Here is a 1,153,433-nt window from a genome sequence, read left to right on the forward strand (position 1 = left end):
TATTTGACTTCTCTGGGCTTGTGAACTATAGGCTTAATGACCTTGGTTTATGGCTAAATCCCACAAATGAGTGGGTACATGCCATATTCATCTTTATGGGTCTGGGTTATCTCATTCAGGATAGTGTTTTTTATTGCCATCCATTTGCATGCAAAATTCAAGATGTCATTGTTTTTTACCGCTGAGTAGTACTCTAATGTGTATATATATTTCACACTTTCTTTATCCATTCTTCCATTGAGGGGCATCTAGGTTGTTTCCAGGTTCTGACTATTAAGATTATCATTACATCATTCTCCCTCTTCACTTTACTTCCTTCAAACTTACCCATGCACCTATTTTCTCTCTTTCATATTCATAGGTCTTTTTCCTTCCATTTCTGTCACACACACACATACAACACACACATGCACACACACACACACACACCTCATATTCCTAAGTACTATAATACAATCTCTCCCTATAAAGTTATTTGTATGTGTGTGTGTGTGTGTGTGTGTGTGTGTGTGTGTGTGTGTGTATGTGTGTGTTTAGGGTCATCATCTGACTATATTTGGAAATGTGTAAACTGAAGCTACTTGAGACTTTAGATGATTTAGGAGGGAAAATGATCAGTCCACAGGTTCTGAACTATGATGAAGCAAAGCTCTCCCAGGACTTAAAACGAAACTCCTCACCCTTGAAGGGCCTTATTTCACCCGAGTCTTGACTTACTGTCGCAGGAATTAGGCTGTGTGTTGCAGTAGAACGCGACACATAGTGCACCCTAATTACAGACATAGCTTGTATCACAAAGCCTCATGGAAACGGAATTTAGGACAATGTATTTTAGGGCTAATATAATCTTGAGAGCACAATTCTTCCCCAAAACACAATATAACTCTACGAGCAGTAGCTTTCTATGCCTATTGATGACTTCAGGAATATTTACTAGGTGTCTCAAGTTTACAGGAAGTTTGCAAAGCACTGAAACTGTTTAGTGCGGTGTCGTCTCAGAAGCAATAGAAACAGAAGAAAAAGGAAATGCTTCAACCACATTCATTAAGGAGTTTATTGAGCTGTTCATTTCAACAGCAGGATATAAAAAGAGAAAACAGCCCCTGGAAATAAATATTAAAAGCTCATCTCCGTAGACCTTATCAAGAAAGCAAACCGAGAGCTAACAACCTTTGATACAGCTGGGGAGATGACTCCTCGGCTGGAAACATCCCAAAGAAAACCTCTGCAAGAAAGAAAGCTTTCTCTGAGAAAGAAAAGGAATTTTTTCTCAAAACCTATTAAAAGACTCAGTGTGAAATAATAGAAAAAAATTAAAGGATGCATCATAAAATGATACAGCCTGAGAAACCAGCAGGTTATCACAGAAATGGAAAAAATACTACTCCAGTCACGTTAATAAAATGGGAAGTAAAATTAAACACTATAAATAAGATTTCTTACAGTCTTTAAAAAGAAAATGGTTCTGATAGAATAGTTTTCCGAGGCTTAACTGTTTCAGATAACTCTTCTGTAAATCACATAAGGTCGTTCCAAGTCTCAGGGTAGTTTGGGATCTTGACTTCTGGGTGCTGAGCTGTGTCATGGAGAAGAGCCTGCTTTATACAAAACCTAATCAGGTCCAAAACCTGGTCCTGTTTCCTGTAATGGGCTGCTGTGTAATCCCCATCCTCTTCAGTGTGTGTCTCTTGGCTTGGTCAATGTCTGTGAGCTAGTAGCTGATTACATTGTTCAAGAATTGGTAAGAAAAGATTCGTAATTTACCATTTAAAACCTACAGGCCAGTCAGTCCCTTCTTATAGTTGCACTGAGTTTCTTCTAATTTGGCGGAAGGGTATTGATAAGTACCTCTAACAATTATCAGAGTCAAATAAATGTCTGGGAGACATGCGGCTCAGCATTAAGTTATCAGGGCCACACTGGTATGGAGAGACAAACAATCTTGTTTCACCTTGCTTGAAGCACATGGAATGTATCTAGTATCAGGTAAGTCATAATTAAATTCTCAGGAACTAGTGTATACCAAAATATAATGTAATTACTGTTGAAGATCTGCCATTGCTGTAGTGAATGTTGTATGCTGCTGTTGAGTTGACATTTGCTGAAAATGTGAACAGATGCACACACACACACACACACACACACCATCTCGCAGTTGCATGTTGAGATGGTCTGCTTCTTTCTTGTGTTTGTTGACTTGGTTTGTAGGCACAGCAACATAGTGGCACTGGGATATACTATAGCTTCATCACCCCACATCTCATGCTACATATGGTGCATTCTAGAATTTTCCAAAAGACATTGGTTTCCACACGTGAGTTCTCATTTGGTATACAGCAAACCTCCCCCAGGAAGAAATCGGGGGGAGTTACATAGAAGTCGCATCTGTTCTCTCTCGTTGGTGATGACTCTGGATTCTTATTGACCTAAGATGGTCTTCAGGGTGGCCTGCATTTGCAATCTTAACAAAAGTGGGTCTCTGGCACTTGATGGCCAGCGAGGCTAGCCTACCTGTTGAGTTCGAGACCAGAGAGACACTGTCTCAAAATTAAAAAGTAAATTAAAATAAGAATTGACTATATTACCTAAGAATCAATATCTAAGGTGTCATCTAGACTCCATTCACTGGCTCATTAAACCCTCTCCCCAACACAACACAATGGTAACTATATGTTTTTAAATCAAAAATCTAAACAGAAAAAAAGATCAAAGTGTGGTTAGCTTGGATATTCATTTAACCAAAAGTCAGGGTGTGGTTTGAGGGTGATGGGCTGGTAGGAGGAGAAGGACATTTCCTTCCCTGGGAAGGTGTAACGGAAACATGGCTTCAAGGAACAGAAGGTTGGAAGGCAGGGTGCTTCCATCTCCTCCCTCCATTTCCCTGTTCTTCTTATTAACTTCGTTCTTTTCATCTTAAGTCAGTTTGTAAAACTCCTGTCTCAGACACCCTGCTTCCCTTCCTGTCTCAGGCTCAGTGGATTAGTAGAACCGGAGGTCAGATCTGGGCCACCAGCAGCCACAGGTGGCTCTTGCTTGTAAACAGAAAGCTGAGGTGGTTTTACTGTTTATGTGGAAGTTGGTGAGAAGAGCGAAGGGTGGATTAACGTGAAACCTCTTCTTCCTGGGAAAGATTGGACCCAATCAAGTGGGGCGAACTCTCTACATGCTGTTTCCCACTGCCTGAGAAAAGCACACAGGCCTTCTTTCGCCCCCAGGAGACAGGCCATAAGTCTGTTTTATTAAAGGTAATTAATAAACATGTCACGACGATTGCCTCTCTGATGTTTTTAAAATGGAAACACTGGCGGGTGGGACACACTGGAGGGAGAAAATATCTCTGGTTTTACAAACATATGTAAAAGGGAACGTTGCCTAAGGAGGTGGTGATGGTCTTGAACAAATGGTCCCTTCTAAAACACAAGCAACGTTTTGCGGTTTCCTCTGAAATCCATTTTCTGAATATAAAGCTTCCTGAAAGTGGAGATGACAGGAATCAGGTAAGGGAAGTTAAACGGGGCCTGTCTTTCTGAACTCTGCAGCAGTCTCATTGCCTGAGATCTTCCTAGAAGGAAGGTGCACTCCATGAACTCGACTCAGGGCGTATTGGAGGTTGGTGCTAGGGTGCAGGAGTGCTCACACATCTATTGCTTCCAGCAGTGGGTGGCACATTTCTAGTCAGTTTTCTGCAAATGGAAGGTCACTTTATAAACAGGACACACCTCTCTGAACTTGTTCCTAGTAACGGTATCACAGAAGATGACTCCAAGCACTTACTTCATCTGATTTCTCAGTGCACAGGGAGGTGCAAATCAGCAAGAAAAGAGGGTGCTTCAGGTTCCTCTGTTCCCTGAAGATCACTCTTCACAGAAGATGAAAGAGAAATAGAAGAACGTTCAAACTCCTCTGCTTCCTGAAAGAATTCTGATTCTCCCCATCCAGTGTCGAGACACAGAATTAACTTCAAAAACCTATTCGCGCCCATGAGCCTAGATCCCATGAACTGTGTAGTTGTCCAATACATGTATGAGATGGTGAGTGCACACTGCTGACAGTCATGTTAATGGTAACCCCAGACATTTCTTCATATTGACTATATAAGTAAAGAGAAACTGCCTTAGCATCGGTGAGCACTGGGGAGCATAATACATGTTGAAGTACTAATAGAACGCCGAGCATTTATGTTAGTGAATTAAAAGAAAATAAGAGAAAAACGCAATTATAAATGAATGAATCTGATATATATGAGAAAGCCTGTGGAAACAGAAGAGCCATGATCTCTCAGCCATGATCCCCACATTTGGTGGAAGGTGTGAACTTCAAGGAGGATGTACAAGACTACCCCAGACAGCCTGTCTTAGGATGGCAAGACACTGACAACCAAGCCTGCTGAGATCAAACGACACCCAGGGTGCCAATAAGAAGACCCTTTGTCCAGGTCTGACTTCCTGTGGACAGCAAGTATAAACATCGTTCACTGCCCTCACAAAAGCCCCACTGTCAGTCGGGTCTTTGAGGGCCCTAGGCATGTAGAGAGCCCTGAAAATGAGATGCCCCGGGGGCATTTCATCAAAACATCACACTGATAGCCCCTTCACTCACTTTTCAGTCACAGCGGACTGATTTTATATGTAAACTTATTTCCATGTGAAAAAATGTCATGTGTGGGAGAATGCAGAAGGGAGACAAAGTCCAGCTCTTACAGCAGGGTGTATGGAAACTTTCTTCTCAGATCTGCCACCACCAGTCTCTGTCTCTGGGTCCTCAGGTTACAAAATTCAGTTTTTAAAGAGGACTTGCCTTCAAGGTCTCACACTTCTCACGTTATAGGCAAGACAGGGCTGTCCCTACATCTGCAGTCATTTCAAGGGAGCCAGTAGATAATTACTCAATCAGTAGCTGAGTTCTTAGGCCTCTGTCTTCTCAAAAGGAGACCAGTCCAAGGTCTGGGATCTTTCTCCTTCTCTCAAAGCTAACCTGACCTTTGTGCTCTGCTAATTACTTCTGTCTATTGCTAAATCACTTAGTATATTGACACCTTGGAAACTATCTGGCTTTACTCCCCAGATTTGCTGAAAAAAGTATTCTAGGCCTTCTCAACTCAGCAATCATCATCTCCAAGTTCAACATATTAATAAAAATGACCATTCCTAGGGCAGCAGAGATGGCTCCACAGTTCAAACCATGTTCCACTCTTTGACAGGATCCTGATTTAGTTCCCAGTACCCATGTTGGGGATCTGGTGTGGGAGAATGGTTTGTATCCTGTTAATTATATTTTAAATAAACACGAATTGGCCAGTAGCCAGGCAGGAAGTATAGGGAGGACAACAAGACAGGAAGTAGAGGTGGGTCAATGAGAACTGGAGAATTCTGGGAAAAAGGAAGCCCATTCCTCTGCAGTCCTATTCCTGCCACAGAAGAAGCAAGATGTGACTGCCTCGCTGAAAAAGGTACTGAGCCATGTGGCTAACATAGACAAGCATAACGGGCTAATATAAGTTAGAAGAGTTAATAAGAAGCCTGAGCTAATGGGCCAATCAGTTTATAACTAATGTAGACCTCTGTGTGATTTCTTTGAGAATTAACAATTGTGGGAACTGGGCAGGACAGAAACTGGGAACCAGGAAGGATAGAAACTCAGACAACAGGGATGTCATAATTAAGTCTAGCACCAGGTTATCTGTTCCCTCCTCAGGCCTCAGGCATTGCACTCATGTTCACATCACACACACACACACACACACACACACACACACACACACACACACACACACATTTTTTGGAGAAGCAATAAGTGAAATCAGGTACCCAAATTCTTAGATGTTCGGGAAGTCAGATGAAAGACAGCAAAAGAACACAAGTAAGTTAGGAAATGCTGTTTGAGGGTAAATTGTATGCTTTCATTTGTAGTAGTGGGACACCAACTTCCCTGAATTGATACTTCTATAAATTCCAGATGAGATCTATAAGCTAGATTTGAGCTTCTCCCTCCTGCAGCCAGCTTTAATTGGATTCTTCGAGCACTCTATAAAAGTATTCATGGGTCATTATCAAGAAGTGGGACAGTCATCATATCTAGTCCTTTTAAATTCTCTGTCTTCTCCCCTCTACACAAGGGATGTCTCCTGTGTTCCACCGGGTAGACAAAGTAAGAAAGAACCTCCCTGCAAAGTCTGTGCACCTGTCTGGGTCTCACAACAGTGTTCCTCAGAATTTGATGATGATTTAAATATTCATTGCTGCACATTTGACTTAGCCTAAATCTTTATGCATTGTATTGATCTGAATGACTATAAATAATGATGAGGATTGATTGTATCACAAAGGTCAGCTGTGAACTTTCTGATTTAGTAACTTAAATAATGTTCTTAATTCTTGAACATTTAATTTATATAAGAGGATTTATTATAGTGGCTGACTTAAATATCTTCTTTTTTTACAATACATTGACTAAAGTCATAACATTTAGGATACAAAGTACACTGAAGAAATATTTTCTTGACTCATATGTGTGACTCCAGATAGTTTTTTTCTTCTGCTACATTCTAAGAATCGAAACCCTATTTTGGCAGTTAGTAGAGGCATTCCTATTGTTTGTCCTCACTTTTCCAATACCCCACATGAACTAAATTCTGGACTTTCTCTTATTCTTTTTCTGAGAACAGGTTAACAAATCATGAAGAGCAAACGTAATTTTGGATGCTACTTGCTCATGTGCTTATAGGAAGATGTCTGACATCTCGCCAAAGATTGTCTGCATTTAGAAAAACAGGCATATTACAAGGCCAAAGTAGTTGTTTTAGAAATAGTACAATGTCAGAAAAGCCAGGGCAGTGGGAAATATAAAATTATACCACAAGCACTTGCAGTCTTTCTTGCTTAGGACCCCTTCCACGTGGAACTGAGAACACAGTAATTTCTGCATGAAAATGTGTTCTCGCATCACCTACACATGTATTTGAAATCATCTGTCGCTCAAGAGTTACTCAACCTTTTACATCTCTCAACCATAATATTTTCCATTCCTGTTTTAAAATATTTTGTCATCAAGGGAGCATGAAAAGATGTATGCCGGGATGAATTAGAGTTGAAGTCAACAGTGTAAGCTCAGAGTTAGCGTAATACAGATTCAGTCTGCCATGATTACTTCCCCTAAAAAGTGAGGCAAAATTCCCCATATCATAGCCGTCTCTTGCTTGTGGTGACTTCCTCCCAGAATACATCACGGGATGGGCTGAAAAGAGAACAAATCTGTAATCAATGACGCAGACAAATGTCTTGAGCGAGTGATGGAGGACAAAACCAGCTCACAAATCATGTGGTTATCATGTGCTCTACAAACACATAGCCTCAGTCTAATCAGGGAAAAACTAATTACAAGACTTTCTTTCATGTATAGACCATTGCTGAATGAAAACAAAAGGGAGAGAAAGTCATCTCGTGTCTGATGGGAGAAGTTAAAGAAAGTCTGGTCAAGCACTTGAGGAGAAGGCCTGGGGGAGCCTCTTGGATCCCAGAATACATCAAAGGACATCAGGTAAAAGCTGAAACAGTCTGTATAAACCACAGACTTCAAGTTAAAAAATGATAATTGTTCACTGTAGGAAGTCGACTGTATCAATAGTGCATATTAATAACTGGGAAAAATTAGGAGTGGGATTTAAGATAGCCCCACATCTCGCCTGCTATTTCTTTGTAAATCTTACTTTTCTTCTAAGTGACAGGTACTTAGAATGTTATAACAATAGCCTTGAAAGTGCTGTAATGTTAACATAGCATTCTACTATATTCTAAGTCATTAACAGAATCCTGAAGGAAAAACCAAAGCTTACCTTTACTCATAGTTTTAATCTTAGAAGTTTAGAAGAGAATTTTAAATATTATTTATTTTGTGTTGTAAGGAGGCTGCTTGTTGGTTCCCAGCTGCTCAGCCTCGAAATAATCACACAGAAACTCTATTATTTAAAACACTGCTTGGCCCATTAGTTCTAGCTTCTTATTGGCTAACACATCTTAATTTAAACGATTTCTAGTAATTTGTGTATCGCCGTGTGGCTGTGGCTTACTGAGTAAAGTTCCCAGAGTCTGTCTCTGTAGCGGGGACTACATAGCTTCTCCCTAATTCCTCCTTCTTTCTCCCAGCTTTCAGTTTAGTTTTCCCTGCCTACCTCTATTCCCTGCACAGGCCCAAGACAGTTTCTTTATTAACCAACGGTATTCACAGCATACAGAGGGGAATCCCATATCAACTTTGTATCTACTTATTTAATATAATAATGTAATGTAATGTTCTGGGTAGGGATGAAAAAGACTACCCCTCTACTTGATAATTGCATCTCATTTTCAATTATGTGTTTGGAATCATATTTTTTTCATTTGTCCTTCATCTTTGGTTCCTTGATTATTTTTTCCCCAAACCTTTAAAGCTACAATCTCAAATTTTCGATGGCAATACAAAATGATTTTAGCGTCAACAGTCAGACGTGGATTATAATTTTGTTTTATACACAGAAAGACAATTTAGTGATCTGAATTACATCAGCTAGCTTTTCAGGTTGGGCATGATCATCTCCGTGGGACTGAGGTATAACTGAGTGATGGAAAGTTTCTTCCTAGATTACACTACTTCACCAACACTCATGTGCACTGACAATGTAAATGTTGCTTTCCATAGAGACAAATAAAATGTTTTTAATAAACTGGAATCATTATGAACACATTTCAGGATCCTATTCCCTAGTTCACATTTTTATATTATAAATGTATTTACAGAATTGTTTTAGTTTAGATGAAAGAGAACATGTAAGAGCCTATTTAAAGACAATATAAATTCAAGTTGTCCATATCAAGCTAAAGTATTTAGATTCTTTCCTTGGTGTTATTTTTCACACACATACTTATACTTGCTGATGATTCTTAGGTGCCAAAATCTGGTGGCAGCTTCAGATTCAATTGCCCAAAGGCACATTTGTAGACAACTATTTATGACCGTTGCCCTGGAATTTCCACAGAAGAGCACATTCCTTCACCTTTCTACTGAGAACAGCCCATTTTCATTTCACTGTTCCTGATTCCTTTCTGTCATTTTAGAGGTCCTAAGTCCTCGCCAATTTGATGACATCATCTTTTGTCTTGCTTGTCTTTTGAAAGTTCACCCTGTATCAGTTACTTTCCCTATTGTGTTACAAAATGCCTTACAAGAAGCTACTTAAGGATAGAAGGGATTATTCCAGTTCGTAGCTCTAGGGTACGGTTATTGTGGTGGAGCAGTGAAGGCAGGAGGAAGCCGAGGCAGCTGGTCACATTGAGTCAGGAGGCAGAAATGTGTGAAAGCTGTGTTGACTTCTTGTTATTCAATTTCATACCATGCTCTATGGACTATTCCTGTCCACTTCCCATCTCACAGACAGGCCCAGGGGTTTTTCTTCTAAATTACTCTAGGTCTAATCAGGTTGATAAGATTAGCAGTCAGAATCTCCATTTTGTTTTCTGTTACTATAGTGATATTTCATTTGTATTTTAATAAATAAAGCTTACCTGAAGTTTAAAGAGTAAAACAGCCACATTGATCATCCTTACAGACCAGGCAGTGGTTGTACACACCTTTAATCCCAGTAGCCACGCTAGTTTGCTATAGAAACTGGGTGGTAGTGGTGCACGCCTTTAGTCCCAGCACTAGAAAGAATTAAAAACAGGAGGAGACAATTCTCACAGTCTCATTCTGAGATTCTGGAGGCAGGATCACCATTTTAGGCTGAGGTGGACTGAGTGGCTGACTGTCTTGCTTTTCAGAGGGTTTTTATTAATCGTGCTCCATGTTCCTCTTTGCAGTCTCAGGCCACATTAACTGGAAACCTAATTGCAATAGTATTGAGGTAGGGCAGGACATGAATGGCGCTATGTGCTTAGATACTGATGAATCATGTACCAAGTGCTAATTCCCTGGATATCCTTTGTAAGGTGAGCCAGGTAGTGAATCTGTGGCGTATGAATAAACCCTCAGTGTTTAAATTGTTCCCTCATCTATAGATAAGTCAACGAAACATGGTAAAAATGGGTCAAGTACCCAAGAGGTTAAATTTACAGTAAATGATGACAAAAGTTTGGCAAGCTAGATTTATTGGTATTGTCTTCTCAAGGAAGACCCTGATGTGTGTTAAGTTTTATGTCGCCACCTTGGTATTTGTAGATTCACAGCCTGGCGGACAGTAGGGTGACTGACAGACAAATCAGCGGTTATGTAATTGGCAGCAGGTGTAAGAAAAATGCTGATATCACAACTGCTTCAACTCAGGGGTGAACGTAGGTGCAGGGAGACGGGAAGAAGGGGAGGAAGGTGCACACCAAAGAAGTAGAGGTAAAAGAGACCATGAAACAAGTTCACATACAGAACGAAAGAGAGCTCATTGGGAGCTGAATTTTAAATGTCTTTCATGGATTTCTGAATTTGATCCTGAGCCCTAGCTAGTAGAGTTGATTTGGAAGATTTTGAAAACTTCCAGGTCAGTGCTTGACTATCGAAACTGGGTCACAGGAGACCAGTCCTGAGTGTCCACTTATGGATTTGATTTACGATCTCTGATTCCTGATCCACCAATATGTGGAACAGGCTATGCCCCAAGTCCCTGTGCCATAGACAAAGTACTAGTCTGGCCTCATCCCTTTCCTGGCCTGTGCACTGATATCCTGACACCTTGGGCATAAATGTCACACTGCCCCCAGGCTCCTTCTGCTAGGTAATTTGTGTTAGCAATGAGAAACGTGATGAGTCAGGTATATACATCAAAGATAGGTGCTACTGCGTAGATCGGTCACAGAATCTACGTGACTCATGCAATAGAACTTAATTCTCACTATTTCCTGGCCAGCATGGCTTCAGACTCATGGGGAGGACTCTGTTCTTTGCCAGCCCCCGAGGAACTGAGCCGATCGGGAGCTTCCACCTTTAACCTATGCTGGGGATTATTATTTTCAGGTGTTTGACTTTTGTTTATGCTGGATTTGTTTAACTCTGTTAAGCTGTGATACTGTGCCTGTCTAAAACACCTGATGGTCCTAATAAAGAGATGAACAGCCAATAGCCAGGCAAGAGCAAGGATAGGTGAGGCTGGCAGGCAGGCAGAGAGAGAGAGAACTAGAAGGAGAACTCTGAGAGGAGGAGAAGGAGGAACCTAAGAACATGGAGAGGGGAATATCCGGGGCCAGTCACCCAGCTACACAGCAAGCCAGGGAGAAAGAAGATAAGGAAAATACAAAGAAGTTAGAAAGATAAAAACCCAGAGGGAAGTGGGGCAGTGGTGGTGCACACCTTTAATCTCAGCACTTCTGAGGCAGAGGCAGGTGGATCTCTGTGAGTTCAAGGTCAGCCTGGTCTACAAGAGCTAGTTCCAGGACAGACTCCAAAGCTACAGATAAACCCTGTCTTAAAAACCAATAAATAAATGAATAAATATAAATAAATAAAATATAAATAAATAAGAAAGAAAAACCCAGAGGTCAAAAGAAAATGGGATATTTAAGAAAAGTTGGCAAGTAAGCCAAGCTAAGGTCAAGCATTCATAACTAAGAATAAGCCTCTGCGTATGATTTATTTGGGAGCTGGGTGGTAGGCCCCTCAAAAAGGAAGCCAAAAGAGTGAAATATCACACAACAAATTTATTAGATTCCAGAGAAGATTCCATCCAAAGAACCAAACACTGTGGATGGGCCTAACTGACTCCATTAGCGGAGTCAGGCTGAGAAAGCCACACACACGCGTCTGTCCTCATTTCTTTAAATACCTCGCAGTGTTCTAGCCACTGAAAATGATGGCATCTATGACCTGCTTCTCCTCCCAGGAGGAATGAAGGAAGGAGATCAGATGCGGCCACAGTCAGCGTGTTTTTACCCTCCAGATGCAGCAAGTTACAAACAAAAATTTGGCTAATGTAAGTTTGTTTTTTCCTTTCCTTTTAAAACCATTTGCAGCCATCTGGATGATGAATAGTTAAAGGACTGATGACTCAGGATGTGGGCCCTGCTGTTGTCATCAGATGCTCCACGGCACACTCCGTCAACTGGAAGCTCATTCTCAACTCCATCTGACTAAAATAACCACCTATAAAAAGATCTCGGAATTCCCACAAGTGTAGATACTTCAGAACCTTTATTTAGTCTCTGTAGAGTGGAAAACTGTTTGGAAGATCCTGAAACCTGATGGATCCAACCCTCTGCATAGAAAGTGCAATTAAAACAAACAAATGAGAAAAATAACCTCGAGAAAGGAACCAACAACAAGCCCTCATAAAAATAGACTCTGGGAAATTCAGATGACCACGCAACATTTCATGACCTCATTATCATAGATGAGACACAGCTCCCAAGGATGAGCAATCTCTTGTATTAACCACACAGGCCTGAGGACAGGAGTCAGTCCTCAGCCACTATGAGCCTTAACTTCTTAGTGACCCCAGTGCTTGACTTCCTCTGCCACTTTTTCTCCCTACTTGGCCCTTAAGCATTGAACACTCTTCTTCCAAACATTTGAATCCATCAATCCTTCTTCTTTTTACCCAGCTGTATCCTCACGGAGGTTTCCCTGTTCCTTTTTTTATGAGTTGTCATCTCAGACCTCTGGCCAACACTTGAAACTAAACATGTTCAATCTCAGGGCATCATTTAGCCGTCAGTAAGCATTTTCTTTATCAATACAGCTATGCCGTGATTGCCTGCAAGGGGCACTTGTGCACTCCCAGCTCTCAGACTCTGAGATGTTATGATGCTTTCTTTCCTATAATTGATCACCAGATAAGTTCAGATATAGATAATTTCATTTCTGTCATAACTCTCATGTTTACTTTTACTATTTTGTTATCTGCCTTATCATTTTCTATCGGGACAAGTGTTATTGTGTCTTGAATGAAACACTTACCTTTACATTTAATTCCTGTCTATAGTTTATATTTAAAACAGTAACTTGAATTATAGATGTGATAGTATTACCTCATTCAAAGTTACTCAAAAGTAGCTTCATTATTCTAATGGTATAAAAATGAAATTATCTTAATATAGCATTAACATACTATTAAAATTTTGTCTGACAGGCTTTATCTTACTTGATAATTTTTATATTTCCCTGTCTAATTCTTAAATTATAGGGCTTTTGAAGTCTATTAAGTTCCTTGATTATGGTGTGTATTTCTATTTAGAGAACACATATCTGAAATGAATACACAATTTATAGGAACAAGCATAAATTGTGTATATAGTTCTTCATAGTTCAAATTCATAGCTATTTTCAGTCCTTCATGTTCCTCTTATTTTTATGTAGTGAATTCAGTATTATTCCAGTCTAATTTCTTTTTTTATTCTTATGATTGCTCTTCAATTCTGGTCATGTTATAGTAATACTGAAAGAAGGTGCAATCTGGTCTTGTTTGTTGGAACACTGCTGTCCCTGGATATACCATTAGAGGTCCCTTTGTTTTCTCTGGTCCTTTGACCATTGTCTGAGGCTCCATAAAACCATATGAAATAAAGAAGTGGCCATATTGTCATCCGAATCACCTATCCCTATTTATTGCAAGCCTGTGGCTTCGCTGTGCTAATAAGGTGTTTTTCCTGAGGATGTGAAAGCATGGTATGCTCTTCAGGCACCCTGTAGGGAACCTGTGCACTCTATAGGGTCATCTTAGACTACAGGTGTCTTTACACCACGCAGTACTCTAGACGGCATGTCTTGTTTCCCAGAGAGTTCTGCAAGATTGTTACTTTTCTCTTTCCATGTTCTAGTGGATGATGGGATAGTTATTTTCTATTTCATACTCATAGCCTCATTTGGACTTTCACATCTTAACTCTTGACACACTTTTCTAGAAAAATGATGTCGGAAGCGGAAAGAGAAGTGGACGGTAAGACTCAACAGCTACTCTCAGTATCAGTTTCGTGCTGTTCTATTTCCTAACCTGAGTGAGTACCTGGCTCTTTCTCAGCTCAGAGAAGTTATGTTGACTTATTTCATCTTATCCAGTGTAGACTAAATCACAAACACATCCCTGGATGGCCTAAACAACAAAGGTTCATTTCTCACAGTTCCAGAAGTTCAAAACCAAGATGCCGGGATGAACAACTTCTGGTGAAGTCACTCCTGATTTTCGGTATCCTCACACAGGAGGAACAGGGAAACAGGTCTTTGTTGTCTCCTTCTCTCATACGGCCACCATCCACCATCTCATCCTAGGGCTTCACCCTCTGAATCTCATGTATACCATGACTCATGGGACACCAGGAATCTATTTTTGAATGTTTCCATGTGAGTTTGGAAAGTAAAATCATTTAGTCTATAGTAGATATTCTTTTCTAACTAAGCCAGAAATCCATTCTTAGATCCTGATTTTGAAGTTTCATTTCAAACTCTTCTGGAGATGCAGTTTTGTAGATGTTAGGGAAAATGAAGTGATGGATCAGAAGACAGAGCCAATGTTGTAAGCAATAAAAACAAGATCAATCTTTGGGGGCTGGAGAAATGGTTTAGCTGTATATTGCTTATTATTCTTGCAGAGGACCCAGGTTTGGTCTCAAGTATCCGTGTGGTGACTCACAACCAGCTGTGACTACAATCTTAGCGGATGTGATGGCCTCTTCTGTCTTCCTCAGGCGCTTGAATGCATAAGCTCAGACAGGCATAAACACACACACGCACACACACACACACACACACACACACACACAATTAATGGGTCTTTATTTTTTTATACATTAGCATTACTAAATCATCATCTAAGGAAGGGCAGAATATCCCCCATGCTAATATGTAGATGTAGACATGTGGTCTCTAATGCCCTCTTAGAAATAGAATTAAGCATCTAGAAATTTGCACAATAAAGTGATCTGAGAAAAACATACCTTTCTATAGACTGGTATTTCTCACCATGTGAGATATAGGAATAATAAAAGCTAAGGCGATTTAGGACTAGCTCAGGATTCTATTTTTATTTGATAAATAAAGAAGTCACTAAAATATTATGTCTTAAACATGGGTAGGCATTTGTCATTTAGTTTCATTCACATACAAATGTTCACAACCTATCAGAAGGTGCTGAAATCTTTATCGTTTGGGTATAAAATGAAAGCTTTCAAAGAGTTATTTTTCTCAGCACCAGATATTAAAGTCTTAAGTGGCCAATTCTAAAAATACTTGAACATGGCTTACTGTTTTACAAATACTTTATATAACATGTAGAAAATGACATTTATTTGCTCCCTGGTTATTTTTCCTTATCACTCTGAAGAGTGTAGCCCAGGAAGGGAAGTAAAGGATTGTACTTGAAACATAAAAGGGCTACAAATAATTAACTGGGGGAAAAATATCCAACCAACAACAAGCAGAATTGAAGAAATAAAAGTGAAATTGAACTGTGATAGAGTGGGTGAACTGAGTGCATCATAAAAGTGAGATTCATGTTTCCTCGTTGAGTGGGTGTCTTAACAATCTAACAATACCATTTCAAAATTAATTAGAAAAATAAAGGAGGTTTGTAATCTTGGAAGAGATTGAAAATTTTGTTTTCCATTCTTATTGTTGTCAGGAAGAGAGATCCATTAAAGCTCTGGAAAAAAACGGGTGGCTCAATAAAAAACATGGCTTCCCAGGCCCTTTCTACTCATTTATAGGTTGTATATATATTATCAATTATAATCATTTTTCAGTTGTAAGTGCTAGGCCAACTTAGAACTATATAGCTGAAGAATCATAGCATTAGAAACTAGAAGGCATGAATGTGAAGTCAAATCTCTATTTTTTAAGCAACATGAGCCTTATTAATTTGCTAAATTCTGCCATCCTTTCATCTTTTCACTTACAAAAGGAGATTGTAATGACGAAATCTCAAAGGTATTTTCCTTTTCATTTCAAAAATTGTAAGTCCTGTCTGAGAATCCTTCGAGTGAAAGGGAACCATGTAGCTCATGTGATGTGAATTATCTAACTCAGGTTTTACCAGGCCACCCACTATGTTCATTGAGGTCTTTTTCATCTGCTCTATTTCTGAAGTCTTGTATGCCATATGATATCTATCTGCACAGAGGTGAACTGCACTCACGAAATTATTTCTCTGTAGATCTCAGAGACAGCTTGATAGCGTGTGAGTCAGGTATTACTGTAAGGCTTTGTGACTCAAAAGAGAAGAAGGCTGCTCATTATGTCAATTACATTTATGGGAAGCAAGGGAACCCAGTTTCCCATCCCTCTTGTGAATTCTTTCAGTGAATTAAATTATGAGCAGGCAGACCTGTTTAATTAATGGAGTGCATTGCAACTGGGAACCATGTGCTCCGTGTGCTGCAAAATCATCTCATCGTGCCACAGAGGTGTTTGTAACCGGGTTTGTTGTGAAGGACTGTACGTGGCATTCGGTTCTGAAGACAAGAGAATTTCATGGCTATCATTCCCATACAACACATCAACAATCTCTGTACCTATCATTGTAGATTATGATCAGAGAAGCTCAAAAAATAGGTCTGAGTAGAAGAAAATAGTCTATGAAATTATAGTGCATGGTAAATGCACACATTATTTTCCTAGTAATTCTGACTAACAAGTAGCTGTAGTGAATATAAAAATATGTCAGACATAAAAGTAGTTTTTGCCTTCTTGGCATAGCTGTGTTATATGATAGAGGGTGATTAGATCAACCAACATAATCTGTATCTCTGAAATATCCCTGTTGCTAAGTGTCCAAAAATTCAATTTAGCAAATGCTTATGGAGTTTATGTTTTATGCAAAACACGTTTTCAGGCATCTTAGTGTACAAAGCTGAGAAGACAACTTTGGCAACTCACAGTTAACTGTGATAGAGTGAGACATCATAAATTCCTGCAAATCTACACAATCAGTATCTTAACAGGGATTTTTATTTTGTAATATTCTGTGAAAATATGGCTGTAGAAGCAATTATTTCTATCAAAATGCTGACTCATGAAAACAAGGGCCAGGAAAAACTGTACAGTATATAAATAAATATACTTACATTGAAACTTGGAGTTAGAAAATCAGAATCTCATTTCTAGGAAAAAGTGAGCAACCCACTTTAGGTGGTGATTGGAGATGGAGCCATGAAGAGACAATAGGACATGGGTTAAAAAAATCACGTGTTTGTGCTGAATACCTACTGAGATGTTTTAAGGAAGTGTGGCAAGAGCACACCTCTTTTGTAAAGTCAGCTGTCTTATGTGATCATACTGTAGCAGGAATACACCTTTTATTAAAAGATAGTAAATATACAAGGACATTGGTGTGGAATGTGCAGCAGGGGAAGACGGAAATATTGATGTTTACAGTTGCCATGGAGAAGGCAGAACAATCATTGATGTTGTTTGATCAGTTTAATCATGTCCTTGTTGATAGAGCTAGTCCTCTTGTTTGTTTGAGGAGTAACTAGCTCTCTGTGGTCAGCTGTGTCATACAATGGCACTATTTCTGGCTGTTTTACAGATGAGAGAAGCAGAGATGAAGAACCAGCAATTTGTATATTTCAATGAGCATTAGGTCTCAAGAAATGGTGGTCAATATACACCATCAGAATGAAGCTTAGAATATCTAAGAATGGAGACAGCATGAATGGCTGGTTTGCAAGGATAAAGACATGACCAGATTCAGAAAGCAGAAAGACTGATATAAAAGGGTACCCTAGTTAAGAGAATATGAGTGTCAAGAAACCGCATAAGAATTTTGATCTTTTACATTGTGGTAGTTGGTTCCATTGATTATGAAAGATATTCATTGAAGAGATTTTTATAATCTAAGAGATGATAAGACAGAAACTTAAGGGAGAAATCCCTTGAACAGCACTTCTTAGAACATATTGGATGTAAGTGGTAGATGGGTAGGATTCTTACCTTCTAATTTATTATGTGCTCCTTTATGTTTTTTAAAAAATTATATTATAAAATTAAAAATACATTTATTAAAAATAAATGATTTTCTTTGGTCAGTTAAAGAAAGATAGCAGTGAAAAGAAGTGACTTGTTTGAATACTAAGTAGGTAATAAGAGGAAGGAGAATGTAGGCATGTATGGAAAAATCTACATGCATGGAAGATGAGATAGTGATAAAGCATAAAGAAATTAATATTCAAGCTGAGATCAGTTCCTCAGGGATGGTTCCACTGTACTTGGAGCTTGTTTTCATCTTGGAAAAATTGGTCTTTGAGCAAAGAACTGCCCCTGCCTCAACCACTGACAAAATGCACTGTCTAAACTGGACAAGCAAGATGCAAGAAAAGAATTGTCAAACATTTCCAAGACAGGGTAGAACAATTTTTCAAATTTTCCTGCCTCTGAAAATTGTCTGTCAGATATTCTTGTCTTAACCAAAGTTCGTTGCCCCAACATTGCAAATCAGACATTGGGTGATTGCCCAAGTGGCCAGTTGTCTCTTGCACTTTTCGGATGTTGCCTAATTGTACTTCCTATTTACTCAGGTAATATTATTTCTCTTCTCAGGTCTTTTATGGGGTTGAAGACTAATAGTCATAGATACTCATGACCTAGTCAAGCCATTTTTAATATAAGACTGAGATTCCTTAGGATAGGATAACTATTGAAACTTTTAGCATATGTTTCCTATTTAATGTTGTTCATGCTGGTTGTAATTCTAATTTTTATGTATGTTTTTGTCTCTTCTTTTTACTGGAAACAGTTGATATGTGTCCTTATTGTATATAATTTTGCATTAGGCTTAAAACTCTCTTATTTAGACAAAGCGAAGGTGTTGGAACTCGTTCAACCAATAGCGTTTAAGATAGTGGCCCACTTGGGTCGTGGTCGCCTGTACTGTAAGTGCAGACAAAGAGTGTGCATGGCCCTCTTTTCTGCTGGATTTGGTTCCAGTTCCCATTGTACACAGAGGATTGCAGATTGCTACCCTTACTGTGAGTTTATCCTCGAATAAATAAATCATTGTTATACTCCATTTCAGGCTATTGTGGAACTCTTTGGTATGACTACACATGATTCTGACGAGTCTCAATATTTTAGTTATCTTTTGAAGACTGGATAGGATTTTAACATTAGTAGGTGGAATGAGGAAGAGAAAGTGAAATGGGATACTGGTTGTATTTGCTTGCGGATGACTTCATCCCATTCTGTAAACCTCCTGCGGTCGTCTGTGGTTCACATTGTTGTTGAGTCCTCCCTGTGTCACTCTGCAGACTTGTGCAGCTTCCTCGTTCTCCCTTCGTGTATCATGTGTTGATCTGTGGTGAATAATCTCAAATGTCTGTCTTCATCTCAGAAGCAATTTTGTAACTGACACTGATCTTGAAGTAATTCTGGTCTCATGATTTCCATCTAAAGAATAATAGAACATTTTCTACGATCATGGTCATTGCAACGTTTTTTACAGCAGGAAAAATGTGAGCAAAATCCTTGCATGGAAACAAGAGGAGATGGATTGTGGTGATGATGGCAGAGTGATACGGTGGATTTCTACCAGTCAGTGACACTTACCAAGGAGCAGCATGGATATATATAATATTTAAGATTGATCCTTGGAGATCAGATACATATCCAACTGTACATTTATCTCCATAGTATGTCTCCATAGATACAAATGACATTTTTTTTAACTTTTGAAAATTGTTTTTATTGCGCTATATAAAAAGTATAAAATATTTCTACATAAAACACTACATCTATTTTTTAAAATCTTGAAATATATAAAAGATAAGATGTTTTATTGTTTCTGAAAGGATAACTTATCCTGCCTATCCTTTCTGTTTGATAATTTATCTTTTCTAATTGTCCTCGAATGGGCATAGAAAATCTTTGTGAAGATGCTAGAAACATTTATCAAAGTCGTTTTGAGTAAACACATTTCCAGGCAACGGTGCCATCTCTTCTGTCTGTGAGGCACTCTGTGGGGTCTGTGGGGGGAATATTATCAATTGTTTCATTCCTTTGGATGCATAGTACTTTACATTGGCTTTCTGATTAAATCTACTTTACATGAGAAGGAAGAGAGAGGCGCGCACATACACACACACACGCACACACACACACACATACACACACACACGCGCACACACACACACACACGCACACACACACACACACACATGGGGGGGAGGATGGGGAAGGAAAGAGGGGCAGTGGAAAAGGAGGAAGGAAGCAGGAAGCAATCGTTTGCTCTTCTGCCTACAATCCATGGTGGACTCAGAGAGCCTAACCCAACTCATTCCAAGCAAATGTTCTTTGAAACTCAGCATATATAAGGAAAAATTTCACATTCACTCTACCAAAATTCATAGCATCCATGGTACAGAGGGAGTGTTGCAATATTCTATGTCCTGCAGTGATGTGCAGGCCTGGTTTTCTATGTGTAGGATATCAATGTAGGTTTGACTCGATTATCATTGCAAAGTCGAGTCTTCGGATATACCTATGTAGGCTATCTGTTGAATCGCTGAACATCCAAATGTGTAGTTATTACTGCTTATGTTGGCTCAGTTAATTTCTTTTGTTATAATTAATAATCTTGCCCAGTAAAGTGTTGACCCTGTAGGACAGGCATTCTAGACTTCTGTATTTAAATCTCCTAGAAAAATTTTTATGTGAATGCTGAGTTTTGTTAACACATAAGATCAGGATGGTTTTGAAATTAACATCATTATATGGAAGTGTGTGTGTGTGTGTGTGTGTGTGTGTGTGTTTGTGCACATGCGTGCGTGTGTGTATGCATCCTGTTGCTCTTGACAGTGTTCAGGGTTGCATTAATTTGCTCTAAAAGATATGTTGCTACAATCTTGAACTATTGATGTGGGTGTATGCTGTGATTACCATTAATGAATAAAGAAAGTTTGCTTGAGCCTATAGCAGGGCAGAACAGAGGTAGGCAGGAAAAAAATAAGCTGAATGCTGGGAAGAAGAAGGTGGAGTTGGGAGAAGCCATGTAGCCCTGCCAGATTAATGGATATGGGTTAATTTAAGATATGAGTTAGCTATAAATACACTTAAGCTATTGGCCAAGCAGTATTACAAATAATATGTTTTCTGTGTGATTATTTCAGGGCTGAGCAGCCGGAAACAAACAAGTGGGCTCTTAGAACAAGCTATAAATGTCTTATAAGATGAAATGTAAATCAATAATATATTTAAATTGATCCGACCTAAAATCATTTTATGGATTAAATGATATTTATTTATTTTTTATTGAAAAGAGATTGCTCACTCATATAATACATCCCAGCTACAGTTTCCACTCCCTCTACTCCATTCGTCCCCTAATACACTCTCTTCTGTTTCTCTTCCAAAGGACCAAGCCTCTAAGTACAAGAGCCAAATAGGATAAAACAAAAGAGGATACAAAAAGACATGGCAAAAGCCTTCATATTGAGATTGGACAAGGTAATACAGTAGGAGGAAAAGAATCCTAAGAGATGGATATTTTTTAAAATACTGTTGTTCTAAAATCATTATTCTTGGTCTTGATAATTTTACTATAAGTTAAAGATCATTTTTAAAAGTTAGCAGTCTCTTTATATGTCTTTGAAACTTTTCCACTTGAGACTCTCAGCGGCTTCATGTGGACACCTGAATTGAGTTATTTATTGTAATTTTCTCATTCAGCACTGGGTGCATGCCCATAAAGAATGGCACCTGCTTCTTTGCTAATTACACTAATATCTGAAAGAGTGCAAGATATTTTTATGTCATTTAATTGGTACAAAAGCTGATGAGAAATAAAATTTTACTCTAACACTGTAATTTCCATTATTATAACAACAATATTTGTAGTAGTTTTATGATAGTAACTTTCTTTCTTTCTTTTTTTCTTTCTTTCTTTCAAATTTCCACCTCCTCCCCGCCTCCCTTTTCCTTTCCCCTCCCACCTCCCCCTCCCTTTCTAGTTCTAAGAGCAGTCAGGGTTCCCTGCCCTGTGGGAAGTCCAAGGTCCTCCCCCCTCCATCCAGGTCTATAAAGGTGAGCATCCAAACAAACCAGGCCCCCACAAAGTCAGTCCATGCAGTAGAATCAAAACCCAGTGCCATTGTCCTTGGCTTCTCAGTCAGCTTTCATTGCCAGCCACATTCAGAGTGTCCAGTTTGATCTCATGCTCCATCAGTTCCAGTCCAGCTGGCTTTGGTGAGCTCCCATTAGATCAGTCCCATCGTCTCAGTGGGTGGACGCACCCCTCGTGGTTCTGACTTCCTTGCTCATGTTCTTGCTCCTTCTGCTCCTCATATGGACCTTGGGAGCTCAATCCAGTGCTCCAATGTGGATCTCTGTCTCTATCTCCATCCATTGCCAGATGAAGGTTCTATGGTGATATGCAAGATATTCATTAGTGTGGCTATGGGACAAGGCCAGTTCAGGCACCCTCTCCTTTGCTGCCCAAGGAACAATCTGGGGACCTCTCCTTTCATTAAAATACCTATTACATAATTTCACTTCCTGTTTAACTTTTTATACAAATGTGCATTTATCACCTTGATCACCTTGTGACAGGGATGATGATCTCACTGGATGGTTTTAATCAAAGCTGAATAAATATTTTATTATTATTATTATTACTAAGAGAATAAGACTTAATTGACCTTTAGAGTTGATGTGTCAACCAAAATTGTCAACTTAACAGTATAATTAAAAATTTGACTTTTTAACGTTAGGATTATAAGTTGACCCTGGGAGTTGGGGAGATGGCTCAGTATAACAGGACCCTGGTTAAATTCCTGCACACACATCCTGGAAATCTGAACCCCTTTTCTGGATTCTGTAAGCTCATGCTTCAGATATACACATAAAATAAATGAAAAGGTTTGACTGTAGCAGAGACTGACCAATTGGAGCAGTTCTCATGTGTTCTCAAACCCCAGGAAGCCTGGAGTCCCATTGCTGCTAGAACTTGCATTAGTTACTCCCCCATCTTAATGTATGGACAGTATATGAACTCTTAGGTCTAGAACGGGAATTCAAGACTTAAGGGACAAGGAGGGTCTCTGCGTGGTGCTCACAGCAGAGTGGTGAACAGGGGCTGAATGAATATTTCTAAGACTAAAAGAATCATAGCAGAACTTGGGGGTGAAATCAGAATAAAACATACACCTAAAAAGATTTTTTGAGGATAATTATTTAACTAAATTCTGTCATTCACCTAGCAACAACCATAGCTTTCATTCTCTCATGGTGTGTAATGGTTAATGTTGCTTGTCAGTTTGATTAAAATGAATGAACGCTTAACTAAGGGCCATGCCTATTGTTAAATCTGTGATAGTACACCCTGGAAGTATAATGAGTTTAGGAATTCCCATCCAAGACTGGGCTCTCTCTTCTGATAGCAGCCCAGATATAAAATGGTCCGAGGAGAGAGCTATGCTCGTTTTTCCTGCCAGTCCTTCTCTTTGCTCATGTGTGCATACACCCTCATGTTGCCACTGCTGTGTCTATCTTTTGCTGGCATAGCAAATCAGATTTGTTGAACTGCTAATGTGTCCTGAAGCCCTGTAACTCTCAGGATTTTTTGTTGTTGTTGTTCATTCCCCCCCCCCCCCCGCACTGGATTGGAATGACTGTGGTATCCATCTTTGTTAACAGATCAGTTACAGGAGTCTAAACAGTTCCAGCATGCAATTGGTTACTGTTGGGCTACCCAGTCTGTTGTAGAAGCTGATTTCTTAAGAACCTTTTGGAGTTTATATTCATTGTCCAGGGCTAGTCACCTAAGGAAGCCTGACTAATGATCTAGTATTCCACATTAGACTGAAGTAATCCTAATACAAGTAGCACCAAAAACCTGTGACCTTAAAGAAATTAATTCATGACTGAATTGCTCAGATCCATTCTTTGCAAAGGTTCTGTGGACTGCAGAAGTCAATAGAGCAGAATGAAGGGGAAAGTTTGCTTTTAAACTGTCATGCATACCATCGTTTCATGGAAGGGTTTCTTTGTTTCCCTCTTTAAAGGATAAAGTTTGAAAATAGACTTTGAAGTTGGTATAAATACCTTAGAAATTGAAAAGCAAATTAGATTAAGCTAAATTGCAAAGAAATTGAACATTTCCCATGTTTTATATATAAGGAACGAAAAGCTTAGAATGAAAATAAAGGGTGACAGGGCCGTAGGGCAATAAAATCAAACCACAGTACCAGGCTTCGGGAAGGATGGTATTTCAGGCAGATGGATCATTCGGTCTGCTCAGTCCCCTTTCAATTAGAGTTCATTACTCTTCATGATGCATTTGATTGCTCTCAAATGCTAAGCAAATGTACCATGAAAAGAGCAGATCTCTTACTTTGGCCAGTCACTAAAGCCTCTAAGGAGTGACTTCTTTGAGACACTTTAGTCTCTCAGAGGGACAGTGAAGGCTTGAAAGAGGCGAGGACTCAGAAGCTGCTGACCTCGACAGAGCCATAAATGTAACTTCTCAGCCTCAACACAAGTCATGGAGTGAACCCCAAATACATAAACACACATGCCGTACTCCCTGACTCTATAAAACCCCAGAACTTCAGCTGGTGGATGCCAAGTTCCTGTCCTGTTTTACCTTAGAGGTCCAATCTCTGTGTGCTCCCTATAGGGAACATGAGCACATATATCCTCCCTTGGAAATATTCTCTCAGCTGCAAAGAACTGTTGTTTTCTTTCCAGATTCTAGGTAGTTCTAGCCTAACCACCCTGTTATTCACTTCCCATTGCTACAATCCACAGAGGTTAGCGAGTCATGGTAGAGGGTGTTCTTGTAGAAGCAATTGACTGAGAGGTGCTGATAAAAAGGGAGGGAAATCCTTGTGTTATCTCTTCAGCTTCTAATAGCTGGTCTTTGCAACTCTCCAGAAATGATAAGGCAGCAGTATGGTTACCACCAACTTTTCTCATCAAATATGTTCATGTGGGACCAGGATTGAATTCATATTTTTAAGACACATTATCAAGGAGTTGGGAATGTCACTAAGTTGGTAGAATGTCTGCCTAGCATACAGGAAGTGTTGGGTTCTGTGTCAAGAACTGCATGAATGCTCTTGCTTGAAATCACTGTACTCAGAGGGTGGAAGCAGATGGGTCAGATGGTCAAGGTTCCCTTCATCTACATAAGGAATTTTATGCCAGCTGTCCCTACCTTATCTCAAAAAGTAAATACAATATAATATAGTATAATGATCAATCCATTTACCCTATATTTAAGCAGTTATGGATTTTATAATATGCAGAGTGGATATAATTAAGTAAATCATATACATTCATGTTCCTAACACACAGGTAATTGATATACTATATACTGATTCTCTCTCTCTCTCCCTGTCTCTCTCTCTCTCTGTGTGTGTGTGTTTGTGTGTATGCTTCTGTGTGTGTGTGTATAATAAAAACTCTGTGCCTATTCCTGTAGCTTTTATTAATGATGGAACAGCTCATATCCTTCAGACTACCTATGCTGAATTCAGCACAGAATATATGCAAAACTAGTTAAATTTTTACTCCTATGAGAAGGTTCACAGTGATAATTATCTACCCCTATCAAAGTAATTACTGCACCCTACCATGGCTCTAGGATAAGTTTTCTGTCCTTATGAAATTGCAAATTCAGGGAAGTTTTCATTTCCGGAGAGACTTGAGCAATCTACGGAAAGGTCTTTTCTGCTTCTGCTTTCTACTGTCAGATGTTCAACCTGAAGTTTGCTCTCACAGCCGGCTGCATTAGCTTTATCTTCTGTTGCTGTGATAGATTGCTGTGACCAAGAGCAACTTAAGGACAAATAGTCCCAGAAGGACCGAGTTCATGATGGTGGGGAGGCACGGCAGCAGGAGCAGGAAACTGGCTGATCACATTTTTATCTACATAATGGGGAGAAGAGGGGCGCAGCTATGTTCCCACAAAGGCCTCTCACAGTGATGTACCTCCTCCAGCCATCCTGCACTCTCTAGAGGTTCTATAACTTTCCCTAGTTGTGCCAGTGACTGGGGACCATTGGTTCAAATACATGAGCACATGGGGTTATCAATCAGAGTACCAAGCTAAGCAGAACTTTAGGGTAAGCTTAGACCCCACAAATGTGAGATGTCTCCGTATACCAAGGGTGACTTGCAGGGGATGGTTCTTCCTCACATCCTATGAACTCTGAACTTCCTTGCAGCTGCAAATCTCCCTGGAAGGAACCTTGTGTCTTTTTATATATTTATGTTTTTTAATTTGACCTCCTTCCCCATGAATGAGGCCCTTCCCCATGCCTTTGCCTAACAATCCGGTGTATTATCCATTTTACCTTTTTCTCTTGTTTTTAAATGGGCTTGACTAACTTGAAGGTTTCTGTCGGCACTTTTGAAAGCGACTTCCAGGGCTTGCATCTCTTGCCCCCTTTTGTACACTCTAGCCTTCGAGCATCCAGTCCGTGCACTCTACTGTCCAGTCTTCATCGCTAGTTATCACTGGTCACGAATCTTTCTTTCAGGATGTATATCCAACTTCACAGAACAACTTTAAGCCTCCTTCTCTACTCTGAGGCTAACCCCGCCCCCTATCCACCCACCCCACTGTGCTGTTGGCAAGATACCATGTTTTTGCCTTTTTTTTGTTTGTTTATTAACACATCCTACAGTTGCACAGTTGCATAAACTTTCTTCTCATTAATCACAGTCTTGTTGTTCAGTTAAGTTCTGGTTGCAGTATGAATCACGACAGTCTGAGGAGAGAGCTGAGTGTGCTCTGTGCTGTCTGTCACATCCTTGTTTAGCTCCTCATTTCTCTGTAAGACAGCATCCTGAAAGTTGCTGACACGATTATATTCAATCACAGCAGAGAAAGTGGACACGGCTGGCCCCAGGATGAAGACATTGTTGTTTGCTGTAGCCATGAATAAAGCTACTCATGAAGCTGATGCAAACTCTAGCATCTTCCTGACTTTATATGTAGGGGAAAACAAGCATGCCAGTACATTTGTTTCAAAAGGTTTAGTAGCCATATGGCATCCTACAGTGTATAACCAAACAAAAACCACCTGCCTCTGCCCAGTACAACAGTGGAATAAGGATTCTTAAGCATAAAATGAAAGGATGTTTTAATAAAATATAAACAGGAATCTAATAATAGTAATAGAACTAGGAGTATAATCATATTCAGAGGACAGGAGCAATCATGAAAAGCTGTATAAAAAAGCAGGAAATAAGACTGATTCCCTTTCACAAATTCTCATAGGATCTGGTAGACGTATATTTTTGGTTGGTACATTATTTGTTACTTGCTTTTCATTATTTTTTCAGAGTTTCATGCATGAAGACTGTATTTTCAAGTGATACTCTGCCTCTTTCCTCCATACCCCTCTACTCTCTTGAGTTTGTGACCTTTTCTGTAATTATTGCTGTCACACACACACACACACACACACACACACACACACACACACACGCACACACGCACATGTGCACGTGTACATACAAACATTATAAATACAATCTGATGACTCCAATACACCCCACATTAGTCAGTCCACACAGTTTCACTGTAATGGCCCTAAGATATTTGGCTGTTATGTTTTCGCAAAGTCTGACGTTAAAGAAACTGGAGAAAGTAGGAATATCTAGAGTAATCGACCTTGGAATTCTCTCCCTTAAGAAATGGTTATTGACCTACCTCTGCCTTTGGTTTCTTCCGATAAACATTATCTATATTCTTAGAGAAGTTGTTATGATCTTGATTTAGCCATAACCCTAAATAGTCTATATTTTTCATGTGGTCCTGTAATCAGCATTGAGAACAAATGTACTAGTTAATTGTAATGTTGGGGGGCTTCCATGGGCTTCCTGTGGATTCAAATTTCTAACCATCAGGTGTGGGTTTTTTTTTTATCATGGTTTGTAATGGTCTTCATTGGTAACCCAGTCTTCAAGCCTGGCAGATAGTCTTTTCGTCATTGTTGTCTTGAAGTGTCTATGCTCACACAGTTCATGGTAGTCCATCCCATCGTTAACACTGTTCCGTATTCAAGGGTGACTGTGACATTTCTGAATGTTTTGTAGAAGATATCTGCAACCCCATCCATACATGATGGGTTAAAGTAACTATTGCAGAATAGGACATGCTTGGACTCTTTTCTTTTTTCAGTATTTAAGAATGATTTATTTAGACAGATAGAACATCCTGAACTTTGAAATCTAAAATCATAAATGTAGTGGCATTTCAGTTGTATTTTGATAAATTAAGACTGCCTGAAGATCTGAGAGTAGAATAATCCCTTTGGTCAGTAATGTGTGCAGGGATGGGTGTGCATCCATACCAGTGTGTACATATGGAGTTCAGAGAGCAGCTGGAGAGTCATTTCTCTCCCTCTACCCTGTCGATCTGGGGAATGGACTCAGTCATAAGTCTTGCCAGCAAGTGCCTCTACCTACTGAGCCATAGAAAAACATTTTTTTGAAAGTTGACATTTGTACAAGTAATCTACTGTCTCAAAATAAAATGGTATTTGTTTAAAAAATCAGAGAAGGTAAGATCTCATACAGCTTGTTTAAACCAAATTTTGAAGGGCTAAAAGGATGTTAGAACAGCTGTAATTTTGTTGATACAGAAAATATTAGATTGATGATTGTTCTGTTGCATAAACCCAGTCATAAACACTCCCATACTCAGACCTGATGTTACTATTCTCTCGGGAGATGGTTCTCAAAGCGATCTCCCACAGACCTCACTTAAGCTTGGGTTTAAGTAAGATTTGTTTGTTGAACAGTGAACATTTTGATGGGTTTTAAAAGCCTTAATTTCCTCTTCAGATTTGCAGCAGCAATTTGGAGAAATAACACAATCTTTTATAATTATATTTTTATCTCTGTATTTCCTAAAGGAATTTATTGTATTTCCTTTATGGGGGATTATTTTTCGTTAAAAATATTTCAAACAATAGGTTAAAAGCTAGGAACAACTGAAATGCCATCTTTGGTGTAATTCCCTATGACAATGCTTAATTTTTCACAAGTGTTTTATTATGTGTACTAAGAATGCTTTAAGCAAAATGGAGCCTGGCTTTTGAGGGCATCTTCATTATTGTCTTACATTATAATTAAGGATAATTGATTTTACAATTGACCACCCTGAAATGAAGTTCCTTCTGAATATAAAATTTTTAGAAAATAAATTTGAAATAGAGTTTACAAAATATTACTTTTTCACTAATATAAAATCAAATATTTTTCAAAGATGCTTCTAAATTTGACTCATTTTAAAAATTGTAAGATTTATTCTAGTTTAGTGCAGTGGGTAATTAGGACCCTGATGCACCTTTACATGTAATACATTCACAAATGCTTTAGAGAGCACAGAGGCAATTGATAAACTTGGAAATGTGCATGCCTTTCCCCTTTCAAATCTACCTTAGACACTCATCTTGCTGAAACCTGAACACGGTGACAAAAAATAAGGGCAGTATTGAAATAGTTCAACAGCAAAATTCAGAAGCAGACTGTTTACCAGCAATAGGATTAAATAAATGGGTAATGGGACACAGGGCAGGGATTTACAAAACTGATGAAAACCATAAGAAGGGAGTTCAAGGAAACAAAGTGTCCAAAGCATTGGGAAGGGCTATGTGTTCACCAGTTTCACGCAGAGCCAAATTCTTTAGGTTAGATAGGAGTAGGGTAGGTGACCCTTGTTCTCCAAGCTGCTTTGTGGGAGAAGTAAGGCCTAGGTAAATAGAGCAAAAATCCCTAATGTCCCCTAAAATGTCACTATGTAGGAACAGTACTTCTTTTCACCAGACATTTAGATTATTTTCTATGTAAGCTTCTACATAGATTTAGATTATTTTGGCTTAGATGCCATTACATATACTTATGTGTATGATATTTTTATTTTATTGATTATTTATTATAATAATACTAGATGAGCAAAATACATGCTTTATTACATTGACTGGATCACTATTGCGGTCTAGACACCGAACAACATGTTTTGAGAGAATTTGAAGAGAGTCCAATGGAATGACATTGTAATCTTTCCGTACTAGGTCTGCTAATACTTTAGTGGTTGTACCCTTAATTATTATCTATATTTAGTGAGCTAAAAAAAAAAAAACCCAATAGGTTCATTCTGAAGAGTTCCATGGTCCACATGGATGAGGCAGTTATACACACAACTGCCTTTAGCGTGTTTGTGACTTGCCCAGCTTTCTCTAACACGTTAGTAAGCATGACAAGATGCAGAGCTACATTTGTAAGCGTCCTTTAGCAGTTCACACTTTTAACGTTTATTTCTTCTCCGTCACAATTTCAACTTCCCTGGTTGCTGATGCTGAGAAGCAAGTGACATATTCAAAGTCCTTTTATTTTTGAAATTTTCCTGTTTACTCTATTTGCAAAATCTGAACAATTGTCTTCACCATTGCAGGCTTGCCTCCATTAGAGACTCCCACTCCGGCAGTTGTTTCCTTAATACAAGAGGAGGCACAAGAAGTGTCTCTGAGCCATTTATCTATCCCTCCAGTAAAACTTCTAACCAATTTTTCTCTTTTTAATTTTATTTTTAAATATAAAGAAATAATTTTATTTCACATCTCGGCTACAATTTCCTCTTTCCATTTTAATATGTTTTAATATGTCAGTTACTAAATATATAAGCCCAGGTGGGACTATTAATAATACACATAGAAACACAGAGGTTCACTGGGGTCTGAGATTTACTGATCCAGAGAAAGAGACTGTGAGTCATTTGAAAACAATAAAAGTAATGACAGCATGCATCAAGTGTTATATAGTAGACATAATTTGAAGCAATTTGTCTTATTAACTTGTTTAATCATTCCAGCAATTGTATATTGTCACTTTTTGTCATTTTATACATTCTGGGAAGTAAAATAAAGATAAGATTATGGAAAACAATGACATAAAGACAAACATAAAACCTAAATATACATAAAAGATTCAGAAAAGATAGGTTCAGGTAGGCAAATAGAGTCAGAGAAAGGCCTAAGAGTGATAGGCTATATTGTCCAGTGTGTGCTGTTCTCTTCCAATGTCATCTGAGAGAAAAGTTGCTCAGGTGTTTGGTTGGGGGTCATTATTAGCGAAAGAAAAGTCTATAGATCTCCAATGTGTTTGACGTGAGTTAGGAGCTTATGTGTCTGGAGAAGAACAAGACATCCTGTAAAGAAAGGACAGACTAAGTGGAAGTGAGCAGCATTGATGAGGAAGGCTCAAGTCATCAAACAGCCAGCAATTCTGCTCTGAATGAGCAAACCCCTGAGCGTTTGCATAAGAGAGAGACTCAGCCCAACTCACACTGTTAACTTGTCCTGTTTCACACTGTAATGGTGGACATGTCAGGACTGCTTCCAAATTTTAGACTGGACAGTCCAGACTCCAATGTGGGGCAGGGATTTGGAGGGACACTGATGTGTCAGTGATTATGTCAAATGAACTGCACAGTCTTGTGTGCTGACACAGAGACTGTGCTGCTAGAGAAGGGAACATGTGGTGACTCCATGCTCTCCAGACGATTTTCCAACAAGCATAAAACTGATTGAAAAGTCAAGTTGATTTGAAGGGTCAAAGAAAAACCCAAGATAACCATCACTTTCCAAAGAGTGAATCATTAAGAAAAGTAGAAAAATAAGAAAGACAAAGACCATAATGTCCAGGTGTGAGAAGGTGGTGCCTCCATAGGACAAAAGTCTTTCTTCTCTGTGCCTGGCACAGGATCCAGGTGTGAAAATGTGGTACCTTTCATATGTCAGTAGACATACTTCTCTTTGTATGGCATGCTATTCAAGTGTGAAAAGTGGTATCTTTCATAGGACAACAGACATTCTTCTCTGTCCAAAGGAGGTTCTGGCTCTACTTGGAAGATGAAACTGGTGATGTATATGTTGTAGTAAGGAGACTGAACAAGTTGTAGAAGACAGTTTTTGGTAGCAGAAATCACTCAGATTTTTAGCCTGAAAATCTTAAAAACTTGGGGTAGCAATTGGCTAGATGGGGAGTTTAGAGGAAGATGGGGCTTAGGATGGAGACCGAGTATGTCAACTAGAAAGCCCTGATGGATGGTACACAGGGAAAGATAAAGAGATGACCCAGCACTCACATTGGTGTTTAGTTAAACAGCACTATGGTTATATATGCAAGGCTTATGTCTAACAATCTCCCAGCAGCACCGAATGCAATGTTTTATAAATAATAGACAAATAAATGCTTTCTGGCTGTAAGGAAAAGCCAGTTACCATGTTGGTTTCACTCACTGGTCTCCTAGCACTTAACAGAATGTCTGCCCTATATTTGCCGAAGTAAAAATGATGGACAGGAATAGAAAAAAAAAACATCCTGAGTGAGGTAACCCAGACCCAGAAAGACACAGATAATATGTACTCACTCACAAGTAAAATAATAGATATAAAGCAAAGGACAAGCAGCCTCCAGGCCACAACCCCAGAGAACCTAGGTAACAAAGAAGAGGACCCTCGGAGAGACATGCATGGGTCTGTCTAGGAAGGGGATAAAAAGAAAAGATCTCCTGAGTAAATTGGGAGCATGGAGGGCAGGGTGGAGGGTAGAAGTGGAAGGTAGAAGGTGGAAGGAGAGCGGGGAAAATGTATAGCACATTCCTACCCAAACAATTAAAATGAGAAGGATTTATAAAAAAAAAAGTCACAAATCACTAGATACATGTAAAAACCCAAAACTCGGGGAGTATATTTAAAAAGAATAATATGAAGGGAGATTCTTTATCACATGGGTTTTCTAGAACCTGAAATAGAATTCTCCAATGAATGAGAAGGTTGATCACGATGCTAAAGACAGAGAGTAAATTTTCCTTCATGTTAGAGACCCTAGCTGTTTGTTGTTTCGCATGATGAAGTTAGAAATCTGGGACTGTTTCTTACTAAAAGGAACTCAAACTTTACTCATGAACAAACTGAATCCATTCATACATATTTTATCAGTAATTACAAATGTGGTAAGCTGTAACATTTCACATTTTGCCAGAGAAAAAGCAAAATGTTTACAGGGATGAAAAAAAATACATGCAATTGAATCTAAACAACCTGATTATGGCAAAGTGTCTTCAACAATAATAGTTCACTCGTTTTAGTATAGAAAGAGCAGGCACTGACAGATACATATAAAGAATTTCTTTAGGACAAAACAAGTCACTACCAAATGCTTTGCCTTCCTGAATAGTTAGGGTGATCCCACCCAAAGTGGCTTCCCAGGTAAGCTCCAATGGCATACGTGCATAATAACACCCATAGTTGAGGCACCAAGGTTCACCAGATATAGTTCCAGATCTTTTTGGTCAGTCAGACATAAGCCAGGAGACAGATCCAGGAATGAGAAGAAACCGCACAAGTGACTTGAGGGGACTCTCAAACAGATCCTTCTCCACATAGGCCTCATAACAGGGGTTTAGCTCATTGCTTTGTGCAAAATGAGTGCAATTGAAAGTCAGGAAAGTATGAGTCTTCTGTCCAAAAGCTTAGTTTCATTAACAGTCCAAGAAAGAAATGAATGAGAAGATTTAGTCATTCAACACATGCTCTTTGAACATTTGACAGCTGTGAATGAAAATGGTACAAATCTTTGCCTAAAGAAAATTAATAAAATAAATAAAAGTGTTAAATGTTAATAATAGATGCCACCCAGAAATGATAAGGACCCTTGTGGAAGACAGGTACAGCAGTGTTAGGTGCTGTAACACAGGCTTCAGTAGGGGGCTTATGAACAAAGACCTCAAACTGAATATTAACATGTGCAGCCCACGAACAATGGAACGAATCCCGAGCTTTGATTCTGTGTGAGGACCAAATATCAATGGGCAATATGGTAGTGTTTCTTGGTTTGCCAGCTATGGCCTCAGAGACTGCTCCTTATGAATATTAAGAGATACGGTGAGGAACAACATGTCCATAGTGATCCATAGGCAGATAGAACTAATGATGAGTTTCTATGATTTTTCTTAGAGAAACACTGCCTTTTAGTGAGTGATAGTTAAATATGAACAGATGCATCTGTCTGTGCAAAGGTAAGATATGGTTGCCAAGTGAAGATGCTCCCAAGTATAGTCGGAGTTCTGCCTGCAATTACAAAGCACTACAAGTGTCTGGAAGTTTGGGACATCCTCTGTGATGCTGTATTTCAAGGTGAACGCTACATGAGAAAACTGGATTTTCTCCATTGCTCTACTTTGCCATACTTGGTGCTCAATCTTTGTCAAGTTTTGTAACATCAAAGGGACATTTGATCCTGGTGTGCTGACTAGTTATATGCTGACTGATTATATGCTGACTAGTTATATGTTGACTAGTTATATGGCGACTTGACACAATCTGTAGTTCTTTGGGAAGACTGCGGGAGAATTGTCTGTATTCTGTCAATCATATTTTAAATAAATGCTGATTGTCCAGGTAGGAAGTATAGGTGGGAAAACCAGACAGGAAGTAGATTTGGGGCAAAGAGAACAGGAGTATTCTGGGAAGCAGAAAGCTCCCTCTGCCACTCCTGTCAAGACCACTGAAGAAGCAACATGTGAGCTGACAGCTGGAAAAGGTACTGAGCCACATGGCTAACACAGACAAGAATTATGGGTTACCATAAGATGTAAGAATTAGTTAATAAGAAGACTGAGCTAATGGGCCAATCAGTTTATAATCTTATGGAGTCCTGTGTGTGATTTTCTTTGGGGCTTGCCAGCTGTGGGGTACTGGGTGGGACAGAAACCCCAACAAGCAGGCCCCTCATGTTACAGAAGACAATACCTCAATTGAGAAAATTATCCTAACAAACTGTTCTGTTCATGAGCCAATGGGTCATTTCCTTGATTGGCATTTGATAGGAGAAGACCTAGCTAACTCTGCACAGGTGGACCTGGGATTCTATAAGAAAGCAAGCTGGGCAAACCTGGAGGAGCACAGCCAGTAGCCAGCATTCCACTATGGCCTTTTCATCAGCTCCTGCATCTAGGTTTCTGTACTGAGTTTCTGCCTTGACTTTCCTGAATGAAGAACTACAAGCAGTAAGATAAAAGAAAATCTTTCCTTATGTGGGATTCCCCTCTGCATGCTGTGAATAACATTGGTTAATAAAGAAACTGTCTTGGGCCCGTGCAGGGAATAGAGGTAGGTGAGGAATACTGAACTGAATGCTGGGTGAAATGAGGTGAAGTCAGGGAGAAGTCATGAGCTCCACAGGTGACAGATGCTGGAACTTTGCTGGTAAGCCACTGTCTCGTGGCAATACGCAGATTAATAGAAATGGGTTAAATTAATATGTAAGAGCTAGCCAATAAGAAGCTAGATCTAATGGGTCAAGTAGTAATTTAATTAATACAGTTTCTTTGTGTTTATTTCGCGGATAAGGAACCAACACCTCCTTGCAACATTTTCTCTCCAAATTCCATTTGATCATGGTGTTTTATAGCAGTTATAGAAAACCGAACTAAGATACCAGGCATGTCTTATCACATGCTATTACCCTTATTTGATCATTCTGGGAGTTTACCAGAAGATGGATATACATTGAGTCACAAATGTCTTTGAAGCAAGCTGAATGGAAACCCTGGACTTGCTAGAAAGCGTCTCCATTCTAGAGAAGGGAGCTAGCCAGGCCAGCTGGAGAGGAAGGAAGGGATATGAACCTACCAGGCTCATACCATTGACACGCATACCATTACTCCAGCAGCTGCCGCCTTTACACTCAATTATCATGTAGATTTTTATTCAGGAGAAAATGATGTCTCAATAGCAATGAATGGGAGTGTTCAATGCTGGAGTCAGTGTTCAATAATCAAATTTCTATTTTGCAAGAGGACTGTTGAGAAAAATGCGTGGGGGGGCAGTTTCTGTGTTTACAGTCAGTGCAGCATGCCACTGTTTTTGTGCTTCTCAGCCAACACCTATTTCTCTAGTTTTTGAACATAGGAAACACAGTCAGAAGGCAGTCCGATGCATCCGAGCTCAGTACTGAAAATACAAAAGAAGGTTCTATGCCTTCTTCCAACCTCTCTTCAGTGACAACCTTCCAGGCAGCCGCTCACCACTACAAGCGTAGTGTGACAGCCAAATGAAGAATTAGGTGAAAGACTTACAGTGACATAGTTTATCCCACACTCTTAAAATAATAACCACCTGACATATGTGGCCATTTGTATTTAAATAATCAAAGTGAAATATAAATTGAAGTTCAGTTCTCCAATGTCACTAGTCACATTCCTGAGTCCAAGAGCCCCACATGGCTGGTGGCTGCTGTTTGAGACAGCACCCTTTTAGAAGAGATGTATTTTTGCAGAGATACCTACAAAACAGCACAGGGGTTATCTGTCTCTCTCTTCAGAATCAGGGGCTCTCCAAGAAGCCGTTGAGTAGACCAACCTTTGTGTTACCTCTACCATGAATGAGTCTCATGCTAATCAAGGACCAATATCCTGTGTAGTATATCGGGAGCATTGTTGTGCTCAGTGCTCTCCTGAGGGTGTAAGGGGATAGTATGAATCCCCTCAGCTTTTAGGCAGTGTGGTGTGACTATATTCAGTAAAGCTTTCTTATTGTGAACAGACAAGAAAACTGTTTGGCTTCTCATAGTGTGTGTGGTATGTAGACCACAATTTTAATTCATGAATTTGAAATCAACAGTTGTAATCCTTTGCCTTGTAGTTTAGAATCATTAAGGCACTTTCTCCTCTTAATTCTAATTTATACACATTTTATCAGAGTTATGAAATATAGTCTTTAAACAAAAGACAGTGTAGTTACACATGATATCTGGAAAGTGTTTTCCAAAATGACATTACAAGAACAAATATTTAAAAAGATTTTAATTTTTTTATACACAGTCCTCCTAAGTAATGGATACGAACCCTTTAAAATATTAAGTTACTCTTACAGGGAAGTATGTTGGTGGCATCAAGTGGCACAGCCTATTACTGACAAGTACATGCAAGAATGTAAAAATGATGGTTCCTGGTCTCGAGTAGTTGGCATTTGGTAGAGTTGGGAGAACTGGCCCATATCTATGTCCACAGCAGTGCAGAGATGCGTCCGCTTCACACCAGCCCCGTACTCCAGAGCTAACAAACATCCCAACTTTCCCACAGGAGATGTGGATATTGAGACAGTCCTATTAAAGCATGTACTCCCATGTCCTTGGCTGTTCTAGCCCTCCCTCTTTGCTTTGTTACCAGAGGACCATGCTTTTCTTGTGTGTGGAGAAACTGCACAAGTCTGAGGCAAACACAGCTTCAATTTATTCACTAAAAGTACTGACAGAGCCACAGAGAAAGGACACAGGAACCAGGGCAGGAGGAGGGAAGTGGTGCGCTCGCATGTGCTTAGTGACTCTCGTAGCCAGAGAAACCATGTGCTTCTTGAAGGTTTCCAAAAACGGGTTTAAAAGAGAGTGAAGCATGTCTATGTCACAAACTGCAAGTCACGGCAGAAGAGAACTCTGCTCACCCCTTCCATCGAGCAGGATATGTAGCTCATATTACTCTCCCAGAATATTTATAGATTTCCTGAGAGTGAGGAATTGTTCTCCAATGTGATATTTTTAGTTGCCTTGACTGCATCACAGTGCTGAGAAACGTTGAGTCTGGAAAAACATGGTCCTGTGGGTACGGCTGTGGGTGAACTCCCATCTGCTGGTCTTGGTTTCATTAACAGAAAATATATGTATCCCTCAAAGAAACTGTTTAGAAAGACGTACATTCAGCTTCATGCCAACTGATAGCTTTAAAAGTTATCCATCACAGGTTATTTTATTTTTCAAGGAAGAAAAAAAAAGTTAAAAAAAAAAACCCCGAAGCGATATTCTAAAACCCTTGCAGGATATTATATGTATGAAAAGGACTCTAAGAAAATAGACTTGCGGACTGAAGCTAATGAATTATCTATGGCTCCCGGTTCAGACTTCCGAGGTTTACTTAAGAAGACGAATATGTTCAAAGAAGTAAATGCCATTACGATTTCTTTGTCTAGCAGCAAATGCTATTATCAGTAGATTTTATTTTATAAGATGTACCCATAGCTTTACCTAAGGTAACGGAGAAGGTTTTAACGGTTAGAAATGATGCACATTCCAGTTGTATATTGAGGAAATGCATCGAGGCTGTCAGTCTTCTTTATTACACCATGTCGCCCAGTCTAGACGGAAGAATAGTGCGTTCCTTGGTGAGGCGTGCGTTCAGAGATCATCGGATCTGCTCCAATGTCGATCCCTCTGGCCCATTTATGAATTTTTTTTACAGTTGAATTTACATTCCTATAGAGAAAAAATATAACAGTCCTCTTCATCCTAATTCATTGAGAACTTTGTTTTAAAAAAACTCAAAGTGACCTCTAAATTGACCATTGAGCTGTGTCTTCATTTTTTTTCCCCCTGCTCTTGCTGTTTCTCATATTCCAACTTATAAGGCAAGTGTTAACAATTTAAACATTTCCTTTCTGAGAACATAACAGGGGCCAAGCAGCTTGTGTCACTATAAAAAAAATCATCTTCAAATACTAATGCATTGCAGACCCAAGTTTGACTATGACTATGATCAGTACATCTGACACTAATGCTTTATTGCTGATCAGCTTAAATCCAACTAGATTTCTTTAATGTAAAATCTATAGTGAAAAATCATATGTTTAAGGTAAAAGAGATCTAATAGTTAAAAATCAGTAAGGACCAATTGACAGAGAATGAGGAAACTATTAAATCTTCAAAGTTATAATTTTCTACAGTTTGAGGTCTTTTTTCTAAGCATCCCTAAATACTCTATATTAATATGCATTAGTTCCTATTGTGTGTTTCCCCTGTATACCCTTCTAAGTTGCCGCACAGTGTGAAGACAATCATTGCCATCCCGGAAACTGAGTCAGGACATACCATAATGCACACTGCCACACAAGAACAGTCTCTGTGCTGAAATTATGCACTCACTGTCTGATCCCTTTAATGTGTTTGCTTTCCTCATGCCTTATCATTGTTCTTGTCGACAGAAAATTGACTTTTACCTGATAGCCATCCCTTTATAGAAAGCTGCTTTATGCAAACGTTTTATCTCTCTGCTGATGGTTTTATTTTCCTAGTGGTCTATTGCACTGTCCTGCTGTTCTGTACAATAAGGAAGCACCCTGACTTACAGAGGAAAATGTATTACAAGGAGGGTGGCTGTCCAACTTAGATGATATTCTATATTATGTTTACTCTCTCAGGAAAAAGACAGTGGGTTCACACTATTTTAAAATATGCTTGTTAAACCATACAGTCTGAGCATTAGCTCCCCTGGAGAGGAACTTTGTGTTTGGGTGTACCTTATCCTGCAAGACAGCCAGACAATGAGAACTTCATCTCCATTACTTAAATAACTTTTGCCTTTGGGGCAGAAAAAATTAATTCCTATGTCTTCACTTTCTTTGTCCGTAAAATGGAGACAGAAATATCCCTTCCTTTATAATACTACTGTGAGCATTCAGTGAGCACTTAAGGTGAAGCTTTTAGTATAATCTCCTGCACCTAGAGTCCTCTCGGTTCACTCTCATGATTGCCATGATAATGTTATCTCAATGGCATCTCAGAGATAATCTTGCCTTCTTTGTCTGTGTGATCCCTTCATTGAATTAACTATTATTCGGGTAGAATAGACAGAACATTGTTATAGCAGCTGGGTGACACTCAAGTCTGGCCACTGTTATTCAATAATATTGAAGAATCTTGCCATCATTCATATCCATTTAACCTGGAAAGTATAAATCACCCTGTCATATCCAGGGTAGCTTTCTGGGTCAAGCATGTAGTACAGTGCATTTGTTATAGTTGTGGATGAGGCCAAGATCTCTCACCTAGGAAGTTAACTGAAAACGTGAGAATGTGAAAAATCTGCTTTAACTGTGTATGGATACATCTTGAAGGGTTTCTGATAAACAAGAAGTGCCATATTTATCTTAGTAGGTATAGATGCTAATGAAATAGTTCATTATGACTACAGGATATGTTGAGAGATAAAAGTGAGTGTCCAAACAGCCAGTCTACATCAGGAACAGAGAACTGCAGTTGAATCTTTTGACTTGCGGTCTGACCCACTCTTGTTCATTCAGTCCCATTGACTCCATATATTCTGATCATCTCAGAAATCAATGGCTCCTTCAAGAATGAGCTACTATCCCCTTAATTTCAGATAATGGCAACTGTCTCCCTGTTGATGTTCAACATTCTTAATAAAAGCTATAGTCAGTGAAACCCTTTAAAACTGTAATTGTAACACAACCCTAAGTCCTTAAGCAATGAATGGTCCCCCTGCTTCCCACTCAATGACGCCACCATTCTCCATTTAAATGTGAGATCAGCATCACATGATGCCGCCTCACCCAGGATCTATCTCTTCTTGCTGTGTTCTCCAAAGACTTGGGGTATGGCTCTCTGTCCGTGTCATTGACTGTAACTTTGCCTGCCCTCCATATTTTAGCATCCATACCATTCCTTACTGAAGGCTATTTCTTTGCTCACCAGTGGCAGCTTTCACAGCACCCTACTGTGTGTAACCACACTGATCTGCAACAGCTTCTCCGTCTGTGGCAATTTCCCCACCTGTAAGAATTTCCCTATGTTCTCTTTAGACTACAAACTCAGCAGAGAACCTGGGATTGCCTTGTAGATGATGCCAGCCCCCAGCTGAGCAGATTGTCTGACATATAGTTTTAATGCTTACTTAATGCATATCTAAATAAATTTAGAGCATGACCACCTAATTTCTTAAAATCCAATTACGGTATTTAAAATTTCTTACAGAATTTTAAATTTGGACCTGATTAAAGATAGTGCCACAGTTAAGTCTTCCAAGCCATTTGAGAGCTGGAGGGAAGCTGAAGAGAAGATGCGGAGTTGGTAACCATCACTGTCACATTGCTGGGATGCTACATGCAGACCCCACCTGAGTGACTTAGACACGTCCCTGGGCTGATCAGTTAATTCTTGCTGCTGTTTTGCTTTCCTTGTGCGTCAGAAAGGTGCGAAGGTTAAATAAGTGATAATATTTAAACGGCTTAAGAGAATACTTCATGGGAAGCCCAGTAAATTAGACACAGCAGTTAAAAGGAAACAGTAGACATGAGCTAGATGCTCATCTAGACTTTCCATTTAAACCTAAAGTACCATGAATTAGAGCCATCCAAAAGTGCACAGTGTATAAAGAGTAGATGGGGGTGGGGGGAGGCAGATAGAGACACACACAGAAATCCCTATTAGTAGTTTGCTGATGAGAGTTGCCTTTCTGATGCTGAGGACCTGTGACAAGTGTATTAGTCATTTTTCCTAGTGCTATGACAAGGTACCTAACAAAGGCAAATTAAAGGAGAAAGGGTTTGTTGTGGATCACAGTTCATCATTCTCAGGTAGGTATGAAGAAGGAGCTGAAGTCAGCTGGACATACTGTGTTGGCAGTCAGCAAGCCCAGAGTGAAAAATACGACGGTCCACCTGTCTTTCTACTTCTTATTCATTCTAAGGCCCCAGCCCATGAGATGGTATCAGCTGTATTTAAGGTAGGCCTTTTCATCATAATGAACCTGTTTTAGAAGCTCATTTACACACACACCTGAATATTAATTTCTTAGGCGACTCTAGATCTTTTAAGTAGACAATTAACATTGTCGTCATGACCCCCACAGGTCACATGGGCTCTTACAGTGACAGCATGAGTGTATGATGCTGTTGATAGTCATATTTGCCAACAATGGGCATCTCTCACCTCTGTTGACTGCATGTGCTTAGCAGGGAGTCTCTAGGATACATCCACATTGTGTTTGGTATTTCCAATCAGGACATTTGTGGGCACCCTTTAGATGGGAGAAGCCAATGTTTTTCTCTGGAATTTTCATGAGGTACCATTAGTGAAGCAGATGTCTTCCCTTTAGTACTAACAAAAACCGTCTGTATGCATATATTTTTGTGTATTTTATGTCGTAATTTTCTATTTTACACATTATGGCTTAAAATACCCTTTTTTTTCTTGGAAAGGAAACAGGAGATTAACAAAATTCTCATTAAGGTAAGTTTCTTAGTTTTTCTAAAGAACAGAGATCCATTGAGTACTTAAAGTGGTTTCTTTAAAAAATAATTTGGATTTAATCATGAATTTCCCTCTATTTCACCTACCAAGACTACTTTATGAGGGGACTAATCCACTTGTCTGCTCCTACAGGAGGACGTATGTTCCAAAGTAAATTTGCTTTTGAGAAATAATCAAGTTGCTTTGCATAAATGTGAAGTCTCTTTTATTTTAAAGAATTATTTCAAAGTACAAAATTATAATTAGCTATTTCTGTCAGACTGTAAAAAGACCCTGTCCCCATCAGTAATTAATTTTAGATATATAACTGTCTAAAAAATATTCAACTCCCACGTTAACTGCATATTAGCACACTTGGTCAGTGAGTTTATTTTTCTCTTCATTCACAAAGATGCATGAAGGGAGAGAGAAAAGCTTTGAAGCAGACTTAATTAACAACCCGAAATTACATGATTTATTTACATGGAATGTTATCATGGCAGAAATCCTCCCCATGCTCTATTTTCAATACATTAAAAATGTTTTCTGCATTAAGATGTTCTGTAAAATGACTCCCAACATCTCCAGAGAAAATAGCTATTGCATCCTTAGGGTGATGAAATGGTTTTCGTTTCTGTGAGAGTTTAAATTTGTTGAGGAGATGTATCCATAGTAGAAAATGAGAGTGGAGCCATTTCCCTTAATTTTCTTTTGTGTTTCTAATTAGGTATTATAAAATGCAAAGGAGATCAGACAGAGGAAGTAATAAATGCAAAATGTCATATATCTTCACTGTGTTTCAAATGTATATTGACCCATTTTTGCCTTCGGAATAAATGAGCTTGGAAAATCATTGCATCTATACTTATTAGATCCATAAATATAAATGTACCTCTAGGATTGCTATAGTGGAGGCTGATAAGGGAGGCTCTACCTCTCTGAATTCCTACCATACACATTTTAAAGCCCAAGGAGATTTGCTGTGATAACATTTTAAAACAGAAACACTTTCGGGAATGACTTGGGAGAGAAAAGCAGCTCAGAGATTCAGCTATTACCATGGTAACCAGAGTTCAGAAGTCCTCACTTGGAGGTAATCATTGGTACTCTTGAGAAGAGCGCAGCTCACTTAGTCCCACTTTTGTAAGAAAGGTTAAATGGATTCTATTAATAAATTGGAAAATGGAAAGACTCAGGTATAGTGTGCCAATAAGTCCAATGTCAAAGTAGACAGACATTGTTAGTAGTTTGCCTGTCAGAGTCACCCTTGGATGGTTCTGCCTGTTTCTAACAAGTTAGGAAACAAACACATCCAACTTTCTTGGATGGTATTATAAGAATCTATCCAAATGGTGAATATTAATTGGTTTATTCATCAAACTTTTTGAAAGATTTTTTCTTATAACATTGACAAAAAAGAAAATAAAGTCACAGACCCATAGTATCCCTATATCAGGAATATATATCAGGAACTAGAGAGAAACAAAAGTGGATCCATTTACTTGAGTTAAGTTGGGAGTAGAGAAACCAAATCAAAACAAAGGAAAAAAAAACCCAAGATGCTTTGAGATTTTCCAAGTATTCTTTTATTTTGTAACCTATGGTTATCATATAAATTGCCCATTTTAACATAATTTGCACACATTGCTTTAGGGCAATAAAATCAAGTCTCAGAATCATTCCCTATTTTGTACAATGAGGCTTAAATTTCCTCTAACAACACTTGTGGACAACTCAGAAACCTCAACGATGATGCCTACAGCTGATGTTGAAAGATGCAGTAGCTTTATGAAGAAAATAGGTTCTCTCCTTCCCTTCCCCTTCATCCTCTTCATCTAATTTCAGATTGGCCCTATGGAGAAATAGGCTATGAATAATCCTTTTCCTTGTGTCAAGCATGGCTATGGGATACGAGCACAGCCTTGCCCTAGGGTCCTAATTTTTGTGAGATACATGCTAGATCTTCTGTGTGTCTATGTGACTCAATGAATCAGCATATGTTCTGAGTATGTTTATAGAGAACACAATTAGTAATAATGGTGACAAACATTTCTCCATTGGATCTGTTGGAGACTGGGAAGAAAACTGAGAATTCAGGTATTGAGTTCTCACCTTGGTGTTCAAGAGGTTTTGTGTGTGTGTGGTTTTCGAGATAGGCTTTCTTTGTGGCTTTGGGGCCTGTCTTAGTTAGCTCTTGTAGTTTGATTCCCAGCACCATGTCAGCTGTTTCAAAAGCACATGCAATTCCAGCGTTCAGGGAGCCAATACCCTAGTATACATGTTCACACACACACACACACACACACACACACACACACACACACACACACGTGAGCACACACATGCACACATACTCTTGGATTCATAAAAAGTTTCATTTAGAGTGAAGAGTATAATTAGTTTATGTATCCAGGAAAAGACATATTCTATAAAATTTCTTTCTTCATCTCATAAAATATAACTATAGAAATACTAGTTTAAAATCTAGCAAGTTTCTAATTATCCCCTGTCATTTTATCATGCCAGGTTTCTAAAAAGCAGTGAAACTTATTTTCTTCCCTGGGGTCCTTTAGTTTTTCTTCTTATGTGGCCCCAATGAGAAGAAGAGGAGCCCTTTATGACCTTCTGCAAAGTACAATGAATGTCTGGGGACCTAAGTTTGTCTTTGCTCCTCATACTATGAATTTTGAATAACCCTAGGTACACTGTCACTTTTAGTTTTAGAAAGCAATTTTGCAATCATTTCCTCATTAAATGCCATGCTAGTTTTCTACTCTCTGGATAGCAAATTGCTGTGTCTTAGTGATTTAAAACATAATTCACTTAACCCTTCAGTTTCTGTGACTCAGGAGTATAGGTCAGACTTGTGGTCCCCTATTCAGCTGAGCTGTGTTCTCAACTGTGGAAAGATTTGCTTCTGCTATGGTATGAGCACTGTATATCCACCAACGTTTCATGGGCTATCTTTGACCCCAAGATTCGTGGCATTTGGAAGTGGGGGACCTTGAAGAGGTTCTTGTGTGAAACCTTGGTGGTCCTTACAGGGTTGGGTAGATCTGTGTCTCTACCATTTTTGCTCTCTTCCTGGACATGAGATCTCTTTCCTCTGTGCATCATCTTGCTCCTGTTAGGGTATGGACCATGAGATGCTCACTAGAGGCCATGGATATGACAGCAAGAATCTCAGTCTTCAGGACAGTAGTGAATGTGTGTGAATGTGTGTGTTTGTGTGTGTGTGTGTGTGTGTGTGTGTGTGTGTGTGTGTGTGTGTGCTTTGTGTTCCACAGGCACATATGTTGTTGGTTCTGTTGAAGGGTATGACCTCAAGTCATATTGAATGCTTTGTTTACTAAGATAAATAAGAGATTGAGTCTGAGAAGAAGGAAGTAAGAAGAGCAAAGAAAGGGGAAAAAGTATTCTTTAGTGAGTGAAAGATGCAGTTATGGGTGGGGCCATGAGACAGAGCCAAAGGCATGCATATTTCTCTACAAAAATCATCAGAGTTGTTATTCTTTGTAGCCTGTTTACTTGTTCTAGTCTATTGAGGGTGGATTTGGCCAGCTTCTCTGCCACAGGACACGCATGGGAGAGATCTGTGTGATGGATGACCTCTTAGCATATGTGGGAACAATGGAATTAAGACAAGGCAGAGGACATGGGATATGGGACACATGGAAGAAATTTGAAAGTCGTGCCCTAGGGGGACTCAGCGGCAGCGAGGTCATACCAACCCTCACAACTTCTGCTCCCCTTATCCCCTACATGAGCACTGGGTAGGAATATGCAGAACAGAAATGACTGTCTATAGGATAAAGGACATTTTAAAGACTTACTCAGATGACAGTGATAGTAAACACTGAGAGGGTACTAGGCTTCAAATGAAATTGAAAAAGTCCCAGAACCAATACAAGTTGTCTTCAAAATAATAGAAGCCTATGCAGATTCCTTTTGCTTCTATCAGGTCATTACCAAACTCATCACTCTGCTCACCAATCATTTCTCACTCACAGGATGCTCTAACCAGGCCATACTGCATGCTAGAAAAATTCCTACTCAGGAGAAACATGTGTACACCCCTGAGGTCATAGCTTGGCTCTAGACAAAACTGTCTCATCTGTGATGAAGAGTCCAAGATACCGAGAGTAGTGGGAGGGTGCTTGTTGGTTCCCAGCTAATCTTAGACCCAAACTAATCACAAACTGTATTAATTAAATCATTGTTTGGCCCATTACCTCTAGATTCTTATTGAATAACTCTTACATTAATTTAACCCATTTCTATTAATCTGTATATCACCATAAAGTTGTGGCCTACCAGCAAAGTTTCAGCATGTCTATCTCCTGTGGAAACTCCATGGCATCTCTCTGACTTTGCCCTTCTTATTCCCAGCATTCAGCCTAGTTTTCCCTGTCTACCTAAGTTTTGCCTTGCTATAGGTCCAAAGCAGTTTCTTTATTCATTAATGGTAATCACAGTACCCAGAGTGGACTCCCACATCAACCAAGGGGAAAATAGAGGTCTCAGAGTCAGAGTACCTAACTGATAGATGAATTTACAATGAGAACAAAGTCTGTGTAAATGGAGAAGTAGTGCCTGATGTGTGCTTGTAGCAAGCCTTTCTCTGTACCACCAGCTCACATATAATGACACAAAAACTTTCTATTAAGTATGAAAGCTCAGCCTTAGTTTAGGCTTGTTTCTAGCTAGCTCTTATAATTTAAATTAACCCATTTCTATTAATTTATGTTCTGTCACATGGCTCATGGCATTTACCTCTCCTCCTGCAAGTCCTATTTCCTCTGTGTCTAGATGGTGACTGCCCCGTTCTTCTTTCCAGAGTTTTATCTGGAATTTTCACCTATATCTCCTGCCTAGCTATGGGCCATTTAAATTTTTATTAAACCACGATGACATATCTTTACATAGTATAATCTTGCAATAGGGAATCTAGAATGCAATAGAACAATTGAAGTAAAGACATAAATTGAAAACATCAATATGATTGTCATCATATTATCAGCCCTTTCAAGGCCCAGGGAAATCACAGAAAAAGAGAGAAAGACTTCAAGAGCCAGAGAATTAGGAGGAGTTCTATGAAGCACTCTCTTGTTGATAGGGCATTGCTGCTACAACCATGAACGCTCAGCAGCTATGGTTACACACACACACACACACACACACACACACACACACACACATGCTTACATACTCCACACACAAATACAAAACTCCACATACAAATACACACATGCAAAACTCCTACTCACCATACCAAGCCACACACACACATACACACAAATACACCTCCACTCATCCATACCACACTACACACACACACCTCCACACCCTCACCCATACCACACCCCCACACCCCACACATCCATACCACACATGCATACTCACATGCATACACACATGCATACACACATGCACACACACACCACACAAGCACACATGCACACCTCCCCATACACCTAACACATCACATACATACACACGCACACACACACACATACAGAAAACAAAAATATAAATGTAGGAGTTAGAGTTGTGAAAATTAAGAGGAGCTATACAAATAAAAGTGGATAAGATAGTAAGGAATTCTCAACCTGTGGGTCCCAATCCTTTTGGGGAGTTTGAACAACCCTTTTACAAGAGTCTCCTAAGACTATTGGAAAACACAGGTATTTGCATTATGGTTTATAAAAGTAGCAAAGTTAGAGTTATGAAGTAGCAATGAAAAAGGCTTTCTGCTTTTGGAGTCACTAAAACAGATGGAACTGTATTAAAGGGTCACAACTTTAAGAAGGTTGAGAGCCACTGAATTAAGAGAAGACAATAAGTGTTCATATGATCACAACACATTGCAAATATCTGTGTGTGTGCTTGTGTGTGAGGCTGTCAAAAATAAGAAGGGAAATATTAATACCTGTAAGTATGAGTGTGAATGCTTATAGAACCAAGATGGGGTCCAAAGTATGAACCTGGGTTGTCTTAGCCATATAGGACTCAGCACAAACACAGGTGGGAAAATTGAGAAAAACTTCCCAGGAAGGTATTAGAAGCAAGAACATGGAACAGCATTATCAGAGGATTTAAGGGTAGGATAATTTGAAGGAAAGTAAGAGAGTATGACTTCTCCTTCACTCTGCTCCTTCCCAACTCTTCATCCTCCTTAAAGACACTGCTCAGTGCCTAATATGCTGGTAGCACAGAACAGTGAGCTATGAGCACCCAGTACTGGTTGTCAGAAATGTATGGGGTTTGAATGTGTTCCTAGTAATAGATTTTTAATCAGAATGTATGTAAGTGAGAAGCAGGGTGAAAATGAAGGACATGGAGCCGTTTTGAGGAGAAAGAGCAGTTGAAGAGGGAAATTGGGGTAAGAGTTACTGGCTTCAGATGAAAGAAACAACAGCATATCTTTGCTCTGATGGGCTTGATTTATCGGTGAAGGAAAATGTGCTCAGGCAGTAGAGAGAGAACAATTGTTTCAATGACGTCTGTGAGTGACCAGACAACACAGCACTGCTCACTGTGGGGGCTGAGCAGAGAGACAAGTGCAGCCAGGCTTCAAGGGAAGAAGACAGGGTGGACCCCGAAGACTCGTGTTTCTTCAGCTGCAGAGTCTGTGGGAGTCCTGAGTAATGATTCTGTGTTCTTGTGGAAACAAAAGTCAGGAAGCCAGTACAGGGTGAGAATGGAGGAGGAAGAGATGGAATGTTGACGAGAGTATGAGCTGGAGAAAGAAACATAACAGTGTAGGATAATGAGAGCCCATGAAAATGAACTTTGGTAAAGATCACAGGAAGCGTCAATAGCCCTAGCAGTCAGTAATCCCGAACTTAAATTGTGACCTGCTGGTATAGGGCTGTGCTTTTCCCTTAGTCAGGCTAATTCCATTTGTGGGTACACAAGCACTGGTGAGGAGAGATGTGTGCTCATCTTACCCACACTATAATACACTATTTCTAAGTAGATATGGAGCGGAAGTTAATACTGAGCATGCATACAAGTAGTAGTTGTGGTTATTTCCCTGGAAACACAAGAACGGTGGAAGAGTTGAATTATGGATGGCTGGGGGCTGAAAATCTAGATTCGTCATGGGGGAAGTGGGCTAGAAAGGTGGTGAAGGGAGAGCAGGACGCTCCATCCTTGGTCATGAGTGACTCTGAGAAGTGAGCAAAGGCAGCATGGCAGAGTGGAAGGACCACATGCTTACCGAAGTGGGGATCCCTAGAAACTAAGAGGACAGGCTCCAGACTGAGAGGATCATCTACTTGTACTTAATGACAACATGAGTGAAAGGGTCCTGTCAGAGGGTAGATGTCCCGCCCAATCTGCCAAACCCACTCTCCGATATGGGTGGGCGCTTCCTGAACCGAACCGCGAGACTGGATCAATATCCTACCTAGGAGATGAACAGACACACACAGAGAGACCAGGCTCATTCACCCAAAGGGTAAATGACAACTTTATTTAGCACATGTTGGCTTATATACTTGGAGGCAAAAGGACGAGAGCCCCCTCCCATCTGGAAGTGAGATCATAGTGTTGACCGCTTGGCGCCAGAGGCAGGAGCCTCCATGTAGGGGGTATCGAGCTGGGAACCCTGACAGACAGATGGGAGGAGATTTAGGGCGCCTGTGAGGACCTTCCTTAGCAGGTGAAATTATCATAGCAATGACAGAAACAAGGCATTGAACTAATTCCCTCCAGCTGGCAGAATGAGCAGGGAAAGCTAAGCTGGTTAGCGTAAACAATTCTTGCATCCTGTGCTTTGGCCTTGAGGAACAGGGAAGACAGGGCCCTACAGGTAGATGCTCCCCAAAAGAGGGGAGAAGGGTCTAGGATGTGGCTCAAAGCTGGGTTTTCAGGGACTAAAGATAGGCCTAAAATGGGAATGAGTAAATGAGAATTCAGTATTAGTATTTTGTATTCGGAAAGCACAGACTATCTTCAGGTTCATCAGCATAGCTGTGGAAACAGAGCAGAAGAAGGGATGGACTGCATACATATATAATATGTATAATAATATGTATATGTATAATAATTAATATGTTATATATATATATATATATATATATATATATATATATAAACACACACACACACACAAACACATGCCACCACAGTTCCTTAAAGTGAGTTGTTCTTGGGAATGAGTCTGAAATTAGGATAAATATTTGTTGATCTTGCATGAGTCCAACGAATCAAGGTGGGATCTTTGATATGTGTTTGATGTTCAGAGTCATTGTACTGAAACAGATATTCCCATTTAAGCTGGGCCTTTATGCTCAAGCACTCAACCTAAGTCTTTCAGGTTTCCAGAGACATGTCATACTCGGTTGTGCTGAGGGTACTGAGGTGAATGGTCAGGGGTGTAGGATTATACTTGAAACTTGACATCTTGGTTCCCCAAGAACTTATGTTTTGATGGTATATATTATCATTAGGAGTCTCAGAAGGCAAGGAAGTTGTTGTCTACTTCTGTGACATGTGGCCAACTTGTCACAGTTGACTTGACAAGTCTCTCTTGACAGGAGAGACTTGGGGTCTCTCCTTGGTAGTTATGGTAAGAGTTGAAGTGGTAGAGGATTATAGTATCACGGTACGATGTCATCCAAAGTAGAGATCATTTCTAAAATGATCTCTTCTGCCATATTAGCTAATGCAAGATTCTGATCAGGAAGAAAAACAAAGCTAAACTTTCAGTTGGGAAGCAGTAGGCATAATCCCCACTGATGTGGGTTTTCCTTCTGTGTGTGTGTGTTGCTTTTATTGGTTGATTAATAAAACTGTTTCAGCCGATGACTTAGTAGAGTAAAGACAGGGAGGGAATCCAAACACAGAGAGAAAGAGTAGGCACAGTCTGAGAGACACCATGTAGCTGTACATGTACACTAACTAGCTAAGACTTGTGACAAAGGTGGAGGTTTACTTAGTATGTCTCTACTGACAAGAATGATAACTAGGAGGCCAAGAGTTTGTGTCCATGGTGATGATTCAAAAGTAGATACAACGAAAGTGCGTTGGTTTGGTGCTCTGAACCCAGCCTGGTTCTTCTTTTTCTCAGTACAGGGTATATTGACTGTTGAGTTCCAGGAAATTTCTAGGAAAAATATTAGTCAGGACTCTGTATCTGCCCACATTGCAGACACCTCACCCCTTGGTCTTAACTGTAGAGCAACAGTATACCTAAGTGAGAACACACCCTGATTGGAGACTGAACACACCCTGAGTGCTCAGCAACCTCTAAAACCAGATAAGCCCTTTATTTATCTATTTATTTATTTAAGAGTTTACTTGTAAAAACAATTTAGATCCACATATAGTGTGAATCTCCTGCTGCACTAGCAGATTTGGGACATTTTACAGGCAACCTTTGATGGTTGATTCAACTGTTGAAAGAAAGAGCCGTATGGGCTCTGTAAGTTACATTCATGGCTCGAACAACTAAATCCTCCGTGGTGGTAATAGCAGAGGATGGTGTCACAGCTCTTTCTCTTTCATGGATGACGGTGACTAAACCTTTGTTTTCTTCGGAGTCCCTGACAAGATTGGTGAAATAATTTATCTTTTATCAATCATTTATCTTTTTATCAATGTTATTGCATTACCAGTTCCACCGTTTTCATTGGCTATCTCACTTTCATCGATATAGTTACCAATGGCTTATCCGGTACCTCACTTTTATCAATATGGTTACCAATGGCTTATCCGGTTTGTAAACAAGTACTTTGTGTTCAGAATGCATGTTCTTCGTGGAAATGTGAGACCATGTGCACAATATTTATGATTTCTTCTTTTTCATTAACTGTATCAATTGTTCCTGGGAGAATGGAAGCAGTTCTGCTTAATAAAACAAAAACTCACAAGCATTTCTTAATGAAAAACTGCATGGTCACACGTTTGTTTAAAAAAAATGTAAGAAATTAGTCACCTCCATAGTTTTATCTACTGGCTAATAATACCTTATTTTGCAGCTTTATTTATATGGTTCCATGCCTTTTGTTCGTCTAAACAAATGAAGATTCAGACACCAATGTATGGGTAATCAAAATGACAAACAATAAAGTTCTCCTTTAAGTTTGTACTTCCATTCTTAGAGAGAACGTCATGGTGCTTAATCATAGTAGAAGTAAAGAATGACAAATTATATCATGATATTTTATTGACTGGTTTTAAAAACCACGACAAAAAGAGAGAGAAAATTTTATCTATCCTCTTTGTCTGCCAATTCAATACAAAAGGTCAAAGAAGTACTCAAAACCCTGAAGATAATCTACTGTGGGACTCTGTTGGGAGAGTTCCTAAATGGCTCCTATAAATATGTAGACCTAAGCATCTGTGACATAAGACTAAGTCTACCAGTCATTATAGATAGAAGTTGATCCCAGGTCAGCTAATAAATAGATGCAGATTTGTCAAGAATTTCAAGTTCCTAGGTCATGACATGTTTTCATCACGCTTGAAAAGAGGACAAAATGCCCGCGCCTCTTCTCAGCTGCCCACGTACCTTGCTCAAATGAGTGTTTTAGAAGACGAAAACAAAGTCATGCTGATGAAATATTCTTCTCCAGACAGTGCCAACATTGTATGATTTCTTTTAAATGTTCATTTATTTGGCAAAAGGTGCTGAATTCATAGTTGCCAATTCACCCCCCCCTTCCACCCAGGAAGAATGAGAAGATAAAGCTATTCTTTAGTTTTCTCACTTGCAAATGACATACCTTGGGTCTTTTGCAAGTCACTGAAGTGATTTTCAAAGTCACCTGTCATTATTATTATTATTATTATTGCCGTTGTCATTCAAGGGAAATAAGCTTCAAAGTTAGAAATATTCTTATCCAAAAAACTAGGCTGGTGCATATCCCAATTAGAGTATAGAGAGCCATTGCAGAGAACAATGATGCAGTGAAAGCATGGTGTCTTCCACATGGTACTCAGTCAGAAATGAAGGCAGTAACACACCCATCAGAGAAAGCTCCCCCAAAGATATCAAGAAGAAACAGAGACAGTACAGCCAACATTATTTGTAAGATATGTTAGATCTGGGAATAAAGACCAGTATTCCCTGAATGGTTATAAATCAACAATGTCTGTGCTACAATTATCAAAATTTTACATTTGTATGAGTTTCACCAGAGCTGGCTCAGTATCAGAGTTCTTGCAAGTGGGATGAGGTCTTGTGTTCGATCTTGAGCACTGCAGTAAAGCAGGGAAAAGTGTTCCTGCACTGCTAAAAATAAACACAGGTAGAATCGAGTGGAACCCTTCAATCCTCCTTCAGGAAATGTTTAGCAGAGAGAAGACAGGGGCAGACAGAGAGAAAAGGGTAGATACTTATATTTATTCTGTTTTGGGCTCGAGTACTCATTAGGAATTGCATCATAGAAATCCTAAAGGCAAAGAAAAGAATAATTTGAAAATAAGGCGGGATGAAATGCCCTGCAGTTATATAGGCAGAGGAAAACAGCAGCCTATTGCCCCCTGCTAGGCTGGGAAGCCTTGAAGCTCATGTTATACTGGATGGACTACTTAGGAAGAATTTACCTCTATGGCTATAATCGATTATCTCTGGATAAAGTCTTATTCCAGATTCCTCCTAACAAACTAAGAGGCCTGGCCCAGAATGTTTAATGTGTCCCCAGTGAAATTAACTTAATTTGAACATAAGGGTCTGGCAGACATGAGATTTTGAAATGGCCAAGATTCACTCTTGGGTATTTTTATAATGTATGACTTCTTGAAATACATGAAAGTCATGGAGAAAAATAGATAAATGTAAGCCATAATAAAATATATCAACTGAAAAAAATGAAAATTGACAGATTTTAAAAGTAATATTTAAGATAAACTGTGACAATTGTTCCAAACTGCAGCATGGGTTATTGAAGCAGAGATACAGAAGGTGAAGGAAAGCTCACATCTACCCTTAAACTGGTAGAAATGGGAACTACAGCGACTCAGTTGAGAATTTATTTGGAAGGAATAATAAAAGAAAATATTCAGTTGGAAGGAAAGGAAAACCAAAATTAAAGGTAGCAATAAAAACCATCCAGCATGAATCTACTTAAAAAGAAGACAGAGTAGCAATGAGTAAAGATAAATTCTCACTGGCATTCACCATAGTGATGAGAAGGAAGTGTAGAACACATGCAAAGAATCTGAAAAAATAGTGATCAAAGTGTTTCCAAATACAATGAACCTGACAGTCGAGAGTTTCAAAAACCTCATTGAAAAAGCAATTAAAGAAAACAGAAATATATTCAATGGATAAAAGAAAAAAATCTGAATATAAAGCTAAGGATAAGTTTGGAATATATGTTACATTGAGAGGCAGAGCTAAAATTGGCTGTAGATTTATCACTGAATATTAAGTAAGTGAATGGAGAGTCATGCAGACTCTTGAATGTATACAGGAAAGCAATTGCCAGTCTAGGTTCCTGTATTAGGCAAAATTTACTTTTAAAAATGTAAATGAAATAAATCGCTATCTTCATACACAGAGCAATTGAAGCAATTAACCGAAAGCAGACATACCCATGGAGAAATGTTTTATCAAAGCCCACCAGGTGGAACAAAAAAGAAATGGAAATAATTTAAAGTTGGGATTTATACAAAAAATTAAGAAAATTAGAAAAGATAAACCCATAGCCCCTCTCACCCAAAGTTTTAGAGATAACACGAAAAGTTAATTATCACACGTTCTGTCCTTGTACTTGAATACTGCGAGATGATCTGGCAAAAATCTCTGATTGTTTATGAAGGTCAAAGGACCAAGTGAAATCACATAATACTTTTATCTAAGTCAATATAAAAGATAAATGAATTCATAAATAATATACTTTTAATTGAAAAGAAGTCACAAGATAATGGTTAAAAATAGGAGAAATAGAGAATATGCACAGTAGAGTTGAACAAAGCTGTGTTATTAACACCATTAACTGTAGGTGGTGTGGACAGTCCAGTCACTAATAAAGGATTATTACAGTGAGCAGAAACACAAAACTCCGAACTCAGGTACCTGCAGACCATAAAATACACCTTCACAAACAGTCAAAAGAGAATAAAATGAAATTGTGGAGACCATACCACATCTGCATTAGTAAAATATGATGTAGTCTGTAATATTTATATCAGAATGAAATAATGCTTTGAGGACAAAATGTACTTAATGGATAGGGAAGTTTGTTTTATATGATGAAAATGTTGAGATCATCAAATGAACATGTTCTTTAAATGCATATGCAGCTCATGGCAGAACTTTAAGATACATTAACTCTGGTGGAAACATCATCACTGGGATAGAAAGGGACTCCACAGACTCTCCTAACTTCTAAGTGACTCTGAATTAACTGCGACTTGTGTGCTAGTATACCACTGAGCACTCTTAAGAACAGGTGACAAACTACCAAATTCAGGCCCTTGTAAACCAGAGACAATATTCCAGTTAAATGGATGGGGTATTGTATTTGCTTAATTTGTTCACAAAGCATACAATCAATGAGAGGAAATCACTCAATCTGGGATTTCTTCCCTAGAATACAAACAAATCAGTGTGCTGTGTATCCAACGTTCTCTGCAGGGGCTCAAGAAATCCTTCCCTCACTGGCTTGATCAGGAACACAGTGCTGGTGCCAGATTTATAAATAAACAATGTTGGGAGGTTATGAATAAGCAATGCTAGTGCTGCTGTTTCCCCCACATCACCAACTCTGTTTGGATGATTAAGTTTCCAAGGGCTGGAGATGTAGCTCAATGGTTGTGCTCTTTCCAAGTGATTAATGACTTATGTTTAGACCTTTTCAACAGACTTTCAAGATGTTGAGGATAGGCAAACAGAATACTGGAACCGTGTATTCGTGGCAGGTACCAGGAGTAGCAGATCAGATAGCCTTTCTGAAGTTCAAAAGTCAACAAGTATCTCTGCACAGGTCTACCTCTGAACAAATTCAACAGATAAAGAGTGACAGATTTATTTTTTTTCTTAAAGCACTCAATCTCCTACAAGAACTAATGAGATAAGAAGAGAGAGAAAAACAAACCCAGACAAAATACATAAAATGCTTCAGAGATCAATATTAACCCCCATTCTCAATTATGAGATACTGAACATACTTTTTTAAGATCAAGATCAAAGAAATGACATCACTTTTAGAACTTCTGTTCAATGTAATATTGGAACTACTGGCCAAAGTAATAAGACAGAGAAAAGAAATATGAAGCATTTCAATTTCAAAAGAGGAAAACTTCTATTTGCAAATACCAGTATCTTGATTTCTGTTATTTAGAGAATATCTCATTAGTTTCTATAGTCAAATGTAGATAGATAAGACATCCATATTTAATATTATTCATGTTACCTGTAATCACATAAAAACTAAGTTTAATGGCTCTAGGCCAATGGCGACTGTTGGTTTCTCTGCAATGCCATCTCAACGTGGAGCAGTAGGATGCTCTTTCTAAAGTTTACAGCACAGAGAGAGTTTCCCAACATTCCAAACTGACAATTTTATTTCTGTGAATCAAGACCAATACTAATGGTGCCATAAATATCAACAGCAAAACAGCTTTTCCAAGTCCTGCAGTGTGAACAAAATCGTAGAGACATCCGGCATACACTGCAGTAAAGGAGGCAAAAGGTTCCATAAAACAGCAGAATTCAATTATTGTTGTAGTATCTGAGTTATGTTTTAAATAGTATTCTTAATCATCATCAAAGGAAGACCTCTCTAGAAGTACATCATCAGGACAGCACAGAAAAAGAGTTGACATTGTTGTGTAGTATGATATGTGGGAAGCTACTTCATGCTAACGGGTGTGGGATAGAATGACTTTGCCGTTTTTGACTCTAGAAGATGCAATTCTAAAGGTATTATTTGAGAACTAGCATGACTTCTCCAAAGTACGGTATTCCACAGCCCTGAAAAGAAATGCATTTTCTTAAAAAAATATTTTGTTTCATTAACTGAACAGTTTTAGGTACTCGTTTTCAAGAACATAAATTAAAAGCTGTTATTATAAAAACAGGAAACAGGAAACCTCAGAAATAAACTGCCACAGCTAACAGCATATATAAAAATGGAACATTTCACAATAATTGGATTCATTTGAAAGTTACTATCATGACTTTATAAGCAGAAAACCTAAAAGGACTTCACACACTTGTAAAGACACACAGACATATGTATGTGTGCAGACACACACAATTACTAGAACTGTATAAATGTTCATAAAGCTCAATCAAGTTTCTGTACCCAATGCACATTTTAAAAAAAATAACAAGAAAATACTATTTACAATAGCACCAAAATAATAAAATATTTAAATATGAAAACAAAATACTTTACCCCACAATATAGTTTTGAGAGAATAAAAGATGCCAATAAATGAGGGCCTCTTGCACTCATCAGTTGAAAGGTTTAGCATTCTTCAGATGTCCATATACCCCCCAAAATTGTCAATTCAATGCAATCATTGTTATTATGCCAGAAAGGTAGAAAACTGCACCCCAAAATTTACATGGAACCTCAAGGTTCTTATCTACCCAAAACAATTTTGATAAAGGAATAAAAAGGTAGAAGGAATCATACTTCTGATTTCATCACAAATTATAAAATATAATACTGAAAGCATTGTATGCAGTTATAAGAGACAATTAGATCCTTGAGAGAGATTAGGAGTCTACAATTCTGACATGTCAAGTAACACCTGGTAAGGACATCAGCATCATAGATTAAGAAAGGTCAATGTCAAATGATACAAGTTTTACAAAAACGGGAATTTCCTTTGCCCTGTGACCTACGAGCAATGCTTTGGGGTGTGTATATATACAAAGCTATTAAAGGCCAAAGCTCAGCATGGTGAGTGCACGGTCAGGCTCCAAGCATCTACTATGTAAATTTCCTAAAAGGTTCAGGAATATTGAAGTTTACTGAGGCTGAATGGGTAAATATGAAGTATGGAAAAGAATCCCGAGGACATTATGATAAGTGAATAAATATTAAACATAGATAACATAAACACATCAAATTCATGGAAACAGAAAGTTGAGCGGTTTTTCCTCATTGGTAGGTGAGGTGGCGCCATGAAGAGGGACTGAAATACAATGGTTAATCTTATAGAATTGAGAAGCAAACAGTAGTTCAGAAAGTGTTTCTCTGAGGGCCTTTCTAGAGATGATTGATTTATAGAGGAGAGCCGCTCCAAATGTGGGTAGCCCCATTGATCAGGTTGATTGGATTAAACCAACAAGGCGTGCTTGCTCTTTGCTTCTTCCTTAATGAGGGCTGGATACCTGTTTGTCATATGCACTTGTTCACACCCTGGAGCCTCAAGACAGCCTAGGAACAATGGAGATAGGTGACCCAGGACCCAAATTTCTCCCACTCTGAATCAAAATTAATGCTTCCTATTTTTTTTTATTTCTTATTCTCAGGTATTTTGGTAGAGCAATAGAAAACTAACTAATATATTAGTTTTGAGAGCTTCCAATGTTCAAGATAAAATATCTTATATATCTTTGGGGATATATGTGACGGATGGACTTTGAAAACTAATTAAAATAGGACGATTTAATGCTATATGGATTTTGTCATGATAAAAGCAAATAATCTATTAATTAAATATTAACAGCACTAGAAATAAGAAGAGATTTAAAGTATATTTTTGAACTTTTTATTTTCTTCTTCAATAATTGACAAAAACTTAAAATCTAGCTTCATAAACAATTATGACTCAAAAATATCATTTTGCCACACAGTTTGATAAAAGATGATGGTAAATGTTTTAACATAGGTGTCATTGGAGGATTTGTTATTAATGCCATGTAACTGCCACTTAAGAATAGACTCAACATTTTAAAGATCTGTATGTGCTCTCATTCCTTAGTATTAAGTATCTAACTGTGTGCATTTGTTCTGAGAGGAGGTATGTGAACACATTATATTTCCAAAAATAAGTCTTAACAATAAGTCATGCTGTCATAGAATGAAATACATGTCAAAAGGTAACTACAATTAGTTATTTCAAATGCTTAAATCAAGTGGTGTTTGTAAAAATATGTAACCAGGGTATGGGTACATTGCATGTATTAATAACTAAAAAAATATAAATAAAAGTGAGATATCTTAGAAAAATGATGGATCCAGTTTCACAGAAACTTTAAAGAAACAAAATCTTCATCTCTCCCTATCTCTCTCTCTGTTTCTTCCTCTTTTCCTGTCTCCTCTCACTCCTCTCTCTCCTTCTCCTTCTTTCTCTCTCTCTCTCTCTCTCTCTCTCTCTCTCTCTCTCTCTCTCTCTCTCTCTCTCTATCCCTGCCTCCCTCCTTCACTGTGTTTCAATTATCTATGGCTGCAGCTTTGTGTGTAGGAGGCCAGAAGCATTTGGAAGAAATGAAATCTTCCTGAGCTGATGAGTTTGTGGGCTGAAGGTCACTCTACAAGTAAGAATTCTTTGAATTATACTTAGATGAAGCAGAGTACATAGCTGGAAAGAAAATAGTACAAGAGTTTGAAATGTGATCCCAAAGTTTTTCTCTCTAAATATTATTGATTTCACCAAGTAACCTTTTTTATTAGGATAGAACTCTTTACAGTACAAGAAAGAAATACTGACATATATCAAAAAGAAGAAGTTTAAAAGTTAATTAATTTGAAAAAAAATATATCCTTGTATGTATGTTTTTAAAAGAAAGGAATGTTAAAAATATATAAACATCACATAAAGGTTACACTCTTGTCTCCTTGTGCTCCACCCCCACCACTTTCTTCATTGAGTGGAGTCCCTAGTTTCCACCTTGCTGACACGGCTCAAATTCTAATTATAACTCTGCATTTTAGGAGAAGTTCTCATTATTCTGGGAGCTTGACTCAGAAATTTCATTTGTGTGGAAGGTTGTATTTTTTACTAGCAATTATTAATATTTGTTGTTTAGTGCACTGTACTGTCCTGGGCCCTTGAACAGAAATGCTGAGATATGGAATACTGTGTTCCCACCAAAGGAGAGAGGAAGATACAAATGGGATGAGGGGCACCACAGACCTACAACTCTCAGAAGTATATAGTGCAGAGGAAATAGACAAAGGTACTGAGCAAATAAAGGGCTCATTGTACAGTTTGGCAATGTTGCTATTGCAAGTTGCTTAGCAGTTTCCAAGAAGCCCTTTCTAGACTCTGCATGATCTACTACCATGAAAAGAAGTACTGGAGAGGTGGTTTGTGCATTGGATTTTTAGAACCCTTTCAGGGTGACTTGATTTCTGCAAAAGTCAGCCTAGGATAATTAAGGAACACACATGCTCAATGAATCTTCTTTGAATAGTTCAAAAAGGAGCTATGGCACAGAATCAAGCATGTAGTTGAATCAATATCCACTCATAGGCACAGTCCAAAGATGCAGGTCTGAAGAGATTGACTGACAGAAGAACCAAGTGAACTTTCCTCAAAACATCTTCTCATACTCTGTCTGAATTGGAGAAAACAAAAAAGATGCTTCAAGCCTTATTCCCTCTCTGGTTGGCTCCTTCCATCATGTTCTATGGAGTTTAATTCCCCTGTGTTCTTGAAGTCGTTTTACTAGCCATCAGTTTGGAAATGTTTTCTTTAGACACATGTGCACAGCCCAAGGGTATTGAATAAAGCAAAGGAGATGTGTGTAGCATTCCTCTCACGTTCTCTGTCACCTTCACCAGAGTGGATCTGGTGTGCTTGAGTACTATAATGTGAGTTTTATTTACAGGCACCCAATCATTGGACCGCAGAGACCACCTTCTCCACATGGCACTTCTGTGTTCTTGCCAACTTGCTAGTGTCCTTTCTATGACCTCTACCTCCCTATCCATGGCAGTGAAGCTTGCCATATTCTAAGCAAATGCTCCAGAATCTCTGGGGCCTCTGCTCACTCCGATGCCTCAAGCAGTAAGCTGTCACCTCTTTCTTCTCTTTGGCTCACGTCTACTCATATTCAAATCACATATAATTAGAATCTGCAGATCTGGAGGACTTCTCTCCCTTAATGAAATCTGATTGGCCTGTGTGTTCTCTTTTCCCAGTGTGCCTACCCCTCAAAGTGGTATATGTTCCCCCATCAAACTCAAAGTGATATTCCTTATATTGCCATCTGTGCTTGGCCCACAGAACACACTCAACAAGTATTTATTGGATTGAAGTAAAATAAACAATGTCTTAGATAATCAAGCACAAAACCAACTTTACTGAAACTTAAATAATTCAGTATGTTTATCTGCATCCTAGACTGTCAAAAAGATTCGTGCTGAAAGAAAGTGACTGATTATTAACAGCTAACCTTAGATAAGATGTCAAGTATTCTAAAAATGCAATTTTGTAAAACTTCTTCTGATTCATCAGAGAGAACAATTTTGTTTCAAAGACACAAATGGACAATAATTTACTTTCACACATGAGGAAAATGCTTTCTTAAATACAGAGTGCTGAATTGTGTATAGACAAATGAGACAACCATTATGAGGCAGTGTGGACCAGTGTCGGTGTGCTTGCCTCTGACTGAACACTTCTCATGACCTATCTAGCATATTTAAATCTCAGGCTCTGCCACTCCCAAGGCACAGGAATTAGTACATTAAATAAGAGCCGTCGAATGGAAGAAATGAAATGATGTATGTATCATAATTAGCATAGCACTTATGCAATTAAACACTCCAGTTTTTTTGAACGGGGGTGATCTATGCAATCTTACAATGCCCATTTTCACATCAGTAATAACCTGAATATTATTTGTGATGTAAACAAATCCAAGGACAACAGGACATCCAACTGGCGTCAATTGTAAGTCATAAATACGTGCGGTCTCTATTGAAATACACAAATTTACCCTTAATGCGAAGAGTTATTCCTCCTTTCCATTTTATCCCAAAGAGTGACTGTAGCACACATATAGGAGGTAGGTGAAAAAAATATGCATTCACATATTAAAGCCCTTACATGATGATCACGTGAGTGCTTGACGTCATCTCTCTTTGTAACTTTATCACTTATGTAACTCTATGATAACACAATATGAAACTGAGCTTGCTCTCATCAGCAGGGAGATTTGTGTGTCAGTTCTGGAAGGGGGGGCTCCTCCAGGGCTTCAGCATGTATCCCTGCAGACGCGACAGAGTGCTTAGGAAGAACACACTCGAGTCCTTACCTCTCAGTGTTACAATCTGACTGCTGTAAAGTAATTATAATTTTCATTGCAGGATCTATTAAAAAAGCTTTTACCGGACAGTAATTTTTCTTGTACTTACAGGTCGTTATTAGAATGAAGGGAAGAAAGGAGGGCGTGAAGGGGAAACCCGGATGTTTACGAAGCATACCTACACAAAGGAGACAAGAGGAAGTGCTGTGCTCTTCAATGCCTAAAGAGCATAAATCATACAGAGGCAGAAGAATTCTCCATAGCTTCTAAATGCTTTGCTCCAAGGGTGAGCACCAAATGTGAGCTGACTTCACATTAGCGGTTCTTTTTCAAATAATTTATCTTAAATCTAATGTTAGTACTTAACACTCTATGGTATGTAACTGTTTTCTACTTTATCATTTAGCATCTAGAAGGGAGATTTACATTCTTTTCAACTTTCTTATTTATATAACCAATGAAGTACCCCTAAACGCTGGACACTATGCAAGGCTCTCAATTCTTTTGTCATTAATAAATATTCCCATCACAAATGGTTGAAAATATATATTCAAGTATATGAATATGTAAAATATACAAATACATATATTTGTGTATACGTATATATGCATACATAAATATACTCATATATTTCCCATTTCTACAGAGAAAGATTTGAAAGTGCGTTAAATATTTGGTGTTCAGGCGATTCTGATGAAGGAAATAAAGGTAAATAGAAGATCTGTCTTTCTCCAAAATCAATGTTTTCCTGTCTCACATGCCCCTGCACATTCCCAGACAGGCATAACGTTTCCCGACATTTCTTAAACAAGTGACATAGCTTAAGTTCACCTCAAAAGGACTTCCAGTCTGAAGAGTCAGCACAGACCAGATGACAAGCACGATGGTTTATTTTTTGTGTCTGCATTAGTCTTAGAAGACTCTTCAAACCACTTAAGAGATGCAGTCTACAATGGTGGGAATAGCGTGAATGGTGGTGAGACATACTGAGTCGGAAGAGAGGCCGACAAGACTGAATATCAGTGATTGACTTGTAAGGCATAAGGCAAGAAGATGACCTTCCCACAATGTCTCTGGACCTTTATTGTTGTGTCCAGTTGGAGGCTTTGGTCCTTCATAGTTGGAGTATGAATTATACTTAAGGAAACACTACATGAACTGCAGAATTTGCTAGCATTAGAAGATTGCTGTAATTTCTAAAATTATGTCAAGCATCACTTTAACTAACAAGGTCATCCTCCTTCCATGTATTTATCCTAAAGGGAATTCACTGCACAAATTAAATATAGAACAACTTTATGTGCAGTCATTAAAGTTTGATAGGCAGATACTGTAGTGCATGAATAATCTAAGAAACCATCTTAGCCATTTGTTTGATTTTCCTCTCATTTGTGACTTTTTGAAAACAGGTCTTCCTAGAATTAGGAAACCTAATTACTACCTGTCTCTCACCACTCTGCAGGCATTAACCCTGACATAACTAACATTAGAACAGCACACGAGGGAGGGCCAATGCCATGCAGACAGGGTGACTGACTGACTGGGTGAGCTGACTCTTGATCGTCTACACTTTTAGATGGAGTCCCTTGTCTACTTTAGTTATAATATTTGTACCAAAAAAATCCTTTTCTGCTTAGAACATTGGATGTAATTTGTGGAGTCATTTTTAAGGATTCTAGAATTTTAGTCTTTTGAAGTGGCTCAATAATAAACAGGAAGCCAGGGTAAACCACAACATGCAAATCTGGAAGACAGCTCCAATTTATGTTTTCTTCGTATGACTTACTTTAATGAGGAAAGAAAATTGTAAAATCATAAAAATTGGCTTTTATCTAATAGTCTGAATGTTGGTTGTGACAAGTGTTGCTGAAGACAAAGGAACATTACTTCATGCTGGTGTCTCAGAGCCTTAAGGGAATGGGAAACTCCCAGAGCTGGGCAGCTGGTAACCGAAAACCACCCTGTCAATGTCAACCACGGGCCATCTCCCTCATTTGCCAGAGAAAACATAGCCACACTTTGCTTATAGCGTCTGGTGTCAGAATGACCAAACTCTTGGCTCCCCTTCATTTAGGACTGGGGCAAGAGGGCCAAGGCATACAACCAGCATGCCCACCCTGGCAGCTGCAGGCCAGAAGGAAGAAAAGAATGCTGCAAATTGTGAGTCATTGCTTTGAAGTATTCAGAGGCCAAAATAGGACAAAGGATTTTTTTAATTATTAAGAGAAGAAGCAGCAGCAATTACCCCTCCTTGTATTTCAGTTCTGAGTGTGTGGAGATCTGAAGGCAAAGCTTGTCGTACCTTGTAAACGTTGGAGAAAGAGACATAAGACCCCTTCCCTTTTAAGTTATCTTCGGCACTAATTTACTCAAAAAAGTAAGCAACTCAAGATACCATATAAACAAACTGCTAATAAATGGTGGTGTAAACAGCATTGCATGAGTGCAAAGATAAAGGGATGAGAATATCAAAGAAGTAAATGAGAGTTTTACAGAGCTCCACTACGTACAGAGGCACATCAGACGGGGTTCAATGCAAACTTAACACAGCAGAAGAAAAGCTTCATACTTAGAAACACCACTGGGGATTAAAAATCAATGCAGAAAAATCTTGTCACCTACAAAAACTCATAGTTCACGAAAGTGCTTAAACTAGAGGGGCTCATCTCTCTATGACACTCTTCCTCCAAATACATATCCTGATGCAATCACAAGCAAACACTGGTCAATGCAAAATTGACATATAACCTAGAAAAATGCCTGGTGAGTTCTTTTAAAAGTGTCAGCAGCATGCGAAATGCTGGTCAAGGAACTGCCACAGGTCACTGGAGGAAGTCAAGAAGACATGGAGATTAGTTGTCCATATGACACAGCCACAAGCACAGGAACTGCCGACACCAGAGGAAGAAAGTCTGTTTGTTTAGAGTTGGTGCTTATCTCTTAGTTGTAATGAATGAAGAATCATGGTGTGAGCTGAGAGCAGCAGAAAAAAAATCAATGGAAAGGTGTGTGAGATGCTGGCTTACATTTGGGGAAATGCTTCCGAGGGTCTAATAATTCAGTTTAAAATCTGAAAAAAGTTATCCAGAAATATCTGCTTCTGGAAGACAATGGAGGCATGCCTTCAAAATTATTTAGGGAAAGTGAAGTTCAGCTTACCCTCTCTGGATCTGTCAAATATAAGGATCAAAGGATCATTGTTTCATAGTATTGAAAAAATCCTGAAAATTCAACTTTCAGCAGCATTTTCTTAGACACTTGTTTCATTATCTAGTCTAGACACTGAAAGACCAAACCAAGAAAAACAGGGACATGGAAAAGTAAGTAGAAACAGATTGAGAAGCTTAAAGGTTCTATAATAATGATAACAACAATAATTATGATAGTAATAATATGGTAATAATACATTTGTGTTTGAAGCAAATTTAAGATAATTCATTTTGCTGGAGTAAGAGATGCATAGTGTCAGATGCCCCTGTCATTAATGCAAGCATATAAAAACGTACTCGATTGAACAGATATGTGAAGGACTGATGCCTTGAGATGTCATCTTGTGAAGAGCAGAGGGAAACCAGAAGGGAGAAGCAGTGAGAGGGAAGAAGAAGAGGGTGAAGGGAGGAAGCACAAAAACTAAGAGCAAGGGAAGGTTCCAACTCAATCATAGGTCTCTACAAAATGAAAATGACGCGGAGCACGAATTCCTTTTCTGCTCTGTCCAAACAGTCTCTTCTTTACATACAGAAACCACAGCCACAGAACTGGTTTTCAAAGCAAAGTAAGATTTGCCCAGGGTCAGTGCCGCAGTAAGACAGCTAAGAATGAACAATGTCCTTCCCTATGCCACCCCGGGAAAAGAAGCAGCATGCTCCAGAACACTGGGTTCAATGACAATCAGCACCTGGGAAAACTCAGGGATGAAATGGAACATGCAGAAATCATAAAGTCGAGGTAGATGGGATGAAGGGGTCAGAAAGGGACTGTGTTGGGAAGACATAGTTTTGGAGATAAGGGACATTTTTAAAATTGATAATGTATATTTTAAATGTCTGTTCTATTTCTAAGACAGATAACAAAGTTCTTTGTACTATAAAATGATAATCTCTAAAATAACAATTTTGAATGGCTTTTGACAAATGATTAGCGTTAAGTAAAAAGCAGGCATAGATGCATTCAGTTCCCATGTTAAGAACTAGTTTGGCCAGATTAAAGAAGGACCAGTCGGAAAATTCATGGACACCAATGTTCATGGGGACAAACAAGGGAGTGATTTTATGGTTATTTGAACTTGGAAAAGCAAAGGAGCAATAAAAACACATCTAGTTTGTGAGTTGAGCCACTTTCTAGAAAGAAGTTCCTATCACCTAAAGCAAAGACTTATAAGTGTTTGCATTGTGGTGACTGAAGAAGGAGCTAACTGCATTATGCATTTCTGGGATTGCAGTTAGACATTTGCAAATAGGACTTCAAGATCCTATTAATGACATGGCTGTAAACATTTTTGGATAGCATCATACAGGAAGTTATAGCTTTGAGCATTGTGACCCCAATTAGGGTTGTAACTTTGTGTGGTTGTCAGACTCCTTTCTCTTCCTTTAAGAGACTGACTAAGGCAATCAATACTTCAAACTTTTCATGAAGTACCTTTAGCTATAAAAGTCCTTTCCCTTACCATTCACAGATCATCCAGTAGATGTCTGCTGAGAGTGACCAGAGATGCACAACTAATCATAAAGATGACCCCCATTTAAAGAAAACCCCGACTCCCTCCCCATGTAGGGATACATTGTTCTTTTGGGGCCATGGAGAAACAGTAATGTAAATCTAGGCAGAAATATTCAAATGGGTTGTCATTTATACTAATGCAGCATGGACAACTCTAAACTATGTCCCCTTTCCAGTGTTGATGTTTTGGCCGATGAATTAACTCTTCTCATACTGAGGCTTCATTTAACCAACCAGCATACATCTTTGAATATAAGTATACTTAGGATTTCAACAGAAAATACTATACTCCTCAGGAGAGCTGGCTTATTAGCTCATGTTCTGCTTGTTTTTGCCTGAGTAGGGTTCTGTTGAGAGAAGATAGGAACCAGAAAGCCTGGAGAAAGAGTTTGACAGGGTGGGAACTGGGAGACAGCAGACTGTGTAGTACATTTGCTTATCTGTGTTTGGATGACAAACACTTCAGGCACTGTTCCTTCACATATTATTTTTTAGAACTATTCCTAAGCACCTTATTTTTTAGAACCATGGATATTTTTGACTTTATCATATCTAATCTTCCTTACTGTTATTATTCTGAGGTTATGTCAGTATCATATGATATTTGTTGAGTAACTACATGCCTGGATATTGCAGACTAAGTTAGCTAGTTAGTGAGGCTCAGGGAGGTCCAGCCTTTATCTTTTGTGTTGAGGAATTGCAGGGAAGCCTTGAGTAGAGGTTTTAGGATAGGAGGTAGATGCTTTCAGGATGAGAATGGGGGCAGAGAAACAAGATAGAGTATCAACGAATGGACTGGAGTCAGCAGTTGCAGAGGTAATTCTGGGGAGATGCAGAGTTGCTGCTTCATAAATGGGGTGAAGTTCCAAGTGTCACATGTGAAGATAATAAGGCAAAAGCACTGACATCTCCTGGAGTGCATACAAGCCCAGTAAAACTTCAATAATACTCTGGATTTTCTATCTGTTTCATAAAAGGGCTGCAGAGATTTTGAATACAAAATGATTAAACGCAGATGAAGGGCTGATTCTCTTCCTCACAGGAAGCAATGAAGAGGCTTCTAAAAATGCAAGCTTTGAGTTGTTAGGACTTAAATTAAGGCTCTGGTAATAAATCATAATTATATAGAAGAATAGAAAATTACTTCATAGACGAAGAAAGTTGGGTTCACTTTTTTTCTGCAAGCAGCACACACATAAAGACATATCACTAATAAAGCTACCATTCAGTTTGTTTTAAATGTAACAATTTTGCTCACATTTAACTGAAGCTACAACAATGAAGACAATTTTGAATCAAGCAAGCCATGATCTGTATGGGAGTCATTGGGCTGCAGAAGGCATTCCCAAGGGGTGGAGAAAAAGGGGATTGCAAAGTCCTGGGAGCATTGTAGGTGTCAAAATCACCTAAGGACTGCTAGTTGCATGACAGAGTAAAACGGCTTAATTTAACATTTTTTTTTTAAAGAGCAAGCGTAGAAAGTTTAGGATTGAGGTGATGAAAACAAGCGGCTAAAATGTGATGGCACCAACGTGCATAGCAAATACGGTGATGGGAGATGCTGGACAGAAAGGAGTGATTTTAAAGGGAACCCACAATTTGGGGAGAGATGAGTTCAGGTTTGTACACACTCAGTCCATAGCGACAATTGATCACCCAGAAAAATCATTGCTTGGACAATCAGCTAAATAGTCTGGGGGAAATAGAACATATAAAATAAATAAGACACAGGCTCATTCATTGAGTAAACTGGCACAGATAAAGAGAAATGTAAGTATTCCCATAAATGGGGAATAAAAAGACTAAATAAGTACAATAAGAAAAAAGAATTTTAAAAAGTAAGTTGAACGGGGGACTTTGTGGTCTACTGAGGATGAAGAATGTGGAAGGTGGAGAACATGACTCTCATGTAACTGTAGCAGCCTCCCCAGAAGAGAAGGATGAGCCTAGATGACTTGTAACACCCTGAAAGTAATTAAAAGGCATTGTGAATTATGACACAGAAATGCCAGATGCTGTTGAGGATGGGACAACAGGTAAGGATGAGCCTTTGTGAGGAATGCATAAAAAGCTTCAGTCTCTCCATTTTAGTCTCATAATCTTTGAGAACACAGTGAAAAAGGTGGATTAGTGAATGATGTAATTTATATCTTTGCCAAAAACCATTTAGTTTAAGAAGGCAAATTCAAGAACAATATTTAGGACAAGAATAATGTGGTGTGAGATGTTTATCAAGTTCCTGTATATTTAAAAGGTTACTCTGTCTTTGGATACTTTTCTTTTATTCTTTGCTATAATCGGAACTTCTTTGGACTGCCAGCTACCAAATAATAAACTAACATTTCTTATTAAGTATGAAAGCTTGGTCTTAGCTTAGGCTTGTCCCAACTATCTCTTAAAACTTAAATTAACCCATTTTCATTAGTCTAAATTCTGACACATGGCTCATTATCTCTGCTCAGGACCGTGCATCCCACTTTACCCATGTCTGGCTGGTGAATTTTACCTCTCAGTTCTTCCAGACTTCCTATCTCTGCCCAGAAGTCTCACCTATCCTCTCCTGCTTGTCTATTGGCCATTGAGCTTTTTATTAAACCAATCAGAATGTGACTTGACAGAGACACATCTTCACAGCGTACAAAACACTGTACAAAATCCCACAACACTTTGTCTTCAGTAACTGTTGTCCTCAACCTTAGAGCTAAAATAGTATTAGCAGGATAATATCAGTAATACTGAACATCGTGGGTGGTATCACTAGGAAAGAGGATAGAGTTCAATTTAAAACACTGTTCTCATTTGCTCTAGGTCTTGGGAGGAAAAAAGGATAGAGAGAAATGAGGTTGATACATATCATCTTTAAAAGTAGAAAAAAAAACCCTTAGTGATTTTCAAGTTATTTAGTTCATCAATGATATTTTATAACACTTTAGCAAATATAATAGGGATAGAAAATTGCATTCCAAACTTTATATCACAGGTACTCTAGGTTACTTCTCTGCCAAGGCAGAATGATGCCCAAGAGCAAGTTCAGAATAACACTGGGTGAGGGGCTGGCCTCTGGGATGTGTAAAGAATCCACCCTCCAGTTTCCTTATGCCCTGCCCTTGCTGCCCTCTTGCTACTATCCTTCCCAAACTCCTGATATCCCGCCCTCTTTGGGAAGCCTATAAGATTTTCTAGACTCAAGCCATTTAGACAAAAGTGGTGTTCATCATCTGTGCCTTCCATCCACTCATGACTCCGTCTTACTGATTACAAGACATGGTTTGAAAGAGAGTGGCCTCCATAAGCTAATACATTTAAATGTTTGATTTCCAGTTGGTGGAATCATTTAGGAGGTATTAGGAGCTGCTGTTCATTGGAGAAGGTGTGTCATTAGGGATATACTTCCAAGTTTCAAAAGCTCACACCAAGCCCAGTCTAGTTCTGTCTCTTGCCTGTGGATTGGCATGTAAGCACTCAGCTCCTGCTCCAGTGACATGCCTGCTTGCTTATGTGCCTGCTGCCATGCCCCCTACCATGATGATCATAGAATCACCTGTAAACTGTAAGCAAACCCCTGACTGAATGCTTTCTTTTCTAAGATGCCTTTGTCATGGCGGCTCTTCACAGCCACAGAACAGTTACTAAGATACAATAAAGGGATTACTTCAGAAGTGAAGAAGAATACCCCAGAACAGAGAGGTAAGTCATTCAGAAAAGACTACCTGCAAACTCATTTCTAATCAGACTCAGTTGAAATCGTCCACTTAAAATGCATCAATATTTATTCAAACACAATGCTGGTATTATTTTCCACTGGATAAGTTTTAAACCACAAACAATTTTTCATCACATGTATCTCTAAAAGAAACTCTTACATGATTTAAAAGGTCATCATAAATTTCTTGTTGGAAAACAAACTGCTTGTTTCTAAGATCTGTGAATGTCATTTGTGATGTTATTTCTTCCATAGGGTTACATGATTTTCTGTTGTCTTGGAAGCATTTTTTTCCAAACGAGATACATGGTTATTTGAATACTGTATAAAAATAAGTGCAAATATACAGGCTCAAAAAGTTGAGCAACTTACAGTCCCCTCTTTACCTGGCAACCAATAAGCTGAGAAGGAAAGTGATCCCAGGATCCTTAGAGACTAAAACACTTCACTGAGGGTCTTCTATGTGTCACAGCAGCACATTGCCCAGGCTTCATTAGTTATTTTTCTCCCTAGGGTGCAGTGCTGAGGTTGGCCCAGGTCTATCTAGTATTGCAGGAGTGCTCATTCCTATTAGGTTATCATACCATATGTGCCTACATTATGTAAGTCCGTACACACACGTATAGGGACCTGCATCGTTTGCATTCGTAATTTTTCATCCAGTTGCCTCAGAAAAGATTAAAATAGAAGATTATACCCCATTCAGAACTGCACAATGCCTCAGTAATAAATCTTTCTCATCATTGGCAGAGTGATATTTCAGAACTATGGGATAGGACAAAAGCTGATTTGAGATTCATACCGTTGTATACCTACTCACGAGAAAAAAAAAATCCCAGAAGCAATTTCCACATCTGCAAATCTAGGAAATGGTTGAGGAAATTTGCATGATTTGGGCACATGAGGCCATTTTAGCACTCAGACTCCTTCCTTTCATCTCTGAAGGGTGTGGAAAGGATATAAACATGTTTTTTGCAGATGATGTGAATTATTGAGTGGCATAAATAGCAACTCACACTAAATGCCTCAGAAATGTGGCTTTTATTGAGTGAAGATGGCATTCAGAAGAAAATATGTAGGAAAAAAATCCTATTTCATGAGAGTGGAAGATACAGAGTTAGCTGTAGTATGTGTATACATGTTTGCATGTGAATGCATGAGTGTGCATATCTGTGTGTACACATGCACATGTGTGTTTGTTTTGTATTTGACTACATTTCTAGGAGGATCTTTGTTATGCAGTTAATGTCTATATTATGGGTTGATACTTTTGTATTCAAAGATGATAAAATCATGAGAAAGATAAGTAAGAAAACCCCTAAACCACCCACTATAGCATCATTATCTATATTAAATGGGGTGAACAAAATCCAAATATGGACATTTTGTCAAATAAGGAAAAGGACTCTATACACATAGAGCTTTTACAATGATTTTAAAATGTATTCTAGAAATCAGCCAACTGGCTGTTCTTTTGAAGGACATCGTCACCTGTTTTTTCTGCAGAGACATTTGTTTTCCTTTGCAGCACAATTAAAACAACGCAAGAGCTGTCAGTGATGTGCTCAGGTTGGAAGCACACAAGTTAGAACAATGTTTCCTTCACTTTTAGGTAGAATCTGAGTCCCTGAGGCCCTCACAGTCCCCACAGGGAGTCAGAGATTGGTCTCTATTAGTAAACCAACAACAGCAGCAACAAAAAGCAAACCATCAGTGCAGGTGGGGAAACTGACGGGAGAAGATTTCAGTGGTGGAGTGGGGCAGGATAAGAGTAGATAGGATGGCTTAAAATATCCCAAACTCAGTATATAAATGTGTGAAATTGTCAGGAAATAATAAAAAAATATATTCATGTTTGACAAGCTGAACAAAAGTTCCGACTCCTCACTGCCATTGCTCTGACCTCCATCTCCCGTCTCTCTGCAAACATGGGTGAGGACACTATTCAAATTGTCTAGGAAAACTTTGGATGTTTTTTAATCTGCAGTATCTAGATTCTTGAACACCAGAAGCCTTTACTCCAGGTAGAGTTATAGATCCTGAAAGATGAAGCTTGGTTTCAGTGGCGGGATATTAAGTCAGTATTATTTCATTGGGGACACCTCTGTTGGTTAAAACTAATTTGAATGAAAGGAGATTTAGAAATGTTAGATGTTTGTGTTTTTTTTTTCCCTTTTGGCTGCATTGAATTACAGTATCTGATTGCATGCTTATTATAGTAATAAAAGAGGTCTAAGATATTTTAACATCCTATCACTGTGGCTCACGGAGTGTGTCCTGCACAATAAATTACCCCTCTATTTGTACATCTCCTATATGTATGTGAAATACACAAAAATATGTGTAATGCTTATTCCATATTATGCACATATATTCATGTATATATGCACAACCTACCTATGCAAGCATGGCCACATTCATGCACAAATTATAAATGTGGGACTGAACATATCTGTAAATATCTGAGTGGATGGAATGCAGATCTTTATTTGAGGATTGGTTAAGTCCTACAGATGGGTTACACACTTATCTAAAGCCCTGGAATGAAGTAAAAATATATGAAGTGTGTTTCAAGATCTCCAAACCAGTAATTTTCCTCTAATACTCCGAGAGAGTAGATGTGTATGAACATGTACACAAAGCAGATACACCATATTCATGACAGCATGATTCGAAACAAATGGGAAACAACTCAATAAAAGGGTGGTATGGGGGTGTGTCCCTCTAAGAGGAATCCTATGCAGTAGCCATGAGGAATAAAGTCTGATTATACCTAATAATGTGGATGCCACTTGAACCATCCTGAGTATGTGAGCACATAAATGGAAGGATTATTGAGGACACATTTGTTATTGAAACACAAGCCAACTATTTGATGAGGGTAGAACTCAGGTAAGAGGTACATAGATCTGTGAAACTGAGGTAATTCAGGAGAGACTCTTGCAGATAGTTGATGGTGTTTATTTTATTATTTAAATTTTTTTCAAGATTATAAAATAATTGCATCATTTTCCTTTGTGTTTTCCTCTCTCCAACACTTCCCATATATACCTCCTCTTGCCTTGATTCAACCTCAAGGCTTCCTTTTCTTTAATTGATGATAATGTTTCAATTATTGATCTACTGTAGAGTCAAAGGCAAGACAGTCTTCCTGGCTTGAAAATGTTCTGAACAGATTGTTGGTTCTATGTGTAAAAACACTGTTTAGATTGTTCACTTCATGCTTGTGTGACTTTGGAGAAGATACTTTTGCATTTGATGACTCAATTTTCTTCTCTGATTAAAAAATGACAAAGGTATTGAGAGCATCTTAGAGTCTGAAAAATTAGACCAATGGGAAGAATATATATATATGTATATGCACACACACACATATATATGTGTGTGTGTGCATATACATATATATGGTTGCTGCTGTACTTGTATGTACAGTAGATGCATAAGCTTCTATTCAGTATTTGATTGCAGGCAACAGGAAACTGTTGGGACATCTGTCAATTACCTACTAGTCTTTCTAGGCCCTCCTGCAGGTAGTGGATAAAGATTTTCACCAATTCATCTCTGTGTAGCCTAAAGGACCAATGAAAAAAATATCTGATTAGCTACCAGTAATGGAGTAAATCTTTCCTTTCTCCCTCCCTCCCTTCCTTCTTACTCACTCCTTTCCTCTCTTCTGCCCTCCTCCTCCTTTTCTTCTTTTCCCTTCTGTGCCTTCTCTTTTTGTAATTAGTCTTAAGTTTTAAGTTTCCTCATAACATTAAATGTTTTATATGTATAATATGACACATACACACACACTTTTTTGGGTTTGGGTGGGTACCATTCCCCTGCAGACATTGATAGAAAATAAAGACACGAGGCATAGTGATGTCAGGGTTTGGCCAAGGGGCTCTTTCTTAACTGCATCATGGATAACTCTGGGTTGAGTGATAGCATCTGTCAATGACCACAGGTCAGTAGGCTGTTTTTTTTTTTTTTCAGTTTCTTGCTTCTGGGCATCTTTTTTGAGGTGGTCATTTCTTTTCATTGCTGCCAGTCCTGCTCTTTTCAACCATGGCACTCTGATAGTCCTCAGTCCCTGCTGTTTGTAGGTGGTCTTGGCACCAAGCTCTGGATAAGCTTAAGAACAGCGGCAGTGAGTCAGCTGTCATTCATCATGTCTCCACCTGATCCTTTGTAGTAGCACTTGCAAAGCCGGGAATGCAGATGGAACTCTGGGAAGCGGTGATCATTAAGTACCAGCTCAGAGAAATGGGTAGCAGGGAGGTCGTGGTGATAAAATAAAATAAAAGGTCAGAAAAGGGTCCATCGTAGTTGAAAGGCCATGGGAGGTTTCTTCCCCAGAGATATTTTGGTGATGCACTGACAGCATAAGTTAGACAATTCAGAGTAGAGCTGTAGGTGGTGAAGTGAGAAGGAGAAATTGATAAGTCTGATGACAGGAGGAAGAGTGAGTTCAGAATTTATTTAAAAGCAAATGTGGAGTTAATCAATTTATATCATCAAATTCTTTATACGAAAGTTAGCTATGCTGTGTCTCCTGTGGTCACGACAGAATAGAAAACATACCATCAAAAGGCTTTATAGATGTCAATGCAAGAAACATCATCAGCACCTTAGGGAATAGATTTTTATTAGTCTGGTAAAAAGCAGAATCAAATGTCTAGTCTTGACTTTTAATCTAAGCAAAGATAAAAAGGGAAAAATTTGCAGATGATGAAGAAGGCACAGATAAATCTAAGTGAGAACAGAGGATAGGATGATGGTCACCCTGGGCTACCAGAATAAAGAAAATGCAAATACTTCTATGTTTTTATGTTGCATCTTGATAATGATGGATGAGTTATAATGCCATTGCCTTTAAAGCATCTAATGCATTTCATTCATCATTATACAGTACCAATCTTATGCATTTTCTAATGATCACTAGAACAAACTATTGGAGCAACAAATTAAGATTGGCAAATGTGTATGTAAATGGAACTACTTAATTAAATACTTTATGATAAAAAGGGGAAATTGCTATCTGTTATTTAGGAAGCTTAGAGCAATACTATATTCAGAGAAATAAATGTCCACTATTTTGATGAGTTGCTCCTCTTTCATAATAAAAAGTTTGAGATCACATGAAGACTTTTTCTAGTTGTTTTTTTCCCTAAAACTTATCCAAGAGAATTGCAAAAATAACATGATCTAAGAGAATTACTAATTCCCTGTTGCTTAGTCACTAATAGTGCCAGAAATGCCCCATTCCAGGCTCTGTGAGGAGGGAAATATTCATCTCTACTATGGTCTAAACCCTTCAAGGGCTGGCTTAGTGAAATGATAGTTATGAATACTTGTTTGGAAGATATATGATCTATCCTTTCTACCTATCCCTAAAGAATTCTTGGGTGAATTAAGACCACCAGAAACCACACATCTAGACACAATTCAGCATGCTTTCTCTTCTTTCGTTTTTGAAAAGAAAGGAAGGAAGGAAGGAAGGAAGGAAGGAAGGAAGGAAGGAAGGAAGGAAGGAAGAAAGGAAGAAAGGAAGAAAGGAAGAAAGGAAGAAACGAAGGAACGAAGGAAGGAAAGAAGATCAGAAACAAAATCAACAGACATAGCTCCTTTTCTTGGACTTCAGGGTGATGTCATTACTGTATTTTGAAACATATGTTCAAAAATCATCAAAAGAAGACATTCTCATGAGTGAGAGTCATTTATGGCACCTTATCTACTCTAGCTCTGTAAATTATTTTCTTCATTTACAGCAAGCCTCTTTCATTCCTGTCAGCTGGTCAGCTTTTTATGGACTCTGGGGTTTGTTTACTGTGTTTCCTGGGCCTTCTCCGGAGCTTAGATGTTTACATGCTGGACTTGAAGTTCCTTGTTAGAGAAGGAAATGACTTCATGCACAAATTTTATGGATTAACTGTGCTCTGGCTTCTGCTTAAAAATAATTTTCACTTGTCTCATCTTTATAATTTTGGGGGCAATTTTCATCTTACTTCCTTGTCTGTAAAGCAAACTTCATATTTTTTAAACCCTTTCTTAATTTAAAGTCATAGAGAAATTGAGGTAAGTACAAAAGTATATTGATATAAGCAAACCAGGGTGGCTTTGCTCTGTCCCCAGAACTGGCTGTGTTTTGATTCCTATCTGCCTCTTCCATGATTACTTCCAGTCAGTCTGAAATACAGCCACAGCTAAGGTTGCATTTGTGAAGTAGAGTGCTGACACTTTACCTAATTTAATTTCATCCATCAAATGAGTTAATTTGGATAATTCAGCCTGCTTATTTGCCCCCATTTGCATTGTTAAAATGAAGTGACAAACAGCCAAGTACCTCCCTACTATGTTTTTCTCTAACTTTTGAGAATTAAAAAGAAGAGAATAAAAAGAAATTAAAAGGAAGGGAGAAGGAAGAGACCTGTACTTGTATTTACTTTCAGATACTGTTGAAGATCTTGCAAACCAGAATTCCAATTTTGTTGTTGTTGTTGTTGGTTTACACTGTTGATGACGCAATGTAAGACACTGGCAAAAATGCCACCACAACGTGTTACAGTAGAGGAGAGTGAACAGTAGAGACCCCACTTTCAGTCTGTGGTTTGTGGGGGCGGTGGTAGTGGTTACAGGAACCATTGATTTTATCTATCTAATCTTTAACTAGGAAACAAATCTAAAGTTACGTGACAGGAATACTGTTAGCAAGCTTGAAAGACAGTGGAGTCAATCTTAATTAGGCCTGATAGGTTGTCTATGGTGGACTCAGAGTTCAGACATCCTACCCAAGATGCTCGGAAGCTACATATACAAGTAAAGTCATTACTCCCAAAGAAATCACAGTACATGAAAGATTCTGGAAACTGGAAAAAAGGACGGCAAAATCTCTAAAATTGTGAGGATTTCAGGTCCTTTTTCTTTGTCATTTTTTAATTACTTCCTACTCCTTAAACTGCAAAAACTGGTAGTGATTAAGTGGACACCTTCTTATGATAATGCAAGTAATCTTCAGCTTATGAAAAAGGCACCAGTTACCTGCAAGGGGAAAGCCAAGGCTGCTGTTTGCAAATGCATTCTGGAGCCCCTGCAAATCTGTGTACGTGTTGCTTGGCATTTTAAAATGAACTTAGAGCTGGTTGCAGCACTAAGTAAGTCTGTACTTAGAGAAGTAAATAAAATATTTGGGACATGTGCATTTGATCGCCTCTACATATTATCTTTTTAAGACATTGGTTCTCTTAGTCCTAAATGAATGATACATCTTGGTGATTCTCTTTGCATGATTATCTTAAACAGGATGTTCAGGGTCATTTAGTCACATTGAAATAGAGATTTATTTCAGCCATACTTTTCTAAGAATATCCAGTGTCCCATTGTGAAGAACCAATGAATGCAGTTCTCTGATGGAATGTGATTTATGTGTATGTTATACAGTTATGCCTTCACAATATATTCAGTGAGTCAATGACAATATTGAAAATTTATTTTGGAAATTCAGTTTTGCTTCAATGATACTAAGGAAACTTTAATGAAAATTTCAGAATCCAGGCCTTATAGTGTAGGTCTGTAAGTCCAGGTGTTTTGGAAGTCAAGGCATAAAGTCTGCAAGTTCAATGCCTGCTTAAGCTACAGAGTGATTTTAATACCAGTTTCAGAAAGTTAGTGAGAGTCTGTCTCAAAATACATTTTTAACTAAAAAGAGGCTAGAGATAGGGGCTAGGAGTAGAACACTTTGAGGCATACATCTCACTCTGGTTGCCTCGGTAGCTTATTCCTCTAACACACACACACACACACACACACACACACACACACACACACACCATCATGGAAAACAAAATGAAGTCTAATGATTAGTAGTTTATGAGTCTTGACAGTATCCAACAGCAAGAGACAGTCTAGGTGGGGGTACTTAGGTCTCTGAAAGTGTAATCTCCATGAAACAATTATGGTTTTATTTTTCAACCTCAAATGGCAAGGTCTACATTTTAGCCTCAGATATGTAGGACTGAGATGATAAGAATATAAGGATGGAAGAATTTATCTACAGTTATCCCCAGAATCCATATTCAAACTAATAAAAGACACAGGCATATGAATTATTCTCTTACTTGATACTCCATTCCACAGAGCCATCTGTAAGTCAGACAAGGATTGGGCAGTCATTCTTTTCTTGGTCTATTTAGCTTTTTATTTGTTCTTGTAGCATCAATAGGCAATCACGATGCTGTCCATCCAGTCAGATTCTTGATTTTAATTGAGTTTAAAAAAGAAACATTCAAATAATTAAACAAGCTTCCAAATCTCACAGTATTATAAATGACAACATTCTGCAAGATATTTTCATCACTAACCAAACACCGTCATTACAAACTAAATGCATCACTTCCTTAACCATTATTTAAACAGATTACAGAAAATTCCATAAATAACTGAATTTCAAAATATAGCACAGTGAAATACATTCTGTAATGAGAAAGTCTTATTCCAACAGAATTCCTTTATCAATGGATGGAGCTTTAAATGTATGTTCTATGTTGTATAGTTGAATGATATTAATTGATCCTTTATCAATGGATGGAGCTTGAAATGAATGTTCTATGTTGTATAGTTGAATGATATTAATTGGATCAGTGAAGAATCAGGCTTTGCAGTGTTCCTCTCGATGGGTTTGTGCCTCTGAATCTTGTTGTGTCAGGGTTTCTCTTTACTGTAAGCATATATGAGCAGGAAGAGGATTATTTCTTTAGAATTACACTGATACACTTTTAGAAGGTTTACAGGGTCTTCAGGAGAGCAGAACGGGGTTGGGAAAGCAAACACAAACAGAGTCAGTAAGTGCTGTCCACGTTACACCAGTCACTAAGAGAGCAGTAGGCTCACACTTCAGTGTGAAAACAGAACCTTTCCCGTCAATGCCAAGTGTCTCTGTTGGTCTGTATCCTCCTTTCCATCTTCTGCATCGACAAAGACCTCATTGCAAAGGGTCTCTCTCTCTCTCTCTCTCTCTCTCTCTCTCTCTCTCTCTCTCTCTCTCTCTTGTTCTTTGTTTCAAAACCTGAGGATACCACATTCAGCCTCCATTCTGTAAACAGCATGAGCTCTGGGAAGCTTTGTTGTGTGTAAAACAAACAACGCTCATCTTATAAGAACATTTGAATTGGTGTTTACTTTGCTTCATAATATTCAGGTAGTGAGAAGCACAGTTCTCGCTTTTCAAGGAAAAGGAGAGACTTTGAATGTTCATCTTCTTTTTGGTGGTTTGGGAGGTATGTGTCAGGTCATGTGTAAAAAGTGCAAGTGCACATGCTTATATGTGATGGCCAGAAGTCAACATGAGCGTCTTTCTTAGTTGTTCTATACTAATTGGTTTATATAGTTACTCATTCAATAGGTTTTATTTTTTTAATCTTGTGTTTGTTATGGTGTGTGTGTGCGTGTGTGTATGTGGTACAGACACCTATATGCTGATGTGTATATCTCCTCATGTGTGGGACCAGTGCTTATCTATCTCCGGATTCTTCATGGAGGCTCCAGCTCACTTGTACAAACAATACAGAGCAAGCAAACAGAAGATTATTTATGTAAAACACAATTAAATGTAAGCAGTAGAATCCACTTCACTTGGCCTTCATTGTCTAAAATCAGGACACTCATTTTAGGACAAAGCTTTGTCATTTCTAAAAATAGTTTAAGCTACATCTTACCTTCCCAGGATTTTTTTTTGTTTTGAATTACTGAATAAAAAAAAAATGAAGTGCTTTCCTTTCCCCTTCTTTCCTTTCTTCTTTCCTTCCTTCCTTCCTTCCTTCCTTTCTTTCTTCCTTCACTTTTCCTTTACTTTCTCAGATGTCATCTTACAGAATTAGAGTGCAAATGTTGTGGCCGGTTTGAACATAAACAACAGACGGTTTCAGGTATCTGTGATGCCGTTTACCACATTTTATGAACTGGGGTTGCCCTGAAGACATCCCTGTCAGAGGCTTAGTCTGGGCAGTTGTTTCAACCATGCACACATTCATGGTGGTTAGAAAGTCATCTTCATTCTGACTTTCCCTAAGTTGATCCATACTCCACTCCACAAAACAGCAGAAACTCAGGGCATCCCTCTCCTGTCATCATCTCTTCATTTCCTAAAGCTTGCTGTACTATCCCAAGTTTTCACTTCCGTATTTTTTCTCACGTGATGTTGCCCAGACTCTGTGCCTGACTAGCCACCACTGTCTGCTTCTTTTGATTTTTGTCCATATCTTTTCTCATAGTTTCTATGCACAGACTCTTTCATTTAAAGCATGCTCAGCCCAGCACATACTAAAGCCAACATGCCTTCTGATACAGACTTTGCAATGATCTCAGCTTTGCAAAATGAGATTCCTTCATTGCTTGTTCAAAGCATACTCCTAGCTGCTGAAGGCAAGCTTCTCTAATTCAGTATTTTAAATTGATTTTTGAATTCAAATGGAAAGCCTTGAAATCAAATACTTTAACAGCCAAAAGGGAGCCTTGAAATCACATGGAAATTAGGATTAAGTTCCAGTTCCACTGCTGAAGGTACCATGCGTCTTCAAACAAACGGCTGAACTCCCGGGGCAGATCTGTAATCTGGGAGAAGTAGTGTTTCTTCCTCCTTCACAGGACTCTTGTGAGCACTGAGAAATAATACAAACACAGCTTTCGAGAATGATACAAACACAAGATGTCACAGGCTTCTGCAAGCTTCTCTGTTCCACTCCTCCTATCTCACTTCTGCTTGAGAAAGCCAATTGACTTAAGCCATTTGCATGCTTGCGCTTCCAGCGCCAAGTAGTCATCTGACTCTGACAGTTCACTGCATTCCAACTAACAGTCCAGACTCAGAGGAACCCACAATACAAGGACTCAACCTACAAGGTGGCTTCCACTTCAGAAGCCAGACACAAAAGGGGCACCCAGGCTACTTACACTCCAAAAGTAGGTTTGCCCAACACACTCTACACTTCAAGTCTGATCATTTGCCAGAAAAAAATCAGAAATACACTTACTTAGTGATTATGAAATTATAAAGGACACAAATAGAAGAGATGAAGGGACTGTGTGTGAGGAAGGGTGACAGAACATCCCAGCTCTTGGGGAACACCAGCTTCTTCGTGCATAGTTCCATACACACACACCTTTCCTGCACACAGTCCTAGAATTCTTCCCCTGACACGCCTTCATTGCATACCTTTCTGGAAGTTTTCCCTACATACACCTTCCCGCACACCAAACGTGTAACAACTTCATCAACACACACAAAAAACTTAATCCTTTGTCATGGAGTTTGTACACCATGGTCTCTAGCTCCATTTTCTTCTCCCTAGATGTCGGGAGGTGTGTGTAACTTAAAATCTTCAGACATTACTCAGTAATTTGACCTCTTGACCAACACTGTCAAAAGACTGTCCAGGAGTCTTACTTAGGTCATCTCACCACTATGAATGTGAACATGGGAGACGACCTGGCTATCAATGAATAGGAGACTCTCACCATGCAGAAAATCTCAGGGTTTCAGGAGCTCTGTACCAGAAAATGTGAAAAAGGTGGTACCATAGCTATTACTATAGCCAGAAATCACCACAGGCTGCCATCCTTATCATCGACTCAATTTGCATGGCTCTCCATCCTTTCTCTAACCTAACTCCACACCTCCCCAGAGAGTTCTACTGAGACTTTCCTTGCCTCAACACAGTCAGTCTTTCAGGACCCTCAGGTGGAAATCCATGTCCACCTTTATCTTAGAGCTTCCATTCCTGGGAGCTGATAATACAACAATGCTGCTTTTCCTTCTAAGGTTCTGTCAACCCTTCCTTGTCCTATTGGAAGCACACCAAGGAGAGAGAAGCTTTCCTTAATGGGAACGAGACCTACAGGGAAATTTATTCTCTGCTGTGCACATGTATTATTACTGCAATAAAAAGCTTTTTTCTTTTGTGTTTGAAATTTAAGTTACATCAACTGCAGAATTTTAAATAAACAGGTCAAAACATACCACAGATTTACACACCTATATAAGCAGACAAGCATGAAGAGATTTTCCAGAGTTAAGCCCAGTATTTTACAGACAGGATACCCAGTAATTTCATTTTCCTATTTCTTGAAAGTTTCTCTGATCACTATGAAATTGATCTCTAAAGATAATTCTTCACTACAAAATGACCAATCTCTTGAAGTGTGAGCTGGGTGTCTACTGGGGTGCCGCTGGCTCAGAGCTATTCGTGTGGAGATCCTGGAGTTCACTCTCTGCTTCTCATCTATGCATCATTAAGATTTACTAAGATGAGAAGGTAAGTTTTCATAAGCTATTAGGGGTCTGTGGTATGAAAGAAAAATACCCATGTCTTTTGCTTTTGTAAAAGGAGAAAACTGAGATCTGTAAATCCCCCTAGATTTTATCTGTACTTCTTGTATCAGGTGGATTGCCTCAATAAGCTAAGGTGCATGATATATAAGAAACAAGCTTTGTTACCACTTGGGAGTCTGAGGGAGCTTATGAGTCAAATGTCTGAGCACTTTTCCTAGGAAGATTTGGCTCCACACATAAAACTAAGCTTGTTCTCCCATAGTGTATAAGTGAGAATAATTTTTAAATATTACTACAGGCTAGGTTCTGTGTGCATAATCAAGTTTCCACGTGTGTCCTGCTTCAAAGGAAAGCGTTCTCGGTGAGTGTGTACACATAGCTACATGGTAGTTTTGAAAACAGGGGACTCGGTAAGACTTTTGGCTCCTCAGGAGTCAGTACATATCAGGTAATTATTTTGAAGATAGTGTCTAACTGATTTGACCATCCTGGCTCTGGACTCTTGTTTGAACAATCTTGCTGCCCCAGTCTCCTGAGTAACTGAAACAACCTATCAGTTTCCCTGTGTCAGACTTTATATATGCTTTGAAAAATGTTTTACTTCTTCTTTGGAAGTACGGATTGCAAAATTTAGCATGAGCTGGATTTCCCAAGAAAGAGTAGTAGTTTTATTATATCTCTTTTAGGTCATGAGATGAACAATATTCAAAAGAGTCATAACAGAGGTTCACTTTTGGTCCTTTCGTGTGCTGGGGAGCCTGGTTCAGTGCACTGAGAACTAATTGATTAAGCATCAGGCACATGTCTGTATACCTAGTACACACTGGAGACATCTGCAGCTAGAATTGTTAGGGCAGACATTTTTATGCTGCCATGAGCCGGCCTTGTTTGTTGACCCCTCCTCTCTGGAGGGAGCTCATAGCAGTGTCTTTTGGTAAAGTAAGTATGAGAAGCCACTGTTTGTTCGTGACACAGGCTGAGTGCCGGTGGGAAATGCTCTGTAATGACGAACCAGCATCATCAGGGGCAGAAGAAAGGACTGTCTATGCGACTGTTCTACGCATCTCTGATTGTCAAAATAAAATTTCCTAGCTGTTGAAAGAGCTAAGGGTATTGACCCTCTAAGTTTACTCTGGCATATTCTAATGACATTTTGATTAATTAATTAAGGTCATTGTTTTTCGGGTACTCTTGCTCCAATCTAGAATAAATACACCAACCTCCTCTGACAACTCTTGAGACTCTTACTTGCTAGTATTCTGTGCTCCATAGAAGAAAATGAACAACAGGATTGCAAGTATTTTACACATAAAGCTACATCTTGTGTAATTCACAAAGGTTTGTTCTTTCATCAGAAAGAATGAGAGATGCTAAAAGTAACGAGGTTGTTTGATCTAACATTTCTTAACTTGCTCCAACACCCAGAAAAGAGCTTTGTGGCAAGCTTTGTTAAATCAGAAGAGACGTTCAATCAGTACTGAGGTTGGAATAGCAAAATATTATCGTATTAGTCTGCCTGGCTGCCGTAAGAGAGAACACCACAGGCTGGGAGGACTGGGCAGTGAAGGCATGTTCCCCAGTGCTGGAGGCTGGGATCCAGGATAAGAGGCAAGTGGAGCTCCTATTAGCTTCAGTTCTTTCTCCAGATAGTAGACAGGCCCTTCTCAATTTCTCCCCAGAGTGTGCTGTTTCTCTGGGCCCACTCCTAGCTGTGCCCTGTTATTGCAGAGCACGCTAGTCACATTGGACTCCAGCGCCACAATCATGACCCGTTAAACGTGTTTCCTGAAGGGACAACCCCCACATGCACAGCAGTCCTGGGGCTGTTGTACGGTACAATTATTTTCTGTGAGTGTGAAAGTCTTTCCTCAATGCTATAATATTTTATGAACAGTCAAGGTCTTGTTCAATCTCAGGAGTCCCTCCCTATATTGCATAATTTCAGAACTATTTTTATTAAAAGTTTTAAGCACTATATTGTGTTCCCTGATATTTATATATTAGCATCTTGGGCACTGATTTTTGAGTTAAAAACCCCAACCCTCTGATTCACTGCTACTCTGAGGGCATAAACCAAGCCCTGTTTCTGGCTTATATACACAGTCGTTTCTGTCTCTGCTTCTCCCTTCTGTCTTCAGTATCTTCATGAACAAAAGCAGCTCTCATTTCTGGGCTCAGGGAATAATGATTCCTCATGCTTTTCCATTTTGAAGGGTTATTTTCCTAATATGCAATTTTCCCACACTCAGTTTGATACTCAGTTGACCCACGCAACCTTCCTTCTTCGTCTCATTTCCCACTGCCATTCCTGCCCCTTGACTCAAAATCTACTGCAGTCTTATACTGTTTTGTTAGAGAAGTTTTACTTTTGCCTTTGTATAGTAAACTTTAGGAGGTCACATCCTTTGCTAGCTCCTGTGATTATGCTCACTGCTGACTGTCTTGTTGGCACAGTTGAATGATGATTAGGGATGAGAAAGAAAGAACGGCTGCTGTGTGACGTTTCTGAAGTCTATAGCTTCCTCCATACTAGATATTCATTCTAAATTTGATGTGCATGTGTTGTGATTTTATTTAACTCTACTGCAAATTGACTCAACAATTGGAGTTTGCCTCATATCACATTAAACCACAGGTAGACAAGGATCAGCTATTCAGCTTAGAGGAAAATGGACTTCCCAGATGAAGTCTCCACTGTGAGAACCAGATGCTTGTTAGCAGGTTCTCGAAATATCTTTTCACTGTTATCTGCAAAATACACTACGGATTAAATATCATGATTCATAGGGCCACTGAGATAGCTTGGCGCATCGAGATACTTGCTGATAAGCCTGGTAACCCGAGCCCACCCCTGCAACACACACCTAGAAACAGAACTGATTGCTCCAAGTTGTACTTTGACCAGCATGTGTGCACCATGGTAATCCAGAATACATACAATAAAGAACCAAATACACAAAAGAAAAAGGCACTGTCCCATTAATTGTAAGGTCCTCTGCGAACTGTCACACTGACACACTGAGATAATTGTGTTATCCTGATGAAGTCCTTCAGGATTCTTATTAGAGTTTCTATCTGGGACTTGGGGTATCAGTCTGACCTTCATGGTTATGACAAAATACCAGAAAAATCACCTAAAATGGAAGGCTTTACTGAGTCTCACTATTTCAAAAAGTTTTCAGCTGAAGAAAGGGCAACAGCGCGACAAAATGGAATTGGAAGAGCGTGGCTGTTTGCTTGCTTAATGGCAACCATGAAGGAGAATGAGACAGGGAGAAAGCCAATACAATACACAACATACAAAGGGAAAGTCCCTATGGGCCTACTTTATTCCATCATGCTGCCCGTTCCTCAAATGCCAACATATTATAAAACTATCAAGAAGATATGAAGCCAACAAATGATTGGGTGAATGTGCTAATGATCTAATCAGCTCTCATGTCTGCCAATTAAGTCTGCAATACTTGAGTTTTGGTAGACACCACAAATTTAAAACTCAAACACTAGTATGTTATTCCTTTCAGTCTGTGGATGATTAAGATTAGATGAGAAAGGCCTCTATGGACTTCACAGTCAACAACCTTACTGCTCAAAAGGATGACATTCAACTGCTTAATCTGCTGGTAGCAGAAAATGCTACCACAGTAGGGTAAAGTAAGTTTATCGTCTGCTACAAGAGGCTGAAGGGTAGGCAGTTGGGAACAATAACAAAGAAGATTCTCTGTAATTTTCTGCCTCAGCTTGAGGGTTTTCAGCAGGAAGGACAAAAACAGAAAAGGTACAGATATACCTTGGCTTGGAAGTACTGTGGTTCCGAAGCAGCCATTCCTCACGAAAAGGGAAGCAGGAGAAGAAACTCTTAGCTTCCACGGCTACTTATTGTGGACAACAGTTCCTGGTACAGCAGTACAGCTGGCTAAAGGTAATGTCTTAGAGAGGTGTGTCGACAACTTCACCTCCTGGACCACCCAGCTCTTATTTTTTCTTTCCTAGTGACTAACATGCCATTCCAGAGTCATGTGGAAAATTCTCGGAGAAGAACGTTCTTTCCTCTTAGAGAGAGTATGAACTTCAGAAGGGTGGAGGAGCCTAACCGAGCACAAATACAAATCAGAGGCGACCTGATGTGAAGGAGGCATGATTAGAGAAAGCACGTGCTTTTCATATTTGGATGACACATGCACATCTGCATTAAGTTTTTGAACCTTGAAATAAGAATTTGAAAAGAAAGGGAAAATTATTTCCTTTCATAAGGCTTCCGAGAAAGAAGTCTTTTCTCATTTGTTAACATTAAAAGGAGCTAATAAGCTGCAATAAGAACACATTGCCCCTTTCATTGGCCAGAACTGCCTGTTGAAAAAGCAGGAGACAGTAATTTTATGTTTTTAAATCTCCATTCTCCTCCCTCCTGACACACACTCTTTCTTCATTATTTGTAATTGTTTGAAGAAATTTATTTGAGAGTTAGAGAATATAGGAGTGTAATGCTAACCTAAAAATTGGTATACAATGAGAAGTTAAGAAAATATCGCTATTTTGTAGCATAGGTGATAGATAACATGATGTGAAAAATAACAAGGAAAATTAGACATGCAAGCAGAAAGTAAAAATTATACAATTTCAGCTTCCGGTTACCTTTCTTTAAAAAGCATATGCATTCATTTTATAGATTTTCCTACTTCATTTTAAAAGTTACGTGTGATTTATTTTTATTTTAATACATTTTAAATTAAAATATAGTAATATAACTTTACCCCTTCTCCTTCCTGTCTCCAGCCCTCACAAGTTCCTTTCCTCCGACTTTTTCCGTGACCCTCTCTCTAATGATGATAGCCTCCTCTTCCCTGATTAGTTCTGCTTTACACATACACACATACAAATACATATATACACTACTATGTAATTACAACCTGCTGAGTCTTTTTGTTATTTGTGTGTATGTGGCTTCAGGACTGACCACTTCGTGTTGGGTAATGAGTGAGGTGGTTTTTCTCCGAGACAGGCTCATTCTCTTTCCCTCAGGAATCATCAGCTGCCCACAGTTTCCTGTCCAGGGTGTGACGGCTTGAGATTTTCTTTTCCCCTTCTGCATTAGCATGCCTGTTGACATTGCCATGGTTCCGATTTTGTTTATGCAGCCATATCTATGAGACTGTTTCACAGCAGAATGCATGGTGTTCTGGGTCTTACAGTCATTTCTTCCCCTCTTCTTTGATATTCCCTGAACTATAAACAGAGGGTTGTGATGTACATGTACCCATCGGGACTGGACTCACTCCCTATGATGCTTTGGTCTTTGTATTATATCTAACTGTGAGTTTTTGTGATGGTCTCTGATCGTTATAAAGAGATCTTTCTTTGAAGGAGGTGATAGCTACAAGTATCTGTGTATATAAAGATGAGATGTATAATGCAGTTAGAAATTATGCTGATCTAGCAAAGTGATCATAGAATCATAGAAGATTCTCTTCTAAGATACTTGACTTAACTATCCCAAGAAAGTTGTCTTAAGTTTTAAGTACCAGACATGGTTTCTCTTCTCTTGGGTGCTCCTTAAATCCAACTAGACCGCTGTTTATTTCCACTAATATATTAATTCTCCTCTGTATCCTGTGAATACCATTGGTTAATAAAGAAGCTGCTTTAGGCCTGTGATAGGGTAGAGAAGAGCTGGGTGGAGAAAACTAAACTGAATGCTGAAAAGGATGTGGAATCAGGGAGAAGCCATGGAGCCACTACTGGAGACAGATGCTGGAACTTTTCTCGATAAGTCACAACCTTGTGATGATGAAACACAGATTAATGGAAATGGGTTAAATCTAGATGTAAGAGTTGGCCAATAAGAAACTAGAGCTAATGGGCCAAGTGGCAATTCAATTAATACAGTTTCTGTGTGGTTATTTTGAGTATGGGCAGCTGGGAATGAACCAATGGCCTTCTACATCAGAGGTTTCTTGGGGCAGGGGAACTAACCAATTACTTTATCAATTAGTTACTGTAATTTTTGTTTCTCAAAGTAAAGGAGATTAGTGCCTATTATATACAGAATTACAATCTATCTTCTTTGGGAAGTTATCTATTCCAATCTTCTCAGGTATAATTCTATTATTTTATTTTAGTGAGTTTTAAAAAAGTCTTTGTGTATTTTATATGCTAGTCATTTATTAGATGTGTTTTACAAATATTTTCTTCCAGACAGTAGCTTTAATTTTTTTTCCTGGAAATGCAATTCAGAAAAGATTGACTTTTAGTTTATTACATTTGTGTGAGTATGTGTGTGCGCGCGTGTGTGCAATAATAAACAGATTGTAAACAAGATGGGAAAACAGTGCTTAAGCTCATATGGATCTAAGTAAGGTTTTGGTTAATGATTATACTGGGGAGTAAAGATAAACCTCTCAAGCAGATAAATTCTCCATACTTCACATCACTGTATTGCTTCCCAGGGCTGGACTATGTCTCTCCTCCAGTCATGAGTGGTAGAATGCTCAGAAGGATAACCTCATTTAGAGGAGAGCAATAACGAAGCAGAAACATGTGGGTGGTTGAACTTAATAGTAAAAAAATGTGATAGTGTGCCCTGGAGCAGACAGCCCTTGCTGACATTGATATTTCTCATTAATTCATAGCACGAACTCTGGGTAGGCTGTGAGCAGAGCGGTACTATGACCCAACAGCATTCTCCCAGACCCCTAAACCAGCCTAATCCTAGAAAAAAGATTAGACAGCATTCTCAGAAAAAGAGCACCAAATGCCTGAAGCCAAAATACCTGTCACCAATACTCTTCAATGTACACGTGGTAGCTGGGGGACAAATTTCAGGACTGGGTTCCATTCTTCTACAATGTGGGTACCAAGGATTAAAATCACGTAGACTTGACAGCAAGCACCTTTACCAATAGAGCCATCACTTGGACACTTAAATTTACATTTTAACGTTGTTGCATTTAAATTTTACCCCCAAACCAGATTAACATGACTTTCTGTTACTTGTCCCTATGATTTGTAGTTTTCATTTTACACATTCATGATCAATTTTTAGTTAATTTTCATGAAGAGTGAGTCTTTGCTTGTTTTGAATATAGATGTCTGATTAATGTAGTATCACCCATTGAAAAGACTGTCTTTTCTATTCTGAATTATTTCTGCCTAATGCTAAACATTTGTTAAATGTTTTTGTCTATCAAATATCTTAGTTCACTGTTTTGTCCCACTTATTTTGTATATTCGTTAACTAAAACTATGCTGTCTTGATTCCATCAAATTTATAATAAACATTGAAATCATCAGTGTCTGTCAGTTCTCAGACTTTGGTAGTAGCATATTGCTTTCTGAGATCTTTGTTGCATGTATGAAATCTACAACCACGTTGCCTATAGCTACAAAACAACTTGCCATCATATTGAGTCTACGTATCAGCTTGGAAAAATGGGTGTCTTAACAACAGCAAGTCTTCTATGCACGAAAATAAGTTATCTTTCCATTAATTTATATCTTTGATTTCTTTCACCATTGCCTCACAGATTTGTGCATATACATTACATCTCTATTCTGTTAGATTCATATTAAAGCATTTCACTTAATCAGAAATAGCAAGTTTTATTTAATTTAGGTTCCAAATGTTTGTCTCCTGATGATAGGATGCTATGGACTTTTACCAAGCACTTCACAGCTGTGTCTGTGGAATTAGGTGGTCCAGACCCAATCTTCAAACTCTGTTTTCTGAGATACCCATTAGTTTTACCCTGTTCATGTTTTTCTTGCTGTGAGAAAATATGAACTCTTTGCTTTTATACACCAGAGAATGTGACTGGAGACCCTCATGCTGTCGCTTGTAATGTCATATTCTTGTGTTTCCATAGACATGTGTGTCTTAGCAGTGTTATCCTTGAGTTACCCCTATGCAGTGTTCCATCCACAGAGAAACATGATTAATGAGCACATGCCACAATTATCACAATTATTGAAGTTATAAATAAATTATATACACATGCATACATATTCAACAAGACTGAGATCCACAATTCAAGTTTCCCTTTAAATGATTTTATGCATTTTCTCATTTAGCTTTTATTTACTTTTTCCACATTTTACAAGGATCTTCAGTAAAATGATTTTTGACACCAGAAAAGTACTTCCTGGCACTCTCCGAATTATTCCTGCCCTTTGATTGGAAACACAACACATCAGGGTGTGGACAGAATTCATTTAAGAAAAAAAAAGTCAATTGCTGTCCACATCGAGCTGAGGAAACTCATGCACGCACATGCACACACTAAAGCAATTAGCACTTTTGGGGATCTCAAATGAAGAAAAAGCACAGCAAAGAAAAGAATTTACAGTGGGAGTCACTACCTGTCACATGTCCTGTTAGATGCTAAGATACTTCTAAGAAGAGGCCTGTAACGAGTCTTTCTCTCAAAGACTCCCACATAATGCATGACATGGGGACTTTTTTTATTCATAATGAAAGCAGTCCACCTAGATCAGACACTTGAGCATGAGATCTTTAATCTTAGGGCTGTAGCTTTGAGCTCTCATGTATGGTACCTTGTGTAGCAAGTCTTTCTTTGTCCCATCAGCCAGATCCAAATTAAGGACACAGAGAATTCTTATTAACTATGAAAACTTGGCCTTAGCTTAGGCTTATTTCTAACTATTTCTTATAACTTAAACTAACTTATTTCTGTTAATCTACATGCTGTCACAGGTTTATGGCTTTTACCTCTCCTCCTGCATGTCCTGCTTGCTCTTTGTCTGACTGGTGACTTCCCCTTTCTTCTTCCCAGAGCCCTCTTTGTCCAGATGTACCATCTATACCTCCTGCCTAGTTATTGGCTATTTAGCTTTTTATTAAACCTATCACAGTGACTTATCATTACACAGCGTAAACAAATGTCTCACAACAAGGCCCAGTGTTAGATTCGCAAAAGCTGTGAACTATGCACTGCCCTTGCCAGGAGGTCTCACTAAAACTGAGTTTCTGTTTATGATGATGTTTTTGCTTACATTTCTGGACTTTAGAGAGATGCATCATTAGTGTATCTGTATGTGGTATAAGTATGAGGGTCTTGGACTTTTTATGTCAGATCCATCATAGATATATCTAGCAGGCACAATAAAAAAGTATGATGCCAGCCATGATACTGATGTGTATCTGATAGACCTTATTGCACTGGTGGCCTCTCTGACCTCTCTACAAATGAGTCACCCAAGATAGACAGGGCACACACAATCTACAGTGCTTTCATGATCTAGTGCCAAAATCACAAGTCTGTATAAATACACAAGTTAACAGAAATAAGTCATTACCGTTTGGTCACACTGTAGGGCAGGAGAATGACCTCAGCATCTGAAATGGGAGGTGATAATGTGTAGAACTAATTTCATACCACTGTAGAATGGCAGTAGCTGTGTGACTTTGAATCATTTAATCTGAGCATCAGTTTCCCCCACAAGTTAAGGTAACAACATCTACCTTAAAGAATTCTTGAGATTTATTCCCTGGAAGCTAGGTATTTGTCCAAGTACATTCTTTTAGAGAAGGAAACACAAAATCTTCAACTGCAGAGGGTGTGAACTTCAGAGATTTAGCTGTAAACACAGAGAGTGATAATCTCCAACAAAAATGTTTAATTGCCAATGGATGGTAGCGAATTACAGTTTTCAGTGACCTGATCCAAAGTATAGATTTCATTTGTGTTTTATTCTTTGTCTTTCTTACTTTGTCACCATATGTCAGGAAGCTGGGGATGGGAAGCTAGTGTGAGGCTCAGGCATTCCCTGCAGATTTGTGAGCTGACAGGGGCTGCATTTCTTGGCTCCACAGAGCTCTCCTCCCTGTTTTCTTTCCTGCCTTGCTGTCTCCACTTGCAGCATGGAGCCACACCCCAGGCAGACAGGAGGCAAAGGACACAAAGTGTCTGCTGACTGTGCTCTGTTTTGTACAAAATCTTTTCATTTTAATATAATTTTAGACTTATGGAGAAGTTATAGAAGTAGTAATGATTTCCCATAAACTCCACTCTTCCTTTAGAATCATTTAATTCTAACATCGTCTGTAATTCCAGTATATTCATTGAAATCAGAAAAACAAGCCCTTACATTACTTCTTTCCCTATCCGCTCCATCACTATAACTAAAAATCAGAACTAGCAGCAATGATTATTTTAATAATATCCTTAATAATATAGTACACATAAAAAAATAACACTATATCATAATTATAACGTGCAATCATGTAAGATATCAATAATATTACCTTTGCTCTTTGTTTTTATTAGTCATACTAACTCATGTGTGCTTAAACTTTCTATTTCTCCATATATTTCTTCTTTTTATTCTGACTGTAGGATCAATTGTCTACCAGTTCCTCACTCTTTCCTTACCTCTTGTGACTCTGAAATACTTGAATATTTCTAGTCTGTTTCTGTGGAAAATGTGCCTCCAAGTGGGTATGCTGATGGCTAGATTTAAGTCACACAATATTGCCCAAATGGTCCTAAGCTGACACTGTGAATTTCTCATTATATTACATCATGGATCCAAGAGGGAAAAATGATTATTTGGACTTGACAATTTTGACCATTTTTGACCATGTCTTTTAAGAGAGAATCTTTCATTGTGCAGTTTCCAAGTTCCTTTGGGGCACTCTGATTTACACTGTGCATTTGTCCACCAATTTTAGTACAATAACTGCCCTTAAACTCTGGCTGCTTCTACATTGTTTGTTTAAGTTGATAGTTTTTATAGAAATCGATACAGTAAGCACAAAGATAGATTCATGGCTTATTATTGAAAGGTATCTGTGTGGTCAAATATTTTTAAGGTAGATGGAGTTATTTGGTTTGATCCATGAGAACAAGGATCGTGTGAGCTATTTAGATATCTGGTCGTAAAGGTGGCATTCTTGATTTTGGTGTTCTTTGATTGCAAAATCAGCTGAATGTATTTGCCACAGGAAAAATCTACACATAGGCGGAGAACTCAAAGAGCAGAGCAAAGCACTTTGCTAAATTCTCTTTGCAGACACAGAACATCTCTCTACGAAAGACAGAGTTGCCCCAGACAGTTTTAAAACCACAGAGAGATAAATGAACATTTATCATGACTTTGCCACTGAACACGCTGAAGCTTGTTCCTGGGAAGAAAATCTGATTCAATTTTCCTTGATATTGTCACATTCTTTAAAAACTCAGGTTAAGAATGTTTCCATCGCTCACTAGAAGATGTATTTAGAAAGAGGCAGTGGTGTGCGAACTGACACCCTGTGGCAGCTGTCCAACAAAGTCAGTTAGCACTTCAGGGACTCCAAGACAACTGAGAGCATTGGATGTCTGCATGGTTTGCCAGCTTGCGAAGGAAATAACTAAGCGGCACCAACAAAGAGTATTTAAACAAACCAATCCAGTTGTCAAAAGGTTATGCACAGGGGAGAGCTGGTGGCGTTAATTCTTCATGGCTTAACACCACAGTCATTTCCTAAAATAGACAAAACCTGAACTAGGGTTGCGCCTTTATTGTCTACACTCCAGATCAGACATTTAGCTCTGTCTTTGAACTAGTTAAGTGCTTTTCATTAAGGTGCTGGCGAGATTGAATCATTAGAGGGTGAGTCGCTCACAGAGCCATGCTCTGTTTTAGACCTTAGGAGGGAAGCGTATGGACCTGCACCCATACTGCAGGAGAGGGTGGGGCATTGACTCTAAACCTACTATGAGCAATATTCCTGAAACCCACCAATAATAGATCTGAGTACTTCTGAAGTCTAAGGACCATGGCCACAACCAGCCTTTGTCCTCTTCTACAAAATGTTCCTTGTGTTTTGTTCAGTGAATCAGGGTGTTACAAAAAGACATGTTATCTCCCCTGGCTTATTGAGGTCAGAACATGCAACCCCATGATGAAATATCTGTATCTAGGAACCAAGACTATCACCTCTTATATGGACCCATATATAGGGCTTGCCATGAGGTGTGGCAAGGCCCAGGACAGGCAAAACAGAGAACTGGATGCCGCTGTGTGCTTGACTTTCCTAGTCCACTGAATTTGGCATGGAATACTGAGAAATCCACCAAGCTGAAATTAAATTTTACTAGGAAGGCTAATTAATAGCCATAATTATTAGCATATTTAAGTAGAGTATAACTGATTTATTTTCTAGATTTTATAAATACTATATTTTAATAAGATAAAACATGCATAAAATATACACAAATAAGCTTAGAATTTTGCTATTGTATTGTTTTAAATACATAACTCAGTCATATTAATTATTCTTATAATATTGTACAACTATCACCTCAATCTATTTCTAGAACTCTTTCATAATTCCAAATAAAATCTCTGTTCCTATATAAAACAGTGCCTCCCCATCCTTCCTTACCCCAGCTATTGGCAAGAAGTATTCAATTTTATATCCTTGTGAATGTGTCTCTTCTATGACAGACACCTCATATAAATGGCATTAAGCGGCATTTTTCCCTTGATATCTGGTTTATTTCATGGAAAGTGTTCATTTTTAAGGTTCATCTGTGCTGTCGCTTATAACTTCATCTATTTTCACACTTGAAAACATTCCTTCTGACATACATTCCTCTCCTCGATTCATCAACTGGTGGACATTTGGGCTGCGTCCACATTTTAGCTATTGTGAATAATATTGCTATGAATCCTGGCGCTCACTATGTGAATTTGTTTCAATAGGGCATGTGCTTAAGACTGGAGCTGATGGATTAGGGGGAAATGATATGTTTAACTTTTCAAGAACCTGTCAAGCTGCTGTTCCTTGGATTTAGCTGATATTTACATGTGTAATGTGGGAGCTTCTACTGTATCCATGGTGCTTGGCCGTGTTAAGGGTTAGGCAGGATGGCAACTTTTAAGGTCTAGAGATAGAGAATGATTGTATTCCTTAGAAATGTTATCACTTTCTTTTTCATAGTTTACTATGTTTTATCAATGAGAAATATGTGCAAAACTTTGTAAACATTTGTGGTATCCAAAATTGAGAGAGAGAGAGAGAGAGAGAGAGAGAGAGAGAAATTGACTTAAAATCATGGTGTTTTGTGGTTAAAGAAAAAACCTGGCTGGGATCAGGTAGTTGGTAGTTGTCTGTATGGCATTAACAGTGCTTGCACAAAATTTATGTCTTTAAAACTTTTAAAGTTCATGTATGTATTTTATCTATCTTATTGGTTTTTAGCATACTCTTTGGACATCAAAGATCTCAATTACTCTCCACGGCTTATTGAAATTGTCCTAAATAACGTATCTAAAATGAGACCTTTAAGACAAGATCTCTTGAGTAAATTGGGAGCCTGGGAACCTTTGGAGAGTCTTGAAGGGGAGGGGAGAGGCAGGGGGGAGCTGAGACAAATTTAGGGCTCAATAAAAAATCAATTAAAAATTGAGATCTTGAAAACCATGCATGAAGAAGAAAAGTAGAAATTAAATGAAGGAATAAGAGATTCACAAGTAGCAAGACCCAGTTCCCACTGTTTGGGGACAGCCTGGGCTTTCAATTCCTTTGAAGCACACATAATCTTCTGATCCCTAACAACCCATATTCTTAAAAATTTAAGCCAGAATCTAGCATGAGCATAGTGACATTGCATTTGAGTTTGAGAACAGAAAAAAATCTCTAACTTCCTGGAGGGAAAATTTTAATCAGAATGTCTCTTCATTCTGGCTTCTGACCTTTCCCAATATTCATTTTTTTTCCCACACAGGTATTAAAAGAGCCTGTGGCTATAAGGATGGAGATCTTCAGTATTGCTTAGTGTGGTTTATGTCAAGATTCTGCCCTTGTTAAAGTACCTGAGTATGTTGGTGACAGCCAGAAAGGGATGAAGGTTCGAAAGTAGTTTCAGCTTTTGTTACATTTTTTGTTCCTCCAAACCAAATGGAACTTCCCCCACTACTATGAAAACATAATTGATTAAAGTTATACTTTACATATTAAATAATTTCTACAGGTAGTTCCCATCTTTAATTTTTTGATGCCTTGTATTTTACACTCCCTGTGTTAACCTTTTGGGTCTATGAAACTCTGTCTCTACTATCTAAAATTTAAGCAACCTAATTTCCTTAGTTTACTTTCTTGTGTTTGCAGGTCTTCAAATAGCTCCCAGATCCACCTCATCAGTATACTGGACCTCTTGTGTGAACTCTGTAGGTAAAGGATTGAAGACTAGAAGATACCAAGTGACTTTCTCTTACCTATATCAGAAGTATTAAAGAGGATCATTTCAGTTCATAGGTTCTTATGTGCTTTCTTAGGAAACATTAGAACCTTCTTGTGTGGAGAGCACAACACAGGGATTCTACATGGTGCTTGGGCTTCTGAGTGTCTCGTAGAGGTCATATCAAGTTTGGGGAACTTCTGAAAGGTTTGTGTGGTGATATTTTGTTTATGAGCTAACAAATAAAGCTTGCCTGAAGATCAGAAAGCCAAGGTAGACACTCTAGTCAGCCATACATCCCAGGCAGTGGTGGCACATACCTTTAATCCCAGCAGCCATGCTAGTTGGCCATAGAGATCAGACAGTGGTGGTGCATGCCTTTAATACTAGCATTTGAGAGGAATATAAGGTGGGATGAGACAGGAACTCGCTCTCTTTTCAGTCTGAAAAGAGAAGGTTTTGTAGCAGTAAGAGCTCTTTAGTGGCTTGGCTGCTTTGCTTTTTAATCTTCAGCTTTAACCCCAATATCGGTTTCTGGGTTTTTATTATTCATATTACAGTTTGAATTCAACAAGTAACATTTATGATGATGATGATAATGATAGTCTTCACAAAGTTAAAACCTATGAAGCACCAATTAAAAAGGTTTTGAAGAACAGTGGAAGGACCATCTTGTTAGTGCTGTAAAGACTGTTAGTGTTTTGTTTTCATTGTTCCCCATTCTTACTGTGGGTTTGCAAAATACTCAGAAGTCACAGATAAAGGAACAAGAGTCTCATGTTTCTGAAAATACTATATAATATTTCTCCAGTGTTTAATGGATTGCAAGAACTTGTTACACTCTTGGTAAGGAGCTGTGGTGCCTTAAAAATTTTGGAAGAGCAGTCTGAGGTCAGTATTACACTCAGATGAACTCCTCTCAGTCCTGCTGCTACCTCATCGGCAGCCTTCACCAGCATCCAGTGGCGGTTTGATGTGGGTGTGTGAATGCTACTAGCTCATCACCAGCCTTCACCAGGGTACAGTGGAGGTTAGATGTGAGCGTGTGCATACTGCTTCAATACTTTATTCTTTCTCTATTGTAAGGAACTTAAGGGTAAAGAATAATAAATATAAATTGTTAAGCTGACTTTGATTCTGACATCAATCTGTATCTTGGCATTAGTAATAGTTAATATTTCAATAGTATGAGAAGAGATCCAAACATAGGAATTTATAATGAAAAGAGTCTTTCAATTTAGCTTGCAGTCTGGAGACTGAAAGTCCAAAAATCTTATCTTTGGTAAAGGTTTTGTGGAATAACTTAATTATTTCATAGTGGATGGCATTTTAATGTCAGGAATGTATTCAACAGAAGGCAATCACCTAAGATCTGAAGCTATAATGGTGGGGGGCAGTCTTGCAAACTGCCCTAGAGGGTAAATGTCCCCCACCCCAGCACCAGGACACTGGGGAGCATTTTTCACCCATGGGTTCTGGAAGAACACACTATTTACCAATCATTCACTGTGCTTTTATGGACAGGCAGCATAGCAACTGATTTCATAGAAAAGGGAGACTCCAGTTTTAGCTAGCTATCAACGGTTAACGAGGAAAGTTTGATGTTGGACTTAACACTTGTCTTTCTATTGGATTTATTTTTAGAACATTTATTGAGAGAAAGCCAAACCTTAATAATTATACCAAGAAACTGAAAGCTGTCTTTATTAGAAGTGTGATGACAAAGGCATTAGCAGAACTAAGGAATACGACTTCAGAGATACACTTACGTGAAAGTGGAAACTACATCTTAAATGTTGCACGTGGAAATCAGTTCGTAACTTGCAGATATAGGACTAATAAATTTGAAATCTCTGACATCACAGGAGATATTTATTATATTTTCTCTCTCACTTAGCATACATTTTAAAGAAACTTCACCTTAGACTCTCCCTTTATTTCCTATATATCTTTTATATCAGCTACATCAATATCATATGTGTAAATTATATAAATATATACTGCCTTGTACTTAAACATACATGACCAAGTCTGAAAAATCTAAATTTCTAACATCTCCATTTAAGTGACAACACTGGAGGGAACTAAACTAACAAAACGATCACTTGAGTGATGTACTGGAAGCTGTGACTCCAATCTAGTGGAAGAAGACATAGCCCTTATCTAATTTGCAATTATTTTTTCTTTTGCCCATATAGGGTTCCATACCAGAGAAGCATTAAGAATCACAAAACCATGAAAGCATAAGTCATATACTTTATACTGTGTTGATACTTCAATCCTTTCACAGTGCAATAGCGTTACTCAACTTTGCTATGTCCCCCTGTCCTTCTGTGTCCCCCCAAAGCATCCTCATTCCTGCCACAGAGGTTCCTTGTTCTACTTTACATGACTCTCCCTTACTGCTTTGGACATATTCATTGGTAGGTTTTGAAGTCAAAATTTTTGTACATATCGTCTTTCTCCTTAAACCTTTTCTCTTAGTTTTTTTGAAACAAGCACAGACATTCTAATGGTATGGGAAGTCAACCTGTTGATTGCTTTCACTTTTCCCACCTGGTATGATTCATAGTCAGTGTTTACAGTGAGGAGAGGATGAGGGGTTGTTCAAAACATTCTCAATGCTGTACCAATTGATTAAAAAAGAAAAGAATGCAATACCAAGATTACAGGATTTCCTAAATAAGACTCATGCCATTATATTTACTTATTGAGAGGTTTCTCAGACTTTCTTAGACTTTCTAACTATGGACCTATCTATCAAATAGTTATATATCTACTAATTATACCTATCTATTGCCTATCTGCTAATCTATATTATTTACTTAATGTCAAATTGCTTATTTATGATCTACAATCTCCCTATATATTAGTTTATTATGCCTATCAACTATCCAGCTGTTATATATCTACATATCTATTACCTGTCATTTATTTTGTTATCATCTATAAATTTACATTTGTCTGCCTATGTTATATTGCCTGTATCGACCACTTGTTTATTTAGCTATATCTATCAAAGTTTATTAACTATCATATACTTACTTACCTATTGCTTCCACATCTTTATCTACAATCAATAACTTCTCTGTCAACTATCAATTTATTTATTCTCTATCTATATATCAACTAACTCTCAATATTATATGAACCTCACTGATTTTTCAACTGATTGTAAAGAAGATGGTTGAAAGACCAATAGCAAGGTTCCAGTCAGCTGCCGAAACATGCTGTTAGAGTCAAAGACTCATCAGAGGAAAGCCACAGCTAAGAACCATAATTATGTGAAACTCCAAGTCTGTCAACTGTGTAAGCTGCATAGATCCTGAGATGTGTGTCCCTCCCTCCAAATGCCTTTCTCTCTTGGAGGGTAATGTCTTCACAGTGGAGGCTTTAAAGTGGTTCTTTTGTGAACATTCTTGAACAAGATGAGATTTTCTAACAAGTAGAAAACCAGCTCTTAGAGTTTTTGCTATGTAAACCTAAATATAAAACCTCATAATTTGGATACTTTACCATTTTATAATGTTTGTCATGATCTTTTTGAGTAGTTCTTAAAGTAAATTTTATTGGGCAATACCACAAATCAGACCACACACACTGTGATAAACTTTACATCACAACTTTGCAACATCTGGGTAAGCAGAACTATACTCACATGCATAATTGTGTATACACTTTGTCTAAAAGGAAGTTCCACAAACTGATAAAGTTATGCAAAACAAACACTAATATTTTGTGGTTTTCATTATTATAGCACAAGTTAAAATATGAAAATGAACCTGAATATGCTAAGATCTCTCACTCTCCCTCTCTTTCCCTCCCTCTCCCTCTCTCCCTCCTCTTTGTGTCCGTGTGTGTGCATACAGAGGTCATAGGACAGCTTTGATTGCCCTTCCTTGAATGGTGTTCACATTGTCTTTTGAAATAGATTCTCTCATTAGCCTGGAACAATAGCTCACGCTGGAATGCAAGGGCATTACTGGCTGACCATCATCCTAATATTAAGATGTTTATGAAGCACACAGAGAACATTTTGGTTACTAGAAGGGTCTAGGGAAAGAAGAAACCATTGCTCACTTTTTTGCCCAAAGAACATGAATTTAGGCACAGATATATCACAATGATTCATTTTATATTTCTTTAGTGATTGGTGAACAAAAATTCAGGGCAATTAAATTTTCTAATTGTAATATAGGGTATTTTGCTTTATTTAAATTTATATTATAAATATAGTTGGCATTGGCTGTTTTTCAGATAATTTGCATGCTCAAGGACCGTCTGTTATAGAAAGTACTCCCTCTAATAAGACATTTATCATTGTCTTATCTTCTCTCTATTTATCCTTGCTTTTTAACTAATGTAATAATCATAAAATTTTAACTCTCCTAGTTTACTTTCTTCCTGCTGGAAATTTGGGGAAATCATATTTTTAAATATGTATGCTAACCACACAGCTGAAGTTGGTAAGGGTGATTTTAGAAAGAAATTTTCTAATTTCTTCAGGCAATACACTCTGCTTTTCTGAATACACTGTTTCAGATGAGAATGAGCCAGTAGACAGCACCCACTTGCCTGTCTGCTTTAGCTCAGTTGATCAAGGTAGATGCTATTAGCGGTGATGGGAAATGCACATTGAACAGAGGAACTAAATGCAGGAGAGGGATTCCAGAGTCAGTAGAGTGACCCCTCCACAATTCCCTTCACTCTTGTTTCTTTATGTATTGTTTCCAGAGTTTAGTCTAGACTGAGAAAATAGCAACTAGATGAATTGTTTTCTTAGGTTTGAAGATTTCAGTAAGCCCTCACTCTAACCAAAAATAGTATTAAAATGGTTGTACACGGGCTAGGATTTTTGCTGTAGTTACTCATATTATTGCACGATTTAGAAAGAAAACAGAATCTGTGAGAAAACAATATACAAATCTAACTTTTGTATTTGTATTTATACAACACTTCTTAGAGTGTTTCGTTTTAGTAGGTATACAGGGAAAACCACTGAAGTACTACAGTCTTCACGTTAAGTCGCTCATGTCTCATGGTGTACTTGAACAGACTTTACAGAACACATGATATCTGTTTAGACAGTGACTTGCCATAGAGTAACCACCACATGTATCATATTGATTACAGTTGCCCGAAATATCCTTACAGTTTAGTTGGCTTGGGCTGAACACGAGGAGGATGCTGGCACTGGTAATCTTGCTTCCCAGCACTCTTTGACTGAGTTTGGTTAGAAACACTTAGCTAGAGCCTGGGGTTGTGGGTGAAACATGTTTTACTCTTGAAACCACAGGGAAGTGTTGTGCTATAATTATTAATGCGGAGTTATTGTCTGAGTAGATTTAACCCTTCTAGCGCCCCTTCCTCTGTCCGTTCCCTTTGAGAAAACTCATTTCTCCAGTTTGGTTTCGAAGGAGTCAGTGTAAAACACAGCTACCATGGACATATTGAGTTCCGAGCAAGGATACTGCTTTCTGTTTCCAGGCGTATCCCTTCATTTCCAGTCATCAGCTCCTTTGCCAAGATTTAGATCTTTCTCTTCCATTTTTAGACTTAGTAAGATGTCTGATGATCAAAACACAAAGGGTTGTCGTTGTACCGTGATGCAGTATGGAGCTTCATCTATGGAATGTGCCACATAGAATATTTTATTTCCAGCTGACTATAATTATTTCTTAGAGTAAAAAGGAAGAAATAGGGAAGCAGTGGTACAAATAGGCAGCAGTGAATTCAGAATTCACAGCAGAATGTTCAAATTAAAGCCGATGTTTCCATGCCCAATTACCTAATTTGTAATTGCAACTATACACTACACTTGATTATTCCCTTCAATGCTCTCCTTCCACTCCCCGACTCCTTTCTAGGTTTTGTATAAGAGCATCATGATAAATGCAGAAGGGCCGGCTGTTTCTTTCCTAGTATTCTCTGCTTCCAGGTCCTATCAAGGGCACAGGAAACAATGAATGAAGTCTGTGATTGGCATGGGGAGCGCTTGTATTTTCAAATTGTTCTTCAAGGTGTGTCATGGGCACCACTATGTCAAACCTAAGTAAAGCCATAAATACTGTACTCAGAGATAAGTTAAAGGCAAATAACACACACACACACACACACACACACACACACACACACACACAGAGAGAGAGAGAGAGAGAGAGAGAGAGAGAGAGAGAGAGAGAGAACATGCTTTCTCTGACATTTAAAAAATGTTGATGTTTCAGGAGAGACCTAAAAAAATAAAGAGTGGTATTATAGTAAGTAGAAATTAGAGATCCCGAGGAATCCTTGCCCAGATATTTTCGCTTAAACATTAAAAGTGTCAATATTCATGAATTGGATGATGGAAGTAATCTGATATTTAAGCTTTTAGCCCAAGGTGTACCATCCCTAGGTACCTGAAGTGACAGCCTGTTTTTCCAAGGAATTCTCAGTGTGGTTCATGAACTGACTTGATGAGGGTCAGTTGAAATGGTGGATAAAAACACAAAATTAGAGCAAGCTAGCATCTTTTTATTTTTTCTTTTCTTTTTGTTGCAGTAATGTATACAACAAATTCTGTTATCAGAACGATTTATGGGTCCTTGAGTGATAATAAACACATCAATATTTTGTACTAATTATCTAGATCCATAGCTACTTCATCCGGAAAAATTCGAACTTATTATCATTAAAACAAGCACTGTGTTCTACTCTTCAGTCTCAAAACAATTCTACCTTCTTCTACTGACTGTACTACCATCAGTGTCTTGTACAGACAAAATCAGACCATATTTCCTTTCCATAACTGATTCAGTGCACTTGACATAAGTTCCTGAATTTTATCCATCTTGTAATATATTTCAAAAGTGGTCTGACTCTAGGGATAAATGATATTTTACTGAATATCTAAAATATCACATGTACTCATATTCACATTTTACTTTTCATTCATGTACAAATGGATAATGATAGAGATCTATTTTATTATATTCAGGAATATAACTCTCTGTCATTTAATCTTTCTGTTATCTATCTATCTATCTATCTATCTATCTATCTATCTATCTATCTATCATCTATCTATCATCTCTCTGCCATCTATCTATGTATATATCAATCTATCAATCCTCTATCTACTTGTATATATGGATGCTGAACACATCAAATGGGGGGAAATGTAAATCAATTAATCCCAAGATAACGCCAAAGAGAGTATTCTAAGGTTTTTCTTTATTAAAAGGAAAAACTCAAGGAACAGGAAAGGGGTCCTGCATTAAGGTTGTGGAATGCAGGAAGAAGAGGCTGAGGCGAATGTGACCATGGCTTTTTTGTACCCCAAGTCATGCCCCAACTAGTTACAGTCTCTTAAACGCCATTGGCTGAAGGAGGTTCCTCATCAATATATTATCCATATCACTGGGTCAATTCATTCATGTATAGCTCCAGAAATAGAATTAATTTAATTATTTGATCCTTTGTTTCTGGAGTTGATCAGGAAACTTCTATACTTCTCTCTGATGTGACTGTACTAATCTACTTTCCTCTCCTTAGGGGACAGGGTTACCCAGTTGATTACTTAATTTATGCTTTATTTATTTACTCTCTGTGTGTGTGTGTGTGTGTGTATGTGTGTGCATACATGTGTCTCCTTATATGTAGCACATCTCCACGCCCAGGAGTTCAGCTCTTTTCCTTTCTTCTATGTTGTGAGTTGCTGGTTTTTGAGTATCTCTCTTAATGTTCAACTTTAAGAAGACAAGTTCAAAACATTCATTTTGTTTAATTTTTCTTCTAGTTCTTTATGCCTGCAGTTTCATAAAGAATTTGCTCAGTGATATTTTTTTAAAAAAATCTAATATATACAGTTTGTTTTTTCTTTTATTGAAAAATAGCTTTCTCACATAATATATTTTTATTTGGAGGTTCCCCTATCTCTATTCCTCCCTTTTCCTCCCTACATTCCTCTCTTCCTGGATCCACTCCCTTTCTGTCTCTCAGAAAAGCAAAAACAGACTTCTAAGGGATAATAATGTAACATCATTAATAACAACTAAAATAATATGAAAATTAAACAAAAACAATCACATCAGAATTGAACAAAACAAACAGAAGGATATGAGTCAATAAGAAGGCAACAGAATCGGGGCACACCCATCCTCACACTCAGGAATCCCCCCCCCCCAAAACCAATAAACTGGAAGGTGTAATGTATACACAGAGAACCTGGTGCACCATGTATGTGTGTGCCGCCTTAGGCTCTGCGAGTTTCTATGAGCTTTGTTCACATTGATCCTGAAGACTTTGTTTTCCTGGTGTCCTCAAACCCTTCTGTTTAACACTATTTTTGCTTCCTCTTCTTCAAGGTTCCCTAAGCCACAAAGAGGAAGAATTGATGGAGACCTTCCTTTTAGGCTAAGTGTCCCATGGTCTTTCATCCAGAGCATAATGTCTGGCTGTGGATCTCTGTATTTGTTCCCATCTTCTGCAGGAGGAAATTTCTCTGATGATGACTGAGTGAGGCACTGATCTATGAGTGTAACAGAATATTATTTGGGATAACTTTGTTGCTATATTTATTTATTTATTCACTTACTTCCTTACTTATTCATTTACTTATTTTTAGAACAGTCATATTTGGTTTTACCCTAGGTCTGTGGGTTACCTAGTCTCAGGGATTGGTCACCCGAGCCATATTGGGTATGGGTTCCATCTTGTAGAGCAGACCTTATGTCAGCTCAGATATTGACTAAACCTTCATAGTTTTAGACTTTACTTTTAGTTGTTTAATTCATTTTAACTTCATTTCTTTATATCTTATTAGGTGATAATCCAATAGCATCGTGTTTTCTCAGCAATATTTGTTGCAATTGCTGACTTCTCAGAACTGAATATTTCTAACCCACATGTCAAAATAACGTGCATCTCCATGAGGAGATTGTTCTGGTTACACATTGCAATCCGCTGGGCTGTTTGCTTTAATGTTGGTACCACACTGTTGGATTATCATAGATTTGCCGTGAATTCTGAAATTAGTCAGTGTGATTGCTCCAAATTAGTCTTTTTAAGTGTTGTTTTGGCTGTGAAGGATTTCCTGAGATTTTAAGAAATTTAGGATGTTTCTCTCTCTCTTAAAGTCGTTGAGATTTTCACAGGAATTTCATTAAATTGGGGGATGAGTTTGGATAATGCCTTCCCATATTTTACGTTGATCGAACAAAATGTGTGAGCCCAGGTCACTGAGATTTATGTGAGTGACTGTGGTGTAGGAAGAACCATCAGTATGGTGCCAGCATTTGACGGGGTGGGATCTTCTCCTGAATCAGAATAGAAGAAGAAGTAAAAAAGGAATCAGCCTGGGATCCCATTTATAATCAAGTCTCTAGTAAACACTAAACTGACTCCCTTAGTTGAGATATATTCTTCCCTGATCCCATATCTATCCTTCCTCCCTCCCCCCCCCAGTCCCCTGAGCATTCCCCATTCCTCCCCTGCTCCTTTCTCTCTAACCCTCTCCCCTTCCAACAACCCTCCTACCCACCCATGCGCTCGAGGTTACCTGGGACTCTTGTCTATTTCCAATCTCAGGAGGAAAACTACCTGAATTTTCTTCAGGTTCACCCTCCTATCCAGCTTCTCTAGGCTCAAAGACCTTTAATTATGGCTAGAATCCATTTATGAGTGAATACATACCATATTCCTCTTTTTGGGTCTGGCTTACCTGACTCAGTAAAGCGTTTTCTTTTCTTTTTTTTTATTAATTTGTTTTAGTTTTTAATTTGATTTTTACTGGGAACCCCTCCAGAATCAAGTCTCTTGCAAACCCTAAAATGGCTCCCTTAGCTGAGATATAAACCTCCCTGCTCCCCCAACCATCCTTCCTCCCTCCCCCCCTCCCATTCCCCCAAGCCTTCCCCAATCCCCCCCCTCTCCCCTCTCCCTGACCATCTTCCCTTACTTCCACCCCCCGACCTCCCATGCACCCGAGTTTGCCTGGCAGTCTTGCCTAGTTCCACTATCCAGGAGGATAATTATATGATTTTCTTCAGGTTCACCTTCTTATTTAGCTTAAGGAGAGATCCCCAGATTGTTCTCTGGACAGAGGATAGGGTGCCTGAACTGGCCTTGGCCCATAACCATACTGATGAATATTTTGCTTATCACCATAGATCCTTCATCTGGCGATGGATGGAGGTGGAGACAGAGACCCACATTGGAACACTGGACTTAACTCCCTAGGTCCAAACGAGATGCAGAAGGAAAGAGAACGTGAGCAAGAAAGGCAAGATCAGAGGAAACCTTCATCCGAAGATGGATGGCAATACAGACGGAGACCCACTTTGGAGCACCGGAGTCCCCCAAGGTTCAAATGAGGAGCAGAAGGAGGAAGAACATGAAAAAGGAAATCAGGACCGCGAGGGGTGCAATCACCCACTGATACAAGGGGACTGATCTAATGAGAGTTCACCAAGGCCAGTTGACTGGGACTGAGCGAGCACGTGATCCAGCCAGATTCTCTGAATGAGGCCGGAGTCTCTGGAAGTGGCTGGCCAGGAGTCTTTCTGAAAAGCCATTGACAATGACACTGGGACTTGTTTCCTCTGCATATACTGGATTTCTGGGATCCAGTCTGTTTGGATGCTCACCTTCCTGGACCTGGAGGGAGGGGGGGAGGAGTCAGGGTGGGAGACCCTGACTGCTCTTGGGGATGGAGAGGAAGGAGGAGAGGGAGTGAGGGGAGTGGGAGGGGGTTAGGAGGAGGGGCGGAAATGGAGACTTTTGTACTTTAATAAACTTTGAGAAAAAAAAAAAAAGGAACCAGCCACTTGCAGAAGGTACCAGACCTGTGTTTTTGAGAAACCTTCTTTTGAGTGGAGTGTCATACCCCACGATCTGCCCACTCACCACTGGGTTCTTCCCGTTCCTTAAGATTTGCGGGAATAACCCAGGTTTTGAATCACTGCAGGTAACTTGTGCTTCTTAATATGATCAATTCTCCCACTTGGCAAGTGTGTGATGTCTTTTCTCACACTGCTTCACAATCAATGTCTTTTTTTAATTTGGTAGTAAATGTTCGGATTTCTGTCCCAACAATCTTTCACGCACTTCCTGTTTTGTTTCATGATGCTATGATATGTAAAACTGTCCTTGAACCTTGAATTTCCCCATGTGAAGCTCTTATTGTTAGTGAAATATATGCAAACTCAACTGAGTTTTTTGTGTTGATTTCTATCTGATCACTTTGCTGAATTTGGTTAATTTTTTTTCATATGGAATCTAATATTTTCTACACATATGATCATCTGTGAAAACTGATTAAGTTTTCTGATTCTGAGAAAGACTCTTCTTCTTGCTCACTGTCTGGCTAGGCACTCCAGACTTATGCCAAGAAGCCACCAAAATGAACATCTCTGGCCCACTCTTGTTCTTACAGGAAACCTTCCCTTCTCTCTCCATTGTGCATGATACTTGTTGCGTGTCACCATCTGGGATTTGTTATGGTGAAGTAATTTCCTTCATTAGTACTTCCATTGAGTGCTCCTATCAGGAAAGCATATTAAATTTTGCCAAATGATTTTTCTGCATCAATAAAGATGATTGTGTATTGTTTTCCCCTCATTCTGTTAATGTGGTATATTATATAAATTTTGGTTTTTGTATTGAAACGTATTTGCTTTCCAGAAATAAATTGTACTTGATCATGGTGTATAATTCTTTTAATATGTTAGTGATTTGAGTTTGGTAGTATTTTGTTGAGGATCTTAAAAATAAATGCTATTAATTAACTTTTTATAAAATTGCGTTATTTTTTTATGACTTTCCTGTTTCAATTCCAGAAATCTCTGCTCTTTCCTTTATGGTTCATTGCTTCTGTTAAGTGTGTGTTTTATTTATTGTTCTTTGTTCCATTCATAAAGCTATGAAGTTAGATGGTTGACATCAAGCCTTTCATTTTTGTATTTTTTTGTGATAAAAATATATACTATATGCACACACACAGACACACACAGAGACACGCAGACACACACAGAGACGCAGACACAGACACACACAGACACACAGACACACACACACACACACACACACATATATATATATATATCACGTGTATTCATACCACATATATCTTTGTACCTGTGTAACCATGCATATGCCTGCATATTCCTGGGACCATGCCAAGAACAAGAAAGACATTGCTTTATCACCTAGGCTGTTCTCACCAAGACCCCCAGGTCTGGTTGTCTCTGGTTCTCCAATGCCAGAGTTACAGAAAACCATGCCTTACTAGGCGTTTTTTCTTTTGTACGTTCTGAGGATTTAACTTCACACCCTCTATAAGTGAAATCCACACTAAGTTAAATCCACAAATCTTCTTTCTTGTTTGACAATGTATAACATTTTTCTGTTAGAAATGCATTTGTTGTATCTAAAACATTTTTATTACACAATTTATTAACACTGATATTTTCATATAGTATATTTGGATCATTTTAACCACTGCTTTTCCCTTTATTGCCTCCCAGAACCAAGCCTCTTTCCTCTCATACCAACTTGGTGTCCTCTTGTTTCTTCCAAGTGAGTTTTGATATTATATACTTTTTTATTTTTTATGTTTCCTTTATTTTGTGATTTAATATTGAATCGGTCATTTGCTAAAACAACATGATTTAATTTCTACAAATTTGTAAGTTTTCTACTTTCTCTGTTTCCCTTTATTTTGACTTTATCCTGCTGGAGAAGATATGTTGCTTTACATTTAACTTTTTAAAACCATTAAACCTCAGTTTGTGGTCTGACTATGTTATTTCATGAACAATGTGTCTTATGAACACTTGCTTAGAGAGTTATTTGTATATCCCTTGTATCTTCTTGGTTTATTGTGTTAATCCTGTTTTCTCTCTGCCAAGCTGATATCCATTGTCCATGATAATGGTGTTCTCACCTGCAGTGGTGGACTGTGATTGCTGATTTTCTGTGTGTGTGTGTGTGTGTGTGTGTGTGTATTTTTTATAATTCTGTGCCTTCATAATATCTACACTAGATATTTTACTAATATGCAATTGTCATCATAATTCAATATCTTATTCTTTAAAGTTGATTTTGTTTGATATTTGGGATAACCCCTCCTGTTCTTGTTTGGATGTGAGATCCCTAAATTCTCTTTACCTCCAAATTTCTTTTTCAAATTATTGTTTAGTGTCTTTTCTTCTGAAATCAGTCTACTTTTTTGTAAATAGAGTATTTAAAATAACTTATAATCCAGGCAGCTGAACTCCTAATTTTGATTGTCAGCACTGGTCTATCTATGTATTCTTAAATTGAAAAACTGTAAGTCAGTTGCAGAGCTGTTCTGTGTTCATCACATTTTCTTCCTCTTTCCCTGCATTTCCCCTTCTTTCATGTTCAATTCATTTATTAAAAAATATTTTTATGTGATGTGGGTGAATGTCTTGCCTTCATGTATGTCTATATATACAGACATACCTGATATCCACAGAACTCAGTAGAGGCCATTCAGTCCCCTGGTACTAGAGTTACGTATGGTTGTGAGCCACCATGTAGGTGCTGGGGATTGAAACTAAGTCTTCTGGAAGAGTAACCAGTGTTCTTAATTACTAAGCCATCTCTTCAGTTGCATAATTGTTTGTTAAAATGAAATCTTTAAACTCCCATCTTGTTTCCTTTCCTGTATATTCTTTTTGTTTTCTCTTTTCAGGGTTTCCGTGATAATTATATTTTAATATGATTTGGTTGCAAGGTATAGTTTAATTGAAATGAATGCCAGCGAGACTATCCTACTATAAAGAAAACTTGTATCTTTTTTCCTTTAAAAGCTTCATTCCTATCTTTTTCAGTTGCCCATGCTATAAAATTGTGTCTATGTATATTTTATGTCCCAAAATAATAACTGATAGTTCTTGCACATCTATGTAGAAATGATGTAGAAAACAGAATGTGATATGACAATCCATCTTTGTACTAACAAATCAGTTTTAACATTTTAATCATATGTTATATACAATAAAGAAGACAAAGCTATCTAAAGCTACAGTAATACTATCCTTTAGACAATTCATAGCTTTTCCTTCATCTGAACCTCATGTTCTTTATATAGCTTTGAGCTACAATCTAACACACATTTCAACAAGGACTCACTTTTGTATTTCTTATGGGGAAATCAGATAGTAACGATCCTCCATTTTGATTATATGTCAATGTCTTCTTTTTCTGACTTTGAAGGACCATTATGCAAGATATAGTGTTTTTGTTTGACAACATTTTTCAGCACATTGTGTATCTTTTAGACTGATGTGAATCCTGAAATTCTGGGTCTAATCATGTGACTGTTGGAGTCAGCCTCACCCCTTTTTCTGTAGTTTGTGACCATGTCTCCACGTTTTGCCTTTTGGGTGTAGACCATCTTGGTGTCCAATAATAGTTTTAGCCTCATGGGTGATACTGATTTTTCCAATTTTTCTGAGCTTACATCTCCCTATTAGATGTTTGGGTGACTTTCTTACTTTTCCTTTGTAAGCTGCTGCCCTTCAACTGTTTTGCTTTCAGCATCTGTCTTCAAGGAGATAAATTGAAAAAGAAAATATGAAAAGGGGAGAAAAAGTACACATTTTGAATGCTCTAGAAATCCTCTCAGCCTTTGAATGTCCTGAAAATCCTCTCAGCCAACAGTTAGGGCACTGTATCAGTGAGGAAGATATGATGGCATATGGTTCCTCTGTGTCTGTGGTCAGAAGCTTCAGTTAGCAAAGGAAGACAAGGATACTTTCAATGGTTAAGGACCAAGGTGTTTTCCTCTATCTTTGCTTCTGTGTTCTGTGTTGTATTTCCTTCAGTGGTTATGAGAGAAGACATAGGGTAGCTCCCATTTTGTTTTTTTATTTCTTGATTAGATCTCATGTTGACCAAAATCATGTCAAATCTATGATTCAAGTCTGCTGAAATTTATGGTTGGAAATATTTCACAGAAACTTTCCATTTGTAGACTCCAGAGTTGCTCAAGAGTTATACCTGGGAGGTTATAACACTGATTATCTGAGTGTGAAAGCAGGTTCTTATTGCTATCAATTGTACCATTTTCCCAGAAAATTATTTCAAAATTTTATATGTTTATATGGAAATGTAATAAAATGATCCCTATCTCACATATATCTCTATGCAACTCTTTGTCTGCTCTAAGTTTCTAAGCTACAGTGAACCGTCTCTGTCTTTGTCAAACACGGAAGCACTGAGAATACATATGCCTCAGAGTGTAGCTCTGATGTGATTCATCTTCCAAGAGAACACAAGTGAGAACGAAGGATTGTACTTAAGCTCTGGTAAGAGATGTGAATGGGTGTACTTGAGACTGCTTTGGAAGGAGCTATTAGAAAAAAAGTGTGGTTTTGTGTTAAGGGTTACTACCAATATGATTGTGCCATGTTTATGCATCACAGTGACATTTACAAAGGTTGAGTATTCACAACAATCTAAAGGTATTTATTTCCAAAGAATATGGCATATATCATACATCTTCAGATGTACTAAAAGTGCATTATGTGAATTATGATTTTTGTGTACACACACACACACACACACACACACACACACACACACACACACTTCCAAGTCATCTTCCCCAATCGATTAGTAGAATCTCTTAGCAAGGATGAAATACTTTTTCCCGTCAAGATTTATCAGTCTTCTTCTCTGAATCCGTGGTCTTCTTGCTTTAGACCATCTTACATGGGGTTGATCTCTTCCTTGTGTTAGCATCAATATTATTATTTTCAGAAACTCTAGATTTTTCCATTGGCAAGTGCTCAAATAAAACTTTATAAAAAATTCTTTATAGTGCTGTTGTCAATTTAGCTTCTTTCCATACAGTGTAATTGCTATAGGGCAATTGTACAGCGGGATGCATGTCCATGTGTATGTGAAAAATGACATTTTAAATGCTTTGTGGGGAAGAGTAACCATTTTGGATTGAATTGAATACTAAGTTGGCTTTCTGCTTGGAAAAAAATTTACATGCTAGAGTAGGTCTTGTATAAGAACATTAAACAACTCATCCTAAATTATGCACCTCGGGGGATGTTATGATAGCTGTAATTGTTTATGGGGGAAATATTCACTCGTAGAAAACTTAGGTACTGACGAGAACTTGGAAAGTATAGCAATAAATATCCAGCTGTGTCTCAGCAGGGAGATACAGTTATGTTATTGGGTCATTGGACTCTTGTTGTGACTGGAATCATTCAAATGATTTAGAATAATAGATAGTAAGCATGATAAGCATTACGAAGTCAGCTTACAAAATACAAATATGTCTGATATCAAATAAATCCTGGGGCTACTAAACTTGACCTTAGCTAATGTTTGACATACCATTTTTTGCTGCAGCTAATGGAAACAACCACTGGAGAATTCTTAATCCAATTTTCTCTCTCTAGATCTACCTATATATAAATCTCTGATGGATGTATCTCTTCTACTGCCTTCCTGAAGTCCTAAAATTATACTTTTGGAGCTTCTGGAGGCTCCATATAGCAGATCTGTGTTCTACATATTGATACTCAGCAAATTGCAAAGTTTGTCTTACCCCAAATAGGTGATTTCCTATAAAGATCAGGGAACAATTTTTAAGAATTAGTTTTCTCTTTCCACTATGTTAGCTTCAGAAACAGAATTCATGTAGGTGGACTTGGTGGCAAGGAAACATTACCCACTGACCAACCTCACTTGTCCCAACCACTCTTTATAGAAAATTTGGCATTTGTTTTAAGAATATGTAAGACAAAATGCAATTTTAGTAATATCTTTGAACTCAGATGTAGAAAAAATTTTTCTAAGAATTCAATGTCAGTAAAGGTTCAAGAATATGAATATATCTATTTCTTTCTAATGAGAAGAGATAATGAGGCACAAACAAGGGGCCCAACATAGATGCTGATCTAAGCTGAATTCCTCCAAACCACACAGGCTATACAAACTCAAAATTGCAGAAGCAATTCTTAATCATTCTCATATGTCCTGAATGCACTCAAATAGACCTTCCTATCTCATTTATGTGATGCTTAACTTACAAGTTTGTGTGTAGAAATGGCAAATTTATTGTTTAATGTTTCATAATTATTTTTCCCAATTGTATCATATGTCCTTGTTGACGTTGAAATGGTGTTTTAAAGCAGAAGCGAGGCAAATGGTATTAATTTAGAACATCGCTAACCCTGAATATCAGGGAAATGTAGATATTAAAACCTAATGATATCCAGGTATTGTTTTCTGTATCAGTTTTGTGTGTTTTCTGATCAGGCCAGTTCTTATGGGCTTGATTCATTTTAACACAGAAGTTATGTGAAGTGGTGACCATAGAAGGCAAAAATTCATTTTCTTTTGAAATGCCTGCTTTCTCATTAAGAATGGAAATAAGACAGTGTGGTGAGTGAGGGCAAATCCTTCTTCAAAGAGATAATCTTTGATGGCTCAACATCTTGAAGAAGTTATTATCATGCTGATCTTGACAATAAATTTGCAACTTTTGACATCATTAGTGTTGAGAAGATGTCATTTTCTTTGCTGCTGGCCTCTAGAATTGTAACCCAGATTCTTTTGGAAGATCTTGCAAATAAATAGACAAGCATCATGTGCTGTAAAATTAACAGGTGACAAAGTGACTTCCCATTGTAGCATTGCATGTGTGCTTGGCTGATGTGACAGCCATCTTGGATAATGTCCATGTTCAGTAGAAACTTACCCTAAATTTCCTTTGAATTGGTGTGAGATTGAAGAGATTTTAGTAGGACCAAACTTGGAGATAGTGTCTGTGAGTATATCAGTAGATATTCCCTTAAATCCAGTCTTAACTGTTTAGCCCTAGCAGTCTGTGAAGAAAGCGCATCAACCCTCATATTGCAATTAGTGTTTTTCAATGTTTGTGCCTTGATGAGCAAAATCAGTCTGTGTGAGGGAAGATGGAGCACATGTTGATCTCCTTGTTTTTCACATTTGTGTTTGAGCAGTGGGAGTGACAAACTTTCAGTTATATTTATAGGGTGGAAACCACATAAAATCAAGAAAGAGGCCAAGCAGTGGTGACGCACGTCTTTAATCCCAGCACTCGGGAGGCAGAGGCAGATGGATCTTTGTGAGTTTGAGGTCAGTCTGGTCTACAAGATCTAGTTCCAGGACAGACTCCAAAGCTACAGAGAAACCCTCTCTCAGAAAAAAAAAATTAAAAAGAATCATAGGATCTAAATCCAAAGGAATAAATCGATGTCCCATATAAGTCAGCAACAACTGCAAGATAGTACGTGAGAGAGAGAATAGAAGAAATGATATTGATTAACCAACAAGAATCCCATATAGGCTTATGATGTAGTACTTGTTAAATATTATTCAAATATACAGAACAAATCCATTTTATTTTTAAATATCATGACGATATTTATAATTAAAAATAAAGTGGTTGGCTAACAGACTTAATTTACAGCAGTGGTTAAAATTTCCCCTGTACCATTGTGTGAGTTATGAAATGGACATTGCTATTGTCTATATATTAAATCATCTTTATAGGAGTCATTGTAATAGGAATGATGCTGATAACACTCTTATCAAAGAGATCTTCAACCCAGGCTAAATTTTATAGTCAATATTCATTTCAGTTAGGAGACAATTGGAATTTTTTTTTCTGTTTGAAATCAGTGTTCATGTGCTTTTAAACAGCGAGCAGTTCCAGCCAGAAAACAAGATTAGACCGTCTATCATTTTAAGTACGCTGCTATTTTGTCATCTCTTTATAGATATGGTTTTGAATTTCAAACAGGAACTCATGCAACCAAGACTGGACACAGACTCACTAGATTACCAAGAATGTACTTGAGCCTGGGTCCTCTTCCCTCCAGCTTCTGAATGGTGGGATTGCAGTCATGCACAACAGTGTTTGGTTTTCTCATGTACTGGGTATCAACCCAGGGCTATATGAATTCTAGGAAAGCACTGTACCAACTTACTTAAACCCCCATCCGGGGATATATATTTTAACCCAAATTATATATATTCATGTGTCTAGATATACATAAAGGCACATTTAGGAGGAAGAATTCACCTTGACGGTCTGAAGAAATACATATCTCAGACATACAAGTTGAATTAAAATGATCAGACCTTGTAAGATTGCCAAATTGTTAGGTATACTTCAGTTTCTGGGCAGGCCATATCCTCTACCATTGTTCAAGTTTTGTACAGGTTGTTTTATTCTTCTAACTAACTGGTAATGAGCCTAAAAATACTGCTGATAAAAGAAGTTACTTATCTTGGCCTGGGAGACAGCTTAAGTGATAATATCTGTCAAAATAGCATACAAAAAGAGCAATGCAACTATGATGAGGTCACTATGGTCATTATGGTCCTACACAGGACCAGCATTATCCCAGGTGCCCTGTGTAGAACCTGGTAACAAAGAGCCTCTACTCAAGGCTGGAGACCCCTAGGTAGAATGTGTGAAGGTGACTACCACGTCATTGGTCTGTGTCTCCAAGGAGAAGGAACAAGGTTGAAGGGAAATTTAATAAAGTAACGTTCCAGATAAAATAACTTTGGCAGAATAAATAAGAGGACTCTAAAAGTTTTATATGGAGACTACTTGTTGATTCCCAACTGCTCAACCCCAAAATAATCACACAGAAACTCTATTATTTAAATCGCTGCTTGACCCATTAGCTCTAGCTTCTTATTGGCTAACTCTTATGTATTAATTTAACCCATCTCTGTTAATCTGTATATCACCATGAGGCTATGGCTTACCAGGTAAAGTTCCAGTGTTTGCCTCCAGTGTGGCTCCATGGCTTCTCCCTGACTCTGCCTCCTTTCTCCCAGCATTCAGTTTAGTTTTCTTCACCTACTTCTGTTCTGCCCTGCCCTGCTATAGGCTCAAAGCAGTTCTTTATTAATCAATGGTAATCACAGCATACAGAGGGGCATCCCTAGTATCTTCAGTGCCCTTAAAAAGGGGGAATAATCAGTCTTAGTTTCCTACAGACAACAGCAAATTGCCTTAATATTAGTGGCTAAATCATCAAATATTTGTAAGTGCAAAGTAGAAGATTAGGACAGTTAAAGATCAACATGTCATCATGTTAGGCTGGTTGTCTTGTGAACCTCTGGGTAGGTGAACCACTTTTTTTTTCTGCTTCTAGACTCTAGATTCTAGATGTTCCTGTACTTGTTTGTTCTGGTTTCTCCTACTTCTTAAAACGATCATCAGCATTGCACTCTCTTCCATATTTCTGCCTCCCTCAAGGAAGGATGCATGATTACATTCTCAGCCTTAAACATCATAAAAGTCATCTCCTGTTTGGGAACTAGAACTTTTACGTGTTTGAGAGAACCAGGTAGTAACTTGTCCCACGCTACCGTCTCGCCAGCAAGAACCACGCGGAACACTAGGATCGTTCTGCAGGAATGGCTTTAATCCTCTTGGGAGCTAGAGCATAAGCCAACATGGCCGGGGACCCAGATAAGATGGAACCCATCCCTTATAAAGGAAACAGACCCTGCTCTGGACGTGTCATTTCTGGATTGGTCAACTGCTCCCAGTCCCAGGTGAAACCTTGGGAGTAGTGGAAAAATACCAACACGTGTGAGCTTTCTAGCTCACCTGGCGGTGCAGCGCCATCTATGGTGGAGAGTGTGGTTGCGGCCCTCTACATCTCCCCCTAATTTTACTTCTTTGCAGAAAGGCAACTCCCTAGGAAGGTAAAGATAGAGGTCGCACTTCCCAAAATGAAAACATTAAAATGGGCTTACACAGAATCTGTCCCTAGGCTCATGACACCTGGAACCTATCCGGCCTGCCCTCTGCCAATTTTCTGGGAAAGGGAATATACGGCAGGAAACCCTTAAGCAGAGCGACTTATCTCTCAGAGAGGGTCATTCTTTGTGCGATGCTCTTAAGCTCGACAACCTTCAGGGCTAGCTAAGCCAAGCACTCCACCCTGTGCAATGGACCACAGTCCTAGGGGTGCAGGAGCTGGTTGGCTTAAACCTTACTGCTTTAACATAGATAACCACACATCAGTAGAGGCCCCCTGTTCCAGGGCAGCCAGCGCTTGTGCAATAACCACTTTGTCCCTACGACTTTGGGATTTGAGTCAGCAGACCATCCAGAGGAAAAACACTAATCCATAACATAGGACTGTTCCAAAACATTTCCACCCCCACCCATTCTTTGAAGTAGGGGAATGAGGGATACGGCCCAGGACTGGAGTCCTACGGCCAAGCTTATAAATCATCTCTAGGATGGTAGGGAGGGGGCCCAGAGTCTTATTGGTTGTAAAAAATCGGGGAGACACCGCCATCCTATGGTTGACTGGTAACAACTTCAGGAAGGCTGAGAGTGTCCTCCATCGGTGCTCTGTCATCCATCCGCAAAATGGCAGGAGGAACAGCAGCCAGGTCCTCAGGCGAATCTGTGTGTTGTGGATCACTCTTCACTGTTCGGGTCAATCGCTCTGGCAGCCAGAATGGGCTTTCTTGATCCTGTGGGAAGACACAAACAGCTCCCCTGGATCTCAATAAGATGGAATCCGGGCCTTTCCATTCATTAGAAAGCACATCTTTCCACTTAACCAAATCTTTGGGCCGCTGCGGATCCGAACAATGTCGTGTTGCAGCATTTTGGCCATTATCATCCAGATTTAAAAAATTTATGGTGAACAGAGCCATGGCGATGGCCACCCTTGGTGTCGTGGGCAGCTCTGTCAACATTCCCCCTTTCTGTGGCACCTAGGAAAAACCCAGGCCCTGTTTGCTGATATTAGGTTTAGGATTTATTGGTTCCCGTATTCCCTGCTGGGAGCAACCCAAGCCCCTTCCTGGCCTATGACCCATTCTGATCATTATATCTTGGGCCTGAGATGAATATGCATTAGATAGGGTCAATCCCATGCCCTTCATCACGTCTCTTCCCCATAAGTTGACCGGCAGAGGGAGGACATATGGTGTAAAATATCCTGACTGCCCTTCATCTGTTTCCCAGGTTAATCTGGTGGAGCTAATGGTGGGGTTTGCACTGTAGCCCAAGCCCTGTAGGGCATGAGACAACTCAGTAACTGGCCAGGACTGTGGCCACCAGCGCGATGAGATAATACTTTTGTCCGCGCCGGTGTCCAAAATGCCTTCAAAGCATTTACCATTGACCCAAAGGGGCAGTTTGGGTCGATCTTGAAGGCTAACAACCAAGTAGGCTGAATCCTGTCCTGTTGACCCCATTAATCTATTCTCCGGCCTCTGGTGGATGTCTGCCGGGAGAAACAGTAACTGAGCTATCCTGTCTCCTTTACTGATGGAAAAAACTCCACTAGGGCAAGAGCATAGGGCTTGTATCTCAGCAGTGTGCTGACTATCAACAAGACCTGGGTGGACGATTAATCCCTGTAGGGTAAGCGAGCCACGTCCTAAAAGCAGGCCCACGCTTCCAGGGGGTAGGGGCTCAGGCAGCTGCACAGGGACGGGCTGTACCCCCATTTGAGGCATTAATAAGAAGTCGGTGGAGGCACACAAGTCCACTCTTGTTCTGCCTCCGAGGGTCCCTCGGTCGTTGCCCTGACGAACTTGTTCCCATATTTTTGGGGGCCCTGGGACCGAGGGCCCGCCATCCCGTTTTTTGGATCATCAATCTGTGGGTTTCCTAATGGTGGGAGGATTTTACCATGGGCGTCCCTGACGGAGTGGCAGAGTTCTGCCCTATGATAACCTTTACCACAGCGTGAGCAAAGCATAGGGGGCGCTCTCTCCTTTTCTGATGACCTACAGTCCCTTTTTAAGTGTCCTGGCTTCCCGCATTTAAAGCAAACTCTTCTGTCTGGCCCTTTAAAAGGGTGTTTTTGTGACTGCATGATGGCTGCAGCCAAACCTGCATTCGTCAGGGGTCCTCCTAGTTCTCTACAGACCCTGAGCCAGTCCTGTAGCCCTTTATTTTTCCTAGGTGCTATGGCGGCATGGCCATACCACCTACCAGAAAGCTTTTGGCCTTGTGGGCCAATGTTCTCCCCCATTTTTACTTCCTTAGAATTCCTGGAGGGTCCTTTTTCCTTAATTTTTTTTCTCACGCGCGCGTCTAACCTCCCACTGCATTCAGTTTCTGATATTCTGTCCTGAATTTCCTCCGCCTTTGCAACAACCGCTTGGCAAGATTCATCTTTTAAGCAATTTCTGACGGAAAATAAGAGAATTGCTAAGATAAGCATCAAGGCCTGTATGAAACCTTCCCAATGCGGAGACAAGTCAAGCTCAAAACCGAAAAATCCAGGAACAGACATTACCTCACTGATTATGCAGACCCGCAGTTCTGAATCCTTCCTGAATCCAAGGTGAATCCAAGAGATCCCCGTCGGTGCGGTGGTCAGGATTCCTCGGCGTCCCGAGGGCTTCGGCACCAGTTGTCCCACGCTACCGTCTCGCCAGCAAGAACCACGCGGAACACTAGGATCCTTCTGCAGGAATGGCTTTAATCCTCTTGGGAGCTAGAGCATAAGCCAACATGGCCGGGGACCCAGATAAGATGGAACCCATCCCTTATAAAGGAAACAGACCCTGCTCTGGACGTGTCATTCCTGGATTGGTCAACTGCTCCCAGTCCCAGGTGAAACCTTGGGAGTAGTGGAAAAATACCAACACGTGTGAGCTTTCTAGCTCACCTGGCGGTGCAACGCCATCTATGGTGGAGAGTGTGGTTGCGGCCCTCTACAGTAACTGATGACAATGATCAGTCTGCCACAAAAACCATGAAAAGAACATGGCAGCTTAAACAATAATATTTGCTTCAATAAATAGGTGGCTCTAAGAAATATGAAGTAACAATATAAAAATTGAAGGATCATAAAATGCTTTATAGATTGTTTCCAGACTAGAAACAATCAGAAAACATTTACCTATAGGTAGCAGTGAACTACACATACACATGTACATGCACACACACCCCCGAAGTCACACATATACTACATACATACACAACCACACAGATACAACATATGCACACACACACACAAACACACACACAGTGTTTAAAAAGAGCAGTTCAGATACATGATGGGCAGATTTAGTGGCTCCAACATCTCCCAGTGAAGTTCACAATAAAGGAGAATAAAGAGGATAAAGGAGAATCGGTAGTTGAAAGGCGGGAAACGTTCTGTAGTTGAGGGAAAGAATGAGGTCCAGATTGAATGAGATTTTTAGTTCTGAGAAACATGAATGAGAATTAACTCAGACAAAGCCACAACGTAATACAATTACAGAAACATCAAAAATCCACATTCTTTTGCACTTAGGCAGGAGGCAAAGCTCAGGAGATCGACTTCACAGCCTAGTGACAATAGGCAACAGCTATGTGTTCTCTGCTGGGAAAATGCTCAGAGCAGGTCTTAACTGTTCCCATTACAATCATGTTAAGCCTGTAATCTAATACATACGCTATTTTACTCTAGCAACCATTTCACAATAAATAGATATTTCAACCCATGCACGTGGCGACACATACAAGTTTGTCAAGTCAGTATTTCTGATCCCTAAAAATCAGTGTGTATTTTTAATTTGGAAGACCTAAAGGAAAAAGCATTTTTTGTAAAAAAAAAAGATTAATCCTCATTGACTGCAGAATTATTTTTAAAAAGACAATAGAGAAAATACATAAGAAGTTTAGACAAAATAAAAACAAAGGAATAATTTGTTTTTTAAAAAAGCTGTAAACTTAGAAATCAGTGGTCTGATGCATCAATCAAGATAGAGCATATAAAGATCGCTATGTTTCTTTCCCCAGCCTTCCCATGTGTACTTTTTATGTAATCATATATCATTATTAAGTATTTCTTCCAGTAGTCTTCTACTGTAGCATGCCTGATAATATGTCTGATAATACCCATACCTACCTACACACACACACACACATACACACACACATACAAACACACATATGATATATCACTTCTATAATGACTGAGTTGATATCAAATAGCAAAGCAAATGTTAGTACTGTATTTAAGAATGATTGATCAAGCCATAAGAAGAGGTCCCTCCCTTCCCACTGAGTACTTGAATTTATATTTATATTTGCTGCCAAGAGAACTCTATATGATGACATTGAAGTACCATGAATTGAGTGAACAATGCACCATCAAACAACCATAGTATAGAAAATTTCTACTTTACTAAAAGGAGTATATCATGGAGCTGTGTGGGTGTTTAAAAGATAATTTTCATGTAAGTTGATTGTTTTAAGATTAATTACTATTGTGCTCTTCATTTAATTTTATCTGTTCTAGAGAAAATGGAATAAAATTTTGTTTTAGATCTGGTACACAGATCTTAATATGTCCCATTGACAATCTGCATATTAAATATATCATCAGTGCTGCAAATAATATGAATGGCACTTATATCAAATAGGTTTTCATGCAGAAACCAACTGCAATCACTCATAGGTAAGAACTTTGAGTCTTTATTTGGAAATAATTTTTATATGGAAACTCATATCAGAGTCTCATATATTTTACAATTATTTATTAATGACCTACCTCATTTACCAGGAATGAGAGTGATAGCCACAGGAATGTGGTGAATGTGTGCTTAAGGCAGTGGTCATCAGATGTATAATTAAAAGTAGGTTGGGAGGGGAAATTCTAAACAATAGCATTTTCTGTTTCTCTTAGAAATTAAGCCATGCATAGCTGATGCACCTGTTAAATTCTATGGCTCTCCAGTAATTGTGAATTGGTTCTAGTAGCTGCTTGTCTCCAGTTAGTGTGAATTGGTCCAAGCAGTCTGTTTGACTGGTGACTGAATGCTAAAATTCAGTTTCTTCAGCAAATATCTGGTCACCCAAAGGTTTGTAAAGTATGGGTAAACAAAGGTTTGAGTTTAGAATGTAAAGCATTTAGAAGAGTTTATAAAAGTCATAATGGAGCTGTCTATGCTTTGGATATCAGGATTATATGACTGTTTGAAGAAATGGCCGAATTGAGCCCTAGAGAGGCTAAAGGTTGAGTTCATAACCTTAGTGTTCAGAGAGTTTGGGTTTTTGTTCATTTAGAAGGAATGTTTTTTATCTTCTAAGCATCCAGTCATGTCAAATCAAGATAAACATACTCTTAAATATTCACCTTTTATAGCTGTGTTGGTTTCTTTTCTTATTGCTGTGATAAACTATTCTGGCAAGAGTGCCTGATTTATTGAAGAGGGGTCTAAGATGGTTCACTGTTTGAGAGCATAGTCCATCATGGTAGGGGAGTCAAGCAACAGAGGTTGAAGGAGCTGTCCAGGTGTGATCTGCAGCCAGGAGGCGGTGCTCTGAATGCCTGCCTCTCCCTAGTTACGTGCCTGCTAACACAATCTGTATCAGAGGTTGGTGTCTTGATAGTTGGGTTTTTCCATGTCCAGAAGTTCCATCTTCCAGCTGGTTCTATAGTCTGTATTCTAGTTGGCAGTACTAGCATTCAATCACCCAGTACTTACACATTGCTTCAAAAGTTATTTTGGAAAATAAGTAATCCTACTCCTGTTTTTTGAAACAAATAAAACTGTTTTAGGTTATCAACTCAACCAAGTTTTGCATCTCCAGTCTGGATAATCTTTTCTGTAAAGGAGGTTAAGGCACTAAGGATAAAAAAACAAATGTCTTGGGTCTCTTGCCAACCCTAAAATGGCTCCCTTAGTGTAGATATCTTCTTCCCTGCTCCTATATCCACCCTTCCTCCATCTCCACACTCCCACTACCCTAAACTCTCCCCAGTCTTTCTCTTCTCCCTCCTCTCTCCCCGCTCCCCTTCCCTCATCCCCAACCCCACTCCTACCCTCACTCCCATGCTCCCAACTTTTGCTTGGCGATCTTGTTTGCTTCCAATTTCCAGGAAGATCTATATATGTTTTTCTTTGGGTTCACCTTGTTATTTGGCTTCTCTAGGCTTGTGAACTACAGACTCAATATCCTTTGTTTATGGCTAGAGTCTACTAGTGAGTGAGTACATACCATATTCATCTTCTTAGGTCTGGGTTATCTCACTCACCAGGTGTCCATGGGGATGTCCCCAGCTAGGTCCTTAGGCAGCAGAGGAGAGGGTACCTGAACTGGCCTTGCCCCACTATCACACTGATGATTATCTCAAATATCACCATAGAATCTTTGTCCGGTGACCGAAGGAGATAGAGACAGAGATCCTCATCAGAGCAAGGGACTGAGCTCCCAAGATCCAGTTGAAGAGTACAAGGAGGAAGAAGATGAGCAAGGAAGTCAGGACCGTGAGGGGTTGGTCCACCCAATGAGACAACATGCCTGATCTAATGGGAGCTCAACAAATCCAGCTGAACCAGGACTGAACGAGCCTATGATCAAACCGGACTCTCTGATTGTGACTACCAATGGGGGCGGACTGAGAAGCCATCCATAATGGCATTGGGACCTGTTTCTACTGCACGTGCTGACTTTTTGGTACCCTAGTTCATTTGGATGCACATCTTTCCAGGCCTGGATGGAGTGGGGAGGGCCTTGGACTTCCCACAGGGCAGGGTACCCTGCCCTCTCTTAAGGAGGGAGGGGAAGGAAGGAAAGTGAGTGGGGAATGGGAGGAGGTGTAAATTTTTGAATGGAAAAATTTAAAAAAAAGTTTCCTGGGGAAAAATATCTCTGGGCAAATAATTCGGAAGAGCTCAAAGCTAATGGATAGTAAGAATTCTTTTTTTTTCTAAGACATTATAAATGTGACTGAATGAAATGTAGAGGTCAATAAATATCAATAAAAATGATAAGAAAAGAGAAAACAAAACAAACAAAGAAAGAAAGAAAACAAAGTCCATGAGCTCCCAGGAGCTCTTTGTGTGGTTTTGGTATCAGGGTAAATGTAGCATTAAAAAAAAGAGCTTTGCAATGTTCTTCTGTTTCTTTTGTGTTGAACAATTTAAGGAGTATATCTTTTTAGCTCTTCTTTGAAATTCTTGTAGAATTCTGCACTGACACCATCTGGCTCTGTAAAGTTTTTATTTTTTTGGCTGGGAGACTTTTGATGACTGCTATTTCCTTTGGGGTAATGGGTATATTTAAATTATTTATCTGGTCTTGTTTTAATTTTGGTTTGGGTTACCTATCAAGAAAATTGTCCATTTCTTTTAGATTTCCCAATTTTATGGAGTAGAGATTTTGATGTATGACCAGATTATTCTGTGAATTTCCTCGGTGTTTGTTGTTATGTCCCCCTTTTCATTTCTGATTTTGTTAATTTGGATATTCTCTCTTTGCCTTTTGTTTACACTGGATAAGGGTTAGTCTATCTTGTTGATTTTCTCAAAGAAACATGTCTTTCTTTTATTGATTCTTTGTATTATTCTCTTTGTGTTTATTTTATTGATTTCAGCCCTCAATTTGATTATTTATTATTGTCTACTCTTTCAGGACGAGTTTGTTTCTTTTTATACTATAGTTTTCAGGTGTGCCATTAAGTCTCTAGTGCAAGATTTCTCTAAGTTCTTTATGTAGGCTCTTTTGAACTCTCCTCTTAGCACTGCTCGTACTGTGTCCCTTAAGTTTGGTTATGTCGTGCATTTTTTAAATTGAGTTCTAGGAAGTCTTTAATTTATTTTTTCATTCTTGGACCTCATGATAATTCAGTTGAGATTTGTTCAGTATTCATGAGTTTGTTGGCTTTTTTTTTTAGTTTGTGTTTTTGAATTCTAACTTTATCTCATGATGATTTGATAAGATACATGGGGTAATTCCAATTCTTTAGACTCTTTTGAGATTTGCTTTGTGATCAGGCATATGTCAATTTTAGAGATGGTTCCATGAGGTGCTGAGAAGCTGTATCTTGTTTTTTTCTGTTTGGGTGAAATGTTCTGTAGATACCTCTTTAAACTATTTGAATTATAATGTCCATTATTTCCCTTATTTCCATATTTCTGTATGCCAGAACTTTCCATTGGTGAGATTGGGGTGCTGAAGTCTCCTATTATTAATGTGTGGGGTTTGATATGTGACTTAAGCTTTAGTGATATTTCTTTTATAAACATTGGTGCCCTTGTATTTGGGGCATAAATGTTCAGAATTGAGATTTCATTTTGATTAGTTTTTCATGTGATAAATATGAAATTTCTTAATCTTTTTTGAATAATTTTAGTTTGAAGTCTATTTTGTTAGATATTAGGAGAGCTACACAAGCTTGCTTCTCATGTCCATTTGATTGGAAAATCTTTTTCTAACTTTTACTCTGAGGTAATGTTTGTATTTGAATTTGAAGTTTGTTTCTTTCATGCAGAAGAAGGGTGGATCCCATTTTCCTATCTTTTCTGTTAGCCTGTGTCTTTTTACAGGCAAATTGAGTCCATTGATATTAAAAAGATATTAATGGCCAGTGATTGTTAATTCCTGTTATTTTTCTGGTTTGGATGATGGTAGTGGTACTGTGCCTATGTTTCCCTTATTTGGGTTCTGCTGGTGAGATTTTTTTATTGCCAATGTTGTCATGGGTGCAGGTAACTTACTTGGGTTTGCGTTTTCCTTTTAGAATTTTCTGTAGGCCTGGATATGTGGTTAGGTATTGTTTTAATCCGGTTTTTTTGTTGTAGAATATTATTTTAAGATTTGTATCTTTTGTTTATGCTTTGTTTGTTTAACTCTGTGAAGCTGTGATTCTTTGCCTTTCTAAAACACCTGATGGCCTAATAAAGAGCTAATAATAGTGAGTCAAGAGAAAGGATAGTCAGGGTTGGCAGGCAGAGACTATATCTAGAAGGAGAAATCTAGATGGAAAAATAGAGAAGCAAGAGAGGACAAGGTGATGAGGACATTATAGGCCTGCCACCCAATCAGGCATGGAATAAGAAGAAAAGTAAGATATACAGGAGAGAAAGATAAAATCCTAGAGGCAAAAGTAGATGAGATAATTTAAGAAAATTTGGGAAGAAAAAAGCCAAGTTAAGCCTGGGCTTTCATAAGTAAGAATTAAGCCTCCATGTGTTATATTTGGGTGCTAGGTAATGTTCCCCCTGCCACACACACACACACACACACACACACACACACACACACACACACACAAAAAGCCCAAAGAGCAAAGAGTAAAATACCAACAACAGTAGGTTTTATCATGGACTATCTTGTTTTCTCCTTCTATGGTGATTGAAAGTTTTGCCGAGTATAGTAGTCTGGCTTACCATCTGTGGTCTCTTAGTGTTTGCAAAATGTCTGTCTAGGACCTTCTGGCTTTTAGAGTCTCTGTTGAGAAGTCTAGTATAATTCTGATAGGTCTATCTTTAATTGTTACTTGGCCTTTTTCCTTTGAAGCTCTTAATACTTTCCTTATTCTATATGTTTAGTGATTTGATTATTATGTGATCAGGGTACCTTTGGGAAGTTTCAGTCTATTTGATTCTCTGTAAGCTTCTTGTACCTTCATAAGCATGCACTTACTTAAGTTGGGAAAGATTTCTTCTATGATTTTGTTGAATATATTTTCTGTGCCTTTGAGCTGGAATTCTTCTCCTTCTAACCATATTATTCTTGGGTTTAATATTTTCATGATGTCCTAGATTTCTTGGATGGTTTTCTGTTTGTGCGTTAATATTATTTTAGATTTATCATTTTCTTTGACTGATGATCCTACTTCCGCTATCACATCTTCAGTGCCTGAGATTCTCTCTTCCCCCTCTTGTATTCTGCTGCTGATACGTGAGTCTGTAGTTTTCTGTTTGCTTAGCCTGATTTCCATTTCTAGAATTCACAAGCTTTGTGTTTACTTGATTTCCTCTATTTCAACTGTGAAGTCTTTCACTGTTTCTTTCACCTGTTTGATAGTTTTTTTATGGTTTTCTTTAAGGGATTTATTGATTTCTTTTAATTTTTTGTTTCTTTTCCTCAATTTCTTTAAGAGATTTTTTCATTTCCCCTTTAATGATTTCTATCATCATCACAGCATTATTTTAAAGCTCATTTTTTTTTCCTGCTTCATCTGTGTTGGGATGTTCAGGTCTTGCTTTTGTAGGGTCCCAGTGTTCTGGTGGTGCCATATTGCCCTTTAAGCTGTTGCATGTATTCTTATACTGTCATTTACCCTTCTATATTTGGAATAGTTATAGGTACAGGTGTTGATTTTGTGATATTTTTAATGATGGTCTTTTACTCATTTTTTGTCATTTGACTTGAATGGGCAAGAGTTTTGGTGGTTGGCTGGTCCTCAGGTCTAGTAGGGTTGTCTCAGCTGAGAGTTGTGGGGTTTGAGTGTCTAAATGCACCCACATCCTCCAATTCATCTGACTAGTGTGGACTTTACTTGTGCTTATTGAGTCTGTTCTTCCTATTGATGTAGGTGGTATTTGGTCTAGAGGGACTGCTGTTCTTCCAACTAAAATAGGTGGTGCTTATATAGGGGCTGATAAAGTTACAGGCTGGCCAAGGAGAAAATGATGGGGTTGTGGGTTTGGCCTGTGGAGTGTGTTGTAGAAGTCACAGAGCACAATGGGTGTCAGGAGATTTGTTACTGCCTGCCTGCACGTCTCACCTGTTGGCAGATTGTTGGGGACAGCTTCAGAGCAGTGGAGATATAACAGAGTGGTGGGCAGGACCCATCTAGAGATGAGATGTGATGGGGAGGGACACAGACTGTGCTCTGGAGCTTGGGACCTGGGAATTGGGGCAATTAACTGGGGACCAGTCATTCACCTGTCTTCTAACTGGTGTAGGGAGTGCTTGTGTGTGTAGGGACTGCTGATGTTGTGGTGGATAGTTGGCCAAGGGGAGGATGATTGGGTCAGTGGGTTTGGCTGGTACATTGGATTATAGAGGTACAGAGTCCAATAGGTGTTGGAAGTGTTGGTATAGTCTGCCTGCAGGTCTCTTACCTACTGGCTGGCTTCTGAGCACTGCTTAACAGTGTTGTTACTATCATATCACTTTAGTATCTACATTCATAAAATGTCACCAAATATATGCTAGAAATGCCTTTTATTATAAAACATCTCAAATTAGCTTGCAAAATTGCTTTCATTTTAATAAACATATTAAATAAAATAATTAATTTTCCTTATGGCTTATTATCTGTAAATGTTTTCTTTTTATAGCTATTTTATTTACCTTTAAACCCAGGGTCATATAAAATGTTTTTTGATAAGAAGGATTCTTGGATAAAAAAGGTGAAGAAACCATGTCTTAAGGTGTATAGAGAGGGACATTGGATAATTGAGTTGTCGTCAAATACACCTACGATGAGGTGATTCAAAGAACTCAAGATGTTTCAGTTTTGTTTTGCCCATCACTAGGTCATGGCTCATCTTAAACACACGAGAGATGTTAAACATTCACACATTTATCTAGATAATATGAGACCAAAACATTAGTGAATAGTAGTAACATCATTGTGTTCTATTTTCTAAGATATAACATAGAGATTTATCCAGAGAAAACATTTAAAAAACAGGAAGAAGATCTAAGAAATACTACAGATCCCATGAGAGTGAAGCAAACCTTTCCTTACTAGTCCCTTCTGATTGACAGTATAGAGGTGCCATAGACGGTGTCTCAAAGGAGCATTTGTGCCACGGTCTAGCGGGCTTGAGTGAATGTCTGGGTGCAGATGCCACTGGCTCCCGGGTGTCTCTTTTTCCTTGGTGGTCAACAGCCAGACTCTCTTCACTACATCTCATGGTGGATAAAGCTCTCTAGGTTTCTAAGCCCAGGACTCTCATTTGGGAAGAAGGCTCTATCCTCACACCCATGTCACTTCCTGGATTCTTCTCCTCCTGCTGCCACCAAATTCTAGGCTGAGGATGGTATTGGTATTCAATTCGTTGAAATTTCAGGATAAACCCACTTCTTCTAAAGCTAGCATCAGTAACATATGTTGCTTTCCATGCAAGGTTTAGATTTATATCTTGAAAAATAGCAAAAGAAATACTGTATTGAATGCATCTACATCCACAACGCACATTTTCATGTATTTGTGTACATATGCATGCATGCATGCATGTGGGCAGTGCAAATTATGTGCAATAAACTAGTACTGGCAGATAATATTCATGTCGGCGCTTACTGATTATAGTTTTCTCTTTCAGGCTGAAGTCATTTTACTAAGAAACTGTTAACATTGTATATTTTATAGTGGTACTAAGTTCTTCTAGTTTTTCTTCCTGCAAATAAAGGGTAGAAAGATTTTTCCTGTTGACAATTGTGCCCTCAAGTGTTAACAATATTCACACATGTTTAAGGGAATAATTAGGCACATTCCATTCTATCCTGCTTAAGTTGCAATTATAAAGTGACCTTTGTTCTATTTATACATACAAGTAGTACACTCTGATGGGATTTTTTTTTCAGATAATAACCCAATTCCCTAACAGAATTATAACTCCTAACTGACCTAACCTTGGAAAAAATTAAATGAAAGACACCTGCACCAAAGATTAACTTCCTGATGTTCTGTCTAAATTCTCTGTGCCAAACTAGCCAAGGACACCTTTCTTGTCCATATGATGGAAATGATTTCCATGTGTTTGTTGATTCATGCCTATTCTGCCTTAGACAATATAGGAACTTCAAACCCTTCAGCTCAGCTATTGACAAGCTTTCTATGCTTATAAAATTTTCTCTAATATTTGTTAAGAGTCTTCAATATCTTAAATAAGAAGTGGAAAATACATTTCAGGCTAGAATGGAAGCCCCTGCATTCGAATTATTCTGCATTTTGATATAATTTACAAATATATGACATCAAACATTAGAGGATTTATCCCATTTCTGTATCAGAGGGAGTTCTAATATGTTGTGACAACCTTAACTCTGATTTTCCTTCTTTTGTCAGTTTAACCTAAATCTTTGCTATGCTGTTTTGAACACTGCCACGCTTTTAACTCTCAAACAAGAAACGGGTGGTTAAACACTCACACATGGCCATATTCTTTGTGTGTGATAATCTATATTAACTAAATATTATCTTTTCCCATTGTCAATATGCACATCTTATCATCTTATTTTTGCTTTAACTTTTCCACTAAGACTACACTAATAAGCAATTAACTAAATCAATATTAACAAGACTTCAATTCCCTGATCTGTTGTCTTGATGGAAGAGCACATTCAGTTCTCTTATTGCTTCTGTATCACTCTATAGCTGGGGAGACCAAGCAGGTGCTTGCAGCATGCTTTGAGAATCATTGTTCCTGGACACACTGAAGTTAGTCCTGAGATCATGAATGCACATTCAGGAATTAGGGTCCTGAAAGATCTTCTCAATATTGGGGTTCTAAAGCCATCTAGTATGGTCGGCATTAACTCTTTGCAAGCTCAAGGATACTGACTGGCTTTTCACTTATCCCTAAGACTGATGTAGCTGGCTGTCTGGGAATGGTTCGTGGCTTACAAAGACCAACTGCTCAGTGTGTCCCCCACATCACAGGCTCTCCGAGTTCAGGTCATTCGCAATTGCAGCACTTGTAGTTAGAACGTAAACGATTTTCAAAAGAAAACCAGCCTTCATGGCAGGGTGGTAATTTGAAGACCCAGAGGAGGCCACAGCATGAATATCCTCCCTTCTCCAGATGTACAGTTGATATTTGTGTCCTGATTAGAGCTTGGGAGAGTGCGTGTAAAGCCCACAACATTAGTGAAGGGCAAGTGTCTGTATCTTTGGTCTTGTCTGATCCTCCTCTGCACCTGTATAAATGAGTAGCCTTTCTAGATTGTTCAAATAGAAACAGCAGAAAAGGACACAGGGAACTTTATGTGAGTGAGTCAGGATCAATGAAGTTGGAATGGAGGGGCAGAGAGCCAAGATGAAAGAGGCCAAGAGGGATTGGGAGCAGAAGGGTCGAGCTCTGTATGGATTGTCTCCTGCTGGACTTAACATCAGAACACATACATCTCTTTGACTCCGAGAAAACACAGATGGACATCAATCCATCAGCTTTGTTGCTGATACTGGAGAGTCAGGTGACTGCTGTGATGTACTAGTAGGCACCTGTTCCCTTTTCCCTTAGAATTAAACGTGCGGTTACATTTGCAGCCTGTTTCATTTCTTCATGGCTGCGAATCACTGTTTTTTTTTTTTGTTTTGTTTTGTTTTTTGTTTTTTGTTTTTTGCTTTTCGAGACAGGGTTTCTTTGTAGCTTTGGAGCCTGTCCTGGAACCGAATCACTGTTTTTTGAAAGCTTATTAAAGAAAGAACGTGAGCTTCTGTCCATGAGAAGGCTCAAAATGCAGCCAAGCCAAGTTAAGCTTGGTTTTAAATAGAGCAAGATAACTAGCAGGGTAGGGGTTTGGGAGTGGAATTCCAGAATCTATTGTTTCCTGAACAGGAGACTCACTACCGCTTTAAGAAAATACAAGATTTTCTGATTGGATTCCCTAAACTTTGAAGGGAAGGGCTTGATAGACGTTTCCGTTTAGGCTTGAGGGCTCCAAGGTCTTTCACATATTGTCTCTCTGTGGTTTGTGATGTATTGTATGAGAGAAGACTATTTGCAGTCAAATAGAAAAAAAATCACATTTAAAAATTTTACATCTATGAAAATTTGCACTAATTTGTTTACAGTACCTAATATATAAAATATATTGTGGGTCTCTGTGTTAATTCTCATCTACTGCAAGAAACATCTTTTAGTGATGGGGTTTGAGCAATGCTGGATCTATGGGTATAGAAATATGTCATTAGGAATCATTTTGGTGCTTTGATCCTTGAGCACACTAATAGTAGTAGATTTTCCTGCAGAGTCCACAACCTATCTAGTCTCAGACACTTAATCAGTATCATGGGTGGGTTCCACGTAATGTAGGGAACCTGAAGCCCAATTCCAAATGTGGCTGGTTATTCCCATAACACTTGTGCCATTATTGTACTCGTATACTTTGCAGGCAGGATACTGCTGTAGAAGCAGGGTTTGTAGCCTAGTAATATCGATAATTACCTTTGTAAGGAAACAGCATCTTCCAGATACAACATGATTGATACACATAACAACTCATAGACACTGGGTTAGCACACACAAAATCTGTACAAGTCCAAAACAGGCAGAACCCCAGCACTGAGAAAGGTAAGTTTACACAAAGCTATGCCCCCAACTGAGAAGCTATTTGCAACCGATACCTGCAGGGAAAATAAAAATCAGTTTTCTTCAATGGAATAACACTGGGTTTATAATCACACTCTAGGGAAGGCCCATAGCCAACAGAAAATGGAATTTATGTCTTGTATTGTATGCAGTTTTTGTTTTGATATTCTTTTTGTCTTATTGTTTTGTTTTTCTTTGTCTATTGGTCTTGATATTTGTTTTTTTGGTTTTGTCTCCTTTTAAGAGAGAGAGAGAGAGAGAGAGAGAGAGAGAGAGAGAGCATATAAAGTTATGTGGATAGGTGTATGGGGAGGGTCTGAAAATAGTTATGGGAAGGGAGAATATGATCAAAATACATTACATGAGAAACCTTATTTATTTAAATGTTAAATTGGGCAAGGTATATGTCAGGCTCCTATTGTTCATTATCATTTGGCTCATTCACAAGCATTCCTAAGACTCCTTAGTGATTGGTATATTTTTGACATTGAGAAGTCATTAAGTATTGTTTATTTTGAACTTAAATATCCTCTGATACCGAGGCTCAGGTGCTAGGTTCTCACTGTCTATTTTCAGAGGCCCTATTAAAAGTTCTATTTTAAGTGATTCGGGTGCAACCTTCAAGTTCCATCCTTGTGTTTCTCAGTTTCTTTATTTTTCAACACCATTCCTTTTTTTGTTTACCTTCATCTTTTCTTTATAAATATCAAAATTTACAACATTCACTATTTACTTAAAATCTTTGGAAGTATTTTAGGTAGTATTAGGTAATATTGATATCAAGTCTAATATACCATTGTACTCAGCAAACATATTCCAAATTCTTTCAATGCTTTGGCATTTATCAGGACTTATTTTATGAGTAAGAGTGATCTACATGGATTAGTGTCCTGTGTATCACTACATACATAGTTACATATATGTGTGTGTGTGTGTGTGTGTGTGTGTGTGTGTGTGTGTAATAGTGAATGTTCTACCATTGCTGGATATTTTATAGGACATGTAGGTATCAGATTAATATGTCCAATACTATTCAAAGTGTCCAAAGCCCCATCAAGTTTTTAGTTTCTAAATGCATTTTGAATTCCCAATAAAGAGCACATGTAATGTCTGACCATTATCAAAACTTACTCTGTAATTCCTCTCCTTTTGAATTGTTAATATGTGGAGGCATCTGCTGACATAACCTGGAAATATTCTCTAACAATGATAGACTTGTATAATTTCACAATCATTCATTTTTTTCTCTTCAATATTTCTAAAGTAACTTCTTAAAAAAATTTCAAGCAAAACTACTATTTAAGTTACTAATTGATATAATTTAGTTCCATTTGGACATTTGGTCAGGGAGAGCAGTGACTTCAGTATGACATGTCATTGTCTACTATGTCCATGTGAATTCAATAAATGGTACAACTCATAGCATATGGTCAGTCTGGAGCTGGAGTTGTAGAAACATGAGAGCATGTGATCGCCTTACAGTGACTCCTTGCCAATAACACCACATTTTGGATACTTATAGCGAATGAAAAATAGTAATTATGATTCTAGGCTTCTAGAGGTCAGGAGCCAGTATGAGGCTCTCTATCAATCTCTGTGTTCAAGCCGTACAGCTACAACTTGTCTTAAAGAGAGGTGTGACTAATGTTGGAAAAGAAGCAGGAAGAGGAGTGGAAAGCAGGTGTGGTCGTTCTGCTTACACCAGTGTTCTCTCCCACTTTCGGTAGAGAGATACTTAGGAAAGCAAACTGACTTCATTTCCTGCTTGCCTTTGCCCTTGGATTTGACGTAGCCTTGGTGTTAGGGAATTCTTCCCTCAATGCACCAATCGCTCACACTCAAATTTAAACACACTTCCTCTTCTGTAATCAGTGAGGGAAACAGCTGGTCACCATCTTCTGTGCACTTCATGTTAGAGCTGCTGCTTCAGAGTAAATGATCCTGCTTCACAGAATCTTGAAATGAGAAGGGACCTTGATGTCATCCTGGGCTTCCTCTGCCGTTAGAGAAGGTGACCCTTTAACCATCCTGAACAGATGAGCAAATCCCGTCTATTTTTAAGTGATCAAGAGAAAAGGTAATCAAATGCCTCTAACAACCACGCTTTCCTCTGATGGGAGACCCTTGCTCTCAGGAAATCATCTCCATTATCATCAAATAGCATTTACTAAACACCCACATGTGCAAAACGTGTTTGTGTTTTCAGAACTTAAAGTGAGCCCCGGGGAGAGGAAAACTGCAAAGTGGCATTAGCTCTGCTTGGTTTCTGGGCAGGGCACGGAGAGCCTAGCCTACACCATGTTCAGGTCTGTAGTGAGCTGATGGAAAGCAAATTATTTTCAAAGACCGTCCAGAAAGTCTAGGGGATTTATTTTCTGTTCTTTTCTTATTTTAGAAAAATGGCCTTGTAATTAAAGGTTATCGTCATTTTGCTTTCTTCCACTTAGACTTTAAGATTTAGTCAATCTCATTTAATGCCCAAAGACTGAAGAAAAGGAAAATATGCTAATCACAGAACAAATCTGGGATCAAGACTACACTTGTTATTCAATTTTAATTTGGGCTTCTAATACCCAACAGTCAATGCCCAACACTGTTACCATATTCTCTGCTATTCCCTTTACAATGGCTAGAAGATCCTAATCAGCAAGACACTACCATAAATGTAGTGTGGATGAAGCATAGTATTGCTACAGTTGTTTGATCTTGTTTCTAAACCCCCTCTCTGTGTGTGTTTGTGTGTGTTCTGTTTTCTAAGTTTATAATTGTATTTCAAGGCAAGGATACTTATTCTCACTATTTTCCTGGTAATGAAGCTAAGCTTCAGAGAGGAATTCTCTCCCATTAACTGAATTCAAATGAAGGATTATCTGATCTCAACATGCATATATACATAATTAAATAATTCATTTGATGTAATGAATAGCAATAAAAAATAAGTGCTACATTTCTAGAAGTTATCAGACAATCCTAATGACCACTCTCTATGGCTTGTTTGGTTTACCTGTACTAAGACACGGAGTAGAAAATAATTTTCTGTATGCAGTGGGCTGTGATGAACGTAGAGACTCATAATTGGTTGATCTACAAAGTAAAGTTGGCTGAGTGTTCAATTGTGAGTTATGAGACTAAGACTCAGGAAACTTCATAGAAACAGAAACAGAGAACTGGTAAGAACTGGTAGAAGGGCAAGAGGGAACAGATCACAGAGGTCCCACCCTTATAGAAGGATATACTGTCAGCTGATGGCTGTTGAGGGAAGGAGAATCATTCTTCTTTGGGACTTGGCCACTGGTACTGATACACTGCTCATGACCCAGTGGATAGTCACTACACACACACACACACACACACACACACACACACACACACACACAGAGTACTAATTTAGATTTGGGGAATATTAAAAAGTTAAAAAGAACATGAAACTGAAAGGGGGTTGGAGTCTGGAAACAGGAACTAAAGTAAACAGCATGGAGGAAAGATGTTTGCTGGCTTGATTCCCCTGGCTTACCCAGCTACTTATACAGCACAGGTCCACCTGCCCAGAAATGGCACCACCCGTAATGGGCTGGGTCTCCCTATAGTATTAACAATTAATAAATCCTTACAGACAGGCCCATAGGATGGACTGACAGAGGGAATTCTTCAGAGCCTCCTTCTTCCCAAGTGACTCTGGGATTTGTCAAGTTGACAGCTCAAAGTAATTATGACAAATGTACATTGCATAAACATATGAAATTTCCAAAGAATAAAACATTTTAAGAAAGAAGTTACATATAGCTGTTTCAACTTAAAATAAGGATAAAATTATCATGAAGCCCACATTTTACCATGTTCTTTGACAACAGCCCACCTGCCATTGGAAGAACATAATTTATAACCTGTGGCCTTTGAATGATTCTCATGGTTTATCTGTTCTATGTCTCTACTTTATGAACCTTCTGTGATCAAGGCAGTAGTATTCGAATAGTTGCATGAGGACTGATGCTTTCTTCTTCCTTCTGTGCCAAAACTTAGCTGTGAGTGCTGTCCTTTGCTCGCAGGGTCTCACGAATACCAAAGCATAAACACCTCTTCTACTCTTTGAATAGAGCCATGCTCATGGATCTTACTAGCACCCAGCCTCAGCACGCTACAACTGACTCTGCTAGCCAGGTTTATAAAAACGGTGGCAAAATATCTAGTGATTTTGTTTGGCTCATGTTTTCAGAGATATTTTATGTTCCATTGGGTCTGTGATATTCAAATGTATCAAAATGGAGATATGTGGAGCAAGAGCAACAAAAGAAAAAGATACCTGAGGTCATATTTCCAGAGGTTTTGTGAGGTTCTCACTTTTCCACATCATAAACAGTGCGATGAAGATGGAGAGACTGGGTCCTCTTTGGGGATTAATTAATTGACATTTAACATATGCCAACCTAGACAACAGACAGAGGTTTTGTTCTCTTTTTGATCCTCTTTTTTTTTGTTTGCAGAAACTGCAAATCTATAAAAAATAAAATAAAACAACCTATTTTTACCTACTTGATATACAAAAGAATACTGAAGAGGTGGATCAGTAGGAAAAGGTTCTTCTACCAAACTAATGACTGAGTTCAATATCTAAACCTACAGGGTAAGAAGAAGGACAACCTTCCCCACAACCCAACCTCTCCTTCACATGTATGTTCAATCATGTGCATACACATTCACACATGCACAAGTACACACACACACACACACACACACATACAAAGTCACAGAACAATAAGTGTACATGATTCTATGGATAACAATTATTTAAAAGCATGTCAATATAAAACATTTGGAAGGAATAGTTACTCTTCTTTGTATTACTAATACATTTTTCATAACTTATTTTAAACATTTGACCTTAAGCAGTGGAATTTATCTTTAGAAGAAAAAATATATGGCATTGTGGACAGTTCAGACCCAGTGAATCTTTTCCAAGGGCTATATATGGTGAAGTAATAGAATTCTACAACAGTAGCGTTGAATTTTTGTCTTCAATATTTTTTTTATTAATTTTTAGATTCTTATAGTTAGTATTTGGATACATTTTAATTCCTTATCCTGACATATATTGGACAATTCAGAGTCCATAGTTTTTAATTTGACTCAGTACAGCTATAAATTCATGACTAGATGAACTGAGAAAGTCATCTACACCTTCTAGAACTTCCATCTATAATTCTAGAGATTTAGCCAATTAATTGCTAAGTATCCATAAGTATAAATAAATGTGCTCTGTAGTTGATGGAAATAAAGTTCCTAACTAAAAATGTCTTACTGTAGTCCGAGATTTGTGTAAATTCAGTTCTTATATTGGGAAATCATAATCTCTTGCTATGGTTTTCTTTCTTTACCTTTTGCTACATACTCAAGGGCCTCCATTGAGTGAACAATGGGTTAGGAGCTGTTCTTGAAATGCATTGGATGTGTGGATACATTGGTAAATAATTCTAAAAACTGAACCCTCTAATCTCTTTAGACACTTCTAAAACATGTGTGATAATCTGGCATAAGTAACACAGACGCAAGTAACAAGGCAATAACTTCTTCTCTCACAGGAGGTGAATAGGAATCAAGCACTGAGACCAAACAAAGTGCAGGAACATCTGGAATTTCACCTAGGAGAGCTCAGGTAGGTTTCATAGCATCCAGTGATGTGCTTAGACCATGTATTTAATGTTTCAGCCATGACCTTAAAATCACCTTTGAAAGGATTTACCATTACTTCGTGTAAACATCTGATTGGAGCAAGATCCATCTCATTAATCAATTCCAGGAATGCTCAGGGTGCTGCTTCTGTCAGAAGAGAAAGGAAAGAATGATTTCATAAGCAGATGAAAAGTATGGGCTTGCTTCTGTTTCTCCAAGCAGCCTTCAGTGCGTGTTTAATCTTAAAACTCCCAGTTTTGAAAAGCGTGCCAAGACAGCACTCAGAAGTGTCATGAACATAAGGCAGTGAAGATGCATCAACCATTGTTCAGATTTTGACATTTGTGTTCCTACCTACCTAGCCTTCAAAATACGGTGAACTAAAACTCATTGAAGAAGAATTAGAAAAGCACCGATTAAAACCCTTGAGGATTTCAAAAATCAATGACCCGACAGAGGAGAATAGGCCATTTATCATTGCTGTCTCTTTGATGTCAAGGAAATAAAAAGAGAGAAAGAAAGACTCCAGAAATCCTTGTCCTTCATATCCAAGCTGAAGTGCTTGCTTAGGATCCTAAGAAGTATTTTTCTATCAGCCCATTATGTCAATTAGCTGTCATAATATCATTATGGAACTGATATTCACACCACATGCTATAATCACTCCATGTGAAAGCCGAGAGAGTCGGGGTCAGAACATTTATGTCATTTTCATCCGAGCGGTAATGCTACCGAGAGTCAGCCCTAGATTCTCCAAAAAACGGAGAAGAAAATCCCTTTTAGTCATTCTGTAATGTGCATTTTATCGACAGAACTTCCAAATGTAAATTGAAGAATAGTCTACATTTAAAGTGCTGCAATAGGAAGGTAGGAAAATATCCCTGAAGTCACACATAAATAATACTTTGGTTAAATGGAGGAATAATATAGAGTTTTGTTTCTTCACTTGAACCGAGAATAAATTCACTGAGTCCAAACTTTTTCTTTGCTCCTGTGAAAACAAAACTATTCCAGATTAGTGAATACCAGGTGAAACTACTGATATAAAAAAATATTTTTAGGTTTCTTCATCTTTGTACCATTGGCTTTGGGTACTTTTTTCATTATTTTAGGAGGATATGACGTGTGTTGTAGGCTGTCAGGGGTTGATTTCTCTTCATACTATGTATCAGTAGCATGCCCATTGCAAGAAACCTTTAATATCTTCAGACAGCACCACAATACATTTGACTGAGAGTCATTTAATTTAATAGCTGGCAGAAGTGGTATCTTTACAATGATCAGTCTAAGATACTATAAATTAACAGACGTAATTGCTATGAATAAGACTGTGGTGGATCATTCACAAGCTGTGTAGTTTTCAAACATTTTTGCATATACTCAGTCAATTAAAATAGTTACTATTTTCATCATCCTTCCCCTTTCATCTACCTGTTCTTTCCTAGGGTAAAGTCTTTCTCTATTTTGTTTTGTTACAGGCATTTCTCTCTAGGGAGAAAATAGATCCCTTATATTTTTGTGCAATTTACATCAGAAGGCCTGCTATTGGAGTCTGTCTTTGGCAGAGTACTTATGCAGCAAAGAGCACTAGAAATCAGAAATCACACCCCTGGTGGAACAACACAGAGATGTCCTATTGCCTTCATGGAAGGGTAAGGTTATCTGGTCTCTGGGATTTTTTCTGGAATGCAGACCACATGAATGCTGGTTTTATCTGATGCTGTTTGCCATGTAGGAAATAGAGTTTAAGAAACTTGATCTCTGACCCAGAAGGCTAGTTATTTTCTCCCAGAATTGGTAAATCTATGTCAGGACAAATTTTTAATTTTTAGGAGACCAAATTTTCCACTTCTTCACATTTTTTTTTTTTAAAATTTCAGTCTCTGGCATGGATAGAACATTAATAATATTTATTCTTCAATGTGCTAACTTCTACTCATTTCATTTTATTGTTGTTGGAAAAGAATTCTTAAAGATGTTATCCACTGTATCACGTACCTTCTCTGTGTATATAAAAATATCAACATTATAAAGGAAAAGCTATTCTCCAAATCAGAAATAGCTTTCCTTCATTACAGCACAAACTTATGATTTGCTGTACGTGCAGCCTTTCTTTGTTTTTAGGAAATGAAGACTTCCTTTTCTTAGGGCATTTCCAGCAGCTGTGCAGCATCATTCAGTAATAATGCTTGGTGTTAACTCTACCACTGATTTATTGTTTTTCTACTTTTAAATAATTGGACATCTTGGGAAACAGGATCTATGAAAAAATACTACAACTTCTTAAAAGGTTCACCTAACTAGTCACCTTTGAACACATTTTTATTATTATTGTGCCAGGGAACTCACAGGAGCAATGTTCCCTATATAACACCCAAGACCATGAAGATCCAAAAGATCCAAAGATCTTTTTCTCCCGTCTATGTGTGCATCGTGTTAGTGTGTGAATGTGCGCGCGCGCGCGCGCGTGTGTGTGTGTGTGTGTGTGTGTGTGTATGTGTGTGTGTGTGTTGGAGTTAGGGTCTTAGAAACCAGAGAGCTTTTGAGAAGAAAGTGTTGAGATTCCAAGGCAAAGTATGGAAAGTATTAGAAACACATCTAGCAAAAATAGAGTCAGAGTGTGTCTGACCCCAGGAGTACAAGTACTCCCGAGGTACATTGCAAGGGTAGAACTTGATTCCAGGTTTCACCACAGTTTCTGGGGATCCTAGGGAAAGATGCCACTGGATGGTAGCTGTCTCTCCCTTTGGGGAGGCCCAAGCACTTCCCAATACAAAAGCTAGCTTTCATCATGGGGAATTGCTTATGTCTTTGGATGTGAATTTGAAGACTTTTAATCACTGAATTAAAGTATAGGACAATTTTTGTTCTATGGGGCTGGTATGGAGTAGTCAAACATCATCTATTGGGTGGACAATATGTATGAAAGACTCATGGGCAGTATAGGAAGTACATACTGCAGCGGGAAAAGGTCACATTCTACTCTCTTAAGAAAGACTTGGGTTCTTGGGTAGTGTGGGTTTGGCTGACCGAGTTGCTTGAGTCAAATGAAAGCAAATAGGAATGACATGAGCTAAGGGGGACAGACTGGCTGAGAAAACAGTGAAATCCCACAAACCAGTTACTGCTCAGTGACTTTTACATTTCTCTCCTCTCATCGATCTGTTCTGTTTGCTTATTTCTATATTTTTTCCCCAGCGCTGAGGCTTTAACCCAAGAACTTATACCTGCTCAGCAGGAATTATCGAACTGAGCTTCGTTCCTAGCCCCCCTTTCTGCATCTTCCTGTTAGTTTTTAAAAATACTCAAGATCCTGTAATTGATATTTATGTTTATAATATACATCTCTGTTTTGCTATTTTATACAGATGTGCCATTTTGTTTTAATAGACTGAAATTGTATACAGTTTGTATTTTTTAATTTGTAAACATAATTACATTTATTGATACTATATTTCTGAGATTATAATACAATCCCATTTCTCCCTTCACTTTCTTCCCTCACTCACCTTCCAATACATGGACTCCTTTTAAGTAAATATGACTGAGCAAACATTAGTGGAACAAAGATGACACCAATGGCTGTGCCAAACTGCACTGGGAAACGCCCATGAGGCTTCAGTTCCACACATAGACTTATAGGCAACAAATGAAATTGGGGAGTAGGGAAGAACCTACCTCTGCCAAATGGTCAGCGCTGGAAAAGCATACGTACTAGTAGCATGATACTGTTTTTATGTGTACGTTTATGTGTGTATGTGACTTCAGCCACTTTATGAATATACAGTATCTTAATTTTAACTGGGGATGATGAAATGAGACATCTCAACAAAGAAAATAGGGCTAACAATGCTTACTGTTCGCAAAATAGGCTCTTCTCTGAGAAGTACACTCATGGACCATGAGCTCAGAGTTGGGCAGTAGTTTTAAATATATTATAGAAAACTAGTCAATATTTCCAGTTATTAATGAATCCCAGTAAAGTAAAATACCCAGATAACATAAAGAATGAAAAATGAGCCCACTTAATTGGTACTTCTGGGAAATCCAGGTATATGTCTGAGGTCACTGAAGGACCTGTGCCAATTGCTAGATGGTCTCGTCTATGTCTTTTTCATTTCTGTAAGCCTGAAATATATAGTATTTTTAATGCTCTCTTTGTGTATTACATTAAATCAGGAGGCAGTGCCTTGGCTTACTATATGAGAGAATGAGCAACGAGCATTCTGCTTTGAGGGCTTTGCTGCTGGAGCTGGTAAAGTGAGGATTCATGGTTTTCTGACACAATCTGGAGAATACACAGGAAGGAGAAGGCCCATTTCAATGGATGCAGCTTTGTTTTGAGAAACTTTTGTTTGATCTTTGATTTTTCACTGATAATTTATTGTTCATATTTATTTTATGAGACCTCAACTGATAACTACTATTGGTAAGGGATTTCCAGCAACAATGAACAACTTATACTAAGAATAAACAACCTTTGCTAATCAACTTGTATAATTCTCACAAACAAACAAACAACAAACCAAAAAAGATAAACTAAATTAAAGAAGGCCTAAGTGTTTGGCTCCAACCCAAAATAACCATTAAAATTGTAAATTACCCCCATTAACTTGATAACAATATGAGCCACTTTTTATATTGATGGAAATGTCAACATAATTCTAAGGAATAACATCCTTTCTAAATGGCCTTTACTATCTTGATTTCAGCTTTTATGTGCCTGAGTCTATTTTTTATTTTGAGCAATGTTTTGAAAGATGGTGCTGAACTGACAGATGATCCAAGTCTCAAGGATTCTTCCCCACTGTCAGTGGCTAAATCAGTCTCCTTACTCAGCATAGTTGCTCCTGTGAAATAATAGATGCTCACAACAGATGCACAGTTTAAATCAGTCATTATTGTTTCGATACAGTAATAAATACATGACTTCCTTTTCTTGCATTTTTTGACCATTCAAAGATAGTGACATTCAACATATTACTGAGAGGAGTTGGGGTGAACCTTTTGCTTGGTATCAGTTGACTCTTCTAAGTTAACCTCTTTATCCTAAGAGCTGCTCATGTCAGTACTGTTAATAACATCTATATACTCATTGGAAGTTCCATTATCCACGTGGGGTCGGGAAGCTGCAGTATGGAAAGGTACTGTGTTTCTGAAGGCTCCACTCTAACCCTAAATCCAATTTTTCCCATAGCATGTGCTCACTGTATCTATCACGCTCTGATACAGAATACTTCTGGTGAAGTATTTGCCACCTTGTTCACTGTGACTCTTCTTCATAAATATGTGAAAATGTTGGGCCTCAAAGATATCCAATCAGAAAAAAATATCAGGCTTGATTCCGTTTATCTTTCCCTTTGAATATATCATCATTTGTTTCCCTCAGTTTATTATAAAATAAAAAAGACAGTTGCATATCATGCCCATCATTTTGGTTTTAAAAAATTTCAAATATGTTGATGAGTTGAAACATACATTGAACCCATCATAGAAATTCATCAACTGTGAGTTTAGCATATTTAATTTTCTTTCTTGCTGCATCTCTGTAGATTTATTTCTTTTACCAGTCCATCCTCTATTTTGGATATGTATCAGTGTATCTCTCTCTGCATTATACAAACAGGCACAACATACAGAGTTGTTTTATCTTGTGTAGGTCTTACTCTTTTGCCTGGTTTTGGAGACTCTTCTCCTATTGCATAGCCTTATCCAGCCTCAGTATGAGTACCTTTGTTTAGTCTTATTCTATCTTGTTTTGTCATGTTTGGATTTTGTCTCTTGGAAGTCTGCTATTTTCTGAAACTAAATATGGGGAAGAGTAGAGGTTGGTGGGTCTTGTGGGGAGGAACTGGTAAAAATGGGGGGATGGGGGAAACTGTGGTTTGTGATGTATTGTATGAGAGAAGACTATTTGCAGTCAAATAGAAAAACATCACATTTAAAAATTTTGCATCTATGAAAATTTGCACTAATTTGTTTACAGTACCTAATATCTAAAATATTCCAATGTATTTTCCAATAGTCTTTGTGTGTGTGTGTGTGTGTGTGTGTGTGTGTTTTAGCACTTGTCAATGGGGAATGATCTTGTTTGTTTATATGGTGGAATAGTTTGGTTTAGTTTTCACCTAATACTGAAGTTTTGAACAACTCAGAGTGCCTTCATTCTTCATTCCTTCACTATGACCTTGTGTTTAGAGGAAAATAGAAATTGTTTTTGGAAAAAATGACACATATGCTATACTATATGTTATTTAAGTCAGTTCATTAGGGATAGTTGAGTTCATCCTTTTCCACAAATGACAATGATAATGTTACCTTTGTTGGTTTGGGTATAGCTGACTGCCACATGTGCCCATAATAAAGACATGCAATTTAATGTGATATAGCATATATAAATGCATGCTCATTTGTGTGTGCATCTAAGTGTTTTGTACATATTTGGAGAGTTATTGACTTATGGCAATATGAACACACTATTTTTGAAGACTTTTCACAAAAACATTTTCTAATTAGTCTTTGTGAAAATCGGCTGTCATCAAGAGTTGCCAAATGGCAGTATGTCCTCCATTTCTTATTTATAAGCTTTTTTCTTCTGAAATGTATACTTTTCATTTATTTTTATTAATTTATTTATTTATTGAGAATTTCATACAGTGTATTTGACCTTATTTTGCCCCCCATCTTCCTGACCCAGGACCTGAATTCTCACCTCTTCCACCTTTCTAATGTGTATGCCATATATTGTGATATTATAAGTAGTCTAAGAACTACAGTTTTAGGCATATAAAAATTTTAGGTATATAAATTGTTAGAAACACCTAATCATGTGTTGGTACAAATCAAAGATATATTATGTGGAAACATTACACTTGTTTCAGCTTAAAGAATATAATTTTTTGTTTCATTTCAAAGCAACATTTGTTAAAACTATATACAAATAACCTCAACTTGCCTTGTTTTCCAAGCTGTTGTTTAATGTGATGTGTACCTGCAAAAATGGGTCACTCACTCCCTTGGTGTCGTTGTTGTGAGGGCTACTTTTATGAAGGCACTCTTTGACCTCTGAAAAATGTCTTCAACCCTTCATGGAAAAGAAAACAACAAACGCACATACACACAAAACAAAACCCTTCATCCACACACATATACAAAAACTCCTACTTTTCCTAAGCAATAATGTGGGGTGAAGGACAAACATGAAATTCTCCTGTCTGCAGGTGATCTTGTTACTTTAGTTCATTACAATACATTCTTGACAGTTGTGTAGCTTGGTCTCTTTGTAAGGCTCCTAGCAGGGAGATCAGGTCCTGTCCCTGACACTTAACTGGCTTTTGGGAACCTGTTCCCCATGTTGGATTAACTTGCACAAGCTTGAAGCAAGGGGGTGAGCTTGATCCTGGCTCAACTTGATGTGACAGACTTTGTTCAAGCCCATGGGAGGCCTGCTTCTTTCTGAATGAAGATGAGGAGTGAATAGGAATCAGGGTGGGGAAGACATGAGTGGGAAGAGAGGAGGAAGGGGAAAGCCTATGATTGGTATGTAAAATAGATGAAAAAACGTTGTTTAAATAAAATAAAATAAAAATTTAAGGAAAGAATACATTCTAGTTTATGGAACTTAAATTGTAATGCTAGGGGCACCCATGGAGACCTAGGTGAGTTAAGTTGGTACATAAACACATGTATAAAAATTCAAGTCTAGTGGCAGCCTTTTTGAGTTACTTTTTACTGAATGAATGTTTTTAGCTCTATCCATCTACCCAAGAGTTTCAGATTTTTTAGCACCAAGTTGGATAAACACTTCCATTGTTCATTACACTTTCAGTAAATTTTTTTCTTTTATTGAAAATAGATATTTGTCAGACAATATATGCTGATGACAATTTCCTTTCTTTCAGGGCCCCCAGTTTACACACAACCTTGTTTCTTTGATTTTTCTATCTAAACAGAGTTACTTAGGCAAGAGGTGCTATTGATTCCAGAAAACCTATAGCCAACAAGTTAAATGACATTTAAATTTGACTAAACAGAAGCGGTAAACTCCCACATCTAAGTTAGCAATTTTTCCAGAAAATATAAACATTTGCTGTGAAAATCATGAATGAAAACTTCCAAGCCAGGTTTTCTCTCAGTTGGTCGTGGAAAGTTTCCAAGAAAGGTGGTCAACCAACTTCTACCAGTGTGGCAGTTCTCTTGAGTTGCTCAAAACTTCTCTTTATATACAACTGACATCTCTCTTTCAATCAAAAGTAAAATCAATATTCATGGAGTTTTTCTTTTGGGTCTGACTAAATAATATTAGAAGTGAATCTTTTCATTTCTTCCCCAAGTTGAACCCTTAAATTCTCTTGAGCTCCACTGATGCAGTATACCAATGACTTCTTTCATTTCACAGTTCTATTGTAATACTTTACTTTCTGTTTCCTGTTTTAAAGTACTGCTACAAAAAAAGTGAGTAAAGAAAATGTTGTTTTTCAACTTAAACTCCATAATGTAGGGTAAGACATGTTTATCAGAAACGGGAGATGGCTGCTGGTCATACTTCATCTGCACTCAGACAGCAGTAGAGGGAAAGCAGGAAGTAAAGCCAGGCTATAAACCCTCACAACCATCACAAAGTGATGTACTTGCCTCAGTAAATCTCCACCTCATAAAGGTTCCAAATCTCCAGTTGGGGACCAACTGTTCAAATACAAGATTGTATACATGAGACATTTCTCTTTCAAACAACTGTGCATCTAAACCTCTACCTGTGTGTCCAAACTTTGGTTTATTTGGAACACTTGGAAATTCTGATATTAAAGTCATCAAGGTGGCCATAGATTCATAACTTTTAATATTTAGAGACCACTTTTTTTCCAAACTTTGCCGCATTCTTATCAGGATAACAACAGAATATTTTATTTTTTTTTCCATTAAATGTTTTTGTTATTATGTTTGCAGCTATGATTAAATTGGCATCGGAAGACACCCTTTTCTTAGTTACTTTTTTTTTAATTTTTTTATACTGCACCAATAATCCTGGCTGGCATTACAAGCTCGTGTTTTTGAACACATTCATCTATCATAGAGTGACTCACTTTGCTGTTTTTGTTTCCACTTGATTCTGAAAGGCACTGGCAGAAACATTACAAGAATGCAGGGTTGCAGCAAATAAATTCTCAGACCAGGCCTGTTCTGTGTTTCCACAGCCAATCTATCCCACACACCATCATCTTTGAACAATACAGAGTCATAGCTAGAGATAAAAGAATGAGTTTAGATAAAGCACAACTTTCCATCGTTCCAAATATCCAGTGCACATTTAATCTGAAGCCAAATATTCTAACAGAAATTTATTGAAAGACTTTACTCAGGTTCCACAATGGGGAAGTCTAAAAACCTGGTACTTTGGTCTTTGTTTGTTTGCTTTTCCTACTTCCTTTATTTAAATTCTAAGCCTCTGGGTATTTTGTTTATCAAAAGGATTTTTTTACTTTCTGTTTTTTTTTATGTTTTCTTAACCATTTGTGGTTTTACATGGAGAACAGATTTTTTTTTTTTAAAAAAACAAGCTTGCAAGAAAAGCAGCTTTCTGGGTAGACCTCTATAAAACTATCACAAAATGAGCACTCACTGTTGATACATTTGAAACAGATTGACCCCCCGATACTCACTCATTTGACACACTTTAGAAACTGAGCCCATAGCAAACAGAACACTTACACAAGTGGGGACAGAAGGCTTTACTTTCTGAGCAGAGGGTGTCTTCAGGGGAAACTGGATGTCCTTAGTCTTAGAGGACCTTCATAATGTCTTCCAGGCCCAGGTTCACTTGAACCCTAACATATAAACAGCACACACAAAGAGGAAGCTTTTCCATTGAAAGTGTGAAAAGAAGAAATTTGGGTGGCAGGTTGTCTCACATGCGGCTCCCTTCAGATGCAAGTTCCCACAGCCAATCCGCTAACATTATCCAGAAATTCAGTCTCAAAACTCTTCTACCAGAATAAAGACACATGCAGGAAAATGGTTTTTCCATTCTTGTCTCTATTTCTTGCCAAGAGTCTGTTCCTTCAGTCTTCAGAACTGTATCTTGGACATTTAGTGACCACACAGCTGGGTGAGAGATGGCAAGAATCAAGTACAGACTTGAATTGAGTTTTTCTGGAGTTCTCAGCTCCTATTTCAGGTTGGAAGCAAGAGTTGTCTCCTTTTTTTTTTCATTATATTTTTAAAAAGGTGTCAGTGAACAAGTCTAGATTCCTTCTCAGTCCACTTAGTTTTCCATACTTTATGGATAATCAAAACTTAAGAAAAACACTGGCAAGTCTTCCTTCAAAATTGTTGACTTTTTCCTAGGAAAGTGAGTTGAAGTGAGAATATGTATTTAAATTCTACATGTAGACTTTATTGATCCAGTGGGAATAATGTAGTTTATTCTATTTCTCATTCTTTATGTGCTTGCATAAGGACCATTTAAAATTTCCTTCACATGATCTGAAATAACAGAAGTGCAGATTGCTTGTTGAAATTTATAGGCATAATATATTCTCAAAAGAGTGACATAATTTTTATTTCTGTGGAATAACACAAAGGAGATCATAAAACTTTGAGCTATTTAATAGTGAACCACATGAGAGAAGACAAATTGAGTTTCTCATCACTGAAAATATGTAATGAGCCAGTAGACATGGACCACTGATGTGTGTGCCTGTGTGAGTAATGAACCAATAGACACAAATCAATGATACAAAATATAGATTTGTATGTGTGTGTGTACATGTGTGCATGTGTAGACCATTTGCTTATTTAAAGAATGCAAAGTAATAGATACTATCTTTACTTTTGAGTATATACTCAGAATGTTTTGCAGTTTTTAAAAAGTTATGTTTTGAGAACTTCATAGATGCATGTAACATTTTTTGATGAAATACATCCTCATTAACTTGGCCTCCGACACACACACTTCAGATACTCACATACTTACTGGGTCCACTTAGAGCTTCCAGTGAATGCATGGGTGTAGGTCCATCTACTGCAGTATGGGCAGAGTGTCCAAGGTGGCACTATTTTATTGTCAGTTTAATGTGTGAACCCTGGTCAATGCACTTGGCAAATTAAGCTCATTTATTTCATGGCCCTGCATGAAATAAACACTGTGGAACTTCCATCTGTATTAAAAAGCTGTAAAAAGCAAAATGCCAGCTTCAATGATTTCATATACAATTGCAGCAATTTAGAATAATCATTATGGCTCATTTCTGAGTTTTGTCACACAGGAAGAATAAAACAAACATTTAAAAAATAACCCAAAACTTCCTTCAATAGCTTTTTAGGGAAAATAAGTCTCATTTTGTAAAAATATAAGCTAATTGAATTTCACATATTTCTGTGTGCATTTCATGTTCATTGTGTAAGCATGATGCTGATATAACGGTCATTGGATTATTCTTCATGTAAATGTGGTGGGTGTACCTACTCACTAACAGGATGAGTGCACCCCTTGTCTTGATAGCTCTCACAGTTTTGGTCAGCTTTGACTTTTTATGCCACTTGAAGACCATTTAGTTACTGATACCTAAGCTTGTCCCAAAGCCAAGTGATTTTCCATGACAAATATTTATAACGGAAAACCAGAAATGTCACTTAATATAGAATTATTTATGTTTTCAAACAAATAAATTAGCAGAGAACTTTTCAAAGCCCTTGAAGTATTTTCGGTTTTCTGATTTGGTTGCAATGAAAATTTCAGTATTATTTCCAAAAGAATTTTAATCAGTATCAGATATTTGTTTCCTCAAAAACTGGGCTAACATATGCAGAAGTCCATTTAGGAAAACATATTTTAACTGGAATTGCAATTAGTCATAAGGGGACCAGCACTTTGGTGGAAAATATAATCCAACAAAGCTAAACATTAAGTGCTGAAGTTGTTTTTACCCTTTGTAAATTCTTACTGCATGATCTCACCCTCCATATATTTTTGAATGCATATTTCTAGGGAAATTATTTTGTGCTTGATATAAAATTCTAGGTAATTAGATGCAAAAACAGCATAAAGAAACATTAAAGTTGCCAGTGTAAACACAGGAAGGAGAACTAGTAAGGGAGTGAGTGCTCTGAAAAGCTGTATTAAGTAGCACACATGGCTAATGCCTGCTAGGCACACTGGCAAGCACCCATTCACTCCCAGTGAGGAGCCGGGAATTGAGTCTGGAACATGGCAAATATTAACCTTGCGGTGAAATAATGTGATTCTAAGATACAGTTCTAGACGTTCATAATGGAAAAAGGTTTGCCAAAATTATGAGAAAGATCAATGTACTCAGATCGTCCTCTAGGATGTGAATATCATGGAGCTGATCCAAGGTGTGTTTCAGGCACTCAGATTATTCAGAACTGAACATTGAAAGTTGCAATTTCCATGTCTATGGAAGTTTTAATTTTATATTCCTTATTACAAACATACAAGTTGATAATAAAAGGAATTTACCTCTCCAAAAATAATGGATAAAATACCAACTCTGCTGCACACTTTTTCTTCTTTTGACTACTTGCACATGCCGTACCTTGGAACCTAGAAGGATGTGAAACAGAAATTTGCATGACTGGTTATCTTCCTGTAATATCTGATTTTCTTTCACCCTCAGATTCTAAGTTGTTCTTTAGATGTGCACGCTGAGCTGAAATCCTCACAGCTGGATGCCGTTGTGCGAGAGTCTCAGGTGCCAAGTCTTTCTTCCAGAGGCTGTAGTGAAGGTAATAGGTAAGCACAAGTTGTTTCATATAAGGCGAGATAGGATAATTCTGAAACAGAGGCATTACCGATATTAGTTTTATTAGACAATAATTTTCTAGAGAATTTTGAAATTGAAATTGTAAAACATTTTGAGAGTTTCAAGGATGAATACTATATCTACATCATTTTCACTCTTGCTTATTCCCTGTCACTTCTGTGGGTTTCCCTACTCCCTTTCAAAGTTAAAGCCTCTTTCTCCATAATCATTATTGTCACTCATGTATTCACACACTAACCCATTAAATCCATTCAGTGTTGCTCATATTAACACCTGAGATTGGCCTTTTGGGACTGGATGACAGCTGGTGCCACATCCCTGATGACAAGTGATTCTCCCCCTCTTAGCAACCATCGATTGTCTGTAGTTCTTCAACCAGGGAGGGACTTTGAAAAATGCCCCCATCTGCATCGGCATGTTGGCTGGTGTGGTCTTCTGTAGGTCTTTTTTATGTACACAATCATATTGTTAAGTTCTTGTGGGTAGAGCTTCCCTGTTATTTCTAGAAGATATTATCTCATAGCTGATATCCTGGTCTTCTGGTTCTTATCACATTTCCCAATTTCCACAATGCATCTTGAGATATAGACTAGGATTGGGAATCCCAGGGTTCCTTGTTATCTTCATTTTTATCATCAGTTGTAGGTCTCCATGGTAGCCTCCATTTGCTGAAGGAGGCAAATTCACATATGTTTGGATATCAGCCCTCTGTCAGATGTTGGGTTGGTGAAGATCTTTCTCATTCTGTAGACCACTGTTTTGTCTTATGGACAATGTCCTTTGCGTTACAGAGGCATTTCCATTTCATGAAGTCCCATTCATTAATTGTCACTCTCAGTGATTATGCTACTGCTGTCATATTCATTCTGAGCTAACACATTCAAGACGACTTCCCACTTTCTCTTCTATCAGGTTCAGGATGTCTGGGTTTATTTTGAATTTTTTGATCGACTTGTACTTGAGTTTTGTGCACAGTGATAAGTTTTGCTAGCACCATTTATTGAAGATTCTTTCTTTTTTTTCATTGTAAAGTTTTGACTTTTTGTCAAAAATCAGGTATTCATAGATGTGTGAATATACGTCAGTTTCTCCAGCTGGATTCTATCGATTCACTTGTCTGTTTTTAAGTCAATACCATGCAGTTTTTATTACTATAGCTCTATAGTAGAACTTGAAGTAAGAAATGCTGATATTTCCAGAAGTCCCTTTATTATACAGGATTGTTTTAGCTATTCTTGGTTTTTTGTTTTTCCATGTGAAGTTGACTATTGTTTTTTTTTTTTTGAAGTATTCTGTTGGTATTTTGATGGGGTTTCCATTGAATTTGTTGATTGCTTTTAGAAGATTAAGGCAATTTCTTTTATGATAATTTTATGATAACTATATTTACCTGTGAGTATAAGGATAAATATTTAGACTACCTTTAGGAATTGTACTGGTGTAGAAAAATGACAGTAGTCAGTTTCTTGTCCTTCTTGTGGGCCAGGGAAAAGGATTCTAAAGCATACTTATTGAGATCAGCTTCTTCATGGCCAACTGTAAGGAAATAAAAGTGGAGAAAACAAATGTCATCACTTTTCTAGTGGTGTTTGGGAAGGGTGTCAGTTCTCCAGATATTAGTCTTTATTTACAATACTTATATATGGTAATTCTGTATTTGCAAGATGATATAGGAACATTTTCGTCGCTTTTTTGTTAATCACATTATGGTTTTCAACTTCAAAAATTTTATTTTTTTATTTTTATTTTTTTACTTTTCTGTGTTTTAATTACTATTTGTAGGTCATTGTCTGGAAAAATAATTCAATGGAGGCTTTGAGAATCAACCAGTCCTTCAGTTTTAAATTACATGTGATAAAGTCTTACGGGATCATGTTACATTAGACTCAGGGTGTGAGTTATCCCTTTCTCCATCATACCAACGTGTGTAGACTACTATACCACTTCTCATTTACAATCTATCTTACATATTGGCTTAGCTGTTGCTAGCCCAGTGACCATGACCCCTCTTGATTCAAAACTAATTACAATTGTTAGAGCTATGATACTGGCAAGCTTATTAAAACATAGTGCTTTAGTTGATCCATTTAATTGTCTGATTCCTTAATGACCTTCTCCACCTGAAACTTAAACATTAAGCTTCAGAGACACTGAAAGTGTCAGTCATAACGGGTTTAATACTGCTCTATTCTTCATAGTTAGTGTGGTTCTTCAAAAACTTCCTCCATGAATAAGTTTCTATATAAATCAAAGATGTGGGAGTTTTTGACTAGCTAATGTAGTAGATACAATAAAAATAAGAAAGACTCCAAATTTTATAATAAATGCATACAATTTTGCATCTCTAAAAGACTTCAAACGGCTGAACTATATACTTATAACCATTGGCCTAAGAAATTAACTGTTCCTCATACTAGGCATTCCTGGATTTCTTTCCTTAGCACACATAACTGGTTGTGTTGGACTGACTTACACAGAGCCTTGTGCTACGAGTACAAACTGCTTCAGTTTCTTCTCACCCAGCAATCCTGTTTTTATTTATTTATATATTCAGAAGTATTCGTGCAATAAAATATGAAGGATATTCCACTTTAAATAGTTTAAGGTAGAATGGTAGGAAGGAATCATGAGACTAGAATTGAAGGAAAATTGAAGATAGAAATTGTCTGGAGGTTAGTTTCCAGCTCAGAAAAAAATGAATTTTTATACTGAGTGATTTATCAGACTAAAGGATAGAAGTTATTGCCTAAAGCCTTCTGAATTGAGTAACATAATAGAATACTTTATCTAAGTTAAGCTGCAATGTAGGAATTTCCCATTCAAGTAAGTTGAACTGAAAAAAAAAGTAGGAATTTTTCAGCTCAAATGCTCATGGCCTTGCGGAATTCAACTCGTCTTTCAATCATTGACCTTCTATGGAAGATGATCTCTGTTTGATAATATGCCTCACCCATATGTAACAGAAGCAACATCCGTCACTTGCTCAAGAAAAGGGCAACTTCATCATAGGTTTAGTTTTCAAGCATGAGATGCAGCATGTGTTGCGACCTAAGCAGGTGCAGGTAGTCAATTCCTGTATGGCTACTCTATGAGCAGAAATCTAGAAAATAATGCAACAACTTAATGAACAGGAGAATCCACAGTCTAGGAACAACCTACTGTGTTTTGGGGAAGAGGAATCTCATGCAAATTAATAAGAAACTACACATAGAATGATCTGAGATATAGGGAACAAATAGAAAAGAATTCTACTAATAAGATTCAAGTATTGAATTCTAAAGGTAAGCCCATGAAAGCAGTGGTAGCTGACAATGAATGAAGAGAGATGTAGTGAGTCAGAGGAAGTCAAAAAAAATTCCATATAATACAGAATATGAGGTAATTGTTATGGAGGAAAGAGCGTATTATTGTGGTATATATTGAATCAGTTCTTATTGTTTCAACGTGGGAAAAAGTACAACCAGAGAACTGAAAACTTATCAGAAAAGTTGAAATTAAAATGATAAATATTATAATCAATTATTTGTATTGAGAAATCATATAAGCCTAAATAGAATATACTAGTATCTTCATTCACCAAATTGCTATAATTATGAGCTGAGGGCTCTACCCAAAATGGTAATTTATTTTCAGTTATTAGAATAAACTGCAAACTATTCAAGAGATAAAATTAATTTGCTATAAACAGGTATCAATAATAATTTTCATGGGGCAAATAAAAACTCACAAAAATATAGTTAAATTATCTTCCACTTGAGTATCTAATTGAAATGAATGCTATGAACAAGAGAAAATATAATTTTTATGCCACCATATTATCAGAATGACACTAATTAATTTTATTTTATGTTGACATTTTTTTTTTGAGACAGGGTTTCACGGTGTAACCAAGGCTGTCCTGGAACTCACTCTGTAGATCAACTTAGCCTTCAGCTCACAGAGATCTGCCTTTCCCTCCTCTGGAGTGCTGAGTTTAAAGTGTGCCACCACTGCCTAGAAGACACTATTTTCGATGTATAAATTATGTATAGGTGATGTAACTTTTAATAGAGAATATTAACATAACTCCCAATGAATCCTTAACATATTTTGCTGTGTTATTTTCAAAAAGAGAAGTTAGGCCAGGAGACCATCAAAAGAAGGCAATGCAATGAGCAGGCAGGAAATTTCAGACAACATGAGTTGAAGTTTCCAATTTCAAGATGAAATCCAGAAGCTGGGTGGTGGTGGCACACACCTTTAATCCCATCACTCAGGAGGCAGAGGCAGGTGGATATCTGTGAGTTTGAAGCCTGCTTTGTCTACAGAGTGAGTTCTAGGACTGGCTCCATAACCACTGAGAAACCCTATCTCTAAAAACAGAAAAAAAGAAAGAAAGAAATAAGGAAGGAAGGAAGGAAGGAAGGGAGGAAGGAAGGAAGGAAGGAAGGAAGGAAGGAAGGAAGAAAATCAGGAAAGGACCAAGGAGTTTTGCAAACCCAGAAGCCACTCATCATCTGAAGTTCAGTGGGTACTTAGTCTCTAATTGGAAAGAGGGTCTTCACTATTAACTGGGCTCCATCTGATCAATCCAAACATCAACTAGTTGAGGCAATATATCCTGAATGTTATTTATAGAAAACATATAGTATAGTTTATAAAAATAACCGTAATGGGTGTGTGTGCTGCAAAATTGACCCTAGATCCTTCTGAGAGATCTACCATTATTAGACATTTATGGTAAAGAAAATTCTAAGAAATTCTGGAGATTATCTTTCAGTAAATTTTAGTGAAGTTGACACACAAAAATTTATTATGGATACGTACTATTTTGTAAACTATCTCTGTCTATCATCCATCTGTCATATAAAACAGTTTATTTGAATTATTGTAGTTACCCTACAAAGGAAATAAAGCTCTTCTGAGAAGCCATAGTTTACCAAAAAGACTGTGGCTTACCTCCTTTCTAGTTGTTGGCCAAAGATATCTAGGAAACCCCCTAAATAGTACCTGTGGTTACTTTTGATCTTGGTTACCCCAAAGAACTTATTGGCAAGACTAAGTTGCTGAGGTACCAGATAAATTAATCACGGAACACAAAGAAATCAAGTTAATAATGACTAGCAAGCTACTCTTTTACTAGTTTGTTCTTATAGTGCTGGAAGGTGCTATGCAGGCCTCTAGGGTGAGGGAGTCTGCAGCAGTCTTATCCAACGGTGACCCCTATGACCAGCAGCAATTGACTGACAGAGCAATATATGCAATGAATACAGTCATGGCATAAGTATTATGTGAGTAACCAGCGGCTTTTTGATTGACGTAAGGACTTCTACACAGGAGGAAACACATGGCTGGTTCTACAAATGTTTGGTAGCTCAAGACTCTGAGGGCTAACCCTCTTACTATTATTGTGCTAAATGGTCATAGTATCAAAGTGTCCTCAACAGTCCTGTCTCTCTACCAGTAAAGTATTGCAGCTCTCAAACCTATCAGAGAAGTTTCTTCGAGCAGTGGGTGATAGCTAATTCTGAAAAAATCACAACTTGTCAAAGTGCACAGAGTAATTGACTGGTGAGTGTCCCAAATGGGGCATTTATACCACATCCACTTTACAGGACTCAAGGACCATTGAGGAAGAATGAGAATAATCATAATATCTACTTGTCTTGGAAGATCTGAACAAAAACAAATCTTTCTGGATACAATAGGACCTCTGCGCTTAGAAACTAACAGCAGCTGTGGTTACCTACATAAAACCTGTACAATATCAAGCCAGTCAACATCTTGGCAAGGCTGGAGCTGAGGTTCGTGAACTCCTCCCAACTCCTAACTGATGTTAGAGAGATTGGGGTACATATGGTAGGAGTTAAGGAAGGTATTGAGTACATAAAGCTGCTTGCTGCTAAGCCCGATGAGCAGAGTTCAGTCTCTGGAAGCTACAAGCTAGAAGGAGAGAAACCACACCTGCACTCTCTCCTTCCACCTCCACAACTATCGTACGTGTTCCAGCACATTCTCACACACATGTGCAAGTGCAGGAATATAAGTAGGTGAATGTAATTAAATAACAATAAAATAGGAATCAGAAGACTATAGAAGGAGCAAGTAGTAAATATAAGACTAAAGTTTCATGAAATTACAAACATAACTTGTATTCAAAAGGACCAATTAAACCAAGAATTGTCTCCTTGAAAAGACTCTGAATTGGCACAAGAAGGATGAGTTAGAACAAAGAGAAAGAGAGGCACAAATATTTGGAAGTAGAAAACTCAGTACTTAAATGTTGTGTACTCAAGAAAGAAAATAAAGATTTCTATAAACCTTATGCCAATGAACTTGAAACTTTAGATTAAGCTGATGAATTCCTAAATATATGTTACTTAAAACATATTGGAAAACTAGAGTCTCATGCCAATTCAAAAGCTTACATAAGTAGTCAAAATCTTCTCTGGGTAAAATCATCCCTGCATGCCTTCTGTGAAGGCTTCTTGCCGACATCGTATCTTGCATATGCATATATGCAGATATACTAAGCATCTATGTATATGTTATGCACATAATTTGTTTTGCATACATGCTAATGACTACAGAACTTTGCAGAGTTTTGATGTCTGGCACAATCTTATGCGTGGTTTTTAAAGATCTGTTTAATTTGTAGGGGTGTTTGTCTTGCTTGTGTGTATGGATACCACAAGGAGGTCAGAAGAGGATATGAGACCACTTTGACCTGAACATACAGAACGTGGTGAGTCACCATGTGTGCACTGGAAATTGAACCCAGGTCTTCTTCAAGAACAGCAAATACTCTTAATGTCTGAGCCACTGCTTCAGACTCTATAGGTCAATTATTATAAAGATAGTAAAAGAAACGAAAACTGTTATCAATATTAGCTTTTCTAGGGATGCAAGTGAGTAAATCCTAACCTAATAAATAAAATCACCTGTGCATTATTAACAGGATGAGAACATTGGCAAATTCACTTATGCTAAGCATTATAATAGACAATAGATATGACAAGATGAGAAAAAAGAAATGCACAAAGTTTAAGAAGAAGAAATGTCATTTTCTCTGTTTATGAAGTTCAAGATTATTTCAGTAGAAAATGCAAATAAATTTATATTACACTATGAGGGAAAAGAAAGACTGTACGGGTCAGAAGGTGGGGAGGACTTCTACAGAGAAACCCCGTTTCCTGGACATGGTGGGGTTCTTGCTTTCATGGACAGAAAACAATAACATTTGTATGCATATGACTTGTCAAAGGTCAAGCCAGTTAACTTTCACCTTGCATGAGGGGGTGATCATGCGATCCTACCCATACCTGAGGAGCTATTGGCAGTGCTGAGAGGATGAAATCAAGGAGTAAACAGGGAGAAGCAAGGAAATGTTGGATGGGTGAAGGGCAGAGATGATCAAAATATACTGAATACTAGTATGAAATTTTGAATAATGTTATATAAGTAATATATAAATAATGCTATATTAATATGTTATATTTTAAAGACTGTATCTTTAAATAATGTTGAGAAACTGAATAAGGAAAACATTTCCAGTTACATTCTGGAAAATGGAGAATCCTATTAGAGAAATGACCTCAATCATCTTCAAGTCTATTAATAACCAAGAAATACAGACATAAAATCTAAATTAGTCCTTGAGAACAGAGTGATGTGGAATTTCCCTCTGTATTCTACGAATTTGTTTTTATTACCATTGGTTTATAAACAACTGTTTGATCCTATACAGGGCAGAATATAGCTAGGCTGGAAGGGACAGAGAGAGCAAGAGAGGGACAGAGAAAGAGAGAGAGAGAAGATGGAGCCAAGAGATGCCATGTAGTTGCCAAAAGAGAAAGAAGCTCAGAACCTTTAATGGTAATCCACAGTTTTGTGGAAATACACAGATTAATACAAATGGGTTAATTCATGATGTAAGAACTAGCTAGAAATATGGCCAAGTCATTGGCCAAGTAGTGTTCTAATTAATATAGTTTCTGTGTGATTATTCAGGTCTGGGTGGCCAGGAATAAATGAGAAGCCTCCATCTACAATGAAATAATTTATTAATAGCTAATTGAGACATTGAAAAATTAGAAAATTATTGTTCAAGAAATCATAAAAGAAGTATTGCATAGGCTATGAAAAATAAAATATAATTTAAACCCTATCTCATGCTTTCTAAATAATATAATCTTTAATTATCAAATATCAATATTAACAATTATACAAGAGGAATATTTGTTACATAATAATATAATAGCAAATATATAATATGAATAATATAATACATAATAATATAATAACATATAATATAATGTAATTATATATTATATAAAATAATAATATAATAACTAATTATATAACATATAATGTAATATTTAATATATTATATATAATATTATAATATAATAACAAGTATACAAGAGGAATGCACTCTGGCTTTTTATCTTATTGATAGTGATAAGTGATAATTATATAATACAAAATAAAATATAAGTGATAATTATATAATACAAAATAAAATATAAAAAATGACATTATTTTACTATATGAAATATTGATCATTTTTCAGTGAGGAAAATAATTTTATTTCATTGGAAAAATTTAATTATAAGATGTCAAGCAGGAACTGCACATCCTCAATTTAAAAGCAGCTCCAAGTACCAAGAATACATCTAAGAATCAGATAGTGAAACAAATGACTGTGTGAATTGGGAGACTGGGACTAGGGGAAGGTGACTGGATGACAAAGGGAGTGTCCTTCATGCTACTGGAGCCCTTAGAAGAGTTGAAGATAGCAGAGTTCTCCCCTTCCACCCTGTGAGTTTGAAGTTTACAAGATGGACTTTCTCCAATCTTGAAATCTACCAACCCCTTAAGTTTTAGACTCTGCTGCTTCTGAAACAAGAATGAAAATTACATATTTATAAACTCTCTAGTTCATATATTTACTGACCATAGGCTACAGCTAAAAACGGTGCCTCATCTGTGGAAGCTACTTGGTATTTTATCTCATTTTCTTAGCTTTTATTTTAGTATATTTTGTATGTGAGCATTTTGTTTACATGGATGCATTTGCATCATGTATGTGCTCAGTTCTTGTAGGCCAGAGAAGGACATCAGCCACTGTGGCTAGAGTTCCAGGAGGCTGAGAGTTGCAGTAAGGTGCTGAGAACCAATGCCGGGTCTTCCACAAGAGCAGTAAGTGATTGCAAACCTGGATGCTCAGGTTGGTAATTTTCTGAATGAGTGGATGAATGCATAAAAAGGATTACTATGCATATTGTCTTTGGAGGTTTTGGTTATGCTGTGGGGTAATGAACTCACTGAGGAATTATTTTTTTGTGGCTGGACAGAATTGTACCTGCTAGGGCAGCATCTTCCGGGTCATTGGAATTTGACAGATACTAAGTTTGTTTTATGAAAATTCCTGAAATGAAAAGAAATCTTTTTTTTTTGTTGCTTATGCAAACCATTGTAAGCTTCTGTCTCAAATTCTAGAATGTACAACTGTCTTGGAATGTGTATTTATAGACTGGAACTCCAAGACAGATGAAATAGTTGAGCTTTTTGAACAGGTCTTATTGTTGAAGTTTTCAATGATTTCTTTTTTCTGTAAAGGTGTAACTATATGACATTACCTTCAAGCTTCAAAGCAGCAATTGCATGTCATAGAGCCAAAAGCAACCCCAAGTGCCAAGAATACAGCTAATATACATGGGAAACGTTCCAAGAGTCCCATATGGCAATATGAGTTGAACATCTTTTACAGCAGCGATTCCTTTCTAACCCAAGTTCTTTCCTTTAAATAGCACCTCTTTTATTTCCTGTAGTCGAACTGGCTACACAGGCCTGGGGCTTGCCAAGCCCGTGTCTGGGATGTGAATCTCCAGGAACCAAAGTGCTAAACCTTGCTTTTCCCTCGCCTGCTCTGCCAAAATCCATCTCACCACACCTTAAATTACATGAGATCAAAGGCTGAAAATTATATGCCATCAAAAGTGGAGAGATAAAATGTTTATCTACCGCATTAGAGGTGCAGGGTGTTTTGCAAGCACTTGGTGTTAGAGTGAAGCTCGTCTGACTGCTCTTGCCGTGGCCCTGCCTGCTTCCTCATCCCACTGGATAGATTCGCTGGAAGAGGCTGGTGGCAAATTGGAAGTGGTGTAGTCATTATGCGTTGAAGACCTTGTGTTGTGTTCTGTCTAATTAGAAATTAGATTTCCATAGTGAGAACAGCCAAGAAGAATGGAGCCATACTATAAAACTGCGTCTTGCTGCTGGCATGCCACTTCTTTTAATGGATTTCTGCATATTTGGAAAGCGTTCTAATTTCTCCTTTAAAAAATAAACCCCTTAATGTCAGGGAAAATATGTTTATTTTTTTCTTCTTGATGTGCTTTCTGAGCCAAGATGACTTTGCAGAAGTATCTGTAGGTGGGCTCTGGAAAAAGACAGAGCAATTGAAGGAATTTTTTTGAAGTTTCTCTTTTAAGACATATTTAAAATTCAATATAAGCAAGTCACCATGTACCTAGGTTTCAAATTTATTAACAGCTGATGCTGTCCTCAAATATGTACTCTATGTTGGTGAAAGTCACTGAGATGTGATATCCTAAGTCTTCCCTCAGTTATAGGTTGTATGTGGACACCCCATCCCCGCTCCCCCAATAGGCTCAGGTACTTGGACACTTAGTCCCCAGCTTGGAGACTGTTTGAGGGGTCGTGGAACTCGGAACAGGTAGAACTGATAAACACAGGTCACTGGAGAGAGAGGGAGCTCTGATGGGACTAACTTGCTTGTCTGCTTCCTCTTGCACTACTGTGAACAGCCTCCTCCTCATCCTACTACCTCTGCTCCCGTGGCCATGTCTTCCTCAACACAAGAGACTGTGATCTCTTGAAACTGTGAGTAGAAATTAAGCCTTTTCTCCCTTTAGTGTGAGAAAGGTATCTTGTCAAAGACACAATCAAAGGATTACTACATACTAAATTGAAATTTAAGTATGTGACATTGCCAAAATAAAAATTGATAACATGAATTAACAGGGTTAGTATTTTAGACTTTATTCTTCTTGATTATTTTGTATACTAAGAAATTATAGAATATTTTGCTTGTCTTACTTTAAAAAGTACACTTTAAGCCTCATATTGCAGAAAATGCTTTTAATCCCCGGACTTGTGAAGCAGAAATAGCAGGATTTCTATGAATTTGAATCTAGTCTACAAAGCAAGCTCCAGACCAGCCAGGGATGTATAGTAAAACCTTGTCTTCAAAGGGAACAAAGGTATACTTTAAGAATAATCATAGAGCATATTCTATATCCTGGTTGTATATAAATAAATAAATAAAGTTACAATCATTGTTTAGTGCAATATTAATTTTCAAGAAGCAGGGGCTAATTCGAATACAAACAACTTTGAAAGTACATTTACAATAATCTTCACTGACTTAAGATGTGCATAGAGAAAAATCCAATGTTTGTTTCAATCTTTGTTTCTAAAATTATTCATTCATTTACCTAATGTTTTTAGGAAGAAATGCATCATCAGAGTTTTCTGGAAACACATATTTAATTGGAAAATCAACTTTTCATAATCATTTTAAATTTAATTTCTTTCTTCAGTATGTATTTTGTCTTATTTTTTAAAGTTAACATACGGTTATGGCGTTCATTGTGACATTTATATACATAGCTGTCCTCAGATTTTGTTCTAATTGATCTCCCCAATTCCTGCTGTATCTACTGTACTGGTTGTACACTGTTTCTGGTTCCCTTCCAGTCATCAGTCTCCACAGCTCCTGCTTAAAAATCTGCTAAAGGCAACAGAACTCTCTCATACCAAAAAGAAATCTGTCCTTTTTCTACTAACTTTGACTGTCCCAACCCCCCACCCCAAGCTCAGAAGTCATATCTAATTTCTTTTGTAGGCATATGTATTACAAGTAGAAAATCATGAAACCCTGCCCCTGCTCTGTAGCTCCATATTAATCCTTAAGCCTTCTCTCTCCTGAAATATGAGTCCAATTATCATTGCCTAAATATCACATTCTGCCAACCTCAGATCAGCTTCTTTTCCTTGACTCTTGCTAGTACATTACTAAAAATGAGTGGCAAGACCTACGTGTGTTGTCATCCTTGAACCATGTAGGTATTCCTCATGTCACTGAGGCTATATTTGTTGAATATCATTGATGAGTTAAAGATTTTTCAATGAAAGGAAGAAGTGGATATCTGGGAAGGAGTGTCCTTAGTCAAAATGTGGTAGATTATTCTGATAGAACTAAGTGAAATTCCAATGGAACAGTTCCTCTGAAAAAATAATTAGATAATGATGTTTTCAATAAAAAAGCATGAAGAATTCTTAGATATGGAAGATAAAAAGCTGGGAGCTTATTATACCTCTGATTTTGCTTGAAGAAACTTGGATAAAAAATAAAAAAGTTTTAGGTGTGCCTTTCACTATATTCAAATTAGATTATTGATTTAATGTAAATAATTTACCTCAGAGATAGTCTTATAATCTTTGGTAACTTTCCTGTACTTTTATTCATGAAAGTGTTAATTCATGTTTGGATGAAGAGTAATGGTTTTTGTTGACTGAGTGGATAATATATTGAACAGATAAAAAAACAAAAACATACCATCAGAAACTACTGGATGAGGTGGGAGGTGGCCAAGTTGGTTCTCAGGCTACCACTGGACAAAAGAACAATGACTATCTAAAAGCCTTATTCCAATGTGGCCTAGTGGGGTACTAACAGTCACACTAGCACAATAACTGAAGGCTGGAATCCAATCCCAAAGGGAGATGACAGAAATACAGTGAACTGCATGGGCGGATTGCCCTGGCCCTGCAGCTATCATAAAACTATCATTGATGTGGAGATGGGTGGGAGCTGGTGTCTTTCTATGCCATGAGCTCTACCTAATTAGCCTGCTTGTTCCTTCCCATGGTCTGGAGAGTCAGCCTTGCTTTGTCCTGCCTTGCCAAGGGTGTGATCAAAACTGGGGAGAGATAATAGGAGATGGGTGGTGCTTTGAATTGCCTATATAGTTAACCTACTGAAAATTCGCTCTTGATATTTTGACCACAGTAATTTGAAGGAGCTCGATGCTTTGTTTTATAACTGGTGGCTGCAGACTCATCCTCACCAGGGAACTATGTGCTGGGCTTTTTCTGAGAAAGTAACCATTACAGAGTCATGGACAATCTTTTCTTTGTGCTTGACGTTACTTCTGAGCCTTTGCTTTCAGCGGTGCTTGTGTTTTCTTTTCCATTCCCTTTGTTTGTGGTTTGTAGTAAGAGATATTACAACATTCCAGTTCTTGTATGATCTTACCCTACTTTTATTTCTTTTCTGAACTCTTACTACAATTTTGAGTGCCTCTGGGTTTGAGAACTAGTTCCTTGAAAATGCCTTATCTGTAATAACAATCCACATAAAAACAGAAGAGAGTGTGTCTAATGAGGACAGATTTCCTTAAGCTCCAAAAATCAAGTTGTCTTCTTTGACTTTCTGTTGAAAATTAGTTTAATACAAGCTTAAGGTCTCCACTAACAGCCTGGTGTGAATTGATTCAGAACCAGCCTATGTACTGCAGGGCTGCCTGAGAGATATATTCCCTCTAAAGATTTCATACAGAGAGGGAGCTACAATTCTGTTCTTTTCTAGTGTTAAAGAACTGGTCCTTAGACTCACTCTATGATTTCAAGTATCAGTCTCCCAAGGTTACTGCTTTGGAAACACTGCCAATTTCTTCTCTCTGAAATTCTCCAATATATTTCATAATAGTTCTTCTTCCAATTCCAGCATTAGCAGACTCTATTGGTATTTGGACACCACAGTATCTGCTGTTTCTTCCAGGATATTATCTTGACATATGACCAGCTTATCTGAAGTCCAACTCATGGAATTGACACACATTTTCTCAAATGTTGTGTGTTTGTATCAGAGAGGAAAAAAGACCCTTCTGTGAAGTAGTAGCATTTGAGTCTTCTTCTCTGTGGGTTAAAGAATTATCTACAACTATTCTACTATCTTCCATTTATAATTAGTAGCTTTAAGCAAAAGCCTTGCAACATTTCTTTCTTCATAGACCAGGAGAGAGCAAGACTGACTTGTGTGACTGTTCAGGTACATGAACATTTTTAGAGCTCACTCTACATTATACAGGAGAGAGAAGACTGACCTAGAAGATCCATGAGGATTTCAGTTATGTTTTAGCCAGAGGCAAGGATGTTGGCAGACTTGGATAGAAGATCAGGGACATATTTACATAAACATGGTCTCTCAAGAATGGAAGTTGTGAGTTAGTGTCTCTTTATGCCTATACTAAGGACCCAGGATAAGGGTGAACAAATACAATCCAGGCAGAATTCCTTATGCTTGAAAAGTCACAAAGCAACTTCCAGTGCTAACCATTAAACAAAAAAATTGGGCTAGTCAAGAATCTATGCTTTCCCTGATCTTAAACACATGGGTAATTGGTTTTATTATTTCCCCTAAACTCAGTTTTAAATCTGAGATTAAAATAGTAAATGTCAACCTCACAAAGTTGTTATGGCGATTAAATAAACTTCAAAAAATGACTTGTTTAATTGTTGTTTATATGCCTTACTAATTTGTTCACATTGAAATTAATTCATTTTTTGGCCCCATTTTAAATTATTCATTATTCTGAATTTGGATCCTATTCTCAAATTGTCAGCACTTCAGTCTTAAAAAATACTTCTCCTATACCTCAGTTTTATTTTTAAAGTGATATCTTATTAATTATATGATAATTTTATACAACATATTTTGATTATATTCAATCTTCCCTTTCTCAACTCTTAGATTCACCTCATCTCCATACCCACCCAACTCTAGCCGGAGGCTGCTTGTTTGTTCTGGGCTATTGTGGAACTCTGTCACTACTACACCCAGCTTCATGTTTTCATCTTCTCTGGGTTTTTAGTTGTTGTTAAAGCCCATTTTTCCAATCTGTGCTTCACAAACACGTTTGTGTGTGGGATAATTTCTTGGAGTTTCATTGATTTTTTTTCACAGATAGCACATTTAAAAAAATTAACTCTCCTAGCAAATACCAATTACTCATAGCTCTCCAGTTTGGGGTGAGGTTTTGTACCCACCTCCTCTCTTCACGATGGTATTTGTCTGGCTTGCACTTAAACAGACCGTATGCACGCCATACAAATAACTATGAGTTCATAATGCAGAAAGGATTAACTATTTTAAAGATGTTTGTCGGTAGGATTTCATAGACACTCAAGTGGAAAGCTATTGCCATTGTTCATGGTTTCTCCCCAGAACTTCATGGTTATATACACTTAGTAAATGGGCCATATACTTGTATTATGGTAGTGATCTTAAAAGCCTCTTTCCCACTGGCTAGTTTTCATGGTTCTGGGAACCTCTGTGCACACTGCTGTAGGAGAAAAGGAACCGTTACATCAGTCTTACCAAGCCATGACCACTGCAAACTATAACAATGACCTGCTTGGGAAAATATCCCCACTGCTGCAAGAGTAGTAAGAGTGTTATGGAAGTAACTACCTGTTTTATGCATCAATTTAAAGCACTTTCCACAACATGAACCTCATACTATGAGCCATTATCAGGCTAGGGGCGAGACATCTCATAGGGCCTAACGAACAGCCTACAACTATTATTATGCTAGTTGAACTTAATATTAAACCAATTCCTAATGACATATTACTAAACCCACATACTATTACTTCTCTCAGCACTCACCAGAGAAGGTTTTCTTGTAGTAGATGGCATTTTTTACAGATACCCAGAAGTTTTAGGAGACCTTGCTGATCAGAGGTTGTAGTCCACCATGGCCTGACATTTCTCTTTGAGCTTTGCCCAACATGGAGTGTTGGAGGAGAGTGTTGGTTCTTGGCTACTCAGCCCCAAAATAATCGCACAGAAACCATAATATTTAAATCACTGCTTGGCCCATTAGCTCTAGCTTCTTATTTGCAAACTCTTACATCTTGATTTGATAGGGGAGTTCAGCCAATCACATTCTGTTTTGGGGGCGTGCCGCCCTCAGGCTAAAGCCTGCCTATAAACCTAGCAAGCACTCTCCACTAGCTCTCTTTTCTCCTGGCTCCTGCGTCAGGACGGATCGTTTGGATTCTGGTGTAAGCTGTTGTAAGTCTTACTTCTGTTTATTAAAGCTGTATATTCTGGGGACTTTTCATTACCAATCGCCCTGCGGCTTCATTGATTTAACCCATTATCCATTAATCTGTGCATCAGCATGACGTTGTGGCCTACCAGCAAAGTTTCCTCATGTCTGTCTCCAGCAGCAGCTCCATGGCTTCTCTAAATCCCACCTTCCTTCTCCCAGTATTAAGTTTAGTCTTCCCCGCCTACCTCTATTCTCTGTGCAAAAGCCCAAGACAGTTTCTTTATTAACCAATGATATTCACAGCATACAGAGGGTAATCCCACATTAGTGAAGAACCACCCCCCCCAATTGGAAGACTTACCCATATTGGAGGCCTCCTCTTCTCTACCTGATCTTATTTGGAGAACACACACACACACCCTATTTAGTCCAATAGTGTTGTTCACATATGTTTGTGCATGTGTATTAGTCTAAATAGGGTGTGTGTGTTCATACATACACACACATATACATACATAAGCATACACACACACATACACACAAATAGTAATTATAGAAGAAGTCATGAATTTGAAAAGAGGTGTTTTGGGGAATATCAAATAAGTTGGAGGAAGAAGGCAGAAAGTGAAGTAAGTATGGTGTATTAATGTATGGAATTCTCAAAAAATAAAAAAAAATGTAAATCAGATTTTTGAAAAAGTTATCACTTTAATCAAAGAGGTCTTCCTCCAGTCCTCCATCCCATCAAGGATGCTGCATGGAATCACATGCTCTGTCCTCTAATCCTTTCTTTTCTTCAAGAATGGATTAGCACCTGGAATAACACTGTAACAAGGGTGTATTTGTTTAAGGTGTGTCTTTACTAAGAGAACAGAAACTTCTTCATGACAGTGATAATGGAGTGGATCCAGATATTGAGTAGGTGTTTAATGTGCGAAATAAATAGACAACTGAAATTAAAAGGCATAAGGATTCAATTAATTTGCTGCAAAATTATCTGTTTATTGCAATTAGTGTGCACTGGCTGCTTAGAAAACTTAATGTCACTGAATTTAATGAATCTCTAACAAACTTTTTTTCTATGAAGGAAAGTGAAGTACAGACTATAATGAAGATGACATTACCTCTTCTTTCTTCTCTAATTTTGGTTCTAAATTACTGCTCCATCCTACTGCTCCAATGCTTAGAATGAGGTGTGCTGTAAAATGTTCCCTAGAAGTGACAAATTTTGTGGCTGTTGGGCTGATGTGGGACATAGTGTCAATAGACTCCTGGGTGCAGAAGGGAATTTTTGCATGTGCCTCATGATGGTTTTCAATGCAGCTCCACCTCTAGGTGATTTGGCAGAGTCCAACTCTCAAGTATCCCTGATTGGGTTTGACAAGCAGTGTGCATGTAGAACTGTCGTTCTGGTCTAGTGCAAAATCCAGTAGGTGTGCTTGTGGACTGAGTGGAGAAACTTTGATGAGTTTCTCCACCTTAAAGTAGGATTGAATCTTCTACTAGAATGCAGAATAAATGAATGGATGGAGCAAATAGGGTAACTTTAATAGAGTTATAAGTATATGTAGTTAGTTTCTTTTAATAACAGATGTTTCAAATATTCACCTCTTTTCATTTTAGAAGGTTTGTTTTGCTAGAGAGAGACTCTTAGCCATCAAGTAGAAGGAAGATACTTGTCACTCATTCCTCACGATGGGGAGGGCCGTGAGAGGTTCTCCATGCCGCCATCTGAGGATCTGATGTTCTAGATGTGCATAGGCAAATCAACTGCTGATTTTAGAACTTTTATTTATTTTTTTTATTTCTTTGGAAAAGCGAGCAGCAAAATATTAAAGCAGAAGCCTAAAAAAGCATGTGATTGCAAATCTTGGTGAAACAGCCAATAACTGATATTTGTTTCCTTAGTGCTTTTGATCTGTAGCTCCTACCAAGGCTGTGTGGGAGCTCTTGACTGAGTGGTTGCATCAAGCAGAGGATGAAAGGAGACAATCCTCACATTCACCTGGGTATTGATTGTCCTGTAAATAGAAAGGGACCCAGTTAAGCTGGCCCATTGCCCTACAGAGGAGAGTCTTATTAAAAATAAACAGCACAAGTATTCATTGCAATGAGTCATTGTTCTGTTTCAAGGCCCCTGGCTTCTGCTGGGCCCTCACTGGGACTCCTCTTGGATATCCTGTTGTTGCTCAGTGTCATGGAATTCCTACTGCTGGGATCTGCAGGGCAGGCCCCTTCTTGTGCTCCAGCAGATCATAGATGGTATTGTGGTTTGAACAAAATGACTCCCAAAGGGAGTGGCACTATTAGGAGAAGAGGTATAGTTTTGCTGGAGTAGATGTGGCCTTTTTGGAGGATGCCGGCTCTACTGCATTGCCCCCAGGAGACGTAGTGGCCACTCTCCAGAGTGCTGCAGCTGGCAAGCAGCAGGTCCAATTCTCCCCTTCTCCTGCACCTTAGGCCAGCTCTCCTACTGCCGCAGGTGGTAAAGGGTGAGTTGGGGGAGTGGGTACACTGTGTGATTTTCTGTGTCACACTATGAGAATTTTTATTTCCTATTAAGTTATATTTTATTATTTTTAGGGGGTGCAAGGGCAGAGGGTAGATATGAAGGGACAGGGAGATGAATGCGATTGGGAGACATAATATGAAATCCACAAAGAATAAGTGCATGGTGAATCAGCACAGTGTGGGATTTCTGCGGAGATACCCACAACTGACTCAAATAGTTCACTAAAACATGCAAGAGGACTCGCTCAGGGTTAGGGGTAAAATATTATCATGGAAACTAAGGCCTACTAGAGCTTTCTTGATGATCATTTAGAGGATTGTGTTTGAGACTATTTAATGTGATAATGCGAATTTATGACCCCCATATTACTTTTGACACACATGGAAGATGCTGTTTTGTTTTGACACTTGAAAGAGATGTTCTTTTTTATTAAAAACCATTAAACAGTAATGTGATTTGAGGAAACTGTCTTGGTGGGTCTCTACAACAGACAGAAACAGGATTCTGACGGCTCACAGCTCCCTGAGATAAGTAACCGTAGGCCTGTGCAGTGTGTCCAGATGTGGTCAATGATTCCTCCCCGCCCCCGTGTTTGCTTAATGGAAGCTGGGTTGAGTAGTTCTTGTCTGGACACCATCTACTCAGAACTGCAAAGATGAAGCTCAGAACAATGCCCCACAAGGAGGGACTGAAGACTACGACACCAGCTCTGTCTTCTCAGCTAAAGCTGGTGGATGCTATTGCACTCCAGAACAGGCCAGTATTCCTCCAGTATGGCTAGAGTATGCCATAGCGACGCATGTAGATGGATTCAGAAGGACATGTGAAGAACATGGGGAATCCAGAAGGCAAGCCTGCTCAGAGGAATTGTCAGAAGCTGTCACTATACCCAATACCAGAAAATATATTCTAGGAGCAAAATAAAATCATTTTTCAGAATGACCAGAAAGGCTCTCTTCATCTTTCATTTCAGCACGTTTTCCTTCATATTTAATTACAATTGTTTCATTTCAGTACCTATGCAGCCTCATCGAATTTTATATCAATTGTGTGGGGTTCTTCTCGTTGTTGTTGTCATATGTAAAACTGGAGAAAAAAATACCACCCACACCTCTGGACTATGAGAACTGAACTAATATGGTTAGAAGAAGAGAGGATTAGCAAACATGTTTTATGTTTACTTGAAAAATTAGAAAGCCGGCACACTTCTCCAAGGTCATAAAGATCTCAATCAGTGTCAGAGAAAGATAAAAAAATAAAATTCTTTTTCATGAGCTACTGCTCCATTCTGCCCAGATATTGTACCAGAATGCCACACAGGTCTCCATCTTGCAACTTGCCTGATGAAAACTTACTTTTCTCACAGTTCTGGAATCCAGAATTCCAAGATCAAAGTGGCCTTGAGGTCACTCATGGTGAGAACTATTGCTGGAGCAGACAGTGAGCTTCTTCTTTAGGTCTCTCTCTGCCTTTCCTGAGCTGGTTTCTCTTCTTCCCCATCTCCTGAGGTGAGCAATTTTCACATACTGGCTCCACCCATATGACCCCAATTAACCTTCAATATTGCTTCAAGGACTCTGAATCCAAAAAAAGTTCTACTGATGGTAGAGCTTCTGTATATGAAGGGGGAAGGGGCACAGTTTTATCTACACTTGCAATAATTTAAGAAATACAAAACCTAGCACCTACCTCTGACCTTTATTTATTGTTAACAGTTTCCATTGCCTATGAAAAGACGGAAAATGCCTTCATTTCTATTGAAATTGGAATTATGGTAGAATGAGTGGGTCCAGGATGAGTCTTCCAACAATTTTTCTTTGATTGATAGTGTGTTGGCATTAGACAGAAATCTTTAATGACTTTTCTAGAAATTGGTGTGTAGTTTTTTTTTTATTTTTATTTATTTTTTTTTTAGTAAATTTTATTAAATTATAAAAGTTTCCATTTCCGCCCCTCCTCCCAACACCCTCCCACTCCCCCCACTCCCCCCCTCCTTCCCCTCCGTCCCCCCAGGGCAGTCAGGGTTTCCTGCCCTGTGGGAATCTCCAGCTCCCTCCCCCTCCCTCCAGGTCCAGGAAGGCGAGCGTCCAAACAGACTGGATCCCCAAAATCCAGCATATGCAGAGGAAATAGGTCCCAGTGTCATAGTCAATGGCTTTTCAGAAAGACCCCGGGCCAGCCACAGTCAGAGAATCCGGCCAAATTCCGAGAATCTGGCTAGATCACATCCTCGTTCAGTCCCAGTCCAACTGGCCCTGGTAAACTCTCATCAGATCCGTTCCCTTGTATCAGTGGGTGATAGCATCCCTCGCAGTACTGATTTCGTCTTTCATGTTCCTCCTCCTTCCTCTCCCCCTCCGGACCTCGGGGGGCTCAATCCGGTGCTCCAATGTGGGCCTCCGACTGCATAGCCGTCCTTCGCCAGACGAAGGATCTATGGTGATAAGCAAAATATACATCAGTATGGTCATGGGCCACGGCCGATTCAGGCACCCTCTCCTCTGTCCAGAGAGCAATCTGGGGGATTTCTCCTTGGACCTGGGATCCCATATATAATCAAGTCTCCTGTAAACCCTAAAATGGCTCCCTTAGTTGAAATATATTGTTCCCTGATCCCATATTCATCCTACCTCCCTCCCCCCCCATCCCCGGCCACCAAGCTTTCCCCGTTCCTCCTCTACTCCCTTCTCTCTAGCCCTCTCCCCCTCCATCGACCCTCCCACCCCCCCATGCACCCGAGGTTACCTGGGACTCATGTCTATTTCCTACCTCCTGGTGGATAGCTAAATAATCTTCATCAGGTTCATCTTCTTATTTAGCTTCTCTAGGATCACGAATAATAGGCTCAAAGAGCTTTATTTTCTCATTCATGTCAACTTTGGTCAAATTTTGTGCTTATCTGGTAACATACAGGTTATTCTTTAAAAGAAACAGATGCATAGACAAGAATTCAATAAGACCTTTCCTAGCAGCAGCAATAGAGGGTTTCTGAAATGTCATCCAAATGTAAATGCGATGTTTTGGTCTATTAACTAAGAAATATTACACATTATCTGCTCAATGTTTCCTTGCTGGTGTATGTTGAGTTAGAGCTACAATGAGATTTTAGGAGGATTCCTGGGAATATTAGACTTTCCAGTGAGAAGACTGGATTCTCCTAAGAGACATGTGAGCTTCAGACATACAAAAATCTTCCCTGGAAATATGGTATTGGGAGCAAAAACATGGATAACATTGCTATCATAGACATCACTTACGAGATGAGAAAAAGTCCACCTACACATAGGGCCCTTAAAGTCATTTGTAAGATACCCAAGCCCCTTAAATGCCCATAATAATGACATTTCTAAGCTGAGAAATTTTGATTTATTTCTTAATTGAATAAAATAAAAATTTCAATGGTAGTGTCTACTAAAATTATACTAAATAAGCAAAAAGTAAAGTTAAAACTGTTTGCAATGAATTTAAATATTAATATATTAATAGTTTTAGAATACCACGTCACGGCAAAGGTAGAAGTTCTTAACAGTCACTACAGTTTCAATGTAACCCTGGTTTGATATAGCATGGATAGTCTTGAAAGGTCTAGAGAGAAATAAACTCTTACTCAAGTATTGAGAAAGGACCTGAAAGGCAAACAGAATTTAATTTCCTAAGCACCAGTCTTGACTCTTTTTCAGCAGATAACTGGGATCCAGAAAGGCAACAGGGGGGTGGTCTCTCTGCTCTGAGAGTGCTATTTTCCTATTATACCTCAATTACATTTATAAACTTTTTCCTTTCATGCCAGCCTAAATGGTTGTCGAAGTTATTAATTTTAATGTTTAATAAACCGGTTGCCATAGCAACAATCATATCACAGATGTTTCGTTAAAGACTCTCCAAAGCATACACCTTTGTCAATATGTTATTTTGAACATTTCAAAGAACAAATACGGGGGGGTGAGGCAGCACAGCTCTCAGGTTGGAATCTCACAATTTGCATGACTAATTAGGCATGCAAAAGAATTTTAAGCACACTAGTACAGAGAAAGGTGATGAGTTAATATCAGAAGTATAATGCAGAGAAAGGTCAGAATGAAACACCTCCCTTGCAAAGAAAACATAAGGTTAACATGAGACTGGAGTAGGAATGATCAAATGCATATAGCACTCTTAATGAGAACAATGTTTAGCCAAAATGATAAAAATATTAGGCAACATCTTTAAGGCTATAATGCATTTTCCTCCAGTGGGTGACACCAATTTTAACTCCACTACTGGCCGGAAGGTCCAGGTATGTACAAAGCTCTAACATGAATATTTGTGTTTTTAATTTGCTGTTTCTATCTGTTGCCACACTTCCTTATCGTAAAGACTTTCAAACGATTGCATAGTCTTTTGTGTTTTTTTCCTAATTAAAATTGCCTTATTTCATATCTACATATCTTGATAGTTGAATTTGTCCTTGGTTAGTTTTTCAATGTAATTTCTTAAAGTTAATTTTTCAATACATGAACTGACATTTACTAAGAGCCACTGCAGAAACAACAGATCCAACCGATGGGAAGCGGTTTCATTGTTGTTATTTCATTAATGTTATTCTGTGCTCCCTTGATCTTTTCTTCAATAAAACTTGCCTCTTTGGAAAAGCGAATGTGAGAGGTGGTAATGACAAATACACCAAGCACATGTGTAACTTCCCAGTAACGCATGCCGTCACTAGGAGCCACACACTGGGTGTGTCTGCCTCAGCTCTCCCCTTAGCTGTCTCAGGTGCTAAGTTGATAACAACTTTTTTGGGTGTGTACAAGATTAGTGTATGAACAAGAAACTAAAGGACCCCTTTCTGGAAGACTGCAATTTTCCCTTTGTGGGACAAATACATTCCAAGACTACAATCACAGTTAAGTGAGGTTTCTTTGAGTTCTTGTACTTAGGAACATAGGGATAAGTGAGTTATAGCAACCTCTTTCTTTACCACTGTGACACAGCGCTGGACAAGTTACTTCTTATGCCTCCCAAGGGCTGGAACCTTTGGCTCCTTCTAAATACCAGTCTGGCCTATGCTAACACCAGATGAATAATTTTCCAAAACAGAAACTCAAAATCCATCTGTGTAAGGATGCATGACAAATTTCACTTAAAGTAATGGTTTAAGGATCTTATTCAAATGTGAAGGAAGAGTGAGCACAAGGCTTTCATTTGTTCTTTAATGGGAAAAAATCCCTCTTAGTGAACTTAAATCATGAGTCACGTTTGGGAAGGAAAATGTATTGCAGTTTGGCCATCCTATGGTCTCTTTGGGACAGTGTAAAGTGAACCTTTATGTTCTCCCTGAAAGACTACACACCTATTTATTCATCTGAAATCTGAATCTTTTGAATTTGGATAATAGAAATAAATAAATTCAAAATAAAAGTTGATAAAAAAGAGTGCCCAGTACCTGGAAAAGTCACAATTTATGTTCAAGAACCATAAATGAAGTCTAGCATGCTTTATTTGGAAGGATATAATGGTCTATTAGATGAACCTCTCTAGAGAAACAGAAGCAGTAGTTTGGGGGTTGGCCAATATTTCAATAAACTCAAAAAAAACCAAAATGGGAAAAGTTTTGTCTCTTCTATTAGACTCAATAGTGGGACTGCTATTACAAATCACCAACTGGGGATAAGATGTGCTGTCACCCAAGACATTAGGTACGGGTATCAGTTTGTGGTACCATGGAAAGGTAACCAGACTGTGATAGTATTAACCTTGTGGTACCATGGAAAGGTAACCAGATTGTCACAGTATTAACCTTGTGAGTGTGTTTTATGACTGATGATTTCAAAGAATAATGAGTTTGGTTAAAAGAAGAATGTCACATTTTGTTTGTCTTTCAAGGGTATCTTGCCCCAGGCTAGCCCTTCTACTTTCCTTCTCTATCCATCTTCTTCCTGGCCACCTGATGTTACCTGCCTAGAGGCAGCACACACCTTCTGCCATGATGCTTTTCTCTCACAAATGCCCCCATACAACAATGCTAAGTGACAAAGGACTGGAGCCCAAGAAACTGTGGGTACAAGTAAGCCTTTTCTCTTTAATTTGCTTCCTTTATTCATTTTGTCACAGTGATATGAATCCAAAAAAGGACGTGAACAGAGGCGTCTCCACCAGGGTTGGTGAGGATTTGCACATCTGCTACGTCAACTATGATCTTCCTCAAGGTTTTGCATGGAGTTGAATACATGTGTTTGCACCAAGAAAGGACTTATGGTTGGCAATAATGGAGAAGAGTTAATCTAATTGACTAATTATGTATTTATTTGTGTATTCAGATAAACATGTAGGTAGATATTGCATTTCCTATATTGTCCAAAATTAGATGCATCTAGTCATTCATTTATTATTTATTTGTGTGTGTGTGTGTGTGTGTGTGTGTGTGTGTGTATTCTATCTTTTCCAAGGGGCAACATTATAAATTTAATTTAAATAATCTGGAGTCAAAATCATTCATGTTAGGATCATTTAAGAAAATTCACTTTTCCTCTAAAAAACAGATTCAGAAAGACTATCTTTTTCACCTACTGTAGAAATAAGAGGTTTCTCAAAAATAAGGAAAACCTTCATTTTCACTTTTGTAAATATTACTGATATTGTTGAATATCAACTGTCCGCTTCTGTCCTTTTCTTCTTCATCAAATGCGCAGAGTATTCTGACAACAGAGCCTCTCTCCCTCTCCCCCACGTCTCCTTTTACTGTTTAGCTGGCATCATGGTGAGAACTGGATAATTATCTCCTTCAAAATGTTTGTTTAAGCAACAAATTTCTGCATCTTTGAAAATATAATAAAAGGGCTTGTTACAACTCTAAACTCAAAATAGACAAGTATGTCTTGCTAAGTTGTGGTTTAAAGCCAAACTATGAATTACTGACATATACTCAGGAAAACATCTATCAATATTTCATCCATGATCAAGGGCTGCTTCATGTTACCTCTGAAACTATCAAAGAGCTGGGATGGCTGAATAGACAAGAGACTGTGCTGAACCTTGGGATGAAGATGCTTCTTATGACACCTGGGATCCAAGTGTGGGAGATGTATCTTGTATCTTTCATGTGTTTTAGTGACATTTCAGACTGATTTTACCTTAAATTTGTGGTTTTCAGTTTCTACCCCTCCCAGCATCTCTAGGTTTCTTAGAAGTCTTATTGAAGTTGTTAAAATTCTTATCTTTTAGACCTCATGGCCAAGTCACTTCATCCTTAAGTGACAGCCTTCGATGTGAACTCGTCTTACCATACTATCACAACTTTGCTTAAGGCCCTGGCTAGGACCCAAAATCTTTTCTCATAGTATAATTCATTGTCATATGAGTTTTACAGTCTGTTTTCTTTCCTTTTTCCTTATCGAGCATAGATTAGGATGCTTCTTGGCCTCAATATTGATCCTAGCAGTCTCACTCTTCCTTTATTTGCATTGGCTCATTCTACATTCTTCATCAGAGTCTTTTACATTAATATCTCCCTATCATTTTTATATGGAAAAAGGAAGACAAGTTGACAATTCATGTAAGCCAGAGATTTGCTCCATTAGCATTACTTATTATGTGTGTTATGAGATTAAACTTGTTTCCAACACTTTCAGCTTGATATATAAACTGTTGCGAGCATAGAGTCAATCCCAAACTGTGATATAGAATTAATTGCCCCATCTGAAATGGTGAGTAGGCTTCAGACATTAGTGTTTCATCTCTTGAGTGTAGCGGCACCAAGTAAACAGGGTGATTGGGTAAATCCTTGATCTCTACACTGTAGTATATTGATAACTACATATCACATGTCTTTCTAGCTTTAATGAGACACACAACTGCAAGCTGATAAATAAGCACAGGAGCATGGGACCACACCTTTAGAATCTCTACTCTGTTGAGTATTGCTCCCTAAAGATGCAATGCTTTGTATTAAAAATCTGTGTGGTAAAGCCCTCTGAGCTAGAATTTATCCAGAACCTTGTGGTTAATTGCTTTTTGAGGATATGTTTTATTGCAGGCTACATTTGAATGGGTCCCATTATTAAAACCCCAGTGTTTGACTGAAAAGAAGCAGATATTTACTTAGTTAATTAATGTACACTCTTTCTGCCCACTACTGCACTACTGTTTGTTCAGTCTTTCTTTTTTGTTTGTTTTTATTGTTTTCAGGTAACAAGGGAAAATGCATTTGTATAAATGGCTATCGCAGTTTCCAAAGTAGAAAAGAAATAATAGCCTGAGGTCTGGAAGTGTTACAAATAGAGGATGTAGTGACAGTTTCACCTCACAACACACCACAATATTCACGGAATTATCTCACTTCTATTTCAGTCTGCTGTTACTCTACTTAAAAGAAAAATAATCAAATAATCAGGAGAAATCAGCAGATGGGTAATAACGAATGTGTTTTAAGGTCTCTGACCAGCTTAGCACTCACAATCACAGGATGAATTAGAGGAGCCGGGAGAGCTGATTTTCTGACTTCTTCCATGGAAGCACTGATCAATAGCAATTACAAAGCTTGTCTGACCAAGAATCCTAGATGCTTTCATTTACAATGAGAGAAACCACAGCTGAAGCATCTTAAGCAAACTGATAATAAAGAAATAGAAATTCTTTATTGTTATTTTCGGCTTATGAGTGACAGTTCATTGGAATAACTTTTTTAATTTCAGAGTTTTATCTTATTTTTTAATATGTGTGTGTGTGTGTGTGTGTGTGTGTTTATAGGTGTCCAAATGGGGGTGGGGCAGAAAAGGGTGTTGAATCCCCAGGAGTTTGAGTCACAGGTCATTGTGGCCTGCCTGATGTGGGAATTTGAAACAGAACTCAACTCTGGTTCTTTGCAAAAATAAGTGTTTTTAACTGCTAAGCCATCTCCAGCTCCATGGAGTAGAAATCCTTAAAACTGACTTACGAAAACAAACAAACAAAAACAAACACATGAAAAAAATCAAAAAATAGTCATAGCCAGAATGTGGTTTTCCTCTTTTTTCACCCACTGATAAAGATTCTCCTGAACAGGTGTTTATGTTCTAGGCCCTAATTATGGAGAGGGATCCTTGCCAGGTAGAGTTTGCTGATATCTGAGAAACAAGTCTTAGCTGCCTATGTATTTTAATTGTGAAACTGTTCACCTTAGAAGTGCTCCTGATGGTCAGAGACATGAATAGTGTTGATTCTTATCGTATCCCCAGAATCTGTGACAATTGAGTCTTTCCCTTCACAGACCAGTGCTCTGGCCTGGGGATGAGGAAGAGGTAGGTGGATGAGGGAGCAGGTTTCTATGAGCATTGTAGAGGACTTCTTCTGCCATGGGAGGGACCCTGCTGGAGATAGCAAAGTATCAGCCTTTGTCAGAGGTTATAATTAGATCAATATACTCCTATTTCTGCTCTGTTGACCCCAGCCAGCTGTCAGTTCATAAATGTTAATACAATAACAGGGTTTTGAACAATGGACACGAGTTGGACCCTATGTTGAATTATTAAGAGATTTTTTAAATGTTGTTTGTCATAGCCATTGTGGTAATTACTGCTTTTATAACTGAAAAGAAATTGAAACACGCACTCACACATATACACACTGACACTCACACACACCCTCCACACACAAACACACACACGCACTCACACATATACACACCAACTCTCACACACACACATACACACATTCACATACACAATTTAACTGCTTGTATAAATGTTTCAGTGATTAACATACTTGCAGTGCAGGTCTGAAGACCTGAGCTAGAGTCTTCAGGACCCCTTTTAATCTGGACATAGTAATAAATGCACGTCTAAACCAGAGTTGCGACAGAAAGCAGGAAGCAGAGATAGAAGAAGAGCTCACTGACCATCTACTCTGGCACACAATGTGATGAAACACAAGAAACTTCCTCAAAGTGCAAGGCAGGGACTAACACCAGGGTAGTCATCTGAGTTCCACTTTACTGCTGTGAACATCCACACACACATATATAGCGTACCCACACCTCCACACAGAAACACACACACACACACACACACACACACACACACACACATGCAATTACACATCACTCTCAAAGACAAAGTTAATTAACCTGGCACAATCCTATAGGTGGTAAAAGCAAAAACAGGAAGTTAGACCTTACTCCAGCTGACTCTAGAACCTGTAACTGTATTTATGAAAACCGACTAGATCATTCCTGTCGTTAGACAGGTTCAATCCTGTCCTGCTACTTAATGGCTGTGACTGTACTTCATCCGAGGTATCTTCTTAAGTCTGAGACATCCTCTCATTTACCTAGTCCTTAAATATTTAAAGTTTTATCCCCTAGTGGGCAAAACACCTTTAAAACTTCATTTCAATTGCAAGCTCATCCATACTAATTGCTTTAAGAACTTTTAGTCAATTTCCGTCTGTGTTTTGAGGCAAAGTCTACCTATGTAACCCGACTGAAATTCACAGAGATCACCTGCCTCTCTCTACTGAATGCTGGGATTAAAGCTGTGCACCACCACGCCTGACCCTGTTCTAAGTAGTTTAATTGAGTCTCTAGTCTTCTCCAGGTGATTTTTAACTCTCCTTTGTCAGTTCAGCTTGGACCATCAGCCTCTAATGAGGAGGCGTTTGATGCTGTGTCTTTAGAGTGTTTCACACACTGTTTGCTGCTCCTACAGTTTGAGCTGATTTCCTACTGAATTTATCCCTGGGTCAGGTTGAGTTTCACAGTTCTAGCAGCGTGGTCAAATAGAGAAATCCACACAAAACCAATTTCTATAAACCCAGAGCTCTCTTAAAGACAAGATGTGAGTGAATGTCTGCCCTTTATTTGTTTGTCGGTTAATGCCAGTGAGAGGGATGAGACAGAGCCTGGGAATATATGCTACAACATGATGAGAGAGGCTCAGCCTTGGGTAGACATTGGCTCATACTATGTCCTTTGTGTGCAGGTGCAAGTGTTCCCAGATTTCATTTCTTCTTGAAGGGTGGAGCCAAGTAAAATATTCCAACCAGTTCAGATTGCTAATTACCCAATTGACACATTGTTAGGATGTTGTTAGGATGACGAAAAAGAAATCCCAAGCTGGTGGCAGATGAATTTTCTTCGTGAAAACATTGCACTCTAATTTGATTTTGTGAGGCTTCTCTTATTCTTATAGTCTAAGGTGTTCTTTCTTGTGGTAACCATTCTTGAAGAAGTGTATCTTTTATCAATGTAATATTTCCTCTCTGACAGTTGGATAAAGGACAGTCAACAGAAATACACTGTTGTGACTAAGTGTTGGATGAATATGTGCAAGGGTGGTAGACACAGGTAAACAACACTGGGTGTAGCAGTTGTGGCCGATTTGATGAACACCAAATTGCTGAGAATTTCTATCTATGAAATGACTAAGAGATTGCTGAAACAGTGGAAGACAGGATCAAAGAACCTCGTCCTTCATGTTATTGATTGAATCATATTCAATTGCTATGCCACAGTGATTTTTAAATAGCAACACACTCTTAGTGACCCATGAACAGTATTTCAAAGTCCGTCAACTCTTCATAATGGAACAAAGATGGGGTCAGTGCTACAACTGGCTAGCAACTATGGCAATAATCTCGCAATAGGGAATGGTACAGCATGAATTCCAAGTATATTGTGAAAGTCGGGATTTGGTATTGAACTTGATAAAGAGAGTGTTCTTTCTTGTTAGTTTGCATGACTTATTGACAGGACAATTAGTTCCTAAGTAATATTAATTTGAGATACATGTTATGCCTGTTAATAGTCTCACAATTTGACTTTCTGTTTATTCTATACTTGAATTGAGGAAATCCAAGTGTTTGCATGCTCACATTTTTCTCTTATTTGAACTTTTAAATGAGGAATTTATTAGTAAATCTTCAGTTGTTTTACCCAGAATGTGGGAATATTCTTGTATTACTTCAAAGATGTAACTAGGGGCCAAGCCCTAAGCAGAGTTCCACATAGAGGTAAGATGCCTTGAGCTTTTAAATAGTATCAATCAATTTTTATTCTTTGTTAATCTTATGGTTCTTAATGCCATGGAGTAAAATTTCAACTAGTTAATATATTAAACATTAGTCTTATTTAAAGGAATGAAAAGATACATTTATAAATATTTAAGTCAAATATATTTTCCTTTCTTCTTACTAATTACATAGTTACCTGATAAGATCAATACTAATCTTTCCTTTCCATCACTGTAAATGAGAGATAAAGAATTATGATACCTTTTTGTTTTTTGTTCTGTGAAAGTTCATTCATGTAGCTCACAATTAGTTGAAAATGCATTTTCTTCTTTATTCTTCCGGCTATTCATACTCTTTGTTTCTATCTACATTTGGGTCAGAAAAAGTAATAAAGATTTTATTTTGAAGTAATTAAGTTAGGCTTTATGTTTTAGGAAAGACAAATCAGGATGCATTTCTCTGCAGGTTTCTACCTACATTCTCTTATCGACCAACTCATTCCCAATTTCCTGTTGTATAAATTCAATGTGATCAGCACAAACATACAAGCTGGCAAGATCCGGGCAGTTGAAGCTCTTTGCTTTACAATGTCTTTGTTTAAAATATTTCATAATTCATTCTCAGAAATGGTCCTCTTGGTAATTAGTTACCTTTAATGTCTCCATTTTCATTTAAATGTTCAATGATCGGGATAATTAGAATTAATTTGGCATTGTCATCTTATGGTAATGAAGCTTCTGCCACTTATCAGGGGTATCCTGCAAGCACAGTGCTGGAGGAAATGCTACTCCTCACACTTCCACACTGGCTATGGTCTTTGGTTAAAGTGGTAACGGTGAGACCTGGCCCAATTCTAGGTTAAATTTATGTACTTAGGTTGGATCATGATCAGGAACAGTCAAGCTGGTGGTCTTACCCTGTTCTTAATCAGCACAGTTAACAATTCTGTCTCCATTCCTCTGGATCTTACCATTCAACAGCAATTATACCATAAAAAGAGAATCTTATTGAATTAAGCTTAAACAAATAAAAGCTGACCAAAACTCCTTTGAAGACTACATGAAATCTAGAAAAACAAAAGTTCAGGAAACTCTGAACCAAAACAACTTATGATAAAGAAATTGTGTCCACAAATTTTCAAACTGAAGCATTTCTTGCATTACCTGGTTTTGGTTCTTGAGTTATAAGCAAGATATATTTTTTATTCCCTTTATTCAAAACCATACCTTCACCTCAGCAGCAGTATTGGCTGGTCCTTAATCATCTCTGTCATCTTCCTTACTCCTAGAAAGCATGAGGATAAGTAGAGGGCTTAACTGACTGCAAATCTGAAAGAATAACCCCTAAAGATGCCTAGACTTGCTAAATGGAACAATATATAAGGCTGCCTCCAGAACATACACCAATGTCTAAGTCAGTATCTGGGTCTTACAGGAAAGTAGATCTTTCTCCACTAGACTGTATGCTTTGTTTTGGATGTGTCTTCTCAAGGAGTAATGTCATATTATTCACATGTATATTTTCGTCGTTGATAAAGTCCAGTTATTCATGAAGAGAAATGTCTACTTTCAGTCACTGTAATTATAATGACTTTGATCAAATGAGAATACTGTACTAAACTTGTTAGTTCATGAAACACTTCCTTTTTCTAATGACTTTTGGGGTCATAGAGTTGGAAAGGGCAGAGCTTGGCATTTCCCTCTGTATTTATTCTGAAAACTAACAGGATAAAATGTTCACATTGTCTATTGCCTGGGAGTTCAGCTGGGGATTGCTTGTGTCACCACTACCTGCCTGTATAGTGTGACCATATCACAGAAGTAGAACCTTGGCCAATGGATGACCCTTGAAGAGTGTCCTAAGAGATGCTAAGGCAGATGTGTCTCCCAGTGTGAAAAGTTTTTGAAGTTATAGGATGTGGTTTATCTTCTCCTTTCTATTAAGAGGGTGATGTGGAAGGTTTCCTGTGCTTCTAGTGGATGGGATATCAATGTTACCTATTCCTGGGGATGAGGGAGGGAGGGAAGGAGGAAGGGAGGGGAAGAAGGAAAGAGGGAGGGAGGCCCAACCCTTTGCAAACCTTTGAAAATCACCAGAGTGAGCAAAAGCTGAGAGGTTCTGTACTCATCAAAAATAGAAAAAATACCTTAAAGTTCCCCATGTATTATACAAGAGAGATGGCTTGGATGTGTCTTGGTGAAAGGCAGTGAGAAATCCCTTTGATTGTGGTCATTTGTGCTCTAAAGTCTGTTCTGAAAAGCACACATGAACAAGTAACCCATAATGTCTCAGTCCCTAATCTGAATGCAGTGGTATCACATTGATATGTTGAAGATGACCACAGATGGGTATTTACACTATAGAAATTCAAAGAAGTTAAAGAAAGGAAGGGCTCCTTTCTCCAGAGATCCATCTGCTGAAAGACTAGCAGCACAGTATTAGCAGGGTGGCAATCTAGAAAGTCTCTAAAGAGCCCTGGATGTGACCAATACTGGCTGTTGTAGGATAGACGTGTTTAGAAAGGGACCCATTTCAGAAAAGATCGTGAAAGGAGTACTACCAATCACGGAACACCACAGCAGTCTCTAGACCTTTAAAGAATTCAAAACTGAGACTCTGAATCAAATTTGCACATATCTCTAAGGGGTCATGATGCCATTCTGGATACGTGCTTTTGCACAAATTCTCATTAATTTGTTCCCTTTTCACACTTGCATACATGCATAAATCTCACATAGATCATTATTAGCATGGGAAATGCTTAAACATTCTGTACAATAAAGAGAAATCATGTAGTTTTAATGATCTTTAGAGACCACATTTCTAGAAAGTAGCTGAAAATAGCTTTCAGTAGTGTTATTATGATGGCATTGTGTAGACAGGAAAGGTAAGGGTAATAAAATATGGCAGAAGGTCAATACCAACCACGACTTTAAGGGACCTTGGCCAGATTTGGAACACCAAGTCTATATTTGTGAGAGCTGGAGAGAAAGTGACGATAAATCCACAGGGAAAGGGACTCAGTTCAGTGTGGGAGAAGAGGGTGAGCAAAGACTTTGTAGCAAAGACTGATGCATGGTTGGCTCCCACCTCCACCCTTCTGCTTCTTTGGATCTAATTCACTCTGAGGGAAAATAGTGAAAGATAGCACAGTGACTTTTCCAATGAGTCAAAATGTACAAATTTTGTAAATTTATAATAATATTAAGGCTTGTTAATTTTTGAGAATATAACATAATCACATTTCTCCATCCCCTTTCCTCCTCTTTAAAGCTTCCCATTTGCCCCTCGTCACTCTCCTTCAAATCTGTTGCCATGTTTTTAATTAATTGCTATTGAGGGTATATATTTATATACATACTTTTTTCTTAATAAAACATGTTCAGTCTGTAATTCAGAATGTACAAAATTTGACAATATGTTATAAAATAGTTCATTTATTGATTTGGAATTAGTGGATTATGTTAGTTGCCATGTGTGGGGTAGAATAAATAGAATAAAACATTGAATGTTTTAATTTATTTAAACTGTAGACAGCCATAATTCCAGTCCTTTTTGTTTGTTTGTTTTTGTTTTTCAGGACAGGTATTCTCTGTATAGCAGTTCTGGGGTTTTATCTGTGTAGCAACTCTGGCTGTCCTGGAACTCACTTTGTAGTCCAGGTTGGACTTGAACTCACTGAGATCCTCCTGCCTCTGACTCTCAAATGCTGAGACTAAAGGTCTGATCCACCACGTCCTGCTAGATACCCACTCTTATCCTGCTTAACTTTGGGTCTTACTTGGAATTCCTATGAAGTGAAGATTTAGTACAAGTTTATACCTATTGCTATATTATTTAAATACTTTATTCCTTATTTCTTGTGTTGATGAAGACTGCATATATATGCATGGCAGGTAAAACTGTCATTGAGTCACCTTTTTATTATTCATTATAAAATAGCCACCTCTGCCTTTCCCACAATCTTTAATTATGATGAAAGCCTTCTATATGTTATCAGACAGCGAAACAGAGCCTCCTAATCAGCAACAACTGTCAGCCAACTTATTTAAAATTGCAAGAGAAACAATAAACCAAGTTTAAGAATCCAGACAGGTTGGAAGGATGCTAAATGTACCACACATTCATTACCATTAAACAGCAGTGGCCAATATAACATGGATAATAGATAGGTGAATCAAAGAAAAAAGAAAGAAAAACATCTGTAAAATTGCTAGATTGTAGTCATAAAAAGATGAAATTTTACCAAGAATGAAAATTATGGTCAGGATGTGCTAATAATTGCATGTGTATGGTTCTGTGCCCTATCTGCTGAATACAAAATACATATGTGTCTTAAACAATCTGACATAGCTATGAGCTATTATCCTGATACACTCATGTTACACAGTTTGTAGTCATCACTTCCAATGAATTTCAGTCCAACTGAAATGTTGCTATAATTAGTTTAGTTAGTTTTCTCCAGTATATTAAATTAGGCACTGATTTCAAGAATGTATCTGATGAAATTATCTTGCAGTACAAATAGTGAACATGGCCAGCACAGTCTACAAGATCAATTAGCAATTGTGGTTTTCCTGAGTGAAGAGCATTTAAAACAAGTAAAGGAATTTAACACAGTACTGTTGTGCCCTTACCTATATGTTTGCTGCCAAGATATTTTATTTATTATCCTGCATGTCCCCATAAATATTAGAATGTAAAACAATCATCATCCGTCTAAAACATTGATGCATTGATCATTACATAAACCATTAGATCATTAATATAAACCATAGTATCTATTACATCAAAGTACTAGACTATATTTATTATCTTTATTGATATTGTTATAACTTTCAAAGCATATCACTCTAGGCATGGTGATGTAAACCTCCATTCCCAGCATTAGGGAGACAGAAGGAGGTAGATCTCTGTAATAGGAAGGTCGCTTGTACATGCCCAGCCACTTAGACCTGAAATAATCAAACAGAAATCGTATTAATTAAATCACTGCTTGGCCTATTTAGCTTATACATATTTCTAGCTCACTCTTACATCCTAAATTAACCCATCTCCATTAATTTGTGTATGGCCATGTGTCTGTGGCTTACTGGCAAGATTCTGGCGGGGCTCCATGGCTTCTTCCTGACTCTGCCTTCTTTCTTCCAACATTTAGTTTAGTTTTCCCTGCCTCTCCTATTTTGTGCTGAGAAGGCCTAAGACAATTTCTTTATTAACCAATGGTATTCACAGTATAAAGAGGGGAATCCCATATCAGATCTCTATGAGTTTGATTGACAACCAAGGCTACATAGTAAGACCCTGTCTCTTAAAAGTCAAAGTTAAAAAAAAAAATCTAACCAAGGTGTTTCTCAAAGTGTTTTTGTAAGTCAATGTTCAGAGCTGGTATGAATACAGATGTTACTCATTCCCTGCTAGCCAACTGATGTTTGTCTCACAACTGAAAGTCCTGTATTTGTTTTCTCATCAAAATCCCACTGCTTAGATTTTGTGGAATAGTTGGGGATGCACCTCTAATTTTTGTGCCATTCATAGATTGTATGGCCATCAAATCTCAGTGGAAAGGAAAATCGTGCCTGTGACATTTAACATGTGCTTAGTTCTGAGTAGCCAAAGCTCAATAACCAATTGCTTCGACATTGGATGTTATTTTTATATAACTGATGGCTTCAGGTTGGGCTCTTTTCAAAGCTCATTGTTATGACACCCAAGCAGGATATGTAAGATCATATATTATATTTATATTCACTTTCAACATTGACTCCGACTTCAGGCTGGTATATAGGAAATTGCTGCTATTTAAAGCAACAGATTCGGAACAGCCATGAAGGAGGAAGTGTAGCAGCTTTGATGGATGAAAGGTGGCTACAAATGCGGTTTCCTCCCACCCTCTGGCTTCCCTCCTTCAGATATGTTTTCTGCGGTGGCATCCGTTATAATTAAACTCCCCCAACATCCCCTGGATATGTCATCTCCCTCTAGTGCTCTGGCCCTGCAGTTTGATTTCTCTGACATTCATTTTGTTCTAGGCCCCCACAAGCCACATGTGTCAAAATAACTCCATTAATAAGGCACTAAAATGTTATTTGGTGTTCATCCATTATTGCATGGATTGATGATTTTTGGTGTTTATTTTCTGGCATATTATTTTGAATTTGGCCACCAGTCTTAAGCTGTGTCTTTTTTTTTTGCTCTCTTGAACTATCTATTGTTCTTGGGTTTCTTCCAAGCTTAAAATACATCTACTTATTCATTCTCTGAACATCGCATAAATGTTGGTTTTTCCTGAGATTTATCACGATCCTTTATTATTTCCTGTTCTTCAAAAATCTCATTTGCTCTGATAATGAGCCACAGTTTGAATAATGAAAACTACTGTATGTCTATGTCCTGTGGACATATCTTTCTTCCATTCAGAAGCATCTGTAAAATGGCTTACTATGACCTCAACCTGGTCATACTGGTGTTTCAACTTCAGCCAGCCCCAGTTAGGACAGATATTTTCCTTTGAAATTTCCTTGGTTTTGGGAGCTTAAGGTGTGGCTCAGCAGTTAGTAGTATGAATGTACTGCCCTTGCAGAAGACCTGAATTTTGTTCCCAGTGGTTTTCCAGCACCCACATCACATGGCTCACAACTATCTGAAATTCCAGCTCCTAGGGACCCCAACACCCCCTTCTGGCATCCATGGACACCTACACTACATGCACACATGTACACATGCACACACACACATAATAAAAAACTGTTCTGCTATTCTTCTGCTTTCTCAACCTCACTTATGCATATTGATCAATAACGCCATTCCCCATCCTTAGAATGCTCTTTGCCCACACCTATGCCTCTCCCTGGTGACTACTTCTGTGTGCTTCTTGTGCACCCTTGTTTACATTCTGGTGAAGCTAGACTGCTGTGGTGTGCTTGGGTGTCCGGATTTCAGAAGATTATTTAGATCATTTATGAACCACCCGTGTTATTACACTAACGCTTTACAAGTGACAGCTTTGCTCTCTTTAAATGCTGAATTTGATATTTTCTTGCTTTGCTCAATACATTGCATTTAATATGTTGTCACTGCAAAACCTTGTTTTAAAGAAGTTTTAAATATGATTTATTTTTACTATGCCCTCCTGTTGTAAGAATATAACACCCAAGTCCATATCTTGAAATCCTGACATCCCAATCAATGGTATCAGCATGTGGAGCCTTTGACAAAGGCAGTGGCTCTTATATAATTGCATAATGTCTTTTCCTAGGGAGTCCAAAAAGGCATGCCACTTATTTTAATACATTAAGACAGTGTGAGAAAATGCTGTTGACCAATAAGACAGACACGCATCAAAGTCCCAATGCCAGCAACCTATTCCTTGCTATCCCATCATTCGCAACTATTGTAAATAGTTTGATTTTATTTATCTATGTCTTTCATCATAAACTATTTTTATGACAATATATGTGCATTCAGTTATAAATATGAAAAGGAAATGTGAGAATACTGTTGTAACTAGCATCTAAAGTAAAGAGGTACCTTTGTATCTGAGTTATTAAAAACTGGAAGAATCTTGAGGTAAAAAGTATAAATCATCCTGTTGTCCTAAGAGAAGCCATAGTAGTGTCCTTTAGGAAATTTTTGGTGAGGACTAATAAATGAGACATTTGTAGAGAACACTTTACTCTGTCGCACACACACACAGGAGTGACTGCTAACTGAGCTGTGTTGTGAGTCTTAGGCAAAATAAAGAACAGAGCTTTCTTCTTCTTTTTTTCAATTAAAAGTAGAATTTTTTATATAATATATTCTGATTCCCATTTTTCTCTTCCAACTCCTCCCACATCTTTCTGTCTTTCCACTTACCCATATCCACACCCCTCTTTCTCTCTCTCTCTTTTCCACTAGAAAGCAAACAAGCATCTAAGAAAAGAAAGAAGATAACAAAAATGAAAAAGAAAGAATAAAGTAACATAAAATAAAATTGAAAAAAATGAATAGGATAAAAACAGATGAGCCGAAAGAAAAGAGACCCCACTGCGAATTCACAAGAAACATGTAGACTCAGAGATGCACACATTCATGCACACAGAAATCTCATAAAGACATAAAATAAGAAACCATAAAATATAAGCATAAAACATGTAGGAAAAAATGTATGGACAAGTCATTATGAGACAAAAACATTCCAAAAATATCCCTGAGTTCATTTTATGTTAGTCATCTGTTGCTGGGCATGGACCTGCTATTTTTACCCAGTAAGACTCCTTTAGAGAAACTAAATTTTCCTTTGCTAGTGGTTCTCAATTGGCGGTAGCTTCTGGGTTAGAATGGCGTTGTATGTTTACTTCCACACACAGCACTGTGACTCCATCTGTCTTAGTCCTCTCCAGGCCCTGTGTATGATGGCATGTTTCCTGTAAGTTCATATGTACATCCATCCTGTTGTGCCTAGAAAGTTTGTTCTGTTTTGTTTTCTTCTTAGTGTCTTCCACCCCCATTAGATCCCACAATCTTTTTGATGTCTCCACCACACAGTTCTCTGAGTCAAAGGGGAGAGATTAAATGGAAACAGCATATTTAAGACTGAACGTTCCAGAGTCTTTGATTATCTGAACTTTGTCCAGATGTGGGTCTCTGTAGATATCCCCATCTAGAACAGGAGGAAGCTTCGCTGATGATGGTTGAGAGAGACACTAATATATGAGTAGGACTGAATGTCCCTAGGAGTAATTTATCTCTATATTCCTTAATCAGAACAGAAGTATTTGGTTTTCTCTAAGATCCATGACTTATCTAGTCTCAAGTGCTTGGACACCTGAACAGTGTCAGGCATGGCTTTCATCTCATGGACTGGGTTTTAAATCCAATCATATAGTGATTGGGTACTTCCACAACTTTTTGCCATTGTTGCACCAGCATTATCATGTACACTGGTCACCATTGTTGACCAAAGGTCTTGCAGCTGGGTTGGTGTTTAGCTTTCTCTTCTGGTAGTATACAGAGCACTTGCCGGTACCGTGAGCACTGGTCAGTAGGGATGAACAGTTTATTGAATGCACTTGAAAAGCTCTCACATGAATCTCACTTTCACTTGCTATCAAGTCTCACAGGTTTGCCCGGTATTGTTTTTTGTTTTTTTGTTTTTTTGTGAAAATCAGTAAGATCGAATCGATAAGCCCTTAGCTGGATTAACTAAAAGGTAGAGAGAGAAGTTCCAAAGATCACAATTAATAAAATTAGAGGTGAATAGGAAGACCTAACAATAGGCACTGAGGAAATCCAGAGAATCATAAAAACGTACTTTAAAAACAAAACAAAGCAAAGTGAAACAATCAATCAAATAAAAAACTGTAGTCCTCCAAACTGGAAAACTTAAAGTAAAGGGATAATTTTTTTATATACTCTACCTACCAAAATTAAATATAGATCAGATAAGCAAATTAAACAAGTCAATAACCTCCGGTGAAACAGAAGCAGTAATTAAAAGCTCCCCCACCCCCACTAATAAAAGCTCAGGGCCAGATGAATTCAGTGGAGAATTATGTTCCTATATGAACATAAATGAAAAAAATCCTCAATGAAATACTTGAAAACCAAATCAAGAACACTTGAAAAAAAAAGATCATCCACCACGACCAAATAGACTTTTTCCCAGGGATGCAGGGATGGCTCAACAAATGTAAATCCACAGCTACAGTTCAAGTTATAAACAGACTGAATGCCAAATCCACATGATCATCTCATTAGATGCATATAAGTCCTTTGAAAAATAACCAAACACTCCTTCATAATAAAAGTACTGTACAGACTAGGGATACAACAAACATAGCTTCGGATAATTTAGCCAGTTTACAGGAAGCTTACAGCCACCATCAACCTACATGGAGAGAAACTCAAAGGATTTCCACTAAAATCAGGAACAGACAAAGTTGTCCACTTTCTCCATACTTATTCAGTATAGTACTTGAATTCTTACCTAGAGGAAAAAAAAAGACAACTGAAGAAGATCAAGGGGATAAAAGTAGAAATGGAAGTATTCTTTTTTCCCCAGAGGAACTTGTGGTTGGGCAAGGGGAATTCATGCCTTCTAAACTGTGGATAAAAGTAGAAGGATCCTGTATTTAGCCCAATATTAGGCAGAACTTCGAGTGGTTAAACTGAGTATTTTACTGAGGTAATTTTTATGTAAAGTTCTGCAAAAGCAGCCTTGTTCCATTTATATATTTAAGGTAAAATATTTAAAAAGCGAAGTGATTTTTTAAATTAAATCATTATCCACAAGAGAAGCAGAACTTGCATATTAGCAAAATTCTGAAATTAATTTTTATTACAAATTATACTTTTAAGTAAAATTGGAACAGATATCTAAAGAAGTAGTTTCACCAATGGAGAGCATACTAAAGATGTGGCCAAGTGACTATCTGAGAAGAAATAATTCAACTGTCTTTGTCAGGGAACAACATACACCAACTGGCTATCCGATACCAAATGACTACCCCTGAAACCATTCATACAAATAACATTACAAAGAGTGAGCAATTTGTATTTAGGCATGTGTTTATATATACACATATGCATGGATGGAAGAAAGGGGAGGGAGAATATTGTAATTATATTATAATCTCAGAAAGTAAAACATCTATTTATTACCATACAGAGCTAATAAAGTGCATAAGAGTTTCCACATTCAATACATCCACAAGACAATTATGATTTAAAACATGAAAGTCTTTGTTTAAGGAGAGTTTATTAGAGAAGTAATAATAACAAAGCCATTCCTCCAGTTCTGACACTGGTGTGGATGCCATCTTGAACTTTTGGGTGGATTCTAGGTTGGTAAGTTACTTTAAAAGTATGATATCCTGTAAGTAAATAAATAAGTACTAACTATAGCAAATTAAAATGCAAAACCATTCACTGTGAGATGGCCAGTCTTGGGCTACCCATGATTTCATTTGCGAATGGAGAAAAAATGCTAAAAGACAAGTTTGTGTTCTGAATTAGAAAATGTTGGTTTGTAGAATGTATGAAAGCAGTTATTTTTCCACAAATAATTTTAGTGGAATTTCTTTGACTTTTTTTCTATTTAATTTGTTGTTGGCTATAGGCTTTCTGTCACTTGCCTTTATTATGTCTAAGTACGTCCCTTGTACCCTATCTCTCCAGAACTTTCATCATGAAGGGGTGTTGGATTTTGTCAAAGGCCTTTGATGTATATTTTGATATGGTCATATTATTTTCTTTAAATTTGTTTATATGGTGGATTAAATTTACTGATTTTCATATATCAAATCATCCCTGCTTCTATGGGATGAAGCCAGGATAGCTAAAACAATCCTAAGAAATAAAAGAACTGCTGGAGACATCACTATTCTTGATTACCAGTTTAGCTACAGAGCTATAGTAATGAGAAAAAAAAAACAGTATGGTCTTGGCATAAAGTCAGACATATTGATCCAAGGAATCAAATTAAAGATTCAGACATGAATCCAAATACATATGGATTCTTGTTTTTTTTTATATATAGAAACCAACCAGAGATATACACTGGAAAAAGACAGCATCTTCAATAAATGGTACTGGTCTAACTGACTGTTGGCATATAGAAGAATACAAATAAATCCATGTGTTTCACCTGAACAAAATTCAAGTTCAAATAGATAAAAAACCTCAACATAAAATGAGATACACTTAACCTGATATAAAAGAAAATGGGGATAACCTTTAACAAATTGGCAAAAGGAGACAATTTTCTGATCAGAATATGTTTAGCGCAGAGACTAATCAACAGTCAATAAACGGGACCTCAGAAAGCTGAAACAGTTCTGTAATGCAAAAGATACCATTTATTGGACAAAATGACAACCTACAGAATGGGAAAAATATTTTTTAACCAATTATGCATCTTCTAGAGGACTGGTATCCAAAGTATATAAAGAACTCAAGAAACTAGATATTAAAAAACTAAATAATGAATTTAAAGTGGAGTACAGACATAAACAGAAAATCCTGAATAGAGAAATCATAGATGTTTCAGAAATGCTTATAGGTATGTTCAATATCTTTACCTGTCTAGGAAAATCAAATCAAAACTTCTTTGAGATTCCATCTTGTACCTATCAGAACAGCTAAAATCAATAAAACAAGTGACAGCTCGTGCTGGCGAGAATTTAGAACAAGAGGAACACTACTCTGTTGCTGGCAGAGGTACAAACATGTACAGTCATTTTGGAAATAAGTATGGCAGTTTTCTCAGAAAATTAGGAGTTGATATTCCTCAAGACCCATTGTTGACTGAGGTTGTGGCAGAGGTTTCTGTCCCACCTGTTCCCGCAGTCATTCAGACCCAATGAAACACATAGAGGTCTACATTAGCTATAAACTTCTTGGCCTAGTAACTCAGGCTTCTTATTAACTCTTATAACATATTACTTCATAATTCTTGTCTGTGTTAGCAACGTGGTTTGGTACCTTTTACGGCGAGGCAGTCACATCTTGCTTGCTCTGTGTCTGGCTTCCTCTCTTTCTGGGTGATGACTTTAGATTGAAACTTTCTTCTTTCCAGAATTCTTCTTGCCCCACCTCTACTTTCTGCCTGGTCACCCCACTTATACTTCCTGCCTGGCTATTGGCCAATCAGTGTTTATTTAAAATACGAGTGACAGGGTACAGACAGTTGTCCCAAAGCAACCCAGTTATAGCATCTTTGGGCATATACCCACAGAATGCTCCCTCTTATCACAAGGACATTTGCTCAACCTCATTCACTGCAGCTTTATTCACAATAGCCAGAAACTGTATCAACCTAGATGTCCCTTAACAGAAGAATAGATAAAGAAAACATGGCATATTTACACAGTGGAGTGCTACTCAACTGTCAAAAACAAATGTCACCATGAAATTTTCAAGCAAATGGATGGACCTAGAAAAAAAAATCGTCTTGAGTGAGGTAGCTTAGGCCTAGAAAGACAAATTTGCTATGAATTCATGTAAGTTGATTATCATTAAAAAAATGGTAGCCAAGCTACAATCTTTAGACACAGGGAGGTTAAATAAAATGAGGTGTCTGGGGAGGGGGCAAGGGTATCCTGAGGAAAGGGATCCAGAAGAGATTTTATGAATGGCCTGGAGGTGGATGGAGATGAGAATGGAAAGTATGGGGGCATGAGGTGGAAGGAGAGAGTGTGGGGACGAACTGCTGGAATCGTGGATCATTTAAGGGAAGGTGTGGAAATCTGGTGTGGTTGAAACTTCCTGGAACCTGTGAAAGTGATCCTAATGAGTTCTTAGTAATGAAAGATACAGAGTCTCAACAGGCCATCTCCAGTAACCAAGAAAGGCTTCTAGTAGAGGGACTGAGTTGCATTCAGTTGATTTTCTGGCCAAGGTATGCCCATGGAAAACCCCCGAATAACCCAGGCTGTTGCTAAGACAAAGGGTGGCTCTCCACAAACTGACAACAGGACCATATTGCCAAGGACAACATCCACACAATTGAATGCATGGAGAATTAGTGCTGCTGCATGCATATTAGTGTCTTTGGCGTTGGAAGGTACTCTGCAGATGACTGAAAGAGAAATGTGCACACCAACCCTTCCACAAAGCTTTGGACCTATAATCTGTCGTGCCTGCAAAATATGCTATGGCAATTGTGGTATAGAATGTGTGGAGTAGCCAATGAGTGTCTGATGTGATGTAAGGCCCACTACATGAAGAGGAACCCATGTCCTACACTGCTTGGGTACCAAGAACCAAAGACAAGAGAGACTTCAGATCTAGGGTGAAATTAAACAGTAAGGGTATAAAAAATCAATAAAATAATTCCTAATGATATTCTTCCAAAATCATAGATGAGTGCCTTATCTAGTTATCATCAAACAGGTTTTCCCCAGCACCTGGTACAGAGACCCAAAGCCATATATTGAGTCTACAGAGACACACTGCCAGAAAGTCTACATTGGAGCTCAGCATTAAATCCCTCCCCTTAGAGCTCAAAGAATCCTGCAGAAGAGTAGGCAGAAAGATTCTAAGAGTCTGAACATATGGAGGACACCAGAAGAACAAGGTCCTCCGAATCAACTAAGCTAGGTACATATGAGCTCACAGAGACTGAAGGAGCAAACACAGGTTCTATCTACATTGGTCTGTACCAGGTGCTCTGAATATATATTATAACTATTAGCATAGTATTTTTATGGAATTTCTGGCTTCGAGAATAAGTGGCTCTCTGACTCTTTTGCCTGCTCTTGAGACACTTTTCCTTCTGTAGGGTTGCTGTGTCCAACTTCCATATGAAAATTTTGATTCATCCTATTATATTTCATTTTGTTGTGTTTGGTTGCTATGTCTTAAAAGTCCAATATTTTGTGATGATAGACAGAAAGGGAGTGGTTCTATAAGGGAGACAAATTGAGGAGAAATCAGAGGTATATCGGGAGGGAAAACTGTAATCAAGATATATTGTATGAGAAAATAATCTATTTTAAAAAATAAAGAACAGTAACTTTTATTGAGAGAATATTTTGTACATGAAGACAGTATCTTATTAAATGGAAACATTTTGTATTTATTGTTCCTAATTTCAACAGTCAAGAATCAGTCACAGAAACGACTTCTCTGATTGGAACACCCCACATCTACTTCTCACAATAAGTACTGATGTTGATATGCATCACCACAAAGGTGGCTCTAAACTTGTTTATCACTGAGCTTGTCAATTGACTACAGGTGTTATCTTGGGTTTTGCAAAATTGGAAATTTTTAATTCTACATTTTTGCTACTTTGTTTTACTAATTTATGTTTCTTTGGTTTGAGTGTGAAGACCACAGGAGGAGCAGAAAAGATTATTTATAACCGAGCATGAGTATGCACCATCAGAGTGGTAATGTGGAAATCAGTCTGACTTTTCTCCCAGAAAATGTTTTCTCTGACATAATGATTGACATATTGCTGAATTCTTATTTATAACCTTTCGCCTTCACAGCGATCTTCATTATTTCATGGTTGTTTTGTGTCTCTCAAATTTGTCTTCATAGCCTGGAAGAAAAAAAATGGGAGAAATCAATTGCACAGACTGTTAAGATTCCTAAAATTGTTTGCTAATGTATTCAGAACACAACATAACTCCATATGTCAGAGTGTTCAGGATCTATACCAAAAAGCATCAAGAAAGCATCAACACCTCCTTCAGAAAGGTGAGGGGTAGAATCCCGTGGAGACGTGAAGGAGATGAATCTTAGATGATGCATCTAATACTTAACGATTTCTGTGATTTAACTTACTTTGAGGAGGGAAACACTTTGAATTTCAGTCTCCAATGTCACCCTTGCAGTTAGAAGACTCCAGATGATTTCAGAGGGATTTTAATAGTGGTGTCCATGTTAGCCTTCTGGTAAATGCAGGTTTGGAATCTTCTCTAACTGGTCTCTGCTGTGGAATGTGATAAGAGTCACAAGATACTTTCTTCGCAGAGGTGAAGATGAAAGAATTCAGGAGTCATTAATTGTGCTAATCAGTTAACTATCAACCAAAGCAACGATAGATTTTTCTGGGTGATACTGGGTAATTGAATGAGTTTTGAAAGCAGTCAGAATTTATAGGTATGCAACTCTCTGAAAGTAGCAGAGACCCTCAGACAGTAGTTCAAAACAGGCCACTGTTCTTGGTTATATCTTCCTTGTTGCAAGAAAATGTCTAACGAAAACAACTTAAGAAAGGGAAGGTTCACTTTTGACTCACAGTTGGAATGTATCACACATCAGTATGGAGAAGCCATGTCAGCAGGAATTTAAGGTAGCTGATTGTACCTGCCAGCAGGAAGCAAAAGGCTATGAATGTTGGTGTTCAGCTTTCTCTCTTTGTTTTATTTAATCTGGACCCAGAGCACATGGAATACTACCATTTAGGGTAGATTTTGTCGCCCCAGTGGACACAATTGGGAATCTTCCTCACAAACATGCCCACGGGAAGACAATAAAAGATCATGCAATTTAAAAAGGAGTATTTTTTTCTCGTCTAAAAATTATGAAGAACGCTTAACTAAAAAAAAAAAAAAAAAAGTGTGTTATTCAACCGACCGTGACAGTTATGTCCTAGTTGCAATAATAGTTTTAAGATGTTATTGCTGTTCAGGCATAGCAGGACACACTTGTTTCTCCAGATTTGGGTCTGAGAATGTCAGATGAAGTCAAGACCAGGCTGGGCTGCACAGTGACACCCGGTAAACAGTAAGTTTTTAGGTTCGGTCTATACTACTCAGTTATTATGGCACTGTGAAAAAAATGCCTGAGATAAATCGGTTTTGAAGGGGGAACGATTTATTTTGACTCAGTTTCATGAGTTTCACTTTATATTTACTTATTCAAATGCTTGGGGCTATGGTGACATAATCATCATGATGGAACTGTATGGTATAGAGAGTCTTCTTATTTCAAGTGCCTGCATTCCCAATACCCCTGTCTCACTCATTTCTATAATGGTCTAACTGTTTTCCATGAACTCTGCCTTCAAAAGGTTCTTCCATACCCCACTGGTGTCCAAAGGTAGAGCCCAATTCTGACATGAGCGCTTTTGGAAGACATTCCAAGTCCAAGCTACGCCTTACTTTTCTTCAATGCCCAGCTAAAATAGCAATTATTTACATTTCTGCAAATCTAGTTAAAGAGAGAAAAGCTATAAGTATTTTGCTTCTCAGAATTGTGTCATCCTAAATCAGCAGCTATTTATTTATTCTTTTCTTATTAAAATACATGCCAATTTATTAGTGTTTAGAATTATAAATATGAATGATTATGTTTAATAAAAATGTAAAGATGCAACAGGGTATATTTAAAGATATAAATGTTCTATGATAGGAAGACCAAGTAACTATTGAGGGTGCTAAAATGCCCTTCACGTGAAACCAAATGTATTTTGTATCTTAAAGTGCAAAAGATTGGAAACATGAGAACTTTCTGAAACAATCAGCCTCTAGAAAAGGAAATAATTTCCTCTTTTTAAAAGATATGCTCTACAGACATTATTTTTATGTTACTTGATTTATAATAGATTCATAATTTAGCACATATTTATCATTTAATTTGCCCTCAGGTTTAGGGACATCATTTAGGGGTTGGTTATAATTGATATAGGGATGAGGGGATGGGGGAGGTATTTTATAGGCTCAGGGCTGTTTATTATTATTTTTGTAAAAAAAAAAAGGGGGGGGGATTGATTGGTGATGGGATAATAATATATTGGTATTTGTAAGTTATTGTTTTTAGAAAATTGTATTGGTGTTGATTCTTGTATATTGATATATTGAATATTGTATGTGAGTATGCTTCTACCTTTATATGTATTGATATATATATACATATATTTACATTTCTACTTCTGATTAAGATATTTATATATTGCTTATGTAATGATATACATTGTTTACATTTGGAGGTCATTGTCCTCATTCATTGCACAGTTGTTTATTCTCTTAGTCTTCAAGTTAGATAGTTATCGAGAATTATAAATCAATAGTCATATATATTTGTCATACTTATATTTAGGCTAATCAAGTTCCTTAGATACATAGAGATTACATTTAGTATAGATAGTATAATCTTCAACCTCTTCAAAGAGCTGTGAAAGAATGGCCTTTAATTTAACTTAGAATTTTGTGCTAAAGAGGCACATCACTCCTGGCATCACCGCTCTACTCCCGAGAGAACGTTGAGCACCAAAGACACTCCACTTGGAGATTGTCTTCTTCCTGGCAGAACTGGCCTTTGGGCAAAGAAAAAGCCCATACCTCGGCCACTGACAAAATTATAGAATATCCGTAAATGGATAAAAACAGGATTGTCTTATCTTGCCAAGACAGGGTAAAAGAGTTCTAAAAGGTTCCTTGCCTTTGAAAAATGACATGTCAGTAACATCAGGCCTTAGCCAAAGTTGGTTGACTCAACATTACAAACGAGACTTTGGGTGATTGCCCAGGTATTCAGTTGTGTCTTCCATTTGTTACACATTTCAGAAGTTTCCCGCTTGTACTTCCTGGCTGCTTGAGTAAAATTATTTCCCTTCTCAGATCTTTGATGGAGTTGAAGATGACATAGTTGTAGTTACCCTCTACATTATTTAGACTCCTTGAAATAAAATTTTTAATAGAAGTTTTGTTATATGTTTCTTGCTTTATACTGTTTGTTGTTTGTAATTTTTTATATTTAATATCTGTTCCTACTATATCTAGTTGTATTTGGTTTAGTTCAATCTTGTTTAGACAAAGGGGGAGATGATGGGGAATCTCAGCCAATCACATTCTGCTTAAGGTGTGGTGATTCAGGCTATAAAAGATCAAAGTGCCTTGCCCCCTGCCCCTTCGGTTTTCCGGCTCCATTGGTGTTCGTAGGATATCGGGTCTTATAAGTTTTCCCCTTTTGGTTAAAGGCTAAATCTTTTATATAATATTGGTCTGTTTATTCTATCGACCGACCACATCCGCTACAACTATCTTTGAAAGCTATGCTTTTCATATATTATTTTTGTTATTCAACTTCTAATATGCAAGAATGCTAGTCATATATTTATCTTTAATATTTTATTATCTTTTAAAATAAATTATTAAAATTAAGTAAGATTTTAATTTATTTTGAAATCTTGTATTAAGGAAGAATTGAGTACTTTTAGTTAGTTCCTCTGTATGCCAATACTACATTGAAATTCAAAATAATTGTTGAGGAACCTATTAGTGGGCAGTTTGGTTAAACTCAAGTTTAATGTCACATTTCTCTGTCTGTATTGCATTGATCAACCAAATTTAACTTCAGTTTTAGGCAGAATTTTGAGTTAACGAGAGATGTTTTTAATAGAGATTTTAAGCATGATGTTCAAGAGCTAGAAAGAGGCACACAAGAAAATATTTAGGCACATCATAGTGCATAGGTATGGGAGTCTCTGAATGTCACCTCAATTTCTGTTTACACATTTAAACACCCTTTTTCTCCTTTTGATACTATTTTATTGAACTCTTCTATTAATCTGCCTTTGACCTTTGATTGCATTGCTCATTCATAATGTGTATCTTTGAGATGAATAGCTAGCTAGTCCAATTTAGTATTCCTGAGTCTAACTTTTAAGGTCAGTATACAGTCATTGTGAATGTGTGTCAAGGTTTCTCAAGGCAAAATGGTGACAATAAACAGGAAAATCCAATCTTGATTCAGCTTAAATTACATGGCGGTTTGGATAATTTTACAATGAAGACCCACCCAGAAATCTTGCTAAGTAAATTGGAGGGAGATGATATCACAGAAAGAGAGAATGTAACAGAGGAAATAAGCTTGAATCTGGTAGCGGATAGAATGGTTTAAAGAAGTAACATGAAGCCCAAGTTTTGAAAAGAAAATTACAGAATTAAAATATTGCAAAAAGGAACCAAAAACTTCATTGATGTTTAAAATGATTTATTTTTTAATCAAAAATCCATTCCTATTTGTCCACCATTCAATATTGTGTTTCAAGCATTAACATCAGTATCTTGAATGCAGAAGCAAACAAACAATACAGCTCTCCCTTTATGATGGCACAGGACATGGGGAAAATCACTTCAGCAAATCATCTTTTGGTCACTTCTGGATTCTTCCCCACCAGCTCCTGTCTCCATTTTCATTCTATCTTGACACGTCATTTAAAATTATAATCACAGTTGCAAATATTTTAGATCATAAACATGGTCTGAAAATTAACCTGAAACATTTAATTGGTATGGAGATGCAATTCTCTTTCGTGATTTGTACATTTGGTATTAGTTATAGCTTATTGGAGACATTGAGTGCTATTGTAAAATTTATGTGCCACTAATGGAGAAAATTACTTCATGACTATTCAATTCTATCTGGATACTTGCTATATTTTATTCTGTCACTCTTGTTTTGGAACCTATAATTTTCTGTGAATCTCATAAAAGAATTTTAAAGGATTAAAAGAGATAAAATGAATACAGTAGGAAAAATAATGGAAGCCTAGTCAACTATCTAGGGTGAGTGAAGTCATGGAGCTTTCAGGAGAACCTCCAACCACGCCGTTCCTAAATCAGCATAATCACTAACTACTTTGTTAAAATTGTGCTCATACTCAGAGTAGTTCTCATTGTGTCTCTGTCTTTAAGACAGGCAAAGACCCTTACATAAAAACCACAAACAAACGAAAGACAGAGTTATGAAGCTCCATTCCAGCATATACATCTACAGCATAACTCCCATTCATAAGACTTGGGATCACTGAAGAAGAAATGTTCGGAAAGATTGTACGAGTCTGAGGAACAGGGAGTTTGCTATGAGACTGACTCATCTAGGAATTCAGAAATCTGCAAAGTCTCACTAAGATGAGCGCTTGGATATAAGTTAAGAAAAAGCAATAACAGTACACATGTTAACATAGACAATGGAAAGTCAAAGATAAGTCTCATGAATAAAATAAATAAGTCTCAACCCTACACAAACAACTACAGACAACCAAAGAATGCCAAGAGTGGGAGAAATATTCTTTCCTCAGGAAGAGCACACCAGTTAGTTGTCTAAGACCAAAGTGTTTAGCCCTGAGTACAGACAAGCAGGCAACATTATACAGACTAAATAGATTGTTCTTATGTAATTAAGAATCTCTATCTACTGATTATCTATGTATTTATATATAATATGTATGTATATAACAATTATTAATTAAAAGAGATCATGAACTTGAACAAAAGCGAGGATCAATATACTACAAGATTTGAAAGGAGGGAATGTGAGAAAAGATGCAATTTATATTTTAATCTCAAATAATAAGAGAAATGAATTTTTAAAAAAGAAAAATCACTCAACAAAAAGAATAAACAATCATAGTCACTGAGTGACAGGAAACATATAAATTTAAAGATATTTATGAAATGCTTTTGGCAATTAACTATTAAGTCCAATCCTTTCCTCCTTCCTCTCTTTCTTCCTTTCTTATTTTTCATACAATATATTTTTCTCATGTTATTTCCACTTCACAACTCCTAAGTCTTCCCCAGCTCCTCCATATCTCCACAGTTCCTACCATCCCAACTTCATACTTCATCTATCCATGCATCCATGCATCCATCCATGCATCCATCCACCCATCCATGTAGGTATGTATATATGCATGTATATATGTATGTATGTAGCTAGCTAGCTAGCTAACTAACTTTGTCATTTTTCTCTCTAACAAAAACATCCAAATAAGAACAACAAAAATTTGGAAAACTAAAAAAAATCAAAAATAAAAAAAACAAAAGCGCACAAATAACTATGGAGTCCAATTTGTGTTAGTAAATTATGGTTGGACATCATTTTTGCCCTAGTATATGGATGATATACCAAGTGATAATCATTGGAGAAAATGGAGTTCCCTTTTACTGGCAGGTACCAATTGCAAACAGATTTTTTGTTAGGAATGGAACTTGTGTTCACTTCTCCTTCTCTGTCCTGGGATTTTTGTCTGGCTTGAACCTTGCACGTCTTGTCTGTGCTGCCACAGTCTCTTAGTTTATATTTGCATCAGTTTTGTGTGGGGAAGACACAGTGTCCTTGGAGTTATGCACTGCTTAAAAACTCTTAAAATTTTTTCTTCCTCCTCTTCTGCAGAGATTCCCAAGCCTTGGGGCAGGGGTTTTGCCATAGACATCCTGCATAGGGCTGAGTTCTCCAATGTCTCTCACTCTGCACAATTGTCTAGTTGTGGATATCTGTGTTAATTTTAATCTGCAGCAAGAAGGAGATTTTTTTCGTGAGGGATCAGTGATACTTTAATATATGAGTCTAAACATATACTGTTAAAAGTAACTTAATTGCTATATTCTTTATTAGAATAATAGTACTAAGTTTTCGCCTAAGGCCCATGACCTATCTAGTCTCAAGTTTTGGCCATTTTAATACTATCAGGTGTGAGTTTTTCACATGTAATATCCTTATATTAAAAAGTGGCTGCTCCCATAACTTTAGTGCCACGATTGCACCAGTATATCATGAAAGCAGGTTTCTGTTGCAGGTTACAGAGTTGTAGCTAGGGAATATTAATGATTATTTTTTGACTCAGGAGGCATGCAAAGTCCAATCCAGAACTATGAATGTTAGGCAGTAGATATGAAGCTTCTATTTGGACACCTGATTGATTTCTCTATGTTCTATGGCACAAATAAGTTGTGTATTGGGCAACAGAGCCTTTATCATTGGTTACAGAGAAGTATTGGTAGTTTTTGTGTTGCAGGGAGAGTTCATCCCAGCCACCCAGAACCAAAATAATCACACAGAAATTACAAAGTATTACACACATAAATAATCACATAGAAATCATACACATATCATTTGTAATACTGTTTGGCTAATAGTTTAAGTGTATTTCTGACTAATTCATATCCTAAACTCTATTATAACCATTTCTATTAATCTGTGTATCACCACGTGCCAATGAGTTACCAGGTAAAGTTCCAGCATCTGTCTCTAGTGGAGCTACATGGCTCCTCTCTGACTCTGCCTTCTTTCTCCCAGCATTCAGTTTAGTTATTCCCTGCCTACCTAAGTTCTGCCCTATCAAAAGCCAAGGCAGTTCTTTATTTACTAATGGTATTCCCAGCATATAGAGGGGAATCCCACATAACCTCCCCTTTTTCTGTTTAAATAAATAAGGAAGGTTTTTAACTTTAACATAGTAAAATTGCATATAACAAAATAGGTATCAAGCAATAATTACAGTTTCAACATTTATATCTACTTTATCTTTTATCATAATTAATGAAAACTATAACTATAAATATAAATTCTTCAACTCCATCAAAGACTGCAAAAGGATAGAATATTACCTTAGTAAACAGGAAGTGCATTGTAAGCAACTTCTAAAACTCTTGAATTGACAGAGACATCTCTCTGCCTAGACAGTCATCTAAAGTTTTCTGAAATGTTGGGACATCCATCTTCAGTCCATAGGCCTATAATATCCAGCAGACTTTTCCCTGAAGCAAAAAATTTCAAAGACAGTTCTGCCTATATTGACATTTTGTCACTCACCTTCTTATATGTCTTGCAGAAAGTCTGGCAGACTCTTTCATGAAGCAGGAACCCTGAAGGACTGTCTCACCTTTAGGCAAGTTCAGCAGTCATTTTCCTGTGGGTCCTGCATATCCAGTTCATCAAGCCGTCCAGGCAAGAGCAGTTTCTTGTCCAAGTGGCTAGCCAACTCCATAAGGAGGCTCTTTGATGCCCCTCATCCTCTTGAAGTAGCTTGGTATTGCTAAGAGCAGATGTGTCTCATTGTCATGAAAAGTCTTAAGCTCTTAAGACATTTTAAATGCCATATTCTGAAGGTCTCTGAAAAATTTAAAGAATAGTTATCTAAATAAAATATATCTCTATATATCTAGCAGACCTAACATGACTACAAGCTTGACTTTCTATTCTATTCTATTATATCGCTTCTCTATTAATCTGTTTATCGCCACATGGCTGTGGCTTACCAGGTAAAGTTCTGTGTCTGTCTCTGGTGGGGCTACATGGCTTCTCTCTGACTCTGCCTCCTTTCTCCCATCGTTCAGCTTAGTTTTCCCTGCCTACCTCTATTCCTTACACAGGCCCAAGACAGTTTCTTTATTCACCAATGATATTCACAGCATACAGAGGGGAATCCCACTTCGGCTAACCAAGGTCTGGTCTGTCCTGGAGAGGGTAGCTGTGAAAGAAGGTGACACAGCTTCTCTGTCCTGGCTCCCCAGGGTCTGGTCTGTCTGAGAGAGGCAAGCTGTGGAGTTGGGGATGCAACTTTCCCATCCTGGCTCACCAGACCCTGTTTGACTCTGCAGAGGCATCTGTCTCTGGTAGGGCTACATGGCTTCTCTCTGCCTCTGCTTCTGCCTCTGCCTCTTTTCACCCAGCATTAAGTTCTGCCCTATCAACAGGCTAAGGCAGTTTCTTTATTCACCAGTGGTATTCACAGCCTACAGAGGGGAATCCCATATCACTTTGGCAGCATTCTGCAATGTTAGGGCTCCTGTAGGACCTCTTTGACCAATAATTAAATAATAAATTTAATACTTTTAGAGTATAACATTTAGTTCTTTTTTCTATGTGGAGATAAAGTGCATTTTATAATGACAAATGAAGAGTGAAATGTTATTGAATATTTCAGGAATTACACCTTGTTCTTTATTTCAGAGTTGCAAGGTAACTACCCATCCCTATATTTTAGTACTGATAACATTCAACATCATCCAGAAAGATCAAGTCCTTGTTTCTCTATTACTTTCTAATTCTGCTCCCCAAGGTTAGCAAAAGTTCACTTGCCTTGTCAGTTAAGTTTCTAAATCAGATGAATTATGTTTTCTATAATTGAGCTCACCATAGTTAATTACCTAATAGACTATGCCTACAGTAACTGAAAAAAAGAAGAATTAATTGCTTGGAAAAGAATGTATTCTATTTTTTCAATCCCATCTATACAATATTGTTACAAAAACTTACAGATAAAGGCACTTCTTTACCAGGACCTATGTCCACTGCAGAATTAGGCTTGAATTGAATTAGGCATGTGCCAAAATTTTGTATCTTTCTATGGGTATATGGGAGTCTGAAAATAAGAAATATGACTGATTAAATGAAATTATTTAGGAATCTGAATTCATTATACTATTTTTTCATTTTGCTACACAGAAAATAATGGTAAATCCTTGGCAAAATTTAGATGCAGTTAAAAAGGTGGCATTTAACCCTGTTGTCATGGTAGATGTCTAAGACTAGATGCATTGAAATTCTCGAAGTCTTTCCTGAAAGCATGAGATGCATGAGAAAGAAGGTTATGTTTATTACAGCCATTTGCAGGAGAGTACATGCTGCTTCCTTATCTGAGCCGTGGTAGCCATGCTAATGCCTCCCAGTTCCATCTATTAACATATAAGTAGAATCCCGAAGAGAAAGGCTAGAAGAATTAAACATGTCTCTTGCTGCTACACTAGAAGAATTAAACATGTCTCTTGCTGCTACACTGTGATGTATTTGTTTCCATAATTGGAGAGTTGAAAAGCAATCTAGTCAACCTTAGAAAATTCATCTAGTTAAAATTACTCAAGTCAGACTCAGAAAGTCTTTAACTCACTGTATTCGAAAAGAAATGAATCTTGTAGTATTTAAAAGCCATTTCATCTGTTGAAACATTTAAGAAAATATTTTGTTAAAGCTTACACCTCTAAATGGTGTAATTCAAAACAATGCTATAGCAAAGGCTGGGGAAAGCCAAGTTTATCATTAAGAGAACTTTTGAGATATGTGATAAGACCAGGGAGCACAGTAAACCCATTCAGGAATAAGAACCTACTCATAATTCTAATAGGGAGAAGGAAGTCTGGTCAGAAGGCTGAGTAACATTAGAAAATAACTAAGAATGAGACTTATTTGTCACTTTCCATTCTTCTAACGCCATACTCCCAATGTTCACACAAAAACACAGGTGTGGAGATACCCTCCTGTAACACTAGTGCTGTGGGTTGGAGACAAGCAAATCCTGAAGCCAAAATAGACAAATTACTGAGCTTCAAGTTTAGGGAGATATAATACTTAAAAAAATAAAGGGGAGAATAATAGAGGTATTGTTTATAAATATATAAATCTTTTCATTTTACGCATATCCAAATGCTCCCAAATGCCTGTGGCACACACATATTCATTGACATGTAAAAAAATCATAGGTATATACATGCATGCACCAACCACACACACACACACACACACACACAGAGAGAGAGAGAGAGAGAGAGAGAGAGAGAGAGAGAGAGAGAGAGAGAGAATATGCAGTAGGAATTGTAGCAATATCTGGTGTTATTAATTAAACAGATTCCAAAGAAATATCCTAAAACTTGTTTATGTATTGCAATAATTTCCTGTATCCCTCTGTTTAGTTAAGTCTACACAGTTAAGGATTAGCAGTAGTTCAAAATTTAAGTGCTTTTAACATGGTTGATTCCCTGAGCTTGTCTAGGAAGATGGAATGCCAGTGACTAATTCTTCCAAGAGTAATTGTGTCTGCTGTGTCTCAAGAGAACATAGATGTCCCCATGTTACTTGAAACAAGATGAAGCAAAAATAAAATGGTGGTGTGGAGGAGCCAGAGACTTGTAATCCCTTCACTCCAGAGAGAGAAACACAGGAATTCATGAAGCCAGTCTTAATTTGTTCTCTTATCTCAGAAGGTTGCTTAGCACACTATGGATGCTCAATAAATATTGATTAGATACAGGAAATTTGAAAGTGAATATGGAAGCTTTTTTACTGAACTGTGTTCTTTGAAAAGATTAAGAATAAAGAAAAGATTAAGAAAGAACTGATAATTTAAAGGACAAACTGTCATTAAACATAAAAATGAAGAACTTTTTGTTATAGTTCAGTCCTTGATAACAGTTCTGTTATCAAGAAAGCAGAAAATTGGGTACTTAGTGAAAAAGTAAATTTATTCTAAGCCCCTTGATATGACTTAAGCGTTCTCTAATTCTGAGACTGCTTGATTTATACTCAAAGGGTATATCAATCTGCACAGGGTATCATGCCTCAAATTTAGGAAACTCTAGATCAGTTATGTCCAATCTGTGGCTCACGGGCTAACTGTCCCATGATGTTAGAACGTACTACAGACCACAATGTCAGAATGCCGTGTTCTACAGTATTGTAGGACATCCTTGTCTGTAGGCTGACTACAATGATGACAGTAAACTCTCCATTCTTCTTTTTCTAGCATTCATCTTCTGTCCTTCATTTATAGCCTCTGTGGAGTGTGTTCCACATGCATTGATTTCTGAGACCATTACTCTTTAGTTTCTTCTGATTCTTCTCAATTCAATCTATGGATGAGTCTCACCTGATTTCAAAATGCCAAAATTCTGTGAGCAAAACATTCTTTTCCCACACTGTACAACCACACGCTTACTCCTCCCTCTCTGATCTATTTTCAGGTCAAGCATTTCTCACGTTGGAAACCCTTGATATTCTCACCCTATTTAAGATTTAATTGTGATTTCAGGGATTCTGTGTTACTTTTTATGGTAAAAATACATTTTATTACAAAGGGAGGTTCACATAGTTTTTGTTTTAAATCATGTTGAAACAAAAGAGCAACACACACACACACACACACACACACACACACACACACATTGAACTTATCATATACTCACAAGTTGATAAGCCAAATGGCTGATTTTATTGATGAAACACTATCATCCAAATTAACAAAGCTACACTTACAGAGTTGGAATTAAATTATACATTATCTTTGAGCAGTTCCTGAGGCTGATGTGTTACCTTCTGGGCTGAAGGAGTAACAACATCTGAACACATCCTTGTTTGACTGTGTCCCTTCATAGCTTGTGTGCTTGGTTCCTCTTTCTTACCAGGAAGAAGCTACACTGGGAATCCTCCCCAGATGGAAAAAAATGGGAGAAATGCAAAGATGATTTAGTAAAAATGTGGTGTGTAAAGGAAAGATTTATATAAAAATGTGTGATTAAATACATTTGAGTGGGTATAAACAAAATGAATATATATGACAGATTCAGAAAGGCATAGCATTGTCTGAGAGACCAGTAGAAGTATTTAAAACTCACTTTGGAAGAAGATCTTACAGAAAACTTTGATTGCTATATGAAGCTAGAATAATTCAAGGTATTGCGTAGTTATACTCAAATTCATCCTTGGGTACATAGTCAGCATCTTTCCCTCCCCAACAACACAGGAAGATGGAATCACATACAGGGAACATCCAGACTACTTTAAAGACCGTGGTATTTGCTAGCATCAAATATTATGAATTTAGGGTTTCACTGGTAATCCAAAAACCACATTTTTTGTAAAGAATTTGTGAAACTTATTTGGTAACAGTAATGTGCTTTCCTCATTCCCTCTCATGTTGTCTGATATGTTTCCCATACTCTCTTGCCAGCTTATCAGTTAGAGAGTGTTTGTTCCTCTTTTATCTCTTTCACATCTGTTGCCTTCGTGTGAAGCTATCGTATAGAAGAAAGATACACATCTAGTATTGCTATCTCCATAGTCTTTGATGACCAGTATATAGTAGAATTGCTCAGGATTTCTGAGTTCAATATACTGTTCTCTCCAAATACCACATTATTCATATGTACTATGTCTCTTAAGGTTTCATTTTGGGCCATGGGGCTCAGTGGTAAAACGTCTCTCAGATTCTGGACCTAATCCCAAATAAATATTTATACTAACCTGTTCTCAGTGCTGACATTAATGTACTAACTAATTAGAACCTACCCAATGCAGCTACTTTATATTGGTTCCCCATGATCGATCATTGCTTGTTCTTTCACATCTCCCCTTCATAGGGAACACTTTTAAAGTCTCCGTGGTTATCTCTGTACATATTTTATGCAGATTACTTTTATATTTATGGAAGGGGATCACTTCTTCCCCCAGGTGGCTGTAAAATTGCAATTTCACTTTGACATGATACAAATTGGTTTAGAGAAAACAAATTATTCTAAAGTCTTTAGAAGCTGAAAGATGTAGTTTGAGCATAGTAACAACATAAATAAATCTAGAAGATGGTGGCTTTTATCTCGTCCTGGATCATGCTTCTGAATTTAGTTTACCGATTTTTTTTTTCATCCAGGAATGATTTGAGGCTTGTGTGAAGAAATGGAAACCAACAACCAGCATAAAATGTGAATAAGTTTACAATCTCTTGAAATGCGTATTTATACAGACCATGAAATACAAACATTTTGTTCAAGAACAAATGTTGTCTTTCAAATGCTGTTCTGAACACAAGACCAAAAGTGAAAGTTTTTAGGAAGGAAGTAAATAATCTTATTTACTTTCTGCTACTAACAACTCCACAAGCAGGGAATGTTGGAGCATGGAAGAAAACTGAGTTAGGGCCATGGTAAACTAAAGTAAATCATAATTCAGCAGTTGAATCAATTTTAATAGATAATAACCTTGTTACTAGCCTCCCAGTAAAAATGAGACAGTAGCAACTCCAAAGGCCCTCATGACCCACTGTAAAGTTGTTGCAATTCTGTCTGTTATGGTTGTGTCTATTCTCTTAGCAATAGTTCTTTTATTAAATATTTATTTATAGTGCTATTGTTTTATGTGATGTGTGTGTATCATGTGTATTTGCATGTGTGTGTATGGGTACCCACGATACAGAAGAGGGTGGTTGAAGAAGTTGGGGTTTTACACATTTGTGTGGTTGTGATCTATCTGATGTGGGTTGTAGAAAGTAAGTTTCAGTCTTTTGCAGATGCAGTGATTATTTATTATTATTATTAATTAGATTTATTCATGATTTTAAAATCCTGACTACAGTTTCCCCTCCTTCCTCTCCTCCCATTTCCTACTCCCACCTCCCCTTATCCACCCTCAATCCACTTTTCTGTTTCTGTTCAGAAAGGGTCAGGCCTCCCATGGGTGCCAACAATGTGATTGAAAATTACCTTGATGTAGGACTAAGCTCCTCCCTTTGTATTAAGACTGGGCAGGGCAACCCAGTATGAAGATTAGGTTCCTGGAAACCAGACAGAGTCTTTGGAACAGGTACTGTTCCCACCACTCAGAGTGCTACAAAGTAAATCAAGTTACACAACTATCAGTCGTATGTAGAGGGCCTTGGGCAGTCCCATGAAGGATCCCTAGCTGTCAGTCCAGAGTCTAAGCTCCTATGAGCCACGTTTAGTTGTTTCTGTGAGTTCCCTTACAATGACTTAGAGCTGCTTGGCTCTTACAATCCTTCCTGCCTCTCTTCAACAGAATTCCCCAACCTTGCTCAGTGTTTGACTGCGGACCTCTGCATCAATTTCCATCAGTCCCTGGATAAAGGCTCTTTGATGACAATTGAGAGTTAGAATAGTTACTAATCTGATTACAGAATATGGCCAGTTCAGGCAACCTACCCACTATTGCTTGAAGTCTTACCTGAGATCACCCTTGTAGATTTGTGGGAGTTTCCCTTGCACCAAGTTTCTACCTGACCACAAAATGCTCTCACCATCAAGATATCTCTCTCATTATTTTCCCCTCTATTCACTCCAACCCTCCCCTCATGTTCTCTCTATTGCTCTGGTGCAGCCTCACCATTAGGCAGGCAGGTTAGTGATCTGCCTGTAGGCAGGATCTCTGCCACCCACTGGGTTCTGCACCCCCAAGACCCACTCCAACACCCAACCCCATCCACCTCATCATCCTCTCCAACGGATAGTCCTGCCCTACAACTCCAGTGGATTCCATAGGCAGAGAAGTACAACACACATCAGTCTGAAGAACAATGACTGCTCTCAACTGCAAGCCATCCCTCCAGTCCCCTGAAGACAGCTTTGAGTGTGTGTAACATCAGTATCATTTTAGAGGAGTTTTCCTGAGAAGCTTTAGGCTCCCAATTATCAATCATTAACCAGGAGGCATCATCATAGACTCAAGGGATATTAAGCACTTGAGGCTGTCTTAACACAAACACATCTTTCATGATTGTTGACAGGAACCTTGTACTACTGCTAATACCTAAGTCTAAAGACTAGATCCAATTTTAATAGCATCTGTGCAAATAATTCCATGATCTTTCTCCTACACTAATTTGGTTCATAGTTTTGCTTAGCGAGAGAAAAGCCTAAATCCCACCAAAATCTGCTCAAAATTAATGAAACAATAAAATATGGAGAGATAGGTAATTTTAAAGATCAAGGAAGAGGGAACCTTGGTTAAAAATTACAAGCTTTTAGAGAGCTTTATATATCAACATATTGAAAAATTAATTCCATCAGTTCAGGAATAATAATTATTTTTAACAATTAAGCTCTTTTATTCTCTATAATTGTGTCCCACAGTTTAAAATGTTTAATGAGTTCTTGCTAGGAAGTGACTATTTCAGGAGAATATAATGGCCTCTAATCACTTCACTGGAGCTATTAGCGAGAGAAGTTGTCAGGAAATGTTTTTACTTTTATTATAAAATTAATTGAACTTCTCATTCAATGAAACAAGACATTTGCCAATATATAAGTCATGAAGTCTCACTTTGTCTTCTTTTTCCTGCATTGCCCCTAATCTAACCATATGGGCTATCAATTTATTTAAACAGTTTCTCATCTTTCTCCTAGTGGAAATCATCTAAGAAATAAAGGTAAGTAGATGCCAAGGGAGAAACTGCTGAGTCTCTGTACCTTATGTAATACCATGCTTTGCTTTGTGGAATACAGCTCCTCAGAAGTCTGTTACCAGGTGTTTCGAGTTAGTGCTCCCCAGATTAAAGTTATACAAAGTAAGGTAGTTATAATGCCCAGGTAAAATAATTCCAAAGACCATGCTAGTACTTGCAATCCAACTGAACAAAATGTTTATCGGGCCATCACTATATTAATATTACCCTATTGAAACCACCTACAGATTGAGGAAGGCAACTATTTTGCTGATTTTATAATTGTGGAAAACAGAATGCTTTGCTCCACCCCAAACTGGCATAGCTTTCAAAATGAGATTAAAAACAGAGACATATGACTCTAAAGCTTTTCAAGAATATGTGTCTGTAAAGAACTGAAGACTGAGAATTAGTATTAGACACAATGTGTGGGCTGACAGACTGATGTCAATTCCGTAACAGAATGACAGTTAATGTTGCAGAAATGTGAGTAGCAAATTGCCATACAATTTGGTGTCTTTGCTTATCCTGATGAGGGAGTTGGTGTGGAAAGTTCAGTTCATGTGGATCTCTGTCTGTGGAACTGCACTGGTTGGATCTCCATCATCTGTAAGATTGTTGGGAAAGTAAAAACAAAGTTCCACCCTGAATCTGCATGTCTGAGCATAGTGCCAAGAAAGCTATGTTTGAGAAAGCTACTGGTTTGTGTGTGTGTGTGTGTGTGTGTGTGTGTGTGTGTGTGTTTGTGTGTGTATGGCATATTTGAAAAACACACACATATCTATATCTATCTATCTATCTATATCTATCTATTTATATCTATATATATCTATATATATATATACAGAGAGAGAGAGAGAGAGAGAGAGAGAGAGAGAAATTTGTACTAAAATGTGTATAAGATGTACAACATGGACCACAATCTGAAATCTAGTTTAAGATATTGAGTATAACAGTCCATTTCTCTGGTGTTTGGCTTCTTCATAAAAATGTAATAATTCATGAAACTTGTACCGCAGGTTTGCTTTGAGGACCTTGTAATACTCAGGTAATTCTAGCTTTACAAAGCAAACTGTAGGACCAGGCTACTTATAAAAACTATTCCTGATAGCACATCTTAAATTCACTATAAAAAGCATTCACTATATTCACCAGCCTTTTAATGGTGAGCTCTAATCTTTAATTGAAAAGAAATAAACATTCTTTCTCAACTTGCTTTAGTATTTAGAGATATAGAGAACAGAAACGGAAAGGTGATGAAGCACTCACATAAACACTGCATCGTAAATCACACGCTGTGTGGAGATGATTTCGTGCAGAATTCCAAGGCGATGCCATTAGTGCTCCAAGTCAGAAATCGCAAATGAGGATTTAGCAAACACATGATTTGAGAAACACATCAGAGAGAGGGAAAAAAAAAATACCTCCGTGAATCTGAATCTCTAAATGCAGATGCAATCTTGTGATGAGCAATTCCAGAAGAAAACACGAGCTGCTCCTGATCATTTTTAGTCACAGGAAGAGACTGAGAAAAGTTACCCTGAGTTAAAATTATCAATGGAGACAATTAATGGAATCCACTCCAGAAACTTAAGGGTATGGATATAGCATCCAAGTCGAGTGTGCTGTTACATTCAGTATTGATGCAAATGAGGTCCTTCCCACACCGTCGCACCTGTGAGTGAGCAATCACACCATTTGCGATGGCAAACTGGTGACAGGGGGTGATAAACCGAGATGTGAACGACCACAGATGGGGTGTCCATACCGAAGCCAGAGCCACACACTTTGAGGCATGTTTTAGTGTTTTCATATTTATGGAATGGAGTTAAGGCCTCAGCTGAAAAATACTTTTGGTTTTCTTAGCCCGTACACACCAGTTAAACACACGTCATTAAGCAGTAACTGTGTTTGTTGAAGCATGCTGCATAGAGAGATGGAGAGGGAAATATAACCCCCACACATTTTTATTTCGTTTTATCCGTTTAAAAGGAAATACTGAAACAATAAAATGGCAATCCGAGTTTTACCAGCATGCTGGAATACAGAAGTGCCTTTCCATATGCTTGCTCAGACTATTCTCCTAATGCATCGTCAGCTGGACTTTGGTATTTTCTTATTTCATTTAAAAATTTACTTAAAATAATTGTGAGTGTATGTCGATGGTATGTGTGTGTATGTCTGCCTGTGTGTGTGTGTGTGTGTGTGTGTGTGTGTGTGTGTGTAAGAGGACATATGCATGGAGTCAGTTCTTGCCTTTCATCTTCACATGGGTTTCAGTGATTAATCTAAGATTGCCAGACTTTCATAGAAAATAGCTGTATTTGCTTAATGTATCACCAACATCCATATTGTCACATTTCCTGCATGACACATAATGTGATTATTTGAGTAATGGGGTATGAATAAGAAAGACATGAAGCAAAACTGATAGAAATTGTAACTCTCCTCAGTTTTTGTTCTAAGGCCATATCCTTGGTTACCATTTTGTTGTGTTTCCTTTGGAATGTGTGTCCTAATCTTATGAAACCCTAAAGACTCCCAGAATCAGGGTAAGCAACATACATGCAACTTCATAATCGCATTATTAAATTGAAAGTCATTGAATCAATATCATTCAAAGAAGAAAACGTTAAGCTACTTTTCCAATCCTCAACCTTACAAACATATCTGTGTAGTCTCAAAATCTGGAAAAAGCTAATTCTTTTTTAATGATCACTAAAGGTTTAAAACTCCTTATCAAAATGAAGGAGGAGTACAAATGTGACCCCACAAAAGAACGAGGTATATTTGAAGAAGCCTGTCACCAAACCTGCAGTTTAAGAGACCATTCAGTTATAGCGATCTCAAGCCTCAAGTTGAGTGACAGCTTGCATTTTAGAAGTCTGACTAAACAGTAGCAAAACTACAAATATCTTGATATCTGGCTCTGTGTGTGGCCTTCAAGACTATACTCTTATTTCCGTGTGCCTGTGGTTTTAAATCCTAACATGCTGGCCAGATGTTATCATTGAGATTATAAAACAATTACGTTGTTAGATATTTTTCTCCCTTGGAGTGATCTGTGCAGTAAGTTTACCTCTTTATTTTGATTTTTTTGAAAGGAACTCTCACAAGGTAGCCCCTGTCGATTGGAACTCATTATAGAGATCATATTCGCCTCAAACTGGTAGAGATCGTTTTGCTTCTGCCTCCTGGGTGTTGGGATGAGATACATGATCCATCATGCCTGGCTTGATGGGGACTTACTATCAGTTAATAGCAATTTACCTCTGCAGTGAGGAACAGGTATTTATTGCCTCTTTTCTTCTAGTGCCCTTGGACCTGCATTCTTCTTCTTAGTTACTGGCAATTTGCATAGTCTCTAAACTCTTACACTAGTGGTAGGTGGAGCCACTGGGAAGTCCCTAAATTTAGATGAAGTCATGAAGGTGAAAGTGACAGAGAAGGAACCATCTATCATCAGTATAAGAATAATGCAAGAAAGAGGTCATCTGAAAGCCAGGAAGTGAACCCTCACCAACCTCCCTATCTAGGGTTCCTTTGATTTTGAACTTCCTGGCCTCAAGATCTGTGGGAAATAAATTTCTGTTGTCTAAGGCTCTTAGTCTGTGCTATTTTTACAGTAGCAACATGAAGAGATTGAGGCATTCAGGCAAAATATAACAACCGGATGTTCTTTTGTTAATAAGTTCACTATCAATGTGGCTTCTCTGGCATCATTAGAAAAGTTTGCGTGTGTAGTTGAATACCTGGAGAGAGGTTGTTAAAGATAATGAGAAAAAAGGGGTTGAGACAAGGTGTAGGATAAATTAGATCTTCAAGTTGAAAGATGATGATTTGATCTATTTATATAAATGTGCTCTGTTCAACTCTTCTCCTGTGGAATTATTGATCTTGTCTAGAGAGATACCCCTGCAGAGTACAATGTGTCTGTGATTCTACTGTGAGGCACCCCTCCAGGCAGACAAGAGGAGGAAGTTCTCCCTGACCTCAGGCAGCAGGGTCACAACCATCATCACTGTCCATTTTGTATTATAAGATTTATTTTTTATGTTTGCTAGGGTCTGCTTTGGTGCAATTATGTGCACCATGAATATATAATGCTGGAGAAAGCTATAAGGTACCCTGAAACTATAGTTGCAGGTACTATGTGGGTGCTGGAAACTAAACATGGTACCTTTGGAAGAGCAGTGAGTTCTCTTAACCCTTGAACCATCTCTCTAGTATCCACACATCCACCATTCCTTGTATTTATATCAAAACTTAGGTCAATAATCTTATCTGCTTCATAGTTAGAAGTTAGATATTTCAACCTAAGGATTTTCAACTCATGTATTTATGTATAATAAATTTTGTCATTAACTTTACTTTCATATGGTTTCAATTTTTATATCAACAGCCTTAAATTATTAAAATGAATATTGCCAAAGAGTACATGAGTGTTATTTGATCACAAAATTTGGTTATTCTTTATTCTGATGCCAAGTCAATCCAGAGTTTTTCTCTGATTAGTAGCCAGTTAATTCTATTGATTGTGAGGAATCTATTAGAAATTTAAAGAAACTTTAATTGGTTTTAACTAAATAACATATACAGTATTTTCAAAGCATTACATGGAGTTGAAAATGGTTGTTATCAAGTTTGTACAGATGCTATAAGCAGAAAATTCTAAATAATATTAGGAGAACTTTTGAAATACCTAGTAGAAATGTGTTATTAAAATATAAGCACAGAGTTGGTATGATGGTTGCTATGGACAAAAGTGATTACCACCAGGCCTTACAAGTTGAGGTTAAGTCTCAGGACTCACATGATGGAAGAAAATTTATTTTAGCAAGTTATCTTTTGACTTCTACACATATTATATGGCTCATACACTCCCATACAATACAATGAATAAATAACAAATAAAAAAGTAAACTATTAGTTCAATGAAATAACAAGGTTGAAGCCAATTTGCTCAGTGTATTAGTAGTTATAAACATACAAGACTGGTTTAGTGATGTGATGTGGTCTCATCTCAGTTCTCACAGCCTCATGTAAGGTCAGTACTTTTATCGTACTTAATTTGAAAATGAGGGAAATTAATCTTAAATAAGTCTAGTATTGTCAGCATCTAAGTACAAAGGCACTATAATCCTACCACCCCTGTTCCTACCTTCTGCCCTTCTATACTCATCAACCCTGAAGGCTAAGAACCCTACAAACAGGTGATTGCTTAATCATTCTGAAGTGTGTCTTCTGAGTTTCAAGGAGAGTTCGCTTTTCTGTGTGTGACAGGAACATTGTTAAGTTTCTGTTCACGCTCTTTGTGGTTGTGGTCTTGATGAGTAGCTTGTGTCAGGCAGGCCAAGTAAATAAAAACACAGAGGCTTTTTCCAAGACCTTGGTCATGAAAGGCAGACACTGTAGTTTCCATGATTTTCTTATGTTTATAACTAAGGGAAAGGAAAGAGGATGTATGTAAGACATATCTCCCTGGGCTGGAGAGATGGCTCAGAGGTTAAGAGCATTGCCTGCTCTTCCAAAGGTCCTGAGTTCAATTCCCAGCAACCACATGGTGGTTCACAACAATCTGTAATGGGGTCTGGTGCCCTCTCCTGGCCTGCAGCATACACACAGACAGAATATTGTATACATAATAAATACATAAATATTAAAAAAGATATATTTCCCTGAAAACAAAACAAAGATGGAAAGCATGTACACATCTCTTGCTCATTTTAAGCAACTCAAGTCATCCTGATGTTTTCGCTTTCTGTGTAACCATAGGCATACCTTGTCCACACTGACAGAGCAAAGCTTCACCTTCTCCATAGTCCCAATTCTGTCACTGGTGTCAGAAGACCCACAGGTTGTCATAAAAACTGTAACACTCCACTGCTTTTCTCCTCTTGTTTGTCATTTTGTTGTGAGATATTTGTCTCTGATAATTTATTACATATTATATTGGTAAATTATCACACATCCCTACTCCTCTAGAAAGGCTCACTCTCTTTGCTCCTCTGTTCTCCACTGTCTCCCTCACCTCCTACTGCCCCACCATCAGTCTGTATTTAGTGTCAACAGTGTGTCAGGTCACAGACCCAAAGAGAGCCATACTCCAGTTCAATTCTGATGTAGGTACAGCGGTTACCTGCCATCTTCATGCTTCTTTCTTCAGAACTTTCCAGTTCTTGCACTCACTCTTTCCTACATTTTTGTGACCTGACTTTAAACCTTGTTAAAATCTGGACCGTCCACATTTTGAAGCCTGAAATCTTTACACAGTATCATTTCTCAGTCAAGGTTTCATTTTAATGACCCAGTGTCTTTTATTCGACTCCAAATTTATTTTTTTCTACATTCTTTTTACATAGTTATACAAGGTGAACTTCAGAATATCTCTATTCACAGTTTTTCGTTTCTTTGCTCACCTTCTGTGTGTAAGTGTACGATCATAATATCACATAGTCTTAGTGTCCCTAGATCCAAGCTGTAAAGAAGGAATGAATGACAATATAACTGCAGGGTTTGACAAACCTTTCAGCAGTCACTAGACATGCAGATAAACGGTCTCCTCCTGTGTCATCTTTAAATATGAATAAACCCAAGATTTCCTTAGCAGTACTTCAATTTTCATTCTCCTAGACTCTTATGCTATAATCTTTTTCATGCAATTAATTTCTAGCCAGATTCAATAGATTTTCATTTTTTAGGAAAAATGCTTTTTTTTCTAGAAATTTTGCACATAATTCCCGTCTTCACCTTTTTAACAGCCAAATAATATTTTCTTTTTTTTTCAAATGCTCAATTTAACATTATCACAGATTGAAACAGAACAGCTTCCTCTAGAATATAATTATTTAATATCCGCATTCAAGTTTAAAAACATGTGTTTGTTATGCAAGAATTTCTAAGGGTATTGTATTAAGCTTAGAAATTTGGGGAGCAAACATGCAGCAATTATTGAGTAATATGTAGACAGAATAGCTGTCAAAGAATAAACATTCCCTGCACTAATGTGCCTAGTTTCAAGGAATGTGAATTCAAGTGCCCAGTGTAAGTATGAATTCAACATGCCTGACTGAGCTAACACATTGAGCATATATAAATAAAAGGACAAATTACCATGAACTCTCAAGCTACAGAACCAAAGGAAGAAGGAGCAGAGTACCAGTCTGAGGAAGGTCTAGAGAGCTTTCCAAGGTTCAGAACAGGAATTACTGGTGGACACAGGACTGCTGCAGTCTGTCAGCCTGCTCCAAATGTAGACCGGCCTCACCTCATTTTCCTCATTCACAATGAGTAAGTAAATTTTACTAATATTGTTAGCCTTCTGTTTGTAAGGACATGGGAGGAATAAAGGTCTCTTTCCCCGAAGGCCCGGACATAATTCTGCTGGACATGCAGTCATGTACTATGAAGCAGGGACAGAATCAATTGTACTGAGCTTAATGAAGTCCTGGCTCTCTGCCTTTTATATCCTCTAATTGCACATGGCATAACATATTTATTCGAACCAGAGGACAAAATAGTCTAAGGACAGAAGTCAGCTAAATGTATGGCCAGATAATTGTACTGAAATTATCGAGTCAGCGTTTGGCTCCAAAGCTATTTCAGAATTGAGCGTTGGGCCTCATCACAAAGAATCCAGGCTTGTAAGCATTCTATCCATTATGTTGAATGCTCTCAAGGGGATAGGCCCAAATGCACTAGTTTTGACAATTCTGGGGTCTTAAGCATTAATGTTTTCTTGTTTAAAATAATTTCAGTTTTAATTGTTATGCTGTTTAAGCTGCGTATATGGTTTCATCGGAGACAAATATAGGTGACCCTTCCTGTCAGTTCATTTGTGAACTGGGGTTGCAAACTCCCTGTTAGCCTTCTGATTGTGTATGTTCCTGATGAGAACATAGTCATATTAGAGAAGATCTCAAGACCCATGTTAGACTAAAGTTCCAACATACCAATAACGGGGACACTTATGAGGACCCATTTCCTCCAATTCAGTTCTTTACCCTATTGGTTACACTTCTTTACTGCAGTACTACAGGTGTGCTATCAAGTCTGGCAATGTTTTTGAGTGACAATTCAGATCCATACTGTATGAACAAGCAACAGTTTTTAAAAATTCATTAAATAATCTTTGCTGTGCATTTGTGGTCAGAGGACAATTATGATTCTGTTCTGTCCTTGAGATAGGTGAGTCTCAGAGACCAGATTCAGGTCTTCTAGGTATGGCACCAGACACTTTATTTCACTGACCATTCTCACCAACCTGAAGTTACCATTTTCTTGAGCTATTGGAACCAAAAGTGGCAGAACAGCATCCTCTTGCCTGTCAATCATTGTCAGTGTTTGTTTGCTTGTATTTGGTATGAAATAAAATAGGAGCTGCTGTTTCTTCAATAATTTGGAAGAGAAAATGCAATCTTTTAGCTCACAGACTCTGGGTATTTGATTTCATTTCAATTTAGGTTCTTTAATGGTTTTAAGAAAGGATATGAACATCTGGAGAGATGGTTCTGCAGTTCATAGCCTGTGCAACATCCTATTTCTCCTCAGAGAACCAGAGTTTGATTCCCAGCACCCATGTGTGATGGCCTACAGCTTCCTATTACCTTAGCTCTGAGAAATTTGATTCCTTCTTCTGAAGTCTATCAGATTCTGTACACATGTGCACACACACACACACACACACACACACGTAAAACCTTCAAACAGAGTGTAAGGAGGGCTAATCTTATTATAGAGCTGCTGACATTCTTTCATATTACACATATCAAACTCAAGTGGGACCCACTGACATGAGATTCTGTTTTAGCAATTTTAAACTCTAGACTGCAGAATAGTTGTGCCTGTCAATACTTTAGGAGAAAATGTTTTCTAGGCAAAATCTAAAAGCTCTTTCCCTCCACTACCACCAATTTTTTTGTAAAATAAAAATAAGAGATAAGAACTTTAGATTCACAAGAAATAATTATGCCACAGCTTAATATAAGTGTTTTTGGAATTAAATTTCAGAGGATATAGTTTATTGAAATAGGATCAAAATGAACAACAGAAGAAGTGAATGTTTCAGAACCTAAGAATCATTGTTTCAAATCAAGCAGAAGATGTACGTTTTCATCTTTAGCTGGTTTAAAAAGTCATTTGTTTCTGAGGTGATAGATTGAGGTGAATGTGTGAAGTAAGTCATGTAACAAGTAGTGTGACATAGAGGGCAATCATGTCACTTTGATTATGATCAAAGCTTTAGTAACTTAGTTTGGGTGAAGAAAGGCATGTCAGTGATGCTTCTGTTTGTATCCAAATTTACTTTTACTCTTCACCCCAGTGCAGTTGCAAGTGCTATGTATTGTGTTCTCAACTAACACTTTAGAAAGTTTTATGAAGCTTTTGCAGACAATGGGGGTATATAGATATACATTTATTCATTATTGAAACACACACATCACTTGCCCTGAAATGAGAGGATACAGAATCTTATCAAAAAATAGCACACACAATTTAAATTTGTACAAGTTTACAAATGAGTGAATTAAGACAAAAATATTGCACCCATTCTTGAAACTGTGAACTTCGGTTAAAGCATTCTAGCGCTCATACATCTTATAACTTTGTTGACTTTACTGCAAGTCTTGATTTACTGGTGCAATGCTAAGTTCAGTGGTGTCATGCAATACTATTCCTGGAGACACTTGAACAAGTTCCTACTCACTGTAACAAAAGAAGCAAGGACCAATCAACGTAGCATTCCTTTGACTTCCAGCTTGGTAAACCAATGAGGTTTATTGGGCTTATTATATTGCTGAGGGCTTACACCCAGGGATAGAAAGGACTCAAAGATAGCTCCATCTCAAGAAGGTCACCTGAGTGTAGGTGACATCTCATGAGAACAGGACACAAAGGGTCCAGTGTGAAGCATGCATACAGCTCCACAAGTTGGAGAGTGTCCTTTCTAGGTAGCTTAGTTGGCCTCTGCTTCCTCTAGGCAGTTTCTATAAGTCTTTGTCTCTTCCAAGCACCTCAGATAAGCTCTATCACTTTCAGGTGGCTTGGCTGGTCTGAGCCTCTTTAAGGGAGTTTAACTTGTTAGGTCAGAGTATTTCTCTCAGCAGTGCTTATATAAGCCTGAAGAGAGAAGGGTATTGGTAATCTGTTCAGTTTCAGGAATATCATGATGCTTTTGAGTTCTTGAGTTTTAAAGTGTTCCTTCCCCATTTTTAAAGAGTTTCCCTACAGGATGGGCTATTTCACCGGATGTTATAGCATCCTGTTCTGGATGAGCTTCCCTCCCTGATGGAACGTTTCATCTCAGAGGGAACTAGTACACAGCAAAGGGGCACCTAAAATAAAAAGATTTCCACCTGGTAAACATGCAGAAAACATGGCTTGACCCAGGCAATAATGTAGTATTTTAAAAGTTAAGCCAATGTTTTGCTAAGTTACAACCACCCTTAAAGGATTCCAGAAACAGACAGTGACAAGATTAGACAAACATAATGTGAAGATAATTAACATTTTCACTGATGGACAGGTGAGTAATATTCCTGAGGACCTAAACACATCTGAGGGTTCACAGCTTGAACCCAGTCCTTAGGAAGCATCACACAAGCCAAGTGAGAGACGTTTTATTGTTAAATTTTCTTCATCTAGGCAACTACTATAAGACACAAAGTATAATGACCTAGTTCAGTTTAGAAAAAACTTATGGAATATTCCAACAAAATACAAGATAAGGCAGAATTCATGGTATTGAAGGCATTGCTGGGTCAATTACAAAACTGGTATAATATATTAGATATGTAGTCTATTAGTGGTGCACCCCCCAAATTGGAAATTGTTCTGTGATGAAGAAAGAGAATATCAGAATATCTTGGTTTTTAGGATATGCACACTGAAGTGCTGAGGGAGAAGTCAGAGAACAGCCTCAGCTTGCTTTCAGAGGGTGTGCGTGGGGTGCACATTCACACAAAGAAATGTGGTAGTGTTGCATCCGTCAACACAGCTGGGAAAAGAGCTTGCAGGGGGTGCACGTACTATTCTTGTGATTTTTCTGTAAGCTTATAATTGCATTCAAATAGGATGTTAGAAATACTACCCCTGAAAAGAATGATGTAATATTAGTGTAGGTTAACACTTTGATGGCTTTGTTTTGAGAGCTACAAGAGTGCCATGATTTCGTATGTGAGGCTCATTATCTCTGCCTTCATTATAGACTTGGGAGGTGTAAATGTTAGCTGGACTAGGTCTTCATGATTTTTTAAAAATCAGTGTGTGTGTGTGTATGCGTTTGTGTGTGTGTTTGCGTGTGTCCCTGTGCATGCATGCATGTGGGTGTGAGTGTGGGCTGATGTGCATGTGTATGGAAGGCAGGGGAAGATGCCAGGTGTCTTGCTCCATTACTCTCAGCCTTACTCTCCTGAGATCATCTCTCACAGCTTTGACAACGCTGGACTTCCAACAGGCTGCTATGGTCTGCCAGTCTCGCTCCCCTTGAAATGGAGTTAACGAAGGTGTCACAATGTTTACATATGGGCAGTGGGGTCTGAACTCAGGCCTCGTGCTTGTAGAGCAAGGTTCTTACCCACGAGGCCACATCAGCAACCTAGCTGCGGAGATCCTGATGAACAAAGTCACCAGTAGCCTGCGGTCTCCTGTTAAAATGAAATGCGTATGATCAAGTCACACTCACATGGGACAGCTTGACCATTTCTTCTGAGAACTGAAACAAAAGGCTGTTTGAGTTCATAGCCCTTTATACGAAAGATGTTACAAAGATTTGTGACATATAGGATGTCTATTTTGTCACACTAATTACTTGATTCGAACAAATGTTGATGAGGATGTCAGGAAGTGACATAGTGAATGATATAGTACAACTTTTGGAAATAAATGTAGGGAGGATTGAGACCAGCAACATACCAGGGGCGTGGGACTTGTACAGAAATACCTCTCAGCTGTACATTGAGACACTTCTCCTTAGCAGAACTGAAGGCGTTTAGAGTGACAGTCCTTTTACTGGCAGCACACAGACTCCTCTTCTCCTTCCCTAGTTATTCTCCAGGCTTCAATATTAATAGAAAACTATAATGCGTCTTCACTCCACACAGTGTGTGCAACCAGCTGTGGCTTTATTTTTGATGCTGCCCCATGGGGGGGGGAGTTGTTTTTTCTTTGCTATAGGTGTTAATTGGTATCTTTGTATCTTGCTAATTACATTCTAGCAACACCTTTTCCCTCTTTCTCGTTTGCATTTAATGAGCTCCTTGTTGTATTAATTTATTAGATAATAAGATAAAACAAAAAGTTCAGTTCCTTTAGGCGTGGTTTGGAACATGTACATTAGATATGCAAGCATATATGTAAACTTACATGTTACACAGTAAAGGGTCAGTTCAGAAGAAAAAAATATCATTTGTGTTATTCTACCCTGATAGTTTAGATAGTGTGATCGTTGATAGAAACACAGAAAGGCAGAGTTGGTTAATCTGCGGCAGTAGCAGTTATTGGGAATAAGCAAATCGGGATCCCATATGGCCCAACAAGATGTGCATATCAGGAACCTCTGCAGTATTTAAACATAACAAACAAATTATGAGTTCAGCAATGTGCCCTTTAAACTCTAATTATCATTTTTATTTGCATGTTCATTTTCTTTCTCCAGTTCTTTTGAAGCCATGGAGCAGGCTCTAAGTTCTATATAATTAACTAAGATCCAAAAATTCATTTGACAAGAGGAACGGAAAAATAATCAGTGTCCAGAGAGACTTGCAATTGATTAATAGAATAAAGTCCTTCATCCTTCAGCAGGTAAGAAATTCTGGGAATTATTTTGAGTGAAGACTTCCAGATGTTACTGAGTGCACTCTACTGTTCCAATTCAAGCTAGTGCCAGTTATCAGTTTTCTACGTTGTTGTCTGATATTTTTAGGGCAGCCCGTGATGCTCTTATTTTTATATGTTTGATTCTGCTTCAGCAATGGGTTCCATTAATCCAGCATATTCTCCCCACCTTTTGGAAATATCCAAAGTCAAAACTACACCCTTTGAAATAAGTGCCAATTCTTAACTTGAAGTAAACACTTCCACACTTCGAAATCCCAAGCTGTAAGTATTTTTTTGCTAAGTAAGCAGACACATTTGCAATCAGTGCTAACACTATATGGTGCAAATAACAAGGAAAAAAAAGTTAATGCTGAAAGTTCCAACAGTGCAAATTGTGGCTGTGCTTTGATACATACAATAGCAGAAATGACTGCGTTTTCTACTGTAGTTTTTGTGATGTTGACCTTCTCAATTGGGATTTACACATTTTAATAAGATACTTTAGAAAGTGTAATGAGCACTTTCCCATGAGATAGTACTATCAATGCTCCCTACAGAAAGAATATGGCTATCACCAGGCTGTCCACAATATATCAATACTTTAGGATAGAAACATGCAGCAGTTGCGAGCTCAGAAGTTTTATCAGTTTATCTCCACTTGAGATGTCTTTTTTGTGAGATGTGTTGGAGCAAAAGCTTTTTCCATTGTCTTTTTTAGCTCATGAATCAGAAAGGAGAGTTTTTCCCCACTGCATCTGAGAAGAGTCTGAGGCAGGTAATCGACACAGCAATTTGAATCTTGCACAGCTCGTGGATTTGCTCTCCCCTGAATGCTAATTTTAATCCCTTATGATGGTTAAAAGCAAGTGTAAAAGTGAAGACAATTTCCAGAGAGGCCATTGAAGAGAAAGACAGTATAGCTTTGAGAAGATTGTTTGCAGAATATAGTTTTCCCATGTGTGGACTTGGCCTTTGAAGCAAAGAATTATAACAGGAAATTAGTGATAGGCTGGCACAGCCTCATAAACAAGTACAAAATTGTGTCAGCACACCAAAATATTTCACTAGACTGCTATTCCACTAGGAGGCTCACAGGTGGTGTAATAAATGGGATCGGCTGTCCTTTTACATGACAAAGTTATATGGTTATTTTGGTTCAGCTGACCATTAGTTATTGGCAACCCAAGGCATAAATGCAGACACTATTTGGTTATTTATATGCAGTTCCAGAATCTACCTTCATTAATTTGTCTACATATGGGGAATAGGGCTGCTAGGGGGGAGTAGAAAATATTACTTGGGGAGCCGTTGATGTAATGTATTAAATATGAATGTGCTCCTGGTGTGGGGGGTCCTGGAACTATTGCTAGGTGTTGGGTCCCTGCTGAGCCTTTATCATTTTCTCCTTTCCCACACTGAATATAAAACCGAAAAGCTACCTTTAGCAGCTTCACAAATGGTGACACTGCCAGAGTCATCTTAAGAAATTTGCTAAGTTTTCTTCCAGATGTAAGAATTTTTATAACCGTAGTTGTGGAGAATCTGTCCTCAGAGCCCAGCTCAACCTGATCCTGACATCTGTAGCCTGTGTAGAAGAATTACACCGAGACTCCTTTGTTTCACGTTGCACAGTAACATTAACGAGTTCCTGAATTTATGCTCTCCCTACAGCTCTTGTTATTGTTCTTTTAACAGAAGAGAATATCCAAAGAGCAAACACACATAAAGTGTGATTCGGAGTAGATTGTCTATACCCAACATTTTCTAGATTATAGACATGGAATGTCTGCCTGGAAAATGGTCTCTATGTCAAATATTCAACCTTGTAAGAGAAAACTACCTCCACGTATTTCATTGTAATTGTAAACTGTCTTCTATTACTGGGACCAAAGTCTATAGATATTGGTCTCCACTGCATACAGAGTGATCATAGATTAATGGGCTTTGGAAGAGTTTCCTCAAAGTGGAGAGAGAATCTTCCTACTATTTCTTTTCATTCTGTATTTTTTTTGTAAATTCATAATGCTAAAATAAGTTTTTGCTACTGGGGTTTGAGAAATTTTCTTTTTTGTTTGTGTGAGACAGGTTTTCTCTGTGTAACAGCTCTGACTGTCCTGGCACTTGCTCTGTAGACCAGGCTGGCCTTGAACTCACAGAGATCCACCTGCATCTGCCTCTTGAGTGCTGGGATTAAAGGCGTGTGCCACCAGCTAGAGATAGTTTGTAACTATTAAACTTTTTTTGACCAAAATTAATGTAATAGTTATATTATGTACTCTCTTAGGTTTGTCTAGAAAACAAATTAAAAATTTATAAATAATTTATGTTTTTAGTTTAAGAAATGAGTGTATTGGAGTATGGCTGAGTGTGGAGTGATATATTGACTTGGGATACAAGGTCCTGTGGTCTGATTGAAGGGGAAGGAGAAGGGAGAGAAAAGAGGGAGGTGAGAGGAGGAGAAATGAAGGAAAAAAAATGAGATCATTTGCCTAAATACCTTATTAAAGAATAAACTTGTAATTAAAAAATATGATACCTCACCAAACTATCAGCAATGATCAGTTCTACCAGTTTGTCAACAGAAGTATTCCCAAATCACATGGAGACTTATGATACAGTATATTTTCCTTACCTCTCCCTAGACCTTATATTATTATTATTATTATTATTATTACTATTATTATTATTTGAGTGTGTGCGTGTGTGTTTTCCAAAGAAAGCTTTGGAATCCAGAGAACACAAGTTACAGACAATTGTGAGCTGCCTCAATGTGGATGCTGAGACTAGAACTCTGATCTATTGGGAGAGTAGGGGAAAAATCTCTTTTAAAAGAATGTTTTTAATTGAATAGAATATTGGCAATCACCCTATCTTTTCTCTCTTCAGTCCATTTCTGTCATCCTTACTTTAGCCCCTCTAGTATATCCACTCTCAAATTGATAGTCTCATATCCTTTGATTATTATTGTCTCACACACACACACACAAAAAAAAAAAAACACCACAAATATATGTTAATAGCTGAGACATCTCTCCAGTCACAAATAGTAATTTCTAAAATAACATTGTTGCATTTTCATAAAGTTAATATAATATTTTGATTTGGAAAAGCTGACCGTATTCAGATGAAATCATTTGTCTAAAATCAAATGGACTCAGGGTAGAGAGGGATCTGCTTCCTGTGGTCCCAATCCAGTGTTTTATGAGATTTGTTCATAAAAGTCGCTAGGAGCTAAGATGCTTGTTATTTTCCTGCAAATTACTAGTCAAATACTTTATTTTCTTTAGTTACAGACTGTTTAGAAACCTTAGAAGGGAGCTGGGAAAATGGCTCTGTGGGTAATGTGCCTGTTGCATAAACCAGACAGTCTCCTTAGTTAGGATCCTCTGAACCTTCATAAAGTCCAGACACAGCCGATTGCCATCTTAGAAAGCTCTTTCCTGAAGACAGAGGGAAAAACAGTAAATGGACAAAAGCTCCTAGGCCAGCTAGCCAGGAACACGGAGTAAAAGCCAAGAGGTACTCTGTCTCAATATGGAAGACAATGACCAAGCAATGCCCAAGACAGTCTTCTATGTACCATGTATGTGTGTGCTGCCAAGTGTCATACACACACACACACACACACACATACACACATACACACACACAAATTATCACACACATATTAACACTTACAGACACACAGAATATCTTAGGAATATTTACATTATTTATTGTATTTCTATTTCCATAAAACTATTGCTAGTGGTGATGACAAGTGTGTGTTTATCTAACCAGGATTTTTTATATATTATTTTATACTCGTGACAAGAGATTTTAATATTATATGTTTAATTAACAAGATAAATAATTAGGTTTTAAGTTATTAGACTAGACTGAGGCATGGTGGAGTAAAAGTTGTTAGGATTTTATTTTCTGGGCTATATTAATGGATTAACGAAATGACCTTCAATGTGTTCATGAAAGAAAGAAGCATAGACTCTGTTAAAAGGAAACCTAGGCTTGACCAAATTCTCAGGCTGGATGCAATATGAGTAAGTCAGAGTTCCAGCTGAAGCAGTCTTCTGTGACTGTCCCTCGGGTATTAACACTAAGCTCTTCCAGAGGAAGCATAACCATGTGTTAGACTTGAAAATACGAGATACCAGAGTTTACCGTATGGTTGCAGCTCACTGAAACTCTCATATAAGGGCAATATAATCTTTGGTGGACTTAATTTTCCTAGTAATTTGTGTGATGATTTTTATGTCTGCTTGACAAAAATCTAGAGTCATTTTGGAAGACAAAACTTCAATTGTAAACATGTCCCCAGTGGCTAGCAGGAAAGTGTTGGGGACGTTGTATATAGGGAAACAGGCTGAGGAGGTTCTAAGGAGCAAGAAAGCCCATAAGAAGGGCTACCTCCAAGGCCTCTGATTCAGCTCTTGCTTCCAGGTTTCTCACCTGAGTTTCTGTCCTGACTTTCCTCAGTGGGGGAGTATGACCTCAAAGTTGTAAGCTAAAATATACCCTTTCCTCCCCAAGTTTATTTTAGCCATTAAGGTTTTTTTTTTTTCAGAAATGCAAACCCAAGACAAAACCATCTAATTGCCTGCAAATTTCCCGATGTCCTTGTTTTTAACAGCTGAATAATATGTCACTATCTAAATGTACTACATTTTCTTTATCCATTCTTCAGTTGATCTAGATTATTTCCTGTTTTGGGCTATTGCACATAAAGCTGCTATGAACACAGTTGATCAACTGTCCCTGATGTATGGTAGAGCATCTTTTGGTATATGCCTGGAGTGGTATATCTAGCTGGGTCTTGAGGTGTATCTATTCCCAATTTTCTGAAGATGCTTATTTCCATATTGACTGTCAAGTTTGTTTTTTCACTATCAATGGAAGAATGTTCCCCTTGTTCCACATCCTCTTGAGCATGAACCATCACTTGTGTTTTTGATCTTAGCCATTCAGACAGATGTAAGATGGAATCTCAGCATCATTTTGATTTGCATTTCCCTGATGTCTAAGAATGCTGAATGTTTCTTTAAGTATTTCTTAGCCATTTGAGATTTTTCTCAAGAATTCTCTGTTTAGATTTGTACCCCATTTTTAAATTAGGCTATTTGTTTGTTTTTTTTTCTGATTTCTAGATTTTTTTTTGTTCTTTGCATATTTTAGAAATCAGCTCTCTGTCAGATGTTGGGTTGGTGAATATCTTTCACCATTCTACATGCCACTGTTTTTGTCCTATTGATAGTGTCCTTTGCCTTACGGAAGATTTTAGCTTCATGAGGTCCCATTTATTAATTGTCAAACTTAGTGTCTGTACCATTGGTGTTCTATTTAGGAAGTTATCTCCTGTGCCAATGCATTCAAAGCTATGCCCCACTTTCTCTTCTATCAGATTCAGTGTATCTGGTTTCATGTTGAGGTCTTTTAACCACTTGGACTTGAGCTTTGTGCAGGGTGATAGATATGGATCTACTGTAATGATGCTAATGATATTCTGTTGTACTCATAGATTGGTGCCTAGCCCAATTGTCATCAAGAAGGCTTCATCCAAAAATCAATAGAAACAAATGTAGAGCACCCCAGACAAGCTCAGGGGATTAGGCTCAGTTCAAGGAATATTTCTGAAGAGAGGGAGGAAGAACTGTAGGAGTCAGAGAAATCAAGGACTCAAGAAAACTCACAGAATCAGCTAAGCTTGGCTCATAGGACCTCACAGTCAGGGAGACTGCATGATACTGACCTAGGCACACTGCATGTATGAGACAGTTGTGTAGCTTGGTCTTTTAGTGGAACTTCTAACAGTGGGATCAGGGATGGTCTCTAATAATTTTGCGGGTTTTTGGAACCATATTTATCATACTGGATTTCCTTGTCTATCTTTAATACAAGGGGAGGTGCTTAGTCTCATTGGAACTTGACTTATCCTCCTTTGTTAATGTCCATCTGAGGTCTACCCTTTTCTGAACAGAAACTGAGGAGGAGTGGATTGGGGGATAGCAGAGAGGAGGAGGGAGGAAAAATGTGGTTGGAATGTAAAATAAATGAGCACATTTAAAATGTTACAAAACAAAAACTAAACTTAAGACAAAAATTGCCATCAAGCCATGGGATATTGCTGTGACAGACCTGAGCATGTGATTTTGGTGAGGACTGTGCTGAAATTTGACTTCAGATTGGGAAATTAGTTGAGTGCTCAGAGTATTATAGACTATTCTTTCTGAGACTGAAAAATATAGAATATTAAGAGCAATGAAGTGGAGGCATGGCTCACATCAAAGGGAAGGTACAGAGAAACATTTGTGAGTCTCTCCAAGACTCTATCAGGGCCATTTATGTGATTTTTTGAGTTAGTAGTCCATCATTCTGATCAGCTGGGCCTGAATAATCAGCTATGATTTCGAAAATACCATCACTGAGGTGGTGTTTCCTCAGGGTATGCACACTAAAGCTTCTGTACAGAGGAGTCCAAGGGTGTACTAATGTCATATTGGTAGTCACGTTTGGTAAATGTGTAAAAGTCTCCCAAGCATTCCTATTTATGAACACATGAAGGGACCATGGATCAGCCATGGTGAGAGGCTAGAAGGGGCCTTAGGCGAGAGTGTAGTCTCAGTTGCTGTAGAAGCCCCAGGAAGGAAGGAAGGGGTCATGGAGACAAGTTGAGACCTGGCATGATGTAACAGGTCAGGGTCCCTGATGAGGGCATAGGAGAAGTCATTGGTCAGTGCACTATCTCCATTATAGTGCAGACTTCAACATATTGGAAATGTCCTTAATATGGGTCAGCAAAGTCCTCAGCAGTTGCTAAGTGGAGCTTCCCTGAGCCTACATGATGAACTGAGTGTGTTGTGGATGACAGCTTCATAAACCATTTGGAAAGCAGAAGATCACCAGGTTATTTACACTGTTGGAGTTTGCTTTTATTTTTATTTAATTGTGACTCTGTCTAGGTTCTTTCCTCTTGGAGTAGAATGTAACTTAGTTTTCACTTTGCTAGAGTACACATATAAGAGATTTTGGAAAGTTTTAGAGATTTTTTTATATTTGTGGAAGACTTTTGGTATTTTATAGAAAATTTAGTATTTCAGAGACTGGGTATTTTAGAGAAACTGAACTTTGAATAAGGCTTTTGATGATTTAAAAAGATTGAACTTGTAAAGTCTTTGAATTTTTTCAAGTTTATTAGTATACTTTCTTTTTTCTTTCTTTGTTAAGTAAATTTACTCATTAATTATACATCCATAATGAACTTTACCCTCCCTCCCCTTCTCCCACTTCTCCCATTCTCTCTGCCCACATCCCTCCAATGCCTGAAAAACCACTCTTATTTTTGTTCAGAAAGGAGCAAGTCTCTCTTGGGTACCAACAAAGCATGGCATATCAAGATGCTGTAGTCCTCAGCTCCTCCCTTTGTATTAAGGCTGGGCAAGGTAGCCCATTCTGAGGAATAGGTTCCCAAAAGCCAGCCAAAGCATTAGGAATAGCCCCTGGGAGCTAATGTGCCAATCATTGATACAGGTGACAACTTCCTGAAGAGAACACCAATAGCAACAATCACTATGAGCAACAATTAATAAATGGGACCTCATGAAGCTGAGAAGTTTCAGTAAGACAAAGGATACCATAAAAAGGATAAAATGGCAGCCTACAGAATGGCAAAAGATTTTCACCAACCCAACATCTTATAGAGGGCTGATTTTAAAATATATAAAGACCTCAATAAACTAGTTATCAACAATCTAAACAATCCAATTAAAATGGAGGTGCAGCTCTAAGCAAAAAATTCTCAGCAGAAGATTCTCATTTATTTGAGAAACACTTGAGATATTCAACATCTTTAGCCATCAGGGAAATACAAATCAAAACAACTCTGAGATTCCATCTTACACTAGTTAGAATGGCTAAGATCAAAACAACAAGTGATAGCTCATGCTAAAGTGGGTGTGAAGCAAGGGGAACACTTATCCATTTCTGGAGGGGGTACAAATTTGTATAGCCCCTTTGGATGTCAGGGTGGTGGTTCCTTAGAAAACTGGGAATCAATATACCACAAGACCCAGCTATACCAGTCTTGGGCATATAGCCAAAAGATGCTCAAGCATGCAACAAGGACACTTGCTGAACTACATTAGTAACAGCTTTATTTGTAATAGCCAAAATTTGGAAAGAAGCTAGATGTCCTTCTACTGAGGAATGGCTAAAGAAAATATGATATATTTACACAATGGAGTATTACTCAACTGTTAAACACAAGGACACCAGGAAATTTGAAGGCAAATGGCTGGAACTAGAAAAAAATCATCCTGGGTAAGGTAACCCAGACTGATAACGGAAAGCATGGTATGTACTCATTCATAAGTGGATATTAGATGTAAAATAAAGGATAACTATGCTACAATTTAGAAACTAGGTAGCAAGGAGAGTTTTGGGGGGGACTCCCAAATTATTCTGGAATGGAGAAAGAATTTCATGAGTGCACTGAGGGCAGGTGGGAATGGGAACATGAGCAATCAGATTTGGGGAGCACAGAGGGAGAGTGCTGAGGGGGACTTCTGGGGGCATTTTAGAAGCCTGACACAGGGGACTCTACCAGGAGTCTATGGGGATAACCCTAACTTAGACTCCTAGCAATAGTGGGTAAGTAGCCTGAACTGGCTATCACCTATTACCAGATTGGTGCCTGACCAATTCTCATAGAGAAGCATCATCCAGCAGCTGATGGAGCACTCACAGAGACCCACAGCCAAACACTGGGCCCCTACTGAAGGGAAACCACTGAAGCGAGAAAGGAAGGGCTGTATGAGTCAGGCTAGTCAGCGACATCACAAGGGAATCTACAGAAAAATCTAACCTGGGCTCATAGGTTTGCACAGTCTGAACCGACAGCCAGGAACCTGCGTGGGACTAACCTAGGCCTTATATATATGTGTAGTAGTTGTATAGCAAAGTCTTTACATTTTAAATGAATGTAGGGCTTTTAAATTTGGAATACTTTACATTGTAATATTGATAAAAATGTATGTTCCCATCTTGGGAACAAATGAAAAAGGAAAGGTTCTATTTAAATAGTGATGGGTTTATATATCAAGTTGTCAAAGTATAAATCTGCTTGGCTTGCTTTATGTCAGCTTTATACAAGCTAGAGAAGTTTGGGAAAAAGGCAACCTCAATTCAGAAAATGTCACTAAGAGGACGGCCTGTGGGAAGACCTTTGGGACATTTTTTTTGATTGATGATTGATGTGAGAAGGTCCACTTCATGGTGAGCAGGGCCACCCTTGGGCAGGTGGTCTTGAGTGTTATAAAAAAAAATGCTTGTGCAGTCAAGAGAAAGAAGCTCACCCACAACCCTCTTCTGTGGTTTCTTCTTCAGTTCCTACTTTCAGGTTCCTGCATTGAGTTCTTTACCTAAGTTTTCTCTATGACGGACTATGATCATACCTTAGAAACTAAAATAAATCCTTTCCTCTCTAAGTTGTTCTGTTACTGGTATTTTACTATAGCAGCAGACACCTTACTAAGAGACATCTGTAATGTTCTTGGTTACAAATATCAGAAGCCTTAGTCAACTGTTGTCCAAAGAAACCAGGGCTTTTTTTCTTCTTGAAAGAATGATTCCATCCGTAGACAGCCAGTCCTGATTCTTTCAGTATCTCTTCATATTCCTTATCTTCCACCTCCTTATGCTCCTGTTTTCAAGAGTTGGAAGGAGAAGTAACTAAATTCTGAGGCCCTTGTCTTTTAGGAACAATAACAATATTACATAATTGTGTGTGTAGGATGAAATGTATGTGTATGAGAAATGATATTGTTCATAAACAAAACAAGTATATGAAATGGGAGACATCACTGAAAACAATATGTGCCTAGGATGGTGTTAATGCTAGATAAATGGCTCAGTAGCTAATAACCCTGGGTTGTCTTGTGGAGAACCTAGGTTCAGGTCCCAGCACTAATATTATGGCTCACAATTACCTGTATTTCCAGTTTTATGGGAGTTCACATCTTCTTCTGACCCATGTGGAACAAAACACGCACAAAATTCATGCATTAATACAATCATTGATATTTATACAATAAAAGTAAATAAGAATTTTAAAATAATAATGCAATAAAATCAAAATTAGATGCTGGCACAGTGAACCAAGTTACTTTAAGTCAGAGGCAATTTTAAGGAAGTAACTCTTACTGTTTTATGTAATCTAGCAATAAAGAAGTATAGAGCTCAATTGAAAATATAAACAAGAGATCTCATTTCTAAATCGTCCTTTTCTCGAATATCTCCACAGTAATGCAGATCCATGATCCACCTAAACTCTCATAGTTTAGAACAATGATAATTTATCCTCAACTACTCCATTCTAGGGTTAGATGACTTCAGGTTCCTCTTATTGGGCTCAATTGCAGGGTAAATTTCCTTCTTGCAGCCACTGTAAAGATCTGCTTAGATCCAGACACTGCCTGAAGTGTGAGGCATAAATGCTATGGGATAATGCTTTTGTACATTGTAAAGATTCATCACTCATATTGGTTTAATGTAATGCTGAATGCCCTTATAGGAAGGGCAATTAGACTAGGAAAATTCTGGGAAGAGGAAAGGCAGAGACTCAGTCACCAGCCAGATGCAGACGAAACAAGATGAGAATGCCTTACTGAGAAAATGTTCCAAGTCACATGGCTAAACATATATAAGAATTATGGGTTAATTTAAATTGTAAAAGCTAGTTAGTAACAAGACTGAGCAATAGGCCACACAGTTTATAATTAATATAACTTCTGTGTGTTTATTTGGGACTGAACAGCTTCTGGACCAGGTGGGAAAGAAGCTCCTGTCTACACACATGCTCATTGCATGCAGCTTGGGTATTTGTGACAAGTCCTACTGAGTGATTATACTTGGTAACATAGAAAGATGAAGCTAGCATACCAACCACCCTGAAAGCGTGCTGAAAAACCTGGTATATAGTATCAATGGGGTAGAGTAATAGAAGTGATTGCTCTACCCTACATGCATGGGAAGCTATAAATTATTTATAGGGAATTATTAAATATCAGGGAGTACTTAAAGAAAGAGGGTGTAACAATCGTCTATCCAAAAAGCTATTTCCTTTGTAATACATATGAATTGTTTTGAGGGAAAGGATGTTATAATTGAAAAGAAAATTATTCTTGTGATGGGGAAAATGTTTTTTGGGATAAAAGGAAACACAGAAGCCGCTGTCACAAACCAGATGGACAGGGCAGGAAACACTTTGCTAACAAATAGTTGCAGGCATTTTGAATGGAGGGGGAATCCTTGGTTCTGGTTACTCTTACTGACTCCTTGTGACAAAGAACTTGTAAACACAAATCCAAATGTTCAGAATCAATTATGATTGACATGTAAATGTCCTTTGCTGATTTTTCTTTATGCTTGTTTGTTTGTTTCTGTCTTGTTTTGTGATTGTGGCACTCTGCCTTTATTTCAAGGCTGTTTGGACAGTTTTTAATCAATACTTTAGAGGATTGGTTTTTCTTAGATAGAGCAAGTTATCAATATTTAATGATGAAAATTTTGGTTAGTTTACTTAGGAGAATATGCAGAATTTGAGTTAACATATGATTTAGTTACTTTAAGGTATTACACTTATTTCATATTTCCACAGACACTAAACTTACAGAAGACATTTTCTGGCATTATTCTTGTTCTCTAATTGGCTTCTAAACAGATCACTTACAAGTGGCACTGGAGAAGGCTTAGTGTCTCTCAGACAAGCCGGAACCAATCATTAATACTATGGGTACAAAAAATTATAAAATTTTTAGACTAATACTTATTGCTGAACAAGATTATGATAAATTTTTATAATATTTTGTAAAGATGTCGTGTGTGTGTGTGTGTGTGTGTGTGTGTGTGTGTGTGTGTATGTGTGTTGCAGAGGATTGAATCCAGGACTTTGTACTTAGTGAGCACGTACTTCACCACTGAACTAAACTACCAACCTGACACGATTCTTAAGGACTAGATTTCCACAATGAAAATTGGTGGATTTAAACCACATGGAAATATACACAATTGTACTTTTTTCTTAATGTCAGTTTCATACCCACTGAGGATATTTTTTTTTACTTTTTAGTGATTTGCATTTTCCTATTTTATTTCCCACTTATGTGATAGTTTTTAAATGCTGGATTATGGCATCCAGTTACGTGTCAGGGAAACTGAACCTGTATTTATACATTGTAGATACTCCAACAACTGGGCAACAATATTAAGGCAGCCACATAATCACATCAGCTATGAGATTAAATTGGAAGTTCAAGTTTCTGAAAAATTAGGTCATGTAATTTACCCAACATGGTTTATAACCCTGTGGAGAAGAATTTTGGGTGGAGAAATGCCTTTTTAAGTGAATTTGATGCAACCTCTCATTGAAATCAGGACTCCCCTCATAAGCATCCTTGAATGGCCTGAAATCACTATTCCCAGTGACAGTCTTAGGAAGGATGAAGCTCTGGGAGGAGCAAAATGACCCCAATATTGCTTATAAAAGGAAAAAGCAAAATTAAACCCCAAAGAAGGAGAGCTCTGCAAAACACAATCAGAAATGAATGAGAAAAGTTAGAAGTCCAAACTTCTTAGCGCTATCTTGTTCTTTTTGCTTTTTGTTTGTGTTTTATCTGTATCAGAGAATCTGATATATCAGAAACACCTCAGCTAACACATTTATCCCACATAAAATTCATTGGCAAAATTATCTAAGAGACTAACTATGCTTTAATCTTTTCCCTACAAACTAACTGCCAAAGTGAAAGGCCTTTTATTTGCTTTCCTATCCTCCATCATGGATAATTACTTCTTGAAACTCTAGTATGAGCTAAAAAAATATACACTTTAAATAATTTGTAGGATGTTGTTCCTACTAAGCACTTAGTATCTGTAGTAACATTTGGAGGATGAATGAAGATCATCGTTGAAGATAGTGGGATACAGTCTTCAAAGAAGGATGACTCTCAGTTTTTAACACAATAAATGCAGCAGCAAGTGCTGCTTAATCTGAACATGAAGGAAAAACAGAGACAGTAGTCTATAGAATGAAATCTCTAAGGATATTTGTTTACCAGACTAAAAGTTGGCAATTTGTTTCATCATGAATGGAGTAATCATGAAATCACAAGGGCATATTCTTGATAGGGTATGGGGTATTACCTGGGAACAGTATGACCTCTTGTGGGGTAGTAAGAATGGTATTTCTATAGGTTAGGCTAGTAATGAAATCTAAAGTAAAGAGGAATAAGTGGTTTTGGAGAAGTGGAAGTGTGTGTGTGGTCTTTAATGGGGCTGTTGGACTGTGGAAACAATTAACTTTAGAACTTGAATGGAGGAAGACAATGATGTAAAAGAGGAGAACTTGCATGGTTTTCAAAATTCTTCCTTGATGTGAACTAGAATCTGCCGTTGTACAAGAAGGAATATATGATGCTTGAAGTGTGAGATATTGGAACATTTGGATGGTGGGGTCTAACATGCTAGGTAATCCCTTTATGTGTGGCTCTGTGGAAGCCTATGGTGAAGTGTCTGCTCTAGGTTCACCAGAAAATGTTATAGAAAAAACAGTGTGAAAGATCAACCAGAGAAAGCAGTATGTGTGAGAAGTAAGCAAAGAGAATATGTATGCGTAAGAAATAGTGTTTACAGATGGAATTAATGATATGGAGATATTATAAGAACCAGAGAAAGACAGTAAGGTAGATTGGATTTTCTTTTAACAGAACAGTGACTATGAATTATAGTAACCAGACCCTACTATGAGTAGCATTAGACTTGCCAGAAGCATCCCTGGCCAGGCTGCCATTGTAGAGAGAACATCCATGTTTGGAGACACTCCAAAAGAGATGCTCTTCAATAATGGCTTTATCTTTTTCAAGAATGAATTGTGAATACTTAAATCATACAATATTGCAAGAGGGATTTCTTGACGATACCCAAGTTTTATACTCTTTTTAGATGGAAATTTGAGGTGCAAAAGATTTCAGGATTGATCCTCAAGGTTGTTAGGTTCCTGGAAAGAGTATTAACTCTAAGATTCTACTGCAGTTAACATACTCTAGCTCTAGAACCCTTAATGATTACCATCTAAACAAAAGCTATACTTTTTGTTTTCATTTTATACCGCATATCAACTTTCATGTCAATCAAGTCCTCCACTCCTGTGACCCCTCGACTCAAATGACCTATCAGTTTTTAGACAACCTTCACTTTTGTTCCCAGCCTAGACTATAAATGCCAGTCATTTCTTTCTTACCAATACAACAGTTGTCATCAACTTTGCTTCTTCACTTCCACACAACACAACCTTGAACCTATGATGCCAGCCTCAATCCCATGATGTCTCATTTTGTTCTCCATATATTCCATAATGAATCTTATTCTACATTTTGCCATCTGACCCATTCCTAAGACATCAGCTCTGGGAATAACATATCTTTCTATTTTGGGCTAGCACTTCAAAAGCTTTCTCCAACTTTAAATAGTATATCTTACCTGCTACCTAGGCAGAATTGAAATGTCTATTCCTACTTCCTACAAGCAAGTCTATAATTACAATAGCTTACATCTTCTTCCTTAAATTTTGTTCCATTCTATGGTCTGTTGTCAATCAATTTCCAAATGCTTAGGAGTCATTTTATGTTCTCTTGTGTCTATAAAGACCTGACCCTCTACCAGGCTGTTCTTTTTCGTTTCTTCTATCTTTCCCCACAAAAATGCCTTTAATAAATCTCTTTACATTATTTCTTGCTTTCATTGACAAACAATTGTCACTTGCATTACTGAATCATGGTCAACATATGTGCAGAATTACTAAATTGATAGTCATTTCTGTTAGTGGTTCTCAGATATTGCATTGACTCAAGTGAAGTCAATCTAGTGGGGATTCCGAGCTTAGCACCTTGAGATTACCTAGGTAGTAAATTTATGATCATAGCCAATAAGACCAATTGAATATTTATCACTTTTGCTGAAATCCAGGAATAAAATTTTGGAGGAATCTCAGATAATTATAATATACAATAAATTTGGCCTAAATATTGACATAGGGTAGATTGGGAAGAAAGATATAACCACTCCTATGACAATGGTTATATCAGGATACATAGAGAGAGAAGACATGGGCAAGTAGAGAGGGCATATAGTTTCTACATGACTATGTACTACTAATAGATTATGGAAGCAGGAAATAAATATAAAGGTGATTTTTTTTCATTTCAAAAATGAAAATAATCTCTAGAAAAAAAGGGGCAAACAAGGCATTTAGAAAACAAGCCATATTCAGCCAAGGGAGAATGGAAAAAAAAAAAAGACTTTTAAAGTTTCAAGATGTGAAGCAATTACATGACAATGGATGTATTGGACTGTAATGGAAGCAAGGTCACCCAAGAGAAGGCCTTCTGGAGGGTAGATAAGTAAGTAGACATGCTATCATTTGGTTCCTGTATTTCTAGTTTCTGAGATGGTTATTTATATTAGAATATAAATGCTATTATATGTAAGAAATATAAAGATATTTAAAATCTCTCCTCCAGAGAAGTGGTGATTGTAGTATCTCTAAACTAAGAACAAAGAAACTTGACCTTTGCAGCCAGTGATGAACCAGACATAAGCTGGGAGTAGATTAGAAAGAACCAAATGACATTCTAGTACTGGCCTCGTGGAATACAAAAGAGGCTGAGGAGAGGAGACATGAGTTAGAAAGTCATAAAAGGTCTCTGAATTGTGTATAGTAAGTATATGTATTGTACTTTCTAGGAAATGCAGGAGGGAGAGAAAAATTCACAAGGAAATCAAAACTCACTGGACGTTATAGTTTTAATCTGAATGAGTACCAAAGACCTATGCCCTTAAACCTTAAAGGAAAGATAATGCTTAGAGTAACAGAATAGTAAAAGCAAGAATATCTGGGGTTATTTTGACAGGTAATTGGCATATCTAGCAATTTCTGATTTCTCTGAAGTCCCAGGACCTATCTCCTTTTAAGTTAGTAATTAAAATAATGCATGAGTTAAAATAATACTCTATTTGTTTTCTTTAAGCTGTAACCTACTCTTTAAGAGGCCGATAAGAAGATTTTATTAATTATTCTCAAATTAAGAAGACTATCTTCTCATTTTTAGTATTTGAAAGGATACTCATGCATAGCTTCCCAGCTTGTGTGAATATCTTATGGCATTTTTTAACACTTATTACATCACATCTATAATTTGATTGCTTCACATAACTGAGACTCAGTTTTGAAATGCATAGTTTATATGCTCATAAAGGAAAAAGTTTTATAAATTTTGTAATTATCAATGATCATGGTGAGTGATTTCTCCATGCTCCTTCATAGTGGATAGAATCTTCATCTAGAATTTTGAAATGAAGCCAAAAAGAGCTGTTAGTAACTGAGGTTGCTAAGGAGACATCTCTTTATGAAGTAATATAAATTTTAACATCTCTTACAAAGTAAATTGTATCTACTTTTCAGTGGTGTGAAAATTTTCTTCCTATGTCTGGTTTCTCAACTAGGATGCTTTAGATAGTTCTATGACTTCCTTTTTTTCCTGCTCTTTGCTCACCAAGTGACACCCTGTTTTAACAATTGCTGTGCTTATACGTTATTCAAGAGCTAATTTTTTTGAAAATTGCATAATTTGTTTATGTTCTAATATTTGTCAAAATAAATTGATTTTTTACTAATTTCATGTCCTTAGTCTGCTTCCAGTGTGTTTTTCACTCTAGTCAAAAATTGGACATGTTCACATGACTAAAGAAAAGAAGAAAACACAATACATTCACATGTGGTTTCTATTAAGGACCCGAACAGAACAATTTTAGTATCTTTATCATGTAGAGTCTCTAACAGAATAAATACATTAAATTTCCACCTTGGAAGTATTAAGGCACTCTTAACTTCATTGGCAGATTCTAAATCAAATTCAGTGCATAAATATAATTAATTATTTCTTGCTCATGTCAGGAGGTCAGAAATCTTTGCACAGCTGAGGATTGATCATGTCATCTATAACAATTCTGCATAATGATAAGTATTAGGAGTCAGTTTAATTTGATGTCCATTTATCAAGGTAGAAGCAGTAGGCTCCCCTACTAAGGCCTATGACCAGTCTAGTCACAAGCTTTTGGCCTTTTGATTTTAAAACAAACAAACAAACAAAGATTCGAGCCCTCCTGCTTTTTCATTAACCTGCACTTCCTCATGGATTTCTATTCTGATTGTAATGCCATGGAACCTCTGCACCAAGAAGCCCGGCGACTTGTTCTCTCTCTCCTCTAACTCCTGTTCGTTAAACCATCACTACTCGTTTGTAAAAGCCCCCAGATTTTCCTTGAATCTGTTAACTCACGTTCCCACCACTGTCATTTTCAGGACTGCAGAACAGGGTTGTAATTAGGTCATTCCTCATCTTGTCTACTCAGGAATCAATTTATCCTCAGTTGTCCCACTTCCCATTAATACATTATCTGAAATAATCTTTCTGATGTTAAAGATACATCCCAGTGATCAGCCTTCCCTTGGCTTGTCACACAGCGGCAGGCTACGCAGGCCCTTCCATGCCACCTGTATTTCTCAAGACTTCAAATCTGTCACTCCTTTCACTTCCTACTTGATGTCAAGCAGGTGGTTCACACTTAAGAATCAGAACCTTCCTCTTCACAAAGCTACAAAGGATCTCTTCATCCTCCTTTCTTTCTTTTGTTAGAGTCTTCTTTTGCCCTCCAGGTTTCTGTTGTTTCGGTTGTTGTTTTACTTTTAATTTTTTTTATAGAAAATTGCATTGGAATGATCTGCTTCACAGCCAGTCCCAACTTTAAGCCACAAATGCCTGCTGGCTCTATCCCGTGGATGCAATTCCCTTGATATCTCTCAAATGCAGTTACTCTTCTCTCTTGTGACTACCCTATGATTTCAGGCCACTGCAGTTATTGTACTAAAACATTAATATAATGAGCATGTTTTAATATTTTCCATCTGTTTCTATCCATTCTGGAGATTTCCTTTTACTTCAATGAAGCTGAAGTTAAAAAAAGAATTAGATCCTCTTTTTAAATAATTCATCGCATTGCCACAACTCCATGGACAAAGTCTCAGCTTTTCACCATCATTTACAAGATGTTTTTGGATGAGGGTCTGCATAGCCTACAGAGCAGGTGCCTTGCACTGTCCCATATAGAACCCCTCTCCCCTGTTTTTGGCACTCACTGTGTGAGGATCCACCCACATTCATGGTTATTGCTTCCTCCTGTGATCTATCCATATGACTTTTCATCTGAGTGACAGCTAGAAGATTCCTCTTCTGAACCCACCTCTTTGTCAACTTGCGGTGCGTCATTATCTGCATCCAAATGGTCAGTGTCTCCCCCAGCCATGTCTGTGAAATTATTAAGAGCTGTCATTTAATGCCATTTCCACGGATGATGGCTCTTACAGTATGTCCTGTGCTCCTGTCTCGTCCACTCCCACGTCTGTACACACTGCCAGCATTTTCTCATTCCTAAACAAGATACGCAGTGTGTGCTTTGAACATTATGTTTTCTCTGGGTGTAAACCTCTCATATTAGTGGATTTCCTAGAGAATTTTCACCTTTCATAACACAAGACTTCTGCATGTCTGAGTAAGAACTTGAAGAGCCCCTGCAGGGTTTGGCTACCACAATTTTCCATTTTGCCAGAGAACCACATGTTTCAAATAGAAAATGCACGTTCGATCTGGATGCCGGAGAAAAAAGACACAAGAAGGGAAACTCCAGCCAACCCACAGCTGCAAGGTCACGAGAGTGAGAAATGCATTATTGTCACGTTCCACTGAGAGTTGGGGGCTATTCAACTGCACAGAAAATCCCAGGAAAAGTTGACACAAACAGGTAATCATATTTGCAGACTCAAATGCAGTTTCCAACGGTTCATTCAGCCCCCTTCCAATCCTTACCAATAGATAAGATTGGCTTCTTCCCACAGAAAATACAAAGAACGGGAGGAAGGGACAGAGAGAAGGACAGAAGGAGAGAGGAAGGGAGGGGGACAAATGGAGAAGAAAGTGCCCCTGCCTCTATTATGTGTCAAATAAATTCCAAGCCTGAATTTCTTTACTGCAGATTCTGATCAGTTTCAATAAAAACACTGTTAAGAAAATAATAAAAGTTAAAAGACCGCCCTAAATCCTACTCAGTGTGTGAGCTATGTCTCTGTTGTCTACCAACTGTTTTTAATGAACTTCACAAAGTATTCTCATTTTCATTTTCACTTCTTTAGCCTCGTTGACCCTGAAACCTCTTTGTTTTTGCATTTCTTTCTTTTTATTAAAACTTTTAATTAAAATATAATTGGATAATTTCTCCCCCTTCCATTCCTCTGTACAATCCCTCCCATGTCCTTGCCTTGCAATCTCTCTCCTGTGACTGCTACCTCCTTCAAATTGATGGCCTCTTTTTCTTTGATTATTATTTTAATATATCTAAATGAATACATATATTCAAAAATCTGCAACATTTACTTAATGTGGCTGGATTGCATGTGAATGCATCCAAGGCTCAGTTCTTCTTTGTGTTGTGATCTCACCTGAACACCCTTTTCATGCGGTTATTGATGTACCTGTCTGTGTAGGCAGCATCCATTGTTTCCGTCCCCACACTACTGCAGGACCTGTGGAGAGGTAGCCTCCACATTTAAAACTTATGGCCATGTTTTAGCATCAATGACTATTTATACATCTTCTCTTGCTCATTCCAGATCCCTATGATTGAATATTGCTTCTCCACAAATCAGTATGTAAATAATTGAATATTTAACACATTCACTTGCAAATCTCAAGTGTAACATCCCTAAGGCAAATATCAGAAATTTCCTCCCCACAAGTGAAAAAAAAAAATGTGTCACTGTGCACCAGTTCTTAACTATGGAACTTCAAAAAGGCGGAAGAGGGATCTGTGTCTTTGTGCCTGGTGTCTGTCATCCAGCATAATATTCTTGATGTTCATCTACATTGAATCTGTGGTTTGACTTTCTAAATTGATGAGCTTAAATTGATTCATTGCTTAGATAAGTCAAATGTTGACTGTGCTATCTAAAGTCCTATCAAATTCTCATACAGTTTTGTGGATTTACGCTTTCATGACCCTGGTATAAATGCTCAGCAGTAGGATTTCTTCATGAACTATGTCTAAATTCAATTACAGTGGAAAAGGTAAAATCTTCTCAAAGCAGTTGCCAGCGTCTGGGATTTTAGCCTACTTAGAAGCTAATAAATTTGTCTAATAATGTTTTATGCTTGTAGGAAGAAGGCATGTGATTCCTGATGTAAGGAAAACGGATTTTATCGTTCAGGAGAGGAAGCAGCATGGCCACTATGTGTATGTTGTTTTATGGTGTAGCTGGAGTCCCAAATGGAACACAGAGGCCTAGGGAACGCTGAACATTACAAATGGTACCTGGTCCTGGGGATCCTAATTTAGGGTAAGTGGAAGGCAAGCTTGAAGAGAAAGTATTTTCTCCCACCTCAGGGATGCTAATCAGAAATATCACACTGGGAAATGGTCCAGGCGAAGGCGGTCATGAGACCTGCACACATGGAGAAGCCAGAAAGCATGTAGAGGCAGGAAGCACCCAGGGAAGACAAATTTCCACAGTTCATAACTTTGCACTTCCCTTATGAGTGTGGGAAAAACCTTTAACTGCAGCCATTCTCAAATGTGCACCTTACCTTTGAAATTCCTGATGAATAAGAACAAAAGCTTTTTTCTTGTTGGCCAATCTGTTTCCTTTGCTTTGTTTTACAATGTGCATATTTAAGAATTATTTTTTGTCTTTGAGATTATAATTTAATTACATGTCTTCCTTTTCCTTTTTCCCCCCAAACTCCCCCACGTATCCCTCCCTGCCCTCATTCATTTATGGCTTCTTTTTCCCCCTAATTGTGATTGCACAATTAGATGCCTAAATATAATCTATTGAGTCCAAATAATTATTGCATGTATGTTTTTAGGATTTATTGAATATCCACATTTGTCTTTCTACATTTTAAATTCCAGTGTCATTTACATATTATAGATATAATTAGTCAGCCACATATATTGTAAATATTTTCCAGGCCATGACATATTTTTCATTGGCATAATTTGAAAATAAAACAGGAACTTAATATGAATTTTTTTTGGTGTTTGGTGTTTTTGTGCTCTAAGAAATCTTGTGTATTAAAAGATTTTTTGTATGTATTATTTAAGCATATTATTTGACTATTTAATAAGTAGCTTCTTATGATTATTTTCTCCTTCTACTCCTTCTTAACTCTTTTCACTATTATCAGTTTCCTCCCGTGTAACCCTCTTTAAGAACTATATCTCTTTGTCTCATTTTGTGGCCCACTGTGTTTAGCCAGAGCTATCTCTGCTGTCATTGGCTTGAGTTAGTCACCAGAGTCTAGTCGGCTCCCTGGTGGTAGACAATGGAAGACAGTGACTCCCTGCCTCTAGTACCCATCAAGAGTCAATAATGGCTCAATTCTTCTATATGCATGACCACTAACTTACTTTTTTCTAAAGGATTTTTCTCTTTCTGTTTTTTCCTTCTTACGCTAGAGTTACCTTTTTGCCTTTTAAATTAATTTAAACTAATAATCAAATAGTCATATATCCTATCCCATCTTTTAAAAATACGAATATTTTAATTAGGTATCATTTGGTAGATCGACGTTATTTATTCTTACTATACTAATACTATAGCAATTATATATCATTTAATAATATATTATAATTATATTATTCATTATTGTCATGGATTACTATTGTTATATGTTATTTTATAATAACTATTTATAACAGGAAGGTTAGTTTTAGAGGTGCTGCCTTTCTGGAACTAACAATGCTCTCTATTTAATAACAATTTGATAAACTGTTTTATTTTACTCAATTGAATATTGACATTTTGTTATGCTTGCCACTGAAGTCTTTTATCTAAATTCTGTCACTGGAATTAAGTGAGATCTTGTCTCATAGCTTATTGGGTAAATGGTGTTTTGGGATAAAAACCATTTGAATCTTTACAGTGTCTTCGTTGCTTTCTTGGGGGTGCTTTTTAATCATCCCCAAGATTCTATTAATAAAACCCAGTAACCCCAACACAAGGTACTGCCCTGTGTTGTAAAGAACACAGGGAACTCCCTGGATTAGCAAATTCTAGCTGTCAGTGTAAGATGCTAGCCATATGAACTTCAGGAGCTCATCTGTCAGAAAGGAAAAAGGATGGCTTCTAAGATATCACGTGAAATGGCAGGATTCATGGATTCATCCAGCTTTGCTAATGAGCAGAAGCATTACTATTAGAAATTGTCAAGGAGAAGTTGTCCCCACATGGCAGCATCTAGAGTCAGCAGTCAGGGCCTCTTCTCACCAGGGCTTACCACAGTGACACACTGGTCCCACTGGCACCTGTATTTCAATTCAGGAATTTCCATTTAGCATCCACCAAAAACTCTGCACTATTGTTACAGCTATCATACAAACTTGTCATCTCCAAACTCAGAGGAAAGTTTATTAAAAGTCTTCTTGTTACTGCTGACTAAAACCTGAATTGGCAGTACACAGAATGAGCTTCCTTGTGATGTAGTATCTCTCTATCTATCTCTCTATCTCTCTATCTATCTATAATCTATCTATTTATTTATCATCTATCTAAATATATGTATATATAAACAACTATAATATATATAAAATTAACACTGATACTGGATGAGAAAAGAGAAAGTTATATTCCACATAAAAGTGTCAAGTAAATGACCTCTCCTTGTTCTCATGTATAGATCACCTTGAATATATGGAAAACTAGATTTTGTTGAGCCCCAGGAACTTGTGCCTGATAGTTTTGTAAGCAAAGAAAAATCCTTTTGTAGTTTTACAAAAGAAATTATTTAGACACTAATGAATTATTTATTAAACAGGTGAGTTTCAGTGGTTTTTAATTCTAGCATGAAAAGGTCCATAAGCCAGTCAAATAATCAAACGCCTTGTGTGCTAGTTAGCTTTATGTATTTATTCTAAGTGTCAACTTGATACTGACTGGAGCCATCTGAGAGAAAAGGCTCAATTGAGGAATTACCAGCTCAGACTGGCCTATTGACATGTGGCAGGATTGTCTTTATTACAGATTGATCATTTCTGGAGGGAGCAATGCATTGTGGGGATTGTCATCACTAGCTACATGGCCCTAACTGTATATAAGACAACTAGCCAATCATGATCCTTCCATTGAGCCAGAAGCAGCATCCTTCCACAGTTGTTTCCTTGCATTCTTGCTTGAGTTCCTTCCTGCCTTGACTTCCCTCAAGGATGGACTGTAATTAGTAAACTGAGGCAAACCCTTTCCTTCTGAAGTTCTTTTTAGTTAGAGTCTTTTATCACAGCAAAGGAATGAAACTAGAACACTCCCCAACTTCCCAAGAGGCATTAATTTGACGACAAAACAAGCCATTGCCCATATAGTTCAAAAGTGCTCTTGCATCATAAAGAGTCATCCTATTAGTCTTCAGGGATTCACTAAAAGCACAATTGAACCAAAGGTTCTTATGGAAGAAATAAAAAAGAGGAGGGACGACAATTTTGCATGAATCAAAGGCACATTTGCTGCTCATGGCCTTATCTAATCAGTCTCATTTAGAGACACACATCTAGTGGACTGCATTTGCAAATCTCATGTTTCCCCCTTTAGAATAATATAGCATGGAAATGCTTTCCTCTGCAGGAACGCTTTTGATTCATTTTGCTGAGTTTTAGGAAATGTGGCTACCTTGCATAGAAACACCAAGCTATAGCATGCACAAATTTAGCACCGAATTTGCAGGTATAGCAATTTTGATACTGCCACCTACAATTCCTATTTCCTTTATCCACACAGTTATTCCCGTGTCACCGATGCTCCACACTTAGAGCAGCCTGGCCGCTTACAACAGACACCACACAGTCTGCATTATCCCCCACTGGCTTCCTGAGTTGCTTAGGAAAAGGACCTATTCTAGGGTCTACTGGCATGCACAGAGAGAGGGGGAGAGAAAATAAAAGTTCTGCCATTTCAGTTACTACTTTTTCCTCTCCAGTTTCTCTGGCACTTCTGCTGATTATCACCTAGTACAAAACATCCACACTCCCCCAAGACAGAAAAGAGAGTCAGTCAAATGTTAATACCCTTTCAGCTCATTTCAGAGCATGATAATTAGTCTTGATCCAGTCTAAGAGCTGAAAGCCACAGAACTTCAGGAAAATACTGTACATAAAATCCGTCTTGCTCAGAACCAGTGGGCAAGTTACACTTCCTGTCTCACATGGCTGTCTCTCTGGCCAGGAGTTTATTACAGTGAAGAATATTGAGTACCCGTGGGGTTCTAGACATGTTGGACTCTTTAGTTTGTGAGTTTGAGTTTTCTGTCAGAGAGGAGTTCTCAAAACCTGAACTCAACTTCAGGAATTTGTGAAAAATGGTAGAAGATGCCCGCTGATGCTTTCAGTATGTGTCAATATCAATATGTGTCAGATGAATGTCACTAGGTTTGAGCATATATGGCTTAGTATAAGAAGACAGGAAAGGAAGAGGGAAGGTAAAGGGGAAGGAAGAAAGAAAGGAAGGCTTTGACTATGCCAAGAGAAGATTATAAAAGAAAATTGATGAATATATATATGTGAATATATATATATGTATATATATATGTTTTTATTGCTCTAACAATAACAGGAAAAATGGAGAGAAAAGAAAAATATAACCTATGTAACCAAGTCTGACTGCATGAAAGTTAAAGAGTAGGAATAAGAAGAAAGTATTATTTAAAGCATGAGAGGGTCATAGCACAACACATCACAACATAGTAAATACAGGAAATATAAAGCAGGAATTCTACATCCAAAACTAGATAATGACCCTTAGCCAATAACTTATGGCTTATAGATTTGGAAGAGAATACTTAAGATTGAGGATGATGATGATTCAAAGGAGATAAACTCAGAGACGGGTTGTGGACCGTTTATTTGAATAGCTTTGGCTACTTAATCTCTGCATATGTGGGGAGGGTATGGGGAACAGACTCTAGGAAAACAAGTGATGGACACTTTGTGAAACAGAATCATAGATTTATTCCAACATCCTCAGTGAGATAAAAACAGTGTCTGATAACTTCTTGGAGGTAGACCAATTGTAGGATGCCCAGAAAGTAGAAGGGGATGGTGATCAACAGGCTAAAGGGATAGAAGGGGAAGTATGCTAGGCATATGGTTACAGAAGAGAGCTATGGTTTCCAAACCAATGCTGAACAGAATCCAGACACCAGGCATTTGCAGTGATGCCATGCCTTGGTAATGTTTCGGTGGCAAATACATGTTTAAAATCAAACACATTTTCCTAAATACCTTTATTAATGTATTAGTAAGTCACTTCAGCAACTAGGTCTGTATTTTTGATTCCACGTTGCTTTTGATTTGATTTTTGTTGTAGCCATCATTTTTCTTTCTCAAATTTTCTACCCCCCAAAACTTTATTCCACAATTCTAGCTGAATGGTTTGAGTTCCATCACAATATATATTACGGAGAAATATGACATCTGTAAAGACAAGTTTTGTGGCCTAGACACTAGCATAGAATAAATTAACTGGTCCAGATAAAGATTCTCCAGTTGCATTCATCAAGCAAAAACCAAGATTAGCTGCAGATATTCTTCAACCTCCATGAACATGTAACAAACATGACAGTACGAAAGACCAAGCTTAGGGAACTTTCTGAAGGAGAAGAAAAAAATGCTACATCACAGTGAAAACAGATCTGCTCTGTTCTGCAAGGCTAGTCACTGGGACCTCCAACGAATAAGCTCCATGGAATCAGAACCATATTGAATCAAAAATACCTGTATGAAATGCAAAGATGACATTCTCATTCATAGCATATCACACAAGGAACTGTTAACGTTCACATAATGGAAACACGCATTCAGGAATCAGGGGTTGCACAGTGTGCTTCCTACATGAATGTGTGGCAGATTATGTTCACTACAGAGCTATCTCTGTGACAACATGCTCACACTGGTTATTCAGGATACCAACAGAATATTTAAAAGGGGTACATAAATACATGTTTCCTAAATATGTGTTAAAGTATAAGATCACAATTTGAAAAAAAAAAGTACTACAGCATTGAAACAACTGATTTTATAACAAAAATTAAAAAATTAGCAGGTCCAAAGCATTGAATAGACAAAGTCTACCTTTTTAAACCCTTTTCTCAATAAGAGTTCAGTAAATGTACATGAATTTAGATCCTCATAACGCCACATAATTTCCTTCTTAGGCAATACTCATAAAACAGCAATATAATCTACCTTTCCACAGTGTGAAATGAAGATAATGAAGGAAAGGGGGATGAGAGAGCTCAATGTCTTAGAAAATATAATTTGTATATTATTAATGCAATGACAATAAAGGAAATTTGAACTGGGGAGATGGCTCTTTTATAGAGAGCACTTATTGATCTTCCAGAGGATCTGAGTTTTGTTTCCAGCACCCGCTGGTGATAAACAACCACCTGTAACTACAGCCTCAAGAGATCTGATGCTGTCTGCTGCTGCCTTGGGGCACCTGGAACAGATGATACACTTACTTACAGGCAAACACAACTATAAATGATTTAAAATAAAAATAAATTATAAGTCAAAGAAGTATCAACTGAAAGCTAAATTAAGAAAGAAACTTAGAGAACAATGTAGAATTCCAAACACAGTTTACTGAGAGGATATTATTTAAGAATGATGAATTTCAAATCGGTTTGCAGATACTATGAGTACAGAAAAAAGACACATCATCTCAGGTCCCGCAAAAGGGGAGGTCTTTCAGAAGCATTTCCAGAGTGCAGGAACCATTCAAATGCCAAATCTTAATATAATTAGGAGCCGAAAGTAAAACAAGCCTATCATTTCAGGTAACACTGGCAAATTATTGATAGACATAACACTGTTGCAAAGTAAACCCAAGGACTCGCATGCACATGTAAATCTCCCTCCAGCCTTCTAAGAAAGAAGAATGTATAAAAAGGCCAAGTTTGTTTTCACTGCCCTTATCTGATATAGTAGTTTTTTCCTGTGTTCTGTGACATAATTAAATGACAAAATAAATTTATAAGAGATAGGATTAACTCTAGTTCACAGTTAAGGAGGCACAGCCCATCAGAGTCAGGTAGGCATGCTATGAAAAGCCACTGATATCTTCCAGGTATGGCAACAGTACGAGGCTTCTTCCTCAGGTAAAGTCAGTGACAGTCTTGTAACAGGGCTGGACATAATCTTTCATGATCATCACACAAAGAAATCCTTCTATTTAGGCAATGCTGTGTCCCTTGCAGGCACGACTAACCTGTAGCCTGTAGGCTGAATGCAGCAGGGAACCGCTGTGAACAGGGTAGAAGATACAATCACAAACTTCCTTTAAAATCATGACTTTGCTTTTAAGTTTTTTTTTTTTATTACTTCATTGCATAGTTCTAAAGTATGGACTTCACAGTTGTGAGTGTCAAAGATTAGAATCACTGCTTCGATAAGCTTTTACAACCTCTGACAACATTGCCACCAGCAAATGACCAAGAAATGTGAGCCTGCATAAGGTCTAACACATTAAAATCTTAATGCCTGAGAAAATGCATAAATCTATAACAGACCAAAAACCAAAGCAGAGTTTAAAGATAACTTAATGTGGAAAAATACTCTGAATCCTCTTAGGGGCATTTTTACAATCATTAAACAAATAAAAGTACCCCTCTAGAGAATCTTACAAGAAAAATTGACATTGCAAAGTATAAAAAGAGGAAACAATTAGATGAGGCTACAAAATAAAATAATCAAAAATAAAAATATTTAGAGAATCAGATATAATTCAACTCAGAGAAAAATCATATATGTAATATTACATATTATCATATATATATGTTTAATGAGGAAAACATTAATAATGTGATCATGCAAAACATGAATAACATATTGATGATAATAAACATGTTGACACCACAAATACCTCAAGAAAAACTCTTGATTTAAAAGAATGAATAAAATTTGATTCAATTGTGTGAAACTGAACTTGAAAACCTTATGAAATATAGCACTGAGCAAATTATCTGGAATTGTGTACAAACAGGGAAATGGAAAGTTTACGGGGAATCTGCACATATAAAGGAAATGGGGAACAATGAACAAAGTCATCATCTTTGTTGGGGTTTCTATTGCTGTGAACAGACACCCTGACCACACGACCATGGCAATTCTTATCAAGGAAAAGCTATGAATTGAGCTGATGATTATAGTTTCAGATGTTTAGTTCATTATCGTCTTGGCAAGGAACATGATGGCCTACAGGAAGACCTTGTGCTGGAGAAGGATTTGAGGATCCTATGTCTTATCACAGAGGCAACAGAAAGTATACTGTCTTACTGGGTATGGTTTGAGCACATGTGAGACTTCACACCCCACCTCCATGGTGACACACTTGTTCCTACAAGACCACACCCACTCCAAAAAGGCCACACCTCTTAACACCACCATTCCCTTTGGGGGCCATTTTCTTTCAAATACCACAGTCATCCAAATTACATAAAACACATGGGACATAATTTTTATCCGTTTTCTTCAAATATTTTTGGGAATTTAAAGATGATGACTATGTCATTTTCATGTAAACTAAGCCTGGACAAACGCAAATTTGTAGGCTAGATATATAGAGAGGAATGTTGACAGTATATTATTAAGGATCAGAAAGAGAGGAGATACTAGGAGATCTCGTGTGTGTGTGTGTGTGTGTGTAAACAATGAGTTAGTGGGAATCCCCTTCATCAGTGCTGAACCTTTGGTATAATGATGCTGGTATCCATGATAAAAGTGTAGATATGGAAAACACAAAACATGGGTCCTGGAGGCTGGAACAAGCAGATATAAATCTAGGAGATTGCTATACTAAATACCTTGTTTTCATTCTTTTTATGTTTACTAAGAAAATTACTTGGGAATATTTTATGTTTCAGTTTTGACCAGGTAAATAACAATAGTATTAACACTTTTTCCTTGTGTTTCATTTTCCCGAAATGCCTGCATTTTTTTCATCACTTCTTTTTCTTTAAATTCAGGGTGGTGATAAGAATTCAAATGGATCTCTGGCTGCATGGGCAGAACAGAGGTCCTCCTCCACCCCCTACCTCCACCCACAAGGCATGAGCCAGGTGGAGAGCTTAGAAGGGGTCCTGAGGTCATAAGAGTAGGAGAACTGGTTCTGCCCCTCATCCTCTGCAGCACAGGTAAGAGTAACTTCTACACCATGCTGGGCAACACAGTAGAGCAGACCCTTTATGAGTAGCTGTGGGAGAACCAGCTCTGGGAATGTGAGAGTGGGAGACTTGACCCCGTTGCTCAGTCCTTGCTGCAAGGGGTGAATTAGCCAGGGCAATTGTGGAGAGCTCACCCTCTCCCTTGTGGTGAGACCAGGGAGACATGGTGGGCTGACCAATCCTAAAACAGTTAGCCCACTTCAACATCCACCCCATTTTAAAGATTCTCTGGTCCTCAGTGCTTGCTCATTCTCTCTCTCTCTCTCTCTCTCTCTCTCTCTCTCTCTCTCTCTCTCTCTCTCTCCTTCTCTCTCTTCCTTCTTCTTTTGGATGAAAGCCCTCAGCTGTTCCTGCCTCCATGCCTTCCTTCCCTCATCATGGACACTAACTTTCTGAAACCCAAAATCTAATTAAAAGCTTTCCCATATGATGCTGTAGGTGTCTAGCTAATAGCTAATAGTGACCTTCCCAGGAATACAGCTATTTGTGTTTCCCTTCCCTTGTTGTTGTTTTCCTGGTTAACCTCTTCTTATGGACTCAGAGAAATCTGCACTTTCTATATAAATTTTAGGTTCTTTAACCATATCATAAGTACATGACATTGGTGATCTCTAATTTTAGCTGAATTTTAACATAACATTGCTTATCTGTATTTACATGGTTTTCATTTTTGGGTGGTACGGGAGAATTTTCTATATTCTGTCAATCATGTTTTAAATAAACGTTGATTGACCAGGCAGGAAGTATAGGTGGGTTAACCAGACAGGACATAGAGGCAGGGCCATGAGAACAGGAGAATTCTAGGGAGCAGGAGGCCCATTCCTCCCAGTCCTGCCAGGATCACCAAAGAAGCAGGAAGTGACCTACCCCGCTGAAAAAGGTACTGAGCCAAGTGGCTAACATAGATAAAAAATAATGGGTTAATATAAGCTACAAGAGCTAATAAGAAGCTTGAGCTAATAGGCCAATCAGTTTATAATCTTATGGAGACCTCTGTATGATTTTCTTTGGGACTAACAGGCTGTGGGAACTGGGCAGGACATAAACCCCAACAAGCCGGCCCTCATGTTACATTTGGGTGTTACTGAAAGGAGTTAGTTAGGCTGTGTGGAGGGGCTGGAAGCTGCATTTTTTCTGTCTGGGCTGCTCAAGTTGTTCTGAGAGGAATTTGTTGCCTTCTCCCTCTTGCTCTGCAAATTTACATTTCTTTACACCCACTCTTTTCATCCTTCAAATATTTGGAGCCAATTGGATTGATCAGTGTCTATAATTGCCAAGCAGCCTATTCTTTAGGCTTGGCCTAAGGAATATACATTTCTACATTGATACCTTCAGCCTATGGTACGCAAAATCCACTTCATTTTGGTAGTTTTCTTTGTGTTTTCTGTAAATTCCATCATCTATAGTTTATAGAAAGAATGGCATTGATGTTGTCATGGAAGAATATTAATAAATTCTGAAAAGGTTGGTGGTGTTTAAGCAACATCTTGTGAATGTCTGAGGGACTGATGATAATAATTTCTGAACCAAGGAATGTAGATGCATGTAGAATTTTAAGATGCCCTTTAAGAGATCTTCAGACATATAGGTTGTCTGAGGCCTTTCTTGTTTCCAGTGGGCTGGGAAGGAGTTTATTTCATGTGACTGGCTGAATAGAGTTGGTTTTGTTTTGATAAAGAATGATATTTGCATGAATCATTTTTCCTGATGGTGATATTTTGCTTCGGCAATTTTTTTTGTCCATTACCATTACCACAATACCACATCCCTGTTCATGGATGAGTTCGCTGGGAAAATGTCTTTGTTAATGTTCTGTTGCTATTTAGAGATACCATGACCAAGGAAAATCTTATAAAAGATAGCACTTAATCAGCTGCTTGCTTACATTTTTAGACTGTTAGTCTATGATCTTCATGGTGGGGAGTAGACAGGCATGGTACTGTAAAAGCAGTTGAGAACTTCACACCCTGCATCCTGATCCACAGGTAAAAGACACTCACTTACACACAGACACACACGCACACACGAGAGAGAGAGAGAGACAGAGAGAGAGAGAGAGAGAGAGAGAGAGAGAGAGAGAGAGAGAGAGAGAGAGAGAGATTGGGATACTGGGTATGATGGCATGGCATGGACTTTTGAAACTGCAAAACCACCCCCAGTGACACAACCCCTGCAAGAAGGTCACATCTACCCTAACAAGGTCATACCTCTCAATCCTTAAACAGTTCTTCTAACTGGGCACTAAGCACTCACACATATGACCCTATGGGGGCCATTCTCATCCCAACTAACACAGATGTCAAAAGTGGGCACCAGTGGTGTGGCCACTCTCTCACAATTATAGGCTGAAGTGAGACATCAAGGCTTCATAGGGTGGGTTTTGTAGAAACCGTAGAGCACCATTTCCTCATTTCTGGGTCCTTGGTGAATTGACTTGTAATTCCTCAATTAGATCTGAATTCTATCTTCCTACGGACTTTCTCCTGCATTCGAAGTCTATCTATTGCTACAATGATACTAATCAAATAAACCCAGCCAAAGTGAACAAGACCTTATCTCAATTGATATAGAAAACTTTTCTTTCTTTCTTTCTTTCTTTCTTTCTTTCTTTCTTTCTTTCTTTCTTTCTTCCTTCCTTCCTTCCTTCCTTCCTTCCTCCCTCCCTCCCCCCCCCCCCTCTCTCTCTCTCTCTCTCTTTCTCTCTCTCTTTCTTTCTTTTGCTTTTTTTTTTTTTTTTTTGAGACAGGGCTTCTCTGTGTAACAGCCCTGACTGTCCTTGAACTTCCTTTATAGACCAGGCTGAAATCGAACTCACAAAGATACACCTGCCTCTACCTCCTGAGTACTGGGATTAAGGGCGTGTGCCACCACTCCTGGCAAAAGCCCCTATTTTGAAACAAGGTCACATGTACAGAAATTTAGAAAATTAACCCATGGGGTAATAAGTGAGTTGCACAACTTAACATATAAAAGTAAGATGATGTACATACTATTCCCTATGATACCTTTTCAGTTCTTCCCATAGAGGAAAGACATAGAGGGGTGCCACAGGAAGCCAGTTCACTACAGGCTGCTTGCTCACATGGGGAAAAGCCTGAAGAGACTTTAAAACAGACATCGGTGTTTGCATATTTTTTGGTATGCGGCTGACCATAATGTGTGCATCAGAGTGATAAACTCAATATGTGATTGTGTGTCTCCACAGCATCTTTTGTTGCCGGAATGTGAAGTGGTGCATTCAGGTGTGGAACTGACAGTAAAATCGTCCCCGTCAGAGACTGGTCTTCATAGGTCATGGAGGGACTTCTTTTCTGATTGCATCTTAACTCACTTTACCAGTAACATAAATAGAAAACGGTTGAATCAGAAATCAAAGGAATGTATGAAAGAGGTTCTGATGCTAAGAGAGAAGTGGATGACAGGTTGGAGTTTCGAATATCAATTTATTAAATTAAAAGCCTTCTAACCTTCCTATATAGTAATTCATTGAAAAGAGTGAGGTCTAAGCAAAAATACCTGAGTTACAAGTGCTTTAACTGGCTGAACACTCTGTGAGGTGGAGGTGGGGAGAGACAGGAAGTGAGGGAATGAAAGGCCAGGGCGTCTCACTAGGTATGTCAAATCCTATTAGACCAGGTAATTTCCTTGGCTGGAAACAGGACAGGGCTTCTATTGTCTTGTCTCCCTTTGCAGAAATATCTCATTCATCCTCCATAGTTGTTTTGTTCTCAGGATATTCTACCCCCTTTCTACATTTGCCTATTCTCTTTGTCCTTGCTTTACTCTTAAGCTCTTATAAGGAACATAATAAATATACTTTTTAAAATTATTGTCAGGTTTTCTCTTTGAGTACAGAAAGTGATGTTCTGACCTATCTTAAGGATAGTTAGTTATAGTTACTGCTATGAGTATCTTACTAAAATCCTTAAATGTGTTCTTCCCACTACAGATGAATGCATTCTTTTGAAATCTGATTGCCAACAAAGCTTGTCAGGAAGTTTATTCTCCTTGTGTAATAAACCATTTAATCTGGAATGCGTATACATCCACCTGAAGCTTGAAGAAAATAAGCCGTCTTTGGCTTAGGTTCAGACACTCTGGATTTCTATTAAAATATGGACAGGTTAAAGATATAGTTCCATTGTTAATCATTTATTATTTACTGTATGACACTTGGGATGTCTACAGTTCATGAGAGAATTCATCCCAAATGTCTCATACTTAACAAATATAATGCTAGGATGCTGGCTTTACTAAAAAATGTAAGAACAATTGCATCAGGTATAGAAAGAGAACACCATCCTGACTGTAGGATTTGCTTCAATTCCTCCACCTTCCTGGATGCCAATGCTAAATTGTTACCCCTAAGAGCATTCAAATTGGTTATGGGCAAGGGAGACACTTAGCGTCTTTGTAGATATGGTCGCTGACCATATTTCTGAGAAGGTTAGGCTTGTTTATCCTCCTTGTATTTCTAGGAGCTTTCTGATGTCTAAGAAAGGATATGGTCCCTATGTCTTGTTCAAAGACTCCCCACTTATTTGCCATTTTTTTATTTCTTATTTTATTTTTATTTTCTTATTTGTCTTTTCCTTTCAAAAGTCCTTGAATCACACCATAACCATCTGGATTACTGTTATAATTATGAGTGTCTCCAGAAAATGAATGCTAACTTGGTTGGTGGAAAAATCTTGATAAAACCTAACTGTCTAGTAACTAAGAAAAGTAAAGGACACAGTGTAAAAGGACAGGGGCAGCAGAAGGAGTAAATAGAATATGTTCTGAGTCTACCAGAAATATAAAAGACAAGAAATAACATTCTTTCTAAAGACTTAGAAAATAATGGAAAGCATAGCCTTTAACATGAGAATTCTTGGGGGTTAGATATAAAGATCACAACTTCAAGGCCGCTGAAGGTCATCTTTCAGGATATAGGAAGTTCTAGGTGAAACCTAGGCTAGGATACTCCGTGTTAATGGGGGAGGGGAAAAGGAAAAGAAATTAAAACACACCCAAAATCGTATCATGAAACAGACATGAAATCAGTAGCATAGAAAATTAAAAGTGTGATGATTCTGTTCTTTTGGCACCAGACTGAATATCTGAGAAATCATTGCATTTTACTTAGTCCTCAGAAGAGCAGAACATTCACTGGCCTTTAAAGATTTTATTCCAATGAAATTCTGGCTGTGATGCCAACCCATGGACAGTTCAAAGGCCGTGTAAGGACACAGTTGATTCAGTATTGAAGGAATTGTTCCTCAAGACTACGACTAACTTTGAATTAACTTTAGATGTATAGAGATTTTATGAATCGGTAGTCTGTTTAACTTTCAAGAGCGTTAGATATGAGATCTGGGATGGCTAATATATATTTTTAGTTTTAACCTTGGAATGGTATGAGGCTTTCTAAGCAACTTCATTTTGATGAGGCTGCTGTTAAAATCCTATTTTATTTTTTTCCCATTCCCTCTGCAAAACAACAAAGTGTTATGCTTGGATTTTCATCTCTTGAAAAGAGAAAGGTAAAGTCTCATTGATGCTTAATTTCCTTTTAATTCCAGAAACCTTTAATCCTTAATTCTGCATTAATTTAATTTATTTAAATATTTCTATGAAGAATGTTCTCCAGTTAATATCTGTTCCACTGATTCTAAAATCTTAAAAAGCATGATTATCAAGGAAGGGTGATTTTACTTTTTCACACAATAATCACAAAATAGAACAAGGAACAATTTAAAAATCTCAGTACTCTATGGCAACAAGGAAAGGCAAAAAAGAAAAAAAAAATCACGCATGTTCCCACCAAAGCAAGTGTAGTGATATTTTTTTAAAAAAAATTCTCCACTGGATTTTCTGTCAGGAAAAGTTCTTTCACAGGCAATGTGGCCAGAGCTATTCAATTTTCTAACTTATTAAGCAATCTAAGAGTGAACTGAGAGTCTCAATTCCAGATTGTGGCTATCATTACCAACTTAAAAACCCCTGTTGACATTCATTAAGTTGTTATACTATTTAGTTGAGACTACAGGATATCTACACGGAGAGTAGTGCCTTATATAATTGTAAGTATACATGAAGGAATATTGAGGGTACTTTAGCATTGGGACAAAATTGCATTTTTGATTTAAGCTCTGACTTCAGTCTCCGCAGTGAATAAATACACAACTCTGTGTTTATCAAAAGTTTATCAGTGAGTGAGCACATTATGCTGAATAAATACGCTATAAAGTGAGAAGGAGAAAGTACTTCAGACTGTAGCACCAGTGGATAAATCTGATGTGAATTGTTAACAAATAACACTGTTTGTATTTCTGTCAGCTGTATAGGATTGAGTAGACAGTGTCTAAAAGCAGGCAGCGAAAGACTCCAGCTTACTGGACTGACATCCTCTTTCATCTGTGGTAGCAGTGCTGGGATCAAGACAAAAAATATCTGGGTGGCCTTTGCCCAAGACCTCTACTCCTACAACTTGGCTTCTGAGAGAGTGCTCATCTCCCTGACCACTGGGGAAACTTATAACTGAGGAACTTCAAAGGGACAGGGCCTTTCTTTGTCAGTCTCTTTGAAGGTTACCACCATCCAGGTTAGCTTTTAAGGGAAGTCCAAGATATTAGGAGCATGAAAATAAAGAAAAGTTTGCACGTTGAAATTTCGCTTGCTTGTAGTTTAGTCCTGGAAAAGGAAAATCTGAAATTCTAGAAAGAAATTGGTCTTGTGCTGCTAGGATTGAACCCTCACTGCCCCTACATGTTAACATGGTTTATGTGTGGGAAACTTGAAATAGTGAAGCAGAGACAAAATGTGCCCTCTGGAATTTAAAATTGTAAGCGAAATTAGCATGATAGTTTAGAAGGTTTCTTACACTTTGTATTTGAAAAATGCTTTTCAGTAGCTTAATAAGCATCTCAACTCTACCACTTAAATCAACAATCTTGGTTGTTTTAGGTCATTGTTGTCGTCTTCTAGGGGTTTAAATGATAAAAGTTCCCGATGGTCTTGGACATTCGAATGTTTAAATTTCAGTTGACAGCACTTCTTTAGATGGGTTCAGTAGGTGTGGCCTTGAGGGAGTAAGCCTCTCACTGTGGCAAAAATTTACACCTTTCTAGTTTGTTCTTTGTGCTTCATGATTTCACCTCAAGATGCCAGCCCTCTACATCATGCGGCAGCCTTCATATTGGCCCCTTCTCCACTATGATGGCCTCCTCTCCCTATAGACCCATGCGACCAAATCGACTCATCCTTCCAGAAGTTGCCTTGGTTATGATGCTGTATCTCAAGCTCTGTGGTAAACAACCTTTCTTATAATAACAAATATAAGTAAGTGCTTGGCTATTACTATCAGATTTCATTCACCAATTAAATGTAGAGCACAATGTAGGTACTTTAGCTCTTTAGCCAGTGGATTACAGTTGAAGGAAAAACAAATAAATTGACATGAGAGACAGAAATTTAAGTCTTTCCCAAACAGGAGAGATTTGTAATGGGGGGAGGGGATTAACGTGGGGAAACAAATAAAAATTTAGGGTTTAATTAGTTTCTGGGGTTATGTCATTCACTAGAAAGTATTATTGCAGGTATAACTGCAAAATTTACGTATAACTGCAAAATTTACATGATTTGCAAATAATCCTAACTAATGTTTAATACCCAATTAATACATGCCAAATATTCTGTAAAACACAGCATATGAGCAGGGACCAGTCTGGAGAGCATGCAGAAGTTCCCTTCTTCCCACAGTGTGTCAGGAAATGCTTTCACTAGAATTGTGCAACGATTTCTGTACTGCAAAATGCAAAAGACGTCACCTCCAGTACAAATTGTTGAGGAAAAAGTGTAATTCTGTTCTTAACACATTCTTCATTTCAAACAGTCAGATAAATGATCATGCGGCAATTTTAGTAGGAAATTTTTTTTTAATTTTTATTTTTTTTATTATTAAATTATAAAAGTTTCCATTTCAGCCCCTCCTCCCACCACCCTCCCACTCCTCCCACTCCTTCTCCCTCTCCCTCTTCATCCCCCAGAGCAGTCAGGGTTTCCTGCCCTGTGGGAAGCCCGAGTTCCTCCCCCCTCCCTCCAGGTCCAGGGAAGGTGAGAGTCCAAACAGACTGGAGTGCCAAAATCCAGTACATGCAGAGATTTTATTGAAAGAGTATAATGGAGTTCAGTAAGTTTGAGGAAGCTCACAAAGACAGGTTACAGAATTAGAACAAATATCAGTATATAGAGAGAGGAAGTAAGTCCAACCCCTACATAAGGAGCTATTTGCAATTGTTAGCTGCTAGGAAATGGGGGCAAAGTTTTCTTTGAGTGTTGCAGCTGTCAAGCTGACCATTCTCCAGTGGAAGACCACAGATCTGAGAATATCTGGGCAGCACAAATTGGTTCTTGTTTTGGATAGTTTTATGTCAAATTGATAGAAGGTAGACACACCTGAAGAGATGGATCCTCAATTGATATCGCCTCCATCTTGTCTGAAGGTAAACCTGTAAGACATTTTCTTAATTAGTGATTAATGAAAATCCCATCCCATAGTGGGAGGTACCACTTCTGGGCTCATAGTCTTTGGTGCTCTAAGAAAGCAGACTGAGCAAGTCACGAGGAGCAAGTCAGTTAATAGTGCTCCTCTATGGCCTCTGCCTAGGCTCCTGCCTCCAAGTTTCTTCCCAGTTTGAGTTCCTGCCTTGACATCGTGCAATGAACTCTGATTCAGGATGTAAAAGCCAAACAACAAACCCTCTTCCCCAACCCCCAGCTCTTCCGCACCACACCTCACCCCCATCTTCCTGCCACCAAATGTATACAGCAGTAAAAACCCTCCTAAGGTAGTCCAAAATACTTCTAAAAAGACACAAAGTTGCGTAGGTAGGAAACTGTAGATTTGGGAGGAGTCAGTGAAGGGGATGAATATGATGAAAACAGATTGTATGAAACTAAAGAATGAGGAGGAGGAGAACGAGACAAGGAGAAGTAGAAAGGAGAAGAAAAAAAGGAGAAGGAATGAAGAAGGAGCAAGAGGAGCAGGAGCAGAAAAGGGAGAAGGAAAGAAAGAATGACCAGGAAACAGCCAAACTGGAGAAAGGTAAAAGCCGTTGCTTCTAGACTGTGACCGACCACACTGGTGCAACCTCTGTGTTTCCCTTCTTGCACTGCCTTGACTAGGGCAATTGAATGACAGCTTGAGGCACACCCATGCTCCTGAGGGTGCGTGGGCACCTGTGGGCAGGCAGCATGCTGTGATGGTGGGGACTACTCTCTTCATACTCTTTCTGTCAGTGGAATGGTAAAGGGGCGATTTTGGATTTACTTAATTGACACAACAAATGTGCACATGGCTTCCAGTGAAATCCAGAAATGTCACAGCTGAATGTAGGGAAAGCCCTTTAATCCCCATGCAGAGGAGACGAGTTCTCAGGAAAGGAAGTGGCTAAAAGTCTTTCCTGTGGCCCTGGCACTCAGGCTGCAGCTTATTTACAGCTAGTTTTCAACAGGCTGTCTCCTTTGCTGCCTCTCATGCGGTGCTCAGGTATCTCGTGAGATTGTTCACACATCTATCCAGGGTGTTTCGCGGCATCTCCAGAAGCATATATCTTCTAAGAACCATCGCTGAAATTTAGTTTTTTCATGGTCTTTGAGTATGGCTTTAGTGAAGTAAACTAGATCAAGGCAGGGATTTTATTGCTCATTATAATTGGGAGGGGAACACGTAACATGAGAGTCTCTTTCACCTTGAGAAGCAGATTGCGATGTCTATGTGCCATGTGACCCAACAGATCCCTAGGACTATTTGTCTTCCCTAGATGACCCTTTGTACCTGTGGAACAGCAAGCCCCCCCATTTTATTCATATCCCAAGGCCAGCAACAGTAACAACAGACTCCAAGGACAATGAATGAAGTAAGTTTAAAACAGGACAATACATATGAACCCATATATGTAGGGTTCTGAAAGCAACTAAGCTTATAGAAAAGATGATTATTTGGGGGAAAGATAGTCTTTCAAAATTTGGGGGAATCTTTGCTTTAATTGATAAAAACTATGCACCTAAAACCTCTTTAACATGGTGTATTGAAGGTATGGTGTGTGTGCGTGAATGTGAATGTGTATGTATATATAAATGAGTTCTGGACTGCAGCTATATAAACATTTCATTAAGATGTCCTAAAGAAAAGAAAGAAAAGGGAGATTTAAGGGGAAGAGTGGAAACACTCTTGGCCACAATTTCTCCACTTCAAAGGATGTATTAGCATGAAAAATTCACTACAAGTTATAAAAGCATTTTATATGTGGCGACAGAAAGTGATCAGGTGGTCCAGCTAACTATTGTAAAATAGACTCTTGCCATTACCTTCTAATTCATTTAGAAATTCACTGGATTTGTTCACTGTATCTTTTTAATAAAATATATAATGTAGTTTATATTTTCACATTTTAAACAGGAAAAAAATGCTCTTTGTACTACTTTTAATGCAAGGTACCAGGGGTCAGGGGCTAGGTAATACCACCTATGACTGACCTGATAATGAAGAATTTTTGTTAAGGTTAGACATTAAGCACATAAAACCTGAGTCCCAAAGATATGGATTCAGAGTTATGAATTACAATCTTGATTTGCATTTTGGAATGGTTCTTTAGATGCAGAATAATCCTTGTAGTATATATTTAGTAACAAGACGAAAACCGATTTACGTCGCACACTGATTGCATTCATTTGGAATATAAATACTATAAACAAAATAAGAATGGCAATTATTTATTTTGTGCTCACTAATTTTCAAGCTTTATATAGTCATATTTTTCCCTTTATACTAGTCCAATGAATTACTCATGGAAGATAGGTTTTCTTTCATTTATTTATTTATTTATTTTTTAAAGTAAATTTTATTAAATTATAAAAGTTTCCATTTCTGCCCCTCTTCCCAACACCCTCCCACTCCCCCCACTCCCTCTCCTCCTCCCTCTTCGTCCCTTAGGGCAGTCAGGGTTTCCTGCCCTGTGGGAAGTTCAAGTTCCTCCCCCCTCCCTCCAGGTCCAGGAAGGTGAGTATCCAAACAGACTGGATCCCCAAAATCCAGTATATGCAGAGGAAACAAGTCCCAGTATCATAGTCAATGGCTTTTCAGAAAGACTTCGGGCCAGCCACATTCAGAGAATCCGGCCAAATTCCGAGAATCTGGTTGGATCACGTCCTCGTTCAGTCCCAGTCCAACTGGCCTTGGTAAACTCTCATTAGATCCGTTCCCTTGAATCAGTGGGTGATAGCATCCCTGAGGTGACTGAGAACTCAACAAATCATTAAATTTATTTCAGGACATACTGCTGATAGTAGAAAAAAAACACTATCAGATCTGGAATGTTTCAGATCAAGAATTCTGTTCATGTCCAAGACTGCTATTGCACTTTGAACCCTGGAGCTTCATGTGGGAATTTATTATGACTGCACAAATCCTCTTCTTCAGAGGTTTGGTAGCAAATACAAGGATGTACACCACGTACTCTCATTCTCATTGTCCCCATTTCTGCCATTCTAAAGGACGGCACACTTCTTCCTCTGTGCTCCCTTTATGACATAACCTGGTGACGTTACTTGCTGGAAGGCGACCTCAGGTCTGGAACTATTTAAAAAAAAAAAACACAAGTATTGGGATGATTGAACTTCCATTTTGAGGCACACTGAATTTCAACTCATGCCAATGAGCATGGGATAAATAGATCCAACATACTAATCACCTTCCTAGACATGGTGTCTATAAAAACACTCAGCCCAGGGGTTCTCACACTTCTCCTTACTGTGGAGATAAGACTGTGACAAGGTCTGGAAGAATGCTTCCTGTGTGGATTGCAGAACATACTGATCAATGTTATTTATCAACTTAATTGCATAAATATACCAGTGGCATCAATGAAACACACTTTGGATGTATTAGTGAGGGCCTGCCCGTGAAGAATTCACTGAGTGGTGAAGAGTTGCTCTGATTGGGTGCCACTGTGTCTGGTGGACTTGAGTTCTAGAGTGAACACACAGGAAATGGGAAAAGATGTAGTTCAGTGTTGGATATCCTCCCCCTCTCTGCTTCCTGCTCTGCCCAACTGGTCCTGCTGTGATGTGTGACTGTATCACCAGACGCATTAGTCAGCATAAAATGTTTCTACCTTTGCTTGCATCTTATCAATTTTGTTTGGTAGTATCCATGATCAAAGCTTAATTAGTGTTGAGGTGGTGTTGGAAAAATAGGATGGGTATCTTTGGAGAGCTGTAGCCTTATAGGCAGCTGTATTCCAGGCCTGAACTGAGGCTCCTAGGTGAGCATCACCTGCATGCCAGTGAGAATGCAATTTCAACAACCACAGGGCTACATCAGTGTTCACATGGCTGCTCCCTTTCTGAGAGAACCCTATGTACACCAAGGGTTGGACACTGTGTTTTGTGTTTGCCATCCTTACAGATTTGCTCTTGGCGCACATTATATGGCAAATTCTCAAGAGAATCTAGTAGGCAAACATGTTTGAGAGACAAAAGGAAACACACCGATCGATGTCTTTAACTCATCCATACACATTTTGCCTTGGTTTGAGAGAAGCTAAGTCTGAGGTTCAGTAACTAAGGTGCCCCTCCCTGGAACTGTTCATCCTTTGGCAAGGCTTGTTTGAAGCATCACTGAGACCACATTGTTAGTCAGACTTTTCAGATACAGAAATAAGGATACAATGTAGAAGTTACTAGGGAAGCAATCCCAAGAGTGAGGGAACTAGGTGCACAGCCTAGATCCTATATGCACTTCCAAGTGTTTATGTTGTTTGTTACATTTAAAATCTATGTTCCACATCCACTGGTCTAATCCCATTTCTCTACAAAACAAGAAATTAATAGTAGTTATGTCTATCAGAGATTTCTCAGTGGAAAACAGGATAAATATTAGAAATGGATAAATGAAAAAAATCAAAAGCCCAATCCATGTTTTTATTTTTTCAAAAATATTTCAAATTAAAGTTTTCCTTATAAAAATCTTGTTTTAAGGCAATCATATCCAAAAGTTGTTTTTATTCTTTATTCTTTAAGGTACATATATTTTCAGGTAGATTATCTCACCTGTTTCTTCTAATCATTATAAATTACCTAAAAATCATAGATTTCATTGTAATTTGGTACCACCTTTGAAAGCCATTTATGTGTTTTAAAACATGTTTAACAACTATTGCTAGAAGTCCAGTTTCTCATTTGAACCAAATTAAAGAGGTTAATTAGAAGAGTAACCTGGTCATCATTAGAAAGTAGATGTTACTTCAAATACATTCCACTTAGTCGTCTCAGCAAGAGAGACTACTTCACACATCAAGTCAGTCATACTCAGACAAAGACGGTGCAATGATTGGTCTATAAAGGAGGTCCAGTGGTGACCCTGCCCCAATGAGAGACAGGCACGAAGAACATGGAGCTTGGAAGAGGTGGGTGCCAATCTCTTTCCAGTGGATATCTGGTAAGCCTTGATCAGATCAACAAATCTTACTGAAATTTTGTCTGTGTTTAATAATTTAGGAAAACGGTGCATTTTGAAGTAAGTAGTAGATTGGATTTGCAAGATTACTTGTAAAGAGCCTGGTTTTCCTGTACTGATCTAGGTTTTTATGGTTGTGATGGTTACCTTTGTCACCTTGACATAATCACTTATGAAAACAGGCTTGATAAAGGATTGTGTACCTTGGGCTGATGTTGAACATGATGGTTGTGAAATGTTCAAATTAAGTTAATTGATGTGGAAAAACCCAGTCCAGTGTCCGGAGAACCGTCCTCAAGGAAGATTCTAAACCATACAAGAGGGAAGAAACCAGGCTGAACACAAGCAAACAAGCAAGTGAGGAAAGGAAAGGGTGGGGAAAAAACAAGAAGAAGGGAGGAGTGACGAGGATGAGGAGGGGTGGAAGAGCATGAGGGAGGGAGGGATGGGTGAGAGTATGGGGAAGGGAGATGTGGGGAAAGATCATGAGAAGCAGAGGACTCAGAGACTAGGGGACGATGAATCCAGAGGACAAACATTCGGCTCATGAAATAAATATAGTGGAAACTCATTAACACTGTACTTATAAGTATTTATAACCTTTAGATTTATTACTTATGAAAATTCTCTAAAGGGTTATTGAACTTTTCCTTCTAATGCACTGTATTCCTGCAGGGCCATGGTGCTGTTCAGTTCAGCAGAGAGTAAACACTGTGTTCACAGGCAGCTAGATTCAATCTCCTCTGTCCTTTGTTGTGAGGGGAGACATTTCAATTTGTGAAGGGAGAACACATTTGAAATAATCAGGGGCTATCCACAGTGGCTGGTAGCCATGACTTCTAGGGTACCTTCCATTCTAGAGTCCATTGGAATCATTAAGAGCATTCTAAGCCTCTTCCACAGAGATTCCAACTCTGGAGAATTGGACTGTCCCCGAAAGTCCCCTTCTTCTGGTTCCCATGATCAGCTGTCTCTGCTGATCAGGGCTATAATCTGAACATTGCTTTTCTCCTGCTCATATGCAGTAACAGATTCCATTGAACCAGGGTTATTTTAAGCAAAGTTTTGCTACATCATACCTGGGTTATGTAGAAGAAGGTAGATGACTGCTCTGTGGCCCATTTGCTCTGTACAGTGGAAAAAAAAAGACAACATCCACCATGCAATTTCCAGTCAGTAACTGTTCCTCTTGTTGAAGGAACATCGGAGCTAATTCATACTTAAGGTAGTTCTTCAAGCTTCATCATATTTAAGCAGCAGTTTCTCTTTCCACATGGATATTCTATTTCCCTTTTATGAGACAAAGGAGCCATGTTTTTCTACTACAGCATGTTTGGGTCTTTCTTAGGTATGGGTAGGGGGAACTGAGTACTAAGGCAACTAATAAATTAAAACCAGTTGAATGTTTTCTAATTGGAAATTTTATTTCTATTTCAGAGTCGTACATAGACATATATATTCCCAGCTAATATTATTTATTTTGACCGTCACATTTGTACCAGAGATTTGTTTTTAGATTTAAAGTCGTCTTAATGTTTTCACAAACTCACAGAGATTAAAGTCATCAAAAATCATTTCTCTTGATTTTATCCTTTGTAAGTAAACCTAAAAAATACAGCTAGTTGCATTAATTGTCTAGTGTAATTGTGAAACGCTGGATTGAAAACCATTACTATATATAAACAGAATGTATTTACTCTCTACGTTTTTCATCATTCACTTAATTTTTAATCATCCTTCGTTCATGCAGCAGATATATGGACACTATTTTTGTACTTTTTCTCTGTCCTCCATTTGCCCTAAACCACTTTAAACCAAACAAAACCCAGGGCAACGACATTATTTTTTTCCCTGGAAAACTTGAGACGTTTGATTGGTTCCACTTACTTTCACTCAATTGAATTTTGGTTTCTTCTCCTGCAGCCTAGGATGTAAACTCTCCTTTAAAGCCACCACTGTTGAAAATCCACCTAAGCAAGTCAAATCCAATGGTTTCCTTACCGACAAAAACCCCGAGGGAAGAATTAGTGGCAAGGACTCCACGGTGCGTCTGCTACCAGTTTTGTATGCTTGGTTGCTTGTCACTGGGCAGGAATCAATAGGTCCACAGAAGAGCAGAGGAGACAGGCAAACGGGAGCTATCGCTGCACAGACTGTGGGCTAAACACCAGTGCTGTCGCTCCGGTGTGTGCCCTCCGAGTAACACTTGGCTCAGATTTACAAAGGACCGCATTTAGCAAAGCTTTAATTTAAAATAGACACAGGTGACAGCTCTATTATTTCTGTACGTTCAGTTGCATCCACAGCTGTTTTTATTTATCTCAGCTGCATGTGCGCACATTTGTTGTAATTATTAGTTTCTGATGCCATTAAAGATAAATATTTCCAATGCCTACAGAGACTAAATTAAATTAAGGAAATCACACTTTCAACCTCACCCGCTTCGGCCCTGTTTCCTGCAGGAAATTGCCACGACTTACACGTTTGAGCCTCATTTCTTAGCATCAGAAGTATGTTGCCAAAAGGTCATAGCTTCTAGTATTATTGCTTCCAAATACGCTACCAATAGGGTCCACTCTACTTAACACACCAAGAGTGAGTTTAAAGTTTTTCATATATGCACAGAATACATATAAACCATTTTTGATTACTGGAAGAATTTCTGAAGCATATGGCAAAGACTTGTGGCATGGAACATTTAAAGTATTGTTTCTGAGTGACTGATTTTGAGCTTAGGTGTTTGTTTGTTTGTTTAGGTATTGTCTTTTAAACTGTGTTTGACAGATGGAAAGCAAAGGAGCAATGGCTTTACTACTAATCATGGGGGATAAGGAACAGCCTAGTCAACTTTCTCTCTCTTTCTCTCTCCTCTTTCCTTTCTCTCTCTTTCTTTCCTTCCTCCCTTTCCTTTCTCTCCCTCTCTCTCTTTCTTTTCCCCCTCTCTCTCCCTCTCTCTCTTTCTTTCTTTTTGACTCTTGTTTATTTGGTAGGTAGAAGTTTGTAATTTGTAGTATCATGGTTTATTTTTCCAAGAGTCTAGTTAAAGTTTCTCTGGGGAAAAAAAGTGTAGTTGCAGAGGTATGGAAGAGTTGCTTTAGAAGGAAAAATCAAGGGTTTTTTTTTTTTTTAGGTTTGAAATAAGATGCAGTATGTTTTACAGGAGGACAGTAGACTACTTGTCAGCCATAAGAGTGTTTTTTTGTAAACATTAGCTTATCTTGGGATATTTGTAGCTTCATGAATTTCAAGAATTTCATAAAAAAAAGTTTATAGAATGCTGTCCAACAATGTGTGAGGAAGTCCACTAACTGCTAAGGAATGTAAGAGACAGAAATGTAATTCAACAAGTCATAAAATCTAAGAATGGAAATGGACATTTATTTCTCTAGCAACCATAAAAGACAAGTATTTGAATTTTAATAAAAACAAATCATGTAATTTTTATAGTTATTTTGAGTATAGAGACAATCTCTTACTCTTATATATCAAGTCCTGTTTTTTTTTTATAGTTTGGTTTTGGTTTTGAGACAGGGTTTCCCACTGCTGTGGATCCAGTCCTGGAACTTGTTCTGTAGTCCAGTTTGGCCTTAAGCTCAAAGAGATCTACCTGTCTCTGCCTCCCGAGTGCGGGAATTAAAGGAGTGCACATTTTAGTTTATTATTCAATTCTGAATTTTAGTTTATGATCACTGGTGTGCTTCATTGGAATAGAAATACTAAAATCTATAAATATTTCTGGAAGGAGCTTCAAGTGGTGGCATCAGGTTTGCACTAGTGACTTTGGTCACTGCTGTGTTTTTATCTTTCTTGCTTTTTCTTTTCTTCCACTTACTGGAAGGGATTCTGAGAAAAGATATTTTCTTGTTCTTGATATGGTGATATTTTTTAACCGGACATATTCCAACTCTCAAAAAATAATATTTAACTGCATCCACAATATTTCTTTAAATAAGGAAATCGGTGACTTTGATGAACTCTTGAAGGGTTTATGTCCCTAGATGGGAACACGGAAACAAGGGTGGCATTAGCTCTCCCACCTAGTTACTGCCATCACTTCATTAGGTAAACATTCAGGGTTTTAATTCTTTAGTTTGTACATTTTGGGTTGAGGCTTGTGACAGGTGATAATAGAGGTTATTAGCTGTATTGCTTATAGAAACTCTTGAATATATATGTTAACACATTTTAACAATGGTGGAGGGTACCCTCAAATAACAGCAAATCTTTTAAATGGAATTCGAAGCTAGATCTTTGAAATCACATGGAAGCCAAGACAAAGTATAAGCTTTTGCAAAAGTTGCGTTGTGATTCGAAAGACATACTTTTTATTTCAATTCAAAATAAATATTTTAAGAGGTAATGAACTCTGTTTCTCTATCTTGTGATTGATACTTTAATTAACAATTATGAAAAACAAGTTTCTTTGGTGCTATTATCATGTACCTTTCTTCCTTTTATAGTACCAACCTCAGTTGAAATGTCATGGGAAAGGACTCACTGGTTATATAGTCTCCCACTGACTTCACATTATAATAGATTAGCAAATACCTTGATGTTAGAAGCTGTCCAGTTTTCCTGCTCTTAAGATATTCTACTCAATTAATTTATCTTCTGTTACTATAACAACAAAGCAGAAGTTGCTACTTTGTGTATTAAATGGAGTTATTAACTTCAGAGCTCTGAAGGTTTAGGTACATGGAACTGAAAGTGACCGTATTACATGTTCTATGACGGAGAATGATCAGAAGGCACCAGTGGATGTGGGCATGGAGACAGACACCAGGCTCAGCAGTGGCACCAGAATTAACACTAATCCCTTCTCAAGATATTGGCCCAATGACTCTCTGCTTAGTAGACTTCATCTTGTAAAAGTCTCATAGTGCCTTTCATATCATCATTAAGAGACCTAAGTTTCAACATGTGAAGTCAAGAGAAACCCGAAACTATATCAATACAATGGTACCACCATGCATTATCAATGATCATTCAGATTAGAGCAGGTGAATCACATAGTCACTTCCTCTTTCTTACTGTGACCTTGGGGTTCATATTGAATTAGATTTCAATCTCAATTTTGAGTCATCATGTAGATTAAGTCGATTTGATGCTTTGTACTCAACTTGGCTCTGTTTAAGCAAGTGTATGTAAGCATGAATTTGACCACATATTGATGCTAAATATGAGATCTGATAGGAACCTGCCTCCTTTGAAAGGTTTAAAGATTCCAGATAGACACCCATAAAATAAAAAATAGACACATGCTGCACCATGGAACAGCAAAAGGGACACTTTATGGAAATGAACACACGAGATAATAATTTGAATTTGACAAGGTGATAATTAAAGTCCCCAGATAGATCCCTTCCACATCTGTATGCCTTTCGGTAAAGTTGGTTAGCATATTAACTACTGCTTGAGAAGACTAAAAGATATTCATGGGATGTAAAACTGCAAATTATTATTCACTTCAATTTGTATAATAAGTGTAACAAAATGCAGTGCGTACAGGCTTACACAGGAGATTGGAAGCTCTATTATACACCCTTTCAAAACCCAGGTGAGATTTGAAGATAACAACTTTTATGTTGCAATAGTCGATATAAGCATGATTGATTTGCTTCTCTTCACAGCTCAAAAGCTATTTCATGTCTTTAGTGTTCTGTAGGGGAGGATAAGTTCTCTCTCTGTATATCCACATTAAGTGTTTTCTGTTATGTGTTAGGATTATTCACATATAAACATGTAGTCTTACTAATAAATCTCAGTATAATCTATAGATATATATTTCTGCTATATTTTTCTAGCAGAATAATTAGAATTCCATGACCAGAGAGAAGACAACGGAAACAGAGAAAGAAGCTCTTTCTCTTCCTCACTTAAGGACTCACACGCACACAAATCACAAATCACACAATCATATTATACATACACACAATGAGCACAAATTTCAATTTCAGATTTTGCAGTGATTCAGCATAATTTCCTCTTCATGATTATGCTTGGTTTATATATGTATTCTAATTTTGACATTTATATGAGAAAAGATTTGAAATATAATGATGAAAAGAAACTGTGAAATTTTTGTTGAGAACTGTGGAAGTGTGCCTACACATTGTGGGTGATGGATGGCATACTCCAGCATGTTCTTAGACCTGCTGATCTGTGTGGAGAATATTTTCTATAATGTGGAAGATTCATTGAAGAGATGGAAGAATCCTTAGGCATAAAAATGTGTTGTAACACACGCATACAAAAACACACACAGAGTTGACTAATGAATCTTGAATAAGAACTTAGATGTATGTTTTTTATATATTGCTAAAATTATACCATTTATTTTTATTAAAAACTCCAGTCATATTTATGTCTTGCACTATCATGTCCCGCGCTACCGTCTCGCCAGCAAGAACCACGCGGTACACATAGGATCCTTCTGCAGAAAAGGTTTATGTCTCTTGGGAGCTAGAGCATAAGCCACATGGCGGAGACCCAGATAAGATGGAACCCATCCCTTATAAAGGAAACAGATCCTGCTCTGGACGTGTCTTTTCTTGGATTGGTTAACTGCTCCCAGTCCCAGGTGAAACCTCGGGAGTAGGCAGGGACGCAGCGGTAGAGAGTTACAAAGCATGTGCGCTGGGATTAAAGGCGTGTGCCGCCACACCTTGGGGTCACAGAGGTCAATCTCTACCTTTGTTCCTAGAAGCAATGGAGAATGTGGTCCGGCCCTCCACATATCCCCCTTTTTTTACTTCTTTGCAGAAAGGCAACTCCCTAGGAAGGTAAAGATAGAGGTCGCACTTCCCAAAATGAAAACATAAAAATTGGCTTACACGGAATCTGTCCCTAGGCTCATGACACCTGGAACCTATCCGGCCTGCCCTCTGCCATTTTTCTGGGAAAGGGAATATACAGCAGGAAACCCTTAAGCAGAGCGACTTATCTCTCAGAGAGGGCCATTCTCTGTGCGATGCTCTTCAGCTCGACAACCTTCAGGGCTAGCTAAGCCAAACACTCCACCCTGTGCAATGGACCACAGTCCTAGGGGTGCAGGAGCTGGTTGGCTTAAACCTTACTGCTTCAACATAGATAACCACACATCAGTAGAGGCCCCCTGTTCCAGGGCAGCCAGCGCTTGTGCAATAACCACTTTGTCCCTACGATTTTGGGATTTGAGTCAGCAGACCATCCAGAGGAGAAACACTATTCCATAGCATAGGACTGTTTCAAAACATTTCCACCCCCACCCACTCTTTGAAGTAGGGGATGAAGGACACGATCCAGGACTGGAATTCTTTGGTCAGGCTTATGTCCACTCGCGTGGAGTTGATTGTCACGTGATGGACCATCTCAAGGAGGACAGCAAATCATCAAAATTCTCCTGCAAGATACAAAGACAATTCTCGGGACAAGTTAGCCACTTTTATAAAGTTCTCATATGGTACACTGGTCACACATAAGGCTGGAGTTTTCCAATTTACAGCCCAATTGGGCAAGCTATCATAAGATATCCACCTGTTCTTGTATTAGGTCAATTATTTGATTAAGAACCATTATTCCACCTCTAATAGATGTATCTATGGTAACCTGCTGATCCAGGGCTGTAGCCATTATGGTAGATAACTGATTGAGGGTCTTTGTTTTTTATGATATAGGCCGTGCTGCCCCAGTGGCACCTAGGAAAAACCCAGACCCTGTTTGTTGATATTAGATTTAAGATTTATTGGCTCCTGTATTCCTTGTTGGTACGGTGGCCTTGGGTTCCAGAGCCCGCCCACCATCCAAGGGCTGTGTGCGTTGTGTGCGGCCCTGGGCCTGCTCGCTGCTCCCTGTGTCCAGGCCAGGAAGTGGCCAGGAAGTGGCGGCTCCACCCCCAGGCGCCCCTGCCTTCCCCGCGGGGCTAGCCTAGTTCTAACCAACGCGAGGCTGTGTTGGTGGCAGAGTGTGGCGGGAGCCGACACTCAGACCGAGGCGGCACAGGCGGCAACATCTCAAGGTCCGCGCCAGAGCCGTTGCTCCGGGGCCGATGGGAGAGGCGGCGAACAGGGCCGCTTCCCTACTAGCCAACTATCAACACCTGTGCCACAGCAAAAGCAGCTGTAAACAAACTCTCACAGACCCAGCCAACGACCCAATCACCTTAAAAATCTAAGGGCTTTTTGCATCTATCTCCCTGTGGATCCTGAAACATTAGATTTAAAACCAAATAGTTGTAAGCTGCCATGTGGTCACTGGGGAATTGAACTCACGACCCTTGGAAGAGCAGGCAGCATTCTTAACCCCTATGCTATCTCTTCAGTTCCTTATTCAGATGGAAAATCTCTCAGGTTAGTAGCCAGCATTATTCGCCCCGCCCGTTGCCCCAGGCTGTTACCTAGGATCAGCACAGCTTAGCTCAGCCAAGCGGAACAGAAGCCACTCCAGCCTCAGAGCCCTTCACAGTTTCAGGCACATTGCAAGCCTTCTGACCTGGCAGCTTGTGGCACCGTTCTCATTCTCGGTACTGCTGTGATACCCTCCAGGCCAGGCACCAACTGAGCCTGCGCAATATGCCTCCCACCATAGCCACAGAGCAAAGCTCCGTTCCAGCCGCCCTCCAGCCCCAGCTGCACCCACTCCGAGCCCAAACCGGTGCACGGAGCAAAGCTGAACTCAGAGAAGCAGGCTTGAAAGGACCTCATTTAATCTTTAAGGGAATTTGGGCGTCGTTTAGTCTCTTTGGCTGCTTCCTGCTGTTATTGGGCCGCTGCATTTTAGGGGTATACACTATAACATTTCAGGAGGTCTCGGTGATTCAAACCACGTAAATCCCAAGTACACCCTTAGGCTCTCCCCCTCCGTGGAGACGAAAACAGAACCTCCCTCCCAAAACATCACACTCTCAAGCCCATGCCTTAAATCTAAACTACCTTTTTTAGCAGCTCCCAAATTCAAATATCCCTCTCCTGTCCAGTACACAAAAAACAACACGAACAACACAACACAAAGCCTTCGACCCTGCAAATCAGCCTTCTCCCCCATCTCCACTCTCCCAAAATCACCGGGAGGTCCTTTTTAACTTATTTTTTTTTTGTCTCCCCCATTCTTTACCGGAGGGTCCTTTTTAACTTATTTTCTTTTCTGTCTCCCCCATTCTTTACCGGGGGGTCCTTTTTAACTTATCTGGGTGCGCGCACAACCTCCCACTGCTGCTCAGTTTCTGTTATGCTCTCTGGACTTTAGAACGTACCTCTCTAAGCTTGCATGCCTGCAGTTCTGAATCCTCCTTGTGTCCAAGGGGTCTCCGGCGGTGCAAAGTTCTTCTTTTTCCCGGGTATCAGCACCAGATGTCCCGCGCTACCGTCTCGCCAGCAAGAACCACGCGGTACACATAGGATCCTTCTGCAGAAAAGGTTTATGTCTCTTGGGAGCTAGAGCATAAGCCACATGGCGGAGACCCAGATAAGATGGAACCCATCCCTTATAAAGGAAACAGATCCTGCTCTGGACGTGTCTTTTCTTGGATTGGTTAACTGCTCCCAGTCCCAGGTGAAACCTCGGGAGTAGGCAGGGACGCAGCGGTAGAGAGTTACAAAGCATGTGCGCTGGGATTAAAGGCGTGTGCCGCCACACCTTGGGGTCACAGAGGTCAATCTCTACCTTTGTTCCTAGAAGCAATGGAGAATGTGGTCCGGCCCTCCACACTATCATTGTGGTGTTGAAGGAGTCTTTGATTCACAGTCAAAAATCCTGAATGTTAAAGGCAAGGATACGTCCTGTGCTTCTATTCTTTGAGGGTATGGAACATTCTGAAGAGGACCCTATTTAGAAGTTAAGCCATACAGAGGCTTCTTTAAAAGTGATATTTGGACCTTGAATCTCCCCTTTCTCTCTTTTTTCTTCCTAGCACTATCTCAGAGAGCAGTTTCCTCTGCCACACTTCTTTAATGACATGCAGCCACACCTCAGCCGCAAAGGCAATGGGGCTAAATGGTCTGAGATTTCTGCAAGTAGGAGTCAGATAAACCTTTTCTACTTAAGACCTGACAAGGTGACCTACCGTATGTATGAGGAAAGGTGATTGAGACAGATGTTCACCCAGGAAAAGTTATGGTCTCTATAGAAAAAGTGACGAGAGTCAAGGCAGCAGAATCATGGTTACATAAAAGGTAGATGTCCTGGAAGGCAACTCAATGTGAATTATGTGTTTACGGATGGATATGGATGGAAAATAACTCCCCATAAGTCTATGCAAGAGAGCATAATTCATACTTGTGTGAGGGAGGAAAGGGGGAGAGAGGGAAAGGCAGGAGAGAGAGAAGGGGGAATTAGACAGTCACAGGCAGTTGCACAGAGAGAGAAATACTGATGACCAATGAATGCATAGCATTCTGCAAAACCAGGACAGAAAGCCATTCAAAACCTAAACTAGGAATCAGAATTTCCTGGAGGTTGTATGAGATGAGAGCTCGTGCAATTCTCAGCCCTGAGAATGGCATACACACATGCATGTGAAAGTAGCTATCACGAGTATTGGTGCTGCCTCTGGAAAAGGAAGACCTCTACGGTCACTAGGAAAGTCTGCTCAGTCTTCCATACTCTGGGTTGAGGACGCTGCCTTTTGTAAAGACTCTTCAAGTGTCTCCCTGGGGGAATTCATGAAAAACAAAAAAACAAAAACAGCCTTGTGAATTCTCTAATTTATAATTCTTGCTTTGTGTGTTTTTCTATTTTTTAAGGACTTATTTTATATGAACATGTGTGTGGTGAGTTTATGGAAGTGTGTATACAGGAGTCTTCAAAAGCCCAAAGAGGGTGTCAGCTGCTTTGGAGCTGAGGTTGAAGAAGTTTCTGAACGTCCATGTGGATGATGAGACCCTAAACTCCAGTCCTCTGCAAGAGCAGGAAGTGCTCTTAGACATTAAAGCATCTCTCCAGCCCACATCTTTTGTTTATTTATGCAATTTTTTTCTCACTTGACAAGGATCAATTAATTGCCTATTGATTTCCAACAAATGCTATTGTCATCAGCTGGGCAGTTACTTGAACCAGTAGCTGTACCCGTACTTCTCCCAACCTTGAGTATGTACCTACTAACAGCATACTCTCTGTTCTTATGTATCTGTCTCTTTAGCAAGCATGACAAGATCCCACTGTTATAGCCAAAGAGGAAATCTGGTATATTATATAACTGGATTCTAGTTTTGAAGAACATATGTCGATGGAGAAAATAGAACAAAAAAAATAGGATTTTTCTCTGACTTTATGACTCCCGGTTTATCTCAAATTATCTCTTTTTAACCTTATTTTAAGATATCATTTTCCTTTTACTTTATTTTTCCTCTTGCTGCAGTCTGGGCTGTCTTTGCAAAATAAAAGTGCATGCTATTTATCCCCTTATTTCCTGTTCGTACTACTGCACACAGAGACCTTGTGGTCAGCTTTGCCCCTCCTGGGCAGCTCTCAGCTTCCTCAACACAGGCAGGCTTTTAGAAACTTAAAAACCAGCAGACCTGAACCACTCCACAAAAGGAGGGGATCTTCTGACCAAGATCCTTACAAATACTCTGTTTCGGAGTCAGAAGTACTGATTTTCTTTATTTTTTAAGAGATAAGGCAGATTAAGAAGAAAATGATTCATATTTCACTTACTGTGAATGATTGTAGGATTTTTTGATCTGCTCTTCCTTTTTGTCTTGTGAGAAAACAAATACATGTGTGTGGGATAAAAATTATTTGTTAAGTTATTTAAAATTATGTTCATCAAAATAGTGTAGAATAAAATACTAAAATTTAATATTACATTTTTCTAGTTCAACTGTTTTTAATAAAAATAGTAATTTATTGATATTATTCACCCTGATTTTCTTTTAGACTATATACTCATATATATTAATATATATGTTTGTATATGTATATACATGTGTATATGAACGCACACACATGTTTATATATCAACCATCAAAAAACTTTCTACTTTTATGTAGCAAAATGTAACTAATTTCCTATAATTTAGTATAGCTGAATTTTTAATATCTTTAAAAATTTTATTTCTTCTACATAGTTTATTGTGTTATATCTATTGCTTCCCCTTACACTGACTATGTGAGTCAGGACTCAGTTACTAACTCCTCCCTGCAATGACCACATGAACAATGTTATACCACTTACAGGGAAGGAGACAACCTCTATAGATGTGGTTTACCTTTGAATCTAGAGATGTTTTCGTCACTACTTGGTGCTCCTGAGCCTACTCTTAGGAAACAAACCTACTTCAAACTCCCCGTATTTTTTTAAAGCAAACCTTTTCCTCACCCCTCATCAGCTTCTTTCAGAGAGTTAACTTCCCTACTGAGATTCTTCTTCCCTGCACTTCTGCTTCTGTTGAACGTTTCTGTGCAGGAAACCCTTCCACAAGTCTCTGTATGCTATGGATGGGCTCCTTCTCCAGGGATCCAGAACAGCAAATTGCCACCTAGATCCAAGAGCAGACTGCAGCCATGGTGCAGGGCCTAGACTCAAGCACAGATGCAGCCATGGTACAGGACTTAGATCCAAGCAAGATGCAGCCATGGTACAGGACTTAGACCCAAGCACAGATGCAGCCATGGTACAGGACTTAGACCCAAGCACAGATGCAGCCATGGTGCAGGGCCTAGACCCAAGCACAGATGTAGCCATGGTACAGGACATAGATCCAAGCACAGATGCAGCCATGGTACAGGACTTAGATCCAAGCACAGATGCAGTCACGGCACAGGACTTAGACCCAAGCACAGATGCAGCCATGGTACAGGACTTAGACCCAAGCACAGATGCAGCCATGGTACAGGACATAGATCCAAGCACAGATGCAGTCACGGCACAGGGCCTAAACCCAAGCACAGACTGTAGCTGTGGTACAGGACTAGGTTCTCACATTGACTGAACTCCGATAGTTTATAGGTTTATGAGTCTTTTGAAAGTTATTAAACACTTTTGTATGTTTCTTTTTTGAAACAGTTTGTGAGAGTAGAGCTTTACTGAGGCTAGCCCTTACAGATGTCTGTAGGCATAGAAGGACTGAGACTGACCATCAGTGACATTATCTCTTTCCTTGGAGGCCGCTTGAGTTTAGCAGTAAGAAATTACTGTCCCTTTACTTTTGTAGATGGGAGTACATAGTTGAAGATGTGTGTGTGTGTGTTTATTATTAATATTGATTTTTAGTACAATATAATATATATGAAAGAGGGGTGAGGGAGAGAGAATTGTCTAGGCTTTCAGGAAACTAGCAGTTTTACAATTTTAGGAATGAACATCTATCCTGATTTGTTGATATTACCAAATGATTTCTCCATTGTTAACAGTCCATATTTTAAGACTGTTGCTTTCAGAAGGTCGTTTACGGTCCTCTACCGTTATAATTTCTGTTGAGAAATATATCAATGGTACTTCTGAAAAACATCTTTTCCTCATAATATGCAGAAGCCCCACGTATCAGGAGAGTTGATCATTCTTGAATGTCCTTTAGAAGGCTCTGCGTATGCACACGGACAGGATGGTGCAGCCTTCCCTATTATAACGCCAGCCTAGTGAGCATCCTCTGGTCCCTGGCTCACTGACAGGATGTGAATAGACAGGGCTTGGGCTCCTGTGCTTCTGCTACATATCAAGAAATAAACACAGCAGGCCATTGCAGTACTCAGCATCAGGAGGCGAATCAGCTTGCTTATACCTAACCGGCAACCTGGAGTCACACTAGACAATCCCAACAGACTCCTGGCTTGGTACCAGCTGACCTAGAAGGGAATTTGGGGATTGTTTACGCCTGTGAGGCTGAGTTTTTGGCTGTTTATAAAACCACACATTTTATTAAAAACTTTACAAACACAATGCTTTTAGCAAGTACTTCTAATCTATGCTCTACAAACATCTAATTGGGGCATGCCTAGCAAGATCCCAATTTCAACTGAGTTTAAAGGGGACTACGAAGCAGGTTTGTTTCAGAAGGATACAGCAGTCCTCCAAAGAGCCAGGACAAGGGAAACAAAGGCTAGATGTAGAAAAGAACTACAGGCTCGTGCATCCAGTTGCCTCTCTGGATAGCAGGCAAAGGCTGTGGCATACAAAGCTGCGGTATTATAAGCATTTTTTTCAGGACTTCTCAGAAATACTTGAAGAGAGAAACCCCATAAAAGACTAGATTTTCTGCCATAACAAACAAAGAGACCCAAGCTATTGGTATTTAGGCATTAAAGGGAAGCATGACCCACCCCCGAAGGCTGAATAAGTGTGAGACACCTGGTTTACATTTCTGTAAATCTTTACACAGGACAGCCCAACCTTCTAAGCACAATGGAAAGTAGCATAACAAATCTATTAAGCATAGTGCCTCTTAACTCATAATACGTAGCGTACAGCGGTCTCCCGTCGCAGCCGCTAGTATTTATTCAGATCTTTGTATGGGCCAGTCTTGCTCAAAAAACAGTTTTTGAGGTTTTAGCTGATCTAAAACCTTGTCAGATTAAGTCGCCTTGCTATTACTATTTAATAATGAAGTCAATTGCAACTCAGAAAAACTTGATAGATGCACCAAAATATAACAGCAAAGATGACTCTGTGGTTTATTTCATACATAATATGCCTTTGAGTTTCCTTTTATCCTTGCTTTCTACATCTGTGAAGCATGTTGTGTCCTTTAGAACCAAGATGTGTATTTGTCTGTCTAAATGAAATACTATATAGGCAGATATTAAATAGATCTTCATTCCAAAAAAATGTGGTCAATACTAGAAATAAATAACAAAAAATGGATCACCACATTCAAGAAGTGAGGAATATAATTAATTAATAGGTTTACTAGTTTATTGATAATATTTTTGAATATTTAGTCCATTTTGAGAATGTCTAGCTATGTGAATCAGAGATAAAATAGTCTGCTCTTTCTGAAAATTTGAAATATTAATCAAAATAAAAATTGTTTTCTAGTTAGGAATGATGGGTTTTTTGGGAGGAGTCTTAGATGGAAAACATTATGATAAAACTATTTCTCAGATATAAAATTCCCTATAATTGAAGCTCTTCTACAGTAAATAGTTTGATAATGCTTTGGTGTCTCCTCGTTTCCTACAAGTGCTGCCACCGACCGGTGGTCCGCACAGAAGGCTCACATAGACAGTTTCCTCCTCTACCCAGCTGGCAATGCCTTACTAGCCGGTTGTCACTGTTCCTTAGGTATCCTTGTAACTAGAAACACAGAAGTAGACAGTGGTTTGCCTCCTTTAAGTTTAAATATGTTCAAATTAAACACAAAACTTTTGTAGGAAATTAATTTGCATATTTCAAATTATTTATAAAAATGAAAAGATTAGGTAAGATGTACATTCTGAAATAATTAGAATGAGATAATTATAACTCGTTTCTCAGAAGCAATCAAAAAGTGATACCCTAAGGTTTAAGTTTAAAAAAGCACAGATATCTTTTTTAATAAAAATATGTATTGTTGCCGGGCAGCAGTGACACTCGCCTTCAATCTCAGCACTCAAAAGGCAGAGGCAGGCAGATCTCTGTGAACTCAAGGCCAACTTGGTCTACAGCCCCCAAAGCTACAGAAAAACCCTGTCTCAAAAAAACCAAAAAAATTCTATTGTTAATAACTAAAATGTTCTCAAACCTCAAAAGTAATTATTACATTCGGATTAATTTAAATATATTATCTTAATGTTAGTAAAATATGCTGCATTACTTATTTTGGGAATTATTCCATTAAAAACCATTTTAATTAAAATAAAAATTTTATTTTATGTAAATAGAACCTCCAGAATTTATATAAAAGGTCTAATATTTTAATATATGAATTAATATGAATTTTAAACATTATCAATCTTGACAGGGCTCGATGTCCATCTATATTTTTGAATTATATGAATTTATACACACAAATACCAATACAAACATTGACATCTTCAAATAAAATATACATACACATTTTAAAAGCTAGAAATCCTATACATACTAATATTCCCACTGCTTATAAATATATACATTCTGACGGCAAAGAATTCTAATTTGAGAAAGATATTAAGATTTAACTATATTAAGATAGGTTCTGTTGCTACTTATGGACATAGAAATTTCTTACTTTTCTCTATACATTAGTTTTTGTTTGTTTTTTTGTTCATTTACTATTTTTGTCTGATTAAAAGGTTTTACAATTTAGAACTTAATAATGATCATTATTACTATTTCAGTTTTAGGGAAATATTCTCAGGAGGGGAAGAAATAAAATCATCTGATGAAACTAGAAGGAACAATCGAAAATAGATACCCTTATATATATCAGAAATTTAGTCAACCGTCACAATAATCCATATATATCACCATTTGTTACCCAGTGAGAAAAGTGCTAACTAAGAAAGGGAAGTTTTATTAAGTCCTATCTTTGAGATATACCTATTTAAACTGAATGTCTTGATTTGGTCGTCTGGTTTCAATGCCAAAAGCAAGTAAGAAACATAAAATAAAACCTAATAGCCAAAGCCTTTACAACACACTGCTCTGTATTTTATTGGGATGGCCATTTAATGATCTGCTTTAGTGTGAAGAGGAAAGATTCTGTCTAGACCGATGGTGACACACAGCTGTTGAGGGTTGAGAGGCAGAGAGCCTTGCTCTGAGCATGTGTTATGTTTATACCTCAAGGTGGTTTCTGTGATCTGTAGGCAGACCATAAGTTAGCCACAATCACATGTAGAATGTAAGAGATTTATAGCCGTCCTTCGCCAGACGAAGGATCTATGGTGATAAGCAAAATATACATCAGTATGGTCATGGGCCACGGCCGATTCAGGCACCCTCTCCTCTGTCCAGAGAGCAATCTGGGGGATTTCTCCTTGGACCTGGGATCCCATATATAATCAAGTCTCCTGTAAACCCTAAAATGGCTCCCTTAGTTGAAATATATTGTTCCCTGATCCCATATTCATCCTACCTCCCTCCCCCATCCATCCCCGGCCACCAAGCTTTCCCCATTCCTCCCCTACTCCCTTCTCTCTAGCCCTCTCCCCCTCCATCGACCCTCCCACCCCCCCATGCACCCGAGGTTACCTGGGACTCTTGTCTATTTCCTACCTCCTGGTGGATAGCTAAATAATCTTCATCAGGTTCATCTTCTTATTTAGCTTCTCTAGGATCACGAACAATAGGCTCAAAGACCTTTAATTATGGTTAGAATCCACTTATGAGTGAATACATACCGTGTTCCTCTTTTTGGGTCTGGCTTACCTCACTCACTCAGTAAAGCGTTTTCTATTTCCATCCATTTGCATGCAAAATTCAAGATGTCATTGTTTTTAACCGCCGAGTAAAACTCTGAAGGACGGCTATGCAGTCGGAGGCCCACATTGGAGCAACGGATTGAGCCCCCCGAGGTCCGGAGGGGGAGAGGAAGGAGGAGGAACATGAAAGACGAAATCAGTACTGCGAGGGATGCTATCACCCACTGATACAAGGGAACGGATCTGATGAGAGTTTACCAGGGCCAGTTGGACTGGGACTGAACGAGGACGTGATCTAGCCAGATTCTCGGAATTTGGCCGGATTCTCTGACTGTGGCTGGCCCGGGGTCTTTCTGAAAAGCCATTGACTATGACACTGGGACCTGTTTCCTCTGCATATGCTGGATTTTGGGGATCCAGTCTGTTTGGACGCTCGCCTTCCTGGACCTGGAGGGAGGGGGAGGGAGCTGGAGCTTCTCACAGGGCAGGAAACCCTGACTGCCCTGGGGGACGGAGGGGAAGGAGGGGGGGAGTGGGGGGAGTGGGAGGGTGTTGGGAGGGGGGGCGGAAATGGAAACTTTTATAATTTAATAAAATTTACAAAAAAAAAAAAAAAAAGAATGTAAGAGATTTAGAACTCGAACCTGGAACTGGTTTTCAAAGACTCAACTCTTGACCATTGTCTCCAGTGTGCTGAGTTGGAAGTAATCAGCATGTGGATTTATTCTTATTCTTTTACATAACACACAAGAGGCCTGTATCACGTGAATCTCAGACATATCTACATAAAAATGTGTGTTCTTGTTTGCAGCACGGTTCTCAGAGCACTCAGAGTTCTCTACGCTAAGCTGGTTCACACTGGAACAGAAGACATGACAATAATATGATAATAATATAAACCCTTCTTTGCTCTGGTTTCTCTAGCAGAAAATTTTACCAAAAATCACTCCAAGTTGAAGGAACTTGACCAAAGAGAAACAGGAGAGCCACCTCTATTCTTTGGTTGGGAAATCAATTATTTAGAACATGTGGCCCACTGACCACACAAGCATACACACACACACACACACACACACACACACACACACACACACACACACACTCCCAGTAATGCAAGGCAGAAGGGCACATAGAAACCATGTTTTATGGCTCAGTGTGGTTGCTATGCGGGGAAAAGTAACTGTCAATGGGCCTAGACCTGAATTTGGTCTCTGTACTTCACATGGTGGAAAGAGATCGGACAGGATGACGCTGTTTTCTTGTTCAAACATCACCTGTATCTTGATTTCTGTGCACAATAACCTACTCATCCCCCATATAAATGTACACTAAATAATTAGATAAATACTAAAACATGCTGTGATCTTACATTTGGAACATAAATTCCCTCCTTTAAAGCAAATAAACTTTTTAAATTAAGTAATTAATTTATTTGATATCACAAGCACAGTTTACCTTCCCACCTCTCCTCCTATTCCCTCTCCCACTACTCCCCAAATCCACTCCTCCTCTGTTTCTGTTCAGAAAGGAGCAGGCCTCCCATGGGTATCAGCAAAGCATGGCATATCAAGTTGCCATAAGACTAAACACCTCCCCTTGTATTTCAGCTGGGCAAGGCAATCCACTATGAGAAATAGGTTCCCAAGAGCCAGCCAAAGCATTAAGGATAGATCTTGCTCCCACTGTTAGGAGTCTCTCAAATAGACCAAGCGCCACTACTGTCACATATACGTAGAGGGCTTAGGTCAATTCCATGCAGGAAATAAGATTAATTAATTAATTAAAAAGTATAAAAAACAAAATACAAACAAAAACAAAAAAACAAGGAAACAAATTAAAAATAGCATTTTCCCCATAGTAACTAGAAATTGTAAAAGTAGGAAAGATTCAATCCGTAGTCTTAATGAAAACGAATTGTTAGGGGTAGCAGATTAGCGATTTAAGACAAGAACAGGGTGAATTTCAGTCCTGTTTAAGACAAATTAACACATTGCATCTTTCTCCATAGCACTTCATTTTAATTTAAAATTCTGGCACGGAGTTGCATTTCCATCATTCTGTTATCTGAAAACTCCCTGGTTCACAGCCATTCTCATCTCTTTGACTGTGTTTAACTCTAAGGTCAGGATGCCAATGAAACCACAGTACATCTTCGTGTTTTCTGGTTGGATCTGGTCAGGTCAATGACTGTTGCCAGAATGACGCCAGGCAACCTCTGATCTCATTGTAATCCCACCTGTATGCCAAATACAGTGACATACAGTCATACAACTGTGACAGTTGACAGTTGGCACGGTGACAACTCAGGGAAAAAAAAGAAAGAAAGAAAGAATAGGTGCCCAAATTCCCAGAAAAATCTCTGCTCATTCTCAGAAAAGACTTGAATATTCATCACCTTTCTTTTTAGCCTAGCCACTGATTTTATTTCTTTAACTCTATATTTATAACCTCCCAACCTATAGGGGTTGAGAATTTGATTTAGGACCTGATCTCCCACCTCTATTCTCAGTCAAGTTGGAAGTGTTCTTCACTGCTCAGTGGATGTCCAGCCAGGCTATTGGTTCCATAGTTCCTAGAGGGCAAAATGCTATACCAGTTTCTTTCCACATTCAATCAAAATACATCCATGAACTATAACCATGACAAGGGGAGAATTTAATGATACATTGATTTCAAGTCCAATATCAGGTTTTTCTTAAACCTGTGCCTCAAATACCGCACTCTCAAAATCTTTGCAAAGTCTTTCAATATCCATTCAAGCCTGTGACTGTACCACATTCTCTTGAGATATGACTGGGAATAATCTGCCTCTAGAGACTGTTCTGTTTTGGCAGAGTTCAGTTCTTTATGGCTGCAAAATGGGCCTATTTGCTGTCTCTTATTACACATCCTCGTAAGTTCCTGTAGTATCCTCCAGCAACTAAACTCAACACAGTTCTTTACCATGGTGGCTCTTCCAACATTACTGGTAGTGACACCAATCTTTCTATGAAATTTTACCATAGTGGGACAAATCTTGCCTAATGTAACCCACCAAACAAGCCAGATCACTTGTGTTTAGGGGAAAGGCATTATTCAAAGACATTATTTTCACGAGTATGATTTGTTGGTTTGTGTTTGAGTCTGCCACCACTGTATATGTGGATGTAGCCATGCAGAAATCTAAAATGCTTTGATGGTGTAAGTGAATTTTGAAATCCATTTCTGAAGAAGGCAAAACAATGCCTCACTTTGATACATTGGCAGATGACATTTGCTGGAATGCCTACTGGGTTCTGTGACCCATTTCTTAATGTGTAATAGCCTGGTATATCTCAGAACATATGGACAAAGAGTTAGGATTTTTGCAATTGAATCATCAGAAATAGCAACTACCCACACATTCGGTGTTTACCATAATGTGCTTAACACTAATCACCATGAATTTTTGAAATGGAAACAAATTTTAGGTCTCACCACAACCAGGTAAATCTAGCTAAACTTGCCATAAGTCAAAACTAGATCTAATGAACAAAGCAAAGACGTATAGCAATGTTAGAGATTATCTCGGAATTGAAGACACTTATCCACAATTTCTACAATTGTCTAATTGCATTAGACAAGTCTATCTTGTTTGAAAGTGTAAATACTGGTATATTCCTGTGGCATTCGTACTATAAAACCCATCTTAGCTGTCCTGGAGAAAAGCCGTTTTGAAAAAGTTATTGTTATTCAACATTAACCCCTAAAATGCTCCATAAACCAACTCTAAGCAGACTGTGATTATAGGTCATTTGAAAGAAGAAAATGTAAACATAAAAGTTCATTTCTCAGTTGCTGAAATGAGAACTTTAGAGGTAAGGGAATTTTGCATGTAATAGAAACATTGGAACAGGATTTAGAATCTATATTGAATTACTTATTATATTATGTACTATACATATACATATATGTATACACACACATACACCTGTATAAACATGCTCAGAGATTACAATTCAACATCTTCCCTAGGTCCCCAAATAGTGGCTCCAGTTTGTAGGTCCTGCTCATGCTCCTGGGCTCAGTCACTCTGGGCAGCAGTGTGAACTGTCACAAAGATTAGCTTGGTAGACAGCTAGATCAGTGGAGCATAACAGTTTGTTAAGTGTCTCATTACCTAGTAAATGATGTTGTGTATCTTGCGAAGGAGAAAATTAATACTGATGCCTTCTCAACCCCCACAAAGATCGGATAAAACACGTTGAGAGAATGTAGCTTCTCAGTGTGAGAGAGGTCCACCATGAATTTCAAACACCTCTGTGTCATCAGGCCCTGTACTGAAGATGCTTACCCGACAATATTCTAATATTGTGTCCTCCCTTCCTATCCTCTTCTTTCAAAAAGATAGATGCTACAATTAAAAATTTAAAGGTAGATACATATAATGAAATAAATGCATTAAATGTATTCCGCCCTCTGGTAAAAATAAACAGGACAATGCTGTGGTTCTTGAACTGTCGCCACAGCAAAAACAAATTTATTCCACAAAACTTTGGGTTAGAACTCTCTATGCAGAAATACAGTGGTATAATACTTCGAAATAATTGTGAGCCAAAACAGGTAATCATATTTTCAAACTCTTTGAAATGTACATGTAAACTGTTATGTGCCTCAGGTTCAATATGATGATAAATAATTCCAGCCATCACTCAGCAATATGACAATTACAAACCGTATCGTGTGTGTGCCTGTTAGCAAATAAGAAAACGGTTAGATATAAGGCCATGATGATAATTCGATTTGCTTCATTTGTCTTTTTGAGTTATCTTTTCATAAGATTAGATACTGTGTTACTTCTCTCTACCAAGAGGAATGCTTTATGTAAGGAGGCTCTTTTGTGTTAATCAATGCTGATGAGAATATTTTACCAGAGGAAAAGAAAGGGAAAAGGAGCAGGTAGACGCATTGGGGGCTGGGGAAGCGGCAGATGAGGAAGAGCAGATTGAAATTATTAGTTGCCTGAAAACGTAGCTTTTGGCTTTTTACATTTCCAGAAGTACCTCTATTAGCTCTCAGGATTCAGCTGTTTACAGCAGTTGATAAGCCCCGGCTTTTAAGCTTATTCGCGTCCATTAGTTCTCCCCTTTTCCCTCTGTTAAAAATCTAAAGCTGTCAGGCTGAAGTAGCATGATCAGCTAATGTTCCTGCCAGACTCAAAGCATGTCCCCAGGGGTGGCTACAGCATTCTGAGTCCCTTGGCGTGCATGGTTCCTCAGTGATGTCATGGGACACCAACCATAGCATTTACTTCACTGGCCGTGTTAAAATAGGTATCAGGCAATTATACAAACTGTGTTTAACGTGTGTAATAGGCCTTTAGTGGTTGATTTCCTATAAATACTTCATTATTGAGACCTAACTAAAAGAGCTATTTGAAATTCATCGTTTTATTTGACTTTAAAAAAAATTGGAACATAGTTATAGTTTTTTAAATTGGTGAAGCTAGTTTCTAGTTTCCACCTCAAGTCTACTGGTGATTATGCTCTTCCTGCCCTCTACTTGTTAATTTTTGTCTTGCCAATTGTCACACTTTTCTCCTTCTCCTGCATGGTGTTTTGAGCCTTTGACTCTTCACTTTTGGGCATGTTTTGTAGGAAAGAAGGGCGGCAATGTTAAGAAGAAGAAATAATTTCTGAAATATAAATTCTTAAACACTGAATAATAAATATGATCTTCAGCACCGTGTCTTATAGGGACTTATCTTAGAGGCTGTTTTTAAAAATACATGAGAGAGAGAAGGCATTTCAGTTAATGGAGAGTTCTCCATTCATGTCATGAGTGCAATCCCAAACCCACATATAAATGCAAAGTGTGGTGGCACAGGCTTATTATCCAGCTGCTGAGGAAATGCACAGGTATGTTTCTGGGGCTTGATGGCCAGTCGGAATAGCAAATTCAGCTAGTCACAGGTTCCAGTGAAAGACTTGTCTTTCAGAAATGAATTGGGTGTCTCATGAACAATAACACTCCAGGGTGACTTCTGGCCTCCACACATGTGAACATACACATGACCAACGCTTGTATACACACCTGTACATATGCACACATGGTTAGTGAATGGATGAACAAAGGGGATAAATTACCTTATCTCAATTATCAAGATATTATTATTATATAAATTATATCATTTTGAAAGGCCTTTGCAAAAAATAACAAAGATAAGAGGAGAGAGTTAAAAGGGAATATACATCTGAAAAGCAGAAGCCAGCCTTCTCCTTAGTGGGAGACCTGGCATTTTCAAAACCAGCTGGTGTAATTGCATCATTATCTACCTTCTATAGGGTATTTCAGTTTTTTTTTTTACTTCATTTATCTGTGCCTGTTGTCTTCTGTCCCCAATTCCTGTTACCCACATCAAGTAATCTGTGTTCTTGTTAGTTTGAGGGCTTGAGCAATTTAGTCCATCCTTGAAACCTTGCTGCAGATTGGAAGGTAGCTCTGAAATGCAGCAGGGAGAACATTCCATGTGGAGCAGATTTATGCAGAGTTGATACTGGGAGTGATGAAACTTAAAAGATCAACACGTATGTGGATTCTGCATCCAAAGCATCCTTTGTATTGCATCTTGCTTGTAGGCATACTAAACAATGAGTGTTTGTCTTGCGTGTGTTTTTTGCATGCCTCACCAAACTCATAATCTTTAACTGGACGTAGTGGCGTCAAAGCTTTTAATCCTGGCACTCAAGAGGCATAGGCAGGTAGATCACTCTGTGTTTGATGTCCACAAAATCCATATAGGGAGTTGTAGGCCAACTAGAGCTTCTAGTAAGAGATTGTTATGATCTTGATTAAAAATAATAAATTGTTGAAGTTGTGCGTCTGTGAAATTAAGTATCAATAATTTATAAGCTTGACAATCAAATAAAGAACTTTTGTTCATTAAAAGTCACCATTAAGAGAACTGAACTGTAAGCCTGAGGTCAGAATGTAAGTCAAAAAAATATTTGCTAAAGGTCTACCTAATGCAGCGTCTCTATCCAGAACTTAGTAAAATCTCTCAGAACACAAAGTAAGAAAACAATCAATTCTGTAAATTATAGATTAAAATTATAGCAGACATGTGGCAAATGTCTAATTGGATAAAAAATATTCATATGAAAAGTTTCCCCATACCATCAGCCATTAAAGAAATCTATATAACAACACATCACTGCATATCAATTGTGTGGTTAGCCTATAAACTATAAAGGTTCACCCTAGCTCTGTTGCGATGGGGGAGGCACTCATATCTGATCGGAGTGAAAAATGATCCAGTCACTTTGTAATGCAATACATACTCCCAAAGATAAGCATGTATCTACCAGTTTGATCTAGACATATGATCTAGGCTTTCACCCACCAATGAGAGTGAAGGCCTATGTCTGTTAAAAGACTTGTATTCAGACCCAGGTGTGGGGCACAGAATCCCAGACCTGGTGAGGCAGGAAGATCATAAATATGATTAGCTTGAGCTACAAAAGAAGAAGAAGAAGAAGAGGAAGAAGAAGAAGAGGAGGAGGAGGAGGAGGAGGAGGAAGAAGAAGAAGAGGAAGAAGAAGAAGAAGAAGAAGAAGAAGAAGAAGAAGAAGAAGAAGAAGAAGAAGAAGAAGAAGAAGAAGAAGAAGAAGAAACAAGCAAGTAAAGACATGAATAGAAATGTTCTCAAAGCTTATGCAACAGCAGCTGAGATCTAGGGGAGAATAATCATGGTTCATGGGTAGGTGGGTTGATGAGACTTTGTTATGAAAGGGAAGATGGCTGACTAAAGGACTGTCCACAGGAGATTTTTGAGTAAGATCTTCTTGCTCTAATAAACACTAAAATAATAAAAGTGAATCCTAATGAATGAGGACTGATGCCTAAAGACAGGAAGTAGTTGATCTGAGAACCTACAGGAGCTTTCCTTGAGGGAGACAGACCCAATGGATAAAGAATGCTGAAAAGAAACAAGGGGAAATTTCTAAGACTGGCAATGGGCTCAGCTGCTGTGACTGCGGTAACACTTTCAGGGTTAAATCACATGTCAGTGTGGATAAAGTTCTATACATTTGTGTAATCACTTTGCTACATAAATTATATATCAAAAAAGCTGGTGAAAGTCTCTTATCTCTTATCTAGAAGCTTACAATTTTATGTTGAACTTTTACATTTTATCACTCAAGTTGGAGGAGAAAAACAGAAGCTGGGAAAAAAAAGCACAAGAATGAATCCCAGGAGTTTGAGAGATGCTGTGGGCCAGCATCAAGGATCAGAGAGCCCAGGAACCTGGGAGATGCTGTAAGTCAGCTTTGAGGCTCCAACTACCCTTTCTGATGCTGCTCAGAAATGAAGGTCAGAACATTCCCAGGGAACACTGCTAACTTAGTTGAATGATCTACATATGAGGAAATAAGGATTGTCTGAAGAATCATGTACAGTTAGCAAATGTAGTCATTTTATAGCGCTTTCTTTTAAAGAAGATATACATAAAACAGAGGGGAGAGAGAGATTGAGAAGTAAAATGTTAGAGATGACCATATTTAAATATTGAGGAGAGAGGTCCAAAAGAAGGAAAAATGTCAATAGTCTGTTTTCTTTTTTAAATTCACAGAATAGCCACATTGATTTGGTGAAGGAATTATTTTTTTCAAAGATGAAAGATCTCTCTATATGTTAGATCATAGATAAAGTATCGAGGGGAATTTATCTTCTGTTTTTCTCTTTCATTGAATAAAAACAGATAAATGTCTATTGAGATTTAAAGTTTTAGAGAGACCTGTGCACCATACCTAAATGCCAACAAAAAGCATAATATAATGGTGAGCCAATTTTTGATCCCTGTCTAGTGGAGCCAGACCCAGGAGTATTCCTGGGTTTTGTTGTCCAGCCTACCCTGTATCACACCAATGGAAGAACTTATTTCAAATAGGTGAACAGTGTTCCTGAAACTGGCAACCTACCTTATCTTTTAGCATTTCACATACAGCACACACACACACACACACTCACACACACAGACACACACACACACACTCACACACACAGACACATATGTTCACACACACACACTCACACACACACACACACACACACAAAGAATAATGCCTCCAAATGAGAAACATTTATACACAGTTTACCCAGTCTTTGTCAGGAGTCTCAACAGTCTAGTCAAGTGCTGTTTCCAAATCGATGTGGTGACTTTTAGAAGTCAACACAGCTCTTCCATGGCCATGTACCTGTCTCAAAAATTATGCGTTTCTGGGATGGAATGATTGCTTAATGGGCAAAGTGCTTACTGTGCACTCATGAAGGTCTCAGTTTGAAACGTCAGCACTTCTGTGAAAGGCCTGGCTTAGTGACGCACTTCTGCAATCTCAAAGCTGGGGATGGGATGGAGACAGGAGGAGTCTTTTACTTGCCTGCCTGCTGGACTAGCCAGTCTGTGGGCTCCAGTTTCAGTGAGCAGCACCATGTCTAAGAACAAGTTAGAGAGCATAAAGACCTCTTCACACACACACAAAAGACAATTTTATGTCCTATTTATCATTAACATATTTATTGATTAAACCTTTCAGCCCAGTGTATTATTTTTTAGCTTTCTCATTGCCAAATTTATGAAATATTTTAGTTTATGTTTGCTTTTATGGGTGTGATTGGCTTTTCCATATGTTTAGATTTTACACTCCAAATATTCTAGAAATGCAACCTTACAAGAAATTGCTAATTAACCTTTGCTTGGGAAGGTTCAGTTTAGTGAGAAAATGGAAAATCTCTTTTGTGGAGTATCTCCAAGCAAAGGTGTCACTTCATGCCCAGGTCTGGAGATGGTTGGATGCTAATGTTGGAGGGATGAGCTCTTAGGGTAAAAGACTGTTTATATGAAAAAGAACATCAGAGCTGCAGCTGTAGGATACAGAGAGAAGTGAGGGAAGGAAGAACATTGGAGGCAGCATACACAGGTACTCATTTATTTTGTAGGGAACCACAGTGTTTCTCAACATCTTCCTGGTGGTGTCACTAAATGTGTGGAGCTATAGCTAAGAAGAAGTTGACTGTGATGTTGTTCTGACATGTTGACAGAAGTCTCTGGCACTTGGAGAGTCCGAGGGCAGCAGGGTGGGACTCTGCAAGAGAACCTGATGCCTGCAAAACGCAGACAAGTGTGGCTGAAACTGTGACCAGGTCCAAATGTTTTAGGGGTGCCATGTAATACAACTCAACAAAATGTCTTGTGTGTCAGGAAACTCAATAATTGGGGCTGACCAAAGGTTTTGTACTGTATCCTCGGCTGTGGGCAGACTTAGAATAAGATAAAAGGCTTCAGTCTGCTTTTTTTGTGGCCACTTCTTTTTCATCCACATATCAGTCACCAAGAAAGTGAATTAGTCCTGTAGACCCCTCTGTTTCATACCTCATATGTAACTTAAAATAAATATTTAAAACAAAAACTGGTGTTTAGGAGGGCTAAGTAAATTTTTTCCCATGGAGGAAAGCTATTAATTATTTTTCTTTCTCTAAAAATATCTCTGAGTGAAGTTATGGATATTGCTGGGATCATTTAGTAAGCTAATACCTGTATCCTATAAAACTCTGAACTGAGCTTATTTGATAATTCACAATGGACAGAAATGGCTTAGAACTCTCACTGTTGTTATTGGTGAAAATGGGACAAAATGTGTCCGCAAGAATGGGATGGAAGAGTAAGTGTCCCTGCTCCTATATTCCAAGGCTGATTTGTACACAGGGACACGTTTTGATAAGTCAAAATTTCAGATAAAGATCTCTCTGTTCGTTGCTGGTTTCTCTAAAGGGAAAGCTAAAATATCATTATGAGATCCTGGAATTAACAAGTTGTACCAATAAAGAAAATTATTTACAGTATTATAGTCATAAAGAAGAGTCCCACCAACAGTGGTTTAATTATACACTTTATGAAATGGACCGATTAAAAGGGTCTATGTGCAATTTTCTTTATGATTGGGCACAAAAATAAATGTAAATAATCGAAGCCATTATTATGTACATTGTTCACTTTCTCTGACGTAAATAAAAAGCCAGCAATCTACCACCTGACAAAACACAATAGATTTCATGTACACACTGAGTTTCCTAAGTACAAAATGATTGCATTTCAATGTCTTGTGAAATTCCGTATTTTCAGCCTAAATCACTGCCCCTAAACTTCTCATCCAATTCATCCCTTATTTTCACTTCACACAAATACAGCCCTCAGCATAGCTATTATACAATCTGAGACATCTTTATTCCTCCATAGCCCAGCCTTCCAAGAATGAAAATTCCCTCTCTGATTCTTCAGCGTAGCTGGCGGTTTCTTAAGGTGAATTTCTTCTGATTTTCTAAATTTGTTTGAAGGACTTTATAAGAAATACGTCCTTTGACAAGGAGACTGTTTTACCACCGTCATTACAAAAGAGTCTGTGTTCGTGAGGGGAACTTCTTCCCCTGAATTAAACTTAACCTCTTTCTATTCCCATTTAGCCACCTGATAAATCCACTTGAGCTATCTTTTGGGGAGAGCGAGGTCCACGGGAACAATAAAACTTCCTTTTTGAATGGTTTAATAAAGCTTTGTGAGATTTCAAGATGAGAGATAAGCGTGTAACGCTGATAGCGCCCTCCAATGCTTTCATTCATGGATCCAATTACAGGTTCCATCCTGGTAAAAGCCACCCTGGGCCTATTAAATGGGAGCGTGGTTTAGGGACTAAGGCGTAGCGTCTGAATATCTGGTTTCTAAAGTTGACTTAGCTTCTGGTTTCTTATCTAACCTGGGGCAGCTGTGAAAGTTCTTTCTCAGTGTCTCCTTCCATAAACTACCGAGTAAATGTCTACAGAATTGCTTTTAAAATGACAGTGTGAACCACAGCTTAGACCTCTGAATAACACTGAACAAATGAGGTGAGCATTAGGAAAAGGAAGTGTGGTCTTCTGGCTAATGTTAGACGTATCGCAAAGACTTTCCTTAACAGTTGAAAAGCACAGAGATTTCTGACTGAGACCAGCATTTTCCAATTCTGAAGGACACTGGTGATGTTTCCTCCACTCTGTTCTCCCTCACTTGCACCAAAGTTTTGCCCACGACTTTTCTCCAGTTTCTTTACCTCTCACCTCCTAATTACACGTGGAAAAGCATAAATTGCGATCTCTACTTGCCTGAATCTGTCCTCTATTATGAAGTAGTCTCTTTAAGTTTATGCAGGCCAGATTGTGTTTCTTCAGTATTCCTTTCCGATCGGCATACACAATCACCCCCTTTTAGACATTAGTCCTGATGATCCACCTAATCATGGGATTGTTTATAATAACATAGAACATTATGTAACAATTTTTGAATTGAAGCTGCCACAACCCTTATCACTTACGGTCGCCTTTCGATGACCTTAAAGCAGCAAACACTGATCAATTTCTAAGAGAGCATGTCACGTCAACAAATAAGTATCCGTGCATTCAAGAATCCACGGGTATCCCATTGTTTCTTTTAATAAGCAGTGCTGTGAGGTTGAATAGCTGACAGGTGCCCAGCGAGCTAAGACGATGTCTCTGTTTCTGTGGCTGCATGGTTCAGGAGGCTTCAGAAGGACTCTTGTGTGGCATCTATTATAGACTCACTGTTCTCTTCTCAGCCAACCACAGTCCCAGGAAATGAATGCAGCTGTTAAGATTATCATATAACGTTCTGAAATGTAATCTTTTGGTTATCCTGGACATACATCCAGGTAGAACAATAAAATAGATGTTTTTATATGCTAGTGTGTGTAGAACCGTGGCATTTGGATGGTATTCTTCAGCCTGTCATGTCTTTAGCAGAGAACTTCACAGGTTTCTACCTCAGTGGGTTCTTGCCAAATTGCTTGTTCCAAAGGGAATTTTGTTAAGAAATCTGAAGAGTTTAGCTTCATTTTAGTGATAAGAAAATTTACTAAAGCAGTGTTCCCATAGCCCAAAGATTAGGCAGTTCTGATTAGAACTAGATTGAAAATGAGTAGAAATCACCTCTTAGGGAACTTGTCTAAATTTAACTTCATTTCAGACCAATAAACTATAGCCTTTCCTGTGCCATAGACAGATTATAGCTCATCAGCATGACTAGAAATCACGGTGGAATTACTCCATAACAGTCGTGTTGCTATGCCTCTAAATATAATTCCACCGAGTGACTTTGCGTTTTTCTGACAGCTTCGTTCCATTTTTCTGTGACAAACCAGAGGGCCTCCATCAGGAATACTGTAAGTGACACTTTGAAGTACACTCATAAAAAAACATGAACAGTCCACATTGAGTTACTCTGGTTAAAAAAAAATAACAGAATATTGAATTTCATCAAGAACCTTAAACCACATTTTTTTTCTGTGCATTTTAACTGAATATGTTTGGTGTATAAGTATAAAAAGGTAATTTAAATCTCATTTATGATCTGCACTTAGCCTATAGGAAATAAAAGTCCTCAGTTAGATTAACTGAGCAAATGAATAATTAAACATCTGCAGTGATGAAACAAGACAGAGTTAGAATTAAGTATGGCATATGGGTACAGATTGAAAATTAGATAAAGCACAGGATTAAGACTAATTTAGGATATGAGTTTAAGAGATTTACAGTGGACGTAGATACACATTCGCCACAGAGTGGGCGGTGCCATTCTTAACACTACCCCCTCCATGTGCTTTTTCTTTCTTTCTGTGTAGTTACTTGTTGCAGACTGTGGTCCACCACTATGATATTCTAAGATCCTAAACGGAGAGGAGTGGAATAAATGTAATTTACATTTTTAATTGGGTTTTGGTCTGGCCCTGTGAAAATATAATGGTTTTAAGAAACAGCTATGGAAATTAAGCTCAAGAACAGCTACCAGAATATGATGAAAAAAATAGAAATGGGACATGAAACATTTTTTAAGCTTTAAATTAGGTTTTATGTTCTAGAGATATGAAGAATTCTGTGAGAAAAATAAAAATTAGCGCTGAATTTAATATTTGAAGAATGTATAGAAGGAGGTGTTTAGAGGTGGCTCAAAGGGTCGGAGCATTTCTATCCCCAACACCCATGGAGTAGGTCACATTGCTCATAACTCCAGTTTCAGGGCATCCACAGCTCTCCTGTGACACCCACAGGCCCCTAAAAACTAGTACTATACATAGAAACACACAAGCATACAAACGCTTGCACATGAACTGAATCAGTATTTTAAAGGTATCTAGAAATTGTACTGGAGTTGGGGAATATGATTTAAAGTTAAATGATCTATGCTAATATGACAAATGAAACTGCCATAATCTCTGAGCACTTGAGCCTTTCCTGGTCCCTCCCTCTACCTCCCCAACAATCCTTCCTCCCTCCTTCTCTTCTTCCAATCCCTCCTATCTTACATCTTCTGCTCTTCTTTCCTTCCTCTCCATCTCTTTGTGCAATATGAATCTGTGCTTCTCCCTATACTATACCCATAAATATGCCTACCAATGTAAGGATCGGGTGGCAATTATACTTAATTTTATTTAATTTACTTAATTTTAGAGGGTTTTTTATTTACATTAAATTTAATAAATCTAGATTCCTTTGTATGAACGTTGAGCTCCTTATTTACATTAGATACACATCTCTAGATTCCAAGAGCACAAACTAATTGTGGTTCTTCATCTTTGCATCCAGATGGTACACCTTTATAAAGCCCCACCTTGTCATTGTAAGCCTGAAGTCCCTTCAGGAGCACTGGGGCTCTGTGTACCTCAGAGAGCTTAGTTTAGGTTAAAAATCTTCTTTAGTTCTGATGAGCAAAAGAACCTGAGAATGTCTCTGAATGTCGCAGATTTGTAGAAAGCTTTACCGTGGGTTCTGAAGATGTCAGACACCTCCACCCAGCTCAACCTGGCAATAGTTCACAGTTCACCATCTTCAGATGATTTATATTGTTGTTGATGGTCACCTCGCAATGTTAGCATGGTGTCTTCCATCAAAACACAATGTGATTGTAAAACCACGAAAACACAGTTGCTCCTTTTTGAGTAGGCTTCTGCATGATTGACATTATCTTCTCATACAATTTTAACACCCCGCTTCCTGACTATTTAAGGTACCAAGGATAGTTCTATATGTGTGTACTTTAAATATACATGAGTTTTCAATTAACCATTGTTAATAATGGCATAACCTCGCATCCAGCCCATCAATTAACAAAAAAGTCTTTAAAATGTGGAGCCCATTGACTTTTCTATTTCATTAAAGTGTAATCATTTTCTGAAACTTGTCTTGAGGACATCATACTCTCAGTGTGTTTCTTCACGCCCAATCTCTCCTGATATTTGCTTTGCCCTAGAACTGCCAGTAGTTCCAATGAATGCTTCATTTCTTACAGTGTTTTCATCCTTGTTCTTGGTAAACTCAAAATTCATCTGACACACATTTGATTTGACTTGTATGTTCCATGCAGTTATGCTCAGTCATTTACCAAATGACTTTTATAATGGAAGCAAACAGGGATGAATTTGTATATACTTTATATACACTCATAGCCTTCCTTTACCCATTCTACTTTTACCAGCATAGCTGCTATAAGTCACAGATATCTAATAAGTGGTAGAATGTATTGGTACATGTTTCATTTGATATTTTGTTCAAAAATTATAAATAAGAAAAATGAAGAAGCATGGCATCAAAAATGTTTAAACTAAAACCATTGTGGAGAAAAGATAAACCAAGAAAGTGACCCACATGCTTGCCTTTTCACTGAAGGACAAGTGAACTTCCTAGGAAGCCAGTCAGCAACCTGGACAACCTACTGGGTTTTAAAGTTTTATACGGTAATCCTCAAGGGATTGCTTTTCATCTTGATGGTTGCTCTGGCCATAGACATGAGGATATAAGTTCACCACCATCTGCCAATAAGAAAAAAATTAGCAAAAGGTGAATTCAGTAGAGAAAAATTTCAAGCCTAGAGACAAGAAGATAATCATGTTATCGGAAGGCAGAAAAAAAACACGTTAAAAAAACTGACTTTAAATTTATTTACAGAGCAATTGAATTGCAAGAATATTTTCACGTAAGAGAAAAATAAAAATGGACCTCAAAAATGGATAAAGGAGATGTAGAGAAAGTCTATTTTTCTTCAGTATAAATTAAAATATATATTTGTCAGAAGATAAATTATTGCTTCTGAATATTTAGAGGTAAGATGAAAATAAGCTAATTCTAAAAAATTAAATCATTGATTCTCCATACAGCACAAACCTACTTAATTCTGCATATTTTCTTTTCAAATTTTGTGCTTTCTTTTAAGGAGCTGGGGCAAGGAAAGAATGAATGTTACCAAAAGAGTTCAATTCAATCTACTGTAATTACTTCTGAGTAAGGAACCATAATTGGAAAGCAATTTCCAACCTTGAGTATGTACTCTTATAAGAATGGTGGTGGCAGAAAAAAACATTATTTTGTTGCCTCTTCTAAACTCTTTATTGCAGAAAATATCTATCCTCTAATGCATCTATAATAAATGTTTAAAATTTTTACCATAGGGATACTAGGATTTTTTATTCATTCATTTATTGTTTGTCAGTTTGGTGAATGAATGCATGCAAGAAATTATAAGCTACTAAGGACTGGATAATGTGATTTTCTTTTTATTTATTTTCCATACTGAAAAATAAGGCCTTAATAAAATATGACAGCACAGAATCAAAGCTGGGAGAAACAGCTCTCTGAAGGGGAGAGAAAGCAGACATGAGCAACAGCGTGTATCATAAGGGATAAGACTGAGCAGATGGAGATAAGGGAATAAGAATCTCCAGTACTCTTACTGCTGCACCACCACACAGTATAATACTCAGACAAGAAGTCTCTCAATGTAGTCGTTTTACCTATTTCTACATGCATGCATGCACGTGTGCTGAATCGTATTGACACCCCATGTTTCCCTATTTGTACAGATGTTTTTAATGTCAGGCTTTGTCTGACAAAAATATGTGTTGGAGACTATTCTACTCTCTTTGCTTTTATATTCATGCATCTGCACAGCCATCAGGATGAACATGAGAAATAAAATCTGGTATAAGATCTCTCTTCTTTGAATGTCTGGTTTCATTCCATTTATCCACAATTCTATTTACATTATCTATCATAATGCCACAAACTAGAGACAAATGTCTGAAGGGATCAACATGCCAAGGAATGGCCATTGTTAGACGTGAATAAAACTATTTGCACATAGTTTTAGTTTTGTTTGAAAGCAAATATCACAATATAAATACCTCCTGCATATATATAAGCTATAGGGTTGAGTGGAAATTTTATTTTATTTTATTTTACTTATTTTGGTTTTTTGAGACGGAGTCTCTCGTAGCTTTGAAGTCTGTCCTAGAAGTAGTTCTTGCAGACCAGGCTGGCCTCAAACTCACAAAGATACGCCTGCCTCTGCCTCTCAAGTGCTGGGATTAAAGGGGTGTGCCACCACCACCCGGAGAAATTTTATTTTTTATTAATAAAGGTTATCCTTTAAATTGTTCTTCGTGTGCACAATGCATTGCTGTTATTCTCTCTCAACCCTCCGTGCTTCCTGTTTCTTTTCTTGGCAGTCCCAGCTCTTTTCAAGAAATCTCTTTCCCATATTCATGACTTTCTGTTTTGTTTTGTGCTCCACAGTGTTGACTATGGCCTTCTCTGTGATCACGGGTTTGTCACTATCCGTGAAGTTCTGATGGATTCTCCAGTGGGTACACAACTGAATTTGATACATTCCTTACTTCTAGCTACTGATAGTTCCCAAATAGTTCAACAGTAAGTGATAAGACTCCATGAGAATCCTCCATGTTCATAGGCTACAATTGAGTAGGACCACGTTGTGGAGGTCCAAAGGCAGAAGAAGATGAAGTCATTAAGAGTTCACAAATACCAAGTGGCATTTCACAGCCCTTCTCCTTATCTCTGGCTCTTCTATTTCCTTCTTTCCCTCTTCTGCAATATGCTCTGAGCCCTTAGAAAATAGGATAAATATATTCTTTAGGTCTGGACTCTCATTATTTTATGTTCACTGCAAAAACAGGTTTTGCTGAGTAAGGCTGAGAGCAATCTCTGTGAGTGTATGTATCCAGAGATGGTGACAGGATTCTTTACCTCTTTCCAGAGAAGTATCTACTTCTTTAATAATCATTGAAAAAGTCTTATTTCTACTTTACAGGTTTGTATTTTGTAACTGTGTTTGCAAGTAAAGATTAACGGCTCAGAAACTAATAGCTATGTTGTATTTGAATTCCAATATCCTTAAATAAATTGAAATTCTTCCTGTTTTGAAAATACAATGCACAGCTTTATCTTGGTTCATTCCGACTTCTTAGAAGAGTTTAAGTAAGACCCAAGATAAAAGTATCATATCTACAGAATTGACAAGTATTCATATTTTTTTCTCAGTTGTAACTTTGTAAATCTATGAAGAATCCCTACCAAAGTTACATCAGAAAGTGAAAGCAAAGGTAATATGTTTAGGGTTCAGCCTCATAGCTGCCCTGCACAAAGCTACCAATAGATTGATATATGCATTAGCAGCAGAATAGTTAATATTCATCAGGTTTACCCCATGCTAGATTTTTATTTCATTAACAATTCAGCTGCAGATAGATCAAAGTTTCCCACTTTTACAACGGAAGAAATTGAGGCTCACATGTTTCTGTCTATAACCTCCAGAGCCACACACCTGGGAAGCAGTCAACAAGCAATTGCATTTCAGATGTAACTGGCTCCAGAGGCTTTGCCTTTTAACATTGTCAGTATAAATCCTTAAGTGTTAACTGAAATAAGCACTAATATCATTGTGTGTTGAGGGAAGCTGTTTATTCATTTCCTGGCCACCCAGACTCCCAAAATAATCACACAGAAACTATATTATTTGTAATACTGATTGGCCAATAGCTTAAGTGCATTTCTGGCTAACTGTTACATCTTAAATTAACCTATTTCTATTGTTTTATATTTTACTATGAGGCTTGTGGCATACTGGCAAGGTTCTAGCTGGCAGCTCACATTCCCCCCACCCTCTGCTGGCAGCCACTTGGTGTCTTTGATTCTGCATTCTTTCTCCCAGCATTCAGTTTAATTTTCCCCGCCTAGCTCTGTTCTGCCATGCCATAGGCCCATGGCGTTTCTTTATTCATAACCAATAAAAACAACACACATATAGAAGGACTTTCCATACCAATTGTGTCTGTACAACATTAAATAAAACTTCATAGACAAATGGAACATTCACAAGGGTCTCTCAGTGGTAGATGTGCTGGTGATGGACAATACTTTTTCCTAGTTTCTTTCTGTGACTGTGAAAAAGTATCACAACCAAAAGTAAGTTGAAGAGGAAGGGGTTTCATTGTCTTATGTGTCCTGATGAATGTCAACCATCTTGGAAAGCCAAGGTAAGTACTCAAGCAGGGCAGGACACTGAAGAGGAGCTGAAGCAGAGGACTTGGGGAAATGATATCAACTTCCTGCCTGTGACTTGCTTAGCCTGCTTTCTTATGCCATCCTGGAGCAAGTGCCCAAGCACAGCAGCACCAGCAGAGGCTGGGCCCTCCCACATCATTGATTAACCAATAAATACCTTGCAGGCTTGTTTACAGGCCAATGTGATGGTAGCATTTTCTTAATTGAGTTTCCCTTTTCCTAGAAGACCTGAGGTTGTGCCAGGTTGACAAGAAAATTTAGAAGCACAAACCTCTGCATAGAAACAATCTGTTTCCTCTCAATGTCCATTTGATGAGAATATCTTATTTCAGCCACAGGAAAACAAACTAAAATACTTCATTTCTTGTTTTTGTCATCTGTCATACTGCATTAGGGACCAATGTAACCAATGTGTTCCATTAACTGTTTTTCACTATATACGTGTATTCTAAGGACATACAAACACACATGCATACGTTCACACAAGTACACACACACACACACACACACACACACACACACATACATGCACGTCCACACACAAGACACACATGACTTACTTTCATTTCCCAGGAAATTTTAAGAAATGTAAATATAACCATTGAAAACCAACTTTGAGTGTTGGTGTGGTGTAACATGAGGGTCCTGCTTGTTGGGGTTTCTGTCCTGCCCTGTACCCCACAACCGGCAAGTCCCAAAGAAAATCACAGAGTCTAAATTAGGTTATAAACTGATTGGCCCATTAGCTCAGTATTTGTATTAACTAATTTTTACATCTTACGGTAACCCATAATTCTTGTCTGTGTTAGCCATGTGGCTCAGTACCTTTTCCAGCTGTCAGCTCACATATTGCTTCTTTGGTGATCTGTGCAGGAGTGTCAGAGGAAGCTTCCTGCTTCCCAGAATACTCCTGTTCTCTTTGTTCCACCTCTACTTCCTGTCTGGTTTTCTCACCTGTACTTCCTGCCTGGCCAACCAGCATTTATTTAAAATATGATTGACAGAATACAGATAATTCTCCCACACCAGTGTGGAATGTTCTTTTGTGTATGTGTTGCTTTTATTGGTTAATGAATAAAGAAGCTTCTTTGGTCTGTAATAGGGAAGATTAGAGCGAGGTAGGGAAAACTAGACTGAATGCTTAGAGAAAGAAGGTAGAGTCAGGGAGAAGCCATGGAGCTGCCACCAGGGACAGACACACCAGAACCTTGTCGTTAAGCTGCAGCCATGTGACAATACACAGATTAGTAGAAATGGGTTAACCAAAGATGTAAGAGCTAACTAGCAATATGCTTAGTGATTGGCCAAGCAGTGATTTAAATACTGTGGTTTCTGAGTGGTTATTTCAGGGCCTGGGTGACTGAGAAATGAACAAGCACACCCCCAGCAACAGAGTGTTATCTAATAAGTATTTGAATGGTACAATAGTAAATAATTTGTTGTTTTTTAATGTAAATGACTTAGTTTGTCTCTGTGTATGTGTGCTTATAGGGGTATTTTGGGAGACTGCTTGTTTGTTTCCTGGCTGCCCAGACTACTGAAATAATCCAACAGGAACTATATTATTTGCAATAATGTTTGACCAATAGCTTAAGCATATTTCTGGCTAACTCTTACATATTAAATTAACTTATTTCTATTATTTTATATTTTGCCATGAGGATTGTGGTGTACTGTCAAGGTTCTAGCTGGAAGCTCACGTTTTTCCCTCTGGCAGTTACTTGACATCTCTCTGACTCTGCATTCTTTCTCCCAACATTCAGTTTAGTTTTCCCCACCCACCTATATTCTGCGCTGCACAGGTCTAAGACAAATTCTTTATTAACCAATAGTATTCACAGCATACAGAGGGGAATCCCACTTCACTTCACCTTTTCTGTTTAAATGAAAAGAAATGTTTTAACTTTAAAATAGCAAAATTGCATATAGCAAAACAGGTATCAAGCAAGAATTACAGTTAAAATATTTATATCTACTTTATCTTTATTACAACTAAGGAAAACTATAACTATATATTCTTTAACTCCATCAAAGACTCCAGAAAGATATAATATTATGTAAGTAAACAGAAGGTGCATTGTAAATGACTGCTAAAACTCTAGAATTGACAGAGACATCTCACTGCCTGGGTTGTAACCCGAAGTTCTTCTGTACTGTTGGAACATCCAATCTTCAGCCCACAGGCCAAAAATAGAATCTGGAGGAAATTTCAAATGCAGGTCCACATATATCAGTCACTTTCTTCTGTGTTCAGCCGAATGTCTGGCAGGCTCTTTCATGAAGCAAGAACCTCAAAGGACCATCTCAACTTTAGGCAAGTTCAACAGTCATTTCTCTGTAGGTTCTGCATGTCCGTTTCATACAGCAAAGCACCAAGCAGTCCAGGCAAGAACAGTTTCTTGCCCAAATGGCTAACAAACTCTATGAGGAACCTCTTCAGAGCCTATCTTCCTCTTGAAGTAATTGTTGCTGCCAGGAGTAGATGTGTCTCAGTGCCATAGGTTCTGACTATGACAAATAATGCTGCTTTGAATATAGTTGAACACATGTCCTTGTAGTACAATTGAGCATCCTTTGGATATATACCCAAAAGTGGTATTGCTGGGTCTTGAGGAAGGTTGTTTCCTAATTTTCTGAGAAATAACGATACAGATATCCAAAGGGGCTGTGCCAGCTTGCACTCACTCCCACCAGCAATGCAGTAATCCTTAGCCAGCTACTATACTAGGTAACAGGGTGGCCTTTTTGAATACATTGCAATGTCACAGAATTTGTACAAAGTTGAGAGGCATGTGTCCATTTCCAGAAAAGTGAATTCAAACTCATGTATGTATTGCCAAGACTGGCATACTTAAATATCACAAAAGTAAAGATAGAGCAAATAATAATGGCATAGTACAGCTCCCTTGACCTCAGTTCATTAGGCTATGAGAAACAATTATGAATCAGTAAATATGATTAGTGTTATTTTGATTTTCTAATGAATGCTGGTTGGAAGAGGAACGAAATAGCAAAGAAACAATCCAGAGATGGTTAAACTAATTTTGTAATAGTTTTGGAGAGACAAAATTGCATACATCTCTATGAGAACTGTAAATTTAAAAAAGTATCAATGAAGATAAGGAATAGTAGAGATGACAGTAATTATTGAAACTGCCGGTCCCAAATCTGAGAGTTTTTGGGATGCTATCACTTAAAGCCATAAAGTGAAGTAAATATTAGGGAAAATAAAGAAGGTTCATTTTAGATAGTTTAGCTCCCCACTTGTGGATACAAACACTTACTTTCCTAAGAGTACGGAGACAAGTAAGAACAAAAGGAAAATATGATCTCATGCCAGGAAATGAGACGCAAACAATTCCTCAAGTCCAGTGTAATTTTAAACTCTCCACATTATTCAACTCTCACAGCCAGACACACAAGTACTGTAATTTCTAAACTGGATACACTTTCTTAATACAGTTAAAGGTTAAGAAAATAGGCAACATGAAAGATTTTCTATCATTTGAATAATTTTTCAAATTTACAACATGAAAACTAGAGATTTGAATGAAAGTCATTTGATATCAAAGTCCACTCACATAGTAAGCATGACTAAATGTATTCATATATTAGTTAGGTCTCCGTCTGGGAGTCGGGCCATACTTTTGAAATTATAGTATCATTGTTTACAAAGAAATGGGAAACTGTTAACCAACATTATTAAATAAAGCACATATAAACATATATGACAGAAACAAGACAAATGTTAGTGTTAACACATGTTGAGTATGTGTGCATATACAAAATATACTCTTGGGCTGTATTAGAAAGAGTTTCTATGCCAGGGGATAATTTTTATAAACCCCTTGGCTACAGGCTGCCTGTTTATTGTGTTATACGAATATACACAAAGCCACTTCCACTGGGAGTGGGCTAAAGTAAAACTAAAGCATATATTCTGCACATACAGTTTTTCTTGCTGCTGTTTCTAGGTTGATGGTAAATCATGAAATGTAGGCATTTCAGAAATAAATGTGGTAGAAACAGTCCATTATCTGTCTCTGAAATACAAACTTCTATTTATATGTTTACAGAAAGAAGTCCACCTGTGGTCAGAAAGTCAATATTTTCTGCTCAAAACTGACCTAATTCTAAGTCGTGTATTATTTTCTGAAGTGTTTTGGGAAGGGAAAATACTTTGGAATTTTGTTTGAATTTATTATTAAGGCGTTTTTTTTTTCTGTTTTAAGATGTTTCCATAATCGATGGGAACGTTTAGGCCACCTATCCTGACAAACACCGCCCTTTCCTTTTAAAATACTTGATTTGTCCCAATGCTAGGGTGCCGAGCAAGGCAAAGAAGATCGTCTTGGTGTGAGGTCTTGCGCTCTCTGGTAATGGAGCCATGCAGGAACTGGGCTGGAAAGCTGATGAGCCCAGACATGAAGAGGTGCGGATGACAGCGATGTATAATTGGGAAACACTGCCCTGGGGGAGAAGAGAGCTGGGGTTGGTGAGGCTAGCACCCCCACCTCCTCCTCAGGTGATACTTATTCCCGAGAGAGAGCACGAGGGGCATGCAGTCGCAGAACCAACCTGGTGCAGGAGAAACCAACACACACTGCAGGCCAAAACTTGTTTTCCGTACGGGTCCAGGGAAGAAAAATGTGTGCCTCTTAAAGAAAGTCCCAAACTGTCACTATGAGAAGTAACCCAATATTTCTACTTCAAACTGAAGGCTGTTTTTAAAAGGAGGTAATTATCCCAGCAGAAAATGAGCAGGAATATCAGTAGCAAAAATAACCATATAAAAAGACAAGGTTAAAATTGAAAGAAAATTAAAAGTACTTATCTGTAGTGTTTGATTTTTAAGTCCATTGGCATTTCTTCTTGAGGAAAGAACAAGAAATATTAAACAGTATAGGAAAAAGCAAGAGAAACAAGTGAAATATTAAATGCTCTGATTGGAACTCTTTAAAACACAAGATCCTTCTTATTATTATCAAATTGAAAATTTTTATTTTTAGTTTAGAGATGTTTCTTGTAAGTCTTACAAACACACAAGAAGAAATGATATTTTATTTGTGTAAGTTTGTATTCTCTCACCTTAAAGGTATTTTTATGTCTAATTACAATCTAAAGCTGTCACCATCAAATTGAGTCACTCTTCCTCAGAACACACTTCCTGGAGGTTGACTTCCCACCTATGGGGTGTTCTCTGGTAAGCTGTGCTTCATCAACTGTTTCTTTCTGTTGCCTTCACTTTTTTAATCTCTTACTCATGGTTGAGATGGATCTTTAAAATAAAGATGAAATACCTTAGTAAGTAAAAACATATCTTCATTCTCTCAAAATAGTGCAATGCACTGGGTTAAATGTTTGTGTTGTATCATGAACTAAATAAATATATTTTTGTGTTTATATAGAATATATTTACACATACTTATGTATTTATTCATTTTCACGCTTGTGTATTATTTACACTAATCACTCCCAAAAGTTAATTAGCTTAAAATATATTTTATTTTATTCCTCATTAAAAATAATGCAAGCTGTTTTATTCTTTGAGAACAATAAATATACAAAATATCATAATCATATTTATCCTCAACCTCTTCCCTCAGCTTCTCCCAGATCTGCCTTCTCCTGCCCTACCCCTTCATAGCATACTCTATTTCTCCTTTTTTAAATTTTTAATGTTATTATTATATTACAATGTGCCTCCTTTCCTTTTTCTCCCTCCACACCTTCCCGTATATTCCTTCATGTTCTCCTTCAAATCAATGGTCTCTTTTCTCATTAATTGTCATTACATGCATTACATACATTTATGTACATGTATATTTTTAAATTTACCCTGCTATGTCTGTGCAATGTTATTTGTACGCATGTTTTCAGAGATGACAATGTGACACTATACAGCAACGGTGTTCTTTGCTCTGGAGAACACTATCCCTCCCACTCCCCGCTTTCTTGCATTAACCTAAGTTCTCTGTATATTTGCCAGATAGCTCAGTATGAAGTTGGCATCACGATCTCCCTTTATGTGGTGCTGGGAACTGAAACCAAGGCCTTGCTCATAATAAGAAAACACTTTATGATTTGAGCTACATCCGAAGCTTGAGTTACATTGTAAATCTACATTTTATCCTTATGTAAGCAATTCCTCATTGAGTCCATTTACCTCCAAGTTTGGTCCCTTTCCAGGTGTAATTCACAGTCTGTCGTCCTGAAAATTGTATACCTTGACTTTGCTCTAATGTGTTACTCTGTTAAACTATACCCTTAACACTGTTGCATAGATACATGGTAGCTAAATGTTTGGAAACAAATTGTATCTGTACATTGAATATCTAAAATGAAAAGCAAACTCAAAGGAAACTTAATGCTAGCTAAGGATTTATGGAAAAAATTTCATATGCTATTTCTCCAAATCTTGCCTAAGGGGACTGAAATATAAATCTAGGCTTAAAGACCTCATGAATTTGGGAGCTGTGGAAAAGAGATTAGCTCTGAAAGATTTTTAGGAATGTCTGAAATATACTTTGAGCAGACACATGGTCTGTCCAATGTAGTGGCAAAATGAGGTTTCCCTAATGACATCTTGGCCCCATTGGACTGACCCACTGGGGTTGGTCTTTGTAAGAAGTAAGTATTCCTGTAGATGCAAGGCTTTTCCGTCTTACCTTTTCCCACTGGACTGGTTTCTCTCCACCGACTGGGTCCTGCTTGCTGGTTCCCTCAACCTTTTATAAATAACCACTATGAATCTTATTATCAATTATAATTGTTTGGCCAAGATGTTAGGCTTCGTACTGGCTAACTCTATTAACCCATTTCTAATAATTTATTTATTGCCAGAGGCTGTGGCTTACCAGTGTAACATGGTCTTTCCCTCAGATGGGCAGTGGGGAAATTAAAAGAGCATAACAAAGAATATTTTGGAAAGCATTTAACCAAAGAATGCTGACTTTTAAATAATCAGATATAAGTTATGACATGTTGTCAGTAAATTAAGTCTCACACAGTGGTAAGTATAGGCAAGGTGAAATTTTTCTGCAGTGCCACATTTTAAGTTCTGCAGGACTATATAACGTTCTAAGAGTTCATTGTGTGAATATCTCTGTCCCCTGTAGTTGATTTTATTTTTATTTTATTTGATTACCTTTTAGGGACCTCTCACTCTGCACCCAAATACATACATAGAGACTTATTCTTACTTATGCATGTCAGACTTAGTCTGGCTTGTTTCATGCTAGATTTCTAAATTAAGGTATTCTGTTTCTCTCTAACTATATTTTGCCTCTCAGATTTTTGCCTTTCTTTGTTCTTGATATCTTTCTTTCCTTCCTACTTCTTCTTACTCAGTGACTATGTGGATGGGTAGCTAGCCCCTGGTGCCGTACTCCGCCTCTTCTTCTCCTGAGCCTAGATTTTTTTCCTATTTATTCTCCCTTCATGCCAGTCTCACCTATCCTTTCTCCTGCCAACCTACTGCTCACTCAGCCCTTTATTAGACCAAATCAGGTGTTATAGGCAGGAAAAGTGACAGCTTTACAGTTAAACAAATTTAACATAAAAGAACACAACACACATTTGCATCATTAAACAAATATTCCACAGCATAAGTGAATGTAACACATCTTAAACTAATATTCCACAACAGTGCCCTATATTGATATTAACAGAATTTGTTCATTACGAAAAACTTAATAGTTAAAATTCCCTGTGAGTGAACTATACTGCAGTAATGCTCCTAAGAAACCCAAGAATGTTCCTCACATAGTTTATCCTGATAAAAGTAAGTAATCAATACATGTTAGAATGCCTGTGTCTGAGCCATTTTATCTCAGTTGCCCATATCATTTCACGTTTCACATTTCTTCTTCTTCTTCTTCTTCTTCTTCTTCTTCTTCTTCTTCTTCTTCTTCTTCTTCTTCTTCTTCTTCTTCTTCTTCTTCTTCTTCTTTCTCTTTCTCCCTCTCCGCCTCCCTCCCCTGCCCCCTCCCCCTCCCCTCCCTCTCTCTCTCCTCCTCCTCCTCCTCCTTCTTTTTCATCTTCTTCTTTCTATTCCTCCTCTTCCTCTTCTTCTTTTTTTATGAAAAGAGAGGGGTCTCTCTTTTGATTAAATCAGGACTTGGTAATACTGTCAATATTTCCATTTCATAGATCAGGAGAAAACTGATTGTCTTGTTCACGGCAGCCGCCTATAGAGCACTTAGTTTTAATGTAGGTGAGAACCTTTACCATCTCCCCCGTTGTGAATGCACAGACATACACATTTTCAAATATGAAGTAAAAAGGCATTTCAAAGTTTGCATAGAATCCCTCATAGTTAAAAGTAAACCCCAAAGAAATACTTTGAAACTTCATTGAGAATTAAACAAATGTCAGGGTTTTTATTTTCTGGTCCATTTAAACAAGTCTTCAATTCCGCTGGGAATTTCAAACTTCAGTTATTTGAAAGGAAACCAGCAAGTCAAATGTAACTTACAAAGGCTCTGCAGAAATCCTCACTGATCTTTCCCTTTTTAAGCTTAATTCCCCTAAACCTAAAATCATAATAAATTTGAAAATTTGTTTATAGAGTTTAAGTAACATCAGCACCAAAATTATTAATTAAAAATAGTAGCCTTTTAAAACTCTCCATAGCATATTATAGTTTAAACATTTAACGCCTAGATTGAGAAAATATGTTGAAAGCTGTTTAAGAAGTAGGTCAAGTCATGTAAAAAGTTGAGACTATAATAATAGCTGATCATTATATTAACCTTTAAAGTTAAGAGGGCTTGAAAAGGTGTATTCTAAGTCATGAAACATCACAAATATCAGTCCATAGTATTATACTAAGAAAACCTGTCTAATTGAAAGATAATTAAAACCTTTCCATAATAAAAATGTGCTAAAGGAATTTATTATTCCCACGTCAGCATTAGCTAGCACAGGGTTTAGATTCAAGAGAAGTGCACCTTTGAGATCAAGAAGCTAGATAAATAGTGTCAAGGTAGTTAACTGACAATGTCTCAAAAATGTCACAAAATCTAGAGAGTGGCAGGAATTTAGACACATCTTCCATAATAACCCTGAATATTAATGGCTTTGATTCTTCAAATAAAAAGATACAGTCTGATACATTGGATTGGAAAAAGTTCAAAATTTTGATGCCTTCAGGAAACATACTTCATCATGAATGATGAAATCCTTCTTAGTTTAAAATGTTATAAAAATTTCTCTGTGCAAATGGAACAAGCAAACAATCAGACATAGCTATTTTAATATCTGATGAAACAAACTTCAGTGATAAACTAATAGTAAGTGATAGAGACTATCTTATCACACTGAAAAATAAAATAATCCATCAGGAATATGTGTGTGTGTCTATGTGTGTGTGCACACATGTGTGTGCGTGTGTGCATGTGTGCACAACAAAGCAGTATAGAATATCACATCACACTCATAAACTAATCCATCAAGAGGATATGCGACAAGAATGGGTACATATATAGTAATAAATATAATAAATAAATATTACTAGATGTTACACCCATAGATCAATCCCAACACAGTGATACTGGGTAACTTCAATACCCCCCCACCAATGTAGAGGTATTCAGACAAACTAAAAGAACATTGATGTTATCACTAATTCAAGTAACATAAAGAGAGCTACAGAACATCCCATCAATAACTAAAGAATGTATAATATTTTCTTAAGCACATGGAACTTTCTCCAATATTGATTACAAATTAGAACATAAAGAAAAATTCAGCCAATACAAAAAATAAAATGATAGCCTGTATTCTATCTGACCACCACAGAATAAAGCTAGATATCAACACTAAAAAAATTACAGGAAACACACAGAGACTTAGGTTTTTAGAAACACAATATTAAATGAAGAATGGATATTAGAACAAATTAAGAAAAAATAAATAATGCTTAGAATTCAATGAAAATAAGAACATAACATACAAACATCGATGAGACACAAGGAAGTTGGTTCTTGAGGAAAGTTCATAATGTTAAAGGCTTGTTCTGTGAGAATTATTTTAGCACTAAAGAAAGAAAAAAATGAAAAGAAGATAAACAGAGACAACTCAAATAATTATGCACCTTAGTGATTTGGAAAACAAGAACAAATCAAAGACAAAAACTATGGTGAGGAATTTTAATAAAAATTGGCACATATAAACTAAGTAGAAACCAAAAAATAATTACCAAAATTCAGTTAAAGGAATAGTTGATTCTTTAAAAGTTGAAATTTGAATTAAAATTGAAAAAGTTGAAAATATAAACAAATTGACAAACCCTTGGTCAAATTTTCATAAAGAAAGAAAAAGATTATACAAATAAATAATATTAGCTGACATTTAACAAATAACAATGGGATTCAGAAAATAATAAAAAAATATTATCTTCAGTTGTTTTCTGTGATTGCCTCCCTGTGCTTTGAATAGAGTCTTCTTTGTTGAGGGATGGTAGCTCCCCTTAACTGTTGGTATGAAATAAGATTTGGGAAGTGATATCAGTAGATTCTATCCTAAGGTCTGTGTTCTTCCTAGTTCTCCAAAACCATGAACAATTTTCTACCTGTTAAACGCCTTTTGATTCCAATTATATAGTTGTTAGTTACCAATATCATCTAAATGCCACTTAATTGCACCTGTATGGATATCTTTCTAGACTGGGTACTTTGGTAGTTCATAGTGACGAAGTTTGGAAGAATCATTTAATTGCTTCTCTTCCTTGGAAGCTTTCATGATAAGCTCTGGAATCATGAAAAGAAGGCATATGTCCTAAGTGTGTAGGGTCTTCAGCAATCAGGGTGTATTCTCAGCCCTTGAGTGGGAACCAAGGGCTAGATTAACAGCCTACCTTATACAAACAAATTCAAAAGGAAGTTTTCTGTGCCTGCTATTGTGGCTTCTGGTAGTCTGTTGTTCTTGTGGAGGATATTGTCATTCCTAGCGACTTAACTTCTTTTAATATATAATATAAAAGAAAATATAATATATATGCAGTCAATTATATTTATTCTATATAATCATATTCTATGTGTATAATTTAGGTAAATATAAAATAGTATGATTCTTTGAGGCTTTATGAAACAACCTTGGTGATAGTTGTCCCTTGCCCTTCCTTCTTTATTGACCTCCTTGCTTTCCAGTTGGAGCTCCAGCTACTCTGTTTTTCTGTTTACCACTTTACATCATACATCATGTCTGCAATTCCTCTCCCTCTGCAAGACCAGCTATGGTATCTTTATACTTTCTTGGCTTGTGTGGTTTCTTCATGTTATTCGTGAACATTTCAGGATTTGTAGCAAGAAACCAAAGAAAAGATCAATAGATTTAGAGTGTCACAGTCCCCAAAGCTAAATCATAGCTCTTCTACTTATGATTATGATTATTATGAGAACATCATATAAAAGAGGTGAGAAAGGTTGTAAGAGTCATAATATCTCAAAATCCACTGTAAAATTGTCTCTTCTGAAAATGACTTCATGAACAAAACAGGAACAATGGAAATATCAATGAACATTGTAACATAGAAGAGGGATACTTTCCCTGAGTCCCACACCTAGACTAATAGCTATGTAGGCAGTAACTAGTGCTGGGTAAGGAGACCTGGCCTCTCTCAAAGATGAATCCCCTTATTATTTGTTCAATGAAAAGTGATCTGCCCTGGAATAATATGTACACCAATAGGTAAAGTGAACTTAGCAGGGTGTACTGATACATATTTGTGCCTGCGTGTGCACCCATCTATATTAACATTAATCAAAGACAAAGAAGATGTAAATTTGGGGGTGAGGGGTATGAGAGGGATGGAGGGAAGAACGGCAGGGAAAGGTTGTGTAATGCAATTTCAATTGAAAACATTTTCTAAAAATTATGCAAAAAGTTCTATTACAATGCAATGGAGAAGTCTAAAAGAGAGAGATAAATTTCTAGATGCACAAGCTGAAATATATAGCTTAAAAACTGAAGAAGTAAAATTTCTCCCAGCTTAGAAAAAAAATCAAGACCAGATAGATTCAGTGCAGAATTATAAAAAAAATTCAAAGAAGATTTAATAAAAATACTCACATATTCCATAAAGTAGGTGAAGAAGAAAGACACCAAAACTCATTTTATGATGTCACTATTGCCTTGATACTAAAAGAAGTTAGAGACAACAGTGAAAGGTTGTTACTGACTGATTTCTTCCATGAACATAGATGCAAAAAATTCTTAATTATGTTTGCGATAGAAATTAAAAATCGTATCTGAAAGAACATTAATCATGACCAGCTTGGCTTAATTTCGCTAATATAAGAATGGTTCAGCAAACACAGAGAAGCTATAGTCTCAAAGACAGAAATCACATGATCATTGCAATAAAGGTGGAAAAGACCTTCCAGAAAACCTAGTATTTCATGATAAAAGTAACAGAGAATATATGAACAGGAAGTTAACCTCAATATAATAAAGGCAACACAGACAAATTCTTGGCCAAATGTTTAGCTAAACAAATAAGAAAAGGGAACTCAGTAGATAGTATGCAAAGGAGTCAAAATTTCCATACTTGATGATATGGTTCTTTAGTTATGAGACCCTAAAAACTGCCTAAAATTCATTTAGCTAACAAACACTTATTTTAATTGAAAACTAATATATGCAAGTTTGTATCTTTTGTATCTCGATATGAAAATCGAAATGTAAAACATTGGGGAAACAATCCCATAAACAATAGTCCCAAACTTACACATTCTGGAAACAAAGCAAAACAGGGAAACAAAATTCTTCTTTGATGAAAACTTTAAGGCACTGAAGAAAGAAATTGAGGAAGATTCTAGATTTCTCATGTTAATGAATCCAAAGAATTAATTTTATAAGCATGGCCATTCTAACTAAAACAAAATAATTAAGGATTCATATATAAGTCCATAAAGCTACAGTTTCCTGGTCTTTGACAAAGATGCCAAAAAATGTACAATATATAAAAGAATATTAAACAAATAGTACTGAAGAAAACTTTTAATGTGCAGAAAAAGTAAATCCAATCCTTGTCTCTCACTTTTTACAAAACTAAACTCTAAATGGACAAAGATCTTTCCGATGGAACCTGATATCCTGAGACACCAGAGGAATATTAGGAAGAGTATTTTTCTACTCATAGGCTCATGTAAGGATTTTCTGAATATAACATCAGTAGAGTAAGAAATAAGGCAATCAACAAATTTGATCCCATGAAACTATAATGCTTCAGTGTACCAAAGGGAACTGTCAATCAATTGAAGACTCAGATTATAAAGAGGCAAAGCTAAACATTTAACAGAAGATTAATGTCTGGGATGTACAAAGAAAAACAACAGCAAGCAAAACAAAACAAAAACAAAAACCTAAATATCAAGAAAACATAAAATCCAATTAATTAATAAATACTGTGAAAGTGTACAGAAATTTCTGAAAATAAGAAATACAAATGAATGGTAAGTGATTAAAAACTGCAGAGCATCCTTAACCATTATTTAAATGCAGATGAGAACCATTTAAAAATCCATCTCACCCCTGGTCATCATCAGGAAGAGAAGCAACAACAAATGCTGGAATGAGTACGGCAAAGGGAGAACTCTGAAATCCCTTTTGTGATAGTGTGCATTAGTGAAAACCACTTTGTACATCCTCCTGAAGGTGTTTTTAAGAAACCAGGAAGAGAACGGCGATATGGCCTTTCTCTACCAGTGCTTAGTATGTATGCATCCAGTGGACTTTATTCCCTACTAGAGACTCTTGGGTATCCCTCTAGGATGTGACTGTATTCATAACATCTCATTGTACATTGAAAAATAAATGTGGTAGTTTTAAATGTGATTGTGATATAACCTGAGCTGGGGAGAGAGTCTCAATTAAAAAAAAAAATGTATAGATCTGATTGAAGCCATGGGCAGACTGTGGGAGACTGTCTTTTCTAAGGTAATTGATATGGTCCAGACCTCGCTCATTGTGGGTGAGCATCACTCCCTGAGCTTGGGGAGCTTGTTTATATAAATGGGGAGGAAGGGTGAACAAATAAATCTGCTAGTATTTCTTTCACTCGGCTATTGACAGTGGACATGAAAAGCTGCTTCTAGTTCTTGCCTTGGCTTCTCCAAACCAGTGGGCTGTAATCTAGAACTGTGAGATAAACTAAACACTTTCTCTCCCAAGATGTTTTCTTTTCCTTCTTCTTTTCTGTCATAGCAACAGAAATGGAACTAGAACTGTACGACTGAAAGCATCAATTTGAAAGATCGTGACTCCACTCAAATATAAAATTGCTGTAAGTGAAAGCAGTCTCAATCAATGTCAGGGGCCAGAACTATGTTCACGGAAGCCTTTCTAAATAACTCTGAAGCAGCTTCAAGGAATTCAGAAGAAGACGTGGCATTCTGAGCCTGAGCTATTCGTGTCACGTTTACTCTTTGACCAACAAAAGCTTGGGAGAGCCTGGAAGAAGAGAACCCCTGTGCTAGGAGCCTTTGTCTAGGGTCTTGACCATGCAAGCAGCCTGGAATTCATTCAGAGTGAGGAAGCCATGAACGGGAATCTCTATGGAGTCCTGGTGAGAAGATTTACATTTGCCACTTGAAGCTGTCTGGTAACAGTCTGGACAGATGACAGAATGAGCTCTGAGGGAATGCAAGGAAGCAAAGACAGAGGCCCATTTCAGAAGTCCACGGAAGAGATTTTAAGGCATGATCAGGGTGACGAGCAAAAGTGCCTTACTTGTCATGTTGACAAGGATTGTAGAGCAGTCATCCTACTCAAAGCAGGGACAACCACCTACAGACTCTGGCAACATGCTGCTGGTCTGGGGCTTCTTATCTCGGCACGGTGAGGAGATTTATAAACATGGCTTCTAATCTACACAGGCAGAAAAAATGATTTAGAGAACTTTCTTCTTAGGGTGTTCTATGGTGAGATTTTAGAAACACAGAGCACCCCGCACCTGGATGGGGTCTACTTTTCATGACATTGCTCTTTCTTCTGCTCCATTTTCTCTCCATGCAAAAAACTCAAGGGGTGTTCTTCCTTTCTTAGTAGGCAAAGCCTGGCAAAAATCTATTAAAGATCCAAAATGATAATCACAACCAAAGTCAGAAAATACCATATGAATAGCTGAGTTAAAACCCAGAAAGCCACTGTCTCATCATTAGATGGCTGACTAGTTATCGTAACTCAGATAGGGCTGTAACCTAGAGGACCATCGCTCTCAAAAAGGCTACCTTCCGACTGGCAGAAGATCTTCACCAACCCCTCATCAGACAAAGATATGATCTCCAAAATATACAAAGAACTCAAGAAACCAGGCACTAAAACTCTTATTAACCCAATTAAAAAAAATGGGGTACTGAACTGAACAGAGAATTCACAACAGATGAACTTCGAATGGCCAAAAGGCACTTAAGGTGTTGCTCATCTTCCTTAGCGATCAGGGAAATCAAATCAAAACCACTTTGAGATACCATCTTACACCTGTCAGAATAGCCAAACTCAAAAACACCAATGATAGCCTATGCTGGAGAGGATGTGGAGTGAGGGGAACACTCATCCATTGTTGGTGGAAATGAAAACTTGTGCAGCCACTGTGGAAATCAGTGTGGCGGTTTCTCAGGAAACTGGGAGTCAACCTCCCACAGGACCCAGCAATTCTACTTTTGGGAATATACCCAAGAGAAACTCTATCATACTACAAAAGTATTTGTTCAACTATGTTCATAGCAGCACTATTTGTAATAGCCCGAACATGGAAACACCCTAGGTGCCCCTCAATAGAAAAATGGTTAAAAAGGGTGTGGAACATATATACATTAGAGTTTTACTCAGCGGTAAAAAACAATGACATCTTGAATTTTGCATGCAAATGGATGGAAATAGAAAATGCTTTACTGAGTGAGGTAACCCAGACCCAAAAAGAGGAATATGGTATGTACTCACTCATAAGTGGATTCTAGCCATAGTTAAAGGTCTTTGAGCCTATAATTCGTGATCCTAGAGAAGCAAAATAAGAAGGTGAACATGAAGAAAATCTTAGAGTTATCCTCTTGGATATTGGAAGTAGACAAGATTGCCAGGCAAACTTGGTGCAGGGGTGGTGCTGTGGGGAGGGTGGAAGTAAGGGGAGATGGTTAGAGAGAAGGTAGGGGGGAGGATTGGGGATGGCTTGGGGGAATGGGATGGGGGGAGGAAGGATGGAGATGGGACTAGGGAAGTATATATCTCAACTAAGAGAGCCAATTTAGGGTTTGCAAGATTCTTGATTCTGGAGGGATTCCCATGCCCAAGGAGAGGTCCCCAGATTGTTCCCTGGGCATCAGAGAAGAGCATACCTGAACTGGCCTTGGCCCATAACCATACTGATGAATATTTTGTATATCACCATGGAACCTTCATCTGGCGATGGATGGAAATAGAGACAGAGACACACATTGGAACACTGGACTTAACTCCCTAGGTCCAAATGAGAAGCAGAAGGAGGGAGAACATGAGCAAGAAAGGCAGGACTAGAGGGAACCTTCATTTGATGATAGATGGAGATAGAGAGGGAGACCCACATTGGAGCACTGAACTGAGCCCCCCAAGGTCCAAATGAGGAGCAGAAGGAGAGAGAACATGAACAAGGAAGTCAGGACTGCGAGGGGTGCGTTCACCCTCTGATACAAGGGGATTGATCGAATGAGAGCTCACCAAGGCTAGCTGGACTGGGACTGAACGAGCATGTGATCAAACTGGAGTCTTTAAATGTGACTGACTGACTGAGGGCTGACTAAATGGGGGCTGACTGAGAAGCCATTGACAATGGCACTGGGTCTTGTTTTGTCTGCATGTACTGGCTTTCTGGGATCCTAGTCTGTTTGGATGCTCACCTTCCTAGACCTGGAGGGAGAGGGGAAAAACTTGAACTTCCCACAGGGCAGGAAACCCTGACTGCTCTTAGGACTGGAGAGGGAGGAGGAGAGGGAGTGGGGGGGAGGAGAAGAGGAAGTGGGGGGAATGCGAGGGTATGGGGAGGAGGGTGAGGAAGTGGAAATTTTTATAAACAAATAAATAAATTAATAATAAAAATAAGGAATGAAATAAAATTAGTAATATTTGAATGAGATACATACAATAGTTTATCCCAGGTAACGCTAAAATGTGAGAAACAGACAATAATCAGGCAATCAGGTCATTTTCTTAAGAGTTATTTAAAATATTTCTGGCCACACCCACCTGTTAGGATGACGAATATGTGCAGGCAGGGGGAGGTCAAGAAAATGCATGTAACCCCACAGTATTGAATGCAATGATTGCTAATAATACGATTTTCCTGTCTTCCAACATAGACAAATATGTACAAATTCAAAAGATCTGTGTCAGGGTCAGGACTGACATGGCAAAGGTGCTCTTTCGAGGATGAAATTGCTCTCTGGTGACCTTGTTGAAAACTAATCCCCCATTACGAGCTGTCAAGAAGGAGGACCAAGGGACTTTTAAGACGTGGTTAGGGTTCTCCCCTAATTAATGAATTAATTCCATCATGCAACTAATGGATTAATGGGTTAATGGGTTATCGCAAGAGTGCCCATAGAATAAAAAGCCACTGTGGATAGACCTCTCCTATGCCTCATCGCCATTTCTTGTCATATGATACCCCATGCCAACTTGGAACTATGCCAATTTAGCTATCACCAGATGGGTCCCCTCAGTTTTATACTAGAACTCTAAAATAAAATAAATCTTTTTTGTGTGTGTATAACATACCCAGTTGATAGCATTATTTCATAGCAACAAAGCATTGAAATAAATAGAATGCTATTCATGGAAAAATAAATAGAATATCAAAATGTTGGCTTGCTAGTAATGTATGATACATCTGTAAGAGTGTGAAGAGGTAGTGATTATGAATTGGTTGTTGATATTTCAGTAAATTAACACATACTGTCAAGAAAGCATAGACCATCAGGTATAAAAGGGGAATGCCTTGGCATAGATTATTCAGCTATCTGAAGACCAAGGATATGGATATTTAAGTTGAAATTTGGACATTAAGAGGCAAAAGTAAATTGAAAGTTGTACTCCCTGTCCTGTGTGGAAGAAGAAAGGGTAATGGAAAAGTTACAGCACCACCTGGGACTGCCTCACTTGAATTGATAGATGCTGAAAAGACAAAGATTCCCTAACCCTGGAGCTAATTCCTTCGAATCATTGGGCAAACAATTTTCAAGGAACACATGTTGTGAATTTACAAAAGAGAGATGAATATTTATAACTATCTGATACTTTTCATGGCGTATTTATTAATAAAAACTATTTTAGATGATCTATTGACAAAAGTATTTTTAAATAAATGGTTGTGTATTTTCTTCACACAGACTGTTAACAGTGCACAATGATGTGCTATAAGGCAGTCCCAAGGATTAAATGGTAACCTGGGGGTCCAGCCTTTAATACCCAACTGTGCTGATTTTCACAAAAGAGCTCTTAAAGCCCAGCAGCATTTTAAGGGCACTTGCCCATCAGCCAAGATCAAATGCAAAAGTCTGTTTGGTGAACATGCAAAAGGAACTTCTACACAATTCTAGAAAGCAGTATAGAGGGGTCTTCAGTGAAGACAGGGGCCCCTTGTCACTCAGTGTGTGACACAGGCCCACTTGGTTTCACCTCAGAAGTGACTAGTTAAAGTGCTATTTTCTAAGGTATTTTTTTTGTAGTGATCTGAATACAATGTCTAATGTGATGGAATCAATCACAAATCCTATTGGTTTTGTAATAGTAAAAGCTCCACATAGTAAGCATAAGAATGGAGATACCTGACCACTCTGCTCCACATGTTTGGTCATGCATTTCCCCATCTAGGAAAGAAGAGATTCAAGTGCAAAATTCTGACTCAATGACTCGGTGTTCTGGGAAGCACGAATGGCTGTTGTTCCAAAGTGACAACAGCCGATGATTCTGAAGCTTTAATTTTTAGAAGTACATACCCCAGTGCTGAAAAGAATGCCAAATTCATCCTTCAGTTCATAAAGAGAATCATGTTGGTTGCTGTTATGTGCATTTGTTTTCCCTGCCTTGCTTGTGGTACCTTGAGGGCGGGACACTTGCTCATGTGTTTTCTGTTTAGGTAGAATAGAGGCCGAAAGACTTCCTAGAATCTAGAACCTCGGCCATTCCAGTTCCCTATAAAGGAGTACAGTGACTGTACTGAGTGTACATAAAGCACAGGACTGAAGCTTGGGGCATAGCCCTTGCTTCAGTCTTTGGTACCACCAGAAACAAATAGCAAACAAACAAATATAAATAGATAAATAAATGAACAAGTGGTATAGCAACATTACTCTGTGATCATTTCTTATATTTAAAATTGGGCCCTTTGTTGGCTTAAAAAAAGAAAACAAATGATTTTCCGGAGGCTAAGATCATCATGGGCTATACAATAAGACAAAACTAACAAAATCAATGAGCCCCTTTTTTTGAGTGCTGCTAGGGCTAAGGGTGTAGTTCAGTGGTAGAGTGCTTGCCTAAGATGTACAAAGTTCTTTTTCTGATCTCAAGAATGGAAGTAAGGATAAAAAGAAGGTAGGAAAGAGGGTGGAGAGGGGAGAGAGAGAAAAGAAAAGGAGAGGGAGAGGGGGAGGGAGGGAGGGAGGAAGGGAGGGAGGGAGAGAGAGAGAGAGAGAGAGAGAGAGAGAGAGAGAGAGAGAGAGAGAGAGAGACTGTTAAACCAGTTTACCCAGTTGAGCAAAGATCATAATCACAGGTACTGGGAGGCTAAGACAGGAGAAACAAATTTTCAAGGCCGGAAACTGAATGAGACCTTTTGTCAAAAAATAAAAGGAAGGATGGACATTCAGTTCAGTAGTAGAGGGCTTGACAGGCACAATGTCCTAGGTTCAATTTCCAGTTATATACAGATATTACTAAAATTTTCTACTTGTCTATATTTTGGGGTTTCTTGCTGTTAGAGCTGGGTGAATCAGCAGTGATCCTGGCACAATACATCATTTATTATTTTCCAATTAGCTTTCTTCTTTCTCATCATTCTTTCCAAAATACATCCATCATGACAGAGGAGATGAAAGTCTATTTTTGTGTTTCTTTCTTTTCGTTCTCTTCTTCTTATGTTTTTCTTTCTCCTTTTTCTCAAATAGTCTCAGCGTTTCACCCAAGTGTAACTTCAGATTCTCGGTTTACCCATCTGTCTTGAGACATTCTATCCAAGAACTGACATTTTCTCATTCTAAGGGTTCTGGGCATACTGTAAAACTCTCTTGAAGACAGGCAACTCCTTTGCTATCTTCTTCATTGCTTATCCATTTTGTCAAATTCAAGTAGAAATATTCAAAACCATCTTTAGAAATTAGCATCAGATGATAATTTTTTAAAGAAGGTTGTTAAAATGCATCCCTGTGACTGGTTATTTTTCCTTCTTCTACCTATGCAGCAGTCATCACTCTCGGTATTGTATTTCTCCTCAATAATTGATATGTCACATTAAAGGAACACAAAATGGTCTTAATTATGCAGTAATGATCAATGCAGTGTTTCCTGAGAACTAATGGTTGCTGAGAGGACTTGGTGGCTGGAGACCCAGCTGGCTGTGAAGTCACAGGAAATGCTGAGGGCCAAGATTCGTGTTATATCTCTCAGATGAAGATGAACCAAAAGAAAAAAAAAGCAAAATGGATTCTTTTCCCCTCTAATGGGTAAAATGACCTCATTTTGGATGCAGAAGATGGTTTGTGTAGGAGGGATGCTTTCCCTAATAGCCAAGTCCCAATGGCCCAATGGTCAGGGTGTGCATTTTGTCTTTAATGTGGTATAGACCAAAGATATTCTATTATTGATTTGAAGTTTTGATGCAACCAGAAATACCTCACCGCTTTTGAGTCTGTCCACTCTTATATACACTGGGGGATATTGTGGGTAGTGTTTTCTCTGATAGCTTTTTGTGAGCAAGCAATAGATTACACTTGTGCTTAAGACCAGAAAAAGTTACTTTAAAGACATTTAGTGACAGTGATCAATTGTAAAAGCCACCAAAGCACTCAGGGGCTTTCTCTTCTTTTATTCTGGAGTCACTTCAGTAAAATATTGGGAAAAGAGGTCATACCTTGGTTTCCTTAGGTCTCTCTCCTTTATGTCACAGTGCATAATTAGACAGAAGTCACATGACCCTCAACAGAAAATTAGTCCATTCAAACAGTGTACTAGATCACTCCTCTGCCTCTGATGTGTGGTGAACCCACACCATAACTAGTGTGTGTCATAAGTACCAGCACTCTAAAATGTGATGTAGCCTCTTTATCAGATGTTCCAAGTACAGAAGGGCATTGTACTAATTTGGCAAGGCATGTGAAAGGGCACAGTGGGCCTCTGGGTGCCTAATGACCAAAGCTGAAATAATTTGATTAGAAAAGCCATGCAGGAGTGTAGGATTATAAGCCAATACAAAGCAGATATTCAGGGCCATAATGACATGAGCAAGGGAGAGAGTGCATACATGTACGAAGAGAACAAGTTCTCCTGTGCAAGGATTTTATGAATGTGTTTCCCTGTCATAGAGAAGGTGTACAAATTCCCTGTTGATGTTGTTTTTTCAGTGTGAACTGCATATAGTAGTTTTCTTCCCATAAAGTGCAATATGGGAAGGAGAAGGCAGTTTATAAGTACAGAACGGAGATCCAGTCGACATGACTCAGGCCTTGACATATCCATCATTAGTGTTTAGACAGTTTTTATATTCAATGTAGAATCTTGCTTAATTGTGTTAGGCTTTGTGAAGACAACAGGTGTCCTTAATAGCGAAAGTTAAAAAGTCACAGGTTTTGAAAAAAATCCCCTTCTCTGTGCCTTTTTTTTTTGTAAAAAAAAAAAAGCCCACTTAAAACAGTATGAAATAGATATATGGCCACCCAATTTAGCATTTTCTTTTATTGCCAAGAGATACGTTTGTAGGAAACATAGCACACCTTACTGATGATGTAGAGAAAAAAATCATTAAAACAAAGCCTACAGTATGAAATGTTAATGCACATGTGAGTTAGAAAGTAAACATTCATGTAAAATACAAATTAAATTTTCCCAGGGAAGGAGGCATATGTCTCTTTTATGTCTCTCTTTCCTTGGAGAATTTAGGACTCTCACTATTACACAGCAGACCTTCCTTCATTCTAGTTGAATATGGCTAACACATATTATATTTTAAGAAATTTTGTAAATATGATTTAAATGCTAAATGTTTCCCCCTTTATTATTGAATGCAAAAGGATATGTGCGAGGGAGTATTTTCAACCATGATTGACTCACTTACGAATTCAATGTTGTCTTGGCTTTAGGAGTAGGAGCACAACATGCTTTTAAAAGGAGTCACGAATTTTTGGATGAAGAAGCAGTGGACTAGTGAGGTTAATGAGACTGAGGGAGTAGCATCTAATTTCAAACCCTGGGGCCTCCATCTGTCAAGCAGAAATAACACGACTAACTTCTGAGACAATTTAGAAGGCTATATTAATATATTTTAAACACTTAGAAACCTTGTGTCGAACCCCCCCAAAAAGCCTTAGATAATCCTTAATATCATGGAATTCTCTTATAAACATAGCAGAATATGTTAACTTTAATGTTTAGTATTTAAATAAAAAAACTGTTGGATATGTTTTCAGAAAGTGCATGACACAGAGAAATTATTTATATTATACTGTTTTGGCTGTGACATCAACAGGTAAGCCTGGAAAACTCACAGCCCGACCAACATATTCAAGACCAACATACAAAATATCTCTCTCTCTCTCTCTCTCTCTCTCTCTCTCTCTCTCTCTCGCATATTTGTGACACATACATGCATATATCTGAGTATATGTAGGTACCTACTGTGTGGCATGGGGTGCTTGTACATGTGTGTATGGCTGCATGAGTTTGGCATCAAGTGTCTTCCTTGGTCACTTTTCACATTATCTGTTGAGGTAGAGCTCTCACCAGACCCAAAGTTTTTCATGCAACTAGTGTAGCTCTACATCTTGCTTCAGGGAATGTCTGTCATCGCTTCCTGCACACTGGTTGTATATCTAGGCTACTATATCCACTCAGTTTTCAGCCAGTTTCTAGGGATACAAAATTAAGACCTCTCACTTGTAGAATAAGCACTTTATACACTAAAACATCTACCCAAATCCTTCATATCTAGAAACTTGATGGAAATTTAAGATAAAATAGAGCTGGGAACTGTGGCGCTTGCCTGTAATTCTAGAACTTAGGAAGTGAAGGCAGATAGACTCACAGTTCAAGGAGGAATGCAGAGCTCAGACACATAAGAATCATTAAAAATAAGAAAGACAAAATGAACAAGAAACAAAACACGTGAAATAACCAAAAAATTCATTTAGGATCAGTATGAAGAATAACTGACTAAATTAGAAAATATAGATGTTCGGTAATCAATAAACAAATTTTTAAAGGTATTTTAAAATTATTAACTAATTAGTATGATGATAACAATGTGATGGTTTGTTCTTTTTTTGTCCATTATAAAGATTGATGCTTATATTTGTCCCACAAGACAAGCACATGACCATTAAATCAAAAGCAGATCCTTGGATATTTTAAATTCTTCCGTTAATTTTTTGTCAAAAGGACTTTAAACCCTTATATTGAGATAAACTCAAAGAAGAACTCAGTGCACAGATTGTTGTATACCAGACTATAAAACTAGGATCTTCTGAAGAACGGCATCAAGTGTGACTCATTCTGCCGTTCTGGAAGATATTTTGTCTCTCAACCTTGAGAGAATACAAAACTATTATAATATATATTATTAAACACATGACGAAAGTGAGAAATGAAAATTAATATCCATCTCATCATTTATATTTCTTCTTTTGCTATAATTCATGATGAATATAAATATTATTAGGCTTGAAAATTTCTATTCAAAGAAAGACATTAACATTTGGTGCTATGTTGGTATTTTGCTAGACCAGTGCTAGTTGTGAGACCACTTTCTTGTTTTGAGGGGTGAGATTTGAGTGGTAAGAGTCAAATCTTTTCTTGCATGAAAACCACTTTGTTTTCACTTGCTGTCGTCATGTGGGCAGACTCGCTTGAGAGGCATTTCTCGGGCATGGGTCCCTCAAGTGTCAGCTTCTAGCTGCTTACTTTATCTTGGTAAGAACCATTAAAGCTGTGCATGGAACTTAACTACTGTTTTCTTTCTTTTCAGATATTTATTTAATAAATGGGAAGTCTTTGTCTTGCCTTATGAACTCACTACAAACGATTTCTTCTTTACGTGAAATAAATACAAGAGGGAATGCATAAAATACGGCTCTGGCTACAACTTTTGATTATTAGCTTTTTATCTCAATTAAAATATGTCTCCATTTTTTTCTCATTCATTTAATTTGGTCAGATATTTCAAAACTGTGTATCGAAGCTCATAATGTATATATGAGATGCTGGTTGCAGATTGGTGTGGCAGTTAACGCAATTGGAAGACTCCCACTCTAATATTTCTTTGCAAATGCTGATGAATCACCTGCCATGGAGAAGGACAGAAAGTAAACAAAGTCAGCCCTTCTGGGTTTCATGCAGTTGGTGACTTTGCACATCACATTAGAATAAGAATTAAGTACAGGTCATGGGCAAAATCTTATGAATGCCATTATTCCATATTTTAAAGTCAGAATGATCAACTCTGTTTTCAACAATGTAGAGTGAGAAGAACTTGCCTTTGAATATTTTATAAGTAGCCAAGATCTGAGCAGTTGAAGAGCTTTGAAGGGTGCTGCATTGAATGATGGATTAACTAATATATACAGTAGCACAGACCTCCTGAAGACAGGAAGAGTTTTTACATTACTCAAGGGAATGGAACCTAGTTTGAATACTGTAGCAAATTTAGCACAGATGCTCTCACCTGCCTTGGCATGTGCTTCGTACACAATGACCAGGTGGAGTACTGAAGCTCGACAATGGTTCTCACATAAAGAAAATCTAAGCACGATGGGAGCAGCTACATAAATGTATTTTAAGGAAGCTTTGGATGTCCACTGTGGTCGAGTCATTTTGTGATATTCTAGAAAAATTCAGCCAGTTAGTAAGTTATTGGGTCTTCAAGCATCCTCCATAATATGCCTCCCGCATTGTATATTTTAAACCTCACCCAAAAGTCACTTCTATTTCAGCACGAAATGCTGTAGATCATATCATTTTCCTCCAAACTTCAGAGAATAGTTTTCATTAAGGAAATAGAAATTTTGAGAGTGGCTGGTGAGAGGAAGTTATTTGGCACAGAAGTATGCTTTGTGGGATATGAGAACAGAAAGCAGAGGAGAGCCAAGAGCAGGAACAGAGGGGGAGGTAGAAGGGGATGTGGAGAACTTAACGAAAGATGCTTCTATAGGAAGGGGGTGCAAGAAGCAGGCCACAGACACTTTCAATCTCACCAACTGTTGGCTCTGTTTTCTGTACTTTAAAAAAATGAATCAATTTAAAATATTTTGATCTCCATCCAGGGAGAGTGCTATCTGCTTGCAATAGAAACACTCAGGAGTTAGGGGTAAGAGGATTGAGTGAGATTGCATTCTGGGGAACTAAGTAATGAGATTCCTGCTCTCTCTTTCTCACTCCCTATTGACAGAAATAAAAAACAAGTTCATTCTAATGTTTCCCTGCTTGATATCTTTCTTAGTCACATGACTATATTAGGTCAAGGTCTATTGCATCATGTACTCCTATTTAAGTTCACAATAAAAGAGCTATTTAAAGAATACTGAGGTTCAGATCATGAAATGGAAGTGGTATTAGAGAAACTACATCTTATAGGTGACAAGGCTTACCACACATTTAAAGCATTTTCAGAGCCTATCAAGACATAAAAGTAAGACAAAATATATTTATATTTGATAGTCTATGCATTTGTGATCTGCTCACTTATTTCTTCCCAGATTGCTAAGATTTATGTAAAAAGAAAAGGATTTCCTTATTCACTGTCTTTCCAAAATGCAAACCAAACTATGTACACACCTTTCACACAAAAAACAAATAATATTTATGTGAATAATGTAAGGTCTCCATCAGCTCAGACTAGCCTAATTCTCATTATTTAACTGAGAAACATCTTGACGTTCTGATCCTCCTGCCTGTGTCTCTGGGATGCAGAAACTACAAATAGAACCCCAGCTCATCCAGACCATGAGGCACTGGAAATCTGCCCTGGGCCTCTCACATGTGGGTCACCCACTCCACCAACAGAGTTAAGGCCCTCACCAGGCCTCTTTTTTAAAAATGGAACAATATTTAGGTGCAATTCTTCTCATGAGTGTGGTAGGCTATTAAAAAATTGCAAACTATCTAGTTCGTTATGCTTCTTTTCCCCTAAAAGGTAATATTTGAATAAGAACAACACAGCTTTCTTTTCTATCCCTAAGCATCCTTTAAGACTAGTGTGCCAACAGCAATGTGCGGAGTTGAGTTCACATAGAAGCAGACTGGAGAAAGACTTCATTTTTTCTCTTGTTTCTGTGTCATTCTGTCATCAATTAGGGAGCTGTGAAAATCAAGTTTTTCAATAAACATGCATGTATGCTTCATTGCTTCTGGCCCCGTATATGACTGCTTTCAGATTATTTGAGAGTTGTTTGCACAATCGTAACTTTATATTATTGTGACCATATAATTTACTGCTTCTGCTACAGGGTCAAGAAGCAATACTCATATACATACAGCCCCTGTAGAAGTGGCTTGGTTTGTAGAAGGGTGGTGTTGATGCAGTTTATATATCTGTGAGCACACCACAAGATCATACTTGTTCATCACTGTAGGTTAAGAGATGTATCTTTAAAATGCAAAGGCTTTTATGTTGCTATGGCTGACTTGTCCAACAGTGTTTCTGCATGAGAATTCCTTTAAGCAAACCTTGTCCCTCTCTGAATTATGGTATAAAATAAAAATTAAGATTTTATTTTTTTTGTTCATCCATTTAATAAAATAGATGGACCCCCAAAAAGACAGCTGTAGGAAACTGAAAATAAAACTTAAAGGTTACTTTTAAATGGTTAATGGATTTTTTTTAAAAAAAAACAGTAGTAGATGCCATTCTAGTAAAATACAATCTCTTATTAGAAGTATTAATTTTGAAAAAAGAGACATTGTGAAGTATTACACTAATTCCCAAATTACTGTTATTATTCAAAAATTGGCAAATGTCCTGGTGCTGATGTTTAGCCTCTAGATAATGTCCTATTTAGACTGAAGGTTAAGATATTGCCTTTTAAATTTGTGATAAGAGAATAAAATCTGGTTACTATTGTCAAGGTCTTGAAAATTGTATATATCTCATTTTGTAAAGATAATTATTATTCATATGATTCTATCTTTTTATTATGGGTACAGATTTGGAAAGGACTTTGCTTGGTGGATATTCCAAATAATAGGGCATTGTGAAAAAAATTAGCATAAGCCAAATGGCATGCCTTGAAAGATAAAGTTAGAGTTGATTTTTTTTGTCAGTTTTCAAAACCATAGTTAGCTGAATGAAAGAAGGATAAGAGAAAGCCTAGGGGGCATTCACGCAAAATCTGACTCATTCAACATGAGAGGAAGTTCAATGAGTCTATCTCATACTGACTGAAATATATCACACTTAGCTAATAATTAAAATAAATGTGAGGCATCTTTGATTTCCTGATTAAAAAAAACTTCAGCATTTGTTTATTGGGAGATTTTAACAATCAACATCTTTAACAATAAAAAAAAGTGCAGTTATCCTTATGTGGGAAGTGGAAGAACTCTAATACAGAAAATCTGAGCTGATCCACACTTCACTTAACTCTGTTTCCCTCTCTTCCTCTGTCCCATGTAATTTGCAAACAATAAACTGTATATAGGATAGGGTGATTTAAAAAGCATTTTGATTTATACATTTTAGAAAAACTGTCACCATATCCACTGGTTTTCTTTTTGTCCATTTAACGGAGCTATCATGATTAGGAAATGAGTCCTACGGCTTGTCTGGAGTTCCCACCAATGGCTGAATGGCAGCCTCTACGTCGACAGAGACAAGGAGAGCGAAAGTGAACTCTGGAGTCTACTACTTTCTAACTGAATTCTGTGATCTTACCCAATCTACTTTTCAGCAGTAGAAGAAGATAAGCATACTTCCCAATCATCTCTGGAACATCAAATGATAGGAGATAAAGAATATTAGAGTCAGGCATGGCTGTGATCTCATCCATCAGGGAAGCTAAGACAAAAGGTTAACGACTTTAAGATCAGGCTTGGGTACCCAGCAAGACTGGACTTTGAAACCAAATGTGAATGAAATGAAACAAGTAGTGTAGAGTCCATTAAGATCATGGAATCCTTGGACTAGCATAGCAGAATTCTTAATAATAAATAGTATTTTGTTTGATAACAGGACCAGTATTTTGTTAAACCTGTACAAAAAAAATGCCAGAGTGCTTTGTGGTTGGTTGTTCTCAGCACATGTAAATATATAAAGATATCACACAACAGAGATATTAATAAGAACCTCCTACTGTGATGGGGAAAGGCAGGTGTGGCACGTTAGATTCTCTCTTCGTACCATTCAGTTTGCATGTGGGTAATGCTGAGATATTTTCTGTAGTGACTCCAGGAGTCTTATATGGTGAATCTCTTCTCTTAGACGGTGGTTAGTGAATAGTCACTCAAGGGACAGACTAACAATTTTGACACGTTAGATTCTCTCTTCGTACCATTCAGTTTGCATGTGGGTAATGCTGAGATATTTTCTGTAGTGACTCCAGGAGTCTTATATGGTGAATCTCTTCTCTTAGACGGTGGTTAGAGAATAGTCACTCAAGGGACAGACTAACAATTTTGGCACGTTAGATTCTCTCTTCGTACCATTCAGTTTGCATGTGGGTAATGCTGAGATATTTTCTGTAGTGACTCCAGGAGTCTTATATGGTGAATCTCTTCTCTTAGACGGTGGTTAGTGAATAGTCACTCAAGGGACAGACTAACAATTTTAAGAGAAGGGAAGCAAACAATCAAGTGTTGAGTTACATAAAGCAGGACAATGAAGGCTTTCTCCCCTAAGAAATTAGTGAAAGAACCAATCTACGGTCTTAAAACTGCACAAACGCAGCATTTGACCGAAAGAGAGCTTCCACCCCGGCATACTGCAGCTCAGACACCCTCCTCTTGTCTAGTTCTATTCAGCCAACCAGAGGTCTTCTTGTCAAGAACCATGCTGTCTAGGTCCACGTCTCATAGTTGCTACATTGCTTCTCATGTTCACTATATTATCTGGAGTTGTTATCTGTTGATCTCACCCAGGCATTTTCCCTAACGTGGTTGTAAACTTCCTTAGTGGTGGTGTTTAAAATGTTTCTGAAACTAAATCCCACTTCAGCAGTATTTCTATAGGAATGGTTCAGTCAAAAGTGTTGATGGAAAATTTGGGTGAAATAAATATTAAAGTACTATGACATTTATTACTTAAACATTCCTTCGTTTTTTTATTATTTCTTTCCCACAGTCCTATGAGGGCCTAGGCCATAATATAACCCAAAATTCACAACCATCTCCACCAAGTATGTTCATAGCTCAGCTGATGGTGCATTAAGTCTTGTTCTAAACCTCTGACTCAAAACATGACATTGCTCTGATGAGTCTAATCATGGCCAAGGTGTTAGGTTATCATCAAGTACACTTTCTAGGAAGGATCTTTCTTTCTGTTTCTTCACTAACATCACAATATAGCATAAATCACAGTGTGATATCTCTAGACTCGCATGCACACACACAATGTAGTTCTCATAACCTGTAGTATAAACATACAAATGTGTGATACACACAAGCACAAACCCTTGTCATGATACAATTTATTCCTGTGTTTCTTTTCTACTACGCTTATTATTGGTATCTAGAATTTCCAGGGCTGTTTTATTTGTATTTTTTCAAGATAAAGCTGATCTAAACAGGAAGGATATTATGGGTTACAAAAATAAACTTCTCATAATATTTCAAACTGTGATTTCCTGTATTTGAAGTATTCCCTAGTGAAATATGAAAGTTAAAAAAAATGTTAACTATATAGGAATGGAAACATGCTCATAAATTTCAAAACTGTGACATATACATATTAACAGCCATTTTTGCACAGGATTCATTTGGGTTTTTAAAACCAGTCACTTATCATAGATCTTGAGTGTGTGACCTGAGGAAGCTCACACAGAGTGAGTTGGAATTAAGGTTGCTCACTTGTCAGTCCCTTTGCTTTTCCCAAACTCTTTTCTGTCACACCACAAAGATGTTTGAGCTTTTCACTTTCCAATATCTTTGGGTGTACTTATTTTTCTCTTATAAAGTTTTACCCAAGTTCATCCATTACTTTAAAAAAATCAAAAGTTCTTATCATGGTATTTTAGTAACAAGTTTCTGAACTATTTTTTCCTATTTCTGAGCCCTCTTCTTTCTGAAAATAAAAACTATAAAAATCAATAGAATTTCAGCTCTCTGTCAGGTGTGTTTTAGATACTGTGGACCTTTAACCTCACAGCCTGACTTCTAACCCATCGGCTTAAGGAGATATAGCTGCAAAACCTCCAATACATGGAAACATACAGAAAAGCAGATTAGCTAATGTCACAATGAAGCCAAACTGCTTATCTCCTATTAAGTGTGAGCATGAGATATGTCCTTACATTATCTACAGAGAAAAATCAGGTTTTGGTTAATTAATTTATTTTATCTCAAATCATTTTAGCACAAACAATATTATTTAGTCCTGTGTTGACTAAAGTTTCTGTCCTTTTCAGTTCCTGCAGTCATTAAGTCCCAAAGAAATCACACAGAGGCCTACATTAATTATAAATTGATTTGCCTAGTATCTTAGGTTTCTTATTATCTTTTATAACTTATATTAGCCCATAAGTCTTGTCTGTATTAGCCACATGGTTTGGTCCCTTTTTCCACAAGGCAGTCACATCTTACATCCACTGTGACTGGTCATGACTGAAGACTACAATTTTCCTCTTCCCAGGATTCTTATTGCACTGCCTCTACTTCCTGCCTGGTTGCCCTGACTATACTTACTGCCTGGCTACTGGCCAATCAACGTTTAGGTAAAATACAAGTGACAGGGTACAGACCATTGCCCCACAGCACTTCTGTGTACACAATACACTAGCAACTTATATCAAATCCTGACTAGCCTCATCCCACGAAATAAGCATACTAAGTCCTGATCACTTGGCAATGTTATATGTCTTCACATACTCTAAACTTTAAGTTTTAATTTCCAGATGCACTTCATCGCTATTCTGTGACAGTTCATGATTTGGAGTTGGTTCATGAGACACACTTGAACAGGTGGAAGATAAAATTATTTAGTGACAAGTTTACTGGGGAGAATTAAATTAATAACAGAATCTCAGCTTGTTGAGCATTTCTATCACAATTTCCAATTATGTGCTAATGTGTTCAAATAATAGAATTTCATGTTATTTGGCAAGTTCTTTCTTCCTTTCCCCTTGGTATCTAGAACAGAGTAGAGAAGAGATCGCCTAAATCAGAGCATTTTAGTAGGATCTATCTGCTCTGATATTAAAATTGAATGGGAAAGAAAAGTATCTTCTGGACATAGGGTGAAAAAGTACTAATGCAGATGTTCTCAACTTCAAAGTGTTTGACAGCACATGACAACACCACATTAAATCAAGATCTTTTGTGATGAAGGCTTCAAGAAGTAGCCATGCTTGTGGGTTAACAGATAGAAATTACCTCCCAGAAGTGTGGAAATAATCTTCATATCTAGATAGTGAGTGCACTTCAAATAAACCAAACACGGCTCAAGAGAAGTTGGCTAGATCTTGAGATGTCGTAAGTAAATGACAAGGAGGATGCTTTCTTTGTAGTGTCAACCCATCAGAGATTGTGATAGAACCAAACCACATCAATTCCACCATGGAACACACACACACACACACACACACACACACACACACACGACATTTGTCCAGTTTTTCATGAGCACCTCCAACATCATTCACTTTCCTTTTCCCAGTAACAGATACCTTGACCAGGTCTAGTGCACCATGTCTAAAACCCAGGCTAGGAAATATGTGTCCATGGACCTGTGGGAGTCTTTCTCTGTGCTTGAAACTATTTTTGTAGCAACTTCTTATTCATTTGTAGAATCCCCATCCCCAATGTGTTAGTGATGTGGGATTCCCCTCTGTATGTTATGGATATATTTTATTGCCATTGGTTGATAAAGAATCTGTTTTTGGGCAATGACTTATCAGCATAAAGTCAGGTAGAAAATCTGAACAAAGATATAGAGAAAGAGTAGGCAGAGTCAGGGAGATGCCTTGTAGCTACTGACGGAGACAAACATCTGGGAACCTTACTGATAAACCACGAGTCTTGTGGTAAAATACAAAATAATAGGAATGGGTTAATTTAAAATGTAAGAGTTAGCTAGAAATATGCATAAGCTAATAAGACAAGCAGTGTTGTAATTAATATAATTTCTGTGTGATTATTTCAGGTCTGGGCAGCCTCCATCTACATGCTGGTATAAACTGGTAGACTTTTTGGTAATGAGATTGTCATTACAAAGATATTTTATGTGAGAGTAAAATGACACACTGATCAATGAGAAGAAATTATTTCACCCTGTCTACCCAGTAGTAAGACATCATGAAGATGCTTATCTATCATTGTCTCATCTTTTTTTTCTATTTTTTTCCATTCAAAAATTTACACTTCCTCATTTTGTGTCCTTGTCTGTTCTTGAGCTCATTGTGTAGATTTGACTTGCCTAGAACTCAAAAAAGGTTCACTATCCTCTCCCTCCTGGGTGTTCACAATAAAGGCATGTGCCACTATAGCTGACCAGCTAAGGTTCTTGCCCTTCATATCAATTGCTTACTGTGACACATGCAAAAGAAATTGACCATAATATATCTGAACATCAACCATTTGTATGCAGATAAAACATAAATAGCCTAGATATGAGGGAAATGTTATTTATAAGATAAGATTTACATAAATCTTATATAAAAGGTATGGTTCTGATTTTGAGGCTCTGGCTTTCCTGCAGCTTTTATTTTTCATTTGAAGAGACTCTTATTGTGAAGCAAGCTGGCTTACCCTATTAATAGATTTATGTGATGCTAGTTGGGTTGATTGTATATGTGTGCACATGTAAGTTGTAATTTGTTGTATCCATCTAAGTTGACAAGATTTTAAATCTTGTTCATGAGTTGCCAGACAGACATCAGTGTTAAAGACCTGAATGAAGCTTGCAATCTACACTTCAGAGAAAAAAAAATTCCTCCTCCATCTGTATCAACCGGGACTAACTGTTTATAGTTACCAGTGGGTGAAGGCTGGGCCTCCTGCAGCCTCCCTTAAAGGTTCAGCAATGATATATGGGTGCTAAATAAAGGCTTATCGGCTTACTGTACATCAGAGCCCTGATAAAGCTTCCCCAGGAAAGGAGAAAATGGAACAAGGACCTATTCAGAAATGTTAGTCTTCAGATATACCAGTACAATGGGACTCCTCTAAATGACAGCCGGGCTTAAGTGTGGAATTTTCACTCCCAGTTCAGGAAATTCTAAGGCGGCAACCAGAGTCTGTCTTAACTCTGGAGAGGGGGGCCAGGATCCAGACTGCTTTTCTACTGTGTTCTGGCTTTCTGAGACATGTGAACGTTGGAAGATAAGAACAGAATAGCATATTAGCTGTAACATGTGACACTTGTCAGATGAACAAAAGGAGTGGGAAGCCTCAGCTGAGTCTCCATTCTCCCTGGTGCCGTTTCTGGGTAGGAAGAGCATAATATTCATGTTTTAAATCCTGATGTAAAAAAGGCAAAAGAAGTCAAAGATGTGCAGATCACAGAAACAGAAGCTAATTTCCTTCGTGTTTTAAAGAGATAGAATCTAAAGATATGTTCCTTGTGGATCACAGATATTGTTGGTGTTTAGTTTTGCTTTCCCTTTTATCTAAAACATTAAAAGGAAGAATGGTAGTTATATCTAGTACCAATATTTTCGATGGCAGGGCTCCTTTAAGGTGTATCCGGCCACTCTATGGAAATAGGGAGGCACAGTTTTGTAAAAATAAACACCAAGAATGAAACCTCTTTAGTTAATTGCACCTTTCTGACTCACTCCCATCAAGCCAGGGGTGCCACTACTTACCTGATCTTTAGATGACTAGTTTATGCACACAGGACGTCTTCTTTGTTATCTAATCTCAGCCTCTCTTGCTGTAACTCCTCCTTGTTTTCTTGTTGATAAAGGAAACATAGTGGAGCTCTGTATTTGAAAGAACAAACATAAGAGACATGGAAATTGGTTGGTGTTTTCTTAATCATTTTTGTAACTGAATTATATTTTTTCTCTTTTCTCTCTCTGTGTGTGGTGGGGGAGTGATCATGACATTCTCTGTATGTGAATGTTAAGAAAATCATAGGGTCTATGGGTAGTAACAATATATTTCTTTAAGGGTCAGGCAGAGGCCATTTCATGATATCTTGATGAGTTCATCCATCATTTTTAACAAAGAAGCAATGTCTAAAAAGCTCAGAAATTTGGAGGACAGACACTGATGAAGAAGTTTATTAAATGGTAACTTTGTGTCCTCTTGGTTTTGTAGGTGTTGCAAATATCACTTATCACTACCCTTATACTGAAACTCTGAATAGACAGTCAGGATTTGGACAAACAAACCTACCTTTAACCATATTCTTGAAAATTCTCCCAGTAGAAATAGTCACGGAGGCAAAACAGAGTGATAGGAAACGAATCAATCTAATCTTAGCTGCTCTAGTCAGGAAGAAAGAGGGCCATGGATGACATTGCCCTCTGTGCCACTTCTTTCAACAACCGCTTGTTCATTATTGATGGGTCTCATCAGGCGAGAGATTCAGCTGGGTGCTGGAATAGAGGACACGAGGAGGTGAAGGGCACCAAGTCAAGACGGTGACTGCAAATTCCTGGGAGCCAGCTTCACTGCTCAGAGCACAGCTTCATTCTCTGTGGCTGAAGTGGGTGCTTTAGATTTGGACAAAGCTGTAAGAATATTGTAAGACTATTGTACACTTATCCTTTTAAGAAAGTGCATTCAATTTTTATGAAATATTCTAATAAATGGGGTATGCAAGAATCGTAATGCATGGTTTCTGTTTTCAAGAAGTTCAGCTTGTTTTGATGAGGCAGTATTGATAGGGAAATCACTGGTTAGCAAGTGTTTGAGAATAAATATAAATTTAAAGGTTAGCTCAATTCAGAGTCAGGAAGGGGTGAGGATGCTTCAAGAAAACTCAGAGAGGGGGAAAAAGAAAAAAATAAGCACAAGGGACCCATCTGATAAGACTGGGAATGGCTCAACCTTTGTACTGGTAAGATGGTTTCTTTAGAGAGAATTGTGCAAGGATACAGAATGCCATGGACACAGGGGTAGCATGGTTGGGTATAAAAACTGAAAACTTAAGTCACAAATTCTATCTTAGTACATATATATAAAAGAAAGCAGGAGTGAAATATTTACTTAATATCCTGTAACAAGGTGGTATGTAGTAGGGCAGCCGTCATTTCTTAATATAGCATAATCCATAGAACATTTGATCAAAAAATAATCAAATTCGAAATCTAAAACTTAAATGATTCGTGCTTTTAAAAAATAAGGTTACAGGGCTAAAGAGATGTATTGGTGGTTCAAGGACAGTTGTTGTATTTGTAAAGAATCCAAGTTTTGTTCACAGCCCCTCAAGAAGTAACTCACTACTTGTGATTCCAGCTCCAAGAGGATCTGAAGCCTGTTTTGCTTCAAGCACCTGCCTGTATGTATTCAGACAGTCACATACAAGGACATGAAAGTAAAACTAAAATAAATTTTCAAATGTAGACTTGAAGTCTCTGGAGATGGCACAGCAGGTAGAATCCAGGCTACATTTTCTGGGGCTGTTCTGCTCTGCTCTCTTGAGGGCTGGCATCCGTTGGGTGTCATGATCGAATCTGCCCTGCTAGACAACCCCTTTCAGTGCCCGAGGAGTCCTTGAGACTGAGGCATGAGAGCAATTTCTGAGTAGAGTCGGTCTCCCTCTTATACAGGAAGAGAAAGATGATATTTGAATTTCGTTTTGAAAGCCCAACTGATAAACCGGTGACAGAGTGAATTTTTACAGAGTTTGAGGGGGAGGAATTAACTGACACATGAGGATGTATAAAAGTATTTAGTGTCCTCAATGACAATATTACTTTAGAAAATTCATATAAAACAGACTCTTAACTATATAATTCCATCACAAGAAATAGGATAGATTAAAACAGTTGAACTTGTTCATAGACTTTTTGTAGCTCACTCAAAGTTTCAGACAGATTGACTAGGAATGAAAACAAATGCTAAGATGAAGAACATTGACCTATACCATACTTGCATTGTTTTTGAGCACACAGATTTCCTGTCTAGCGCATTACAAAGAATTTCAAAATACGATATATGTTCTTAATAACCTGTTTTGAGAAATTTCAAGTGACAGACAAATTATTATAATCTATGCAATGTGGGCTGTTCAAGTGCCCCCTTTAGATAAAGTAGATTGCAATTTTCGTGCTAGCTTTGCTAAATTGAAAATAAATATGCCTGGTGAAAAGAGTCTGAGTGAAAATTTTTAAGTCAAATAACATTTCTCAAGACTAGTGTTCTAGTCTGGTCTCTGTCGCTAAAATCAAAACCATGACTGTAAAACCATTTGGACAGAAAAGCGTTTGTTTGCCTTACAAGTTATAACCCATCATTCTGGATTGCCAGAGCTGGGCTCAAGGCAGAACCTGGAGGCATGAACTTAAGCAGAGACCATGGAGGATCACTGCTTATTGACTGCTCTCTATTCATACATCAACCATCAAGCATTTTTACCTAACCCAGGGGGATCTGCCCAGGGATGGCATGGCCTGCAGTGGCTTAGCTTCTGCTGCATCAATTAAACTAATGAAGAAAATGTACCACAGATATGTTCAAAGGCTATTGTTTTGGAGAATAATCCCTACTTGTGACTACATGTAACAACTCTGGGCTTTGTACAGCTGACAGCTGAAGCTAACTAGAAGAATGAGGGGTTAGCTCTACATGAGGGACAGCAATTTTGAGCATGACAATCCAGTAATTTCATCTCACTCTTTTTCAGTTTAATTTAAAATAACATTATATTTGTGATTCGTGTGCAAATGTGTGCACATGTGTGTGTGTGTGTGTGATAGCATACCATGTTTTTCAACTTCAGAATACAACTTGTATAACAATGGGGGTAATGATACTCTCTCTTCACCAAGTAAGTTCTGTGGATGGAACTTAAGTTGTCAGATCACCATGTTTAGAAGCAAATACCTTAACTGGTGGAGCCAGAGCGGTTAAATTTAACCTGGAAGAGTAATGGTGCTACTGTGCTTTGAGTATGAAATTCCCCTCTCAAAGTCAAGATTTGTACTTAGTCCTGAGCTGGCTAAGCATTTTAAGATGCCAATGAAGTGCTAAGAACTGTGCCCTAGTGGGACAAAGTGGGTTTCTTGGCATAGGGTTCAGGTTTATATTTAGCATGGTTGAGTAACCTAATTCCAGATGGCTGGTTGAGATAAGCCTTGCACACCCACACTTGGTCCTGAGATAACAATCACGCCTATCCGTCCCAAACCATGCCTTCTCTCCCATGATGCACTGGCTCCTTTAAAACCCTGAACCCTCATCCATCTTGTCTCTCTGAAGTCACTTACTTTTGCTTTCTCTTGCATAACCAACAAGGAAAGTAACTTCTATAATTTCCAGTGATACAGAGCTGTACTGTGTGACTCAGGTTCCTTCAAATCATAGGCTAGCTGTGAAGTCAGAGCTATTGAGATAAAGCATACGCTGTGTAACTGAAATGAATCCAGGAGACTCTGAAATCAGAACGATGTTCACTATCTGATGTGTGAACTAATATTCTTAATCTAAATCATACTACATAGTAACCTTTTGTTGTTGTTGTGATTTTTTCGTATTACCCCAAATAATGAACAATTTCATTTACATTTTTAAATGTTAAAGAAATTTAATATTTACATTTTTTCCTTATTTGCTTTTTAACTATAATTTCAAAAGTATTTGGAATATGAAGGTAATTTGAAAACTAGAACAGAATTCTGAAACTGACTGAATTTTCTCCGACTGATTCTTAAAATGATTGAAATAGAATAAAAGAGATTGAAATAGGGAAAGCTGGGATGAAAATCACATCAGTTCTTACTCTGCACTAAATCTTGCATTTCTGAGCAAGTTTTTACAGGCAAAGCAAACACAGCATGCAATCCCAAGCCCTCCAGGAGCATCAGGCTACAGCTTATTTTTGGAGTTGTCATGGATGCTCTCCCTCCGGCAATATTTTTCCTAACTCGTGTATCATGTCTTCTTTCAACTCTTCGGACAGCATGTCAAGCATTGGTCCTGCAATCATCTGTTCACACAGTGGGAGAGAGAGGCTAGCCAAATACACACTGACTCGGGAGCAAGGAGACCCCAATCTTTGATACTTTTTCTCCCTACTAAAGAGGAAATCTTCTAAGCACATGGAATCAAGTTCCTGGATCGATAGGGAAAACTTTTAAATATATAGCTATCCAGTGAAAATTTATATCTTGACTAAGGATATGTTATGATAATATAAGTGATATCCTCATAAAGTTTTTGGAGTGACACATGAGGAATGAATGGGATAATAATATAAAAAGCACATGCTGCCGCCTCACTGCCAGTGGAGCCATCTTTCTGCCTTGCAAAGACATTGACTTCCATTCTGCCTTCATCTTTTAGAGTAGCTGAGTTGTGTAGAACTAGAGAATTGCACACAATAAAACACAGCTAAAATTAGTATAATGAGCTTGGGTTAGAAGAAGCAAGATGTCCTGGATCCTGTGTACACATGCTCGATTAGGCTAATTTGTCAAGAAATATTCACAGGGAATATCGCTTTCCTTCCCAACATATGTTGGGACCTTTGTTTGTTTGATTTTTTTTTTCTGATTCCAGAACCTTTCAGATAGACTGACTTGGAAAAGGAATTCTGCTAGACTTATGTTTTTAATATACTGCCTTAAACACTAACATTTCATTCAGCTATTTATCTGCAAGACTGCTTTTTGACCTATTTGTTATGGGAGAAGTTTCAGAAGAGATATTCAAGTTCCCTCTCTGTTTTCTGGTCTTAAAAACAGGAAAAATGGTTTCTGAATTATCGACTATTCCACTGGGAGCTCAGCAGGTGATTCCAAATTAAATTCACAACCTTCTAGGATGACATTTTCTGTAGAAAGTCCCAGGATATAGTTTTACCAACTGGATTCAAACCAAGTCTCTTTGTGACAATATATAAATCACTGAACTGCAGGATGGAGCATAGCTCTCTCGAAGTCCAAGGGTTAAGAATAAGGAGATGGATTTTTTTAAAGTAATCTGTGGCACTTTTGGGAAGGGATCAAGTGGCATAATTTAGCTTTTATACTATTATCTATATATCTATCATCTTTCCATGTACCTAGCTATGATCTATCTCTCTATCTATATCCTTCATCCATCTATCTATCTATCTATCTATCTATCTATCTATCTATCTATCTATCTATCTATCATCTATCTTCTGTCTAGCATGTATCAAAAATCTATCTTTATTATATATATATATATATATATATATATATATATAAATAATCTATCATCAATCAATCACAATACAAAACAATGAAGAAGACATCAAGTTGAGAGGGATAGGGTTGGAACATGGAAAAGATTGGAAGGAGGCAATATGGGAAGAGGAAATGGAACAAAAGGAGATCATATAGTTAAAATACATTTGAATTTAAAAAGATATTTTTAAAAGAAAACAAAAATTGAATGTGAAACTGGTGGACATTCCTGACACTTGCAATTTCTTTCATATCAAAAATTTGATCTTATTATAGCATTTGACAAGTCTTGACTCATGAAAAAATGAATTTATATTAAATTTTTATCTTGCTTGGTTTTTAAAAATCATTTTCCTTTGTATTTATCTTTCAAATTACATGTACATATATGTATATATAAAATTTCCTACTCAGTGCAATATGCTAAATCAAAATTTAATTTCTTCCTATTTCTTCCTCATATTTTTTGACTCTAGGTCTGACTATGTATCCCCAGGTGGCCTGGATCTTACTATGTAGACCACGCTAGCTTCCAGTGCCTTGCCTCAGCTTCCCAAGTGCTGGATGACTGGTCTCCACAAATGCACCTAGCTTAAAGCTTAATTTCTTCCTGAAATGTTTAGATTTGAATGAACTAAGGCAGTTCTTGAAAAAAGAAACAATTAATAAAATTTACAATAAATATCCTTTAAAGAATTTTGTTTCTCATACATATAACCAAATGAGGTCAAACTCTGTTTATTAAGATATTTGTATCCATTCCCTAAAACTAGAAACATATACTAATGCTTTTAATCGCACGTATAAAAATGTGTATGTGATCATAATTCATTCACCACACTGAAAATAAATATCTAGATACAGTGAAGTCATATAGCAAGTATGAATGAGCTATTATTGCTGTTTTGCTATTAGATGGTAACTACTTGTCTTTGATATTTTTTGAATCAGCATACTCATGAACAAATGAAAATACGTGTTGTCATGATTTCTGGCTAATTGAAGTAATCTGATTGCTCTGGTACTCTTAAAAATTTTGATGATATCAAAAAGAACTACCTTAATGTATAATTACCTATACTTTCAAATAACATAGTAATCTTTACCATTTTATATGCAAACCTAGGGGAAATTCCAGTTATCTTGAACAAGTCCATTTTTACAATATTCTTGACACCCTACAAAGCATGTTGCTTACACACATTTTGGTACTGGCAGCATAAATGGGACTCGGGGTATGACCCATAGGGTGTTATGGTTGTGTATCATATATGTAATTTTTTAACAATAGATTGTTTAAACATAAATTCTTTTTACTATTTATGTATGAAAATATTATTTGATGATATGTAACATGTCATTTAAATTCCTTTTTTATCAGCATATTTCATTGATAAAGTGGCAAGCACTTTCTTCATTCTCTCATGGGCTATCATAAACTGTATTATAAAAATCAGTCAGGGTTGAATAGTAAGACAGTATGACATTTTTCATTGTGTTTTTATCAATTATGCCATTTTGGCAATGAAATCTCTTAACCATTTTAAATGCATTGTATCTGAGTTTTTGCATGGTTTAAGTTACCTTGAATTTCTGTGAATCTCACTTCAGTATGACATACTGAACATGAGTTGTCAGAATGTAAGTTTTCTCTTTTATTTGACTAACACTGCAAATTATGTTGCTCCAAATTTTATGTTAAAAACTCTGCGTACTTCCTAAAGTCCCCTGTGTTTTGCTGGAGAATGAATGGTGAATCTATGCATTGTACTATCAATCACACAAACCTTCCATGTAGCCACTGACAGTAATTGTATTTAAGGAACCAGCTTATACTGATTTAAAAGACAAATGTACACTCATATATTATTTCATCAAAAGGTATATTAAGTAATATATACTAAAAATCAAGGCAATTAGATAAAATAATTTAAAACAAACATTCTTTTCTGCACATTTCCTTAATAGATATCATTTCGCATTTATATTTTCATTGAATTTCTTCTTTCCCCAAAACAACCAATTATTTTTATTTTCCTTCATTTTAGAACAAACCTAACTTCTTATAGTTTCAGTAATGTCTGACTATTGAGATTAAGTATATTAAGTTGAAGCTCAGGAATTGAGTCATGAGTGGAGTAGAAATGAGATGATTCAGAAATATCACTAGCAACTTATGCACAACTTTCTCCATGATAATAAGAAGTCTAGGGTAGCTGCTAAAATGCCTGGGTCAGTATATGCCTTTTATTTCAATTTGAAAATGCAGAGCCATCACTAATATTCAGACACACTGAACTTTTTCCTGCCATTCCTTTAGTGGAGCTCAACACTAGAAGGATGCTAGTACAGGTGCCACTCAAAGTGACCAACATTGCAAGAAGTGCACCCTGTTAGTTATTTAGATTTTTTTTCACCATGGATATAGGGATGAGACAGTGATTTCCTCCTGGTATGGTAATTCATGATGCTGTGGTACAGTAGCATCTTCATCTTCATCAACCCATCTGCTATATTCCAGTTGCTGAGATGTGACCCTTTCTGGAAAATAGCCTTAACATTCATAACCATCCGTCAATGTTGACAGGGCACAAAAATAGAAGTAATCATGTCTCTAAGATAAGATTGGCTATGTGTTTTGAGCCCTACAGTCTTTATGAACTGCAAAACATTTTAATCCTAGTCCTGCAGTTGTCAAGTCTACTTGTGAACAAAAAAGAACTAGAAAGACCAATGAGTCTCATATATACTTAATATCGACTTTTGGGCAAAAAGTAACCTATTTGATAGCACAGTTAGAGCTTGATGAAAAGCAAAATTGATTCGTTTTGCAACTTTTGTTTAGGACAATTAGTGAAACAAGGGATAAATTCATTGGACACAAAAATCTCAGCTGTATTTAGTGCTTCACTTTAACACAAGACACCGGTTAGCTTGGAGCATGCCCAGTTATGACAGAATCTAGATGTTCTGAGCAAGTGTCACTATTCTTTTATATGTCAGGGTCCATGATAATTTTCCTTGACTTCAAAGAGCTGCCTTCATCAATCTGAAGAGAACAAATGCATGCATCTTGATATTTATCTCATCAGTGCAGAATGAACACTCACTTTTCTTCATTTTTGCAATTTTCCATCAAAATCAAGATTATGTTCTGTATCTTATATATTTAACAGTATGGGAAAATAGTTATTGAAAATCCATATAATTTATAATTATCTCTTTTAGTAGTTTTTAAAATTTTCTTAAAGGAAGGAAATGCATGTACATTTTTACATATATTAATAAATATATGATTCTTCAGATAGAAGTTAATGGACATATATATTCTGCTAAGATACACATAGAAGCAATATATTATGTGAATTATCAAAATAGATTACTCATTACATATATATTAAAGAACACAGATTGCTTTCATTTTAGGCCATATAAACTATATTATTTATGATTTATGTTTTACATATACCATGTAAAGATAGATAAAAGATAAGAAGTATCTTACTCAGTCAAGTAGTTTTGACACCTCCATTTAAGAATAAATGACTATTACATAAAATGGCACAAAACTCTGAATCAACATATCAAACTAAAAATACTCTGATAGTGAAGATTGATAACTTGCCTAACCCTCATTTCAGACATCATATCTGAGATAAAAGGTTGACACCTTGCATGACCCTTCTCTTAGACTTATATTGTACTGGAGAACTCCATTTCAGGTATTGTGCACCTATGACCAATTTATTTCAGGGTGTGTCTGTGAAGCTTAAACTATAACACAAAGCTCATTTTAAAATAATTAGCTCCCAATAAGTATCTTATATAGCTAAAGATAGGATCCTTCAACACTAACAGTAAAAATGAAGATGCTATAGGGCTTTCATTTTTTCATTTCTTTATTATCTTTCTTTAAAAGAAAACAAACTACCTTTTTCATTTTACATATCAATCCCATTCCCCACTCTCTCCCCTCCTCCCATTTCCTTTACCTATCCCCCACCCCACTGATGCCCAATCCTCAGAGAGGGAAAGGCACATTGCTTTGGGGAAGGTCCAAGGCCCTCCATACTATATCTAGGCTGAGCAAGGTATCCATTCAAAGAAAATAGGTCCCACAAGAGACAATACAAGCAGTAGGGATAAATCCTGGTGCCACTGCCAATGATCCCAAAATCTGCCCCAGCCAATACAACTGTCACCCACATTCAGAGGGATTAGTTTGGAACGATGCTGGTTCCTTCCCTGTCCGGCTAGAGTTGGTGAGCTCCCATTAGCTGACGTAAGCTGTTTCGGGAGGTATCCCCATATGGTCTTGACCTCTTTGCTCATATTCCTACTACTCCCACTCTTCAACTGGACTTTTGGAGCTCAGTCCAGGGCTGTGATGCAGGTCTCTGCCTCTGTTTCCACCAGTTGCTGGATGAAGTTTCTATGGTGATATTTAAGATATTCATCAGTCTGACTACAGGGCATGGCCAGTTCAGGTACCATCTCCTCTATTGCTTAGGGTCTTAACTGGGGTCATCCTTGTGGATTCCTGGGAATTTCTCATTGCCATGTTTCTTGCTAGCCCCATAATGGCTTCCTCAATCAAGATATTTCTTTCTCATTTGTTCAACTGGTTCCTAGCAGCATTATTTGTAATATCCAGAACCTGGAAACATACATCAGTACCAGACAAGTTCAGCAACCTGTTATTTTCACTTAAAGTAAGTATTATTCAATAATTTGGAGTATAAATATTCTTCCTAATTGTTCCTTCCCATTCTTCACAGTTCTTGCTAATATATTACATTGAAACACCACTATGTATATATATATATATATATGATATGTGTATGTATGTATGTATATATATATAGTGGCATTTCATTATATTTTAATAAACAAAGTTTGACTGAAGAACAGAAAAGTAAAGCAGTCATTGGCCAGCTTTACAGACGAGCCAGCAATGCCAGCAATGCCACACACCTTTAATCCCAGTAGCCACACTAGTTTACAATAGGACCCTGTGGTAGTGGTGCATGTCCTTAATCCCAGAACTAGAGAGAATTATAAAATGGGAGGAGACTTCTTTCAGGCTCATTCTCATTCTGAGGTTTCCTGGAGACAGGATCACCATTTTTGGACTCAGGTCTAGGGACAGGTATATTTTAACAAAATCTATTAGCTTTTAATTTATGATACAGGTCTTTTCACTTATTTTCATATATATATATATATATGTACACATACACACGCACAACACACACACACACACACACACATATAGTTTCCATTTGGTAGATTACATATATTCTACCTCAGCAAGAATATTGCAAGTATGGCACGACAAATATTTTGATATCTGACAGAAATTAACTAAAGAGCAGATTTCACTTAAGTACAGAGCCCAGGCCCAAGTGGCTGTTTAAAAGCAAACTGACCAGTCAGCACGGGTAGCTTTTCTTCTTTGAAGAATTCCCGTTGACACCAATCATATTTTCCTACTTGTGCAGATTGCATCTTCTCTGTAGTTTTGTTGCCATATTCGTGATGACGCTTATATCTTCCTTGTCCACTTACAGTCGCGCGTTTGTGTGGAAAACTGCGAGCCTCACTTTGTGTATTTCTCAGAAAACTCTGTCAGTATTGATGGCTTGGGGAACAAGTGGCTGCTGTCTTCAAAAGATCAAGTGTGAAGAGTGAGATGTCAGTGTAGAGTGAATTAATATTTTCTCTGCATTTAAAATACACAGATTTCAAGGAGGTAGGATGAAAAATATTTAATTATCACTTTATATCCAGCCCTAAACAATCCACTTACTGTGACCTTTTTTTATCAAATACTATCTTATTATTAATTTGCTCCTGTATTAATTAGAGGTCAGTGAATGATCCCAAAGTATGCTTATATTTCGTGTGTTATATCCAGTATACTATAACTTTAGCCATTGTTTTCTTGGTCACTAAATAACTGTTTGCTTTATTCTTTTTAAAATTCTTTAAATAAAAATACTCTATTTGAAGGGTCACATAGTTATTAAATGAAAATCTGTCACCATGTTGCTCCTGTAGAAGTCAAGGAGTTTGGGATACATGGAATTTTTCTCATTCTCTTTAATTTTTTCAAAATTTACATTATACATAATCATATGCACAATTTAGACTTGCAGCCATTTTTAGAAACTGTAATTTTTGATTCAAAAGAAAACTGCAATCTTGCAAAAATAATACTCGGTTTAACAGTGTGTTTCCAAAGAAACTGTAGCTGCTTCTCCTCTCAGACAAGAGCTTCCTGATGGAATCTCTTAATATTCCATGCACAAAAAGGGGGGAAGAAAGCAGAATACTCCATAGGCACACATAGTGCTGCCGTGCAGAACACAATACCTGAAAAGGGGAAGTAATCAGGTCTCATTCTTTCATGCCACCAGCTAGCTCACTCCAGTGTGTACAAGCCTCCGATGGGTGATGGCCCCTGGAAAAATGATTTTTTGGTAATGATTTTTGTTACTTTTAAGTTTTTATTACAAGTATTTTAGGATTCAAAGATTAAAAATAAAACTCAATATAAATACACCCACTTTGCCTTTTAACCAAGCACTTTCAGACATCGGGAGTTCTGAAATACCACAGTTATTAGCGGAAGATGAATAAACTGGTGTTGCTTTAACATATATTCCTTTGTGAGCTCTAGCTACTAACCCTTACAGAATGACAGCCTATTATTTTTCAGGCACACCATCTTTAGCTACAAAGCTGGAAGGACAGCTAATTATATCCCTCCTACAAAGGAATACAGCAGAGAGATTTTGCTCAACATTTTTTAAGACTGTTGAGTGGGCCCATTGAAGGACTTAAGGTTTTTTCAACATTTGTGTGAGTAATGGTTTGTGTGCGTTAGTGTTCAGCCCCCAGTGTTGCATAAATTGTAATATGGGGTTACGATTGTGTACTAGTGTTACATTATTGAATTCCTATTTTCTGTGGATCTTTCATGAAAGTCTACATTTTTATTCTGATAGAAAAAATAGTTACTTCTTTTAATATGTGCCCCAACATTGCTGGGAAAGACATAAAAGGAAATAATTAAGTGAAGGTCTATGAAAATAAACATATTAACAAAGAAAAATGATTTATTATGCAATCTCATTATGCTCTTTGTAGAACATTGTAACAGTCATAAATAATTCTATCAAGTGTAGACACTAAAATTTTGTAGGGTTGTGATACAAAATGCATTTAGTGGCGTTAATCATCAAGAGAAGCATTGCAATCGGGGCTCTCCTTGTAGTATAATGCTTGCTGCTCTCAGATGGGAGGCAGAGGTAATGATCACAACAAAGTATTGGCATAGGACAGTATGACTTTGGTGCTCATGAGGTGAAAAGTGTGATAATGGAACATCAGAGATCAGAAGCAAGACATCTTTCTCTGTCGTGTTCCTAACAACTCGCTGTCTTGTTTACTCTCTTCCTGTCTTCTTCCTTAAGACCTGTGTCATTGGACTGCATCTACCTTGACTGAAACAAGGCATTCAAACTTTGTGCAAACAGAAATGTAGCTTTTAATGAATGAGATTTTCTAGTAGGACAAATGTCCATGGTATGTTTCAGGTGACTCTTAAGTCATCTGTGTCCTTCTATGAGCTCTGACTAGTCACAGAAAAGAAGCAGTGAGAATCGCAAGCAGGTATATGTAATGTAGGTATATTACAGACATAAAACAATTGATATTTGTTGAAATTTTAAGTGAAGGTTGTAATTTACTGTAATAGCACATTGCTAAGGAAATTGATAGCACTATAATTATAATTTCTTGTCTTTATTTTGGGGATTTTAGTACCCCTTGCATTGCTGCATGCAACTGCTTCTCTTGATTTGGGTGTATATCAATGTTTTTTTAAGTATCATTTCTAAACTTTCTTGTAAAGAGTTACAGCTTGCTAGAAGGATAATCTAGTGTTGTTGACTACAACAGACACCTGTTATATTTGACATTTAAGTCATGATTCTTGGTTATTACATTTTATTAGGAATTCACTTCCCACTGAGATGTAAAGGACCCTGGGTGCTAATGTCACTGTACTGCTCAGGAGCACTTCCATGCTTAGGCTGATTCATTACCACATCTTATGGAGGAGTCTAGAGGTTTTCATTCTACTTCATTCATCTTCTTAATATTTTCTATAGAGATAAGATTCAGTATTTAATTTGGAATAGAGTAGGAGAAAGAGATGCATGGAATAGAGCAGGTTTGTCATAAAGTGTGAAAGACAACATATTTTTACAATAGTAAATATTTATTAGCATATACACTCTGAACATGGCAATGTGTTTATATGGATATTTTAATGCAAACTTATAGTGTAATCTCAGAATTCCACCCCATAAGCCAGTTTATAATCAATTTCTTCTCGCTCATATCCTTCCACTCAACCCCTTTGACTAGTTAGCTTCTGTTCACTGTTCACTCTTTATTCAGGCATATGATTTTATGGCTCTATGTAAGTTCTTGGATACAGTGATGTGAGACCACATGTGATGCTTGTCTTTATAGGAGTTTCATAGTTTGCCTGATTTGACTTTGGTAATTTCCATTTTCCTGGGATTGATTTAACTTCATTCTTTACGACTGAAAGTTTCCATTGGGAAAATAACAGCTATGCATCTGACAGAGGTTTAATATCTCAAGTATATGAAGAAGTCAAAAAAAAAACTTGAACAGCATGAAGTCAAGCAAGCCAATAGGTAAGTTGGGAGACAAAATGAGAAGAGTTCACATAAGATGCAATATAAATGGCCAGTGTATACAGGATGATCTTTTAAATGAAAACAGTAATTTGGCATTTGAAAGCTCTCAAAGTTAGAACTCTTATGAAACACTAACATAAAAACTGAAAATTTTATTATGTAAAATTCAAACATGCATTGACCAGTCACTGTGTGACTAAGCATGTACATTAAACATTAGTAACATTACTAAAATAAACATCATTTATAAAAAATAAACATCATTTATAAAAATAAATGACATATACTATTTAAATTTCTAGTTCAAAAATTTATGCAGGTAAAGTTTAAAAAATACATTTTTAAAAATTGATGAAGGGTTTTTAAAATCACTAGCATGGCTTATCTGTTCCATCAGCCATTTTGGCAGCCTTTTGGTACTGAGTTATCAAAACAACTACACAAACTTAAAAGTAATGAGCAGCTCATTTGGAGACAGAAAATTGGCTCCTAAAAAGTAAACGAGACCATAAAATAGTTAGTAGGAAAAAAATGTAAATTTTATCACAGCGCTATTGGTACAGAATGATTTTCATTTTCCTGAACCTAAAGGAAATATATATGTGCATGGATGAAAACCTCACAGAGCTATTCAAAGCATGGCACCAAGGTCTGTACTTCCTGACTCAGAATATCAAAGCCTATGCTTTCTTAATTTTCTTTAAAATTATATTAACTTTTCAATCCATTGTATCTCTCTATATCTATCTATATAGCTGGATAGGTAATCATACCTTCTTGAAATGATGTACACTGTGTGCAGTGATTTGTTATTAAAATAACTTAGATCTGAGGTTGCCTACATTTTATTAATCATTAGATCAAATTCTAATATAGATATTATATACATCATAATAAGATATATATAAACTCAGATGGTCTCATGATTTTTTATTAACTAATTTATAACTTTTTGTTACAATTATTTCACATTTTTATTATCAAAACTGCTGACTTAAACAAGAGTTCATTTCACGGTTTTTTACTCTAAGTTGGGTTGCTACTCAAGGGACGGAATGACACTAGGTTCATGGTTTCCTGTAAAATGTGTCAGGAACAAATGAGGGGATATGCTGGATGCCTGTGAAGGATTCAACGGACGTATAAAACAGGGAGATTTGCTCTTAGTTGTAATTAAATGTTCATACCTTTGACAACTGTATTTTTTTAAAAAATTGTTTTATTTGACAATCACATGCAGGTGAAATTCTAAGTTTTCCATATATCCTACCATATACTATAATAACATAAGAAAAAGAAATATGAAGGTATTCATATATTTCTAGAGGATATGAGTCACTGAGGTAAGTTTAAATTTTATAAAGAATTTTTGAAAATATTTTAAAACGAATAATTTTATTATTGGACGTAGTTTTGGGAAGAGATGATGTCACATCAGAAGTAATCTGTCAACATTAGGGCAAACATGCCAATGAAAGAGAATTCTTACTCTCTCTCTCTCTCTCTCTTTTTTCGTCCTCCTCTTCTTCTTCTCCTCCTCCTCCTATGCTCTGTCCACATCCAAACCTAAAACCATTGCAACATGGCCTAATTTGACATCGTGGCCTTAGGTAGTGCGTAATGGTATACATACATGTGACAGATGTATGTATACCTACAATCAATTCTCAGTTCTTAACAAGCTTCACTTCTGTCATGGTATGGAGGGTAATGTGTGCTTATGTCTTTGGGGGTCAGTCCCATGAGACAGTAACTGATCTCTAGCTTTAGCGTCTATGGGCTGCGGTGATAATGGCACCCTCATGACTTCACCATCTTCAGGCTAGTCCTACATCTGTCACTTGATATCTTATTATCTCTCCATTGTGAGTTTCACAAATAACAACCAGAGAGTGAGACCAAGGAGGACACTAATCATATGAACCAAATGGAATACTCGCAGACCAGGCTGAAATAACCCAAACGTGCCAAGCTTAGCATGGAAGAAAAATTCCCTTATCACATTCTACTACCAAATCTATCTTTTTAGTATCACTACTTTGTGAGGTGTGTATTTTCTACTCCTTAAAACCTATGGATACCCGATTGCTAAAAGCACATGCAAGAGCCTCAGAAATCATTTTCAGTCCCAGTTTTAACAGAGTTCAATTCAATGAGAGTCTCTTCCTCCTTTGACACAATATTGTGATCCATCATGTTACTCCCCCCAGGCCTGCACTTGCTCTTTCCAGTTCTAGTCTTGAATTCTGCCTTCTGGTCTGCAAGATCCATGCAATAAGCTGCGATACTAGCTTGTCACAGCACTGTGAGGAATAGCTGAAGCTTTTACTTTAACAGTAGAATTCATTTATTATACATCATGGTCCAAATCGCTCTCCTTAATTAATTTTTCCTTTAGTAAAAAATGTAGTAGTGGTCAGGATCCCCCAGATTAGACATGAGAACCTAGGGTCAGCCCTTAGCCTGTAATAGTTCACTGCCTAAAGTGGTTTTCAAGTACCCATGGATTATCTTTATCCGCCTGAATGTTTTCTGCCTAGAAAATTAACAGCTGACTGCATTTTGAGTAAAATACTAAAGGAAATGGCTGATAAAAATATCAGTGTTGTATATCTGCTGAAGGCGATACATATCTGTTCTTTCTCAAAGCTCTGTTAAGCTGTCATCCTCACCCTTATCACAGGAATGATTATCTCACAGCACCTTATCGCCAGACTCTTTCCTGACCAGACAGAAAGAATCCCTGGACAGAGTCATGTGTCTCATTTGTCTTAAGGGGGTTGTTCTCTTGTGACAAATCACTTATCCTTGCCGTTAATAGTCAACACACAGTGAGCGCACTGACCGCGGAGGGGTCAGGCTCTGTGCGAAGCAGTATGGGATTTCAAATTACTCTAGTCAAATAAACCAAATGACAAGAAATTGATGGTAAATGTCCACCTGATTGCCTGCTTACTCCTGGATTTCTGAATCTGCTAGATGATACACCATGACTAATGCAATCCTTTGAAATTACTTCATTGTGCCAGAACATAGTGTCTGTCTCAGTAGTCAGGGTGGTAAGAGGGCAAGGCTTGGTGACAGATCAGGGAAGAAGGTGCTAAGTGACCGGAGCTGAAAAGGGAGTCCCAAGAAGGACTGCAAAAAGCAACTGAAATGGTTCAGTGGGACTAGTGCTTAGAGCACAGTTGTGCAAACCTGGATCCAAAGTGCTGGCACGCAAGCACTTAGTTGAGATGTCGAGGGTGTAGCTTCCCCATCATGACAAGGAGATACTATCTAGCAGTAGGTGTCCATGTCCTTTGGATCTTACAATCTTTCTGCCTCTTCAGTGATATTGTCTAAGTCTTAGATATCAAGGTGTCATTGAAGATACAGTAATTTGAACTTCACAGTCCATGGTCACAGATACTTGTCTTCTGTATTTTGATCATTTGTGGATCTCTGAAAGCAAGCATAGTGTCAGTATCAGTTGACAGGCATTGTACATGGGAAAATTTCACATGGTCCTACCCTAGATGAAGAGACATAGGCAATCATTGGCTGAAGAGAGGATAGGCTTCTAGATAGGTTACCCAGTTCCAAGTGATCATCCCTAAATGCATCGACTTCTAAATAGACTCTGTAGGATGTATGTGTATGAGTATGTGTGTGTGTGGGGGGTCTTGTGGAAGGGAGAGGGATGGAAGGGATACAAATTTCATTGCAATGTACTTTTTAGAAAAAATACTAATTTTTTTATAAAGCCTGACACATGAGATGCAACCGTAGTCCCACCTGGGGAGACAGACACAGGAAGATCTGTGGGACATACTAGCAGATCATCCTAACATATGTTATAACATATGTTATAACATCCTAACATATAAGTTTCAGACTTGTGAGAGATATGGTCCCCCAAATAAATAACAAATTAATTAATTAATTAAAAATAAGAAAGAGCATGACAGAACAATGTATGTGCTGCTCACCTCTGGCCTCCACATACACTGACACCCATATGCACACAGAGATATACACACACCTGCATACACATGTGCACAGCAGTGCACACTCAAGCAGTTGTGAGATAAGTCAGTAAACATCAAGAAAAATAAGAGGAAAAATGAAATGAATAAAATATCATAAATATAATTTGACACTTAACTTATGTGAACTACAAATTTCTTACATTTCTATTTCTAGATTTATGGAATGACTTTTTGCATCATTTCTGATTGCTCAATTTTAAGACCATTTCTGGAAATCAAATGAATACTTAAATTTATGGTGAGACCCAGGGAGTTTTCATTATCTTGCTAATTTATTTTTCTATTACATATACCACTATTGAATCATATTTCTTGCTAAGTGAAAAATGAGATTTAAAATGAGCAATTATAAATAAAGTGACTTATTTCATATTTATACATCAACTGTAGGAAGAATAGGTATTTATGGATCTTGTACAGAGTATCATCACCTCTCTTAATAAGACTAAAATTATTTTGTGTCATAGACGACAGTGAAGATTAATCAAAGATCCAGAGCAGCCCCTGAGAATCTGCTTGATTTTTATTTTACAAAATGTGAATTATCTAGCTCTTTTATTTAATATAATTTTTGTTTCCTTTCCCCATATTTCATGAAATATCTAGCATCTCGTGAATTTTCATTAATAAAGCAATGATTTAATATCATCTAACATAGAAGAAGAGAGGCTGCTGATAGATAAATGATACAATCAGAAAGCCAACCTAAATGCTGGCTCTCAACGGCTCGGAGGCTAAAACACATATCATGTGAGCTCCATAACCTGGGCTCCATCCCTTGAAGTCATGCATAGACAGAAGGAGAGAATAAATTCCATAGATAAATAAATTCTCTTTCCTCCATACACATGTAATGATAATGCTATCTATGGACACATACTATGCAGACATAGTAAGAATCAAATTTATTGAAAAAAATGAGGAAAAATCAACCTCAGATCTGCATGCATGAGAATGTCTTCACCTATAAGTATAACCTAGTTCTGCACATCACTCCATAAGAAGGGCATTCCTGTTTATATACTATTGAAACCACTGTCTTCACTACCTGGAAGATGGCACTAAGAAAGTGAAGTCTGAATCCAGCAGTGATGGGCTTATGCTTGCTCTTAAAATAGTTAAAATACAGTCTCCGTATTTTGCTGGGGGACTCATCTGGGCTCTGCTTTGTCCTACCTCTCCTATCTAGGGTTCCCCACAGTGCTGGCCATGATTTATCCAAAAGCGCCCAAGGAACATACGTTTTCTCAGCTTGAGAGCCTGTGAAGGCTGGAATTTATCTTTCTGCCAGATACAAAAGAGGCTGAGAATTCCCAAGCCCTGCATCATTGTTGAGAAGCAAATGAACTGATTTCTGTGTCAGTTATTCCATTTGCTCCCGGGAGCAATCGTTCTTTCCAGAATCAAGTCCTGTTGACTCTCTTCCAAACCTCATAGTAATTCTTGCCAAGCCATTTTGGAGAGGCGGTTCCTGGAGAACACACAGCCATATGGAATGGAGCTCGTGCTTCAGGCCAGCCCACACGATAGGATTTGCATAATGCAAACCACTGTCCACCATATCTTCACAAGGTTTTGGAAAATATTCATCTTTGGGGACTCCATGCTAAGGTCTAGCAAATTTTCTTTACAAACAACCTCAGAGAAAGGCTCGGTAATCAATTCCATCGATATTCTATACGATTAATTTCAAAAGGATGAAGGTATGAAGCGATAGTACACTGTCCCCACTTGTGCTCACTCTACCAATACATTGTTCAGTCCCTCAGAATGGCAACCTTTCTGTTTTCTGCTCATCATTATCATCTTCAGCTGAACATACCGCCTGTCAATCATGATATCCTGAGGAAATGCATTGCAACCAACACTTCCCAACACTTCTCCCCATGTTCCTTCAAATCCAGGAAAGAATCCCACAAACAAAGACACAACGAAACCTGTGTTTTAAAGGTATCAGAGCTAAAAAGTTATTTGCAATTGCAAGCTGCTGGGAAACGAAAATCAGTTTTCTGCAGTGTCTGCTATATCACAGGGATGGCCCCACGCTCAAAAGGAGTCGTATAACAGCCATAATTTTGGAAATCTTTTAAAGGGAGAACATGAAGTTCAGTAGGTAGGGAGGAAAGAGATTATCTTGGAGGAATTCAAGGAGGGGAATAAATATAATCAATGTAAATATATAGTGTGAAATTATGAAAGAAAAAATAACTTTTTTTTCTAAATGTCAAGTTTCAAATTTAGAGGAAGATCATCTTGATCACGTTTATAATTACATTTGCTTTTGGAAATACTAATGTTTAGACATTCTATATTATAGTACTCAAAAATAAATTTATAAATTATCTATAAATAACAGACCAATTATCAAAGTGCATAAAATCTATCTTATAAAAATTATTTAATGAGAATTATGAACAAAATTAAGGTCTGGAAAATATTTAGCAGAAGATCTAAATTGATAAGAATGTCTTAACCAAAAGATGTAAGTTACGGGGCAAAAAAATATTTGTTAGAATAATGGACTTAATTTGTTCTAAAACTTCAAATAACAAATCACTTAAACACAAATAAACAGCCACAATTATAATGTATTTTATTATCTGCATTATCATAAAACTTATTGCAAAATCTTTGTCTGACAGCTGAGTGCAAAAAAATGTCCTCCATGAATCACAGATCAGAAATAATCGCCTTGTAGACGATTCTGTTCTAATGTATGGATTAAGGGGAGACACTGGGAGTCGACAGAATTTTATATTGTTGTGTGATTCTGGTTCTTTGTTGGAATTCAAAAGCGATGTGTGCTCCAGTTGAGATTGTGCATCTACAGCATTGTCCACGTTGGTCCTGCAGGGAACACAACAGAATGTACAGGATTTGTCTATTTAATTTGGCCTTAAAATACCATTGTGTCTGGAAATTTCAGGCATAAAAAGTCTCATTTCCTTTATGAAAGGAAATATTTGGTATGTGGAGAGCAGAACACTGAATAGTATGTTGGGTCATACACTGTAATGGAAACTGTTTAGATCAGAATCCACAGACCATGGCTTAAATTTCAGAATATACAGTTATTAATGATGCCAGATACAGCATAATATCATAACGATTCAAGCCTGAATCCTTCATTGGAGAATAAGAAAAACAAATCTTTCTGCTCAAAATTGCGATGCCAAAATATTTAAAATATGTAAGCATCAACAGGCATGTTGGAGAGTAGAGACCTGTCATTGAAATTCATGTATATATGAGGGCATATGACGATCATTCAATCTCACCATGATGAAAATGGGGAAAAGATGTGCGCATGCATCCTTGTCATCTGTAGTTATATGCTTTTCTTCTGCAGTGGCTAGGGTTGATCCACAGATTCTTAGTCCTTTCTCATTCTTTCCTGTGTTCTTGTGTAGCGTCCTACTTGGCTTTAACCCTAACTTGACACACTCTAGAACTCACCTGGGAGGAGAAACTGAGTTGAGGAATTCCCTATGAAATTGGTCTGTCGGCGTGCCAGTCGGAGGTTATCTTGATGGTTAATTGAAACAAGAGAGTCCAGCCCATCATAGTACCCATTCTCTAGATTAGCTGATCAGGAACCTGAAGGAACCATAGAGCAACATCCTCTATCATCCCCGCTGTCCTTTTGTTTTCAGTTCCTTGGTCAGAGATGATATTGTGGGAGAGCAACTAGGCTTAACTTCAGGTGCCTTCTTGATTGTTTTCTCCCAACTTACCTCAATAATTGGTTGTAGCTTTTACTCAGAAAAAAAAACTTTTCCTCACTTAACTCTCTTTTAGTCAGAATATTTATCACAGCAGCATAAAAGAAATAAGAATAGGCAGTGATGCACCTCTCTGAATCTAGGTGTTCAGATTTTCAAACTAGATGGTTCTCACAATAAGATAAACTAATAACATAAAATGCATAATAATTTTTCAGTGCTAAAACATTACAGCTTCCCAGAATCATGAAGATTTTCGCTGTTGAGTATTCTACTAGATATGAACCTGGTGCAATAAAACTCACCCCCCCTTTTGAATTTGCTTCTTTCTCTGGAGTCCACGCCATGACATCAACCTTTCTTCACATATCCCTGAATTGGAGATATACTTCTTTTAAAACAAAGAAGGGTATTTGCATGTTAAATGTACATGTATTGAACATACGCACTATATTTAGGATGACCATATGTCCCAGCTACCTTTGTACCATTCCCAACTTACAGCAGATGCACCATATGGTTAAGCACATGTTCTTGGCAGCAGTGTTACAATTTGGATTACTTATGTATCCACCCCAACCATTATTTGCTCTTGTTAACTGGAGAAAACATTCATGCATTGTCTGTGTTCTCTGTGTTCTCAATGGATAAATTTAAAGACGTCAATACTTGTGTATGAATTTCAATCACAAAATCAAAAGGTCATTTGCTATCTTCAGCAAACAGAACAGCATGTAAACACACACACACACACACACACACACACACACGGACCACCACCACTACCACCACCACCACCACTACCACTGTATTATAATTTTTCTATTTATTTCCAGGTCTATGAGTTTTAGGTGCTCTTTTCTCTCAGTTTCCTATCAATCCCGTCTTTGTAATTCATCATCCTTCCATTAATTTATTAACTTAGCATTATCATTTAAACACATCCAATTAAATATATATATATATGCTTCTAAATGTATATACATATATGTCTATTGTGTATACACAGATGTTCATATGTGGAAAAACATGATAATTCATGTAAAATAGAGGTTGCTTATTTCTTGATTGAAAGTATAAACTAGATTTCATGTTTCACATCCTGCAACATCTTGTGTATATACCCTGTGTTTTCAGGACACATTTCAATAATATTCAACAATTTTTATATCTGAAGGTTCTTGTGGGTATTTTATAAATATTTCAGTATAGAAAATAAATTATCCTATTTTATATTTGAGTTAAGAGTCTTGGTCATATCATATGTCATACAGTACACAGAATGCTATTCTTTAATTACCTGAATTACCTGCTCTGTGATCTTGCAACAAATCCTCTGATGTTTCACAAGGATATACGGAAATAGCATGGAGACATGAAAAGGAGCCCAATGTTTTAACACTTTGGGGGATATATCCTTTGTTTAGTAGCTGTAATAAAGAGAATTCTGTGATTGTAGAGCTGACTCTATATACAGATAGAACTAGAGGAGGCAAATGTCATTGGAAACTATACCAATTGAATGTTCAATATTCATATTACGTCAAGAGCATGCTTCTTAGCACATGCAACTGGTCACTTTACTTAATGACCTGACATCACAGAGAAATGATTGAAACGAAATCTTACCATAGAGGCTTCTGTATAGAGGACAGAGATCAGTGAATGTGATTATATATTCACTTATAGATTTCCACCAATGGTGTGTCTGGGGAGGCAGGTGTTTGGAAAAAATATACCGGAAGCAAAGTTTCTAACAAGAAAATCGGTGTAAAAGGTATCTGAACAAATCTTGCTCAACTGGAAATTTAATGAAAATATTTTTGTTGTTTATGGATAATCATCTAACTTAAATCTCACAAAAGATTTTCATAATTAAGTAGGTGACATAACACATTGTATAGGTAGCAGTATGCCTGTTATTTTCCAATCACTACTATCATTGCCTATTGGGATCCTAGATGGAATTGGGCATACTGTTGTGAATGGAGGCTCTGCATAGATTTTACCCATATAGTCGGCCTGAATATTATTCCCATTGAGAGTCCAGTATACCTCTTCTAGAGCCAGAAGCCTGATTCTCTAGAGATCATCTGGTCTCTAGATGATCAAGCACATATCTGCCTGCACGGTGATTCCATCAGACAGCTCCCTTCACATGGAGAATTCCTTGTGTTCTAACTGGACCTTGTGTTCTCTGGACAAGGCTGCTGCACTGCCCAAGATTGACTCTGAGAATGCTGCACACTCCATCCTGCTCACACACAGCAGCCTCTAATCAGGTAGCTTGCTGCATAGCAACAGAAGTGCAGCAGTGATTCAAAGTCTCCACAGGTATCATCTTGTCTCTTGATTTCCTAAAAAAATGCTCACTTGATAAGCTCACAGGAAAGGATTTTCTGCACTCAGTTCCTGGGTTAAACTACTGGCCCTGCTTTGCAGGGATGTTACAACGTTCTCCAGATGATATATCCTCTGAATAAATGCTCAATATGCAGTGTCAATTAATTTTTTTCTAGCACATCTTTACATACGTATTGCCAGTAGACAACAGCTAAATTTGATAGTTCAATTTTGTTCAATTAACTAAATACTTGTTTTTAATTTTAGTTTCAAAATGTTATTTATTACAAAACAGCATATACGAACTGTACATTCTAATGCTTCTAAATCAACGAAGATGTTAAACATATGGCTATGGTTGGCAGAGAAAAATAAATAAAAATCACTTTGCATGACAAATTCCAGAAATTATAATCCTGTCCATAGTTCTCTTCCTTTAGAATTGATCCTTTTGGTATTCAAATACTGCTACAGTGGAAAATGTTCAAATGGAATGAGCATTTGAAAAGATTTTATACAATGACAGAATTAAAACTATTCAGGTTTTGATTCTGCACCTTTGCAATGATGGCAGTATAACTATTTATTTCACATTGACTCCTCCATATCAGAAGCACAGTCCATCCAGAGGTGTGTATGCAGGGTTTGCATTGAAAGCAAGCATAGGTGAGCAAAAATCTATAGAAAACTTTTTGAAATAAATGAGGTCAGCTGAGTCGTGCCAGGGTCCCTTACAAAGCTGTGTGATCTCCAATTTAATAACCATAAGAATACAAACATTGCTAGATGACAAGTAACCAAAGCAAACTCATTAAGTTTTATTTGTTATTATCAAATTTTATTTTTATTTGTTATTATCAAGCTTCAAGAGAATAAACTTGTTAGGAACTCAGTTGATATGGTATTTGGGGAGAGAACTTCCTAATCATGAAGCAAAGTATGCATGGGTACTCTATGGCCTAGAACTGTGGTATCTTCATTTACCTCTGTACTTCTGTCTTAAGTCCTCTGGGAGTGTGTGTGTACGTATCTACGTGTGCATATGTTACTGTGGGGGACAGATAGGTTTACATGTATGTGCACAAAAAGGAAAGACTGAAATCAATCCTGGAAGACATTTCTCAGGTACTATCCACATTGTTTCATGAGACAAGTTTTCCTTGTGGCTCACAGTTCATGCATTAGACAATTTTGGCCGGTCAATGAGTCCCAGAAAATAACCTAACTCCACTTCCTCGTTACCTGGATTAGACACATGTGTGACTATGTATGGTGTGTTATCTCCTGGGTTCCCAAAAATTGCTGCATTTATGTCGTTTTATTCAATATGAAATGAAAAAATACTCCCTTAATATTAAGTATTTTATAATTTATATACCTAAATACAACAGATGTCTTATCATAGAAATTTATAAAACATCATTAGTAATTATATCATTCTGATACCTTATAATTTCATAGATCTTGCCACTTTGTTACTGGAAGGGTAATTATTGCTTCCTAGTCTAAATAAATTCTTGATACTTGTTCATAAATATCTTAGAAAGTAATTTTCAAATTTTCTTCTCCATGAACGCAATTACTTTGAATTTTAAGTGAATTTATTATGACTATTTTATTGTAAATGTAGTCATTTTTCTATGTCATCTATTTGCATAGAAAATTATATGCTTCACAAATATTTTACTTTGGCTACAACTTACCTAGCTTGAAAACTTTTTAAAACTTGCTAATGGTCTCGTATCTAGCCCAAATATAATGAAAAAGATTTTTAAAAGGCATGTGCAAAGCATTACTATTTGAATTGAACGTATCCCCACATTATTTTTACATATATCTATGACTGATATTGACCAAAGACATTATGGTCTTAAAAGAGAATGAGATGTGGATGTCTGTCTTCTGTGATATAACCATGTCTACAATGATAATTCTGTTAATTCAGAGTTGAACCAAACGAAGTGGTAAGTCAAAAGGTACATTCTTTGTAAGGGAATTTATTTCTAGTGTAAAAATTTACAAATTCCCACACCCCACCCCGCAAAAAAAAAAAGAAAAAGCCCCAAATCTATGTGGTTTGCCCTCAGATGCCTGGCCTGGTATATCATGCAGTATCTATCCAGACACAATAACCAACATAAAGAAGTGAGTAGGGTTTCAGCTTTGCTTGGTCTCTGATCCAGATAGTAATGATCCCAAGTAGAAGAGATTCCACCATATGCAAAGCATGAGCCACTTAAAATAGGCATATACAAAGCATATTTAATTACTTAAAGTTTTAAAAACATTTCATTTGATCATTTCACTTAAAATTTTCTATGTTCCTGAAAAATTCTGGGATCATTGGTATGTCTCATACTATTCCTTCATTGAGATCATTTGCATAAAATGAATAAGATGATTATGATTTATAAAATTATGCTCTATCTTTGTTACTATACAACCATTTTAAACTTATTATTGCTAACTTTTTTATTATGGCTTGAATGTCTAAAGTTGTCACTGAAAGATGAATATCTAAATTATACTGCTTTTATAGACTCATTTTGATTTATGTTACCACATGATGAATAACCAATATCTTATATATATTGAAATACACTTATACAAGACTTACTTACTTCCATGCCAGAGGCTAAGACAAGAAGGTTATGAATTTGAATTTGAGACCAGACTAGGTTACATATGAAGACCTTGTAAATCAATATATTCATACTATTTATATACTATATATATATATATACAGAAAAATACTCATGTATTTATTTGTATATGAATATATGATGAATGCTGAATTAAAATTCTTATTTTGCCTTTATGAATGATTCCAGCTTTGTTTATGACCCACAAATGTTAGTATTAACTTAGTAATATGGAAAAGGATGATTTATTTTTTTCTGATATATTTTATCTTACTTTTACTTTATTGGTCCTGAGTAATTCAAGTATTTTTCTGTCAGAAGTCAGCTATATCAATGTAAATATGTATATCGTGAGAATAGACATGTTTATATTCATTTCTTCAAACTCATGATTAAGGAAGTCACTTTCACAACTTATTTCAATCATATACCTTCGAGCTGCTAAACTAATTTCTCAAACTTGAAAAATTACAAGAGTGAATAACTTAACATATAAATAACTTAAATACATATTCTTAGACTACAAATTAACTGAGCTTGCTCAAAAATCTAGGTTGTTTTGGATATGCAACATGAGATTTTTGCTCATTTTCTAATGTGAATTTTCTTCTTTCTTATATTACCATATAGTTGATGATTTTTAACCTCAATCTCAAATTGAGTGGGAAACTTCCTGCCTGCTCCTTAACTTTCACAGTACTGGGAGCTGCAGTGCAGAATGTCAGGAAAGTGAGAACATCTATGGTTATACTCAGTAGTGGACACTGCAGGCTCCAGTATCAACCTGACATGCAAGATGTGCCCACTGGTACAAATGTGGCCTGACTTCCTTTAGGATAACTGACTGCTTCACCCTTGTTCCACAGAAGGAAATCTCTACCTGGTACTTTAAATTTGGTCAATGCCCATAAAGAGTTCATAAGCCCTAGGGTGAAAACCAATATTGCTATTCTGCTAAATGGTAACGCCTTAAAACCTTAATGAAGGAGGAGCATTCATTAGATAGATGTCAAATAGAAGTGGACCTTTTAAGATGTTGTTCCCATAAAATGAGAAGGAATAATAAATTATAGTGATAATAACTATCATGTGCTATTATTTAAAAATAAAACTATTCTAAAGCTTGAATTTTGGGAATATCTTTGTAGAAAAGATGATCATTTTTCTTTATTGAAAAAAAGTCAATTAAACTTCAATTTCTCTAAGCTCAGTGTTTTCAGTGACCTCTATAACCATGACAATGATGTTAACTTTGAACCTCCCTAGTGGATGAAACAATGCTGGACACACTATAAGGAAAGAAAAAAAAAGGTGTATTAGATTGTGGATGGGGCTACTTCAGGATTCTGGATATAGCTCATAACATCAACTTCTGAGGGAACGTTGATGCTAAAAATATCTGGTATGGAAACAGGAGGAAACTTAAATTTCTGTTAGTATTTTATCTAGTATTTTGTAGATTTGTGTGCATTTAGAGGGCTTCTCAAATAGTTGTATGAGGTTAGACTCACATTAAATATTTCATCGTCTAAGAAGCTCTTTAGAGACAGAGAAAATAATCAGACAGAGATGTGAAACACGATCTATATAATTACAAAATGTCACAGTAAGTTTATTAGGTGAATAGCATGAATCCACGTGGGATCAGGCATGAATTTATGGAAGACTGCAGGAAAGACCTCTAGGCCATCTTCAGGAACAAAGAAGGCCTGCTTGAGTGTGCAGAACGGAAGTGTGCTTGCTTTAAGGGAAATGTGAAACCTGACAAAGGGGATCTGTCATCCTCACAATTCATTAGTGGCATTTGTCATCTCTTTCTAAGCGAGATTTACAGAGAAATAGATCCAGAGAAGTAGGGGAAAGAAAGCCTTAGAGTTAAAAGCCTAGGATGATTCCCAGGAAGCCACAAGGGGACTTGTTTTACAAATGTAAACTCGGTAACCTTTGGGATATAAGGATGGCTTGTGAAGAATTATTTCCAGCACCTCCCACTACTATTACCCAAAATTTCTAAATGATTATTTAGCTTTGAAAAGGTTTTAATTTTCTTTAGAAAGGGCATCTCATCCTGTGGTCCAGACTGGCTTCAAACTCTCATCAACTATCCTCTCGTTTCAACCTTCCAAGGACTCGGATTACAGCGATTAGATTCCACACCAGACAATGCTTGAAGGCAAAATGCAAAGAGCTATAAATGTCAAGAGAGATGCCGTTTTAGAATTATGTTATCTACCAAGAAGTAAAAAAAGGCCTTATTTATTTGTTTATTTATTTATTGTTTATTTTTGACAAGCTACAACATGATGCTTTCTAAACTACTACGCCTGTCTAGACTAGGTGACTTGTTCGAATGTGCCTGAAAAGGGGAATGAGGATTGAGAAAGAAAGAGACAAAAGACAGAAAATAGAATCAGGAGGGCTTCCAATGAGTACTATAACAGCCTCAAGTTCATTCCTTATAACTCTTATATACCCAAAGGAAAAGGGAAGGGCAAAAGACTTCCTTACCAATGATATAAGGAATAAATAAGTGTAATTATCTCCTTAATCCTCAAAATATCTAGTAACCAGGCCCTTAGTCAAGCATCCTGTAATTTGGCGTTGAAAAGCAAAGCATCTAGTGACCATGCCTTTGGCCAGACATTCTGTTATTTGGTCTTCACAAGTTTGACCTCTCTGACCTTGAGTCAAGATGGAACTAGAATCACTGTGGGCTCCTATACATGACAATCCATCCTGATGGAGAATCTGTTATTTCAATAACTTTCTATTATGCCTTGGCACAATAGACATAGTGCTGTGGGTTGATTAATGCAAATATGAGAAGTCAAAACTTTGCTTAATACAGATAACATATACTTCGCATGCTTTATAGCATTGGGGTTTTCAACCTTGAGGAACCGGAGAATTTCACACAATAGACACAGTAATGAAGGTGCTTAAATGAGCACAGCTGCTTAAGGAGAAAAGCCAAGGGAGAAAACAGAGTGAAAAGCAGAGTCTTAACATAGACCTTTATCCAGTTTATCAGATACAGTATTTTATCAGCAGGTATTTGCCCCATGAATGAATGTTTGAGTGAAGTACGACCCACTCTGCTGTACTCTAACATACCATTGAAGTTCCCAGTGGACAATCCAGATTCAGGAAAGTGGTAGTTACTGCCTAGGGCTTCAATATTTTCAGAGACAGTCCCAAGTTATTTTTAATGATTTACCTGGGACTTTGTCACTGGGAAATGTCACCAAACCAATGGAGAGGACACTGAGTTTTTATCTTGCATTAAATCAGACTCCCTGTGGGAGGCAGCTGGGTTACAATAGAAGGGGAAGTCTAGCTGTTTGGGGTGTGTGGGTATTGCCATTTTATAATTGCAATGACGTGCTGGCTTGGCACAGATTCAGATACCCTTTTTGAACCCATCTGATCACTTCCAGAATGGAGAGGTTCTATTTGGTTACGGTTCATGGGCAGTCATTTCAAAAAGGGCATGCATTTCAGGGTTATAATGCCTGGAGTGGGCATTTTCCCCACATCTTCCTCTAAACATAAGCAATGCTGAAAGCAAGTTTTAATAGCTAATAAGGTCAAGAAGAATAACTGGGAAATTTGGGCTAGGAGTCACTTTTGAAGTGACTTGAGAGAGGATCAGAGACTTAGAGAAAGACCGAAATGTGATCCGTCTATGCTTCTAATCCTTAATTTTTTTCCCACAGTAGATTCATGCTCAAGTGTCAATTTTTTTTCCCTTTCTTCCTGTCAGTATTTATGTATCACCCTATTTTTAATCTGACAATTCTGCCTGGTCATATATAATGCTGCTGTTAAAATCGCTTGACTTATAATGTCCTCCGTCATGAAAATTCTTATTTTTAATCTTTCTTGCTGAAAGATAAATATATTCGATTGTAGAGCATTTGACAGTCAGGCATTAAGGGAAACTGGTACAGTATCTATTCTTCACACACTGACACTGAGATTGAAAAGAACATTAATGTGTGTCCATCAAGTACTCATTGGCACAAAAAAAGTGCAGAAATGTGGTGAGGGGGTTAAGCAACATCACTTGTCTGGAGTTCTTGCAACATTCTTGTATCATTTTACTTCCAATTCAAGGGGCTGCTAGACTTAGAGACAACACACTACTCATTGCTTCGTTCTCTTTATTTACTTTACTTATATTTACACTGAGAAACTACAGAAGACAGTAGTCCAGAGTGATATGCACGAGGCACAATGTTTTCATTTCCTCATGTGAAAAGAAATAGAGATGTAGAGGAAGCAGAGCTACATGACATCTTTGTGATACAGATACCAGTAAGCCTACCAGTAGCGATTAATGTCTGATTCTTACATCAGCAGCGTGAGTTCTTCCCATCCAGATATGTCGACTGTGTTGTAGGAAAGATCAGTGTCAAAGACTTAGGAATCCAAGGACAAAGGTACCCAGAGATACCTATGTAGATAAGCCACAGTGCAGTCTGGTTAACTGCATGGCATTCTGGTAAAGTGATTTCATCCAAACTAGGTGTCTATTCGAAAGAAATACATTGTTGTGGGACAATGATCTTGTACCCTGTTAAGATTTATCCATTGTATTGCTTTTAATAAAACACCGATTGGCCAGTAGCTATTCAAATAGTATAGGTGGGGTGACCAGGCAGTAAGTAGAGGTGGCGTGACCAGGCAGTAAGTAGAGGTGGGGTGAGGAGAACAGGGGACTTTTGGGAAAAGGAAAGATATAGTCTGTAGTCATCATTCCATGCCATGTGGCTCACACAGACAAGAATTATGGGCTAATATAAGCTAAAAGAGTTAATAAGAATTCTAAGCTAATAGGCCAACCAGTTTATAATTAATGTCGGCCTCTGTGTGATTCTTTTTGACTGAACGGCTGCAGGACCAGGTGAGACCGAAACTTCTGTCAACAAATGGCGCCTCTAACCAACACATATGTTTGAGTTGTCATTGACTAGAAACTGGAATTTGTGCCACAGACCTTCAAGAAGAAACTATATTGCTTGTTACAGGAACTGTAGAGAACGGATGAATAGTATTTAGGTAACTCAGAAACGTGAGAGAAAACCCAAGTTTTAAGAGGCTAACTGAAACCCTAGCTCGTGAAAAGGCATTGCCGATCATTGTGTCTACTTCTCTCTTTCTTTTGCCGAGTGCATGTTGATTTGCTTTATTTAGATTTTATCAGTAAACAGTGCTTTGCATTGTGGATCCACTTATTTCTAGCCTACATATAAATATTTCCTGATAGTGAAAGCTGCTACTCTACAGGGGTTTTTAAAAGCCTATCACATCGTATGACATGTGTGTATTCTTGGGAGCTTAAAGAAATGCACAATAGAAACCGTCAGTGTTTCTTGTGTTAACTGTGGAGAAACAGGCGAGTCTCTGCTTGTCTTTCAATATTTTAGACAGATGTACTGTTTTAAAGGAAATAAATTTAAAACCACACCCATCCAAATACTTTCAACAGATATATAAGCTAGCATAGCAACATTGCACAGAAATACACTACTTCTTCACTCTCATTCTCATTGTCTTTAAAATCCTTGATGCTTGATAGACAAAGATAATAACTGATTAATAAATTGCTAATTATTTGTGTATCTGAAATTGATATAAAATGTCTAAATAAGAAAACTGATGATTTGTTCTCCCTTAAAAATTTTGATTTTTCTTGTTACTTTACTCAATTCTGCAATCCATCTTCTTTTTCATGTAACAAATTCTAAGCCTTCCAAACCTCTAAATCTAGATTATCAATATACATATTTATATATGTATACATATTTATATATATGCATACAATATATGCTTGAATTATCTTCTCCATACCAACTCATGGGGTAAACTGTGGTTCGGTAAAAGACTGAAGAAGTTAAGAAGGGAGGTGATTTAAAGTTCTGTCACTAGATTCACCTGCAATCACCTACCTGGATTATGATGTCCATTCTTAATGATGGGATGAAAATCAGGGACCCAAATAATGCAACAGAATCAAATTTAATGTCACTGGTGTCCTTTCTCAGTCCTTATAGAATATTTAACTCTAGGATCATATTTTCCAATTCAAAGGGTTAGAATCACACTACCTGGGTTTTGTCTCATTTCTGTTCATGTGGCTTGTCTCTGGACTAGAGAAAACTCAATACATAAGAAAATGTCTTTGGAAAATAAAACTGTGCCTATCTGATGACACTGGCCTGCTCATCCATGTCTCTTCAGTTACCCAAACACTCCCATTTATTCCAGGCTATTGTGGACACAGACATCCCACAAAATTTACCACATGCAAGAAAGCAGACTTACTCCTCCCTGGCTAGAGACCTCCTACTGAGTGGAGCTAGCTAAGAGCACATGACTGTCCCATCTACCAAGCTCTCGTCCATATAGAAAATGGTGGCTTGTCTCTGCAAGAGGAAGAATAATATCCTTTCCAGTGGGACACCTGGGTAAAACATTATACATCCTCCAGATATAGTGTTTACAAGTTAAACTAAGAACAAATATTTACTATACAATATTATACAGATTTCATAATACAGTTGGCAAAATGGATCTTTAATTAAAGCTAGTACATGTTTCTCGAACAATGTGTTTGATTCAGTCATCAGTTCAATTTTATTTGAAATACAACTAAAGGAACAATACCAGTATAAGTCATATGTAGCTTCGGTATGCTGAGGTATATTATATTTCCTACATATAAATTTTCTTTTTCTATTCATCCTTTGATGGGCACTAAAGCTGATTCTGCATCTTGACTGTGGTGACTCATACTGAAAGGAACATGGAAGGAGTGATGTATCTTCCATATACTGATGTTTTTCCCATCTTTGGATACATACTCAGTAGTGGCATTACTGTGTCATAAGGCAATTCTATTTCTAGCTTCATGAGGAATATCCACAATATTTTCTGTAGTGACTAGGATAATCTCTGTCCCTGCGCAAAATATGCAGGAATTCTCTTTTCTTGTGTACGCTAATTTTTTTTACACTTTTTCATAATATCTAATTCAGGCTAATAGATAAGAAGTGACATCTCAAAGCATTTTGTTGATAATTAGGCATGTTGAGTGTTGATTCATACAGTTCTTGAACATCTATAGACTTCTATTGAAAACGCTTATCCTCAATCTTTTACTGATAGTAAATGAGGTTTTGCCTTTTCTTTCCATTGAGTTGTGATGATTACTTGATGGAGAAGTTTCGAGTATTGGGTGATGTGTGATTTGTAAACATGATTTTCTGTTCTACAAGCTCCGTGTTAATGGTTTCATTTGGCATGTATTAAGCTGTTAGTCTTCATACAACTTGAACTATTTGTTTTTCAGTTATGTTGATTGTAATTTCAAATAATCCCCCAATTATTCTATAACCCAATGTCATGAAGTTTTATACAGGTTTATAGTTTTTCATGGCACATGTATTTTTACTCAGTGTTGAACTGATATTTTGAAAACAGCATGTGACCATAGTCATTTCTACTCTTCTGTGTCTAAATATGCAGTCCACCTATATTTATTTTTTGATGAGACTCTTATTTTTCTCAACATGTTTTTGGAACTGAAAACTCAGCTGGGTATAAATATGTGGAACTCTTTCTGGGTTCTGTATTTCTTTCTAATGATTGATTCAGCTGGTTTTATGCAGTACAGGTTTGTGTTGATTGATTGCATTTTGTAATATAGTTAGAAGTCAGAAAGGTGGGTAACTCCCTCTTTGCTTTTCTTTTTGAAGATTATTTTGGTTAATGCAGTGGTTTTGTGTGTTGATTTATTTTTTAGACTTAAAATACAATTTCTTAAAAATGTTACTTAGTAATAGGTATTACATTGAAGCTGAAGAGTATTTGGGATAATATACACATCTTTAAAATAATGATTTTTCTAATCTATGGACATGTGTGTTTCATCTGTTTCTATCTTTTTCAATTTCTTTCATCAGCATCAGTGTGTTATAGTTCACAAGGAAAGATAGTTCATTTTGTTTTATTGACTGTGCTCATAAGTGTTAAGTTTCACAGTGTAAATTATCGTTTTATTTCTTTGATAATACACTTTAGTGCATAGGAATGTTAATGTATTTTGTATGCTGATTTTATATAGATATCATTTGACAGACTTTTAGCAGATTCTTTCAGAGTTTCAACTTATAAAATGATATAATCTGTATTCAGGTCTTTGGGCTCACACGTGTAAACTCAGAATTTGTGATGCAGAGGCAAAAGAATTGTTTCAAATTCAAGGCTACCGTGGGCTACATACTGAGTTCTGCATCAGCCTGAGAGACTCAATTAGATCTTTTCTCAAAGATACAAACAACTGGAAGTTGGCAAACACAAGTAAAGGAAGGACGTTTGGCAGAAACAACTGAAGAAAATGTTGTTTGAAAATACTATAATGACACCTATTTGTATGCTAATGGAAAATTTTTAAAAAATTAAAATAAATAATAAAGTAAATGATTAGGATTTATAATGCTTAAAAACAAAACAATGATGTCACATGTATGACTCAAGTCTGTCCACTAGGGTCTCCTTCTCTGGCTTGTTTTTTATGATTTGAATTTCTGTTCTAATCAGAACTTCAGAGAATGGTTGCTCTTTATATATAAGTTTGGCTCCTTACATCTTAGCTTGCTTGCCTTTCAAAAAAAAAAATACTGTCTTCTGCAATTTTGAGAAACTTTTTAGTAGTAAGGGTAAGAGGCCCGCTGAGTAGACCCTGAGATGTGTGTTCCCCAGTGAGGCCCTGGTGAAGGTTTACATGCCTGAACAGTGTTGAAAATCTTGAAACAAAGTTGTACTTCACTGGAGACTCTGGCACGTGCATCTTTAACACATTCTCATGAAGTCATGTAGCAAGTTAAAAGATTTACTTCAGAAAACCAAGATTCAGGAAGAAAAAATAGAAGAGGGATTACATACTGAAAACAGCTGATGACAGATTGCCTTCTATGTAACCTAACCTCTTGATTGAGAGCCAGAAACTAGAGTTGACTGTGTCTGCATATTAAAAGTTTTAAAACCAGAAAATGCTAATCTACATGGTGAAAAATGAAATAAATATCTTGGTTGCAAAGTTCATTGCTGTGATACAATCTAAATAACCTTTAGGTGATCATGCTACACATTAATACAGAATTACAGAATTACATTAATACAGCTTACAGAAATAACATGTGTGTCCTTACTTGCCCAAGCACAATTTACTGCAGACATAATTTTTGTATGATGCAATGTTAGCATGAAAATTAAAGACCAATATCTTAATTCCTCAGCATTGTAAACAGATTTGACACCAATGCTTTGTGTGTCCTTACTTTGTTAGAAAACTGAGTTTATTATCTATGAAGCCAATAGAATATCTTTCTGTCATGGGAATAGAAAGAATGGCAGATTTCATTCCTCTAACTTTGTGTGTGATCTTTACAGGGGAAACCAATTTTAATAAGTTCCTGTGATGCTAGCTTATCATGAGAATTCCTCACATTGCTTTCCCAAAGGTGAATGGGGCTGAAATTGGACCCTTTCTAATCTTAACTCTGTCTTGTCTGCTCCAACTTCTATTTGTTACCCTTTGCTTTCTTTTCTTATCCCTGGTCTAGACCCTGGTTAACTAATACATTTAGATTAATGGAATGTCTCCCTTGTAATGCTCCAACTTCTGGCTTCCAGCCTTGCCGACTTTTAGCTAATCCTACTCTTATGTGTGATCCAATCCAGGAGGGCTAAGGGATCACAAAAGAGTCTATTTTATTCCTTGAGACTTCCCATCACTTGACTCCTAAGACATCCATGTTCCTGCCTTATTTCTGACTCAAATAACCCACTTTAAAGAAGCCAGTTCACTCATTACTCATCCTTAACTCATGATCCCATTTTATGGCCCTCACACAGAGATTCCTTCTTAGAGCCCATGGCAGAGACATACCCCTCTCCCATAACATACATAGACCCTCAAGGATTTCTTACTTAGAATTCATTTAGCAGTCTTTGAAGATTTCAAGTGACTTCCTTTACAACAAATATTGATCTGCTGTCTTCTTCTTACAGATCCTGTCTGCATAGCTTTTACTGCCTGCATAGCTGTCTTATATAACTTGCAAAAGCCACATGGCCATCATTTATTCTCTTTGCAAAAGAGTATCTCTTCAAGGATCCTGGCTATACACATAGGATCACAAGGTAGGGAGAATAAACCTTTTTATCCCCAGTGGCACTTTTTCTATATTTCTTAGCCTGAGAAACTAATTCATTATTTTAAACCCTAATTTCTTACAGCAAGGTGTTTCTAATAAAGCTCCTATCTCATCATTTTCCTTAAATGTAAATTAGAATAATCAGTGCTCAATCACTTTGTATTGCTTGGTATATTTTGAGTTCTTAATACTATATGAATCTTATTTTTTAAAGATTAGCATTTGTTGCTTAAAATGTGTAGTACCGCTCTAAGAAAGTGAGATTGCAGTTTAAAAGATTTAAGCCAGGTTCCTTTTGTTCTAATGATATAGAGAAGCATACTTGGAATAAATAACCAAATTGATTTGTCAAATGAAAAGGTTTGTTAAGTGAAACACAAAAATTGTGTAAGAAGGGATTGAGTTATTATAGAAAAATGTTTCTTAAACTTATGAACATATAAGTTTACATACTGAACATACTGGGTATTACATATAAAATGATGCAGTCATCAGTAGCATTATAGAGATGGAATAAATACTTTTTAAGTGCAGTATTTTTAAGCAAAATTTGTATTTTGGTAGAAAAGAATAAAAACTGACACAAGTAATTAATGTAAGGGAAGGAAAGTAAATATTTGAGAATAGTTTATTGACTTCTTGAAGAAATGGAATTCAAGGTTCTTTTATGTTTTATTTTTTGTTTCATTTGTATTTTGTTCATTTTTTGTTTTGTTCTTTAGTGATAAGTAGATAAATGATGTGAAATCATAGCATTTCAGTGAAACTACATAGATTAATTTATATATTTGTGATCCTGAGTCATTGTTAGGTGGCTTGTTACTTTTTAATTCATGTATAAGAAAATTAAGAGATTCTTCTCTTCTGTTCTAATTATGCAGAAATCCAAACAGTGCATTTGTCAGGTTGTGCTATAAAGTGAAATAGAATTAGATTTTCTCCAATAGCATTTTTGAGTTTTATGGATCCTATTGTTTCTAAACCCATACAAAAGGTACTTAATATCCTTCAAATTAATTTTAAATATGCATTTGTCCATACTTAATGGACCTGATGATACATGTGCATGATGATATCTTCCTCAATCACTCTCTACATTATTGTTTTGAGACAAGGTTTGTTCTGAGACTGGAGCCCACTAGTTTCCCTAGACTGACTTGTTTGCATATTCCAAGAGTCCTCCAGCCAATTCCCATGTGCTGATATTACAGAAATAATTCTCCTCAGGAGCTTTTCATGAGGGTATAGGACATTTGAACTCAAGACCTTCTCAGATTGGTAATGATACTTATGTTCATCCAAATGTACTCATGAATAACTTGACTTTGATCTAGAGAATACACAGAAATTATAACAAAATTACTTTAGTAAGCAAATATAGCCACTCATAGCAATGTATAATTATTTGTTTCAGAGAGTCTAAAAAGTATTTTGTCTTAATATATCTATATATGTAGTTCCTTTTCCCCGAGATTATGGGAATAAACACATACACACACACACATAGATAATATAGATATTCACTCATATATATACATGAAAATTATAATCAAATTAAAAACCAAAACCAAGGAAACTATGATTAGCACTGGATTTAAATTTTTATTACTATTTCTTTTTGTCATGTGGGAAAACTTCACTCTCTTTAGTAAATAGGCATTTGGATAGACAGTGTTATCATTTATAGACAGTAAGAATGATGTCTTTTGGTAAATAGTATTTACCAAATACATCTTTAATCAGAACTTCTGGAAATTGTGCATGAAGTACATATCCTTACAATTTTCAAGCAATCAAATATAGAAACTGCTTTGTTTCCTATTGTTAAGATGAAGAAATTTATGAACAAAGACATTAAATAAGAAATTGACAAAGTCTGTTCCCTAAATTTAGTTAAATAACGAACATTTGTAAAGAATCATCCACACTAAATGTCATAGATTTTTATATTGAATTAGTATTGTACTTGTGAATGGATTTTTAAACAAAGACTTTTAGAGAAGTGTTCACTTAATGTCCATTTATTAGTCTGCAAGGAAATAAAGTCCCTATACAAACTCAAATGTTGGATGCCAAAGATTGTTTGGCATCAGGAGCATAGGAAAAGGAAAAGAATGAAGACATCAGACTCAAATTATATTATTTAACCCATACTGTTTATGCATAAGTATATAAATTTATGCAAGTAAAGTGTGCACTAGTATAAAATAGAAGACACCGAAATGACACATAGCTCATGTCTTGCTGGAGGATACATGGACAGAAAGGTGAAACTGTAGGTTTGTGTGTGGCTCGAGTACTGTTGGAAGGGGCAATCATAGCTAAATAAATAAATAAACAAATAAATAAATAAATAAATTCCTTCAGGTGACCATAGACATTGATAATTTATAGCTAGAGCCTTCTATAAAGTGTATTTGTAGTTCTATAATTTTTCAAAACAAAATAAATACTATGATAAATTTGTATCTGGAGATATCCAAAACAGTGAAAAGTTCTGTGTGGTGGGCACACATGTTTATGCTTTAGTAGAATATGCATGGATATGAGCACATTTTGGTTTTGAATTTGAATCTTTCATTCCAGCTATGGCGTTTGTCTCTCAGAGGAATACTCAGATTCAAACTTTAAATTATAAGAGTCAGCTCCTCATGGTCTCCTCTTTCTGGGCAATAATTCTTGTGGACATATGGAAAATGATTTTTTGAGTCGTATAAGTCAATATCTGATAAAATGACTTTAGCAGAAACTTTCCAAATATTCACCTTTTGGCTGAAGTCAAGCCTGGAGAGTTTAAAGCCCAGAAGGGAATCTTTGAGAAAGTTATGAATGAATGGGTTCTAGTTTATTATGGAAATTCAATTGTAACCAAGTACTACAGTGTGTCTAGACTGACAAGGCTTGCTTGCCAATGATGCAGGGCTCGAGTTTCACAAGAACTCTGTCTGGAAAGTATGCAAGATGTTGGATGGTGAGAACCTACCAAGGGACCATGTGTGCTCTGGGCACTGTTGGGAAGGCACTCCCATACCTCTTTCTAGAAGGGTGAGCAAGAGAATGAGGAATACTGTCTAGTAGACACAGCATAAGACTGGGAGAGAAAAGTACTGGAACGGCATGATGATTTTAAGAGTTTAAAGATATAATCTTTAATTTGTTTTGTTTTAATTCTTTTCTTTTTTTAATCACTAGTGTTTTGTTTAGGGTCTTTTGACCAAACTTATTTCTCTAGGACGATTTTAGAAGAAGATTATGTGTGATAAAATTGACAGACTCACCAAAGACTGCGTTGAAATACTTTAGATTCTAAGAGGCTTCAGGGGGATCAAAATGGAAATCAGAGCCAGCTCTGTCATAAAGGGATTCCTTAAGAGAGAGAAAAGAAACATATTTCAAGGACCCCATTTCTAATGGAAAAACAAACACAAAATTTAATTCTCTTACTGGAGACTATTATCTGTCTCACTTAGGGAACACCCATAAGATCATAATTTGAAGTAACCTGACTTTCTAGCAACTCAGTGAGAGTGCAGTTCATTAAAGATCGTTGCATGTGTGCGTGCATATCTGTAGGCATGTGTGCAGAATCTTCAAAAGTCCAGCCATCTTCCACGTACTTATTTCAAAAATGACTTTATAAATCCTGAAAGGAGAATTACTCAGCAGCCCTTTGAGAACCACTTCCAGTCGTGTGTCTCCAGAGTCAAATAGAGCTGTCTTCATCGCTTTTACATATAGACTTCCTCACACACTAAAAAGAATGATAATCGCCTAATTATAAATTCACTGTTAATATAGCCTTCGAGCAGAGAACATTTCACTCCAGTAGTTAATTTAGTCTGTGGTAAATTCTCGCCGTTATTTAATGTCATTTATCACCTGCTGTTTTGTCTTACTGAGAACATCCTGCCTGCCCTGTGCTGTCTACAGTACATGGACCTTCTGTGACTTTAATGTACTCTGAACAAAGGCTCCAAAGTGTTGCTATCGGGAGGATTTTGGCAACTTGCCTCCGATATGTTCAAGCCATTTTACTGCCTGTCACTCAGTGCTGTACAAATTGAACTCGGAGGAGAGGTAAAAAGGGTCTATCAGGCACTTTTTTTTTCTCTGGGAAAAAATATGCTAATAAAGCGCCCTCAGCAGGAAGCAGGCCGTGTCTGAAAGAGTTTTGTCAACTCTGAATTAATTTTGTGTGTTAAGAAACACGGGGGTGCTTCTAGAGCCGTCCTGTGGTAATTAATCCTTCCTGCTTCTGGAAGAACAGAACTGTAATAAATGCAGCCCAGATTTAACAGATGTGTGCACACAATGTCTGCTTTATGAGGAGTAAAACAAAATGATGGGCACAGAACAAAAAAATGTTGATTTGAAAAAAAAAGGAAAAGAAAAGAAATTCAAACAGTATGGAAAGCACGAAGCATGGAATTCCCAGAGTTTATGCAAATATATTATTCCTTTAAATGTTCACAGACAACGTGGTTTTGAAAACATCTGTCCCTGGGATTGAATACTGTGAAGAGACTGGAAAAGACAGATGTTTCGTATTCCTTAGAAAATTAAGTAAAAAAAAAAAATGGCATGCAGACACTGGGAATGGCATGGCGCTTGCTCTCTGGAGGTGAGGTTGATATTTGACTCTAGTAATTAAATGGCAACTTAATACTGGAATACATTTCTCATTATCTTACTTATTATAATTTTTTTCCTTCCAAACCTCATTGTGGAGGGCAAAGTCAAAGTATTTCATCTATAAACACAAAAGCATGACATGTGTGATGATTGCATCCTGTCACTCTGTGCAGACGCGTTTGGCTGTCAAAGCAAAGCATGTAAATTGTGCTACCAACTTAGACATTTGATACATTCAGATTCCAGTTCCACATAAAAGTGAATGGGGGAGTTCTTCATGCAATTCATTAAAGCAGATATCTCTCAGAAAAAAGTGATTTCAGTTTTAGGAATAACAAAGTAGTCTAACCAATTATACAATTTCCCTTTCTTCTTTTTTAGTTTTAACTTTTTTTTTTATCTTACTAAGCTAATACTGTCCGCATAACTGGGAGTCAGGAGTGTCAGGAGTTGCATATATATATATATATATATATATATATATATATATATGTGTGTGTGTGTGTGTGTGTGTGTGTGTGTGTGTGTGTGTGTATGTATATGTATATGTATATAATGAATTGGAATAATAGTAAAACTGTCCAAACAATGGCAATCATAGCAATTATTCTTGATAGGGCATGTTTTCAACAGATGTGTGTATACCCTCTTACTTATAAAGAAGATATCTGAATTTATATGTAAACACAAAAATCAAATCTCTTGGGTCTTATGTGAACACCTTGTGCTAAACCTATTCTTCACCATTGTTCAAATAGCTTGTGATATAGAACAAGAGAAAAAAAAAACAATTTAACTGTTCCCAACAAAATGTGTTCCTTGTTTCATACTAAATAGTAGGGTTTTGGGGTCTCCCAACACCATCTTCCCAAAACCTGCTTCAGAAAGTTCCATGCCACTTTTGTAAGAGAATTGAGAGTTTTTCTTATCATACTGCATTTTGTGATTATTTCATGAGTTATAGAGGAAACTGCTGTGGGATAATACTCTTATACACTGTAAAGTTTTTCACTCATATTGGTTTAATAAAACAATGATTAACCAGTAACTGGGTAGGAAGTATAGGTGGGATGACCAGACTAGGATAATTCTAGTAAGAGGAAAGTCAGAGTTAAACACAGTGGAAGCAAGATGAGAATGCCTTACTGAGTAAAGGTATCAAATCCTGTAACAAAACATAGATAAGAATTATGGGTGCACTTAAATCATAAAAACTAGTTAGTAATAAGCCTGAGAAATAGGACAAAAGTTTGTAATTATTATAAGCATCTGTGTGTTTATTTGGGACTAAATCCCTGTGGGACAGAAACTTTTGTAAACAAATGGCACCCAACGTTTGACAACTATATCCATATAAAACCTGAAGAAACTTGGGAAGCAATTACAGACACTAAGAACAAAGTTAAGTACTTTCTTCGTAACAACATTTTCTAGGGTGGGTGCTATTTGTTAGTGACAAGCACAGGTGCAGATCCTGTAGGAGAGGCTTCCTGACTCAGCATTAGTAGCCAAAACCTCACAGTTCTTTTAAGAGGCCCTGGCACCAAACCCTTAAAAGATATTTATGCGCAGTTGCCAGCAAGCTTCTTGGTGGTGACATGTACCTAGAAACTCTGCAGAGTTGTGGCAATAAACGTGGCTCATCCCTGTACCTCAACCATGAAGCAAGACTCTCAGGAAGGTAAGGAATGGGGCGGAGTCAGGAGCTGAAGCCATGGCTTTCATCCCAGCCCTGCTGTTTAACAGATCAAAGACTCATGTGCTCAGAAAAAGATAGATATATACTGTGTTTAAAAATATATGTAGACTTGGGAGAGAAAAGAAAGAGAATAGAGAAAGTCCTTTAACAAAGAAATAGAGTGGCCAGACATAGTGGCACATGCCTTTAATCCCAGCACAAGGGAGGCAGAGGCAGGTGGAATTCTGTGATTGAGGTCAGATTGTTTTACAGAGTGAGATCCAGGACAACCAAAGATACACAGAGAAACCCTGTGTTGACAAAGCAATAATTAAAAAAATAAAAACAAAAGGAATAGAGAAAAAACATGTAAAGATGGAAAATACACAGAGAATCTGAATATTGTATGTTGTTGTATTGTTTTTGAATTGTTTGACTGCTGAGGAAGGAGCAACAGCTGCTAAAAGACATTTGATTATAAGCGTTGATGGATTAATCCCATCGATATATTTTGAAAATGTTTTGATTTCAAAATTTAAGTCAGAAGATATGTTACTTTGGAGAAGAGGTTTTGCTTTTGTTTCCACAGAAAATGAGAAGCTATGGATTTATTCTTGGTTAAGAAAAATAAGTTTTGATCGAAGAAGACCCCCTGAAAAACCTTCAGTGGGAGCAGATGACCCAGAGGAGCCAACATTTCAGAGGACCTCTTTTGTCATGTCTTCTGAGTTTTGCATACAGAACAGCTTCAAGGCTCCTGGCTCAAATGATCCGGGCTCACAGAATATTCCAGTCAGGACTTGACCATAATCCTAAATTTTCTTTGGGTCCCCATAAGATTATCAGCACCCCAATCATCTGGAAGTATCCTAGAAAATTGTGCCCATATTCTCCAAAAAAATGGAATATGGTTGTTTGTCCTTTTTTTCATGCTTGTTACACGTTTTTATAGATAAACAATAGAAAAAAAGTTAAATAAAGGAGATTAGAGTCAGGGTTCTTGTTTTGAAAGTAAGGGAGAAGTAAATCTTGTGGAATAATGCTCTTGTACACTGTAAATGTTTGTTACTCATATTGGTTTAATAAAAACATGGATTGACCAGTAGCCAGGCAGGAAGTATGGGTGGGGCAACCAGAATAGGAGAATTTTGAGATGAGGAAAGGCAGAGACACAGTCATCAGCCAGACACAGAGGAAACAAGATGAGAATGCCTTACTGATAAAAGGTATCAAACCCCATGACTAAATATAGACAAGAATTATGGGAGATTTTATTTCATAAGAGCTAGTTAGTAATAATCCTGAAAAATAGGCTAAGTAGTTTATAACTAATATAAGACTTTGCGTGCTTATTTGAATAGCTTCAGACCAGGCAAAACAAAAAATTCTGTCTACAGGAAAGTTCCCATTAACAGTTTCACATTGCTGGAGCTATACATCAAAGGCAACCACTTAACTCTCTGTGTAAAGTTTTTGAAGAATTTCAGTGATTGAAGACTTGACTATGTGATATTTGCAAAAATGATTTTGAATAAATCTAAATTATTAAATAAAATGTTTTCATTAAAGCAAGGATCATACTTTGACATAATCTGAATAACTTGTTCATTCTCAAATTTTTAAATTAATAAGTAACCGTGTTTAAAAATATTAACTCCTGATTAGAAAAACAATTTGTGAAACACAAGTGATCCAGTACCTTTTTCTGGTCTATTTTGTCACCAAGCATACATGCAGAGTACATAAATACTGAGGAAACATGCTTGCATATTAAATGAAAATAAGTAAGTCTTTAAAAAGAAATGAATAAAATTATTGCTACCATTGAATTCACAGGCTACTTTGGCTTTGAGTGGATAACCAGGTGAAATATCTACCCTACATGTGAATAAATGGAGCACTGTTTGACCTCAGAGAAAAAATAAATTTTATAATTTCTGAAAACATGGGTGAACTTGGAGAAAATTATGTGTGTAACAATCCATACACAGAAAGAAAAACACCCTGTGTTCTCCTGAATTGAATCTAATAACAACAATTTCACAGACATTAAGTTGCTAATTACCACAATGGCTAAGTAGTGAATGCTAACCTTCATGAGAGTCCCACTGTATCTCAGTTTATTTCTCTCTCTTAGACTGCAACAGCAGGAACAGAGCACAGTCTAAAGGCAGCATTAGAAGGAAAATTACGAAGATCAAGTACTGCACAGGTCAGAGACACACACTGTCATTCCTATCCCTGAGAATCTGTGGAGATTTTTTGTTCAGTGAAAGGTAATTGTTGACTAAAACCATCACTGTCTTCTCAAAGACTAACATTACCACCTGGAACTATACTTCTAAAGTACAAAACGAAACCACACAGCAACCTTGCTTTTTTTATTGTAGCAGCTTCTCCTTGGTAGTCTGTACTGTAATTCTGTAAATGACATCAAAATCTTCTTTTGAGGTTAAGCTAAGTCAAGTTATCTCCACCCAACTATGACCTACTAAACAAAATCATTTTTATGTAAACCTGAGAACAGTCATGAGGTGCGTTCCAAAGTGCTTGTGTCTTTACACCCATCCTAACAGATCTGGAATAGCATGGAATATATAAAACAGAAATATCTATATGTTTAAGAAATACCATACAAATATAGTAAGGGTTATGGAAGTGTTCAGATCAAGAATTGTTCAAAATTTCATTCCATTTACCAAGGAATTTCCCATTCTACCATCTGCCCGTCACTGTTTCTCAAGTCCCCCTCTCCTCAGCAATTCAGAATAAATATGTTTGTCAGAACAATTGAGCACCTATGTGGTTGAACGTGCCTTACAATTAAGGTTTATAACTCAGCTGGTTTTGTACCTTGGCTTTTAACCTTCTGTTGGTTGGGAGAGCCATCCTTAAAACATCTGGGTGCCTGACTAAAACAATAGCATGGTTTCAGCAGTAATCTTGTATAATTTCTGGTGAATAGTAGGGTACATTTAAACAGTTCTAATGGAGTGAACAATACTGTTTTAAAGGGCTCTGATCATTACTTATCTTCCAGTTGATTATAGGAATCTTGTTGGAAGCATTCAAAGGATTTTTAATTTTGAGTCTCTTTATGTCTTCAACCTAGTGATGACACTAATTTCCCTATTGCCTGTGAAAGGAAGCAGAGTTTTGTCCTTAGACTTTTTTGTTCCCTGTGTCATGTCTTTTGTGTCTGCAGATGGAGCTGATTAATTCTAAGGCCCTTGCAACATTAAGAAATAATTTAAATAAGGAGACATGGTTAAGACAAGTAAGTGTTTCTGTTTAATCAAAAAACTACCAACAACAAATACACAAGCAGAGAAATATTTAATTTTTATTTCTATTGCTTTAAATGAAGCTACCATTTCCCTTATGGAAAAATGACATTTATTTAACAGCCACTAAGACAATATTCCCCTAACAGATTTGGAATAAGTAAAGCACTATAAAAACAGACAGGCCACACTCTACCCCAGGGTCCAGCCCTTGCACAACAAGATAATTGTTTGTGATGTGGGGAAAGTCTCAAAAGAAAACACAGCACTTGTGTATTCTGTAATTGTTACCAAAAACATAATGAATCTCATTCAATGTCTTACATATGACAGTTTTGTTTAACAAAACTACATCTTGTAACATTTAGGCAGGTGTCTGTAATTGAGACTTCTTTTGCTTAAACAGTGTGTCTCCTGTAGTATTTGTTTAATGACAATCATGTTCTAACTGTGTGTCTTAACAGACTATTTGATCACCTGTGTTTGGGAGACATGCTGTTTGATGGAGACACAAACTCACCCACTTTTGTCAGTAACATAGCATTGTGGGAAAGGTCCAATGACACAAAGTCTAAACAAAGCATCTCCTAGCAGCTCTGGTGCAATATTCAAAATGGGGTTATTTTTGCTTGTGATCTGACTTGAGGATGGAGACATAAACCACGGTACTCAGATATTCCTTTCTAAAACTCTATCCACTGAGTTGTTACAATCAGCATGAAGCATCACAAGACATTTTATAGACACTATGATGACAGTAGTTACCTATGGATCACTGTTAACCCTCACCTGGGCTTCCCGCTCACCTAATCCTCATTAAACTTATATTCACATGGTCCAATATCTCTGAGGTTTCTTTGGTTTCATGACATCTGTCCAAAGATCACAGTCATGTTCAGAGATAAGTATATTAAGCTTTTTGCTTTTTTATTTCTAAACCTATTATCTATGATTTATATAATTTATTAGAAATGCCATGTCAAATGGCCTTTTTTATAGTCTTATTTTGTATTGACTAATCATTTTATAAGTGAATTTTGAAATTATTTATGGTATAGGATAGAAAAATAGTAAAATGGGACATAATAAAAACATTGTATTTATAAATAAAATCCTTCAGACTTGATAGTGTTATCATTTAATACAGCAGTGTCAAAAGTTAATAAAGAAAGGAAGGAAGGAAAGTAGCATTCGGTTAAGGCATGGGAACTATGATGACACATCCTGTCTGTCTTTGCTTCAAGTAGTGTGTCCCACAGACTTTCAGGAGTAGCAACCATCTTGGAGATTGTTATGGTCACAAAAAGTAGAGTCCTATACCAAGCTTGGGAAATTCATGTGTGACTTACTCAGGATGTCCACCCTATCCTTACATGTACTCAAATTATCATGGTGAGTGGATCATGTACCACAAAGAAGGGTGTGTTCTGTATCTTCTGACAATGTTGTATGACTAAAATTCAAGTCCCATGTCAGCATGTGAGGAAACACAGACAAGCAAACAAATAAACAAACAGTGTAATAGACTCATAATAATATGTGTGTGTAGCAATCATGTATGGAAAAAGAGGTCATGAATTTGAAAGCCAACAAAGAAGGATGTAAGAGAAGGGAAATGATATATTTATGTTATAATTTCTATCAATAAAAAATCTGACGTAAAATATTGACATCATAGTTTACAGTTGAATTTTCTTAGTGACCAAGCTGTGTTTCAGATTCCTTAGTATCTACTTTCTGTATCATCTATTGAAAAAAATTAAATCTATTGTCCTCCTTCCCCTAACTGAGCCCCCAATGCTATCACAATACCACCATCCAGTTCCCTGCCTTCCACTGTTCTCCAATTTAAAGAGAAGTTTCTAAAGATTCAAAGCTAGGACAGGCTTATGAAAGAGAATATACACAACTTGCTTTTTTGGGTCTGGGTAGACTTATTCAGAATGATCTGAATATTTCATTTTTCTTTAGAGTGGCTATGACTGTACACACAAGACTAGAACAAGTTGAAGTCAGTCGAGATTCAGTACTTATCAGGGCTAGGATTGGAATCTATAACTTCATCCACAGTGAGACTTTTTTTGTTTGTTTGTTTGTTTGGTTGGTTGGTTGGGTTCTAGTCTGTTCTCTTTTGTTTTGACAGCTGATGTCTGTTAAGAGAAGCAGAGTTTTCTTCAGGAATGTGTAGACTGCCAGTGCCCCAGCGGATGGCTCTGTCATGTGTACTCAGTGAGTTAAGAATAGAGAACCTCAGGAACGGCATCCCTGAAGAAGGAAAGCAGAAGTGCTAGGAGGGTCATTGAGGGAACTAAAGGCTGTGGATATGGGTTGTAAGGGTGAATTTTCTCAAGTACAGTGTATACATATATGAAACTCTCAAACAATGAAAAATAAAACAAATAAATACAAAAAAAAATGTTTATCTGCATAGCATAAAATATCACACAGTCTTAAATAAGGAGGTTGAGAATTTCCCTAGCTGTCGAATCAATAATTTCTTTCAAACTATCATCCATTATTCCCTTTCTATTGATCATGCCCTCAGGCCAACTTTTGAAACTAGAGAGAATTACCTAAAAATACCTCTTACCACTTATTGTGCTTTCAGAGGTCAGGTGTCAATCAATCAAAAATGACCCCAGGAAATTGGTGGATATTTTTATCCTTGACAAAGAAAAACAAAATAAAACAAAAAAGGAAAATCCTGTAGATTTGCCTCTTATATTCCGTGTGTGTGTGTGTGTGTGTGTGTGTGTGTGTGTGTGGTGTGTATGTGTGTGTGTGTGTGTGTGTGTGTGTTAGAAGGTGGGTAACATGAAAAGAGCTTATTTGGACTCACATGAATTAAATATAATGTTTTACTGTGATAATGTTAAAATTTAAAATCTAGAAAGAAGTTATATGTATGGAATGAACATTTAAAAATAAAAATAACAAACCATCAAGCAAGCAAGCAAGGAAAAGGGTTTTTATTTGAGGGTGAATGGAGGAACTGCCTTCAGTACACCCCTCTGCTTGTTTTCCATTGCTGCAGAATATTCATTTTTCGAGTTTGAAAGGAGTGTTAGGAGGTCATTGAGTCTGCCCATTCTGATTATTTAAACCTGTCCATCATTTTGGGATTTTTTAAACCCATACACTTTTAAAAAAGTACCTTTTAATTCCTATGTCCCTGCCATGTGATTCCATTGTCCCATCAACGTGAATTATGTTGGATGGTTGTGCAAATTTTGAAATGGAATGAATCCTGACTTTTTATTTGAATATTTTTACACCGAGAATATTGTTATAACTAATACTGAGTACAAGAAAGAGTCCCTTGGATAACTCAAAGGATTCTAAGGACCCACACCCATGTTTTGGCTCTTTGCTGACCTCTGTGCTACCAGAGCTTCACATAGTTAGCTACCTCACAAGCTGGTACACTCATTATAGGGGGTCAGGTTTCTAAATCACAACCTGCTTCTCTAAATGCTGGTCTATCTCTTTGACATTGATACCACCTGTACTCTATTAATGTAGAACTTAAAAAAGATAGGTATTGCAATAAAATATTCATCCTCTCATTTCTAAAATTAAATTAGAGATTTGTACTTTTATTGTTTTTGAGTTAATTATCATTTACTGATTTCATTTTTTTAAATAAAATAGTAATGTTGCAAATAAAGTTACCTGTATTTAGTGTTATATGGTATCTACTGGCCATGGGTGTGAGGTTTTTTTTTCATCCATTTTGAAAAATTATAAAAATAAAAATTTCTGACAGAAGAAATTGACCCACAAACACACAGTATCATGTTGGGCCCTTGACTTCTTCCCCCGAAATTCCTCTGTATATGATAGCACACAGTCTTCCTTGCTGTAGATGCTGCATGCCCCTGCTGCTCACAACCTCAGGGTAGGACTCTGATCATATCAGATTCACACAAACACATTGAGGACATCTCTTAAAGTCATTCTTCTAGCCCACACTTCTCTTTTGCATCATTTAGCACAGATATAATTTCAGATATATCTGGCAGGTGAGGCAAGATCAGTCTTTGCACTGGAGCCTATTCTTCATAAGAACAGAAAAGTATTCGTAACTCAAAATAGATTTTATGAACTGAGGAATCCATGAGATTTACTATGCATTTGTTGACAAAATTTATGAGTGACTGATATCATCTTCATGAATTTCTCTTGCCTGCCTGAAAATGTTGTGCTATTTATGTTATCCACTTGATTTGTGAGCAAGCAATTCTGAGGAGGGTTAAAGTGGTCCTTGATAATGTACTTTAAGATCATCAATTATCAAAAGAGAGACTCATTATTTCTATAAATGGCCATAATTGTATATAGAAAGATGCCAGCCAAAGTACTTACTCTGCAAACATTATATATATATATATATATATATTACTAAAATAGTTATTATTTAATATAAAGTTTGCCAAATATTTTATACAAAGAGCAAAGGGAAAATTATTTAGAATTTATGGGTACTGTCTGTGCAGGTTATTTCTGCTATGACTCACGTAGAATTATCTAAGAGGCATACTTCTAGAGAGTGTCAGGAGAGGTTTGAATAAAAACACAAGACTTTCTCAATGTAGGCAGTACCACTGCATGATCTAAACTCCCAAGCTGAATAAAATGGGGAAAGGAGAAATTGAACTGTGTAGCAACATTCAGCTTTCTCTGATTCCTATGGATGTGACATAACTATCTAGACCATGGTGATCAGCTTCTCTACATTTCTGATGCCTTGCCATCCACCATGAATAAGTTCCCTTCCTTCCTTCCTTCCTTCCTTCCTTCCTTCCTTCCTTCCTTCCTTCCTTCCTTCCTTCGTTTATTTCAAGTTCCTTCTGTTGGGTATATTGTCACACCAGTTGGAAAAGTTATCAACACATCCTCTTTGATGAGAAGATTTTATACCTTTGTTGTTACAGGTCAACATATGCCATGATAGTGTTAAAGAGGTATGGCTGTTTCCAACTACTTTTCTTCTTGACTAGGTGGTAGCCTGGGGTTAATCGTAGGCTCTGGTTTATGAAACTCTGGCTCAATATACTGCAGACACTCTTCAGAAGCATACTTTGTCTTCTCTGGAACTTTTCTGAAAAGTTAACATGACATCAGACTCTTTTTGTGATTTTATACTTATATTCACCTTCTGTCAGTTACTATGAATAGTCTCTTTAAAATTCAGTCATGATTCTTGCATGACTGTTGATTTTAAAAGTAGATCTTAGTCATTTCTTACTTCATGGTACATGTTACAGCACCATTGCCACGTTGGAAGTTTTTCTTAGCTTTATTAAACTGAAGGAAACATCATGAACTCTTAATCTGAGGCAACCACATTACAAGGATTTTTGTATAGTATTATTGTTCTGGTATGTTTTAGTTTTTCCACTCTGCTGCTGTGCTCATTGAAGAAAGTCATAACAAGAACTCAAGCAGGAACCTGAAGCAGAAACCATGGGGAAATACTGCTTTCTGGCTTGTTTAGCCACCCATATTTAACTATCTTTCATATAAAGCTCGGTACCACATTCTTGGAGATAATGCTTCGTAGCATGGGCTTTGCCCTCCTATGTTAGTCAACAAACAATCCACCACTGACAGAGTAGTATGATCTTTCCTCAATTGATACTTCCTCTCAGGTAACCATAGCCTGTGTTAAGTTGATTCTTAATGCTAGTTGGAATTTTCTTGACCCCCCCCCACACACCTGGCTCCCATAATCCTTCACTGCCCCTCTTCCACAGGATTCCCAGAGGTCACTGGGCATGTTTGGCTTTGAGTCTCTGTGTCTGTTTTCATCAGTTGCTGGGTAAAGTCTCTGTGATGACAGTTGGTCTAGGCAATGATCTGTAAGTATAAAAAAATATCATTATGAATCCTTTCATTGCCTTTATTTTCTTTTTTGACAGTTATGTTTGCTTCTCTTCTAGGTATCTTTACTGTCCAGCCTCTGGTTCCTAGACCTCCAGGCAGTGTCAGGGGTAGGTTCTCTCTCACAATATGAGTCTCAAACTAGACTAGTCAGTGGTTGGCCATTCTCACCATTTCTCTGCCACCTTTGTTCCAACACATCTTGTAGGCAGAGTAACTTGTAGATCAGAAGTTTTGTGGTTGGATTGGAGTTTCAATCCCTTCATTGGAAGTCTTGCCAGATTACAGGAAATGTCCATTTCAGGCCCCACATATCCCATTGCTAGAAGTCTTATCTAGGGTCACCCTCATAGATTTCTGTGGGTTTCTATTGCATTAAGCTTCAAGTTCATTCCAGAGATTACTCTGATTTCAGTTGCCTTTCCCAATACTCTCTCCCTACATCATCTCCTCACCTGATCCTTTGTCTTTCCAAACTCAATACCTGCCAAGCCCTCCCACCATCCAACTGCACCGTCTATTTGTCCTTCATGATGAGATTCATGTGTCCCTCCTTGAGCCTTCCATGTTACTTACCTTCTTTGGGTCTATAGATTGTGACACGTTTCTCCTTTACTAAAGAGCTAATATTCACTTATAAGTGAGTACATACCATTTTTGGTTTTCTGGGTTCTGCACAACCTCACTTAAGATGGTCTCTTCTAGTTCATTCCATTTGTTGGCAAATTTCATGATGTGATTGTTTTAAACAGATGAATAATACTCCTTTGTGTACCACGTTTTTTTTCATTCATTCTCTGGTTGAGGGGCATCTAAGCTGTTTCCAGTATTGTGAGACTCCTAACAGAGGAAGCAGGGCTGTCTCTTACTCTGTTACTTGCTTTGGCATCCTGTTACTCTTACTGTGTTGTCTAGTCTAGCCTGAGTAGGAGTGGAGTGACCCAGTCTGATGCAACATGATATGACATGACTGACTGATGAATGTGAAGGCCTGCACTTGTTTGAAGAGGAAGGAAGAATGAAAGTGGGTGAGAGGGAAGGCTGGATGGAGGGCCTGAGAGGAGAGAACGGAGGTAGAGAGGAGAAACTGGGATTGAACTCAGAAATTAACTAGTCAATGAATTTTTTTAAAAAAATCTAGCTAAGATATCAGAGATCTACGAGGATTTCATCTTCTTGCAGATTATTCTCACGTCATTGACTGTGTTTGAGCCCAGTGGCTACACAGAAGCTTGAGCAACTCTTCTTTACCAATGGTTTGTGGGTAACATCTTTTAACAGGAAAGAGATTACTTAGTCGTACCTGCCTAGGACAAAACTAGACACTGATAGAAAAATTGGTGAAGACTGAGTCAGTTACGCAATGGCCACTTACAGTCTGGTAAGCATTTTCACACAGCCCTATATTGATTATGGCTGTTTTAGTTTTTGATAAGCAACTTGAACTGTCTCGAACTGAAGTACGTGGCATGCTGGACATGCTCTTTCATGGTAATCAACAAAGGAATATGTAACATTATATCACTCATCTGTGAATAGAATGGATAAGCATAAAAGAGATTATGATACAAAAGAGTCCATAATGTCACATTTAATCCAGCTTTATAATAGGATGTAGGATTATGAATATGAGATATATTTTGAGCCTTAATAGATTTATATCCTTCAAGTCCTGTGTACCAAGTATTTTTACAGCGTATTTATATAGTTAGTAAGAAATTAACCTAAATGGTTTATGGGGATTGTAAAAATATTTGTGTCATTGATAAAATATATACAGCATGGTCAGTATGATAGCTTGATAGCTAAGTATTCCCTGAATCTCGTATTTTGAATTCTTAATCTCCAACTGATATTGACTTGAGGACATGCTAAAATATTTAAGAGTGAGAACCCAGTTGGAGGAAGTAGGCAATAGAGTTTGTGTCCTTGCCTATTTTGTTTTTGCTTTCTGGCTAGCATGAGTTAAGAAGCTTTCCTGCACCACGCACTTCTGTTATGAGATTCTGGGTCACTACAACTTCCCAAGCAACCAGACCAAGAGAAGTAAAGCCTCTCAAAAACAAACCAATAAGCATTTCTTCCTACGATGTTATTTTTCTCAGACATTTTGACACAGACAGTGCTGACGAGCAAAGCCATCCACTCAGGAAGATGCTATAGAGCTACCTCTGGGCTCAGACATGCCGAATCTTTGCCAGTAAGCCACTGCCATGTGGCAATATATAAACAGGTAGATAATGCCCTGGAATATAATCTGAGAGCTTACATCTTGATCTACAAGTAGGAGATAGGCACAGCTTACTGGGAATGACATGGGATTTTAGAACATCAAAGCCTGCCTGTAGTGACACCTCCTTTCACAAAGCCACAAATCCAAATCTTTCCCAAATACTTCACCAATTGAGGACTAAGTACTTGAGTAGAGGAGTTGAGGGCAGTGGCTCTCTACCTCCCTAATGTTGTGATCTTTTAATACAGTTCCCCATGTTGATAGGATATACAGAGTACTATATTGCATGCTCGTGTTGTGGTCACCCCAACCATAGAATTATTTTCATTGCTACTTCATAATTGTAATATTGCCACTGATATGAGTTGTAATGTAAATATCTGCATTTTTCAATGGTCTTAGAGGACCCCAGTGAAAGGGTCATTAGACCCTCCCGAAATGGTTTGTGAGCCAAAGGTTAAAAACACTTGTCTAGGAGAACATGCTCATGCAAATCAGCAGAGTGCCAGACTCAGGAAGTATTTTCCTTCCACAGTTAGTCCAAGTATGAATATCTGCTGAGACACACCCAGAACTTTGCCTTCTAGAATGCCAAATCCTCTCAATCAGATATGAACTTGAGGTACCAAATAATATAATAAAATAGCTAAGCATTTAATAGGCTGATTTAGTCTTGCTTTTTTATGAACACCTTAAAAATCATAAAATACATCTTCAAGAGTGTAATGCATTCTAGTGTTTCAGATAATTATAGAACATTTCATGGATAGACATGATTAATTCATTGAAGACAAACATTAACTAGCATTGTCTTATAATATTAAATTATAGTTCATGATGTTGACAAAATTAATTTCTGAAGAGCAATTCATATTCTGATCAAATCATTTTATTATTTGAAAGATAATTTTTAGCTGGAGTATACAGCTATACCCTATGTCTTATGGATACTTTCATTTTTACCCTAATATATTAAGTAATAAAAGCATTCTATATTCTTTAGAAAATGGTAAATATTTTTATGTCATTCATTTCCCTTCTTCTGTTTTTAGAATGTTTATCTTTCATTGTATTTACAGATAAGTAAACTATTATTTGAAAATAAGTATAAAATGTTTTAACTGTTTAACAAAATGAAGTTTGTTTAATAAATGATCTTCATTACATTTGTAGTTATTCTCTCTCTGTTTGTGTGTGTGTGTGTGTGTGTGTGTGTGTGTGTGTGTGTGTCTGTGGGTGTGTGTGCATGTACCCATGCACTTTTGAAGCTACAGGTAAAATTTTGATGTTATTCCTCAAATTCCATCTACCTTGTGCTTTGGAATATGGTCTTCCACTTGGTTGGGAACTCATATACTAAGCTAGGTGTACTGGTCAGAAAGCTGGATAGGTCCATCTGTCTTTGCCTCCCCAGCACTGGGTTCACAGCAATCCTAACACATCCAGATTATGAGGGTGGGACCTGTGGTTCTAGTTCAGGCCCTTGTGCTTGTTCTGCAAGCACTTTCTAGACTGAGCTACCATCCCAGCTTCATGATATTCTTTTTATATGTTTGAGAACTGTCATGGTATATTTATTTTTCTAGTATCACTTCCTAAGTTTTATGTGCTCATAGTAACATTAAAACCATCTTAATGATAAACGGAATACTATTTTGCAGAAAACTATGCAATTGTTCATTTCAGAATTCACTTGAAATACTCCACTATCAACATCTCCTATTTGCCTTCAAGTGATTACTCTTGCAGACAATTCTTATTGCAAAAATTAATTGCTATATAGTGTATCATGAATGCAAAAATGCAAACAGAATTCTGTAGTATTTCATATGAAATCTAATTGCTGTCTTTACCAGTACAAACATTCCATATGTGAATGCTTCCTGAATACATATCTCTAGTTCTGAACTCTGCTCTGAAGGTGTAATTCACAAATAATCCCACACCAGTTTGGAATTATGATTGATAGAATGGTTATTTATTTAAAGGGGAAAAACTTACAGATCACTGTCCCAGACAACAGCCCTCTGCACTATCAGGAAAGGAGACTAGTAGCCAGAAACGGAGCCAGAAGCAAGAGAGTGAGTGGAGGGCTGCCGCTGCTTTTTTAAAGAGAGAGACCATGCCTCAGTGGGCTGAAACCACATAAAACTACTTTTCTTAAGTAGTTGTATCTAAACATGTACTTGGAATAATGATTTTTCTGGATTGTCAGTGTCACCATTTTGAGTGCTACAGTGTAGATTAGCACACACATTCTCTCTCCCCTCTGGATATGTAACCTTATGCTTTCTATTTTAACTCATCTTAGAGACATTATGTACCAAACAATAATCCCTTGACATCCTCTTTGATTTCCAGCAGACATGTACACACAACGCTGTCAGCAGACAAATGGGGAACAAGGAAGGGAGAGCTCTGTCCTCTGGGAACTAGAGATAATCTAGGGGCACTGTTCATCTGTGGAGTGCTTTATTTTTTAAATATTGTTTTTATTTAAAAAACAATAAAGCTGTCTAAAACCCGATCCATCCCTTAGCGTGGCTTGGCCAAGCAATTCTAAACAGTGGCAAAATTACTCACTGTGCTGTTGTGAATAATGTTGGTCCAGGATCTAAAGAGTAGAGTGACTGGGGTTGAGTTTTTCCTAATACATGTGTGTATTTTAATTTTCAAAAACAATAGAACTAATATATTATTTTTCTTCATCATTAAATATTGTTCTCTAAAAGGCGGGTGTGTTCCCTGGCAGGCTCGCAGAGCAGCCGCTAGTCCGACATTGATGGCTGTGGGTCCCTGCAAGATCTCCAGGGTGGCAGGCTGATCCCACCATGCGGCCGGACGAGTCAGGTGGGTGGGTACGGTTGATAAACGGCTCACAGGACATAGTAAATAAACATAAGGGTAAACATTTATTACTTAAAAAGAAACAGAGAGACCAAGAGACAGAGAGAGACAAACATAAAGACATAAAAACATAGAGACAGAGAGAAACACATATGCACACGCCGAGAGAGAAAGACCAAAGAGAAAGAGTTAAGATGACGGCAAGGGATGTCAGAAGTGGCTGGGAGTGGGCGTGGTTAGCCCTTAAAGGGATTAGACCCAAAGGAATAACAATCATAATTTTCCTTATCCAAGTGTGTGTGTGTGTGTGTGTGTGTGTGTGTGTGTGTGTGTGAGTGAGTGTAGGCAAGTGCATGTGTGTGGTATATACACACTGTGATTGTATGGCAGTGGAGACCAAAGGAGGAAGTAAACTTTCCTGTTCTATCACTCTATGTCTTTGTGAAAGAATGTCTCACTGAACCTGGAGCTAGCTAGGAGGCCAGCAAGTTCAAAAAATTTCTCTGCCTCAGCCTCTCCCACAAACCACAACCTCAGTGCTGAAGTTGCAGGAATGTACAGACATCTGTGACTATCTCAGAGGAGTAGAGAAACTGATAGCAGGTCCTCATGTTTGCACAGCCAGTGCCCTGACCCTCTGAGCCATTTCCTTAGCCTAATAATAATGGGTGGTAATTGAAAATTATTTCTGATTGCTTACTACACCATAATTGGCTTCTGCCACAGCTATGGGTTTGTTAATTTTCAGATAAGTGAACAGTGCTTTGAAGGTCCTTGCGGTTTATGTGTCTAAATCATATTGAATAGTCTTGCGTATAAATAGTATGTATAATAAGCAGTATTGAGAGTGAGGCCATAAAGTCTGAGAAAATGGGTTTGACTAGATCCAATTCTTTTATGTGACCAATTGAGATTTAATTATGTTTAAAACTAAATGTAGTGAGGCACATTGAATGCCACAAGTGGCCACATTTTTGCTTGCAAACTGAACTTTCATTTCATACATGAAGTATTCTCATTAAGCTGATTATGATAAAGTGAACACGTGTGGGTTCAGAGAAGGCTCAGATAATCACAGCAACTGCTGTATAGGCATGAGCATCTAAGTTCAAATTTTTAGGAAACACATAAAAGCAAGTAGTGAATTTAGGTATACCTGTAACTTAAGTATGATGCAGGGCAAAGACAGGGGTGTCACTGGAGCTTCCTAACATCTATGTACCAACCAGCTCATCAAAAACCCTGTCATAGGATAAAGTGGAAAGACATAGACTAAGACATCTGATATCCTCTGACATTTGTTCATTCGTGGATGTGTGCAGCCCATCTCACACACTTATGCATATAGTACCCACCAAATGAACATACACACACAGGAAGAAAAATATCACAATACAGACTCACAAAGAAAAGTCCCAAATTTAACATGTTGTTTTTCTTTTTAATTTGTTATTTAATTTTGAAGCAAAGGTGCAATTGATACAATGACATATTTCATCTGTGGTGTGATTTGATAATTGCCTAAACTCTATGTTTTCTTAATATTAACGTTGATTCACCATTGTGGAGGCTATGTGCACGAAAGGAGGAAAGAATCATAAATATTAATTTGTGTATAATAAAATAGTTTTATCTCTCAGAGATGATTGAAAAATTTAATCTTTCAAATAAAATCATCATAAAATATAACCAGTAGATAACAGATGGATTTTTAATAAAATAAATATGCTGATTTAATCAGAGATGTGGCTTCTGATATCAGACCATGACCACCCAGAGAGCCTTAGGATCAGTAAGGACAGCTGTAGGAAAGGAAGTGACAAGCTCAATGATAAATGCTCTCCAGTGGACAGCTTCACACTTAGCTCCTCAGATTCACAGGACTGGCTCTGGTTAAAGCCAGTAAGTCACAAAGTAAAACAACTTGGAAGTGGAATGGGCATTCAGTGGGTGAGCAGAGGGTTGTTGATAGAGGTGTTGGGAAGCTGGGGTTGACTTGCTTAGGAGAGGGAAGGGCGATGATGGGTGTGATGAGAATGTATTACAGGGTGGTATGAAATTGTCAGAGAATAAACTAAATACAAATAACTATTACTATTATTATGTACATTAAGTATTCAGTTTGGGAACACAATAAGGGTGTTGAGTATACCAGTATGGTCTTTGTCTGGATTCTTACTGACTTTGAGAAGTTCTTACTTCTCCAGTCCCTAGTCGAGTTCCTGAGAGTTGTATTGTTAGTCATGGTCACTTTGTAGTTGAAGTAGTGGTATTATTTTATACAATGAAACACCCACCTTACTTTTCAGTACAAACAGAAGGGAATAATAAATGATAAGACTCCATACACATTCCAAGAGTCAGTGAAAATGACATTTCTTCAACTTGTCCCTGACTGCTGAAGAAGACGCTGTAACTTAAGTAGGAAAGTTTGCCTTGGGAAGGGCCATTGAGAGTTCAGGACGAATGTGTCATTTAGGCTCTGTTTGCCCACCCTGAACCATCAATCTATCTCTAGGTAAATAAGGCCTATGGGAGGTCAGGAAATCAGACTACTAGTTGTAGACTTTAAGCTTTCTGAAAAAATGCATTCACCATAAACTTCAAAAAAAAAAAAGGCCTGAAATCAAGCAAAGGGCAGTTGAACGTTCCCACTCCACAATTTTCATAATGTTATCTTTTTTTTTTTTTCTGAGACAGTGTCGGCTACGTAGTCTTACTAACCTTGAAGTCATTACAATTCTGAACCTCGCTACAAAGTCACAGTGTTCTTACCACAGCCTCCAAAGTGAAGGCACTCCAGGCCTGGGACACCATACCTACACTCTCTACTTCGCTCCTTAAACGTGTCTTAAATATTCTCTAATCTGGTAAACTAGTTGGCATATGAAGCCCAATTTAAATCCCACCTCTGAAAAACCCTTCTCAGAAAAACACAAATTTTGTAGAGGAGCCTCATATGCCACTTTTATCATGAAATTTATTCCACTTGAGACTTAGGATTTAGCTCACGGGTAGAATCCTGTGCTGACATAAGATCAAATGGCTATAAAATATAAACTGGTATTCAATGTTCTTGCTTCCCTATTTATATTGCGATTTCTTCAAGGTTAAAGATCATATCTTTTATATCTTTGTGTGGCCACACTACCTAACGAACGTCTGTACACAGCCACTTCATCATTTATTTACAAAACTAAATGTGTGCTACCTCACAATAACACTCCATAATGGGCCTGGGGATCAATACATGTGCATCTAATTGAATCAAATCTTGTTAGCAAGATCGAGAAAGCCATTATCATGTGAGGAATACATAGGAATAGACAGTACAAAGACCAGTCTGTGCTCCACTACAAACACAGGCATTCAAGATCATTCCCTACTGTAATGGAAGAGACACCAGTACAGTGTGACTAGAAAAAAGTCTCTAATGCAAGAAGAGAATACCTACCTTAGCTCAGGAGGAGAAGCTGAAACATTTTGATACCCAATGCCTACAGAAATAAGGCTTACAAAATAACTCCATTGACTCTATTATTGGGCATATGAGAAAATGTATCTAATCTCAGATCATGCATTATTAAATATTAAAGCAGCAATTCCAATGCAACAAGACCACGGTCATCTACTGATTTGTTTGGACTTTTATTTCCATTCCAAGCCTAGCCTGTTTCCCAGATTGAGCACAGCAATAAATGCAGAGGTTTGTGAACGCTAGGATTAACAACACATTCTTTTTTCAGTCCATTAGGGTGATGAATGCCCTGTAGGTAGATGACAAGGAACTCCCTGGATTGCTGCCTGATCTTCTTGCTTTGCTGGGGATTCCACTTAGCCCCCTGCCACAACACTCCACAGGCAGGTTGGCTGCCTTCATCTGCAAATGTTTCCTGTGGATGGCTGCACAGCAAGCATTGGTACCAGAACTGTGAAGACCTATGGTGTTTACATTGGTATTGGCTAGCTAAGGATCCAAGCCTGGCTGTTGTTTTTTATTAACAAACAACTGAAATTTTAATACAATATTCAGGAAAATTATGAGCCAAAAGTAAAAATTGTGAGTACTCCCATTGTTTATAGAGCATAGTTTTAATGCAAACTAAAAACAACTAAGTTTATATCTTGGAAAACTAAAATATTCATTAGAAGTCTTTACTTATATCAATTGAAATTTTACTATAAGAATGAAACATATTGACCTGAAGTATCAATGTGATTGAATTTTGACTCAAAACAGAAATTCCTATGTTGACCTAAAAATAGCATATTCTCCCATCCACAAACATCTTTCTCCATCTAAATCTAAGCTCTTGACTGTTAGATTTTCCAAGTTGCAACTGAATCTACACAACCAGGTTTATGACTTTCCCAAGTCATGTGGTCATAAGGACAGTGGGATAACACATCCTTACTCAGAGCTATCGTTTGCAGTCCTTTGGAGCCCAGTAGATCACTGAGGCAATTCCAGAATCCTTTTCTCCGTTTCTTCAGGACAATAGTATTTCTCAAACATCATTCAACCTAGTCGCCCAATCAGCTTAGTGAAGTTGAATAAATCTTCCCACTGGTCACTTAAGGACAGTTGTCATGAATATATTATATGTGTGGATAGTCACCATCTGTAAACCTTTCCGTGGCCGACTATTATTCAGTTTTAAGAAGTCACAAGACACAGATGCAGAGCTGACACCACACTGTGTCTCATCCCGCTAACTGAAATTAATTCTCTAGAAATTCCTCAAATGTACAGATACTCATTTCTGTAGAGGGGTTTCATTGTTTTTATTTGCAATTTTTATAAAAGTTACTCATTCACTTGTATGAATATTTTAGTTTTATGTATGTATGATCTTGTACCAAATGCATACCTAATGCCAATGACACTTGAAAGAGAACATCAGGTACTGAAGTTACAAATGGTTGTGAGATGCCATATGAATGCTGGGGGCTAAACCTGGGTCTTTGTAAGAGCAACAACTGCTTGTAACTTCTAAGTCACTTTTATAGTCCCTTATTTAGTACTTTTAAAAAATGTTATTTGGATAATGAATTGATTGCTGATTGTACTGGAGCCTGTTCTGTAAGACAGAATTCTTATCCAGTCCTGTAGACCTACTGAAGGACCCATGATGCAGAAGGTCATAGATACTACAAGACAGTTACTTCTGTGATAGGGGAGTTCATCCAATCACATTCTGTTTTGGGGGCATGCTGCCCTCGGACTAAAGCCTGCCTATAAACCTAGCAAGCACGCTCTGCTAACTCTTATCGCCTGGCTCCTGCGTCAGGACGGATCGTTTGGATTCTGGTGTAAGCTGTTGTAAGTCTTACTTCTGTTTATTAAAGCTGTATATTTTTGTATCAAGATAGTCTGGGGACTTTTCATTACCAATCGCCCTTCGGCTTCACTTCTGTTTTGCTAAAAGTAGACGTTGTCAAACTGTCTCTGAAATAATAGTGTCTGTTGCATTAGACTAGTGAAGTCCTCACCTTAATCAAAGATGCTTCTCTTTGAAACAAATTGGCTAATAAAGAGATCATGGTTAGTCAAAATGTTGAGAAAATGTGATTGTTTACTGTTCAGTATAAAAAAGCACCTATATCAGTCCCCCACATATTAGAAAACTAGGAAAAGAGAGACAGAATGAATGCAAGAGCAGAGCAGTAGGCAGAAGGGCCATGGCACACTTTGGTATGAGCATGCCGTGGCCTTGGCATTCAAGACCTCACAACAACTGTACCACCTGAATGAGCACCACACCAGACTGAGTCAATAAACACTCAGCCAATCGATGGAGAGGACTTCAGGAGGAGAGGCAGCCAGTGTCTTGAGTGATGTAGTTGCTAATGAATTAGTCATATTTCAGTGGGTGGACGAGTGGTACTGATTACAATGAGTCACAGAGGAAAATAAACATGGAAGAGAGATGTGGTCTCAGTGAGAGAAACATAGGGATCCGGCAGAGGTAGGATTAAAACACGGGAGTGTGAAGCGAACAGTGTAAACAGCATTTTAGATGCACGCTTAAAATATTTAAAACATAAAATACAAAATTAACATTGGTTCCGTTTATTATTTGTGTGTGTGTGTGTGTGTAGTAGAGTTTGTGTGTTTCTCTTCTTTGAGTTGTGGTTGTGAAGGGTCGCTAGATGTCTGGGTTATTGTAGGCAGTGATGGCAATGTTGGATTCCTTGGGTTGCGATTTTCCTTCTATTACATTCTGTAAGGATGGATTTGGGGCTACGAATTGTTTAAATTTATTTTTATCCTGGAATATTTTGTTTTCTCCGTTGATAGTGAATGATAGCTTGGCTGGGTATAGTAGTCTGGGTTTGCATCCATGGTCTCTTAGTTTCTGCAGTACCTCTATCCAGGACCTTCTGGCTTTCATGGTTTCCATAGAGAAGTCTGGAGTAAGCCTGATAGGTTTACCTTTATAAGTCACTTGACCTTTTTCCTTTGCAGCTCTTAATATTCTTTCTTTAATCTGGATGTTTTGTGTTTTGATTATTATATGGCGAGGGGACGTTTTTTTTTGATCCAGTCTATTCAGCGTTCTGTATGCTTCTTGAACCTTCATAGGAATATCGTTCTTTAGATTGGGAAAGTTTTCTTCTATAATTTTGTTAAATATATTTTCTGGGCCTTTGATCTGCAGTTCTTCTCCTTCTTCAATCCCTATTATTCTTAGATTTGGTTTTTTTATTGTGTCCCAGATTTCCTGAATGATTTGTGAAGAGAATTTGTTGAATTTGCTGTTTTCTTTGACCAGAGCATTTATTTTCTCTATGGTATCTTCAGAATCTGAGATTCGTTCTTCTATCTCTTGTATTCTATTGGTTATGCTTGATTCTGTAGCATTCGCTCGTTTACCTAGGTTTTCCATATCCAGCCGGTTCTCGTTTTGTGTTTTCTTCATTGCCTCCATTTCAGTTTTCAATTCTTGGACTGTTTCCTTTACTTGTTTGATTGTTTTTTCTTGGTTTCTCAGGGTATCATTCACGGATTTACTTATTTCTTCAAACTTTTTGTTATATTTCTCATCCATTTCTATACTCATTTCTTCAAACTTTTTGTTATACTTCTCGACCAGTTCCTTAAGGGAGTTATTCATATCCTGTTTAAGGGACTCTATTGCTTTCATAATGGCACTTTTTTCCACTTCATCTGGGTTAGAGTGTTCAAATCCTTCTGTTGTAGGGTCGTTGGGATCTGGTGTTTTCATGTTGTTTTTCAGATTGTTGGAGGAGGTCTTGCCTTGGCATCTGCCCATCTCTTCGTTCAAATGCTCTCTATTGGAAATTCTGGTAGCGGGCCAGGTTCCCTTGTTGGGCAGGGAGTTCACTGATAGAATGCCTACCTTTCCTCAGGCAGGCTGTTGAAGCACAGGCACTCCCTCTTTCCGGAATGGCCTACAGAGCAGGCCCAGCATGCAAGGCAGCTGAGCTGGGGAAATTTTATGGTCCCAGTGGGAGGGGAGAAATATAGAAATTTGTACCTGGATAGAAGCTGGGATTGTTGGCGGAGGCGCTAGCAGGGTGGAGCCAGCAGAGCAGGCTGACCTGGGAGTCTATGGGGTCGGGGAAAGTCCTAGCTCCTCCTCGCTGGGCCCCTGCCATGGGCCCAAAGCACACTCACCCCTACGATGGCCCTCTGGATGGCAGCTGGGATGGCTGGCGGAGGCCCAAAATTAACATTGGGATGGAAGTAGAACGTCACATGTGATTTTCTACAAACCCGACATCCTCTGGACAGAATGCATCTCTTAGACCCTTTCCTTTACTCAATGACAATAGCAAAGAGTCTGTTTATGACAGAAAAACTTATGTCTACAAATAAGCAGAAGGTACATAATATTATTTAATCACTAAATTAGCTACATTTATCAAGAATCTTGTGTCTGATAAAGCAAGCTATTTTCTGTATAGATGAGACACTGAAATGTCAGTGAGACTTGACTGTGGAAGTCTCCATCCCAAATATACCACACAACAGTCTACATGGGAGTCTCCTCATCCTTGCCTTTCTCTTTGCCTTAGCTTTGCCTCTCACACTGGCTCAGTTACCCTTTCTGGTTGAGAATCTGGCTGTTTGCCACAACTTTCAAAATTAGTCTTCAGCTGGATTTTAGTCTTCTACACTGGGTTACCAGGTTCCATGGAATCCAATTCTCTTGGTATTTGTTTCATTGAAAAATTAATAACATAAAAGGCTTTTTCCACAAAAGGAAGAGGATTTATAACTAATAGTATAGTAATGAAGGAAAAATGTGCTATATCCTAAGATTTGAAATTAATGAAGATTAAATTAAAATTAAAAAAAAAAACTTTTGCTCAGGGTGTTATTCACCTGCCTTTGAAAAAATAAATCTAAAAACAAACCTAGGATTTTTTTTTTATTCCAGAGCCTTGTCTATTAGTTTGTAGCCCATTTAACCATATATACACAATGATTTCACTTTAACATTTTTGTGTATTTATTCTATGTAAGGTCAGAGAGATAGAAATTGAGATGTAATGATAGCTCTGAAATGTTTCATTGTACAGAGGTACTATATCACATACAAGATCTTAGGATTCGGGGAATCAGTTATATTGATTAAGAAACATCTGTGAACCTTTCAAAATTAGAGAATTGGCTCTTGAATCACAAGTGACACTCAAATTACAGTCCACAAGTATCAAGAATGAATGAGTACCACAGTGCCTAGGCCACACCTAAAAGCAGATCAGCAATGTCTAGTAAGATTACCATCAGAGTGCAGAAAATGACAGACCATGGCACAATGTCTCCACTGTCCTCTCGGCAAAGTTAAGTGCATCTAAACTATTCTTAAGTGTACAGTTGAGACACAAAACCAATGGACTGTCCATTGGTAAATTACCTTGATTTAGTGTGATTCATTTAGTATTGTGAGTTCTTTTATATTCTGTCTTTTATGAATATCATGACTGTGAATGATTCACAAGGAAGTCCTCAGAATGAGATTGTGCAGGGACATTAGGGAGCTGTGTGAAACTTAAAATCAGGAAATTCTCTAGGGGTATTGGATATCTCCATCTGAATCATCCTGTAGTTACTGGTTCTTTCCTGCGTTCTCTGTTTTGCTATAATTCTGGGTTTCTCTGAGGATATCTTCCATTTCGATCTCCATGAGTGATGGTGCCCCCTGTTTTCTGTCGCACATGTGATTATTTTCCTGTTGTCTCCACCTCACTGTTAAATGTATGACTTCAGTGCTGAAGTCAGTATCTGTGTCCCCGACATCAATCAAATGCATTCTGGATACAGCCGGTAAAGAGGCATCATTACTAACACCCACCTACGATGGATGCTGCATTTACAGCAGTGCCCAATGCCGGCTGAGTGTTTCTCTTCTCAGGTTTCCACATCGAGACTTCCCTACAGCATGAAGGCAGTGCCGTCAAAGTCACAGGCTCAGTGTCCTGCTGTCTAAGGCACTTTTAGCACAAATGCAGACATTATTTGACTTTCCCGGGGTGTCGTTGTTAGTGCTTCTCTTTTCTTTCTTTTCTTTCTTTTTTTCTCACACCTCCACTAATCCCTCTTTTTACTCATCCTACATCGCACAAAGGGTTCTGATCCCTTGAGACTACGAATAGCTACTTCTTTGGAGAAAAGGATTTCGTTTGTCTGATTAAGAATCTAGAAACATGAACATGACCCCCAGAGATTAAGGAAGACTAAATAGATCACACATGTAAGGAATTTGCTGATAGACTGATCATGGACCTCCAGCCAATAGAACTTTGAGAAATAGATGTTTGGTGTCCTAGTGTCCACGTCATGTACCATATCAGCAGATGTAAGACACGTGGTTCCCTGATTCTAACTGTGCAGGGGCAGTGGTATATTTAGATGTAAACTTCCACTCTTGAGGATTTGGTTTTTGTTGTTGCATCTGTTTAGAAGTCAGATTCGTTGGTCAGTTTATGAGAAAAATGGGTCCTTGAGAATCCTCTGCTACCTGAGAACATTGTGAACTTAGAAGTAGGTGACTCGAATAAAGTGACTTTGTGAAAATTCTTGCGAGGAATTGCTGAATGTATTTATGCTTTGTTGAACATAAAACACACACAAAAATGATGTGTTGTAGTCCCCACCATTCAGTAGAGTGGTGTCACTATTAAGAAACATAGTTCATTGTGTATTTTCTGGGTCATAAACAGGTTTTGGGAATTTTGAACATTGATGTTCCTATCATCAATGTATGTATAATATGACTCACATCTATAATCTGGATAATATGCCCAGGACATCTACATCTGTTACCAAAGAGCTGTTTTAACTTTATTACGAGGAGCTTCTGGGTACATGCTTATCAACAGGAAGCTTCTGAGTTTCCCAAGGAAGATGCCCCTGAATTTTATTGTGTTGAACTTTGACTTAGGTGAAAGGCGACATTCCCTCAGAAGCAGGACCCAGTATTTTCAGACCATGGTTCACCCTGTTAGGCAGCAGGCTTGTCTAGAATAATGTATCAAAATGTTCAAATGAAACGTCGAATGACTTCCTTTGTATAATCAGTTTGTTCTATGCTGACTACAGTAAAGCGAACCCTCCCTGGGATATTCATGAAGAAACTTGCAATTTCCTCCTTTTCCCCAGGGAGCCCTTCGTTTTGCAATAGTTGGACCCACAATTCACTTAAATATATGAGCGGTGTAGTCAGAGAACTGAAACCCTGATAAAAATCAGAAGTGGTGAACGTCCAGTTTAATTTCCTATCATGTACATGAAAGACGAGTCTTCCTATGGGTGCCCAGCTTCAAAATCTAACATTTTGTGATGAAAAGGGAGAATGGATTCTCTTTAAAATACTTTCATTAAATCAGTGAAAGCTGTGCAAAACCTTAAAGTGGGAGGCAGGTTCCCGCCGTCAGAGACTTCACAGCACGAGGAGGCGGCCAGTCATTCTCTGCCGTGGTCGCATCTGTGAAAATGAAGGAAATGTTTGACATTTCTTCTGCAAAGGAGACACCAGTCTCCCCCTGTACTATTTACCGCTACACAAGACCATGTGTCGAGTGTTCGCTAATCATGAAATATATGAGCATAGTTATAAGTTTCAAGATCCTAAAGGTGTCATTTAGGAAAAAAAACTCTGATTTAACAGTTAGGAATATATTTTAGTAAGAAAAATTAATTCAAAGACAAGAACTAGAAGTTGTTCTTCGAGTAAGAACAAATGACATTTTGGAGAACAAACAAGATATTTGATAAAAATAAAATTTTTCTCTTCATTGATTCTCACATGAACATTTTGGAGAGTGTCTCAACTTCTACTCTGATCAATCACTATGATACTAAATATTTACTGAACATCTCCTGTATCTCAGATGCTAAACAGATGTTTGCCACAGGGATATTAAAATGTAGAAGATGAAGGACTTGTCTTCTTTTCCATCCACAGGAGACACCTTAACGACATGGAAGAATTATGACTCCACACAATGGATAATGGCGGCAGAGGGGGAAACTGTTGAAAAAGAATATAGCTACGCTCGGACGGCCAGGGGAAAGATGTTCCCACAGGGAGGAAACATTCCAGGTGAATCTTGAAAACTGCTCATGTGAAAACGGAGTAGATGAGGATAGCAGAACTCTCGTGTCTGAGGATACCAGAGGAAGATGAGTTAGAGCCGGTAGTGGGTGTGTATATCAGATACATGCAGGATGAAAATAGGATACTGACGATCCCAGGCAGGGCCAGCTGAAGAAACTTGTTGCATGTGGCACAAAATGCATGCTCTACTTTGATGGAAGAGTGTGTGTAAAGATACAGGCATTAGCATGTCATGAAAAGTTGAAAGTCAGAAATACCCAATGAAGAATACAAGAACTTGACAACTTTTCAAACACTTTGATGCCCATGTCTGTGTTCCCCAAGCTGATACAGCGGGACTTTCCTTTTATGGTGATTACATGATTTAATGTACATAAATTACCAAATGTTTTCAATGTGCCTATGTCATCTCACAGACTCTCCTTGTTTTTGTTCTAGGACACTCATCTTCAGTTTGATCTTCATTTTTCTATCAAAACCCAACTTTGTTTCCTTTTTCTATGCCTCTGGTTGAACATTAGCGATTATTTAAGAAACATTGAACCAACACTTTTAGTGTTTGAATATTTGTTATATTTATTATATATGTATAGTATATATATATATATGTGTGTGTGTGTGTGTGTGTGTGTGTGTATGTGTGAATAAAAGTATACTGTTAAGACAGTTGAGTAACAGAAGCAAAAGCAAAATTTGTTTAAAAGTCTTTAAAATGAAGGAAGCAATATGTGTATATCAATAAATACTCAGATAAAATTAGTGAAACTTGAGTCACATGAGAATTTTTCATTACTTGTAAAGACATTTTAGTTTTTATTTGTTTTATTTTATGGGTTGCCTTTTGATCAAAATTGGCTTTTTTTCATACAATATATTCTGATTACAATTTTCCTATCTTCAGTCCTTCCAGATTCTTCCCCACTCCTCCATCCATGCCCTTTTTTGTATCTCTCATTAGAATAAAAATATATCTAAAAGTAATAGAAAATATTGTTATTAATAATAAATAATGATATAAAATCTGAGAAAAATTATAAAGAAGCAGAATAAGGCAAAAAAAGAATAAAAAAACTCAAAGAAAAGGCACAAGAAATACTTTTAGACACAGAGAAACACACGTTTTCACACATGTGAAATCCTATAAAAACACCAGACTGAAACCCGTATTATATAATGCCAGTGCAATAGTGGCATAGCGTTTGTCAGAACAACCAGCCTCTATGTAATTGGAATTACGGCCTTAAGACAGAACCCGTGCCTAACACAGGTAGTCAGGATTCAGAGACCAGATAGGCCAGGTAACTAGGAATGATGCGAAATTCAAAGGTATGTGTCATGCTCAGCCAAGAGTAGAGAAGCTTTCCCCTATAGTAGATGGGAGCAAATGGAAAAAAACAAAAACATTATTTTCTAAAGTGATAAAATACAGCATAGTTCGTTCTTTACCAGAATTGTCATGGAAATTCACTTGGGCATGACGCCAACACTTGACATTTCAACCCATCTGTTCATTTTTGGTTTTTACTTCCTCCCCAAAAAAGAAGACAGAAGTCATTGGCTGTCACCCATCTAGTTACTACCATAGGGTGGCAAACCCTGTTATATTGTGGGCAAAATGTGAACTCAGCAGTTGAAGAAATGGTTCAGTGTTGAAGATCATGTAATGATCCGACAGAGCGTCCGAGTGTGGTTCCCAACATTGAAATTTGGTTGGTAGATAGATGCCTCTAAGTCTAGCTCTGGCATATGGCTCACACATATGACACACACAGTCAGTTTTGCTCACCTGTACGCATCTTCTATACATGCATGCACAGAAAAATAAAATCAAAAAGTATAAAGTATAGGACCCAGTCATGATAAGCTTAATAGAGGCCTGAGTTTCAGTAGTTTTCCTTAAGGCAATGCCTGGTTGCAAGCAAGACCATAACTGAGGAAACCCAGGCACCACCCAGGAACAGACCAGGCAGGAAATTCTTAATGTTCCAACTTTTGTAAATAGAATCACCCGCCAGCACACACCCATCGCTTTATACCAGGACAACCCTAGACAAATATCAGCCAGTCAGGTTTGAGCCTGTCACCCCAAACCATGCTATGTAACTTCTCTGGCTTTTGCCTTTAAATAGTGCTCTCTATAAGGGTGGGGTACCTCCTCCTGCTGCTGCACTGATGAGATCCCTGCCAACTTGTACTCATGGATGATAATAAACCTTGCATTTGCATTTTGGAGAGTCAGTCTCCGTTGTGGTCTTTTGGGGTCCCCACGGACTGGACATAAAATCACCTATATTCGGAGGGTCTAGTTTGGTCCTGTACAAGCTTCACCACTGTCAGTTCAGAGTCAGTGAACTCCACTAGCTGAGGTCAGTTGTTTCTGTGTGTACCCCATTATGATCTTTACTCCTTAGCTCATATTTTTGCTCCTCCATTTCTTCCACTGGTTTCCAGAAGTTAGGCCCAGGTGGGGTAATGTGGGAGGAACGGGAAGAGGGGAGGAAGTGGGAACTGGGCTAGTTATGTATAATGAGAAAGAAATTGGTTTAAAAAAATAATTAATTGGTTTAAAAAAATAATTAATTAATTAAAACAAAAAAACAAAAAGGAAAATATTATAAAAACTTCAAAAAAAGAAATTACCATTAAAATGCATTATTTTCTAACTAGAAAGATGTTCTTGCTTACTGTAAATTGTTTTTTATAAATAAATACAAAATGGTCTGATTAGGATGATTCTTTTCACTTACTGACCAATTCATGTCTCTTCAGGTACTCTTTGTGTTCAAATCAAGGGCGCATACATCATCAACATTTTGGCATAAACCTTCTTTGCCAGAATTTAGTGGATGATTTTAAATTTAATAAGGAGAAACTTCAGTCAAATTAAATTGAATCATTTATCTGACAGTATTCTGGTTTACTGGACATAGTTAATATTCTTCCTCTGTACTCTGATTCTGAAGTGTTTATAGACTTTAATGAGATCATTACTAGTCAATATGAAGGATTCCGTCTATCCAAATATAAATAGTTGAAACAGGATTTAAGGATAACTTTTTGTGTGCTAATAGAATTTGTACATCAAGAGGTAATGTTTGCACTGGGATTCAGTACCCAGGATTCTGGACTGACTGGTATATTGATAATACATATCCCAATATCTAAAAAGGAAAGAATATTCGTATAATATCTTTATTTCAATTTCCCCACTTTATACACAGGACTAGTGTGTCCATGCTGTCAGTTCTGATAGCTTCATTGCACTGTATTGCAGGACATGTGGGCAATGACAGGCAGTCGCCAGCCTCCTAGGAATGAGGTTTTGGAATAGAAAGATAATTACTTTCCTTGGTGAGTGATACTCTTCACACACATTAATTCATTTGTTCATTGAGCATTTCCATATTTCTTTGATCAGGTGGGACACATAATTTGTCGCCAAATATTCCTCACAGATTTTCTGAGCCCAAGGCTTTCAGATGATCTTAACATTTGTAAAGATAGAAAATGAAGGAGGCCATTTTGTACCATAAAACAAGTTGAGCTGGAGGCAAGTAGACTGGAGAGAGAGTGAATCATCACACAGAGGGAAAGAAATGAAAGAATTGAGCAATGTGGGCACAGGTAGGGATCTATAGGAAAGATAACGTGTGGACAATGAAACTGGAGAGAAAATCACAAAATTATGAGGTCTCAAATATGAGGAAGAAATAGAAAAATCTATAAGATGGAAAGTAAATGTAGAATTCAGGACAGTAGCTGTTCTTGTTATGATTCTATAAACAGATAACCAAAGAATATTGTATTAAATTTGACATTTGTGTCCATTCTCTACTAATACTTTGAATTTGGAACCTCACAATATAGTGATACTACAAGGCAAAACTTTGAGGAAGGAAAGCAAGGATTGGTACCCCACTTGAAAGATTTGGAAGCTTGTTGTACATCTCTGCTCTTTATCTGGAGAGGAAACACTAAAGAAACAACTTTGTGCAAAACCAGGAAGAAGATGCCTGCAAGATATCGGACACCTGTGCTTCCACTTCCAACCTCTTCAAAACTGGGAGAATTAAATATCAGTCTATTAAGGCACATAATGAATTGAGACCTTTTAAAGTAGCCTGAGGTAATAGTAACTGGGACAACATTACTATATTACTATTCCCTAGATTATGGTCCGAACACACGCACACACACCCACACATCCACACGATACAGAGAGAGAGAGAGAGAGAGAGAGAGAGAGAGAGAGAGAGAGAGATTGAGAGATTTCAGAGGACTCTGTAATCAAGAATATTATTAACTTCAAAATTAAATTGATACCATAGAATCCACAGAAATGGAATATTATCACACATCTGCAATTTGGGAGTGAAATCCACATCCTTCACATTGCATTTTAATGCACTAGGTCTTCAGAGGTGGTGAATGAGAGCCGTTTAGCTATCATCTATCAGCGTTTTGAGTATCCAGAGCAAGGCTTTAATTTTAGAGTAGTTGCATAACCTACCATTGAATTCTGATCTCTTTAAAAGGTGGTAGGGTAGGAATTTTATATTTAAAAAAATGTAATTTAGTAGTTAAGAGAACTATACTATAATTCCATGATGTATTCAAATAGAAGCATCCATGTTTTGGGAATTAATTGCTTTCATTCCTGTTAAAGTCAGTTAATTGCAGACTGCTTGTTTTGAGTTGAGTCCCACCAAGCAAATAATTTCCATTTCTCACAGAGTTTCACCTCTAAACCAAATAATAATGACTACCTCAATCTGGAAAATAAGCTAGCAGAATAATGTTTTTCTTCTCTCATCTTTGTATCAGTCTGAAATTGTATGAAGAAAAAGAGAGAAAGAGATCATAAAACCACTAATCTCTAAATGAAGGAAAATGAAGCTACAGCTTGATTATATGGTCATATGTTCAAGGTTAAAATTTTCAAACCCAAAAGAGTATAAGGAGGTGCCAAGGAGCCCTAAATGCTGTCAGGAGAGAAAGAAACCATGCTGGAAGCCAAGCAGAGGTCCTGGTTGTCCAATCTTAGCTCCTCCTGAAAACATTGTCTAAACTCATTTTAGGTGCCATGCTCAATATTTCAAAGGCATGTTATAAGAGACTGACTAATACGGTAGCATGGAGTTCATTGAGTGATGTACATACAGTATATACAAAAGGCATTTATAATAAGAAATGGAATGAACATGTAAGAATGCTTGGGTTGCCTCGCCCAGCCTTAATACAAAGGGAGGAGCTTCGTCCTAATTCGACTTGATATGCCATTCTGAACAGAAACAGAAGAGGTGTAAATTGCGGGAAATGGCTGAGGGAAGAGAGAGACCAGAGGCAAGGGGGTAGGGTGATGAGGGGGAGGTACAGTTGGAGAGGAAGGATGGGAAACAGTGGTTGGGATATAGAACAATTAAAATTTTTTTAAATTAATTTCAAAAAGAATGCTTACATTTAAAGCTAAATTAGAATTGTGTCTAGAAAAGAAAGAGTAGTGGATGGCCTGGTTCTCATAAATGATCCTAAAATGAGCAAGAATTTTCAAGGTAAGGAAATAAAAGGGACAGAGAATCACAATGACCCTGGGAACAAATAATAGTTAGCCTCCCAGAAAGAGGAAGGGCTTTTAAGTGTGCTCCCAAAGGACCCCTGTTTTCAGCTGGCCACAAACACATGCTTATTTTCAGCAGAGATAAACGAATCCTTCCCTTTATCTGTCAAGGACAGATGTCGAGGCACCAACAGTACCAAATAACCATGGCTTATCTGGATCAAACCTCCTGGGGGAAGAAGAAAGTTATTATCAATGAAAATCACAGGATGGAGAAATGAGGATACATGGGCTACACTGGTACTTTTCTCTAAGAATATTTGCAGTGGTCAGCTTTGATTGTCAATCTGACACAACTGGAGTAACCTGGAAGGAGAGGGTCAACCATGAGGGTTTGTCAACAATGAGTTGACCTGTGGGCACGGCTTTAGATGGTATAAAAATGCCCTGTTCACTGAAGGCAGAACCATTTCATAGGCAAGCGGTCTTAAACTGTGAAAGAGTGGAGGTGTATTATAGAGGCATTTCTCTCTGTTCTTGACTGGGATATGAAGTTACTATCTACTATTGTACCTCCTGCCTTAACTTTTTCACTTGATGAACTGTAACCTGGAATTGTTAGTTAAAATTAAGCACTTTCTCTCCTGTATTCAATTTTTTTAGGGGGGTGGTCAGGGTATTTTATCACAGTAACAGAAATGAAACTGAGACATTACCCTAGGAGAATCCTTCAAAGAGGACGAAGCCACGGCTGGCACACAGGGATTTGCCTAGAACACAAGCAGATTCCAATGCTTCTTGATTTACTTCTGGCCTTAGTAAGACTGTTGTAATGTAAGCTGTCAAAAACAAAAGAAACAAGCAGACTTCGCAGGGTTAGGTGGTTTCCTTTGCAGGAAATGGCAATATTCCCAGGGTTAAATGACATCTTCTGTACCTACCTGGGAACTTAGCAACAAGCTGAGGTAGAGCAACCATCCTGTCTCCGTTCCAAACTCAAGTACCCTATAACAGAAGCTTCTCTTCTGTCTTTATTTCTTTTTATTCTGCCTCCAAACATCAAATAAAGCTAATGTTTTGCCTACAGTCTGATAGAATTCATCTCTAAGAATTCTGGAATCAATTAGACTCTATTGTCTATTATTAGACAGGAAGATCCTGAAAATTATGATTAATGGAAAAAGTGAACATCCTACATAAACAATTGCGTCTAGGCGAAGACTACTTTTCACCGATTTTACAGCTTCGCTTGTGCGTGCACACACACATACACACACACACACACACACACACACACACACACACACACACACAGAGTGCCCATACACTTTTATTTTATTTCTCTTCAGCTTGATTTTATCAGTTAAGCTTCTGATGTCATTAGCACTTAGTGCGTTTGTTTTGAGAGGGCGACCCTGCTTCTGCTAAAACTCTGCAGCTGTTCAAGGAGGAAAGACCCTCCACACTCAAGCAACTGCTATTTAGAGAAAAGTCCTCTACGCAAGAATTTCCAATTAGTTGTAGGCCACCTTTTAGATGCTGATAAAGGCCTGATTTCATCTCTTTCCAAAACAGCATTAACAGGTCCTGAATCCCTTCATCTTAAGTCCTGGCACCCAGATAGGAAGAGCATGGATTAAGGAGACCAGGTATCACAGTTGAAAATCAGAACACTTTGATCCTAAGTAGATGGATTAAGGTTTAGTGAGTGATTTAACTCATTAAAGGGATGTCTAATATTTCCCATGCGCTTTAGAAAAATGCTGTCTGTTTTCCTAATCTCCCTAGATGGAGTAGTGCTAAGTATAGAAATTCTTATAAAAAGCAACAAATGTATATTTGACTTCTTGCTCACTCGCAATTATCACTTAAAGTTTAAATTATGCAATTGAAAGTTCTGTCAATATAAAATAAGTCAAACCTTGTTATATTTTTTTTAAAAATCTCTGTAAGCTAAATACTTCAGGATTATTATATTGCATTTTTATGTTGTCAGAAAATAAGAATTAGAAGTCATCTCTCTTACCACATTTTTTGTTGAGAAAATATAAGGAAAACATGATTTAAATGAATTCTGGAATGTAGATGAGTTATTTCCTTTCAAGATAGAGTTGTATGTATGTGCTAAGTGCTAATAACATGGCCTCTTACCCAATGATCATTGTAATGAGAACCAAAACAATCTAGCAAATGAAAATTGTCTATTTATGTATATATCAATTTTACATGAGCATGAGAGTATGTGTCCAATTATATTTATTTAAAGAACATAGTATAAAAAGGTGCTATATGTCCATCTTTTGCTTTATTGTTTTTAAACTTTGTCAAGAACTCATTTGTATGTACTTCTAGATCTTCCAATTCTCGCAGATATTCACATTGTAATTTTGCTTTTCAGGAAGAGATGCAATCTGGCATGACTAAAAATGCCGCGGTGATGGCAAAGTGCGACTGTTAGGTGACATTGATCCAATGGAGAGAATTCATAGTGAACAGTGACATCTACCTCCCTCTCTCCATCCGTCATCTGCAGCCTCAAAACATCCTATAGATACCCAGCTTCCTCTCGGGTGACTATCTTCTGTACTTATTCCATCGTATCACATAGATTTCATGACCGTCGGCTCTCTTGGCAAGGAGCTAAATTCAGGAGGGAGCACCACAGCCTTTCTTTCTTACTTTCCTAATCCCAGCTTTGTTCTTGCTTCTCACTGTCTTCAGTTTGAGAAGATGCGATGATTCCATCCAAACATCCTACTCTTTTCGATGACTGTGTCTTTTGCTCTCGACTGTGAATTACTGCTACACACTGGGAATAATGGCACAGAAGCACCCTGTTTGTTTAATAGGTATCACACAGTTAGAGCTAGAGAGCTAAGAATTGTTTTTCCCAAATTGATTTGCATGTGTCTTGTGAGAGTCATCAGCCAGCACTCAGGGAAGTAGCTGCCATGGTCTGCTGTGTTTACACTCTCCACTTGAGTTCACTTAAGTGCATTATTAATAGTTTATGTGACTCCTTGATGTTTGATATGAGTGCTTTCTTACAATGAAGAATTCTAAAGTGATGTCATTTTACTAGGAGGTTTAATTGCTAATTGCTAAAATGAAAATACACTCTTCCCTTTGGATTGAATGCCCTTGTGGCTTACGCTGTTATTGGTCATATATGGACTGGGTCAGAATAACCCCATTTTGTTCGATATTTTGTCCTCTATACTTCCATATTTTGTTTACATGCAAAGGGAGATGCATTTTGGCTTGTTTATAAGATGGTCATTATTTTACATATTTATCTTTAGCACATATTTCTACATAAGAATTTTTTTCAGTATGGAATCATGCTGATTTAAGACCATTTAGTTTTGACCTAGGTTAACTCTCTGTTCTTAAGTAGTAGGAAAAGTGAGATAAAGAGAATGTATCTCATTGACATAATACATAGTCAATTTATTATATCATTCCTTAGAAAGTCTATGGCCTGTAAGATTTTAGACAATTCTGAAGCCATTTCTGACAATTCCAAACCCTCTCAGCCTCTGTGCCTCAGTGCTTCCCCTCCTCCCCTGGGAACCAAGGACCTAACAGCTACACATGCACGTACTCAGTTCCTGAACAATTACCCATACACGTATGTTTTGACTCAGTCCCCTGGGAAACGAGGTCAAAATGACCTCTTACCTCATCTGATCTGACAATAGTTCTCCAGCCAATTATTGGTATTAGCCCTTTTCGAACAAGCCAATCATAATGGTCAAGGAAAAACCCCTCTTGTTTCTATGGGGCCTTCTCCTTTAAAAGTAGACTGTACCAGCTATTTGGGGTCTCTCGGCTTCCCAAATGCTGGGGGACCCTGTCATGACAGAATTAATAAAATCCTCATGCTTTTGCATCGGCTGTGGTATATGAGGTGGTCTCCGGGGGTGACTCCTTCTCGGTTTGGACACTAGAGTCCAACAGGCCTAGTGTTCTAAATAGATTTTTGAGTATAGAAATTTGTGTTGTAACCAGAGTATATTGTTATTGATATTGCTAATTTATAAACTCATAAAAAACCAAATAACCTTTGCTTCAGTTGATAGCAAACTACAAGCAGTCTTTCTTAAGTATGAATTTTGAATGTTCTGCTCCTTGAATATATAATACTTATAACCTACAGCTGCATGAAATTGCATAATCCTTTAATACTACAAGGTTTGCACACTACTGAGGTCAAGTGAAAATGGTCTTAGGACAATGAAAGAGCAGAGCCAAGATGCACGTTGTAAAGTGGCATAGATGGCTCAGAAGCTCTGAAGAAAACTATGCCCATATTCCCAAATATTGTCTATAAATGTTTGTTTACATTTAAAGGGGGATATGATATAAATATAAATATTTTGCATTGATGTGGATCTTGGTTTATTGATACAAATTTAAGGTCAATTTTGTTACATGTATATGTATTTATGATCTTGATTAAGGTATTGTGTTTGCTTAGCTCGTTTAAAAATTAATGCATAATTAGGAAATATAAGTTACTAGATACTCATCTATGAGAGTCAATCTTGTAGTCATGATAGTTAGATTTTCTATATGTATAGAGATATATTTCAGTTAGATAGGTATTCTTTAAATCTTTCAGAGACTTTCAGAATATGGCATTTAAAATGTTTTAATAACTTAGGACTTTTCATGACAATGAGACACATCTGCTCCTGGAAGCACAAGCTACTTCAACGAGTAGATGGGCATCAAAGATTCTCCCTATGGAGTTTGATAGCCATTTGGGCAAGAGGCTGCTCTTGCCTGGACTGTTGTATAAACTGAACATGCACGACACATAGAGAAATGGTTGCCTAAAGGTGAGCTGATCCTTCGGGGTTCTTGCTTCATGAAAGAGTCTGCCAGACATTCTGCAGAACACAGAAGAAAACGACTGAAAAACTGCCAATATAGGCAGAACTGTCTTTGGACTTTCCTGCTTCATGGAAAAGTTTACTGGATACTATGGGCCTGTAGGCTGAAGATTGGATGCCCCAACGGTACAGAAATCTGTGGGTGACCCTCCAGGCAGAGAAATGCCTCTGTCAATTCCAGAGTTTTGGAATTTGCTTACAATGTACTTCCTGTTTACCTAAGTAATATATTTTTCTGGAGTCTTTGATGGAGTTGAAGAACAGATAGTTATAATTATAGTTTTCCTTAGTTATGATAAAAGATAAAGTAGATGTAAATATTGTAACTGTAATTCTTGTTTGATTCCTGTTTTGTTATATGTAATTTTACTATGTTAAAGTTAAAACCTTCCTTTTTATTTAAACAGAAAAGGGGAGGTGATGAGGGAGGCCACTCTGTATGCTGTGATTAACATTAATGAATAAAGAAACTGCTTTGGAACCAAAGCAAGGCAGAACTTAGGTAGGCAGGGAAAGCTAGGCTGAATACTGCGAAAAGAAGGACAGAGTCAGGGAAACGTCATGGGGCCATCACCAGAGTCAGACATCCGAAACTTTGCCAGTAAGCCACTGTCATGTGACAATACATAGATTAATGGAGATGGGTTAAATTAATATGTAAGAGTTAGCCAATAAGAAGCTAGAGCTAATGGGCCAAGCAGTGATTTAATTAATACAGTTTCTGTGTGATTATTTTGGGTCTAAGCTAATCTGGTGGCTAGGAATCAACAAGTGACCCTCCTCCAACATCCAACGTTCGTTTACCACAAGACCAATGTCACAGTGTTTTCAATTTCTCAGTCCCTTATAACTAAAATTTCAAACTACTGCTTCTAACAATTTGATAATATCCAATAGTATAATTCAACATTTTTAACTGAAGTTAAAACATTGCTGTGATAGCTATAAACAGTTTATAGATTGATGAGGCTCTGGATGGTTCCCACCTGGTGAACTGTTCTTATTACCCACTTAAGTAAGCATTTTGTGGGTGGGAACTTCAGTTATTTAGTTTATTGAACTTCAGAATTCTTGGTGGTATTTTGCTTCTGTTTTTTTTTTCCCCCACCCCTCTCTTTCCTTCTGGAAAGTAGCCAAGTAGCCAGTGAATTTCAACTTGAATTTATAAAACAATTTAGTCTTTTCTGTAAGGTATTTTCTGAAATTTTAAAATGTAAAATTTCAATAGTTGGCCATGTCTTATCTAAAGAATACACATAAAGATGTAAACATAAAACCATTGTTTTCATAGTTAATATCTGAAGATATCCCTTCATTTTACTGCATTTCAGGGGAATATAAGAAAATGTTCTCAAGGATGAGAGTTATGACATTGCATAAATACCAATGCCTTTCACCAATATTTATAAATAGTTACTGAAATTATCAGTATTTTGTGAATGCTTCTGTTCAGATTTTCCCCAGGCCCCACCCCATATTTTCCAATATGATAACACTGGCTAGTCTTCCATTTTTTGCTTTATTTTCAAATTTTAAATCTTCTCATTTTTGAGAAGGGCATGATGGGTTTTGCCTATAATTTCAACACTCAGAAGACTGAATTAAAAATCATTATTAGTTCAAGAGCAGCCTAAACTAATGATATGGCTTCTCAAAAACATCCCCAAATAAACAAAAACAGAACATATTTTAACCTTTTTTGTGTGTTTTTCTAAAATTGGGGGACTATTTATTGATTTGCATTAGATAAATTATCATTGTTAATTATTTTTATTGACTTGCTTCATAGTTTTGAATGCAAATTATCTAGGAAGTTTTAAATGTAAGTGTAGAGCCAAGATATCCAATAACAGCTCAAAACAGTTTACCTGTATACAGAATGGAAGTATGATTCATTCTGATCTTGATCTCATCACAGTCCCTCATCTTGTTCCATCATGATGAGACTTAGCAGCATGCCCGCTTCCTCAGAAGTGTGCACTGCTAAGGTCATGTGACACACAGATGTATGCCAACTGTGTTTGAAGTTAATTAGCCTAAGGCACACGTGCTGTAGCAAGGTGTTCACATGCCCCTTTCAGGTTTATGACATATGTATTGCTAAACTGTAAAAACAGACCGCTGCAGACTCCCCTTCCCATTCTAGTAAATCACATATGTGTATGCTTTTAGGAAGTTTGCACTGGTGCGACGCAAAGAGCTACATTTTGAAGTACACATAAAGATCAATTAGTCTGGCAACATAAAGTGAGACCTAGTTGGTGGTCTTCAACATCTAAATGGGGGCGTTATTTTTGTAATTTTAAAATGGATAAAATCCTCATGGAAATCTGACTTTTCTTTCAATCCAATGCTTATGAAACTCTAACCATTCCTGCAAACACATGTGTGATCATCCCATTGGTTTGTTGGTGGGTTACAGGATACAAACTTGGTTAAAATTATGGACAAGGGGAAATTGCCTAAAAAAACTCAGAGGATTAAAAATATTATGAGAATAGTTGCAATGTTTGTCTCCAGTCCAGTCCTTACTCTTTATCTGTTTGCATTCCTCAAGAACCAAAAGGCATTTTTTTTTTCCTTCACTGTGGTAAGAATCTGCGAGCGTGAGACTGCTTCCTGACATTCACTGCAACCTTTAATAAAGAGAGAACATTGTGGGCCTAGTGTGTGTGCCCACTGCTAACCATTTCTGCTGGCGTGATCTGAAAATGAAGATTGAGCAGACTGTAAAACATATGAACTGTCTGCCAGACAGCAATTTCTGTACTAGCCAAGTATTTAAATTAAATCTGGGTATCTGTCTCTCTGTGTGCTTAGCACATACATATTTTCTTTAGGCCATGAACTTCTAGTTTCTGATAAGTAGAAACAGTCTCCTTTGTTGCAAGATAAGAAACATTACATATCCATTAGATATTCCATCTTTATTATTGAGTGTTAAAATGTAAAAACCATAATAATAATTGTATAAAAAGGATGAAGAGAGTGGCATTTAGTGCAGAGTATGGCTACATAATTACATAATTATAACTACATTTATAAACTCGTTGCTAATGCTTCATCAAAGCAAAGCGAACATTCTTCTATTTCAATTGACGGTTCCTACCTTTTAAATATTTATCTAAAAATTCTCATTAAGTTGATGGGGAAACTGGTAAACTCCCTTAATTATCACACATTTATATCTTGTTCTCCTCATGTAATTGGGTCCTTAAAGGTGTTTGAATAACAAAGTACACCACTTGGATGCAATCCTGAAGCTAATTTGATTATGAGTGAAAGGACTCCAGGGAGTGACTTGAGGGAGTGAGCTGCAGATGTCTATGAAGGAATGTGGAGATGTCAAAGCGGGGTGTGTATATGGAAGGGAGCTACAGCTTGGCTTTTGATGATTGACATGATTAAGTTGAGGTGTTCGTGGAGAGATGTTGAAGAGAAGATGGCTGCGGAACAAGTCCAAATTACATTGAAGAAAACTAACGTGTGTGGGAAAAGGTAACAAATATTGTATTTAAATGTTAAGGAAGTTTTCCTCCTACAGACAACACAATGAAGTCCATGTTATACATGGAAAATATAATGATAGACAAACAGCCTATTGGTTCAAATAGAAACAAGGATTCCCAATGTGATGAGATAAACTTTGTGTTAAAAGATAACTATTTGAGTATGAATGACATTCAATGTGCCAGCCTCCTGAACACTAAAGGCGTCATGTGACTTCAGATTTCAGGGAAAAAAAAAGGTTTACCTTGTATAATATGAAGACACAATATGACAGTTTATTGAACTGTAAGAAAGTACAGGTAGTTTGTAGTTAGCAAGTATCGATCATTAGTTTACTTTACAATTTTTCTTATTGCATAAAAGTTGTCTTATGGCCAGTTGTGAAACCTACTAACAACAAAAGTGTATTAACTCTTTCATGAGTTCTAGGCTAAAAAGCAAGCAAACAAATGTGCAATGTGTTAGCATCCAGGCACACCTTGGCAATGCCCCTTGGGAACCTGGCACAGTGTGTCACCCCTCTGCGCATGACAAACAGTGCCCTACCTCTGTACATAGATGCAGAGGTCCATTTGTAGAACGGTGACAAGTAGACCCTACTCCTGCTCTTTGTTTTCTGACATTTCTCTGAGGAGGTAGATTGCTGTCTCTCTATCTCTCTGTCTCTCTGTCTCTCTGTCTCTCTGTCTCTCTCTCTGTGTCTCTCTGTCTCTCTCTCTCTGTCTCTGTCTCTCTCTCTCTCTCTCTCTCTCTCTCTCTCTCTCTCTCTCTCTCTCTTTTCCCTCCACTTTACTCTTCTAGCAATAAATGCCATACTCAAGCTCTGTCTCTGTGGTGTATTTGTCTCCTCCCCGCCATGAGGCCTCTGGCTCTCACTTACCAAGATCTCTCTCACACTGTTTTAAAACATAATAGAAAAAAAAATCTACTCTGTACAAAGTTGAGGCCATCAATGTTCACACGTAATGGCTCCAGATCTATGTGTGTATACACCAACCTACACAGAGTCCTTTCTTACATAAAAAATATAGAATTTGAATATAGAGTTTGAATACCCATTAATGTGTTTTAAATTAGCTTTTAAACACACATGCAGAGACCAGAAGAATCTATCAGGTCTCTTCCCCTGTAACACTCCACCTTCATTTTGGAGGTGAGGCAGATCTCTTGCTCGACCCAAAGCTCACCATTTCATCTAGGTTGTCTGTCTTATCTGGGTGCTTCCAGTCTTGACCCACCGCTAGGCTTACACAAAACTAAGCACAACACTTACCCATGCTGGGGTTTTAACTCAGGTAATTTGTTTTCACGACAAGTGTGTTAACCCCTGACCATCTTCCTAGCTATATTCCTAGCTACAGCAACTATTTTGAAAGATTCATTCTGATCAGAAGATGGTTTAATCTGTGGATGTGAAGTCTTTAAATAGCATAGGGTTAGATGCACAAGTTAAGTTTCAGCTACCTTTTATTTTAAACTATAAGATTCTGATAATCCTGTAAGGCAGATGTAATTATTGAAAAGAATAAGAGGCAGCACAGGGATCATGCTATGGATGAGGAAAAGAATCAATATGAGAGCTGAAAATACAGGCTTTAGAAACTCTATTAATATTGCCACTACCATTAAATGTTTCCGTTCCACATCATGGCTTATATAGTATTTCACATGAATACCAGGGGAAGAAAGCACAGTAGATTAGATCTCTTTTATCATGAATATTTAGAATTTGATTGTAGGAATTTTCTTCTTTCTTTTTACTTGTTTCCTCATTTATATATAAAGTTAGCTTCAGTAATTCTCACTTCATGGGATATAACTGGTTCAAAACAGTGTTGGTCTTTTACATGAGCAATAAAATCTATTGTTCCAAATTTGAACATTTTTACTAGCTAAATGCTATTAAAACTTTTAAAAGACAAAACATACACAAGAAAGAGAAGTTTATCAGTAGGAAGGAGGATTGAAACATTGGGCACATTCTTCTTTGTCCCAGTCAGGCTATACTGAGATGAAACAATCTCTAATTTAGTCAACCTCACTTTGATAGAGAAGGCTAATTATCATTGTCTTCTATTGCTGACATGTTATTACCATGACCTCATTAAAAAGAGGCAGATCTAATTAATAAGTTATTTACATTACAATAAGCCATAACTCATGTTGGATATTCCCAACTAACACTGAACTGTCTAATTTCATTAAACCAATAAATATTGCCAGAGGGCTATGTGTGCAATTACCATTCTGATTTTACCAATTTCCCCACAACAACCTGTGTCTTTTAAAGGTCCATGTCAAGAAATGCATTATTTTCCCCATTTAGAGGTTTCATTTAGCTGCTCGATGAAAATTAATTTCCTAATTATTTTTCTAGTATGACAATTTATTTCTTCTCCCTTAAGGGCATTTATAGAAAAATCTTTATTACTGTAACTTTATTAAAAATCAGCATCCATTATTGTTGTTGCTTTATTTGTACAAACTAAGGTAGTTAAATCTTTACAATCAAGCACCATCTTATAAGATCTACAAGGATAACACCTGAAAATCATTTAAACCAAACAATGCAGTTTCTATTGTGTTCATCCCAAATAAATCAAATAGATTTGGAAGTCTTAGTCTTTGTGCTCCAAATCTACCAGACTGTCATGAAAGTAACACTTGCTTTTCACACACTGTGAATATTACTATCTCTTTTCTTATGGTAGCCCAAGAAGGATATCTCTTACTTCATGGACAGAACTATGTACTTTCAGAAGAGTAGAACCTGCCTGCAGACCAGAATGGTTCACTGAGCTCCTCAGGGTTTTTTTTTTGATGTCTCTGAAATCAGCATGCTGCTTCATTTTGATGACCAGGCCACACTCTTTGAAAGTGATGCCCTGTTTTGTAAGACATCTTTTTGGTTGAACTGACAACTTATGTATGGTATGGTCAGAGTAGATTCTATTTGTAAGTAAAAAGACTGCCAAGGCAAATCAACCTCAGGAAATTGAGTAACAAAAACAGAGATAAGACCTCAGCAGTAGCAATGTTTTCCTAGCACAAGCAGAGGAAGTAATGAAGTCTTGTTGATCCTAAGCTAGAGGGACGCTTTAAGGGAACAGCTGCCTAATTCTCTGATAGATTAATCCATAACTTGGATCTCCAGGGGCAGCAGACATATTACTGCATTTCTATACTCAGTGGTAATAAAATATGTTATTCATATGACCCGAGGTATACAATTTCATATTGTGGAAAGAAATGGTTATTTCCTTAGCTTCGCATGAGCCTTCTTCATGGTCAATTAGGTATGTTGTCTTTCCTTCTCAGTGAGTTTCTTGGTTGGGCATCACAGTAACATTCTCAGATCTGAAGCACCATTTAGATTGCAGGAAAAGCTTCAAATACGTGTGTGTGTGTGTGTGTGTGTGTGTGTGTGTGTGTGTGTGAGAGAGAGAGAGAGAGAGAGAGAGGACAGACTGTGTTCTGTATGGATATGTGTGTGTGTGTGTGTGTGTGTGAGAGAGAGAGAGAGGACAGACTGTGTTCTGTATGTATATGTGTGCGTGTGTGTGTGTGTGAGAGAGAGAGAGACTGTGTTCTGTATGTATATGTGTGTGTGTGTGTGTGAGAGAGAGAGAGAGAGAGAGAGAGGGCAGACTGTGTTCTGTATGTATATGTGTGTGCGTGTGTGTGTGTGTGTGAGAGAGAGAGAGAGACTGTGTTCTGTATGTATATGTGTGTGCGTGTGTGTGTGTGTGAGAGAGAGAGAGAGACTGTGTTCTGTATGTATATGTGTGTGTGTGTGTGTGTATGTGAGAGAGAGAGAGAGAGAGACTGTGTTCTGTATGTATATGTGTGTGCGTGTGTGTGTGTGAGAGAGAGAGAGAGAGAGAGAGACTGTGTTCTGTATGTATATGTGTGTGCGTGTGTGTGTGTGTGAGAGAGAGAGAGACTGTGTTCTGTATGGATATGTGTGTGCGTGTGTGTGTGAGAGAGAGAGAGAGAGACTGTGTTCTGTATGGATATGTGTGTGCGTGTGTGTGTGTGAGAGAGAGAGAGACTGTGTTCTGTATGTATATGTGTGCGTGTGTGTGTGAGAGAGAGAGAGAGACTGTGTTCTGTATGTATATGTGTTCTGTATGTATATGTGTTCTGTATGTATGTGTGTTGCCTTTTCTTCTTCTGAAAAGTTTCTTGATAAATAGCATATTAAGGGAACAAATTTGAGGAAAATAATTACTTCATACACCTCAGCCGTGACATTTTGAAAATATTGAAAGAGTAACAAACAAGAGAGGGCTCATAACCTCATCATTTGAGAGGTTCAAGAAAAACAATCCTTTGGGTTAAGATGGCTGAGTTTCACAATTCTCAAGTGGATCTGAAATATATGAATCATCTGAGTTTCACTCAGACATAATACCTATTTTAATATTGTTAAATATCTATTAATGTCAGTTTATTTCCCCTTATAAAAAAACTATCAATTATCTGCTGACTATTCTTAATACTAGATTACTCCCAATTTAATACCATACCAGAACGACTTTATTATAAATCCTATTCTCTCACTTGATTGAGAACAAACCATAATAAGAAAAATAAAATACTAATCCTCCTGGAATCTTTTGAATTTTGTTCACCAAAAATTTATACACATTTGCATGTTTTTTGTTTGTTTATTTTACTTCAAATTTTTCCAGTTACACACATTGTCAATTAAATGGGTGACTGTAATATCTGCATCATTTAGTATTGTTGTTATTTCTTTTTCCCTAAAAATGAAGAATTAAAAAACACAAATCCTTCACTTCATTTCGGTATTCTTCAACAACTTTACAAATACCTGGTAAGGGTGGAAGTCTTAAGGAATCAACTTGTGTTTATTCTTCTGACCTGTTTCATCCAAATGAATATTATTATCTTCATTATTCAGTAGTTCATATTATGCAGTAATTCAGGAAGATTGAATTGAATATGTTCTTTCTGTTGAGCATTGCTCTATGGCAAGTGTGGTGGAGAGAAAGTTCCCCACTCTCAGGGAGCTTATATGCATGTGGAAAGAACTAATATCCTGTGAATAGATGTGAAAACCCACAAAAGTCTGCCACTGAAGAAACCAACTCACTACTCCAGTTCACAAAGCAAAGGATAAAGTATTGTCCTTACTTCTTCCAGAACTAGAATTCAGTGAGTCTTTGATAGCTTATAAGGAGTAAGCCAACGTATTTGTAATAGAACAGTTGCCTATAAAAAGATTATAACTTCAGGAATAAGGACCCCTTTGTCTGTCATACATCCAGTAACAGTGACTAAGACCTGGGCCTGTGTTTACTCACAAACTAAAGGTGGTTGAAAGAGGAAATCAAGTGTTAACAACCTCGAGAATCTTTTACACCAGAGATTCTGGCACCAACCAACAACCTCTCAACATTCCCTCCTGTACCTTTGTGTGAAAAAAAAAAAAGACAATGAGGCAATAGCTAGGCTGTCACACACAAATGGACATAATAGGTTTGAGGGCACACTCTTGATTTGAATTAATACTGTACCAGAAGTTCCTTCCCCACCTCAACCTGATCTTTGTATTACTGCAATAAGAGGGCAGTTGAAATGCATTTGCATGATTTCTAGCCCTTGGAAAGACATATGGTTTCCTACTCTCTTATTTTGTTAAAATATCCACATAATCATTTAGTACTCAGGTTGACAAGCTCAGCTCTTCTTGGCTTTGGTCTAAAGAGCAGAATAAAAACCAATCCAATTTTGAGAACTATGTGTAGTTTCATTTCAGATTCCCTGTGCACAAAGTCAAAAGATTTAGGAAAGAATTATAATTGTCCCATACTTAAAATATTATTGAAATTGCAATAGACTGAGATCAAAATGCTCTTGGAGGTTCAGTATACTGATTTTAGTAAAAAAGCCAAGTTCATTTGCAAAGTTATGATGAATTCTTTTCCTAGGTTTTACTTGGTTAAAGTAATATAAAGGTCTATATTAGGTTACCAAGGGTGAATCAGTATTTCTTTTATTTTTGATTATATTAAAGTGTACTGTAAAACTTATAAAAACTGGTAAAGACGGTCTGGAAAAAAAGTTCAGTCAGTAAAGTGCCCATTGTGCAATAATAAGGACCCTTTTTGATAATTTTTTCTCACATAAAAATACCTGGTATAAAATCCTGCACATATAAAGTCAGCACTGGGAAGTCAAAGACAGCTGAACCCTGGAACTCTGTGGCCATCCAGCCTAATGTACTTAGTCAACTAGAGATCTTTCCTCCAAAAATTAATTAATAAATAAAATAGTTAGAGTTGTCCTGAGGAATGACACCTGAGGTTAACCTCCAGCATGTGCCTGCCAGTGTACCTGCAAGCATAAATATTTATATCATCTATGTTAGGGTGGCTATTGCTGTGATGAGACACTATAGCCAAAGCAACTCAGAGAGAAAAAAGTTTATTTGGCCTACACTTCCACATCACTGTTCATATCAAGAATTCAAGCCAGGAACCCAACCATGGCAGGAGGCTGAAGGCAATGGCAAATTCAGAGGCCATGGAGGGGGACTGTTTACTGATTTGCTCATCATGACTTGCTCAGAACCAGGACTACCAGCCCAGGGATGATACCACCATCATGGGACTAGGCCCTCCCCCATCAATCATTAATTAAGAAAATGCCTTGCAACTGGATTTTATGGAAGCATTTTTCCCAATAGCAGTTCGTGTCTTTCAGATGACTCTAGCTCATGCCAATTTGACCTAAAACTAGCCAGCACAGAACAGGTGAAAGCAGACATGGATATACAGAGATGCTGCAACCTGTACTCTTGGAAAGTTACTAACTATGTACCCATGTCTTATAACGCTGTATTTTTATCTCATATACAAATTGTATCTATTATTTGTGTTGGTTACGTGAAATCCATTTCAGGTTATTGGAACGATGCCCCCAAAGCCCAAGCTGGCAAATGACAAGAGATTCTGTTTTCCCAAGATGTCAATAGTATTTTGTTTTCTATTCTTTCTTATTACTAAGGTTTGTTTTATAAATTTTTTCTAAAGGCACACTTTCATTTGTCAAATATGTTTGTGTACTCATTTCATATGGAGAGATTTTATTTCCGATATTTATTTGTTTACTGACCAAATATTTTAACTTGTTGACTCCAGCTACATTATCCGTGTCTCTTCAGATTTGGTGACCATTATTATATAGATTGTGTGATTCTTGTCACTGCATTTTGGATTGATTTTTTTTAATTTCGTAAGTTTGCATATGGCATGGCCTCAGAGCAGAAGACAAAAGAACACTCTGAAAGCCAGCCCGATCCAGTGTTTTCACCTCTCAAAGAATCTCTTTGAATTTTTGTTCTTTATTTTTCCAAAATCATACTCATTACTTAGCTGCCTGAAGGATTAGGTGTGTTTGGTTTGCAATGGAAAGAAGATCAAAACATGGCTAGAATTATGGTATTGGGATCCATAGGTGTCATAGAGAACAACAAAATAACATTCCATAGAGTACATTAACTCCTAGGAGGGAAAGGCATAAAAGACTCCGAGAGGTCGCATTCTGTAGAGTAACCTTGAAAATATTTGTCATCATTTGGTAACACAAAAAATGCATAGATGAAATCATAATTTAACTTCTCTCTTTGTCAAGTTTAGTGGATGAATTCATTGTGCCAAAGTCCTTGGTCTGAAGCCAATATCAGTAGATCAGTTCTTGTTCATAAACCCGGAAGTCATAAGCTGGGAGTAGACAGTTGTGAGTGCCATCACATGAGTTCTCTGGGGAGGCTGTGAACTGGGGAGCAGGCTGCACCATCGAAACTCAGCACCTTTGTAAAGTTCATAGAAGCTAAGAAGGATGATGAGAAGCAAAAATACGTTCTAGACTAGACTTTTACAAAACTTGAGATTTTAAATGTAAGAGGCTCTTGTTATAGCTTAAGCATTTCTGAGAAAGACTTCTAAGGTGACTACATAATTATGTCAATAGGCACAACTAAGTTGACAGACTATGCCTGAAAACATGGAAACACTTGAGGGCCTCTTACGAGCACTCTCCCTAAAGTGATTTTCTTCAATACCAGTATAGCCAGTATTAAAAATGTTAGATTTCAGAAGGTATGAGTCCCTGGCTTGAGTATTGGGCAGCCAAACAACTAAAATAATGTGAAACAGTTAATGCATATCTGCCTTACAAAGATTCATGAATTCACTGATGTTCCTGCTCCAACTTACTTTTCAATGTGTGTGTGTGTGCGCGTATCTTGTTTGAAGTTTGTAATCTTGTCATGTCACTTTGCATCATATACAGTATATATAATTTCTATATATGAGAGTAGTATGTGATATTTGTGATATATAAATAATATGTGTGATATATGGTATATGTCATATTTATTAAATGCATATTAATGTATATATGCACAAACGTGTTTAGATACAAATATATATGTATGCATTACAGGTCTCTGATTTACTTTCTTGAAGCAGTATTAGAGGTCATTACATATCCTTGAGAACACAACCTTGATCAGATATCTCAAAATTCCTCAGTGTGTCAAAGGATTCAGCAGAGAAACATTCAGTTCTCCTACACATTTCTTCAGCTGGGCCAGCCTGGAGGTGGAAAACTTCACAGCTACACATAATAATCAAAGGTCTTGATGGACCAGGCAGTGAATGTGGTTTACTAGTTTAGCTGTTCATTACAATACCTGTATATGTCCCAAATCAAGGCCCCTTGAGCTCCTCTTGTGTTTTCTTGTTACCAAGTGGGTGTCTCCAGGAAGTAAAGCAGACAGAGAAGTATTGATTTCCAGGAGTAGACCTATGAATGTCACAGTGTATACATTCACATCTACTTGCATCATTACACTAAGATTCAGGGAGAAGGGACCTTTGAAATAACACATAATAGGAACATAAATCTAACTTTGCTATAAGATCACAGGAGAAAATATTTTGAGGTATTTTTCTGTTAAACACGTACAATGCCACAGTTTAAATTCTGGCCAAAATCCTCCATTCCTATCTCCTATGCAATTTACACCATCACTCTTCCCTAAGATTCACACAGCTCCATGTATTAATTTTCAAAGACTGATATAAGTACGACCACAGTGTGCATACCGTAAGCAATACAGACATATATTTTTGTGGGTGAAGTCTGAACTTCCAAATATAGCCAAATTGTGAGGAACTGGGCTGTGAGAATCTCAGTGTGTGCATTTTGGGAAAACTGAATCTTGTCTGTAATGCGATAGCAGCTTGCAGTCTAGGAAACTGCCACCCAGGCCATCTTCAGATACATAAGATTCTGCATGGATGCAGGTGCTCAATGCTGCATCTTCAGCATGTGTTTTCTACCTTAAAATCTTGGAACTAAGAGAAATAAAACCTGCTCACTCCTCCTTGATATGTAATGACAATTAAATCATAGAACAGATTTTTAACATTCCTGTTCCAAGATTCAAAGCAGAAGAGGAATAAAATCCCTCTTCTTCATTACTACTCTGCTACCCTGCGGGAAGTCTTTCTATTACAAGATAAATTAAAGCTCCCTACAAAGAAGAGCCTGTTTACATTTTTATAGAAGAGATTTACATCCTTAAAATCTTTGCTTATATGAAGGCTCTATCTTGGATACTACACCTAAAAGGACGTTGCAATATACCTCATATACATACACCTGTTATGATGTGATTCTGTTTTGCTTTTACTGAAAGATGATTAAATAGATCGATAGATAGATAGATAGATAGATAGATAGATAGATAGATAGATAGATAGAACGTGTATGTATGTGTGTGAACATACATAACAGTGCGTCTGTATGTATATATATATATAAATTTTAAACTTGGGTAGATCTTACAAGCAGCTCCACATAAGAAAAAAAGGTTGAAGTGACCCAAAGTGAATTCCAGAGCTAGGTAACACAATGTTATATGATTCTGATGTTGTCTCAGGACATTCATTTTTGGAGCCCTGTCAATGATCTATGAGAAAGACAAACAAACTTAGAGAAGCCTTATGTAAATACTCTAACTGCTGCCCACAGTGGGTGTCTCAGGCAACAGCCAGCATCAATCATCAGCTCAGAATGAACAACCCAGTTTTGATTGATGTGCAGATTCAAGAGAAGGCTAACATTCCACCTACTTCAGCTAAGCCATCTGCGAAAAACCAAAAGGTCTCTCCAGTCTGCCTTTTATGGTTTATAAATTAGCAAAAAGAGAGAAACTGGTGGCTTGATCACTAGTGTATCTCTATCCAGTGCTGGAAAACGCTCTAGAGTGAGATATTTGAAAAAAAAAATCTAGGTGCTATCCTGTAGCTCTGAGACACTTCCTCTCAAGCACAATGACCTCAGAAAACTAAGACACCTTACTCAGGGCAGAGTAGTGCCTTGCGTGGAGTAAAGATTGCATCTTATATTTCTAATTGTGGAAGACACTCTTTTTATAATCTATTGATTAAAATCAAATCAAAAGCTCTCCAAGGAGAGAATACCTGGAGGAGTGTCAAGGACACTTGTACGAGAACACATGCCAAAAACCAAATGCCACCACTGTCTTTGGAAACACATTCTCTGTCATCAATCACACTAGCAACTTAAAATCTAATTGGCTCCCACAAGGCCCATTTGTTTTCATTTCGGCTGGCTTTGTCCCAGTTTCTCAATTGCAACGATGCTTTCCATCATCTGAGATTTTAAGCAAATCCTTCTAATGGGGGAATTTGTGTTGTCACAGAGGGAATGAAAGCAGCCATGAACAGTGTTTTAGATCTTTTGACCTTCACTAAGTTATGAAACTGAGGTCTTCTGAGAGGACAAAGTAGGTAGTCAAGAAGAAAATTTAAGCGAAAACAGGAAGTAAATACTAAGACATTGTATAACTTTTTAAAGAAAACCTGTCTTCCCCTTGATGCCACATTAGATGTGGATGTCCATTTTATACATACATCTCTTGGTTTTTAAAACACCTTTGTTGTTCCATTTGCTTCTTCACCTTGGTTACACTATAGCTTTTCTCTTACAACTGTATAACTTCCTGTGTCCAAGAATTAGATTTCAGATGCAGCTGAACTCAAGTTACTTGAGCAAGGTTCCTGTTTATGTAGTGGTTTTATTGTTGCCTAAGAATTCTGTGAAGGCACTGCTAAACTCAAGAATTATGAACGTTATTACCAAAGCAGCTATAATAACTCCACCCATTGTACATTCCTTTAACCTCTGTACTAAAAACAACCAGCATTAAAAGGGTTGTGTTTTCTTTAAGATCAATTCTCCCTTTAACTTTTCTTTTCTCTAGTTGGTACCATCTTCCATGTGAAATCTATATTTGAATGGCAAAGGCAAGTGTTCTAACTACTGACCTGACTTTATTCCCAGACATCTTTAGATATTTCCAGTCATATCTCATATTTCCCTATGCTTGAGATACCCATAGTCCTCTGGTCACTACTGCCCTGCTTCCTGCCGATTCTTAGCTTCCCAGACTCACAGGTCATCACTGTCTTAACTTACAGGTCATTTTCAAAGAACTAATATGAAAACCTTAAATTTCTAGTGTCCATAGTACTGGAAGGTGCTAGGTGGGAGAGAAAAGTCAGCAGTAATCTTATCTAGCTGTGAACCCATCAAGCTACAGAATGATAATCCTGACAATCCATGCCCATGGGTTCAATGACGACACGAATGCTATGGGTTTACCAACTACTGTGTGACTGGGTTTAAAGCAGGAAAGGTACACCTGGCACTCTAAATTTGCCCTACAATCCATATCGTGGGAGCCATAGGCTCTCAGGGTTGCTACTATTATTATTTTATCAAATGAGCTTAGTATTAAATGAGTCCTGTAAGTGATATCTTTGTACCCATAAATGAGGGCATTTCTCAGTCCTCATCAGAGAAGCTCCCTTGCATATTTCAGAAATGGTCAAAGTGCAGAGAATTATCTGAGGACCTCTCAGGTACAAATGGGACATCTATTTCACACCCCTTTGACCAAAGTTTCAGGTAATAACACAGAAGAGGGTGTGCAGAGATTGTAAGAGTCTCAGGTTGGGGACCAGTGTAAACACTGCCATCACAGTAAAACAAGGCCTTCTGAATATGAGGTGTTTGCTGCATTCACAGACTTGGGTAGCTGTGCTGTGGCTGCCTGCAGGAGAGGTGCACATAGGTCAGAATACAATTCCAGCATGGGAGGGGGAGTGACTTCCAAGTCCTGACCTCCAGCTGGGGAGCTATGGACAGCTGCTGGCTGCCGGAGAAGAAAGAATCTGTCTACTTTAATAATGTGGACCCTGACTCAACATGATGTTTTCTAGATCCATTCATTTGCCTGCAAATTTAAGATGTCATTTTTTTTCTGCTATGTAGTACTCTACTGTGTGAATGTACTACTTATTCCTTATCCATTCTTTGGTTGAAGGACAGTTAGGTTGTTTCCAGGTTCTGGCTATTACAAACAGTGCTGGTATGAACACAGCTGAGAACATGTCCTTGTGGTACGATTGAGCATCCTTTGGATATATACCCCAAAATGGTATTGTTGGGTCTTGAGGTAGGTTGTTTCCTAATTTTCTGAGAAATCACCAAACTGATATCCAAGGGCCTGTACCGGTTTGCACTTCCACCAGCAATGCAGGAGTGTTCCCTTTTCCCCACAACCTCTCCAGCGTAAGTTGTCAACAGTGGTTTTGGTCTTGGCCATTCTTACAAGTGTAAGATGAAATCTCAGAGTTGTTTTGATTTACATTTCTCTGATACCTAAGGATGTCAAGCATTTCCTTAAGTGTCTTTCAGCCATTTTAGATTCGTCTGTTGAGAGTTCTCTGTTTAGGTTTGTACCCCATTTTTTAAAGGATTATGTGTTCTTTTGATGACTAATTTCTTAAGTTCCTTGTATATTTTGGAGATCAGTCTTCTGTCCGATGTGGGGGTTGGTGAAGATCTTTTCTCATTCTCCAGGCTGTCTTTTTGTCTTGTTGACTATATCCTTTGCATGACAGAAGATTTTCAGTTTCGAGAGGTTTCATTTATTAATTAATTGTTTCTCTCGGTGTCTGAGTGAGATAACCCAGACGCAGAAAGACAAATATATGTGCCCAGTCATAAGTGACTTTTAGACATAAAGCAAGGAAAACTAGCCCAAAATTCACAATCCCAGAGAAACTAGACAACAACGAGGACCCTAAGACAGACATACATGGATCTAATCTACATGGGAAGTAGAAAAACATCTTCTGAGTAGATTGGGAACATGGGGACCATGAGAGATGATAGAAGGGGAGCAGAGAAAAATGTAGAGCTCAATACAATCAATTAAAAAAATCTGGACCCCATAAGCTTACCGTATTCAAGTAGGCAGTCCCACATCCATGGATATATGAATAACACAAATTGGAATTGGTGGATTATGAAAAGAATAAATAAGTAAATAGATATAAAATTTTAACAGTGAAGTAATGGAGTTAGGGACAGGATTGAAGCTGAATTTGAGGGGAAGCAGTGTGTGTGTTTGTGTGTGTGTGTGTGTGTGTGTGTGTGTATGTGTGTGTGATAATTAAAAGAAAAATTAATAAAATGGATGGTTTTGTTAAAATGTTGCTTAAAACTATCTAAGCCAACATTAATCTGACCACTTTGAACCAGATAGAAGAGAAAGTGGGAAGTAGTCTACAAGACATAGGCACAGGAGACCACTTCCTACGTAGAACCCCAGTAGCACAGACAATAAGAGAATCAATGAATAAATGGGACCTCCTGAAACTGAGAAGCTTCTGTAAAGCAAAGGACACTGTCAGTAAGACAAAAAGGCTACCTTCTGACTGGGAGAAGATCTTCACAAACCCCTCATCAGACAAAGGTCTGATCTCCAAAATATACAAAGAACTCAAGAAACTTGACACTAAAACTCTAATTAACCCAATTAAAAAATGGGGTGCTGATCTGAACAGAGAATTCTCAACAGAAGAACTTCGAATGGCCAAAAGACACTTAAGGTCATGCTCAACATCCTTAGCGATCAGGGAAATGCAAATCAAAACAACTATGAGATACCATTTTACACCGGTCAGATTAGCTAAAGTTAAAAACACCAATGATAGCCTATGCTGGAGAGGATGTGGAGAGAGGGGAACTCTCATCCATTGTTGGTGGGAATGCAAACTTGTGCAGCCACTGTGGAAATCAGTGTGGGCGGTTTCTCACAACCCCCCTCAAGACCCAGCAATTCCACTCTTGGGAATATACCCAAGAGATGCCCTATCTTACCACAAATGCATTTGTTCAACTATGTTCATAGCAGCACTATTTGTAATAGCCAGAACCTGGAAACAACCTAGGTGCCCCTCAATAGAAGAATGGTTAAAAAAAGGTGTGAACCATATATACATTAGAGTTTTACTCAGCGGTAAAAAACAATGACATCTTGAATTTTGCATGCAAATGGACGGACATAGAAAATGCTTTACTGAGTGAGGTAAGCCAGACCCAAAAAGAGGAACACGGTATGTATTCACTCGTAAGTATATTCTAGCCATAATTAAAGGTCTTTGAGCCTATTATTCATGATCCTAGAGAAGTTACATAAGAAGGTGATCCTGAAGAAAATCATGTAGTTATCCTCCTGGAGATTGGAAGTAGACAAGAGTGCCAGGCAACCTCAGGTGGATGGGGGCTTGGGAAGTTGTTGGAAGGGAAGAGGGTTAGAAAGAAGGAAGTAGGGGAGGAATGGGGAAAGCTCAGGGGATTGGGATGGGGGGAGGGAGGAAGAATGGATATGGATCAGGGAAGTATATATCTCAACTAAGGGAGTCCTTTTAGGGTTTACAAGAGACTTGATTAAAAAGGGGATCCCAGGTCCAAGGAGAGATCACCAGATTGTTCTCTGGACAGAGGAGAAGGTGCCTGAACCGGCCTTGGCCGTAACCATACTGATGACTATTTTGCATATCACCATAGAACCTTCATCTGGCGATGGATGGAGATAGAGACAGAGACCCACATTGGAACACTGGACTTAACTCCCTAGGTCCAAACGAGAAGCAGAAGGAAAGAGAACGTGAGCAAAGAAGGCAAGACCAGAGGGAACCTTCCCCCGTTGATGGATGGAGATTGAGACAGAGACCCACATTGGAACACTGGACTGAGCCCCCAAGGTGTAAATGAGGAGCAGAATGAGGTAGAACATGAACAAGAAAGGCAGGACCGTGAGGAGTGCGTTCACCCACTGATACAAGGGGACTGATCTAAGGAGAGTTCACCAAGGCCAGTTGGAGTGGGACTGAACGAGGAAGTGATCCAACCAGATTCTCTGAGTGTGGTCGGATTCTCTGAATGTGGCTGGCACAGGGTCTTTCTGAAAAGCCATTGACAATGACACTGGGACTTGTTTCCTCTGCATATAGGATTTTGGGGATCCAGTCTGTTTGGATACTCACCTTCCTGGACCTGGAGGGAGGGGGGAGGAACTTGAACTTCCCACAGGACAGGAAACCCTGACTGCCCTTAGAGATGGAGAGGGAGGAGGAGAGGGAGTAGGGGGAGTGGGAGGGTGTTGGGAGGAGGGGCGGAAATGGAAACTTTTATAATTTAATAAACTTTTATAAATAAAAAAGAACACTCTAAGCAATTCTTCTGATTTCCAAATTATTGCCTGTATTGCTATAGCAAATTTGGGCCACATTTCTCAACATCTCCCCTCCTGGTAATGACCTCAACTGATCAGAATGCCCACCTTGCCTTTCTGTTGCCTCACTGTCATCCCTTCCACCCCTAGATTTGGAATTAATTCCTACAAAATAAGATATGATTTTTTTTCTTCCTCTTCCTCTACCAGAGATATTATTTTCAGCGTTCTACTCTAATTATTCTGGGACATATACTTATTAAAAGTGTTTGTCATGTTTAACTTGTATTATTAATTTGGCTGTTGTCCCTCCTCATATAAAAGACAGGTATTCCCATCTAACTCCAGTGTAGATTTCACTGTTGCTGAACAAGGAATTAATTACTTTTGAATGAGTAATTTCCTTGATAGAGATTTTAGTTTCAATGCCTTTGTGTTCTATCATAGCAGAAGGGTTTCACTAAATTTTCATTCCTTAAAACATACACTTTAAATTTTTATCAAAGTGTCTATCTTTCAAATGTGTCCTTTGTTAATGATTTTTATAGGTGACATACAATACAGATATATAACTTATGACCTGTGTCTATTTAAAGAGACATTCAAGAAATTATTTGTGTAATTTGAATATCCTCTACATTTACAAAGTATTTTCCCTTGCTTCATTGTGTAGCGTTTTTATGCTTTCTTTGTTTTCACATGAACAGTTTATGTATTTTCTTTTTATAGGTGTTACCACATCAATCATTTTCATTAGTTAAAGTTGGGATTCAAACTATAATTTTTAAACATATCTAAAATTCCCTTTAGATATAACTGCAGCATATTAGCATATTGTTCAGAGTATCTTTCTTATGTATAATTTTGCATGGCATGGAACTACGGATTTTTGTATACAATTGTTTTCTTTGTTTTCAATATATTATCTTTCATCCTTCTGATGTCTGTTAGTAATGACACCATGGTTTTCTTCTTCCTTAATGAGTAAGGTACTTTGATTCTATTCGCCTTTCAGTATTTGCTGTTTGTCTTTGCTATCTGGAAGGCTGAAAGAAATTACATCTAGGAGTTGTATCTTTGTTGTATTTTTTTAAACTATGCTACGTGTGTTCTGCGTCATTGAGTTTCTTTTATGACTTTCAGTGATCCAGTGAATCTTGGAGCTTATCATTTTGGTATTATAACTGCTGTATCATTACAAATATGCATGACCTTTGATCCCCCACCCACAGTTCCAAGTTAGTATCTCTAGTTTTTTTCATTGCATTTTGAGAAAATTTCATTTTATTTATTTAAATATTATATATATATGTATATATTCAAAATAAAATTGATAAAATAATAGAAAACAAAAATATCACATTAAAGTTGGGCAAGGAAAACCCACAGAAGGAAAAAAACCTAAGTAAGGGCATGAGAATCAGAGAGTCACTTGTTTACATGCTCGGGAGCCCCATAAAAACACTAACTGAAAGCCATAATGTATGTGCAAAGCAGTATTACTTTTCTTTAGGTTCATTGATACTTTTGATGGTTGTTCCAATCTCCTGCTCAAAGGCAATCTTCACTTCCCCGACACAGTGTTTTTCTTCATTTCCAATACTTTAATTTATCTTTAGAGCTTTCATCTGTTTACCTGCCTACCAGTTTATGTTTATTTACTGCCAACTGTTTCTAGGTTCATATTTTAATCAAAATTTTTTTTGTTTTGTTTTGCTTTTAATTCCCTGACCAGTAATTCCTGCATATGTCTTATCTGCTGTATCTTTAAGGTTTCTCTATCTCTGTAAGAAGTGTTTTGTTTTCCCTTGTTCTTTCTGTTTCTGTTGAAAGCAAGAAGGGTAGTATCTGCAGGAAATGAGCTTCAGATCTTTGGTTTGAAGACTTACCTTATTCTTGCTGGACACTGGGTTGTATTTCACGTTTGGTACAGATTAAGATGCCCAGGTCTCCCAGTTTTTCCTGGGTCTTTGGTGGTCTTACGTTCAAAGTACTGCTCCAAAATAGTTCGCATTTTGCATGCCAAATACCCTCTTGGTGTGCTGGTGACCTTAGAGACAGATAGTGCTTTGCACACTCATTTTACACTGTTAATGGGTTTTTGTCACCAATCTGAGGCTGTTCCCAATTTCTCTCTTAAGGTAGCCATCCAGGCATATGCCCTCCCCACAACTGAACCCAGCTCAGGAAATACCTTTTCTCCTGATGTTGGCATTTACTTTTGAGAATGTTTCAGACTATGCCCACCATTCTTTTCTCTTACCAAAGTACAAATCTCCATCTCTGTGATCTCTGGAAGTTTCCCACTGATACCCTTGTTCATCAAAACAGCCAGGTAAACCATAACATTTTTTTCTGCCTGATTATATCTATAGTACCTACTGTTCAATAAGCCCAGCTCTCCTGCCAATTTTGACTTTTTTTTCCAGACCAGTGTGAAATGATTTGCTCTATAAACTTGACTTTCTAATAGGCCCAAGGACAGATATTTGTATTTCATTGTATAGCTTTATCTTATTATTTAAGTTATAGTGATGATTTCCAAGTTCTTACTTAGCCTGACAGTCCATTCAACGCTAATTATTTCAATCAGTTATAATGTATTGGACAGCACTGCATATCAACTTCTACATTAGATTTATAAATAATTTGGTTTTCGGATTTGTTTGAGTTATGACTGAGTGCTCTTTCCCTCTCATTTCCTCAACTAACGGAAATTGGGTGTTTGTTCTTGGTAAAAGGTTTTTTCACTTTACCACCTTTGTATATCTTAAACCCTCCCGTCTTGGTCAGTATTGTGTATGTCAGTGTGTGTTTGTCTGTGTGTGCTTCTGTGTCTGTGCAGGAGTGTAAGCACATATATGTATACAAAAAAAGAGGCCAGAGTTTGACTTCCAGTATCTTCCTCAATAGCTCTTCACCTTGGTTTTGAACACAGAGTCCCTCAGTGAAGCCAAATTCACTATACTGCCTGCTAATGGATTCCTAGAGAATCCAGCTGTCTCCTGTTCCCCAGCATTAGCATCACAGCAGCAGGTGACTGACTCTGGCTTTTAACATAATTGTTAGGATACAAATTCAGATTCTGATGCTTGCATCGCAAATGTTTACCCAGTTCTGATAGTGCCAACCCATACCAAGTCTTTGAGCTATAAACACAAGCTGCATTTTACACAGAGTAAAACATATCTGAGAGCAATAGATCTCCTGGGTTTACAAGCTGGAAGAGACTGAAAATTTGTTTTTCCTTTGATTTTGGATCCAATTTTACATGATGTTAAAATCCAATGAAAGTTTGGACAGGAAGATAAAATAAATAGCACATATTTAAGTGAAAGGTCCATGACAATTGTGTTTGCATGATTTTCTCTTTTCCTGTGTTCTCTAAATGATGGAGGTGGAGATCACATCTACTTCTAGCTTGTTCAGTTACTCTTGCTAAAACAGTAGCTTCCTCCATTTTCAGTTTCTCAAAGGTAGGCAGTTGGACCTCCTGACACAATGTGGATGTTTGGGAGACATATCAAGCATTCCCCTCATTTACAAAGGCAGAGTCAAGTGAGAGTACATGGCTTTATTAGACTGTCAGAATGAATATCATTCAATTAATGCAAATTATGCTGTTATTCTTTTCTTAAGAGTCTGACTTTCAAAAATACACAAATCTCCAGGCACAGGACTGAAGGGCAACTTTTACCTTGGAGGACTTGACAACGCATATACATCCTGGGGAGCAGGAGTAATGATATTAATAAATAGCTTATAATTTTGGAATCTTTACTTATTAATCCCCACAGGTACCTTATCCTACTGTATTTTATAATAATTATAAATTTTTTTCCTATAGGAGAAATTATTTTTATTCAAAAGCAAGAATTTAGTTATAGTTGGTTCTGTTTGAGGCATAATACCACAGTTCAACATAACCCCTGACGTCCCCAGGTGAGCCTGCCTGCGTTGAGGCCCTCTCTCTTCTTAGTGTTAACAACTCCTTTTTTGTGTTATCTACACTTCACAGTTTAAAAATGGGAAACACATAAAATAAAAGTTATTTTCTCAATCTGTTAGACCAACTCTCATGAGTCACTAAGGCAAAGGGATTTAAATGTGTCTTTCGGGATGTTCGGAGTTTATCCGAGCACAGGACAGTTCGCAATCCATACCTGTCAGTGTTCCATAAACATCAATTAGCTGACATAACAACCTGGGAACTTTGGTCCTATCGCATTTGCTTCATAGATAAAATGATTGCAACATGTAATCAAGCTATGCAGGGTGAGATACGGAATGCTTTCCCATAAGCAGGGAGACGGAGTCACAGGCTTGAACTGAACAAAATTAAAAGAAGCCTGATTGGCAGTTATTCTCATTTGTAATCTTCATATTCAGTAAATATTAATTTGGATTTTGCTATTTGAGAAGCCTAAATCCTGCTTGGTTCTTACACAAAGTTACTCTTGATTCAACCTTTTTAACCCCTTTCCAGGTACTTGCCACCCAGCGGGATCAATAGCATCTTTTTAGTATGGATTCAGAAACAGCTGCTGCTGGCCTAGGTTGTTTCACTTCTCTTCACGGCAGGCATCTATCTCCATTCAGGTGTGCATACTTGTGATCAGAATATATACTTATTTTCCTGTGTTTGAAGTCATCCTATTCCGCCTGTCTCCCGATGTGGGTGGCTCCTGTACTGACATGTTGTCTGAAACCTCATATGTCTACACTTCTATACATTTTTCCTTTCTACTCTTTTCTTTTAAACATCACCTGCCCTCATCCACATGTCTTCCTCTTACCTCATGCTGTCAAAAGTCAAATACCTTGACAAAAGCTCTAATATCCATCACGGAGCATTCATTTATGACAAATTTTTTTCTACAACTTGGCAAAGTCCTTTGATTCTATTATATCAGTTTCTCAAGAGTCTTCACCCAGGACTCCCTTGTCTCTGTATCTTTAAAAAGCTAAATGACTTTTAGAATCATGTAAATCATTTTAAAAATCTTCTGACTGATATTATTGTTCAAATCTTTGAGTTCTCATCTTCTGAACGTTCCCTGGATCTTCTTGACTACATACTACTTCTCCATAACATTTGTAATTCCATTTGCTGTTAATAGCTGCCTCATCTTTGAGAAGAAAGAAATCCCATCTTGCTGTTCTTACTAATTGAAGTTGTTTATCTGCATTAGTACTCATTGATAAATAAGATAGCTGCAAATTTCTTTTTTTTTTTCTAATCTACTTTACACTCTGTCCACAATTTCCCCTCTCTCCTCACCTCCCGGTTCCCTTCCACTTCTGCCCTCACCTCAATCCACTCCTCTTCTATTTCTGTTCAGGAAGGGGCAGGACTCCCATGGGTATCAACAAGCATGACTTATCAAGTTGCAGTAAAACAAAGCTCCTCCCCCGGGCAAGGCTATCTAGTAGAAGGAGAAAGTGTCTAAGAAACAGCCAAAGAATTAGGCATAGTTCCTTCTCCCAGTGTTAGGAGGCATACAAGAAGACCAAGCTAAATGGATCCCACATATATGTAGAGGGCCGAGGTAGGTCAGAAAATATTAGCATTGCAAATTTCTTATTGCACATGGATGTAGTAATAAGAAAATATGTCTGCATTTGCAGTAACAAGAAATATAGATGTGACACCTTTATATTTTCATTAAAGTAGATTTGATTCACATTTTGAGAAATAACTCAATCAACTCTAGTTAGTGTGAATTCTGATGCACAGCAACCACAGTCTTCCGGCTTAAGGTAGTAGATAATGCCTTATGCTATCAGGCCCTCATATGAAGCCACGTTGGACAGTAGCTTTGGTTGTGAGAAAAAGACACTTTTAAATCCTTGACAAAAGTAGGTACCTATTTATTTGTATTCTGGCTACAGTAGGACGCAGTACTATCAAAATACTTTTTGTGTGTGTTTCTTAGGATCTCATTTTAGTTTTGAGGATTGATATCCCCTTCTTATCTCTTTTACCCCAAGATCCAAACTCTGCCTCACATGCTGGAATGTGCCCTATTTGGCTTAATAAAATTCCAAGTTTTACTCAGATTTGCTTTTCTAAGTTGGAAGACCTACTCTCCAGCCACTATGGAAGGTCCACGACCCAGCTGCTTTCCTTGTGAAAGTTCTGCCATGAATTGAAATATAACCCCAACAAAAGGTTTTGATTTTCAAAGACAAAATCAGAACACACTTAAACTCTTGTTCTGCTTTTTACCTTATTTGAACAAATCGACCTAGTTTTGCCAGCGGGTACAGGATAGAAGAGAGGTAGCAGATCTCATCTGAGAAAAGGTGGAGCCACATGTATGAAAATAAGGCGGGATTCTCTGTCATTATCTACTTTCACGGGGTCTTGGTTTTGATTTAGGTAGAGAAGAACCAAGTTATTCATGGAAGGCTGTCACTTTCACATACGAAACAGACTCTCTTAGGTTCTTGTTCTCACATTCGGTTACTACCACAATCACCATAACTAAGGCAGCACCAGGGGCTTGGGGTGACAATATGTCCTTGACAGAAGTTAGGGCAGGAACTCAAACAGGAACTTGAAACAGGTATCATGATGAATAATGCTTCCTGGTTCACTTATAGGCTCATGCTTAACCATTCCGGGGAATGGTACCCTCAGGGGGGCTGGATTGTTTCTCTTCATATAACCATCAAGGCAAACCCCTCCCCCCACATTTGCAGAGGACAATCTGTTCTGGGAACTGTCTTAATTGAGACCTCTTTCTCAGAAGATCTGAACTATGTCAGAATCAGGCACAAAGCACAGCAGGAGAGCACTTTTTTGTCACTGTTACTCTACTACCTAACAGAAGGGTACACAGACTCACTTTCCTTCATGGTTTCAAAGTCTTCATCTCATCATGTAGAAGACATATCAGGAAAGCTCAGCTCATGGCTTGGGGAATGTATGGCAGAAGGTGTGTGTGTGTGTGTGTGTGTGTGTGTGTGTGTGTGTGTGTGTGTCCAGCCAGAAAACAAATAACAAAGCCAGAAGAAAAGGCTGAGTATAGCCTTAAAGTAACATCCCCAGGGACTGATGATTGACTTTTATCGGCTGAGATTATCTCCTTGGGATTCCTTATCCACCCAAAATGTCAGCGCCAAATGTCAGTAACCATTAAGAATACAAGACTGGTTAGAACATTTCAGATTTAAACCACAGCATTACACTTTGGACAGTAAAGACTCCGGTCATCTCTTAAGGCAAAACTATTGAATCTAAACTCAAAGTCTTAACAGTTCTAATGATTATTACTGGAAGTTTTGCTAATCAGTATAAATTCTTATCATAAGTATCTATGAAATAAGACAGAAACTTTCAGACTTTCAACATATAATGTGATGCAAAGCATTCTCAACATAAGGGGTATGGTGGCTGGAGAATAGAAGGGAGTAATAGGGTCAAAGTAAGACTAAAACCCAGGAGAGTGAATATTAAACCATGTAGCTCTGTGCTCAGCATCCATACCAGATGATGCTATCATTAGTCTATTGATCTCAAACCAACTAGGTTCCATTTCCCAAAGTTTCCCTGTTCCTGAATAGTGCCAACTGCTGGTCAGCAAAGTTTCAAATCATGAGGCCATGGAAGAAATAACAGATTCAACCATAGCATAAATATTGTGGTATCTTTCCCATGCTCATGCATCTTAATTTTGTCACTTAACCCTTGGAGACATCAGAAAAACAATCAACTAATATTTCAAATCCAGGACATCGTGTTTACACACTACTGTGTCCCTAGACTACAGCAGATGGGAGTTTTCAGAGGTGATGACTTATGATAGCCAAAGTGATTCTCGGTCATAACGTCCATCCCATTTGTCATCACAGGTGTATGTGTTAGCAAGAGTTCCTCGATATTCTTTGCTTCTGTCTTAAGTAACAGGCATTTCTAATTCTTTAATATGAAGTTGTAAGAGTTCACTGAGTAGAAAACTTAATGCAGAGACTGGCACACAGCAAATACCAATAAGTGTTAATCATTATTGTGTGGAAACACTGGCTCTTAATAGAGCATTTGACACATGTTAAGCATTGAGAGTCTTTGAAATGTCACCACGTCAATAATTTGAACAACAAAACAAATCAGACTTTACTGAAGACTCTTCGTTAGTAAATTCAATTCTGTGCATTTTAAACACATTTTTGTACATCAGTAATAAAATTAATATTTATTTCAGTTTTTTAGCAATTAAAGAGTGTGTGTAAATTTGATGACTAATTTAGTTTATGTAACTTTATTATAAACAGCCAGTTCCTTAAGGAAGTGAATTTTTGTCTGAATTCTGCACCTACCAGGTTCTTATTCTGCTTCACTTGTCTAGACTTATATCTTCATCTGGACGTTTTCCTGAAACTGGTCTCGCAGAGAGTCTTCAGTGGATGCTCTTGTCTGTCCTTAATTACTCAAGGATTCTCTCTTTCTCTATGGTTTTGGCTCTATGGTTGTCCTGGCCTACTTTTTTGGGGGACTAAGTTTTCACAGAGCATTTTCCCTGGAGTGAATGATTATGAAGCTTCTTCCTGGACCACGCTTACCAACATCCTTTGGTAGACGCTATGTGGAGAAGGCAGAGTTGCTGTGGGAAATGTCTAAATACACTGGAATGTGACTAAGTAACTCTGAGCAATGGTTATCAACATCCAGACTCTAGTGAGTCCTATGAAGTAAAATTGGTTCTTCTGATTACTATGCTTCTCAGAGATTCCACTTCCTTGTACTCTTGCAGGCAGTAGGGCAGAAAAAGAAAGAGTATTTAAAATTGGAAGTTAACAGTGTGGTAACCGCTTTTTTTTGTTTGTTTGTATTGTTTTGTTTTGTTTTGTTAAAGTAAGCACAGTGTTAAGTCAACACAAAAACTCCTTTTATCTCCAGATGGTCCTTGCTTGCTTTCTGCTCGTCTCTATGCAGATTCTTTTTCTGGTCCCTGACTAACTGAGCAGATCTGATCTCAATATCATGAAGAACTCTATGATTTACAGAGTCTGGGTCATAGGAAGTTTTCATTTTCAAAACAAAACAAAACAAAAAAAAAAAACAAAAAAGATGCTAATGGTTCTGTCTCAACTCCAGTTTGACATATGGATAACTTGTCTGTGATTTGTCTGATAGAGAACCTGAGAGATTCATTCCCTGGTCAACTTATGCTCTTTTCTGGTCTGGCCCAGATCCACATTCAACTATTTCATTTTTCAATTACTGTGAATCTAAGCCCAGCAACAGTTCCCTGTAACACTTCCCAGATATCTGACCCTTAGTAACTTCTGACTTATACATTATGAATCCATTTTCATACTGTGGGGCTCTTCTCTTCCTTTTTGAACAACAGGAAGGAGCACTGATTTTTCTATATGACTTGTAAGCTTAACATACTAATAGGGCTGTGTTGTGAATTGAAAGAAAACATGCAAATCTTCAATTATGTTCCATAAAATACAATGCATTCTCAATATTTAATTTCTTATTAGTTTATCTCAAGTTTCATTTGTTGACATTTATAAATATTCTTCAGTTATAAATCATGTGTTGTCTTTTATTAGTAGAAGTTGATAAACACTGTAAGATTTTTTTTTAATTTATTTATTTACTAAAAATTTCCACCTCTTCCCCACCTCTCTTTTCCCTCCCTCTTTTTCCTCACCCCCTCCCTTTCCAGTCCTAAGAGCAGTCAGGGTTTCTTGCCCTGTGGGAAGTCCAAGGTCCTCCCCCCTCCATCTATATGCAAATAAAGTAAAATAACTTTTTGTGATTTTTTTTATAGTTCTCATTTTACTTCCTTCCTAGACAATGGTATTCATCTTGTTATCATTATGGATTATTTTTCCCCATACGTGTATTATTTTCTTTCTGCCCTTGAATGTTTTTTACCAATACTAGGAAAAAATGAAAATAGAATTTTATAAATATTAACCCATGGAGAAAATTAGAAAAATAAATTTTGAAGATCAAGAAAGATCAAAATCTGTCTGAATTTCCAGTGACTTTGAAATGAATGATCCATGAAGTCTTTCCTTCTATCCTTTCATGGACACATTCCTGCACCAAAAGAGCAGAGGTTCTTTATATCCACAAGATATGTATGTATCTGTTCTTCATAGTTTTGATTAGCAAAAGCTATCAGTTCACTCTATGTTTGATTTGTAAAATTAATGTTTATTTTGTAGGGAGTATTGGGACAAATATTATAATTACCAAAATATACCATATATGTACCCCATAACAACAGACGCTCTCTAACACTTAGTCTTTTAGATATAATATTGTACACTACTATGAGCCTAGTGTTCAAACCCACATGTTCCTTACATTAACACTCTAACCACTCGCATGGTTGTATATGAGACTTCGAACAATCAGATCAAGCTACAGCCCGGTGGGCATGGCCAGTATACTTTTAAAGAGAACCCAGAATTCTGTTACCCACTTTCCGTCTCCCATAAGCCAAAAAAAAAAGGGCCTTTGACAACACCCATTCTGACTGTTCCTTGATCTTGGACTTTCAGAATAATAAGGATAAAGAATAAGTGTGTGTTATTTGAACCTCTCATATCTAGTGTTTTTGTTATTATAGCGACAATGTAGTAACGGTTTTCATGTATTAGACTCATAGATACAAAAACCCACAACAGGGTTTCATTCAGTGGCAGTCTTTCTCACTATGGTCTGTACTTTGTTTTGTGGTTTTTGGTTCATATTTCTAGTACAACACTTGCACAAAAATGACTTCACATTTCCCATCCTGATCCTCTGTTGTTGTGAAGATGAAAACAACAAAATAAGTCTCAGAAAAATCCACTGTTGAGAAAGAAATATTGTTGAGGCTTGGGTGCCTTGCTCCCTACGTTTCAATACCAACCATACCTAATGCATTGTCAAGGTGACATTAGATAAATCAGTAATATTATTAGTGCTTTTGCCATCACAAGAATTATCTTAGTAGTCAGGTGATCTAACTTATCAACTTAGCAATCATGATTACAATAAGAAAAGCTTGAGTTAATAATTTAAAATTATATTTGCAAACAGATTTAATGAAGTATAAATCTTTAAGAGTTTGTATACTATGTAAAAGTACAATAGTATTTTTTCACATTTTGAAAATTAGGATAGAATTGATTTTCTACAAAATATAAATAACTCACAACAAAAATAAAGAAGAGAGAAATCCTTCCATTTAATGAAAACAGTTATGACACTTGAGTTCAGATGAGCAAAACAAAATAACAAAATGCCCCAAAATTATTCCCTATAGATATGGTACTACGTTCCTTTAACATCTCCCTTAAAAAGCTTTTTGGCATTTCTTCCATTTTGCATTTGCATTGATTAAAATTTCATATATAGGTATAAAACAAAATGATTTGTAGACAGTTGCAAATTAAATTCTAGTTACCTTTCCTGCTATGATAATAAAACATCCTGTTTTATTATAAAAATAAAAGCAATTTGGGGATAGAAGGATTTATTTCCTTTATTAGATTTATGTTTTTCTCATTTTTAAATTTTCTTTTTTCTTTTTTATTGAAAATAGATTGTGTTCTCATAAAATGAATTTCAACCACAGTTTCTCTGCCTTCCACTCCTCCAAGATCTCCTGTACTTCCCCTTTCCACCTGATTCACCCTCCACTCCCTTTTCCTCTTCAGAGATCAGGCCTATAAGAGAAGTAGCCAAAAAGGTACAATAAGACAAGGCAAAAGACCTCATACTAAGGCTGGACAAGGCAACCTAGAAGGAGGAAATGAGTCTCAAGAGTAGGGAAAAGAATCAGAGATACACCTGTTCCCATTGTTAGGACTCCCACAAAAACACCAAACTAACAGCCACAACCTATATGCAAGGTCCTGTTCCAGACTCTTGCAGCACCATGTTTTCTGCTGCTACTTTCTATGAGCCCATAGTGCCCATGCTAATGGGGACGTGATATCAAAGGTTTTATTTTTCATCTCTGATGTTACATTCATTGATCATTGACAGCAAAAGCAGAACAGGAGCTCAAGGCAGTATCTAGAGACTCAAGTAAAGTAGAGACTATGGAGGATTGCTGTTTACTTGATTGTGCCAGGGCTCATTACAACTACCATTCTTACTGATTGGCTCAGAGCTGATACCACAGTGATTGGCCCCTCCTCCAGCAATTAGCAATCAAGAAAAAAATGCCCCCACAGAAATGCCCACAGGCTATCTGATGCAGTTAATACTTCATCTGAGCTTTCCTCTTCCCAAGTGTATCAAGTTGAAAGCTGAGATTAGCCCTCCCAAATATGAAAGGAATAACTCTTCAGCAATTGGAAAATACACAAGAATGTAGTCATTTCCATCTCCATTGATCAGGATTCCAGGAAAAGAAAAATTACTTTGTTTATCAAGGCAAGACCATGATGTACTTGCTTGCAGGCCATTTTCATTTATTTCACATTTTAAGTTATCTAAATGAACCTTATTTTCTAATTAAAGATTTCTTTCATGGTCAGCAAATTGCTTTCAAGTTTGGCCTGTAAGTCTGCAGAGTGCCCCCATCATATTCTGACTCAAACATAATAAAGCAAATTTTTATATTCATAAGAAGAATGTTTTCTGTCCAGAATTGCTTTTGATTAGTGTGAGGCTACATTACTGGGAAAGGACTCTGAGTGTATTTTATGAAAGTGCAGTAATTGTACTAGAAATAAGATGGCAATGGCTTTCGTTTGCTTTGACTCTAATGGCTATAAAAGCCATGGGGAAATAGACTTTGTGCTACTTTTGCACAAAATAATGACTGTCCATTGCATGGCACTGTTATGCTCTTGATTTGCGTAAGAGAGAACGCAGGGTAAACACTCAGAGTTTTCCTATTCTAGTGTATATGGCACAGTCAACGAAATTGGCCTTGGCCTTTAGTCTGCACATATACTGAAGAAAACGGAAAGAAGCAGATTTAGAGAAAAATGGGGGAAAAATTGATGAAGGCATTAGAGGATCAGGAAGTACACGTAGGATACAGTGTATTCGAGAAGTTCAAATGCTTTGTTTCCCAATATTTAATGAAGCATAATAAAATGGACTTTAGGTGCCTGACAAGGAACTGTGGAGATGACCATGTTGAGGGCTTCTTTTTGGTAGACGACATGGGCAGCCTAGTGCTGTCTCAGGGAAGTTTCCAATTTAGCTATGATTAACTCATTGCTCAAACATAAATAGCAATGTTTGCATTTTAATCCAGAAAGAGTTCACTGAAGGTGTTATTTTTAAAATATTAAAATAATATAAAAATTAAATTGCAAGTCATCCTATGATATTAGAAAAATCCAACTATTAAACACCCCAATGTGCTTTTTTGGATTATCTTTATTTAATACCAGAATTATCTCAGATAAAAAGATATTTTACAATTAATTTCATGCAAATGAATAGATTTGTAGAAGTCCATGAGAGGATTGGGTTTTACAATATGGATTAGATCTTCAGGGTTAGGCTGCAGTGATCTATTTTCATTTTGCAAGGAATTATATACTGTAATTTTGTTGCTCGCTCTATTTTTAAAAAGATTTTCGTTTTTATTTCATGTCTTTGAGTTTTTACCCACATGTGTTTGTGTGCACTGTGTGTGTTTCTGTGCATGCACACACATTTGCATGCTTAAAGAGACCTGAAGAGTACATCAGTTTCCCTAGAAAAGGAGATACAAATAGTTGTGAGCTGCCTAGTGGGCACGGCAATGCTCCTGACTGGTGAACTATATCTCTAGCCCGTGTAGCTCATTCTCTTGAAAAGACATCTATTCTGTTGCTATAATATAACATGAATGACCCAAAATATTTTCCTTTGTTCTGTGACTGCACAAGCACTCCCTTAATGCCTGGACCTCAAAAGATTATGTGATATGATAGGACCAATGGGAGGTCTTTACATCAGTAAACTGTGGGCTAGCATGGGATTTGGAGAGCATAGGTATTCAGTCTTTTCCTGTATTCTTGATTGTTTTATAAGTAGTTTGCTCTGCTACAAGCTCTCCTCATGGAGATCTATTTTCTTCAGAAGCACAAGCTCATGAACCTAAAGAACTAGAGATAGCTAACACTTCTCATCATGAGTTAATTGAATCCAGTATTTTCTTATAATATGAAGTTAATAATGCTTTTAAAGAGAAAAAGGCAAATTAAATATATACATGGTTTGCAACTGCAAATACTAAAATAAGGTAAAGTACATCATTCTCACTTTTCTTTTTAAACACATGTTTATTGAAATTAAATTTAGTTCTTTGTTTCTCATTTAATCTCAGAGTGAGATCAGTGTTGGGAATTCTTCCTACCTGCATATATTTCAAAATAACGGGTTGCACAATTTAAGAAGCAGTGACCAGCACAATCTGCACACTGCCTTGAAAGTTGATGTGTTGATTATAGGCAAATGAAAGAGAGATTTTAACACCTAAGGTGCAGCCCTTTTTCTTTCCCTATTTGAATACCAGTGATTTATTGAATATCAATGCACAATGATTTTCGAACCTAGCTAAAATTTTGTTTTTAAAGAAGCCCAATTTTAAAAATTATATCAGATGAATAAAGCAAATTGTTGTATTGAAAACAATACTACTGGCTAGTACTTATTAGCTGCCAACTCTGAACTGTTCAATTTTACATACAAATATAAGTATCGGTCAACAGAGTTTGTATAGATAAGTACTCAGTGGCTTGGGTCTAAGTCACCTGCCAAATAGAGAGAAAAATGAAGGCACAGTTTAAATCTTGTAACCATAGCAGCGAATCTCAGTTATGTTATTACTATGGACACAGTTTCACATAGGATAGCTTGTCTCAATCAGCTCCATAAACATTTAAATGTTCAAAAATAGAATCCTAAATATTTCTCTAACTGTATTTAAAGATTGTTATATTTTATGCTTGTACAATCTCTTAAGCTTCAAGGTGTGTGTGTGTGTGTGTGTGTGTGTGTGTGTGTGTGTGTATGTGTGTCTTTGTGAAAACTACAACTTATTAGATAAAGTGCTTTCTGAGAGTAATAAGATAGTTAAAACAGAGAGCCTAAGGTATTCAAATACCTTAACCCCTACTGTGTGCTGGCTCAAAAACATAGTGCCTTCCTATACTAATGTGTTTACTTGTCTAGCTCAAATGTAGACCACATCAAACAGATGGATACTTTATCTTCTTCATCAGCACCTTACCAAATAGAAAACTCAGGAACAAAGAAAAAGGAAGTTGTGTAAAGTCATATAAACAGGAGCTTCTAAGCAAACTCAAGATTTCCATATGGATAGTATAAAATCTAAACCACTTGGCCCGAGTACTTTTTTAAAATGACATTTCTTGTAATAAAGTTAACTTGATTAAGGAGAATTTAATAGCCTATTTCCACCTACAGCAATATTACATTAAGCTTCAAAGAAAGACATGTTTGCTAAATCACCTAATTCTAAGATCTAGTTGGGTGAATCTGTGATTTTCGTTGAGTGATATTTCTACTTAGTTTTTATCAGAGAGTTGCCTGCCATTGGAGTACATTAATGATTTATTAATTGACATGTAGACACCACAATTATTTTGCTATTACTTTATTTGTTTAAAAATAAATTCTGTCAATTATTTTTAGCAATGGTTACTCTAGTAGGAATTCTGAAATAAATATTAATGATATAAACACAATAATCCTGGAATACAAAGATCATGTACTAAAACTTAGTTTGAAGAAAAGGAAGGGATGGAAAAAAGCTAAACGATTATTGAAAAGAACATCTATGACCTTCAGTGCCCTTACAGTTACAAATGTCCTTACCCTAGGCAGGAGTTTCAAGTGGCCGAGAGGTTTGGGGGGATAATAAAGAGCCGAAGATACTATAGGATGAGGAAATTCATGAGAAGGATTTGCAGGAAAATAATTAAAAGCTTGTAGTCAAAAGGGATAGAAGACAAATAAAAAAAGGTGTGGGGTTAAACCCCAGAGTGAACAGGTCCAGTGAAGATAAAGGGTAGCAGGAAAGAACTTGGGAAAAGTGGCATGATGTGTCAGGCATAAATAAATAAGAGTCATCAATTGAGTCTGGCAGGGGTGCCAAACACCTTTAATCCCAGGATTTGGGAGGCAGAGGAAGGTGGATCTCAATGAGTTTGAGGCCAGCCTGGTCTAAAGAGTGAGTTTCATGACAGCCAGGACTACACAGAAAATCCTGTCTCAAAAAACAAAATCAGAAAACAAACCATAATACTCACAGTTGAAAACAGAGCACAAGAGGTTAAGAAGAAAAGTTATATGATCTTGAGTGTGGAAGTACTAGAAAATTAATTGGAGGGTGTCCCCTAGTATGATATATAAGATATAGACATGAAAGATGCAACAGTTTAATTAGACATGAATGCAAAAGAGTGCTGAAATAGATGAGTTGTGAGCAACAAGAATATAATTAAACCCACCGTAACACCTTCAGTCAGTTGTTTGGGCAAATTGTGTGTGATTTGTGTGTGTGTGTGTGTGTGTATATATATACATATATATATATATATATATGTGTGTGTGTGTGTGTGTGTGTGTGTGTGTGCTGGTGTGTATGTGTATGCATGGTACTTACAGATGATGAATTAAAAGTTCAATATTGAATGCTTACATCACTAACTATAAAATTAATTACACATTTGCATTTAACATATTTGCTGTATTATGATAAGCAAATACTTATAAAAACACATGCTCCGATGTGAACCAAGGAAGGTGGCCTTAAAATGACAGAGGCATACCTCATCCATTCTTTATCTACTTAAAGTAATTTTTCATAATTTACCGGTCTTCCACTATAAGGGCTGCCCAGTTACCATATTCACAAAATACAATTAAGAAGGAGAAAGAACACTTGTCTCTGTATCCTTTAATTGCCAATTACTAAGGATTTTTCACTGCATGAATTACCCTTATTGTCCCTCAATAAGGTTAACAAAGCCAAATAATGTCCAGGGAATCATCTCCACAAATAGTGAGTGCTTAGAGGTAGCTTCCATCGACAGCCTTATGGCCATTTATAGAAGAATGCACGTTTTGTTCAAAGATTCTATTAAGCACTTGGGGTTAAACCTCTGACCTAGGGTTTCAAAGTGACATCTTTGCCAGTTTCTAATGATAGAGACATCAACATGTGTCCTTGACCTAGAAAGCACAATTTGTCATGAATCATGATTATGGTCCACATGTACAAAGAGGCAACACTGGGGACGTTTCTGTCATCTTTCATCTGTGAACAGAAGGGATTAAAGCAGAATTATTAAGCTGAGACACCTAGAAAGAGTGTGGAGCTCATGGTTTCGTCTGCATATCCTAGCTAATCTGTCAGCTAACTACAGGGGAACAACCTTACACAGTAACTACTTCTATTACATGTTTCTTAATATTGACATGGCCATGCTTTCTTTTGAGGAACCATCAAGAGTTAAGAAAAATACTTTGTGTATTCTTTACTCAATAGGGCTGTGGAGTGCACACCCTTTGTACTGGAAAATAGTGTGAATAGAAAGAGATTACGAGAAGTTCTCACATCTGATTGCCCTTTTCACCTTCTATGTGGACTTGTCTTATACCCAGCACAATAGATCTGACCAACATCGGTTAAATTTGTCAAAAATCTGAAGTTGATCAAAGCTCTGTTGCAGAGTTAATCAGTCTGTGATCATCGATGTAGAAACAAGGACATGTTGCATATTGTGATGCCCAGTGCATATACATATATTCATATATGTGTATTATTATTATTGTTGCAAAGTAAACACATATACATTTGTTGGAAAGCAAAATTAAAAACAAAATATCAATGACAATTGATTCAAACTCTACAAGCAATCCAGGGAGCAATGCCATGTCAATTTCAGACTTATTCCCCAAACTGAATCTCATCTCACGTTGAAACTCTGAGTGCCAGCAAGTCTTAGAACTGAAACTTCTGTGGCTAAGCTATAAACAGGCTACTGTTTCTTAAAGGCAGTATGCTCCAGAGTTTCTCTGTCAAAGACCAGTAGATGTATGCCCTTCCTCTTTAGCAATAGCAAAGAAGGAAAATAAAGAAGGCTTCTTGAGAAGTGGGTCTCCAGGCACTTTACATATTGCATATGTCACATGGTTGACCAAGCACAGATGAAAGGAGCTGCCCACACCAGGGTTCAGCACAGGGGACATGTTTGAAAGGGTTATGGAGTAATGTAGCCTGAACTGCAGACTCTAGTTCCATGGAGCATGACCTCTTGATTTGTTCTACTGGTATCCCATCAGAAATGAATGCATATTAGGACATGAGGCCTGTGATTTATTAATGAGCTGGAACCTAGAATTGTAAGAGGAAAAAAATGATTTGTATGAGCCATAAAGAAGTCTGACTTATTTAAACAGTGAGAAAGCACCAGCATTGGAATGGGTATTAAAATGTTCATGATTGAATCCTGGTTCTCCACACTATGAGAATTGAACTTCACACCTGATCTGGAATCACTGTATTCGCTGAATAGGTGTCATGGCCCACAGATGTGAATCCAGTGTACCTTGACTAAAGGTTAGAGTGTTTGTGCTTATTCTTGCTTTCTCAAAGTTGTTGACAACAGATGAGGCTACAAACAAGAGATCCTCAGCTAGGGTGTGGTTAATTAGTATTTTGAGTGTAGAGCTGGATCTACTACTCCACCTTGACTGAAGGCTGGAGCGTTCAAGTCTATTCCTGTTCCTTCAAAGGCAGTTAGCAGGAGGTTCATGGAGTGGCTGCCTGCAGGAAACTTGGTCTAAGGGTGTTGTCATTACATGTCCTGTCTAAACAACAGAGTGCTTGCACTTTACTGATGATGCTCTGCTTATTCCTTATATCATGAAAATGAAGTCTGTTTCCTCTCCTTTCCCCTTTTGGAGTGAGTTATATAAGCATATAGAAAATAAACGCGGGCAATTTCAGTATTCACTGAACTTCCCTCTGGTGCTGTTTGTGTCTTTGTCTGTCTTTTATTTCTCTCATATCTCTGTTCCCTTTGCTTAATAATTCTAATCCTCATTCTACTACCCTGGAACATATTAACCTATCGAGGCTGGACCCAGACAAATAGACTTAAAGAATTATGGGATGAAGCACAGCTGAAGTGCTGGTGATTGCTGTCAATAAACCCCTTTGACAACAAACTTTCCCCTCACAAAGTGCAGATATGTTCTGCTGGGAAGGAGTGGCGGCCCAGTGTGGGGCAAAATTTTCCACATAAAACATGAGAAAGCTTTTAAAAAGTGATGTGGGATACCCTCTGTACACTGTGAATATGTTCTATTACCATTGGATAACAAAGAAGCTGATTTGACCAATAGCCAGGCAGAAAAGAGCCAGTCAGGAAATCCAAGAAAAGACTAAGGGAAAAAGAAGGTGGAAGCTGGGAGATGCCTGCAACCACCAGAGAAGCATGATGTGAGGTAGCAAGTCATGAGCCTTGAGGTAATATGTAGAATAATAGAAATGGGTTAATTTAAGTTGTAAGAGCTACTTAAAAATAAGCCTAAGCTAATAGGCCAAACAGTTTGTAATGAATATTAAGTCTCAGAGTGGTTATTAAGGAACTGGCAGGTGGGAGAGGAACCTCCAGTTATAGAGGAGACATCCCAGTCACTGGGAGCTGTCCTGACTCTGAAGAAATTATGTGTCGTAAGACGATGTACATGAAAAGCAGTGCCCCATGCCTAGTGACTTGGGCACATGGTCTTGTTTATTTGGTGAGATTGGGAATGGTTCTTCCCAGACATTTGAACCTTTAAAGGGACTTCCTGTGACTGCTGCTGCAACTAATATGTGTGTCAGTCATTCTTTACCCTCGCTGCATTGCTGTGCTGAAGGTGGATCCTGGGCTTGCTGTAGCAGAGCAGGCCGTCCTGAAGTTGCCTCTAACTGAATGCTTACAGAGTCATTAGTGAACTGCAAGGTTTCCTCACCTTGCAATTGTTCCATCCAGTTACTTTCCCACACTTTTTAAAACATGTAGCTGAATGGCCTGAGTAATAATTTTAATGTCATAAAATAAATTTAATGCCATTTTAACACCCCTGCCATGTCCTAATTGAAATCATTTTCAAAACAAATTGAGTCTTCCATGATCAATTCACATGACAGTGTAAACTGTCACTGTTATTTTGAAATGGTATTGTTGTTTGACAATGGATTTTAATCAGGACTTGTCAAATATTTGTTTGTCCTTAACATCATGTTGAATTAATTGTATATGTTAGTTCATGGGGGAAATAGAACAATTAAGCAGCCAATAGCAGACTGGTATTTATCAAACTATTTTCCCTGTGAGTTTAAGTGACAACTGCAGAGTAATCCAATTTGTGTTTCCACCAGCTTGTGGATGCATCAAGGTGCCTGCCGTGCTTGTGAATGGGCTGCCAGTGTGAGGTGCCAATTCTAAAAGGCATTATGCTTAGATATCAATTTTATAAACTTTCCCGGATCAACTCAAACTATTAAGGAATACAGCTTCTCTAGAATTAGCTGCAAAAAGCATTAAGCAAAGCACAGCCTCCACACCACTAGAAAGATGACCAAAAGAGCTTTGTTTAAAGGCATCCTACTCAATTGGGGAATGCACACTCAGAGTATCCTGTGAATCTCTTTGTAACACCCTGTTATAGGAACCAAGAGTCTGGGGAGGTAAGGGTGAAATCACAGAAACAACCAGCACCATCATACTCATAATACTGTCCAGTCTTTTAAGACTTTCCTCTGCTTGAGCCCTCGGCCTCTGAAATTTCATATCCTTTTTGTTTTGTTTTACTTTGTTCATTTGTTATTTTTTTATTATTGAAAATAGATTCTTTTCTCAAACACTATATCCTGATTATAGTTTCCATCTCCTATTCCCAGTCCTTCCCCACTGACTCTCTTCTCTAGATCTACCTCTGTGCCATCTCTCAAAGAAAAAGAACATACTTCTAAGAGATGACAACCAAACATGAGCCAATAAAATATAATAAGATGAAGCAAAATTTTTTATATTGAACTTATGCATGGACACCCAAGAAGAGGAAAAGAGTACCAAGAGTAGTCAATAGAGACCCATTCAGGAGTTTCATCAAATATTAAATGAATAGATGTACTATATAGGCAGAGGGCCTGGTGTAGATCCACGAAGACCTTGTGATTGATGTGTCAGTCTCTGTGAGTTCATATGCCCTTGCTTATATGATTCATAGGGCCTTGTCCTCCTGATGTCCTCTACAATCTTTCCACCTCCACTTCCACAGGATGCCCTAAGCTCTGAGGGGAGGGATTAGATGGAGATCTTTAGTTTAGACTCTTTTTCTACATAATGTCTGGCTGTGGGTCTCAGCATCTGTTCTCTTCTGCTGCCGGAGGAAGCCTCTCTAAAGATCACTAGATAAAGTGCTGATCTATGAGTATAGCAGACTATCATTAAGAATCATTTTGTTGAACATAGTTGAGCACATGTCCCTGTTGTATGATTGAGCATCCTTTGGGTACATACCCAAAAGTGGTATTGCTGAAACTTGAGGTAGGCTGTTTCCTAATTTTCTGAGAAACCACCATACTAATTTCCAAATGGGCTGTTAACATTTTGTGCTCCCACCAACAATGGAGGAGTATTTCCTTTATCCCACATCCTCTCCAACATAAGCTGTCATCAGTGTTTTTGATCTTGGCCATTCTGACAGGTGTAAGATGTAATCTCAGAGATGTTTTGATTTGCATTTCTCTGATGACTAAGGATGTGGAACATTTCCTTAAGTGTCTTTCAGCAATTTTAGATCCATCTGTTGAGAGTGCTCTGTTTAAGTCTGCACCCTGTTTTTTAATTGGATGTTTTGTTCTTCTGATGACCAGTTTCTTGAGTTCTTTATATATTGTGGAGATCAGCCCTCTGTCCGATGTGGGGTTGGTGAAGATCTTTCCCATTTTGTAGGCTGTCATTTTTTCTTGTTGACCATGTCCTTTGCTAATACCCATCTACCAAAGGATAGACAAAGAAAATGTGGTACATTTGAACATTGAGTACTATACAGTGGAAAAGAAAAGTAATGGTATCTTGAAATTTGTAGGGAAATGGATGGAACTAGAAAATTACATATTGCATGAGGTAACCCAGACCTAGAAAGGAAAATATAATATTTACTCACTTATAAGTGGCTTTTAGACATTAAGCAAAGACAAAGCAGCCTACAATTCACAAGCCCAGAGATCCTAAACAACAAAGTGGACCCTAAGGGGGACATACGTAAATCTAATCTACATGGGAAGTAGAAAAAGACAAGATCTCCTAAGTAAAATGGGAGTGTGGAGAACAGGGAAGAGGGTAGAAAAGAGGTGGAGGGAGAGAAGGGAGTGGAGAAAAATATATAGCTCAATAAAAAAATTATAAATAAGAGGTGGACGATGGTGGTATATGCCTTTAGTCCCAGCAGTCAGGAGGCAGAGGCAGGCAGATCTCTGTGAGTTCAAGACCAGCCTGATCTAAAAGAGCTAGTTCCGGTACAGGCACCAAAATCACACAGAGAAACCATGTCTTGAAAAGCAAATAAATAAATAAATAAATAAGATAAAAATAATAAAATTTTAAAAAGAATCATTTTTTGACTTTTTATAGCTGTAGGGCTCTCCCTCGGTCTCTGGGCTATGGCATTCTCTGGTTTTTAGTTATCCAAGCACTTTCTTCCTCTACCCATCTCCCACACACCTGATCCCTCTCACCTCATCTGCCCCTCCTGACCCGAATGGCCCCCAGTCTATTCTAATTTACCCTCTAAGAGATATTCTTATGTCCTCCCTAGAGCCCTCCAATTTCCTTACCTCTCTGTGTCTTCACATTGTAGCATGGTTGTCATTTACTTAACAGCTAATATCCAATTATAAGTTAATATACCATATTTGTCTTTCTGAGTATGGATTGCCTCACTTGGGATTAATTTTTCCTAGTTCCTTCCATTTGTCTGCAAATTTCAAGGTACCTTTTTTTTTAAAACAGCTAAGTTATACTCCATTGTGTATATGTACCACATTTTCATTATCCATTTTTCTGTTGAGGGACATCCATATTGCTTTCAGTTTCTGGCTATTATGACTAAAGCCACAATGAACATAATTGAGCAAGTGTTCTTATAGTATGATTGGTCATCTTTTGGGTACTAAAAAGAGTACAGCTAGGTCTTGAGATGGATCATTTTCCAATTTTCTGAAGACCCATCACATTGATTTCCATAGAGGCTCTATAAGTTTGTACTCCACTAGCAATGGTGGAGTGTTCCCCTTGCTTTATATACTCCCCTAGCATGAGCTTCCTCTTATCTTAGCCATTCAGATATGTATAAGATGGAATATCAAGGTAGCTTTGATTTGCATTTACCTGATGCCTAAGAATATTGAACATTTAAGTGCTTCTCAGTCATCTGAGATAATTCCTCTATTAAGAATTCTGTTTAGTTCTTTATTCTATTTTTAATTGGATTTTTTGTTGGTATCTAAATTCTCGAGTTTTTTAAATATATTTTAGATATTAACTTTCTACCAAATGTGAAGTAATGGAAAATATTTTCTCATTCTGTAGGTTGCTTTTCAGTTTCATGAGGTCTCTTTTATTGTTGACCACAGTACCTGTGCTATCATTGTTCTGTTTAGGAGTTTGTCTCTTGTGCTGACAAATTCAAAGCTATTCCTTACTTTATCTTCTATCAGATTTAGTGTGTTTGGTTTTATATTGAGACCTTTGGTCCACTTGGAGTTTACTTTTGTTACAGGTGATTAATATGATCTATTTGCATTCTTCTGCATTCAGACAAGTTCGAGCAACACCGTTTGCTTTTGTCTTTTTTCCAATGTGCATTTCTGCCTTCTTTATGAAAACTCAGGTGTAATTAGTTTCCATTAATCAACATGTCTGTTTTTGAGGCAATAAAGTTTTTATTACTACAGCTCTGGAGTATAATTTGAAATCCGGGATGGTGATACCTCCAGCAGTTCATTTATTATTCAGGATTGTCTTAGTTGTCCTGCTTTGTTGCTGCGTTTCCATAGGAAGTTGAGAGTTGTCCTTTCAAGGATTGTAAACAATTCTTGGTATTTTTGATGGGGATTGAATTGACTGTGGATTGATTTTGGTAGGATGGCCACTGTTACTAACTTAATTCTACCAATCTATGAGCATGAGAGATCTTTTCATCTTCTGATTTCTTCTTCAGTTTTTTTTTCTTCAAAGACTTGAAGGTTTTATCATCCAAATCTTCCACTTGCTTCGTTAGTGTTACCCCAAAATATTTTTCATAATTTGAGACTATTGTGAAAGGTGTGGTTTCTTTGATTTCTTTGCCAGTCAATTCAAATGTTAATTCATATAAGAAGGCTACTGATTTTTTTTTTGAGTTAATATTCTATCAGGTCACTTTGCTGAAGATATTTATCAGCTGTAGGAGTTCCCGGGTAGTCTTTTTCTAAGTATACTAATGTAAACTATCATATCATCTGCAAATAGTGATACTTTGACTTTTTCCTTTTAATCTGTATGCCCTTGATGTCTTTCAGTTGTGTTATTGCTCTAGCTAAATCTCCAATTGCTATAATGAAAAGATAAGGAGAGAGTGGATAACATTGTCTTGTTCCTGGTTTTAGTAAAATTGCTTTGAGTTTCTCTCCATTTAATTTGATGTTGCTATAGGCTTGCTGTGAACTGTGTTTATTATGTTTAGATATGTTCCTTATATACCTAATCTCTCCAGGACTTTTAACATGAATCGGTGTTAGATTTTGTCAAAGTTTTTTACTGCATTTAATGAGGTGACCATATGGTTTTTTTTATTTAATTTTACATTGTTAACAAAATACCAGAAATATGCTTAAATGCAGTATTAAATATTGCACTGAAAATAGATATTGATGTTATATAAAGATTCTCTGCTTTAAAACCATGATTATTTCTCAATTCCTGTATGTAACAAATAAAACTGAAATAAAGCTCCTTACTCAGCTTCCATGTTAAACATTCTAACATTTTCTTAAATTAGAGTTGTTTAGAGAAGCTTCTGCATTGCTTGAATGACTTTGAAAGTTTTCCTGCTTGATCAAGGAACTATTCTGTTCTGATTTTAAAATTAGCATACCAATATTGAATTTATATATTGTATCTGCCTCACCTAATACCAATATCATGGGAAGAGATACAGTTTTCTTTGGAAAGCAAATTTAGAGTTAGAAGATGGACAACCAAAGGTCTTAATGTTTAAATAGCATGATTTTTTCATATTATGAATATATCTTATAAATAAATAAAAGTTTCATTTGATGTATTAATAATAGTCTATAAAGCCTGGTGGTGGTGGTGCATGCCTTTAATCCCAGGACTCGGGAGGGAGAGGCAGAAGGATATCTGTGAGTTTGAGGCCAGCCTGGTCTCCAAGAGCTGGTTTCAGGACAGGCTTTAAAGCTACAGAGAAACCCTGTCTTGGAAAAAAACAAAAACAACAACAACAAAAAACCTGAAGAGTCTATGTTTTACGAACTATCTAGTTTGTAGAACTGGAAAGGGATATCATTATTATTATTAATTATTATTATTATTAAATTTAAATAAATTTGGGAAGTTCAAAAATGTGTTCTTTTCCCCCCTTGATTCATTCAGCACATGTCTAGCAGATTAGGAAAATTTGAAAGGAAACATAAAAGCTAAATTTAAGAAAAATCAAGCCTTTCAAACGTTGAAGAGGTTTTAGTGGGGTCATCACATCCTAAACTGTCATTACTATTTTACAACAGATTTTTTTTAAGTTTATACATCAATGACTTTTTATTTGTTAAATTCTAACACCCCAGAATGCTAGATGTAACAGACCATGAATATAGTTTTGTCCACATTAAAAGTTTGAAACCAATTAAGTCTCTGAATCTCTTATATTATTTTGACTTAACTAAATTACCTGGCTTCAAGTCAACAGAAATTTCATAGATAGGTAAACTTCTGATTATGTTAATAATCACATACTACTGATGATGTAATTTGCTTGTACATGACACTAAACAAAATGTTCTTGGTACATTAAATAAAAGATGCTTTTTTTGACTTATCTGATGATTTTTAAATACTTTTAATTATTCTTGGAAATTTTCAAGGATTTGTTCAATGTATTCATGTGTATCTGCATGTCCCTCCTTCTAACCTAATACCCCAACTGCATCCCCTTCCTAACATAATGACCTCTCCACTTATTATTAACCCCCTGAAATCTAATTAGTCTTGACCACATTCGCTTAAGTCATATTAAAATGATCTATCTGAGATCAGATCTGATCTAGGCAGTGTAGACAGTGCAGTAAATTTGGGGTGACAAAAATGAGAGAAGATAAATTAAAGGCAGATATGTAAATGATAGATGATAATAATAAACCCACAGACTATATAACTTAAATAAACAAAACTTTACCTTTTTCTCTTTTCGTAAAGTGTTTCTTGAATTTACTAATAGTAGAAAACAAAATGTAGTATATATCATTTGTATTTAAATAAATAAAATTTGCTGAAGATCAGAGAGTAAAACTGTCCCACTGGCCAGTCTTATAGACTAGGCAGTAGTAACACACACCTTTAGTCTTAATAGCCACGATGACACACACCTTTAATCCCAGTAACTACACTAAATTTCCATAGAAGCCAGATGGTAGTAGTACATGCCCTTAAATCTCAGAACGAGAGAGAATCATAAAACAGGAGGAGACAGTTCTCAATCTCAGTCTCATTCTGAGATTCCTGGAGGCGGGATCTCCATTTTCGAACTGAGGTCTAGGTAAGAGTCAGTGACTGTTTTGCTTTTCTGGTCTTCAGGTTGAACCCCAGTATCTGTCTCTGAGTTTGTATTAATCCTGCTTCCATCAAATTATCGGTAAAATCTAGTCTTAGATGGCCTGTGACAATTGATTATTCCTTCTTCCCATTTCTGTGTTTGGGGTAGAAGTTGGAGGGAGTTGTACACTCTTCAGGGTCTGTTCACATTCAGGTCACTGTTGACGGGCTCATATTCTAACTGAGGATTAACTTCTGTGGCAGTCAAAAGATATGTAACGTATCTGTTTCCTAGCGATAATCACTCAGTTAAAGCATTCAATTAATTTACTTAGCTAAAACTGATTAGCCCTTTGTAAGGGAAATGCAGGACCTTGGCAAATTTCGTCTATCTTCCTATGCAACATAATTACCCTAATATCCTTTCCAACATATTTTTAGAGGGAACATATGATGCATGAGATGTCATTATAGTCTCCAGTCACTCAGTTTGCGGAGATCTAGAAGCCCCAATGTCATCCTCTTTGTACGAGTGTGTGCCTTTGAGGACGCCCTTGTGGTCACAACCTAATTAAAGATTGAAGCGATTTCTATGCAGTTATTTCCACACTTCCACATTGGCTGTCCTTCCCTGACTACAGATGTTAGGGAATTCAGAGGGAAGTTTTTTGTCTTTTGAGATTTTGCTAAGACATACCTAAGATTATAACTTTGTATTATATTTCCCATAAAGTTTTGACGCTACCAGAAAGCAAGGTAGAGCTCCTCTTAACTTTGATTGGCATCAACAATGAACTTTATTGTTGTTCACTGGTATGTATTTCTGGCTATTTTTCTCACTGATCCTATTTTTAAGGAGATTCTGATGGGTGGTCAGAGGAGGGTATAGGGTTCTGGGGAAAACAAAATTGTTTCTCATGTATATGTTCCCCAGTATCTGTTTTGTATAGCTGCTCAGTGCACTGTGTCATTCTTGCTGACACTGGAAACATATATGTTTGAACTGATAAGTATCTCATCACTAATTGTTACCTACAGCAGATAAAAATTTGATTTAAAATGAAAGAAATTCCAGTTATTTAGTTTTTTTCTATCACTCTAGGTTATTTATTTAGCATAAAGCAACAAGCATATAGAGAATATGAATGATGAGATTAAAAAATTAACAAAAATGATAAAAACAATAAATCAAAATTTTCTTTCTTACCCAAATAGAACCCCACGACACTGACTTAACTTTAATCACTTCATGTTAAAATAAGGTCATACAAGCCTAGGCACACATACAATGGGTATAAAAACAGACACTTAAGCAAATATTCTATGTGGCGTTTCATAGAAATTCTCTTCACATTTATCAATTTGCTGATATGATTCACGATTTAACAGATTAATAAAGACCTATGTATGCATATAAACATATATATGTGTGCTCACAGACACATATATAAAGAACTATTATTCAGCTATAAATATAAAATATCAGTACATGCTACATTATGGTTAAATCTTGATTTTAAGTTAAAATTTTAAGGGTCGGGGCCCAATATTATATGATTTCATGCATAGAACCATCCAGAAGAAACAGCTCGGATGCACAGTTGTTGGGATGGAAAGGTGTAGGGATGAGGACTGAGATTTATGAGAATTTTCTACTTGAAGTGATGAAAGTGATTTTGAGTCGGAGGGAAGACAATCTAATCGCATTATGTAAACAATATACCACTGAGTTAACAGCACACTATAAAGCTGCTAAAATAAGAAAGCTGTGCTTTAAAAGTTTCATCCTAATGAATATGAATACACATTTCTTTGAAAACTTTTAGGTGACAAATGTCACATAGGTTGTTGAGAACACCATCTCTCTTCTAGGATTTTAATTGTAGAATGCTTCAATTTCCTTTCCTTTGTCTTGAAACTGTGCTTCCAACCCATGACAGTGCCTTTCTCCAGTTCTATGTCCACCTTGGCAGGGGGTGGGAACTTTTCTCCTCTGAAATCTAGGAACTAATTAGAAGTGTGCTAAAGAAAAATACTTCATGGTAGAATATGTTGTTTATTCCAGGAACCTGGGTCTTGCTTCTCTGACCTGTGGAAGGAGAGTGATCTCTTCTTAGATTGCAAGGCTGGCCATGCTCCGGCATATAGAACATGGGAGTTCACCATTTCTACGACTTCATGTGACATTCAACAGGACTACAAGACCTTCATATCTGAGTGGTATCTTTTGCTACATTAAAAGCTGAAATTTTTTTTAAAAAAAGGCTGCATAGACTGACATAAAACAGGCGACCTCTCGAGACCGTCCTGCAGGTGTTTCCTGCACCTTGGCTATGAGTACAAAAACAGCATTAACAAAATGGCAGCTACAGAGGAGTCTATATTGTCATACAAAGAATCCAGAATAAGAAAATGCTCCATATTTTATTAGGAAAAAAACATAATCAAGTTAAAATTGCAAAATCGGTGTGCAGTAAAGCAGATATAAAATCTGAAGAAGAAACTAAAAACAACACAGGCGAGGAAGCCCTGACCCGTTAGGAATATTAGTGAAATAGCGTCACAAAGGAGGAACTTAATGCCTGGCTTTCTGTGAAGGAATGGTTCAAGTCAGAATAAACAGCCCCTGGGGTGGGAAAATGAGTAGCTGGACTGAAAGACACGGCAGAGAGCATAATTAGAACCGGAGATACAATGAGGATGGCGTTGACTTCAGACAGGGACTTGTTTGAAATTTGCTAGAGAACCTAACACGCTGACACCAAGTCTGGCATGCACCAAGAATGTGCATGCCTCATCATTCCTCAGCGTTTCAATTACAAGGGACCGAGAATACCCCTGTGAGCCGTCACTCTGGGATATGGCAGGTTCTCGGGAGGACTTGAGGATTCTTTATTAGTGACATGGAGAGACACGGGGATTTTTAATGCAAGAGTCTCAAAACATGACCATGGGGATGATTGCAATTGCCTTGAGAATGAAGACGAAGGTGGGAGGTTACTGTGCTTGTAAATACTAAAATGATATTACATAAATATAATGGGTTAGGAGGCGGGGGGAGGGGCTGAAGGTTTTTTCCTAGAACTTCTGGTAAACCCTAAGAAAGATCATCTTTGAGATGTTCCTTCCTGTGATGCCCACCTGCCATCCTTACTGCTGAATCTAGACACTACTTTTGTATTTTTGCAATGTGAAATTAATAAAAAAAGAAAAAAATACAAAGGTACCTTCTTTTGCCATATAAAAAAAATCATTCTTTTTATGTTGCCCCTCCCAATATTATTCCATGTTTCTTTAAAAAGTGTAAAAACATGCTAACTTTAATTTTTGTACTATAAGAAGTGCGGTATAAATATCATTATCTGCCTACTTTAAAAAAGTTAATTATTCAATTTTAGAGCTTATACAAGGAAAGAAAGACATTCTAATGGCCATTTAATACTTTTATCTTATATTAAATAAATTAGGTTCAGCAGGAACGTTTAGAAGGTCACTGAAGTTAAGAGTTGCTGTTTCCCATAGGACTTAAACCATTGGAGTTTGGGGCAGCATTTATCACTAGGAGCCAGAATTTTACTGAAGAGGAATAAACACGTTTACAATGTGTCTAAATAACGTCTGAGGCCAATTTTCATTTGCATGCTAGTGACCCCTCCACTCCTTCTTACAACTTTCCCTTCAACTGCATGATGTTTATTGGTTCATTATTTGTAAAATAGTAAAACCTCAGCTTTAAAAAAAAAAGTGCATTGTGTCTTTAATTTAAAAATCGCCTAAGGGCCCTATGGGGTATATTAAATCTGTCTCTTTGCCGTATATCTTGATGTACATTTTACTTGAAACCAGGTGTTTTGTATATTGAACTTTTTAACACTGCAGGGAAGTAAGTATTCACAGCTGGAGTTTTATGCTTCGCACATTTTCATGTTTGAGAACAAGAAGGAACCCCTAGGAAAATCCCCTCCAGCCTGAAGAGAGGCCAGACAAAGCGCTTCTGTATCTAGTGGCAGGACACGGATATGATGGAGTCACTGATAACAACCCTGAATGCAAAATAGATGCCAGGGAAACCATTGCGAAAAGTGTCATGGAATCCAAACGCATAGGTTCTCAGATCCCTCGTGCGCGCGGGTGAGGAGGCTGTCACCGTGGAGAGCCTCTGAAAGGCAGCATCAAAGGCTTAGGGAGAGGGGAGAGCAGAGCTTTGGCCATGCAGGCCTTTGTCTTCTCAACCAACCCTGGAAGCCAGCCCCTGTGGACTGAAAAGCCCAGTTAAGCTATTGCTAGCGACCATTGTCCCTCTGTGTGTAGTTAACCCTAGATCCTTAAAGAAAAATAATTAGGTTGGCATGACCCAAAATAGTAGCGATTTTCCTGTGGGGGTACATTTCTATGTACTGAATTATTTTTTGCATATGTTTTTTTTGTGTGTGTGTGTGTGTGTGTGTGAAGGAGAGTAAGGAGGTGCCTCACCCTGCAAAACAAATGTGCACAGCCCACCGCTTCTTAGCCCCAACAATGGACTTGGTGTTTGCAGGTCAAGGCTTGAAAGGGTTGATTAAAATTCAAGACATTGCACTAGTAACCCATTCTCTTTTAGATTCAGTTTCTTCTCTGAAGTCTTCTTTACAGTCCTACAACATGAAAATGTTTTGCCACTGTTTGGTTAGCCATCCCAGAGAAATTTGTCATGGTGCTGTATGAGGATTTCTTTATTTGTGGTGGGTGGGAAGAAGTTGTGGGATTTTTTTTTCTGGGGGTGAGGGAGGATTAGAGAGAGGCAGGCAAGGCTACAAAGTCTTTATGACTTTTTAGCATGAAATTCTAATATTGGCCAGCGCCTCTCCCCCCCCCCCAAACCTGTTCATTTTAGCTAAGAATAACCATTGATTATTGATGACTCCTCAAATGTATCTGTCATTCCATATCCAGAAGCACACTTCTTATCTGAGATCATCATCATGAGAGAGCTGTCAGGCACCATGCAAACTGCGTCATCTTTGTTGCTAGATAAAGGAATAACACTCACTTTGTCCTAAGATCTCAAAGACCACACTCTTATTTAGATGTTGGTATAAGGATGTACAGAGAGTTTGGGTATTAGATTCTGTGAGGCTCCTACAGTGTGCACAATAAGGTTTCAAGCCAAAAGAGAAAAAAGAATAATAAGCATTCAAAATTGAAAAAAAAATAATCCATCAAGATTACCAAGTGAAAAGAGAAAATGCCTTAATGTCACCAATAGGTACCAAGGCAATAGTAACCCACACAAGACAGAAGTATAGAAAACTGAAAGGGGGGTTGAAGTAGATCAATGTATTCTTCAAATTTAAACCTAAACCTACTAGGTTTTGCTGATAATTCTCCAAATATACTTTTAAATACTTTTATACAACAAAATCACTTTTATTGTTCATCAGTTCATGTTGGGAGCTTGAGACATTGTTATAAAATATGGAGAACAAAATAATCTCTTCAATTTCCTAGCTTTTTAGGGCACAACACTGCTTTATAGAAAGGACTGAAGGCCTGACTGCTGAGCAAGTAACTTGAAGAATTAACTGCAGGACTCAGAGACACTGTAGATGATCCAGATGGAGCAGTAGCCCAAATAGAAGGACATGGCTAGCACGGTGGTAATGTAGAAGCTCATTGGTAACCTCACATATGATACTGAAGGTTGCTGAGAGTCTTTATTACCCATGTGTCTTTTTCTTTTTCTTATACACATGCATACACTTAGACACATAAATATATGCATATTTATGCACGTGTATAATTCTGTTCACAGCTGTATGTATTTTTTAACTTACCCTTCTGGTAATTATTTGAGTCTATTTTTATTAACATCTCTCTAGAGGCCAAATTATTTAGGTCAGAAATAAAATAACCAATTTTTAATAGTTAGAATGGACCCAGAGATTTAAAGTTATAAGTTTGCTAATTCCACATGAACCAGAATTGGAAATTTAAGAATTTATAAGATCTTGAAAAATTCAAGAGTATTTTTTAGTTCTTAACTTTCTTTCCAAAGAAGATCCACCAATTTAACTGTGGAAATGGAAATATGATGTATATAGACCAAAATAAATGAGCAAACTTGTTCCCAAAACATATTATGAAATACTTCAAATATTATTAAATATTTCAAACAAACAAATGTAGTGATTACTGACTATCAGTCATGGGTATACACCAATGATTTTATAATAAAGATGGACTTATAATCTTTATACAACATGTTGACAGAATCACATTTCAAGCATAATTTTGACAGCTTAATTCTCTTTTGTCTTTTTCATTTTTCTCTGTTGTCATGGATATTTGCATTAAAGAACTTAGGAATTATAGTTTTGGGTTATATTATATTTTTAAACAACTGTAAAAAATGCTTATTGGCTGCAGACTGTAACCAGTGAGTATGTATTAATCTAAAAAAAATTAAAATAAATAAATAAATAAAATAAGACCAGATCTACTTACAAGGATCTCAAAGACCAGTGGATAAACCTTAGATAGACTTTACCCATCACTGAGTCTGTGACATCCTTATTGTAAAAAAAAAAAAATCCGACAAGAAGCATGCTGCACAGAAATTTCTTACAATGTATTTTATTTTGCCCTATTATATAAAAAGGTTATTAGTATCAATAAATGTCTGGAGACACACACAAGTCACATCATGATGTGTGTGATTAAATGATTCCATTCAAAGACTGATGCATTACTCAGATCATTTTTAACCATCAACTGTATACTGGGGCTTTGCTAGCAATTATGTTTAGAAATCCATCTTAGATGCTCTTCCATTTCCTTGCTTCTCGATCAACCCTCAGGAAAAAGAAAGCAGATAAGACATATAACTTGCATGCATGCAATGCTACAGTTTTTAGAAGTAAAAGTTTATATTTTTAAAGATATTTAATGAAACTTGCATAAACTGTTATCTAAATAAGGGATGCATCAAGTAAGAGAGCACTTAGTGTCAATGGAGTTTGCTTTCCCCCACCACTCTGGCCCCCACCTTAGTTTTTCTTTTCTGTCTACATTGTGAAGTAAAAGCTTTTTTAGGGAAACATCTAAACAACAGTCAGAGATATTACATGAAGTGCCAATTTTCTGATCATGGAGCTGACATGAAAGATACAGAGAGGACCAAGGTACTGAAGCACTAAAATGACATCTTTAGAAGGTGCCAACCCCTGGAGTGAGCAAGGGCAAGTTGCTCTGGTAGAGGCAACAGCAGTCACCCCCAGATTCTAACTCCAGCAAGTAAAGCTCAGTCTTGCACCTGAGATGCATGATGTACCACCACTGATGGGCCCGTTAGCTCTGACATAGCTGGTAGACGCTTCTACTGAGTGCTGGACAGAAGTGAGAGGCCCACTTGAGATCTCAGTCCATCGAGGTTGATTTAGGATTGTCACTAGCACTGGGTCAATTCCCTTCCTTTTGTTACCACTGTGACAAGTTGATAAAAGCCAAGCAAGGGAGCTCTGTTTTCATTCACACTTTCAGAAAGTACACCAACTCAGAGGAGAGAGCGTAAGGCAGACTTTATGGGAGAGGAGTCTTGAGGCTTGCCTTTCTTTCATCATAGATAGGAAAGAGCAACTCAGATGCCTTACTTAGGGTTTCCGTTGTTGTGGTACCCAACATGGCCAAAAAGAACTTGGGGAAGAAAGGGTTTATCTTGCCTAATCATAGCCCATCATGAATGGATGTCAGAGCAGAAGCTCAAGGCACGAATTTGGAGGCACATGAACCTGCTATGGAGGAATGATGATGTCACTGGCCTGCTCTTCAAAGCATGTCATCCTACTTTATTTCTTATGCACTCGGGAACCACTTGTCCCTGGGTGGCACCTCTTACAGTGGAACAGGTCCTCTCACATTAGTCACTAATTAAAAGAAAGGCCTCACAGGCTTACCCCCAGGCCAATCTGGTAGGGGAGTTTTCTCAAGTGAGGTCCTCCTCCCGAATGACTCTAGCTTGTCAAGCATATCTTCTGCAAACACTGTCAATTAATACCCTTATGACCTGCCTCAGAGACTGCTGTGAACCAACTATGACTCACTTTCTAATGATAACCTCCCCCAAAGAGCACTACATTCTTGGGACTAAGTAGGAGTGTTTCATCCATAAACATTAACAGGCAGTGTCCAAGCAAGAGGATTTCTAGGAAGCATGATTTTGAGGACTCCGCTTTAGAAAGCTCAGTTGCATCTTTCATTATGGATTCCTCTGTGCTAACGGGATGATGTATATTCACATATAAATCCCATCGTCGCATCAGCACAAGCTTGGAGAAAAAAAAACCAAAATGTGTTTTCTTTCCTCCCTCCTTGCCCTGTTAACTTGCAAGATTCTCCATGCTAAAAATCTAGATTTAAAACCTTCATTCCTACTTGTGAAAAGTTATCCATAAATGTAAGTTAGTAAGGGAAAGAGGGTATGATGATTTGTCTTAAAATCTGTATCCATATATGACAATTGTTTATTGCCTGTTTTACTTTGAGAAGTAAGGTTCATTTGCTATCTCAATATATCACAAAAATTGCTGTTTGAACATGCTGAATGTTTCAAAAATTAAGTAGCTTTAGTTATATACCTATTTAATTAAAAATAATTCATTTAATACAAAGAAGGAATTTCAACCACTTTAGAAATTTAAACTATGTAAAGTAACTCAGTCCTTTACTAATCAAAAATAATTGTTTTAGCAGAAGTCAAGGCATATTTTATTAAGAATAATCTTAATTTTGTTATGTTCCAAATATTTATATTCCAGATTTTATGTTTTAGTATCCTTTGCAAAATCAGACACTCCAATACAATGTGTCTTGAATATTCCTTTTTTCTGCCAACCTTTACTTACAAACAAATGAGAAAGGAGGTGTTTGAAGAACTGACTCTAACGTTTGAATATCTGTATTTCATATTTGTTTCTGATTGGTAAACCATCAGAAAGATGTACACATAACAAAATCTGTAACCCATTACTTGACCACTCTGTAAAGAGAGTTAAGGCTTGTCTACTGAGTATTTAATCCAGCATAAAGGGAGCTATTTTGTCAGCAATCAAAAAAAAATCTTGGATCCTCACAGAAGTCAAATCTAAACTAAACAAGATGCATCATGTATCAGTAGCCCTGGATTGTGACGTCAAAGATAGGAAAGATCTATACAAATGGCATTTACCCTTGCTCAAAAGTCTACCTTGTGAAACTCACTACACACAATTCCTGCCGCCAATTACCCCTGGTGAACAGGTAGTTTTGCTGAGCTGATATATTTATTCAACTCTTTCTCTACACTCTAGTTCTAATAGATTATGAAACACTATGTCTATTAAAATCACTTGAAAATGAATGGTTTATTTTAAAAATTTACTCTTATGTAGTTCATAGAAATGTTATATATCATGATGTATTTTTATGTACCACATTACATGCCCATATATATCTCTACACAAATTCATTTTGATGCTCATCCATACTATTTTATTAAGTAGGAACTAATGTGTTTGTCATAATTCCTAATCTTTTGCTGTGGTTTACATCATATTTTGTGAGTTTGAGTTTCCTCTGCCTACTTTCTATCCTCTTTGAAGACTTTTTAATTTGAAATAATTCTAGAAAAAAGTTTCATTTTCCTTCCTGTACATGATTTCAGGTTTGAGTCTCCATCAGTTTTCTGCAGTGAGCAATGAGCATGCCTAACAGTGACCTTTGAAGTCTCCAAATGGCGGATGGGGACCCATGATAATTCCAATGATAACACTACCAAGCTGAAAAACACCACCTAAAGATTGGCTTTGGGCTACAAACTGTTCAGAACAATTTCCAGATGACTGAGATGATCCAACCTCACAGATCACTCTAGTTAGAACTTGAAAAAAAGCCCCGCACTTTCCCATTACTTAGAGACTGAACAACATGATACAGCTACCTCTCCCAGGACTAGACAGTTAACTCAATTTTTTCTTTTTAGGATACCCTAAAGATACCATTGCCCCCAGACAGCTGAAAGTAAATTTGAGAATAGGACACCCATATTTATACTAGGTGTGGTGGGTGGGTTTTGGTCGTTCAATGGATTATGGATGTTTGTCATTGTTTAGGGGGATTGGTTACAAGTTATTATTGGTAAAGTTCAGGAAAAAGCTTAACAAATGATACTAAATTCAAGGTTCTTGTTTTGAAAAGAAAAAGAGGGATACACAGATATGATAAGATATAAAGGTAGATTATTGAATCTACTTTTTAAAAAGCAACTATTAGTATTAAATGTTTTACTTTGGATTGGACTTTGTATATTGATACAAATTTGAAATCAATTTTGTCAAAACAGACTGTACATATATTTCTAAACTTGTTCAAGGTATTGTACCGACAAAGCTCATTTTACAACATAATACAAATTATAGATTTCCCAGTTTATCAGATGCAGAAAACATTATGATAGAATGTATATTAGGTACAAGATTCTGGACTCACAAGATAGGATAGATATAAAGCATTGTTTTTGAATTTTTCAAATTAAATGGACTAGACATTGTTGATGTATTTATTGTCTGTATATATTGTATATATCTTTTGTACTTATTGTCTATAGTTTTTCTTATATTAGTTATGGCCTTCTTTTTTATTTTAGACAAAAGCAGAAATATTGTAATACTTTATTTTTGTTTTAATAAATAAAGCTTGCCTGAAGATCAGAGAGGAAAACTAAGCCATTAGAGGCCAGGCAGTGGTGTCACACCTTTAATCCCAGGTTTTGGGAGATAGAGACATATGGATTTCTGTGAGTTCAAGGCTGCCCTGGATTACACAAGATCAATACAGAACAGATACAGGTGGGGGAGGCTCATATTTTTAATCTCAGTACTAGGGAGTCACTCACCTTTAATCCCAGCACTAAAAGGAAATATAAGACAGGAGGAGACAGAGGCTCAGGCTCATTATGCTGTTGACCAGCCTTGGTAGAGGTAAAGTTTCTCTAGTGGCTTAGTTGTTTTGCTTTTCTGATCTTCGGCTTGAACCCTAATACCTGTCTCAGGGTTTTTATTATTCGGGTAGGAACTAATATGTTTGTCACAATTCCTAATCTTTTGCTGTGGTTTTAATTACATTTTGTGAGTCTAAGTTTCCTCAGCTCACTTCATATCCCCACTGAAGAGTTTTTATTTCATGAAGAATGTCTGACAGCCCAAAGCTCACTGAGTTCATTGGAATTTAAGATTTCCATTTTTGAATAAGGCCTGTATCACCTCTGGTGAAATCATTACAAATGAATGCCAATAATATCCAAGAAGACAGAATCTTAATATAAACCAAATGGTATCCCTTGAGGGAGAAAAAAGAGCTTACCAAGGGCTTAGATGTACATGTGTTCACAATGATGATTACCCAGCATGGGGATCTCAGAACAAGGCTGCTTGTTTACAGTGGATGTAATGAAGTTTCTGTGCCGGAGTTCAACTCCTTTAGAATTCTGAACAAAGAAAGGGTGCATTGGAAGAGCTCTTCAACTTACACCATAAATTGGACTTGCTGCCAAAATCAGGAGGAATCTAAGGCCTTGACTGGGGTAAGTGGTTCTTAGCAGAGTTCATGACGAAATAATGAAAGCCGGGGGTGTTTTTTACAGAGACCATATGCTAGGCACTGGGGTCCTTTTATACTTGCAGAGGCCCACATTTATTTTTAGCCTTGTGTATGCAAACACACGTAATGACTAGGAAAGATGCAACACTTGATACATTGTTTGGTAATTTATTTGCCTCTTCAAAGGACTCAAGGGTATCATCAGCTAAATGGACCTAAAGCAGCGAAATGATAAACGTTGCCCAGGAAGTGGGATGAAATGTCACAGAAATAGTAAACTTCTAGAAATAAATATAAACATGTTCTCATTTCATCATTTTAAACATCTTCGAAAATTCAAATGCAGAATAAAATCTCTATGGCAGACACTCTATGTCTGGGGTAGGAAATACAGCATGTGTTGAGTGACAGTTATAGAATGAATATATGAACATAAATTGTAATTCAGATAATTGAGAGAGGGAAGTTTATGCTTATCTCGGAGTGACTAATAGAGTTGGCCAGTGTGTTGTTACATTTAATAGATTCAGAAATAAATTGTTTCCTTTTTTTTTCCAAAGCAAAAAGAAGCAGAGAAGCCCAAATCAATGCCCCACAGAAATGGATTTTTCATTAGATGAAAGCATCCAAATTAGAACCTTGTAAGTGCCACGTGTGGTCAACAGTCTCGGAATGGTCTTCACACACACAGCTGCTGGGGTCAAATGCTCTGTTGATTTTCTGCTAAGCAGCAAAACAGAAAGTACCAGAGGGTAAAGAGAGGTTGACATTTGTGTAATGATTGGATCGTGAATCTCATCACTTTTGCAGCTAATGTTTCTTAAATCTCTCTTACTGCTGGCTTTGAGAAAGAAAGCAGACGTGTTCTAGACTCAATTTAATAAATTTCTGTTGTGGTATGATAGGAGATGAAGGAGGCCTCCAGTCAAAAGCCAGCCAGAAAAAGGGTGCAGACTTAGAAAGGCAAAGCTATGAATCTATTCACCATCTCAGTGGGTTGAGAGGATTCTTCATTCTTGGTGATGCAGTGGGCAAGTCCAAAATCGTAGACAGCATTTTACTGAAGATTGTCTAATTACACTGGTCCAACATTCTTCCCCCACAGACATGGGGAACTGATTAAAGTTTGTTTCTTTTGGTTCCCATGTTTTTGGTAATATTTTCATGTCATAGTTGCAAAACTGACACATATGGAATGATTTGCAATGGTTCTATTTTGTATTCTTTAAAGTTTTACTTTCTTCGTAGTTTTGGGGTTTTTTTTGTTTTTTTTTTTTTTTTTTTTTTTTTTTTTTAGACCTGGGTAACACTATGAATAGGTGTCTGCATGCCATTGTAGATACAGGAAAGCCATAGGGCAGCTTGCTGGAGTCAGACCTCTCCTCTGGCATGCTATTCTGGGTATCAGACACAGGTCATCAGACTTGGTGTAAGATATGTAAATACTGAGCAGTTCTTTGATCCTACTTAGTAACTGCTTTTGTTCATTTGTTTGATTTTGTTCTTCAAGACAGCATCTATCTGTGTAGCTCTAACTGTCCTAGAACTCTCTCTATAGACAAGGCTGACCTTGAACTCACAGAGATCCTCCTGCCTCCATCTACTGAGTGCTGGGATTAAAGGCCTGCTCTACCTACTTAGTAACTTTTAATGGACTTTGTCAATTTTATTATTATTATATGTCCTCCTGGTGGCCTAAGTCAAGTAATCATTCCTATATCAGTGAGCCTTTACTTAGTGTGTTATTCAAAGACTGCATGAGCTCAGTGTGATATTCATGCTGCAGGAAGATTTATCACCCGTCTACTGGGGCATGGCCTCATACACTATTTACCCGGATCTGGCCTTTCTCTCCTCCCCTCTTGTTCCCATTTGCTCATTCGGACTGCTTGGATCCCATCTCCATCCACCGTTCAAGCAGAGAATCCTGATTTGTAAGTTTTCCCCCTAAATAAATATCTATCTCTCAGTTCTAAGATAGTGTGGGATTTCTTTTAAGCATCTGTTCTCCCAACCATCATATTTAGATAGTGAATTCAACTTTATTTAATAGTTGCAGACAGTGTTAAGGCCTATGACTATTCTTTTGGGTATGGGCAGGCAATTTTTCCTGCAGTTTTTCCTATAAGATCTTTTTTTTTTTTTTTGGCATTCCGTGTTTCAGGCTTGGACGCTTCTGCTTGTGTGGATTTAACCAAGGGTGTGAGGGCTGTTTGGACACACTGTACTCCATTTCACTGGTCTACATACATGCCTTCATGCAGATGTCACAGGCTTAGCTGTGAAGCACTCTAGAAAGTCAGGAGGTCAGAAAATGAGTAAAGCATGTCTTAATCTTTTAAGGTTGGTTTAGACTTTTGAAGTTTTAGAAAAGAAACTATATCTTAGAATAAGACCTTTATTTCTACAAACCACCTTATTAGGATTTTCAACTGGGAAAGGTTAAATATAAAAATTTCTTGGAGTAATATTGCCATTAATAATATTATATCTTCTAATATATCTTCTAACAATAATATCTTCTAATATAGAATATATAACAGTTACCTCTCTTGTTTATTGGTTTAAAAGAACCATTTACCAATATAGAATAATCTTTTATAATATTGGTTTTACATAAAAATTTATATTCAAAAGTATTTATTATATTAACAAATATTTAAATAAGGAGACAATGACGTATTGTGTTTTTCTTCAGATTTTACTTAAAACAGAGCTGATTTCTGATCAAAATACTTGACACGGAATCTGGGCTTATTCATAAGATCATTGCTACAAAATTTATAATCATCACTTGTTCACAAAGTTACTCACTATATATCGAAAAGGAACTTAGTGCATGAAATTCTAAAACAGACTTACAACCCAGTCAAGTTTCTGCTTTGGCAATGCTAACATATGACTACTACCCTTAGCACTAGATTGTGTGTGTGTTTGTGTGTGTGTGTGTGTTTGTGTGTGTTTGTGTGTGTGTGTGTGAAGACTGTGCTACTTGCAGCTTAACTTGAAAATCTGACAGTCTTGTATTCGTTTTAAGTCAGGTCTGAATCAAGTAATTCACACACACGCATGTGCATCACTTATTTCTGTAGACATATGGCTACGTATAGATACACATAATGTATACAACTATATATTTTTGTGAATAAATATGGACAAAATTTATTTATTAAGACCCAAAAAATGTATGTCTTTGATAGGCATTTATTCAAATGGTTGGGTGTATTTCTTGGTATAGGGATGTGATTGTATATATATATATATATATATATATATATATATATATATATATATATATTTACGCATTCCAAATTCAAAATTCTCTTTGTCATGGAGCACACTTTCAGACTTTCTTTGACAATCTCTGTGACATTCCTTTTCACAATTATGTATGTTCAAGTTATATTTTAAGATAATGACTGTTGGAGAAGATGCCGCTTGTTTGTTTCCTGGCCGCCCAGAAATAATCACACAGAAACTATATTATTTAAAACACTGTTTGACCCATTAGCTTTAGCTTCTTATTGGCTAACTCTTACATCTTAATTTAACCCATCTCCATTAATCTGTGCATCATCAGGAGGTCGTGGCCTATTAGCAAAATTTTAGCACGTCTGTCTCTGGCAGCGGCTCCATGGCTTCTCCCTGACTCTGTCTCCTGTCTCCCAGCATTCAGTTTAGTAATCTCTACCTAGCTCTGCCTTAGGCCAAAAGCAGTTCCTTTATTAATCAGTGATATTCACAGCAAACAGAGGGAACTCCCACATCAAATGACTATTATTTTCATAGACTACCTAGGTTTTAGTAAACTCAGAGAACAGTTTACATCACTTCAAAAACAAAATCAGAACCATAAAATGATCGAATATAAATGCCAACAGAAGACAATAACAAGCTTTGTGCCCATCAGTTTCTCCTGTGTTGGTGTATTGCCAGCCACAGTAGAGAGAGGGTCTTGATGAAGCAGTGATGCTGTCCAGAGCTGGGTCACTGCAGCTCTACTCTCTGCTTCACTGATGGAGCCAGGGCGCAGGGCAGCACATGTTGGCTGAGGTTTTCTATTTGTCTAGAAATCTGGAGGACAAAGGCCTGCTATGTTCTAAATACAGTTTTGTAGTCTGTTGAATATATCACTAAATCTTGAATTTTCACATCAATATATTGACAAGATTCTCATTGTTGGCAGGTGTTCAGAGCATCACAACAATGCAATCCAATTCCTATGTCTTTGAAAAATAGAGACGCAGCATTAGTATTGATAACTATTTCAGAAAGTTCTAGTTTCTATTTTATATCACTTCATGTGAGCTACCTACTGCAACTTGATATTAAGTTTAAGAAAGATTTACAATTAGCCATCTTCATATTAGCCCTCCAAATTAACAAAATATAAAACAAAAATTAAGAACTTTATCTAAGAGAAGACATTTTTTTTGTACAGCCATCTTTAAAATACTAAAGGAATGTACAAAATGACTAGTTAGTGAAAACATAAGCAACAGAAGTGTTTAATATAAATAAAATAAACAAAGAAAATTCAGGGAGAAAGGACATGGTTATCAGAGGACAACAGAGTATCTTATTGTGGCAAGAGAATGGTTAAAGAACAGTGAGTTTAGAAGTCAAAACTTTTGCACATACTTGGAACCCTGAACACTTGACAGAAGTAAGGGAGGATGGTTCCTTTTATGACACAGATTCTTTTTTTTTTTCAAGTATGTGAAAAAGTTACCAGGATAGCAGAAAAAAGACTGAAAATAAGAAAATAGGAAACCTACCTATGTGTATGTGTGTGTTTGTGCGTATGTGTCAGGGAGAGAGGGAGAGAGGGAAGTAGAGAAGGGGTGAGAGACAGAGACAGAGAGAGAGAGAGACAGAGAGAGAGAGACAGAGAGAGACAGAGACAGAGACAGAGAGACAGAGAGAGACAGAGAGCAAGCGAGCGAGAGAGAGGTCATGAATGTGAGTGGAAGTGGTTGTGCACTGGAGAATTTGGCACTGGGAATGAAAGCAAAGAAAATTATACACATACCATACTGTTGTGTGACACTCTAAAGATAAAAGTTACATGGATATACATACAATCAACATTTTTCTATAAACTCTTCAACCTTTTGTTCTATTTTATAGACACATAAAAGACCTGAACATACTGACCAGTAGTAATTTTGTGAGCTTCCTTACCTTTGGCTCACTGTCTGCAGAGCCTATCTGATTTGCCTCTGTGACCACTCTGACTCTTGAATGTAGAGGGACTGGGGATATGTTTCCTTACCTGTAATGACCTCTTTGTATCAACCCAGGCAAGGAACATGGGCCATTCTTCATGCCTTGCCTCTATTCACTGTCTCAGAAACTCTGTTTTGTGTAAATGTCATCACTTATATTTTATTGGAGGGTCATAGTTCTCACGAAACTCACTGCTTGGGGAACCGACATACCTGCCCAGAGTGTACTAACACTGAGATATATCTCTCAAAGAGTATGAACAAGTCATCATTCCTAGCTTTCCTGATTTCTCTTTTGCGTTTATTTTGAGATTTTTCTCATACCTGTTTCTTATTTTTTGTGATACATGCATGTCTATTTCTAATGCATATTTCCTATACCTCTGAATACTGGAATTCATACTTATTTTTTTATTTTCAGGTACCACTTCCTTATTAAATGTTAATTCTGCCTGTCTGTTTTCCCCAGATTATGTGCATGAGTAGTCATAAGCAGCCGTTTTTTTCCCCTTTGGCTTTTCGAGGCAGATTTTTTTTTTGTTTGTTTGTTTGTTTGTTTTTGTAGCTCTTGCCATTCTGGAACTCACTTTATAGACCGTGCTGACCTGGAATTCACAGAAAGCCACCCGCCTCTGCCTCCTGGTTGCTGGAATTAAAGTCTTCCACCATCACTGCCTGGTACATGGGGCGATCTTGATGCACTCAATCTTTCATCTTTCCTGAGCCTGACACAGGACCACTGACATAGCACCTCAGACAGGGAGGTTCTCTGGCTATCAGTTCCTTTGCCTACTTGAGATAAATGTATTAGAGTCTATGGTTACTTTTTTTTTTTTTTGAAACAAATGATGTACCAACCACTAAAATGTCAATCTCTCAGAGGTTTAGCTCTGTTAACAGACTTACTGAAAGTAATTTCTCTTTCTGTGTGAAATAAATGTACAGTTTTCAGCCCTCATTCAACATTCACAGGTTGCAATCATACAGCAGGGTTGATCCACTGGAACTGGCACCTTTAATGCAGACAGACATCAATAAGCTGTAGGTACACATCCGAAAGCAGCTCCTCTCAAATGGAGCTTTATGGTTCTTGGGATTTTGATAATGAGAGAAGATGCTAAAGAGCAGGGGAAACATCTCTGGGGAAGGCTAATGGTCAGTGAAAGGCACCTGATGATCACTTTTCAAAGCATGGCTTTCCAAATCTCAACAAACACCTTTTGTGTCAACAGAAAACCAGACAATACTCTACAGAAAAGGTCCCTGTCAGCCTCTCACCATGATAAGTGGTAACTTGACATGCTAATTAGAGTTTTAAAGAAATTACCTGAAACTATAGCTGAAAGGGAAAAATCCCCATAAGATGCCTATTTGAATGCCACAGGGCACAGTCTCATAGATAAAAGTTCGAGCCAAGAGTGGTCCCCTATCAGCCCTTCCTTCACTTTTTGGGAGCACCCAGAAATGTTTTTTCTCTCTTTAGCACTAAGGAGTTTGCTCTTTAATTTAATTTCCTCTTCAATGTTACTTGAAGCCGTATTAGCTATCAGCCATGTTTGGGCAGCCCTCATGTTCTTCCATGCCTCTCTTCCATTGTCAGACTTTCCTTTCGAACAGGTAGATTGGTTTCTATAACTATAATGTATTACATGCATGTGAGCAGCCTTATATTAGTAGATGGAGATTTGATCTGAAAATTAGTAGTACCTGTAAGTTTAAGAACTATAGTGTTCATGAAGAATAAATAATCATGGTATACAGGGCAGTATTTTTATATCTTGACTTCTCCTTATTCTAAGCTATATTTGGTCTATGGAGTAATAATAAATATTACATTTGAAGACATATTACTGGCTATTTATTCTTCATTAAATTCTAGGTTTCTTCATTAAATTGTATTCCAGTGGGTAGGTGCCTTTGAGGAATTCAAGTTAATAGCTTCCATATTGTTTTGTCTAACACTAAAATATCAGATGTCAAACATTAAGTCATATAATTATATTTGTAAAACTGTTCAGAATTTGATTCCTTAACAAATTATAAAATCCTAGATAAAATCAAAACTCATTTCTGCATGTGAATGGTACTTGTCTTTAGCAGGAGACATTTGAATCTTAGTTAAATTTCCTATAAAATTACTGGGGAAAGAGTTATGATTTCTAGGTTAGAAATCTATAATAAAATAGATTTTGATAAAAGATCTTAGTAACATTATTTTTCATAAACTGGCTTCTGCTACAGTAAAACGTTGTATGACAACCACTAACTCAATTTATAAATAAATATCTACTATCTGTGGAAACTATAGGTAAGAGAGATTTTTAAGTCTGCCTATGTGCTGACAGAATTAAGCTACACTATGACAAAACTCACAAGGCTCTACATTTTATGTATCAGTCTGATGGGTTTAGGCTAGGTCTCACAGCTTGTTCCTTGTGCTAAAATCTGAGAATAGAATATTTGAAAGAAAAGCCACAATTCCAACCCCCAAGGCCTTTACCCCATAGTACCAGAACCCTACAAGGGGATGAACAAACAGCAGCGACCTGTGGGCAGAACACCCTTAGGCTAGGGTGCTGACAAGGCCAAGTTCGTAGAACTTGACAAGGCAAGTTCGTACTGCATGGGCTCCTTTGCTTTATGCTGCTTGATGAATTTCAACTGCTCCCTAACCCCGACTAGCTAGAGTGCCAACCGTCATTAAACATAAGGATACCAGGATGAAAGCCTGTGGGCTGAGGAGTGACGCTCCTGCCCCTCTCCTGGGAGAGAGAACTCAGCATATGCCTCTCTGTCAAGGCCCAGTGACTTTATCTACACGACGAAGAACATCACCACTTGGAAACACACCAAATGAGGTCTCTTCTACTCATGCATGGAATGCTATTCAGTTAAGTCAGCTTCATCTGCTCCAGTACCAGGCATCCTCTGCTCGCCGCAGCAAAGCAGCATATGGCTTTAATTAACAGTATGAACCCTAAATACCAGGTAGCTACAGCAGTTTCCATGAGTAATACTTCATAAATCATGGGCTGGTCATAGTATAACTTTGGTGATCCACTCTCACAGCAAAACCAGTGAACCTGTGTGGGCGATGCCTTCCACGGAGACAGATGCTCGTGGAAAATGTGGTTATTAATAAGGAATGAAATCTTTGATGCTGGATGATGATATTAAGATTAATAAATTTCCTTTGAAAAATAAATACGATTATCATGTATGATAAATGGGACTGGATGGTTTCCTTGTGGATGAGGTCCTTAGATAACTAGTTAATTTTAACTTGCTAAAATACAAACAACAGATGTGCTTGGCTTACATGTCAGTATAGACCCAGAATACTTGTTAGAAATTGCAACGTTTTCTAGGTTTCTAAGACAGTTCTCATTTTTTTCTAACAGTTTTATAAGGTTTATTTTGTTTTTGAATATGTATATCTGTGTGTGGCCATGTGTAGGCAGGTACCCGAAGAAGCCAGGGAAACCCCTGGAGATGAAGTTACAGGAGCTTCTGAGCCACTTGATGTGGTTGTTCAAACGTGTTATTAACAGCTGAGCCATCTGTCTAACCCTCTACTCTTTCCATGTTAAACCATTTTCACAGAGAGTTTACATTTTTTAAAATGGGGCTTGAGACAAGTGGAGAAGACAAGTGGGGACAAAAATAAGCAATGTCTAAGCTCTTGGTGGTGAGGGGTGATGACCCCTGCTATCTAATTTTTTGCTTGTAGAGATGGCCCATGTTTGGTAACTCCAACTCAGACTGCACCTAGAGAATGCTGAAATTCAAGGAGCCAGATACGAACAAAGGGTTTTAGTAAAGGAACACAGACTGCGTTTCATACTTTGGACCAATAAACTTAAATTGAAAATTAAATAATGCTAATCCATTATGTCTAAGCACTATAACCACATCTATTCACATACAGTTAAATTGATTTATCTTCTTACTTTTTTTTTTTGTAACAGATTTCTCTTAGGTATCTTCACCTGTTCCGGTACTCATTATATATCCCAGGTTGACCTTAAGCACACAGAAATCCTCCTGCTTCAGTCTCTAGAGCTATATATCACCATGTCTTAAAATTATTTTAGCTTGTGTAAAAAAAAATAAATGCCATGTATGTATTTCTGAGTGTACATCCATATGCTCTCTCTCTCTCTCTCTCTCTCTCTCTTTCTCTCTCTCTACACACAAACACACACACACACACACACACACACACACACACACGGAACAACAATTAAAGAAAAGTAAACCGTGGGATTGAAAATGCTCAGGGGCATATGTGGGAGGGTTTTCAGGGAGGAAATAGAAAGTGGAAATTATATAATTATGAGTGATTATAATTTCAAAAAATAATTATTTTAACAGTACCAAGTCAGCGATCCCAGACACATTTGAGTTGCCTTTGTATGAAGTGAGTGAAACAGAATACAATTAGGGGAAATAAACAAGTCCCGATTCTCTCTCTTTCAGTCCATAATCATCTACTATATCTTGCATGTGGTCTGTGTCCCTACGTCCCGCCTTCCTTGAAATCATAGGCAATGTGGTCTTTACATTGATCCCTGAGAAAATAACAGCTGCGGAAGCAGCACTCCATGACGACTAAGCAGCCCGGCTTTACAGCCTCCAATGTGAGGACAGTGGCGTTCTATGGAGTTCTACTCTTTGAGGTGCACTCATTTGCTGTCATCTCTTTAGAATCAAGAACAGTCTAAGCCACTAGATTGTCACGTGACCTCTGCATGCCAATAGGTCTCTTCAGTTTAAATTTCTTTCCCTTATTGACTCATTCCACCCACATTTGCCCTTTTTAAATGAGTGCGGTGATAACTTCAAACTGCAAATCTGATTAGAGTAAAATCATTTCTGAAACTGCTTATAGCTCTTTTGCTAAAATTTTTTAAAGTCAGAGTTTCAGAGACCAGACTGCCTCATATACTATTCTTTGGTCTCAAAATTTTCAGGCCCAGGATAACATATCATAATGCGCGCGCGCGCGTGTGTGTGTGTGTGTGTGTGTGTGTGTGTGTGTGTGTGTGTGTGAGAGAGAGAGAGAGAGAGAGAGAGAGAGAGAGAGAGAGAGAGGCTGTGCTATAGGAAGTTATACAGCAACACCAGTCTGGATACTGCCTGTCCTGGTCAAGGAATCAGTCAGGCTGACCTCACTCTTCTTCCCATCCTCCGATTCTAAATTCCTAGTTCTATCCAAAATTTAATAGCTCAAGATACAGCGCCTGTAGTGTTCTGTATTCCTTCTCTTCGTTTATTCTCCAGGATTCCACAGACCCTTATGGCAGATTCAAGTTTTCTTCCTGCTGTTGAACCTCTCAACCCCTCACCAATCTTACCCTTCTAATCCATGCCCATTCCTTCATGTCAGCTCCTAATGTCTTAAGACACGTTCTACCCAGTGGCCTCACTTGAAAGGGACTCAAAAGCACTCCCTCCAACACATAACCACCACACTCTCCTAAGATCCAGAGGGGGTAATATAAATCAAAGAATGAAACACACATCCAACAATGATAAGACCAGATAACAATACTTATAATTTAAACCACCCGAAACCCAGATACATAGATAACAGCATAAAAACACAACAGCCAGGACAATACGTCTCTATTAGAGTTCAGCAACTTATTATGGTAGGCACTGAAAAATGCCATGTAGGTGAAGCACAAGTCAAGAACTACAAAATAGCTGTTATGAATACAATCAAGGACTGAATAAATCCATAACGAAGTCACCGAAAACACGAACAGTGAATTGAAATGGAAAAAAGCTATTCAAGACATGAAAGGAAATATAAAATATATAAGTAAAACTAAAACTTAGGGAGAAGTGAAATGAAAAATTTAGAAATTCAAACAGAAATCTCAAAGAAAGCCTCACCAACAGAATAAAAGAGATGGCAAAAAAAGAATCTTGGGAATTGAAGACAAAATAAAAGAAAAGGAAATATTATGTAGAAAAAAATTATTAAGTCTAAAACACCTAGGCAAAAAATATCCAAGAAATCTGGGACACTATGTAAGGATCAGCTATATGGAGAATAGAAATATAGAAAGATGAAGAAACCCATGTCAAAGGCACTGAATATATTTTCAACAAAACTATAGATGAAAATTTCTCTAAACTAAAGAAGGAGATGCCCATAAAAGTACAAGAAGCATACAGAACACCAAATAGATTGTACCAGAGAAGAAATTAACAATGACACATGAAAATAAAAACATCAAACATACAAAACAAAGAAGAATATTAAAAGTTGCAATGGAAAAAGACCAATTAATATATAAAGGCAGAACTCTATTAGGATAACACCTGTCTTCTAAATGCCAGATCGGCTTTAACAGATAATCTACAAACTCTGAGAGACCACAGATGCCCAGCACAGACTACTATTCCCAGCAAACATTTCAATCAAAATAGATGAAGAAAGACAGTTCACGATGAAACCAAATTTAGGAAGTATCCATCAACTGTGAGTCTGTAGTCATTGATACCACAACAAATGTAGCTTCCTATTCAGTCAATAGGAACATGCATCATCGACTTCCAAATGGCTTTCGGTGACAGCCTGGGCCACTGACATCCACATGGTCTCTGGCATCAGCAAGTAACACTGACCTCATCATGGTCTCCAGTGGTAGAACAGACTGTGGACATCTACACAGTCCTCTGCTGCAGCACAAGCCACCAGCATCATAATGGTGCAGGCCTTGGACATCGACATGGTCTCTGAGGCCAACCACTATGGTCATCTGATCCAGTTTGAGTCATGGACGTCAACATGACTTAGGTGGCAGCACACAGACCAGAGACATCCATATGACCTTCATCTCTAACAGGGGCCACAGACATCAACAGGGACCTTAGCCACACCATGGACCCAGACATGGCCCTCGGAGGCAGCACTTCCCATGGACATCAGCATACAGTGACAAAGACAAAAGGGGATATATGAGCTTCTATGACAACCCTTTTCCCCACCCAACACCTTCCAAAAATTAACAGTCTTGACAGAAAGTCATTGAGGAGAACTCCTGAAAATTGTGACAAGGATGCTGAGGTGTAGCTCTGTACAGTTGGTGGCTTCTTGCAGGGGTGTACGTGGGTAAAGGACTCAGTTTTCTTTAAAGGTCTGGCTACAGGGAGTTTGACCATGCTACAGTGATTATATAAGCAACACAATTTGTGTGGCAGGAATTTCTCCTGCCAGTAGCCTTTACCTTGCCCACCCACTTGGGTGTGGCATCTTATACCACTTATGCTGATGTAAAGAGCTCCTCAGGGCTACTTTTTGGATGTGGGATTTGGTTGCTGTTTTCTGCTTCAACAGAGGATTGTGATTTGTTAGTCTACCCCTAAATAAATAATCCTCTATTATTTTTAATTTTGAACTAGTGTGGGATTTTTTTAAAGCATCCTTCTTCTCCTGGCACCGCACGTGGATTCGGACTCCACACTTACCAGGTGGACGGCCTGAGAGCCTAACTGGTCCACAGCTGAAAAAGTCTCCCAACCCTGCCCACTTGGCTTGTTTATACCTAAGTGCTTTTTTGTAGAACCAATTTCTTGGGGGAAGGGTCGCTTGTTTATCCAGGCTGCCCAGCCATGAAATAATCACTCAGAAAATCATGTTATTTACAATAGTGTTTGTCCAATAGCTTATGTATATTTTTGGCTAAACTCATATCCTAAACTAACCCACCTCTATTATTTTATATATTGCCATGTGGCTGTGGCTTACCAGCTAAAGTTTTCAGATTCTGTCTCAGGCAATGGATCCATGGCTCTTCCTAACTTTGCCTTCCTCCTCTCATGCTATTGGCCAAGTCAGTTTTCTTTATTTATTAACCAATAAAATCAACATATAGACAGGACCTACCACATCAAAATCGGACTTGTCATTTTGTTTGTTTGTTTGTTTTTCTTCTTTTTTTTCCCTGGGAGGTCATAAGTTTGTAGAGGGCAGACCTAGGAAGATTGGAAAGCAAGTGTGATTTGCATGCATGATGAAAAATTCCCAAATAATCAATAAAAATAGTACGTTAAAAATAAAAGGTTATATTTACAAATCTAGCTCTATAAAAGATGCTAGAGAGAAAATTTCTTCTCGAAGAGAATAGCCAAAGCCAGGAAAACACAAAGAATTAATAATTCATATGGGCAACTCCAAAATATGAATAAACTGAAACTACCACAGCAAAATAACAGGAATCAGCAAATACTGTTCAATTCTGCAATACAAAGACAGAGAATAACACTGTATTTTTAAAAGGATCCATCCTTCTGTTGCATCAAAGAAATACACCTTAATATCAAGGATAGATATCTTCTCTGAACACAAGGATGGAAAAGCATTATTTCAAGTAATGAACCCAAGAAGCTGGCATGAGCATCCATTTTAATATGAAATATATATTTCAAAAGAAAACTAAGGAAAACACATAGTAAAGGACACCACATTCTCATCAAAGGAAAAATCTACCATGGCGACATTGCAATTCCTAACATCTATATGACAAACACAACATCACCTTTTCCTTATACAAACAAACAAACAAAAACACTACAACAGCAACCATCACATTTTGACCCTCACACAGTGACAGTGGAAAACTTCAACACCCCACACTCTCCAACAGGAAAAGAAATAATGCATTGCTGGAGCTAATCGACACAATAAAGCGACAGAAAGTAGCAGATATTACAGAACCAAAACATCAAGGATATACCTTCTTCTCAGCACCCATGAATTTTCACCAGTTAACCACAATACACAAAACAAGTCTCATCAGATACATGGAAACAGAAAAAACACTCTGCATCCCATTTGACTACTATGAATTAAGCCTGGTTACCATCAACAGCAGAAACAGCAGGAAGCATACAAACTCATGGAAACTGAACAACTCACTGTGGAACGAAAGCTGTGTCAAGTCATAAGTTAAAGAGGTTTAAACTTTTGAGAAAACAAAAACACATCTTCCCCCAAACTTATAGTGCACAATAAAAATTTAGAGGCAAGTTCAGAGCTTAAGTGCTGGATTAAAATAAAAGACTGGAGAGATCGCCTTTTCGTATCTTGATAGCACAGCTGAAACCTTCATAATAGAAAGAAGAAATAAAGCCCAAAAGGAGTAGATGGCAAAGCTTCATCAAAGTAAGGCCTTAAACAAATAAAATAGAGATAAAAAAATACAAAAAAAATTAGCGAAACAAAAATGTTTCTTTGAGAAAAATAAATAACATCAACAAAGTCTTAGACAAATTAACTAAAATGTAGAGGGGGACGATCCAAGTCAATAAAATAGATAAGAAATGGAGGTATAGCAACAGATGGTGAGGACATCAAGAGAGTCATGGGACATGCTTTATAAACCTGTAGTCCACCAAAATAGAAAATCTAAAAGAAATGGATAAATTTTTTGTTGTATACCACCTACCAAAGTTAAACCAAGATCAGATAAACATTTTAAACACAGCTGTAACATCTAGTGAAATAAAAGTAGTAATAAAAGTCTACAAATAAACAAAAAATAGCCCAAGGCAAGATTTTAGTAAAGTTAGTGCAGAATTATAGCAACCTTTTAAAGAAAAGTTAACATCAATAATCCCCAGTTTATTCCACAAATTAGACACAGGATAAATATTGTCTAATTCTTTTTATGAAGTCATAGTTGCCCTGATATCTAAACCACATAAAGACCCAATGAATGAAGAGAGATACAAATCATTTTTTCTGGTGAACATAGATGCAACTTTCTCAGTAAAATCCTTGCAAAGTGAATGCAAGGATGAGAGGTACTAATGGGGACTGGTAGAGATAAGGACTGTGAGGGAGGGAATATGGGGAAGGACAGATCAAATTAAGGGCCATTTGAAGTGCTGCATGGAAAACGAATACAGTAGAAGCTTCTTAGAATACATAAAAAAAATAAAGTGATCAAAACTGAATGACCAAATAACAGGGGAAATGAAGCCCCAACTGGAAATCTCTTGTCACCAAATGAGGCTTCTAGCTCCAGGAATGGATGGCATCTATTCAAATTCCTGGCCAAAGGGATCACATGGACACTCCAAACAACTCAGGATGTTGCCAAGGCTGTTGGTTGTTTGCTGTCTAGAAACTGATGATAAGGCCCTATTGCTGAAGACAGCACCTCCTCAAATCATTGAAATACAGACACTGAGATGGCTTCTAACTAGTGCCTTCACCCCCACAGACCAATGTTCATGCAAATGGAAGGTATTCTATAAAAGGCCAAAGGAGAAACGTAAACACCAACCCACCTGCAAACTTTTTGATTTAGAATGATAATCCTCCTGCAATATGTCCTAATGCAATAGTCGCACAAACTTATGGGCGTAATCAATCACTATCTGATTTGAGATAAATCCATTCTATGGGGTAGAACCCATCTTTGACATTGCTTGGGTGACAAGGAGCTGAAACTAGATAAGACCAGAACTTAGGTAATATATAAAACTTATTTTTTAAAAAAAACAACCTAAGAATTATGCAACAAATTTTTACAAACATTCCTCATGAAAAAAATAATAACTTCTGCGTGTATGTGTGTGTGCATGTGCATTCAAACATTTTAAATTGGTAAAATTAAAGAATATTGTGATTTTAACCACATATAAACTTGTTTATCTAAAACAAAATCCTAAGAAGATGTAAGAATTATAGGTTCCTCTTTCCAAACATTTAATGCTTCATAGTAGATATGTGTATACACGGAAAATGAAAAAGAACTTTAGTTTGATAATTCCTTTAGTTTGATTTAATGTGAGAGCAAATATTTTTAGGATAGAAATTTAAAAAATTCTAATATTGTCATCAGCAATGCAGAAAAATCTAGTACAGATCAGGAACAATTTAGAAATGTAAACTTAAAATATATTTTACTCCCTTCACTTATACTACACATTAAAAAAGATAACTCTAAACAGGAAGAATACAGAAGTCTTCTTTTTCACACCTTAGTCCTAATTCAGTAAAAGGGAGCACTGGGGGTCCAAACGAGTGGATTATCATAATTTATACAAGAAGAAAGGGATAATGTAAAACAGGGAAGGTTGGAAGACAAGGGAGGTCATATATTGGTTGCTATTTCTTTAAACATCTCCAGTCCATATTTTTGTATCTTTGGAACCAATGTTAGAGGGAAAATGTTAGGGGAAAAAAATGTTATTTTTGCAAAGACAGATGCTGATTTCTTGATTCTTGAAGATTACAAATGATTCAAGGAGTGTTCATTGGTGATTTCAATCTCAGCAAGCTTGATTTTAACATCTGACTTCTGAGTCTAATTTCAATGTAAAATGTAATGAAAAAAAAAAGTGTGTGCTTGGTATAATGAGCAGCAAGCAATGATACCCAGATAGTCTGGGACTTGGTTCTGGCATTCCAGATGTTTGTCTTGTGTAATGCCCTCCTCATTTTACAAACCTGCTTCATGCTGCTGTGAGGATTAAACCCATTTTATGTATTTATGTGTGAAACCCCTGCATATTATTTAAAACTTACTAAAATATAGAATAGAAAGCTATTTATACTTCAGTAGGATCTCTTTAAGTAACTAGGTTGATGTCTGCCTGGAGCAACGGAAATTCAAACTTTTCTGTGATTCTCTCTCCTTAGCACTTCAGATCTAATATTTTGGTTTGTCATATGGTTTTTATTTTATGACCTATGATTTCTACAGCATCATCACCCACACGACACTTTGCTCATTCCCTTGTATATAATATTTCTAGCATTTCCTTTTGAAAAGGCTCTGGAGTTCATTTACTGGGACAGTGGAGAGAGCAAAAAAATAATTGTCTTGAAGAATGTAATTAGTCTGTTTAAATTATAATTAGGAGATTCAGTTGTTCCGGAAATATAAATTAAAATGCACCATACATATCTATCTCCTTTTTGTAATTATATTACAATTCTTCGTATTGACCAAAAGAACTACTTAGCAATTGCTCAAATATTGTTCTGTGTTGATATCCTATCATCCTAAGGGCTATTTGGGACATTTTAAAAATGGATTTTTCCAATTACATAACACATCAGCAATCTTTTCATGGAAGGTTGCAATGCCCTTGCCACCCATGGAGATTAATCCTGATTGGTAACTGGAGACAAATTCTATATAGTTGCATTAATAGCTCACATTACACCTGTCAGGAGTGTAGCCCTAAGTATTATGGCTAAGAAATTCATCCGATGCTAAACCTAATGTCATTTATCTCAAGCAATGCATAGTTATGAAGATCGATGGCTGTCCTTTGCTCAGATAATTTAAGATCATTTGAGGTACTTCTCCATTCATTAGTATTTTAAGCTCCTAAAATATTGTTAGTGAAAAGAAATTAAAAAGTCTGAACTATGGTCCTGTGGCCAACGAGTCATAAATGCTTGCACCTCAGTTGTTTGAGTTTACAGAAGAAATTATTCACAGCGCTGATGAACTGAAATCAATTGTTACATTCATCCGTTCATTTCCAAAGGCAGAGTTTGTTCACAGTTTACAAAGCAGAAGAAGTGCAATCAACCAACAGATAAAATCCCAGCATGGTTTGTAGGTGGGGCTCCTGAAGTCCCATTGTGTCCACCTGAGGAACACAATTGATAGCTGGTGGGGAGGTACAGTCACTTCTAATCAGCAATGCTGCCTCCTAGAAGCTCCCCTTGTTTTCTTTCGTGGTCCCACAGCCATGCACAAGCAACACTAAGCAGATGTAGATGCTACTGGAGACCACCACAGCACATAAGCTTTCTCAGAGATCAAAGTAATCACTTTGATGGCATGTTCTGCCTCCCTTTAACAATTCTTCTATATTAGATTTGTGAATCCCAACTGGATTGTTTGTGGTGTCAGGGTTTGTTCTATTGTGAGCTGTGGAAAATCCTTCTGCTAAGACCTGTAATAGCTATCCAGTATTGTTAAACATGTCTTTGTGGCCAAAATCCATCCCATTTGTTTCATCAAATATCAAACTGTCTCAGATGCCTTCCCTGCAATCGTTTTGCCCCCGACCACTGTATCTATTCGTTTTTTTTTCCTAGAAACTATTGTTTTTCATGTTCTTCTATAGCTACTTTACTCTCTGAATTTCTAGGGGTTATGATGATCATTTTGTTAATTTCCATAGTCTTGGTAGAGACTGCTGACTCATTTAGCAGTCGCTCTGCTCGTCATCCTTTAGTTGGCTTAATCCAAATTCCACAGCCGATCATTAGAGTGGAATATTTCCATCTTAAAGTTGAAAGAAAAGCGGACAAAACAAGAGTAAAACTCTGTGTAGGAATGCAACCAGCACTAGTTTTTATCTATTCTCTATTCTGCATAGTGACCCATATTTGGTTCTGTGCTGCTTTGATGGGGATGTTTCAATTCCTTCTCACCCTACTTCAGTCTGCAGACCTGTATAGGGTTATTTCTGTGGTAATTGGGACTTTCAGCAACTGTAATAATTTGAGTTTCAGTCATTTACAGGCTGCTCAGACTCCTGATTCACAATAGGAGCAGCCCTGACAATGGAGCACGATGACAGAATTGAATTGGTCCTTTCAATTCTGATTTGACTTGATTGCCCAGGGTAGAGAAAGAAAGGTAATTATAGGACCCAGAAAAGTATATCATGACAATGACACTTAATAGCTTGCTCCGAGATATGATTTTCTTTCTGTGATATCTACACGAAGCTCAGAGATTAAAAACCCTCAAGAGTAAAATTATCTTGGCAAATATAATATTTTCTCCCTTTGTTCATTAAAGCACTTTAGGCATTTATTATGTAATTCTTTGTAGTTCTATCTGAATCCTAATTTATTCATTCTATAATGTACAATCTAGGTGGAAAGGTAACACAGGTATTCTTTTTTTTCTCTTATCATTTGGATGTAGTAATGTATTTGCTTCCTAAGAAAACTTAATCAGTATAAATGCAAGTATTACGGCCTATTCCTACCTGTTTTGTTATATCTGTGAAAATAAAATAACCAGTTGCCAAAGCTTCAAAAATGTTCATAATTCCATAAAAACGATTTAAACTATTGTAATAGATAGCCAGTATTGTTAAAAGCATCTTCAGACATTATGTCTATATGTTATCCATGTGTCTACAATAGCTCCATTCTGGATTCAAAGGGAGGTGTAACATTTCTGGTGCTTCTTATGTCAAGTTCGTATGAAAACAACTTCCTCTGTGTGCAAAGTAATCTAATTATTTTATTTTATTGTTTATTTTTCTGTGTTGGGAAGGTGAACGTTGGGCTCCACACTTGCTAGGCCAGTCCTCTACCATGTTAGTCTTCTCTTCAGCCTTGCTTGATATTTTCAACAATATGTTAGTTAATTCAAGATAAATCTACCAAGTGATACCAAGAGGGAAATTTAGGACTAACAATTTTAAAAAAACTTATCAAAAATGACTTTCTGAAAAAAAAGAAACACAATACATATTTTCTAGAAAACAGCAAGTCTAGTATAAGATTGTATTTAAAATTAATATTGATGTATTCTATTCAATGTTTATAGTATGTAAACTTAAGTCAATTTCATTACATTTTTATGTACATCAGAACATTCCCTAATAACTTTAGCTATTTATTTTGGATAAAATCCTCAGTCCTGATCATTCTCTATAGGGTAGTTAATGTATTTATGTTTATATTTTGCCATGATTCAGGGAGATAGTCCCTACGGCCAGTCTGTCGGCTTATAAGAAATGATATTGTTTGAAAGTAATCTTCTTCACACCACCCACAAAAGTCAACATTCAGGAATGAAAAACTATGACTAACAAATTCACCAACTTTATTTTTGCATACTTTTTCAGTGAACAAATGTACAACATTGTGTTTTGCAATGCATGAATGCACAAAGGTTAAAGATCATAATATAAAAAGAAATCGGAGGCAGTCATTAAGCAGGGATTAGCTAAGGATGCATATGCATGGAAACACTGTGTCAAATACTAATAAATTCTTTTAACTCTTTCTATGCCTGTCACATCTCTGTGCTGCGGTTCCTGTGGCTGAACCACTTATATTAAACATGATTATTGATTCAAACCTATGTCTCCCTTTCTTGGTAGCTGCTTTGTATGCGTTCCTCATCCCACACTCTTTATTGGGACATTCCTGCTTTTAAACAAGAGCCTCTGAAATGAAACCATAAACTTCCTCTCCAGCAGCTTATTTTTACCATTTTCTTTACAAAATTTATTTTATGGCCTTGAAGTTACAGTTTTCATCTCTAAGTACTCTTTGTGAAAATGCACATCATGGCACACAGCTTCACACATAGTATCAGCCATTTACAACATCCCTTCCCACAAGCTTTCTGCATCCCCCATAGAAACAAAACATCTTAAATAAAAATTTATTTTAAAGAAGAGTTACATTTAAAATAGAATAGAATAGAATAAAAGTTTGTGCCTTGGCTTATTTATTTGTTTGGGTCAGCTGTACAGAAAGTTCTATGGGATCTCTGGGCGCTGAATTTTTTCAGGTCATTGTGACCCATGGAAATTTTGATTTTCTTTCTTTTATTTTTTAACTTTGAAGCTTCACGTTCAGTTTGTTTTCAACATCTATATTGACTTTTTGGTAATCTTTCTTAAATATATTTTTAAATACTTTACTCCATTGGCCTCTTAACTTGTATACTGCTGACAAAAGCCTGTTTTTTCTTGTCCTTAGTACTCCTAGGTTATGTATCTTTTTTTTAAATCTTTGTTTCATAATCTGGCTACTTGAATATTTTTCTGCATTATCATGAGTCACTTAAGATTTTGTCTCATTTTGCTTTAATGTTGTAGTTATTTAGCAGGGTAGTCTCTGTCATTAATTGGTTTCTTGTATGATGCCAGTTAGTAATTGGTGAAATTCTTGGCCATCCCTGGTATAAATTTCATCCAACACAGTCATAAGTATGGCAGTATTTCAAGGTCATTCTTGTGCGTACATCATTTTTAGCAGCTATGACAAACCCTGGAGACAATCAGTGTACAAACAGAAATGTTTGACAGTGGGTCTTAATTTTTGAGAATTCTATGCCATGGCTGGTGGGATTTGATCTTAGGAGTTCAGGGTGGGACTTAAGAGAGGAGCAAAGCTTTTCAAAATGTGAAGGTGTAGCTGGAGAAACCCACATACACACAGATGGAGAGAGAGACAGAGGCAGAGAAAATACACTTGGAGTCAAGTTGGAAGAGAGGGGACAGGAAGAAGAGAGGAAGGAAGTGTTTGAAGATGAAAGGAGAATAGGACAAGGATGAGGAGGAAGAGCAAGAGGAGGTAGGACATTGTTGTCAAGCCCTTATCTGCTCTAAAGATATGACCTCTGTGACCTTAAGACTTATCGCTCAGCCCTCCATCTTAAAAGATTCAGAACTTCCCAGCAGTGACTTCATAGCGACTGAACCCTCAACACATAGACCTTTTGCTCACACTGCACTGGAGTACCCTGTTTTCCCCTAATCTGTCTTTGCTGTGCTCCTGGGCATTGTCTCCGGAGCTTTTCCTCTGTTCTCCATTGTTACCTTCCTAGTACTTCTCAATAGAGTGATGGAGGATGAAATCTCACAGATCTGTCTGAGGTTCTGCAGATGCTTCTGTCTGTGGCTGATACCATATGATGGAATCCAAGGATGTGTCCTACTCAAGTAGTCTTTCTAACATAGTAAACACAATATACTGAGCAGCATAGTAGATATAGGTACCTAAAGATTAGTGGATGCCAAATCTTACACTCTAAATCCAGGAATTAAACTAGACAATCCTAAAAAATCTGTGTTACTCTTATTCATGATCTGCCTCTCTTATTTCTCTTTGTATCCACCAATTGAAATTGATGATTAATATTCAACCACCAGGCCACAGATAGAACTACTATCATCCATCTATCATCTATCTAAGATATATATATTACACACATACACATATATTTATATATGTATGTATGTATATGTTTCAATTTTCTATTATAATGTCATATTTAGAAATAATCATCATTTTTGTCAGAATATTTTTACTTTCCCAGAGCAAGTAGAAAGTGTGACTATGTGACCATGATTGAGCAACATGTCACCTCTCGGCAAGCCACTTGTTACCCAAATCATAATCTGTCTAATTATTTGCTTCTGGGTAGCTTTCACAGTTCCCATTCTTAGCATTATCCTCTGTATTTGTTTCAATGAATTTATTTGTCACTCCTTTTTTCCTTATTTTAAATCTTAAACTCTTTTATAATGCTGAATTGCTGTCCATGATCTAGCTCAGAAGCTTAAAACTTCACTCTGTGTATTTGTTTTAATGGGTTGATTTTAAATATAGCAAAGAATGAAGGACGATAAATATGTTAAATATGTATGAGTCATTTGTAGTTTAAAAAATATTTCAACATATAAAGATACATTAGCAAACTATTTTAAAAATGCATAGGAAAAAAGAAAAATAGAACGGTATAGGAAACTTTCTTATTGGTGAATAAGTCACAAAGCAGATATTGTCTTCATACTTATGTTAACAGTAGTCAGGTTTCTGTCTTCTGTTAATAGCATTCTTGACACATGTGAAAGCCAATTCCAATGTAATCCTGTACACAGCATAGAGTAGCACTGGGAATTATGGGGAACAGCTTAGGGGTCAGCAACTTCTGTTCTTGTTCTTCAAATCCCACGAGCAGCCTCCCTAAGGTCAATCAAATAATCCTTCTGAGCTCTGTTTTCTTTTTCTGTAAAACGAAAGATTTAGTCACAGTATCTTTTAAGTCTGAGAAAATCTATATCTATCATTTTAAGTGAATGATAGGGCAGACAGTATTGGGGGCTGAATGCCAACCTAAGGATAACGAGTTTGATCCCTTCATCAATGGAAAGTTATCAGTGATGCCTGTCTTAGCAAGAGGTTAATGGAAACATTGATGGTAGGGACTATACTGGAAGAACGGTTAGACTGGGTGACCACTGCAATGGGTTGTAAATGCCTGAATTACAGACTAACAGGTAACAATGGAAAAGGCGATCTAGAACCCTCTAGATGCCCCTAGTCCTTAATTACTTTAGAGCAAATTCGAGAAGGCATGACATGCATTGACTTGGAAGAAGGCTTAGAGTGTGTTTGAAATTGAAGGCTGTGATTTCAGTGTACCTGTGGTGGCTGTCCATTTATGTTTATGGACCGTCCATAACGGCTTTATCTACCTGACTATTCAATCATGAGAAACACGTAATCATAGATTTCATCAATAGAATGGCTCCTTCAGTGTTTCTGAGACATTCCCTGGATGGGGATACTTCTGGATTTAATTGCTTTAAGTATTTTCTTGTAGTCTGAAAGTTGTTCATATGACTTCACAATTGCCACACTTGTTCTGAGAATTTGTGCATAAATTGAATTACATGCCAAAAAGTATTGTTTCAGATGGACTTATGGATTCTTTCAAGTGACTATGAGCTGGGGCGATTATTCTGGAAGAGGAAGTGTAGCTCACATGAGTATTTTCAAGAGAGCATGGTTAGAGAGAGTCTTCTCAGTGATGTGGGATGAAAGGAATTCCTGATAATGTTGACAATCTTGCAAGGAAGGGCATGACACAAAGAATATTCTGGAAACTGGAAAAGTATAAAGCTAATAAATATCATTTTCCACAGAGCCTGTATCAAGGAATATGCTCTGTTGACACCTTCAGTTAGGCCCAGTGGAAACATCTTAAACTTCAGAAGTCATGAACCATATGATAATGCATTCTTAACAATTGAAAACCAAGAGGTTTTGATGATTTTTGCACTATCAATATGAAGCAAAAACAAGAGCCAAATAAAATAGCCTGAATTATTAAAGAACATTAGTGCTACTACCAAAGTTGTTTTTATATGCATTTATATATTCACATATATAAATGCTTTTTGCTTTTGTTCTTTGCAACAAAAGTATCAAAATTTTATGGCTAGCTTTAATGATAATTTGCAATCTTAATTTATTATTGTTGATGAATATATGAAGGGTTAGTCTTATTCTGAGCCATGGCTCCTATAATATTTTGTTATTACTGTAAAGATACTCTGTACAGATGAAAGATAAGGGAAAATAAAGCATAGTATTATTCTAGCTGATTTTACATAGACAGTTTCTACATTATAAGAATTATAAATCTCAGTTTTATTTAATAAACTCAGTTGGAATTGGATATAGCTGTAGGAAAAAAGTTGTGTAAATGTTTGCTACAACCTAAGTTTTGATTCCATAATGAAGTTTAAAGTATAGGGTAGGAGTTGGCTCCATGAAGCTGTCCTATGACATTAATATGTGTACTATGGCATTTACATGATCCCTCAATACCTGCACATTATATACAGAAAATAATAGCAGTATGTAGAAATTCTTTTAGCTATTAATTATGTTCAAAATAATGACATCACATATTACAATTATAATATTTTCGTGTATTGAGTTTTTCAAATGTATTAAATAAATAAAAATAATTCTATGTAAGTTCAGGAAATTTTCTATATATTTACAATGTCTAGTATTTTTAAAGGTTGTGACATATTACATATGATATTCCGCATACAGAGTAGCTTAAGAGAAGTTGTTCAGTAAAGCAAATTTATGTTTTCCTTCTGCCCTCACTGCAGTTCTAATTAAACCCTAGAGGTAAAATAATAAACTGTGTCTGATTAATTTAACCAGCAGCTATGGCTGAAGTCATCTTTTCTGACCCCTAATTTAACATATTGACCCTTTCTATAAGTAAAACCAGAGGAAGCTAGAATTAGAAAGAATTTATTACTTCACTCTTTTTTCTTCATTTTCTCGTTTTAATATGTCATATATGAGACATTATAGAGACCATAGCACTGGCTTCAGATAATTTATACTGGATAATATCAATGGACGAGGAAAAATTAGCAAGGCATAAATACTGAATGGAAATAAAACTCAAAGCTTGTGAGGAAAGAGTTTTCCTTGTTATTTTCTCGGGCTCTTTTCTTTACTTATTATTCCTTACTCATTCAAAAGCACAAGTATGCACAAGAAAGTCATATGACTATATTCAGTCATGGACCTTTCAAGGCACTACACAGACATATGTTTTGTTTTTAAGTGTGTAATGCTAAAAAAGTAATTATCATTGTAATTATCATACAGACGAGACAATTGTTGAACCCAACTTCCTTTTTTGGTAGAGATTTTAGTTTTGTTTTATATGTATTAATGTTTGGCTATATGTATATGTGTGCGTACTGTGTACATGAATGTACTCTTGAAAACCATAGAAAGGTATTAGATTCTCTGGAACTGGTGTTACCTATTGTTGTGATCCGCCATATCTGTGCTGAGAACTGATTGATGGTCCTCTACAGGTTCTTAACTAATGAACTCTCTCTCCAATCTCTCAGATTTACTTTTCTAAGGTAAGATTACATAAATTCTAGCATATATCATTTAACCACCGAATTTGATCTTGGAGACATTTAAGGCACTAGTACAAGGTATATGGATTTCAAATTAACTTTTTCATGTACCATAAAAACTCACCTTATATGAAATTTAAATGTAATTATGAACATTCTTTCAAGCCCATATCTCTGTTTGTATGTGTTACATTAATATGTAGGTGTGTACTTTTCTGTATGTTAATAAACAAACAAAATTTATAATTGAAGGTCATGAATATTTCTCTTTTTTAATTATGCAAGTTACCAATCATTCATTCATTTAAATACAGAACATGGTAACATTTCTTTGCATGTTATAGGAGCTCACTGGTCTTCTACACAGTGATCTAGGCCACCGTACTAAACTTGTGCCTATGTTACTACTTCGAGGGTTTGCATCCTATAGTAAGTCCAAACTTCTCTTAAATTCCTCCCTCCATAAAAAAGCCTTGACTATTGTTTATTATTTGGAAAGTCTTTGTGTCATCCTCCTTCTCCTTCATTCTAATATTTAAATGTATACAAGACTTTAAAGAATCCACATCTATCTGTCTCTTACATGGTTCAGGAACATTCCTCGATTATTGGAGAATGCTGGAATAAAGAGGGAAGCGTGCCTACCTGTGTCTATTGGGTACCTGAAAGCTAAAACTACAAAGTCTTCAGATTTTAACATTGTCCTTAAACTACTAGTTCATATAAACAGCATGTCCAATAATCAATTTCTAACATCCCTCAGATCCTTAAACGTAAGGTAACTCACCAATTTATTATTCTATTCCAACCAGGTTTGTCTGCATGACTGCTTGTCAACCAAGACCTTCTTGTTTTTCAGGGAAAATTTGGGATGGTTTGGAGACAATTATTTTCCTATCCCACCCGGGAGTTGAGACTGAACTGTCGTGTAGAGATCAAAAGTCGCAATGTTACTATTTATTCTAAAACTTATATCCAACCTGCAACAACAAAGTGATACTCAGTCTAAAATGCAAAGCTAGGGAATTTGACAAAACTAACTACATTTGCATTGCAGCAAACCCATTCAAGATACTTTGTTTAACTTTAGCAAATAACACACTGAAAAAGTATTTTCTAATGAAATTATTATACCATTCAATCCCCGTTGCCTTGCTATACATAAAACCATGTTCTCGGAAGCAATTATGTCAGTTTGGGCAGTCGTATTGATTACTTTCAAACTTAAAATTAGTTGAATCACTTTTATGTCTGAATAGTTAGTTGTTTGTTTGGGTTTTTTGGTGTTGTTGTTGCTGTTTGTTTAACATCCAACCCAAAACTCTGGGGTAGCTTATTGGGACTTTATTCTATTCCATTATGTTCACAAGGACACAGAACGTTCCTTGGAGTTCAACCACATTGCTGAGTGACTTTCACTCAGTCTTCCCTGAAAAGTCACTGAGGAACCCACATATTGAACAATTTTGCCTTTTCACATTGGGTATGGTACTTTTTAAATGTATAAATGGAGTCTGGTTACACAGCGCCATAATGAAGTTGATATTACTTCTTTGTGATAATTTCTTTTGATGTTTAAAGTAACTCGCCAACAGTGTATTAATTAAAAGGAAACTCAGGGAAGTAGTCCTTCATCAGTCTGTGAGGCAGTCTTTGACTTTCTCGTGCTTGCCTTTGTAATGTGTCATTGTTGTTTTCCTGACCGGCGTTACCATCTGAAAGCATTTCACGGCACTATTTCATGTGTGTAATGTAATACAGTTTGAAGGAGACTGAAATATTATATGCTTCCACAGTCAGGAAAATGAGAGGTGGGATCCCGGGCTGCGTCGTTTTGTCTAGATCATTCTGTCGTAGGTGTTAATTTGTCAAGGTATTTCTCAATTACTTCCCAGAACCTAAGCATTGTACTCTCTTATTGGATAAGTATTTACGAAAAGACTTAAAGAAAATACATCCCTGGCAAGTGTTTACTCCCTGTTTCATGTTTGATCTTTTTTCTACAATCTCCTCAGAAAAGCTGGGATCTATTTTCAATGACGACATATGAATGCAGAGCACGTTCTGCGGCCTAACAGATGCCATCTGTAAAAGCATTTACTTTAAATTAGTGGGATAAGTAATCAAAAGGGCTTTGTACTTAATGCAAAACTTTTGGTGACTATTAAATGCTCATTAGAGGGTGTTTTTGCTGTATGACTGTCAAAATCAGCAGGACGTTTATGTTACGTTTCCTGAGTGGGTCAAGATTGAATATGATTTTACAACCTAAATAACATAAATGGATGCAGGTTATTTCAGCATCTCCAGATGTTTTTTAAACTCGTTACCCCTAAACCCACAACTTAGTGCCATTTCAAATTCTACAATGGCATTTTTAGTGAAGATTAAGAAAAAAATATGTATTTGTTATCATTAGATACATAGATTGTACCTCCATGCCCTCAATATTTGAAAATGAATGAACTGATACCATCAACAATGCTAAGTGTATTACAACCCATATTTTATGGAAATATATGCCCCTGGGAACCCAATAATATTAAATCAACTTAACTATGCACTTATTACAATAGCTAATTATTTAAAATTTTTAATTATCGTATGATGGCTTATTTGGTAGATTGTGTATGTATTACAATTTGATTGAATCTCTGGAAATACGTCCTTATTATCATTTGTTTTTAATTAAACATTCAATTGCAGTCTTGTTTAATCTTGAGAGATGCATCCATTAGTCTCAGCATTGTTATTTTTGTGGCACCATTCACAGGACTAATACTGCAAGATAAACACTATTCTTTAAGTTAAATAATCATCTTTATACTTAGAAAATTATGTCTAATTCATTTTGGTGAATGTCAGTATGGGATGTTTCTCAAAAAGATTGTTTTGAAGATCCTTGCTGTGCTGTAGAAGTGGTAAGAGATGTCCTAGGGGTTGGGAAAGCATCCATGATGACAGGAAGAAATGAAGGTAGACCAGTTAAATCATGATGGTAAATGCAGGTGATAAAGCATCACTAACCTGAAGTGGAAACAATGGGTTTGAACAAGACTGTAATATGTCAAAAGCATTTCCTTCCCTTTTTTTAAACTGAGAAATATATATATATATGTATATATATACACACATATATATGCAATATTCATATATATATATATATATATATATATATATATATATATGCAGAGAAACCTGCTTCTCTGTTTTCACCGAAAAATCTTTTCCAAGGAATTTAGTTGTACTACTTCCCATATTGTGAAGAATGAGCCCTATTTCTCTGATTTATGAAGCTGCAATTGTTCATCCCTTGGTCTGTACTTGCTCAAATACACAACAATCTCAAGAGTGTGAGGGCACCTTGACTCACTGTGTTCCTCCTCTAATAGTAACTACTATCCTTTAGTTCAACCCAAATAGACCTTTTGATGTCCAGGATCGCTCTAACAGCACTTTGCTTCAGGAACAAACATATCTGCTTTCTCATTTGAACTGTGCCCACGTACGAGGAGTTTATAAAATGACAGGACATTTTCTTGAAGGTTCTGGGAACTGCACACAAGGGCTCAAGGTTTTGTGTTTGCAGTGACTTCTTAGACAACCTGATAGCGCCCCTGTCAGTAACAGAACAATGGGATGGAAAACTTCTTTTCAGTCACTTCTCCAGGCTGAAAAGGAAATTAAATATCATTGAATCATTCAACTAACCATACATATTAAATATTTATAAATATTTCAAGTGTCTCTTCAATTGACTTTATTTTAAAAAATAAATGTAGTCTTCAATATGAACCCCTTATAACCTGCTGATAAAGATATCCATGCTGTGGTCAAATCAACTGAACATCCTGAATCAGATGAGAAGAGAGTCCAGACAAGTGAGGTGCTCGTGAAAGTCGAAGGAGAAATCTCTAGGATGGGGGCTGGGAGGCGCAGGTCTTCGAAGGGTGACTGGAGTCAGTGTTCTAGGGAGCAGATGAAGGATAGTTCTTTCCCAAAGACTCACAAAGAACTTGATATGGAGACGTGAAAGGTAGACGTTCTGCTCATAAGAAACCAACTCATTCCCGATCATGTTCTGTAATGAAAAAGTTGAACATAAACCCACCAAGCTGATTGAAATTATCTTAATCTCTGAGGCGATTTGTAGGACAGAAACGTAACTTACCTTCCCACTGCACGTGGTGGGATGTGCAGGGAACTCTCTCGACAATGCTTTCCCAGTAGGTTTCTGTGTGAGTGACAAACCCAGAAAAGAGCCCACATATCCTTGTGCCTTAGATCATGTACTGTCAATAACATCCAACATTTCCCTGTGAGCAACAAACTCACAGGGGAAATGAGAAGTATTTTAGATTTAAGTAATTTATGTTGTAAAATTGTGATGAAGCTATCTTTTAGGGCTCATTACTCAAAGAATGATGGCTGTGATGATAAAAAAATAAGTATTAACTTTTGGTAAACATATAAAAACACAGTAAATAAAGTTATAGTAAGTTAATTTATGCAACAGACAAAAATCAAGGCTTAGCAATTCTGCCACCATACATTTACAGATTATAGGTAACATTCTCATGTTTCATTTCTTTTTTTATTTTTGAGATTATGATATAATGATATCATTTCCCTCCCCCCTTTTCTCCCTCTAAACCCTTCTATATACTCCTTGTCTATTTCAGATTTCTAGCCAACTCCTCAGGGCTGATGAAGTCATGGATCTTAGAGGATGACCTACAACCACTGCACATTCTAATCACATTGTAAACATTAGTACTTATACTCACAGACAGCAGCATTTTTAAGAGTCATGCTGACTTTTTTACTTGCTGGGAGAAGGGAATCCTTTGACCCTAGATACTGTGTCAGATACTGGTAGGAAAGCAGGTATGATTGCCACTGTGTAAAACAAGTTATAGAGTTTAGTAGCATTTGAAGTTCTAGACTCTGAATGTGACGCCATGCCCATCCATTCCCTTAGTTAGTGACCCTTTTGTTCCCTTCACCAAATCACTAAAAGGCAAATATTTTAACACGGCAAGAAAGACGAACCAAAGCTATGTCAGCATTATCCTTCAGCTTTTTCCCACCAGAGGAAACCTTAGTTAACTGGTGTTGTTGGCTGTGTGGTAATAGGTTTCTTTAACTTCCAAACATCTCACAAGGTGACATAGTCATAACTCTGTCAGTGTCTCTGTCCTACACTGAGATAAGTCTCTTCAGAGCTGCTGCTTGTCCACAACACTCTGAGACAAATCCTATGCCCAGTAGCCTCTTGCTTCTGTGGGCAAACATTCTGAAAGTGGAACTTGGGACTGTTGGTTCCATCAAAGAGATGTTAGCTTGCAAGAAGTTCAGAGGCCTCAGTCTTGACATGTAAACATTTGTGTTCTATCCCATGTCTTTAAATTCTTACCTGGAACTGCCTCTGTGCTGACTTCCGTTCTTCTGTTAGTTTGAGAGCACTTGCTCTTTGTTTGACCCTCCTCTTTCCATCTATAATTTTTGTGAGATGCTTTCCTAAGAACTTTATCATTTTTTCCCCAAACAATGGTCACAGTTGAGCATTATTAAAGACCCTTCTTTTCTCTCCCACTCATTTATATCCCTCAGTAAATACACCTCAGCGGCCTCCATTTCTACACCACTACCCCACTGTGAACCAAAGACTAAGGCAGATGTATGATACACATGTGTCACGTGAAGATAAATGTTAACCTTCTCGAACCCTTGGCTGAACGGCCTCATGAAGTCAGTACCTGTAGGCATGGAAACAGCAAGTTCATGCCTGAGGAGTTAATAATGCGAGACTGACTCTTCTTCTCAGTTATTCCATAAAACATGTGCTCTGTGAAATTTCAAAGCTCACACAACAGTCCGGTAGTTTGGAAGGAGTTTTCTCCCAATGTTAGGTATTTCCCAAGTCAGAAAACTGCATTGCAAGTCAAGGTTGCCTCTCCCTAAATTGTTTTCTCTGCTTTTGTTTCCTGTCATCTCAGAAGCAATGAAAAAATTAGCATTATTACACAAGACACTTGAATACATGTTCAAACATTAGTCTCTGTAACAGGGTAGAAGATACACTAAAGGAACTTGTGCTCCATCCCTAGCGACAGTGACTTTCTTGCATGACACCCATGCTTGAGCTGCTGTGTGATACACACCTTTCATCCTGGAGTTCTGTGTTTGCTGGACGATGGACATGACATACACACTCTGGTCATTCACCTCCAATGTGTGTCGGAAAATTTCTTTTGTTTTCTCTTTGTTTCTTTCCTTTTCTTTCTTTCCTCTTTCATTTTTGGTTTTTTTTTTTCTTTTATAAGCTGCTTTGTCATATTGTCTTTTTTTATTTTATTTTTAGTAAATTTTATTAAATTATAAAAGTTTCCATTTCCGCCCCCCCTCCCAACACCCTCCCACTCCTCCCCTCCTTCCCCTCCATCCCCCAGGGCAGTCAGGGTTTCCTGCCCTGTGGGAAGCTCCAGCTCCCTCCCCCTCCCTCCAGGTCCAGGAAGGCGAGCTTCCAAACAGACTGGATCCCCAAAATCCAGCATATGCAGAGGAAACAGGTCCCAGTGTCATAGTCAATGGCTTTTCAGAAAGACCCCGGGCCAGCCACAGTCAGAGAATCCGGCCAAATTCCGAGAATCTGGCTAGATCACGTCCTCGTTCAGTCCCAGTCTGACTGGCCCTGGTAAACTCTCATCAGATCCGTTCCCTTGTATCAGTGGGTGATAGCATCCCTCGCAGTACTGATTTCGTTTTTCATGTTCCTCCTCCTTCCGCTCCCCCTCCGGACCTCGGGGGGCTCAATCCGGTGCTCCAATGTGGGCAAATCAAAACCACTTTGAGATACCATCTTACACCTGTCAGAATAGCTAAAGTCAAAAACACCAACGATAGCCTATGCTGGAGAGGATGTGGGGTGAGGGGAACACTCATCCATTGTTGGTGGGAATGCAAACTCGTGCAGCCACTGTGGAAATCAGTGTGGCGGTTTCTCAGGAAACTGGGAGTCAACCTCCCTCAGGACCCAGCAATACCACTCTTGGGAATATACCCTAAAGATTCCCTAACATACTACAAAAGCATTTGTTCAACTATGTTCATAGCTGCACTATTTGTAATAGCCAGATCATGGAAACAACCTAGGTGCCCCTCAATAGAAGAATGGTTAAAAAAGGTGTGGAACATATATACATTAGAGTTTTACTCGGCGGTAAAAAACAATGACATCTTGAATTTTGCATGCAAATGGATGGACATAGAAAACGCTTTACTGAGTGAGGTAAGCCAGACCCAAAAAGAGGAACACGGTATGTATTCACTCATAAGTGGATTCTAACCATAATTAAAGGTCTTTGAGCCTATTATTCGTGATCCTAGAGAAGCTAAATAAGAAGATGAACCTGATGAAGATTATTTAGCTATCCACCAGGAGATCCTTCCTCTGGCGAAGGACGGCTATGCACTCATTTTTGGCTTTTTGAGACAGGGTTTCTCTGTGTCACAGCCCTAGCTGTCCTGGAAGTAGCTCTATAGACCAGGCTGGTCTCAAATTCACAGAGATCCACCTGTCTCTGCTTCCTGAGTGCTGGAATTAAAGGTGTGCGCCCCCACTGCTCGGCAGAAATTTTAAGTTACATGAGGTGAGACTGTCTCTTCCACTATGTCCACTGAAGCTAATGACTGTCAATTATAAAACTATGGAAATGAAAGGTAAAGTAAAATAAAATTGAAATTAAAAATTTTAAATTTCAAAGTTTTGGCTCAGATGCCAAGTACCTCACACTTTCCAAATGTCTCTGTGAGATTATTGATACTACTACATAAGGTTTAAAAAGCTACAGAGATGAGTCAATATTTGGAAAGTTACTACAACTATGTAAATCGTTGATTTCTAAACAATCAATGCATAATACGTATTGAAATTGAAAATTTAACTCATATGTCAAGTAATTAACACTTTCCAAACCACAAAAAATTTCTCCCCCAGATTATTGACACTAAGTCATAAGATTAAAGTAACCTAGAAATGAGTCAATATTTGGAATGTTACTGCAACTAAGTGAAACATGGCTTTCTAAACAGTGAATGCACAATGCTGTATAGAGGGTCCATTTGAAATGCAAACTGGGCTTAATAGGCCAATGGATTAAACAGAACAATTGTTTAATAAAGTAGAACAAAGTTTACTATAAAGGTTCAGATTTTACATTGCAATTAACCTTAAGACAGTTCCACTTAATGAGCTTGGGTATAGCATCAAAGAAGAATGTTCACAATTATCTAAAATGGCTATTAAATAAATATTCCTCTCTTCCCACTTTGTATCTGTGTGAGGCCATATTTCCTTAATATACTTCACCCAGAACAACATATTGAAGCAGATTGAAAGCAGGAGTCGATAGAGACCCCATATGGCTTCTATTAAGGCAGACATTAAGGAGATTTGAAAAAGAAAAAAAAGTAAGACAATACCACTCTTCTAACTTGATTCTTATTGTTTGGAAAAATACATTTATGTTAAAATGTCATTCATATGTAATGTGTAGACTATCACTTTAAAGGAATTAGTGTTTTAAAAATTTTATCTGATTTAATCCACTAAGTAATACATAAGTCTAGTCCGTTAAAACAAACACTCTTTACAGGGCTTTGATAATTGCTAAGAATCAAAAGGGTTCTAATATACAACTTCAAGGCTCTCTGACTATTGATTCTCTTGGACAGCCGTAGCGAAGTCATACATAACAAAATTATAGGATGAACTGGGTGGTTGAAAGCCACAGAAGCCTGTACTGTCATGTTGTTTAGAAAAGAAAACCCAAATCAAGGTGTTAGATCCCCTGCCCTCTGTGGAGTCTGTTTCGGGAAATGTGCCCCATGTGTTTCTTCTGCTTCTGCTGTGGCTTACACCACTCTTCCTTTTATAATTGCTTCAATGCCCTATCATCCTCACACCCTTGGCTTCTCCTCACATAGTGTTCTCTCTGTATTTCTGCATCTTTCACTTATCTTACGGAAAAAAATCACTCTCACAACATTGACAACCCGCCCTTCCTCTTGAAACTTCATCATAGTTTAGTACACAGCAACTGATACAAAATTTGTACTCAGAAGATCATTTATGACTGAATGAGCTGTGGTCAGTTAATTAACGTATTTGTAAGAGCCTTGAATATCTCCTGTTTTATTTAAGTCCTGGAAACTCCAAGGACAGTCTAGTAAAGATTTTCTGTTTTCAAATTTGCTTGCTCAGGGCTTTGAAACATGTTTAGGTGATGACTGGGGAGAAGTTTTGGCACCATATATTTCATGTGCATAATAGGACATTTGAAGATTTCTTTGTCACTGAAAGAACTTCAAGATCCCCCGTCAGTTTGTCATGGCTACGACTTCTCAGGAAATCCTCTAAACTGTCTTTTGGTAGGGATGAGGTTCTACATACGTTAGAGTTTTAAGCTTTTTTACATGGCTATGTATTTACCAACTATCTTACGCTGATTAATCTCTGGGCAACTTTAGTACACGTACTCACAGAAGAACAGCAACTTGAAATTCACATTGATTTCATTGATTTGATACAGCATCCCATGAAGTTTTGTTCAACTATAAAACAATGTTTGAGGATAAAGTTTGTGGAACTCATACAATGTACTGTGATTGAGTTCTTTCTCTTCCACTCAGCTCTCCTCAGATCCACTTCTCCCTCCACACACAATTACAAACATTCATTCCTTCTTTCTGTTCTCTTCCTTCCCATTGCCCCTCCTCTCCCTTCATCTTTCTCTCTCTACTTGTCTCTCGCCATCTCCTACAGCTTGTCTTGCTCGAATATTCTCAGGAGCTGGTTCTGCCCTAGAGTGTGGTCAACTTACCAGAAGTTACACTCATGAAGAAAGCTGACTTTCTTTTCCAGAAGCTGTCAAATGCCAACAGTAACTCAGTTGAGGATGGTGTGGTCTTTCCTCCCTTTAGACTGGGATTCTGTCTGACTTGAGATAGGTCAGGCTGTTGTCACAACCACAGTGGGTTAACAACTGCAATTTTCTGTTGTCTCCAGAAAACACTTTTTCTTGAATTCATCTGTTCTTACAATCATTCTGGTCATGTGATTGATCAGTTCCAAAGCAGTGAGATGAATACTGAAGCTACACATACCTTTAAATTATCTGATAAAATCACATTTTAAGAGGAGAGAGATTCTGAACACTATGACCATGTTCTTTATTCATTTCTTACAGACAAGCCTGTCTGGTGCTCTTAAATAAAATGGGGAAACTTGGTACATTTTTCTATCTAGTAGGATATTTGAAATGTTTGTGCAAGTTGTAATCAGATTTTAAAAGCAGTATGAGCCCCGAGAGGAGAAGTGCCACTTACATTTTCAATCACAACTGGAGGAGCAACAGTTACTGAGTATAAGAAAATACCTTCTTGAGCTTACCAGCTACAGAAAATCAGCCGGCATGCAACTGTCCAACTGCCAGCTCTCTTTTGCATTGCTTGAAAGAGCTCTGCAAACACACTTATTTGTTGGATGTACCCATAGCATACTAGTTCATGTGTACATTTATGAGGGCAGTGAAATCAAGGGCTATGCAATTGTCTCTTGGGAATTTCTTTGAGAACCTAGGGCTCAACGAAGGGGTAAATGCATATAATTCAGCTGGTACATTTTTACTTTGTTTTTCTAGGGTTATCATGCAATAAAATTACAAAGAAAGAATATCTAATTTCAATTGAAATAGTAAAGAAAATAAAAGCATGGGTACCACATTCTTCTGCAAGGCAAATTGCAGTGGAATTTCACTTAGGATGGGCTCTATGTTGGAGGCCTTTTTTAAAAGCCAGAATCATAAAATGAATGCACAGTTAAATTTAAACTGGATAAAAATACTCATCAGAATAGTAGCTCACATTTTAAAGTGAGTGCTCTCTCTCTGGACATGTCTGTGTTTAGGACGTGTGCATGTGTCCATCCTCATCAGGTCTGTATATGTCTGTGTTTAGGGCGTGCACATATATGTGTGCATGTGTGCATTCTCATCAGGTCTTCATCTTTTCAATTATTATTATTTTTTCATTTTGAGAAAGGATCTCTCACTGAATTTGGAATTTACAAATTAAGTTAGTTAGCTATCTTGGGAGCTCTAGTAATCTACCCCTGCTCACCTCCCCATAGTTGGGATTACAGATTTTTGCTATTGCACCTTGGTTTTTTGTTTTTTGTTTTTGTTTTTGTTTTTTTTTTTGAATGGTGGTGTGGTGATTTGAATTAAAATGGCTCCATAGGTTTCTGTATCTTAGTGCCTTCTCTCCTGTTGGTTGAACTGATTGGGAAAGATTAGGAGGCGTGGACTTATAGCAGGAGGTGTGTCGCTGGAATGGGCCTGGAGGTTTCAAAAGCTCACTTCATCTCCAGCATACTTGTTCTTTCTGGCCTTGTGCTTGTGAAACAGATGTGAGCTCTCACCTACAGCTCTTGGGATATACATGCATCCATGCATGTTGTCATTCTCCTTGCAATGACAGCCATAGAATCTTGCCATCTTAAATCTTAACCCTAAATAAATGGTTTATTTTATAAGTTGACTTGATCATGATATCTTTTAATAGCAATAGAACCATTGAGACAGGTTGTAAACATTGGAACTGAGAAATCTTTCTGAGAAAAACAATTTTTCATCTGAGCCACGTCTCCTGGTTCTTATAGCATCTTCTGTACAAGAAATTGTTCAGATAATTCAATTATTTCAATATATATTCTTTGTTTTGTTAAGACACAACCCTTTGCTAGGGGCTAAGAGAGAAACAAATCATTTTGCCTGGAAGGAATTGATTCATGTGAAATTTATTGTTTTTTACAGAACTGGATGAAGATCAGAAGGCAGAGATGTAAAAATGTACCTATTTGAGAATGTAAGGACACTAATTTCTTATTCCCCTAGAGAGCACATCAAGTAAGGTACCTAATTGTGCAAAATAATTGTGAAATAGAGAGATTTTTAAGAATGATGATCTCAACTGTCAACACGCTTGGGGCTAGTAATCTTGGGAAACAGGTCCTTGGCAAACCTGTGAGACACTATGTTTATTAGCTTCAATGAAATGGAAAGAACCCCACACCATCCATTCCCTGTATTGCATCTTAATCTGAATAAAAGGGACAAAGAGAGAGATGAATGCAAGTGTTTCAACATTCTCTGCTTCTTGACTGGGGAATCCCTGTTGGCATTGTCTCCCAGGACTGTTATTTTCCAGCTTTATAGACTGTAACCCCAGAATAGAACACTAAACACTCTCCTTGTCAGCTGTTTTATCACCTCAGCAGCAACAGAATCAAACAGATAAAGATGCTGAGGAGTCTGGTTACAAGGCACATCGAGTAATTACTTCTGATCCTCCTTGCTTGTGCATTTTGAGTATCAGCGGAGGAATAGTGTAGTAAGAAATGATAGTGAACAGTGTCTCATCATCTGTTTTTCATGGTAGAACAATCCCAGAAAGGACACAAGTAACAAATAAAGAAAAATATTTCTCTGAAGTCTGGTTTGGTGAACCGGTGAATTAACTGGGGTTTTTGCAGGATGGTAGGTGAAGGATTGCTTACAAGCATGTGTGACTCACACAGCTACATCATGGAAGTCCTTTGCAGATGAAGAGCTGACTCTTGAATGCTACACTGCTCAAGCACCCTCAACAGTGTGTGCTGTGTAGAGTTCCACTGAAGAGTTTCTTCCTCTGCTGTTAATTGTTGATATACCCCAGGGAGGGGACTTGTGATTCTTTTACCTTCATTGTGTGTTCTCTAACTTTCTTGTGGGTTTTGAGAGTCTTCCTTCTTTAAAGGAATTCTAAAATCTGGAGGAAATAACTGCACAGCACAACTGGCCTTGGGTTTAGTGCAAAAATGGTATATTCCTCAAATAAATTATATTTAGAAATTCATTGGAAAATTATGTTATAAAACCTTAAAGGGGAATAATTTAGGCAAAATTATGAAAGGCTGGTGTGATATGGTCAGTGAAACCCAAAAACATGGATATGAAAGAAATTGTAAAAATTTGCATTAATTGTTCTGCAAACAAATAGATGTGAGAAGAAAAAATAGTAGAATAAAAGCTAATACTGAATGATTAAGCATAGTTGAAACAGAACTTGATGCAATTACACTGGGTGGAAGGAAGAAAGAGCAGAGAGCAAGGTCAATGATGACTCTGCTAGGAGTGCAGAGACGGGGATTCTTAAGGTATGCATAGCAGGCTGCTGGGGCTTAGAAAATAGTCCATGCTAGAGGTAAAACGTGTGCATTTTCTGATGACAACTGCGATCTGATGTCATGAGATTAAAGAGAAGTCACTGGGGTTTCAGGAGGGATTAAAGCAAGGCCTTTAGAACTCCAATGTTGGGAGAAAGAAATGACCTATAAAGCAAAGAAGACCTAAGAAATGTCAGGGACAGGGTTTGAATGTGAAATGTTTCCAGAGACTGACTTGGTCCTTATCTGGTATTGTGTGGTAATGATCCATGCAATCTTCTGATCACAGGGCTTTGTTAGTAGACATAGGACTGATCAATAGGGTTTGAGGATGATAGTTCTGTTCTGCTTCCAGCTGGACCTGGGACATGACAAGCCACTATGAGGTTCTGTTGCCAGGCATGAATCCAACCATGGAACTTTGCATCTCTTTAAATTTTGAACAAAATAAGTCCTTAACCTTTACATTTTTGTCGGCTTAAATTTAATTTCAGCTATAAGAAAGTCATTTGTATGTCATGGAAAGAGAAGCTCATGGGGCATTGGGGTCACAGATTATAGCATGCTGATGTCTCTTTCAGAATATGTATAATTTAATTATGAAACGACCATTTTTTTATTTTAAGTCTTTCAACTTATATAGTCATTCAAGATGTTCTCATTAATTCTCAGACATTTTCATTTAAAATATTTTATCCATGCTAAATATTGATACTTAGAAGTATTTTCACAAATGCTGTACACTGATTAATTTTTGTTCTCCTACCTTTAAAGAAATATGATTTCTATAAAATTCTGATTTGAGTATGTGATTAAATAGATGCAATGAGGTCTAACATCTTGCAAGACTTTGAACAACTGTACCACAACAGGATCATCAATACTAGCTGCCTGGGGAAATGGCTACAGGAATGAGGATGATGTGTGCTTCTTTTCTATTCAGAGAAACACAGAAGCCTCTATGAAAAAAAGCATTTAATTCCAACCCAAAAATCATGCACCAAACCCTTGTGATCTTCCAAATCTTAAGCTAATCAAGCATATCTACATAGAGAATCACACAGACTCACTGTAGAATTAGTTTCATTTAACTCTCAGTATAGTTTTCTACCACTGTACCTGTATACACAGAAGAGTGAAAATTAAGTCAGGGAAATAATGTGTTGAATGTTACTTCCAGCTTTAGGTCAGATGCACTCTGTTCTTGTCTATACAACTGTAGTAGGAGGGGCTGCTTCTTGGTTCCCAGCTGCTCAGAGCCCTGAAATAATCACACAGAAACCATATTAATTAAACCACTGCTTGGCCCATTAGCTCTAGCTTCTTATTGGCTAACTCTTACATATTAATTTAACCCATCTCCATTAATCTGTGTATCACCACGTGGCAGTGGCTTTCCAGAAAAGTTCCGTCCGGCATCTGTCTCTGGCAGGGGCTACATGTCTTCTCTCTGCAGTCAAAAAAATTCAAAGAAAACTCAGTAATATACTCAATAAGCTAGACTCTCTGTGAATTTTCCATCTTTACATGGCTTATTTTCTTTATTTGTTTAATCTATGGCTGTCTGTACTCTGTCTCTTTAAAGACTTTAAACCATTTACTTCTTTTTATAACCCTCTACACTCCTTTTCTGTTTTCTGATTTGGGCCAAGCACAGTTGCTGCATTTTAACACCATGACTTTAGTAATTATTTGGATATGTGTGTGTGTGTATTTATATGTGCGTATATATAAATATAAATATACTTTGTTTATGTTTAAAACATTGACTCTTCTAAAATTATTTTGATTTATGTGTAAGCATGTGCATCTGTGTTGGGCATGGACAGTTGCTTGCTTGTGGTGCAGAGATCTGAAGAGAACATGATATTCTCTGAAACTGGAGTTACGGCAGTGTTAGATACAGGGCTGGGACAAACACAGGTGCTCTGAGTAATTAGTAAGTTCTCTTAACCACTGTGTTAACTCTCTGGCCTCTTCCTTACATCATATATTAGTTTATTTATGTTTTTAAAGGATATTTTATTTCATTTATCAATTTTATGTCTGAGTGCTTTGACTACATGTTTGTGTGTATGTATGTATGTATGTATGTATGTATGTGTGTGTGTATCTATGTGTATAACCCCTGAATGTTTGGGCGATGAATGGTTGGTTGGAATCTCCTGGAACTGGAGATACAGATGTTTGTAAGATGCCATGTGGGAGCTGGGAATCAACCTGAGTCCTTTATAAGAGCAACAAGTGCTCTTAACCTCTGAGGCATTCTCTAGTCCTGTTAGCTTACTTAATTTCTAAGATACTGAAAATAAACCTATTTATTACTCTATTTTTTCAGAAAAAAATATAATAATGTATTTCTTAACCTAATGTAATTTACTTCTTCCTTAAAATTTAGATTGTAAAATATTCCTGTTTTCTGAAAAATGAGATAGCAAATCAGAATCCATGATGTAGTGAAGTTGTGTGGCCTTTGTTTCTGGTATCTGAGACTGGTTTCCAAGGCTCATTTTCTTTCTAGTGACCTTTCTTTGTGAAATAGGTTACCTAGTTATTCTGAGTATCAGTTGCCTCTCCTTGACTCTTTCTTCATGGTGTGGAATTGAATTCCTTCTCCATTGAGAATGGACAATAAAGGGTTTATTCAGCCCCTGAAGATGGTGTCAATTGAAATGGAGAAAGGAAGCACTTTTTTCTCTTTAATTAGCCATGAGGGGAGAAATGCACTGGTTTTCCCTGACTTCTCGTGGCCTAAAAGGAACAGCCCTGAAATTGAACTCCCTCCCCTACCTACCTAGGTCTAACTCAACTTCGCTTTGCAGATAAAATGAAGCCTCTGAGCTTGGAAATTTGAACTTCAGGATGTCTTGGATTGTTTATAATTCAGTTCCCAGGAAGGAAAAGCACAATATTCTTTGTCCTGACAGCACAACATCCACATCTCTGCCTTACTACACCAGCTAAAACTAGCAAACCAGGAAAGTGAGTGCATGCCCTCTATCCAGCTAAACACAGGCTTCAGATTTTTATGCTAAGAACTCTGTTCTTTTATGGCAAACAAGCCCCAGGTGGTGAATTTGCATTAGGTAGGAACCTTTGCTTGTTTTATTTTCCAATAGGTGAAGCTAATTTCCTAACAAGCCAATGGGTCTTTTACTTAGGTATTCCAATCCCTGGGAGTACGCTAAAAATGTTAAGAAATTCATCAAGAAATTCATGAAGACCAGTGCTAGCAGAAAGCTACTGGCAATCTTCTGCTGGGGAAGGGAGACTCAGATTCTTTTCAGGGATGCGTCCACTTCCGTGCCAGTAAATGTCCATGCATCCATGTACATACTGTACCACAAAGTGGACTCAGAAGGGGGAAAATGCCCTTGAAGTTGAGAGGGAAAAGTGATGGGGTTCATGGACGGGTACGAAGTTGGTGATTGGAGTTGATCAAAACACACTGTGCATTGTTATAAAACACTCAATAAAATATTTATTTACAAACAACAAATTGCTTAGATTCATTCTCTCCCATTTTTACTCTCTTTCTTTCTTCTATCTGTCTTTCATTTGTGTTTTTATTTTGTTTTATTTAATTCAGCTTCCATTTTTCTTTTGCTCAGTTCAGAGACATTGAAAGGAAACCACCACCTCATCTCACCTCCTGTCCTTTCTCTCTGCTGAGCTTCTCTCCAGGCCTTATGCAGGTGTCCAGCCCCCACTCTTAGTTTTGCAATAACAGGATCAGGTTAAAGTTCTGCATTTCATGCTCTCGCATTGATCAGGACATTCATCTCCTTACAATTTTGCAGTTGCCAGGGCCTGCAGAATCAAGGTTTACATGTTAGGGTTTTAACATTATTATTTTATTTTAACCTTAAACTGTACTATGTGCTCAAAAACAATTTTTTTAGAGTTATAGCATAAATACTCAAACAAAACAAACAGAACAAGACAGAAAATGATGACTGGTTATATGCTCTCTGAGTTTCTCATACTTTTTATTCTTTTAAAAATATATTTGTCTTTGAATGACTGAGACATCATATTTCTTTAAGTACTGCTGTAGGAAGGCTTGCAGATTGTGGTTACTCTCCTACTGGGGCGTGGCCTCTCATACTATATCTGCAGACGCAGAGCCTGCGTCTGCCCCCTTTTTCCTTTGCCCTGGTAGCTCATTCAGATTGTTGGATTGCTGGATTCTATCTCTGTCCACGGTTCAAGCAGAGAATTCTGATTTGTTGTAGTGAGGAGCTGCGGGCAGGCCTGCTTTTCATCCTGCCCGGCTCCCGCACGGCTAGCTTAGCCCCGAAAATAACAAAACACAAATTGTATTCATTTAAGCACTGCCTGGCCCATTATCTCTAGAGAGTTAGTTACTGACTAACTCTCATATCTTGATATTAACCCATTTCTAATAATCTGTATCACACCACGAGTTGTGGCTTACCGGGAAAGATTCAGCATGTCTGACCTGGTGGCTGGCTCCATGGCATCTGCCTCATAACCCTCTTCCCAGCATTCTGTTCTGTTTACTCCGCCTACCTAATTTTCTGTCCTATCAAGGGGCCAAGGCAGTCTCTTTATTGACCAATGAAAATAACACAATAGAGAGATAACCCTCCTCCATCATTTCCCCTTTTTCTGTTTAAACAAAAAAGAAAGGCTTTCATTTTAACATAGTAAAATTACACATAACAAAACAGTTATCAAGCAAAAATTACAGTTACAATATTTATAACTAAATCTTTATCATAATAATGGAAAACTATAACTACGACTATCCATTCTTTAACTCCATCAAAGACTCCAGAAGGATATATTACCTAAGTAAACAAGAAGTAAGCAACTTCCAAAACTCCAGAAATGACAGAGACATCTCGCTGCCTGGACAGTCACCCAAAGTTCCTCTGTATCGTTGGGGCACCCATCTTCAGCCTTCAGGCCCATAATATCCAGAGACATTTTCATGAAGCAGGAAATTTCAAAGTCAATTCAGTCACTATCTGCTGTGTCCTGCAGAATGTCTCGCAGACTCTTTCATGAATCAGGAACCCCGAAATATCATCTCACCTTTAGGCAAGTTCAGCAGTCCTCTCTCTGCAGGTTCTCTGTGTCCAGTTTATATAACAATCCAGGCAAGAGCAGTTTCTTGCCCAAATGGCTAACCAACTCCATAAGGAGCCTCTTCGATGCCCATCTTCCTCTTGAAGTAGATTGGTGCTGCCAGGAGCAGACATGTCTCATTGTCCTAAGTTATTAAAACATTAAATGCTATGTTCTGTAGTCTTTGAAAGATATGAAGAATGTCTCTCTGAAATATATCTATGCACATCTACAAAATCAAACTAACATTACTACAAGCTTGACTATTATCGATGATTATCCATTAACAACCTATATTTTTATGTTTACCCCTCAGTTTACCCCTAAATAAATACGATCTATTTCTCATTTCTGAGTTAGTGTGGGATTTCTTTTAAGCATCTGCTCATCACTTGTTCATCAAAGTACCCCAGTTGAGAATTATGGAATAAGAAGTTTGAAGAACTTGGCATCTGTAGATTTTGGATGTTACCAGTGAGGTCACATGTGCTAGAGTCAGAAGTAGAGTGTTGTTGAAATATTAGGTAAAAGTTTTATGGAAAAATGCAGCTCGAATTCTAATTGGTCTTAATAATAAAAATCTGGGGTAAGGAAGACATGGGGCAAATGATGAAAGATCAGAGAAGTAAAGGAGGCAGTCACTAGAGAGACCTCTTATGTCTACTGAATCCTCAGATTACAGTAGCAGGATCCTGTTTTCATGAATCTTCAGACTGAATGTGGTGAGCACCTGCCTTCTCCCACCTTACATTTTTCTTTCTGCCCAGCCATATACCTTCCTGTCTCCATTTCCAAAATACTCCGTTTAATGGTATGAGCTACCACCACCTAGCTCTGTTTCTCTTTCAGACTGGATCAATCTCACGTAGCCCAGGGTAATTTTGAACTCACAGAGATCCATCTTCCTCTGTCTCCTGATTGCTGGGATTAAAGATGTGTGCCACTGCTGTAGGAATTCCTACCACCAGTATCCTTAAAGTTACCCACCCACTTCGGTGTGGCCTCTTATACTATATCTGCATAATTAAAGCACACATCCAGCCTGTTTTTATGCTGCAGGATTTGGTTGCTGTTCCCTTTTCCAGCAGAAGATTGTGATCAGTGAGTCTACCCCTAAATAAATAACCCCCTCTTATACTCAATTCTGAGCTAGGATGGGATTTCTTTTAAGTGTCCTTCTGCATGTGAAACCCACATGGATCCGGATTTTTCTTTACAGGAAAATACACATCTTCAAAAATTCAAGAGACCCTAGATATATGGATGCTGACAGAAGGAAAAATATCTAATAAGAATCATCAACAAAATGAATATAACTTGTAAGGCTGGATGATCAAAGCATACATATTTAAATATATAGAGTTGACTTTGGAGTTAGACAGTGGCTCTGTCCTTGTCTAAATCCAAGCATGTTGTAAAAAGAAAAATTCAGAATTTCTGTCTCATGTCAAGAGCCATCAGGTATGGGACAGAAAGAAAAAAGAATTTAGAAAGAAATTTTACTTTTCTTCATACCTATTTTTGTCTCTATCATAACTTTTATTGAATATATATGTCTATATATGTCTAAATGAATAGTGTGTAAGTTTTCCGCAATGAACAACACATTTTCCTACAGTAATCTTTGAAGTTTCCAGGAAGAAGATGGAGCCCTACAACTACGACTCCACCTGATTGATATGACATCATGGTGCTGATAGCGCTATTATTAGACCTGTTTGGAGTACCAGCTGCTCAAGGTGGTTCCAACTTGGTTAGCTGAAATGGTGTACTTTTTTTTTTAACAATGTTCTGACCAGAATTCAAAATAGGAACCTCAGGAAAATCCTACCAAATATTCAGAGACTATTTGCTATTATACAGGATAGTAATCTTGAAACTTAACCATCATTTTACTTTCACAGGATCCCATAGAAAGAACACCTCCTCCATGACAGCTGGAAGTAATTCTAGAAGACAATGTCCCTTCTCCCAACAAAGTTTGTCCTCAGGGTTAGGGACATCATTTAGGGGTTGATTATAATTGATATAGGGTTTGGAGCTGGAGTGAAAATTATGTAGGACTAGGGATCTATTTGAAATAAGACGAGAGGTAATTGGAAGGGATAATAGATTAGTGTGAGCTTACTCACACTAATAATAGTAGTGAGTAATGGAGTGAATACTTGTGAGTTATTATTTATAAGCAATTTACATTGGTATATATTCTTATATATTGATACAAACTTAAATTATATTGAATATGTTCCTCTTTCCATCTACAATATTTGTATACCTAGGCAAAATTATTTTGTCATATTGTATACATGCATGCTCCTACCTCTGCTTAAGACATTTTGTATACTGATACAATTTTAGGATATATTGATCATATTGCAATATAAATTTTTACCTCTGATCAAGATATTTATGCAATGTTTACATTTTGAAATCATTGTCCTCATTTGTTGCACAGTTGTTTAAAGATTGTTTATTATTTTAATATGAAGTCTTTGTCTTTAAGTTATATAGGTATTAAGATATTATAAGGTGTACTATCCATATCCCTACATTTCTGCATTAAGCATGGCCGAAAATAGACCTTGAGTGCTTTGACCTAAGACTTAATCAATTCCTTGATATATATATATGAGTAAAATTGCACTATGAAGATGATGAAATGTTAAGAAGTGAGACCTAAGTTGAGGAAGTAAGGCACTGAATGCGGGTGGCCGTGTATTACCCAGGCATTTTCCTGTTTGCACACTACTCTCTGTTTCCTGACATCGTGGCAATGTTCTCTTGTGGCATACAAGCACATTGCCGAACCACCCATGGCCTGATATCTCTAAGAGCATTAATCAAAGTGCCACCCTCTTCCTTAATTGTTCCCCTGGTATTTAGTCACAACAACATGAAATACTGAAAAGGTAATAAAATATTACCTGGAGTAAAGTCTTTATTCATAACTGCAGACTATTGGTAAGAATTTATGTGGGGAACTGTAGAAGGTCCAGATGCTGTGAAAAATTTAGTTGAACTCACTGAAGACAGACACCAACTTCTTCACAGCTCCGATGGAGCTTGGTTGTTCAAATGATGAGGTGCAAGGGACATACAGAGTATCATCCTCAATAGGTTTTGCTTAGACTTTATCCTGATCCATCTATGACCAAAGGGAAAGCCATTATTACCTTTCAATAGCAGTTTGGTAAGTTCTTCTCCTAGCAATATAGATCGTCTTAAGTTTCACCCTGTGCATTTAATTAAAACTAAAAAATTAGAATGATTGGAGCATTATCAGTCTTTTACTTATTCTACCACTAATTCTCCAACTGTGGTTGATTATGCAGCCTGTGTTAGTTATTTTAGTGAATGTGAATTGGAGACCAGGGATATTAACTTCAAGAAGTTTGGGGACTTCTAAAAAACAAATAAGTGCTGCACATAAAATTATATAATTTTTAGTGATCATTATAAGAACAGATTTTATAAATCCTAAGTAAATGATACAAAGTCAAATTCTTTATACAACCTGAACAATTATTTACTGTACTGGTGCTTTTCTTCCTTCCTTCCTTACGTTTTTTTTTTTAATGGTTTCCAAGCAAGTGGTTTCTATCATATATTCATTTGTTTCCAGGAACCCTTAGATTCAAACCTAGTGATAAGCAGGGAATTCCATATTTGGATACATTGATGTGGAAACCCTGCTCTGAGAAGTTGATGCTGTCATGTTTGCCCTGATTCATGAGCATAGAGGTGCAATCAACTCTGGAAACAGATTTTCCCTGTTTCTGGTCTCTCTGTGTCTCCTGCTGAATCAATGTAGGTCCTAAGGATGAACAGAGTAACCAATAGAAAAAAGTCCAAGATATAGTTATAAATTTCTTTTCAAAAATGAATAATCTTATTTAAATATGAAAGAAAAGAATAATTCTCAGGGCATATGTAAAATAGACTGGGGAAATGTGACAAGACTGGCTGTCACAATAATCAAGTAACAGATATTAATCAAATTAGAGATAATTGATTTTACCTTTCAAATTGGCCATAAAAATTATAATTTGCACAGGTAGTGGATTACTCAGTGATCTCTATGAAGAGGATGCTGGGAGATCCAAGGTGTATAAAGGCTGGAGATGATTTTATTGCAGAGTTCACAGAGTTGAGGAGAGCTTATTGAAAAACAATTCCTACAGCAGGGCTTATAAAAGAAGGGCCTCCAAACCAAATGCTTCAGAACTGCTCTGAAGACAGCATCACTGACTCAAAGATCAAAAGCTGGCCATGATCCTTCTAAATTTCTTTGTTTTTAATTAAAGATATATTCTTTTCCCAAATAATATATCCTGATTATTTCCCCTTCTCTTTCCAGTCTACCCACAGTCTTCTCTGCCCTCCAGATACACTTCCTTTCAGTCTCTTACTATTAAAGAACAGACTTCTGAGAGATAAAATCTAAACATGACTCAATAAAGTTTAATAATATAAAGCAAAATCTTTCATATTGAAGTTGGACACAGCAACCCAACAGGAACAAAGGAATCCCAAGAGTAGGCATAAAGTCAGAGACTCACTGATTCTCACAGTCAGGAGTCCCATAAAAATATTAAACTAATAGAATGAAAAGGAAAAGAGATAAGGGAAACCCTGGACAACCCCCACCTTGGTATCCAGATGGGTCTCCAGCTAGGAATGCAGGAAGAGATAAGGGAAACCCTGGACAACCCCCACCTTGGTATCCAGGTGGGTCTCCAGCTAGGAAGGCAGGAAGAGATAAGGGAAACAGGAAGCCCAACCCCCTCCTTGGTATCCAGGTGGGTCTCCAGCCAGGACAGGAAGCCCCTGGACAACCCCCTCCTTGGTATTTAGGTGAAAGGTCAAGAATGTGCCACTCAGCTTAGCCTTATTTGAATTGACCAATGAAATGAATCCCCGTAACCACGCTTTTTTGCTTCTGTACCCGCGCTTTTGCTCTCCTATAAGAACCCCTCACCCCCAACCTATGGGTGTGCAAGTCTCCCAAGAGACCTTGTCGCCCCAGGTACCTGTGTATTCGAATAAACCTCTTGCAGTTTGCATCCTTAAGTGTGGCTTCGTCGGGTTCGTGGGTTCGGGGCCTCTCTCGCGAGGAAGACATCCCTCGGGGGTCTTTCACTATAATATATGCTCAGAAGACCTTCTGTAGACCCATGTGGGCTCTGTGCTGCTATGTCAGCCTCTGTGAGCTCATATGTACCTTGCTTAGTTGATTCAGAGGGCCTTATTTTCCTGGTGTCCTTTTGTTCGGTCTGGATCTTACAATCTTTCTGCCTCCTCTTCTGAGTGGTTCCCTGAGGAACCACTCTGAGCCCTGAGAGTGAGAATCTGATGGAGACCTCTAATTTCAACTCTTCTCCAGCTGACTTCTGGCTCTGGGCCTCTGTATCTGTCCTCGTCTGCTTCTGGAGGAAGCTTCTCTGATGATGACTGGATGATGATGTATTCTCTTGAGACAGTGTCTCCCCCCCTCCCCCCAAAAAAATCCTACATCTAGGTTGGCAGTCGGCAATCCCAAGAGATCCTGCTGCCTCTATTCACTACAGCTTGAGGTTACATATGGCTTTATGTGGCTCCAAGAAGCTTCTCATGTGGGTTCTAGGTCTTTAACCCAGTTCATCAGTCTTGTACAACAAGAACAATTATCCACAAAACCATTTCCATAGCCCACTCAAATCCCAAGATATTAAACAAAAACAGATTAAACTTTTTCAAAATATATTATTATGAAAGATAGATAACTAAATCATCTTTTAGGAAATATGTTTGTAGCTTATTTAACAAAGGGTTTATATAAAAACCTACTAAGAGTTATAATAAAATAACCATTAAGAGGAAAATAACACAACAAAAGTTAAATATTGACTTCTGAAGTAACTCAACAATTCTTCTTTTCTGTATAAACCCCAAAGCACTGAAAATAGTACATAAGACTGTCCATTTTGTTACTGCTGAGCATCATCTCAAGTCAGAAAGTTCCTAATGTTCATCTGGTGGGAGCAGTTAACCCCCAGATCCTGAGTTTCTTGTAAACAACTTGTTTTCCTCTGCTCCAAGACAGCTTGCAGCTGCTCTGAGCACAAGACTCTTGGGAGTTCCTGATGTCAGAGAGTTCCTGATGCCAGGGAAGTGATTTCTGGTGGGTTTGGCTGGGACGTGGCTATCCCTATATAAGCTGTCCCTGAACACAATAAAGTGGGCATTCTTGGAACATTCCTGTTTCAAGGATGACCCGTGTCTCTGTCTGTGTGTCTCTGTGTGTTGAAATCTCCAGATCCTTGCCTGGCTCAAGAGTGGTCTTTTAGGGCAGGCGCCGCAATACAGCAGTTGTACTGTACTGTCATGTACTAGGGTACACAGGCCGGCAGTACATTCATCAATTAATGAATGGATGGACAGATTATGATAGACTCATGAGAAAGACAGTGGAATATTTAAACATAAAGGGGAATGTGGTCGTGTGGAGAGCCTCACCTTGAAAATGGCACTGGCTTCCGCCCCTCCCCCCATCCCGAAGGCGAGCGCTCTCCGGGGTAAACAACCCCATATTTGGAGATGGTCAGGCTCTTGCGTTTCTCGTGTGTGTGTGTGTGTGTGTGTGTGTGTGTGTGTGTGTGTGTACCTATGGACAGTGCCTACGTGGCAATCCAGGGTTGGCGGCCCAGGCCTACTTAAGGGCTGGGAGAGGCTTGCCCTGGGAGAGAAGCGAGAAGAAGCACGGGAAGCGTTATGTAAAAAAGGTCCTGAATAAAAACTGCATGCAAGAAGAGCTCCGGAGTCAGTTTCGTCCTTGCTGGTCGAGGTGGCAACGACATGGTCATGCCATGTTTTAGTGTGGATAAAACTTGAAAACATTTGATAAGAAATCAGGCATGAAATCGCACATTCTGTAATTCTACTTTTATTGGCAATCAGAATAGACAGGTAACACAGAGACAGAAGGAAGAGGGGTGTTTACAGAGGCTGGGGGAAGTAGGGCACTGCAAGAAAGACTAGTGGGAAATGGGCTTACATATACTTTGGAACCGATGAGGGCCAGTGGTCACACAGTAAGGTGGACATAATAAATAATGCTGAGTTGTTGACTGAAATACAGTTCTACGCGGTGCAAGCTTTACCAAAAATATTCACCAAAATAGATAGTCAAAAGTTCTGGAAAATTCTTTAGAATTAGTGAAATGTTTTTGACCAATTGAACAAAAACATCACTATTTTTCCATTTCACTTCCATGGGATGTCTGAAATAATAAACCCTTTCCAAACTTGGGTAGATTAGATATAATGGCCACTTTAATGTTTTGATAGTGAGAATGTCAAATTGCTTAAGAACCTTGACTTATTCAGGAAATGTAGATACTGAATTCATAAGAATTTTAAAGATAATTAATCTATATGCTCATTTACAGAAGAATGGATGAAACAGAGTGGTTGAAATAGGTTATGGAGTATCAAAACGAACTAGCTAAATGAAAGAACACTATGAACGAATCCAAAAGCACACATACGGTTACAGACAACCAGACACAACACGAACTGTAGAGGGATTCCATTTGTGTTCTGTCCGTGAATGGTCAGAATGTTCTGCCTTTCTCGGTGTCATAATTTCACAGTCATAAAATCCTTGCCCAAACCATGCTACTCGGGCCTTGCCCAAATTCCTGCTGTGCTGGTTCATACCCATCATCTCATCTCTCAGGAGATAGGAAAGAAGAGTTCTGATGTCAGCCTAGGCTAGGTAGTAAGTTTCAGACCAGTCGAGGCCAGAAAACAAACCTTGTTTTAAGAAATGTAAGCAAACAAATAAATAAGTAAATAAGTAACCCCAACAATATCATTAGTCTGTTCTTCTGTTAAATAAACCCTGGAACTTCTCATTTTGTCAATGTGGTCTTTTTATATACTTAGAGCATATGTAACATTTTTTTCTGACATACATTGTCATGGATAATAGAGTATCTTATTTGTTACTTATTCTGTTAACTGTTTTTTATTACAGTTTGAACAAGCTTTCCTTCTTTTTTTTTCTTTTATAATTAGTGTCTTATTTATCACACTATCACACCTCTGTCCAAACTCATTGGCAAGCTCACAACAGTTTGCCTGCTGATGCATCAACTTACGACATGACTCCCTCCAGCACCACCTGTTTACAACACACTGTACAGATCCCCTTTACGAAACTTTATGAATATTAAAGTGAATGTCCCTGCCTTCTCGGCTGCACTTGGTTTTCTGTTTTCTTCCCCATGCATAACCCAGGTGTTGATTTAAAATTCAGTGACATCAATGATTATCATTCTAAATTATCTCCTATTCTTTCAGTCCTTGATGTACGTAAGACAGAAGCCTGGGGAACACATTCTTTCTCATTGACCATATAGCATGCTCTCAGCGAAGACTGAAGCCTCATCGTTCAAATTTTAATCTAAACAAAGATTTGCAGGAAGCCTCCCAGCAGCTGCCTTGTCAGGTTTGGGAAAGGGAAAAAATTAAATCTACTATATTTATTCCAAGTCTCCTACGTAATAGGTCTCATATGAGAGCTTAATTTTATTTTCTGTTTATCAAAAATAAGGCCTACTGGAGACCGGATGTGGAAGCAATTATGTGAAGCCATCCTACAGATGGTGGGCAGTAATAAGGAATTGTTGATGAGAATCTGTTCCTTTAACAAGCCAAGAGAAATGACATTTGACTCTCCTCTTTATAAATGGTAATACCTAGTGCTTTTTAAATCGGATGACTCCTCCACTTTATCAGAACAGGAGATCTGAAAAAAATAATAAATGAATGGGAAGGAAGCAATTCACAGTCTTTATTCTATCAGTGTAGGCAGGGACATTAGGGAGATAGGCAAATGGAGAGATGGGTAGGTAGGTGTTACTTTAAAATGTCTTAAAAAAGGAAGCCAGAATTTTAATGAAGCTTTTTATGGATGGCAGATAGTCTTTATTACTAATTTTTAATGCTCTCTCAAGAGAATCAAAGTGCGGTATTTTTATTGTTTACATTTATCCTTCCACAAATCATTTCTGTTAAAATACTAAACACATAAAATAATTGTTTAAATGTTCTTTCACATATTTGTATAGGGATATTTTGTAATGAGTCTAACATTTCCAGGTACTGTGAGAACAGTAAGTTTTGAATGAAAATCTATTGTCTACATCACACATTGTGAGTAGCCTGGAACATACAAGACACTTTTTCTATTCTATGGAGCTGAAATGATATTAAATTCATCAAGCAATTTTCTTTGTTGTGAAAGAGTCTCACTCTGCAAGCAAAGCTGGTCTGGAACTCACTGCAGAATATTCTGGCCACAAACATCTGACAATACTCATGCTCCTACATTATGTAGGAAGATATAACAGGAATAAGTACCAAGCTTGACTTTTTGTTCATCATATAATCCTAGTATTATTTAGATAATTATTATCTCATAGTCTGCCAGGGAAAGGTCTAAAATGGGAAAAGCTTCACCCAACTTTACACAGAGAATTACTCTGACATTCTTAAGTCACTTGAGATTTGCACTCATTAATGATATTACTACATTTTCACTGTTATACCCAATATAAGCTACAACATTAATGTTAGTTACAATCTCAAATGTAAATTTTATTGTCCTCATTATCATAATTATTAGTATAGCATCTTAAGGATTATGTCTTATTCCCTCAGTATATAGCTATCCTTGAACTCCCTTGCATTTTGAAATAATACTTACTGCTCAAAAAACCTGGATATGAGTAAGGTATTTTGCCACAATTTCTTGTTTCGTCGCTTAGAATGGACACTGTTAATAGGAAACAAAAAGAAAATTATTAGATTTATTATCAAGGATATATATATATATATATATATATATATATATTATCAAATGAGAGTGGACAAAAAGTTTTCTGTAAATATAAAGTATTAGCATTTAATTTGTATTATTAGTAAGTTCACATTCTTTTAAGAGATGTTTTTACTTTTATCTTATTTTAGATTTAACATCAGTTTTGGTAATGTCACATATGCACTATGCTGTCATCATGTCCACCTCACTTCACCCTCCACAGATAATCTCCTCTTCACTTTCCTTATCCTGCTGTTCACTCTACTTGTTTTCCTCCTTCTGTTGGGAGTTTTTATGGATCTAGGAACTAGAAAAGTGGCTTAGGAATTAAGAATTTGGACGATTCTTCCAACACAAATTGGGTTTCAGCACCCTAATGGGGTGTCTTATAGCTACCTGTACCTCCAGCTCTATGGAATACAATTTTTATTGTTCTTTTTCCCCCCCACATACTCCATGGGCATTCACACTTCCATGTTCACATGATCCACAACACACAAACATAATAAGAAATAAAATAAACCTCTTTTTTTTTTTTTAAAAAAAAAGCCTTCTCTGTGAAGGATATTGATTCATTTGTGGGGGAAAGGAAAGAAGGGCACTAAGTCAGTTGAGGGCAAGGATTGGGAGTTGTTGTTTTAGAACTATGTGGAGTATGCTGTCCCAGTGATGGTATTCCTTGGTATTTTAAGTCAGATTATTATTGTTGAATGGGTTGTCTTGTGCTTAATAATAAGTTAGCTGAAGCCCTGACTGCTGCCTGGTGAAAACATGTAGTAAATGTAAATGTCCCACATAATGGAAATGGTACATCCAGGTGGATCTTTAGCCCCCTGCTGTGATTGCAGAAGGAAAGATTTATGCTCTCCCTCACTAAGAGAACAAGGTGTCTTTGAGAGAAGACTCACTAACTTGGTAGGGTCTATGTTTCAACAACACTAGAGACAAATAAAATTTTAATGATTTAGAGGGGTCTGAGGCCATTTGTATGGTATTTAACAAAAGGAAACAGAAATATCTCATCATGTAAAAATAGGGACTGATTATTCAAAAGACAGGTGAGTACTTCTGTAATTTAGTAACAATATCAATTACTGTTTGTGATCTTTGTTTATTTCAACATCTGCTTAAATGTACAGCTTGTGGATTACAACAAGGAAGAGAGGTTAGCAGATACTAATTTTGACTAACTATGCAACTATATTTTTATGTTTTTTAAAAGATGAGAAACATGTATACTAATTAGGATATCACAACTTTCCTCAATTATCCAAACAGCAATTATCCAAAAGACTAACCTTAATGAAACACCTGGTATCTTTAAGAGAGTGAAATAATTTACCCAGAATTTTATCAATAATTTCAACTAATTTTAAGTGCTGAAATTTTCTAACTTGTTAAGATTTATTTATGTTAAATATGACTTTCACTTAAAATATTTTAAGAAATGTGAAATGATCCATGAGCTCCCATGAGTTTGGGTCAGCTGTCTCTATGGATTTCTCCCATAGTGATTTTGACACCCCCCTTGCTCATACAATCCCTTCTCTCTCTTTTACTGAACTCCTGGCACTCGGTCCAGTGGTTGGCTGTGGATCTCTGCATCTGCTTCTACCCATTATAGGAAAATAATGTATAGCCTAGGCTGGCCTCGAACTTATGGTCCTTCTGTTCTCACCTCCTTTAGCAAATCCTACCAACCAATGCCACCCCAATTGGCATCCACAGATATAGCTGACCTGAGTTACTGGAAACTCAGGAACTCTGGACCTACAGCTGGGGAGCCTGCATGGAACTGAACTAGGCCCTCTGGATGTGTGTGACAGTTGTGTAGCTTGGTCTGTCTGTGGGACCCCTTGCAGTGAGACCAAAATGTATCCCTGGTGCATGAGGTGATGCTGTGAGACAATGCTCTTGTACCCTGTAAAGATTTGTCAGTTGTGTTGGTATAACAAAAATGCTGGTTGGCCAATATAGCCAGGCAGGAAGAAGAGGTGAGGCAACCAGAACAGGAGAATTCTGGGAAGAGGAAAGACTCAGTCTGCAGTTGTCACCCAGACACAGAGGAATCAAGATGAGAAAGCCTCACTGATAAAAAGGTACCAAGCTACATGGCTAACATAGACAAGAATTATGAGTTCATATGTAAGAGTTAGTTAATAATAAGCCTATTCTGATAGACCAACCAGTTTACAATTAATGTAGGCCTCTGTGTGTTTGTTTGGGACTAAACGACTATGGAACAGAGTGGGATAGGAAACCTCTGTCATCAAATGGCACCAACATGGACAAGTACATCCACATAAAACCCGAGAGAGCTTGGGAAGTTATTCTAGACACAAAAGAACAGGTTAAGCATGGCTTCTTGGTGGTAGCATTTTCTCAGGTGTGCTTGCACTGTTTGCTAGAAGCAAGTGTATCTCATTTAAGAGAGGCTTACTGACTCAGCTTTAGCTGCAAAAGCCTTGCAGCTTCTATAACAGGCATTACCACCATTTCAAGACTTAAATGGTGTTTATGAATAGCCCACAAAAGGAACCTTGAAACTCCAAAGGGTGGTGGCAATAAACACGACTCCAAACAGTACCTCTGCCTTGTGGCTAAAATCTCAGAAAACTAAGGAATGGGGTGGATCCATCAGTCAAAGCCAAAGCTTTAATCCTAGCCATATATCTTAGCAAATTAAAGACTCATGAGGTCAAAAAAAGAGAGAGATACAGTAAAGATAGATTCAGATGAAGAACTTCTAAACCACATTATGTTTAAAAATATACGTATGCTTGGGAGAGAAAGTAAAAGGATAAACCCCTATTAAAGAAAGGAAGGAAGGAAGGAAGGAAGGAAGGAAGGGAGGAAGGAAGGAAGGAAGGAAGGATAAAAGGAAGAAAAAGAGTAGGCAGGTTTGGCGGCACACAGCTTTAATCCCAGCACTTGGGAGGCAGAAGTAGGCAGATCTCTGTGAGTTCAAGGGCAGACTTGTCTACACAGTGAATTCTGGGACAGCCAAAGATACAAAGAGAAACCCTGTTTCAATAATCCAAAAATTAAAAATACAAATAAAAGAAATAGAGTTTAAAATAAAGACATGTAAAGATGGAAACTGCACAGAGAATCTGAATACTGTATGTTATCGTGCTGTTGTTTAATTGTTTGATGAATGAAGAAGGAGCAACAGCTGCCATTTGATTAAAAATGCTGCCGGATTAATACAACTATATATTTTGAAAATGCCTTGACTTGAAAACTTAAGTCAAAAGATATGTTACTTTGGAGAAGAGATTTGCTTTTGTTTCTACAGGAAATGGGAGGCTGTGGATTCATTCTGGGTTAAGAAAAGTCAGATTTTATCAAGGAAGACTCCTTGAGAAATCTTTGTTAGGAACGAATGGCTCAGATGATCTAACATTTCAGAGAACCTCTGTTGGAGTTTCCTCTGAGTTCTGTATCCAGAACAGTCTCAAGACTGCTTGATGTGATGATCAAGACTCATAGAATATTCTAGTCAGGACTTGACCATAATCCTAATTTTTCTTTAGTTCCTCATAAGATTATCAATGCCACCAATAGCATGAAGTAGCCTAGAAAACTATGCCCACATTACCCCCCTCCCCAAAAATGAATTATGGATGATTGTCTTTGTTTAGAGTGCTGGTTACAAATTGTTATGGATGATGTTCAGGAAAAAAAAAACTAAAGAAAGGAGATTAGATTTAGAGTACTTGTTTTAAAAAAAAAAAAGAAGGAAAAAGTGCTATGGGACAATGATCTTGTACCCTTGTTGGACTAGGAGTCCAAACATCAGGGAGGAGTTGCTCTAGACACCACTCACATAACCTCAATTGATGCAAAAGCCAGAGGAATTTTATTCTGTCATGACAGGGCCCTTCAGGTTCAGGATATGAAGGACATCCAATAGCTGTTACAGTTCATCTTTTAAAGCAAAAAACCACAGAAACAAGGGGGGAACTTGTAGGTTGTTTTCCAACTCACTGGATTGGTTTATTTAAAAGGTTACTATCAGTGATTGGTCTATTCCAGGGCAGGGGAATAGCTGCATGGTCAGGTTAGATAAGGGGGAGCATCTATGGTACATCCTGACCTTGTTCTAGTGACTAAATCAATACATCAGGAACTAAGTCAACATCTGTGAGTTGTATTTGCCCAGAATGGAGTTGTGTTTGAAGATTATTCACAGGGACACAGGAGGATGAGCAGTCCAGCATGTGTGTGTGGGCTACTGTCCCGTTTCCAAATGCTAAGAGGCTTCAGAAAATGTCTTTAGAGTTGAGAGGCCTCAGAAATGCATTTAGAGTCTTTCACCCTGTAAAGATTTGTCACTTGTGTTGATTTAGCTAAATGCTTATTATCCAGTAGCCATGCAGGAAGTACAGGCGGGGTGATCAGAACAGGAGAATTCTGGAGAGATGAAAGGCTCAGTCTGCAGTCATCACCCAGACATAGAGTAACCAAGATGAGAAAACCTCACTGATAAAAGGCACCAAGCTACATGGTTAAAACAGACCAACCAGTTTATAATTAATGCAAGCCTCTGTGTGTTTCTTTGGGACTGAACGACTATGGGACTAGGTGGGACAGGAACCCTCTGTCAAGAAGCTGACTTTTTTGGAGCCCATTTCCTATGGTGGGATGCCTTGCTCAGCCTTTATGCTGTGAGGAGGGAATTTGTTCTGCCTCAACATGGTATGCCAGGCTTTGTTGACTCCTTTTCTGTGGCATTGACAGAGCTGAGGTTGGAGTGGAAATTGTGGTTAATATGCAAAACAAATAAATATTTAAATAAAAGATGAAAAACAGAAAAAAATCTGTAATAGTATAATTAAATAATATTTTCTACACAATAAAAAAGAAAATCTGAAGTTAAAATCTGAACTAAAAAAAAAAGAAATGCAGAAGGGAGATGTAGAAATATTACCAAGTGGCTAATTTTTGTTATTTTCAAATATATTTTATTTATTGATTGACAATTTCATATATGTTCATAATGTATGTTTTCCAATTCACCCCCATTCTTTTACCTGCTTCCCACTACATCCTAAGTCCTCTTCTCAATAAGTACCCCACGTGTAATCATGTCACTGGTTTTTTTTATATATATATATAACCCACTGAGTCTATTTAGGTACTCTTCCAATGAGTTTATTTAGGTACTCTTACAGTGAGTTTATTTAGGTACTCTGTCATGTGAGTATAGAAGTGAGATTATTTACTGCATCATGAGCAGCTTGCTCATGGCTACATTCCTGCAGTGGATTCTTAGTTCGGCATGGAGACTCTTATACCCTTTCTTCATCCACATGAGTGTTGAAGGTTCTAGCTTGCCTAGGTCTTACATATAGCCTCAGGGAAGAATTCACATTTAAAATAATTAAACACAATTATATTTTCATCAGTATTTTTAAGGCAAAGAATTTCCAAAAATCAAAATTATTTTTAAGTTTGTTAAGTTAAACTTCCTTAACTTTCTACTGCAAAAAAATAAATAAATAAATAAATAAATAAATAAAGGAATTTATTCGCAAAAGTGTTCTTTCACTTTTTCTTGGTAGACTACTGGCCAAGGTTTACACATGTTAGTATCAAGAACATACAGCAGGTAACAAGACTCAGACTGGAGCTAGATGCACTCCTCCTGTGAGTGAAACATATTATACTTTGGCCCCAAATCCACCCTACCCCTAAAATAAAGACTAAATTTAATTTGGAAAGTTTTGTTCTTCCCTGGTCTAACCATTGCCTTTCAACCAAGAGAATCCCCAATATCCTCTTAAGAATATCAAAAAGAAAAAGAAAACCTGAAAGATTTTACAGAGAAAAAGGGAGCTTCCACTATTTAAATTGCATTGGGGAATATCAGACTGTATTAAGGGGAAAAGAATTTCAAAGAGAAAATGATTTGATCTCTCTTCAGAGGAGTGCTAAGCTGATAATCTATGGTTAAAATCATTAATGATCCAAGTTATGTAGAGAATTTGGATGTCACATTTTCAAACATTGAGTCCTAAGCATATGGAACGCATTGAGCAAAATGACCATCAAAGCAAATAAATAAATGAACTTAAGAAACAGATGTTTGTACATGAGAGAAAGGATTAAAGGAACACAGACCAGTCAACGTGAGGAATTATGATAACACTGGGCAGCCTCTTGGAGCCATATGCTGTTTTCAGTCCATCCATCTAAACCATAAATTGATACGTTTAATTAAATCTACCTCCCAAAGCCATCCCCTATGCTTAACATACTTAGAAGCAAGCAGGGCTCGGTGTAGGGCACAACTGACTTAGGTGTTCTCATCATCTGCTCATTAATGAAAAACACATATGCAATAACGCAACGGAAATGAGGAATACTTCCTATAACTCCTGCCGTTCCTATAACTCGGTGTCTTATTGATGAAGCTGATGGATTAGCTGACCATTGCCTAACTATGCAGATGTCTAAGGGGAGTCAGTACCTATGATGATTTACCCACCCCACTTAGTGCTTTGAGAGATGCTCTCTTCTGAGAATTTGATTTAGGGCAGAGCAGTGTGGGTTCTTCGTTGCTTTCATTGTGTTTTTCTTAGTTATGACCCAATAAAGCAGCTGCATGCAATGATTTTCTTTGCTTTTTAACCCTTTGTTAGTTAAAAAATTCTCTTGCTCCTGCTTCCTCATCAAGCTTATGTACTGAATCTGAAAAGGACACTCTGCTTTTGATTTCTCATCAGGCAACACTAATTCTAGGAAATTAATATAAAGTAGACACTACTGAGTGTGTTCTCACACACTGGTACATTTATCTTCATGAAAATACATAACAGACTGTGTCTTTGACTTTTGCCTGCACATAGGGATGGATGTGTTGTAGTGACCTTGGCTGTTTCAGAGACTGTGCTAACACATTGTGTAATTTAATTCATTTATCCTTAACAGAAGTCTGAAAGATTATGTTCAATATCATTACTAAAGTTTGAACTGTGCCCTCTCTCACAGTTTTTTTATTGAAGTCCTAACCTGCAGTCTTTCAAAATGTGACCATGTTTAGGAATAGGTTAATTGCAGATGTAATTAGTTAATGAGGTGAAATTGAACTAGGGTAGATCCTTAATTGTGTATGACTGGTGTCCTTACAAAAAGGACAGAGTCAAAGGCAGTGCAAATGACTCTTGGAGGTAAAGGCATAGCCAAAAAGATGAAGCTGTTCTTTATCAGGTCCCAAATGACACAGGAATACCGTGAGAAACATCAGAGAGGCATGGATTGAACAGGGCTTCTCTGGTGTAACTCTTACTAGAAAACACATGTCAAATTTTTGGTCTCAGACTTCTAGCCTGAAACATCGCAAGACAATATCTAAACAAACAAGCAAAAAGCAAAAACAAACAAACATACAAACAAGCAACAACAACAAAATCCAAAGGGAAGCCTGGGTACCAATTCTAGAGAAGGCTAGGACTAGCTGTGTGGCACAGTTCCTCCTAAGATGAGGATACTGTTGACCATTCTTGGTGCTAGGATTGCATGTATTTAGCCCAATGTCAGCACATGTTTGTATAGGTGAGTCACACAGCTTAGGGTGCCTTACTGTGTTGGTTATAGTTAAAGGAATGATATCATTTACTTTTTTTGAGGAAGAAAGGGGGCTTTAATTATCCTGGTTAGAGTGATGGGGGTCAGGTAGGAAAGTGGAAGAATGCATTCACAGCTTATCATAGTTCAAGATACACGTCTTTATTAACAAAGGAAGTACTTAAATCATACAGTTCAAAAAAAGTAGTTTTACATTTCTTAAGATAGGATTTTTAATTTATCAAAATTATATTTTGAATTTAGGCTTTCTATTCTCTGATAAGACACCATTACCATGGCAACTCTTACAAAGGAAAACATTTTCTTGGGGTTGGCTTACAGTTCAGAAGTTTAGTTCATCATGATCATGGCAGGAAGTTTGGTAGCAGGCAGACAAGAAGCTAAGAGTTGTACATCAGGATTAGTAGGCAGCAGGAAGAGAGAGTGATACTGGGCCTGATTTAGAATTTGAAACATCAAAGCTCACTCCCAGAAACACACTTCCTCCAACAAGGCTACACCTAATAATAGTGCCACTTCTGTGGGCATATAGGTACTATTTTAATACAAACCACCACAATATCATTACAAACACAATAAAATAGAGAAACAAGATTAATTAAATTCTTGAAGACTTAAGAGATAATTTGGAATCACCTTAATCTGGTAAATATTTTCATATTAAAATTTCATGAAAAATTATGCGCAAAATAAGGAAACACTCATCAAAAAAGACTCATATTTACTGTCAGTGACAGTTAATGAAGGGCCAGTGAGTCCATGATTTCATCGATTAGTTTGCTAATCTATGGTTTGCTGTCATTAAGAGAACAAAGGGATAGTAGTTGGAAGTGCCATAAATGGAAAAAATGTTTAAAGTCAAAAAGAGAAAAATAACTGAATGTGAGGATGACCAGGTGAGCATTATTCATTTGTTAAACCTTTCTTACAGTTTAAGTTATATTCATGTCCTCTTTAAGAAGTCATTAAATTTCAGATATTTGTGGGACATCTACGATATTTTAAATAGGGACTGAGTAGTATTTAAAACAGATTATCGAACTCTGACTCCTCAAACATGTATCATTTATTTATATACATTTACTATCTCAAACTCTTCTCCTTCAACTGTTTGAGATGTTTTTTACAGTGTTGCTTTCTACCTCACCATCTTTGGTAGAGCATATACAGAACTTCTTCCCTGCTGGCCTATGTCTCATTCACCTGCTCTTCTCAAGGTTGGTTCTCTCTTTTCTAAAGTTCTGGTAAATGGTAACTACTCAGAGACCCTTTCCTACCTGTATCTGTCTCTCAGAAACCCTGCCTACCTGTTTACCCAGTCACCATCAACTCTAACAGGAGGCTCATCTATGAATTTGCTATCCAATATAAGTTAGTCAGATACACACCAACAAGAATGAGCTCAGTAGAGTGTATTAATATATGGGTATGCAGCACTAATAATCAAACCAAAGAGTTCATCAATTAGCTAGGGTGTTGCTGGTGAGAAATTTGGAGGAAAGGGTGTAGAGGTGCTTGGAGGGAGGAAAGGGAAAGAGAGTAGTGATGCAATCATCACTATAATATAAAGAGGCTTTGTACAAAAACTGAAATAAAGTGACAGCCTAAGTTAACCTAATTGCAATTAGCAGGGAAACATTACTGCAGACACCAAAGAAATACAGACACCAAAGAAATCATAGAATATTTTTGAAAACCTGTACCCCATTAAATGAGAACATAAAAGGGTAAATTTTTTGATTCTTCCTTCCACCAACTTCAGCAGACTTACATAGATGAGGAGAATGAAATAATAATAAAAAAGCCTCCAACTTAAGAAAGTCCTGGTTGAGACAGATTCTCACAAGAATTCAACCAGACTTTCAAAGCATGGCAACCAAATATCCTTAAAGTCTTCACAGGAGTAGAAACAGAATTATGACTCCCAAATGCAACCTATGGAGTCTGTATTAATCTAATATTTAAAACATAAAACACACACACACACACACACAATTTCTCATAAAACTAAGGACCAATATCACTGAAGTAGAAGATGCAAAAATATTCAATATTTTTTTATTATTTATATATAATAATTATATATATTATAATAATTATATAATAAATTATAATGATTATATAATAATATAATTATAATAAAATTATAATAATTTATAATAATAAAAAATATTTTTTATTATTAGCAGCAAACCAAATACAGGAACATAACTCCATGAAATTAGGTTTACTTTATCCTGAAAATGCAGGATTCCTTTTAACATTTACAAGTCATTAAGTAGAGTTAATCATACGAACAGATTTAAAGATAAAAATCACCTGATCTACACAATAGATGCAAAAAAAAGCCTTTGACAAATTCCAACTTGCTAACATGATAAAAATCCTAGGGGAGACTTTTGTCTTTGTTTTCTTAAGTGTGAAGAGAAAGTAATGAAGACTGTACATGAGAAATCCACAGCTAATTTTATCATGAATGGAGAAAAACTTAAACCAATCTCATTTAAATCAGGATTAAGATAAGGTTATTCATTATTTCTACTACATTTTCATATAGTTCCAAAGCCTTAGATGGAATGATAAAACAAGATAAAATAAATTAAAGGAATACAAATAAGAAAAGAAAACGTGAAAGTATCCCTATTTATAGATAATATAATATAGAGAAAATATCTCAAAACTTGCACCAGAGAACTTTGACAGGTTCAGAATAACTAATAAAAACTAGAATCCATTCTATACAACAAAAACAGACTCTGAGAGAGGTCATGGATATACTTGCATTTACAGTAACATTAGCAACAATGATGTATATTGAAATAAACTTAACCAAGTAGGTGAAAGTTGTCTACAATGAAAATTTCATATATCTGAAGAAAGAGATGAAGGAAGAAACTAGAAAATGGAAAGGCATTCTGTGTTCATAGATTGTATTAATACTGCAGAACTGTTCACCTTCCCAAGAGAAATTACAGAAATAGTTTAATCCCAATCAAAATACCCAAAACATTCTTCATAGGGTAGAAAAGAAATTCTGAAATATATATGGAACCAAAGAAGACTCCCCCAAAGAGTCAAGGAAACCCCAAGCAAGAAAAGATTATTGAAGAGATTCCAAGATATCAAGATAAATTACAGACACATAGTAATGAAAGTATATGGTACTTGCACAAAAATACTTATGTAGACTCTCTTACAGTTTGCATTGCTTTGAAGAGACATCATGACCATGGAAAGTTGAGTAAAGGATTACATTTAAGTATGGTGGTAGCTTAGAGTTTCTGAGGTTAAGTTTATTATAATCAGGGTGGGGAGCATGACAGTGTGCAGGAAGGCATGGTTCTGGCTCTATCTTGATCAAAAGACAACAGAAAGTGACCTGTGACACTGGGCAGTGTCTTGAGCATAGGAAACTTCAAAGCTTGACCACACAGTGACACACTTCCTCCAAGGCCAAAGCTACTCCTGAAAAGCCACACTTACTAACAGTGCCACTCACTATGAGCTTATGGGAGGCAATTACATTCAAACTACCACATTGACCATTGGACCAAAACAAATGTCCCAAACATTTGTTTCCATAACTACAGCCATCTGGTATTTGACAAGGAAACAAAAACTATCAACTGGAGAAAAGTCATCATTTTCCATAAAGGGTTCTGCGAAAACTAGATGTTGTATAGTGATAAGTTCTTTCTTTTATATCTAGAGCGTTGTGAGGAATGGATTCTGTTTTAAGCCCTGTTCATTGTACCAAGTATTGACTATAGATGTTGGTTGTAGGGTTAATGCAATCCCTGAGTTGTACTTGGGAACCCTTTTGGTGGCAGATAAAAAATGACTATATGTTAAGGGAAGGAAGAAAGTTGGGGAAGAAGGACAAACTGTTCACAAAAGGAGTTGATCAGGCCTGGATAGATAGATATAGAAGGTAGGGTCAGATGTCTTATTTGTACAGTCCTAATATGAATTCGCATGCTAGTCATTTTTATGTGAAACATGGATTCTAAGGGTCTGATTTTCTTGTTTGTTTAATGGGGTAGAGACTGGCAATTATTTACGTAACTATTATCAGAAATCATTAACATACATACAAAATAATCACTCTAGTGCTTCATAGAATGTAATTATAATATTGTGTTTTCTTTTTATGAAGAAAGATCATTGACTATCATTTATCCATTTATTGTCCTCATTCCAGTAAAATTATTACACATTTTCAGCTATTTTGATCATAGAAGTATGTTGGTATGTTGGCCTTTTTTTCCTCCTTTTACCTTTTATTCTTTTGGGGGCTTCAACATCCAACACCCAAGCAAATCACACACAGAGAGACATATTATTATTACTTAGAAACACTTGACCTTAGCTTGGCTTTCTTCTTGTCATCTTTTCTTAACTTAAATTATACCAACTATCTTTTGTCTCTGAGCTGTTTCCTTTTCTTACTTTTGAATATCTTATTTTCACTCTTACTCTGTGGATGGCTGGGTGGCCTGCACCTTGAATTCTCTTCTTTTTGTTCTTTCTGGCTCCCTTTTCTCTCCCAATTTTTGCCTTTTATTTCTATTCCTGTAAGCCCTGCCTATCCTTTCTCTTGCCTTGCTATTGGCCATTTAGCACTTTATTAAATCATCAGGTGTTTTAGACAGGCAAAAAAGATCACAGCTTCACAGAGTTAATCAAATGCAGCGCAAACAAAAAGCAACACACCTTTACATCATTAAACAACTGTTCTGCAGCATAAACAAAAGAAATACAGTGTAAAATAATATTCTACAACAAGAGTAGGTCGGCTTTACTTGACCTACTTTCACAGCAGTGTTTTATATTTTGTTTGTTGGAAGTTCTCATTGTCATGATGACTCATTCACTTTGAAAGAAAACCTTTAATTTTGACAAACTGCTTTAGCAAATGTGACAATAAATGGTGTTTCATTTTATTTTATTTTATTTTTTGAGGGATAATGGGTTATTCCGTGCTCAGGACAACTCAGAAAGGGGTTGAAAAGGAAATGGAAGAGCTGCCCAACTGAACTTAATTTCAAGGTCATTATATTAACGGTGGGGTGGTCAAAGACACTGAGAGTTGAAACTGCCAGGAACTGGAAAGTGTCTCCCTAAGAGACACCAAAGAATTGATTTGCCTTTGTTTATTTGGATATTTCCCAAGTATACTGAGGCAAGTTATTCTCTAATCCTTGAAACAGTGGCTAATACCATTTGTCAAGAGCTTCCAGATGTATGAATTGCTGACTGAACTCTGTACCTGCAATTAATTTGCTGTTTCTTCTTGAACTCTTGAGTTTTCATGGGAAGTCATTCAGGTATGCTAGCTCTTCTGATTAAGAAGCCAGGTACTCTCCCAGCATCAGTTCATGAGTTTTCTTGGGAATCTCTTCCATCTTTAGCTTATCGAACTGAACATTAAGAGCTCAAAATATCCCCTCATTTTTAAATGCATTTATTCTCTTTGCAACAGATGGAAATCATTAGAGAAAACCATAACCAGTTGCAATGCAAAGTTGTGAAGTCCAGTCACAACGGATACTTCAACAAAATTCTCCTACTCAAAAGGTTCAGGAAACATTGTAGAAGCAGGGTTAAAAAGACTGTAAGAGGCAAAGAATCAGGGAGTTTGCTTTGAGACTGTATCTCCTTGTAGTATCAGAAGATTTACCCAAAATTTTCACCAACAAGATTGCCAAAATGTGACGTGACCTAGGATGACACCAATGAACATGCCAAATATGATGGGAAAAGCTCATGAAAGCACAACCCTACACAAAGAACTATGGATAACCAAGGAAAAATGGGAGTGAGAGAGACGTTTCTTCTCAGGGAACAGCAGAGTGGTTTGTTGTCCAGTGCCAAATGGTCAGCCCCGAGACTCTATGTATAAGTAACATACAGACTAAACAGCTCATATATAGGGATATATATATGCATGTAATTAAAATTTGTACGAAAAGGAAATCATGCATTTGAAAGAGAGAGAGAAGGGTGATTTGGGAGGATTTGAAGGGCAGAAAGGTTCGGGAGAAGGGTTGTATTTAAATTATCATCTTAAGAATTAAAAAGAAAAAAATGATACCCATCATACTGTTAGAGTAAAAATGTATTTATTCCTTGAGAATTCCATACAAGTATAAAACATATTTTTGAGTCATATATCTCCCCTTCTCACCCAGCCTCCTAAATCCCCAACCGTGTTCCTCCTCCAATATCAGTTTGCTGGAGTTCTAATTAGTGCTGGCAATGTATGCAAAGATATCCACGGTGCCTGTGCAATCTACCAGAAAATATATCCCTTAATAAAATTAATGTATATTCAAATACCAGCCACTAATTGTCATTAATTTCAGTGTTACGGTAGGGTTTTGTCTCTCCTCCCCCCATCCATGCTGGAATTTTGACTTGGTCTATCTTGAGCTAGTGCTGTGCATGCAGCCCCAGCTGCTTGCGTTCAAAGTCCAATAGCCATGTCCTGTCTAGAGGACACACTGTAGTGGCAATCATCCCAGTGTCTGGATCTCAAAGACTTTTTGTCACCTTCCCTATGATTATCTCTGAGTCCTGTGTGTGTGTGTGTGTGTGTGTGTGTGTGTGTGTGTGTGGTGCATGCACACACACATGTGTGCTATGGATATCTCAACTAAGGGTGAAAATTCATCACATTACATAGTCTTTTCACTTTGACCTGTCATGTGTTTTATGTCATATGTCATATGTCTCTATTTTACCATCACCCATAGCAACATGATTCTTTACTGATAAGAGATGAGAGATGCACTAACCCATGGGCATAACGATAAGTATCTCTAAGGCAGTTTAATAGGATAATCACTTGGTAAAATAGGAGGAACATGTTGCATACCTCGTGCTTACAGAATCCGCAGTCCTGAATTCTCTTTCCTAGTTAGAGCACCAGGCCTAAGATCTGGGTAGAGTCAGTCTTAAAGCCAATGAGAAAACATGTGGTTATCCTTTCAACGTTTGCGTCATTATTGCTCTGGTGAGTGTATCTTGCCAGACTGATCACTATTGCAGCCTGAAGGATTCACAGCTGCTCATGACTTTTCTCCTCCAGCAGTTTGCCTGGCACATCCTTTCCTTTTTAACCCTGCCAGTTCAGTTTATCATCAGATTTCTCTAATTTTCATTTATATTTGTTAGGATAACATCTACCTTTGATGTCTTAAGCACTTTGAGGCCCATTTAAAGTCATTTGATCTCCCAGAAACCCTTCTATATTTGAGATATAATTCATTCCAATCCACGATCAAATGCAAAATAGATGCCCTTTGCAAGTTTGAATATTCATAAATTTACATGGGCATGAACGTATACATGACATGAATCAAATCAAAACTCCTAAGTGACATTCTTAGAGTTCACTCGCCAATTTCCCCAATCTCAGCTGCTTCTTTAGCATGAACTTCTTTGTCTTAAATATTTCTTTTTCATATAGAACATCGCTGAATAAAAATATATCACATTGAATAGATGATAGTCAGAATTTCTTCATTTTATTGAAAAATTAATGATTCAATGTGTTTAAATATTTTCTCTAAGAATATTAAGTCATGAAATTTTGATATTTACTAAAGTTTTCATGTTTAAACTTTAAGAAACAGACTTCAATTATTACAAGGACATTGGGATCACAGTCCTCATCATTCAACAAAATCAAAGGATGGAGAGAAGAATTACAGTGATGGTTAAGAATTTAAACTCTGAATAGCTATTAGGCATACATTTTAATTATGAAGAGAAATGTGATAATTCTAATTTTCCCATTATATAACAAATACATCCATAAAATATAATAGCTGTCCCCAATTAGAATAATACTATTTACAATGTGTAAATTGATCTTAACTGGGAAACTGAGGGATATTACGTATGTATTATAAACTTCTGTCTTTATATATGATAGCCCTTTAAAATAAAATAATGGTTTAAATTAGTATTGTATCTAAGGCTATTTATAAGTATTTTTAAAATATTTTCAATAAAATTTGAATTAGTTTATTAGCTCCCTAGCTTAAGATAAGAGAATTCTTTTGGGTATATTTTTGAGTATTTAATATTTTTATTTAAAATTATGATTAAAAGGTTAGTTTAAAATGTTAATCTGGAAGTAAAGGTGGGAAGCCCATCATTCTTTCCCTTGACTGAGTTAAGCCTTTACCAAGCTAATGCAACAACAAAGAGTAACAAAGCCATGGAGTGTGTGCAAATAAAAATGAATCAGCCTTGACTAGCAAGGGGAAGAAGTGTACAGCAAGGTGCTAACTGCTCAGAAACCACCTTAGGAAAAAAAAGTAGGAAGAGAGGGCAGCATGGGAATGGAAGAAGGGAAAACAGGAAGAAAAAGTTAATATATGTGTTATATTAGTGGACATACATAATTTTAATCTCCACGATAACAGAAGGATTTAAAATATTGTTGGTAGTATATTTCATCTGTAGCACATTAAAATTATGGATACTTATTTTAAAGTTTGTGAAGCAGATTTAGTTGAATCCTTTATAGAGAATTACTCGCTGCAGCAAACCAGATTATTTTGACTCTTGTCTGAACATAAAATATATATCCATGACATTTTATACAAGATACTGCAAACATGAATTTCAATCAATTAAACATAAAAAGTAATATTTTAAACTGTAAAGTTATTGTTAAACCAAAAATCCTTAGGCAGTTCTTTTAAGACCAATAGTTTATTATGTCTCAACTGATTATCTTCAGCTTTGAACCCAAATACATTTAGCATAAGGCATGTAGATTGGTTTTATTATCCTTTATTTAAAAGAATAATTTACCTTCTTTATAGGGATGTGATAGGAGTCAGTTTATAAAATATTTTTCAATTTATTTAAGTTAGTCATGTATGTGCAGGGTTCATGGAGGCGAGAAGTGGACATCATATTCTCTGGAACTGGTTTTGTAGGTAGTTGTGAGTCACCATGAATGTGCTGAGGATCTAAGCTCAGTAAGAAATTGCTCTTACACACTGCGCCATCTCTCTGCCTCAGAATGATCACTTAAGGTGCTAGTTTTCAGCCCAGCCTGGGAAAAAAGTAGGTCCGTTAACTAAAACAAATCAATCTCATCCAAACTAGACAAACAAACACGCAAACAAACAGAACAGCAAAACCATCAATCTGTATATATGGTTGATATTTAATCCATAGTAAATTTTAAAAGTTATTTTTTCTTTTAAGTTGTAAGATTGTCCTTTAATGATCCATATATGTGCACTTTGGATGCTGGCTTTTAAAGAGTTACCATCTGTTTGAGTTTGAGTGTAAGTACACAGGTATGTGAATGTGTTTGGAGAGAGAAAGAGGAGATGGGAGACCTGTATATGTAAGTGAAATGATCTATATAGAACAAAAGATGCAAAAAATCAAATACAATTATTTCATGTTCCAGAATCAAACATGCTGATGAGGATAACTCTACTCTTTAGGTAACTCTAGAAAATTTTAGTCAAACGACTAAATATTATTTCTAATGAATTCAAGTTTCCCTTTGTGCTTACATATTTTTCAGTGGCCCATGGATAACATGATTATTCCAGTATGATCCAGTCTTATGACTTACCCTTGCCTTACCCTTAGGGGATGTCTACAGCATGATTAATGATCAATATATACAACTCTGCTGTGTACCAGGACAGCACTGTCTGTGCTAGTTTTTGATTTAATATTATATGGCCTAAAAGCATAGAGGCATAGTTTCAATAGGCTTAGAAATCCAGTCAGAATGGATTTCATGAGAACCAACAGGATCCTCCACCAGGAAACCCTATTCTCCATCTTTAAAAGATTAACATGGACTCACCATTGTAAGTAAGAATGAAGACTACTATACTAATGCTAATTCAAGCCTTTCTTTAGGAAAGTGTCTGAAAATAGATTCCCCACTGTCTAGTTAGTGGAGAATTTAGTTTGGAGAGAGCACTGAGTCTGCTGAAAAACCAAGCCCATGACTGTATCTGAGTTACAATCTAGTGATACTTCTATGGCTATGAACATGAACAGTAGCAAGCCCATGACTATATTCGAGTTACAGTCTAAGGCCATGAACATGAACACTGACTTTCCTCTATATCATATATTATGATGGAGAGTTTTAAAGTATGTGATAAAAATGTACACATCATACTACCACCCAAACTGCCTACCAATTTACTCATGAAAAATTTTCACCCATATGCCTATCACTACAATGAATGGCCTCATTCCCCCTACTGGTCAGTTTATTTACTGCTTTCTATCTTTAGTCATTTAATCCTCTCCAATGGATCCCATTCCATATAGTTAAATTCCAATGGTGTTTTCTTTTGTAATTATCCAATTTCTCTTTGGCGTACCAATTTTCTCCCAGTCTATCAGAATGTCCATGTCAGTGCAAACAAATGACCCAATACTCTATTTAAATGTGGAGTATCCTTCATTATCCATCAAATTCTTATGACTTACTACTACGCCACAGCACCAGGAAGCTGCTGTCCATAACACTTGTCAGTGGCTATTCCACCAGAAACTTTCTTGGCCATATCACTTCTATGAAATGCATCTATCAGTCTTCCTAAAGGTGTCAACCTTGATCAGATTATCAGCTTTTTTTTGAAGATATTTTAGCAGCAGCCTCCTACATCCAAGATCGATTACCTGTGCCATTTCCAGTGTTGTCAGTAGAAGCAGCGATCACAGAACACTCTCTCTCCGTGTTTGTTCTCTCACTTGCTCCTGAACCGTACCACCCCCAGGTTGGAAGTACTCAGATGAAAGGAAACAGAATTATTGGCTGTCTTTTGAAAACATTCCCCACTGATATCACTTTAATTTCCTAAATTGCTACCTCATCTGAGGCTTTTCTGTAACTTGCTTGGATGTTTTGTTGTCTCCCTTTGATTGTTCTAGTTGCTTTGTTGTTGTAAGGAAGAATTTTATTGAATTATCCTGATTTACTGGGACCCCTTTCAAGCCGAGGCTGACCAGGGGCTACCAGTCTTTCACGCTGAGTAGGAAATATGGATGTTCAAGACCACATTTATATTTGCCTGTCTTATTAAATGACTCTCATATCAAAATTTCTACCATAGTTCTGACCACTTTTGTGTTCTCCTTTTCAGTGGTAGTTGAACTATGGGAATTACATATAATACATCTTGACACTCTCTGTTTACAAACCTATTGGTGTCTAATAAAGGCTCATATAACCACTTCCGGTGTGGAACATTTTTATTACTGACAGCCTAAATCTGTGAGTCTTGGCTGGTCATTCATAATTGGTTCAGAATAAATTATTACATCACATAAATAAATAAATGAATTTAATGAAAAATTAAAGGAGAGAGGATCAGTAAAATGACTCAGCAGGTAAAAATGTTTGCAACAAGCCTAAGGACCATTCTGAGATTCATCCCCAGAATATCTATGTGGACAGAGAGGCAACCTATTCCTTCAGGGTATCTTCTTACTTCTACATGTGTACTGTGGCCTGAAAAAAAAAACACTCATTTTCTCTTTCCTTCTTTCTCTGTCTCCCCCCACCACAGACACAGAGAAAGCAATAAAATTTAAAATGAAGTGACAAGAATATGAAATAAAGTAATAAAATTTTAAGAAAATAACACAGAACCTATTTTAATAAGGTAAGAGTTGTATTTTTCTATTTACATATACCAGATATAATTCTAAGCCCTTTACGTATAATCTTCAGGATGCTTATGAAACCAACAGATTCCCTGAATCACAAAAACCTATCAACATTCACTATGAACATGAAACATAATTTTCAATTAGATTGTTAAGTCAGCGCTCTACATGTTTTAGAAGGGAAATGGGCCCTAAATGGTAAAATCATTTATCTTTTGTTCGTGATTTTCACGAGTGTGGTCATTAACAATGAAGGTGCTGACTCCTAGCACTGGCTGCGGCTGAGTCAAGGGGGCATAATTCCTAGCTTCCCGCCTCCTCTCATGGCCCAAGTTGCTTCTTGTCTGTGTTCACAGCTTTAATGGTCTTGTGTGAGTTCTCTACCTCTGAAGCATAAGCTCTGCAATCAGGAATCCTGACTTATTCAACTTGACATCATCACTTTACCCTGTACTCAGTACCCTGTACCCTTTACCCTGTACTCAGTCGGTAGTGTGCTCAGGAAGTACTGGATGAAGGACCAAACTAAGTGTGGTGGTGTGGCATATGCTCCACTGAAGACCAAAAGCAAATGAGCTGTGCTCACTATGTATAGCGACTTTCCTCCGAACGAAAGAAACTATATGTTTTTATTTTTAAATAGCTTAAACAAATTTAAACAAACTAAATAAAAACCCACTTCTTAAGAATCAAGCATTGCTATGTAACATAATATATTAACATACCCATTTTCTTTGTAATTCTATAAGATGCGATAGAACATCAATTGTATATTTGCATAATCTGAGGCATAACTTTACACACTTTCCCAGTAACATAGCTGACAAGCAGGAGAGATAAGAGACAAAGCCAGGAAGTTCAGCTTCATGCCGATCTCTTACCCAGGGTGGGTCAGGGGAGTCTGAGCCACTTCTTTATATCATGAGGTCTACAAACTCAGAAGCAAAAAACCTTCAGAAATTACATGAGCAGAAATCTAACCAGAATGTCACATGCACTATCACCGAAAATGTTTGGCTATGTACAAGCATACTATTGAAACAGTATGGGCTTTTATTTTTCTACCATTATATTCAGGAAAAAAATGCACTGCCAGTAAGAATAAAAAGTCTTCAAAGCTATAAGATGTTATAGTTATACGATATTTTTTAGCTATTTCCAAGGAAATAGACTAAGGTAGATCATAAAAGACAAAATGCACAATGACATAGTCATGTTAGTTTCATGCAGACTCCAAGATAGAGCTATTTAAAACACGTCAAAGGGAAAACTACCCTCAAGGAATAAATTTTGCATGGTATCCCCAGGAAAGGATTGTACAGTACATGTATCTCACTTCCTCAGTGCTAATCCTATTGGACTCAAGTTCTGATCTCAGCTTGTGCTGTTCTAAGTTCATTCTCAAGCTTAGAGTACTTTCTTAGATCAAATCACATTCAACCTGTGTTTTTATGCGCAACAAAAATATGTATGCATTTAACAAGTATCTCAAGATATCTTTTTGTTGTTCAAAACTAAACAGAAAGAAATTAGTTTATAAAATTTCTTTACAGGAATTTAGCATGTTCTTATTTATGCCAATTAGTGTTAGAATCTGTAGAATGCTCCCACACAACAGAGCTTCCTTAATACTTTGTTGGTTAAGATTATTCTTAAGTATATTATATAAGTACATCATTAAAATTATATTGAAATTATAAAAATATGTTTCTCCACTGAAATAAATAATAGAATATTCAGTCAGGGTAGATAAATGGGGACTAAACAATTTAATTCTATACTAACAAAGATATGGCAGCTTTCTATTTCATGCAGTACTCATTATACAATCCATACAATCATCGTTAATTATATATAAGCTATATATGTTTATAATTTACATATGATACTATGTGTGTATAAATTATAAAGCATAACCTATATTTATGTAGTAGATAGATGTATCAATTATCATTTATTTGTCCAAAGTCAAATTTACCTCAACCTAAGAACCAGAATTCAAAGCTAGGGTGTTGTAATGACACAAGATTAAATGTGAAAATTAAATTCACATACTGCACTGGACTCCAGATATCAGCCAGTCTGTATACTCAGTGTGATTTTTTTTATCCAAGTCTTCCACACCGTAGAGATTTCATCCAAGTTATATGGAATACCATGCATGTGGCAATCTCCAGTTGAAACTATTACTAGAAATTCAGTCTTTGTCCACAAATTAAGAAGGTAATTGTCATCTTATTTGTCCTGTGAATGTATATCCACTTATCCATCCTATAGGTAAAATACTTCCCATTTTATTGTATAAGACATCAGAATAGCATTTTTTTTTCTGAGGTGTAATACTGGCAACTGTGAGGTGATTTCCACATGATAGAAGGGTAGGATCTCGGTCCTATGCTTGTAGAATAATACTCTTGTACACAGTAAAGATTTGTCACTCATATTGGTTTAATAAAATGCTGATTGGCCAGTAGTCAGGCAATTGAATCAACTAGACTGGAGAATTCTGGGAAGAGGAAAAGCAGAGACACAGTCACCAACAAGACTCAGAGGAAGTAGGATGAGAATGCCTCACTGAGAAAGGTACCAAGCCACATGGCTAAGCACAGATAAGAATTATGGGTTAATTTAAATTTTAAGAGCTAGTTAATAATAAGGCTGAACTAAAAGGCCAAATAGTTTATAATTAATATAAGCCTTTATGTATTTATTTGAGATTGACTTACTATGGGATCAGATGGGGCAGAAACTTCTGTCTACAGTCCTATAATCAAGTTCTCTATTTTCTACCATTGGCTTGGGTTTAGATGAGGTAGCTCTTATAAGTTTTCTCAGCTGAATTGATTGGGGTTGGTCCAGGCCACACATCTTCTCCAATAGCACTTAATGGTTCAAAGTAAAACCATAAAAATGTCCTAAAATAGGAAGTACTTTGGGAGATATTAAGCACAAGGTGACTTTCATCCCAAGATGTAATTAGGAGAAAATGTCACTCTATATTTAGCAATGTAGAAATAGAAAACAAAGATCTTCAGGGGATACCTGGAAAAGCAACTGATCCTGCTGTGATGATTTTTTTGCTTGTTTGTTTATTTGTTTGTTTTTGCCAGTGTGCTTTGAGTTATCTATACAGGGTGTGCACTGCCCCTGCCTCATCTCCGTTACAAAGTGAAGCCAGGGAGTTAGAGGGGGGACACAGTGCACACTGACCTAAGGCATCCCTTACCCTTAAGGAGCCTATAGCCCAGTTTATAGCATTACCACACAGCACATAGCCACCTAACTATTTGAGTCAGTGCACATTTACAGAAAAGTGCAGCAAAAATTAACAGGGTTCTGTTTTACTTTTTTTTCTGGAGTGTTCTAACTGAGGTCTTAGGGTCAGGACAGTGGACTGGGCTCATGACTCATGGCTAATGAGGCTGCTGTGTGCTAGATCTCTCGTTACACAAGAGATGTTGAATATGTTACATAACATCCCCATTCCTAGTTCACTCTACCTTAAAACCAACAATTGTAGAAGTGATGAGTATGTGTATGGGAGAGGACTATGTAAGCACATATCGTTTGCATAATAAAATACGTTTAAGTGCACCTTGTGAAAATCAGGCATTTCTGTCCCAATTGTTTCATGGTGCACAGAACGGCAATATTCAAGTAGTTTGTTCTTAATGACTCTAGTTTTAAAAGTAAAGGTTTGTCCCACTTTGAGGACAAGAACTAAGGTGATGATTCTGTAAGTTTTTACAAGTCAACATCTGTACAGTAAAAAACCAAGAGACTTAAGCTCAGAAATAACTTATTAACTCAGAAAAAAACTCACTACTCACAAACTTACCAATTAGATCATGAACTTGCAACTACATGGACTAAGAAACAACGTCAGATAAACAAGACTATAGAGATGAACAAGCACACAACTAACTAATGGTGCATTCTGGGTAATATGAAAGCAGGGGTTCCAGACATAGGGTAAAGCCGAACCTGCTGATGTGTCTTCACACTTGCTGTGGAACAATGGTCTTTTATCCTGTCACTTGTATTATTTTAATAAAACACTGATTGGCCAGTAGCCATGCAGGAAGTATAGACGAGGTGGCCTGTAACACGAGGGCTGACTTGTTGGGGTATCTGTCCCGCCCAGTACCCCACAACCCGCAAGCCACAGGAAAATCAATCACACAGAGATCTCTATAAGTTATAAAGTTGATTGGCCCATTAGGTCAGGCTACTTATTAGTTCTTATGACTTATCTTAACCCATTATTCTGATCTATGTTAGTCATATGGCTTGGTACCTTTTTCAGCTGGACCAGTTACATGCTGCCTCTTCGGTGGTCTGCGCAGGAGTGGAAGCTTCCTGTTTTCCCAGAATACTCCCAGTCTCTTTGCTCCACCTCTACTTCCTGTCTGGCTTTCCCGTCTATACTGCCTGCCTGGCCAATCAGCATTTTATTAAAATATGATTGACAGAATACAGACAATTCTCCCACCATTTCCCTCTTTTTTTTTTTTTAAACAAAGGAAAATACCCATAGTCCATTTGTTGGAAATGTGGGCATAGTATTCCAGGCTACTTCCTGCTGGTTGGGGGCACTGATGATCTTATGGGGACCTAAAGAAAATTTAGAGTTAAAATCAAGTCCTGACTGGAGTATCCTGTGAGTCTTGATCATCTCAGGCAGCAGTCTTGAATCTGTTCTGGATGTAGAACTCAGACATCCAGGTCATTTGTTCCTATCGGATATTTCTCAGGAGGTCTTCCTTTTTCGAACCTGATTTTTCTTAACTCAGAATGAATCCACAGCCTCTCATTTTCTGTGGAAACAAAAGCAAAATCTCTTCTCCAAAGTAACATACCTTTTGACTTCAATTTTGAAGCCAAGGTATTTTCAAAATACCTATCTTGGGTTAGTTCAGCAGTATTTATAAACAAAAGTCCTTTAGCAGCTGTTACTCCTTCCTCAGCATTCAAACAATTCAAATAGAGCATAATAGCATACAGTATCAAGATCCTCTGTATATTATCTATCTTTATTTTAACCTCTATTTCTTTTATTTTTACTTTTACTTGTGGCTTTTTGAGACAGGTTCTCTGTATATATCTTTGTCCTGGAATAACTCTGTAGACCAGGCTGTCCTTGAACTCACAGAGATCCACTGTCTCTGCTTCCCAGTGCTGGGATTAAAGGTGTGTGTTAAAATATGATTGACAGAATACAGACAATTCTCCCACACCAGTGGCCTGGCAGGAAGTAGAGGCAGGTCAACCAGAAAAGGAGATTTTGGAAAGAGGAAAGCTCAGTCTGCAGTTGTCACCCGGATGCAGAGGAAACAATATTAGAATGCCTCACTGATAAAGGTACCAAGTCACATGGCTAACATAGACAAGAATAATGGGCTAATTTAAGATGTAAGAATTAATTAATAAGAAGCCTGAGCTAATAGGTCAACCAGTTTATAATTAATGTAGACCTCTGTGTATTTCTTTGGGATTGTATGGCTGTGGGATCAGGCAGGACAAAAACCTCAGTCAACACACACTACTTGGTACATGTGCTATGAAATAATCGGTACACACTTCCCAACTGTCAAAAGACTCAAATTATCAAGGCTCTCATCAGACCAGGCCCATCTAGAGCCACATGTTATAAAGCTCTGTTCTATGATCACAGCCTCTTGCTTTAACACCTTTTCTTCAGACAGCTCTGTAACTAGGTTGAGAGTCAACATTTTGATTCTTTAAACCTTTCCTAGATTGATCTGTACTTACCAGGCAAAATATACTGTGTGAGTATTTAACTCTAAATCATACATACTGTATAGTGAGGGGGCTGGAATATATATATACATACTGTATAGTGAGGAAGGATGGAACATCCGTTAAGAGCACTGGTTCTCTCCAGAGACTTGGTTCAGATTCCCAGAACCTAAACAACAGTTTATAACTGGCTGTAACTGCAGCTCCAGGAGACCTAAAACCTTATATTGGCCTCTGTGGTCACCATTCATGTACCATGCATGCACATTTAAAATGATTATAGAATAATAATGAACCCTTGCCTGACAGTGGTCATGAACAGCAAGTGAAATCAAGAAAGATTCATGACCTGAGATGGGTAAAATTGGCACCTCACATGCATTTGTCTTACTCAATAATTTCTGACATTATCATTGAAGGATACAAATACATCATCTATTTTTCTGGGATAGCTCACCCATGGCACTCTAATTTTAATATGAATTGTTCATATTCTTAGCGGTAATCACACATATGAGAAAGAGGACAATGCTTTTATGTTGTGCAATGTTTTCTTGGTAAATCAATGTCATATGGACAGCTAACCTGAACAGAAGACACAAATACTGTCCTTTCACAGCCTCTCAAGGGCAAGCAAAGCCCTCCATTATTGCCACACACAATAGTGAGCATTCAAACATGTACTGACACAAAAATTTTATTCAAGGTCACAGTGTTCATGGGGCTCAGTCCCAGTCTCGTGTACTCCATCATCTCCACAAGAAGTACAATGATGTACCCATCAAGAGCACTATTGTGCTTTCACTGCCTTGACTCCCCTGTTCTCCAGTGGTTCATCTGTTCTTTCAATATATTTTCCTTTTTCTGGAGGCCATGTCCTTCACATCATATAGTGTATAACCATTCAAAATTGAGAAATTTCATTGGTAATAAGGATTTAAGAATCTTCAGTATTTTTCATGGTTTAACAGTTTACTTACAGTTTTATTATCTGCATTTATCAGTTTATCATCAGCTTTAGTCTATTGAAGTTACATGAATTACATTTCCATTGTCAAGTACAAGTTATCTGACATAGAGGGCTCATAGAAGAAAGAATTATCTTGACTTACGGTATTAAAAGGTTCAATCTCTCATGGTAAGAAAAGCATGGCCACCAAGATCATTTTATATCAGTACAGAACAGAAGGAGGCTTCTATTGTTATTTTTTTCCCATCCGACAGGATACTGCCTCCCACGTTCCGAGTGAGCATTCCCTCTTTAATTCTTTCTGGAGATCATCTAATAGAGACATTCTAAGAAGTGACTGAGTCTCATTGATTTTAAATCCAATCAAGTCAACAATGAAGATCAATGACCTGTAAACAGCATGACCATTTCCAAATTTTGATAACAATAAAAATTATTATAAAAACTGATATCTAAGTTATTGTGTAAGGATAAATCTTCAGTTGCTTTGAGGATCACTAGGAGGCTCAACTTTTGAGTTTAACTGAGAACTCGTAAATGTAATGATGAATATCTGTGTAATGTTATCTGGGGAAATTGTAACTCTATATATTTTATTTCGCAGGTTAAAATTTTTATTAAAGAAAGGGAGTTAAGTGCACGTATATGAGTGTGTCTGTTTTGCTTGGGTTGTCTGATCTCTCAGCACAATTTGTTGAAGCCACCGTCTCTCCGCTGTCTCTGTTCTTTTCTCATTGGTGTGCCTTTCCAGGCTCTCTCTTCCACTGTGCTGATTTGTATTTTCTCCTCACAGTACCGTACTCTTCACAGGAAACTTAAGTAGTAGGAAAAATCAGAACTCTAACTTTGTTCTTCACATAATTCTACTGCCATTCAGTATCGAGGAATACTATTTAATGGTGACTGACATTTGCTACTGTAAAGAGAGAGGAAAAAGGAAACAGAAAATAAAAGCTGTCACAGCTGATGATGGGATCCAACCTCAAGAATTTAAATCAGGAAATTATTGAAATGTAAGGATCTTAAAAAAAAAGTGTTCTGAAGACTAGGAGCTAAGGAAAAAGGATTTTTAGCGATGCCACTGAGGACAAAGTAATATAAAATAATAAACCTTGACCTTTTCTTTACCTTCATTGTTCTTGTTTTTATTTCATCCCCAATCTTTCTTCTCTTTCTTCTTTTCCACTTCCTTCTTTCCCTCCTGCTTCTCCTCTTCATATTGGTTCATTCAAAGCAGCTAACTGTTAAGAGATAGTGAGAGATAAAACTCAGGCCTAAGGAAGACAGAAGGAATGTGGGGGACAGTATGCTGTTGAGAACAGAGGAAGAAAAGCAGAAGAGCCACTGACATTGTCTTAGGAGATGGAGAACAGCTGCTTCCTCTTCAGCATTCTTGGTATGTGAAGTGTGCATTATAATTCATCAGATGAGTTACTACTGACTCACTTTGTCCGGTTCCAGAATCCTTCTCCAGCTTTTCACTCAATAGAGACAATGGCTGTTGTCTCATGGAAGCCACTGGAGGGGTTTTGCTATCTGTCAGTCCTTTCGCCACCTCAACACAACCTCAGACTCCCAAGAGTCCCTAACTTTTTCAATGTGCTATGTGAGGAAGACCGACAAGTGCACTTAGACTCTGTGAGTCTTTCTGGAACATTCTCCCCGTTTCCAGCAAATGCGGATGTCTGTGGAAAAGAACCACCTAAGGAGTATTTTTTGAATTCATGAGCTGCTAATAGGTCAGTAAACAAGATTTATTAAACACAGCTGCACTTAAGGCCAAGAAGAATTGTGGTCTACGCGAAATTGCAGAACTCATTGAAATCTTAAAAGAAAGAAAGATTAAGAGAGATTCAATTAAACTTTGCTAAGTAGGAAAAACTCAATTAGATGGAAGTAGTATATCTGTTCTCATAGAAATGGTTAGGTAGAATTTAAGTGAAGATTTGGGCTGGGATCTGGCTAGTGTTCATTGTTCTCATGAAGACACAGAAGTAGAAAAAAGATCAAGTGTGTGTGTGTGTGTGTGTGTGTGTGTGTGTGTGTGTGTGTGTGTAAGAGCTCTTTAGAGATACATGTGCCACTGAGAATCTGTCAAGGTCAGAGGATAACCAAAGCAATCTGTTCTCTCCTTCTACCATGTGGAAGCCAGAAACCAAAATTAAGTTCTCATATTTGACAGCAAGTTCTGAGTCACCTAGCTGTTCCTGATTAATATTATTAAAGGGTTAGAAATTTTTTATTTTTTTATTTTCCTGTTTGCATGGTCTTTATGAGTTGGATGCATGTATGTCTGATTACATGTGTGTGTGTATGTGTGTTTCTAGTGTGTGTGGGGGGTGGTATCCTGCAAGTGTCTGTGCATGGAATTGGAGGCCAAGAGGTTGAAGTCAAGCACCTTCTTTGTTATCTCCACATTGTATTTTGAAGTCAGGGCTCTTGTTTGAAACCAGAGCACACTGGATGTGACCAGAACAGTTAGCCATCTTGTTCCTGGAATCTCTTGTCTCTGCCTCCTCGGTGCTGAGATGTCAGGGGCTCCCACACCCACCTGACAATTACACGCGTGTCATTGCTCAAGTTTACATGCCTGATGCTTTAACCTCTGAGCCATCTTCCCAGCTCGTAGAGTATTATTCTTCTGGTAATATAACTGTTCAGTTCAATGAGTATTATTAGTATTAGCCTTCTCAGATTTTCTGCCTGTGATTTCCTAGCGTTACCCTCACTCACACCTAATTAAAGCAAAGCATTGCATATTGAACTACCATCCTCAAATTAATATTTTTTCTGTCACTTTCATAGGAAAGGAATCCCTCAATGGCTCTCCATCTTGTGGCATGCTATCATAGATCCCTTTCCCCTTTCAGCTCTTTTCATTCATCGCATGATATTTGTCTGTTTTTATCTCTTGAGCTCTCAGTTTGTGAAATTACTCACATCTATTCATTCGGACAACACAGCTTCACTTTATGCTCCATCCTCAGCATATATAGAGCCCTGTGCTTACACTCTTCTCTACTTAATTATGTAAAATCCAATTTAAAATTCTCATTCCCTTAGCTCAGCTTCCTTCACTGTCAGAGTTAAACACATTCATGTGTATGGTATCACCATCTTTTAGATAAATATGCACCAGCCCATGTTTGTTTCTTCTCTATTTCTCTTCATTAGTTCATTGCCTATGATCTTACAGCACTAGGGATGCTAAAAATACATGGATAATGTATAATCCCATTATATTCACCAGGGAGATCTTGAAACAATATGACTTATTAATGAGGACTGTAAAAATACTGTCACTTCAGTAAGTAAATGTACAAACAAGTGCTTGAAGTCTATTTAAAGTAGACTGTGGCCTTCATGAATTTGATAATGTCTTGCAAACGTTGAGACTGTACATGTGTTAGTAGAGAACGAGTGCTACCTCACATATATGATGATAGGTTTGTATTTTCAACTGAAGAATCTATGGGGCACTGGTTGCTTTGGTGATGTAAGATTTTATTATAATTCTAAATAGATTAGAAAATTATCGACAAAAATAATTTCACAGTGCAGAACGTAGAATTCGAGAAGGCATAAGAAACTACTGACAGGTTTCACTGGAATGGTTGATTCCAAGACATTAACAAATATACATACATCAATTTGGAGAGAGTTCAAATTATGAGATTAAGGATAAACCATTCAGTGAGACTAGTTATTTGCCATAAATGAGTCTAGGATATAAATTTTTTTGAGAAATGAAGCAAAATTACTCAAGTTGTCCTGAACTTTTTTCCTGTGAAGAAAGAAGATAGCCATGATTATGAAGCAGTTGGCAAAAATATTAAAACAAGAACTCATCTGTAATGGATTTTATTCAGAGCTTCATTTCTTAAAATGTTGCCATAATTCAGGCGATCTTGAGGCAGGAGACAGCTGGAATTGATAATAGGGCTGCTCAAGCCTGTCATTAGTTCTGCAATATTAGCTTAAAATTAGTATGGGGGAGAATGCAAAGTTCATGCAGATTTTTGGTTCAATTCCTTGCAGCACATAAAAGATGAAACAACATCTTTTATAAATTACAGGAACTTGTTTTCTTCAGAACACAGCAGTCTCCATTTTTAAAATATACTGCTCAAAAGTATATTTTACTAAGCATATAGAAATATGTTAGTCATATTTTAATCTAATTATAGAACAAATTAATTCCACAAAATAAAAATTTTCTCTAAAATAAATATGCTTTCACTGAATTATTTAATAAGGATTCACTCCAGAAGGGTTTATGCACCCATTAGAAAAAGATGCATCTTCCTGGCTTAGATTCCTTTCTGGTTGCTAAGATAAAAAGTCCTCACAGAAGCAATTTAAGAGGAAAGGGGTGTATTTTAGATTATAATTTCACCCTTCAGGAAAAATCAAGTTTCACACCAGGGAAGTCAAGTCCAGAAGAACATTACTAGCGTAACCAGAGACCGTGAGCAAAGACTGTATGTTAATTCTTAGATGCTGCTTTACACTTCACAGAGGTCAGGGTCCTCTGCCTAGGTATAGTCTTTCCCACACCAACTAGAATAATCAAAGCTGTCTGCCACAGACATACCCAGCAACCCATTTCCCGGGCAACTCTGGGTTTGGTTAAATTGAAAATGAACTATAATTATCAAGCTATCTTTTGTATAAATAAGATAAATTTACTGTGTGTAGCCAAGTTGGATTTCCAACCAATTAATGTCCCCCATTAGATACCAGCAGTTAGAACCAGGTTAAGCATCCATTAGGACAGTGCCATTCCTTCAAAGATCAAGTACTCAGATTGAATGTTTGCATGACAAATATCAAACCAACATAGACAAGCAGACTACAGAGCCTCAACAAAGGGCATCAATCTCCTCGAGCCACACAACGTTTCTTGTATTTCAGGAGCAGAATAGGAAATATTAGATGTTTAATAAAATGAAATCAACAGATACGAATATTTACGTTTGCATTTTGTGTTGACACAAACTAATACCAATATATAAATTGTATTGAATTTCAAAGAAAGACTGTTAAATTATCCACAGATGATTAAAATCACATAAGCTATATAACTTTAAAATATTTACACTTACATAAACATTCAGAATGAACTATATTTATTTGCCCAATCATATTTATCTTATAATTTTTTTCTGTCTGCATTCCTTTTTTATTAGATTTTTTTAAAAAAATATAACAATCCAAATTCCCACTCCCTCCCCTTCTCCCATTCCCTCCACATACCCTTCCACCCACCCCCTCCAATCTGAGAGAAGATAAAGCCCTTTGCCTGGTGGATGTTCCAAGTCCCTCCCCATTACATCCAGGCTGAGCAAGGCTTATATTCAAAGAGACTAGGATCCCCAAAAGCCAGTACATGCAGTAGAGATATATCTATCCCAGGACCACTGCCAGTGGCCTCTCAGTCTGTCCCAGTCATATAACTATCAACCACATTCAGAGAAACTGTTTTGGTCTTATGCTCCCTCCCTCCCTGTCCAGCTGAAGTCGGTGAGCTCCCATTAGCTCAGGTAAACTGTTTCAGTGGATGAACCCTTCATGGTCTTGACCTCTTTGCCCATATTCTCATTGTCTCCATTGTTCAACTGGACTTTGGGAGCTCAGTCAAGTGCTTTGATGTGGGTCTCTGCCTCTGCTTCCATCTGTGGTTGGATGAAGGTTCTATGGTGATATTTAAGATAATTATCAGTCTGACTACAGGGCAAGGCCTGTTCAGGAACCCTCTTTTCTATTGCTTAGGATCTTATCTGGGGTCATCCTTGTGGATTCCTGGGAATTTTTCAAGAGCCAGGTTTCTTGCTAACCTTATAATGGTTCCTTCAGTCAAGATATCTCCTTCCTTCCTTTAATATCTGTCTTTCTTCCATCTTGACTATCCCATTCCCTCAAGTTCTCTCCTTATCTCCTCCTCTTCCGCTTCCTTCTATACCCCCCATCCCATGCTCCCCAATTTTGTCAGGTGATCATGTCTTTTTCCAATTTCAAGGGAGTCTATATATGTTTACCTTATTATGTACCTTCTCAAGGATCGTGAATTATAGACTCAATGTCCTTTGTTTATAGCTACTATCCACTTATAAGTGAGTATATACCATATTCATTTTGGGGGAGGTCTGGGTTATCTCACTTAGAATAATGTTTTCTAATTCCATCCATTTGCATGCAAGGTTCAAGATGTCATTTTTGTTAACTCCTGAGTAGTACTGTAATGTGTATATTGCCACACTTTATGTATTCTTCAGTTGAGGGGTATCTATGTTGTTCCCAGGTTTTGGCCATTACAAATAATACTGCTATGAACATAGTTGAACAAATGCTTTTGTAGTATTACTGAGAATCTTTTGAGTATATATCCAAGAGTGGTGTTGCTGGATCCTGAGGTAGGTTTATTCTAAATTTTCTCAGAAACTGCCATACTGATTTTCAAAGTGGTTGTACAAGTTTGCACTCCCACCAGCAGTGGATGAGTGTTCCGCTTACTCCACAGGACAGAAACTCTGACAACAAATGGCAACAGAATGGTGCCCAAGTTGTGGACAACTGCATCCACATAAAACCTGAGAGAGCTTGTGAAGTAATTCTAGACATAAAATAATAGAGTCAAGCACAGTTTGCTGATATCAGCACTTTCTTTGGTGGGTTCTACTTGCTAGAGACAAGCACTCTCATTTAAGAGAGGCTTCCTGATTCAGTTTTAGCTGTAAAAGCTTGCAGCTCTTTTAAGAGGTCCTGCCATGAAACACTTAAATGATGATGAAAAGCTGACCGCATGCTTTTAGGATTTTAGTCATAGCAGGAAAAAAAGACATGCCATTTTAAAATGCCGGCTTTTTGGGACATCCTGCCAGCACAAATTCTGATTCTTTCAGACAGGAGGTCTGGCTACAGAGAATTTGAGTGTGATTTTTGAGTAGACTGCTGCAGCATGCTTGCTGGCAGGAAATTTGAAATGCCATAGAGTTGTGGCAATAAACATGATCCCAGCTGGTATCTCTGCCATGAGCCTGGAATCTCAGAAAGCTAAAGAATGGGCTGAATCCAGCCATCAAAGCCACAGCTTTAATTCTAGCCATATTGCTTAGCAAATTAAAGACTCCTGTGGTCAGAAAAAGAGAGCTATACAGTAAGGAGAGATTCAAAGACAAAGAAGACTTCTAAATTTTCTACAGTGTGTTACAAATAAATGCAGGCTTGGGACAGAAAAGAAAATGAATAAAGTCCTTAAAATAAAAAAAAGAGATTAGTTGGGTGTGGTGACACACACCTTTAATACCAATACTTGGAAGATAGAGGCTGGCAGATCCCTCTTAGTTCAAGGCATGTTGGCACACGCCTTTAATCCAAGCACTTGGGAGACAGAGGCAGGCAGATCTCTGTGACTTCAAGGACAGCCTAGTACACAGAGGGAGTTCTAGGACAGCCAAAGATACACAGAGAACCTGTCTTGAAAAGCCAAAAATTAAAAGTAAAAAAAAAAGAAGAAATAATAGAGGTTAAAATAATGCCTTGTAAAGAGAATCTGGATACTATATGTTATTATGCTCTCTTTGAATTGTTTGAATGCTGAAGTAGAAGAAACATCTGCTAAAAGACATTTAAATATAAATGCTGCTGGAATAATAAAACATAAATATTTTGTAAATGCCTTGACTTCAAAATTGAAGTAAAAAGATATGTTACTTTGGAGAAGAGGTTTTGCTTTTGTTTTCACAGAAAATGAGAGGTTATGGATTCATTCTAAAAAAAATCAGGTTTGATCAAGGAAGAGCACCTGAGAAATTTCCAGTAAAAACAGATGGCCCAGATGTCTGAGTACTACATCCAGAATAGATTCAAGACTGCTGCCTGAGATGATCAAGCCTCACAGGATACTCCAGTCAGTCAGAATTGATCATAATTCTCAATTTTCTTTAGGTCTCCATAAAATTATCAGTGCCCCCAAACAGCAGAAAGTAGCCTGGAAAATTACAACCATATTCCCCATAAACGGAGCATGGATATTTTTCTTTCCTTAGAATGTTGGTTATAAGTTATTATGACTAATGGTGAGGAGAAAAGCTAAACAAAAGATATTAGATTCAGAGTTCTTGTTGTTTTTTTTTTTTAAAGGGGGAAGTGCTGTGAGACAATGGTCTGTATCCTGTCAATTATATTTTAAATAAATGCTGATTGGCCAGTAACCAAGCAGGAAGTATAGGTGGGACAACGAGGTAGGAAGTGGAGGCAGGGTGACAAGAATGGAGAATTCTGGGAAGAGGAAAGCTTGATCTGCAATCCTGATCCAGCCACAGAACAAGCAAGATGTGACTGCCTCCCTGAAAAAGGTACTAAGCCACATTGTTAACTTAGACAAGAATAATGGGCTAAATAAGTTATAGGAGTTAATAAGAAGCCTGAGCTAATGGGCCAATCAATTTATAGTTAATGTAGACCTCTGTGTGATTTCTTTGAGACTTTAGGACTGCGGGAACCGGGCAGGACAGAAACCCCGACAACAAATGGCAACAATGTATTATATATTTTTCATGTGTAAAATATATTTAATGTATTTGTTACTTAACTTTTAAATATTCAAATTAAAACAGAATGAAAATTTAACACTCTAGAATTGAAAGGAAACAGAAAAGTAGAAAATTCAATAAAAATAAAGCATAAAAAATATTGATAATACATGAAGATAGGTTGGGCCCATCTGTCATACACACTAGCCATAAGTAATATTGAAAATGGAAAAAGATAAAATGTGAAAATACAATGGCTAAAAATACTAAATGATTCATTGAGTACATAAATGAAAGTAAAGAAAAAGAAAATAAGGCAAAACAAAAGTAACCAAACTCTCTCAACCATGCATATATAAGCAATGAGTTTAATTTATAAAAATCTGGATGAGATATAGTGATCAGGACAGTGATTGTTTGAGCCTGGTAGATGAGAAACAACACCAGAGTCAACTGTAATGTGTCTGCTCTTTATGATTAGTCTCCTGGGCATGACAACAGTTGCATAAGCTTTGTTAAGTTAAAATATTATACACAGAGATTTGGTGTGTGTTATATTTTATATTTCCATACCTCATTTGGAATTCAAAGCTGTGTCTATAGATACTAGCAAAGAATCTGCTTATAACCATATCTTCTATTTGTTTGAAAGGCACTAATGTATCTAATATTTTATTTCCTGAAATTATATAAAAATTATTTTGAAATTTCAAAGTTTATGAAAAACGTTGTCTTCTTAGTACATTTTTACAGAGATGCCCTGACATGGAACCAAGTGAATCAGGTGGACCAAGTTACATTATGTTCATTAATGATATTAATTAGATATCATCTGGTGTTCCTCTTAGGTCTAAAGTCTAATCTCAGCATCACTGTGAATCATTGTACCCACAAATAGAAGCAATGTTGAGGGAGTTATATTAGTTTAATGCATATATATTCATAGAAATCTAGCTAAAATGCTTTTGAAAACTGATTTTGCTGTTTTTCCATTCAAAAAAATTAAATATGTCTGTGGCAAATTCTGAAAAAAATGTTGATAATTGCTATAAATATGTGAAGCCTCAAGGTAAAAATTAATTAAGTATCCAGATAGACTTTCAAAACTTGAAAGGAGGCGATATTAAGGGTTCTAGACTTAATAAATCCTCCCGCTGAATATTAAGACATTAATGCACTGACCTGATGTGGCTAATTCACAATTTGTGCATGAACTGGATCCGGGCAATTTCCTTACTCCCTATAGAAGTCAGTATGAAAAATTGAAAAATGGATGCTTTCTTACCGTAAAAAAAATTTCTTTCATATGCAGGTGATTTCCTGTGCACTTAAACACCAATAGCAATATGAATTGAAAAAAAACTTAACTTTTTAGAGAAATGATTGGTAAAACACATCAGATTTTCTAATATTTCTACATGAACGTCAAGGAAAATATGTGATTCTTCTTGACTCAATTTTTGAAATTCAGTAAAATAATTTATAGCTATTGAAATATTAAGGAAGCACTAGGCATGATACCTTAGCAATCTCTAGGCAAAGTGCAAAGGAGCAGCTGACTTACATATTAAATTGATTATCTTCCTCCAGATACGGATTTTGACAGAGCTCTGACTTTTCTGAGAACCATGTTATTACCTTGCCTAGCGTAACTGTCAAATCTGTGTAAAATCATGAGATAATTCAGTTTTTTTCCAAATCATATTTCACATTACCTTATACTTTTAAATTGAATAATTTCTTGTTCATTTTCCAAAAAACAAAAATAAAACCAAAATATTTCTTCTGGGAAAATGTTTGTTTTAATTTAATTGTTACATATCTGTGATTCTGCTGTTTGTTAGGTAGACATATTTGACAAGTTACATTTACAGAAGGAAACATGAAACGTATTCATTAGTCCTTTGGAATAAAACACCCAATCTGCTGAGAAATCGAGAGGACATTTTAACTTGTCAATTTAGTGTTTTATCTTTTCTTTAGCTCTGGCCCCCTCATGCTGCTCTATTGTGTTTTGTACTGAATAGTTTTCCTAAAGAGAAACACTTTTATGGTTAGTGATAAAATTGTCGAATCAGCAATGCACATACACAGTCCATTTGTCTTTCATCCTGAGAGCTGTGCAATATGAAGGAAATCTGTCACAGTCCTCTAAAGACTAGAAAATATTTCACATGGACAGAACATTTAGTACATGGCTGTAGATGAATAGACAACTGTTTTTCAGAGCTCACACTTTTTAATTTTTATTTATTTATTTTTTAAAATTTCACCTTTTTGTCCAACCACAGTTCTTCCTTCTCCTGCCCTCCCCTTTCCTCCCTTCCAGGCTACCTTCCTTCCACCTCTTCCAACAGGTAAGGGTTTCCATAGGAAGTCAACAATGTCTGGCATTGTTGGAGCAGAAAGAAGTCCCTCCCTGCCTGCTTTAATGCTGAGCAAGGCATCCCACCACATGGAATGGGCTCTCCCATGAGGTAGCTCATGAACCAGGGATAGATGCTGGTCCTGCTGCCAGGGGCCCCTCAGATAGTCCAACTTTCACCACTTTCTCCCTTGTACGATGGGCCTAGTTCTGTCCCATGGAGACTCCACAGCTGTCATTCAAGAGCTCATGCGTTTCCACGAACTTGGTTCAACTGTGTCTGTAGAGTTCCCGATCGTGATCTTGACCTCTGTTTCTCATATGTTCTCTCCTCCCTCTCTTCACTTAATGAAGAGGTCCCCATTCTGATAAAATGTCACAGACACTATTACATACTCTTTCGTCATCTTTGCCGGCACTCCAGTTGCCTATCTTTTGTGTTATCCGTATCATTATGTGGTGTAGTTGCTTGTGCTTCTGCGGGTGTTCTCTTGTGTTTATGTAGGTTGTGCGTGCAAGTACAAGTGCAAATGTATATGAGCTTGTTTGGGGATTCATCCTGCTGATACCAGCTGTCTTCTTTGAGGATTTGTACCCCGTGTGTTCAGGCAGCTACTCTTTACCCCAGGGCTCCCTGATCTGTTTAGTATAGCTATCCATTTTATTCTAGGAACCCCTGTCTCTGTCTCTAGCACACTGGGATTACAGATGGACAGCCCGGTCAGTCCGGCCCTTACATTGGTTGATAGGATCCAAACTCCATTCTTCACACTTGACTAGTGAGGTTTTTTACCTTCCTGGGCTGCCTTTTCCAGATCCTCCAAATTGATTTTTCTTCAAAGAACATTTGAATATATCATTTTTGTTATTTATGTCAATGTTTAGTATTTTATGTTTTTAAATACAGCTAAAGGAATGGATAGGAACTCCCTTTGAAGTACCTTCCATATTGTTCCTGGTTATAGTAGCAGTGTTGAATATGTAAGAGATCATTTGCAGCTGTTCATGGCAATAAGTGCCTTAATTCTAACCCTGGGGAAACTGAGGCAGAAGGATCACTAATTCAAAGCAAGATTGAGTGAGTTAGTTACACTGAGTGTGCTAGACTGCTTTGAGGTGTGTGTTGAAATAAACAATAAAATAAAGCAATCATGCATTTTTACTGCAGTTGAGGACATCGCTTTTTGTGTCTTGTTCCTACTCTAGTATATCTTTCTATCAGTTGATGACCACTTTCCATTAATATATTTCTGTTACGGTGGAGGATTCTTTGTGTTTGCCATGATTATTAATTTATTTAATTTTCTTTGGTATTATGCTCTTAAATTTGTGTATTTGAAGATGAAAAGGTTTATATTGAAGTAAATTGGAGAGAAACTGAGCAGGTTATACTATCATAAACTTATAATGCTACTCCACAGAAGGAAAAAAGCCTCAAAAATTTATAATACATAAGAAAAGCACAAATCAATAAAATAATGGCTTAAAACAGGACACTTAAACTTATGGATTCTTTTTCAAGTGAATAATTTATTACCCTTTATTTTTATTTCCTATATTAACTTACTAAATAATGGACCTCGTTATGATATCATCATGCATTTATGTAATATAGCTTGTTATATTTGTCCCCACTCATCTTTTTTCTTTTCTCAAAGTCATTTTACTTTTGATTATTCATGTGTGAATATATGAGTGAGAGGTGTGTTTGCCTGCCTTAATGTTTGTAGAGTGCAGGGACATCGGATCCTCCTGAAGCAGGGGCTACAGGTGGTTGTGTTCTGCCCAACATGAGTGTTGAGAACCTAATTGAGGTCTTTTGCTACAGCTACCATATCTCATACCCATTGAAGGCATATCTCAAGCTCTCCAAGGTTTATATTAACTCATAAGTTATTCAAATGAGCAAAATGTTAGTATTCTAGAACCATACTTAAAATGAATAAATACACGATTATACATTCACATTAATATATGCAACGTTACTGGTATAACTAAATATGTATCTATATAGACATAAACTTAGAGTGTTCCATGTGTTGACAATCATGTTTAACAGACAATTTACATATGGGGAAAAATTTAAAAATAAATTTTATAAATAAATAATAAAAATTTCATTGTGATTGCTTAAGGAATATGCTAAGTTTATGTCTATATAAACATAATTTTCTTTGTACTACTTTAAATAGGAAATAAATGTTCTTTTGTATGACATTGAGTTCATACCTTGAATATTTTGTATTCTGTGATTTTTAATTTCTAATAATGACATGCATTGCCTTATTTTGTAACTAGGATATTTCATCATTATACTGTTAATAACATATTCGTTAAAAATTTTGGGTGACAATCATTTTGTTTCCATAAAACTGTGGACCTTAAAATTGGGAAGGGGAAGATTTCTTTCAAATCTATGCACTTACATTGCATGAGGGGGACTGTTTGGCAAAAGATTAGGAATGAATCAAATATAGGAACAGAATTTTCATAATTTATTATCTATCACTGTTAGAAAATGGTTTCTGAATACAAAACACAATTACTTTAATGTTTGGCTCTTTGCAAAGCTTCACATTGTGCTATCCAAATGATTTTATAAACAAAGATTAATGAGCCTCTACTGCCATGGGGTATTCTAGAAGGGATCAGAGAATGGAGTGGAGAACAGTGATAAATTCCTGTTTCTGTTGTTATCCTAGGACAGACTGCTTTTTACATTAAATTATGGGAAATATGAATAGTTCTTTGAGACATAATTTTGTGCTGATGTGGAATGGCACTGCTTGGATGGGACGCAGCCTTCTTGCCTGAGTCCTCCAGGTCAGCAATGCTCATCAGTCATTGGCGGTCATCTTGCTTCAGCATCTCATGTTGCTTGCTGCTTTGAAAAACAACCATAGATTGTTACTTAGATTCCTTTACTATGTGGCTCTCAACATCTGGGTAACAACCAAAGACAAGGGGATGCTAGGGAGGTCTTTACTGGAGGAGAATGGAAAATGAAGGAAGTAAATTATGCAACTACATCTTACAAAGGATTAAAAAGATTAAATTGAAATATATTTTGCTTATATCTAATTTCTGGCCAAAAATGCACACTTCTAGCAATTTATATACTATGACATAATCAGTTTAAAATTAAAAAGTACCTTATAGTTATTCATCTCAAAAACATCAATGTTATTTTCACATTGTTTGTTGTTTTGTGAATATCAATAGTTGACCGATGTTGTTTGAATGTGTTTAATGTAGAACATTACAATCTATTATTATACAAACTTCTTAATCTGCAAATGACTTTCAGTTATGTACCTACTTATCACAAAGCACTGAAAGGCATTTCTGAGTCTATCTTTATAAATTATATAAAGATGGGATGGTTCATGCTCATATAGCAGTCAAAGGGGAAAAATGTCAAAAATGTTCTTGCTGCATTACCTACAGACATGTATTTTTAAAAACAAATTTAACGATCCAAAGATGTGTGTGTGTGTGTGTGTGTGCATGTGTGTGTGTGTGTCTGTTTCTTACCACTCTCTGGATTATGGTCTTCACTTTAAAAGGCATAGCATCATGCCTAAGTGTTTTTTCCATGAAAATGTCATTGTTATAGGTTACTGACAGCTATTTCCTGCCATAGACCTGCATATCAATTTTTAAAGAAAGTGTATTTTACATTCCAGTCCCAGTTTTCTCTCTCTCTCTCCAGTTCTCTTGCTTCCATTTCCCACCCCACCCTCCATCAACTCCTCAGAAAGGGTAAACCCTACCATGGAGAGTCAACAAAGTCTGTCACATCACTTGAAGCAGGACCAAGGTCACACCCTCCCCTGTGTCTAGGCTTAGCAAGATATCCCTCCTTAGGAAATGGGTTCCAAAGAGTCAGTTCATAGCATATCATTGTTTAATGGAACTATGTTAGCTAGAGTTCATCCTAACAGTGAGGCACATGAGCAACACTTTCACTATCAAAATGTCAGTAAGGGTTTTCTTATGTCTCTATCCCTTTAAACACTTGTAATTATAACTAATTGACTAATGTAATTATTTTTAAAAGTATATGTTTGTGTGTCAGTCTGTCAGTGCATGTGCATCACATGCATTCAGGACTCTGGGAAAGACAAAAATACAGTGTTTGATGCTCTGGAAATGGGTTTATAGATGACTATAGTAATGTGGGTTCTGGCACCTGAAACTGGGTCCTCTACAAGAACAATAAATACTCTTTACTGAGCCTGTCCCTCTATGCCTTTCTTTACATTTATTAAACACACCACACACATATACATAAACATACTCATACATATCATTTTCCAAAGAGATATAAGTAATGATAGATAAATAAAAGAAATTATATGACCCATACTCATTTATTTTTTATTATCTTGAAGAAATGTTTATCTTTCAGAAACCATGTATAATAGAAAATAGATATACAGTAAATACGTTTATTAACATTGCTATAAATTATTTTAAAATATAATTAAGAAATATTTTTACATTTCCAAACTTGTTGATCATTTAAAAGAAGATATGGATAAAATAATGATGGTAAAAATGTACTCACAGATATGAGGAAACAAACTAATAAAATGTCTAAAATCATCCCAATGTAAGTCAGAAAACTTTTGTTTCTCCTCTTATTATAGAACTTGATATTAACGTTTGTCTTGAATTATGTCATGAGTTAGGTTTTAGATTTTATATGATAATGCCAAAAAATGTTAAAACCTGAACTGGAGTTGACATTTAGACCAGCATAAAAAGTTTTAGCATGAAAAAATATTATTAGATTTATCTTAATATTTCCACAAATTTATGATGGCTGATTTTGCACATACAGGCACCTAATTGACATTTAATCAAGCATGCAGGAGTGTATGTTAAATATGAATTAATTACTGTGTGCTAAAATACTGCAATTTTATGGTGTACAAACATGTAAGAACATTTCAGTTCCCATTTAATTACTGATTTCATAGACTATAAATGTATGTTTACCTAACTAACAATTCATTACCTTACTATGGATGGCAGATTTTTTTGTGTGTTTGTTAAGTATAATGTAAAGTCAATTAGTGTCATTTTACAATAATATTTAAAGAGTTTCACCTGATTGAGCCATCTATGTCTCTTTTGATTTGTCATTTTATCAGTAATAATTGTGGGGAATATATCTAAGTAACTGCTACTGTGAATTCATACTTACATGATTGCAATTTGAATACCATTCAATAAAACAACACGTGCATGGAAAATATTTTAAAATTTGGCATTAATATAGAAATAGTGTCTGGATATAAGATTATTTTTTTAATTTTTTTAATTTATTAGATATTTTAAAAAATACCAATCCAAATTTCCAGCCCCTCCCCTCCTCCCATTCCCTCCACACACCCTTCCACCCTACCCCTATCTAATCCTAAGAGAGGGTAAGTCACTTTTCTTTGTGGAAGGTTCAAGGCCCTCTGTACTACATCTAGGCTGAGTAAGGCATCCATCCAAAGAGAATAAAATCCCCAAAAGCCAGTACAAGCAGTAGAGTAGTGGTCCCAGTGCCACTGCCTGTGGCCCATCAGTCTGCCCCAGCTATACAACTGTCAACCACATTCAGAGGGACTAGTTTGGTCCTATGCTTGTTCCTTCCCAGTCCAGCTGAAGTTGGTGAGTTTTGATAACTAAACGTGGTTAAATGGCTTATGGAATATGCTTGTAAGGTGCACAACTCTGCAAATATGTGGTCATATTTATTAACATAAAATAGGGCATCTTAACTTCTCTGGTAGAGTTAGCTTCCAGGAAACTTGAGAGAAGTCAGATTCCTTCTAGCACCTCTTGAATAGGGAAAAGAAAGCCTCTGTGTCTCCTGAAGTTCTCAAATGGCTGTTTCGATTTTCCATATCAAATTGTTGTATGTTTCCAAGTATAAGAGTATAAGATTTTGGCCTCAATATTCATAATGTATGCACACTGCCTAAGATATTCAATTTGCCCAAATTCTACTTTTAACCAATGCTCAGACATTACATACCAAGACTGTTTTTATTAGACAGCTTACTATCAGACCATTTCAAAGTTACTGAAATGAAATTAGTTCCAATACCTTCAATAGAAATTCTGGAATCTTAGCCTCATGACTGCAGTTTATCAATATATGATGTGAGATTCCCCTCTGTATGCTGTGATTACCATTGATTAATAAAGAAACTGCTTTTTGTGCCTATAGCAGGGCGGAAGAGAGCTAGGTGAGGGAAACCAAATTTGTTGCACAAGGTGAGTGGGTTCTTTGTTTGTCCCTGTGGCCCGGCTAGCTTACACCCAAAATGATCACACAGAAACTGCATTCATTTAAACATTGCCTGGCCCATTAGCTCTAACTTCTTATTGGCTAATTCTTACATCTTAATTTAACACATATCTGTTAATCTGTGTATCACCACATGATTGTGGCTTACTGGCAAGATTCTAACCAGCGTCCATCTCAGGCAGGAGACCCATGGTGTCTGCTACTCTGCCCTTCTTTCCAGCATTCAGTTTGGTCTACTCCACCTACCTAAGTTCTGCCCTATGAAATGGCCAAGGAAGTTTCTTTATTCAACCAATGAAAACAACACATAGGCAGAAGTACCTCCTACACCATAAACTAAACGCTGAGAGAAGGAAGGCAGAGTCAAAGGAATGCCAGGGAGCCACCAGAGGAGAAAGATGCAAGCCTCCAGCTGGAACCTTGTCAGTAAGCTAAGAGCCTCATGGTAGAATATAAAGTAATAGAAACGGGTTAATTTAATATGTAAGAGCTTGTAAGGAATACGCTACAGTCATTGGCCAAGCAGTGTTTCAAATAATATAGTTTCTTTGTGATTATTTCAGGAGTCTGGGCTGCCGGGAAATGAACAAGCAGCCTCCTACAACAAATATTAATATATATCCACCAAGGGTTGGTTACCACAGAATACTGCATTTGAATAGTCAAATAAATGATAATTTATCAGATCTGCAATATTACAAGAATCATGACTCTTATGGTAAAGAAGTGAATTTTAATTTCTGTATGCAGCTTACAAATACAAGAGTAGAATAAACTATACTATGCATATTTGTGATGATATTCAGCAGTTTAAAGAACAAAAAGTTGTTTATTTACACATTTGCAATGTACTCTGCCACTGGCACTTTCTTACTTACAATTAAAGGTCAAATGCTGTTTCAGTATTCCATCTGAATAAAACAATTTTGAATGTATAGCATCTTCAAAGGAAGAATACACCACGATCTCTCCCCTCTGAGTTGAAAATAACACAACTTTGGAAATAAGAACTGTAATGCACTAAGATACAAGGGAAATTAAATTTCCATAGTGAGCAATGAAATTCCACATTTAATTAAATGGCAAGTTACCTGATAGAAAATAAGCAGAAAAATTCACAAAAGGAGAAATTAGTATTTAGAAAGCCTTCATAGAGAAGTAACCATGGGAATCATGAAAGATTTGCACAGCTAATTTCAAATTTTAAGAGACACAGATACCTCCTCTTCTTCCTAATTCAGAAGGTACTTGGAGGAAGTCTGGCTTTTCTCAAGTTCCTGGACCTTAACTCTACAATGGCAGGAAGGGAGTAAATTTAACCTTGTGTTTATTTATCTCCACCAAGGCCTTTATAAAAAGACAATATCTGCTGTCAAAATTATGGCTAATTTTCAAAGTGTTCATATTCCAAAGCAAGTCCCCAAGGCCTCCAAAGAGCTTTGTTCTTACAAATTATACCTACAAGATGTACACTATCAGAAATGAAATAAGATAAACATTAAAATTATTGTTTATTGCATGAATAATGCATAATGTACCACCTGATAGTTCGCAATTATGATGATCCTTAGGGTCTGTCCCTTCTTCTTTCATGTTTACCTTAGAAGCCATGATGAGAATTAACCTGACTCACAGTTCAGGCACTTGAACTTCCTCCAGATATGGTGACTTCCTGGGATGCTCCTTCCTCAGATCAGCCACAACCACAGGTACCATAAACACGTACTTCAGTTCAAGACTTAATTAGGAAAACAAACTTGAAGGAATTTGGTTCTTTCTGATGAGAGGTAGTTTTTTTCTGTCCCTGAAGTGTGAATTGCTTGTGACAGGTGGTGGCAGTGCCATTCCCTCTTTGGCTTCCTGTTTCAGGGATAGATGTAAATGTCCACACAGGGACACAGGGTAATAATGAGAAAGTATTTGTCATGAATTTGATTTCTTATTTCAGAATCCCTGAATGTTATTTGGTGATTCCCCCAGAATTCTTAATCTTCCACTGAGAAAAGAAACATGGACAAGAATTTCTATATGTATTTTGGAGTCCTTTTGACAGTTCTGCTTTCCCTAAATTTCTATCTGCTTTCAGTTATTTATACATCTCTGCTGGAATATGAAGGAAAATATCAGTGTTTCTCATTGAGGACAACACTGATATTCAAAATAATATTTCCCCACTTCGATCCATTTGTAAGTCAGTACTGTCCATTATCACGTTTCTTTGTTCATTTGCTTTCATGTGTGTGTATGTGTGTGTGTGTGTGTGTGTGTGTGTGTGTGTATGCGTGTGTGTGTGTGTGTGTTTGTGTTGCAGGTATCTGCTTATTTACTTATTTGATTCCTTATTTTATATTTTTGTAAACAGAGCTTCACTATGCAGCCCTACCATGCTTCAAACTCAGGAACGTCCCGAGGAGCCTCATGAGTATGAGGATTGTGACCTGCAACAATGTGCCAACTCTGACCTTGAGGTTTGTATAAAATATGTTGATAGAATGACTGGAACATATTGTGTGATGTTATGTTCTTTTGTTTTTTTGGGGGGTGGCATCACCCAGCTCCCAAATAAATCAAAAACAGAGGCATAACTTAAGTTATGAATGCCCAGGCTTATCAAGGCTTGCTTCTTTTTATTATTTTATTTATTTATTTATTTATTTATTTATTTATTTTTTAACTAGCTCTTGTAGACCAGGTTGGCCTTGAACTCACAAAAATCTGCCTGCCTCTGCCACCCGAGTGCTGGGATAAAAGGCGTGTGCCACCACCTCCCAGCTTGCATAGCTTGTTTCTCAACAGTTTTTCTTAACATATATTAACCTGACTACCTTTTGCCTCTGGGTTTTTTTTCTCTTTTGCTGTTTGTGTATGCCTTTCTTTCCTTTTTTTCTCTGTGACTTGCTATGTAGCTGGATGTCTGACTCCTGATGTCCTCTTCTCCTTGTTCTCTCCTTTGTTTTTTGCTCTACTCATTCTTGGTTCTCCTTCTATTTATCCTCTCTGCCTACAGCCCCACCTATCTGTGCTCCTGCCTCGCTATTGGCCTTTCATCTCTTTATTAGGACCATCAGGTAATCTGACAGGCACAGTAACACAGCTTCACAGAGTTAAACAAATCAACATAAACAAAAGTCACACACCTGAAAATAATATTCCCCAACTGAAACACAATAATGTATTAAATAGTTTGAAACCACAAATGCAATGACCTTATGTGCAATGTGACTCTATCACCTGCTTAGAAGATTTGTGGCTTTCTGCCATTGGATAGGTAGCTCAGGGGTTAAGAATGCTTGCTACTCTTGCAGAGGACCTGGTTTTGGTTCCCAGTACCCACAGATATGTGCAGAAATGTTAGTAATTCCTCTTCCAGGGGATCTTCTGCCCTCTTTTCACTATAGGAACCAGACATATATGTGATGGATATACATGAATTCAACCAAACTCTCATATACATAACAAAATAAAATAAAATTCAAGAGATAAACTTTTAGATAAACCTAAGCTGTTCATAGAAGCAACATTATACATATTAACTGGGCAGGTTACATTTAGGAGTATGTATGTGTGTTGTCTCTGTGTGTGTGTGTGTGTGTGTGTGTGTGTGTGTGTGTGTGTGTGTGTTGTTTGCATGCATGCTTGTAACAACTAATGAAAAAAGAGACTGAGTTTTAAGGAGAGCAGGGAGGGGTGTATAAGAGGGTATGAAGGGTGGAAAGGGAAGCAGGAATGATATAATTATATTATAATCTTAAAAAATAAAATAAAAGAATAAAGAAAAACGATGTAGGAAATCCTAATAAAATGATAACACAAAGCTCAGAAATAATGATGTGGATGTGTCTATCACGCCTTCTCCTCTGATGTTTTTCTTTGCTCCACTCAACATATTGACCAACACATAGAAGGAATGAAATATGTAAATGATGAGAATTGCCCCCAGCAACCAACACTGGTGATCTACAAGTAGAGTTGCAAATATCAATAGTACACATCATGATAATCCAAACATTAACTGTGAAAATACTACTATGATCAAATTGGAAATTATATTTATTTTAATGTCATTTGTCCATGTGATTAATATAGATATGAATACTTTGCAGTGGTGTGGCTATTGGTTTATTGATACAAGTTTTAGGACAATTTGGTTATATGTATATTTATGCTTTTGATTAAGGTATTGTGCTTCTGCAGTTCATTTAAATTGTAATGTATAATTAAGAAATATAGGTTAATAGTCATCTATAATACTCAAGCTTGTAGTCATGTTAGTTAGGTTTTCTAGATATATAGAGATATATTTCAGTTATCCAATAAGAAACTAGAGCTAATGGACCAAGCAGTGATTTAATTGATATAGTTTCTGTGTGGTTATTTTGGGACTGATCAACTGGAAACAAACAAGTAGCCTCCTGCTACATGTGATAATTTGTGTGTATGCAAAACTAGGACTGACTCATAACAATCTTAAGAGTCCAATACAGCATTTTTGACAACAGCTGTATGTTAAAGTAGCAATAAGAAACAAGTGATGAGTGCATTTGGCTCCAAATTCTTCAAGTGTTGTTCTTATATCCTCTTTGTCATGCAAGGTTGGAAAATTCTTAGACTCTGGCAAAATGTGCCTTTTCCCCCTTCTTTTAGCAACTGAAATAATAGCCCATTATATGATAAAGTTCATGAACAGGGCTTTATTTTTGCTGTCAACTATTCTTAGGCATTACTAGACACACAGAGAACAAAGAGCCCTAAATATATTTTAACAGTAAGTAATCTGAAAACAATAATCAGTGGACAAGATTTCACATCCCAAGCATTTTATTATCAATGTTAAGCAAGCAGAACTTCATCTTTGAAATATTTTATGTGAAAGTTGCTATGACATTTTCAATATTACAGAAGCACAAAATAATTATTTATATATGGGCTTCCTTTGAAAGGTGAGGTATTCAAATATTTGCTGTGTGCATGAATGAATGTATTCTTCAAATTCATGAATATCAGTGATCCAGTGACTAGCAAAATTAGTTCTTTGATGTATGGCTAATTTTTAAACTCTCTTGCTTTTCTAGACCACATGTAATTATCAATCTATCAAATCTTTTAAAAGAAAGGAAGCACGAAAGTGAATTGTACTTATGAGAGTGAGTGTTGGACAGCTGTTTCCAGAAGAATGGTAGGATGCAGTTATAGCTAAAATAAATAAATAGAAGATATTAAATGGTAGGCAATTATTTGGCTTTATTTTAGAGCTCAATGTTTTTATATGATAACACTTTTACCTATCTTTGGGAACATTTGTTCCCCAAAGTGTTATATATCATATGCTTGCTTTTCTTGAGATGTTTTCTCAGAATTTCTTTGCATTTAGACATATAATTTAGGAAGATATCATTTATTTCAATTATTTATTTCATGTATGAATATTAAGTTATTTATTTTTCAACTTGATTTTGACTTGTTTGATGAAAATTCCATTTTTGACCTGTATTAAAGAAATCATGAAGTATGATAAACTGTTTGAATTTCCTGGTGTTGGTTGGTTTTATCTATTTGACACGAACTTACATGTATTTTTTTAAGCTGTAATCTTAATTGAAAAAAATGCTTTCATAAGATTGGCCAGTAATAAAGTCTATGGGATATTCTTTTGATTATTGATTAATGTGGAAGCAACCATCACACCACCATTTGGGCTATTGCAGGGCAGTTAGGACTGGGTTAGACATGACAAACTGAGCAACCTATGAGGATCAAGTCAGGAAGCAGCATCCTCCGTGTTCTCTGTTTCAGTTTATGCTTCCAGGTCCCTGCTCAGGCTCCTCCACTTGCTTCCCTCGGTGATGGGGTATGAGCTGAAAGGAGTAAACTGAACTAAATCTTTTAACGCTGTAATAGCACATCAATAGAAAGTAAACTAAGATGCCCTCAATGTTTTTAATTTGGATTCATTGATTAAACCTATTATTTATTTATATTTACTTTGGAACATAATTAAAAATAAGAAAGCATTTATATTTCAAGGCATTATATATTTCTAACAACATTTTTGAACCATGTATATTATTTTCTCTCAATAAAAATTGTAAGTTTAAAGATTTTAAATTCCATTTGAAGTTTGGGATTTTTCTTTAAGGATTTGTTGTCTTATATTGTTCATTGAACAATCAAAATTATTATTGTTTTTCAGCGTTAATAATCAAGTCCAAGTTCTTGAATGTAAATACTAACTGAACTATAGTGGAACATCTTCATCTCTAGTTCTGCCTTATACACACACACATAAACGCACACACACATACACACACACACACACGGAACACTTGCTATAATTAAAATGCTGTGGTAGGAAAATTGTAGAGAACAATAGCCAAATGAATATCATATGTTCCTTATTGTTAAAATGCTCATTTGATAATTACCTAGTATTTAATCATAAATAATTTAAATGCCACCAAATTTCAGATTAAAAAATGTTTATATCAGGAAATATTCATTCAAAGGAAACACTTAATGTAAACCCTAAAATAGGCTAGAAAAGCAGTAATTTAATAAAAGAGGAAGTGTAAATGAAGTTTGTATTGTAAAAGACCAAGGACCAAGGAGGGAGGAAATTGCCAGGTAAAGGGATAGAATTTAAAAAGAAAAATAAAAAACTGGAAAGCATGAATCTATATTGAGTCCATCCTCAGAGGGATCAAAAAGAGTGGGGGCTTATAAACATGTCACAGAATATGCCTTGAGTCTTGTGATGAATGCCAGATTTACTTCAAAATTAATTAATTAGAGAATGGGAAATCATGAAAGGCTTTTGACAAGGATGTTGATATCATCAGATTATTAATTAAGACCAATGACAATTATGCAGCAAATTTCAAGGTCTGTATAGACCCCCAGGAAATCTACGGAGGCATACATCTTTTGTCATAACATTTTCAAATCTTCGTGTCATCTACCATCCACCCTAGTGCATGCAGAAAATATGTCTCTGATTCTAATTCAAGCATATGTGAAAACCACAGCTCATCAATGAAGAAGATATGAAAATTGGTTTGCCAATACTTCCAGATATTTGATTATAATTTATTAGTTCATACATGTCAGTTGTCAATTTTAAAAATACTTCCAAAATGATAAAATTATAGTGTTGTATTTTAGGATTAAAAATGTACATATATCAATAAGAGGCATATGATAATAATTGCAAGTAACTTAATGATGCCAATCATTTACCTAACTGTAGCTCACATAATGGCTAATAAAAAGCAACATAAATTTCTACACCAAGGCAATATTAATCCAAAATACTATTGAACAATTTCACTACAATGCATATAATAGGATTTTATTCTGATATATGTATCTTTAATATATATTCCATATAATATTTTTAAATAAAACTTTATTTATATCTTAAATAAAATATATGGTAACAAGGAGTATTATAGTTAGTTCATAGACTGCATGCAATTAAATGTATTAACTTAATTTTGTGTTATACCTCATAGTAATACAATATAATGATAGGTTTCCAGTATTAACATGATTAAGTACTAGAAATAGTCTACTAATGACTTATCATTCAAGGAATGTATGCACAAGTTATTTAGAAACACCACATCACTTTATCAATAAAGTCTCAGGCATCTGATTTTTATTTTCCAGAGAGAATTCCCCACAGGATTCAGAGAGCTTCATGTTCTGAAGTCTGGACTTCACTGCTCAGCAGGAAAGGCATGGTTAGTTATTTATAATATGATGGTGTAATAATTGAGTTGCTATCAGAATTGAGTCAGCAGATATATAGTTTTTTTCTTATACCTTATGTTGAAATAGAAGCAACAGGAATATGTGGGAAATTTCTGAGAACAAACCTCCCCATGCAAAGTGAAGTCCAAAAGTTCAACATGCTGGTCAGACAATTTTGTAGAATCTGATGGCACACACAACAGGAATGGAAATAGAGCTTAGAACTTAGAATAAGCAGAGAGAAGCACAGAGGATCTCGTAAAGTAAACACACATTGCAAAGGAAAGGCCGCAGACATTGCTGTTTCTGATTGTTGCTTTCAGATGTAAAATTAAGGCAAGGAAGATGGGTGATGTTTATATGGGAAAACAGAAGCTAAGATTTCCCACCAGCCAGACATTTAACTGGGTGTTTGCTGCTTGACAACATGTGAGGTTCCATCCTTGTCTTAATTTCCCTTGTCGGTTGCAGTTGTCCAGCACTCCAGTCTCTAGGTCGGTGGGGTGATTGATGTAGCAGGAAAGCAGGTGACCTTGCAACCTGATGGAAGTTCAACAAGGGAAGATAACATGGAGAAGAAAAGGCTGAGAAAGGGGACTTGGAAATAGAGAGAGCTAAGAAAACTGATCCTAGATTGTTTGTAGGACAGAGCTAGACCATGGTAACTTACTGCAGGTGGAATATATGGGGATGCTAACTAGCTCAGTCACACATTTTTAATACTAATGCTGGAAGTATAATTATGGGAAGATGACGGATGTAAATTAACGTGTGTGTGTGTGTGTGTGTGTGTGTGTGTGTGTGTGTGCATGCATGAGCTTGTGCAAGTGTGTATATTTGTCCGTGCACATGTGCACACCTTGGGTTCATGTGTGTGAAGGCAGAGACCATAAGTTGACATCAGATATTACCTTGTATCACTTTCCACCATATTTATTTTCAAACACAGTCTCTTCATTGTACTTACAGCTCATTGATTCTGTTATGACGGTTGACCATTGAGTTCCAGGAGTTTGTCTCTTCCATTCTAGACCTGTGAGGTTACTGCTGCATCCCACACACATGCATTATTTAAAGTTATGGTCTCTACCTTTCAGGAATACCTCCAATAGATTAAGATAAAAGTTGGGAGAATCTGAAGGTGTTAGAGCTGGATTCTAATGTATAACAAGGGACTGTTGATGACAAGAGATCCTGAAAGCAATATGACCATGTGAGAATGACTCAGGATAGAGTAAGACCATTTGAATTATATGAAGATAACTGAACTGAACAGAAAGATAGTACCGTTAGAGTCCTCAGTGATGAAGTTGAGACTATCAGGAGTGGAAGGAGTTGGTTTCCATCACTGCCTTTCCCAAGGGAAGTGGGAAAAATGTGAGTATGACTACATTCATGTGTGGAGCTCAAAGAAGAATTGTTGGAGTCTCTTCTAACTTTGTACCCTGTGGGTCCAAGGGACTAAACTCAGGTTGTCAAATGCCTTGAGCACCATTTTGTATGAAGTGTTTGTGTTTTTACATGGAGAAACATCTTGATTTATGCATGCATGATGGTTTTGTGTTTTGCTTGTTGACACGGAACACAGCTAACCTCCATTGGTATTATCTTCAAGATGTCCAGTAAATGTGTTAAATTTTGTCATGTACACAGGAATGATACAGTTAACCTCCATTAGTATCATCTTCAAGATTTCCAGTGAACATGTGGAATTTGGTGAGTGTGAAACTGGTACTAGATCCAGTGCTAAGTGAGGGAGTTTGAGAAAGTTCTCTAGTGTCTGACCTTGACAGGACTCACACAGGGCACAGGAGCTTGAACAGGAATATCAAAAAGAGAATATTTCAGGTAATATCTTCAAAGCAGGTCCCTCTCCTTTTCTTCCTCTTACCATCTTCTTACTTCCCCTCTCCCTTTCCCCTTCCTCCTCCTTCCATCCTTTTTTGGGGTTAGACGCAAAGACCCTTCTTTGGGAGAATCCAAGCTATGAAGACGGACACAGGTCATGTAGAAACAAAAATGGTATAGTGTCCTTCATGTTGGATATGTGCGATGATCAAGCCCAAAATGAAGTTGGTGAACATCTCCTTTCAGTTGTTTCTACATCAGTGCACAGTCCTGTTTAAAGAATGTCCATACAATGCTTCCTTTGTTTTCACTTTATTAAATGCTATCGGAGCTTTGAAGTCAAGGAATCCATGTCTAACTTCAGGAAAATACTTTCTAATATTTATGTATGCCTAATTAACCACATAGTTTATTGTGTAGGAAGCTAAGATGCAGAAATTGATGCTTACTGAAAAGCAAGCTAGATAAGCATATGAAATTCTCCAGAGTTTCATTTATCAGATCTTTGCTACCTGAGCAAGGTGTTTTCCATAGTTTTGATCAGCACCTAGCCTATCTGTCCTATTTTACTAAGATACTAATATGGAATTAAGACACACTATTAACAGAACTTACATGTTAATTTTGATTTAAATATAAGAGTCGTATAATAATACAATGAAGCTTATCAATGAGAGGTCTGATAGACCTGAGTACAACACTAATCTCAATCCATGATTTCTTGCTAAGGTTTCTTCCCTTCTACCACAAATCCCTTGCACACACGTCATCATGCCTCATAGAAAGCAATTCTATTTTTTTTTGCGCATGCTTCCCCTTAACGGCAGTCATTAATTTACTGATACCCTGTCTATCAGCCCACATCATCTTGATTAGAGCTGTTATCCTAATCAAAAGGCTGATAATTAAGACTATCCATCTGTAGAGTTCTAAGTGCTAAGATGAGTTGAAGATCCTAATTAAGATTATTTAGGTGTTACTTAAATGCCATCATTTGACTCAGCTAATCATACCAGCAGGTACATTAGATTTGCATTAATGTTCTGCTGAAGCCAGCAGCTATTTAGGCAGATCAAAAATGTAGATTGCAGATACTATTTCAAACATCTTTATTTGAAAGTGATATTGAGACAATGCATTAAGATAAGCAGGGTGTTAGAACAGGTTAGGTAATTTCCACATTGCTTAATTTACTTTATGGTAATAAGTGGAGTATTTGGAATAAACAGTCTATTTACTGAATTTGCTGTGTATCATTCATCATTCTCCAGTCTCTCCACACATAGATGCACTCCCCGACACTGACACATTTTTTTTTCCGGCATCTATCCCTGTGTGTTATACTGAGAGCAGCGTAGAACAACCTCTTCAAAATGATACTGCTAAGCATAAGTGTGTGGGAGTATATAGACCATATTGTAACCCCCAAAAGATCATGGTCCTCTCAGATGGAGAATAAAGTAGCCTTTTAATCACTGTTCAGTTGAAGTCTAGCATAAATGATCAAGAACAGTGTCACAGAAAAGTATAGTCCATTTATGTTTCTTTTTACTATTTTATCTTTGATGAGTAAAATACAAACTCTATTCTCTACTAACTTTATGTACTTAAAATAGAATTAAATGGGTTTATAGAGTCAGTTGATAGGGCCTGCTTCTGACACTTTTCCGCTGCTATGGACCCTTTAGATGATTACAGGGTTAGTTCTCTAAAGTATGCCAAATATTTTATAGTCAACCTGTAACTTATGCTGTCAATATATATCTATACAAACTGTGTAAGAGAGGAGGTCATATGTGGACTAACAATTCCAGAGTGCACAGACCATCCATCACCCAGGTAAGGCACTGAATCTGGACAGACCCATTCAGAGGCTGGAGCTTATAGTGTGATATTGTGAATGTCTAGAACAGAAGTTCTCAACCTTCTTAATACCATGACCCTTCGATACAGTTTCTCATGTTGTGGTGACCCCAAACCATAAAAATTTTCCCATTGATACACCATAACTAATTTTGCTACCAATAGGATTGTAATGTAAATATGTAGGTTTTCCAATGATTTTACCGACTCCTATGAAAGGATCATTGGACTCCCAAAAAGGTCACAATACATAGGTTGAGAACAACTGATCTAGAATGATCAGGAATCAGAAAGCAGGAAGAGAGGTGGGACTGGCTGACACCTGTAAGACCCATCCTTATTGGCCTGCATCTGTAAGATAGACCCCATGCTCAACTGTTCTACAACCCCCTAAAACAGTAGCTCCATCTGGGAACCAAATGTTGGAACGTGAACCTCTGGGAAGAACTGTCATATTCAAACTAAAAAAAAAATAATTGTGCTGTAGCCCACATAAGCTTATTAATGTCTCATAATGCAAAATCCCTTAAACTTTCAGAGGTTCAATCCATTATCCTTATGGAGGGGAGCATGGGAGTCTGCAGGTAGACATGGTGCTGGAGCTGAGAAAGTTCATTCATACAGGCAACAGAAAGTCAGCTGATACAATGGACTGTATCTTGAGCATATGAAACCTCAAATCCCACTTCTACAGTCATACACCTACTGATAGTGCCGCTCCCTCTGGGGCCATTTTCTTTAAAACCACCACATCTCCTTACAGTCTTGACCTTCACAACACATGTGACATCTCTCTTGTTCCCTCTCACTCAATGACTGGTGTTTCTTCAGGAGATGACTCACTTTTTTTTTTTTGCATCTCCAACATCCTTAACATCTTAATGAAATTTAGCTATCACCTACTTCCTTTACGGATCAATGCACAAACATTTCATGGGTCTCCATGAAGGAAATATAACCCTGCTACACATTGCCTGGCTGATAAACTTTTCTCCTGAACCTTAGATGAGCCTGTGTTCTTGTATCTTACAGCTTTGGGCTTCCACAATGTCTTAGTATGTAAACACCACAGCAGGGATGTGCTTCCTTACCCCTTGTTTAGACTTGGAGATTGTATCTTATAAGACATCTCTTCTTCAAAGAAAGCTTTTTGTTATTAGTAGATATTCATACTTTGGAGCATTCATTAGGTCTAGGCTGGCTTAGAGGACGTTTTTCTATCACTCTAGTGCAAAGGGAAAGGCTCTGGCTTTTTGACAACTCCAGCTACAATTTCAACTCCTATTTTGCTCTCTACTCTAAAATCTACTCATGCTGTTTTCTTTACTCAACTGTACATTATCCTACCTTCTGCTCTGACTTTTGCTTTGAATCCTTACTACATATTTGAGGAGTGGTAGCCAGGGATGACCCAGAAACAGTCTGAACATTATGCTGTCTTGAACTTAACACGAACAATATCATTTACTCACTACTTCTGTTTCGGTCTCATTGATAATTTTAGGATACAGAATACAATCAGTTTGTTTGTTAGACTATAACAACAATGATCCTCAGCTCAATTCTCTTCTCTGAAACCTCACTTTGAGCCATTCTTGCTGCCATAATTCCTTCAAAATTGGCATTAAAAAATGGTTGAATTTAACACTCTGGGGATGTGCCGTCTTTTTTGTTGTTGTTTATTTTTTCATACTGTATTTTAATTACAAAGAATTTTCCTTTCCTTCCCTCTTTCCAAACCATTCTGTCTACCCTCACCCTCAATTTCAAATGTGTGGCCTCATTTTTCAATTGCCATAGCATGTATGTATGTATTTGTATATGCATACATATTCCGACATGCCACCTACTAAATTCCCATAATCTTACTTGCATGTGTGTTTTTAGAGCTGGTCATTTGACACTGGATAAGAAACTGGTATACCTTTCCTGAGGAGGGTTAAATCTCTTGCTCTCAACTTTCTTCAGTTTCCTCCTATTATACTTTGTGTAGGGTTGAAGCCTCTTGTATTTTATCCCCAGGCCATTTTGGTGGTATCCCCCTTCTTTAGCTCACACTTTGACTGTCAGTTTGGGGAGACTTTGTGGGTGTATCTTTTGATGTTGCTAGGAGAAACAATCTCACAGCAAAATCCCTTATCCCTCGATTCTCACAATGTTTATTCACCCTCTTCTGTAATGTTACCTGAGCTTGAAGTGTGGAGCTTTTACAGATGTATCCATTGGGACTGGGCTCTACAACTACTTATAATTGATTATGGTTTTGTGTTGTGGTCTCTGTCTGTTACAAAGAGAAGACTCCTTGATGAGAAGTATAGTCTTCAACTCTCTATGGACATAAGAACAAAAGTTTATATGTTGTTGTTAGTAATTATATTTACTTAATAAATTAGTGGTTGTAGATTCTCCTCCAATATCTATGATGCTTCTAGTATTGTTTAGTTAGCTAGGTTTCCAGTACGAGGCATAGTATCCTTGTTGAAAAGATCTTAAGCTTAATTAGAGAGCTATTTGTTTTCACCCATGTATGTGATCTACTTCTGAACCTGTTAGGTTATCATACCATGCTAATCGCTGATATAGTTCATAAGCATCATTTGTTGGTGGGATTGTTTGTTGCCTCTGCCCTTTGGAAAGTCACATACAGGGACAGGGCATTAAGGTAATTCCAGCAAAGGTGCCTCTGAGGCCTGTTTCTGAAATACTTGGTGTATTCAGCAATATGGACTTACCTTCTATCTCTGATGAGGTACTCAAGGGCAAAGATAAGAAGCTATATGTTTTGGGAGACATTTAGAGTCTTAGACAGCTCTGGACAAGAACTCAAAACAGGGCTTCTCATTTTTGCTGATAGAAATCTTGTTTAGTGGTCATTGGCTCTTGGAGGTAGCATCATCAAACCAAATGAGAAAGGTTCAATGTGTGTGTGTGTGTGTGTGTGTGTGTGTGTGTGTGTGTGTGTTTATACTCTGAATTACATATATGACAGGTTTTTGTGAGAAAGAGTTAATAGTATGATTTCTTGTAGTTTTTCAGCCAACTACTTGTTATTTTACCTACATCTCTCCTCTTAGATAAAATATCCTACAGATATTTCTTATACCCATTTATTTGCATTTGTTGTATCTATTTGTTCAATGGTGAAGAATAACACTGAAAAATATTTTAATGTCTTTACTTTTAAAAATGAAATCATTAGATACCATTATTAAATTTTGAATAAAAATATATTCTGTGGTTCAACTTCTCTCTCCCTCCTTCTATCCCCTACACCTATTTCCTCCATGTAGCTTCCCCAATGATTATACCTGTTTCTATACACCATGTGTCCTTTTGCCCACCTGATGAAGCTTCCTCATCACCTAGTATTATTCTCCTTTGGTATCCTCTCTAGAGCTTCCAACTTTTCCTGTTTACAAGTATCCACATGTATATTTAGGTTAGTAATATAGTGTGTGAGAGAACACGTGATTTTTGTCTTTCCAGTTGACACAACTCCCTTACTAATATGATTGGCAGACAGATTGATTTTACAGCACATTTCTTTATTTAATTTTTCATTAAGAAAAACAATATTCCATTGTATAAACGCACATCATTTTCATTATCTCTTCATCTGTTGATGAACATACAGGCTGTTTCATATCCTTACTGTTATGATTATGGTAGTTCTGACATTGATATGTGGCAGGATATGAAGACTCTTGTCCGGGAGTGGGATACCTGTGTATTTTAAATTTTTTAAGGAACCCTTATACTAACTCACATAATGGCTGTGTTAATCTACATTTTCACTGTCAGTGAATATAGGTTTCATGTTGCCTACCTCCGCTCAGACATTTGTTGTCAGGTTATATGATAATATCCTTCCTTGCCAGGATGAAGTGGTGTCTCAAAGTATTGAATTAGGATTTCTCTGGTGATTGGGAAGGTTGAACACTCTTAAAAACACCTACTGAACAGTTGTATTTTCTCTTTTGGGTCTGTCTGTTCATTTCATTAGTCCATTTGTTGACTGGCTAACATTTGGTGTTTAATTTTGCAGGTCTATGTAAATTTTGTATATTAGCCCCTGTTCTGAAGAACAGTTAATAAAGTTTCTCTAAGTTCTTGAACTGTCTTTGTCTTGTTGATACCTTCTTTTGCTCTACCAACACTTTAATTTCATGTGGTTCTGTCTTTTGATACTTAGGGCTAGTTTCCATGCTTTTGGAGTTCAGAAAGTTCTTGCCTATACTAATATTTTTTCTTTAAGGAGTCTCAGCATTTGGATTTCTAAATCAGGGTCTTTGATCTACTCTTGAGTCATTTTTTTTTTGCACAGAGTGAAGATAAAGTTGGATTTTATTCTTCAGCAGATGGGTATCCAATTTCATGATCATGATTTGTTGAATAGACTTTCTTTCATTTGTTTATTGTATGACATTTCTTGTTGCTGTTGGTTTTGATCTTGATATATCTATTGGTGAATGTGAGGTGTGGAAGTCACCAACTACACTTGTGTATGGCTCTGTCTTCTGTTATTTTCAGTAGTACTAACTTTCAGTGGCTGAGTAGGTACAGTAGTGTTAAGTGCATATGCTCTTCTGGTCATATATTTTTAAATTGATTCCCTTTATTGTATGTGGCAGCATTTTATATCTTAGGCATCATTTTGTTTTTTAATCATTTTTTATCCAATATGAGGCTGGCCAATCCTGTTTCCTTTTTATTTTGTTTATTGAAATATCGTTTCCAGTTCTCTGACTTTTTTTTCTAGTTTCATTGTCATTGTGCTGAGTTCACTGCAGATCGAAACATTGCATTTTGTTTTCTTTTTATTTCAGTTACGTATGTCTGCATTTATTAAAAGCACAGTGTTTGAGGGAATTGGGCTCACATGCTACAGTGTGGGTATGGAGGTCATATGAGAACTTATTGGAGTTGGCTCTCTTGTGCAATAAATCCTGGGTGTTCATCTCAGTGCATAAGCTTAAAAAGAAAAAAAAGACCTTTACCTACTGAGACTCCCTATCATCTTTTGATTTTATTGTTCAATCAATCTTCTCTTTTGTTCACAAAAAAAATCAAAGAAATCATGACCATTTGCATGCATGGGCTTTTCAGCCTATCTTACTCAGTATTCCCTTTTCCCTGAGAGCCACAGCTTGATCTGTGGAGTGTCTTCTACTCCTCCAAGCACCAGTTTTTTCTTTCTCTAATTCTATGTCCATCTTGTTACTTTTACCCTCTCTCTTAGTTACCAGTTTCTTCTTTTTTCTCTGCATAACCTAGAGACTTTGCTTCTGTGATACTTTTGCACAGTCATCTACCTGGAATTCATCTCCCCTCTTACCCCAGAAGTATATTCTCTATTTCTGTAATTAGGTTTGAAGTGATAAATGGTAAAGCTTGCAGTTACATTTCATATAATTTACTTGAGTCTAAACATTTGTTGTTTTGTTTTTCTTTTGTCTTCTACTTCTGAGAGAAACATCATTGCTGGTTTGATAGTGACTATACCACTTGCTGGTTCGATAGTGACTATACTGAATCTTTAGACTGCTGTGGGTAGAGTGAATATTTCACGATAGCTACTCTTCCTCTCTGTGAATACAGAGGATCTTCTCTGTACTATTTAGTAAATTCAGAAATACTTTACATTTCTTGTTTATGTATGTGTTTCTCTTTGAAAAATCTTTTCTCTGAATTGTTTTTTATGTTTTATAAATGAAATGTACTTTTTAATGTTTTTCAGATAGTTTGTGTATGAAAAAGCTATTGAAATATCTGTTTATTATCTAGTTTGCTATTTTACTGAATTATCCCATAGTTTTCAATTGTAGACTCTTTACGAATTTCCATTCATGAACTTCTATCATCTACAAACAGGCAAATCATCCGTTCTCTTTTAACTTAGATGCATCTCTTTTATTCTTTTTTTCTATTTCATCTGGGCAGAGCTTCATTGAAGAGGAAATAAAAAGGCATCATGGGCTGAAAAAGATGATTCAATGACTAATGGAGTCTGCTACCATGCCTGAAGTCCTGTGTTTGATCCCAGTAATAAAAATAGAAGTGACTCTCGCAACACAAGTTGTCCTCTGATTTTCTCATGCTTAAATTGGCATGTTTATCCACACACATATTCATAATAAAAACCCACAATGTAATGAAATATGGAAGAGTGGGTACCATTGAATTTCTTCTGATATAGAAAATGTTTTACACATTCCTCAATTAAGTATGATGTTGTTGATAACTTTTCATTCATTATTATTTTAAGTACAATCCTTATGTGCCTAGTTTGTTGGCTGGTTGCTTTTAACAAAGACTTGGACTTCTTTATATGTTTTGGTTTTTTCTGGATGTATTAAGGTAATAAAGGGCCTCAGAAATGACTCAGGAGTTAAGAGAGCTTCTGGCTCTCCTAGAGGAATAGAGTTCTTTTCCAGAACCCATGTCTGGCAGCTCACAACTGCCTGTTACTCTAGCTTCATGAGCTCTGATGGTTCCTTCTCGTCTCTGTGTCACCCATATATACATACATATGTGAATATATATCTATATACTCAGGGAGATAAATAAAAATACTATAAGAAGAGCATATTTGTCTTTTATTTTATTGATGAAATGAACCTTATTTGTTGATCTGCCAGTGATAAGCTATCCATGCACCACATGGGAAAAAAAATCACATTTGATCATAATGTATGATTTTTCTAGTGTGAACTTCATTTATATCTATTGCTATCCTCTATGTGTTTATGCATGTGTAAGTCACATGCATCTGCATGCATGATTTACTTATGTGAGTGCAGGAAGGCATGTACCGTTTATGTGTATGACAGTCAAAGAATAATCCAGGAGACTGGTACTTAACTTTCATCATGTTAGAGATGGGTTCTTTGTTGTTCATTGCTGCGGACACCAGGGTAGTTGGACTGCAAATTTCTAGTACTTTCTATACTTATATCTCATCCTTCTGTTAGAGTACTGGGACAACAGACATGAACAAAATGCTCAGGTACTATGTGAGTTTTGGGGGTTAGTTTACTAAGCCAGCTGTAATTTTGACTTCAAGTTTACTGGCCTGGGTATTTATAATTTCTCTTACGTCAGTGTGTATCAATGCTATTCTCACTGTTAGCATCCTGATCCTGGATCAGGGGCCCAGTTGCTATTAAAATAATTCCATAGCTATCCAAAAATTGTGTCCTTTAAGAAATGGAAGCCTAAGAGTTCCCAGAAAATGACTTCAGCATAATTAATGTAATGAAGCAGGGAAAAACAGTGGTGAGAGACACCCTCCACACAGACATTGGATATTAAGAGACAGACCATAGCATATCAAATTATAACTTCAAACTATAACTGACTTCTCTATCCGTTATTTGCAAAGTAGTCCTTAAAAATCCACGGTATTCCTAATTTCCAACCTCTTCCCTTCCTAGATATTGACACATCAGTTATTTGTCTGATGCCATGACATAATTTTCTTCTGCCGTCATATAGGAAAGCTCTGAGTTATTAAACATAGAGGAAGTGTTCGAATTCCAGATGAATACAAAGAGTACGGAGGTTCTGAGTACCCTGAACTTTGACTACGCTGGCACTGAATAATTTAGAAGCAAATATGATGACACACATTAAGAAGCCTCAGCTGACAGCACCCAGTAATTCCACTTTCCTGGATGGTGGCCAAAAGTCCCTTAGTTATGGCTTCTTTATTTTAATGTGACCGATTCATATTTTACCTTAATGATTTTTGTAAAACTAATTTAATTTTATTGCAAAGTGTACTTTTATCTAAAGTTGTTTGCATTTCATAGAAGATTGTAATCATTTTAACTTACCTATCATTTTTCTTGCTAAATGGTAACCTCAATCATTTTGTTGTAAGCTTTTTCTGTGTCAGAAAATTTAACTGATATTAAACCATGTGATTAAAAAGGAAGCTTACTTATAGGTACATATTAATATGCAAAGCATTATGCAAATTCTACATGTAACATTCCTTATTTAATGTTCACTCTGTGGTAGACAGAGAACTTCTAGTTTTACTTTTATATCCCAGCTCCTTATAAACAAGCTCAATCAGTCTTGATGGCAACACTAAGATGTTTAAGGCATCCCGGGTAAGTCAGTGCTTGGGCACCTAGGGAGATATGCATACTCACCTGCTACAGAAAAGTAGGATTTTTTTTTTTCTGATTTACAAGGGTGTTGTACAGATTGAGACAATTTTTCTCTATTTTCTTCTCACAAAAGTTTATCTCGCAATCATTTTCCTCTCTGTAAATGGCAATGCCTTTTTTTTATTTTTTTACATTAAAAACCCTCAGAGCCAATGCCAATGGTCATTTTCTCCATTTTTTTCCACGATCCCTACAGACAGTCTTAGTCTATGCGTTCATGGTACAGATAAAATTTTTCCACTCAGTATATATTATTGCTATCTAGTCAGAGGTCAAAGTTGTACTGGAATTCTTATTGTATAGATTAAGTTAATGGGAAAAGGGATAGGTTTTCATAATGTGTATAAAACAACTTAAAAAGGAAGACAGCTTAAACAGTTGTATTCTACAACACAGACAGACAGACAGACACAGAAAATGAGGTTGATTAAATTATAACACTTGGATATGGATCTAGCTAAGAAATGTTCATTAGTAATACCTCAAGAAACACTTCCATGAAAGCATGCATGGGAGGAATTTCTAAATAGTCAACTTAAGGACTGAAAATGTGGGTTGGACCTTATATAGACATAGGTGGTAAATGTTCCGCGTGGGGTACATAGCCACAAGCTCTGCCTTTAGATCTGCTCGGTGATGATAATTGCTCACATTACTGTATGTTTATATTTCTATGAGCTTTGCTAATAATTTTATTGATTCTGTGAGTTTCTTAGTATTCCTTAAAATGTCCCATCTTGATAAATTATCTGCAGTGAATTTTGTGTCTTGAAGTCATGGACTCTGAATGAAATAAAACATTAATCTTCTCTGTGGAGACAAAAGATCAAAATTTATAAATGAATGCCTCGGTGGAGTAAAAAAAACATATTCTCACATACAATTTCAAAATGGAGAAAAAATTGTTACTGATAATTGATAAGTCAGTTTTAAATCTCAATCCTTTGCAACATTAGGATTCTATTGTGAACCCACATATATCAATGATGAATTTTAAATACCCAGAGCCTAAGAATGTTATTTTATTCATAGAAAGAATATTTAAAGAGATAATTAGGTGAACTTTTCAGAGGAGTAAATTTAGACACAGATACACTGTAGATTTGTAGAGACATGGAGAGGGTTGCTTTGTTAGAAATCTTCCTGACACCTACAGATTAAGCATTCAGGTTATTAAATTTATCCCCCAGATAACAAACTTCTGTAGTTGAAGCTTACTCCCATAAACTTCTCGATTATGCTAGTTCAATTCACTAATGCAGAGATAATAATGTTGACAGGTATTTAAGTTCATAGGAATCCTGAGAGAGGGAGACCAGGGGTAACAATAGAATACCTCTGGGCAGTTCAGATTCAGGAGTAGTAAGACGAAACCACAATTTGCCCTTAGTCAAGGAGACCTGAACTATAATGCATTTATGTCCTCTCATCTCAGAAAGTGAGGTGACTTTGTACAAAATACAAAGTGAAAGTTGCTAAGCATAGACTATTGAGAATGTTAATGATATCTGTGTTGTACAAGGAAGTCGCAAATCAAGACCTCACAGAGTTTTTTTTTTATTCTTGGCATTCCTTTATTATAAAAGAATAAATTCAATTGTATTTTATTAGCATAATATCTTAGAAATACTATATTAACATAATTTTAAAAATAACATCATTGTGTAGCCTTATTGATACTGTATACATGCAATTCTAGGTGTTAACTTACATTTCAGAGTATAATGTCTGTTGGTTATTTGAACATGCTGTAATCATGCATTTTAGTTGAAGTGGGGATTAGACTAGTTTTACATGGTAATGTGTATAAAAATAAGCATTTAGTAATCAGGAATTTACAAAATCTCAAGTTATTACTTGATAAATAATAGTCCTTGATAAATAAGGACTGTAACAGTGCATGTGCTTTTTTTTTAACATATGCTGAGCCCTATTCCAAATTAAGTCACATAGACAATGAAAATCATATTGTATCAAATAAAAAGACCTTTCTCACACAAAGTTTGTTGATTATTCAAATTGGTTCCTGAGCATAGGAACTCTTGCTTTTACAAAGCACTTACAAAAACTGGCGTCTATATTAGCTAAAATAAAAAAACTAAGGTTTTCTTCTCTTGACCTTAGAAGCTCATCCTTCTGGAATATGTCTTTGCATCTTGTCGAAGTGTTTACCTTCCTAATCACCTCCTGGTGTTTTAGTGAAGTTCCCTTTTGCTGGTCTAAAGAGTTCTTCTGGCCCTTGGTATTTGCACACAGAATCTAAATATTTGTAAGAGTACTTGCTCCTGCTCTTTCCTCCTCAGTTAGCAAAGGCAAACATCAGTTAGCCTCAGACTGCCACCAGCATGGAGGGAAGAGCGGTTAGTCTCCTGACATCTGTACTTTAGCAAGCCAGACTGTTTATTCACTCAGTCATCAGTCATTGACAGGCACTCACATCCAATAGGTACCATATTTCCTCTGGGAAATTTAAGAGTTTTACTCAAGTTCAGAAGCAGATGTCAGTAAACACAGGTGATTCCACATGCTGTGCCCGTCCCCCCTCCCCCCCCGCCACATGTAAGGCATATTAGTGAATGCTGCATCAACCTGACCAGGAGTTTAGGATACCACCGTAGACAGAAGAGAGGTGGAGAAAAGAGTAATGATGTTGCCAGAAATTCTGGAACTCTTAGTTTTTCTCTTTGTTTTAGAAAAATGAGATGACTCTAACAAACAATAAACTCAACATATGAAAATGTAGAATGTGAAACATGTTTGTATGTATACATTATTGGAACCATTGACTCCAAGTAAAACTGTGATCCATAATCTCTAAGATATTTCTTAGGCTGCTAGTTAAAAATTCAGTCTTATTGTCTTTCCCAGGAATAACCTCTTTTTCTTCCATGAAATGCTGGTCTGGTCAATTGCTAGAGATTAATTTGAAACTTCTAGAAAATTCTATACTGAAATTAGACTACAAGGCCTTTTTTTTTATGAGGAGAGAAGGCAGACCCATGTATTTCACTTAGATAAAATCCTTTGAGATACACCCATTTCTTAGATGTTATTTCCTTCTTTTCCTTTGCATTTACCTTATTCTATCACCATATTGATATTTTCCAGAAAGCTACTTCAATATATGCAATGATATGCACAGTTTTAGCCAACATTATATGAAGACAACAATTGACATTGACATCTATATAGATAATCAGTTTTGCATCTTTGAATGACAAACATGGCTTTATTCTACATCCCATTTACTAGATGTCTGTGGGGAATTCAAAGATTTTATTTTTGAAGACTTTAAATGCATCAGTTTTAACAAAAACCATACAACGTCCCTGACATTGCCATGCTTTCCTTCTGGACGATTTGCTGCTACATTTGGAGCCATGATCCACTTTGAGTTATGAAAGTTGCTTTTTCTCTGTTGTTTTATTTTGTCTTACCTACACATACACTTAATCATTCAAGCACCGTTGACTCATTCATTCAATTGGAGGAAGAATCTCATGTGTCCTAGGTTGCCCTGGCACTCCCAATGTTTCCAAGGATTGATTGAATTTCTCATCTTCCTGTGATTACCTGCTGAGATTACAGGCATGCACTCTAATGCCTTCTTTGTGTGATCTTGTACTGAAGCAAAGGCTCCAAACATGCTATGTACACGTTCTACACACTGAACTACTGCCCTGGCCCATTCACTTATTGTATTTGAGTTCATTGCTTCCCCACTTTCATCTTTATTGAAAATCAGTTCATGTACACATAGGTCTACATTTAAAAAATCCCATTTCTTTGATCTAGGTAGTTTTGTGATTAACTTATAACTACACTGACTAGATCATTATCATTTCATTTTATTATCACTTCATAATAGGTTTATAAATAAGTCTGCCTTTGTTCTCCAATACACATTTTATTCAATTATCTGACCTATTCTACAAACTTTGCATCTCTTCACATTTTAGAGTGAGCTCAACAAGTTTCTATAAAAGACACGTCAGGAGTTTAATTTAATATGCATTGAATTTCTATATCAATTTGGTTCTCATATTTTATCTGTTTTTTATGTCTCTCAAATGTCTCTGAGAATCAGAAAATGTACTTTTGCTAAGAATATTTCACTCTGATGAAGTCTCTGAAATTGAGGTTATCGAGGAAAATTAAGCCTTAAATCAGCTGGTAAGTTAGATTTTAGCAGCTGAAGGGCAAAATGAAGCAAAAAATAAAGGTGAAAATGTTTATCTATAGGCAGAATCAAAGACATTACATTATTACCTGTTATTCTGATATTTTATTGAGTTCTTATTTTAATGACAATAATTTATTAACAGTAATAATGTTTTATTCTGAGTTTGAGTCTCCTGGCTTTATTCCTTGAAGCTGATTGTTAGTGCACATAAAATTATCGTCAGTATTCAATTTTTTTTTCAGCTGTAGCACAGGACATCAATGCAGTCTAAAGCAAAGGATTTGGTGCAAATAATGTTATAAAAAACTTAGACTGTGTTAATTATATGAAAACGCTCCTTCTAACATTGCAGATGTTAGGGATTATGATGATTTTCTTTCTGTCAGGTTACATGGATGATGGGACAGTAGAGCTAGCATCAAGACTGCAGTGAAGGTTGTCTTTCAGAGCCAAGGCTGAGACTAGAAAGAAGGTGTGGTGCACAGTTAGGCACATCCTATTCCCAGTGTTTGTTGCCGATCTTAGTAATTTTTCTAACTTTTCCTTTCAATAGTTATTAATGTTGATTTTCAGCTTGCAGAGGTACAACATCAACTAGGGGAGGCACCTGTAGCCCTGCTTGTGAGGAATAGTCCAGATTAGATAAATTTAAGCCAGGAGACTTGCTTTGCCTCTGGTGGCAGCAACATTTTGTGGGTTGCAATACAAGACTGAATAAAAAAGTACTCGTGAACTGAGCACAAGGGTTGACTGCTGATGTAATGTGTCCGGTCACCTCCTCAAGCTTGTGCTACTGTGACTTCCCTGTCATGAAGGAAAGTGTCGTGCTATGATGAGGCAAAATAATGCCCTAGGGTGTTGCTTTTGCTGTACATTTTGTTACAACAATGATAGAAGTAGTTAAGACACCCCCCTTTCCTATCCTTTGCCAGGCTAACAAGGCTGCTGTTAATATTTCCTCTTTCATAAGACCAGGTAATTTGGCATGTTGTGCTCTGGTTCTCTTTGCATAAGTGTTTATCAGTGGAGTCTAATGAGGAGCTTGGATCTGTAATTTCTATCTACCTAACCATCCATCTATCAATCTCTTAGTGACCATGTATCTTCTTTCATCTACCATCTCTATTCATCAATCATCTAACTAATCTTTCTCTTTCGTTTAGGTTTGTCCTTTTCTGCTTAATTTTACAAACTTCAATATAAAAAAACTATACTTTTCATGAAAAAAAAATCTCCTGTCAAAAATAACCAGACCCAAAGTCTATACATTTCAGTGAACATCTATAAAGTAAGAATAGCCATTTAGAATGGACATTTTGTAGCCTTACATTGCACTTTACATTTCATTATGGAATATATTTTATGTACTTATATATCACTAAAAACAAAAATTCCATAGCAGGATTAAAAATAGATTTATATCAACTTTCATAACTTATATTTATACATGTGTTCTGTATTGCATATCCCCTAATATGTAATATGTGTAGCCCTACTTGTTCTTTATTCTCCATGTAAGAATATACCAACATGTACATTTATTTGTATGTGAACATATGTTACCACATAGAAGGGTGAGCATGCAGTTCTCTTCTGTCTAAAATTGCGTCATCTTACTTGATATTATGTATCTTAAATGTATTAATGTTCTTACAATGATTGTGATCACATTTTGTTTCAATCTAAATCGTGTTTAGATTTTCATTATCCATTCATATGTTGAAGGACATCTAGGTTAATTCCAATTTTCTGCTATCATGAACAAATCAGTAATAAACATGGGAGGTAAAAATATTTCTATGGTAGTTTATATAATCTCTGGGTATAAATTTTTAATGATCTTTTAATCCTGCAAATATTAAATTTTTATTCAAAATTTAGTGTTTCCAATGTTATTCAGAACCAATTTTTCTGTCCATATTATAGTTCTCTTGTTTATATTATCTGGTGATTAGTTGTTTTTCTTGAAGGCTTATTTGTATTTTCATCTTTCTCCTGTCTTAACGTGGTGCCTTGCCCCTTTAGTTCCTTTAAGAAGAACAATGTGATAGTAAAACATGTTTTCTTCCTTTGTTATTAATTCTACGATTTGCATTGTTTCTTCTTGGTTTATGTAATATGCAACTGTACGGATTGATAAGTATTGCTTAAGTTTGTCTTCTTATTCATACATATGTCATTTATTTGCTTGGAAATTTTTGACACTAGTAATTCTATGAGTAGTTTTTTGAGTTCTTTTGTAAAATACAAATTTTCCTATGGACATGTTTGCTACTTTCAGTTGCTCAAATGTTGGGAACTGCTTGCTGTAATTCCGACATGTGGCTCTCCCCTCTTTGGATACAAAGCTACTTGAACCACTTCTTTCAGATGTTCTGATTTTCTGGGCTTTATCTTTGCAACTGTCTCTTCTCTAAAGGCTGTTTTCTGCTAGCATGTCTACCAGGGAACTCTGCACCCATACTCCAAGTCTCCAACACTGGAAAAGATAGGATAGTGGGTCCTATCTTCATTTTCACCTTTAACTGTTTCACTAGGAAAGTATCTAGGGAGAAAGTTGTGTGCATCTAAGGCCTTAATCTTTCATTTCTGTTGTACCAAGGATCATTGCTTTCTGTCAGATATTTATATTATTTTTCATGCATTGAGAGCTTTTGCATTGCAAGTCAAGGCTCTCATTTATTTACAAAGGCAGATTGTTCTACTGTTGAGACACTGTCGGCCCCCTAACTACTTGATAAAAACAGATTTACACACACAAACAGAGACACACATTGTTTATGTTGCTATTTGTGTATTCATTAGTGGGAAGATACATCTTGGCCAAGCGCAGATTTCTTGATTACTTTCTTCGTCTTACACACACAATGCGACAAAAGCAAGTTTGACAATCCTTGAGACATTCTGAAACTTATTTGATTGCACTTTAATGATCCATACATATGTAGTCAAAGAGATTACTTAACAAAAGTAAGTTCACACATATTATTTATAAATGCATTAGACATATTTTCCAGTCACTACTATGCAACCAATATTGAGTAGCAAAAGTTTCTTACCACAAACACTACTGGGCCCACTATGTTTTCATTTCAATGATCTTCACCACTGTCGTCCTGCTATTCTTGTAATCTTTTAACTGTTTTTTCTTTGTTTGCTTGTTTTTGTTTTGTTTTTTGCTGCTTTGAGACAGGGTTTTCCTGTGTAGCTTTGAAGCCTATCCTGGAACTTGATCTGTAGTCCAGTCTGGCCTTGAACTCACACAGATCAGCCTGCCTCTGCCTCTGGAGTGCTGGGATTAAAGGTGTGTGCCACCACGGCCCAGCAATCTTTTACTGTTAATTCATCATATCCCTGGTATCCTGATATGCATGCCCTTTCTCTTTCTCTCTCCTTTCTTGTCATCCTTCAACTGTTGATTCATCTTTTTGCTGGCACCCTGATATTCTTATTCTTGCCCTCTCCCTCTCTCCGTCTGTCCCTTCTTCCCTTTTCTCTCAGTCTCCCTTCTTTAGAAATATCTTCTTTTTTTTCTAGGAAATTGAACCAGCATTGAACATTGAAAGCTTCATGAAAAACATTTCTTCCAAGGAATGTAGATTTAACAGGGCAAAGGTCATATCTCGGACTCCAGCAAAGAGGCTTTAAATCAAGGTTGAAATACTCCAGAGATATATTCCTGCTGGGTCTCACTGCTATTCAGACCTCACCTCCCTCTTATATTCTTCTCCCCACCACAAGTTCCTCTCCACACATTCTCACTGACTGACTCAGAAGTCTCTTTCTTCACTAGGAAATGTTATAGGAAGTGGTTTGGAATGAGCTGGTCAAACGTATAGCTCATTAACTTCCCATAAAGAGCTTTCTGTGAGTGCTGGTGTGGACACTTCTCTGTTCATACTTGAAACAGTGAGATCCTGGAATATCTGCTTCTCCCTTTCTAGCAGTCAGTCATCAAGGAAATATAAAGTACTTTTGTTTATTTGTTCATTGTCATGCAAAGATACGGTTCTTTTCTGAAATCATGGCGTATAAAACAATAGAAAGGCGACATGAGTCCATAATTCTATAGTGTCAGATCTATATCTTAACAAAAGACTTATTCTCATATATATATTCAAATCACAGGATGGAATATAATGAAATACGAGAAAATTCGTCTCATGTGGGGAGATTTCAGAGACTTGGCAGTCATTTTCTCTCACCTAAACATTACGATTTAAGACATCTTACCTTTTGTGTGGTATAAATCAAATATGTCAAAAGTCAAGCAGGTGTTGAGTAACAAGTGAAATGGCATAAATATGATGATTTTTTTAAAAAAATAATTTAAGTTAGAATAGGCAACTTGCTGCATTCTTGTTTAAAGACTGATAGGAAAAGCAAAGCAAAGCATTTCTGAACAGAGAAAGAAAAAGTTTCTAAAGAAGAAAGCTAATGTATCTAAACAACCTAAAGCAAAGGAAAATGGTGGACTGAGGTAAACTGATATTAACTCTCTGTCCTCATTAAGTACTAAGACCGTTCACTGTAAGAGAACAGCAGGAGGCCCGTAGGCCCACAGGAGGAAGTTACTCCAGAGGAATGAGCTCACCCTCACATGCTCTCCTACGTGGTACTCCTGAACCTTACCTCTTATGTGCTGGTTCTCCAGAGGAATGAGCTCACCCTCACATGCTCTCCTATGTGGTACTCCTGAACCTTACCTCTTATGTGCTGGTTCTCCAGAGGAATGAGCTCACCCTCACATGCTCTCCTACGTGGTATTCCTGAACCTTACCTCTTGTGTGCTGGTTCTCCAGAGGAATGAGCTCACCCTCACATGCTCTCCTACGTGGTACTCCTGAACCTTACCTCTTGTGTGCTGGTTCTCCAGAGGAATGAGCTCACCCTCACATGCTCTCCTACGTGGTATTCCTGAACCTTACCTCTCGTGTGCTGGTTCTCCAGAGGAATGAGCTCACCCTCACATGCTCTCCTACGTGGTACTCCTGAACCTCACCTCTCGTGTGCTGGTTCTCCAGAGGAATGAGCTCCCCCTCACATGCTCTCCTACGTGGTATTCCTGAACCTTACCTCTTGTGTGCTGGTTCTCCAGAGGAATGAGCTCACCCTCACATGCTCTCCTACGTGGTACTCCTGAACCTCACCTCTCGTGTGCTGGTTCTCCAGAGGAATGAGCTCCCCCTCACATGCTCTCCTACGTGGTATTCCTGAACCTTACCTCTTGTGTGCTGGTTCTCCAGAGGAATGAGCTCACCCTCACATGCTCTCCTACGTGGTACTCCTGAACCTCACCTCTCGTGTGCTGGTTCTCCAGAAACCCATGATGATTTTCCCACCCTATCAGAAACTCTAAATACTTCCTGTTGCTCATTCTTTCCTTCTGCTCTGTGTAAGTGCATGGAGACTTTGGCAAAAAGCCAAGAATGTTTTGTATTCCCTTTGATAAGCAAACAATTAAAGAAAAAAAGCAAACAGGCTTTCTCTGTGAATATACGTTGGGGAGTTTGAGTGAAACCGCAACACATTTTTATGAATCCTCTATGGATTCAACTTTGCTTCTTGCTGTGAGGTATCCTGGCGTTTCGATATTTGTGCTTAATTACCTAAACAGATGGTGCTGAGACACACCAACACTCATTATGATACTGTAAAAATGTATATCACCTGTGTTTCCTTTAGTTTCCTTACACTGGAGTTCTGTCATTTTGTGACTTCATTCATTTCAGCTAACACTGGCAAGAAGATATTTTCATAGAACAAATATGTAAGGAATGCATATCAGGAACTACACAGACCTTGACTTTGTGGGTAACCATATCTTGTTAGTCTCTTGATGTGTAGAATACTTGATATGCCTGGGGTCATGTCATATTTAAACCCATGTGAAACATTTGTGCCGGCTAACACAGCCATAAAGGACAATCATTTTTATGTGCATTGTAAAGTAATTTAAGGTTCAAATGAGAATATTTATTGCACAGAAGTAAAGCATTTTCATTGTTCTTTAACTCACTAACATTTTATATTTCATCGAACATTCTTAGTAGAAATTTACATTAAATTTAAAATTAGAAGTGTATGTGTGTTTGGGACTTTTCCATGCAAAAAATAGGGCCACATATTGGCCACTTAGATGTGTAATTAAGAAAGCCTTTAACCTTGTTGTCTGGATAACTAAAGAAACAGAGTGTTGTCTTATGTCAAAAAGTCTGTTTTTAAAACTGATGAAAACCCTTCCTTAACTCTGGATCAGGTTTTCTAAGTCTTGTTGCTCCAGAGAGCTTGGCCATGTTGATTGCCTCCTTACTGTGTGCTGGTCAGACTTCTTAATGAGACCACAAAGACATCACCTGCTGTCACCAGCTAGAGTAATGGTGGGAGACAAAACAAAGAGCCAATCTTGAAAATTTTGTCTCTTCTTCTCCTGATCATTTCCTGTGGCGCTCTCTAGTTCCAGGTCCTCTGGGAAAAGGGGACTTTCATGTCGGGGGATGTTGAGTTCTGTTCTTTTCGCTGAGTCCTGTCATGTCATCAGTTTCCAGCCTTCTGCTATGCCCACTCCCCCACTCCATCCATCTTCCAAGTTACCCCATGGTTAAGACGTCAGACGTGTTTGTAGGATGACACAGACCAAAAAATGGCAGAGGGAAGGAAGTCCATGGACAGGCCAAATATATATTGTGCATATGTTTGAAGTCGGATGGATAAAGATGACATTTTTTATCACGAGAAAAAAGGATGAATTATTTAACATACAGAACTGGGCCAATTGGCTATCCATGTGGAAAAGGAAGACAAACTAAATCCCTACCTCACAGCGTGTAGACTAATAAAATCCAGATGAATTAAACATTCAGATGTCAAGAATGGGAACCCAGAGTCACTGAATGAACTGTGGGTGGATATACACTGCTGGCAAGGAGAGGGAAGGCAAAGACTGCGAGAAACTGCCTGCATTATAAGGATTTTCTATGAGTCATAAAGTATAATATTGGCAAGTGCTTTGAAGCATGCAACACACATTGCTGACATTCATTTCATAAATAGCTCGCAATATTAAAAATAAATACAACAGTCGAAAAGTATGTAGTATGCCTAATTGTTATTAACCACTAGAAGTAAGCAACCAAAATTTAGGGGAGAAATAAAAAACAATAAAAGAAAAAAAAGAAAAAATATGATACAAATTCTAGTTTGCCTTTAAATGTAGGAATTAGTTTGGATTGTGTTCTTTGCAAAATTTTTAGTAAATTTAATCCCCATGTACAAAAGTGGGGTTACTTTGGTTGCCGATGGTGAGGACTTCAGTACATTGTATTAAAACAATGAGGAAGATGTATACTTAAATATAAATTTTCTTAAAGTGCTTACTGCAGGTAAAATTTACAAGTATCATAATGTTAAAATGGTCAAACATTAAAAACAATAAATACACTCACCATAAGGAATAGTCACCAGGAGGTGGTGGTACATGCCTTTAATCCCAGCACCCGATAGGCAGAGGCAGGTGGATCTCTGTGAGCTCGAGACCAGCCTGGTCTACAAGAGCTAGTTCCAGGGCAGGATACAAAGCTACAATAAAACCCTGCCTAGAAAAACCACCAACAACAAAAAATCTTCTTTCCCAAGTCGCTTTTGGTCAGGATATTTGTTAGAGCAACAGAAATTAAGCTGTAGATAATAGACATATCACAATATTAAAATTTCTGTTTTTTGAAAATGCTGATAAACAGACAAGACTAGCTTCACATATACTGTCTTGACTTCAGCAAGCTGCTAGTAATTTCTGATAGTATCCTAAATAAAAATGAGGAAATGGGTAACATGTACAATTTAATTATAGAAACAACTATGCCCACAGTTTGTTGACTGCAATGAGTCCAGTTGAAAATAATTATCTACAAACTAGTAAATTGATTCCAAAATCTTCTTCTTGATCCTTTTGGATAAACATGTTATCAATAATTTGCATAATGAATGAAAGAAATAGTTATGATCCTTTCCTTTTAATTTTTATAAGCTTATTAAACACGGAATAGAGTTGAAACAAATATATAATTTAAAATCTGATCCTATCTTTTGCCTTACATAAGCTTTTCAGTTTCAGGAGGTCCCTTTTATTAATTGTCTATCTCAGTGTCTGTGCTATTGATGTTATAATCAGGAAGTAATCGTCTGTGCCTAGATGTTCAATGCTACTTCCCACTTTCTCTTCCATCAGCTTAGTGTATCTGGATTTATGCTGAGGTCATTGATCCAATTGGACTTGAGTTTGTGCATCACCATAGATATGGATCTATATACACTCTTCTATATTTTGACATCCAGTTAGGACTTGAATTTGTGCATGGCCATAGATATGGATCTATATACACTCTTCTACATTTTGACATCCAGTTATGGCAGCACCATTTGTTGAAGATGCTTTTTCCCCCATTGTACCATTCTGGACTATTTGCCAAAATTCAGGTAATTATAGGTGTGAGGATTTATGTAAGGGTCTTCGATTTGATTCCATTGATTTACATGTCTGTTTTTATGCCAATACCAAGCTGTTTTTATTATCATAGCTCTATAATAGAGCTTGAAGTCAGATAAGGTGATACCTCTGGAAGTTCCTTTACTGAACAGAAATGTTTTAGCTACCCTAGGCTTTTTGTTTTTCCATATGAAGTTGCATATTTTTATTTTAAGTTCTGTGAGGAATTGTGTAAGGATATTGATAAGGATTGCATTTAATCTGTAGATTGCTTTTGGTAAGATTGCCATTTTTACTATGTTAAACTTACCTATCTGATGTAGGATTCTCCTCTGTATGCAGTGAATATGTTTTATTACCGTTGGTTAATAAAGAAGTTGCTTTCAGTCAATGGCTTGAAAGAGTAAAGTGGAAAATCTGAACAGAGATATAGAGAGAGTAGGCAGAGTCAGAGAGTCGCCACTTAGCCAAGGAAGGAGAAAATTGCCTGCCCTGGAACCTTACCAGTAAGCCATAAGTCTCATGGTAAAATACAAAATAATAGGAATGGGTTAATTTAAGATGTAAGAGTTTGTTAATGAGAAGACTAAGCTATTGGCCAAATAATGTTTTAACTAATACAGTTTCTATGTGATTATTTTGGATCTGGCCAGTTGGAGAGCTAATGAATGGTTTCAGTCTACACCTATCACAAGCTTCATTTGTTAAAACCCAAGCAAAATATCACTGTAAGCATTGGGTGTGTCAACCATACTCCAGGCCTTACTCTCAGAAGAAGTTAAACAACACAGAAAATACTCCCATTTTTTTAAAAATGTATTTGTGCAGACCCTGGTTGATTTATTTTGGTTTAAATTTGTTTTGTTTTGTCTTTAAGAAATAGAAAGAAAATAAATTTGGATGCATAGACAGTGGTAGAATCTCAAAGTAGTTGAAGAGAGGTGAGAATATAAACTAAATATACTGTAGAAACAAGTAAAAATAACATCATTAAATTATATGGAAATGTATTGTTAGGATATAGTTGTTTTTGTTTTTGTAATTTTATTCTTCTCACATATATGACCTCCCGACCTCAGGTTTGTTTCCCTTACCTCCCCCCAGTCTTCCTGACTACCACCTTCCCTAGGTTCACTCCACCCACACCCCACACTTATCTTCTTTCAGAAAAGGGAAGGCCTTCCAGGAACTTCAACCAAACACAGCACAATATGCTACAACAATACCAGGTACATATCTTTATATCAAGGCAGGATGAGATGATCCAGTAGGAGGCAAAGGGTCCCCATAGGCAGACAAAAGAGGGGGTGACAGCTTCTTCTCCCACTGTCAGGAGTCCCACAAGAATACTAAGTTACAAGCTATAAGGTATATGTAAACAATCTAAGTCAGATCTCTACATGTCCCATGAGTCCTATTTTGTCAATTCTGTGGGGGACCATGTTTTTGTGGTGTCCTTGACTTCTCTGGTTCCTCCTATTCTTCTTCTCTCTTCCACAGGACTTCCGGAGCTCAATCTAAAGTTTGACTGTGGGGACTTGGCATCTGCTCCCATCAGTTGCTAGATGAAGTCTCTCCTTTACTCCCCGAGAACTTGATCCCTCATATTCACAAACCAGCCTGGCCCAATACGCTCTTGAATTCTAGTCTATCACCTCCTCCCAGGGAGATCTTCTGCCTCCTCTCCTCTTGATCCCTCAGGGAGACTAACAGGGATGGATTTATTTTCTTTTTTTTCCATTCACCACTTTTCTTATTAAACTAGAATATTTCAAACCTTCATGTCTTCTCATAATCTGCAAACAAGTTTTTATGGCAGTGATCTTTTAAAAAAAACAACAAACAAACAACCAATAAATGCAGACAATTGCCTCTTAATAAAACCACTTCCTTTATTTCTTGGAGGTCATTATGTGAGTAGCAAGCACAGATAAACACACTAAATTTTCAGACATTCATTTCTTTTTTTTTAAAGTAAATTTTATTAAATTATAAAAGTTTCCATTTCCGCCCCTCTTCTCAACACTCTCCCACTCCCCCCACTCCCTCTCCTCCTCCCTCTTCATCCCTTAGGGCAGTCAGGGTTTCCTGCCCTGTGGGAAGTTCAAGTTCCTCCCCCCTCCCTCCAGGTCCAGGAAGGTGAGTATCCAAACAGACTGGATTCCCAAAATCCAGTATATGCAGAGGAAACAAGTCCCAGTATCATAGTCAATGGCTTTTCAGAAAGACTTCGGGCCAGCCACATTCAGAGAATCCGGCCAAATTCCGAGAATCTGGTTAGATCACGTCCTCGTTCAGTCCCAGTCCAACTGGCCTTGGTAAACTCTCATTAGATCTGTTCCCTTGTATCAGTGGGTGATAGCATCCCTCGCAGTCCTGATTTCCTTTTTCATGTTCTTCCTCCTTCTGCTCCTCATTTGGACCTTGGGGGGCTCAGTCCGGTGCTCCAATGTGGGTCTCCGTCTGTTTCGCCGTCCTTTGCCAGATGAAGGATCTATGGTGATAAGCAAAATATACATCAGTATGGTTATGGGCCAAGGCCGGTTCAGGCACCCTCTCCTCTGTCCAGAGAACAATCTGGGGGATCTCTCCTTGGACCTGGGATCCCATATATAATCAAGTCTCCAGTAAACCCTAAAATGATTCCCTTAGTTGAAATGAGGTAGGAAATAGACAAGAGTCCCAGGTAACCTCGGGTGCATGGGGGTGGGGGGGGGTGGGAGGGTTGATGGAAGGGGAGAGGGATAGAGAGAAGGGAGTAGGGGAGGAATGGGGAAAGCTCGGTGGCCTGGGATGGGGGGGGAGGGAGGAAGGATGAATATGGGATCAGGGAAGAACAGACATTCATTTCTTAGATTGCATCATCCCTCTGTTCTTTCTACAGACTCTGAAGCCTGTTAGTGCTTTGTGTAAAAGTTAACTTACTCTCATTCTCTTATTTGAAATGAAAATCTCATGTGTATATCACTCATAATATGCTGATAACTAAATGAAAACATTTCTTTCTAATCTAGGCACTTCTTCAGAGGTACGATATGGGTACTCTTATGTCAGATGGCTGGCTGGCCTTTGGAACTCACACCTAGCCCATGAGTGAACTAAGCACAGTGCCCTTTGATTCACATACCAGTATGGTCTGCTAGTGTCTGCAAAGCAAGAGATGACTTACAATAGTCTCATTTTCTAGAGACTCCCAGTCTTTTGTATTTTAGAAGTGTTTCACAGGTTCATAGTTCCTTATTCAGTGTGTTAACCACATTTTCCTCTAATAGACAATTAATTCCCACCTCCTTTGATGTCGCATGAATTTTCTTGAAATCTGGAGTGACAATGAAGTTCTAAAAAGTTATTTGAACTATTCCTTTCCTATTTTCATATTTTTGGGTCCTGTGTGAAACTCACTATGTGTCTGGGGTTGTCCCAGAATTCCTGGTCCTTTAACCTCCATGTCCCAAGCAGTGGGATTTCAATGATTCTGTACCGTACCTTACTGTGACAGGGACTGTGTTCAGTGATTACTGCATGCTAAGCAATTGAAATACCAAATGAGCCAACATCTCCAGGTTCACTTTAAGATAATTCCATTTCTTAAATGCCTTTTCTACAGCTTCGAACATAACCTTTACCGCTGTGCACCAAGTCTTATCAGTTTGCTGTCTTCACTGGGCTCCTGTTCCAATAATCATCCTCTGCAATGATGGGTAACGTAGTAGGATATTGCTTTCCCTGCTTCCTGACCTCTAAAGTCATTGAAGAATAGAGTGAAACACAACCTTTTCTCACCTTGGCGTTGATTATGTTGCTTAATGATAAAGCCCCTGGAACAATAACTCGTAATAATTACTAAACCAAAGTTTGGCCAACTATGGTCCTTTTAAATAAACTTCCAGCTACCATGATGGAATTAAAAACCTAAAGAAATTGCCAGGACCACCTTCTTGAGAAAAGTGTAGTCATGGTACTAATCGCAAACTGTTTCAAAGGCAGGGTTGAGCTAAGACATGCTTGTGTTTCTGTGTATAAGACATGTATCATCATAGGATTGTCCTAGTGGTTTTATGGGTTGTCAAATTTTAAAAACAAGGCAACAGGTAGGGACAAAATCTTTCAGCCTGAGAGAAACATCATTTCCATCACACATAAGAATTATTGGCTAAGAGCCCTTTCCATATTTTGAAGTTCAATTGCATACTGTATTTGGAATTAGAAAATTTTATTTTATTGGGAATAGATTTAAAGACTACAATTAAGCTTGCCCGGGAATATTGTACTTATGGTATTATATGGGATCCCCAAGGTTCAGAACACTTCTACAGTCTCATAAGGATAGCAGTTCATCTTGTTTCTTCATTTATATTCAGGAAGATAAAATAATTCACCTTTGCTTTGGTAAATAATTTATATCTTTACTTAGATAGAATTTATGTCTTAAGCTTATCTAAGCCTCTTGCAGCACTTCAATAGATTGATAACTTGCTCTATTTAGTTTGGAATTATGTGTAGTATATTTGATTCTGAGAAGTTAAGAGTGCTTTGGACTGTTTATCAGGTCTTAAGATTGACCTGATATACAGTATTTCGAGTGAGAAAAGAAAAATCCCTACCCAACATCATATGCTCATTGTACAGTCATGGACAAGTTATCTATTCTCTATTAGCTTTCATTTTTCTTCTCTACTAGTAAAGTCATCTCAAGAAGTTATGAGAATGAAATACAGTAATTCACAGGAAGAAGTTGACAAATAAAAAAGAGTAGGATCATATATAAAATATACTTACTTTAAATACAATAAATTTCTTCCATCACCACACTGCTCTGAATTATTCCTTTGTAATAATTTAAATATCTTGTGCTTTAACAGTGAACCTCCAGTTTATATGGATGGCCTATTTTCCTGGTCTCAAAATAATCCACTATTTCTTTGATCTTCTGTCTTTCTGCGTTGTAAAAATGCATTCATCTCTTAGCTGGTGCTTCTTTCCAAATCACGTCTCCCCTTTGTATGCATGCTTCACTCCCGGAGCAGGACAAGGAAGAACTTTCATTTCTGGCCAACTTGGGTTTGAATTCTGGTTCCCTTGGTACCTGTCTCTGTGATTAGTTATATAAGACATTCTTACGACTAATGAACAAATCAGTATAATGCTAACATCCTAGAGAAGTTATATTTATTTAAATTATCATAATGACTTTTCCTCTTCAAACTGTTCAAAGACTTCCATTTTTTCTAAATAATATTCAAGATTGTCCAAACCCTTCATTTAGACTAGATACCTACTCTCCACAACGGCATCTTCTTTTTTTCTCCAGCACAGTTATTACTTAGGATATTTTTCTTTCCTCGTGCTAGAGATACAGAACTCTCTGCTAACTGGTGTTTCTTATCAGGGGTATTTAATTGTTTAATTTCCTAATTTATAAGCAAATAAAAACCTAAGTAAAATCCCTGCATGTGCTACAGAATTACTCTTAAGAAAAATATGCCAATCTATCTTCAAAAATACATTACTAGCTGGTGGTACCTACTTTCAAAGGGTGTTTACTTTGTGTATCCTTTTTATTAATTATGCCATTGAAGGAGGTAAATCTGCAACTGTACCTCTCCACTTAGTCATTTTAAAAGACAGTGATAGACTTCAGGTGAGAAATGGGATACCTCTCCCTCCATCATTCCGATTCTACCAATGAGACTGTAGAGTAAAAACAAAATATATAATATTCATTCACTCTTAGAATTCATGCTCATGAAGCTTACTCGACAATATTAAAGCCTTATTTTTCTAAGTCTTCCTGATAGTGTAAGGTTTGAGAAATTGTTTGACAACCATGTGATACCATTAAAACGGCATAAAGAAAAGTAGAGTAGTTTTCTCTTGCATAAAGTATGAGTATTTGGAGTACATACAATAACACAAACCTCAGCAGACAGCTCTCCTGATTCCTGAATTAGCATATACTGTTTGATGTCTCTAAATGCATTAGTACTTAATTGATCCCATTAAAAAATCAGTATTTAGTTGACAGGCTTGATTCTGTATACTCTTTTGAGCCAAGAACATCAAATCTGAGTGCACCTACAGGGACAGAGGCTTTGCATGAATGGTATTCATAGAACTTACACTTCCCTGAGAGATTTTTAAGGCTACGAAAAGCTGAAATTGAAAGGAAGGGTATTTCATTGTAGACCTGCATCCATTTACACAAGGTCAGAGAAAATACTCAAAAAAGAGCATGGAAGGTTCACAACGAATTCATTTGCCACTTGTCACTGGTGAGACAGATAGTGGATCAAAAACCAGGCAGTCAGAGATGAACATAGATGGGATGTCAGAGAAAACAGACTAAAATCAGCGGTAGAGGTGTGGGTGCTGCAAATGAAAGACAAAACAGGATGTTTAGAGGCCAGAACATCCCATGAAACTGGAGAGCTTTCTGTGTGTAGGAATAGAGTTCTCAAATAGGTGTGGAAGGGGAAACTTCCTGCATGGGAACAGATTCAGAAACATCAGTATGCCTAGGAGTTATTTTGAATTAGTTTCTTTCAATTCATTCATTTTATCACTAGAGAATTGAAAGAGATACTGAAACTTAACATAAGAACTAAAGATTTCATATGGCGAGCAATTTCTCCCAGTGAGATCCTGGCTGAGGCGACCCTGGCTGAATTGAGGGAATGGTACATAGGGAAGAGTAGTAGGTAATGGTGGGAACATAGGCACATCTATATCTTTCTTTTCAGTTGAATGGCAAGAAGGGAAAATGTGATGGGAGCTATCTAAATTAAATCCCCAAATCAAAGTCGGCTTTCTTAGTTTTGTTCGTAACCCAGCCTTGTTTAGAAGAGTCTGTCTCTTTGAATGAAATGCTTATCAGTTTAATCCTATTGAGGAAGCTTAATTGTTTTCTGTGTTTGTTGTTCTTCACTTTATTGTTTAATTCTCTTCACAAGTTGCATGTTCTTCAAGAAGAATAAAAAGAGCAAGAACATCCTCAATTAAAGCATAAACCTTTCAGCCATTAGCCCAATCCCCTGATTAACAAAGGACATTTTTGTCTTTTTTATTTTTAATGGGCTGTCAGTTTTACCATAGGGTAGGCTTATGCATTTAAATTACAGGCAGGAACAAATGGAATTTCATCTGTTGTAAAACACAAACAGTATGGCAGGACAGGGACTGTTGCCAGAATAGTGTTATTCAAGGTTCACAAATGATCCCGGTGGAACACACAACAGAATCTCCCTGTTTGAAAATGACATTCAGTTTTTAGTGAAGAAATGCTAAGGCAGTAGAAATCCAAGAAATGTCTTATTGAATCCAGATGTTTCTATCCTATGCCTTCTGACCCACTTTTTCTATAATATAATATTATATCTCATTGTCTGAATTTGTGAATGCAGGCTGTCATTATTTGAAGATCCAAACATCAATTGTTAAAATACAGTAATTGCCACATCATGTTCTAATTCAGTGTGGTGTTGAATCCTCTTGGGATTTTCACATTGATTTCACTATAGGAAAATAAAAGGAGATCACTGAATGTTGGATTTGATAGCAAATTTGCTAATATGTTTTTATAGGTAGGACTATTTTCACATCATTTTAGCAAAAATATTGAAAAAGAAATGAATATTGAGCAGTGGACAGCCTATTTGAATTGATTAAAAAAAGACCTGATCTCTTGATGCTGAAATTAAATGAGTTTATAATTTATACAAATCTCTTAATCCATTTTTGTATTTTTTCTTTCAATAAAAACACACAATCATCAAAAATAGTATCTGTAATAATTAGAACTCAAAGTAATTTTCAACTTATACTTTCTTTGATGCTGCAAGGATATTTAGTCATATTTCAAAAAGTTATCTTTGTTGCTGATAACACAAACTCACTCTGTACAAGTGGTTAGTATTGTTACATCATTGTACTTGGATTAGTGAGTTATCTGTAGTATATCTTATATTAATTAACTTTGTATCTTTTGACATACCATCAAGTTGAAATACAGAAGCAGTGATGATAAAAAAAATTAAAGAAATCAAAGACAGTACAACTCTCCATTTGTTCAGGACATTTTAATAAGTGACTCACATAGTTATAAGAGACATCTGAAAATTTTACGTACTAACAATTTTGATTAGCATGGTCTTCTTATTAAAGAAACAAAAATTTGACCTAATTTAATGTATGTTTGGGGACAAATTCAAATGTCTTAGCTATGACTATATATATCTATATACACATACACACATACACAGACATATGTAATGCCACAGAATAGTTTTTATTTTCCTAGTATTATAACAGACACTTAAAGGTACTTGTAAACATTGAGAATCAGAAATACACATTTAGAAAGACTCTGTCTTATTTAGTTGTTCCTATCCCTTTCTGAACTAAGCATAACCCACAGGCATGTCCAGAAAGGCAAGGAGGGTAATGACAGCTTCTACCCTTGCTTTGTATAATTCTAATTGATGGGTTATTCATGGAAATAATCTTACCTATGTTATTAGGCAGCTTAAAAGGTAGCAATAAAAAACAATGTTGAAATTATTATCAGGAATCTACATTCCTGAAAAACTTTCTGCTCTTTTAATTGTTATGTCTACCAAGCAAAAGAACTGGATTTAGATTCTTGTTCTCACTTTTATATTTTATGATTTAGAAAGCACCCAGACTCACAATGAAATGGCTGAAAAAATCAGTTTCTATAACATGAATCTTCATTGCAAAGAATAGGTTTAAGAAATAATCTGAGAACAATGCTGCTCCCTGATGCACACAATCTCCAATCTATCAAGGATGGTAAGTTCTTTGGTTTGTCAAACAAACATTTGCTTTGTGTTTGCCCACGTTTCACTTCTGTTGCTGTCCTAAAACTTCCTGACAAAAAATACATTATGTAATGGAGAATGGATGTGTTTGGCTCACTATTCCAGGTTACATATCACTGTATCACTGAGGGAATGCCTGGGTGGAAACTCAAGCAGCTAGCCACATGACATCCATAGCCAAAATCAGAGAGAGAATGAACAAATGCTCGCATATCTTTTTTGGTTAAGACTTCTCTCTACACTTATATAGTACAGGACTGAAGTTCAGAAAGTGCACTGATCAACCCTCTCACCTCAATTAGTGCAATCAGTGCAATATATATTATATAAAAGTCAAAAACTTGTGGAAAAACAAAACAAACAGCAAAACCCTAAACAAAATAAAACACAAGCTCATAGGACAAAGCCCCACGAAAAGACTTTCTCTTATGATCCCCTCCTTAGGTAGTTTTAAATTGTAACAAGTTGATACTTTTTTTTTTGAGAGTAAATTTTATTAAATTATAAAAGTTTCCATTTCCGCCCCTCTTCCCGACACCCTCCCACTCCCCCCACTCCCTCTCCTCCTCCCTCTTTGTCCCTTAGGGCAGTCAGGGTTTCCTGCCCTGTGGGAAGTTCAAGTTCCTCCCCCCTCCCTCCAGGTCCAGGAAGGTGAGTATCCAAACAGACTGGATCCCCAAAATCCAGTATATGCAGAGGAAACAAGTCCCAGTATCATAGTCAATGGCTTTTCAGAAAGACTTCGGGCCAGCCACATTCAGAGAATCCGGTCAAATTCCGAGAATCTGGTTAGATCACGTCCTCGTTCAGTCCCAGTCCAACTGGCCTTGGTAAACTCTCATTAGATCCGTTCCCTTGTATCAGTGGGTGATAGCATCCCTCGCAGTCCTGATTTTCTTTTTCATGTTCTTCCTCCTTCTGCTCCTCATTTGGACCTTGGGGGGCTCAGTCCGGTGCTCCAATGTGGGTCATAATATGTGAGTCTGACTGATCTCTATTGACCTTGGTACATGGCTTTATGCAGAGTGACTTCATATAACCCCAGTGATTGAAGGCAAAGGCATCTCCTTTTGTCATGATTTTGTTTTCTGTCTGTAAAAATCCTGAGGCGAACATACACTTGCAGAGTGCCATTAGAGAGGATGTGGGAAAGATGTCAAGGTCATTCTTGATAGAATGGCAGTGGCTGGCTGGTCAGAGAACACCTGGACAGTTTATTGAATCTTGCACAAAGACAAGGAAAAAGTGGGGGTACCACCCTCTTGAAACTGCAGTTGTTATTCTGACCCACAAATCCCAAAACAGTAGGTGACACACAATTATTGTTGTCAACACAGTTCATCAAATACAAGACAAATATGTTCAAACCTCATTCTTTTTTCACATATAGATAGATGAAAAAAAAATCTGTTATCAAGGTCGGATTCACTGACAAGGACATCACTGTGACCAAGCTGCTGGCTCGGCTGCACTTCGCCTTGCTGCCTTTTTGTTGTTCGAAATGAAGATAAATTTCAATATTTCCCTTGCTTGCATAATCTTAGTGTCACATTCCAGACTGTTAGTAGCTTTTCCACATATAAATTATTGGGCTATCGTTTCCCAGAGTCTGGTATGCTGCTATTTAAAGCAGTCTTTGCATCTTCCCTGCCCTCTCCTTGGAAGCATCGCTGTTACAGACCCATTAGAGGGAACGGAACTGCTGTGAGTGCACAGTGTCTGTGGTCCACATTTGGAATCAGATTGCTAAAGCATGCATATTTGATGAAGCTAGCCTAAATAAAAGGTCACAATGTTTAATAGCCTATAAAAAGCGAATAAAAATATATGACAATGCCATATTGTTATCACCGAATATTATACCTACAAATTAGGAAAAGTATCTTTTGTTGGGTTAATAAGGATTTTCCTACAGCATTTTCCTATTATAAGAGGAAATAATATTTATTTTTTTATCAAATTTGTGTGGTAAAAGATTGAATGCATGGATTCAGTTATTAGCATTATAATAATTATAATTATTTAATTTTATGTTTCAAATTGATGACATAAGAAAATACTCTCCACAGCACAGGATGACTAAGGGCTCATGCACAGTATATATTTTTAGTAATACCATGTGTTTTTTCTGTTCCTTTTTTATAATTTTGCCTCTGAATAACTGAGAATTTGAAGTCAACGAGCAAACAATCAAACTGGCGTGCTTTTTATTTACATATGTCCTTAACTGAAGGTAATCTACAGTGAAAGGAAGCAAGTGTGCCCCCAAGACCACAAGTCCACATAGCTTCTCCTTTTCAAGCATTGTAATAGTTTGTACTGAACATAATGTTCAAATGATACTGCTGAGTGAAGGTCATTGCATTTAGAAAACATATTCTTATATCTGCCATTTTCGTCCATTTTTTTCTGTTATAGCTCTCACTGGATGATTATTATTTGCACATAATGTTATTGTAATGTCTGATAAATCCCAGGACAGAAAAACTGGTTTTCTGTCAAGGATTTATTTGATCGTTTGCATGTTTATATAGTTTCAGATAAAACAGATATTATCCTGAGGCTTTTTTCCTCAAGGTAAGCTGCATTTGTTCATTGGAAAAATATTATTGGTCACCTCTGAAGAGACTATCAATTACTGGGAATGGACACACTGATCATAAGACTTTGAAAGAGAAAAAAAAACAGAGTTAAACTACTTGCTTATTATAAGTCACACTAAAAAGTGACGAATAAATTTTGAAAATTAATATTTTAGATTAAATTTTTTTTGTAATTTAATAATTTAAATTTGTAAAGTGAATTAATAATACATCCTTACTTTCAATAAAATAATTTACTATATTACATATTTTCAAATAAAGATATTTTCCAAATGCTTGCTTACATACTTTAACCAATTGACTGTGGTTTAGGAGTTGAGACATATTACTTGAATCAGCCTTATGGCTTTATTTCTTTTGACATTAATGATATATTTTTCTATTCCATGATGAAAGTCTCCTTACATATTCTTGATTATAAGATGGTGTATATTTTCAGGAGGGAGGTTACCCTAATTCGATATTTTAAAAAAAACTGCACAATTGTGGTAGAGAAATGAATTCTCCTCTAGATGGTGTTTGAGATAAATGGGAAAAGTCGGGATTTGTAGAGGTCATTTGTTTAAAAAAAAACATTTTAATAAAGTGCATTTGTCCTTGTAATTTATTTCGTTTCCCGGTGTATACATTTTTTAAAGCAAAGATAGTTAACATTTACTTTGTGATAAGATCAACATTCAATTAATCTTTTTCTTCTTCAAAGCCTTGAAAGCTAACAATTTTTATGTTTTCTATGTTTTACCTTCTGTCGTTTTTCATCTATATGACATCTATATGCACAAGAGATTTAACGGTAAAAGAATGAACAGCCAAAAATAAGTTATCAAAATGATTATGATGTAGGAAACAACCTTGAATGTAATTTGTTGCCAAGCGAAATAGCAGCGTAGAAGCGCTGTGAATTCCTTTTCAACCCTTGGAAATGTAAACAGACTATATGTGGTCTCTTAGTTAGGTGATTTTGATACACAGGCATGTAAAACGCAGTTGCTCCTTCCTCCTGTTTCCCATAATATCCCTGCTGTTTTATTAGCTAATTGCTAACTTGAGACGTTATTTCTATAGGATTTTTTTGTGCTTTCTTTCACGTAAAATGAGCTACATACAGTTGCCCACTGAATATGGCTGGAGAAATCAACCTAAACAAATGTTTGAGATTTTAAATCTTATTTACAAAGAACATTATGTTAAATTATGGGAAAAGATTTTGACCTAAATGATCTATCAAGTAGCATGTCTGAGAATGTTGTTCTTCAGCTCGGCATGTGAACAACAGCAGTTGTGGGACTTAACTGTTCTCCAAAGTATACATATGCAAAGATACATTCTCCAGGAATAGTCAATATCCTGAAGTTAGGCTCAGATCTTCCTGTTTTTATCAGGTGTTCTCACACAGAATACTTGAATTTGGTTCATGGTACATTCAACCCAGTGCCTTTCCCACTCTTTCACATAAACTCCTTCCCTTGTCGTTCATTTCTAGTGAAACTGAACAGATCACACATCTTTCAACACTGCCCCTTGCACAGCATAAAGTGAGAGGAAGGTGGTGAGCTCCATTTGGTCATAAGGATGTGAGGAAATCCCTCAGGGGAGAGAGGCCAGAATCTGCACACAGTTGTCAAACAATAAATTATTGAGTGCCCTGACCCCAGAGATGAGAGTGGTAGAGCTGGGCCCGCCTGCAACTTTATAGAACCCAGAATAGCTACTATGACAGGGCCCAGCAAGCTTAGCCATCCACGTGGGGTAACAGGAGCACCTCAGCCTAACCTTGGGAGTTCAGCTGTATTGTAGGTCATCTCTTTGTTGTAAAACCGCAGCAGGAAGACAGCTGCACACGGATTTCAGTTCTTCCACCTGGTGGAATATGTGCAGTGCAGCTCATACTTGTCCTTGCTGGTTTCATGGGTGGAAAAATTAACTGAGGAAATTCTGCTCCTACTGGGTTAGTTTTCTGGAGTTCTATGCAGCCATTTGATAAGCAGAAATAAGTTTTGTGAAACTCTTTTGACAGGGTTAAGAGTTTGATACACAACTTTCTTTTATAGATAAAGAGTTGTGTCTTTCCTCTAGAAATGTCCATGTTCAAAATATCCCTAACACATTGAAACATCCTGAAGTTTCCAGGTATCTGAACTCTTTCTGTCTGAGGGTATTAGCAGGTCTGCTAGTCCATAGATCCTAATACTTCATGGTAAAAAAAGAAACCAGAAGCTGAATTTGTATGCCTAGATTGTTCCTCCTAACACGGTTTGTTAAATGCGGAATGCTGATACCTGGTGTTCAAATACTATCCTTAACTTTCTTATTTTTAAAGCCTGCAGTTGGTTTAGGTCATCATTGTAGACCTGCTTTCACATCACCAGGCAACACAAATCAAAGGAAAATGATCATTTAAGTATCTTTTTAGGCGTATGTAAGGATAATGTGCTACAAAATGTATGTGAGTTTCAGAATGCCTTTTCAATCAAATAACTGGTTGTTTTTAAAAGGTTAATTAACATTTTAAATTCTAAATAATGATAATTTTCTGATGAAAATATATTGTGTATGAACATTTGAAGGGGCAGAGTTAAAAATTGGTAGAGAAATTTCCTTTTCTGATGAAGGATTTTGCTGCTCCTCCAGAAATTTGTCCATGTTCAAAAGTATTCTGACAACATCAAAACATCCTGAAGGCATCAGTGTCAGCAAATGTTACTGATGTCAGAGAGTATTACTCCTAGGAGGCAGACAAGAATTCTTTGTGTATAAAGCCTAGAGTTATAAAAGAGAAATGCCATTTATTGACATTCATTCTATATTCATTCTTCAGCACTAATAATATTCTGTATATGACTTTTAGACAAGTATGATATATGTCCAATATTCAATTGTAGTAATTCATCATTAAACTTTACTTTGGACTATTCTTGTGATTTTTTTTCAAATTTTCTTTTGTACTTGATTGGGTGATTCTCATGCATACAATTTGTAGGTGATTAATTTTTGTTTGACAGGAGGATTTCAGCATCATGCAAATGTCCAATAGAGAAAGGTCATGGCTACATTTCTCCAGATTCTGATGGAAGATGTGTTGTCCATCCTTAACTCATATGGAGTCAGAGAAGACTAAAACCTTCAAATCACTCATTTCTGCCAAGAGATTTTCCTCTGTCTTCCTCAAAGATAATCAGATCATTCAGGAAATGAGTTTGAATAGTAGTGGAACTATTGTGCCTTATCTCTAAAGAAAATCAATTCCTCTGTTTTTTCCTTAATACTTAGCTTCTAGTGACCTCAATCACCTCAGAAGAAAACATCATGACCTTGTTCATTGATGACATAGTGATAACCGGAAGAGATCATTAGGACGCAAAATCTTAGTATGAATATATAAAAGGAGACAATATAAATCACATTAAGAGATAAGGGTCTGACTTTTCTTGACTTAGGAAAAGTCCTCAAAATACAATGATATATAGGGAATCAAGAATATACTGAGATACATCTGTGTATCTTCCACCATCTCATATGAAGCAAGGCATATTCAGTGTGTTATATTAAAGTTGGCTAAATCTTATTTTGGTGATTATTAGAAGTAGGGATTACACCACCAAAAGCTGCAATATTTTAGACATTTTAGAACTAAAATGTGATTGTGAGATATGGCAGTTCTATGGAGTCTTTGAAAAATCCTTACAGGAATCACAGCACCATGATGGTTATAATTCATGTGAAAAGCAGTCCAAAACAAAGGCCTTATCCTGTGACATTTGCAACCAAGAGACCATTCTTCTTCACAGCTCACCATGTACTGGTGTGCTGTGATCCAAAGCACAACATAGGACTTACATGAGATGTATTGTATGGATGAACGAAAATGGCATTTACACAGCTGGGCCCGTGCAAACTAAGTGGGGACCAAGTGAATTGTAATTTGTGATAATGTGCCCACTACAGAAACTGACCATTATCACATCACAGATATGCATTAGTGCAAATACAGATGAAGTTTAATCGTGCATAGTAGATTTGATGAGAACGCTAGGGTGTAATGACGCCACGGTTATTATATAATTAATATTTTTAGTAACATTAAGAAGTACACTATTATCCTGGAGAAATGGTTGTGTATCACCAAGTAACATTTATTCTTGTTAATGTTAATAATGTATATCACATTCTTTTACCTAGTTTTCTTATTCTAATAATTGACATTTTATAATTTTATTTATTATTAAATATGAGTGGCTTCTTCTGGTAGATAATGGGCTACTTGTTTGTTTTCTTTTTTACATTAAGTAATAAACTAGGTAATAAGCTATAGGTTTGTTTAATTGTTTATATATTTCTTGAGTTATTTAATACTATCAACTGAAGTAAGAGAGCAGGCAGGCTTGCACACGTACAATGGCTCGTCCTGGTACTTTGGGTTCATGCTCACATAAACTGATCTGACAGAGAATCTTGAAGAACCCAAGTTCTTTGTGATATTTCTAAAAATGTTTCTTTCAAAATTATCACTGATTATATTATAATCATTAATATATTTATATATAATTATAATTATAAAATATCTCATGGAGTCAATTGCATATATATATATATATATATATGTTCTTGTATAGTATATTTTGGTCATCTTATTATCCCTCCTTCAATTTCTACCACATCCTTTCCTATCCATAACCACTCAATTTGATGATCTTTTTTTCTTAAGACAAATAATCAAAATTTAGCAAAAATGAATACAAATAAACATAGAATCATTTTGTGTTAAGAAGCTACTCCTGAGGATGAGGCCTATTCTGGAGTATTGTTGCTATATATATTGTCACTATACTGAAAAGAAATAATCGAAAACCTGATTTTCTATCTTCCAGTAGCTAACAGTTGCAAATAGCTTCTTGGTTAAAGTTGGGACTTAGTGTCTCTATTCTTTTCCCAGGCTGAGAATTTATCTAGCTTGAACTTGTGAATGTTGTCTCAGTGCCTGTTACAAATTTTTACCAGCCCTGTCGCCTCTATAAAACCTTGTTTTCTTGGAGTCATCTCCTTCTGTATCTACTAAAATCATTTTGCCTAATCTTTTGTGCATATTTATGAGCCTTGAAGGAAGGAGTGTGATCCCATTTACAGCTGAGTATTCCAAAGTCTCAGACCCTTACTAGTGAATTTCATAGTTGTGGGTCTTTGTGCTAATTGCTACCTATTACAAGAAGAAGTTTATCTCATGAGGACTGAGTAATACGTGTATAGGAATAGCAGGAATACAGATTTAGGCAGTATTTTGTTGATACATTCATTTAGTAGAATAATTATAGAAAGTTTTCCCCTAGAGGCCATGATCTATATAGTCTCAATTTCTGTGCCAATTAGCATTGTCAGGAATGGGTTCTATGTCATGGAGTGGATCTTAAATCCAATGAAGAAGTGGTTGCTTTCTCCTCCCATCTCATTCGCGCTACTGTTACACTAGTTGGTATATGTTGCAATTAACTTACTAATGTAGTTCACAGGGTACCTAACTAGGTGTAGTTGGTGGTACCTTTTCTTCCCCTGTAGTACCTGCAAACACCATGCTTGTTACTAAGTAAATAAGTAGTGGTAAAGCATCTGTCTACCTGAGCACCAGCTCAGTTTCTTCATGTACAGTGATACAGCATGTGATGTCTTCGGCGACAGGGTCAGAGTCAGGTTGAAGTGGGTAACAAATAAAATAGTGCCAGTTTTTATTGCTTGGAGAGATCTATGGAAGTCCTTTAGCCGACAATTCAAAAATCTGGAACACATTCCTTGTACTTGTAGTTTTGTGCGGTAGCATGCATGTTTAGTTGGGACATCATCTCTCCAGTTACATGGCGCTCTATTTAAATTCCTTATATATATTCATTTATTTGGGGAAGCTTCTAGAATATAAGGTTTCCATATGGCTTTTCAAAAGCCCTTAATATTACCTGTCTTTACCTATGTTCCCTCCTTTATCATCACATTCTCTTTTCCACTTAATCCTCATACTTTAATTTCCTCTTTATCCCTTTATGACAATGTATTCTAATTCCTCTTCCTTGAACAATCCCCTCCTCACTCCTGACCCCTTGATAGTCAATTAGCCTCTGTAAATACCTAAAATAAAGCACATATATCTAAAACTAAGAAAATAACATATATAAAAACAAACATGCAGGGTTTTCCTTTCTGTGTCTAGGCCGTCTCAATCAGGATGATTGTTTCCAGCTCCATTCATGATCATGTAAATTTCCTGAATTCATTTTTAAACACCCGAATAATATTCCATTGTGTAAGTGTTCCACCCTTTCACTATCCATTCATCAACTGGCAGGCAACACTGCTGTTTCTATTTTCTAAATATTTTGAACAGAACATCACCGTACATGGACAAGCAAGTATTCCTGTAGAAATACGTAGAGTTCTTTGAGTATTCACCAAAGAGTGGGGTAGCTGCATTTATGCTTGATCAAGGTTCAACTTTTGAGTATCCTCTAATACTATTTGCAATGGTGCCTGTGCCTGCTTTCATCCCCATCAGCAATGAACAAATTTTTATTTTATTTTCTATGATCCTCATCAGCATCTCTTGTCATTGTTTTCTTAATCTGGTCTCTTCTGACTACTGTAAAATGCAATCTCAAAGAAGTTTTCATTTTCATTTCCCTTAAGGTTAAGGATATTGGACACTGTCAAGTGTCTCACAATCACTTCCGTTTCATCTTTTGAGAAATCTCTGCTCCTATGAAACATTTTTAACTGAGAAATCAGTTTTGATGCTAAGTTCTTTCGAGTTCTTTATATAGTAACTGATATTAGTTCTGTGTGAGATATATAATTAGTAAAGAATATTCCCTTTCTTTAGGCTGCTTCTTAGTTTTAAAGATGCTGCCCTTAGCTATACAGCAGTATTCTGCACATTTAATAGGCTTAGGTCATAATGTCTAAACTATCAGGTATGCTAGATATTCTTTTTTAAATTTTTAAAAAAATATATACTTAAGTTGTTAAAAATATATTTTTTATATGACAAGTTCCACCTTATCCCCCAATTCCTTCTAGATCCTCCTCACCTCTGCTTCCATCATAATTTATTTCTGTCTCTCATTAGAAAACAAACAGACATCTATAATAATAATAAAAGAAAGTAAAAGAAGCTAAAACAAAACCCAATGAATGTAAGTAGAACATCACCAAAAAAAGAAAGAAAAAGCTCAAGAAACACATATTTATGTAGACAGATTCACACAGAGAAATCCCATAAAAACGCAAAACTGGAAGCCATAATATATATGCAAATGGAATCTAAGGAAGCAAAAATTGTTTAAATACAAATAAATTTTATATAAATGCTGTGATAAAAAATCTCTAAAGATGTTAGTGAGTTCTCTTTGTGATAACCATTGGAGCTTGTCCTTGAAAGTGGTTTACACTCTTGGTGAAACTCAACTGGAAAAAAACAATTTTTCATTTGTGAGTAGTTATCACTGAGAAATAGTTTTGAGTTAGGGATGTGTCTACTTCCTCTCTCAGCACTGGGACTCCATCCCACTCAGACCCATACAGGCCGTATGCATGCTGCCACAGTTTCTCTGAGTTCATACTGCTAAGCCTTGTGGCATTTGGAAGGTTTTATTTCCTTGGTGTCCTCCATCCTCCCTGGCTCTCACAATCTTTCTGCCTCTTCTTTTGCAGTATTTCCTGAACTTGATGGGAGGAATTTGGTGGAGGCATTATATTTAAAACTGAGGGTTCAAAATTATCCTTGTATGTTGTCTAGCAGTGTGTAGGTTTCTGTGTTTGTTCCCATCTGCTGCAGGAGAAAGCTTCTCTAATGATAGTAGAGCGAAGCACCAATTTATGTGTAAAACATAATGTCCTTAGAAGTTTTTTTTTATTAATACATTCTTTTAGCATGACAGTAATCTTGACTTTACCTTGGATCTCTGCCCTATATAGTCTCAGGTTTTGGTCAGATGAGCACGGTTGGATGAAAAAACTTTGGTAAATATACATAATGTGATATTACTCAGCTGTTTAAAAATGAAATAATGAAAATCTTAGTTAACTAATGGGTCTAGATAGAATCATTCTGAGAGAGGTAACCTAACCAGGAAAGAAAAATACAATATTTATTTGCTTATATGTGCATATAAACTGTTAAATCTTTGACAAACAAGCTGTGATAACCATAGAGATTAGCTATAGGGAAAGAAACAATTGTAAAGTAATGGTTCTCCATAGGAAGAAGGAATAGATAATTATGGATGGACAAGGGGGAAGAGTGGAAAGGCAGAAACAAATGTGGACAGGGAGAGAAGAGGGGAGCACAGAGGAAATAAAGAGAATCACAGTTAAAATCGTGTCATTTGAGGTGCCATATGGAAACCTAAGCAGTAGGTGATTCCTAAAATACGTACACGACAGCAATCTAAATGAAGTGACAAATAGCAGGGGACATCTCTCACCATCAGATGAAGCTTTCAGTACCATGACTGAGTTACATTTAATTGGGTTGTTAGCAAAAGTGGTCTCATTGGAGCCCCCAACAATCCGACAGCCAATATTGGTTGCTCTCCCGAAACCCACCACTCATTGAACATAGAGACGTCAAGCTGGTTTCTATTTAGAGCTCTCACCCCTACGGACTAGTGTTCCTGCTACCAGAAGGAATTTTGCTGTTACCGAAGAAGAAAGTTAAACACCAACCCTCCTTCATACGCTACAACTTAGAAATGATTGCCTGTCGGGATGTGCTTGTGCAATAGTGGGCAAAATTTGTGAGAGTAACCGATGTCTGATTGGATGTAAGACCTGCTCCATGAGTGGGCTCACTACTGATACTTCTCAAGGTTCTAAATATTCTTAAGGAACTGCCATGGATTACTAGTTTGGTTCCAAAATTCACCCTGACCTTTATTGCCCCTGTGCGACTATACAGTATGATTCAGTATTAAATCTCACACACTCAGTCATGTGGTCCCCATGGAGCCTCACATGTTTCCTTCAGTGAGATGTTCCCACAGTTTCTAGCCAGTTAGTGCGCTTCCAAAGAAGAGACAATAATGTTAGTTTTTCCTGGCTGGACTAAGAAGGGTTAGAGGGTTTAGAGAAATCTTAGTGAGTCCCTCTGTCTGTCTGCACCAGAGTGACAGCAAATATGAGGTTGTGAAGACTCATTTTATACTATTCTGTGCAACTTTTAGATCTGCGGAGTTTCACCAGGTGTCCCAGATACGTTGGACCTAAAACAACACTGAAAGTTTAAATGAAAAACCAGTTATCTTTTCAGAGAGGTTGCCAAATTCATATGCATTTAAAGTATTTCTCTGTAACAATGAAATTTTTCATTAATTTTTATCATTAGAGTTATGTTTCTGGTTGATTCTTACAGCTTTCAGATAACAAGTCAACTACATGATTCCTCTAAGCGGAAGTTTAGACATCTGAAGTAGAACTTACAAATTACCCCGATGAATGAGTCATCAATTTATCTCTGGCATTCTTAAAACATTGGTTATTATCAGAACTAACAAGAAGTATTCATGACAGTTGCTTTACCTTAGCTTCCCACTCCAGCAATCATTGCATTAAATTGCACCTATCTCTGAATATCTTTATGCAATTTAGTATAATATGTAGGGAGTTGAGATATTTAGATCTCTCTTGTTCATATAAAGACATTTCTCAAGTTATCCTTGGTCATTTTGACTTCATTTCCCTAATCTTGCTTTGACAATGAGAAGCCATTACCTTCCCCTCCCTATTACAATCAGAAAGAACACTGAGGCCCCAAATTTTTGGTTTCCTGCTTCCCCTCTTTTCTTATATTTTTACAGTTCTATAGAATTTAAAACCTCTAATCTTGTATCATCTTATATTTCTTCCTGTCATCTGGATTTCCCATTTTTTATCATTTTTTGTTTGTAATATTTCTTTCAATTATATTTCTGGAACATTCATAAATTGGGCAAGTTTTTTTCTGTATCCCAGCTTCTATTTTCTTCTGTGGGTAAGTGTGCTCATGGTAGGCTCCATGATGCTTGGTTAAATCGGGACAAAATTTTAAGATACTGAGGGAATGAGCTCTGGTTTTCTCTATTACTCTCTACCATGTCACTATCAGAGGTTTATAAAGAAATCATAATGATAACTCCTATCATTTTATAACTGGAGAACTGATTAGGAAGGACAGAAAACATTTGTAAAAAGTAAAAAAATTCAATCAGGTTATCATGAAACTATAAATGTATGCAACACTAAGAAACATCCCATATGGTTTTTCTATGATGGCTTTTGCCCTGAGAATATCAGACAAGCACATGAAGATGTTTTGCAAAGTCACATGCTTGAGTGCTGGTCATTCATGTACAATGCACGGTCAGTGCTTTATTTAAACCTATCTTTCATCTTTCATAGCTAGTTATTTTTCTGTTATTGTACTGATGCTGTTTGGTTTGTTCAGTTGAGGTCCAGGTAAAATTCCATTGTGCTTTTGTCATAAACACAGTACTTGGTATTGAATATTATTATTTGAGCTATTTTCATTGTCATCTTTTTTGTCTTGTTTTTTTTTCTATTTTCAGATATTTTCCTAAGAGTTAAATTAGCTAATTTCTGAAATATTATAGGGGGATAGTAACATAAGCTATAACTAATAAATTGTCAAAGATTTGCCATTTTTATTGTCAAGAATTTTGAAAGTCTGGAAGCAGTTGCAGCACAATTTTAATGCAAAGATATATTGCAGGCAACAGAGGAAATTCTGTTGGCATCTTGATATTCATGCAGTATTCTAGCTCAGTACCTGGGGCACATTTTAAATGTACATAAGTGTTGTACTCAACTCAGAAAATACTAAAGTCATTTAATTCATTTAATCACATGAAATTGGACACACAAATCATGTGAACAGAAAAATAGTGAGGTATATTTTAAATATCGTGTGACTGAGAGTGTGAGGAGTGATAGAATCAAACACTCAGGCAGATATTATTCTTCATTCTTTTTAGCCAGAACAGCTTCTATACCGCTTAACCTCCCACTGAGAAGTAGAAAATATGGGAGGAATAGATTTTAAACAGCAGCAGCAAGTGCTTTGAAGGCACTTGACTTGCTAGGGTTGCCATGACCAGGGGCAGGAAGATTAGTACATCAGAAGCACCCATGTCCTGTGGCTAAAACCTTTGAATTAAGGCCTTCTCTGACTTACCTGCAGTATGAGCTTTTGGGGACAGGGGAGCAGAGAAACTGTATAGAGAAAACTACATAAATAATCCCCTTCAAATGATACTTCATGCAGTAAATTGGAGAGGAAAGAGAAACAGAATTAGTGATTTTTTTGACCCTTAAGTTTGACCAGTAGCAGATCAATTCCCTTTGGAGAATTGGCTCAACTGATATGAAAAATAATAATAAAAAATCCTTGGCTGGCAGTAACTCAACTTTCCTTGAGAGCATGTTGTGCCTGTTTAGATTCTGGTTCTTGTCTTTGTGTATAGAAAAGGGAATGTCACTAGGAACCTTAAAGGATGTGCTCTGTAGTCACAAAGTATTTCTCAAATCTACTGCTCTCTCAGAACTGTGTGCCATAAAAGTCAAATGCAGCAAAATTATTGGTTGTTTTGAATTTCCTGTTTAAGACTTTAAGTTTGAAACTGGTAGATAACAAACATTAAAGAAATAGGAAAAAATAAACTTGGGTAGATTATCATAAGATAGACAGTAATATTGGCTCAATCTCTGAATTTAGAAGCCACTTGAACTAATGGTGTAGTGATATGTTATTCGTATTTTGATAAATAAATCTTATTTGAAGACCAGAGGCAAAGTCAAAGCTACTAGAGGTCCAGCAATAGTGACACACAACCTTTCATCCCAGTATTTGGGAGACAGAGTCAGATGAATCTCTGTGAATTCAGGGATACTCTAGGCTACATAAGATCAGTGCAGAAACAAATCCAGATCATGGTAGCATACACATTTAATCCCAGTCCTAGGGAGTCACACATTTTTAATTCCAGTACTAGATGGATTATAAAATGAGAGGAGAGAAAGGTTTAGTCTGCTTAGTTTATGGTCGCCCAGCCTTGGCAGAGGTGAGTCTTCTCTAATGGTTTGACTTCCTTGCTTTTCTGGTTTTCGGGTTAAACCCCAATTTCTGTCTCTGGTTTTTACTATTTGTGCTGCATAATGACATAATGTGGAGGACTGTCTACTGAGTAAAAATATTTGATAAAATTTGAACACTTAAAACATGTTACTATATAATATGGTTCCTATTTTAAATATACTATTCATAAAAGAGTAACCACGAGTATCTTGTAGTAAGGTATCTACCAATGATTATCACAGCATTGAAAGATTCAAGGAAACTTCTGTATCACTTTCACACTGTGCTTCCTATCCTTTACTAAGCATGAATTGTGACAACATATTGAAATTTTGAGGATTCTAATGTCAATGCTAAACATCAGTGAGGTTTCTTTTTTCCTCACTCATTTAGAAAACAGTGGTTTGCTTCCATTACAGTTTGAGATCTTTGTCTGTTAGTTCTCTGGTACAGAGTGACAGTCCTCATTTCCCATGCTTTTCAGTGAAGAATCAATGTGATATTTGTTACCTGCTTGCCCAGAGCTTTTTGGATGCTTACTAATTCTTTCAGAATAACAGCTGTCATGACTATTCCCAGTTGCCAACTTGAAGGCATCAATGTAACTCAACCTAGTGGCTGTATATACATGTGAGGGATGTGTTCATAATTAAGGCATTTGAATTGGGAAGAACCACCTTTAATGTGGACCTTTTTTTACCATATGATCATTTTATTAGAATCTGAAAAATATTCAAAAAAATCCAACATCTCTTCATGGCAAAGGTCTTGGAGAGATCAAGGATACAAGGAACATACCTAAATATAATAAAAGCAATATTCAGTAAGCCGACAGCCAACATCAAATTAAGTGGAGAGAAACTGAAAGTGATTCCACTAAAATGAGGAACAAGACAAGGCTATCCACTATCTCCATATCTCTTCAACATAGTTCTTGTTGTTTTCGCTATAGCAGTAAGATAACAAAAGGAGATCAAGGGGATTCAAATTGGAAAGGAAGAAGTCAAACTTTCATTATTTGCAGATGATATGATAGTGTACATAAGTGACCCCAAAAACTCTACCAGAGAACTCCTACAGCTGATAAATACCTTCAGTGATGTGGCAGGATATAAAATCAACTCAAAAATATCAGTAACCCTCCTATATACAAATGATAAAGAAGTTGAGAGAGAAATCAGAGAAACACCACCTATTACAAAAGCCACAAATAACATAAGATATCTTGGGGTAACATTAACCATATAAGTTAAAGACCTATTTGACAAAAACGTTGTCTTTAAAGAAAGAAATTGAAGAAGACAACAGAAAATAGAAAGCTCTCCCATGTTCTTGGATAGGTAGGATCAACATGGTAAAAATGGTAATCCTACCAAAAGCAATGTACAGATACAATGCAATCCCCATCAAAATCCTGTAATTATCTTAAAATTGAAATGCCATCTTTCCAGAGGAACACTAAGATTGCAGATGTGTGTTACCTGCCTTGTCTTTTATGGGTTCTGGGGATTCGAATGCCAGTCCTCATGCCTGCATGTTAAGTACCCACTGAGCTATCTCTCAAGTCCAAGATATGCTTAATATTGACATTTTTTGTGGTTCCTACAGAAGTTCTCATATGTTTTTTAATTAATTAATTTATTTGTTTATAAAAATTTCCACTTCCTCCCCTTCTCCCCATACCCTCCCATTCCCCCCACTCCCTCTCCTCCTCCCCCCCACCTCCTCTCCTCCTCCCTCTTCAGTCCTAAGTCGACCTATGGAATCGAATAGAAGACCCGGATATTAACCCACAAACCTATGAACACCTGATTTTTGACAAGGGAGCTAAAGGTATACAATGGAAGAAAAAAAGCATCTTTAACAAATGGTGCTGGCATAACTGGATGTCAACCTGTAGAAATATGAAAGTAGATCCATATCTATCACCATGCACAAAACTCAAGTCCAAATGGATTAAAGACATCAACATTAATCCGACCACTTTGAACCTGATAGAAGAGAAAGTGGGAAGTAGTCTACAAGATATAGGCACAGGAGACCACTTCCTAAGTAGAACCCCAGTAGCACAGACAATAAGAGAATAAATGAATAAATGGGACCTACTGAAGCTTAGAAGCTTCTGTAAAGCAAAGGACACTGTCAGTAAGACAAAAAGGCTACCTTCGGACTGGGAGAAGATCTTCACGAACCCCTCATCAGACAAAGGTCTGATCTCCAAAATATACAAAGAACTCAAGAAACTAGACACTAAAACTCTAATTAACCCAATTAAAAAATGGGGTACTGAACTGAACAGAGAATTCACAACAGATGAACTTTGAATGGCCAAAAGACACTAAGGTCATGCTCAACCTTGTTAGTGATCAGGGAAATGCAAATCAAAATCACTTTGAGATACCATCTTACACCTGTCAGAATAGCTAAACTCAAAAACACCAATGATAGCCTATGCTGGAGAGGATGTGGAGTGAGGGGAACACTCATCCATTGTTGGTGGGAATGCAAACTTGTGCAACCACTGTGGAAATCAGTGTGGCGGTTTCTCAGGAAACTGGGGTCAACCTCCCTCAGGACCCAGCAATTCCACTCTTGGGAATACACCCAAGAGATGCCCTATCATACTACAAAAGCATTTGTTCAACTATGTTCATAGCAGCACTATGTGTAATAGCCAGAACATGGAAACAACCTAGGTGCCCCTCAATAGAAGTATGGTTAAAAAAGGTGTGGAACATATACACATTAGAGATTTACTCAGCGGTAAAATACAATGACATCTTGAATTTTGTATGCAAATGGATGGAAGTAGAAAATGCTTTACAAAGTGAGGTAACCCAGACCCCAAAAAGAGGAATATGGTATGTACTCACTCATAAGTGGATTCTAGCCATAGTTAAAGGTCTTTGAGCCTATAATTCATGATCCTAGAGAAGCTAAATAAGAAGGTGAACCTGAAGAAAATCATATAGTTATCCTCCTGGATATTAGAAGTAGACAAGATTGCCAGGCAAACTTGGGTGCACGGGGGGTGGGGGTGGAAGTAAGGGGAGATGGTTAGAGAGAAGGGAGAGGGGGAGGATTGGGGATGGCTTGGGGGACTGGGATGTGGGGGAGGGAGGAAGGATGGTTATGGGAGCAGCGAAGTTTATATCTCAACTAAGGGAGCCATTTTAGGGTTTGCAAGAGACTTGATTCTGGAGGGGTTCCCAGGCCCAAGGAGAGGTCCACAGATTGTGCCCTGGGCAGCAGAGAAGAGGGTGCCTGAGCTGGCCTTGGCCCATAACCATCTTGATGAATATTTTGCATATCACCATAGAACCTTCATATGGCGATGGATGGAGATAGAGACAGAGACACATATTGGAACACTGGACTTAACTCCCTAGGTCCAAATGAGAAGCAGAAGGAGGAAGAACGTGAGCAAGAAAGGCAGGACCAGAGGGAACCTTCATCTGACGATAGATGGAGATAGAGACAGAGACCAACATTGGAGCACTGGACTGAGCCCCCAAGGTCCAAATGAGGAGCAGAAGGAGGGAGAACATGAAAAAGAAAATCAGGACCGCAAGGGGTGCGTTCACCCTCTGATACAATGGGACTGATTGAATGAGAGCCCACCAAGGCCAGCTGGACTGGGACTGAACGAGCATGTGATCAAACCGGAGTCTCTGAATGTGGCTGACATGGATGCTGACTGAGAAGCCATTGACAATGGCACTGGGTCTTGTTTTGTCTGCATGGACTGGCTGTTTGGGATCCTAGTTTGTTTGGTTGCTCACCTTCCTAGACCTGGAGGGAGAGGGGAAGAACTTGAACTTCCCACAGGGCAGGAAACCCTGACTGCTCTTAATGTGGACCTTTTGAGGTGGTGAGGTCCAATAGTAATCTGGGCCACAGCTTCTGACGGCAGACTATGAAATGAATATGGAAGAAGGAAGATTTTATATCTTTGCCTGCTGGCTTTCACTCTCCCTAGCAAGTTCATTAGGGCCTACTTCTTTGGGATTCTGGCACATACTGAAGACAAACTACGTCTTTGCAGACTGAGCAATAACCGGAATCTTGGTCTTTTTAAAGGTAGACACCAATGTTAGACTATCAGGATCACTGCCTGTCACCACTCTAATAAATAAATAAATAAATAACCTTATTTATTTGCTTATTATCTTAGTTCTAGTCCTCTAGATAATCCTCACGAAAACAACTGCATCTGTTTGACTGAACCTGAAGGCCATGAAGCATTTATCTACTTTTGCTCAGTGCATATGTGTCAAGTCCCATTATATATCAGGCAATGTGCTAAGGTCTATATCTATTTAGTAAGCAAGAAAAGTTAAAGGCTGCTACTCACAAAGCTCACCTGACTATTTTAGTTGAGGTGTACAAAAGCATGGAATAAATAGACCTCTTGGAAAATATACAAAGGGATAAATATCTTATTTTTCTGTTTCAAATAGAGCAGAGATAATTTGAGTATATGAATCACAAACATATTTATGGCAGTATTATAATGATTATGAGAAGGAATAAGTAAAATATCTGGTAATATAAAAAGCAAATGTTTGGTAAATGATAGTTTTGTGAACACACAGAGTTAAGAAAAGCAGCATGTGATTTTGCCAAGAGACTAGCGTAAGGAAATCACTGGTTGTTAAAACTCTCTAAATTGTTCGTTGCTCCCTTTAGGTTCTCGGCTAAAAGGCACACATTCTTCAAAATTCATAGTGCGCTATTTCTGTGTAATTTTTCTTTGTAGTCCCTTACATAAGACATGAGTTGACTTTTTTCTCATGTTTTCTACATCATTCAAGACATATCTGGATGTTTTAAATCATCAAATACTCTGAATGTGAATATATGATTCTCTAATCTATGCTTCATGGAAAATTAACTGATCCTTCATTTCACCTTGTTGTCTTAAACCTGAAAACCATGAGTTCCCTTAAACCTACTCTAGACACAATGAATATAACAGTTATCTGGTACGCATGTGAACAGTTTTTCTTTTTGGGTTTGTCATTTGGTAACACATATAAATATATATAGGACTAATAGTTTCAAGTGTTCTCAGAACTTTATGCTCAGGTATCAAAATCTCAATGATAGGGAAGAAAAATGATCCACTATATTTATTCATAATTTACCTCATATTCAAATTTACCAAACCAACAGCAGCCACATTTCTATATGAAATACTGAAAAACACTTGTAAATTTTTAAGGACCACATAAAAAATAGTGTATTCATATGAATTATATTTTATTTTAAACAGTAGAGAGCACAAATTTAAAAATAAACTTTGATAATATCCTTTTCCATCTATTTCATTCTTAAATTTTAGAGACAAAAATCATGAAATATGTGATTATTAAAATGTACATCTAATCACATTAGAAGCAGAAAGACAATTAGTTTTAAAGCCTATTTCAAAACTTCTGCCATCACCTGTATTCAGTTTATTTTTGCATCCTAGTATTTATCTTCCTTATTCATTTATCTACATCTTATACTGTACCCACTGTACCCACATAGACACACATATGTGTATATGTACATGAACATATATACACATACATATATTTCCGACTAGATTCCTAACGTGAGGAAGAATGTGTTTTTCTTTTGTTTTTTTTTTCTTTGAGGGTTTGTGACTTTTAATACTATAGTATTATACCTCCACCATGGAATTTTTCAGTTTTGAGGGAGGGTAAGTACATAAACTTATATTCCATAGTGAATATATCTAATGTGTCGCTACACCATTTTGAATTCCATGCAGTTATTCTAAATTCAGATAAGTTCATTAAGAGGTATGGAATAGGGATGGGTCTGACTAATTTTTGTGTGTGGTAACTTTATTTGACTTTTTATAATGAAATTCATTTATTTTTATAAATTAAAAAGTACAATAATAATTTTGTGCTCTGAGATAAAATTTAATATTTCAAAATGTCAATCACATTTTGAAAATAAATATTTATGATGCTGTCTTCAGTTCCTATTTTATTCTGAAGAATTCTAGAGGCAGAGTTGAGCAATCTGTGTGCCCATGTGGTCCCCCTTGCTGCTGACTCAGAGGACAAGAATCTCACTTATGAGGCCGTAACTTGAGAAGTTTTTATCCCCTTTTTAAGAAGTTCCATACATTGGCAGTCAGTCATTGGGAAAAATTCCCCTTGATGGATCGTCCAATTAGATAATGTAGGTAAGGCTTTGTGCACACAACCAGGTAGTTTTGTTTTTCAAGCAAATGGTGCCTTCTTTTGCATCACTCCAAGCATGGCACTATTACAAAAACCTAATTGTGAAATTGGCTGCCATACTTTGTATCTTTTCTCATTTCAATGAAACCTTTCTGGTTAAGTTCAAAGTTAAATTTACTCTCCAAAGAACTCCCTGACTCAGAATCAAAACTGATATGAAAGCATACAAGAGCATGATTTAGATATAAATTTGATATAAAGTACCTTTGTGGGAATGTCGCCATTTGATCTAAAGACCAATGGAATAGAGTGGGTAGTCCCCATTGGCATGCTACTCTCTGGGGATACATGACTCTATAAGAAACAAAGGAGGAGGGTCACAGGCACTCTCTGTTGGACTTGGAAGGCTTCCTGACACCATGCGCCTGGGCTGGAGATTCCACGTCCTTCCCTGGTGGATAAAGAGGCAGGCACGCCACTTCATTCTGTATTCTTGAGTGTGTTATTTCATCCCTTAATAAATAAGTCCTGATCTAAGACTTCCATAGATTGCCACTTTACACAACCTATGCTTAATTTAGGAGTTAGATGAAGAAGAAGGAAAGAGAGAAGGGAGGGATGATAGAAGGAAGGAAGGAAAGATGGAAGGAAGGAAGGACAGAAATTTATGAGTTATGTCATAACAGCCAGAGAGCAGCAATAACCAAACCTGTAGGGAGAGATCAAGGCAATTTGCAGACAGAGTGCAAAAAGAAAGCCAGAGAAGAAAGACAATTCTGTCAGTCTGACTTTATTAAATGTTTATATAGCTATCATTCGTTTTAGGCAATTTATGGGTAAAGTCTAAAGCCAGATTTCCAGCTTAAAAGACAGAATCCATTTAAAAGAAGCTTCAAGTGCTTGCTTAAGTGAGTCATTAATCATGTGAGGTTTAATCTAAACTACAAAAGAAACTTTTATGGGAATCAAAGTAAAAATACCAAATAAATCACTATTATACCTACCGTACATTTTGTAATTTTCTTTCTATAATTAGATTTTTGATTTATATGATGTTGCTCTTTATTTTTTAAGAAACTTGATACTTGATACTTTAATGTCTTTAATGACCTAGCTCCCACAAATATTTCTTAAATGTATTAATCTGCTTTTCTCCTAAAAACCACACCAACCTTCAAGGACGATTGCTATTAGCACGAAATATCTCTTCTGCAATGTTGTAGACTTTCAAGATGCAATTGGTTTAAGAGACATTATGTTTAACATGCAATATTGTGTCTTGTATTTTGATACTTACTCAATTACTTTGGTTTGGTATTATTAAAAACTTTACCCAAGTAATTGCCAAATTTTATATGAAATAAACTGAACAAGTCTTACTTTTAGCGTTCGTTCTTTTTAAAAAGACAAGATGAACAAAAATAGCACAGTGACAATTTTAATTTTTAAAACATTGAATGATTATATTTTTCTTGGGGTTATTCAGGGTCACATAAGGATATATTGTGTGAATAAAGCATGTTCACTTCTTTTCACAGTTCACGCAGTAGATTAATAAAGTGGGAAAGTGAACTGACAAACCCAGGGTCTGGAAATAGGTGAAAGAAACTTGTAAAGGAACATTGTTTGAGAAAGTTCAGATTACTGACGAATCCAATACATAGTTTTCTGTTTCTCCCCAAGTATTTCACCTTTTGTAATTTGACCTGGATATTGAGTGGGAAAATTATAGCAAAGGATAGCCATTCAACTGTTTGTATAAGTGGATTAATGAGCTTACTATAGGAAAGAAAGAAAAGAAAGCCGAGATATTAAGGAAAGAAAACATTTTTTCCTGGAATTAGAAGCTTTTAAAACTTCCTTGTGTTTGTTTTCTTTATAATTATAAAATAAGGTTTATAAGGATTCAATTTTATTTTGCAGCCCTCTATTTAGATCTTGTTTTCTGGGGTCAATGTGAGAAAAATTGAAGCTTACCTGCCACTTGTTTTTATCTGTAAACATAGACTTCCTTACACTCATCAAAAGTCAAGCGTTTGACAAAGCACAAAGCACACTTTATAAAAAGATAAAATTTCTTTAAAGAAAATCTTACCCTGAAATCTGAGACATTTTGTAAGTCCTCGACTTTTTTTTTATAAACATAGGAAACTGTGTTGTTAGTGATACAATAGAGATTTAAACCAATCCAAAGCAAAAGATAAGAAAAGCTAAATGAATTATAGTTATTTTGTTTCAATGATAGTGTGATGCTTAAACAATCTGCACTGCAGAGTGGAGTCGACAAAATCATTAATGACGCCTGTAAAAAGCTTAAGCATCTGAATCTGGGGCTGAAAATATTTCCTGATAACAGCAAAGACGCATGTGAGAACCCAGCTCAAAATCCCTGCAAAGAAAATGCTTGTACTGAAAACACCAAACTGTGCAAGAGGACTCTCTTCCTTTAGAAACACATTATAAAATTATTTACAAGAGACATAGAGAGAGCAAATAACTTTAAAGTCTTAGATAGTTTCCAGTGGGATTACTACACACACCAGTAAACATTTTCTTGATTGTATCCTTAGTTTTAAAGCATAATATAGTATGAAAGATAAGAAAACAGTAATTATATGGTGTATTTTTGAGCATTAAAAAAATTCAACATTCTTTTAATATATAACTTAACATTGTAATGTATATGATAAGTTAATGAGATTACGCTGGTGAGACAAAGTAAGTGCTGGACACTGAGTTAGACTGACATTGTGGTTGAATAGTAAATGTTGCATTTTATCCCATGCCAGTGCCTCCGGTACTTCCTCACTAAATGTAGCAGTTATAATATCCATGTTGGCCTCCTGACAGTTTATTGTATGATAAATTTTTATAAAACTCAGTCCATCTAAAACCACTACAAATGTGTAATCTTTCTGAGACATCATACTAGAATTTAATGTTTATAAATTAATTTTAATAACAGACACTTATAACAATAACAGACACTTCATAGAATTATAAAAGTTCGTTTGACTTTGATACAATTGCAAACATATCGCGATGCTCTTAAGCGGTTTTCTTTGATGCCATAGCCTTCATATTTCATTCAGAAACAAAAGTGAGTTAGACAGACCTCCTTTGTGCATCTGTAATAATTCTTTCACCAACTCAACTTCCTTACATGAGCCTTTGACCTCTTAAGTGATTTCACTTTCTACAGTTTTACACATACTTTGGTTCTAAGTTTTTGGTTTTGACAAACACATATTGTTGTGTAATGATCATCATAGTAATATATAGAATAGTTTTATTTCCCTGATAAAGCTCTGTGATTTACCTAATATGCAACATCTTTCTAATTGAATAAACTATTGTGCTTTCTGTATAATTTTGTCATTCCTTGAATACTGTAACCTTGGAGTGCAGATTTTTTGTGTTGACTTCCTTGACTCCGCGACGGTAAATGTTATCTGTGTGATTTTCATGATGAGTGCTTTTTTTTTTCTCCTAGCAAAACTGTGCCAGTTCTCCAAATATTTCCACATATTTAGGGCTAACAAGGTTCTTGCCCATTCTGGATTTGGGGAAATCTGAATAAACCATTACAAACATTTGCCTGAAAATTTCATGTGAAATAATTTTGTTTTTAAAAAAAACAAAAACCAACCAACCAAATAAACAAAAAAACTATCTCAGAACCCAGTTGTGAGAATTCACGGAACACAATACTTAAATTTGTCCAAGACAGCTGCCTCTTCTTCATAAGCATGTGTTATTGCTGATGCCTTGGGATTCTTGTTATTTAAACAACTGTAAAACGGTTATGGTTGTAGTTGGTGGTTTCCTAAAGACAAACTCTGCAGAGTACCTTTTCATATGTTTCATCTCCTTCTCTATGCTGCCTCTTATATCTCTGGTTCATTTCATATGTAAATCTTTGATCAAGTACTTGACGTGCAAATGTAGTTTTTCAGCCTCCAGCAAAACTTGTCAATATATTATTTTAAATGTATGGTTTTATTTTCATTCTTTAGGAATTTTTTTAAAAATTTAGTTTGATTTGTTCTTTGACATTTTTCATCCTGTAATAAAATGCATTCCAGGTATTCTTGCCTCCTACACTTGCTAACCTTTCTTGCTTATGAATTCTGCTCCCACATACATATCATTATGTTTTGGCTTATGGCCCACTGACTTTAACAAGAGTGTGGTCATAGATTTAGAACCATCTAGTGAATTTTGGTAGACTGACTAGTTCATATACAATTGAAAACAATGATTCTAACCCCAGAGTCTTTTAGTAGGCTATACGTCATCAGAGCAAAGTAGGGATCCATTAGCTCCTCCCCTCTATAAAACTGATTGTTAACTGGGTCAGTCTTTTTCAGACCAAGTGCAATTAATCACAGTTAGTGTGTATTGAAGACTGCTTTGTTTATTTCATGCCCCGAAAATGTCATTTGACAACTCTTATTCTCATTTTTTGATTCTTATGCTACTTCTTATCCTGCTTTAGCAATATACCCTGAACCTTTGTGACAGTCATTAAATGCCCTCAAGTTTTACTTATTCTCAGAAGCTTGAACAGTTGCAAATCTCTGCAGTTCCCTGTGAAGAGAAGTTTCTCTTGTTAACACCAAGCACAGTATTTGCTTGTGGGTATATACATAGTTATTTAGAGGGAATTCTGATGTTGCATCAATATAGTTAAACAACATTGAAAGTTCAATGCTAGGACCCATGACTTCCCCAGACATATGTTTATGAACGAATCTTCAGTACCATGATCCTTTCTTTCTTTAGAGTAGGATTCAAATTCAGAGAACAGTTTGCCTCACCATAATATGTCTTCCCTGGTAGAGTCTTACTGAAGTTAATGGGGTTCATATTTGGGCAAGACTTGGTGTCTTTTCGCCCCAGCAGCCTGCGTTGCACCTTTTTGCACTATGAAACCTAGTCAACAAGAGGATTTTTCTAGATCAGTTCTCCCATGTTTCATGTTTTCCCTGTATCTTGCAGATAACCACTTCAGTAGATGTCTTCATTAATACGACTATATGACCTAATTTTGCTTGGCAACCAGAGGAAATCGAGAGTCTGTCTTGGATGCCTCTGTGAGCACCATCTAACACACAAATCATAAAAAGGTACCCCACTCCTGATACTGGAAGTATGGTTTAGTAACCAGTCTTCTATTTGCAGGATATAATCTTAATATTTTAATATATACATACATTGTGTATTGGCCAAATAAATATCTGTAACATTAAATGAATGCTATATATTCTAGTGCTGTATCTTTTTAATATTTAAATAATCTTTCAGAGCTGAAGTTTTTAAATTGCTGCTAACTTTATGTTATTACTTTTTTTCCTCCAGAGGAATATATACTTTCATTTGAAAATATTAACACATACTTTCGTTTAGCGTCAAAGATAAAAGACTGAGTTGTCAACTGCTAAAAATTATTTTACAAATCGATATTGTATTCACAGCGGCATAGATAGCGATCTTCTCCTGTCCTCTAGATCCGCATCAACAGCTTTCCCCCACATCGGCATTGGATCTAAATTCTTACCACCAAAGTAAAAAAAATACATTTATTTTACTATTAATCTTGAGAAGTTGAAAATCTAGAACAACCAGAAAAATATAGATAGACCAGAAGTTTGGTTCTTCATATTTATACCTGATATTTTTACTTAAACACTAAAAACATGCATTAATCAAATCAACCTGACATTTTGAAACACACAAACAAATAACAATATCAACAAGACAACCAAGCAGATATGTGCAGGAAATGGGAAGCCTAGAACTAAAACCAAATAAACTTTCTGAACCACTATTTGATCATATAGCAAAGACAACATAATAAAGGATTAAAAAAGTTTAGTTAGTGGTACTGGGAATAGGTATGTGCGTGTGTGTGTGTGTGTGTGTGTGTGTGTGTGTGTGTGTGTGTGTTTGTATTTCACTGATATATACAATGAAATACAGTGTAGGTAAGGAAAAGCAAAAGAGGAACTAGGTAACTCACACAGTATCAATCATATTATTCTAGCAGCAGAGGCTAGAACCCAAGGCTGGACTCTAGGGAGACCACATCTCAAAATATAAACAAACAACTAAACAGGCTGGAAAGAGAAAGGAAGGAAGGAAGGAAAGAAGGAAGGAAGGAACCGTAAATAATAAGAAAAAAGGAAGGGATGAAAATAAAAGAAATACAATTTTCAAATTGTCATATAAATGTACTCATTGACAAACAAGTACCTACATGCAAATACCCATATGTACAAGGTTAATATTTGCTGAAGATAACATAAGCAAATCTTTGGCTGATCTCAGATTTGTTAATGACTTTTAGATAGAGCACCAAAACAAAACCCATGAAAGAAACATTTGATAGCTGAGCATCATTAAAATTAAAATACAGGCTTTGTCAAAGACATTGTCAAGAAAGAGAAAAGACAAGCCATACAAAGAGAGAAAAATATTTTTGGGAGACAGTTCTCATTAAGGATTAATCCAAATGTAGGAATTATTCCTTAAAATTGGTAATAAGAAAATCAACAACCATTGTAAAACTGGTAAGAGAATCTTAATGAATACATCCTTGTTTCGCTGAGAACTTTCATCTTCCTTATAAAGACAAGGCTGGTTGTCTTGCTGCTTTTCTCTGAGAGACAAGGTCTCTAAAACATTAACATGTCTTTTACAAAGGGTAGTAGAGTACTTCACAAATATCTAAGAGGAGAAATTAACAAAAATTAACTGCCAGATTTTTCCCCATAAAATTATTTACAGAAAGTGAAATCACATGCGTAAAATGCATCTCTTCAGCTCAAACTCACCAAATCAATAGATGATAAAATATAGTATTGCTTTAAATAACAATCTACACTCAATCCCCAACATTCATCCAACTTTGAGCTACAAATTTTTCAAATTTTTAATTGTAAAATATTTTTTACCTTTACAAATACTACTGTTACTAAAAATATAAATTTTATCATCCCATTTTTCCTTTTATGAAATTGAATAAATGTGACAGTGATTCATTTAAAACATTTAATTCTCATGCCTGTAAATTACTGAATGCCTGTGCACACTCTTTTACTTGCTTTACTGAGTGAGGTAAGCCAGACCCAAAAAGAGAAACATGGTATGTATTCACTCATTAGTGGATTCTAGCCATAATTAAAGGTCTTTGAGCCTATTATTCGTGATCCTAGAGAAGCTAAATAAGAAGGTGAAGCTGAAGAAAATCATGTAGTTATCCTCCTGGAGATGGGAAATAGACAAGAGCCCCAGGTAACCTCGGGTGCATGGGGGGGTGGGAGGGTTGTTGGAAGGGGAGAGGGTTAGAGAGAAGGGAGTAGGGGAGGAATGGGGAAAGCTCAGGGGACTGGGATGGGGGGGGGGGGAGGGAGGAAGGATGGATATGGGATCAGGGAAGAATATATCTCAACTAAGGGAGTCATTTTAGGGTTTACAAGAGACTTGATTATAAATGGGATTCCAGGTCCAAGGAGAGATCCCCAGATTGTTCTCTGGACAGAGGAGAGGGTGCCTGAACCGCCTTGGTCCATAACCATACTGATGAATATTTTGCTTATCACCATAGAACCTTCATCTGGCGATGGATGGAGATAGAGACAGAGACCCACATTGGAACACTGGACTTAACTCCCTAGGTCCAAATGAGTAGCAGAAGGAAAGAGAACGTGAGCAAAGAAGGCAAGATCAGAGAGAACCTTCATCCAATGATGGATGGCGACACAGACGGAGACCCACATTGGAGCACCGGACTGAGCCCCCCAAGGTCCAAATGAGGAGCAGAAGGAGGTAGAACATGAACAAGAAAGGCAGGACCGTGAGGAGTGCATTCACCCACTGATACAAGGGGACTGATCTAATGAGAGTTCACCAAGGCCAGTTGGACTGGGACTGAACGAGCACATGATCCAACCAGATTTTCTGAGTGTGGCCGGATTCTCTGAATGTGGCTGGCACAGGGTCTTTCTGAAAAGCCATTGACAATGACACTGGGACTTGTTTCCTCTGCATATACTGGATTTTTGGGATCCAGTCTGTCTGGATACTCACCTTCCTGGACCTGGAGGGAGAGGGGAGGAACTTGAACTTCCCACAGGGCAGGAAACCCTGACTGCTCTTAGGGATGGAGAGGGAGGAGGAGAGGGAGTGGGGGAGTGGGAGGGTGTTGGGAGGGGGGCGGAAATGGAAACTGTTATAATTTAATAAACTTTGAAAAAAAAACAGGGATGATCACTAGGGAGTATAGCTTAACACAAATCAATTTCGGTTTTCTAAACTTTTCAAAAATTCAAGACAGATCACTATGTAACCTTTTCGCATGCATTTTCCCAGACATGGCTTCTGATGATCTTCAGCTCATACATATCTTAAGTTTAACTGCAGATAAAAAAGACATTTTCTATAGTGAATACTAGAAATATACCATTGAAATGAAGATTCATAAAACTTAAAAAGCACAGGATAAAATAAACTACAGCATCCTGATCATCTTCAGGGCTCTGGTTTAAAAATGGTGACAGTTGATCATTTTTTGGCAGGAAAATCACCTGCTCAATGAGAGAGGGACCTGAAAAATGTTGTTGGAAAGGACATTAGCAGTTACTAAGAAAAAATATCTGCTGCAAAGTATCATTTGTCTAGAGAACGCAGGTGTTGTGCTGTGCTTTCCTTTTCCACATTATGGAAAAGAGAGAGAGAGAGAGATTCTGTAAGTCTGGGAAGATTTTTGCTTTTCTAGAAAGTTGTAAGAAATCACTGTTACTTTGGATCATGGGATAGCAAAGATCTCTTTGCTGAACAGACCTAGGAAGTGAGCCCCAAATCAACTCACAACGTGAAGATCAGTTTTTGAGTTAGTAACCTATCTAACCAGTAAATGGAACTGTTTGTTCTTTTCCCCTGAATATTGTCATGATTGTATCTAATTTTCATTTATAATCGATACTTGGTAAGAGATTGTACAAATTACTGCTTATGCAAGGGTGCTTCTGTTAATTGTAAAAAAGATGATAGTTCTTATTGTACTTAAAACATTCACATAGAACAATCATTATAAAGTATAAAAGTATTATTATATTTATGTTTGTCATTATATTTTTCTTCCTCTTTCTTTAAATTTGTATTTTCTCTAAAGAATTTTTTTTCTTTCTTCTAGGCTTAGAGGCATTTATTGTGACATGTCACACCCTGGAATAGTTGTAGACCTTTTAAAATGTGAGGTAATCTATATCTAGATATAGTTACACCTACATGTAGATGACAGATATACAAAATAATAGAGGCTACTGATTTTATACCTCTTTAACAGCTGGATAATTATACATGTTATTTCAAGATGTTCAGTTTCTTTAAAAATAAAACTGTGAATTGCCTATCTCTTAAATGCTCTTGACACATTGATTATCTTCCATTGTCCAGTAAAAGACACTATTATTCTCCAGACATTCGAAAAGTTTCCAGTGGATGTCAGTGACAAAATTGTTCTTGTTTGGCATTCTGGGCCTTGTGTTTTTCACGTTTTTGAGATGTCTAAGGATGAGGGCATCTTTTGGAAACATTCTGAACATTTAACCACCTGAATGATTCTGAGTTGTCTTCGCCTACGTTTCTGTCTACTGTGCAAATACTATCTTTTATAATCTTTGAATTTCAATTTCAATCTTCTGCCTACCTCTGTGTAGACTTTGACCACTTGCAATTTCATAGAACTTCTGTGTAATGGCTCTTCCATTATACAAATATTTTGTATAATAGTCATTATTTATGTGTTTCAAAATGTCATACCTTTTTTTTTTTTAAATTAAAGCCATGGTGTTTCATATAGAATAGAAAAATACTAAAATTTTTCCTTACTCTTTCCTTTCTGTAGGACCTTGTAAAAATGTCTAGTTTTAGATTTTTCTCACAAAGTTATATATATGTATATATTTTTCTGTTCATTTAGTTGTGTCTTCTAAGTAATTTTTGGCTGCACCATCAAGACATATTCTCTTTCATATGGATGTATACCGTGTCTAACACTTGTTGTGGAATATAGCAATTTGTGGTATTAACCATCATATATATATATATATATGATGGTTAATATATATATATGATGGTTAATAATATGGTTAATATGATGGTTAATATATATATGTGTGTGTGTGTGTGTGTGTATGTTAGCATTTGTACATATACATCATGACACAATTCTTCTGAAGGTTTATATGATTTATGTTGTACAAAGTTCCCTAACATAGCAATATTTGCAGAAAGAATTTGGGGTGTTAAATTTCTGTCTATGAGAATTAAGCCATACACTGGGGCAGCTGTGGATTAAAACAGGAGCTTTAGGCATGTCCAAGAGACAACAAAACAGGGATCTCCATTCTGATGTGCTTGGATTTTTGGACAGACTTTTATACTCAACCCAAATTGAATTCAAAATGTCTATCCTCATTGTTCAATTTTCAGTGAAGTGCTGGGATTTCAGGCCCGTCCTAAAAGCTGGAACTTTGTGTCTTACTTTTAAACACGTTGACAAATTCTTTTAAACATTTTTTTTATGTTACAAGGAAGACTATTTGGTGTTTTCAAACACAATAAATGGAGCAGAATTTGATAGTGTCTTCATTTCTAATGTCCTTTGGCACACTAGTTCTAACAATGTCATTCTATCTGTTATACCAAAATCTCCTACATAGTTCATTAGGGAATTCCATGCTTTTGCAATATAAATTTTGTTGTAAGTATCCATATCCTTATTTTTTTCTCATTTGCTTAATGTTCTGTGAATTAAGGACTCAAGTACAATACTATATATATATATATGTATATATACATATATATATGTATGTATATATATAATTTTACAATATTGTAATCAATCTTAACTGTGATCTATTCCATAATTTAATTGGAATATTTCTAAATCTTCTATTAGATAACATTTAAGAAAGAGTTTGCATGGTGTGTGTGTGTACATGCACACACATGCACACATTTATAGATGGGGCACACATTGACACAACAAAACAGAGAAAACGAATTCCTTGCTTATGGACTTACCTTCATTTCTTTCTTTGCCCTCCACTTGCATCTCATTAAATCAACAGCAAGGAAGCTTCCCTTCACTTTATATTCAGTAGTCTGGTCTTCCCTGCTGGTTTCTTCTCTTTCTCCCATCCTGTGCCAACTCAGACTCCTGTTAATAAACTCCAGGGAGTAAAAAGAAACCTAAGGAAAAAGTGTCAATCATTCCTGTTGTATTACATATTATTTATTTACAAATCAGTTTATGTTAAATTATATGCATTAATATTCCAATCTTCATATTATAATTAGGTAATTAGAAGCAATTAGTATAGTTTAACTCCCCTAAAATAGATACCTTAAATCTTACATGCTATTAATGAACTTACTCAGGTCTCTGCCACATTTAACCATTTAAAGATTTACTTCAGAAAGAACGTTTGGAAACTTCATGTAAATTAAGTGACACCTTTTAAGAATCCAATTCCTACAGTTAACTCATTTAAATGAATCTATGTTAAACTACATCGTTGAGAGTTTCCATGAAGATGTTTTAACTTTTGTGCACTCATCACTTAATAAAAAACAGTCCCTCAGTTGACATTCTCTGGGCAGAGTAATGTGGAAGTTTGATGGATGTGCTGAGTTTGAGTATTTTAGAAAAACATATTGAAGCATCCCAATGGACCAAAATGCAACATGGGTCAGAGAGAAGAGGACTTGGGCAGAGACAAAAATTAGGGTTCTACATTTCAAAAGACACCGCAGACTGGGAAGATTGAGGGTGATGAACTGAAGCTAAGAAATATGTCTCTTTTCCTGTTGGGAAAGGCAAAGGCAAGGCAAAGGCAAGGCAAAGGCAAGGCAAAGGCAAGGCAAGGCAAGGCAAGGCAAGGCAAGGCAAGGCAAGGCAAGGCAAGGCAAGGCAAGGCAAGGCAAGGCAAGGCAAGGCAAGGCAAGGCAAGGCAAGGCAAGGCAAAAAGGCAAGGCAAAAAGACAAGGCAAAAAGGCAAGGCAAAAAGGCAAGGCAAAAAGGCAAGGCAAAAAGGCAAGGCAAGGCAAGGCAAGGCATGCATCCTAGGGGCTACCAAAGGAAAGATGCCACATTTGCCACACCCAATAAGGCCAGTTAAACCTACTTCATATTTTTGGACAGCAAAGTAGGAGGTTTTATGCTGTGTTCATTCTATAAGTTTGTAACACAGCAACAGAAACCTGCACAAGCATCTACTCCTTTTACAGTGGGGTTTCCAACCAGTGTCAGAGGTTTCAACCTTGATGCAGGTGACATTGGACATTCTCAGTCATGTAAGGAAGAGAAGGAATAACAATGAAGCCATACTACATACATGAATTGAATGAGGTATTCTGGGTATGTTAGTGGAGCAGAGGCAACTAGAGCCCTGCTTCCCTCTTGGCGGGCATTTGGAATATTTCACTTTTCATATTGTGGAGAAATGCATTTAGGTGTGGAAGCATTTTTTTTTATTAGTAGCTGTAATCACAACGTATTGGGCTATTGCTTCATTACACCAAAATTCCCTCAATATCCCTGTATCCTACTGAAGACGTCTCAAATCTTGAAATAGCCAAATAAACATGTGGTGTCTAGATGTCTGTGTTTGGGTTTTTATTCCTGTCTTATCTTTGCTTACTTCTGAGAACCCTTAGAAAATCTAGAGACTAGTGTCTTTGCTCTACGGTAGAAGTCCCTCTATCAATACCAAAAAAGTTCAGAAATTTCTATAAAATTTTTTGTGTGTGTGGAAAAATTTAAGATGTTCTCCAATATGACATTTAAAAAATTAAAGACAATGAAATGAAGAAAATTTTTTTTAACTCTATGGATAAAATGTGAATAATTTAAATTTGTTAATTTAAATTACTCAGTCTAACCAATAAAATCTCTATGCTTTCTACTATTTGCTCATGTTGATCATCAAAGGATATGCATTTATATGAGAGAATTTGCTAATACACTGACATATTTGAAGGTTTATTCCCAGATACACTGTAGATTCATAACTATGGAATTATATTGTCACATTCAAATGTACTCATGAATGTGTATCAGAGCTCTTTGTGGAAGTGTATGATAATACATGTGAAGACATCACACATCACTTTTATCTGGTTCAATTTTATACTTGAAAAGTAACTGAGTCATGCCGTAAGGACTCTGCATAAAGATATAAAGAATGGAGAATTATTCCCAGGGACAATCAGGAAGTAATTGAGTTGGATCATTATTTAGAAGCTTTATGAGAATAGTTAATGTCACTGACTGTGTGAACCATTGCAAACATCTGGAGATTTTATTGAAGAAATACCAATAGCCACCATTTAATCACTCCTTTCCAAAGAAGAGATTAAATAATGGTCTTTCAGACACCTGATGTCTGAGATGCATCAGAGCCAATGGTCCTCATCTCCAGGCATAAAAAGCATCATTGAATTTTGTCACTGAGAGAGAAAGGAGAGGGAGAATTTTCAGCCTGCTCTTCCACTGCAATATTAGGAATATTTTAGAAACTGTCCATGCACACGACCCAAGCAAGGTCCTATGCTTGTATCCTGATTCCAGAGGTGGGATGATGCCAAATCAGAGTTCTCATAGTGAGGGTAAGGGAGTCGTTATGTCAAGAAATTTGCCTTATGTGCTTTTGAGTCCTTCAGCAGGACGATCGGGAGACTGAGCTGCATTAGAAATGGATCTGTTGGTCATAAACCAATCAGAGATTACAGTGCACTGTATAATACCTTTCCCAAAGGAGACAGTTTCCCCATTTTGAGAATATATTAGCATAGCAGCTCTTATTTCTGAACACAGTAGGATATGTGTGCTGCTGTAAAATGGTCCATCAACCAACAGAAAAAGGTCAGCTTGGGGTACAGCAGCACACAAAAATTTCTGAGTCCTACAGTTAGGAGGCCTAGTGGGTAAATATTTGGGGATAGGGGCAAGTAGACAATCCCCATGTAAGTGAATTAGAATGCACAAGATAGGCAAATTTGGGTTCCCATAGTTTGATTCAATTATATAATATTGATAATATTCAGACTTGAACATATCTATTTATTACTCTCATAATTATGCCCAAAAATAAATCATAAATCACTCTCATAGTTATGCCCAAATAAACACATATACATATATATGCATCAATATGACACACATGCACACACATATATACATACAATTATATACACATATACATACACAACATATAATCATTGGCATATAACTTCTTCATAACAAAATCACTATTGTGATTTATTATATATTACTATTAAAATATACATAACTGTGGCTACCTAGTTATCTTTTAGGTATAATTTTAAATGGAAAATATAAAAAACATGCAATCAGAATTGTCAATTTATATGTGTTATAATAAAGAATATTGCGATAGAGACAGTTTTAAGGTTGAAGAAACACTGGTGTCAGGGTTTCAATGTTTTGTTCACATCACAATGCAAGGCCTAAATGTAGTAATAAAAGAAATATTTAGAGAAAGATTTAGCCTGCTGTTACCCTTGTTATTGGAGTATGACCTTAATGTCCTTTGTGTATAACAAAGAAAATTTAGCTAGCAGAAACTGTGTTATGTAAGTCTATTATTTAGCAAAGTCACTGAACTAGACCTGCCTTCATAATGAGATTTACTAATTTTAAACAGTGAGATACATTATCATGGGAAATTTCTAGACAGATTTAGAAATTTGCCAGTCATCCTCCTTTGCATCTGCAGTTACGATATGTCATCAAGTTCATGTCCAAGGAAACGCTGGAGTGAAGAGACAGCATTGGAGACACTTGCCCTTGTAATCAGACAGCAAATTTGCCTTTAAATTCAAAATCAAAAACGATCCTTGGACTAGGCTCACGTCCACAAAGAGACACCTCTAACGGGAAGTGGTGATAGAGATTGGGGAAAACAACATTCAGACCTCAAAGATGTCTGAGTTGCCTCTCGAAGATACCACAAAACGTGTTTAGAAACCGCAAATCAATTTTCAGTCAATATTTCTGTAATCAATGAACATATTTATTTTGAGCTTAATGCCCGCCTTTATCTCCCTGAAAGATGAGAGTTGGATCAAGCCTACACATTCCTCAAAAATGAATATCTTTTTGTAGAATTTTCTTCTCTGCTGACTTTGATAATGTTTTATAATGTAAAAAATAGGAAGAACTGAAGAGTCTTCTTCCCAGTTCCAATCTCCAGCTGGATGCGCTAACATAAAACAGAGCTCTTACACACACACACACACACACACACACACACACACACACACACACACACACACCTAGGGAGCAATGTAAGCCTCACAGCCTTCTCCAGTGCTCTTGTCTAGTTTCTCAGTGTCTCTTACCTAAAGGATAGTAGCCCGGGACATTGGGCTTTGTCATGAACAGCTCTGTCAGCAGCAGGGAGCTGAACCCAGTGAACTCTCAAGGTCTCTTCTAAGGATATTATCAGATTCGCCTGCGCGTGGAGTCTCAGAACTTGCTTATATCCACACGAGGTCAAAGCTGCTTCCCTCCTATTAATTTTCCTGCCATCTGTGCTGCCAGATGTACTGAGAACAGCAGAGGATCTCCACCCTTGGGATGAAAAGCTGGCTCCACCCAATGGCTCAGCTTCTGCCTCAGAATCGACTCCCTCCTTTGTTCCAGAGAGGTTCTGTTCTCCTTCACTGGAAGTCTGAGTGCACAATGGGCTTGAAAACTGACATCCATTTATGGCACCAGTATTTTATGATACATGGATTAATTTTGTACATATTTCCTGACTTTGTTATTCACAAACTACTTGGGAGATTATTTGCCAGCTAGATTACAGCTTCATGCTACTGTGTGTCTGACCAAGGTCAATTAAGCAGAGAATCAATCAAAGAAAGAATTAAAATGAGAATGAGACAAGGGAAGTCAGAGTCTAAAGGTCCCTGTACTCAAAAGAGGTTTTTTCCAGTATCACAATGCCTTTCATTTCACCTTAGACGCAGCAAATGATGTCATATTCTTCCTTTTTGTCCTGTGGAGCAGTGCACAGCTGAGCCCATGTGAGTTCTAGTAAGTTGAAATATAACTGACATGCTAATATTTAATGTTATTTTCTTATATATGTCTTCAAAAATCCTATGTCCTAAAGTGAACTTTGCATTCATTTTATATTATTTCATTATCATATGCAATTTCCAGAAAAAATAAAGGATTTCTAATGATTTCTTAATGTTTATATCTATTCTTTGGCTGGAACAAATAGAAAGTGAGTTTAATAATAATAATAAATAACAATAAAATATTAATAAATACTCTTTACAAGAATATTATTCCATTTTGTGCAAACTTCCTGACTTTTTTTTAACTTAGATGAGACACTTAGTTTCAGAAAATTCCACTGCATAGAGATAAGCAATTAGTGGAACTCTGAGCTGTTCCCTTTGAAACCTGGAGGTCTATATCATGTCTTATTAATTTTCTTCATTTTTAAAATGTGTATTATTCATTTGTTTGTGAACTGTGGAGGCATGTATCACTATGAATGTGTCAGAGAACGACTTGGCAGAGTTAGTTATCTCCTTCCACAATAGTGAAGTCTGGAATGGCATTCAAATTCAGACACAAGAATCACTATCCTGATGTCATTAATTTTAAATGTAGTTTTTAATGGTTCTCTGAAGCTCTTCTGGACAAATCATGAGACATGTGACTTCAGAGGCAAGTTTAAGCTAGTGGAAAGTATAACACAAATTCATAGTCTTTGTTTTTTTTTTTAAACGGGCTGATTTTGTAGGTCAACTTGACATTAGGAAGGAGACTCAGCTGAGAAAATACCTCCTTGAGATCCAACTGTAAGACATTTTCTCATTTAGTGGGTGGTGCCGTCTTGGACTGCTGGTTCTGAATTCTATAAGGTGTCTGAGCAAGTCCGGGAAAGCAGTCAGCAAGCAGCTCCCCTCCATGGCCTCTGCATCAGCTCCTGCCTCTGGGATCATGTCCTGTTTGAGTTCCTGTCCTGATTTCCTTCAGTGATGAGCAGCAATGCTGAAGTATAAGTCAAATAAACCCTTTCCTCTCCAACTTTTCTTTTGTTCATGATGTTTCTTCTTTGCAGCAATAGAATCTCTAGGATAGGTTTCAACCACCTACTCCCATTTATTTATATGCCCTGAATTTCAATGCATGGATATACCATGCCTAATTACCCCCTGGAGCTTTGCAATTCAATACAATTTTACATTAATTTAAAAATTAAAATCCATATTACTGGAAAAAATTGACCCAGAAGTATGAAAATATTATCAGAATCTGATTATCCACACCATTCCAGGTATTAAAGTCCATAGACTGTATTAATAACAATCACTTGTCTTTTTATGTATGATATAAAATGTATTTCAGTTGAAGTGCAAACATCATGCACATTTTAGATAAAATAACCTTATCCACTAAGAGGCAGTTTTGATCAGTCTTTATGGTAATTATTTTCATCGCTGCAACACCATGTTATCCATTTTAAATTTTCCATCTAAATAAACTTTCATAATCATCTTGGCAACATAAACTTCAAGGTACTTTGTGATATGGGTTCTCCGAGAAGATTCTTCTCTTCGAAAATTGAAAATCAGACATAATCACACTTGAGGTTCACTGGAGGGTATGAGACAGTTGGCTTAACATGTTCCTATTCCTGCGGGTCAGAAAAATAGGTCTCGTACTTTACCCCTAACTCAAGCAGCAGGTTCTCCACTGAATTACCCAGTGACAGCAGAGAGGTTTCTATGCTACCTCCAGCCTCTCTTCCCCTGAGAATTTGCTTCTAATCTTAAACGTGGGATGGCCTCAATTCACTATTGGTGACCATATATCTATCACTGGGGTCCACACCTTCTACTTCAAAGTGTGTCATTATTTCTCCATATAATTAGAATCAAAAAAGCATGTAATAGTTGTATTTCTGAGCATGGGGCTTATTACAGTGAAAGTACCACAGTTCTACGTGTTTCCTGAAAGAGTCATTATTTCATTCCAGTTTGCTGATGAATAAAATTCCATTGTATATGCAGACCAAATTTTCCCTTCTTGTTCAACATTGAAGAATAGCTAGGCTGATTCCAATGGAAGCTCTAGGTTTAGATTTTGAGGAATCTTCAAACTAGTTTCTCTAGGGAATGAACCAACTTACCTTACCACCAATAGTGTATAAGTCTCTCTTTTCAACAATAGACAGTGGATTAATATTAAAAAAATTTCTAGGGACCTACAGAAGTTACATTTTTAAAAATTTCTTTATCCAGCAAAGGGTTTAATAGACGGTCATCATGAGAAGAAACTTAATTAGCAATCAGTATTTGAAAGGGTAGGTCATTTCTTTAACTAACTGGGAATTTTAAGTTATACTGATTTGAGATTCCAATTCACCCAGTCAGACTATCATCAAAAACTCAAGCAGAAAGTGGTGGCAAAGAAGTGGAGAAAGTAGAAAGTTAATGGTACTGGAAGTCCTTACTAACTTACATGGTAACCATCTATGAATCCCTCCTCTGTGCGAGTCTAGAACTCGGGACGTTGGCAATAAAATCCTGCTCTGCTTGCAAAGACCTAGCACTTTAATATCAGCTTCTTTCCCATCCTTCCCGTGGATACCTTGGTTTCCGAAAGACCTATAAATATGTTGGGTTTTTTTGAGATTTTAATCCACTTTATCATGTCTAACAGATTGTAATGATGAATGAATTTAATAGTCGCGATTGAATTGTGACTGCTTGTTGAGCTCCCCTCGACTCCAGTGACTTGGTCTGTGGTGCAGGCTGTTAAATCTGCGCCATAACAGCCCCACCGCCTCCTAAGTCAACAACATTATCCTCAAATGTTCAAATTTGTGATTTTCATCTGTTTTCTTATTCCATTTTACCCACACTCTCTAACCAATCCATTACAGGAGGCTCAGTCTTCTGTATTCAAAAACAAACATTCAACATGTGTAGTTACTGATCCAATCATAGGCAAGCGAGGGATTTATTAATTGCACTTTATACGAATGCACATTTTTATACCACAGATAGACTTTTAAATCCTACACAGGAATGTAACGTCTGTAAAATGATTTGTTGTTGAGAAAGGAAAGAAGAACAATACTCTCAGATTTCCCATATTGCCAGTTTTAATACTCTCTAAACAAAATCACAAATTCTGTGTTTACTTAGCAGTAAAAGTGGTGGCAATATTTTAATTAAATATTCATTTTCATGAAAAAGAGTGGCTTTTAATGAAAAGACTCATGTCCATCAAGCCTTGCATTTCTTATATATTTAATCCTGATGAGATTTCTCAGTAAAATTTAAACCATTTCTGCATCTGTCATGAATTAAAGATTAAGTTGATTATTCAAATAAGTAACCTGTAAAGAAATAGAGATGAGGAAATTCCTACCCACTGTATAAGCAAGAGAGCACCATATAGAATTTAGCAAGATGATGCTAGAAAGAGTATCCACATGGCATCATGCTTTCTTGCCTCATGCTTGTCAAAAGTATAATATATGTAATTTCTTCTAAAACTCACAAATACCAGTCACCAATATAGCGTAACTGACTTTGTTAATGCTGATCACTTGTAAATTTTTTTTGCTGTAGCAGAAAATTATATTTTATATATCATTTTTGAAGCCATTATAAAGAACAAAAGGAGGATTTTTTATATAGTGCTCACACCTGATCAATCTCAACATTCTGAAGGTACATTATTGTATGAATATGAATTCTCAAAGTAGGATGAAAGAGCAAACAAGGGTTCTTTATATTAACATTTTATATATGCTATGGAGAAAATGTTAAATATACATAGCAAGCAAATATCTCAAAAATTTCTGACTTTATTATAATGACTTTCAAAATTGGTAAGCGAAGTATAATTATTTTTTAAATAAAGCTTTACTTAAGCCTGGAAATGTAACACATTTGAATACATTATATGCTGTTTTTTTTGCCTCCCTGTGATCTTTGGGGAGTATATTTCAGATTATCAAGGAATATTAAGGTAGAAATTCATTTTAATGTAGTAACCATTACATTTTTTAAGGAACAAAATAGCTCCCTCATTTTCAAATGAACTGCCTAAAAAATAGTCTCCTTTAAAATATGTATTGTACTCATTTATTTGGAATATTCTTGCTCACTGAAGCCTATAATATATGAAAGTAACTTTGAGGTCACAACAATATGTAGAACATTCTCTAACATTTAATTCTTTAAACTTATTTCAAAGTCAAATCCATAGCAAAGTGATTATAGTTTTAATCAGCAACTGAAGATCTATAGACTCACACAAATTATATGGTTTCAGAGTTAAAGTTTAATTACTTCCTTCAACAGGAAACACCTGTTAGTTATTATTTTACAGCTTGATTCTTCATGAACCATGAAATTTCTTATCTAATTTATCTAGAATAGCATCTACTTCATAGGTAAATTTATAAAGATACCCAAATGCATGCTTTCCTTCTGATAAAATGTCTACTACAAGGAGAAAATGGCACACTGCATACATAACTTTCTATATGATTATATACACCTAAGAACTGAAAAATTCAAACATACATACAATCAATATTTTGATGTATATCAGAACCACCTGAGATACTGCAGGTAACAAATCTTTTATATTTTCTATAAATTAATTTATATATTCTCACATATAAGTTTCTTTTGATTTTCTAGCGTTTCTCCATCTTTTTATTATGTAAACTTAGACTATACTGTATACAATTTATCATCATTTTTACAAATGTCTTAGGACAACGTTAATGTGGATAGAATAAATTCAGTTCTATTATACAGCTGCTATAGCAATTTTAAAATAAAACCTATTCATTTTAAATATATTTATTTTATGTTATAAGAGTCTTGCTTACATCATACATTCTTGGTGTATGAGGAGGCCAGTCGTAGGTGTTGATCCGCTGGAATAGGAATTATTGATGTTTGTAGACTATCATGAGGTGCTGAGAACTGGACATGGGTCCTTTGGTAGAGCAGGCAGGTCTCTTAACCACTGTGCCATCTCTTTTTCATAATCTCTTTAACAGTTTTACAAAATGTGCTACAGAAGAGTCATGCTGATGAAAGAGTGTGCAGAACACTGATCTTGAAAAAAAACACAGCTTGCACAGAGTGGATGGAAATTTGTGGGGAAACAGAAAGCTTTACTAATATTTTAATAGTCGTATGGTTTTCTTATAACCTCATGATTCTCTTCTGAAATTGTCTCAGTCCTCCATTCTTACCCTTATTTGAAATCATGTTAATCCTTATAGCTGTTTCCAAGCCCTCTCAAAGTTAAAATCCAGAATTTCCCATGAACGATTCAGTAACTTTTCATATCGTTGCACCTACTGCAGGCCATCAAAGTAAAAATAAGAGTGTAAGTGTTAATAAAGACACAGAAAGAAAACTCTTGAGATCATTGTTCCTGTGTGATCTATTCTTGAGATTTTGCCAAGTGCAATAAGTGGAGATAAATAAAAGACAAAAGCTCTCAAAATAAATATAAAATGATATCTAATAAATGTTAATAAAAATATTTATGTTTTTACAAAAAACAACAAGAGGGGCTGGAGAGATGGCTCAGAGGTTAAGAGCATTGCCTGCTCTTCCAAAGGTTCTGAGTTCAATTCCCAGCAACCACATGGTGGCTCACAACCATTTGTAATGGGGTCTGGTGCCCTCTTCTGACCTGCACACATAAACACAGACAAAATATTTTATACATAATAGATAAATAAATAAATAAATCAACAAAACAACAAGAAAACATAAGTAGATTATTGCAATAATAAAGACTATAAGCTATATAGACAATTACATGTAGATACAAAAGTAGTGATAATTTACATTATCTTTTTAAACATCCCACCAAAAATAACACCAGAAACATGAAATTTTAAAGTATGAATAAAGTATATATGCACATGCTTAGTTTCAACAAAATGTACTTAAACTGAGACCAAGGAATACCTAAGAGAGAAGTCAATGCTTTGAAATGCTTCTATAGCCATTAATTTAAATTCCATATTGGATTGTCCTAATGAGCCTCAAAAGTACCACTATCAAATCTAGACATTACTTTGACAATTGCACAGTGTATATAGAAATATTCAGAGTTAGACTGACTACAAAGGATTGTGCATTTTAAACAAGTGGACACAGAAGCATAATTAGTGAGATTTGGGACATGATATGTCATGTTTATTAATTTCTCATTATCAGTCATGATAAAGTATTAAAATGGAAGATTTAAAGTGTTTTCCATAATCATGACTGATTCACAGGAAATAAATAATTTGGGAAATGGACTTCTATGTTTGTTGTATGAAAGTTAGTGCACAATGGATAAAATAGGTATCTAACAAGATTTCAAGTTACTTAATGTTTCAACTAATAGACTTAGATAAATTTATCTACTTATATAGACATGAAAGTTCATTCACAATTTTCAATATTCATCACTGAAAGTATTAAAAAAGAGAAATTTTAAAAGGAAGATTTTCAATCTGATAAAGTATATACAGTTGTTAACAAAAGGTGGAATTAGATAGAGTCAAAAGTTATAAAATTTCTACAAAAAAATCACAGCAATATTTTTTCTGTGAGTAGAGGTTTATTATACTATTATGACTAAAAACTTCTGAATCCCTTGATTCTAATGTTAAACATCAATTTTGTGACTTTTCTTTTTTTATTTTTTAAAATTTTAAAAATTGCCAGAGTAGTAGTGCCTAACTCTAATTTCATCATTAAAGGTACAAAAGTAAAAATTAAAACAATGAGCACATCAAACAATGTCTTTGTAAAAATATCTTTATCAAGGACTCTAATTTATTCACTATTTTGTTGTTATTATATGAGATGTTTTCACAGGATCTTATCCATCTCAGGCTGGTCTCTGAGATGTCCAATATGACTAAGCTACAGATAAAGTCATTCTGTACATGTCTTGAAACTACCAAGTTTCTGAGGAACCCTGAAAACAATCCACTAAATTCTTGAAACTCTGGCTGCAATTAAAGTGTGAAGCTTCATCAAGGGAGAAAATTGTACTCCACATTCTGTGTGGGATGCAGACAAAACATAGAATCTTCAGAACTTGTTACTACTATTTCATAATGCTGGGCTTTCGATACATTCTGTCATTTCAGGATGTATCCGGGTTACATCTGGGGGAATGCTTCCCTGCATATAGTAAAGGGCCTGAAGTAGTTCAAGTGTGTTCTTTAAAAGACGTCCTTCCCTATACTCATTTTCAGGGAGAAAACATTCATTCTCAGTGTAAATAAGATGTAATCTATACTTTTTTCACATGTTTTCAACCAGTCTTAGAAAGTTCTAATAAACTTCCAGTCTATTGAGTACATAAACCATGAATGGTTGTTGTAGTTTGTAAAATGTATTCTGCTCATAAACTCATGATTTAACTTTGGCTTAGAGATGTGACAAGGTTCATTTATTGATTTTAAAATGTTAGGCCAATCCTGAATATATATCATATCTTCTTGGATATTCATGCTTAAAACTTTATACACTGATAAATTCTTTAAAACTTCTTTCTAAGTATTTTCCAATCTATGTTCATGGGAGATAAAACTAACAGAGAGAGTGGAATAAATGAGCAACCCAGGCAGAGGGCTTAAAGTGCTAAGAACAAGAAAGAGATGCAAGACGTTGAAAACACTGATATAAATGGAGACTACTCTGATGGGCTCATCAGCTAAGGAGATCATCTAAGAGGCTCAGGATATGTCAATAGTAATTTTCATTTTGTGGTCTGATGATTCTAACATCTGCATGATGTCTGAGGCTGAATCTGATGCTTGTTCTGTCTCTGTAGACAAGATTTTTTTTTTATGATTCAGACTGCTTGTCATTTTATATGAGAAGTTACTAGAATATAACCATTAAAAGAAAATGAAATAATCAAGGCCTAAGTGAAAGATTTATGCTAATCTGCCTAGAACTTAGATTGTGCTTACTTTTTTTTTCTTTTAGAGGTCTCTTTAAGAAGTTTCAAATTTCTCTCTGAGCTTTGATCAAATAACCCCTTCATATCTTCTTAGGATCCCTCCTTTGGACAATATCTTACAGCTATTTTAGCTATGGTGTACAAGGCACAATACCTTTTATCATAGAGAAATGCTGGGATGAGAAGCCTTGCTTTATTTTATGAATGAGTACTGGTCTAACAGGTTTTGTGAAACTTGGCCGTGACCTTCATGAGTATTTCTCTGATTTTATGTGTGCAAATAGACCTCCTGTGTGAGTTGCTCGGAGTAGGTTTGGAAAACAGAAAAGCACAGCTTCACAGCAAAGAATACGATAGGAAATCTTTAATTAGAACCTTCCCCCATCCTTGCTCAAGTCTACACCTGGGCTAATTCTTGGCTCTTCACTATACAATGTGTTCTGTTATCTAGAGGTAAATACCATGCCAGTCATGAACTCCACTATGGTTCAGCCCTCTACAATGTCTCGCTCCCATGCTGTGTGTGTCACGTTCAGGCCCAAGCAATATGTCACCGTCATTCCAGTTCTCCTCATAGCCTGTGACTCCAGAAACGAGTCTTTGACTATTATTCTCTAGATTGTGTCGTTTCTCCAGATTTAGAGGAAGCATTTGACTCTACCAAATCTGAGTGGCTCAGGAACAGGCTCAGGCTTCCTCTTTACTTCATTCTTCAATACCACCAGCTTAGCATCTTGAAGACTGAGGCCAGTCATTCTACAGCATACTACCCAATTTGGTCCTGCCAGATGCTGTCTCATGCATGGGTCTGCTACTGCTTCCTGGACAGAATTATATGTACAGAAACTGAGTATTTTCTGATGTTATCCACCTATCTGGAACCTGCTAATGTCTGCCCTCCTTGGTGATGTTCAGTTTTACTAATATTTAAGGATCCAATTGATTTCCATAGAACTGATGATTTTTTCTAGATTAATAAGAAAGCTGTCAATGGAGAAACACAATGAAAGTATGAAAATACCATCAGTACTTTCTCCTACACATAACACTGACCGATCAATACTTTTCAAAGAAACTTTGCTAATTTTAGTGAAATAAGGTCCTTCAAATTACATTATTCTTTGTCTGTCTACCAACATTCTGCTTAAAGAGAATCCTTTTTTCATCTTTGCCTATCTAAGTATGGACTTAAACACTACTACGTGCTTAATGCTGATGCCCACAATTCTCTGTAGCTTAATAGGAAGGGTGCTTAATCTTTGCTATTTATGTTATTTGTTTTATCTATGGAGAGTCACATTTTGAGCCAAATAGATACTTATTTAAATGATTACTGAATTTGAAATGGCTACAATGTTACTAATTAGGCTTGGTGTATGTGCTTAATTAGTGGCTTGTTTCAATAATTATATCATTTCTTTAAGTCTCCTTCATAGACCTCTGCTATTATATATATACATATATATAAATATATACTTATATGTGTATATATATATAGTGTGTGTGTGTGTGTGTGTGTGTGTGTGTGTGCATCAATGTACTCCTTCCCTGAGGTTTTTATAATATACCAGAAACTGAGTATCTTAAAATACGATAAATGGTTCTCCCAAACTTAAGAATCAAGGAATATTGCAGAAGATTGCAGAAGAGAGGGCAGAAGCAGTAAGTGTGTTAAGACCAGAAGATCAGAGAGTTGGATATAAGATTATATCTCCTAGTGATGTCAGAAGCTTCACCCATAACGTTTCATCAGCATGAACATAAAAATAAGAGCTGAACAAGAATAACATCAGCAAACATGCTGAACTGAAGAGAAACAGCCGATGAGGTCTCAACCATATACAAAGAACTATAGCAACTAAGGAGAGTTAAAGTTGGAGAGGTCTTGCCCTGGAAAGAACACACCAAGTGTTTGTCCAGTGACAAATGATCATCCCTGAAAACATACACATCAGTAACATTATTCAGCATGGGCATCTTATAGCTAAGGATATATATGAATATAGATGCATACACAAATATATATCATGTACACAAATATACATCATGCACACACATGCATATATATATGTATAGGTACATATATAAGCATCTAGTAATTATGAAAAAGAGTGTGTGAATTTGAAAGAGAGTGAGAGGTAGTGTGGTAGATTGGTGGACTTGGGAGCAGGAAAGGGAAGAGATAATGTTGCAATTATATTATAAACTCAAAATTAAAAATAAACGTCCCAAAGTCCAAGTGCAAACAGGGAAATGTCCTCCCCAGAAGTGAAAGGCTAGGCTATACTTTTTGCTTCTTGTTGTTTCTGAAGAATACAACATCCTTCCAACTGAACCTCTTTCGTTCTTGACATCTAATGCCTAAACCCTAACCCCAACTCATTCTCTCCTACAATGCTACCTGCATGGATGGCACCTGTCATGATTGAAGAAAAGGCCTCTTTACAAAATGTTTAACATAATCACTTCCTTACTATATAGTTATGTACAGTTATTATTCGTATTGGTTCCCATTGATTAAGAAATGACTATGTAAAGAGCAATTCCTCAACCTGTGATTATAATCCCCATTTCACAGTGGCATTTCTGAATCCTGGTCCAGTATGACCAAGAACATAGACCATGATCCTTCAAGATCAGTAGAAGCTGAAAACTCAAATCTTCTTCCATATATTTCCCACTATCTATTGTATTAGCCTAATTATTAAATGTTAATAGCCCAGAAGAGGGATGGCAGGTTCAAATAAATTTAAACTCACATATCAAAATTGTGCTTGGTGTTTTTAGTCAGGCCTCACATGTAAGTCAGTGGCCCAGATATGGTGGGAACTTCCTCAGCAGAACTGGATATCATAGACTATTGCCGGAGAAACAGCTGTCTATCTGCTTTGTAAGACAAAACAGGTGCTCTTGGTGGGAAGGATGATCTCTGCACCGAGATTGTTTCCATCTTTCCTAAAGTAGGTTGGGTTGATATGCAAGCATGTTGGTGGATCTCGTTGTTGTAGAATGTTAAGTGGGTGTAATTCACTTTGTAATGTTCTGAATATGGGGATTCCTGGCCGCAGCTCAGAAAGAAGCTGTCTTAAGAAACACAAACAGAGCCTACCCCAATTATATCAAATAAATAACACTGATGGAAACGACATATCGATGAAGGCACCGTTAACTTAGCAGGGGAAGCATGTGGAATGCCATAACCCAACCCTGCTGTTTGCTGGTATTAGCAGCACATATGGTGCTGAGTGTTCAAGCACCACAACATAAGGTGGGAGTGGATGCCCCAGGGCGTTCCCTAAGATTCACAAGGTGAAGCATGGCGACCACAGAAAGAATGCTTTCTTTTATCTACGAGCCAGACCAATGTACAGTAAATAACTTCCTACAGAGTATCGTAGATAGGACATATTTTTAGGACTCTATTTTATGGAGTTCAGGATGTATAAAACTAATGGGAAAATGTAAAACAAATTTCTCTTTCACTTTGAGATATTTATAGCATACTCTCTTGAAGAATGGCATATTTTTGGCACAAAATTTGCTATCATATAGAGAACAAAGAGAAGGTGATGGTTGATGCTAAAAACATACAAAGTGTGGGAATAAGGAAATAAGTCCTTTCCTCACCCCATGGATCAAAATAGAAAAGAGAGACAATACATTGAATATTTTACAATAACTTGGTACTGACAAGATATGCTAATAAATTCAGGTCTGTTGGAGAGACAGCCTTCAGCTTTTTATTTAACAACTGAAAAAGACACACATAAATTATGCTAATATTTTAATGTTATTCTGTGTTTTGTATAATTTTTAAATTCTATGAAAAATAAAAAAAAATGTATAACTCCTGTTTAGGTCATTTGCAAGGTAAGATGTCTGAAAACATAGTATGTTAACTTTCAATATTATTTGCAATTTTATTTGTGAAATTAGCATCCTTCATGTGAAATTACGTACTGGGTATCTTTTAGAAGACCTAATAAATCATAAGATAGCCTTCTCATGGTAATGTACTTCGATTATATGGCCTCAGTATTCTCATTATCCATTTTAACTGAAGCAAAGTATGAATACATTATCATAACATTTTATTACACTTGATTAATGCATTTCCTCACACTTCTTGTTTCTCACACAAATGTGTCTGTGCACCTCATGTGTATGTTTGAGGGAGAAATTCAAGTTTTATAATGAGAGTTAACAGATTTAAATCAGAAGTGCCTTTTAGATTTTCAAATTACATCCTGGGAAGCATTAATTTTTATGAGGTTTAGTATTGGATGAGAATCTCACTTTGCCTCTAATTCTATATAAATCTTTTATGAGAAGTCAACATTAAATAATATAGAAGATTATTTATGGAAAGCTAAAAATGACAAGAAAATAATCCAACATTAATTCACTACACTTTAAATCATAAACTTAGCTTTTTAATAGAATTAACTGAAGACCAACCAAGTTAAATAATATAATTTATATTATAATCCTAACAGTCTACATAAGAATAATGAGAAGATATGTATTATACTGCAATCATGAATATGAATATTGTTATCAATAAATCCCTTTCATTATATATTCAGGCAAAGTAAATACAGAGGTTTACTAATAGATTGCTTTCACAACTGAAAAAAATCAATCAATCAAAGTGTAGAATATAATTCAAAGATGATAGAATACTCATCCAAATTTAGACAGGAGCACTCCGTGTTCAAATTTGCAGGCAAAAGTCTTTACAACAATGTTCTCACTCCTTAGGGTGCTAGCATGTTTTAAGTCATGAGCAATGTTAAAATTCTTGAGAATCAGCTGAGCTATGTGATCTTCTCTAGGTGACAAACATGCGGTTTTATGTGTTTTGTATATTTATAACATAATTCACTGTTGTGGGATTCGCCTCTGTATGCTGTGAATACCATTGGTTGATAAAGAAGCTGCATTTGGCCAATAACTTAACTGAATATAGTTAGGCTGGAAAAGATATAAAGATAGAGTAGGTAGAGTCAGAGAGAATTCTGCTCCAGGAGACAGATACTGGACCCCGAATGGAACATGTAGGCCACAAACATGTAGTGATACACAGATTAATGGAAATGGGTTAATTTAAGATAAAAGAGATAGCCAGAAAGAAGTATGAACTAATAGGACAAGAAGTGTTGTAATAATACAGTTTCTGTGTGATTATTTCAGGTCTAGGCAACTGGGAAACAAATGAGCAGTCTCTGACAACAATTTACAACTATTCAGGGTGTATGCCTGCAGCAAAATTTATCTTTTTGCCATTTTGGAGTCTGGGTACTCCATGACCTCTATCAGCAGCAATGTAGACTACTACTTTAGCACTTTAGTATAGGTTACCAAGGCTCCTTCATGAATTAGATTCATCATTTGTTGTAAGAAGGCCCAAATTTTGAAAACAAGATACCGTTCAAGAATATATGGTGGTTTAGAATAGCAATCCTCAGAATCAAATGTCTATCTGTAGTCAAAAATTCAAACACAATAATATAAATAATTCAGACTCTGTGTATATTCCATCTTTAGGTGGTAAATACTTTTTCACTTTTTTAGTCTGAACTCTGTCTCTATAAAGACTTTGTTTCATTATTTTATAAACCGTTTATTTCTTTCTATATCTCTCTATACCTTTTTTCTTATCTCTCCCAAACCTACATACATTTATCCAACACTGTGACCCATTTAGAGGTCTTTTATGTCTGAATCTGTCCTAATGTTTATCTGTATTTCTTTACCTTCCAGGGGCATTCCTTAAAATGCTAAGCACTTCTTAAAAACTTAAGCTGTGTCATTGCTAGGAGAAAAATGGCACTTTATGCTTGTTCTGCCCAGTCCAGCATGGCGGATCTGCTCACTGCCTCTGAGAGCCATGCACAATGCCTTATCTCTAGGCACATAGCTGGTGCCTGTTGCCACCAAGCAAGCCATAGCACGTTGCTCACAAACCCCATTCAAATGCCCTGTCTCCTGAAAGAGACAGAGGTCATTCTGAGTGTATGGCCCAGAAAGTCAGTATTTCTAAATGGCATGGCATCTTTTTTTCTCCTGGTACTGCTAAATCTGAAAAACCCCTCTTGAAGGAGCCTTGCATGCTGCCAGCTAGCAAAGCCCATTTGGAAAAGAAAAAAAAAATCAGCTAAACTTTGTTTTTTGGTGTTTAGAGTTCCTTTTCAAGTCCTCTCAAGTTTTGCATAGATTTAGTCTACCATGTTAGCATACCAATTTGTTGTAAGAAGGAAGTTTGTTGGATCCTGGATACTCAGAACTGAATAATCACACAGATACTATATTACTTAAGTCACTGCTTGGCCCATTAGCTCTAGCTTCTTTTTAGCAAACACTTACATCTTAATTTAACCCATCTCCATTTATCTGTGCATCACCACAAGATCATGGCCTACCAGCAATGTTTTAGCACATCTGTCTCTGCTGGCAGCTCCATGGCTTCTCTCTGACTCTGCCTTCTCTCTCCCAGCATTTAGTTTAGCTTTCCCTGGCTAGCTCTGTTCCCCTATAGCTCTGCTATAGGTCCAAAGCAGTTTCTTTATTCATTAATTGTAATCACAGCATGCAAAGGGAAATCCCACATCAAGCATTGGTACCCAACATCAGTAGAGCAAATCAAGTCAATCTACAGTGGAGTCTCACAACATTATTCACTTTTATTTATAATTGTATATTCTAGTGTCAACTTCATCATCTGACAAAATGTTCACAAGGTCTGATGTGGGATTCCCCTCTGTATGCTGTGAATAGCATTGGTTAATAAAGAAACTGCCTTAGGCCTGCCCAGGGCAGAATATAGGTAGGTGGGGAAAACTAAACTGAATGCTAGGAGAAAGAAGGCAGAATCAAAGAGAAGCCATATAGCCCCACCGGAGACAGACACCAGAGCTCCACCTGGTAAACCACAGCCTCATGATGATACACCAATTAATTGAGATGGGTTAATTTAAGATATGAGTTAGCCAGAAATATGCTTAAGCTTTTGGCCAAACAATATTGCAAATAATATACTCTGTGTGATTATATTGACACTGAGTAGCCAGGAACAAACAAGCAGCCTCATACAACAAACTGGAATCAACATGGCCAACTAAAATCCACATAAAACCTAAGAGAGTTTGGGTAGGATTATAAATATTCTCTACATGGATACATATTTACAAGCACACATAAATATCAGTGAACAGAAGGACTTGGCTATCTGATTGTGACAATAACTACATAGCACCTACGCAGCATGACAAATTATTATGTTTTTCACCTCTAGAAAAGTACTGCATTTAAAATAACAAGGCTGGAGAAATGCCACAGTGGTTAAGAGAACTTACTGGTTTTACAGAGGGCAGGGTTTGGGGTTTCCTGGAATGCTCATGGTGACTCACGGCTACCTGGAACTCCACTTTAAAGGGATCTTCTGCCCTCTTCTGGCTTATGTAGACTTCAGCACACATGTAACACACATAAATCCAGGCAGGTGTGTATCCCATACACATAAACAAAAAATAAAAGGTAAGACTTTATAAAATACAATAGAACTAGATATCAGCTTTAAACTCTCTGTATCCATCTAAATAAATCAACATTGTTACAATTATGGGAGGAACTATTCCACAATTGTTAATCATATTAGTAGATCTTGGTGCACGAGATACACTTAAATAACCACATTAAAGTTAAATCTCAAGCCAGTCAGTGGTGGCACACACCTTTAATTCCAGCACTCCGGAAGCAGAGGCAAGGGTATCTCTCTGAGTCTGAGACCAGCCTTGTCTACAAAGTGAGTTCCAGGACAGTCAGGAATTTTACACAGAGAAATTCTTCCTCAAAAAAACAAAAACAAACAAATGAAAACGAGTTAAATCTCATTACATTAGATTATTTTTTTTTCTTGTGAGATACATATCTTCTCAGAAAGAAGCAAAGTGTTGTTATATAATTAGTGTGTTTTTATAAGTCATATGTGATACTTTTAGTATTGGCAATAAAAGATGAAATCATCATGCAATTTTTGTTGAAAAGGGGTTTATGCATGTCGTTAGGAAGAGTTTTCTTGGGACAAGACAGACTCCAAGGGACAGGGCTGTTCTGCTGGTGTTATGGTAGGTAGAGCACTTGAATCATCTTATCAGTACTTGTCATATCAAAAGCCTCAACAAAGGCTTTATAATCTTCTTTAGATAGGTAGCATTTTTTTCTGCTTGTACCTTAATGATATTTTTGACTCTGATATGGGTGGTAAATGTATTTTATGAATCTCTGGTAAACACTATTTTTACTAGAGACCTAAAAAGAAAGTGCTACAATCATTGGCAAACACAGGCACAAATACTCTATGCATTACGTCTGTTCCAAGTGCTAGTTTTCACCTTCAAAATATGGTCCAAAATCTGAATAAATCTGAAACCCTCCCCAGCCTCCATTTGCCTAGTGCATAGCAATCTCTGTGCTTGATAGTTCAAATAGATTGCTAATTGATCCCTGTTGCCAGTTTTTTTTCTATTAACAGCTAATTAATTACTCTCCAAGCTGCCAGAGAGATCCAGTTTAAAATGTAAATGGACCTCTCAGTTGTCTGCCCCAGTCTCCAATACCTGGTTTGCTGTAGCTTCCTTTTTTAGTGATTTGTGATGTTTTCACAAGGCTTGCAGAATGTACCAACAATGTCCACTCTAGGGGCCTCTCCAACATGAATCAATTCTTCCATCCCCCTCTCTCTTCTTCCCTTGCTTCCTCTCTGCCTTCTTTCATTCCTTCCACCCTTTTTCTCCTCCTCTTTCTTTCCCTTTCTCCATCATTTTGACTAACACCTTCATTTCTGTGACCTTCACTTTCTGTTTCTTTTTTCCTGAAATATGCTACTAGCCTATCTCAAATATTAAGGTCACTACTTGCTTCTGAAGGTCTAATTAAACCAAGTTTTTTTTTTTTAATTCTTCAATTGTAAATTTCCTCTCTAGTCCCAGGCCCTCTTTATTTTTCACTATGATGTTATATTTCCATTTGACATAACTTGCCATCATGGAAAGTAAACACACACACAAAAACAAGGGAGCACATGCGGAAGTCCACACACACACACACACACACCACACACACACACCACATACACATACTACATACACACACACTACACACACACACCACACACACAAACACCACACACACACACCATACACACACATACACACACACCACACACACAGCATACATACACATCACACACACCACACATGCACACCATACACACACACCACACACACACTACATACACACACACCATACACACACTACATACACACACCACACACACACCACACACACAAACCACATATACACCATACACATACACCATACACATATACCACCCACACACCACACACACACACACCATACACTCACACCACATCCACACACCACACACACAAACCACACACACACACAAACACCACACACACACCACATACACACCATACACATACACCACACACACACACTACACACACCACACACACCATACACACACACACACACACACACACACACCGGCACACACACACACACACACACACACCGGCACACACACACAGAGTTAGTTGAAAGGAAATTGCCCACCCATGTCTCTGTTGTTCGAATACTTGTCGCTCAGCTAGTGGAGCTGTTTATGTTGGTTTAGGGTGTGTAATCTTGCTAGAAGAAGAATGACACCAGATAAAGGCTCTGAGGTTTCTAAAGTCAAAAATCATTTACAATTCTCTCTCTCTGCTTCCTGCTTAGAGAGGCAAACTCTGGATTTCCAACTCTAGCCACCATGTCAGTTTCCTGACATCATACTATTCTTATCATTATGGATCCTAACACTCTGGAGTCATAAGCCCAAATAAACCATATGTTTATTTGGTCACGGTCTTTTATCACAGCAAGAGAAAAATGTCCAGTGCCCACATAGATTTATTATATGGTCATGTGGATATATATATATATATATATATATATATATATATATATGTGTGTGTGTGTGTGTGTGTGTGTGTGTGTGTGTGTGTGTGTGTATTCTTAATATGGTAGCTATATGGTCAAGTGGGTATACATTCTATATACTTAGAATGTATCACAAATGTATACTGATATTCTTCATTTGGTTTTAATTTTTATAACAGCAACAAATGGCTGACAGATCTGTAAAAGTCAATGTTCAGGTCAAACACAGGAGATTCGGGAGCTTATGTAAACCAAGACTCCTACTTTACTGTGATTCTGGATTAATGTCTACCAACTGGAGTACAAAGAATAAAGGAATCAATATTTTCAGATATATATAAGGAAGAGAAATGGTGTGATGAGCTTCTGTCCTTAGGAGTTGAGCCTGAAGAGGAAGATAAGAGTATTTTAAACTCTGAAGACAACTGATCTACTTAGGCCCTTATAAGGAAAAAGGTGAAAAAGGTATTTCTGTGAAAACCAGGGGGTAGAGTGGTCACAGAGGAGTTCTAAAACTTTGAAGGTTATATTTATATTTTTGAGCATTTGCTTTTCATTTTGCTTGTTTGCATCTCTTCTTTAGAACTTTCTATCTTATTCCATCAGTACCACATAGACCCTAGACCAATTGCCTTTTCCCATCAGAGAAAATACAATCTCGGTTTCCATACTGAAAATGAAGGTCCTCAGATCTCAACTGCCTTACAAGACTCTTGTATTGTAAAGGCCTGTGATGGGCAGAGGAACATACTCAACTCACAGGAAGTACTAGGAATGGAGCATCTTCTAGGCTCTTGTAGGCAAGGAGTTATATTTTACTTGGACTTTATTTATTTTTTTTGCTGTTCTGAGACTACATTAGGTGCTTGCAATGTATGAGAAACAGAATACAGTCTCTAGCACTGAGATCATCTACAGAAGTTGGGATTAAATAATTAATTCCTTTATATTTGCCAGAACCTTCAACTGTTATTCTGATGCTCACAAGTCATCCATTGCACCAAATACAATCAACTGTTATAAAAATGCTTCATTTTTCTGTATTTTAATTGAATATTGCCCTTTAAGACTTATCAAACTCTTACAAATTTTCTGAGGCCTCTCTACAACTTAAAAAAAGATCCATACTTTGCCATTAGGGTCTGGTATCTTCCTAAGGAGACACGAGGTGCACTACGTTTGATACCGCCTCTATCATTGAGCTGCTTTATTAGGGAGACTGGTACACTACCAATGTTGCAGTGATTCTCTCTTGTTTCAGGCAATATGAAAGAAGAAAGGATAACTGATGCACAATGGTACCTGACATAGCCCTGAGCTAAGTAGCCTTAAGGAAACAAGGGTTCTCAGAACAAAAAAAGTCACAGGCAATTGATGCCAGCTGATGCCAGTGTTGGGCTACAGCCTACATCCACTGAAACTGTCGTATATCTCCTGGATAATTTACTAAGGGTTACTTTTATGCACTTGAATTTATAGAGAAGATGAACCTATAATAAGAATCTGACTCTTAATTTGATGTTGAGCAACTCCATTTTATGCTCTGCTTACAACCCTCATGAGAGAGAATAGGTAGATCTGCCTTACATACTTAGGGAATTCTTCATTGTCTGTGCAAGCATTGATCGTAGAGTTTTGAACATTAATCTGTCCACTTTGAACCTGATAGAAGAGAAAGTGGGAAGTAGTCTACAAGATATAGGCACAGGAGACCACTTCCTAAGTAGAACCCCAGTAGCACAGACAATAAGAGAATCAATGAATAAATGGGATCTACTGAAACTGAGAAGCTTCTGTAAAGCAAAGGACACCATCAGTAAGACAAAAAGGCTACCTTCTGACTGGGAGAAGATCTTCACCAACCCCTCATCAGACAAAGGTCTGATCTCCAAAATATACAAAGAACTCAAGAAACTAGGCACTAAAACTCTAATTAACCCAATTAAAAAATGGGGTACTGAACTGAACAGAGAATTCACAACAGATGAACTTCGAATGACCAAAAGATACTTAAGGTCATGCTCAACCTCCTTAGCTATCAGGGAAATGCAAATCAAAATCACTTTGAGGTACCACATTACACCTGTCAGAATAGCTAAACTCAAAAACACCAATGATAGTCTATGCTGGAGAGGATCTGGAGTGAGGGGAACACTCATCCATTGTTGGTGGAAATGCAAACTTGTGCAGCCACTGTGGAAATCAGTGTGGCGGTTTCTCAGATTTCTCATAAGTGGATTCTAGCCATAGTTAAAGGTCTTTGATTCTATAATTCGTGATCCCAGAGAAGCTAAATAAGAAGGTGAACCTGAAGAAAATCATATAGTTATCCTCCTGGATATTAGAAGTAGACAAGATTGCCAGGCAAACTTGGTTGCACGGGGGGTGGGGGAGGTGGAAGTAAGGGGAGATGGTTAGGGAGAGGTGAGAGGGGGAGGATTGGGGATGGCTTGGGGGAATGGGATGGGGGGGAGGGAGGAAGGATAGGTTATGGGAGCAGGGAAGTTTATATCTCAACTAAGGGAGCCATTTTAGGATTTGCAAGAGTCTTGATTCTGGAGTGGTTCCCAGGCCCAAGAAGAGGTCCCCAGATTGTTCCCTGGGCAGCAGAAGAGAGGGTGCCTAAACTAGCCTTGGCCCATAACCATAGTGATGAGTATTTTGCATGTCACCACAGAATCTTCATATGGCGATGGGTGGAGATAGAGACAGAGACCCACATTGGAACACTGGACTTAACTCCCTAGGTCCAGATGAGAAGCAGAGGGAGGGAGAACGTGAGCAAGGAAGGCAAGATCAAAGGGAACCTTCATCCGAGGACGGATGGAGATAGAGACAGAGACCCACATTGGCGCACCGGACTGAGCCCCCAAGGTCCAAATGAAGAGCAGAAGGAAGGAAACATGAAGAAGGAAGTCAGGACCGCGAAGGGTGCGTTCACCCACGGATACAAGGGGACTGATAGAATGAGAGCCTACCAAGGCCGGCTGGACTGGGACTGAACGAGCATGTGATCAAACCAGAGTCTCTGAATGTGGCTGACATGGGGCCTGACTGAGAAGCCATTGACAATGGCACTGGGTCTTGTTTCATCTGCATGAACTGGCTTTTTGGGATCCTGGTCTGTTTGGATGCTCACCTTCCTGGATCTGGAGGGAGGGGGGAGGAACTTGGATTTCCCACAGGGCAGGAAACTCTGACTGCTCTTGGGAATGGTGAGGGAGGAGAAGAGGGAGTGGGGGGGAGCGGGAGGGTGTTGGGAGGAGGGGAGGAAGTGGAAATTCTTCAAATAAATAAATAAGGGGGAGAAAAAGCATGGTCTGATTATTGGTGGAATCTGGATCTATTTGACAGAATGTGCTCATCATTGCTAGAGCTCTCTATTTGCTATTGATGAAATTTTAATCTAACCCATTAAGCTCACTTGTTGTTTTTGATGTGTTACCCAAACTATTTCAGGAGGTAGCATGACTATAGGCACAAAAGAAATGGTTTCTGTGTCTGAAAATAGACCCTGAATCAAACCAGTTACGTTGAGAAGTCTTATTTTTGAGAAAACTCTCAACATTCATTTAAGCTAGTAAACCCAATATTTATGTAAGTAAAAAATATCAACTTTTCAGGAAAGTAACTCCTCTTACAGAAGATGGAGTGATTCTGAATTTAATGAGGAAGGATCTCGGATACACTGAGAAAGTATATACTGTGCGTCATGAGAATTTATTGGTGGATACACAGGGCTGGGGTTATCTTAAATGGCACAGTTTTGTTTGGTTGGTTGTTTATTTATTTTTTCAATATTACTTTGTAGATAAATGAAAAGAGATGCTCGATTTTTAATAAAATTGTGTAAAAAAATTCTAAACAAACATCATATTTTTGTAAGGACAGGAGATATTTATGTGAACAATTCACACAGAATGGTAATTTGTCTGAGTGGATGTAACCATATCCAGAAAATTCACTTCTTGTTGACTTACATTTTGTAGGATTTACAAGTCAAAAGGACAGTAACAGAAAACATTTATCTGCTAGAGTTCTTTATTCGAAAGCCAAAAGGCAGGTAATTCACTTAGTGAATTTTCCCAAATGTATGTAACTGTTGCTGTGTGAGTGTGCACAGTCCAGTTTCTTCAACTTTTTCTGTATTGGCCTAATGTTTTGCTGACACTACATCACCATTATTGATTATCTGTTATAATATTGATCCCAAACATAATTACAGAAAGGCAAATGTATATAAGACTATATACATAAGTATATGTATGTGTATTTGAGAATATATATATATACCACTACATAGATGCATGGTATATTTCCAAGCTACTGTCAATGTGTTCGTGGTATATGTCAGACAGCTGACATGACATTTCCAATGCAAACCTTGTGTTTGCAGGCATGCAAACTCGCTCTAAAAATGTAAAGAAACTATGGTTGAAATTCTCTAGTGAATGGTGGACATGAAGCTACCTTACATTTACTTTGCTGGGCATAATATTTGTCTATGTACACACTATGTTTTCTAATGTAATACATAGGATTTTAAATTGTATGAAATAAATTAATTACTACTTATATGAAAATATGACTTAAACATAACTCTTTAGTAAAAGAATTCCACAGATTTCTTTTTTTAAGGGTCTCACAAGTATCTTTATCAATTTGTTCTGCAAAAAAAAAATGTGAGATTTTCTACTACTCAGAAAGGAAAATTTATCAGAAGCCACTTCTAATTTTAGCAGAACCAAGGCATGCATGAAATTGAGAGAGAGGGAGGGAGAGAAAGAGAGAGAAAGAGAGAGAGAGAGAGAGAGAGAGAGAGAGAGAGAGAGAGAGAGAATTAGGGAAATGTTCCGTGGAAAATCTGTAGAACTGATGTAAGAGAAAGCAAGAACAGGGGCTGAAGCAAATGAAGTAGGACTGCGACTATAAGAACAGGAAATAAACTCACCATCAGGGCTAAGTTTGGGATAAACTGCAGACAGGACTCTGTAGTTAGGAGTTCCGACTTCTCACAAGGTAAACTAAATGTGAAAACTGATAAAGATCTCGGGTTCAGGGTTCTTTTAACTATTGCATGTATTTTCACATCCATGTAAAACTATTTCATGCACAGACTTCTTTTAACTCTGAGAGAATAACAGGTATCACTTCTGTCTGGAATATTCTGTTTCTGCCTCAGTTCTCAAAATTAGTAACTTAATTCTTTAATCTACCCTGACATTTCTATTTCCCATGAGCCTCTCTGATCTTTTTAGTAGGTTTCATACCCTTTTAAGTGTCTCATTGTTATGAGTTCTCTACTTCATGGTTACACTCAATAACCTCACTCACTACACATGGCAACCATAAGAACAACAAATCTTCACTTTCTTATCCATCTATTTTACACCCATGACACAACAGGCCCTCCATCCTGTCCTCCCGGCCTTTGTCCCCCATTTACCCCAAATCTCTATTCTTCTGTCTCCCTCCGGGAAAAGGCATGTCTCCTATGAGATATATAAAATTTGGCACACATATTCATATTTTATACATGGTTTCACCTGAAATATGGGAGGTTGACTTAATAAGAATATTTACCAAAGCTTGCTTAAGTATATGAACCTCCATGAAATTTAATACATAAATTAAAAGTTATTAATAATTAAAATTGAACCAAGAATCATGTATTTTGATATCCTTAGCACATACCCTCTTCAAACTTGCCTAAAAGAAATATATTGATCAATATATGTATCAATATATTGATATACATATATTGATCAATATATGTATCAATAGATGACATTTCCCTCCCAGTCTTCACAATGTCATAAAAGTATTTAGTATATTATTTTTCAGTGAGATCTCTTTGCCCAGTTTGACAGCAAAGTCATTTAAAGACACTTTCTATTAATGGTTGGATTGTGGATATAACACACCACTGTATTATTAAGAGAACAAATAAGACTATGCTAGAGGGCTGAAGGGCATATCCAGCATTTCCCAGTCTTCTCCGAGCTTGTCTAGACTTGCCGAAGGAAGCTTTCCATGGGTTTTCATTTCACACATCCACTCTCTGAGCACTTCCCTCCATGGTGCAGCTGTGGTCAGAAGTGCTCCAATTGTTCACAGAGGAGGGAACGGAAGGACCATCTGGTCCCAACCTGGAGCAGACTCTTGGGAGCAGCTTGTTATTCCCTGACTTTCCACTCTGTCACTTTGATGCATGAAGTCTAAAAACCCACACTGACATTCTTTAATTTTTGTGAATTATTGTGAAAGAAAACATGGGATTTTTCAATATTCTATAACCCAAATATTTACTCTATTTTCATGTGTTATGATCTGAAGAATATTCCAGTGAATAAATCATGATTTAAAAAGAATAAAAAGGTCTCCCTCAACCTTTTATTACCTCTATCCCTATATTTCTTAGTATATTCATTAAAGGAAATTGATGAGAGAAGTATTCATAAATTTTAATATGGATGAACATTAATTTCAGTTTTTCCTTTATACGGATTATGTTGGATCACTTATTTGGGTCTAATCAATTTGAGCATGCATGTTGATAAAGAAGTATGTGGATAAACTTCTGAAAGGGAGCAAAGCTGAAGATGAGAGAATTTAAGGTCTGTTCCTGCATAAAAGCAATGTAGTAGACTCCCAAAAGCCTTAAAGGTCACATTTAGAACTTGAAAAAAAGTATAACCAGTTAAATAAAAATAACTAAAAGCATACTCAAAATGATTAAGTTGGGAAAACTAAAGTGATATTATGAAAGAGGGACATACTTGACCATAATCACATGAATCCACAATAATCTAAAGAAGACATGGCAGTAATGCACATATAGGTAGAAAAATAACTCATAAGTACAGAACATATTTATAGTTGGAATTTCACATACTTCGTTCTGGTATTTGGTCCATACAAACACCACAAGGGATTATAAGATGACATTGAACTGTCAAAGATTGAGTATAGGATGTCGTTCTTGGTCCGTGTTGTACTCACCGTCTTTGATGTCACCACTGTCCAATGACAGACGTCTCCTGACATTGATCTTGCCATAGCATTATCCTAATCACTCTTGACAGATGAAGAACTGTCAAGATGAAGAATTTGGGTGGGTTAGTCTGTGGTTTATTTTTACTACGCTTGCACAGAATTACTAAATGGCCTGAAAAATACCCCCAGTAGATAGGGTTATATTTGCAAAGTCTAATCATTCCTCAGTTGGCATCTACTGTATGGATGGCATCTTCATTGACAGATTAAAAATGCTAAGGTATGAAATCGTTAGAAAAAAATAGCCATGGAATTGTCTCTCAGGACTTCGAGGTGAAAGTTTCTGCTAGAAAAGTTCTTCCATGAAGAGCTTTTTCTTGGGCAGCTACGAACAAGCTTTCTTCAGAGAGGAGTTCTCGCTTCTCTCAGCCTGCCTTCTCTTCCTAGTGACGAAGATTAACAAGCTCAGCTTGTCTGAGCTCATGAAATTGTGAGGTTTGATCAGGCTCTAGATGTTAACTTTCTCAAACTAACAATTCTAGAAACTTACTTGTTACTTTTTAGTTTCATCATTTTTATTTCTGAGCAAAAACTTCAATAGAGGTCTAAGGAACCTGTATAGACCAAGTCATGATGCTAGAAGTGAATTTTACAGTACAGACACAATGGACCATATTAATTATTCAGTTCAATGTTTGTCTGTGAGAGGAGAAAGGAAGATGCCTACTAAAAAGAGCAAGAATAAAAATTATTTCATAAAATAATTACCCTTTATGGTTCAATTCATATCCTTCTCTTTCTTGAGTTCTAAAATATGTAAGCCTTGAAAAGGGTGGGTAACGGGACAGCCTTTGAATAAAGATTTAATGACATTTTTCCAGCAAGCCTATTATCACAGGCAAAATTACATTTATTTTTTGGTTCAGGGAGCTCAGAAGAAAATTCAATGAATTCTGAATATGTCCATGTGCAAGGAATGCATCTCACTTTGCAGTATATACATTTATCTAGTCCAAGCACAGGTTAATTAGACAATAGGAGTCTCAGAACCTATACTGTGATATCATCGCCTTTATGTTTTATTAGGGTGTCTCTAAATCATATTTCACCGAACCTTATATTTTTGTTATGACAATTACTAGTTTTGTCCAATATTTTTCATTAACACCATGCCTTTTTCTTGTACCTAAATATTCATATTGCTATAAGTTTTATGGAGAACTGGTAATTGTGGGGAGGTATAGCTACCAAAATGATGAAAATGAGGGTCCATTTTACTATATTTTATTTAATATCTTGAAAAAGTATGCTCTTAAAATTAAAAAGATATTCACAGATTAACATTGAATGATTTTTGCAGAGTAAAATTATTTGTGATACTAAATTACGTCTTTGATCACCTGTTGCATAATGATTTAGTGCCAATTCTAATGAAGTGATATCTAGTGTTGAATATGCAGCAGCCTTGGCCAATAGCTTTCTTAATTTTTTTCTGTCTATGACAAATAATTACGCCTGCAGAAAAATTTTCTCATTGTCTGCTTACTGGTTATCATCATTAGCCACCATTCATCATTTCCATGCCTCCAAATATTTATCCTAAAAGAATTATTTTTGTTGAATGTGAAGTGTTAGGACATTAACAAAATATTGGGAAGTTCATTTTATACTTGTGTTCTTTAAAATTGAGGAAGAGATTGTGTTCATGTGCCCCTGTATGTGTGCAAAGAAATAAGTGCGGCTGCTTAAAAGTTCGAGAGTGGCTGGGAGTAATAACTGTCAGTATTTGTTACTGACAAATACTTTACCTTGACAAAGGTCTTCATGTCACTTAATCCCCAAATCAAATTAATGAAAGTTGGGACTTGACATCCAATCCCGGTCTTTAGCACTAATGCAAACTAACCCAAGAGTCCTTGGGCATGTAAAGCACCCTTGTAAATACTCCTTAGTGACTGATCTGGAATTTAATCTTGATTTTTTCACTATCAGCTCTTCGTTCTTCACTTCCTCAAAGATGAGCACCCTCCGGCACATTTCACATTGCAGAAAGAAGGCTTTCAGCTGGCATATGAAATCCAAGAAGAATACAATGTAATCGAACAATTGTCGTGGCTGCATTGTGGACTCTGTATACATGATGGTATGGGTGACTAGAGAAAGCAGAGAGTAGAGTCTTCAAGTGCTCACTCCTCATTCATTAATCATTTCTGTATAGTATCGTCAAAAGTTGCTTGCCTGTGCAGAAGTAGGCAGGACAGGACAACAGATCCTCAGAGCGTCCAGGTGAGGAGTATGAGATCTTTATGTGAACAAGTTCTGGGGCCCCTGTTCCTCCCCATGCTCTAATTCAATTTTACTTATATTTATTGTGTTACTTTATTTACTTTGTGTGTGTGTGTGTGTGTGTGCCTGTGCACTACTCACATTTGCACAGAAGGGAAAGGTGAACACACCTTGCTTACCTGTAGAGTCAACAGGAGAACTTGAAAGATTCCTTCCACCAAGTAAGTTCCAGGGATCAGATTCAGGTTGGCTTGGCAGCAAGAAAAACTTTCTCTGAGGAGCAGTCTTACTTTTCAGAGTTTAAATTCTTTTGTCCAATACAGATTTATTTCACACAATGCATCATACTTAATCTATGTCTATCTCAAAAGATCAACAAACAGCAAGGATTGAGTGCAGAGTGCAGGACGTATCTATGGACAGAATTTGTCAAAATTTGAGTTTGCATAACTTCATATTTTATTATGAAAAGTAAACTTTAAGAAATTAGTGAAAATTCATTAATTCAGTGTTTCTATGTATAATAAATCCTCAGTGCACAAATAGCAAATCATCGCAGTACCTCCTTTATTTCTAGATTATGTGATGCGAGTTACATTGGCAAGGGAAGGGAAAAATAAAGAAAGCCATTTCTAATTATCCTGTAATTTGCTTTAATTTAAATCAGAGTCTAATTTGTTGTCGCAGAAGATTAAGATGGGCCGAAAAAGCAAATGTGATGTTCTTTTCTAAGCCAAAGGCTAAATTTGTACACATGAGCTTATACTGCTTGAACCATTTTTCCGAAACTGAAATGTATGTACTCATAAATGTGCATGTGTGTGATTGTGTATGCGTCCCTACCTGTGTTTTTAAGGTATTAAACACAAACCAATAAAGAATTCAAAAGAAATGCAAAATTTAGCACAAGTTGGCCTTGCAGGTATCTAGGTCAACACTACAAGCAGCAGGAATCAATAAGGTATTTTTTTTTAGTAAAAAATAAAAAAAATTAAAAAGAAAGAACAAATGAAAGCTGATTTATAATATAGCACTGGTGTGTGCTTAATCTGAAATACTCCTTTTTATTAATATTGTACTAAATCCCAGGAAATGATGCCATAGGCCACAGATTAGAGCCAAAGTACATACGAAGTCCGTTGATTCTGTTTATTAAGACCATACAAGGTCTGTGACCCTGCTTCAGTGAACAAACACTGGGCCAGCTGGCTCACAGGCATTCTTTTATATAAACCTGTTCACTCATATCTGTTAGCAACTTCTGCTTTCATCAGGGTAAAAAAATCCAAAAATGTGCAGGAACCCAGCAGTGGTGAGCAGGATTATGTTGAGCATATTTAGCAGAGGTGTGTGTGCAGCAGTGTGCCAATTATCCCAGCTACAACAGGGTGCTAACCAAAACCGGGTTCTTGGCAGCATGTGCCAAGCCGGGGATCCAGCACCTGCGAGAGAGGACAGAAAATGAATTGCCCCCAAGTGCTTTATTTTCTCGAGAGAAAAGAAATTGGTTGGCTATGAAAATGAAGGCACTCGCTTAGGAAAGAAAACATATCGTGAAAGAAAAAAAGGAAAAGCAAATGAAATTTTCACAAAACATAGTACAAGGGGCAAAAAGAACGAGTGGTTCCAAACGCCTATAATTGTCGCTCAAATGACATAACAGGCTCAGGAAGCTTAAGACAGCCAGTCCCTGTCATTGGTGCCAGACCTAGATACAGCCCATGTATTTGCAAAACAATTAAACTCCACAGTTATTCTTCTTTCCTTTCTCCTTTTCAGCCTGCAAGAAAATCAGTAACATGGATTTAAATATCTTCAAAGCTTTTCCACTGAAGTCCTTATTGCCCCTTTCAAACACAGACTCTTTATGTCATACAGGTGCAGAGTACTCATGGGATTTCAAATCCAGTCAGCGGAACAATTGTTTAAAATGGCACAGAAATCCTAAGTCAAAGAATAAGCTCTCTGAAAATCAATTTCTTTTTCTTCTGGATTATATTCACTGTGCACAATTCTGGGTCTGATAAGGACAGTTCCTCTCAACGATCCTACACTTTCACCTCGCCCATTGTCTTCCCTGTACTTCCTCCTTCTTATTCATCTCTTTATCTTTCCCATTTTTTGTGTATCTATACACAATTTTATGTGTCTAAAAGTTCTCAATCTTTAAATGAAAGAAAGCGGGAAGTATCTGTCTTTCTGATTCTGACTTTTGAGTTTATCTCTATTTCATTCATTCTCTGAGTCAACAAAGGACAGAGGTACTTCTGCGCTGGTGCGGGAGAATTATCTGTATTCTGTCAATCATATTTTAATAAAACGCTGATTGGCCAGGCAGGCAATATAGGCAGGAAAGCCAGACAGGAAGTAGAGGTGGAACAAAGAGACTGGGAGTATTCTGGAAAGTAGGAAGCTCCCTCCGCAGTTCTGCCCAGACCACCGGAGAGGAAAGATGTAAGTTGCCCCGCTGGAAAAGGTACTGAGCCATGTGCTAACGTAGATAAGGATAATGGGGTCACATAAGTTATAAGAGCTAATAAGTAGCCTGACCTAATGGGCCAATCAGTTTATAACCTTATGGAGTCCTGTGTGTGATTTTCCTTGGGAGTTGCCGGTTGTAGGGTACTGGGCGGGACAGAAACCCCAACAAGCCGGACCCTCATGCTACAGATGGTGCCCAGACGTGGATAACTGAATCCACAGAAAGCCTGAGAAAGTTTGGGAAGGAATAGAGTAAAGCATGTTTTCTTGGTGGCAGCAATTTCTCGGGTCTGCTCTGCTTGCTAGAGGCAAGCAAATGCTCTCATCTAAGAGAGGCTTCCTGACTCAGCTTTAGCTGCAAAACCTTGCAGCTCTTTAAGAGGTCCTGCCACGAAACAATTAAATGGTGTTGATGAAAAGCTGAACGCATGCTTTTCAGTTTTCAGCCATTGCAGGAAAAAAGCTGTGCTGTTTTAAAATGCTGGCTTTCTGGGCTGTCCTGCCAGGGCAAACTCTGACTCTTTCAGGCAGACAGTCCGACTAAGTGTGGTCTGTGAGCAGAATGCTGCAGCTTGCTTGCCAGCAGGGACCTTGAAACACCACAGAGTTGTGGTAATAAAAATGGCTCCTGCAGTACCTCTGCTATGGGGCTGGAAATCTAAGGAATGGGCTAGATCCAGCCATCAAAGCCACGGGTTTTTGGCTCATGGGGTCACAAGTAAAGAGAGATTCAAAGATGAAAAAAACCTCTAAATGGTTTACTATGTGTTAAAAATATATGCAGGTTAAAGGTTAAAGTTCTTAGGGTAAAAGGGAAGAAAGAAAGTAGTTGGGTGTGGTAGTACATACCTTTAGTCCCAAAACTTGGGAGGCAGAGGTACATTGACTTCTGAGACTTTAAGGGGCAGAGGTAGTTGACCTCTGTGACTTCAAGGTGTGGTAGCACACACCTTTAATCCCAATGCCTGGGAGGCAGAGACAGACAGATCTCTGAGTTCAAGGTGTGGTAGCATACACCTTTAATCCCAGCACCCGGGAAGCAGAGATGCGAGGATCTCTGTGAGTTCAAGGTATGGTAGCAAACACCTTTGAGCCCAGTACTGGGGAGGCAGAGACAGAAGGATCTCTGTGAGTTCAAGGACAGCCTGGTCTACAGAGTTATTCCATGACAAAGATATACAGAGAACCTGTATCTAAAAGTAAAAGTAAAAACAAAAGAAATAGAGGTTAAAGTAAAGCCACAAAAAGATGGAAAATACACAGAGAATCTTGATACTATATGTTATTATGCTCTCTTTGAATTGTTTGAATGCTGAGGAAGGAGCAACAGTCACCAAAAGACATTTGCTTATAAATGCTGCAGAATTAATCCAAGATAGGTATTTTGAAAATACCTTGGCTTCAAAACTGAAGTCAAAAGGTATGTTACTTTGGAGAAGAGATTTTTGCTTTTGTTTCCACAGAAAATGAGAGGGTGTGGATTCATTCTGAGTTAAGAAAAATCAGGTTTGTAAATGGAAGACCACCTGAGAAATCTCCAATAGGAACAGATGGCCCAGATGACAGAGTTCTACATCCAGAACAGATTCAAGACTGCTGCCTGACATGATCAAGACTCACAGGATACTCCAGTCAGGACTTGATTATAACTCTAAATTTTCTTTAGGTCCCCATAAGATCATCAGCGCCCCCAACCAGCAGGAAGTAGCCTGAAATACTATGCCCACATTCCCAACAAATGGACTATGAGCATTTTTCTTTGCTTAAAAAACAAAAGAGGGAAATGGTGCAGGAGAATTATCTGTATTCTGTCAATCATATTTTAATAAAATGCTGATTGGCCAGGCAGGCAGTATAGGCAGGAAAGCCAGACAGGAAGTAGAGGTGGAGCAAAGAGACTGGGAGTATTCTAGGAAGCTCCCTCTGACAGTTCTGCCCAGACCACCGGAGAGGAAAGATGTAAGCTGCCCCACTGGAAAAGGTACTGAGCCATGTGCTAACGTAGATAAGGATAATGGGGTAACATAAGTTATAAGAGCTAATAAGTAGCCTGACCTAATGGGCCAATCAGCTTTATAACTTATAGAGATCTCTGTGTGGTTGATTTTCTCTGAAACTTGCCGGTTGTGGGGTACTGGGTGGGAACAGATACCTCAACTAGCCGGCCCCTCATGTTACAGTGTGCTGTGTTTACTTCAGTGTGATTCACAATGTCCTGGGTATAGAATTGCCTCAGGTGTCAATCGACAGAAAAGAAATATGATGTAGCAATTTTTTTGGTGGTGCTCAGAAGGGAAACCCAATGTCATGTCACAACCAGTTTGCCATACCTTCCAATGCAAGTTGTGAATATAATCCAAATGTATAGACAAACACTGATGCCCTCCTCTTATGCACAGTGCTCCATAGTCTGTGGGTGCAGACTGCTTAGTTTGGTATTTTTTTAGAGGCTGAAATTCTTGCAGAGGGACCTGAGCTGGATGCCCAGAAAACATACTAAGAAGAACTAGGTAAAATTGTAGTCATAAAACTAAGGATGTGGGGTTAGGCATATTTCTTGAGGTTCTCTGTCTAGTAAGTTTAGCATCAACCTCACTGTCTTAGATAATAACAGAGAACCTTTTTTTATAAAACAAGGAATATTGCCCCCGAAGAACTTCAGAAAGTTGAATTCTGAAGTGTACATGAACCATAAATGCACGCACAGGTATATCCACACAAACAGGCAAACATGCACGCACACACACACACACACACACACTGGTATTTTATTAAATTCCTCCAGATAACCAGGTGTTACATCATTAAAGTAAGAGGAGAGTTGTCATTGAATTCACTGTGGTAGCCAGAGGAGAACCACAGGCATAGACTTGTCACACCAGGAGCTTCCAATGATTGTGACTTAGAGGACCACTATGGGAGGCAGTGTGAACAGTTGTGCCCCCTAAAATATGTTTCAATAAGATCTTCATAGAATTCAAAAGTAGAGCCTTTTAGGAAATAATGGTAATCTCAGAGTTTATAGTGTGGTCAATGTTCCTTTAAAAGAGTTCCCAGGAGACCGATCTTGCCTTTTCTATAAAATAAATACACAGAAAGAAGTTGCCATCTTTGAGCCAGACACCAGGCCCACTCAGACACCAAATGCATGGAAACTTGAACCTCAGATTCCCAGCATCCTGAACTGAGCATCAGGCAAACTTTGTATACTTTTGCAGGTCTGACAAAGCAACATGCACCACAGAAACCAGACTGGCCTGTCATTTCTCACAAAAGGTAATTGTGGTAGTCCTGGTTATAGGTTCTTTCTCTCCACATTGTTCTGATTCATCGCGACTCTCCCAGCTATGCTGCAGGCTGGGTCTCTAGTCTTTCCCACTTCCTACCATTCATCTGCCAATATGTTAGAACTGTACATGCACTGACCCCTTCCCATATAAACTTTCTCTGTTTCTGTGTCTCTGTCTTTCTCTGAGTCTCTCTGCTTATAACTATTTGTCTGTCAGCCCCCTCTTCCCCATTCTCATTGTGACCCAGAATCTGGAAGGCTGAAACATAAAGTTTGTATGCTCTTAAAAAAGAGAGTCAATAGGTATATCTATCACCTCTATCTTTGTATCACTATCATAAATATATTCTGTTAGCAAAATAAAATAAATAAATAAATTACCTTTTATGATGATGTCTACCTTCTCAGTGACACAAACACATCATACCTTGTTTGCTTCCTTCTTATATTGACTTTTAGAGATTTCAAATAGTTGCATTATCCAACAGCAAACTACTACTGAGAGACTGCCTCAGAATAAATGACCACAAATTGTAAATTAAATGTAAGGAGCTACAGTTATAATAACTATTTGTGAAGACTCTGTCAATGAAAATATTCAATTCAAAACCTGAAAGAACAAGAATATAGAATGTATTTCTGAAGGTGTAAATTTCTACACTCCCAAGTAACAATGAGGATGGACTTGCATTGGTTCCCTCCTTCTCCAAAAATGAGGCTTCAATTGGTAACTGTCAATTAGCAAATAAAACCCATCACTGGAGATAAGAATATAGACCCCAGAGACCCCCAAGGCTCTCCATCTGCTCACTTATGTCTCTTTCCAATTCAGCAGAAGGAGGGATTTTGTAATTAATTGGAAAGCCAGAAGAGCAAAGGCGGGTGGTATTATTTGGCATGTTTTCCCCATGGTCCTCTCACCTGACTCTTGCAAGCACCATCCTCTGCCTAGAGAGGTGGGAGCTGGACTAGCAATTCTGGGGAGTGTATACTTCTTACTTGTAAGTTCCAGTTGCTTTGTTACAGATACTCACAACCATTCCCAACCCAGGTCACGCACCAATCACTTTTTTTTCAGAACCAATTACTGTTATTCCTTGAGGAGACATGCTAGATTGGCACTGTGGTAGGTAGCCTGTGTAGAGTACCGAGTCCCTTCTCCTCCCCTCTACTGAAAAGCCCATGTCACATGTGATGATTTAACTGGGGCAGGAAGCCAGGTTTATAACTCTATCTCATTACTCTACATTTAGTTTGTCATGTGTAATGGATATCCCAGACAAGTCTGGTTAATAACATACCAGCTTGCTAAAATCTGATTCTGTTGTCATATGTCCAGTCTTCCTCATGTGTTCCTTAAAATGATTTGAAAATTCACTTTTCAGTTTACCAATTTGGACATTAGAGAGCTTATTAACAAGTTAGCAATGTCAAGTGCTTTACTGTGTTCTCAATCTCCAATATGAAAACATGCATTAAGAAATAATACAATCAAAAAGGAACATGACAACCATCAATTACACAAACCCAAAGGAAAAATTGATCTGAACAAGGGCATTCTTTCTTCAGTGTACTTATTGTGGATGATTTGACAGACTGTCTCATATTCCTGATTTTGTGACTTACACACAGTAATGGACTAGAACAGAGAACTATTAGACGAAGTAAACCATTTCTTCTTTAAATCTCTTTTGCTGGAAGTTTTTATGACAGCAATAGAACTGATTAAATATTGAACCACCAATATTCTGTTTATATGGAACTTCTTTTGAGACTAAATACAAAGTATGATGACAGTATCAGGAAAAAAAATTAACAGAAAGAACAAAAATGGCTGCACCAATATCAGGGTATGATTTGATTTTTTAAAATGATATAGCAATTGACATATTGTGTCCAGTGTGAAGCCATATCTAAAGTCCTTAATGGTAAGCTTGTAGAAGCTGATGGCAGAACTAGATTTGTTATAAATCAGGGATATATCACCATTCCAATTTTAATAGTTGAGAGACATATAGACAAACAAATCAACAAGACAGTAAATGATTTAAATAATCCTATAAACTGGCCATCCTGAAGTCAGTCATTATATAGGCATGCAGATAATTTTATAAAATGAATGTGTAGGCAAATATGTGAATGCATAATGATTAAGCACAACCGGTAGTCCAAAGTACAGATGGTTTGTTCCAAGCGAACTTGGAAGACTCTTCAGGGTAGAACACATCAAATACTGGGCCACGGAACAAGTCTTGATGACAACAAATGACTAAACATAGTGACTGGAGATCTGGCTTAGCCCATGACAGTGCTTGGTGTTCTTTCAAAGCACTGGAATTGAGCTTCCAGAACCAATGATGGACATCATTGCCTATAACTTAGTGCCAGAAAAAGCACTTGGCATGCAAGCATGGGAACACAGATTTAGATACCTAGTACTCTGATCAGAAACAAGCAATGACCAAATATTTCTGTAAGCCCAGCATTAGAGAGTCAGAGACAGGTGAATACTTTGAGCTCCTTGGCCTGTCTTAAAATAATGTGTTGAAGAAATAAAGCTGATGTCCCTCATGTCAGTCTCTGGCAATAATGCTCATGGGGGAGAACACTAGAGAATACATGCAGAGAGTTAGAGGGTGATTGACTAGGAGAGTGAGTAATTGAGAGAGATGGAGAGAGAGAGAGAGAGAGAGAGAGAGAGAGAGAGAGAGAGAGAGAGAGAGAGAGAGGAAACTAATTTCCCAAATGGAAGATGATTTTCATGGTTTAGTAATTGTCACACATGAGGCACATGGCAGGTTAAGCCTATGTTTTGCACTTATTTAGTTATGACTCTGGTGGGGAAGATGAACAATGAAGCAATACTTCCTCATGCTGTATTAACTTGTTTTATACCTATCTATACTGGTCATTGTAGTCAACATTCTTTCACTGCCAACATTTGCTCAGTCTTTTACGAGGTCACTGAGAACATTTCCATGTCTGGGCAAACGTTGGGATCCCAATGTGAACATCTTTGACTCTGGTTCAGAGTTTGTAGCACAGTTTTCATTCTACTTTGGATGCCATGTTTGGAAATAATTCATGCGTTCTCTGTGCTTTTATGCGTGGTTCTCTAGGTTTCAAGAGAAATGAGCTGGTTAAAGGGCAAACAAAAATTAAAAATTCTTGTAGAAGGACATATGCTTATGCCTAACCATTTTGTTTATGGTACTCATCTTTCTCTAGTCTCTAGTCTCTGCCTGACCTTGTGGCACACTGTCAATGTTAAACACAGCTCCAGTGTCTCCATGTATTAAACCTCTTGGTCCCAAAGAACTAACCTATATTTATCCAATTACTTTTGTGATCATTGTTAAAATTTGTAACAGATACCAGGGTGGATATCACACAATGCTTCTATAGCTGAGTTTGTTTCTACTGCCCTGCTAAACTCTGACCTACAATGCAAAACTGGAAACTTAATAACCTGGACTTTGAACTTTCCTTAAGTTAAAAAAAATCTAAAATAGCAATTTTGTGTTCTTTAACTATATGGTGGTCAACACCTTAGAGAAAATAGAACCTATCCCCCATATACCTCATATTTATATAACTTGATACCCATGTTAAAATGATGCTGAAGTGGCTACTGGATTTCTAGATGTGACTTTTATTAGTAAGAGTAAGACAAAGCAAAGTTTACACTGTAAATAGTAAATATATAATTTCTGAACAATTATTAATATGTGTCCAAATATTTCCAGTGTTTTGATAAAATCTATTTCTGACTCAAAGGACAAGTACAAATAAGAGTTTCTAAGGCCATTGGAAATGATAAAAAACCAAAGTACAGTTTAGTCAGATGCTTACAGGCAGGACTTAATTGAGAGAACACTTCTGGTGTTTTTGGACTAGTCAATGTTATATATAAATAGAAACATACACCTAAATTGAGAGATTTTATATAAGCTAACAAAAAATAAATAGTAGTGAATTGGAGGGAACAGAATCATGTTAATCCTTATGGTCCCTTTGTAAGACAACTGTAAATGACTATAACAAATGATAAGGTAATTAAAATTGCAAAGAGCAAGGATTCCTGCACTCAAATTTTGTCTGGCATTTTTGTGCTTCCTTTCTCGCAGGTTTAGGGCTATGAGAACCATTTTAAAACTTATAGGGAGAGGGGAGGAACTTGAACTTCCCAAAGGGCAGGAAACACTGACTGCTCTTAGGGCTGGAGAGGGAGGAGAAGAGGGAGTGGGGGGAATGGGATGGTATTGGGAGGAGGGGCAGTAGTGGAAACTTTTATAAATTAATAAAAAATAAAAAAACTGATCATTTCGCTTTATTCATTATCACTCACTATTTCTTTTATTTTTCTAACTCACATGTCTACACTGTCTTGTAATGAAGTAAACATTCTGGATCTATGATGTGGGAGTCCCCTCTGTGTGTTGCTTTTCTTGGTTAATGAATAAAGTAACTGCCTTGGCCTGTTGACAGGACAAAACATAGGTAGGCTGGGAAGAAGGAACTGAATGTTGGGAAAAGGGAAGAGTCGGAGAGACACCATGAATCCTCTGCCTGAGACAGATGCTGGTTAGAATCTTTGTCAGTAAGTGACTGCCACGTGGCAATATACAAATTAATAGAAATGGGTTAAAATAATGTAAGAGTTAGCCAATAAGAAGCTAGAGCTAATGGGCCAAGCAGTAATTAAATTAATACAGTTTTTGTGTGGTTATTTTGGGGCTAAGCTATCCCGGCAGCTGAAACGAACAAGCAGCCTGGCTCTCCTTGCAACAGATTTACCAATGATTATATGTATATACTTATTATATTTACATATATTATTTAGAGTACATATGCAATAAATATGCTTTGTCTATTTATACCATTTTGCTATATTTATGCCTTTTATATTTAATGGAGTTAAGTTTGATAATAATTAGAAATTTATTTTAAATCTTGTTGATTCTCTACATCCCACATTATATTTTCTTTCTCCCTCCTGTAGGTTATTTGATCATTGATTAGAGAATGCATTGGATTTTTGATACTTTTGCTTAAACAGATTTCACCACATATCCTTTTTATAGCCTCCTAATATCAGCATGTTACAAATAAAACTAGATGATAGACAATAACTTTCAAGTAACATTACTCAATAAGTCTATAATTTAATACCTTAAGTACCATTTCAACCTAAATGTAGGACCACAACCTACACTACTATAATTTGTTCTTTAGTAATAATATTTGATTTAGAAAATCAATGACTTAAGAGAATCCTGATTATTTTTTTTTCCGCATCTTTCTGGATTTTTCAAACTTCTACTTTTATGTTTAAAATGTTTCTTCAGCTATGTTTTTTAAAATTTTCCTAGCTTCCATGTGAGAATACTTTGATTTTTGATTCATTCATACATTTTAATTTTCTAAGTTTGGGAGACCGTGTTCACAATTCTATTCCTTGTAGTGAGTAAATGTGTCATTTCCTTTCATTATCCTTCTTCACTGAAGAAGAAACTCCATGACTTGCGAGTTGCTTTCCCATAAATATGTTCTTCTGTTCTCTACTGCTCACAAGGCTCACAGTCTTGTGCTCACTGTCCAGAATCTAAATTGTGTGATCACCACCCCTTCTTCCTCCCGCTTCTCTCTCTCAAATGAGTTTATCTTAGGAACTCATTTTAGTTTTTAAAAAAGAGCAGTCAATAAAAAAGTATAGGATCCATTTTATTAATTATTTCTAGAGATATTCATCAACCTCTCCTTTATATTCTGTATAGAATACAATGGCATGGATGTTTATTTCTATTTAGTCTTAGAGATCCCCAGATTTCATTCATTATTGTTTCAATCTATTGTTTTCTCTTTCATCTTGTGTACATTACTTTACATTCTTGCTCCCTGATACTTTATCTCCCTATCTGCTACATTAGTTTTTATTATGTACTAAGTGTTTTACACCAGAGTCATATTTTTGACAGTTTCATATTATGTGTACATGCATGCACACATATGTATGTACATATAGTGGCTTCCTTATTGTTTTATTAATAAATAAAGTTCAGGAGTCAGATATTAGGGTAAAACCTAATATAGATTCATAGAGTGTTAGAGAAAGAAAATGTTAAGATGCCCTCCTTGTCACCGTCCTATGTCAAAAAGCCCTGCAAGTCCTTCTAAACTCTCTGGAGTCTTTATTTCTCTTTGTGTCTCTCCATTTGAGTTTGCTAGAAAGCTCTATGGTTTATTCCAGGCAGGTAAAAGTAGACTCCACCCTCTGAATCAAAGTCTTACTCCATTGGCCATCTTGAAACAACAATACTAACAAATCTCCCACAAATTCCAACCATACATATATAAATACGTACACACAGAGAGATACATTGATATGCATGTATGTGTGTTTGTGTAATGCATTTTGTTCACAGCCATTCCTTTTCATTTCTTTCATAATACTCTTACAACCAACAAACCACAAATCCTTTTTCCCTTCTTGCTAGAGGCAAGAGCATTTGAGGTATCTGCTTTCTCAACTCTGATTGAACGATAAGAGACAAAAGTTTTCCTTAAAATGTATTTTGTTTTTCCTCAGAGCTAGGTTGTTCAACTCTGTTTCTTTTTTATCTCTGTCTTTCCTCTTACATGAACCTCTATATGGTTATGTGTGCTCATGTATTTGTGTTTTGTTTCTATATAGGAAGGGGAACATGTAAAGATATAGCAGCTATACTTTCTTAGAAAGTGAGTGACAGAATATAACTTTAAAATTATAAATTTTTATAAGGCTTGTGTAAAAATACATTTTACTGGATTGTAAAGGGATATGATCAGACTAGAATTTAGTAGACACTCTACAAGAAGATGATGAAGAGGATAGTCTAAGGGAAAGTCATTAGAAAAATACTGGGTGTCACTAAACCCCATTCCTACCTGCATACACTAACTGATGATTGAAAGATGTAAGACCACAATGTTAAGTTCAGAGTTCCCTAGGAAACGGATCGATCCATAGCTAATAATTCTCAGACTTCTGCTTCTTAAGTGGGTGGTCAACAGCAGCCAGGCCATTTGGCAGACGATGAGCCATAAGTGACATTTTCCAGTTGGAAAATTCTGCTCATAACATTGTAGGACATCAATTAGAAAACAGCTTTCCTGAGCCTTTCCTGGGAACTCTGGTTTGGAAATTATATCAGCACTTGATGCTGTATGCAGCACTTCCCTTGGCAAAGCACAATACTTCTCCATGTACACTACCCTTTTAAGCTGTCATTCATAAATCCAGAAAACCTCCCAAATACCTGTATAAATCAAAGAAACTCAAAAGGTTAAAATAACGATATACTACCCAAAATTTTCAGTACGATGTCATGCTGACATTTCCAGATTTTGTTTTGGGAAAATGTTTATTTTCTGTTTACGTTTCTACAGAATAATATTGCCTAGAAGTCCTGGGATTTTGTAGTCAACAGAATAGGCTTATTAAAATACTCACACTCATGAACCATTATAATTTCTTGATGGCATATGTTTTCACTAATTTTTAATGATATCATTTGTATGTTAGTAAATTGCTGATAAATGATTTTGTTTTGATCTCTGTCAATATTGACAACTCAGTCAAATTTGTAAAAATTTAGAAAAGAAGTTTAAACAATTTACTAATAGGTGTATAATATTGAAGAACTGATTATACAGGTTCCTTAACTATATTCAACTTTATTGAATATAGTATCAGAATAGCATTTGAAATACACACACACACACACACACAGTGCTACATATTAAAGATAACAAAAGATAAAATATTTAATTTATAAAGAAACGATATAATGTGATTTCCCAGCAATTGAACTTCAAAGAGTTGCCTGATGCAATGTAATTATTTTGAGATGTTGGCCTTCATAAGAACAAAGAGGAGGCTGCATTTGGTTGGCTATAGTTTTGAGTTGAATTTAAGTTTTAGTTACTATGCATTTGAAAACTATACCAAAAAGAAAATGAGCCAAAATGCTGGTGTAAATCAACATTGTAACTTTGCAGAAATTAAAAATCACAGAGACATTGTAATTATCAAAGTATTTTCACATAGCATTTGAACTTCATATATAGTTCAGGAATGTACATAATATAATTATTTCAATAACCACTATTTAAACATAGGTCACTTCTATTTTGTTTTGGCTTTTGTTTTTGTTGCTTATGTTTCATTAATCTTTAAAAAATACGGTCTTAGATATATTCTAAGTGGTTAAGAAATAATTACACAAAGTATGTCTTTTAAAAAAGTGTATTCTTAATTTCCTTTTTTTGACCATAAAATAATTACATTGACATTGAGCCAATGTGAGAAAAATATCCTTAGATGATATTAATACATAGGCATTTATTTCCACTATGAAATAAGTTACTGAAATATACAAAATTCTTTGTATTCCAAACATTCAGCTTTTCATCGTCTTTGGATACCAAGTACTCTCTTTGAAATGTATAAAACTACAGTGCATTTTAAAGAACTAATATTTTGTCTCAAGACCTTTGGCAATTTTTATGCAATACATCTGCAAACAGAATGAATTCTCTTAACTCCAAAATGAGAACATCAAAAGGTTCATGGAAGATGCATTGCATTCTAGCAAACGTATCTGTCATGCATAAGAACCAGTTAACTAATTTGCTGGCTTCTGGTCATTTTTTCCTTAGAAGCTATATATAATTCTTTGAATTCATACTCATAAAAATTCATTGATGAGATTCAGCAACAGAGGAGTATTTCCTGACTCATAATATTTCAAAAAACACATTTCTGGAAACTTTACTATATTAAATCTTATTAATACAGAGGTCTGGAGCAATCATTACTGAGTTGTCATCGGACGCTACAGAGCATAAATCTAAACAAATATGTAGAATATAAAAAGCATTCTTTATTAAAACCACCTTTGTTTCAGGCTCTATTACCTCAATATGTGACTTCGGTGTGTTTAAAGAGACTTTCCATTGTGTCCCTGTGGCTGCTCACTGATAACCCACGTTCCCACAAAGCTGACACCAGGAAGGATGGTGAACCTGAGAACACACACCTCTCTTCAAGAAGACATTGGGTCAGTGTGACTGACCAAGGCACAACTTTTTTGCAGGGAATGGAGAACAAAAGTTCTAGAATTCAGACCATTAAATGACATCAATGTATCTAAATTATGTTTTATTGTTAGAACTATCTTGCCCCTCCCTCACACACATTTACTTTGTGCTTTCTAATCAGCTCTTATCTATAAATATCAAATTACTAAGGATGGAATCATGTGCTAACTAAAAGTCAACCTTTTAAGCCAAGTCATATAATCAAATGGACCTGAGATTTATAAACATTAGTGGTTAACTTTTTCTAGCTTGCTTAGAATGCAGACATCCGATCCTTGCAAATTGCACCAGTTTTTCAAATGTGTTTCCAAGGGAATGAAAATCCTGAGCTCCTGGGCCCCACAGACTGCTAAATGTGATTTGCTACAGCTCGTATTACTGCAAGGTGGAAACAATGGCAGCAGGAGCAAACTCAACTTTTTAGAAAACTTATTGTACATAGCGACCGTGAGCTAATAAAGTCCATGTTAATACATTGCCACTGTGCATAGTCATCTCTAAATATGAGTTTCCCATCTTAAATATGGCAATCCTAACATACCCTGTCATAATCAAATCTGATTTCAGCACTACTCACTAAATTCCTAAACTAAACCACAATTGTATATGAGTTTCCAAGACTGTAATGAGCAGAGAAAGAATGCCCAGTGCTATTTTATTTCAAAACAAGGAAGGCACCATCTGCTTTATCCAAAGGAGAGGAAGGCAAAGTTCATCTACCTTGCAGCCGCTGACATACACTCTGTGCTTTAGTTGAGTAAGTCTTTCTAAATTGGGGTGATGGAGTCAGCCAGCTGTCCTGAAAGGAGGAAGACACTTTCGTTAAATGTGGCAAAGTGTTAGTGATTGCAGATCATTTTGTGTTTTGTCCTTCCTTCTGTACTCTTTAAATGTATCAATGAGTTTATGTGAGTTAAGCTATAAAAACTAGACGAAGTAACTCCATAGTTTTATGCTGTTTCAAAATTCTCCTGGTAGAATGAATTAAAAAATCTGAATTCAAGTGTCTGGATCTCAACTGTTGTGAAACTGACTAACACTTTTGTGACTAGGAGTCCACAGTCGATAGATAATCACAGTTGTCCCTTAATTTGGGCACTTGCAACAAAATTGGGAGCACTCCACTAACCCCATGCTCTTCTTAATATGTAGAAGTCTTAATTGCACCATGTATTTCAAAGTACATTTTAAAGAAACCTTACCAGTAGCATGCAAGATGAATCTAAACCCTACGTCTGTACACACTAGCAGGCACTCAGTGTCAGAATTTCAGGTCTCAGATCAAAATTAAACAGGTGAAAAAATGTATTTTGACTTGCCAATAGCTTTCAGTTCACATTCTCCAAATTTTCAGCCAGGTGTTAGAGGTGATGATTAAGATGGATTATTGCCGCCTATATCAAGTTTCATCTTATTTCTGCCATCCTCCCCTAGTGTGATCTCCCAGTATCTGATTATTGTGGAGGGTTTCAAGAGAAGTGAAGTGGCTGGAGTTCAATCAGTGTGAGACTAGGTGCCACACAGAGGCAGACAGAGTGTGTGAGCCAACCTTTGAAGCCTGCCTTCACCTGAAGAAAAGGCTTTGCTATTGAAGCTGAGTTTCAGCTCTTTTGTTTGCTCCTAATACACTATTGATTGAGGTTGAAACTCGTGCCCCTGCGTACAGAGACCAGAAATGACCAATGTCTTCCAAACATGGTGTTTTATTGGAATGTAAGTCATTATTGAAGGTCATTTACTCTGTGACTCCTTGCACTTAGGAATTTGCTTTGAGATATGTCAATTAATTAATATGCTAAAGTTCCAGTACATTTAAGATATGTCAATTAATTAATATGTTGAAACTCCAGTGCAATTGCTTCAAGAAAAACCTCACCTCTGTACAGAGTTGGGGGAAATCTTCAGTAACTCCACAGAGCCTCATTTCCTCCTCCGCTCGATTTTCCTTGTGAATAATATTATTTTCCCTATCACATTAAAGTCATATTGATTCACAAGAAAACAAATCTGGATAAATTATAGTCCTACTGTTTTTCTAAGTTTCCACTACCAAACCTTTTAACATCTATTGGACTTGTTTTCGTTATCTTTTTTGTTTTGTAAGTTGCAGTCTTGTGTCTTAAAATTGATAGGTCATGCTTTCCTTCTTTCCCCCTATAATAGCTTTTGGAGTTATTTGTTGTTGAATTTTTTAAAGAAACTAAAGACAAAGGCAATTGACAACTCAGTAAAGAACAAATTTCGGACCCATTGTGCCCTAAAATTATGAGTTTCTACAAAAGACAGATCAAGTAATGACTACTGATCCGTATGATGTCACCCAATGAAGCATATTTCTTTTTTAAGTTCTTTATAGGTTTCTTTTTATATTTTTGCATTTTGTGCTTTGTCTTCATGTCCGTACACGCGCCCCATAAATGTCTGATACCCACAGAGATCAGATGAGGACTTTTGATATGTAGGAACTGGAGTTACAGATGGGTGTGAACTGTTCTATAAGTGCTAGGAATCATTTTCTATACTTCTGCAAATGCAATGAGCATTTTAAAATTCTGAGCCATTTTTCCAGCCCCCTTTAAAGTTTTAATTACATTTATTAATTATACATAATAATGGCTTTCTTTATGATGGCTTCATGAATGTATATAATGTAATTTGATCATATAATGCCTATAATATCTGATACTCAGGAGGTCTTGATTCCAAGAACTAACCAAATCAGACCCAGATTAGCTTTCATGGTCATATGAGATCAGAAAACGCAGGATTGATGGTGAGGCCATAGATTCTGTTAGCATATGTCCTTAGCGATTTATATACAGCAATATATTACTATATTATATATGCGATGAACCACAGGCACAACTGAAATTTCAAAAGAATTACATCAACTTTAAATAAATAATATACCAGCATATGCTTTCTTTATTTTTGAGATCAACTCAGTTAGTGTTATGAATTGCTTCGATTTTAATATAGAAAAGTATTCCTTTGCATTTTTTCCTCCTTAGTTTTGTTCAAATTCCACAAGGAACGATATTTCTAGAAGTAGGATTTGAACAACGACAAGGTGCACATCTGAATATTAGCCATTTCTATCCAAGCCTGCTAACTTTGGTCTCACAGCTGCAGTAGCTGTGTACATGTGAGTGTGCGCGTCAGAATAAGGACTCAGTGAGTGAAACGATTTGCCCAGATACGAGAACCTGAGCCCAGATCCACAGTGCACAAGTGAGGGGTTGATGTGCAGACAGGTACATTCCAGGATCTTACTGAGAGTGTCCTAACCAAAAACACAATGGGCTTCAAATCTGGTGAAAGCTTGTCTCAAGGGGAGACACCAGAATCTGCAAAACCTTTAAATCCTTAAAAACCTCCCCTGGGTATTAGACAGTTTTTCCAAAGGAGGACGTGGTTTCCATTCCCAGCATCCACTTAGAGGTTCTGAACAATCTGCAATTCCTGTTCCAGAGAATCTAACACCATATTCTTGCCTCCCTAGGCACCAAGCAAGCACATAGTATACCATCATATAATCATATGTAACATAATAAAATGAACTTATAAAAGTAATTCTATGGACTTTGTTGGTAAATTTTAAAAAGAAAGATAATATAAAAGTAAGAAAATACTTAAAATGATCTATGAATTTCATCTCAAGTTGTTTGAAGGAAATTAGTATATACTTTTATATAAATTTTAAATATGAGTTGAGAAAAGATCACAGAGATAGACCTATTCATAACATTTTTAGTTATTATGTTTATATATTATGTAGATAATAAGTAAACTTTTTTGTTATGTTTTTATATTATTGTAGGTTTGAGATTGTTTAGGATACCTTCAGGAAAAACTTTACTAACAGTTCTAAGAAACCTCAAAAGAATACCAAATAAAGAGTTTGAGCTCTCCTTCCTCCCTCTTCTGGGCTACTTTCCATTCAAAGACATTTTGTCTTATAAACTGTTGGATGCCTTCGTGTACCCAGCAGAAATAACACAAGCTAATATTCAGTCCCAAATTGGTAGATGGTAAGAAGCTCCAAAGACTATAAAACACAATAAAACACAGCAGGAGACAAGGCAGACAATATTGTGGATTGCTCCAGTTTTATAAGGGGAGACATGTAGAGTAGTTGTTTGTCTGTGTTAGCTTGGTAATCCTACTCTGCTCCACCCCTAACCCAGTGTGTATGTGTGTGTGTGTGTGTGTGTGTGTGTGTGGTTTGTGTAATCTGTGTGTGATAGGGGAGCTCAGCCAATCACATTCTGTCCATGGGGCGTGTTGCCCTAAGGCAAAAATTTACCTATAAACCTGGCAGGTGTGCTTCCCTGCTCTCTCTTACTTGACCCCACGGACAGAATGTGATTGGCTGAACTCCCCTATCATGTGTGGGATTGTTTTTGTTTGTTTGTTTTGTTTTGTTTTCATTTGCTTTTGTATAATGGCAAAAACCGAATGGTACAGAGATAATTTCACACAGATTGAAAAAAGTCTATAAGCAGAGTCTAACTACTTGGTATGGGATGGAGCTGCAGAGGAATTAGCAAGACCCCTGTTTGGGACATGCCTCAGAGAGGATGGAGATAATCCTCCTTTGAGTCTGAGATTTTGTATTTTTTTTAATATCTAAACAAAACCAACAGTATTTACTCATGATTTGCTGCTTGTAGGTTTCATGGGGAAGAGAAGCAAGGTTGGCTCCATATCTCTGCCAGGAAAATAAAATAAGTTATTTGTTGAGGTAGAAAATCTTTCAGAGGAATGTGATAAGAAATAATAGCTACACCTCTATAGAAGGCTTTGGATTTTGTTTTGGTTTTCGAAACAGGGTTTCTCTGTAGCTTTGAAGCCTGTCTTGGAACTAGCTCTTATAGACTATGCTGACCTCAAACTCAAAAAGATCCAACTACCTCTGCCCCCCGAGTGCTGGGATTAACAGAGTGTATCAACATCGTCCAGCTGAACACTTTGAACTTTAAGTGTGCCATCAAATCTCATCTACAGTGAACCATGGATTCTCCATGTGCATGTTCTCAAAGGAAGATGGCTATGTATCCCCAACAAGCATGCTTTTGGGTGTATTTAGAGAAGGAATTGGGAGCCAAAGTCCTAGTTCATGGGAAAGACACGGACCAGAGAAGAGGACTTGCGTAATGTACACACCTAGTGTTGTATGCAGAGGCTGATGGCTCAGGAGAAAATGACCAGAGCGAAATATGTCCACCTAGTGTTGTATGCAGAGGCTGATGGCTCAGGAGAAAATGACCAGAGCGAAATATGTCCCGTTTCAAACTTTAATGAAGGATATCATCCTGAAATTTTCTTTTACCCACAAGGGTCCTCACTCCAAAAGTTCATGTCTGGCACCTCTTCTTATCCCCATCAGGAAATGGATGGTACCATTAAAAGAAGTCTGACCTCTTTGAGATTGAATGGTCTTTCCATCAGGTGAGGTTATAAGTTGTGCTGTAGCAAGACTCCTGCTCACAAAACCAGGCTCGCTGCTCCCACGTTTTTATATCCTTATCTGGAAATACACGAGGAAAATGACAACAGCAGCAACAAAGAAGTATGACAGAAAGCCACACAAGGCAATTTTCCGTACGTGAGAGGAAGTAAAACTTGGATCTACTTGACTGTATCTCCTAGGCCTAAGATATGTGATTTCTCGTAAAATAAATAAATAAATAAATAAATAAATAAATAAATAAATAAGTAAGATTCATTATTTCATGTACTTCGGGTCTAGTTGATAATACACACAATTTCAAGCCCCTTTCCATTATTAATCAAGATAGAATTTGGAACTTAAAGTCTCATTTGGCTGTCCCCAATTTCAAGAATATTAACAGTGTTTATTATGCCCCAAACTATACCACATTTAAAAACTGACAGTGACTGAGTACAGCACATGACTCCTCTTGAGCGTACAACAGCTCAGAGGACGCTATACTTTAGTAGTCTCGATATTTCTTTAGTAGTACGTGGCCGATGCCATCCATGCATTTTGTGTTAAGAAATGAACGTTGATCATTGTTCCTCAAAGGGCCGTGCTGGATGTGTGCCTGCTATAATGTGGGCTGTGGGCTGGCTGGCCTGACCGTCTATTTCAACTGGCTCCTAGTACCGTTCTCAGATTCTGGACCACAGTACTCAAGCTCTGTTGGTAGCTGGAATTTAGAATGCAGATATTTACCTCCTCAGGTATGTAACGTTCCCATCGCAGGGGTAGAAGGAGCTGGAACCCTCAAACCTCCCAGTGTGTACGCATAGTGATGTAGATGACCTGGTAGGCAAAATCGCTGGTTGAAAATAAGCTGAAAACGAGGCCCGCCTAAGTCTAAAGTCTTTTAAAAACTGAAGAGCTAAGGAAAGACACTTTAACTTTGGACAACGTTTTACACGCACTTTCTAAAGTGTTCTGTTGGTATAATGCGGTACACGATACAAAATAAAATTTAACAAGTTGGTTTTGGCACGGAGAGCTGAGTCACGTAAGCTGTCCGTTGAATAGCACTCTGTGCTGCACCGTTCCCACTGCTGGACCAGCCTTTGGCTTTAGAAAGCTCTAACGGACCACCGCTTCAATTTGAGCAACCTAACCGGAGCTTGGCAGGAGTTGTCGGGAAAGGTCCAAGGAGTAAATATTTATGACTTGGTAGGCCACGGACTCTGTCGTTGGCTTCCTAATAGCAGGCATAGACAATGTGTAAACCAAATGCTTCGGCTGTGTTCCAGTTAAACTTGCAGTGTTGATGTGGGTAGATTCCAGGCTCGGTCTAAAGGCCTCAGAATGCTCCCTGTGAATAAATTCAGAGATGTATCCACTCCAATGTCTGTCCACTTACTTGCTGAGGAACCTGGTGCTCAGCCCCTGGAGAGGAGAAAATGTCTAACTAGAACAGCTTCGACCTTTCTCCACTGGGGGGAAAAAAGGGAAAAAGGCAGTTTAATTAAAATTGTCTTTAAAGTGTCAAATGTTATTCCTTCTTAGGCTTACTTCTACTAGAGTTGGGACAAGCTTGTGTTTGACATTCATGTGTGGATCTCTGAAGCCAAGTAGGAAGAAGCTGTGTTTATAAAACATAGGACAGGTAAGCTACATAAATTGTTTCTGCAATGTATTATTTCAAATTTATATAGTCGGATGACTTGCTATAAACTCATATATATGATCTACATAGTTATATAAATGCATGTTTTTTGTATAATCATAGTTATTTATGGAAGATTTTGTTAGTAGCAGAATACATACAATGTTTAACTCAACTTTGTATCCTTCAGGTGTGGGGATGGAGATAGGATAGAGGCGTTTCCTGAATACATATGTCCACAGACATGTATAACAGTAATAAGCTCTGAATACTGGAGAGTTTTTCAAATTGAAGAAACGGCTCTTCCATCTAAGCATAATTTGATCTATGGTCATTTTTCATATGTGCACATGTTTTTTAAACAGTTGTGTACCTTGGGAAATTATTCAAACTCTCTTGAATACAGGGTTTTAAATGATAGCTAAATAGATACAGGTGATAATATATTCTTCTAGAAAATCTGAATTAAGTAGTGAAACATAAATTCTAATATTTATATATATGTGTGTGTGTGTGTACAGATTTATATGTAAAATCAAATAACTGGATTAGTATCTTTGAGTGTGATTGTATTAAATAAATGGACCCATGATCATGCTTCCAGGTAGAATCATCTACTCTGGATTCAAAGGATATTTCAACCTGTTCTCCTTATAAAACAATGCCTAGAGAATTAATACACATATCAGGAAGAGTGTGTTTATTTTAGAACTTACTGTAGAATTAGCTCTCTCACTTTCTCAGTCTCTCTCTGTCTCTTTCTAACACACACAAACACACACACACACACACACACACACACAGAGAGAGAGAGAGAGAGAGAGAGAGAGAGAATATTAAGTAGGGATTTTAAAGTGGTTTGTTTTATATTAGTGGTGATTCACACATAACAACTTATAACAGCTTGGACAGAAATTGTTGACATGAGCATATTTAAACAAGACTACATCAGATCCTTAACGATACAGCCACATAGATGTTTTCAGAAAAAATCCATGTCTATATATTTATACAAATTTCACATACTCTTATTAATATATATGCATATATAATACTCCATATAAAAAATTTCTCTTAATTTCAACTATATCCTGGTAAGCTATTATAGTCTTGTGACAATTGCTGTTTGAAACAATTCTTTAAAGCTGAGTGAAGCTGTAATCTCAATGATTTATACAAGCTTACGAAAATCTATGATCTTCTTGTGCAAAACTTTCACATGATTAATGCTTCACGTAAAAAGTCTCAAAATTTTGCTAAAATGTTTTTCATCAATTCGGTATAGTAAGCTTTGCCCTTTAGTTTTCTGATGCACCTAGCACCGACTTAGACTCTTTTTATGCAGGTAATTCTAATATAAACTCTTCTTCCAAGGCTGGATAAATTTTCTTTTCATATCCTCAAACTGCTATGGCTAGTCCTCTTCATACCCAATGCAATGAATGAATGATAGTCATACGGGACAGGAATATCATAAAGAGTAAAGAGTGTTTGTTAAAAACTCAGGGGTTAATCTTTACATTTTCATTATGCAATGACATTTCGAGGTCACTGATTGTTTTTAAAGATATTTTTTTAAAAAACGTTTTTGTCTTTAATAGTACATTCTTTTTCTTTAAGTGTCTAGATTCTTTCCACAGATTTCGTATCCTCCATGTTCTTTTTCTGGCACAAAGAACTATCTCTGGATTCACCTTACTTAGATTTATACCTGTAGCAAAAGTAAACTTTCACTCCCCATTGCTGTGTCCTGTTAAACAACCAAAGAAAATAAATAATCACTGAATCTATTCTCCTTGCTTAGGAGAAGAGCAGCAAAAGTAAACATGGATGGCGATACAGACGGAGACCCACATTGGAGCACCGGACTGAGCCCCCCAAGGTCCAAATGAGGAGCAGAAGGAGGAAGAAAATGAAAAATGAAATCAGGACTGCGAGGGGTGCGATCACCCACTGATACAAGGGGACTGATCTAATGAGAGTTTACCAAGGCCAGTTGGACTGGGACTGAAGGAGGACGTGATCCAACCAGATTCTCTGAATGTGGCCGGATTCTCTGAATGTGGCTGGCCTGGAGTCTTTCTGAAAAGCCATTGACAATGACACTGGGACTTGTTTCCTCTGCATATACTGGATTTTGGGGATCCAGTCTGTCTGGACACTCACCTTCCTGGACCTGGAGGGAGGGTGGAGGAACTTGAACATCCCACAGGGCAGGAAACCCTGACTGCTCTTAGGGATGGAGAGGGAGTGGGGGGAGTGGGAGGGTGTTGGGAGGAGGGGCAGAAATGGAAACTTTTATAATTTAATAAAATTACTTTCTCATAAAAAAAGGTAAACATGGAGGAGGGAAAAACATAGACATGGAGAGGGATGAGGATGGGGAAAGTGGAGGTTTTCTTTCTGACCCTATTTTCTATATTTACAGGAGTCCAGTGGTCCTTGCTTTTTTTCTGAAAGAAGCTAGAATCACATCTCCAGAAGGAGGTGCACCTGCTGCCCACTGATGCTTGAGTTCAATTGAGGAGAACATTCCCTAGGAAATTGAATTGGGTGAAAGTTAATGTATCTAATATTCTGGCGGCACATTTATTTTCCCTCTCATTATTATGAATGAAAATAATAGGTCCCTGAAGTGGCAAGCTTATCTCCATGAAAAAAAACAAATCAGCTTGAGAGAAAGTTTTGAGAAAATTTTGTGCATAGTAGGAAATTTTCTGGAAAATGGGATCACATCATAGAGTGGTATAATGGTTTGGATACGGCTGTTGCCATAGCAGTCAGTACTGTAGGGTCTACAGAGCTATGAAAACTCCTGACAACAAACTAGAAAAATACATAACATCTAAAAGTAGAAGAAGCAGATGCACAAAAGAATCACAAATACAGCAATGACTTTTTTGTGATGTCTATTAACCAAGGCATAGATTTGGATGTATGACTATATAAGTACATATAAAAAATATATGCTTGCTATTTTATCTGTTCTTACAATAGAATTTTTGTGTCCTTAAATGGCTCTTTGATCACCAGCCCCAGCTTGACATAATCACTCTTTATTACTGAAATTGTCAAAACAAGGAAATACTGTCAGATTTTTTGACACTTTCTTTGTATATAACCTCAGGCTTTAGTTCTGAATGTGTAACAATTCAAATAGCCAGTCATTTTACTCAGAAAAAAAAAGTGCATTTCACAATATTGATTAAGCTGTGCCTTAATGCTTTCTTCTCCATGTAATATGTGAGGACACATATTGATTAAGTCCAGAGATGCTTTATTGCAACTGCCTTCTTAATGTTCTATGGCATGAGGTCAATGCTCGTTTAATCGATTTCTGATTCATTTATAATTGGAAAATCAGTTAATTATTTCATTTGGTTTGAGAGGTACACTCATCACAAAGAAATTTAGTTGAATTGAACTTTGGCCATGAATTTGAAGGGCATCCTATGGCATAATTAAGTAAATACATAAATTTTATTTTATAAGGTGAGTATTACCCTGTAGGAACATACCAGATTCTTGGTTCACATCCAGACTATAGAAACTTTGGCACAGTCTTTCAGAGTAAATCGTACTTCTTGTGAGAAGTGTAATTATAGCTTTAATATATATGTACAATGGTGCAATCTAAATTTCTTTTAGAATTTGCTTCGTTAATTGTTGCAGAAAGATGAGAATCTATTCCCACCCACTAATTGTAGCATTGGTGCCATTTTAATGGTTTCTATACAATACTCAGGTTAATTCACTAGGTAAGTGTATGACAGAAAGTATACAACTTGAGATTATCATGACTAAGAATGCAGCTCTTTATCATGCTGAACACAGGCAGGGAAAGGTGTAGCCTGAGCTTAAAATCACTGTTCCTTTTTGATGTTTGTCAACACATGAGGCTGCGATAATGTACCAACCCTTAAGTGGAAGCTCTCTGTCTAAAACCAAGTTCTCAGACCAGACAGATTGCTCTGTGATTACAAGTTTTTGTTGCTTTAGCAAAGGAACCAAGTTTAGTTCCTAGCACCCACATGGTGGGTTACAACATCACTACTTCCAATTTCATGAGATCTGATGCAGTTTTCTGACATCTAGGGCACAAGGCACTAAATAATAGGTCTTCCACATAAATGCAAAGAAAACAGTCATAGACATAAAATAAATAAAATAATATTTGTTGTAATAGGGGTTTATACTGCCTTGTTTATTTTTACAACTGCTGTGACATCCTTGATGTAATTTCCTGCAGATCATTTCATGTGTTCAAAGATTTTCTTTGCTTTAAACCTGCAGCCACACAGAAAGTGAGCAACTTTTTACGACACAAAACAGCATTGATACCTTTGTGTATTTTAATTTTATTAATTAAATGTTCCATGGGGATTTACATTTCAGGTAAGCTCTGGAATGTTATTCTGTCCCTCAGTTTAAGGCACTATTGTAGAATATTTTCACTGAGTACAGGAGATCACAATTGTCACAATTTCCGGAGAGGATGATGGTGATTCAGAGAACCCAGGCATCACGACATTTTGCAAGTTTTCACATTTTCCTGAATAAAACAAAAAATGATTCTTGGTTTGTAGTACACAGATACATAATATGGATTTATGTGTATTATAGATTCATGTTTCTGCACTTCCTTATGTGTGTTTATATTATATTTTTACTTACTTTTATTATATAAAAGATTGTATTTTATTTAGATAAAGGAAAAACAATACAACCTTTACTTGTGCGTCCTTCAATTCTTTCTTTCAGTTCTAAGGAAGAAATTACTTCCTCCTCTTTTCCTCCTGTGCATGAAACTAGTTTGCTTGAATACAAATAATGAGATTTGCCTGAGGATATGGATCAGAGCTGAGTACTTGCTATTCTATCAGTGACATAGAGTCTGCATTCCAGCACCAAAATTGGGTGATTCACAAACACCTAAGACTCCAGTTCCAAGGGATTGGAAGCTCTACTTTCTCCTCCATGGACACCTGCTTGTAAACACACACACACACACACACACCCCACAAAGACCATAATAAATAATAAAGTAATAATAATGGCAAATCCTTAAAAAAAGAGCGAGCAGCCAAATTCAAATCAATGAAGAGAACCCTGTGTCAAATTAGCAGAGTGGTAACACACTATAATTTATGCTCACCTGCCCAGTGCCTAGACTCTATTTTATTACCTGCCCACACTTGGGAAATATCACTCTTATTTGCCTCTAGCTCTTCTCACTCCATTTTAGCCATGTTTAGATTCTACCGAGACCCATATGTCAGTGTGTTCAACATTGGTATCTGAAGTGTGCCTGCAGCCAAGCCAACTGCTGTCAAGCCCTCCTCCTCGTAGAAACTATGATCTGCTACCAAAAATCAAAGAAAAATAGTAGACCAAGAACCTAGTGTCTCTTAGAAGATTATTAAGACTTTTAAAATCGGAACCTAGTTATTTGTGAGACAAGACTACTATATTCTTCAAAGTAACTGAGTTATTTAATAAACATAATTTCTCAAAGATTCTATAACTATAGTGTGTATTTATAACATACTTATTTTAATTAATTTACTTATATCGAAATTAATATGTTGTCATTTACTATCTAATATTTGTTTGCAATATTGAATGAAAGGAGAAGACAATTACTATTTCCTCATCATCACTCAGAAAACTATATTCAAAATCAGCTGTTCCACTACACTGTGATGATCTATGCAGTCAGGGGGTTGGTGCAGGAAAATTTCCTTGAGTTTGGTGTCAGCTTAGGCTACACAGAAAGTATCAGAACATCATGGTATATATAGAGTGACTATGCCTCAAATAAACAAAAGTAAGATTATAATGTGGTTACAGATTTAAAAGAGGAAATACAGTAGCAAATGAGAATACCAAGTTGTGTCCCAGATGTGAAGGACGTTGTTCATACATGATCAAAAGCTTGAAGGTCTCAGAGCACAGATAGGGTGCCATCTTTTAGCATCTAACATTGTTTTAAAGCATTGTGCTTATTAAGATAATTGGTGCCAAAGATTTCAGGTCATGAGACCATACCATAACTGATTCATATTCTCGCAGAGAATTTTGTTCTGCATCTCTTTCATTCTACAGGGATGATTTTTCACAGACAGAAGAGATGAAAGAATTTTTTTCCTTACAGCTGCATAAATGTTAACAGTAGTTTGGCACATATTGGTTGATTCATGTGTATATTACTCCATTGAGTCATCTGGCAAACAGTCAAAGGCAAATTTATCTGCAGGTGTCCCTAAGTTTTTAATGATGATTCCTTAAAACCACTCAAATGCATCCCCAAACTTTCAGATGTTGCATTAGCTGCTTTACAAACAATGGACTTCCATAAGTTCTGTATAAATATTAATATTCATAAATTTGTAAATATTTTCTGTAGACTATATCTAAATTTACTTACATAGCTGAGGTGTGAATTGTTCTCATAAAAATCCAAGAATGTAGTAATGTAATTTTGAAGTAAAATGATAGAACTTATTGTAAATATTTAAAAAGCACTCAATGATGTCAATAAATACTAATAAACACTAAGTTGTTATTTATTTAATAAGCTATTGAAATTAAGTACCAAGAGTAGACAGTGTTTTTCTCTGTACTGAGCACATAACATCTCTAAAGAATGAGCAGTGATTTTTCTCAGAATGTATACGTCAGGAGACATTACATGGCAATTATACAGTAGTTCACAAATACAGTGATGCAGGGTTACAAACATAGAAGTGTTTCTAGTTCAGCGAGTAAAAAATTAAATTGACATGGATATTTTTTGGAATATACTTTGTCTATCCTGTAATATTATCACACTTCAAACTATACTTGCTGATAGTCTACTCACAGTGTCACAGGAACAAATATTAGGAATGGAATTTTTTCAGTTAAAAGACATTCATGAAGTAGACTGCTATTCTAGGATAGGTGGTGTTCTGGTTTCACCTCAGTTCTGTGGAAAAATAGCTTGGCAACAAAGAATAGTGGAGAATGGGGGCTTACATTTTCAAATTGTAGTCGGTGTCCTATGGGAAGTCAAGATAGGCACTTAAGGCAGGTAATCACCAAAGTAGAAAGAAAATGCAGAAGACCCTGCTTGATAATTTGCTTGCTCTCTAGTAGCTTTCTCCTCTCTCATAGACCCCTTTCCTAGGGAGTGGTGGTGCCCTCAAAGGGCTTGGTCTTCCTACATCAATGAACAGTTAAGACGACTCCCCCCAGAGACATATGCTAACTTGATCGAAATAATTTCTCATTAAAACTAGCTTCCAAGATGATTCAATGTTACGTTAATTTTTAAAATTCATCAGAGCATCTCATTATTTTAAAGTGGAAATTAGAAGATCTTCATAGACTAAGTGATGTGGAAGATTGTCAGCAAGTTCCAGAATCTAGAGAGTGGCCATGTTCCAGGTTTATCCTCACAGTCCACAGCAGGCACCAGCTTTGCCAACCATTTGGCTTTGAACATCTATTCCAGGACCATGAATCAAGGCGATTTAATCTGCTTAAAGTAATCTGGTATCTGGTATTTGAATAGAATAGCCCTAGGAAGCATATTATTGACCTCTCCTTAGGGAAATAAGTTAATACAATTATAATGAAAGTAAATATATTCAAAGGGATAATTAACAAACGTTTGCATGGGATTGATGTTAGTAAATGTGACTTTTGCATTGTCCTGTAGAGGACAGGTATGATTCTGTCTAGATAAAGATTAAATGATCCTTCCCAGTGGATATGGATGCTGCAGCTGTTGAGTGGAAGTCTGGGATACATTCTACCCTGAGGGTATTTGATAAACTTGTCAATTTCTGATGAACTTGCAATGTGTCCACTTACAGAAACATTTTTTTTTCTTATTGAGAGTCAATTGGGACATCACCTTTTCAGATGGTGTGCTTTCTCTGTATTCCTTCTTCCTTCCTGGCTTCTTCTTTTTTTTTTTTTCAGATGATTCACATAGCAAGAATACTTGTCTACACTTACTGTCCCTTCCCAGATTGCTCCATTTTCTTTTCTCTATATTTTCAGGACTTTCAGTGTGGTTTCCGTGAGTTTTTCCTCATAGTTCTTTAAACTTGGGGCTTTGCAGGGCCTTTTTAAGGGGTCATTTATGAGTATCTCTTTCAAGGTCAGTGCTTTCAGCTTACAAGTACAATCTTGTCTGCCTCTGTCACCACCAGATAACTTTTCCACCCCCACAGATTCTACATAGAACGTGCTTGCTGCTGACTCTCAGCATTTTTGATAATAGCCGTGCTTATTAAATTTTCTGCAGATTCAACTGAATAGTAGGAATTTACGACTATCATGTTTGCCGCTTTATCATCTTTATTTTGCATGCTTTATCTTTGGAAACTAGCTTTTATATCCATGAACTTCATTCCTACTTGCTCAAGGAGAGGATTCATTATCATGTGTCCAACAGCACTCTCCTGGGTTCTTGTGCTCTTCAATTTCCTTGCCACTTTGGCACGTACAGTCCAATTTTATAAGAGTTATGAATGTTTCCTCCAAAGATGTATTTAGGATTCTCGTCTGTTTGTTTCCAAGGCCCGAGTTTATTATTGTCCTGAAACAATTGCTGGTTTCATCCAACAATTCATAGAAGAACTTAACAGCATTGGCTGCAAGTAGTGAACTCATATTGCAAGTTTGTCGGACTTAGATCTGACCTCTGGTATGCCATTGATGGGGAAGTGTACGGAGCACAGACACAATGAGGAATAGTTCAGAGTGACTACACGAAAGGAGGAGCTATTGCACAAAGGAGTGGCTGATGGGTTATTAAGGTATTGACCTTGTTTTATGCAGTCTGCAGGGATCTATAGTGGCTCACTAAATGCTGAGGCATGTCAGACATTTTTTTATTGTGACTGGTGTGTACCTTGATATGACAGTATTACATCTTAATAGAGCTTGATCGTGGTACCTGTCCTTACTCCTGGGCTTTTCAACAGTGCAATAATTCCTGACTCTCCACATTAATTTTTTTTCTATTTTCTTCATGTAGATATTACTTCCTATACTAATAATAGCAAACTAGTGTCTTGTTCTGTATTTTGTTTTATTTGGGAGTTTGTGCATATGAATGTGAGGGAGTCTGTGAGTGTGTGCATTTGGAGGCCAGATGTCAATGTGGGGTGTCTCATTTAGTTACTTACTGGTCTCATAAACTTAAAAAGAATGACCTCTTATGTGCTTTCCCCTTTCACAAGAACATGTATGACATAGGTGTTGTCCTTGTATAGCACATGTTATAGGAGTCTTGAGTCAACCTCTATGGATGCAGTTTCTGACATTCCTGAGACACATAGGCAAATATAGTCACCTTTCACGTGTGTGCTGAATATGGGAACCAGGTCCTTGTGTTTGACCAGCAAGGACTTTACCTACTAACTTATCTTTCTTATCTGCAATGAATCTCCTAAAAATGCTTTTTCTATACTGACATAGTTCCAAATCTATATTTCAAATTAGTAATAACAACGAGCTGAAAAAAAAAAGCTCCTTTGATGATTACAACCACGTCATCTTTCTAATGAATGGTTAGACGCTTGCAATTTTAGAGGAAATTCGTCTCTAGTTTGCATAGAGGGATATCATACTTACCATTATATAAAACTTGTAGATTATCCAAATATCTGCTTTTAATATAAGCAAAGTACTTTGTCCCTAGAACTCTATCAGAAATAAAGGAGATCATTTATGAAGTAGGGAAATAGAAAACTGTGGCTTCTATCAGCCATTTTAAGACATTGTGCAGACAATTAACACAAACAAATACACACATGGATGGTTTTGTGCAGTTCTCTCCAAGATCTGTGAAAATGATCCACATCTAGTTTTCCTGATGAAACAATGCATAACGTCAAAATGAAGGGAAAAAATTAAGAGAAATCACCTGGATAAATGTCCTTCAACTTTTACTGCGCTTTTTGGAATTTTATTACTCTTTGCATTCTGACTAGTAACCAAAAGCAGGATTCCTTCAGATTCCTGGGCAGCATGCCACTTCTCTGGGCCAGGGGGCCAATAAAAATCATTAGCAATACATAAATTTTATCCATTGGGCTTTCCTGAACATGTGCAAGTGTTCATAAGGTTAGCGTCCTACAATCCACATATCCATCTCATCCTCCGTTCATCTTTCACTCACAATCGGTTAGACGCCACTCTACTGTTAGTGATTAAGTTGTAATCTGTGTCACATGAAGATCAATAAGCCATTCAATAATAAAAACAGTGATTAAATAGACGTGGTCGCTAATAAAACTCAATAGGCAAGAGTGAGCAGAGTTCTGGATTCGTGAGGAATGAGAGGCAAACTATGTTGTTTGTAGTCGTCTAATCTCTCACAGCCTAGCCAGGCTGGATATCCTCCTATTATGAAAACCTGAACTGAAACAAGTTACATCACCACTTTGAGAGGCTGAGCTTCACTGCCCTCCTCCTCATTTGTAGTTTGTCATTTGTCTAGGTTGATGGAAATTCTGTTTTCTCCTCCTCTGCTTATGATTTGTTAAGTTTTTAATATTTCTCTTAAAACTGCTTTCTGTGTCAAAAATTCAGTTCTACCCAATGGGTTGTTGTATCACACACACAAACACACACACACACACACACACACACACACACCTATGTAAAGTGGATGTGTACACAAGCACCCATGAAGGGTGATATAAATCTGCTCTGATGTTTCTACTAGAGAGTAATTGTCACACAGCATCCAGCCATGGTGCTCCCACTGACTACAGCCAGACAGAAACATTAAGTCCCAAACCATCTTGTGTCCACTGAGGGAAAAGAGGAAAGAGGGCAGGTTTGAGAGCACACAACAGTTTTGATTGCAACAAAGCACTAAGCGAAAAGATCTGCACTGAAGCCACTTTTAGAGCTGCTGTCTTAAACAATTCTCACTCACCAATTTGTTCCATTCCACAGAACACATTTGATGTCCCTGACCTCACAAACCATATTTCAGTTAAAGTCCCTAATGCCAAGTTTTAGGTCTGGGGGAAGTCTAAGGATATCAAGCCAGAGATAATCAGTCTATCTTAGACTGAATTAAACTACAAGAAAATATATTTTGTCTGTAAACATCTACTTAAAAACATTTTACAACAACTATTTCTTTTGAGGTAAATAAATTAAACATATTTATTTTTGTGCTCTTTGTTCTAATTTAAGTGTTTATCAAAGGCATCTATTTCTTTTCTTTTTTCTTTGTCATAAAATGTACAGAGAATTCGAAACTTGAGGAATATATTCTGTACCTTGGCAGAATTTTATTAAATTATTCTCAACAGATGGGTGTCTATTTTTAAAAACTCGAGGGAAGGGAGTTTCACACCATGTCTAGGTAGTCCGTTCTTGTTTCCAGTCTCACAAACCCTGTGAGATTTCAGTTGCCTCCTATGCCTATGCACAAAGTTGTGTTCACTAGAAGAAACAAGGTAAACGATCAGAAGTCAATTGTGTATGAGGTCATAAATGTAGACAAGGATATGTTTTCTTTAGAAAGGAAAATGATAGAAAACTAATAGTTTCTACATAAGCTTTATCCCATTTGAGCTTTTTAAAAGTATTTAAATAGTGATTTTTATTTCTAACATCAGTGATATATACCATAAATTTCTTTATTAAATTAATTTATTTTAACATTTAGATTTGTGAAGCGATAGGGAGTTAGATTTTTTCTTCTCCTTTTTTTGAATTTTCTATGAAGCATAATTATTTTCCCCTGAATTATCTTCCTCCAGGCATTTATGATACTTATTTCCAAATATTAATCAATAAAATACTTTACTGGTTAAAAAAAATCAGTATTTTCTGTTTAAGCCTTGTGTTTTCTTTTCCTTTCTAATTTAAACCATCATATGCCATTTAGAAGAAAATAATCACATGTACATATCTATGATTCTAAAATGTGTTAACCACAAATACTAGTTGAAAAATTTGCCTTTAAAGGTTGCATTTTTTTTTCTGTGTAATTCGGTGCTTCTTCATCACAATTATTCAAACTTGGTATTGCTGTGGATGCAAGGTTGCTTGGCCCAGACATCCATTTCGGAGTAGATGAACTCAATCCGTATCTGCCAGAATGTGGAATTCTGAGGGTTTGCAGCTGACTCCTTCACTGGTAATTGCCCTTGGCTGCTTAGCACTGCTGATGGACCTTCTCCAGAGGGGTTGGCTCTGAGTCGGTAATTGGCTGATAGGGGACTTTAAAACCCACCACTACTGCCTGGATTTCTGATTACTGTTACTGGGCATTTAGTTCCCCTCAATCTCTGGAATCTGTTGGAGCTACAATTGCAAGTAGGTGAGAGCTCCCATTTCTGCCTTCTTTCCTCCCTGTGATGGAATTTTTACAACTACATGCCCATACTTAACATTTTTAAAACACTTCATTTGTTTTCTTTTCATTTTTTTATTCTTTAAAAAACCAACAAAAACAAAAAAAAACCCAAAAAAATCAACAAGGCACACATAGAAATACTACTACCTTTACCCAACAAAATTAAATTCCATGTGTTGATTGACAGATGTGGCCAAGCTGATATGATTTAGCATTTCAGTAACACGTGCTTTTAATACAACTATCACAACTATAACCACATAATTATGACTATAGTTTTTATATGTGGGAAATAGTGAACGAGTCCATTTGGAATTTGCTATTTGTGAGGTCTCAGAAATGCTACCTTGAGAGCTCCTCTTTGGTGAGGTTACGAGCAACTGTAGTGCATGATAGGACCCTGGTGTAAACTACAATTGCTCATAACCTGAGAGACAGAGTGCACTCATTTAAATGCTTTTTGTTTGACTGAAAGATAGTTCTGTTATCTCAGTTTCTTCTTCATTTCTATTTTATGTAATTACCATCTCATATCATTACAAGGATCTTTGTTCCAAATGACAAAATTATTTTTTAAATACATCAATATCAAAAACATGATTAAAATAATGTTTGTAGTATTTAGAAATATTTAGGAGTATAAAGTTCGTCAAGAAGGGAAATGATCAGATGTGTTAAGAAGAGATGGTGAGAGGCAGAAATCTCAGTCAGTAGATGGGGATAAATGTAATGAAAAGTATTCTTTGAATGCCTAAAATGTCATAATGAAACACTTAATTAAATATTAGTGCATACTAATCTAATACTTAAAAATAAAATACAAAACTACTGGTAGATTGTAGCAAAAACTACAGCAGAATAACTTAGAACTTCATAAGGTAACATCACTAAGCAAAATATACACATACTGTATGTAAAAACACTCATGGATAAATGATGAAGTTGTCGAGAACTTATTTAGAAAGCTGAATTGAATACACTTGACCATTAATGTCAGTTTGGGTTTTTATTAGATTAAGTATATGTGTTTAGTTTTTTCCTTCTGTTTGCTTATATATTAGAATAAAACTATAAAGGAATAAAGACAGATTCAATACTTAAATATGTACAGTGAATATTCAAAATCAATATAATAAACTGCTATAATGATAGGATCCATAAGCAGGGTCTGTTTTAGGAATTAAGTCTGGAGTGGTAAAGTCAAAGGGCGATGAAGGTCTAGGGCCAGAAATGTTTTCAAAGCAGAAAGAAAACTTTATCCATTTGGATTTGAAGGACAAATGGTTGACAAAATGAACTCCAAAAATTTTGCTTGTAGGACTGGAAAGACAATAAGGGTTTTAATGAAAGAGCCAAATCAGAGTATAGACCTTTAGAGGAGAAAGATAATTTGTTTCTGGCTCCATTGTGTTTGGAATGATTGCTCTGTATCTGGATAAAAAACAACCTATTATAGGTAGAAGAACAGCAGGGAAATCTGGAGGCCCTATTCAAAACTGCAGGGAGAAGACACCTTGGGTAGCTCTCCACAGAGAACCGTGCTGTCAGAATTTCTGTGATAGTCTCTCACACTTTTAATTTACTGTCGCTTTGATGTTGCAAAGCTATGACAGCCTTTCTCAGAGAAGTCCTATTCCTCCTCCTAGGAACTGAAGCCTCCTCTGTCCTCCCATATGTAAATGATTTTCTTAATTTTAACTTAGCCACCTCCCGTGTTTCCTCATTAAACTCTATCATGCCATTTTATCCTCAGGTCATTAGAGACAGTCTGGGTTAGATTATGATGTCCTCAAATGCTTCGCAATGAAAGCTCTATAATCTAGTAAAATGTCCTGCCCCTATCTTTTTACCCTTAAACGTTGTGATTAAGGATGCAATGTCAGCTGCTGTCATTTCTGTTCTTGCTGTGCTCCCTCACCCTCAAGACAGCAGCACCTAAGACCTCAAAGCTGTCACCAACATCCTCTCATTTCAAGCCTTACGGTGTTTATCTAGACAGGAAATCTATGCTTACAAATTGTGTCCTGAATTAACACACTGGGTCTGCCACTGTAGTCATCTCTCAATTAACCTCCCTTAGCTTTGCTCGCTACCTATCATCTACTGATACTCTGCTCAAGTTATGTGTGGCCTGTCTTCTCTCTCTGTGTACATTTTATTTAAGTCCAATTACAGTCTAGTTTTCCTAGATTGAAAACAGCCTATATGTCATTAAAACGGAACCAAAATCGTAGGATGGCTTTCTGATTTATTAGAGACCCATATCAAAAAATCACATCACATCTTTGATTTAATTTTGTTAAAATATTCCAATTTCTAGTTGTTTAAACAGAAGTTCTCATAGCTTCCATATGCTTTTCAAATCTCTAGGATCACATGAATATTGTTTTAGCTACCACAGCACCATCAGAAGCTAAGGTCACATACTTGCTTTTTATATTTTGCTATCTTTTTTATAAAGCATTAATTTATTTGTTTCCTTTAACAAATTCTGCAGCTCTATTCAAAATAAATAACCATGCATATCAATCTCCATATATAGTCTCAGAATTTAACTTTCATTAGGTGGGTGTTGGATCTCTTGAAATCACCTTTACTTTGTCTATCAATTAACTTTATGTGAAGGTTTCCACAACCATATGCTGCTTTCTCTTTGAATCACAAAATTCCCTCTACAGATGTCTTATCTTTTAAATGTCTGTGGTATAAGTACGTCTAACTCCTGTGAGATACTATTACATGTGTTTCGTATAGAGGAATCTCAAACTTGCGAGCTAAAAGAATTTCACTTATGCCTAAATCCTTGTAATTATCAGATTGAAATGGGATTTTGAAATGCTTGACTCTGTCATTCAGTAGACTCTGAAGTGTGTCTTTGACCTTGTCTGTATTCAGCATTCTGCTCTATTAGAGAGGAAGGGCAAAGCCCCAGAAGGCTAGAGGACAGAGACTGCAGCCATCCTGGAGCCCATCTGCTCACTTACCATGGCAGGAGAGTGTGGCCCAGGACACAGACAGCACAGCAGCACACCTGCTTACTCACACTGTCATCAAGTCTTTCCTTCTCCTGCTTCACTCCACTAGCTCCCTGGGTTTCTTTTATCTGTAGCTAGTGTTGTTTCTTCTGTAGCTAGTGTTAAACTATGTATCTCTTCTGAGGCTGGAACTCATTCATGTTCCCCTGGGTATTTATCACAATGGATGTGAATATCCCTTGTGTGATGTGAGAATTTATCCCTGCCATGACATGACACTTCATGTAGGATTCATATGGCTGGCTCTGTCCTTTGAATCATCAGTGACCTTGTTGTTTTTGCATCCTTGTAAGTTTCAGGTTTTTGAAGCTTAGTTTCTATATTTGATTTATCTTCTATATTCCTCCTGTAAGGCATTCACTTTCTTTTTTCTCATTCTTTCTGTCATTTATTTGCTTCTCCTTCAATTCATCTTCTTTAATTTCTACCTTTCATCTAAGGACTACAGACAAAGGTGTCCCCTCTAGCATCTTGACCTAGTTCCTCAGTCCTCAGTCCTCTCCCTTTTTTTTTTATTTGTAGACTGTCTGTTCTTCATAGCAACTTGTCTTACTTGGCCTGAAATCACTTTGCTGCTTCTTCCCACTGCTTTCTGTTGTCTTCTCATGTTTTTCTCCGCTTTCCATCTAAGAAGCTGGATTATGTTACTTTATACGAACATTACCTTGTCTACTTTTGCTTTGAATATTCATTTTGGTCATATTTCTTATGTAATGACAATGATTCTTTGCCTACCTTCTCATTGCCCCATTCTTATTTTTTGCCACTTTTTCTAGCCAATCCCAAACAAACCTGCAGCATTTTCTAGGACTGGTGACATGCTCTGTGTCTACTGAGCTTATGTGTAGTCACCACTCAAGCCCACTGACTGAAAGGAATACCTCAGTTTGTCCACATATTTAGATGCTTCTGTTATGTTGGGTTTAGGCTAGTCTTAATTAAGAAAAACAATAATTTCATGTTAACAACTAAATATGTGGCTATGCTGATAAAAAGTGTATGACACTACTAGCAAGCTATAATGTTATATATGGTAGAGATAGATATAAAATACATGCATAGTTTGACTTTTATGTAATCACCCATACCTAATTCATCTCCTCTCAACACCCCCGTTCATATCTCCATCCAGCATCATAGCCCCCCTTTGTAATTTTTATTTATTTTTTAACCCACTGAGCCCAATTAATGCTGCACACGTGTACATGAGTGTGGGCTCAGTCATGCACTCCAGAGAGTCTGCCACAACCATGTTCCTAAACAGAAAAGTCACTTCACTCATGATATCTAACTGTGCCATCCCTTATTTCACTCAACACATACAAGTAAACACCTTGTTGTGAAATTCAAATGCTACTTCCAAGCAAATTACATGCCTATTTAACTATTTGACTCTCAACAGACACATCAAATATACAATGAATAAAAATACGACTTTAATAAAGATATGACTTATCATGTACCATAATATCCATCCCCCTCTGTATGTATATACATATATAGAGAGAGAGATAGATATGCAGGTATATTCCATACAGTTAGATATTTCTGATACATATGTGTGTATGCATATATGCTGTATGTGTATAACTTATTTTTTGAATATTTTATACATGAGTATTGTAATTTCAGGATCTCCTCTCCAACTCCTTCTGTATTTCCCCATGATCTTTCCAATTCCCTCTCCTATCTATAATTTGTTATAATGCACGTAACAACATGCAACTAGTTTTCATTCCAGTGTCTTAGTTTATGTAGAACATAAAAAGATACTAGAGAGTAAGAAGGTTCAATGAAGTTGAATCCTCTTGGTTCCCCAAAGATGACCAGACAACTTGGTTGTAAATAATGCAATTAAATGAACATGCGTAAACTGGACAATGATACTTCATGAAGGCTCTATGTTTCCCAGCAGAGAAGATTATCATGTTTGTTTTCTGGGTCATTCTCATCGCCCAAGAACCTTGATGAAAGCAGTCCTTCCACCAAGACAAGGTTGTGGTTTAGTTTATGACATATCTACTCGAGAATTAGCAATGCCCTTTCAGTATCTTACTTTTGAAAACTATAGAACATGGCAGCATAATATAACCCCCTTTACTACTTAAATATTCTGCTCTTATAATTTGTGAAAATAGTTTGACAATGGAAATTAAAGAATTTGAAAATGCGAAGTGTCTTAAACATGGTTTGCTCTGTTAATTAATATTGACATTTTACTTTTAAACCCTAAAGTGAGGGTTTTATACTAATAAACTATTGTAGAATTATTTAAAACAATTAGGAAGTAAATTTGATTTTATATGTACAAAACTAGGTCTTCTTTTAAATCACACAAACTAATGGTCCAATTTTTAATTGAAAATAACCTAAGTTATTTATAACATAGAATTTACATGGTAAATCTTCAAGCATTCATGGACCCTGAATTGTCATTTTGTTGAGCAATAAAAGAAATCATCTCAATTGGTAAGGTACTAACTTTATAAATTTTAAAAGGTCTGTAAATTTGAAATATTATCTATTTTTTTTTTCTTTTTAATTCTCTGGGTTTATTTTCAACACTCTCAGATGCAGAGAACTTGGCATCAAAATGGCTCAGATCTTCAACCATACAACACACTGGTGTGGCAGGACATTTGTTTGTGCCGTGAAGATCCAAGACTGTGTAAAATTAACCTTGGATCAGGGGATGAAGTCCTGGACTAGTTGACAGTAATTGACCACAGAGAGTACTGAAGAACTAGGAAAAAGGACAGAGAGCCTCACAGGAAGGAGTAGAGGTGTACTTAAAGATTCAGGGTGTATTTGGTTTGGCATAAGTGGAAATAGGCTCTCTCGCTGGGTCTCAGGCTAAAAAGGAAGGTCAGCCGGTTGCCTGTCAGCTTCTCTGATCTAGCAGGCTCTCACGCCAACATCGGACTCCTAAGTCTTTATTGGTAAGTAGAACCACTTAGTTAAAAATAACACATTGGACCTGTTTTTAAGCTTAGATATAGTAACTCTATTATAATATTCTCAATTTTAACCTCCAGTTTCTTCCTGCAGTACTAACATTCTCTCTAAGGAAAGTTTGATAACTGATGATCTGAAAATGTTCAGTTTAGAAGGAGTTATCATCTAAGACAAATCTTCAAATAATCGAAGTCCATTTATTGGTAATATATAATATATATAATATATATATAATTTCTTAATAGATTACTTTCTGTTGGGTTGGTTACATCCTAAAAGGTCAGTAAATGAATATTTGCAGAGATTTGTGTTGTGAAGGACAATGCAGTTATTTTCCTTTGATTTTAAGTGGGTAGTGAGTACATTTAGAAACCTCCAAATGGCACAATTAAGCATGAGCTCATATGCTGAAATCTCTGTTACTGTTGTCACTGTTCCATGTGAGGAAGACTCTACTGCTTTTGAGGGACGCAACTTAAATTCAGCAACATGTGTTACCGGGCCCAGCATTTTCTGATCCACAGTTCCTCATCAATTTTTTACATGATCGGGCTGTGATCCGGACAGCAGAGGTTGGGGCTTACTGTCCACACATACTGAACACACACTATAGAGTTCCCAGCCCACTTCACATCATCTTCCCTGTTCATTTTTTTCAGAGGAGAAGAATCCATATTTGAACACATATTAGAACTGGCTATACATAAACAGAATTCTAATCATACTTAGCTTTCTCTCAGGTGTTAAAACAATCTTATTTCTGCTTATCTGACCTACAGGTATTGTTGTGATTCCTGCCTAGTTTTTGGTGTCTCCCCAACATTCATGTCAATCTGTTTTTGTCTCTCTCCTGACTGTCAGCCAGTTCTGAACCAGAACCTAAGCTGTTTATAACAAGTGGACCCACCGGAAGTATTTGATACCGTTTGGTTTTGCCACTGAGACTACCATCCCAAAAGGCTTCTGGTCTACATCAGAATGCTTGATTTCACTAAACTGTGTGTCAGTGTATAATCAAACCCTGAAAATTCATGAAGATAAAGAAACTAGCCTGTTGTTCAAGACAAATATACAGACTTTGCAAACACTACTGGGACACATAGAATCTAGGATTGTTCATGTGTAAAATTAGTCTGGTGATTGCACCTGCTTAGTTGATACAGTTTCTCATTGGAATATCAGTTGTTAGTCAGGACTGGCCTCAATCATCTTAATCAAGCATATGTTATTTCACTTACAATAACCATGTTGCCTCCTGTCTCCCAGAATCCTTTTTCATGTATTTCCCTGCTGTGATCAAGATATGACATATCTGTAATCATGTCTGAATAGATTGTCCAAGAGTCAATATTCAACAAATACATGTTAAAATATGATCAGTTCCTCCACAATGGCATGTTGCTATTTACCTTTTGTTCATTTAGAAATTAAATCAAAATTACATGGTCTGCATACAGGTTGCACAGCAATAAATGGGTGTTCAAACTATAGCATGTGGTCGTTGATAAATTATGAATAAATAAAATAAATCCTGGGGAAAATATTACAATGTATGGAAGAGCGGTCAGGTTGCTTATGATGTGTGAACTTTAACTTTCAAGGTGTCATGGTAAAGACATGTAGGCCGTGGTCGTGAAGCCGTGCTAGGCCAAGCATATATCAAATAACAAAAATAAGAGTTATACTAGTCATTATAACAAAATATAAAATAAATATATGTGACTTAGAGTCCCATGAGCAGAGTAATTAATCCTTAGATGGCCCCTGTTATAAATTGCCTAGGAGCTGGTCCAAAGTTGGCTGGTTGCCAGAGAGAGAGGAAAACAGATTGATATTAACCTTAGGGAGTCAAACAATCTGGGCAGACAGTTCAACAATACCTATAGGTTATATAAGCAGAAACAAGACAGTTTGAGCAGTGGAGGATAAGCTAAATCTGATTATAATTCTGCTTATGTCTAGTTAGTTCTAATATTTGTTCAGCTACATGTGTGTGTGGTTTAGTATGTGTGTGTTGTGTGTGTGTTGTGTGTGTTCTTTGTGTGTGTATGAGTGTGTTCTTTGTGTATGGGTGATGTTTGTGTGTCTGTGTGTATGGTACATGTCTGTGTGGTTTGTCTGTGTGCTTAGGTTTGTGTGTATGGTATGTGTGTGTATAAAATGTAAATATTTTGAATGTGAGATGTTAAAAATTAACAAAAATTGGAAAGTTGTTCATCTAACCTTGTGACCATCTCAATATTTGACCTATGACAGAGTTTGAATTAGTATTTGAACTTTTGAAGTTGGTAACATTTACATTTTTCCCAATTTAAATTTTATACTTCATGTAAAAGTTTTCACTTTCATGAAGAAATATGATATAGGACAGCTGATGATACTTATCTAAGACTTAGACATTGTAGCTATATGAAACACAATTAATAAAAACTCAGGAATAGAAATTGGGGTTCGACATGAATTTGAAAAGAAAACAGGCCACCATTCTCTTACCTTGAGCTCAGTCTGAAATAGCGATCCTGCCTCCAGGAGTCTCAGAATGAGACTGCATCAGTAAGCTGTCTTATATTCCTCTCTAGGGCTGAGAACAAAGGCATGTACCACTAGGATTAAAGGTATGCACCACCTGGTTTCTATGACAAACTTGTGTGGCTACTGGGATTAAATGTATGTGTTACCACTGCTTGGTCTGTAAGGCTGCCTAGTGGGGCAGTTTTCACTCTCTGATCTTCAAGCAAACTTTATTTATTAAAATACAAGTAAAATATCACTAGAGCTATATAAATGGAAAATTATTGGCAATGTGGTGTCTTAAATCTGATGTAATCTTTAATGTAAACTATCTACTTGAAATATATAAATGTGAAGAAAATTAAGATTGCAGAAGTGGTCCTATTGTAGGTAATTTAATACACCAACAATTGATCTGGTATGCTGACCAAGAATTTTAAATAAATTCTTCAATAGTCCTGTATCTTGCATGTTTATATTTAGCACAGTTCACAAATCTCAGCAACAATTCTAGAAAAGTTTCCTTTCTTACAATGACAGAAAGACAAAGTGATGCTTTTTCGTTTTGTTTTGTTTTTAGACTTGAAACCAGATGGCTCTAAACAATAGTGCTATCTTCTGTAGGAAAACATAAAGAAACAGAGAGCAGAGAAGAATAGACCAGTTGAAGTGTTAGAGGGGAAACAGGTAAGAAACACCAGTGTGCAGAGACAGAAAGGACAGGTTCAAATTCTACAGTGTAGGCTCAAGGTCTGGAGGGACAAGACGGAGCAAATGTCACCAAGGGGCAGGAGGAATCCTATAGCAAAGACGCTGTTGACAATAGACAGATGCTTGAGAATAGACAGTAAATTTCCTTTGAGGATGGAACCGCTGAGAACTACCTATGCACAGCAGGTGACCTATACCTAGCCACGTACAGGCTTTATGAAACAAACTCGCTAGGTTAATGAAAGGGTTTATGGAGAGGAGAAAAGAGAGGGAAAGGGAGGAGAGAGACCAAGAGGACACATGAAGGTATACAGAGAAAATACATGATGAGGTAGGATAATGCTGGTATTGGACAGAGGGCACAAAGGCATGAACTTGATCATGAATCATGTGTGTGGTTACCAGATAAACAAGGTGAGAAAGGGCAGAGGGAAGACTGGTGAGGAGAATGTGATGATCCTTGAGAAAAGAGAAGGAATCTAACCACAACTGGTTCTCCAATGTCTCCTTTTCTGACCAATGGCATTGCTTGATCCTCAAAGGCAAGGAAGGAGTCACCCAGCCAGATATTATGGGTAATACCTAGAAGCTTCCTACTAAAACCCTCTCTGCTTATATTAGGTGTGATCACCTTTGAGAGAAGTTAAATGTCATCTTTGCTTAATGATGTCAAATAAGATAATCATTCATAGTCCGTCAGCTTTGGTGTTGCTAATTTAACTTCTGACATATGTGCAGCCATTTGGGTAAGAAGGATGCAAGCAATTTGATCCACCTTGACTGTCTGCGGAACCCATTTTACTCGTTTATAAATGGCAGTACAAGTATAATACTTCATTTTGATAACAAGAAAATCTAAAGTTTGCCTCCACAGTCTGGAAGAACAAAATGAATTCTGACATGAGCCTAAAAATAAGAACATCTGTTTGCAGCAGGAAATAGTAATGATTTATGGTTCCAACATCACTGCGTGATGTGTTATTTCACTTTACGGTAATTTACAGCATTTAATGTACTATATAAATCGACATAAACTGAGGTAATGCTCCCCAAAATTGCAATAAAAGGAACAGAAATGCAGAATATAAATGTTTGGTTTCCTGTGTGAAAGTTTTGGTTTTAAAGTGGAGATTCATGTGGAAAGAACAGAGTGATTCCAAGACAGAAACGCTCTCCCGACAGCTTTGATGTTCGATGTCCCACTGGTGTTAGCAATACATTCGTGTGGGAAGTCAGGAATCAGAGCACGTTCAATAGCAGCCTTCATGAGCCAGAACCCTTGTTGGTGATTTACATTTACAGTTTTCAAAGTATGCCTCTTCTTCTACATTCCAAGATCCAACCAAAGACCCCTGAGTTACACCTCCTTATCAGATTTCCTTGGTCAGCAGCATTATTTTTTTAACTTTCAAAAGCAAGTAAAATATTTTGTATAAAATTGTTTTTAATCTTTGAATGATATATGCCTTCAAAAAGTTTCCAAGTCATTTTAAAGTTTTAAATCAATATCTTCTTATTAAAAGCAGGTTGGTGTTAGTGACTATGAAGCTGTTATTTTACCCATTGGAAATAGGAACTCAGTATCCATGGCTAGTGTTCCTTAAGTAAAACAATATCTATAAATAGATGGCTAGATAAAGAATCGTCATACATAAACACGGTAGAGTTTTATTCAGTAATAAAAGGATGGAATCCTTCATTTACAAAAGAGTGAGAACATAGATCACTATATTAAGAGAGATATAAGCCAGGCACAAAAGGCAAATGTTCTTAGCTAGGGATTTTCAAGCTCTGATGAAACACCTTGACCAAAATGATCTTCCATGGGAAAGGTTTGATTTCAGGTTATAATTTTCAGGTATCACTCCATCACTGAGGTAAGGGAGGGCAGAAACTCTAGGCAGGGACTTAGAGGCAGGAACTGGAGCAGAGACTATAGAGGAGTTCTTTTATTGACTTGCTCTCCCAAGCCTGTTTTCTTATTTCACATCAGGCCTGCAGTCTGTGGATAACACCACCCAAAATGTACCAGGGCCTTCCTACACCAATTGCCAATTAAGAAAATGCCATATAGGTTTGCCTGCAGCCTAATCTTATGAAAGCATTTTCTCACTTGTGGTTCCCTTTTCCCAGAAGACTTTCATATGTGCCACATTGATAGAAAACTATCCATCACACATATAGAAACTAAAATAACTAAAGAAAGTTGAGAGTGAAGTGATATTTAGCAGAGGTTTGTCAGGGTGGAGAGAAGACAGGGATTGGTAGGGGAGTCAATGGTTCCTCAGGCGTGGTTAGGTGGGAGTAAGAAGCCCTGGTTTGCTATAGCTCCGCAGTGTGTCTTGGTGAGGAATATATACTGAATATCTCAAAACAAAACAAAACAAAACAAAACAAAACAAAACAAAAACCAACCCTGGATTTCCTCGGTGCATTATGATTCCACTAGTTTCGATATTCTGAGAACTTGATTCATCATCGTACACATGCGGAGCCTGAAACTCATGCAGGCAACATTCGTTAAGAAAAAAATCAAGTATTTAAAATTTTAGCATAATTACTAAAATTTCCCGATACAGTTTTAATATTGATTGTCAACTTAGCAGACAAGTCTCCGGGTAGGTCTTTGATGGTTTATCTACATTCGATCAGTTAAGGCCAGAGAGGCACCCACTGGGGAGGTAGCATTCCATGGGTTAGAGCCTTAGGCTGATTACAAAGGAGTAAGTAAGCTGGGTGTCAGCAGTCATCACATTTGACTTCCTTACCATGGAGACCACGTAAACAGTTGCCTCTTGACCATACTGCCATCACCTCCTCAATATGGTGTATTCTCCCTCAAACAGTGAACGAAAACAATCTCCCCCTTACTTCAGGTGATTTTGTCAGTTATTCTGCTACAGTGAAGGAAAAAACAACTAAATTCGCTGGGAGAAAACTACTCCGGAAGAGCAGTCAGTGCTCTTAACCACTGAGCCATCTCTCCAGCCATTAATAGTTATTTTTTTTCCTCAAAGTTTATTAAAATACAAAAGTCTCCATTTCCGCCCCTCCTCCCAAGCCCCTCCCACCCCCCCACTCTCTCCCCTCCTCCCTCTCCATCCCCAAGAGCAGTCAGGGCCTACCCTGTGGGAAGTTCAAGCTCCTCCCCCCTCCCTCCAGGTCCAGGAAGGTGAGCATCCAAACAGACTGGATCCCAGAAATCCACTATAAGCAGAGGAAACAAGTCCCAGTGTCATTGTCAATGGCTTTTCAGAAAGACCCCGTGCCAGCCACATTCAGAGAATCTGGTTGGATCACGTGCTCACTCAATCCCAGTCAACTGGCCTTGGTGAACTCTCATTAGATCAGTCCCCTTGTATCAGTGGGTGATCGCACCCCTCACAGTCCTGATTTCCTTTTTCATGTTCTTCCTCCTTCTGCTCCTCATTTGGACCTTGGGAGACTCCGTCTGGTGCTCCAATGTGTGTCTCCGTCTGTATCACCATCCATCATTGGATGAAGGTTCCCTCTGATCTTGCCTTCCTTGATCACTTTCTCTTTCCTTCTGCTTCTCATTTGGACCTAGGGAGTTAAGTCCAGTGTTCCAATGTGGGTCTCCGACTCCATCTCCATCCATCGCCAGATGAAGGATCTATGGTGATAAGCAAAATATTCATCAGTATGGTTATGGGCCAAGGCCGGTTCAGGCACCCTCTCCTCTGTCCAGAAAACAATCTGGGGATCTCTCCTTGGACCTAGGATCCCATTTATAATCGAGTCTCTAGTAAACCCTAAACTGACTCCCTTAGTTGACATATATTCTTCCCTGATCCCATATCTATCCTTCCTCCCTCCCCCCTTCCCAGTCCCCCTAGCATTCCCCATTCCTCCCCTGCTCCCTTCTCTCTAACCCTCTCCCCTTGCAACAAACCTTCTACCCCCCCCCCCCATGCACCCGAGGTTACCTGGGACACTTGTCTATTTCCAATATCCAGGAGGAAAACTACCTGAATTTTCTTCAGGTTCACCCTCCTATCAAGCTTCTCTAGGATCACGAATAATAGACTCAAAGACCTTTAACTATGGCTAGAATCCACTTATGAGTGAGTACATACCATATTCCTCTTTTTGGGTCTGCGTTACCCCACTCAGTAAAGCGTTTTCTATTTCCATCCATTTGCATGCAAAATTCAAGATGTCATTGTTTTTTACCGCCGAGTAAAACTCTAATGTATATATGTTCCACACCTTCTTTAACCATTCTTCTATTGAGGGGCACCTAGGTTGTTTCCATGTTCTGGCTATTACAAATAGTGCAGCTATGAACATAGTTGAACAAATACTCTTGTAGTATGATAGAGCATATCTTGGGTATATTCCCAAGAGTGAAATTGCTGGGTCCTGAGGGAGGTTGACTCCCAGTTTCCTGAGAAACCGCCACACTGGTTTCCACAGTGGCTGCACAAGTTTGCATTCCCACCAACAATGGATGAGTGTTCCCCTCACTCCACATCCTCTCCAGCATAGGCTATCATTGGTGTTTTTGACTTTAGCTATTCTGACAAGTGTAAGATGGTATCTCAAAGTGGTTTTGATTTGCATTTCCCTGATAGCTAAGGAGGTTGAGCATGACTTTAAGTGTCTTCTGGCCATTCAAAGTTCATCTGTTGTGAATTCTCTGTTCAGTTCAGTACCCCATTTTTTAATTGGGTTAATTAGAGTTTTAGTGTCTAGTTTCTTGAGTTCTTTGTATATCTTGGAGTTCAGACCTTTGTCTGATGAGGGGTTGGTGAAGATCTTCTCCCAGTCAGAAGGCAGCCTTTTTGTCTTACTGACAGTGTCCTTTGCTTTACAGAAGCTTCTCAGTTTCAGTAGGTCCCATTTATTCATTGTTTCTCTTATTGTCTGTGCTACTGGGGTCCTACTTAGGAAGTGGCCTCCTGTGCCTATATCTTGTAGACTACTTCCCACTTTCTCTTCTATCAGGTTCAAAGTGGACAGATTAATGTTGATGTCTTTAATCCATTTGGACTTGAGTTTTGTGCATGGTGATAGAGATGAATCTACTTTCATTCTTCTACAGGTTGACATATTTGTTAATGAATTACAGTAGATTATTCTGTAACAATTTCAGTAATATAGGATTATAGCATCAACTCTTTGTAGTAATCTTTAATAATTGCTATATTCTTAATGCTTAAAATTAGTAAATACTGAGTACCTTATTACATTTTTATTCTCACAAAGTTGCTATCTATGAACTCTGCTTAGATGTGCATGGATAAGGCAATCAACATTTTCCTTTTCTTTGATTTTTTATTATTTTTTTCATTTATTTTACATTCTGACCACAGTTTCCCTTTCCTCCTTTCCTCCCATTCTCACCCCTACCTCCCTTCCAGTCTCCCCCATCCATTTCTCCTCTATCTAATTCAGAAAGCCTCTATTCTCCCATGGAGTCAACACAACACAGAACATTAAGTTGACTCAGGAGCAAGCTCCACCTGCCCCTAACCCTAACCACCCCACCACTTCCACCCCCATCAAAGCTGGGCAAGACAACCCAGCTTGGAGATTGGGTTTCCAAAGGCAACTCAAGCACCAGGGACATATCCTGATCCCACTACTAGAAGACCCACAAACAAACTAAGCTACACAACTATCACACACATGCGGAGGACTAGGTCAGTCTCATGTAGGCTCCTTAGTTTTTGGTCCAGAGTGTGTGAGGTCGCATGAGCTCAGGTCAGCTGTCTTTGTAGCTTCCCTGCCATGACTTGGCCACCCTAGTTGCAACAATCCTTCTTTTCTCTCTTTTAACAGAACTCCCAGAGTTCTGCCCAGTGCTTGACTGTTGGTCTCTGCATCTGCTTCCAGCCATTACTGGATGAATGCTCTCTGATCAGGGATCAGGTTTGGTGGGTTGGGGGCCAGGCAGGTGGGGAGAATAATAAAAGAGCTAATTTGGGGCTTTAGAACTGATTCAAAGTAGACTGGTTACCTCTGGAGATGAAATCTGGTTGCCCCTAGAGACAAATATAAGAGATCGTTTTCCCAGGTGTTTGTTGTTGATTCAAGGTCAGAGCTTGAAGCAACTTTAGTAGACATAACTTTCTCAGCAACTGATGTTTTTTTTTTTAACCACAATCCCAGCCTCAGTTGATGTTATGATCTTAAATTTCAGCCAACTGTTTACCTTCTCTCTAAGACCCTCACCAACCTAGAGCTTTGTGCATTGCCAAGTGCTACTCAGTAGCTGGACAATGTGACTTCCATAACCTAAGAGAAACTTTGAGACTTATCTTGTGTTGTGAGAATGGGTCAGGCCTTGAACATATAAAATATAATTGTCCAGAGTTTGGCTATAAGAGAAGCAGAGGCGGTATAGAGGAGGAAGCTCTGTAGAGCTATGTAGGGAGGTGCTGGGAAAAGACCTGTGTAGAACATGAATGAAATGTGTATGTGTATGTGTGCACACACGTGCGTGTATGTGTGTGAGTGAGAGAGAGAGAGAAAGAGAGACGGAGAGAGAGAGAGAGAGAGAGAGAGAGAGAGAGAGAGAGAGCTGTGTGAAAGAGCTGCTGCTATGTAAAGGAACTGTGGACAGAACTGTGTGAGAGTATGAAGGGACTGTGAAAAGTACTGTATTGTAAATGAGATGATAGTTGTGGCAGTGTGGAGAGATGTAGCTGCTTGGAGACAGATATGTAGTTGTGTGGAGACAGATATGTAGTTGTGTGGACACAGCGAGACCCTTAGAAAACACTTTTAAGATCAAGTAAAAGAGAAATTTACCATCAGAAAGCATGTGTTTCTTTATTATTTTTCCCCTCAGATAGAAAAAATCTAGCCCTCAGATGGATAAAATATTTTTCCTAAGACCTCACTGCATTCATGGATTATTAATTATTTTTGTTTTATAAAAGATTACTAATTTTTTGGAAACCCCGGGTGCTGAATAGTGATGGCCCCCGTCAGTAATAGATGATAATATATTAGACCTCTGAAATTGAAAGCCACTCCCATTAAATGGTTTTCTTCTGTAAGAGTTGCCATAGTCATGGTATCTCATAGCGATCATAACTAAGACATTATAACAGATCCCTGATCAGGTTCTTTTTAAATGAAGCATCTTTAATAAAAACGCAGAGAGAGAAATTGAAGTTCAACCTGAAGATCAAAAAAGCAAAATAGCTAGCCACTGGTTCTTACCTCTACCTCAGTCCAAAATGATTATCCTGCCTCCAAGAATCTCAGAATGAGACTGAGACTGTGAGCTGCATCCTCTCATTTTATAATCCTCTCTAGGGCTGCGGTTAGTGTCAGGCACCTTTGGGATTAAAGGAATGCACCACCTGGTTTCTATGACCACTAGTGTGGTTACTGTGATTAGAGATGCATGCTACCATTTTGGTCTGTAAGGCTTACCAGTGGGGCTGTTTTACTCCCTGATCTTCAGGAAAGCTTTATTTATTAAAATACAAATGAAATACCACCACATTTAAGTTCAAGGAGTTTGTCATTATTTAATGTACCAAGTAGTTATACTTTGCTGTATTTATATCCACGAAAGGCTTAAAATGACTATTTTTAAAGCAATTCAACAAATATTATAGTTTCACGATATGTCAAGTAGTAGTATACCTAAGATCATGAGATGCTGCATTCCTCAAGAGTTTTTGAACCAAATGTCATAGCAGGCATTGGTTCTTGATTTCATGAAAAGTGGAAGACTATCACTCTTAGAACAAAGTCAACACAAAAATATAAAATGTGCAACATATTCTGTCACACTAGTAGGTAAAAAAATCTGATGATATTAATGACAGAGATGCTGCCAGGATGGAACCACTTTGAAGGATATATCAGAAGACATGGTGCCCTTACAAGAAAGGTTATTTTAAAGGTCTTAAAACAGTGAGTGTTTCATAAGAGACTGTTTCGTAAGAGTGTTTTCACACTAAACGTCATCGTTCAGTGAACAAATGAAGTTGGGTGTTACTTAAAATGTATTTATTTGCTTTTACTTAAAAATTCTATAGAACAGAAAACACAAACATTTACACAACTGAATGGTTTGTTTCAATCTGAAAACATTTGTTGATCTATAATCTCGGGTCAAGAAGTGGAATAATTCCAACCTTTGGATGACACTCTTCTTAGCCCCCAGTTGTGTCTCAACTCTGAAACTTGGTGTTGTCAGAATCCAAAATGATGTCTTCATATATAGATTCCTTAATGATTTCAAATCATACAGAAATGATAAACTATGTGCCCACCTATTACTTATTCTTTTCATGACTGTTATTTTGAGAGATAAATCCATAATCCATGCAATTAGGTGGAGCAAGCCGATTGCTTACTTGAATTGCTACATGGAGTCTATCTATGTTTGTTCCCCTTTTCATTGCTTTGACAATTACCTGAAAGAAGCAATTTAAAAGAAGAAAATTCTCATTTTATTCATTACTTCAGAGGTTTATTCTATATTTACCTTGTTCCAGTGCCTTGAGATTGTAATAAAGTAGATCATATTGGGGATGAGGGAGTAAAATAATAATGTCAGAGAAAAGTTCTAACCTGCTGGCTAGCTAGTAAACAAAGATGCAAGACATGACAAGGCCAAAGTTTACACTTCAATGCAGTTAGTACAATGAGTTGTTTCCTTTGACAAGGTTTGCCTTCTAATAGCCTAACAAATACGAACACACCAATTGTTTATTTTATGAATAAAAGCAGGGCTCTCATGATCACATCGCTTTTCTCAGTGACTAGATTCACCATATAAGACAATTCCTCTACTTTTTTTTTTGAGTCTTTGGTGGGGGAATACTTTATAAAACTTCATATTTAAATCATAACATGTTCCTAAGTTATATTTGTAACTCAATTGTGTAATGTCCTTTAGATAGATGTATTTTTATTGTTTGTTATCTATCTGTTATTGCTATTAGGATGTTTGAGCATTTGGAAAAATAGGTCCTAGAAAAAGGAAATAGGATTTTAGGGAATTGATCTTTAGTGTATATTATTCTCTGTTCTCCTTTGATAAATGAAGAACATTTTTTTACCACTATAAATTTCCATTGGTCAGAATATTCTCCCAAAGTATACGGGACCTTGTAACCATGGCTATAACACTCTAAAACGATGAGTCAGAATAAACTCTGGTGCCTTTAAATTGTATCAGGTATTCTGTCCCTAGGCTGAGAAATTTAACTGATACCCAGTATACCATCAGTTATTTTTCCAGTCTACATTTTACGGATTTTAGGTTTGTTTCTGGTTAGGTTATGGCCTTTACAATTTTCCAGGAAAAAAAAAAAGAAGAAGCAGAAAAAGAATGTCGCATTTTGGTCTATTTGTTGAATTTGTAATGAAACCAATTAGTGATGTGTTTGCACCTGCTCAGTCTTAACACCCATTGACACATGTCTTTTGATTTGTCCCATCAGTATGTATTCCCACTTAACTCCTACTCATGACACATTTTCTTTCATAGTCTATGTTTAAAGTTTTAATTTTGTCAAGTACTACAATGAATACACACATATGAACATACTTTTTCCAAAACCATTTAAGTGTGGCACATCTGATACTCTCTTATCATTAAATATTTCAGCTTTCAACTGAAAATAAAGAGATTATTTTAGGACATAAATGAAGTTTTCAAAATTGAAAAAAAGTGAGATTAACGCAACAATATCGTTTCCAAATATCTCACAAATACTCAAAGAGAAACAAAGCAGAAATCACAGATAGACACTGCATCGTGGCAGGTTCACTTTTTCTTTAGACATGTTGTTGAGCGCTTATCCACACAAACCGCTATCTTCATTTGTCTTGTCTATTGTTTAATTAGGGTAAACATTGTTTTATTCTTTGCTGAGCACTTACTGTCTTTTGTATTTTAAACTCTTGCTTATTTGTTATACAAGTTTTCTAATACTGTTGTATATTATCCTGTTATCTTGTGCATGAAGGTGAATTTGGCCTTTCACAAACGCATATTTGTGGATATAACTATGCATTCCCATAGCATATTGCAACCATTTATTGTTTTTATGTATCTTAAACAATAGTCTATGTCTTCAAATTCAGTGATAATAAATCAAATTTAAAACCGAACAACATGTATGAAATAATAAGTAGTCGTAGCAAAAAGTTAAATCAAGAAACAAAGTTCAAATTCCTTCATTGTGTTCCTCCTTCTATAACAGTACAGCTTGTTTGCTAAATACTCAGTATTATCTCTTTATTGCCCCTAAGTTGTTCAACAGATAAGCTTAGAAACATAAATAATTATTTTACTATAAAATACTAGTAAACATAGGGAATTATTATTTCTATAAAAGATTATATTATAATTCTTTCTCCTGCCAGTGATACTGAATTCAAAGAAGTGGCAGAACACCATATAGACTTTATGTATGTATGTATAAGGGTCCTGTTTTTTTGATACCTTTACCAGCCACATCCTCCTTTCACCCCTATGAATACTTCCAAAGTATATAATATTGAAAATTCTTAAGGAAAATGCCATTTTGAATAATTCTGGTTTTTTATTATAGTGTTAGTGTGTTTTCAAATGTATTTCACTGTATCATAAATCAAATAATGCAAACCTCTGAGATGTTTGAAAGTCCAATTTGTCACTAATTTCCCATTTCAGCCTTCTATTGATTAAGCTATAATTAATTTTCAAATAAATTAAATAATTAGTAAAGCCAAAAAAAGATATTTAATAGAAATTTTTGATTGTTAAAACATTTAAAGTGTGCTAAAATCATTTACAAATAAAATTTGACTATATTGCTTGTACTAGAGAGAGTTCATTTTCAATGTTGTAAAGGTTTGTCAGTTGTACTGGTTTAATAAAATGATGATTGGCCTTAGGCAGACAGGAATATAGGTGGAACAATCAGAACAGAAGAATTCTGGGAAGAGGAAAGTCTCAGTGTGCAGTCATCACCCAGATGCAGAGGAAGCAAGAGGAGAAAGCCTCACTGAGAAGGCACCAAGGCACTTGGCTGACACAGACAAGAATTATGGATGAATGTAGGAAGTAAGCGTCAATAAGAAGCCTGAGCTAATAGGCCAATCAGTTTACAGTTAATGTAGTTCTCTGTGTGTTTCTTTGGGATTGAATGGCTGCAGGACTGGACAGGACAGAAACCTCTGTCAACAGATTTACTTCTCTTAAATGCCATTTTACTGCAATTTTTAAGGCAGGGTTTTGTGAAAGAGCTCCGTACTGCATAAGTGTTTTGAGTTCACAGGTATCCTCCTGTTTCCCACAAACTGATTTAGTCCTGAGTCCAATCCTTTCCTCTCTGATTATGAAGTGTTCCCAATGTTTTGATTTCCAGTTGCTCATTGTTCATCAAGTGAAAGATACTACTTTTGTTTTATATAGATGTTATGGCCTTTAAAACTAAAAAAATGTGTATGAATTCCTATAAGTGTTCTGTTTTATTTACTTGCTTTTATTATTTTTGGTTCTTCACTTTTAAAAGTTTTATTTATTTCACCTTATGTGCATGGGTGTTTTGCTTGCATCCATATATGTGCACCAAGTGTATGGCTAGCACACACAAAGGTCATAAGTGAGTGTCGTATCACCTGTAACGGGAATCACAGATGCTCTTAACTGCTAGATAATATCTTTGACCCCATGATTCTCCATTTTCACCTGTTTTCCTTAATGCATTATTATTATTTGCTTACTATACATTATTATATATATATTAAATACTCTATTTTCTTCCTACACAGGTTATGTGTATGTTACAAACTAGTTAATTTAAATTTTAAAAAGTACTTAAATTCTGAATAGTCTTGCTTTTTTCTTTCTCCATATGGGTACCATCAAATGTAATACTTAACTTTTAATCCAATATCAATTCTTTGGAGTTTTCTATACTGATATTTTTATTAAGTTCACCGAGTCTACTCAATTTTTAATACATTTGTTATTTTTTATAGTTAGTTTTTTCTTAGGGTAGCCAGATGTTATTCACATAGCTAAATTCTTGCTTTCACTGTTCACTCCAGGGTGAAAATTCGTAATATGCATATTATTTCATTGAAACTTGAAGCATTGTCAAAAGATGTGCAAGAGGTGTGCTACTACTTCTTCCTGTGCGTCTCACTCTCCCTCTGTTCCTTCTCGAGGTCATCCCCACCTTTACACCTCTAAAGAATTGCTTTACTGCTTAATTAACTTCTTGGAAAACTACTTCATTAATCTTCAAAGATTTGTAGATATTTCAGTAATATGTGATGGTCCTTTAGAGGTAACATTCTTATTAGTACCCCAGGACAATGGGAGTTCTATTGCCAAGACAGGATCCTTTCATCATGAGTTGATTAATTACTAATTTCTCTTGCTTTTATAGTAGAGATTTTTTAAAGCCTTAGGCCAAACAGGTTTGTTTGATCATACAGCATCAGACATGTGCAGTGTAAACAAATAATTTTTCCTCATAATTCTAAAACAGGACAGAAACTCTACTTGCCCCTCAATGTCCTTACTTTGCCATTTGCAAACCTTGGTTTTGCTGAGACTTTAAAGTTCTTACAATGTTTTTCAAGACACAATAAATTCTTAAGATTCACTGAGGTTTTTAATATTTTGATGAATATTTCATTATTTTCAGAAGTTGGAATTAATTTTTCAAAATAAAATAAATAGTTTATGAAAAATCAGATTTTTGAAATTTCTTTATTCTAAAACCTTTGGCTTATCAAAACCAGAATTATAGAGTTACTATTTATCTAGAATATACAAAGTGATACAAGCTTGAAGTCTCACATATACAATTTTAATACATCATTTCTTAGGTAGATAGCACAACGAACTTTTCTTTTATCATAAACCACAGCATTCTAATTGTGAAATGTGCTAGCTAGAGTACCAATAAGGAAAACTGATTCAATGCTAAATCCATGCAAATAAATCCCCAACTACAAAAAAGATGAGTTGAAGAGAAGCAGGAGTAGGAAGTTTTCCTCTGAACAGTGCCATGTGATGCGGTTTATAGCTTTGACTATAGATTGGTAGAGCTTTGGACTTCTAGATTTCTTTTGATATAATGTTGAAATATAAGGTAAATATTTATTTACTTCTCCATAAACAAAATAATACGTTAAAACTAAAAGAAAATATTGCTGTGGTAGGCATTTACTATTGCATTAGCTTTTGGATATTACCCACAGGAAAACTGTTTAATTTTTTCCTATTTATTAAATAAGTCTTATTTAGATTCTGGAGTAACAACTAGAATTTCTAAACATACTCTGAGGTTACATGAAATGAAATGGTCATTTCTCCTAGTACATGCTGGTGTTTATCATTTCAGATCAGATTGCAGCTCGTGTACAAAGCACAACATATGATTCATTTTAGACAGTCCCTGTTGAATTTTTAAAGACACATGTATATTTTAACAATTATCAGTATGATTCATTTTAGCCAATCCTTGATAAATTTTTAAAAACATATTTATATTTTAACAATTATTTGATATGATTTGATACAGCCAATTCCTGCTAATTTTTAATACATATGTACATTTTATAAAATTAATTAGCTCTGGTATCAAGAAAAATTCACACACACACTATATCTACAAATGTAAAGCTCTCATGTGAGCTATAAACAGCAATTGGCAGTCCCTGCCGTGTATACTGGCTGACCAGCTGCTAAGAAATTTTAGCAATTGCCATCGTCCAGGACGTTAACATATTTATCAGATACTTGAGATGAAAAAATGGCATTTCATGGGGACTTTTTACCCCGTGCCATCTGGTCCTGAGGTGCCTATTACATCTATTATTGACTCATTAAAGTCAATGAGGTGAATAACACAATTAAACTTGTTTACTTGTCATGTTATAGTCAGTTAACATTGAGACGTAACTTCCCTTTCCTTTCCCACCACGGAGCACAAAACCATTCCAGAAACACTTAGTGATACCTCAGATTAATCTCAGAATACCATCATTCAAAATGATAGTGCAGTTTCAAAGCACATGAATATTGGAGATTATGTTTTAACATACAAATGGCATATAATAGTCACAATGAAAATCTGTCTTTCCAATTAAAGTAATAAAGCAATATAAGTGACCAATAGGGATGAAGCATAGGAAACACATTCCTGAACTTAACTAATCACCCAGTTGCAGATGGTGCTGCATCTGAAAATAGCTCACACAAAATATGGTTCTGCTCGTGGAGAAAGGAGACCAGAGTCAATGTTATTGGACTGGGAGAGCTTTATATTGTCAAAAAATATTTAAGACTGAAATATTAGACAAGTTTCTTAGTATATATACACAAATTTGGGTAAAATAAACCCATCAGTTTCATATTTTAACATTCTTTCAATATTATTTCATAAATTACAGGTAAAATATTTTTTTGCTTAGTATTTGACCTGAATATATTTAAAAATTGAAATTTAAAGCCTACAGATATTATGAACTTGCATAATAATCTATTCCTAAGGAAATTCTATGGGGTAATAATTGAAATAATTTAAAATGTACATTTGTATCTATGAACTATTAGTAATATAACATATTGAAATGTTTGTTCACTCTACTTACTGAAATTGCAAGTAAACTGATGAAATGCCAGTTTTAATACTGATGATTCCTGAATTATGTCCTCTGGTCTCAAAAGTAAGCATGGGAAATTATATTTCCCTACCATCTCCTACCATTGCTTCCTAGTGCATGTGCACTATGATAGACAGATTGCACATATGTTCTATAAAGGTAAGGAAATGTCATAAATATATGCAGGTATAAGAGAGTTACATATGTAGTTTAAATTTAGATTATAAAAAGACAATAGGTAGGTAGATAGATAGATAGATAGATAGATAATAGACAGATCCATTTTTAAGGCATTAATTAATATGGTAAATGTCTTCTAAAACCATCTTGAAGGACACAAAAGTTTGATTTATTTTTCCCCTTATCACTATTTCTACTAGAATGAAAAACAGAAACAAAAAAAAAAAACTGAATGAAATGTATGCCCTGGCAATGCTGAAGCATGCATGGGCAGCTCATACGTGGGCATTTGGCGATTCTGTTAAACTTGTCCCATATTGGGTTTCATGGTCTGTCTAAGTTGTTGAGGATGACTGACCAGATTTCTTCCTCAATAGGACAGGGAATCTCATTACAGATGGTTGTGAGCCACCATGTGGTTGCTAGGAACTGAACTCAGGATCTTTGGATGAGCATATAGTGCTCTTAACTGCTGAGTCATTTCTCCAGCCCCTCTTTCTACCTATCAAACAACAAATGTTCTTAAATATGAGACTGAATCGCAAAGAACTTTGAGATAAAACAAACATTTATTGAATTTAAACATCTCTCATTTTTTTAGAAGGAAATCGTTGCAAAGTAGAACCCAAACAAAGTTTTATAAATGTAACTTTTAAAGGTAATATCAGTATATCACTGACAAATACAGGCAAAGAATTCTACCATATATTATTTATTTAAAGAAATTAAATACAATTGCAGATAAATATCATAACTCTTTCAAAGAGAAGAAATATAAAAGCATCATTAACCACTAAACTCATATAAACAACACATTGAAAAAATACTTACAAAAAACTTTGTGGCTTCTCTGGAATATTGTAAAAATGATAAAATTTGAAAATGCATACTCTAAACTAATTAGAGACACAATGTGAGTCTTTGAATGCTATTCAGTGATAGAGGTAGACAGAGGAGGGAAAATATGAGAGCGGAGACCAGTGAAATAGCTCATTTCCAGGCTTCTATGACTAAAACTCCAGGATTTTCACATTTAAAATGCAATATATAAACTCAATTCATACAAATAAAAGTTGTAACAGTGTTGTGTTACTGAATAATGAGCAAAACTGCATTTGAGCACCTGAAACTCTGGCAATAGTCCTTCCCATGCACCCTTAATAATGAACCTCAGACACTAAGCTGCTCCACTCTTTTAGATAGAATGCACTGGAATAAAGATTCAAAGGAGAATTTGGGAGCAACTAGAGTTAGATTGGGGGAAGAGGTGGGAGGGCATGGTAGAGGAGGTAATATGGACTTGGATAAATAATGCTAAAATAATTTTGAAAAGTGACATATAAACCTATTTCATAAGCAATATAAAATATAAAATCTTATATTGTATATAAATTATTTATTATTTATGGAGTTGACATAAATAATGGGATAGGATGACAATGCCTCTCCTCATAGCAAATGTGATTGCGTAGACAAGACATGTGCAACCTCAAACTAAATAAAAAATTGCAATATAGTAATTAATGAAGTTTCACTTATAGTTGAGAAGCTATTGGCAGTTGATGGAAGAGCGAAAGTCAGTTTTCACCCCTTGTTGGGGCCCCATACTCTAGTGGAAGACACATAACCAAATGTGTATGGATAGAACAAAATAAACTTAACTTTTTAAGGAGGACACCAAGGTGGGTGAAATTAAAAGTATGGGTGGATCTCTGAGTACTTAGTGGAGAGCTAGGTATGATCAAAAATGCATTATATAAAATTCTTAAAGAACTAATAAAAATTAAGAAAAATATAAATGTGGGACAGTTGTTTCTTCATTTAAGCAGATAAAGGAAGTGGTTGACAATCCATGGTGGATGAACATAGTACTAGACAAAATCAAATATATCTTTTTTTAAAGACCATTTCTATAATCAAAGTCCATGCCACAGTCAAAATACCTAATCATAAGCTTGGTCCAATCACCCATCTGTTACTACCACACTGTCATAGATGTTACCCATGTTGTAATTTTTTATATCTTTTAAGAAGCAATTGTTATGTTTTCTGGTCATACATAGACAAGGGCAAAGGTTAACTGGTGTACATACTGCATTTATTGATAATTTCATGTTGTAAATGCCCGTTCCATTAATGAGCATATCACTGACAGCACATAGTGAAAGCTAACAATTTCGTTCCCCAAATGACTGTTTAATCCATTAAAACATACAATGTAGACTTTATCTGAAGGAAAACAAAGTCCATTTGCCTTCCTAGCAAGGAATTTAAATTATGTAAAAGTAAACATACCATTTATAAGCCCAATAAATTCTGAATGTTGTTCAAAGGCGACAAGATTTCAGAACACACCTCAGAAAATATCATTATAAGGCATAATTTCTGCGTAGTGATCCACTTAGATAAAATACTGTATAATAGCATGCTGTTAATTGTCAGATCAAGTAACCTTAGAAAGGGAAATTGATCTGCAAATGGACACTGGAGATGACATGATGGTAACTGCTCCATATGGGCAGAGTAATAAATGCAGTACTAAATATTTCATTTGGGAAAAGAGGATAAAGAGGAGCTGAATAAGTGAAGAGTCACTTAAACATTTTTAATGCGCACATTGGATCAGGACGAAAACATTTAGCTACAAAAATACAAAGGCTGAACAAAATTACCGACTTTCAAGCAACTTTTATTCCCAAACTACTTCTCCTTATAGAACATTAGAGATAATTTTACCGACTATGAATACAACGTAGCCACGGAAGCATTTTTTATGGAATCAGTGGTGTATAAAATGTGTAGTAAGTTCTTTTACACCTTATGAGAAAATAAATTACACTTCATGCAAAAAATAAATTGGAAAGGATTTACCAAGCACTTATCAAATAAAGTGTAATAAAATGCTTCATAATATTGAGTAAGCAGTAATCCTTTGAAGTGCAGAATCATAAAGCCAGACACTGAAAGGCATCTGCATCGATGCAAATGAGTGCTCTCAGAACTAGTCACACAAGGGAAAGGCCTGACCTTCTCTGAGCTCTGTGTGTGGTCTGAATCACAGGAGTTCACCATGGCATCAGGATCAGCAGCAGAATTATTAAAATTGTCAGCAGTGTGGTTGTTCCTCTGCCTGAGGCAGGCAACAGGACCTGTTTGGATCCAACTACAATGAACTCACCAGAACCACAACGTATACTGTAAAAACCAAAATTTCCTGGAATCTCTCAGAGACAGTAAAAGTTATCCATAACTTTCAATGCAACTCCCCTTGAAAGCTGATGTTTTGGTGACTTGAGTGTCAAGAATTAGAAATATTTGAAGTTTGTTTTCTTTAAAATACACTAAATGTATTTTAAAATGTATTCCAAAGAGGATATTTGCAGCTTTACCTTCAAGTGTTTGCAGCCTCTCAAGGTGTCTACTGAAAACACCTGCAGACAGGAAGAATCACTCCCACTGTATTTTTCTATAAGAATAGATGATTTCCCACTCAGGCAAGTTCATACTGAAATATTGCCCACAGCCTTAGGGATTTCCTCCATACCTTGATCTTGCTAACTTAAAATAACCTAAAAAAAGCATTAAGATCATTAGAGGTATCATGTAAAATAATGTGTCTATATCTCACTTCACATAAAGGAGTCTTTAGTTGACTATTATGAAATTAAGTGAGGAAGTGGATAATTATGCTTTAACTGGAATCTTTCCAATAACGTGAATTTTAGCTTATTTTACTGATGAGTTCACCTTAAAAGGTTCACATATTGTGGCACACAAAATGTAAAAGAGAAATGGGAAATTGCTTTACCTTTAGGCAAATAATGAAAAATGAAGCCTACTTACCTAACAAGATTCTTTTATTCTACATTTATTAAGATAAGACCTTATCAGTCACAGCTTTCATTAGTAATTGGCTGATTTTGTATATTGCTGTAGCTTTGTTGTATTTTGAAGATATTCACCTTCAACAATCACTGACCACTGCTTACAGTACACAGATTCCCAGTTTCTCGCTGCCATGAGACTGCATTTCTCCACTGAGAGGGACATTTCAACTTGGAATCTACCAATATCTGATGACCTGTGGACTACATTATTTCAGTTACCATAATATCCTAGGTTTGTTTCTTTAATATAGAGTAACTCCATCTTAATAAATGTCATATTTTATCTTTCACTCTTGAGCTGGTGGATACTAGGGCCACTTTCCCCTGGCTACTATAAATATTCACACAGGAGCTAGGTCATGCATTTAATTTCAGCCTTCCCAGGCTGTTGCATAATCGTGAAAGTCCTGGGAGTCACTTTGTGTTTAAGCTTTGGAGGAAGCAACATGTTGTATTTCCCTAGCCACAGAATCGTATTTTCCCCACCAGCTCGGTAGGACGACTGAGATGCTCCATATCTCCATCAACACTTGTTATTATTAACCAATCTTTTATTCTGGCATCTGAGCAGGTGTAAACTGCTATGTTCCTGGAGTTAACATGGATATGATATGATATGATATGACACGATATAATATAATATAATATTAATATGGCTCTGATTGCTATAGGATAGAGCTTTCTCTTTTTCTGTAGATATAGTTAGTATGGCCATCCTAGTGGGAACTACCCACCTCAACTTACACAGAAGTCAAAAGGTGGGTGTCAGACAATTGGAGGGATAGTGCTGAAATGTACTGTGAGATAATCTACAATTGGGAGATGGTATTCAGGTACCAGTATGATGCCACAGGGCGATCGTTAATGAAAAGTCCCCAGACTATCTTACAAAAGATACAGCTTTAATAAAACAGAAGGAAAAACTTACACAGAATCCCACCCATCTGGAATGCTGGGTCCAGGCCAAGTCAAGAGGGAGAGATAGGACGGGGGCTTTCACCTGCCAGGTTTATAGGTAAACTTTTGCCTTAGGGCAACACGCCCCACGAAGAGGATGTGATTGGCTGAACTCCCCTGTCACAGGTAGGTGTGCTGGATAGTTTTATGTATACTTGACACAACAAGAAGTCATCTGAGAGGAAGAGAATTCATTCGAGAAAATGTCTCCATAAAATCTGGCTGTAGGCAAGCCTGTAGGGCAACTTCTTAATTAGCGATTTGTTGAGGATTATTTGCTTATTCTATTTGTTTATCTCTGACCTGATGCACCTTTTGATTAGTTCAATAAGGAGTGAAATAGCCAAGAGCTAAGCAAGAGAGAAAAAAAAATTGGATTTCTGGGGAGACAGAGAAAAAGGAGGCAGAATCTAGGCACAGGAATTATACCAGAGAGACTCCAATTAGACTCTAAAGAAATCGGTCATATGGACAGAACAGAGGTAACTGAGCCATGTGGCAGAACATCAAAATGGAGATAGAGAAACGGGTTAATTTGGTTTATAAGAGTTAGTAGGCGACAAGTCTAAGCTAACATAGTTGATGGGAGGGCACAGCCCATTGAGGGTGTTGATGTCTCTGGGTTGATGGTTCTAGGTAGTCTATAAGGAAGCAGATAAGCAAGCCATGGGAAGCAAGCCAGAAAGCAGTACCCCTTCATGACCTATGTAGCAAATTCTACCTCTAGCTTGCTTCCCTGTCTAAGCTGACTTCCTTGGAGGATGAACAGTGATAAGAAAGGGTAAGTCAAAGAAACCCCTTTCTCTTCAACTTGCTTTTGGTCATAGAATTTCATTGCAGCAGTAGTAACCCTAATTAAGAAAGTAGATATGACCTGACTAGATAGCATATGAGTTAAAACAAGAAAAAAGAAAATTTTAATTAAAATAGAAAAGAAGAAAATTTTCATAAGGAATTTACTAGAGAAAAAAATATCTTTTAACTAAGGGAAGCCGGACTGATAAAAGGCCTGACATAGAATTGAACTTATACTTCCTGGGTCTGTATTGTTGTTGCTTTGTCTACTTGTATGCTTGCTTTCTTGTTTTTCCTTCCTTCCTTCCTTCCTTCCTTTTTTCCTCCCCTCCCTCCTCTTCCCCTCTCCTCCTCTCCCCTCCCTTCCCTTCCCACCCTTCCCTTTCTTTCCTTTTTTTTCCTTTGTTTTCATCAGAGATAAGGGTTCTTTATATAACCCCAAGGGTGCACTATTACCCAAAATCTCCTGTCTCAACCTCCTGAGTGCTCAGAACACAGACAAGTAACAAGACACCTGACTTAACATGACCCTGCCCACCCCTTTCCCCCTCGTACATTTTTATAGTTCTTTGAGAATTTCTCTTTGTGATCTTATTTTGATCTTATTCATTTCCCTACCCAATGTCCATCTTTGCACCCTTTCACTTAAAACAAAATAGAAACAACTGGATTCCTGAAGTTCGATCTGTTGCTTTGTTGTGGATCTCTGCATTTGATTCCATCAGTTACTGGATGAAGCTTCTATGATGACAGCTGGGGAATTCACCAATTTGGCTACAGGGGAAGGCCAATTAGGGTACCTTCTCCACTGTCACTAGGAGTCTTAGCTGGGGTCATCCTTGTGGATTACTGATGTTTTTCCTAACACAAGATTTCTCCCTATCCCCATAGTGGCTCCCTCTATCAAGATCTTTTTTTCATTAGTCTCCCACTCCCACCTCTCCCCACTAAATCAGCCTGTTCCATCATGTTCTAATCTTCAACGGAGGTCAAGGTCATGATGGAGAAATCTACAGAGACAGATGAACCGAGCTCATGGAAACTCACAACTCTAGACTGACACCTGTATCTGTTAGGTCTTCGTGGGACCAAACTAGGCCCTTCATCTGCTGGAGACAGTGGTGAAGCTTGGACTAACCGAGGAGGCCCTGGCAGTAGTACCAGGATGTATGCCTGGTGCTTGAGCTAGTTTGTTGGAGCACATTCCCTATGGTGCGATGCCGTGATCAGCCTTAATACAGGATGGGGTCTTGGTCCTGCCCCAACTGAATATTCCAGGCTTTGTTTACTTCCGAAGGGAGGAGTGGATGGGTGGTGGGCTTGGAGGCAGGTGAGGGGGTAGGGAGGACAAGCGGGAAGGAAAGCTGTTGTTGGAATGTAAAATGAAATTAAAAAATACTAAAAAATCAAAACAACAACATAAATAGTCAAATACAGCTTGTGCTGCCAATGTATTGGTCTTCATCTGGAGTATGGTTCTCCTACAAATGACTGCTCCTTTAAGACACTACCCCTCTCTCTCCAATAGCGATCAATTACTAGTAGCTACTCAGCTGATGATAGAACTTGCTACCTCTTCCTCTCAATGCTGGTATTTTGAATGTGTACAGGTCTATCCATGTTTTCTCAATGGCTATGAGCTCATAGATGTAACTTCTTTGCTGTGTCAATAAAAATAGGTTACCCTTCAGGATATAAAAAGCAATTAAAAGAGGTTGTGAAATACAGACACGTGTAACATACAACAATATGAGGAATTTATTGGTGGGCAAGAATGCATGTCATGTCAGATGTTTGCTAGATACAACTTTTACTTTCACTAGACTATATATCCACCGAAGAGATAGAAATATTTGATTAATTAAACTGATTAAAGGAAGGGAATATTCCAATGGAGTACCTTTATGCAATTATCACATAATTATGAAACAAATGTAAATCAATTTTTAAATTAATTTTAAAATACACATTTTTTTTCTTTTCTTTTTATTCAAAACAAGGTTTCTCTGTGCAACAGCCTTGACTGTCCTGGAACTAGATCTGTAGACCAGGCTGGCCTTGAACTCATAGAAATCCATCTGCCTCTGCCTCCCAAGTGCTAGGATTAACGAGTGTGCCACCACTGTTCATCTATACAAAATATTTTATAAATTTTAATAAAATATTATCTAATTTCATGACTTTTAAATGGATAAATTCATCATTCAAGTCAGTGGCAATAGGGAAACATTTATAAACCCTGTATAAAATCTTCAGTACACATCTTTACATTAAAAGTTCAAGGGGAATATTATGTGCAAGAAAGACACAGGGCTTCACTGTTCTTCCACAGTCAGAGATGAACTTAGAGAAAGATCCACAGTAATTCAATCTGGTTCCTCTGGGAATGTCCTTCCCTCTCCATTATCAAGTTTTATGATATCTAAGGTTATGACTTTGTCTTGTAGACTTACAACTGGCACTGATTTGTATAGATAGCCACCTGTTATTGGTACCTTGTTTGACTGGCCGGGAAGTCCTGAGACACAGGAATACCAGATAGTAGGACATAGGCTTTCTGGCATATTGGCTACTCTAACTTGTCCATCTCCAGAGTGTAATTATCAGTAAGTGGATGTGGAGAATGACTGCTTGGCTCAAATGAGCCATTTGTTCTCATTTGAATTTGATGTGGATATTCTCAGGTACTTATAGGTACTTACTCGATGTCTTGGCTCCAGGCCCCAGTAGCATATGGTCCTTGCACAGACTTGGCTCCTCCCTGTCTTGGCCTGACTCATTTAATACATAAACCCAAACGTATGAAATATTAGAGGAAAAGGTAAGAATGGGAACAATACATCTTCCTGAAGGTTCTCCTATTATGCTCAGGATTGTCTGGAGAGAAGAAACTATAAGTGCCTCTCACTTTCTCATCCACTGGGCTAGTCCTTCAGATTAAATGAAGCTGGTATCAGAAAAGACAGCATTGTCATTATTCACTCATAGTCTCTTTCTAAAGCTTAACTCTGAAATTATCCAGCTATCAGGTGAAAAGAAAAGCAAACTGTTACAAAGAAATACAGACACAGTTATGTGTACTAAGATCCATCAGTATAAACAAATGGTTTAACTCTAGTATCCTTTAAGACAGTGGTTCTCAGCAGATGGGTCATATCCCTTTTGGGATCCCATATCAGGTGTTTATATTACAATTTATAACATTAGCAAAATTACAGCATTAAGAGAATGTTGTGTGTGGTTCAGCTTTCTTGTTCTTCCTTACTGTGTTTACCCCCTGTAAAACGGTAGAGACAGGTTACCCTAGACCTTCTTGTCTGTAAAACGGTAGACAGGTTACCCTAGACCTTCTTGCCTCACTTCCCTGACCCCTGTCACTGTTTCATGAGCCCAAGTGGTTCCATTCTTGCAATTACTCTTCACTCTGCTCGGGACAACCTTATAATTTCTGGTGAAATGTTTTCCTCTCTCATCCCAACACCATTCCAGCTAACCTTCAAGTCTATTCTTTCAAACTTTTATTTTTTTCATAATGATAAAATTCTGAGAGGCTGTTTTTCAGTTTTCACTCTTGAAGAAGGTGTTTAGTTACTTTCTCTAAACCTAAATGCTTTCTCTTGAAGGAAAACTCAGGAAGTAAGTGAAACTTACAAGACCTAGGAAGTAAATAAAATTCACAAATCTTAATGTTTCTGAGACTTAACAGAGATCTGCAAGGGCCTTCTGTAGTTATATTTGTTGATGGATATGTCTGAAGAATGCACAAGAAGTTCCAAAGATACTCAGCGACTTATCGTGCATGTTAGAGTGAACTTTTCAATAATCCTGCTGCTTTTGTGTCTTCCATATTTCCAAAAAGATCTTTTATTCATAGTCTTGTAAGTTTCTTAGTAAACTCATTGGTTCATGAAGATGGAACTATGTGAAATCATTTCTTTGTTTGTTATTGCTGATGCATTTCAAGTAGTTAGATCTTTGTTCATGTCTTCCCAGGAAGAGCGACCCACAAGAACATTTTAAGTCATTTACTTCTCAACTACCAACCATGTAGCATGAGATAGAAAATAATAAACTTTTATTTGGAGTACACAATGAAGTTGTCTTATCACTATTTACTATTAGAGAATATTTGAGATCAATTGATGATGATTAAATGTAATCCCATCATTCTTGAGGTAGAGCAGGCAGATCTCTGTGCGTTTGAGGTCAACCTGGTCTTCAAAACCTAGCTCCAGGATTGATGTCAAAGCTACAGAGACACCTTATCTCAAAAAAAAAAATCAAAAAAAAGATTAAATGTAGAAAGAGCTAAAGCAAGAAGATTGACTGGATTTGTGTGTTGGTCTTTGTAAGAACAAAGTTACTGTAGAAGAAATATAACAAACCTGAAATCAAACTGATCCATTAAAAGACAATGAAAGAATTTTGTTAAGAAATAAAGCAACAGAAATGGCTAGTTTCAGATATAATTTAATATAAAATAAATCATTCTCAATTCACATGAAACACATACTACTTATTCTCATACATATTCTCAGGGTGTTTCAACAATCCTTTTAACATTTGAAATTCTTTCCATAAATGATGACTCTTGTGTTGTTTTAATGACTTCTTTGTGGTCAGCTTTACTTATGTGGGTGCCTGTTCACAAACACAATTCTTCTGCCTTCACCTCCATGCTGTGGTCCCAGAAGGGCCAATTTGGGAAGTGTAATGCTTGCTGAACTTAAGTGTGGTTTTCAATTTGGCCACAAAATCTGGCACAAGCTCTGTAAAATTATTCCTGGTAAAAGAAAGTATTAGAATCATAGAAGCTGTGTGCATTTAAGTTAGGCTAACCTTAGTCCTTTAGGACAGACAGACACAGAGATAAGTATGTCTCGCGAATAACCTTGGAATTAGCCTTCTCTGTGCATTACCCTTAAGTACAAAGGACTAAGAAGAGCATTTTGATTTGGGTAAAATTTTTGTCTCAGAAAAGCAACAAAGGGGTTGTAGCATCTTTCATTTTTCATTCCTAAAATTTTAGGCTAGTAATCTCATTGGAGAATAACAGCTTTGTCAGGATGTGAAGATGACTGACTCACCTAAGATAGAGTAGAAGTCAGCCAGAATCCTCCACCTATTCAAATATGGATGTGTCCTCCACTGGGTTTGAAATTACCAACACTATTAACCCACTAGTCTGTCTTGTCCTGTCATCTCTATCCCTGTTTGAATGAACATTGAAAGGGTACAGTTTTTCCAGAATACTATGTCGTTGCCCCCTTCATCATAAGAAACATGACAGAATAAAATGGGTGTGTAATAAAGATTGGGGGAGGAGAAAGAGAGGGACAGAGTGCAGTATGGAATATCTCTTGAGCTTAATCCCTGTCCCAAATTAATTCGTGTAACAGAATTGAGACTCTTTGGTTTTTAAACCTCACTACTCTTACAATGCTTCCAGACTGATCCAGAAAGAGCAGTATTGCCTACAGTTCTTAGGTAGAAGCTTGCTATCATTCCCCACCTTCAGAGACAAAGTTCTACTGTTTAACTAGACATCCAGATGATTCCTCAGAATATTAGCTTCCAAGGTATTAGTTCAAATAATATCTTTACTTTTGTTCTCAGGTGAGGATGAAAAAAATAAGTTTGAGTTTTGTATGGGATGAAAGTGAGTGGATAAAACTGAAATAAAGTATAATTTTTGTAGTCGCTTTACAGATTTTGAGTTCCATATGATAAAAAACATACTATTCATGGGCAGGCCAAATATATTCAGCTGATTATTGTTAAGTGAAAATATTATGTTTATTATTTTCTTTTATTGAAAATATATTTTACCACACAATATATTCTGATTATGGTTTCCCCTCCCCTTACACCTCTCATTTCCTTCCAATATCCTTTCCCATTAGAATTCTCACCCTTTCTGTCTCTCCTTAGGAAGATAAAAACAAAATCAAAAACAGGCTTTCTTTTTCTCTTCTTGGCCTTAAGAAGCTCAGCTGAATGATCAGTTCTTCTTGCCTACTTGTACTGCTGACTCCAGATGAATTCTTTGAGTCTTCCATCCTTCACCCACATTTTTATAATCAACACATTTTTGCTCCAGCTTCTGCCATCTCTCTGAATATCAGGCCTCTTGGATATGAACCATTGGGTGCTCATCCATGCTGCTGCATAGGAACACATGGCTCCTTGACTTCCCTAGCATCCTTGTTATTCAGCAACTATTTCCTTGGTCAGCTTGCATTACCTTCCCCTGCCCAATCATCTTCGCTCCTCATTTTGGATTTATCGCTCAGGTGTGTCCTTTCCACACACTTTGGATTTGATTTTTTTTCAGTTTGTCAGACCATTTCCTAAAGTCAGTGAAAGACCATGGTGTCCTTGTTGACTTTCCAAATATTTTTGGACCTCATACATGGTCCTTTCAAAGGCAACATTTGTATGGTGCTGGTCTACTTTACATACTGCTGGAAAATGTGTCCTCCTGAGGAAAAAAAAATCAGAATATGTTTCTTGCCATAAAAAAAACAAACAAGCAAAACAAAACAAAACATAATAAATAAATAAAAACAAAAATTTTGCTCCTGTGGTTTGCTTTCACAGAATAATTCAATTCTATTAAAATTCTGTTAAAGACTTTTTTCTTTCTTATTACTTTAAAATTATTACTAATCAAAATTCAAACTTCCTCCCCTCCTCCCACTTCCCTCCAGTTTGCCCCCACCTTTCTTCATCCTCTTAGGTACTAAGAGAGGGCAATGAATCCTGCCCTGTGGGAAGTCCAAGGCCCTCTCTACTACATTCAGGCTGAGCAAGTTCAGCATCCAAAGAGAATAGGATCCCAAAAATCCAGTACATGCAGTAGAGACAAATCCCAGTGCCATTGTCATTGGCCCCTCAGTCTGTTAAAATAATTTTAAGATAAGGACAGCACCTCTCTTGAGAGTTATGCTTCCTAGCTGTAATATCATCTCTTCCCTTTCCACAGAGTGATCCATCCTATTTTTTAAGTAATTCTATTTACATATTCTTCCTGCAGAAATTCTGAGAGAGACTAATTCACAAAGGCAGGAATAGTCCACTAATATAATTTTTACTTATCACATATACACAATTAATAGTTTAGAGTTTAATCTCTGTTATAAATGAGCAGATCACATGATGGGAAAAAATCTTAAAAAGTCAAAAGCAAAAATAAAAAACTTAAAGCGAGTTTTATAATCTCAATGTACTTCAGATGAAATTTGAAAATTCAAGTAAAGTGTGTATTTGCATATGAACATATGAATGTGTTCATGCATCTGTGTGGATATATAAAATATGAAAGGGAGTGTACTCTTGGATTAGTACAGCAAAATTATTGTCAAAATACATTTTTGACTTTGCTATCTACATTATAAAATTAGAAAAATGTTCATTAGACATCAAGGAGAAATCCATTGGTTATATGTGAATAAAAATTGAGCTATTTAATTATGAGTAAAATTAACAGAAATGTGTTATTATATTTCAGTCTTCATGTTTAATGAAACCATCTAATATATTTCATTTCTCTTATAAAGTGGAATGTCAAAGTGTGTTTTGAAAAGTAATAAATACAGATGTATGTTGATAATTTTACAGTTTCAAAGGCCAAAAAGACCTTATTAAAGATTTCATAAGATTGAATTTTTTAATCCCATTTGAGTCTCATTAACCTCCACCAATAAATTTAATCATCTTTGCTGTACCACCATGTACTTTGGATTTTCATTTGGAGCTAAGGTCATTGAATCATGACTCAAATTTGATGCAATCTTTAAAATGAAAGGCCCATTCTCTATCCTCTAATCTTCACAATATTGACTCTGTGTGCACTGATATCCATCATTGCCCAGGGATGAATCAGCAATATGATCTCAATGGGGTTAAATCACTGAGCACAGCCACCCTCACCCTCAGGCAAAACCTAGTAAGTGAGTCAACATGTTTCATTCCCTTGCCACTATGCAGATACTTTTTAGAGAAAAGACATCTTTGCACATTTCCTACTGTTTGTTTCAAGAGTCTCATTTGAGATATATGTGGAGAACTTGACTCCTAAATGTGAAGGAGCATATTTATTAGCATTCTTTCTGGCACATTGATTAGAATCACAGTTAAAATTGGAACGATATGAGAATCTGCTACAAAGAGAAAAATATATTTTAAATAGTCCCTGTATAACATTTATTTAATGATACTGCGCTATTTTCCATGAAAAACAGCATAAAGCAAAATTGAATTCACAGGCACATTCTCCCGTCCAGAATTGCTTTGGTCTCAGAAACTTTTCGAACACTGACATTGAATCTATCTAGAAAATTCAGCTTTGTTCTCCTCCCTCTGCCACTTCGTTTATATAATAGAGTGGTATGCAGCTTGCATTCTATCGGGGTGATGGGCAAATCGTGGGAGAGAATCTTCTTAAGTCGATCAATAAAACTTAATCCCTCTGAGAGGATAAATATGGGTTGGCAATTACACACTTAATTTGGAGCGAAGTAGTGCCGTTATTCAGAAGTGGGATGATTAAAAATTCTAAAGCTATTTTCCAAGCCCCCACCCACCAGGTGGCCAATGTTTAGTCCTCACTAGTTCAGTATGGGACCCAGGTGGTTGGTGAATGGATGCGAACTGTGGGGTTGATGATTACGGCCATGTGGGGTCTACAGACTAACTGCATAAAAGAGAATAGACTGTGTTGCAGTCTGTTACAACAAGCCTACTTACAGAAGGCTGCCTGACTGTATCACAATCTTTATGGTTTTGAGAGAAAGAGAGTAGATGCTTCAAGATCATTGCAAGCGCTTATGCTAAAGAGACTTGAACTCATCCCAAGCTGCTGCCTCTGGAAAAGGTCAAAAAGCAAATGGCCCTGCTGTGGAGAGCTTTGTTTGACCTGTGTGACATGGTGGAGCTCAGATCAATTCACCATCATCACTAATAATTAAATAGTCTTTGCCCTGAGCAGCAACAGCTCTCTAAAGAGAAATTTGTCCACCACCAGCAGAGACACTGACTATTGACTGGGAATTGATTTTTGCATTATTCTCTGTGCAGAATCTGCTAACAGAACTCTGTTACTGACACTGTGGTTGGATGCTCCTCAGCATCTCTCATAATAGACTGAAACTCAAAGAAGCCAATAACATTCTTTTTTTTTTTTCAGAAAAATGAACCGATTCAGGTATTTTCTGAATCAGTGACATAAAGAACGCATCTTACCTTAAAATTGGTTTCTCCAGTTTATTGGCATCCCCATTGACATTTGTTTTAAAGTAAAATGATATGAATATATGTGCTCCTTGAACATTTTTTATGATTTACATAGCCTCACAGTGCTTTCAAAAGATGAAAATCTCTCTTATGCACTATTTAATACAATGTCATTTTGATAAAAAACTATTGAAATATAACTTAACTATTTAGTTGAAGAAAACTGATTTTTATTTGATTAAAGGAGGAATAACTATTTTCTTTTTAAATATGCCAATGTTCTAAATTCCTCTGTGTGTGTGTGTGTGTGTGTGTGTGTGTGTGTGTGTGTCCGTGTGTGGCTACTCAGCTAAAGGCCCTGATAATTCGCATTCCTAACTCTGCAAGCATCTTGCTAGTCTTCCCCATAGTGATGTATATTCCAAGAAACTTCACCTCTGTATCTATCAGGGGACAAGTTGTATCTCTTTCTCATTGGTACAATATAGCATGTGAAAGCCATTACTAAGTTTTACAAAGTAAGGTTTTGGGACATTTGTATTGAGTTCACACTTAAATGATTTTTTATATATGAAATATACAGTTTAGGTTAATTAAGATACCATACAACACCTATATTTTCAGAGATATAAAGGCTCATACAATTAAGTATACATCAGCATAAAAACATGTAGATATGAATAAGACACACAAGCACAAGCAGACATGCACATTCAAACACACACGTACACACGTACACACACACACACATACACACACACACAAACAGAAACATTAACACTAAAGTAAGAAAAAAAGGCAAACCTTTGCCTTCAAGATAGCCATGCTTAGTGCACCTGTCAAGGGTGTGTATCATCATGTGGTCAGTTGATTTCTGATTGTGGTCTCATGTGAGCTTCCTTGATTTGATCAACATTTGAGTTAACTACAGGGTCTCTGGCCCAAAAATTTGGGAAACTTTATAGTTTCTGTGGTAAACAGAACCTAAATCTTATTTCAGTACAAAAGCAAAGAAAGGGGGCAATATGATCAGGCAGTGTCTTTGAAAATACAGCTAGACTGGAAGAAATCCAGGGAAAAATATCATTTGTTGACAAATACACACTTAAACAATATTGCGTTTTCTTGGATTCTGAATATTACTTACATATAACACTTTAACTCCCCTTCCATCCCATGCATTCACATTTACAATAGGCAAGTGATGACTGACCCTCCAGCTTGGTATAGGGTCTGGCATGTTCCATCTCTCAGAGGAGGCCAGGCTCCTCTCAGGAAACAGTTGGTCATTTCATCATCTCAGCAGATATTTGTATATAATTGCATTCTGGATACACAGACGTTCATACACTTACACAACTACATTTAAACTTCAAAGAGAAACTTTCTAAGGGGATATTTGCTTCTTATGGAAATAGAGTAAAAAATGAATCAAATTCAAAGGGCGAGGAAAGCTATCCACAGGGGACCTCTGTTTTATTGTGGTTTAGCTCATGGAGCAAATATGTTTAGTGGTTTCGGTCTACTTCCTTCAAAAAATGTCCACACTAAAAATGGCCACCCAGGTTAACAGACACTGGTATAATGTTAGCAGACTAGAAAACAGAAGTCTCCATCAAGGGCCAGTGTCCACTTCCAACTCTTACTAAATTTCTTTTCCTTTTGGAAGAGATTTAAGTAGAATCCAGTGAAGTTATTCTATGGGTCTAAAAAAGAAATATAAAAAATTGTGCCCTCTAAACCCATAACTGTTAAATAGAAATAATTTATTATCCTCCATTTTTAACCATAAATGGAGACCATCAACTCTGGGATCAACCAAAAGTGAACTATTCCCCAGTTGGTTACAAAATTTATTCAGATGTCACAGAATTGTGACCTGGTAGCCTGCCCAGACTGAGAGAGGTGGAACATTACAAATGAGCAGGCAGTTGGGCTGTATAAAAATCTTTCCTGAAACAGTATATAGCACTGTCAAAGTTTTATGTTCGTTATTTCACGTCACACTTCCTGTAGAATACCTTGTCAGCCGCATTCTGATTCACTTTCTGTTAGTTCTGCTCAGTGAAAGACGGATTTCTCTGTCCAATTGAGACCAACGCATCCTTGAGAGGAGGTATATGTTGTCAAAGCATGAACTTCTTACCAGGGGTAAGTGTGAGGTTTGCTTTCAAAGACTCTACATCTTGACTACATACAAATTGAAACACAACTTTTTTAAAAAGAATTTCTACTCATAAGATGGACTTCAAGTAGACTTCTATACAGTTAGAATTTAACTAAAGTTAATACTCTAAAGAAAGTGGATGTAATAGCTTCAAATAGATGCAGCATTCTGGAGAAAATAGGTAAGGTCTCACACACACACACACACACACACACACACTCACACTCACATTCACCAACTGTATGGAGAAGGAGTTTGGAGATTTGGAAACTGAGAATTTTTCAGACAATGACAAATAGTGTGTGTTCAGACTTCTTTTTTCAGTATGCCATGAGCATTTCAGCTTAGGATAGACGATATCAAATGATTTACTATACGTCTCTCATATTGTCTTGATACTTTAATTTCACATAGACAATTCTTATTTTATTTTATTTTACTACTATACACAAGTGCTAATTCCCCTCTTCCCAAAAGAAGCAATAAAATCAAAACAGTCAGGCTTAGGAGTGGAAAGACAGTCCAGTAGTGAAAAGCACACCTTGCTCACAGAGAAGATTCATTCCTCACCTGTACATCATATAGCTCACAAGTGTCTGTTTGTCCAGTTATTTTCCTTATTCTGACTTCTACAGGCACAAGGAACGTGTGCATTTCACAAAAATACACACAGTCAAACCACTCATGCACCATACACTTAATATTAAAAAAGAAAGTCATGCTTGCTAGTTTGGGCTTTGTGGATTCCTGAATGATTATTTTTCGAATATATTTCCAGAAAAGGAGCAGGCAAATGGATTTCTATCTTGTAATAGGAACAACAGGAGCAACAATGACCAAAAAAAATCTACTTATACTTTATCTGGATACAATGCATAAGAGTTTTCTTGGGGAAATGCAGAATTACAATGCCTAAATATCAGTGTGTGGAAACAGAAGAGACAGATAATGTGTCTAAGAGTCAGTACTGAAAGCAATTATGTGTCAAGTTTTAATTTTATGGCAATGAGTTTTTGTTTGTACAAGACACCATTTTCTATGATGTTAAAAAATAATTTTCTGTAAAATGATGGTAGAAAGAGAGACAGGAAATGAAGATGAAGTTAGAGATGGAGATAGGGATGAGCGTTAAAGGGACAGAGATAAGGCTGGATTAGATAAAATAATTAAATTAGAGAAGGGGTATGGATACTGACAGATATGGAATTCTGTAATATACATATTATATAATATAATTTGTTATGCACTATATTATGTATATAAATATAAATATTTGATGCTGTAAAGGATTTCCAAGGTAAAATGTGAATAAAGATTTTATATATACAAAGCAAAATTTGCATGTGTTACTAGACAGTATTCTTCCTATGTTATAGCAAAATATTGGGCTAGGCAAAGAGTCGAGCCAACACACAGCATGACCCCTTCTTTAAAAATTCTAACACCCGTGAAAGAAAGGGACATGAGCAGAATTCTTGATGTCTGCCTGCCCTCAGGTCACCTACCACTAACAATAATCGTATCCCACCTAATTGATTAACATTCCTCCATATCCTTTCACCTTGGTATATGGTTGTCTGAATTTGTGTCCTCATCAAGAAAACTAAATTATTATTTTTCTAAAAGCAGTAATTTTGGAGATGCAACCTGCTACGAAGACAGAGTTTCCGATGACAGAACTGGTGAGAGATCATGCTTTTCAACACAGCCTGGCTAATCTTCTTACGTTAGTGCTTATTGTAGGGCTCGGCATCAAAAGGAAATCAATGATTGCTTTTGAGTTGTGGAATTAAGCCTCTTCACCTTGTGGTAGAACTGCTATTTTAGCGGCCAATTCATCCTGTCAACTAAAACCACTTGATGGTTAGGTTCACTTTAATTGTCTAATCAATAACTTAATTGCATTGTATTTGACTCTCAAGTACTCCATATAAAAATGGCAAGAAGTACTGTGTGTATTTTCATTAATCAAATATACTAAGTTGTGGAAAACAATCATATTGCAATATGCTGCAAAAAAGTTTAGATTTTAGTGATTAAAAGGAACATAAATGGTTTGATTTTGGCAAAAAAAAATGTTATTATACCAGCTATCTTAGTAACAATGGAAAGGAAATGCAGCTTCCAATGAGTGATATTTTCAGTACCATTTACATCACAATTCTCTACTAATTTGGGTTTTTGTTTCTCTTTCAGTAGAATAGAACAACTTCTGTCTCATTATGATCTTTTTCAATTAAAATGTACTCATGCGGATAGGCAAATATTTACATTGTTATAAACTGGATTAATAACACTCACAGCAACATTGATTAAATCTCCTATTACCAACATTTAATTTCTCCAATTTTAATCAAGTCTATGAGAACTATAATTGAATATACCCCAATGCCATTGTTTTGTATTTGCTCTGAGGTTTGAGTCTCACAGTTAGAAAATTTTTCCCATATTAAATGACCTTAAAATCCTATAAAATAGGAACTGGTCATGTTTGTATTCCCTTTTTGTAAGATAAGGAACAAGATAGGGTAACTGATATTTTCTTGATGAAAATTAAATTTTATGTGTGTTATTAGTTGAGCAACAATACAGGTCAAGTTTAATTGCAATTGTGAAAGAAAGATCATTACACACATAATTGTGGCAATACAGTGACAAGCCCAACACACTTGAGTGTGCACACTCTGCGCATAAACCTAGAAGCTCCCTCTTTGGAGCAAAGCCTGGTAGCAGTTTGTGTCAAACAGATAACAACAAAATGTGTCTTTCTGAGGGATATCTACAAGGAGAATTATGTTAAAGTCAAGATCTTTGGGTAAGGCCTGAGTCAGCATTTCTATCAGACTTCCAGGTCTTGTTGGCCTGACTGAACAGAAATTATATTTTGAAAAGAAAAGACTTTGTTAGCAATTTTAGCCATTCCAAAGTTATATTTTGAGAATTTGGTTATAATGAACAAACAGAGCATATGGCTTAATAGAAAAGGTATACAGATACAAATGTTTTACTGATACACATCTGATCACTCATAAAAGTGTTTCCATTCCTTTGGGGCTGGTGGACTTGTTAATGACGTCTTAGGAGTCTAAGCTGTTGTTGTTTGCTGATCTGATTAAGTCAGAAAAATTTGGTATTAATGTTAATGAAGAGAAGGTGCCTGCTGTGTGTCCCATAAAGCATTTGGAGACAAGAAAACATCCTGGAATGATTAGTTTATATCTTTAATTTTAATTCGTATTGGTTTTGAATTTGATTTTATTTCAGCTTATGTAGTCAGTGATCCAGTTACTCTTAAATTACAACAAAAGACATTGCCTACTTATAATGATATTTTCATATGCCTAAAATTATTCTGCATAGAATATAAAGACGATAGGAATATTACATTTTATTTTCTACATATATCATTTACATAACTTAAATAACTATTAAAATGAATGTATATAAATAAAAAAGTTGTGTGTGTGTCTGTCTGTCTATGTGAATCAACAATATCACAGTGGGTTTTTATGGTCACAACTTGATAATTTTTTTGCATTGAAAAACCAAATAAAAGGTTTTTCTAGTCTTTCCTGTCAAACGTTTCATGGTACCCAATACGTTTGCTCTTTGATTATAAAGCAAAAACAAAGAAAGTAATAAATATATAAATAAGAATACTATATATATATATATATATATACATATATATTTGAAAATTTGTTCTATGTTTGTGTGTGTGTCTGTATCAAGGAAACTTGATAGGAGTAGCAAATATTTTGTCTTGACTTTATTTTTTTGATATTTTAAAAATTGTATCTTTTCTTTCATTTGGATGTTTAAGATATGCTTTGAGTTATTATTTGTGAAGTTCATAGAGCTTTTTTTTAGTAGTACCCATTATAATTGACTTCTTTCTTCACACAAAACAGTCCCTCACTCAGAGTTTCATTAGGAAAGGATAATATATTAAAGTTTATTTTCTCTGTAGTGCTGAAGTTCTTGCTGCCCTTGCAGAGTATTCATGCTCAGTTCCCAGCATGGATGAACTGTTCTAGCGAAACTCTGTATTTCTAGACACAGATAACCCAACACCCTCTTCTGGTCACTACCGCCACCACATGCACATGAAGTTAAAACACAAACGCAAACATTTATACATATATAATTAAAAATTACAAAATATTACTGCTCTTCAAAAACTGTAAAGTTGTTCAATTTTGAGAAGTCATTTATAGTAAAATATTGTTTCTTCTATAAATTCTTTAATTTTTATGTTTCATTCCATTTTCTGCCTAAATAAAATAAACATAATCATATTGTTTTAACATTTTCACTCTTCTTCAGCTTTATTACCCTCTGCTTTACCTCTAGCTTTCTACATTTTTCTACTCTTTGCCTCCGGTCAGGTCTTTTCCTATCGTATAAATCCATCCACAGGGCATGTTCATCCCTGAGCCTGGGAGATCACGGAAACACACACCTTCATAGAAGTACTGGGTGCATGTGATTTTCCATGAGGGGCTGGTGATTTTCCAAACTGACTCTTTCTTTTCCTTGCTAGCAATGCTTTTATAAATTCCATGAGATCACTTGGAACTCTTTTACGTTTGGAGTCCTTGTAAATGTTCTTTTAAACAGAGGTTTAACAACTGTGATCCGAGTTATCACTATTTATACTATGATCACTGACATAATTCTCCAAGGATTTATACTTTTAGCATTTGCTCCATAACAGTTTTGTTGAGTTTTCTCTTCAATTTTTTTCTGGAAGCAACAATTTTGGAAGGAATAGTCAAATAACGAGCAATAAAATTATATAATGGAATAAAACATATGTTGGCATGTCATGGCTTTATTTTCTCATAGAAGCAAATCTAAAATAATTCCCCCTTGATATTTATCTAACTCCAAGTGTTAGCCTTTATACATTTGAAATGAGCAGGGTTTTTTCCATTTTTTGTTTTACTTAATCAAAATATACAAATCTTAGATATACTCATCGCATCAGTTGCTCTTCTTCCCATAATTTACAGCTTTTCTAGTAATAAGTTCTCAGTTTCAGTATCATACTTTTAATGTATGCTAAACATTATTATATGTACCCAAATATCTATACTTTAAAAGCAAAACATAAAAATTATTTTGTCACACACAAATTTCCACATCTTCATAATGTGGAAGAGAAATTCACAAACTACTTTGTAGGTTAAAGGTACTCTTAAGGTGAAGTAAGAGATGAATAAAAATCAGGAGGAAGAATAAGAAGAACAAATTTAAGAAGAGAGGAGGCAGAGGTGGTAACTGTGATTATTATAAGACAACAAAGATGGGTATTTATAGTCATAAAAATTCATCAATTTCTGGAAAGTACAATAAACATTTTTGGAAATTTTCCATAGATTATATAGTACTTAGTAAAGTCGAGTTTAGATGTAAATTATTATTTGAATGAAAAGGTTAGAAAATTGAGCAGTTGAACTTGGCGACATCTCATTCTCAGTCAACAGAGAAAAGAATATAAACGGCTCCTTTTGTGCTCACTTAACACTTCTCCCTGTGTTTGCAAGAAGTTAAGGAAAGGTATGTGAAAAACCAGTAGTAAAATATCAAAAATCTTCATGACTAAACAAGCGATTAATGATCAGAGGGAACAACGCATTTCGGAATCCTTTTATCCCGTCTTTACTATGTGCCTAAGTCTGCGTACTGCAGCAACTGCTGAAATTGATCACAGCTGTAAGCCTTTCATCAGAAGCAGATGCTTCATCTGCTAGAGATGTGGATGGCGCTCACGCTGATTTTCTCCCCAAGATTAACCCCTCATTCTCTGTCTTAAACTTCGGTTTCTATCACTAACTCGATAGGTTCTTGCCATAGTCATACATTCCTGGGTGCTCAAAGATTACCCAGCATTTTTTTAATGATTGTTAGTATTTTTCTGATTCAGAGAGTAGGGGTAAAAGAATCAATTTCAGATAAAGCTTTAGATCCCTTTAACAGTATTCATACCGTGAAGGAATACACACACAGACACACACACAGACACACACACAGACACACACACACACACAAGCATGCACAGGCATATGTGCACCCTACCTGCTTTCATGTTGAGTATCCACTTACTAGTTTCTTTCAAAATGATTCTACTTGCTATTTTTTAAGACAAGAAAGAGCAGGAAACAATAACAACAAAGCAAGATCTGGTATCCATTCAGCTCAACAAAAATGCTTGGCAGGTTCCTTTTTATGGCATGAGTAATTTAATGATCAATGGATATAAAATAAAGCCAGCCTGCATCTTTCACATATGCTTTGCTTTTGAAAGAGTCCTAGGAAACATGCATGTCTGACAAAGCATTCACATTATGAATAACAAACGTCGGTTCTCTTAACTTTTAAATAGAGGCCTGAGTGCCTTAGAGATAGCTGGGTTTTACTATATAGTTTTCTTTATTTGTGTGTTTCAGGGGCCCTGTGCATGCCAGATGCCATGGACAGATAGCATAGGATAACTTACAGAGGTCAACTCTTTCCTTCTACCATGTGGTTTATAAGTATTCAAATGAGGTCATCAGGTGTGGCAGAAATAGCTTTTGTCTGATCAAAGTTCTCCATGGGTCTCGGTGTGAATTTGTTATCATTGTAGGTATAATTTTTACTTTTTACTGAACATATCTCATGATACCTGTGAAAATGTGAATTTTTTTACAACCAGTAATTTCTTTTTTAAAAAAGCATAATTATTGATTCTTTGGAAATTTTACATCATTTACCTCAATCCTGTTCACCTCCCAATTCCTCCGTATCAGCCCCTCATGCCTGTAGTATGACCCCCAAATTATTTGCAAACAAAACAACCAAAAACTCCAGCTTGCTCCTCCATCTTTCCAACACCTCTTCATTCACCCTAGTGGCATTGGAAGCTGTGATGAGTAACTCAGAGTACCCCTTTGTCCAATCATCCAGACCCACAGAATATTCATCACCATGAGCTGCTGGTTTCTTTCAAGACCTCTGGCACACCATCATTACTTGTCCCTCATCGAAACTTCTCTCAGATATTCTTTTCTTAAAAAAAATGTTTTAATTGAGCTAGATATTTTTCTCTGCTCCCCGCCCTTTCTTTTCTGTCTCCTTCTACCCTCTCCCATGATCCCCATGCTCCCAATTTACTCAGGAGATCTTGTCCTTTTCTACATTCCATGTAGATTAGATCCATGTATGTCTCTCTTAGGGTCCTGTTTATTGTCTAGGTTCTCGAGGATTGTGAATTGTAGGCTGGTTTGTTGCTGTAAAGGGAGGTGAGGACGCGAGTCAAAGAATCAAAAGCTAAAGCCAGGAGATTCTAATTATATTTCTTTATTATAAAGGGCAAACTCATGGAACAGGAATGAGAAGTCCAACCTCAGGTGTGTAACACAGGAAAGAGAGAAAGAGAAAGAGAACGAGAGAGAGATTAAGAAAGAGAGAGAGAAAGAGAGAGAGATTAAGAGAGAGAGAGAGAGAGAGAGAGAGAGAGAGAGAGAGAGAGAGAACTTGCTGTTCCTGAATTGTTCAAAGTCCCTATACCTCTCTCTGTGTCATGTCTATCTCTGACGCTGGACTTGCTAGTCATTACCCTTGGCTATCTGCTAGCTGTTTGCCATTTAATTTTCTTGCTACCTCAGATCTTGCTGGTAACTTGAATGCTATTGATTACACTAAGCTTTGTCTGTTCTTCCATGATTTTCTATCCACTTGCAGTTTAATTTCAGCAGAGAGTGATCTTGATCACATCGAGACACAGCTTCAGTCTTGTTTGGTTACGCCATGTAGACCTCTTATAAATGAGGTGATCTGTGATACTTATTAGATGGAAGCCTCTGGTTAAAGCCATCCTTAATTATAACTAACCTTGTTATAGTGCATTGCATTGGAAGCAAGAATACACAACATATGAATGATTATGAATCTGGCAGCTACTACCATTTTCATAAAGAAACTTCTTAGGTCAGTAGTTAGAACAATGCAAATCTGTGAAGATAAACATGAATATTTAGAAGGAAGAGCAGCTGTCCTATCATCATTTCCTGAGCCTTGTCCTTCCACTTGTCTATTTAGCTTAATTGTTTTAAACCAAAATGCAATCCTTCTCTTTATATCTCTTTTTAGGCTCTGCTGTTTGAACTCTCAATCTTTCCTTTTAACCCCAGATTATTTTTTCATTGCTCCACATGTGAGTATATTGCAATTTTCAATCTCAATCCATTTTCCTTCTTCCTACATAAAGATGAGTCCTACATAAAGTAAAAAAAAGCCTTGTATTCAGGTTCTCAAGTCTTCTCTACTGAGAATAATTCTTTGTAACACCAGTGTATTTGAGTGAGAATATCCTCCACAGTCTGGAATGTTTGAACATGTGGTCTATAGTTGATAGTGCTGTTTTGGGAGATAGAGGGGTGGAGGCAGACTTTGAGAGTTTGGTGAAACCATGGTACTTCTAGTTTGATCTCTGTTTCAAGCTTGCATTTCAAAATGCGTACTCCCAGTTTACTGCTCCTGCCACCATTATGGACCTTCACCCTCTAGAACTACAAGCCAAAATGACCTCTTTCTTCTATAAATTTTCTTTGTCAAGGTGTACTACTACTACAGCAGAAAACAAACAATCAGCCATATTATTATCAAATAGATTGTTAAATAAAGTGGCTCTGCTTTTAGCTAGATTTAAAGGTAATTCATTTTCTTCTAAGATTTGGAAGACCACAACTCTAGGCAAAAACAGGAAAATAAAAGTTTCATCTTTTGGAATCAGTTAACTATAAAACATGCATATTAAAATTTTATAAATAAATATTTGTAAATAAATAAACTGTGAGTTTGGAATATGCCCAGACTTGTTTTTTTAATGTGTTGATAATTATGATTTATTCACTTTAGGGTTATGTTAAGAAGTAGGTTTGCTTTTAGTTCTCCTTGATCAATTGCTACACTTCAATGTAAACACTTTTCTGCACTGAAATTACCATTTTGAAAGGATGAATTTAAGTATTTTTCTCAGGTGTTAACTTTTCCAGTAAGAAATCATTGGCAACAGGAAAATTAATGCTACTTCTTCATCAATATTCTTTCCAAAGAGGAAAGCAGAACAAACTCCAGGAGGCCAGTAGGTTACAAATAACCCCCAAGGAGAAACCATCAGTAAAGACATGTAGTCATGTCTTCCTTCACAATTGAGTTGAAACTTCAGCGGCAAGACTCCAGTGGATTGACAACACAGGATTCTCATGATAATCCTAGTCACATCTCAAGACCCCACTGATCATCAGAATGCAGTGATAAGAACGTCTCCTAACCCGTCATCTGAGCATGTGCATCACCCTGTGGGTGGGAGTCATATGCACATTAATAAAAGGCAGCTAGAAAGACACCGAAATCAGTTCACAAGTAGTGTTCAAAACTAATTCATACGACTGAAAAACACTTCTACTATTTTCTGCTGAAAATTACCAATCAAATTCAATTTCATCAGATTACCACTTTCTTATTTCGGTCCCTCTCTCTGTCTCTTTTTTTCTTGCTTCATGATCTCTGACTTTCTTCCTACTCTAATAATCGATTATATATAAAAGGTTTTTAGCACAAATCAACAGAAAGCATTTTGGTAACACATTGTTCAAAGAAATAAAAAGTATGATTTCAAGTTAATCTTAATTGCTCCTCGTTTCTCTATTTACTCCAACCCATATCATCATAGGTTAAAAGCCATGTTGTCTTCAAGGAAATTGCAATTCATCTTCTATCTGTCATTTTTAATAATTATAAAAGAAAACAACAAAACACACAGTGTGCCAATGATTCTTAAGTAAACAATGTATTTTCAGTCATGATGACTTTCTTGATTTCAGGAACCTTATCACATTAAATTGCATTTTGAGTGACAAAACTTGAACTCATAGTGATGAGCATGCTTGTTGTGAGACAAACAGTGGTTCACTGTCAATGTTATTTTTGTGTATTTTGAATTTCTCTCCTCCTCATTTCCTTCATTGCCTTGCACAGTCTCAAAACCAAATAAAAATTGTTTACCAAAGACATTGCAAAAGTATGCTTGTTCAAAATGTTCTAGTAATCTTGCATAATGAGGTATGAGAGTTAAGGGAATCCACTCTGGAATTCAGCAATGAGGTAACTGCTGCTTTAGCTCTGAACTCTTCTGATTCATGTGGAGTAGTTTCCTCTTTGATAGAAGCTATATAGCATGCCTGAGAACCAACCATGCAGAAATCATTTGGAGCTCGCTAAGACCTTTTTTAATTAAAGAAATCATTTTAAAGTTTTATTTTTATTATTTTATTTTTAATTTTTTTTATTGCTCCCATCCCAGATACTCCTTTCCCATTCAGTCCTCTCCCATGGTCCCTATGCTCCCAATTTACTCAGGTGATCTTGTATTTTTTTGCTTCCCATGTAGATTAGATCCATGTATGTCTCTTTTTTAAGTTCTTCATTGTTGTCTAGGTTCTCTGAGATTTTGAATTGTAGGCTGATTTTTTTTGCTTTATGTCTAAAAACCACTTATGATTGAGCACATGTGATAATTGTCTTTCTGAGTCTGGATTACTTCATTCAAAATGATGTTTTCTAGCTCCATCCGTTTGCTTGCAAATTTCAAGATGTCATTATTTTTTTCTGCTGTGTAGTACTCCATTGTGTAGACTTACCACATTCTCCTTATCCATTCTCTGGTCAGGGAGAATTTAGGTTGTTTCCAGGTTCTGGCTATGACAAATAATTTTGCTATGAACATAGTTGAACACAGGTCAGCCTCAGTAGCACAGACACTGAAAGAAACGATTAATAAATGGGACCTCCTGAAATTAAGAAGCTTCTGTAAAGCAAAGGACATGGTCAACAAGACAAAACAGCAGCCTAGAGAATGGGAAATGATCTCATAAGCCCCACATCGGGCAAAAGGCTGATCTCCAAAATAAACAAAGAACTCAAGAAATTGGCCATCCAAAGAACAAATATTCCAATAAAAAATGGGGTACAGACCCAAGATCTTTTATTCCACAGAATAGTTACCAACTTCACACCCTTTAATTTCACTGAGTCCTACGTTTCTCTCTATTTTTTGGCTATGTACATGTATCTGAAAAAAATGTGTATTTCCCATTAGCCATATTTATCATGCTGCTTTTCACTTGGAACTGTGTAAAGCCTTTAGAACACTCAGCCTTATAATGGGTGAACTGCGTTATGAACTCAGTAGAACATCTATGTGGATTAAAATTTGTCTTTTAAAAAATATTATCAAGGTTTGGAGGAGTCCCTATTATATAGAAATTGTTTAATAATAATTGAACTACATAATCATCATTTTTTACTATTAATACTGCTATGTGGTTTTAAAATTATGAAATTGTAATTTCTATAATTATTACGTTCCAAACTGTATGATTTTAATACTGTGTTTTCCAGCCTGTCAATCAAAATATCAACACAAATCTGCCTTGATTACTATTTAAAGACATTTTTTATTCCTTGTCCTACAGACATGAAAAATTATGGGCTAGAGAGAAGGCTCAGAGGTTAAAAGCACATAATGCCTTTCTAGACCATCTGAGTTCATTTCTCAGGCTTCATGTCCAAAGGTTCACACACTCATGTAACTCTAGGTCCAGAGACTCTGATGCTCTCATCTGGCCTTCACAAGCTTGCATATGTGGCATACCCTTAACAGAAAAGCATACATGTACACACACACAAATTTAAAACTATTAATATAACATGCAATTCATGTAAGACTTTTGAAAGAGTACTTACCTTACTTTCTTGGTTTCAAAATGAAATATTTACAAATCTTATGAATAAAATTTAACTAGAAATTGCCAGTTATTATTTTATATAAAATATTTTATTTCTGTAACCTCTAGTTTTCTTCCTTTTCTTCTAGTTTTCAATGTAATTTTTATTGAAATTTTCTAAATTTCACATAATACTCAACAGTCACACTCACTTTCCAATCCTCCCTAAAGTAACAGAAATATAGATATTTAATACATGTTTTCTTACCCTATAAAACCTTAAAATAAGACAAAGCCAATATTCAGCAGTTCAGGTAAGTCTGTGAGCATGAGTTACTATGATTGGCAGTTGGATTCATGTCACTGACCTGGCTTCGATATCCTTCCAACCTCTATACAACAACCACAGAGTAGCAATGGCAGTGCATCGTATGCTCAGTCAGAGAATAATACTGTCAGATGCTGTCATACGATCTACCTCCTTTGGATTTTAATAACACACTTGTCTGTGCTACAAAGATAACACAGAAACCATCCCCATGCATTTCTGGCTGTTTTTTTTACTGCTGCAATATTTGATAGCTCATATAATATTTAACTGCATAGAAAATTATATTTCTATCCAATCATTTCCACTTTCAGGCTATTACTGAGGATTCTTTGGCCAATTTAAAATGTAGCATATTTTAATAATTTTAATGTTTTTCCTAAAATCTTCTGGGAACTCTTTTCAATTTCTAAAGGCCATTTCAGATATCTCAGCTGTAAGTTTAAATTTTTCACATATAGAAATATTGATTATCTGATAACCTACCAAGTGTTTCTAAGTGGCCACTAATAAGAATATTGACTAGAAAAAAATATTGACTAGATTTTTTATCCTGGTCTATGCATTAATAATCTTGTGTGGGTACAAGAGCAGTAATGTTTATAATTTGATACTATGTCTATAAAATCTGTGTGAAATTCAAAAGCAAAGGCTGAATGGCAGATAGGGAAATCGCTCTGCTCCACTGTTCTTGCCTATTAAGGTGTCTAATACAGATAAGCTGTCTCCTTCAGAGTGCTCTTGACTGCCACTTCCTTTGCAATTACATATTCAGCAAAATATCCATTGCTAATGTTAGATTCACACAAAATGATAGATTTATTCATATAGTCACCATTTTTTATTCTATATGACTAAATATCTATGCCATCTACCTAAAATATATCTAGTGTACCTTAGTGTTAAGCAGAACACCCTGCCATGCACAGAGAATGATCAAGTGAGATATACAATCGGAAAGGACACGATCTGGTCTTTTCCTTATTTTACCTTCACTCCTAAAGCTCTCTGCATTGATGATTTGATCTGATATAAAGAGATAGTCTCAGTCATTTTATTATGATGAAGCCACATCTGAAAAACAAATATAGTCTCCACTATCTGACTTCTGACCAAGAGGCTACAGAATCAGGAAGGGAAATCAGATCAGTGTTTGGAGCTTGGGTGAGAAGTTTGCAGAAGGAGATAAAGCAAAACAAAACAAAACAAAAAAATGTTTTTAAAAAGAAGAAGAAGAAGAAGAAGAAAGAGATAATGATAAGAGCATTAGCACCTGCCTTGGGACTATGGCTTGTGTTATATCTCATTAGATATCACCACATGACAAACCCTTGCTACTCTTAGGCTGGGTTCTGCAGTCTGTCAATAATCACTACTTTGTTAAGAGCCATAAACACACCTACTCCCTTGATTATCAGCAACCTTAGCAAAGCAATCTTTGTAGTAGCCCATGAAAAAAGAACTTCACAATTTCTCCAGAACCTGGGTTATGGTCATGCCCACAGCTCTATCAACAGGATGATTGGTGACTGAGAGGATGGATTCCAGAGATAGGGAGTGTCATTTAAAAAAAAAACAAAAAAAACCACCAGTGTGGAATCATAAGATTGATTTCCTTTTCAATTTGATAGTGACATAAAAAATATAAATCTTTATCTAAACTTGGAAATAAAATCAAAATCCAGTAAATAAAAAGGTACAGCCAATAAAAAGGTACTTGAATTTTGTTTTTTATTCATAGATTTTGCTTCTTAAGACATATATATTTGATAATTTTATTCACTTGAGTAGATGTTAGAGCACATTTTCTTATAAATATTAATTAATTAATTAATACTTTAAAAACTCAACCATTGTTCCCCCTCTTTCTTCTCCTCCAAGTCCTGACCACCCATTTCCCATTTCCTCCTTCATTTCTATTGCTAGGAGTGCAGGCCTCCAAAGGACATCGACCAAACATAGCATATCAAGTTGCAGTAACACTAAGCACGTCCTCTCATATTATTGTTGGAAGAGGAATCCCAGTATGAGAAAAATGTCTCAAAAACCTGCAAAAGTGTCAGAGAAAACCCATGCTATCACTGTTAGAAGTCCCAAAAGAAGACCAAGCTACACAGTTGTCACATACACGTGAAGGGCTTAAGTCAGTTCCGTGCAGGGTCACTGACTGTCAGTTCAGTTAGAGCAATATTTTTAAAAAAATGACTAAGGCATACAAACAAACATGCATACATACACATACACATGTTTATGCTGGTATATGTGTGAATGCCTATGGATATGCATGTTTATAATATTTGCTTATATTCTTGTCTACTATGTAGTATCAAATCTTTATATAATGAAAATTTCGAATATTGCACATAAAATTCATGGAACGTTGAATATTCTTTACTAAAGATACTTAATGGACAATGGCTTTCATTTATACATTGAAATTACACACCTGATTGCAACAAATACAACTTGGAAAATGTCTTCTATAGGCAAATTCAGGTCCTAATTATTAGAATTAAAAGCTAAAGGGTCCTCTGAAAGTATCAAGTACTTATCAAAATTATCTTATAACTAAAATAGATATTGAAATACTAGTTAATGTTCTTCTATCTCTTCTTTCAATGAATTGGGCTTCACATCTATAGAAATTAAAACTAACTGTATTAATATGAGTCAGTGAAATTTATAGATTCCTGCATACTATCTCTCTGTACGTAGATCTATAGATATTCAAGTTTCCTTGGAACTACATTTTTTAACAGGTTCCTTGGAGAAGGTTCTCTGGAAGAGTCTGAGAATGCCAACAAGATTAAAAACTGGGAGATTGATAAGGAATACGCTCCTTCTTCACTAAAGTGAATACCAACAGCTCCCTAAAGTTTAGAAATGCAAGTGAGTGTGCAATTCTTACATTACCTGAACAAAACATGTTTTCTTAGTGTTGAAAGGTGTTGCTCTATACTCTCACACCTGGTCTCTCAGAAACTTTGCTACCTAGCCAATTACACATATGTGTTTTATTTTCTTCAGTTATAAAACAGTTGAAGGAAGAACATTTCACATAGGATTCTGGAGGGCTGGTGCAGTCTTAGGCATACCGAGTTGAGTGATTAGCAAGAAAACACTAAATAGATTAAAGTGTCAAAATTTTTACCTTATATTCATAAAATATTGCATTGTAATTCTTTTCTGCCATTTATGATGTCTGCTGATCTACCATTTGCTACAGTATGATTAATAGAATCTCCCATAATCTCCATGAATACAGCAATAGAAACTTATAAATGTAGAATAAAATGTACCAAGCAACAAATTACTTAATGAGAGATTATTATGCTATTTCTTAAAAATTTAATACACAGTATGAAATATTGTTAAGATTCTTGTTAAGTACCAGCTAGGTTGAGGTTGCAATAATGACGCTATTCTCTATGAAAGACTCTTGATTGTGTGTGGTGCCTGAATTTACACAAAGATGCTTTTATTTATTTAGCCTTTTCTAAATGTTGAATCGACATTTCAAGTATTTAAGTAAGTTTCATTCTATAATAAAACAAAGCTAAAGTTATATAACATCTCACTTATTTTACCCAGTTACCCAACTAGTAGTACATAAATGTTGACAAAGGCTGTGTTTTTTCATAAGCTATTCTGTACTTTGCATTTTTATCAGATAATACCTTGCCCTGAGATATTCCAGTATAGAAGCAGATTTAACTCATGCGTAAAGATAGAGAGTGACTGTACCTGTCCATGTGGCCAGCACAATTTGTTGTACACCACAGAGCGATAATGGAAGTATTCCTGGTCTGACAGTACGTTGACTATAAATTTATCAGTGTGAACTGGAACCATAGAACACATGGGGTGACTAAAACCATGTCAGGAAAACCAGGCCAGAAAGCTTTAACTGCAGAGACCAAAAAGGGGGTGTAATTCCTTCATCCGAACTCCATAAGGTGGACTGTAAGGGTGTTAATCGCCATGACATCTAGGAACATACATGGAGAGATGCCTAAACTGTCCCTAGATTTTCAGCTCTATTAGATTCACTGGTTGACAACATCCATTCAATTTGCCATTTGCCTATCATCCTTTTGGTCTTTATGGATCTGCCGGCCATCCATCCACTGATCTCTTTTCTAGGTCTGCAGCCCAACATTATGAGCAATCTGTTCTGCAGCTCCTCTAATCTAATGACCTCCAGGGAGATCTTTATCTCACCTCTGGTTATTTCCCTTAATTTCTCCCAGGTTGTGCCTCTTAGCTAGTGCTGCCTCTTCAACTCCTTGGAGCTGTTCTCTAAACTACACATACTTGTACGAAAATAGGTTTACTATATGCTGTACTGTGCATGATCTGATAGTCAGTATTTAGGAGTAGAAAAAAAAAAAGAATAGAGTTACCAAAGAAAGCGAAAAGTTGATAAAACTGCTGCAGTTGGAACTGTCACAGCTTGTGAAGCTATTGTTATTTGACACGTTCTCACATACTATAAAGTGACAAATGTGCTTCTTGTAACAATAGTGAATTTTGACAACATTGGTTTTACATATATATTTGAACCTTTATGCCAAATTATACTCACTATCCAGCATCGATACTTCCTTTTAAAATGTAGAAAACAATCTGACATGAATCTAGAGGTCTCTGAGTATTCTCACCATGACATTTCATCCAATGCTTCTCCCGCATTCTAATGTCAAGGTTCATTTCCCACATCATAGCTTTAATATTCCTGCATTTTTACAAAGAATACTACGTCCCCACACAATTTCTGTTATATAAGATTTTCTGTTGATTTTGTGTCCAGAAAACCTTAGATGCATAAACAATGATTTCTTCAACATTCCGACATGATTTACAAGTTTCATAACAGTATTTCATCATATACCATCAGTCCAGATCAGTTTACCTGCTACAGATTTTCTTCAGTTTTTGAAATTATACTATCATTACGTTTATTTCTTTCCCTTTTTCCTTCTGAATCTCCTCTTATACTCTACAAGGAACACTAGGAAAAACCTCAACATCAAAATATAGTGTTGTAGAGACAGGGTTTTCTGTACATAGCAGAACAATTGCATATGATAACCCGCAATTGCATATCATACCCGCACACAGAATTCCAGAGGCTAAGGTCACGCAAAATCTCAGCATAGAGAAGGAGGTCAGCTTGAAGGCCCAACACTAGTTCCTAGGTATTTGGCAGTAGAAAGATACTAGCAGGAGAGTCAGTTTCTTTATGGATCTAGTGGTCAGACTATTCTCCTGTAAGCTGACACAATAATATATTAGAGGCACAAATTGTAATTTATTGGTTTAAGACAAAAGACAACACAAGTTTGTGTGGCTCTGGGAGGGTTTGGTAGTGGTTAATTAGGCTCAAAATTCATTCCATGAAATTTTGAATAAAGTCATACAAAATGAGTGAAACAAATAAACCTATCTTAGTACCATTTAGTACTTAAATGCCAGAGTGATAACTTAGCAGTTTTGTGTAATTAGAAAACGTAAGGCTGACAGGATTTCTTTTCCCATATTTTTATCTTCTCTAAAGACTGTATATTCTTTACACTCAATCATTTATAAAACTAAGCATATTTATTCTTGATTTATTGTTCAAATTGCTTTGGTATATTTAAAGGAACAAAATTTCAATCTTACACATATTGAATTTGAGAATGGCAGGTTTCATAGTTCTCTAATATGACATTCTAAAATGAAGGTTAAAAACTGAAACAGAAGCTGGACAGTGGTGGCACACACCTTTAATCCCAGCACCCAGGAAGCATAGGCAGGCAGATCTCTGTGAGTTCGGGGGCAGTCTGGTCTACAAGAGCTAGTTCCAGAACAGGCTCAAAGCTACAGAGAAATCTGTCTCGAAAAACAAGCAAACAAAATAAAGAAAGAAACAAAGAATCATCAACACCTGAGCCCATTAAAAACCAAACTTTCTCCATTCATCCTCTGTCATTTCTCATAAAGGTAAATAAAATGTTTAGGAGTAGGAAATTCAAAAATATTTTAAGAATTTTTTATTAAAAGGTTATTAAGAGACATAGTGCTAACCATCATTATTATTATGCATATCTATGATTTATATAAAATATATATATTCAGAAATCTACTGATTAGTAAAGTTTTTCAAGATCCCATGGAATTCATTGTGTACCTGAAAAAGCACAAACAGGAGGTAACTGTGAACCACCTCATGTTCAGTCAATATTTTTTTTTAATCATGACAAATACAAAATATCACATAAATTTGGTTCTGTCTTCAGGCTAAAGTCATTTTCCTTAATGGCAAGTGTTTTTTAAGTTGATAATATTTGTTGTTGTATTACAACAGCTCATGTCACAAGAGAGAGTCTCTGCAGAACGGACCTTTAGTGGATCTGTCGTTGTTGTTGGAAACATGCTTCATTTTGCCTTTGGCTAAAGCCTTGTACTACTTCAACGGTGGTGATCTGTTTTCTGGGACTTGTGCTATTTCTGGTTCTAAGAACCATTGTTCTTCAAAATGCTTAAAATCCAGCATTCAGACCATAGAGATTTCTTAAAATGTATGAGCCATTTGCTTTCTTTCTTCTGACATATAAAAAATAATATTTACTTTAAAATATTGCATCCAATGCTCTAAGCATGAAAATATATTGATTTTATAGTGCTGTACATAACATTACTTAGGTATTTCATATTATCAGGTCATTTAGTCTTGCTCTTGTTTAGTATTAAATTAACAAAACAATTACTTTATGTAATTATTTCCAACAGAGATAATTTTCATCAAATCATTAAAATATTGCAAAGAAGAAATGTTTCATGAAAAAGTCTATATTTATATACTCGTTTTACCTTTGAAAAAAAGTGATACTTTCCAGCAATGTGTTCTCTCTCTCTCTCTCTCTCTCTCTCTTTCTCTCTCTCTCTCTCTCCCTCCCTCCCTTTCTCCTCCCCCCCTTCCTTCTTCCCTCCATAAGCATCTAACTTGTTATTCACATCTTTTGAGCATTGATGTTCATTTCTAGGGATCTCCCAGGTTTCAGGGATTTTTACATTTTGTCATTTGCATTTCAGGCATTTCTTCTCTTTAATTTTAAGAGATAGGAACCGGCCAGAATGCCCAAGAGAAGTAAATGAAAACTGTCAATCAAGTGACCAAAAAAAAAATACAATGCAAACATATGAACAATACAGAAAGTCAAACTATTTACTAATATTTTTCACAGTGTATATTTTAAAGCATCATTTAATGGATATACAAAGAACTCTTAACAGAGATTAGAGGATTTTGTTAGCCTTGATGGAAGGGCATATATTTGAAATTCTACTGTTTCCAAATTAATATACAAACATATTATCAATATGTAGTAATTAAAATTTTGTTTTGAAACTAGATACATTGACTTAAAAGTAAAAGTGTAAGAATCGCACGTATAGGTTCTCTTGAAGGTGACTGCCATTGGCATCGTGTGTTTCTGCATATCTTAGTACAGGAAATGACTGCCTGTATTCAGATCATCCTTCCCAGGAGTTATTCATAGCAACAACTTGAAGAGTCAGAAAAAGCAGCTAACAAGGGGAGGGCATACTTTTATTAATATAAATATTCAAAAGCAGTGTCTTCTTCTGGGATATGTAGTTGTCATCTTTATAAGGTCTTCTAGCTGACTGAGAGCCGTGTTCTGTTATCACTCTTTCCAGATAATATTATCAGAAAGACCAATGTTTCAGGTCCTAATGAGGAAATAGTGTTGTCTGCTCTTGTTTTAGGTCCTAATTATATGGTTACTTTGCATTTAGGCAGAAAGTTATACATATCTGTAAATGATGTGCGAAGTAAGGGTTGGACAAATGACTCAGCTGTTAATATCACTTGAATAACCTTGCGAAAGAGCTGGGTTCTATTCCCAGAATTTACAGCTCGTGGCAGCTCACAAAGAGAGGCTGGTTAAATTCCAGAGGACCTACTGCTGCAAGCCTAACTGCGGACTGCGTACTTCCCACAATGTGATTCCTTTCCTCATCTAAGCTCTCCCACCTTCTCTGCTGCATCACCCGTGCTGGAGTTCCGTTCTCCCTTGCAGTCTATTCTAACTCTCAATCACTTACACCAACTTGTTCCTCTATCTTGAATGTTCTTTTCCTAAAGATTTGCGTGGATCCTGTCCATCATTTCTTTAACGCGTTTGCTAAGTGTCACTGTAACTGTGGTGGTTGCATGTTCGTGGGCATCTTCCTAAGCCGTCAGTCTTCATTCATGTTCTTTAGAGATCACATATCACTTGGCACTTAATAAACCTGCTAATATTTTTTACTCCATTTCCCTCATTTAAGTCTAAGTTCTTGGAAACTGGGATGTTTGTTTGTGTGTTTGTTTTTCTAAAACATATTCCCTATTTCCAATAACATGGAATTGTTGCTATTATGTAGTCCCTGAATATTTGCTGAATGAATTTATAACATTTTATTGTATAGTTAATTATTGTGAAAAACATGTCTTCCATTTTTAAAGCTTATGTATTTTTTATTATATTTATATATTATATATTTTTATTTTTTTATTAATTTATAAAAACTTCCACTTCCGCCCCTCCTCCCAATACCCTCCCACTCCCCCCATTCCCTCTCCTCCTCCCTCTCCAGTCCTAAGAGCAGTCAGGGTTTCCCGCCCTGTGGGAAGTTCAAGTTCCTCCCCCCTCCCTCCAGGTCTAGGAAGGTGAACATCCAAACAGACCAGGATCCCAAAAAGCCAGTACATGCAGAGGAAACAAGTCCCAGTGCCATTATCAATGGCTTCTCAGACAGTCCCCATGTCAGCCACATTCAGAGAATCCGGTTTGATCACATGCTCGTTCAGTCCCAGTCCAGCTGGCCTAGGTGAGCTCTCATTCGATCAGTCCCCTTGTATCAGTGGGTGAAAGCACCCCTCGCGATCCTGACTTCCATGTTCATGTTCTCCCTCCTTCTGCTCCTCATTTGGACCTTGGGGACTCAGTCCAGTGCTCCAATGTGGATCTCTGTCTCAATCTCCATCCATCGTCGGATGAAGGTTCCCTCTGATCCTGACTTCCTTGTTCATGTTCTCTCTCCTTCTGCTCCTCATTTGGACCTTGGGGGCTCAGTCCAGTGCTCATTATATATATTTAAGTAATAATAATAATAATAATAATAATAATAATAATACTTTAAAGGAAAGCAGAGGACTTCCCTTCCATTAGGCCCTTTAATTCACTTGGCTCTAATTAAATATTTTCTCTGAAAGATTTCAAGCTCTTTTTATGTCTATTTTAGAAACTTCAGTATTGTACCATGCTCTCAAGTTACTAAGTATGTTGCTGTGTTCCCAGCAGAATGCAAACTACCCTTAGTTATGACTACTTTGGGGAGCCAGGCTGCCACAGGCCCCAAGGGCTCCTTCTGTGTAGGTTTGCCAGATAAAATAAAGGATACTCAGTTACATTTAAATCTCAGATAAACAACAAATGCAATATTTGGAATGCAATTATCCTAAAATATTTACGTACCTAAAAGTCAATGCAAATTCTACCTCTGGGTATTATTTCCATCACACGTGACCCTCTCCAGATATTCCTCTTTAAGAATAACTGGCTCAAATAGCAAAGCCATTTCACAGGATATTGGGTGCTGTTGCATCTTGAAAACTCACTTCTTAGGCACTGATAATAGACTTATAGTAAAAGTATAAAAAAAGACTAAAAAATTCCCAGATACACCTCCTTAGCTTATTTGTGGTGTGCATTGACCAATACATAAGGAATTCAATTGTAGACAAATGTCTTAGTCTGTCATAGAGTCCAGAAGTTTGCCCATACTGTTCTCTGCAGGTGCCACGCTGAGTTAACACTGAAGTTAGGAAATGGTTGGACCAGTTTTGTCTTTGTCTCCTTGCTTTTCAAAAACTGAAAGGCTTTAAAGAACAGCACAGACTTAGAGAATTTGTTTTCAGTTCCTTTCCCCCTATGCTTTTTTTTCTGATTGGTGATTTTAATTGTTATGGTTAGACTATTATTTTCTTTCATTGAAAAGAATAACATACAAGTAAACTGTCCTCATTACATTTTTTTCTGAGCATCATGGTGGAAAAACATCCTGTTTCCACTTTAACATGGGACACATGAGGAGCTGACATTTGCCGTTTTTCTGTACTATAAATGACAATTACCCTCTATGAAATTAATGAACTCACTATAATTACTTGGAACTCTGGTTTAAGCTACTTATTTTTGTTGTGTGCTTGTAGTGTTATAACTCTTTCCGTAATGTATAGCACATTTTATTGACTTTTTTCCCTATATGTTACTCAGCTAAAACATTCCTATAGACTATGGGTAGCACTCAAAACATTAGATTATTTGGAAATACAAGCAAAAATATTTAAATTAAAGATGTGAAATTGATGTGCCTCTCAATAATGATCACAGGGAATTTTTCTCTAACACATTGAAGATGTTCTCATCTGAATGATTTTAAAACATTCTAAGACTGAGTTAAACATAATGAATTGAATCAAAATAATTGCTTATTTTATTGATTTATTTGTTTCAATTCAGTGTATAACCCACATACCACAGTAGAATCCTACATGCTACCACAAATTTTCCAGTAAGAACAAAAGATCCTAAGAAAAAGCAGTAATGGTGATGGGAAGAAGAAACAGAAAAGGAAGGGAGCTTTGGCAGCTTACCAGGTGAGTTGTCATGGAGGTGATGCATTGATTTCTTAAACCTTTGGGGATAACTAGAGCAAAAACTCAATGGAAATGCACAAAAATATGAAATTAAACCACCACAAGAGAAACAGGCTTGTTTACCTGACATCAGGGTGGCTCAGCATTACGAAGGTGCTGCCTGCACTTGGGGGTAAGTGATGTTCTACAGACAAAGAAATCTCCAGAATTCTAAAGTTCCTTGGCAGAGTTCTTTTTGGAAGATGTCTAATACAGCCCAATTTTGTTTAAAAAAAAAGTGGCGCGTGACTAAGTACTGCCTCATATGTTGGGGCATTCTGGGAGAATTTTGCACTGAAACCATCTAGTCCTGGCTTTTTTGTTGTTGTTGTTAGGAGATTTTGATGACTGTTTCTATTTCCTTGGTGGGTATAGGTCTGTTTAAATTGACTGTTGCACGAGAGGAAGCAGTGTTCCTTTTTCTGACTGTAGTTAGTGGCCTGTTCACTTATATTCCACCTCTTCTGTTCTTTTTTATCTCTCTGTATTCTGTTCTTCATTTTCCCCCATCCAACCATTCTCTTTCTTTTTTCTTTATTAGCCCTTCTTTTAAGACAATGTCATGTCACATGGCCCCTGGTGGCATCAGACTTGGTATCATTTTGAATAGCGTAACCTGGCTCCCATGAATTCTGGGATTACATTCACATGCTAACCTCCAGGACATTTAAGGTGCAGATGGGGCCATTCACATTGTTCCTACTTAGCTATAGGAAGAAATTGTCTGTAAATCTCACATTCTCTTGGCACCTCACATTCAGGAGACATTTAGAAAGTAAATGCACATCATTATACTTCAAGATATCACCAGAAACCCCTTTTGATTGATTTTATTGAGCTATACATTTTTTCTCTGCTCCCCTTCCTGTCTCTTTTTTCACCTATAACCCTCTCCCAAGGTACCCATGCTCCCAATTTACTCAGGAGATTATGTCTTCTTCTACTTACCATGTAGATTAGATCCATGTATGTTTCTCTTACGGTCCTCATTGTTGTCTAGGTTCTCTAGGATTGTGAATTGTAAGCCAATGTTCTTTGCTTTATGTCTAAAAGCCACTTATAAGTGAATACATATGCTATTTGTCTCTCTGGGTCTGGGTTACCTCACTAAAAATAATGTTTTCTAGCTCCATCAGTTTGCCTGCAAATTTCAATGTCATTATTTTTCTCTGCTGTGTGTAAATGCACCAGATTTTCCTTATCCATTATTTGGTTGAGGGACATTTAGTTTGTTTCCATGTTCTGGATATGCAAACAATGCTGCTATGAACATAGTTGAACACATGACAGCCCCAGAAACCTCTTAAAAACTTCTAACTGTATATGTCTGTGAGATTGAGGACTTGTGTAATTCTCCATACCGCTGTCAGGCAGATAATTACAGGCACGTTGAAAGACCATTTAGTATGCTGTACTTTAGGAGCAAGAAGTCAACCTTACATGGGGGATCATGTTCTTTCATATTGGTCTGCATATGTTCCTGTCCATAGTGGGGATCCACATTCACATGTGGAGGTGGAAGAGTCATGCATTTGCTATTCACCTTCCTTACAGTGTTCCTATCAATCTAAGACTGTTCTGAATAATAGTCTATGAAAATCACTTAAGTGTTTCCCCAAATAAAGCAATTCTTCCCAAGAGACGCAATAACATTAAGAGTTTAATGTTCATCACAGATGATAAATGACTACATTTAGGATTTCATGGAGATGTGCACACTCTCTGCTCAGGAGGCCTGTGTGGCAGATTTGTTTCCTCCTGCTCCTGTGCAACAGTGAAGACTGAAAAAGGCATCTTTGCCAGTTCTGTTTGTGTCCTTGTCTCTACCATGCACAGTTTCACAGGCTGCTGCTTGTCAGGCTGAACGAGTTGCTGCATGAGCAGAAACTGTGGCTGCCCCTCTGTCTCACCAGACTCTTCAGTTCCCATTTTAATTCAGTTTTTAAAAAGAGAACCGAATGCAGACTGGCTATGAGAGCAGTTCTATCTGACACTATTGATGTTCCTTTCATATGAGTTGTATAGGAAAGCATTGTTTATACTGTTTGTCAGTGTGTATGTGGCATTGGGGACACTATTTATTAAAGTGTATAAATAGTTTTGGTGGGAATCCTGGTGGAAATGGAGAGATTGATCAGAGAATTGATCATTTGTTTAGAAGATACATGTCAGAGGAAGCGCTGTGGATCACTAAATGTATGAACTAGAAAGCATCATGGTGATGACAAGAAAAATGAGTGTAGATAGACTCAATGCACATGGAGGAACATAGGGGGAGATGGTGTCTGTTTAGCCTCACTGATAAGACTGGATGAAAAAGAGAAGAAAGATGAAAGGTAATAATATTTTGAATTATTTCAATTGTTGAATCTGATTTTGTTAAGTTTCTCTGAGTTAATCTCTACAAATATTGTACCATGCCATCAAGTCCACCATTTTTCCTGTAGTGCCCTTAAGGTTTTATGATTTTACTGAGCACTGGCAAATGATCAAATTTAGAGCAGTAATTTATTACTCCATACTGGTGGAGCCGTTGATTACAGCTGGTGGTGTACTTGTATAGGCATTGGCTGCCTTTTAAGTATTTCTACAAAGCAATATTTGTTTAAGAAAACCCTTTGGTTTCATTCACATCCACACACGTGCATGCATGCACACATGCACTCATACACATACACACATACACAATCATGTAAACGTAGGTCTTAGAGACTAACCATACAGAACATTTAGGCAATGAAACAGGATGTGTGTCATAAGTCTTGCTAACATAACCTTAGGAGAACTGACTCATTAAATTCAATCAGTGTAGAACAATTTGCTTCTAAGAAGGAAAGGCATTCATGAATATGTCAGGCCAAACAAAGTTAGAAATCATAAAACCCCGTTTCTTTTGCTGTTTCTCTAATGGCAAGGATTAATCTTTTTTATAGTAGAGGAAATTTACTGCAGTTGATGACAAAACAGTCAGTACCTGAGACTCAAACTTCGTTCATCAAGAAACAACTTTTTCTTCTCTTAAATCTATCTAAAAAAAAATCTCAAAAAAAAATATCTCTGAGAAAGATCTTTCACAAACTCCACACCTCTGTATGCCTGAGGTCAAATTAAGAAACCACCGATAATTATTGGCCCATAAAGAAAATTGGGCCTGAAAAAAAGGTAAAGGTAATATTGTCGAGATTCCGATGCTAAGGGGTTAAGGAAATAACTCAATTGTAGAGTGCTTGCCTAGAGTATATGAGGCCCCGAGTGCAACCCCTAATGGCCAGAAGAGTGCAGCATGTGGATTTTGAATACACAGAGTTAAAGGAATCACACAAAGAAGGGGCACCAAGTTGTGACCTTGGTCATAATCTGCTATGACATGCATCCACAGCTCTGTATTTCTTATTTGTCTCTATGAAATGGATGAACATATTCAAAAGTGAGAACTTTAAGTTTTAATTCTTATCCTGGACAGAAGGATACAGATTTAGTGATTTCTCAAAGGAGAGATAATGAGAAGATGGAGATTATACATTTTCTAATTATCAAAAACACCACAAGGTTTTAAGTCCTTTTGCTTCTTGGGAGAGTGTTCTGCATTCAGACATGTCCCTATTGGTTTGGGATGCTGCATAAAGCTCTCCATCTTTGGAATAACACTGAAATCGATTCAGATTCAAAATACTGCATAACCCAAAGAGCAGAGGAGTTCTAAATTCCCGTCATCCGGAAAGACAGATGTTCAACTTGTTTGTTTATCTTTTGTTCAGTTGAAGTGTGAACCACTTAATCTTATTGACTAGATATATTCAGAACAGTTTCCACTCAGCATAACTGGGGATCATTTTGAGAAACCAGTCTAGATGAAACACTTACACAGACTGATGATTCTGTTCAATAGTTCAGGTGTTATAAGCCATTTGCTAATTGTTCATACTAATAGATATTTGTAGTATTTACTTTGTTATACAGAAATATATAATCAACTTTTGCTTAAATAATAACAACTGAACACCCTAAACTAAGAGTGTTTTGTTGTAATTGTGATTCATTTGTTTTATTATTATTGTAAGTTAGTTGAAACTGTTCTCAACAAAAAAGACACATTGTTTTATAGTCCATTTTTATTAACAGTATCAAATATGGGAAGAAAAAACAAACAAAAACAGGGATTTAGAGTAATCTATAATCTTCAATGTCCCTTTCACCATCCTTGTTTATCTTTTTGAAACTGTTAAAAATAGTTGACAAAAAACGTATTATTAAGATGGTATAGTCCACAAGCTAAGTGATTCTTCAGAAGCAAGGTTTTCTTTCCTTAAATGCACCTAAAGATCTCAGAAAATTGTCTCTCACAAACTCCATATCACTGTAGGTGGCTGAATAAGATTGGGGATTCTGTTTTCAGAAAATAAATTTGGAAACATTAAAAAGGTGCAGTCAAAGGGATGTCAACTTCCAGCAAATGAGCAATGTAAGTGTTTACAGGTATCATCAAAACTGCTGGCTACTATGTGATATCAGGGTCATATATCTGAGTGTGTATATAACCCAGTGTGCTAGCATAGTTGTTTTCAGCTAAACAGGTAAGGTTCACACATCAATGTACATCCTGGTTACCAAGAAAACTAGAGCTTTCACTAAAGGTTGTGCATCAGTGATTTGTGGAGTCAGTAACCTCTTGACTGTTGCATGAGAGGAAGCAGTGTTCTTTTTTTCTGACTGTAATTAGTAGCTTGTTCACTTATATTTCACCTCTTCTGTTCTTTTTTATCTTTCTGTTCTTCATTCCTTCCCCTCATACAACCATTCGCTTCCTTCCTTGTTTATTCTGCCTTTCTTTTAAGACAATGTCATATTACATGGCTCCTGGTGGTATCAGACTTGGTATCATTTTGACTAGCGTTACCTGGCTCCCATGAATTCTGTGATTACGTTCACATGCTAAGCTCCAGGTCATTTGAGAAGCCATTCCCACAAAGGGCAGTGGATTAGAGTTAATTCATTAGAGTGGTGGGGCAGAGCAGACTGCTTATCTGTGCTGCAAACACATTGAGTTTAAACTCTGTGAGGGATCACTGAAAGGTGGTGCTTTCAATAAAATTAGATCTGCTATTGTGTGTTTCAGAACAAGACAGGAATCAAAACAGGTCAACACACACAAGATAGTGTCCAAAAATAAAATCTCCATGAGGTATAGGATGAAGAACATCAACGAATGAAATCAGAAGGATGAGACAAATCAGAACATGGAAGAATGGAGGGAAGGAATATCACTACTGCATGGGAGTGTGGGAAGGAGCAGAGGAACACTCTGGCACAACGTGCAGTGATTGGTTCCAGCCCCTAGCTAAGGAATTTCAGAGCAAGGAAAATTGGAAATGCCAAGAGTGAAGATGCCACAAACCAAAAGCAGATGAATTCATTGGAACAGCCCAGCAAATACTCTCCTGTCCCCAAAATTAAGATAACTTACTGTAAAACTGAAGTAAACAGAGGGAATCAAGTACTTCATTTCTGTTCTTTGCTTGACGAAGGAGCTCTAGGTTCTTCTACGGTGCCCAACTTTATAACATGCTAAATCCCATAAATTAATTAACTTGCTCTGAGTAGTTGAAGAGCAATAATTAAACCCTAATGTCTTTCCTGTTGGGAAATACAATAATAGAGCGAAGGGGACTGCTTACTCTTTTCCTTACTTGCACCCTGGGAAATAAAACAAAACTGCACTCCACAGCCAGTATGTATTCTGACAGAGCTTTTTCAGGAACTGTTAAGCATGAAAGTTATTCTAGATTCTGGTGTTTAAAAATGTCATTTCAATAATTGGGAAAATACATATATATATGATCAGAGCTAACCAAAAATTCTCAGTATTTTAGGATTGGGTCCCTCTCAGTGATAACAGATGGTTTCTGTCTATTTAAAAATGTTAGACTACTGTATTTTTTTTATAAAAAGTCTAATGAATAATTTCAAAATTGCTTTAATGTTTCAAAGAAATTATTTCTTTATTATTATTAGTAGTAGTAGTATTAGTAGTACTACTACTAGTAGTAGTAGTAATAGTAATATTCAGAACTGCCCATCTCCCTTCTTGGACACTGTTATGGCACTGAAATGAGCTCTAAGGGGACCAAGAGTATTCTATTAATATCATGAGAGAAAGAGAGAGAGAAAGAGAGAGAGAGAGAGAGAGAGAGAGAGAGAGAAAGAAAGAGAGAGAAAAAGAAGAAGAAGAAGAAGAAGAAGAAGAAGAAGAAGAAGAAGAAGAAGAAGAAGAAGAAGAAGAAGAAGAAGAAGAAGAAGAAGAAGAAGAAGATGATGATTCTGGAAGGGTTTAGGTGCAGAAACTGGAATATGTTTCTGTTATAAGTCAAAAAGTCAAGCACTGGGCATAGACACAGACAATGGAGAAGGCACAGAAATGGATTCCACTCTGGACATGCCAAAAGAACTCAGCCCTGTAGAATCCTTGATTTCAGCAACATGAAGGTACCTTTCAGACCTCTGTGCTCCAGACATGTAGGGAAAACAAACACATATTATTTTAAACTACCAAGGCTCACAGACCTGCTTCTCACACACCCAGAACCAGTCTACCCTGCACAATACTCACCCGTGCTGCAAAGATACCTCCTCAGAGGCCATTTCCATAGATAAAAGGTAGTTTAGAGAAAAGATCCACACACTGAACCGATTCCAGGTTTTCAACTGCATTTCTGGAAGGCATAAGCCAGTAAAACTAGGTATGTCATGTTATGGGAGGGATAGAGTGGGAGAGAAATGAAAGAGATACCTTGATAGAGGGGGCGATTATGGGATTAGGGAGAATGCTGATGCTAAGGAAATTCTCAGAAACCAAGAAGAAGGAGCCCAGCAGAGACTACTAGGAAGAGTGGAGAGGGTGCCTGAACTGGCCTTGCCCTGTAATCAGATTGCTGACTACCCTGTCATCATAGAACCTTCATTGAGTTACTGATGGAAGCAGATGCAGAGATCCACAGCCATTTCCCAGGCCAAGCTCCTGGAGGCCAGCTGAAGAGAGGGAGCAGAGATTATATAACAAGGGAGTTCAAGAGCATGGTGGGGAAATCCACAGACACAGTTAACTCATAGGAGCTCACTGACTCTACACCTACTGCTAGGGAGCCTACAGGGGACCAAACTAGGCCCTCCGCATGTGGACAACAGCTGTGTAGCCTGGACTGTTTGTGGGACCTCTAGCAGTGGAACCAAAATCTATCCATGTTGCATGAACCAGCTTTTTGGAGTCTATTCCTTATGGTGTGATGCCTTACTCAGCCTTGATGCAGAGGGGAGGGTCTTGGTCCCGCCTCATCTGAATGTGCCAGGCTTTCTTGATTCACAATGGGAGGCCTTACTTTTTTGAGGAGTGAATGGAAGGTGGACTGGGGAGAGGTGGCGGGGTGAGGTGGGGGGGAGAAGAGGGAAGTGGTTAATATGCAAAATGAATAAAAAACTAAAAACAAAATAAAAAATAAAGCCAAATTTGAAACTAATGACGGAAAGTAATTTCTAGCCAAGCATTTAATTTTATATGTTCACAGAAAAATGATATTTCAGATATGGAAAAACAAACAACAAACAAACAAACACCACAGTACTTTATCTGTACTCTCATTTTTCACAGACAAACTATGAGATTGCAGAAGACAGCAAAATCAGGAGACAAATAGAGCATATGCCAGTGTTGGGGAAGAGCTGTTCCCATGTAAGACGGCATTCAGCCAGTGTGTGAAGAAGGGTATGGGACTTCAGGAAGCATTCCTCCATGAATAAGGTGACCAAATATGAACATTAATATTTAAATATTAATATTAATATTTAAGAGTGACTAGTAAAAACATTTGTGCATTAGATACAAACAAATAAGTAGAAAATAATAAATTAAAGTTTGCTGTATTAGTTTGAGTCTGATGATCAGATACAATTCAGTTATATACTGTAGAATTAACTGATCTAAGTTACCTGTGTATCCATATGCAACTGTGGGATTGAGGGGGAAGAGTAGTAAAACCTATGTCAACATTTTAGGATGTAACTTTTGATCAGAATTAAGAGGTGTACAAAAGAAATATGATTTCATTATTCAGAAATTTTGGAGATCTATATAAAAGATTCAATTCAATTTAAAAGGGTATTTATTTTTCTACCTATCTTCATCTAGATAAATAAATTAAAATGATTCTATGAATTCAGAGAGCAGGAGTTAAATAGGAGAGAATGGAGGGAGAAAATGAGGGAGAATTTATGTTTGTGTGTATGTGTGTGTGTTTGTTTGTGAGTGTGCACAAATTATAAGAAGTACAGGGAGGAACCAGGAAGCTGCTTCCTATTTACTAGGTGACCTTGGGAATGAACAAACATTGTAAGTTATATAGCTGATATTTTAGAGAAAAAGTAATAACCAAGAAGTAAAACATTTTCTATACGAAAGTGAAATAGTTTTGTGAGAATATCAAACCTCCTGAAGCTTATGTCCGATAAATCATTATTAAATCTGAAAAAGATAAAACAAAGTCTAAGTTGAATAAACTATTTCCTTCCTAAGTTTCCAAAGTAAAATTAGATGAGATAAAGGAATTATAGACAAGAAAACATACAGTTAAACAGATAAAAGATAACTAAGATATATGCAAAAATTGATGGAGGAGGGTTAACTGTCTGAGTTACTTTCATTGGTTAATAAAGAAACTGCATTGGCTTTTGAAAGGACAGCAGCTTAGATAGATGGAGTAGACAGAACAGAATGCTGGGAAGAAGACAATGAGGTAGTCGCCATGACTCTCCTCTCCGAGACAGCTGCAAGTTAAAATCCTCCTGGTAAGCCACCACCTCGTGGTGCTACACAGATTATTAAAAATGGGTCAGATCAAGATATGAGAGTTAGCCAGTAACTAACTCTCTAGAGATAATGGGCCAGGCAATGTTAGTTTTCATGTAATTATTTCAGGGGTAAAGCTAGCCGGGAGGCGGGCGGTGGGAAGCAGCCCACCGCTCCTTCTACAAAAAATCCATTCACCCAATTAAATTATAATCAAAACTGAAAATAATAAGTAAAATTAAAGTGTTCTATACCTGGAATCAATTATGTCACCACCTCAATTATGCTTTATTTATTTTTGTCTTAACAAATTCACACACACACACACACAAAAAAACAACCAGCATCACCTGGGTCTTCTATTCCAAAAGATAAACAACATTGTAGCACTCATGACAAAGAACTTAAACAGAATACAAAGTTTCAAAAAACTATCAGTTAATATAATTTCCTAAACAAGCCAAAGCAATGGAGCACTACAATCAAATTTATTTTGATGAAATTTGATGATTTTTTCATATACATATATACATAGGAGAGAAAACTTTAGAAAGCTTGTAGAAAGAGAAAGGATATGAAAGTTTATTTGAAGTGAAAAAGGATTTACAAGAATTAAGAATAGTCGACTACAAAGAAGTGCTGGGGTGCAGAAGGGGCCTTAGCTGGTATATGAGAAGAGATGAATGCTGACCTATCCATCAGGAGCACACTATTCTGCCCAGAATTGTTTTACTGTGGGCCTGGGAGAGAACAGTAATTGACTCCTCAACTCTGCCCTTCCCCATAATTCTCTGAAGACATTTTCGCATGACCTCATCAAAGCCATAGAAATTTGACACAAAACCTCTTAAGTATTTTAAAAGGTAATTTCCAAACTAAACTCTTTTTTATTCTCTGTGGAAAGGGATGCCATTGTCCTTTCCGAGCATGTGGTCAGTTGTCTCTTCATCAGCAAGTGCTCCTGACCCAGAGCCTTTAATCTGCCTCTGTGGTCTTTAAATGTCCATATGTAATTGCTGTGTTTGACATTAATTCTGTAATTTAACTGCATTCATGGACTGTTGGAAAAGAATCCAATTTATTTATCCCTTTCTTCATTTTCCCAAATACATAACAACAATTTTCAATGCAAATCATATTTTTGTGCTTGTCCTTTTTAACATTTAAATTTCATTATTATTAGTTAATGACATTCATCTAAAAAGTTCAACTGTTATGAATTTAAGAGTCATACTTTATTATACATTTTATTCATCTTATGCGCGCGCACACACACACACACACAAATGAGCTTGAGGCAGTAAAAAAAAAAAACCTTGCAGAATTCAGTTGTCTTGCATTGTGTTAGTCTCAGGAATTCAGCTCAGCTTCTCATGCTTGGAGGCATGGCCTTTACCACTGAGACATCTCAGAATTTCAAAAATCGCTGTTTTTAGAAATTGAAACTGAACATAGCAGACATAAAGTTTATGTATTATTTAGAAAATATAATAATCAGAAAATTCATAAGCCTCTTGTAGATGTAAATTGCTTTTTAGTGTTGGTTATAGTATTTTTACTCCCTTAGAAAATAATTTAGATATTAGAACCATTGAATATGTTTAACTTGGGGTTGAGAGAAATATTAGTGTTGACCATGTTCTCGATTATCTCGACATAAATTTTATTGTAAGTCCAATGTTTGATTAATTTTTTTCATGATTTGAAATTTCAACCATATTAAAGTTAATTTATCAACTAATCTGTAAATCAAACATTAAATTTTGCATCAAAGAAACATTTGTAAATTCCTGTAATATAATATAGTTACTTTCATTTTGGTTTTTTCATTTTGAGCAACACTGTCTGCCTTTGATAATACCTCAGATAATTCTTACTCTCTATTTTTATTGTTAAACTATCTTTACCTTGTCATCTTCTTGAGTCTACTACAAATGACAGTCTCTGTCATGGTAATTTAGTTTGATTTGTATTTTAAGACACTTTCCTCTCCTCAGTCGTCTTAGTACATTTTGTAAATAGGAGTGGACTACTCTAGCTTTTGAAAACAATAATTTGTTTTAAGATTTATTTTCATAGTATTGAAAACATGTAAGTGATAGGAAACTGATTTCCATAACTACATCTGCATTGAGGTATGACCATTTCAACTAAATAACAGAGGGTATTAAGAGCGTAGTCAGTAATAAGCAAGGACCTTATCGCTTTGCAGGACATAAAGTCACCTCTCTGTGACGTTCAGGGATTTCAATATTCCTGAACTATTTGAAATGTTGACCCACAGATTCTACTTCCATGACTCCCAAGTACAGACTATAACAGTATAATCTTAAAATAGGCAATTAATAAACTTTTTCCATAAAATAAATTTGTTTTCCATAGAAAATGAGCTTCTATTAGTGTTTTCCCAGATAGTATAAGAATGTTGTTCATTATCAGAAGTCATTCTGGGATATTCTGGGAAGGAGAGTGGAGCTAAAGATGGAAGAACAATGTGTTTGGACATATGGTTCTTCGGTAGGATTGGGTAGTGATAATTATCTCTGCTTATTTCTCTTTCAACAGTCTCTTTGAACAATTTAGCCATTCTCCGTGACCTCATGGCCAGAGATCATGGCCCTCGGTCTTAGGAACACTGAAGGCAAACAAGAAAAATTGCTCAGAGCCATGTTATTTTTGAACTGCAAAATGGCTTTCACAGTTAAAAATAGAATCCTGAATACATGTGTCAACACTGACATGAATGAAAACACTGACTCTTTTTTTTCAGACTCCACACCCCTGCTTGAAAGCACAATGCAGGCACTAAAGGTTGGGGAATTGTCCCAGAGTTAGGACGGAATATCTAGGCATTTCCTCTTATATAGTTATTTTTGTTTAAAAATAGAATCTCCAAAATTCTTACAAAAAATTTATTTAGCAGTACATGAATCCATGCTATGTGTGATTATATTCAAATATAAATCTAATTTAGTATCCAAAGATAATAAGTGAAATTTCTGTGAACTTCTGTCCTTAGCATGCACGAAATACACAAAAACAAATGAAGGCAATAAAGGGTTTGTGAAAAACATGGATGTCAATTCCAATATTATTTTCCGCTGATAATATTTCATTCGTTAATTTAAGTACATGGTAAGTATGCAAAAACCATGTTTCCATTAAAATTTTTAAAAGTTATGTCTTTAAAATAATCTGGGATAGATGAACTTGGTTTTAAATGGTAAAGTAGGTTACCTCAGGCACCTGATGATATCTTTGGTCCTTTTCTTTAGCTATAAATGCTATTTCAAACGAAATCAGAATGAAAATCAAGATAGAAGCTCCACTATGAAGTCACTGTCAGATAATTGCACTAGTATTTGAGAACCTCATTTTTTCTTATTTTTAAATCCTGCATATTGTATCTAACTATAATAAAACAACATTGCAGAGAAGACTCAAGCTGATTAGGACTCTTCTGGAGTTCCCCATGGTATGCTAATTCACAAAAGGAGCTCTAAAACTTGGTTATTTTTTCCAGTAAGGTGTGTACTATGTTGTTCACTAGTCATTTATTATAATATGGGTTCTTGTGATCATATCGTATAAAAAGGAGCTCGGTTTAGCAAGAAGTCACATAAGAGAACCTAAATTTACTATGTCTATGTGTGAAATTTATGAATCCATTGGTTTACATGTTTTAAACTATCAAAATGATATTTTAAAGAAATAATAAAGTCATTATATAACCACACTGTAAATTTTATATGTAATTAATTTTGTTCTTCAAAATAATCACCTTTAAGCCCCATGATATGTCTCAGAAGGTACAGATGGTTGGCATGCAGGCCTAGTTACCTGACCTAGATCCTCAATGCCTGGAAAAAGAGGGAGAGAGATAATGAACTGCACAAAGTTGAATGCCTACATTCACATCCACACCATTTCATTCATATCCCTCCTCTCAACATCATGTACAACACACACACACCACCACCACCACCACCACCACCACCACCACCACCACTAGGAAAGTTATATTTCTGATAATTGGTGTTTTTAATAATAGTCTAGAGCAAACTTTATGGATTCCCTGAATACAATACATGGAATGTATATCACAAAGAGCTAACTCAATCACTAGATCCACTATCTCATTTGACAAGCAGTGGTTCTTAACTTGACCTGATGTGAAGAAAATACTGTGTTTTTTTTTGTCTCTAAGGTCCCTTCCCATTCTACTTAAAAGTTCCCATGTTCATTTGTGACTTCTCAGTAGTTTTTCTTTCCAAAACTGTAAGTATTATATTCATTGTGCCACTCATGTGACATGGGAACTCGTCCGCCTTCCCAAGTATCTGTTTCTGTGAGTGAATTACATCCTACACTGGATTTTAATCTTTCAGAAATCAACTGATTGATTAGATATCCACTATGAGACACATATCAAGGCACATTAAAACAGTGCGATCAAAACTCCTTACTAACTACAAGTGGCGTAGACAAATATATTTAACTTGATACTATAAAATAATCCCAGGATATATCTGTAATTTCACCATTGGAAATCCTCAACATGCCCCAGTTAACAACTGCAAGGCAGAAAAGTACGCAAAATTTAGAGAGAGGTAAAAAATTTGCTGTTTTTGGTGCTGTTAAGTTTTGTGTTTTACTTTTTATTAAAAAAAAAATTCTCCTAGGTCATTTACTTACTTTCTGACTCCATGAGTCTACTGCAGCCTCTATCAGAAAACTGTGATAATTTTTCTATGTGCCCCTGCATCAGGCAACTCAGTGTCAGCAGGGAGAGAACAGTCTTCTCTGGCATGTCTGGAAGTTTGCAAACTCAGCACAGCCTGTAAACTCCCATCCTCAGTATCCAGTGTGAACCTCATTTAATTAACAAGTCCTTTCTGAATCCTAGAGAAACACAGGGTTCATAATTTCTCCCACATAATTCCAAGGTAGTCCATTAATAATTCTTATTTTGTTATTTTCTTGCTTTACAGTTGCATGCTTTCAGAGTAGGCTTTTGGGCTGAACAGTTATTTGCTTTTCTATGAGTACATATGATCCACAGCAACTGTGGAAATAACATCTATTTGCATAGCTCTTCTAGCAGAGGGATGAAAAATGGTATCCATTATAAAATTTTAATATAAGTAGTGGTGAAAAAAACCATGTCAGTCTCACTAAAATAAATTATAGACTAAATAGGGCTTGGACAAGAAAGCACCTAAAGTCACACATCATAAACTGTGTGATTTGGATCATGTGACCTTATAATTTATCTTTCAATCAGGAACCTTTTTATTGAGAAAACAAGCCATACATAATAATTCTGGTCAACAGGTAATGGATAGAGAACCTCTTCATGTAGTCACCCTATATTGGGATAAAAAACTATATGCTTTGATCCAAAAAATTTAAAAAAAGGCTAATGCAATTTTCATCCAGATCTTTTTCTAAATACACTGTTACAAATAAAGCCCCATAAAAGAGCATTTTGCTTTTAGTAATAACCAGCCAATAATTTTCACAATAATATCACAAATTAATTAAAAGTAAAACAAAACAAAGAAAAAAACCAAAAATGAGTTCATGTACACAGACACACATATACACAGACATACACACAGACACACACACAGATGCACACAGACACACAGACACACACAGAGACACATTCACAGACACACACATACACACACACATGTAGTGTGGGAGATCCTTCTGTCTATATGTTTCTTTTATTAATTAATGAATAAAGAAACTGCTTTGAACCTATAGCAAGGCAGGAATTAGGTAGGCAGGGAAAGCTAGACTGAATGCTGGGAAAAAAAAGGGTGGAGTCAAGGAGAGGCCATGGATCCTTCACCTGAGAAAGATGCTAGGAACATTACCTGGTAAGCCACTCCACATGGCGATACACAGATTAATAGAGATAGGTTAATTTAGGGTATGAATTAGCCAGAAATACGCTTAAGCTTTTGGCCAAACAATATTGCAAATAATATAGTTTCTGTATAATTATTTTGGGTCTAAGCTAGCCGGTTGGCTGGGAAGCAACAAGCAGCTTCTTACAACACACAAACACACACACACACACACACACACACACACACACACTTTTAATACCCAAACAAATATGCTAATTTGAATGGGTACTCATACACAGTGAATCATATTCTAATACATTTACTTTTTCATTTAATTTGCTTAGTAGATTCTGGCATGTTATATCTTGGGAGGGGGACAACATTACTGTTCTTTGCCTTTCTAAGAATTCCAGAGCAATAGTGCAGAAGAAGAGCCAACAGTGTCACTTAGAGAAACACATAATTTGAACTGGGCGGTGGTGGTGCTGGCCTTTAGTCCCAGCACCCAGGAGGCAGGGGCAGGAGGATGTCTGTGAGTTCAAGGCCAGGCTGGTCTACAAGAACTAGTTCCAAGATAGGCTCCAAAGCTACAGAGAGAATCCTTGCCTTAAGAAAAACATAAATAAATAAATAAATAAATAAATAAATAAATAAATAAATCAGAAGAAGAAGAAGGAGGAGGAGGAAGAGGAGGAGGAGGAGGAGGAGGGAGGAGGAGGAGGAGGAAGAAGAAGAAGAAGAAGAAGAAGAAGAAGAAGAAGAAGAAGAAGAAGAAGAAGAAGAAGAAGAAGAAGAAGAAGAAGAAGAATGAACACATTATTGAAGTAAAGGGTGTTTATAGATGAGCTTAATGGTCACTATACTCCTCATGGATTACATCAGAAAAAAAATGTTGTCCATCTCCACTTCTCACTATCCATCAGTAATCCTCTATTTCCCATGCAGGAAGCTACCATTGTATAGGGAAGACTCAGACATATTTCTAACCTTATGCTCTCTAGGAATATATGTCTTTGCATAGTGGCCCTCTTGACCCAGATGGTATAACAGCTACAGACTGTACCGTCATATTTAAAATAGAGCTAACTTACTTTCTTGTTTTAGTTAATAAAACCTTTAATTGAGATTGGTTTGACCTTCTCCCGTTTATTTGAGAAGCTCTTCCTAGGTACAACCTGTAGTAGCCGGTGCACTTGTCATCTAAATTCTTAATGTGTCAAGACTAAAATCAGAAACTTTAATTAAACAAAAATTAAACATTTTATTTTTGGAAATTTTTACATTCATCATAAGTATACACACTAAGTGTACACCATAATTTAACAAGTGAGTGAATGGCAGATGGTGGCTCTCTAGTTGCTCACTGCCAGAGAGGTTATTTACGGACATAGCATAATAAGGATAGAGTGGTCCATGTGGTAGGCATGGGAGGAGGAAACATCACCATGAAGTCCTACTAGTTTAGTATAGATACAGATGGCTACATATAGAAATATTGACATATATGTGTATATGCATAGTTACTACACACACATTCTTTTCTTTATGTTTTAACAGAGGATTTAGGAGCAATTTTACTCCCACAGCAATGTGGACATTCAGCTTAAAATTGTCTTTTTCTAATATTGTTGTCAGATGAAAACTAGCAACATTTCAGACCACTGAAAATTTTAAGGATCATGAAAAAATAAAGTATGAAACTTGAAAATTTTAGAATATTATTACCTAAAGTAGTACAAAAACAACAACAACAAAAACTCACCATCTTGACAGGAATTAAACAATCAATCCCAGAACCTTAATGAAAAGCACACAGGGACAAATGCTGCAAAAATATGTTCCTTAAAACAAACGAAGGAAGGTTGGAATATTAGAAAATAAACCCAAGCAAAATCATTCTCCCACAAAAATGATAAATATCTGAATAAATGAAGAAAAACAAATATTTATTCCATGTAGACAACCTTTAAATATTTCACAGATGTGCTCTACCCATTAATAGGAATATATTCCTTAGATGATGGCTGTGCATAGCAGCTTCCTTTTTAGAGAGCACAGGCTAGAATGTCCAAGAGTTTTTAAGTGGACATTCCTGGCCAGCACCCCAGGCAAATGATCAATACCTGAGGCAAATAGCTGAAGAAATAAATGTCTTTGATACAATGTGTGTGTTCACCTTCCTTCAAATAAATAATCACATTCTAGTCAGTTAGAAAATATCAGACAGATCCCAATGTGGCTGCATTCTATAAAGAGACCAAAAGAGGTCAAGCCTTCTTCACAGGGTTCAAGAATTCCCCAAAGCACAGAAAGTGGAAAGTCGGGGTTGGAGAGATGGTTCAGCAGTAAGAGCTCTTGCTGAACTTTAAACAAACAAACAACAAAACAAATAAAACAAAGAAATAGGCAGAAAACACCAAGATTTTTCTTTTCTTTCTTTCTTTTTTTTTTCTTGAGCATCCACATTATGTTGGGAATCCAATGCCCTCAATTCAGTGTGCTCATTTGACCTCTGCTGCTCCCACATACAAGTAAACATATGAACATATACTCACAGACACAGACACATAACTAAAAATAAAATATATATTTTATTTATTATGGTTTTAGGAAAAATAGCTTGGAAAACTGGCATACAAGAAGAAAGGTCTAAGAAAATAATTAAAATAATGTATCCCGAATGGTTTTATATAATTTTAAAAAGCTGAGACACTATGAATACTATATCGTCATTATTTAACAGTAAAAATAATTCTTGTTTCATTAGAACAAATAAGGTACTCAAATTTAAATGTTAATAATAAATGAAGTTTAATGTGAGGTCCATGGACATTCCTTTATCATCTCCACTATCTCTCTATTATGCAGCAAATGTTTTTTTAAGCAATTATTGTCTGACACTCAATTATAGAAAAAAACCTCAATGTGTAAATAGCAAAAAAAGTAGGAAAATGTAGAGATCAATCAAAATAAATTGCATTTATTGCCTTAGTACACAATCTACAGGGGAGCTCGCTTTGCATGTAAAAAATGTTTCCGTGAAACTCTCAGTGTTACGTACAATATCCCATTTCTCTTCACTTTGCAACTCTGAACTGAAGAATGATTTTCTTCAAAACTGTATAGCTCAGGAAAAGCCCCATACTGAGAATTCACCATGCGTTGAGGCTCACAGTCGTCACCATCAACAGTAAAAGAGCTCTTTTACAGGAGATCCTTCTACTCCCTTAACTAGCCTGGGGTGCTCACCTCCACTTTTTTTCTTCTCATTCCCATTACTTAGCCTCTTTAATGCTATTATGTTAAATGTTATATACTCCATTTCCTGAACACCACATTATCATTTTTGTCTGTCTATGTTTATGCATTTTTCATCTTACTTCCTGAACAACAAAAAAAATGGGGTATTTTTCAAAGAATCTTCTAGGTGACCATTATGATGAGATCTAGGAGGCTTGCACCCAAATATTCACAGCTGTGGATCAGTTATAATGGCTACCGAGAGCCTTCATATCTGTTTGAGTTATGGTGTTTTGAATTTCCCTTTGAGCTTGACTGATTTTTAAGGATAATAGAAGAAACAGCCTTCTCACGATCAGATCAGTTTCCACCGTAGCAATGCTTCCTTGAGGATATGGCACACAATATTGCAGAGTGTCCTCATATGATGGCTCCTGAGGGAACCGTTTTTATATTCTTAACGTCAGAAAGTGGGAGGATGAGAGATGGGAATGCATGCTCACATCCTTACCTTATTTAGAAAAAGACTCAGAACTTATTCTCTATAACCTAAACTTGACTCCACTTGGAACTGGAAACTTAGGTAATATTTTGAGAAATATAAAAGTGACTTTTAAAAAAAATCTAATAAGAATCTGTTGTGTCCTCTTGACTTCAGAAAATAGAAATAAATAAAATACACACTATGAAAGAAAAAAATGAAAAAAATCACTTAACAATATTCAAAAAGCCAGTATAAAACCTGCATTACCATGAAAACATGTGGGAGTTAAACTAATGGCAATAAGAAGGATGGAATTTATGGCATACCTCGCATGTTGCTTGTATGTAAAAAAAGTTTTATTTATTATTATGGTTGGTATTTAACTGAAAACTTTGACTTGAGTTACACCTTTATGGATTGGATCTTCATATATCTTTATGTAGATTTACTTTTAAAAAACTTGTTTTCAGGACAACTGTAGGAAATATGCTATAGACATAGCAAAAACAATGGCGCTTCTTATATCAAGATTTAGATTTAGAGACATATGGCAGACACGTGAATGAGGTTGTCTGTATCTATGTTATAAAACAAGAGTACGAGATAGAAAGCATCAAATGAGACAGGAAAAATAATAAAACATTTGTAATGTGAATATTAAACATGGAGATATATTAAAATTATATATTATTTAAGGACTTAAATAAATGCATGGCATGACTAGCTGTTACATACTTTTCTTTCTCCAATGAATCAGGTAAAAAAAAGGTATGAGAGAACTTTAATAACATAATTTAGGAGATACTAACCATATGTATAGGAATTCTTTGCCTTACAGACACTGAATACATTGGGGTGGGGAGATAGGGAGGTAGCTCAGCTGCTAACAACACTGGCTGCTCTTCGAGAGGACATAGATTTTGTTATCAGTAGCAATATGACAGTTCAAAATCACTTGTGACTCCAATTCAAGGAGTCTTTCATCTCTACAAGTACCCAGCATGTACATGATATATATACATAAGCGCATGAAAGCAAACATACTCACATAAAATAAAACTCAATAAGCCTTAAAAATATAATGATCACATCATCTTTGAAATGGTCACTGAAGTACTTTTCCTTTCTGCCATAATTTGTCTGATCCCAAATTGCACAAGGAGAAACTATAGAGTCTAGTAAAACTCTAATATAAAGAATAAAAAGATAAATTAATTAAACAGTTGTGTACTTTTTAAAAAGCTCACTAGAAATTGGGAAGACTATAAAAGTTAGTTTGAAATAAAAATGAAACCATTGCTTCTGAAAATTTAAGTATCTTATAAAATAAAAATCCAGACATAGTAAAAATGAAAATGTAATATATGGATAAATTTGATATAAGATAGAAATTCAAGGTCTAAGCACAATAGAAATGGCCTCCCTTATTTCACTGCAGTTGGGGGTTAGTCAGGAAAATTGTCCATCAAAGCATTTTTACTGTACTTTGAATAAAAGCTATCACTCAAATGTTCATGCATTTGAATACCTGTTCCCAAATTCATGGTACTGCCTGGGAGATTAATGGAAACTTTAGGATTAGAACCTTTGCTGGAGGAAGTACATTGCTGTGACTATGGCTTGGGTTTTCATAGCCGGTTTCTACTGCTAGTTTTCTCTGATTGCGTTGTGTCTCTGGTGTGCGTTCTCTTAGCTTCCCACTCTACCTTCCTACCACTGTGTTTTCTTGCTCACTATGGACATCTAGGGGTCTGGAGCTGTACAAAATAAACTCCCCTTTAAGTTACCTTTGGGCACACTGTTTTCATCACCATTAACATGAAGTAAAGAACAATCTTCGAGCTCTATCTTCATGCTCAGTGGTCCCAGGAATTATCCCATCTACTTCACACTAAGTCCTGGTTTCTGTGAGATCGCTCTTATCTGCACGGAACGGAGAGTTGACAGAGCCAGGAAGACTACTGTGGCATTATTAACTCACCCTCAACTCAAGGATTCTGAGCGTGACCACACAGTGAAGACGGGTCCATGCACCAATGACTTTCTCTCTGTATTCTCCAGCTCTGCTTCACTGTACAGGCAAGTGAATGGACAATCGCCTAATAAGGATACCTGAATCTTCTGGGTTGAGAATCCAGGTCAATGAGTGCTCAGAGATTCAGAGAAGATGAGAAAGGAGGGAAAGTCACATTAACTACGGCTTCAGGATACACCTCACCAGTGGGAGCTGGTGCTTGCTTTGCTACTGACCTTCAGCAAGTTTCCCAGCAACAGCCATTAGCAAGAACCTTGAGGGAAATGTGACCACACAGAGTGAACTTAATGTGAAAAACAAGCAGTTCTTAGTCAGAGAGACTAACAGATGTTACCACACTGTGTCTGGATTTTCTTTCATTCTAACCCCACGTTGGAATGCCAAAACGTTGTTTGGTTCTTACTCTTTACTCTTTTGGGGTTCTGCCACCCATGAAGTCTTATTCTTTCTTATAAATGTCAGGTCTTAAAGATCTCTAGGATCTCGAATAATAGGCTCAAAGATCTTTAATTATGGCTAGAATCCATAGCCATCATAGAATCCTTGATCCTATTATTCGAGATCCTAGAGAAGCTAAAAAAAAAAAAAAGGTGAACCTGAAGAAAATCATGTACTTATCCTCCTGGAGATTGGAAATAGACAAGTGTCCCAGATAACCTCGGGTGCATGGGGGGTGGGGTGGGTGGGATGGTTGTTGGAAGGGGAGAGGGTTAGAGAGAAGGGAGTAGGGGAGGAATGGGGAAAACTCGGGGGATTGAGTTGGGGGGAGGGAGGAAGGATGGATATGGGATCAGGGAAGAATATATCTCAACTAAGGGAGTCATTTTAGGGTTACAGGAGACTTGATTATAAATGGGATCCCAGGTCCAAGAAGAGATCCCCAGATTGTTCTCTGGACAGAGGAGAGTGTGCCTGAACCGGCCTTGGCCTATAACCATACTGATGAATATTTTGCTTATCACCATAGATCCTTCATCCGATGATGGATGGTGATACAGACGGAGACCCACATTGGAGCACCGGACTGAGCCCCCCATGGTCCAAATGAGGAGCAGAAGGAGGAAGAACATGAAAAAAAACCTCAGGACCATGAGGGGTGCGATCACCCACTGATACAAGGGGACTGATCTAAGGAGAGTTCACCAAGGCCAGTTGGACTGGGACTGAACGAGGACGTGATCCAACCAGATTTTCTGAATGTGGCCGGATTCTCTGAATGTGGCTGGCCCGGAGCCTTTCTGAAAAGCCATTGACAATGACACTGGGACTTGTTTCCTCTGCATATACTGGATTTTTGGGATCCAGTCTGTTTGGATACTCACCTTCCTGGACCTGGAGGGAGGGGGGAGGAACTTGAACTTCCCACAGGGCTGGAAGCCCTGACTGCTCTTAGGGATGGAGAGGGAGGAGGAGGGGGAGGAGGGGAGTTGGGAGGGTGTTGGGAGGGTGTTGGGAGGAGGGGCGGAAATGGAAACTTTCAAATTTAATAAACTTGAAAAAAAATAAAAAAATAAATGTCAGGTCTTATTTTGGTTTACTTCTAGACAGTTTTTCTTAACTTAAATTATCCCATTTATCTTTTGCCTCTGGGCTTTTACCTTTTCTTACTTCTGCATATTTTACTTTCACTTACTCTGTGGCTGGCTGAGTGGTTGATGGCTGGCCCATTCTTTTCTCACTCCCTGATCTCTTGGGCAGGAGAATTGTCTGTATTCTGTCAATCATGTTTTAAATAAACGCTGATTGGCCAGGCAGGAGATGTAGGCTTTAAAACCAGACAGGTAGTGGAAATGATGCAAGGAGAGCAGGAGAATTCTGGGGAGGAGGAAGCTGATTCCTCCCACTCCTGCACAGACCACCGAAGCAGCAGAATGTAAGCTGCCCCACTGAAAAAGGTACTGAGCCACATGGCTAAAATAGATCAGAATAATGGATTAATCAAGATGTGAGAGGTAGCCAATAAGAAGCCTGACCTAATGGGCCAATCAGCATTATAGCTTATAGAGATCTGTGTGGTTGATTTTCTCTGGGGCTTGCCGGCTGTGGGGGTACCAGGCAGGGACAGAAAACACAAGCAAGCAGGACCGCTTCATGTTACAATCTCTCTTCCTTTTTTCTCTTTTTCTTATATTTATCTGTTTGCCTGCAGCCCTACATATCCTTTCCTTTTTCTTGTTATTGGCCATTCAGTTCTTTCTTAGGCCAATCAGGCATTTTAGACAGGCAAAGTAACACCGTTTCACAGAGTTAAACAAATGCAGCATAAAAGATTGCAACACCACAGCATAAGCAAATGTAACACACCCTAAAATAATATTATTCAACACTGATCCAGAATCCAGAATCCTTTCCAGAGAAGGAAACTAGATGTATTTTTTGTCAGGTCTGTTCACATGCTGGTTCTCAAACCAGATATCCTTATCTGGACATTTCAACCCAGCCCACAGCCGGTCACTGGATAATAATAATAATAATAATAATAATAATATAACTACCCTTAAGAAGTTTTGCCAATGTCTGATAGAAGCTTTCCAGCCTAGAAATGCTTTTATTCTATAGATTCACTTCAATGCACAGATTAAGATCTAGTTTGATTTAAACCACAGCTTAAAGCACCTCATAAGATGCCAGGACTATAACATTTTCAGTGGAATTTCATACATTTTTACAGGAAAGCACTTTTTGAACAATTCATTTATATACCAATCCTATACAAATCACTTCTCTAGAGAAGCAACTTAAAATTAACATAAAACAGGTTGTCGTAATCTGTACTCAAGTAAGATGACACCACTACAGGGAAGTAATTATATTATTATTATATAAAATTAAGGAAATCAAATAGCACACCAGTTTTCATAAGAAAATTTACATAATTAGTAAGCTAATATCGCTTGGCATATGATAAAGATCAAGCCTAATATTGTGCTTAATGCACATAGACATTTCTATGTACTTAGTGAAATACCAGAGATTTTAGTTAAACATATTCCAGTGTTATTATTGTTAAATATACTGTGTGGTAAAATGCATTAAATAATAAATCTAATGGAGAATTTATCTAGCAAATATAGTGAGAACCCATCCTTTGTGATCGTTAAACACTTCATGATTAAATGCAGTAACTCAATTTAGCTTTCAATAAATTAAAGATTTTTTAACTAAACCATAATATTAAAAATAAACTTTCCAGAAACATGAAATTAATTATTTCAAAACTATTGTCTTAAACAATGCTTGAGGTTTGGTCATTTCACCAAAAATTTTTAAAAGAAGTTGAGAATAAGCTATCTTTAAAATAAAATTCTACAGCAGCAAAACTGCATACATGAGTAAGAGACATAGACATTATTTATGAAATGAAATGAAGATAAAAATCATAATATGAAACTGAGTGTTATAACTTCAGTTAAAATGCTTTTCAAATTAAGGTTTCTTCCAAAATAATGTGTTTATTTCAATATTATTTCAGTTAAAATGTAGATATTATGTACAACTTACAGAGAGTTTTGATACTGATCGTCATGCATCCACTTATATTAAATCTGAAATATTAAATTTTTTAAAAGTAACAATAAAGAGAATGTTAACTGAAATGAAGAAGGAAGGAAATCAGAGGGGAGAAATGGGATGAGAGAAAAGGGAGATTGAGTACTGGGATATAAGGGAAGGAAAGAAATGGAAAAAGGAAGGAAGATAAGAACTAGAGATGGATTTTAAATACTTCTTGTGAAAACTGTAGATTATAAGGGTGTCACCATTGAAGAAGAAACATAAATTGACTGGCAAGTTGAAATTAACCAGGCAAAAACTAGGGGATTAAGCCCACTCTATGCTAACTAGATTATTTTTAAACACTGGAAAATAAAATTATATAAATATAAGCAAGAAAATATAAGCATGAATAACACTCATGAATTTATGCAGCATTTAAATCAGTACTCACAAAAGAAAAATAATCCTATTGACCAAATGGGAAAAATTTTGTAATTAAACCAAGTCAAGCTTAAAGTGTAAGCTAGCATGATTTTATGAAAGTTGTTTATTGTCATACACATTCTGAAAACTTAGTATGTCTATATAACTATTGCAAAATTACTGTGAGTGTGATATTTGTTTAATATATATCTGAAAATGGTAACCTTATTCTCATTAGTAGAACACCAGAAAAGAAAGAAAAACAAGATTTTGGATAAATGTTATGCTTATTTCTAGTATTTTATTTCTAAAAGAGATAACCAGAAAAAAGATGTGGGAAGTACAAATTAATTTGAGAACTTGATATATAAATAATGATAAACTCTTTGACAAATTACTGAAATCAACATAACAAAGGGCCTGTTTAAAGAGATAAAAATGACAAATACCAAAGATACATAAGAACATAATTAAATACTGCCTTGATGCTTCATTCTGGGTTGTTGTAGGAGGCTTCTTGTTTGTTTCCCAGCTGCCAGACTCCTGGAATAACCACACAGAAACTGTATTAATTAAATCACTGCTTGGCCAATTACTTGAGCATATTGCTAGCTAATTCTTATATCTAGAATTAACCCATCTCCATTAGTTTACATTTTGCCATGAGGTTTGTGACCTTCCAGCAAGGTTACAACATGTTTGTCTCTGGCAGTGGTTCCATGACTCCTCCCTGACTCTGCCTTCCTTCTCCCAGCATTCTTTTTAGTTTTCTCTGCCTACCTCAATTTTGTCCGGCTCTGCTATAGGCTCAAAGCAGCCTCTTTATTCACCAATGGTATTTATAGCAGAGGGGAATTCCACATCATTGGATGAAACAGAAAAAGACCAAAATCCTAACCATGAGACTACATATAATCTTGGATAGTATTAGATTCATGTATTGCTTTTCTCATATTTCTCTAATTGTATAATTTTAGATATAAATTACCTTCACAAAAAATAAGTAGGACATAAAATTCATGTTTAGAGAATATATTAAAGGTAGCATAACCTTTTACATTGTGTCATATATAATTATTGTTCTCTTAACTATAAGAAATGAATAATTATATTTAAATATAACTGAATTTAATGTATTAGTTTTTCTAATAAATTAACATATTTACTTAGAAAAATAAATGAGTTGTGAAACAACATGTAATCAATTCACCCAATCTCACATACACACACACACACACACACACACACACACTCCTGGGTATCAACATAAAACCTAAGATATACCTGTTGTGCTTGTGGCGAGCTACAAGGTTCATTATTCAATCTTAAGTGAGATCATTTGATGTGGGCCACGTCTGTGAGAACAGTACTTGAAGGAAGAGGAGAAAAGATAGAGTGATAGTCAGCTAATTAGTTAAAGGTTACCCTGGCATATATGAGGTAACCTCTGAATATCAGTGAATAGTTGAAAATAAATAAATAGATAAATAAACAATTAATGAAGAATTGAATATTTGGGTAACCACACAACAAATCCCATAGTTGTAATTGTCAATAATAAAATTTCTATATCTCTAAAGCTATCACTTCTAGAAACTTAGTCATATCTGTGACACGTAAATTATACTAAAGAAAGCTCTTAAATTCTTTCTGACTAAAAGTAATATGAGGTGTAGAGTTTCAACCACAGGTAAAGTAATAAATAATGGATTTTCAAAAATATAGGTTTGTAACAAGTTAGATATTCTCCATGTGGTCACTTAAACTATGAATTATAATTGAAACTGGGGGAGCTACAGTATAAAACTACAATTACAGGGATATTGTTTCTGCTCCACTGTTGTGAATTGCTCACTAATGGCAACCAAACTATTTTTTAAACATGGGCTCACACTTCCCATTTGTTCTTCCATCCTTTTAGAATTTTGAAAGCAGAGGACTAACCCAGTTAACATAAATAGTTACCACTAACACTGCACACAGGCTCTGTGGCACACACACATCTGCAGTGTCAGTGCTCTGGCCATTGTAATTAATACACAAACAAAAGAAGACGAAGACCTTGAATATTAACCAGAAATTCAGATTCTTAAGTTGTCAACTGGCTTTCAGTGAATGAATGTACTTAAGGGTATGACAAAACTTTATCCACATGTCTGCATCTGATCAATATGCAAAAATCTGTTAAATTGGGCTGATGCCCACCATACTGATACATTTTAAATGGAAAAAAAAGAATGCACAGAAGGAACCAATAATAAAAAGCTTTATGAGAGCTTAACAAGGGGGAAAGAGTCTCAAAAATGAAAGCAACAGACAGTTTGGCTTATGAATTTAATACCAAACGTTCACATTTTAGGAAAGTCTGAAACTCCCACATTATCTCTGTTATCTCAGATAAGGGTCTTCCTCATTCATTTCTACAAACATGCTATTTATTAAACCATTTTATCAAATAACAGATGTGTTTGAGTTTATACTAGTATTTCTGATTTTGACCTGACTTACTTCTTTTAGTATTGGCTTGCATCCCATGATACTTTCCACTGGTCTTAGTAATTAGTGGTGTGACATTAAGTTGAAGGAGTAATGTCTGAACATCAGTTCAGTATATCCTCCCTGAAGTACATAAGTATTGTGATAAAAAGTTTCTGTCAACTTGACATGAACATAGATATATCTTGAAATAGTTATCTTAATTGAAAAAAAAAATAAAAACCTCCGCAAGATTGGCCTGTAGGCTAGTCTATGGGATACTATCTTCTTAATTAATGAATGGTGTGGAAAGTAACAGCTCACCACGGCATTGCTACATCTACATAGTGGTATGGGAAGTCCTTCTGTATCTTGTTGCTTTCATTGGCTAATGAATAAAGGAACTGGCACTCCAACCAGTGCTAACTAAATCCACATTAAAAACTGAGAAGTCTTGGAAAAGAATTCTAGACACTAAAAACCAAAGTTTACCCACATTATTTTTTTTTCTGGATGGGCTTTTCTGCAGCTCCTTTGAGAGATGTCTTTCTGATTCAGAAGTAGTAGCAAAAATAAATAAATAAGTAGTAAACCTGTGGAGTTTCAAAAGGGCAGCATGAACCACCCCGTCTCTTCCAGAAGGCCTATCACATCAATGTTTGTGGGACCAGGTGCTTGTGTGCCAACTTGGGGTTGGTAGGAAAGTAGCTGAGACCATGTTGATTGCTCAGTGCTCCCTGCCTGGGCAAGCAGAGAAATCAGGTCTACTAGGCATGCAGAAGCAGGAAAGCATGGCTGATTCCTGCTGCCATACACAGAGATATTTCCAGACCATACAGTGTGCTGCATGACAGATTTAGCTCTTACTCAGATAAAAAGGATTTATGTGCTGCATATGCCTACCCAGAGTTGAGGTGGTGAGGATGACACCTACCCAGTGATCCTAGAGGATGGCTCCTACCCAGCAGTCCTAAAGCTTGTGGTGAAGTATCTTCACCATATTGCATTGGTATGGATCTTGGTTTATTGATAAAGTTTAAGTGTGTGTGTGTGTGTGTGTGTGTGTGTGTGTGTGTGTGTGTGTATTTCTGCTTTTGATTAAGGTATTGTGTTTGTGCAACTCTATTAAAAATATAATGTATAATTAAGAAATATAGGTTAATAGATAATCATCTGTAGTAGTCAAACTTCTAGTCATGTTAGGTTTTCTAGATATATAGAGATATATTTAAATTGCATAGGTATTCTTCCAATCTTTAAGAGACCTTCAGAATATGACATTTAAAATATTTTAAGAACTTAGACTTTTCATGAAGTATATCAGTGCTGCCAGGAGCAGATGTGTCTCACTGCCATGAAAAGTCTAAGCAATTAAGTATATTAAATGCCACATTCTGTACATCTTTAAAATGTTTGAAGAATACATATCTATCTGAAATATATTTTCTATATCTAGAAAATCTTATTAGCATTATTATAAGTTTGACTATTATAGATGACTGTATTTTTGTAAATTTGTATTTTTAATTACACCTTACATTTTAATTGAGGTATATAAACATAATTCCTTAAACAAGAACAAAACTATACAAGTGGTATAAAAATTAACCTTAATTTTTATTGATAAACTAAAATCCATAAAGTGCAAAATATTTTGAGATTAAGAGCTATTTTGGATTAAAGTAGTTTCAAAATTTATATTTATCCTATTTCTATGTCATATCCCCCTTTCTTCTTTTAGAAAGAGATTGATTATGAGCAATAACAATTTATAAACAACCCTCCTTAAATTAAAAAAATCAAAAACGACATTTTGGGAATTTGGGCATATTGAGGGGCACTGGTAATCTTCTGGGTACCTTTAGAAAATTAAGAATTAGGGTCAAGCACTGACCAGGGTATTTTGTGCTGCTGTTCTATTTTAGCCATCAACAAAGAAGCTGTTGTGGATGAAGGATCAGCTGGGTCACTGTTACTATTGGATTCTTCTCAGAAGATCTTCCTCAATCAAACCATATTAACATGGAAGGAACCCATGGTTTCTTATCTTTTGTGGATAGAAAAGCAAATTTTTTTTCCTAATAACACATATTTACACCCAAATTTTGAAGACAAGATATGTTTAAAATATATAGTTTGTTTTAAATTAGCATTCCTTACAATGAAATAACTCTCAGCACTAGTTCATTAACAATCAAAAAATCCAAAGAAAACAATAACATATATAATCCAGACTCTCTGTACGTTTTACATCTTTACATGATTTATATATTTCTTTTATTCTTCTCTTTTTTATGGACCTCACTTTATTATCTTTAAATTTTACTTCTGATTTATGACTGTCTATAACCTTTTCCTTTCTTTCCCAAGACTACACACATTTTTGAATACACCATGACCCATTTAGTGACATTTTTTGTAAGAATCTGTTTATCTGTCTTATTGTGTATCTGTATTGTCTTTTGATCAAATGAGACACATATTAAAACTTCTATGTTAGCTGTCGGGACTGTTCAGCTTAGTAAATGACACTAGGGGATGATGATTGGCTCCTCCCCCTCTGTTCTCTGACCTACTAGACTCATAACAGAAATTCCAATGAGAGTCATGCTCACTGACCAAACTCTGGGAGACAGTAAGTCTATTCTGTCACCAGGTGGCATGCATCCTGCCTGCAGCTCACAAGTCCCAATTATGTTCTCCATAGTAGGACCTCCCAAAAGAACCCCTTACTGCTAGCACGAATCTGGAAGTCGCTTATTAAAGGAGCCATACCTATGTTAACGCCAGCAAACATAGCCTACTACAGAAAATATGGTTACCAAAAAGCTGCACTTGAGGCTAATTTTTGCGTGTTTAGAATCACTTTCTGAGCTTTTTTAGATCTTATGTGGAACCATGTGCCGCGATGCATACCATATGTAACTGGAGGTTTCTCTGTCTTGACTTGTCCTGCAGACACTTCTAAAATACAACTCACATGATTAATTTTAATAACAGACTGTTTGGCTTATTGTCTAGGCTTATTAATAACTAGTTCTTAGCTTTAACTTAACACATTTCTATTAATTTATATATAGTGATGTAGTTCATACCTATGGTCTAGTACATCTTGCTGCGTTGGCAATTGACTGGCATCTTGTTTCTTAGGTAGCTGGTTTGTGTCTCTCTAGACTCTGTCCTTCTTTCTCCCTATATTTAGTGTGGCTTTCCTGCCTATATACTACCTTCCTGTAGACCAAAACTGGTTTTATTATCAATTCTCAGGCCTATCAGGCAGTATCTAGATACCATACTAGGTAATGGCCAAGAATGCTCAGTAGCTAATTGTGAAAAAATAAACAAACCTCCAACTCTATTGGATAAAATTGATCTGACTTTTACATTGACCAAGTAGGAGGGGGACGTAAAGTCCTCTCATACTTTGTGGCTTATGTTGAAATCCTCATCTTGCTCGATGTGCATCTGCAATCTTCCCCTGACTGCAATATCTCTGTTGGTTAAATACTATATGAAAGATAGCATGACCATTACCCCTACTACTATACATAGCTATCTGTGATCAAGAAATGGCATGGATACTCAATCTATAACCAGACAAGTTTTTCTCCTTACATATTTGAGACTAAAAAGGAAACAGAATGGACCTAAGCCAAGCCTCTCTGTTTTGGCCTCACAGGCTTCCTAGTGCTCTCCCTGTGCCTCTGGGGATGAAGATTTTCTTTTTAATACTACTCTTGGCTTTGAGTCTACATTTATTTTCTAGATTACTCATTTCTTCTCTCAAGATACTGACACTATCACAGATGGACACAGGATGTTTTGGAAACACTTGACACGAAAGTCAAAACATACATACTTGGCCCCTTCCCACACAGTGATGAGAAAGTTCCTTTAGTCCAGATATATGATACTGTGATCTACCTTTATTGAGATGTGGTAAGATGCTGTGTGGTTCCACCACGCTTTCTCCATTTGTTACTTTCCTTTTAGGATGTCATCACTTTAGTAAGTGGCTTATGCTTCAAGCCTGTGGTGAGTAAACTCCTCAGCATTGATTATTGACTTTTTCATTATCTCATACCTTCATTTCTATCACCATCTTCTGCAGCAACACTATCCAGATCCCAACCCAAGTACTAAAAGTCTGATAACACCTTTCACTTATGTAGTACATTCATTTTACAAAGACATAGTTTTTCTCTTAATTTCTAACTTTTTCTTCTTAACACAAGGACTTACTTTATACCCCAGGCCAACCTACAATCCTCTATGTACCAAAAGCTGGCCTGTGATTCACTATTCTTCTGTCTTGATTTCCACATAGTGTAATCGCAGTTATGTGGCACCACAATATACTTCATAAATTTAAATTAGATACATGTAGATTCATCGATATTTAATTTTCTCCTCTCTCAAATTTTACAGGAGTCTGTGCAATATAATCATCATAGTAGTGTTATGACTGGAGAACTAATAGATTGAGGTTTTAATCATTTTAATACATGTTTTTTAGTGTGTTTCTAGGTGCCACAGTGTGCATGTGAAGGTTGGATGACAATTATCTTTATAACCTTTTTGATACAGCATCCAACCTCTTATTTCATTGCTGCATACTCCAAGAAACATGACCTGTGAGTTCTTCTATTTTCATTTTTTAATTCTCTTGTAGCCATCTACCATTTCACTATCAGAGAGGTGGATACAGGTGGACACTACTGCAGGTAGGTTACTTATTTATTATTATTATTTTAACATGGGTTCCAGGAATAGAACTTAGATCCTCATCTCGTATGAAAATCACTTTTACACCTAGAGCCTTCAGCTATTTTCTGTGATTGCTAAAAGGCTAGCAAGGAAGGTCAAAACTATGATTGTTCTCTGACCACAGAAAATCGAGTGCCAATAAAAATAGTCTTCATCTCAATGCAATGTGGAATTGGTTCACAAACAGGAAAGAAAAGATTGAAAAACATAAATTATTAACACTTAGGAAAAATATCACAAAAACTCAGCTATCATCACTGACAGAAATATCAAAGGAGAATAAGTAATCCAGAGAATCAACTCTTTATGAAATGTTTAGACAAATGTATGTCCCTCTTCTGCATAATTGTCTTAAGATGTTTCTAATTATATTAATTAATAATTTTAATGGAAATAAATTCCTAATTGTAGTTGGAGGCCACTTGTTCATTCCTTGCCACTTAGAAGCGAAATAACAACACGGACTTTATTATTTGCAATACTTTTGGCCAACAGCTTATCTAGCTAACTCCTACATCTTAAATTAAGCCATTTCTCTTACTCTGTGTATCACCATGTGGCTATGGCTTACTGGCGTCTGTCTCTGGCAGAGGCTACATAGCTTCTCTCTTACTCTGCCTACTTTCTCAGAGCATTCAATTTAGTTTTCCCAGCCTAGCTCTATTCTGTCCTATTACAGGCCAAAGTGGATTCTTTATTCATTAACCAATAAAAGCAACACATATGCAAAAAGACTTTTCATCCCACCTAATGGAATTTTATTATTTTATATTCCACTTAAAACACATGAAGATACAAAAAAAATAAAACTTCCTTAAATTAACCAAATATTAAAACTGGTGTAAAATTAAATTTCTTATTAAAATGTGATTTTTAACTGATTTAATGTAATCTCTATTTTACTCACTTGTCAATTCAATAAGAACCTACATGACTGGATGGTTATTTAAAGAGAAAATTGGACATTAGTGCCAAAAGATAATTTTTTGTTTGTGTTTAATATTCTGAAATTTTATAGCTGAATATAGATTCTCGAATCTAAATACATCAATACTTCATAACTTTGTATTATCTGATACACTATTTTTTCTTGAGGACAATAATATGATTAATCCTGCAAAAATTAATGAAACAAATAAATATATCCTATTAGTACGTATTTAGAATTAAAAAATTTGAAATGAGCCTAATAGAAATCATTAAAAATCAATATAACTAACATAATCCGGGTTGGCGCTATGTGTCTCAAGCATCCTCTAGTTCCCTACTGTTTCATTATGGCATTGACGCTTGTGGGAAAAGCCTGAGCAAGCTACCAGATTGACATTGATAAACGTGGGAAGGACATGAGAAATTTTTTTCAGGCAGATAGATTTTTTTTTTGAACCATCTGCAAGGCTGCTTTACAGGAAATGACAATCTTCCCCACTCTTAGAGAAAATGATTGTATCAGGCCGAAGAAGGGCTTTTAATAATGAAGCCAGTTGTTTGTCTCTACTTTTCATTGATTTTTTTTCCAGAGAAAATATCATTATACCAGCTGAGAAATTTCTTACCACCCCATGTCATTAGTTTCACACAGCTTAAACCACTTTGGAGTGACAGATTTTTATCATCTGATTGCCATGTAAAGGAAGTCACTCACCTCATTCCAGCTGCTTGCTTCTGCTTCTCTTTCTTCCTTTCCTACTCCGTGCTCTTCTCCCAGAGTCCTGTGTGCCTCCTTCCAGCTCCAAATGCAAAAGAAAGCTACAAATCAAGGTATGAGGGTAGACGCTGGTGACATCCCACCCCAGTGCCAGCATGCTAGAATGGATGCACAGATCTCTGAACTTTATGATTTCCTAGTCTGAAGAAAGGTATCTTTAATTAGCATTTGTTTGTGTTTCTGTATATTTTGAGGTAAATTAAGTGATTTTTGCTCCCATTTTGAACATGCCAAGGTACCCTTACACTAATTTTTTTAAAATTTGTTCAAAACTTTGCAGCTAAGCATACCTATATTCAACTTTGTTTCACCCAAACAAATCTTCATGATTTGTGCTGTTATTTTGGAAAACTCAAGAAACATGAGCAGTTATATCTCTCAGAAAAAAAATAGCAGTCTATTTTAATCATGTATGATATTGCACACAAACTGCTTATCTGAATCACTTCAGTCTGGCTGGTACATCATAAGATACCCACCAAGACCTCTAACTTACCAAAGATGTCTACAAATTTTAAATATCTATGCAAAGGCAATACATTATAATACCCTCTTGAGTAGAGAATCAATTATTTTTGGTAAATGCTTTGAATGTGTTGAGTTAGCATTTTAACACTTAAATTCAAGCAATTATATACCTTAGAAACTCCATAAGAAGGACTGCCTTACATTGGTTAATGTGATCTGAAATGTTTAGGGAAAGCATGTGAAAATCCAGCAGAGATAAGGATAAAGGAGAATTATACACTTCAAATGAACAAAGACAAAAGTGCACTGTTGCTGGGAAGGGAAGAAGGTTTTGGAGTCTCACACCTCAGAATTGAGGGCTAGCAAAGATTTGTGCAATCCTATCTTCACTATGAAAAGAACATGGTTGTGCTGAGATTGGAAGAAGCATTAGCCACCTGATACTGAACTAGACAACCATAGGATTTCAAGTACCGCCTTTGGAAAGCCTAGCATTATTTTGATCTCTTATCAGAAATGGAATGCTGTCTCTGGATGGGCTATGAATATACTCTTGCAAATTTCATGCCAGGCTCATTTCATGGCCCAGTTAACCTGATTCAGATTGATGATCCTGTTTGTACCCTATGACACAGAAATCAGTCACAAGTGACAAGGTATTTATTTTGGAAGCAGTCTACCAATTTTCCAAATACAAAGATGCTGGATGATGGCTGGAATAGAGATAGAGACACTACGTGCACACCTGTGTTTTCCTATCTATATAGGTAAATTGGTGGACAGAAGTACAGACATACTGATACAGACATCTGTCAACATATGCATGTGACATATATAGGTGAGTTGTATGCAAAACATAGGGAAACTTTTATTTATCTCTTATAAAACCGAATTCAAGAATTTTCAGGAAAATGATTTATAATGATGAAAGAAAAAAATTGACAGCTCAGTAACCCTGATCTATGACAGAAAGCAACAGACAGATGGTATTCTGTGGACTGGGGATTGTATATAGGCCACGACACAACCATTGTCAAAAGTCTGTACATATGAAATATCACTTGGGACATCCGTGTGATCAACCTTAGCACCCAGTACTCAACTCAGAATTCAATCTTCCTCTCAAAAACAGTTTCAAGGGTCAACCCCTGCATTATGATCCAGAGAGCCCATTCTGGTTTTCTTGGCGTGCTTGGGGATTTCCTCATCTTTTGTATAAATCAATCTGCTATCTACGAAGTCACAGAAATGCTTCAGTGATTCACTTTTCTTCTCTAATTTTTCCACATTACAAGGGTCAGAGAATGCAAATTACTAAGGTATCAGTCCTGCTGTCTCAAAGACTAAAATAATAGTTTGCTCACCATTTAACTTTTATTTGCAATAAAATCCAGCAGGATAGTGGGGTTACGATTTAGAGTGTAGCAAAATTAATGGACTTTGTGGTGTCTCTGTTGTCTAAGCTGAGGAATCTTCACTGGAGGCCTTGAAAGCATCAAGCCCAGCATCTGTGAGCACAGTGCAGAGCAACAGTCTAGTCATGGACAGGCTACCTTCTTACTTTTCTATATTCAGGCCAAGGTGACTTAGCACCTTGTTTCCAAGTGAGTATTTGAAAATGTAAGCTTACCAAGATCCAAGGGGTGGGACTGGGGAAGTAAAACCAATTATAAATAAACAGCATTATCTCTTATGAACACACATTCACCTACACACAAACACAAGTAGGCACACACTTACTAACCTTATTCTCCCTTCTATTAATAAATAACTTCTAAAAGGGACTTAAATGTGGTATTTTTTATCCATTTACCAAGGACAATTTCTACTAGACACTGTTAACATTGGTTCAAATGTTTGTGGAACTGATACTTAGTTAATCTCTCTTTACAACATTTTAAACTTACATATAAATAAATAATCTTGTCATGACAAAGAGAGATTCTTTTATTCTGGAGGAAAAAAAGCCATGTATATAAGAAGGAATCCCCTTTTTTAAAAAAAGCTACGTTGAACCCTAAGTTGTTTTGCAAAGGGAAGTGAGGCATTTAAATTAATGTGTAGAAAAGGTCCTATTTAAACTGAGGAGACCTCTTGAATAGGTTCTGTCATATGCAGTGAACATGACTCTCATGCAAAATGAGTATATGCAAAGTGTCGAGTGACTCAAATGAAATAAATCTCCTGCTTCATGAGCCATGCAGTGTTAGTCTGATGCTTAGTATCCTCAGAGCCTACTTTCCTTCTAGGCCTCACTGATTAGGTAGAGTGTTCAATATGTATGCTCTGGTTGTGATCAAGCTCTGTCCCATTAGTGAGTAGTAACAAAACTGTGACCACTAGCTCTATTTTTTTCTCCAAGATTTTTTTGACATTTTATTATTAATTATTTTTTCATTTATTTTGCATACTGGCCACAATTTTTCCCTCCCACTTCTCCTTCTCTTTCCTCCCCCACCTTTCTTCTAATCCCCCCATCCACTGCTCTATCTCCATTCAGAAGGAGTAAGGCTTTCCATGGTAATCAACAGTGCATGACATATCAAGTTGAGGCAGGATCTGGCTGGGCAAGGCATTCCACTGCACCAAATAGGTTCTAAAGAACCAGTTTAAGCATCAGAGGCAAGTCCTGGTTCTACTGATAGAGGCCCCAAAAAAGACCAAGTTTCACAACTGTCATCCAGATGTAGAAGGCCTAGGTCAGTCCCACACCAACTATCTAGCTGGCTTGCATAATCAGTGTGCACCCATAAGCTCAGGTCAGTTGTCTCTGTGGAGAGTCCTCTTGCCCATATAATCCCTCCTCACTCTCTTCAAATGGACTCTTGGAGCTTGGTCCACAGTGATTGACTGTGGATCTCTGCATTTACTTCCATCAGTTACTGGATAAAGGCTCTATGATGACAATTAGGGTATTCACCAATCTGATTACAGGGAAAGGCCAGTACATTCATCCTCTCCACTTTGTTACTAGTCTTAGAGACCCAGTGATACCTCTCTTGGGGATACACCCCAATGACGCTCAATCATACCACAAGGACACTTGATCAACTATGTTCACGGCAGTATTATTCATAATAATCAGAACCTGGAAACAACCTACATGCCCATCAACCAAACAAAGAGTAAAGAAAATATGATACATCTACACAATGGAATATTACTCCCAGTAAAAAACAATGACATCATGAAATTTGCAGGCAAATAAAAGGAACTACAGAAAATCATCCTGAATGATTTCAGGGCCAGAAAAACAAACACAGTATGTACTCACTCATAAGTAGATATTAGAAGTAAAGCAAAGGATAACCAGGTTAAAATTCATAATCCCAGAGAATCTAAGTAAAAAGGAGAACCCTAAGAGAGACACGAGGATTTCCCTGAGAAGAGGAATTTGTTGAGATGTTCTGTGTAAGCTGGGGAGGGGCGAGTTATAGAGGGGAGAGTACTGGGGATGAGGACTCTAAGGATTGGAATGGCTGAGTTGGGGATGGTATGAGGGTTGGAGTAATGAAAGAGATATCTGGATAGAGGGGAATATTATTGGACTTGGGAGAAAACTGGTACCAGAGAAACTCCCAAGACCATTAACTTCTTGTTCTAACCATGGGAAGTGATTTCTATAGAATATTTGTTTCTCTTTATAGTATGTGGAATAAGTAGTCTTGGATCACCCTGCAAACCAGAGTATAGAATCCTTGTCTCTGATTCTTCCACCTTCCTGCTCCTTTATTCTTTCAATGTTGAACTATGCAAATAACTGCTTTTCTAATACAGTGCAAGCTGACCCTCAAGACCAGAAACATTTTTTGTCTCTTTTCTGTTTTTTAGTGAAAACATATGCTTTTATGTGGATCATTTCAGTTATGAGTTTTTATGTCTCATAAGAAGCTTAGTGCTTCTATAAGAATGGTCTAGATCAAAAACACTGATGCTGGAGAGGATGTAGGGTAAAGAGAACACTCCTTCATTTCTGGTGGGAGTGCTAATTGGTACAGCGTCTTTGGATATCAGTGTGGCAATTTCTCGGAAAACAACCTACCTCAAGACCAAGCAATATGACTTTTGGGTATATATCCAAAGGATGCTCAATTGTACCACAAGAACATGTGCTCAATTATGTTCATAGTAGCATTATTTGTCATAACCAGAACCTGGGAAAAACCTAAATGTCCCCCGACTGAAGAGTGGATAAGGAAAATGCGGTACATTTACACAATGGAGTACTACACAGCAGGAAAAAAAACCCAATCACGTCTTGAAATTTGTGGGAAAATGAATGGATCTAGAAAACATCATATTAAATGAGGTAATCCCAGAAAGACAAATATCATATGTACTCACTCATAAGTGGCTTTTAGACATAAAGCAAAGAAAATCAGCCTATAGTTCACAATCCTAGAGAACCTAGACAACCATGAAGATCCTAAGAGAGACATACATGGATTTAATCTCCATGAGAAGTAGAAAAAGACAAGCTCTCCTGAATAAAATGAGAGCATGGACCATGGGAGATGGTTGAAGGGGAGGGGAGAAGAAGGAAGAAGATTGGAGAAAAATGTAGAGCTCAATAAATATCAATTTAAAAAAGTAGAAGCTTGGTGCTTATTCCCAACCATGCTCTTATATTATCAGATTAGACTAGAATATAAAGCCTGTGTCCTGATACTGAACCAATGTGCTGGCCCACAGAAGTGGAGCTGTTCAACCTTGACTAAAGGTCAGAGAGTTCAGATCTTATTCTTGTTCCTTCAAGGATATATATCAGGATGTTTGACCTAAGGTGTAGTTAATAACAGGATGCTTTGATCTAGGATGTGGTTACTTGATTTTTTGGGTATTTTGTTCATCTTGGTAATAAACACTTTTGCCTCCCCCACATTATGGACTGGGGCATATAATGGTTATTCGAAATAAACAGGAAGAAAATCTCAGTTTTTTCTAGATGCTCTCCTTACTCCATCTATTGTCTCATATCTACTTCTGACTTAATCCACATTATTCTCTCCCAAAATGGACAAATGTGTTGGGCATGATCTGACAAATCAACATGTAGCCTTTCTTAACAGTTAACTTTGCCCAAAAGTTACTTAGAATCATGAGAAATATTACTACTTGGTCATCCAAAAATGATTATATTCTTGATCTCCATAAAATAATAAAATCTATTTGGAGGGTATCTGAAAATAAACACCATTATGCAAATTGTAAAATTCTGCAAAGTTACTTCAAATGAACAACCTCAGCTTATGTTTGAAGCCTCTCTATGAGTATGCACAAGCCTTGTTAGAAAAAAGAATCTGTGTTATTGATGAACTTACAGGAAGAAGAGCATCATTCACTGCTTGCAACTTTTAACATTTTTGAAAGTGAAATGCATGTGAAAAATCATTGGTTTTCATTTTGTCAATAGCCCACATTTGTTTTCCCTTTCAGGGTATACAAAATAATCATGTTCATGCAATCAATAATACTCTAAAACTCTTGAAATTTCAATAGTATGAATCATTGTGTAATCAATTCTTTGAATAACTTGCTAAAATGAAGCTATCCTGCAAAACTAAAGAAACGAATCCTAAGTCACTTTAGCAGCTTTGACAGCAGATACGGTTTTCCGGAGAAGTGCAATTGAATCCATAGGATTATGTGAAGTACATTTGATGAAGTTAACAAACGCATCATTAACCTCTTCTTTCAGAAGTTGCCAAAAAATGTGCTTTCCTTTTTTTTAAACATTTGAGCATGTTTGGATGAAAATGTTAGAAAATAGAATTTAAATCATTTTGCTTTATTGACACAGGCTATCAGGGGAAACCAGGATTTATCTGGTCTCTGGCACAATAGAGATCATTATAACCTGGCTCCTATTGTATTTATTACTTTCTTCCTTGTCAAGTTCTCTTGTAATCCAAATCTAAGAGCAAAATTGCAGTGGTTGCCTGCTCCTGAGAATGTAACTCAGCACTACAGGATGTACAAGACCTTGGGATCAAACCTTCACACCAGAAATTAAAGAACAAACTAAGTACATTTGTGTGTGTGTGTGTGTGTGTGTGTGTGTGTGTGTGTTTGCAATCCTGTAATACAGAGGACAGTGAACATTTCACATGGCCTCTTCAACTTCTAAGCAGTTGTGACCCACCTTAGATGGTCTAGGATACAGACACAGGTCTTTTGGAAGAGCATCAATTTTTTTACATGTGAGCCATCTCTCTAGACCCTACCCCCGACAAAACAAACAAACAAAAACAAACAAGCAAAAATGCTTATTTTACCTGTAATAAATTAAAATGTGTTCTTTCTGAGCCAGAAATCAGACACACAATATTCTGGCTAGTCTATTTCCAACCATGTGTCTGTGGTTCAGGTGATTGTCACTCAAATTATAGGGGGTGGAAAAACTGTAAATATTTTAAGAGCAATTGTACCCACATACATGCTGTATATACAAATAGCAACACATGATATGCATGCAAGTATTTAAGTCTATTACCTAAATTTATAAGCATGAAAGCATACATGCACTCTGAAATAACAGCATTTTGAAATTCTAAGTACTAAAAATCATCTGAAATATATAAGCTACAAATCTAAGATTTCAAACCCCACATCCTTTTAACTCCAGAACAAGACATTCTCAGTAGATATAACTGTTTATAAAAATAAATAAATAAAAGGTACTACTTTAAGTCCAGTAAATTGTAATGTTATTTGTTTTGTTAGTTTCTCATTAAGTTAAAGATTGCATCTTTTAAATTGCACATTGAAATTAGTAATATGAAGCATTGATGCAATATTAATACTAAGGTCCGCTAATTTCTTTTGTGCTATTTTTCGTAGGAAAAATAGAATTACTAATCAATAAGGAATTAGATTAAAGGCAGTGGACCTGGAATCTCTAGAGCATAATATAAAGTTTGCTTAGAAGAATAAAAATATGAGTGATTTTGCAGTCAAGTATCTGGAGATGACTGTGAACTCCATCAGACTTTCATAACCACAACTTCACTACCTCCAGCATTTAACTACTGGGTTTATTTTCTCATGATAGTCGGAATCGTAAGCAAAACTGAGACTTAGTTTGTTAAAATAAGACAAAAATTTTCTCCGCTAGCCTTTTAGCCTGACCAGGAATATGACAATATTAAAGAAAGAATCATCAACGCTGCTTAACATTGCCCATCAGTTTCCTAAGTAAGCATTATTACACCGCAAACTTATGAGTTTTCCTCTGATGAGACAAGCAGCAAACTAATGCTAATTTGCATGAACTACAACCCCCTTCCACTGATCTTTGAAAAGAGGCTTGAGATACACTCTGAAGGTTTCATTTCCAATCTCTGTATCTGTTTTGAAAAATGCTTCTTATATTCTTGCAAAATCCCAGCAGCCAGGGAAACCTGTGCCATATGGGAATATCTCAGGATGCTTTTCATCTCAGTGAACACAGTTGTTGGCATCTAATAGATAGGGAAGAAACAGTTTAGGATGAATGAATACTATAATCAAGACCAGAAATAGTACACACAGAGATCAGGCCCATAATTCTTTCCTCTTAGATAAATATAATTTCTTTCTTCTCACAGCTCCCCACCCTGGGTTTTCTTTTCTTTTTCTTTCCTTTTCTTCTTCCTTCCTTCCTTCTTTCCTTCCTTTTTATCTTTCTTTCTTTCTTCCTGTCTGTCTGTCTCTCTCTCTTTCTTTTATTTTGTTTTTTGTTTTGTTTGTTTTGTTTTGTTTTAGAAAGGGTAGCTTTGGAACCTGTCCTGGAACTAGCTCTTGCAGACCAGGTTGGCATCGTTCTCACAGAGATCTGCCTGACTCTGCGTCCAGAGTGCTGGGATTAAAGGCACCACCACCACCGCCTGGCATGATCAAGGTTTTTCACTAGCGTGAAATTCAGGTGCATTTGAGCTCTATTTTAACTGTAAACATGTGTAGTCAGGAGTCCTACTTGTGAAAATCTTCTTTTTCTTTTTTTTTCTTTTCTTTTCCTTTTTTTTTAGATAGTTGAAAGTTTGCCTCTTTCTCTTATGGAAGCCAGGGTGGTAAATGGAATTTGATAAGGTTAGTGAGGAAAAGAGAATGAATAGTAGCCAAGGTCCTTGAAAGGAACATAGACTTCTTCTAAGAGATGGGAAGGGTAACTCTGAGCTATGGAATATGTGATTGAAGTTGAAGGCATGGTTCAACACACACACACACACACACACACACACACACACACACTCACACTGAACAGTATTAAGTCTAGGTAAATAAAGACTCCTCGGCCATTTATAATAGGTACATATACAACATAGCTGATGAAAAAGGACTTCAGGCACATGTATTACAGAAATTTTAGAATTTTCTCACAAAAACCTCTAAAAATCTCAGCTATAGTAAATTTTGGGAAGGACAATCTGATCTCAGAAATGTCAGAGTGCCAGTACATGCAGAGGAAACAAGACCCAGTGCCATTGTCAATGGCTTCTCAGTCAACCCCCATGTCAGCCACATTCAGAGAATCTAGTTGGTTCACGTGCTCATTCAGTCCCAGTCCAGCTGGCCTTGGTGAACTCTCATTCGATCAGTCCCCATGTATCAGTGGGTGAAAGCAACCCTCGCGGTCCTGATCTCCTTTTTCATGTTCTCCCTCCTTCTGCTCCTCATTTGGACCTTGGGGTCTCAGTCCGGTGCTCCAATGTGGGTCTCCGTCTGCATCGCCATCCATCGTCGGATGAAGGTTCCCTCTGGTCCTGCCTATCTTGCTCACATTTTCCCTCCTTCTGCTTCTCAATTGGATCTAGGGAGTTAAGTCCAGTGTTCCAATATGTGTCTCTGTCTCTATCTCCATCCATCGCCAGATGAAGGTTCTGTGGTGATATGCAAAATATTCATTAGTATGGTTATGGGCCAAGGCCAGTTCAGGCACCCTCTCCTCTGCTGCCCAGGGAAGAATCTGGGGACCTCTCCTTGGGCCTGAGAACCCCTCCAGAAACAAGTCTCTTGCCAACCCTAAAATGGATCCCTTAGTTGAGATATATACTTGCCGGCTCCCATATTCATCCCCCCTCATCTCATTCCCCCACGCCATCCCCAATCCTCCCCCTCTCCCTTCTCTCTAACCTTCTCTCCTTACTTCCACCCGCCCACTCCCCCCCCCCCGTGCACCCAAGTTTGCCTTGCAATCTTGACTACTTCCTATATCCAAGAGGATAACTATATGGTTTTCTTCAGGTTCACCTTCTTATTAAGCTTCTCTAGGATCACGAATTATAGGCTCAAAGACCTTTAACTATGGCTAGAATCCACTTATGAGTGAGTACATACCATATTCCTTTTCTTTGGGTCTGGGTTACCTCACTCAGTAAAGCGTTTTCTATGTCCATCCATTTGCATGCAAAATTCAAGATGTCATTGTTTTTTACCGCTGAGTAAAACTCTAATGTGTATATGTTCCACACCTTCTTTAACCATTCTTCTATGGAGGGGCACCTAGGTTGTTTCCAGGTTCTGGCTATTACAAATAGTGCTGCTATGAACATAGTTGAACAAATGCTTTTATAGTATGATAGGGCATCTCTTGGGTATATTCCCAAGAGTAGAATTGCTGGGTCCTGAGGGAGGTTGACTCCCAGTTTCCTGAGATACTGCCACACTGATCCTAATCTGTTTGGATGCTCACCTTCCTAGGCCTGGACGGAGGGGGGAGGAACTTGAACTTCCCACAGGGCAGAAAACCCTGAATGCTCTTTGGACTGGAGAGGGAGGAGGAGAGGGAGTTGGGGGGGGAGGAGAGGGAGTGGAGGGAATGGGAGGGTATGGGGAGGAGGGGAGGAAGTGGAAACTTTTATAAACAAACAAATAAAAAATAATAAAAGAAAAAAATAGAAAAAATGCATTTATGTATTTTTATTAGATATGCTAAGTGTTTTTAAATAAATAATATTGTGTTTTGAAAAAAAAGAAATGTCAGAGTACATGTAATATTCTAAAAGTTGAGGGTAAATACAAAATTAGAAGACATCAAAACAAGACCATATCATATATGGGGGGAGAGGGGATTAAATATGAGCTGAGTAAGAGAGAGCTCAAATATTTAACTTTCTGCATGTATAAATAATTTATTTTATTTATAGTCAGTGAACTAAAAACACCAGGATATATAAGTAAACACAGAAGTGAGAAAACTTTTTTTTAAAAAAATGTTATTTAGTATTATTATTCTATATTTTGTGAGAAAGGAATATTTAGTGATCAGGGAAAATGTCTTGTGATACTAAGGACTGCTCCCCAAATGTCTTGATATCAGCTTACACAAAGAATAATCCTATACCAGCATAGTATCATTTAAACATTTAGTAATTATTTTAAACATGATCAATGAATTTGGACTTTTAAAACCATTTATTTCTGGTTCAAATCTGAGGAGGTAAAAATTTGTCAAGTAAAAAAGACAAAGATTTCCCAGAGGATATCTAAAGATAGGAGCTAATTATTTCTGCATTATCTATAACTACACTTAACATTTTAATGATGTTTGCCTTTACATTTAATATATCAATTATTCCAAGGGCAAAATTTTATGGATGAGAAAATTAAATCTCGGAAAAATTAGAAAAAACTCCAAAGATTTAATAGATAAACACATAATAACAAACTTATGAAGATAGAACTGTAATTACAGTTTATTTTTTATGATTTAAATGCATTCCCAATAAAGAAAATAAAAAATGTTCTGCCCAGAATGTATTGAATTTCTTATTGATAAATGTTTTATAATTTAATATTAGATAATGTTTTATATCCACTGTGGCTCTGGCTAAAGTTCAAATGATTATTAAGTAAATGAGGTTTGATAATTAAGAAAGAGCATTCTTCACTCACCAATCCTTTTTCAGAAAAAAAATAAATATTAAAAGAAGCCTTACTTCATAAAATAAATGTACTAAAACAAGATTCATTTTTACATGGAAATCTAATCCTATACAGTTCGGAGAAATCATGAGGAATCATGTTGTTTTTAGCGAACCCGGTTAGCTTTTGTCCTGAAAGCACAATTGACTACAAAGAGGAAAGTTCCGTATTGGATGTTCTATAGAAAGCTGAAAAAGAACTCCTTGAAGATTGTCATTCTCTGTACCTATTTTAAGAGTATTTAAATAAGACACCCCAGGTAATTACACTACAAAGGTACTTTTCCAATCTTCATGCAGCATTTTAAGTAATAAATGCAGAGCCAACCCATCAAAGTCAGGGAAGTAAAATGTCATTACTTTACACAATGATCATGGGAGAAAATCGCATAATACCTTAAATGATTAAAAATTACTTGGGGAGGATAGTTGAAAAAAAGCCTGGCTTATTTTACTGCTATAATATACTAGCCAGGTGTGTTATTGAAATGGAAATTATCACTAATTCAAGGAATAATCCCTACATCTTCACTTCTGGTGAGAATTTATTGAATGTATTCAATGCCACTAAAATTTCAACTTTAATAACCTTCCCGTTGAAGTTAATCAAATTAGTCAACAAATAAAACCAATTGAATCTAAATAAGAAAACTTATTTTGCTCTTTTGGTACCTTGTACTACACGCTTAAAAAAGTGGCTAAACTGAAAATCATTTGAAGAATAGATGCATTAGCATGAAACATCTGGAAAAGGTTCACACACCAACGTCCCTGTCACATGACTATAATTCTTAGGACATAATTTGCATGCCACCTCTGATAAATATTCTTGCTCCATTTCCTCTTCTATGGCCTTCCCTAGGGACTTTAGTGATCTATTTGGAAGTCTGGGTGTGCATGATGTAAGGACTGCTTGAAATGTATATCTAAAATAAATATACTTTCAAAAAATCTGCAAACAAGTAAAAACAAATACATGAAATAATTGACCACAAGTGGGACAGATTCAGTCAATAACAATAAAACTATGAGTTAATTTCAGGTAAGGGACAAAAAAAAGGTGTGTTGTATAGGCAAAGTACTTTATGGAACAACATTTGTAACTTATATTATTTTGGGGTGTATCCAACATTTAGTTTATCATTAGGTGTAGAGTGAGCTGGCAGAGTACTTGCCAGAATGAAACAAAAGCCAAAGGCCCAGGTTTTCAAGCTGATTTCACAAAAGTCCATTACCTCTCAGAACTGTTTTATATTGGAATTTGTGGTTGTGCTTGGAATGTATTCACATAAATATAGCATTTGTCTAAATCATATTTTCAGTATTTTAGGAAAAAATAATAAAGATCCAGATAAATTTGGTTAGCAGATGTAACAAGAGGGGGACATCAAAGAAAAATGAGAATAAATTAGTTTTACTTAGTGCTTAAACACTCTTCTGTACAAACTCTTAAGAGCTCAGGTCTGGTGGCTTTGTAAACCATTTGTAAATGGTCCTATATACCTAAATTAAAATACTAAGGAAATTCTGCATTTTAAGTGGGAAATCAAAATAAAAATTTTCAATTTTAATAATTTTTAACCTTTTCTTAATTATCCAACCTTTTACTATTGCATAATTAATATCTCTACCAACCAAGGAAAGAATATGATAGGATGCAATGAATCAGTTTTTCAGTTTCATTTAGAATGTTTATTAATTAAAGATTAAAACAATATCTAATATTACCAGATTACTTAATGCTAATAAAATGAATGAATGAGATATGGTTGCCAACAAGTTTTAAAAAATTAACACATACATTATTTAACAAAATTAATTTGCAATTGAGTATTAAGAATTATCATAAAATTAATAATTTTAAGCAATCTTACATATTTAAAATATTTCTTGCAAATTATTTTGTTCTTAAATAGAAATTCGGGACTAAAATTATTGATATTAAGCTACATACACTTGTACATACAAACTATATAAACATGCCACTTTCATTCACCTGTTTTCTCTGTAAATATGGTTCAAACAAGTATAATATGCTGAACATATTAGTTTGTATATTTTTATGAATGGAATTTTGCAAGGAGAGGATTTTTTTCTAATTTTTAATTTTAATGGTTATTAATGAATTAATTAAAAACAATGAAACTTCTCTATCCTTTATGAGATGTATGGTTAAGACTAAGTATATATTTGAGAGTGGTGGTGGTGCACACCTTTAATCCCAGCACTAGGGAAGCAGAGGCAGGCAGATCTCTGTGAGTTTGAGGTCAGCATGGTGTACAAGAGCTAGTTACAGGACAGCCAGAGCTACACAGAGAAATTCTGTCTCAAAAACAAAACAAAACAAAAATAGACTAAGTAGATATTTCAATAAGTTAGTACAAGCAATTGTGCTAATATTTATGTGTGTCTATCTATCCTGCTGTCTTACCTGTCCATCAATGTCTATACTAAATCATTTCCCCTTAGTCTATAATATAATATATACTCTACTAATAACCACAGGAAATAAGTTGAGTAAATAACCTTAAAACAAAACTAATTGAGAAACTTAAATGATATAATAAATTTATAAACTATTACAGGGCATGCTTTGTGGTATTCTGAAGCATTAAAGCATATTTTTATTTCTCCTTCCCTTCATATCTGGATGAATAGAAAAGACAGACATCAACTGACTTTCAACCATACAAACAATGGATAGGTTACTAACTTGGTCTACATATTACAAAGAAAATTGAAGCTGTTCTTTCACTTGGTTTAGACAGTGACCATAAAAAGAAGTTATAAACCAAAATGAAGTCCATAATATCTTGGTTATGATTATCACTGGATTACCTAAATTTCAACTCAAAATTTTACGGATTCCTTAAATAGTTCAAATTTAATGAAGCAGTAGAAAAACTCTTACTTAGGAGTGTGGGTGGAAATGTTCACCATGAAAGGTCCTGTTATCATATCTGAAAACATTTTTGCTTTTTCTTAATGTTAGAGGTTGAACCCAGGATGTATACAAGACATGCTGCTCTTTAATTAGTCTATTACTGCCTATTACTCCTGATGACATCACTGAATATTAAGATGGTGTTATCATCCACCCTGTTCAGAAAAATTAAAAGTGGACTTGAATGTTTCATTAAAAATTATTATTGCTTTGTGAAGAATATGAGTTGAGAAAGCCCACGAGACATGGATAGACTCACTACATGCACAGTCTTTTTGTTGTTGGGTTTGAACAGAGAGTGTGAAGGAACAATTCATGTCTAGTGGTATATTAGTCTGGCCAAGAAAAGATCACTGTCACTATGCTCATTCTACTGAGGGGAGTTCATAAAGCAGAATGTTGTAAGGCCACAAAGATATGTCACTCTGTGAGCAGGAACCAATAGTTTGGATGAAAGGATTACTATTGAAAAACAGAGGACAAAAAATTTTTGTCACTTATGTGACAGGGTAGCATCCCCTGAGAAAGAACACAGAATGACTAATTGATCTGGTGAGTTACAATGTAACATTTTTATGATAGAAATTTCTGAACTTTCTTCATATTGTAAAAGCTTCTTATGGTGGATATAGATTCCACTCATTTCATAATATATCTTCAAATATTCCCATATGCATCTCATGGCTCCATTTTTATTTTTTTTTATTTTTTATTTTTTTTTAAACTTAAAAAAAACACTAACTTTTAGTTTAGCCATCAAACAATCCCTCTATTAGTTTCCCATGGTATGCCTTCTTTTGCAGATACTCAAAAGTAAATTGTTCATGTCAAAAATTCCTAAATGAAAACTGAGCTTCTGTGTTTCTTATGAAAATTATAATTTTCTTTTAGAAATAATTTGGTTCCTGTAATTTTTTTGTAAACGAAATTATAAAAGTTTCCATTTCTGCCCCCCCTCCCAACACCCTCCCACTCCCCCCACTCCCCCCCTCCTTCCCCTTCGTCCCCCAGGGCAGTCAGGGTTTCCTGCCCTGTGGGAAGCTCCAGCTCCCTCCCCCTCCCTCCAGGTCCAGGAAGGCGAGCGTCCAAACAGACTGGATCCCCAAAATCCAGCATATGCAGAGGAAACAGGTCCCAGTGTCATAGTCAATGGCTTTTCAGAAAGACCCCGGGCCAGCCACAGTCAGAGAATCCGGCCAAATTCCGAGAATCTGGCTAGATCACGTCCTCGTTCAGTCCCAGTCCAACTGGCCCTGGTAAATTCTCATCAGATCCGTTCCCTTGTATCAGTGGGTGATAGCATCCCTCGCAGTACTGATTTCATCTTTCATGTTCCTCCTCCTTCCGCTCCCCCTCCGGACCTCGGGGGGCTCAATCCATTGCTCCAATGTGGGCCTCCGACTGCATAGCCGTCCTTCGCCAGACGAAGGATCTGGGACTCTTGTCTATTTCCTACCTCCTGGTGGATAGCTAAATAATCTTCATCAGGTTCATCTTCTTATTTAGCTTCTCTAGGATCACGAATAATAGGCTCAAAGACCTTTAATTATGGTTAGAATCCACTTATGAGTGAATACATACCGTGTTCCTCTTTTTGGGTCTGGCTTACCTCACTCAGTAAAGCGTTTTCTATTTCCATCTATTTGCATGCAAAATTCAAGATGTCATTGTTTTTTACCGCCGAGTAAAACTCTAATGTATATATGTTCCACACCTTTTTTAACCATTCTTCTATTGAGGGGCACCTAGGTTGTTTCCATGTTCTGGCTATTACAAATAGTGCAGCTATGAACATAGTTGAACAAATGCTTTTGTAGTATGTTAGGGAATCTTTAGGGTTTATTCCCAAGAGTGGTATTGCTGGGTCCTGAGGGAGGTTGACTCCCAGTTTCCTGAGAAACCGCCACACTGATTTCCACAGTGGCTGCACGAGTTTGCATTCCCACCAACAATGGATGAGTGTTCCCCTCACCCCACATCCTCTCCAGCATAGGCTATCATTGGTGTTTTTGACTTTAGCTATTCTGACAGGTGTAAGATGGTATCTCAAAGTGGTTTTGATTTGCATTTCCCTGATCGCTAAGGAGGTTGAGCATGACCTTAAGTGTCTTCTGGCCATTCGAAGTTCATCTGTTGTGAATTCTCTGTTCAGATCAGTACCCCATTTTTTAATTGGGTTAATTAGAGTTTTAGTGTCTAGTTTCTTGAGTTCTTTGTATATTCTGGAGATCAGACCTTTGTCTGATGAGGGGTTGGTGAAGATCTTCTCCCAGTCAGAAGGCAGCCTTTTTGTCCTACTGACAGTGTCCTTTGCTTTACAGAAGCTTCCCAGTTTCAGTAGATCCCATTTATTCATTGTTTCTCTTATTGTCTGTGCTGCTGGGGTCCTACTTAGGAAGAGGCCTCCTGTGCCTAAATCTGGTAGACTACTTCCCACTTTCTCTTCTATCAGGTTCAAAGTGGACGGATTAATGTTGATGTCTTTAATCCATTTGGACTTGATTTTTGTGCATGGTGATAGATATGGATCTACTTTCATTTTTTTACAGGTTGACATCCAGTTATGCCAGCACCATTTGTTAAAGATGCTTTCCTTCTTCCATTGTATACCTTTAGCTCCCTTGTCGAAAATTAGGTGTTCATAAGTTTGTGGGTTAATATCTGGGTCTTCTATTCGATTCCATAGGTCGACTTCTCTGTTCTTATGCCAATACCAAGCTGTTTTCAATACTGTAGCTCTATAATAGAGTTTGAAGTCAGGGATGGTAATGCCTCCAGAAGTTCTTTTATTGTATAAGATTGTTTTGGCTATCCTGGGTTTTTTGTTTTGCCATATAAACTTGATTATTGTTCTCTCAAGGTCTGTGAAGAAGTTGGGAGAATCAACATAGTAAAAATGGCTCCATTTTTAATTGCCATGTTTTTAAGCATTGTATTGCTCCTCACCAGACAAATCATTTGACCGCTAATGAAGCATAGCACTGGGATTGTTCAGAGGAAATTGACTGGTTTAAAGTTTCATGATATCAGAAGCAGCTGCTTCTATAAAATAGAGAAACAATCTTTCAAAAATGAAGGAGGACTCTGATCTGGATGGTAACATTTGGTGGAGTTAGGAAGGTAAATTTCTATATTGTTTTTACCTTCTCTTTTCCCTCATTAAAATCCTCTGGTGTATTCCAAATTTTCTCTCAAGAATACTATCTCTTCATTGTTAATTATATTTATATAAAAGTATATATGTATATATACACACATACATATATTCTTATACAACTTATTTAATCCATCTGGTGTTGAGAATTTATACATGTGCTGAGGGTTGACATATGGGATTATGCTCTTGTACATTGTAAAGATTTGTCACTCATGTTGACTTAAAAACATGCTGATTGACCAGTAACCAGGCAGGAAGTATAAGAGGGGCAACCAGACTAGGAGAATTCTGGGAAGAGGACAGGAAGAGAACCAGTTGAAATCTAGAAGTAGAAGAAGCAAGATGAGTATGCCTTACTAAGATAAAGTACCAACCCACATGGTTAACCACAGAAAAGAATTATGAGTGAATTTAAGTCATAATAACTAGTTAGTAATAAGCTGGGTATTGCACCAATTTATGATTAATATAAGCCTCTGAGGGTTTACTTGGACCTGAATGGCTGCCAGAATGTGAGGGACAGAAAATTGGATCTATAAATGGCACCCAAATATTTGGCAAGAATTTTCACACAAAGACTGAGAAAGCTAAAAATAGAAAGGATTCTCAACAGATCAGAGCAGAGTTAAGTGAAACTTATTGGTAAATGTCTTTACTCCAGTAGGCTGTGTTTGATAGTGGCAAGCAGAAGAGTTGCTCCTTTAAGAAACTAAACTCTGCCTTTCTTATCCCAGCATTCAGTTTAGTTTTCTTCGCCCAGCTCTACTCTTTTGCTCTATAACAGGTCACAACAGTTTTCTTTATCATCAACCAATGGCATTCACAACATACAGAGAAGAATCTCACATCAAGTCTGGATACTGTATGTTACTGTATTGTCTTTGAATATTTTAACTGCTGAGGAATGAGCAATAACAGCTCTAAGGTATTTAATTATGAATTTTGCTGAATTAATCCAACCTATATATTTTGAAAATGCCTTGACTTTAAAATTTATGTCAAAAGATATGTTACTTTGGAGAAGAGGTTTTACCTTTGTTGCTACAGGAAATAAGAGGTGCTACGTTCATTCTTGGCTAAGGAAAATAAGCTTTGAATGAGGAAAATTTCCTGAAAAATCAGTGAAAATTAATAGTCAGGATGATCCAAAATTTCAGAGCACCTTTGTTGCAGTTTCTTCTGGGTTCTGTATCCAGAACTGCTTCAAGGCTGCTGGTTGAGATGATCAAGCCTCACAGAATACTCCAGTCAAGACTTGACCATAATCCTAAATATTCTTTGGGTTCCCATAAGATTACCAGTGCCCCCAAATAGTAGGAAGTACCCTAGAGAAGTATGCCCCCATTCCTAAAATTTTATATTGTGGATGCTTGTTTTGTTTAGCATGATGGTTACAAGTAGTTATGGATAATGGCCAGGGAAAATGCGAATCAAAGGGGACTAGTCTGAGGATATTTCTTTTTTTTTCTTTCATCTTTTTTTTATTTATTTAAAGAATTTCCACTTCCTCCCCTCCTCCCAATACCCTCCTGCTCCCCCTACTCCCTCTTCTCCTCCCTCACCATTCCCAAGAGCAGTCAGGGTTTCCTGCCCTGTAGGAAATCCAAGTTTCTCCCCCCCCCCCACCCCAGGTCCAGGAAGGTGAGCATCCAAACAGATCAGGATCCCAAAAAGCCAGTCCATGCAGATGAAACAAGACCCAGTGCCATTGTCAATGGCTTCTCAGTCAGCCCCCATGTTAGCCACATTCAGAGAATCCGGTTTGATCACATGCTCGTTCAATCCCTGATGAATATTTTGCATGTCAGCACAGAACCTTCATATGGCGAAGGATGGAGATAGAGACAGAGACAGATATTGGAACACTGGACTTAGCTCCCTAGGTCCAAATGAGAAGCAGAGGGAGGGAGATCGTGAGCAAGGAAAGCAGAACCAGAGGGAACCTTCATCTGACGATGGATGGAGATAGATACGGAGACCCACACTGGAGCACTGGACTGAGCCCCCAAGGTCCAAATGAAGAGCAGAAGGAGGGAGAACATGAAAAAGGAAGTCAGGACCGCGAAGGGTGTGTACACCCACTGATAAAAGGGGACTGATCGAATGAGAGCTCACCAAGGCCAGCTGGATATTTCTTTTGAAAAGAAAAACAAGGTGAAATGCTGTGGGATAATGCTCTTGTACACTGTAAAGATTTGACATTCATGTTGGTTTAAGACACTGAATGGCCAGAAGCATTCAGACTAGGCAACCAGACTAGGAGAATTCTGGTAAAAGGAAAGCCAGAGACTCAGTTGTCATCCAGAAGCAGAGGGAGCAAGATGAGAATGCCTTGCTAAGAAAAGTTACCAAGACACATGGCTAAACATATGCAGAATTATGGGCAAAGTTGTAAGACCTAGTTAGTAATCACCCTGAGCAATAAGCCAAAACTTTATAATTAATATAAGCCTCCACATTGGTATGGTAGAATTGTCTGTATTCAGTCAATCATGTTTTAAATAAAATGCTGATTGGCCAGGCAGGAGGTGTAGGCAGGAAAACCAGACAGGTAGTGGAAGTGATGCAAGAAGAGCAGGAGAATTCTGGGGAGGAGGAAGTTGATTCCTCCCACTCCTGACCAGATCACTGAAGAAGCAGGATGTGATCTGCCTCACTGAAAAAGGTACTGAGCCACATGGCTAAAATAGATCAGAAAAATGGGTTAATCAAGATATGAAAGTTAGTCAGTAAGAAGTCTGACTTAATGGGCCAATCAGCATTATAACTTATAGAGATCTCTTGTGTGATTTTACTTTGGGACTAAACAGCTGGGGGGCCGGGCAGGACAGAAATCCGAACAAGCAGGTCCCCTCATGTTATACCGTGTGTTTATTTTGGACTGAATGGCTGCAGGACAGGGCAGGGCAGAATCTTCTGTCAACAGGACTGGATAATGAAACAGGAAGCTGGACCCTGGAGAATAAGTGTTCTTTCTCCTTCACCACCCACATATCAAACCTATATGCCTTTGTACACTCTGATTATTAATAGAGTTCACATAACATACTCTGATTACTTTTTAGCTCAGTTATTAGTGAAGAATATGTAATTTTTACTAGATAACTTTCTTTCAAACCCAAAGCATTAAGTATTAGATTCCATATTCTGAGTGGCAGTTTAGAGTTCATGCTTGTAGGTTGAACTCATGTGTCCAAATTGCCCATTCCCCAACCTTAGTCTCATTATATACTTTGTGCACACAATACTGGATGCATTATATGTCTTGAAGCATCTTTGCTTCTTTATATTTGCATGAAATATACAAATATTACAAGGAGAATTTTACATTCTTGTTAGTCAAGGCAACCCTCATCTCTCTAGGGCTTGACTCAGTATCCCTAAGGGATATTTTCACAGCTCCCTTGAGCCATGACTCACTCATTCTCTCCAATAGTCCTCCAGTTGGTTGTCACAGTTATTAAATAGCTTCTTTAATTGTGCTGTATCTGTATTTACTCTGCTCCTCTAATTGTTAAAATCTCCCAGTTGAGTACTACTGAACTTAAATGAACATAGTAATTCATCCCTAGCACAGAATCTATATCATAAAAATACATTTTTTTCTCAAAGTAATGACTGCCTTCAAACCTATTTGCCAATTTTTGTTTAGTAATACAGGGCATCTTTCAACTATTCTGTTTTTTTTGAAGTATGTATTACATTTGAATATATATTTTTAATTATTTTTTATTTGTTTATTCTGTTTTTTTGTTCAAGACAATAGCAAAACATGTTTGTACTACATAACAATCTTCTGGGATTAGACTGTACACAGACTCTTCCTAAACAATAACTAGTTAAAGTCCTTCTGTATTTCATAAATAATAGAGAATAGACTTGAAAAGAAAAAGTATAAACTTCAACTCTTACATTTTTTAAAAGGAAGTCTTATCCTGTGTGGTTTTCTTGAAGGGTTTACAATTTCACTCCATTTGTGGTATATTTGTGAGATCAAAGAAAGTTTACTTGTTAGTATCCTGGGAGAGACATTTTTTGTTTATTTATTTTAAAGCACACAGGTATGTGATCACATAAAAAATGGGTGATTTTCATTATGAAAGTTTATATACACGTCATCATCCTTTTTTTCTAATTTCTTCATTCCCCATATATAGACTTGTAATTAAAACATCAATATTTAAGCGAGAATTTTGTTGCCCACTCCTTGGTCTCAGCACCTTGGGGGTGGTAGTAGAAGATGAGTGTTGGGGAATATTATTTTAAGGTGTGTGACTTAGTTTATGCTACATTTGTTTAGCTTTGTGAAGCTGTGATTTTTTGACTGTCTGAAACATCTATTGGTTCTAATAAAGATGTGAGTGACAAATAGTGAGGCCGGACCAAGTATAGAAGGGCAGGGCAGACATAGAGTATAAATTGTAGAAGATATAAAAGAAAGAATCAACAATAGAACAAGTGAAGAATGATGTTACAGGCCAGTAACCTAGTCACCAGGTCAGTCATGGAGTTAGACTGAAAGATCATATACTTTAGAAGTAGGAAAAGCAAAGTCCAGAGGCTAAATGTAGTTTTGATAATTTAAGAAAAGCAAGCAAGAAACAAGCTAAGCTAAAGCCAGGCATTCATAGTAAGAATTTATCTCCGTGTGTGATTTATTTGGGAGCTGGGTGGTGAGCCCCCTAAAAAGACAAAAGAATAAAACATCACACAGTAAATGAGGTAACAGTTAGTCTGCACTATGCAACAAGTTTCTGTTACTAAAAAGTAAAAAGGAGAGCCAGTTGGTCATGGCACATGCTTTTATCTCTCTACCATTTATCTATCATCTATCTATCTATCTATCTCTATCTATCTATCTATCTATCTATCTATCTATCTATCTATCTATCTATCTATCTACCTATCTCTCTATCATCTCTCTCTCTACTGCCTATCTATCTATCATCTATGTGTCTATCTACCTTCTTATCTATCTATCTATCTATCTATCTATCTATCTATCTATCTATCTATCATTATCTATCTGTATATTTATCTCTATTATTTTTCAATCACCTGTTAGCTATTTATCATCTATCTATTCTATCATCTATCTATCATCTATCTATCATCTATCTATCTATCTATCTATATTTCTGCCTATCTATCTATCATTTGTCTATCTATCTATCATCTATGATATATATGACATATATATATATATATATATACAATCTCCATATCTGTCCATCAACCTGTCATCTATCTATCTATGTATCTTCTACCTGTCTATCAATCTTTAAATATCTGTCTGTGTAGTGGGTTTGAGGGAAAGGGGCATATACATAATACAGGAAACTTAGGTGATCAGAGGACATCCTGTCAGATTTTTTTTTCTCTTTCCATGATGATGGGCCCTCGGATAGAATTCAGGTGCTATCCCTGAAGGCAAGTGCTTGTACCTGCTAATACCTCCTATATTCCCTACTAGGGATTTTACTTGGGTTTTCAATAAGAATTTTTGAGCTGAACAAAATCAAAATTGTCCTTGCTTGACATTTTCCTAAAGATCACATATAATCTTGAGTTGCATTTGATGATAAGTTATCATTATAGTACTTGGTATTCCACTCAATAGGCACAATATAGACATCCACTTATTTGGGGTTGTTGTAAAAGGAAAGTGTGTAAAACTTTGTGATAGAAAAAACTTGTACCATAAGAGAGAGAACATGGAAACAGGTTTAATCTTTTTCTGTGATTAAGTACAGTTTGGGAAAATTTAGATCCAAGACTGTCAAATCTTCACTTTGGTTATAAGGGAGCAAAGTTATAAATATCATTGTGACTGACTTGAAAATAGACCTCCAGGAGTGTGTTTAGGACTCAGATAAATTCATCTTTAACTATGCAAATCACTTATCTGTTTTTGTCTTATTTTGTTTAGTCTTTCTTTGGATTTTTTTTGTTTGTTTGTTTTCATGCTTTTGTTGTAGTTTTCTGTTAATTGGTACGGAAGTGGTCAAACTACCGAGAGTCTGACAGATGAAGGAAAATTACTCTATGAGATAGATTCTCCACTGCCTTCATTGGACCAGTCTATTAAAGAGAGAGAGAGAGAGAGAGAGAGAGAGAGAGAGAGAGAGAGAGAGAGAGAGAGAGAGAAAGAGAGATGGGAGACTTTCATATCGAAAAATGGAGGGATTGAATTAAGTGGTGTGTGCTGTGTTTCCTGATGAAAGCTGTCCTCAGGCTAACAAACCCTACAGTCTCCTTCTACCAGTATGGAATATGATCTGGCATTTCAAATGCTGAAAGGCAGGCCCTCATAGAAACCAGACATGTTGCATAAGAAAAATATTTCTGAATCTGAAGAAATGGCTCAGTGGTTAAGAACATTTGCTGTACCTGCACAAGATTTCAGCGGGTCCCAGCACCCACATCTGACAGCTCACAGCTTTCTGTAACTCAGGCTCAAGGGCTGCAATGTCCTCCTTTGGCCTCCAAGGCTTCTCAGGCACAAGTGCATACACACAGAGCAATAATAATAATTAGATAATATCAGTAATTAAAGTAAATCTTAAAAAGAGAATAAAGACAGACTTCTTGTGGTATCAAATTGACATTAAAATGGCTTATTTTTGCCGTCCTGTAATTTTAAGCTAAAATGGTATCGGCCAGTGGCATGCCTTGTGGATTCTTTCATAGATGAGTTTTTAATGATTACAAATACTTTGTGGTTAAAATTCTATCAAAATACAGAAGTATTATTATTAATGTGAATTTTTGTGGGTGATAACACAGTTCATGCAATATTATTTTGATTATCCCTGCTGAGTATAAAAGGAAGTTCAAAGTAATTTGCAGTTCCATAACCTGAGGCAATTATTTCCATGAGGGGTAAAAAGCAGACTTCTGCTTCATTCTGCTTCATTGCCTAACGTCTAGTTCGTTCACCAGCAGGTTACTCATTTTCCTACAAGCCACTGATGACTGTTCATCTTTTGGGTGCATTTCACCTGCTTTTTAATAAATAGTATACAGAGAATGGGGGGAAACTTTGATGAAATTTCTGTCTAAATTAAAAATGAATTGAGGAAAAAAATGCTTTAATTTGGATTGTGTTGCTAAGTCCATTTTATTGTAGGAATTATTTTGCAACTATAATGCATGAAAGTAATTATTAATTTCAGTTTTTAAGATATTGATTTTTGATATTATTATTCCTCTCTGGATAGCTCACAAAAGAAGTATGAGTAGAGATATATTCAACTCTAAGTCCATCATCGTTTTTTGTTCTAGCTGTCCACCTATCTTCCTATTACAACCAGATTTGTAATATCTCTGTGCAAACTGTAGTCTTTCATGATATTTACTTGGATTTTTCATTATCTTTGGAGTGATTGATGTCTAAAATACATTAGAAAAGTTGTAGTATTTGTATATTGCACCTTAGTAAAGCACAGTAGCTGTGGGTTTGAGAGAAGAACAGTTGCTTCAGTAAACTTTTATTTCTAGTTTCAGTTACTTCTTTCTAAGAACATAAATAAAAAATGGGTAACTTTTGCAATAGCCAGCTTCAGGCAGAAGATTAAGTGAGAGCTTTGATGACTGTCTGGATTCTATACTCCATTAAATTTTCCCATTAACGCCATCAGTCAAAATTACAGTCTGTTATTAATTTCTAATACCATTAAAGAGATTATATAAACTCAAATAAATTTTAATGACGTCATATCTGGGACAATATAATGAATTGTGATTCTCTCAAAGTATTCTCTTTGTTTTAAGAAATATGCCTTATGTTTTAATTTGTAGATATTTTTCTCCTTAATCATAAGAAAATATTTGAGAATTAGACTTTGAGCTAGAATTAGTGTCAGCATAAGATGGTGAGGGAACTCAAACAGGTTAGTGTTGCATTCTTCTGAGTCTGATGCTTTGAATTTGCTCTCTAGGTCTTCATGGCAGATTGTGAGAAAATCTGCAATTTGTCCTCTGACCCTACACACCTGCACCATGGTGTTTATGAGTTCCCTGCATGCACATACACACTCAATAAATAAGTAAATAAATTTATGCAATAAAAACTCGAAAAACTATAGCTAATGTTTTAATACTTATACTTAACTCCATCATGATGAATCATATTAATATGCATATCAACATCAATAAGTCTAAATAATACTAAATACCCAATAATTTCTCTTTATCTTGTTCAGCACACCATTTTGGTGACTTTGTTTGCACAACTCTGTTGTTACACATGTGTGTGTGTGCCTGCATGTTTTCGTGTGAGGGGAGGTTTACCTGCATAAGTGTCCACATGTTTGTAGAGGTCAGAGGAGAAATTTGGGTGTCAGTTACAGGAGCACAGACAACAAATTACACTGCAATGACTGACTAGCAAGTCACAGGGATCTCTCAGTCTCTGCCTTCCTAGTACTGGGATGATAAAAACACCCCAGGAATTTTCACATGTTTTCTGGACTTTCTGGGGCTCAGTCTTTTAGGTCCTCATGTTTACCCAATGAACATTTTTTTCTGAAGGTGTTATCGACAAAGCTGCTAAAGTTGGTTCAATTTTGCTCTCATTTGTACTCTGTTACTTTATGAAAAGCCTGTGCTTTTATAAACATATGTGCAGGCTGTATTGTATTTTCTGTGAATTTTCCTTTTGGTGCTAACAAAGCAAGATCGTCTTACAGAATTTAGTCTTCAATCTGCTATTCTTACTTAAGATTGCATCTTGTAATTCCCACAATAGCTCTTCATTCTTTAGCTGTATTTATAAAAACAAAGTTACTGGGCAAAGGTATAAGCTTGATACAAGATAAATTTGATATTGTCTTTCAGTATATGCTTTTTTATCAACTTTAACTAAATAGATTATTCATTTTCCTATTAAATTCCTCTTTTTAAAATTTTGTATTAACTACACATTGCAAAATATTCACTACAGAAATGATATATAGCATCCTGATTGTTTTTCTTTATTTTTCCTGTTTATTGAACAGATTTTCTCATATAGCATTTTCTCATAAATTTATGATTAGTTTTCCCTCTCTTTAATGCTTCTAGGTCTCATAAAAATACTAAATAGAAAGCTTTAATGTATATGCTGAGGACCAGCACACACTGCTTCAGTTCCTGTGAATTCATAAGTTTTAGTCACTGATTTAGATGACCTGTTCTCCTGGGGCTTGCATCCTCTCTAGCTCCTACACTTCTTCTACCTCCTCCTTTGCTCAGGATCCCTAGGCTCTGACAGGAGGAATTTAATGGAGACATTTCATATAGAAAAGTGTGCTCCAATGTCTCCCTCTCTCTGTGTGTGTATAATGTCTGGCTGTGGATTTCTATATTTGTTCCCTTCTACTTCAGGAGAATTTTCTCTCAAGATCTTTGAACATGGTTCTGATCTGTTATTATAGCAGAACATACCTAAGAACATTTTTCTAAGACAAGTAATATTTAGTTTTACCCTAGGTCTCCAAACTATATAGGCCCTGGTTCATGGTCCCCGAACAGGGTCTGGTTATGTGTTCTATCTCCTGGGATGGCCATGTGTCAAATCAGACATTGGTTGGTTACTCCCACAGGGAATGTGCCACCGTTGCACTAACATATCTTACAGGATATGCATTTTAGATCAAAGATTCTGTGGCTGGATTGGTGTTTATATTTCTCTTTTGTTATTTAGCATAGTACCTTTCTGTAGCAAATTCATGAGACAGCAGAAATCCCACTCTTCCATGTTCAATGAGTTGTATGGGTATTATCCTCAGCAATGGGGCCTTGTAAGTTTGTAGAGAGAAAGTTATTGTCTTGGCAACAGCCTGGGTTGTTTGGAGATTTTCATGGGACCCCTTTGGTCAACAACTCAATTGGATGGGTTTTGCTTGTCTGTTTGTCTGTTTGGGAGGGGATTATTTTTTAGTTATTATTTTTTGATGGAAACATCCTATGATTTCCCAATGTAAGATTTTTAGATTTATTTCTGCTATTAGGTGCTTTGTTAGTTCAATTTTATATCCTGTTAAGTTTTCTGCATTTTTAATAATAGAAATTTGCTTAAGATTTGATCATTAATTTTAAATTATAACTTTACAGTATAATATTTTGACCCAATGCTTTCAAAAATTTCTTGATTCAAGTGTAGAAATAGAGAAAAATCAACTTTTTATAGGAAAAATTCTTTTTGCATGATATCTATATATAATGGAAAATTCTACATTTAATTTTTTAAAATTTTTTATTTTATAATTAAAATCTAATTACATAATTTCTTCCCTTTCTTTTCCTTCTTCCAACTCTTCCTGAGTTTCTTTTCTTGCTTTCTTTACTATTAAGGGCATCTTGCTTATTTAGCTATGCTAAATATCTAATTCTATGTATCTGCATATATATGCATTCTTAAGAATATAAATACAAATTGCTCATTCTATATAATGTTATTGGGTTTATGTGTTTTCAGGCATGACCTTTTAATATTGGATGACCAATTGGTGCATTCTTCCCTGGGAAAAACTATTTTTCATGCTTTTAGTAATCATTATTTTCATGTAAATTTTTTCTACAGTTGCCCCGTGCACTTTCCTCCTTTCATGATGGCATATATATATGTGTATTGGTGTCATCTTTCTTCAGGACTTCTTCAGGCAACAGTGTTGATGGAAATTCATGGGTGTAGCTTTGCTGGCACTTCTAGAAAATGCAACCTATTAACACACTTTCTGTTCTTCTTTGCCTTCTCCTCCACATTGTCCCTGAATTTTGAATTCAGGAGGAATGTGGTAGATGTATAAAATGGGATGTACACCATGTAGTCCTTTTGTTATCTGAATTTATTTCTTTTACCATTTTCTGAATTAAAGAGCAGTTACTTCTAGTGCATGAGAACTCCTGTGGATACAAAGATAAAAATTTAAAATGTACTTAAGAATTATGCTATTTCTATAAGTGCAGGTCACAGGTTTTCTTCCAACATTCATGGCTTTACTAACCCTGGGTAGTTTGCTAAGTACTTATTATGAACTCTTAAATTTAATTAGTGTGATGTTGGTTATTGTCAAGCTATGAGTGGTGCTATTGAACTCTTGAGGTTGTCTTGTCATGTTGATGGTTGTTGTACTTCAGAGGCCTCATAGCAGGGTGGGATCATTGACCTCAGTCTCTTGGAGATCTTTCATGTGATCATCAGTTACCATGAAGACAGTTATTAGGAAGGATATTTCCAGGACAGATCTAATTCAGTTCTTCCAGGTCCTATATTTGTAGTCCACGGTATCTTCAGCAACAGGGAATAACCTTCCACCCACGGGAAACATCCAAGTGCAACAACAATAGCCTATAAGGTTGTAGGAGTATCCTTAACAACCCTGACCAATAAATCTAAAGGTGGTTTCTCAAGCCTCTTATAGGGATTCTTGTTAGATATTCTATGGCTCTTAGAAGGGATATTGTCATCCAATGTGGACAAATTTCATTTAAAATACAAATGTATATGTACACATAGATTTTTCCAAAATTTTTCTTTAGGTTAAATAATTTGACAACTCTTGTGTCTGAAGAGTATGAGTATCACATGGCAGCTTCTGCCATTTATCTTTCTTGCCATCTTCTTAAAACTTCAACTCTACTTCCTAAGTCTTGACTAGAAACTCCTCCATTGCTTATTATCTCACTTCTCTTGAAATTTCTTTCAATTCTCTTTTTGTATTTTCTCTTGAAAAATATTTTCTGGCTAACTCAGGATTCTTAACTCTCTGAAGAAAGTCTTCACCCTGGAAGCTCCACTATAATGTGAATGCACCTAGACACAGAAAGATGTTACGTTTTCAAACACTGATACAGGTGTGCTTTAATCACAGACAAAGAACAGAGAAAGCAAAAGAACTGTGGCTTGGAATTGAGATACAGTATTTTCTCTTAGTGAGATGACACAGAGTAAATACAAGCTCATGGATACATTTCTCCTTAGAGGTCTCTTAAAACCAATTGTCTTCTCCTCTAACAATCTATTAATTCCACCACCTACCTTGGCAATGTTGCTATTCATGTTGTTCTAGGCAATAAGAGTTAGATAAAACACATAGTTTTAATTCAACATATTGAATTGATGTTACATTGTACACCAGAATGAGCACATATATGTATCAGATCCCTTTGTTTACTTGAGCGTGTCAGTGGTTCTCAAGCATGTTCATGCACCTCTCTTAGGCTCCAAGGCATATTCACAGCTCTAAGAACACAATTTAAGACAATTTTCTTATTTCTCTTTCAGCATAGAGTTATAGCAGAAGCATTATTGGGCTTATACAGTACTAACACATTTACCACCCCATTCCTTTTCAAGTTGTCACAATCATGTAAGTCCTGTGATAATTTGAACTCTAAAGGAAATAGTGCAAATGTTGCAATGTTTTTATTTAGCACAGAAAAAGCAATCTGCTGAATAGACCTCGTTTTCTAGCACCTGTGATTGTTGCAAGTTCATAAGTTTCTATTGAGAAGTGGAGAACAATCATTTTTTCTCTCTGAGGCTTTTTCCTTCATTCATAAAATTGCCATGTGATATCACTTTATATCACATGATATCAACTTTGTGCATTAACACTCTTGGTGCATTAATCATGGTTGCTTTACATAGAATAATTTCAACATCCCTTTCACACACAATTTGTATTTTGTGCTTGCTCTGTCATTTCAAGCTGGTTTTCTCATTTGTTTTATATTTAAGATAACTTGCAGGTTTTTCTTGATATTTAGGAATGATATTCTGCGTAAAAAGCATGGCTATACATAGGCCTCAGTTGAAGTATTGATAAATTGTAGAAGGGTAGGTAGATACACAACGCTGGGTTTAAATCATTGTTTTTGAGACACTGTTTGCAGGGATTTTGGTATGCTCATGATCCTTGCTCGGAAGTGGAACAGTGTGCTATAAGAAACTGGAGTATATAATTAGAGGCTTTTCTCCTACCTGCAAATCTTCAAATAATTATTCTGAGGTAAAATGTAATTATTAATTACAATTGCTTGGACAATGGCTAAGGCTTATTATTAACTAACTCTTATAACTTAAATTAACCCATTTCTATTATGTTATATTTCAGCAAGAGGCTCACGGCTTGTTATCTCACATCTTGTTTCCCCAGTGGCATCTGGAAACTCCCAGCATCTGCCTTCTTTTTCCCTGTATTTAATTTGGCTTTCCTGCCTAGCTATATTCTACCCTGCCATAACCCAAAGCAGCTTCTTTATTAACCAGTGGTGATAAAAATATATTCACAACAGACAGAGGGACACCCACATAATCAGTCTGACCTTGACTTGATTTCTCTCAGGTAATCCATAAATTTAGGCTTCTGAAAGAGATTAAAGTTCCTTCAGAGGAAAATCAGAATCTTCACACAATGGAGACTCATCTGTGAAGCAGGAATCTCAAGAGATATCCCAGCTCCAACTAGCCTGTGGTCATTTGTGGGGATGACTTTCTTGAATATTGTTGAATATGGGAATATCCAGTCTAATATGGTTAATGTCACCCAGGAGCAGGTGGCCCTGACTTGCATAACAATGGTGATCAAGCATCAGCCAGGGTACATAAGTCATCATGTGCCGTGCACAGCGCCCCCGTGTCTGTGCTCTGTGTGCTAGAACCCAGTTCGTGAGCTTCTGGCAAGGGGCTGGACGTTGAGAATGCGCACACAGAGACAAGCAGACACACGCAGAGACAGACCAACACATGGACCTCCAAACGCTAGTTCAGAAAGCCCCCTTTATTAACACCATGTAGGCTTAAATACACTGCAGTCAATGGACAACATGTGATTATCCCATTCTCTGATCCTCTAAACTAGGCACAGCTTCTAGTGACTTTAATTAGAAGGTTCTAGGAGGGAAGAGGAGCTGAAGGCCAGAACTTATTAGTCCCAACAATCAAGCAGCATTCCTCCATGTTTTCTACTTCAGTTACTGCTTGAGCTCCTGTCCTGACTTACCTCAGCGATTGTGACCTGTAAGTATAAGCCAAATAAACCTCTTCCTTCCCAAGTTGCTTTAAGTCATGATGTTCATCCTAGTCAGAAAGCAAACTAGAATAAGTGATTTGTTACCATTCGTTTTTCCTTTCATTCATTTCACTGTCTGAGCAAAAGGCGATTTTTCCCCCTCTGATACTTGTATGATAACTCAGGAGACTTTACTGAGAGAGATTACCCTCTGTGCATCCTGCCCCAACCAAGGCTGGGCTTGCCTGAAGGTTTTGTCCCTCATCTTCTCTCACTATAGCTCTAATAGCTCATCCTTCCCTGTTCAGATTTTTCTCAAAACACTAATCCCTTGGGTGGTAATATTCTGCAACATCTCCTTCGGTGACTTGTGAATTCACCTGTTAGAGACTCCATCTATTGGCTTCATTTCTCTTATGTCTCTTAGAAGGACGTTACCATTGGCTTATTTTGTTGTTGTTCACCTTTTTATTTCTTCCAAACTTCTTGTGCAGCAGACTGTAAGTTAGAGGACACTTTTGGGAGAAATTCTAAGAAAATAGCACAACTAGTTTTATTGGTGCAATGAACAGGTTCCAACCAAGTGGCTTTTTATCTTCTAGCCAAAGATTTCTCTGTTGAGCTACATCTCCAGGCAAAAATACAACAGCCTCATTTCCTACTTAGAATGCACTATTTGAACAACAACAAAAAAACCCTATACACTTTTTAAAAGAATGACTAACTTTCAGACATTACAACAGCAAAATCAAACCCTAGAGGACAATATGTACTCAGTTTTGAAGATGTATTTATGATGTGAGTGGGAATTGACTGTAGTAGAGTTGCTTTGTTAAGAGAATGAAAGAAGGATAAGTGCTGTGCCCCTGTGTGTTCTCTACTTGCTTGTTTGCTGAAAGGACTTCCAAAACACCTGGGTGCACAGCGCGGCACACAGCAAGGGTTTATTGTAAATAGAGAAGCTCTTTCCCTACTCCAGAATAAGTGAGGACAGATCTGCATTTAAAAACATTCCCAGATGATTCATAAACACAAACGTTGTAAGACATTGCAATTATATAGAAATTTTCTTTATAGTGTGCATGCATATGTCTTGATTACTAATTTCAATAAAATTCATTTTAATTTACATACACCATTAGTATCCATACATTTTTTATAAACCTCCTCATCTACATTACAAAGTAAGTTGTATGAAAAACTCATGAAGGTCAAAATTACCTTTCTTTGGAAAGCAACATATATTTAAATAAGACTTAGTTTTTCCATGTTTGGGTTGTACTAATGACATGTGAATGGCTGAGCAACAGGGAGCCAAGGGACCACAGCATGGTGGACATGAAGAACCTCAGAATATCTTTTCTCCTAAGTGACCTGTGTAGGGTCATTTTCATCTCAAGTCCTTACCTGCTGTGAATTACAGAGAGACTCAAAGCTTCTTCACAGGAGTGATTTTGCTTCCACCCGTGTCCACTCACTTCAAATAATTGTGTTTGATGGGGAGGGGGGAGGGAAGGGGAAAAGGAAAGGGAAGGGGAAGAATAGAAAAAGGAAGAGGAGGAGGAGGAGGACAAGGAAGAGCAATAGGAGGTTGAAGAAGAGGAGGGGGAAGAGGAGCTTTGCATTGCCCCTGGCCACAAATAAAGAAAACTTTTTTTCATCAATATGTGCTAGCTGATGTCCACTTCTTTTTTTAAAAATTTTATTTATTTATTTATTTTTTCATTCAAAAATTTACACTTCTTTCCCTCCTCCCATTCCCCTTCCACTCCCCCATTCACCCTCCTCCCTCCCCCTACCTCCTTAAGAGAGGGCAGGGATACCTGCCCTATGGGAAGTCCAAGGCCCTCCCCCTAACATCCAGGCCTAGGAAGCTCTGCATCCAAATAGATTAGGGTCCCAAAAAGTCAGCACATGCAGTAGAAACAGATCCCAGTGCCTCTATCAATGACTTCTCAGTCAGCCCCCATTGTAAGCCTTGGGCAGCAGAGTAGAGGGTGCCTGAACTGGCCTTGCCCCACTATCACACTGATGATTATCTCGAATATCACTATAGAATCTTCATCTGGCGACAGATGGAGATAGAGACACAGACCCTCCTCAGAGCAACGGACTGAGCCCCCAAGGTTCAATTGAAGGGCAGAAGGAGGGAGAAGACCAGCAAGGAAATCAGGACCATGAGGGGTTGGTCCACCCACTGAGACAATGTTCCTTATCTAATGGGAGCTCACCAAACCCAGCTGAGCCGGAACTGAACGAGCATGCAATCAAACAGGACTCTCTGATGTCCACTTCTTGTTACTCATTCTATTACTTAATTTCTGTTATCACAAGAGGAAGAAATCTTTAAATGGATCTCCACTGCTCTCCATCTGGCTGGTTCTGCATCTTTTCCTTCTTTTTGGCCAAAGTTCCAACTAAGTGATATGTTGAAAGATGTAGCAAGAGTTACCTAACTTCCAAGTTCATATACTACGTGAAAAGACAAAACTTGCATAGAAGAACTAAAAAACAAAAGACAGCATGTGAGAGAGGACTGGGTCCTGCATAAAGAAGACCAAGGCTGCAGGCTGTGTAACAGACAGAATGTGAATAGAATTTGGGCATTGGGTGACAATAGTGTGTCATCTAATTTGCAGATATTAACAACTGTACTTCATACATAGCACAGCGTGACACGTTTTAGAAAGACATAAGTTTTTTATACGAATTTTGTATTCATAGAAAATTTGGCCACAAATCATGGAGGTTTGTCATGTAACTCCTATCCCTAAACAGACCATTTTGACAATGAACAAAATTTGACACTTTAATTAAAATAACTAGAACAAAATCTAAGTCAATCTCAGTAATTTTCATAAAATTATTATTCGACAAGAGAATAAAATTATAATAAGACTTAAAAGTCAAATATAATAATAAAGAAATGCATCACTGAGAGTGTATTACACATACAATATCTAACAATGGAAATATAACATTTATTGTGTATGTTTTAATAGCAATTCAGTTTTAATTTAAGCGTAACACAGCATAGCTTTTAAATGAAGATCTGAGACTCCATTCCTGTAGTACAGGTGTCTGACTTGCCTTATTATTTCTTCTCAGGTACACCTGCAATAGCATACCAAGTAGAACTTTACCAGCAGCCTCTGTAATTGCTCAGTTGATATTCAGTAGGCATCTTCATTTATCCTTAGCAGAGTGAACAATGAGATAGATACTCTGCATGAAGAAATAGTCTTGGAGGTCATGAAGAGTTTCAAATATTCACACTAGTCTCTGTGATAAGATTTTCTGAGGACAATAGCACCAAATTAAGCAAGAATTAGAATTAATCTCCATTTATAGATACTCAATGTTTGGGTTATGGCAACTTAGACTAACTCACTGTTTGGAATTTTGTGCATAAGTGGCATTGACTAAAAAAAAAGGAACATTCTAAGCTGATCTTGACACAAATTAAAAGTAAATCTAGGCACTGGTCATTGTTTTCAGAGAAGGAGTTTTGGACACAAAACATTACTGTGAGAAGACAGATGACATTCTAGTACTGAGGGAGGAAGAATTCAATACAAAGTATTTCCATAATAAAATGTGGTGCCTGGATCGCTCTTCAGTTTTGAGAAAAAAGGCAATAACCTGAGAAGGTGATACATGGGCTTCTGAATGTGAAAGGGGTTTTGCCACTGATGGTTAACCACTGCATTTCTTTCTCACTGTCTTTCTTATTTTTTTTTTTAATTTTCTGAACTCGCACCCAACTTGAAAGCCATTGCAAGACTTCACATGCCAAACCTCTACTGAAGACACAGACTATACACTGACAGTTCAGTTTCATCCATGGGTCCGTCTTGTCCTCATCTTAACCTCCTCTGATTTATTGCAGCAGATGGAGCAAACTACATGGAGAAGTGTGTCAGACGGGAGCATGTGAAGTAAAGAACCAATCCCTTTAGTAAGCTACTGCAAGCTGTGCAAGAATGAGATGGGAGGGGCGTGAGCCAAGGCAATAAATCCAATTCAACCTCGCCCTTCACAGTTCCACATTGTCAGATCCAGAATGTGTTAAATTCTGTATTCAGAATATCACAATTCTTTTGCAGTCAGTCTCAGACACAGCAGAGACCAGTGGAAAAAAATTGAGTTCATCAACATGACAGTTTCCAGATTAAGTGGAGTGAAGGGGCATTCTGCCCTTCTATTTCAGCTTTCAGAATGTAAAAATGTCTTATTTTCTTGTCTCTAGAGCCCATCATTTATTTTATGCATGTACTTTCTACTGTAGACTTTGCGGGCATTTTAGAAGTTTCTATGCACAGTCCCTAGGTACAGGAAGCCCTTGTGAGTCGGACAGAGAACATGCCTTCTACCTGCGAACCTCACTCATGCCTGTGTTCTAGTTGTTCCAAGGCTGGCAGCATTGCTTCAATGCTGTGCTGAACAAGATAGTTTTAAAAAGAGAGTCAAGGCTGTGACTTGGCTGTTGCTGATGTGAACAGAGGCTTATGGAACCTAACAATGTGTCAGTCCTTTGAGAACCAGATCTGGGCTTGAGAATTTAATGTTTAAAGGATTCTTTGTTGTTTTTTTATTTGTTTGTTTGTCTGTTTGTTTTTGTTTTGTTTTGGAGAGAGGGTTTCTCAGTGTCAATGTAACAGTACTGGCTTGCCTAGAACTCACAGAGATCCTCCTGTGTCTGCCTTCTGTGTTCTGGGATTATGGGCATACACCACTACTGCCCTGCTTATTTACTATGTTGTGTTTTAACACAAGCATCATATACAATGTAAAGTATTTAATGTAGAAAAAACTTTTAAATTTTAGATAAATTGGCTTTCAGTGAATACAAAGAAAATGGAAAATAAGCTTTTTGTCTGTTTTTTTCTGTTTTGTTTTATTTTACTTCCCTGATCTAGTAATCCATGCATATAGCTGTAGTATTGAAGTGAATAGAAAGGTACATTTTTTTAAAATATTCATTCAAGTTTTAGAGCATATCTAAAACCTATCTGAACCAGTGACATATTAACAAATAAACATATATGAGCTGACTATTGGTTCCTTTTGCCAACAGGTTGTGTACATAAGTTGTTTTTGCACATGAGTCACTTTAAAACGAATTGTTTTAAGAACAATGATTTTAACAAATAACTAAAGTAAAATAATAAATCTAAATATTAGTGTAAACCTGAAATATTTAATTTATTATTGATATTTTATAAAAAATTAACACTTATTGTAATTTAATTTCACACTAAGATCATAGCAGCAAAAACAAGACATTTAATATCTAGAGGAAAAAAAATAATCCAAGAATAAAGGGTTCTACCTGCTATCATGCCATTCATTATTGTTAGAGACAATTTAAGTTTTGCAACTAATTTATAATATTTAAATAGTGGAGGATTGTAAAAATGTAGAGAACTTGGGGTGTGTTTTTAAAAATAGTGTAATTATAATTATGAGAAATAGTACCTATCATATTTTATTAATCTGCATTGCCAAAGATGTTTTCACACTGTAATTGATGTTTTTATTTCATTAATTTGTATCTTTTTGTAATGATTATCTAAAATTTTATTAAAAGAAATCAGAAAAATAGCTTCATTTCCTTATGATTGAATCACGTTTTTAAGGTTGAAAATATATTGTTTCCTATGGCTATAGTTTATGAACTGGTGTTTTAAGAGACTTCATTTTATTCTGCTTTCTATTTCTATGGCAGCTGTTTGCTTCATATAGTTATTTCTTTGTTACTTTATTGTTACACTGTTGCTTTGTTCTGCACATAATATGATCACTGCTAGCTACACAAAGATGGGCTTTCCACTTAAAAATAACCCTGATATTTTAAACTTAAATTATTTTAAATTATTTTCACTGGTATATAATTCTGAAAATGTATTTTGTGCAATATATATGTTTATATATATATATATATGTTAAGTATAAGTAGTGTGGTAAATCATACATTTTTGATGCTGTGACATTTTTCTCCATATTACTATTTATAGACTAACATAAAAGGATCATATTTGTTCAATATTATCTGGGAGAAAAATTACAAATAGTGACAGACAATAAAGTCTTAGCAACCAACATCGCTCTACAGAAATGAGTTGAACAAGGTGGATACCAATGGACAATCCAAAGCATATGGGGTAAAGGTCTCTTCCCTACACATAGAACAATAAATAACTAAAGAACACTGAGAGTGAGTGAAACTGTCTTCCACAGACAAGAGGACACCAGTTAATTATCCAGTATCAAATGATCCTCCCTGAGAATATACATGTAAGTAATATTCAGGCTGAGGAGGAAACTGAAGAAGTTATATTTAGAAATCATATGCATGTTTGTATACATACATATATACAATATGAATGCAGTAATCTACAAATTGACAAAATACATACCTTGTAAAGGTGGGGAAATTGTCCACCATCACTAAAATATAAGACAGTCATGATCATATCTGACTCCCTGGTCTTAGTTATATTCCTCTATTACAGGTTTATATAATCTAGAAAAAACATAAGTCTTTCTCTGTTGTACACCCTAAGAATGGAATCTTTAGGTTGTGTTAAGAAGAAGCCCATTTAATATGATTTATCTTTTTTATTAGCAACATATAAAATCTTACTATCTGCTTTTTATCACATGTGGAACTGTGTAAGACTCAGAAGGTAATTTGAATTTTATTTGGAAGTCACTGGAGGGCTGTAGCAATGGAGAGATAAATCTCATTTAAATTCTTCCAGGCTATTGGACAGTGTCAGTGAATTGGGAATATTGAATTGTATAGAAATAGTATCATTTTAAATAGTGTAGATTGTAAGTGATGATATCTTTCATCTATGTATCATTAAAGAGATGGAGAACAATTTAACAAACACGAGTACATTTGAAGATTTTACAAAAGCTACAATGTTTTGGATATAGATTAGAAGATGAAGGGAATATTGAATGACTACAGTTTTTGTTGCTGTTTCAAAGTAGAACCAGTAGTACAAGGTGGCTGCATTCATAAAAGTAAAATATTAGACATGTGAAATTCATTTGTATCATAGAATTATTGAGAGAACAAATGCATTTATAGAATCATTGATTACCTTTAAATATCATAAAGTCCTAATTGTGTCCTTCCATTATTTCTACAAAAGTGTCTTTAATACTTTGACATCAAGTGTACTGGACTTTCATTTTATTCTGCCATGCTTAGATGTGCTGAAATGAATGTAATCACCTTCTCAATGAGTGTAACCACCACTTTTATGGGTGAAAGTAATTTACAATTGAATTACCATTTTATCTGAATGGCACTTGTTTTATAATCCCAACAATGGTCAATTAGCCACTGCAAATTCACAGACCAGTTGTCACTCAGCTGTTTCATACTAATTAAAATTAAATATTTAATTAATTGTTTCCTGTATATATACAACTAAAAAATATTCTGAAGTCTGAAAGGTGACTCGATGTGTATTATAATATGCACTTATTCATTTTCCTATCACTACCATGAGGATGTAAAGACAACAGGATTTTCCAACAGGATGAATTATGAATTAGGTATGTACTACTATAGTAGAATATCCATTTAGTTTATATGATTTAAGCATAAAATGTATAACAGAAGGCAATGACAGGTGATATTTATGATACCTGTCCCCTGCATAGAATTTTATGAATAAGCTGTAGTCTGAAAGTGGTTTTGACAGACATCTACTCTGTAGTGCTGGCTGTTGAGTATATACAGTACACATTGGGATGAGAGCCTATATCCCTCTGTAGTTACTTAATAACTTATTTTCATGTTTTACATCAATTTATATGTGAATTATTATAGAAGTTGTGTTAAATCAGTCAAAGCAGACACAATACAGACTGTAGAACATGACATTAAATGTTTTGTTTTGTTTCCTTTTGTTTTAATAGCATTCATCTGCAGAGAGGCCAATGCCACCTGAACACACCAGAGTCCAACACCCAGAAGGGTATCTGCTATTACTTTTCAGGACAGTGAGCATATGGGGAGACTGAAGTGTTAAGTAGGACTATGGATGCAGCATTGTCCTGTACAAACTTTATAGCATGACTGGCTTTACTTTATTTGAATAAAGATAATTTAATTCACATTTTTTAGGGACACTCAAATGGCAGAAAAAGAGGTGTAGTCACTCTGTTTTCCTTCTGAGCAAAGGCAATCTACCCAAGACTCCAGGTGCACTTGAGTATCAGTCCACATCAAGGGCTCTAGCACTCCCCACACTTTGTCCAATCTTTTTTTAAGGAGAAACACCCAAGGGTTTGTTTTTTTTTTCTTTTGCCATACAGATCTTTGGGTGATGGATTAGTTCTATGGCAGCCTCTTTATTAACAGAATGGGTAAAATAAATCTGGAAGCTCTCTTTCCACAGGTTCTTCATGTCCATCCAAGGTGGCATCCTACTTAGAATCCCAAAAATCACCTAAAATGTATTTTTATTGGACATACTTACAGGAGTATGTGGGCAGGGAGACTCAAAAAGCAGCTGCATCACTGAAAAGCTCATCTTAACAAAAACTTTGCTCATCATGTTGTACTTTGGTAGAGTCATTATTTTGATGTGTCTTGAGTTTTCTTTGGGAGGGGAGTGGATGTATGTATGAGTCATGACTTCAAAGAAGTCTCACACCACACACTATAAATATAATCTTTTTGGCCCAAGTTGGCTAGTGTGCTGTTATTCCATAAAATAATATATATTTGCATGTGTTAATATGTTTTCAAAGGAAATTTAGTTGATTAGACAATCATGTAAGTGAATAAGGAATTATTTAGAGTTGCCTATGCTTTGAAGTTGGGGTCCTCATAGTATTTTTAGGATCCCCTTATTTCTGGAATTGGGATAGTAAAACAACCATTGATAAAAATACATAAGTGAGCATTATTGGGTAAAATTGCAAATAAGGAGATTGTTGTGGATTTCAATGGGACTTAATTTACAAGATAGATAGCTAAAATGTTGCTAGATATTTATGTATATTATATGCTAGCTGTATTATATATACATGTGTACTATGTGTTTGTATGTATGTATAATATAAAATGTTGAAATAAAATGTAACACAAAATGTTAGATTAAAATGTAGAACATCTTGCTATATGGGTCAAAATCTGCCTGGTTAAGTTTGCTTATAGTCAGAGGGACCTTTACGTGGAAGCATCTAGTGTTAGAGTTGAGCTCTAGAGCATTCTAGATTCACCTGGAAAAAGATTTGGGTAAAGTTATTACTCTGCAGCATAGCATCTAAGCAAAACTCAGGGGCATAAAGCATAGTACTGTATCGACCTTATCTTGTCAATATGTAACATAATTCCTGATTTGGAAAAAGTATATAAGTATTTGCTTACTAGTCTATCCTTAGAATTTGACGTGGGTGAACTTTGGGAAACAAACTTTGTTGGAACAGAAAGGCCTGAAAACCTCTTAGGCACAGCTTGGATTGGAAAATCTATTGCTCTCCTCGTTTGTCTTCACTGAAACGTGGCAATAGTTAGATATCTGATCTCCTCCAGTGTTCATAGCCAAAGAAGCAGGAATCTACATTTTGCCAGATCCCTATAAAATTTTACATCTATATGTGAGGGAAAGGAATGTACCAAAGTCTTTCATATTACCAGGACCTAAAAACACACTGTGTCAAAATCCTTCACCATGTAAGCCCATTTGGTACCCAGGAAATAGGGCAAGCTGAAACCATGGCTCATCACCATGACCTCATGGTAACAATAATGGGCTTTGATAACTGCTGCCTGCAGCGCATGGCAGATGCCTGTAATTGTTGCAAGATCAAGACAAATGAAACCTGTGAGAGTCTTCTTCCAGGGTAGCAGAACTTAATACAAATACAGTCTGTTCCTACCAACACCAAGCACCCACTTTCTTCATTCTCCCCCTGTTCCAAATGTGCATCTACTAGAAGTCACAGATTAAGTCTTCTTCCCTAGGACCTTCAGTAGGACTAAATGTCTCTGGTATTAGAAAAATCATGTTAACAGTATTAAAATTAAAGTTCTACCAATTGCTATCTTTGACAATGCAGACAACCAAACAACTTATTTTGTTAGAAGAATAAGTTTACGCTTTTAGAGCTGAAGATAATGCTCAGTGGTTAAGAGCATTTTTTATTCTTGCAGAAAATCTAGTTTCCTTTCCCAGCACCTAAAAACTGACTAGCAACCATTCTTAAATCCTGTTCCAATGAATCTGATAACTTCTTCTGATGTAAACCACACCAAGCTCATGCCTGGTGCACATACATACATTTACACAAACACCCCATAAATAAAAATAAACTAAAACAAATCTGAAGCTATTTTTTAAAACAGGAAAGAGAAAATTACATTTTTAAGAAATTTGCCAAAATATATTTAACTATCAAAAATTAATAGCATTAATTGGTTATAAATATATTTATTGACTAAACTTATTTGTACTTCTTATAATTTGACTATGTTATCAAGAAATGTTTTGAAATCATATACCATTTACTTCTTTAGTAGACTGTATACTTTTGTTTATGATTGTCATTAAATGGTAGTACAATTCTGAGTACTATAAATACAATGACATGTATTTTGCAATACTTCAGATAGTTTTATCAAATTAAAATATCAACTTGATGACACATTGGCCATATTGCTGAAATTCAAACATATAATAATCATAATAAATAATTTATTATATGCATTTCTATTTTCCACTCATTGAAACACTTCTAGACAATCAATAAATTATGGTGAAAAATAATATTCAAATATTTCAATTTTTGCATGCTGCTACATGTGATTTCTTGATTATTTCTGTTAGTAGGCTTCATCATTAAATAAGAGAAATTTTCAATGTGAAATGCTAATGCCTGTTGACTGACTGTAGTTTATCATTAGTCTGTTTTCTGTGATTCCAGAATCATAGTTAACACCTCTAAGTAGACAAGAGACAAGATCCGTGTTTTGTTGATTTGACCTGTCACTGCCTACACCTGACAATTCTCTAAGACAATCATCCACTGTCCCACAAGCCTTTAGTGATATTTAGGACCAGAAAAGAGGATCTGTCCATGAGATCAATGACTTGATGGCTCCTGACAGAGATCCATTAACATGAGAGAACATGATCCTGTGAGGAAGGCTTAACGGTAGGAAGAACTAAATAGAACTGAGCACAGACTGTGAAGACTGATAATAGACATACAGATATACACATAATTTTTGTTTAATGACTCTTTTTACTGCCAAGCCACAAGGAATCAGTCCTTGTGGAACGGATTCTTAGAGAAGGGGAGTCAAAGTGCTGCATGGAATATTTACAGGAATATCTATTCTCGAAGAACTTACCTGTGAAAGTTCTTACAATAAACAAAGGTCTATTTCTCCTTTGTAGAAATAGAAAAGATGATGCCACAATGGCTGTTTTTCTTGTTGCTGTAAGTTTTAAAAGGACAGAAAGGTAGGGAAGGTTATAGTGGTTCACAAGTTAAGGGTGCACAGCTAGTTTGTTATGGGAAATCATTCCCAAAATAGCAAGAGAGCCAGCAGATATGGAGTGAAGAGATAGAGAAAAGAAGCAAGCATACTATTAGTCAGCACTAATAATATCTCAGACTACGCCCTAATGAACTGGTCCCCAAAAGGTTATTGGATTCATGAATTTCTGCAACACTAGTTAGACATGGTGAAGGAACATGAAGTAGCTCATCACATTGCTAACGTGGCCAGGAAACAGAGAGCGGGTGAATGTCCCAGTGCTCAGCTCACTTTCCCCTCTAGTTTCTGTCTAGAAGCTAACACCTAACAATGACATTGCCCTATTTCACTCAAGCCTTTCTAGAAATTCTCTCACAGTCTTGCCCTGAGTTATTACAGACCTTGCCAGTTCAGTCAACCTTAACCATTCATTTTATGTGCAATTTTGAAGGTGTGTGAAGACTTCAGAGTGGGTTAGATAGAGTTAATTAAGTTTATTGTGGCTGAAAGAATGTAACGGGACTGAAAGCATATGGAGGGGATGCCCATAGTTACTAGGTATTAGTTGTGTGGCTTCATGTAAAATGTTTGATTTCTCTACATCACCATTTCTTAACGCGTTAAGCAGAAAATGACAAAAACTTGCTCTAGGTTACATGAATTGATGTAGTAAATGTTGAAACAACTTATAAAACTGCAGACTTGTGACTAATTTTCAAACATGTGTAACTGTACTAAGTACTCAAAATGGATTTTATTAAAATCTGAGAGAATAATATACATTAAACATTTGACTATTAAGAAACAAAAAGAAAACAATTTTTAAAAATGCCAGTCATTTGATTGCTGAGGGGGACAGGGTCAGAGACTGATTCATTTAGAGGTTATGAGTCATCTTTGAACTTTTGTCGAAAGATATGACTTGCAAGATGTGCTTAGACAAGGATAATTGGCCAGTGTATACAGGCGGCCATATTGAAAGCGGGTAAATTTGAGATAAATTAGGGTAAACAATTATGCTGCACATTAGAAAAGTTACCATTAACTTCATATTTGCATTAATAGAGCTTTCTGCAAGTTTGGTAGAATTGCAAAATGCAAGATAACCTGAGAAAATTGGTCCACATAATGTAAATGTCTTTATGTTAGGGAATAGGGGTCTGTGCTGGGATGTATCAGGATATAATTCACATTTTAATTAAAATTGTGTGAATATTTCATATAGAAATTAAACAAGTTGGACAAAAATTTAGTGAAATAAATGAAACAGGAAGACTAGTTGCCAGGCTTTACACTTTTAAGGGAAAAGAACTTTGATAGGAGGCATGTATAAAGGAAGAAGTCACTGATACATTTGCATTGAAACATTGCTGATTTGATAGGAGACTGATACAGAGTAATCATATTTTTGTTTTCAGAATATTTCAGTATAATTCATCTAAATATAAAATTCAAAATGAAGATTATGCTTTCAGAGGAAAAAAATAGTTTTTCATAGTATGGTATTTTGTGGTGTTAAAGAATCATTTTTTCAGGAATTCTCTGAAAATAAACTTTTTTTTTTGACTGGGCTAAAGGATAGGTGGTAAAAGCATTACTAAGTATGTCTAACAGGGCGCCTTGAGAAGACAAACATTTGAGTCAGTAGGACTGATTAGAAACCTATTGTCATCACTGAGAACATAGGTAGGGATTGTGATGATCCAGGAGGGATGAAGGGAATCTAGAGGTTCAGGAAGGGCCTGCTCCATCCCTTCCTGACCTGGGACACCCATCTTTGTCTGTGCTTCAGGACTCTAGAGACACTTTTATGTCCCCATTCCCTCCCAGTAGCAGAGATCCTTAAGATCATTTAAAAGGTGACACAAATTCAGGCTAGACCTAGTCAGGAACCTTGCAAACATAGAAGGCAGCTGGAGAGAGAGGGGTGAGAGTCATAGGACTTAGAAAGCATGAGAGGGAGGTGAATCTTGGAATCCAGTGAAGCTCTATGATTCGGCTAGATGTTTGCAAACAAGGAAGCAGTGCATCATAGTAGAAAGGTAAAATTATTTTCATCTCCTATCTAATCTGAAAATTCTGCTCTTTGACTCTGCTTTATCTTTAATTTTATTTTTGTAAAAATGAGAGATACTTGATTTAACCATAAAATTTGTTAATTTCAGTTGCCTACAGTGCACCTGAAAACTAGAGATACTACTAGCTTGAATTATTTTAGAATAACTTTCTTGGAGATTATTTTTTTCAAAACCAATCAATAAACCACAAAGGTCCTTAAATACAGAAGAATTATTTTAAGTGATCTAATATTTTTGCAATGATTTATCCACAAGATTATGCATCTGTTAAAACTGCTTCTGCAATCACAATTTGATGATTTTTACATAGCATACACCCAGGTTGTGAAGAAAGCAGAAAGATAACATCTGTGCTCAATAAGCATTTCCATAAACCATCTCCTAAGATCCTAGATGCTGATATAGCAATGCAAGAAATCAAGGTTATTTACTTCTTTACTAATTCTTTGTTCCTCGCGCCTCTTCCTCTCACTCCACACATTTTTTTTTCTTTTCTTGCAAGTTTTGCCAGTACTTTTGAGCCCCAGAGTGAAGGCTTTTGGCTCCCTGGTAACAACCTGAATCAGCCTGTATTCAGCCTATAGCCTTGAACAGGCCATGAACTTCAGATAATGGAAAGAAAGCTGGAGTGAAGAGACTATACTTTTGTGTGTGTGAGTTTCTTTATCTTCTGCAGCAAAATTGTCTGGACAGAGGTGATTGTGGACTCGTGGACCCCATTTCGAGAGCCTGCTCAGCAAGACTCTGTAGAAGCCTTACTGCTGTGGAAACATTAATGTGCTAGTTCATTTTCTGAGCGTAGAAATCACTCGATGATCCAGTTATCCAGAGGAGATGGGTGCATTCTCCTTTGCTCTGCCCATAAGGATGATGTATTCTTTATCAGGAGGCCCTATCATGCCTCTAGATCAGTGATCAAAACTGGCTCACATTCATTTTCATTCATGTTTATAATAACTAGGGCATAGACATTAATGTATTAGACACATAAAGGTTCTTATTGATTTATTAATATATTTATCTATACTTATAATTTGCCGTTTATAGACCTTGAATACTGAAAAAAAATTAACCCCCATACTGTGCCATCTGGTTTACCTTTCTTTCCTTCCCAAACCCTCTCTCTCATGTTCATATCTATTTGTTTTGTGACACACCAAATTAAATATGGTTATAGGTGTAATCCTTGGTTTGGACCTATCCTTTGAAGCATAGAAAGCTCAAGAATAGACACACAACTAAAGAGAGTGTTTCTCCATCTCCAAAAATATGTCGGTACCCAACAGTTTGTAGGTAAAGGGGTGGACATTTGAATCCCTCTGCCTTCTTTAACTAACTGTTCATAGAACCAGTTCTATTTACATCCAGTACAGGAACATATCAAGTCCAAAGTATAGCATTTTGAAGCCTTACCTGGCATCGTGTTTGGGCGCTAATTCTAAACTCAGGTCTGCATGTGTGTGTGGAAACTTCTCTACCCACTAAACCATCTCTCTATTTCCTAAAGCCATGAATCTCTTCAACAAAAATTAAGATACAGAGGAATGGAGTATATCTTCAACACTTTAAACTTTGTACTTTGAGTAATGCTATGTTGAAATTAGCTGTCCACTGTTTATCTGGAAAGTCTTTTCTTTTATATATACACATAAGGCTACGTTCATTCAAATTTATACTGCAAATTAAGGAAGTTCACCCACATTGTCCATTCTCCTTTGCTTTTATCCTGGTGACATTTTTCTCTTTTGTTCTCTATGCACTTTTACTTCTATTTCCATGTGGTCAGTACATATATGAAAATATGTATCTAATCATTTAGAACCCATACTTGACAGACAACATAAAGGTTGTGTTTTCCTGAAACTGGTTTATCTCACTTAGTATGATTAACTCCAGTTGCATTTATTTTCCTGCAAGACAGAACTTACATTGGAAATGGAAACAGAGTTATTTACTTGGTGTTAAATCCTCAGAGAACAAAATATAGCATGCATTTTGACACAGATTTGTTTTTGTTTTCTTTAGTGGTTCTGGGAATCTAAGTCAGCACCTGCTAGGTGAGAATCTACCAGTGTGATATATCCTAAGCCAATAAAAGTGCTTTTAATTTAAAATTTTCACTATACTTTCTTTTTTCATCTGCATTATTTGAATAAATAAAAGAATAATTCTTTTTACATAAAAATAGGGCACCCTTTTATCTTCTTTTACTTAGACTTTTCAAATAGTTTACTAATAGAAATATTGAAAGTAGAAATATCCACTAATGCTTTTGTTCATATTAACAGTTACAAACTATCAGTTTTTATCTTTTACAAGATCAAATATCGTCGGGAAAAGTATCTTATAATTGCAGGAACAACTATACTATATTGTTTTTTTCCTTTATTTGACATCTGAGCCTCTGCATTGTTTAGATAACTCTATATCTCTAATCTTCTCAACCACTCTTCAGAAGTCTATCTCCCTTTCCTATCTCTGAACTTGGAATGTGCAACCTCTACCTATAGTTAGGGCTTTTGTATATGCTACTCCTCATATAATAAAAATGCATGACGGCACACTCCCCAACACTGTATCACTGACCCTAAATAAGCAGATGCATCCTCCAATCCTGACCTACACATAAAGCCACCTCATCTGCAAACACTTCCTTCACTCATTTCTTCCCAGTGGCAAGTTGGTCTAAATGACAAGCATTTTTATCCAAACACTTGTTGTTAACAAAGAACTCGCTGGAAAATAAAATATAAATATAAAAGACATGTTTTCTCTGAAAATAGAAAATCATATTCCATAAGATTACAGGACTTCACAAGCAAATTATTCAAATGAACTTCACAGGAACTAGAACAGGGTAAAGATCGGTACTGAGGATGCTGAAGTGTTCATGTGTGTTCTTGGTTCTGGGACTTATTGCATCACAGTAATTATTACTTTTATTCTCTTTACATTGCATCTTCTATCTTCACTCACAGAGTTTCTGATTCTCTTTTACTTCTGTCTTTAGCATCAATTTATATACCACAAAAAGTAAGCTCGGGGCAGCTTTTCTTCCTTGGTTGATAATTTCACTTTCTTAACCCTATGATAGAAGAACTAATTTGTGTCAGTTCAAAGATCATATTTCTTTGCAGAATATGCACTATATGACAGCACATCTTATTTAGTAGGGACATTATTGCCTGTGTTATCATGCCCAATTGATAGAAGAAGAAATTGAAGTCCCAAAAAGTGATTCATTTTAGCCCAAGCTCAAAGACATTTTTTATAGGAAAAGAACTTGGCCCCAGCTTCTATAGGCTTAGCCCATGAAACTTTCTATCGCCTCTTACAATGTCATAATGATTAAGACAACATGGTCACCATTACCCAAGTTAGATGGCACAACTTGGCAAAGACTGCATCTTCCAAGTGTCAAATCTTTGCGGAAACTGTCACAACAATATTTTTCCTTTCTAAAGATTATTCCTGCTTACAGTAGATGTTACAGTAGGTTTTTTCATTGTGCACTCATATGCGCATCACTGCATTTTGTTCTCTTCCTTACTGACCTCCTCATTGTCCCCGGACCTTCCAGGTGCTGCTTTCTTTGTCTGTTAAGTCTCCTCGTGATATTTAATATTGCCAGTTTGACATAGAATAGAGTTACATGACACACAAACTACTGGGAATCTCTGTGAAGTTGTTTATACACTAACTTAGCTGGTGTGAGAGGATTCATCTTTTGCATGGGCCTCACCAGCCTATGGGCTGGAGTCTTCAACAGAATGGAAGGGTGAAAGCAAACTGGATATTTATCTTTGCTTCCTGGACCCAGAGGTACCGGTAGACTCAAGTTCCATGCACCATCACTTCTCCACCTTGAAGAATGGTATCCTTGAAGTGTGTGTAAAAAAAAAAAATAAGCCCTCCTGTAAGTTGATCTTGGTGGCAGCATTTTGTTACAACAGAGATAAAATAACCAACACACTTTCCTACTTTCCTACAGATTCCATCATTAGACTAATGGAGGAGTTGCAGCTGGCATATTGATGTGAAAGAAGTGTTCTTTGGTGGGGTCTAAATGCCATGATAAAAAAATTAATCCTATTTTTGCGGGTGACAATTACATCAATTCAATTGTTGAGGTCGTTGTAAACCCCTTTGAATGTTGTGCTTAGTGAATCCTGTGGGAAATTAGGTGAGCAGAGGAAGCAGAATGTGGCAGAGGATATCTCATATTTGTACACTTGTGTGAGTTATTAGCCATCTGACTTCAGCAGTATTTGATGTTAACACATCTACAACATCCCCTGCCTCCCATTAAGTGAGCAGAACCAGTGTCTAGAGAGAATAGTCCACATGAAAGATGTCACCAAGGGAGGCTACACTAAAGGACTGAATGAGACTCTCTGGAAAGGAAAGCAACACCTAGAGGAAGCAACAATGTTGTGAGGGAGGATGGGGTGGTGAACGAGTTCTCTTTTCCATCCATCAAGGCAGTTTTTGTGTTGAATGTCCTTCTTAGAGAAAGTGCATACTGAAGAAGTATAGTCATTCAATTCTCCCATTTCTGACATACATTTTCTTACTGAGAATTCTTGATTCCCATTTTTTTGCCTTAAAATTTACTATGTCAATCAAAAAACAATTGTGCACTTTAACTGACAGGGATCACAGAGTCCCATCCCTATCTTAGGAGGTATTTGTACTTGATGGTTGCTGGGGAAAGATAGTCAGTTTTTTTCTCAGGGATGTGATGGCTCTGCACCCATTACATTATGAAAGCACTAAGTATACTTAGTTAGATAACCTAGGGTACAAGAAGTTGAGCAAAGTGTTGGGAGAATACAGAAAGAGTTGGATTGGTTATTAACAGGAATGGATCTTATATAAAAAAGAAAGAATATTCCATATCTTATTCCTTCCATGACATTGCATATCATTCTATGATGCCTCTTTGACACTAGCTACCATCTATAATCCTTTAAAAATCCTTAAATAGACTACATAAAAATGAAAATGTACTAAACTATTAGAAACCTAGGTCATTGTCTTCAAATTTGAATAATAGACAAAGTTTAACTCTCAAGCCCTCAATCTATTCTTGATATCAAGACTTGCTAGACAGAAACAGAACTCGGGTTCTAGTCTATTACCATAGCTACCGAGGGGACTCACATCAATAGCAAACAGAAAACACCTGAAAGAAGGTAGAACATTGGTAAATCCAACAATATGAAACCTGAGATAGACATTGTAAGCAAGCAGGGGCCTAATAACTTTGGAGCATGCATTCCACTTCCTAGCCCAACTGTCATCACCTATTTCATCTTTACAGTTTTTATTTATTTTTATTGTATGTCCATTACTTTTCTGCATGCATGTTTTTATAGACAGTGTGTATGCTTTCAATGCTATCAAAGTGGAGTTACAGATAGTTTGAAGCAGCTATCTGTTGCTGGGAACTGCCTGCTCCTCAATAAGAGCAGTAAGTACCGTTATCCAATCAGCCATCTCTCTAGGTTTTCTCTTTTGTCTTGAGGAAGGTTGCTGGTATGTCCACCATTGTGTAGATGAGCATGTTGTTATATTTATTGCTTTAGCTACAAAATGGCAAAGTTTATTTTTCTTCCCTGTATTAAGATAAATCACTTATTTATGTATGGGATAAGGTGGCCTTTCCACATTAAAACTATATAACTTGTATAAAGAAACTCTGGTGTGCTCAGAAATCCCTCTTCTCTTGACAAACAGTACCTATAAAGAAAGAGGGATAGTCATGGAAAGGCCTTCGAGAAATGTGAACCTTTAGTTGATTTGGTGATGAGATAGAATGAAGAGATACACAAATAAATGATTGACTATCTGGTGCTTTCAGAGAAATGAGAGCCTACCATTTTCTTAAATATTTATGATCACAAAATTCCAGAAATACTGGGGCATGACTTATTCTCTGGCATGTTTCATTGGACCCCAGTCTTGTCATTGGTTTCTACCCAGAACATCACTGTGAGAAAACACAGGGCAATTGACCATTAGAGAACATATTTCTTATCATATTCTTTTTTAAAGTTTCAGCGGCAGGTTGCAAGATTAAAATGCAATTATTAGAACGTGGTCTTTGAATAGGCTATAAGTCAGCAATAAGCTGTAAATGTATTAAAATGTATTAAAAAACAATTAGAATGTGTAGTATTAGAAAATGATACAAATCGATAACAAACATTAAATGTTATAATGATATTTCTGCTGCATGTCAGAAACACAGTAACACATCCAACTTCTTTGGCAAATATGTTTGGTAGCTGTAGAGTTTACATTCAAGCTACTAAACTTTGTGTCAAATCAAAATGGACTTAATTCTGCAGACACAAACATGAGAACTGCAGGCTTTAAATAAGCATTTTAGAGAATGAGTTATGTCTGTCTACGCTAATGAAGAATGACACATAAAGAAAATACTACTCAGTTAAAAATAAATAAGAGTTCATTTCCAAAAATTTCTAGGTTTTAAGGCTTAATACTTCTATACACCCAAAAAAAGCATTCTTTACAATCATAAAATTTGTTTTCAATCCCAAACAGCTAGTCGTTTCTCATGGATGAAGACTGAAGTTTTTCACCTTATAATTGTTATTTATGAAGTTGTCAAAGGTGTTAATAAGAACACATTAATATAAGTCCTGTCTGAAACTGAATACTTAGTAGACTAATGACTGAGTAACAGCAAACACAGCCAATGGAACTAAGTTTAAAACCATGCCTAAGTTCTTTTCCTCAATTAGGGATGCAAAGTGCCCAAGGCTTAAGGGAGGGTGACAAATTGTGTATGTTGATGCCAAGACTAACTGTAATGCAGTGTCTAGATTTTTGTAGACTTACGTCATATTGAGCAAAGGAGCATGCACAGACTTCATTGCAACTTGTTTAGAAGTCACTGTTTCTCTTTTGCTATTTCATTGGTAATGTAAGTTCATTTTGATTTCTCCTTGACATATGTGTTAATTTCAAATAGAACTTGCAAGAATAAGCATGTGTGTTCATAGGCTATAGAAACTTAGGCTGTGTTCATGAGTCTTATTACTGTTAGCTATGTTGCTTGTAATGTGGAACATGATTATAGTTGTACACTGATTAAGTGTCAGAATATGATAGTGAAGTATATCATTAGGAATAACTCTGTGTGAACACCCTACAGTACTATGACACAAAGGAAACCTGGGCTCTTGAGCCTTTTTTACATATATCTTCTAGAGTTTGTGTGTGTGTGTGTGCGCGCGCGCACGTATGTTTGTGTGTGGGTGTGTGTATGCTTAATGTTGTCTTTCTGTGTGTAATGATAAATTTATATTTAGAGCTATATAATATATGCATCTATGCATAATGCTTACATAATTATAAAGTTAGAGTAAAATAGGATCCCGTAGCTCCAAGATCCATAGTAAACATTAAGATTAGAAAATCAGAAGAGCTAGTGCTGTACAGAGAGGAGGGGCAAATCTAAGACGGATTAGGTTTACAGTAAATTTCTAAGTATGAGGAAAAGTCTTTAAAATAACACTGAAATCTAGAGTATGATAAGTTTATGAATAATAACTGCCGTTGAACGAAAACTACCTAGCAACCCACTGTTTTCACATGAGCTAATTCCAAAACAGGGAGTTCAGTGAGAGAGTTGCTTTGTTCTTTCAGGGTTTTGTTTTGTTTTGTTTTGTTTTTTTCTCTGTTTCTATTTTATTTATTTATTAAAAATTCCCACCTCTTCCCCGCCTCCCTTTTCCCTCCCCCTCACGACCTCCCCCTCCCCACCTGCCCCTCCCTCTCTAGTCTTAAGAGCAGTCAGGGTTCCCTGCCCCGTGGGAAGTTCAAGGTCCTCCCCCATCCATACAGGTCTTTAAAGGTGAACATCCAAACAAACCAGGCTCCCACAAAGTTAGACCATGCAGTAGAATTAAATCCCAATGCCATTGTCCTTGGCTTCTCAGTCAGCCTTCATTGTCAGCCACGTTCAGAGTATCCATTTTGATCATATGGTCCAACACTCCCAGTCCAGCTGGCCTTGGTGAGCTCCCATTAGATCAGTCCCACCATCTCAGTGGGTGGACGCACCCATTGTGATCCTGACTTCCTTGCTCACGTTCTCCCTCCTTCTGCTTCTCGTTTGGACCTAGGGAGCTAAGTCCAGTGCTCCAATGTGGCACTCTGTCTCTATCTCCATCCATTGCCAGATGAAGGTTCTATGGTGATATGCAAAATATTCATCAGTATGGTTATGGGACGAGGCCCTTTCATGAACCCTCTCCTCTGTTGCCCAGGGAACAATCTGGGGATTTTTTTTTTTCGAAAAAGGGTTTCTCAGTAGCTTTGGAGCATGTCCTGTAACTAGCTCATTTAGGCCAGGTTGGCCTCATACTCACAGAGATCCACCTGACTCTGCTTCTCAGTTGCTGGAATTAAAGGCTTACACCACCACTGCCTGGCCAGGAGGTTCCTTTGTATTGGCATCTTCAGGAACAGGTAGGCAATGCATTGTTCTATAACATTAGGGTGGCTTGGGGTTGTTATGTGCCCAACCTCTTTTGGTGCCAGCATTGCACTGGTATATCCTGAAACCAATTATTATGTTGTTCACAACTGTATTTGGACAATCCGTGAAGTTAAGTTATGAGTTGTCTCTCCAAGCATAGCTTTGTAACCATGCATGTGGCTGATATAAGGGAATGAACAGTTATAGTAACCATAGTAACCATCACAGTTCAGCAACAAGCAAGCTCATCCTACATCTCAGCATTCTGAGCTAGTGTTCTGGTTTTCAGTAGGACTCTCTCTCTCTCTCTCCCTCCTTCTCTCCATTCCTTCCCCTATCATGCCCATGCAAATTTACTCAGTTCTCTCATTTAGCCTGTTCTCTCAAGGTTAAGTCACAAAGTATAAAAGTTATGATAAATTCTATAAAAATCTCAATTCTTTTGGTTTGTGTGGGTGATCAAGGCTTTCAACCCTAAGAAAGAGATGTGAAAGTCCATCAATGAAGAATGTTGAGGATTTTTAAGAAGGGTGACATTTTATTTGCTTTGCCAGAGTTTCCAAATTAGTGGAGGGATCAGCTGCAAAGAAAGAGGAAGACATTGAACTGAAGTGGGGAGAAGGCCAGGGTGGGTGTCAGATCAAAGAGAAATGTTAAATAATGATACTCACATGGCACAGAACAAAAACCATGTCTGTTTGTCATGTGTTTCATTACCTGTAGAAATAGGACTCAAGCAAAATAAGAGGCAATCAATGTATTGGACGAAAAAAAAAATCATGAGATTTTGATATGAAATTGAAGAGCCCTGTTGATAACAAAAGGAAAGAAAAAACAAAATAAGCAAATTCTTGCAACTAAAACACATGAGTTAACTCTAAATATCTCTACATTCACACACAGACAATATCGTCCTGTAAATATTTGAAGTTAGGAACATTTTCAATTAATTTAAATGAATGACTCTGATTTAGTTGCACACCCTTGGCTTTCTAAATTAAGTTTACAAACTCAGCAATGCTTTAAAATGACTTTGGATACAATTTAGAAACTTAAGACCCCATTGTAGTTTTACAAACATTTTAGCAGATAAATTTGATTATATTATTTAAACCTAAACATAGAATGTGGACCAAAGCCCTGGCAAGACAGTCACAGAATTTGAATGTGTCTGGACCTGTCTGAGATTCAATCAAAGAGGACTGGTGTTGCGATCATAAAATAATGGCAAAAAGTTGGATTGTCAGGTGGCAGAAAGTAACCTGAGCAGAGAAATATGTACACTTAAACCAACTGATATTTTCCACTTGTATAAAAATCTGTTTCCTAAGTGTATATTTCAAGCAAAAAGAAATCTAAGAAATGAATCCAATGCAATTAAAATGTAATAGAAGCTAAAATCAACTTCCTGTTGTATCCAGATCATTGTTCTGTAGGTCATTATGTTGTTGCAGAAAGCATAACCATCATATTTTGCAAGTACAAACTTTTATTCTTGTGAAATAATTATTGATTTTCATGTAACATCTGCAGCTACACCATGTGAAACAAAATTAAGAACTCATTGTATTTGACCTATAAATGAAATTAATTAAGGGAAAACTCAGTAGCAACCCTTTGTCTAAAGAGCAGAACACTATAGAATTTTCATAATTGTTTGGAGGCACCGGTATCCAACTTTCTAGACATCATCCTCTGCCTCTAAGTTTTACATCACTTTTTTTCCTTGCTTTTATGTGGTATAACCTTTATTGAAATACTGTATATATTTTACTTTTGTTTGTTTATTGTAAGCTAGAGACTTTCTATTGGTGGGCTAGAACTTACTAGTACACCACACAAAGATTTGTCTGGCTCTGTGTCCTTAATGCTAAGATTAAAGCCTGTTCTTCCTCTAGGTGTCAGTTAACACAGAGATGCACACTGGACAAAGCGCCGAGAGTGGGATGTCTTGGAGTGCTCATGCCTAAATGGAATGTCCTTCCTGCCTGTAGCACGATTAATAAAAGCCCAGAGACAGAAATTGGAGTTCAACCTGAGAGTCAGAGAAGCAAAACAGCCAGTCACTGGCTCTTACCTCTTTCTCAGTCTTAAATGATGATCCTGTCTCCGGCAATCTGAGAATAAGACTGTGTGTGAGCGCTGTCTCCTCCCATCTTTATTCCTCTCTAATGCTGATATTAAAGGCATGCACTACGACCATCCAGTTTCTATGACAAATCTAGTGTGGCTACTGAGATTAAACGTGTGTGTCAACACTACCTTGTCTCTAAGCCTGTTCCGTGTGGTTGTTTTATTTTCTGAATACCAGGCATGCTTTATTTACTAAAATACAAATAAAGTATCACTACACCCACCCTCTTTTCAGGGCTCAGGGATGTATCTGAAAGTGGAGACAGAAAGATTGTAAAAGATAGAGGTAGTGGATTACTCCAAGGAAACAACATTGTCTAGAAACAAGAAGGCTGATGCTCATATGAACTCACACAGACAGACAAAACCCCAGTAGGGAGTAGGTAAAGTGGTCACAAAGTCTCACCACTAACTAAGAAGCTATTAACTGCTGGGAGAAAAGTAATCGGTCTTGTTCAATGCAGTGACATGGAATATATCAACTGCCTGGCACTATTGGTCGATGCTCAGGAATAGTCTACCTATGCACACCAGACTTTATCAACTAAATTTAATTAATGAAAAAATAGATTACCTTTAGAGAGAAAGAGAAAGAGACAATATGTTATTGGACAAGTAGGGAGGTGAAAGAATATAATGAAAATATATTCTATAATGATCTCAAGAATAAATAAAACATTTAAAAATGTACCTTTTTCATGTATATCAACATTGTTTACATACTAAGTAACACTATAATAGGATGATTAATAAATTTTTAAGTAGTAGGAAAAAAGAAAACTTTCAGGTTATTAAATCTCTCTTCCCAAATCAATTTTTTAAAAAAAACATTTATTCTAAGCTTATCAATATGAAAAATATATTTTATTCAGTGACAAGCCATGTCTACTGGAGTTGAAAATAAAAATAAAGCCCAACTTTTATATTCATTCTGTAATTTTAATTAAGCTATATTTAGAAATTTATTCAAATGGAAACATACAATAGATAATCATTATGTAGTATGTTTTAAAGTCTCAGCTACACATAACAACTTTCTGCATATAATTGTGGGTTGCTCAATGTGTCATCTTCCTTGGAGGTATGTTTATTTTTTATTACTGATAGTATTTTTGTAAGTGTTTCTTGTTGAATTTAACTCATTTCCAATACCCTAAAAACAATAAGTTTATTAAAAATGAAATCAATACATAGGCTTGGAACATAATTTTAGGGCAGAATGTAGAGGTCCTAGGTTCATTCCTTCTTAGAATGACAAAAAACAGGCCATTTGAGCATATTTCATATTTCATGACTCTCCATTTTTTAAAAGAGTATTTTTCAGTTCTTGTATGGGAAAGAGTTATGTACATGTGTGCTTAGGTTGCAGCTACATGCTGCACATTAATTTGCAATACTGAATTATATCATTAACTATGTTCACATATTTATGGATTTGATACTTTTGGTATGGGTGAAAAGTGTTATTCTCATATAACACATTTGTAAAATTATATTTAGAATTATGTAGTTTATTTAATTCTGTTAGTTTTTGCTTTTTACATTTTTAAGGTACTACTACCAGTATATTAATTAATAGATGACAATATTTTCCTGAGAGATCATTTCTGGATGAATTATCTTAAATTACATTGTGGAATTATTTTAAGAAATTTTTGTTTATTTTATGTGTAAAATTTATGGCAGTGTTTACTTAGCCTATATATCTTACATTTGTTTTAATTTATCTGTTCAATTATTTATTGTACTGTATGTGTTCCATATAACACAATGTAGCTCACTTTTTTCAAAGTTACCTATTCTGTGGGTTTTTTTGCTACATTTATTTATTTATTTATTTATTTATTTATCTATCTATTTATTTATTTATTTAAAATCCTGTCTTTTTTCATTTACATACCAACCCCAGTTCCCATTCCCTTCACTCATCCTGCTCCCCCACGTTCACCCCCATCTTACCTCATCTACTCCTCAGAGAGGGTAAAACTCCCCATGGGGAGTCAACAAAGTCTACCACACTTGAAACTGTTTATTTAAAACTCAGAAACTGAAACTGGGGTTCAATCTGAAGACCCCAGAAGCAAAGCAGTCAGCCACTGGCTCTTACATTGACCTCAATCTGAAATAACAATCCTGCCTCCAGGAATCTCAGAATGAGGCTGTGTCTGAGAGCTGTCTTCTCCCTTTTTATAATCTTCTCTCGGCCTGGGATTCAAGATGTGCACCACTGGGATTAAAGTCTTGCACTGCCTGGTCTTTAAGGCAACTAGTGTGGCTTCTTGGAAAAAAGGTGTCTTTTACCCCTACCTGGTTTGTAAGGCTGATCAGTGCGGCTGTTTTACTCTCTGGTCTCCAGGCAAGCTTTATTTACTAAAATACAAATGGAATGCCACTACACTCACTGCTTTGAGGCAGTACCGAAGCCCTCCCCACTATATCTAGGCTTTCAAAAGTATCCCTCCAAAGAGAATGGGGTTCAAAAAACCAGTACAAACAGTAGGTATAAATCCTGGTTTGACTTCCAGTAGCCCCACAGTCTGCCCCAGTCATACAACTGTTTATCACATTCAGAGGGCCAAGGTTAGCCCTTTGCTAGTTCCCTCATGGGTCAGGCTGGAATTGATGGGCTCACTGAATTAGCTCAGGTAAACTGTTTCAGTCGGTGTTCCCATCATTGTGTTGATTTCTTTACTCCTATGCTCATTCCTCCCACTCTTCGATTGGACTTTGGGAGCTCAGTGTTCCGCTGTGGATCTCTGCATCTGCTTCCATATTTTTTTTTTAATTTTTATTGTTAGCTGTTATTTTATTGTTAGTCCAACCTTAACCTTAACCCTTTTTAGGGGCTACAGATTTGAACCCCAGGCCTTGCTCATGCTAGACAGACACTTTAACATTTAGCTATACTTATAGAGGTTTTGTGGCTCTTTAAATGAGAAATAACTTGCATAGGTCCAGGTATTTGAACATTTGGTCCCCAACTGGTGGTCCAGATGAAACTTTCATCATAGACAGCCAGACTGGAAGAACTGGATCACTAGTGTGGCTTTCGGAGTCTGTAATTTCACTTCACTTCTCTGCTTCACATTTGCAGCTGAAGCTGTAATCTCTCAGCTCTGTTTCGACATTTTCCACCATCATTGAGTATGCCCATTTGGAAACTATAGTTAAGATAAACTCTTTATTATATAGGATGGTTTTGGTTGTATTTTATCACAGAAACAGAAAGAAAAGTAATACAATATTTGAATATATATAACTTAGCTCTACATTTGGAAATTAAATCCAAAGGCCCATGAAGCTTTATAATTTTAAAAGTGAACAAGAGCTATTTATTTTGCTTAATTAATAACTATATTACCTTATGAAAGGACATGTAGAAGACCTTAGCAATATTAGGTATGGAAACATTTAAATAATTTATTTAAGCAGATGAACATGTCAGAGTAAAAGAAAGTGTGGAAAATTTCCATCTCCATAGTAGGACAACATTGGCTCTGTCCTGGGATGATTAAGCCAGAAGTCTGATGGTCAGCATACAGGCTAGCAGACAGACTTCCCTGTCACCGGTAAACTCTTTGGTCTACATTGTTCCTTATATACAGTCTTCTTGGAGGAGGAGTTTGTATCTGGAAAAGTAGGGTTGGATAGGAAAGTATTATGGTTGATAGGATAGAATTGATTCAAACAATAGACAGAAAGGAATTTGTATAGATATTTGTGGTTTAGTTGCCAGAGTTCCTAAGAGTTAGAAGTCAATTCTCTTTCCCAAGTATACCTTACAAACTCTTACAGAGGTGTAAAAATGTCCCTATCACTTTGACAACATGAAGCTCTCTCAAGAACTTTATGCTCACAGTTTCTTGCTTGCTTTTAAGATCTTAGAGTACCTCCAGGCTCTGCTATTTTTCTTTGCATTTTGGAGGAATGGGGATAGAAATATTTGTCATTGTAGCATGTTCTTTAGAAACATGTAAATTAACAGCTATTCTAGTGGGAATGTACATGGAAACAAAGTGTTGATATGGTCTATGGAGACAAAAACACACAAAAATGCCAATTTGAAACTAGTTATTTACAAAGAATGTCCTTGAGGGAATATAAATTTTCATTTGCTATTTTTTTTCTTATGTTTGGGATTGAATCTAGAGCTCTCTGCACCATAATAAGGTGCTCAGCCATAGATCTAAACCCATCGTCTGCTTTTATATTTTATTTAGTTGTTGTTCAGAGTGTTTTATAACACTTCTTTTGGTCTTATAAGTGATTTAAAATATAAGACTCATTTGCAATCTAGTGTGTTGTGAGGGAAATAAAATTCATCAACAATTGTTTGGTGGCAGAGGTGGGTTTGAAAACCCACCTGAGACTTATGTCTGAATTAGAAAAATCCTTGATAAACAATTTGGAGATCTGAGAGGGTTGAAAGCTTAAAGCGACTAACTTGATTGTCCTGATGACTATGGCAGAGATATTAAACAACACAAGTGTTCTCTGGGAAAGAAAGAACAAGTGCAGCATGTTGTCTCATTGTCTGAGTATTGTTCTTCTAGAATGTAGCAGGGTCGCATCTTCTGTATCCTTTGGGTAAAAAGTTAAGACTGAGTACTCCTCCATCTTGTTTGTAGTCGAAAGATAGTGCCTTCTAGAGCTAAAACACCAACGATAACAACTAATCTAACACTAACCTTTCCTTCCGTGCAGCTTTGAAGGAAAATAGTAACATGGACATAATACTTTCTCCTCACTAGGATTTAGGTGGTTAATGATTGCCATCCATTAAAGTGTTATCATGGTTTTCTCCCTGTCCCCATTTCTATGTTCCATTGGAATATCTATGCAGATTAGAATGATATCACTTTTAAATTAACATTTGAACATTAATGTGTCCTTGTATCAACCACTACCAACACTAATGAGAAGCTTCTCTGACCAAGACTGAGAACAGCAACAACCTTATGGTTAGAAACACACATTTTCAGGAGGCAGTGTGGCAACATGATTTTGGTCTGTGACTTATTTATTCCTTGGCATTGATCATGTTTACAGTGCCAGGAATGAACTCCCTCTTTTGGTGCAGGCCTCAAATTCAGTCAACAGAGTGGTTGGTTATATCCACTGATAGTCTTGACGGCATTGTACTGTATGCTCGTCTAGCCTGGAAGAATGGTATCATAGTGCAGGGTCCAGTGCCAGGGAAGACCATTGATGTCTTTTCTCCCCTAGAACCCTGCATGGCATTGGTATCATGTCCGTAAGTCTAGCTGTCCTACATCTGAGGCAAGAAGATTGCTCTGAGTTAAAGTCAATCTGGATTTCAGAGTAAGACCCTAACATGCACTCTCAAATCAACAAATATATTAAAAGATTAAAGGTCAAGATTCATGATTTCAAAGCTAATATATTATCTAGTCTATATAGACATTGGATCTTAAATTTAGTTATGCTATGTCAGTTAAAATCTATGAGATATTTGTTACTCAAGCATCTCTGATGTTGCTTGGAGGAGCACAGTACCGGCTACAGACAGGTGTTGTGCTAATTACTGTTCAGCCTCTAGAGTGAACTTGCTTCCTCGACATTTTCTGAGATTAGCCAGGTCTCTTCCCGAGGGTTCTGTGCTTAATTTCACATTGGATGAAATAGGGAGTTGTGGCTTTTGGTTCCCTGGAAGCCCTAGGAATTCCTAGCTCCCTGTTGACAGGCTAACTTTACCTATTACTCAGCCTCATATCCACCTACTGCCCGAGGAATTAAAAACCAAGTGTCCTTAGTCAGTGTCAGTAGTGAGACTCTGTATCACCATTTGAATTTAGCATTAAGGGCAGAATATTCTCACGATACATAGTTCCCAGCAACTCACAGAGAACACCTGCTAATGGGCTTTCTATGTTGAAACCTTTCCATCAGTGGCAGTTTAAATGTATAATTAGTTTTCAAATTTTGTAATGCTACAGCAATTAGTGCTTATTGTGAAAGCTGTTAATTTTATATGTGAAAACAACTTTTAAGGTTTTCAGCTGATTAAAAGAGTGGGAGAAAAGATTAGTAGATAATATAAAAGTTATAAAATTATGTTTTCTAAAGTTCAGAAATTTTTGAAGGAAGAGATGTTTATAAAGATTTAGTTGTGATGCAGAGTAATAGAATCTGGATTAATCTATACTGTGATGGTTGCCGTTGTGAAATTGTTTTTTGAGTTGTGGTTCTAATAGTAACATGGAAGCATCCTAAAAGCTTAATTGACCTTTCTCAACTTTATTTGTCCTTTGTGTAGTTTTCCACATCATGAGTTATTAAAAATGCATTTAATATATATGAAAAATCTATAATGGAAAATTATTATATAGAATGAAGAAATTTATGTTACACTACGATGAGCCATGGTATTCCATGGGATCTGTGCATTCTATGCTTTTTCTGTATATGTAGGTATGAATGCTATAGTGAGTCTGCAGTAGGGCAGTAGTACCCTTTCTCTGGGGAAGACCACAACCAAAGGTCAGCATAATTACCTCATTAAAAAAAATTGTAATCTAAAAAGAAATTAGTTTCTGACCTTTCAGAAATTTTAAGAAATGTAGTGAGTGAAATTTTAACAATAATACAGTGTTGAAATAAGAAAATGCCCTAAGTAAAGTTTTAGATTCATTTTTAGTTGTAAACATAATATTTCTAAGTATGGTTTTCAGATTTCAGAAAATATAAATTTCATTAATTTTATTCTGTTTCAATTTTAAATATTTTACTCATAAAACTATACTAACTTTAAAATCCATCTTATGAAAATAAGCAGAATAAGTTTGTCACATTTCCATATGTAATAAAATATCATCTGAGATTTCATTTATTGTAATGGTTTGAATGAAAATGGCCCCCATATGTACATAAAGTGGGTCAGTATTAGGAGGTATTGCATTTTTGAAGGAATAATGTCACTGGGTCTTTTAAAAGCTTAAGCCAGGCCCAGCCTTTCTCTCTCTCTCTCTCTCTCTCTCTCTCTCTCTCTCTCTCTCTCTCTCTCTCTCTCTCTTTGTTCCTATTGTCTGTAGATCCATATATACAACTTTTAGCTCCTTCTTCAGCACCATGTTTGCTGTGAGCCACCATGTTTCCCACCCTGATGATAATGAACTAAACCTTTGAACTATAATCCAGCCCCTGATGGAGGAGGGTTATCTGTCTATTGTGTTATTTTCATTGGTCAAGAAAGAAACTGCCTTGGCCCTTTGATAGGACAGAAAATTAGGTAGGCGGAGTAAACAGAACAGAATGCTGGGAAGAGGGCTATGAGGCAGATGCCATGGAGCCAGCCACCAGGTCAGACATGCTGAATCTTTTCCGGTAAGCCACTACCTCGTGGTGCTACCACGAGATTATTAGAAATGGGTTAATAATCAAGATGTGAGAGTTAGCCAGTAACTAACTCTCTAGAGATAATGGGCCAGGCAGTATTTAAATGAATACAACTTATGTGTTATTATTTCTGGGGCTAAGCTAGCCGTGCGGGAGCTGGGCAGGATGAAAAGCAGGCCTGCCTGCAGCTCCTCACTACATATGGCGCCCACATGGATAACTGAATCCACAGAAAGCTTGAGAAAGCTTGGGAAAGAATAAAGCATGTTTTCTTGGTAGCAGCAATTTGTTGGGTCTGCTCTGCTTGCTAGAGGCAAGCAAATGCTCTCATCTAAGAGAGGCTTCCTGACTCAGCTTTAGCTGCAAAACTTTGTAGCTCCTTAAAGAGGTCCTGCCGTGAAACACTTTAATGGTGTTGATGAAAAGCTGAACGCATGATTTTCGGTTTTCAGCTGTAGCAGGAAACAAGCTGCGCTGTTTTAAAATGCCATCTTTCTGGGCTGCCCTGCCAGGGCAATCTCTGACTGTTTCAGGCAGGCAGTCCAACTGAGTGTAGTCTGTGAGCAGAATGCTGCAGCTTGCTTGCTAGCAGGGACCTTGAAACGCCATAGAGTTGTGGCAATAAAAATGGCTACAGCCAGTACCTCCGGCCGAGGTTGGAAAGCTAAGGAATGGGCCGTCAAAGCCGTGGCTTTAATCCTCTCCAAAAAGACTCATGTAGTCAGAAAGATATACAGTAAAGAGAGATTCAAAGACAAAGGAAACCTCCAAATGGTTTACTATGTGTTAAAAGTATATGCAGGCTAAAGGTTAAAGTTCTTAGGGTAAAAAAGGAAGAAAGAAAGTAGTTGGGTGTGGTGGTACACACCTTTAATCCCAACACTTGGGAGGCAGAGGTAGATTGACCTCTGTGACTTCAAGGTGTGGTAGCACACACCTTTAAACCCAATGCCTGGGAGGCAGAGATAGACAGATCTCTGTGATTTCAAGGTGTGGTAGCAAACACTTTTAATCCCAGCACTGGGGAGGCAGAGACAGGAGGATCTCTGTGAGTTCAAGGACAGCCTGGTCTACAGAGTTATTCCAGGACAAAGATATACAGAGAACCTGTCTCAAAAAGTAAAAGTAAAAATATAAGAAATAGAGGTTAAAGTAAAGCCACATAAAGATGGAAAATAAACAGAGAATCTTGATACTGTATGCTATTATGCTCTCTTTGAATTGTTTGAATGCTGAGGAAGGAGTAACGACTGCTAAAAGATATTTGTTTATAAATGCTGCTGAACTAATCCAAGATAGATATTTTGAAAATAGCTTGACTTCAGAATTTGGATCTAAGGATATGATACTTTGGAAAGGGGGTTCTTCTTTTGTTTTCACAGAGGATGAGACCCTGTGGATAGCTTCTATCCCAGTATGGTATGATAGACCACACCCTCCTGAAAGGTTGCTGTGAACAGCCTCAAAAAATTACTTCACTCAACTGCCGACTGAGATGAACCTGGCAGACAGGTTATACCACGAAAGACCTGATTAACTGCGCCCCTATACAGCAGGAAGAAGTTTGGAGAGAAATAACTACGTCCATATTCCCAAATATTGTTTATAAATGTTCTTTTACATTTAAAGGGGGATATGATATAGATATGAATAATTTCATTGGTATGGATTTTAAGATCAATTTTGTTATATGTATATATATTTCTGATCTTGATTGATGTATTGTGATTGTATAGTTCATTTAAAAATGCAATGTATAATTAAAAATATAGGTTGTTAATGGATAATCATTGATAATAGTCAAGCTTGTAGTAATGTTAGTTTGATTTTCTAGATGTGCATAGATATATTTCAGAGAGACATTCTTCATATCTTTCAAAGACTACAGAACATGGCATTTAATGTTTTAATAACTTAGGACTTTTCATGACAATGAGACACGTCTGCTCCTGGCAGCACCAATCTACTTCAAGAGAAAGATGGGCATCGAAGAGGCTCCTTATGGAGTTTGATAGCCATTTTGGGCAAGAAACTGCTCTTGCCTGGACTGTTGTATAAACTGGACACAGAACCCGCAGAGAGAGGACTGCTGAACTTGCCTAAAGGTGAGATGATCTTTCAAGGTTCTTGATTCATGAAAGAGTCTGCGAGACATTCTGCAGGACACAGCAGATAGTGACTGAACTGCCTTTGAAATTTCCTGCTTCATGGAAATGTCTCTGGATATTATGGGCCTGAAGGCCGAAGATGGGTGCCCCAACGATACAGAGGAACTTTGGGTGACTATCCAGGCAGCAAGATGTCTCTGTCATTTCTAGAATTTTGGAAGTTGCTTACTTCTTGTTTACTTAGGTAATATTATATCCTTCTGGAGTCTTTGATGGAGTTGAAGAATGGATAGTCATAGTTATAGTTTTCCATTATTATGATAAAGATATAGTTATAAATATTGTGACTGTAATTCTTGCTTGATAACTGTTTTGTTATATGTAATTTTACTATGTTAAAATGAAAGCCTTTCTTTTTTGTTTAAACAGAAAAGGGGGAAATGATGGAGGAGGGTTATCTGTCTATTGTGTTATTTTCATTGGTCAAGAAAGAAACTGCCTTGGCCCTTTGATAGGACAGAAAATTAGGTAGGCGGAGTAAACAGAACAGAATGCTGGGAAGAGGGCTATGAGGCAGATGCCATGGAGCCAGCCACCAGGTCAGACATGCTGAATCTTTTCCGGTAAGCCACTACCTCGTGGTGCTACCACGAGATTATTAGAAATGGGTTAATAATCAAGATGTGAGAGTTAGCCAGTAACTAACTCTCTAGAGATAATGGGCCAGGCAGTATTTAAATGAATACAACTTATGTGTTATTATTTCTGGGGCTAAGCTAGCCGTGCGGGAGCTGGGCAGGATGAAAAGCAGGCCTGCCTGCAGCTCCTCACTACAAGCCCCCAATTAAATATTTTACTCTATAAGAGTTACCATATTCATGGTGTTTCATCACAGAAATAAAACTCTAGGACATATATCACATGCATGTGTATTTCTATGCATTTATACATATACAATATGCATGTATATAAATATGTATTATTCACAGATACATTTGTATGTATGTGTACATTTATATGCAAATGCAAAATTTCCAAAAAGTGGTGTGACAACACATAGAAACCATAAGTTGTCCAAAGTGTATTTAACCAGAAAGTTGTCATTGTTACCCACACAACTAATTAGGTCCATGGAGAAGTTAACACTATACATCCTAAACCATCTTACCTTAGTCACCATGTTAAATCAAAATCCTTCACACAAAAAACACAAAGTCCCAAGTCAGTAGATGATGCTCATTACTTCCCTTGTCTCTACCACATCATGAGAGGTTGTCTTTACATGCTATGAGAAGCTTTCCAAAAATAATGCAAGAGTTGCTTTTATGTTGCTATGACTAAATAACCTGATGAGACAATCTGAAGAAGGGCATAGTTAATTTGTTTGTGCATGTTTCATAGCGTTTAACTTGTAATTGTGGAAAAGTATGGAGAGGCATCTCATACCAAACATAAGGAAGAGGCAGCCAGAAAGCAACCAGATAAGTTAGTTCCATGATTTAGCACCAGCTGTTCTTCTTATCCTCAATTCTGAAAGTTTCCACAGCACCAAAGTATAGGGACTAGGCATTCCAAACAAGAGCTTGGTGAGAAATTTTCAAATTAATGTCATAATGCATTTAATTGTCAAAACTACTTAATATTTTTGTATTATTTTAAATAAAATGTTTATATTAGTTTGCTACTATGATAGGTTCCCTCTTATGAACATCACAAAGCAGCCCAGCTTCATATCGATCAGACATTTGGATATGGTGCCCTCAGCTATTAATCTGTTCTTGGTTTTGCAAGGCAATATAAACATGTCTCCAGTAGGGCTCTGACATTTCTCAATCCTCCAATAGATCATTTGGTCCCAGGACTTTCTAGCTCCTGACAGATTTAGTTCCCATTTTCTTACCCTCTACAATAAAGTTGGCAGTAATTTGTAACTTCCAGACACCAAGGGTTTTTTGACTTGGGGACTCCACTTTAGTACATAACTCAAGGAAAGACAATTTGTGGTACAGTCATATTCAAAATTCCCTTTGCCCCTTCCTGAGACTCATCTTTCTTGCTTCCTTTCAATTCTGTCTAGTCTAACTACTTCTACTTTTAAGGTTTTCTATGTTGATAGTAGCTAGCTTAATATAGTCAAACTAGTAGAATGTCCTTGCCTTAATCTCAAATGATTGACATCCTTATGTTCATCTGTGAAAACACACATGTTAAAAAGTGCCTGGGTGAGTGTTTAATTGAGTACCAGGAAATGTACATTTAATATGTGGGGTGCTAAGCGTGGGTTAGAATTCTGATTACCATAGATCTATGAATGGATAGGATAAAGAATTTTTGGTGAATAACATTTTGTTTAGTTTTGTTCCTATTTAGAGTTTACTCAACATCATATTATTGCAAGTGTCATTCTTTGTCTTTCAGTTACTGAAAACAGATGACATATTGGTTTGGTTCACTGGACATAGTTTATGGGTCAGGACTTTAAATAGTTTGGTGATTTGGATAAGAAACACTTCCCATAGACTCATAAATTTGAGCTCTTGGTCTACTTGATGGCACTGTTTGGAGAGATGCTGAGCATTAGGAAACGATGACTTGATCAAGTAAGGACATCAGAAGGGATGGGCTCTGAGGGTTTTACGCCTTCACTTTGCTTCTTGTTCTCCCATGCTGTTTCTGTGTTTAGATGAACTATGATTTCTGCTTCATGCTACTGCTGCCATGTTTCCTGTCATTCTGGACTCTGTCTCTCTGGGTCACAAGTCAAAGGAAACCTTTTCCTCCTTAAGTTGCTTTTCCTATAGTATCTTGTCATAGCAATATACATATAGCTAATTAATGCATTAAGAATACTTGGTCACATGTTGAAATGCCTAAAGTATATAAATAAATTACCATATGTAATTAACCATTTCTAATATAAACAAAAAATAGCTTGGAATAGCTCTATGTATATAAACTAGAAGATGCATGTTGTCCTGGTAGCAACTACCTCTGGATGTAGAACAAGCTAAACTGATACTTTGTGGGTTCTTTGCACACATATAAGGACAATTATTTAAATATTCTAAAGTATTCCACACTTCAGAACTTGTCTTTTTTTCTATTCACTTATAAAATTTAACATCAAATTATCTTACTCTAGGTATAAGGCAATATTGTTCAGTAGAGATCACTCTTTTATTTCTACTCAGTGGCCCAACTAAATAAACTGGTGAAGTCACAGAGTGACCATGAGGCCAAATCCTTACTGAATCAATCTTACAATGCTGTCTTGATTAGAGAAGCATGATATTTGTTTTAATAGACAAACCTGGAACTACATAAGTGTCCTTACATTTTAAAAGTACTTGTTTTACATTTCAGGTAGAAATATCCACTTCTCATACAAATGCTACTGTCTTAGACTCTGTAAATTTCTAACTTTCTGTTGAGGAATACACTACAAAGAATGTGACAGCATAACCAGATGTGGTCCCTGGCCACAGTCTGCGGACTCTATTCTTCCTATCTAAAATCATGGATCCATAGCTCATGTAGTTATCCCAGAGGTCTGGAACAACACACATGATAAATTTTCACTGTCTACCCAGAATTTATTTTTTTAAATATTTATTTATTTATTATGTATACAATGTTCTTTCTGTGCGTATGTCTTCAGGCCAGAAGAGGGCACCAGACCTCATTACAGATGGTTGTGCGCCACTATGTGGTTGCTGGGAATTGAACTCAGGACCTTGGGAAGAGCAGGCAATGCTCTTAACCACTGAGCCATTCTCCAGCCCCTACCCAGAATTTAGAAATCAAAGAATATATATAGAATATTCTGGAGGGGTGTGAAGATGTTAAGTGAGAAAGAGTTATATATGTGTGAGAGTATCATCCTGGATATTAGAAATCGATGACAATAAAGACAATATCAAAATGTCCTTGACATGAACACATTTTACCACATCAACAGGAACATGTATATCTTATATATGAATGTATTGATGCATAGAACAATGTTGCTGAGATATAGGAGATGGGCAGCAGATTGAGAAATAGCACTGAGTAAGATGTATCTGGGACCCAAAGTAGCTGTGGGTAAGGTTTTGTAATAGATGACTCCCTGACACTGTGGAGAGAGTTCATTTGGTGAACATAACGAAAACTCTCTTGGAGAATGTCTCAGAAAAGAACAAAAGTGAAAATGCAGAGAAAAGCTCGCCTAGGGCCTGTGAGTCACCCTGACGTCCCACCTGGTGGGCTGATCCTCATTGCGATGGAGTCTACAGGGTCACACCAGCCCGAGGTATTTACAATGGTAAGAAAAGTGAATAGCTCTGAATGGAGCATGTAGCTCAGTGTTACAACACCCACTTCCCATGGACCAGAATGTGTTCTGTTGTGTTCTGTTCAGAACGGGAGGAAGAAAGGAAAGGAAAAACAGAGGTATGGTTGGAGAACGCGGGGAAAGCAGAAGGTGGTGAGGAGGAGCAGTGGAGTGGACAGCTGGCTGAAGGGAGAAAATGTATAACAATTGCTGTACCTTGGACACAGAGTCAGCAAGTCTTGGTAAATATCTAGCTGAAGGCCACCCTAGCCCTGTCACACGCAATCACCTTTTCTGTCATGTTGTAACCATGGTACACTGCAGAACCCTGATTTAGACTGGCAGGCGATTTTAGAATATGATTCTTGACAGATCATTTCAAATTGATAAAATAAATAAAATATATCTTCTTGTCAGCTATCCCAGACGTCAAATGTAAATATGTAGCATTATTTATATCAAAATAAAATTTGCCCTATCTTCATTGAATACCATTTCATGATATACTGCATCTTTTATAACAGCAATTTCATCCAATTTCTAGGCACTGTCTTTCATTTTGGAGGAATAAAATTCTGTATTTTATGTCTTTATTCTCTCCAGTGGGGCAATTCAAAAGGAAAAGTGCATCCTTAACAGTAAATTTGCCTGCTTTTGGCCTGCATTAGAACTTTCCCCTCATTTCAATGAAGCTTTTGTATGGGTATGTGCAATAAAAAAAACCCTAATAAACGTAATAAATGGTTCAATTGCATGACTGCACCTGTGTGTTACCTTCATCCTCACCATTCGCTTTCTCTGACATTGCCCATTACCTTCCTTGTCTTGGTCACAGAACCCTATTGTAAGACTAGTAAATAGCGCAATAAAAGTAAATAATCGGAGAAAATATTACTTTGCAAACTGAAATAGTTTTGCTATAAATTCATGACTGTTTTACCCAATCTGCTAAGTGCAAGCCTGTTGACATCCCACTGCTCTCTTTACGTCTCCCACAGGAGTGTGATCAACATCCATATTCCTTATGAGCTCTGTTCAGATGTATGCTAGAGAGGCTTGACGCCAGAACATGTTTTCTTAATAGAATTGTTGGAACCTGTTTCAGACAACAGTGTGTCCGTGAGTGGGTGCGTGCACATGCCTGAGAATTCTGGAGTGACCTTTAAGTTTGTCTCCAAGTTTGCAGTGAAATAGGAGATTAGGGTTTTGTCCTCCAGCAGTGCAGGCATTGAACAGACTTGTGTGTGTGTGTGTTTCTGTCTCCTTTTCATTTATAATTATACATAAAAACAGACAATTTTACAAAGCCTTCAGAGTAGTATGGATTTCTAAACAGATCTACCTGTGTAAACTATGAATTTCTGATTTTACAGGAAAGAAAGATTTCCAAAGGTTGGTTAGGACTGAATGGCTTTTGTTGACCATTTGTATGTCATTATAGTATGTCAAGTACACACACATGTGTCTGTGTTTGTGTGTGCATATGTGTGTGTGCACGAATATACGTTGGGAACTTAATCTAGTTGTTCGGGAAGAGAAGTCAGTGCTCTTAACCACTGAGTCGTCTACCCATCCCCCAATTTAACTTTTATGAAATTGGACCACTCCAAGCTACTTTCAATATATTTCATTTTTATAAGAAAGAGTCTCATGAACTGGAGCTACACAGAAAAGACTTGAGTCTTCCTCTGAAGAATATGTTTAGAAGTATTAGACAACATTAGCAATTTAAAATGTACTGGTTTGCACTACACCAAGCTGGGAATGAATGATAGCCCTAGATTTTTGCAACCTTGGCATGACAACTCCCAAAGACCTCAGATCATGGAAAAATACTAACGTTTCCTTGCTTCTTACATTTTCTCATTTGTGTAGTTCATTGACCTCTGTGTGTTCCCTGCTTAACTGTATGATTCCTCCTACTTTGTATTTCAGTATTTCAGCTTCTGTTCTAAACAGTAACATTGATATCCTGATGAGAATGGTGACTTAAATATAAACAAGAGCCACCTCATTTACAGAATCATATATATAGCTAATGATTCATTAGTGAAATGCTGAGCGAAGTTTGCTTAGAGGAGAGATAATATCTAAAAAACAGTTTTCTGTGTCAGATTTCTATTAACACAAAAATGAAATTTCTAAAAGAAGCTTTCATTAAAATATTTGGAAAGTTTGTACTCTATACTATTAAATATTTGAAACAATAGTACAATAATAGTTAGCAAAAATAAAACCCACAATTTATGCTAGATTTTATATACTAAGTACAGAATATATTTTATCTTTTAAAATGTATTAAATTTTAAGCTGGTAAACAATAAACACTTAACTTGGTTTCTACTAGTCTAGTTGCATTAAAAAACATGTAATGCATGAAGATCAACAGACACTAAAATGCAAATATTCTCTGTAAAAACTCAACTGTAGTCATTGGTAACCATGCTTTTCAATCAATATTCAGCATTGTTGTTGCTTGACGACATTACAAAAGAGGAGACATGGGTCCCTGAGAAAACAAAGTCCTAAATAGACCCATAGAATTTTCTCCTTGGAATGTTAGAGACTCCAAAACCAACCTTGAAAATTTGAATAAATTATAGTCTTAATAAGAGTTTGTGGTAATTAAATAGCCCCCAAACCACCCTTTGATGTACAATGGATTCTGAAATAATAATTTGGAATGTTCTGTCTTACAAAGTTACCCTCACCAGGTAGATTTCTCAAATACGTACACTTATAAGTAACCTAAGTTACATTGCCATGATTGAGCCTATAAGTATTAGTTTATCTGGTCATTTATGAATTTTTGGAAAAAGAAGCACTTAATCTTCATTCAGACCAAATCTAGAATAGATTTGGTATTCTAGACTTTATGGTCACTTTTGGCTCCAGTTCCCTGAGTCCATCGTAATTTATAATCTAAACCTCCATGTAAATATCTCACAAGAACTACAATACAGATGACCTTGCTCCTATTTCCTGTCTTGAATGGACCCATAAAGATAAACATTACTTACTTTACTTAAGTGTTTACAGTGTGGTTCAGGGGTTAAACATGACAGCAGCATCAATGATTCCAAGGTTAAAACATTTCTCTTCCTTGATCTCAGAATTCTGCATTTGCTACCCTATATTTTTTCAGGTCCCATATCTTACTTATTTGCATATTAATATTTAACTTCCCCCTGCCCACAGCAGAAATAGTAATATCCCATCATTTTCATTTCTCTAAGTCACTTTCCAGTGTGTCCTCTCAAGGAACTGCGTTCTATTATGAAGAGACTTTAACATTCTGTTTGGGGCTGGAATTGTTTTGATAAAATCCATAGCTTTCACACAGGTCCATCAGAAGTACTGGTCAAAACAGAAATGTTAGTCATAACTTTATTCTTTTACTATCAGCATGCAAAAACAAAAAGGGGAAATAAAAACAAAGAATGAAAAGGAGTAAAAACTAAAACATAAATAATATGTTTTACCATTGCCATGAGCACAAGTTTATCTTGTGAGATTATAAGGCTGTGTTAGGAGCAATAACAGGAGTATTTTCTCACTATTATAAACCACCCTTATTTGTTAATAAATTGCACGTCAGTGGCTGACACATACATGATCAATGATGATTATTTTTGTTTAATTATCATATATATGAATATATAATATCTCTATAATAAGACAAGATCTTCTGAGTAAATTGGGAGCATGGGGACCTTGGGAGAGGGTTAAAGGGGAAGGGAGAGGTAGGGAGGGGAGCAGATAAAAATATAGAGCTCAATAAAAATAATAAAAAAAGAAAAGAAAAAATGTTAGTTATTATAGGAAGGTAAATGGGGAATTGGAAAAATAAGTAATAATTGTATGCCGGTGACAATCTAAACACTGAAACCCAAGAGCTGAGATTTCAAAGCAATAAGGACATCACGTGACACCATATGTTGTATTATGTGTCAGTGCTGCCCCCCAGGGAGTCTCATCTGAGATATCTTTCAAGTAGCTCTCCATCCATACCTTCATTGCTTTCTTCTGAGCACACGTTCTCACTATGGATAGTGTGGCTTCCTGAGGGTTTTCTAGAAATACAAGAGGCATTCCTCCTACGAAATTCTTCTAATCACTGCTCTCTTTTGCATTTAACTTGAAGCAGCAAGAAGGACCAAACCAAGCCTTGACTTTCTTCAGAAATCTCCTCTGATAATATCTGATCTCATCACATGCAAATTCTAACTTCCACAAAACACTAGAACCCAGCTATCCCAGACCTTGCTGCTCTGTTAAGGATAACCTCTCTTCCAACTTCAGATAACCCATTCCTATTTTTGAGACATCATCAAAAAAGGCTCCCACATCCTTAATTATATCAACATGTCTGTCATTTTACAGTAATCTTGCTTTCGTCTGAGATGAACCTCAAAATCGTTCAATATCTATCAATGGCTTAGCTCCAAGACCTCCTGCTCACTTTTACCAGCCATTGTAGTAGCTCACTTATTAGTGCCCGAACCTAAAATAATCCAAACCTAAATTATGGACTATCTCATAACAAAATTATTTTGCTAAACATCCACTAGTTCCAGGAATGTTATCTCAAAGTTAAATTCCTTTCTCAAAATAGCTTGAATTCATGTACAGAAGAAGTCATGTCAGACAAGCAAAGATCTTACATTAAACCCAAACACAGTGATTCCACTGCATAATCCCTATAGAACCAAACACAGAACAACGTATTCTGTCTTTGACATCAGATGAGACTACTGATATCACTGGGTTAAAGCTGATCTTTGTGTCCATACATCTGCTGCTCAATGAGAAAAGATTTGAGAAAAATCTTCCCCCAAATGTTGACTTCTGTTATTTCCACCACGCATGAGCCACTGTACTCATGGAAGGCCAATTTTAGTCTGTTGAAGTTAAGCACTCTCTCAACACATTCAATAGAAAGCAATTTCAAGGTTTTCTCTATGGTACAGCAGCCCATTAAATAACCTCTCAATAGAAACTTTCGACAAAAAAAAAATTTAAAAAGTATTCCCTTTATAAGCACACCACTTCAACAAATCAAGTACTTGATTAAAATATGTCTCAACTCTATTTGTTATATAAATTACCACTGAATGAAATAAATGTATGAAATTATATAAAATAATGCATGAACTTACCAAAAGTATTTAAGTATGTTTCTGCCTTCTTTAAGTTTCTTTAGAAAACATTCCACTTAGCTTCTCTAGAATTAAGGTTTTAATTTATTATCAGTAGACCCTTAATTCTATCCATGTCACGTACACAGACAGGAATATAAATAGATATGCAGAAATAACCATATGTCTTTTAAATTTAGTTAACATGGTGACAATTTATAAACATCCTTGATTACAATTTTTCCCTTTCTTTATTCATTCTATTTTTGTAATACTTATCACAACTTTTTAAGTAGAGAGCTTAAAATTAATTTGTTTTAATATTTTGACCTATCAATATGAATCTCTAATGAAGCATTTAGGTATGCTTTCTAGTGCACTTGAAACCCAGATTCTAGTGTGTGCTAGACGAATGCTCTACCACTGAGTTTTACCCTCAGCCTGAAGCATCCAAATTTCAAGAAACAAACACTTTTTAAACCAAAGTTTTAAAAACTACCATCAAATGGATGCTAGAAGGATTGATGAATAAATTTTATGTATAATTCCAAAAAGAATATGCTTTTGTAGGTCTTTGAAAAGGAGCAGCTTTCATGGGGCAAGTATGGTTTGGTTGATGTGCCAACACATACCAGGATTTTCTGTATTTTGACTCTTCTAAAATTCATTTTTTTCTCTTCTTTGATCTGCTTAGCCCACCTGGATCTCATAGACTATACTTAAATCTTTTGATTACATTTGAGACATCAGGCCTGAATAAACTCAAGTAGATTTTCATTTCTCTATTTTACAACTTAGAAACTTAGAAAGCTGAAGCTCAGAGTCTGCAGCTGTATTTGGATTCCCGAGAGAAACAGAACCAATACTATTTATTAGAAGAGATTTATTAACCCGGTTCACCAAATATTCCCACAGAGGCCACCTTCAGGCTCGAGAGACAGAGAAAATGGTAGCTTTCCTCGAGGAGGCTAGAATCCTCAGAACAGAGACCAGCGGCAGCATTAGCCCTTAGTTGAAGGCCTGAAAGCTCTCTGCAGAGCTATGGTGCAAATCCAAGATGAAACCTGAAAGAGCCAGAACCGACAATATCAGCATTAGAAAGAGGTGCTCGTTCTGGAAGGGTGCACTTGCTGATTTTTTTTCATTCGCCCTGAATCCCAGAACACGAGGCAGTACGTGCACGTATGGGGCAGATTTCCACCCTGTGTACACTGACACATCACAACATTTTCTATGGAAACACTCCCCTAGACACACCATTCTTTAGGTATCCATCCTTGTAGTTAGCAACTTTAAATGATCATCACATGTTCTTATTATATAAAGCCTCTTATATTGTTTTTAATTCTCAGTGTATGTGGATCTTGTCTCCTGGTTCTTAGAACCCTTTACAGTAGCAACATACTTAACTGAGCTTTCCCAAGTTACAGTTATTCCCCGGGCATTTACTAAAGAAGAAGCCTATATCATGACTTATTTAATGGCTATATAAAGTAGCATATCAAAATCCATGTCATTATTTTATTCTGTCTCAATAATAAACATATTAAATAGCTTAAAGCTCAATAGTTTGATGTGTCATGATAAGTTTATACACACCAAAATTTTAAATATATAGATATAGATTAAAAATGCACAGCAAGATAAAGTGAGCATAATATAATGTTAAACAAGCTGGCACAGTACACAAAGATATCATTTGTGTTCTTCGTTGCAAAATATAGCAATTTTTATTTGTAAAAAAATAAATACATGTAAATCAAACAAAATAACAACAAAAGCAGAAATCTGTGTAAAAAGCCAAGCCAAACAAAACCCAAACAAGGACTGACATACAGAATCCTATCATGAGCAGAGACGTGATTGAAAAAGGAGGGAGAATAAGATTGTTTTCTGGGGGTACAACGCCACACGTGTCTACCTATGTTCCAGTAGATGGTCCTATATTCATGCACAAGCAGGAAACACTAAGTGGATTCATTAAGTTTAATAAAACAAGAGAGTGCTAGCCCACATGAGGTTGGGAGTGGAAGGTGATGGGAACGATGCAGTAGAGAACTAGAGACCAAAACAAATATAATTCATATAAGTGTGTAAAACTCACAAACAAAAGAGCGTGACTATAATTGGATTCACAGTATTGAGCAATGAATCCCCCCGGTATCTCCTTGTCTGTCTCTGTATCTCTCGCTCCCCTCCATCTCGCTCTCTCTCTCAATTACAAGACATACAATATATAAAAAAAAATACTTTTGGACCTGGCCTGGTTTATTTGTTAACTTCTTACACTGCTGTCTCTTAGGTCCGTGAAACCCTGCAGGGAAGGTCACACACTCTATGCAAAACAATAACAATATACTATCCAATGATTTATGTCTCACCTATAACTATGACTCAAAAAATAATACTTCATCAAAGCCATGTAAGTGAATCTTGTCCTTAGATTATATTTTTAACGATTTGAGTCATTTTTCTAAATACTTAGGGACACTTACTTGTTAAAATGTTCTGAATAAACTTGTAAAGACCAGTGGACTTAATGTTTCTATGCTGCTAACTACCCCTACGTCTCCCTGATAAGCCTGAGTTAAATATTGTGACTCTAGTCCTCGAAAAATTAGGATGAAATGACATATAACTTCTATGAAAAGATAACAGTATTCTCAAATATCTCTTTAAAATTTTTCCCATAACCGTAAAACGTTCCTAAGCTTACTATAGCTGAAAAAATACAGCATAACTAAAATATTGCACATTTTACAGAGCATTCTGCACTGTATAACTAATCCTGGCCCTCACGTGTAGGCTTACTCTGCCATGGTGCTTTCATCATAGCTGCTGGAAGCATTCCTTCATTTTTATGTTTACTTGCATTTTACTTTTATCCGCTGAAACCCAACCCAGTGCATCTGTGAGACAGAGTGGAGTGTTAAACGCATAGTTACCCACTATGTGCAAAAGCATCTACACTGAAGCACAAATGGTGAGCCCCGCAAACTAAATGGGGATGTGTTTGGAGTTTTACCAAGTCAATAACCTCCAGAATATAGCTTTAAACATTTGTTAAAGGCATAGTATGAGCAGGTCCACACATCCTTAAAGCATTGCAACGTTTTGTATTTACTTTATGTATAGGGAGATCAAAGGCTTTGTCATAAACCTTCCTGATATTGTTTGAAGATCTTATTTGAGGCAGAGGTCTGGTTTTTCTTTTTGCTAAGAGCATAAAAATCACAAGCAAAACAGTGACCTATATTAGTAGCATATTTAAAATTTTCACCGGTGCTTCTTAACATAAAATGTTACATTCGGGGCTTTGATATACACCATGTCTAAAATGTTGAAGTAGTTGTCTTACTTTATGAGCACAGCTTGCCAACACATATTGCACACCTACTCCATGAACGCAGCATTGCAACGGTTATCAAGCCTGCAAAACATTAACTTTGCAACTCCTCACAATGCTGTGGCAAAATCTTCATTTTTCCCTCATGTTATATGATGTGATTAATAAGTTTCTTTATCAGCCTTTCAAAATGCATCATATTTAACAGAGCTGAGAGCTCATTCTGAACATCTACTCATTCTGTTTGACAGCTGCCTGCTGGCAGGAATAAAGTTCTAGGTCACACTTGGCAGAAAGTCCCATGACCACATGTTCAATGTAAGAATACAAATTCCATTTGCAACACTGCTGCTTTACACTTCTGATATTTCAGTGGCTTGTTATAACAGTTACTCTCTAATGTATTTTTCTTAACATAGAAAATCTGCTTTCAGAAACTCCACGTAGTTGAGGCAATTGCAATATGAATAAGTTTATTGATAATAATTTTCCAAACTATGGCACTTAAACAATGAACTGACAGTAAAGTCTCACAGCATCTATACACATGATGACTGACTGTAAATAGCTAGTGCACATTATTGAAAAGTATGGCAATAAGTGAGTCTTGTATTTTAGATTCTTTATGAGTCATTTTCTGTATATAATATGGAAAATTGCAAATAGAAATCATAATAGTAAGGAGGAATATACTCTTCCATTGTATTTCACAGTTTCCTCTCAAAGAAAGAGTTAAAATCAAAATGCAAGTTGAAGTTCCAAAGGGACATAGTTGTAAACCAGTAGGCATGTAAAATATGCAACCAGAGGAAAGTTTTTGATGGTTTTGCTGAAAAATAAGTTTGTTTGCGCTCTCTCTCTCTCTCTCTCTCTCTCTCTCTCTCTCTCTCTCTCTTTCTCTCTCTCACTCACTCCCACTTAAGTCAATTTCTCTGTGTAGATAGATGAAAGAATAGCATGGAGATAGGACGAATGAATTGAAATGTTTAGGAACAGTTTCATCCACAAACATGGAACCCCAGATCAGGTACGACTAAGGGCATTTGCCCCAGAAAGAAGGGGGGAAATGATATTCAGTCCAATGTGAATAGTTGAGACATTTTGATTGAAATGTCACTAATATTTCTATGAAACACAGTACAGCCTTCCTGTGTTTAACTGCAATTTTGGAGAAAAAGTCAAGTCGACCAGAAGTCATAAGCAGTTGCTGAAATGTTCCACAGTAGAGAGTGTCTTTACTGAGAAATGAAAGTTATATTATGTGCGAGCTTTTCATCTATTCCATTTCTTCGCCAGCTGCGGAGACACGTCAGAGGCCATTATTCTGCAAATTGTCCTCCCCTTCTCAACTGCTAACCTCTTGTTGACAGTAATCAGAACTTGATGGAGGGGCCCTGCAGGTGTTATGCGATAGTCAATGCTCCTGTGATACTACATGCGACAGTTTTAGTATTGCGTCCTGTAGGATGATCCATCATCCGATAAGATTTCAGATAATCCCTAGTATTTCAGAAACATAATTGTTACCCTTCTAATAATATTTCCAGATGGCACAGTGGGTGAGGTATGGGCTAAAAATAAAAGGCGTGACCAAGCCTGTGCATCCAAAGCAAAATTTGTGGTACAGAGAACAAATAACCTTTGTGCTAAACCGGGAAGCTCTAAAACTAGAATTTTATAAGAGCGTCCATTGTGAGAAAGTAAGAAAAATGAGGAGAAACATTTCAAAACAGTAGGGTAACTTGAAATGATTCACACACAAGGCATTGCAGGGAAGTTAATTGCTTATTATTATTTTTTATAACACAAAGTTGAAATCTGCAGTTCATAGAAATGACAGCTTTGAAGAAAATGTCTATTGATTAACACCTGATCATTATAAGAAGCTATTTTTCTATAATCTTGATTCATCAAGGGCTCAAACTTTTTCTTACTTTGCATAGAGTTGCTTATTTTTCATTGTTAGATAACGTCAAATATTTTCTTTTCCTATAGTACAGGATACTAGCACTTGTGTGTTTACTCACCAGCATGTGGATATTCTCCTGTTCACTATAATACTTTTTCACTAATTCATGATTTTCAGTAAAAATGGTATAGTCTAGAATAGCGAAATATAACCTCACCAACAGATAACATCAGCTTTAAGCTGGTCTCATAGGATGAGTCTGGAAATGTCCCTTCTCCTTCTAATTTTTCATGTTTGAGAATTGTTGGCAGTAGTTCATTATCCAGACACTGGATTTGAGGAAATATTAAAAGGAATAATGTAAATGCAAACTCAGTAGAAGCAAGAAAATTACAGAGATAAGAATACAGATCTTTTTAAAAAATTAGTGGCTAGGAAAACATTAGTCATTCACAAAAATGAATTGACCTTTATAGAGGAAAGACTACTAAACTTTTTAATAGACTAGAAAGAGGAAACATTAAAACTGATAACTCATAATTACCCAGGCATCAAAAAGAATACAACGAACAGCTAATTGTTAACAAACTGGATGTAGAAGAAGGCCTTCAACCTTCCCAGAATGATTATGGAGGAGTAGACAATATTAAAAGACCAACTATGATTCCTGAGAAGAATTTAGTCATCAAAGCTTCTTTCAAAGAAAAGCACATGATGTAATGATGTCACCTGGTTGATGATCCAATGAGGTCATCTGGCTGATGATGTGATGATGTCATCTTGTTGTTGGGACTCCAAGAAAGGGAGATATGAACAGTACTGATATGGAGCATCCAATGATTTACATTTCCTTCAGCTAGAAAAATAGTGGTCACTGTTTCACTGCCAGATATAGTATCAATGGAAGGAGAATGTACCTTACTTAATACAGTTATCTCTGTGTAAAAGGATACCCCATAAGTCTACTCTCTAAAGTGTATATCCACAAAACTGTAAATCATTTTGACTTCAACATTCCAAACATATTAGATAACACCCATACCCCCCAAAATAAAGAAATGGACACATTATTTGTACCCAAATCTACATAACTAATTTTTGTTCAATTTAAAATGTATTTTTAAAAAAGCTGTTAGAGTTTTTTTCTTGTTTGTTAATGCATGTGTAATTTCTACGGACATGAAAAAGTATTGATGAACAAAATAAAGTGATACAATATTCAATAAGTCTATTCTGACATGAGGTTCTAACACAAAATGCAGAATTGGTGTCCATTTGTCTAAAATCGCACTGCTGTCAATTTGGTAAAGCTGGCCATTGATGCAGACACCTATCTCCAGGGTTAACTTGTGTTATGTTACAAACTTCACAAATGCATGCCATTTTACATAATACTTTACCACCCAAGTAGAGGAAAAAGCTTGCCTCAAATATGTGTCAGCTTCATAATAGAAATAGAATGCACAATTCACAACTTTCCAATATTCAGCATTTTTCCATTAAACAGGCTTATGTTCATAAATGACACCAATTGACAACAATTCTTGAACATGATAACTTTTCACATTTTTTTTGTCAGAAATCACACACAGAGATACACCCACACACACACACACACACACACAGAGAGAGAGAGAGAGAGAGAGAGAGAGAGAGAGAGAGATACCACTATATTAGTTAATATACTCATAAACTTGAAACTGCTTTCCCAAAGTATTAATACTTAACTATAGCCATCAAACGTAAGACTATAGCAGCTTTGCTTTATCTTAAACATATTTTAAACGTAAATAAGAGCTGTATTCCAATTTCAGTTTTAAGGTATATTTTATATTCCTGAAATCTCTGTGAAAACCAAAATACCTAAAGAAAACTTTTTTTGCGATTTATTTTTCTGACCGAATTTTTAAGTTTAAATTCATCACATAAACTGTGTATATGGAATAACTACCTGAGTCCATCTAATAATTAATTTTTGGAGAGATCATATTTTGAATGTCACCTCAAGATTAGTGCACTATAAACCCCACTCAAGGCTCTTGTTGTTACAATAAGGGGGAAAGGAAGGCCGTTAGGAATGAAGAAAGGGAGGAACAGAGGTAAGAAAAAAGGAAAGAATAAGGGAATGAAGGAAGAGAAATAGATCGTGGGAGGGAGGGAATGATGGATGAAGAAAGAGAAAGATGGAAAAATGGAAGAAAAAAGAGAGACTTTTAAAACATTATTAGGAGTTAAATTTGGAGGTCTTGAAGTCTGAGAGTTTTATGACTGGGTAAAGTTATTCCTCCCTTTGGATAGTTCAGAATTTCATTCCAGGTGTGAATAACCTCAGAACAGGGGGACTTTCTGCAAAGTACATTAGCTGTAAATTACTAATAAAAAACAGATTTTATAGGGAGGAGGTTAGTGTGGGAATTGGAATTCCACATCCTTCTGTTACAGTTCACTCAGCGATTCGGTAATAGTGGAACGGGAAGGAGCATGGGCTTGCCCTTGTCTTAACATCTAACAGCCGACCTCATTGTGAGTGTGGACCACAATTCCCACCAGACTCTGAGTCTGGATGTCTGCCTGATTGATCTGATCCCATAACGTGAAGGAGGTAAGGCGGTACAGAAACAAAATGTGTCTCCTCAGTTCATGTCTTCCTCCAGGTCGCTAGTGCTGTCTGCTCCTCAGCTGAGATATATGTAGTTAGCATTGGTGATTTGGGTTCTCAGTTGAAATAATAATGTAAAACACGATGAGAATTTCCTCTGCTCCTTCCTCTAGTGCATTCTCTACTAATCCCCCCGTGTTATAAATATTGCATCAGCCAAGGTAAAGCAGGGTTTTGACTGTGTATTAGGAAACCATTGTGAAAACCACCAACTTTTTTTAGTGCAATTAGTGATTGCTCGCTCTAGCACCTCTGTCTCTCCAGCCCCCTCTACCAGAAGTCTGGTATTTGTAACTGTGTATGACATCACCTCTCCTGGCTACTTCACCAGCGTATCTTTTCTCTTTCTGTTTTCCTTTGTGCTCTGGATAGGTTCATTAAAAATCTATTTTTAAAAAATAAGGTATGATTCCCCCCCATTTATTTTGGAGACAGCATCTTGCTATATAACTCTTTTATATACATCTAGCATTAGAGTTACTTGGGTCATGGAAAAACACAAAGGCAGTAGTGTCCTAGGAGAAAGGCTGTTACTTCAGAGAAGAACTCGAGGCATGGGCAGTGAAGAGGTGCCTGTACGAAGTTCAGTCCCAGCCCCAGAGCTAGAAACTCAAAGCGTGAACTTGTGTGCTATGGAAATATTCCTTGAAATGGATATGGTACTAGATCAGAAAATGTGATGATGAACAGGAAGAGTACCGGGTCATAGAACTGTCAAACTTCCTGAAGCTCTCACCTCCGTGTCTCTAATTAATTTAACAGCACTGCTAATAGCAGTTGGCTGAACAGCTAAGAGGAAATACTAAGCAAGAAGGGGTTGATGGTAAGTTTGGAACAGGTACACATATTCCTCTCAAAGGCTCTTTTACCCTTAAACTTCTGGCAGCCTGGTGAATAACTTCAGTTATTAATCTTTAAGGAACATACAACCAAAAATGTCTCACATCAAATCTGTCATCTATTCATTCATCTTCTGCCCCACCTAATTCCTAATCTAGATCATTTATACATCAGTAATTGTGAAGCTAGCTAGTCTGCATTCATGTATTTACCATAACTCTGTAACCTACACATAACTATCACCTCTAAACTGAACCTGAGCACCATTCTCCAACCTAACAACATCCCCAGACCTTGCTGTGCCTCTTGCACCAGTTAAGCGACTGTATTCATTATTTTCCTTCTCGTGTGGTAAAATACCATAGCCATGGCAACTTGTAGAAGAAAGAGTTAATATGGACCTTAAAATTCCAGAGGGTAGAAGCCTCGATGGTAGAGGAGAGGTAGCAGGTGGCACATAACTAGAGCAGCAGCAGAAGTCTCAGAATTTCAAAAGACTTTTTCCTTTTTCTGTGTTCAATCAATTTTCCTCTTGTGGGAGAAGATGTGAGTCCCAGTGATATACTTCTTCCATCAAGGACATGCTTCCTAATCTTCCCCAAACAGCCACCAACTGAGGACAAGCTATTTAAATGCCAGAGGCTTACTTGGGGGGGGGGTCATCTCATTCATAACACCATAGCAACCATTTAGCCTCATTTGGAATATATCATCAGTTTTTTAACGTGTCTTTCACAGGCGCTCCCAACTCCTCCTTGCTTGAAAATATAAATCTGATCATGTCATCTGAATATTTTGAAACCTTTCTGGGATCTCTGGGATTAAATGACGTCTCCTTCTTCTCACCAATTTCCTTTATCATGACCTTTATCATTGAGATTTTTAATTCTTTTCTTTCATTATATTCATAAAAGTATTAGCTTTAGTTTAAAAACAAGTGGAATTCAGACAAAAAGATTATCTAGAAAATACCTTGGGGTATGGATTTAACATATATCAAAGTTTATATAACATTAATTTTCAAAACAACTTATATCCATGTATTGATTCATGTTTTAGTAATGCTTTATGGATTATATGCAGCAGAAATTGACATTGCCTAATATTTTTAGAAGGGAGTAACTATATACACCTACAGAAAAGTATAAAAGCTTAGTAAAAGCAAAAAGAAATGAAGGATATATAGATATAACAATGTGTGCATTTTGCTTTGAAATTCTATGTTTCATTAAACTCTGTAGTCAGTCGTACCAGACTGTGTCTTTCCACCTTAAATTTTTATATCAGAGAATGAAAACCTGATGGTCATAACTGGAAGTGCATGTGCATAAGTGATTCTCTGGGCATTCATTTGTACATAGAGCAGAGGCAGGGATGTTGACCTACTTCAACCCACCTGAATTGATTCATTATAGAAGACTCCCTTCTATATGAGTATGCCCAGTTGGATTTAAATCTCTTCAGTATATAGTATTAATTCCTGTCTAAAATAAGTTTTGAGAGTGGAACTACTTTGGAAGATGCTTTAGCAAGTAATGCCGATAGGAGTACCATTTTTAATAGTTTATCTAATTATTCTATTTACCCAGAGATTCTATAATCCCATAAATCCCAGAAAGTTTTTAAAGTATTCAGCTATGAAAGAAAGGTGTGAAAGTTTGCTCATGCAGCCCTGTCGGAATCAATGCATATTGCAGATGATTTATTACACAATGGTGTGGGCACGGGCATTTTCTCTACTGAGAACCATTCCAATGAGCTTGCATTCTAAAACATTGTTGGAACAGTGTCCATGTACTGTTTTGTCTTCCTAGATATGGATGTGGGTTCAAGGCATGCCCACCTGCTGAGGCAGCAGCCTGTCTGTCTCAGGAAATACAAGAGTGCCGAGAAGTTCTTCCAGATAGACCTCCTTGCCTGCTGCCCATTCTGTCATTCCACATCCACTCCCCAAACCTCTTAACCTCAAAGTTGATGGGGAGCCAGATGTTACCAAAAGGACTCTGATAATATAAAACAGCTGTCCTGTCTAGTGTCCTATAGATGCACATATCCTCACTTTTATTTAATGTTCTCCTGATAATATGAGCAGATGCTTGCTGAACTGAAATATAAGTCATCTGAGAAACATGGATTTCAACAAACTCAAGGATATTACAGTGAATTTATATAATTTCTGCAAACCAAACATCATATATATTTATTTCTTATTTACATATGTGATTATAGCTAATAAGGATTTTACATAATAGGCAATGTTTAGCAAGAACTTGGTTAGTTTAAATAGGAGAAAAACAACAGCTATCCTCATTTAAGCCAGTAATTTGCATATTCAGGCACTGAGAAAGACAAATGAACAAATGAACAGAAGTTTAAAGGCAGTCTGAGGTAAACTGCTTCACACTGTTTGAAATTATAATATATAATTTTCTTAAAATTAATGATAAACATAAAAATATTTATTATTTTTTAATAATAGTGGTTCACTCAGAGGTAATCTTACATTAGTGAGGCTCTGAACTTAATTCTCTATCACAGAAATACAATGAAACAATAATTACAGCAAGAAAATGGTTTGGGTGTTGTTTCCATTGAGCTTGGCATCAGCGGCATTAGGTCCAGTGTCATTAGGAGGGTGTCTACACCATCACACCAGCTGGAAATCATCACATCTTCCCTTCCCATGTTTTCAAACTTGAGCAGCCAGGCAGACTTCAGAATGCCTCGGTAATTGCAGCTTTGCCTTTCCTTTCTTTTAAAATATTAGCAGCAGGGAGAGTAAGCAAAAATAATAAATTAATAACAATAGCAATGACAATATTATTTTTTAAATATTCATTACTTATGGATCCTAAAAATACAGTTATAAACATCTAGCAATTAAAAAATAAGAGCAACAAAACCGTGGAAAGAAAATGTGATTTGTTTCTCTTTTGTGTAGTGTCTAGTTCTCATAAATATTACATTTAAATAATATTTAATTAAAATCAGTCCTCACATATTATCTATATTTAGTTATCTGCACTTATATCTACACACATTTCATGTATACGCATATGATTAAAAATAATACATACGCTGGGGTCATTATTGGAGATTCCCAGGAGTTTCACTTGTCCCAGGTTTCTATCTCACCCCCAAATACCCCACCTTTCTGGTTGTCTCTTTCAGTAATATTCCCCACCATGCCCGCCCTACCTGATTCCATGTTCCCACTTTTACCACCCCTCTCAAAAGGATTCAAGTCTCCTCCTGTCCACCAGCCCTCATTGTTACCTAGCCTCTCAAATTATAAGTGAATATATATCATATTTTTCTGATCTGAGTTACCTCACTCAGGGTGATTTTTTTTTCTGGTTCCATCCATTTGTCTCCAAATTTTTTCTATCATTGTTTTTGACAGATAAGTAATTCACCATTGCGTAAATGTATCATATTTTCTTTATTCATTCTTAGGTTGAGGAACATATAGGTTATTTCCAGGTTCCATTTATTAATAATAAAGCTGATGTGAGCAAAGTTTAGCAAGTATCTTTGTTTTATGATTGAGCATCTTTGGGTATATGCTCAACAGTGGTATTTAGATAGGTCTTGGTGTAAAATGATTCAAATTCCCAAGAAACTGTCTTATTTATTTCTAAAGTGGCTAACCAAGTTTGCACTTCAAGAAATAGCAGATATGTTGCCTGAAATGGCCATCTCCTGTGACCAGACAAGGTTGACAGCAGAAGGATTGGGACACCAACCCAGTCACACACAATCTTCAACCTACAGTCTATCCTGGGTAGCAAGTTATTTTCTTCAGCTCCAAGCCTAAAAATAATGATACCAAAACTTACTATTAATTATGAAAACTTGCCCTTGGTTTAGGCTTGTCTCAACCAGTTTATAAAACTTAAATAACCCCATTTATATTGATCTAATTTCTCTCATGCAGCATAACCTCTCTTTTATCTCATACCTCCTGTATCTTTTCCATCTGGATGGACATTCCTGTCCTCATAAGTCCTGCCTAACCTTTTCCTCCCTAGCTATTGACCATTTAGAGTTTTGTTAAACTAATCAGAAGATGCCGTCTCAAAGACATGTCTTCACAGTGAAAACAGATAGTCCGCAACAGTCCTGCCTATGGGATGTACTGGAATAAGGATGGCACGGAGATTTTTCGAGTGGCCAACCAATGGTTGGTTAATTCTCAGACCCATGCCACCAGAACTGGAGGAGGGGATGAAGTTGAAAGTATGGTAGGGATGTAAATTAAATTAACAAATTGTAAAAATACTTAAAAATTAAGAAAATATACAAAAATAATGCATAATAAGTACTTTTTAACCTAAAGAGTCAAAGAAAACAATAACAACTAAGAAACATGTAAAATACATTTTTCTAGGAAAATGGATAAGAGCAATGAGTAGAATGGATGGTACAGCACTGAATGAAAGTTTAGATTTACAGATACTGGCCTGAAAATGTGTGGAATGATGCAACAGTAAAGCCATGAAAGGGTGAGGCAATGTACTATTTAATATATAGGAAGAAATGCCAAAAACTCATTCTAATGGTGTAAACATAGTGATTACGAGAAAGTACTGAGGGTCACAATGAATTTGAGATTCTTCACTTTATACCTTCCAATGCAGAGCAAACACTGCCAACCAGAACACCAAGGATTTCAGCAGTGATCACACCCCATGTAGCCTTGTTCCTCCTAAATAGTGCCTGCTCATACATAGTTGCATTATATTCCATCTGTCTAAAGGTAACAGCTCAGAATGCTGCTTCTAGACCAAAGGGAACCCTATGAAGAAGCACAATTGTGTAATTGTGTTCTCTAGAGCTCAGATTGCCTTCCTACACCTGGTGGTATATATAAATGATGTGAGATTCCCCTTTGTATGCTGTGAATGTGTTTTATTACTATTGGTTAATAAATAAACTTCTTTTGGTCTATGGCAGGACAGAGTAGACCAATGCAGGAATTCCAAGCAGAAATAGAGGAGAAAAGAAGGCGTTGTTGGAGAGATGCCATATAGCTGCCAAAGGAGAAAGATATGAGCCATCAGATGGAACATTACTGGTAAACCATGAGCCTCATGGTAAAATATTAAATAATATGAGTGGGTTAATTTAATATAGGAGAACTAAGTAGAAATATTCTTAAGCTATTGCTCAAACAGTATTGTAATTCATGTAATTTCTGTGTGATTATTTCAGGTCTGGGTGACCAGGAACAAACAAGCAGCCATCTGCCTATAAATTGGCACGAACATTGGGTGCTACATCCACATAAAACCTGAGAGAGCTTGGAAAAGAATTTTAGACACACACATATACACACACACACACACACACACACACACACACACAAAAGAGTTAAGCATGGCTTTATGGTAGCAGCATTTTCTCGGGTGGGCTCTGTTTGCTAAAAGCAAGCAGAGGCATGATTCCTAAATGAGAAGGCTTCCTGACTCAACATTAGCATCAAAAATGTGCATGACTTCATTAAGAAATGGTTTTCTAGTTTTGATGGTACTGGCGGCACAAATAGCTCTTGTTCTTTTGGGAGGTCCTGCACTTAAATGGAGTCTGTGAGCAATGTGTTACAAATTGCTTAATGGAGACATAAATGTGCTGCTTCTCCGGAACTGGGACAGAGAGAATGGCTTACATAGCGAGTGGTGAACATACATCCACTATGTTGGACTGGGTAGAGCAAGCAGGCAGGGCTGCAAAGTTGGTCCTAGTCATACATGTTTAGCATTACAAAACGATGCTCCTAGTCAAAAAATAATTACAGATACACAATAAAGACAAATTCAGATTTTTAAAAAAGAACTTTAAAGAGGTCGCAGTGTTGGGTAAATATACGTAGGTTTGGAAGAGAGAAGAAATAGTTATGAAAAAAAGTAAATGGTTTTAAAAGATAACAAAGTCTTTAAACAGAGTAGAGAATGTCATAGATTAAAGGAGTGAAAAGAATAATAATAATGAGCCACATAAAGATGGAAAATACACAGAGTCACAGAGTCAGGATTATGTTTAGTCTTGGTTTTCTTTAAATTATTTGACTACAGAGAGATATTTAATTCTGGATGCTGCTAAGCTAAACCAACATATATATTCTACAGGTATCTTGACCTCAAAATTTGGATCTAAGCATGTTGCTTTGGAAAAAAGGTTCTGCTTTTGTTTCCACAGAAGATGAGAACCTGTGGATTCCTTCCAGATTAATGTGATTTGATGAACCAAGAACATCTGAAAGTTCTCTTTGATCACCCCAAAATACTTTGCCCGACAAAATCAGGAAGCAGTTTTGAGAAAACTACATCCAAATTCCCAAATATTTTTTTTAAATGATTGTTTTCATTTAGAGGAGGTTGATTGTAAATGATTAATGCTCACAGTCAATTTCTATGAAAACACATCAGGAAGATATGATATAGAGATAAATACTTTACATTTGAATGGATCTTGGCCTATTGGTACAAATTTAATGTTAATTTTGCTTCCAATTAAGAGATTTGGTTTGGCAACTCATTTAAAAATGTAAGGTGTAATGAAAAATTGTAGTAATCTATAATACTCAAGCTTTTAGTCATGTTAGTTAGGTTTCCTAGATGTACAGAGATATATTTAAGATGGATAGGTATTCTTCAAACCTCTCATAAACTAATAGAATATGGCATTAATATATTTAAGAACTTAGGACTTTTCACAAAAATGAGACACATCTGCTCCTGGCAGTACCAATCTACTTCAAGAGGAAATTTGGCATCAAAGAGGCTCCTTATGCAGTTTGTGAGCCCTTTGGACAAGAAACTGCTCTTTCCTGGACTGCTTGATATTATGCTGTATGAACTGGACATGCAGAACCCACAATAAAAAAAACCCTACTGAACTTGCCTGAGGGTTAAATGGTCCTTTGGGGTTTCTGCTTCATGAAAGAGCTGCCAGTCATTTTTCAGGACACAAAAGAAGCATCTGATGGACTTCGTTACTACAAGACAAAACAGATCTTCAAATTTCCTACTTCATGGGAAAGTCTGCCAAATACTATGGTCCTATATGCTAGAGATGGATAAACTAACGTTACAGAAGAACTTTGGGTGACTGTCAAGGCAATGAGATGTCTCATTCTATTCTAGAGTTTTAAAAGTTGCTTACAATGCACTTCCTGTTAACTTAGGTAATATTATCTCCTTCTGGGATCTTTGATGGAGTTGAAGATTATAGTTTTCCTCAGTTATGATAAAAGATAAAGTAGAGAGGCTGGAGAGATGGCTTGAGGTTAAGAGCATTGCCTTCTCTCCCAGAGGTCCTGAGTTCAATTCCCAGCAACCACATGGTGGCTCACAACCATCTGTAATGAGGTCTGGTGCCCTCTTCTCGCCTGCAGGCAGAATATTGTACACATAATAAATAAATAAATAAATACTTTAAAAAAGATAAAGTAGATAAAAATATTGTAACTGTAATTTTTGCCTGATATTGGTTTTGTTGTATATTATTTTACAGTGTTAAAGCTAAAACCTTTCTTTTATTTAGACAGAAATGTAAGATTCCCCTCTGTATGCTTGAACATGTTTTATTATCATTGGTTTATAAAGAAACTGCTTTGGGTCTATGGCAGGGCAGAAGAGAGCAAAATGTGAATTGCAAGCAGAGATAGAGGAGAAAAAAATGCAGAGTCAGGAAAAAGCCATGAAGCTTCTGGGGGAGAAAGACACGAACCGCCAGCAGGAATTTTACCAGTAAACCTTGAGCCCCAAGGTAAAATATAAAATATTAAGAATGGGTTGATATAAGATGTAAGAGCTAGCAAGAAATGCATGTAGGCTATAGGCCAAACAGTAATATATTTAATATAGTTTTGGTGTGATTATTTTGGGTCTGGGCAGCGAGGAATGAACAAACAGTCATCCAACTACATATAGAGTTACAATAGTCAATTCCAGTTATTTGGGAAGTTTTTCACTGGTGAGTTGACATAAGGAAAAAATACACAAAGGATAGGCATGATCATTCAAGATATCATTTTAACTTACACTGCCACAATATATAATACTAAAGTACATTAAATGTATTTGAGCCTGAGATTGAAATGTCCATTTGCCTCCACTTCTAATTGGAGAATAGTAGATGCATTTCAGGTAAAAATTGATGAGATAGCAACACCTAAAATAATGAGCCTACAATAGCTACAAAAGTGGGAACTTCTGGATAAAACTGTTACCTTGTTATCATAAGAATGTGTTATCCATCCTAGTGTTCTGGAAAGACAAGGTTTTTATAGATGTTAGTACAAGAGTTTTACCAAAACACAAAGTAGAAACCTGCTTCTCACATTCCCTCCTTTCCAATCTGTGAACCAAATGAGACACCTTGTGGGATATTTGCTTGCACTGTGTGAAGATGTGTCATTGGGATTGGTTTCATAAAAAGTTGAATGGCCAATAGCAAGGCAGGAGAGGCTATGCAGGACTTAAGGGCAGAGAGAAATAAGAGGATAAGAATGTTGACACACAGGAGACACCAACCAGATGCTGAGAAAGTAGGATCTACAGAATGCAAGAGTGGTAATAACCCACGTGGTAGAATGTAGATTATTAGAAACTGGTTAATTTAAGTTATAAGAGATAGCTAGAAACAAGGCTAAGCTAGAGGCCAAAGTTTCACAATTAATAAATCTTGGTGTCATTATTGATGGGGAGCCAGCATCCTACAAAAGGAAACGACAAACTACAGGGAAACAAAAGAAGCAGATTTCATAATGCCGGTGAGAGAAAGATGCACCTTTATGAGATATGTCAGAAGCAATATAAAGATGAATCCTCTTTAATCTTAAAACAAATAGTATGTATTGACATTTGAATATGAATAAAATCAAAACTAATAAAACTACTATACATGGTACAATATAATGAAACAACAATGTCAAGTGAAATAAATCAGAACTGGGTAAAAAGTTAAACTCAGTGACTTCAGAAGCATGTAGAATCATGCATTATGAAGGTAATTAACACTGCGTACACCTCTAGCTCTATAGAACCACCTTGCTTCTGAATTGGTAGGACATATCACTGCATTTTTCATAATCACTGGGTAAAATATCAAAGAGAATGCTGTAGTTGTCTTCAAAGAAAGATGTCCTTTCTTAGAATATGGATCCTCAGTTCTATTCTGAATGACATAATGGAATCTATTCTCTTCTTAAGTCAATTTGAAAAATTAAAAAAATTGTCAACTAGCAGTTACTATTACCATTAGATATTAAAAGAGCAAAATAAAATTCAGTCAAAAAAAGATTCAAAACAACACAGATTGCTCCCGTTACCAGATCATCAAACTTGTGAGGTCTCAGGCAAGCTGACAAATTATCTGTAGTTTGAACAAGGTCCCAAGTGATTTAATGAAGCTGGTGTCAGGAGAACATTTTGAATCTATTTATATAGAGACCGGGTAATTTGACAGGAAGTACTGGTGAAGAAAGGAAAAGCAATGTAAACAGCTCAGCAATGGATAAGAAAAATCATGAGGTCATAAAATAAGCCAGGGAGGCTCTATGAAGATTTCAGAAATAAAAAGTAGTATAATAGAAAACATTTGCCTAATCTGAAATTAAACACCAATTTTTTTTACACTTTTTGTGTACTCTTTTTCTTTATTTGATTATGACATCTTTGTATAAGCCCCAAGGTATAAATCACTTTAACATTAGTTAAAATTTATCAACCCTAATAAAATGACTTGAAAACGTCATGTTTTAGATTCTCTACGTTACAAAAGCCCTGTGGAGAATACAATCTCACCCTGCCAAGGTATAGTTTTATCTTGGGTCCTCACTCTCATCTCACAGGTCTACACAGATGTCACAAGTTTATTTTCTGGATTTTTTCTGTGTGTATACAACAGTTCCTTGTGTGATTTGATTATGACTCTGAATCTTCTCTATGGCTTTCATGGTCTGCCAAAAACTGGTCACATCTTAACTGCCTGAGTCTCAGTCTACCTTCTATTGTTTCTAGAAAGACGATCTGCTTGAGTTTACAGTCTCATCATTCATGAGTTCTCTCCTCCCCCTGTACCTAAATTACCGCCAGCTTTTCCATCTGATGTTTGTAAACCCTGTTAACTACAGATTCTAACCACATCACACATACATTTTCTTATACCAGTTAGACATGCTTTTACAACCAGAGCGTGACCTCTTTATGTGTCTACTCACTATGTAGTCACAGAAGTCAGCGATGCTATGTCACAGAGAAGAGAAAAATCAGAATCAGACAGCCATGGATATTGGTTAAATGAGCTTTGTCTACCCAGATTGTCAGCAAGAAGTTTTTGTTCTTCCAAGGTTGCTTTCCACAGAGGCACAGCTGAATCATGTCAGTGTGAATAAACCTGGCAACAATGAAAAAGTTTCCTTGTCAATTAAAGATGGTCAAAAAGTAATTAAAGAAAGTAATTTTAATGACTGAGGACTCCTGCTAACATTATGTCTGTTAAATACCAAATCAAATTATAAATAAAAATAGTACAATAGAAGCATCAGCACTGCTTTGTACAATTACCAAACACTGTCACAGAAATTAATGCAAAACTTCATGTAACTAATAAAAAAATGGGATATTCAGAACTATGAAGTTAGAAGCTTTTGCCCATTTCTTAGGGAAAGTATCTAGTGTCAAAAATGCTCAAAAGTAAAAACGTAATAGCTGGGTAAACAGAGTATGCTCATAATCCCAGCACTCTGGAGGCTAAGACAGGAGGTTTGACATGAGTTTGAGTCCAGCTTGGCCTACAGAGTAACACGTTTTTATCTCAAGTTCCTGCCTCATAAAACACTTCTTAAACTAAAAAATGTAAAACAGGTTTAAAGTCTACATGAAATCATTTCTTTAACATTAGAAAATAACACCATGTTTAAGAAATATGGCTTGATAATACTTCCCTTATTCTTTCAGTTTTTAAGTCAAGTTAACATAATGCTTTGTAATTTCAATATTATAATTTGAATATTTATTATGATATACTTTCATCCATCCTTTGGACTACTGTCTGTGTACATTTATTAGTATAAATTTATATGACTACATCTGGGATGACATATACTTGACATTATGAGATTGTTTCTTCTTTACTTCTTAGTAATATTCTTATAACTTGATTTTTTGTGTGTATATAGAGATTTAGAAAAAATATGATTTTCTTACGATATGCAAACTAAACTCCAAAGAAATTCCTTATGGGGCAAACCTACTTAAACTCTTTGAATAAATGAATTAAACATACTGCATTCTGGAAACAAATATATTATTGATTATTTGATTATACAAATAATTAAAGATATCTGTAGAATGTATCATAGCTGCATTTCAGTTTCCTGTGTCAGAGAAGACGATCATTAAAGATAAAAATCTTAGTCATGGCTGGAGAGATAGATAAAAGGTTAAGAGCACTATTTGCTCTTCCATAGGACACAAGTTCAATTCCATGCCCCCACAAAATGATTTCCAGTCATCTGTAACTTCCTTTACCAACATTGTGGTCAAGGTTTTCATGTTCTAAATATGCCAGTTGAACATGAATGGGCCCATGGGTTCCTTTTGTGTCCTACAATGCTTTCTGCCACAGTAGGCACATGTCTCAACATGGAATAAGCACACAGCATTAGGAAGAAATTGAGAAGTAGCCTCTGTTTTTTATAACGGGTCAGAATGCTTATGCTGACAGGTCAACTAAGCCTCACTGCCTTACTGCACCTTCAGAGAGGATTCACTTTAAAAAACATCCATATAGGCTCTTTCCTTACATTAATATCTACAATAAACAAAACAGCTAGACTCTGAAAGTATGAATATGAATAAAGGATGTAGCTGTGGAGCCATCTGAAACAAATTCATTTCTAGTATGTAAGCATATTTATCTAAATAACTATACATTTTTAATTGGTTATTTAAACCAGTAATTATTTGTTGTACTTTCCCCATAATTACTAATGTGATACTGTAATTGTTAATTCCTTCAAATACATCCTTATATTTGATACAAATGTCACTCATGTATATGAATTAATAGACATATTGTGGTTTTACAATGATTGAGTACCTTTTGAATACAGGAAAATTACAAGACCTTACAATATTGAATACTGTGCGAAGTGTAAAAGATTGCCAAGCAGGGGCATGGAGACTCAGAGATTTAAGGAGCATATTTATTTTAAACAACCTAAAGTTTATATATTATTCTTCATAAAGAAATTTATATCATGTCAGCAGCATAAAAATGTAAATCCATCATGAGTAAGAAGCATGGAAAAATCTAATTGCTGAACCTATACGAGTTTCATATTACTTCAGCAATAAACAAATTTTGTAGGATTCCATAAATCTTCTCTGAGAAGATGTAATAACCATGCTTTTATTGTTTGATTTTACTTGGTAAACAGTTATCAGTGAAGCCTAAATATTGTTTCTTTAATTTGTTAGGAAACATGCATTTTTCTACAAGTGTCATAGGATATATTTATTGGGAAATAGTAATAAAAGGCAGAATGTATGTACATAAATTAGAGTTAGGATCAACCTGTGATCTGTTTTGTGAGAATGTGATAGATAGCCCTCAGATAACCTCACCATGTAAAAACTGTGCGGCCAAACTCATACCACATGGGGATAGTAGTAGTTGACCAGACTGTCAAAACAAAATAGCTCACTGTGGGTGGTTAAACAATTAATTTATTGTCAAGAATTCTGGAGTCTAGAAGTGAAAGTCAAGTTATCAGCAGAATTGACTCCTTCCAAGGGCAGAAGCGGAAATTTTGTCGATGTTTCTCTTTCTGGTTATTAATCGGCAAACGCTGTGCCATCCCTCACAGAAGAAGCACTCTAATATCTGCCTTCATTCTCATGATATCTCCAACTCATGGAAAGGCAGCTGCCAGAGCCACAACCAGCCCTACTGCACTTGGGGCTCAGAAACTACAAAAAAAGAATTATTTAGGTAGGTGTCTGTCCTACCGTACTGAAGCTCAACATCAAGTCAAACATTAAGAAGAAAACCAGAAGTGTTACCCAACAAAAATGTGGTCTATGACCTGCATGACCTGTTAAGACAGGCAGCAACCATATTGTTGCGGCAGAGATCAGTTCAGTAGGTAGGATCAACAACCCTATTGTTGGGTGGCATCTGTTGGATGAGCTGAACAAATCTTTTTATATCAATATCTTGGTGCTAGTAGGAGTGCTGACTAATGTGCCTGACATTTAGAAGACTTGGGCTAGGACATTAGTGATGTGCTTTTATGTGTAATGTGAAACTGGATGTACTCTAACTATTGAAAGGCAAGGGGATGAGTACAGCTCCTCAGAGTGCTTGCCTGGGGCCAAAGAGCAATTTTCAGATCTGTGCCTGGACACACCCCAAATGAACAAGGTGTATCATCAACAGCATGCCTCAAAAGCTGGGGTTCCCTGAACTAATCATAATGATGCCTTGAAGGAACTAGTTCAAGAGCAGCAAAAGCATAGGTGTCACCAAATCCTGTGATTCATCGCAGTTTTGTAAGAAGATTCTTTAACATAAATGAGGAGGCTAATTGATAGTGATTTTCAATTTTATTTTATGGTTATTATAATAGGTTAAATATGGTGTGGGTGAGTTTGTGTGTCGTAGTACAGGTGTAATCATATGTTGTCAGAAAGCAGATTTATGGGGGGAGTACTCTCCTTTCAACTTTCCATTTTTATTTATTTATGAAGCTAATTTCTTTATCTTTTAGCTGTCTCACCAGACCTGATTTTGGTTAATTTTGCCAGAACAAAAACAGTCAGTCATTGTCCACTAAATTTTAGAAGTTGGGACTGAGGAGTTAGTTCTTGAGAGCCACCATTGTTTCTGGGCAGAAGTAAATTTTTAATTCACAACATTGAAAAATTGGGCAAAATATGATCTCACTAAGGAACATTTTTGTCTATCTCACTATCAGAAATTGGGGGCAAGGATATTCAAATTGTGTGGGTTCTTTCTAAAGGATGGGTGCTCTTTGAGGTAGTGAACAGGCAACCCACTTTCAAATCCAGAGCAGTCTGAAAAGCTAGGACCAGCAGAAAAGGCATTTTGATGATGGACAATGAAGAACAATTAAGTTCATAAGCTGCTGAAATAGTGATATGCTAGGCAGAACCTAATTGCTATTTTCTTCCAGAGAGTATAAAACTTATTTTCCATTCAAACAGTTACCACTACATTTCAAACTTACCCCCAGAGGACCCAGAGAATTATAAATAAATTTCATATTTTCTGTTGTCAATACAGGAACATGGGGGGATATTGGATTTTAGCTAAAGTTTACAGGTCATTTAACAAAGGCACATTTACCACCATGTCCATAGATGAAAAGCTGGCTTGATTCATGGTCCCAGCATACAGGTGCAGCAAAATGTATAAAGAGAAATCTAATCTTCCAACTAAGCATATATTGTAAATGGCAGAACAGGGACCCAGAGAAGGTATGGTCAAAGGTCAAGTGAAGCAGGCAATCACCTTTGTACATTGAAATACATAAATAGTAGGACACACAACTTAGTCTGACTTATGCTTCAGATGTTGCTAAATCTGAGGGAACAAGATGAAATCACACATGGTCAGGAAAGCTGCATATGGAGGTTCCCTCTCGATTCACTGATTCTTGTGCCAGTGGAGAAACAAATCACAAACATTTCGTCCTACTCCTATGGAACTGATTCTTATGAAATAAAAGAAGCACGGAGCGAAGAGGAGGATGCTACCCATTCAAGAACAATGGTAGAATTGACTGGGAAATGGCTGGTTTCTTAAAGGGCAAACACTGGCTGGAGCTGTCTCTAAGTGTTGTTCACATTCACACAAGTGAGAAGAAAGAACTCAATGGGAAATCTGAGGATATGAGGCTTCGCTGGCCATTTCCAAGCATTTAAGTGGGGTGGGGGGAGAATAACAAATTTACCCTACAATTTAGGTATATAAACTTAGAAAAATTTTTACTGTTCTATCATCTTTAGGAACATGGAATTTTACCAATGGAAAGCAGGGGAGTGTAGCAACAAGTGAGAAGAACAGAAGACTATTATATTACTCAATTTTAATAAAGTATCTAGCCCTGATTGTTACAAACAAATCAATAACTGCAAGCAACACTCAAGTGTGTGGGATGTGGCACTCCCAGTAATTTGATGTACCTATAAAGAGAAGTCATTGACACCAATAAAAATATTGACATTGCTTAATTGTCCACTATGACTAATCATTATTGTTTCTGTGAAATGATGTTGCATTACATTGGAGAATGTTTCTCATTCCATTACTCTGTGTTAAACAAATAAGCTCATCTCCCACATCTAAATCTCAAAGACAAGGCATTTGTTAATGCAAACATTTCACACTAAAGAAGAGAACTCATAGAAGGGCGAATATTTGTGAAGTACTATAATGTCTGTCACCATCTGACCACAGTTTGTCAGAAGGCATCTACTCTCCTATTGAAAAGTGTCTGGATGCTGGCTCTTATTCTCCCAGAATCCCACATTACATATTATTTATTTCCCTAGATTTGAAAATAAAAATAATTGACGCCAGAGTCTCCCTATTAGACTACCTCCTATCGCAGATACATAAACTGTGTTCTAGGTGTGGAAACAAAATTAAAATCCATTTGGACCTCCAATTTATCGTTATACATATCGTATCCAAAACCTGAAGTTTTAGAATCTAGTGGGACTTGGTTTTTGTTTTTTAATTTAAATTTGTTCATTTATTTTACATCCTGTTAGGAGTTTCCACTCCCTCCTCTCCTTCCATTCTTTCCCCCCACCTTCCCTTTGTTCCTGTTCCTTCTACTCCTCCTCTGTTTCTGTTCAGAAGGGGGAAGCTTTGCCATGGGTATCAGCAAGGCATTGCATATTGTGTAAGCTCCCCTCCTCTTATTAAGGCTTCGTAAGGTAGCGGTGTATGAGGAAATGTTACCAAAAATCTTTCAAAGTCTTAGGGACAGCCCCGACTCCCACTGTTATGAGTCCCACAAGTGTCAAGCTATACACCTGTCACACTTACGTAGAAAGCCTCGGTTTATCCTACGTGGGCTCCTTAGCTCTTGATCCAGTGTCTGTGAACTCCTGTGAGTCCAGGTTAGTTGTCTCCATGGGTTCCTTTGTGACAATATTGGTCACCCTCCCCCTACCGCTTGTACAATCCTTCCATAAGATTTCCCAAGCACGGCCTAGTACTTGGCTATACTTGGCTATGGATTTCTGCATCTGCTTCCATCAGTTACTGGACAAAGTCTCCCTGATGACGATTAGGGTAGTAACCAATCTGGTTACATGAGATGGCCAGTTCAGGCTCCTATCCACTACTGCTAGGAGTTGTAGTTGGGTTTATCCTCATAGATTCAGGAACGTTTCCCTTTTACCAGGTTACTACCAGACCACAAAATTCTCCTCACTGTCAAGACATCTCTTTTTTTTATTATTTTTTATTTTTTTTATTTTTTTTTTATTTTTATTTATTTATTTTTTTTTTGGTTTTTCGAGACAGGGTTTCTCTGTAGCTTTGGAGCCTGTCCTGGAACTAGCTCTTGTAGACCAGGCTGGCCTCGAACTCACAGAGATTCCCTGCTTCTGCCTTCCGAGTGCAGGGATTAAAGGTGTGCGCCAACACTGCCCGTTTAAGACATCTCTTTTATTACTCTCCCCTTCCATCCCACCTCCAACCCATTCCCACCTGCCCCAGTTTATCCAGAAGATCTCTTCTGTTTCTATTCCCAGGGAAATCCATGTGTCTCTCTTTGGGACCTCTTTTTTTACCTAGCTCTCTGGTGCTATTGATTATAGCATGATTATCTGGATATATAAGAAAACATATTTAAACATAAGAATATAGTGCTTTTAAGGGTAACAAAGGTGTATTATGCCATGGAGTGCTTTAAATGCTATTTAGAAAAACCACAGAACACACAGAAATTGTCAACCACAAATATAGAAAAGATTAGTATAATGTGAGTTCTTTGATTGTGTCCATAATTTATCTGTATTTGGGAATGTGAGAGTTTGCATAGTAGATCAATGATTTGTATGGGGCAGGGTGGTTTTTTAAAATGGCGTTTACTTAAAAGTGATTGTTACCATTTTAAGCACATTGTTGTAGATCTCACATAATCTTAGGTCTCACCAAAGCTAAGTTAAGGTGTGTGCTTGACTAAGCCAAACATGAATAATTCTGAGGAGTAGCTCTCTCTAGACAGACTTTGTTCTATGTGATCCCCTCATGTAAGGTAAGGAACTTGGAATTGAGCAATTCAGCTAGGAATGAAAGACTCAGTTACTCAAAAATGTCATTATATGAGGGTCTACATGTGGTCTTTCAGGTAAGTTACTAATGACTAAACAGACCTTACTCATGTCTTGTATTGATCAAATTTGATGCTGAAGATCTCAAGATAGGGTAATATCCAGAAAGACAAAATCATCATTCAGACTTGTAAAAGGAGAAATTTTTGATTTTTATGTAGTAAAGATCCCTGATAAACAGTTCACATTAAATCTCTATGATGTTTAAACCCACAGACCCACAGTGGTAATACACACACACACACACACACACACACACACACACACACACACACACATATATTCATGCACAGTATTGAAAATCATGCCTGTCATGTCTCTCTATTGCATCGTTTTTTCATCTGACAGCTGTATCATCAGCTTATGTTGTCATAGCCTGTATAAAATGCTCTCAGGGAACAACACTCAGAACATTGCTTGCGAGCCTAAACCTAGAGTTGTTATAATGAAGAGTCTTACAAAACCAACGTCCAAAGTGTCTCAATATAGAAAGCATGAAATCAACCACATGAATCACTCAGAGCATACAGCTCTGTGGCAATGAGAAAGTTCTCACCAATGTGTAACCACCGCCACCATCTACACACAAGAGATTTTCCTTCTTTAAACCAACTTGTGATACATAGAAAGAAACTCCTCCTCACCTTCATCCCAGTCCTTTAAGCTATGCTTCAATCTCTGAATCAGCGTGCTGTTACTATCTCAACCAATAATTGTTTGTGATTGGCCTAGTCCACCAAGCATAATTAACAATTAGCCTGGGTCAGAACTGCCTTCACTTTTGGTGGCTAAGTGATATTTTTTATTAAGTGAAAAATTGTGTTTTTCAACCTTAGATGTGCATTGTGTGGCTTATGCCCTTCATCTTTTGTTCAGAGCAAACACAGTGTAAATCTCTGAGCATATGCTTTTACGCTTTTGGGAAAAATACCATTCCAGCAGCAGAGTTGTTGGCTTATATGGTAATCATATGCTGATTTAAAAAAAAATAAAAAGAACTGTCATCCACAGTAGCTACTCCATTTTATATTCTAATTCATATTATGAAAAACATTTTTGGACATTTATTACCACGCACATACATATTCACATCTGCATTCATATTCACATTTTCTTTTTAAGAAAAATCAAAGGTAATTTTTCTTCCATAGAAAAAAAACTTATTATCAACAATAGCTTTATTTCAACAGAGTTCCCTGTTTGTCTTTCCTCTATTGGACAATATGAATCATCTATTTTTGTTTCTTTGGATATTATCTCTTAGAAGCATGTATCCAAGCTTTCAGCCCACACTAGGCAAGCCCACACCTAGCACCACAGGTGGAATCATCACCTGGCTCTTGCATAGTTTTTTAACTTTATTTCTCTCTTGTTTGAATTTGTTCTGTTTCTTCTCAATCACAAATCCTATGAAATATATGAATGTGCACAGAGCTTAAAACAGGCAGGCTGCACATATGAGCAGAGGGTATTTAAACATCTCCATGTCAGATTTTTATTAGAATATTCTGAAGTTTAAGAAACCATAAATGTGCATCTTGACTTTTACCATTTCAAGAAGGAATAGTAATATAGACGGAGTTTTTTTGGAAAAAGTAATCTGTTTGGATAAGGGGGTATTTATAAGGATTTTGAAATCTTTCGGGAAAACTGGGAGAGCAAAAAAAAAAATGGACAAACTTCTGCCTCTTACCCAGCTGCTAAGGGCTGTGTATATCTTATTTTAAACTCATTTATTAAAAAACTTACTCTCATGGATGAACTGAGATTCATATTTGCTGTGTGTGTAAGCTTGCTGTTTTATGTTTTCAATGTTTCAATGAAGCTGATACAAACAAGAAAGGAAAAATGTTCAAAGGTGTTTCATTTTTGAAAGTGCTTAGCAGATCTATCAAGAAGGATTTCTCTGTGAATTTTCAGAAAGGTTTCTTGGCTATTGGTGGGAACAACTAAATAGAATTAGGTAGCGTTCTATTATACTTGGCCATAAAAGAAGTAGGAGCAGAGCAGAGAGATTGAGAATGACAGAGAGAGAGAGAGAGAGAAAGAGAGAGAGAGAATGAGAAGGAGAATGAGGGAGAGAGAGAGAGAGAGAGAGAGAGAGAGAGAGAGAGAGAGAGAGAAGGAGAAGGAAGGAGAGAGAGAGAGAGAGAGAGAGAGAGAGAGAGAGAGAGAGAGAGAGAGAGAGAGAATAGCTTAAATAGCAGGGCTATAAGGATGATTACATTAGATGGGGAGAAGAGCAGAGCAGCCGAGTCAGGATTCCAGCAAGGTCTCTGAAATGTGTAACAGGCACAAGAGATACTGAATGAGCCAAAAGGCCAGCAGACACTTGGGTATACTGATAGGCACCTCAGATTGTCCTTTGTCCTTTTAGTGTGTGATCAGGGAAATGGCTCCTTTTGATATTGAGGAAACTGGCTTCACAAGTTCCTGAGGAATTCTGTCTTTTGTTCAACTGACAGAATTTCGGGAAATGGAGTTTTATTTGGACCTGAGAGCCACCAAAGATATAAGGGATTTAAGGAATCAAAGATCAACACAGTATGAAGCAAACATGAGCAGAAAGTTCAGTAATCATCAATTATGTTGAATTAATAATGGAGCAGGAAATTTATTCCAAAATAAAATTAAAGCACTATATCTTCTCTGAAAATATTTAGTAGTTGACAGGTTAGGATTCCAGAAAACACCTTGTGGGAATATGAACAGTGCCATTACTGAAGCTGCTGTCAAATCACAGTACTCAAATATTTGGCAAGATAATCTACAAAAGAGAAAGCAGAAAATGTGCAAAAGAAAGAATAAGTAACGAAACAAATAATTTCCATCTCTGACCAAGTATATTCTATCATCTTCTCAGTGTACTCGACAGCCTCTTTTTAAAAAGCCTCATTGTATGAAGTTATCTGAATCCTTTTGGCAGAAAATAGAATAAGATGGGTACAGTGCATGAGCAGCAACCCTCAGTTGCTAACCAGAAAATAAATGTGTTAAAGAAATGAGAGCGATCATTCCCATAAGACCTCTGCAGGATTATATAAAAGACAAAACACCTGGAATCAGTTTTGAAATGGCTTGTGATTGAATCCAATCAGATTACCCTTCTAGCTCAGCTCCTGCCCTTTTCATGTGAGCTCAGTCTTTAAGTCCCTAACATGAGCTAACTGAGTTACGTCCCTCTACAGTCCCTGCAGCTCAAATGGTAAATGGCACCATGATTCAACATGCAGAGCATAGAGCAGTGAAAGCAAAGCCATGCCCATTTCCATGTAAATTTGGAAGCAGGTTTAATCTATGAAACTGATTGCCAAAGAAATGCAATGTAAAAATAAAGAGAATAATTTTATAGAGTTAGTAGTGATGTACTTCCTTCCTACATAGACTGTATTGCTTGAAGTTTATTTTTTCTGTGTCTTCATGAAACATCTCCTTTTGCAGTGTTTTTTGAATTCTGCATCTCACACTAGTGTTCCCACGCCGTCCTGTAGACCTGGGCTCTCTGCCTATGAAGCTTCCTATTTAATTCCTATGCCTTCACATTCCCTCCTTCCTCTTTTCTGCTTACCTCTTTATCTCACTATAGGATACTCCATATCATAAATAATGCTTTATTTTACTATGTAAATTTGAGAATTCCATGTAATGAATTCTGATCATAAAGACACACCCTCATCCACTACTCCCAGACCCACCCTCATTTCAGTACCACCTGACTAAGGTCTTTGTCCTCTTTGCTGTCCTCTTAGCCTCTTTCTTTTTTCTTCCCTTCTCTGCTTTCTCCTCCAGGTTTAATGCTGAGTTCTCGTCCCATCTGAGCCACATAGTGAGAATGCATCTCTAAAGGAGTAAGCAAACAATGAAGGAAGCAAAGATAGAAAAATGTTTTTAAGAGCCCACTTTAATCTTCCTGATTCAATTATTCTCCGTTCCCTTTTCCTGTGATGTATGTCCTAAAATACAACTTCCTTAAAAATGTCCCTATTCTCTTAATGTCTCTCTCCGTTTTTATGCCTTCTATAGGTAGTCCCAGTCAAGCATGCAAATCTAAGTAGAGGATCTATATACGAGAGAGCATGCAGCATTTGTTTTTCTGGCTCTGAGTCAATTCACTCAGTGAGATGGAAATTGAAAGTTTGATATTAAGAGACCGGAAATCAAGTCAATGAACATTGGGAGATGATAGCTTTAATGAAGAAAAACATTCTCTTAACAAACCATATCTGTAGTGAGGGGCTGCGGGCAGGCCTGCTTTTCACCTCACCCGGCTCCCACATGGCTAGCTTAGTCCCAGAAATAACAACACACAAATTGTATTCATTTAAGCACTGCCTGGCCCATTATCTCTAAAGAGTTAGTTACTGACTAACTCTCATTTCTTGATATTAACCCATTTTTAATAATCTGTGTAGCACCACGAGGTGGTGGCTTACCGGAAAAGATTCAGCATGTCTGACCTGGTGGCTGGCTCCATGGCGCCTGCCTCATTGCCTTCTTCCCAGCATTCTGTTCTGTTTACTCCGCCTACCTAGTTTTCTGTCCTATCAAGGGGCCAAGGCAGTCTCTTTATTGACCAATGAAAATAACACAATAGACAGTTAACCCTCCTCTATCACATATCTTTACTGGTATGATTTAATATTTTTTGTAATTACTAGCATAACGAAAGGGGCTCATTTGCTTTAGAAACCCCTATGCTTCACTATTTAATTTTCTACCATAATGAATAATATTCTTTCCTCTATGTTTAAAGTAAATAAGGTGGTAGAGATTGATGGTAATTAAGGGAGAGATAAAAGAAGGGGATGAGACTAAATATTGTCACCATCCTTCTCACCGTCTTCTAATTCTAGGCATGAAGTAAACTTAAAATTACCAATAAAGAACAAATTAAAAGAGGAAAACTTTAGAATGGATGTTGTGGATAAAAACAAAGAAAACTCAGTCACCCTAAATGAATGAAGAAGCATGTAGATGACCGGAAACATATATTGAAGAAAGTTAGGAATACAATTGAAATCCAACATAGTTTCTCAGAAGTTAGAGTGACATACATAGGTGATATTGTTAGATTGCTTCCCCCAACATCTCTCTATGAGAAAATAAGACTTTGAGATTAAAATAATTTTTCTCTTAAAACAGATAAAAACAATTATTGGTGAAAAGTGACATATCAGGTAAGGTGATATATCTTTCAATCTGATCAAAGCCATTCATACACATTGACAGAACTCAAGCCTACATTATTTGGGTCATTATTTTGAAATTTCTTGGGACATATCTGTGGTGATATTTTGTTTGTGATGTAACAAATAGAGCTTACTTGAAGATCAGAGTGTGGAGCTGAGACACTAGTTAGACACAGAGTCCAGACAGTTTTGGCACAGACTTTTAATCATTTAAGCATTCTGGAGACAGAGACAGAACTCTTTGAGTTCAAGGCCACCGTGTGCCATATAAGATCGAACCAGTCTCAAATAAAAACAGAGGTAGTCATGGTGGCTTACACCTTTAATCCCAGTAAGTGGAAGTCACACACCTTTAATCTCAACACTAGGGAGGTGAACTCAGGAAGGGATATTGCTATGAGGATACAAGAATATAAAGCAGAGGGAGACAGAAGAAGCTCGTGGCATTTAGTCTGAGGACTTGTAAAGAAAGGATACTCCATTCGCTCTGAGGATTTCATAGGATTAAGAACTAGTGGTTGGCTGCTCTGCTTCTCTGAATTTTCAACTTTCAATCCCTAATATCTGACTCCAGGTTTTTTATTATTAAGACCAAAAATCACACAGCACATATCCTTCTAGGAAAAATAATGTTCATCTACTTACATGATTTCTATTTTATGTATAATGTCATTGGTTAAGTATTAATATCCTTGAGTGGCAATCTAGGAATAAGGAGGTGTGGCAAAGATATTCAAACAATTAGTATGGTGATTTTACTGAGAACATTCAACACTGGGCAGAGCCCTACGTTCATTATAAGGTCCACTTTCTCTAATATACTTTTGCCAAAGTAGAAATTATCACAAATTCTTCAATTAAAGTTGGACTATTATTAAACATACTTTTGTCCCTAGGAAAGAAATTGTAAATTATGTCATTTTACTTTACATTTATAGCAGAATAAAAGCTAATGTTTTTCCATATCTTTACGGATATATTTGAATACATTACATAAACAAGTTTGGTCTTGTTTTTATAATGTGGAACTTTTAAAATCCCCAATGTTAGAGAAATTAGTTTTAGCTGATGATTAGAAAGAATTTGTCATTTTTTGAAGCTTTGAGTAGGGGACTAAAACATGTTAAGTTTAGGATACATCACCAATAATTCTCACTTCAGCCACCTACAGTGAATCTTGAAGCCTGAGGTCGGCACTGATCTATGTCTCAGATCATGTAATTTCTCATTAATAGAGATTGTGAAAAAATTCTCAAATCTAATACAGAAGCATTTGTGGCCAGTGTCACCGTCACAATCTTCTGTTTTAAATATCTCTGAGCTCATGAACCATTAAGACAAGAGTCATGGGCCATTTCAGTCTTTATTTTGATAACATATAGGATTTCTTTTAACAATATGAAATTTTATATCCTTGCAAAAAGAAACAACTTATCAGGATATGAATATGTTGAACTGGGAACTAATACAACTCTGACTATTTTTAAAAATATGTTATAAAGTATTTTAATGGAGCCAATACTTTATTTATTAGCTATGTATTTCATTGTTTTTCCTTTGAGATTTGTGTTTAAAAAGATTTTTAATTTAGTAATTGAATGATGATCTTCATGATCTAAAATATTAACTTACCAAAAATTAATGATGAAAGATTTTAATTTTTTCTAAGACTGGTGCACTATGAGGGTATAGTAAAATGGCTTACTGTATAAAGAGATGCAATGTAAGCATGAAAATTTGAGTTTTGGTCCCCCATCTCAACAGCAAAAATCACAGTGGATCAATAACTTCAGTACTGTAAAACAAAGACAGGTAAATGTCAGGACCTGTTGGCCAATCACTACAGCAGACACCCTAAACTCTAGGTTCAGTGACAGTCTCTTTCTTAAAGAATGAATTGGTGAGGGCTGGAGAGCTTGCTTGGTCACTAAAAGCTAGGCTTATAACCAGAATATAAGAATAAGTTGGTGAAAAATACAATAGATGCCTAACATTGACTTCTAGTCTCTCTGCACCCATGCATACTTGAACACACTGGCTCAGCACCTGCTGAGCTACATTATTCAGACGAGCATTTTTAAAACAGTAGGTAAAACAAATATTTTTTGTGTGTAACACAGTTTATTTTATAGACATCTTCTCAAGTGGATGCTTTATACCGTAGAGAAAACATAAAAGAGAAGAAAACTTCTCATTCTCTGTTCATACAGCGGTAACCAAACATCTCCATAACTCACAAAACAAGGGCACTGGCTGCTCCTCTGAGCTGACACCTACAGGGATCAACTTACAACAACCTTGAATCATTAACTTTGACTTTCTCCACTAGCTTCGACTTATGAGCTCATTTAAGGTAGGCGTCTCAAATTTTGCAAGGCTGATTCTTTTTTAGAGTGAAAGGAATTACAAGAAAATAACATCGACTCATTAGGCTCGACATGAGTAATTAGACACTTCATTATTTGCTATGGTGATATGAAGATGCAAACCTGCTGAAGAAATGAAAGATGTGAGAGAAGTGTGGTTGTTAGTGTATTTACACCACCCCATGGGTTCAAGTGCTTTTCAGTAGGCTTAGAATCTCAGAATCTATGATTTCTGTTCATATTTACTATTAACCTGTAGGTACACACACACACACACACACACACACACACACACACACACACTTGTACTTAAACACTTAGACTAAAAGCCATAAAATTTACATTACCTGACAACTAATGTTGACTTGGAATTTTCAGAGTCATTTAAAGGTTACATTTTAATCACTAATGGCTGTTGCAATTTTATTTGAACTAATCTTTTCAGTTCTTTCAAATTGTTCAGTTAGAAGATAGAATATTTCTTCCCACAGCCAGACATTAAAGAGAGAGAGGCCTTGGAACATACAACTCTATATGGGAATAGGAAGCATATAGAATGTAATAGTCAGAGGGATGGAGGACACCAAAGCCATGTAAATCAACTAAACAAGGCCAATATCAACTCATAGAGACTAAAGCACCCAAACAAAGCCCACATGTGTTTGCATAAGGTCCTCTATGTATTTTTTTATAGCTCTAAGCTTATTATTTTTATGGGACTCCTGTGTATGTGAATAAGTGACCCTCTAACTTTTGTGCCTGCTTCTGTTGCTCTTTTACTTCAGGTGGGTTGCCTTGTCCAGGCCCAGTGTGATGTCTTTTGTTTTATCTTATTGTTTTTTCTTTTGTCAGGTTTGTTGTTATCTATTATAAACTTGTTCTTTTCTAATGAGAGACAGAAAAGGAGAGAATCCAGAGGGCAGGGGATATGGGGAAGGACTGGCAGAATTAGAGGGAGAAGAAACTATGGCAAGATATAGTATCTGAGAAAAGAATCTATTTTCAAAATATTAAAAAAAGTAATAGGGGGTAAAAAGAAAAGACCATATTTGAATACATAACACAATATAGAGGAGAGGGTGCCTGAAATGGCCTTGGTCCATAACCATACTGACGAATTTTTGCATATCACCATAGAACCTTCATCTGGCGATGGGTGGAGATAGAGACAGAGACCCACATTGGAACACTGGACTTAACTCCCTAGGTCCAAATGAGAAACAGAAGGAGGGAGAATGTGAGCAAGGAAGTCAGGATCAGAGGGAACCTTCATCCGACGATAGATGGAGATCGAGACAGAGACCCACATTGGAGCACTGGACTGAGACCCCAAGTTCCAAATGAGGAGCAGAAGGAGGGAGAACATGAACAAGGAAGTCAGGACCGTGAGGGGTGCGTTCACCCACTGATATAAGGGGACTGATCGAATGAGAGTTCACCAAGGCCAGCTGGACTGAATAAGCATGTGATCAAACCGGATTCTCTGAATGTGGCTGACATGGGGACTGTCTGAGAAGCCATTGATAATGGCACTGGGACTTGTTTCCTCTGCATGAACTGGCTTTTTGGGATCCTAGTATGTATGGTTGCTCAGCTTCCTAGACCTGGAGGGAGAGGGGAGGAACTTGAATTTCCCACAGGGCAGGAAACCCTGACTGCTCTTATTACTGGAGAGGGAGGAGGAGAGGGAGTGGGGGGAGTGGGAGGGTAGTAGGAGGAAGGGCGGAAGTGGAAATTTTAAAAATAAAAATAAATAAATAATAAAAAAAGAAAAAAAATTAATTGCAGCTATTCACTATTTTGGACATAGGTGACATTTTCTGAATGGGAGCAGGGGTTGCCCCTAATTGTCTAGCACTCATTGCAATCCTTGTGTCCACACCTCCAAAGTGATGGGGTTATAGGAGTGAGCCTTCACTCCAAACCTCTCTATGGTGATTTATCCTGCCATAAAAGGAAGAAAAATAAGACATTCACTTAGAATGTTTTTCAATATAAATAGCAACAATTTAAGCATCAGTATTTCTAGGAATCTGTTTCATTATCATTATATTAATTAATAAAGGAAAACCATGATGCATTATCTTGAACTTTTATCTGCATCAGAAACAGAGGTCATCTTCTAAATGAATTGATTGAATTCCTGCTTCTATTCATTGTTTACCATGAAGATAATTTTCTCAAAGCTATAATGTTCTCCTGGACATTTCATTGTTGGCATGTTTTAGTTTTTAGATATCTTGAAGCCATATTGAAAGGAAAAGGGGCCTTTCATGTAGTTTCTAACAAAATAAAAAAATAAACTGTTACTAAATCTCCATTGCAATGCTTAGTGTTTATTGTCATCTTGAAGAAATATCGGATCACCTGTGGTCTTGCCTGTGGGGAGTTAACTGATGAGGTTTAATGATTTAGGGAGAACTATCCACTGTGGGTTGTGCCGCTCTCTATTCAAGATCCTGGACGATGTGAGTAGAAAATGCTAACTAAACTGCATTCATTACTTTGCTTCCTGATGCGATATGACCTTTGCTTCAAGCTTTGCTGCCTTGACTTCCCTTCTTTCGTTTATCACTGCAGTGAGAACACAGTAAGGGATTCATTGTATGCATTGATTCTCCATCCTGTAAATGAATTAGATTTTAGGGGTGGATATTCAAAAACTGTGCATTTATTAATGCCACTTTACTAAGACAGAGTTGACTCTTTTGAGTACTAACTACAGACTTTTGCATTGCCTTTTATATGTTATTCATACATCTTAAACTAAATATGATTAACTTATAATTTTTATTTCGAAGTTATATGACTGAAATATACTTATAATGTATAATTTTTTTGTTATCATTGTTATTAGCTCACATAATAACTTTTCTACTTGTTTACTTTTAACAGAATAATAATAAACAATTTTTCCTATACTAGATTGAGATATTCTATTGAACAACATTTTGTAACATTTCTAGTATATATGAATTTTCTTCAATAGTTTTGTTGATGCAATAAAAATGAACTACATAAATATTAAAGTCATGTACATGTAAGCAAAGAGATACATCCCTTGCATCATACCTTTCTTTGAGAGTTTTCTGCAATTTCTTTTCTAAAAGAAACTACAACCTGAAAGTAATGAAAATTAATACTTTTGGGAATCTGTGAGTAGTTAAAAATATTAGCATACACTTTGTGAGCAACCATTTGCCCTATTCTGTGGTATTCTTACTTTATATTCTGATATTTTCCTGCATAATTTCCTTTCAGTTTTAATTTTTCATGTATGTATGCTGAGCACAAGTTGAAATAAGTTTTCCTCGGGTTTTCAGGGAAATGCCATCAGTTGGTGGCTCTGGTTGTGAACAATTCACATGAAATAGGTTTTATGGTGGATTTTATCTTAAACAAACAAGTTAGACACAACTTCAATTTAAATCATAATTCCTTCCAGGCTTCCTTGAAATTCAACATAGGCTGGAAGAAACAGATGAGAATGCCCTGGCAAACTTGAATCATGACCCAGTTTGCAATGAACATGGACATTCTGCTGAGTTGTGCTGGCGAATAACCAGACTCATGTGACTGGCCAACAATGGAATGTAGAATGCCAACATCCGGTTTAAAATAAAAGTATTGAGGGGACTTGAACTTTTCTAGCATTTTTAAAACTTTTACTTTTATTTTTTTTCCATGATGTGACCATAATTCAAGCGCTTTGATTGTCACAGCTTCCATTCTAAGTGAACTGTACACACAGTCACATCTGAACAATGTTTTTTGGCAGACAGCTTCTTAGAGAATCTTCGTAGAAAGATGCCCGTATCCGATGTCGTCATGCGATGAAACCAAAAGACACTCGTAAATGCCCATCCAAGAAGGACACCTCTGTCAGAGAATGCAATCTGGGTGTCAGTTAACCAAGTAAATGATGATACAGCCACTGTGTGAACCCTCTCAAAAGCAGCAGCTTATGGTGGCCTCCATGCAGGGGTAATGTGAATGACTATTTGCTTGTTCTGGGTGCCGATGCTACTGGGAGCAAGTAGAAACTAAGATGAGAGGCGTAATGTCCTAGAATCATTTCGATGTTGTGATAAAGCACTGACCAAAGAGAGGGTTTGTTCGGTGGGTGGATACTTTAGTGTCACGGACCACTATTGAAGGATGTCAGCGTGCGGGAATTTGGAGAACCAGGATCGTTAGAGGGAACTTGCTTGTTGGCTCGCTCTCTTTCTCATGCTCAGATAACATTTTTACACAGTCCGCGGCTGCTTTACTAGGGAATGATGTTGCCGGTAATGGACTGAACCGTCTTTAACATCAGTCAATAAAGTCCATCTCTCACAGGCCTGCCCTCAGAACAAACTAATCAATTGAAACACTTTATATGTGATTCCTGATTGTGTGTCCGGTCAGGGATATTGGAGCCTTCCTTTCCTTTTTCTGTCTTTTTAACTTCCTGATTCCATGAGGTGAGCACATTCTTCGGCTGCACGGCTGACCATGATGAACGGCTTTCCCCGAGCAAGGGCGCCACCTAATTATGCACTGATCCGAAAACGAAACTGAAGGAACTTCTCAAGTGCGTCGTGTGTGTGTGTGTGTGTGTGTGTGTGTGTGTGTGTGTGTGTATTCACATGCATATATTTGTGTGGGGGCGGGGAATACTCCTACATTGGGAAAACAGACAAGGATACCCGATGTCCTGATTTACCATTCTCTGTATTATTTCCTTGGGAATCTCTCCCTGAACCAGAAACTAAACTGACCCTTCTCTTTTCTAGCGTGCTCTAAGATCACAGACTCTGACTGCTCTTAGAATTTTATATTGATGTTGGGGATTCAAACTCAGATTCGCGTGCTTCTACAGCAAGAGCTTTAACTCAGTGAATCGTCAACTCAGCAGCCCAGCCCCTCATTTTTAAAGCTCATTATCCCAGATGCTTGTTTCACTAACACAAGGAGCAGACATGGAAAGGGTGATTTAATTAAATAAGATTTTTAAATGAGACAACCTTTAAATATGATTAGTTTCCAAACACCTTCTGGTATATTTCATAGATATTCAAACATAGTAGTTAAAACTTCACCTGTGCAAATGTGGTCTGGCATTTGGTAAGTGACTGGTATTTTATCTGGACACAAAGAGTTTCTTTAAAAACAGTAACAGTGGAATAGCTAAATGAATATTGACGATTAGGGTAAACTATTACATAGGGAAAAGATAAAGGTGAACCATGTGATTAAGTCTTCAAATTATGTGCCTGATACTGTTCACTTACTCTGCCATGTTTAAGAACACTTGTAATTTCTTCAGCACATGTCATCTTAACGTATATTTGGGGATAAGAAGTCCGTAGCTGATTAAACATCCAGCATAGAGTTTCAGTAACCCCCATGTAATTTAAATAACATGCTGTGTTATAACGACAAATAATATATCATTTTACTGTCATTTCCTTACATTGAATTATAATTTATATGCATCCAAACCTGGTGTTATCTTAAGCTACTGTCACTTCCCAGATTCCAATGGTGACTATCATGGGATGAACGAGAAAACAACTCCCTTGTATTGACTCCACTGTCTGCGGCCATCAGAGTGACAGCACAGTGAGTATAATAGACCTGCACACTATCTCATATGCTCTGAGAGCATAATAGATTTTTAATGATTATTTTCTCTGTTTAATCAGATTTGAAGGATGCACTGCACTTGTAGTTTGCTTCTTTATTTTGTTTATATTCATTTGACTTATTAATTTTTTATCTTCCAAAATGAATAGAAACTTTATATAGATTTTTTGCACCATGATTTTGCCAGTATGATGAATGGCTACAATGAGTTTATAATAACTAAATATATTTCATGTAAGATAATTATATTGATGTCAGTGATACTATGATGACTTTTTTTCTAATTGGGGGAAATGCATTTTATGTGTGACACTGTTTTTATGAAATGCTTTCCTAATTTAATATAATCATTAAGATTATTTGGAGAAGATGATGTCAGGACTTTTAAATGAATTAATACTATCATTATTTAGAGCACAAAGAATATTTTAAATTGAACCCAATTCTTGGGCAGAAGGACCACAACTGCAAGGTCAGACCCAGAGATCCTTTTCAATAATAATAAATAACTAAATAAATAAATACCAGTGAGGTGTCTCAACAGATAAGAACACTTGTTACCAACCTGGAAGAAAAGAGTTTGATCCCATAGAGACACATGGTAAAAGGAGAAAGCCTGCTACAGAAGATTTTCCTCTGGCCTCCACATTCATGCATTGCCAACAAGTATGTATCCTCATGCACAGAACTACATACATATATTAATCAAATATAAATATAAATGTAACTTAAAAATTCACTCCAAAGAGCTTGAATAATTAGTATATAAATACAAATGTTTACATGCTAACAATTGTGTGAAGTATTTAAAAGTTTATAATAAAAACCCACAAGAGTGAACCATAAAATGCTATTGTACAGTTTGTTATTGCCTTCTCTTATAAACAATAGCAAAATATAAATACAATAAGATTTTTCACTTTGTAAAATACTAATATTTTAAAATATTAGCTATAATAATCTCTAAATACTAATGCCAAAGACTATAAAATGTGTTTTCAAATGGTGAGACAATTTATGCTCTCTGTTCAAAGTTTCCCATGTGACTATGTTACTAGATTGTGCCATGATGCTGTATCCACTGGACCGTCACAAAAACAGAAGCCAAACTTTTGCTGTTGTTACCCATCAGTCCTCAGCTTTAAGTGGTAGATTTGCTGACAATCCTTTTACTGTAGTATTTTGTCTTTGATATTGTTTATCTATCAGCATATTGATTAAACCTTCTGCTGGTGTGGGAATTTAGATTGTCTTATTATTAAGCACGTTGTACCACCCAATAAACTCCATAACAAGTCATCTCTAAAGATAAACAACAACACTCCAATGATGTCTACAGTAGATGCATCCTCCTGAAGGGCGAAGGCTCTAAGAGGTCATTGTTACTAGGTTATGACAAACCATATGAATTGATTGGACACTTCTTCTTTTCCTTTTCTTTCTTCTTTAGTTTCTAAAGGCAGGGTTTCTCTATATAACAACTCATTGTCCTGGAACTTGCTTTGTAGACCGGGCACTCACAAACATCAGCCTGTCTCTGCCTTCCTAGTACTCAAATAAAAGAGGTGTGGTGCCAATACCCATCTTGGACACTCTTCCTAGCTGAAGACTTCTTTCAGGACCAATCAGAAAGATAAGAATTAGTGTTAACGAACATAAGGAAAGTTGGGTAAAAACTGTAAGGAGGCATGAGAAGAGGCATCTCAAAAACTTAGACAGTAGTGAACAATAGCTTTTGTGCACATCTATAAACTTTATTTGAGTCATATACCACTGTTACTGAAACAAGACTATGGTGAAAATACATTGCCCTCAACTGAAGTCTCTGACATCATGCACTTCACAGGCATCCACAAAACTACATGACATCCTAAAAAATTACACTTGACGTCTTATACACTTATATGCATGATAGTGCTGTCAACATATTTTTGTGGTATTAGTAGCAAAATAAATTCTCTTATATATCGCATAGATAATTTCCATGATCTATCATATAGAGAGCTGGATTTCTTGTATTATGTCTCTGGACATGTCTACATAAATAAAAATAAGTTATTTGTGTTAATTAAAATTCTTTTTCTATGTTCTTCATAACACAGAAATTTTCCTTGAAATATTTATCCAATGTAGCTCCACTATTATTAGAAATAAACAAATGAGATGAAAGTAGTCAGTTTAATGCCAACATCATAAAAAGAGCCCCACAAAAACAATAGAATAATCACAAAATTATTATGTCAATTTCCAGTCATGTGTATTTTAATGCCTTTTGTTTTCAACCCAAATTTCATTTTGTTTCATGCATGAGTGAATGAGATCTAGTTTCTGAACAACTTTGTCCTGGTCAGGCTTTTCCAGGAGATCAATGATGTGACTAATTTGAATATTATTATTGAGTCAGTTCTGCAACATCCAGGTCAACATTTCAAGGCAAGAATGTGTATTTGTAATATATTGTGAAGACGTTTGACTTGTTAGAGTTCTGATAAACAATTTCACCACTTCTTTCTTTTGACTAAGTCTTTTGATGGAATGGCACAATTGAAGAAAGCAATAGTGCATAGCCAGTGTCTGCCACAGCAAAGAATAAATCAGAAATGATCACTAGTTGGGCTTGATTTCTGAGAAGTTCATTTTCCTCAAACTGTTATAAACTGACAGGCAAAATGACTTACCTTTGAGCTATTTGACAGGTCCCATTGAGACCAGTTAAATGGCAGCTCTGAAGTAAAATGGGAGTCCGAGGTCAGCGTGGTGGCTTTTCTTTTGCTTAATCCTGTATTTCCAAGAACTTGTTGCCAAGCTTTGTCGCTCCCCCACACACATGGAAGAAACCTGGATTGCATCCTTGTAAGGATGTTATTTTCAGTTTGAGTCAGGAGCCTGCAGCTTGGATGTGCATCACTGGATCTGAGAATGGCGTGTATTTGAGCAGCTTCCTTCTTAGCAGAGCAATGGCAATGAGCATGTCGTGTCCAATCAACCCCTTGCTGTGCGGGAAGGGAGTTAAAGCAGGGCTAACACATCACATGGATTTGGTAAGCAAGGAGTTGATGCTGAGGGAGTTTGTTCAAAAAAAGACAAATTAAAATATCAATACAGGAATGTTATCAAGAAGACCAGTATGGAGGAGAGGGGTTGGCACAGGTGTTAAGAAATAAAAGGGTTGTAGTGTAGCAGTGAGGACAATCAGAATGCCTTATATGCATGTATAAAATTAACAAATTTAATTTGGGAGAAATGATACAGTTGCATTATAATTGCAAAGACGTTAAAAAATACTCTTTCAAAAGTGAAATTCCTTTTGAGTTCTTTCCTACTACAATTCTATTTCTCACTGAAATATTAATCCATCAAATATCCTCTTTTATTGCTTTCTTCATATTTACCTGTTGCTGCGGCTTTCTGTAATCTGCATACTATGAAGTCAACTTTAGTACAGTGTAGAGGCTGAACCTGCAGTCAGCTCATCCGTGTTCAGGTTGGTCAGGTGGAAGGTGCTAAGAACTTACAGAATGTGAGTGTGTGTGTGTGTGTGAGTGTGTGTGTGTGTGTGTGTGTTTGTAAGCTGGAGAGATGACTCAGCAGTTAAGAGCACTGCCTGCTGTTCCAAAGGTTCTGAGTTCAATTCCCAGTAACCACATGGTGATTCACAACATATTTATTATCATGAATATTATTGCTATAATGGCTTACAGACCAAGGTCCAGTCAGTCCAACAGTGGTTGTCTACCAATGAAAGACCCAAGAGTCCAATAGTTGTTTAGTTTGCCAGACTGGATGTCTCAGCTGATATTCAGTACATGTCAGAATCTTAAAGCAGCAGATTCTAATACCTATTAAGAATGAACTTGCCAGCAGGAGTGAGGGCAAGCAGGCAAAGAGCAAGCTTCCAGCTTTTGCACCCTTTATTTAGACTTCACACCGAAGGTGTGGCCCTGATTAAAGGTGTACCTTCTCATCTCAAAAGATGCAGATTCAAACCAGGCACATGGATTTTAGTTCATTCTGGATGTAATCAAGTTGACAAGAAAGACTAGTCATCTCACATCCTTTCTCATTTAATAAATTTTCTTCCATTTTTACAGATAAGTTTTGACTTTGTGCCAAAATTCTATTAAAAATCTAGTTTGTACTGACCTATTAGACAACAAAAGAAAGGCTTGAGGCTTTTGTGTTTGCGTTTAGATGTTGTATATATGCTTCCATGTTGAAAGGGAGGTAAGGGAGAAAGGAACTCTTGAGGCCTGATTAGAAGTGTCAGTATTCTAGAGATTGCTGTAAACTGCAAGGTTGGGAAATCTAGTTTCTATATAGGTGGATTCATACAAATCACATCTGTTTGGAATGATGATAGAAGTTAATGATCTAAAAGGAAAGTTGGCTTTACAGAAAGCCTGTTAAATACAATCCTTAATCTGTCCTGTTTATGGGATCCAAACATTGCTGTAATTCAGGTAAACATTTTAAGTTTCATTTTATCAGTTGTATATTAATATATTTAAGTAATGAATTATATTTAATTTTCAAATAATATGGCATATCAATATATTTGTCAATAAATCTGTTTAAATATGTGTACTGAATCATAACAAATATTGTTTTAGAATGGTCTTTGTAGTTTCATTGATCTCATGATAATAGAATTTTTGATAAAACTTTGAAATTTTACTAAATATATGCTAGTTTTAAGTATATGATAATTCTACATTTTCTTATATCACCATTTCATTTATGTAAAAAATTGTCTCTCCAATAAAATCAAAAGTAACATTTTTAAATGTTTTGAATTTCTGATTTTCAAATGTATACATTGTATTGTTCAGGGAAAAGTTTCAAAAGGTCTGTGTCTTACTATAAAAACACTCTTAAAAGTTTTATTGATATAAATTTAAATCATAAATCAACTTATAATTATTTCATGATTTTCAATTGTTAAATATTTTTTTAAAAAATTTGTCTAAACAGTGTCAATTTCTTTGCATAGTAGCAAAAGGTAAAGTTTCAATAGAAGTCTTAATAAGAGGCTGGAAGGACAGTACTGTGTTGAAGGATTGTTGCTTTTGTAGAGGACCTGTATTTGGCTCCAAGCATCCAGATTAAGTGGCTCACAATTATTTGTATTTCCAGCTCCAGAGGATCTGACACCTTATTCTGGCTTCATGGACATCTGTTCTCTCTCTCTCTCTCTCTCTCTCTCTCTCTCTCTCTCTCTCTCTCTCTCTCACACACACACACACACACACACACACACACTGAAATACAAACAAAAATTAAAAAATATATATATTTAAAATTTTTATAATGCTAGGCTATTTTATCTTTATGCTTTCAGTAATCAAATGTTGAACAACGAAGCAAGTGAACTCTTTAGAAAGTGAAAGTACAATTCTGACCAGATAACATTTAAGCACTTTTAATCTCTTTAAATAAAAAAGGTTACAGTCACAGCTGTAGAATTTGGCCAAAACAAATACACTAAAGGTCTTTTGGGTCAGTGCAAATAAAATCTGCTTACGGAAACATATGTTGAACAAGTCTGTTTCAAGTATTTTATTTTGATGATAGAAGTGGTTTCAGTGGTGTGTTAGCCTCATCTCCCCTGCTTGTAAAGAACTATCATAGCTCTTTACAGTTTATTGACAGGGTATGAACTAGTACCAATCCTCCATCTCCCTTCCATTTTCACTGTTGGTTCATTCACAGTTCATGGGTGTCTTATGTAACACTAACTGTGGGAACAGGTCTTAACAGGTATGACATTTTGAATGGTGTATAACAAAAATTATGCCATTGGATTCTGTCATGAGAATAGCAGTTAGTCCTTCTAAACATACACACTAAAATTTCCCAGTGACATTTTGACCACATACTAGTGAGGTTTAGCTTCCATGTGCTTCGGTTCACACGTGCCAGGGTCATTAATCTACTTCATCCCTCATCTGTTGTCCCAAAGTCCCAGGATGAAAAACTAAAAGAGCTGTATCACATGTATTATTTAAGCAATCCATTTTATCATTATTTCAGCTATTCAAAAATTAAATAAGCTGTACATTTTTCTGAATATTCCTTTCAAAGTATTATTTAGTTTAATACTGGTATATCTTTTTAATGTTGATCTATATTAACTAGGAAGTTCATTTGTGAAATCACAAGCTGGAAACAAAATAAATTGAAAGAACAACTTTCTACTACATGACTTCATTAGCTGATAATTTAATATATTATGCAAATTGTATGAATTTTTATTTTACTGTTAAGTTTGCTGAAGACCACTTGTTACTTTGTAGTTCCCAAACCTTTTTATTTTAAACAACTTAATGACATTCAAATCTGAGTTAAAACAAAAGCATAGGTAACTACTGGCTTGATGTTCTATTATAAGAAGATAATTTTTATAACAAATATTCTGAAAAACAAAGATAATTCTGTAAGTCATTGCCAAGTTACTCAATATATAAATAAAATATAAATTAAAAACAAACTCTAGAATTTGAATTATAAACTGTATAATTTCACAAAAATCTTTCATGTGTAATAAGAATGATATATATATCATGGAACATGGGATAAAGGACATTCTACATTACCAGCATTACTTTTTCAACATTTTATACACAGAGAACATAAGAGAGTTAGGACCATGATCCTTGCCTAAGGCCCTTATTGAAACAATTTATTCATTATCTCCCTACAAGTGGTGAGGCATTTGAAAATAATCTTATCAAGGTCTAGATTTGTTGCAGAAAGACTCGAGATCTGGATATAAAACTTTGAAGCTCTTTCACTTGGGAAATTCTTTCCCTCGAGAAAATTAAACAGCTCAGAATGTCAAACTTTGATCTAAACTGCGCACAACATTCGGGGGCATTATCAAGACAGTCTTTCATTATGTTTTTATCTGCAGGTGTGAACCTCAATAGCAAAACACAAAAAGCCCAAGACATTAAATTGTTGCAGAAAATATTCTCGAGGGTACATTTTAGTAATTATCTCATATTACTCATGGAACATATTGGAAGGAAGGCTAAAGGTAGGGCAGAATTGAACTCAGTTTGAATGTTTTATGTGTATCGAATAAAATAGTTAGCAATTAAAAGATGTGATTTTGTTGTGTATATTTAATAGCCTTGTATAAATTATTTCTAATTACGGAAGAAGAAATGGTGCCACATTTCCCAAAATCCATTTTCAAGCCCAGGCAGCCCTAAATGAAATACTTCAGCGCTCCTGAGATGCATATTTCTTCTGTGTAATTTTATCACAGTGATGCAGATGTTGCCCCGAGGTTTGTGATGAAGGAGCGACATGCTCAAAACCCTTCCCTCTTCTTCCAGGTAGCAGAAAGAAAAATAACTCAACTAGGGAACAGGAAACTTTTCAAGATACCGCTCTTTCTGTTCCTGGGTGCTTTAGTTTTTCTACTTCCCTCCATCCAGCAACTTCAAAGCTCCTTCCCTTTGGTGCAGCCACCACTAACCAGAGGAAAGGCCTTTATAGGGTGGAGTTCGGTCAGCACAGAACTCAAGTATCTGGGGAGTCTTCTCGTCTGTTTCAATATTGACTAATAAATACCGCAAGGCAAGCTGGTCATTTATTACGGCAGGTAATACATTGTCTAAATACGTGTTGGTATCTCCATATGACAGTAAAAAACTTCTTTGATTTACACAAAGGAGTGACTTTTAAGGAAGACAAGTAATATTTTCTCCCTACAAAGTGGATGAGAGTCTGAAGAGTTGTTGCGCACCCATCATACGTATTTGCAAGATACGGGGGTGGGGGGGAAAAATCCGGACAGAAAAGGAGGTAATCTAGATTGATATAGTGTCTATTACTAAACAATAAATATAGCAAAATTAACTCCAAACAAATGTATTGCCTCATATTTGATAAATACAAATATGGCATGGGACAAAGCCAAAATCTCTGCTCACTATTTAACAAACTGAATTCAATCAAGAGGTTGACAGTTGCAGTAATATCTACGATGGGCCCAAAGCCTGTACCAGTTACTGCTGGAAGATGAGGCTGTTAGTAAAAACAAAGAACACAGCTGTCACTGAGAGCTACCGAAGGCCAGATTCAGGTCCTGGGGCCTGTTCATGTGACATTTTCACACAAGACAATGCAGTTAAACAGTACTGGCCAAGTAGCTGTTCCACAGTGGATGGCAATGGAGATTTATTGATAAATAAACGTAGGTAATCATCTCTCATTGTCTCAGGATGACTGACTCTAATGGCCAGACACAGGCACAATATGAGTGGAAAGTTGGGGTCCACTTCCTCCACCCTGAGTGATTCTGGTTGGAAGGGAAAATTCTGCAGACATATGAAAATGAGTGTAACTCGTATCTCAGAAACTGAACACATCAGTCATCGGCTAAGCTGATGAACAAAAGAAAGAATATGACTGGGTGCTAAGAGACAAATAAACCAGTTTAAGTCTAGTGTGAGGAGGATGGAAAATTCCAGAAGATTTAGCTTTCTTTTCAGTAAACTGTACTAACTATTTTGTATATTTATATGGGTACCAGAATAAATATACTAATTATACTGTATTTCAATAAGGGTTTTTAATGTATAAAATATTTTATTAATCACATTTTATACATGATAATCCCTCCATTGCATAAATAAAAAGAATCTTGATAAAAGAGAATGCAGGGGCACATCCTGAACATTTTTACACACCCATCCATGCTACCTTTGCTTCTCTCTTTTAATTATGCTTAGCCTCATAATCAAGTGGTATTATTTTCTTTGTTTTTTAGAAGTTGTGAAATACCCACCTACCAGTGATATGCTCTGACAAGTACTACAGGATAATATCTTTTGAGTTTGTAATGAGATCAACAAGATCATCTCTGGGTAGCATGGCAACCAACATGATACACAGGAAGTCATTTCAACCTAGAAGAAGAGTCTTCAACACTCACACAGTCAACTTGAGAGTGGCCAGACATTTTAACAATCACAATCGTAGGAAAGTGCCGATGTAAACAGTTCCACACACACTCCACACAAGCCGGCAGTCAACACCGAATACATATTGCAAATCTCCATGCTGAAAAGTGGACATAATTGCTATCGTTTGTCAGCAACAGTGTCCCTACCTATTTCTTTACCTGCTATAAATAAAAAGCAACTCTAGAGCTTGCTGAAGGGAATTGTAGTTTACTATCAAGACTTCCAGAGGAAAGGGAAATGAGATGCTTTTGTGTCCTGTGAGGGAGAAATATGAAGAGGAAGAACTGTGGCTCCTCTCATATGTCATCTCATCTAAGATTCGCTTTAAAGTTCAGAGCCATATGCTCAGAATGCTGCACAAAAATATTAGGCATTAAACACCATAAACTACCTGCTTCCCTATTGGAAAGAATATAGTCAACACTTGTCAATCACAGAAATCTACTGAGTAGCATAAATATTTGAATGTATATCCTTGAACTAAAAATTTTGAGCATTTTTGTGCTGCTCTTACAATATGCTTCAAAATAAGCAAAACCAGCATCATTTTTCTTCTATTTTGTTGGGAGACCACAGTGTTCCTAATATAAATTAACCTATATCATGAAGCAGTGCTTTTACAGCATGGATTTGCCCGGTAGATGCTTCATGTAGAACACACAATTTTGCTCATTTTTTTAGAATAGTCATGAAGAAAAGGTGACTCTGTACTGTGGTGGTCATTGAACGTTACCATCTACTCAACAATTACGTGACTCACAAACATAAAAATTACATTTCATAAAAGTGAGGAGGGTACCATCATATAAATTTATTGTAGTTAGTCAGTATCAGGCAAACATAAAGAAATATTAAAAATCATACCGGGAAAGTCAGGCCCAATTATACATTAAACTTACCAGACTGAGGAAAGCCTGTAACAGGTTTACCTGGACCCTAAAAAACTGATGACAAGGAACCCATCAACATGTCATCTGACCACCCTGTGTACGTATCAAGGTACCGAGAAGTAGAGATTTCTCATTTGCCTCAGGTATGTCAGCTAAGCTTGGCCCCCACTGTTGGCATGGCTTACATGAATTGCAGTCAGATCATTACCCATTAATTTACCTAGTTCTATCATTCATTCATCTGACAATTTATCCATCTGGTTCATGTGTTAGCCTTCTCCTCTGTGATTTGTAGTTTTGCCCCTCTGTTCAGCTTAACCCTGATACTGAGCTCAAATATGTGGCCCTGCAGGTTGACTTAGTAACAGGTGCCTTCAATAGATCTCTCTCAGGTTTGTAAGAATAAAATAATGATACTTGTTTTCACCCCATTGGCTTCTCATTTCTGCCTCTCAACCTCTTTGTAAATTACTGTATTCTGATGCAGACTCTTAAAATACTTTGTAATCATTCTGTAAGATGCATAGAGAAACATAATAGATAAATTAGCTGTGACATAAAATGTGTAATGTAAGAATTAATAATGATAATGAATTGAATAAAATAATGTTTTCTTCATCTAGTTAAAAAAGGAAGTGAAAGTATATAATAAATTACTGCCACTGAAGGAGCCACATCTCATGCATTTACCATTATACAAACATGTCAGCCTGTTTCTAATACAACATGTTTATTGTGTTATCATTATATCATAAAACACCCAACTTACCAGCTTTATCCACTTATATCTTCAGACCACTTGCTACAACTTTGCTCAGAATTTGATTGACAAATCCTTTAACTAGTCTTCTGCATTCTCTATGATGTATGACTCTGTAGTCCTGGTCCTTACTAAGCCAAAGATAGCCTATAATGTGAGTATCCTTTCTCCATTTACCCAATATTGGAGTTGCAGACATGTGCTAACATGATAAACAATCCCTATAACTTTATTAATTTTGCCTGACTTTTAAATGTCTTGATAAATGGTAACTAACAATGTATTTCCAGAGTGGTAGCCAGATGCCCTAGGACATTCGGGTGTCTGTCAATACAGAATTCATACAGAATTCATAATGAAGGTCTTGACTAAGCAGATGGAAAAAGAGAATGACTCCCAAAACAGTTATAGTAATATTACCCCTTAAAAAGTTTCCAATGATGTCTATAAATATTTTACATATAGAACCTTTGCTTTTGCTTACGTGAGGTTTGGTAGAAAACTGTGACAATTGCATATACTTCTAATCTAAGGCATCAGACATCTAAATGATGCTCAAGCAGGACTTCTGTTAATTTCAGGCATGTGCATACATCGCCTGAGGGTGGGTTGAGAGTGGCCATTTTAGGGAATTCAACAGGGTAGTTTATTCCTATCTCAAATAGGCTCAAACGCATATATACATACATACATACATATATATATATATATGTGCGTGTTTATATAGATATATGATTCAAAGACCTCTAGATACTGAAGTTTACAATATTATTTTCCTGTCATAAGAATTTCATGTCACAGAATGATATCCTTCCTACTCCCAGAAACTTACCACTCTGTGCAACATAGATGCTGCTGGACACATGTCGTTCAATTTCTACCTAGGTGCACAGTTATCATTCATCCTCAAAATGGGCCCTGTAAATTTATCTCGGGACAAGCACAACCTGAGGAAAATCCACAGTTTTGCACAATAATGAGTATCTTAGAGAAGAGCACAAATATCAACTTTGTTTATAGTCTACTGAGCAAAACAAACCAGTGGGAAGACTGGCAGACTAGTAAACTCTCCTTGCAAAATCAGCCAACCATCTTTGGAACTGTAGTAAAGTCTATTATGTGTATTCCATCTTAATTCACATTCCTCCTATGTCTAAAATCTGTAGACATATTTACCTCCAGCATAAGCTGAACATAGTTCTTTGGGTATTCATTGGAGTTATTCATACGCTGTAAGTAATCTTGTGTTTTTATGAGAGGCGAGGTATCTTGGGGACCTGCACTATCAACATCTATGTTTTCCAAATATGTTCTTCCTTCACCTGCTACATGGTTTTCATCACTTGACTGTGCTGTTCTCAAACTAAATATTGAGACAACTCATTCTAAAGCCCAGCATCATAATTCACACAGAATCATCTAGTTCATATTTTACTAATCAAAAAAAGTCATAAGTCACAAAATTGAACGTGAGTGCTAGGACTGATAATATTTCTCTGTTGGTAGGGTGCTTATCTCAGATGCCCAAAGCACCGAGTTCAACCTCCAAACCATCTAAACTGGACCTGGTGAGGCAAGGTTGGATTTCCAGCATGTGGAAGGCAGGAAGTTCAGAAGTTCAAGCAACTATATAGAAAGCTGGCACATTCCTGAGCGACAAGAGGCTCTGTTTAAAAAAACAAATCTGGGAAAAGGCTTCATTTGCAGTTACAAAGCAGCAAAGGCAGTTGATGAAGAGGCTTGAGTACAGATTCTTCCAAACAACCTGCCACTTATATCCAACTCATGTGAATTTAATCCTTTCTGACAAAAACAAACACACATTCAGACAAAAGCCACTTCTCATTGTTCAGTGACTCAACAAAGCAGACTGTAGGGGGGTGATTTTCCACTCCTCCCTCCCCTTTATTCCTGAGAAAAAAAGCTTCCCACAATACGAGAGCATCTTTTTTAACTTTTGACACCCAAAGTTCAAGTGATGATTAATTTTAGCAGTCAACTTGCCATAATCTAGAATCTCTTGGGAAAGGAGTCTCAGTAAAAATGTGTCTAGATCAAGTTGGATGTGGACCTGTCTTTGGAGTGTTATCTTGATTATATAAATTAGGTTGGGAAGTTCCAGTCACTGTAGGGAGCATCATCCCCTAGCTAAGAAATCCTAAACCCCTAAATGGTAGAGAATGTGAGCTGAATGTCACCCTGTGTGTTCTGGTTCTCTCTTGACTGTTGACCAAGGATCTGACTGGTTGTTTAGGTTCTGAGACTTTGGCTCCCCCACAATGTTGGGCTATATCTTGGGAATACAAACAAGTACAAACTCCTTTTCCTTAAGTTCCCTTTCTAAAAGTATTTCATCACAGCATCCGAAATGCAGCTTAGAACAAGCAACACACATGCTCATATTAAATATTGTCTTAAAGAAGATCATAATCTCCGAGCATTGCAGCATTCCTGTGTTTAAGGCTGTGTCTCGCTGGAATGATATGAAATTTGTCTTAGGAGGTACACTTTTATGTGATTTGTCTATTACTCTATTACTCTTCATTTTATTTTATTTGGCTTTATTATGTATTTGGTTCTTTGGCCTCTCATACATCAGGGAAGGTTAAGCCCCACCCTCAATTACAATATTATGTATATTTATTTTTATGGTGTTATGCTGTATTATATTTCTGCAACACAAACATTAGGTAAATGGATCAGAAATCATAATGTCTGTGTAACAAGAAAAATAAAAAGTGTCATATAAATATCATAATACCATAAACACAAGGGTAAAAAGTTATTTGTAGGACATGGTGAAATATGAATATCTATTTGCATAATCGTTCATAAGAAACAAAATTAAAAAAGAGTATAGTCAAAAGAATAAATAACAGAAAACAAATAATTTTTATTGTATTTCTGATACATTTACACATGGTTCTCAGTATATTGTACACTTCTCTAAATTGTATTCTCTTGTCATTGAGGTATTGATCAATTGATCAAATTACATAGTGCTTTCTATTTCACTTGTTTGTTAATATAACTTCATATTAAGGTCAGTACAGAAATTATCAAACAAGACTTTTAGTCTATACATACACACCTCTCAATGCATATATTCTAAGTGTTGGGAAGAGAGAAAGTTTAATTTAAGCATCATTTGTATGGTAGCCTCAGGTATAAATTTATCACACACCTTGTCTTCTGAAATAAAATGGAAAGATACATAGATGCTTCTTTTAACTGAAAATATTACACATGGCGTATGAAGCCCATGCTACCATCAAATAGCAGCTACCAGTCATGTGGAAACAAGTCCTTCTTCCCTCAGAGAGTGATAGAAAATAAATTGGACCCTTGTATGCACCGGAGACATCAGCACTTGGCCTATGTGAATGACATCTGAGTCACAAAAAACATGCTTGGTGGGAAAGTCCATTTTTATTTTGGTAACAATTCTTGGAGATCTGTGGTGAGGGTTTGGAAGAGACTGAGCCCCATGCCAAAGGATATCAGCTGTGTCCTCCTTTCATACTTAAAGGGTTTTTGATCATCTTTAGGACCTGGGGTAGTCATAGCCACAAACTAGCTAAATTTCAGTCACAGCAATGTGTAGAAATTAAACCAAGATACTTTATTACAGGATATCAACATCTGTCCTTCCATCTGATCTTCCAACTGAAATTGATGGGTGGTTTTCAGTGGTTTCTCAAATTAACAGTGTTTCCACCAGAACTAATTTAACTAAAAAGTAAGCAAAGAAGCTGTGTCTCAAATATGACTCCAAATTTCAGGGCCCAGTGGTTTTGACTTCTCTTTGCGCGACCCCTTTCTTCTTTCCTTATGCCTTTTCCTTGACTTTATTTTTTTAGTCAGAATTTGATTTTTTATATTTATATTTTATATTACATGTATGTTGTGTGTAAATACAACACACATGTATAGGCACGTGGTTCTTGGTGCCTGAGGAGGCCAGGAAAGACTGTAGGATCCCCTGCAGCTGGAGGCCTAAATGTTTATGAACAGATGTCGGTGGGTGTGGGGAACTGAACTCACAGGAGCTCTTAACTGCTGACCTTCTCTACAAACCCTTCCTAGCTATTTAAAACAGAACAAAGAACGGCAGTGACAAAGAACCTGCCTCTGTCAATTTAATCACAGGAAATAAACCTCGAGTACTGCTCTTCTGACTGGTCCTCTGACCTTTAAAAGTGCCTATTTGTTTCATATTTCTCTAGATGTTTCTCTCTCTAAAGAAGCCTGTTTTCTTGTCCAGGAAGCAATGTGGAGCATGCTTTTTTGCTCCAACCCTCTGATAATAAAACTTTCTTTGGGTACTAGGCTGGAAATCATTTTTAATATAGCATGCTGTATTATTTCAATATCATAGCTCTAACTTCTCTGAATTATAAAGTGTGGCAGAGCGATACAAGACAATACTTTGCAATATTCTCCTCCTCTTTGAGGTATATCGGTTTTCTCTTAAATTGTTATTTAGTGCCATATGGTCAGCACTGAAAACATAAATAAAAATAACATTATTCAGCCTTGAAAGGCTGCATTTATCAATAAAGGTATATAGACATATGTGCAGATGGTATGGAACGTCCTTCGGTCTCTGTGTTGCTTTTATTTTTTATTGAATAAAGATCTTCTTTGAGCCTATGAAAGGGAAGAGCAGAACTAGGTGGGGAAAACTAAATGGAATGCTGGGAGAAAGGAGGTGAGGTTAGAGAGAAATGATAGAGCCTCCAGAGACAGACGCCAGAAATGTAGCCAGTAAGCAAAAGCCACATGGCCATATACAGATTAATAGAAATGGGTTAAATTAATATAAGAGTTAGCCAATAAGAAGCTAGAGCTAATGGGCAAAGTGGTGATTTAATTAATACAGTTTCTGTGTGATTATTTTGGGTCTAAGCTAGCCAGGCGGCTGGGAACAAACAAGTGACATTTACTCCAACATGAAGGTAACAAAAATTAATAATAATAATAATAATAATAATAATAATAAAACAAGGACATGGAGTCAAAACTCAACAAATAACAGAATGTACAAGATTTTGGAGGGAGAAAGTGGTGGAGAGAAATGATATAATTACTTTTTAATCTCAAAAAGATGTACTTATTTATTTGTAATAGCCAGAACCTGGAAACAGCCTAAATGTCCTTCAACTGAAGATTGGGTAAAGAAAATGTGGCACATTTACACAATGGAGTACTACTCAGAAGAGAAAAAAAACAATGACATCTTGAAATTAGCAGGCAAATGTATGGAACTAGAAAAAAAAACATTCTGAGTGAGCTAACTCAGAGCCAAAAAGGTAAGCATGGTATGTACTCACTCACAGGTAGATACTAGCTGTAAAGGAAAGGGTTATGAGCCTGTAGTCCACGACTCCAGAGAAGCTATGTAAGAAGGAGAAACCTAAGAGAAACATAAATAGATCCCTCTGGGAAGGGAAAATAGACAATATCTCCTGAGAAAATTGGGAGCATGGGAGTCGGGGGAGAAGGAAGCATTGAAAGGAAGGAAGAAAAGAGGTGAACTTGAGTGGATGGGATATGAATAGTCAAGAAGGGAGAATGACGGAGACGAAGAGCAAAGAAAGAGATATCTTGATTCAGGGAGCTATTATAGGGCTAGCAAAGACCCTGACACTAGAGAAAGAAATCCACAAGGATGACCCCAGCTAAGACCCTAAGCAATATTGGAGAGAGTACCTGAACTGCCCTTGCCCTGCAGTCAGATTAATGACTATTAAATGTCACCACTGAACTTTCATCCAGCAACGGTTGGAAGCAAAGGCAGAGATCCACAGTATAGCACTGGGCTGAGCTCCCAAAGTTCAGTCGAAGAGTGGGAGGAGTGAGAATGTGAGCAAAGAGGTCAAGACTATGGTGAGGATATACACTGAAACATCTTTTGTGAGATAATAAGAGCTCACCAACTCTGTCCAACAGAAAAGGAACCAGCAGAGGAACAAACTAGGCTCTCTGAATGTCAGTGACAATTGTATGGCTGGGACAGACTGTGGGGATTCTGACAGTGGAATCAGGATGTATCACTACTGCTTGTACTGGCTTTTTGGAACCCATTCTCTTTGTATGGATGCCTTGCTCAATCTAGATATAGTAGGGAGGGCCTTGATCCTTCCTCAAAGCAATGTCCCTTCTTACATTCTCTGAAGATGAATGGGGGTAGGGGAGGTGGTGGAGATGGGAGTAGGAGAGGGACTGGGAACTAGGATTAGTATATAAAATGAAAAAATTATATAAATATGTTTAAAAACAAAATATAGTAAAAAACAATATGCTTATTGCCTCACAAAATACTAAGCTACTTGTTGTTCATATATGAAAACACAGGGGTGGAGAGACAGTCCCGCTGTTCCCAGAGATCCTGCTCTTCCAGCAGTCCTGGCTGAGCTCTCAAACACCAACTCCACTGGATCTGATTTAATTATAGCTCATTTTGCATACTCTTTCCTTATTTGGATGGCTTTGATTTGTTTGTTTGGTTTATTTTTGTCTAACTGATTAGACCATGACTTCTGAAACTACATAAAATAGAACTGTGAGCTGGCAGCCTGTTTCTATCCCTGACCTTAAGGAAAATTTTTCAAAAATTTCACTGTCGAATATTGCATTAGCTGTGGTCCTACCACATGTTTGCTTTACTGTATTGATGCACATTTCTTGGATGTATAAATACTGGGTTATTTTTATCATGGATGATTACTGAATTTTGTGGCATGTTTTTTTTTCTTAACATTTTCTGTGATGGTTATGCATTTTTTATTCTTTCAGTAAAAGTAATTTGCCTATTTAAAAGAATCTTATTTATAATACCATTAAAAATAAAAAAAAAGCACAGTGTCTAAACCGTTCCAAAGGGAAGGTAAAAGAAGCCTATAAAATATTCAAACCATAGTCTATTTAGTAGACTCCAAATTCTAGGGTTACTCCCTGGCCAAAAAGATAAAAATGTAACATCTTTCTCAGTGGCTTGATATTCTGTTATTCCTAGACATTCAATACCTTTATGCATGCCAGAGAAAGAGTTTTGTCATTTTCTAGGCTATTGGTCACTAGCTTTCTTGTTACAAGTTTTCCAGTGTCCCTAGAGAATATCTATCTATCTAGATACTTCTTATAATTTTTATCTTTGTAACTGGGAGTAATTAAGACCAGCATTTCCATTGTTGAGATGGTCCTTTCTGGATATGCATATTACTAATGGAGTTTGCAAATAGCATTGGCTAAAGGCCAGGTTAATGAAGCTTTGAAACTCATAAATTAATGATATTAAACTCAATAATTAAAACACAATCTGAAATAAAATGCAGAATTATAAAGGCAAGGTATTTCAGCAATCTTGTGATGACTTTGCACTGTGACTGTCATAAAAGCCAGATCTAAAATGTCCATCCATGTCAGAGGTGCTACCAAGGACTTGGGGAAGCCTTCGCATTCATTCATTGTAGTAATGAGAAGGCACACAGCAAGGTGAGATGAGACAGGGCCATGGCATTGAGTCAATTTATAATAGGACAAGAACAGTTTTAAAGATCTAATTTCCCATGTAAGATCAGATAATATTATATATACAATCTTTTAAATGCAATTGGTTTGATTTAATTTATTTCTGAGAACAAAATTTGCTTTTTTAGAAATAAAAAATGTACATCATTGCTGTATATGATTGGGTGTCTGGTGTATTTGCCTATTATCTATGAGTATGATTCCTTGCTTACAGAAACAGAACTTATAGCTTCCAATTACAGAATTTCCAAATTGTTGGCCTTCGGGGGATGCAAAGTTAATTAATCTTTAATTCACTCAAAGTGATGAACATCTTTCTATATTTAGGATCATAAGAACAGAATATTGCTTGTTGAGTTTGAATGCATAATAATAGTAACTTTTTCATTTAATCAGAAAACATCTCACTGGATTAAATAAAAATTTAAAGCAACATAATACACAGACTGTAGGAAAACACATTCTATCATAAAATATAGAGATGTGGTCCTCTATTGGTTTGTATATTGAAATGCATTCACATAGACCAGTTTTAAAACCTTGAAGACTTCTGAATATAATTTACTATAATAAATAGTAATTGAATAACTAATTAAAGTAAGAAAAAACTCTGGAAATGTTTCTCCACTTATAAAATAATTTTGCATCTTACTTAATTTAAGATATTCATAATATTACCCTTGATATGTTTATATATGTGTATATATATTAATATATGTTCCATATATTCCAATAATTTCACATTGACTGAGATATAATTAAAAATGGAAGTTCAAATGTGATTCAGATGAAGTTAGCCCATTGCAGACATAATGTAAGAAGGAGACACAAATAATGGATGGGAGAAAGATTTAAGGGTAATCTCAGTGTTTCCAAACTGTTGTTTCAACTCTTCCGTGTCTTCAGTACATCAATTTGTGTAAGTCACAATGTCTCAGTTTGCATCGAGGCCTCATTATTAAGCACGATAATAAAGAGATCTTCTCTCCGGACTGTGTTTATAAAATGTTTCCTGTAATTAAATGGTAGGACTACTGACTAAGAGGACATTTATTAAGACTGTTTGGGGAAAGGAAGAGGAGGAGTGAAGGAAAACTGTCACAGCTTTCAAAGTGAAGCTACTCAGCCATCAGATTAGAGGACATACATAAGCTATATTAACAGTGCATGCTCAGAAATGTAAACTCGAGACCTCATTGTATGAAGCAAATAAGGAAAGACCTGAGAGTATTAATGGAGTATGGATATTCAACATGTTAACGGTAGCTGTAGAAAGATGGCAGAGTTTTCTCGACTCCAGACCTAGAATATTTCAGGAATCACCAACTTATAGGAAGGACTTATAGGAAGTACTGTGAGGCTGGAAATGATTCCATTTTTGTGCTGGGACCTTGTGGGACTTCGAGCTTCACCCTTACTCCTGAGGAAAACCAGGGATCACCAGCCCTCTTTTAGGGGAAATATTAGCTAATGGGAAAAACCCAAGCTACACAAAACTGCTGACAAGATGCTGACCACCTTACTTCCCTTATCTATTGAGTAACAAGGGACCAATCAGATAAGTTTCCAAGCAGCTCCTGTGGTTAGCAAAGGGTCTGCAGATGACCTCTAAGCAGCGACAGCCTATCAGAGAGTGACAGCTAAGCTTTACCTAACCTTTGGCCAATTGCGATATAGGATAAGTAATTTTGTACTTTGAAATTGTAATTTTGTGACTCCTTTGTGGTTTGTGTCTTTATGAACCCCTTGCAATAGCAGGTGAGATTCTTCTTTCTTCATCTGCTGTGCCAGACTGTGAGGCCGAGGACCTGTGCTAGCCCATACATAATAAACAAAACCTTGCTTTTGCATTTGGAAGTTTGTGGCTCCGTGGTGGTCTGTTTGGGGTCTCAGGGCTTAGGCACAATGGTGCCGTAGAAAGGAGCAAGTTTTATAGTCTACATTTGGTGAAGTGGATTCTCCTTTACCCACTTCCACTTCTTTACTAATACTTGGGGTTTAGGGGACTTTTAGGTGCCTATGATAGCTTTCAGTTTGTTTCATATAAATGAAAGCTCATGGTTTCAGTGTTTAATTTTTACAACTGTGGTGGCCTTAGCCTAATCAAAGAGGTCACTATTTCTCAATGCTCATTGGAGGCACCATTTAGTTGAGCCATAAAAACTTAAAACTGCTTCTACTAGAAATAATAGTGGAGATAAGACAGAGAAACAAGTTTTCACTGAATATAAATATCACTCAGATAGTTCAAGCTTCACCACTGTCTCCCATACAGAGGATCTAGTTTGGTTCCACAGAGGTTCCTCAGCTGTCAATCTAGAGGTCATGAGTTTCCACGAACTTGGTTCAGCTGTCTCTGTAGATTTCTCCATCAATATTTTGACCTCTATTGCTCATATTTGCTTGGTGCTTGGTTGCGGATCTCTACATCTGGTTCCATCAGTTACTGGATGAAGGTTCTATGATGACAGTTGGGGTATTCACCAATCTGATTACAGGGTAGGGCCACTTTGGGTACCCTCTCCACTACTGCCTGGTGCATGAGCTAGCTTGATGGAGACCATTTCTTATGATGGAATACCATGCTCAGCCTTAAAGCAGTTGGGATGGACTTGATGCTTCCTCAAGCTAATGTATCACACTTTTGTGGACTCCCCATCAGAGCCTTTACCTGTTCTTAGAAGTGAATGGGAGGTGAGCTAGGGAGGAAGTTGAAGGGGTAGGAGTAGGGGTGGGATGGAGGGAGAACTGTGGCTGAAATATAAAATGAAAAATTTCAAAATCAATTATTTAAAATAAATGAATAAATATCCCAAGTTTTAAATCAGCAATAAATACATAATAAGATATGATGAATTGGAGAAAACTTTTTTCCATACTAATTTGAAATAAAAACTAAAGATTTACTAATGTGTGTAGTTATGTGTGTATTTACATGTGTATGAGTGGACATGTATATGGGTTATATCAGTGTGCATATGTGTGAATATATTTCCATTTATTCTGAATTTTCACTGTTAATATAAGCTCAAATAAGTAAGTATTGGTTAGAGTACCATAATTGTCAATTTAACAGAACCTAAAACCACCATTGAATGGACCTCTGGGCATGCCTTTGGGGGATTATCTTAATTACATTGATTGGTATAGGAAAACTCATCTCTACTGTGCGATGGACCATTCACTTGATCAGAGGACCCCAAACTCTACAAACGAAGAAAGTGAGCTAAGCGCTAGCATGAATTTATCACTCTTTGCTTTTCAGTTGTGGATGTGATGTATCTAGCTGCGTTCAACTCCTGCTGCCTTGTTTTTCCTGCAGTGATGTAGTATATTCTTGAACTGTGCATTAATCTTAAGTTACATAAACAGGATATTTTACCACAGCAAAGGAAAAGAAACTTAAACACGTTAAAACTTAGATGTATGCTTTGTGTGTTTAAGTTTTGCATTTTTAAATTTCCAAACAGTAAAGCTGTTTTGAAACTTCATTTTTTTTTTATGTCGGAGTCAGTGCAATTAATGTAGCATAGAATAGCAGGGAAAAAAATTAGCCACTGATAAAGATTTCGATTTCATAAGCCACAAAGTCAATTGTCCACGCTCAATTGTGTTTCCAAAATTATATTTACATACCCAAACTTTCTGATTCTCTGAATCCTTGCACTACTTTGCAAAATTTATACATTATAAAATTCATTGACAACTTTGAAAAGATTTAGTTTATGTGTTCATTCCCAAACTCTACCTACTATGTAGCTTTTTACAAATGAGTAAATACACTGTGAACACATGTGATCTTCTTAAGCATAATGTACAGACAGAAGCGTTTTTGTCTGTTCTGACACAGCTCCTCCAAGTGCTGCTTTCTTAGGATTGGGCTGCTTCTATGACAACTTGTTAAGGATTCCATTCAGGTTGGGTGAGGTTTTTCTGTGCTTTGCCTTTTAGTTACCTATCCCAGTGATGAATCAGTCGAGAGCAGTAAGGATGCTAAAGCAACTTACAAACTTTATTGGTCTAAAAGTCAGAAACTTACAGAAACTTATATTGAGTCTTTTAAAGAAAGCCAAGAAGAGATTATACACATTACAGTAACTTGGGAACCCAAGAGTCACAACTATGCTGTTAGAAACACAGGTGAGTATGGTTGTGTACTCCACAAAATAATAATTTATTATAATAAATCTCAAGCTCCATTGGTATTGTTGGCTGCAACTTTCCAGTTTGTCCTGTTGTACCTTTGTAACTGACCCCTGGCAAATGCAGACTCTTTTATTTTCAGATTAACTACTAATGTTTATCCTCAACTCACACATTGCATATCGTATAGTGATTCATTATATCTACATATCTATCAGTCTGAAAGCCAGTTACAGAATGCCAAACTGACTTAAATGTTCACAGTGGAGTTTCATGAGTGCTAAGAGGCTTTGTGGGAGGCAGAATTAGATGATAGAGGTGCATAAAAAGTCACTTTAGCTATGAGATAACCCAGATGAAGAACTGCTGGAGGCACAGTGCTGAGCAGCAGGAGCTGAATGCTGGGTTGCAGAATTAAGCTCAACCTCAAGTTTTCGTAGAACAGCAGAGGCAACGTGCAAGAGTGAATCCAGGAAAAACAAGCAAAAAGGCAGTGATTACAAGTGGAGGAAGCCACAATCATCAGTGGAAGCCAGGATGAGCTGAAACCACGGGACAGTCAGGAGTTTTCTGAATGTCAGTCCCTTAGCACACACAGGTTAGTAGGATGACAGACCGATGCATGCCACTGCCCTCCATGTTAGATGTTCTACTCTGTATGGGGTTCAAATGAAGGGATTCAGATAAGGGTGAACAGGTGAAAGGTGTAGATGAAGATGTTCAGGTGAGGGGTTTGTTGAGGCCATGTTATTCTTTTTTAGTCTCTTGTACCATGTAAGATCTCAGTTCTGTTTTTTTCTAATGGTTTCCATGTGCCTTATGAGCTCACAACCTAAATGCGACATTTATAGAGTGTTATTTTTGACCTCTAGAAGTCGATTATTAATCAATCTCCATCATGTTTGGTGCTAGAAAAGTAGCAGTGTTCACAGGTATACCAGCATTCATCTGAAAAGACACTGTTTTATGCAATACTCTGTTTTAGATCATTGTGCCATGTGGCCTTAAAACCAGGCATCTAAAGAAAATTGTAAGAAAAGCAAAGAACATTTACTAGTCCACTGGTATTTCAGTGTTGTAGTCGGATCCTTCATTACTGGCTCAGTACTGCTAATCTGCGCTATCTCTCTGAAAAGGTGGATATAAGGTAAAATGGGGAACAGGGGAGAGAAATCCATTATGAAGTGATAATATGGACAGAAAGATTCTGGTAAAATGGTACCAGAAACGCAAGGACTTCAGAATGTGAAGCATCTGTGAGCAAGGAAAAAATAAGACAAGTTAGTTATCTGCATGTGCTTTTGAGGAGCTTCTCTCCAGAGCTTATAGTCTGAAACTACTTCTAATCCTCCATTGGTTGTGCCTGCGATTATTAGATTTTCACTATCCATCACCTTGGTTGTTGAATATCTTCTCTGCCTTGGCCATTCATTCATTTATTCATTCATCCATCTATGTCCTCGCTTTTTGGTTTGGTCAGGAAACATTCATGTCTTACAGATATTAACAAAATACCATCCTGATTCTTTCCCCTTATTTAATTAAGTTTCCTGTAGTGAATTCTCACCACTGCACTCAGAAATTTTTTTAACAATTGAAAAATGTGGTCCCTCTGATGAGAGTCTTTGAGGAGATTCTTGGTTTTCCTGGTGTGCAAACAAAAGTCAACCAAATGACCTTCGGTCTTTGATGTCAATCTCCTTCAACTGTACCCCTGAAAATATTTTTATCTACATCCTGTTGTGCTATTCTACAGAAAGACAGCTAGCACTAACTCAATACTTTTCGATGACTCAACACACTTATTTACAAAAAATGCCTTCCCAAAGATAACCCATTGTCTCACTGGTTGGTATTATCTAACTCCTAGATAAATATATTGTATGCCAAGCCCGCTGAATGCTGCAGAGATTATCACAATTAATTTTGAGCACATTTTTGTGTAAATCATTAACACTTACCCTGTATATGTTTATGTGATTCTTCTATAGAAAATATCCCTCAAAGGATCCTAGAAGGGAAGGAGTGGTTCAGTATTGAATTCATCATGCAAGAAATATTAAAAAATAATATGAATATGTTTCCACAAGAGCTCTATATTTATTATTTTCAAATTTATTATCTCGGTGAATCCAGTTTATAGTTTAGGCATCCATATATGAAATTATGCAAAGCAATATGAATCCAATATCTAGAGAGTAACTTTATCCTGTTCTAACTGAAAGTAAATAAGAGGAAACACTCCTCATTTATGAATGCCCTGAGACCTCTCTGAAAGCAATGCTTCTTTAGATGTGAATTTGAAGATGGTTGTTGACTCTTGCTTTATCTAACGGTGAGAAAAGAAGATGATATAATGCCCTGGAATTCCTCTCACTTAGTGCCCTCTGCTCTTTATACCAGGTTTTTCAGAACTCCCAGGACAGATGGAGTCAAGGACAACAGGATGAGAATTCTCTCTAACCCGTCAATAGAGTTAGAGCAGATTCTACACAAGGCAGGCCATGATAATCTGAGAACTACTGCAGAAGGGAAATGTATTGGTGAGGTACAGAGTCTAAAGAAGTGTACTCTAATCTCTAATCGGGAGTGTAATTTGTAAACTGTTGACTGTATCTGAGTTCCTGCAAATACCTAACCCTTTGATCTACTTTACAGATTTGAAATGGCATGCAATCAACATGGGTCAGGAAATAGCACAAAAATACTGTTACATATAGGAGTCTCAGGTAATCCAAATTCATTGTTTTAGAAATCATACTCCAGCAAAGTGCATATATAAAATGTTAATAAAATATTGTGCGTGAACACCACACACATGTACACGGACAAGCACATACACACAAACATGCACAGACATTCTGTATGTCACATGTACACAGATAGAAACATTGTTCATAGCACTACTATAATCTCCAGTTCTGAGAAAACATGTTTTACTTGGCTAATTTTTGTCCTAGAAGACACTACTTGCTGTCTGAGGCAACAAACATGATGTTACCTCTGGGCTCCAATTGTTCAAAATTCTATGTTTCTACTTTCTACAGCTGAGTTTGCGTGCCTACTTAGAAAGCTAGGGACAGTCTTAATTAACCTTAGTATATTGGAATAAAAGGGGAGGAAACATACTTGTTTAAATAATAATACATTATACATTAGTCACATCATCATTCATATTTGAAATATGAAATAAATATAGCATATACAGATTTTTTGGGGGGTGGTTAACTGAAAATTTATTTTTTATTTTTTTTTATTAATTTATAAAAGTTTCCACTTCCGCCCCTCCTCCCAATACCTTCCCACTCCCTCCACTCCCTCTCCTCCTCCCTCTCCAGCCCTAAGAGTAGTCAAGGTTTCCTGCCCTGGGGGAAGTTCAAGTTCCTCCCCCCTCCTTCCAGGTCTAGGAAGGTGAGCATCCAAACAGACTAGGATCCCAAAAGGCCAGTACATGCAGAGGAAACAAGTCCCAGTGCCATTATCAATGGCTTCTCAGACAGTCCCCGTGTCAGCCACATTCAGAGAATCTGATTTGATCACGTGTTCGTTCAGTCCCAGTCCAGCTGGCCTTGGTGAACTCTCATTCGATCAGTCCTCTTGTATCAGTGGGTGAATGCACTCCTCACGGTCCTGCCTTCCTTGTTCATGTTCTCCCTCCTTCTGCTCTTCATTTGGACCTTGGGGGCTCAGTCCAGTTCTCCCATATGGGTCTCTGTCTCAATCTCCATCCATCGTCGGATGAAGGTTCCCTCTGATCCTGCCTTCCTTGCTCACGTTCTCCCTCCTTCTGCTTCTCATTTGGACCTACGGAGTTAAGTCCAGCGTTCCAATGTGGGTCTCAGATTTTACTTATAATTTGATTTAGTTCAGAATTCACTTTGAAAATTCTTTTTTGTTAAAAAGATTATTTTTATAGCTGATATAAGGTTTTATAATGGTGTTAGCTATTTTCTGTGCCATATTAATGAATTTGTTCTTGAGCAATGGTATTTTATATCTGATTCCAACAGTATTTTCACAGGAGAAGTAGTCTTGGGGTACAGATCATGGAACAATGCTGTAGCCATGGCTGCCGGGCCATTCCATTTATACAATTATTTGAATTGTGTTTAAGGTAAAGTTTCTTATACTGAATTTAGCACCTGGAAATTTTGCTCTATTCAACATGGGGACATTTTATCGCTTATTCTATTTCATTTTGCTATTATGCTTTCATTTATCTGTTTTAAAATTATTGCCGGTTCTTTTTTAAATGTATGTGTTTAACAAAGGTAAGACACAATGAAGGGAGACAATTTTAGAATTAGGAATGGGTGAAGAAAATCTCAAAGAAAGGCCACTTTTTAGTTGCTAAGCAAAAGGCTTCCCCGTGGGAAGACAGAGTCTGCTATTCAATACCTTTACATGCTCCTAATCAATACTTCCTATGTAAAAAGAAAGTGGGACTTTAGATTTAATTAAATTTGTTTCTCCTACTTACTCTTGATAAGTTCACAAAAGCATGCCACTTAAAAGCAGAAGTAAGAACAAATTTAGAAGTGACTACACTGCAAACCACTTCCCACATGCCTCTGGGTGATTCATTTTGGGCTACTTGTTGTTTTTTAGTATGACGAAGAAACACAAAAGTTTTGGTGAAAATACTACAGAGCATGAAACCATGTTGTGTTTCCAACCTGTAGGGAGTAAATCTCAAATCATTTCCACATACAGTTCTGCAGTGCATAAAAACTAGAATACTATTATCGATGAGCCAAAAAAAAATGCCCTTTCTTCATGTTTTGCTGTAATATATATATATATATATATATATATATATATATATATATATATGAAGAATAAGAAGAATTTGGATCATGATTCAGAAGCACTTTATTACCTAAATTCATCCAAATGCACCTAGATTCACTGCGTACAACACACTATTGGGTTTCCCATTAATTACTTCTGTAAGTGGACCGCAGAATCTACTACTGATGACAAATTCCACTGGATCGGTTAAGCTTTGGATCTTTCCAGGCATTTGTATGAAAATCTGTTTTCTGGAGCCAACAAACTCAGCATTTGTCTCAAAGATATTCCCAAAGTCGCATAGTAAGCTCTGTGAAAACAGCTAAAACAAAACTAATATGGGGTTTGTTTTGCGATGCAATCCTTAGGCATGTCCTCAAAATTGAAATCGTGAGCTAAAAGTATGAGATCAGATCTCACCATGCTGTGTTTTCATATTAAGAAATGTAAGATTTCCCCAGTATATGATATCAGCTAGACACTGTGTGCCTATGGCACTGTCTTAATTTTAGAAACAAAAATAAAAATATTTTTAGATATTAAGTATGTAAGCAAATTAAATATAATGAATCATAAATAAATGAATCATGATTTTAAAAATAGGTCAAGACCATGTATCTCCAGTAAGAGAAAAAGTCAAGTATCTTCAGTAAGAGTAAGGTGTATTTAGCCTCTCAATTTTGTACCGTCTGACATCACTGCTCACATCAACACTGGCATTAGAAATCTGCACCTTCTGCCATGGTTCATGAAGAAGGATATTACTCTCAACCTAACCTTCCCTGGATGGCAAGTATTACGTTATATATCTAGTCAGGTTTTTTAAAGTATTTCTTTTATTTTTGAGATTATAATAGAATTACATAATTTCCTACTTGACTTTCTTTTATCCACACCCGTCATTATAATCCTCCTCGTTCTTTTTAAAACTTATGGCCTCTGTTTTTCCACTAATTGATAATTCACTATGTATATACCATGTATATATACTTGAAAATGGAGCTTTTTATTTAGATTTAATTCTCCGGGTTTCTATAAAGCTTTTTTTCAATAATATTTTCCTCAGTTAAAATTCCTTTTGTTCAGTGTTCCCACTTACTTTTATGATCTGGCCTTTAAAAATCAGAATTAACTCTAAAGCAGTTATTATAGCTTGGAGTAGGCTCGACACAAAAATCTGTGAAAGTGCTGTAGGGACATGAATTTCGTTACCTCTGGAGGAACGGAGCTTTGTCAGCAGGTTTGAACAGCCTCACTATTTCCATGGTACTCCTCTTTGAGGTCTATAGTTGTAATCCTGTTTTCTAATTAGCTCATCATAGTTTTCATTGGGCAATTTTTTCACAGGGAAAAGGGCAGGTGAGACCTCTTACATAAGATTAAATGGAAATCAAGATTCTTGTCCATTTTTTTTAAAGAGGGTCAATCCATAAATAGCTAAATGTCTGTCTGTGTCTTAGTTTAAAATATTTATTCCAGGAATTTTATGTCTATAGCCTCCTGTGAAAGTTTTTGTGTCTGTCTTAATGCTCAATTCTCCATTCATAAATGTCAAATGGAGACTTGGCAGAGATTTGGGGATGGCCAGATCGAAGGAGACTACCATATCTAGGCATATATACACATATTCAATAACAGCTGACTTTCCATGGTCAAATTTTTTTTCTGCTGTGTAAAATTGCACCTGTGTCAGAACTAGTGAAAGGTGAAAGCGTCCTTATGCTAAAGTTCATTTGTATGAGTGTCAAAAGGAATTTTTAGGACAGGGATCACCACCTTTATTTCTTCCAAGACAATCAATACAAACCAAAAACACAGACAGAGGGAAATGCTCCTCTCAGTATGAGCTGACACAGCATTTGAGACTTGGAAACTTTAGTTCTGCCTAATAGTTTCATGATTCACTCTGGCAAGGAGAGTTGGGGCTATTCAATCATTTCAGACCTACCCATGTCTTTCCCCAAGTTTCCTACGTGACCCTTTAAATGTTGTCTGATTGGAGTGCTAAATGGCTGTTAAAATTATTGTAATCTCTGATAAGAGCTGAGAAGAGATCCATTTCCAGTAGGTATTCTTATTGTTTATCCCTATGGCATAAAAATGTCTGTTGTGGGACTAAGAATCTGGGTGTTTAACAACGGAAGGAAACTCCATCAGGAATCCCTTCTCACTACCTTGGCATGGATCCCCAGTCTGTTTCTGACGGACACTATCAGCTATCGTCTGGTGATGCTGCACATACACACATGTGCAGTCACATACATCTGAACTCCCCAACATACCCTGCAAATGATCTTCTGTGGGAACATCAGCACTGACAGCAGTGTTTATGAGAGCTGGAAGTTAACACGCTTTTGAAGCCAAGTGCCTTCACAGAAGAGGTACCCTGTAATTAGCAAATTAGTGCTGTGCCTCCTCACAAAGCCTGACTTTAGGCAGAAGTTCAAGTTGCCTCTTCACACCGAGACTCCATCAAACTCATTTGCCCACAGCCCTTTTCAACTTTGCCAAGCAGTTTCGGGTCTCCAAACCTCCCCCATTCTTCCGATGTCTTCTCCTGCTTCCAGATTCAACCAAACTTTGCTCTAATTTCTTGAAACCTCACACGTAGATCTCTGAAGAAACTGCCAGAGAACTACATCCCCAAGTATAATCAGATGTCTGGGAATTGCTTCAGCAAACACAGAGGAGGGAAGTGGGAAGAGCTGAAATAAATGCAATTGTGAGGCAACAATTACTGAAACCGACTGAATACTACATAGGAGTTGAAACTCCAGGGTCTTCCTCACCATCTACACATATATACAGATGTAAGTTTAAAGACGATATTAGAGTTTAATGCAAAGTCCTATCACAGCATTTATGTGAGTCTTCATAAAAACCAGAGCATGAAAACTTATCCACCTCACAGATTTTATTTCATTCTATTATTTTTTTAATGTCTGCTATAACCCTTCAGAAACAGGTAAAATCATAACTTTAGGATCCAGTCTGGCTTGGTTAAAATTTCAGTTTAATAGCTCGCTCTATGTTGAGAAATGTATGAGCGATTTTATTTATTATCTTATTTTCTTAATTTAAAAGAAAAGAAGGTGAATGATACTGCTTCTCTAAGAAGACTGGAAAATGCCAACATGCTCTGCCACTACAAAGCTTCGCAAGTTTAGCCTCACTACAGTGCAACCCTCGGCTTAGATTTCTTGGCAACTGATAAATCTTCCCATGGTATGTCAATCCCTAGATATTTTTCCTTGTATTTTATTAATAAGGATACAAATGTGTTAGAACAAATACTAATATGATGTTCTCTTTTTTCCTTCACTTACTCCTTGGTATTTGATAATGAATCTTGTGAGACTGATTTTAGGAAGTATATGAAGGTGTGAGTGTCTAATGTATTTTATTTTTGTGTTTGAATAGCATTAGGAAGAGCAGGTGGAGCAGGCGCTCAATTCTATTTTATTTTTTAAGTCTATAACAGAAATATGCTTCAGATATAAACAAGGATTGCTCATGTGTGATCTTAAATGTTTATATCTCAACTCTTTTGCTCTGGCTCTTTCTTTACTGTTACCTTTTACAGAGCAGTCCAGCCAGGAGAATGTTGGTATGATAAGAGTCAACTTGTGTTTTACATTGCATTTATAACCACCTAAACACAAACTGGTGCTTTGCTTTGCGCGCAAGTAGCAAGAATGATCTTAACCAAAGAACTGTGGCTTCCTACACCACACAATGTATCACAATGTACAACATGTTCCTCAAAGCATTTCAGTGCCATGCAGGCAAGATCCCTTAACAGTTAAAGGTATCTGCCACCCATATTGACAACCTTAGTTCAATGCAATATATCTCAAAGTGAGAACCAAGTCCCTCTGACCTACACACACACACACACACACACACACACACACACACACACACATAGAACAGTTAAAACTTAGTGCTGTTCATTGACTCATATGTTTGGATGTCTCATGAAGTCACTGTGTATTAGTTTTGATTACATATTTGTGTATATTCTGTAGAAATCCAGGGACATTCGCAAGGTTGATGTGGGATTCTCCTCTGCGTGCTTTGGATATCATTGGTTAATAAACGAACTGCTTGTATCAGTGGGTGATCGCACCCCTCGCGGTCCTGATTTCCTTTTTCATGTTCTTCCTCCTTTTGCTCCTCATTTGGACCTTGGGGGGCTCAGTCCGGTGCTCCAATGTGGGTCTCCGTCTTTATCGCCATCCATCGTCGGATGAAGGTTCCCTCTGATCTTGCCTTCTTTGCTCACGTTCTCTTTCCTTCTGCTTCTCGTTTGGACCTAGGGAGTTAAGTCCAGTGTCCCAATGTGGGTCTCTGTCTCTATCTCCATCCATCGCCAGATGAAGGTTCTGGCACTCTTGTCTATAAAGGAAATCAGGACCGCGAGGGGTGCGATCACCCACTGATACAAGGGGACTGATCTAATGAGAGTTCACCAAGGCCAGTTGGACTGGGACTGAACAAGCACATGATCCAACCAGATTCTCTGAATGTTGCCAGATTCTCTGAATGTGGTTGGCCCGGAGTCTTTCTGAAAAGCCATTGACAATGACACTGGGACTTGTTTCCTCTGCATATACTGGATTTTTGGGATCCAGTCTATTTGGATACTCACCTTCCTGGACCTGGAGGGAGGGGGGAGGAACTTGAACTTCCCACAGGGCAGGAAACCCTGACTGCTCTTAGGGATGGAGAGGGAGGAGGAGAGGGAGTGGGGGGAATGGGAGGGTGTTGGGGGGAGGGACGGAAATGGAAACTTTTATAATTTAATAAACTTTGAAAAAAAATTAAAAAAATAAACGAACTGCTTTGTACCTATAGCAAAGCTATAGGGGAACAGAACTAGGTGGGGAAAGCATAACTGAATTATGGGAGAAAAAACGGTGGAGTCAGAGAAGCCATGTGGCCTCACAGGAGACAGATGCTGGAACTTTATCCAGTAAGCCACAGCATGGCGGCAATACACAGATTAATGGAGATGGGTTAATTTAAGATATGAGTTATCCAGGAATATTCTTAAGCTATTGGCCAAAAACTATTGCAAATAATATGGTTTCTGTGTGATTATTTCAGGGCTGAACAGCCAGCAACCAACAAGCAGCCTCATTACTACACAAGCTAAGCATTATCAAGATAATTTAATGTCTTGTTGGAAGTGAAGAGAGGAAGCAAGTGGCTGTTGACATTTACAATACCAATTTTTAATGGTGACATCTTTAAAAAGTGCTATTTTATTTACAGCTCTGAGATTTCTTTTTCAGAATATTCTCATGTTCATTATGGATATTACAAGGATTTTAAAAGTTAAGATGTCCTCAGTGTTAGACCTTTTCTTATTAATACTGTTAACTTTTTTTGCTAGTTGGAGCAAAAATTGAATTGAATGTTTTCAATTTATATAGTTTTTAATGAGTGTGATGTGCTGACTTATATATTGAAAAAGCTGAATGGAATTAAGTTGAAGACTGACAAGCAGGAGTGGGATAGTAGATAAGTATTCTGCCTTTGACATCGTTGTTATATTATTAAATTTCTAAATTAACTGGAGGTACCTCCTTCCCTTCAGAAAGAGTGTAGTATTGAGGAGAAAACAATGGCCACAAAAAAAAAAGACAGACAAGATCTTCTGATGGATCTGAAACATACGCAATGGAAGGACAGGGGATTGCACACTCCCTAAATATTTTAGCAGTTGAACTAAATGTTTCACAGGTAGTATAAAAAAGAAAATCCAGCAACCGTTAAATTAGTTTGCCTGCCTTCACAATAATTTAAAGACCAGCTTTTACTTCATAATGAAGAAATGAGGAATTTCGGCCAACAATATTTCTTTCAACCCTTTTCAATCAAGATGACATGAAACAGACCCACCACTTTCTAATTCTCTGTGTAGTTCTGCCAAAATCAGGCAGCTGTGCTATAGATATCAAGTCAGGATTTTAGATATTGGTCCTGCGCATTGGAAGCTGAGAACACTGGAAAGAGCCTGGCCCTTGGATTCAGATCAACCAGCTGTGTGATCATGAGCAGATCGTTGGATTCAGCTCAGCTTGGTGTTTCTGAGGGCTGAGCAAGAACCTGTAGGCAGAAAATCTGGAATAACTCTAGGAAGCAGCATGGAATGCATGGAAGAGTCTCACATGTAGAATCAGAACAATTTAGGGAAACTTCTGCTTTATGTCTCCCACATAGCCCCATCACTAGCTCTACCACATGATTTTGAAGTTGACAAACAATGGAAGTTTTCTAAATCATATGTATTTTACCTGAAAAGTGAACACAATCATATCTCCGTAATTGGGCTGGGAAAGGAAACAGGAGACAATTGAAAGTACCTAAAAAAGTGATGGCACAATGAGTCATTTATGTATATGCTTTTATAACTTTAAAGGAAATATGTTAGTTTTTCCATGAACTGTCTCCCTTTTTTTCTGTGAACAATTACTAAAAAAAGTAGTTGTTCATACATGGGTGCATGTGCACATGTGTGCTCGCATACACACACATAACACACACACACACACACACACACACACACATACACACACACACACACACACATCATTGCCTTTTACTTCTCTGAGGCCAAAAACTGAAATACACCTTACCGTAGTGATGTAGTGAGCTGGTGTGGGCTCTGGGGAGATGACATGTTTGTTCTTTAAGAGTCAAGTATTAACTGTTGTTTGCCTATGCCCTCATTCTCTACATCTTCCATGCTTTTAACAACTGCCCCTGTCTCTCCACACTGTCATCTCTATGACCGTCCTATTTCCTATTTTAATGATTAAGGCCTTGTCATCGAAGTTTCCTCACTGCATAATCAATCAGAGCCTTGTCATCTCATGCCCATTTAATCAACTTCTACTATTCCATCTCATCCATATTCTTCTTTGTGTGTGTGGAAACCGATACATTCTGATGTTTAGACGTAAGCATTTGGGCAGCATTTTAGAGCTGTTATTCTATGTGGCACATAATGAGAAAAGATTAGGAGTTGTCTTGTTGAGAAAGGGCTTCTGATTTTCTCTTTACAGAAACATTTTACAAGACTGGAGATGAAAAACATCATTAGCCGATGGGAGAAGCCATATGATAAAGACATAGGACATGGCAGGTATTGTGGCAGGCTATAGATATGCCTGAGCTCTGATAAACTTAGACAGGATGCATAATATCTACATCAACTGACAATGCGTTGTTGACAGATGGAGAATGGGCTTTTGAGATAGGATAGCTGTGTTTCATTCGGGGAAATGAGATGATAATATGTGAGCAAAATAAAGACAAATGTGTATCCTGGCAACAATAGGAGTTGGAAGTACTTGGCACAGGTTTACACATTTGGAATCTCTTACAGTAGATCAGACAGGGTGACAAGGTAGGAACTGGAGTAGGTATTGTGTCTGAATTATATCATAGCAAGACACAGAAAGGAGGGATAAATTTAGGTCAGAAATGATAATTTGTATGATCACACACAGTATGGGAATCAAAGAGGAGCAATGCATTAGGAAATTAAAAGTGTAGAACGTTTAAAAAATAGCATGCAGAATTATACCAAATTAAACAATGGCAGCAAATAAACATAAAATATTCTGAGTTTGTTGGATCTGATCTACAAGCACAATAATGCATCAATAACTTTGGTATTCTCTCTTCGATCATCTTATTAGAGATACTCTGTGAACTGATTACCTTAATTAAGTCCATCTATTATCATGCCATTACAAAGTTAGACACCCGTACCAGACCAGACAGCATCCCAATTAAATTCACTTAATGTGATTTTTGTATCTATAAAATTAGATGTAAGTCCTTTAGCCTAATATAAGAACCCCACTTTAGCGATTTAACGTCAAAAGATCCTTTCAGTGAATAAATAAAATGTCAGTTCTCAGCAAAAAACAAAACAAAACAAAACCCCATAAAGTTAGACTATTCACATCTTAGCTTCTGGACTCCGCTGTCATTCTAGAACACCAGAATAAAATGCAGAAAATAAAAAGTAAAAAAAAGGCAACTGAAAGATTATACCATTGTGCTACTTACCCCATGGTTACAACTGGTACATATTTCTGCTTATTACTTTGAGTGAATATTTATAAATAACCCATCTAGAACAAATCATCTGATTTTCATTCATAACCTCTACATACGAGGCAGCAGGATAAGAGGGGTAACAATCAGCCTATGATGAAATGTCCCCTGTTTATATTGGAGGCCAAGCTTAAATCTGAACAGTTTAACCTAGACAGACTAAATGGTTTTCAAAAGAAAGTATGAAATTTGGTCAGTCTGAAAAAGAAATACCTGTAAGCTATCTTTGTTTTTTATTTTTATATACTTTTAATCATTGCTTATGCTTGTGATACATCCTATCCCTTCATATAACAAAAAGAAGAAAGGAAAAATAATGAAAATGCTTTTTCCAAATAGCATTTCAGCAGCACACAGGGCAGAGGCATCACACGTTGTTGATAATCTCACCCTTCTTGATTACTATGTGAAGCTTTGTAAAGGAAGTACATGGAAAACCTGGGATAATACTACCAAATACTTTAGCGTGTTGTACATTTAAACGATTTACATCTCTGGTGTTACTTTAGAAGCCTCATCTAGTTTCAGTTTTAATAAATGTCTCTGGAAAACCAAAGACCTGAAACTGAGAAGCTGGGGAATTTCTCAGCTCATACAAAAGCAAGAGTTTGGGGAACAGGTAATGAACTAATTTCTATTCATTTTAGATGTATACATACATTTTAATTTTGCAAATGAATTCTTCTGAAAACTTTCCTGGTTTAGATCTTGATTTATATTGTACTTAACACTTTCCTTTAATTGATCATTTAATATTTAATAACAATACACAGTAATGCAGCAATATAATGAAGTCACAACTCTAAGTTATCAAAGAATATTTATCTTCTGGTTTGGAAAGGCATCAAAATATTGTATTTATAATAAACTTGGGAAATATAATAATAACATGGTGACACATTATCTGAAAATAACTGAAGATATAAGGAAATAAATTATTTTTTATTGTCCATCCAAATTATAACATTATTTATTAAAGTATTAATCTTTGAAAATTAACATCAAATGGGTTTTCAGATTATAGTTATTTTTAGCCTACATTAACTTGAAAATTATTAGCCTTTGAAAAATTTGTGTTGTAGATATGAAATTTCTATTGATTAACAATGGGCAGACCTGGGCTGAAGCAATGGATAAATTGTTAAGAGCACACAATTCTCTTGCAGAAGACCAGATTTTAGTGTCCAGAATACACCATCAGGTGACTCACAAATATCTATAACCCCAGTTACACACAGAATATGTACATAGAAGTACCTGTGAAGTGAATGACCTGTCTCAAAAAATTAGTTAGAAAATAAAAGGAAAAGAAACCTGACACTGACCCCTGCTCTCCACATGTGCATAGTCACTCACATATATTCAGTTGCAACCATAATTTTTCTGTAATATGCATTTGCAACTATCATGGTGAGACTGTACATCAAATTGACAATAATGAGTAAGATGTCCTGTCCTGTTTCTTATAATTAAAATTGAATGAAGAAAAACCAGAGTCAATCCACAATTGTTGAGAATTGCATACTCATGGAGAATTTCATACTCGTGTATAATTAAATATGATTCTAATTCCTTCCACATCCCTTCAACACATCATTCTTCCAGACTCAAGACTTTTCTTTATAACCCAGGACGTACAGTGTGTGATACCCATATATGCATGGAAATGGGGTTGATTATTGGAACACAGGAACTTTTGCTACATCTTTTAAAAAGGCTTATTCTTCTTCTCCCAGAGGATATCAACTACTAATAACTCTTCAGGAAAGGGTGTAGTGTGGAGATCAATTATGCCAAAATATTATGTGCCCTGATATGGTGTGATCTTGTGCAGGTATGTATTTGGTTGCTTTAACTCTATTCTTTTACTCTTTAGAGCCCTTCCACCTAGATCCCAAATAAATACATGAAGGTTTATGATTTCTAAGTTACAAATGCCTGGCCTTAGCTTGACTTGTTTCTAGTCAGCTTTTCTTAACTTAAATTTTCTAGTCTTCCTTTTGCTTCTGGGATTTTTCTTCTTCTTACTTCTGTATACCTTACTTTTTACTCTTACTATGTGTCTGACTGTGTACCTTGATGTCCTTCTCTTCTCTTGTTCTTCCCTTCTTGTTTCTTCTTCTGTTTACACTCTCTGCCTGCCAGTCCCTCCTATCCTTTCTCCTACTCACTATTGGCCATTAACTATTTATTAGACCATCAGGTGTTTTAGACAGGCAAAGCTAATACCACAGCTTCACAGAGTTAAACAAATGTAGCATAAACAAAAGCAACACACCTTTTCATCATGAAACAAATGTCCAATAGCATAAACAGATGTTATACGCCTTAACAAAATTTCCACAACACAGATAATCATGGATGCTGTAAATTTATGAAAAGTGATAGCCATGTTATGTTTAAAAGACAGTATTTTATAGTCTTACCTCTGCTCTTACATGTTCTTTCCATTTCTTCTTAAGTGATGCTTTCTGAGCCCGGGGAGGGGAAAGTTTATATAGATGTTCTGTTAGGAATAAGCACTTGTAATCTTATTTTCAACACTTTAGTCAATTACATATCTCTCTGTTGACCATTTCCAATGAACTAAAGAAGTTTCTCTAAGATGGAGAGAAGCTCTGATAGCTAGCTGTAAACATAAATATTTAGAAACACTGTTTAGTAGAGCAACAGCAGCAGGCTCTACCTCATGGCATATGACCTGCTTACCCCTAGGTCTATGACCATGACTGTCATCCCAGAGATGAAGTTCCCTCCTGTGGAGTACATAACAGCCCTCTGGCTATTGTACCTGGCAGGTTGGTATTGTAGCATGAAAACTCCGTCTATGGGTGTCTCCATTGATGTGTTGTCTCCTCTAGCAGTCTGAATAACAGCTTCTTGCACGATGGAACCTGGTCAGTGGGGGAGAAAAGGCTTTCTTATCTGATTGAAGTTGTGTACTCTGTGTCAATCAGTTAAGGTGTGCTTAGCTGCAGCAATAACAGTCCTGCTATGTAACTATGGGTGAACAGCAATGGTAATGCCATGAATTTACATGGCGTTGGAGACTTCTGAGCAGTTCGTAAAGTCCCATGTCTTACAGTGCTGTTTTCATTTATTGATTTACATAGTCAGGGGCAACACTGTCGACCATGCAGGCCAACCCTGGTGGAACTCATTTTCTAATTTCATTTGAAATTAGTTTACTAACAAGTTAAGTTTCCATGACTCTTTCTCATACATCTTCAGTTTGGATTGACTTCTCACTCTCTTCTATTACTTCAGCCCATATCTGTCATCGCTGCTAACTTTTTTAACCTTCAGTATTAAGCTAGTCTTTCATTTCCCATGTGATCTACTGTCCTTACACTACATTTGAAAGTTGAGTTATAAGCTATTCGGCTTTCAAACGGTTTTTCTATCCACTTCCTTTGGGTGAGCACTTCCCACTATCTCTAGGTTTCTTACATACTCTGAGACCCAGGCCAGATTCAACGTTTCTTACCTCAGATCCCATCTCTCTATTTTCATTTTACATATATTAGACCCATCCTTCATTACAATGTCCCCAGAGAAGGTCCCTTTCTAGTTTTATGGCTTTTATTTTTATTCCAAGTTAGAAAGACAAAGAGAAAAGAAAGAAAAAGAATAAAAATAAACTAGAAACTGCATTTATAAGAGAGAACAAATGGCCTTTGTTCTTCTTCACCTGTCAACACACTTAGTATATTCTTTCCAGATCCATCCTGAAAATTACCTGAAAAGTTACTTGAAAATTTCATGATTTCATTCTTTACAGCTTAATAATATTCTTTTGCCTATATTATTGCATCTTTGTTCAATTTATCTTTTGATAGGCATCTAAACTGATTCAGTATTTTAGATGTTTGGTTTTTTATTGATTTTTTTATTGAGCTGTACATTTTTCTCTGCTCCCCTCTCTGCCTCTCCCCTCCCTTTCAGCCCTCTCCCAAGGTCCCCATGCTCCCAATTTACTCAGGAGATCTTGTCTTTTCCTTCTTCCCATGTAGATTAGATCCATGTATGTCTCTCTTAGGGTCCTCATTGCTGTCTGGGTTCTCTGGGATATTTAGATGTGCAGGTGTCTCTCTAGTAGGGTCTGATCTTATTGAGCATATGCCATGGGATGTCATATGGCATTTCTAATTCTAGTTTTTTTGAGATATTTCCAGGCTAATTTACAAAGTATAAGGCAGCTTTGAAGATATTATTTTTAAAATTCCTATAACTCAAAAGAATTGATGCATATTTAAAGTGTCGTACTCTATAAAAAGTCTCTTTCAAAGACACAAAAAAGGGACTATAAGCTGACATTGTCTGGAAAAGAAGGTTACAGTAAGGGGAAGACATTATATGGTATTGTGGCTGGTTTATCCTACATAGAAAAAAATGAATTTAAGAAACCAAGTCTTCCCTGTAGCAGGTATAAACTGCTGAAAAGTTGACATGTGTCAGTTGGAATGCCTCTTGTGCTTGTATATGCTCAACCTATTGCATCTCTTTTCAGGATAAACTTTGCTTCTTACAATCACCATGGAGACCCGGAGGCAAGATTAATAGTTCCTGCCTCCACCCACTTCCACATACTTGATCATCCTGAAAGTGCCTAATAAAGTCACTATTGGACAATTTCCTCAAAGATAGGGACTCCCAGCTGCTATGATTTTACAGTCAGTGGATATACAGTCCACAGGCTTTGGCAGATTTAAATGTAAAATTGTCTAGGCAGTTGTTGTGGGTAGGTAAAGAGAGGAGGAAAATATGCTACAAGATTATTAAGAAAGAAATCTTCGAAAGAGTTGGGACTTATCAAACTCAAGGATCTGACCTTGGACAGAGAGAAGGAAGTGGGGTCAAGGCAACAGCAGATCATAACATAAGGATCCATATTTTCATAGGAGGTTTCTCCAAAAGAGTTGAACCAAAGAAACCAGAGCAAACCAAGACTGGTGAGCAATCAGAGCATGAAGTGTTGATTCTGAATGGCTAAGGGCTGCATCAGTCCGGTCATTACGGGTGCAGAATCGTTCAGGTCACATTTACCATACATTTACTTTATGTTTTTGTGTTCACCCGTGGCTCTTAGAAAACCAGCTGAAAGAGAGGAAATGCTACATTATTAAGGTCTTTGGTGTTTTTCCAAAAAGACATGTAGTTTTTCATTTGAACTATATATATATATATATATATATATATATATATATATATATATATATTTAGTTTTCATTAATTAAATGAAACGATATTACACCACCCATGGTTGCTAAAACCTCACTAGAAATTGTACATAAAACTCCAATTTGATAATTAAATAGTTAATCCTGTAAATCTAATTTTATATTCAGTAATAAACTACAAAATCAATTTTTTTAATACAAAGTTATCTTCAAAGGGCAGGCAAAAACTTAAAGAGGTTCAGCATGGTGCCTGCTCCACAACCTCTTGACATGTATCTTAGAAATTGTGTACACAACTCCAACTTTCATGCATTTGAGCATAACCCTCATAAGCTCTGTCTCATTATAAGAAGATAAGAATCATAATTGCAACCCCAGAGTTCCATGTGTTTATGTAATATACAGACCTATCAGGAAAATTAAAGAGAATCTTGACATTGGGAACCAGTTATCTGTCCTTAGTACATAAACTAAAATGTGCATGTAAATATGGCATTCAATAAAACATTGACTACAACTAACAAACACTGAAAATAGCTGAACAGCAATGTTCACAGGTGGTGCTATGTCTGATTGTGGTATCTATCTTTCATAGCTGCTATTGGAGGAATTTATTGATACATCAATAATATATATATATATATATATATATAAACTGTGTTTGAATGAACATAAAAAGGAAAGAAGCAATGAACTTTGAGGGAGACTGAACATATTGCGAGAGGCAAAAGGCTGAACATATTGTGAAGGAAAAGACTTCCTTCCAGCATGAGTTTTCGAGGGTGGCAGTTTCATGTAGGCATCCGTAAGAGCATTGTAAAGGACAGCTTTTCCAAGGAAAACAGACACTGAGAGAAATGTGATGCAACATGCAAAACATAAGTTACAGAAACAGAAGATAGATGAACTTCTTTGTTTTCTACTTTAAAGCAGTAGAGACAGGGAAATCATGGGAAGTCTCCAGGGGGCAGTTGAATCAGCACTCAGCTATTACCTTTGCTGTCTGGAATACATGCTGTGTTGGTGTTCTGCTTTCTTATATCCTGGAAGTGATGAAGTCAGGACCAGGTAATATTCATACTATGATGAGACACATTTATAATTGTTTCCCCAGCATCATAGGTGATGAACATTTCATTCATAATCTATTCCTACACAGTAAAATTCTGTCACAAATGCTGTGTCAGCGAACATATTCAAGAAGATAATTTTATTCTAAAAGGCAGTGATTTATTGTCCTAAATGGGATGAGGCTTAAACAGCTACCACTGAACAAATGGGACTCTTGTGGGAAATGTATCAAAATTTCTACATGGCATTATTACTCACACAGGGAAAATGCATTATTCCATTAGTAGCTTTAACATAATTTCAAAGGCATCAGTAAAATTTGCTTTTAAATGAGTCTAAGAATATAAAGCCAGGCTTAATATACAGAAATCTATGAATAAAATCGTCTTTCTTCTACTTCAAAGAGTTTCATTTCCCCAAATATTTGAAATTTTTCCTTTCTTTGTTTAAATTTTCTTTCATTTTAACATAAATTTATTAGAAGAACGAAGAAGGAGGGAAAATGCTTTGCACAAATTTTCTCTGTATTTGTCTTGGGAATTATGTAACAAAGTACATGAGGATATGTTTAATTATGTAACAAAATACAGGAGGACATTTTTAAAAACTAGCTAAGAGATAGACCCAGGAGGACAGAGAGCTGCTTTATTAGAAAAATAGCAGATGAACATAGAAGATAGTTTAGGGATAGTAGGACTAAAAATATCTACATATCTCATGTTATCCTCTGCACACGTGTTCTTCAAAATCTTTCCATGAAAATTATAGTTTGAAAATAGCTGTTTATATTTAAAGTGATCACATTTGTCCAACACCTGAGTGTCTATGAATGCTGAGTTTTCTAGTTTAAGAGCTGATTTCTACAAGCTGAATCAGACCTACTAAAAATGAACAGAAGGGGGTTAGTATTAGTAAACCACTGAGAGATAATAATTACTGTGTACATAGAACGAATGAGTACATACAGAAGTGTTGAAAGTGCGTGATGATTCAATTATGACCAGGTTGTGTTTATTAATAATCTCCAAAACCGGAGGGAATGTGATTAAGTGGAAGCACTTCTGAGTTTATGCTAAAAGATAGTACTAGCACTGGATTCTTCTTCCCCGCATTAATCCAGATACTGACTGAGAGGTGGCTGAAAACATTTATGTCCGTGTGGTGAGATTGATGCATTAGGACACAAGGATCATACTCTTTTACCAAAACGACTTCCAGGTTTGAAAAGGATAATGCAAGTGACATCACATCTACTAAATTTCAATATTATTGGGAAAAGATATAAACTGTACCATTAATAAAATTTTTGGTGTAGACCAATCTAGTTAAAGTTATATACATTGTAAGATACCTTAATGGAAAAGAGGAACTTTTTAATATGGTTAACATGTTTTAAGGGTTCTGTGACATACTTGTTTCTTTTGACTTCTTTCTGTTAGTTCACACTGAATTATTTTTCATAGGCTCTAACACAAACCCATATAATCTTGGAGCCAAGTAGACCCTTACCTCTCAGTCCTATGCCTTTGCATCTTGTATGTTGTGATTAAGAGTGAATACTACTAAGCCTGGCAATGTGTTTGTGCAATGTCTCATTCCTTAACTATATGTAGCTGTAGAGGATTTAGGGTGCACCTAAATACATAATGGTCTTGAAAATCCTTCTGTCTTCTACATGGAAGAGAAAGTCATATAATGAGCAATCTGTCATATGTATTCTCACTGCCATGCTCAGTTTACTGGATTAATCTTTGTGGGGTATATAACCATGTCTTAACAGACAAACTATCATAAAGAGAAGTGGACATTACATTCCCACTGTTTAATCGGTGTAGATCTAGATAAAATCAATAGTTAGCCTTCATACCGATAAAGGTAAAGAATGTATTTTAATCAGAACAAGGAAATTCTATGAATATAATCTTAAAAGCTATACTGACATGAGAAGTTTGTTATTGAATATCTATTTCAATAACTAATTCTATCTGTGTAGTTTTTGAAAAGCAACCAATGCTTTACCTGTTAAAATTACTATTAATACTTTAACCAAACAAATATATGCACATTTATCAGCAAAAAAGAACCATTCTGATGACAAAAGAAAATACTCTGTAATTCATACAGGAGAAAACAATAAGCCCAATCCTGCATAAAAAAATGTTTGGCAAAATTTCAAACACTCTCAAAAATTTGACTGTATTTTTCCTTAAGTATAAAAATGAGTTTAACTTCTAATTTACTAATAGAGGTTGATGTTCATAGTATGAAAAAAAAACCCTCCATATGTGCTATAGAAAACTGAATAGAATTAAAGATCCACAATTAACAAACTAATTAAATATTACTTTTAAAAACTGTTTATGGATAAAAGCAGAATGACTATGACTTATTTTTGAATGTCACTGCCAAGAGACTGCAAAGTTATGAGACAGCTGGCTATTTCCATTTACCCACCTTGTCATGCAATTAATTGGATGAGTATATAAATGGAAGTTGCAGTATGGAGACAGCCCGATCAGAGCAGATGGTACACGCTTTTCCAGATCTGAGGATGTAGTTCGTTAATTTATTTTCTTTAGCTTTACTTTCCTCTTGCAAGCTGTGTGTGAAAATGATATGAACAATAGCACTAGGAGGAGTCTGCCGTGAATGTGCACAGCCAACTCACCTGATTTTTTTTTCATTCAATAAATGTTACTAAGAATCAACAAAGGCTGGTATTCTCCAAGGTGCTAGATGCAAACTACGAATAAAACAAACTGGTCCCTCTCTTTAGAATGTGGAAAGCTATTTGAAAAGAAGGAACTAAAATATTGTAAGTTGTAACGTCTATTCTTTGTGTGTGAGAGAAAGAGAGAGTGAGAGTAAGAGAGAGAGTAGAAATGACAGAATACTTAAGTTCACTTCTTTTAAATAGAGTCAATAATTCCTCAATTTCAGGGTTCTGGACACTTACACAGTATAAGAAATCCAGTCCATCAGAGGAGAGGGTGCTGGAAATAGAAATGGGATTCTTCGTCAGCAATCATCTTTTGTGTTTTTGTAGAAGAGATCATGTTGAATTTATATTGGGTCATTTGAAACAATCAGGTTTAAAACTGAGCATATAATATGTTCAGAATCACTGTGGAAGATATGTGGTCATGGTCTTGAGATATCATCAACAGATGCATGAGCTGGAAGGTAAGAAAAGAGATCTGGAGAGCAAAACGGGCAGGTGTAGAAGTAAGTTAGACGTGGAAGGAGTTGACTTGGCATATACATTGCCATTCAGGCCAATATTTTCTGTATATATAAATGCATATCCTCCAAGAATAAGCACATGTTCTTTTTGTAGAGTAGCTGAATATATGTTTGTTTTCTCTAGCATTGGAAATTCAGTAACTTGATGACCTTCAGCCTTTCCAATATTCAACTTACTCATCTGTGAGTCATGATACCAAAAATAGTCTGAATTAATTTTGTTTATCATTTTGGACTTTAAAAGCTATTGAATATAGTCATTCTCATGTGTGCCTATGAAAAACTTCTCAAAAGAACAGTAAATAAACAAATCAAAGCAACAGGAAATCAAGATGAAAAAGGTTTAAGGGTTCTAGGACAATTGAATGCAAGAAATATTCTGGAGGTCAAATGTGATATAGTGATGAAGATATGGGCTCTCATCTCTTTATCCCTTAGACCTGTGCCTGTTCCTGACTTACACCCATGAGAATTGCTCTTGATCCAGAAAAGGAAAAAAGTTCACTGGAATTAGGAATCAGCATGAACTATCTTATCTTTAAAAGTTACTTTCGGAAACAGCAAATTCTTCATCCAGTTAGTACAAATTGCTATATTTGGTAATATAAGTTGCAAAGAAATTATCTATGATCATTATTTCTGTAGTTTTCCATTCTATGCCCTATAGTAATTCCCTTCTCCTCGGATATTCAAATATCTCTTAGTTTCTGCCTTCATTTTTCCAAGCAGAAAGACAACTTTGGAGAAGTGTTCTTATCATCATAACATCTGAAAACAGATTCATCTACTGTAAGTAAATTTTGACAGGGAGTGGGCCTGAGATCATGACTTATATATCTTCACATTCAGCCATTCGCATAAGGTTATAGAGTACTTTATACGTATGAGGCATAGTTTCGGTCACTACCAGGGCACCCATTGCAAATAGCTAGATTTCCAAGTATCAGTAGGTCTTGGTGATCATGAGGAACTCATAAAATCATTTCCTTCTCACCACCTAATGAAAAGCTTCTACTTGATCAGAAGTACCGGGGAAGAAATCCTCTCACATCTTCTGGCTCCTGTGTAGACACATATGCCACGCCAGATGTCCTAGAAATGCCCACATGGTAAAGACTGCCTCCTTATCTTCAGGAAACAGTGTTTTATAGTAATGAAATAGAACCATATACTATTCAGCCATATCAAAAGCCACACAGCTGCATGTTCAATAATTCAGGCTTCATAAGCCTTCATTCATTACACCCATCAGCATCTTTTAACCCAATATACACAGATTTATGCTGTACATTCAAGTTATAACAGACTGAAATAAGAAAATATTTACATTATATATATAAATGTACATGTTTAGCATTAGAACACATGTGTACACTAAAAATTAAACATCTATATTGTGCACATTAGTCTTGAAATTTCTAATGATTTATTTGAAATTTGAAACTTAATTTTAAATGCTGTTAATAGTTGAAAATAAAATATTTTTAAATTTACTCTCAGTTATATGATTTTTATAGTAAAATAAATGAACTGTGAAGTATTTAGAGCATAAACAAATGTATAATGCAGAACATAAAGACATGTTTGACAAAGAAGAGTACTTCTTAAATGTATTTCCAGTAGCACAGACACTGAGAGCAACAATTAATAAACGGGACTTCCTGAAATTGAGAAGTTTCTGCAAAGCAAAAAACAGAGTAAAGCAGCCTAACGAATGGGAAAGGATATTTACCAACCCCATATCTGATAGAGGACAGCTCTCCAAAATATACAAAGAACTCAAAATACTAGATATCAAAGGAACAAATAATCCAATAAAATAATGAGGTACATACCTAAACAGAGAACTCTAACAGAGGAATCTCAAATGGCTGAAAGACTTTTAATGAATTACTCAACATCCATTGTTATCAAGTAAATTCAATCAAAATGACTCTAAGACACCATTTTACACCATTGATAATGGCCAACATCAAAAACACTGATGACAACTAACACTGGCGAAGATGTGGGGTAAGGGGAACTCTTTCCAGTTGCTGGTGGGAGAGCAAACTTGTATAACCCATAATTATTTTTTCTATTGGGACATTTGACAATTGACATACAAAACAGAGAAGGGTTCTTAGAAGTGTAATAACATAGAATGAGAGGATCCTGGAAAGTTTGGTGCAGAGAAATTTCAACATCAATATTTTTTAAAGCTTAGTAGACCAAGTTTCCTTGGGGTAAGCTTTTGTTAAATACTCTTAGCAATATAGAAGCAAAAACAGGAGAAAGGATGCTTAAAATGTGCTTGAGAGAGCTGATAAGTATTCATGAACTGTGTGGGAACAGCATATATCATTGACTTTTCTGGGTTCATGATAAAAATCTTAAGTGTTGTAGGCCTTAAAGAAAGAGAGAAATCTTGAGTCAGAATAGCTGAAAAGAGCTTTATGAAGGAGCTGGGATTTGACAGAAGTTCTAGGCAATTTTTGAGGACATAAAATGAATAGTGTACTTGGTGTAAAGAGGACAATACAAAATACACACAAATCAAGAAAATATGTGTTTTAGGCAGGGGGAAAGAGTAAAATCAGGAAGAAAGAAAAGAGAAAACTCTTCATTGTCTTCATATTGTGTAGATTTTTAATCTTAAGGCTTTGTCCAATTATGATAATGTGTGAAATCATGAAGAATCAGAGGTATATATGGAGATGAAATGACTGGTGAGAACAACTTTTGTGGAACAATTGTGAAAAGGCATCCAGAATGCGAATTCCTGGATTCCTTTCAAATTGTTTAGAAAATAATGTATTATCTTCTTTTAATTTTTTTGTATTCCCTAGATACCCAATAAATTTCATAAAACAATAAATCATCCCCAGCCCTTTCTCACTCCAACTGTCCTTTTACATTTACATTTACTGACAATCTATTCATGGATTTACCATTATTTTTCTTGTGATATTTAATTCAGAAAACTCCCCTGTACTCTTAGTATCATTGCAGCTGAATATGATAGTTGACAGCTTTATACCAGTACTGGAAAGACTATGTAGAAGGATTGTCGTGAGTTTTGGTGTAGTTTGGGCTTTATAATAGCTATCTCAGGCTTCAAATTGTGACTCTCAATGCAAAACAAGTTAAAAAAAACTACTTATCTCTCTTCTTTCCAGTCTGTCAAACTTTATAGACCAGTAACTAAAAGTTAGGATAACAATGAATCTAATATAATAATAGTTGGCAGAATGTAGGTTACAAAAACAAGTGATTCTTTTATAGATAACAGTGCCTCCTTAGGCATTCTGTGCTATTCTTTTTGTGTAGTAACCGTCTCCATTGAAGCAGGCATACTCATTCAAACAGTCATGTGGATAATGGAAAAACATAAAGGGTTTGTACTTAGTTTCTTATTTCTGTCTACTATTTTTTAGCTCATTTTGTTTTTGTGAGTTTGTGTATTTGCTCATTGATAATATTAGATTTTCGTGAAGCTACAGACAGCAAGCTTCAATTCCATTCTCATTGGCTATGAATAAATTATATATACACCATACACATTTGTGTCTAAAAAAAATTGCCCACCTGTGGTGACTTTACAAACCCAAAACAAATAGGTAAAATAATGAAAACCCAGTGATACAACAGAATACAATATATTGTTGAAACCTATATTCTACATATTATCTAATACTACTATATAGCCTACATACTATATAAATCTATGTAGTTTATAATATCTAAATATGTATACTATGTAATATCTAATACTATATAATATATAAATCTAAATACTATATTATATCTAATATCTAATACTACTATAATATTTAAAACTCAGTTAATGATGGTTGTCTCTTGAAGAAGTTCATTTTCACTAATGCCCATATCAGTTATATCTCCTTGGACCTGCAATAAGTCATGTGAGAAAAATGTTAATTTTCCCTACTTCCCTTTCTCTGCTGTATAGCTACAACTACCCATCTCTCTCCTTCCAACACTGGCTTTCAAAGTAACAAGTCATTGCATGAATTATTGAAGAATCATTCTGTTTCATCCCAGCAGCTAACCTCACCCTTGGGCCTTTTCCTGCCAATTTGTTACTTTGCTGCCAGTTGTTTTCTTAAAAGGCAAATTGCATAGTGTCACCCAATGTTTTCTTTCCCACAGAGTCTTCTCATTGCCTTAAATAGAGACCCATTCATTAACATAACCCATGGTATTCCCTCAGCCTAAACACTGCCAATAGTAGTTTAACCCCTCAGTCTGTTCTAGCTATACAACTCTCATTTGAATTTCTTCTTTGTTCTTGATTTTTCCTTTCAGAGATTGAAACCTATTTTCTTCATTTTAGGAACATGCTTTTAATTTTTTGTGTGTATGTGCACAGATTTTCATTAGTGTACACGTTCATGTATAAATGTAAGCCTGTACATACATACGTAAATTTATGTGAAGGCCAGAGGTCAAGTCTGGTATCTTTCTCAATTACTGTCTATTTTATTCATTTGCTTGTTTGTGTACATGGGTGTGTATACATTTACATATGCAAATGTAGCTGGTGCGTCACAGTACACCTGTAGAAGGTATAGAAAAAGCTTGTGTTTTTCTATATACCTTCCATCTGGATTTGAGAGACAATCTGGCTTACTTATTCATTTATTTAACTATGTATTCATTTATCAACTATGTCCAGCAGGCTTGCTAACCTATATTGTAGGAGGTCACTTGTTTGTTCCTGACAGCCCAGCAGCTCAGACCTGAAATAATCACACAGAAACTATATTATTTAAACCACTGCTTTGACCATTAGCTCTAGCTTCTTATTTGCTGACACTTATATCTTAATTTAACCCATTTCCACTCATCTGTGTATCGCTACAAGCCAATGGCATACTGGAAAAGTTCCAGCATCTGTCTCCAGCAGAGCTACATGTCTTCTCACTCCGTAGCCTTTTTCCTTCCACCATCCAGTTTAGTTTTTCCCTCCTATCCCTACTCTCCTATAGGCTCAAAGCAGTCTCTTTATTCACCAGTGGCATTCACAGCATACAGAGAGGGATCCCACATCACTTCCCATTTTTTGTTTAAATAAAAGGGAAGGTTTTAACTTTAACACAGAAAAATTACATATAGAAAATCAGACATCAAGCAAGAATTATAGTTACAATTATTATATCTACTTTGTCTCTTATGACAACTAAGGAAAACTATAGTTATAAATTTTTCAACTCCATCAAAGACTTCAGAAGGAAATAATTTCACCTAAAAAAATGTGAAGTGCATTGTAAGCTACTTTCAAAACTCTAGAATAGACAGAGACATCTTGCTGCCTGGACAGTCACCCAAAGTTCTTCTATACCATTGGGGCATCTATCTTCAGCCTACAGGCCCATAGTATCTGGCAGAGTTCCATGAAGCAGGAAATTTGAAGATATGTTCTACCTTTTTATTATTAATTTATAAAAATTTCCACGTCCTCCCCTCCTCCCAATACCCTCCCACTTCCCCCACGATATGTTCTACCTTTTAATGGCAGTTTGTCAGTCACTTTGTTCTGTGTCCTAAAGAATGTGTGGCAGATTCTTTCATGAATCAGGAACCATGAAAGATCGTCTCACATTTAGGCAAGTTCAGCAGTCATTTTTCTGTGGGTCTGCATGTCTAGTTCATATAGCATAAGATCAAGCAGTCCAGGCAAAAACAGTCTCCAGCCCAAATGGCCAACAAACTCCATAAGGAGCCTCTTAGATGCCCATCATCCTCTTAAAGTAGTTGGTGCTGCAAGGAGCAGATGTCATGAAAAGTCTTAAGCTCTTTAGACATTTTAAATGGCATATTCTGTAGCCTTTGAAAGGTTTGAAGAATGCCTATCCATCTGAAATACATCTCTGTACATATAGAAAATCTAAGTAACATGGCTATTAGCTTGACTATTATAGATGATTATCTATTAACCTGTATTTCTTAATTATACATTACATTTTGAGTGGGCTGCACAAACACAATACCTTAATCAAGAACAGAAATATACATATAATAAATATGACTTTAAATTTGTCTCAACAAGCCAAAATTCATACCAATAGAAATCTCTCTAGCATATCCCTCTTTAAATGTACATAAAAATTAAAAACAGTATTTGAGAATTTGAGTGTAGTTCTCTCCAAACTGCTTCTTGATTTTTATTGGGTAGAGTAACTTTTGGGGGGTGTTCATGGTCACCTTTCAGGGGGCCTTGATCCATCAAACCACAGTAGTCTGGAATTAATCCACAGGTTCTCATCTTCTGTGGAAACAAAAAAAAATCTTCTCTAAAATCACATATCCCTAGACTCAAATTTCAGAATCAAGATACATTTAAAATATATATGTTGGTTTAGCTTTGTAATCACCAAAATCAAATGTCTCTCTGCAGTCAAAACATTCAAAGAAAACACAGTAATATACATAATCCAGACTCTCTTTGCACTTTATATCTTTATTTGGCTTATTTGTTTTCACTCTATTACTTTTTAATATTATTTTATTAAAGATTTTGTTTTATTTTTTCAAAACCATTTATTTTCCTTTAGGACTCTCTATACTCTATCTTTTCTCTCCCAATTCTACATACATTTTTAAAGTACAATGTGTGTCATTTAGAGGTGTTTTATGTCTGAATCTGTCTTGTTGTGTATCTGAAATTCTTTTCTGACCAGGACTGCTTCTCAAAATGCTAAGCTCTTCTTATGAACTTAAGCAGAACTGTTGCTAGGGGAAATATGGCACCGTCTGCATGCCCTGCCCAGTCCAGCATGACGGTGCCGTTTGCTGTCTCTGAGAGCCATGCTTACAGCCAGTCTATTTTACCATTAAGCAAGTTGTAACACTGTTCACAAACCATTTAAATGCTCCATAGTCAAACCTCGTCAGAGTTTGTTCTGATGGCACTACCCAGAAAGCTGCAGTTTTAAAATAGCATGATTTTTCTTTTCTGGTACCACTAAATCAGGAAAACCTCTCTTAAAGGAACTATGCCTCTATTTACTTCTTATAAACAGAGCCCACCCAAGAAAATGGCACTACTGAACCATGCTTAACTTTGGCCTTTTCTGTCTAGGATTTCTTTTTAAGCTTTCTCAGGTTTTTATGTGGATATAGTTACCCACGTTAGAGCCTCAAGAATCTTATCTCTCTAACTTCCATTTTCCTACCAGAATGTTGGGATGACAGATGCTTTTTTTAAACTTTCGGACTTTGTATGCAATCACGTGGTCTAGAAGTTCTATTCAAGACCTGTTTGCATTTCAAGGGCTTTAAAACCATTGAACCATCTACCTAACCATCCTTCTTCTTTGTTGAGAAAAAGTCTCGTTTTGAACCTGGAACTTATAGTTTTGGCAAATTTGGTAATCCATTGAGGCCCAAGGATACATCTCTCTCTTTCTCTTTATGGCCAGAAATGCAGGTACACACCACTATACTCTAGTCTTTATGTGGGAGCTGAAATCAAATTCATCCTCATGCTTGTGTAGCAAGTCTTTATCAACTGAGTTTTCTCTTAACCCCTTCTCTTTAATTTCATTTAGTTCACTGTAGTCTGTTTTGAATTCTAACGCTGTTAGTTCTTGTTTTTTAGGTTTTCAAAGAGGAATTTTAGTTTTTTTTATACCCTGACTGCAGTTTTCCCTCCCTCCTTATATCCTACCCTGTATTTCCCTCCTCCCGCCCCCATTCACTTCTCCTAGGATTCTCTGCAGAGAAGGACAGGACTCCCATGAATATCAGCTAGTCATGGCATACCAAGTTACAGAAAGACTAGGTATCATCTTTCCTATTAAGGCCAATAAAGCAACCCATTAGGAAAAAAGGGTTCTAAACTCAGGCAAACATGTCAGAGATAGCCCTTTCCACTGAGTTAAGAGTCCCTCAAGTAGACCAAGCTAAACAACTGTCATATATATGTAGAGGGCCTAGGTCCTCTCCCTGTAAACCCTTATGAGTTCAGGTTAGTTGATTATGTGGGTTTTCTTGTGGTGTCCTTAATCCATCTGACTCATTCCTCCCTCCCTCCCTCCCTCCCTCCTTCCCTTCCACAGGTTTTCCCTAAGTACAACTAATATTTTGCTGTGGATCTCTGTTTCTGTTTCTTCAGCTACTGGATGAAACCTCTCTGATGACAATTTGGCCAGGCACCAATCTTAGAAGAATATCATTAGGAGTCATTTCACTGTTGTGTGTGCTGTGTCAGTCTCAAGCTAGACCAGTCATTGGTTGGCCATTTCTACAATCTCTGTGCCACCTTTACTCCAGCACATCTTGTAGGCAGGACAAATTGTAAGTCAAAGGCTTTGTGGCTGGATTGGTGAACTTCTCTCTTGATCTGTAAACAATAGGCCAAGAAATATAATGAAATCACTCAAGTCTTCAAAACCTCAGAAACACTTCCTCTAACAAGTCCGCACCTCCCAATCTTTCCCAAACAGGTCCATCAACAAGGGATCAAGTGTTCAAATATAGGAGCCTAGTTGAGGCCATTTTCATTTAAATAAGCATAGTATAGTTTTAAGATCAGAAAGCTAAAATTCATTGTTTTTAAAATTACAAATATTTAAGATTAATTATGTTTCCAATTCATATCATGAAAATTTAATGATATTTTGTGTAAATGGAAGTTTCTGTCCTACCTTGTCCCACAGCCATTCAGTCCCAAATAAACACACAGAAACTATTTTAATTATGGCACTGTTTGGCCAATGACTCAGGCATATTCTTAGCTAGCTATTACATCTTAAATTAACACATTTCTATTAATCTATGTACTGCCACAAGGCTACAGCTTACTGGCAATGATTTGGCATCTTTCTCTTCCAGTAGTTGCATGGCATCTCCTTGACTCCACATACTTTCTCTATGTATCTCCATTAGGATTTCCCCTTGGTTTTACTCTGCAAAGCCACTAGACAAAACAGTTTTATTCATCGACCATAAAAGCAGCAGATATACAGAAGGACATTCCATATCAATTTTGCACAAAAATTTATTTTTATGATTTAAAATTAGAAACAAAACAGCAAGATCATAAGGAGGCAGAACACACATGTTATTCCTTCTTAAACCTCATAAGGTAATTTCTAAAAGCTTACAGTATATTTACACTTCACTTAAGTGATTTTAAAAATTAGTAGCTTCAAATAACATTTAATTGGTATGTGGTTCATTATACAAGTAAGAGACTGGGTCCTCTTGAAGACTTATGTGTGATCATTCATTTGCTATGCATACTGCCTTTTTTATAAACCTCTTCTGCACATTCTATTATGTTCATATATTCACATATTTTGCTGCTATCACAATTAACCCTCACTTCCTTTGCTTTTTAAACACTAATTCTTTAGTAGGCTCATGCAGCTGTAGGAACTCATGTAGATACATGTTACATGCCTAGCCTTTGTTTTTCCTTCAGCAAAGCGTGACACCTACTGGACACCCTCAAAGGGTTGGATCATTGGCTCAGGTTTCCTAAATTCAAAACAGGCCAAACCTTCAAGCTGGGGCTTCATCTCAATCATCTTGCCCTTTATGTGATAATTGTTAATTAGGGAAAAAAAGGTCAATTTTTATACAGAAGCAAATAAAACAGAATGTTACTGTGTTGTCATTTTCTTTTCTTTTAACTAAGTGTACAGAAACATAATGCATGGCTTGGGGACAAACAGGATACATGTCTTACATGTCTTATTCTTCATCTACTATTGTTATTGAGTAAATGGAAAAGAACACTGTGTTCACAAGTTCCTCAAATCTATCTCTCCCACCTCTGTGTGTGTGTGTGTGTGTGTGTGTATGTGTGTGTGCATACACGCACACATGCACACAGTTATCCTTTGAATATAGTATATGGACATGAGTGTATATGTGTTTATGCTGTATTCATGCTATATAAACATAAAGGTGTTGTTGTATTTCTCTGTGTGTACATGTTAAATCCAAAGAAAGACACACAGGTTTATTATTTATCCACTTATATAAAGGAGTTCTCATTGAACCTGGAACACTCCCTTTCAGTTAAACTGAACAGCCAGTAAGCTGCCAGGATCCTCTTATCTCTGTACCAAACGCTGAAGTTACAGACAAGTATAGTCACGCCTAGAATTTACATGGGCTGTAGGGATCTGAACTCTTGTTTTCTTGATTTCAGAACAAGTGCTCTTACTCACTGAGCCATCTCCCTAGCCAAAGACTGACTCCTTTATTACATATTAGTTCTTGGATTTAAGAGAATCTTTTTGTGGCTCTGGCTCCAAAACCAACTACTTCTTCCCAAGTGCGGCTTCGATCCCACACTTGTCACCTCCCTGTCAATCAGCATCATCACAGGTGATTCTTACCTCCTGGTCATTTCCAGCAGAGAAGTTAAGTGTGCTGTTTGAAAGTGGGATCAACTCACTGCTATGCTTATAATTTCCATAATTTTTATTTCTCCTTCAGAGAAGGTACTCACTTGCCAAGAAGACAGACATGATCTTCCTGAGTATCTGCAGCTCTGTGAGAATAATTCTTCCATCTATCACCTGATCCCACAGCCCCAGTGGCGATGGCTTCCTTAAATAGCTCATCAGGACCTGTGAGCTCCCACTGCCCCAATTTACAGGGCACATTTAGTGACTACTGTGTACACAGGCCTTGTTTATCAACGGTATCTGAATTTTGCATAAAATTCTCATAAACTGAACCTCAAAACAGAACTATACTTAATTTTCTACCCACACTATACTTTTCCTTATTGCTTTGCCCCCATCATCTTTTAGCCATTTCATCTGCATTAAAGGAAATATTCCTTGGCCACATAATTTAAAATTCTTAGACTTCATATATTTCCTCTTTCCCTTCAGTCTTACCTTTTTCTCGTCCATATGCCTTATTTGATTAAACTGTCCTGTGATTCTCTGTTTAAATTTTGTTGACTATGTGTCTTTGACCTTCTTAGATGGGGATTTAAGTATGCCTTATCAAGTTCCTTCTGTTTCTCAAACCATACATACACCTTGATAAAGAGGTTGACCATCACCAGTAGGTTAGCACATGAGCCTTATCATTGCTTTGAGATGTATCTCACTAACTCTTTCTTTAGTTAAGATTCTTCATGACATTCCCATGGGTGCTCATGGAAATATCCTGTGCTGGTTATTCTTTCCAATTCCCTGCTATCCCTGATCTTTGCCCTCCATACTTTGTGACCCAACTGTACCTGCAGTGGCAATTGCTGACATGCCTGAAATAAAGAATAGTTTAACTGTACTCATATGAAAATTTAGAGACATGCACTTTGGATTCACTGCCTTTTAAATGAGTTCAGCCTACATTGTTCTAACACATGAAGTACTTGAAAATGTACAGTAATTGTAATCTTATTGTTTATGTCCCTTACTGTGTAAAACAATACACTCTGCTTAAAAGAAAATCAGCTCCTTTCTTTAGAAAAGCAACTATTATGTATCAAATAGTTTTTCAGCGTCCTCACAGTAAAATTTCTGCTAATTCAGGAAAACAACAATTATCTGCCTCTTCACTTTACAGTCAAATCACGATTTAAAAAAAAAATGCCAGAAATGTAGGAAATACCCATTCATTGCAAAACCTACCATTCACTCGATTTGTATATTTGTAAGGAAAAAATAAATCACAGCCATTAGAATCTTTTTCTTTTTTGACTCTTGCTTCTCTTTGGCACTGAGCTTCCACAATGGGGGCCACTTGAGCTTAATGTTCCTGTGGCTTTCATTTGACCTCCCAAGAAGCCTAAGTCAGTTCTTTAACATCTGTTGGATCCCAGACATGAAAATTTTTTTTCTTCCTTTTATAATCCAACCACAGTTAGTTCTGTCTCCCACCCCTCCAACTGCCTTCCTGGTTAATTCTCCCCCAGTCCACCCACTACCCACCCTTTCCAAAGAGAAAGGCCTCCCCTAGGAAGTCAACAAAGGCTGGCACATTAAATTATGCAGGACCAAGCCCGTCCCCTGAATTAAGGTTGAGCAAGGTAGCCCACCATGGGGAATGGACTCCAAAAAGCCAGCTCATGCACCAGGAAAAGATCCTGGTACCACTGTGCTGTTGGAAATCATACAGTCATTAGCCTTTATGTTAACCTCTCCCGTCTGCCAGGTGCCCCTCAAAGAGACCAAGTTCTATGACTGTCTCCTACATATAAAAGGGCTAGTTCAGTCCCATGCAGGCTCGATAGCTGTCAGGCTAGAAATTATGAGTTCCCATGAGCTTGGTTCAGCTGTCTCTGCAGATTTCCTGGTCATGATATTGCTCGTATAATCCATCCTCCCCCTCTTTGACTGGACTCCTGAAACTCTGCCTGGTTTTTGGTTGTGGATCTCTGTATCTGTTTCCATCAGCTACTGAATAACGACTTTACGATGACAGTTAGGGTATTCAGGAATCTGATTACAGGGGAAGGCCAGTTCAGGCCCCCTCTCCACTATTGCTAGAAGTCTTAGCTGGGGTCACCCTTGTAAATTCCTGGGAATTTTCCTAACAACAGATTTCTGTTGGCTCCCTCTCTCAAGATGTGTCTTTCATTGATCTCACACTCCGTCCCTCCCCCAACTCAACCATCCATTTCCCTCATGTTCTCATTCCCCATCTACTCCCCTGTATTGGTCCTCCTCCCCCAGTTTGCCCAGGAGATCTCACCTCATTCCCCTTCCCAGGCAATCCATGTATTCCTCTTATGGTCCTCCTTGTTACTTAGCTTCTCTTGAGCTGTGGATGGTAGTCTGATTTTCCTTTGTTTTACATACAGTGTCCACTTAAGAGTGAGTACATACTTTGTCATTCTGAGCCCGGTTACCTCACTCAGGATGATTTTTTTTCCTAATATCATCCACTTGTCTGAAAATTTCAAAATGTCATCTTTTTGACAGCTGAATAATACTCCATTATGTAAACCTACCACATTTTTCTTTATCCATTCTGCTGAGTGGCACTAGGTTGCTTCCATTTCTGGCTATTACAATTACCGCTGTCACAAACATAGTTGAGCAAGTGTCCTTATGGTATGACTGGCCATACCCTGTGATTGGATATATGCCTGACAGTTCTATCATTGGGTCTTGAGGTAGATTGATTGCCAATTTTCTGATAAGTCATATACTGATTTCCAAAATGAATGTTCAAGTTTACATTCCCACCACCAGTGGAGTAGTGTTCCTCTTACTCCACATCCTCTCTAGTATAGAAATTAGAGAAACATCATCCTTTACAGCAGCCACAAGTAATATAAACTATCTTGGGGTAACTCTAACCAAACAAGAGAAAGACTATTTGACAAGAACTTGATGTCTTTGAAGAAATAAATTGAAGAAAGTATCAGAAGATGGAAAAGTCTCCCATGTTCTTGGATAGGTAGGATCAACACAATAAAAATGGCAATCTTACCACAAGCAATCTGCAGATTCAATGTAATCCCCATTAAAATCCAAGCACAATTATTCACATACCTTGAAAGAATAATAACCAACTTCACATGGAAAAACAAAAAACCCAGAAGAGCTAACACAGTCTTGTACAATAAGGAACTTCTGGAAGCATCACCATCCCTGACTTCAAGCTCTACTCCAGAGCAATATTAAGAAAGTCGGCTTGGTATTGGCATGAAAACACAGGTTAGAGTTCTGTTCTCCTACAGGCCATTTATATTTCCATATCTATTCATTACCCATTCATCTCTATGTGAGATATGTATAGTAGTAGTACAATTTGTTCAGTATCTGATCCTGTACAGATTTATGCAAGTGATATGTCCCAAACAAAGTCATTGTAATCATTCCTTATCCACTTCTTTTTATCAAAGTTCTTAGCCTCTAAGTGACGTCATATTAGGGATTTTAGTCATATCTGTTCAGCAACTCTGCTTTTATTTTTAAATATCTCACATAAGCTAAGCATATACAATCAAGAAATTGCTGCATTTGATTCTGCTTCATAATGTCTTTCCCATCTTTTTCTCATTTTTTCCTGTACCCATAGGCATGCTGGAGGTCTGAACCATTTTCTGAGGGTATGGCAAAGATTTTACATCAAACCGTTCTGACTTTGTAAGTACAGCTGCCAAACTAATTTTCAAAGCTGAACTTTAAAGTGTTTTTTTCCAAGGTAAAACAGTAAGCCCTTTCAATGCTCATTCACAAATTTGTTGAACTTTTATTGACTTCTTTCCACAGGTTTATTATAGATACATTTTTTTCCAGTTGGCAATTAAGATTTCTGTATCAGTCTTTGCTTTTTGAACTGATAGATGCCTGGCTGCATAAGTTATGATGTATTGAATAGCCACCCCTATCTGTTTTATTCAAATAGCAAGGACCTTTCAAATAGATATATAAAACTAATTTCCCATGAATAGAACTAATTCCCCGTGAGTAGTTCTCTAATTGATCAGACTCCCCATGACTTCTTCCTCATTTGCCAAGCCTGTGTTACTTGTCTTCCATTTTACATTGTGGATAACCTACAATAAGATGTTCTTTCCAAAGACATTTTTAAACAGAAACTTTTTTAAGTTGATCTTTGATTTCTGATCTCAAATATTTTGTACAATGCCTTTATGATGTATTCAATGTGGTATGAGGGAAGGTATATTGGTATATGACATTGGATTCCAGATATTAAAATTTATTTATTGTAATGCTTCCCATTCAACTTTGGATCTATGTATTTCAAATATTTTATCTATACATTATACTTTGCTTTACTCTTGCTTCCATATTGGGATAATTTCCATATTTTTCCTGTCAGAATTCTATATATATTAGGCTTTTAGACATGTGACTCTCCATTTTAACTCTCCTCAGAATTAATCTGTGTTGAATGCCCCCGATTTTGAGTTGTTAACTAATAAATGCTAATCTAATATCTCATATCCTTTACTAACATTAAAACAGAGCCATTTATGTTGAAATCTAAGCATTTAGAGTTAAGAAGGATTCATGTAGTAGAATTCTGGTGTCCTGCCTAATTTCTATTGCTCAAAAGAAAATTTCCCTAATGTAGCTAAAGTTCCCCCTCCAACTTTAAAATGACATGGTTTAATCCATTACAGTATTATCAACTAAATCAGTGAAAATAGAATTACTACTACACTATTTTAATCACAGTACCTCCTTTACAACCCAGCTCTCCCAATAACCAATAAACATACATCTAAAATTGCAAGTTAGTGAACTCATAGCAGTTCTGCTGCTTAAACACCAAAATTCTGGGATTTTACCTATCTGCTTCTATTTTGACACGTCACTATTTTTTTCTCAGTTTCTCCCACTTGAAGTTTTTATCAGTTGAAATTCTGGGCCAAAGCTCATTTCTATAGAGGTAAATCCATTCTACTTGTATCTCTGTATGGATATATTCATATTTTCTTATCACCCACATCATAAAATTGTTAATATTTTTCTTCATATATATTTGATTTGCTATAAAATTTTAGCAAATATCAATTCTAATACTATGTGTTTTTTATGTGCTCTCCACAAACATGCCCTTCTTTTGGGTACATGACTGGACATAGAACTCTTGTGTCAATTCATGTTTATCAATTTTTATCAGTACCTGTAACCCATCTAACAAAGATGTAGATTCAATTTAATCTGTATTTAATGGTGTAATTTCTTATTCATCAGAGATTTAAGAAATTCTTAAAATACATTAATAAGGAAACTACTAAATCTTGTGTTCATGCTTGTTTAAGTTTTATTCATGGCCATGTAGGCTATGGATGTCTCAGTGATTTTATCCATTCATAAGAAGTTTTGGTTCTCTAGCCATCTTCAATTATTAACAGCTCTATTTATATTTCTGAATTTTTTTTCAACCTTCCACCGGCTAGCTATTTATGTCAGGAAGAAGAATCTTGCAAGGTGTTATCTTTATGTCTGAAAACCTTGTTATACTCCAGTGGCTTTATTCTTCATTATATCCGGGGTATACGTGTAATTTAGTTTGCTGTAAGTCTTTTACATTATACCTCAAAGACTGTATTGGTCTTTTGATAGCTTTACTTATCAAATATTTGATAAAAATGTACAGCCATCTCCTCTTGGGAGTCCTTGAGTTGACTGGAAATAGTTCTAAATTTCTGCTCTTGAGCTATCTGAATCATTCCCCACCACAGGAGGTGTTTGAAATAGGGAATAGGTGTGCCGAAAAACATTTCTGTCAAAGGAGCTGTATAAGCTGAACAAGCTAGTCCTCGGTGAGTATTGAAACTGTGCGCACTGCCTGTTCATCTAAGCATTTTGAAAGAAGCACTATTGTCAAACTATTCCAATTCTGTTTCATTCCTCATGGCAGATTGCTTTTATTCCCATGACTTACAATTCTCACAGCTTTGGAATTAGACCCAAGCATTGACCTAAAATACTATGGACAAAAATCTCACCTTAACTCCCAAGTTTTCATTGTTGCCTCATCATTTACAGTGCCAGTTTACACAAACAGAGTCTACTCAATTCTTAAACAGCTATTGAATGCTAGAAAGATGGTATCAAGCATAAATAAAGGAAGCTGGAATAAGAAAAAGTATATATTTTATACTAGAGAAATACTAAAGGGATATTTTATATTCCAAGTACAGACATCATTTTTATTTGTAACAATGAGCGTCTGTCTCTAATTACTGAGTACATGTTTCTAAACCTTCATTTATATATTAGACAAATACGTAGGAAGCAGAAATTTGTACATAATATCTTTGAAATTTTCAGTAGATTTGATATCAGATGAAATTTGCTAAATTCATATTTTATCAAGATCTATAATATTATCTATGGTGTTGTCTAAACCAGGGCTGCTGCTGGGGGTTAAGTCTGGGTCTATGGTCCTACTGTAGCCAGGGTCTGTTTTGACATCTGTGGTTACTGATACCGTTGAAAGCAATGCTGATGCTAGGGTTCTGGGCCAACACCTGAGGCCACGTTGGTGTTGGAGGGACTCACTGCCATGGGTGCCATGCCAATCTGCATGGTCTGCACTGCCAACTGATGGCATCTATGCCCGGGCTGTTACCAAGGACTGCATCTGGGTCCATGGTCCTATCACAGCCAGGGTTTTGTCAATGTTTGTGGCCCATAGTACCACCAAAGGACACAAGTATACGCAGGGTCTGGGTTTCAACCTCTGGCCATGCTGGTATCTGAGGACTGTGCTAACACTTGGGAAATTCTGATCTGGGTGTGGTGTCATCTTTGCCTATACTACTAATACAGGTCATGACTGGGTCTACGACCCAGCAGCACCACAGGTCTGGCCTGAAGTTTATGGCTCCTGTTACCAAAGCTTTTCATAGGTATTATATATGTTGAAACCGGAGGGTTGTGCTGAGTCAACTCTTCCCCTCACTGACCCACAGAAAATTTTTTTCTGCCTCTGCAAGAGAGCTGCCCCTCCTATGGGAGAGCTGATTTCCCCCAACATAAAATCAAGAGAGATATCCCTACCCCTCACCAAAAGCTCACCAAAAGGAGAGCTGTGCCTGATGTCATGGGCCTAGGAGAGATGGCTCTGCCCGTTGCCTGAGAGGAGGATATGAGTGGCCTGAACTGACCAGCCCAGCTACTACCCGGATCCATATCCGGGGCGTTGGCATCTATGACATGCTGAAATATGCAAAGGGTCTGGTCCTGCCTAACAAAAACTATACGTTGACCATGACTTAGGGGCGGCAGCCAGCTATCCGAGAGAGGTTTCAGTGAAGGTCCAGTGTGGTATTGAACCTTACCAATGACTCAATGCAATAAACATCCTGTGGGTGTGGCTGATTGGGCATCAGTATATTGAGTGACACCCTGCAGCGACCAACGTCACTAGGATGAAGAGGTGTTGTAAAGGTGAAGGATCAAGGTGGATTTTTTTTTTTTGCTTCTGTGTTTGTTTTGTTTAGTTCTTAATTAATTTGGGAGGCATTTTGCAGGGGTGTGGGGTGGATACAGACGGATTGGGAGGTGATTGGGATTGAAATAAGTGTGGAATTTCCAAAGAGCCAATAGCAAACTATGTAAATTAAAAAATGACATATTTTTCATTTATTTCGTTTTATTTTGATGAATCTCCTTTTGAGAACATTAATTGAACAAACATAATACTTCCATTATGAGGCTTGCATACAAAAATTGCTCTTGTTCTAATTTGAGAAGTATCCAAAAGACAAATTAAAGGCCTGATCCAATTGTAAAGAAGCAAGACATTCAGTTCGGAAGAAGTTGAATGAGTCTTATGCCTCCTGCTAAGGGAGTTTACCACTTTCCTCGCCATTATCATAAGTGCTCCCCACCACTATGAGTGAGAAAAGAAGCTGCTGTGGCTGCCACTTCCATGGTGTATGTTGTTATTTTATCCAATCTACTCCTGTAAATAACTTCTCAAAAAAAACCTTAAATACCCATTTACAAAAGCACTTCTCAAAGCAAAGTACCCACTCATCCTTCCTTCCCAGAATTTGATGTTTCAGCTGCCAAAATTTTATAAAAGATGGAACAAACCTGCAGTGAAAATAGAAACATAAAAATAAAAAAGCCCAGCAAACAGAGTTATATTCAAGTAGTACGGTTTATGTTCTTGCTGAATGGTGGCAACATACAGTTTTAATTAATTCATAGACACTTGAACAACATAAACGTGCTAAGAGAATGCTGGAAACTAAGCATAAGTAAATGAAATATGTAGTTCTGATTATAATAATTTATTATAATGTTATTGATTATTAGTGTTTTGTCTTTTGAATCCTAAGCAAAAATCACATTACTTTTGCTTGACACTTTGGAGAACACATTATATGTTAGCAGGAGGATTAGACTTAGGACATTTCATACCATTCTAATGTCACTCAACACATGAGCTGAAACCCTGCATCTCTGTTACTCCAGCTCTGACACCAATCACTGTTCCCTGGGTGGGCTTTATTATGATTTCCATCCGTAACACAGGGCATGGGAATCTGTGATGGACTGAAGTGTTTCAGGTCTACCATAAAAGGCCTACAACAGCAAGCTTTAACGTGACTCTCCCCATGCACTCACAGCCAGATTTTTAACAATAGAATTCTAGAATATATTTTAACATGTTTTTAACTCTTTACTCCTCACAGGCAAAGCTACTGAAATCGCTACCTATGCCTGTGTCCCCATATCATCAAGTTACTTTGATCTGAATGACTTTAAAGTAATCCAAGCCTGTGATGATACAGTCTTCTACTGGTACCCATGGTGCAGGTTCTAATTCTACTTTTTTCCTATCCATATGTTTATCTCTGCTATTGTTGGTAATTAAGATACATAATCTTGTTTCTCTATTAACCATCAACTTAAGAATGTCATCTTCTATGTCAACATAAGTTACTTTAGGTTGTGTTTTAATTTTCCTATTGTATTTAATAAAGCAATTAAATAGTGTAGCAAGTGTGTGTGTGTGTGTGTGTGTGTGTGTGTGTGTGTGTGGTCACATGTAAACTGAATGCTTTCTGAGCTCCCTATGGTATAAGTATAGAAGCAGATGCCCTATTTAGGGGTAAGAAAATATGAGTTTTGATCAGGATATGTCACTGATATCTCCCAGACACTCTCAGGGAGGAAAGGTCAAACTCAGTTTCAGGTTAATTTCTGTATATTTTGCAAAGAAGTTTTGAACTGTCGGTAGCAATAAGATCTTGTCATCTAGTTCTCACAAACAAGTAGGGATGTCAGGAAATTGTATTGTCTTTACAATCTCGGGAGCCAATAACACATATGGAGAGATTTACAACACAAATGACCAAAACATTTGGAGGTGTCTACAATAACACATACGACCAACAACAATATGGAGGGCTCTACAATCAATTGGCGATGAGTTTCTTGTTTAGCATTACATGACTTTTAGGAGCAATATTGCGTGGCTATGCACAGTATCTCACGTACTGCTCTATTTTATAATTCTATTTTTAACTGGGTGACAAGACAGAAAGTATCCATATGACTTTTTCATGCTGTTAATTTCTATTTGCTTTCTTACTCATCTCTCTTATCTTCACCATTTTCTCTTTTCCTCCACAATTAAGCCTTTCCTTTTCAGATGTCAATCACTTGTATAAAATGTCTTCACTGTCACTCATATTAGTTTGGCTTAGTAGCCAGTTACTATAGCATAGGAAATATGAAGCCTAAAATTCACCATCAGAGAGGCTGCCTGAGTGTCAGTCATGCAAATATCAGTGATCATAATCCAGACATCACAAAGATCATGAGGCATTTATCTCAGATTACTCCAGTCCACCATGTTCTATTGAACACTGTTGAGTTGTTCTAATCTACAGGACAAAAGTCCAAAATTTGTTTACTTTAAAATTTGTTGAAGAAGACTGTCCATCTAGAGGCCAGGCCCCACATCAGTTTCTGACGGAGTCAGTCATAGCATCTCTGAAAACTGCAAATGCTAAAAATGATGAGCCCACGCTTCATACACTAATATTTAAGGTTGTCTCAATGCAGTCCTGGAGATGGAGGTGAGGTTACCAGAAGACTCCCAAGTGTTGCATCAGATGAGGGATCTGTACCCATTGTCTGCTACCAGAAAGTTAAATATTCATATACAATAGTTTTATTCATAAGGCAATACTTATCTTCTCATATACATTCTTTCTTAATACTCTTTCAATTGTAGGTAATTAAATTAAAGTCTAGGAAGTGTTGAGAGATTGCTCAGTGGTTAAATGCACTTGTTGCTCTTGCAGAGTGTCCAGGTTCATTTTCCAGTACACACCTGGTGACTCAAAGTCATTTGTAACTCCAGGTGCACAGGATCAGAACCCCTCTTCTGACTTTCACTGGCACCAGACACACATATGTTACACAAATACATATTCAGACAAAATGATCAGACATACAAAATAAAATAAATTCTCTAAAAATATTAAATAAGTTAAATGTAAAGCTTTGTGAGTGGGGAAGATAGAGAATGAGAGAAAGGAAGATCTTTTCTACTTTCAGAATGTGTCAAAACCTATAGAAGTATAGAAAAGCCTCGGCTTTGGAGATTTAAAGATCACCACTATTTAAAGAGAACAGACAATGGAAGACCAATTTAAATTTTTTGTTAAAGTGATTAAAGTACACTATGGCATTTTAACAAATTTCCACCCAGGAGCATAACAACTTTCCACATGATGAGTTTTAAAAGAACAGCAAACGACAAATTCAACTTCCCTTGTTTTGTTTTTTGTGACTCAACTCTGTTCAAAATATCTGCTGAAATAGTCTAAGGGAAATGTGTTAGAACATGTGGTCATAGAAATGTTTCATGCAGAATGTTACAAGTGAGCCCTTCAGACAGGAGGAATTGGATTGAAATATGTAGTCTTCATGTAATGGGGAAACTGCAAAAACTGATGGTTTGGAATACTGGAGAAATGACTTAACCAAAAACATGGAATTTTAATTGTAATGGCTGTGAATCCTCAGATCCCAAATGATACCAGCAGTCCTTTAAGTTCATAAGCTTACAAAAAAATCTTCATGTAATTGAAAAGTGTACCATTATGATTTAGTCTCTACTAAACTTGAAGATCTCTGGAGATAATTAAACATTTATAAGCACATGCACACAATGCTGATGTATGCATGCATTTAATATTTGGTGCTCTGTCAGGATTTTGTGTAAATTAGGTATCCTACATATTTTGAGCTTCATTTTGTAAATCATCTTGAATATTACAAGCATACTGTTTCCTTTCCTTACAGGAGAAACATTCTGCTAAGAACAAATCCTTAAAATTTAGATTGATAATTCCCTGATCACTTCTTGTACAGTATACACCCACACAGAACAATTTCAATAGAAGCCTATGGATGCACTCATAAAACAATGGTATCGTTAAAACAAAAGAAAGCGTGAATGCAGTTCACGGGAGGGAGGAGCCATGCTGAGCATATGTTAGATGTTTAGCTCATGTCCAACTTTTTCCTTTTGATGAAGAATTATTTCACGCAGAGATAATAAACAGTACTTTAAATATGTATATGTATTTGAGTGGTGCCACCCACCACACTCTCTTGCTCCTCTTTCTCACTGTTACAAAACTTCTCTCCTACAAACCGACATTGCTTCTCTGTCATCTCCCACTGACTGTGAGTCACACATTTCTCTCAATTTCTTCATGAATATATTGACTATTTTGAAATGACATCCAAAGTACCGTACCTATTGTACTTAACACTTACTCTGATCATTTGCTGACCTGCACCATACATGCTGATATGGACCGGCTAAATGGAAGTACAATAATAACATTATAACCAAAAATAAAATTAGAGCATACAATCTTGTTCTTTTTCATGGAAACAAACTAAAAGTATTAAAAGGCAGATGTATTGCAATGATGATAACTGAAATCACACGTTCTGTGAGGATTGTTTTCTTTTTTTTCCATTGGAGCATAGATATCTTGGCAAGTCTTTGGTCAAACCATAGATGATTAGATTTCTTTCTTGTTTTGTAGAATCACGCTTTCCTTAGAGTCCTGAGAACACTGTAGGGGAGAAATAGCACTTCTCTGCCTCTCCATGCATGGGTCCTTCTCTCTATTCTATGTGAGTATTGAATTTTAACAGTAACTTTAAGAGTAGGATATTCAGAGAAATAGTCAAATTCACAGTGTTTGGGATGCATAACAAACAGCTGAAATTAATTTTGTCTTTCCGTTTACTCTCTGTTACCTTTGGAAATGGTTCAAATTTGCTCCCTCCAGGTCTCCCACTTGTCTGCAAAGGCTGAATCTCTCCTGTGATACAAATGTATACATTTTGGTAAAGTAAGTGCTAAGTGAGGCTGCATTAATAAAACTAGGCCATGAATTTTAGGAATGTTTTGTGCTATTGTCTGTTTTTCCTTTCATTCCCAAACCAAGTAGAAACGGTTCTTTGGTTTTGCTGGCCACCCAGACCCTAGTAATCACACAAAAAGTATATTAATAGCAAAAATGTTAGGCCAATGGTTTCGGTGTATTCCTAGATACCTCTTACATCTTAAATTAATCCATTTCTATTAAACTGTGTGTCACCACGAGGCTGTGTCTTACCAGTAAGGTTCTGGTGTCATTCTCCTTACATGACATCTCCCTGTCTCTGCCTTCTTTCTCCATGCATTCAGTTAAGTTTTCCTGTCTAGTTCTATTCTGCTCTGCCATAGGCCAAAGGAGCTTCTTTATTAAACAATGGTAATAAAACATATTCACAGCATACAGAGGGGAATCTAACCTCAACCATCTCTTCAAAACAATAGTGACTTTAACTTAGTTGTCTCTCAACACATGTAAAACGTAGCTCCCTTTTGAACTTCAGCCATTCTTCCATGCAAAACAGTAGCTTACTTTCATCTTTCATTTGGCTTGATACCTGACATATACTGTTAATTTTTAAATGAATTTGTTCACTTCATTATAAGACTTGAAAATTAAATACATGGCCGCGTATAAATTATAGAAGCAATAAAAAGTCCATAGTCTATTAAACACAGAAACAATATAAACCCTCTCCATCTATCTTCAGTGTTGTGTAACCCTTCTCTATAAATTTTACCTTGACTTCCTTGAAATAAAACCGTGTTCCTGATGTTTGCTATATGTCTCACGCTAGTTATTCTAATTACATTGCATATATAACATTAATGACTTCTGGCATGTTCTCTGCTGACTATTGGTAGAAAGATTTCAGTTTTTCTTTTGTACTTGTAAATTGTTATTAAACAGTATTTGGAGAATAATACTGTAATACTGTACATGTTATAAATTTGCTCAAAGTTATAGTGGCTTTTAATGTCCTACATAAAATATTTACAAACTAAAGTGAAAAATTGCATGCTATATATGTACATTTTTGTATCTAGCACTAATAGTTAAACTGTTATTATAACTAGATATATTGTTTATAAAATTTAGTTTTAATAATTTTAATAAAATTTAAACATTATTCTGTGCCATGTTCTGTTCATAGAGTTTAGAAAATGTATGCTTTATATTCAAGAAAAGAGGAGTTAAAATTTTGGTGAAATGAGAGAATAGTTATAATCTTTCAACATTCAATTAGAAAGATAGGAATGAAGTTTGGGTAATGGAAGAATGGGGAAAGGAACGAAAGGAGTAAAGAAAGAAGAATAGAAGGAACAGGGTGAAGGAGAGACTATAAAAGGAGAAGAAGGGGGAGAAGAAAGGAGTGAAGGAAAGAAAGGAGAGGAGGAGCAAGGAAAGAAGTAAAGAAGAAAGAAAGATAGGGGAGAGAAGGAAATGAAAGAGGAAGGAAGGAGAGACGAAAGAAGGAAGGGAGGGAGGAATAATGGAAGGTGGGGAAGGAGATGGGAGCAGTGGAAGAGAAGAGAAGAGATTGGGGAATAGGAGAAAATGTGAGACAGGGAGGAAACTCCGAAACCAACATAGAAAGGAATCTGGTGTGCCTTCATTAAACCACTCTCCTCAACTCTCAGGGAACAATGCAGAGAATGGAGCAGAAAAATTATAAGATCCAGACGTCTCCAAGGAAACAACATAACCCAGTCACAACAGGACTGATGCAAATATGAACTCACAGAGACTATGAGAGCAAACACCAGGCTTCTGTAGGTTCAAACCAAGCAAAATTCCAGCAATGAGAAATGGAAAAGGACACAAAGCCCACCCCTACCAAGAAGCTTTTGTGACTGATGCTTACTGGGAAAGGGAAAATCAGTTTGCTCCAAGAGAATGTCTCTAGGATTATCAACCGCACTCCAGGGAGGCCCCCCTTTCCTAGAAATAGTTGGCCCACACAACTGGAATCCATGGTTTGTGTGTGTGTGTGTGTGTGTGTGTGTGTGTGTAGGTGTCCTTTTTCTTCGTGTTTATTATATTTTGTCTTGAGGATGGTGTTTTGTTTGCTTATTTTGTTTTTTACTTTTGTTTTGCTTTGGTTGTTTTGGTTTTTTTTTTGAGAGATAGGGGGAAGGTGAAGCTGGATGAGGAAGTAGTGAGGGGATCTGGGAGGAATTTGGAGAGGGCAAAGAATAATCAAAACACATTGTTTGCTGAATAGAAGGAAGGCAGAAAAGGGAGTCCCTTTGTGATAAAAACTACTCACAAATAATATCTATTATTAATTATGGTTCTGTCTAAATAGCAGCTCATAAACAACAAGATTTTAAAGCATATAATTAGTAAAATGAAGCTGGGGTAATGAATGAAGGCTGGATTTTATGCTTCTCTAAAGGATTAGCAAGTAATGATTTGAAGCTCATAGCTGTAACATCAAAATAGGAGTAAAATATTAACAAATGAATGTGATATTCAGGACTTATATTGGATTAAATTTTAATTTCAAAATGAAAGGAGAACATCCTGATAGACCTATGTCTTATCATATTTCTTATCTCTCTGCATTTGGGACTTCTTAGAGTAGCTCAGTTTCCAGTCTACTGGGCAGGCTGGCAGAGCCGTCATCCATCTCGCCGTCAGATCAGAATGGCAATGCTGATTTTAATCCACGAGGGTGGTACCTAAGGGAAAAGTTATTTTCACTTTTCATTGCTATTTAAAAAGAAGTCTGATCATAGCACCAAGTATGTTTCGCACATAGCAAGGAAAGAAAAGCTCACAGAGAACACCTGTCTTCATAATTGTCTGTGAGAGGGTCTTGGCTTCTGCTAATTAGGATGAGTGAACACGTTCCAAATAGCTCTGTTTGTTATCGTATTCACAAATGATCACTGAACATAAGATGATTCAAAGGGACTTCCAAATGCAAATGTCTCAATTAAGGAAGACAGGATTCCAAGAAAGATAATAAGCTTGCGATTGATAAATCAGTTACTAAAAATATCCGTTTTTTAGTACTGTGTTTTGAAAGTGCTAAAGAGTATTATCGTCATTCCCTTCAGATGGCGACTGATGTAGATTGCACCGGAAATGCTCCTGTCTATTAAAAGTGCACACTTTAACTTTTATATTTTACCCCACTTATTGCAATTGACAATTTTCCAATTTCCATGATGTCTCAATTTGAGACATGTTGCAGAATTACTTTGGAGCATCTTTCTGCATAATAACATTTTTGCATATTAATTAGGCAATGAGATAATGACCCCTTTTCTTCCTTGGAGTTCTCAGTTGCTCAGAAATAGTGTGCACTTCTTTTCCCCTCTAATAGAACTGTGGTTTTTATGGAACAATGAAGGAGCTGATTCAGTGTAGGCGTCTTTTGTTTTTAAAGTACTGTCTTCAATTGTGAAATTAAATTAAGAAGACTGTGTTCGATATTAACTGTGTTTCCCATTTCTTATAAGGTTCATGTGGAAAATTGATAGCAATGTGAAAATTCTCAAGTTTGAACTGGTCACTAAGTCCCCCTTAGAGAAAAATATGTTTATAATAAATCTGTTCTTTAGGATCCAGTGTCAGAAAACCAACATGAACCAGTTATACGAATCCTCCATTCTTTGGTGAGTGGGTGGCTGCAAAGAGGATTCAACACCATTACCACCTTTCTTCTGCAATCGCAGTTGCCTAGCAGAACTCCTACACCAAAGGCTTAGAGCTTTCTTGTTACGAATGATGTTAGGCATTTATTTTATTAAAGTCCTCTAGATAAATCAAATCACCAGCATTTACGAGGTTGTGTAAAAGAGTGAAAATCCAGTGTGAAAAATTCAGAAGCTACATGGGCCCTGTGCTCTATCACATTATATTAAAAAAAAATGCATGTTGCAAGGCTGGTGAGATGTCTCAAGAATTAAGAGTTTTTCCAAAGGATGCTCTGTCAATTCCCAGCAACCACATGGTGGCTCCCAAATCTGTAATGCAGTCCTAGGATGTCTTTTGCTCTCTTCTGGTCTTTCTAGACACCAAGCATGCACTTGGTACATAGATACAAGTGCAGATAAAACACTCAGACACATAAAATAAAATCCTCATTAAGTCTAAAAGGAGGAAGGGAGCTCAGAATGAAATTTCAATGTGAAAACCTATTCAGAGTTTCTCATTGAGATTTGGAGATTTGACCTCCCCTTCTAACGCTCTAATACAAACTGGCCTTTTCCAGGTCTGTGCTGTCCTCTGACACAGACTTGTGGACACTGACTCACACCCCTGGACATGTCTTCACTGGGGAATTTATTGTTCTGAAAAGACACCATGATCATGGAAACTCTTACAACGTGATGCGTTTAATTGGGGTAGCTAGTTTACAGTTTCCGAGGCTCAGTCCATTATCACCATGATGGGGAACTTGGTGCTGTGCAGCAGGCAGAAGCGGCACTGTTACTTAAGGGTCCTACATCTTTCAGGAAATAGGAAGTCAACTGACTGAGTGAGCAGTATTCTGAGCATAGGAAACTTCAAAACTTGCTCCCACAGTGTCACCTCGAACAAGTCCTTTCTCCAAAAAGGCCACACCCACTCCAACAGAACACTGCCACTCTCTTTGACACTCTGGAGGCCAAATACATTCCAACTATCACAGTGCAGAAGCGCTATATTCTTCTTGGACAACATTTACATTGATGCAGATGTCAACGGCATATTGAAAGCCTTGACCGTGGCCCTGGGGAGGACCTGCTCAGGGTCTAGAAGTGAACGTGCATCTATATTGCACGGGAGTTTTGCAGGGAGTCAGAGCTCAACGAAGGAAATGGGCAAAGTCTTTTTGTGAGTGCTTTCTTTTATAAGGATATTTGTCCAAAGAGTTAAAGTTAGACCAGATGTGTGGGATGATGCCTGGTTATTCCATGAGTAGCCAGAGCTGAGCACATGGCTTTATGCTTCTAGGTCAAAGGTTCACAGAACTTTGTTCATGAGCCAAGTTTTTCATAGCACTAACTACAGTGTCTTCTGAGGTTCAACGATTGATTTTTTTTTCTGAGAATGGCATAGTAAATTGCATGATAATATTGTACAACCTTTCTTTAGTCATTTTATTAAATATTCAACTCTACTCTAAACATGGCTTCACATTTTTTGTGTGAACATGCACATGCATATGTCTCTCCCTTTGTCTGTATCTAACTTTTTGAATATTTCCTAATATATTAGTGTTCTCTCTCTTCCTCCCCACTCCTCATTATCTACCAACTTCTTTATATTCCCAGCATCATTATTCATCTCTTTCCTTTGATATATCGCCACTCCTTCTCTTTCTCCAAAAATTCAAACACTCATGTATGTGTTTAAGCACAATCTCATAGATATCTAGTAGAGGAAAATAGAGGGTGAAAAATTGTAGATCTAGATTCAGACATGACACAAGAATGCTAAGAAACTCTTAGCTATAAAAAAACTTTGCATCCAAATTACAGTGCTTGGTTGAAAGAAGCACATTCTACAAAACTGTGTTTTCAAATTCACATAATTCTTTGGACAATAAGCACCACCATTTTAACCAAAAAGAAATCTTAGGCCCAATTAACAAAGCAGACAACGTCCATCCCTGTGGTCACACGGATGGAAGGCAGTGTTTTCTTTATTGACCAAGGAAGGAAGGGTTATCACTAAATAGTGTTCAGGGGCAATTAATTGGCAAAACAATAGTGCTTTCAGACAAATTCAGGAGGGAAAGGGGACTGCTCTTCACTACATGATCAGAGAATTTTACTCCATTTCTAGAAACAAACAACAACAAAAACTCAATGATCTGACTGAGAAACACCTCTGTGTACTTTTCAGATTTCCAGAAGTTGCTGTGGGGATGATTGCCTTTAAAGAGTTCTGAAGGCCTTAGGGTTGTTTCCAAGCAGCTACTTCCTGTTCTGATTTGGAAATAGATTTCCAGATTTTGTTATTTTAGTTTCCTCTTCTTAGATGCTTTTGATTTTTGTTTTTACAATTGTTGACTGAATTTTAAATTTTACAAAAACTTATTTCAGTGGCTCTCTATTGAACTGATATGTCTAATTACTTGCAACAGTTGCTCTTAAAGCAACAAAAGCTTTAAGTGACTTTTAGTAAATAATTACAATATATGAGTATGATTTATCAATATATTAGTATTTAAGGAGTTCTTTATATGTGTGAGCTTATTTATTCATCTCCCTTTAAAAAATCAACAACAAAAACAAAGAAAAACAGAGTTTAGCAACTAGTTTAGACGGAGCTCAAAATTATGATCTTCCTCCATTAGACCCTAAATACTGGCATGTACCAACCATGCTTGACATTTTGGGTTTCTTTTTATTCTTTAATGACTTTAAAAATGAAAATAGAGAGTAACAATCGAAATTAAAGGGAAAAAAAGGCCAGTAATTTTAAGGTCAGCAAAGGGTGAGACATGAGTGGGAGTCTAGGAAGAAAATGGAAGAGGCAAAAGTAATTATATTTTAGTTTTAAAAAATAAAAAAATGAATAAGAGTCATGTTTTATTAATTTATAAACTGGTAAAACTATCACTGCAATGAAATTGTAAATGTTAATTGATGAAGGTTAATCTTACTTTCCAAATAAGTTCACAAATTATTTCTAAGACATTCTGGCTCATTATTGTTGTAATCAACACACTTCTGAAAAGAAGAGTGGTAGAAATTCGTGTCCTTTAATTTTAAGAAGTATACCATAGCTAATGACATCCCACATGGAATTAGTGCTGTGTGGAGGCATAACATGCAAACTTTTGTAAGATAATTTAGCATTTTAATTTATAGCTTACCAACAGTCTTCAACTTAATTTAATGCTCATGGTTGCATGACTTCCCATTTTTGAATACTAGAATCTTGTGGTTTTCCTAGGCATGGAAGAGGAGGAGAGGAGTGCCTGGGAGGAGCGAGAAAGAGGAGATTGAAGTTAAGAAGACTGACCCAGGAGGGCAAGGTGAAGGGGAGGGAGAATGTGGGGGAGAGAAGAAAGTGAGAGAGAGAGAAAGAGAGAGAGAGAGAGAGAGAGAGAGAGAGAGAGAGAGAGAGAGAAGAGTAGAAAGTGAAAGGGGAGATGGTAGAAAACGAAAGAGGGGAGGAAGGTTGTGTCTAAAAACTGAGGGAAACATGGGCCTCCCATTGGTAGGGGGTGACATTCTTTTCTATGCTCTAGTTAAATACAGACATAAATTTTGGGTGTGGTGTTTTGTGACAGGATTTTATGTAGTCCAGACTGGCCTCAAACTCACTGTGTAGACAGGAAAGGAAGACTGACATTAAATGCTGATCTTTCTACCTCTACTTCTTCAGTGCTTGGATTACAAGTGGTCACCGCCCAATAATTTATTGGAAATATTCAGAATATTATTTCCCATAGTTCATTATTGAGATGCATATCCTAAAATAACCTCATAGCCAACATTTCTGTGCCTTTATTGACCACAGAGCATGTGAGCATCTGTTGAGCATTCATTACTTTGTGAGCCAAGAACTACCTGGTTAAGTGCTTCTCCCTGTCAAAGCCACCACTTGCCAATTCCTTGGGGCTTTGATTGACTGGATGGTCTTTTCTCAATACAGCCTGTCTTCATTGTGTTTCTGAAAACGCTTTTGTGAAAAAGGAAGCCATGAACTGTACTTATTCCACAAATATGATCACATCCTTTAAATGCTTGATTTTTTTAAGCACTGAAAAGGAGCTTAAAAATTAGGTTCAGTAAATACTTGATTTTTTTAAGCACTGAAAAGGAGCTTAAAAATAAGGTTCAGTTGCCTATTATTCAACTCCTAAATGACACACTTAGGGATAGGCCTTCTCTGTACAGGATATGATATATGGTGGTGTCTAGAAAGCAAATAAAAATATTTAAAGTGTTGCTGATTTCTCATGAGGTCATATCTAAAATATATTGTAAAATGCTTTCAACTATGTATAAGCAGTATAACTTAACTGTTTAAAGAAACAAACATTTTTATTTTCCCCCTTTCCTCTTCATGACTGCAAGAGAACAGCAAAGGTGATTAATGCAGTACAAATATCATGTAGTTTGGAAAATGCGTACCACTGACACTACTCAAGTGAATTTGTAACATGAATTTTTGGACAAGTTGATTTGTGATCACAATAACCTTGTATTTGGTAGGAGAATTATGTGAAACAGTGGTAGAATCTACATGAAAACCTAGTGTGGAGCCTTTCTTAATTTACCTGTTAAACTCAGCTGGTTAGTTTCACAGACTAAGGTGGGGCAGAGTGGGGGAAAATGCTGTTTGGAATTATGACACTTCTGGTAATAAAAGTAAATGGGGCCATTCAGAAACACCACTTTCAGGAGCACCAACAGGAAACCTTTAATCATCCTCAGTTTTTGCGCCTTTATACATATTTCCCCCCTTTTTTTTCCAATGTGACTTTTCATTTAAAAACTTATTTCAAGGTAATTGGATTTATTGTATCTTCAAAAAGAACAATCCCGTAGCGACAGTCGCTACCAGTCCTCTGGCCCCTCCCACTGGAGGACACATCTCACTTCAGGCAGTTATTCCAGCATAAAGTTCTTGCTGATGGCAAGAAGATAAGAGTGGCAGGTGAGGAGCGCCAGCACAGATCACACTGTGTAGTTATTAGGGATCAAGACTCTCTCCATATGCCCACAAGCCTTGACAAAAGGCCTAGACCAGCATCCACCAGATGTTGTAATGGGGCCACAGGTGACGCATAGCCTTTCAAGGAGAGAGCCAAGAAAAGACATTTCAAAAACACTGAATAAAAATCATTGTGATTTCATTGGCATTTTGAAGGGACTTGCAGAAGCAACTCTTTTTTAAAGGAACCTTCATATAATTTCACTACAACTGGCCAATTATTATTAATGAAAGGGAGAATCCAGGGCCATGCACTAGAAATGAAACATTCTTAGTAAGACCCTCTTTCAACTCTTTATGGGGTGTTAGGGTAGAAGACTCTTGTAGATATTAAAAGGCAGTGCATACTATACAAAGGGAACCATACAGTTATAAAAGACAACAATTTTGTTTTTTATTTGCCCTGGAACCTCAATACTTTATAAAACTAATTGCTGCCCGAGTTAGTGGAATGGACAGCATCACTTGATGTTTGCATTAGCTATGAAGTTGTGTATTGATTACTACCTAATTATTAAAGAAATCAAAACAAAATAAGCATGTTAATTGAACATCACTCACACGGGACACCCAAGCAACTGCTAATGAACCTTTCTATTGCTCTGAGTTATTCTCTAGATTTTAATGCTTTGTATTTTCCAGTGAGCTGACTGTTACACGTTAGATATTTAATACCTGAAAAATCAATCTTAGTTTGCCAGCTTAGGTAATGGCATTGAATAGCATACAGAAACCACACTGTGTAAGTTCCTGTTTAGGTTAAAATATGACATGTTAAACAGTAAACTCTTCTGGAAGTGTTTGAATTAGTTGACAAGACAGCTTTCCTTTGGTAACTTTGCTTTTTAATTTATGTTTGAAGTTTTAATTGTCATGTAATAAGAAGAGAAACATATGTACACAGAAACTCACATGTGTTTATAGGCAGAAACACATCAATCTACGTGGGCTTCTGGAATGCACACCCTATGGATCTTCTAAGTGTATTTATAATTATAAAAATAAGTCACCACAGATGTTCTTTGGCGTGCCTCATCTTAAGTATAAATCAACCTGCAAATGCATTTCACATACCACCATCGAGTAGCAATAACTTTACTAAGAGAACTTTCCATCACATTGGTCCCAGAAACTTACCACATTGCTTTATGGTGAAAAAAAAAAATGGCTAAGTGGAAAAGTGCCATGAGATAATTGGGACTTCAAAGCATTCCAAACATGGTGCTACAAGGCTGTTGTTCACATGGGGAGGCAGAACAGCCCTTAATATGGAATGATAACTTGAATAATGTGGAGGGTTTCCAGGAACATGGGTGAAATCTTCGTTGTGGGTCATCTTCACTCTGATGCCACAGATGCTTTGAACTAAGCTAAGTGGGGAAAAGGATGTGAATTCACAGTGGCTCTTTCCTTACCCGAACCTCATCCTTGAGCAAGCTCCCAGTTGGGAACACAGGTACTATTGAAGGCAAAGCATATACCCGCCTTCTGTAAGTTACTCATCCATTTGTTGTTATTGGAACATTTACTGAGCAGTAAGGCCTGGCTGTGCCACCAGACAGCAGTTGTGGGTGGAAGAGCAGCCTGCCCCCAGCCTGGCACCATGACACTGCCTTTAGGGTGTGTTGCAATACCTCACTTAGATGTCCAGCACCCATCTTGGGTAACTCCAAATGGAATATTCCATTTGAAGATTGCTCTTTTTTCTTGTATTTTTAGAAAGGTTTTATTTTCACTCAAAATTTAAAAGTTGACATGCCTAGAAAGTTACATGTACAGTACTTATAAAAATATATCTGTACACACAATGTTGTTTGTATGTATATATATACATATATGTGTGTATTGAAAGTCATTAATATATGTATGTGTATGTATATATATACATACACAAATACATTTATCTGTGTGAGAATGATAGTAAAATTGTGCATATTTGTGTGTATACTCATATGCTCATGTACATATGTAAGAGTGTGTGTGAATATAAGTGTGCATATATGTACATGTTATGTGTATGTGCATGTGTATGTGTGATTGTACTTGGTAGAACCAGTTGTTTATAAAGCAAATTTTTCTTCACATAAAACTTGTATAAAGTACTAGACATCACTATTCTGAGACTGCTTCCAATTTTAAAACTCTGAAAGCTGTGGCAAATACAAGTACAAGCAGACATGGTGGTAGACTTCCAGATAGGGCATTGCAGTCTGCTGCTTTAGTTCTGGACTTTTAGCGATGTCCAAAGCGAAGCATTAATGAAGGCTTCTCCTTTCCACTTGAACTACACAAGTCTTAAGTGGCCACTCCTTTAACAAACTACAAATAATAATTGAGTTAGTATCATAGCAGAAACTCTCCAGTGGAAGATTAAGCTCTGTAAAAGTTATTTAGAATAATATCCTTTACATCCTCACAGGTCAATAGTTCTTCCATATGCCTTTGCTTTTACTTCTGAGTTCCTGTTGTACAGTAGGTATAATATTCCACCCAGATTCCAGGTTTTCCATTCCAGGCTTCCCAAGTTTTATCCCTTGCTCTTAGCGTTATTTTCCCTGGATGTTTTATGTTTGGTGTTCCAATACCTCATTCGACAACCTGAGGTGCACATGTTCTGCTTGCTGCTGAGCCGGGACAAGATAGAGATATTAAGGAAGATATCAGAAAACTGTGCCCAGTGCTGGAATGGCTGGGTAGCAAAGATTAAGAGGGTACATCAAGATGACTTCTCTGTACACAGACCATAATCTGGATGTTTTCTATTCATGATTAATTTGAATTCCATGTCTTAAAAATGTCTGATGTTATTTTCATTGTTATAAAGGATGGAGTATAAGTGTATATATTTTCCATCAAAACATACAAAAAAACAAAAATCAATGAACTACGACAACAAGTTTAGCATAAAAAATTTGAGGCAAGCCAGAGGACACGGAACCTCATATCTCTGCAGTTAGGTAATGTTACAGGGTTGTGAAGTCTACTAGATGTTCAGCCTCAACTTACCATTTCTTATATAAACAGTCCTAGTGTACACCAATCAAAGCCACTGTGCAGAAATGGATATCAACTGATGGTCCATATTGTCAGTTTACCTGGGCTAAAATGTGGGTTTGATATTCATGGTGCTCTCAGCATCAGACTGCAATCTGTGTCTAATTTCTTCTGCAAACTTGCCTTAGGAGCATTTTTATTCCCATTTTCTTATAAAAAGAAATTAATGGTTAGGAAAGTTATGTATAAGGTCACTCAGGTGAAATAGTAGAGACTTTTATAATAGGCAATGCTAAATTTTCTTTGAATCAGAAGTAAGAAAACACACATTTCAACAAGAGGCCGGTAGTTAGTTGCTCAAAAGAAAGCAAAAATAGAATGAGGGAATTTGTGATAAGGAGAAGAGTTTGGGATCAAAATGTGGACTTATGCTTTTAATTTAGCAGCATAGCATTGAAAGAAACAAAAATTTAAGTGAAAGAAAAATATACAGATTAAGTAGAAACTCTTCCTTGCATAATGCTTTCCCTTGTGCAAAGGACACTTTATGTAAGCAGTCTCATTAAGTCACACTGTTTCTCCAGCACTCAGATTTCCGGAACAGATGATCCGATGAGAGAATTACAGGGCAGGATAAGATGAATGAAGCTGGAGTTCATACAATCTGGAAGTTAAACTACTTGGTTTTTAATAAAGTGCTCCATGCCAGAGAATTTATATGTTCACCTGTCTGTGGATGTGTGTGCACAGACATTCTTACTTACACGATCCATTGTTGAAGTAGTTTCTTTTCCTATTCATAACCAAATAACCCATCAATCAAGTAGCAAAGGAAACATGTCCAGCTTGGTGTGAATTTAGAGGGTGGGGAAATAAGAAAAAAATAATTATTTTAAAAATGATGCTTTTCAATCTAGAATGTTTTAGGATACAATTTCAGCTCTACTAAAGTCAACTACTTTCTGGAACAGTCATTATAATCATCATAATAAAATTCACTAAAAGGAATGGAACATCTATAGTCTATGTTCAGCTGATGGGCTGATTAACTTTAGCTTTTCTGAGATATGGTTAATAAAGATAATAGATATCATGGAGCAATGAATTAGAAACTTCCTGAATTAAATTTGATAAAGTGGTAGAAATTGAATGTCTAATTCAAATTGTCATTATAATCATTTCATTTTTATTTCTTTGACAAAGTAAATCACTAGTGGTAAAATAAGTGTATCAACTACAGAACCTTGATTGAGCACTTTCCTGGAAGTAGACCCAATGGATATGATGCATATTGGATTGCAAGAGCATTCAAATCGTTTCTTTTAAAAATTCTGTAATTTTGTGTAATTAATCATTTTAAAATTTACAATTTTGTGTCCATAAATCAGAAGAACAACTCATATGTTTTATTTAGCTCAAAATGGTTTCATAGGCATTCTATGGATCGTAGGCTTCTCCAAATTCAAAGCCAGAATCAGAGCAAAGGAAACTCGTTCTTGAGCAAAGCATAGAGATTTAACCTTGCTATTCTGGTGCTCTGTAGTCTTCAAGATTAAGAGAAGCTGGGGAACACAGAAATTACCAGATCTTTCTGGTCATCAAATAAAAAACCTATCTCAAAACTGAAAAGCAAACCAAAGGAAAACGCAAATGAATCCCATAGCATGACTAAATCACAAAATAACATGGAAGCAACAAAAACCAGGAACTACACTCGGGTAGAATTCCCTGACTTCAATTGTTGATAAAAATCCATGTCTAGATTTATCATTTTCCCTCATAAACACATACTCAGGATGAAAGATTTTTATATCACATATTAAGAGTTACAGTCTTCAATATGACAATCTCTGTATCCATGCCATCCGTTTGATCACCACATCCATCAAGACCTCCCCTTTGCCTTACTTCACCCACACCCTGACCTCCTTCCTCCTCTCCAATGTTCTCCATTCCACTTTCAAGTCAGGCCTATTTCATTTAATGTCATGATTTTTGCATCCACGCATTTTCTTACACCTGTCAGGGTGCTGTCTTCTCTACAACTGTGTAATCCTCAATACCACAGCGTCTTTGTTCTCTGACAGGCACCTGGTATGACTACATTACTCATCTCTTTTGAGCACAATAAGCACTTGTATGTCTGCATCTCTATTGTTCGCTGACTTTCACTCACTTGGTAACATACTGAAAAGGATTGCACCTAGATCATAGTAGAGCTCTTACTTTATTTTGTGAAAAAACTTCTAACATGACTTCTCTTGCAGCTGGGTTGCTTATATTCAGTGTGTGTGGATTCTTTTCCCACACATCCTTGTCAACAATTTTCGTTCTGGATTTTAACCATTCCCCTTTAAGACCAATTTTTTATTTGTTTTCTTTTTTTTTTAAATTGTACATGTGCCTCCATGTTCGGTGAGTTTAGGAGGTGTCAGATCACCATATAGCTGGGGAATAGACAGTTGTGATTTGGAAGAAGTGAGTACTGGGAACTGAATTCTGGTGCTCTACAAGATTAGTGCAGCCTTTAGTCCCTTGGCCATTCTTAATAGGATCAGATAGAATCCCAATGTGGTTTTGATTTTTAATATCCTGAAATAAATGTCATGGGCCATCTATGCTTCATAGATGTGTCTGCTCAATTTGTCCACAATAATTTTTTATTTGTTCCTTTGGTATTAAATGTTTTTGAACTCTTTATAAATTCTGTATATTTGTTCTCTGTTAAATAAATAGCTAACAAATATTTCCTTTTCATCTTATAGGCTATATACATTCTAGTAACTGCTGAGTAGGGCCCTTACTTTGATGCAATACTGTTATCAATCTTTGTTATTATGAACTGAAATATTGTCCCTCAAGAAATCATTGTCTATTTTTATATCATGAAGACTTTACCAACTATTTCCATCCAGTAATCAAAATATGTCTTACATTAAGGCATAATGATTTTTAGAAGAAATATTATGTTTAAAATATCATGGCTATATCGGTTATTTGATAAAGTTTGGTTTTCTTATCTATTTTGTGATATAAATTAAAATTTTGATTAATATATTTATCAACAATTACTAAGTTGTAATATTGGTATAGTTAAGGGGATTATATATAATTAGAAAAAGAAGTCAAGAACTTAAATTCAAGAGTTAATTTCCATAGGGACTTAGGAATTTAGCTCAGTCATAGGGCACTTGCTTAGCAAGCACCAGGCTCTGGGTTGAGTCCCAAACACCAAGGAAAGAAAATGAATTAATTTGCATAGAATATTGTATGTTGTAAATGTTCTGATGTTAATCGTAATTGTGGTCTAGGGAATCATTTTAATGTTTATTTATGTTATTTAGTATGTATGATTTTATCAAAATAAATTATAATACACAGAGTTATTTGATAAGTATTTTAGTGTAAACCTATAGTCTTAAAATCTTTACAGTAATCATAAAGTAGATTGAATACACATGCATGTATAATTCAATAGTCATGAGGACTTTGCATAATTTTTGAGAGTAGCTTGATCTAACTGAATGTCAGTGTCACTTATAATATGGAATAGTCTTCAAAAAGAAAAAAAAAAACCTACCATCTACAATTCCTGAGTTAAAATTAGGAAATAAAAGAAGATGCCCATGTGCCAAATGAAACAGTCCCATGTTTGAGAAATATCTCCATTAGAAATACCAGAATGAATGCTAAATCAATTATGTAACCAAATCAGGCAACTGTGGATATTAAAAGTATTTTATTTATTGTCAGTTAAGTAACTACATAAATGATCGCATTCTGTATTTCAGAGTCGGTGTCAGAGTTCTGAGTTTACAGGGTCTTTTTACTGTGTCCATTGTTTTATTTAATCTTCTCTTTGAAGGTGTCATACTTTTCATATTTCCTTGCTCGTAGCAGCCATGAGTTAGTTTCTAGGCTGTCTCTGCTCTAGGACTCTATAAAATAATAATTGTGGCTAAAATAAACCCATGTAAAAGTATCAGTGTTCTTGGGCCAATCAATTAAATGAGCAATGGGTGTTCCTCCCATCTTCACCAACAGGGATTTCAGGATCGCCACTAAAACAACCTGAAAAAATTCAGAATTCAATAAATTGCTCAAGTATAAATGCTTATGAGAAGTGTTTCACAGGATTGTTGTAAGATGCAGCAGAATTTTTGCACTTATGAACATTACGGGAGGAAAAAGTGAACCAGCATTGATCATACGCCCATGGTTTTTACCTGCAGAAACGGACTTACACATATTTTCCTCATAAGTTTTCAAATTTAGTGGACACAAAATCATCCCCTAATAAATAGGCTTCATTCAAGTCTTGTATGTCATGAATCAGAGAAATGATCCCATACTAAGAACCTAGAAAGGTTTTTATATAAACTCTTAATAGACCAGAGATTATTGTTACTAAACCAAGCTTGTCTGCTCACACTGCAGAAACTAACACCAAGGAAACAATGGATGATGGGAACGAAGCCAAGTTTTCTTCATGGCTAATATGAGGCAAATGCTATGCAGTGATACACAGAAGCCATGGTTCCCCTAAATTGACGATCTTAGGGAACACAGATAATTGAAGGCACTATAACAGTGATGAAGTGGGTGCAATAAGCAATGAGCACTTAGAACACTCTATGCTATTCTCTCTCTCTCTCTCTCTCTCTCTCTCTCTCTCTCTCTCTCTCCAGGAAATGTTTCCTTTCTTTTTGCACCACTGCTGAAATATTGCTATCCATCTTGAACTCCTGTAACTGGTTAAACATCACTCTCTGTTGTGAAGACTTAGACTATGCTTTGTGTTAGTGGATGAGATAATAAAGAGAGGTTTCATACTTCCCAAAGCTGTCTGAAGGTGACCAGATATTTTGGTTTCTGTAAAACTAAAGAAACTCATTGTATCAATTAGCATCTTAATAATTGAGATGTGAATGTCAAAAAAAGAAGAGAGCTCAAAAGCCATCCTATTAAAGATAAGTCACAGATGGCAGGTTTTTTTTAATGGTACATTATGTGACTAGATGTCAATGGTAGAGAAGAAATTTCAAAAGGATTAGTGCTTGAGGTGACTGACACACTTGTCAGAATTATAAATACTTTATTATGGCAGAAAGCAATAATCAAAGATGTCTGTTACATCTTAAGGAAACTCCAGTAAGGTATGGAATGCTTGATTAAATTCTACACTTAGTGTCTATGGTCTCATTCACAGACTATACAATCTCTCTGTAAAATGAGAATTCTATAGCACTTGCTCTCTGAGACTTTTATGAAGATTGAATAAGCACTTGGATAGTTTAGTTTGACTACAGTAGATATCACATATGTGCTCATCTAATGATCAGTCTAGATCTGATTATTATTGATGCATAGTTAATTTCCCTTTCAATGGTATTTAAGTCATTTTGTTGTTGTTGTTGTTTTTAACAATATGACTTCTTGCTTCTTAATCTCTGCTATTTGTCTAGCATTATAGCAAAGAGGACAGCATTGCTGAAAGGCTGGTCCCTCCTGTCAAAATGTGTCCTTTTAGGTATGTCAGAGCCTACAGCAGTAGGGGAATCACTGGCTCTCAGAAGAACTTTGCTTAGTTTCTGAGGAGGAGTCAAGGGCCACACATAGTCAATGCAAAGCTTGATGTTTCTGGCTGTGCTTCCTGGTGGATCTGACTAGGAGCGGGAGACAAGCTTTAAGGCAAAAGTATTTGAAGACTGATGGAGAAAACAGCAAGAATTGTAAAAGGTAGGGACAAGAATGATATTAGGACACACCTGCCTCTTGATATTTCAGTTGCAAAGCAGATGGAAAATGTCTCTCATGATCAGGCTGAGTCATAATCAGGCTGCGTCAATGCCATCCTGAAAGAGAAAAATCAAGCAAAAATCATGTGTAAATTACAGAGGAATAGTGTCAGACTTCCTTGTTAGTGTCCCAGTCTTACATGGGTATTTCCGCCCAAGTGGAAGAGATGTTCTATTTAATCATACACATCCATTAGCTCAAATATCAGACTACTAAAGATGTGGACCCCAAGGAATTCATCTTCCCCCATCAATTCCATAGTTTCACTTATAGGAAGATTTTGTGTAGTATTGGCAATATTATCAGGAAAGATTGGAGAAGAGGCAATAATGTCTCAGTGGTGGTTTGGAAAATACCATGACCAATACCACTTATCTGTTCATAAATGTTGTCCTCTATTTAATCCTAAACTCATGTCAATACTAAAAGATGGGCATAGTAACTACTGGAATCATTTCTATGTTCCTCTGTTTAATATAACTACTACGTTATCTAACTTTCCATTCATTACCTGGCATTAATACTTACTTCTTTTATCATTATGCTTGGATTAGATGGCCTACTTTATATAAAGAGACCACTGAAGCACAAACTTTAACTTCTAAAACTCTGTAGATATTTAGAACCACCTTATCAATCCAATAAATTTCTGAGTTAACATCTTGAGGGACATGTAACTGCTATTACGGAAAGAAGAGATTCTGAAACCTGATCACCGGGCTTCATCCCATACTTTTAAATAGATGGTGTTGCCTAAGATGAAGAACTTGATCTCAAGACCCTACAATTACAAAATAGAAATATGTGTATTTTGTGATGGTTATTGTATTATATAAGGGAAATCAACATATGTGTTGATCTTCACACGTCTTGCATCCAGATATTTTCCAAAATGAAGACAAAGAATTTCTGTTGATATTACAAATTATCTCCATTAATGGTAGTGGTGCTGAAGAACTATACTATGTTCTTTGTGTTTCTTCCATAAATATTAAAAACCATTACTTAAATAACAAATTAGAGGGAAAGAAGTTAATAAAAATTTCAGTTCTTTAGCATTATTTTAAAAGTTTCTGTTGATCTTTTCAGTCTGTCTCTCTAGAGGGATTTATGTTTGTGTTCACAATCCTTCTTTTCTTCCTTGGTAATCCTCATTACAGCTAAAGTCTCCGATCTATTCCTTCAATATGCTTCACACTTCCATGAGTTTCTTTCCCTGTCTATGGTGTCTGTTAGATTGTTCCTTGTCTCAGCTTTCCCTCTATTCTCTTACTTGTATGAACTGTTTTTGTGTAAGTCTTCCTAGCACTCACATTGCCTTGAACTTCTACATTCAGCTAACACATTCCAGAGATTGCAGACTTACTTTGGATCTCAACTCCTACCCCAATGTTATCCCCAGAGCCATCACCCAGGGCCAGGTGATTATCATCTCTCACATAAACTGTTTCAATTACTTGCCAAGGGTTTTCCCCAGATAAAATCTATTGCTTTTTATACCCTACATGCAACTGCCAGAACTTTCTTAATAAAATACAGATTCTCTCCAGCTCCTTATCTGTATAACTATTTCCCTGACTCAAAGGCATGATGGTTAAAGGTTACAAGCTGTTTAGTCCTCAACTCCTGACTCCCATCACATCTCGGCACCAGACCCTAGGTCTTCAGTTACTATTTCAGAAAACAGATGGCATCCCATAAACAAACTCTTGCTCATATTCTCTCACCTAAAATAGTGCATATATCCTTTTTCCAGATGTCAATGTTCAATTTCTTTTTTCTACTGAAATAGGTCCTGATTCTACCTGTTAGCAGTAAGTAAGGATCTCCTTTCATTGCTCCAGACATCAGAAAAATAACTTCATAAAAATGCTCAGAATTATTTAAATCCTAGATCAATAAAAAGATAGAGAAAATGCATGGAAATAGATATTTAAAACAATGGTTGTAAAAAATGCATATGTGTTTGTTTAAAAGATACAAAGCCAAAACCATAAGTTAGGTATTCTCTATGTACATGCTACCTGTTAGCTGCTCATGTAGTCAGTAACTGTACAAACCTCATCATGCAGTGGACTTCCCAGCACAATCAAAATGCAAAGATATGAAAGAGGCAGCTTAGGCAGGCCGGAAATCATAGCATGCAAGCTCTGCTGAGGCAGGGGTGTACCTTCATCTTTTGCTTTGACACCTGTTACAGCCCTAGTCTCTAAAGGTGAATTTAAATTTTCATCATTGATGAGGTAGGAACAAATTAATGTGTTTCAGTTAAGATATATCTTACCTCTGGCTTTCTACCATACTTCCTGCATACATCATATACATACTTTTTTGTGTGTTTTGAAAGTCTGCCCCTACCCAAATGATCTCAGCACCCATCAAGCATTGTGTGCCCTCCTTGATGTCCATATTCTTTGGACAATTCATGCTGGTTTAAATGGGGTTAGTTTGAAATGGCCAAGATTATTGGGAACAATTCTGCCTTTTTCACTTTCCTTCAATGATATTGAGGTTAAAAAAATATAGCAATAGTGGCAGAGATTAATATTAGATGTTTCTATATTTAAAACCTAATTAACTTTCATAGGAATTAGTTGAGAAAACACTAAGATTATATCGAGACAATTATAAATTTTTTATATATATATATAATGTCTATAAAATAAAGGTAATGAAGCTAAGTGTCTATAAAATGAATGAATAATTAAAAAATCACTATTTCTTCTAATAACAGTATTACAATGAGAGCTTCTGATGTAAAATATTTCCCCTGAGGGCCCAAAGTGGGACTCGTGGATCTCCTTGGGAAGGGAGAACAGAAACTCTCTTGTTGGTAGACTGGGATGGGTGGGATATGAACATGGGAGATCATTTGGGGGATGGATAGAAGGATCCTATCCAGTACTGAAAGATAACTGGAAGGAGAGGGCATTTTTGGGTCAGATAGAAACTTTAAGCAAGGGAGACATCCGGGAATCTACAATAATGACCCCAGCTAAGACTCTTAGCTATACTGGGTAAATAGCCTGTACTGACCATCTCCTGTGATCAGACATGACCCCCAGTAGAGAGACTGGGAAACCAACCATCCATACAACCTTTGACCTACAGTCTGTCCTTCCTATGGCATATTCTGTGGTAAGGGAGGGGTTGTAGGGATTATGGGAGTGAACAATCAGTGTCTGGCCAAGCCTGAGACTCATGTCATAAGAGAAAGCCTACTCCTAACACTGCCTGGAGTGCTCAGACCTAGATTCTGCATGGTCCAGAGACCTAGGGTAGAACGAAACACGAATGGAGAAAATGTCAATGTAATGATACCTAACGATGTTTTGCTATATTCATAGATTGGTGACAACCCCAGTTGTCATCAGAGAACCTTCATTCAGTAACTGATGAAAACAAATGCAGGGTTTCACGGACAAACATTAGGCCAAGCTCACAGTACTGCAGAAAAGAGGGAGAAAGCATTGTACAAGCCAGAGGAGTCAAGGAAATCACAAGAAACCCAACAGCAACAACTAACCTGAGCTCATAGGAGCTCACAGAGCCTGAAACAACAATCACGGAGTCTGCATGGAACCTATCTAGGTCCTTTACATATATATGCCAATCATGATGGTTGGTCTACCGGCGGGACTCCTAACAAAGGGAGCAGGGGCTGTCTCTGTCTCTTTTACTATCTTTTAGGACCCTATTCCTCAGACTGAGTTGCTTTACCCAACCTTAATCCAAGGGGAGGCACTTAGCCTTACTGCTACTTTATATACGATGATTTGCCCATGGGAGGCTCCTTTCTGAACATAAACAGAGGAGTGAGTTGAGAGTGGATAGGGGGAAGGTAGGAGGAGGGACTGGGACAAGATGAAGGAGAAGAAACTGTGGTTGGGATGTAAAATAAATTTATTTAAAATACCACATTTCCCTTGAAGAACCATGTTTTCTCTGAGTTGAACAATTTGAAATTGCCATTATTTCTAAGTTTAAAACATCAAAACACAGTATCATGAAAAGCCAACTCCTTATTTCCCTTTTGAAAAAGCATCCCATTCCATTTAGGATGACTTCAAACTCATAATGAGGTGAGGATGACCTTGAACTCCTGATCTTCTGACCATGAAATCACAAGTGCTGTGTTTATACATAATCAACACTAAGTTCAGTTTTACTTGGCACCAAGGATAGGACTCAGAGTCTTTTTAATATTAGGTAGTGACCTGCCAACTGAGTCATATCTAAGCCCTTCAATCCACTATTTTGGACTTTTCTTTTCTTTGGGTCTATTCCTAAAAGCCAAGATGATAATAGCATTACCTTCAGTGTATTCAATCCTCTAGCTGTGCCGAGCAATATTAGATGGTATAAAGGCAGTACTCAACTAGAGGGGTGCAATTTCACCAAGTCACACTCTCTACCGAAGAAAGGTAAAGGTAAAGAAAAACAAACGTATCAGAGAATTTATTTATAACACATTTTTCTGAATTTTCACACAGTGAGAATTTCTGGATGCAGTATTTGACAAACACTAGAGTAAAAAGATCTAGGTTTGAACTTTTATGTGGTGATAAGGAAAGTAATACAAATGGTCAAAGGTAGTATAGTTAGATAACAGGCTGTTTCTTCAGGAACACATCCCAAACAGAGTGTCTGCAATACACACATAGTAACAGAGCCTCAATCTTCATAACCACAAAAGGCAAAAGGCTTGTTTTCCTTTTTTATTCCATAAAAACATAGCTTTATTTCCTTTCTAATTTTGTTTTAAAATGGATATGAGATATATCAATGGAATAAAATAGAATATGAAAATACATGACTTTTTAAATCTAACTATAGTTAGATATGACATTATCTAACTATAGTTAGATATGACATTATCTAACTATATACTACCTTTGACCATTTGGATTACTTTCCTTATATTCAAAGTTTGGGAGATGACTCACTAGATAAGAGCATTTGCTGAAATACATGAGTTCAAATCCCAGAATTCATGTGAAAATTTAGGTATAAACATGTCTGCTGCAAACCCAGCATTTGTAGGCTGGACAGGGCTGCAGAGCCAGAGACAGGTAGATCCCAAACTTCACTAGCCAGGAAGCCTATCTGAACTGGGAATCTTCCGTTTCGGTGAGAGACTCTCACAAGGCATACAGTACTAGGAGAAGACATCTGATATTCTCCTCTGACCTCACCATCTGTGTGCATGAGTGTCTGAACCTGCACATAGGTCTATACACATAAATGTATGTGTCACACATGTGCACACACAGACTTAGTTGATCTGATGAAGGAAGTACCATATACAAACTGTGTAAGTCTGGAATACCACACTTAAAGGATCACATGGTATTGAAAGAAAGAGACATTGGTGTTGGAATCCCCTCTGTAAGCTGTGAATATGTTTTATTACCATCAGTTAACAAAGAAGCTACTTTAGGCCAATGGCTTAACTGAGTAAAGCAAGTCCAAAAAATCCAAGCAGAGAGAGAAAGTAGGCAGGGTCGGAAAGATGCCACGCATCTGCCAAAGAAGAGAGACATCAGCAATACATACCTGTAAAATCATGAGCCTCATGGCGATGCATAAATGAATAGTAATGGGTCAATTTAAGATATAAGAGTTAGTTAATAAGAAGCCTAAGCTATTGGCTAAGCAATGTTGTAATTAATATGATTTCTGTGTAATTATTTCGAGTCTGGCAACTGGGAAATGAATGAGAGGTCTCCTACTACAAGATATTGTGCTCCTAAGCCAATTCTATATTAATGTTTTCTTTTTATGTCTGCCAAGATGCTTTCTATTCTGGTATAAAGGTGTTGGGCTTTTTAAATTGTGATGGTTCCATTACACTATCACTTTCATAGCATACAGTCAAGCCATTTAAGTAGATTAACTCAATGGGTTTTAGCATGTTAGCAGACATCAACAACCATCACCAAGGTAGGTTTTTAGAACATTTTTATTAACTTATCTTCTGATGCTTACACTCTTTTCCCTCTTCCACATCTAAACAATCACTTCCTTTTATTCATCAGGCCTCACTGTTCACTCATACCACAGTTCCTTGTGATGTGCAAATCGCATTCCTGGATGGTACATGATTTTATTTATCCATACATCATTAAGGATATCTGAGTTGTTTATGACTTTTGGCTTCAGTACACAGCAGTGATTAGCATCTCTATCCACATTTCTGTGTGATGTATTCACGTCTTTTGGGTATATGCGTCTGAGTAGAACTATTGGGACTTGTAGAGGCCACTTTCTTTTTACTAAGCAACTACTGAAGACTAACACATGCATCACTTGAGGACCCACTGACACCTGATAAAGGAAACTGTAATATGGCAGAGTTCTCTTAATTCCCTTCAAGTAATGCAATTGAATTAGAAAGAAATTTTTTCTTCAGCTCAAGGTTGTATTTTCTTTTTTATCTGCATCCACCTCATATCCCTAGCTTCTGAAGCTTAATATGTTATAGTAGATATGGGTAAGGATAATTTCTAACCTAGGTAAAGATAAAATAGCAGGATTAATTTCAGAGGAAAAAAAACAGAAGGCTTTATTAGTGAATCAAACATCAGTGCATTGAGTTATATTGTTCCATGTTGTTCCATGAGCACTAAAAGAAGATAAAGGGTAAGCTATGCTCCAAATACTTCATAATAAATTAGGAAAATGTGTTCAGATAACTCACAGAATAAACAATGAGATTTTCTCCAGTGATAACGTTCTGAATGTAGATAGTTATAAGTGGAGGTTGCTCGTTCATTCCAGCTGCCCAGACCTGAAATAGTTACACAGAAACTGTTGTATTTGCAATGATGTTTGCTCAATAGCTTAAGCATATTTCTAGCTAGCTCTTACATCTTAAATTAATAAATTTCTATTATTTTATATTTTACCACGAGGCTCATGGTTTACTGGTAAGGTTCCTGCCCTTGTCTCACATCTATCTCCTACAGAGGCTACACGGAGTCCTCCTGACACTGACTACTTTCTCCCAGCATTCAGTTTAGGTTTCCTGCCTAGCTCTAGTCTGCCTGACCAGAGTCCCAAGCAGTTTCTTTGTTCATTAGCCAATGAAAGCAACACATATACAGAAGGTCTTGCCACATTCTCTCCCCTTTTCTATCTAAATAAAAAGGTTTTAAATATAACATAGTAAAATTACCTATGCAAAACAGTTATCAAGAAAGAATCATAGTTACAATATTTGTCCATTCACATTTGTCAAGTTAAGGAAAATACTCTATTATCTATCTTATGTTTGTGAGTCTAAAGTTTTACATCTAATCTATCTTTTATAATAATTAAACTTTCTTCAAATCCATCAAAGACTCCAGAAGGATACAATATTATCTAAGTAAACAGAAAGTGCATTGTAAGCAACTTCCAAAGCTCTAGAATTTACAGAAACATCTTGCTGCCTGAACAGGCACCTAAAGTTCTTCTGTACCATTGGGGCATCTATCTTCAGCCTACAGGTCCAAAGTATCTAGCAAAGTTTGTCATGAAGCAGGAAATTTCAAAGACAGGTCTGCCTACATTGGTAGTTTGTCAGTCACTTTTTTCTGTGTCCTGCACAATGTCCAGCAGATTGTTTTGTGAAGCAGAAACCCTGAAAGATCATCTCACCTTTAGGCAAGTTAAACAGTCATTCTTCTGTAGGTCCTGCATGTTCAGTTCATATAGCATAACATCAAGCAGTACAGGCAAGAGCAGTTTCTTGCCCAAATGGCTAGCAAACTCCATAAGGAATCTTTTCTGTACCTAACTTCCTTTTGAAGTTATTGGTGCTGTCAAAAACAGATGTGTTTTACTGTAATAAATGTCCTAAGTTCTTAAAAAATTTTAAATGCCATATTCTGAAGGTCTCGAAAAGATTTGAAGAATACCTATCTAACTAAAATACATATCTATATATCTAGAAAACCTAACAAACATGAGTAAAAGCTTGACTATTATAGATGATTCTCTATAACCATATGTTTTTTAATTATACATTTCATTTTTAAATGAACTCCACAATAATAGTATCTTAATCAAGAACAGAAATATACATCAATAAACTAAGATCCATACCAATGCAAATTATTCATTTCTATATCATATCCCACTTTAATTGTAAACAAATATTTATAAACAATATTTGGAAATTTAGGCATAGTCTTCTTCAAACTGCTTCCTGCTTGTTGGGGGCAAAGTAATTTTTGGGGGGTGTTTTCAATGACCTATTGGGGGATCTTGGTCCATCAAACCATACTATTCTGGAATTAATCCACAGGTTCTCATCTTCTGTGGAAACAAATGCAGATATCTTTTCAAAATCAATATATCCTTAGACTCAAATTTTGAAGACTAGATACCTTTAAATTATGTATGTTGGCCACATAGCTCCTTCTCAGTCAAAGAATTCAAAGAAACAACAATAATATACATAATCCAGACTCTCCATATATTTTCCATCTTTACATGGCTTATTTTTCTTTACTGCTTTTAATCTATTACTGTACTCTTCAAATTTTGAAGATAAGATACCTTTAAATTATATATGTTGGCCACATAGTTCCTTCGCAGTCAAATAATTCAAAGAAACAACAATAATATACATAATCCAGACTCTCCGTATATTTTCCATCTTTACATGGCTTATTTTTCTTTACTGCTTTTAATCTATTACTGTACTCTGTCTTTTTAACACTTTGTTTTATTTTTAATAAAATTATTTTTTTCTAACTTTCTATATTCTATTTCTTCTCTGTCTCAAGCATGTATACATTTATCAAACACTGTGACCCATTTAGAGGACTTTTTCATTTGAATTTGTCTTTATTGCATATCTGTAATCCTATTCTGACCAGAAGTGCTTCTTAATAAACTATGTGACATTACTATGACTAAGATTGCTTTGCCTTTTGGCTCTGTCTAGTCTAACATGTTGGAGGAGGTCTGTTCATTGCCTCTAAGAGCCACTCTCTCCACCCCAGATCAAGGATCGAGTCGCAGTAGGTCTGTGTTTCCGGTAAGCAAGTTGTAACCTTCTGCTCACAAACCCCATTTAAGGGCTCCATAGCTGGACCTCCAGAAGGAGTCAGAGTTCCTGATGGCAGCATGACCCAGGAAGCTGCAAAACAGCACAGTTTTTTTTTTCTGCTACTGCTGAATCAATAATACCTCTCTTAAATGAGCTGCAACTTGTCTCCAGCAAGCAAAGCCATTCAGAAAAAAAAAAATGCTGCTGAAATTTGACTTTTAATGTCTAGAACTCTTTCCAAGCCCTTTTAGGTTTTATGTGTATTTAGCTACCACGTGTTGAACTCCAATTTGTTGTAAGAGGCCGCTTGTTTTGTTCCTGGCTGTACAGCCCTGAAATAATCACACAGAAGCCATATTATTTGCAATACTGTTTGGCCAATAGCTTAAGAGAATTTCTGGCTAACTCATATCTTAAATTAACCCATCTCCATTCATTTGTGTAAATCACCATGAGGTTGTGACTTACCAGGTAAAGTTCCACTGTCTGTCTCCTGTGGGGCTACATCACTACTCACTGACTCCACATTCTTTCGTCCAGCATTCAGTTTAGTTTTCCCCACCCAGCTAAGTACTGCCCTGTTCCTCTATAGGCTCAAAGCAGTTTCTTTGATTAACCAGTGGTATTCAAAGCATACAGAGGGGACTCTCACATCAGCTAACCAATAAAAGCAACGCATAGTATCTTGCTGCTTGCCTGCCTCTCAACTCCCCCACCTTCTGTGACCAGCCACTCAACAAAGTCTAGGATAATGTGCTTGGGACAGTCCCTGTTTGCCTCCAGTACATTGGTTCTGTATAGTCTTCAACTTCCAAAACTCCTATTTTTCAAAATACGTTGATACTAATGCACTGGAATTCAGTCTCACCTTCTGGAAACAGCTTCCTTCAGTCTTCTCTGGAATTTCTTTCCTCTTATGTGAAAAGCAGGTGGAAAAAAATGCACCTCAAAACTAAGAATCTCAGAATGTGTCCTGGAAAAGTCACTATGGCCTAAAAATTGAGGTTAGCATGATGTTCCATGTAATCCCACAGAATTCCAAGTGTTGGATTATAATAGCAATAGACTTCTAACCCCAGGAACTGAGGTTATATTTGCTTTCCAGAGATATTTAAAGTCACAGGTGAAGTTAGTAATTTACTAATAATTTTATAATAAGCGAATTGTTTTGTGATATGCAGATGTATCCATGTAATCCCAGGATATAATAAGTGGAAGAGGAAAGCAGAGAGAGAGGACCAAAGAAGGTGGTTTGAGGAAGTCATTACCATGCCTTTCTTACTTCAACGATAAAACCAAGAGCCCAGGAGCAATGGCTCCTGAAATTCGGAAAATACAAAGCCAAAATTCTCCTGTGGAGCTTCCAGAAGAAGGTCTTCCTTATTATCTCCAACTATACCCCAGGGAGTCTATTTTCAGAACTGGTGTCTCCATATGCCAAAGATTTGAATTTTCCTTTGGTAGAGCAGCAAGGGCAGCTGGCATGTGTGTTTTTTCCTCTTTGTCTCTTTAGTATATTCTGTTTTACCACAGCCTTACTACATGTAGGCTTTGATCCAGGAGTTCATGTCTTTCTCCTAAAACAAAATTAGTGTCTCCTTTATGTTTGATGTCATTGTTACAACACAGCACAGTCTTCTGGGGAAGGCAGCCAAATCTAATATGCTTATATAAAGCGGGTTGGAAGAAGTAATCTCTGCGTTAACACCAAAGAAAAAGTAGTGCTGAGCAATCTGTGAAGCTCTGGGACCATCCTCTCCTCACCATCATCTACCCGCAAATTAATTTCTCTACTCTCTATACACAAACTACTGCTGTATTCATTTCCTATGTGGATAAAAAAAATTGCCATCACTTCTGTTTTCATTTCCATTCCCCAAAAAAGTTCTTTCAAAAACAAAAATAACAACAATAAACAACTTGGTCTTTCTGTAATGATAGGTAGACTTCCCCGGGCCTCTTGACATAGGTGTTTGAAATGCTCTGTAGCTAATATCAGAATTATTTATTATTACAAATTAGTTTTATTTCTTAAGAATTTAAATAAGAGGTTGGGGAAAGGGCTCAGTGTTTAAGACTAAATACCACTAATGAAGAGCTCCTGAGTTCAATTTCTAGCCTCCACAGCCAATCTTCTAGATCTCTCCAGCAGGAATATCCTATAGTTCTGGGCTTTTCAGAGACTTCACTCACAGGACTATACTCCATATATACAAACATATAAATAAAATAAATTAAATAAACATTCTTAAAGAATAACATCTATTTTGTTTGACAGATTCAGATCCTGTGTTATTCTAAATACATAAATATGCCTTTTAGAAATTAGATAATTTGCTCACTTTTCTAGTTTCTTTTCTTCTTTTTATCATTATTTTTTGTTCTGTATTCCATAATGGAAAATAATTATAAAGCTATCTAAAATTATAAGAAATAAGATTTAAAAGTGATAAAATGACAATCAACATATTTAAGAGAGCACTATCTTCTTGTAGACAACTGGAAATTTTTATCATTGTAAAAGAGTGAAAGTTATGGTGTAAGCAAATTGTCATTAGTTTAAGTAATATTTGTCACTTTGAAAACAATGTTTTTTTGCTGTTTTATTCAACAGATGAAGCAGAAAGCAAATAATCCCTTCATCACACCATTGGCAGTTTCCTAAGTAGACACAACAGAATGTGTTGTCGGAATGGAATAGTGAATATTCTAAGAAGGATTCAAAGCTTCCATTAAAGTCTGCTTTACATCAGAGTGTAAAAAAGAGGGCCTGATCTCTCATGTGCCAAAGGAAGGAAGCATTTATCCCATTTGCAAAATATGGCACCTATATGTGATTCGTTCATTCACTATGACATTTGAAAGTTGCTTCTGAGACTGACTTGGAGTCCTACTGTTTTGTTGCAGTTAAAACAAATGTATACAAACATAAAGGGTAAATTCTCAGTACTGATAGGACGACTTCCTACAGGTAGTCTTTTTGCCAAGCATTGCTATGTCGGAGATAATTGATATGTAAGAGAGACTTTGGGCACTATGGACAAGAGCATTAGAGTATGTTACTACTGAGAGGTTTAGTGGTATGAAAACGTTCCACAAAATATGGTATCTAACAGGTAACACTTCCCGTGAATCATCACTGTGCTTTTTCGGAACAGTAACAAGAGTGTAGTATTCCCTAACAGAATGCTTCCTTGGGAAATTAGTGTGAGGATGCGAGGGAGAGCATTTGGGGATCACTACAGCAGCCTCCCCTCACATTGTTGAAAGCTACCTCTCAGTTTGGCTTCTGATCTCATGAATGCCTGCTTCCTGTCTGACTAGCCGTCTGTGCAAATTGTATGCAGTGTGATTTTAAATCTGTGTGGAAGTGAAATTCAGTTACAAGGTAGGAACTGTTAATAGGAGTGAACAAATGGAAGGAAAGGTGTTGAAATGCGAAATGCTAAGCCCAATCAATTAAAACCTTGTTTCCACATGAAATTAACCTATTCCTGCTATAACCCTTAAGTTTAATATTTTAATATTAACTAATATACATACATGTGCCTACATGAGTTTATATGCGCCACTTACATGTGGGTGTGAGAGAAACCCTGAAGAAAGCCTACATAACTGGAGAAACAGGTGGTTGAGAGCTACACAAAATGGATGCTGAATATAGAATCCAGGTTTTCTATATTAACAGCCTTGAACTTGACTGCTGAGACACACTTCCAATTCCAATGGAATTCTTCTAGAATTGGTTTTCCTGTTGCTAGTCTACCTGTTAATCAGGAAAATGCATAGGCTTGGCTCCTAAGTATTTCTGAGATCAAGATCTTATGATGAGCTTGTGAGTATATGCTGGGGTGTATATGTTTACATGTTGCACATCACAGAACATTCTATGAGAAGCTGTTCTTTCACCTCTCTAAAAAATTGACATGTATTTAATGCACAAAATGATTATGATTTCACTTGTTGCGCTGTAGCTGAGACAGGTTGCAGGGGCTACCAGTTCCAGTTGTATATGGGTGACCCTGCTAATGAATCATCTAAGACTGTCTTTCAAGAAACCCTTGGTTTCCTACTATGTCATTCTAATACAAAAACTGAGAGAGCTGAGGAGTCACCCTGTTCACAGTTGTTTATGTGGAAAAAATGAGAGAGAAATATTTACAAACAATACTGGCTGCTGAGTTAAAAGTTAGATTATTGTATATAATGAGGCAATTTAGAGTCTCTCTGTGAGAGGTTTGGTAAGAGTCACACAAGTTGATAGGCATTAACTAACATAACTACTTCTCTGGGATAACAAACATTTTAATGAACCCAACTAATTTTGTTTCTTAAGAAGTATATTTTGATTTGGGGGTGGATTCTTATAAATAAAATTAATATTAATTCTGAAAATAGTAGCAGAAGCTGCATCTGGTTGCACAGAGGACTACCAAGATGAATATTTAATGTGCTGTCCACTTAGGATACTCTAAATATAATTACTGGCATTTGTCCAGCTAAAGAAAAAGGAGTAGGAGAGGAAGCTGCATAATGTTTATTTTAATTAGGTAAAATTATGTGGTTCAATGAAGCATGACAGTCGGCATAATGAGAAGAGAGCCCCATGTTTATGGGAGTGTTACTGGTAACAAAAATGTGGGCAATATGCATGCCTGAAATCCACTATTTTATCTTTCATTCATAATTTCCTATGGTACTTTTAATGTGTAAATTATGACCAAGGAGGAGTAAAGAGAGTAAGACAGAGGGTCTTCTTATATTCTGTATCCAAGGATGATGATGGTCATCTACTAAAACTATGTCTAAGGAAGATCTAAAGCACGGCCATAACAGTAGTTATTGCTTTCTGCTCAAATGCTAGCTGTATATACGTAAGTGTAAACACTGTATAAACAACATATGTGTGTGTACCTCTATGTGTCCCTTAAGAGAGCAAAAAGATATTTATTTTCCAGCAAAAGCATTTGAACTTACAAGAGGCTATTTACAGCTTAAATTGTATTTAAAAATAATGATCAGATTCATTTCCAGTGGCCCAAGGGAAGGTGCTTTTAAAACATGTCCTGAGGATTTATGACTTCCATTTTTAATCTGATTTCACATAATTTATAATATTAAACTATCACTAGTATGTGCTACTTTTCTGCCTTTCAAACAACACCATTAGGTAACATTTTAAACAGACTGGTGGAAGGAAAGAAAGAGATGTTGTACAGTGATTGGGGGATTATAGCTTCATATATTTCTTATTTCCCTATTTGAATGATTAGTTCATAGGTTTCACTCTTTAATTTGGATTAAAGTGAAAATTAACTACAACTATTACATTATAAATATAGCTCTTTGGGGATATTATTAAAATTCAAAGGGAAAAGTTCTTTTTTCAAATACCTCACAAATTGTGCTTTTAGGGGATCGAATATATAGACAAGCAGAACATAATAGCTAAAAACATGACCACTAGTGGACTGTAAACAGAAAACTGTGGGGAACTGTTTTAGACATTAAAGAATTTCAGATAATCCTGGCTCAAAACAAAGGTAGTTGTGTAAATCTTTATTTATTTATTTTGTTGTTGTTTTAGATTGTTTGTCTATTTGTTGTTTCTTGGTTTTAAAGACAGAGTTTCTCTGTGTAACAGCTCTGACTGCTCTGAAACTCACTTTGTAGACCAGGCAGGACTCGAACTCATATAGATCTGCCTGCCTCCGTCTTCCAAGAGCCGGAATTAAAAACATTCACCACCACCACTAAGATAAAGGTTTTCATTAATTTTATGTGTGTGAATGTTTTGTCTGCATGTATGAGAGTGCACAGCGTGTGTGCAGCACTTTTGGAGACCAAGAGTGGGCATCAGAAACTGTGGAACAGGAGTCATAGAAGATTGCGCATTGTTACAGAGCGGCTAGTGTTCAAATGCAGATCAACTGTAAAAGTAGCCATTGTTTTTAGCTACTAATGCATTTAATTAGTGTATGTATGTATTAAAGTGAGGAATTAAAGAAAAAACAGAAACAACCTGAAAGATACAAATTTGATAAAGAAAAATAAAATTAACAAAAAAGTTATGAAAAAACTTGGTGAAAAGGCCATCAAGCTAGAGGACCCATGTCTGTGTTTTTTTTTTCCCCCAGGAAACTAAAGCAAAAGTAATCAAGATAATCAATATTCAAATCCCTAGTCTAACAAAACTTTTAAAAACAGCAAAGAAAATCATTATCAGTGTTTTGTAAAGGGAGGCAAGATGCTTGAGGACCTTGTAATAGCTTAGGTTGATCAAAAGTGAGCCCTCAAAAAACAACCAAATTTCACTGGTACAGAACAAGTTTTTTAAATATTAGTAAGATTTTGTTTGCGTTCAAAACCACAACACCATAAGATTGTGTACTCAATTTTCTTCTAAGTCTACCTTCAGAGTCATTTATATTAAGCTAACAATTGGTTTAATGATTAGCAAGCATGACTGTACATCTGTAATCCTAGTCCTGGGAAGCTAAAGCAGGAGAGCTTTTATTTCCAGCCTTGTCTGAATTCCATACTGAAAACATATCTAAGAACAAATCAAATCAAAATAAAATAGTTATTAATTCTCTTTAAACAGCAATATGGGAAAGTTATTTAAGAGTAAATAGATAACAATAAATTATCCGTGAGCTATACTATGTCTTTTAAAACAATATTAGAGATACATTGTAAAAGAGATAATGTTATTTTATAGTTTAAACATTTATAATCTTATTGTAGTCTGTATAATATTGGATTGCATTATAAAGTATGTAATTCAAATTAAGTTATAAGAGAAAATAAATTTGATGTTTTATTAGGGATTATTGAAGTTTCCTGTAAACGAAATTATTTTACATCATGATGTAATATAAATAGAGACATTATCATTCATAGTTTTAGGCAGTGTTAGTATTTCCACATTACATCACCAAATTCCATTGTGATATATATGTATAGTATGTATGTATACAAGGACACACAGCATAATACACACCTACATAACATGTCAGAACTCTCTGAGAATGTTCATTTCACTAATTTGGCACTAAAACAGTCTTCATCATGGAGGATAATGAATCACAGAAAAATCTGACACTCACAAGAGGGTTTGCAGTTGTTGGCTAACCTGGTTGCCATACTAATCTAGCTTTATAAACTATTTTAACCGTTAACACTATCAACAGTTAAAAGCACCAACTATTTTAGTAGAAAACACTTTCAAATACCCTGTACTATCCTGAGCTCAGCTGTGAATTAGACTCATGTGAAATCTGACCAACTCTTATCAAAGACTGTGAAAGTGCCCCCTGAACTTTATCAAATTTCTCTGGGGAGCCCATGAAAATCTCGTCATGGCAATCCAGTGAGGGAATCTTGACCACAGAGGTAGCATGGCTTCCAGAGAAATAGACTGGAGACAGATGGCCTCTAAGTTTCTATTTGCTCAAATATTCCAACTAGGCATATAATTTCTCATATTAGGGCAATATTGTACAGAAACTATATCCAAAGGAAGTCATAAAGGGATTCTCTTTCCTCCTCATCCTTAATTTCTTTGTTGTAGGCACTAATTTCTCAGATCCTCAGTCACTACAACCTATTTCTATAATAACTAATTATATTTGTTCCAACACAAAATAAGCTCAGTCTGATAGTCTAGCATGGCTTTGACTGTTTCTGATGCCTCCAATATTGTGCATCTGCACCTTGTCAAAGTAGCATGACCATCAGGTGAATTAACAACAACAAACAAACTCTTTTTTTTAACCACCCACAATAGGGATGATGATGTAGGTCAGTAGTTACTTAGTGTCCAGAAGACACTGAGTTTGATCAGGACTTCATGTGTTGGGTATGGTGGAAAACAGCTACCAGTACTAGGGAAGTGGAAGCAAAAAGATCAGAAAGTCTCTCTTACCTATCTATCACGCTTGAGCCCAACCTACCTGAGTTACTATCAAGACTATTGTCTGTCTTGATAATCACTGAAAAAAGCTTTATATACCTTTTGTAAATAAAATAAATAAATATTCAAAAGAGGGGTGCCTGTCCTCTTTCTGTGCATACTTTGGTATCCTTAAAGCCAGGACTGCATGTTTATTTGATCTGACCTTTTAACACACATTGAACTGCTAATAACATTCATGTCAGTTAATTTTTAGTAATTTTAAAAATAATTCATAGCCTCACTTCTGGGCTGCAACATAAGTGCATGACGGGAGGGAAGGCCCTTTTCTGGCAATACTATCATGTGATTCTCTGAACTAGACTCAACCTCGCAGTTTTCACTGATGGCTTGACTTATGACCCTGCGCATGGCTGACAGTGAGGTGACAAAGGAACAATTGAGTTGTGGTCTTTCTGAGCCAGATTCGCTAGCAAATCTCCTGCTTTTGCAGGAGTTGCATCAGCCAGCAGCACCCGTAAATATTTGCAGTCGCCACACACTATCTTTTAACGAGATGCCCAACATTCAGGAAGAGAACATCTCCTCGTGGCATGAGGGAAAAGAGCTACCATACTTCGATCCCACTCTTTGATCTCTGCACAGAGATAGGAAATCACACACAGTCAGTGGTGTCACGAACTCCCGACTTTAGGCCAGCCTGCCCACCTGCCATTCCTGTGGAGGGTCCTTAACCATGTCCTCTTCCTGACCTGACCTGGGGCAGTCCCTGAGTGGAGGTCTTGGGCAGTTCAGCACTTTATCAGGTCTGCCCTGCTCCGGAGTTCCTCAGGGAGAGGCCAGCATTCACCAGTTCTCAGAAGAAGAGCCTTTTCCTAACCTCAATTACCACTAGGTCAATATACCGCCCTGCGTTTGCTAGTGGCACTTGGACTGGCTAGCAGCAGCTGGGACTGAGAGAGGCTCTGAGTCCCATTGAAACTGCCCAAAGTGTCTGTCCCTTGCCGACAGCGGACACGGGACATATTTTCTGATAATTGGCTTTTGAGCCATCAGACCCAGGCCTGACTTTAACAAATAAAGCCTGATCAAGATTAAGCCCTTTTTAGTAATTCTCTAAGAATCCCTATCAAGATTGTGGGTGTGATTTTGATGGAACAAAACAAAAATTAATTTCTTGACCAAAGAACCAAAAGCAAAAGTTATTTGTTTTAGCTTTATTCATGCATTTTATTTTTATAAAGCATATTAAATTTTTCAATGGGTGCATATAAGTTTGCTCTGAGATTCAGGCATAAGAATTGAAAATCACCCAGAAGCTGACTGCACTGTTAATGGATTTAAGATCTCTCAATATTCTCAGTGCTTTCTGGTCTCCTGAGATTTCCCTTCTGGTCAAAACATGGTATAAAGAGAGTATTAAGAGAAAATGAAGGAAGGGATCCAGTTAGATTAAAAACCATGCTGGGTCAATAAATATCACCTTAGAAAGTTTCACATCAGAAGTGAAAACAAAGTCAACTAACTTAACACATGGAAACATATTACAGGGCAAATGTGTTGTGGTCACATCCACTTGAATGTTTATAATGTATTATAAACAGACACGATTTATGCATTGAGGAAGTCCCGTTTGATCTCCCTTGAGAACGAAAAGACTTTTCAGGTGATTGCTTTAGTCTGACAGCCCTGCTTTTTTTTTTTTTTTTTTTTTTTTTTTTGAGAAAATCCATTAAAGCCCACAGAGAATCAGGAGCTATCATTCTGAAATAATTTATTCTTAAAAAAATGAGAAAAGCTTACCTAGAATAGCTTTAAGATTTAAACAGGCATTTTCTGATGCTGATGTGACTTGTGACTGTGCTCATGTCTGTAAGCTCTACCTACTCTGAGCACCTTCTATTGTTGAGTGCAGGACTTTTGCTTTGGTAGCACACAAATAAAATGCAGGTCTCCACTTGACTTTAGCATGTCAGCCTTTGTACAAAGCAATGTGATGAGGCTTACAAAAGTCTTCAAGGATTTCTGTCACACTTCTTAGTCTCCTCTACATGTTTTCTTTCTCTCAGTTATTTCCTGTAATTGACAGGCTGAAATACACACCCAGCATACCTTTATGGCAATTTATACCATTCATACTTTGAAGTATGTCTAGCACAGACCAGCACTCATCAATTCCCATACAATTGCATACCTAAAGTTTAGAAAGTGAAAAAAGAAAAAGAAATGGTAACTGTTAATATATTTATAATATATGGCAATAAAAAAAAACCCTGATGTTTTGTTTAGAGTTTTCGGAACATTTTGATAATTGCTTTTATAACTCCAGAGGGATGACAGTGTAGGACTTGAGGCTCTGTCAATCTAGGCTTATAGTGATCAAATTAAATATTAAAAATAAGAGTTCTGATAATACAAAACTATTGTGTAAGTGAAATAATTTCTAAATTTCATTAAGCTTTAAGGTTTTCTATCTATGTGAATATAGTTTGGAAAAATGCACGTGATAATAAATGTGAGATCAATTCCTGTCACATAAATGAGTTTGAATCTCAAGGGTGCAACCCATGATAAGGTTTCCCTATAACACAACCACATTAATTCTATTTTCATAAATTTATTCCACTGGGTACCGTAAATATTCATGACAGAGTTTCACTACGTAGCCTAGGCTAGCTTAAAAACTATAATCTTAACTAGATCTACATGCACATGTCACCAAGCTTTTTTCAAATGCCTTTTAAATGTTTAAGAAGAAAAAATTATTGATATTTTTATTTACACAAGTTACTGTCATATAGATTCTTGATTTCTCCTTCAAAACCGTGCATGGAGGATGAATGAGAAAATAAAACAATGATTAAATGATGAAAGCCAATAATAGAACTTGAGATGAAAGACAAGTATATGGAAGAGAGATGACTGATAGAAATATATAGAGATGATAAATGATAGGTAAATCATAGGTAGAACAGAGAGGATAGATAAAGAGGATGCACAGACAGCCAATGCAAGATGAATGAGCAATGGACTGAGCTCCCAAGGTCCAATTGAAGGGCAGAAGGAAGGAGTAGACGAGCATGGAACTCAGGACTGCAAGGGGTTGGTCCACCAACTGAGGCAGTGTGCCTGTTCTAATGAGAGCTCACCAAATCCAGCTGGACCGGGTCTGAATGAGCATGTGATCAAACCGAACTCTCTGAATGTGGCTGACAATGGGGGCTGACTGAGAAGCCATTGATAAAAGCACTGGGACTTGTTTTTACAGCATGTTCTGACTTTTTGGCACCCTAGTCTATATGGATGCACAGCTCCCTAGACCTGGATGTAAGGGGGAGGGCCTTGGACTTCTCACAGGGCAGGGTTCCCTGCCCTTTCTCAAGCAGGGTGGGAGAAGGAGGAGGGGGTATGGGGGAGCGGGAGGGGATTGGAAGAAGGGAAGGAAGTGTAAATAATTGAGTGGAAAAAAAAAAGATGAACAGTGTGAGACAGTTGATAGTGGGTTATACACCAATGATGCTAGCTGGAGAATAGAGAGAAGAAATGATAAACAATAAAGTAGGGTAAGAGAATAAACTACTTAGAAAGTATTTTCTCTGTGACCTCATGTTTCTTTACATATTTATGGCAAATAAATGTCACAAAATCTATATGGATGGAGATTTACCAATATGGTCACCTAAAGAAGACCTGAACAAAGACTACACCAATAAAAATGTTAATAAGGATCAAGACAGTTCACGACGAGGCCACAACCCTTGACAATCATCTTTGGTCAAGTAAGGAATACTGAGAGCAGGAGGAATAATCTTACCTATGGAAGAGCACAGAGTTGGTTATACAATGACAAATGCACTATACAGACAGAGCAGGTTATTTTCATGTGTTTAGAAACACATACACAGACACACACACAGAGACACACACACCAGTGACAACGAGAATTAAAAAATTGGTCATGAATTTATGAGTTTGAAAGGGAACATGGGGACCTACAGGGGAGGATTTGCAAGAGGAAAAATGGTAAAAAAAAATAATAATGCAATTGTATGACAAACTCAAAAATAATTTTAAAAGCATAGTATAAATTTAAATATTGATGCTCATCTGTAAACCATTTTAAAAACAAATCCTAAATGTGTATGGTGAATAAGTCTGACTCTCAATGAGCCCTCTATAATGAAAGTCTGTGTCATTCGTGTGTGGTGTGTACACGTTAACAGTTTCTAAGGTCAGTATATGATTTAAAAGACAACTTATGAAAGAACACATAGTATCAGTGTTAGTTTGCCATTGTTGTATGACAAATGACATCAAGCTGAGTTTCTTGAAATTTCTATAGGTTAAGGTCTAAGTGCTTTTCAAACTGATTTTGTGCAGGGTCTCTCTAAGCTACCCTGATTATCTCATCTGTGACTCCGTGTGCTTGCCCCAGGTTATGGGATTAAAGATTTTACACTTCTGGAGCTACCCACAGTACCTGGTATTGTATACTGTCTACATTGCTGGTATACCTCTTCACAAATATCAGGTAAGCATCTTCATTACTTTGGTCTGATTTCTTGATTTTATTTTCAAGAATTTGCCTGGCTAAATTATATTCATCCAGCATAATTTCATTTTAGATTGAAAAAGTCATCTCATTCAAGATTTTAGATATGGCAACAAGATTTCATCATATTTGTTACGTATGAAAATACAGTAAGGGTTGTCACATCCCATCCCATATTTTCTTAAGCTTTTGTTGCAAGCAATTTAGAACTACTGACTCTCAAAGAAAAAGATTATACAGTGCACACATAAGACTTTGGGAGTTCTTGAATGCCATGTTGGGTGAAGACTAAAACAACAAATACCTTAGGGTTTATTTTTTTTATTAGATGATAGCTAATACCTGGTTGCTAGTTAAAATCATTTGTTTTTAGAACTGTGGTTTCTACATTACTGTGGTAAAACTAAGTGTGAGCAGGTGTCTTAATTTCTATATTTAGTAGCTCTTGTGAAAACATCAGCAATTTTCAGATGTCAGTAAGAGATCTCTCCTCTTGCCATCTTTGTTCTAGTACAAAATAGTTGTCACAGAATATAGAAAAGAGTGATTCATTTTGTTTAAATGCAGACTTTTTCCAATCCTTGTGGCTAGGTTACATCTATCAAAATGTGAGAAAGACCAGTCACTTCTAGATGCTTTCAACAGAAAAAATGTACCTCAGATCCTCTGCATCTCCTGGAAGTCTTCAAGTGCATAATGCCAGTGCTCCATGCTGACTTATTGTTGCAATTTTTTTAGACAAATAGTCTTGTATGTTTTTCAGTGTCTGAGAAGCCACTGGGAAAATCATTGTGTTTACACATTCTCTTCTAAATATGTGATGTTGAATATATTCCACCCTAGCTGATAATTTGGAAAAAGAATCTTTATCAGAGCTTTTCAAACTCTTTTTTGAATACTTAACCATTTCTATCTGAAGGTACTTGACGGAGAGATGTCTGTGCCTTCGTTGCTCTTTTTGTGTACATCTTCTGCTTTGGATCCACATAGTCATAGGATTAATGGTATCTCTTCACACTACTCGCATCATAAGGGAATGAGAAAAAATATTCCTTAAGCAATAAAATAGACTGGAAATGCCACATTAGCCAGTAGATGAGATGAATGCAGATATATTTTCAGTCTGTCAAAATAGTTTTTAAAATTTCATTTCTCATTATAAAGGGGCAACAACTGACAGTAATAAAACACATGTTCCTTACTGTTCCAAAAGACCCTGAACTTATCAGACATCATTACAGCTGCATGTGTTCTATGATGATCCACATTACAGCTATTTGAAATCAGATTTCAGTGACATTTATTGGGCTAAGATATTTCTCAAATATATTAAAACTCATATTATATGATAAAAACATAAAAGACTCAATCTTTGGTCCTAAAAAGCATTAAGTTCAGTTTATCTACATCTTTGAACAGAAAGATATAGAGAGAGACCTACCATTATTTAAAAACTGTCTATATTTGAATTTGTCAAAAATGTGATGATTTTGCTATAATATTTTCATAATAAACTATATTTAAAATCAGAAAGAAGCTAAGCATTGTAGTTTTATTTTCATTTTCAGGAATAGTGAATGTGTTCAGAATCAAGAGTGCCTACATGCTACCCAATACTGTACATAAACACAATAAAGTAGTCCCATACTAGCTCAAAACTGAGTAAAATAAAGGGCTCTTTATTTAGGGGTAGACTCACAGAATGGTCCTCTACATAATTGAGGAACAGGAACCAAATCCAGGAGAGAGAGAGAGAGAGAGAGAGAGAGAGAGAGAGAGAGAGAGAAAGAGAGAGAGAGAGAGAGATTTCTACATCTGTTTGTTTTTAATAGCACCCAAGGTCACACCCAAAGTGGTCCAGCATCTCAAAGGTCATTGGCTGAAGGTGGTTCCCCAGCAGCTCCCCATTTTGCCTAAATAAGGAATTTCCAAACCCAATAGAAAACTATATACAATAGGAAGAGATAATGAGTATAAAAATTAGAATTACAACCAGCATAAGAATATTAAACAAGAAACATATGCTAAATGTTCAATAATTATCCTATCATAAAGAGTTCAAGTCTTATATTAGAAATGGCTTGGTTAAGTAATGAGAGGAAAGTAACTACAACTATCTTGTCTTCAACCCCATTGAAGAACTGAGAAGGAAATAGTATTACTTGAGTAAATAGGAATTGCAATTAAGCAACTTCCAAATTGTGTGATAAATGACAGAGAAAACTGGTTACCTAGGTAATTGCTCAAATTCTCATTTGCAACATTGGAGTCACCAACTTTGGCTAAAGCATAGAGTAACTGACAGACCATTTTCGGAGGCAGGAAACTTTTCAAAACCTTGTATCCTATCATGACAATGTTTGGCACTCTTTTTTCTTGTATCCTGCTTGTCCATTCCAGACGCCATGCATTACGTCAGTGTTTGAGGCATGGGCAGTTTTTTGCCTGAAGGCCAGTTTTGCCAAGAAAAAAGCAAATTCCAAGTGGAATATCTTTGGTGCAGAACAGTCTCTCGGGAATAGAGCAATGCTTCCAGGAGCAATTGTTTCATGTCAACAGAAACCTAAGTTATTTAAATGTCAGATTCTACAGTTTTTGAAGTGGTTGAAGATTACCTATCTATGTGGGATACAAACTCTTTGTATCTAAAAAAACTTGATTAGTGTTACTATAAGTATGACAAACATGGATGACCTTGATGCCATCAGTTATTGTTCAGTCTATGGCTCCTTTTGAAGAAATGACATATTAGAATGCCTTGGAACAGAAGACCCAGTCACAGCTCAGCTGTTTCCTTGAGCAAATTATCTAAAGAATTACAGTCTCAGTATCATAGGCTGAAGCACTAGTAAACCCTTTTTTAATTGTGATATGTAAAAATGGTTTTCTATGCAAAGTATCTAATACATCTTCTAATAAATATAAAGGCTTCACAAAGGACTGCTATTAATATTGTTATGTGATGATGAATGATTGCCACAAATACATTATGTTTAAGGAAGGGTTATGGCTTATTCTGGAAAATGCCTGCCTTGTTTTCTTGTACCTGAGTTTGATACCCCAGGACCCACCATAAATGACCTGACATAGCAGTTCTAAACTATAATTCTAGTGTTAGGAGTTCATGTATAGACAGGAGGATCGTTGAAGCCTCTTGATCAGAAAGAGGTTTCAGATAATATAGCTGAATCATAAAGTTCCAGGTATAGCAAAAAATTCTGTTGCAAAAGCAGAAGAGTTTTTGTTTAATATAAACCATGTACACTAGTGTGAAGGCACCTAATGTTGACCTCTGGTCTCTATACAGGTACACAAACACAGAGATACAGATAGACATATATGTTGGCTGATGTTTCTGTCCCACCCGGTCCCATAGCCATTCAGTTCCAATGAAAAACACAGAGGCCTATATTAGTTATAAACTGGTTGACTTATTAGCTCAGGCTTCTTATTAATTAATTTTACATCTTAAATTCATCCATAATTCTTGTCTGTGTTAGTTATGAGGCTTGGTACCTTTTATCAGTGAGACATGCTCATCTTGCTTCCTCTTGGTCTGGGTTGCAACTGCTGACTGAGCCTTTCCTCTTCCTAGAATTCACCTGTTCTGGTCACCATGCCTATACTTCCTGTTTGGAAACTGGCCAATCAGCATTTTATTTAATGAATACAAGTGACAAATCTTTACAAGGTACAAGACCTTTGTCCCACAGAACATATATAGACAACATTGTCTTTAGTTGTTTTGAACTAGACTAATGCATTTAATATGAGTAGCTAGAACGCTTCATTTTCACAAACAGCTGTGACAATAATGCAGCTGAAGGTTACGATGCCTATAATCAAAGGTCTTGACAACAAAGCAATTTGAGCCAGTTTATTCCTACTCTTATGTGCTTTTGTTGACAAGTGTTGAAAATTTTATCTGTGTCATTATTTTATTTAAGAATAATACTATTCTTCTAGTTAGTTGTATCAAAGACATGAAAAAATATTGAAAATAAAATTTTAAAGTAAGAAATCACAGTTAGTTGCTATAGAATAATGTTTGCCATGGAAAACTAAACATAATTTTAGAAACTAATTTTATCAGTATATATACATAAAATGTAGACACAAACTCAGCTTAGTTTGAATTATTTTAATCTGTTTTTGACAAACTTTGGTCTGCTTCAAGTGATATTTGTATACAAACCAGGGTTTAAGTGTTACAATAAACTTCAAGAACATACAACTGTAGTTGCTATCAATTTTGCCTAAAGGTTTATAACAAGCAAGGTAGAAAAATCACATTCCCACACATAAAGATATTCAATGCTCTTCTCAAATATTTTACCACAGATTACTTCTATTCCTACTATGAATCCAGTCACTGAGAAGTGGCAGACTCCTGAGGACTCTTACCAAATAGGTTAATAGACAGATAGATTCATAACGGAATGACTTTTTGGAAGGTTATTAAAGTGTTAATAAGTGATCTTTGTGGGAAGAAGTGAATGACTCAGAGGACATAGTCTTTCACGTTATTTCTTGTCCTGGGCTCCTATAGTCCTCTCTGTGTCTCTGTCTCTCTCCTCTCCCTTTGTCCCTCTTTCCCTTTACCTCTTCCTAGTCCCATTTTCTCTTTCTGTCTTCCCAGTCCCCCTTTCATCTCTCCCTGTTTCTCCCTGTTTTTCTTGTTTTCTCCCCAATCTCTTCCCCCTGGATCCCATGTAATAAACAAATATATTCTTCTACACATTTCTTCCAATATGTTATACCTTATACCAAAACACAGAAGAAACAAAGCCAGACAACCATGCACTGAAAACTCTGTAAACATCACTAATGGAAACTCTGTAAGCATCACTATGTCCTTGTATAGCCTGTTTCTGTCAAGTATTTTGTCATCTATAAGATCTCTGTTTGCCCTATAAGATATTATAAGCTATTAAAGACATTCATTTTCCAGAACCAGAACTTTGCCAAGTTTAAAAAATAACAGAATTTTTTGAGAAAACATAAAGTGTTGTGATCCTAGATTGTATTGTTTATTTACTCATTTGTTCAACTAATATAATACACATATAGCAAGCCTGTTGTGTCTAGGAAAAGCCTTCCAGGTGCAGAAAAAGAATACAGAAGAGGCGGATAGTCTCCTAAGACTTTACAATCAGTAGTGAGCACAATACACAAGGATTCATCACCTTTTTTCTTTATTATGAGACAAACTCTTCTGAAGAGAAAGGTGTATGTCCTGGAAAATTGTGTTGGACAATCAACTTTTGCTGAATTGCCTAAACAATTTAATAGAAATTACTAACAAAAGCTCCATGGAAAGCTCCCATTACCCACCTGCTACCTCCCCAACTCTGAACTTCTCCAGGGAATTCTACCTGAGATTGATGTCAAGCTCAATTGCACTAGACCTTTATGAAGAGACACAAACATTGTGGTTCATTCCTGTAGATTGTTGACATTACTGAATCAAGATTAATTGAGGGTACAGCTCATACAGTGTCCTTGCCAAGAAGCAGGAGGAATACCAATAGAGAATTCAGGAAGGCTCAAACCACAAACAGCATGAACTCCAATTGCAGCTGAGCACCTTTCCTATTAAACAGGTTTCGTTAGATCTTTCCTGCCTTGGGGGATGTTACAGTGTAAAGACAATCATTGCACTTACACTATACTTGGGTTTTCCTAAGCAATCATTTATTTTTTTATAATGAAAATTCCTGACTGGCCCCAATATGCAAGGGGAGGTCAAGTCACGAGGAATCATAAAAGCCAAGCAGATAATGTATTAAGTATAATAAAAAAATTTATACCTTTAAAGCTTCAAATGCAGCCTGAAGTGATCAAATAACTTTAAAAATGGGGAATCTGGCAGCAATATTCAGGACTTATTAGAAGACCCTAAAACTATGAAAGTCAGTGCAGATCTTTATTTAGTTTGTGAAGAATTAGATGTGTTAAAAATTTTATGCTTAGGGGCTGGAGAGATGGCTCAGAGGTTAAGAGCACTGACTGCTCTTCCAGAGGTCCTGAGTTCAATTCCCAGCAACCACATGGTGGCTCACAACCATCTATAATGAGATCTGGCACCCTCTTCTGGCAGGCAGACATAGAAGAAATGTTGTATACATAATAAATAAATAAATCTTTAAAAAAATTATGCTTAGTATTACATAAAAATTTAGCCACATAGACATTATTATAGAATGGCATGCAATTTCTCACTCTACTATAGATATAACATATTATATTTTCTCAATATTTTAAAATGGCAAGCTTGCCAATTTACCTTAGAACAATAGCATGTATGTTAAGAGTCAACTTCTGAGTTAGCTCTTCAGCTAGGATTTACACTTTGCTCTCTGGGTTTGAGCACTATGGTACTTTCTTCTCCAGTGTTTTGGTGTAGCATAAAATATTTGATTAAAAATGCATCCTAAATGAAAAAAATCAACAATCCCAATTCTCTAAGAAGTTCATTCTAACCACAGCATAAGTAATAAAAAACATTTTAAAGCAATTTTGAAATATTTTTTAGTCTTTCAAATCATGGAGTGACTCAATATAATTATTTCAAAGAAGTTCAAGTGCAATTATCACTCATAATTATCATATTTTCCAAGTAGGACAGAATTTATAAAGAAAAACACTTAAATACAATTCTTTCTAAAAAGGCTCCTTAAAAGATCATCAGGATCCCAAAGTGGGAGCAACAGTGTAGAATAACAGATATCCAGCCCAAGAAACCAGCAAAATCAATGAAATTGAATTGGCTCCAGGGGAGTCATTTGAGAAATAAGAGTGTAAGGTAAATCTCAGAATTTCACAGTAGTCTATAAAAAATATAAAAAGCTGGAGATGAAAATGGTCTAGGGTATAGTTTTGAATGTATGTGAAAATATAGATGAAGATATGCTCAAAGATACAGAGATGAAGTATGGGCAAGAACATATGGCATGCTATTAGCCTAAGTTATCCTGTGTCTCCTCTACATTTAACTAACAGAAAATCTCCCCAACAAAGTAGGAAAATAATAGCTAAGACACAGTGTCAGTAGGACACAGTAAATAGAACAGTTTGAAAGCCACATTGGGTTGGAATGGAGAGGAAGAGGAAAAAATATTCGCTATTCTTTTTCTAAACCAGAATAGTCATCATTTTACAAACCAAAGCAGAAATCTCCTTTAAAAAGTACCTAAGATGAGACAACATGATCCATGGCATTCTATGTCCCTCTACAAATATCAGTGTAGGTGTGTTTCACGGGAGCTGGGTTTCACATTCTTCAACTTTCAGTCTTTCCAGGACCTTCATGCATTTTTATCACATCCCCAAGTACTCAAGAGTATAAATGACAGCAGACAATACAAAAGAGTATAAGTTACCCCCAGGTATGGTGGCACACTTGCAACCCCAGCCAGTGAAAGGGGGTGGCAGACAGCAGATGAACCACTAGTTCAATTCCAGTCTCAGTAACAAAGCCAGTACAGAGCCATCTTGAGTTCCATGGGGACACTATCTTAGAAACATAAAACAGTAAGGTAATCCTCTAATAAAAATGAGTACTAAATCACTGAGGTATATGTAACATGGAAGGAAACACAGATGGACAAGCTTAGACTGAGGCAATAGAAGTAGTAGAACAGATAGATTGTAAGTGTAAAAGAAGATGGTTATAAATATTGTAAATTAAAAGCAATTGGCAGTGAAAATAGGAAACAAGAAATAATCTTGAAGAATCAACAGAAAATTCTATGCATGAAAACTGGGTTGTTTGAAATAAAAGACCCAGTGGATACAAGATAAACAAGGAAACGGATCAAATTATAAAATAAGTAAGACACTGAATGAAGCATAAGAGAAGACTGGTTCCTGGAAAACATACACACTCAAAGAAGCAGGAGTGAAGAAGAGGTGTTTTGACATTAATAACTTAGAAACCCTACGAGTTCAAACACTAAAATGTGTAGGAGAACTAACTCATCTTGGAAAACAAATTACTAAAGCTTTTCTAGTAAGTGAGTAGCCAGTAGGAAACTCAGAGCAAATGATCCCATAGCCTTGCATATGGAAGGCAAAATGAAAACACATTTCACCACAGTTGAATGGATTTTAAATTATCAGAAACAGGGAAATAATCTGTCTGAAAGTAAAAGCAGCTTGCCAAAGTACAAGGAGTCAAATTTTCACTGGCCTTGTTCACAGTAACATAAACAGGATGAAGAGTCTCAAATACAGAGAGAATGGAATTTTCTATCTGCCCAAAGTTATCTTGAGATGGAAAGGTGAAATGAAGATGTGGCAGTATAAAAGAGTCAATCCTTCTTATGTTGGAGTAGGAAGTTCACAAATTCACTGTTAGTTTTGGTTGCAAAGGTAGAATATGCTTCAATAAAATGATGAAGCAAAAAAAAAGCTCAACTGACACACAAATATAATATTTAAAATAAATATGGGAAATATTATGTAAAGTTAACTAATTTAATGAGATTCTCCAAGTGGTGAGATGTCAATTTTAAGAGAGGGGTTATTGTGACTTGTGCTTTCAGAAGTTTCCATTTGAGGTCATCGAGATCCACTGCTTTGAGCCTGAAGCAGCAGAAGAAAAAGTGAGGAGGCTGCTTATTCAATGTTGTCCAGGAAGTAGAAGTAGGTAAGGGTCTAGAGACAGGAGAGATCTTTCCAGACTTTCAACTCCCAAATTTCCGCAACTTCCCAAGAGCTATTTATATTGTAACCCTGTGGAGACTCGTCCATTATTAGATCAGCGGAATAATAAGATCTGGATCTAGTAATTTTTCCCTAAGCCCATATTATGGGCCCCAAAGGGAGTGGCACTATTAGAAGATGTGGAATTTTGGAGTGGGTGTGACCCTGTTGGAGGAAGTGTGTTTCTGTAGGGGTGGGTTTTGATGTTTCCTATGTTTAAGCCCAGTGTGGAATACAGTTCACTAACTGTTGCCTATGGATCAAGATGTAGAACTCTCAGCTCCTTCTCCAGCATCATGTCTGCCTGCATGTTGCAATATCCCACCATGATGATAATAGACTAAACCTCTCAAAATGTAAGACACTCCAATTAAATGTTTTCCTTTCAAAGAGCTGCCATGGTCCTGGTGTCTCTTCACAACAATAGAATCCTGACAAGGAAAGTCCATCAACTGACAGCTAAGCCCTGAGAACATGAGACTGTGTGGCATCCTTCAAGTTCACACAAATAGTTCTGCTCAGACAATCTTGCTAGCAGCAGATTTTGCCCCATCCATCTCTCTGACCAGCATCTTATAGCATGAACATCACCCTAAGAAACAGCATTTTTATTTCCTTGCTTTCTGTCACTCAGTTCAGCTACTTAGTAAATATTTATGACTGTTATCTGTTCTGAATCAGGAACGTGGTTTATTCTGATAAAAGAGGAAAATTAAAAAAAAAAGGAGAGGAACATTGGAACAGGGACTTGGGAGCTGGGACCAGACTAGTCACTAGGGTACACTTTGCTTAAAATTCTATAGCATCTAATACTTCACATACTAATTAAAAAATAAGATTTCTTCAAAGGTGCAAGTACACTCCCTTAGGAATAATCATGTGGGGGCCTTCAGCAACCACGTTTATGCTTCCCTCTAAATCCTGGGGTAAATTCTTAGTCTTTCTCCAGAAAATTTTCCCCTAAGACACTTTCTTTCCCTAATATCTCCTACTTGCAGTTTTGATAAAGACTCTTTATGTCTCATGGATACAGTACTCCACAATATACGAGAAAGTACTCATTTCTTATCTATAGTCTCAACAAGATTTTATACAACTCATGTACAAGACCCCTCTTATTGTTTACTATTTATGATTTTCTTTTCAAGAAAAAACACAAAGGATAGTGGAAAGAAGATACTCTTGCATTCTATGAGTTCTGATTTAAAATGACACCTTCATCCTTAAAAAAGCCGATTTATACATGTGATAATCATTGATTAAATAGGGCAAGTAAATTTCATATCAGTTTTGTTAAGAATATAAAACCCATAGCGCAACATCTTGATATCACAGCACTGCATAGTCTTGTTTCTTGGTGTTCACTGTCCTTCCTTATATATGTGAACAATAGTAATGATTTGAATAAACAAACAATATTATGAACACTTGATATCAGATCCATCACCATTGTGGTTTGGAGAGAGTATTATATATTTTAAGATGTAAAGTCATGTTGTTGTCCCTTAGCACATGATGCTATTTTCACCCTCCTCTCCTGCCTATGAGTGATACAGGTGAAAATGGTTTTGTCTAAAGACATTGTCCTTTTTTTTCTCTGTTAGTAAAGAGGCAAAGGAATAAATGATGACTTCCTGTCTATTATGCATTTCCTCTTGATTTTGGTAGCTCAGCTTCATTGAAGTAATAGCCTCTGCTCTCTCAAATCAATAACCATACTCTTGATTATCTTGACTCCTCTGAAACACGGCTATGTGCACAGACAGCACCAGCAGGAAGAGCTGTGGAAGGAGATCTTGGAAGCAGCGAACACTGTGAGATGTTGGCAACTTGTTGATACGATTAAAGCTACTTCCATCCTGCCAAAGGATGACCATATAGCATGCTTGGGGTATTTCTCCTGGCTTCAGAGGCTTTCAGCACTTTTCCTGCATTCCTGAACTGAGAATAGAGAATGATTCAAGAGATTATTTTCTCTATTATCCAGAAGGAAGATAGATATTTAGGAGTGTCATTCTGTGTATGTAGGAGGGATGTTCACTCATCACTGACAATGGGTACTTCACAGGGTTAGTGCTGAAATGTCACATGGAAAAATGAGCTGAGGAAGAATAAATTTTTTCTGTGGGGCTATTTATTACGAGTTTGCTATTTTGCTATTGAAAGTGCTTCTTGCTAACAGCCTTCAATTGAAGGCACAAGAAAAACTTTAAAATGGAGGATATTTTCTTCAATAGGACTTTCCAGGGCTTCACTGATGAATCATTTGCCTGTTTCTTCGTTTATGTATTCCATTAAGTCGTTTTCTGAGAACACTATATAAACTAATATTCTCAAGTTTTGATAGTTTCTCTAATTATATTATTTTGTCTAATTTTCATGACAAACTTTTCCAGATAGGCTGCACAATTTTCAGACCTAGACACAAAGTGAAACAAAAGTGTAAAAGTGTTTCACACACAAAGAGTAAGGATTTAAGACGGTGAAAGCAAACAAAAACAAAAACAAAACAAAAAAAAACCTAACATGGGATCCTATTTAAATGAAAAAGGCTTTCAGATTTCCCAAGTCCCAAGTCACATCTTTTTGCAGCTGATGCTGAAATAATGACACATTTCACTGATGAATGAACAGGACTCTGAATTTTCACTTAAGATTTTGTACATACAAGTTTATGAAAATTGTCCTTAAGTTTCATCTAACATATCAAAATAGTCGTGAAAAACTGCAGCAATTCAGAACCCTAGAACCTCTCCACCCAATATGTGTTCATAGTGTTTCAGTCTCATATTTTCACCCTAGTTGATGAAGAACTAATCCCTAATACAAACATAGCTCATTAATCCAGGGCTGGAGTTTCTCAGATTCTGATACACTATTAGTAATTGATTGTTTGGATATTGCTGGTTCTTAAGACAATTATTCAATATATAAGGCAAGATTTTAACCTTAAAAATATACAATGATTTTTTTAACTTTGTGTAATAGGATAATTAGGTCACAGCTTTTATATATGCATATCTTTTTCATCATAAAATTAAATGAATTAGACTACAAACTAAACATATTTGAAAAGGTGACTTTGAACATAGAATTCTGAGAAGTATTTTATTAGCTAATGATGTGGTCACTTTAATGCAATCATATTGTTAGTAAACTTTCAAAATAATATCACTGCTAATTTATTATTAATGTATAGGTAGTTTGCAATATAGCACTTAAATTTTACTCTTCTTGACTTCAAATTCTGCACTTACTATTTAGTAGTGTGAATGGACACTACATGACACCCCTGGTTGAAGAAGTGGAGGACAGACAGAATTCTCACAGTGATATGCTGTGGGGTAATTCTGTCGACTCATGGTATAATTGTTCTAACATGCTTTTAGAGAATGTTAGAACACTCTGGAAATGTTCAGAGTGAATGTTAGTTCACTCTGGAGAACTGGCACTGATAACTAACACAAAACATCACAGCAAAGTTATCAAATAAAAAAGTATGAAATGAAATTCATGGTACGTGCTTCATAAGAATCTTAAACAGATTCTTCTCTACATCCCCAAACATCCAACTACATGCAAGGAGAAATTTATATTAAAAAGTGTTTTTAATAATTATTTTATATTACTTGAGAATTTAGTACACGTATACAATATTGGATCAAGACAGTCTTTAAATAAGGATGCAATGCAAAAGTCAAGTGAGAACATATCCAGTGCTATGGGTCTCAAAGTTACCATTCCAAACTAGCATTACATTCCATACTAGTAAATGAGTACTTAGGATATTCCTTCTAAGAACTAATGCTATTGATGCTGATCTGTGCTTAATATATGAACAGAAAACACGTTTGTTTCATGATATTAAAATTTTGTGCCTTTAAAATTATATAGTAAAACCTTATATTTTAATTTTAAAAGCTCAGCACAGCTATAATGATCAGGACTTACTTTCTTATGCTAGAAAGAACTCTTTCTATCTAGAGTATTTAAGTAGAAGTAGAACAATAGCAAAATAATGCAATAGGGAAGCATGTTTACTCTGGGAAAATATTCTTTATATCCATGAACCAAAACATAGGCATGCATGTATGTAGCATGTAGATAGAGAAAGAGAAGAAATAAAAAGGTAGGGAAACTTTTACATTTTATTGCAATCAAGAAGGATGTTTATCCATTTGGGAGGTCTTGTGTTTGATACATGTGGGATAAGAAACAAGGTAGGACAGCTCTAACTAATGTTCTCTGTAGCTGCTATTTTACTGTGGCTGCAAAACTACTCTCATTATAGCAGAAATAGGGCAGAAAATAATAACCGCTCCTACCAGAGAAAGTTCACTGAATCCTTCCTTCCTCTAGAAGGAAGTTATTTTACAAACATCAACACTGTTTGAGATGCAGAGAGGGGGAAAAGGAGGGTAAGTGCAGCTTGTTCCAAACCAGACAAAGAGGGAAAATAAGGCTTCCAGTAACAGAGTGTGAAGACAGTGGCTGTAAATACCCATCCAAGTGATGTCTGGAAGCCTGTAGGGACTGCTGAGGGGGTAGGCTCAGGAAGGCCAGGAGATGTTGTGTCTACATCTCTGTTATTCTCACTCAGGTGCCTCCTTCATGGAGGAATCTATGCCCCATGGTAAAATGTGAGCTCAGAGTAACTCATCAATATACATCACTTTGCAAAATTTTCTTTACATTGCAGAAATGACATTGAGAGCTAAGATAACACACAATAGCAAGATTATCTAATGAAAAAGTCAAGAAATAAGAATTGATTATAAAAACCAATACATTCATTTCTTTGCTTAACTGTGTTCTGTAAATGTTTTTACACACACACACACACACACACACACACACACACACACACCTGAATTAATAATTACTAAAATAACCTTGCTTATTACTTATGCAACAAGGAGCTTCCAAAAATTGTCTGGCTTTTGCTTTCGTTCTTTGGTTTTATTCTGTTGACTGGCAATTTCTTTGGCTCCTATTATCAATTTTCAAGAGAAACAGACAGAAAAAAGACATTTGATATTCAAGTGTTGGATCAATTGTGATAGTTGACTCTTAAAATTTTGCTAAATATGAATAACTCAATCTTTACTTTCCTATTTATGACATCAGCAAGTCGGTGGAGTGAATTATCACTGGGAATTTGACTCTCTGTCATTTTTCACTCTATCTATTGCATTTATTTTGCAATTCATCATTACCATTCTGGTATCTTGTGACAGCAATTTTGGAAAGCTCAGGCACCTGGAGTGCTTCTTGTCAGTCCAGTGAAAATTTGCAGCACACATTAAAGCTATTCAGAACAAAGCTATAGAGAAAATATTGAAATAAATTACCTCATCATTTTTGTTTCATTTAAAGTTTTTCAGCTTTAGTATTGGATCCTTATAGAACGTGCACTCGCTTAGCAAGTGCTACCCCAGAAGGAAGGTTATACAGATGAGACTCTTCCTGATACACAGTAACTACAAATTTGGTAGGAGCTTAGCTTAGCTCATTCCTGCTGCTGTGTATATTGAAATATAAATGCATCCCCGAGGTATCCCAGGGAATATTGAAGGACACCTGATGTCATTCACTCATCATTCATCTTCTTTACTGTCTACATACTGTGAATCCTGGAGTAACTGTGGTTTTTTTTTAATTATTTTTTGTTTTTGCTTTTTTATTAAAGTTCATTAGCTGTGCAGGGTCATTGAGTTTTTCTGTCCTTGCTTGTTATTTGTTAGCAGAAACATGTTTTAAGTTCACCATTGTCCTGTCTTGTTTTTATTTTAATTGTGTGTTGTGATTACTCTTCTGATTATTTTTAGGGTTAGCCATATTTAGAACCTCTGGAATAAAACCTTGAATCTCATGCAAAAATAGCACTGGGTCAAGTAGAGTGTAGGAATCTAAGTATCAGTACCTGTGTCCTTAGCTAATAGTAGATGATAACCAGGTCTCCTGTAGACCAGTCAATCGAGCAATCAGAAGGTGGAGACAGAATGATTGCTATTTTGAGGCCACCAGAGGCAGCATAGAATCTCTCTCCCTTGTCACATTTCCAGCCCCATCCCCCAAGCAGTCAGGAAGTTCCTGCCATTAACATCAGCTAAATGAATATACTGCCTTCTTCCATATCTATCCATCTACCTCTATTTTCTGCATTGATAATAAATATAATAGTCAGTAATACACACCAGGCTTGATAGATTCTGTAACTGAAGAATTTCAGTTACACAGATTTTCTGAGGTACTTTGCAAGCTGCATTGCCTATGCCATTGAATGATGGTTTCTCACTGCCGAGACAGTATCTCAGAAACTTTTAAAGACTAAAGGCTTAAAATTTAAAGTGTACGTGAACTGCATCTGTGTCCTTAGTTGCCCTCAAAAACATTCAAGCATACACATACAGGGAGGTGCTGCCAAACTCTTCTGGAGAACATGGAGTTCTAATGGTCAAAAGCTTGTTCCCCAACTAGGTACTGTGAAACTAAGTTTTCACATCTCAGCATCACACTCTGAGGGCTACGGAAAAGATCTTGACCTTTCTCATCCCTCCTCCCTCTCTTTGACTGGACTCCTGGATCTCGGTCTGGTGCTTGGCTGTGGATCTCTGCTTCTGCTTCCTACAGTTACTGGATGAAGGCTCTTCGATGGCTGTTAGGGTATTCACCAATCTGATTGCAGGGGAAGGCCAGTTCAGGCTCTCTCTCCGGTATTGGTATAAGTCTTAGCTAGGTTTATCCTTATTGATTCCTAGGAATTTCATTATCATGTTGTTTCTACCTAACCCCATAATTGTTCTCAAGATCCTGATAAGGAAATCCATGGAGACTGCTTGCCCTAGTTCGGGGAAGCTCACACCCTCTAGATCAGCAACTGGAAAGTCTGCATAGGATCAAACTAGGCTCTCTGTTGGGCAACAGTTGTGTAGCTTGGAATGTTTGAGGGATTCCTGGCAGTTGGGCCCTATCCCTGGAATCTATCCCTGGTGCATAAACTGGCTTTTTGGAGCCCATTCCCTATAGTGGATTTCTTGCTCAGCCTTGATTCAGGGAGGGAGGCACTTGGTCTGGCCTCAACTTAATGTGTTAGGCTTTGCTGATTCCTCATGGGAGGCCTTGCCCTTTGGAGGAGTGGGTGAGGGGTGGGCTGGGCGATTATGGGGGAGAGCAAGAGGAGGGAAAACTGTGGTTGGTATGTAAAATTAACCAAAAATAAAACAAAAAGTGCTTTGCTTTGTTAGAAAGAGAGGTGTGTAGAAGACCCCTGATGATACTTAAGTTTCCATTCATCTGCTTCATTTACCAAACTGTGAACTTTGGCTTTTCCTGAAGTGAACTATTTTCTAGTTCTTATGAAAAGAGAAGGATGGGACAGTGAAAACTGGGAAGAGTTTTGCTGTGTTGGTTTTGTTTTCTGCTCTTGGTCTCCATTTTCTTCCTTCTTTTGCTCCTTCCTTCTGTATTTCTTTCTCTCTTTTTCTCTTTCCTTTTCCTTTTTCCCACCTTGGTTCTATTTCACTTCTTCCTGCTTCCTTTTTTCAGCTACCTCTTCTTGCTTGCCCTTTCTTTCTTTCTCTTTCCCTTCCTTCTCTATCCACTTTGTTTTTCCACTTCTAGGTAAATATAGCATCTCCCAGTGCTTCTACTTTGAATGCAACATTGGATGAAAATACATTAAAAGTTAGAAAATAATTGCAGAAATAAAGCAAAGCAAGCAAAATCGATCTATTTAACATTTCTGAAAGGCCAAATATTTTAGTTATGCTTAGTATTATTCGGTTTGAATGATAACTATTTTTCTATGTAATTATAATCAAACATGCTAAAAGGCTACTTATTAAAAATTCATGAATATTTTTATAAAAGCATTTTTTGTAGTTCTCTTTTTACTTTTTATTTTTTTTCCTTTTTTATTGATTTTTATTGAGTTCTACATTTTTCTCTGTTCCCCTCCCTGCCTCTCCTCTCCCATTCAACCCTCTCCCAAGGTCCCCATGCTCCCAATTTACTCAGGAGATTTGTCTTTTTGTAATTCCCATGTAGATTAGATCTATGAATGTCTCTCTTAGGGGCCTTATTGTTGTCTAGGTTTTCTGGGATGGTGATTTGTGGGCTGGTTTTCTTTGCTTTATATTTGAAAACCACTTATGAGTGAGTGTATGTGATAATTGCCTTTCTGTGTCTGTGTTACCTCATTCAAAATGATGTGTCTTGCTCCATCCATTTGCCTGCAAAATTCAAGATGTCGTTATTTCTTTTCTGCTGTGTATACTCCATTGTGTAAATGTACCACATTTTCCTTATCCATTCTTCGATCAAGGAGCATTTAGGTCATTTTCAGATTCTGGCTATGACAAACAATGCTGCTATGAATATACAAGACACTTTTTATTACTATATTTTTAAAAAATCTTATTTTACATACCAATCCCAGTTTCCTCACCTTCTGTTTTCTGGCTTCCTCCACTTTCTCCCCTCTCCACCACACATCTTGAGAGAGGGTGAGGTCTCCCATGTGGAGTCAGGGAGAGGCAGGACCTTGAGGCAGGACCAAGGTCCTCTGCTGTGTCTAGGCTGAGCAAGTTATCTCACCATAGGGAATGGACTACTGGGGCCACTAGCCGTTGAAGCAGTGTTTATCCCTAATTAAAAAAAAAATTAAAATTGCTTAAAATGCATCTAGTAACTATCAAAGGCTAAATACATATTTGCTAGTCAAACAGAGTTTGGATATTTTTCTTATAGATTAGTTGGTTGTGTATCCGTATCTGACTGGCTTCAAAGTTAAGATCTCTAGACTCCGGTTTTCACAGGGCTGGTATTACAGAAGTGGCTGTGCTTGTATCATAGAGAAGGTCTAACAGCCATTTGTTTGGTTATTCTGTCTGTGAAAGGGTAAACTTCTGTTAAACTTTCAGAGGGAAATTTGTCGGCATGGACTAAACAATATTAACACAGAAGCTCATTGGCATTTGGCTCAAAACTTTCAGAATTTTCATACCTGACTAACGTTTTTAAGGAGGAATATGTGTTGATGAAATGTTCCCTGTTGTAAAAGAGCCTTCACAGGCATTAGCCAGATGGACTCCTGGCACTGAGGAAAAGGAAGGACTCAAGTTCCCATCCTTAATCCATACTCACTCTCCAATCGATAATATTTCCAAATTAAAAAAAATGATTTTTTTTCCAAAGTGATTATCATGGGATATACCATGTACTCTTAAGACTAGGCCCTATGTCAAATGTTAAATGGCCAACATAGAAAAAACTCAATATAATTTTTGAAGAGTCTTTATCTGATAATCTGACAATTTGTGTTATGTTTTGTCGAGGCCATCTGTTCTTTTCTCTTTTTTTCCTAATAGAACCTTTAGTATGGTTTCTTGTTTATTGGATGTATGCATGTGAGAATGTGATCTCAGCATCTGCATGTGTTTCTTGAGCTTTTCCTTTGACGTTTTTCTTCTGTTTGTTTGCTTTTTTCCCCCCACTATGGCTTGTTTCTTTTGATTTTTATGTACTTTTATTTTGTTTAATCATTATTTTAGAAACTTGTTTGTATTCCAATGAGAGAAAGGAAAAAAGGGTGTGTATTTGAATGGGTAGAGAAATGGGGAGGATATGAAAGGAGTTGAGGGAGGGAAAACTATAACTCAAATATATTGTATGGAAGCAAAATCTATTTTCAATAAAAATTTAGAGTGAATCCTGCTTTCTATAGACAGACATCATCATGGTAGTGCATATGTCATCATACTGGCAATGACCTCACTAGGAATGGAGCTGTTGTGATTACAGTATGTTATCTGTATTCTAATTTTTTCCTGATTATCTTCTCAAGTCATTCTTAAAATTTTAAGGCAGTTATTACAATCAATTTAGGTTGTCTTATTTATTTGTTTCTTTTTTTATTTTGAGAAAGGGTCTACATAAAAAAGTGACATAGAACTCATGGTATAGCGTAAGCTGCATCTGAACTTGCAATTCCCCACCCCGCTGCCTTCTCAGATGCTGAGAGAATGAATAGGCCTGTACCACAGGGATTGTCTTCATCTGTTTCCTTTCACCTTGTACAGACTAAACAGGTTATATTTAGGAATGATAGATAGATAGATAGATAGATAGATAGATAGATAGATAGATAGATGGATGGATGGATGGATGGATGGATGGATGGATGGATGGATGGATGGACGGACGGACGGACGGACGGACAGACAGACAGATAGATGATAGATAGATAGATAGATAGATAGATAGATAGATAGATATGCAAAAATGAAAAAATGAAACCACAAGTATAAAAGACTGGAAGAATATATGGGAGGACTTTAGAAAGAGGAAAGGGAAGGAAGAATTGATATAACTACATATAATCTCAAAACTAAAGCTCTTTGTAGTTGGATTTTCACCTCTCCTAAAAGGTAAAATCAAACATGAAAAATTAAGCTTCTCAATCTGATACTGATATTGACTCCCATGTTTTCTGCATTGTTGGTTTAACCTTGTTTTTTTATTTCTTTATTTGCAAGTGAATGGTCTTAGTTGTACTATTTCTATCATTAGTTAAAAATTGGTAATAATTTAAAGACTACATTCACAGGGGAAAACATGTTGTATAATTACATATAAGCTGTGAGCCCCCTAAGGATGTAATTGTTTGCATAAAATTTAGGTACCATAACGAAGAATATGAATTCATTTGTAAAATTAGATCAATGAATATGTCCTCTAACATATTAGACCATGAAAGTTCCTATTGGTTAGAACAGGCATATTTTACAGCTTCAAAATAGAGTTCCAGACAGTTGTTCTTAATTACTTTAATCTCCTTCACAAATACTGCAGCAGAAGTCAATGATGCATCAAGGAGTGGCCGTGGCACAGTAATTAAGTGTTGTTCCCTAATCTCAAAAAAGACTTGGATGGAAACCTGGGTGCGATCCAACCTGGTGGCAGTGGCATGGTATGGAAAGAAGAGAGTGATGGTAAGTTGCATTCTTTAAAGAATAAATAAGGCCAGCAATACTCAGGGTGCTGGCTATACAGAAGTTAGAGGGATAAGACTGTTGTTTTCTTAACAAACATTAAGCATATGTACCAGTCTCCCAGCATATCTTTCACAGGACTTCCTCCAGAAGGTCTGTCTGTCTTTCTTTCTTTCTTTCTTTCTTTCTTTCTTTCTTTCTTTCTTTCTTTCTTTCTGTCTCCCTCTCCCCCTCCCTTCCCTCTACCCCTCCCCTCCCTTCTCTCCCTCTCCCCCTCCCTTCCCTCTCCCCCTCCCCTCCCTTCTCCCCCTCTCCCCCTCTTCTTCTTCTTCTTCTTCTTCTTCTTCTTCTTCTTCTTCTTCTTCTTCTTCTTCTTCTTCTTCTTCTTCTTCTTCTTCTTCTTCTTCTTTCTTCTCTCTTTCTCTCTTTATTTCTCTTTTCTTTCTGTATTTGAATACTTATTTTTATTTTCAGGTAGTAATTGTTAATTTAAATTTAGCGATTATTTAATTTTGAAATCTTTGAAACAAACCAAAGATTACCTCTCTGGGGGCTGGAGAGATGGCTCAGTGGTTAAGAGTACTGACTGCTCTTCCAGAGGACCCGTGTTCAATTCCCAGCACCCACATGGCAGCTCACAACTGTCTGATGATCCAGTTGCAGGGGATCTGACACCTTCACACCAATGCACATAAAATAAAAGTTAAATAAACCAAAAAAAAAAAGATTACCTCTCTGAGATCTAATTTCAACTTACTGAGATTTGTCTTCTTCAAATAAATGGGAATGGCAGAAAGGGAATGCTGGCTTGTTGTACTCAAGCAAACAAAGCTACTTCAACAGTATTGCTGAGTGAACACTAGTGCTAAATGTCCTTTAGCATTAAAATGCTACCATTCGCTTTATCTGTGCATATATACATGCTATTTTTTGATACCATTATTGATACTACGTAATCATTATGTTACTTTTACTCTGTAATATTATGGAAATGTAACATTTCTATCCTGATGAATTATGACATTGGTCTGCATGGCCACAATTGTACCTCTTTTTTTTCATTAGTCAACACTTTTACCCTAAATTCATAACTATTAAACAAGTATAAACTGATGATATACCAATATTTATCTGACTACTTACTAAATGAGAGAAGCAGTAAACTGCTTAGCAGGCTCAAAGGAGAATCTGAACAACGGTTGATTCAGAGAGAATTAGGAATGAAGTGAATTTGTAAGTTACTATCCAAAGACAATTAACAATTAAATTTCCACCAAATAGATAGAATTGCTTTCACGAACAATATTGGTTGCCTTGTTATTGAAATTCTTAGCTATAGAGTTTTAATAAATTAAAAAACAACAAAAAAATACATGGAAAGCAGGGGCCAGATATTAAACCAAATATTTTGTTTTTACCCACCAATGTCCTATGAACTTTTCATAACATATATACATGCAGCAGTAAGCTATATTGCTTAGATGACATGGAATTTTCAGAACAATTTCCTGTATGCTTTACTCAAAATAAATCGAATGAGTGTGTCGCTTTACAATTTGTGAACTTCATTACAGACAAGATGCATAAGGTCATTGGACATTGGAAATTATCATAGAAAGGGGACTGCAGCTGTTTCCCTGGCGACTGCTCAACACCTATCATTGAGAAATGTGTTTGAAGTCAAAGAGCTGGAAACTTTTAACACTCAGGCTTCACTCAACTCCCCCAGCGCAGTCATTTTGTCATTTACCTTTGCTCCAAATTCTGCTACTTATGGAATTTCTGTTCATGAAGAAATGAGGTGTGAGGTGTAAGAGTTTGAAAGCTACCATGAAAGAAAAAGAAAGATGCCATGAATTGCTTACCATTGTATCTTGCCTGACACTGCTGCAATTTTCTCTAGTCTTGTACTTAACCCTCTTTCTCATATTCAATGTCTTTATCCACAGTAACAGCAACACTTTATCTGTTTTAGCTCCTATCTGCCTGTCATGATCTTTAGCAATGCCTGAAGATTCAACTAAAATGTCATTGGCCAGAAGAGGGCTTGTTTTGAATTCTCACATGTCCCCGTGTCATGTGAGACCATAAAATAAGTTTTTTGTGTTAAGATTTTATTCACATTTGTCTTACTCTCCATGGATCCAATAGGGTACTTGAAAATTGGAAAATAAGTAACTATTAAAATATTAGAATACATATCAGTATAATTCATAAAAAGAGAATAAGCAAATAAAGTGATTTAAATTTAAACAGAGAAACAAAGCAAACAAACAAATATGTGTCTCTCACCAATGTTACAGTGTTATTCTATTAAGTATGATGTCTTCTCTCGTTTTATCATCAGAGTAAATTCTGTCAAGTAATAGTATAAGATGTTTTCCATTTGTTACAGGTTGAGTGAAGACTTTCCCCTGAAGTTGTTTTATTTTAAATATCTTAGACTTATAAGCTCTGGGGTTTGTGAGTAAATCACCTTCAACATAGAGACCAGAATAAAAATCACCTAATTTATCTTTGTTCCCCATCTTTATGAGCTTGAGAATAGTCTTTGAAATATTTTCTTAATGAAATTCCATAATGTTCATCAAATGTAGGAAGAAAAGGTCATGACATTGTCAGGAAGTGGGGGCCTGGTAGGGGTTAAAAAAAACAGGGCAGTAAGAGAAATGATACCGGTATAGTAATACTGAGTGAAATTATCAAAAAATAAAATAATAATAATTAAAATAATAGTAGAATCCTTGCAATGTAATCTTTGAGGAAAAGCTACCAGAAGATTCCATGTACTTTATAATTTAGCCAGAATGCAAATAGTAATAATAATATAATAATAATAAAATAATAATAATTCTAAATGTCTTCCAGCAGTGTTACTTCATTAAATATAATAAAAGAAACACAGAAATTCTTTTTGTGTCTTTTATCACTTTATCACCAAAGTATACTCTGACAGGTGAATGGTATAAGATGTCTCCCATTTATTACAGGATGAGTGAAGACTTTCCCTTGAAGTCTTGAAAAATCATATTCAATTAGTAATTAAGGGTGAGAAGAAGTCTCTGGTTTCACAATGTAGGTCCAAAGCCACACATGGGTGTTGAGCTGATTTAAGGTGGCTCAGTGGCATTGTTTTAAAGATGACAGTGGGAACTGCGTAGGTAGGTGCCTTCTGGGGCTTTTCGGAAATGAGGCACCCCACACAGCAAGCACTGATAAGTTCATTTCCAACAGCTCAACTGCTAAGCCAGAACTTTCCAAATTGCCTCCTCAACCTGCCGATGCATGCTAGAGTCTAAGCAACATGGGTTAAACAATACACCTATTGTTCTCTTTTTAAAATAGCAGTTCTCATATGACAGTGGGGTTTTCAACATGAGGTTTTAGTGGGAAATCTTTGTATTTTGTGTGACATATTATAAATGCATGTCCCGTGGGTTTAACTCTAAACCTTCATCAAGACATTCATTACTTCACATACTTCTTAGTATACGGTGGTGCAAGTTTTAATGTAACCGGCTAATGTAAATATCGATGTGATTGCTAAAATGTAAAGCAGGGAGCTGGGGACATAGCTGTGCAGCAAGGAGCACCTAGGACTTTCACAGAGGACTCAGGCTTGGTCGGAGAACCCACATCACATCTCATGACATTCTGGAGCTCCCGCTCCAGAAGCTGTTCTGATGCTGTTCTGGCCACTGCAGGCACAGACATGTACATGGTACAAACACATACCTCTGAGCAAACTCTCATACACTGTAATCAGAAGTCCACTTTTAACTGAGAAACTTTCTGCAGTTGATATCAAAGAGAAAGGGAAAATCATTTTTCTTCAGTTCTGTGTCAGTGAGGATATCACACACTGTAGGATAGGTGTTGTGCCGAGGAAGAGTTGGCCAACACAAAATAAACTCCATGTGGTCTTTTCAGTGTTTCTATGTTTTTGTTTTGTTTTGTTTTTTTTCATTTTGTTTTTCACTTTTTGGCCTTCTGTTTGTTTTAACATGCTTGTTTTCTCCTTTCATTTTATAACATTGGTTGGATGTGGAGGTAGAAAAAGATATAGAAGTAGTTAAGGGAGGGAAACATTATAAAAATATATTGCATGAAAAATAAAAAAATCCTTGTATACATAAAGATGCATGCATCTTTTTTAAAAGTAAGTAAACAATAAACCTGATTGAAAGTTCCCTACATTCTGAAAAGAACATTTTCTGATACTGCAATTTGGAGCACTGCTTTACCTTTTCTTAGGAATAAAGTATGCATTTGGTAAAAGTCTTAGATGTGGGAAACAGAGATAAAAAGTGTATGGAGGGTAATTTCTAAAAGTGAACTGCAGGTTATGGTTGCAGACTAAGTGTATCACAACCGACAGAGGCAAATGTTGAGAGGGGAGATTGATTGGATTGAAGTTGAAATATGGAAAGGTCCAGTCATTTATAAGATGGGATTGAATTTTGATTTATTGTAAACTCAAGCTTCACATAGTTTGCATGAAGTGGCAATCAGAAAAGTCTGAGTTAGAATTACTGATCATATAGAATACATTTAAAACTCATAAAAAAATAACTTCTAACAGTAAACTCTTACCAGGTAAGTTTGTTGGTAGCTGCATACTTTAGAAGAAAATTGAGAATGAAGGGCTGAAACCTCTTAATTCAGATTACCCTAGGTTTCTCCTAACTTAACAAGCACATTCTAAACTTTTGTTAAAAATCACTATTCTGACGAGTTCTTTTGGCATAAAAATCTATTTAACTAGAAGGGGAAAAATCAGAAGAAAAGGAAAACCTGGGAATAATATGATTTCTGCTACCCACTCTCTAGCACTTAGAATTAATTCCTTCGGAAAGAAATATCCTAGGATTCAATGCCATCTCGGAGTGAAAGGTGAAGGTTTTAATTAACTGCCTTGGAGCTTGCCCTTGCAAGATGGGTGTATTTAGCTCAAGTGGTGCGAAGAGCTCTTAAATTATTCTGGCAATTGAGTTTTCATCCTTTTTGTTCCATATTGTAAAATCCACTAATGGCTAAACACACCCACGAACTTGGACTTTCTACTCTCTGAACAGCAGGGGAAAAGAGCTGCAGCTGATGCAATGCTCCCTACCGTGTGGACAGAATCTTCACACTTCCTGAGACTCATGCATATGCTAACGAGGCGAGTGTGAATTAATCAGAATGGCTACACTCACTGAGGCCAAGCTCTTTCACATCTCAGAAAGAGGGAGGCACTGAGAAGGATTAAGGAAATTGAAAGCTAAAATGAAAGAGGGGTAAGGCAGCCTCTGGACGTTTCCCCCTCACCAAATGAGGGCAAAAGCTAGGACAATGATCCACAATCATCCATAGCAAGTTACTTTAGAGAAGGGGATAATCTGAGAAAGCAGCAGCAGATGGATGGCCAGCTGACCCTGTGGGCTGGGATTCAGACAGCAGCCTCTAAAAATGGGAAGCCACAACAGGAGGTTGAAGAGCCAGGCCACTCCAGGCAGGTTTTAAGAATAAACACTGCTTACTCACGGACAGTATGCAAACTACTTCCACTCTCTGGGCTTTAGATTTAATATTTTAATGAGCAATGATTTTTTTTTGAGAAAAAAAATTCAGAGTTAGGATCTTTTATCTTTTATGAAAGGTGATAGATGTCATAAAAATTACATGGACTATGGACCGAGACTCTGATATCTGCAGTGTATTTAAGAAGTATAATGCACAAGCTTCTCTAGTCCCTTACTACTCAATGCTTTTTATGACAACTAGAAAATGATTATTACAGAATCCAAAGTCCTGATGCTGGCATATCAACTCAAGGTCTATATTTTGATAGTACATCTAGTAACTTAAATGTATACTAAACTTGAGAGGTGCTGTTGTAAGGGTTACACATGTGAGCTGTGTTTGCAATGCTCAGCGTGAAAGGTTAAGGCTGTGAAAAACCTGGATAAATCCAGATCCCCCCTAGCAGGAAAATAGAGCCAAAAATCTAGCAGGAAGAGAAGAATCAGAAATCTAGAATTAGCCAGTTTCAGGGTCTCAGGAACTAGCTGAAGATAAAAGTAGATTGTAATCTTGACAGTAATCTTGATAAACAGGGAGATTTCCCCTAGTAATTATCATTGGTATTTTTAGAATAGGAACTAGCTGATTATGACCTTGAGAATGATCTTGAGAGGCAGGGAGTTGCCCCCTTGTAATCATCACTGGAATTTTTGGAATTTTCTGTGACACCCTCCCTGCCCCCCCCCCTCTTTCAGATTACTGGGCTCTGTGGTTTCTTCCTATAAAAACTACTTCTCCCAGTCACTCGGGGTCAAACTCTTCCCCTGTGTGGATTATGAGTCTCGGCCCCAGTGCACTGGTTCCAGTCTTGTTGTCTTGTCATTAAACCTCGTGTGGTTGCAGCAAGGACAGTCTCTCGTGAGTTACTGGGTTGGGGGGTCGCGTTATCCTGAGGCTTGAGTGAGAGTCTTCCAATATCGGGGGTCTTTCAGCTGCATCAGATATTGTAAATGAATAAAATTTTCTGCCTTTGATTTTAGCTCAAACCTGGCCATGTGGCTATGTGGTGCATTTCTTTGGATGTCAAGAATTCCTTGAAAAGATCATCTATATATACAGTGACTGAGTGTTCTTGCTACTATCTAGCCTGAATCTCAGTTCATTTTTCAGAATGTATATAATATAAGAAGATAATAATTCCCTTACACACACACACACACAAAATGAATGAAGGAATGAATGAAGGAATGAGTGAATGAATGAATGAATGAATAAAGCAAAGAGTAAGTAGGATAAAAATAAAAGGGAAAGAAGATTTTTTGAAGACCTTCTCCATAGCAGGTAGTCAAAAAGTTATTTGTGGAATATACTAGAACCCTCACTGGGCTTAGCAAGTCCATCAACTAGATTGATACAAGAGCAGGCAGGGCCCACAGAGGACAACCCTCCAGTTCCTTTCCACTGCTTTTTCCTTGACTTTTGCCTATACCTGTTGCTCATACCATTGCCAGAATGGGGCAAACCCTATGGAGGAACCACAGTACTGTACCCACATTGAATATTTTTAACTAGATAAAGCAAAGCCATCCATTGAAAGACATCGAGTGGACTTGGACAGTAAGAACATCCTCTTCAATTTGTCTACCTCCTGCACTACATAATCCTTCATGTTACATAACAGCTCTTTTAATTTCTTCCTAAATGGATTCTTCATCTCTTTGCTCACTTAACACTGTAGCATGAAAGGTGATTTTATACACAGTGTGGATAGATTGTCACTGGAAAACACAGATATTTCACATTTGCACTCCTACAAGCTGAGATTCACAAAGTGTCTACCAACTTCAAAATAGATCTTCTGACATGATTGACAGATACTTAATGGGTCCCTAAAGTGAATGTGTTATCTACTCCTTTGATGCTTTAGGTGAAAATGTTTTACTCAGTAAATATTCTGAAATAAAAAAAAATATGAGTTTATGTCTCAGAGATTCTGTGAATGAATGTAAAATAGTGACAATGTTTTATTTATTTATTTATGTGTATTCATTAGCATATGCACTGTCTGTATACATGTGTACATACTTTCAAGTGGGGTGCATGTGCAGGTCAAATGTCAACTCTAGTGTCACTCGTTAAGAGTTGCGCACTTTTGATTTTTGAGCTGAGATCGCTGAAGCTCGAGTTTTCTTTTGGTTGGACTGTCTAGTCAGCAAGCTCCAAGGGTTCTCTTGTCTCTGCTTTCTCAAAGCCGAGATTAAAAGCACATGTCTGTGTAGAAAGTCAGTTATTTTTGCATATCTTCTGGGAATCGAACAGTTTTTCACATTCTGAGTTATTCCTCCCTTCCAGTTGAGGTGATATTTTAATCTGTGTAAACCTTAGTTCCTCCTTCACAAATATAGAGATATTGTCTCTCTGCTGAGGAGACTGACTTAATGTCTCTGCCATTTATAAATGATTCATAATTGGTAGAAACAATCAAGGCATTGGAAAGAAAACAATATACAATCTTTAAGTAGGCAAATATAAGGAATGAAATAGTGAAGGTATCGTAAAGAACAATATATAATCTTTAAATATGTAAAATAAGAGCAAATGAGTTCTTGGAGTAATCTACAATATTATGTGTGCACCATTGCTCATTTTGAAACTGTGAAAAGAAGGAAATAAATCATAACAGTTTTACTTTATGCTACCCTCCTAATGAAAATCAAAATGGAAACATCTCCTTTACTTCCTTTAGAGAAACAAAACAGAATGGTATCTGGCTAGAAATGGCCACACACGTATTCCTGTCTCTGCATGGGAATGTTCGGCCAGAAGATGGTTCTCCTTTGCATCTATGAAGGCACCTAATTCACAGCCTGTTTAAAATAGCACCATCTCTGATAGCTGTAATTAGCTTCATAACAGTTTTTCCCGCTGCCTCTTGGCAGAGCAGGCTCTGGGTACAACTTTTAACATAGATCTGCCACTAATTAGCACTGTCCACCACCGAGTCCAACAGGGCTGTAATGAATGCATCGCAATTGGAGGACTGAGTTCATTTCTCCATTCAAGTCTTGGAAGCAGTCCATTTTAATCTGAATGCAAAGGTCGGATTTTGAAGGAATAATTGTACTTTGTTTTGGTCCATCTGGACCGGGCTATAAATATGCCTTCCAGGTTTTATAACATTAAGTTACAGAGACAGCACTCAATGTCAGAGCAGTGTTCAAGAAGTCCTGTATGGGTGATTAACTTGAGAACATTCATCAAATTGGTGTCCTGATCGTAAGGGAAAAATGCAATTTTAAGCTAAAAGTGATTTCTAGGCCCTTAATTTTAGTGAGTAAGATGAATTCATTTGAAATAAAAGGGGGGGAGGGAATGAGTCCAAGGGCTTTACGCTTTCCCTTACTATTAAGCCTAATAAAAGAATGTTTTACCCCACGTCACTTAATAAATGCATAGCTTTCCATGCCAGAAATTACATTCAAAAATTAAAACAAAAATAACAAAAAAAAATTGTAGTGTTCCCTGTGGCTTTAGACCCGCATACTAATTCTACATGATTATTTTGTCTGTTCTCCTCACATATGTTCCTGCAGGATTTTACAACATGCTTCAAAAGCATTTGAGGTTTGAGATTTCCACTTGTTACTGTTTATGGTTTCAGTGTTCACATACCATCGATTTCTTCTCTCCCTCTCCAAACCTAAATGTCAATTGTAATCTAAATTAATTTGCACTTGGAGTAGGCAAGCTGGTGATGTCAGATCATGTGGAGAAACCCCAGGCCAAGTGTAGGATGTTAACTCCAGAACTGTATCCTCATATTTCTGGCTTCTGTTTTCAGTTGCCCCAAAATCAATTAGGCATTTGTAGTGATCATTTGGTAGATGGATTTGAAAGATCCATACATTGATCTTTGTTTAAAACTTTTGATATTTATGTTTAATATAGGAAGAAAATTATGGTGAATTCCTCAAAGTAAGCATGCATGAAAATCAATTTAGTTGAGCTAACATATGTAGCTTTATTTTAAGTGACACAGATTAAAAATGACAGAAACTCATTGGGTGCCAAAGTCATGTGCTTTGGTCATCTGATATCACAAACACATTTTGGAGTGCCTATAATTGGCAAGTAGAGATTATGAGTGATAAAAATGTTGAAAATAAATATGTCTCTCCAAATCAATATGTGATATAATACACAACATAAGATGAGAGTTTCTACAGATAACTACTACAGGAAATAGAACATGGAGGAAAAGAGACTGGGCTTATCATCCTTTTATCAGCAACAAATGGTGGAGGAATTGGTGATGAAGAGAACAGTGGGATCCTACAAAGGTTCGTGCACAGAAGTGTGAGGTATATGAAGAAGCAAAATTGAAATCCAGAGACTAATCAGAGCAGGGAAGAAAGCAGCCAAGTAACAGTGGCAGGGTATGGTCTATTTGAATATTTCAGGAGGCTCTGATGACTTTTCAATAAGATATCCTTCTACAATAAGACTTTTGACAAGAAAACTACAAGACTATGGGATAGAAATTTCACATCCTGAACACCCATCTGAAACCAATGTAGGACATCATCATTTGAAACGCCATTGAACACTTGTTGTATCTGAGGTGGGATATCGTTATTTCTGTAGCACAGACTCAAGGGTGAGACATAGAAAACTAAAATTGTTTTCTGCTCAGGGTTAAAGAATTATGTCATCTTTCTTAGCAATTTAACTGTTCTGTTTTAGAAGGACTAGCAATAAGTTCAAGCCTGGGTGTCTCTAAGGAAACTCCAGAAGGTTTTATAATGTGATAAACCAGGAAGCAGATAGGAAAGGGTTCTTTATTCTAAATATGTATTAATACTTACGTTCCTTGTGTTTTCAAGCAGGACTAGGCTTTTACTCACACCAAAAGTAAGAAATAAAGGGTTTTGAGGACTACTCGCCCAGCCAAGCATCAAGGCGAAGTCATCCTTCAGGTTCACACGTAAACCGAGCAGGCAAGGTGCATTCATTCTATTTATTTATTATTTTTAACAGAACGAGGTTTTGTAGATTTGAATAGAATCTGTAGGCATTGTATTCATGTTTGAATACAGTTTGAAGACTGGCTAGTAACAAAGGAAGCATCATGCCCTGCCACATCACATGGCCCTTAAAGACTTGGTTCCGTCAAACTGTAAGATCATTGGAAACCGATTAACAGAGAAGCATCTTGCTAGTCTAGTGATGTCATATAAAAAAAGCATACTATTTAATCCTTATTATTTTTGATATATATTTCTTAATGTGTGGGTGTAAGTGTGTGCATATGTGTACATATCAGTACACACAGGCCATAGTGTTTGTGTGGAAGCCAGAAGACAACTTCTGTGAGTCAATTCCTACCATCTACCATGTGGTAATTTGGAACCACATCGAGGCCATGTCAGGACTGACGAAAAGTTCTCTTACCCTTTGAGCCATCTCACTGGTCCTCACTTCCTATGATTTTTAAAGAAGCCTGCATATCTTAATGAATCCTAGGGTTAATATACATAATATGAAAGTTGTGAAATTAAAAAAAAAATATTTTCAGCTACACAGTAGTATGAAATGAAGGGGTTTTCATATTACCAGTTATAAGGTAATTTTCTTTAAGCATTACCAGGTCTGCTTTGGGGCTAGCTACATGCTGAAGTGTGTGTTACCCAACCATCAGTCCAGATGGGAATTATCCCTCATTTCACTTGATTTTCTTAAAATGTATAGTGCCAGTTTAGATTTAAGTTGTTTGTTTAAAAGTTCGTATAAATTTCTAAGTATTTCTCCAATGCTTTCTTATAACATTGTTGACTTTTTCCAGAATTATCAAATCAAATTTAACATGTTTCTTTTCCCAACATATTTATTTTCAGATCAGCTTCCCTGGTTATACGCAAATTTGATCTATAGACTCCAATTTCAAAGAAGTACTTCCTTGCATGAACACAATTTATCTGTACATTTCATGCCCTTTATTCCACCTTTTGGGTTGATTTTATACTTTTTTAATGTGGCAGATTCAAATTTGTGCAATTTGTTATCCATCTATTTGTAATTCCTGTGGTAATTGGTTTCCTGAGTTCAGGAGTCGTCAGTGAGCCCTGACATTCATATAGGCAGAAGAGTCTATGTCTTCTATAGTGTCATAGTTCATCAAATAACAATTTCAAAATATACAATAGATTCTTGACTGTAATTACTGGATACATTTGATAATGCCAAGTGACTGTTACCTTCGCCAGATGACTTGCTCCCCCCCCCTTCCTTCCCTTGCTCTCTCTCTCTCTCTCTCTCTCTCTCTCTGTTTCTCTCAGTGTGTCTCTCTCTGTCTTTGTCCCTGTCTCTCTTTGTTATCTCTCCTAAGAATTTGGAAATTCAATCCAAGGTCTTGTACATGCTAGACAAGTGTTCTACAACTGAGTTACATCCTCAGCCCTTGGTTTACTTTTGCTTTGAGAAAAGTCTTGCTAAGTTGTCTGGGATATTCTTGTGCTTCCATTAGTCAATACACATCTGGAACATGCAGTCCTACTAATTCTACCTTCTGAGCAGCAGGGATTACAAGGCTCCTGCACTAGGTCCTGCTCTACCCTATCATAATTATTCATATTCACAATATCCAGGTGGGACGTTACAATCCCCACAATACCATAAATGTACAGAGTAGCTAAGGAAGGACTGAAGCAGCCAGAAGGCTCAAAGGAACCTGACTGGAAACAAGGAGGAACAGTTCTTACAAATCGACAGGAGAGAGAGAGAGAGAGAGAGAGAGAGAGAGAGAGAGAGAGAGAGACTTCGGAGCTACCACATGACCCCGAGTTCTGGCAGATTGGAGTTGCGAGACAATGTATAGCACGAAAACGGAGCTGAACTGAAGCCCTGGAGATTTATTCGGATGTAGTTAGACTGTGAAAACCATGTACTAGTCATCACGTGACCAGTGGGCGTGGTTGTACCCATTGCCAGCCGTCCCTTTTATATGATTCAGGTGAGAGGACCACTTCATTTGTGGGTATGATGTGTCCACATTCAGAACCTTCACTTTTCTCATATGGATTTGCTGTACCCATGCATCTATGTGCTTTTTATCTAGTTTGGTTAAATTAAAAGATGATAATGTTCTTTATGTATAGGATACCAGTCTGTCTCAGGGTTCGTGATTGATAGATAAATAAATGGTTACTGTTCACTTGCACAATCAGGATTCAGCATCATTCTGCCTCAGCATTCACTCTCAAAATGGACACACAGTTGCAGTATGAATGGAGCCACCAAGGGCAGAACATAACCTGGAAGATCTGTGCTGTGCTTCATATGCCTCACGGTATCTTAGAACAGGGCTCAGCTTGAGCTTAAGATATTTTGCACATCTCTTCCAGAAAAGGGAGTGGGGAGGGGTTCAGATGGTAGTGGGAACTGGTGATGTGCTCTCTCTCCCCACTTCACATAAGTGAAGAAAGCAGTTAACTTAAAATTACCCAGCTCATCAGGAATTTAGAGAATAGTCTCAGCCTTGCTAGAGTGTCCTTCAACTATTCCATGTCTGTTCGTCTTTTCCCCAGAGAATGGAGAACTCAAAATAGTTGTTAACATCAAAATAAATTCAAAATTAACTTACAAAAATATCTAAAGTGTTGACAGTGACAAAACCAAGGTATAAATAGCTTACTTTGGATGCGTACTTCAACACTAAATCCTCAGGACATCCTCCCTTTTAAAATAAGTTTGTGGATTCCTGAGAAGTTTTATACTCAGCAAAATGCAGACACATTGAGGCAAAGCCTTCCACAGGGAATCAGACCTGTTTGTAAGCCAGACCTAGTGATGTAAATGACATTGCATAGGCTTATAAATTGAGTTGCATAGATCCCACCTACAAGAAAATAAGAAACTGAGTTTCTAGAACACAACACTTCCAGATAGGTTTGATCAAACAGTATCCTTGTGTACAAGGAACAAGAGAATTTGGCTAGCTCTCATTTGGAATCTGTGTCCTAACCAAGGGCAGTGCAGGTAAGGATCACTTTTATGACACAGGGGATAGTTCACTTCCTGCTCTCTCTACATGTGTATTAGTCATGTTTAGTTCTCTGCTTTCCATTGTTTTTTTCTTCATGGACCTCCCTTTTATGCTGACTGCTTGCCTTGAAGCTAAAGGTTCTAAGACTTTCTTCTGTGTGACTCTTTCCACAGCTTAGTTCTCACCCAAAGAAATTTCTGACTTAGAATTTCCACTATAAATGCAGCTTCACATATGAACAAGCCAAGCTCTGGGATACAGCTTCCTTATTGTGGACAAGGAAGCCTTTATCTTGTTACTCATGAAAGCTACAGAGTTATATGAATGGCCACCTCTTTAATTTTTTTCAGTATATACAAAATTAACTTTAGAAGTTAGTCTTAAATTTTTCCTTAAAATGTGATTTTAATAGCTTTAAAATTTTTATAAATTTTATTGTATAAAATCTGCAAATAAAAAATCACACATGGATATAGTTATAACTGTATAGAAGTTTATTGAGATGTATAGACTTTGGGTCTGTAAACATGTCATTATAACCACTTTTTTTCATTTCAGTAACAATCAAGCAATTATCTATCTATCTATCTATCATCTACCTATCTATCATCTATCTATATCTATCTGTCTATCTATCTATCTATCTATCTTCATCATCATCATCTATTTGTCTGTCTAGATATGTTAATTATATCTTAATGTGTACATGTGTACATATTAATATATCTTATTCGTGTGTTTTGAAAATCTTCCTTTTTTTCATTTCTAAACAGAAAAAAGAATAGGTTAATTCTCAGGACAATAAGCTCTGAGGAAAGATCTACATTTTTCCCTACCATTTCAAAGCCTGAAATGCTTTGAAAACTGAAGCAAGCTAGCTAAGATTCCAGCACTCACTAATTGTCCTCATGTGCATAGAAGGTAGGGTGATGGTGCCCATGGGATTCACCTGAGAACTCATCTAAGTAGCAAACACACGCTGAAGTTTAACACCTGTCCTTTTCAGGAATGATGCAGTTGCAATTTTTGTGGGTCTACATAGTTTACTGAAACAAAAAGCTCATAATGTGAGATCTCTGTTGGAGGAGGGCTGCTTTTTTGTCCCCACCACCCAGCCACAAAATAACCACTCAGTAAACATTATTTGCAATACTATTTGGCCAATAGCTTAAGGATATTTCTGACTAAACTCATATCCCAAACTAACCCATCTCTATTAATCTGTGTATCACCAAGAGGTTGTGGCCTACCAGCAAAGTTTCAGCATGTTTATCCTCAGCGGTGGTTCCATGGCGTCTCTGTGACTCTGCCCTTCTTCCTTCCAGCATTCAGCTTAGTTTTCCCTGTCTACCTAAGTTCTGCCTTTCTATATGTCCAAAACAGTTTCTTCATTCATTAATGGTAATCACAGCACACAGAGGGAATTCCCACATCAGATCTCAATAAAATAGTGGCTGCAGAAGATTTAAAAGTCTAGTTTACGTAGCAAAAGAACACCCAAACCTATTTCTCTTTATAGTTCCAATGTCTATGACAAAAAAGAACTACCCTAGAACCTAAGATCAGAATTTGAGAAAAATAAATGAGGGTTGAATTTTGAATCTAATCACTTTTATAGTTAATGCACTTTTTCTCTCTTGAAACGCAGTCAGGAAAATCTTTGAACATGAAGTGATAGATCTGTAAGGAAAACAAAAGAATTGCTTTCTTAGAACTTCAAAGAGATGCATAAAAGAACAGAATCTATGAGGATCAGATTCTTCCCTGCTCTGGTATTAGATAAATAAGAAAATGCTTGATATTTGAGTATGATGTACTTGTGAATTGGATATATGACACAAACCTAAGGTACTTTTATTCTGATTCTTTAACTAAATGTTCACTCAGTTCCTTTTTTATAGACCAACTATTTGTAATTCATTTACTATGCAGAGAACCAAACTAACATTCAATGCTTGCAACATTTTCATTTGCACTTAATTATTCAAGTTTACCTGAAAAAGTACAATGAATTATGTGGCTGAAATTGATAAACACTCAAAATTCTCCAAAAGCTTTTGTGATCAGAGGAAATTTGAAAGCAGATAGGCAATAAAGAACAAATTCTTCTAGAAGACACTTTATAAGTTATTTCTTCATAACACAAAGTATAATTTCTGACTGTCTCCTGAAAACAAGGTCATTGTAATAGAAGGCGGTTCCAAACTTAACCCTGTATAAAAGCAGTTGCAATCATAAAAGTCTTGCTGAAAATTATCAATGAGACAGTAGGCAACTTATTTTTTATTTTTAAATTGAATTGGAAAATGTTTAAATTAAAACTTCAGTTGATGCTTCAAATCAAAATAGAATGTGTTTTAATTTAAGATTCAACTGTTTTATGTGTATTGACAAGCAAGGTGCTTTTTTTAACAACAGTAAAAAAAAAAGTAGGAAAAAGAAGAAAGGTAAGGCAATCTAAGTATCTTTTCTGTAATATAATTGCCACAGGAAATGCAGAGAGAATGTGGAGAGAGTATCCATGATGTAGTCATGGAAACTAATTATTTATTTTTAATTTATTTTTATAGAAAATATAGTTTCCCATTTCCCTTTTCCAGCTCCTCAGAGTTGCTTCCTACTTCCAGCCCACTCAAATTCATGCCCTTTTATTCTCTCTCTTATTAGAATACAAACGGACATTTAAATAAAATGATAATAACCATGAAGTAAAAATAGAGAAAATAAAAAACAGAATAGGACAAAGCAATCCTACAGAAGAACAAAGCCAAACAGAAAGCTAAAAAGATATAGATAATATATAGATAGATGATGGAGAGAGAGAGAGAGAGAGAGAGAGAGAGAGAGAGAGAGAGGCAGAGAATAACATATGTGAACACACAGAATCTCCATAGAAGCATAAAATGGAATATAAAATATGTATATGACAAATAAGAGGTACCCTAGTTTCTCTGACCCAAATTATGTGTGTGTGTGTGTGTGTGTGTGTGTGTGTGTGTGTATGTATATGGAAAGGTCCTGTAAATTAAAAAATAAAAATATTAAAAATGATGTGAAATTTCCCTCTATATGCTGTGATTACCATTAATGAATAAAGAAACTGCTTTGGACCTATAGCAGGGCAGAAGCTATCTAGGCTGGGAAAACTAAGCTGACTGCTGGGAAGAATAAGGGCAGAGTCAGAGAGAAGCCATGGAGCTGCCAGAGACAGACGCCAGTTGGAATCTTGCCAGTAAACCACAGCCATGTGGCGATACACAAATGATTAAAAATGGGTTAAATTAGTATTTAAGAGTTAGCCAATAATGAGCTATGGGCCAAGCAGTGATTTAATTAATACAGTTTCTGTGTGGTTATTTCTGTTCTGGGCAGCTGGGAAGAACAAGAAACCTCCTTCCAACAAATTGGCATGCCAACACGGCTGAGTATATCCATGTGAAACCTAAGAAAGCTTAAAAAGGAATCCTAGACACAAAAGAACAGAGTTAATCATGGTTTGGTAGCAGCATTTTCTTGGGTGGGTTCTGTTTGCTAGAAGCAAGCAGAGGAATGGCTCTTTTAAGAGATGTTTTCCTGATTCAGCAATAGCAGGAAAAACATTGCTACGTTTTAAAATACCAGCTTTCTGGGCCATGCTGTTAGCATGAACTCTGGCTCTTTTAGGAGACTGAGCATTTAAATGGGGTTTGTATCAGCATGTTACAAACTGTTTAATGGCTCCACATAGACCAACTAGACACTTGGAACTGGGGCAGTGTATGAGGCTCAGAGGCAGTGAATGGACCTCCTCCACCATGTAAGACTGGGCTCAACAAAGAGGCAGACCATATATGTAGTAATGGTGCAGCTTAAGTTTTTAGGTAGCACTTAGCATTTTAGGAAGCGCTCCTGGACTTTAAAAAAGTACAGAATACACAATAGGCCAGATTCAGACATAAAAGATTTCCAAATGGATCATAGTGTTGGATAAATGTAAATAGGCTTGGCAGACAGAAGAAAAAGAGTACAGACAGTTATAAAAGAAATACATTTTTTTTAAAAAAAAAAAAGTAAAACAAAGTTTTTAGAGGGACAGAGTATAGACAGTAATAGATTCAAGGAGTAAAAACAAACAAGGCACATAAAGATCGAAATTCACAGTCTGGATTATGCACATTATTGTGTTTCTTTTGAACGTTTTGACTGTGAAGAAACCAAATACAGAGAGACATTTCATTGTATGGGCTTGAAGCAGAAAAGGAGTTGACAATTGTTGAGAAGAAATTACAGGAGGCACATGTGGTGGGTGAATCCAAATCTTTACTGTATTCTAGTCATATTGCCTTCCAGAATTTCTCCCACAGGAATTTTAATGCAGAGGGATGATATTATCTTAGAGTGGATCGTTTTTACCACATAAACCCTATTCAAGTTACTCCCTTCCATCCATAGTTATCTATTCTATTTTTCGTTCTAAGTGTAATCCAATCCTCCCCTCTAGTCTCTTTCTCTTCCTAACCTCAGTGGTTATATGGATTGTAGCCTGATTATCAAAAACTTAACAATTAATATCTACATATAAGTGAATGCATATCCTATTTTTAGTTAAGGATCTGGATTACCTCTTTTGGAATGATTTTTTTTTCTAACTCCATCCACTTGCCTGTGAATTTCATTATTTAGCAGCAGAATAATACTCCGTTGAATAAATGTATCACAATTTCTTTATCCATTAATCCACTGATAGACATGGGGGATGTTTCCAATTTCTTGCTGATTAGATTTGCTGATTTTCCAAAACCAAGTTGTGATTTAAAGAAATAAAATTCAGAGACTTTGGAGATATAGAATCGACAAAGCAGTTTTCTAGAAACTCCACTAAAATGCTAAAAATGCTCTAGAGAAATAAAAAAACATGACTTAAAATATAAAGAAAAAGAATATTAGGTTTATGTTAGCAAAATACAAAAGAGAGAGCAGGAGGGACACGTCAGTGGTTAAGAGCACTTGCTGTTCTTTCAGAAGACAGGTTTATTTTCCAACACTCTTGTTGGTGGCTCATTACTGCCTGTAACTCCAGTTTTGCAGAATCTATACCCTCTGAATTCTTAAGGCAGTGCATTAATGGGGACGAACCCACATTCTCTCTCTCTCTCTCTCTCTCTCTCTCTCTCTCTCTCTCTCTCTCACACACACACACACACACACACACACACACACACACACAATTAAAGATAAAATAAAACAATACAAAATAAACTATCAAAATTTGGCTATCTGTAAACTGATGAGATGGTTTACAAACAACTAATAACTTAAAAATAATGGTGGACTTATAAACTAATATTTGACAGAAGCATAAGGTTTCTCTAGAGATAAAGTAGGAACAAGACTGTGCAGTTAAGTGCCAGCAATGTCTAAGACAATCAAAATTCTACCAACACTTGTACCCACGTCATCCAATGATTCACCAATTTACCCCTCAGTGTGGAGTGTCCTGTAATACTCAGACATCCTCAGAACATGGTCTTCTTAGTCAAGACTTTATAATGTAATATTTTCAGTCTGGGGTCAATACTTTGAAAGGCAACCCAAAATTCAAAGGGAGGGGAAATGTGATGCTAAACTCTCCCTGAATGACTGAAGTATAATAAAAAATATACTATTTTGTTATTTAGTTCATTTTATAACCATACCAGAAGACAAAGTCAAGGTTTATTAACATTTTTACAAATAATACACTTTATCGAAGTCTTGTATTGCTCTCCAAATTATGATGTCTTATGAAAATATCATTAGAATGGGTGATGGCCACTTTCATTAACATACACAGATTAAAAACAGCTTATATTTTAAGGATATCAGACAGCCTCTGAAAGGCAGTTCCAACCTATTATTGTTTGTTTACAAAAACATTATTTTACTAAGATACTCATGAGATATTGCAAGTCAGAACTATCATTAAACTTATTGCAATTAATAGTCCCATCTCGGTTTTGTCTGTAAACATGTCAATTCTCATTTCCCAACTTCCTCCAGATACCTCAAAAATAAATATATTTCAGTATAATGTAGTTTAAGTGTGAAGTGCTAACAAGAAAAGTAAAATCCTGCCTTAAGAGACAAAAATCAGGCACCAGAGGATAATATTATGGAGTCCATTAGATTCTTTGGGTTCTGTGTTCTGTGCTACTTATAATACCAGAGAAGAAGGAGGAGGAGGGAAAAAGAGGAGAAGGAGGATGAGAAAAAGGAGGAGGAGAAAAGTAGGAGGAGGTGATGGAAGAGGACAAGAAGGAGAAGAAGAAGAAGAAGAAGAAGAAGAAGAAGAAGAAGAAGAAGAAGAAGAAGAAGAAGAAGAAGAAGAAGAAGAAGAAGAAAAGGAGGAGGAGGAGGAAGAGGAGGAGAATGATCAAGAGGAAGAGGAGGAGGAAGAGGAAGAAGAGGAGGAAGAGGAGGAGGAGGAGGAAGAGGAGGAGAAGAAGAAGAAAAAGAAGACGAAGAAGAAGAAGAAGAAGAAGAAGAAGAAGAAGAAGAAGAAGAAGAAGAAGAAGAGAAGAAGAAGATGATGATGATGATACAGTCACATGAGCAATGAATGAGTACCACAAAAGTGTGGCCCTGCTCAACCTGTATTTGTAAGTTAGAGAGGGAAATTTGATGTGAGTGTCACATCAATCACCTCCCATGAGGGATCTCTACATCCACACCGTGGAAAGTGTTAGTCTCACAACTGAGTAAAGTCACTCTTAGTGTACCCACAGTGCAGAGAACAGACTTCTGTGGGTTTGTGAGATGGTTAGATGGTTCAACAGGGAAGAACATTTGCTGCAGAGGAGTGAAGGCCTGAGTTCAAATTCCCAACTCCCATGTAAAAAGCTAGGTGTGATCATGTTTTCTGTTGACCCCATTGCTATGGAGTAAGAAGGCAGGAGGACTCCTGCCACTAGCTGGACAGCAACTGTATCCAATTTAAGTGAAAATTTTTGTTTCAAAGTAATAAGGTGCAAAGTGGTAGTGCAAGACACCTGACTACATCCTTTGCCCAATGGGTGTGCTCTGACACACATGCACTCATTTACCACAACACACACAGACACACACACACACACACACACACACACACACACACACACACACAGGGATGTCCTTTCTTCTAAATCTATCTTCATAGATAGTCAAGTCTCAAGTCTCTGACAAGCAGGTCATTTCATAAGTGCTGTAGACCTGACCTGATGGACCCCTTAGAGACCCAATTATTCTCTCACCATTGTCTGATCTTGCTTCACAATCTGCCATGAGCACATCAGTTCTGTCTTCCTTTTCTTACAGAGTTTGACTAGTTTTACAACTGTCATAATTTTAGTTGGGGAAAGGAAATATTCACATCATATCCAAAATGTTTTCCTTAACACGAGAAAGAAAGAAACAATAATCAAGGAGATTCACCTTACGGCCCTTCCTTAGAACCTCAATGAAGCGAATCTTGAAAAAGTCATTACCCAGTGATAAGTTTGAAGCCACTTGTAGAGAAGATTGGACCCCAGCTCTCAGTGTTTCTCAGTAGTGAAATGCTGCCCCTACCACAGGATGCCAACAGCGACACTAAGACTCCAAACCAGAGTTAGTGGAGAGGAACACAAAGTTCCTCACTTTAGTAAGATCTTCAGGTCTCCACGCCTGAGAAGGCGTATAACTTGAAAGACTTAACTCAATTTTACTGCACAGCATAGAGCCTCGTGTCATGGAAATGATATTTATGGCTTTGCTTATGTTTTACAACCCCCCCCCCAGTTTCACTCCTAGTGTGCACTCATGTAAGTTTTTTGGCTTAAAGAGTCCAGTGACCTTTTCACTTCTTCAGAAGCATCAGTTTCTTTTCTTTCTTTTCTCTCTTTTCTTTCTTTCTTTCTTTCTTTCTTTCTTCCTTTCTTCCTTTCTTCTTTCTTTGTTTCTTTCTTTCTTTCCTCAGAAGCCTCTGTTATGTCAATAATACAGTATCTGAGATAATGCATCTTTACTGCAAGAGAAGCAAACGAAGTTCATTGGAACATACGTTCTAATAGTATTGCCCCTGATCATGATTTTTCAGATTATATTTTTTATTACAACCATACACTTTTTGGAAGTCTATACTTTAAGAACCATCTGATAGTTTAAAATATTTTTGTTTTTCTTACCTAATTTGGCTAGAATATAGTTTTTTTTTACTCTCTTTTAGAAATCTATCTTCAAAATTCATTCCAGTTTCGAAAATGGACTTGCATTGTGCCCTCAATTCAGACTTAAAGACATTTATTTAGTAGGCCTGTTCAAGGCAACAGCGAAATTCACCCTTGAAGGAAGCTGTAGTGTATAATAAACAATTCAGTTTGGATCATAGGCATGAGCTTGGGGGAACGCATGAATCAACTCGCTTCCCACTGAAAGCTCCTGCCCAAGACCTGGGATTTATAAGGGTGGTTATAACAGTTCAGTTACTAATCAGACCCATGGAAGCTTTGTTTTCCATCATACCAACATTCCTGAATCTCCTCTGCCTCTACCCCCATGAAATGATTTATTTCCTAATTGCTTCAGCCTGTGGGCACATTACATACTTTAAAACAACACATTAATCTGCTACTTTTCACCCAGACAACAGACAAAGCTATCCCTCTTGATAACTGCCTCTGGTGATTACAGAAAAAGCATTCTGCACTTGGACTTTGTTGAGGCAGTGGCAGGGGATGACACATCTCTCACACAGGTCTCCAAACCTTAAAAATGGCAGACTGCCTGGCGAGGGCAAAAGCCAACAGTCTCAAGTTTTCCTTGAGAACCTTGCAATTCTCCAGTCTACATGTAGCGGGTATTCCAGAGAGTAAGTAGGGGACAAATGACACACCTGCATGATGGAATCCGTTTAGTGAAGACAGTAGTATGTGAATTATCTTCTCTCTCTTTCCCGTTTTCTGGACTAACATCAGTGTGCTCGGTCTTCTCACCTGCTACTCCTACATTTCTTTCAGTTGAACAATAAAACTTGTATCAAGAAACAAAGGGTGTATTTTCCAATGTTTGCACTTTGATTTAGAAAGCAGCAGAATCTTTCATTCTTTCATTCATCACCAATGATGGATGAGTGTCTGGTAAATCACAAATCCTTCAGGAATCAACTTCCTTCAAAGTTCATGTTTATTTTATGTTAAATTGTTTTAATGCATTTTCATTAATATTTTCCATCACTGTTTAGATTATAAAATATATGTTAAAGATGGAGTATTTGCTTATTATACAGAGACAGATAATTGGTTACAAGAATTGATATGTTCAAAGGAAATAATTAGGTTATTATCATCCTTGAAATCATGAATCTTGCTTATATCCTATGTAGTATGTAAAAGAAGTACAAGTGTGCTTTATGTATTGGTTAAATCTATTGTCATAATCCTATATCACTTTTGGAGCACTATAATGTGACTAACTGAATTTATCCTTTATTTACTTTTTCCTGTTTGAAGTGAGACATTGCAAGGGACCACTGAAATTCCACATTTCTTTTTCCTGTTGTTTCTGGGCTACCTCTTGAGAGACACAAGCACTATCCCAAAGGGATTCTGGGAATGACTTGAGTGTTTTAAGATTTTTATTTATTTCCATGTATGTGCATGTGTGAGTGTTAACATTTATGCACATACATCCCTATGTATACCTATACATTAATATTCAGTGCTTAATATCTCATGTGATAAAAATTATGCTGCAGGTTCTGTCTTTCATGCAATGGTATAATTTTAAAGTTGAACTTTAACTTAATCATTTTGGTCCCTACATAGTACACTGGATATTTACTCTATAATCTTTATGAATAAACCACTTTGATTAACCATCCAGACTCAAACCCCCCCAGATATTGAAACTGGGTGCTCACTGAGAACCTAGAACCCAACTTCCAAGGGAAATTCTAACCAGGGAAATCAATTATGCGATCCAATTAGTCTAAATGCTCATGTTAATTAGATAGATGATCTCACACATACCAATAACTCTGGGTGACTGATGGGAAATGCTTAATGAGTTCTAGACCCATAATTCATCCAAATTGTAATGTGAGACCAGTAGCGTTTTCCTTTACCACACATAGACTAATTTTTCACTAAGCATGAACTGTGGGACACTTCCTAGTTCTACAGGTTGCCAAAATTTTGTTTGGATATTTCAGTCCTTATATCAGCTACAATATTCAATTTTTTTATATTTTTCTAAGTTTTACTGTTATCTAGTGAGGTTCTGGATATTGTTTCCTTGAATTTCCCTCTGCTATGATAGGTCTATAAAGCTTACAAGGCTAGTGTAGTTTTCAAAAGCTTAAACTCAGTAAGGGGTGTGTAAAGAGTTTAAAAAAGTGTTCAAAATTGTCATGTAAATCGGTTCTCATGAGTGAATATGCAAACAACTGAACATGCAGACTTTCCCACATCCAGCGCAATAACATAACATAACATAACATAACATAACAAGGATTATTTGCAAGTTTGCTGGTTCTGGGGTTGCACTGATATTACTCAGCCATGGAGTCCCTTGCTATCCCCAGACAAAACAAAGAAAAAAGCTTGTACATTTCCTATTGTGTGTGAGTTTTATTTAGTTTAGTTTTTTGTTGTTGTTGTTGTTTTGTTTTTGGTTTTTGGTTTTTCGAGACAGGCTTTTGCTGTAGCTTGCGAGCCTGTCCTGGAACTATCTCTTGTACACCAGGCTGGCCTTGAAATCACAGAGATCTGCCTGCCTTTGCCTCCCGAGTGCTGGGATTAAAGGCGTGCATCACCACTGCCTAGCTGTGTGTGTTGTTTTTTAAACACAGTACTTTCTACTCATTGGGATAATTGAAAAAGTGCCTTCAGCATAAGTTAACGTGTTCATTATTTGTTTCCAAAACTAAACCTTTTTAAATTTTATATGTACTCTGTAGTATGTAAGGTGATAAAGTACCTGCATCGTAGAAAATTTTCAAAGTTGGCTTCAAATTTTGCCTGATTTACTATTTGTCTTTCTAATCATTCCAGCAAAGGATTCGCCAAGCTCCTGAATGTCTCCAACTGCTCTTCATCAAAGGACTTCATCTTCCATGTGCTGCTCAAACCAAAAACCACAAGCAGCTTTGTCACTGAGGCCTCTTTGGTAATCAACCAGCTGTACCCTCTTCCTGCATTCTGTATCCATTCGTCTTCTTGCTTTCCACTGCTTAAAAAGATGAAACTCTTCCTCACTTATCTCTTTTCTTTCATCATTTCTAACCTTCCACTCCCTTCATTTTCTCCATTTAATTATAGGTTTTAAAATACCAAAAGCTGTATGAGTCTTCCCAGGACACCTTCCAATAGCTGCTCATTGAAATTTACATGAGAATATAATCTTTTTTTTTTCTTTTGGTCCAAGAAATTTGATTCCTGCTCACATCATTTATCTGCCTCTTCTCCTTTCTAAAGATATCATCACTAGGACTTGTATGATGGTTCAGTGTGTAGGAGCTTGGTGCCAAACCAGATAAGCTAAGCTTGATCACTAGGACTCACATGAAGGAGGAGAAAAACAACTCATGCAAGTCACCCTCTGATTTCCCTATGTATGCCATGGTGCATACTTGTCCATGAAAACACACACACAAATACACACACACACACACACACAACACAGACACACACACACACACAAACATGCACTCATATATTAAGTAAATGCATGTCTGAAAAAAAGTATAACCACTCACAATACCACCAGTAATTGTAAAAAGCCATAAGATTAAAAATAAAAAAAAAAATCTTTCTTTTTCTCCCCATAACAACACCAGCTCCAGGAGGGCAGAGACCTGTTGATGGCACTTGAACCATCATGGCTCAACGAGCTGCTCATTATACAGTGGACCAGTAATTATACTGATTGATTTCATACAACAAGCACTATGGTTCAGCAGCTTTTCATTTCATTTACCCATCTTTTCATTTCTTTTAATATGTGGCTTAGAACAGAAGAAAAATATAGGATTCACCTGGGTGTCTCTGTCATAATATACCACGTAGGGGCTGTAGGTAAAAGGGAACAACAGGAGTCCCGGATTCTCATAAGAATATTGGTCAGCTACTTCAATTGAGAGTCTCTCGGCATCCATACTTTGGATTAGATGTCAGTGCAGGGGTGGTAGACATTTTAAGTCTTTGCTTTTTCAGATGTGAACAGTCCTGTGGATTGATCTACAGTGCTCCACTCATTCCTGATTCATGGTGTCTCTACAAAGGAGGGAGTAAGAGGAAGAAACCCATTTTGAATAACGCAAGTAAAATTAAAATAAAAGATAATATGGGGCTTGGTGTTATAGATCACAGAACATGACACACACTGGGGTAATTGTAACATGTGGGAAGTGGGAGGATAACACAGCAATCCCTGTAAGTACCAGCTCTCTGGTTTCCTTTGTTGTTGGACTTCATCTCTCTTTGGGTTACTTAGCAATGGTTGTCTCATTTCCTTAACTTGTTTTCCTGTGGTGGGCTTGCATCCTTTTGCTGGAAGTAATTAGATTCTTGGACTTCCAAGTTCAGTGTCTGGCTTTGGTTGACTAGTGAACAGTCATTTTTTTTTTTTTCTGACTCCTTTTATGAACCAGAGAATTCAATCCAGTCTACTGTTTGGATAGATGTTCATTTCTGTTCTTCTTAGAGGTAGAGAAGTAAGAGTTTTTAGTATTTGGTATAGCTGTTCCAGGGCATGGGAACAGGACATCCTGATAGTGATCATTGCCAGATCTGTCCCCTGTTTTTGTGATTAGTGTTTGCTGGACTCTTCCTTGCACAATGGAAATGCATACAGGAGATAAGAGTGGTATATCCCTGACTATCTGGAAATTCTGTTCATGTGGAAGAAAACAAAGAAACAAATGAAGCACTTGACACAGAATGTAAACGTTAAGAACTGAAATGAAACAACTTTAAACACAACAACCACTACCTTTCATTATTAGACTACAGATGAAGAGGGGGTAGATGTACGCATCTGAGTCCGGAGGTTCTGAGAAGGACTGGGGATTAAGGAGACAGAGATAAAGCCTAACCCTCAGCAGCTGCTGGAAAGTTGGGTTTCAAAAGAAGTCAGTTCTGCATTGACAAACACTAAGAGAATTGCATGTCCTGTCAGAATATCTCTCAAATCTACACTCGCCTCTGCCGATACGTTGATTACTAATTAACTTTACAACTGGTTGAGACGTTAGGCGGAGACTTTGCAAACCAATGCAGGCAATTAACCATGTGTTTATCTTAGAGTATTTGGAGTGGTGAACAGTTCTTTTCTGAGTCAAAGGACATGAAGGTGTTGTGACAAGTATACCAGAGTCTTGGGGAAAGCCTTTTCCATATGTATCAGTCATGTTCTTTTCACAATGATCCTCTGAGATGATGAATCTGATTTACAAGTCAATGGTCAGGTTATCTGCTTTATCTACAAATCACTGATCAACAATGGAAGATTGGTAGCAGAAAAAAATGACACCTTTAGGTGATGAAATCCAATGTGTTTCAACCTCCATTCTTGCACAAGCCCAGTTCTCTCTCTCTCTGTGACTTCCTTCTGACCTCTGTTGCAGAGACTACAGGATGAACCCTTTTTTCTCAAGTCAAAGTGACCTCCAGTGCACTCACATCCCCCTGTGGTGTTCCATTGTGTTTTTTCTGAGATTTCTCCCATGCTATTCTTAGAGACCTCATTTTGCTATCCCTTTCACTCCTACTCCAGTCTCCTGTTTCACAGTTAGTTTTCTGATGTTCAGAATTGTATCTATGAATGGAATTAGCATTGTGATTGCAGAGACAAGTTTTCGGTTATATTCAATTTTTAATTATATTACTTCATGTCTTTTATATATTGTCTTATATACAAAACTTATTTAGAGTCAGTGCCATGGGCAAATGCCACATTTAATGACCCTTAACACATTTATTTGTACAATTAAGTAAAAAGTAAGCACTCTAAGAAAAACGTGTTTAATTCATGTGGAAAATATCACGTTATAGACAAAAATAGTTATTCCCAATCTCTTCAAAATGCTAGCTTCCTCTAATCTAATAAGAATAAAAAATTCCTTTTCCTGAATAAACATATAAACTCAGGGATTCCATATGAGAAGGAACACTCACATGAGGCCTTATGCCGCATTTCCTTAGCTCTCAGCAACTTACAGATGATCTTTGGACTCTGAGAAATGGTAATGAAGATTGTGCCAATTTTCTGGAGACTTCAGGCATTGTAGCAAATGGACAAAGATCCTTTTGTGGTCTCCAACAAACAGTATGATCAGAAATTTTACAAGATATTTAATTGCGATAAAGTTCAATAAAAAGAAAAGCATTATATGTACACACATAAATACCCAGTTGCCACTTCACTGTAGCAGCAAATTTTCATTTGCTATTTCTTCCTGTGTCCACTATTCTTTCCACTTTTCAGACTGTTCCATATGTGGGAGAGAGGAAAGGAATGACTACTCACATTAGTTCAGTTTTCATTTCTTTGTGCATAGGAGCAAGAATCCCAAGTCGACAGCAGAACTCACTGCAAAACCAATAAAAAAAAATGCTGAAAATGTCAACTAATAATTGTGTTGCATATTGGTCAGTTCTTATTCAACTTATGTAGTTGCCCTTCTAGCAATGGAAATAGGTTATATTTTTCTGATTTTCCTTGTGTCCCATGACATTCCCATTAAAGCGAGGCCAATAATGTTGCCCTTTTTTCCCCCACTCTTGTCTTTGTCTTACGGAGCAAGATATTATCAAACTGTGGGACAGAAATGGAAGATTTCTACTGCAAATAGAGTGTTGCCCTCTTCAGAGAACCCTAGCTTCCCCCTTGATGTGGGAACCTTACTACCTTCTACATAGTATCCATTATAAGAATGAGCAATACGTTTCTTTTTCTCTTAAATCTAGAGTTGGAAGGGCTGCTTATCACTGATTTTTTTACCATGGGATATATATGAGGCACTGGATTTAACTTAAAAAAAATGATTTTCATGCCCATGAGTGGTTTACCTGCATGTACTTCTGTGCAACATTTGTATGCCTGGTGTCACCATAAGGCTGAAGAAAACATTGAATCCCCTGGAATTAGAGTTATGGAATGTTATGATCTGCCAGGCTGGTCCTAGGAATTGAATTCTGATTTTTTTAAAGAGCAGTCAGTGCTCTTAATTACTGAGTAATCTCTTCAGCCCCAACCAGAATTTACAAAGCAAATGTGAAGACTGAGGAAACCCAGAAGAAGGTGAAATTTGTGGGATAGGAATTGATGCAACTTTTGCTCAAGTTATGGTTTATTGTTTCAACTTTCAAGTTCACTTCAGGAATGAATTGAGAATGAAGTTTTAGACAAGTAGGTGATCTGAAACCTAGCAGGGCATTCATTAACTCTATGTGACAGCGCCTAGAGACACTGCAAGGGACTTCAAGGCTGCACATTTTCTACTGTCCCATAATGATAGAGGTAGAAGGCTATGGAGGTATTTAGCTAGAAGTACCCTTAGTGGGACAGAGTCTCTTAAATCTGTTGTCTCCAACATGGTATCTTAAATCCTTCCCACACAAAGTGGAAAAGAACAAATTTAGCCAAGATTGAACCTGTGGGACAGGGACTGGAAATGAAGGATTACCTACACGGGTGAGGCCTGGCATTCCTGAGGCCTCTGTGCTGAGGAAGGAAGAGTGTGATTTTGAATATGATGAACTGGGAAAATAGCCTCCTAAAGAAATAGTAGATTCCTGATTGGATGATACTACTTAAAGTAATGTTTCCAAGTGAGCACATGCTGTCTCCTCTTTTTAGTTTGTTTATTTGCTTGTTTATTCATTCCTTCATTTGCTCTTTCCTTCCTCCTTTTCTTGATAGACCAGATAATTACAGTAATCTTATTATCACCCATTTTTTTTTCTTCTATCTCCCATTGGGGTAGTAGCGGGCAGGCTATAGTTTACGCCATAATTAAAAGTCCTCACTGCCTGCCACGCTTTCTGGTTTACATTCCACATTGTACCTTTTGCCTGGTCACCTGCATGTCTTTCTTTCAATGTATAAATACTAAGTTCAAAGCTTTTTCACTTGTTAAGACAATAAAACCACAGGCTTGGGCACATTGACATGTAAACACAAGGTTATTAACTGAACCAATGTCTATGGAACAGTAATCTTGAACCAAGTCCTAAACTTGCTAAACGTGGGCTTTTGAAATTGCTGGAGGGAAGAGTTGACATAATGTTGGGCTTCTCATCAATGGCACCTTTATCTGTAGTTAGCAAACTTTGGCAGGACTGAGTCAGAATTTGAAACAGCTTTCAATGTAAGCCAGAGGTCTTCGTAAAAGAAATAACTATCCACCAAAATGTTCTATACAATAATAATATCTTAATTTTTTACATGAGAAACCCCATAAAGCCATATAAGTCTCATAATCATTTTCAGTAAATTTGTATCACTCTAGCAGAAAGATTAAGTTATTCTAGTGTTTTTAAAAACCATGACTAAGTAAGATTCTAAATCATATTTAGGCCATTTTACTGGCTCAATAACTCTAAAACAGATCTAGAATTACAGAAATAAGCAATGTCAGGGGTAAGATCACAGTTAGACATGCATCTAATCTTTATCTACACTGAGAAACTGAAGGAACCCATGAAGATACCTGTCACTATTACAGAGTGGCAGATTTAGGGAAAATATGCATTCTTATAATTTGAAAGTAAAGAGAAGAATAAAACAGCAGAAGACAGGTAGCTACCAAAGACAAGAAAGAGATGATGCTTTATTGGCTGGATACTTGCTTTAAATGGCTAAATCTTAGCACATGGGCATTCTTCTTCTAGTGTTCCCCAAATCTTGGGATTGTTATGAAGGGGCACTCAGAAAGGTAAAGGCCCCTGTTACTTATAAAAGCAGGTTATGGCTACATATTTCCAGTAAGATCCTATTGGTGATTTTAGGAAGAATATTTACCAGTTCTGTGCTGATTCTTCATTATGAAGTCTTAAACATGTCAGCAGGCTGCATCTGTAGGAACAAAGATGAGAAACATAGTCAAAAAATCTATTACACAGTCAGAGCGCTCAGCCAAAGGAGAGCTACAGAAAGTACAGATTTTCTTTGCCCACCCTCTAAAAACACTAGGTCATTTGACAGTAATTCCAACCAAGTATAATTATAATGCTTTTTAGAATCAGAATGAAGCTAAAACTCTAATTCATGACTACATGCTGCAGAGACACGTCTGGAATAAAAGAAGCTTTCTGCCACTTGTTTACTGAACTTGTGCCTGATCGATGCCATCCACATCCAAACCTGAGGATAAAATGCAAAAGAACAGTTCATCCACAGGTTGAGTCACGCTCTTCTCTTTTCATGCCAGAAGCTGCTCAGTGGGAGTCAGTTAGGCTCGTGGGGAAATTATACCTACCGCCTACCTAAAGTTTTAATAATAAAATGTACTAATTTCATTTTAAAATATGCACATGATAGGTAAAATTTGGTGGAATTTTCCATATGATCCTAAGGATCTTATTATTTGATACTTAGTTGGAGGAGCTCTGAATATATAGAAAGGTTATACTTTCAATGATTCTTTACCTTTCTTTATAGGACATCAACTAAACAAACCAACAAGACAAGTTTGATTTTACCAAAACTGGTAATTCTTCCAAAAACCCCAATCACCTCCTTTACCAATTTACATCTCTTAGAAAGATGACCGTTGCATATGTAAGACTCCTGAGAGTCTTGCGTTTTCTTACCTTTGTGTTCTGTTTGTTTTGGGGTGATTTCCCCACTAATTTTCTGAGTTTGGAGAATTAAATATGCATAAGACTTGGAGATCAAAGTGCTTAAGCTGAATGTAGAGAAATAGTAAGTATACCCGTTAGTGTAGACATAAATATGCTCAGAATAACCTAGAAAAGCATTATGGATGGAGGTTTTTAAATTATACGTCTATATGCGTGTTCATATATATTTTATATGTAACAAAAGCAAAAAGGTGGAACAAAATCATGATATGTGTTATTTTTCTACAAGAATTATTAATACAACTGATTTGTACATTTGGATTTTTTAGATGATTGTATATCAAATTAATATTAACTGGTAAAAATCATTGAACTATATATTATGATTAAGGCATTCCTTAATTTCCCTCTTCTTTTTGAAATGAAAACTTTTTTGTTGAATTCTCCCATTCTCATGTATGTATTTATTTGCAGTGTTAATTGATCTGTTCCGGGTGTTTTTAGATCATAAAATAAATAGAAATCTAATGTACTCAATAGGCAGGGATCTCACACAGGGGCATCATACTTCTCCTTTGCTGAGTAACTTTTAAGTTAGGAGCCTACTAGTCACAGAAGTTCTTGGACTTGGGATTCTCTGCCAGCATGCATAGAGTACTGACAAGGAAAAACAGAAAGATCTCTTTTAATTGCTCCATGGTAACTGGGTTTCAGTTAGAAACTGGGAAACATCTCATGGGGTAAGAAACAGTGTCTGGGGTACAAAGGGAGTCGGGTGGGGCTGCTGTGTGTGGCTTCCTAGGTTTGTTTAGTTGTCAGCCTGGAGAGTGTCAGAAGTGCCCAAGCAGCATTTGGCAGACCGTGAAACAGTTCAGCACAGTAGGAAGATGTGCGATAAAGCTTGATTATATTTTTCCCTGAGAAATATCTTACCGAGTTTCCATTCTCTAATAATGGAAATATTTATTTACTTCATAGAGGTGGGGCACGGATTGTTGAGTTTTCTTTGGAAGGTGCAGTGTAGCCATTACCCTAAAAATGTCTCCTCTGTTTTCCAAAGGCCAACCAGAAATGGGAGAAAATGATTTGTTAATCCACAGACATCCGATACATTTGCAGCTCTTCCTATGACTCCATGCAAAGCAGAAATGTCAGCAAATTAAAAGGAGAGCTATTTGAGAAACACAAACACATACATACTAAAGGGAATTTCCAGTCTGCCAACAGTTTTTCCTCCACAGCTCAAACATTTGGAAGCCAGAATATATAATTTTAGAAAAGTGCAGTGTTGAAATTCCACAAGAACTCAGGGTTCCTATCTAAATTGGAATATATAACCAAGGGAGAATTTAATAAAGGAAAAATTCTTCAAAATGTAAACTTAAGGGTAACTGTTCCCTTCCCACTGTGGGGTTGTAGCTCATCCTAACACAACGCTTTGGCAGAGGCTCATAGCGATGATTCGGGTATTCAGAGGGCCTGTGGACCTGAACTGTTTGCATAAAAGGAATTGAAAGAGAAACTGCAAGCTCCTTCATGGAGGAAGCAGCTGCTGTCTCACTTGTCTGGACCCATTCTCTTCCTTCTACCTTGTTCTTTAGTTTCTGTAATAACACTAGGTTTTCTTTCTGTTATGAAAACAAAGTTTCCACCAATGTGATAAAGCGACCTGCATGCCGTAGATTGCAGCACCCTGATCAGAGGTCTGTGATTGTTTAGTTGGGCTCCTAACTCAGGTTAAAGGAAGCCGGCTAGAGAGTGCTCACCAGAGCTCTGTGTCTTTTTTTCCCAGATTAGCCCTCCTATTGGAAGATCCATTTCTGGAGCTAGAACCGAGACCCTGTTTTCCTGCTAATGCATCTAAAGATTCAAACAGAAAACAGGTCCTTTGTGCCAAATCAACTTTAGGGCTGGTGCAATCAGCCTGAGAAAATATGGCTCTCTTGATGCTTTAACTTCATCTGCAAAGCTCCTAGAGCAGCACCTAAGTTAGCATCATATTTTATTACCCAGATGATCAAGGATAGCTATAGAGATTTAGACACAACAGAAAGCTAGATGTTCTTTCAGTCAACACTACCCTTACCCTTTACATTGTTTTGTAATTTCCCCTGCCTATTATATTTCTTTGGTCTCCTGTTTAAACAAAAACCTATTTTTTCTCTCCTTTGATCCTTAACATATAATTTTGCCCTTGTCCTGCTAACATTTTAAAGTAAAATAACAAAGGTGTCACATGAACAAATGAATCAACCCCTAACAGGTTGACCTTGGTGCTTTTAGTGTGCAAACAATACTGCAAGGAAATACAACTGGATTCTTGTCTTTCTTGATGCTGTTCCATTCCTCTTTGCTTATTCTCCAAATTTCCATTCTCTCCTTTCACAGGACCTCTTGAAGTCCTGGTTGTGTCAAATAACTTGGGTTTAGATAACATCATCCCTCCTTTCCTTTTGTACTTGTGCATTTGTGTAATATTCCCCAAACAGTGACTGCTATTTAATCAGCTACTAGCTATAGTCCAGATGAGTCAAAACGATGCTCCAAAATATCTAGTTCTCTACTCATCCTCATTATTTTCCTAGTATTTTCTTTATGTTCTCCAATGGTCCCTGCAAGAGGTTATTTGCAGAGGACACCATGACCACTCTTGGAACGAGCATGACAGTGAGATACATTAAGCCTGCTGCTTCATCTTCTCCTCCATTTTATTCCTAATACAAGCCCGTGGGTACTTCTCTTTCCTAAAATTGAGTTAGAATATGTGGAAACATCCCCGTCCATGAAGGGACAACACTCATAAATTATTCTGTATAGTGGAGAGCATTTTGTCTGGAAGATAGGTCTGATTAATTTTATTCTCCTTTGGTTCCAGCCTCACCTACTCTTCATCAGCTGTTTATTAATCATGCCTCGACATGGAAGAACCTTTGTATTCTTGGGTGAGGCAAATAAGATAGGTAGAAGACTCATAACCGGCCTCACCTACACCCCCACTGAAACCAACACACTCTTTCACAGGCTCTTCATGCTGCCACTTGGGATGACTTCAGGAAAGACTTCATCTACTGACTCCAGCCCAGTGCAGACGACTGTGGACCCAGCTATGATCTAAACTGCAAGAGTTTGGAAAACAAAATATGTATTTGCTGTTTTAGAAAGCACTCTTCATTTCCCTTTTAGTTTATATTAACAACCATGAATAAAACAAAATTTAAACTGTAAAAAATGATTTCTGCCATTTGTGCAAGGCTTGAGTTGGAAAAATTTTAAGCAACCAGCGATAAAATATATTGAAAATAAAGCTGTGGGAGAGGCGTGAACTGTCCAGAGAACCTCAGCTGTGGAAAGGCTCCAGGACTTATGCATCCTTGTCACTTTGTCTGCCTTGTACTTGATTTTGACAGTTCAGGAAGCTTTGTAAACCAATAACTCCCAGAAGACTTGTGTTGACAATGTCATTCCCACTCAGATTTTGCTATTTTCTCCTTAGTCCCTCAGCACCTTAAAAATAGTCTGAGGTTCACCCCATACCCAGTCATAGAGAGAGGGGGAGAGAGACAAATCAACTCCAGTTCTTTAGAAGTATCCTTTGAGTCTCAGGATGGCTTCAAACAAATTGATCAGAAGCTCTGAAAAATAATTGGGTGATAGCGCCCCCTGGTGGCAGAGGGAATTGCGTGGCTTTCCCTCAGGGCTCTGGCACTGAGTTCCATTAAAAAAAAAGGTGCCAATGTTGCTCTTTCGCCATGTGATGAAACAAAGAAACAACAACAACAAAAAAGTCATTGTTCTGCTCTGAGTGAGTCACAAGGGCTAATAAGCAAACAAGTAGAATGCGTGGTGTGTCGCCAGCAGGGTGTCAACAGTCCCAGTTTGGATGCCCTCCAGAAGGGCTTTCTCAAGTAGTCTCAATGTGGATCTTCTAGAGATTTCAAAGCAGAGGCCGCAGACCTATAACTAATCCAGCTATAACGATGTTTATTGGCCTTTTTGCTAGTCTTTCATTCAGCCTGTGCCAACTGTAGCTTTTTCCAGTGTAAGTTTCTCTAATACAATCACGAGAAAGAACAGGGATTCCTGCATTTGACAAAGGTGGCTTTCAAATACTGTATTTTACGTATGAATGTGTCAGGGATACATGTTCCTCCAAGTGCATGCATGTGTGGAGGTCAAGGGTTAGCCTGAGGTGTTGTTCTCCAAGGGCCCTTTATCTTATTTTGAATGCCAGGGTCATTCACTGGCCTGGCACTCACTTAATAGTTGGCTGACTAGAGTCTTAGGGATCCACCTGTCTACCCGGCACTGGTGTCATTTATACAAGCTGCCTATACATATGTCCAGGTTTTCTCCTAAGTTCTGGGAATTGATCTCAGGACCAGAACGCTTTTAAGGACTGAACTTTCTCCCCAGTCCTCAAACACTGAATTGGAAATCTGGGTTTAATCCCTTAAAGGAACAAGAATGTGTCATAAACTTAAAACACGTGCTCAAAAGAAGTAAATAATGCTTCAACAGCCATGCCATAGCAGACCGTCTCTATCACAACTGCAAAAAACGTGTCCACTTATTTCTCAGCATTCAAATCAGGTAATGGGGAAACACTGTTGGTTTTACAGGGGAGTAAACGGCAGGCCCTTCTAACATTTGTTGCCTCAGGTTCAAGTGTTTATCTCTACTGCTGTCCAAACAGGCACTGCTGAGGAGGGAGGCTGAAACCTGTATGGACTCAAAATAACGGGAGCAGTTCAATGAAAAGACCGAGGACGTTGAGGTGAATTTTAGTCAATACCAGCTGCTGTTTGCACACAGAGCCCAGGGCTTTGGGGACTGGACCAAGGTTCTTTAGGGACACAGTCATCAATGCAAACTCTCTGGAAATTATAGCAACTGAACACTGGAATCCTATACTTCTGACTGCCGTTCAGCTGGAGATGTCCCTTGGAATGAGATCTGTCAAATACAAAATATGTATTTGCAGTGCCGTTGTAGAATATAAATTATAAGGAGATACAGTAGTGAAATGGGTATTTGTATGCTGTGATGTAAAGTGCTGCTTTAAGAACAGACATCCGATCTCCTTAACGCTACATGGACATTTAAGATTCTGAGCTCTGCTCGTTCTATTATTACAGCATCTAGCTCCTTAATTGAATTAGATTCAAAGACAGAAATCAGGTAGATAGAAAGGAGGATAAAGGTCAGTGTTGGTAGAGATTCATTTGGAAAAGAAAATGTTTTACATTGCTTTGCTTACAAAACATCTTCTGAGTCACAGTTTGAAGCTAGAGGACATGGTCACAGTGCTACTGGTTTCTCCAGGAAGGTTGCTGGGTCTGCTATTTGCAATTCAAATTGACAGGAATGTTAATTTAAAACAAAGCTGCCAACCAATTATGACATCTAGTAATAGTTATGGGTGCTTTGTTTATAGAATGACCAATTAAATGTCACTGAAATGTGATGCAGTGTGAATTGGGGTCACAGAGAGAGAGAGAGAGAGAGAGAGAGAGAGAGAGAGAGAGAGAAGAGAGAGGGAGAAGAGAGAGAGAGAGAGCGCTGAATGGGAACATAGGAACTCACACATGCACACATTCCTGGGCAGCTCTTTTGCACTGAACTCCCACCCAGCCCTGTGTGTTAACTCACTTCATTCCAGTTCATCCTAGGAAGAGCCTTTCTTTGCTCAGGGAAAGGATTTGCTAGCAACTTAGAATTTGGAAAGTGTGATTATGAAATGAAGGGCTTACGGATGACTACATAACATAAAATGGCTATTTTAAGCACATTAAAGTGTTGTCAAGAAGAGAAGTAGGAAATGGATAGGGAGTATAACCCGCTGTAGAAATGAAAATACCCAAGGGGGCCTAGCAATTGCAATGAGCATTTAATGACAGCTAATTCTAACACACCTACTCATGACCCACACAGATATTGCACGTAGACAAATTTACAATGGAGAGAGTATTGCATTTCAAATTAAATTAAAAAGATTTATTTTGTCTGTCTCCCAGAAATGTTGGAAAACAATCTAGCTTCCAATTCTGAACTAGAAGAGATTCAAGAGATGATTAGAGCAAGAGGCTTAAATCTGAAGTCACCAGTTTCTATAAATCTCAAAGGAGTCACATGCTTTGGGAACTGCAGAATAGAGATTTTCTAGGAATTTGGGTTAATGATTGATTTGATTTACATTTGTCTCAGCCCCAAAGGAGTAAGAAACCATTGTAGATATCTTGATGAATCATGATTCTTTACTATACAGTATTTCAAATTAGTAGCTGTTTAATAGTGTGTGTATGTGTCGCACACACATGGGGGGAGAGACAGAGACAGAGACAGAGAGACAGACAGAGACTCACGTGGTAGTCTGGAGTGACCTAGATTACGCTAATATAGCCGAACTGGTCTCAAACTCACAGCATACACACTCTCATGGCCTTCCAAGTGTCAATTCATACTTTAGTTAATCAAACAAGGCCACGCTTATCTCCCCCAAGCAGGTGCACACACTTTTACATTACACTGATAGAGATTGATTTTTCTTACCTCCCTGGGGATAGAACCTCTTAATAGGTGCCTTTTGCTATCTTTTGGAATCACAGCCCATATGTGGCAGAACCTGGAACACTGTTCTGACAGACAAGCAGAGAGAGCTGACCTTCAAGATATTCGTGTGCCATAAAGTAATTTATTTTTTTCAAGGAAGGCAGTGAGATAGAAAACACTGCGTGCAACACTTGAGTTTTACGGAGGAGAGGAAACCGATTATTCCCTTGCAAATCCTTTTTATCCACAATCAAAACATCAATAAAAATAGGAAGTTACAGCTGGGAACACAGCTGAACTGTAGAGTCCTTGCCTAGCATGTGGAAGGCAATATGACTGATCTCTGCCACCGTGAAGAAATAGAAAGATATTTAAGAAGTAACGTAGCTGTGCTTCCTCGTCACAATGATAAAAAAACAAAAATATCCAAAATGGTCTGCACACAGGTTTATACAGGTACAGGAGATGAGCAGGCCGGCATGGTGACACACAGGGTCTGATATAAACTGATTTGTAACCAGGATGCATTGTTTTTATTTTTAGAGTATAATGAAGTTATCCTATGTCAACTTATTTTAAATTGCAAATACAATTTAATGAGTTTCACATCAGTTTCACTTGAAAGTAGGCTCTGTTTCTCACAATAATGTGGAATATATCCTCAACTATGCTCACCCTCCCACACAGACACCTCCATAGATTCGACCTCCCTGTCCTAAAATGATTTCACTGAAGTAACTGAAAAAAAAAAAAACTGCAAAAGAGATCAAAATTTTATGCACCAAAGAATTATGATAGAAACAACTTTGGGGCCTAAAAAAAAAAGGAAAATCAGAAAAACATAAATAAAAGCTTTCAGATCCAGCTGAATATTCTACATCTTTTGTAGTTAACCAAGTGAGTGGTGGTTATTGTATTTATCCCTGGTATTAGATCGTTAGTCCTTTTCTCATTGGATCTGATTTTGCCTATGCTGCTAAAACTTTCTTGAGAATTGGTATTTAAAATCATTGACTTTCATTTGTTTCTTGCATGCCAACTACTTACATACAAATTCATCTCAATTTATTTTCCAAAAGTAAAATAATGCCCAAACATAAGATGACAAAACATGACCAGTAGTAACACTCCCCCCTCACCTTCTCACCAGTACAGCTCAGAGACAAGTCCTTTTTCATTAAAATTTAGATTGCGTATTTGCACTGTGTTTTTATTTCCCATTCATCTGTTGATGGACATACACACATTGGGTCTGAAAACAAGACAGACGCCCATAAATATGGAAAAGTACTTGTCAGGCGAAGAGTGGTTGATGGGGGTGAGAGACAGAAGATAATTACACAACACTTTACACACGGAGGAAAATGTTAAAGAACAAGGTTATTAAAAAATAAAATAAATATCCTACCCTAAACTGCAAATATCCCATAGGCATTCTGTCTTTGATTTCTTCGTCCTTAGCATTTGCTATGTCTAATAGTGATTTGTATTGTTCACTGTCGTAAGAAGAGTCAATGTCTGGGACATAGTAAAGGAAGATCACAAAGACCTTCACTAAGGATGTCTTTACTACACATACCCCATGATTTGTACATAATTTCCTGGTTCAGGTGAAAATTTTCACGCTTTCATCATGATGCATAAACTCATTTTGTTTTCAGAGACTGTTTAATCTTCCTATTTTTAATGTCTGTTCTCCTGTTTTATCAGTCTAGCCTGAGTTTGCCTCTCTCACCCTTCTCCTTTGTTTCCGCAGTTTCTGGTCCCGTATATGTTTGGCATGATATAACCTTGCTTATCAGGTGTGCACCGCAGTCAGCTTTGCTCAGTGCAAAATTCGTGCTTACAACTTTGTCAAGTCCTTCCCCTTTACAGATAGTTCTCAGGCTTTTCCATCCTGACCTCACACACTCTAAGGCCTTCTCTCTCTTACTGCTTGTCTCTTTCACCCCCTGACTGTCAGGGCTCTGTTCTTTCTTAACACAAGACTTGAGAAATTATGCATGCCTCGTTTCTTCCCTCCAACACAATGCAATCACTCACCAGGGTGACTGTTATTTTTTCTCTCGCTCTGAATGTATATGTCTCAAAGAAGAGTTCCAGGACTCACCCTCCACTGCCTCGAATGCCCCACAACCGGCATTCTTTGTATAGATTGTGATTACAATTTTAATACTTGGAGGCAAACTCAGAAGATATAATGAAGAAGGAGGAATTGGAATTGCCTCTTTTGCCTCCAGGGGAATTTAGTTCTGAATACCCAAGGTGCCTATGTCTCAGGTAGCATGCCCTGCTTTCTGAAAATTAGACAGAACCTGTATTTTTTTTTATTTTTACACTGAAATGTTTTCCAAAAAGAATTGTTGACATGTTTCCTGCCAACTGATATACTTTTTCTTCTTTTTAAAAGAACTGTTTCCTAAAGACAATTTCCCCCACACATTCAGAAAAAAGGAAAACATAGGGGAAATTATTACCCTTGCTTTGTTCCCACATCATCTGTAAAGATCAGTCCTAGAGTGAACACCCGCTGACAGAATTATTTTAAAAACAAGGAAGAATCAAAGTAGAAGAGACCTCAATTCAGAGCTTGGGAGCTGAGTTTAGGAATCTAAGACAAGCAGGTTAAATGTGAAGAGACCTGATAGCTCCAGTGTCTTCCAAGACAGCCCACACAACAAGTGAACAATGTCTTCCTAACACTGGGCAGGGTGATGAAAGTGTGGTTAGCAAATATGCTGTGAACCAAGGAGTTCATGAGATGCCTTCCGTGCATGAAGACATTCAATCCAAACACTTGTCAGCATCAAAGAAAAAGAATTAAGGGCTATGGAAACACAGCTATTTATAAGCGGGACATCTCTTTTATTAGAGTCTTTTCATTTTTAATGCCAAACTTGATCATGGATTTGGTAACCATGTATTGGTGTCTCTCTTTCGTATCTCTTTCGTCTCTCTTTCGTCTCTCTCTCTCTCTCTCTCTCTCTCTCTCTCTCCCTCGTGTGTGTGTGTGTGTGTGTGTGTGTGTATGTGAAGGTGTACACACGCTATGGTGACTTGTAGAAGTCAGAAGGTAACATTGTAAGTCATTGCCTTCCAATGTGTTTAGCACAGGATGTTGTGTTGATGGTCGCTATGGCCAGGCTAGCTGGCCCCATGATCTTTCACAGAGTCTTGTTTCCTCTCTGTTCTCATCACAATGTAGCTGCAATTCCAAACAGGAAAGGTATGCATTTCACCTTCGGTGGCTTCTGGGGATCCATACATAGGTTCTTACTCTTATGTAGCAGCACTTTACCTGCTGACTAATCTTCCCAACCTGAATGTGTTGATTTTTAAGTGATTGTGCCCTGAGGCTAAATCAGGGCTATAATGAAACTAAGTTCCCCGTGGTTTCTCATTCTGTCCTCCAGAAGCAGGCTATTTACTTCCTGGGTCATGGGCATGGCATAGGCATCAGGCATTTGAACTTTAGAATCAGTGAAAACTAAACTTTAATCATCTCAAGGTTTTCAGAACCTGAGAAATGAAAGTCATCATTCACTGCAGGCCGAATGCTTGCTATTTTGTGGAAGGGGACTCAACTGGCTAGCTACTTCCTGAAGTCACAAGAGAATAAAGTTCACAAGGTAGCAAAGCAAAGAACAGGTCACTCAGCAGGAATAGCATCATGTTTGCTTATGATTGTATCAGACTGTATAGATTAGATAACTCAGAGAACTGGGTCAGACCATTCCCAGCAGTGGATTCATGAGCTAAGTGATCCCTCGATATTTAAGGCTTTTTCTCACATAAATTTTCAATGTTGCTATTACCTTCCCAAATTACAGCATTGTAGAGAAACCCATTGTTATTTTCAGAGGTTCTTCCATCTCTATAAATTTCCAGTGGCCTTCCAAGGAGTCCCCAAATGATTGATCTCATTGGGTATAAAGATCATTGTGTGTGTGTTACTTGTAGGAAAAATATTATGTAAAAAACTCTCATTCTACCAGGATATACAATGATCTAAGGCTGCTCAGAGGCCTTAGTGGTAAAGCTTCTTGACATCAAGCCTTCCAACCTGACTTCAATCCCAGGACATCATAAGGCAGAAGGTAACTGACTTCCACAAAGTGTCCTCTGACATCCATCTTCACACTGCAGGACAGGCACAAGCATGTGCAGACACACACATGCATGTAGAAATGAATAAATCATACGATTATACATTTAAAGCCAGGTAATTTGCTTAAGCAAAGAGGGAATTTTTCAGCCAATTTTGTCACACTTTGCATATCCCATAAAGAGAAAAACAAGGAGTTTCAGACATGTACATTTGCACTGATTTTATTTTATACATTGGGTTCCTGCTGTGGCCCAGCTGAATTTTTAGCAAGGTGTGAAATTGTGAGATCTAATGGGCCTCCCACATCGCCTTCATGTGAAGCTGAGAATCAACATACCTGGTTCCCAGTGGGTGCTTTCGTTAATAAGAGAGGAGATAGATGTCATTAGGTAGATTCGAAATCAAACATTGTGTCTTTGTATAGAGAAAGAGTGGTATTATTTCATAAGCTGCAGAGAGGAACATTTTACACCAACTTCTTTATAAAACTTAATAAAAAGCCTTGATATCTCTAACTCAAAGAATAAATGGAATGTGTATAAATCTGGGATAATATGTCTTGTGAACATTTTATAAATTAAAATACCAAATATTTTCAAAAGACAGAAACTGCTTCTGAGCTCCACACAATTTCCAATACTGATGGAGAGTTTAAATTTATATTTCTAAATAATGAAATGCATAATAATGAATGTCTAATGATGGGGTTTCAATTGACCAGCATTCCTCTATGAAGTTTCATGTTTTTATTCATCACAAAAGACCTATGAGGCAACATAATTTTAAGCATCAAATATGAAACTTGTTCAGTGATGAAAGCATAAAATTAGGCAGTTTTAAAACAGAAAGATGGTTCATGATGTTTGGATTGCATGAGGCTTGAGTGATAGAGTACAGGTGTAGGATGCATTAAACACTCATCAGTGGGAGCCTTAAGAAGGCAGAAGTCTTCAAATATCTTACAGCAAAACCACAGTGGTTATTATTAATTATTATTATCATCATATTGTGTAAGCATGTACGTGCACATGTGTGTGTATAGGGATGAGTGAGTGGTTTCTGAGTGTGCCATTCATAACATGTGAATGTTATGATCACCATTGATACAGGATCATTAGATGCAGCCATCTCCGGTTGATAAGGATTCTAACATCATGAGTCACCTTCTCAAATCAAAATTATGTATGCATTTGTAACTGTGAATTATATTAAGTAATGAAGAACCCTCCAGTCTGTTTGGATACTCACCTTCCTGGACCTGGAGGGAGGGGGGAGGAACTTGAACTTCCCACAGGGCAGGAAACCCTGACTACTCTTAGGGATGGAGAGGGAGGAGGAGAGGGAGTGGGGGAAGTGGGAGGGTGGTGGGAGGAGGGGTGGAAATGGAAACTTTTATAATTTAATAAACTTTAAAAAAAAATAAAATGGGAGATATCAAACGCATGGAAGGAGAAAAAAATCATACATTACTTAACCATATAGCACTCAACATTCAATATGTAATGCACTAATCTGACAGTGATTTTTAAATTCCAGTGGGAAGGGACAAGATGTGTTGAATCTATCAAACCATGCGTGGTAAGTGTCGTGTAGGGGATAAAGAACATAGCGACATAATAAGAGGACAGGGAAGGGAGTCATTATAACAAACTAACTATGCTCTCCAAGTGCATCGTAGAAGCTTTCTGCCATAACCTACAACCACATCAGAACAAATATGACACACTCAATGTGCTTACCAAATTCCTGGAAGTAGACCTGGTCTCGAGCACACTGTTCAAAGATGTATATGATGGGTTTCCGTTCCATAGTTTTCCTACAAATAGAGATAGAAGCTGTGTTAATTTCTGGGGTTTTGAAGGTATTTATTTGTTTGTAAGTGTAGTTGTATGTGTGTGTGTGTGATTCTGTGTATATGATTGTGTGTATATGTGTAAGGTGCTGTAGGAAGGATTACAACTTGCATTAGCCTCTACTGGGGTGTGGCCTCTCTTACTATTTACAGGGAAGCCTAGCATGCACCCCTTCTCTCTCATTCCCCTTGCTCCATGCCCGGTCGGCTGCTCCTTTGGGTCGAAAGATTCAAGCAGTTAAGTGGAGAATTCTGATTTGTGAGTTTACCCCTTAATAAATGCCTATTTCTTATTTCTGAACTAGCATGGGATATCTTTTAAGGGTCCAACAGCCATAACTCTCAGTACAGAAAGGTTGTATGTGTATTGTTTTGTATGTGTGTGTGCTTATTGAATGCATTTGAATTGTGCTCCTTAGTTGTAGCTGCAAACTTGATACAACCTAGAATCATTTAAGAACAGAGTGTTCATAAATAATTACCTAGATCAAGTTGGCCTGGGTATGTTGGTGGGGGACTGTCATGATTAGTAAACAATGTAGAAAGAGCTACCCCATTTTGTTCACTATTAGACTTTTATTTAGAAGAATAGAGCATCATTGTTCCACAAGTCTCAGTTTTCAGAAGTGAGGACTCAAGGAGAGAAATTCACAGCTGTGTAAAGTTCTTAGGATGGAACCTGCTTTTGTTGTCTCTTCATAGATAACAGGCCCATTATTCTGTGACCTCTTGAACGCATAAAGGGCATAGACTAAAGCTTTCCTTTAGACAAAAATATACATGGAATCTGTGGGTTGAACTTTCAAAGTGAACAGAAGTAATAAATTGACCTGCGTTTGAACAGACAAAGGAGCTGTTTCTTCTTCTAAACACAAGTTGTCATAAAACTAGTTTTGACTATTACTTGGTTCTCTAATTCTGACAATATTCCTAATTTAACTGCTTCCTAACAGGAAAGGGGGCTTGTATGGGAAAAAAAGGTAATGCCAACCCAGGTAGTACTCTGTAAGAAATTGAAATCTTTCGCATGTCAGATAAGAACAATACATTTATAGATCTAACTAAGCAAAAGGTAAAAGCGTGGGGTTCACGAATTATAATTGATATTCCAGACAAGGCAAATTTAAATGGGAAAATATTAAGAAGTGGTTTAAAAGGAAAAAAATCTCAAAGTATAAGCCAGAATCCAGAAGTATCAAATTGGTTTGATGAATTAGGTCACCTGCTTTGGTTGTCTAATACAATACTTGCTATATGATATCAGAGAATTTCTAACTCAGCAACCAAGTGAAAATACACAGAAGCTATTTAAGACATATTCTTTCTAATTATGACATTTGTCAATAATTGTGCATACTTGCTGTTTTTGCTGGCTTTCACAAGCTGATCACACAATTCAGTCACATAAGGAAAACATGTTTAGCACTGGTCACTTTTCCACAAACTTGCACATACATATCCGTGGTGTATAGCATGTCCTCAGAGTCTCAAGGGATCTTAACTTGCTTCTCAAATACCACCATATTCACACACACCACTTAAGTAACCACTCAGATAAAATCTGGTACTTCCTTTTGTGCATCCACAAACCTCTGCTGGAGATTTATTTGAATGTGTCTAATAACAGAGATCTTACACTAGAACACAAGCTGGTATCATCCCTGAATCATGACAAGGCCTATCATCAGACTGCCATAGAATTTTTTCTTGATTGACACCTGTTAAATCAGTTATAGGAAATGTGATGCTATCTCACCGCATGTCACAGGGAAAATCCTCCATGAGTGATATCTATTATTATCGAATGAACTGATGGTTGGTTGGATAAAGCTGCTGTCAGCAAAATACATTTCATGAACGTGGAATAAATGAAAATCTTTGGTTTGAACAGGAAATATTTCCAAGTACACCTTTGTAAGAGATAAGGACTTTTGTCTACAAGGTGGCCAAGGAAAAGGTTGCTGTGACAGGGGAAAGAGCAAAAGGAAAGAAATTCATAAAGAGAGAGAAAGCCAGAACAATGAATCTGGATAGCTTGGAATAAAGAGACCTCAGCCAAATAGCAGGAATACTGCTAGAAATTTCTATCAATTGTATTGTTCTCCATGCTTAGACACAAGAAATTAATATTCATGTCTTCATCTTTTTTAAATTGAAAAAACTATTAAATTGTTCGTAATCATATGCATATTAGAGATTCCAAAGCGCAGAGGAGAAAGAATCCTTCTTAAACATAGAATTAGGACTAAGAGAAAACAGTGCTTCCTGAGGGTGTGGGTGAATTAGGAAAGAGCTACAATGAGACTGACTGAACGAGTCTCATTGTATATCATTGTATCTCATCGGATATCATCTAGGACGGGAAGCAGTGTTGTCTCTGCTCATTTACAGATTGGATGTTTGGCTGTAGTTCTGTACTATATCCATGGTTCTGTACTGATACCCTGAACTCTTTCTTAACCCATAAGACTTCTTTAATGCGTAAGTATAGATAAACTAAGGGTCAGAGTTTTATAGCACTACCATAGAGAAGGTGATGGCTTCACTCTTTGTTGATGAGAGTATTTGATTTGGTTCACTAATGATACATTGTTATTATAATCTAAATAATATCCTTCAAATATATCTACTTTCTGGTCCTTGACACCTTTGAAAATTATGTTCTGTAGCCAAAGTTACTGTAAAAAAATGTGTTAAACATCGTGAATGGCCAAAGGATCCTCATTCATCCACAGATGGACCTGAATGTACCTCATGGGGTCTTGATAAGGGAGATGTAAAATACCACAAGAGAAAGGTCACGTGAAGACAGAAGCATGAGATTGAAAGGAATAGGGTGAGCAATGGGCGGAGGAATATAGGAAGCCTCAAATTCTACTAACACACAGGAAACGGGTTATCCTTGAAGTGAGACATGTTGACAGCAGCAAATAAAAAGATTATAGCTGAACAGTTACAATGTTCATGTTTGTGCTGAATTGTAGCAGCTCTTAAAGAAAAATAGTGTGAATGAACTTTAAGGTATTTGTTTTAGATATAGTTCTAAAAATACAACTGAGAGGGAACTATGTAACCTGCTTAATGTGCCTGGGATCCAAGGAAAACATTGTTCTCAGCAGAATGGCTTTATCCTTTCAATTTCACTAGACTGAATGTGAGCCACATGAACAGTATCCAAAAGCTGCCTTACCTTTTACCTTATAATCTGGATAGAGTCCACAGAATCAGTCCTTTATAGTGTCTAGATTGTTTATGGATGCCTTACCCAACAGATATGAGCATGTGTTGAGGCCACATCACAATGTTTGCAATGCTGTCAGGTCCTGCAGAAACCCCTGCAGATTTAGGCCAGGACTGCTCAGCGCTCCGTGGAACTATTGGGCTGGCGTCGTAACAACTTGACTTCTGAAGTCTGCTTTGTCACGTGTACTGAAAAAGCATACATTTTGGCGATGTGGCATGTGAGTTATTGACTTCATAATCCATAAGCCATTGATTACTCTACTGCTGTTGTTGACTTGCATAGGTAAGCACTGTGCTAACTTCGGGAATAAAGCAGCCCCCATAATTAATGATTTTAGCATCTCCTAATGTTGTGTGAGATTTTTCTGGGATGACATGAACAAATATGTACTCCTCTCAGATAGGAACCCAACTGTAGATCAGTATAATGGTGGAAACTAAATCTAGCTTGGTTAGCCATTGAGTTTCTAGGGATTATTTAAAGCTGATTCTACAATGGTCACATCACTAAGAACTATTCTGTGTGCTTGCTTCTGTGTTTGCACACATGCAGGTGCACATGAATATGTGAACAAACATGTTGCCATCAGAAGATTCAGAGAATTACTTGCTGTATTTTATTTTCTTTTTTTCATCTTGTGGTTCTTAAGGCTAGAACTCAGTTCTTCAGTTAATGACAGGTGTTATTACCCACTGAGTGATTCTGCCTGTACTTAATCTACTCTGTTAGTTAGTTAGTTAGTTAGTTAGTTACTGAGTTTGTTACTGAGTTAGTTAGTGACAGTCAGGTAACCCAGTTTTGATGGTGTCTTGTAGTCAGATTTGGAATGGTAATAGTTGTTGTACTTGGGGACGGTGCTTCACAAGAAGTGGGAAGTAGAAAAAGTGAACAAAAATAAAGGGCTGGTGGAAGAAAAAATAAAATCAGATTAAAGCCATATATCATAGGATCAAGATAGTTGTACCAGTGTTCTTTCTAACAAGTAAGGGTGTACATTTTCAAGCTATGCATTAATACACATGAGGTCATCAATGATCTGTGTATAGCTTTGTTAAGTATCTTCAGAAGACATGTATTATAAAGTGACTATTCAAATGCCACAGTCCACACTAAAGGATGAATGTTGAATAAAATGCCTGGGCAGTCAGATCTACAACAACCAGTGACATTCCTGGGAGGCCTGTCACTAAATCTGCCTGTGTTGCCTTGAAAACCGTGGCAACAAGACACAGGTTGATTTAGCTTGTGAGATGGTGGTGATTTCCAACTGTTCTGATCTGCAGTAAACAATCTTGGTTTCCTATTGAGGTCTTTTCATTTCATTTGCTGAGATTAATAACAACAGAAACCTGTTGTGAGCTTGGCATCATCAAATATTTCCATATCTTCTAAAGGTTTTCTTTAGGAAACCCTCTTCACCTCAAAAACATCTTGAAAAGACCAGAATTCCTCAAACCTTTACACATTTCACCAAAGGATTTGTGCCTTTCAGAAATATTTAGAGTTTGATGAGAATTAAATATTATATATGTTTAATTCCTTCCACCTTTGAGTCAAATATTCCTGTATCTAAAGAGCTTTTTCAAATGAGAGTTGAAAAGAGAAGTAACTTGAAAAGACGCCTAGATTTTTCCTTTAAATAAGTACTTAAGATAAAACAGAACCAATGCATAAAATTTCATGTTCTTCCCAAAACTCTGGGTCTTCTTTAAAATGTAAAAATCAACCTTACATGAGGTCATAGTGGTTTTTGATGGTGTCTGCTCATGCGGAGCCAATTTCTTGTTTCACCTTTTTCTTGACTTGACCAATGTGATGTTGGAATGGGCTACCTCTGCACAGGCTTGATTGACCAATCAGGTGTTGGAATGGGCTACCTCTCACAGGCTTGATTGACCAATCAGGTGTTGGAATGGGCTACCTCTCACAGGCTTGATTGACCAATCAGGTGTTGGAATGGGCTACCTCTCACAGGCTTGCTAACATTTCTCTACAGCTTCTCTCAGTGAACCAAAGTGACTGTGTTTACTTAACACACAGAAATTAGAGAAGGGAATATGCACTATGATTTCTCAGTGCTGCTATTAATTCCTACATTTTTTACTACAAAGCATTAACTGAGAACAGCTCAGTGAGCTGCTTAGCATGTATTTATATTTACAAAGATGTTTGTGAAATATTTTAAGAAAATCATAATTTTGAGACTAAAGCGATTGCAGTAGGTCAGGACGTTTGAGGTTGCCAACTATTAATTCTATAGGACACATTAATAAGCAAGTATTCAGGAAATCTCACTTTCCACTTCCCACCCTACCTCTCTTGTCTGTACTTTCTCACTGTTCAGTAAGCAAAAAGGAATCTTAAATGTGATGACAGGAAGATGGTTTTGGTCGGAGCATTAGAGGGAATATATGAAATATTGAGTACAACCTGAGGGAGGCATTAATGTAATCATGTCATATAAAGGTATTTCTTTTAAGCTAAAAGTATAGTTTGATGTCGTTACTCTGAAGAACTTAGAAAGAAACAAAGCAAAAAGAGTCAAGTGGAGAAAACTAAAGACAATAAGAAAAAAAATTAAAATTGGTAATTTGGTTTTGGTCAGTCAATTACTTTTTTGGGTTCATTTCAGTTTGTAAATAAGTTAAAGAGTTATGAAATTTGGATTCTATATTCTTGTCCTCTTTCCTTATCTAATAGATATAACTTGGATACAAGTGAGCATTCTAACATATGTGTATTATATGTTGTGTGTGTATACATATATATATGATAAATATATAGATAGATAGATATAGATATAGTCAAGATACCCTAACTCATCTTCATGCCTGCAAGAACCCTGTCTTCAATCCATTGTCCTTTCTGAAAGCAAAAATAACACCAATAAACTTATGATCTGTGATTGATTTTTAAAATTTTGATGGAGCCTTCACTGTATTCAGAACACATATTTTCTTTTCTTTCTTATTTTTATTGAAAAGAGGTTTTTCTCTCATGTTATACATCCAGAACACAGTCTCCTCTCCTGGCACTCTTCCCAGCTCACTCCTACCTTCCCTCTCTCTCAGATCTGCCCTACTGTCTGTTGCCTGTCAGGAAAGAGCAGGCCTGCAAGAGACAACAAACAAACATGACAAACAAGATACAATAACAAGGGCAAAAACCCCCGATATCAAGACTGGACAAGGCAACTCCTAATAAGAGTCCCAAGAACAGGCAAAGAGTAAGAGATACACTCACTCCCAATGTTAAGAGTACCACACAACACCAAGCTAACAGCCACAACATACATGCAGCGTACCTGGTACAGACTCTTGCGGTCTACATGCTTGTTGCTTCCGTCTTCATAGTCCATAGGATCCCTGCTTAGTTGATTCAGTGGGCCGTGTTCTCCTGGTGTCCACCCTCTTTCTCTAACTCCTACAATCTTTCCTTCCCCTCTTTCTAGGGGTTCCCCAAGCTTTAAAGGGGGAGACCAGATGGAGATCTCCCATCAAGACTCTTTCTGCATTACTGCCAGGCTATGGATCTGTACACAAGCTCTCATCTGCTGCCAGAGACAGTCTCTCTGATGATAACTGGACAGGCCTCGAGGCCTTGAACTATGAGTGCAACAACATATCATCGAGAAACTTTCCCCCCCAATTCTCCATTGCCTCAGCACATCTTCAAGGCAGGATGGGTTGTAGGTTGACAGTTTTGTGACTGACTCACTGTCCAAGTTTCTCTTTCTGTAGGCTGCAGAGTACCTCCCAGGGACAAAGAAAGTACAGTGTAGGGCTGAGGGCTCCATGCAGTCACCAGTTTGTCCTGTCTATGTTCAATGAGGTGTGTGGGTGTTGTCCTCAGCAATTAGGTCCATTTATTAATTTTTGGAGACTACTCCTGTGTTCTATCATCGCCAGGGTTATTAGAGATCTCCACGGAACTCACGCAGCCAACAACTCAACTGAATGTAACTCAGTCCCACCACTGGAGTTGTGAGTGGCTACAAATGATGACCACTTCACCTCTGTACCCTGCATCACTAGGAACCCTCACTAGAGTCACCCTCAACAGAGTCCAGGAAGTTTCCTCTGTGCTAGGTTTCCACACCATCCCCAATACCCCCGAATTTCAATAGTTTCTTTAGTAAGATCTTGAAACCTCTATCTTGCCTTCTTCAACTTTCCATCCCCTTGTTCCTGATTCACTGTCCTTATTCTCCATGGCAACGCTTTCCTCCTTCCTATGGATATTGTGTGCTCTCTCTTTCAATGTTTCCTGGTTCCTTGAGAGCAGAATAAAATGGGAGACTCCAGGCATTTCCTCATAACCTTCCTTGTTGTACTGAGATTACTTATATTATACTTATATTATACCTCCCATTGCTAGATGGCTTTTGAATCACATTGTCATTTCAAAGCTTCAGAAGAGCATGGCATCAGAAGCATTTGATCTGTGTGGCTCATTAAGTGAGTAAAACATACAAATATATATGGCTACACAGACATGCAGAGAATGGACTGACTCATGCTGTGCTCTAATTATTTAAAGCAAGTTCTGCTTCTCAGATATTCTATAGATCAAGGAACACCAGTGGGATTTTGATAGCCCTTTAATTGATCTAATCTAATAAATTTTCCCTGAATATTATAAACTGACAGAAAGTATAATTTGAAAATTCCTTAGAAAATCAGTGAACATGTTGATTGTTTATAGTGTGACCTTGATAGGGTTTAGTCAATAACAATCCACCCTTTGGAAAAGCAGAATTGTGGGGGATTTTCTTGATTAGAGCTTAATCGAGGTTTGAAGGCTCATTTGCACAAAGGGGACACCATTTAGTGGGCTAAAGGCATAGAGAAGTTTTACTTGAAGTTAATTTTCTATATAACACAGTGATAGACGAATGTTATTATATATTAGTCTGAACTATAGGTCATACTGCAAAATATGTGAACTCTTGAATTATCTCTAGACTTAGGCAGATTATGTGGCATGGAGTTTTTCCATCCCCTGTAACAAACTTTGTTGTGTTTTATGGATAGTGGGAAGAGACGCAGATGTGTGAGGGTGGGGAATGCATATGACATCCCTGTATTCTCAGCCTAATGCTGACATAAACAAATTACATAATAAAAGAACAATTATTTTATTTTAAAATCAAGGCAGTAATAAAATATTCATATTTATTATCTATATATTACAATCTTACTAATATTTTTAAATCAATGTAATAAATATTTAATGGAACTCATATATCTGAGTAACCAAATTGGCAAGATATGCATCCATTGACTTCCCAATCTAAGTGACATTATTTTAGAGTACACAATTTAAAGTATTTGTAATTTTTAACACTAGTAGCAGGCTTCTTTTAAACTATTACTTTTTATATATTCTAAAATAACATGTTTAAAAATGCCTAGGATAATTTTAAAATAGTTCAGAAATGTGCAAAGTTCAAAATTAAAAGAAATGTTTTCAAGTTCATATTTGTCCTAAAATTTGCAATTTTGTCTAGACACCTAAAATAATTTGGATTCCATTTATATTTGTCATGTAACAATTTCCTCTGTACTGAAATGTTCCTTTTTGGAGAGGGAAGAGAGACCAATGAAACTCAGGCAGGAAACACATCTCACAAGTCTCATGGTATTCTAAAATTTACAGGATTCACATGTTTCCTCACCAGTATTACAGATAAGCAATTTAAAACATGGTTGGGGAGAAGAGATGCTGTAACCTGTAATCCTACCTGCAAGCCATGCAGTGTTTCTCAGGAATGCAGTTTTCCTGGGTATCACCAAACTTGAAGAGAGCTCATTTTATTGATAAAGTTACTTTTGGGTCATCCACCCTCCTGGAAGTTAATCAGACAAATGCACTGGTTCCTATACTTGAGCTGAATTGTTTTGGTGTATCGTTAGGTTCTCTATCTGGGGTTAGTTCAATTTATTCATGTCTTTCAGGAAGTCACACAACAGTATTCAATGTTCTATTTTCTTTCTAGTATTAAGTCTATCTCGAGGTAAATTAGGTCAACACATAGGTGTGGCTTTTCCAACACGTTGTGTGACGTAAGTCTGTCAAAATACCAGTAATTTGAAATTCTAACTCTGAGAGTCTACATATTCTATACACACTAGTATTCTTTCAAAAATGTGACCACTCATTGTTAGCATGAGACTTACAGATCGATGAGGGTTTGGCCCTTAAAATGTATTTGCTTTAGATTTTTAGCAATGCATACTTTTTATTTTTGTAAACAAAATAAGTGTCAACACCTCGAAATTATTCATTCAAGGCATTGAAATCTTCGGCATATTTTTTATGTTGCTTCAAAGATAACCCAAGCAAAGTGGATGCAGAAACATGACTGGTTACCATGGTGCACAAGAGAAGATGTGGTCTTATCCATAGTACACACGTTAGTGTTTCTGAAAGATATGCTGCCTCCTGGTACATCTCTGACCAACAATTTAACTTCCAATAATAGCAACTAGCTTGAGGCATGCATGGTGGAAAATATGCTTCCTGGATCAATTTAGATATGGTCAAACAAGGTTGCACACACATTACTATAAAGGAAGGAATTCAGGTTCCATCAACCATGGAGCACAGTAGAATAATTATTGTGTAGCTATGAGAAGGAGGTGAAGAAAAAATTACCACAGGCCTTTTACATTCACTGCATATCCCAGATGCTGGTGGAGCCTCAGCATAAATTAAAGGAACGGGAATTGCCCCTTAGCACATATTAACCTATTTTGGAGATGGCATACATAAATGAAATTAATGACCATCATGAAGCAAAATAGACTTAACTAGAAATATAGTAACTCCCTACACTAAAGCCTTGTTTCTACACTGAGGTACTGGTATACACTAATACAAATGGGCACTGTACGTAAGAGAGGTGTTTTTTATGTTCTTAAGTTTATGTGAACATTGAATTTAGCCTTCATGGGCATGAATAGCAATGAGAAGGTAGAGTCTGTTCATCACAGTTATTTGGGTCAGGCAGTAGGAAAATAAGGGTACAATGATTAACAGGTGTGAATGAATAAACACTATGGAAGAGAAAGTCAATGAGTTAGATTTTACTACAAGTATGAATTTAGATGAGGTATTGGTTCACATGTATTCTAACATATTATTATTTCCTGGTTTTTTTAAAATTATTTTTCTAACTACAACAGATAGAAAAATTTTCAGCAAATATTACAATGAATTTAAGTCCTTTACCAAAATAGAAGCTTATTGCCTTTGTTATGAATGAATTTTCCTCTCTGAACCATCCCTGAGGATTCATAGCTTTAATGTTGAGATAGATCCAATACTTTTAAAGGCATTGAATTTGATGATGGAGCATTCAAAGGAAAATTAAATTAAAATAAGTTCATTAGGATGGATGCTAATTTAATATTTCTGGTGTGCTTATGTGAAGAGGAAATGCAGACACAGATACACTTGGAGGGAAGAAGTGAGAAAGAAAAATGATGTTACTAATGAGTCAAGAAGAAATCTAGACATTTCCCTCTACTGTGATTACCAGAAAGGATCAGGGATCTAGTATTACGAACTGAGATTAAAGTAAAACTGTGGTTACTAAAATCACAGGTTTTTTTCAGTAACCCTAACAAATTATTTCAATATATTGTCAACATTTGGAAAGCAAGATCAAACAGACAAGACTTACTCAACCCTGCCTATCTTCACTACTAATTGATCTATAAAGAGAATGGACAAGAAACAGAGACTGGACTATCCACATCATTTCTCTCTTCCATGTGGTAAGTGATAAGGTTTTTAGTTCTTAGAATCAATCAAACTCTGCCAACATTTAATAAGACTGTCAGTACAGATGGGGCCAAGCCTTTGGATCTTTGAGATGGGCTCTAAGTTGATGTTAAGTAAGAGACATAATAAGATAAAAGATGTCATCGGAGTGCATTCAAGAGGTCACTGAATTGTCACTCGTTTATATGTGAGATCTCTGCAAGAACAAATATTTGCCCACTCACTGGAAAATAAGAAAATTGTTTAATTGTGTATTCTTTGGAAATTTAATAGTTTTCATTTATTCTCTTAATCAGAAGAGGATATAAAGCCTATTTCCATAAGACAAATTCAACACCCTGGACAAGATTCTGAAAAATGACATTTGATTGCAAATTGAAATTCGAAGTGACCCTGAGCTGGCATGCTTACTGGGTAAAGTTTATCCCTCTGCTTATGGCAAATGATTTCTTTAAATCAAATGGGACATCTGCAAATTTTTAAGCACTAATTTCCTAAGACCATAAAACCCCTCTGGGTGATTTTTTTTTAATTTTCATTTGCTGAACAGAGAGTTTAGTTTTAAACTACATGCTCTCCCTTGGCAGAGTGAGAGATGAAAAGCCTGCTGTAAAATTGATTTGGCACGCACATAAGAGAAAGCTTTGTGAGTAGAACTGTTCACTGAGAGTCTCTTCACCAAGTACATGTCCAAACTCCATTGTCACTCAGATCCCGGGAGCATGTCCTGTCCCCACACCCCCACCGTCCCCCAAAATGATTTGTGTTTCTTTCTTTATTGCTTGAGATAAGATTTTGTTATGCAGCTTAGGATAATTTTGAACTTGTGGATCTTCTCCTTCCTCACCATTCTGAGTGATGGGATTATAGTCAAGTTTTATCTCAAGGTTCCTTATTTTCATTCTTAACTTTCATGTGGTAGAAGGATATACTCTTTGCCTTTAATACCTGTTTTTGCAAAAAACATATATAACTCAAATATTTTCTGGACACATTCACTATGACCTAATGGAATAGAAAACGGAAGAAATCTTTCTATAATAAAGTCAGTTAAGAGAAGGACAGAGGCAGATATTTGCTCCAATAGTTACTGGTTTACTCTTTATTTACTAAATACCAAATATTTTAATGACTATATAACGTCTAGAAATAATTTAGTAGTTAATTATTGTTCATATACTCAGAAACAAACTATCTTCTTGCAATTGATGTAGTTCATATATCCTTGTACATAGAATGATAACAGACTTAATTTTTAGACAGTACAAAATATATGGAAATGACTTGGAACTTTCCAAGAGGACAATAAGGTGTTTTTTCCTCAAATAAATACAAAGTTCTCTAGTTAAATTTTATTGACAGTAAACAACTAAGAAATGAAAACCTTGTTTCTTACATAAGCCTAAGTGGCTTTTAGGTTAATCTGCCTTGAATTCTCATTCCAAATCTCCATTTTGCCCAGATGTCCACAATGATCAGATTCACAAAAGCATAATATACCATTATATTAGAATGCTGATAGTGACCAGTGCACCACTTTTACTTAGGATTGTCTTTACCTGTATATGTATGTGCCTTTTGAATTCCACATAGCGTTGGCATCAGTCAAGGTAATAACTACTTATCTAAGCTAAAAGTCCACGTTATGATTAATTTGGACAGATGCATCCATCAAACCACCACCACAATATATTGAAGCATCCATTGTCTCTAAAACACTCCTGTTTGTTCCTTCTCTATTTCTTTGGTTGTAGGGAAAATTCAGATGAATTTTTATTTTCCCTGATGTATTTTAAAGAACACAACACCACAGACTTAACTACAGAATTTATTTCCTACAGGAGATCTCTGGAATATATTTGGTTTGTATAATGGAAAATTTCATCTCCTTGAGCATTAGGTTCTCATTTGTTCCTCCTCGTAACCCAGGGTAATTTCTACCCTATTCTTTTTCTATGTTCCTCTCTATTGTAGATACATTCTCCAGTGGGAATCATGCATTGTTTTGTTCCACTTTGATTAGCCTAACTTATTTATGGTGATTTCCTCAAGATCCATGCAAGTGATATTTTCTTCTGTATTAAGATTAAGAATATTTTATGTCCCTCTGTAGACTCCACATTCTATTTACGTAGGCATCAACATTGAATATTTTACTTCCTCCTATATCGGCTCCATAACCATAATAAACATGGAAAGGCAGGTATCTATTCATGATTCTTGTTTCAGATATTGTAGGTAAATGTTCAGCAATGGATGCAATGCATGATTTGGTAGATCATGTCTCTAAGAACCACTGTATTCTTTCCTTAATTGTTGATTAATTTCCAAATTCATATCCCTGTCCCTTTCCTCCATGACCTTGTCAACAGTACAAGTCTTTTTGATAACAGACATCATAGTAGACATGAGGTGTTCTATTGCGGTTTTGTGCTGAATCTCTCTGTGGTTGGAGATGCTTACACTCTATCATAAACACATTGGGTACATTTTCTTTGCTTAAATCCCCAATCAATTTTTTTTTCATTTTTAAATCACAGTATTGATTTTTGTCCATTGCATTGTGGGAAATTCTTATGTACATTAGCAGTTAGCCTTTGGTCAAAAGATGACGTGGTTTTGCTTTTTACAATCCTATTTTTTTATTGTTCATCTTGTGGATGCTTACCTCTCTTATATAGATACCTTTTAGTTCTTCATTGCCTCATTTATTTATTTTAGTTTTTACTGATTTCATTTTTAATTAAATCTAACAATCAAATCCTAAGACCAACGTCAAGAGCTTTCTTAGAAATTTATACACAATTAAAAAGTCTATATTTTGTTCAAATAATTCCTATGTCAGTGTATTTCTTGCAATTAAATTTTTGCCCATTTAAAGATACTTGTTTATATATAATTTAATATATTTAATACTTTAAATATATTGTTAAATATAGATAGATATGTCATAGATAGAGGGATATCATACATGAAGGCTATATTTGCATCATTTCCAACCACCCTCCTTACAAATTCCTGCTGTCTCCCTATTCACTCTCAAATTCTTGACCTCTTCTTTAATTCTTGCAGCATATATAATAAACATATATGTATATATTAAGTACATGCACATGTATGTATAGTGTATATACTATGAAATGAACTTGGCGATGGAGACAAGTCCTCTGCCTGTAGTTGAATTCCACTAACTTTACTTTGACCATATAACTGATTTATTTTTGAAGAACTCTCTGTTCTATAAAGTCTCCCCTTTCACTGAATTAAGACATTTGCCTTCTCTCAGCATTACTGAGTTAAAATGATAAGTTGTGCTTGGAAAGGAAATAAAAAGAAATTATAAATATCTCTGCATTCTCAAACTAGTCATATTTAACTGACTGAGTTTCCTTGGAAGTCCAATGGACTCTCATCAAGAAGAGGAATATCTCAAATGTAGACTTGTAAAGCATTTCTGTGACTTGGGAAGTCAAGAAAACTAAGTGCAGTAATGATTTTCTTTTTCTGACTGAAAATTATTTCTGCAGTCATTTTTGAAATTCTTTTCCCATTGTTTCTCTTTCTCTAGCTTTCTGCTATGGTTAGTTTACATCTTTTAAAACTTTCCTTTGTTGTATTTTTATTGTATCTAAGAACAAAAATAAAATAATAAAGTTATAATTAAATAACCAATTTACTGTTGTTCACATTGTTTAATATACAAAGTTTTATTTTTATTTATATCTTTTTAAAAATAATGAATTATGAAGCAATAATTGTAGGTTGTAATGATTCAGAACTTATAGAAAAGAAGTTAAGTGATATACCTACAATGTGATTATTCTGCAAATGGCATAGGAACATTGCAAGCTTTATGCTTTGTCAGAAAAGTTACATGAAAAGTATTTGTGAAGAAATGATTTCCTTGGAAAAAACAAGCTTCCATGTTACTGTAGACAGCAGCATGTATGTAAAAAATGGTATAAAGATTCAGTATATTTAAACAAGCATCTCATCTCAGCGCTTGCGTGGTGGAAACAGAAGATCAAGAATTAAAGTCATTATCCACCTCTTTGAAAAATGAAGAACCCACTGAGCTACATAACATATCATCTTAGTGTCTTCCCCTGCCCAAAGTTATAAAGAAATGCTCATTCAAGAAATGATGATAAGCCACACACTCCACCCATGTGTGTCTGTGTGTCAGTGCTTCAATTTGTTTAAAGGCATATGTTTGCTTACTTTTTCTCTCTGGCTGTGTTCTGTCAGTACCAGTTACCAATAAATATAATGTGAAAATTTCATCATCAGAACAAGTATTGAACAAGTGATACTGACTTACTACAGATGTGTATTTGTCTAATTAAACTTAATTTATCTACTTCTTGAATGCTTTTTACTGAATGATTTTTTTCTGAGATTTTATCAAAACTAATTCTATAAGCATTGCTTACAACTCTTATCTCTAAAATAAGATTAAGATACTTAACCCTGCCCATTCTTTTTTAAAGGGGAAGGAAATGTAGTACATTATTGTTAAGTCTAACTTTCTTAGCAATACTTGCGTCTTTGTAAAAGTTACATAAATACAAAATGTGCTAATTTTCATCAAAATCTATGAACATAGCAGATTTCATAACTGCCTACATAGCCCCCAGATCTCAATCATAGACTTATGCATCCATTAGCCACAGCGAGTGACTGATTAATTGCTCTCTGCTTTTTTAGGAAGTATTTTCTAGTATAATCCAATATTCTGCCCTCTAAGTGAACGTAGATTGAATGTGACTCTGACAATATCTTAGAAGCACAATAAGGTTGTATAGCAAATGGAGAATTGTTTTTACCTGCAGTATTGAGATTGAATCCATGATTTCATTAAAGGGACCACTAATAATATTTAGGACAGCTTGATGTCAAAACAGTATCATATATCACTTAGAATGGCATGGATGGATTCAAGCCCTAGTGAATTAGGTAAGGTACAGAAATCTATTATTCAGATATGTATGAAGTAGCAAATAAAATGGAAAGACCGCAGACAGAAAAGGAAGTTAATAAACATTTTCGTCTCTGCCATATCACTTACAGTAGATTTATGACATGTTCATAAGCGAATAATTAAAGAAATTAATGCATTAAATTTGAAATATGTTTCAGTATTTCTGTTAATATTAAGCTCTTCTTTGGCCCCATGAGGAAAATAAATGAATTCTTCCTCCATTTAGTAAAGCAATAATAGGTTTTACTATACTATACTATAGGGTCCGCAACTTTCCTAATTATGGTATTTTTTGCCATATATACAGTACCAAGAATGAGTTTCTTTTTGTGGAATTGGCAAGTTGGTATTCTAACATATAGGGTCTAGTACTGGACATAACCATTAAAATATTTTCTACCTCAACAACTTTTATAGGACAGTCCCTGCTCCCACCAATAGGAGTTCAATGAGTAGATCAAATTACACAGCTATGACACATATGTAGAAGGCCTACATCCGTTACATGCTAGCTTCCTAGCTGTTAATACAGACTCTATGAACTTGTATGAGCACAGGTTTGTTGTTTCTGTGGGATCCCTTGTGATGATTTAACTTCCCTTGCTTGGACAACCCTTCCTCCCTCTCTTCGGCAGGATTCCCCAAGCTTAACACAGTGCCTGGCTGTGAATCTCGGGATCTGCTACTATCAGTTACTCAATGATGGCTCTCTGATGACAAGTGGGGTAGTCACCTGTCTGATTATAGCAGGAAACAAGTTCAGGCTACCTATTCACTATTACTAGGAGTCTTAGCTGGTGTCATGCTTGTACATTTGAGTGAGGTTCCACTGTACCAGGTTTCTTCATGACCCCCAAAGGCCCCATCAAGACATTTCTTTCATAGCTCTTCTGTTAAGTATCCCCCCCAACCCAATCCCTTATTTTCTCATCCACACTGGCTCCCAGTCTACCCAGTAGATATCTTCTATTTCCCCTTCTCAGGGAATTCCATGTATTACATCCCTTTTGGGCCTTCCAAGAGCTCTAGCTTTTATGGGACTATGGATTGTAGCATGGTTAACGTTTGTACCTGTTTTTGAATGAGCACATACCATGTTTGTGTTTCTGGGTCTGGGTTACCTCTCTCAGGATTATTTTTTTATAGTTCCATCCATTTGTCTTCAAATTTCATGATTTCATTTCATTTAAATGAATACTCCATTGTGTAAATATATCACATATCTATCTATCTGTCTGTCTGTCTATCTATCTATCTATCTATCTATCTATCTATCTATCTATCATCTATCTAATCTTTGGTTTAGGAGCACGTAGTTTGTTTCCAGGTTCTGACTAATAGGAAGATAGCTGTGTAAGTGTTTTTGGACTGACTGAGCATCCTTTGAGTATATGCGGAAGAGTAGTATTGCTGGGTCTGGAAGCAGATTGTGTCCCAATTTTCTGAGAAACCTCGATATTAATTTTAAAGCATCTGTACAAGTTTACACTCTTACCAACAGTGGAGTAGGGTTTATCTTACCCCACATCCTTTCCCGCATAAGCTGTCATCAGTGTTTTTGATCTTAGCAATTTTTCCTGGTGTAAGATAGAATCCCAGAGTCAGTTTGATTTGTGTTTCCCTGATGATTAAAATTGTTGAACAACTCTGTAAGTGTCTCTTAGCCATTTGAGATTTTCTGTGAGTATTCTCTGCTTAGTCCTCCTATATTCTGTAGAAAGATTGGCGGGCAGCTTCCCACCGCCTGCATGGCTAGCTTTACCCGAAATAATTACACGGAAACTCTACTCTTTTAAAACACTGCTTGGCCCATTAGTTTCAGCCTCTTAGTGGCTAACTCTCACATCTTGATTAACCCATTTCTAATAATCTGTGTAGCACCACGAGGTGGTGGCTTACCGGGAGGACTCTAACCTGTGGCTGTCTCAGAGAGGAGAGTTATGGCGACTGCCTCACTGCCTTCTTTCTCCCAGCATTCTGGTAGAAATTCCTCCTACCTAATTTTCTGTCCTATCAAGGGCCAAGGCAGTTTCTTTATTAACCAATGAAAGTAACACATAGACAGATGACTCTTCTCCATCATTTCCCCCTTTTTGTTTAAACAAAAAAGAAAGGCTTTAACTTTAACATAGTAAAATTACATATAACAAAATAGTTATAAAGCAAGAATTACAGTCATAATATTTGTATCTATTTTATCTTTTATCATTACTAAGGAAAACTATAACTATAACTAACCATCCTTCAACTCCATCAAAGACTTCAGAAGGATATAATATTATCTAAGTAAACAAGAAGTAAGCATATCACTTTAAAAATTGGATTACTTGGTTTATTGATTTAGTTTGTTGTATTCTTTATGTATTTTGAAATCAATCTTTGTGATATGTGGACTTGGTGAAGATAATTTTCTATTCTGTAGACTATCATTTTGTCTTATTAACAGTGTTTTTTACCTTACAGAAGTTTTTCAGTTTCATGAGATTCAATTTATTAATTGTTGATCTCAGTGTCTGTGCTATTAATGTTCTATTCAGGAAGTTGTCTCCTGTGCCAAAATGTTGAAGGTTCTATTCTACTTTCTCTTCTATCAGGTTCAGTGTAACTGGATTAATGCTGAGGTCATTGATCCAATTGAACTTGAGCTTTGTGTGTGGAGATAGATATGGATCTATTTGCATTCTTCTACATGTTGACATCTAGTTATGCCAGTTCCATTTATTGAAGATGCTTTTTTTATTCATTGTTTTGTTTTGGCTTCTTTTTAAAAAAATCTGGTGTCTATAGGTGTGTGAATTTTCATTGGCATCTTCAATTTCATTCCATTGATCCGTTAGTCTATTTTTATGGCAGCACAAGGCAGTTTTTTCTTCCACAAAATAGGCAGAAGGAATGTTGCTAAATTCTTTTTATGAGGCCTCAGTCACTCTGAGACTCATAAGTCACACAAAGACTTAACTAAGAGAGAGAATTACATAACAATTTCTCTCATGAACATTGATGCAAAAATACTCAACAAAATACTCACAACAAAATGCAAGAACACATCAAAATGATCAATAACCATGATCAAATGGACTTCATCCCAGAGATGCTGGGATAGTTCAACATATGAAAATCTATCAATGTAATTCACAATACAAACAAACTGAAAGAAAAAAGAAACACATAATCCTCTCATTAGATGTAACACAGGTCTTTGACAAAATTCAACAGCCCTCCAAGATAAAAGATTTGAAAAATCAAGAATACAAAGAATATACCTAAACATAATAGAAGCAATATACAGCAAGCCAAACAGCCCACACTAAATTAAATGGAGAGAAACTCAATCAATTCTATTAAGATCAGGAACAAGACAAGACTATCTACTCTCTCCTTAAATACAGTACTGGAAATTCTAGTTAGAGTGATAACACAACTAACAGAGATCAACGGATATAAATTGGAAAGGAAGAAGTCAAAGTATCTTTTATCATAAATAATATGATAGTATATGTTAGTAACCTCCCAAATTCTACCTAGGAACGCTACAGCTGATAAACATCTTCAACGAAGTAACTGAATATGATTTACAAAAAATTATCAGTAGCCCACCCATTTACAAACAACAAATGTGCTAAGAATGAATCAGGGAAACAACACCCTTCACAATATCCACAATTATTATAAAATAGCATGAGATAATTCTAACCAAGCAAGTGAAAGACCTATATGACAAGAACTTCAAGTCTTTGAAGAAAGAAATTGGAGAAGATATCCAAAGATGGAAAGATCTATCATGTTAATGGATCGGTAGGATTAACATTGTAAAAATGGCCACTTTACCAAAAGCAATCTACAAATTCAACACAACCCCCATAAAAATTCCAGCACAATTATTTTTATTCTTTTAGGGAAGGTCGTACTCTTGAGACCAGACTGCCTTGAGTTTTCCATTCTCTGTAATCTAGGATAACTTCAAGCTGTTGCTGTCCTCCTACCTCCATGTGCTGCATCCTGGACTGCAAGCATGAGCTACCCATCTAGGTTTAATGTTTAAAACTCAAATGTATTTTGTCATTCTGTATTCCTTAACACAGATATTTGTTTTCATTTGAATGAATGAATTACAGTACTTGAAACTCAGGAACTATAAAATGATTTTCAATCTTATTGAAAAACAGAAGCCTAGTGTAATGATCACTAGGAAATGTTTCATCCTCTGCTCAATCTTTCTAATTTTGATCCTGTGCTGATGGTTTGGAGGTGTAATTGTATTCTCACTATTTCCCTGCACTTTAGTGAAAGATTCCTCCCATCTCAAACAGAGAACGGGTACCCAGGCCCAATTTCTTAGGAAAGCACTGCTACTCACCCATCCTACCGGAAGATAGAAGAACAGACCAAGCTTAGATTCTGTCTACAAAAGACTCTACAGAGACTCAAAATACCAGAAGGCTATTCATAATATTTTTTCTCCTGCACCAAAAGTGTCTTATACAAGTGGGTCACAAATTCTCTTCTCTAACTGCAAAAAGCAATTTCTTTTTGTGAAAAGTTGATTTCATTCATAGCTGAAATTTAAAGCAAAAAGTGAGCATTTTGTTTGTTAATAGATAAAGCTTGCCTTAAAATCAGAGTGCTGAGCTAACCACACTCCTTCACCATAGAGGCCAGAGAGTGGTGGCACACATCTCTAATCCCAACACTTGAGAGACAGAGGCACATGTATCTCTGTGAGTTCAAGGTCACCCAAGGATATATGAGATTGAATCTGTCTAAAAGAGAAACAGAGCTCACATCAAGGTGATCTCAGCACTTGGAATCACATGCCTTTAATCCCAGCACTATACATTAATTAGTATAGTCAATTTATATTGACTATATTATTATACTCAATTAAATTTATTATACTCAATTTTGAGCTAGTATGGGACTACTCTGTCAACATTTGCCTACAGGGATGTGGAGATGGGAAGTGATATTGCAGGGCAGAGTAAGGAATATACTGAGGAGGTTTTTTTTGCCAGATACAAATAAACTAAATATTGTAACAGTAATTCTTGCTTGAACTTGTTTTGTTATATGTAATTTGACCATGTTACATTAAAGTCTTCCTTTTAATTAGACAGAAAAGGGGAGCTGATATCAGATGTTATGTATATATTTTGTTTTTATTGGTTGATGAATAAAGATGTTTGAGCCAATGACTTAACAGACTAAAGCCAGGTAAAAAATAAGAACAGAGATACATAGAGATAGTAGGTGGATTCAGGGAGACCCAATGTAGCTGCAGGAGACAGATGGTGGATCCTTACCATTAAGCCACAGCCTCGTGCTGATATACAGATTCATAGGAATGGGCTAATTTAAGATATAAGAGTTTTGATAGGAACACGCCTAAGCTGTTGGCCAAGCAGCGCCATAGTTAATATATATTCTGTTTGATTATTTTGGGTCTGGGTGGCCAGAAAGCAAACAAGTAGTCTCCTTTTACAGAGGGAGGAGAAAGGAGCTCATTGCATTCAGTCTGAGGATCCATGGAGACAGGATCTTGTCCCCTTCAGTCTAAGGTTCAGTAGAGGTAAAAAGTCTCTCTAGTGACTGGCTCCTTTACTTCTCTGAGCTTTCAGCATTAACCTGATATCTGACTTCGGGATTTTATTATTATGACCAACTAGAATTTATGTTATAGCATTGCACATAACAAACAAGCTTCCTAGAATTTGAACGTGTAGCTTTTACACTGGCGAAAGGTAAATGTTCCTCCAGCAAAAGGGGCTCATTTGATAGTCAAGGCGTAAGAGCAGTTAGAACAGCAATTCGGGGAATAACACCACATAAATATTATATCTTTATGGTAAAGTAGTACTGGCATATGACCACAGTAGTAACTTTACAAGCATGGAGCTATTTGAAGCATGGAGGTTCAGTGAGGAAGCCAGGTAGTCATAACTTATCAGGGTGCACTATCTAATTTTTTCAAACATATACACATGTGAGGTCTTCTATTTTCATTAAGGTGCATATTAAAAGCTACAAGGATCCATAGAGATCAAGCAAGAATTTTGTCTTGTATGAATTATATAACTAACATTCTTAAAAATAAAAGAACAAGAACATAATATACCTAAATGATAATTCAAAGTTAATATTCATTAAAATCCTCAAAGAATATTTTAAATTGTTTGCTCTTATTTTCAATGACATGCGTGCATGTGTATGTGTGTGTGTGTTCATGCAGTGAATATAATATAGATGAAGTCACCTGTGTCTGCATGTTTAGGAGAGGACAACATCTGTATCTCTCAATCAGTATTCTACCTTGTTGTTTGAGACAGGGTTTCTAATTAACTCTAAAACTTACCATTTCCACTGAGTTTGTTGGTCAATAAACAAGCCCCTGGTATCTTCTTTCTACCTGGGATAGCCATTCCATAACTGGGATTACAGTGAATCCCATCCCTTCTTGCTTTTAATGGATGTTGGAGATCCAAATTTTGTTTCTTGTGCTTACTTAGCAATCTACTTACTAAACAATTGCTGTAATTTATTTTGTCAATTGAAACAAACTGAAGTCATTTGAGAATAGGGATTCTCAATTGGGGAAATGTCTGCAATAGTTTAGTCTCTGGTCAAACCTCTGGGACACGTTCTTTATTATTGGTTGGTGATGAAAGGTCAAGAACACAATGGGTTGATCAGTCCCTGGCTTGGTGGTCCTGATGTGTTTAAGAAAACAGAGTTAGCCCTTGTAAGTAAGCCAGTAAGAGTCTTTCTCCTCCATGGCTTCTGTATAAGTTCTTCAAGTTCTTACTTTGATCTCCTATCCCGACTTTCCTCTGTGTTGGAGGGTAATCTGTGGATACTAAATTGAAATAAACTCTTCCCCACGTTACTTCTGTTCTTGGTGATGTATCACAGCAATAGAAATCCTAACAAAGACAGTCATATTCCGGCCAAGAAAAGAAGTTCTTTTATTGCCTAATTACATCCCACGAAAGCATCTGATAAAGCTGTTTTTATAACAGATGAATAATAAAGTTTCCAGAAGATACACAATTCTTCTCTTCTAATTCCTTATGAGAAACTTGTGATTATAAACGGTTTTGACTGTTTTTAACATTAGATTTCACCTAATTTTTTTGTATTAATTCAATGCACATAAGTGTTAATAGTATCCTCTTTCCCCTCTAACAAACTCCCCCAATCTCACTGATTCACAGAATTTAAATATGTTCCCTTGTGTGTTTTGAAGTGAGAAGTTGCAAATGAGTGTGTTAGATCTAAAATCAAATTATACTAGGACTTGTTCATTCAGGTGTCTCCTCGACACAGGCTTTTGCTGGTTCAATTGCCTCCACTTCTCTCACTTTCTTCACCTGTTTTCATTCCTTACCTCCGATGTACATCTCAACAGGAATTTTGTAACACATCAGGCCCATACAAGACCGTGCAGGAAAATGTCACCATCATAAATTATTAGCTGAAAAAAAACTATAAGGTTCCTTTTCAACATCCTTTGCATATTCATAGATTCTATGGTGTAGGATATGACCATCTTTGGAATGTTATTGTAATCTATTAGTTTAGACAAATCACATGCATATAAAGCATAGGAACAATTTTTTTAAAAGAAATTCAGGGAATTACAGATTGCAAGCATTTGTTAATATTCTGTAATTATAGAAAAGTCACATCTAACCATTTCCATAAACAAGAATGTTTTTCTGACAGTATTTTTAAAAAATAATAGTCAAAATTAAATTTATTAAAAAGATTATAAAACATGACTTCACAGAAACTCTGTAGGTAAATGTAATATGGGTTAGACTGTGTGTGTGTGAGTATATGTGTATTTGTACATATAAAGAATTCTGGAAAGAGTTAGTTACTGAATTTTTTAAAGGTTATGGAATTACTTTATTAATGTAACTATTAAAATGTTAAAATTCAAATTTCGGCATTTCTTGTTTCTCTTATAGTTATAGTGCACAATGAAATAATCTTGAATAGGTTGGACTACATACTATATATGTAGTCAATATAATTATATTGTTTATCTTTCATAAGGGAGATACAAGCAAAGAGTCTTGGAATCTTGTTCACGTAAATAGTAATAAAAAGTACAGTGACTGTAGTAATTAAGGTTTATTGGGAGCATTAGTGCATGTTCATAGGTTCAGTCTGAACCATGTTTCTAAAGCTGAGTTTTTAGATGATTTTTAAGGAGATTGTCTCTACAACTTTTTATAAGATTTTCGAGTGGTATGATTGGATTACCGTCTTACCGTTTTATTTAGACTTTATTTGTCCTGTGATCTCACCAATCTCTTTTTATTATTTCTAATAATAACTACAAATATCATTTTGTTCCAAGAAACTATGAGGATTGCATCCTCTGTATATCTTAATCTTCATGGATATGATGTTTTATTTGCACCTGTTGAGTAAATATGGTTATTCAAGTATCAGTTCCCACATAGCCACACAGGAATCACATTATTTGATGCCTTTGCATTTCCGATTAGTTCTCTCCTCTGGCTATAGGTGTCTGCCATGTACACCTCATGCCCTTATCTCACTTTGTCACCACATTGTATGGCATGCACCCCAATTACCCCCACTGTGTTCTATGAAGCATCTCTACTGTTTCAGGTACAGGGTCTTCCTTCTTGTCTGTTGACAGCAGCTTCTGTCCTGCCTGGTTCATTGTCTCATAGAACTTTGTCTGTGATACTCACTCTTCAGTGTCTTGGAAATTATCTTCTTTATATCACTCACACAGTTCAGGCCTCTGAATAATGACAAGGTAGCTAGCTGCCCAGTTATGTTTAGTGTAAGAATGTGGATACATCGGAATAGCTCAGCTCTTTCCCATAGATGTTCTGTGGTGAAATTAAATCCATGGTTTTCCAGCTAGGTAAATTTGCACTGTGCCTCTTCTATACACTCTGAAAACTGTGACATGTTATGAACTTGAAGTAAATAAAAATTATATTAGCACATAGGTAGTTTTGAAATTTTAACTCTTCATTTTGAAAATGCATTAAGAGAAAGAGTATTAGTTAAGGTTTTTGAATTTTAACTTCTATATTATTTTCTGTACTCATAAAGCAACCAAGAAAAAAAAACTTTAACTAAACAATGTGAGAAAGAAAATCTAATAAATAAAAAGTAGAAAATTAATTTGAGAAGACCCAGAGAACAAATTATAATCATTCTCTGAATGTCATGAAGAAAGGGTAAGATATTAACTTCAGACATTTTTTTTCCTACCAGGAATCCCATTTTTATTAAGGTTTCAATAGTAGAAGAAACTTTCACATTTTATTAAGTCCTCAGAAAATATTCCATGAAGCAATATGCTTCAGTGAGTACCCGACAGAGGCACCTGTAAACACTCTCACTCTGCATATAAAGCAGATTAATTTAATGTTATTTAAAAAAATATGACTTGCTTTAGTATTGCTTGCAAAAGATATAGTTTTCATTTACCAGAAATTAAATTTGGGATATGGGATAAAGCATAATTACTTCTTAGCATTATAGTTTACATTCTTCTCTGGAGCAACATTTCCCATGACAGAAGGGATTCTGGAGTGTGTCTGATGCTCATGAATTGCTTCAAAAGGATTGCAACTCAGGTATCACAGTAAAGGTTCTCAAGAAAGCCATTCTGTGTGCCCGACAACTGTGAGAAACATATCAGACACCAGATTTGCTGGCAAACAGTTTTTTATTCCCCAAATTGACAATTGTTTAGTTTTGGTACCATATTCATTTTAATTAAAAAGAAAAAAATTTGAAGGAAGTGTCATGGGAAGTGATGTGATTTTGAAGCAGGAATTTCATGGTAAATTCCTGTTTTCTAAAAGAATCAGGTGTGGTGCATTTACATGAGGCATACTACTGCAATTATTGTCAGTAGTAAGTAGACAGCAGCTGCACAAAGAATACATAAAACAAGGAAGGAGGGTGGTGGGAGAATGTAGAAAGAGTTGTAGGGGAAAGGATATCGACGTGCTGAGCAAAGCACATTACATTCATGTATGAAATTATCAAATAATAAACTTTAAATATTAACAAGCCATGATCTTAATAATGAAAATGTGCTGAACAAAATTAATCATAACTGAGTCAAGTGTTGGAAACGCACACAGTGAAATTTTATGCAGCTGAAAAGAAATATGACACCATCATCTTTTCAGGAAAGTAGATGGATGTGGAAATCATGCTATTAAGAGAGCTGATCTAAAGTTTGAAAGACAAGGCAAGACTGGTCTCCCTTACATGAGAATCTTAATAAACACATAACACACACATGCATGCACATATGCACACACTCACATACATATACACACATGCATACATACGGAGTTCTGTGTGGATAAAGTAAAAAATAAAACTGGGAAAAGAGAACAAAAGAATGCAATAATAGGTTGTGAGGAAAAAATGGGGTGGAAAAAAAACCCATGGATTATGAAGATGAAAAGAGTTTGAGGAGGAGGGGTTGAGTAAGAGGATCGGGGAGAAGTTCTAAGGCAGAGTTGAAGGTAAAAGAAAGTCTATTAAGAAATATAAATGTCATAATAATGATAGTCCACTTACTATTTTGAGACATGCATTTTAAAAAGTAAAATTTTAAGATCCTACGAAGAGAATCAATAGCAAATGCAATCATCAATACTGATTTAAAGCATCAAGAAATGAGAGATTATATGTCTCAAGAGTTGTTTGTCAGACCACAAAATGGGCCACACCAAACAAAGCCAGTAAACATGACCCAAACTAGTGAGTTTAGGCGTCTGTAGCAAACATCCTGTTTAGATTTGGGCCCAGTGTAACATTCTTACCTTTACATAGTCACTGAAGTTTTCAGGACCATGAATGTTTAACATGACAGTTTGGATTTTTTTTTTTGGTTGTTGTTGATGGTGAGGAATTCACTGTTGTTGTTAATTTCTCTGTTTCTCTAGAAATTTCGTTTTATGAAGTCTTCATAGCATGTTGGGAAGCGGTTTGCTTCCTCAAAACTCATATACCCATTGCTCCACCGCTGACTTTGGTTGCAGAAGAGACGTATATCATGTGAGGAACACCATACCCATAACGGATGCCTAGAATTGTTCTTGTTTGGAGTACACAGTCTAAACTCTCCCATATTAACTTTTCCCTCCTTCCTCTAAAAATAGAACGGATTGTATGCTCTCTCCTCTAGCCACCTGTCAAATGATGATGTTCATCAAAGGCATTAATGTGTAACTGTACCAGCCAAGAGATGGGACTTTCTTTACACGTGAATTCCAGATCTAACTATGTGTGACAATACAAAGCTGAAGTCAGAATTAACACCATATACCCATACAAAATAATGCCACCATCACCAAGTGGCGTAAGTATACAGTATGAAAAAGGAGGCTGCAATTAACAAAATTCATGCTGTCATTATCTGAGCCATTGAATATCCATCAAATTATATGACTCCAAGTCAACCCCTCCTTCAATAACCACATACCGGCCATGTTTTAAATATCAACCGTTCATACGGGCACACACGTGCTTTCACTCTGACACAGTTTATTTCCACAACTGTTTTCTTTTAGTAATACTGTAAAAGAAAATGTAGATTTAGGTGTACGTTAACAATTCACTTTTGAATTACGAAGCCATGTTCACTTCTGAACTTTTGAGCTCCGGCAATAGTAAAAGTCTCACATTTAAAACATTTCAGAAAATGTGTGAAAAAATGAACAAATAGAGATTTTTGATGCTTGAGTCCTATTTTATTTTCTTGAAAAATATTACCAAGAAAACATTGGATACTTCAGTTTGAAAAGAAGTGAAAGCTATCTGCCTTGCATTATTCAGAGCCAAGCCAAACAGACTACTGTGGTATTCATAAATCGCTCTGAATTAAGTCAAACATGCATAAAATCAGGCTTCCTTTGTGGTAAAAATTTCTTCCAGCTGAGTCCACGAGGAGAATAAAAAGTTATCCAAATATCTATTGTTAAGCTGGGGACAACTTTAAAAACGAAATGCCATTCCTCCGTGGGAGGCCTCCTGACAATTTCTTAATCTTAATAAATTGTCTGTGAGAACTGTGATCAAGCTTGTTTCCATTCAAGATGAGACATTCAGACGCAGATGCCATTGTATTAGCTTAACACAGTGTCAACCTGTTTGCTCATTTATTCTGCTATCTGAAGACTCAGGTAGCTCACATTGAAATAAACAAATGACATACGTTTTGAATAAAGACCTGGTTGTTTGCTGAAAAGAAAAGGTACTTATGTTTCTATGAATAGAGCATTAATGTGTTTCAATAAGATAAGGCAAGAAATACTTCAGAGCCATCCAAAGTATGGCCATTTAAAACGAAGTCCTGTTTGAACTTTTGTTGGATTGATTTTGTTTTATGTTGTTTTATTTATTTTGAGACATGGTTTCTTGAAGTCTATTCTGGCCTTGAACTTTGTGTGGATGGATGGAAGAAGGTCTTTAACTTTTCATACTCATTTTTCTATCTTCTATATGCTAAGAGTATAAGTAGTCACCATCGTTTAATCGGAAGCAATACAAGAAAATTAAGGCCATTTTTATTAAGACAATTGTGTATAAGGCCAGTAACTCCCACAATCACATAGACAACATAGACATATGCACAGGTATTTGTTGATAGACCTTTATTACATTAAAATATTAATTGGAGATTGGAGCAATGTTTCAGAAGTTAGAGAATTCCCTGTTCTTTCAAAAGATCAGAATTGGAATCCTGGAATCCAAATCAAATGGCTCCCAACCTCCTGTAACTTCAGCTTTTTGGGATTTGACACTCTCTTTTGCCTTCTGTGAGCATTAGCACACAGATTGCATAATTCACACAGACACATGTATACATAAAAATAAAAGCAAACAATTCTTTAAAAAAAATTATCACCAAACTTCTGACCCTGACTAGAACAAATGCAGGCCAGTCTTGTTTGCTAAGTCTAGACATCCCACCATCCACTAGAATCTTGGACATCAGTTGGTCTCTTGACACTGATGAAATTTTTCAATTTCCCTCAGCAACAGATAGAAAATAAAAAGCTGTAGTATAGGGCCCCGGAGTTCAGGATATGGAAACCGTGGTCTTCTCGATGAAGAGAATACAGCCAAAAATGTCCTTGGTCAATGCATATATCAGTAATTTCATGATATGCAGTAGAACTGAAACTTCAGTTTTGCTTTAATCATCATGATGTCAACTTGCAAGAACTTAGTTTTCAGTCCCAAGGGCATTGGCCTGTGTTAAGAAGCAGCATTGCGCTAAAATTAAACAACAGTCATTTCTGTGATTGAAATGGTTCTTTACATCTTAGAATGCTTGTTTTCATCTTGCGGTTGTTGCTATTTTAAATAGTTAATAAGACTTTAAAGGCCTGGGATGTTGATAGCAGTATAATAAAATGCTTATGGAAGTATTTGTTAATTATAGATTATCAAGGACCATGTGAATGTCATAGGTCACAGTTATGAAATTGTATACAATTTGGAAAAGTTATGCGAAACACATCCAGGAAGAAAGAGATGAAGAGGAAGCCATGAAGGTCACAAAGACCTTTTCAAGATTTTATCTTTTATGAACCTATGACTTCCCACTATGTCCCATTCTTTAACATTTCACCACCTCTCATTAAAACTACCAATTATCAAGGGAATCACAGCTTTAAAACTCAGACCTTTAGTGTGAAATAAATATTCAGGTACTGGGTTCTCTGCACACTCCCTCCCTACATGCAGTTATGAGTGTAGAGACACTGTTTTTACAGAGCAAGGCTCTAACATAGAATTATACATACCTTGAATGAATTAATTGGAATTAACAGGATCTCTTACTCAGAGTCTCCAGAGAGTACTATGGAAGGAAGCTAAACATTTGAGATCTTTATTGAAGTCAATAGAACATATGATCAAAATAACAAATCTATCAAAACATGCTTGGATGCAACCGAAGTATATTTAGAGAAGAGAGGTGGTTTTCCTGATATACAGCCCTCTTGATCATTTTTTGCTATGATAACAGCTGACCTTATGTTAATAAAGTAACACATTTTAGTAGCTGTAGTCCAGGTACATACAGATTGGTACTCCACAGCATCTTGATTTGAATATAGACTCCACTTCCTGTTTGCTTCATGACATGAGGCAGCTCAATTGATACATCATACTTTAAATTTTATTATCTATGGCATCATAATGACCACACTTAAGACTACTGCTGTGACTGAGTAGGGTAACATATCAAACAATGCATGTACACTTAGATCTCGATGTAATCTTCCAGTTAATTGCTGGCAAAAAGGGAGACTGACATTCTCATTCTAAAGATCAGGACTGACTGTCCTCCAATGAAAGACAGGTTACACAAAGTGTAGCAGATTTATTTATCCCCGTGATATCAGAGCCTTTCATAATGAAGACCCAAAGAACCATGGTTATGCAATGACTTAATGAAGAATGGACAACTATATATAGAAAGAAGAGTTGACAGGAGAATTTAATTTAATAGCAATAAGATACAAAGGATAAATGGGATGATCTTTTCAAATTCTTCTTGTCCTCTCTTCTTGGTAGAGGCTGTTCATTTGTTCCTGGCTGCTCAGATCTGAAATAATCACAAAAATCTATATTATTTGCAATACTGTTTGGCCAGTAGCTTAAGCATATTTCTAGCTAGCTCTTATATCCTAAACTAACCCATCTCCATTAATCTGTGTATCACTATGAGGTGGTGGCCTATTGGCAAAGTTTTAGTGGATTTCAGCAGAGGTGCCTGTCTCCTGCATTGGCTACATGGCTTCTTGCTGACTACACTTACTTTCTCCCAGCATTCATTTTTGTTTTCCCTCCTACCTCCATTCTGCCTTACCACTGGCCAAAGCGGCTTCTTTATTCATTAACAAAACACATTAACAGCATACAGAGTGGAATCCCACATCACTCTCTTGTGACATACCTTCTGAATGAGTATGTATAAAAAAAAACCTTCCTAGAATGAAGGCAGACTTATGACCTACTATTGGATTCAGTAGGTCATAGGATTTCTACTTGTCTAGTCCTGAAGCAGAAATGCCCTGTAAGCACTGAAACTGGTTTTACATTTTGTGGTTTACTTTGGAGGAAACAATTGCCGATGTCTGTTCCTCACCCAGAGACAAAGACTTCTAATACTTGTCTCTTGCTTCAGTGAAGAATAAGAGCAGAAGTGAGAATGACAGGAGAAGATCAGGATGTGGCAGCATTGGAGACCTTTGGGTCTCCTTCGGTTCTTGATACTCAGTACACAAAACACATCATTTTGAGGTATAGATTTCTACCCAACATGTGTTTTCCACTAGAAAGTAACCTTCCCCTTATCTAGTCTTCCCTATTTCCCAGAGAAAAATGGTGTGTTTCCATATCTTCTTTTATTTCTTCTCTAAATTTTCTCCTTCCTCACTTATCCCCAAATTTGGATAGATGTCCTTTTTGTTACCAAAAAACCTCAATCAAATTGCTCACTCTGTGTGCTGAATTTTACTATTTGACTAAAGTCAGAGATGTACATTTTTAGGAGTGATTTTTTTTTTTACTGCAGAGTTCTTGAGCTTGCATTTGGAAAATTCATATGTGAATCATACAAAATATTTTCTTAACGATTGACAACCTTGAAGTCACAGGAGAACTTAAGAAAGTTATGGGCTATGGAATATTTGCACACATGATCACACTAATGAATATAAACTGAACCAATAATACATCCTTTTGCAAGTGTACATGGATAAAGAAAAGAAAGTAAGTGATTTACTGCCACAAGCTCTGCCATAGTCAATAAAAGTGCTTGCATTTTTTTCAATTAAAACTTAGATTTGTTTTAAAAGTGGAAAGCAAAGGAAATTTGGTTGAAAATCCTGTTTAAAGTATGCCTTCCAAGGCCACCCACCCAATATCCTAGCCTCTGCATGGTTAGGCCTCTTTGCTTTATGATCCGTGTGCTTAAGAACTGTGATTCTTTTTTAATAGCACAGCCAGGAAACAACAGAAGGAGAAAAATATTTTTATAGTTGAAAAACTTGGCACAGTTTTTCCTGGAACCAAAAGCACATATTGGTTCTCCCTTATGAATGTCTGGAAAGACAAAGAGAATTAAGACACATACAAAAGGGTCTGGAAATAGAGGCTCAATTGATTTGCATATTACCCGAGAAATAAAAGCTCACTCTTGATAGCTAATTTCAATAATCAAACATATACAGCATCATTTCAGAAAGGAACAGTGAGCCCTGAGGGATGTATAATGTGGCATAAAATTAAAGCAAAGCTGACCTGACTGACATTAAATCTGATTAACGAGAAACTTCTCTCCAAAGAACATCTGCCCTTTCCATCCTAAAAACAAGTCCAGGTCAAGCGAATTAGCCATGAAAGTGAAATACTTCCATGCCGGGGAGAGTCCATTATTTCTGAAAGAGTCTCACATACAATTCTATGTTTGCATTGAGTTAAAAGTTAAAATATTGCAAATATAATCATTTCTAACTGTTGGTACTAAAAATGAAAATTACAGATTTTAATGACAACATTATAATGTTTGGACTTTGGTGTTAGAAAGTTTAGAGAACTGGCCAAATCATTTGGAAGGAACAAATTATAATTTAGATTAAAACTGGTCCATATTCTCTGTTGTTGTTTCTGTTATACTGGGAAAGGAACCCACCAGAACCTTGCACATGATAGGCCAATGGTCTCCTTCCTACTAGTCCACTGCCACAGCCACTGTGTTAGTCACTAAGAGGAATGCCTTCTATATGTAACCTTAAGCAACATAGAAATCCAAACTAGTATACACATAAAAACATCTGTGATGTACAAATGTTTTACAGAAGGTGGAGGACATTTTGTACATCCAATTCAAACGTTATTGACTTAACCAGATAGACAATTTGTCTGCTGGCCAAAGTCAACTTGGACTATGTGAGAAGGGAAAGGAAAGTTTTGCTACAGAACAGGTAGGATGTGCATGGCAGCATTGCCTATGCCTGTGGAGAGAACTGCAAGCCTAATTGAGCATTGTGTGGACTGAGTGTGGAAGACTGGAGGGTACAAATAGCTGTTGAGTGCCATGAGGAGTAGGAAGCTTTGAGAAGTGTATGTATGACAGGTATTGTGTAGAGGGATGTCTTGGGAGAATGGAGTCCATTGTGTTATATGGAAGGCATTTCTGTGTGGAGGGGCTTGTGGTATGGATTGTGGTGGTATGGACTTCTGTGCTTCAGAGAAGTCAATACTGTGTGACATGCTATATGATGTGGACTGTGGTATTATGAAGATTTGTCTTATGCTGCATGAAAGACAGTGTTATCTGGAAAGAGCTGTGTGGACTCTTCGGTTTCAGGTACTGTGTCATAACAGCAATAGTATGGGGTAGAGTTGCTTTGTGAAGATCAGAGTCAGCATTACTAGAAGACATGGGTTCAGAATATTAGTGTTGAGTAGACCTACCTCCAATTCGCATGAATATGTTACAACAGCATTTTTAGTCTGTAGATCTACTTCCTTTTAACAACATCTTCTATCCTTTTCAAAACCTAAGAATAACAAGGTCTATCAGTAATCAATATATTAGAATATGTATAAATTAGATGCAAAACAAAATCAATGTGTAATTTTAGGAGTAAAGTTTTGGCTTTAAAATAATCAGGAACTGGAAATACGTCTTAGACAATGTTTCAAACTATTTGGTTCTTTCTTATGAGCATTTACTTGGTTTAGTAATTATGCCCTTTACCACAAACTTTGTTTATCAGAACTGTAGGTTACTAGTACATGTAGATATAAAGTCTTTGTAGATCTGATGAGATCTTAGTTTAGAGTTTATAGATGACATCATTGTAGATATAGGGTAGGTGCTAAACTAAACAAATGAGGTCTTTGCAAGAAAAGGAAGGAGATGTTAACAAATCCAGACAGTGAGGCAGACCACTCAAAGACAGAGCAGAGGTAGAGTCAGGAGACCTCAAGTTAATAATCTGTGAAATAGTCAACAGAACTGTAAGACCTGAGAATATTTGCTGGAATTTGAGGGAACATGACCTCTTTAATACATTAAATAAGGAAAGAGAATTCCCGAATTTTTCAAGGATAGATTTTTTTTGTCATCAAGTTTGTAGTAATATGTTACAACTTCCCTTTAAAATGAACAAAGTATTTCATACAATGTAGAAGAGTAAGACCTTCCCAGAGAGAAGTTATTCATAGAGGACGTAATCTCTGGGTTACAGATAGGGACACTGAATACAACAGTGAGACACAGGATAAAATATGTCCCTTTTGTCTAGACTTGGAATGTTCAGTGTAATTTGTATTCTAATATTGCTTTTCAACATTTAAAGATAAAATAGAAAATTCTCTAGAGAGATGGCATAATGTGAGTTTTGTTTTTAATTAATTTTTTGTTATTTGTTTATCTGTTTTCCTAGACTTTCTACTTCCTGTCTGAGGATTTCCACAATATTCACATCTTCCTATATTTTAAAGAGCTGCCTACACTTTACTTTGTCACCTCTCATTTTAATCCTTTTCTTGACTACTACTAAGTACGACATTTAGATTTTTCAGGAGTGTTATAGCAGAAGCAAAGGAAACACATTACCAACATCAGCTAACTCTTAGTCCTAACAGCCCATCTTCTGTTTCCACAGAGTTTGCTCTTTATTTTTCAAGTTTGTTACCAACCACCTTACATGCACATCCCATCAAATGTTTGGAGGCATTATTATTGTTGATAATACCACGGCCATGAACTGAATTGCCTCTGAAGTTCCCCGATGTCATTTGACTCTCCTGCTGCTGAGCTTGGCAAGTGAATCCATGAACAGATTACTTATTTGTAAAGTTTTCCTTGAGACAAGACATGAGTGACTGACTGAAGTAGGAACGTGGAGAAACCAGTATTGTGTGTGCTGTTGAGCTGGTCAATGCTCTGGTCAACGGAAAGCCTGAACTCCACCATTTATCCACCTGAGGTATAGCTAATTCTAAAAGATGGTGATACATTGGTCAGTCCAGGCCATCATTTATTAGTAAATCCACTGGAAGAAACGAATACACATCTTCTCTCTGTATTCTGTGAGATGACTCTTTGGCTTAGGGAATCACACATTAGATGCAAAATGAATAACTATGTTCATGGGATTATTTCCAGAAACAAATTAAATCTTAGAAAAAGAAAGAACATTTGAAAGGTGTTATAGTTTGGGGAAAGAGTGCTTGTTGCAATGAACAACACCTATTGGAGCTTTTGGACAAGACAGCATACCACAAGTTGCTGACACTTAGACATCAGCTTGATTCCATGTGTTAGCCCACAGGCACAGATCAGCAGTTTCTTAGGGACATCACAGCATCAGAATTGCACAGTATTAAAATTCCATTCACTTTTGTTACTACCCTATAAAACCCACGCAAAATATGCTTTGTTACTGAGAGTTCAAGAGTTCTAACACATTATTTTAGAAAAATATTCTAATTCATATCACCAAAATAACTGACTTGAGACTGAGCATTTGCCCATAAGAATATATAATTAACTTCTAACAATTATTCATTAAATTTTCACATTGAACTTTTTTTACAAAGTACTGAATCACAATATCACCAATCATAGTCCCTTTAACATGTTACACAGTGACACAAAAACATTAAAAATGATTATATTTTCTTTTTTTACTGTCTGATTTATCAAATTAAATTGTTTGATCAAAAAAAAAACACTGTCAAAGGTAAGAAGTTAACAATGAATGGCAAGTTCTATACTATTTGACTTCTCTTTGTCTTAAAACATTCCAAGCCTTTTCTTAGTGTAGAGTGTCTCAAACTAATAGCAAGGACTCGAATGTAGTATATATATAAAATCTTTTCTCAGGCTAAGAAAGAAGCATGCATTGGTGTATTATCTATCGAGATCTGATTATGAAGACAAGACCTAAATCAATTATATGAGCTTTTGTTGTTATATAATGGGAAAACACCTACCTGTAACATGAATTATATTGATCACACCATGGTAAAAAACTGCCTGCTAAAAATTGATATGAAAATACTTATTTTTTTAAACATTTCTCAAATTTTGCATTTTTACATGGGGTATGTGAAGTCATTTCAATACATCTAGATTTAAATAGACATACAGACACAGATACCTTAAAGATATTTGTATTCACTTTAAATTTACATATACTGTTTGAATCATATTGGGAAATACCTTAATTATTATTTAATGTTTTCAAATCACAAATTCCAGAGAATTCTGTAATGATAACTAGAAAAAAGAGAAAATCATTATCTCTATGGTTCAATAATTAAGCAATGCATTATTTTCCAGTACTAGAGATAATACATGCTTTCTATAAATATATTTATATTAGCCATTACTTACAGCAGTTAAAAAGGTTGAAAATAGCTAAGTCACAGATATAACACTTAGAATTTTTAAAAATCAACATTCAAAAAATTTTTAAAAACTTAATATATATTTATTTTTTCAAATAAGATAGAAAGCATGTCAAAATAAAATTGTTTCATTTTTATTAATTTTATAGTCATTGCCCACAATTTACAAATTTAACAGGTTGGTGACTAATCTCATTAAAGAAAAATTTCACAAAATATGAGACCAAAAATTATGATGAAAATAATCTTTGACAGTGTAAGCAAGTAACATTTTTGAAATTTACTTTATATTTTGTGCTTTTATACCATTTTCTTATACTAAGCTCATGAGAAAGCTTGCTAATATTAGACATAAAATAAGATATGAAGAATGTATTTATAAATTAAACACAATATGTGTTAATTAGGAAAATATGTATTTCAGAAGTTATGAGTTGAAATGTCTCTATTTTCTTTCTAGTACTGAATTTAAAAAATAGGCATTATTTTATGCATGTGAGAGCCTCTGGTAGATGGCTGTGTATTCAGAACATATTTTTTGGATTAAATGAATTCAATTCAGTTTTAATTGAAACTTTACTGTGTAGTTACAAGATAAAATAATTCTATTGCCTAAAAATCTTGAGCTTATGGTCTGGCTGGAACCCAGAACTAAAATGGTGCCATCTAATTATAAGGAAAAATTTCCTGTTCCATGATTTCTTCTTCAGGAAAATATGTTCCTCTTTTCCTTTCTTCCAACAATAAAATGTATTGTGTAGCTAAAGTAGAATACATTGCAACTGTGATGTGCAAAACTGAAAATATTCAATAAATTTTCTCATCTTTGTTGTATTTATAGTCGGCGTTCTCACTTTCTTCTGGAGAAATATTTATAGAGCATTATATTACCAGATGGATCAAATCCTCAGACTGTACTCTTATCGCAAATACAGCACAGATTTCAGTCCTAACTTTTCAACAACAAAAAAGGTAACCTAGAAAACACATCTTAAAACAAAAGTGTATTAAGTGTTCACTGAAACTCATAACTTTTATACAATATTCTATGTTTCAGTTTCTTGTTCTATGATGATTGTATACTTTTAAAATTAGAATGATTAAAAGAAGCTTCAATTAATAATACAAGTGAGACATCACAAATTCCAACATTTTGAGGCTGAATCAGAAGAATGGAGAGTCTAAGTATGGCCTATACTAGTCTTTAAAACAATAACAACAACAACAACAACAAAACCATGAAAAGAAAAATTACCTGACACATTTGTAAAATTGTAATCGAGTTTTGAATTATGTCTTCAATTGAAAACTTCACTGTGGTCTTAGCAGATAATTCATTTGCTTCAAACTGTAGATAGTGGAAACCAGTGGGGGACAATGAGCCTGTAGAGGCATGGCTGGCAGCCTGGGACTTGAATACTCCCTGCCCTGGGTCTCCCAGCAACACTCAGCCTGGATCATGAACTTAGTTGATGGCTTTTCGGTTTTTTTCCACTTTGTGTTGTGGTTGTGAATTCACTCAGGATCCAGGATAGTGATTTGATACCAAGGTTGAGGGTGGATTTCTCCAAAAGATAGAAACACAGGTATAGAACTGGCTGACAGGGGTCAGAGCCAGAATCACAGATTTTGATCATTTGCATCTCTACACCATCACAGAATGCTAAGGAGCAGAAGCATACCAAAAAGGGAAGGAGAAAATAGGTTGTGTGTTCTGGGTATCCACAAAGCAGAATGGCTGGTGTATCCTGGGGAGAATGAATGACTTGCTAGAATGTGGTGAACAGAGAGTGTATATGAATGTAACTACAGGAAGTTAGTGGTTCTCTCTCTCTCTCTCTCTCTCTCTCTCTCTCTCTCTCTGTGTGTGTGTGTGTGTGTGTGTGTGTATGTGTGTGTGTGTGTGTGTGTGTGTGTGTGTGTCTACACGTGTATACATGTATATACTTTGGTACTGTGATTCTAATACCATCAGACCCTCAATCTGCCACAAGTCCCAGGTCTTAGACTGCTTTCTGAGTAGGAGCTAGAGCTCAAGACTGGGGCTGTGTGTGTTGCAATAATTCCCATATCTGAGAGTTCCGACTTCCACATTCATCTGTACTGAGAGGAGAGTGTTACAGGGAATGCTAGCATCCCCATGAGGCCCTGAGAGAGCTGATCTCGCTACTTGTCTTAGTTCAGACAGAATTTAATCTTGATTGAGCTCAAGAAAAAGAGTATTTCTGAGAATAAAGAAATCCCTAAAAGGACATAAAGAATTACTAAACACTTAAATATGTGTACTCTGATAATATTCAAAATTCATAGAATATATCCTGAAGATAAAACAGGATGTTTGATGAGTCAAATTCCAAAAATGTAGTCACTTGTCAAAATTTCATAAAGACATTGACCAGAGTCTACAGATATCTGTAATAGTGTTACATTTAGAAACACAATTTAAGAGTCCAGTATAGTTCATCTTGCATGAAACTTCTTCCAAAGTTCACTTTCTAGAAAAAGTCAGACAGTAAGGAAACAATTTCTGATCTGCACTCAGAGCACACACACACACAAAAATTAACTTAAGTGGTTTCTAAACTATTAATACATGCCACAGTATGCACTCCTGAAAATACATCAATGAACCGAAATATCACTCATTTCTTTTATTTTTTATGAAAATAGTCTATGTTAAAGTGCAGGAGCTTACAGGATCAAAAGAACACAGTTGAAGGCTTAAGTACATAAGTGTTTCTCATGTAGTTCCTATGAATAAAGTCCTTTCAGGTGGCCCTGGGCATGACTGAGCCTAGAAGTCATGACTAGAAGATATAGCTGCGGCTTTCAACCCTGGCCAACTGTGCACTGTAAAGTGATTTTTATCAGGTTGCCTTGGCAATTATCTAGTATTTTGGCTCATTGACTTTGAGCTGGTCAGAAACTCAATTTAATAAATTACAGAAATGCTCTTGGTTAAATTATGGCCTCAGATAAAGGTAATGGAAGCTACTCAACTATATCTGATGGCAGCCCCCGGTCTCAAGGCTTTGTGCCCAACCTAGCCCAGATGCACCTTGAGCAGCAAATCAGAAACCAAGGCTGAGCTTTTAAAAGGTCAATGTTTACAGAAGGACAAGGTCAATGCATTCCAAATCTAATTACTTTTTCATAACTTTAAAATATGTAAACCGAAGGACTGATTTTTTTCTATATAATTCAATACTAGCCAAGAATTGAATGTATTTTATAAGCCCACAAAATCATATATCTATGTATGCATAGATGGATCAATGGAGAAAGATATATGATTGATAGAAAGAATTGTCTACATGATGATTCATATATATTCCAAATATATTAAAATATAGGAAAGCAGGGTATCAGTATATGATACTTAATAACTTTCAGACTTGATTAATTTTATTGCTTCAAAGTAGTTAATGTATGCTAGCTGTGATTGGATCTCTCTATTCATGTTGGCTTCACAATTCCATTACTATTATCTTAAAATAAGAATAATTTCTAGCTTCTTAAATCTCCGTGAGCAAGGTGGCTGTATGCTGCTTGTCTGTATATTGTAATGCTGTTTTCAGGTGCCTGATGAGAAAGTACACTCTTACATGCACATGATGTTTGGTAAAAACTGTCAACTGGGTTTTTTCTGTATGAAATATTGTCATCTTGGTGGCAAGCCTAGTTTTCTTTCATTGAGGTATCACTGCAGTCTTATATAACATGAAAAGCTTTTTAAATATATATATATATTTATATATATATATATATATATATATATATATATATATTGAAAACCCCACTTTTTTTCAGACAGGATTCAAGGAGAGATACACTCCATTGTTCATTGGAAGAGTATGCTGGCATTGATAAAGAGCTTGTAAGCAATTGCAGTCATCTCTAAACATAGCATAATCTCTCTAAATGTTATCATACACTAAGATAAATGTTCCTGTCATTGTTTGGAGTACTAGCCATTTCCAAACAATTGCGGTGATAATGAACGACATCCATCGATTGTCCTGTGTGAATGTTTCATGTATTTAAAAGTATTTAAAGTTCAGGATACACCTGGGAATAAAAATAAAGCAATTCCTGTGCTCACTATTTATATTTTATAGCTCTGATTTTCAGCTATGACCTTAGATAAATGAAAATGCATTTTGTCTTTAGTAATTCTTATTTCCCATTGGACACTTTCATAGTTTTAAAATTGTACATTAAAAATATGTGACACAGTTTCTTGATACTAAAACTATAAAAAGAGTTTGGGAAATGGCGGAGTGGATAAACGTGATTGCAATAAAAGTCTGATAACCTGAGTTTGGAAACTCAGAACCTATATTAAAAAGCGACCAGCAGTGGTGGCACATGCTTTTAATCCCAGCAATGAGAAGGCAGAGACAGGCAGATATCTGTGAGTTTAAGATCAGTCTGGTCTATAGAACAAGTTCCAGACAGCTGAGAATATACAAAAGAAACAAGCAAAAAAATCATATATGGTAGCACACATCCTCCTGAGCCCAGATCTCTTACTGTGAGATATAAGGTAGGAATAGGAGAATTTAAGGAACCTCATAAATCACCTAATCTAGAATATGCTGGACAGTGGAAGAACCAAAAGAAGAGTTACCCTTCTTTAACAAAGAAGAAGTTACTAACCAACTCCAGGAAGTTGACCTTTGACCTATACACATGTATGTGTAATGCACTTCTTGCCATCAACACAGTCATATTCACATGCGCACAAGTCAACACACAGATGTATAAGGCTATGAATTTAAATTTTTTGTGTATTTATATATTTGTTCCTCTGAAAGAACAAGTGCTCTTAGTAAAATATCTTTTTAGTTATGATATAACTTAAATTAATATTAGTATTTAATATTAAATTTAATATTAATAAAATTATATATATATTTGTGTGTGTGTTCAACATTTCTCCTCTTTGGCCTCTTTTCTTTCCTATTCTTCATGTGTAACAGAATGTACAAGTTTACTAGCGCCCCCTGCTCTCACTGAAACAGTTACTTTCCATGGAATTGTATTACAGTCAAACTTCTCCTTAAATCATCCTGTTGTCTTGCTCTTAATGACCTCCTCTGCCAGTCTCCTTTGTCTTATCAAATGAGGACGTATTTGAAACCCCTTGGTGCCTTTTTCCTGGGTCTTTAAAACCCAACAACAGCCAGAAAACCTGAGAGCATGTAGAATCTTTCCAAATCTTTACCTGAAAACCATTGTAAAGACCTCCCAATGAAAATACTCAACCAGTAAAAGAAAACTAAAGGAGAAATGGATTCATACTACTTCTTATTTAAACTCCAAACTGTTCAATTTTGGCAACTGCAACTTTGGTATAACCTCAATACCGAATAATGAATCGCATAAATGGATGAGACAATCAAATAGCCTCAGTCTGGAAACCCTCTTGGAACTCCAACCTTCCCTAGTGAAGTCCTCGTTGCTGTTTGTCCATGCCGCTTACCAATTACACACCTTTGATTCCTCTTCTGAATAGCTCAATTACTTTCTGGTTCTTTTGGTCCATCTAAGTGTGTTTTATTGGTGAGGCCAAGAATCTGGACATAGAGTCAAATCTAACCTACCTCATAACACCAGAAAGCAGAAAAACTTAAAAGATCTCCCAAGCCCCTTCTTCAAGAAAATGATCTAATCTTTACTGATTATTCCAAGGAAAGACCAGGAGCCTTTTTCTCCGTTTCTTGTCATTTCCTTAAATAAAACACCTATTCCTCCTTGACCAGCCTGTATTATATAAATAAACTCCTGTGTCTAACATTGAGAACTTCCTCCTCCCCTGAACGACCTCTGCAATGGATCTAATTGTCTCCTGTAATTCCCCTTCACTCACAGATTGAGTAATCATGAAAAATTGAAAGTTAATTCCAGAACAATACAAAACGTTTACATCTTTGGGTTCTGTTAGACTTTTTAGTAAGCAAATAGTACCTAAAGTTTACTTGGCATCCCAAACTGCATTTGGAAAAATTATTTCATTTTATTTATTTTTCAAAACTGTTATTTATTTACTCTTGGCAAATAAAATAGGGAGATCATTAACATCCATAGAGGATCTATTCTAGGATATCTTTTAATGGAGAAAATTTTCTAAAGCACAGGGAAATTCTAAAGAAATTTTTAAAAAGTATGATTCCTGTGAACTGCTGCTTTTTAAATTTGGTTTCCCAAGTGGAAATGCTGCCCTGCCATACACTATGCCACCCTCCGCTTTGACACAGTTTTAAGATTTTTTTTCATAGAAAAATAGATTTTTAATTTGTATTTTCTTATTTTCAGTTCCCTAATTTGAGTAGGTAGTTTTAATCACAGAACAAAACCAAGGACAGAAAGGAAGGAAGGAAGGAAGGAAGGAAGGAAGGAAGGAAGGAAGGAAGGAAGGAAGGAAAAGAAAAAGGAAAGAAGGGAGGAAGAAGGGAGGGAGGGATAGAGGGAGGGAGGGAGGGAAGATATAAAGGAGGGAAGAAAGAGGGCAGGCAGCAACTCACAAGATACCTTGAAGCCAGACATACATTAAATAAAATTTATGTTTTATAATATGTTATTGTATAGATTCATTCAATATTATTGAATATACTTACTATGATTAACAACATTCCACAGTTCACATTGTTTTACTACTTGGTATGTGTTCTTTGTGGTTGCTGACCAATTATAATGACTTGTATTCATCATGGCGTCATCCTAAGAAACAGGATTTCTCAACTTCAGGACCAGGAGAAAGTCCATAATGCAACTGTTGTTATTCACTTTCAATATAGTGTTGTATAGATTATAATAGGTAATCGATACTGTACACTAAAATTGGCTTATTTTAGGTGATTTTTTTCCCACTGTAGAATTATAGGATTGGCTGGGGTACTTATGATGTTAGGATACTCTGTGGAATTTCTCAAGGTTATGTATTAAATTCAATTCTAAATTTTAATATTTTGTATTTACGGTGTTTATTGAATGATAACTTCATTGTAAGTCAAGATCAACCATCCTAAAACTTCTTTCTGGCTCATATGCCCATTCCTTCCTCTGTCCCTAACATCTGTTTGTGGTTCTGTGGTGGCTCTCCAGTTCTGCTTCTTTTGGACTGTCAAAGTTACAGTCTGCAACGTCAAGCCATGAGCAATAGATTCCTTGTGCTTAGTAAGGATTGATTAATCTTCACCCATGCCTTTTTTTTGTGCCTGACACATTCATTCTGATTTTTTTCCTTTTACGCTTCCTCTATCTTTCATATTTCTCTACAGTTTCAGCCCTCATATTGCCTCATTGATATCCTGTCTATGTTTTTCCTGCTGTTTCTCATTTACAGTCATTGCTGAGGAGAAAGATAGTGTGTTACATGTATGTTTCTTTGGAAGCTGATTAGTTTTCACTGTCAACTTGACAGAAAGTAGAGTCACCTGCAAGGATGTAACACCAATTGAGAAATTGCCTCAATCAGATTGGCCTAAAGGAACGTCTGTGGGGAATGATATGAATTTGTATGGTAGCTAACAACCCTCCTAGAACATTTTACCCTACTAATTGGACCCATACATTCATACATACACACACAAAAACATGAAGATTGACACACACACACACATATATATTCATGCATTCATGCACACAAGAACATGAATGCACACACACATAATCATACACATATATACACTTACTCAAACATGAATATTAACAGATGTACACACTCTTACACAAAAACATATATATGAACATGTGTACACATACACACATTTATAAGAACAGTCCTGCACACATATATGCACAAACATACATATACAAACACACAAATATATATGAGCACACACAAACACACACAGCATACATACAAAATGTGCATGCAGATACAGAAAAACATGCTCACAGACAAATATAACTCTTAAGTATCCATCAATGAGTTAAGAAACAAATGGAAAAAAATATGAATTCATGCTGACAAAGTTTTAGATTTCTTATCTTGCCCTGGGCTTTTTTTTTTCATTAAAAAGAAAAAAAAAGCAGACTATCAAGCCAGGTGTAAAGTCAAAATGACTCTCAGATGTTGACAGCTACACTTTTTCAAATGAATATAAATCTCACCAAATAAATGTCAGCACTCCGCAAGCTGGAGTCTGAAATTTGTACATTACAGAGAAGGAAGTGACGTGAAATAACGATTTACAATGCCCGATATGGAATGCTTGGGTGGAGAAAGTCGACTAGTGCCAGGGAGGACGAGAATCACCCCTTACCTCGCTTACATGGCTTATTCCATTTCATTTCTTACCTTAAAAACATCGTTCATCATTAGTCGGCGTCCCTGTCTCCTTTCAGTCCTGATAGGAACACAAAACATGCCATTCATTAATAAAACCCATGATACAGGATTTCCCAGCTGCAGAGCTGTGTTGTTTATTTCATTTTGATCTGGAGCGTGTAATGTTTGTGTATTGGGAGTGCTATATAAGAAAAAAACTCCAGTGATTAATTTGTGGACACACACTCATTCTTCAGGCTTTTTAATTAGATTTGTGTTCTTCATGCAATGCCTTCTACTCAGGACGTGGCTAGCTCAATAGCATATCAAATAAATTATATTTTATCCTCTGTATTTTTGTACAGTAGTAGGAGTATTGTCATATTGTTTCTTATTAAAAATTCCAATGCCAAACAAGCTGTAATACCTAGAATGGCATATTGAATTTGCTAAGTGACTTCTAAAGCAACACTTTGCCATATCCATTATATTTGAGACACAGATAAATATATTCTGATATATATTCATGTTTGAACATATGCATAGAAACAAATACACACAATATTTAACCACCAAAAGTCTATATCATCAATATAAATGAAATGGTTTAATTTTGTAAAAATAAATGTGATTCTGCCTAGACTTTCCACTATGAATTCTGAGCCACATTCAAATGTGCCAGAGTGTACAGGAACTCTTATACATCATATCTGATGGAAAGAATTCCTCACAGAACTGGGACAATTCAGTCAGAGGTCTCTCCTTCAGAGAACACACAATGCAGAGGTTTTTCTGAGTCTCAGAGTATTATTTACTCTTCAAAACTGTATGGAAATTTTCCAGAGAGTAACTCCAGAGATTGCACCAGAGATTAATCCAGAAATCTGAGTTAAATAAATGGCAAAGATACTTCTGTGTAAATGTGTTCACAATTCTTTTCAATTCAAATGAAGTCATAAGAATTTTCATGGGAATGCAAAAACATTATCTTAATCAAACAGGATCGGAACAGTCTTCATTCAGCACTCTAGGAAGGCAAGTATTGGGCACCATGCCCCATACTTTCCCAGACTAGATAAAGTATCTTTTCTACTGAGATTCCAGTATTCTGACAGTATGTGAATTATGGGTACCAATCTCTGAGGCCGTAATTCTCAAAACTGGGCAATCTGCCCTCCTCCTTTCAGCAAAAGATAAGCAGGGATATCCAGACACACCGTGAGCTCTCTTTGTCAGCATGTATTCTACTTGCGTCCACCCTGTAGAAATCAAGAATGCTCCTGCACATCTACCTTTGCACAGGATCTCCCACCTAAGCTTAAACACACCCAGCTGCTTAGCCTGCAAGAAGAGTGGTGGGCAACCTCAGAATATTTTTTATCATAGAATGTTCAGAAACTTTAATTTGGAAAGAATTAGGAGAGAATTTCACCAGTGATGACAAATAGCTTGTCCCGTGCACTTTCTAAAAGGAATTTAGGTCATATAATTATTTTTTCAATGACAAATATTCTAAGACCTGTCATATGTAAAAAAATAGATGTTTTTAATACACTAAATTGTACGAATTATAATCCAGTTTTAAAAATGTAGAAACAAAACTGAACATGAAAGAAGAAGAAAGGGATGGAGGAAGATCTAGTTTAGTCCTTCCTGGCAGATGTTATTTATAACTCAATCAAATTGTGTCAGGGTAGTATAGCTCATCCTAGAATGACAACTTGATGAAAGTACACATTTCATAGAGTCTTAGCCATCATTTGTTTGTTGAAGAGACACCGCGTCCAAGGCAGCTCTTAGAAAAGAAAGCACTTAATTGGAGACTGCTTGTGGTTTCAGTGGATTGAGTTATCATTATAGTGGAGAGCATGGTGGCAGGAAGGCAGGCAGGCAGAAATTCCCAGAGAGAGAGAGAGAGAGAGAGAGAGAGAGAGAGAGAGAGAGAGAGAGAGATTAAGCCTAGCATTTTGAGGTTTCTAACATTTTGAGGTTTCAAAACCCAACCCCAACAACACAGTTCCTCTAACAACTGACAACTCTATATACCTCCTCTAACACAGCCACAATTCCTAATTCTTTCTTTTCTTCTTTCTTTCTTTCTTTCTTTCTTTCTTTCTTTCTTTCTTTCTTTCTTTTCTTTCTTTCTTCCTTTCTTTTTAAAACTTTATTTAATTTTATGTATGAGTTCCCTGCATGTAGACCTACGTGCTGGAAGAGAGCATCTGATCCTGTTGTAGATGGTTGTGAGCCACCACATGGGTGCTGGGAATTCAGAACCTCTGGAAGTGTAGCCAGTGCTCTTAACCACTGAGCCATCTCCTTAGCCCCTCCCTAATTCTTTCTAACAGAACTATGAAGTAAATAAATGTAACTTAGAACTAAGGATGTAAATAAATGGCATTTGGTTGAGGGGCATCCAAGCCACCACACTCAGTGTGCAACTACAATAAGCCAAACAGGCCACTTGTAGTTATTACTATTTTTGAAAGGCCAAACATTGCACTGGCATGGCTTTGAATACAAGTGTATTCTATTTTGTCTTTTAAAATGACCAGTAGAGTTTACAAATATTAATGATCATTTGTTTTAAATTCTAAATCGAGTAGTTACATAAATAAAATAACATAAAGAACACTGGGTGTCTTTAGAAAGCTCTACTACTTACAAAGTACTGTGAAGGGTGAAGTCATTACAAGGAAATTCATGAAAATTTTTATCCTGCACCTCCTTCTCCTCCACCTCCACCTTCTGTTTCTCTTCTTCTTTCTCTTCCTTCCTTCTTTACTCCTTGTTCTTTTTGAGACAGGTCTTATGTATTCCAGTTTTACTTTAAGATCCTATATTTTTGAGAATTACCATGAATGTCTGACCCTTCTGACTCTACACCCACCCACGTTCTGCAATTTTAGGCACGAACTACCAAGCCCAGTTTATGTGATGCTAGGTACAGAAAGTACAATCTCCTGCATGTGGGGTAAACACACTGACAAATAGGCTACATTTTCATGAATTATGTAATCCTTATCTGCCAACCAGGCTGCATCCTCATGACTATTGTAGTCTTACATTTACCTGCTAACAGAAGTGACATAGACTAAATACCATTGAGTTCAAAACCATGTCTAGCAATTAGTTTATTTAAATATGTATTTCTATGTCATTGTGTTCTACTGTATCTAAAAGATAAATTCTTGTGTAGTAAGTCACTAAAATATAACATGTTACTGTTTAATAAAGTTGAGAACATTATAATGATGTAATTAAGGAAAAACAATATTGTAACATGAGGGCTGGGCCTGCTTGTTTGTGTTTTCTGTCCCCGCCTGGTACCCCACAACCAGCAGGCCCCAGAGAAAATCAATCACACAGAGATTTCTATAAGTTATAAAGCTGATTGGCCCTTTAGGTCAGGCTTCTTACTGGCTAACTCTCACATCTTGATTAACCCATTTTCCTGATCTATTTTAACCATGTAGATCAGTACCTTTTTCAGTGGGGCAGATCCCATCCTGCTGTTTCGGTGATCTGGGAAGGAGAATTCCTCCCCAGAATTCTCCTGCTCTCCTTGCATCATTTCCACTTCCTGTCTGGTTTTCCCACCTACAACTCCTGCCTGGCCAATCAGCGTTTATTTAAAACATGATTGACAGAATAATGACAATTCTCCCGCACCACAATATTAAAACTTGGAATTTGCAAAAAATGCTACTAATTAATTGAGTAATCAATTTTTGAACTTATATTTGTAAACTATGAAGAAAGTAAAGTATTATGCGTCACGTTCAGTCTACTTTATCTCTTCTGAGCAAGTGGGAAGAGGAGAAAAATAAAAAAAATTATGGACAATGAATATACAAATATTTTTAAATTTATATTATATTTTATATAGATTATAGTTCTTTATATAGTTATTTACAATATAATGAATATTCTATATTATATCTTGTTTACTTGCTTTGATTTTTTTCAGAAATGTAAGACTCTGTGTATGATATAGAGGATAATTAAGTATTTATGGCTCTGACTGCTCATAATCTTGTGACAAACGAGATTTAAATAAGTAATTCAAGTATGATTTAGTGCATTAGTGTTCTTCAAAATGTATTATATCATCTCTATTATAATCTATAGAGAGTATAATATTATCACATCGCTTTCCCTTTTCATTAGTCCCTGCTCAATAGAAAACGGGAGGATATAAAGATGGTTTAGTCAGGAAAATGTGTGAGAACCCAAGTTCAGATCACCAATTAAAATGCCAAGCATGGTGACATTTGTTTGCAACCCCAGTGCTAGTGAAGCAGAGGAATTATGAAGGAAACAGGGAGCTTCCAGACCAACTGGGGCTGATGAATCATCAATTTCCAGGTCACTGACAGGTATAGACAAATTGAGGAAGAAAACTGATATCAACATCTAAAAGTACACAAACACACACACACACACACACACACACAGAGAGAGAGAGAGAGAGAGAGAGAGAGAGAGATGGAGAGAAGCAGAGAAAGAAGAGGAATAAGAAAAGTATGATTCCTTTAATAAATTTTCATTCATCTCCCAATAAACACTTCTGAATATATACATATAATGCTTTTTCATTATATATTGATATAACATATTACTAGCTATATATTTATATCATATATAAGGTCATAATATGTGTGTGTGTGTATGTGTGTAAATTATATTACTAACCACCACCCCATTTTATCAGTTCAATTCTGGAGGTGTGCAAAAGAGATTATTTTATTTCAAAACAAACAAGCAAAAGTCACTCTGGGATGTATGCTATTTTTCACATTAGATGTGAGTTTGAATTGAAGTTGGCAATGTGAGATCTTTCACAACGTGACAAACAATTAAGAGGTTAAGGCATAAGATTGATGTCAGAGGAAACCCAAATCCATCCCTTCGGAAACGTGATACTTGATGTTATAATTACATTGTTACCTGGTAAGTAGGGAGACCATTGTGCACTATTTACTGATTGAATATAGGAATGCTTTGCTGCTGAAAATGAAATGCCAGGAAAACTTGTGACCTCAAGAAGGGAGAGCTTCCTTTTTAAAGGACATTAGAGCTTCATAATTCCATGGGCATTTGCCTCGCTGTGTTCCTTGTATTTTCTTATTCCCATAACATCTCTATTACTTTCCTCTGACACCATCAATTTTTAGCTTCACATGTATTCATGAATGCAGAGCATACAAACACTAGCAATCTAAAATGCTTAAGAAATGTATGATTTACTGAAGAAAAATATGTTCGTGACACATATATAATGGCGAATCAATCCCACACCAGTTAGGTTTTAAAGGGGTATTTATTTGGGGGGGGTAAAACTTACATACACACAAACCATCTGGAAAGGAGCCTAGTTGCTGGAGCAGGAGCCGGAACCAAGCGCCGGAACCAAGAGGCCGAGCCGAGGCTTGCCGCTCTTTTTTAAAGAGAAATATACCATGCCCCAGTGGGCTGGTACTTCAGCAACTATTGGCTGAAGGAGCGGAAGGTACTCCCACAGCACCTATATACAGATATTGAAATGTATACATACTGTTAATCATATCACATGCAGATTGATCAGATAAATACTAATGGGAAAAGATCATAGTATACTTTGAACAGTAAGTTGCAGATAATGTTGAAAATTAATGCTCAAATGCTAGATCAATAAGGCCACAGAGGGATAGGGTACAAAGCATATATTTTTTTTTAATTAAAATGTGCTTAAATGACATAATATTGGTTATTTTATATTCAATTGACTTGTTCTTGGAAATTTCCCTTCTAAAGAAGGAATGCGGTTGTCTGATTCAATTGTAGAGTATCTCTAGAACTACCTTCTCTGTCAGGGCTAACCATGACAAATGACAGAGGGAGAATTAATATGCTCAGAAAAAAAATCGTGAAATTGCTGTTGGCTATATTAAATGTGGAGGGTCCAAAACTCACCTGCTTGGCATCTGCCAGAGCCAAGCAGCTTTGAGTTAGGATCTGGTATTTGCATTGCAAATAACCACCCAGTAATTGGAGTTCCCACTTGCCAGTGCTTACAGGATACACATTGAGGATTGCTTTGTGAAGGCCAAGTATTCAACAGGCAGGCAGCTAGCGATGTAGGAAACTTGGTGCCAAGCGGAAATTGTGCCCATATTTTCAATGTGATTTTAAATTATGGAAATCTTTCTATCATAATTTTAAAGATTTGACTATTTTTTAGCCTTAAGTCTTTTCAGGAATATTTCCAACTTTTCCTTAAAGCTGTTTAACAAGAAATCTTCTTTTAATCATTGTTACAGTTTAGTTTTTTCTTTCTAATTATCCCCTTGGACAGGAATCCAAACAAAATTAACTGAGCCTGAAAAATGTCCCTTTCTGCCTTTGCTGTTCTATTAACTCAAAGTTGATTAACAGGTGTCAATTATGGAGGTCCTTCTCAAATTGGTTGCATTAAAAAATAGAATTACTGATGAATATGATAAAAACAAATAAGCACACATAATTCCACATCTTTTGTTAATTTAGAAGAGTCTGTTTATTTATAGTAATAAAGCCAATTTGCAATCCTATGAGAGCTACATGACCCATACATTGGTCTTGGACAGTTCTAATGTTTTTGTGTCTGCCTAAAATTAAATTGGAAAAAGAAAAGAATTTTCCCATTCTTTCATGGATTAGAATTTTAATGATAGTCCTTGGGAATGGGGAAGAATTTTTTAAATCATGGATGGGAAGCAATAAACATATGAAGTGTCCTAGGGTTGAATGAGAAATATCTTTGTGAATGTTGAGGAGCCTTTTGAAAATGGAAGTCATAGGTCCCTAAGGATAAAACTTGAAGGTGAGACTCACCTCTTATTTGAACATATCTGGCTTCAGTCATGATATTATCTTATTCATAATTCCCCAAAATGTAATCATCTTTGCTCCAAGTTTCTGACACCAAAGGCAGAGACCAAGTCATGATGTTATACCACCCATAAAGATCATTTCCTTTCAGCATGAACCAAAGTAAATGTCTGATCTTTGAACATGTTTCCGTCAGTTATTTTGCCATAGTAATGAGCAAGGTCACAAATACAAAGCAATAGCCTCCCAAACATTTTAGCTAAAGGACGCCATTTAAGACTGTGACACATGTCACTTTGTTCAACTATGCTTAGGTAAATCTTATTCAGAACAATGATTACTTTTGTGTGTGAAACAATTCTACTGAGAAACAAAACATTACAAATTCTAGCGGTTAGTCAGAAAGAACAAAATAGAAAATTGGATATGATCTTTATTCATGGCAATGCCAAATAATTTGGAACAAAGCAATTACATAATGGACTGTCAGAGAAAGGACAAACTAACAGTCCACTTAACAAACTAGAATTTTGAATGATTATATCAAATCATCATTTATGGCTAGACTTTTAATCATTGCATTTTAACCAATGAACAAGCAATGAAATTTGTATGTAATACTGGATTATCATGCCTTGCTTCAATATTGTATATACATTTTATCAAGTGTAAACCATGGCAAATATTTCACACAAACTTTTCATTTCCTTAAAGTGAAAACAGTAAAAATCCTGTGTTCTAGGTTTTGTCTTTTTTTTTTTCAGTTTTAAGTAAGCTTTGGAACAATACATGGAAAGATTAGAAAAACTAAATTGTGTAATGAAGAAGAATATTTCCTAAAAAAAATAATGTGCACTATTTTGGTAAAACATAACATAATTCTTGATTTGTATAAATCCAATATGTAGGGCTGTTTTTAAATTTATTATAGATTTTTTCTTAAGCGAGCCAAGGAGAATTTATGCAGCTCATTTTGTGATATTTCTATTTTTCTAAATATTTTCAGTTTTAGGAACTTAACATTTATTGCTATTTCATCCCAAGTGTTTTAGATTCTTAATATTGATGTTGTAGTATGTCTTGATACTATGGGAAAAGGTACCATGAAGGAAATACACTTTGAACATGAGCTATAATATATAAAATATGGAAAACTATGAAAATGTAAGAAAATGCAAGTGTCTTTTCTGATAACTTGATATCTGTGCTTTCTGGGCATTTTCCCAAGACTTCCTAAGTAATCCTCTCTCTTTACTGGGTGTGTTTGTCTCAGTTGGCCTCTGCTTTCCTACTAATTAGGTCATAGTTGTGCCAGTAATTAAAAATCAAGGAAACCTGTAGCATAACTAGTAAAAACCCAGAGACAGACATGGGTGTTCTGAAGGACAATAAACCAAAACCGCTAGTTACTGGCTCTTACCTCTACCATAGTCTGAAATAATGATTCTGCCTCCAAAAATCTCAGAATGAGATTGTGTGTGAGAGCCATCCTTTCCCAATTTATATTCCTCTCTAGTGCTGGGTTCAAAGGTATGCACGACTACCACCAGGTTTCTATGTCAAACTAGCGTGGCTACTGGGATCAAAGGTGTGTGTCACCACTGCCTGGTCTGCAAGACTGATCAGTGTGGCTGGTTTACTCTCTGAACTTCAGAAAAGCTTTATGTATTAAATAAAATACAAATGAAATAGCAGTACCAAAACCTCCAATCTCCCTGTGTTTTAGGGTACCAAAATACCAGAGCATGGATAATTTATAAGGAACAGAAGTTTATTTTTCACAACCCTTTAGGATAGAAAGTTGAAAATGAATATGCTGGCAATATTTGTGTCTATTCACAGCTTAGAGTATGCTTTCAAGGTAGTGTTTAAAATGCTGCTTTCTCCTGAGCGCAAGGATGCTGTGTTCTGTGATAGAGCATTAGAACAGAACAATCACTCTTTATGAAAAGGTCAAGGTACCCCCTTTGAGGGCTCTACTCTCATAACCTATTCACCATATAACGATGTAAACTTCTAATTCTACCCTGGTCTCTATTGTGTGAGCATACACATTCTGAAATATACACTCAAATCTGTGTATAACAATTCATCTAGAGCATTAAATTACAGGGTGATACAATATTACTATTAGGTCAAATAAAAGCTGGAAATAAAGATAACCTCAATACTAAGCTTATGAAATAACCAAATCAAGCAGACAAGGGGAAAGAAACCTGGTTTCATGTTTCTTCTCTTTGTCAACAATTCTTCTTGTGTACTGAGCATCTATCTCGGGCAAAAGAAAGATGCAACATAACTAAAGATGAACTCATGAACAAGGTACTAATAAGACAGAGACCAAATAGATCAAAACTATAATGTGACCTATGCCTGAGAGGATTTCTTGTTTATGGGTAAAAGATATACACTGAATTCTACTTTCTGGTGGGCATAGCATGCAAAAGATATTTTATTATACAAATACCTTTTTCTTCTTAGGTGGTTTTTGAGGACAATCATGGACAGTCACCAAAACAAAGTTTCTACCTTCCCCTTAATTGTTTTGTGCTTTGCTTAACCATATTTTCTTTTCATATTATTGCCTCAAGCCACATTGACTTTACTTAAAGCTTGAGTCTGGGTTTCATTATAAGAGTGCCAGTGTACAATTCCTCGAACAGGCTCAATCTAAGCATAGCATATTCATGTTTGCATATGTATAATGATGTATTAATTAACATATACTTTTCTTACAGCAAATATATGCATGTTTTATAAATAAGAAAACCGTTAAAATACATAGCTATGTATCATTCAAAAACATAGCTTGATTTTAAGTATGTGAATTATAACATTCCTTTTGCAGTGGCTTATTTACTATCAGAGGTTATTTATACACAACTTTAAACTTACCTTCACTTAACTTCATTAGTGGGCTAGTAGATGGAAATTCTGGAGTTTTGTTATAGCAGTTTTAATGTACACTTAGTGTCATTTTAAAGTTTTGATATGTTTTGCTTTAAAATTCAGTCATTAGTTTTACTTGTATAAGCAGTGTGCATATTTGTTTGTAAAACTGGTGTATGTGTACATGTGACTGTGTGGCTGTGTGGCTGTGTGGCTGTACAGGAATGATCAGTCACATAATATTTTATATAGGACAGATTTAAATAGCATTTTATTTAGGGCTGGAGAGATGTCTTTGCTGTTGTTAAATATTTAACTATGTAAAGGTCTGTTGCATTTGTTTAACTATGAAAAGATGTGTTGCATTTGCTTGTTTTATGGAATTTTTGTTTAACTATATAAAGATGTATTACTGTTTAACCTTGCCTGCCTAAGGTACCTGATTTGTCTAATAAAAAGTTGAACAGCCAATAGTGAGAGAGAAGGTATAGGTGGGACTTCCAAGCAGAGACAATAAGTAAGAGGAAGAATTTAGGTTTGGGCAAAGAAAGAAAAGAGATGTCAGGGGTCATCCAACCAGACATGAAGAAAGCAGGAAAGTGGGACATACAGAATAAAAGTAAAAAGCCCTGAGGCAAAACGTAGATGAATAAAAACAGGTTAAATTAAGTTATAAGGGCCAGTGGGACAAATTGAAGCTATGGCTGAAAATTCACAATTAATAATAAGTCTCCATGCCTTTATTTGGGAGCTGGCTGGTGACTCAGAAAAACCAATTCCAACTACCCTTAGCAGGTAAGAGCATTTACTCTGCTTGAGAAAATCTATCTCCAAGCATCCACATGGTAGCCTATAACATCCTTAACTCAGAGGGACTAGAACTTAGATAGATCTTCTAAAAGGCACACAGAGGGAATGGCCATGACCTCGTGTCCTAGCTACTGTTACTATAGTTGCAATGAAACACCATGGTCAAAAGCAAATTGAGGCAGAAAGGGTTTATTTGGCTTGCACTTCCACATCATAGTCCATCACAGAAGGAAGCCAGAGCAGAAACACGGAGGCAGGAGCTGAAACAGAGACCTTGTAGGAATATTACTTATGTCTGCTTTGTTAAAGAATCCAGGACCACAGCCTATGGGTGACTCTACCCAGCCCTTCCCCAGTTAACACTGATGAAGAAAATACCCTACAAGCCTGCCTACAGGTGGATCATATGGAAGCATTTTCTCAACCAAGGTTTCCTCCCCTCAGATGACTACAGTTTGTGTCAAGAGCATAAAACTATACAGCACACTAAGTAATAAAGGTGGTTAACATCCAAGATGGCTGGCTTATTTCTCAGTCTCCTGACCCAAGACAGAAACCTGGCAGCTTTAAACAAAGGCCCCTTTCTCATGCTGATGGACTGGCTCAGCAAGTTACAGAGTGAATAAGAACTTGTTTACAAAGAAGTTGTGAGTCAATAGCCTAACCTGTCTTTCTTCAAATGGACAACCCCTAAATTAGGGGAAGAAGACCCTTTAGAGACTGTAAAAACTGAAACCCTCAAGGAGTCCTTGGCTTCATCTCCTGAATCCCTGCTCTGCTTTGTGGAGAGTCTTTTTCTGTGTGTCCACTGTATGTGTTTCTTATCCTTAATATACTCTTTTTTTTTTCAACTGCTGTTTTCTGTGTTGAGATTTCTCCACTGCTACCTGCAGTGTTCAAGATTTTTTCCTGCTTTTGCATCATTTAACTGGCAGAGGAAACCCAACCCCATCCAAACCCTAGATGGTAACAACTTCAGTTTGAAGGAATTCGCTGCCCTATTCTCTGCTCTGAATGCACAAGACACACACACAGGTTTTTATCTCATCTCCAGGTGAGTTTCAGATGGGCCCTGAAACTCCCCCCACATATCCCTAATAAGCAAAAGCATTTTAAATGTTAAGAATTATTATTATTATTATTGTTGTTGTTGTTGTTGTTATTATTATTGGTGAGTGAGAGAAAGAGAGAGAGATATGCATGACTCTAAGAGCAGGAAGGGATCATACATGCCATTGGGCATGGATGGAGGTCAGAGGAAAATAGGGAAAGTTCATACCTTTAAACATGTGGGTTCTTGGGAGGGAATTCAGATTTATTGGGTCTCAACTTTCAGCATATATACGAACATACATATACACACATACATTGTCCATTTATATATACATATATACATCATATATTATGTATACATGCATGGACACATACGTATGTATATATATACATATAGGTTCTATACACAGGGACAACAAGGTGTCTCAGCATGCAGCTATGCTTGGTACAAAGTCTGACAACCCAAGTTCAATCTCTTGGACCCACAAGGTAGAAAGAATAAGCTGATTTCCACAAGTGGTCTTGTGAATTCTACATGGGTACTGTACACACACAGAGACACACAACACACATAGACACAATAAATAATGCAACAAATATTTAAGTTGTTTTGTTTTATAGTACAGTTCTTACATGTATTAAAATTGTACTTGTAATAACATTGCACATTAGGTCAAGTGTTCAACAGTTTAAACAGCAAAGAGGAGCAAAAATACCCTGCTAGGTTTGGCTCCCACTCAAACCTAATTCATTTTGTGGCAAATGGATTCAGTGCTTTCAAGGAGAGAATTCAATTTAATTTTGGGAAAATAAATGAGCTCCCACTTTGAAGAAAATACCATTGGAAGTTTTTTTCATAGCACTTTTTCATATTTAGAAATAATATTTTGATGACTGCATTTAAATCAATTAACTAATAGAGCATGTGATTAAAACATCCTGCAATCTTTTAAAAAATAGTTTAGGCAAGTACGACAGTAAATGCTTTTATGTTTGATGTCCTTCCTCCTATGAATTTTTAAAGGCATATGCTAAGTAGGTTCTCATACAAAGATGTTTTTTAACTACCTTCATTTGTCTCCTTATGTGGTGAAAGGGTAAGTTGTAACTTGAGGAGTCTAAATGATCCAGTGCGCTGAGCATCAGGGATCACTATCACTACCAATCTACTTGTTATCCCTTGCCCACAGTATTTTGTTTAATCAAAATACTCATAGAATATCCAATGATAAAGAAAACTGTGTTTACTCTTCAGGTATACAGGAAAGTATCCCTTTGAAGGGGTCAATTGTCATGTCTCAAAACAGAAATGTAGGAAGTGAGTTTCTTTAAATATGAATCAGCCTGTCAAGGTCACTGAGTGGAATTGGTCAGAACTGTAGAGAGGTCTTTAACATGAATTTACAATGAGCAGGGTGATAGGCCAGGATTCCTAAGAAACAGTATTTTGATAAGGACCAATTCTTTTCAGTTAAGAAGTCTACTCTTCTAAGAAAAGGGCTATAAGCCCAAGTGAACAAAATAATTTTGTTGGAAAGAAACATTTTAAATAATCAGTAAGGAAATGAAGACTGGCTGATTTACAGAGTTTCTAGATGAGTAATACTTGGAAAAAAAGAGCTAATTGATAACTTGGGGGTAATCACTCTCTTACTATAATATCACAGAGAGGCAAAAATCCATATTTGCAAAGTGGAACA

The 1,153,433-nt window shown here is 36.9% G+C and overlaps 1 long non-coding RNA gene across 1 annotated transcript; it reads right to left on the reverse strand.

The window, feature by feature from the left end:
• Window positions 1–1,072,994: 1,072,994 nt before the first annotated feature.
• On the reverse strand, window positions 1,072,995–1,082,401 carry LOC146890516 (uncharacterized). Its single transcript, XR_014998607.2, has 5 exons — window positions 1,082,091–1,082,401; window positions 1,080,137–1,080,205; window positions 1,079,595–1,079,657; window positions 1,073,962–1,077,340; window positions 1,072,995–1,073,094 (listed from the first exon to the last, which is right to left on the reverse strand). It is a non-coding gene; the product is annotated as an uncharacterized LOC146890516 (long non-coding RNA).
• Window positions 1,082,402–1,153,433: the final 71,032 nt, after the last annotated feature.

Source organism: Myodes glareolus, chromosome 23 (genome assembly GCF_982192425.1).
Source record: "Myodes glareolus chromosome 23, mMyoGla1.1, whole genome shotgun sequence".
Classification (NCBI taxonomy): Eukaryota; Metazoa; Chordata; class Mammalia; order Rodentia; family Cricetidae; genus Myodes; species Myodes glareolus.